The sequence below is a fragment of the Dermochelys coriacea genome, chromosome 2, assembly GCF_009764565.3.
Source record: "Dermochelys coriacea isolate rDerCor1 chromosome 2, rDerCor1.pri.v4, whole genome shotgun sequence".
In the NCBI taxonomy this organism is placed as follows: domain Eukaryota; kingdom Metazoa; phylum Chordata; order Testudines; family Dermochelyidae; genus Dermochelys; species Dermochelys coriacea.
In genome coordinates this window covers 89,036,398-90,052,085 of record NC_050069.1, presented here as the reverse complement: position 1 = coordinate 90,052,085, position 1,015,688 = coordinate 89,036,398, and the positions used below count along the sequence as shown (strand labels likewise).

General features: G+C 40.6%; 3 protein-coding genes and 1 long non-coding RNA gene across 19 annotated transcripts; all 4 read right to left on the bottom strand.

The window, feature by feature from the left end:
• Positions 1–14,953: 14,953 nt before the first annotated feature.
• On the bottom strand, positions 14,954–17,196 carry LOC122458459. Its single transcript, XR_006278514.1, has 2 exons — positions 16,335–17,196; positions 14,954–15,624 (listed from the first exon to the last, which is right to left on the bottom strand). It is a non-coding gene; the product is annotated as an uncharacterized LOC122458459 (long non-coding RNA).
• A 22,687-nt stretch (positions 17,197–39,883) lies between these two features.
• On the bottom strand, positions 39,884–76,197 carry RAB12 (RAB12, member RAS oncogene family). The gene is made up of 6 exons (XM_038390328.2): positions 75,869–76,197; positions 61,262–61,322; positions 46,983–47,121; positions 46,344–46,433; positions 43,548–43,652; positions 39,884–42,023 (listed from the first exon to the last, which is right to left on the bottom strand). The coding sequence occupies exons 1-6, from the start codon at positions 76,110–76,112 to the stop codon at positions 41,910–41,912; spliced, it is 753 nt and encodes a 250-aa protein (XP_038246256.1). The 5' UTR covers positions 76,113–76,197; the 3' UTR covers positions 39,884–41,909.
• Positions 76,198–117,688: 41,491 nt separating this feature from the next.
• On the bottom strand, positions 117,689–847,451 carry PTPRM (protein tyrosine phosphatase receptor type M). 16 transcript variants are annotated; one of them, XM_038390871.2, is made up of 35 exons: positions 846,609–847,451; positions 675,077–675,199; positions 602,447–602,718; positions 583,822–583,900; positions 576,927–577,042; positions 533,193–533,367; positions 514,723–515,016; positions 425,980–426,288; positions 421,732–421,841; positions 414,311–414,512; positions 408,709–408,811; positions 380,710–380,983; positions 379,572–379,608; positions 374,190–374,264; positions 348,927–349,059; positions 342,125–342,154; positions 271,036–271,187; positions 268,251–268,325; positions 267,979–268,005; positions 263,520–263,531; positions 262,546–262,733; positions 206,157–206,244; positions 195,331–195,407; positions 192,380–192,416; positions 162,026–162,123; positions 146,480–146,596; positions 141,548–141,702; positions 141,130–141,265; positions 140,422–140,571; positions 139,730–139,903; positions 136,543–136,674; positions 131,745–131,870; positions 127,285–127,448; positions 125,143–125,278; positions 117,689–118,466 (listed from the first exon to the last, which is right to left on the bottom strand). In XM_038390871.2, the coding sequence occupies exons 1-35, from the start codon at positions 846,679–846,681 to the stop codon at positions 118,413–118,415; spliced, it is 4,503 nt and encodes a 1,500-aa protein (XP_038246799.1). In that variant the 5' UTR covers positions 846,682–847,451; the 3' UTR covers positions 117,689–118,412. The 16 variants fall into 16 exon arrangements, with proteins under 16 accessions (XP_038246799.1, XP_038246800.1, XP_038246801.1 ...); XM_038390872.2 differs by lacking the exon at positions 263,520–263,531; XM_038390873.2 differs by lacking the exon at positions 342,125–342,154.
• A 139,003-nt stretch (positions 847,452–986,454) lies between these two features.
• On the bottom strand, positions 986,455–987,342 carry LRRC30 (leucine rich repeat containing 30). The gene has a single exon (XM_038393163.1). The coding sequence runs from the start codon at positions 987,340–987,342 to the stop codon at positions 986,455–986,457; it is 888 nt and encodes a 295-aa protein (XP_038249091.1).
• Positions 987,343–1,015,688: the final 28,346 nt, after the last annotated feature.

Below are 1,015,688 nucleotides of genomic sequence, written 5' to 3'. Positions count from 1 at the left end.
CCCCATAAGGATTATGGATATCATAGATCAGAGGTTTTATTACATCAAACCATTTTTTTTACTTGAAACTTGGTAATAATGCACATAGCAAATCTGTGAAATTACGTGTTCCTATCAGGTTCATAGATTCATAGATACTAAGGTCAGAAGGGACCACTCTGATCATCTAGTCCGACCTCCTGCACAGCGCAGGCCACAGACTGTCACCCACCACTCCTATGAAAAACCTCACCCATGTCTGAGCTATTGAAGTCCTCAAATCATGGTTCAAAACTTCAAGGAGCAGTGAAGCCTCCCTCCAGTCAACCATGCCCCATGCTACAGAGGAAGGCGAAAAACCTCCAGGGCCTCTCCAATCTGCCCTGGAGGAAAATTCCTTCCCGACCCCAAATATGGCAATCAGCTAAACCCTGAGCATATGGGCAAGATTCACCAGCCAGATACCCAGGAAAGAATTTTCTATAGTAACTCAGATCCCATCCATCTAATATCCCATCTCAGGGGATTTGGCCTATTTACCCTGAATATTTAAAGATCAGTTACTTACCAAAATCCCATTATCCCATCATACCATCTCCTCCATAAACTTATCGAGTAGAATCTTAAAACCAGATAGATCTTTTGCCCCCACTGCTTCCCTTGGAAGGTTATTCCAAAACTTCACTCCTCTGATGGTTAAAAACCTTCGTCTGATTTCAAGTCTAAACTTCCTGGTGGCCAGTTTATACCCATTTGTTCTTGTGTCCACATTGGTGCTGAGCTTAAATAATTCCTCTCCCTCTCCTATATTTATCCCTCTGATATATTTATAGAGAGCAATCATATCTCCCCTCAACCTTCTTTTAGTTAGGCTAAACAAGCCAAGCTCCTTAAGTCTCCTTTCATAAGACAAGTTTTCCATTCCTCAGATCATCCTAGTAGCCCTTCTCTGTACCTGCTCTAGTTTGAATTCATCCTTTTTAAACATGGGAGACCAGAACTGCACACAGTATTCTAGGTGAGGTCTCACCAGTGCCTTGTATAACGGTACTAAAACCTCCTTATCCCTACTGGAAATGCCTCTCCTGATGCATCCCAAAACCGCATTAGCTTTTTTCACAGCCATATCACATTGGCAGCTCATAGTCATCCTATGATCAACCAATACTCCAAGGTCCTTCTCCTCTTCCGTTACTTCTAATTGATGCGTCCCCAGCTTATAACTAAAATTCTTGTTATTAATCCCTAAATGCATAACCTTACACTTCTCACTATTAAATTTCATCCTATTACTATTACTCCAGTTTACAAGGTCATCCAGATCCTCCTGTATAATATCCCGATCCTTCTCCGAATTGGCAATACCTCCCAGCTTTGTATCATCTGCAAACTTTATTAGCACACTCCCACTTTTTGTGCCAAGGTCAGTAACAAAAAGATTAAATAAGATTGGTCCCAAAACCGATCCCTGAGGAACTCCACTGGTAACCTCCCTCCAACCTGACAGTTCTCCTTTCAGTAGGACCCGTTGCAGTCTCCCCTTTAACCAATTCCTTATCCACCTTCTGATGTTCATATTGATCCCCATCTTCTCCAATTTAACTAATAATTCCCCATGTGGCACGGTATCAAATGCCTTACTGAAATCTAGGTAAATTAGATCCACTGCATTTCCTTTATCTAAAAAATCTGTTACTTTTTCAAAAAAGGAGATTAGGTTGGTTTGGCACGATCTACCTTTTGTAAAACCATGTTGTATTTTGTCCCATTTACCATTGACTTCAATGTCCTTAACTAATTTCTCCTTCAAAATTTTTTCCAGGACCTTGCATACTACAGATGTCAAACTAACTGGCCTGTAGTTACCTGGATCACTTTTTTTTCCTTTCTTAAAAATAGGAACTATATTAGCAATTCTCCAATCATTCGGTACTATTCCTGAGTTTACAGATTCATTAAAAATTCTTGCTAATGGGCTTGCAATTTCAGGTGCCAATTCCTTTAATATTCTTGGATGAAGATTATCTGGGCCCCCCGATTTAGTCCCATTAAGCTGTTTCAGTTTCGCTTCTACCTCTGATATGGTAATATCTACCTCTATATCCTCCTTCCCTTTTATTCTTTTCCCCCAAGCCCCCCATTTGTTTTCTCTTAGGTTATAAACTCTTTGGGGCTGGGACTTTCTTACTATATGCTTGTACAGCACCTAGCATAATGGGGCCCTGATCCTGACTGGGGCCTTTGGGTGGCACTGTAATTCAAATACATAATCATAAAAATGTAACCATGAATTTGTTTTCTGTGTTGGAGCCCTTTGTGTGCTTGGCTTATGCAGACACTTGAGGATTTCAGTTTTATTCACAAAAGTGATCATGGAAAGTGAATTTTACACCTGACCATTCGCACCAGATATTGTTTGATACCACAGGGTTGCAATGTTCCCTAATCCCTTTGGTGGAGCCCTTGCACAAAAGTTTACAGTTATGTTGTATGGATATAATGAGACAAAACTAAATGTAAACTCTGCCCCCGGCCAGTACATCTTATAGTAATATAAGCCAAAGCTACTACCATCTCCTATTTCAAGTCTTTATTAAGGATCCACTTCTGCCATAACATAAGAAATCAACCAGCCAGTGTGTTCTGCCATAACACAAGAAATCAACTAGCGAGGCTGAGAGTAAGTTGGAGAAGATTAATATTTACAAAAAAGTAAGTGGATGTGTATGTATAGATAGATAGATTAGATTGCTAAACAATCTATCACCCACCTTCTATATGTTGCTGTTCTTCACGGATTGTAAACTCTTCATGGCACGAGTCAATTGTATCATCTAGCACAAAAGACTACCAATCCCAATAAAGACCTCTTAGTGCTAACATAATATAAAATTAAATAAATAATAATAATAATGTGTGTGTAGCCTAGAAAGGAAAGTTTAACATTTTTTAAAATTTTGTAGAATCTTTTCCTAAACTGCTCCCTGTTCCTGAGAGATTCAAAGGCCCAGTGACTTTAGGCCTTCCCCTGGATTAAAGGAGTTATACTGATATCTTGACTTCCCGGGAGCAAGGAGTGTTTTATTACTTGTTTGTACAAGGCCCCGCTCTTTGATTAGGACTTCCTGGGAGCTACAATAATGCAAACAAACAGTCATTCAGTAGGAGAACAAAAGCCATATGACCAGTCAAAACCAACCAATAGTTCAGTTTTCAGATATCTGAATGCTCAATCCCTAGTGGTCACGATCAAGCCTTTGTGTTAACAAATAAAAAAATTGTCATGTAATTTCAAATAAATAGTATTCACTGGGAACCAGAGTGACTACACAAAATTCATTCCATGCAGCTTATTCAACAGACATTAAACAGATAATTGGTCTACTAGTCTGTGCTGAATCTGAACTGGTCATCTAGTGACTCTATTACCCTGCAAAATAATGTTGTATTTTTTTAAAAATGCTGCAGTAAGTGTGCATGCAAAACAATAATAAAAAAAAATCTATACTACAACAGATGCATTTAAGCCTTCAGTTCAACAAATAATAAGAAGCATTTGAGGAAGTGCAAAACACCAAATACTGACTAGTACAAATATATTATTTGGTGATTTTGGCTACATTTAAATGGAGACACTGAATGCAATTTAAGAATCACTGTGACAGTCATAGACTGGACTAAATCTGGCATATCAAAAAGAAAAATGGTGCACTTTTTGTATTCATGAATGCTAAGGAGCTGAATGCTCACATACAGAGAAAGAGTTAATTTATTAGATACTCAAATGAGGAGAAAGGTTAATTAAAGACTGGTTTCAGAGTAGCAGCTGTGTTAGTCGGTATTCACAAAAAGAAAAGGAGTACTTGTGGCACCTTAGAGACTAACAAATTTATTTGAGCATAAGCTTACGTGAGCTACAGCTCACTTCATCGGATGCATTCAGTGGAGTCCAGATGCAGAACTCCACTGAATGCATCGAATGGAGTCCACTGAATGCATTTGATGAAGTGAGCTGTAGCTCACGTAAGCTTATGTTCAAATAAATTTGTTAGTCTCTAAGGTGCCACAAGTACTCCTTTTCTTTTTACTGTTTGGAAAGTTTTGGTTTTGGATATTACAATCTGGTAATCAGCACCTGAAATATTTCACAGATCTACGGAACATATGTTTAAAACCCTGCCAGCAGAGGAGTATAGATAGACTTCGTTATTAGTTTGGATAATCAACAGGGATAAGTGTCAGTTCCCAGTGAACAAAATATTCTCAGGACATCATAATAAATTATCTATTTCTGGTGTGCAGTTGGACTGAAGAAAGTTACTGGTGCAGAAAATATATGTCCAAGGGTAACAAATAAAAGATTTAGAACAAGCATTCAATATGATTAACTCCCTGGTTAAATTTGTGCTATATTTTACAGCAAACATAGTAGAATCTCCCTCATTGTTTTGTTCCAGCTATCACATCCTCATCTCACCTAAAATTTTTTTAATCAGTTCCTCTCTGACCAACATTTAGGAAGGAGCTCCTCACAGACTACACCCTGGATTTTTTTCATTCCTGCTTCAGCTCCTTCGAGGATGCAGTCGTACTTCAGGAAGCTTTTGTCTCTCCCTCTTCAATACTTTCAGTTAATCTATTTGTAGTTGCTGCTAAGCCTTTGGTCTCAGGCTTTAGTGGCTTCTTCTTTAAAGCCTTAGTTTTGTGTGTATGGGGGGGGGGGTATTTTTCCTCCTGCTGAGTTAAGCCTGGGTTTAGCCGCAACTGATCCCTAGTTTGTCTGTGAAAGTCCAGAACAATTGCTTCTTCCAAGTATTCTGACTGTGACAGCTTAGGAAAGTGGCTTAGTCCTCAATGCACCTGTTATTCTGTCAGGGCTGAGGAAAGTTGCTTATGTAATTCTGCTTCTTTAATGGTATCCTCGCATGCAGTTCCCACTCCCACACTTCACCTCAGAGTTTAGGGTTCTGTACTACAATGGTGTGTTACTGCCAAGGCCTGAATTAGTCCCACCCTCGAGATGATTGTCAGAGTGACTTCTGGAGATTTCACATTTATGATTTGTGCTGTTGGCATTTTCAGGGGAGCTCTTGCTTCCTGGTCATTCTAGAGCTGACTGGGAAGGTTCTAGAAGGAGCTGAGGTGGTTAAACTGGAACATGGGAAGTCATGCCAAGTTGTAAGTGCCTCTCAGTACCAAAAATCTAAAATCTTGGGGAGTTCCAATCCGTTTTACGCTAGGAAGTGGAAACCCAACAGTGGGAATCCTGTATGGCATCATCTTCAAAGCAGCAGCATTCCAGGTAAGTAACTTTGCCTTCCTTATGCTGCGGAGAGGACAAATTCATTGTTTAGGAGGTGCTCAAGTACTAAGGTGATAGGGGCCATCTGAGTACAGAGACATCTAATTCATAGGAAGTTGGCATCAGTGATAGATGAACAGTGGTCCACACTATTCCAGCAAGGAATTTAAGCCCCTTGCACCTATTTGTGAATTCAAACGTGGTAGCTTTGTCTCCATGAAGAAAGGGCACAAGTTTTGCTTGGCTATTAGCTTTTCATGCAGTTTTCATTAGACAGCAGTTTGTGTTCTGCAGAAATACTAATGGCCAAGACATTATATGCAGTCTTTCCTGCATGTGTAATGAGTGGCCCAACAACAGAGTCATTCATAAAAAGACAGTTAAAGTTCAACACAGAAATATTTTGACAAAGCAAAAAAACATTCTGTATGGCACTATATCAGGAGTAGGATCCACTGAAAAAAATGTCAGTCTTAGCACCAAATGGTTACAGTTCTGTAACAAGAACTAGAGATTAGTCCAAGATGTACATTTTGGGCCCTAAACTAGACTTTTCCAAAGTTTGGAGCTATTCAGATCTGAGGTTGGTTTGAACCAATCATTTGCATCATTCAGTACTCAAAATGAATATATTTTTAAAGGAATAGGATACATCTGACAACTAATCAGAGCTCCGTGTTTCAGCTTTTAGGGTTTATTTAAGATATTTGTTGAAGTAGGATAGTGTCCCCCACTGACAACAGGGCAGGGGGAGTAAGAGGAGCAATATATTTAGAGGGTAATATATCCCAGGTTGTTTTCTTAACTTTATATCAACTATTTTGACTCTACACTCTTGCTCCTGTCGCTTCTTGAGGGAGGAAGGATGATCTTTTGGTTAAAGCTCTGCACTGGGACTGAAATGATCTGGTTTTAATTTCCAGCTCTGCAACAGACTGTGTGATCTTGGGAAATACACATAAATCCATGTCTCAGTTTACTCCTCTGTAAAATTGGGTGTTATGAGCATCCATTCATAACTCACTGGAAAGTAATTTCTAGATAAAACTTTTTGATGGGCAATGCTTCTTGTTAAGATGCACTGTCTCAGTTAGGAAGTACGTTTTTTGTCTTTTCTTTGGGCTTTTTGCATTCATTGCTTGCTTGTTGTCTCTGATAGCCCCTTCTTATTCTTCCTCCTCTTACACTTCCTACCTCCCATTTGCCACTCTCCTTTCTTCCTCCCCCTTCTTGCTACTTTAATTTTGTTCCCACCTTGCCCCAAAGCAATTCTAGCGGGGCTCCCCCTGGCAGATATATGTTGGTAGCAATTCTAGCCTCTTAGCCCTGGTCTACACTAGGAGTTGAGGTCGAACTCAGCAGCATTAAATCGATTTAACCCTGCACCTGTCCACATGACAAAGCCCTTTTTTTCGACTTGAAGGGCTCTTAAAATCGATTTCCTTACTCCACCCCCGACAAGGGGATTCGTGCTGAAATCGGCCTTGCTGGGTCGAATTTGGGGTACTGTGGACGCAATTAGATGGTATTGGCCTCAGGGAGCTATCCCAGAGTACTCCACTGACACTCTCAACTCAGATGCACTAGCCAGGTAGACAGGAAAAGGCCCACAAATTTTTGAATTTCAATTTCCTGTTTGGCCAGTGTTGCAAGCTGCAGGTGACCATGCAGAGCTCATCAGCAGAGGTGACCATGATGGAGTCCCAGAATCGCAAAAGAGCTCCAGCATGGACCAAACGGGAGGTATGGGATCTGATCGCTGTATGGGCAGAGGAATCTGTGCTATCAGAACTATGTTCCAGTTTTCGAAATGCTAAAACATTTGTCAAAATCTCCCAGGGCATGAAGGACAGAGGCCATAACAAGGACCCGAAGCAGTGCCGTGTGAAACTTAAAGAGCTGAGGCAAGCCTACCAGAAAACCAGAAAGGTGAATGGCCGCTCCGGGTCAGATCCCAAAACATGCCACTTCTATGATGAACTGCATACCATTTTAGGGGGTTCAGCCACGACTACCCCAGCCGTGTTGTTTGACTCCTTCAATGGAGATGGAGGCAACACAGAAACAGGTTTTGGGGATGAGGAAGATGATGATGATGAGGTTGTAGATAGCTCACAGCAAGCAAGCAGAGAAACCGGTTTTCCCGACAGCCAGGAACCGTTTCTCACCCTGGACCTGGAACCAGTACCTCCCGAACCCACCCAAGGCTGCCTCCCGGACCTGCTAAGTGGAGAAGGGACCTCTGGTGAGTGTACCTTTTAAAATACTATACATGGTTTAAAAACAAGCATGTTTAATGATTAATTTGCCCTGGCATTCGTGGCTCTCCTGGATATACTCCCAAAGCCGTTGCAAAAGGTTTCTGGGGAGGGCAGCTTTATTCCATTCACCATGGTAGGACACTTTACCACTCCAGGCCAGTAGCATGTACTTGGGAAACATTGTAGAACAAATCATTGCAGTGTATGTTTGCTGGCGTTCAAACAACATCCGTCCTCTCTGTGTTATCCTCAGGAGAATGATATCATTCATGGTCACCTGGTTGAAATAGGGTGCTTTTCTTAAGGGGACATTCAGAGGTGCCCGTTCCTGCTGGGCTGTTTGCCTGTGGCTGAACAGAAATGTTCCCTGCTGTTAGCCACGGGGAGGGGAGAGGAGGGGGGGCTAGCCACGTGCTAGGGGGAGGCAAAATGCAACCTTGGAACGAAAGCACATGTGCTATGTATGTAATGCTAACAGCAAGGTTTACCGTGAAAGAGTGTACCCATTGTTCTATAAAATGTGTCTTTTTAAATACCACTGTCCCTTTTTTTTTTCCTCCACCAGCTGCATGTGTTTCAAGGATCACAGGATCTTTTCCTTCCCAGAGGCTAGTGAAGATTATAAGGCGAAAAAAATGCACTCACGCTGAAATATTCTCTGAACTCATGTTGTCCTCCCACACTGACAGAGCACAGAGGCAGACAAAGTCAGAGTGCAGGAAAGCATAAAATGACCTGGAGGAGAGGTGGCGGGCTGAAGAGAGTAAGTGGCAGGTTGAAGAGGGGGCTGAAGCTGAAAGGTGGCGGCAGCATGATGAGAGGAGGCAGGATTCAATGTTGAGGCTGCTGAAGGATCAAACTAATATGCTCCAGGGTACGATTGAGCTGCAGGAAAGGCAGCAGGAGCACAGACCACCGCTACAACCCCTGTGTAACCAACCGCCCTCCTCCCCAAGTTCCATAGCCTCATCACCCAGATGCCCAAGAACACAGTGGGGGGGCCTCCAGCCACCCAATCCCATAGGATTGCCCAAGCAACAGAAGGCTGGCATTCAATAAGTTTTAAAGTTTTAAACTTTTAAAGTGCTGTGTGGCCTTGTCCTTCCCTCCTCTACCACCCCTCCTGGTGCTTCTCTCCTTCACCACCCTTCCTAGGCTACCTTGGTAGTTATCCCCCTATTTGTGTGATGAATTAATAAAGAATGCATGAATGTGAAGCAACAATGACTTTATTGCCTCTGCAAGCGGTGATCGAAGGGAGGAGTGGAGGGAGATTAGCTTACAGGGAAGTAGAGTGAACCAAGGGGCGGGGGGGTCATCAAGGAGAAACAAACAGAATTTTCACACCATAGCCTGGCCAGTCATGAAACTGGTTTTCAAAGCTTCTCTGATGGGCACCACGCCTTCCTGTGCTCTCCTAAGCGCCCTGGTGTCTGGCTGTGCGTAACCAGCAGCCAGGTGATTTGCCTCAACCTCCCACCCTGCCATAAACGTCTCCCCCTTACTCTCACAGATATTGTGGAGCACACAGCAAGCAGTAATAACAGTGGGAATATTGGTTTCACTGAGATTGGTTTCACTGACCGAGCCAGTAAACTGCGCCAGCGCACTTTTAAATGTCCGAATGCACATTCTACCACCATTCTGCACTTGCTCAGTATGTAGTTGAACAGCTCCTGACTAGCCTCCAGGCTACCTGTATATGGCTCCATGAACCATGGCATTAAGGGGTAGGCTGGGTCCCCAAGGATAACTATAGGCATTTCAACATCCCCAACGGTTATTTTCTGGTCTGGGAATAAAGTCCCTTCTTGCAGCTTTTGAAACAGACCAGAGTTCCTGAAGATGTGAGCGTCATGTACCTTTCCCAGCCATCCCACGTTGATGTTGGTGAAGCGTCCCTTGTGATCCACCAGTGCTTGCAGCACTTTTGAAAAGTACCCCTTGTGGTTTATGTACTCACCGGTTTGGTGCTCCGGAACCAAGATAGGGATATGAGTTCCATCTATGACCCCACCCCAGTTAGGGAATCCCATTGCAGCAAAGCCATCCACTATGACCTGCACATTTCCCAGGGTCACTACCCTTGATATCAGCAGATCTTTGCTTACGTTGGCTACTTGCATCACAGCAGCCCCCACAGTAGATTTGCCCACTCCAAATTGATTCCCGACTGACCAGTAGCTGTCTGGCGTTGCAAGCTTCCACTGGGCTATTGCCACTCGCTTCTCAATTGTGAGGGCTGCTCTCATCTTGGTATTCTTGCGCCTCAGGGCAGGGGAAAACAAGTCACAAAGTTCCATGAAAGTGCCCTTACACATGCAAAAGTTTTGCAGCCACTGGGAATCGTCCCAGACCTGCAACACTATGCGGTCCCACCAGTCTGTGCTTGTTTTCCGGGCCCAGAATTGGCGTTCCACCGCATGAGCCTGCCCCATTAGCACCATGATGCCCACACTGCCAGGGCCTGTGCTTTGAGAGAAGTCTGTGTCCATGTCCTCATCACTCTCGTCACCGCACTGACGTCACCTACTCACCTGGTATCGCTTTGCCAGGTTTTGTTGCTGCATATACTTCTGGATAATGCATGTGGTGTTTAATATGCTCCTAATTGCCAAAGTGATCTGAGCGGGCTCCATGCTTGCCGTGGTATGGCATCTGCACAGAAAAAAGGTGCGGAACGTTTGTCTGCTGTTACCCTGACGGAGGGAGGGGCGACTGACGACATGGCTTACGGGATTGGCTTACAGGGAATTGAAATCAACAAAGGAGGTGGCTTTGCAAGAAACTGAATGGCCCCCTCAAGGATAGAACTCAAAACTGGGTTTAGCAGGCCATTGATTTCACAGAGGGAGGGAGGGAGAAGAAAATGAATACAAAACAAATCTGGCATATTTCTTGTTTTGAGCCACTTCATCTATCTTTATACATCTTGCTGGCAGCAGACTGTGCAGTACGACCGCTAGCCATCGTCATCTCCTGGGTGCTTGGTAGAAGACGATGCAGTATGACTACTGGCCATCGTCTTCTGCTAGCTGCAGATTAAAAGACAGTGCACTGCCGGTAGGACTCAATCGCCATGAGACAAAACAAGGGAAATGACCTGGCTGAGTCACTCCCATATTTGCCCAGGCGCCCGGTTAAAAGAGCACCCAGGACTACGTCGACAATGGCTACCAGTCATACTGCACTGTCTGCTGCCAAAAGGCAATAAACTGCTGCTGTACAGCAATGCAGTACCACGTCTGCCAGCACCCAGAAGACATATGGTGATGGTTAGCTGAGCAGGCTCCATGCTTGCCGTGGTATGGCGTCTGCACAGGTAACTCAAGAAAAAAGGCGCAAAACGATTGTCTGCCCTTGCTTTCACAGAGGGAGGGAGGGAACGGGGGCCTGACGATATGTACCCAGAACCACCAGTGACAATGTTTTAGCCCCATCAGGCACTGGGATTTCTACCCAGAATTCAAATGGGCGGTGGAGACTGTGGGAACTGTGAGATAGCCACCCACAGTACAACGCTCCAGAAGTTGATGGTTGCCTTGGTACTGTGGACACACTCCGCCAACTACATGTACTTAGAGCATTTGTGTGGGGACACACACAATCAACTGTATAAAAACGCTTTCTACAAAACCAACTTCTATAAATTTGACCTAATTTCATAGTGTAGACATACCCTTAGGCTAGTTACTAGCAGCAAGTTACTCACATGAGATACTACAAGTGCTACCAGCATCAGACACTTATCCCTGGCTGTGTTTCTTAGGTCAAATGCATCTCTCAGTAATACAGGTGGAGCTCCACTGGAGTCAATGGAGTTACAAAAAGACATGATGCTATCTTATCTCAAAAGAAAAAATAGATCAGGACTGTGTTCCCGTGATTGCAGCTGGTGGATTCTGATCCTCCCATAAAAAGAGAGGAGTGATGTTCTGATTTCTGTCTGCAGATTGTGGTAGATGGAGGAGGGTGCAATGGCCTTGATATCTATTCCGCTGCAAAAAATCAGATGCATTGTAATACTAACTGAATGGGCAGGATTGGTGACTGCTTGAAGAAGACTGAAGGTTGTGCCGGGGTGGAAGTGAGGTTCAGGGCCAGCCTATCACTAGGGACTTCTACTTGGAGTTGAAATCACACACCCTTTATGACTTGAGTAGCAGGCTGATCACTAGTTCTTTCAAAAAGTTTATTTAATTATAGAATTGACGATACTAAGAAGATATAAAGAAACTAAACCAATATAACTTCTTTAGGCATGATGTATGCCTTGCTAAGCTGCTAACATGTATGAGTTAATAAAATACTGTAGCAAGAACCACCAGTAGATATTTTTTTTTAGATTTTCAAAAGGGTTTAGATAAAATCCTTCACAAGAGGCTGTAAATGAATTCTGATAAACAAAGGGTGAGAGGTAAAGTCCTGTAATGCAGGGGTTCTCAACCCCTCCCCCCCCCAACATGCTATAAAAACTTCACTGCCCACCAGTGCCACAATAACTAGTTTACTGCCTATAAAAGCCAGGGCCAGTGTTAGGAGGTAGCAAGCAGGGCAATTGGCTGGGGCCTCATGCCACAGGGGCCCCCACGAAGCTATATTGCTCAGGCTTCGGCTTTGGCCCCAGGTCATGGGGTTCAGGGCCCCTGGTTTTCTGCCCTGGGCCCCAGTGAGTCTAATGCTGGCCCCATTTGGAGGTCCCCTGAAACCTGCTCATGCCCCCCCAAGGGGGCCTTGGACCCCTGGTTGAGAACCACTGCTGTAATGGATTAAAAACAGGCTGATAGAAAATGTGTAGGAATAAGTGAGTGTCAAATACTTGAAAGGCTGCCATAAGAAAGATGGAGAGAAGTTGTTCTCTCTTGCCACAGTGGGCAGGATGAGAGACAATGGGTTCAAACTACTGCATAGCAGATTTAGATTAAATCTCAAGAAAAACTTCCTAACTGTAAGAACAGTAGGAGAATGGAACAGATTGCCTAGGGAGGATGTGGAAGCTCCTTCACTGGAGGTTTTCAAAAGAGGCTGGGTTGCCACCTGCCTTGGGTGGTTTAGACCCAAAAATCCTCCATCTTGGCAGGGGATGACGCTGGCGGTCCCTTCTAACCCAATGGTTCCATGATTCTAGGTAGAACTGTAGTAGGGCTGCTGTTATTCAATGTATTTATTAACAACTTTAGAGGAAGGGGTCAATAATGAAGCAGCAAATTAGATAATGGTGTAAAACTATTTAGATTGCTCAAGACTAAATTTAGATTGCTCAAGATGATTGTGACAAACTCTACAATGACCCTAATGACATTAGGTAATAGGCAATACTGGAGTAGATGCAATTCATTGTTGACTCATGGAAGATAATGCACTAGAACAGAGTGAATAATTCATTACAAGTAATGTATTCAGAACATTTAGCTTCTTTTTATATGTTTACAAATTGTCAAAGAGCAGTTTATGTTTTTCTATTCAAAACTGTTCACCAAATAATTTATCTGAACCATTCTTGCTTTAGAGATTGTTTGTGGCAAACACACCATATCTGAATTTCAAGCTGTGCTTGGTTTTGATAGACACATAAATCACATGGCATTGCTTCTAATCCCACGTTGGTAAAGTTGCAAGCACGAGAATAGAAATGAGGACTGATTTCCACGCTCTAACCACAAAACCACACACTTCCTTTCTAATCACAGAGTTGCATATTCAGAGAAATTTTAAAAGATTAAGTCTAGTCAAGTCTGGGAATGTGTAAGAGGAGATATGATGGAAGTATAATGAACAATAAAAGATAACAGATTAATGAGCCTTTCTGTTCCCTTCCCCTAGTATTCAAGAGGAAACTCAAAGCTTTTTACAAAAGGCAACAAAAATATGTTACAAATATAAAAATGAAATACTTATTATCCATTATATAATAAACCTGGCTATTATTGAGACAAATATTTAATTAAGAAGTAAAAAAGCATTAAAAATTATGTGACTAAGAATAGCATACAGGAAGAATAAAAAAATGTGCTTCATAGTAGAAATAAAATTCTCGGAAAAACTGAAACAGAAAACATAGGAACGTTCAAAGAAAGAGGGCTGAACAGTTTGTAAGGTCCAAAATGAAACATGGGAATACAGCGGTAACAGTAATCTTTCAGCAGTTTTGGCAGGAAGTTATCATTGGTTATGGACACAACTTTTGGCCTCATTTAAAAAGAAAGCATCCTGTGGGTTAGAAGCCAAGAACACTTTGCACAACAAAGTGTAGAAAATGAACATTTGGTATTCTAGTCATCCCAAAGTAGGGTGACCAGATGTCCCGATATTATTGCAACCATCTTGACAGAAGGGGCTTTGTCTTATATAGGCAACCTATTACCTCTTCCCCTCCATCCTGATTTTTCACATCCTATCTGGTCACCCTATCCCAAAGGCACTGCTTCCAGACACTTGCTGGTAATGAAGACCTAGGCTCAGATATTGTCTTTTTACAAAGATCTGGATGGAAAATGACAGTTTTGGGAGCCATTGCGACCAACTGGCCCTGTATCGTAAGTATGGATACAATTTTGTCACAGTAAAATTAGGCAAAATTCACAGAACAGTGTAAGTAAAACCAAGTAACATCTGACATTTTGGTGGGTGAGATACAAACAGTAGCTGGCTGTGGACAAAGTGAAGCAAAGCCTATTTGAGATATGCATGACTCCATAACAAACACCTCTAACAATTGTAAGTCATTCATGAACACGATGCCCCTTGCATTATAGCATGGCTGGGCAGTTCTTGCTTTGCAACCTTAGTAACCAGAGACACTTCAACCTCTTTCTCTGCCCCTCCTCCCCATACATACCTCTTTTAAGTAGGAGAGGGGCAGTGCTTAATTTGTAATGAAAGAGGGGCCAGGGTTCAAGCAATTAGATGCCAGGGCTCATGGAATTTTTTACATTCATAACTGATGCAGCAAGCCTAGAGGTGCCAGGGCTAGAAATTAAGCACTGGGGAGGGGAGTTGGCGAGGGAGAAGGGGTGAAGAGAGCAAGAGTGTATGAGGATGTTATGTTGTGACACTGCATCAATACCTGTTGCCATTTGTTGGAACAACACATACTCATAATATACAGATGCACACATCACATTTAGGCCTTTGCGGCACTATTATTTTGTGGCTCTCTGTTTCCCATTAGTTGAAAAAGTGGCTCTTCAGCTCTTATGTGGTGAGTAGCACTGTTCCTGAGTATGGAAGCATAATTTGGTATATGAGGAGGACCACAGTATTACAGTCTGATTCCAAGAACAAGTTAGGTTTGTCCTGTTTCTCATTTTTTAATTCACTATTGCAAATGGATTGATTTTGTATCCGATTCTGGTTTTATTACCGTCTTCATGTTCATGATGCATAATATTTTTCTTCACATGAAATAGTAGTGGTCCTACACTGAACTTTTTTATTCTCTATTTTGAATACTAGTCATTTCCACTTTCACATGAGTTACTACTGGTGCTGTCAACAGAGGAGAATAGGGCCATCCAAAGCACTGATATTAAAATTCAGATGCTTCCTTGTAGTGACAAACTCTGTACAAGAATTGAAAATGCAACAATATGTATAATTTCTTATGACAACAATTGTAGGAACAAAGAATAGTACATACCTGACCTGTTATTACTATCTGTCAGCTGTACATTGTCAATGGTCTTGTACTGCTCCTGCATACCATGGGAGAGGTGAATTCTCTGTTCTTCTGGCCAAGAATGGCAATCATGATAATCAGCAAACTTCCATATCCCCACACTCCAGAGAAGTGCATCAGTTTTTGTAACTGCTTCTTCTTGTCTTCAAAGGGCAAGAAAAATCTCTAGTATGTATTAAAATTCCAGCTTGTCAGTAATGTTTTCAAGTCTATCATTTGTAACTTAAAACCCCTTTATTGTAGATTCTGTATGTCAGACCTTTTTAACAACAAAAACAGAGCTTTTAATTTAAAGAAACAGATGTATTAAAAAGGTATGAAATGTATCCTGCATTCTAGCCTAATATCCATCTTTCTTGTGCGATTACATCAGGGAAATTAAATTCTCTTCTCAACATTCAGAACTACAAAAAGAAAAAAAAAGCATTACTGGCAGCTATTCTGGTGCCAGGTTTGTGTTACTCTGATACTCGGTCTCTATCTCAAAAATTGGTCAACTCCTTGGTTATCCCTTCATTACTACTACTGCCATCTCTTCCTCTTCCTGCTCCTCCCTTGCATCCCTGATCTCCACCTTGTTCAACTCCAGTCCATTTAGAACATTACATCCAAAAAATCATCTTCCCTATGCACCTCTTCAGAATCCTTACACTAGCTCTCCCCATCCTTCCCCTATGAAATTGAAGCTTCACATCCTCCTCACCTTCCAGGTTCTGCATAATTTTGCCTTTACTTCTTCTATACCGACCAACGGTGAATTAAGCAGGTTTCCTAGATCTGGGCCCTGGGCTGGGAAAGTGCCCATCAACCAATACAATCTGGATCTAGAAGGGCTGGATCTGCCATGGAGACTGAGAAAGTGGCAAGACAGGGAACTAGGGAAACCCCTGCAGCACTGCTTTCTAATTTTGCTCTCAATCCCTGTCTTATAGCTTCTTCCCACACCTGACTCTGACCCCACCTGCTCTCAGGTGGTTGGCAGCAGCTGCATTATGAGGCTTAGTGCTGCCAGGGAGTCTAAGCACAGAGAAGAGGGAGCAGATCAACTCCCTCTACCCATCCCTGCTCTCATTTCTTACTATTTCCTTCAAATCAGCAATGAATTTCTTCTCACCTGTCAGTCTCATATTGTCTTCCTCTGGCTGCTTTATGCTGCTCTGGTATACTGGACAATTTGCCCTTAAAAGTTAACAAAAAATGATTGAGGTTTGATATTATATATCTTTATATAATTAGAAAGACCAAATGGTCAAATTGTCTTTGGGCTTCTTGTTTAGTTTTCATACATGAACTTTTAAACAATTTTTAAAAACTAAGGACATTTTCAGATAAAACTGCATTAAAATGGAGTGATATATCTGTGACTTAAGGGTAGAATATATTAGAGATGTTATAATTATTTGAAACCCAAGTATATGCATAATATTCAAGTATTAGAAACCAGGATATTCAGGATTTAGGTTGCACTTAAAAAAATCCAAACATGTTAAAGTAAAACATGTATATAGTTAAGGTACCCAAACAACCTTAACGCCGCCCTGTAATAATGTCATAAACGAACATTTTAGTATTTGTGATCCCAGATTTGGTTAAACTGATTTTTTAAAACAAGTTAGATATTTTTCATAGTTTTCCCTTTATGGCATCACCAGCGGACAGAGTCAAGGGGTGAAATCCTGCCCCATTTAAGTCAACAGAAGTATTACCATTGACTTACACTGGTAGGGAATCACTAAATAGGTCTGAATTATTTTCAGAAAGTTTGGAACATTTTTAAATCATGGCACTTATTTACTACAAAAAATAAGAGAATCTGGCTAACAGGAGTTTCAAACTGTGCAAGCCTCCAATGTGACCAAAGGGGTTAGACTTACTAACCATATTTGTTTCTTCTTGTAGAGGTAAACAACCAGAAAAAACAGTTCTTCAGAAAGTGAAGTTATCTCATGTATGCATCTGCAAAGAAGGGAGCTACAAGTCCCTTCAGCTCCCTCTACTGCACTTCACTTTCCCCTGGCCAGGTAAGGGGAAAGGTCCTGAACCAGGAAGTATTCAGGCTCTGGTTGGCAACAGATGCCACATGGCATCAGGAAGCTGGAGTGAAGCCCCAGGAGTTCCGGACAGAGCCACCTGTGGACCAGACTGTGACTGCTGTATGTTACAGCTCCCTGCAGGTCTCTGTGGGACTTATGGGGGAGCAGCAGCAGCAGCTGGGCAGGGAGCCAGCGCAGAGGGGCCCCAATGAGAGACATTAGGCCTGGAAACCTGCAAATGCCTATTTTCTGGACTAGAGATAAAACTGGAGATGGCGCCCCAGGCACTAGACATGAAGATCCCTGACTCTCAACTAGACTTCCCCAGAGACCCAAACAGGAACTGCTACTGCTCACTTTAAACTGTCACTGTTTAAACCTCTGCATCTAGGGTATCTAAACTTTCCCTTTCCTGCCAGCCCTAGTAAAATATCCTCTCTCGTAACCATGTGCCTGAGTGGTTATTGGGACCCACTAGGGCTAACGCCTACAAGGCCTAGCTGCCGAATCACCTACAGTGCTTGTCTCCAAGTTGCAGTAAATGTGGAAAGCTCCTAGCATCCTAGTGTACTGTTGCCAATTCCTCTGATTTTATTCCAAGTTTCATGACATTTGGTCTTTCTTTTGCAGCTCTACTTCCTGGAGGCCTGTGATTAGGTGAATATCTTGGCCTTAATTTTATAATAATATTTCCAGCCTTTGCTACTGTTGAAAGACATTTGAAAACATGACCCAAGTGTACCGCAAAGACTAAAAAACCAGAAGGCTAATAAATAGAATTCAAAGTTCAGCATTTTTTTAAACTCATGATTTTTGAACGGATTGCCAATACTGTAATAATAATATTGATAAACCATCATTTCCAAAGCTGACTTTCATCCCTGGACCCTAAAGACAATGAAAGGCAATTTTTTTGGTCTCCAAAATGCATCATTTTGCTTTAAATAGCATGTAACTGCAACAAATCTTGCAGGAGGTTATTCCTAATTCCCTAGGTTTTATAGTGAGAGAAAGGTTTTGTCCCCTTCTCTGTAAATTATTCTATTTCAATACAGCTTCTGATTGTAGCAATATCTCACCCTCATCTGATACACCTATTATTTATCTTTTACTTACAGTTACTATTTTAGTCTGGTTTTATTCAGACATGTTCCCCTTTGATCCTTTTGAGGCTTCCAGCTTCCATAGACTCTGCAACACAACCTGTAAGCCAGACGTGGAAGGCCATCACCACAGCTACTGAACAGACACGAGCACTGATGATAGAGTGAATATTCAGTATACTACTCAGAAAATTCTGCACAGCTGCATCTTTGAACTTGCCTGCTTGGTGTGACACGTTTAGTCACACAGTTGGCTCTCTATGCTCCAAATCTCTGAACTTAAAACAGAGGACACATTCTGAGTCCTTCTGTGTGCCTTCTTCTAATCACAAATACATGATAACATATGGCATAGGTAGGATCTGCTTGTGTACAACAGAGCGAATGAAAAATAGCAGATCTATTTAATTTGAGGCTCTTTGCTGTCAAACCCTTAGAACACTGTTGCTGCTATACAAATAAAATAATTACACATCAAAACCAATATGTGACGGGAATATTGTAAAAAAATGGGCAAGGTCAGCAAACAGAGAAAACCCCCAAAATGTAAAGTTTCAGCGAGATAAACAATTATTTCCCCATTTGGAAAAAAAAAATCTTCATCGCTGAGGAAGAATTAAAGTATTGCTGTCTCTGAATCGCTTCTCCATCTGTGCACATTCTGCAAATGTTCTTTAAATAATGAGGGTCAGGAGGAAGGGCAGCTGTCTAGTCTGTTTTCAGAGCTCTAGGTGGACAGCATGCAATGGCTCAAAATGCTAATTTCCGTTTGATTGCATTAGCCCACTGCCCTTCTGTGATGGGAATTCAAGCACCAGCTGCAAATTCAAAGTCCTCATGAGATTATGGTGAGGTTTTCAGTCTGAGCCTGCATGGTGGCACAAGCAAGGGAGAGGGGGATGCTAGTTTCTTAGCTGACTGACTGAGTAGTTAACCCTGGTAAGAAAGGGTATATGGGGAAATTAGTTGGAGTGACAGTACATCCTTTAAACTTCAACTTGCTGTTGACTAAGGCAAAAACACTTGCAAGTAAAGACCATGGGGAAATTACCCTTGTTTTAATCGCTGTCTCTTCTAGTTGATGACAGCGGAAGGGTGATGGGGGCAAAGAGACTCAGGCTGTGATAAAGAACATTAAATTGTAACAGCTAGATGAATACAAAGCTATACTTCTGTACCATCTACTATGCAGTACTTTCAGGTGAAAGGGGAAATGTTTTTCCCCTTGATCATGCAGTATTTTCCTCAACCTTTTTTTTTTTTTTTTTTTTTTTAAACACTTCCCTGTATAATGGGGTGGGGACTGTCTCTTGTAAACTACTCCACCAGATAATCAGATTGCCATCCATTTGTTATTCACGCTGGAGTTGGCGTTGAAAGAGGTTGACTGGAATTTATGCTTTCATACAACTGCTGACTGAGCCACTTCTCAGTTCTGTGTATGCATTGAAATTGTACCAGAATTAAAAAGTGTGTATATAAAAGAGATCGTGGATAAAACAGTTGATAACATTTCTTGCTGTTTTGCCAATAATTTGTATTATGACATAGGAGAGATGTGTTACTAAAGAGAAAATGTTTATAGAAGGAGAAAGATGTGGTTCTGTTTATATATTTCCTTTCTATAAAGCAAGCATGAACTCTTAAGAAAATCTTATTTGGCAAAGTTTATTTGCATTTGCTCAAGTTTGTATCTCAGTTTGTTGTGGACTGCCCGGCTTTCTCACCTTTTCAGGTATCGCAGTCGCATCTCATCAGTCCTCACAGTAATACCTACCAGTTCATTGGTGTGCTTTTTTACTCTTATATTTAATTAGACTGAATCTACAGCTGATCAAAATGATCCAGATGCTGCAAAGACTTAACGCATGTACATAACTTTATGCTCCGTGAGTAGTTCCATTGACTTCAATGAAATTAGACACGCATTTAAATCTTTGCAGCATAAGGATCTATGGCATTCCCAGAATCATCTCCCTCCTTGATACTTCATCATAAAACAGTTACTTTCCTTGAATCCCACCCCATATGCCTGCACAACAGACATGGGCTCTACATGGATAAATACTTGGGAACTTTTTGTTTATTGTTCTTTATAGAGTATTTCATTCCATTAAACCATCGTTGTATCCATGCCAATTTTGACAAGATCTTTCTATCCTTTAAAATCCAGGTATGTCTATTATGCCAATTTGTAATTATAAAAAGTATTATTCTTTATAAAACAGTGTTGCTTTTGCTAGTGTTGTGTTTTCTCAGAGAATTATTTGTTTGAAGCTTGACTTACTAGAGAGTAATTGTGCACTTCTCTTCTTTTTTTGAGCCTTACAATTCTTTATGACTTTTCCAAAAATATTTTTCAGAGCTAGAATAAGTTTGCTTGATAACTTCCTTACTGCTACCATCCACATGGGACAATTCATGTGTGTTCCATTTTTCCAAGCATCTCTTATAAATAAAAATGTATATCTCTCTCACTTCCATGGTTTGCTTTTCCTAGGTGAAGAAATTTAAAAAAAAAAAGAAAAAAAACTATCACAGCCCTTATTGATTAATTTTTTATTAATTTTCTCATTTATTAATGAACTCATTTTCTCTATAGCATATAGACTTCCTTTTAACCTTTTTGGTTAGCATGAACTCACATTGCTTTTTCCCTATCCTTAGACCTGGTCTACACAAAGTTGCGTTAATTTAAATAAAGGTTTGATTATAAAGCAATTCTGTTAAAGTGATGCAAGCTCTCCCCCCCCACATTTTAATCTTATTTAGCTTGCTGGTCTGCACATAAACTTGCAGAGAAATAACTAAATTGGTAGTAATTCACACCATTTGTTATTTCAGGGCACTTCTATATGCAGACACTTATTTCAGAGTAAAAGTGTACTATGATGATTTAGCTTAAGTCAGTAAAATGGACAGGATAAAATCAATAAGACACTCAAACCAAAATAAGTGTCCACACGCAGACTTGCAGAAAGCATGAATTATAACCAATGTAGTTATTTTGGTGCACATTTGTGCGTTGATGAGACCTAAGCTTACTGGTACAAGGTAAATGGATGTAACCAGTTTCAAACCAATAAACATGGCTATACAGAGATTTGCACCAGTTTAACTAAACCAATGCTGTTTTTAAGTTTATTTAAGTTAAGCCAGTGCAACTTGTGTGTTTTCCTATAAGCCTAGACTATGTACAGTTTAGGAGCCATAAAGTTCTGCCTGCCTCTAAAGATTTCCTGTCCTCTAGCATAAATTGCACTGAACCCAGAGCTCTTGGAGACAAGGGAAAACAGCTTTCTGCAGGATAGGTGGAATTTTAAAAGCACCTGAATTATAGAAGTCTAGCAGTTCCGGATAGCAGGGTCTCCTGATCAGTTTGAGACCAGCAGGATAACTAAGGGCAAGATGCCATCTTCTCTAAGACTCTCTTGACTAGAAGGAAGGAAGGAAATTAACCAAAATGTTATAGAAGCAACAAAGCCACAGTTCTCTGAGGGCCAGCAAGTCTATGGATCTGCAGATGCAGCTTTGGACCTTTTAGTTTGCCTAGGTGGCTAACAGTTCCACTTGGAATATGTCCTGCTTCTGGTGTATAACTAGAAACACCAATGGGAGCAGTCCCCAGGCCTCCTGGAGAAGATGTCTGTTTTGTATTTTAGATTCCTGGCTATCTCAATGTTGCCAAAGACCAGATTTCTTTCTACCTTGGCAGACCCCAGCACTATGATTGTCCTGCTCAGTTACTTAATTCCTTGTATTGGCAATATTGCATACCACTTTATCTGAATTGTGGACCCAATGCAGTAGAACCTGACCGATTTTGGGTTCCAGGCAGTTTATTAGGATCCATGATCCTATGCCATCTTTGGGACTTCCTATCAATGGACGGTGGCATGTGTAGTGTGACAATTCAAGGAACCTATGTATAATTTATGAACTCTGGTTAATTTTATGAAATTACTGCATCATTGAGTCATCCATGGGCTGAAAAGGTTCCTGACTCATCACACATACTGTCTTAAAGAAGCCGTGAAACCAACAAAAGAAGTTATACCCATATCCCTGCCAGGGCTCTGAGATTAACGCTAAGGAAGCTGCCTGAGCTGGAAAAAAACAAAAAAAAAGTTTGTCCGTGTTTATCTTCAGGGAGTGGAAAGTGGAAAATCCCCAAAGGAAGAGAAGAAAGGGACAGAGGTCAGAGCATGGGTTTAAAGAGACAAAGGCACAGGCTTTTAGTGGCAGAGGACTTTTATTTTGGGACCAGCCAAGGTCAGGTGAAGCTGGCTGAAGACTGAGAGGGAAGATTCCATGTTCCAGATGAGAAGCCATGAGGAGAGAGATCCAAGAGAGGGGACCTGGAATATTAAAAGGACACTGTCCCAAATCCTGAAGAGTGGTGAAGAAATGGAGACCTGGAATGGCATATAGGGGTTTAATTGTTTTGTCTAGATCTGTGCATTTCTTATGCTGTCTAAAGTAAAGTGAGATTGTTTTTGGAACCTCTTGCAACATGTGTGTGTTATTTAGGTGTTTTAACTGTCCCCTCTCCTTGTAGATCAGAGTGCCCACAAGGTTGTAGCTCTGGGAAAGGTTGTTCAGAAGCAACTAGGGTGTCTAGTGGTGGGACTACACTGGTCCTGGGGGCTTAACATAGTTGGATTGCAAGATTCCACTTCTCTGGATGGGTAATTGTGTGCCAGAGATGACAAAGAACAAAGGCACTAAGCACAGCTGTTAAGAGCATACAGCTCTAGTGTAGGGGGATCTAAACACACCAGCCTGGTGAATATCCGATGAGGAGCTTGACTAGGACAGTGACATGTAGTAAATATTGTCCACACTGACATGTTAAGAGGGACCCATGGCTGATGTTACCCTTACTGTAGGAACCGGATGAGAGAGAGCTTTAGAGTGAGAGCCAATTTCCTGATTAAATACTGCTTTCAATGTTGGCAGGAGAAACTCTTCATGAGCAAAGAGATAGCAACTTTCATGCCAAAAAGAAATAGATTCGCCTCCCCCTAGTGACACAGACAATGGAGATACAGTGAACAAGCCAACTTCTCTGAAAGAAACTAAAATCTTAAATGAGAAAATATAAAATTAGCATTCAGAAAAAAATAGTTAAATATTACATAGCTATTCTACCTGATGGGGACTAGAGTGCACTGGATTCCTCAGCTGGGACTGATCTTAAAGGGGTTGGCATCACATTTATATTTTTCTACCCAGACCAGCTGTGGTGACAAAATGTTTGCTTCTAACTTCTATGATAATATAATACTCTATCTCTTAGTACACTGCTGAACAACAAAAGAAGGTATAGAAAGGGACATCTCCCAATACAGTGGAACTTCGTTTATCCAAGCCTCCATTATCCAGCTCTCCATACTAACTGAACAACCAGCACCACAGACAGGAATATGGGAAATTGACATTCCCTCTATGGCAACGCTATTGTAAGAGCTGCACCTTTTCAGCCTTGTAAAATGACCACGACTACTGTGTGAAAACGTGTAGTACTGTCATTGGATGCTAAAATAGAGATGATTAATAAAATCAAAAATAGCTCTAGATTATAACATCGGAAAAAGCACAGTACCGGACATCAAACACAATGCCAAGCCAATTCTTAAACACAGCACGAATAACTCTGCATCCCACAAGACCACAAAGCAACCGAAGGACACCCCTTTACTGGTGGTTATACAGGCAAGAGAGGAAGGCATTCCTATTCATGGTCTTTTACTATGCATGAAGGGTAAGAGCTTTAATCAAACTTTAGGTGGGGATGGATGTTTCTCTGCTAGTCAGGGATGGCTCACTTGGTTTAAAAAGTATTAGGACATCTGACAACTAACAGTCACCGGGGAAAGGCCGTCTGCCAATTCGGGAGTTATTTCTAACTGTCAAAAAACAAACAAACAAAAAGAGTTGCAAGATATATTAGTAGAGCACAACTTGCCACCAGAACAAGTTTACAACTGTGATGATGATGAGACTGGTTTGTATTGGAAGATGTTGCCATCCAAAACACTTGCTGCCAGAACAGAAAGATCTGCACCTGGCTACAAATTGAGCAAAGAAGGTTTGACAATCCTGGCCTGTGCTAATGCCAGTGGTACACACAAGCTCCTGTTAACTGTCATTGGTAAAGCAATGAATCCACATGTGCTTAAAAATGCAAACACGAATGCTTTGCCCATCATCTACCAACCACAGGGAAAAGCATGGATGGGCAGTGCTTTGTTTTGTGAGTGGTTTTCAAAAATTTTGTACGAAATGTATGGGCTCATCTGAACGACATCCCACCAAAAACTCTTTACTGCTGGACAATGGACCCGCTCACCCTAATGACAGAGGGCTTACCTCCCAAGATGACCTGATCTTCTGGGTTTTATTCTCCCTCCAAACATAACATTTCTTGTGCAGCCTATGGACCAAGGTGTGCTGGAGAGTCTAAAACAGTGCTATAAACAGCATCTGCTTACTCGACTATTGATGTCTGATGAAGCATTTGAGAATGAAGGCAACGTGTTGCAACACTGGAAAAATATCAGTATCAAAGGATGCTATATACAGGGTTGCAGATGCATGGGAAGACATCCCCAGGTCAATCTTGGAAAAATCTGTGGCCTGAAGTTATTGCTGATGCTCAGGACAGTGAAATTGCAGCTGCAACAGCAGTACTGGCAGCTGAAGAAGAGACCAGTGCATTTGTTGATCTCCTCCACAGACTACTGGCTGCACAGAAGTTGATGAAAAAGATGTTGCAGATTGGCTTGAAAATGATGCTAATGACCCTGGCCGTCAGTTATTGGATCGTGCTTAAATCATCATACTGTACTACATGCTGACAGTGATGCTGAAACTGAAGATTCTTCTGAGGAAGAATTAACGGAAAAAATTTCTCACGGTGATGTTGCAATAGCAGGAAACCTCTTCCTTCAGTACTTGGAACAACAGCCTGATACCGACTCCACTCTCGTGAAGAAGAGAGCCTCTCAACTAAAACAATACAAACTGTCAGATTTTTTCCAGCCTTTATAAAGATGAGTGCTGATGTACCTCCCACAATGCTGTACACTGTACTGTATTTTAATTGGATACTTTATGCATATTACATATTGTTATTGTCGGTAGTTGCTACCATTAGTATTGATGTTTTTGCAATTTAAAAAGATCATTAGTGCATTTTTAAAGCTGGTACTCTTTACTGGAAGTGACGCTTCATGTACTTCGTAAATAAAGAGGGCTATGTTTTAATGCTTTGTAATGATCATCATGTTTGCATTTTAAATTTTTTTAAACTGATGTTCTGTGTTAAAAGCTAAATAGCGATGGTGACTTGTGTAACATTAAACAAACTTTGTGGATGGTCCCTATAATGTTCAGGGTTAAAGAGTGTAAAACTGATCAATACAACTTGTTAAAAACTCAGATTAGTTTTCCTGGTAACAAGTGACCAAAACATTGTTTACAAGAAAAAACGCAAAAAGAAAAGGAGGACTTGTGGCACCTTAGAGACTAAAATTTATTTGAGCGTAAGCTTTCGTGAGCTCATGAAAGCTTATGCTCAAATAAATTTGTTAGTCTCTAAGGTGCCACAAGTCCTCCTTTTCTTTTTGTGGATACAGATTAATACGGTTGCTACTCTGAAAAGAAAAAAACAGTTACTTACCTTCTCGTAACTGTTGTTCTTCGAGATGTGTTGTTCACATCCATTCCACATTAGGTGTGCGCGCATTGTGTCCACGAGCATCGGAAACTTTTTCTCCTAGCGGCTCCCGTTGGTCCGATGAGGCCTCCAGAGTGGTGCCACTGCACTGTGCATATATACACCTGCCACCCGACCCCCTCTGGTTCCTTCTTGCCGGCGACTCTGACAGAGGGGTAGGAAGGTGGGTGGTGGAATGGACATGAACAACATCTCGAAGAACAACAATTACGAGAAAGTAAGTAACTGTTTTTTCTTCTTCAAGTGCTTGTTCACATCCATTCCACATTAGGTGAATCACAAGCTTACCTCTGGAGGAGGGTAGGAGTCACAGAACAACTGCTCGGAGGACCAGTCTGCCAACCACCGCATCCTCTCTGGCCTGCTGGTTGACTGCGTAGTGGGTTGTGAAGCTGTGCACCGAGGACCAGGTGACTGCTCTGCAGATCTCCTGGATCGGGACCTGTGCCAGGAAAACCCTGGAAGTCGCTTGTGCCTGGTCAAGTGGGCTGTGACCGCCGGAGCCAGAACACCTGTGAGCTCATAACACGACCAGATGAAGCTTGTTATCCAAGAGGAGATCCCCTGCGCCGACACCAGGAGGCCTTCGTCTTCTCAGCTATGGCCACGAACAGCTGCGCAGATTTACGAAACGGTTTGGTGTGCTCCAAATAGAATGCCAGCGCTCGATGCACATCCAGGGTGTGCAAGCTGCGGTGATGCGGGTACGTATGGGGTTTCAGGAAGAACACCGGCAGACAAACGTCCTGGCCCAAATGGAATTGCAAGACCACCTCAGGGAGGAACTTGGGGTGCGGTCGGAGCTGCACCTTATCCTTGTGAAACATAGCACACGGTGGCTCAAAGGTGAGAGCCCTCAGCTCAGACATCCTTCTGGCCGAGGTAATGGCCACCAGAAATGGCACCTTCCAGGAAAGGTGGAGGAAGGAGCAGGTAGTGAGGGGCTTGAACGGGGGTCCCATGAGTTTAGAGAGGACCAAGTTAAGGTTCCAAGGAAGGACTGGAGGGCGTGAGTATGGAAACATCCTCTCTAATCCTTTAAGGAACCATCCCACCACTGGGTGGGAAAACACCAAGCCCCCGGAAAACCCTGGATGGAAGGCGGAGATGACCGCCAGGCACACTCTGAGTGAGGACAGGGCTAGCCCTTGCTGCTTGAGGTGCAGGAGGTACTCCAGAATGGCCTGCACCGGGACCTGGCCCGGCCGCACCTGTCATGGTTCACACCAACACGAGAACTTTTTCCATATGGCCATATAGGCCACCCTGGTAGAGAGCTTTCTACTGCCAAGCAGAATCTGCTGCCTGGGAAGGGAGCACTGGCTCTCCAGGGCATTTAGCCTCAGAGCCTCCACGGCGTCAGGTGCAGTGACTGCAGGTCGGTGTGGAGAAGCTGCCTGCCATCCTCTGTAATGAGGTCCTGGTGTAGGGACAGGACTACTAGGGCCTCCACCAACAGCTCTAGGAGCATTGCATACTAGTGCTGGTGGGGCCACGCTGGGGCGATGAGGACCACCGCTGCCCTGTCCCTGCATACCTTGAGCAGGACCTTGTGTACCAAGGGGAGCAGGGGAAACACATACATCAAGCCCCCTCCCCACGGGATCGCAAACGCATCTGCGACTGAGCCCAGGCTGTGGCCCTGGAATTAGCAGAACTGCGGGCACTGGGCATCGTCCCTGGTGGCAAACATGTCTACCTGGGGAAACCCCTACCTGCGGAAGAGCGAAAGCATAATGTCCGCTCTGAGCATCCACTCGTGCATGTGATAAGACCTGCTGAGGCAGTCCGCCAGTTCATTTTTCACCCCCGGAAGATATGATGCCTCGAGGAGAATGGTGGGGGCTATACAAAAGTCCCAGAGGAGGAGAGCCTTGCGAAAGAGTGGCGAGGAATGGGCCCCACCCTGCTTGTTTATATAAAACATGGCAGTAGTGTTGTCTGTCAGAACTGTCACGCTGTGACCACTCAGAGTAGCATGAAAGGTCTGGCAGGTGAGAAACTGCCCTGAGCTCCTTCACATTGATATGGAGCACCTGCTCTGCTCCAGACCACAAATCCTGAGTCCCCCAGGTGAGCTGCCCATCCGTGGTCTGACACGTCACCTGAGCCCCCAATCCATTGTCTGACGCTTCTGTCACCAGCGTGAAGTCTGGCTGTGGGACAGCAAAGGGGATGCCTTCGCAAACCACGGGCTGGGACTGCCACCACCGCAGAGAGTCCATCTCTTCCCTTGGGGCTGTCACTACCAAATCCAGGGGGTCTCTGCCTGGGAGGTACACCTGAACGAGCCATGCCTGCAGGGTCCTGAGTCTCAGTCTGGCATGCCTGACCACGTGCATGCATGCTGCCATGTGGCACAGCAGCCACAGGCAGCACCTGGCTGTTGTTGTTGGAAACTGGTGCAGGGAGGCCACCGCTTGCTGGATAGCCCAGAATTAGGATACTAGAAGGCTTGCCCTGGCCTGCACCGCATCCAGGACTGCCCCTATGAATTCCATTCTCTGAGTAGGCAGGAGAGTAGACTTGGGGATGTTGACCAGGAGCCCCAGCTCGCAGAACAATCTCAGGACATCTCCACGTGGCCCTTCACTTTCGCTTCGGATCGACCCACCAGGAGCCAATCGTCGAGGTACAGGTAAACCTGGACCCTCTGCCTCCATAAGAAGGCCGCCACCACTGCCATACATTTCGTGAACACCTGTGGGGCCGTGGCTAGACCGAACAGGAGAACCGCAAACTGGTAATGCTCTTAGCCCACGGTGAAGCGCAGGAACTGCGATGAGCTGGGTGGATGGCGATATGAAAGTACACGTCCTTCATGTTGAGGGCAGTGTACCAGCCTCCTGGATCCAGGGAAGTGATGATGGTGCCCAGAGAGACAATGGGGAACTGGGCCTTGACCAGGAACTTGTTGAGCTTTCTCAGGTCTAAAATGCGACGAAGGCCCCCTTTGGCCTTGGGGACGAGGAAGTACTGGGAGTAGAAACCTTTCCCCCTTAGGCCGTGCGGCACCACCTCTACCGCCCCCGCCTCTAGCAGCGAGCAGACTTTCTTCACTAGGAGATGCTTGTGAGAGGGGTACCTGAAGAGGGACAGGGAAGGCGGGAGGGAAGGGAATTGCAGCAAGTACCCATTCCGTACCATGCGTAAGACCCAACGGTCCGACGTAATGCTGGACCACGCATGGGAGAAACGGGCCAGGCGGTTCAGGAAACAAGGGGATGGAACTGGTGACTGGTCTGGTATGCTGTCCTCGAGCGTACCTTCAAAAGGCTGGCTTAGTGACCGGCTGGGATTTGTGCTGACCTTGGTTCTGGCCCAGTGCATTATCATTGTTATTATTGCGCCGTCGCCGGTTATCTCTGCCTCGCCTTTGGTAAGGCTCATGCCTATGACGAGGCTGGTACTGATGCTGAGGGGGAGGCTGCGGCTTAAAGGGCTTCCTCTTTCCTCTTCCGACTTAAGTGTAGCCCTCGAGTCCTTGAGGCTATGCAGCCTTGCATCCGTTTGGTCCGAAAAGAGCCTGGACCCTTCAAAGGGGAGGTCCTGGAGCGTACTCTGGACATCAGGCAGCAAGTCCGACTCCTGCAGCTACGACGAGCACCTCATGACCACACCTAACGCGATTGTTCTGGCCGCCACATCTGCTGAATCCAGGGAGGCCTGGAGAGAGGTCTTAGCTTCTGTCTTGCCCTTGTCAACCAGGGCCGTAAACTCCTGTTGGGAACCTTGCAGGAGATTGTCCTTAAACTTCCCCACCGCTTCCCAGGAGTTAAAATTATGCCTGTTGAGGATGGCCTGCTGGTTAGCAATCCTCAACTGGAGGCCCCCCGACGAGTACACCTTTCTGCCAAAAAGGTCCAGGCGTTTTGCCTCCTTGGCCCTAGGTGCCAGGGCCTGTTGACCATGGCGCTCCCTTTCGTTCACCGCCGAGACCACCAGGGAGCATGGATTTGGGTGGTAAAATAAGAATTCATAGCCCTTTGACAGGGCAAAGTACTTGCTGACCTTGGTTCTGGCCAAGCCATTGCACTTGGCTGTTGGAGCGCTGGAGGTCAGGGTCTGCCATATAGTCTTATAATTTGATTGGATGGTCTTAATGAGCGGGAGTGCTATTTTAGATGGACCTTCAGGGCTCCTCCTGCTCAACCATCTCCTCACCCTACAGCCCCAAGTTCTGGGGGACCCTACGCAGTAGCTCCTGGTGGGCTCTGTGGTCTACGGGTGGAGGGCCGGACACCGCTGTTCCCACCACCCTCAACCGGGGATGACGAGGAGGTTAGCAACTGGTCAGCCTCCTCTGGCTGGTCCTCCTGCTCCCCTTCTCCCGTGGGAGGGGCCTCCGGCTTGGGCCTGGGCTGGAGACCTCAGGGCAGCACCAGACTTGGTGCTGGTCTCTCTGGTTTACCCTGGGGGGATGCTGGAGGCCTGGATACTGTAGCTTCCAGCGCTATAGGGCATCGGTGTGGGGACCGGGACTGCTGCACAGCATTGCTCACCTTGGACGGGGCCTCTTGGCAGCGTTGATTGGCCCTTCTGGACTCCTTGGGCCTATGACCTGGCGGCCCCCATTGGGGGTGCCACCCCGTCTGAGGGTTCTTGCTGTCTGGAGAACAGTGCGAGTAACTGTAACAGCCAGAGTCGGCACTGGACTGCGGCAACGTCGACCGCAAAAGCCACAGCAGTGCCGACGATCTGTGCTGGCGGGAGGTTGATGTGCGGCTCTTAATAGAATAGGAGCGAGACTGGTACTGATATCCCTGGGACTGGGATCTGGACTGGGACTGGGAACAGCACCTGCAGGAGTCCTCTGGCAAGGGCCGTCTCAACTCTCCCGGTGCCGGTCTCTAATCAGTGCTGAGGACATCGTGCCTTGTCCGTTACTTCCTCACACTGACCCACTCCCGGTACCACGACTTCCTTCTGAGCCGCAGGTAACTGGGAGTCTGCAGATGTGGAGCTCGACTGGGACCAGTGCCAGGATGGTGACCTTGAATGGCACACCATTGCCGGCTTACCCCTCGATGGCACCCCCCATGGCATGGGTGCCAGAGGATTCTCCCTGTACGGAAAGGGGCTTGTCGCCGACAGCTCAATGAGGTCCTTTGCCGCCTCAAAGGTGCCAGGTGTGGAAGGCTGATCCATTAAGTCCTAGAGCCCATCGCCTGCACTGAGCTCACTTAGGCCTTGGCTCAGTAGGACTTGTGGTGCTGGAGCCGCCAATGCCAGCTCCGGTACAGCAGTCTTCCAACTCTTATCGGCGCTCAGGGCCTTGGAAGGCACCGGCCTCCGGTGCGGGGAACATCCGCGCCTTCCTTTTGGATGATCCGTGGGCCGCACCGGGCAGGACAAGCAGTGCTGGGGCCTAGTCTGGCGCTGTGGGGCCAACAGCTTTCGGTGGTTAGCCGGTGCTGGGTCTCCCCACGGCTCTGGGGCACTATGCACCGAGGAAGCCGGAGACGACGACAGGCACTCCGGGCCCGGTGGCTGTAATGCAGCTTCCATCAACAACTGCTTTAAACAAAAGTCTCTTTCTTTCTTTGTTCTTGGCTTGAACACCTTGCAAATCTTACACCGCTCAGTTTGATGTTCTTCCCCCAGGCAACGTAGACATGAGCCATGGGGGGGTCACTAACTGGCATAGGCTTGCGGCACGTAGCACAAGCCTTAAACCCATGGGCCCGGGGCCAGGTGCTGGAAGCCTCCAAGCACCTAATCACTTAAGTGTCCACAACAAAGGTAAGCTGTTATCAGTTAGTTAGCAATCTATAAGAGAAAGGCTAAGGGACTACTCTCATACAAAAGAGAGAGGTTGTTCCAATGCCATCAAGGACGGTAAGAAGGAACTGGATGGGTGTCAAGGTTCCTTCCCCACTCTGAACTCTAGGGTATAGATGTGGTGACCTGCATTAAAGACCCCCTAAGCTTATTCTTACCACCTTAGGTTAAAACCTTCCCCAAGGTACAAACTTTGCCTTGTCCTTGAACCATATGCTGCCACCAAGCATATTAAACAAAGAACAGGGAAAGAGCCCACTTGGAGACGTCTTCCCCCAAAATATCCCCCCAAGCCCTACACCCCCTTTCCTGGGGAAGGCTTGATAAAAATCCTCATCAATTTGTACAGGTGAACACAGACCCAAATCCTTGGATCTTAAGAACAATGAAAAGTCAATCAGGTTCTTAAAAGAAGAATTTTAAATTAAAGAAAAAGGTAAAAGAATCACCTCTGTAAAATCAGGATGGTAAATACCTTACAGGGTAATCAGATTCAAAACACAGAGAATCCCTCTAGGCAAAACCTTAAGTCACAAAAAGACACAAAAACAGGAATATATATTCCATCCAGCACAGCTTATTTTACCAGCCATTAAACAAAAGAAAATTAACGCATTTCTAGCTAGATTACTAACAGAAGTTCGGAGTCTGCGTTCCTGGTCTGTTCCCAGCAAAAGCATCACAGAGACAGACAAACCCTTTGTTCCCCCCACTCCCGATTTGAAAGTATCTTGTCTCTTCATTGGTCATTTTGGTCAGGTGCCAGCGAGGTTATCTTAGCTTCTTAACCCTTTACAGGTGAAAGGGTTTCGTCTCTGGCCAGGAGGGATTTTATAGCACTGTCTACAGAAAGGTGGTTACCCTTCTCTTTATTTTTATGACAGGGGGTTGAGCAGCAGGGGTATATATGCACGGCGCAGAGCCGCTAAGGGAAAAAGTTTCCAACGCTCGTGCATGCGACGCGCTTACACCTAATGTGGAATGGACATGAACAAGCACTCGAAGAAGAACTAATCGTTTGTATATTGTGTTAAGTAGATAAGTAGTGGGGGTATGTTTTAATGCTTTTCTGGGAGGGGTCAGCTAGTTTAAAAGCAACTGCACATTTTAAAACAACAGATAGAAAACTTTGCCCATTCTCCTGATTATCTGAATTTTTGATAATCTGATCTGGCCCTGGTCCCAATTAGATTAGATAAGCAGGGTTTTACTGTACCTATAATTAATGCAAAGCACACATTTAAATTTTGTGTTCTTATGGAACGGCATCCTTCACCCTCAGTACATTATTCATGTTTTGTTGATAGCCAAAAGAAAACACACTGTTTCAAAAAGCCATCAATGACTATTAACTCACATTGAGTAGCAATCCTAAAAGTAAAGGAGTACCGGTAGCATAAGCTTTCGTGAGCTACAGCTCACTTCATCGGATGCATTTGGTGGAAAAAACAGAGGAGAGATTTATATACACACACACAGAGAACATGAAACAATGGGTTTATCATACACACTGTAAGGAGAGTGATCACTTAAGAATGTGATATATGCCATCATGTGCCAGCAATGCCCCTCTGCCATGTACATTGGCCAAACTGGACAGTCTCTACGTAAAAGAATGAATGGACACAAATCAGACGTCAAGAATTATAACATTCAAAAACCAGTTGGAGAACACTTCAATCTCTCTGGTCACTCGATCACAGACCTAAGAGTGGCTATCCTTCAACAAAAAAGCTTCAAAAACAGACTCCAACGAGAGACTGCTGAATTGGAATTAATTTGCAAACTGGATACAATTAACTTAGGCTTGAATAGAGACTGGGAATGGATGAGTCATTACACAAAGTAAAACTATTTCCCCATGGTATTTCTCCCTCCCACCCCACCCCCCACTGTTCCTCTGATATTCTTGTTAACTGCTGGAATTAGCCTACCTTGCTTGTCACCATGAAAGGTTTTCCTCCTTTCCCCCCCTGCTGCTGGTGATGGCTTATCTTAAGTGATCACTCTCCTTACAGTGTGTATGATAAACCCATTGTTTCATGTTCTCTGTGTGTGTGTGTATATAAATCTCTCCTCTGTTTTTTCCACCAAATGCATCCGATGAAGTGAGCTGTAGCTCACGAAAGCTTATGCTCTAATAAATTTGTTAGTCTCTAAGGTGCCACCGGTACTCCTTTTCTTTTTGCGAATACAGACTAACACGGCTGCTACTCTGAAACCTGTGAATCCTAAAAGTGTAATGATGAGACTTTAGTGAGCAACAAACATCACCATGACAATTTGTGCCCTATTATTTTGTAATCACAAGTCTTAAGTCATTTGCAGGATTGTTCACTTTTGGTAGATTCATGCATTAGGAAACGCAAGAAGCACAGAAGGATCAATGAATTTAGATTTTAGAAAAGTTAAAAAAATTACTCTTCAGCAAGTATACTCATTAATTTAGTATTAAAATAATGGCATCTAGGAAACAGCTCACTGAAAACTAGCTAAAAACATCTATTCAGCAAGAGGAGATATTTTAAGAGGCATATACAATTCTTTGTTTATAGAAAGGATCTTTTCACTTTCAATTCCTCAAAAAAAAAGTTTCCTTGTATCACTAGAACACTTGCATTGTTTTTGCCATAGTTTCTTCAGAGTTTACAAATGTTCACTACTTTGACATTTAAAAAAAACACTATCAAATATTCTTCTTTCAAAGCATCTGAACTTTTGCTTTCAAAATAGTAAGAAAGTACAAACCCGCTCCTGGTTCAACAGGGTGCGTTGTATGGGCTTTTACATGTAGCACTGCAGTGACCCCTAATGGGCATTCTGCATTAGTGCACATGCCATTCAAAGCTTATTTCCCTTCTGGAATCAAAATGTTAATTTGTTATCCTGGTACTGTTAAAAGCTTTATGTTTTATCCCATTACGTTGCCTGGTCCTATTAAATTTCCTTAAAGCTCTATACTGTACTTTTACAGTTCACATTCAAGACATAACAAGTACAATTGATTAAAGATAACAACCTTCCGAAGACCGACAACACACTTGTCATTGGAACATACATATATATATATATATATCTCATCAATCTTAGGAAATTACAGACACAAGGAAAGAATAAGTGTGTTCTTGAACAAGGCCTATGTTTATGCAATAGTATATTGACAACTAGCCGTGGTAACAATGAGAAACTTGATGTGTTAAGGTCCATGCTGTATATGCAATATTTTGATTTTAGTATTAGTACTACTAAATGGAAAATATATTAGTTTGAAAGAGACAGTGAAGCCCATACTTAGGGCCATCCTCCAATTTGCAACCCTGATTTGAGCAAGGAGTTTTAGTTAGTCAGACCAAATGTCCTGGAATCCGAGGATTAACCCAGCTAACAAAGGCTGTATCTGTTGTCTGGTGGGACAGTACTGCTAGCTTTTGATGCCAGAATCGTGGTCCTTTCAGCTAGTGCCTCTGCCTTTCCATATACCATAAGATATGCTAGAGCAGGAGAATCTGCAATGTGCCCACTTTTTCCAGGGGGAGGAGACTGGAGCGCAAGGAACATCTGAACAGATTCCTGTTCCCAGTCTAAACTCAGGCCTAATCTACATTACAGTTAGGTAAATGTAAGCTGCTGTACATCAACCTAACGGTCTACACTAAACTGTAGCTCCCACTGATGTAACTTGTGCACTACACCAACTTAATAATGCTACCTCCAAGAGTAGTTAGGAGGACGCAGTGTCAGGGTAGACACTGCGATGTTCACTGACTGTTGCTGCCTTTCGGAAACAGTCCCACAATGCCCCACATTGGCAGTTAAATCGGTGCAAGTGCTCCTGGGGAGGACAGACTGCAGATACAAAGAACGTAGTGTAAATTACTGCAGTGGCTGTATGTCAATGTAACTTAGGTTGCATCAATTTTGTAGTGTAGACTTGCCCTCAGTATTCTCTGCACTCCTCCAAATGAGCCGATTTCCTTCCTGAACTCTGCTTGGTGCATTTGGGAGGGAGAGGAGGGCAGGCAGGTCAGGGAAAGGGAGAGAAGGTGCAGATATGCTCCACATTAACTTCCCACTTCCCCACACCCACATCTGTGTATTTAGGCAGGAAATATCACCAGTTAAAATAAACTCATCCTTCTTTCATGTTTGATTAGGTGAGACTGGGAATTGATTTACTGAAGGTAAAGATCAAACTCTTTGCCTACCACTGGGAACTACTTATTGCCATGTTAGGGAGACAAGGTGGGTGACACAACGTATCTTTTACTGGACCAACATTTGTTGGTGAGAGAGCAACTTTCCAGCCACACAGAGCTCTTCTTCAGGTCCGGGAAAGGAACTCCCAGTGTCACAGCAAAATGCAAGGTGGAACAGACTGTTTAGCATAAGTAGTTAGCACATTTTGTAAGGGACCATTCAAGGTAGATTTCAGAGTAGCAGCCGTGTTAGTCTGTATTCGCAAAAAGAAAAGGAGTACTTGTGGCACCTTAGAGACTAACAAATAGCCTGTTAACACCTCTTTTTGTCTTGTGACTGGAGAGGAGTTTAAATTAATTACTCTGCTATACACCGAAAATCCATTGACTGAACAGAGACACTGGATTTATGGCTTATTACAACAATTTGTAACCCACTAACAATCTCTTTTTTCTGTTCTATGATTACAGGTGTTAACAGGCCTACCTGGAATGGTACCTTACAATATGTGCTAACTACTTACACTAAACTGGTGGTTTTCAGTCTATGGTCCGCAGACTCTAAGGCTTTGTCTACACTAGAGAGCTTACAATGGCACAGCTGTACTGACGCAGATGTGCCACTGAAAATCTCCCGTGTAGCTGTTCTATGCTGACGGGAGAGAGCTATCCCATCGACAATTAAACCACCCCCAATAAGCGGCAGTAACTAGGTTGGTGGGAGAAACTCTCCTACTGATATAGCACCGTGTACACTACCAGTTATGCCAGCAAAACTTATGTCACTCGGTGTGTGTTTGCTTTTTCACGCCCCTGAGCGACATAAGTAGTAGTGAAGGTATGGATTAAGGCAGTGATACTCAGACTGAGGCTCGTGAGCTGCAAGTGACTCTTTAAGGCGTCTTCTGTGGCTCTTTGCAGCACATATTAAAATACCGTGTGATTTAATTATTAACCAGTCTAAGTTATTGAACAATCAGGATACTGTTACTAGATTAACCAATTGTAGCTGATAAAATATTAATACAGGGTCAGCCATTTTGCTGGGAGAATATATTAAACAATGAAGTCACATACTGTGGCTCTTTAGGGTAACGTTGATCACAAATTTGGTTCCTGAACCAATGGGTATCACTGGTTTAAGGGGTCCATGAAAGGCTGTCATTACCATAGAACAATGGTTTTCAACCTGTGGTCTGTGGACCTCTAGGGGTCCACAGGCTATGTCTAAGATTTCCAAAGGGGTCCAAACCTTCCTTCAAAAATGTTTAAGGGTCCACAAATGAAAAAGGTTGAAAACCACTGTGATAAACAATCTGTTCCAACTTGAATTTTACTGTGATGCTGGGAGAGTTCCTTTCCCAGACCTGAAAAAGAGCTCTGTGTGGCTCAAGTTTGTCTCTCTCACCAACGGAAGTTGGTCCAATAAAAGGTATTACCTCAACCACCTTTTCTCTCTAATATCCTGGAACCGACAACTATATCTACACTGCATATTGCCATGTTAACTGTTAGTGAAGTCTTATTGGAGCAATTGTCATCTCTATTCCTCCAGCAGATCTCCAATAGATTAACCAATGTTGTGAATGCCAAGAGTATAATAGGGTTAAAAAAATAACTAGATAAATTCATGCAGGATAGGTCCATCAATGGCTATTAGCCAAGATAGGCAGGCATGGCGTCCCTAGCCTCTGTTTGCCAGAAGCTGGAAATGGGCGACAGGGGATGGATCACTTGATGCTTACCTGTTCTGTTCATTCCCTCTCGGGCACCTGGAATTGGCCACTGTCGGAAGACAGGATACTGGGCTAGATGGACCTTTGGTCTGACCCAGTATGGCCACTCTTATGCTCTTAATAGAACAGAATCTGTGCCTAGACAGCTTAGCTGCGATTGTCACTAGAGATCCGATAGGCCAGTGATTCAAAAACTTTTCCATACCATGACCCTTGCTTCAACAAAGAAATTTCAGGACCACCTTTCCAGATTCAGGACTCTCCTCCCATCTAGATATAAAGAAATTATGTATTCATAAGTCAGAGGCCGAGTACCACCTACTAGGCAACTAATTTGCAAGTCCATTATAGTAAATGCAATGAAACGTTGCATCTATCTCAGAACACGCTTTTCAGTTATCACAGGTGTGAGGTTTACAATGCTATTAGAACAGGAGCATTCAATTCAGTCTGAAGGTAGAACATGTTGGACAAAATCCTAGCTCCACGGAAGTTGGTAGCAAAAACCCCATTTATTTCAATGGACCCAAGATCTAACCTATTATTGCAAAGAGGTCAAAGGGCCATAATTATTTTGGGGCAGATTCTCTTTTGTAGCACTCATGGGTAAGTTTCTGCTGCCTTTGCACTAGTTGATTCCTCAAGCATGGAGGAATCCCCAGTGGCCAAAGGACCTAGCATAACTGGCTCCCTTGCCTCCCTCCCTGCAGCACCTGGTGCAGAGAATATACTGGGGTGGAGTGGTGTCTGAGGGGAGCAGAAATGGCAACATGTGCCTTGACCCCAATTAGTCAAGGCTGGTGCACGGTTCCTTGAGAAATCAATCAGCTGATGAGAATTAAAGCTGGTCTAACCAGTGAGGGGTCTGAAGGAGAGAATCAGGGACATGTAGCTGGTTCCCAGCTTCTCTTCCCCCTCCTCCATTCAGGATACCCAGGTAGTTGTGTAGCGGACGAAAGGACTTGTTCCTTTAGGTGCTCAGCTAGGCTTAGGCAGAACCAATTAATTTCCCATCAATTCTGTTCTCCCTCCTGTCCAGTGCAACAGCCAGCCAGCAGAAGATCTACTAAGAAGCTAGAGAAGGGAAGGGACAGCAGCTGCTTAGAGTAGTGGTTTTCAAACTTTTTTTCTGGGGACCCAGTTGAAGAAAATTGTTGATGCCTGTGACCCAACAGAGCTGCGGATGAGGGGTTTTGGCTGCAGTGGTGGGGCTGGGAATGATGATTTCAGGGTATGGGAGGGGGCTCTGGGCTGGGGTAAGGGTGCAGGAGAGGGTCAGGCTCTGAGTGCAGGCTCTGGGGTTGGGGCAGAGGATGAGGGGTTTGGGGTGCAGGAAGGGTTCCAGGTTTGGGGGGGCTCAGGGCTGGGACAGGGGACTGGAGCATGGACTTACCTCCGGTGGCTCCTGGTCAGCGGCACAGCTGGGGTGCAGCGGTAGGCTTCTCGCGTGTCTTGGTACCACGTACAGCGCTGTGCCCCGGAAGCAGCCAGTGGCAGGTCCGGCTCCTAGGCGGAGGCACGCAAGCAGCTTCATGTGACTCTCGCCCATAGGCACTGCGCCCCCACCCCCAGTGCAGAGCTGGTGCTCGGAGCTGGGGCAGCACATGGAGCCCGATGGCCCCCCACCTAGAAGCCAGACCCACTGCTGGCCGCTTCCGGGGCACAGTGTGGTGTTGAAACAGGTAGGCACTAGCCTACCTTAGCTGGGCAACACCACTAACAGGACTTTTAAAGTCCCGGTCAGCAGTGCTGACCAGAGCGACCCGGTACTGGGTTGCAATCCGAACTTTGAAAAACGCTGGCTTAGAGGGCTCCTGACTCACAGAAGTGTTCCTAAAACTACAGAGGAAGTGGGAGGAGGCAGTGTCCTTTCCGTCCTCCCTGTAACAATCAGGTTAATGCAGACAGTTTAAAATCAGAGAGTCAAAGGCTCAAGAAACATTTTCAATTAATAAATAAAAGTTCTTATTACAGTTACCTTCAAAGGTCACAACTGGGACAGTCCTGTATTCAAATGCCTTCATTACATAAAGAAACAATAGCACATAATTACAAGATAAAAAAAATCTAAGCCAGTTTTTTTAATTTTTATTAAATTCAAAAATTGCAGAAAAAATTCACAACAAATTTCTAAATACACATTAAAACAAGTCAGCTGAAATAATTGTCAGGTTAAAACTTATTTTTCCATAACTTTCCTTTCCTTGCTTTTGCCCACAGTACCATCAGAAATCCTACAAATGCTATAGAAAATGGTGGATTTCATCTGTTAGTATTAGAGTAAACCACAAGTTCACTATGTAAAAACAGCTAACCATTTAGGCACAAGGTGGCAGAAGACATAAGTACAATTTTCAACCAGGCTTCCTTAGTTTGTTAGTTGAAACTGTATGTGCCAAAGATGTGTTCCCTGCACAGTATTGTGTGCAGAACGTAATAACTTATTCAGCAGCCCAACAGCTCTAAGATCCATTGGGCAAAGTATAAATTACCACCAATTATTTTGAATGTTTTGTTCCTTCCAGAAAACTCATGAGAAACTGGAGAAGTCCGTGATATACATTATGATATCTGTGTAAATGTTTAGGGTGGAACAATGGCAAAACTGGTAAAATATTTCTGACACCAGAGAATAAAAACATAGTGATAAGCTATATTTTGCAGAAGACTGGATTACATTTTTGTCTCCATGGGTCACAAATAGTTTTGCTACTGCCTGCCAAGTTGTCACGAAAAGCAGTCACATGCCATCACAGGATGCCAATTTGGCTAGATCATCTCAATAGTGCAGTATTCAAGGCAAGCAATTAATGCACCTTGTTTTTCCTATCTTGAAAAATAAATGTCAAGGCTGAGAATCAGATCTTTATAAAGATTTTTTTTTAAAAAAATTGTTCAATATCACTGATTTTACCTTTTATCCACCATCAGGTATATTTGCCATTCTAATAACAGGTGCAGCTCCACTGACATTCATAAATACAAAATTTTATTTGCATTTCATTAGTTTAGAAAGACCACAATGCTTTTCAATACCACAACATTCAGGACACACCAAGTTATTCGAATATGTAACTACTGATTTACCACGACTAAACTAAACAGTGCATTGTAATAAAAGATATAGTTCACAAAGTCATTATCAGACAAAACCCTAATACAGTATATGCTTGATGGGAATAATTTCTACCATTAGGGAAAAAAAATGGTTTTCCATAAACCCCTCCCACCCACCTAGATGTTCAGACAAATACACATATATATTCCCTCAACACAGGAAAAAAGTATTAAATTCCTTTTTAAAAGAATCTGTCTAGGACAGCAGCATTGCTTTTCATACCACCTTTTAGAATTCAATACACATCTCCGCTTTTTACTCAATCTTAATGATTCTTGCAATCTACCTTATGTTTAAGCAGAAAATTAACTATGTGAGTTGACACTGCACCCTTAGAATTGCACCAAATGTGATGTCTTAATACACAAAGTAATGGTCTACTATTAAACATAATAAATAATAAGACAGATTGCTGGAAATTACATGTATATCTACTACACGTAGTAGAAATTTGCTGTAGATCTAGTCAGCTACAGCTCCACCCCCTCCCTAAAAAAAAAAAAATCTTCTGAATATATTAAAGGAAACAATGAAGGTTATGGAAGCTTTGTACATAAAGTTTTCAGTCTTAAAAAAATTCATCTTTAAAATAGTTAGCAAAGCACCATATACTTATCTTCATACAAGAAGAGCTTCTGCTTGCCTGTTTATAACAACAAGGACTATTACAATATTTATGTCAAGAATAAGTATAGATTTATTTTCTCCTCCTCCTAGACTGGGAGTGTGGCAGTTCCCCATATACTGTACAATATTTATAGCACTACAGTGATGAATGAAATATACTATTTTGGGGGAAGAGGGGTAATATTTAACTGTTGTAACTGAATCTTATATAGGATTGCATATTTGCATATTTACAAATTAGTGTGTAGCTCTGACTTGAAAAACAAAGTGCAACATGAAACTGTCAAATGATTGTAGTGCAGACACCTTCTTCTCTCCCCCACTCATCTTTTTCATTCTGTATGAAGCAACAAGTCAACAGCAACGGACATGTGGTCTTGGCGGAGGCAGTTCAGGTGGGATTTCTGGCTCTGGTTGCAGGGACAATATACTGTTGGACAACTCATTCCTCATAATATCCAGAGGCATCTTTAAAAAAAAAAAAAAAGTCTATAAATGATTACCTGCACTGAACTCTTTAGTTTATTTCAATTGAAAAGAAATGCTGCAGAACTGATGCTCAGCTAAAATATTAAGGACCCCAACATCAAAGTATTTTGAGAACCACTTTCAAAGAGAAAGAAAAAGTTACAAATCAGTGTTAAAAAAAACAGTATTGCTCTGTTGACAAATAGAAGCATGGAACAATTCATATGTTATGAAGGAAATATACTTAATTTGGGGAGAAGTTTCCATGTAACCAGTTTGTCAATAATAGAGAATGTATTTAAACATTTTTAATATTCCAGAAGCTTTATCTATGTGAAGCATGTATAATTTATTGAATTAAACATAATGCTGGGAGATCAAATTAAATCTGTGGAATTCCTAACTTTTCCTCATATTTAAGTGGCCTTGGACAAATCATTCAGTCTTTCCTGTGTCCCGATTTCCATATCTGTAAAATGGGGATAATACTTGCCTACCTCTTGGGGTATGGATTAATTTTTCTATAGCTCTTTCAGAAGTGCTAGGTAGTATTGTAGACCACCTATAAGGAAGTGTGTATGACAGATTGCATAGATAAGATTCAAGATCACAAATAATCCTGTAGTTTAAAGAGGTACACTAATAAGTAATATACATAAAATGAAGTTGTTGCCTTCTAATGTTAATGAAGTGGTTCAGACTTTAAAAATAGTTTAACACAAACGAGGCTATCTCCCATAGAGAAAGACTAAACACTTACATTGTTTGACAGCATCTGAAAATACAAAAAAGTAACATTTCTATCAAGGTAACCATAATTTTCTGAAATAAAGCTCGCCGTGATTTACACGGATACTAATACTCACTTACATAACACTGCTCACCCAGGATTGCACAGTCCTTTCTGAAGGTGGATAACCGTTATAGCCATTGTATAGATAGGGAACCAAAAGCAAAAAGAGGTTAAAAGACTCTCCTATATTGAAGCCAGCAGTGAACAGAAGACAAGGGTCTCTATTCTCTGCTCTGATGCTCTAGCCTCTGGACTATGCTGAAGACAGAAGCTTTAGTCTACAAACATACCAGGGTTGCTTCTCTCTCATTAGTTGTCATGTAAGTTGCCAACTACTTGTTTTCCCAGCCCTTTGTAGTTCTTATCTCTCATTTCAATTTAAGGATGAACATTTATTTCTGCTTTGTCCTAAGCCAATTCCCTAATTCAGTCTCAATTAATGTATGGCAACAAATGGAAGCAGGCAAATGCACAGTCAGCTACTGAACTTTAGTCTAAAATGAAGTTACCGTGCAGAGAAGCGCACACAAAAATCTCAAAGGCAGTTCTGTTTTCAACGGCTACTGAAGAGATGAAGGATAGCAGCTGGTCCTCAAGCAGCACATCCTCAAGCAGCACGCGGGCCCCTCCAAACTAAATCAAAATTTTACTTGCCATCATGTGCTCTGAACAAATACTGATACCAGCAGTAGTTAAATATAGTCCCCATCTCCACAGTACATAAATATTACCTTTTTCAGGATGTCATCTACAAGTTTCAGAAATATTTCATCCACATTAAAATTATCCTTGGCACTTGCTTCACAGAACCGCATCCCAGTTATTTGCTGTGCAAACTGATGGAAAAAAATAAAGTAACTACATGAAGCTGGATGTTTTTAAGAAATTAAAAGGAAAACTGTACTTGATAAAATATGAGCAAAACTGAATCTAGTGTCACATTAGATCCATTTGAGTCAACTTCAGTTCTGCAAGATAATTTTTCTCTTCCCATTCTGTTTTGAAGAGTGTAATCAGTGTGTAAAAATTTAAGTTGTCTTTAATACATTCCGTTAGTTTACCATGTCAAGACAAAATCAAGAAGTAACTGAAAACCAAATGAAATGTCATTAATGAAAAGAAACGTTAGCTCAACCATGAAACCAGACATACAAAAATATGACACTCAGTGTGCTGAATACACAACTCATACAGAGAACATTTCAGTTCATTTATTTATGTTTGTTTTGTTTTATTTCTTTTCATTTGCTTTTAGATGAAGTTGATGCTCTTGAAAATGAGTAAATAGCAGCACTAGAAAATGCCAGGATTAATGCAAGCATATATACTCCATGGCTTTGGAACAGCTTGCCAGGCAGACTTCCCCAGGGCTATGGTTCCATCTCATTCCATGAAGGATTTCAAAATTGTGGGAATTTGTTCTGAATTGGAATGAAATCAGATTTTGAAATAGCAAATGCTCTGTGAAGTGGAATACCTCCACTCAGCTCTAAGTAATTCAAAAGGAAAAATGCAAAGCTCTTAGGGACTCCATGCACTGGAACTTTATCATCTCCTCACCTTAACACCATGCCTACCAATTCTTATTCCATGACATATCCATGTAGAAAAAAAACACACACACACACACACACACACAGGTTCAAACACATGAGAAAAAGCATTTTCAAAATTGCAATTATATAAGTTGGTAATGAACTACAAAGAGGTTTTCAATCTTAGTGCCTTGAGCTAAGCAGTGCTCATGGTCTGCTGCATTAATTCACCAATTTTTCAGACAATATTTGGGTACATATTTAACTCGTTCCAAAGGACAGATTGTTCATATGTCCCTTTATGCCTTCACATCATGCACTTACATACTTAGCCCCTAAACAATTCCAGAATATCAGAAGTAAAAACACAAGCCAAAACTTTTTTTTTTTTTAAATCAAATAGCTATCAGCTAGTATTTATCTGGATTTTCCCTAAGGTTACTGAAGTCTGTTTTAGAAATGTCTCTCCCCCTCCAGTGCTCTATCTACAGTATCCTCCAAAAGTCATGCCATGACAATACTTTACATATTATAACAAAAACTCTTTTTCCCCCCAATTAACAAATACGGAGAACCAATATCAACAGTACATTAGCTTTCAGCAGCACCTTTGTGCTCATTTCCAACACCTGGATAGCATGACAATCTTTATTTTGTGCATTGTCAAAGCCTTGATTTTGAAAAGCAGTCTTTACATTCCTAAAATCTTCCCAGGTTGGTCTGATGTCTCCAGAATTTCAGGAGACATTCAAATGATTCTCTTCCACAGAAAATAAATCTTACACACCCTGAACATTGTGGGTACGTATGGTTAGTCTCCTGGATAGTAACCTATTGGAAGAGATGCCAAGGGTTGATTTCATGGTCTGATTTTCTCACAGCTTGAAATGATCAGGAGCAATTTGGAAGAGGATGAAATAGCAGATTGAACCTAAGCAGAAGTCCAGCAATGGATAAGTCCCCCTTGGAAAATTATTACAGTGGAAACTAGATGAATTCACCTATACTTCTTTTTACAGAAGAAAATGCTCTTCCTTATTGGAGTTTAAGATTCCTGGAGAAGTCATGAAATGGATCACGATTACTTTGACTTAATAATAGGTATATAATGATCCAGCCAAGAAGCCAACTCTCGAGTCTAGCCAAGCTGTGCTCAGTACAGAAGTTGCTTAAACCCAATTTTGTGCTTCACTAATCTCGGGACAGTCAGGAGCTACTTTGGTCCCTCATATAAGTTAAAGCAGTTTAATGGATGTTTAACCTACACCAGCTGTAACAGTACCCAGAGGTCATTTGTTGGCCCAGAGCACAAAGTGCCACAACCTCCCTCCCTACCCTTCTGCAAGGGAATGGAAAGGGCAGCCTATAATCAGTTCTACACCAGCTGAGGATGTGAGGGGAATCTTCAACTGATTTCTCAGAGAAGCTTTCCAACACTTTATGCTACTTTGGGGGTCCGAGGATCAAGTTAGTAACTTCTAATTTCCTCTGTTTCTTTAGGGCAAGATGATATTCCTTACATTAAAGAAACATACCTGGGCATATTCTGTAATACACGGTATAAGCTTAAAATAGATTTTGGTAGAATAATGTATGCTTAAAACACTATGTCTTCTATAACTAAGGGTATGAAGGAGAGTAGTATCATACATGCAACATCAAAGCTGTAGGTATTTGTTTATAGCAAAGGCAGTACAACTGTTATTTTTAATCAAATACTAGGTTAGAAAAAAGATTTCTCCTTTTTTACCTAATTAACTTCGCCCTCTCTCCCCTCAAATAGTCAGATATCTTTCAAGGGGCAATGTGCTTCCACTCAATGCTTGCTGGCTTGGAATTTCAACCATCATTAGATTGATCTCAAACTTGCAAAAGATTAAGCACAGCCCAAACCTACAGCTGTTCATTCTTCACAATTCCAATATAAACCCACAACCACCTTCTTTCACCATCACTAAAGGATGTTAACGATTTGATTCCACCTGCTCTTACCTTTTCTCCCTGCTGTCGAGTAATCTCTCTGTCAGCTTCACAGTCCAACTTATTTCCAACCAGTAAAAGCTCTGCATCTTCTGAGGCATACTGAATAAAGAAACATACGGTATTTCTAGTTAACTACATCCACAAACATAAGATTATTACACTGTTGGTAAAATCAGTTGTGTCACTAATACTTATGTACCTGCATGAGTTCTGTATCATCAAAGCTCTATAAAACCAGAAATAAGGATATATATCCTTGAGATTATATCTGCTTCTAAACACATTCCATAATACTGCACGAAAAATATACCTATGTTTCCCTTAGGAGGACTATTGTGGCCTTAATGCAAAGAAGGTAAACGGACGCATGGTTTTCCAGTGCACAGCTGGGTGCCCAAATCTTTGCATATTTCTGACAACAATGATGACAGCAAGTTTAGTTCACAGAAGTCAGCAGAAGAAGAATAAGCACACAAAAATTAAATGCTTGCTAAAAGAATGAAGTGGAAATCTATAGCAAAAGAATTTAAATTTTTAATCTTCTAAGGGTTTATTACAAAACCACTGTAAAACTGTAATTTAACAGTGTCCCTTTCATAAAGCATTCTATATATTGTATTTTCTACTTTCAGAGAAGTTGGAGCCTACCTTATCAATCATTTTCATCCATTTTGGTAAATCCTCAAATGTCTCCTTCTTGGTGATATCATATACCAATATGATTCCCTTGGCACTTCTGTAATAAGCTGAGGTAATGCTGTTGAATCTCTCCTGGCCTGCTGTGTCCCTAAGGAGTAGCAGCAAACATTGGTGGAAGTATTTTACCAGATCACAAAGCATAGACTAGGCTAATCTGCATTTTAATAAAAAAAACACATCATGCATTCTACAGGCATAGTCCGTATTTTTCATTTTCTTCTATAAATACTAATTTCAGACATCACCAGGTAAGCTGGATTAACAACAACTGGATCAGAAGAAGTAAGCAATTCTATATCAAACCTATTTGTCCCACACTAACTTCACTGAGAAAGGCAAGGCCACCAATCAGTTTTACATGTCCTTGAGAATGGAGTTGTCCAATGAAAACAGATCAACAGATGGAAAAAAAAATTACAAACAATATTTCCTGGAAGAGTGAAAAAAGAAAAGGATGCATGCTCATCAAGCTAACACTATTGGACTTTGTATTATAAAAGCAGCAATTCACAGATTAACAAGATTTAAGAGCTTTCATCAACCAAAAAAAATTAAGCCATGTTTTTAAACACCAATGCAGAAAATAACTGCAGAAATTATTGATAAAAATAAGCCAATAACATGAGGATGTATGGTAGTATTTTCTGAGGCACACATATGGCTGAGTACAGTGTGAGCCTGAAGACCAAGTTCTAAATTTTGAAGTGTCCATTTATTTTGAGAGAGGAAACGGTGCACATCCACCGACAGCGCTGCCTAGTGGTCAGGACTAAGTTGGCAGGTTGTCTTCCCATTGAATCACAGTCATGTCCTTCAGTGCTTCCACCCCAAGGATTTCCAGTCCTCCCCTTTAGCACGGGGATCTTGGGGACTGGGCTCTTGAACAGTCAACTGTCTTTTCCAGATGGCCTCTCACTCTACATGAAGGCTCTTGTTGTAATGTCCTTTTTCACTAGGCTGCAGTCCAGGGCCCAATGGTAGGCAGCTCCACTCAGCACCTTGGGGTACTATGCAGCCCTTCCCACCCTCCCCCCCACTTTGGGTCCACTTCCTATCCCAGTCATCTTTAACTTCACAGAATGGATCACTTCAATCTAGTCTCTGACCTGCATACTCAGTCACCTGACTCTTCTTTGTAGATTTGCACAGGTTTGTGTTGTCAGGTCTGAGCAACGAGTTCCTGAGCACTACTTTCCCTTCAGAGCAACTGCCTGCTCCCTTCCACCCTGCCTCTGAGCTGCTCCACTCCTCTTTTTAAAGCCCTGCCTCCAGCTTGTGCAGGCGAGTCTGGGTAGGACCGCCTGGGCCCAAAGCTGGTCCTTAATCCCCCCGCTCTCCAGTGTGGTGTTTAAATACCCACCACAGGATGCCCAATTGGACACACCCATGGCCTGGCTATCAAAAGTGATGGGGGCTTCAATTAGGGTTCATTTACTAGCAGCTGTACTTCTTTTAGCAAGTTTATGTGCTTGTGTAGTCAAGACTCGGGGTGTTTTTACTGTATCATGAAAACCTGCGCTGAGCCATTTTCAACCATATCACCAAAAAGCCTGCTTAGAGCAGATTTTTCATGACAAGTTGATAAAAATGCCTGAAGCTTGTCTATCCCAGAACTTTCATTGTTGTTAGTGATGTTACTGGAAAGTAGGTTACAAAATGCTCTAATGGATTCAAGGTTTAGGGGTTTCAACAGGGGCCTCCAAAATTAGTGGACATTTTTTGAAGTTTAGTATGACAGCTGGTCAAAACTAGAAACTCTTTTTGTGAGAAGTTTTTTAATTAAAAACATTTATTTGAATTATTTTGTAGAAAGATTTTAGTTCTCCCATGAAAAGTTTCTAACCAACTAGAAATATAAAAATAAATTTTAATGAACTTGTATTTTCCAAGGAGGGAGAGGGGGACTTCCAGCATGAAAATCTTTGACCAACTCCATTTAGTACTCAAGTATTGTATGACTTCATTATGAGAAGCCTTAGAGAGCAAAACATTTTTAACTTGGATGGATGGATCTTTTTTTTTGGAGTATTTCAAAAAGTTTCAGGTTCACATGATCAAATTGACTGTCTTGGAGAAAGTAATTTTTATTTATCCACAGCACATTCCTTGGACATACATTTGTAGAGAAAACTGCTTCTCCCCTGCCCAGTCTCAAACAAAACCTCCATGGATCACACCTATGGCTGACAGGTAATTCAGCATTAATGCTCAGTCAAGTCAATCCTTGGCCTTTCTTCTCTAACTGCCACAATGATACCAGTTAGCATCAACTCTGTACAGATAGTTTCATGATGCAGATGATTGTCCACTGAAGTCTCAGCTTCAGACAGGCTACACCAAGAACTGTGAAAAAATAAAACTGCTAGATTATCATGACCAGTATTTCGTAGCTGGAGGATGGCACAATCATACAACGGTGAGGGGGGAAAAAATCAGTTCTGTCTTCCACTATTTCTATCTCCTGATTAAAAAAAAAAAAATCCACAGCTAAATTTTCCCACACTAAACTTTGATACCTCGCAAGAAGCAAAAACATATTACCTGTTTGGTTCCAATGATACACGAGATAACCTCTATATGTTTAATTGGTTGCTTTCTTTTCACTAATGACACATTTTAATTAAAGCAATGTAAGTGCTCTATGTGCTACAGCTGAAATTACATACAGCTATTATTCACCATTACAACAGTTTATTTTCTCCTATTCTCAGTTCACCTATCTTTATACCATGGTCAAATTTATTTTTCGCAAAGCCCCTGTGACATTTCAATATGGGAAACACTTTAAAATGCCAGTCAAGATTGTTGAATTTCCACATATGAAAAACATCTCTCAATGCTTATGAAGAGACTTCTCCAAATGACTCTCTTGTAGAATTGCATCTGTCATCTGATGTCAATAAACAAGCTTACAGATTAAGTTTATTGTACACGGGAATCCCTTTAGTTCCATCACATTGAATGCCAGACATGATAGAGGTGGAAGGGCAGGAATCTATAGAGAAATATTATTGTTACTATATGGTTAGAGCTGGCGGCTGATAGTAACTGGCAAAAGATAAGATTTTCTGATCAGTTAAGATATGATATTTGTGACAGAACACTGTCTTGCTAGACTTGAGTGGTTTTAAAAATACACTCTAGGTTTCTTTAAATCATAGCCTGTAGAACTACTACACTGAATCACTTAACCCAAGTATCAGAGTAGCAGCAGTGTTGGTCTGTATTCGCAAAAAGAAAAGGAGTACTTGTGGCACCTTAGAAACTAACAAATGTGTTAGTCTCTAAGGTGCCACAAGTACTCCTTTTCTTTTAACCCAAGTAGTTGTATGTTCTCTTCTAGCTATCTCAAAAGGCATTTGTTCACTTAATTGAACACCGAGTTCCTGCTCTATCAATCCTTCAATTCTATAAATTCAAGCGTTAAATAGGTGGTGATCCAGGACAATCGTATAAATATAAGCCCCATCTTCCCCAAAAAATCCAAGCTCCGAAGAGCTAAAATGATGGGAAGAGGAAGGAAAGAGGTTATATAGTGTGGAAATATTAAAATCCTGAAAAATAGCTATTCTAATAATTAGCACTCTGATGGAACACAAATACAATTCTGTACCAAGGCCCAGAATCAACAAGGTATTTACATACATCTAACTTTAAGCACATAAATGGTTCCATATGTTTAAAGTTAGGCATGTAAGTAAGTCCCTTGCTGAATCAGGCTTCAAAAAATAATTAAATGCCACAGTTTTTGAGTTTGTTTTTTTTTAATTTTGGTCCTATTTTCAGTAACTATACCATGAATTAGCAAGAATGCAAGTGCCAAAATTTGATGCCAATATTAAAATATCAACAAAGGAGAAGGAAACTAAAGATGTCCACTTCTATTAATTTTGCAGGGAATTATACTTGAAACTAGCATTATATCTCTGTATAGCAAAACTATGTCGAAGTGGAATATTCATTTGTAACATCCATAGGTACTGTCTTTAAAGCATGCTGCAAACGAATTCTTTCCTCCTTTTCCTTTAGTATCCCTCATCCCTGCACAGAAAGAAGTGAATTAATGTACTCACTTGACTGTCTAATAACGTACAGTACTAGAGAGGTTTAATAATTTGAGAATAAAGAACGGGAAGTTTCACCAAATCATTAAGTCAGCTGTACTTCTGAAGTATTAGTGGGAACCCATTCTCATGTAGGAAAACAGTGGAAGAGAAACACTGTTGCACAATTATTCTGTAATAGCACTTTGAATAAGTTTACATGCAAATGATGGAACTATCTAAGTGATATTCAGATTTCAAAAGTGTGCTGGATTTCTGCAGTTCTCTTAATGAAAAAAATCTAAATTTTCTATTAACAGGGCTCTCCCCTTACTACAAGTGAGATTGCATAAAAATAGAATTAATATAACCTCAAGAAGCAGTAAATTTAGAATATTGCCCCCTGCCTCTTGAGTTCAGAAGAACTTATTCCAAAATGCTGAGGGATCCCAAATGCCAGGTGCGGAGATTATTTTCTGTATGTTGTAATGTTCTATCAGTAGGGCCCTACCAAATTCACGGCCATGAAAAACGCGTCACGGACTGTGAAATCTGGTCTTTTCTGTGCTTTTACCCTATACTATACAAACTTCATAGAGGAGACCAGCATTTCTCAAGTTAGGGGTCCTGACCCAAAAAGGAACTGCAGGACGGTTGCAAGGTTATTTTAGGGGGGTTGCAGTATTGCCACCCTTACTTTTGCACTGCCTTCAAGTTGGAGAGTGGCAGCTGTTGGCCAGGTGTCCAGCTCTGAAGGCAGCGCCCTGATAGCAACAGTGCAGAAGTAAGGGTGGTAATACCGTACCATGCCATCCTTACTTCTGTGCTGCTGCTGCTGCTCTGCCTTCAGAGATGGGCTCCCGCCCAGCAGCCACCACTCTCCAGCTGCCCAGCTCTGAAGGCAGTGCCACCACCAGTAGCAGCACAGAAGTAAGGCTAGCAGTACTGCAACCCCCGGCACAACTCCTTTTTGGGTCAGGACCCCTACAATTACAACACCATGAAATTTCAGATTCAAATAGCAGAAATAATGAAATTTACTATTTTAAAAATCTTATGACCGTGAATTTGGTAGGGCCTTATCTATCAGGGATACGCTATATACCCATAAGTTCAGGGTGTACAAATTCCGCGAGCATGATAAAACACCCACAGTGCTTTCTTTATAATGAATAGCGTCTCTGCCATCGAGATATCTTTTATGATAAGTCAGTTATGTGTTAGAACAATTCAGTTTTGTTTTGCTATTCTCATCCATATTATACTCCGATCATAAGTAGAATTAACACATGATATAATTAATAAGGTATTTATTATTTTAGTCTGAAGACTTATCAAACCATCCATGGGCAGTGGCAATAAGGCATTAGCATGATCAATCCCCAATTCATGAGATTACTGATCTATTAATATTATGCAATGTAATAAACAATTAGAATAAGAACTGCTAGTCCTCAATTACAGTATCATCTTAAAATTCCGAATAGAGTGAATCTAGGGTTCAAGAATTAAAGTTAAACAAGTCCAAACAGCCATATATGAATAGTCTAATGTAATAAGTTTGAGTGTTGGAGGCAGGATTCAAAGGCTTTTACACTACAAAGAATTTAGTCTTGAATTAAGTCTAGTTTGTTGAACATGCTGAGACATTCTGGATTTCAAATATTGCTTTTACATCTATGATACTTTTACACGTCGCATGTATTGCTATTGCAGCTAGCTAAGTAAAATTTTTGGTGTCCCTATTTTTTTTTTTTTTAGGAATTCACTTATACTTTAAAATGTTGTGTTTTGTCTATATAATGCTATTTCTCCACCTCCAGCTCCTCATCCCAAAGTAAAAAGTTGTGAGAATGGGAAAAATGTTTTTATTTCTTTTCCAACGTGCAGCCACAAACACGTATTGTAAAATTATTCCTTAACTATTTATGATTTTGCAAATAATGAATCCACCCATCGTCTTTCTGCTTAATGACATAAAAATGAGGGACATCCTGCAAATGAGATGTCATACAAGGGAAAATTTAAAACATAAAAGCAATGTCCAAATGCTGTTAAGATTCTTACTTCTTTCCCTTCTATATTCATTACTGTAACATACACAGTGATTTAGAAGTGTAAATCAGATATTGTTAGAAAACTCCTAAAAGTCTTAATTTGGATTTAGTGGCTTAGATCATACAACTATTTTTGTTTTAATACAAATGCACTCCATGTGTATGTACATACATACGCATGCACACACACACGCCAACTACATTTTTTTTGAGGGTGGCACCGGATGGCAGTGGAAGGAAGTAATTTAGACTAAAGTAAAAACGGGCTTCATCATGCTCTGTTGGTAGTGAAAAATAAAAATCTTTAGCTAGAGAAGATTTTTGAAGTGGTGTATTTATTGGGTTCATATGAAAACAAAGAAAACTCCCCCCCCCCCCCCCAAAGAGCATCTCCTCCCTTCCAAAACCCAGAACAGGCTGATAAGCTTTACTTATGTTATATCATAGCTTGTTTATTTTCATACCTACCTAACTCTGAGCATTTTGAAGTATTTTCAGCACATAGTTTCTCTTTAGGGCTGGCCATAACTTTTGATGGAACAGTTTTCTAACCAAAAAAGGCTGATTCAACAGAAGCAACACTGACCATGTCAATTCAATCAAAAACTTATGGAATTTGATCTATTCGAAAACTGCTTGGTTTCCTTCCAGCTTGCTTGCCCACCTACCTGGCTTGCCAGCTGCCTAAATACTCTGCTCCACCCCGGCCAGCTCTCAGGCTTTCCTGCTTCTTGGGCTGCCTGGCAACCTGCTTGGCTGGTTCCCAGGCAGCCCACAACTCACCCTCCATGTGGGCAGCGAGAAAGCTGAAATATTACATTTCAGTTCTCCTGAAAGGAGTTTTTCTGAAAACTGCACCCCCCAAAACCAAAAAACAACCCAACACATTTGAGGTTTTTGTTCTGATTTGGAATGGAAAAAAAAATTCATGGAAGGAATTTCTAATTTTCATCTTCCAGCCAGCTCTACTTCTCTTACTGTCTATTACACACATTCACTTGCTGAAGCCAACACTTGCAAACAGGATAAGGAATATGAAATGCTAGTTACGAAGTGTGCAATAATGATCATTTTCACTAATTACATATACCTGGGCTGTGTGAAAAGACAAGGTAATTTACAGGGTATTTAAATTTACACCTAGGATGAAAAGGAACTGTACAGTGTAGCACATGTGGATGTACAGAGAGGTGTAATGGGTGAAACTGCAAATGAAAATGTAGACTAGGTATCAAGAAAAGTTTCTTAACAGCAAGTTAGATTGTGAGCTCTTCAAGGTGGGGAACTTGTGTTTGTACACGGGACCCTGATTCTGAAGATTTCATGACTACCATAATCCCCTCCAATCCCCAACATTTTAGCCTTTGGATTAAGCCAAGGGAAGTGAAGAAAGCCCAACTGATCTAGTCATTGTAGACCACCCCATTTTCAGTTGCTTATAACTTTGCCAAAGCAACCATCTTGGCTAACATTTTCCATGTTGGGTGTCTGCCCAGGCTGAAGTTTTTGGGGGGACATTTCAGCTAATATGGTTCAGCCATTTAGAAGAAAAGGTTAGGGGAAAATGTTTGCCCATGTTAAAAAAAAATCATACAGCTATTTTACTGAGTAGGTCTAGAATCCACTGGAGTAGAAATTTGAAATTTGGCAGAGAGGTCTCACTGATGTCAGGGATGTGCCTTTTGCTGATGGGGTGAAAATCTGCCCAAATCTGAAAAGTTTGCACTTTTCAAAAAGTGAAAAAAGTGAAAAGTTTGTTCACTGTTTGCCCATGCTCAGAAGAGACTCATAGCATTTGGCAGCTAAATTCCCAGAAGATTCCATTTGCACTGGGCATGCTCCATCTCCTCACAGCATCTGTGCACTCACTGGACTACATATAACACCATTTCCATAGAGTGAGCATGTCCCACTTCAGGATTGTATGGATAGAGCAGTATTTTCTCTGCAACTGCTCCTCTCTGCAGCTGAGGGGCCCAATACAGTTTCAGGCACCAGAACTGAGACCAGGGAGATACTGTCTCCTGAACTCTGTCATGCCCAGGCAGGAAGGAAGAGGAGGAAGATGCAGTCGGAGTGGGATGCAGGGGGTGATAAATGAGAGGAAGGGAGAAATAAAGAAGTTCTTAGTCTCCACATTCCTCTGCTGTCAGCAAATAGCTCTAAAACCCACTGGCAAAGGGTGTATGTCATCTGCCTCTAATGCCTGATCCACATACTCAACCTGCTACTGCTACCAGTTACTCCATAAGGCCAAGTGGTAGAGGTCTATGCTGTATATCTGAAGGTCTGAACCCACTGATAACCCAAGTTGGAGGTCAATATGATTCCACATGTTAAAACTTTGTTTTTTCAGGGTTTTTTTTAAACGTAGGAAATTGTATTAAAAAATCCTACGCTAAAAGAACATTAAGGTTACAAAGTCAAATGTTCAAAAGCTAGGAATTGGCAGAATTAAGGTTGCTGGTATTGTGAAGAAAAATTCATTAATATTTGTGAAGCATTTAAGACACTGATAAACACCCAGGATGAAATTAATAATCCTTTAGTCAGAGCAGGGTTTGGAAACTGTGCATTAATAAGGCCTGTGGCCACACACAGTACAAGGAAGATTTAAAACAAAAAAACAATCAACTACCAATCAGAGGCAACACATGGAATAACAGACTTGGTGGGATAACTCACATGACTGGAGTACAGTCATGGATGGTTATAAACTGTTCAGGAAGGACAGGCAGGGCAGAAAAGGTGGGGGAGTAGCACTGTATGTAAGGGAGCAGTATGACTGCTCAGAGCTCCGGTACGAAACTGTGGAAAAACCTGAGTGTCTCTGGATTAAGTTTAGAAGTGTGTGCAACAAGAGTGATGTCATGGTGGGAGTCTGCTATAGACCACCGGACCAGGGGGATGAGGTGGATGAGGCTTTCTTCCGGCAACTCACGGAAGCTACTAGATCGCATGCCCTGATTCTCATGGGTGACTTTAATTTTCCTGATATCTGCTGGGAGAGCAATACAGCGGTGCATAGACAATCCAGGAAGTTTTTGGAAAGCGTAGGGGACAATTTCCTGGTGCAAGTGCTAGGGGAGCCAACTAGGGGGAGCGCTTTTCTCGACCTGCTGCTCACAAACCGGGTAGAATTAGTGGGGGAAGCAAAAGTGGATGGGAATCTGGGAGGCAGTGACCATGAGTTGGTTGAGTTCAGGATCCTGACGCAGGGAAGAAAGGTAAGCAGCAGGATACGGACCCTGGACTTCAGGAAAGCAGACTTTGACTCCCTCAGGGAACAGATGGCCAGGATCCCCTGGGGGACTAACATGAAAGGGAAGGGAGTCCAGGAGAGCTGGCTGTATTTCAAGGAATCCCTGTTGAGGTTACAGGGACAAACCATCCCGATGAGTCGAAAGAATAGTAAATATGGCAGGCGACCAGCTTGGCTTAATGGTGAAATCCTAGCGGATCTTAAACATAAAAAAGAAGCTTACAAGAAGTGGAAGGTTGGACATATGACCAGGGAAGAGTATAAAAATATTGCTCGGGCATGTAGGAAAGATATCAGGAGGGCCAAATCGCACCTGGAGCTGCAGCTAGCAAGAGATGTCAAGAGTAACAAGAAGGGTTTCTTCAGGTATGTTGGCAACAAGAAGAAAGCCAAGGAAAGTGTGGGCCCCTTACTGAATGAGGGAGGCAAGCTAGTGACAGAGGATGTGGAAAAAGCTAATGTACTCAATGCTTTTTTTGCCTCTGTTTTCACTAACAAGGTCAGCTCCCAGACTGCTGTGCTGGGCAACACAAAATGGGGAAGAGATGGCCAGCCCTCTGTAGAGATAGAGGTGGTTAGGGACTATTTAGAAAAGCTGGACGTGCACAAGTCCATGGGGCCGGACGAATTGCATCCGAGAGTGCTGAAGGAATTGGCGGCTGTGATTGCAGAGCCCTTGGCCATTATCTTTGAAAACTCGTGGCGAACGGGGGAAGTCCCGGATGACTGGAAAAAGGCTAATGTAGTGCCCATCTTTAAAAAAGGGAAGAAGGAGGATCCTGGGAACTACAGGCCGGTCAGCCTCACCTCAGTCCCTGGAAAAATCATGGAGCAGGTCCTCAAAGAATCAATCCTGAAGCACTTAGAGGAGAGGAAAGTGATCAGGAACAGTCAGCATGGATTCACCAAGGGAAGGTCATGCCTGACTAATCTAATCGCCTTTTATGATGAGATTACTGGTTCTGTGGATGAAGGGAAAGCAGTGGATGTATTGTTTCTTGACTTTAGCAAAGCTTTTGACACGGTCTCCCACAGCATTCTTGTCAGCAAGTTAAGGAAGTATGGGCTGGATGAATGCACTATAAGGTGGGTAGAAAGCTGGCTAGATTGTCGGGCTCAACGGGTAGTGATCAATGGCTCCATGTCTAGTTGGCAGCCGGTGTCAAGTGGAGTGCCCCAGGGGTCGGTCCTGGGGCCCGTTTTGTTCAATATCTTCATAAATGATCTGGAGGATGGTGTGGATTGCACTCTCAGCAAATTTGCGGATGATACTAAACTGGGAGGAGTGGTAGATACGCTGGAGGGGAGGGATAGGATACAGAAGGACCTAGACAAATTGGAGGATTGGGCCAAAAGAAATCTAATGAGGTTCAATAAGGATAAGTGCAGGGTCCTGCACTTAGGATGGAAGAATCCAATGCACCGCTACAGACTAGGGACCGAATGGCTCGGCAGCAGTTCTGCGGAAAAGGACCTAGGGGTGACAGTGGACGAGAAGCTGGATATGAGTCAGCAGTGTGCCCTTGTTGCCAAGAAGGCCAATGGCATTTTGGGATGTATAAGTAGGGGCATAGCGAGCAGATCGAGGGACGTGATCGTTCCCCTCTATTCGACACTGGTGAGGCCTCATCTGGAGTACTGTGTCCAGTTTTGGGCCCCACACTACAGGAAGGATGTGGATAAATTGGAAAGAGTACAACGAAGGGCAACGAAAATGATTAGGGGTCTAGAGCACATGACTTATGAGGAGAGGCTGAGGGAGCTGGGATTGTTTAGTCTGCAGAAGAGAAGAATGAGGGGGGATTTGATAGCTGCTTTCAACTACCTGAAAGGGGGTTTCAAAGAGGATGGCTCTAGACTGTTCTCAATGGTAGCAGATGACAGAACGAGGAGTAATGGTCTCAAGTTGCAATGGGGGAGGTTTAGATTGGATATTAGGAAAAACTTTTTCACTAAGAGGGTGGTGAAACACTGGAATGCGTTACCTAGGGAGGTGGTAGAATCTCCTTCCTTAGAGGTTTTTAAGGTCAGGCTTGACAAAGCCCTGGCTGGGATGATTTAACTGGGACTTGGTCCTGCTTTGAGCAGGGGGTTGGACTAGATGACCTTCTGGGGTCCCTTCCAACCCTGATATTCTATGATTCTATGATTCTATGTGGGGGCATGCAAGGTCCCATGCCCTCCCCCAGATTTCTGCCTTTCATTTAGCAATAGCTAAATGTTCCAAGGGGGACTCATCCAGAGAGGCTGCTGCAGACTCTGCCCCACAGGGCAGTGGGGAGGATAGGCAAGGCCTTCGACTGCCTCTTGCCAGGAGGCCCAGCAGTGAGGAGGTAGCAGCTCCCCCTCACCATGTATCCATGCAACACGGGGACGGAGGAAGCAGAAGGACAGTTGGCTGTGGGCTAAGCCTTCCCACCCCCTGCTACATGGAACTGCTTCTCCTTCCCTGCTGCTGGAGTCCCAGCACTTCGCACTGCCTGCTTTGCAGACCACCTTTGGGTGAACTCCCTGTGGCTATTCCCATGGCAGGAGCTGCTCTCCCACTCATATAGCAGTGCAGGGGCTTTGCACAGGGAAAACTGCCCCCCTCACACTGCAGTGGGAGTTGCCCTGTCTTCCATTTAGCTACAGCTTCTAAGGTGAGCAAGGGGGTGGAGGTGGCGATCCCTCCCTGAGCCCCACCACATGGGGCTGGCCTGAGCCATCTGGAATTACTGCTCGCTCCCTCAAATATTCCTCCACGCCCCCTTAGGGAAGCACGCCCCAGTTTGACAACCTCTGTTCTAGATTTAGAGACGAGGTGTTCTAGACCCAGTGCCCCGCCCAACCTTTAAATTGTGTCACCCCTCCAATCAACAGTTATGTGTTGCCTCCGCTACTAGTTCACTGAATAATGCTGGGGTCCTGTAAGAAAAAAAAATAGTATGTGATCACATAGTAAGAGACTGTATCATCATGCATACACACAAGGGGGCTTGAGTTTGCAACCTTAATGTTCTCGAAATGTAAGGGGTTTTTTAATGTAATTTATGAACAGACAGGCAAAGCACTCGAGAATGTGTGGTAGAAAACAACTGTCAATTTATCTTCTCTCTTTGCTCATGTAACAACTGTTTTCCAACATGATTTTATATGTATGTCCAGAGATTTATTTATTTTTTTAAGTAAGGGTTAATTACAGCAAAGACATTTTAATAGTGAGAATCAAGGAGAAAGACACTTTGGGACTACGTGTGTTGATGTTTCTTTGTAATAACTGATGTATATTGATATAAATTCAGATACTTAACCAATTCTTATGCATTTCATTTCTACATTAAATTACATGCTATGTGACCATTTTAGGCATGCCTCAGCCACTGAGTAAGAGCCACGCTTTAATATCCCTATAAGTTTTGGGTTTTTTTAAATTATTTTCAAACAAAAGTCTACAAATACATTCTTAATAAGTGGGAATGATAAGGAGTTTTAGGATATCTTTTCTAACAAAAAACTGTAAAACATTTATTCAACATTAAGAACATGTCTGACAAGCTATATACATTTCACATTCAGTGCTACAACATCATCTTGACATAAAAAATTTGCTTTACCTCTGTCAGCTTCAGTAGGCCCTGGCTAACAATGGTGGCTCACCCACCAGCTCTGTAGTCATAGGTTTCCAAACAGGGACGCAGATGAGGGATGAAGACATGCCAGTAATATTCAAGTGTTAGATGACTGATGATACCAAAGATGCAGCGGCAGTTAACTCAGAGGGAAGCAAGACAAACACATGGTGCAACAAACAGAGTTGATGGTGACCTGCCAAGAGGTGTTAGTAAGCTAAACTCACTTCATCTATGTAATTAAAAATGAAATACTCCCAGAACAGCCCACTGGTGTCATTTCAACAACCTATGTGCTTTGATTTGCTTTTTCTATGGGTTGTTAGCATCTATAAAAATTGATCTCTAATGCCAATTATGCATCAAGCACTGTTAATACACCAAAGCTATTAGATAATTTATAGGATTAGAATCTACATTAATTTAGCTGGTTTACTCTCTCCTAACTGTGATTTGTATCATACTATTGTGCATCATAAGGGACCTCTCAGGACTAACAATTTCTAATTGAATACACTGTATTAATCATTATTGATAAATAATGTGAACAATAACGTGAGCAATCATTTCCAAGATATATGTAACCTTCCCCTGAACAGAAAAATTGTGCATTCCAAACTGAATTTTCACAGTAGGACCATACCATAACTTAACACACACTTTTTTTTGTTTGTAAATGAGTGTTTTACTTGTAATTACATTGTTACATATAATGTCACAGAAAGAGCACCTACTGTATAAAATTTCTGATAAAAAGAGTTCAGAAAAGGTTAAAATAGATTCATTTACTCTAGGATGGCTGTTATAACTGAGGTGATTTCCACACGAGTGAATAAAATTGAAACTAGAGGTATTTTTCCCCTCCTTCCCTTCTAGTAGCTTCCTCATGTTTACTATGAAAAAAGTGGATGACTCATCTTTACAACTTTTGGGTTTGGGGGTTTATTTGTTTGTGTTTGTTTACTCCTATGCTATTTTCTTAGATAGCTGATTTTGTTTGTCTAAAGAAAGGCTCTGACACCTCTGTAACATGCATATTTGTGTCAGCACAGTAATATTACATTTATTACATCATCCGTCATCCCCCTCTTGCTCTTGAAAAAAAATAAATGTCTAACAGATTTGTAAGGGAAGGAGCAGAAGGATAAGAGCTAAACCAGCTTATAACAATTAATCATATTAAACAAGCATATTGATCCATGCCAGAAACACAAAAATTAAAACATACTGCTGGTTGCATTTTTGTTTTACTTACCAGATTTGTAATCTAATTTTCTTTCCTCTTAGCTCTACTGTTTTGATTTTAAAATCAACACCTATAAATAAAATACAGTAAACAAAAAGAAAAGGAGGAATAAGAAGCAAAAGCAATGAGGGTGTAATTTAAAATGATTTTTTTTGTACCTGTGCATGTGTGTTATACTAATACACTCACAACACTTTGAACAAATAGGGATTTACACCACTATGGGCCAGCATGGGGAGGGGAGGGAATAGTTATTTCATATAATCTAAGCTATTCAGCCCAACTACGGTTGAAAATGGTTTTTCAAGCTACGCAATATTATCACTAGCAGCTCTAACGACAAAATAGGAAAAAATAAGGTATGATCTCTTCCTTCCCCTCTATTCATGTTTTATAGTGATTGCCAGGAACAACCAAGCTCTAATTATGATTCAGTCACAGACTCCTCCCATGTCATGAACAGAGTCAATCTCTCTGCCTCAATTTTCCTGTCTGTAAAATGGGAATAATATATAGCTATTTCCAGGTGTTGATGTTTAATATTTGTAAAGCACTCTGAAGATGAAAGTGCTCTATGATTTTATCCTGGAGTTGTACCTGGTTTAAAATATTATCAATGACTTTTACATCTGTGTTTCGGTTATAAATTTGACAGATGTATATTCTGTAGACGTTGCTAAACTCTGAAATATGGCTTCCCATACTTTCTTTGTGCAGGAACATATCTGGGGATGAAATATAAAAAATATTGCTTCTAATGAGTGAAAATACTCCAGTTTCAATTTTTTTGTTGTTATATTGTGAAGAGGTTAATTAACAATTTCTATGGGTGATCTCTCACAAGTCAACTAGAAAGAACATTACTTTGATATTATAGTGGTTATATGGCCTTGTGGTCCAGTATTACCCCAAACATTTGCCAAGTTTTAGAGTGCACGCTAAATATTATTTAACAATAAAGCCAAGCAAAACATTCATATGCAAAGTAATATTTCAAAATAAAATTTAAGTTTATAGAAAAATCACAGGCAATTGACAACATAAAAATGCCCCATAAATCCATAAAACCCAAGCACACAAGGATACCTCTTCAACTAGTGAAGTGCCAATATGCTTAGTGTTCCAAGATATTTTACATACATTTTCTTGTCTGTCAGTTTCAGTCCCATTCTCTTAATGTCATGTTGTATGAAGATATTTTCCTTTAAATCTTATTCTTGAAACCCAGACCCCCACAAAATACTACTACATTTAAGAGAAAGAAAAGGCAAGAGGGGATGGTTCAAACTAAGTCAATTAAACTTATGCAGAAGTATACTTTGTCAGAACATGCCCTCTCCCCTCCCCAACACATTATTTCACATAACAGTTTAAACCAGTAGGGTAAAACAACAGAAACAGAGGAGATAAAATACTTTGGAAAGCTGTTTTTCTAAAGACTGCACTGGCTAAGGGCCAAGTGTCCAGCTACTAGTGCTTGGTAGAGGAGTGGACTATAAAAGTTTTATTTAAAAAAAAGCTGAATTTGGCCCTTTGGTTTTACAGCACTTGACTTCTACACACACCAAAATATTTTAACATTGGTTTGCATGACTAATGGTATAAAACCTGTTACATAGCAAATCTGGAATATATTCTAAAATTAGGAGCTTTGTTTAAAAGCTATTCTGTCAACACAGCAGTTTACCTTAGCTAATTTAGCTATATTGCTGCAGAACAGAGAGGCCAAATATAATTATTTGACCAAATTTTAATATACAAAGTTAAATTTTAAGAAACAAGAAGGATCCCCTCAACTCTATTTTAGTCTACCTTATTTTAGTTTGGCTAGGCTGAGAACCAGGGGGATAGACTATATCTATTTGCTTAAACAAAGAACACACACATATTTTAAATTTTTCATATCAAACTGGTAAACACAGTAGACTACAGAACCATGTATTCCTCTTACTTTTACCCTTATACTTCCTCCCATGTCCTTCCAAATATTTAGCACACTCACTGCATCTTAAGGTATATTGTAAAGTTCTTCAAAGCAAAGAATGTGACTTCTCATGTTTACATCTAACAAAATGGACCCCAAATCTTCTTTGGGGGTTCAGGACACTACTGCAATACAAGCAGTAAGGAATAAGATGAATTACAATATGCGGCTTGAAATTTAAGCAGACATTGTCAAATACTTTATAACCCCCCTACTTTAGGGTTTTTTTAAAAAAAGGATTCATAAAATTCAGAATATTTTAATGAAACATGATTAAAAACTAATGAATTATTTTTTCTGCATTCTTGGAAGCCTAATTATAACATTATGCTAGAGTTAAGTAAAAAAATGAAACTGATTAGTCTGAATATGGTGTCCAAAGTATGTGAAATACAAAAGGACAACATAAAAAATTTTCAATTTTTTTTTTAAAAAAAGTGTTAGTAACACAGCTAGAAGTTACTTTTTAAAATATACTTTCTCGACAGTCCTCTTTAATCTGCAAAATGTAAGCATCCAAAGTATCATTACTTTGTCTGTAGAGGATAATTAGGGTCTACAGAAATACTCCGTAATAATTTTAAAATATTACATCAACATACAAAGATCCAACTCAAGAAACAAGGAAATTTGGCTTAAATTTATCTAGAACACAACTCCCAATCCAACCATGATGTCTAGTATGCAACATTCTATTCACGATTTACCATTTAGTGAATTTTCTTTAAATCGAGTTCTTAATTTCAACATTCAGTGTATCCCAATCCTGAGAAATGGAACAGTACATCAACTTTTTTGCCTAACACTACAAGAATATACCCATTTGCTTGAGTAGAAAAGGAGACCAGGAAACTCCAAGTGAGGGGCCAAATGCTAGATTAGCATTTACCATTCACACCTGTAGCAGGGGCTGATCTAAATCACAAAGGCAGCAGAAGGAGCACAGCGCTGCTAGATTGTTGAAGTGCATCATATTTTCCAAGCAGGAGCTTTGTAAATTGATGTCTTGAAGGAAACAAGTGACAGGATGCAGGAGTGCACAGTGGAGGAGTACATCCTTCTACAGAATTATTCCAGTGATTTAACATTTAAAAGTTAGTTGGGCCCTAAAGACTTCAAAGCTAAAGCTCCAGCTGAGCTGCAACTTCCACACATTATCTCTGCAGCTGCTTTTAGAGAGCCAATGGGAACCCTGCTAGCGTCCAAGTTTGTTCACCCAACTTGGGCTAGCAAGCTCATTCCTGCAGGCTCCAAAATGATGTGTAGACAAACACTAAAGGTACATGCAAGGCCATAAACATGCAAAACTCTATCACCACCAGATTATGCTGCTGCTTCTGTACAATGTGGAATTTACTTCTGCATAAAAATGAATATTCTGAAAGCCAATGGATGATCCTGAATCATTTGATTCCAGTTTTAATTTTGCAACCCCATCTATTTCTCTAATTCAGAAGTTAATTTGATACTTATTACAAGTGTTTTTACAATAAGAAAGTGTTATTTATAGAGCTGCCAAGTGATTAAAAAATTAATGATTAATAACAATTAAAAAATTAATCACGATTAATTGAACTGTTGAACAATAGAATATCATTTATTTAAATGTTTTTTGGATATTTTCTACACTTCCAAATATATTGATTTCAATTACAACACAGAATAAAAATTGTACAATGCTCACTTTATATTTATTTTTGATTACAAGTATTTGCATGGAAAAAAACAAAAGATATAGTTTTTTTCAATTCACCTAATACAAGTACCGTAGAGCAATCTCTATCATGAAAGCTGAACTTACAAATGTAGAATTATGTACAAAAAAACTGCATTCAAAAAATCAAACCATGTACAATTTTAGATAATGCTGCCCTCTTCTTAGTTACAATGTCACCAGAAAGTAAGAACAGGGATTTGCATTGCACTTTTGTAGCTGGATTGCAAGGTATTTATGTGCCAGATATACCAAACATTTGTATGCCCCAACATGCTTCAGCCCCCATCCCATAGGACATGCTTCCATGCTGATGATGCTCATTAAAAAAATAATGCATTAATTAGATTTGTGACTGAACTGATTGGGGGAGAATTGTATGTCCCCTGCTCTGTTTTACCCACATTCTGCCACATATTTCATGTTATTACAGTCTTGGATAATGACCCACCACATGTTCATTTTAAAAACACTTTCACTGCACAAAACGCAAAGAAGGTACTAATGTGAGATTTCTAAAGATAGCTACAGCACTTGACCCAAGGTTTAAGAATCTGAAGTGCCTTCCAAAACTGAGAGGGTCGAGGTGTGGAGCATGCTTTCAGAAGTCTTAAAAGAACAACACTCTGATGCGGAAACTACAGAATCCGAACCATGGAAAAAAAAAAAATCAGCCTTGTGCTTGTGGCATCTGACACAGATAAAGAAAATGAACATGCATTGGTCTGCACTGCTTTGGATTGTTATCGAGCAGAACCTGTCATCAGCATGGATGCTGGAATGGTGGTTGAAGCATGAAGGGACATACGAATCTTTAGCGCATCTGGCACATAAGTGTCTTGTGACGCCAGCTATGAAAGTGCCATGAGAATGCCTGTTCTCACTTTCAGGTGACACTGTAAACAAGAAGCGGACAGCATTATCTCCTGCAAATGTAAACAAACTTGTTTGTCTGAGTGATTGGCTGAACAAGAAGTAGAACTGAGTGGACCTGTAGGTTCTGAAGTTTTTACATTGTTTTGTTTTTGAGTGCAGTTATGTTACCAAAAAAATAAAATAAAGTAAAATAAAATAAAATCTACATTTGTAAGTTGCACTTTCACGACCAAGAGGTTGCACACAGTAGTTGGATGAGGTGAACTGAAAAATACTAGTTCTTTTGTTTATCATTTTAACAGTGCAAATGTTTGTAATAAAAAAATAATATAGCCCACTTTAATTGATTTGTCTCGTTAGAGTTGGTAAGGCAACCCCCATATTTTCACATTCTGTGTGTGTGTGAGAGAGAGTATATCTTCTTCCTACTGTATTTTCCACTCCATACATCTGATGAAGTGGGGTTTAGCCCATGAAAGCTTATGCCCAAATAAATTTATTAGGATGTAAGGTGCCACAAGTACTCCTCGTTCTTTTTGCTGATACAGACTAATACAGCTACCACTCAAACTACACAGTTAGGTCGACATAAGCTGTCTTTCATCAACCGACCTGTAGAAGTGTCTTGACTTAAATTTGACTCCCACTGACATAAGTGCCTCTGTACGCCAATTTAGTAACACCACCTGCCCATGCAGAATGGATTCAAAGTCGATGTAATTAGATTGACAGAGTGTCAGAGCAGACACTGCATTGCTTTTGTCAACTGTTACTGGCTTTCAGAAGCCATCTCACAATGCCCCACACTGACAATACAATTGATACAAGTGCTCCTGGTGAGGACATACACCTCCGACACAAAGAGTCAAGTATGTGCGCGCACACACACACGTGTTTCAATAACTGCGGTGGCCATATGCCAATATAAATTAGGGTGAGATAATTTTGGCCTTAGGAAACTATTTGGAAACAGCTTAATTCACAATTTCTGCTGTAGTCTAAATAGGTTTTTATATCATGCTCATTACTGTTGTATACGAGCACAATCCTGCAGTGCATTAAGCAAAGTGACTACACATCTATCATGTGTCTATTCTCTCATTCTCCTTTCCTAGAGGGAGAAGCATGTGCAGTGAAATGTCTTGTTTTGGTTGGCTTGATTTTTTGTTTTTATAGAGCACAGAAATGCAACATCAGTATTGCTAGCAGTACATCTAGCTGTCTCCCACAGAACTTTTGGCATTTCTAACCAACTCCAGTGCTTTCCACTTAATTTGAACACTATCTTAAAACTACATTTAATTTTATTAAAACCTCAGGAATCCTTTATGTTGACCAAATTTTGCATAACTCAAATCACTGACTACAGCAAGTTTTAATTTAACTAACAAAGACAAAATTTCTGAATGAGCAAACTTAAAAAAAAAAAGGGGGGGGGGGGAACTATCCAGATCTGTGATTTATTGGTTGCTTTCCACATTAATAGTACTGTTACAAGAATGTTGTTTAAAAATATCTTTTGTCAGGGTATGTGTACCTCATGTTGACAATAAGGGAACAAGGATAGCATAGAACATAAATCATTCCTAGTCTCCTCAAAGATTAGTCACAACATCTTTGCTAATTGATTTCCTATTTCAGTGATTAAAATTTAAACAGAATATTAACTTATGATTTCTACACGCTCCTTCTAATGTTCCCATCACACAATCTCCGGAGAGCAGAATTAACCACATATTTTGTGTTTGGTAGAAAATTCTTCAAACCTTAAATAAAATAAAATAACTGGCACACGCAAAGGTGCATGGTATACCCAACATTTTTTTTAATTGTAGCCTAAGTATCAAAAATATTATTGAAGAAGGAGGAGTAGAGACAGGAGACAAATGCAGCCAAACCTGAGGAAATAGCAGCAACAGATCAGAACATGTCAAAGACATCAACAAAAACTGCAATTTAGTCTGCCAGCTCAGCATTTGAGTGCTTAATTATGCAAACACACTGCAAAAACTGAACTATACAGGATATAATCTGATAAAACAGAACACTTGATAACTCTTAGTGTTAAAAAGTGTACTGAATCTGAATGAGATTTTTTTTAAAAAAAGGAGTTCATGTAAGCTCTCTATGCCACTAACTATACTCATCTAAATTCCAGAGGGAGCTGTTTGGTGTCAGCACTACTGAAAATGAGGCCACTTATGCTTAATTAGGTGCCCAAAGAGGGGCATGGATCAGTGTTCACGTTGCACTCCCCATCAGTACCTGGCCTGGCAAAGCTAATGATCCAACTAGCAGACCAAATTCAGTGATGAATCCTGGTCACATGACACTGGAGGCATGTTACGTATATACTAAGAAGGTGCCCAGATATGGAGACAGGATCCTAACTCTACCCAATCTGTATTTTAAAAGCCTAACATGCAAGTCATCATAAGCCAGTGGTCAAATGTATGCAAACTATGTTAGGAGATGGTAGGTGCACCTGCTTACGCTTACTTTGAAATAAGGCATGAACTTTGTGCCAGCTTATGATGTTTTGGGAAGAGTCAACAGGCTTTTATAATTCCCCTCCCTTTTTAAAAAAAATCCCTCCTCCTACACCAAGTCTTCAGTGTGCCACAAGCAATGAATATGTTTAATATAAAACCATGCTACTCATTCTGAAAAAAGAAAGGAAAAATCCCAAAATGTCTTTTCCTTGTGTGCATGTTGGAATCGAGGGCTGGGTGTTTTGGATGCCCTTATTATACAAACACCAACACCACTTTTGCCATCTTAAAGCCTCCCATTGGTGTTCAAATCTCTATTGCCTACACATTCAAGACTCCCAGGATCTTCAAAAGGAAGATTTGCCTGAGTAAGGAGTGCAGAATTGAGCCTCTGATTTATGTTTATTAATTATTAAGTGTTCTCACATTGTATTGATTCAATGTATTTCTTTCTGGAAACTTGCTTAACGTGTGCTGTCCTGGAAAAGTCTATTAAGCAAGTGATTTTTCCTGCAAATAGAATGCGTTTGTCAAAATATGATTAAAAGCTCGAGCAATCCCTTATTAAAATATTTGATATAACAAATATAAGATTATGCATTAAGCCATGCTGTAAAACCTTCAAAACCTAACAGAGACTGTACTATTTATTATTGATAGAATAAACATGTGAACTCTGTATTAAAGCGATACCTATAAATGATCAACATGTGCATTTTTAAAAAACATACTGTACTTTTGTTACAAGAGTCCATATAACCTTTTGCAATGATCACATTTCTAAGAAGAACTAATCAGGTTTTAGGATACCTCAGTGTACAACTTCTAATGGGCATGTTATGTGTGGAACTAAACAAACTGACAGTATCCTTTCAAAAAGTGACTGAATAGGTCAAAAAAAGTAACAGTATGCGTGTGAAATTTGCTGAAAATCATTGAGTGCATTAGTGACAGACAAAATGAGGGTAAATCAGTGAGAATGGTTAATATGATGCATCTTGTTATTGAAAAATCATTTGATACTGTTGCATATAACACAGATTGATTAGAGCCAAAGACTAGCCCCAGGCAGATTAAAATGTGTTATTCTGGTTTGGGGCAAGGGGATTCTCAAGCAAGGCACAAACTGAAAAATATAGTTGGAAAAAATATAGTAGGGATAGTTCCCTCTAGTTAAAGTACAACAATTTGTTTAGTTTTTTAAAAGAACAAAGGGGAGCTCCTCTGGTTAAACGTTTACTATTTAAGGTTTACTGAAAACCATTTTTAAAAGGGCAGGTAACAAGTGTAGTAAAGGAAAGAGGCAGTCAGAGTCATTTCAGCACACAAGTGACTTTGAGGAACAGGAGAGGAAAGCAGCAACAAAACAGACAAACAGAGCAGGTGAATTCAAAATTATTTGAACAGATTAAATTTAAAGCCTATAAACTAACCATACTAAAGCTTTGATCCAATATGCAGTGAGGTCAATAGAAAGACTCCCATTGACTTAAATGAGCATTGAATCAGGCCCTTACTTTCTTCTTTAATGAAATGACTCGTAATCATCAAAGGAGAAGAAAAACTTATATGGAAACCTTTTAAAACAAAATGTAAAATGGTATGCCCATTTTTTTAAAAAAATTGCTCTATCAAGATTCTTTTAATTAGTTGTTTTTAAAATAAATTCAAAGTGAAGCCACCCCTTTCAAAGAGCACCAAACAGGTTAAAGATCAAGAATGATTCATGGATGAAAACTAACGCATTAACTATATCTGCACCAATTTTGACACCAGAAAGTTGTAATTTATTTCCAAAATGTTTTAATCATTAAACAGCTTTTTATAAAGTAAATCTTCAAATACATTTTTAACTTGCAATGGAAGAACAGTGGACAAAAGTAGATTTACAGTGCTTCAGGCTAAGAAGTGTACCAACATTTTGGCAATAGGAATAGGAAAAGATGAGCAGACTTCCTGTATTAACTAGATTTATGGGTTAATTTGAATGAATATTTGTATTTCCAAGACTTGTGATGGAGGAAGTTGCATCTGTGATAAATTTCTAGGTTCCCAATACGTAGACCAAACAGAAAACTTAAGACACTTTTAAGCCAACTGCATTGCCCAGCTTTTAAAAAAGTAGAAACTATTCATGCCATAAACTCAATACTTTAAATTTGAAATCTAACATTTAAAATACACTTTTTTTAAACTGGGTAATACTTGTCACAAATGATCTCAAGGTACTTTGTGCAAGAATATGGTGGAGGGGACTTGCCCCAACACTCTGGCCAAATTCAGATGGGAGTACGTACATTTTTCCTTTCAACTGGTTATCATATACTTATTAACTTCTTGTCCTAAATTGTGAATTGCTGCCATGTTAAGCAGCAGCCAGGTTTCACCTCAGATATTATTACACTTCAGTCATGGGTAAAAAAAAATTTCACCATACATAATTCTCAGCTTCCAGAGATATAAATACAAATCCATAATTGAGTATCATCTGCGTGTTTTGTTGCTTCTGACATTATCTCAGCTGTTGACAGCCTGGACTGAATTTGACAGCTGCATTCCACACTCCTTGCTAACCTAGAGCCTCTATATTTACCGTCATTAGAATGAGAACTAAACTTGGTTTGCTGGTTTACTTACATGCTCTCATTTATGTACCAATTGTGGGCTACTAGTTGTTCCGACTGTCCCATAGTGTCAATATAACCAACACAAGAAAGGTTTTTAAAGAGAACAAATTATTTTGTGTACTTATTTAGGGGGGGACCCACATTTAACCCTTGCATTACACATTCCTAAATACCATGACAACATTTCTCTGTAGATTACTTAGTGCATCACGAAGTGTTACAACAGCTAGTATTGATTAAACTTTTTGCAGTAAGCATGCCACCAGCAATGTTTGTGAACAATCTCCTGCTGGACTTTTGGATTTTACCAGAAGAAAAGTTGAGAACACGGTTTCTTCTGGCATAAAACTGACTGCATGCAAATGCAAGTGGCTTCTTTAACCATTACCTGAACATACTACCAGGTGCACCACTTGTTTATTACACATCCAGATTAATAAGATAAGGAGTAAAATCAAACACATTATAGAAATATAAAGCATTTCTAGAATCCAGCTTAATTGAGTAAATGTATTCATATGTAAACTGAGCTGATTTTTCATTAAAAAGGTACTCTTCATCTACTGCAAGTCTCTGAACTCACAGAATTACTGTCTTCTTTCTTAGCTCACAGCTACAATTACATCAGTTATTGGAGAGCCCTTTGCACTTCTGCCTGTCAGATCGCAACAAGTCACACAAAACTGTATTCAATCCACTCACCAAATTTCCATTTGAGAGCAAGTGATCTAGACCTCTGCATCCCCCCCAAGACACACACACAAAAATCCAACCCATGAGCTAGACAGGCAGAAGGCCTCTGAAAGCATGTCACCTCTATAAAACTCCAATGGCAGGAGTGAGATTTAAATATAGGTCTTTCATCATCTGCTGCCTCAAATTGCTGGGGGAAAAAGAGAAATCTTGAAAATGCTAATATTTAAACCATTTTTGATATCTATATATTTTATCATAATTAGCCAGTGTCTGAAGATTTCAGCTCAGGATAATACCAAGTATTACTAATAAGTAAAAGGAACAAATGTTTAAAAAAAATTGACTAGATTTTAAGTTAAAAACCACCTACACAAAACTTAAATGGATTTTCATGTAGAAGACCTAAAAGACCCCTGAATCCTGACAATTTGTTGTTTTCCAATCAAATTTTCCTATAAACCCCCCCCCCCCCCCAACTCTCTTGTTGTAGTGTGAGGAACTCCTAAAGAAGTCACTGACTACACAGGGAAACAATGAAAACTGAATTACACAATACTGTCAAATATGCTAATATTATGAAAGATCAGTAATTTTATTCTCTATTTTCTTTCAGTTACAGTAATCTCTGGTATCAGTGGGAAGAGGCAATGCTGTCCGTAAAAGGATGGCAAGAACTATACCATCAGTTTGTGCATACATAAAAAGAATGACGTTTCTAAACAAAATACTGTAGCATCTTTGTCAAAATACCTAAAAGTACAGATAGAAGCTGTGGTCTAATAGTAAGAGTACAGGCCAACTAAGAGCCACTATCGTCAGGTCTGGCATACAAAACTCTACACAGCAATGTTTTGTTACTCATTTGGCAACAGCAACCAAAATTAGTAAGTATTTGAGATCCAGTAAGGTCCTGTTATATAAATATAAAATTAAGGAAAAATGCTCTATCCAAGGAGTTTATTATTTAAAACAGCAAAGCACTATAGATATATAGTACACCATGTGCTGCTATGAGGATGTGCTATTGAAATCTGACAGGTCATTTTTGAAAGTCTTCACAGAAGTAGTGTGCTTTTGAGGTGAGATTTTTTGTATTATTTATACAACAGAAATTTATAACTTAGTCAACTAATTTTGCATTGTGAAATATGTAAACAAGCATTAAAATGCCTTATCTTCTCAAATGAATCACTTCCTCCCCTCCAAATGCACCAGTCCAGTGTGCCCATAACATCACTCAGTAGGGGCAGAGAGCAGCCATTGGCTCCTACAGACCTGAGACACCCAACCATTTTATCAATCACATTTGAAATCCTGTGCGTCAGCCTGGTGCCCTGAACAGCCTACAAGTTTCATTTAAGAGATAATTAAGCAGCTAAAGAAAACATTTTGAACTTTGGTCTGTTTGGCTTACACTGGTATAGCTAAATATAAAAATTAGTGTATAGCTGGGCTGAGACCTTCAATATCAAGTAAAAAAAAGGAGAGAATTTTTATTCTAGAGTTCAAACTATTTTAAATACAGATTTACAATGATATCACTAAATCCCTTTCCCCAAGTATATCTGTTCCTTCAGTTACATCTAGCTTTCTCCTCCCAAATTTGAGCTCAAAGCACATCCAATTTACCAAACTTCTGCCCCCACCCCAAAAACAGGGAAGCGCGTCCTATTGGATCAGTCACAATATTTTCACTTCCGCTTCAACCACACTCTGTTTGTAATTCCAGAAAATCATTCTTCCTGGATAGGTGATAACAGGGAAAAATAAGAAGGTGCTTTATGATTACAGCTGAAGACCAAATTCTGATCTAAGTTTAACTTCAGTATGGGGTTACTTTGGATTGACACCATCAGTATAAAAGTAGAGTTTATTCTATCTTGTATTTTCTTTCCAAGTTGAAGACTCAGTGCTAGATGGTACGAAGAATTAAGGGGCAACTCTAGTATGTTAATTTGGGGCTATGAAAAGCTCTTCATGTTCTACTAACTTTAGAGTTCTCAACAGCTCTCAACTCTAAAACTTTAGTCACGAAAACTTCAAATAAATGCTTTTATTTTCAAGTATTTCTACATGTAGTTTGGTGCAAGTAGATTTCCTATGCTCATTTGATGTTGCTATACTTTTTAGATAAAATCTTTTGTAATCACACCATTTATTTCCAGTAATGCTAAAATTAGGAAGCTTTTGTGCTTGAATCACTGGTTTATCTAGAAAATCAGGTTTGCTCATTACTCAGATAAAAACTGACCAATTTCCAAAGCACACCTCCCTCCAGTACTTTTTGCATGCCCTTAATCACATGGAAGATCAACAGGGTTTTACTGCTAATCCCACCTAGAAAGAGTGCTTAACACAGGTCAACAACAAATTTTCTTTCATACACCTTGTTCATCACTGGAAGAGATTAAGGGTATGTCTACACTGCCCATGTCACAGCCTTGTGACATGGACAATCTAGACATGCTTTATCGCCAAGGAGAGCTCTCCCGGAGATTTAAAAAAAAACCCACCCCAAACCAGCGGTGGTAGCTTTATTGCTGGGAGTGTGGCTCATGGCAATAAAGCGCTATCTATACTGGCACTTTTCAGTGCTAAAACTTTTGTCACTCGGAGGGTGTTTTTTCATGCCCCTAAACAACTAAAGTTTTAGCGTGGAAAGTGGTAGTGTAGGCACAGCCTTACAGAGAATAAATTCCAATCCTAGTCCCACTTCCTTAACCTTAAATAAATTTGTCATGGGTTATGGAAACTAACAGTGTTTCTTCAAAACACCACCACAATCAAATCTATATTAACATCTCTTTAGATGATACCACCTCTCTGGCACTTTTATATTGCACATTTCAGGTTTTGTAACAAAAAGCAAAACCTGTGCTCCTAACTCCAGAACAATGTATTTTCATATATACACACACACACATATATATATATATATATATATTAACAGTTGTTAACAGAAAACCATAAGCACTACCAAGTTTAGCTTTTCAAAGAAACCATCAAGGAATAAGAGTTGTCAAAATAAACATTAAAACTGTCAAAATAAACACTAAAACTGCAACAGCAACCATTTTAGAATTAATTTGTCAGAGGAAGATACCTCTTTATTTCTAAAAAGCAGCACTACTACTTTCCATGAGATGTTTAGAATTCTTCAGGCTCCAAGCTGCAATTAAGCACACATTTTACAGAAGGATAGCCTTAGCATAACAACCACCTTGTCACAACATCGAAAGTTCAGCTCCAAAAATAGGCCTGTAATAACAAGGCAGACTAAAATTTGTTTGCAGGTTGCTCTAGGATTGATTCTTACTTCCTCCCCTTCATCCTTCACCCTCCTGTACCAAAAAATACTCCACCTGAAGGGATGCATACTGATGACTAAACTCTAATAGCAAAGAAAGATTTGCTATAAAACAAATTGTTTGCTCTGCTATTTGCTGTCCAGGACAGCGAACTACATACACAACCTCTGACCCTGAACCAATATATGAATCCACAGTTTGCTGTGTACTGAGCTACCTTTTTAATTGTGGACATTTAAAATACTTGCGCTTTTCACACGCAACATGGGAGGCCCTGACATCCACCTCCTATTATAAGAGCATCATTAGCGGCTTGAGCGCGTCTTTTAAGAATAAAATTGAATGGTCTCTAACCGATCGCAGTATGTGCCAGCCTTATCCTGAGGAGCAAGGGCTCTAAACTTCTCTCAACACCAGTGACCAACCCCCGCCCGCACACACCAGGAAGAGGCTCTCTGGGAGTTTTCTAACGTGTGACCCGCCTTTCTCCTGTTTTCAAAGCTCACGTTACGTCTCCAGGGGCTGTGGGGGCCGAAGGTGAGGCGCCTGAGTTGGAGGAGTTCAGAGGCGTGAGGAGGGAACTAGTGTCTCCCCCTTTGAAGGTCGGCAGAGCGGGCGCGGACGTGCGTGCGGCTGAGGAGGGCTGCGGCGGGGGCGCGGAGAGGGCCGGGGGGGGGGGGATGGGGACAGAGCAGCAGCGAGGGGGCGATTAGTGACGGCTGCAGCCCCAGGGCACCGGCCCAAGGGGCGGGCGGGCGGAGCTCGGCCAGAGCCCGGCCCCAGCTGGCGCGGGGGCAACGCAGGAGGCGCGGCGCTGGCTGCAGCGCGGGCGACAAGAGCCGAGCCCGTGGGCCCGGCCAGGCCGCTCTCCCGGGGGGCGGGCCTGAGGGAGAGCCCGGCGCCCGCCCGGGGCTCTTACCCACGGTTGACTTGCAGGCCTCGCAGAAGGTGTCGTCGGTGAAGCGCTCCATCAGGCTGGTCTTGCCCACGCCCCGCGAGCCGATGATGATGACCTGCAGCTTGAAGTCGGCCGGGCGCGGCGGCTGCTTCCTGCGGCGGGACTGCGGCGCCGGGGAGCCCCCCCCCGCCGCCGCCGCCGCCGCCGCCGCCGCGAACTCCCGCCCGGCGCCGCCCCTGCGCTGCAGCCCGGAGCCCGGCTCCATGACCGCAGGCGGCTCCTGCGCGACCCCGCCCTGCCGGCTCCTCGAGCGAGCGCGCGCGCGCGCGCGCCGCTGCCCCGTGCCTGAGGGGAACGGGAACTCCGCGGCCGCCCGGACAACGAGCGGCCCGCGCCGCAGCGAGCGGGGCCCGCCACCGGCTTGGGGGGGGGGAGGGAGGAAGCGGCGCCCCCTAGAGCGCGGGAGGGCCCAGCTGGAAAACCGGCCGTCCCCGCAGCTCCGTGCCGGCGGCGGCGGCTGAAAGGAATGAACGCGCCGCTGTGCGTGTGGGTAGCTAACCGCGTGGGGCACGCCTGGGGCCAGGCCTGCACGTTACCTCGGTGCTGCCTGTGCTGAGCTCAGCTAGCCCCGGGGGTCCTGGTCCTGCCCCTGGCTGGAAGTGCAGCAGCCAGAGATGGGGATCCGCATTTCCCATCTAGGCTAAGTGCACCTGCGGTGTAATTTTAGCCATCTGGGTCCCAGGATATTAGAGAAAGGAGGTAGGTGAGGTTTGATGGGAACAAGTTCTGTTGGGGAGAGACACAAGCTTTGGAGCCACACAGCTCTTAAATCCGCACACTGGATTTATGGCTTATTACAACAGCCTACAACTCCCTAACCCCCTTTTTGTCCTACGACTGCAGCCTACTCAGCCTATGGCTCAGTCTACCATGAATAGGCCCTTACTTAAGATGAACAATCTGTTCCCACTTTCCTCAGACCTGAAGAAGAGCTGTGTGTGAAGACAGCATTTCTCCTCATCACATCAGCCTCTGGAGGCATTAAGACAGGTCTGGTGGCCAGTCCTCCCTACATTGTGTTTTATAAAGATAAGGCGGTCCTGTATCCTCATTCCAAATTCTTCTTTCCAACTTAGAATCATAGGGTATCAGGGTTGGAAGGGACCTCAGGAGATCATCTAGTCCAACCCCCTGCTCAAAGCAGAACCCATCCCCAATTTTTGCCCCAAATCCCTAAATGGCCCCCTCAAGGATTGAACTCACAACCCTGGGTTTAGCAAGCCAATGCTCAAACCACTGAGCTATCCCTTCTGTCCACAAGCCTCATTGACATCCAGAGATGTCAGTCTGCAGTTTTAAGCCACAGTAATTGTAGTCCCCTTATGGGATCTCTGTAGTGTGGTGATTGCCAAACTTTGTCTTGAAACAGTCCCTAGTTGCTTGTCAGATGTCTCATCATGCCTCAGGCAAGTACTGCATACATTTCTCCTTCAAGCAGCTGTTGGATCCCAAAGAGCACTTTGCCAGCAGTCTGCAACCACCCCACTCTTTCCAGAGTACCCCCCAGATGCTCTGCCTCTGTGATCCCATTCTCAACAACTTCTAGCCAAATGCCATGGACCCTCTCTTCTCATGATAACCTGCATCCTTCCTGAGCAGGAGGACAAGAGCAACAGCAGATTCACCCTTAGTGCCAGGTTTCCAGATTCTCAGTTGCACATTTAAATCATATAATATTCAGAAGAGAAAGTGAAAATGATTCATGAGATAATTAGAGAGACAAGGCGGGTGAGGTAATATTTTTCTTTGGACCAACTTTTGTGGGTGAGAGAGACAAGCTTTTGAGCTACACAGAGCTCTTCTTCATGTCTGGGAAATGTACTCAATGTGTCACAGTTAAATACAAGGCCGAACAGATAGTTTAGCATAAGAAGTTAGCACATCTGCTAAACTATCTGTTCAATCTTGTATTTAACTGTGATGCGCCAAGAACTTCCAAAACACAAGGCAGAGCTCTGTGTAGCTCGAAAGCTGGTCTCTCTCCCCAACAGAAGCTGGTCCAGTAAAAGATGTTACCTCACCTGCTTTGTGTCTTTAATATCCTGGGCCTGACACAGCTACAACAACACTGAATACAATCATGAGATAGCTCACAGAGAAGGGAACACTCAGTCGAGAGCCAGCATTCTTGGAGAGTATAGCGATAGTTCTGGTAGATGGGCTAGGCTGAGGTGAACAAAGGAAGTTAATGGAACTCCAAAATTTTTGAATTTTTGCCAACATTTTTGAATTTTTTTACAAAAAGAAAAAAATTGCTGTTTTGCATCCAGGTTATACAGTGAATGAAATCTTTCAAACATATGACATTTCAGTGAAAGTGTTTAACAAATAATGATGAAAAATTTCTGAATTTTTGATTATCTCCAATGCTGAATATTGTCAGGGATGGAGCAGCCCAATGGCAAGATAACAGCAAACAGCTGTCAAGACCACATGTGTGGTTTAATATGTGATGAAACAATCCAATGTTGCAGGTGAGTAATCCCCATAGGGAAAGCTATTAAAGGAGTAACATAGTAAGGTATCCCGCTCATGTTAAAATCAGTAGCATCAAACCCCCAGGTAAAGCCAGAAGGAGAAAGCATCTAGAGAGGGTACACTGCAGATGTGGTTTCATCCTTCCTTATACTACAAAACAACACACACTCTTACGTCAGAAGTGGAATTGTCTTTATGTCCCTGTTGTGAGGTTTTTTTTGTTTGTTTGTTTGGGTTTTTTTGAACCTAGAAGAAGCTATCAGTACTTGCTGGTGGAAATCGTTTTGGATCAGGAGAAGCAGGGGGCTTTGCACGCTATTGCTTTTTTATCCTCACAGAGCACCATCTGTCACTAGAAATGTAGCAGGGGAGTTACAATGATTACAAAAAGACATGGAACGGTACAAGGGAGCTGGTTGTCCAGGCCAAATTTAGATGGAGCCAAGAAACTATAAAGCTAGGCTCCAGAAATAGATTAATCTGGATTAGAACTCAATTCTGGTTAGAGTTTAAATCAGTTTGTGTTAGCCCAGGAAAGTTTCTCTGACTTTTAAGAATTTTAAAATTTGTCTTGATGGGAGGAATGAAGGACTAAGGCCTGATCTACACACAGTTTTTGTACCATTATAACTATTTCAGTTAGGGGTGTAATTTTTTTAATCAAAATAGTTATAACAGTTCAATTTCTAGTGTGTACATAGCTACATTGGTATAAAGGTGCCTTATACCAGTATGGCTTTTCCCCTTTTCTATATAGGGACAAGCTGAACCCGGTATAAGCACTTTTATATTGGTAGAACTGCAGCCCTACTAGGGTAGGTTCTACCACTTTACGTATACTAGTATAGGTAAAGTGGTTGAACTTTTGTGTAGACAAGGACAATGATTTATACTTTAAAATCTTAAAACAATATATACAATAACCAAAATACCCAGGCCCTGAAAAAAATATGAGACCAAAACCAAATAAATGCAGAGGAAGGGATGGAATTTTGATTTCTTTGTAATTATTTGGTGGGAAAAAAATCAATAAATTAGTGGGTCTTACACTGCGAGTAGCACTGTTGTCATTACAAATCAAATCAGTACTGGACAGCAGATAAGATCTTGGGGGCAGAGTTGACAGCATTCGCACAGCAGCTTGGAAGTGCAGAACAAGGACTTCTGAACTTTTAAAATGCCAACAGAATTTTTGAAAATGAACAGACATACGACAGCTTTCATATGTTCTTCTATTATAGACCATTCCTTAAGGCAGAAATCCTGTCAAAGTTCAATTCCCCAACCACCCTTTCAGTCACACACCTTCCCAGGGCAACTACAGCACTTGGTTTATATGCTAAGACTTTTCTGTGACTCTCCTCACCATGATATTTGAGCCCCTCACAAACATTAATTGATTTCTCTTTCAACACCCCTGTGAAACAGTAAAGTAGTATTATCATCCCCATTTTACAGATGGGAAACTCCAGCACAGTAACTTGCCCAAGGTCATGCAGGAAGTCAGTGGTGGAACTGAGAATGGAACATAGATCTCTTTAGCTCAGGGTTAGTGCTTTAATCACAATGATACCAATTCCACCTGCAGTTTGAGACCTATAATAACAGAAAAATAAGATGTAGGCCAGCTAAAGTTGCATGTATCCCAGAGTTTACTACAGCCCCATAAATTGCCGGTAAATACCAGTTGGTAGATTGCTCATTATTGCTTAAATGAACCCCTCTTCCCCCTTTCTAGATCTCCACTAAGCAAAAAGTTTGCATCATAGAACATTCTGTGATGTATGCCAGACTATCAGAGAGAGATGATTTTGTGGAGAGGGGCTTTGGTTTCAGCCTCCAGTATGTCTCCCCAGAATTGTAAAACCACAAACAGGGCTCTTATGAGCTTTAGTGGGAAGGGAAATTACCCACACATTTCCCCTCATTTTGGCATATAACACTTGCATGCCATGTTTAACCTTTCACAATGAGTGCATTACATAAGGGAGGAATTGGCCCAGAAATATTTGATCATGCATAATGTTACATTGATTTCAGATGTAAAAGTCTCAGATGATCATTTCTACGTTTTCTGTGTGAGATGAAGGTTCCTTTCATAAGAGGGTTAGAATTCTAAATACTGTGCATCATGGCAAAATCTTTTTAAGAATATTAATATTTAGCAATTGAAGTCTAAAATCAGTATAGTTACTGTGTAAATGGATTGGAAATTATCTTTAATAGATATTTCCTTCTTTTTGGCATCTCTTCCACTAGATACCTATTTCCCTCACTTAAATGGTATTCCAAATATGTCTTCTGAAGCCAATATTCTTCAGTTACGAAATTGTCGATTCTCCATTTCTACATGCTGCACAGGTAATCTCTAGCTGCAGAAGGATCTTCCTTGCAGCCTATTTTTATATGGCAATTAGTGCTTTCTTACAGATCTGGCTTAGTGTATGTATATTGTCCAGTTTGACTGGTAAGATTTTTCAAAATTACTTCATCCTAATGTGGCAGTTTGACTTTGGATTTGATTAAGTTATTTTCACACTTGAGGACGGCCATGACTACTATGTAACACATTTCCAACGTGAGCTGAAACCTCTACATTCTGAATAGCCGAAAATTGCTCCCCAAAAGTAAATGAAGTTCACTGATTATTTTCTACAGTACAGTACAGTCTTTTGGTGTCATTTACTGGATTTCTCCCATTTCTATGCTATGTATTACACCAGAAAATATGAAATACTAGACGCCTTCACAATTGTAACTGGCTGGATACACTGGACAAGAAAATGTCTGTTTCATCTGCTGAGAAACCTCATTAACACTATTTTTTTCTTCTTTTGCAGTTATTAAATACTACTGTTCCCTTGTAAATTTGAGACTGACTGGTGTTTGTTCTGAGCAACAAAACCACAACTTTAATTGGTTTGTTTCCAGACATGAATATTTTGCTTATTGTATCAGAAAGAACTAGCTTCCTGAGCCAATAGCATCAGCAGCTCCCATATCCAGACCTGAAGGGATAATAATCTTGGATTATACCAAGCCATCGTTTTTGTTTTTAATCTCTTTTTTTCTTTTTCAAATCCAATACTAACATTATGTTCACATTTCTGTACACATATGGAACATTCATCATCCAATTGTAACATGTCAGATCAAGTAGGATTAAATCAAAAACCAAAACATTAGAAAATGTCCTACTATAAACAGACTTTTTAAAATAGGCGATTGATTTTTAAGCGCAACTCCTCATTGATTTCATTGGGGAGTTTTGCTTAAAAAATTGATGCCAAGAGGTGGCTCCTTCACTGCGCTTTTTTCAAAAAGTGTGCAAATACAATTAAATGAGTAGGAGCCCTTTATCAATACTGTTGGTGTGTGAGGGAGTGGGCCATATTCTGATTTCAGTCACACTTGTACCTCTGGCCAGATCCCGTCTTGCAGATCCGCATGCAAAACAGACCTTGTGTATAAAACACTTTCCTTATGCAGAAGGTGGGGGAGATCAGCAGCCAACATGGCAGCATTTCACACCTCTGTGATCGTGGAGGGATTTACATGCATGCAGGGATCCATGAGTAAAGAGGATCTTTGGTTCTATTTGCAGGAAAAACAGAAAATAGACTGCAATGCAGAAGGAGCAGCTGACCTTGTCAAAAGTTGTACAGTAAAGTTTAGACATTTATAATTCTGATCTCTCTCCCTGGATTCTGGATCAAACTATCTGCTAGTAAATGGGCACAAACCGTACCTAGGAGCCCTGGTAACAGAGGCTGCCCAGAGGATGCATTGAATAATGATGTAATCTGGTTGTGGCTAGCGGTGAAAATCTTCTGCCAGATGGGAAACCTGAAATTTCAAATGCTTGAAAGCATCTTGGTTATACCTCTAGAATTATTTTTCAGTTACTCATTGGAGTTTGTTCGACCCCAGGACCTGCTTGGTGGGCGTGTCCAGTGCCAGGTGGTCTGCATTGGCAGCAGGCTTAGAAATGACCACTTTAATTTCAGATACTGCGTTTGGATCTGCTCCCATTCTTTTCAGTGGAGAAGGGTTGGACCCTATTCCAGTGCAGTTCGCTCACACATGAGATTTGTAAGCTGAGGAAAATGCTTACCGGATTTTTTAACTATCCCATTTGTAAATTAAATTTTCTTCTCCATTTTGGTTGCATTTTAGAAAATTAATTATTTAAAATATCAGTGTGGAATTACTGTACCCATGTTAATTCTATATTCATTTTCTGAGATAGAAGCCTGATAACTAATGGTGCATGAAACCTACTTATCATGATGAAGGAAAGCGAGAATGGTTACAGATCTGGAGAAAATGTCCAATTTAGCATGCAAAAGGGCAAGCAACCCATCTAATAATTTAGATAACTCGGTGAATTATTTAATTTGCTTTTGCTGAAAAACATTGTTTATACTTTCTACTTGCTTTCACATTTTCAGCTTTTCATTGAATTATGGCTGCCTCACTAGCTTATGATGTGTGCCTCTGATAGGTCACTGAAGCAAAACAGAAGTTCGGCTGTGACCGGGGTCCTTGTGGGGAGCAGTTAGGGTCACTCAGTTAAGGTGAACTGCAAAGAATGGGGCAGAGAATGCCCATAAAGATGGTGGATATTCCAATATACAGCATCACCAAGCCAGCATAAAACAGCTTCTTTATTACCTACCGGTTACTCAGAAGTCCAAACAACACAGTTTCCTTAAAGTGATCCAGCCTCAGGCCTCCATCTAGGTACCCACGTCAAATATGATGAAAAGAAAAGAAAAGGTTCTACCAATCTCGAAGGATCGGACACATTACCTCCCAGGTTAATGAATATTTCAGATCTCACCCAAATACATGCTACAGTCAATTTTTTTAAACTGAACTAAAATTTATTAAAAAACAAAAGAGCAAGAGTATGGTTAAAAGATCAATATACATACAGACAGAGTTCAATTGATTGAGGTTCAGATTCATAGCAGAGATGGTGAGCTTTGTAGTAGCAAAGAGTTCTTTCAGAAATAGTTCATAGGTTATAGTTCAATGTCCAAATCTCATATTCAGGGCATATCAGCATAACTGGGACCTCAGTCTTGCGATTCAAATTTCCCCCGATGAAGCCTAAGCAGATCGGAGATGCCTGAATCAGGACCCAAGCATCTTTTATACAATTTCATGTCTTTTGACAAGTTGGGAGTTCAAAAGGTAATTAGCATGACTTTGAAGGAGGTCTATCACTGGTACTCAGCTATAGAATTAACATAAGGTAATTTGCTTGTTCCTTCACCATTCACAGTACATTTTAAAGAGAGATGAATACCGAGATAGCCCATATTTACAATTCATTTAAATGATAGGATGTTCATTGTGAAACACTTTAGTGATTCCAGAGTTTGGTCTATGTGTTGACTTAACATAGCCATTAATGTTCTTCAAAGAACACTTATTCTGGCATTCAGCCATGAAGGCTGTGAGGTGTTGTACCTCAATTTCCCTTTTTGCACAGAAGTTCAAGCTTGTAGTCTTTTTTTCTGCTGTGGAAAGTTTTAGAAATGTGTCTATGCATTAGCTGTGAAACCTTATCATTGTTAGGCTTTTTAACACAAAGTGTGTTCTTGTTGAACCAAACTGCATAATCATAAGGATTTCTATTATGTACTACTCTTAACATATTCAAGGGCTTTTCCAAAAGACCATGCACATTGTATATGTTTACAGTTTTTGGTATCAGCAGCAAGTTAGTTACAATCATTATCAATAGCATCAGTTTTATCACAAGTGTACTTTTACAATCATTTTTGTCATGCCACATCTTTGGTTTAGATAAATCATTCTTTAGGTCAGCTTGTTCAATATCCCTTTTAAACCTCTGTAGCTTTTTCTCAACCTTAGGGTCTTCCTTAACCCTTAAGGATTTTAGTTTAACCATTCCTTGGTATTTTAGGTTAACCTGTAGCTTCCATTAGCACAATAAACTTATTCCCTTCCTTCCTGTTCTGGAGAGTCAAAATCTGAGCTCTTTTGCTTATCAGAATCCATTGACTGGCTGGGTGTGTCCTTTTTGCTAACAGCTACAGGCAAATCTGTTTCCCCCCAGTCAGGTAATTTGCATCAACACAGACACTAGCTTGTTTACTAGTTTACAGATCCTCAAGCTTTACCAATTCCAAGACTGGACTCTGTTTTAAAGAGATACCATCCATGTGCAGTAGCATGCTAGACTCAAGTTTCTTTTGTCTTTCCATTACCAACCTCTGCTTCCACATGGAATCAGATGTCAAGTCCACTAAGAGACTACAAGTCAAAACCAAAATATCTAGAGATGAGAGTTTGCCTGCTCTCCCCTGCATCCTTGTGGCTCTTCTGCTCTGAAAAACTAGTAACCCGATCTTTCCACAGTATCTGAGTCACAGACTGCTTATTTAAAGAATCAACATAGAGACATTCATGTTCCAACAACATTGTCTTCCCAACAAGCTGGTTAAGGTTATAGGTCTGTTTAAATTCCCTAACAATTTTTATTTCATCTGAAATCTTTTCAAAGCTATCCACATTGGGTCTTTCTAAAGCAAGGCTAGTGGATTCATACACATTTGAAAGACTTTGGCCATTAGGCACCAACATACTTTCTTCAGGAGAGAGACTGTTTACTATCAACAATGGCCCATTAAGAGTCAATGGAAACAATTTCTTCTCACTGACTTTCAAGACTTCCCAAGAAGTTCCTTTCCTTTTGCAATATCCTGCACTGCAACAGATTCTTTCTGAGCTTTATTTATGTCCAGAACCAACTTTGGCACAACAGACAAATCACCAAACTTCTTCTGAGTTTCACTAACACCCAGAATCACCTCTGGCCCTACAGGAGAATTTTTACACAAGCCCCTTTCAGGGAAATGGCTAGACTTCTTAGTCAAAAGGGGTAACAGTCAAATCACCTTCATGCTTTCTTTGTGCCCTGGCTATGTCAACCTGATCAGACAAGGTTATCATATCTTTACCCAGCAACACACTAACAACAGGCAAAATAGAAGCACCAGAATTGCTTGGTCTCTGGGAGCTATTCCCTTCCTGGGCCTTAGTTGTATCCAGAACCAACTCTGGGCCAACTGACAAATTCTTAAGTAGCATAAACTGAGAAAAACTTTCTGACCGCTCACAGACAAAAGACTGTAAGTACATTCTCGTTCATTAGGCACGCTGCTATTTGCAACAGACAAACAATTGGAAACAGTTTTTCCTTCAACAGATAAACTGTTGCTTATCACAAATAGTGTCTCACTACACTGAGCTGCTTTAAACAAATCATTTCTACCTTTTTCAGGCTTACTTTCACAAACTTTACTTGCCAACAATTCATCACCCATAAAAAATCTACCCTTTTCTTCCTCAATTAGGGCTTCAAGCTGATTACCAACTTTAATTTGCTCTTGCGAAACATTTCCCTGAGCCCTATCTAATGCCCGATTAACTTCTGAGATACCAGACAGACACTCAGAAATTTCTTCCACATATGCACTGCTTCTTTGCACAAATAAACAGCTATCTTCCTCAGACAAACATTTGGAGAAACCTTCCATAGGCAAATCCTTGTCCCTAGTAGACACAGGTTCAGGATTATTTCTTTCCTGTGACTAATTTATATTAGCCTGACTGAACAAAACTTTAATATCATCCCCAATCAAAAGATCCTTAGGCAGTAACTTCCTTACCAGCTATAACTTCATGTTTAACACCTTTCCATTCAAGATGGATTCTGGCTAAAGGTGCACTTACACTAAACTCAGAGAATTACAATATTAATACTCTTATCTGGTAAATAATCTTCCTCTTTGACAAGATCTGTTTTAACAAGAGTGATGTTAGAAGCTGTAATTTACCCTAAACAGCCTTTACCATTGACTTTTAAATTCTCTGCACAAGTTATGGGGTTACCTTCACCTGAGCTTACAGTAAAAGCATTTACATAAAAGGTGGCAGCATTGGGATAAGTTTGGTTACACATAGACAACTGCTTAGAATCAAATAACATACCAACATTGTTACAAACTGGATAGATTTTATCCCCATCCTTGCTATTGAGAGGAGCTGGCTTTTCAGGATGATATAGTTCCTTTATTCTTTTGAGTTGGAGCTTTAAGTCTGTCCACTTTTGCCTTAGCTTCTAGTTCCTGCAATTGAATATATGCCATTCTTTGTTCATGTTCAAAACACAGGCGTTCTCTTTCAGCAGCTTCTCCTTCCATACCAGCTATTTTTTGTTCAAGTTCAAACTGCTGATGGTTTCTTACTGCAAGCATTTTCACTGGGTCTGCTTCCTTATCACTGGCAATTAACAGATTTTTCAGTTCCTGCTCTGGGGCCTTTTTTAAAAAAAAGACAAGCCCCTCTGTGAGCACAATTCTTCCAAGCTTTTTTTCTGTCAGGAACTTGATCATGGGGCATTCACTGTAACTGATTTTTAACTCTTAAACTCTCCAATATCAAAATTAAATTTTTGACAAGTGTGTGGTTCTGCTCCAAAAACCCAGTTAACCTGTGGCAATGTGTATCCAAGCACTGTGACCAGGGTCCTAGCGAGGAGCCAGCTATGGTCACTCAATCAGGATGAACTGCAAAGAATGGGGCAGACAATGCCCAAAAAGCTGGTGGATATTCCAATACTTAGATTTACCAAGCCAGCATAAAACAGCTTTTTTATTGCCTTACTGGTTACTTAGAAGTCCAAACAACACAGTTCCCTTAAAGTGATCCAGCCTCAGGCCTCCATCCAGGTACCCATGTCAAATATCATGAAAATTTCTGTAAATTTTATTTTGTCATATAAAATAAGGTTCTACCAATCCCAAAGGATTGGACACATTACCTCTCAGGTTAATGAATGTTTCAGATCTTACCCAAATACATACCACAGTCAATTCTTATTTACTAAACTTTAATTTATTAAAAAACAAAAGAATGAGAGTATGGTTAAAAGATCAAGATACATACAGACGGAGTTCAATTCACTGAGATTCAGATTCATAGCAGAGACGGTGAACTTTGTAGTTGCAAAAAGTTTTCAGAAATAGTTCATAGGTTATAGTTCAATGTCCAAATCTCATATTCAGGGCTTACCAATATAACTGGGACCTTAGTCTTGTGACTCAAACTTCCCTGACGAAATCTAAGCAGATCGGAGATGACTGAATCAGGCCCCAAGGATCTTTTATACAATTTCATGTCTTTTGACCAGTTGGGAGTTCAAAAGGTAATTAGCATGACTTTGAAGGAGGTCCATCACCAGTACTTAGCTATAGAAGGCAATTTGCTCCTGCCTCCACTCATACATATGTAAATATACAAAAACACAAACATTATCTCCCCACGTCTTATGAGGGTATTTATTTTGCAGGATGTTTAACCCTTTCTAGCCATGCGTCACACACACACACACTGCAAATAACCACTATACCGTGATTGATTCATTCTTTTCTTAAACCTCAGACACAGCCTTCACAATGCCCAGGCTTTGTCTAACTGAAGGCTGTCCTGACAACATCCAAGGAATCTACTGGCTACATTTAATTTGCATTAAAATGGAGCAAAATGCAGGCACCCTCTTACATGCCTCTTACTGAAGGCACAATCTGAGGAGATGACAAAATGTTAATGTGCAAAGCTCCGTCTTGAGCTGACTCACTTCTATTGAACTGAAGGTAGAACATTGTATGTGGGACTGTAGTCTTCCAGTACTTTGCCTTGATATAAAAAATGAGTGGAGCAGATAGCCACACTTGGCAGGCTCATAGAACTTAGCTGGTCACATTTCATATAGCTGGGACAGCTGAATGAGGAAGAAGGAAGGAATTCTTAAGTCCTGATGCTTGGGCTGTCAGGGACCGAGATGGCTGCCAGTGTAACTTCCGTTCTAAATTAAGCCAGCTGCAGCAGCCCCAGAGAGGCCATTCCACTGGCTGAGGATCAGTACTATGTGCTCTAATTCCACCTCTGACCAGCCTCCCTGCCACTCTATGGAGTCCAGAGAAGAGCTGAGGCTCTTAAAAGGTGGCATGCTCCTGCCAAGTACAAAGCAATGTTCTAAATTGAAACTCAGTCTATTTCCGGAGGAAGAGGGAAACATCCTGGTTCATCTCTCAGCTCCAGATGTCTTCCCTGGATCCGGATTGCCGGAGTCAACCCCCAAATCCCTCCAACACTATTCCTTTGCTATTGAAAATGAATTGATTCCTCATTTGCCCAGCTATGCAATGCTGCTAATCCCTGCCCTGAGGGCAGGCAACTGTAATGGTTCCCTTAGCCAGGGGGAAAGAGTTAAGTTCTTTTCTATCACCTTGTGGAAAAAAAATCTATATACGCTATTATATTACCCTATCAAAGTACCATCTGTGGTTATGAGTTTGAGTACCTTCATGTGAAGGTATTTTTAATACACTGAGCTTCACTTAAGATGAAAAAATGAGCTGTGGGAACAGTTGAACAAATCAAAGAAAGCCATTTTTTTCCAAACCAAAGTACCTGTTTATTGCTCATATAGTAAACCCCCACCCACGGACCATTAAGCTGATCATATATGAATGGTAGAAGTCTGAGGCAGGGTTACCTGCTTGAATTTGGTTTCCTCTGTTATTCCTTGTGCAGATAGCAGGTCCTGGGTGGTGCCTGAGCCTGAGCTCAAATGAAAAGTATCGTAGTCTCAGGATTCTCACCATTTCTGTTTCTGGAGAAAGGCTCCTTAGTGAAGGGTCTTAGCCCTGAGCCATTGCTAAGCTATCCAGAAAGGTAGCTCATACATAGATTTTTTTAATACATCCTCCACTTCCTTGCAGCTTCTTTCTTGCCCAAATAGTCTCTTTGTAATGCTGGACAAATATCTCAGCATTCAGATTGGGGTAATGTCTGTATTTGGGGATCCATGTATTTGGCTATTCAAAACACAAACACAAATATCATCCATCCTGAAGGACTACTCCCTCTCCACAAGACCTCTCTTCCCTCAGCAGTTCCTTGATTTTCCTCCTTTGTTTTAGTTGTCTCCTTGAAGAGGAGGAGGGTAAATCACTAGTGTTTGATATTGTCGGCAGCTAGCCAGCTCCCTTATTCCTCCAAGGTCTCCCATTTAGAGGCTCAGAGGCCTTCCCAGCCAAGATAGCTGCTTCTTCCCTCAGCTCTTATGTGGGTTTTGGGTGCTATTACAACCTAAAGCCCTGGTGGTGAGAAGGGCCACAAGATGAATGCCTAGGTTATTGTCTTCTCCTAGAGGATGAAGGAAAGGAGAATAATGCCTGACTAGTTGTGGCTCAAGCCACGCAGTATAAAAATAGGAGCTCTGACTTGTGATCCTAGCTCCCCTCAGGATGGACAATTTATTATCTGGTTAGGACAAATCTAGGCTAAAAATATTCAACAGTAGTTTATTAGCCAAATATGTCCAGTGTTTGTGATTTTTGGAAAATCATTTGATTCTCCCACATTGTGTCATAGTGTTTTTCTACTTCCTCTACAGTTTTTCTCCTCTTCCTGCAGTGCCCCTCTCCCCTCCTTTGTCTTTTTCCACCTTAATCATTGCCCAGCTTGTTTAAACCTGGTCCCAATATGTAACTCTGCATCCTCTCCCTTTTCTTGTTATGAAAACCTATTGTCCATCTCTAGAGCAAACTTAAGGTAAGAAAGACAAGCTGCGATTTACCTCGCGAGTCCAGCAGAACTCACTTGCATAACACTATGCTGAAAAATAAAATGATTTTAAATATAAAACTGAACTTTTAAGAAAAGAGGTTAATTATTATATGCTTCTCTAAGGACCCCCTATAATTACATTTTCATATTCTCTGACTCAACTGATGCCAGAGGATGGATCAATTATGATCTTTTGGCTACATGCTGTTCTTTTTCTTTTCAGTAAAAGGACAATAGATAATTATAGCTTAGAAAAGGACAAGAGAATGGTAATATACATGTTGAAGAAAAAAATATTAGAGGATTATTTCAACCTTTAGGGAAAAAATTCTTTAAAAATGAAGGTTCATCTTGGTTTATGAAAAAGATTTGTTTTTCCTCTAGAAACCAGTCCTCCAAAGGCTGTGATAATTTTAAATAACTGTGTGTTATTTATGTATTTTTACTGCAATATGGATTCATGCTTTTTGGGAAGGGAAATCTGTCCCAGATAAATAATACCACTTCCTGAATTGTTCTGCTGACAAAAACTCCTGTTACTCCTGGGCCTTGTTTTTAAAACATTTTAAAAATTCCAGCTATCATAAAACTCTGGTGATCTCCATAATCAGTTGGAATTCCAAGATGTGTTTTGATGTTCTGTTTAAAACTCAAATTTTTCATATAACTCCAGTGACAGCAGGTGTTACTTGAATTTAAGTGATTGCTAACAATTTTAAAGGGTCTTATTGCTGCTGGAAAAAGTACACTTATCCCACTGACAAAGCTAACCATCTGCCCCCTGTATTGACCAACGGCTTAACTGTCAAGGAACAGGTGAATCTGCTGAATGTACACTATAGATATTTATTAGAACGCCAAGCCCTTTCAATTCAATAATAATAATAATAATAATAAAGTCAAAGAAAAATGTGTCCTCTTCCCCACTCCTAAACAAATATTACTGCCATTCAGAAATGCAGTTAGAGATTAGGTCATTTCCATTTCAGAAGGGGCTTTGTGAAGAACAGCTATATATAGGCTATAGAGACCAGAGTCCCCACTGATAAACCTGCAATTATTGAGCAGCAACTTTGTACTTTAATGATGCGTATCAACATGTTGTACCACAAGATGGCTCTCTAACAACAAATATACTAGTTTAGTCAGTTCTATAGCTGATAAAATAAGTCACTGAAAAATGTACAGTAGTTGGATATAGTTCACATAGCGACCAGCACGTGGTGCTGTTGGAACTAAAGAGAATTTGACTCATGTCTGGTATTATGAAGATATGTGAGATATCACTGGATAATGTTACTAAGTTAAGGGAGAAGCTAGAATGTAAAACAGTTCCTTATAAAGGTGCAACATTAAATAGTCAAAGCTACCTATACTTTACAGCATATGTTATATGTATTTTATTTAAATTGCAGAGTGATACTATAAGTGACACTTCCTGAAATTTATAGCCAAACTAGTGTTCTGGAGTAATCTGTATCCAGTAAATGGCAAGAAGCTATTGAGTAATTGCTCCTTGTTTATACATTTCTTGTTCTCTACTACAAGTTTGAAAGGAACTTAGGCATGTTCCAAACCCATATTAATTAACAGATTTCTGTGCACAATGTCTTTAACTTCCATATTTTGTTTATATAGTTCTTGTTCTATACTTTCAGAACTATAGGCATGTTCCAAACCCACCCTTATGGCTAGAAATCTATAAATTCGTGCTTAATTTCCAGATTTACATGCATAAATGCAGGTTTTGCATGCATGCATAAGTGTGGGGATAGAATTTGCATGTGCACAAAATATGCCCAATAAAGATATGGTCCACATTATATGTTCACTAGGCCCTGCTTCTGCTTCCCCAATTAAATAAAGGTGGTCTCTCAAGAAGCATGCATTAGACATGCTGGGATTAATCACAAAATTTTAACTTGCCAAAACATTTTTGTCCTTCACCCTACAGATTATTAACAAGTAGCGTAACAACAGAGCTCAGCACTTCCGTGGAAATACCTGGATCAAAGTTTAAAAGCATACTTCAGTTCTGAGATTTTAGTTCCTCATCATTAGAACTGTGCAGTCATTTCTTGGGAGCCATCGATCTAATGTACACTGCTCTTAATAGCTCATATTACTGGTAATGGACTACCCAAGAGGATCACTGCCTTAGACTCAGATTTATAACTGGTCTTTGATGGGTCCCAGCTGCAAAATGTTTGGATTTGGATTTCTCCAAAATGTAGGGTGTTTGGATCAGGGATTTTAATTTGGACATATCTCTGATTACTGCAAACTATGTTAAAGAAATAGAATCATGAAACTGAGGTTACAGACATTTGCCATCAGGTAGGTAATGCCTGAAACTTGTAACTACCTGTTGGCTGTTTGGTAGCCTACAAGAAATCAGATGATATGCTCTGTCTAATTCCTTCTCAACAGGTCCCATGGCTGTCGGTGCAACTCTTACTGGGGTGACCCCTGCACATAGAACCTTGTGCCTGCTGAAATCGTTTCATCACACATTCAGAAGATGAGCGGGATTCTTTAGCCTGGGCAAGTTCCTTTCCATTAGACCCCATTTTGAGTGTGAAGATAAGGAGATGGGACTGTTTCTCCTTTCACCCACACCCCATGATAAGCACTGTTGACACTGGCACCAGCTCCTGCTTAGGGTCATTCTTTGGCAGCCGCAATCTCAGCAGAGGACACAACAATACCTGCTTGCTAGAAGGAAGCACTGCAGCATTGGGCTCAATACAGTACTCCTCCCTAACCTAAGTAGCAATGTGTGCAAAAGCCTTGTCTAATTTTACCAAAATTTCCCATTACTGCTAATACTTGGTCAGCTCCAATGGGGAGCTCTAGTGTATAAGGACTGCTGCAAGTGTGTCATTGAACTCTGCTCAGAGCAGGTCTGATTGACATAGTGCTTAAGCACGGGTGGCCTGTCAACACTAAAGCTCCCAACAATGCAACTGCCAATGGAGCTGAACCAGTGTGTTAGTAGAAGTGGGAGGTTGTTGGAAAATTTCTCTAGGGCAAAAGCTAAAAGACACACATTTCTATAGAAATACCACCACATCTCCCTGCACAGCAAACTACAACCTGTACATCTCAGGGTACACAAGTTCTTGCTACTGCACTGTAAACACCAAATTTAATTTTCAAGGCGAGTAACAAAGGTTTCCATTATCTAAATAAAATAACATTTGCTACAATACTGGACAACATATATTTACACTTAAAGCCTTATAGCCTGAATTGTCCAGTCAGCATGTTAATCCACTGATTTCCCCGTAAGGAAGCGATGTTTCTGGACTATCAAGTTTTCATTACATTTGATATGTCAATGAGGCTGTTGGAAGAGGTTAGGGCATAGTACAGGTGTGATGATCCCATGCTAGGTTATGCTGCCCAAATCTTTGCAGGTCAAAATAGAGGGTTCGTATCTTTTATAGATTGATTTGTGATTGAATTAATCACTAAATAATAATACATAGTGAACAGCTATATTACAGTACAAATTGGATATGCTCAAAAATTTGTAATTTTAGTGAATTGTACATGAATTAAAATAAAGCAATAGGAGTGTCCTTCTAGGGATTCAGACATCAGCATTATATCATGAGATTTGTAATTTGCATGGATTCACCATTGATATTCTTAACTCCATTTGATCATAAAGCACTAATGAGTGGCCATTATCTTATAAGGAAATGACACAAAAAAGATACAACATTTAATATCACAAGATGTCGACAGCAGGAAATAAAGCAAAATATGCATTCCATTGCTTACAGAAATTATATGTTTGACAAAAAATGTACTTTTTTGGTCTTTTCTATTGACTGAGGACTTGTCTTCATGGTGGCATCCAGGAAATTTAATCCTAATTATCTAAAGGTGTGAATTTGAAGGGGATTAGTAAAACTGCATTAAAACCCTGCATCCTCATTCAGAAGTAAAGTGGCCTTAAACTAAACCAAATTAAGGCCATTTTAATTCTGAATAGCAGAACTCCCACCAAGATTTAATGTGGTTTGAAAAATCCACTTCAAATTTACAGCTTTAGTTAATTCAGATTAATTTTCCTAAATGTCCCCATATAGTCAAGCCCCTATTCAGCATATGAGTAGTGAATAATGTTCTCAAGGCATCAAAGCAACAGCCAATGTATTTCATGTCGGTGAAGCGATGTTATTAATCCACATACACCTCACCGAAAGGCTGCATACTTGGTTATGTATGTATGTATGCGTGGATTGTCAAAGCAAATATTTCTAGCTGTTTCTAGCATGATGTTGCACCACTGATCAATGCTAGGAGAGGTGGCTTTTTTTTTCCACATGGTGAGCTTATCTTTCTAGGCAGCTGTTGTAGCACTGAAGACCCAGCTTTATCCATGAGGGTTTATATTTTTACAGCTAAGAGTTTCACCAAGACATGTAAAATTGTAACTGAAGAATGTAACACACAGTTAATCTTAATGATGATTTCAGTGGCACAGGGATAGTCTATAGGGACAATTCAGCTTCACAGAGATGATGCAGCTGGACAGGTCTAGGTTCTGATTATCAGGCACAGGGAACCAATCATACTGGGCATTGGGACTGTGATAATTCCTTTCCAGAAGAGATTTGGCAAGCTTCATCTTGATGGTGTTCAGATCAAGGTGTAAAATACCACTTTGATTCATCATCAGATGTCCTCAACTGCCCCTCTTTCCTGAGTGCTCAAGGAATGATGGTCCTGAGCGAGTGCACAGTGATGGCCTGTGGAAAGGCTCCCTGCACCATCTTTCTCCCTAATATACCCACTTAGGAAAAGGCTGAAATTAGCTCGGAACATGTATGAGGCACTTTAGGAGTGATGTATATTGTTTAAAACCAAGGAAATGCAGGGTGAAAGACTACATTAGTGCATCCTGCCAATTGCACATACAACATACATTTAGTAGCATTGACATTTTTACAGTAGCCCAAAGTAATATTTGCTGGGGGCATTATAATTTTGAATTTACTGACTTTTGGGGGTCAAAATTCTCAGCCTTTACACCTCATTGACACACAGTAATTTTTGTGCATCAAATAGAATTGCTCCTCTGGTTTCATATCCATAGACTGACTTTCATGTTTACATATTTTTTTAGACCTACCTTCAATGCAATGTTTTTAAACTACTGATATCGGTGTCCCAGGAGGAATGGTTTAACTAGGTCACTGCTGTTCTGCAACATTTTTCAGATGTTCTACTGAAATCGGTGGAATACCAGAATAAATATAGTATATTCATCAGCTTTGCATTTGTTTTCCAGTGAAGATGCATTTTAGGCAGCAGTCTTAACACCTGAAAAAATCTCTTCAAGCAACTGTAGTAGTATTCTATATTGTATACTACCAAATATAGGTATAGCATGTCCAACAACGCCAGTCCCACAGACACTTAGGCACATGAGTAACTTCAGGCAGGTAAGCAGTCCTCAATGGGATTAGTCACATAGATTAATTTACTCACGTGCCCAGGGCTGTCCTTTGCTATTCTGGGGCCCTACGCAGCCCCACCAGGGCTCTGTGGGCAGTGGGGACTGACTTGGGGGGCAGGGGGGCCACCCCCAGCATTCACCGGTGGCGCAGCTGGGGCTAGGCCGCTGCACTTCCCACCGCTGGTGAGTGCAGGCCCAGCCTTGCTGCAGTCCTCAGGGGAGCAGGGGCGGGAAGAGGCAGGGCTGGAGCAGGGGCAGGGGCCATGGGGAAGAGGTGGGGTAGGGGCTGGAGCAATATGCAGTTGCATTGGGCACCAGGAAATTTGGTGCCCTACACAGCTGTGTACTTTGCGTATGGGTAGGGACGGCCCTGCACATTCCTTAGTGTTTTCAGCCTTGGGGGCCTATATTTGTACGATACAGCGGCAAAGACCAGGTTTCTGGGACCTCAGTGGAAAAATTTTGCCTTGAACAGAATAGAGTCTACAGCACTGCTAGTACATTAATGGAAAGCTGTACACTGAGTCCACTGAACTGTAGAATTTTCAACAAAATTCTGTTCTAAATTACAATAGTAAAATGTATTTGATTTGTTTAATGTTGAGCTATCAACAGTGCATACAACTTGTAGCTTAACAACAAAACAAAACGCTATTGTCACTATGGTATTAAGCATCAAACGCTTGATTTTTAAAATATTTAGTTCATCAATAACCCATTGTAAATGTTTTAAAATTCAAATAGGAATGTAGTGAGCATGCTCTTTTCATCTGTGATGTCAATAAACTGAGATGAGACAAGGAACGGAATTCATCAAGGTGACAAGCAGATATATATTTTTTAACTGTAATGAATAAATGACATTCCTATTAATCATTTATCTCCTTTCAAACTTTAACAAACAGTTTTAGTGATAATTACTAAATTTTTCACATTTATAAAAAACACACATATGTACAGTGGCTAATGTGTCCACAATTCAATGGTCACAAGTGCTAGTTTTCTAAATAGTAGCAAATTGCCACTCTAACTATTGATTGCATTTTGAAAAGTAGATATATAAGAATTCCATTTACTCACTATTTAAAATTACTTGTTATCTTTGATGTATCCAGCTCGTGTTGTCATCAGGTACCAGAGCCACATGTAAATTATAGTTAAGAATGTAAATATGAAGAGAAAGAAATTTGGGGTGGGATTTTCAATGGGAGCAGAGTTAGGGCAGTGCTGATCACTGTTTTGAAAATCCTACCATTGAAGAAAGAAGGTGCTGTTAAGTATCCACATCCTCTCTCTTCTTGTCACAAGCAATTCACTGTGAATAGCTAGCTTTCCTGGCTCCACGGTCTCTTCTTTTTGTTGGACCCATAGACCAATCTCCTGCCATCTTCCCATGTCCTGCAACATTAGAGTTGGTTGAAGCCTCATCCTTTGGCCACCAGGAATTGGGTCTATGCGTGCATGTGGATTTGCATACACAACTGACTGGCAAGCACACATCAATGTGCATGTAGAAGTCCAGTGCATGAACTTTTGAAGATATGGTTGATTTGTCAAAATGCTGTTTTTTCCTGATTTATCCATTCATTTTTCAAATTTACCCTACTCAATGCACTAGGAGGCAGAGCAGGTTAGTGCATTAGTCTCTCACCCTAGAGACCTAAATTTAGGATTATGGTCTCTTATCCTACTCCTTAATATTTATTTAATCACAAAACAAACTGCACAAATGGCAATTGCTGAACAAAAGCAGCCCAGGATTGTAATAACAGAGCTATTGAAAGCTGGGATACAGATACACTGGTAGAACCGTATGAGAACTTGCATGGCACTGTGAGCCAAATTCGAACCTAATAAAATGTAACTGGTTGCACCTCCACTGAGGTCAATGGAGTGCACCCAGGCTATATCTGAACTTGGCTTTCATATCTGAATTTTACCCTAATAGCCTCAACTTTCCAGTTTGTTTCAGACTAGGTGTTTTATCTGTGGGTAGCCAGTCAACAACCATTATAACATGTCCTTTGGGAGAATGACAGGTTATACAAATACCCTGGAAGACGTTATTGCATAGATAATGTTCCAATACTGTATTTCTACACATAGACTTCTATTAACATATTCCCCTAGTTTACTATGGCATATTAAAATCACCATGGTTATTTGGAATTGTTTGGAATTACAGTGAATACAAATACATACTTATAAATGAATAAAAATGTTAAGCCTCTTATGTGAGGATCTGTCACTCATTCTCAGTGGGATTTTATCCCCTTCATAACGGCTTGGATTTTGCTACTAAAATGAATATAGATCAGCACGTCATTCTAAGCCATCCAAATGATGGATTTTTTATTTTATTTTATTTATTTTTTCTTAAATAAAAGTCAGATGGATCCAGTTGGAAAACCTGTAGAAAATGCTTTAGTGGACACACTAATCATATTAATCATTTCAAGTACCAAATCTAGCCATTCCAGCAGAAGAAAGGAAAATCCACACATTGATGGTTTGTTGCCTTAACTCTAAGAGCAGCGAGCACCTTCCATCTTTTTGTACATTCTGGGCAAAATTCTAGCACAGTGGGCAGCACTAATGAAAGCCATGTATTGAGGAACGGGGCCTGCTGGGGACAGAGAGTTCAAGCAGTGGAGAAAGAAAAGTGCATGCTCTTTGTTACCCCTGGGACTCTCACAAATCTAGGATGGCTTTTGTTGCCCTCAGAGCATGTTTTAACTGGGAAAGATGTAAGGAGAAGCAGGATGGCAGACAATAGATTTAGCTTCCCAAAATGGCTGCAGTGATGCTACATAAGTATGCAGAAAGATGTCATTCAAGAACTTTGCAAAGCAACGACCGAGAGCCTGGTTAACAGGACAAAGAGATCAGGGAAGAGACTCGCTGTGTCTTGCCCAACAGGGAACTTTTACAGAAGTTCACAAGAAACATCACATCCAGCCATCAGCCAGGTACATGGCATCGCTGTCATCCGAGTAACATACATAAGCCATTACGGTATTTACACTGAATTCCCACAATTTCCTGGCAAAGACATCAGAGGTTAAATATTTGTTAACATCTCTGGATTCCAGCTGTGCTGGGGCTTGTGGCTGTACACAGGTGTTGATAGGTCTCTCTGTGTGAAGATAAGAAGACATATGTAGAAATAAAACATGGTATTGCACATGAACTTTATCCTTAATCTGTAATCGCAGGACTCTACAGTTCACATGAAATATCCCAGGTCTTGTCACAATAAAATTTAGAGAAAAATGAACCTGGAAAAAACTTGTTGGCAGATCTTTTCAAGGGAACTTTCTATCCCCTTTTCATCTTATTCCAATTATTATAGCAACAAGACTACAAAAATCTCCGTATTCCAGGTCCTTTCTCTTTCCTCTTGCTATTACCTTTGTTCCTCCAACTGCATCAGTCTCTAGTCAGTATTCATGACTACCTCTTAGATCTGACAGGATTTCAGGGAATCAGCTCTCTGCAATACAATATTCAGGTTAGGGGCCTGTCACCTATTTGAGGAGATTAAATGAGAATGGAGAGCAAGCTCATGTAGGAAGAGAAGCAAAGGAGTAAAAGGGGCAAAGAGTGGTTACAGAGCAGTGGACTGATGAAGTGGATTCTAAACCGTGAAAGCTTATGCCCAAATAATGTTAGTCTCTAAGGTGCCACAAGGACTCCTCATTATTTTTGCTGTTACAGAGCAGTGGTTCTCTCTACCTTTTCCACATTGTGATCCCATGTAACAACATACACAAATTTTGCCCCCCTCCTCCCTCCCAGCTAATCATATAGAAAGGGGAGGGTCATCACAAAACTGTGAAATCTGCCTCAATCTCCAGGTTGAGAACACGCATTAAAGATTTAAATCCTGTATCTTCCTCTAACATCCTAGTCTACTCTTCAGTCTTTGGGTGAGCTCTTCCCTTGTACTAAAGCGATCTCGTTTCCATACGGAGAAAATTATAGGAGACATCACAAATAAAGTTTGTAACAGGGTGGCTTGTCCCAAGGCTGGAGAACCAGGGTTAAATCATCTGGTCTAATACAAAAGGAAGCAGGAAGCTGCTGGGGGAGGCTGGTTGAGACAATAGCTGAGCTGGACAACAAGCAGGAGAAAGTTCTCCAGGTAGGGAAGGACCCTGCCCAAGAAGTAGGGGAGAATTTGACAGATAGACCCTGAGAGAGGAGGGGCTGTGCCTGTATTAAATTGGGATAAAGAACTATATATGAGTTTGTCTTTGGTTTCCAAAGACAAAGAGTTTGTTTTTTGGGACTAGTGGGTGAGAGACTGAAGTGGGGTGGGAGCTGGGTCTGTACATACCCAGAAGACTAAAGGATTCCTTCTGGGGCTTGTTTGAACATCTTTTTGAACTGGGTGAGTTCTTAAATGGCCCTAAAGAGGGGGGGGATGGAGGCAGGATGATGCAGGAGACCTTTGGCTCAAAGGGAAATTGCCCCTGCTACAAAGTTCCTTGCTCCCTGCAACCCTTTGTACAAAAGATCGCCATTGGCAAGATGCTAAACATATCCCAACCTGAGTTTGTCCATATGCAAAGCTGGATCAGCTAGTGCTCCTAAATGGAGATGTAAAAAGCTCAATTCAGACCTGCCACTTGAGTAACTGGATTTGAAAATTGTTAATCACATTTTGTGTTCTCTATGGGCTTCCAAAGGAAATAGCCCCTTAACCATGCTCAGTGATCATTTCGGCAAGTTAAGGTTGCCCCAATGATCAGCACAGGTGAAATCAAACTGAACTACATCAGATAAAATTACAAACTGGTGAATACAGTCTAAAACCTATCTGCCAAACACCCACTGCTTAAGAAATAAAAGATTAAGGATCACATAAGATTGCAAAAACTACAGTCATGTGAACTGAAATCATGGCATATTTGGAATTCATCGATCATATCAGCCCTCATAGAATTCTTTTTATGGTTGCTTCATTTGTACTAAATGCAAAAATTGAGGAAACAGCTTGATTAAGATTGAACTTCACTCCTCCCAGTTACAAAACCAAACATCTCTGCACATTCTGCATATTTAGATTGTTCTAATACACAACAACTGTCAGTCGAAAGAAACAAGAAATCTTTTTTCTCAAAAAATATTTGTATTAAAAATTGCTGGCTGCTGGAATCTTCATTCCAGATTGAAATTTGATCAAGGTCATCAATTCATAGATTCTAATGCTAGAAGGGTCCACTGTGGTCATCTAGTCTGACCTCCTGTATAGCACAAGCCATAGAACTTTCCCAAAATATTTCCTAGAGCAGATCTTTAGAAAAACATCCAATCTTGATTTTAAATTGCCAATGATGGGAAATCCATGACAACCCTTGACACTTTGTTCCAATGCTTAATTACTCTTACCGTTAAAAATTTATACCTTATGTCCAGTCTAAATTTGTCTAGATTTCAGCTTCCAGCCACTGGATGTATACACCAGCCAGACTGAAGAGCCCATTATTAATATTTGTTCCCCATGATGATACCTACAGACTGTAATCAAGTCATGCCTTAGCCTTCTCTTTGTTAAGCTAATAGATTGAGCTCCTTGAGTCTATCACTATAAGGCAGGTTTTCTAATCCTTTAATCATTCTTGTGACTTTTCTCTGCACCCTCTCCCAATTTATCAACATTCTTATTGAATTGTGGGCATCAGAACTGAACACAGAATTCCAGCAGTGGTCACACCTGTGCCAAATATAGAGATTAAAATAACCTCTCTAATCTGGAGATTCGCCTGTTTGTGCATCCCAGGATCATATGAGCCCACAGCCTTGTACTGGGAGCTCATGTTTCAGCTGAATCTCCAAATCTTTTTCAGAGTCATTGCTGCCCAGGACCCTGTAAGTATGACTACATTCTTTGTTCCTAGATGTATACATGTACATTTAGCCATATTAAAACACATTGTTTGCTTGTGCCCAGTTGATTGTGCAATCTAGATTGCTCTATATCAGCGACCTGTCCTCTTCATTATTTATCACTTACCCAATTTTTCTCTTATCTACAAACTTTATCAGTGAAGATTTTATGTTTTCTTCCAGTCATTGATAAAATTTTTAAATAACTTAGGGTCAAATTAACTTAGGACCCTACTGGAAACACAACCACACTGCGATGAGTGTCCATTTACAATATGTTATTGAAAGACATCACCATTCTGGAAATATACATATTAATCCTCAGAATTTTTTAAGAAAAGGCCTAGTGTGGTACAGTGGACTGCACTCTGGGATTTTTGAAGGCACGAGCAAAGTAAGGAAGAACTAGGGAAGTACAAGAATATTGGAGAAAAGTGTATTTGATAGCAGTGTTTTAAACAAAGTAGGAAGAATGATCCTGATAGTTACAGTCCTAGTCCCATAGAACACTACCCTGCCTTGAAGACTGAGTTCCATTGAATAACATTACATTCCAGTAAGAAAGACGCCATCTTTCCACTGGACCAGTGGAATTTTGACGCTGTAGGACTATACCCTTGGTAAAACTAATTTCAATTCCTAGTTAAATAATGGAATACTAACAGGAAAAAAAACTTCTATTATCTTCCAGACATTTATAAAACTATGAGAAAAAGCACAGGGTTATAAAGAACAAAATAGTGACACATACACACACTAAATTGGTTGTTTATATATAATTACTAAATTAGCGAATGAAAGGAACTTAGCTGATTAAATAGATCTTGCTTTCAGCAAAGCATTTGACATGATTCACAAAGTCTTATTTGAAAAATTAATACCAGTTTAGCTTGGAGATAACTGCCATGTTGACTGAAGACAGGACAAAGGACCATAAACAAGGGCTAATGATAATTGGCAATGAATTAGTGTCGGGTTCTGCAAAGATTGGTGTTTGTTTTGGTTTTATTTAACATCTCAATGATCTGTTAACGATATGTGAAGGTAATATTAAATTAGAAGGTGGTATAAGCATTTGTAGGAATAAGGAAATATTAGAAGGGACTTATCTGGGTTACAATATGTGCAGGAGTTCTCAGTAAAATCATTCTGAACAAATGCAAGTGAATACATTTGAAAAGGAAATTCAAAATAAGTCTACAGCATTTAATGGAAGGGAGTCACTAATAATAACTTGAAAGCTGGGATGCCAAATGAGATTTGAAGAGGTGGGAATTATGGAGAGTAAATTAAATATGCACTTCATATAGTACACAAAAATTAATCTGACTTAGGTTGCACATACAGAGGACCCACATTATAGAACAGGAAGGTAAGAACTTCTCCTGCTCAGCTCTGATGAGATACAGCTTCTGACTCTCTCCCTTTGATTTCAATAATAAATAATGCTTCCTAGCATATATACTGTTTTTTCATCAGGAGATTTGAAAGTGCTTTACCAAACTGAGGAAGTGTTGTTATCCCCGATTTAGAAGTGGAAGAATGGGTGCAGAGAGGTTAGGCAATTTGCCCAAGACCCCACTGTAAGGCAGTTGCAGAACTAGGGACTGGAGGTAGGTCTTCTGATTCCTCCTATTGGGCTTTAGCCACTGGACTATGAAGCTACCAAGCTTTTCATGTCTATTTTAAAACACGATTTTCTCACACAGAATCTGACTTTTGTTAGCGTTTAACCTGCAATTTTATGGATTACAGACATTTGCAGATGTGGAGAAATGCCTTTTATTCTTGTGTAACTGTCATAGCAATTGTGTTCTACAGATCGTGGACCTTTGCCACTCATTTTTCAGGCGTTTACAGATCTCTGTGCAAATACAGCAGCAAACTATGAGTGATAAGTAAACCTTGCCACACAAAGGGACTAATTTTTTTCTGTTATGGAGATTAATGATTACAAAGAATTCTCTTAGCTGATGAACTTAACTACGACACTGGGAGGAAAATGCTCCAGACCGTTGTTCACTTTCTCTTTCTAGAAGTGCTTTACTCAGCAGCTAGTTGTAGGGTGCTGAATAAGCCAAGGCTGTGCCGGTGTCTGATGAGAATCTTATGTTGGGAGGGGATGATGGCTGTGTGTGATTTAAGAGCCTCCAAGGGAAAGCTGAGCTGTTTAAAAACTTGTGGGCTGGTGTCAAAGTCAAGAAGACATGCAGCTTTTTGTGGGCAGCCATCTTGCTCAGGGGGCTGAGGGTTCTGTGTCGATTGCATAGTCAGTTATGATGCTAACTTGAGCTCTCTTAAGATTCCAGTGGCCAGGGCCGGCTCTAGGCACCAGCAAAACAAGCAGGTGTTTGGGGTGGCACATTTCTAGGGTGGCATTCCGGCGCCAGCCATGCCACCTCTAGAAATGTGCCCCCGCCACCCCAGCTTGCCTCCGCCTGCTCCCCTGAGTGTGCTGCCACCGCTCCGCTTCTCCTCCCTCCCGCCCAGACTTGCCACACACCAAACAGCTGTTTGGCGCAGCAAGTCTGGAGGGAGGAGAGCCGAGTGGCAGCGCACTCAGGGGAGGCAGTGGTGTGAGCGGAGGCGAGCTGGGGCAGGGAGCGGTTCCTCTACCCCACCCAGTTACTTCCTGTGCTCTCCCTCCCCCTCGCTCCCCTCCGCTCTGCCTGCTCCCCTGAACACGTTGCCTCTCCCTTGCCTGAGAGCTAGGGGGAGAAGTGGAGTGGTGGCATGTTCAGGGAGCAGGCAGAGCTAGGGCAGCGGGTTGCAGGGGGGGGAAAGCCGCAGGAAGCAATGGGGGGGAAATGCGGCATGCCCGGGGGAGGAGACGGGTCCACAGATTTGGGGAAGGGGTTGGGAAGGGGTGGAGTTGGGGTGGAGCTGGGGATGGGGGGGCACGAAAAAAAAAGCAGGGGTGGCCAAAATTTTTTGCTTGGGGCAGCAAAAATTCTAGAGCGGCCCTGCCAGTGGCTCCTCTCTGATTAAAATCTACTTCCTCTAATTTACCATTTTAGTTTTCAAATACATAAGTAATGTCACACCTGCATAGTAGAGACGATAGAATTATGCAGCAGCATATATTAAACTTTTAACTCAACAGTTTTCTGGCTAAGAAGTATTCAGCATTTGGCACTACCATCCAGCGACACAGTGTTTGTACCCTACTACACTGCTGTGTAAGACACATGGGTTCAATTCTAGTCCCTGCCTCTTGCTCTCCAATACAGGATAGATACATTGCAAAGGTGAAGTGAACAGATAATCAGCACAGGGGCCACAGAAAATACAGTACAGGAATGGACCTTCGGCAATTTGAAATAGTTGTTGATTGAAATTATGATTAGGTGACCAAATCAAAATTCAGAACACTTTTGTGTGACCATTTTTTTTTAAGAGTCAGAAAACTGCTGCAATAGCTTAGTTTTGGAAGAGTGAGTCCTACTCTTTGGCGTGTCATAAAACAAACAAGCTCTTCAACTTGCATTCGTGCCACAAAAAGTGAAAGCATTTATGGAAGCCCTGGAGCATTGTGGAAGGGCTATGGACAGGGATGCTTTGTTGGAAGACTGAAGAGTTCTTACAAATGAGAGACAACATTCAGTTAATGACATTCACTGTTCCAGCAGAGGAGAGGCTTCATTTACAATGCCTGGGAGGAAAAGTCATGTTATGAAAAAGCTGGAGTGGTTTGGCCTCTCTTTCTCATCCTGGGAACCCAAAACTTCTTAAGTTGCACAACAGGAATGCTTGATGAGGGTACCACTTTAAATGCTTTCAGCTATAAAGACTGAACTTTTAAAGCTTGACAGATCTCTAAGTCTCTTGAATACAGTGAACATGTGTGGGCCAGATGCTGCTGGTTCTGTTGCAGTATCAAGGTATCATAGGCATTCTGCATCAGCTGATAGAAACTATATCAGAAACCTAAACGTGGGGCCCAGTCACACTTTTATGAAGTTTGTGAGCTTTTGTGAGCTACAGCTCACTTCATCGGATGCATTTGGTGGAAAATGCAGACTAACACGGCTGCTACTCTGAAACCTGTCATAAACCTCATGTACGGCCTTTTGGTTATTTTTAAAAAAAACCTTTTCCTCTTGTTACGCTTTGTTCCTACTGTTGGGATTAAACAATACTTTATTTAAGAAGGGTCACTGTATTCACCACTGGTCTCTGCTCCTGAAGGAAAGAACTGCAAAATCAAAATCAGTCAGATTTGCTGAGTAGTCACAGTTGATAACCAGGGTACAGTAATCCAGCAGCATGGGCGTAGAGCAGAAGAATCGTGGAACTCGTCTCCATACCAGGGAGGTAAGGGCTCAAGGCCTAAGACCTGAGGGGGTTCACATCTGATGAAGACCACCGAAGTGGTCAGTGGTGCAGCTAGAATCTGAAATGTCCATGAGAGAGAACAAAGAGTGTCTCCTCTGGATCATGCTGAATCAGTTCTGTCCCACAAAATGGCAGCTGCCTATGCAGACAGCAGACATCTGTCCTTTGCAGACGGAAATTAAAAGATGCAGTATAGAAATCAAAATCATAACAATTACAAAGTCCATCTGCACCACAAATTTATTTTCACCCTTTACATACAGTATTTATATGACACAAAACTGGACGGCAAAAGGCAAATCAGGATTTACAAGGGTCCTCATTGCTTGGAAATTCACTCTGTGTCCTGGGGCCAAATTCTGCACTGGCTGCCCATTGAAATTCCATCAATGCCACTTACCCTCTACAGGCCTTTCTCCCAAGGCCAGCATTTTGGTAATATGTTAAAAGATCACGCATAAAGAGCAGCTCAGGTCACATGCAACAACTATGCCAGATTACCTGGGGTTCTTTCTTGTATTGTAAGTTTCAAAAAAGTTATACGTAAGTAAAGATTCGGGGATAGGCGGATATTTCACTTCTCCTAATCAGGCCCTGGCTTCCTTGTAACCTCTGTGCAGAAAGTCACATCTGGGTCACTGCATCCAAAAACCAGATATCACTGGGAATGCATGTCAGTGGAGAAACTGGCCCTTTCTTTTAGTAGGAAAGGCTCAACTGCTTTTCCTGGCAGTTGAATCAAACAGAAAATAATTTTAATGGACATACACCATTATCAAGAAAAATCTATTCATATACCCACACCTGTGAATTTTAATTAAACATATTACAGACAGGTGTGATTTGTGATGTAAGTGCCCTTCATATATGTTTATTGGCTGGCAAAAATGTATTGCAAAATAATTATGAAATGCATTTAGTGCTCTGAACACAAATGACACTTCCTGACTGGCAATATTTGTACTATGTTACATTTATATACAGCTGGGTTATTAAGTGAAGGGAAGACTCAAATACAGTGATGAAATTACAAGCACACCTTCCACCTGTTAAACACAGAATTTAGATGAGCAATCTTACCTCATTGTTGTTACTCAGTCAGCTTGGTTGTGTTGTCCTGGACACACAGAAAGACAAGATGCAAGGGACGTGGTTTAATTTGACTGCAACTTTATTAATGTAGCTGAAGTTATATGCAATAACTCATATGGTGCAGGTCATGGTTCCTTCCTTAATTATTTCCACCTGGGGAGAGAATTGGTTCTAGCCCCCCAACCCTCCATAGCTGTACCGCAGTCCATTGCTAGACCCCATCAGCACTCCCCTCATGGAAGGGTTAATGAACCAGGGAAAGGGCATTGTCTCCCCACTGTACCAGACATTAAGAGCCCCCAGCCCATTTCCCAGCTTCTTTAGGAATGCCTTCCCCCTAAGGTCATGTCCAATTCCAGTTTCTCAGGGAACTTGGCCCTCTCTGAATCAATACTTGCACTTGCACCACTTGCCACCTCCTAAATTGTGATAACTTGAACCTTGAAGGCAAAAGACTCCACCCTACCCTCATCAGTCTAGTGAGTGAAGGAAAAATTTCTTCCTAATCCCCAAAAAGACAACTAGTGCAATTTCCACAGAAGATCAAAACACATTTATGATCTAACTCCAGGGGTGGAAGGGTGGGAGCTGCTAATCGGCTGCGAGAGGGGGTCTTGGGCTGAGGGGACAGAGTTTATATACTTTCCACCAAATGCACTGGGGCCAGTGGCTTACCAGAGTACCAGCACCCTGCCCACCATCTCACCATCTCTCTCCCAAGTTCTGAAGGGGGGTTGGACCCTTAAAGCAGTGGCTTTATACCACTTTCAGGAGTCTGATTTGTCTTGCATACCCTCAAGTTTTGCCTGCATTAAAAACTATTTGCTTACAAATTCAGACATAAAAATACAAAAGTGTCACAGCTCATTGTTACTGAAAATTGCTTACTTTCTCATTTGTACCATATAATTATAAATAAAGCCATTGGAATGTAAATATTATACTTACATTTCAGTGTATAGTATATACAGCAGTATAAACAAATAATTGTATGAAATTTTAGTTTAGTTGTAGTGGCTTCGCTAGTGCTTTTTATGTAGCCTGTTGTAAAACTAGGCAAATATCTTGATAAGTCGATGTACCCCCTACCCTCGGAAGACCTCTGTGTACCCCTAGGGTACATGTCCCTCTGGTTGAGAACCACTGCCTTAAAGGAGCCACTAATTCTTTTCCCCACCAATCCAGACAAAGCCTCCGCCTTCCCTCATCCTGGGTGGTGGGGATTACATTCTCACCACCAAAGGCTTTCTTCCTTGTTACATTTCCTTTCTAGAACTGGTTTTCAAATCTAAATCACAACTACCAGCCAAATGAGTGAGAACAAAGGCCTAAAAATTAGCTTATCCAAGCAATATCATTTCATGTCATTTTTTTAGCCTACTGGCTCCCATGAAACACCACAGTTATAGATTTGATTCCAACTGTGTATTCATTTTGCAGGAAGAATTAAACTTGCCCTTACTAGTACCGTTTAAAAAACAGCTTTCAAAGATCATTCCTGTTCAAAACTTACTGGACAAAAGTTAGGAAACCTGGTAAAAGTTAAAGTTATCCAGGCATAACTATTATCAATTAATTCCCATTAATTGATAAAAGCACTTTTAATTTAATATTTAAAAAAATCATTCAATGTCTCTCGTTGTTAAAGTTATCATTATCATGATGAATATACTTTAAATTTACTCATCGCTAAGTGTGTATGTGTTTCATGTGAAAATAAGACTCAATTGTGCTTGGTAAGCACTGGCCCATGTAGGAGGTGGGGCAATGCTTTTTGTTTGTGCAAAGAATGAAGATCCTGTTTAAATGCTGCCAGCACCTTGTTTATTAGATTGTTGGAAGTACTGAAAGTTGTCTGAAGACTGGCAAAAAGAAAAGGAGTACTTGTGGCACCTTAGAGACTAAGAACTTTATTTGAGCATAAGCTTTCGTGAGCTACAGCTCAATGCATCCAATGAAGTGAGCTGTAGCTCACGAAAGCTTATGCTCAGATAAATTTGTTAGTCTCTAAGGTGCCACAAGTCATCCTTTTCTTTTTGCGAATACAGACTAACACAGCTGCTACTCTGAAATCTGAGACTGGGTATCCTAAAAGCAAAAGCAAACTTTCGATGTTTACCCGGGAGCATTAGAATATACAGTTATTTGGCCTATTGTTGCATATATGAATAGTTCAAGTTAATTTGTCTATTGAATAATTTGGTGCCACATTATGTCAACATTGTAAATTGTATGGGAAGGATGCTGCTCTTGCCTGTCTGCCTCTCAGCAGTAATCAGCATCGCCTTAAATACATTTTACAATGCTGAGCATGAAAATTGCATTGCAGTATTGTTCTGGCTGCTTGGTTATAAAGAGCACTTAATGGTTTTATGTGAAAGGTTTGACCAAATTATAATCCCAGTAGTCCAGATGAAGTGTAACAAATTAATTTACAATTCTTACTAGCAGTACTAGTTATGAGCCAGTGTGTAATTCTTCACAAGAGATTCAGTTAAGCAGAAATCCCATATAATCAATATGAATGTTGAAAGATAGCATTGGCAAGAATGATTTCAAGGTGTATGCTAGATATAACAATGCAGAGGATAAATGCCTTTGACGCCATGCTCACTTATTCCAGATGAAGATCTGGCCCAGGATATTGCTGACAAAAGGAAAGCAGTTTAGGAATAAGAACAAAGCCATCATCATAAATTAAAGTCTTAGCCTGTGTGCAAACAAAAGATGGCCAAGAAGTGATCGTTGTGATATAGAAAGAGATTCAAAGTAACAACTTTTCAAAAAAACATCTTGGTAATGAAAGGAAGGAAAGGTAAAAATGAAAGTGAAGTAGGAGCTGGACAGTAGCTTTAAGTACTGACAGTAAGACTGTACTGTTTAGTGTATCCAAAGTTTTTTTTCCAAATCAATAAAGATTGCTTCTACATAGTGACCTTTTCAAGAACTGAGTGGGCATTATCTGTAGAAATAAAGCAGAGATCACACTGTTGCATAAAGGCGGCAGAACCCAGATTTTTATGGATTCATTTGGTTATTTTATTGAAAAGATTATAGATGTGTCCAGGTACTATCATCTCAGTGATTTCAGAGACACAGTTGACGGATAGGAGCTGGGGACGATAATTGCTGGGGTCTGAAGAATCTCCAATTTTGTGGCCTGGAATAGCTTTTGTTAGTTCCCATTCAGTGGAGACAAGACCACTGTATGGAAAAAATATGATTAAAAAGAGTTATAAGCAAAGAGCAGACATTTTTAGCAATGCTAACATTTGGCGTTATTTAGGGAGCTAATTGTTTTCGGCACAGGAGTATCACTGACTTGGAAAAGAAAATGAAGGTTGTTCTTTTGCATTTATAGGGAAACAGAGAAGGGCTTTAAATTACTGACAAGTTTGAATCCAGAAAGAGGGAAATCTCCATTTTAGTGGAAAGAAGAGAAAATTCAGCCCTGAAGCTCATAGGTAACAGACTGTATAAAGTATGACAGAACTGTTTACTGTTATATGATTACTTTGAATTTGCAAAATAAAGACATCAGCCTCAGAATTCCTGTAATTAATTATTTAATGTCTTATAACTATGTTGATTAGAAACAGGATGAAGACCTGGGTCTCATCAGACATTAAGGCTAACATTTCTCTATTAACAAGGCAAATGAGTCATTTTAACTCAGTAGTTTATAAGAGGAACACATGATGGTGAATGATTTATGTAATTATCCAGGGAAGAGTTGCAATTGTCCATTATTTTATATATTCTTAGTTCTAATGGGTTTACTTAATCTAATTAAACCCAAAACATCTATGGAAGTGGTTGCATTCAAATCTATCCTCTTGTAACTCCATTGAATTAACAGAGATGCAACAGGGATAAATTTAGTCTTATGTTTGTGCTACTCATAAGTTACTGTATATAACCAGCAAGTCATTCTCCTAAAGTCTTGCTTGCAGGAGTTTCACAGGAGTCCACACAGAATTGCAAAGTATAAAGAACACTAAGAAAGAGTAGCAGATAATGAAGCCTTCAAGGACCTACATCAAATTTCATTTCCCTTCTCATGTGGCAAGCAAGGCAAGTATATATAATTCACATCCCAAGACTTTCAGCCCAGTGGGCTGTAATTTTATATGATTGCCAACACACTATAAATCAGGATTGCTCAGGACAACACAAAGGACTAGTCAATCTGAGTAGCGCCTGCCATAAAATTGACCACAGACATTGCAGAACCACAAAAAGGCTGCAAACACAGCAACTTGGGAACAGATATATTCCCGTATCTATTTAAAGACTAATGATTTCTTACACCAAATGGAACAAACGAGCACTGAGTCCCCAGTCCTGCCTGGTGTGCAAACTCTCAGTGTAGTTAATGGTCTCCTTGGAGCATATTCTATGGTATCTGATGCCTGGCAGTAGATAACAGATTTCTTGGTGTGTTGTGCTGGTTCCTGGATCTGTGAAGGTAGGGGTGGGGATCTGTGGGGTTTCTTTGTAAATCATTGTCTGTAGGTTCCCTTGTTGAAGTTGTGGTGTCCAGGAGCTGATGCTGGTGTGGGAGTGTTCTAGAGGGAGTGTGATAGAAGGATGGTGGTTGTTGATGTTGTAGTGGAACTCTATGAGGGAGTTTAGGTCATCTGTCCAGAGGATGAAATATCATTGTCAGGGTTCCCTCCTCCCCCCCCCACTCTGAACTCTGGGGTACAGATGTGGGGACCCACACGAAAGAACCCCTAAGCTTATATTCTACCACTGACATTAAACTTCCCCAAGGGCACAAATTCCTTTCCTTGGTCCTTGGACGGGATTGCTGCCGAGGAGGGGCTGCATAGGGCCCCAGAATTGCTAGGGACGGCCCTGCATCTAAATATCCAGAGAGACCTCCTTCAATACGGAAATACTCCCTCTGACTACACACCTCAGGTGTTACCTACCACACCACACTGGAACCCATATGGGGGTATCATCAGACAACTACAACCCATACTCAGTGTGGATCCCAGCCTGAAAGAAATCTTTTCCAACCCCCTTCTGGTCTTCAAGCAGCCCCCCCCCTCCCGCCCCATAGCTTTTCCAAGCCGGTCATCAGAAAAAAGATCCTCACAGAACCCAACAACTCAAAGCGAACCACACCCTGCCATAGCAACAGGTGTAAAACCTGCAGACAACGTCTCCACTGCTACCGTGATTAACACTCCCCAGAACACACCTTTCAAGATCCATGGGGCCTACACATGCCTATCACAACAGTGTGGTGTACCTCATCCAGCACCCTACTGCCCCAGTAACAACTATGTGGGTGAAATCAGACAGTCACTATGGCCTTGAATGAACTCACCCAGAGAACATGATAATACACTATCACCGATGGATGAATGATCCACAAAATGATCACTCCAAGCCTGATGTCTCAGTCCGCACAGGAAACCTGACCACCACCTTCAAAAACGAGCCTGGAATCTAAATTCACAACTTTGCTGGAGACTAAAAATAACCAAAAAAAAACCTCATCTCTTTCTCCAGCGGAGCTGGTCCAATAAAAGATATCACCTCACCCACCTTATGTCTCCAAAATCCTGGGGCCAACATGGCAAACAATTTTAATTGTAGTAATTTTTATTTTTATATAGCCACCTAAAATGTTCGGGATACTTTATAGACATAGACTACGACAGATTCCTGCCTCAAATGCTTTCTGCTAGCTGAACCTCAAGTTCCCTTTCATTAGATCTTCAATTGTGTGAGTAAAAGTAACAAATGGCTTGTAATGAGGAGTGTAATACGACAGTGCTGAATTCAGTTCTGGACTCTTCTGATTCTTGTTGACTTGGGCCAAGTGTCTCGGGTCCCCATCAGTTACACGTGCTTAACTTATGTATATGAGCAGTAAAACTGGCCTCAATGGACTACTCACATGTAATTGAATACATGCATAATAGGTTGCAGGATTGGAGGCTTTGATTGTAAGCTCTTTTGGCCAGGAAATGGCTGTTACTATATGGCTGTACAGTGCCTAGCACAACAGGGCTTTGATCTCAGTTGTGTCCTCTTTGCACTATTTAACATGCAATAATAATTAGCAGAACTAGTATGATTTTATAGATACAATTAGAAGTCATCAGTCTGCTGTTAAACAAACGGACATTAACAATTTCAGGAGTCAAAATGCTATTGCTTTAAAAGACTATGGATAAGCCTGAAATATTAATTTCCACTTACACTCTGCATAGACAGGACAGAGAACAGGGGTCTCTGTTAGTGACTGACATCCAACCTTTTCAATGCTTTAACAAGTGACAGACAGTTAAAATCATACTACATGAAGATGTACACCCACATCTTGAATACTGCGTACAGATGTCGTACCCTCATCTCAAAAAAGATATACTGGCATTAGAAAAGATTCAGAAAAGGGCAACTAAAATGATTAGTGTTTTGGAATGGGTCCCATATGAGGAGAGATTAAAGAGGCCAGGACTTTTCATCTTGGAAAAGAGGAGACTAAGGAGGGATATGATAGAGGTATATAAAATCATGAGTGGTGTGGAGAAAGTGAATAGGAAAAATTATTTACTTGTCTCATAATATAAGACTAGGGGTCACCAAATGAAATGAATGGGTAGCAGGTTTAAAAACAAATAAAAGGAGTTCTTCTTCACTCAGCGCACAGTCAACCTGTGGAACTCCTTGCCTGAGGAGATTGTGAAGCTAGGACTATAACAGGGTTTAAAAGAGAACTGGATAAATTCATGGAGATTAAGTCCATTAATGGCAATTAGCCAGGATGGGTAAGGAATAGTGTCCCTAGCCTCTGTTTGTCAGAGGATGGAGATGGATGGCTGGAGTGAGATCACTTGATCATTACTTGTTAGGTTCACTACCTCTGGGGCACCTGGCATTGGCCACTGTCGGCAGACAGGATACTGGGCTGGATGGACCTTTGGTCTGACCCAGTATGGCAAGTGCTTAAAACCCGCACAACCAAAAAGCTGATCCACTGACTTCTCAGAAACCAATGACCAAACTGGAGATATTTTTCCCCCCACATAAAAGTCTGCTTGCAATTGTCAGGTTCTGAAACAGCAGGGCTGAGTGCGGTGTTTTTTGACTCTCATGACTATTTATGACAGATTTACAAAGTCAGATATCAAGGTATGTGCGGAAGAGGGCTGGGGTTGGGGCTGTGAATACTAGCCCTCAGTGCAAGTCTTGAAGAACCAGTGATCTAGAAATGCAAATGAACTGTGCATTCTTTTTCAGGTGCTGTCCGTTTGCTCTGCTGGCTTTTATATTTCTTCACTGCTACTTTGTACAAAAGTTACCTGGTTTGATAAATCCTTGACTAGTATCAAATCAACAATACTAGTCTGTGCAAGTGCAACCTAGACTTTACTCTTCTTTAGAAAGTCTGATCTACTCTATGCGTCAGTGAAAGTCAGACAGTAAATGGGCCCGATGCTGCTCTCAAATGAGTCCGGAAATGCATCCGATGAAGTGAGCTGTAGCTCACGAAAGCTTATGCTCTAATAAATTTGTTAGTCTCTAAGGTGCCACAAGTACTCCTTTTCTTTTTGCGAATACAGACTAACACGGCTGCTACTCTGAAATCTCAAATGAGTGTAATCAAGAGTAAGCTCCATTCATGGAGTTCCACAAGTGTAAAACTAGAGTAAATGGGAACAGAATCAGGCCCAATGGTCTTTTATTTACTTAAAAACAGGTTTCTTTCCAGCTTAGTTGTTTAAGTAGTTCCAGAAATCCCCCTGGGAATTTACTCCTCAAAAGCTCCAATCAGATTCCTTTCTATTAGAGTACTGCAACCTTTTAAAAAAATGTGTAAAGCTTTTTTATGTTCAACAAGGCTCCTGTCTGATATAATAGTCTTAAAAACAGCTGTAAAAGTAAAACTGTGTTTAAGGCAGAAGAAAATCCAGTGACACTGCCATCCTCTCCCAGTGATCTACCTCAATAGCTTTCTATTTTCTACAGCCAAAAATACTACATGAAATGTTACTCATGGGAGGCAGAGCAGCTAAATCACATTTGACTCACAGAACTAATATAGCTGTTAAACCACAAGTAAAGTTACAAATAAGAGCTGAAATCTCTCTCGCTATTATTTAGTCATCCTCAGAGGAGAACAATAACCAACCCAGACTCAATTGAACCTTGTACTTAAATTTCAGTGATTCCTGTTGGTATGAATATTTTGGGATGAATAAGTCTGAGTGTTAGGGTTTTGGTTTGATATTTAACGTTATATAATTCCAAAACATAATATGTAATGAAGCTGAATGGGTACCAGATTCTACTTGTCCTTATTAAACCTTGTCACAATGAAAAGAATAAAATGCATTTAATTCTTATTTCACTTTATTAAAGGACTTGTCTATTGAAAATAAAAGGGGCCTATACAGTGGTATGTTTATTTTAAAGAGAGGGAAATAACCACACATCACAATGAAATAAGAAGCAATGTTGTCAAATATACTGACTGAAACATACCCAACAGAGGCAGAGAAATCAAAACAAAAATGGGGGATTTGGCCAGCTTCATGGTCACATTATATATGAACTGTGATGTCCTGATGATTGTGGTATATGTTTTTGTGGGCTATATTGGGACGTCTTTATATTTGAATTTAAATTCTATTAGGGATATTTACCTTATGTTATTTTAATTTTGTGCAGTTTCTACAATTTTGGATAGGTGCTACATCAAACAAAAATGCTATGGATTTGCCCATTTTTGCTGAAAAGGAGCCCAGGTAGCTGTAAAAATGACCAGAAATAGCTATCGGCCTCTGATAACCCCATCTCCACACCTCATCATCACCAGTTTCAGAAAGCTTAGCAAAATCATCCACCTCTCACATCATAGGAAGCCCGTAAATCTGGCAATATGGATAAAAACATTACTAAACCTCTCCATCTGTTATATATCTTTTACATCCTAGGAGTTGGAGAAATCAGCTCCCCAGACTAGCACTATTATGTACAAATTCTGTAATTGTATTGGAGTTAGAATTGTACAACTCTCCTCCCACCCACTCCAGCTTCTTGGCTATACATATTTGTGACCAATGTTCCTTACTCCTTTTGTCCTTTTATGATCCTTTAAGCACACTCATTTTCTTACTTAAATTTCTCTTGAACTTCCAATAAAAACTGCACATATACTCACGTACCTTAGGATGAATGGACCACGGAAACAAAACTATCCCCTCACAACCATTATAATCATATGTCCTTGGCATGTGTATTGTCTTGGCCTGCACATCTGGTAAAATGAGCTGGCATGCAAAAAGTGCATATACAACATCAATACATTATTTGTATAGGATTATGCCCATGAAGTTATCGTTTCATGGCAGATTATAATAGCTACAAAGAAAATACACACAAGCTATAGTATGTAGCTTAAACTGTAGTACATCAGGTGCTCCATTTGCCATACAACTCTTCAATAGCCTCAGAGCTATCAGAGTAGAGATATCTCCCTGGTAAGGCCCTGGGTATCATCCTTCACGATGCTAGTGTCTTTTTCTAACACTGTTTCTCTGGTGCCACCATATATTTGGTAAAAATTTTCTTTAGGGAGGTTGTGTTGGCTGCTATCGGATTTTTATGAGATTTCATTTTAAATTTTATGATTTCCAGCAAGGGAGAAGGGCCACCCATGCAGTCTCCAGACCTGAATTTTGCACTGGCTTTGATCTGTGTGTTCACCACCTGTGGTTCATTCTGTCCAATCTGGATCTCTTAGAATACAAAATGCAAAATAAATGTTGCTTCACAGACACAGGGGCCCTGAGGATGGCTAGCTCATTAGCAGTGACCACTGTTCTAAGGACTAAAATGTTGCCACTTGAAGGCAGCCAGCCAGTTTCCTTTATCATGATTCCTACATAGTTGTTGCTTAGCTTAGGTTTTTGGAAGACTTCAGTATAAATCAGTAAGTTACCCTAGAATGTCTGTTTTACCCTGATGAGGAAGGGAAAGACTCACGATTCATGTGTGGCGCAGTAAACTGTGGAACCTTTTCCATCTTGAATTAGCCTCTCTTGCTGGCTCTCTGCTGCACTTAATGTGTGGTTGTCATCCATGTATGCACAGCAGCTCCCTACAGCCCATCCCTCTGAAAACACTGGTGGGTAGCTGGGACGAAGAGGAACCAGCCATAGCCCCCATGATGAAAGTAATGACTTGTAATTACAAAAAGCTGTCAGGGGGCAGATCAGGCAGTGACCCAATTAACAGGGAAGCTCTATTTATTTATTTAACCATAATCATAATATGACAGCACTTCAACAACATGAATTAATTTATTCTCACAACACTCATTGTGGCCAGGTAGAGATGTATTATCATCTCCATTTTATAGATGGGGAAACTGAGGTACAGAGCAATTACGTGACTGACCCTGTTCACATAAGAAGCTTGTGGCCGGCCTCAGAACTGAACCACAAGTACCCTCCTTCCTCTTATGAAGTGAGCCAGTTTCCAGATCTCTAATGTGTGCACTTGCCTTGTAAAAATATTTTTATTTTTATTTATTTTGGATGGGGTGTAACAATCACTGGCTTGACTGCTGTTACTGCTTCTTGATGTGCCAAGTTACCTTTAGAGATGACTCAGCACTTTTGAGAACCTAGCCTTTTAAGGGGTTCAACAGAAGGCAATTACATGTCATGAAATACTATAAATTAAATGAGATATTATCATGTATGTAATTATTTATTGAGCTGAGAATCCATAGAAGGTAAACAAATGTTTACAATATCATACAGTAAGCATTTCCAGGGCTTAATAAAAATGATTGTCACTCACCGTGCTTCACAAAAAATTTTCTTTTAATGAATAAATAATTTGATGAAATCAAAAAATATTTACAATATAGACAAATGAAAAAAGCTTTGGATATATTAATCTGAGCATCCTGTATTTAGCATTTTCTAACTGTATTTCTATTAAGACTGCCTCTGAAATGATACAAACTGGACAGAAACTGCAACTCAACAAAATTAATGTGGTTTGTTACATGTGTATCCATTAGTTCAAATAAGCTACATATGCTTCATTTATTATGCATGTGTTAGAATACAAATATAACTAAAATCATATATTATCAGAATGTTAGACAGCATTCTCCACAAAACAGAAATGTACACTAGGCTGTGACAATAACAGAGGATCACAGGCAACAAAATATAACAGAAAAATACAAATTCCTTCATAAGAATATAATTGTGCTCTTTAATTTACCAGATGACTATGCTGCTCTACCAAATTGATGGTTTTGCATAAATGCAGCATCCAACAACCACCATGTGTTTGTGTGTGTGTGTTTGTATGTGTGTCAAGCAGCGGCATTAAGGTGGAAATTGGGCAGTGCAAGCAGTTTTTATAAACACTTTCTCCAGCTCTTAAAAAGAGCCAATTATACAAAGCAATAGAAGCATAACACTGAGAAGTCTTCATCTCATATACACAAATATCATGAAACAACTTGCTTTGTTTGTGGTGGAGAGAGGAGCTTTATCACTGCTGTTTGTGCGATCAGCCAGAATTCAAGTATTCCAAAGCCACTTCATAGCAGAATTTGTACTGATCCTGAAAGATCAACAGAAACAACCCCCCACAAAGTTATTCACAGAAGAAATTTAATTAAGGACTTCAGTACTTCTGTTCTATTAAAATTATTTACTATCAGACAGTCAGTGTGAATGAGTTTGCAAAAGCAATTTGTATTTAGATAAGGAAAGCATCACACTAATTATTCACAGGTTTCAGAGTAGCAGCCGTGTTAGTCTGTATTCGCAAAAAGAAAAGGAGTACTTGTGGCACCTGTGCCACAAGTACTCCTTTTCTTTTTACTAATTATTCAATAGTACATACAGTAACTGACATTGTTGATCATACAATAACACTACTATATTTAGCTACGCAAACATGTCTATAATGGGAAATTTGGAAACCAGTAAACAAACTGACTTGTAAATCTTTAGCAACCTATCAAAAAACTCATATCCAGTAGATATTGGAATTCCTTTGCCATAACATTTATGTTAAAATAGGCCTGGTTACTACTATTTTCCAGTTCATAAATTTTATTTTATTTTTGTCTATGAACTCACTCAGTTTCTTTATTACTCCTCCTCTATACCTAATTCAAAATCCCCACAAGCCCACACTCGTTATTTTTCCTCTCACACTAGAGCACATACATCAGGTTTTAAGTTTTACTGTCACATAAGGGTATTTTCAGCTACCAAACTGTCTTTGCACATATGCCTGTGTTTATACTGAAGTGGGGCCATCTGGAACTAGGGGAGCAACTCAGCACAATCCCTGAAGAAGCACCCTGGTGCAGGAGCGGCTAGTTATATGGGCCTGTGGTGCCCATACTCCAGGAATATGCAGGGCCCGGCTCCACCAATGTTCAGGGTCAGGTCTCTCCCCTGGCCCCGCCTGCCACCCCTGGGCAACTTAAAAAGTCCGGGGGGGCCGGCTGCCGTCGCCACCACTGGCAGTGCAGCGGGGTTAAGGCGGCTTCCTGCCTGGCCTCGCTCTGCACCGCTCCTGGAAGTGGATGGAATGGCCCTACGGCCCCGGGAAAGGGAAGTGTGTGTCCATCCTGAGCGCCAACTTCGCAGGTCCCATTGGCCAGGAACTGCGGCCAATAGCTGCGGGTGTGGTGCTTGCGGGCAGCAGTGAGTGAAATCCCCCTGCCCCCCTGCAGAAGCTGCTGCTAGAGGGGTTTGCGGGTAGCTTTTGGGAGCCACCCGAGGTAAGCGCTACACCGCTCACCATCTGCCCCAGCCTAGAGCCTGCACTATACACCCAAATTCCCTCCCAGAGCCTTGGGTAGGTGTGTGTGCACGTGGGCAGGGACTTGGACCCGTTCTGGGCACCACCAAAAATTATACAAACCTGCCGCCCCTGCCCTGGTGAGCAAATGGTGTGTGCATGTCACAGAGGTGGAGGAAGAGACAGGACCACTTTGCACTTCCCTTTTGCACCTCCAGGGGCACAGAGGGACTACAAAGGCCTGGCTCTTATACTTCTCTGCTTGCTGCTCATCCACATATGGGTAATGCACAATCTAGTCTTCTGAGCAGTTGTACAAGGCATGGCAGGTAACTCTGAGGGTTCTGTGTTTTGTGTCCATTTCTTTTTATGTTTCTGCATCAGTGACTTTATTTTGTAAAATTATAAACATTTAAATGTAACAAAAAGCTGATGAGAATATGGCTGTTATTCCATTAAATCTAAGTGTTAACTGTTCTGATTTCCAAAAATTAAGTTTCAATGTACCGCCAACTAGACTATCATTTTCTATCAATGGAGTAAGCACTGCCTCTATCATAAGCACTTTAATGAAGTAATAAAACGTGACAATTCATGTGCTGTTGTGTAGTAATGATGACATAGCTAGCTGGCTGACAGCACTCAGCCTTTACCTTTATGCTAAACACCATAAGTAGGTAGAATATGATTATACTTCAGCAATATTCTTCTTTTGCCAGAAGCAAACATTTGAAGGATTCTGTCTATTGTCCACTCAAGTCACATGATTATTATTCAGCACGTACCTGAATGATTTCAATAGCTACTTTTGAATCAGAAGAAGAAAAAAAGCCAACAGCAATTGTTAAAACAAAGAGATGCATTTTCCTGCAGCCTTCATTTTGCAGCGGCCACTTTAAAAGTTAAGGAACAAAGTTGTTTGGACTTAAACTGCCACGGTTGTGAGTGAGTGTACTGAAGGTTTTAAGATCCTGTAGGGTCATATAAACTGTGGTGTATTTGGATCTCTTCTGAACAAGGAAAAAAACCCAGAAATATGGGGTAAATTATATCTTTACTATTTTTATTGCATATGTATAGGTGACTAAATCACAGTCATGTTATCATTATGAAACACACATTGGGACAATGATCAACCAGCCAGCCATTTTCAATTCTTCCAAGCTCACTTTATAGTGATTTACTGATTTAGCAGAATAACTGACATTTCCAGTAAATGCAAGCCCTAGATAACTGCCTTATAGAATAGACATTATTGTTCCCCCATGCTCACTGCTGTGTGTCCTTTGCACATTTTACTATTTGTTTGATGATAAATATTAAAAACCTTTTTATGTTACCTAGTTTCAGAGAGAAATATTTATATGGAGCACATATTGGTAGACCCAGTAATGTTTATTATGAAACTCTGACATGCTTCAGTAAATATACCCGAATGCTAAAAGTTACATGTATATTATGACTATAGAATTTCAGGAATTTTCTGTTTTTTAGATGAATGTGTCACTCAGATTTTTGTACTTGGAAGGGTTCAATGAAATTAGGAGATGAACCTGTAAATACGCACCACAAAGAATATCCTTAATCCAGTGAGAAAATGTGTAACAATATTTACTCAGCAATCCTGGAACTCCTCTCATGAAACATTGTAGCACTAACAATCCCGTGCATTTATAGATTTGATATCCTTTGAAGAATGGCAATAACTTTACAAAGGTGGGTAAGTGTTAATATCCTTATTTTACAGATGGGGAAACTGAGGAAAAGAACTTTTCACTCCTTAAAAGTCACAAAGCAAATTGTCAGTGGCCACATCAGGAAGAGAGCCCAGATCTCCTGACACTAAGTCGCTGCTTTCCACCACTACACAATGCTGGTCCTCATGCACATTTTCAAACCAATTCATTTGAATTGTTGCCATTTATTAAACTATATCCTCCTGTAGAGCACTGGACTGAGCCTCAGGAGACTGGGGATCTATTCCTGGCTCTACCACTGGCTTGCTGGGTCACCTTGAGCAAGGCACTTCACCACTCTGTGCCTCAGTTTCCTCATGTGTAAAATGGAGATAATGAAGCTGACCTTTCTAAAGCGCTCTGAGATGGATTGAGGAAAAGCACTGTAGAAGAGGTAGCCATTATTATTATACATATTTGTTTTAAAAAAGCTCGTATTTGATTTAAAATATTTGCTATTCAGTAAAAATAAAATAAAATAAAAAAGGTGTGGAGACCAATGTGGGGGTCCATTCTCTGGCTGAGACATCTGTTTCTGAAGGCCCATCCCAAATTGCGATTTATAGCTAGCATTTTCTACAACTGTATATTTCCACCCCATTTTATTTTTATTCCTGTGAAATAAATGAATCAGATATCACTGAGATACATGAAAAGAGAAAAGGAGTAATTGAGGCATCTTAGAGACTAACAAATTTATTTGACCATAAGCTTTCATGACCTTATGCTCAAATAAATTTGTTAGTCTCTAAGGTGCCACAAGTACTCCTTTTCTTTTTGCGAATGCAGACTAACACGGTTGCTACTCTGAAACTTGAGATCCATGAATTTATCCACAGGTGATGCACGGGGGGACACGCGGGGTCACATGATACCACAGATTTCTGCCAAGGTGGGAGTAGGGCTGAGCACAGCCCTGGGCGACGTGCTGGGGAAAGGCACCGACACCATGCGCTCACACTAAGCTCTGCTAGGTGGCGCCTGGAGCAGGGAAGTGACATCAGGCTGGTAGTAGACTCAACAGTGAAGCCCGCTGGGGTGTGTGCAAGGCTATAGACAGGAGTTTGGGGCAATGAAGGGGGGAGGCAGTAGGAGCAGTGAGGGGATGGGACGATGGGGAGCCCATGGCAGGCAGTGGGGGCCAGGGGCAATGGGGGATGGGTGGGGAGCCTGGGTAGGCAGCAGGAGGATAGGGAGGTGGGTGGGGAGCCTGTGGTAGCCAGTGGGGGCCAGGGCAACGGGATGGGTGAGGACCCTGGCGAGGCAGCAGGGGGATAGGGAGGTGGGTGGTGAGCCCAGGGGAGGCAGTGGGGGCCAGGCTGATGGGAGATGGATGAGGGGCTCAGTAAAGCAGCAAGGATGGGGGAATTCATGGGGGGGTGGGGAAGAGGCAGCAGGGCAAGGGGGGATGGGGAGGTGGGTGGGAGCTCAGTAGTGGTCCAAACCAAAGCCACTTCCCAAGAGTGTTGGGATCTGGAGTTCTGAACTGGCCCAATTATAAAAATAAACCTGAGCTGTGACTTGAAATCGGGACCTAGATCTGATCTTCCTCGTATTTCTGAATGGTTTGGATTCTGTGTCCTAGTTTTGGGTCCATCTCTAGCTAAAAGTGAACTGTAAAGAGAAAATGGAATTGCAGGCAAGCTCAGAAACATGACTTGAATGTCCCTGCTAACTGGGCTGGGCATAGGAGATTGATCACAGAAAACTGTTTTAATTTACTTTTCAAATTGTTTTTCAAACCACTGTCTGCCTGCCATTAAATCTGTTTTTCCCGGTTTGCTAATGATTCCCCATTCTATGATTCACCATTCTATGGTACTATAGATACCAGAAGAGACATCATAGCCACCTGGTGGGTTAGCAGGAGATTTCTGGTACTTGTGATGCCCAAGAGAGCCAATGTCTCCTTGTAAACCCAGAAGAGAGAGCAGATTCAAATGGAGAGGAAAAATAATTTTATAAGGTTAAATTAGAACTGATTCCTGACACAATTATTGCATGCTGATTGGTTTGCAAATATCTCTGTTCTTCAAATTGATACAACACATCAGTGCAATCCAGAGCTTCTTCATGTGTAGCTCTCTTTTAGCACAATCTCCATTGGCTATTACATAGTATCATAAAATATGAACATCAAAAGTAGCTCTAGAAATCAAAACTCTTTTGTCTCTTGAGTACCTGCCCTGAACCCTGCTGCATACCACCAGAATCTTTAAATTGTGACCCCCCCTCGGCCCCGATCAGCAGTTACCAGTCATCTCTGACTTAAACTCACAGAGACCTGAGAACAGCAGGCATGCCAGGTACAAATCCACATCTACACAGACTGAGTGGAAAAGTAGGACATTTCTCTCTACATCCAGCAAATAAAAAATTAGGAGTGTCCTGAGACAGGAGCCAAATGAATGGCCCGCTCCCAACATCACGAAAGCTGGAAGGTCCCTCACCTCCAGATGACTGACAGTCTTACATTGCTAGCTTGCCTCCTCAGAGTGGCAGCCTCAAACTCCCTGCTCATCTCATGCTGCTGGCAAGGTGCTGGTTCACCTCAGGACCCAGCTAGATGTCTCTCTCTTACTGTTGCCTGGCCTGAGGGAGGGATAGGAATTCACAGCAGTGGAGGTGAGTCACCTTGGTAGGTCTGAGGAGAAAGGGTTTCTTCAAAAGAGAGGCGGGGCATACTGGGACTTGCTGCAACCAAAAATATGGACCTGGTCCTATCTCACAGAAGGCAGAAACCCTCCATCTTCCTAGCACATCACCCCAAGTAGCTTGGCCAACCCACTAGCATTCACTATTCTTCAAGGTGTTCAACACGTGAGGCTAGACTGGGAGTGGAGATCTTTCCTAAGGGTACAGGAGTGGAGGGGTCACAGTTCTGTGGGATCTCCCTGCCTCCTCCTTGGGATTTTGGGGTAGAATAGATGCCCAAACACAGTTCAGTCCCAATTAACCAATCCCCTATTGTCCATAGTTTACACAATTAACTCATACTGGGTTATGATTCCTGAAATTACCCAAATACTATATCTGTCATCGAAGACAATCTACTTTCAAAAAGCCAGACTCTAAAAGCAGTGCTTTTAAGGCACACACATTGAATTGGGTGGAACTGTACATCTTTCTCCCAATACAGAACTACAAGCAGAACATAACAGCCTGCTGATTTAAGCTGTCCTACAGCTCTTGTGTCATAGCCACTAGTGTTTCTGCAATTCTACATCTAAAAGATTCAATAAAACACTCTATAAGAAAATAATTGCACATGGCCCCTTGTTTCTGAACTCCTTTAATCTTTCTATGAGGTAGAGCAACCATAATTAAATGCAATATTCTGGATATCACACTGAAATTCACAGCTTTGATAAATATTAGGCAATTAAGCTATTTATAAAATATATCATTTGAAAATCTGGCATTTCATTTTACATTATTATTATTATTTCTGCTGTGCGATGACTGCTCTCCACGTGGATCACATTGCCAGAAAGGCAAATTAATAAAGATGTTCTGTTGAAAGTTTTAAACTATTTCAAAAATTCAAATGAACAGAGACAAAGTGTCCTTGGGAAGAAAGCAATGTAAAAATACTCGTACAAGTGAAATGATTTCATTATCCCCTTTGAAAATGACTTGCATGCTTTCTCAACAACTCCCACTGAAAATCTTGGAAATCTCCCCAAGCCTTATGATAAAAGGGAACATTTTCTATTCAGTGGTGCAGTTAAAAAAGCTCATACCAGAAGGTCCACCATGTTAGGCTTATTATTTCTCAGTGTCTTCACAGCATGGAATACATCAACTGCCCTCTGGTGCCGAAGCATTTCACAAACAATGCTGATTGCACAAAATGTCCCACTGCGGCCACCTCCGTTTCTACAATAAAAGTGATAAAATGGCTCCATTACTCATGACTGTATGTTATTAGTTCTCATACTGTGTCTGAATGTTCTACGAGACGTGCAATGCAAATACTGGTGAACCAATGGCTATTAATGCCTCTGAACTCTAAGAAGGATGCAATTCCTAATTAAAATGAATAGGCTGAATTATCTAACATGTATGCTACAGAATCCATCAACTTGGAAGCCTGAGGGTAACAGTGTTTAAATTTTTCTCTAGTCTTTTCTATTAATTCATAAATCTGAAGAACAAAGTAACTATTTGGAAAATAGAATAGAATCAGAGGAGCCTGATTCTCATTCACACTAAGGCTCAGTTCACTTGTTCTGGCAGTACAAAAGAGCCTTAAAGTGGAGTAAATTACATTTCTGTTCAATTTGAGGCCCCTTTATGCTTATATAGCAACCTTAGTGTAATGAGACTCAGACTCAGAAATGCTAGAACATTAAACAGATTTTGGAGTTTGGTTTTGAGCTTGTTACAAGTTTTTCTATTCTAGGTTATGGTGCCTTATTTCTGGACTCAAAGGTTCTCAGGTAACAGTAAAAACCCTGCCCAACTTTTCTTATAATTTGTATTGATAGCTGTACTCTTAACATAGTCACTAGGTGGTGCTGCAATATCCCACTATATTTTACCTGTACCTTCTGGCATTAGGTACAGGCATTACACTCACTGAATGGGAATGAGTGCTTTTACAATTGTGTGTTCCCCCATCATCCATAGTTTCAGAAGATGAGAACCCACACTGACTTGCTGACTAGAAACCAGGCATAAATGTTCATAGGCATGATCAAATATAGTATTTAAGAGTGCTTTATCTTCAGCTATTTTTAATCTTCAAGAGAATCTCTTTCCAGAAACCCTATTATTTCTATAGCTATTCTAATCAGAGTCTTTAGGCTGCACTTCCTTGGAAATAATAAACCTTAATAATTACCAGAGTGAAGACTAGTTAGCTAGCGGGTCTTTCAAACCAGCACTCACAAATGGTTGATTTTCAAAGGAAGCTATGAAATCACACATCTGTCACATCCAGGCAGTATGAAAAGAATGCTCTCTGCTGCCAAAACGTTGGCTGATATTGTGGGATTCTTTGAGAATGTTAATTAAACTAAAGTAATTTAAAAGGATTATGTCAGTGCTTTTTTCTTTTCTCTGCTGCCTGAAAGTGACGCGTGCGTGATGTGGTATAACTATTTAATATCATCAACAACTATAGCGATAACAGTAATTTGCACTTCAAAAGAGCCTTTCAGCTGAGGATCTCAAAACATTAATTAGTTAAACCACACAATACTCCTTTGATGTCAGTATCATTATCCCCATTCTACAGATGGGGAAACTAAAGCACAAAGAGATTGAGTGACTTGTGCAAGGTCAGTGTAAGTGGGCAATAGTAGTAAACTTGCAGTTTTTATCAGTAATTACTAATTTCTATTAAATATAAACAGAACAGTCAGAAAGTTATTTTCTAATTTAGGCCCCAATTCATGAAAGCACTTAAGGGTGTGCGTAATTCCATCACTAATCAGGGCAGCACTTAAGCCAATGCTTAATTGAACAGGAATTGTTTCCTGAATTGCAGCCTTGGTTGATGAGAACTCAATCCTCTGTGGGAGCTGAGGGAAAACAGCATGTGGCAGGTTCTAAGTCCTAAGAGAGGAATAGTGGGCAGATTAAGAACTTGTACCTCCACATGGAGCCATGTAAACTTGAGGCCCTCATGCATGTATACAAGACCCTGAGGAAAGAGGCTCTCAGATTTCTTCCAAAGAACATGAATGGAAACCCCAACTTCCCACAAATGAAAAACCTTCATGAGCTTCCACTGTTTTTCAATGAGCTGCTGTGTAATTCAATTCCAAATTATGGGATAAATTACAAGGATGCCTCTTACCTTCATGCAAATCCTTTAAAACCCGAAGTACAGTAAATATTTATACTACCCCCTTGCTTTCCTACCTTCAAATACTTACAAACAATGTACGACTGTACGTCCTTCTCCTCCATTGTATTCTTCCTGCCATTTCTCCACCTGACGTATTTGTTTCAAGAAAGAACGTTTGGATACTGGAGTATCTCTGTACATGGGCCATCCCAGGAACTGAAACTGCTGCACCATCCGATACCCATCTTGGGGCTGCAAAGATCCGAACAATAAGCAAGAAAAAAGTGAAGGCATTATTTACACTATACTCAAATGGCATACAATTTAAACATTCTCATCAAAGTTGTTAAAGGACATCACTGCTTACAAATTACTAAAGTAATTTCAGCTGCCCTTGAGAGTTATCGCTTTTAATCTCCAACAGAGTTATTAAGCACACAATGTTTTAAATAGCAGGATATACAAAGAGACTAGAGCAGAACAATGGTACAGCTGCAAGAGTCAAGTAAATGATGATTTAATATTATAGTAGTCACTCGATAGCAAAGTGAAAGTCACAATACAATTTCAATTATAACCTCTGGTTTTTCACATGCTCATAACTTTCAGCTTTTTGGAAGAAATGTCCTGTTTCATTCATTTTAAAAAGAAAGTTTGAGCAAAATCTTTCAAGCCATTTTGAGGAAAGCAGGAGTGAAAAAAATAAACTTATGTTTAAAAACAAAACCTAAGTGCACTTTATTAACTGGAAAAAGAAAAGGAGTACTTGTGGCACCTTAGAGAGTAACAAATTTTTTTGAGCATAAGCTTTCGTGAGCTACAGCTCACTTCATCGGATGCATTCGGTGGAAAATACAGTGGGTAGATTTATATACACACACAGAGAACATGAAACAATGGGTTTTATCATACACACTGTAAGGAGAGTGATCACTTAAGATGAGCCATCACCAGCGGGGGGGGGAGGAGGAGGAGGAAAACCTTTCATGGTGACAAGCAAGGTGGGCCATTTCCAGCAGTTAACAAGAACATCTGAGGAACAGTGGGGATTGGGGGGGAGAAATAACATGGGGAAATAGTTTTACTTTGTGTAATGACTCATCCATTCCCAGTCTCTATTCAAGCCTAAATTAATTGTATCCAGTTTGCAACTTAATTCAAATTTAGCAGTCTCTTGCTGGAGTCTGTTTCTGAAGTTTTTTGTTGAAGGATAGCCACTCTTAGGTCTGTAATCGAGTGACCGGAGAGACTGAAGTGTTCTCCGACTGGTTTTTGAATGTTATAATTCTTGACGTCTGATTTGTGTCCATTTATTCTTTTACGTCGAGACTGTCCAGTTTGACCAATGTACATGGCAGAGGGGCACTGCTGGCACATGATGGCATATATCACATTGGTACATGCGCAGGTGAACGAGCCTCTGATAGTGTGGCTGATGTGATTAGGCCCTATGATGGTGTCCCCTGAATAGATGTTTGGACACAGTTGGCAACGGACTTTGTTGCAAGGAGAGGTTCCTGGGTTAGTGGTTCTGTTGTGTGGTGTGTGGTTGCTGGTAAGTATTTGCTTCAGGTTGGGGGGCTGTCTGTAAGCAAGGACTGGCCTGTCTCCCAAGATCTGTGAGAGTGATGGGTCGTCCTTCAGGACAGATTGTAGATCCTTGATGATGCGTTGGAGAGGTTTTAGTTGGGGGCTGAAGGTGATGGCTAGTGGCGTTCTGTTATTTTCTTTGTTGGGCCTGTCCTGTGGTAGGTGACTTCTGGGTACGCTTCTGGCTCTGTCAATCTGTTTCTTCACTTCAGCAGGTGGGTATTGTAGTTGTAAGAATGCATGATAGAGATCTTGTAGGTGTTTGTCTCTGTCTGAGGGTTGGAGCAAATGCAGTTATATCGTAGAGCTTGGCTGTAGACAATGGATCGAGTGGTATGATCTGGATGAAAGCTAGAGGCATGTAGGTAGGAATAGCCGTCAGTAGATTTCCGATATAGGGTGGTGTTTATGTGACCATTGCTTATTAGCACCATAATGTCCAGGAAGTGGATCTCGTGTGTGGACTGGTCCAGGCTGAGGTTGATGGTGGGATGGAAATTATTGAAATCCTGGTGGAATTCCTCAAGGGCTTCTTTTCCATGGGTCCAGATGATGAAGATGTTATCAATGTAGCGCAAGTAGAGTAGGGGCATTAGGGGACGAGAGCTGAGGAAGTGTTGTTCTAAGCCAGCCATAAAAATGTTGGCATACTGTGGGGCCATGCGGGTACCCATCGCAGTGCCGCTGATTTGAAGGTCTACATTGTCCCCAAATGTGAAATAGTAATGGGTGAGGACAAAGTCACAAAGTTCAGCCACCAGGTTAGCCGTGACATTATCGGGGATAGTGTTCCTGACGGCTTGTAGTCCATCTTTGTGTGGAATGTTGGTGTAGAGGGCTTCTACATCCATAGTGGCTAGGATGGTGTTTTTAGGAAGACCAACAATGGATTGTAGTTTCCTCAGGAAGTCAGTGGTGTCTCGAAGATAGCTGGGAGTGCTGGTAACGTAGGGCCTGAGGAGGGAGTCTACATAGCCAGACAATCCTGCTGTCAGGGTGCCAATGCCTAAGACGATGGGGAGTCCAGGATTTCCAGGTTTATGGATCTTGGGTAGCAGATAGAATACCCCAGGTCGGGGTTCCAGGGGTGTGTCTGTGCGGATTTGTTAACTGGGCTATGCTCAAACTTGCAAGAGAAATAGTTCTGAAGAGTGGCTTTACTATATCAATTAATGCATGGAACAAAAACCCAGAAGTGTTTACATGATAATGTTGCTGTTATTGCTGTTACACAGTAGTAATAGAGAGGGTGACAGATTAACAAAAAAAGGGAATACAGCAGAGCTGAGGCAGAGTAAATTTTGATTGTCACAGAATCACAGAAGTGTAGTACTGGAAGGGACATCAATAGGTCACCAAGTCCAGTCCCCTGCACTCAAGGCTTATATGGGATTTGCCTGCTTTCTGTCAAAATTTGGAACCTATTGCACCGCTGGCTGGTCCCTTTCATCTGACTGCCCCTCCCCTCAAAATAGGATTAATATTGATCAGCGATTATTAAATCACACATCCTATTAACATTTCATGGGTTCTTTGATTTTACTCATCAAAAATCACTGGAGACTTCAAGGCCCTAGAAATCTGAAAGAATGGGGAGTGCAGGCTTATTCACTGGCTCCCTGGACTGGGAAATAGGGCCCCAGGTACCTCTTTGGCTCTTTCCTCTCTCCTTGCAGGAGCAGGTCACAGGACTTGTCTTTGCTTGTTCTGGGGAGGTCTGGCCCTCAGTGAAGTCCATGACCTCACTGACTGACTGACTAGGGAGTGCTGCCCATTCTTTCCAATGTCTCCTCAGTTTTGGGAGGAGGTGCCAAGTCCATTTTGCTGGGCCCTCTTTGCCTGGATGGGATGGAATGGGATGCCTGATCTGCTTCATGGTCTCTCTCAACCTGGCTTAAGTGGATGTCTGCTGACTTCAGGAGGTATGGGTGAAGTATATTATCACACCACATTAGTATCTTTATAAAGTGCTCACTTCTTTGAAACGCACATATATTAAAAGGTGCACTTAAAGGACTGTGCACTTCATAGAGATCCTGGTACAGTATTTACAAGAAATAAACCTCTCTCTCAAAGAAGTGGTATTGGGGCCTTTTGTTTTTTTCTTTATTTAAAGCGCCAGGACATTCAGTGCAGATTATGATAAGGCCGAACTCTTCAAGTACAAGTGTAAAAAAATGCAGACGTTAAAGGCTTCCATTTTCAAAAACGACCTACTGAGTTTTGGGGGCCCAACTTGAGACACGAGTTCTGAGGGCCCAACCTGTTTTTCACGGTTAGGTGCTCAATGCTTTCTGGCAATTACATTCCTTTAAGATATTTAAAGTTGGAAACTTCAAAGTTAAGATACCCCAAATCACAACTCATTTTTGAAAATTTAGGCCATGATTCTTGCATTAAAGTAATGTCGCTCATAAAGCCCCTGGTTTTTATTTTTTGTTACATTTATTCAATAAACTAACACAATGTATTTTAAAACAAACTGAATTATGCACAACAAAATAAGCAATGTGGGCTAACTGCTGTAACAACATTAACTTCTGCAATTCCTGGTTAACGTTACAATCTTAATGCTGTATTCTTCTCGTGTGAATGTAATAAACATAACAAAAGCACATGGTAGAAAAATGTCTTTATTGTGATTACATATACAGGTCCTTATTCTGATTCTATGTATGAACCATATATCTATAAGCTTGTTCTCAAACAGACTTCGGAGTGTGAGGTACTATTGCATGTTTCACCTTTACTTTTTGTTTAATCTTTACTTTTATAACCTCAGTAAGGTTTGCTCATTACCTTCAATTTTACTGAGATATACACACATTTATTTTATTAATATATAGTCCTGATTAAAACTAACTGGATATTTGGAGGAAAAATTTCTTAGTTAACATTTCCCCCATCAATACAAATGGTTAAGTTTAAAAAAAGAGAGAAACTGAATAAGGTTCTTACTCTTGATGCATTATAAATTCGGAATATCCGGCTGATTATGTCTTCTTCTAAATCAGCTGATACAAATTCCACCTGAATGGGACCATGTCGGTGCACCCCATTTTCTGGCCAGTACTGGGGACACAACTACAGGAGATCAAAATCACAGACAAGCACAGTTATTTATAAGAACATTGATATCCTGGAACATCCCTGGAGAATGCATTTTTCTTGTCTTTTAATATGGATCATTTCATTTAATTTTTTCTCTTTTTCAAGTGTTACTAAAATTCTCACACACATTATTATAAAATTGTAGTTTCCCAATCTCCGGGCCAGTTTTTTCAGTATTCCAACTTTACTTTTGCAGAACAAATTTAACCAAATAAATTCTTAAGTAACTGCACCTCATATGGCTCATTGCTATATTCTTAACTCTTTGGTGTTTGGAGTTACACATTTCTGACACTCAACATCAATTAACCATTCAGATATGATGGGATGTGGGGATGCTGTTGAACGACATCCCAGTTAGGGTGTGCTGTGAACAGAGGACCAAAGACCTGATATCTTAAAGTGTTCTAAGTGTGTTGATACCAGTTCATAACCACAGTGGAATGTGTTATTGCTGTTATAAAAGTATAGCTATTCTCAAAACTCCAGTGCCTAAATTCTGTGCTCAGTTTAGCTCCAGACCAGTGAACTGCCTAAAATCAGCATTGCTTGAAATTTTCATTGACCAGTCAGTCTTACATTTGTGAATGCCATTTTACAGTAGAAAATATGATTACCACTTATTAGTGGTGGATACCTAGAGATCACAAAAGAATATTAATATGTATCTTGAACAGTTTAAGTGTCCAATAAAAAATTTATGGCTTAATCCTGAAATGAATCACCTGACTCTTGGTCTTCTACCCCTAATACTTTAAAGATTAATTCAACACTTTGATGGGGATTCTCAGAATTGCCCTCTATACAGTCTGTTCACTTTCTGGGATATTTAGGTTTGCAGTGTTGTTGTGGCTGTGTTGGTCCCAGGACATTAGAGAGACAAGGTGGATGAGGTGATATCTTCTATTGGACCAACTTCTGTTGGCGAAAGAGACAAGTTTTCAAGCTTACCGAAGAAGAGCTCTGTATAAGCTCAAAGATTTTCTTTCACCAACAGAAATTGGTCCAATAAAAGATACTACCTCAGCTACCAGGGATACCTATAGCAGTTCATGGCCAGGCATGAAGCAAAATTAAGTATGAGAATGAGCAAACTAACGCTTCCTTGCAGGAGCATTGATCTCATATTTTAAAACTTCATTTTATTCAAAAAAGTAGCAGTGGTCTTCATTCTGCTGCAGGCGATCCACAGCTGAGCTGACAAATCAGACATGCTTCAGTTGTTGTTTTGCACTTCTTTATAACACTCATCTCTCAATAGAGCCACTCACAAATTACTGCATCTTAGGAAAATGTGGCCATTTAAAACAGAGTAAAAATAGGACAAAGTCTGATTTGCATATCAGTTCAATTTAACAAATTAAAAACAAAAGAATCCAATTAGGAAAATGTATTTTCTTTTTTAAAACACTCTACATTCACAGCTCACACTGATGAGCAAATTACTTTTAGACTCTGCTCTGAATCTTAATCATGTTTTCATTATGAAATTCACTTATTTGTATTGAGTAACAAAATACAATGAATACAGATAGCTAATGTAGGTTTCCAGCATGCTGTACAACTCACTGTAGGTCCTTCCATTATGTAGTAATACCATTCCAATGGCTTTTTGAAAAATACTTAAAAATCATATAAAGGCTAAGATGTTTGGCACAGCAGTTGTAGGAATCCATGATTTTCAACTATGTAGGACATTTGGTTTGAGGTTTTTTTTGTGAATGTGAGTGGTTGGATGTATGTGATGTATCAACTTTTTTAAGGTAGATGTTTAGGGTTTAATTTCTCAGGAAGGCATGGAATTCTCCCTAAACTGTAGTATATATACAGCAGCTGCAGCAGATCCACATGGCTACCATGTAGCAGCCATGGTCTTTCATAAAATGGACTATCTTGAATGGTTACTTGCAAATCTTCCTTTGACAAGAGTCAGTATGGGAAGATTTAGACTTCTCAAATCTCTCCAAATTGCATCTTCCAATTTCATTTGTGGTTGGCCCCATATCTACTTGCTTCGACTTCAGCTCTACAAACCTTCTATAAAAGCATACCTTCTTCTGCATGCTGGACATGACCCCACCACTACAATCGTCTTGTTCTCAACTGGGGTAAGGACTGCAACTTCCTGGGATCGTCTACATATCTCTTCATTTGTGACAAAACCATCTCAACATATGTTAAGAATGTGCCGTAACTTTTGTCACTAAAAACTATTTATTTTCCCCTCCTATGTTTTATTTTTAATGGCCATGATCCTGCTCCACATAGCAAGGCTGTCGTCACTATCATGGTGAACAACTGTATCTTAGATGTCACAGAGATATCCTGCCACATAGAGGCCTTTGAAGATTCTGAAATGCCACTGATGCAAGATCAATTCGACAAGTGAATTCTTTGGTTATAGAACCTCCTGCTGTCAATCAACTACCTAGATAGATGAAACTACCCATTCAATGTCATTGCCATCTACAAACAGGCCATTCACTTCCATTTTACAGGAAGCATGCATAGCTTTGGTTTTATCATCATTGATCTTAAGTCCCATAGATTTTGGAATTTTTTGTAGATCTTCCAGCATTAGCTGTAGTTGGTCAGTAGGCATTTCAAGTAAGAAAATATCATCTGCATACTCAAGATCCTAACTTTTGCAACTCCTACTTGGGCCTCAATCAGTTTTGGATTGGAAGAGGGGCTGTATTATCCCTTTTTTCCAAAAGGGAAAGTGATTAGTTTGCTCAGATTATAGGGGAATAATGCTTCTGTCAGTGTCAGGGAAAGTGTTTATGACCATATTACTGAATAGACTGAAATTGTGCCTTAAACCAAAAATGACAGATAACTAGTGTGGTTTCTGTACTGGTCAATCTACAATCTGTGCTATATATGCTCTGTGAAATGTTACTGAAAAATGACTAGGGCAACAAAAGACAGTTAACATCATGTTTATAGACCTTGTAGCTGGTTTTGACTCAGTGCACCAATCAGCCCTGTGAATAATGATACACCAGTATGGGGTGCCTGAGGACTTAATGTTCAGAGTGGACAAACTACCACGATACATTTAGCTGTGTGAGGGTCAATGGCTGTACTACAGACTGGTTTTCAGCAGAATCAGAAGTGCACTAGGGTTGATTCCTCTCACCTATGTTATTTAATGTTCTAACAGAATATCTGATGTAGTGTATTACAGTAATATGTAAATACATTATATAGAAATAAATACATAAATAACGATTATGACAATAATTAGTAATAAAGCTGAATGACAATGCATGGTTTTCAATAAACTGGACCCTCTTTTCCCTTCTTTTTGCTTTTTGAGTTTTGAGATTTATTCCTAATGAAAAGCTTGTCACTTACATTGGAGAAAAAAATTTAATAAATTGCAAAGACAGGTGTATTACCTGACACATTATATATCCTAATAGCTTTTAATAGTGAGTAAGGCCAATAAATGCCTAAAATAGCTGAACACTATTATACATTCAAAACACAGCCTACAAGTTCACAAACTCTGTGTAGCAGTTACTAAAAGTCTAACTCCCTAGAGTGTTTCCTCATTCACGCTGAAAATAACCTCAGACTCATGAATAAAAGTTTTGTCTTTAATTTCTAGACAAGTAAGAGTGGTTAGGGATTCAGAAGCTCAGTATTTAAGACAGTGTTGGAATTTGTAAGCACTTTTTTGAAAGCCAAGGTTGGAAACTTTTATGTTTTTTAAAACAAAAACAATGTTAACATGAAATAAAAGTGAGCATTTTTCTATGTATGACTTAAACTTGTTAAAAAAGAGATTCTTGAACACATCAGGAATAAATATCACATGCAGCATACTACAGCATATTAATTTTGACGTTACTTTAACCAAATATTAAAAGCATTTTAGAACATTTATATAGTAGGGTCTCGTTTACTGCATTGCTCCCGTTTAATGCTGGTGTTAAAAAGTAAAGTCAGTGTTTAAGAAAATTGCCATATCAGAAGCCCAGAAAACCTCAAGTTCTCCACTTTGTTAAAGAACAGATATATCTTTCTAATGAACAATGAGCAGCTATATTGTAAGCTAATTAAAAATGCCCCATACATTTGCTTCATCTCTGTTCTGGAGAGAGCCCCTCTATGGAGAGAAGATAGTCCAGTCTCCATTCCTGTTTAGTTCTTGTCCTCTCCACTGAGGCTGCCACTTACAGATCCAATTTGTGCCAAACGTGATGTTGATTTTTGTCATGGGAATGACTGTCCACTAGTAGGTAGACCGACACCACATACTCATTTCAGGCAAGCAACACGGGAAAGCTGTGAATTTCTGTTAAGTTTTGGCCACTATGAACTTGTTTTAAACTTTGAGCCAAGTCCTAGAACTGAAAGGTTCCACATCCTATTACCAATTCCCAAGGAGTTAGGGGTGTGTGTGTGTGTGTGTGTGTGTGGTTTACATAATGGTGGACAGACTTATGATGGCCTCATTCATTCCTCCCTCCTTCCCTTTGCCTATCCAAGAGCTATGAATCAATTTTCTAGTATTTGTAAATGATGTTTTATAAACCTAATTACGTCCTAACACTGTTTTGAAGCACACATGTACTACCTAAACACAAGCATTACTCTGTAAAGTACATTGATTGGAGCAGTTTCTAGGACTTACTTGTGCTGGATCCACATCATTCAGCATAACGATTGATGTGCAATGGTAATCTAGGACCAGCCTCCAGAAATCTTTGACAGTATTTGGTAAAGGATGCTGGGTAACTATAAAAGCTGAGGGTTGCTTATAGCTCTGCAAAACAATAGCAACAGAAGATAAAATTAAAAGTGATAAGAGAAGAAATCCATCCAGCAAAATGTCAGTAATGGCCCCAAACCCTAGGAAAATAAGTATTATTGTTATTTTGAAGATTACTCACACAGTGTTTTCAGATCTTCCCTGAGATGTTTGCTTGTAATCTAATAAACTGTAATTTTACATCTGGAAACAATATGGCTTTAACAGATCATATTTTTAAAAAAATTTATGACATGGGCATACAGAAGGGGAAAAAAAGAGATTCTTGCTTCCAATGTACCACCCATAAAATCTTGAGAGGTAGATCTGTTCTGAGTTGTTGACAGACAGATGAATCTACGTTGACTGTACTTGATTGTTAATGTGAGTGATTCCTGTGTAAGGTGATACCCAGTTATTGTTTCAAGAAATATTGCTCAAATCCTAGTCTAACTGGCAGCAAAGCAATATCTTTAGGGAGAAAAGCAAGGTTCATTCTCTCTTTAAACACTGGCCCATGACTGGAGGCATTGGGTGAACTTTCATCCATAACCCATGATTTAGAACCAGACGCTTTTTTGCTGCTGAAGGCCATAATGGAAGTACTTAGTCTGTCATTGGTCGAGGATTGTCATTGTCTCCATAAAGAAGGGCATGTCTGCTTTGAAGGAAGCTTGTATGCACCCTGTGCTCAGGAAACTATGTCTAAACACTGGCAATCTGGTTAGCTGTTTGAATCTTCCCTTTTTGCTTGGGTAACTGAGACAGTTAATGACAGGTTTCAGAGTAGCAGCCATGTTAGTCTGTATCCACAAAAAGAACAGGAGTACTTATGGCACCTTAGAGACTAACACATTTATTTGACCCAGCCATACACATACTGAATATATTTCCCTATGTTAAGTATCCTCACACCTTCTTGTCAACTGTCTAAATGGGCCATCTTTATTATCCGTACAAAAGTTTTTTTCTCCTGCTGATAATAGCTCATCTTAATTAATTAGTCTCTTACAGTTGGTATGGCTACTTCCACCTTTTCATGTTCTCTGTATGTATGTATATATCTATATCTATATCTATCTATCTTCTTACTATACGTTCCATTCTATGCATCCGATGAAATGGGCTGTAGCCCACGAACGCTTATGCTCAAATAAATTTGTTAGTCTCTAAGGTGTCACAAGTACTCCTGTTCTTTTTGAGAAGGTTAATGGGGCAAGAGGATTCTCACAGAATCTAGCTTTTCATTCTGGTTACAGACTTGAATATGGTGCCAGATGTGCCCTTCTTCTTTCCTTTGGTCAGTAATCTCTTCTTAGCACTCGATAATCACTAGATATCCATGCTGTAACTATTAGATCAATCAGCTGCCTTCAATGATCATGAGAGGGTGCTGACTTGCCTTAAGTCATGTGCTGAACTGGAGGGGGCTGCTCTTGAATGGCTCCATTCCTTCCTGGATGAAAGGTCCCAGAGGGCTGTATTGAGCAACTGCTCACCAAACTCACCCTTGTGTAGCATGATGCAGGATTCAAAATTTCACCCCTCTTATTCAAAGCATATACAGTGCCACTGGGGGAGTTCATGAGGTTATGGTGCTTTAAGTGCATTGATGACACCCAGTTCTGCATTTCCATCTCAACTGATACAAGGGGAGGGGAGAGCAACTGAGCACCTGACCCACTGGCGGGTATAGACTGGGGTATGAGAAAGAGCAAACCACCTGCTCCTGGCCCCTAATGTAGGGACTATTCTGGGGACACAGCTGGAGCACACAGTGCACCAATGATTCTGGGGAAATGGATCAGCCCCCACGTGGCCAGACCAGTCAGCACAGTTTATAAGAGTCCCAAGGCTGTTCTAAGATGTTTGTAGGGAGGGGGAGCTGCTGAACCAAGCATCAGTTGTCTCCAAGATTAGGAGGCTGGAAAAGTGGCAGAAAGCCACCTAACTCCCCTGCCCTGGAGCACCAACCATGGCTCAGGTACACCTGAGGATCCAGCCCAACAATTTGATTTCAAAGGTAAATGGATCATAATAAGATAAGTAGCTGCAAAAGCTAATACTAAGGAATCATTGTTTTTGATCAGTACTTATTTACAAAACAAAATAATATTGACCTCTCTATGATGGAATGTGGTATAACGGCAAGACAGTAGACATTATAATCTGAGATTTGCCACTGGCTTCCTGTGTGCTCCGGGACACTGTGAATCTAGACAAGCCATTTAAGCTTTTGTTGTCTGTTTCCCTATTCATATAAACAAAGATAACACCACCTAGTTTTGAGCCTTATCTAACATGATTAAAATACTTTGAGATCTTGGATGGAAAGTCCTATATGAGTGCAAACTATTATTATTACTGAAGCTTTACTTTTCAGAAAGAATATTTCAAATGTGTCCATTCTTTCCTAAACACTATTTTCTCGTTGTATGTGTGTGTGTGCCACAATTTTAATTACCCCAGCTCTAAAATGTCAGAGATATACTATAAATCTCTAGAGAGTGTAAAACACATTTAAGTGTCTTTTTACTGATATCCTATTAGCACTATTAAAATTACCATAACTGCATTTAAAATATTCATTTTTTCATCAGCTGAACAGGAAATGTTCACTCAGACAGATATAAATAGAATGACTGGAGTAATGTCTTGTGTGCTATCTGTGCTGACAGGCAATTATTTTTTCTGTTAATTACTGTCTAAATTAGAAGGAAAGGGATCTAAAATACTGCTGCAAACCCTATTATCCCTTTTAGCTGCCTTGGTGACTTAATAGGTAACTTTCTCTTAGGCCAGATGTTTAAAAATTCAAGAGCTAGCGAGAAATGCAGACATTTTTAATTTGTCAGTACTACCTGACTGGCTTTCTCTGTGTGGTTTTGGAACCTTGGCTGTGACATAACATATGAGGGATCCTAAATGTACTCAGGGGTTTAAAGATTTTGTGTCATTTTTTGAAAGGGAAGTGGAAGGATTTGAGTGCTCTGGTGCTGACTACGCTTCCCAGGATTTTCCAGTGTGGAGTTTATTCCTGCTTTATTATTAATGATATAATGGGGCTTACATCCATCAGTGCGGCATTAATGTAGTTACTGCTTTCCCCATCTATTGTTATGAGGAAAGGCAGGCATCTGTCTGGAGGCAGAACATCCATACAGCGATTCTTTTCATGATTACGAGGTAACAGTGCTATACTGCAATCTTCTACACGCAGTGTTGGAGTCACCATGTTTAGAGTCTATGAAAAAGAATAAACAATACATAAGCAAGGTTAGCTCATCAGTGAACGAATCCTAAAATAGTTAAATAATAGAATTTCAAATCAACTTGGGATACAGTTTCAGAGGGAATTTACAAATGTAAAAAATCAAAAGAAAAACAAACAAATGAATGAACAGCTGGGTTCAAAAGCAAAAACCTTGGATTGCTGAACATGAGCAATACGAAGGAAGAACCTGAAAGATGGTTGCAGGGTTACCTGTATTCTGGCCAAAGGATCATGGAGGGAAACCAAATAAGATTCCAACCTCTGTTTATGAGGAAAGAGAGAACTTTACAACTTCTCTATTGGATATCTTTATTATTTCACATATTTCAACAGAAATTTGTGACATATTATTGCCCTGTTTTGTAGTTCTTCCCTCACAGGCCCAATCCAAACCCCACTGAAATCAATGGAGGGTCTCCGTTGACTTCAACAGGTATGGGAGGAAGAGCCATATTGCATGTATCCACGTTGTGCTGTCCATGACTTACCCTAAATTCTTCTTTGATCTGACTTGAGTTAGTCTGAGGATCCAGTTTATTCACTTCATAGTACACAGACCTAACTTGAGAAGCTGGAATAGAAGTATCTCCACAAAGGCAGGCTTCCAGTATTGCGTCGTGGATAAATACGTACTGCTCCTGGTAAAGCAATCAACACAATTACTGACTTAGAGGGAGCACATCTTAAGTATCTGTGCTCAAGTAAACAGTAAATAACCTATAAAGCTCCCATTAACATCAATGTACACTTACTAGAGCCCATAGAGTAGTTAATGAAATATACTATTATATTCCACAGAAAAAGCTGTGGAAGGGTTGGGCCCAATCAGTTATGATAAATAAGCCAACCAACCTGTACACAAAAAAATGTTTTTTATAGTGGCCTCATCTTGCTTTTTTCTTTTTGCACAGCTCCACAGGCACTTCTGCTCATAAATGGGATCCAAAGTGGCGGATCTTAACTCTGACTAAACAATATCACCCAAACTATCTTTTTAAAAACATTTATCACCCCTAAAATCAGAAACCGGTAAGGTACCATCCATATGTATGTTTGTATAAATATTGAATGGCTTTATTATTCCTCACTGCACCATATGAAGTATTTTCCATGTATTGTGGCAGGTAGTATATGTTATAAAGAGCAGTACTTTTACTGAAAATGATACAATAACAGTCAAAGAAAGATGCCAATACCTCAGTTTGCACCATGTTAACTCTTCGAGATCGAAGCTCCCTGACACAGTTGTATATATCTACGACACCTTCTCTTTCTGCCATATCTAGCATGATGTCAATGACAATGAAGCATCCAGTTCTACCAGCACCAGCGCTAAAATAAAAGCACAGTCCACACTGTATGATTTCTTAGAAACTATAAGTTTTTGAGCTGATTCTGCAAGTGCTTCAGGTGTTGGATACCTACTGACATCAACAAGAGTTCCGTGTATGGGGGTTTGCAGGGTCGATTTTGTAATTTTTTCTTATTACTTTATTATGAGTAGCTCCTATGGCTTCAATTACTTATGGAGTGATCACACAATGTAGGGTGGGGAAGAATTAGGCCCAGAGTCTTAGTGGGAAAATGGAAAGCAGACATTGTCATTCTGCTTACCTGCAGTGTACAACCAGTGGGCCAGCATTAGATGGGCTCTTGGACTTCACCTGCCGTACAAATCCCAGCAGTCCTGTTGCATGGTATGGTACGCCATGGTCTGGCCAGCCTGTGAAGTGAAACTGCCTGATTTCTCGGATTTCATGAGCACCTCTCTGTCCAGAATCAAATAAATAAAGAAGAAGAAGAAGAAAAAATGTAGAAATGAAAATGGGGAAAAAAATTAGGAGAGAGACTTTGTTTGAACATGAGTTTAACAACTGGGGCCTTGCTTAAAAAAACTACTAGAGTTCTTTAAAAGGCAAGATGAGGTGTGGATTTTCAACTGGATTCAAAACCTCAACATAAAATAGGTTGGCTTAATACTAACTGCTCAGGTGCTTTTGAAAATCCCACTAAATGCCCACCTGCATCTTCAGGCAGCTTTAACAATTCACTCCTAAGGGAGTAAGTCAACAACAAAGCCAGGAACAGAAATCATGTGGCAAACTCCCATTGACTTCACTGACATCAGGATTTCACCCTAGAACTTCTGATGTTCATTTCTCTCATTCCTTGTTCCCAAGTAAGCAACCCAGTAGTAGCAGCACCTGTTTGTGCTCCTCCAACCTCAAAGGGCAGCACTGGAGATGGGGAGAAGGCTCTTTATTTCCCCTCCACTGCTCAGCTAATCATCACTTAGCCCTTAGTAATTTAATACCTGTAGTACATGGATATGGTAGCATACCTACAGAGGGCATATTGGAATTGTATTTGCCGAGAAACCAAATGCTACTGTCATTTACAATATCAGCCTGTAGGGCATCTAGGTAAATAGATGGATTTTATTAAATCTATTTTTTCCTCTGTAAAATTGCAGCCCTGTTTATTTGCCAGTATAATATAGTCTTTTACAAACCTATACACTAGAGGCCACCATATACATTTCAAAAGCAAAGAATATTATGACAGGTGGTGTCCAGCTTGGACAGATATAAAGGTTAGCTGTGGAATAAATATTGATGATTTTAATAACTGGTGTTCTGTGTTTCTTCTTCTTAAGGCTATATTTCTCTGTCTTGAACTACTTTACATATAAAAGGCCTAACTCTATTTGCATGGTAATGAAGTAGTATAAAGTTGTTGTTTAGCTTTATTAATAGTATGCAAGAACCAGGGCAGGGATTTCCAACACTTAGGAAATGTGTATCTCAAAGGGGCTGTTGGAAATAAGCAATGTGTCAGAGGGCCCATTCCTGTTCCCACTTATGCTAATAGCAAAACCGAAATTGTCTTCAATGGGAGTGGGAGCAGGATCAAGATGAGGGAGACAGAGATGTGGAAATTAAGGAGAATGGATCATTTTGAGTGATTACCTAATGTTCATGTATGTTTGCAACAGGAACAAGCAATGGTTAGGAAAAGATATCCAAATTGGAATGTGTTCTGTTTTAGGCTGTGTTCACTGGGAAAAAGATGTGATTTTTAAATTATGTTTTAACCCTAATGTAGACAAGGCAATTGATATTTTTACACACATTAACAGGGAGGCTGATGCCCTACCACCTAATGTGTTAAAATACAAATTGCCCTGTCTACACAAGGATTTTAACATTTGTTAGTCAACATACCACCTAAATTGCACCTCCAAAATTTAAGTGTATATCCATTACACATGCAAAACCTCCATTTGCACATGCACAATAGGTAGATGTACATGTAATTGCCTGTCTGCAAGCACACTTACTTGTCTGGCAAGTGTAAATGACAATGTACCTTCAAAACATGAGCTGTATACACCCATTGGATTCACACTTAAATATTTCAAGTGTAATTTTTATCTACCATTTGTGCTAGATTTTGCATATAGCACATTGCTATAATGAGGTTTTTTATTGTATCTACAAAGACCCATTTTCATCTCTCTGTAGCCTCCCTACTGGGTTTTATACCCAAAACAGAATCACAACTGTGTGAATCATGAAAGCATATGATCATCTTGGATAGACAATATTTTTCACCTTTTCTTTGAAATCAATAGGATGAAAAGTCTGTCATATTATAAACTATCCCTAGACTGTTAATAATTTAGGCTTTGCTCCTGAAACACTTATTCAGCTGCTTACTCTTACACAAATGAGCAGTCCCATTGACTAGTAGTTCCCAAAAAACTACTCATGTGCACAAAATTAAGCACATATGGAAGTGTTTGCAGGATCAGGGCCTAAGTCTCTTTAAGTTTTAAATTACACAGGAGCAGGATTACAACCACCACACCTTGAAAGTAACTAAACTGTCATTTCTTTTTAAAAAATGCATCAATCAACTCCTTCCCCAACAAATAAACTCCTTAGTTTTCTTTTAGAAGCATATAGAAAAAATGACCTGAATAACTAAGTGGGTCAGAAACATTTTATACAATCTAAATTCAGGAAAGAGGATGTGATGGAGGATATGGGTAGCCCTGACTGTTCAGCACAATAAGGAAAACTAAAAAAATAAATAACAGAGGGGGGAAAAAACACATTCCATTCTGAACCACACAGAAGCTGCATTATCAGCTTATTGAAAAGCTGCCTATTGTTAAAAAACTAATGTCTAAATGAGGTATTTTCAAATGGAGAAATTTTTTTGAAATAAAATAGTTAGGATTGTTTATCCCTATCTGTTTCAATTCACTTATTCATGAGCTTTTGGTCATGAGTAATTGTAAAAACCTCCAAGTCTTTTTTTCACAGTCCTGACTAAGAAGTGAAAAGCTAACTTCAAAGCATGACCTTAGAACTTGATGAATAGAAATCACCCAAACCACATTTTCTTCAAAGTCTAACCTTCCCCTTCTCACCTCTGTGTATTAAAAAATATCTAAATAGTTGGAGACAACAGGTTTGAGTGAGCCAAGGAAAAAGTATTACTAACATTAGATTCCATTCGCTGGACTGGTTTTTAACCTAATTTAACCATTAGGCTGAAGAATGTAATAGGAAAAATTAATTGCTCATCTTTCTGAATCTGCCTTTGTCATGCATTGTGAGATCATGGACAAGATGCTCTAACACAAACTGAGATTAGATGATTCAGTAACTTAATGGGAACACCTTTAAAACCTTGGTTTAAAGAAAATGGATGCCATGGCAAATAAGAATACATAGCTGAAAATGACTTAAGTTATTTGATATTCAAGACATAGTAGTGAGTGAACAAAAATCTTGGAACAACCAGGATGCATGCTAAATCTCAGCATTGAATCAGGCTGCTTTTGTCACTGCTTCCAGCACACCTGTTGGTAGTTTTATACATTCTCTCTAAGCTGTACACCATCTGAAACAACAACCTGATTTTAATACCTGTTAATTAAGTGACAACCCGATGAATGGCATTATTAAAAAAAAAATGACAATAATATATGTCATTTGTAACTGTGCTTGAAAAGAACCTCCCCTGCTTAAAGTCTAGTTAAAAAAATTACTTCTTTTTAAAAGAGTTTTGCTGTAGACCAGGAAATATTTTGGACCAGTGGATTACAGCAGTTATAATCATGCTAGACGTCTGAATAATAGTAGTATATGAAAAGACTTATTTTTGACACAGACTGGCTTGATTGTAGTGAATAGAAGACAGGAAAACAACATCAATGTCCTGTTTAATTGATGGATGGGTCAGAGCCCTCTCCTCCTCTAGTGCCCCCAGGGAATGGAATTTCTGTTTCCATTTCAAGTCTTGGCCAGGGGCAAGGCAGAAAGGATCCTCATTTAAAGAAAAGTGAAAATCCAATCTTCCATAAGGGAGCACTGGAAGACTACCCAAAAGTAATTTGCTATGAAAAATGGGCTGCCTGTTATCCAGTGAAATCTAGGATCCTTTCAAAGTGACAAAATTACATGTCAGGTTTCAGAGTAGCAGCTGTATTCGTCTGTATTCAGGATAGGTTGTAGATCTTTGATGATGCGTTGGAGAGGTTTTAGTTGGGGGCTGAAGGTGATGGCTAATGGCGTTCTGTTATTTTCTTCAAAGATCTACAACCTAGCCTGAAGGACGACCCATCACTCTCACAGATCTTGGGAGACAGTCCAGTCCTTGCTTACAGACAGTCCCCTCAACCTGAAGCAAATACTCACCAGCAACCACACAACAAAAACACTAACCCAGGAACCTATCCTTGCAACAGAGCCCGTTGCCAACTGTGTCCACATATCTATTCAGGGGACACCATCATAGGGCTTAATCACATCAGCCACACTATCAGAGGTTCGTTCACCTGCACATCTATCAATGTGATATATGCCATCATGTGCCAGCAATGCCCCTCTGCCATGTACATTGGCCAAACTGGAGAGTCTCGAAGTAAAAGAATAAATGGACACAAATCAGACGTCAAAAACCAGTCGGAGAACACTTCAATCTCTTTGGTCACTTGATTACAGACCTAAAAGTTGCAATTCTTCAACAGAAAAACTTCAGAAACAGACTCCAACGAGAGACTGCTGAATTGGAATTAATTTGCAAACTGGATACAATTAACTTAGGCTTGAATAAAGACTGGGAGTGGATGGGTCATTATACAAAGTAAAACTATTTCCCCATGTTTATTTCCCCTCCCCCCCCATGATGTTCTTGTCAACTGCTGGAAATGGCCCACCTTGATTATCACTACAAAAGGTTTTTTCCCCCTGCTCTCCTGCTGGTAATAGCTCACCTTAAGTGATCACTCTCGTTACAGTGTGTATGGTAATGCCCATTGTTTCATGTTCTCTTTGTATATAAATCTCCCCACTTTATTTTCCACTGAATGCATCTGATGAAGTGAGCTGTAGCTCATGAATGCTTATGCTCAAATAAATTTGTTAGTCTCTAAGGTGCAACAAGTACTCCTTTTCTTTTTGAAAATTACATGTATTTAACTTGTATGGGAAAACAACATCATATTTTGAAAATACAGTTTTCCAAACTTACCTTTTCTACTGCAAATGTTCGAATCACATATTCAGCCAGGAGCTCTGTTTCTATTAGGGTAACTTTAATGTCTTTATATATCTCCGTGTCATCTGGCCAGTATTTACAGCATTTGACCTTTTAAAAATACAAAAGAAATTAAGATTCATATTTTGCAGCATCTGAATCTGTTCTGTATCTTTTGCAGTGATTTACAATATCAAATTCAACCACACACAAAACAGTCAGGCTGCTTACACAAGGAAACGGTCCATGTATTTAAAGCAGCAGTGTAGCTCAGGGTAAACGGAGTTTGCCAACTTCTCATTTCGGGAATATAGTTTAGTTTGGTTAGTTATCCTACTTCTTCTTCTTCTTTTTAACCACTTCACCACTTATTTAAAGAACATACCTTTTTAAAAAGACAGTTTTGGGTAGGAACTAGGTAGGAACAATATTCAGTAAAATAAGGTAAATTTCTATGTAGCATGAAGGATGTTTATACTGTGCATTGCTCAGTTACAATAACCATTCATTTCTTGTTCTTTCCAAGTCAGGGAGTATCCAGAGGGAAAAGCTACAAATAGAAGCTTGAATAAACTCAAACTCCTCTGGATTTTTTCTTCCACCTGCAGTTGTTACTTGTTTCAAAAATATCTTGCATTCTTTTAAAATGACAGTTCATGATGCAGACATAAGGGTTTGTCTAATGTTGGAAAGAAAAAGCATCTATTTTCCCAATTTAGAATTAACTTCTCAAAAGAACTGGTCAGAAGTGGTCATATAACTAAAGCACAGGACTGGGTGTCAGGAGATTCTATTCCTGGCTTTAACACTGACTCTTTGTGTGACTCCGAACAATCGTTGACTTCAGTGGGCTTTAGGGAATTCATCCCAGTGAAAGGAGAGAGGGGAGGTGGCTTGCATGAACTCTATTCAAAAGTTGGTGGGGTTTGGTGCGCCTCAGTGCAGCCTAGCACAACCTTCACAAAGTATGTAAAATTAAAATGTGAAGCATCTTTGTGCTAGTCACCTTTCTGAAGGGGTGGGAGGGTGGGGGAAGGAGAGTTGTGTATTTTGATGAAATGGTTACTCACACTTACTCAGCCCTGTAGTTCTTCGAGATATGTGCTCCACTCTAGGTGCATTTGTGCCTACAGTGCCTCTGATCAGAGGTTTCTCATAGCAGTGTCTGCTCAGCCAACACATGCATGCTTGTCAGCCTCATGCCCTGTGTTATATAGCACTGTGTGGGCAAACTGCCCTCAGTTCCTTGTCTACTGCAAAGCCCTATAGCAGAGAACTCCAAAACAGAGGGGAAGGAGGGTGGGTAGTGGAGCACCCATAGGGCAGGCATCTCAAAGAACTACAGTTACTGCACAGGGTGAGCAACCATTGTTTCTTCTTTGAGTAGTGTCCCTACAGGTGCCCCACTGTAGGCAATTACCGAGCAGTTCCCCTTTAAGGAGGAAGGAGCTTTGGAGTCAAGTCCAATATGGAAGACAGTTCAGCTGGGCCAAACACAGCATCGAAAGCAGCATCATGAGTTACTGCGTAATGTTCAGCTAACATATGTATAGAAGCTAAAATAGTAGCTTTAAATATTTCAATAATGGGCACATTTTCAAGAAATGCCATACACGTGGAAATGGACCTTGTATAGTGAGTTTGTATGTCCAAAAATACTTGAATATTATGAGATTCGTAGCAAGAATGAATGCAGTCAGATACCCACTTGGAAAATCTTTGATTAGAAATTGCAGACCCTTTTGAACTATCCGTGGTTTGTAGTGCTGTTCTTACTACCAACTGGCCCTCTTGGATAATGGTTTGCGATTGCTCTTTTTGTGTATCTGGCAAGTGGTCAATAAAGGCATTGAATTTGCCATAGTTCATATAGTCATATTTAGCCATTAGGGCTTGGTAGTTTGACTCTCTGAATCAACGTGCCGGGGTCTCCTCTGGCTGGTCCTCTGGGGGATTCTCTGAATCAACGTCCCCCAACGTGCCGGGGTCTCCTCTGGCTGGTCAGGATCTCTGTTTGAGGCCTTGCGACCTTTTCCTGGAGGCTTTGTGGAGGGAATCAGACAACTTCCTCCACGATTCTCCTTTTCTGGAGTTTGATGGCTCCAGGGATGATCTGCATCCTGGAGAGGACCAGGACTGGGGTCAGATGCCGGTTTAAGAGAGCCTTCCATGAGGAGGAGTTTCAGCTTTAGCTCCTGGTTCTTTTGGTATCTAGCTTTCAGCTGTTTCGCAGAAGGTGCATTTCTGCAGGATGTGTTCCTCTCTGAGACGTCAGATGCAGCAAGAGTGCCATCATAGGGAGGCACCTTTTAAAGCCGGGGGAACCGGGCATGCCCCTCTGGGGGGAAATCCCACAACAAAGGTGGGAAAAGGGGTTGAAAGAAAAAAACTTTTTTTTTTTTAAAAGAATTGAAAAACAGAAACTTTAAAGGTACTACAAAAAAGAATGGAAACTCTAAGAACAATTATAAACTAACGCTATCAATATAAAGTAAATATAAATATAAAGTAAATAAGTAAACTGGACTGCTATTCATTCCATCTCAGCCCCAGGGGGTTTGAGAAGGAACTGAGGGCAGTTTGCCTACCAGCGCTAGATACCCTCGAGGCAGACCAGGAGGGAGGGTGGGGGGTGGTCAGATACAGCTACAGTGGAGCACCCGTAGGAACACTACTTGAAGAAGAAGCAGCTAAAGCTACTACTACTTACTAATTACACTAATACTAAGAACGTCTATAAACTAAATACTAGAATAAAGTTGAGATATCTCAACTTCCACAGCTCATTTTCAGCCTGAGGTCTGAGTTGAGAAGGAACTGAGGGGGGTTCACATGCACAGTGCTATATAACAACAGTACGGGGCACGAGGCTGAGAGACTAGCACGCATGCACGGACTGAACGGATGCTGCTATGAGAAATCTCCGATCAAAGGAGCAGGGGGTGGAAGTAGAGCACCCGTAGGGACACTACTCAAAGAAGAAACATGTAGCTGTAAATACTGAAAAATTGTCCCTTCTCCAATTTTTGCCAATGAGATGGTTGGCGAGGAACATTTCACATTGATTAGTTATATATTTAACTTCTATTCTTCTCTAGTCAGGTTCTTATATCACAATCATCACTTTTGTATCTGGGCAGGTTCCAGTAGTGCATTAAATGATATGACCAGCATCTATTATGTATCTGTTACACATGATGTTTCTCCCTTCCTCTCACCAAGGGAAAATTAAATGTTAATCATCTAATATATGCAAGTATGTAGTTTTGCATAAATATACAATTCTTGATTGGCTGCATACAAAAGTAACTGCACATTTTACACTGGAAATGAATAGAAGAGGAATAAAAATAGGCATTATATTTAGTCTCATTCTTCACTAGAGAAATGTATCTCAATATCTGTTGCCAGCAATGAACACACACCATTGAAAACGTTAAAAATAGCTGCATGCAGTTCATAGAGCTGGTACTTCTATTCCACTGTCTATAAGGCTTTTAAAAAATTCCACAAAGAAGATTTTCTGAAAGCCCTGAAGTTAGGAAAAGGGAAGCCCATAAGAAACATATTGGAAGTTCATTGTTTATCTATCTGTCTGTTCTATTTGATTATTCAGGCCACTGGTTTTGTTCAAATCCCTGACTCAAACTGAGGGAACCTTTGCATTTGTTGTAAGGGAAATACTTGAAATAGCTTTTTCCTCACTGGGTGAAGATGTTTTCCTTTGTCCCGTGCAGAGTAAGCACCTCTTCACATTGTCAACAGACTGGTACAGCCCACTGACAGCCCTCTTTCTGACCTGAATTTCCTCTTCCTGCCTGTAGCTTTTTCATGAGTGAAATCTGATACACATACACATTTCCAAGGCACGTATGAAAGAGGAAGCAGCTGCAGCAGTGGTCCTAGTCACAACACAACTACTGAGCATTATGTTTCTAACTTTAGCCCAGCTCCTTTCAGATGGGTGCCTGCCATCTCAAAACAGCTGAGGTTAGTAAAATAAACTATTTAAAACATAGATTCATCTAAACTGCTTGGGTCTGAAGGAAAACACGCATGTTTCTAACTTGGTGCAGTCTAGAGAGACAAAGTTATTGGACCAACTTCTGTTGGTGAATGGAGATAAGCTTTTCAGCTACACAGAGCACTTCTTCATGTCACAGGTGCAGTTTTGACAGCCTGGATTATGATTAAGGAATAGAGACATTTAAAAAGTCCACTTCTGTGGCATATTTTGTGATGCACACTTCCCCTTTCTTTTGTCTTAATGGCTGGATTTTGTTTTCTTTTGAATTCTCATTTAAGATGACCCAATGGAACACTTGTGGTAGGGTTGGGGGATCCTGCACAGAGGTTATGAACCTCAGTGCCCCATGCAGCTCTGCCCCATAGAAGCTTTTTGCTTCCCACCGCACAGGGGATTTTGGATGTGGGGCAGATTGGGAGTAGTGTTGATAGATCCATGGACAACACAATCCCCTGCCATTTCTCTCTGGTGGAAGAGGGATGCATCAACTATGGGAACAGTGCCAAGGCTGCAGCTATAGCCATCGACTGGCTCTGCTAAGTGTTTCACAGGCTGGGAGATGATAACATTCTGTGTTTATTTTTTAATAAATCATTTTGGCTCCAATCCTGCAACTATTTAAGCATGTGTTAAACTTTATGTATGTTTACTCAATGGACTGTTCAATGTGCCAAACGTTAAGCAAGCACAGAAGGACCTGATTCGGATCTACACTAAGGCCCTTCACGTTAATGTAAAGTGCGTTCAACAAGATAGGGTAAAATGGGAATCAGGGCCATAAATGGTTGCTGCATCAAGACCTTTATTTGTCTGAAGTAAATACCTTTACAACGAGGACAGAAAAGATTTTACATAACTATAAAAAAACACTGCTAGTAAAAATACCAAAATGTGTACGTCAAAAATTTTAACAGAGCCTCTTCAGCATCTGGATACATTTCTTTGGTTTTTGTATAAATATTTGCAACATGTTTTAAAGCAAAAGTCGAACAGAAGGTTTAGGTATATGATACAGATATATCTATCTATATCTATATCATATACCTAAACCTTCTCTACATATGTATATATAGTTAAAATAAATTTTAAATGTATTATAATTGGTTTTTGCACAGCAAATAAAAAAAACAATTGCAATAGGTTTTTGCACCAGTAAAACATTGATTAATGTCAGCCACAAGATAGAGAATACAATTTTCAATGCTCATATAAGTAGAACAAAGATTGAGAGGTAGCTTTGAGATTATACCACATTTGTTTCCAATCACATTGCCAAAAAATACAGGTGTACTCCCCTTAGAAGGTACAAGTGTGATTGGAGGGAGTTCATGACAGCTCTATGGGCATAAAACCCCAGGTGCACTTGTCCATCTGTTACATATGTATTTATTTTACTAATAGCTTTTGGGATATGTAAGCAGATCATCATCTACTTACATCTCAAAGACAGCAAAATGGGGTAAAGTTAGAGCCTAAAAGATAAAGGTAAGGGTGGCAAGTTGTGCCCACTAGTAAATATAGCAAACAATATGGGAGGCATATAAACAGTGAAATGGAATAGTGATTAAGCTTGATTGCTTTAAAACAGTGTATTTGGCCTTCGGCAAGTAACATGCTTTGAAACTGTGGCCATGAAAAGCAAGAACCAGAATTCACTCATCTTTAGAATAGGAACATTACAGAACTGATATGTGAACTGGCAGGGAAATAAACCTCATAGTTAGTATTCAGCAGTTTAAATAACACTGATCATTCAGATTTCCTAATTTGCTTTGAGTCTAAAATATCCTTAACAAGATGTCTTATAGCTAGCTATTGCCCATGCACTGCATGGCTTATTGTTAATGCAGAACAGGTTTATACATTCTAATTTAAAATTAACCCTGAAATAAGTAAAGATAATAAAACAGACATAAAATTTGAAACAGAATCTCATGGAAGTAAATAAAATAGCCATCTAAAGTTACCTGCGAAAACTTTTTATGCTTTTTGCTGCTGTAAATCAGGATAACTAATCTTACTCTTATTTTACTGATCTGAAGAACAAGGAGATCAAATAAGTGTAAGAATTTTGTTTTAAATTAATTTGAAACAAAAAAATTATCGTGTTAAGAATGTTTCAAATTGATAGATTTGAAAGAAAATAAAATCCAGTCTTTCTTCTTTTTTCCAAAATATGTACCTTGTCTTAATTTGTGAGTATGTTGCTCTGAATGGTCTGAGTATGGTTCTCGTGGTCAGAATAAAGAACAGGGAACTGAGGGCTGAGTCTAGGGAGTTTAGACAAATATCTTCTACTAATTATAATGATTAGATATTTATCTCAAATCTCTAGACTCTTGAAAATCTCAGTCAAGATATCTGAGTTATATTCCAAGCTCTGGTGCAAACTTGCTGTTTGATCTTGGGCAAGTCATTTATCTACCTGTGTCTCATTTTACACACCTGTAAAATAGTTAAGAACACTAGCGTTGTGAGGCTTAATTAATTCTTAAAATGTGCTTTGGGATCCCATTACTAAAGGCTTAGTACAAATGCAAGGTATCATTCTTTCTATTGACAAGTTTCAGAGTAGCAGCTGTGTTAGTCTGTATCCGCAAAAAGAAAAGGAGTATTTGTAGCACCTTAGAGACTAAAAAATTTATTTGAGTATTAACTTTCGTGAGCTACAGCTCACTTCATCGGATGCATGTAGTGGAAAATACAGTGTAAGCAAGGACTGGCCTGTCTCCCAAGATCTTTGAGAGTTTTAACATTTGAATTATAACATTCAAAAACCAGCTGGAGAACACTTCAATCTCTTTGGTCACTCGATTACAGCCCTAAAAGTGGCAATTCTTCAACAAAAACACTTCAAAAACAGACTCCAGCGAGAGACTGCTGAATTGGAATTAATTTGCAAACTGGACACCTTAACTTAGGCTTGAATAAAGACTGGGAGTGGATGTGTCATTACACAAAGTAAAACTATTTCCCCTTGTTTATTTCCCCCCCTACTGTTCCTCACATGTTCTTGTCAACTGCTGGAAATAGCCCACCTTGCTTATCACTACAAAAGGTTCACTTCTCCCACTCTCCTGCTGGTAATAGCTCACCTTACCTGATCACTCTTGTTACAGTCTGTATGGTAACATCCATTGTTTCATGTTCTCTGTGTATATAAAATCTCCCCACTGTATTTTCCACTGCATGCATCCGATGAAGTGAGCTGTAGCTCACGAAAGCTTATGCTCAAATAAATTCATTAGTCTCTAAGGTGTCACAAGTACTTCTATTCTTTCTATTGTTCTCTTACATTGGGTGAGATTCTCTCTATGAATTCTGCTGGTGCAGGTTCCATACACATGGTGGCAGACAAATTCCTCCAGTCTGCCTGGAATGAGGACTCAGGGCTGAAGCTGCCTCCAACCTCTGCTGCACTGGGGACCAGAACTGGCCAACAAAGACCCCAAAGTGGCAGTACCAGTATAGGAGGGCAGTTGCAGCTCACCTGTGAGATTCAATGCAATTCAACACCTGTCCAGGACAGTCTCCTCTGATTGATTTCCCTGGCTGCTCGAACAAAAGGGTTCATATGCCACATGCCTTCTCCCCATTGCTGGTACAGCATGAAGAAATTGGTGTGGCTGGATGCCTCTATGTCATTGCTTATCTGGGGGTGATTTTGGCTCCCTTTGGCCATTAAAAGTTTATGCAAATCCTAGAGAAACTGGTCAAGCACAAAGCAGCATCATAAGGAAAGATGGTCCAATGGATAATTACATTTATGGATTGTAGTCCAGTGGAAAGAGGAAGGATGGTCTAGTGGTTAGACCATTAGCCCGGGACTTCAATTCCCTGCTCCACCACGACTGTGTGGTATATCCTGTGTGACCTGGGGCAAGTCACTTAGTCTTTCTGGCTGAGATCCTCAAAGGTATTTAGGCAATTAACTCCCACTGAAAACAACAGGAATTACATGCCTGGATACCTTTGAGGATCTGGGCCTCAGTTTTCCATCTGAAAAATGGGGACAATAGTACTTCCCTATTTCACAAGGGTGTTATAAAGCTAAGTACATTAAAGCTTGTAAGACATGCAGATATTTTACGGTGACAAGGGTCATAAAAGTACCTAAGACAAACAGATGCTCAAGGCAGTGAAAAGGTGAGCTTTCAAGCCACCTTTACATCCTTTAACTTTTGCTCTGTGCATGTGGGCTGTATCCAAACATCTGCCCCAACACATTTATCCATATATTTGTGTTTCCTTAAACCACTTGTGTTTACTTTTCAAATTGATCTGTCTAAATTGGATTAGTGTTAATTAAAATATTAATCTCAATTGAGGAATATTTTCTAGAGCATCCGTTCTACTGCAAACAGGGGAATGCAACAAAACACTGAAAACTGAATTCATCTTTGCTTGAAGTTACACTGGGCAATGTTGTGCACATGTATGCTGCTGCTCTGTTCAATAAGGCAAACGTTGATTTGTGGACATCTTTATTAAATGATTACAAAAGAATCCTTCTAGTTTCCTGGAGAACAGCAGCCAATTCTTTCCCCTTAGGACTCCTCCCCTGCTATGCATGATGGAATAAGGCCAACTTGTTATTTCAGTTGTAAGTTCAGAAAGCAGAAATGTGTTTTGACTGCTAGACATATGATGTTATTCACTGATTTGCCAGATTAACAAAGGTTTTAAACTATGAGATTTTATAATTTTTTTTGTGTGGCATTCTGTTAAAAAACATATCTGCCATCATTTTCTGTTAAATACAACTACCACTACCACCGAGTATGTGTAGAAGTTACCAGGAAAAAATATATTTATGAATAAAATAAACACGAAATGGGGAATTACAATATTTTTAGTCTTAGAGCACAGTTTAGAGAAGGCCTGGAGACAGGGACTGGATTTAATGCATCTGTTTATTTCCCCATCTCTATATTTTGGTTTCTGTCTTCAGAGATAAAAGAAATCTTAGTCACCGATGGTCATTAAAAAATCCATGACACATCTCGTAAGAACAAGTGTATTAACCCCAATGTCCAGAACTAATTCCAACCTGTGTAATTATAAGTCTTATTAAATTTCCCTGCAGTTTCAATTAGATACAATAGAATATACTTTATCTTAAATATTAATGTAGAATTTTGTGTGCTGTTAAACAGTTACTGTGTTTCATCCCAGCAGAGGCTGCACTTCAGTAGTGAATTAAATGAATCCCACATATAGTTTGCACATACTATTTGGTAAGTATTCAAAGTGCTTTGCATGTGAAATGCAATATAAATGCAATATTATGGAGGTACCTGGTAGTAGCTCTATGGTTAGAGTTCTATTCAAATGTGGACTATAAATTCCGGTTTTACTCTAAAAATGGGTGGCTAATTGGTGTGAAATTTCACACATGGTTAGTTTTATGCCCACTGAATTTTACACGTAGTTTGTGTCTGGTTTCTCATTATACATTTATAATACAATGTCTTTGGAATTGGGATCTGGCTGATATTTGTCCTTGGAAGTCCTACTTTTCACTGTTGACTGATATCTTTTATAAACCAATCTTTGCCTAAACATGGTAAATATGTGTAGATCTGGTGTAATGAATTAAAAAAAACAGATTATGGACTTGGGGTCATTTTTAACCATTATTCACATTATAATTTAAAATGTATGTGCTGTGCACCCAAGCTTGATTGATGAATGCCAAGTGCATGAACACTTGATTGATGGGGGCTGGGTATACATAAAACCTTCTCTAATAGGAACCACCCTTCCTTGTCAGATTTTACTCTCCAATGGTTTCTTGGGCAGCCACTGGTTAAGAAGAGCTCATGTGCAGCTGCTGGCAGGTAAAATCTTCTACCTTCATACATGTCTGGCTAGCCTCACCCACGTACCCACTCTTACACTTTGAAAAATCCTAGGATATTAATATCCCAAACACATTTCTGTGAAGTAGTTAAGATTGCTACACTCCTAACAAACCCAAGATAAATCCATAACAGCAAGGAAATGAAAAGTTAAAACACCTAACTGCACATACTCTCTACTCCTCTCTCCATACCCTACTATTACCACAACTACCACATAACACAGACCATGTAGTGCAACCTTAACTTTGCACTCACAAGGATGCCAGCCTTTCATGGTCACTTTTAATTGCCATTCTGCAAACACTAAACTGCTGTGTCCCAATACAACCAACTACTACACCAAACAACCACGACTACTATTGTTGGGGGGAAAATAATCCAGTAAAGGAGTGTGTGCATATGTGTGGAAGAGGGGCAGAATGAAAGTTGCAATGCATAGTCTGTTGTATACAGTAGCTGTGGTAAGGATAAGGTGTGCATGAAGGAGTAATGCACTGTTACTGGCTTAACTATTCATTTTCTTGCTCTGTGTGTTTGTCTCAGGTATGTTACATTATTGCAACCCTGCCTGCTTCCAAACTAATTTTTGTGTATATTAATATTGTCAGAACTTGCTGTTTTTAGTTCTTGATAATAACTGTGACACTATAATTAATTATTATGCTTCTAATATGATGCTTCTGTTTTGGTTTTATTTTGCATAATTATTTCTGCTGCCACCTGTTGGTAAATATTTTATTATACTAAAATAATGATAAAAAAACAAGAGGACTAGCTGTAGGGAATTTATATATCAGCTGCTTCTGTTGGGTTTCAGCATTGCTTTAATCATTCATTTATTTCCAAACTCCTCCATCAAGCAAAAGGGTGTGGAAAAGGGTGGAAAAGGGTGTGACTCCTGAAAGAATCTAATGTAAAGTGATGTGACAAGCCAAACCGGAATCCAGGTGCCCAACAAAAAATCAGTAACAGTTCAGTGAGTGAAAAGGAGGAAAGTGAAAAGAAAATGATACAGCTACATGAGCAGAACTCACCAGCTTTCCAAATCTTCACCATAAAGCTTTTGGGAAGGAAGTGATGTTTCAAGGTATGAGATTCTAAACAGGTCTCCAACAAGAATCAGAAGGGGACTTTGGCCAATATGATTCTGACGCAAGGGCCTAATCCAACTCCCACTAAGTTAGTGAAAAGGCTGCCATAGACTTCAATGGGAGAATCAAGCTTTACACGTCATCTCTGAGAACTGGCAATGATGATTTGTTGTCTATGTTTGCCAATCATCCATATTTTTTTTGATAAACATACCAGTTTCTAGTTCCTCCAACTCAGGAAAATAACTTGATTCACATTAAACAATTTAGTAGTTATACAGTTTATACACAGAAAAGTAGAGGTCTCTCAGACGAGCCTACTATTTTGGAATAGCGTCTCTCTGGAGCAATTTTGTGTAGCCTGGCTTTATTTTTAACCCCCTAGTGGGTGGCTTGGAAAATTTTGAATCTGGCACTTAAACTGTGTGCATCATACTCCTTAAGTGGAGTGTCATTTCTTTTACGCAAAACTTCATTTTAAACGGAAAATCTGGCTAACACCAACCTAACGAGGAAACAGACCTTTTTATCCATGCTATTAAAGAACCTGTAGTTTTTCGGTTGAGGCTCTCACATTTGCTTCAACCTCTCTTTGCCTCAAACCACTTCATCACCTGTTATCAGAGAACTGTTCATGGCAACTCAACAATGATTTTCCTAAATGACTGTGAGACCTCATTTAGATTTTTAATAAACAGTCATATTCTAATGAGGTCTTCATAAAACTGACTAAATATTTTAGAAATCAGTAGCTTAACTTACCAGTGCAAAAGTCTCCTTTGGGAGCCCTGCAGATTTTGTTATAAGACTTCTGGCAGATGGATTGATATAACAACACAAGTGAGTTTTGAGTCTCCACACAAACAATGCAAATGTGAATGACTGGGTAACAGGCTACTAGATAAAGAGCTAAATGTCCCTCAAGTAGGTTCATTAAAGAGGGAAAACAATCAAAACACATTTCTGTGCCATTTAAATACCAGGTGCACAGCAGTCTGCAGGTGCCAGAAAAACTGACAAGGGTCCCTTGCTGGAACATACAAGAGCTTAAAGGGATGCACGGTTTTGACAAGTGTGTCTCAGATAATGACAGGTATTGGCAGATGTACCCAGACCCTGCTGGAGGGTAATGCAAAGAATGAGTCATCTGCAGCAGGTGCTTTCATTAGGGAAAGCCTCATGGCGACTCCTCCACCAGCAATTAAAAGAGCCCTGATGCATAATGCTCCAGGGCAAAAAGCAAGTGCCTAGTACTGATTTAATGACTATCCAGCCAGTCTTGGTAAACAAATAGACATATACCCTCTTAATGATTAATTCATGAAGGACGCACATTATGTGACAAACATGTTAAAGGTTTCAGAGTAGCAGCCGATGCATCCGATGAAGTGAGCTGTAGCTCAAGAAAGCTTATGCTCAAATACATTTGTTAGTCTCTAAGGTGCCACAAGTACTCCTTTTCTTTTTGCGAAACGTTAAATACATCTTTCTTCTTTCCTTAAAAATAAGGTACTTTCCTTTGCTTTTCAACTTAAATAGGACAAGTGGTCTGTAAACCAGTCTGTAAATCTAATCCTAGCAACCGCAACAAAAAAGTAAAACTTCGAAGTCAGGAAAGGTTACTGGGTTTGCCCTGCAGGAATCTGACCTATTCTCAAAACAGAAAATGGTGACCACAATTCAAGGACAGAGCCCCATTAAAATCATTACTAATCAAGGTAGCACAGTCCTTTGTGATAGGTGTTGAAAGACAGATGGCATGTTTGTAATTTAACTCCTTGGTGATGACAGCCCCATTTTGGGAATGGGGTATGTGTTCACTTATAGGCCAAAGTCTAGAGGCGATTAACTACATTTCTTTGTGTGTCATAATCTCACTGTTCTTAAAATACAGTTTTAATTCCTTTTAAAAAATAATATTACTGTTTCCTTAATGAGTGGATATATATCTCTGCAAGCTGCAACTGTGTCGCCCAGCTGGACAATTGTACCCCTGTGGGATTCACATGATGTAGGATGCATGGTGGCACTGCAGCCTGCCTGCCTTTGGGATTTCTGCTTTTACCTGTGCAGAAACACAATCGGGCCCCTGACAGTAGAAGTTGCTGAGGGGATGTGTTAAGGACTGTTGTTGAAGGCTGAAGGATTATGACCAAGATCTTCACTCTCTCCTCTGGGTGAAACCTGATAGTCCACTTGAGTTTATGCTTCAGAACATTGATTCTAAGATAACAATATACTGTTTCATCTCATACACTGTTTTTGCCTCTAATGGCTTGTCTACATGGCGTCATATAGGAAAGTTAATACAAATTTACTAAAGGTGTGAATTTGAAGTGGGTTAGTTAAACTGCATTAATCCCCTCTGTGAACACCCTTGTTCAGAAATGAAGGGACCTTAATTCAGTTTAGTTTAATTGACTTCCAAAGTGAATTAAACTAAACCAAATTAAGGCCATTTTACTTCTGAATTAACAGTGTACATACAGGGATATAATGCAGTTTAATCTACTTCAAATTCACAGTTTTAGTTAATTCGGATTAATTTTCTGAGTATCCTTATGTAGGCAAGCCCCTAAGGTGGGGGGAAGGACTATTTCCTTAAAATATCCCTTCTTGAGGTATTTCTAGATAAAGCTCTAACAAATTAAGTAGACTTAATAGTGTACTATTATTACAAATATATTTCTTTCATTTTGGTTTGAACATTAGTGTGGCTGTCACATTGGTTAAGCCTATATTTGATTCATGGGACTGGATTTTTAAAGTGGCCTCAACCTAGTCTTTCTTTTTGCCTCTGCAATTAGTAGTACCTGTGTTTTTGTAGTTGGTGTAAATTGCAGTCACAAATCCTATCATTCTGATGTCTAAGTACAGTACTGCTACTTGATTTGTGGACAGACTGAGGCACCGAGGTGTCTAAACAGTAGGATTTAAACTAACAATTAACCATAGACTCAAAATACAGGTACAATAACTGAGAATGTAAAACTGAGCTTGTAAACAAGAGCCTAGATCTGACAATCGGATGCATAATACCTAAAAATGGATCTCATTTTTCATTTTTCAGCAGAACACGTCAACCACCCCATTACCAAGAAATTAAAAACATGCATCAAAACCATTTTGGCTCACATCAGAATATATGAACTATTTCCCCATACTTCAGCAGTTAATGAAAATGCTGGACTTAGAGTAGCCAATGTTTATGCTGATTTCAGCTAGGATTTTCAATGAGACATAGGGGAGTTAGGTGCCCTACTCTTACTGAATTTCCCTTAGAAAATCCTAGCTAAGATTTGATGCTAGTGTAGAGGCCCAGGAGTAAAATAAAAGGGTCCGTTATTGGTGTGTTTTAAAAAGAGAGTGGCCTCTTTTGAATACCTGCTAAAAATCATATTAGCAACAAAGACATGACCAGGAGTTAGGGTTGCCAACATTGTAATATTTAAAAACTGGACACTCCAGCAGGAGTGTAGGAACTTTCCCCATCCCACCTCTTTCCCTGAGGACCCTCCTTTTCCTCCTAGACCCCCGCCCCTCCCCTTCCCCTCGGGCCCTACCCCCTGTTTGTTTCTCTTCCCCCTCCTGCTGGGTTGGGAGGGACCCGCCTGCGGAGCCGCAGCTGGGAGCTGCAGCTGCTCAACACAGGTAGGAGGCAGCCACGTCTGAGTAGAGGCTGGCACAGGTGATGACCTGGCGCTTCCCCACCTCTCCCGCCTGCAGTAACTGGACTTTGGGTGTCTGGTCAGCAGATTTTGACTGAACACTGTCAGGTCCCCTATTGGATCGAACTTTCCGGTTGAAAACCAGCCACCTGGCCACCCTACCAGGAGACCTTCTTCAGAGGCAATCTGTATGGAAAAAGGTAAAATATCAAGTGACTAACTCCACTTTTTTCTTTATACATCAATTCCTGAATAAAAGCTCCTGGTCAGCACACTGATTTCTATTTTCTGATTTCAGTGCTAATTGTTCCATTTACAGCGCACAGGGTAAAACAGCATCCTCTTCTTATTCCCACATCCAAGCAAATTTAAGTCATATCTGTGCTGAGCCATTCCTAGAAGCTCAAGTTAGCACAGGAAATGCAATTTGATTAAGCTCCTGGTTAAGTAGGTGTGCCATTTTTTACGGGGGTGGTGGTGGGGAATAAATCACGATGGATTTTAACTAATATATCACAGAGCAGTTCTGTGCAACATGTGCAGTCTCAAAGTTTAACCTCATTTGAACAATCAATTCTAGAATTAATCTGAAAGAAGACCATGTAAGTTGCCTCAGAAGGGTTTCCTTGATGCTTAGTGTAATTATTAATAATTAGATGCACATAAAGTTATAATACTTTGCCTCTGTTGGCCAAAGATTATCAAATATTATCAAAGCCAAGCCTTCTAGCCATTTTAAAAATAATTAATGATACACCTTTTAGTAGAAGAAGTGGTAAATATTTTATGTGCTATAGTCTGTGTACAAGCATCTTGGGGGTCTGTTATTTAATATCCAAAAGTAAACATCTCAAAAGTCTTTCATCATTTTAAGTATAAAAATTACTTACCCTTCCTACTTCCACTAGATTTGTTACCATGACTATGCTGGCTGTGTTCTCATGCCACACCATTCTCCAGAAGTCATATATCGTCTCCTGCATTGGTCCTGAAATAATATATCAAAGGAATGGTTATTTTCTGAAAGTCTTGAGATTGAAAATTTATCTCCAGGAAATTTTGAGAGACTGTGTTTATCTGTACGTATCAGTATTGTCATATTTTTCATTTAGGGTTGAATTTCTCTCACTATCCAGCCCACCAGCATTTACGTTATTTCCCCTCCCCACCCGAAATAGTGCTGTGAGAGAAAGCTAGTTCTCCAACATTTAGATTTTATCACCATAATACCCAGAAGTGGTATTAGACAAATGGATATTACTACTCTTTCTGGTAACAATTTCATGGTATTCTGGGGAAAGTATATATGGAATAAAATGAGCCTCAATGGACTATATTGCCTTTTCTGGTTTCGAATATTTTTCTTAGTGTTCACTATCAAATTAGTCCAACATCTAAATTGTACTTTCTGAAGTGAAACAGAAGTTATAGTTTTTTTGACCTGCAGTATATCGTTTTTCAAATAGTGGGGGAAATAGTAAAGATCCCTGGCATGACATGACAACAGTCTACTCTGCAGAATTTATTCTGAGGAATGACCTTGAAAAATCAGTGTGCTTTAGAATTCAAAACCCTGCATGCTCAGGTCTTGCAGCACCATGCTAATAGTGGAGAGTCAATCCATTGTAGTATTGTAAATAGTAATGACAAATGTAAAAGGCTAAAACGCCCACGTCACTAATTTCATTTACTTCTACATCTTTTCTGTTACACATGGTGTTCATCCCAACTTTTGGATCTGAAACCACTTCAATGCAAAGAGAACAAACAGTTATAAAATACTGTCAATTACTAAAAACCTAGCATCCACAGTGAATCATCTACTCTACTGAACCTCTATACTGCAGTAAGCAATTAGTTACTTACACTCAGGAGAGTGCCATTAGTCTATTCATTAAGAGACAAATAGACAAATTTATCCACCTTCCCTCTCCAAAAAAGAGAGACGCATATATTTGAAGCATTAATAAAGCCCTTGATTTATTTATTTAATTTTCAATTAAATTAAAGGATTGTGTCCAGTTGATAAGTTTTGACAGTATGAAGCTTCTTTGGAAAGTGTTGTCATTCCTATACTCAGAATTGGAACATATTTATAAAATAATAATAATTTTACAGCAATTGAAATACCACTTAATCACACCTCAATGGACTAGCTAGGTGCAATGTTTTACAAAGACAGTATCAACTTAAAAACTACACTTCTCTTTATAATGTTTTTAAAACTTAATTTTACATGTGACATTTAAAAGCTCTATAATTATTTTCTTTAATACACAGAGATTATTTTAAAAAAATGTTTCCTACTTCTAGGCACCTTGTCTGTTTTGTGCATTTGACAGCACTTTATGTATAGTCAGTTTCACTGTTTTCCCTAGGGGCAGTCAGTTTTCCCTTTACTTGTGAAGGTGTTTCACATAACATTACAGGAGGAAAAGGCATTTAAAATAATAGGAAAATGTGACTGTAAGAGCACAAAAGTCTTGAGGCAGGTGTAGCACCTAAATCTATTTACTTCTACTTCAGGTTTTGAATTGTGCTAGATTCCAAACTCAAGTCCATTTTTTAATTTAAAATGCAGAACATCTGATACTTTTGATATATACTGTGTTCTCAAACATGACAAGTTGAAATTATTCCTCAGCATTTCGAATCCTGAAGCTGAATATCTCACCTCATAAATATCCTGTATATATTATTCAAGATTGATCTGTATTCCATTTTCTTATGTTCCATTGATAGTGTACATTATGGATGAATTTTTGGTTTGTTTTATTTATGTATTTTTATGCAATATAAGATTCAATATAGCCTTTTAGACAAAAAGAACAAAACAAAAACATAATGGGACTGATCCCAGGCTCCATTAAGTTTCTTTGTATTGCTGGAGAGGTGGAAAGTGACCTAGGAGCTTCTCTAATGGCACAACTAAGAATACCCAAGGGACTAGGGGCACGTCATAGCTGGCTGGTAACAGGGAGGGAGTTGGACTGGAGAGTGATGTGCTCTGCTAATCCCCACCGAGTGGAATGGCCCCCTAGGGAATTGTTTCATTGAGCGTAAATTAGAGCAGTCCTATGGTTGCTGTAATATATGTCATGGGCCAATTCAGTCTCTCCACCCCAAGTTCAGGATTGGAGGAGGCATAAAAGTAACTCAGAGTAACTTTTGCCTCCCTCATTTCTGTCAGCTATGCCGAGTATGAATTCAATACACTTGAGGACTGAGCCCAATGTCATTAGTGCCTATGACCTTAGTATAACTGAGGCGAGACAGCTTTTGGTTTATTTTGTCTGTTCATTAGAATTCCTGTTTATTTAGAAAATTTAATGCCCACTTCAAGGGAAAATGCAATGAAGTTTTAATTATAGAATCCTGCTAGAGTGCCTCCATAACATGAAGCGCATTGTGACATGAAATAAAACAAATCTAGCCCTAGTTCCAAATATCTTTAATTCATCAACTGTCCACGTGATTTTTTACCCATTCTTTCAAGGGATATAGTCAACATCTTAGCTGGGTGACTTGTAATTGTTAGAGGCAAGGTCTAGTTGTCTGAGTACAGGACAAGGGTCCAAGAATTCATGAGCTTTAATCCTGACCTGATACCAACCAGTTGTGGCAGATCCGGGGTTAGAAAGGACATAGGGGCTAGCGCTCCTACAATGATAATGTTGTGGGGACTCATCCTCATGTAAATTTGTGCATCACTGAAGGAAGGTGGAGGCAAGAGCGGGACCCAGAGGGTCTGGAATGGTTCCTGCAGTGCCTGGAATTGGGCCAGGAACAGTGAGCAGGAAGCCAGAGGGGCTGGAATGGGCCCAGGAGCAGATAGGAACTCCAGGAACTCTCCTTCCTAGTCTGGACTCAGCTCCACTCCTCCTAAGTCTCAGTACCTCCCCCCACTCCTCTTTCTGTCCCTCTGCCCTTTCACTCCCCTGTCCCTGAGAGCAGCTGTCTCTGTGACTTCAGTGTGTCACTTAACTTTTCCATCTGTCAGCTCCTCATTTTGTAAAATGGATATATACATTGCAGGGTCTGTCTAGGCTGCTATGTAAGTCCAGGATTCAAACTCAGGCTTAAGCCAAACCCCCACTTCTGTCTATGCACAAATTGTGCTGACCCAGGGGCCCATGACCCCATGTCAGTGGAGGGTCCGAGCCTGACCCAAGCTAAGACTCAAGGTTCAAGAGTATTGCTTGCAGTGTAGACATAGCCTCTCTAGACTTGTCATCTTGGAGTCTACCAAAAGTATTCTACAATTCCATGGGCTGATTTTCTTTGCTCTGTGAACAGGTAAGTAAGTTTTCCCACACTGCACCATGAACAAAAGGCTAGAGCGGCCACATTTTGGGAGGCTCCTAGGAAGCCTGGGATATGGGGGTTGGACTTGGGCCTGCATAATGCACTATAGGTGCAGGCACCCCAGGGTTGGGATCCCCAGTTCACCAATTCCTAACCTGGGGTTACAAATGAGGGTAGATTCTCAAGACCTAGATTAACAAACCCAGGGTCTGCTAACTCATGTTCTACTAGGCCTGGGCTTACATTGCAGTGTAGACATCCCTAAGGCATAACAACAATGGGGACTAGCTGGGAGAAGGTGAGCAGGGAGTATCAGGAATGTTATAACAGATATTAGTTAGTACTGATCTCACCTGACCCCCGTTCTTGGCCTTCGCTCCCCAAGAAGGGGTAGCAATGGAAAGCTGTAATCAGTAGTGATAGTTGGAAATTTTCCACCAAAATGTTTTATCTGTGGGAAAGTATAGTTTCTGGACATCCAAAATTTTTCAAAGGAAAATTTCGATTTTGTTGAAATTTTTCAATTTTTTCTTGGGAAAATGGGATCAAAATAGCTAGTTCTGAGTCAGGTTGACTCATATTGAAACACTTCAGCCTGTTGAACCTCAGGGCAAACCACTGCACATTGCACTATGAGAATCATGTGAGCCTGGTGAAGCCTCGGACACTTTGGCTGGCCTACAGAAGAGAATGCTACGTAAGGTCCCTGACCTACGAATTCCATGAAGCCTCACAGCAGCTCAATGTGGAATTGAGCCAAAATGAAACATTTCAATTCAGGAATGCTGAAACCTTTTGTTTTAAGTGAAAATGTCAAAATGAAATGTTTCAACATTTCCAAAACATTTTTTTCAGAAAATTTCCATTCCATGAAAACATTTTTGATATTTCATTTTTGTGTGTGTCCCAGTCCAGGCAAAAAACAAATGTCAGAATATCCAAATTTCCTATGGGACAAAAATTCCAATTTTCAACCAGTTCCAGCAGTAGGGGAGTCAATGGAAGCCCAGCATAGCAGCTTCTATGCTGTTGTTGTAAGAGAACGGGATGCCTCAAGATCATGCAGTGGTTTACCTTCTCTCTGCACCTGGTAGGAGCTGTGGGGTTTGGGGTTACAGAGCCTCTGTCTAAGTAACCTGTTTTCTTCCCCTTCTGTGAAGCCACCATCCCTGAATAACCTAAGCGGTGACCCAGGAAGACACAGAGTATTTTTAGAATAGTTTTTCCCCTTCTACAGGATCATCTGTGGCAGAGGACAGTTGGGCCATAGTCTGGAAGAGTGGCTCATTGACAGTTCTGGGATATTTTGCAACTATTTGTTCTCAACTTGAATCTTTTTCTCAATAACCAGAGTTTTCCTTGTGGGTTTCAAGACTTCTGTATTTCAGGTATTGAAATCACAAATCAAGCCAAGAAATAGATTGTAAGCACCAGTTACATCTTGAATTTTTTTCATTTTCTGTTCTTAAGAAGGAGGGAAATAAAGATCATAAAAGAAATGAGGCTGAAAAAAGTTTTCATGAGAACAAGAATGCTAATGACAACAACTATGGCTTCAGAAGGAATTGAACAGGATCAATCTTCCCTCCAAACATAATTCATTGTCTATGTTTTCCTCATTCACGCTTCTTCTGAGCTTAATTTTAGCCTCACATTCTTCTTGGAATGAGTGATGCAAGAAATGTCTTCTTCTGCAATGTCAGGTGTGCTCTTGCCCATCTTGTCTGTCATAGTGAGAGGTGGAGGAGTGGAGTCAGCTTATTCTTATAAGTGTTTTCCTGTTACACCCATCCACCCAACCAGCCTCCAAACTTCTTTCAGATTCAGGACATTGCTGGGGCGAGGGGTAGGGCGGGGCAAGGAGGGGGAGGAGGAAGGGAATACCTAGTTAAAAGTCTTTGAAAGTAATTCCTTCCTATCCTATTTTTCTTTCCTTCAATTGTTTTCTGCACCTGAATAAATTATTACTCTGTCACTTGTCACCAGACAGAACTGAAAAGCATTAGAGGCCAGGTAAGGGTGTAGAATTTATTGTCATCAAGAGCTGCACAATTTTATTCCAGAGACTTATGATGGGGGGGGGGGGGAAGGAGACGGAGAGAGAGAGAGATAACATAATGTTATCAGCATTACGTTTAGATGTTTGCACAATAGGCAATAAGGTTATTTGACAGCATTTGCCCCCTTGTGGTCGTAAAAGGTCTGAAGGGAAGGTACTATATTTCTATAACATTAAGCCTCTGGCACATTACATTAGCTACATAATACTGTAGTTGGTATCAAAGATCTCTAATGTGAAGAAAATCAGCAACTGAGCTCTTGCTTGATGCAACCAGAAGGTGCAAAGCAAAGGAAAGTAAGAATATAAACAAACATTTAAATGAAGTAGTGAAGAAAACTGAAAGATATAAGCAATTTCATGAAAAATTACCATTCTCTGTATTACCAGTAGTAGCAACAGGCTCCAAAGGATAAACACATAATACTAGGTGAAAAATCATGGTGCTTTAAAAAAAAAGTTTAAACCCTAGCAGCTGATTTACTGTACACAGAGACTTTCTACATCTTTCTTCTGTCCTGCTTGGTATTATATGATCCAATTCCTATACCTGATATTTTTCACTGAGTCAGGTGAACAGTTTAATAGATAAACTGACCTGGAATGTGAAATATTGAAGTTCAGAAAGAAATGGAAGCAAAAAGTAAATTGGTATCAAACTATAGGGATATAAAAAGCAAATGGAGCCAGTGGCATCACAAGCTTTACAGAAAGCCTACTTCTGAGACATGAATACAACTGCAGTGATTTGAGATTGTCAAGTTTTGTGTTTCTAGTAAAGAGTGCTCTAAAATGGAATATTTGCATCTGGAATTTAGTTCCCCACACAGTTCACAGGATTTGGGTCTGAGATTTTGGTACAAAGAAAAGGGGCAGCTGCATTCCCTACTTTAAAAAAAAAAGTTTCGAGCTGAACCAGAAATTTCCCCAGCTTCTATTCATACTGGGGCTTGTAATTTCATATTAGTGGCTTTTTTTTCTAGATAAGCAATTAAAAGATACAGTATAAATAATAAGAACACAGGAATGGCCATACTGGGGCAGAGGTCCTAGAGGTCCCTCTAGCCCAGTACACTGTCTTCTGACAGTGGCCGATGGTCAGTGCCAGATGCTTCAGAGGGAGTGAACAGAAGAGGACAATTTATCAAGTGATCCATCCCATTGTCCAGTCCCAGTTTCTAGCAGTCAGATGTTTAAGGACACCCTTAGAGCATGGATTGTATCACTAACCATCTTGGCTAATAGCCACTCATTGACCCATCCTCCATGAACTTATGTAATTATTTTTTTAACCCAGTTATACTTTTGGCCTTCAAACATCCTCTAGCAATGAGTTCCACAGGTTGACTTGCATTGTGTGAAGTAGTACTTCCTTATCTTTGTTTAAAACCTGCTGCCTACTAATTTAATTGGGTGACCTCTGGTTCGTGTATTATATGAAGGAGTAAATAACATTTCCTTATTCACTCGCTCCACACCATTCATAATTTTATAGACATCTATTATATCCCACCTCAGTCATCTCTTTTCCAAAATGAACAGTTCCAGTCTTTTTAATCTCTCCTTTCTGGAAGCTGTTCCATATGCCTAATCAATTTTTTGCCTTTCTCGTACTTTTCCCAATTCAAATATATCTTTTTTTTTTTAGATGGGATGACAAGAACTGCACACAGTATTCAAACTGTGAACATACCACAGATTTATATAGTAGCATTATTATATTTTCTGTCTTATTATCTATCCCTTTCCTAATGATTCCTAACATTCTGTTAGCTTTTTTGACTGCTGCTACACAGAGCAGATGTTTTCAGAGAACTATCCATGAAGACTCCAAGATCTCTTTTTTGAGTGGTAACAGTTAATTTAGACGCCATCAGCTTGTATGTATAGCTGGGAGTATGTTTTCCAATGTGCATTACTTTGCATTTATCAATACTGAATTTAATCTGCCATTTTTTTGCCCAGTCACCCAGGTTTGTGACTCTTCAGAGTCTGCTTTGGACTTAACTATTTTGAATAATTTTGTATCATCTGCAAACTTTGTCACTTCAATGTTATCTTCTTTTTCTAGATTATTTATTAATTTGCTAAATTGTACTAGTCCCTTAGGGCACCATTCTATTTCTCTCTCTCCATTCTGAAAACTGAACGTTTATTCCTAACCTTTGTTTCCTACCTTTTAAACAGTTACTGATTACCTTCCCTCTTATCCCATGATTCCTTACTCTGCTAAAGATACTTTGATGAAGGACCTTGTCAAAACCTTTCTGAAAGTCCAAGTTAAACTATAGCCATTGGATCACCCTTGTCCATACGTTACGTTTGTTGAAACCCTCAATGAATTCTAATAGAGTGGAGAGGCATAATTTCTCTTTACAAAAGCTGTGTTGACTCTTCCAACATATCATGTTCATCTGTGTGTATGATAATTTTGTTCTTTACTATAGTTTCAACCAGTTTGCCTTGTACTGAAGTTAGGCTTCCCGGCCTGTAATTGCCAGGATCGCCTCTGGAGCCTTTTAAAAAAAAATTGGCATTACATTAACTATCTGTCAGACATCTGGTACAGAGATTGATTCAAATGATAGGTTACACACCACAGTTAGTAGTCTGCAATTTCTTATTTGAGTTCCTTCAGAACTCTTGGGTGAATACCATCTAATCCTAGGTTTCAGAGTAGCAGCCGTGTTAGTCTGTATTCGCAAAAAGAAAAGGAGTACTTGTGGCACCTTAGAGACTAACAAATTTATTAGAGCATAAATTTATTTATTAGAGCATTTGCTCCAACCCCTCAGACAGAGACAAACACCTACAAGATCTCTATCATGCATTCCTACAACTACAATACCCACCTGCTGAAGTGAAGAAACAGATTGACAGAGCCAGAAGAGTACCCAGAAGTCACCTACTACAGGACAGGCCCAACAAAGAAAAGAACAGAACGCCACTAGCCATCACCTTCAGCCCCCAACTAAAACCTCTCCAACGCATCATCAAGGATCTACAACCTATCCTGAAGGACGAGCCATCACTCTCTCAGATCTTGGGAGATAGACCAGTCCTTGCTTACAGACAGCCCCCCAATCTGAAGCAAATACTCACCAGCAACCACACACCACACAACAGAACCACTAACCCAGGAACCTATCCTTGCAACAAAGCCCGTTGCCAACTCTGTCCACATATCTATTCAGGGGATACCATCATAGGGCCTAATCACATCAGCCACACTATCAGAGGCTCACGTTGTGAGCTACCAATGTGGCTACCAATGTGATATATGCCATCATGTGCCAGCAATGCCCCTCTGCCATGTACATTGGCCAAACTGGACAGTCTCTACGTAAAAGAATGAATGGACACAAATCAGACGTCAAGAATTATAACATTCAAAAACCAGTTGGAGAACACTTCAATCTCTCTGGTCACTCGATCACAGACCTAAGAGTGGCTATACTTCAACAAAAAAGCTTCAAAACCAGACTCCAACGAGAGACTGCTGAATTGGAATTAATTTGCAAACTGGATACAATTAACTTAGGCTTGAATAGAGACTGGGAATGGATGAGTCATTACACAAAGTAAAACTATTTCCCCATGGTATTTCCTCCCCCCCACCCCACCCCCCACTGTTCCTCTGATATTCTTGTTAACTGCTGGAATTAGCTTACCTGCTTGTCACCATGGAAGGTTTTCCTCCTTTCCCCCCCCTGCTGTGGGTGATGGCTTATCTTAAGTGATCACTCTCCTTACAGTGTGTATGATAAACCCATTGTTTCATGTTCTCTGTGTGTGTGTATATAAATCTCTCCTCTGTTTTTTCCACCAAATGCATCCGATGAAGTGAGCTGTAGCTCACGAAAGCTTATGCTCTAATAAATTTGTTAGTCTCTAAGGTGCCACAAGTACTCCTTTTCTTTTTACCATCTAATCCTGGTGACCTACTCCTGTTTATTTATCAATCTGCTCCAAACCTTCCTCTACTGACACCTCAATCTGGCACAGTTCCTAAGATTTGTCACCTAACAAGAATGGCTTGGGTGTCGGAATCTCCAACACAGCCTCTGCAATGAAGACCAATGCAAAGAATTCATTTAGCTTCTCTGCAGTGGCATTGTCTTCCTTGAGTGCTCCTTTAGAATCTCAATCAGCCAGGGGCCCCGCTGATTGTTTGGCAGGCTTCCTGCTTCTGATGTTCTTAAAAAATGCTATTGTTAACTTCTATAACATTTGCCTCTAACACAACAGCAAGTTCACACCATAACATTTGGTGTCCAGGTTAACAGAATTAAATTACGGATATTAGTGCTGGAAGTTTAAGAAGTGCTGAGATTAAGAAGATACCATTTAGCTCAGACGGCTCCCCAGGGGCAGAACATGGGACATCGTAGCTATTATCACATGTTACCAGAGGCATTGGGCCTGACTGGGCAGAAGCCAGTAGGGAGACTCACAGCTCAGCAGCAGCACAAACTACACCTTTAAAAGAAATGCAATGAACCTACTCCCGCCCAGTGCTGGCCTCCATGTGATACCTGGTACATAGGGCATGAGATGACTCACACCGTATCCTTGGCCCTTCTGCTTTGGGTGTGCAGCAATAGTGGCATTCCCTCTTTCACTTAAGGAAAATGGGCTGCAGCACTGTGGTTGCCTACTGCATGGACACACTAGAGAGTAACAGTCCCTTACATTATCATTAGTGTCTAGCACACGTGCATTCGGGCACTCACACTTTGGTCCTCTTTCTTTAAAGGTATGTGATCCCTGCTGGTAAATTCAACGTACTCTACAGTGTTTCTAATGAACAGTTCTGATTTCAAGACTCCATAGCAAAGATGAATAGCTCCCTTTGCAAATGCTCTGACAAGGAAACAGTGCCTATCAGAAATAGAAAAAGTATAGTCCAAGATGTCTTGACAATTTAGTATAAAACCAACAAAAATAATTAGTGGTGCAACAAAACAACAGATTCAAAGTTGTATAATTAAAAATTCAGGAAAGTGTCTTTCCCTGATGCAATCTTGAAATGGAACATTCCAACTGTTAATAGAATAATGTTCCACATTCCATATAGAATAAGGATAGTTCCACAGCATGAGGCTCCATTTGTATGAGCAAAACTACAGGATTACTAATGTTTTGCCAATCCATGATCTGATTGGATAATTATCCCATAAATACTTTCTACATTTTCTCTGAACCATGCTGCAATTTTATATAGCAATTGGGATAGTAGTAAAACACCTTTTCAGAAAATATGTCAAAAGCTGTGATTTAAAATAATAATAGGAGTCCCAGAAGAGAGAAAGAGGGGTCTGGGAGGTGGGATAGACTAGAACTCGATGGCATAGCCAGTGGAAATAACGTTTAAACCCATTTGTCTGAAGTTAAGATCTGTCATGAAAGGAAATGGGTTAGGTGATGGCTGAATGATGCGCAAGTTGCTACCAAAATAACTGGTTGTCAGCTCATGGGCCATCTGTCAAAATGCCTTTCTAGAGGGCTGATGAGTCTGAAGGGAAGATGGTGATGGAGCAGTGAGCTTGCCTTGTTGTAGTCTTTGGTGCTTTCTTGGTGGCTCACAGGATCGTTAGTGGAACGATGGCTGTGGTGATAGTTAGTATCTCTATTATTGTAGTCTCAAGAACTCTCTCCATGAAGATTGGGTATATATACCCAATGAGCAGAGGCTGGCGTGAGAATCTTTCAGTGAGTAGAGTGCCTCATCTGTCTTCTCACTGAAGAGGGTATTCCCTTCGAAGGGAAGGCTTTGCACTGTTGCTTATATCTCTTTAGGGACCCCAGATGTTTGTAACCAGGAGCTTCCTCTCTAAATATTGGAGATTGAGGTTGGAATCTGTAGCATTCCAATTCCAATACCCAATGGTAAGGGTCCAATATGCCCCAATGTGATTATAGTCAATAGGTAGGTTGACCGTATGATGAGTACTAGCACTCCCTCAGTGGAGAATATGGGTCCTGGGTATGGGAGAGTCTCTATGAAGCCCTGGAAGTACTATCAGGGCTAGGTTGTTGTGGTGAGGCCCTTGTTGGAACAGGTTCATCTCTTGATTCTCTTCTAAGAACTGTTCTCACTCAAGTGGTGAAGTCGTTAGCATCATCTGTGTGAGGGTGGCGCCACTGGAGTTGGGACAGAGAGAGCATCCTGATATCATAGCTCTGCTGCAGATGTGGATTGGGAAGTGGTGGATGGATGACGTTTTGATGTCCCATACTAACACTTGGTCTATCAGGATCAGGGACTCTGGAGCTGAGTAGATCATCAGATCCTCTAGAAGAGCATTCCTTGGTTTTACTGGTGTCTTCGGTGACTGGACCGATGGAGAAGCCATAGTGCTGGTGTAGAGAGCATGCACTGATTACTATCTTTGCGTTGCTCAGAGGAGTTTTGGAGAAGGAGAAGCTCCCAGTACCATCAGTGCCTGCCCGATTTCACCATGAGCGCCAGGTGAAACCCTGTGTAGGGCACAGAGCCTTGCTCAAACCTGAAGAAAGGGGAAACGCCCTTCTCTTCTTTCAGGAACTATGAGCAGATTTCTCTGCTCTCAAGTACTACTCCTTACCCTTAGTGGAGTTATTCAGCCTGGCGAGGTGTTCTGCCAGTGCCGATGGAGTACTGCTTGGAGGTCCTTGGCAATGACTTGGAGAATGGGAGGGCCCACAGATCCACTCCAGGTCCCAGGCTAGCTCTGAGGTATCGACACAGCTGGAACTTTTGAGCCTGCCTGGTGCAAGGGGGAAACAAACAGCAAATCCCACACTTAAATGGGATGTGTGCCTCCCCTAAACAGTAAAGGCAAGTGTCATGAGGGTCACTCATCGGAAAGACCTGGGGACAGGAAAGGCAAGGTTTGAAGCACAGAACCCTGAGCATAACGCTCTAGTGTCAGGGAGAGAAAGGAACCCGCCCCCCACATAACTCTAACTAACTAACTAAACTAGACATAAGCAAACTGTCTAAAAATTAAATATTTACAAATATTACAATTATACAAGGCTATATTTACATGGGGACTGTTGTACCTTCCCTTCCTCACATAGTGGAGAATTTTTCAGTCTGAGATACCATTAAACTGTGATGGCCCATCCAGGTAGAACATGTACACACAATGGTTATCAACTTGCAGACAGGGCAATCTTTCCAATCTGCTACAATTCTTTTAAGGATGTCAGTATATCAGTGGATAAAGAAGAATTGGTTGATATAATTTGGACTTTCAAAGAGCTCACAAGAGTTTACTAAGAAGTCCCAAAGAGTGAAATTCCCCTCTGTGCTGAGGCCCAGCACAAGGCCGGTGCACCTCTTAAGTCCCACGCAAGCCCTCAAATAGGGCTGATGCCATCTGGTATAGTAATTGATATGGTCTTGTCCAACTGTACTTACACAGGATGTGGCAGAATGTGGCCTTAAGTAATGACTAAAAGTTAAAGTGCTACCTATTAATTGCTGAATTTGTGGAAGGCATACTTGGCTATTAATTATTTTTTGTTTCCAATACCATCCACAATGTGACTGTGCTGAATAAACAGGAAAAAAGACAGTCTCTACCTCAGAGACCTTTACACTAGAGAAATATCTTTTCAGGCCTCCCTTCCCCTGCAAAAAAAACGCTTAGAATCCCCTTCTTCATGGATTCGATTTCTTTTCTAATATGTACTAGTTTGTGTTTTGTCAGTTAGCATTTTATCAGAACATCATAACATAAACCATAATCAAACAGATTTTCTCCAGGTTCATTTACTTCTAGTTTGAAACTGGGCATTAAAATATGTTCTATTACAAAGCAAACTCTCTCATAATTTTAACTGTATTTAGTCACCAATTTCTTTTTTGCCATTTAAAAATTATATGCTGCTCCTATTTTACAATGTTAGAAAAAACAAACAGTAATACCACAATTCCACAGCAGCTGATCCAATTCAGATGAGTTAACTAGGATTTATACTTTAACTATTAATTTTAAGCAGAATTTTTCATGATTTGCATGCTCTATATGGACTGTTAATAAGAAACAGATTTGACTAAATCTTGTTAACATGGTGTTTCAAGAAAACACTGAATGCAATTTTAACATCTAACGTAAATGCCCTGAACTGTGCAGCGAGATACTGTCTGGTGTACCCTTTGTGAAGAGAACTCCCTCTGACCAGCCCAAGATTACATGACAGCCAAGCACTGTGCAGAGTACTTTGCTGATTATCAGGCAGGAGCCAAGAGCTACATACTACTAACCAGCTAACCAGAACGCTTTGTTGGCTAATTGGCTTTTGCAACTAGACACAGGGCTAAATTTCCAGCCGAAGTAATTTAGGAGCCTAAGGCCCATTGACTTTCAATGAGACTAAGGCTCCCCAACTGCAACTCATTTGGACACAGAGCATGGCCCGGGCCAGTGCACTAGCTCCTTCTGTGTCAATACAGGGATTCTGTACTAGAGCTTACACAGAATTAGGGAATGTACATTGGCCAAACTGGACAGTCTCTACGTAAAAGAATGAATGGACACAAATCAGACGTCAAGAACTGTAACATTCAAAAACCAGTTGGAGAACACTTCAATCTCTCTGGTCACTCGATCACAGACCTAAGAGTGGCTATCCTTCAACAAAAAAGCTTCAAAAACAGACTCCAACAAGAGACTGCTGAATTGGAATTAATTTGCAAAATTTACAATTAATTTAGGCTTGAATAGAGACTGGGAATGGATGAGTCATTACACAAAGTAAAACTATTTCCCCATGTTATTTCTCCCCCCACCTCACCCCCAACTGTTCCTCTGATATTCTTGTTAACTGCTGGAATTAGCCTACCTTGCTTCAGAGTAGCAGCCGTGTTAGTCTGTATTCGCAAAAAGAAAAGGAGTACTTGTGGCACCTTAGAGACTAACAAATTTATTAGAGCATAAGCTTTCGTGAGCTACAGCTCACTTCATCGGATGCAGTGAGCTGTAGCTCACGAAAGCTTATGCTCTAATAAATTTGTTAGTCTCTAAGGTGCCACAAGTACTCCTACCTTGCTTGTCACCATGAAAGGTTTTCCTCCTCCCCCCGCTGCTCGTGATGGCTTATCTTAAGTGATCACTCTCCTTACAGTGTGTTTGATAAACCCATTGTTTCATGTTCTCTGTGTGTGTGTATATAAATATCTTCTCTGTTTTTTCCACCAAATGCATCCGATGAAGTGAGCTGTAGCTCACGAAAGCTTATGCTCTAATAAATTTGTTAGTCTCTAAGGTGCCACAAGTACTCCTTTTCTTTTTGTGAATACAGACTAACACGGCTGCTACTCTGAAACCTGTCATTATGCAAGGCACTGAATTTAGCCGTATAGAGTGGAAATCTGTCAACTTCATGAAAAAACTCGCACAGATACAGACAGACATCATCTTCCTCTCCAAATGCAAACAGATGGACATCATACCGAAAGGACTGAAGGTAAAAAATCCATTACAATCTACATACCACACAGACTATGCTGACAGCTTGTGCCACACACTCTCAAAGAAACTGCAGAACCACCTGATCAACATCCTCTACAGCAAATAGGGAAAGATTAAGAATGAGCTCTCAAAACTGGATACTCTCATAAAGAACCAACCTTCCACACAAACTTCCTCGTGGTTGGACTTTACAAAAACTAGACAAACCATTTACAAGACGCACTTTGCTTCTCTACAAAAGAAAAAGGACACTAAGCTATCTAAACTACTATATGCCACAAGGGGCCACAACAATGGTTCCCGTAACCCACCCAGCAATATTGTTAATCTATCTAACTATACTCTTAGCCCAGCAGAAGAATCTGTCCTATCTCGGGGCCTCTCCTTTTGCCCCTCCACCCCCACGAACATGATACAGTTCTGTGGTGACCTAGAATCCTATTTTCGACGTCTCAGACTAAAGGAATATTTCCAACACACCTCTGACCAACATATTAACCCACAGAGACCTTCCTGCCAACACTACAAAAAGAAGGATTCTGGGTGGACTCCTCCTGAAGGTCGAAACAGCAGCCTGGATTTCTACATAGACTGCTTCCGCCGACGTGCACGAGCTGAAATTGTGGAAAAGCAGCATTGCTTACCCCATAACCTCAGCCATGCAGAACACAGTGCCATCCACAGCCTCAGAAACAACTCTGACATCATAATCAAAAAGGCTGACAAAGGAGGTGCTGTCGTCATCATGAATAGGTCGGAGTATGAACAAGAGGCTACTAGGCAGCTCTCCAACACCACTTTCTACAAGCCATTACCCTCTGATCCCACTGAGAGTTACCAAAAGAAACTACAGCATTTGCTCAAGAAACTCCCTGAAAAAGCACAAGAACAAATCCTCACAGACACACCCCTGGAGCCCCGACCTGGGGTATTCTCTCTGCTACCCAAGATCCATAAACCTGGAAATCCTGGACGCCCCATCATCTCAGGCATTGGCACCCTGACAGCAGGATTGTCTGGCTATGTAGACTCCCTCCTCAGGCCCTTCGTTACCAGCACTCCCAGCTATCTTCGAGACACCACTGACTTCCTGAGGAAACTACAGTCCATTGGTGATCTTCCTAAAAACACCATCCTAGCCACTAAGGATGTAGAAGCCCTCTACACCAACATTCCACACAAAGATGGACTACAAGCCGTCAGGAACAGTATCCCCGATACTGTCACAGCTAACCTGGTGGCTGAACTTTGTGACTTTGTCCTCACCCATAACTATTTCACATTTGGTGACAATGTATACTTTCAAATCAGCGGCACTGCGATGGGTACCCGCATGGCCCCACAGTATGCCAACATTTTTATGGCTGACTTAGAACAACGCTTCCTCAGCTCTCGTCCCCTAATGCCCCTACTCTACTTGCGCTACATTGATGACATCTTCATCATCTGGACCCATGGAAAAGAAGCTCTTGAGGAATTCCACCATGATTTCAACAATTTCCATCCCACCATCAACCTCAGCCTGGACCAGTCCACACAAGAGATCCACTTCCTGGACACTACGGTGCTAATAAGCGATGGTCACATAAACACCACCCTATATCGGAAACCTACTGACCGCTATTCCTACCTACATGCCTCTAGCTTTCATCCAGATCATACCACTCGATCCATTGTCTACAGCCAAGCGCTACGATATAACCGCATTTGCTCCAACCCCTCAGACAGAGACAAACACCTACAAGATCTCTATCATGCATTCCTACAACTACAATACCCACCTGCTGAAGTGAAGAAACAGATTGACAGAGCCAGAAGAGTACCCAGAAGTCACCTACTACAGGACAGGCCCAACAAAGAAAACAACAGAACGCCACTATCCATCACCTTCAGCCCCCAACTAAAACCTCTCCAACGCATCATCAAGGATCTACAACCTATCCTGAAGGACGACCCATCACTCTCACAGATCTTGGGAGACAGACCAGTCCTTGCTTACAGACAACCCCCCAATGTGAAGCAAATACTCACCAGCAACCACACAACAGAACCACTAACCCAGGAACCTATCCTTGCAACAAAGCCCGTTGCCAACTCTGTCCACATATCTATTCAGGGGATACCATCATAGGGCCTAATCACATCAGCCACACTATCAGAGGCTCCTTCACCTGCGCATCTACCAATGTGATATATGCCATCATGTGCCAGCAATGCCCCTCTGCCATGTACATTGGCCAAACTGGACAGTCTCTACGTAAAAGAACGAATGGACACAAATCAGACGTCAAGAATTATAACATTCAAAAACCAGTTGGAGAACACTTCAATCTCTCTGGTCACTCGATCACAGACCTAACAGTGGCTATACTTCAACAAAAAAGCTTCAAAAACAGACTCCAACGAGAGACTGCTGAATTGGAATTAATTTGCAAACTGGATACAATTAATTTAGGCTTGAATAGAGACTGGGAATGGATGAGTCATTACACAAAGTAAAACTATTTCCCCATGGTATTTCTCCCTCCCACCCCACCCCTCACTGTTCCTCTGATATTCTTGTTAACTGCTGGAACTAGCCTACCTTGCTTGTCACCATGAAAGGTTTTCCTCCTCCCCCCCCCCGCCCCCGCTGCTGGTGATGGCTTATCTTAAGTGATCACTCTCTTTACAGTGTGTATGATAAACCCATTGTTTTATGTTCTCTGTGTGTGTGTGTATATAAATCTGTCCTCTGTTTTTTCCACCAAATGCATCCGATGAAGTGAGCTGTAGCTCACGAAAGCTTATGCTCTAATAAATTTGTTAGTCTCTAAGGTGCCACAAGTACTCCTTTTCTTTTTGCGAATACAGACTAACACGGCTGCTACTCTGAAACAGAATTAGGGAAGTCGTTCTCTAAATCCTCTGCCTCTCCTCCCAACTCTGTGAGAACAGGGAAGGACTTAGCCCATAATGTGCCTTCTACAATGTACTGAAGCTATGAGCTGTGGCACCAGTGGTTCATGGAATGTGCGCATCTGTCTTCACTTCACCCTAGAATGGGTCTTTAGCTTAACTAAATAGCTACTTTGAATTCCCTGGCAGTTTAGAATAGAAGTGACTGAATAACATCTCCTGAAAAATTTATACAACAAATTTCACAATCCTTAAACAAAAATCTTTACCCAATTCACAAAACTGGGTGTGTGTATATATATATATATATATATATATATATATATATATATATATATATATATATAAAGCATAGATACATTTTTTCCTATATTTTGCCCACCTCTAGTTTACAAACAGATGCAGGAATATCACAAATTTCTCTTCACTAATTATTTGTGTGTGTTTATATTGCAGTAGTGTCTAGAAGCTCCAGTTGGGGATTGGGACTCCACTGTGCTAGGAACTGTATACAACTTAAAATAAGAAAAGGAGTACTTGTGGCACCTTAGAGACTAACAAATTTATTAGAGCATAAGCTTTCGTGAGCTACAGCTCACTTCATCGGATGCATTTGGTGGAAAAAACAGAGGAGATACAGACTAACATGGCTGCTACTCTGAAACCTTAAAATAAGAGTGTTCCTGCCCCACAGAGTTTACAAACTAAGCACATCAAAGGAGGCAACAGAATGGAGGACAGGGTTGGAGTGAACAGACTAGGTTTGGTATAATGTGTAGCAGTCACAACATGCCAACTCCCTAGCCATTTATGGCAATATCAGCCATCCCTGGCCCACATTAATATTTCCATCAAGTTCACACACAAGTCATAGCTGCACTTAGATATATTATTAAATCCAAGCTCAGCCTTGCTTGTGCACTTTTGGCAGGTGCTATTTAATTCAATACCGGCTCTATTTGTTCTGTACCAACAAAATAAAATGGAAATGTCATAGGATTTTCCAAAGAACCAATTGCTGTTCTCTGTAATATCTTTTGACTATTCAGAAACACTGTACTGTGGGAACATAGCGAAAGCCAACAATATCAGTGGTCTAGCTAATCCAGAGCTGCTGTCTCTGACAGTGGGCAATGCTGAATGCAGGGTGAAGGCATAAAAGCTTTGTACATAATATACCTGGCCAGTTGTGCTGAATTAAACCACGAAAGGAAGTTTCCAGCTTCTGACCTTAGCTGGCGATTGATTTAAGCCTTTGCAAATTTATCCTGGCTAGTATAACTGCAGAATCTCTACTTATTCATATAATAAATGTTCAGTCCTTTTTGGACTCTTACTAATCTATTTGTCTCAATTATAGTAATTCACAGAAGAAAAAGTATTGTGTTCTGGGTAATTTACTGATCATCCACATATTCCAAATGGTCAAGTCTGAGAACAAGAAGATTCTGAAAGACAAGGAATTTATTTTCTAAAGAAGATGTTGCACACAACATGTATGTAGCTTGAGAGTAAATGATTTGTTGGATTGGGGAATTAGTACCATCATGTAATTGGGACGCATCGATATTAACAATGGATGTGAGCTTTTTAGGTCATTTTGTCCCCTCTGACAGTGAGGGATTTGTTGGGGAATGGACAATACAACTTATTCTAAGAGTTTTCTTTTCTTTTCTTTTTTTGTTTTAACGTATGTATTAACTTAACAGGTTGAACCAAGCATAAGCATTAGGGGATAATTATAAAATTACTATTCTTTAACTCAACAATATGATTTCATTCTGGCTACTTGTTTCTTACATTTTTTCCAAAATTTTGTCCAAAAGAACACACTGTGAATGGATGTAGTCAAAATCTGTGTGTTATGTGTTCAGGTGGCTTGTTTCTTAAACTCGTGCTGTTTAAATAAGGGGAACCATTCTAATTGGGTAGCCTGGATAGTACTGCATTATACAGAGAATACTAAATGAGCATACCTGCCCAGGAATGAGACTTAGCAGCTGCAGAAGGAATCTCTACAAAGCCTACATCTCAACATGCAACTGCACAGAAGACATAATGCAGATGCATCAGGAAATACAACATTAATCCAATCAGCCTATTCCAAAGCAGTGTTTTGATGTCACCCAAAGTGCTATATCTGACTGTGTTTGTTAGTCTCTAAGATGCCACAAGTACTCCTTTTCTTTTTATATCTGACTGTGGTTATCACAACTTGTGAAGAATGTAATTGCTATGGAAAGATGCAGAATTTAAAAAATAAAATAAAATAAAATAAAAAAAAGATGACATGTTTCAAAGACTCGGATTCAGATTCAGAAAAACTGTTGTATTTGTTGTTGGAAAAGGAAATAGATTTTGTTTTGAACTCAATGAACTTTTGTTTTTCAGGAAATGAGGTGACCAAAGGCCTCCTCACATCAAGTGCCAGGCTTCCTCTAGACTGCTGAAGCCTGGCTGGAAACTAGGATTCAGAGGGGTCCTAGAGAACACAGTGGGGAAGCAGAAGTTTTGAACGTATGATTTCTGCACAAGCGATCTTTCTCTACTCCTTTCTATGACCTAACGCATAATGACTGATAGGCACATTAGAGTACTGCACCAAGAGTTTTCCGTCCCTTCCTTCATCAATCCCAAAATAGGGCAGCATTCTTTAGCCAGGAGGGGAACCAAATAATCTGACAGTTGTTTTTCATGAAACACACTCAGAAAAATCATGGACACATCTATAGTAGTACAAATTCCTAAATTTCCATGCTGTACAATTCTTTCCTGGACAAAATTTTCAGCCAAAAAGAAATACTACAGGATATGCGCTAGTTCACTAGGGATTTGAGAGGCTTCTGAACCAAGAAGTACAGTCTGCCAATGGAAAGGAAGACTTGTGGCACCTTAGAGACTAACAAATTTATTAGAGCATAAGCTTTCGTGAGCTACAGCTCACTTCATCGGATGCATTTGGTGGAAAAAACAGAGGAGAGATTTATATACACACACACAGAGAACATGAAACAATGGGTTTATCATACACACTGTAAGGAGAGTGATCACTTAAGATAAGCCATCACCAACAGCGGGGGGGGGGGGGGGGGGGGGGGAAAGGAGGAAAACCTTTCATGGTGACAAGCAGGTAGGCTAATTCCAGCAGTTAACAAGAATATCAGAGGAACATTGGGGGGTGGGGTGGGAGAGAGAAATACCATGGGGAAATAGTTTTACTTTGTGTAATGACTCATCCATTCCCAGTCTCTATTCAAGCCTAAGTTAATTGTATCCAGTTTGCAAATTAATTCACGGCTGCTACTCTGAAGTCTGCCAATGATTTTGTTTTTTAAAGTTTATTTGGGCCTTGGCTCACAAGACCAACAACATGCTCACTATCTAGATTTCAGGAAGACATAAAAGTAAATTATCTGCCTGTAAAAACTGGCTTATAGTCTCATTTTAAAATATTTTACTTCTCACAAAAATATTTTTCTAGTTTCTGTAACAGCGAATTTTTTTTTCCAGAGCCTTGAATTATCTCCCCTTGTGTAAATGATAGGACAAACCAATCTCATGCTTTCTGCTGAAAAGCTGCTTCCTTCTAGTCAACAGTTAGATCTTGTATATTTCTCTACACAATTCTGGCATGGAGTAAGTTCATATATAAGAATCTTTCTTCAGTATTCTAGGTTGGCTTCACAACAGAGAAATAAAGCCAACATGATGTTGTTGAATCAGGGATCTATAAATATTGCCAGGATACATGTACTCCTCCTATTTCTTATTGTTCTTTACAGGAGGGTCTGCTTTTGTTTTCAATATCACATGAGCCAAACACCAGCAATCAAATAAAAGAAACAGCATGTCTGAGACAGGAAACTCATCCCTCACAAATATATAATCAATTATTAATTTTTAGCACGTTTGTAACTTGTTCAAATCACTTTTTAAAAGATTTTTTAAGTCTCCACAATAGCTCTAAAAGGTGATCACAGAAGTATTATTATCCACATTTTACATATGCTTGGGGGCGCTAAAGTTTCTGATCTACCTAGGGATGGATTCCCGGGCTACTGCCCCTCCCCCCCGCTAATAATCCATTCTGACCACACATACTGAGCTGAGGAAAGGCACTGGTGGTTTCTGTAGGCTGGTAGACTTAATCGTCAGCCAGGGGCAATCAATCGACCATGCCCAGTTCTGTTTGTAGCCTTTATCTCAGGGCTCTGTATATTTTTCAACAGATAAACAAAAAGAAATGTAGAACAACAACAAAAAGCAACAGTCCTGTTCTCAACTGAGTTTGAGGGGCCCTTTGGTTTCCAGTAGCTGAATGATCTTGGACTTTTCCAAGCTAGGATTACCAACTTTGACTGAAGCTATTGCGGGAGATTTTTTCCCCCAACACGATGTAATGTAATTTTCTTTAAATATCCTATTAAAATCTCCTAGATTGCTTTCAATGACCACCAGGAGATCAGTGCCGATCCAGGAGACTCCAGGCCAGTCCTGGAGGATTGGCAACCCTATTCCCAGCCAAGGAGGGTCCCACAGGGCCTGGCTTTTCTCTTGTAGTCTTCTGTTGCAGCCACAGGAAGGTGCACTTCCCACACTCTCCTAGTCCCAGGCTCCCTCGTGGTGCTGGGGCCCTCATTTATATCCCTCAGCTGGAAAGCATCAGACTCAATCCATCACTAGATGCTGTTCAGCAGGGTCAGCTGGTTCACAGAACCTGCCTGCTGGGCTTCTCTCCAGAACAGGGCTGGCTGCCCCCTAACTCTTAAAGGGGCAGATCACCCTGTCACAGTCTCCTCATGGTTTGTCAGAGGTTCTACATTTAGGGCTTCTGCAACTGAGAGGAAGAAGGGGGGAAGCATTTGATCCTTTAGAGTGTGTACAAAACAATCACACTAGATTATTAGCACTAGGACTAGACTAATCAGGAAACCATTAAAATACCAACAGCTCTCACACAGTTATTACTGTTATCCCTGATTTTAAGTATAGAATGGGAAAAACTCTGCAACTCTCAGATACCACTGTCTGGTAACTGTTGACAAATGTTGACTTGTTAATGGCTACCATGTTTACAATACACAGTAGGAATTTCCCCTTTTCAGTGATATAAAGAGGAAGAGCTATCCAATAGTGGAGTGCGCAGTGATCGGAGGGTCGGACTGCAGGCAGAGGACTGCCTCCATGAGGATAATTCTGAGTCTCTGCTTTCAATCCTTAAGAGTCCTCGGCTGAAACCCCTTACAAATGTGGCACTTGTCCTTTTGGTGACTCTCACCAAGGCACTTTAAACAAGAAGTGTGCAGGTCACTGTTTGACATCAATTTACCGCAAACTTCACACGCTTTGAACCCTGGCAACTGAGGCATGCCCCTGTGCTGGGGAATGAAATGGGGGCGGGGAGCACACCCATAATGGAAACTTAGAGAAACAGCTTCTAACACTACTACTACTAACCAAAAAACGAAGAAAACTAACTATATACAAGTTTCAGAGTAGCAGCCATGTTAGTCTGTATTCGCAAAAAGAAAAGGAGTACTTGTGGCACCTTAGAGACTAACAAATTTATTAGAGCATAAGCTTTCGTGAGCTACAGCTCACTTCATCGGATGCATCCGATGAAGTGAGCTGTAGCTCACGAAAGCTTATGCTCTAATAAATTTGTTAGTCTCTAAGGTGCCACAAGTACTCCTTTTCTTTTAACTATATACAAATCACAGTGGGACACTGCTAAAGGTGCTTGCAGAAGCAAGAGAGAGGGAAGTTCCAGCTAGCTGTCACCAGCGGTAAGAAGGAACCGAGGAGTGCGGGGGGTCAGATTGGCTGGGCCCCATAAAGGCTTGACTCCAGGGGGCGCCAATGCCAACTCTATGGATTCTGCTAGGGGGAAGAATCTTCCGACTGTTGTGCATGTGACGCGTGTGCACCTGACTGAAATTGACATGAATGAGCACTCAAAGAAGAACTATACTAACATGAACGTGGCATTCAGAATGTAATACTAGTGCTTTAGCTGAAGAAACATTATAAAACCTTTGCTAGAGACTTGTTAGAAACAGCTTTGTCAATAGGTTTCAGAGTAGCAGCTGTGTTAGTCTGTAGTCGCAAAAAGAACAGGAGTACTTGTGGCACCTTAGAGACTAACAAATTTATCTGAGCATAAGCTTTCGTGAGCTACAGCTCACTTCATCAGATGCATCCAGTGGAAAATACAGTGGGGAGATTTTATATACACAGAGAACATGAAACAAAGGGTGTTACTATACACACTGTTACCAGAGTGATCACTTAAGGTGAGCTATTATCAGCCGGGGGGGGGGGGGGAGAAAACCTTTTGACGTGATAATCAAAGTGGGTCATTTCCAGCTGTTGACAAGACCGTCTGAGGAACAGTGGGGGGTGGGGAAATAAACATGGGGAAATAGTTTTATTTTGTGTAATGACCCATCCACTCCCAATCTCTATTGAAGCCTAAATTAATTGTATCCAGTTTGCAAATTAATTCCAATTCAGCAGTCTCTCGTTGGAGTCTGTTTTTGAAGTTTTTTTGTTGAAGGATAGCCACCCTCAGGTCTGTAATCGAGTGACCAGAGAGATTGAAGTGTTCTCCTACTGGTTTTTGAATGTTACAATTCTTGACGTCTGATTTCTGTCCATTTATTCTTTTACGTAGAGACTGTCCAGTTTGACCAATGTACATGGCAGAGGGGCATTGCTGGCACATGATGGCATATATCACATTGGTAAATGTGCAGGTGAAGAAGCCTCTGATAGTGTGGCTGATGTGATTAGACCCTATGATGGTGTCCCCTGAATAGATATGTGGACACAGTTGGCAACAGGCTTTATTGCAAGGATAGATTCCTGGGTTAGTGGTTCTGTTGTGTGGTGTGTGGTTGCTGGTGAGTATTATGGAACTCCCAGCTCTGTTAAAACCAGATTGGTAGCCTATTATGAACTGATTAAATTTTCCACTGAATGCATCCGATGAAGTGAGCTGTAGCTCACGAAAGCTTATGCTCAAATAAATTTGTTAGTCTCTAAGGTGCCACAAGTACTCCTTTTCTTTTTGCGAAGACAGAATATAAACGCCTCTGGCTATGTCTGAGAGCTAAGCTCAGTTTCATGTTTACAACTGAAAATGACAAAGAGAAACAGAAAATTTAACATATGGAGCCAATGCCTTTTCCCCTCTATATGATTTCTTTTAAGGATTATAATTAATCCAGTGTAAAAACTGAGTTTCAGCATGTTTGCCAACACTGTTAAAAATTAAGACCACACCTTCTGTTGAATTATTTTAAGAAGAGAAAATATCACACTAGGGATTTGAGGTTTTGGCTTGAAGTTAGGATGCTGGAAAACTGGTCCAAATTCATGTGAGAAACAGATTTTAGAGGATCTCATCCATAAAAAAAACCAAAAACAACAAAAAAAAAAACACCACACAAAACAAAACCAAACAGATCCAAACGCAAAACCAATTTGAACTTGTATCAAGTTGATCTCTGTTCTTTTTTACCTTGGTAAGATTTTTTTTACATTACTTTTATTTATTTGTATTGCAGCAGTGCCTGTGAGCCCCAATCACGGACCAGGACCCACAGCGTGCACTGTGGCACTGCACAATTACAAAGCAAAAAGACAGTTCCTGCCCCAAAGAGATGGCACCCTAAATAGTCATTTCTTCTTTAAATTTTGAAAGACTTGTTTTCGCTGTCTTTGTTCTTCTCACTCTCTAACTGTTTTTCTTTACCACTATATTGGGTGGGATTTGGGTGTGGAAGGGCACTTATAGCTAGTCCGTATTCAAGTTACCATAATTTTCTTTAATAAATTGTATAGTTTTTTTCCACATTCTTGTGTGATTCTCTGCTTTGAAAGCCGATTGAGTAAAGGTCTGATGTTTGGTATCTGTTATTCAAGTACTGCAATGACTGTTAAAACAACATTTAAAATTGCTTCAGAGAGTGACTCAGTAGCAGAATGGTTTGTAGTGAACTCCCAGGAAGGCCCTCCAGTTGCTCCCTTGCTGAAAGCAACTATACTCTGGACTGCAAATAAAATGCCAACCATGGTTGCTGCTGTTTTCATTTTTAGGAGACAATAACTAACAGTAGCATAAATTAAAGGACAAACAGAACTCTCCTGCAGAGCAGTATAAAAAACTAGCCCTAACAACCAACACCAGAAAATATCCTTGTTTCCCTTCCCCAGTCCATCAGTAGGGAAGTTAGGGGCTATTGGTCACTGTGGTTGAGTGGCCGCAGTAGCAAGTTTAAATGGCCTCCCCTGGTTCCCTAAGACATTAAGGCCAGTGGCGATCTGTTTTGGGTGGAGTCAAGTTGATGTACCGTCCCAATGATTTCACACCCTGGAGACTGCAATGAAGGAGCAGAACATTTGGAACTAGCGATAGTGGGTTTGGGGGTGGGGAAGAGTTGAAATAGCCTCCCTTTGGTAAGACCAAGGGCTAGGGGCTGGGGGCTGCAGAGATTGGGCTGCTCAAGTGGCAGCAGCAGTCAGGGGAAGCAAGCACTCTTATTTGGAGGTGACTGGCTATGATCTTCATCTGTCTCAATAGTATGCCATTAAAAAGGTACACATTTCTTTCTAAATCCAATACATGGGAAATGAAACCTTTTGTCCTAGCTGGTGCTCTGAAAAGAGCATGTACACCTTAAAATAAATGTAGTACTCAGATGTAACTCACACTCTTTCAAATCCATAGGAAAGTACAAGAAGCTCTACTGTAGTACAAAAAGAAAAGGAGTACTTGTGGCACCTTAGAGACTAACAAATTTATTAGAGCATAAGCTTTCGTGAGCTACAGCTCACTTCATCGGATGCATTGGGTGGAAAAAACAGAGGAGAGATTTATATACACACACACAGAGAACATGAAACAATGGGTTTATCATACACACTATAAGGAGAAGTGGACTGTAAGGAGAGTGATCACTTAAGATAAGCCATCACCAGCAGCAGGGGGGGGAAAGGAGGAAAACCTTTCATGGTGACACGCAAGGTAGGCTAATTCCAGCAGTTAACAAGAATATCAGAGGAACAGTTGGGGGTGGGGTGGGGGGGGGAGAAATACCATGGGGAAATAGTTTTACTTTGTGTAATGACTCATCCATTCCCAGTCTCTATTCAAGCCTAAGTTAATTGTATCCAGTTTGCAAATTAATTCCAATTCAGCAGTCTCTCGTTGAGTCTGGTTTTGAAGCTTTTTTGTTGAAGGATAGCCACTCTTAGGTCTGTAATCGAGTGACCAGAGAGATTGAAGTGTTCTCCAACTGGTTTTTGAATGTTATAATTCTTGACGTCTGATTTGTGTTCATTCATTCTTTTACGTAGAGACTGTCCAGTTTGGCCAATGTACATGGCAGAGAGGCATTGCTGGCACATGATGGCATATATCACATTGGTAGATGCGCAGGTGAACGAGCCTCTGATAGTGTGGCTGATGTGATTAGGCCCTATGATGGTATCCCCTGAATAGATATGTGGACAGAGTTGGCAACAGGCTTTGTTGCAAGGATAGGTTCCTGGGTTAGTACAGTTACTGTAGTACAGTGGTTCTCAACCAGAGGTCCGGAGCCCACTGGCAGGCAGCAAGCAGGTTTCAGGGAGTCCACCAAAATAAGCTAGAGAGCAGGGCCAGCATTAGACTCACTGAGGCCCGGGACTGAAGCCAAAGCCCGAGCCCATCGTCCTGGACTGAAACCGAAGCCCAAGCAATGAAGTTTTGCAGGGCCTCCTGTGGCAGGGACCCCAGGCAATTGCCCTGCTTGCTACCCCCGATGCCAGCCCTGGCTTTTAATCTACTGGGTATGCAGAGCTGTATAAGACTTAACATGGGGAGACATCCCTTTCAGTTGTGGAAGAGTAATTAAGTTTTCATATGTATTTCAATGCTTTTTTCTGAGCAATGGTAGCAGAGACTGTCAAGCCATGACAATTAATCAACCATAGACTTAACTTTCTCGGTTTGATCTTGGCCAAAAGTGAAATAAGAACTGTGTCAAAATGGGCAAGTCATGTCTATGAAAACAGTTAACCAGAGACAATTTTTTTGTACATTAACAAAAAGAATGGTCAGATTTTAACAAGCAAACATGTAAACGATAATCTAAAAAACCATCTGACTTTCAGGTTTTAGAGTAGCAGCCATGTTAGCCTGTATCCACAAAAAGAAAAGGAGCACTTGTGGCACCTTAGAGACTAACAAATTTATTTGAGCGTAAGCTTTCGTGAGCTACAGCTCACTTCATCGGATGAATGCAGTGGAAAATACAGTGGGGAGATTTTATATACACAGAGAATATGAAACAATGGGTGTTACCATACAGACTGTAACAAGAGTGATCAGGAAAGGTGAGCTGTTACCTGCAGGAGAGTGGGTGTGTGTGTGAACCTTTTGTAGTGATAATCAAGGTGGGCCATTTCCAGCAGTTGACAAGAACGTGTGAGGAACAGTGGGGGGAAATAAACAAGGGGAAATAGTTTTACTTTGTGTATGACACATCCACTCCCAGTCTTTATTCAAGCCTAAGTTAATTGTATTCAGTTTGCAAATTAATTCCAATTCAGCAGTCTCTCGTTGGAGTCTGGTTTTGAAGTTTTTTTGTTGAAGAATTGCCACTTTTAGGGCTGTAATCAAGTGACCAAAGAGATTGAAGTGTTCTCCGACTGGTTTTTGAATGTTATAATTCTTGACGTCCGATTAGTGTCCATTTATTCTTTTACGTAGAGACTGTCCAGTTTGACCAATGTACATGGCAGAGGGGCACTGCTGGCACATGATGGCATATATCACATTGGTACATGCGCAGGTGAACGAGCCTCTGATAGTGTGGCTGATGTGATTAGGCCCTATGATGGTGTCCCCTGAATAGATGTTTGGACACAGTTGGCAACGGACTTTGTTGCAAGGAGAGGTTCCTGGGTTAGTGGTTCTGTTGTGTGGTTGCTGGTGAGTATTTGCTTCAGGTTGGGGGCTGTCTGTAAGCAAGGACTGGCCTGTCTCCCAAGATCTGTGAGAGTGATGGGTCATCTTTCAGGATAGGTTGTAGATCCTAGATGATGTGTTGGAGAGGTTTTAGTTGGGGGCTGAAGGTGATGGCTAGTGGCGTTCTGTTATTTTCTTTGTTGGGCCTGTCCTGTAGTAGGTGACTTCTGGGTACTCTTCTGGTTCTGTCAATCTACAATACCCACCAGCTGAAGTGAGGAAACGGATTGACAGAGCCAGAAGAGTACCCAGAAGTCACCTACTACAGAACACGCCCAACAAAGAAAACAACAGAATGCCATCATAGGGCCTAATCACATCAGCCACACTATCAGAGGCTTGTTCACCTGCGCATCTACCAATGTTATATCTGCCATCATGTGCCAGCAATGCCCCTCTGCCATGTACATTGGCCATACTGGAGAGTAAAAGAATAAATGGACACAAATCAGACGTCAAGAATTATAACATTCAAAAACCAGTCGGAGAACACTTCAATCTCTTTGGTCACTCGATTACAGCCCTAAAAGTGGCAATTCTTCAACAAAAACCTTTAAGAACAGACTCCAACAAGAGACTGCTGAATTGGAATTAATTTGCAAACTGGATACAATTAACTTAGGCTTGAATAAAGACTGGGAGTGGATGTGTCATACAGAAAGTAAAACTATTTCCCCTTGTTTATTTCCCCCCCCAACAGTTCCTCACACTTTCTTGTCAACTGCTGGAAATGGCCCACCTTGATTATCACTAAAAAAGGTTCACCCCCCTCCCCCTTGCTGGTAATAGCTCACCTTTCCTGATCACTCTTGTTACAGTCTGTATGGTAACACCCATTGTTTCATAGTCTCTGTGTATATAAAATCTCCCCACTGTATTATCCACGGTATGCATCCAATGAAGTGAGCTGTAGCTCATGAAAGCGTATGCTTAAATAAATTTGTTAGTCTCTAAGATGCCACAAGTACTCCTTTTCTTTTATCTGACTTTCAGAAATTCAGTTTTCTTTTCAAAATGTTGCAAGTCTAGCGCGTCTTTAGGCCCTGTATTAAAATTTGCTGGGTAAAATTTTCCAAACACCTAATTAATTTAGAAGCCTAAGTTCCATTGACTTTCAATAGGACATAGAGGCCCAATCCTAAAAGATATTTAGGCACCTAACTCCGATAGGAGGTTCCTATGTCACGTAAGCACTTTTGAAATTTTTGCCTGTCATCTTTTTCACTACTTATTTGTCCTTTAGCAAGTCCCACTGAGTAACATAAGCCAAAAGTAAGGGTAGATTTTTTTTTTCTACACAACACTATTGAACCCAAAGGTAAAGACAACTCAACGCTAAGCTCTTGGAATTTGGAGAGTTTGAATTAAAGCTGCTTGCCGTATCTGGGTTCATAGAGTAATTTTGTATTTATGTGGCAAAATATGTATTACAGATAATACATAATGTTTATAGTTTTTTTGCTCATACAACCAGCAAGAAATATATAAAGTGAGATTAGCTTACCTTGAGTAGCAATGTAGTGATTTGGCCTGTGATAACCCTAAAAAAATGGAAAAAAGTTTTGAGTCGATTTGCAATGCAATGCACCATCATGTGCTGGTATGATTGTCACGTCATAGAGACTAGTGTTCATAACTCTATTGAATATCACAACAACAAAAAGTTACATATTAGGAGCAAATTCTGGCCTTTCCAATGAGAGGCATATTGCGGGGACACAAGAAGCAACTATGTTGTCTGGACTGGAGGGTCCCATAGTTATTGGCTTGCACAGTGCCTGGGTAGGGGACAGACTTAATATATTCTGGAAGTTCCTTACTGGCTTCTCTGAAAAGGAACAACATAAACTTAGGTGCACTTGGTAGTCTGGACACATCACCAAGTCCTCGAGCTGTGAAGTGCTGCTGAGTGTAATGCTAGTCCCCTGCTTAGCAGCTAAGAGAACACTAGATTTATAGTCAGCATGGATGCTGCATGTGTACGCTAGGGAGGGAAGAGGTTCTCTGTGCCCTCTGGTCTGCTCACAAATTATGTCTGAACAGAAAAAGGGTAAAATGTATGAAAAAATGTCTTAGTGTAATAGTTTGTCCAGCTCTAAATAGGAATTACACTGACAAGTAATTCTTGGTTTCTTTCTGTGAAGGCAAGAGAAACTTAATCATATGCTGGCTCAGCAAACACCACTAACAACTTTTGCATTCTTTATAATAAAGAATATTGGCTCGATAGGATGCAAACTAGAAACAGAATTTGTATAGTATTTTTGTTTCTGATGCTACAGGATTATTGCACAGGATTTAACTCATGTAACAGTACATCATTATAGACAGTTATATCAACATTAATACCAAAAGCTTTAAATAATGGCTAGGTTATGACGCCAACTAACAAAAGGAAGAAATATAAAGTTGTAGCTCACACTCCATATCAACTTGCCAGTGTAGAGTGTGTTAAGGGTAAGGAGTGAAGCGAGGCACAAAGACTGAAGTAATCTGAAGAATCCTGGTGAACAGAAAATGTTATAAGAATGACTGAAGTGGTTCCTTTATATGCCATTCTGAGGCAAACTTTGAGTGCCTAAGGATTGAGACTTATTTGTATGATGTGGATAGAGTTGGCATTTCTCTATCCAAGCATCATCTACTAGCTGTGGGGTTGGATTCATTCAGACTACCAACAAAACAGGCATTGGGAGATTTAGTTCAAGGGAATGTCTCACTGTACAAACAAAGCCTTTTCCATGCCAATGCCTATGAAGCTGCCATTCCCATTGTAACTCCATTGTTCTGATATGACATCTATTACAATCTGCCTGCATGAGACAGCCTGCGCGTCTGCATCTGTGAAACTAAGGACAGACGAATTGCCATTTACAATCGAATCTTGAATACCTTCTTGCTAATAAACAACCACAGTGTCTCCCTGTTTATGATCACTTTGTCTACTGATTTCTGATGATCCAAAGAAACTTGGATGCTTTGTACTACAGCTGTCTTCTAAGGAACGGGAAGCTTTATGCCCTTACAACCCTCACCAGCAGTGTCTTCTATGCTCACACAGCTGTCCCACTAAATCCATTCTGCTTTTTTTTTTCCCAGGCACAGGAAGACATGATATGAAGCCATTATATCAGGGTCTTGAACAAGAACATGTGATCCAAACCCTCGTCCCCCTCATTTTATGGATGTTCAGATCTGGATCCAAAGCATAATCTGAATTATACATAAGCAACTAAACTCTGAACCTGCAGTCTGAACAACCCTGAACCTTGGAAAAGTTTGAATTTAAATCCCAATCCAAGCCCTCAATTTGGGTCCAGCTGTACATTTTATTACACAAATTTCTGTCTACAATTTTATTACTCTTTTAAATGGAAATGTTTCTGTTTTTATCTTTACCTCATGGTTAAAGAGTTAGTTTCTGAAACTGTAAAGAATGGGGTAGAAATATAATCCTAACTTGACTGCCTTTGAAACATACTACTAACTATCATTAGAAAGAGATAACCCAAAGATTGTTATATAAGAATAAGGATGACTTTGGTTGCTCTATATTGTATGAGAAAAAAAAAATCTACTAAATTCCCTTGTCAGACCTGGTGGACACGTGTGAACCGGAGACTGTGACACCTTCATTAAAAGGTGTCACTGGGGAAGAAGAAATCACTGAACGTAGGCTGCTGCCTGCCTAAGAATCAGCAGTTGTTCTGTACTCTCATGTCTATTGTTCCTCATGAACATTAAAATTACTGAAGTTTTCATCTCTAGATTTCAGGCTTTAGACAGTGTTGACTTTTTCTTGATTTTCAATTCTATTTTTGATTTTATCCTTTCAACCAAAAATCATGCTGTCTCTTAAAGAATTTATTCTAATGTAAAACATTAAGTTAACATGATGCAGAATGAACAAAGAAGCAGTCTTCAATAATTAAAGACCCTACATATTTAATGACATGTCTTGCTTGCATTAGAAGTACTGGTTAACAGCTGCAGACTATACTTTGAAGGCAACTTAAAAGTGTAGCAATGACAGGAGATTGCAAATCACTGCATTAGGAATTACAGAGTTTTGTCACATTAATATGCAAACAGCTTTCTTTTAAATATGAAATTATGCCAAGTTGTTGACAGACAATGTAAATAACATTTCCTTGGTCCACATAAGCATCAGGCGGCAAAATAGCCACGTAATGTTGGTGGCAAAGTTTTACTCCAGAGTGTGGCAGTTTCAAGAAATGACTGAACTCATTTTCTTACTGGCAAATATTTGATGTTTTATTTTTTCTTTATTGCATATGTGCGTTCCCATGACTGTGGTTTCCAGTAATGTTTGGCAGCCAAAACTGTGATCAGCTATGCTAACTATAAGAAATGGTCAATAAAGTGTAAAGATAACATGGACCATGTTTGGCTGAACAGCGATGTTAACTTTGTTTACTACATCAGTATACATACGTCAATATAATTTCCATTGATGTAATCAGAGTTTGTTTCTCCTTCAATGGGCTGCAGTCTCACTCGAGAATGATCATCTGAAATGGGAATAACAGATAAAACAAAGTAGTTTGGTGTGCTTTTAATTGTCACAAAATATAAGGCCGCATTCCAAAAGAAACCCTTAATACACATATTGCTTTAAAGTCAAATTACAAGTTTGCACTTTTCAAGTTTCCTGTCATTTGGTTTTGGCTCAAAATGAGCTACCAGATGTTATATATACAGTAAAACCTTTCCACTTTGCACTTCAGTCATTTATGAACCTCAAAATTCCCAATGATTTTGGAGCTGAATACATCTGATATTCAAACCACTGCCACCACTTCTCTTTCCTCCTAGAGAATGTGAAACAGTTTTTGCAACAGTCAAATTGCCTTTCATTAATACATTTAACTGCATTAATATATTTTAACTGTCAAAAGCTCAGTCATTTGCAAAGTTCTCCCATTATCAGTGCAAAGTTATTATGTAAGGTATATAACAAGGTCTTGTGGGAGATCATTATTTGAAGACACAAAACAACCAAGACTAAAAAATAACTTGGTATATCATATATATATTCTTTAATAAAAATCAGTTTCACTCCCTCTATATGTTGTTTCAGTGATTTCTTTTGAACTGAGGAAGGGACTTTTCTACTTACTTTCAGATCTTGGATAATATCCCATTTCTCCCCCATGCCATTTTTCAACTGAGGTTGTCCTTTCCTGGGTGAGAAATGCTAGATTACTCTGGAAACTATTCAAACTTACTCTAACAGTAAGTAGGGTGGAGTCAGCATTTCCCACCTAAAACATGAAGGGGACATACATGTGAAGAAATAATTTAGAATATTAAAGAGAAATTTAGACATCTCTCAGGGAAACAAATCTGGCACTTATTCCCTATGGAGAGGAGCTTAGGGTTTGTTATATCAGAACAGATCAATCAAATTCAGTATTTCACCTTTGGCCAGAGCTAACAACTGATGCAACAGAGGATAGAGGAAGAAAAAAAAGAAAAGAAAAAAAGCAATCCTGAGATTTGATTGCTTTTATTTTATTGATATGCTATTAAAGGTCATAAATTATCCAGCCCTTTTGTCAGTACAGCAACTACCCTTTAGTGGTAATGAGTTCCACAGATTTGCCACAGTATAAAAGAGAATTTCCTTTTCTTTATTCTAATGCCACAGCTATTAATTTTGAAGTGAGATTCTACTCTGAAAAGTGATCCTAGCAAATAAGATATTGTGGAGTTGTACACTTATTTTCTTTCAGTGAATTTTGTATTCATGTATATGTGATCAGTTTGTGATTAAACAAGTTATCTTACAAACTCAGTTTGTGCTCTAAGAGTGCAGGCTGGTCTTCCTGTTTTGGGCATCATCACCAGTGAGAAAGTTCTGCAGAACTAACAGTGACACTTCTGCAGCTGCCTTGTCTTCAGGTTATTGTTTTAGTGACACCTATGAAACTTCCATTGCCTTCAGTGGGTATGCATAAGCATATTTCAGTTGATCATGGAGCACAAAATGGAATAGTATTCAGTTCTCACTCTCTCTTTTAGTTGTGTTGGCTCTGCAAGCCAAACTGAAGTTAAAAAAACCAACCAAACAAAAAAACCCCCAAAGGCCCAAACAAAAAACATTCTTCTCCCCCCATAAACACATACTTTTGATCACTAAAGTAAGCAAATGTGACTGAATATACTAAAGGGGTGGAGTTAAAAGATGTTGAGTAAAAAGATGCCATGTTTACATGGCTACTTTCCAGACCGGAACCACATTTTAACAAGTATTCCCTTGTTCTTATACTGTGGGATAGCATTTTTTTTTAAAAGAGCTGATTTTTTCCAGTATGCCCTTTCATAATTTACAACAGTCACAATTGAGTCTCTAAAAGTTCTTGCATTTTCTAGGCAAATTAATACTATTTTTTGCAGTCTCACCATATGCAAGTGCTGCCACGCCTGTCTAACTCTCTTTGCTGCCTTTCGCTGGACCTTCTCACCTAACTCTCAGGAATATTTTTCATAAAACAAGGGGACAAAATTGGATAAGACATGACCATAGTTTAATATTACACTATACTTTCTGTACTGTTTTATTTTTATTTTAAATATGCACCCCATCATTCTATCTATTGTTAAACCATCTGTAGCACATTTGGAAGACATCTCCATTGAACTGTTCTTGGCTTTTTTTTTCCCCAAGTCAACCCCAAAAATTCAGAGTCTGTTAGTTTATGTCAATTATCTAAGTTCAAATTATTTTTATCCTATTTTGCATTATCTTGCATTTATCCAAACTGAATTTCCTCTGCCATCCAACTGTCCAATGAATTTAAATCCATCTAAACATCATCACAATCCTCTGTAAATTCTATGTACACTGGTCCAAATGCTGTGTTTCGTCATACAAAACAATGTGTTTCCATTGAAGTTTGCTCCATTGAGGCCTTCTGTATTTGGCCCAACCACTTCAGGGCCATCAGCAAACTTCATCAACTTACCATCCACTTCCCCACCTAAATCTCTGAGGGTTCAGCTATGCACTGGTCCAATGCATCTGTCTCCATGCTTCCTCAGTTGGCAAGGTGATTGAGCTAGATCCCCCCTCATTACAAAAAGAGAGCAAACTGCCGGCAGGGTGTGCTCTGTGAGGGCCCTGCAACTTTGGAACTTGCTCCTCCTCTGAGTTCAAAATATCCCAAACCTGATGACTTTTTGGCCAGGCTGCAAGAGCTGTTTGCTTAACAATATTTTGAGGAAAAGTTGAGGGTATGATCCTGGGGTGTGTGGCAGTGGGTTGAAAGGGGCTCTTCTGTTGCTTGGATTTATTGGCAATCTGAGTTAATGTGTTACCTGTATGGTTATTAATGAGTGCTGCCTGATGGCCAAGTTATTGTGTTAGCTGTATCTAAGTATGTAGTGCTATTAGGTAGTGTGACAAAGCTCTGTCCTTGCCTCCGTGGGTCCCGCATTTCCTGGCAGATTTCGCTAGCCTCAGAAGCTCACTGTGACCCTCCACGTAACCCTTCTTTCTCTAGAGACAAGGGTCACAGTCTACTGAGCCATTTTCATCATAAGCCACAAAGGAGGTGAGGAGAAGTTATCCTTCCTTGCACAGTCTCTGTTGTCTCCCAGTCTCAGTGATTAATCAGGGGGCAAAGGTGGTGGGAGAGGGGGAGCCCGGGCCCACCCTCTACTCCAGGCTCCAGCCCAGGGACCCTAATAGTATCAGCTATGGTAGCTGACCTTTTAGAAACATGACATGTACAATTCCCTGGGCTATTTCCCCCACAGCAGCCCTCACTTCCTCAAGCTCCACTTCACCCTTACCTCAGGGCCTCTTTCCTTGTGCCTGATATGGTGTGTACTATTCAGCCTCTCCAACTGCGCAACTTCTTCCCATAGCTCCTAACATCCACCCCCACCTGACTAACTGGGAGGCTTTTAACTAGTTTCAGCCAGCCCCTGATTGGCTTCAGATGTCCCAATCAACCTAGCCTTCTCCCTGCCTTCTGGAAAGTTCTTAATTGGCCCCAGGTGTCTTAATTGACCTGGAGCAGCTGCCATTTCACTTATCCTGGTACCAGGGATTTGTTTAGCCTAGAGCTAATATATCTATCTCCCATTACTCTTCCATAGCCATCTGGCCTTGCCCCATCACAGTGGTCATCATAAGGTTGTTGCGACTATAAGTGATTGTAGGGCACTTAATGCTTTCTATATGGGGGATCTCTACTGTAGTTAAGGACTAAAGAAATAAATAATGAAATAATATGTGGCTATTGAAAGGAGCAGGATCCAAGCTCACCATCCTGCACGACAATGGAAGACTCACTGGGGTTATGGCTCTGAGTATCAGGGGAGAGCAGGGATTCATGTCCCATATTACCTCGTCCTGCCAGGGCAAGTGGGTGGGTAAGGGATAGCTAAGGTAAGAGAATGGACAGGGAATGGCAGGTAGTAGGCAGCCCCTTGGTTCCTTCCCATCTTGCGCCCCTGGAGCGAAGAGGGTCGGTGATTCTTACAGCCACAGTTCTTTCTCAGCGCTTCACCTACGGTGCTGCAGCTACGGGTTGTCCCTAGAGGCTCTCTAGTCCTAATATATTAAATAAATCTGAACCAAATTCCAACCCAAGGTTCCCTATAATTGATTCTTACTTAACTAGTTTTTACACATTTGTCTTTTTTAAGTTGTTCTTCTAATTAATAGTTTACAAGGGGGAAGTTTATGAAAAAATCTTGGAATATCCAGGTCAATTATGTTCATCAGGTCATTCTTATCCGCTCATTTATTCACTTTTTCAAAGGAATCTAACAATCTGAAGAGGCTTGATTTTCTCTTTCAGAAACCATGCTTCTTTGACCTATCAAGTTATATTTATCCAGGTGCTGTGCTATTGTATACTTAATTAAGCTATTAATGGGTTTCTTCAGAACTGAGGTGAGGCTCATAGGCCTTTAATTCCCAGGATCTTGCTTAAAAAAGATACCACATTAACAACTTTCCAATCTTCAGGCACGTTTGCTGGCTTATAGATTTTGGGTCTGATCCAGCTCCCAATGAAGTCAATGGAGAGATTCCCATTGACTTCAATGGGAGTTGGATTGGACTAGTATTGAATATCCTCCTCTGTATCGCCATGATTTCATGTTTATTCCCTTTAAAACACCATCAAGAAAACCTGCCACTCTACTGACCTCCTTCACTCAAGCTTTTCAAGTTACCTGCTGACTTTTCCTCTATGATTTCAATCTCTGTGAAGGCCACACTTAGATTTCTCATAAATAAATAAATATTTTAAGAATATAAATTTCCTTGTTTTTCCCTACAGGCCAAGTGATAAAGCCTGGTAAAGTCCAATGCTAAATGTCCATCAACTTCTCTGCTATTTCATTACTTTCTTTTCCTTCACTCTCTCCACGATGGCCAGCTTTCAGTCAGACATGCAGCTTCAGATTTAAAGACTTTAAAAAATTATTTAGCTTCATATCTTTAGTTATCTTCATATAATCTCTTTCCCCTTGTTACTTCACATCTGCATCTTACTTAGTAGAACCTGTGCTCCATGCATAGTGACTAGGAATACTACAGGAGCTAAAGAAAGATGATTACACAATTTCTATTCACTTTCTATGGGATTTGGGTGGGTAACTTCCTTGATCTCTTTGAAAATCCCGGCCAGTATTTTTGTGGTTTGGGCCCATTTTTTAATTTTTAAAGGATTTTTTTAACAAATATAAAACAGGCACTTTTTTCTGTGCGCTTAATCACATAGCTTTTTGACTCAGAGATACACAAGCTATATATATAACACAAGCTAACACATTGTTCTTAAATAGCCTCCAGGCTGATTACCTGGGTTTTTACATTTTTCCTTTACCCTTCACTCTGCTGTTAACTACTTTCCTCAAAGCTTTTAAACAGTCTCATTTCAAGTTCATTGTCAGTGTGTTACAGTCCCCCTCTATTGATATCAAACCTATTTTTGCACTGATCACACCACCAACCACTTCAATCTTCAAAATTCCTTATGCTGAAATTAATTTTTCTTTCTAAGTATGAACATGAGCATTTCATCCTGCCCCTTCCATATGCATTTGCACATGCACATACACACCAGCCTGTGGCCAGTATTTTCAAAAGTGATGAGTGATTCTGTGTGCCCTGTTTTACCCCTAAAACACATGAATGGATACCTGACTTTCAGAAAGTGATGAGTGTCTAAAAATCAGGCCTCTAATAAAGACATTTCAAGTTGGTCACTCAAAATCATGTCACTTTTGAAAATCTTGGTCAACATCATTTTCTCATTTGATCAGGGCTGCAGTACGTTAAAAATGAATTATTATAGATAACAGAAACCTTTCTTAAGGGACAAATGAATATTACGGTACCTACGCCCATAAATAACCACTGTACAGTAAATACAGACATAACACTGTTCCCAAGCACAAGATTCATTTAACAGTTTCAAAGCCATTTTTGGGTTCTTAACGTGGAAACAACATAAAAAAAGCCATTTATATTTAATAAAGAAGAAACACATTTTGTATAGGTGATTAGACAGTGGTCAGCATTTAGCATAATGATGAAGCCACTCACAAGTTGCAGTAGCCACTTCTCATTGTGAATGGGGAAGGCTTGTATCTAATTAAATTTACATCACCTGGATAATGTAACGTACACTGCTACTTTGACAAGCTCCCTCTGTGTTGGCAGCTTGATGCTATTGCTTTAATTTCCTTACAAAGCAATACTGACTACAAACAATAGCATAATGATGGCATCTTGGAGGATTTAAACAGAGAGGATAAAAGCGCTGAAAAACCTACATTAAACTCACATTCTAAAACAACATATGTTTCACTGCAAAAAATATACCTAGAATATATGGCATCTAAGCCATCTACAGTACTTTTAACTTCTTAAATACCATGTAGAAAGAGGTTGTTTTTTTAAAAATGCCTTAAAAGCAGAAGCCAATATTTTAATAATAACCTAGGGATACAATTTTAAAAGTAGACCTCTAAAATTATTCTCCCCAATTTTGCCCACGCACCCATTTCTTTACACAAAGCCCACATATAATTCAGGTAATTCGGATAAGTAACTACACCATTCGCATAAAACTAATTAACATACAGCAAATTTGTGGGCACAATTTTAGAGGTGCTTTTAAAAAGGTTGCCCCCAACATAAATAATGTGTTGTAATTTTAATTTGTATTATTCTAAATTCTTACTGCCACATAGATAGAATGTTTTATTGATAACAACTCATCTCCATCAACTATCTCTGTTTCTTAAATATTGATGACATATTACAAGTAAGTTGAGATACAAACAATCTAAATTAACATTTGCCCTCTTAGAGAGTCTCCAGTATTACTTGTAATTATAGTTGTTTCACACATTACTTGTTTTCCCTTTGCTAGTCATCACTTCTTTACCCCAGATCTGTAGTGCTACTAGTCTTCTACTTATTTCAACTCGGGACCCAAAATGACAGGCAGTTTAGAACACATTAAAAGAGATGCCTGATGCAGCAAAACTCTGACTAAAAATGTGGATCTATTGTCACGTCAGGAGATAAAATTTTATAAAGGAACAGGAGGCATACAGATCTCCATATCTCTGTTATTAAGAACCTGTTCTTATTTGCACTACGGGCATTTTTATACCTAAATAATTATATCAATTGCATATATTTCTATGCAACATACTCTCACAAAGAAAAATTTTGTTAAAAAACCATTTAGGATTCTTTAAGGGTATCCATCTACACAAACATTTAAAACAAAGAAATATCCAGCTAACGTATCCTTCTAAACATCACATTCATTATTTTCACTAACAGGCTTCACCCATCTATAAATAAGTACCATAGGTCTCCAACACATCCAGTAGGATAATACCCAAACTACCTTTGTCTCAATTACCCTGTGTGATGGGATGTAGCTGGCTTTTGTGACTCCCTATGAGAGGCCCTGCAGTCCTACTAAACTCTGCCCCAGGAAGAGCAATGTGGGAAGAAAAGAGCAGCAAAGGTGGTTCCTCAAGGCCTGCCTAGAGTGGCTTCACTGACGTAGCCATCTGGGAAGCTAGAAAGACCTGGTCCTCCAAGGGCTAGCAACAGCCAATCAGAGTCCAGCAGGCTCAGATAAAAGAGGCTGCAGGGCATTAGCAGGTCAGTTCCTGGCGGGGACCAGAGGAGAGAAGAAGAGTGCTCCTCTCTGGTATGGAGATAGAGAAGAACCTGAGGAAACTGGCTCTGATACAGGACTACAGACAGAAGGGCATGGTAGGAAGAGGCCCAGGGAAACAGCAGTGATGGATTGGAGTGAGTGGCTATGTACAGGGTCCCAGAGTTGGAACCCAGAATAGTTTGTAGGCCCAGGTTCCCAACCAGCCACGGGTAAAGTGGTGTAAACCCCAAGAAGGGGACAGATCCGGTTGGGGATCCCAAACAAAGGGATGAATTTAAAGGTTTCAAAGCCAGGGCTGAAGACCAGAGGGCAAAAAGACTATTTAGTTATTAGACTCTTTAATATCCCAGAAGAGGTTCATTTTGACTTTGTGACTTGGCCAATAAGCCAAGACCCACCGAGGTCAGCCTGCAGGAAGTGCCAGGGGTGAAAAAGGACTGTGGTACTGTACCCTGCCTCTCGGAGTGGCTCAAGAAATGAGTACCCTTGTACACCCTGTAACATAAAACTCTGTCTTTAGCAACATCAACAGCCATGTCTGTTAGTTATCTATACACCAGGGACCTATATGTGTTATTTTTCCATGGAGAAGTATCAGGTCAGCATTAAGGTCCTGCATAATAGTATAATTTAAAGAAGTGTATTTTAGCATTATTGTACATGAAATTCAGCAGCTTCGCTGTGTTTATTTTCAGCTATGTAGAGATTGCCAATTTTTAGGAGAAAGATTACAAGATTTAGAAAAAAAAGGGAGTTATTGTTAAAAAGGAAATAAAATTGACATCTGAATGAATGTTGAGGTCGATGGGAACTATATATTTTGTACAAAAGAGCAAACACTGGGAACCTAACTTTTTCCCAGCTACCTTTTTCTCTCACTTCTATTCCTGCCTTACTTCTTCCTTGCACCCACCCTCATTCTCGGAGACTTCAATTTCCATGATGCCGACCTATCTCTCTCACCTCCTCATCAGACATGTAGCCTTAGATCAATTCTCCCACTCATCAAAAAGGCCATTTGCTTGATCTAGTTTTCACCATAGACTGCCCACGCTCTCTGCCTCTGACGTCTCCATCACAAAACTCTTTCTGTCTCCCCTCATCTCATTCAGCGTCATCTCCTTTGACCTGCCAACCAACCATTCCATGACATCCAGTCCATTAGTGTCAAGGACTTCTCCTCTGCTATCAGCCTCCTCCACCCTGTGCTCTCATCCCTCTCTCCAACTGATTTAGTCATTGACTTTCTCCACCAACCCGGATTACTTGGCACTCATCAAAAGGGCCCATCTCTATAATCCCCTTCTTCCACTCCTGCTGCTGAGTGTTTCCGGTGAAAGACCCATGACCATGCTGATTTTCTCTACTACAGATTCACTCTCTCCTTACCTTCAATTCCCTATTTAAGGCCTCCCCTCATGTCTGCTAAGAACTTCTTCACAGAGAAAATTCACATACTCTGACAGGACATCCTCCCCCTCTTTTCTTATGCCAACATCTTCTCCCCATTTTCCCTGTGACTGAAGCCGAGATCTTGTGTCTTCCTTCTTCCTGTATCCCTTCCACCTGCCCCTGCAACACCCCATCTCATAATTCCCCCATTCTCACCCCTCCTCTGCTTCATCTCACTCCTTCTTTCTCACCTCTCTTCTTCATCTCTCCCTCTCATCTGGTTCTCTCCCCTATCAATAGAAATAATGCTTTAGTTTCACCCATCTTAATCCCTTCCCCTTGACCCTATTGATCTCTCCAGCTACTGTCCCCTGTCCCTTCATCTCTAAAGCTCACAGAACTCCTTGTCTACAAGGACAGCTTAGAGTTCTTCTCCTCAGATTCCACCACTGGACTCTCTTCAGTCCAACCTCTGCCTATCCCATTTCACTGAAACTGCTCTCACCAACATCTATAATGACTTCTTCTTGACCACAAATCAGAACAAGTACTCCATCCTTCTTGAATTGTTGGTTATCACTGACATACAGTAGAACCTCAAGAGTTATGAACACCAGAGTTATGAACTAACCAGTCAACCACACACCTCATTAAGAACTGGAAGTATACAATCAGGCAGCAGCAGAGACAAAAAAAGAAGCAAATACAGCACAGAACTATGTTAAACGTAAACTACTAAAAAATAAACGGAAAGTTAAAAAAAAAGATTTGATACGGTAAGCAAACTGTTTTTGTGCTTGTTTCTTTTAAATTAAGATGGTTAAAAGCAGCATTTTTCTTCTGCATAGTGAAGTTTCAAAGCTGTGATAAGTCAATGTTCAGTTGTAAACTTTTGAAAGAACAACCATATCGTTTTGTTCAGAGTTACAAACATTTCAGATTTCAGAGTAGCAGCCGTGTTAGTCTGTATCCGGAAACATTTCAGAGTTACGAACAACCTCCATTCCTGAGGTGTTCGTAACTCTGGTTCTACTGTAATCCACCATGCTCCTCTTCTCGAAATCTTGCCCTCCCTAAGCTTTTGAAACTCCACCCTCTGCTGTTTCTCCTCCTACATCTCTAATAATTATTTCACTGTTTCATTAGGAGGATCCTCCTCTTCCCAACTGTCACTCAGCTACAACAGGCCTCTGTACTTGCCCCCTCCTCTTCTTCCTCCAGACTGGTAACCTCATTCACAAATGACGCTTTAATTAACATCTCTGTAATGATGACCCAAAGATCTACCCTTCTCCTGTCATCTACACCAAAATCGTGGCTTGTGTTTCTGACATCTCCTCAGGGATGTCCAGCTGTCAACTCAAGCTCAACATGGTCAAAAGTTGAGCTTTTGATGTTTCCTATCACTGTAGACAACACTATTATCTTCCCTGTCACTCGAGCCAGTAACCACTTCACCTTGAATGGTCCCTTAGAATACGTGCTAACTACTAATGCTAAACTATCTGTTTGATCTTGTATTTAGCTGTGGCACTCTAAGTACCTTTATCAGACCTGAGGAAGAGCTCTGTGTAGCTGGCTTGGCTCTCTCACCAACAGAAGTTGGTCCAATAAAAGATATTACCTCACCCACCTTGTCTCCCAGAAGCTAAAAGGAAGTTAATAAAGTAGCACAATTATGCTGCCAACACTTACATGCAATGATATTCCCATATCTATTTTTCATTCTGTTTTCATCTTTCTTAGCTGAGTCCCAGGGTGCAGACTGTCCTTCAAAGAAACTCTATTTAAAAAAAAAAAAGATAGAAAGAAAGTGACATTAAGAAATTCAGTATGGAGCAACAGGAACCTTAAGAGTAAAGAATAAAGCAATGGAGCACGGAAGAAATACTACAACAGCCAAAATTACAGTTGTTAAAGTGACATTCTACTAATTTGCTTATCTGATGATACCAGACTCTTCTTTGAACAGCACTTTCTTTCAGTTCCATGTTTCACATGGAGAGTTTGACACAAGAATAAAGTGTGCATCAGCAAGAATGATTTTTGTGCGAGGAGGAGTTAGTTAACCTTGCAAAAGTTCCGTGCTTGTAATGCTAAGCATAATTGACTAATTAACATGCTTTGTCCAAATTCTGCTCCTAATTACACCAGAGTAAAACTGGAATAAACCCAGTGATATTACTGATAGCAAAGTTTGACCCTGTGTTAATAATATACTACCAACACTTTTACCTGGTGATAGGTGGCTATTCAGTCTCTTAACACAGAGACATTATTCTTAATTTGCATTCAATTGGCCTTTTATTCAAAACATTATTTACAAAACTGCCAAGATTATTAGATTGTCAGCAAAGAAAAATGATGTAATTTTATGAAAAATACAATCTTATTATTTGTATTAGTTTTATTAAATACAGTACAGAGGCTGGGTGAATATTAGATAAAAGTAAAGATGCTAACAATATCTCTTTATATTAGCAAAATACACCACTTGGCATAAGAAAAACAACCCTCTGTTGTCCACTTTTCATGTGCAGTTCGGGTTCTAAAATAATGACTTTCATAGTATTTTTGAGGGGAACTGTGTCCATAAAAGTCAGGGCCGTCCTTAGGCATACACAGCTGCGTAGGGCACCTGAAAATTTGGGGCACCCCTTGGTCTTAGTGTCCACCATCCCACCTCTTCCTATCCCTGTTCTGACCCTTCCTGCAGGCTCCCACCACAACTGACTGCTGCAGCCTGGTGAGTCTTCCTCTGGAGGGGATCTAATACTTAAAAGTAAAAAAGACTTCCAGCCTGCCAGGCCTATTAGCACAACACTGAAACTGTAAAAGAGCCATTCAAGTGGTAATGAAGCCATTTAACAGTCATTGCCAACCCCCAGGTATATACTGTCAGTTTCTGAATTTACTGCCCCTGCCTACACTGGCAAGTTTCTGCACAGTAAAGCAGCTTTCTGTGTTGTAACTCCCGAGGTGCACACACTGTCAAGCCACTTAGTGCATAGAAACTGCGCAGTTCCAGCGCTGTAAAAAAAACCACCCCGACGAGAGGTGTAGAGCTTTCTGCGCCGGGGGTACAGTGCTGCGGTGCCAGTGTAGACACCCTGGTCAATTACAGCGCTGCAATTGGCCTCCAGGAGGTGTTCCACAATGCCTGTTTTGCCTCTCTGGTCATCTGTTTGAACTCTTCTGCCCCACCCTCAGGTGACCAACGGTCATCACCACCCCGTAAATTCCTTTGGAATTTTGAAAGGCCCCTTCCTGTTTGCTCGGTGATGCATGCAGTGGTCTCAGCGCATCTTTCCAGGTGGCCATGCCTGCTCCATGCATCAGGCAATCCCCAGCTTGGAGCAAAGCCGAGCTCTGGACCTCATAAGCACTTGGGGAGAGGAGGCTGTCCAGTCCCAGCGGCTCTCCAGCCATAAGAATTATGATACCTATGGACAGATTTCACGGTGCATGACAGAAAGGAGACACACTGCAGTCCAGGGTCAAAGTGAAGGAGCTGCACAACGCTTACCACAAGGTGTGGAGGCAAACCGCTGTTCTGGAGCTGCACCCACGAGCTGCCGATTCTACAAAAAGCTGGACACGATACTTGGTGGTGACCCCACCTCCACTGCGAAGGCCACAGTGGATACTTCAGTGGCTAGTGTGCCAGTCGAGTGTGGACCGAGCCAGGAGGAGAAAATCTTGGACTAGGATGTAGAGGAGGAGGGGGACCAGAGGCAGAGGATGACTTGGAAGTCAGAGATGCGTGCAGCCAGGAGCTCTTCTCTACTCCGGAGGCTAGCCAGTCACAGCTGTCGGAGCTTGGCGAAGCGCAAACAGGAGAGGAGGCCACTCGTAAGTGGATTTGATTTGGGAAATTGCTGAAGCGAGTTGTTGGAGGCAGGATGGCTGCAGAAAGCAGGCTTGTGTCTGTATGATACGCATACCATCATGACCAGCAGAACAGGCTGCTGATTGACTCCCTAAGTTCACAGGACTCTGCCTCAGAGATCTCCACAAAACTCTCATGGAAATACTAGGCAATCTGCTGCTGCAGGTTCTTTGGCAGACCTGCTTTGTTTCTAGCCCCATTAATGGTAACTTTCCCGCATCACTGTGCCATCACTGGGGCGACGGGCTATTGCCGCACACAGGCAAGCTGCATTAGGGCCAGGGCGGAAGCCAGTCTTGGAGAAGACCGTCTCTTGATTCCCTGCTCACCTTCAGCAATGAGCACATAATGACCATAGTGTGTGGAAAATGTGGGGACAGGAATGATTATCAGGCCCCATCTACAGTGCTGGCTCTCCCCAAGAGAGAGTGCCCAGTATACAGTAGGGTCTGGGAATACTGATTTACCCGGCCCCTGCGGCATTTTGGGGGTCTTGTGGCTCATGTGTGCTTGCCTGGGGTCAGCCAGTTAGTGACAGGTGTGTGAGTACTGACTGCATTTTAAATCACTGAATCAGTGTTCAGCGTGTTGCAAACAATACTGCTTCTGTAAAATGTTGCGTTTTGGCATCACAGAGATGACCTTGGGAGCCCAGCCTCCCTCATTATCGCTGGCTGAACGGCTGCGCAGAATTAGAAAGCGCCCACAAAGAACTAAGGAGGACTTTCTGTGTGACGTTATGATGCACTTCATGGCTGAAAAACAGGAATTGAAGGAGTGGCAGGACAGTGAGAAGAGGGACCGAAAGGATAATGCAGCATGCCTGAATGAAGCCATGAAGCAGCTCTTAAATGTTATGGAGCACCAACCGGACATGCTCAAGTCGATACTAGCTCTGCAAACCGAGCAGCTCTGTGGCCCCCTCCCTTACAGCTGCTGTTGCAAAACTCTTTCCCATGTGCCCTCCAGAAACTGCCAACACACTCTTATCAACCTCCTGGCTCCAATCTACACCTGTGGCATTCGACGACTCCTCCCTCACAGTCCAGCACTGCGGACTCCACTACCCACTGCACTCAACACCCATCCCTCTGCAGTTTAGCCCTGCTGAAGTACAGTATCCGCTGCATTGTAATCCAAAGGAGAAGGTTGGATATGATCCCTGGACATACACAAATCTTTAGCCGTCCCAGGACCCCGCCTCCTCCTAGAACCCTCCTTTGCCCCATCCCCCTCACTACTGATATGTTTTTTTATTTGACTCTCCTCTGGCTGTTGTTTTTTAATAAAAGAACTGTGTTTGTTTGAAAGCCATCTTTAATCTATTCATTGGAAGCAAACAGAGCCCTGCAAAGCAACAGAAATGCCCAGAATCACAATGGGCATTTCAACTTCCCCTACAGTGATCTTCTGGTCCAGGAAGAAAGTCCCTGCTTGCAGCTTCCTGAACAGGCCAGTGTTCCGAAAGATGCGTGCATCATGCACCTTTCCGGACCAGCCTGTATTAATGCCTGTGAAACACCCACGGTGATCCACAAGCGCCTGGAGAACCATTGAGAAATACCCTTTGTGATTAATATACTCAGTGGCTAAGTGGGCTGGTGCCAGAATTGGAATGTGCGTGCCATCTATCACCCCTCTGCAGTTAGGGAAGCCCATTTGTGCAAAGCTGTCCACAACGTCACGGTCTTTCAGAGCAGGATGTGATTAATGGCCCTGCACACTTCTGTCAACATGAGTCCAATGATCAACTTTTCCACTCCTAACTCGTTAGTAACTGATCGGTAGCAGTCTGGCTTCCACAGTACAATCACCATGTACTTCTCTAACGGCAGGGCAGTTCTCATTCTTGTGTCCTTGTGCCGCAGGGATGGGGTGAGCTCATCACACAGTCCTATGAATGTGGCTTTCCTCAATGGCAAGTTCTGCAGCCACTGCTCGCCATCTCAGATGTGCATGACGGTATGATCCCACCACTCAGTACTTGTTTCCCAAGCCCAAAAGCGGCGTTCCACTGTGGTCAGCACCTCCATGAATGTCACAAGCAATTTTGCGTCGTAGCTAGTACGTGTGGCAAGATACATGTAGCATTCCTCTTGCCTTTGTAGTTTAAGGAATAACTCCACTGCCACGCATGACATTTTAGTCAGAGCAAGCAGCACATTGGTCAGCAGTTCGAGATCCATTCCTGCAGGTTGAAGAGGCAGAGTGCGCAGTACAGAAACTGTTGAAAGATGGCGTCAAATGCGGATGGAAACACATGGATTGCTGGGATGAGAAGCAATGCATCACGGGGGCATTGGGACAGGACCCAGGATGCCCCACGACCCCCTATGCCTTCCCACAACTCTTAGCGGAGAAGAGGAAAAGATGCTCTGTGGGATAGCTACCCAGAGTGCACCGCTCCGAATACTGCTGCAAGTGCTGCAACTATGAACATGCTATTGCGCAGGCAGCTGACCTGATCGTGTGAACACACAACAGCGGTTTCCCTTCAGTGCTCCAAGCGGCACTGTAATTCTGCCAGTGTAGACATACCCCAAAATAGTTGTTCATTACTGTAATATTTACTCAGAACATGTTAGTCTACAGGATCTTAGTTTAAAATTTGCTTTAAAAATATTTCATTAGTATGTTGCTGAAGATTATAAAATCACATCTCTAAAAATAGCTTGCTTAGATTTTTAGATGCACAATCTGAGTATTCATTTTTAGCCTTAAATGCTTGGATCTTCAGACATATAGTTTTTAAAATAAATCCTTGAAAAGACCACCCTAATCTAAAATACAAATGTGAGCCCGGGATGCCATGGGGCATAGGGGCACCAGTTTAATAATACTGCATAGGGCCCCATAAATCCAAGGATGGCCCTAATAAAAGGAATGTAATGTAACACAAATGGATTTTATCATTTTATATTGAAATATTTGTTTTGAATTTAAGGTTTTTAGTGACCATGTTAATAGGATTAATGTGGAATCCTATTGTCAGAATGGATGGTGACAACCCATATTTTAATCTTTTTATCTGAATGTTCACTAAACCGAGATTACTAAACCCATGATTCAGTACAGCACCAGGGCATGTGTTTAAGTGCTTTACTGAATGGGGGTGTAAAAAAGTAAAGTTCCCAAGTCAGGGGGAAACAAATGAAATTTCTATCCTGCAAAGACACAGCAAGTTATTAGTCACTTAAACAGCTAGAAAGTGCTTATAAAATGGACTACCATTTGTCTCCTTTTCCTTCATACTTCAAGCATGTAATCCATGAAATCCTTCATGAACTACACTAGTAAAGGGAGGAAGAGTCCAAAGAAGCTCTTAATTTCTTGCTGGAGTCAATGGGAGACAAGAACTTTCAGCTCCCAAATGAGCACTTTGAATAAATAACCTAGAGAGCTATTAAGTCATGTGATAGATACACAATGGGCCAAATTCATGCTTCATGTAAGCAAGCACAATTCCAGTGGCTTTAGTGACAGGTTTCAGAGTAGCAGCCATGTTAGTCTGTATTCGCAAAAAGAAAAGGAGGACTTGTGGCACCTAAGAGACTAATACATTTATTTGAGCATAAGCTTTCGTGAGCTACAGCTCACTTTAGTGGAGTTTTATCCTCTTGTCCAAGGGCTGAATTTAGATAGTTGCCGTGGAGATACAAAGGACTGTCTCCTTAGCCTTGTGACACCAACAGCCAGAGGTTTTCTGCATCACACTGTGAAATCCTGATTCCTACCATGAGCGTTCATAGTCTATTTCCATTGTGGGTAATACATGTTTATATTAAATAACTACATTTTTAAAACTACTTTGGATTGTCTTAATTTTTTTTTTAAAAGATCTACAAATAAACCAAAATGTTTTCTTTGGGGTTTTGTTTTTCTCTTCCATAAACGTTACTCTTTTAAAAAATTAAAAATAAAAAGCAAGCAACTTCTAAGGAAAATGGAAGAATAATGTCCACTTATGCTGACCCTGTCCTGGTAAGTTTTTTCTTGGGAGTTGCTCTAGTACTATGGTGATGACTGGAGTGGTGAGATAAATGGAAGAAAGAGGTAACTATTGCACTGCTTGACCAGAAAAAATAAACAATAATTGCAAAAGACAGCTGGAGTACAATTTCTTAGATTCCCAATACGTTACTATATATAAGCAGAGGGCTTATCTACAAGGGGGGAAAATGTGCTGTGAGTGGAGTGTGATTTCTAATGCGCACTAACATGTTTCAGAGTAGCAGCCGTGTTAGTCTGTATTCGCAAAAAGAAAAGGAGTACTTGTGGCACCTTAGAGACTAACAAATTTATTAGAGCATAAGCTTTCGTGAGCTACAGCTCACTTCATCGGATGCATTTGGTGGAAAAAACAGAGGAGAGATTTATATACACACACACAGAGAACATTGTTTCATGTTCTCTGTGTGTGTGTATATAAATCTCTCCTCTGTTTTTTCCACCAAATGCATCCGATGAAGTGAGCTGTAGCTCACGAAAGCTTATGCTCTAATAAATTTGTTAGTCTCTAAGGTGCCACAAGTACTCCTTTTTCTTTTTACTAACATGTTGTGCATTAATTAGTCCATGTAGACCCTGCTGGTACGCTTTAACGTAGTGTATCTGAAACAGTACATTAAAGTGCACTATGCAACTGTTAGTGTGCACCAGCAGGGATTGTACAGACCAATTAACGTGTAACACTTTAGGCTTATTCAGAAATCACCCCACCATATAAAGCATTATCCCACGTGTAGACAACCCAGAGACAGAGCAATAATCCATACCGGATTAGAAGAGATCATATTTGTCCCACAGGTAAAGGAAAGAGCAAATCACTCACAAGTGTTCCATCAAGATCTTTAATTACTTGTGAAAAATACAAGCTTCATTCCAGTGTTCCCCCCCCCCCCCCAGTGTCTTTTAAGCATGTTGCCCTCCTGGGACAGAGTTGTACAAAAGTTCCCTGAACTGCACAGGGTATCATGGCAGCTGTCCATCTTAATAAGTTATCAGTATTAATAATTTTTTTTAACAGTAGACCCTTAGCCAGAAAAATGCCCCAAGACATCCTTCAGTTCACCAATGATTGCAAAGTGCCTGGGCCTGGATGCCAGGGAAGGGGCCAAGTGAGCTGGAAATGTGCCTGGGGTGGGGGGGACTCCAGCTCACTTCACCCCTGTCCCTGCAGCCGGGCCCGGGGGGGCATCCCACTGCCACTGCCGCTTCCCCAGCCAGGATCTCTAGCAGGCAGCAGCGATGTTGCACAGAGCAGTGACCCTGAGGGGCCTGCGTGAGAAGTGGCTGGTCCCACTCCTTCAACTCCCCACCTGGCCTAGCTGTCATGGACAGGTGCTGAGCGTGCCAGGGAGCAGGTGCAGCAGAAGGAGGACAGCCCCCCTCCCCCGCGCACCCAGCAGGCCAAGCAGAAATCAGGGGGGGCATTTGACCCTGCATGCCCGCCTTATGCATTGCCTATGCAAAAAACTACCGGTACCTTTTCTTAAAGTGAAAATTTCAGTATGAAAATGTCAAATTTGTAACTTTTCACCAACAAGAAAAACCATGTGTGACAGGGTCGGGCCAGATGGCTATAGGAGAGTAATAGAAAGCAGATATATTAGCCCCAGGCTAAGTAGGTCCCTTTTCCCTGAGTAAGGTAACAGGGAAGGTTCCAGACCAATCAGGAACCTTCTGGAGACAATTAAGACAGGCTGATTAGAACACCTGCAACCAATCAAGAAGCTGCTAGAATCAATTAAGGCAGACTAACCAGGGCACCTGGGTTTTAAAAAGGAGCTCACTTCAGTTTGTGCGTGTGAGGAGCTGGGAGCAAGAGGCACTAGGAGCTGAGAGTGAGAACATGGACTGTTGGAGGACTGAGGTGTACAAGCATTATCAGACACCAGGAGGAAGATCCTATGGAGAGGATAAAAAAGGTGTTGAGAGGAGGCTATGGGGAAGTAGCCCAGGGAGTTGTAGCTGTCGCACAGCTATTCCAGGAGGCACTCTAGACAGCTGAACCCCACAGGGCCCTGGGCTGGAACCTGGAGTAGAGGGCGGGCGCGGGTTCCCCCCAAAAACCTCCCAACTCCTGGTGAGACATAGGAGGAGTCGACCTGGATTGTGGGTTCAGAAAAACGGCCAAGCTGAGGGCTGCCATGAAGCTCCAAGGTGAGCAAATCCACCAATAAGCACAAGACCTACCAAGGTAGAGCAGGAACTTTGTCACACGTGATTTCTTTAAAAAATTGAAAATGTAACAGCAATATGGTGGAATGTAACATGGATATGAAGTGATCAATAAAGCAGCAACCATCTAAGATGTTTCTTCTTGCTTTAAATCAATGCTGCAATAGTCAACATTAAAAATTAAACATTTGCCAAGAGTTAATGCACTGTGCTGCTCACACTAGGAAATAATTGCAATATCTCAGATAAGAGTGTGAGATAACTGTTGGAAATTTTGACTTTTATTGATGACTTTTTAACTATGTCATTACAAAAGTCCTAGGGCTAGAAATGTTGGAACTTCTCTAAAAATATGGTTGGAAGGGGTTGGGGTTGGGAGATAGAGATGTGGGTGTGTGGTCTTATTGGCAGATTGAGAGTCTAATGATCTGGGTACTATTCACAGCTCTGCCATTGACTCATTCACCTTGAGCAACTCACTCGCTCTCTCTCTCAGTTTTTCTATCTGTAAAATAAGGGTAGTAAAATGAATCTACCTTGTAAGTGCTTTGAGATCTTCCAGTGAAGAATGTTACATAACTATTATTATTATTACTATTATTACAAAGCTGAAAGACTTTTTTAAAAAAATAACTAGGGTTACTAGGTGACAACAATGTAAGTACCTAGCACATCATTTACAAAATTAAAGTACTGAAAAGCAAGGAAATGAAAAGTTAAGGCCATCATAAATCTTATGCTGCCTGCATAATAAACACATTATTCACAACAAGTACAAAGACATGAATATTTCATTACAGCACAACTTTAACTCTGATCCACCAATTTGCTTTTAAATGTAAGATTTTTTTATTAGATCAATTTTTTTTGTATCTGATTTTTTAAAAGTGATATTGTTAAGTGGAAAATATCAGTACATTTTTTTTATCTACTGACAGAACAAAATTTTGGTTAAGTACTTCACACAGCTGTTTCTTGATCATAAGGTTCATACGTAGTTTAACAGAAAAGTGCACAATGTTGTTATATATGATACAATCATGTATATATGTAGACTTGCATTGATGCTGATTATTGTGCCACTCACAATGTATATTGTGACAACCAGGTGGGGTTCCTGGAATTGCGCGTTACTGTGCTATATCTCAGACTCAGCAGTTGAGAGTTTTGCGGCTGCTAAAGTATGCATGAACTCCCTGACACACCAGCTTGTCTGCCCAGCCAGCAAACTCTTCAGACTCTGCCAGTCTAAACTTTGCCTAGCACAGTGGTTTTCAACCTGTGTTCTGTGGAGGTCTGCAGATTACGTCTAAGATTTCCAAAGGGGTCTGCACTTCAATTAGAAATTTTTAAGGGTCCTCAAATTTAATAAGATTGAAAACCGCCGGCCTAGTAGATAACAATCAGAGAAACCCAACTGCCAAGTTCCTCAGAGATGTATCTTGCAGTCATCTGCCCTCTCAATGAATACTCAGAGGTTATTAAGTTTGCTGCTTCCTTAAAGAGAAAGCATGTAGCAGCTTATTACCTTAACTGGGGTCAACAAACACTCTATTGTAACCAAAACACTAAAATGGTTTACAGTAAAAGTAAAACAAGTGTATTAAAAAGTCATAGATTTAAGTGATACCAAGGATAAGAAATAAAGATGGAAGGGTAACAAAAAATCGAAAAGTACATATACATTTCTAAAACTAAAACCTGATTTAATAAACTAGACTGTCTCGTTCAAAGAGATGTTTCTCACCACAGTGCCTTTCCAGCATGGCTGACCAGACTCTTTGGCCAGCATCCTTCACAGAGCTCAAAGTGCTCAGTTTCTTTGTCTCCTCAGCTGAAGGGTGACTTAGGGACTCTGTCCCCTCTCTGTATAGCCCAGTATTATTCTAAACCAGTGTCTCTCATCCTTTCTAGACTACCGTACCCCGTTCAGGAGTCTGATTTGTTTTGCGTAACGCAGAGTTTCACCTCACTTAAACACCACTTGCTTACAAAATCAGACATAAATATACAAAAGTTTCACAGTATGCTATTACTGAAAAATAGCTGACTTTCTCATTTTTACCATAAAATTATGAAATAAATTAACTGGAATATAAATATTGTATGTACATTTCAGTGTATAGTATATAGAGCAATATAAACTAGCCATTGTATGAAATTTCAGTTTGTATTGACTTCGCTAGTGCTTTTTATGTAGCCTGTTGTAAAACTAGGCAAATATCTTGATGAGTCGATGTACCCCCTGGAAGCCCTCAGCGTACCCCTGGTTGAGAACCACTGCTCTAAAGGGTATTCCCAGATAAAATTCTTTTTCCCTGCTAGGTGTAGATGCTGTGCTGTCTGGTCTAGACTCCATGCTGGTTTCTCCCCTCCTGGTGATTTTTACTATGCAAATGAGTTCTTCCTGTAACCTCCAATACAAATGAATAGCCTGCTGAATTTGGCCATGCCTGGTTTGAGGTGTTGGTCTATCGGCTCCAGTTTATCAACTCTCCCTGACATGTCTGATTGAAACACATTTTACTCACATATCACCACAACATATGTAAAGTTATTTTGTGGACGAACCGTACAGACATCACAAAAAATATTAATGATCAGTGACTTATTAATTTGCCAGAGATATATTACATACTACCTTTTGTGTACACAGCATTGCAACAGTGTGCTGTCTGGCACTGGGGTGCTCTTAGGATCATATACACATATATAATTTTTATATTATTTATTTGGACAGCTGTTGAACTTGTATTTTGAGATCACAGATGACAGAACTTCATTTATTTTGAGTCAGAGTTAAGGTTATGGTCTCATGATAGAATATTCTTTTATATTAAGAATACTTTTTGGCCTACATCTTGAAAAACTTATACATGTGGTTTATTTTAAGCTGGTGTATGAGCGTTTGCAGGATCAGGTGTTTAAGTAATTATGTGGCAAGTACAGATTTCATGATGTTCTTGGCCTTTCGTTTCTTTGTTTTTCAAAGGTTTGAAAATGGTGCAATAGATAAGTATGCTTGTCACCTGAAAACCTCAACTGGATTTTGAAAGAAAGTTTTTTGGAATTTCTCAGATTGGTTGGTTGGTTTTATTAAAACATGTTTTAAAAACCAACATGCATACTCCTTAAGTAGCTTTGACGAAAGAGTTTATTGAAACAGACTGTCTACAAGCTGTACATCACCCCAAATGTTTGTGAGGAATGTCACACACTCTCAGTGTTGGCAGCCCCACTGTGCACAAGCAATACTGCATTCCACTATCACTGCTTTGGTCATTGAAAGAGAATTTTTAGAGCTGAGGCCAGAGGAGAATATATTTACTCTCCGCCTTTTCTTCTCAGTCAGTTCCAATAACTGAGAATCCATGTCTAGTTTTCAAGTAACGAGACTCTTTTAAATATTTTACTATGACTGTCCTTAAACTGTCTGTTGCACAAGCCAATGTAAAAATCTGTAATCAACCTAATCGACCTATCATCATTTATAAAGCACTTATCACTGTGTTATTATAACTGAGGTGTGTACATGGATTAAAAAACAATAATGGCTGTCTGAGGATAGCAAATAAAATATATTGATACCTTCTCAAAATCATCATCAGCGTCTTTGACATTTTCTGGGAAAATTCTTCTACCTGCTGAGACTTTCTAATACAATTTTGAAAATGTTAGCGTTTTATTTTTGGCATACAAGGGGAGCTGAAAATCAGTCTTAAACAGACCCCCGGTTATAACCTTAATTACAGAGAAACACTATATGGTTGTTCCTATGTGGTCTGATTCAAAAGAAATGATGTCCACTGCACATATTTTAGACTTAGAGTCACCTGAGCTATGAAACAAACTTGTCAAGGCCGGACATATTTCAATTAGTCTACAAATACTTTAATGAGGAAGACAGCAAAAATCCCAACTCTTTAGAGCATTAATCCTCATAGTCCTCACTAGCATTAACATTAATACTGCATTCCACTATCACTGCTTTGGTCATTGAAAGAGAATTTTTAGAGCTGAGGCCAGAGGAGAATATATTTACTCTCCGCCTTTTCTTCTCAGTCAGTTCCAATAACTGAGAATCCATGTCTAGTTTTCAAGTAACGAGACTCTTTTAAATATTTTACTATGACTGTCCTTAAACTGTCTGTTGCACAAGCCAATGTAAAAATCTGTAATCAACCTAATCGACCTATCATCATTTATAAAGCACTTATCACTGTGTTATTATAACTGAGGTGTGAACATGGATTAAAAAACAATAATGGCTGTCTGAGGATAGCAAATAAAATATATTGATACCTTCTCAAAATCATCATCAGCGTCTTTGACATTTTCTGGGAAAATTCTTCTACCTGCTGAGACTTTCTAATACAATTTTGAAAATGTTAGCGTTTTATTTTTGGCATACAAGGGGAGCTGAAAATCAGTCTTAAACAGACCCCCGGTTATAACCTTAATTACAGAGAGACACTATATGGTTGTTCCTATGTGGTCTGATTCAAAAGAAATGATGTCCACTGCACATATTTTAGACTTAGACTCACCTGAGCTATGAAACAAACTTGTCAAGGCCGGACATATTTCAATTAGTCTACAAATACTTTAATGAGGAAGACAGCAAAAATCCCAACTCTTTAGAGCATTAATCCTCATAGTCCTCACTAGCATTAACATTTTAAAAAGAGAAAGTTACTCACCTTGTGTAGTAATGGAGGTACTTTGAGATGTGTGTCCCTCTGGGTGCTCCACTTTAAGTTTATATCGACACCTAATAGGAGCACCCACAGGGACACCACTCGAAGAAGAATGAGAGTTGAACTACATTCTCTCCTTTAACTACCAACTCAGTCACTTTTTTTGTTTAAACACAAAATAAGGACAAAATATGGTACTTCCCATAAGTTTATATCAAGGTGGTCTCTCTTCAAGGGGAAAATGCCCTCAATTCATCCTTTTATTTTAATATTTTTAAAGCCATAAATTTTGGAGCGCTCTGCTTAAGGCAACCCTGCAAAATGGAGTCAAGAGATTCAGAACATGCTCAGCGATTTCATCATCAGTGCCCAATGGAAGTGTGTGCAAGTCTCAAACAGGTGGCCATGTTGGGTCTGTCTACACCCATGCTTGACTTCTGTAATTCTCACATTACTGCAAAAACCAATTTTTCTGAGTGATTATATGCTTTTGCAATCACTGAATGACAATAAGGACAAGTCTAATGATATAGTCCCTGTGATGCTGTATAAAAATGACTAGTTACACTAATACAGTCACCATGGACACAAAGTTGGAATCAATCTTATAGAGAGTATGTTACGTAAGATATCAATAGAAAAGTTATGAATCACTAAGTATGACCATCTTGTTTATATGCAGGTATCATCTTTGTACCTAATGTTATTAATATTTGCTATGTATTTTTATCTCATACATGTCTTTTGTTCTTGGGTGACACCTGCAAGATAGATTTATATCAGGGCTAGACAGCTATGGGTTGATGGCCCATTAAGGAAACTCAGCTCTCACAATGAGCCATTGGAGAAACCCATCCCATGCAGTGGTTTTTCCTGTGGATGCCTCAGACAGCCAGGAGGCAATGTGCACCCCCTGTGATTCAGCAAAACATGTAGGGGCATGTGATATGCTCATGTGACCCTGCACTCAATGTAACTTTCCATACATAGGGGTTGTGGGCTTTGTTTGTGACAGTAAATTTCCATGCATATGGCAGAAGATATAAGAGACGCCTGAGACATCTCCATTTTGCCTCTTCCCTGCTCCAATTCTCTGAACAATGGATTTACAACTAAAAAGAGTATCTTGAATTATGGACTAAGCACCATCCAATCTTTTGGAAGTTACCAGAGAGAATGTTGCAAGCCAGCAGTCTAGTCCATCACTGCTACAAACCTGATATAAGGACCTTGCAATTATTTGTATGTATAGAACGTATTAGTGATTTATAATTCTCCTTTTCTTTTGTTAATAAATCTTTAGTTTGTTTACTAAGGATTGGCTGACAGCCTGATATTTGGGTAAGATCTAAGATACATATTGACCTGGGGGTAAGTGTCTGATTTTTTGATTAGCAGAACTTCACATATGGTGAACTGGGTTTTCAGTAACTTCTCACTATATTAGACCTGTTTGTCTGGATGGGAGCCAAGGGCTGGAATGGCTAAGAGGGACTGTGTTTGGCTTCTGGTTAACCAGTGTGGTACTGCAGAAACTCTTTTGTTACTGGCTTGGTGAATCTATTTATAGACTAAATGACCAGTTTTGTGGGATTGTCTGCCCTGATTCTTGCAGTCTGCCTTTTGTGTGGCATTCTAAGTGTGTTCCATCCCAGGCATCCAATCATAATCTGACAGAAATTAATAGAGAATGATACACTTTCTACATAATTTTTAAACTAACTTATCTATGCATCTAGTTCCTTATGCTGGTGCTATTGCTTTAGTATCTGACACTTCTTACAGGATTCAACAGCAGCAATATAATTTTCATTAAATTTTATTGTTTGGTTTAAAACTTCTGTAGATAAGGAGAGCATTCTCTATTAAATTCCGTAGATTTTTGTAGTAATTTCCATAGAATCCTATTTAAGGTTTATAGGACCCTATTAGCTTCACACCGTTTTAAATTCTTTAAGATGTTTTTGAAATGAGGTTCAATGTGAATTAATGTGAAGACTGCAATAGGAAGCACAATTAAAATTCTAATTTAGCAACGTACTCCCTGGTACTAGTTAGCAGTAACTTAACACAATTCATCTTCCAGATTTATTGCTAATGCACTGAATATAGTATGTTGAAGGGATTTTATGATCTTTCTTTTATAGGAAGAACCCTCTGGGCACCATATGCACATTTGTACTGTAACTAATGTACAGGATATATTTTCAATTTGTGTACGTAAAATTTAGTTAGTCTCAAACAGTACTTATTTCCTCTGATAAAATTAGATTCATGCTTTTAGGGGATTTGAATGGAATTTTTCTGTACTGTATGTGGGATTTTCATAAATAACTCCTGGTTTTATTCAGCTTAATATGTAATTAAAAGTGTTGTCTCTGACTATCCTGTCTAATACACTCTGGACAAAGGCAGTGAACCTAGACACCACTCATGGCAGTAAAATATCTGTAAAACAATACAAATGAAACTGCACAGGCTCCCGTGAATACCAACTACTGATGCATTTTGAGAAGAAACATCCTCTGTTGGTGCAATGCAGAAAGAAATTGAACTTCACATATATGCTATCAGTTTTTTTCTGCATAAGAAACATGTTCTGCAATTCTATAACTTCTTCCCCTCCCCATATTATTTTCCATAGGATGTAATTACACATCTCAATCGCATAACCCAAGAGTATGTGACTTCAAAATGGTGCAGCGATATTTTTTTTTAAAATGAGAGTTCCCAGCTCCCGCCTATTATTACACACAAGGGTGCAGGAGTCAAGATGACATATAATGCACAGTGTGTACCTCAAGCTATATGGGTAAATGATTTAGGGGCACTTTCAATCTACATTTTTCTACCTCTTTCAAATGAATAACATATAAATTGACTAAAATAATTACACTGGGCACAAAAGAGAAACGCTCACCCTGCTACCCAGGCTGCAGCTTTGATGGAGCCAAGAATTGTGGCGACACCCTTTGCGGCTTGGAGAAATTCATCGGGCAGAAGCTGAGGCAGTATTCCACATGACCCCCGACCTTGCCTTCAGTCTGTGTGTGGGGGCTGCTTGTTTTCTCTCCACCAACCCTTCCTCGTGCTGAAGGGCCATATGGTCACATGCTGTGCCTAGGCTCTGGGTGGTGGGGGTGGGGCTGGGTTTTCTTTCATCTAGTGGCGGAGCATGATGAAGTATGCTGCCAGGGATCTGGAAGAGATTTTTCCCATATGGCAAAATGGGCATGTGGATTATTTCACCTTTCTCCTGGCATCCAGGAGGTCTGGTTTTGGAGTTTAGATTCATAGATATTAAGGTCAGAAGGGACCATTATGATCATCTAGTCTGACCTCCTGCACAATGCAGGCCACAGAATCTCACCCACCCACTCCTGCGATAAACCTCTCACTTATGTCTGAGCTATGGTTACAATGGTCTCAACTTTAGAAGGTTCCAGTGTTGTCAGTGAGTTAGGAAGGGTCTATTTAAGGTCCCTGTAACCTAATGGGGTGTTAGGGCATACCTTCTGGGCATGGTGATGCACAATGGTGGGATTTGCCTCTGTGTCTTGTATCCCACGGTGCTGGGATTTGCCTCTATGTCTCCGACCTCTGGCATGGAGGAGGGGAGCAGGTTGGGACTCTGTCTTTCAGTCAAGTTGCCCTGGCAGATTTCAGGGTGTAGTGGTGGTGGGCATGGCCTTCATGCCTACCATCAACTCTGTGGGTCACCTGGCCACTGGTGATCATTGAGAACCAAACTGGAATACTTCTTCTGGGTAGCTTTGGGTAGTTACCTCAGTTAGGTAACAATTTTAAATAAAAGCCTCTGTATTTAATCATATTATGGTGTCTGTATCTCATTATTTCCAGGTCCACATCAAGCAGTCACTACTGCAGATGGGGTTGTTTGAACCATTGTCTGCCTCACTTTTGGTCTTCAGAGTTTCATTAATAATCCTTGGCATGTTACATCTTCAAAGCACAGAACAAATATTAACTATCTATTAAAGGCCAGGCCCACCCACACTCAACTTTGGAGTCATTGCCTAGTCTAGCTACTTCCCCTGAAATTCCCCCCACTGCCTTAAAGGGAGTTCAACAGGAAAGTAAGTTGACCAGTCTGTATTCATTACCCCAAGCAATCTCTGAGTGGATGGTGTGGGATATGATGTAACCTCACCCAGCCATCCTGTGGATCTTTAATTTCCTCCTTAGAGGGCCCTGTGTGGGTCAGAGACAAGGCTGATGGTGTCATAGAGGTGCTGGCCTCACTCCCTTCATGTGGGCAGGGGAAGATCTACGTGTGGCAGTTCCCCTTTTCGTGTGGCTCTGGGGACATGGTCTGGCTCGCAGTGCTGGGCACTAATTCAATTCTGCCTCAATGGGGAGAGGGGCACCTGCTGAATCACTAAAACCACTTGCTCCAGCAACGTAAGGCCTGGCCCTGCTTAGCTTATGAGAATAATGATCTCACAGAACAAGATGGGTACTATTCCTAACCTGAAAAATCAAAGCAGTTCTGAAGAAGCCCCCACTTTGTGTGTTAGTCATCTTCAGGGAAAAGGAGAGGCCAACCTCACACCTAGTCAGGTAAAACTTTGTTTTGTGTGTAGCATGGTAAACTTCAACCCCAGATATCCAGGGGTCAGTTGCTCATTATCCAACTAGGAAGGTGAACATTATCTTCCAAAACTGATGCTAACACCCTGCTTTAAATTAGGCAGTAGAATGCATTTATAAAATTAGCTGGTTTCAGAGTAGCAGCCGTGTTAGTCTGTATTCGCAAAAAGAAAAGGAGTACTTGTGGCACCTTAGAGACTAACAAATTTATTAGAGCATAAGCTTTCGTGAGCTACAGCTCACTTCATCGGATGCATTTGGTTGTCTCCCCTCTGTATTTTCCACCAAATGCATCCGATGAAGTGAGCTGTAGCTCACGAAAGCTTATGCTCTAATAAAGTTGTTAGTCTCTAAGGTGCCACAAGTACTCCTTTTCTTTTTTTATAAAATTAGCTGACATTTTTCTCTGTTTCCCTTAATCCTCCAAGAGTGTCATCTTTGAAATGCCACCTTAGCTACCCCAGTTAGGGGAGGAAATGTCCAAAGTAGCTCCCAAATGGTAGTTTGATGAACTGCTGTCAGTGTGTCAGGTGCGTTTAAATCACTTCCCTTTTGAGCTCTGCGCCCCGAGCATGCTCTAATAAATTTGTTAGTCTCTAAGGTGCCACAAGTACTCCTTTTCTTTTTAGAATTTCTAGTCTGTTTTGCTTCAGATTTATTTTTTAAAGTAGCAGATTCCTAGAACTTCAGCTGATAATATCTACATCACTGGCTGATGTTGCCATGTGCTGCTGATTCTAATAACACAGTGGTTATTAATATTAATCAAGGCTGAACTGAGGCTCATCATTTCCGTAGTATGTATTAAGGCTGGGTCAGACTTTGTAGGAGAAGGGGAATGGATTTATATTTTACCTTAAAATACAAAACCATCTCAGCAGCAGTGTTGTTCATCCTCTTTCCCCCTGCCTGCACCCTTCCTTCTTATGGGTCCAGTCACCATTTATGCTCAGTGGGTTGGAATGTGTATTTGCACACATGCATACATGTTCTGTGACAATTTGAAAACCTTTGGTGTCTGTTACATTTCTATACTTTCCACCAGAAATGCTCTTCAAATTGCCTTTGAGACAAGCAAAGCATTCCTTCCAGATCAGTTCTTGGGAATCAAACATCTGTCAGTTCTCAGATTTCTATATTAAATTCAGGAATCTTAACTGATAAGTGGGTTCAGAAAACATGTTTAAAAATCTTAGAATTCCTCTTTGGTATGACTAATTTGGATATTTCTAAGCATTTTAGCTTCAGCTCCAGGACAAATTCTGATAGAAGATTTTGGATATTTTTTTTGACTCTAGTCTCTCTCCCCATCCCTGAAGAGTTGTGCTGTAATGTTTGAATTACTTTACAAATAATAAAAGCTTGCCTGCGGGAACCGTTTCGAAGAGCTAATGAAATGTCATTAAAGCTGAACATGAAGCTACGATGTGCTGTGAAAAAGTATACAAGGAGTTACTATTTTTTTTCCTCCATACAATAAAAGGGAAGAGGTGGCAATGGGTTTAAAATATAACCATAATTTTGAAAATTAGAATAAAACTTTTTTTAAACTAGTAAGAAAAGAAACATTACAAAAGTGTGTATTTAATTCAAATTGTGAGATCTTTTTTGTAATAATTATTACTTTTGGGGCTGCTAATGTTTGGGATATAACCAATAAAGTATGAGTACAATATTCCTTTATTTATTTATGAACTGAATGAGCTCAATGCAGCTCCCATTGAAATTAGCTGGAGACTCACATTCACTTCAAAGGCAGTTGCATTGGGTCATAGATGTTGGGTCATAGACACAAACTTTCACCATATTTTACTTTGTGTGATTAGGTTTACTTGAATAGATCCTTCCCTTTTTTATAATAGCTATGCACCTCTGCGATCTGCTTCTTGGAGAGCCTCCCCGCGTGAGGGAAAACTGTGCTGTGGCCTACAATAGTACATTATAAATTTGTGACAGAACTGCATTCTGACACATTTCTAGATAAACCAAAGGAAAGTCTTAATATTGTTTATTTTGATTTTATCCAGAAAATGAAAACACTGCTCAGAAAACATTTATGGAGAAAAGAAAGCCAAAAGCAGTAGGAGACAAAAACAAACATAAATGGTGAGTTTTGGAAAGCAAATATGAAAGACTCCTACCTTCAGCTAAATTTTAACATACCTTCAACTGATCTTAACTTTCAGAACCAATAAAGCACTATCCAGAGATTGCTAGTTCAGTGAACCACAAGGGCTCCCATACATGGCCTCCTTTAGGTAATACAGAAAGGATAAACAAGAAGGAAAAAACAAGCTTGCATAATATGTTTTTAATTCTGCTAAGGGGAGACATGACATCCTAATAAACCACAAGAGCAAAGCTTGAATTCCCTGGAACTCGCATATGGACCACAGAGTTTTATGCACATTCTGTTGTTTTCTCTCCAATACATAATGTTGCACATTATAAGGAAAAGTAAGAACATTGTGACAGGCCAAGACACACAAGGGCCACATTTGCAGTGTCCTTTCAAAGAAACAAATAAAACCACTTCGCTGCCAGTGTGTTTTACTCTCTATGTGGCCATCTCCAGAGGGGTCTGCCTCAAAGTCACTGGTGTTTGCAATCACACTTTTTTGTTGGTGTGAGTATGCAGAGATACTTGCCTCTTCCTTTCGGAGAGACCTCTCACCCTCTCTAGCTCCTTCTGAGCTTCTCCTTGTTCTAAGGGAAAAGAGATCCTTATACACCAACCTCCTTCCCACCAGGCCTTGCCAACATCTGGGCTATCATCCTATCTGCCTTAGTGACTATAATTTCCAGCCTGCCCTGCTCTTCTCGTTGGAGGAGAAAAATGAAGCCCATGAGACCAGCTGGATGGCTCAACAGTGAGAGGAGTGATCTATCCAATCCTGCTTTTGGAACTCCCGTCTCAGACTCTTAAAGTCAGCAGTCTGGGTTTCCCTCCCACTGCCACCCTGAGATCTCTTCCTCTCTGTCAGAAACTGTGTCCCGTGTCCAACAGGTGTAAACTCAGAGGAAAACCCTGGGCCTAGAGGTTTCCTCATCAGCGTTATAGATAAACCACATCACAACTATAATTTAGAAAAATATTTAAGAGTATATCAAAAACAATCAGAATAAAAATAAGTACAAACTATTTTTTAAAATATATCCAATTCACAACATGTGACTATAATGTTTCTATATAGCCTCAAGGCTACTTGCAGCTCATACAGGTTAGGGCAGAGGTGGGCAAACTATGGCTCGTGGGACTCTCCTGCCTGGCCTGGGAGGCTAGACCCCAGCCCCTCCCCTGCTGTTCCCCCTCCCCTGCAGCCTCAGCTCACTGCGCCACCAGTGCAATGCTCTGGGTGGTGGAGCTGCGAGCTCTTGCTGGGCAGCGCAGCTGCAGAGCCACAGCGTGACCCTGTGCTCTGTGCTGTGTGGTGGCGTGGCTGGTTCCAGGCGGGTGGTGCAGTTGCCTGTCCTGGTGCTCTGGGCGGCACAGCTGTAGCGCCGCCAGCCACCGGCGCTCCAGGTAGTGCAGTAAGGTGGCAGGGAGTGGGGGTTGGATAGAGGGCAGGGGAGTTAGGGGTGGTGGTCAGGGGGCGGGGGTCTGGATAGGGGTTAGGGCAGTCAGAGGGTGGGGAACAGGGGGTTGAATGGGGGCAGGAGTCTGGGGGGGCAGTCAGAAAGAAGAAGGGGGTTGTATGGGGCAGCGGGGGGCAGTCAGGGAGAATGGGTGGTTGGATGGGGCAGGGGTTGTGGGGGGGCAGTCAGGAATGAGAGGAGGTGTTGGATGGGGCGGTGGGGAGCAGTGAGGGGTCGATGGGGCAGAGATCCCAGTGGGTTTATCAGTGGGTGAGAAACAGGGGCAGTCGGATAGGGAGCAGGGGGCTGGGCCACGCCTGGTTGTTTGGGGAGGCACAGCCTCCCCTAGCCAGCCCTCATACAATTTCAGAAACTCGATGTGGCCCTCAGGTCAAAAAGTTTGCCCGCCCCCGGGTTAGTGGGTGTCTAGTGAGCAGACGGAAGTCTGTTGGACTGAAAAATTGAACGGCGTTATTTTGATATCTGACCTGCTCATATGAAACCCTCTAATTCAAAGAGAGGTAAACCCTGGAGCAATTTACCAAATACTCTTAAAAATACATCTGAAAAAAATTAAAAAAGCAAGGGTCCTCTCTTCCCAAGCTTGCAACAGCACAGAAGGAAGGATGAGCTTTGTGTTGTTGCATAAGAAACCCATCTGAGTGAGTGACCATGGGTGGTGGGTGAAGAGGAGGTTACTCACCCTGTGCAGTAACTGACGTTCTTCGAGATGAGTGTCCCTGTGGGTGCTCCACTCCAGGTGTGGGTGCGTCCCTGCACCTTCACTCGGAGATTTTTACAGCAGTACTTGTACCGGGCACGCACGCGCAGAGCCTGCCTCCCCCGCCCCCGCTCTGAGTGTACCTTAATACTGTGCGCGACCGGTCTCCTCAGTTCCTTCTCTACAACGGAGGCTACACCAACTCTGAAGTAGAGGGGAGGAGGGTGGGTAGTGGAGCACCCACAGGTACACTCATCTCGAAGAATGTCAGTTACTGCACAGGGTGAGTAACCTCCTCTTTTTCTTTGAGAGATGTCCCTGTGTGTGCTCCACTCCAGGTGACTTAAAAGCAGTGTATCTCAAGGAGGTAGGGACTTCGGATTTGGTAGGAATGCAGTAGATAATACAGCTCTGCCTAATTGTGCATCAGAGAGGGGGCCTTGAGTAAGGGCAAAATGCTTAACAAATGTGAGTTCAGAAGTCCAAGTGGCCACTTTACAGATGTTAGCCAGAGGAACTTCACGTAGAAAAGCCACGGAGGTAGCCACAGATCTAGTGGAGTGAGTTCTGATGCTGGCTGGAGGCGTAACTTTCTTTATTTGATAGCATAATCAGAAATCCTGTTTGAAAGTCTCTGGGTAGAAATTGGTGTCCCTTTGGAGTGCTCCGCAATGGAGACAAAGAGTCTAGAAGAGTTTCGAAAGGGCTTGGTTCTATCCAAATAGAAGGACAAAGCCCTGCATACATCTAATGTATGCACTGTAGATTCAAAAGAGTTTGCATGTGGTTTAGGAAAGAAGATTGGTAGGTGTATCGGCTCATTGATGCGGAATGATGAATGCACCTTTGGAAGAAATTTGGGGTGTAGTCAGAGGGTAACCTTGTCCTTAAAAAGTAGTGTGTATGGTGGGTCCACCATGAGAGCTGCTATTTCTCCTGCATGTCAGGCAGAGGTGATTGCCACTAAGAATGCTGTTTTCATAGAGAGGTGGAAGAAGTGGCTAGGGGCTCGAATGGTTGTTGAGTTAAGCAGGATAATACTAAGTGAAGGTCCCACGGAGGGATAGGAGGTTTAATGTCCGGGTACAGGGATTGGAGTGCTTTGAGAAAACGCTTGGACGAGCAAAAACAGAGGTATCGTCGATCTTGTCATGAAAAGTTGTAATAGCAGCTACGTGGAGCTTGATGGAGCTGAAAGAAAGGCCAGATTGCTTAAGATCTAATAGGTAGTCAAGTATGGGTGGAAGAGGTGCAGAAGTAGGAGGAAGTTGTTTAGTTGAGCACCATTATGTGAATCGCTTCCACTTTCTGAGATAGGTGATGCAAGTAGATTGTGTTCTGCTATGTAGGAGCACTCTTTGAACCTGCTCAGAGCATGCTAGTTCATTTTGGGAGAACGATGTAGGAACCAAGCTTTAAGCTGAAGCATGGACAGGTTGGGGTGAAGAAATCGGCCGTGTTCCTGCGATAGGAAGTTCAGAGTGAGGGGCAACAAAATCAGTGGGTGAATTGACATTCTGGTGAGGAATGGAAACCACGGTTGTCTGGGCCACGATGTGGCAATCAGAATTACAGTGGCATGACTTTCTGTTCGTATCTTTGTCAGAACTCTGTGGAGAACCGGTATTGAGGGAAAAGCATACATTAAGTGTTGAGCCTATGAGATCAGGAATGCATCTCCTAGGGAATGTTTGCCCAGTTCCGCTCTGGAGCAAAATTCAGGACATTTCTTGTTCTTTGCAGTCGCGAAGAGGTCCAGGGTTGGATAGCCCGAAACATGGAATATATTGCGTATGATCATGTCGTTTATCTCCCATTCGTGATCCCAGGGAAAGAGTCTACTTAGTTCGTGCGCGGTGATAGCCAGGGCCCCGGGAAGATAGGCGGCTGATATCCGGATGTTGTTCGTGAGGCACCAATTCCAGAGCTTCATGGCTTCTGTGCAAAGCAAGTGAGATTGAGCACCTCCCTGCCTGTTGACATAGAACATGCATGTGATGTTGTCTGTCATTATCCGAACGTGTTGGTTCTGAATAAATGGAATGAAATGATGGCAATCATTGCGTATGGCTCGCAGTTCTAGGACATTTATGTGTAGGGAGGCTTCTGTGAAAGACTATAGCCCCTGGGCTGTGTGGTGGGACATGTGCATTCCCCATCCCGTGAGGGATGCATCGGTAGTCATTATGAGTGATGGGGAGTCCTGGAGAAAAGGGACTCCTGAGCAGAGGTTGGAGGGAACTGTCCACCATTGGAGGGAGTCTTTGATTCTGAATGGTATGGATAGAGGCTTGCTTAGAGTGTACGTGTTTGGTCTGTAAATTGTGGCCAACCAAGATTGGAAGCACCTCATGTATAGGCATGCATTGTCGACCACAAAAGTACATGAGGCCATGCAGCCTAATAGTTGCAGACATTCTTGTGCAGTGACCTGGGGACTGTTGTGAAGTTTTGTAACCAGGAGTTTTATGGTGTTTTATGGTCCATTTGGGAATTGAGGTGTGCTCCTAGGAACTCCAGGTTTTGGGTAGGAGATAAGGTGGATTTGTTTTTGTTTATTTGCAGGCCAAGGGAAAGGAAGCAAGCGACTGTAAGCTGCATGGATTGAAGAGCTTCGTCGAGGAATGAGGCTTTGAGGAGACAATCGTCAAGGTACGGAAATATTATGACCCCCTGTTTCCCCTGTGCGGGGATTATGGTGGTGAGGGTCACCATTTTGAACCTCTGCTTTTTGATAAATTTGTTTAGTTGCCTGAGGTTGAGGATCAGTTGCCATCCCCCGGTTTTCTTTTCTGTTAAGAAGTAATGGGAGTAGAAACCTTTCCCTTTGTGTTGTTTGGGCATGATTTCCACCGCATCCAACTGAAGAAGATGTTGTACTTCTTGGAGGAGCAGTTGCTTGTGAGAGGGGTCTCTGAAGAGGGACGGGGAGGGTGAGTAGGTAGGAGGCGGGGAGAGGAAAGGGATAGAATAGCCAACTGTGACGACTTCTAAAGCCCACTTGTCCGTGGTAATATTTCTCCATTGATGGGAGAATGGGCGTAGGTGGTGACCAAAAATAGAGGCAGGCTGTGTAAGTGCTGAAGTGGGAATATTGTTTTCTATACCCTCGACCAAGGCTTCAAATTTGCTTATTGGTCAGAGGGGGTTGAGACGCTGCCGAGGAGTTGGGATGGCAGTGTTGGTATCTGGATCTCTGGCATTGCTGTTGCTCGGGGAATCTATAGAGTTGCTGCGTGTATGTGGGGTAGCGTGGTGGCTGGTATCTATATTATTGTCTTCTGGTCATAGGGGTTTGAATTCCTAGAGACTGGAGAGTTGCCCTGGAGTCCTTCATGGAGTGGAGTATGTCATTTGTGGTGGAGGCGAATAGTTTGTCACCATCTCAGTGGTACTCTGGACTTCCCGGGGAAAGGAAGAGGACGAGAGCCAGGACCCTCAGCACATCATGACTGCTGTGGCAGTGGACCGTGCCACAGTATTGGCCAATCAAGGGCAGCTTGAAGAGCAGTGTGGGAGATGATTTGTCCCTTGGAAACTATGGCTGTAAATTATTGTCTCTTATCTTCTGGAATGTGATCAATAAAGTCCATGAATTTATTGTAATTTTTGTGGTCGTACTTTGCTAGAACGGCTGAATAATTAGCAATGCGAAACTGCAATGTGGAAGAAGTGTATACCTTACGTCCGAGCAGATCTAATTGCTTACTGTCCTTGTCGAAAGGGGTGGAGCAGAGAAATTGGTGTTTTTTCTTTTGGTTAACTGCATCTACTAACAGCGAGTTTGGCGCTGGGTGAGTAAAAAGGAATTCTGAGCCCTTGGAAGGAATAAAGTACTTTCCGCCCGCTTTCTTACAGGTAGACAGGCTTGAAGCCGGGATTTGCCAAATGGCCTTGGCAGGTTCTAAAAGGGCTGCGTTGATAGGTAATGCAATTCTAGAAGAAGAAGAGGGCTGCAGGATGTCAATTAACTCATGCTGCTGTTCAGGAATTTCCTCCAGATTAATTCGTAGCTCATTGGCAGCTCTTTTAAACAGGTCTTGAAATTTTGAAAAGTCGTCTGAAGACATCAGAGGAGGAGGAAGCAATGCTTCATCAGGCACAACAACTGGTTCTTCCGGGTTAGAGGTAGGCTGTGTTTGCTCTTGCGGTTGTGGGAGGACTGTTTGGTGTCTGGAGTCAATGGCAGGGTCGTCAGCTGGTGGTACCAAGCAGGTCTCACTCCTGGCTGCATTGATATAATGAGTGTGGTCCTGAGTATAAGGAGCCCATGGAGCCCAATATTGCCACTGCAGTGGGAAGGGCACGGGTGGTGCCATCCAGGGGTTCACGCACCATGGGGCAGGACCCTCGAAGTAGGACGAGACAGCTTTTCTATGACCTCTCTTGATTGGGGTCTGTGGATGGGAGATCTGATAAGGTGAAAATTTTTCCTGCCACCCAGATTCCTCATCACAGGAGGAAAGCTATGCGGACCTTGCCTGAGAGTCCAGAGAGAAGTAGGTGTTAAGTAGGGGTGACTGCCAGATAGGTGACACCAGGAGGTCCCTTGAGTGTGTGAATTGTGGTGCCGCAGTGCCTCTGTGGGGGGGGGCTGAGCGAAAGGAATTTGTTGCGAGGAGGGACTCCTCTGCACCAGTGTGCCAAGTGTTCTGTCACTGCTGGCTAGCTCAAAGGCTGACGGTGCCAGGAGAGTGAGAAGAGCCTGTGGGGGGTCAGGCAGGGCTAGTATGCATCGGCACCGCTTCCATTGTGGTGCCGAACGGTGCCATGTGAGAGGCAGGCAACTGAAAGCCTGAAGCCTTGGCACCAGAGGTTAGCATGACTGCCACCACCGCCCCAGCCGCAGGCGGGTTTCGCCTGGCACTGGAGGAACCCAGTGCATCAAGGGAACTCAGCTGGGGGAGTGCGGGGAGGGAAGCAGTCCCCGGAGAAGGCTTGTTCCTAAGAATACCCTTTGCAGGTGAGAGAGACTGATTTTTTTTTAAGTTTTCTTTAGTCTCTTTGAAGCAGGGGGGCTGCAGTATAGAGCAGAGTCAGAGCCCAGGTCTGAGGCTGGTCAGAGAGATTTTTGCAGCAGGAGCAGTTTTAGTCACAGCTTCCTGTCTTTGCATGCCCTAGATTTCAACTTGCTGCAGTGGGTACATTTTTGGGGACTCCTTCAAACATTTAATACATTTAGAATGGCCATCTGAAAGAGGAATGGCATCATTACAGTTAGAGCAGCGCTTAAAACCTGGAGAGCCAGGCATGTCGGAAATGGCTGCACTGACAGGAACAAAAAAGTTTTTGTTTGTTTGTTTACTTTTTTAAAGAGAAGAGAAAGGAAAAAGGGTACATAACTATTACTGGTATGCTAAATTAAGTGGGAAAACAAGCTGAACAAGGGAGACAAGAAATTCTCTAACGAGTCTGCTGAGCTCTGTCTCAGGCCAGGGTCGGTAGGGAAGGAACTGAGAAGACCGGTCGCGCACATGTACTATTAAGATATGCTCAGAGCGGGCGGGGGCAGGCTCTGGGCGTGCATGCCCGGTACAAGTACTGCTTTAAAAATCTCCGAGCGAAGGCGCAGGGACGCACCAACACCTGGAGTGGAGCACCCCCAGGGACATCTCTCGAAAAAGAACCATAGGCTTGGGGAGTAGCCCCCAGCCAGCCCGCCCCTTCTGCCCAGGGCCCATCCCCTTTCCCCCGCTGGAGCCCAGAGCCCCACCCCCCTGTCTGCACCGGAATGCCTGGTGGGCGGGCAGGGCAGGCAGTGTGGCCCCCCTGGAGCAGTGGGCAGACAGGCAGCTGAGCATGGCCTCCAGTGTGGCTGGCGGGCAGCACGGCCCCCAGCCCCAGAGCACTGGATGGGCAGGTGGTACGAGCAGTGGCTCCAGCCGACTGGAGTCCCTGGCTGCACACTGCCCCCCTGTAAACCTAGCCCGGGGCAGGGGCCTCTGCCCAAGGTGGAGGCGAAAGTAGCCCCCTGCCCAGGGCAGGTGGAGGGACCCAGGCTCCCCACAGCTGCCTGCGCAGCTCTGGCTGGGGGTGGTGGTTTCAGAGCCATAGCCTGGCCATGATAAGTGACTCTGAGGCTCCTCACAGCTGCCCGTGTGGCTCTTACCATGGCTGGGCCATGACTCTGAGGCCCTCTTCGCCCCCTCCCAGCCACAGCCAGGTCAGGGAGAGCCATGTGGGTAGCTGTGGGGAGCTGCCGTGGAGTCGTGGACCCTCCTTCTGCCCTGGGCAGCCGGGGAGACCGGGGGTTGGAGACATGGGCCAGGGGCACCTCTCAGACTCCCCACTCTGGCCTGGCTGGGAGTGAGGCCTCGGGGGGAAGAGGAGGGGAAGGGGGCAGGGTCCACCCTGGAAAAAAGTTGACGGGCCAGGCTTATCCACTTTCAAAAAGTGGGAGGGCTAGGGCCCTCTTAAGCCCCCCTGGTTCCAGTGCCCCTGGCTTGGGCCCCAGCCACAGGGGAAGGAAGAGCGCAGCAGAGTGTGATGAGAAGCAGGAGGGCCCTGGGGGTGGAGTGTGGGTGGGGCTATGAAGGCAGTTTGGGTAGGCTCAGCCTTCCCCTGCCTTTGATATCCGCCGTCCATGGAAGTGACCCAGGAGCAGTATTAATAAACTCTGGAAGATGTAGTGTCCAGTCCATATAGGCCAGTAAGAAAGGTTGGCCTGCTCCTGGGCCTTTGAAGGGAGAAAATCCATGGAGAAAAGCAGTGGGATGTTGGAGATGTCCCCTACACATACATGCACATGCACTGTATCAACTTCCACAGAAGTCTGCACGATGTCATGGAAATCTCCATATATCAGACTTTGGTGGAAAGTGGACATATTTTCCTAGAATTCTGCCATGAGTACTTTAATTTTAAAGATATTCTTTTAGATAAACTCCATAGTATACAGGTGAATATCCAAACTGGATGATTTAAACAGCATGCCCTCTGCAATTAAAATAAATGGCGGGATAAACTAGTTAATGAGGCTTTGCAGCCTTTTGTTTGGGACCTCTGGAGCTCTGAACTTCTGCTACTGTTTCCCATATGGTCAAAGGATACTTTATTAAGCTAATTATAGTTCTGGATTGTCTTTGTTGCATTTCTTACTTTCTTTCAGGTAGCTGAGAAAAAGCAAAAAAGTGGTTTCAAAATAGTGGTAATCTTTAGAGCCTGCAAATCTGCAGATATCTGCTTTATATTGACAGATATCCACATCCGTTTTTGCAAATTGGTTGTGATACAAATTTTGTATCTGTGCAAGACTCTAGTGATCTTGTATTTTATATGCTGTACTATTGTTCCATTGGTTGAAACTAACACTATTTGGGTTGTGAACTTTCAAATGTCTTAGTAGGATATATATTTTAATATAAGATAAAGATTAAGAAAAAAATATGTCCCTGTTCTTATCTCTCATGCACAATTTATTCAGATGTATAATGGGGGAGAGGGAGGGAAATCACAGGCAGTTGACATTGACTCACACTCAGCTGGTGGCTCTAGAGCAGGGGTGGGAACCTACACCCTGACTAATTTCATCCGGCCCACGGCAAGTCTCTGCGCCGCAGGCTGGAAGTTCCGAGCCTCGGTGCCCCACTGCAAGGCTGGAGTTGTGAGCACCGGCTCGCCCTGCCTCGCCCCTCTTCAGGGGAAAGCTAGGGTTTCCAGGCTGTTAAAAGTGTGGTTGGCTCCGTGCAGCTCCTGGAAGTGGCTGGCATGTCCCTGTGAACCCTAGGTGCAGGTGTGATCAGGGAAGCTCTGCACGCTGCCCCCCACCCTGAGCGCCACCTCCGGTAACAGCAGCCAATGGAATGCTGCGGGGGCAGCGCCTGCGGGCACAGGCATCGCGCACTGCACAAACACCTGGCTGCACCTTCACCTAGGGCCGGACATGGTGGCCACTTCCGGGAGCAGTGCAGGCAGGGAGCCTGCCTTAGCTCCGCTGTGCTGCCGACCAGGAGCTGCCTGAGGTAAGTGCTGTCCAGCCAGAGCCTGCACCCCACACCCCCTGCCCCAGGCCAGAGCCCCCTCCTGCATCCCAAACCCCTCATCCCCAGCCCCATCCCAGAACCTGCACCTCCAGCCAGAGCCCTCACCCCCTCCTGCACCCCAATGCCCTCATTTCTGGCCCCACCCTGGAGCGTAGGGGATGCCCCAAGCCTCAAAAAGAAACCAATTGTGCACACAGAGTGGCTAACTCTGATATGTACAAACTAATCATTACACCACAATTCTGACTGTAAAAACACAGGCTGAAATATTCACTCCTACTTCACCTGTGGATGTAAGTTCAGCATAGAAAAGGGGATGTAGTTTCTGTAGGAGACTTGCAAATCTATAAAATAGAATATAGAGAAACAACTTTTGGATTGCTCTGTGCATGGCACTTAATTAAAGTCATATCTGAAACAGAACAAAGTTAGCATTGATATGCTTTTTTTGGGACTGGGTGACTGTTAAATGGAATTTTGAGCTTTCCTTCTAGGTAGTTATATTGTACTCATCACTGTTGGTATCTACACTTCCTACTTTTACTGATTTATACATGAGCAAATATTTGAACTGATGCTAGCCAGAGTTTTGGCATAAATTGATGCAGCTTTTTGTGTATATACTACCATCACCTGTTAGAAAGTATATACCTATTTGCAAAGGGTAACCAGAACTGTATGTGGAACAGTTTACTATACAGTTTACGGAAGTCCCCTGTAACTTAGGACCTCTTTACTGGTAGCTTTTTTGCTATGATATCACCTAGAATATTTTTAGTATTTTTTTGCCTAGAAGTGTGGAGGAGAGCTACCGTCATCACATTTTACGTTATTGCATTACTAACCTTCTCAAGCACACCAATATATGGACATTCCATTTAGCCACTCTAAAAGAGCTTTGTGATATGTGTAAGCTGATTATTATATAGCAAAGTATCAGATCAGAAGTAATAACAACTATGGTAGTTTTGTTTTTTATCTACCTTTTCTCCTCCTGGATGTTTCCATAGTGCTTCTATAGCTACGGGACTACCAATGTTTCCATTATAATCCCTTAGTTTTAGAGTCTATGGTGCTAAGGTTCAAAGATCAATCTGCTAATAGGTGGGTGAGATCCCATGCCCACATCAAGGACAGAATGCAGAGAAAGGGAAGATTTTAACAGCTTGGAGGGTTCTGGGTTCATATCTTAGGAAGCAGTAATAGTTCTGCATCTGGAAGTGGGTTGGGTGAGTGCAAATATCCAGTAGGCAGTGGTTGAGTTCTGTAGATGGGAGAGAAGGTTGGGTTGGGAGTGCTGCTAAAAGAATCAGAAGCTTCAGACAAGTATGCTTATCTGCAGTGTCCGAAGGGTTAATACACAATGCAGAACTATTGTTTGATAAGATCCAGCCACTTATTCTCTTGTAAAATATGTATGCCAATTCTGTGATCTGTATTGTACCTTACCTTAACTAAAAGATAACATGCTGTTATTATAGCAACAGGAAAGCAGTTTTCTTCCCATCTGTGCTCGCCCTGTACCTCAGTAATGCAAATAAATAAATAATTCAACTTACAACAAGAATGAACTAGTATTGACAATATGGCACAAAAAAACCAAACACATAGGCTCAATCAAAGATAAACCAAAAAATACATTTCCCCAAAACAATAAAACCTTACAGAAACATTTAAATTCTGAGATATCTTAACATTTTTTTAGAGTTGTACTTTATATGACAGAGTTATATGTAAAGACTAAACGTCAGCAAAGTCAGCACATAAGTAGGGCCCTACCATATTCACGGTTCATTTTGGTCAATTTCACAGTCATAGGATTTTTAAAATAGTAAAATTCATGATTTCAGCTATTTAAATCCAAAATGTCACAGTATTATAATTGGAGGGGTCCTGACACAAAAAGAAGGGTTTTTTGGGGGGGAAGGGCTTGCAAGGTTATTGTAGTGTGGGTTGTGGTATTGCTACCCTTACTTTTGTGCTGCTGCTGGGAGTGGTACTGCCTTCTGAGCTGGGCAGCTGGAGAGCGGTGGCTGCTGGCTGGGAGCCCAGCTCTGAAGGCAGAGCCGTTGCCAGCAGCAGCGCAGAAGTAAGGTTGGCATGGTATGGTATTGTTCTACGCTGTTGCCTGCAGAGCTGGGCGCCTGGCCAACAGCCGCTGCTCTCCAGACACCCAGCTTTGAAGGGAGAGCAGAAGTAAAGGGTGGCAATACCGCGACCCTCCTGAAACTCCCTTTTGGGTCAGGACCCCAGTTGGAGAAACGTTGGTCTCCCCTGTGAAATCTGTGTAGTATAAGATAAAAGCACAGAAAAGACTAGATTTCACAGTGGGAGACCAGATTTCACGGTTCATGACACGTTTTTCATGGCCATGAATTTGGTAGGCCCTACAAGTAGAATATACACACAGCTGATCCGCGGAGTGAACACATATCGTTCTCTGACCAGATCTACATTTTAATTTATAAAAAAAAACATGAATAATTCTTTAACTTTAGCATGGCTCTAACCATATTTTGTGTGTCCTGCTTACTGTCAGTACTGTTGACTTGATTCACAATGTCACCATCGTGATGTAAAATTCAACGTGATAATATTACAAAAGGAAGAGACCGTGAAAAACTCAGTTGTAAAACTGAAATGTGTATACAGTGACTAGCAAAACTGTAAGATATCAAACTTGCTTAGATTTGAAATGCCTGCCCTTTCCTAAATATCAAGTGAAAGCTTTCCTGTTATTTGGAGCCTAATCTTGACTTATGTTTCATCTCCAAAGTGATATGGCTGCCCGCTTCTTCCTCTCCAAAAGGTAGGAAAGGGTTCATTGGCTACATCAGGGCTGGATTCTGACAGCTTTACTTACTTTAAATAGCACCATGCTTCTTAAACTTCTCCATTAATGTAAATGAAATTACCTGAGGTACTACTCAACACAAAAGTGGCAGAATCAGGCTGTTAGGGAGCTATATGCATTTTATATATAAACCAATTTACTGCTGAATTTGTCTTACAGCTTTTCCTTTAGCAAATCACCATCCTAGATGCCTTGGCAACACTGTGAATCAAAAGTGCATTAGTTTAACAGAAGAAAGTGAAAAAACAAGAGAATCCCCTCATTAAGGTTAAAGAACTATTCATGATCTTTATCAATTAAAGTGATGTTAGGGCTGCACAACATTCTACCAGGGTACGTGTAAACAGCACCTTTTTACACCACATGTCTGCTTGCTGTGTGTATATAGAACCCATTTGTGTGTTTTACATTTTTCTCCTGTTAACAATGCAGAGTCTACACTGATTCCTGGCACAACTGTAGCCTAAAGGGGACATTTACGACAACTGGGATCAGCAACAATTTTACAACTTAGTCACACCTCCAACCCCCAGCTATGCCCTGTGCACTGGAGGATGGCGGCACAGGAGGTGCCATGCTGCTATCCAAGGATTTTCTTACCAGGGGAATCCTTGGGTGGTGTGTTATGCTAGGTTTATTTATTGCTGCCCTGTACTGTAGGAGCAATGCAGAACAGCACAACTTATTGGAGAACCTGACAATGAGTGAAAAAACAAAGAATTTCAGTAAATATTGTATGCAACTCCACTTGGCCTTTGCCAGAGCTTGGAACTCTGGATTGTGCCCCTGTGACGCTGCACCCATAATGCTTTATAGAAATATGCTTATGAGTGTAAATATGACATAACTGGAATATGTTTTATGTTAGATATGCCATATAACATATCTCTGCAAAGGTTATGACCTACTCAATATATTCATCCTATTTGTATGCATGTATCATTTTTGTATTTGAAGTTATGAATATTGGCTATGTACTTGTTTGATTTTAAGTAGCTGCAGTGAAGCATTTGGTCAGCTTCTTGAGAAAAGACTATTCTCAATAAGTGTCCAATCAAGAAATACTTAAGCTGACAATGGACATTGAGAGACGCCAGTCCACATCTGAGCTTTCCTGGGAATGTTCAAACTAACATGTAAGCAATGGCGTCGGCCTGTAAAGAACTGAGTAATGCATGGACATGTGACTTGCCCATGTGACTCCAAAACTCCATCTTGGAACTGTGATTCTGCGTAGAAAAACTCAAGGGATTTCCACCCACAAGAGAGACTATATAAGGACCTGGGAAATTCCTCCATTTTGTATTCAGCTGGCTCAAGAGATAACCTCTCCACCCCAAAGAGATGCCTGAAAGAAACTGGAACAAAGGACAGTAACTACAGGGGTGTGAGTGATTGCTGAACCCAGACTAGGATGAAGTCTAGTCTGTAAAAGAAGCTTATTGGAACATCTCTGAGGGTGAGATTTACCTGCATTTAGTTTACTGTATTAGTTACTGTATTAGGCTTAGACTTGCATGTTTTATTTTATTTTGCTTGGTAATTTACTTTGTTCTGTCTGTTATTACTTGGAACGACTTAAATCCTACTTTTTATATTTAATGAAATCACTTTTTACTTATAAATTAACCCAGAGCAAGTATTAATATCTGGGGGAGCAAACAGCTGTGCATATCTCTCTATCAGTTTACAGAGGGCGAACAATTTATGAGTTTACCCTGTATAAGCTTTATGCAAGGTAAAACAGATTTATTTAGGATTTGGACCCCACTGGGAGTTGAGCATCTGAGTGTTAAAGACAGGAACACTTCTTAAGCTGTTTTCAGATAAGCTTGCAGCTTCTGGGGGACGTGGTTAAGACCTGGGTCTGTGTTTGTAGCAGGCTAGCGTGTCTGGCACAACCAGGCAAGGTACTGAAGTCCCAAGGTGCCAGGGAAAACAGGCTCAGAGGAAGTCCCAGCAACACAAGTGGCAGTCCCAATGGGATTTCTTTGACCCAACCTGTTACAGCCCCTACCCTAAGGACTACAACAGTAATGACTTTATTTCCCAGCCTGCTTGGAGTAAGGGGCGGGGAGAGACTGGACCAGAAACTCCTCTTGAGGCCAATAGGGAGGCTTCTGCATGGAAGGAGACAGCCTGACTCAGAGACAAAGAGACTAGCCTTTAGTTTCAGTTTTGAGCTATGAATTTGGAAGTGAGGAGAGGAGCAGAAAGCTCACAGAGTCTCTGATTAACTCCTCCTCCAAAGAGAGTCTTTGAACTGCTGTGAGATCTAGTGCATGGGTCAGGGAGATCTAGCCCTGCAGAGATTAGTGCCCAGAGTGGCAGAGGTCAATAGGTGCTGGAACTAGGGGTGCTGGGGCTGTTGCGGCTTCAATCCCTGGCTTGAAGTGGTTTCCATCATATACAGGATTTACATTTTGCTACAACGGCTCTCAGCAGCCCCACTATACAAATTGTTCCAGCACCTCTGCAGAGGTCCAACATGGCACTGGCTACCAAAAGCCAGCTGAGACCCAGTCCCGGGAGAGGATCCTGCCCTACCTAAGGGCGAAGATGCTGTAAGAGCCCCACTTGTTTGTGTGTGTTTGTTTAAGATAGCCAACATTCACAGTGCTGTAGGCCTCCACCTCAGTGTATCATCTTCCTCGGAAGGTGTCAGGGGTTGGGAAGAGTTGTGAGGGTTGGGAGGTGAACTGGTTGATTTGTTGATATTTAGTACTTCTTAGTTAACTCTAATGCTTTCCTCCCCCCCAGATCCTATACTTCCTGCTCTCAATAAAGTCTACCTTTTTTGTACAGTTATTTTGGGGTGTGTCATTCTTTTGCTAGAATTTGTGTTGATGTATCTTATTGTTTCATGTGTACTGGGTTTTACGCTTCTTGCCAGCAGTGGTAGCATTATTCATTATTCCCAAGGGACAAGGGAAGTACTTTGGGTGGAGGCACCAGGCCCCACAAAAAAGAATCCAGGACCCAGCTCATGCAAGGAGAGGGAAGAAGCCACTCCAAGTAGCAAGCACCAGGGAGGCAGCCACAGCAAAGGAACACCCCGGGGGGTTACGTGTAGTATTTTGTCCCACCAAATACACAGCCAAAAAATTTAGTAACAGTTACAAACAAAAAGCAAAGGTAAGTGAACCACAGCTAAATTGACATCAAAATCTAAATCCACCAGGTACTTTCTGATGCACATCTGATGCACACAATACACTAAAACATCCTGGCAATGAATAATGGCTGACAGCTCTTTGAAGGGCAATACCAATATGACATTAGACAGCAGAACAGTTGTATCCACTCTTTCTCAAGATTAAAAGGAAATGTCTCAACTTGACAGTTATATGTGGATTCAGAGGCATCCTGAAAGGGCATAAGAACCTTAAAGAGCTTTGCACTGTAAAATTTTCCCATCAGTTCTGAGTCACCCACTGTCCTTCCTGCCTGTTAATTCGGGGCTGGATCCTGCAGCTCTGCTTGAGCTAATTAAAATCAATGGGAGTTTTGCATAAAAACAGACTAAGAATTGCACAGCTGGGTCCCTGATTTTCAGACTGTCTTATTTAAAATTCAAACGTTGTTGATACATCACCTTCTGCTATGTAAAACAACCTTTAAACAACCTATAAACCTATAAACAACCATAGGTAAAGCCAAATACAAAACCTGAGGTTCTCTCATGTCAAAACTTTAAGTGCCTGATTCAACAAGGTTGACTTCAAAGCAACTATTCATGCGCTTAGAGTGAGGAATATGGTTAAGTACCTTGCTGAATTGAGGTGTATGGAGACTGTACTGTGTCCTGTAGGACCTGCACCACTCCAAGGTGAGCAACGGGTGGTATTCTGAAAGGAGACTACTTCTTGGAGCTCTGCGACTGTGCCAGGGAAAGTATAGCCCAGTTGTCAGGGTCTTTTCTAGGAAGGGGGAGACTCAAGTTCAGATCCCTTCTCCAATGAGGCAGAGGGGAGAATTGAGTCCTAGGTTCCCACAACCTGTGTGAGTACCCTACTGCTGGGCTAAAAGCAGAGCACACCTCCCAGATCAGACCCAAAGAGTACCTAAATGTGGGGGATAGCCTCATTTGTGAATCCTACTGAGGCTTAGGCATGACTTAGGTGCCATCAGAACTGAGGTGGCTGTGCATGTGCCCCGCTGCTGAAATTTAGGCATGTTGGGGATTTTAATGGTGGAAACGTAGGGGCTTAGGGGCGTTAGGCACTTACAGGGCTAGGCGGCAGGTGAATGACGGTTTTGTGAATGCCAGTGGCATCTAAATGTTGGACGTAGGCACTACGGTGACAGGCGCATAAGTCCCTCTTGTGAATAACACCATAGGATGAGCTCATCAAACTTATTTTCATGGCTGACCTACATCTCCAGATGAAAAATCCACCGAACCACCTTACTGCTCAATACTCCCAATTTTAGGCAAAACTCTAAATGTTAATGACGTGCTATTTAAATGGGGGAAAATGTTTGTTTTATAAATATTGCTGAATAAGTACTCTATATGTGCCCCAGACTGATGTATTAATTATTCAAATAAAATACTGAATATTTGATCAGAATCCATAATCCTTTCTTAAGTAATTATTTACTATTTTAAAACTTCTGACATGTTTTTTCCTTCTGCACCTTTGAAAATGGATAGGTCCAATTTAAGCACACAGATTGAAACATTGTACTTTAATGTTCAAGATATTATTCATTATTTCTTACTCCATATAAGCTTAGAACTTCCTTTATATTTTATTATTGCCCTTTAAAAGGACATGAAAATCATTCATGTATTTATTCCATTTTAAATTATGCAAATAATGTTAAATGTAATTATAACATATTCATTATTTATTATACATACACCCTGCATGTTTTATATGGATTGTATTTATTCACTATATATAATTAGGCATTTTAATCCATTGCCAATTTCATGACCAGAATATTATTCGTGGCTGTTTAAAAGCTAGAGAAACACATTTTAAATCAAATTAACATAATTTAGCTGCTAAAAGAGTTCTAATTTAGCAATAGTTCATCTACTATATTCCTAAAGTATGCATATATTTCTGTATAATGAATTTGTTTTAAATGAGCTAAAGTAATCTTGGTAAGCTTGTTAGATGTTGAGCTGGTTGAAAATTTTCCAATATGTTGATATTTAGTATCCAATGTAACACTTTTCCATCAGACTTTCTGATTTGACAGAACTGAAACTTTCCATGGTAAATATCGATTCTGTGGGAATTTTTACTTGAAAACAGTGCCTGGTTTCTTGACAACCTGTCTTCCCAATCTGCCAGCCCAGTGGGCTGCGGGCTTCCCAGCTTCCATTTGCCTTCCTGGTGAGCTGCCCCACTACCTGGTCTCCCAGCCTAATGGGCAGATGGGGAGGCAGGGGAATTGGAGCAGCTTGGCTGCCCACCATACAGGCAAATGGAAAGCTGACCAGCTTGGGAAGTGGGGCCTGCCAGGCAGGCAGATGGGAAGCTCAACAGAGGGTGAGGCGGGCAGCCCATGGAGCCTAGGGAGAGGGGCAGCCCGGCAGCTCACTCAGCGGGTAGATGAGCAACCTGGAACACAGGACAGCCTACCAGGAAGGCAGACGGAGAGTCAGCCAGCAAAAGGAGCATTGGATTCTGGGGAGCATATTTTGTTTCAGAAGCTCTGCAGCCCAGAACATTTCTTCTTTGGGATATTTTGAAATTTCAGTCCTGTGAAAATTCTTGAGTTTTTCACTTTATGACATTGACTCCCTCAGGAAACTGATGGGCAGGATCCCCTGGGATGCTAATTGAGGAGGAAAGAAGTCCAGGAGAGCTGACTGTATTTTGAAGAAGCCTTATTGAGGGTGCAGGAACAAACCATCCCGATGTGCAGAAAGAATAGCAAATATGGCAGGTAACCAGCTTGGCTTAACAGAGACATCTTCGGTGAGCTTAAACACAAAAAGGAAGCTTACAAGAAGTAGAAACTTGGACAGATGACTAGGGAGGAGTATGAAAATGTTGCTCGAGAATGCAGGAATGTAATCAGCAAGGTCAAAGCACAATTGGAGGTGCAGCTAGCAAGGGATGTGAAGGGTAACTAGAAGAGTTTCTACAGGTATGGTTAGCAACAAGAAGGTGGTCAGGGAAAGTATGGGACCCTTACAGAATGGGGGAGGTAACCTAGTGCCAGACAATGTGGAAAAAGCTGAAGTACTCAATGCTTTTTTTGCCTTGGTCTTCACAAACAAGGTCAGCTCCCAGACTGCTGCACTGGGAAGCATAACATGGAGAGGAGGTAAGCAGCTGTCAGTGATGAAAGAGCAGGTGCTGGAAATGCACAAGTTCGTGAGTCCAGATCTAATGCATCCACGGGTGCTGAGGGAGTCGGCTGACGTGATTACAGAGCCATTGGCCATTATCTTTGAAAACTCATGGCTACTGAGGGAGGTCCTGGATGATTGGAAAAAGGCAAATATAGTGCCCATCTTTAAAAAAGGGAAGAAGGAGAATCTGGGGAACTATTGACTGGTCAGCCTCACCTCAGACTCTGGAAAAATCATGGAGCAGGTCCTGAAGGAATCCATTTTGAAGCACTTGGAGGAGAGGAAGGTGATCAGGAACAGTCAACGTGGATTCACCAAGGGCAAAGTCATGCCTGACCAACCTGACTGCCTTCTATGATGAGATAACTGGCACCGTGGATGTGATGTATCTTGACTTTAGCAAAGCTTTTGATACAGTATCCCACAGTACTCTTGCCAGCAAATTAAAAAAGTATGGATTGGATGAATGGACTATAAGGTGGATGCAAAGCTAGCTATATCGTCGGGCTCAATGGGTAGTGATCAATGGCTCGATGTCTAGTTGGCGGCCGATATCAAGCGGCGTGCCCCGGGGTCTTTCCTGGGGCCCGTTTTGTTCAAAGTCTTAATTAATGATCTGGATGATGGGATGGATTTCACCCTCAGCAAGTTCGCGGAGACACTAAGCTGGGGGAAAAGGTAGATATGCTGGAAGGTAGGGATAGGATCCAGAGCGATCTAGACAAATTGGAGGACTGGGCCAAAAGAAATCTGATGAGATTCAACAAGGAAAAGTACAGAGTCTTGCACTTAGGATGGAAGAATCCAATGCACTGCTACAGGCTGGGGACCAACTGGCTAAGCGGCAGTTCTCCAGAAAAGGACCTGGGGATTACAGTGGACGAGAAGCTGGATGAGAGTCAATAGTGTGCCCTTGTAGCCAAGAAGGCTAACAGCATATTGGGCTGCATTAGTAGGAGCACTGCCAGAAGATCAAGGGAAGTGATTATTCCCCTCTCTTTGGCACTGGTGAGGCCACATCTGGAGTACTATGTCCAGTTTTGGGCCCCCCACTACAGAAAGGATGTGGACAAATTGGAGATAGTCCAGCGGAGGGCAAAGAAAATGATTAGGAGACTGGGGAACATGACTTACGAGGAGAGGCTGAGGGAAATGGGCTTATTTAGTCTGCTGAAGAGAAGAGTGAGTGGGGATTTGATAAAAGGAGCAGCCTTCAACTACATGAAGGGGGATTCCCAAGAGGATGGAGTCAGCTGTTTTCAGTGGTGGCAGATGACAGAACAAGGAGCAATGGTCTCAAATTGCAGCGGGGGAGGTCTAGGTTGGATATTAGGAAAAACTATTTCACTAGGAGGGTAGTGAAGCACTGGAATGGGTTACCTAGGGAGATGGTGAAATCTCCATCCTTAGAGGTTTTTAAGGCCTGTCTTGACAAAGCCTTGGCTGGGACGATTTAGTTTGGGTTTGTCCTGCTTTGAGCAGGGGGTTGGACTAGATGACCTCCTGACCTTCTATGATTCTATGTCCTGATTTGGCACAGAGAAAAAACTGAAATTTCTAAATATTTAATGGGACTTTGTTATCTCCCAGCCAGCTCTAGTTAGATGATTAGTTAAGCAGTAGAGATGAGCCCAAACTTAACTCCCAAATCTAAACACTAACTTAGTCCTTGATTCAGGAAAGTAGAAGCACATGCTTATGATTAAGTACATGCTTAGGTCCGACTGATTTCATTTGGACTTAGGTACATACTTAGGAGCTTTCTTCAATGAGGATTTTTTCCTGAATTGATACTTCTTATTCAATACAGCAGAATTTTTTCCCCTGCAGTAGAAGCAGTATCAGGCCCCTGAAGTGTTTTATATACTGTAGACACCAAACATTCATTTTTATATGCTATATGATGGTGACAAAGGTTGAGCTCCTGTCTGCCATAAGAATCCATTATGGGTGATGTGACGGTGCCCCATGGAAATATGCTTATGAATATATATATATATTCATATATATATATATATGATATAACTGGAATATGTTTTATGGTATATATGCCCTGTAACATATCTATGCAAAGCTTATGATCTACTGAATCTATTAATCCTATCTGTATGCATGTATCATTTTTGTATTCAAAGTTATGAATACTGGCTTGATTTCTAAGCAGCCTTTGTAGAGCATTTGGTCAGCTTCTTGAGAAAGGAATGTGCAAATTAGGTGCCCAATCAAGAAACACTTAAAGGACAATGAATCTTGTAAAGCTCCAATCCACATAAGAAGTCTACCTGAGGATGTTCAAGGAAGCATGTGAACCATGGCTGCCACCTATAAGTTCTGAGTCATGCATGGATAGGTGACTCGCCCATGTGACTCCAAAACTCCATCTGGAAGCTGGACTTTGCATAGGAGAGAGGAGGGGGTCGCCACCTATGAGAGAAAGTCTATTTAAGCCTGTGAGAGCCCCCTCCATTTTGTCTTCAGCTGGCTAAGGAGATAGCCTCTCCATCCCCAAGGATACCTGAAAGAAACTGGAACAAAGGACAGTAACTACAGTGGGTGTTAGTGATTGCTGGACCAGACTAGGAGGAATCTAGTTTATAAAGGAAGTTTACTGGAATTCCTCTAAGGGTGAGGTTTTTATCTGTATTCAGAGTTCTTACTTTATGAGACATAGACTTGCATGTTCTATTTTATTTTGCTTGGTAATTCACTTTGCTCTGTCTGTTACCACTTAAATCCTACTTTCTGTATTTAATAAAATCACTTTTTACTTATTAATTAACCCAGAGTATGTATTAATACCTGGGGGGGGGCAGCTGTGCATATCTCTCTATCAGTGTTATAGAGGGTGAACAATTTATGAGTTTACCCTGTGCAAGGTAAAACGGATTTATTTGGGGTTTGGACCCCATTGGGAGTTGGGCATCTGAGTGTTAAAGGCAGGAACACTTCTTAAGTTGCTTTCGGTTAAGTCTGCAGCTTTGGGGCACGCGGTTCAGACCCACTGGTGTGTCTGACTCAACAAGACAGGGTGCTGGAGTTCCAAGCTGGCAGGGAAAGCAGGGGCAGACGTAGTCTTGGCACATCAGCTGTCAGCCCCCAGGGGGTTTCTGTGATCAAACCAGTCAGAGGTGGTTTTACCAAGAACTGTTCTATCCATCGGAAATAAAGATTCATGACTGACAAGGCACAAAATGTTTTGTGCTTTTTTTGTACCGTCCTCTGGGGAAAAAATTAGTCAAGATGGCCAGGGATGCAACCCCATGCTCTGGGCGTCCCTAGCCTCTGATTGCCAGAAACTGGTACTGGATGGCAGGGGTTGGATCACTCAATGATTGCCTTGGTCTGTTCATTTCCTCTGTGGCACCTGGCATTGGCCACTGTCGGAAGACAGGATACTGGGCTAGATCGACCTTTGGTCTGACCCAGTATGCCCTTTCTTATGTAAGTAAGTAAGGAACTTCCTTATATGCCGGGTGGAACGTTCCCAAAGAAGTGGGGGAGTAGACATAACCTTGGATGTTCCACCACCTGTATCGGTCAACAGAGCTAGCTGGCCAGGCAGGGTGGAGTATAATGGACTTCCTTTAGGAATATTGCAGACTGTCCTCCCCCTGGGTGACTACTTTAACCATGGGGGATGAACATTACAAGGTCGGGGAGCGGGGGAACACCTCCTTCTCCTCATTTTTTCTTGAAGAAGGACCTGGCTTCAGGGCTGTGAATACTGAACAGAGATAAGTGCTTCTTCCTGGCCTGGATTTAGGTTCCCAACTCCCTCTGGAGGGGGCAGGTTTAGCCTATACCCCTCTCCTTGCCATTTCCTATTGGCTAGTTTAGGCAATTCCTACCTGCTCAGCGTACTGGCTTTTGTGCATGCCCTTCTCAGGCATCTAACTCTCCCCAGGCATTATTCAGGGAGCCTAGATGTCTAACTCGGGATCATGAATTCCACTTGGTAACAGGGAGCCTAAAAGCTCAGCATTGCAGTGCCTAAATCCTTGTGAATCCCAACCCTAGTCCTTAAAGTAGTGCTCAACAGCCTGAGAAGACACACAGGTTGCTTGGGTGAATCTGAAACCCACCTTAGTCTGAAAGACAAGGAATATGAATTTAACACTAATGAATAAAACCCAGGGAGTGCTGGTTCAGCAAAAGTGACCTGCATAAAGAAGGACCAGTGTTAGAGCTATAAAATGGTGGGGGGTACCCCATGTTCATGGTTAGTTTGGAGATTGTTAAATCTACTGCTTTTCAAAGTGAAGGAAAAACAGATAGGATGGAGAAGTAAATGTGTGTAATAGATTAGATTACTGAACCAACTGAGTGGTGTCTCTCTTTGGTGCTTGTTACAAAAAAAAAAAGTGGGGCGGGGGAAAGGGAAGGTGTTAGCATTTGCATGGGTGTAGACCTAAAGAGCTTGGAGAAGCAGGAAGGAGGAAAAGGTTTATTCTCCCACTACAGAAGATATAATCTCCAAGATAACTTGAATTACTTTGTGCAGATACTGGATTCTGACAAATTCTTCTCAGTGCCAAGTTGACAATTTTCATAATGCAGTTTGGAAAATATTTGGGCAAGATTCTATATGGCTTGAAGGGACTAAAAGTTTCTATGGGTGCCATTTTAGATTAGGAGACATATGAGTAAGAAAACAGCAAAATTAAAACAAGTGTTAAGGCTGCAAGATTAATAGGAAAGAAAGGTGTATGTTAAAAGAAACCCAATTATGATTCTTGGACATGAGGTAATGAGGGGGCAATGGTATGTCCATAAAAAGACAATGCTACACTTGAAATACAACTACAAAATTGCTTAAAATTGACTCATTATGGAACAGGGAAAAACACTGAGGAGCTTGTTGCTCCACATGGCTTTCAGACGCTGATACCAGATGTGCCTAAAGAAAGAATGTCTGGTGGGTGTAGAGGCATACGAGAGGCTCCCAAGATATCTGCAGGGCCTTGATAATTTCAAGGTCATTGAAAGACCACAAGCCACTTGTATTGTTAATACTTAGTAAAGACTTAGACAAGATATCCTTCAAATTCTAGAGATTGCTTAGAGACAAGGTAGGTGAGAGGTAAGTGAGAGTCTAATGCAGAATATGCACCAGCAATGCCCTTAGTTGTGGCTGTTGCTTAGCTGAGGAGCCTTATTGATAATTTAGCATAACATGGAAGTACTTAAGAGTGCCATTTTGGGTTGGCTAACCAGCCTCACGACACGAATGAGAACTAATTAAAATAGCCTCTAGTGTTGATAAATCTGGGTACAGTTTGAAGTTGGGTATTGGACAAAATTGGTCCATTTACTTATCAGCATACCATAACTCTTACACATCAAGGAGGGAACAGATCAACACTGCCAACCTTACAGGTAAATCTTCACTGTAAGTGTCTCTGCTTAAAGGATATTAGGATGACACTGCTAAATTTAACAGATCCCAGGCTTTCCTCTTTAACCTCAGAATGGGGTCCAAAGTTTACTTCAGCATAAACCTGATAAAACTGTGTGAAGAAAATATTGGCCAAAACTAGCTGTTATCATCCCTGGGCTTGCTTGCTGCTCATGATCCTAGAGGGTCGAGACTGTTCCAGCTACTGATTATGGAAGAATAGGAGGCATTTTCTGATGGCTCCAAACCCAAACTAGTAGCAATGGCACACACACTGCAGCACTGGTGAATGGAGACAGCTCTGTCCTGAAGTTATGGTATAGGAACATACACCTCTGCAACTATATAATCCAAGTGACTCAAGTGGACAAAACCTTTATCAAGGCTAGAAGATGACCAGTAGTGACAAGCAGTGAAGCCAGTGACTAGTCTGGAGCTATAGTTTCTTGCTAAAAAATGAATTCTTGTTAAAATTGCTAATACAGAAAACAAAGGGAGAAAACAGTGGGGATATTTGATATTGCAGCAGGAAGGCAAGTGAGAGAGAGTGGAACAGGGAATCCTGGAAGGGTGTGTGTAGAAGCTAAACAGTGGAGAAGGGGAAAAAGAGAGAGAAAGAGAGGTTTTAGGGAAAATAATATTTTCCTTATTCAAATAAATTACTTTGCTCAGTATTAGAGAAGATCACTGGACAGTTTGCTACAGTAGCCATGGTGCAGAAAGGCAATGTGTTATGAATGATGTAAAGATACGGATAACTTTGTAGGGTTCTTCTCTGTGCATGCACACACACTCTGATTATAAAGGAAAATACGTATCTAGCAAGCAAAGATCTGTGTTTGCATGTGCAAAATGACCCCAAAAACTGGCTGAGCAGCTAATGCAAATTCAGCACGTTGAAGGACTTTTTATCCTCTAAACTGAAGACACACTAGACATTTATCAACTACTTTAAAAATGAAATCTTGAGGGCAATGAATGTTTATTGTGCCGCAAGAATTAGAAACTATCCACTATGTTGTGAACAGTTATTAAAAAACAAACAATTAAAAGAGAAAGAGAATTAGACGTTGTCTACACTGAAAAATATCAGTATTGTTAAAGCAGTACAACTCCCCTAGTAGGGACGAAGTTAGATTGATATACATGCACTTTACACCAAAATTAGTCCTGGCTGAAACTCAAGATTTTCTGATTCACAGGAAATTTCAATATTTTAACGTTTTCCACAAACTGAAAATTGTGAAAAAATTATTATTTTGAAACCACCGATAAATGGTGCTTCTGAGATGAAATACGCTACCCAGGACCCTAGCAGCTGTTGACAGAAACTACATTCTTTACAGTTTCACCACAGCTATTCAGTGAGTCAGGTATCCTGCGGTGCCAACAGAAATATGGAAGTCCTTGGGGTCCCTAGCCCATTGCAGTCTTCATGGCAGTACTGTCCTGGACCTATTGACCCTGGAAGCTCTTGATCCCTGGATCCGAGGAAGTCTGCATGGCAAGGCAGCTCCATAGCCCCCAACCCTGGAGCAGTCTACATGGTGCGGAAGCCTGTCCCAGGGCTTCTAAGCTCTTGGCTCTGTGGCAGGGATACTGAAAACGCTGATAGTCTCAGCTCAAGATGAGGTTCTTAGGGCTTTTAGACGCCCTGCTGTGAATTTGGGAGCTGAACCTCAATTATAGCTGGGGCTCACAGGAGTTTCAGGCTCCTGGCTCCACAATGGGGAGCCTGGAAGCTCCTGCATGGTGGGCCTGCTGCAGACCCTGGAAGTCCCAGATCTCCAGCCCTAGAGCAGTTTGCTTGGTGGGGCTTCTATGGAGCAAGGAACCCTGGAAGCCCAGAGTACCAAGCAGCCCACCAGGAAACCAGGTAGAGTTCAGATGCCTGTGGTTTGATGAAAGTTTGCCGTGCCCGGGATGTTTTCATGAAAAGTTTCCAGTCTGATAAATTGATATTTTCCAATGAAACTCTGCTTCATCGGAGAATTCCGGACAAGCTCCAACCAGTACAGCTATTCTCAAATGGGAAGAGGAATAACTATACTCCTATAAAGCACCTTTATACCAGTATATCTGTTTTCACACAGGGCTTCTACTGGGATAACTGTATCAGTAAAAAAATAAATAAAAATCATCCCCCTAACTGACGTAGTTAGACCATTATAACTTTCAATTGGAGACTAGGCCTCAGAGATTCAGTTACAAAACAGGCTGATAGGTCTAATGTTTGGGACTTATGAAAAAAAATGAACAAAGTCCAACAAGAGCTGGAAACCATTCACTCTCAGAGATGAGAAAGATTCCATAAAGATTAATATGATAGATACAGAACTGGAAAGATGTACTTTTCTTTTGTGATTTAAATAAGTAGGGTGCATAATATGTTCTATTTACAGATAAAAAATAAAAAATTATATAGGAAACTAAAAACAAAGAACAACCAAAGCATGATCTTTAAGGAGAAGTGTTGCTGACAATTTTCAGAATAATTTTCACAATAATAGGGCACATTCTCACTATTTTAGACAAGTCTCCATAATTTTCTGATGGATTTTATCATCATCATCATCATCAAAGGGGGAAAAATCAAGCAAAAAAGCAGTTGGTTTCTCCAGACACTGCAAGATGCAGCTGCTGCTGTTGTCCTTAATATATTTGCAGTGCTTGCCAATATCTCCATTCCTATTCTATGTTCCCATGTTTTTTTGTTTTGTTATTTGTATCCTGTGGGATAGAGAATAACCTTCGCTGATTGTAGCAATTGATTGACTCAGCTGGTGCTGCAGAATATAAAATAAGAATTAAAAATAGCATGTGAAACGTGTGCAGGTTGGAGTGAGACAAGGGCTGTCTCTGTCACAGTGAATGCATGTAGAGTTGAAGCACCAGCTGGGTCCTGTCAATTGCTATTTCAGCTTAACAATAACAAAAAATACTACTTTTTCCAGGATTTCAGAAAAGGGTCCTAGATGCACAACACTTAAAAATGTTCTCTGGCAGCATGTGTGTCCTTCAATCAAGAAAAACAGGAAGAAGAGTTATGAATGGAGTGGAGGGACAAAGAAGGTAGGAAAGAGGTTATGTTCTGCTTTAAGCACTAATGTGAAAGATGAACACAAGCACTGTCATACTGGATCAGACAATTGGCCTTCTAGTCCAGTATCCTTTCTTCAACAGTGGCCCATATCTGATGCTTCAGGGGAGAGAGCCTGCAGCGGGCAGTTATGGGATAGTCTGCCACCCAGAGAAAGCTTCTTCCGAATCTCCAGTATTTAGAGTTAGCTTATGCCCTGAAGCTTGAGGATTTATAGCTCTTCGAAAGGTCTTAGTTTTATTTTTTTTAAAATATCCAGAGCTATGGAAGGATATATTGTTACTCACATGAATGTCAAATCGTATTTTGAATCCTGCTAAGCTTTTGGCCTCAATGATATCTTGTGGCAATGAGTTCCACAGGCAAATCGTACACTTTGTGAAAAAGTATTTCTTCATATGACCTGTTAGCATTTTCCATCTGAATTTCCTTTACATTTGCCACGTCTCAATTTCATTGAGTGTTTCCGTAACAAGAAGGAGGGTGAACAGAAATTCCCAGTCTACCTTTTCTGTGCCATTCATCATTTTATTTCCTTTGATCACATCTCCTTTTATTTGTTTTCTTGCTAAGATAAACAATTTCAAAGTTTTAAATCTCTCTTCATATGATAGTTTTTCTATGCCCCAGTGATTCTTACTGCCCATCTCTGAACTCTCACCAAATCTGCTATCTTCTCTTTGTGATAAGGTAATCAGATTGCAACACAGAATTTTAAGGATTGACCTGGACCAGTTAACGCATCTGAAACACTTCTGTCTTTGTCCACACTTGGTGCTAACGGGTGCTAAAAAATGTGTTTATTAACATGTGTTAATTGAAAAGTTTGCTAACTACATCTCATTTTCCTGGCCTCAACTACCCCAAAAATGTGTTCATTAACATGTGTTAACTGACAAGTTTGCTAGCTACACCTCATTTTCCTGGCCTCAACTACCCCTTTGAGCTTGTATAGACATAATTTTGGTACTGCTTTAAATATGTTGGTTTAGAAATTGATATAGTTAAACTGGTGCAACCCCTAGTTTGGATGCAGTTCTGTTGGTATAAAGAGGATTAAACTTGGTATATTTTACTATTATACCACCATAATTGCAGCTACACTAGGGATTGTATTGATTTAACTATATTAGTATAAAATAACTCCCTAAGTGAAATAGCTAAATTAGTATAAAAATTATGTGCGGACCAGGAGAGTTGAAGCTATACCAAGTTTTTTTCTTAAATTCTCCCATTGATGCAATTTAGGGTTGCCAACTTTCTAATTACACAAAAACCAACACCCCTGTCCTGCCCCTGCCCCAAGGCCAGGCCACGCCCCACCCCTTCTCTGCGACCCCACCCCCCGGTTGCTCCAATCCCCCTCCCTCCGCTGCTCGCTCTCCCTGATGCTCACTCATTTTCACCAGGCTGGGGCAGGCAGTTGGGGTGTGGGAGGGGGTGAGGGCTCCAGTTCGGGGTGTGGGCTCTGGGGGTGTGGCTGGGGATGAGGAGTGTGGGAGAGGGCTCCGAGCTGGAGTGGAGGTTTGGGTGTGGGGGGTATGGGCTCTGGGCTGGGTGTGTGCGCTCTGGATGGGGCCAGAAATGAGGGATTCAGGGTGCAGGAGAGGGCTCCAGGCTAGGGCAGGGGATTGGAGGGGAGGTATGGGCTCTGGGTGCGGGCTCCAGGTGGGGCCAGAAATGAGGGGTTCAGGGTATGGGATAGGGCTCTGGGCTGAGGCAGGGGGTTGGGCTGTGGGGGGTGGTGGTGGTGATGAGGACTCTTGCTGGGGGTGCAGGTTCTGGGGTGGGGCCAGTGATGAGGAGTTGGGGGTGCAGGAGGGGGCTCCAGGCTGGGGCCAAGGAGTTTGGAGTGCAGGCGGGGGTCCGGGCTTCGGCTGGGGTGGGGTTTGGGATGGGGCTTGGGATGTAGGAGGGGGTCAGGGCTGGAGCAGTGTGACATTATCTGATTAAAATATCACCATGCAAATCACTGTTGCTACCACTGTTATATAATTGCAACAAATCTTATACAAAGTGTGATGCATGGCCAGAAAGCGTTAAGCAGCTTGCAGGCTAACTGACCCAAATTCAACCCTGAAAGATATTTTGGTAGATAATGTTTGTGTTTTTGTGTGTTTACGTAGATATTGTTAGAGGTTAACAATGTAATCAAACAGTCCCTGTCTATACTGTATTCTGTTAATTCAGAGATCTTAACATTTAAATGAACTGTAAACATAGGATATCACTGTATTCCTCTCTCTTTGAAATGTATAGCAAATCACCTGTGAATGGTGTAAAACAAGCAATTGCCTTATGTTAATCTGTGTAGCTAATTAGCAGTGATCCTTAGGAAATGGGTCTACTTCAAAGTCTCCACGATTGCCTATTGTTCACCTAAGGACTCCGACCTGTCAAGAAAAGGCCTGGAACTCTATAAAAACTCCTTGGGTCCTGATCCTTTTTATCTCAGATCTGCTTGATGCTTCATGCAGGGGAAGCTTAAGTGAAAAGGCTGAGATCTCCAGTCCTAACTGGATCACCCTGAATGTGGACATTGGACTATAACCTATGGACTAATTCTGAAAGAACTTTTTTCACCATCTTTACTATGAAACTGATCTCAGAACTGTACTCATACCTGGATGTATACTGATCTTTTAACCAATACTCTCTCTCGTTTCTTTTTTAATAAATTTTAGTTTAGTTAATAAGAATTGGCTGCAAGAATGTATTTGGGTAAGATCTGGAATATTCATTAACCTGGGAGGTAATGTGTCTGATGCTTTGGGATTAGTAGAACTTTCTTATATGATGAAAAAGGTTTTCCATAATCCTCCCAAGAAGCAGCTGCCAGGTCCCTGCAGCCCCAGGTGCATGACGGCCAAGGAGGCTCCACATGCTGCCCTCGTGCCACCTTCACCAATGGGAGCTGTGGATCCAGCACTAGGGATGGGGGCAGCACGCTGAGCCTCCCTGGCTGCCCATGAACCTAGAGACTGCAAGAACCTGGCGGCTGCTTCCAGGAGCCTCACGAAGCTAGGGCAGGCAGGGAGCCTGCCTTAGCCCTGGGCCCCCAACCGGACTTTTAACCGGAGCCGCCATGGTCGCTTTTCAACTGGGCTTTCTGGTTCTAAATCAGATGCCTGGCAACCCTAATGCAATTCCATCAGGGTTAGCAACAAAGGGAAACTTGAAAAGGGTCCTATTTACAAGTCCTGGCATTTTAAAGGAACCTCTGCTTTTCAGACAATGGGAGCTCAGAACTTCCCTTCATTGAGTATAATGTGGTACTGATTTTCTAAGGTTTTGTCTACACACAAAGCTGCACTTTATGTTCAAATTGTGTTTTAAAATCAATGTAATTAAACCAGTCTAAACTCCTGTGTGGACGTTCTGAAATTGATTTAAAACTGGCTTATGTCAATTTAGCTTAATTTGGTAAGGAATCAACTTACATTGAGAAGATACAAGCCAAGTTTAAATCGATTTAAGAGCGTCCACAAAAGGGGTTTAAAACCATTTTGGTTAAAATTGAACTAAACTTTGTGTTTAGTGGAGTCTTAAGTTCCTACCAATAGTACTAGTCTGTGTTGGGCTCCTTTAATGGATACAAGTTTACTTTCTCAGGATGGAGTGAGCAGTTCCATACAATAGTTTGCAGTGGTGCTGTGAGGCTTAATGTGTTAAAGCACTTTGACAGTCTCAGATGAAAGGAACCATGCAAGTGTAAAGTATTATTGAACTATGAAGTCAAAGTAGAAGAGGAGGACAAAGGCACAGTGAATAAAATACAGAGATCGTTTTCACTCCTCTTATCTTTTGTTATTGTAATGTGGAGAGGAGAGAATTAGTGAAAATGATGACAGAGTGAGTACTGGGATAGGATTCAGAGACTCCTCGAGGGTAAATAATAACCCTCTTACTCAAGAACTGGTGAGCTCTAATAAAGCTGTGCTGGAGTAGATCGGGTATAGGAAACCATACCACTGTCTGACACTGCCAGACCAAACCAAAATCTCAACTTTCTGTTTTATTTAAAGTCCGGCATGGGGACTGATCTACTGTGTACTAAGCTGTTTGGAAATATGTATCAATTGTTCCTGAGTTTAAAGATTTCTGCACAATCCCTTACAATCATCTACACTCCACTAGACCATAAATAAAGGTTTTGAAACTTGAGAAACACAAGGGAAATTAGACAGTGAAGTTGTTATAGATGTACTGTTAAAGACATGTCTGTATTGGCTCTCACCCTTACATAGTCCTAATGCAGGGGCAGGAAAACTTTTTGGCCTGAAGGCCACAATGGTATGGAGGGCCGCTTAGGGGAGGCTGTGTCTCCCCAAACAGCCAGGCATGGCCCGGCCCCCATCTACTATCCGACCCCCCTTGCTTCTTGCGCCCCGACTGCTCCCCCAGGATTCCTACCCCATCCACCACCCCCTGATCCCGGTCCCCTGAACACCCCGTCTCCTCACCCCTGACTGCCCCCTGCCATCCCATCCAACCCCCCTCTCATTCCTGATTGCCCCCCTGGGACTCCTGCCCCATCCAACCCCTTTTTTCCTTGCCCTCTGACCACTCCGAACCCTATCCCCACCCCCACCCCCTGACCACTACCCCCAACTCCCCTGCCCTCTATCCACTCCCTGCCCCCTTACTGCGCTGCCTGGAGCACCGGTGGCTGGCGGCGCTACAGCTGTGCCAGCTGGAGCACTGGGTCAGGCCACGGCACTGCAACTGCGCTGCCCAGCCGCCCAGAGCATTGTGCCGGCAGCGCAGGGGGGACAGTGGGGGAGGAGCCGGGGTGAGCTCAGGGGCTGGGTAGGAGGGTTCCGCCAGCCATAGTTTGCCCCCCTCTGTCCTAATGAATTACTAGGGGATTCAGGGCTGGATACTGCACCAGTGAAGTCAATGGCAGTTTTGCCACTGGCTGGAGCAGAAACAGGACTGGGTCTTTACAGTGTATGTCTGTTCATAAATAATTATGAAAGGCCCATTCCTGCAAGCTGCTGAAAGCCAACAGTCAATGGGAGTTGAGGAGCCTGAGCACGTCACAGGATTGGGGCAAAAGGGTGTTCGAAACCCTCAAACACCCAATGTGTTTTTTGGGATTTGAAGATGCTCAGCATCTCATATGATCACTCAGCATCTTGCAAGATCATGCCCAAAATGCGGCTGACTACATATAAATATATATCATATAATAGCGTGCATTAAGCACCGACAACATTAAGCATAAATATTGTACAGTTATATAGGCTAAACTGGCCTATACCATAGTCTGTTCACTTATGCTAAATATCTCATAATGCCTTTCATTAGCTGAAGAAAGCTTTGGCTTAAGCAGATAGGAAAACTGTCAATGTCAGGACATATAACTATTTCCTCATAGCAACAGAAAGAGAGTTACCCTCACAGACCAAGGGGAGTGTCTTCATGCTCCTTAGTACTTGGAATGCATGTGTTGAGAACAAAGAAAAGGATGTATCGTGACTTGGAATGTATGGGTTCAGAACAGAAGATAGAGGGGTACACCATTGTACCAGAAACAAACAAGGTAAAAAGCTGATAACTGAATCCAGTTTCAGGTGACATATATAGTACCATTTACTGGTAAACAAGTAGGGTACAAAAAGATGATTTTAGAGACGTAACTGTGGGGAGAACACTTTCTGCAAAAGGTGAATTTAACCCTGCTGCACTAGACTGCTCTTTGGAGACTGGTATCATACAGAATCTTTTTCCTGTACCATAGTAATAAACCTGACTGGCATTGGTTATTTGGTCTCTTGAGTATATTTCATAGCGAAATAATGAAACAAAGTGTGGTCAAGCAATCGACTGATTAATCAATAATGCACAGGCACAGCTTGCACCAGAGGTTAGAGGTGATCAATCAACACTTTCCCTTACATCAATTATGTCACTCCAAAAACTTCTAGATGAAATTGATAGGACTTAAAATTACACATGTGCTTAAGCAGATAGCTGAATCATGTCCTTAATTGTTAAATTTCACTTTAAAGCACTTATAACTCAGCATACCAGTTAATACTTTGGTCCCTTTTATTGCCTTAAGCAGCGACTAGCCGGTAATGTGCTACATTACTTTCTGCTCAGTTCAACGTATTTATTTTCACTGGGAATTCTGATTGAAAGTCTTTGGAATCTAGTTGTTTCCCTGGTGAGAGAATGTAATCCTGCTATCTTGTTAGATGGAAAATCATCTATGAAAGTCCATTCAAAACAAATCCCCTGCCAAAATATTTCTCTCTTTTCATTTGGACAGTTTTCTTTCTGATAATTTAATGGTAATAAATCCCTCCATATGCCTGTATCAGCCTTGGCAAAGAGAAGAGGTCTCTGTCTGAAAATCAGATTAAACAGGGAGCTCCTCAGTCTCAGCAGGAGTTCTGGATAGTTTTTTGATGCACATGGAAGAGAGATTCCAGAAAGTCAGTTCTATTGCTTAGGTCGTAGCATGAACTATGCACACATATCTCCGTAGATAATTTAAAGACAAAGGTAAATATTTTAATAGGTTTGACAGCCTACGACTTCAACAGAAGGACTATTCCATGGCTTGTTATGGTCTATTCTGATCATAAACAATTTCCACATGGAGTCAGAAATGTTGCAACTAGTGCTGCAATATTTCAAGTTCCACTCCTCCACCATCTCCAGTACACTCCACTGATGTATTTTATCTACAGACATTAGTCATGACTACACCTCCTGCCTGTAATTGGGTGTCATCCATCAGGTTGGAAAGTTTAAAATTAAGTGATTTTCCTGGAAACCATTTTTCAGCAGCATTATATGATCCATTGTAGTTAAAGCTGTGTCAGTGGTTCCATTATAGATTCCATTTCACAGTATTTTTTATAAATTAGTTGTAGGTTTCGTCTGCACTTAAAATTGGCATACAAAGTCTAGGCTGAGGAACAAAGTTTTTTCCGAAGACAAAGATTTTTTTCAATTGTCATTTTTAAACAGCAGGATCAGAAACATATTTTATTTAAACAGCTGTCATACCGACCATTTTGCATGGCAGGGCACTGACCATGCTCATTTGTAAAAAGCATACTCTACATCAGTAGATAGGTCTTTAGTCAAAGGGTCTGTAATAGTCTATTAGGTAAATACATTAACCTATAATTTCAATGTGCCTAAATATGGTACATTGTGTACTATATTTACACAGGGCTAGAGTGAGCCTTTATGGGCAGTGCATAGATTTGCACACCCCAAGAAGAGCTGTGAGAAGGAGATGTGTGTGCATGGGTGGGGAAAAGTAATTTACTGCAGACCTTTATGAATTGCAGCTTCCTTCCTTCAAAACACCTCAGCTCTGCTGGCTGGGGTGGTGAGAAGCCAAAGCCTCGCCTATATCATTTCCTGCTTTCTGCCAACTTACTCGTAGGGGTGAGGGGAGGAGTATTGGGCATGCAACCTCTGTTCTCCTTCCTTCTGCTGAGCCATGATGTGGAGAGGAATACAGGAGGGCTAGGGTATTACTCTCTTGTATGGCCGTTATGGCCCATATTAGGCTGGGTCACAGAACCGGTCATTGTTTGTGTATTAAGAAGTTCACAGAGTATTTTGAAATAGACCGTAACAGCTTCAAAACTCACTTGCCTAGCAGTATCTACATCTGTCTAAGTTTGCATTTTGTGCCCAGCACCGTACAACCTCAACACTCAATGCAAATTACGGCATGAATTCTCATACTCTTCAGTGACAGATTCATTTCGTATTCTAGCTATTTTCAGACCTTTATTGATACCAATTTATTGTCAAACCTATATTAATTGTTCCACCTGAATTCATGTTTTTAATTCTGCTAGCTCTTAGGGCTCAATCCTATGGACTCTTAAACATGTGAATAACTCTAGTCTTCTTAGTTATCCCATCCACTATAAGTAAGAATTACTCACATGCATAAGAGTTTTCAGGATCAGTCCCTTAAACTCTGTCCTAAAAAGGCAGAAGGAAATGTGTAAAGGAAATTCATTTCTGTGACCTAGACACTAAATTATGGAATGAAGTAGAATATAAAGGAACCCAATGAGGCTTGCATTTAACAGGGGACTCTGGATTGAGAAATCTCTGATCATTGAATTCCACATGACTTGGAACGTGAGAGTACCATTCTTGTGACTTTTGAGTATAGCTAAGCTTAAGGCAGTCATTTATAATGCTTTGTTTTGGATAGGAAAGAATTTTTTTTGCCCTTTTCATTGATCTCACAAAGAACATAGAGCTGGCATTGCAGGCACTTCCATAGCCTTGATGATGTGCTATATTCCTACAGTCTTTGCTGGCATGCACTAGTCACGACCAGCCCATGGAACCTGTATTTCAAAGCACAGTGTCACATCACAGGACAACTCTGATTGGCCAGTGCTATGATGTCACACTTTGAAACGCTTCTTTTATTCAGGAGAAAATAAAAACTCATAACAGAGGGCTCTTTGAGCATACAGTGGCGTGGGCCTTTTCAAAATATACTCATGGATAACTGGAATTAGATACAGAATGTAAAGCTGTATTTTTACATCTCACTGTTCATTCTGACTTGTTACACAAAATACTGTCAGTGCCTTTTTAGCACAGTAGAGCGGTGCCTTTCTCTAAACATCCTTTGTTCACACTACAGGGGGCCTTCTGCGTGAAGTGGTTATTTTTCCTGTTCTGTGGTGCAGATAACAGAAAGGGGAGAGCTGACACCACAGAAGGCAAAACAATCAGGCCACTAGACCTGGCACTTACCTCATATTCCTCTTTGAATCCATAGCCCTCTGCACATTTCATCTGCGTGATATGCTGCAGCAAGTCAGCCACACGGATGGCTGGATGAAGCTGTCCAGTCTGGTACGGCACATCTACTGGGTCTCGCTTCTTGTAGGTGTGTGACTGGACCAAGCTGCTTGTGTCACTGGCCATCGTGTGGGTTTCATCTATGAAAAGAAAACCAGGTTGTTTCCACTTATTAAAAGTATAAAATACATTGATTTCTACAAGCATGATTTTGATATCACCAACTTTAATATAACCATCTATTTATCAGGGCTGTGCCAGAAAAAAGGTAAATCCATTTAGTAAATTATCCAGGGAGATTTCAAGACTGATTGGAATGAAGAAAAGTCCATGTTTCTACAATGTAAGCATTGCAGAACAGTCCAAACTATATACTGTTTTAAATATATATAGATATATATATATTGTTTTGAACACTGACTGATTATAAACAATATTTAAATTCTTTAGGCATTGAGTTATAAGATGTAGAGAAGTTTCATCTTGAAACTTCATCAAATCCCACTGGAATAAAATAGGACTTGTATTCTTCTTAGACTAGTGAACTATTAGATTTTACACTGTGAACTCAGAACAAATGTTTGGTGTGACCAAAATAAAAAAATGCACAAAATGGATTATGGTTCATTAAGCTAGGACTGCAATGAAAATGTAGATCTGATACAACACTTTGAAACAAAATACAAGAGGACAAATGCAAGATATCATCTGCTTAAGGTAAATGTTTTGATTGGCTGTTTAGCATGCTGCAGAACCAACAACTTCACAAAATATCATGGGCCATCACATTAGGCATAAAATGTTATATGTCAACTGACATGCAAGCCAACACGCAACAGAACCCACTGGGTTGCTCAAAATTTGTATGAAACACACACTCATCCGCCCCCTCCACACTTTTTTGATGGGGCAAATGGGCAACTTACCATTTATTGGCACTTTTAAGAAGAACCATATCAGGAGAAAAAAAGAGGAGGAGAAAAAGGAAACAGGGCATAAGCAACAGTACTACATTAATAATTACAGGTAATTTTATATTTGTAATTTAACTTTTACAGCTTGGTATCCTAGCTGAGTCACAGATTATGCGAAAGAGGGCACGATTCAAGAAGCACTATCACTTTCCCCTCGTTTTCATGGAATTTTTATTTCGTTTAATACTTGACAAGAAAAAAACCCCAAAAGTCTGAGGAGTAAGCATCATCATAAATATTTTCTTTGCTGAAAAAAAAATGAAGACCAAAATTTTGTATTTCTCAAAGAGTATTTTGTTTTAGCTAACTGAAATAACAAAAAATTGTGCTTTAATTTGGTCAAAATACTCTGCAATGCCCGCACACTAACTGTGGGAAATGGTTAATGAAATTAATATATTGTAACAATGATCGCTATGTAAAATGTGTTATATAAAAGGGGATTGCTAAAATAATACGATTTCCATATTCTTTAGTTAAATTTATTATAGTATAGCGCTCCCAACATTTTCTTTAAGAACAGGCCTCAAGATCTCACGCAAACACCCAAAATGCTACATCTGCTCATCAAGGGCCAGTTTTTGATCTTGACTCTAAAAGTTACTCCACTAAAGTCAAGGGAGTTACTCACTGAGGTCAATGGAGTCACAGTCATCTTATACTGATGAAACTGAGATTAAATCTGGTCCTCAGTGAAGAGTTTAAAATGTGAACAATGCACCTAAACCTAAACTTAAAATAATATGTAGCAATATGGATATGAATATGGATATTTCACTACGTCTCCTGCCACTTTACTAACCTCATCCAATATAGCAAAAACCAATTTTACATTTTTAATAATTAAATTTGGCTACTTTTGCCTAACATGCAGTAAAACTGTATTGCAAAGCACCTTGGGATGCATGGCATGAAAGGCGATATACATGTGTAGTTACAGCATGTTGTTGTTGAAATGGCACCCGAATACTACAAGGCGGCTAAGACACAAAAGACAAAAAAAAGTGTAGAAGTTGATTGTATGGTTTTTTAAAATTTATGTAGAGTTAGATTATAGGTTTTATTTTTGTTCAAACTAAGGTATCACCATAACTCTGAAACTCCTATTAAATATTCAGATGGCAAATCTTGTCAGGGTCTCTGAGCTGTGAAAGTGAGACAGTTCAGCCCATAAGCCTCTCGCTCCAGAGGGCTTCTCTGTGTTGTGGACTAAATGGAACATTCATTCCTCCCTCCCTCCCTCCCACTGCCTCTCTGCCTCATCTAGCTTCCACCCTTTCAAGACTAAAACTATTATGCTATGTTTGGGACTGATCTTTTAAAGTTACTTTAAATGAAAAGGCTATGCTCCCTGGCTTGGATGGTACAATATCAATCCACCAGAAATACAGTATTTGCTATCTTCTTGCTTTGCCTTTGAAAGTGATAGCAAGACAGAGAATCTCAGATGTCAGAGTCAATTGCTTATGCCAGCTGACATGGTGGTCGCACCACAGCATGCAGCTTATTTAGTTTAGCTGATGACTATAGTTATTGATTCCCATTATATTATCTACTTATTGTTTCCAATATATTTGTCCAGTACTGTCTGAGAACTATTAAAATGCATATTTAGTTAGCATTTATCTTAACCATGCTGCAGACATCTGCAAGACCAGTGGAGTAGCTGGGTTGAGTTCCTTTTCTTTTCTTCTGTTACTTTACTTTTTTCTTTTTTCTTTTTTCAGAACACAGGAGGACAGGCAGGCATTACCTACTCTGCCTTATCCAGACCAGTTGCCTCTCTCTGAAGATTAATTTAGGCATACACAACCCACGAGTATTAAGGGATTGTTTGTCAATATTTCACTTAAGTTGTTAGGTTAAACATGAAGCTTCTCTCAATTGTCTGAAAATTAGTGAATATTGAAATACCGAATCGTTGAGAAGAAATCAGATTGTTGCCATATACTTCATTTAAAAAGTTTCGTATTAATTCAGTCAATTGTTTCAATAGGTTGTGAAGATGCTAACTTGCATGTTGAGTCTAAGGCCTTGTCTACACTAACACTGTAAATTGATCTAAGTTATGCTAGTTAAGTTATATAAGTTATGTAATTTAAATGGACTTAAAGTGGTGTCTACATCACACTATATTGACGGGAAACACTCTCCTGTCAATATAACTTCCGCCTCTCATTGAGGTGGAGTATTGAGGTCAACGGGAGAATGCTCTCCCATCGATTTAGCGTGTCTTCACCCCCAACCTGCTAAATCGATGCTGCTGCATTGATGGCAGAGCCACTGATTTAGCACAGTAGTAAAGACAGGCCCTGTTTCCTCTCATGACATTTTGAAAAATGTAAGTGTTTTGTGACCCCTTTAGTAACAAAACTAAACAATAATCACAGTCATACTACTTCCCAGTAGGTCATGTAGACTCCAACTAGAAGTTCGATCCTGCAGTTCCTTATGTCCTGAAAACTCCCACTGGATAAGGAAGGACTGCAGGATTGGGCATTACATGCAGTAAGAAGCCAGCCATTCATGTATTAAAAATATGGACTTCAAAATTAATTGTTGTTCTAAAATGTCATGGGCCAGATCCTCATCTGTGTTGCTCCACTGATTAAAGTAGAGCTGCTCTGATTTAAACCAGCTAAAGCTCTAGCCCAATACAAGTATGTATGCAGCTTTCTGATGATTACTTCTGTTTGAATGGAACACCAACCATAAAGGGATACTTAAACTTTAACAAGTGAAGCAACAAAAATATTTATTTTCTACAACAAAATAATGGGAGGACTTCTGAGGAGAGTAAATACAGATTGTATACATTAGCTAGCTAACTCAAGAACTTCTTTCTTACAGCTTCAGAGAAGGAGATTTTGTCCCCCAGAGTGCATCTTTTTTCATATCAGAAATGTTTGCTTAAATATTATTTCTCCTTAGAGAAACCTACCAAAGATTTCTCATTGTCGTTATGGCACAACAAATAACTGAAAAAGTTTCTGAGAATCCATTTGCAAAGCTTATCATAATCCTGATAGAAATATCTAAATTTTTCTCCTGGCAACAAAGCTTTTCTTCCTGACCACCACAAAGTCAGGACATCTACTGGATGAGTTGCTGCATGAATGGAAAGCACAAAGTAATCTAAAATCTCAGGCAGTTAAAAGGCTCTGCAAATTTCATTTGCATGCAAATTATTACATTGTTACAGTGACTACCGTTACATTCTCCCTGATGTACACAAAGTATAAAAATGCACAGATTTTTTTCCTTTGGACGTCATATTTAAATGAGCTTTCCTAATTATCCCTCCAGCACAATAACTTTGCTGCATTAGTTTTTCAGAAATCACATTCCTAAACTGCAGCTCCCTGTACCTGTCACTTAACTATACTTAATTTCTTTTACCTCAATGCAACTGCTTAAAGCCAGAAAGTGACATGGAAGTATTATACTTTATATACAAATTCACAGTGATTTGGAGAAAAGGGAAGAGGAGGAAAAATATGTATTGTAAAGATAAACCATTGTAAAGACAGAGCTCAAGAAGCAGCATAACACTTGGGTTGGAATTCTTGCTACAGTGCATTGTTATACCTTTATTTATTTTTTTAAAATCTCTGTTTAGGTGAAGGTTAGTACTGTGGAAGTAACAAAGAACAAGCCATAACACAGGTTTGGAAATTCAATGGAAATGCAATAGCATCTCATGCTACTTTTATTATAACATCTTGAAAATGCCATTTTCCTTCATTCTTTTTATATTGCACAAATAGGAGGTTGTTTTTTTTCCTAAATTCCTCGTGGAAATGTTTCATACTTTAAACACATTTAGTCCTATACTGCTACCATTTTATTCATTTTTGTGACACCTGACACATAATAAACGATACTTTTATAAAGTGCCATATTGTCATTTTGCTGTTCAAAACACCATCTTCTCTGAAACTTCACTGTGACAGGCATGCCAGTAAACTGTGTGGTATTGTAAGAAGAAATGATAGCTGGTAGATGGCCAGACCTTTATTTTGACTGATTTTCTATATCATCCTTAATTAGGAAAACATTATTTTTACAAAAGTGACATCTTCAGTTCACAGATAAAACTGAAAATAATGAGAAACTATTTTAATTGCCATGATAATCAAATTCTCTTGTGTCATTCCAAATAAATGCATAAACATTTCTTCATAAAACCACATGTGAAAGCAATTTTTCTCTTCCTCCATCCCCCTGCTTTGCACCATGATGGTAGGAAGCCAGTCCAATAACTGTCCTGAGCATTCTCATTGCAGAAAAGCTTGCTCCCCCTCCCAAAAACCTAATGCTCTGGTCTCTTAGATACTATGTTCTGTAACCCAGAGCTGCACCTTTCTAAATTATTTCTGCAATAAACTTTGATAAAGGGAAATGTTCTCACCTAAAATTGCAGTTGGCACAAATGGATCTGTCATACATCATAAGCAGGTCAATGCAGAAAGGTAAAAAGAGAGAGAACAGTAAATGATTGATAAATGATCCCCAGTTTTCCTGCAGAAAGCCACACTAAGCAACTAGTTATAATATGTTACAATGTATAACGCTCCTATGGCAATGCATAATAAAATTATAACAATATACATTTTGATTTCTAAGGAGGGAAACTGGTGCATTGCATTATGAAGGGATGAAACAAAGACAAAAACTGGTTACCTGGGTAATAAGAATTAGGCACTGTTGTGCTCAGTGTGTTAGTTTTCATTGTAAATGAAGAGGGGGAGGATACAGCTGCAAAGAGAAGAAAATTTAGTCAGTGGCAGCAAAGAGAAATTTTGCTGTTTCAGATTGGAAATATAAGCATATGAAATTGATTTAATTTAGGACCTGATCCTGCCCCCTTTGAAGGCAATGGCAAAACTCCCAGTGATTTTAATGGAAGCAGAAAGTATGCTGAGTAATTACTAGAATGGTTTAGCTAATATGGACCAATTTTCTGAAAATAATTTTGATCAGATAAAGCAATTTGATCATTGTGAAGTTTTCCATTGATGGCAAGCATATTTTTATGTTTCAAAGGTAAGACCGAATGTAGATCTTCAAATAAGCAAGTAACAATGACAGCAATTGCTTTTGACTGTCTCTCTGAGAATTAAAAGGGTTACCTAACAATACCACACATAGGTTAGCCAAATATTCTTCTACAATTAATTTTTTTCTTTGCTGTATTACTAACAGTTCAGATAGGTGGGTAACATATATGCATACAGTACTGTTTCCTGAAGTTTATTCTTTTCTCTGACAGTGTTTTTCAACCAGTGATTCACATTTCAGAATTGGTACTAGTATTTAAAGATGTAAACACTGGTAATTTTATAAGGGTGTTAAATGAAACAATCTAAGCTGAGTTAATTCCATAGTATGACATACAACCCATGCATTACCATTAAAAGGACAGAAATAATCAGTGGGTAACAGATTGTTAATTATAAAACATCTAGGGAATTCAGCCAAAGAGCCGTCAGACTTTTAAGCAAAGGTTACTGCACATGCAACCCTGGTGGCTGATGCAAGTTGTGGTGCATTACACTAGTGCTCCATCTCAGTTATTCCATTAGATGTAAGGATATTCTGGACATCCTAGTAACCTCTCAAGAAGTTCAGAGACCTAAATATTGAGCAAAGTAGGATCTGAATGTGGAGACTAGGCAGCTACAGAGCAGAGAAATTTCAAATGCTCTTTCAGTGCTAGCTTGAGCTCCATCTTTGTTCCCGAGTCTTTGGACCCTCCAGGTGCCTGTCCCTTCCATAAGATGGAGCAACCTGAAAGCTGTTCTTATTTATGCTGGCTGTCAATGTTCCATGCAGCTGGGGATCACTGGTCCCCTTTTCCCATGGTTGCACCCGTATATCAGTAGTCAAGAAGCAGTGGCGAGGGTTCCCCTCTGCTGGGGGCTGGCTGAACTGGTCAGAACAAAACTGCCCTAATGCAAGGCAGGATCTCGGCCACACACTGTAATGAGAGTGGAGGATGCTCTGAGCCCCTCATAGGAATGAGTCCTTAATAAAAAATCAATACAAATAGTTTACATTGGTTCCTGTGGAAGCCACATTCATTATGACAAATTTGCATTTAAAGTTCAACCTCAGTGAGTATAAAATGTCAGAGTTCCATTGACTTCAACAGAGCTACAATGATTTACAAAAGATGAGGATCTGGCCTCAAGTACTTACTGCTTCCTGGACTATAAGATGTACTTTTGCTTTTGTGACCATCTAATAGCTCCACAGCAAAAATATATCTTGGTGAATAAAGATACAGCCAAATCGTGATCCCCTTACTCCCTTGAGGAAAGTATGGAACCTGGGTGTTGGTGGTGGCCTGTGATATACAGGAGGTCAGACTAGATCTGGAGTGGGCAAACCTTTTGGCCCAAGGGCCACATCCAGGTTCTGAAACTGTCTGGAGGGCTGGTGTAGTGTATTAAATTGCTTCCAGTAGGAATGTGCTACTTACAGTGTACTACTTACAGCTGTCAGTCCTGGTGCTCTGAGCGGCATGGAAAGGGGGTGGGGAGTGGGGGGATTGGATAAAGGGCAGGAGGTCCCGGGGGCAGTAGGGGACAAGGCACAGGGGTGGTTGAATTGGCGTGGGAGTCTCAGGGGGCCTGTCAGGATGTGGGGGTATGGATAGGGGTTGGGCAGTCAGGGGACAGGGAGCAGGGCAAAGCTTTTTGCTGTGTTACTTTATGTAAACATTTTTGGTTCCCTTTTTTCTTCCTGTTCAGCAGCTATGAAAACAACTGTTCTATTTGTAGTATGGCCCTTGCACAGTTCTTACCCAAAATGAAGGTCTGCAGGTGAGTAAAAATTTTAATGTGTGAAATTTCACTCCCCAAAATTTCATTTTCAGGATATATCACAAACATGAGATATTTGGAGAATTGCCTATCAAACTCCACACTGATTAATTTCAGTTAGTTCTTTCTCTGCACTAGCAAGTGAGAAAGCATCATCCGGCACCTGATATAATAAGACAGCTGTAACACTGACAAACTGAGCTTTGGGACAACCAAAGATACTAAGTGATGACATTTAAAAAATAAATTTTGCCTAAAATGGGGAGGAGGGTGAAGGATGTGGGGGAAGCATAAAGGATATAAAACTTTCAGCACAACAAACAGATGGGGAAATGCAAATCCACACCTGCTGCAGAATGTCTCTGCTGTTCATGTGGAAGAAAAGGAAAGACAGAAAAGCTCAGTTATCCTTATTATTTTTAAAGAAGCCTATTCTTGATGTCTGACAGTCCTCCTCATTAGAATACATGCTGTGATGTGTTGCACAGTGGGAGATACTAGATCCCATGGATTTTCCACAAATGAATAACCTGTCCGCTGAATTGATTGGGTAATGAGAAGTATTTTAAGAACCATTTCCACCCTCCTTCCCCCTTCAAGAAGAAGAGAGACTGCTGCATCCCCAAGCATTTTGAACTTACATCTTCCATTTAGATTGTGCGTGTCCATGAAAGAGAAAGCTTCGTCACAGTTGGTGCCTTGCTCAGTGTAGCTTTTATCCATTGAATTCACCATCACTGTCATTTCCTGCCGGGTACTACTCAATGTCTCTTTCCGCTTTTTAGCCAATTTTCTTAAGAAATGAACATGGGGGGGGGGGAAATAAAACTTGGTAAGAACACATAGAATAGCTGGTTTTTATAATTTGTAACTATTTTATGGAATAACTTATTACAATCATTAGTGCTATTTCAGACAATTTTAATCAACCTAACACCTATTAAATATCATCTGTTAATCAAGGGCCAGCTTCTGATACTTTTACATGTGTAGAACAGCACCTGGTTCCAGGGGAAATGCCATAGATGTAAGTGGGGCTATTCGTAAAGTGCTGAGTTAGGATAACAGAAACTCGCCTCAACAACAGAAAATAAAATAATAAATCAAGAAAAAGCTATGGCTCTGAAACTTGCTGCTGCAGGGTTGTTTTTTTTTCTTTCTGTGTAGACAAACCCTTAGTGACCAAGATCTTGAAAGCAACTGGATCTGGGGGCAAACGACAGTCTTGGTCTCAGATTGATACAACTGGTTGGCTACTTTAAAAATTGGACTGTGTATAGCAGTGATACTCAGACCGCAATGGTTCAGGAGCCAAATTAGCGATGAACATTACTCCAAAGAGCCACAGTCGTGTGAATTCATTGTTTCATTCACTATAGTACTATATATTAATGTTTATACTGTATGAAAGGAGAAATATTTAGTTTTTATTATATTATATAATAATATATAATATTATAAAAACTAAATATTTACATTTATAAATATATATAAAAAATTCTCACAGCAAAATGACTGATAGAGTATTATTATTTTACCAACTACAATTGGTTAATAATATAGTAAAAGCATCCTGATTGGTTGTTAATTAAATCACACAGTGTTTTAATATCACACGCTGCAAAGAGTCACAAGACACACATTACAGAGCCACTTGCGGCTCCCGAGCCTCAGTCTATTATCAGTATATATTTTTAAATAAGTGATAAATATATACCATTGATTTAGATCGGAGTGGGCAAACTTTTTGGTTTGAGGGCTACATCTGGGTATGGAAATTGTGTGGTGGGCCATGAACGTTCATGAAACTGGTGGTTGGGGTGCAGAAGGGGGTGAGGGCTCCGGCTGAGGGTGCGGGCTCTGGGGTAGGGCCAGAAATGAGGAGTTCAGGATGTGGGAAGGTGGGCTGGGCTGGGGCAGGAGATTGGGGTGCCAGTGTGTGGGGGAGTGGGGGCTCCGGCTGGGTGCAGGAGGGTGGGTTTGAGGGGTTCAGAGGGCGGGAGTGAGATCAGGGCTGGGACAAGGGGTTGGGGTCTGGGAGGGGGTCAGGGATGCAGACTCTGGGCAGTGCTTACCTCAAGCAGCAGCATGTCCCCCATCTGGTTGGCCAATGGGATCTATGGCAGTGGTGCTTGGGGCTTGGGCAGTGCGTGGATCCCCCTGGCTAACCCTACGTGTAGGAGCCAGAGAGGGAACGTGCCGCTGCTTCTGGGAGCCACACGGATCAAACCCTGGACCCTGCTCCCTGGCAGAAGCTCAAGGGCCAGATTAAAACATCTGAAGGGCCAGATGCGGCCCCCAGGCTGTAGGTTGCCCACCCCTGATTTAGATCATATACCCTGGGCCTGAGTCTACTCTCACATATGCTGGTTTTCACAGCTGAGTGACATTTCAAAGTGACATGGGCTATAAGAAGTCGATTCTGCCACTATCAGTCACATTGATTCCAATGGTTCTACTCCTGGATTAAGGTGCTGTTCAATGTGAATAAGGGCAGTGGAATCTTGACATAGATTCTGATACCATTACTCCATGAGTGGTCCCCTGAAAGTCAATGGAACTGTTTGTGGAGTAAGATGCTATTCAGCTTGAGAAAAAGTGTCTGAAATTAGCCCTTAATAATAGATCACACTAAAATGTGTGGGTTATTTGGAAGAACAAAAGGCAGAGCTTATTTATATGGTTTATGTTTGTTAGTTAAGCAACTTTAATTGCTTTAAAGTTATAAAATAAATTGGCAAATTAAGGGCCAGGTTTGTCACCCTCACATTTGTCACCCTTACACTAGGAGGTACCTCAAAACAGTCCCTTTCAAATCAGTAGAGTTAATCACCAAAAAGGTATTACTCAGTCTTAGTAAAGGAATAAGAATCTGGTCCTAAATAACTAATCAAATGTCACAGAATATATACTCCACACAAATATATGTTTTCAATAAAATTTAGATACAAAACACTTTGTTTAAACATGAGTTATGGACCCAGCTGCTCTCTATCAATCCATAAAAAATTAGGAAATACAAAGTTAAGGATTAAACTTCAAGTTTGGAATAGGACATGACAACTCATATTTTTTATTGTCTTTATAAAACCATATTACCATCCTTAACTCTACCAAAATACAAATTGAAATAATTGAAGGTACTTATTAAAATGATACGATTTAAATCAAGACTTGCATAAAAATTATCTTTGTATCTATCCTTCCCAACAAAAGCTTTCTATAAGCTCTCCCAAGTATTCCAGGTATGAAGAAATATTGTTATACCTTTAACTTTCTATAACTGAACCTAGTTCCCTTTGGGTTGTTCACACCTCCTCATGTTTAGGATGGTTCTTGCCAGTGCCTCTTTTGATATGATTTAGAAAGAGGACTGCAATCCCATTTATAAGTTAAATCAGTTCTAACTGTAAAAACACCCATGTTAACAATATGTTAATCACTAACCATAATTGTTTCAAGCATGCTTATTATTAGATATCCCCCCTAAAATTTATTAAATATTTTGGTTGGAATTTAGATGCGAGTGTGATTTGTAAAGATAATAATATATATGAGTTGTCATACCCGATTCTAAACTTGTAGTTGAAATTTACTCCTTTACATTTTATTTCTTAATTATTTTTATGGTTTGATAAAGAGTAACCATAACCTCATGTTAAAACGAAGTTTTCATTTCTGAATTTTAATTTAATGTTGGCATATCTAGAAATTCCTTTATGAATGACATCGGAGTATCTTTTAAACTCAACAGCAGGAAATTGACATATATCCCTGCATTTCCTACCTCACCCCCCATTTCATAAGAAAAGAAAAATATTTTCCTTGCAAACTATAATCTATTTATTTTGGGATATCTATTTCCTAATGCATTAATAACTTAATAGAAGTCCTTAGATCACCCATGAAAATGGCATCTATTTTCTTCTTTGCCAATTTCTCCCTTATAAAGAATGCTGACTTATAAACACAAAGGTATGAAATTGAATCTCCTTGCAGTTTATAGAAGTACCCACATTTTGAAATAATACACACTGGAGATGATTCCACACACATCCTAATTAGTAATTTAAATTTGGTACAAATTCCCTATGGCATGCTGACAAAAAAAAGGTTCTGAAAAATGGTGAAACACTTTGTTCCCAAATCTATTTTCTGACCTGTTTTTAAACAGTATTTCACAGGAAAAGAGTCACATATATAACAGATACATAGAAAATTAGAGCTCCTTCAAAACTATAATCTCTATTTTTCAATTTTATTATTCCCTAAAGATTTAGAAAATATTAAGAAATCATTACCCTGAGAAACTGAAAATCCTGATTAACCCAAACTATGGTCTGGTGACTGCTCCACCATAATAAATCGACTACTACTGAAAAGATTTCTATTTTTTCCTCCAAGGATGCAGCAGGGTAGGCAGGGCAGTCATTGTCTCCCCTTCTGCACATCCTCTCTAGCCCCAAACTACTAGTGCACAGACCTCCTTCCTGACCAGTGTGCACTCTCCGAGTATCCGGGTTGGGACCTGAATCCACAACCTAGATGGTAACAATGAGGGTGTCTAAATTTGACTTCTGCAGTTTCATTCATAAGCCATATTTCTCTTTATTTCTGTGTTACTCAGACCACTGGGAAATACTCCTGATGAAGAATACACAACCAGGTCTACAAAGGGAAAGTTCTCTGTCTCTCTACTTCTACACAGGCCTTGAAATGTGCAGATGATTTTGGTCTAGAAGATAGAGTGAGTGAACTCCAGTATTGTTCTACCAATTATTAAAATAATTATCAATCTCTTTAGATAATCTCATTCATCTTCCTTTCCCCATAACCGAGTGGTGAGCATTATCCATCTCCACAAAGTCCTTAACTGCTGCCAAAGTCCCAAGCTCAGCACTTATATCTAGATTTCTTGTATGGTGGTGAGTAACTGCAGGCAGTGATGAGCTGCCAAAATCTTAGCAACCGGTTCCCTATAAAAAGTTCTGATTTAAGGGATGTGCAGTATATAATTTTTTGTACCAACGGGATTACCATATGTCCGTATTTTCCCGGACGGCGATTTAAGAACCAGAAAGCCTGACCTGTCCGGGAAAATACAGACTTATGATAACCCTGCCTAAAGTTCTTTTTTAAAAAGATGGGCCTGAACTAGAGATGAGCTCCGTTTCACATGTGTGGGTCCCCACCACTCCCTGGGGGTGTGCTAGGGTGACCGGATGTCCCGATTTTATAGGGACAGTCCCGATTTGGGGTCTTTTTTCTTATATAGGCTCCTATTACCCCCCACCCCCGTCCTGATTTTTCACACTTGCTGTGTGGTCACCCTAGGGTGTGCACATGTGTGGGTCCCAGCTGCTCCATGCCCCCTCATTGAAGCAGGTGTGCAGGGTTATTGCCCTGGGAACTGCAGGGCCACAGTGGACGTGGGGCCAGCTGCAGACAGGGGTGTGGGGCAGGGCTAGCTGGAAGCAGGGGGTGCGGGGCTGGCTACAGGCAGGGCAGGGCTGGGGGTGTGGAGCTGGCTGGAGACAGGAGGGTGCGGGGTTGGCTGGAGGCAAGGGGGTGTGGGGCTGGCTGGAGACAGGGCAGGAGCTGACTGGAGGTAGGCTCTGGCTGCAGGCCGGGCAGGGGGGTGCAGGGCTGGCTGGAGACAGGGGCTGGCTGCGGGCAGGGCAGAGGCTGGCTGCAGGCAGGGTGGTGGATGCTCACGGGAAGAGCGGCTCGGAGCAGTCCAAGCAGCAGGACGCAGCCCAGGCCCAGCAGAGCAGCCGGGGACCCACCAGGCAGCAGCGGGAACCTTAGGGCCAGGAGTCAGAGGAGCAGCAGCAGCACCAGGGCTCGTGCCCAGGGCCAGGCGGCAGCCCACATAGCTCTTGCAGCGCAGCGCCCCCGGCGGCCGGAGGAGGAATTACATCACTTCCCGGCCGGAGCCCATCAAAGCCTCAGCGCTCCCTGCAGGGAAGCGGGCTAACAACCGGTTCTAAAACTGCTTCAAAATTTAACAACCGGTTCGCGTGAACCGGTGCGAATCGGCTCCAGCTCACCACTGATTGCAGGGCCACAAGACTTTCTCAGCTTTTAAAAAAGTTTCCCAGAGAAGCCATGCAATATGACTGTCCTGGACTGCATTCCAGGGATATGGATCCATATCTGCAAGCGACAGTCACAGCACTGACTCTAGTTACTCATTAGCGTTATAAAAAGAGATTCGATTGATAGTGAACATCACAATCATCTGCCATTATAAGAGAGTCCTTTATTTTAGATTTAAATTTGCATCCTTCCCCAAGAAAGCTAAAGTTCTCACTTGTATTATTGTTTTGACAGTAGAACTCTACATCCTACAACAGATAATGTTCCTTGAGAATGAATCCAAAACATTACTATCTTCTTGCACTAATATTTTCTCAGTCCTTCATTTTAAGTTTTTGTTCCACATTTAGGCTATGACAGATTGAGACGTACTTTACAGTTGTTATTATCATAAAAACATTCTGAATCTAATGCTGGAATACAGACTTCATGGGAAAACATCAAAGCTGAAACAACTATTTCAAGAATTTGATATATAACAGTTAGACTTTTGTAGTGTGAGCAAAATAAAATCCTCTGGACTCAAGCAAGTAAACTTAAGCTGAACATAAAAATTGTATACTCAGGTACTCTGGATCTTGCCTAATGCTTTAATCTCTGCAGATCCCATATCATTTGCTTGGAGCCACATGAATCTCAGGAGCCTTTAACTACACAGGATGTAAGAAATACACAAACCCCTGCTGATTCATATAACCATTCACCCCTCACTCTCTTAGATCTAGAGTAAATGTGAAGACAAAGGAGATAGAATGTTTGATGAACTCCTCTACAGCAAAGTAACCTCATGCCTAGTCTCTAAAGATTCCCCCGTTTCTTCAGAGAAGAGTAGAGAATGCAATAAACGAGGGAGACAAGCAACACAGAAGCAAATTTCCACTCTAATTATCCAGGAAGCAAATGCTGCAACATTACACAAGGAAAGCAAAAATTACAAACTGACCCCACAAGCAGTGTCACTATCAACACAAGAGGAAATGACAAACATTACACAAGGCAGAGGCAACAAGTTAGTGTTGATAGTGGGGGAGCACCTATTTTGAACCCACTCCTCGCAACAAAAGAAATAAAAATATAAACCCTGGCATAAATCAGGTGCGGGGGGGGGGAGGAGGACATCACCCTGCGTGGAAACCTACAGGAGAGGGACCTTCTCTTCAGCACATAGCTTCAAAAGTCAGAAACTCTTGCAAAGTCAAGAGTCTTTGATGTCAATACTTCAGAAAAATATGATTTTAAGTCAAAGTAAGAAGACGTCATGTACCATAGTATAAATGCCAGTAGAGAGAGATGATATGTGGGGAATGATACATGAAAGGACTAAGTTTCTTTTTCTCTGTTGCTTTTTTTCCTACATGATCCTACAGTTCCTGGACATACATAGTTCCTACTGAAGTCAAGAGAGATTTACTTCTAAGGAGGAGATGACAACAGCTGGTAAGGACATTAAGGTGGACCCCACCTGACAGGATGCTGGAAGATACGCAACTAGTCTTTGTAATGAGTTGAGGACTAATAAGACAAGAACGTAGGGAAGGGATGCCATGAAATCCCCTGAAATAGGTGGTTTGTCAAGACAAATATTTCTTCAGACTCATATTTATAAGTCTTATGGCTCATCTTGTTTTTATATGAGGTGAAAAGAAGTTACAAATACAAAATTCCACACCAAAATCTGTATCTTTAGAGCACAAACAAAAGCAAGCCTCCCTAAACAAAAAATTCCACAAAGCAAAACCCAAAAATTTCAAACACTTCTCTGCCCCACTAATCTTGAATACTTTATGGACATTTCCTCTTTCATGATTTAAAGACACATCAGCTCTGGAGAAAGGTTTCAACAGGGCTCAATCCAACCAGGTATTGAATACACTAGCTCTGATCCAGCAAAGTACATACACATGTGGATAAATTGAATTAAATGAGATATTAGATTATTTTATGTTATAAAAAAAATTCCAGAGATCTGGGCCAGTGCAAGACTCGTGCAAAGGATATTGGACCAAATTAATTCCTGGAACAATTACATGGAAAGATTCCCATTCACTTCATTGGCAGCTTAAATATGTGCAACTCCATTGAAGCCATTGGAACTGCATTTTCTTGCACCAGCATTGATCTTGGCTTAATATTTTAGAATCCTGTGAGTTGCTACAAAAATATTATTTTATATATTATTCCAAAGAATGGTTTTTTAAAAACATTTTTCAGACTACATTTATAAATGCAATTTTAAAAGCAACCTGCTCAAATGTTTTAAAACCACCATCTATGGAATAATAATTCCATCTGCAGAATTCATTATCAACCTATCATTATTTAAACGGGGCACACCCTGAATATATAAACAGCTGCAAACAGTTTCCCAATCTACATTTATTAGATTGCTGCTTATTTTAAGAGGCTCTTTCCAGAAAGCAAAACTTTGGAACCTGGGCACCTAACTTAATTTACCCCAAATGGTGAAGGTTTTTAAGCATTACACAATAGAAACAATGTCTCCCATCAGAAGTAATAAATATTTTTGTTCAGCTTTATATTTCTCAACGAGATACTAAAATTCCAAATAGACACTTTTATAGACAGAGACAGAAATATGAAGCAGGTGAAATCAAGTGAGGTGGAAAAATAGGAATAATTTGACATCAATGATAGTGAAGCTCTGCTCATAACAAATTTACGCTGTTCAATTCCACATTTATATGCTATATATTGAAATGGAATATGCTCAGAAACATCATTTCACACTGACATTAAACTGTGTACTGTCAACACTCTATCAGACAGCAAATAGAGAGAGTTAGGAGAAACATTTTTTTAAAGGCACAATATTTTGCAGCAAGATCTGGTGATTAGGTTTGCAAAGTGCTTTACTAGTTCTCCCACCCTCATGGGAACAATGTTTCTACAGAACAGCCACAGGGAGAGTAATAGTCAAGAAAAATTAAACAAAAAAAGCAAAAGCCTGTTAACAAAAATTAAACAAAGAGAAGCTTGTCCCTGACTGAGGATCTCCTTTGTAATCTTGTACTAGATCATTTAAGCAACCTTGATCCTATGAAGTCCAGCTCATATCATATATGCACATTATAACAAAGCAACGTTCCAATAGCATGGTGTTTCAGTAGTACAGATCATAAGAGGTTGACAGTGACCAGGTCTTTGACAGACATCAGAGATGTGGTAGTTTATTATATATTTTTGATGCCTTGTCCCCTCTTTCATTATCAATTTCCTGCTTCACAGCAAGTGCTAACATTGCTCAGTTCATTTCTGCCATGCTATCTCATCGATAAAAATTGCCATACCACTGCTATATTTTTGAAATACAGTATTGCTACAGCTGTAGTGTTTCAAGAATACTGCCATCTTCATTTTTTTGTTCCCCTATGCCACGCTGACAAAGAAATATATTCATTCACGTCAGAACAAGAACTGACAGGCCAAAAGGAAGAGTGTGTGCATGAAGATTATTCTTAAATTATGGAGCAGCAAGAATATGTTAATTTCCAATGTGCAAAAAGAGTACTGACTTGTTTAAATGAGTTCTTGAGTCAATGGACTTACTCTGAATTTACACCAGCATAACTGAGGACAGAATTTGGCCCTCTATTTTTACCACTTCATGCCTTTTTACACATCACCTATCAGATTTTTAGCTATTTTTTGCACACTTTGCCTGTATTGAATGAACAGGCTATGTTAATGCTAGATAAGTTCTCAGAAACTTAGTAAGAAAAAGGAATAAAGTGTTACAATATTATTTATTTTTAAAATTTTTATTTGGCATGCATGTACAAAATAATGTATGACTTAAGAAAATGTAACTTGGGAGAACAATGGGGACAGGAAGAAGAGAAAGAAAATAAGGGGGGTGGCAGGCGGAAACACAGGAAGGGAAGACACAGGTGCTGGAACTAAGGGTGCTGAGAGTGCTGCCACACCCCCTGGTTTCAAGTAGTAATAACCATCCAAATACATGGGTTCCATCTTCAGCACCCCCCATTATAAAAGTTGTTCCAACACCATGGGGGGAAGACAACCATGGGAAAAAAGAAAGGAAGTGGCAGAACTGCAACAGTAAACAACCCACAGATGGGCCTTGCTTTTATTTCTTGTCCTGGTCCCTCTAAATTCTGAAATCCTGGTACTCACAACAATCTTGAGATGGATGTGTAATGACATCATTAAAAATTGGGCTGTTTTCTTCCAAATCCCAGATCTCTGCCTTGCACAAACACCCATGGCGTCTGATCTCATCTGAGTTTGCCTAAAGAAGTTATAGGATTAGGCCACACTGACCTTACTACTTTGACAGCTCTTCTTTCATTGCTAATGCAGTGTCTGAGTGGGAACACTGGTGGACTGTCTCAAAAAGAGTGGGCAAACTGGTGATAGTGGTGCACGGGAATGGTAAATCAGCCTTTACTTGAAACAAGTTCAACTGCTTACTTAGGTAACAGTGAAAATGAATGTCGTGGTCACATCTTAGTTTTTTCCCCACATAAAAAGACAACCATACATTTTAGCTTGATTGACAGGCTACTCATGAAAGATCCTGGGTTAAAAGGGCAGGGATTTTGAAGAAAAGGCTTACAAAACATTTGAAGAGCCATGAATGTGAATGTCTGAACAGCCCCTGCCTGTACTCTTTCTGGTTCAAGACACTGCTTTTAGCATTTAATGAAATTCACCCATAAACTCAGAAATGGGAAAACTGCACAAAGTACAAAATGACAAGTGACAAATTTTATTTTTCAGCATTGCTCACAACTAATTGAATGATTTTGGTCACAATGAAAAACAATTCAAGCTGCAATATTTACTTTTTTTATTGAAATGAACCAGTTGAAAAACAACAACAACAAATATGATCAGGCGGGAGCTGTCTGAATGGAATACAAAAAATTAGTGGAAATGTGACAGCTAAAAGTTAAGTTAAAAGCTAGAGCATTAGTTATTTTACTGCCACCCATCTCTTATTGGCAGCTATGCCTGAAGGAGGACAGGAGACATTGGATGTGGTTTAATTAGGCTGCAATTTTATTCCTAAATGTATGTGAGTAACTGGCAGATAAAACGGTACAGTGCAGGTAAATTCATAATCATTTACATAAACCTGGGGGGGTGGGGTGGGGACTGCTGTCAGCCCTACCCCTTTACCCATCCCGGTTCCCAGCAAACCTTGCCACCCTCCCTTGAATGCAGTTTTCTTTTGGGGGGGGGGAAAGGGGCTATAAGGAAGAGGAGAGTTGACTCCCTGACGTAGCAGTCATAGGAGCCCCGAACCCCCATCCTTCCACTTCTTTAAAGAATACTTCCTTTAAATCTTTTACCAATCCATTTGTTTTTAATCACCATAACCCTTCCCTACAGAATGTCTCCACTGGACATCTGCCCCAAGCTTGCATAATGAGTTGTGACATCATAGCCTAACCCGTTTCATTTTTGCCCCCAACTAAATCACTTGGAGAAAGCAACCCCCTCTCCCACTTTGGCCAGTTTGGTGGGGAGAGAAAAAATTCCTTCCCAGCCCCCTGAGAAAGTGTAATGCCCACAGCACATCATGACAAAACCTGGTATTTAACTACTTCCTTGGGTGGGTGGGTGATGCTCCACCTGGTCCAAGTAAAAGAAGGCTTTTGCTGTACGGGTATGGACATTCATAGCCCCGTCTCACTTCTGATCACCTGGGGTTCCCAGTATGAAGCTGCTGCACCAAATCACTCCCTGGCTCTCTAGTCCTTAAAGGGGAGCACACCTTTTCTGATCAGCCAGATAACAGCCCCACCACTTAAAATGCAGTGAGGTCATTATTCCAAAACTAACCAAGAACCTAATAAGTAAAATATTTACTTTGGTCAGCAGGCCTTGTTAAAACTCCAAAAGAGCGCCGTGAAAATCCACATCTAGAATGCATTTCAATACTTTATTTTAGAAAGGAATGTAAACACCAATGCATTACACATAGGTCATGATACTGCAAAGACGTACGCTCACGCTGAACTTTAAACGCTGAGCAGCAGCACATGTGCAGGATTGGGGCCATTTAGAATGTGGCAGAGACCAACGTTTGCTAAGCGTTTTCCAATCAAAACACACAGCCCTCACTTACTCTGGCAGGTATACAGTGTAAACAGGCTAGAGAGAGAGAGCACTAGAGAAACAACATACAAATGAAATTTCTGAGATAATGTTAGATACATGCCTTGTTTAGTAATTTCGTTTATTGCCATCTAGACCATCTATTACAACCACCCTAATAGCTTAAAGAGTTGAGCTGGTTGAAAATATTCTGACTTCACAGCTTTGTGTGGGAAAATACAGTTTCATTGACATCAAAATGTTTTGCATGAACATGTCAATTTTGATGCAATTTTCAATGAAAACATTTAAAAATAATTTGGTTTGACTTTCCCATTTTGTTTCAATACTGTTGGAACATTTAATTCTTATAATGTCAAAATGTGTTGGTTTGTCTTTATAGTTTAATATAATTTAGTTCTGACCTTTACATTACCTGATTAGTTTTACTATTTTATTTAATATTTTATATTATAATGTTTTAACATTTTTGAAACAAAAATTTGACATTACCAATATGAAATATTTTTTATGTTTCTGAATAATTTTTTTCAGAATTTCTATTGTGCGGGCCAAGGGACGTGCTGGCCGCCTTCCCGCAGCCCCCATTGGCCTGGAGTGGCGAACCGCGGCCAGTGGGAGCCGCGATTGGCCGAACCTGCAAACACAGCAGGTAAACAAACCAGTCCAACCCGCTAGGGGCTTTCTATGAACAAGTGGCGGACCGGTTTTGAGAACCACTGCAGTACAGTACTGTGTTAAACGTAAACTACTAAAAATAATTAAGGGAATGAGGCATTTTTTTCTCCATAGTAAAGTTTCAAAACTGTATTAAGTCAATGTTCAGTTGTAAACTTGTGAAAGAACAGCATAACGTTTTGTTTAGAGTTTGTAACTCTGAAGTGTTCGTATCTCCATTCCCAGGTGTTCATAACTCTGAAGTTCTACTGTACCAATAATAATTGGCATTTTCATAATGCACTTTAGACATGTTAAAATATTAAAGCTCACAACACCTATGTAATGTAGATGAATAAACTGAGGCTTAGAGAGTTAACGTGACCTGCCCAAACTCTTGTATGGAGGTAGCAGCACAGCCAAGAACAGAATCTAGCAGCCAAGGTTGCCTGCTGTGACCATTACAAACTACTCCTTTTCCACTCATGTATTAAAATGAGAATGTGTTGGTGCTAAAAATAACGCTCTAAATATTTACAGAATAAGGATGCAAAATGTGAGTTACAAGAAAAAAGTTACACTTCCTTTATTGAAAAAAAATCTCACAATTTAACAAGGATGTAAAGTCTACAGAATTTAATAGAGAATAGTATGAGGTATATGATTCTCTATTAACAGAGAACGTGTGGATACAAAAATTTATATCTGCCTCTGATCTGCGAGCTGCATAAATTGTCTGAGGACTTACAGGGCTCTATTAGCAGCTCCACAGGTCACCGCACAACAGTGATGCAGGGCACTGCCAAATCCCCAACTGCCCTCCACTTCTCCCAAAAGACCCACTGATTACTCTGCCCCTGCCACACCTCCTTCCCTGCTCGGGGCCTTCTTGTGCAGCACCGCCCTCCAAGTGGAGGGCTTGGATACCTCCACACATCTGCGGCAGCTCTAACACATGCTGTGTTTGGTTCACTGTGCAGGAGCACATGGTCAAGCTCCCTTCTGGGAGTTTTAGTTTACCCCCCTCCATTTGAGCAAGCTGGGAACTAAAACTCCCAGAATGCCCAGTGGGCCATTGCCGCTGCATGATTCAGAGAGCAGAGCTGCAGCCTCAGGGCTGGGTGACAGCCACTCCATTCTGGTGAGCACATGCTGCAGAGCTCTGCATGGATACAAAATTTGTATCCGCATCCGAGCTGTGATCTGAAAAAATGGTCCGTGGATATCCGCATCTGCAGATATAAAGTGGAGGTCCATGGATTTGCAGGCCTCTATTAAATTCCATAAAATGGTGCAAAATGCACGTAGAAAAGTTTAAATTTTCTATTAAAAACTATAGGACTTTTCCATTTGATGTTTAGAAAACCTGGCAATACGCACCTCAGAAACATCTTGGAGAGAAATGCAGATCCATATGCAGATCTAATTACAAAGTTATTTTTTAAAATGTAGAACGTTCAACAGATTATTTTGGCCAGATTACATAATCCCTACTCGTGTTGAGTATCATTTTATGTGAGTAACCCTAATGATTTGCTCAATCTAGCAAGATTGTTTAGTCACCCCTTAGTGATGGAGTGAGACTGCCATTGGAATATAGGTTAATTTGCATAATCTGCCTCCTAAATTTGTATATTAAAATAAGGAATAAGATCCCTGTAGCAATCTAGTGTTTTCAATTGATCCTTCCAATTCTGAATAATTCACCTGCATAGCTTTTCTTATTAGTATTGTGAATACTGATAATTCCTCCCTCCCATCTACAACCTGTAAACCTGCAAACCTGTAACGCTATTCCTTACAAGGAAGGTCTGTCATTTCCTTTTTGAGAGAAAAACTCATTGAGAAGGTGGTGGCCAGGGAACTGGTGGCTTGGGAAGACCTTAGACATTCTTGACCTTGGTCAATCGGTGTTACGGGCCTGCGTCATAGGCAGAAAACTGCACATGTTGTGCGTGTTGATCTCCTCCTGAAAATGAACGAAGATGGCAATAGTTTGTTGGCACAAAGCAGCTGCAAAGTTGGCTATGTAGGCTGAAGATTCCACTAACATTGGGAAAGCGGTGTCTGTCTGGCATATCTAGATCTAGTGCATTTTTTGACCAAAAAAATGACTTTTCAACAAAATGTACATTTTCACAAATTTCCAGTTTTTTAGTATTATTTCAGCCTTTTGAAGAAAATTTCAGCATGTTTTGTATTGTTAAGAAAAATTCCACTCTCTTTTATTGTTTGATATCTCCTCCCTTTGTTTTCCCAGTAAGAGAAAAAAAGTGGTTGATAAACCCAATTTCTCTCAATTTCTTTTGAACTTTTCCACCAGAAAAAGCTTTTAAAACGTGAAAGTGTTTATTTCCACCAAAATGAATTTTTCCAAAATTAAAAAATAAGTACATTTAGAAATGTATAACTAAATGAAAACATGTTCATTTCTTTACCCCCCCCCACTCCTCCCCAAATACACTTACTCTTTTTCAAGCTGCTCTAACTGGGTCTATGCCATGTCACACAGGTGCCAGGTAAAAAATGGGGAACAAGCGCAACAAAGAATCGTTCCTTAGGACAGCAGCAATGTGATAATGTTGCTGTGTTGGGAGAGGTAGATGGAAGAGATGCTGAATCTTATTTATTGGAGGCAAGTGACTGATACTATAACCCAAAATTGCTTTTTTAACTTCACCAAATATATATATATTGCAATTTTTGGATTTGGTTCAATCCAACTGATTTCTTTTCTTTCTTTTTTTAAAAATTTTTCAGAACTATTTCTGCCAATTGAAAAATCAGTTATTCGGCCAACTCTATCACAGACTACAAAAGCAATCTTTTTCATGGCCTGTGAAGAGGGAGTGGGATAAGGACTGGAGGGATTTTAAAAATACCATTGTGCTTGCTATGGAAGAGGTTTTATGTCATTTTTATGCATTCTGGGGGAATATTTGTATATTTATTGTTGGCATGGGATGTGCGATCTATTAAGATATTCATTCGGAAAATTAAATGATGGAAAAGCACCAAGAGGATGAGATGGGTGGGAGCTTGTTTTCTTTCTAAACCTAAATAAATAAGAATGCATAACTTCAAACATGTCACAATCCTAACATAAAAAGGCTAGACAGTGTCCCTTTAACTTCCCATTTGGTTCAAAGGACAGAATTTTGAAAGGTCATGTGTCAAAACACCTTTCCAGGCAGATAGAAATTGAATACTGTATTTTTGATTCAATTTCTGTTTTAATTCAAATTGATATTTCCTATTTTGTCTAGCCATCTTGCTGAAAAGTGACATCTTCCAAATACAATTCCTTCTTTACACAGTAAGAGAACTACTTCTCTCTATTAACGTCAATGGAAGATTTACCTGAATGAGGACTTCAGGACTGTGAAATTTCAATGCTATACTGAAAAGAATGAGTGCAGAGTTCTTTTAAGAATAAAATGGACAACTCTCGGTTAACATCTGCGAAACATGACATGAAAAACAAGTTTTCACTATACATATTTTAATATATTAGCTAATATTTTGCTCCTATTGAAAAGATTATGTAAGTTCTGAACTATAGGTAATTACAAGAGTTATATTAAACCATATACAAAAATTACTGTTTACAGTGTTTATCAGAGTCCATCTTTACTGGTAACATTTAGAGTGATAAACACTGGAGGAGTATTATGCTGGTTTCTTTAATAACCAGAAAATAAATTATTCATTTAAGCACTAGTGGACATCTGTGTAATTAATTAAAGACATATGTAGCCTATTTACATGGTGGATTTCTTTAAAAATTGTTTCTACTAGAGTAGCTTACGGGGTGACTCCCTAGTAATAGTAGGTGGTGTTGTGTGACCCTTTGGTTTCCAAGAAATGCAAAATGACAGGTGCCTATGCAAACCCCAGGTTACAAAAATGGCCAGATAAATGACAATTTTGCAATATCCGAATGCTCAGTGAAATGCAAGTTGAAGAAGTTGTATGGACACCTGTTTTGTCTGTTGAGATACAATTTCAGCAAATGAATCAACCAATCAGCAAAAGAATGATACTTCCTCACTATAAGAATAGCTGCTTTTGAAAGGTAGGGAAGTTGCACATATTGCATATTACAGTAAAATCATGTTAAGACTGCACAATTTAGTTTAGTAAATGTAACAGGGTGCTTGGAGACCTAGTGGTTGGCATGCTTGATTTCCAGCCCCTTGTTTCCCAAGGTGCCTCAGTCTTTCAGGCTGTGGGGGCAGGGAGACCCGGGCCTTCCCACTCCACTAGGTCCCAACCCAGGGCCATGTGTGAATTGACCCCTGAACAGGGGGCACTCTGAGCAGGGAGTCTAAACCCACTGCCCTGGGCTACTTCCTACCAGTCTCCCTTCAGTTTGGGGCATGGCCCCTATCATCCAATTTGCGGGGGTGGATTGCCTCCCACTCGTAGTTCCCTCTCATGGATCTTGAGCTCCTTCGGGCAGGGCAGCTAAACTCCAAAAAGTCTCTGGGCTCTGGTCAGTCAGTAACCTCAATTGCTGGAGGCTCCAAGGTCTCCTCCACAGTCTCCCTTGGCTGGGAAACAGAATGTGCTCCCTGGTGTCTGCATCGGCTAGAAGGCTTGTAATCCTTCCTTTCAGGCAGGGTGGTGGCTAGTTCCTGCATCTTCACCAGTCAATCCTGAATTGACTCTCTCTTTTTTCTCCCCCCAGGCCTGGCTTTTACTGCAGGTATAACAGGGCAGGACTAGCTGGGCCTAAAGGCTCTCCTTAATCCATGCCAGGCTGGCAGGCAGTTTCTATGCTTCATCACAGTAAGCCGTAAGCATGCTGAAGAATTAAACATTTCCCCATACTTTGAAATGATTTAGACATAGTGATACATGAAGTATATGTTTCTATGCAATTTAAGACAATAATGATATTAAGACTATGCACTACCACTGCTTCTTTAATTGGGGGAATTCTAAATGGTTTATAGATATTTGCCTCATGTCAAACCCTGTGAGGTACAGGGATACATAGAAGTTTCTTCACCCACCATACAATGCAACTACTGGGGTGGAACGCAGCAGTTGTTTAACAGTGCACAGCAATGCCATGCAATAGCCAGTTAACAACAGGCAGATGAAGACGAATATTATATTCAAGTGCAGGGAGTGTTTAAATCAAGACGAATCTAATTACCTAAATGGAAATTTGGTCAGGACAATGGAACTTTTTACATTTTCAAAAAGTGCCACGAAATTTTGAATGACCACAAGTGTCGGTTACTTCATTTTTTTTTCATCTCATCGAAAAGATGGCACTTCAAGCAGCACATTGAACCTACTACCTTCCCAGGGCATTGATTCAGAACAGACTTTTTGGTCCCAATGAAGCACAGCATTTAAGAAAAGACTTAAGTCCAAGCCTATTCAGTATTCATACTGAAATGTAAGCAACCTGGACAGCCAGGAGGCAGGATGTGGTCACTATTACTGACTGGCTAAGAAACGAGCACATATTATTATATTTTTTTATCCCATTTTCCCAACCTCAGTCCAGCACACCTGTTTGTTTCCTCCACCTGTTAGGTCTTGTCTTTTTGGACTGTAAATTCTCTGTGACAGTGACTCTCATTTATTACGTTTGTTCAGCACGTCAGAGTGGCCCAACTTGGCTGAGGCCTTTAGACACTACTGCAGTATAAATATTAAATTATATACCAATAATTGCCTTAAATCCCAACTGAACTTCAACTGAACTTAAGCCCAGACCTAAAATTAAACATATGCAAAGTGCTTTGCTGGATACAGTTGGACTGCTGGATGAAGCCCTGAATTGTTTAAGGTAGTGATGGGTATGGAATAGACAGAATAGTTAAATATTTAAGCTCTTTCTTGAGCAGTGGTTAGAACCCTAACGCTTCCCTCTGAGTGCCAGATGATTCACCATCCCCACTTCCTGCAGCACCTACATGCTGGTGCTACCCTACAGATAGGCACGTGTCCTGGGTACAATTAAATGAGGGCCCAAGAAACCGACAATGTGATTCTGCAATGCGAGTTTAGACATACACACAAATTATTTTGATCTGCTTCTTGAAGATGAACCATTTTATTTTTCACACTTACTGCCAACACTACACAGGCTGAGTCATGAAACACTATGCAAAAGTGGGTAATAATAAAAGAAGCCATGTTTAGTTTTCTTTTCATTATATGCCATCATCACTTCTCTGTCTGCTGAAACCAGGGGGGAAAGGTGTGTAGTAGTTAATCTATTGTTTATTCAAAACCCCCAACAGAAGTTAATAGACAGTTATAAACTAATTGAGTGTGTCTGAGTGGTATCTCCACATTCATCTTGCTTATTCAATTTAACTCTGTTAGTGTTCCATATGGTACAGTGCCCCTGCTGCTTGAAACAGTCATTCACGGCAAAAAAACCCTCTAACAACAGGAAGCTAATAGTTTAACTGTTCCTCTAAATTTGTTTGACAAAACTGACATTGAGTACGCCACGTCACGTTGTCAGTAATCTGCAATTTACCCCTAGGCAGGCAGTGGATGCTCATTTTATTTACCTCTCATAGTTAAAAGCGTAATTAATATTCCACTCTGCAACAAAGATTAGAGATTTGACAAACATTGTAATTTAAATTCTCCATTATAGCAAACATTAAAATCAAACATTTCCACATGCCCCACTGCATAAAGGACATGTGTAGATGTAATTTAACTTTTCAGTTTTTAATACCACAAACTAATTTCTGCTGTCAGTTTAATGAGCTGGAAAACACAAATCTTGCTGCTCTCTGTGCACGCAGGCTTAAATTGGAGGGAGAGCTTGAGTAAGTTTCTTTCACTCATAAAATGTTCATACCAAAGTCTCTATATTACCATTAGATACTGTCATCTACAAATATTTTAAAAGGTTTTTTAATAAAGACTTCATTAAACGGACATTAGAGACCAAACGTAATGCACCACGGCTGTGGTTTACTGAACTGCTATGGCACTGCTGAAAAAACAGACTATGCTCTACACCGTAGCTTTGCCAATTCACTCCTTGCTCCAGGTGGGGTGGGGTGAGGTAAGGCAGTAATTTCTTGGTGGCCTACAGCAGGAATTATGACAATTCCTGCACTGGCTCAGCTGTGCCATTGGGGGATGTGAGGGCTGGGAGGACTGAGCCTTGGCTCTACCACTTCCTTTCTCCTCCATGCCTGAACGTGAAGCTGTTAGCCTAGGTGGAAGCCTTTGTATTCCTCCTTACTCCACTGCATAGACCACAGTCCTCTAGCACATAAAACTTCTCAACCCTTCTGATTCTAGGGACCGGTTTGCTGCCTTCCTAAAGTGTGTCAGGGAGATCTCAGGGACCAGCGCCAGTCCATGGACCAGTCGTTGAGAAACACTGCGCTAGCCCTATATAGACACACTCAGACACACTCAAACATATATATATATAATTTTATGCATATATAAATGATATACCAAAGCCACAACTTTTTCTAACCACAGTATTTGTGCTGTATGTAAATTTTTTCTCATAGCCTACGTATTTATAGTATTGATGACTTCCAGTGTCAGGGCATATGACAATGGGGCCACAGAGTCTAATTGCTGAAGTATGGGAGCTCTCAGAGAAATAAATGACTGCAGTTATAACTCATGCTAATTTCAACTGGTGTTCCAGCTTCATAAATTTTGTGTGACTGATTAACATTATTATTATGTTGAACACCTTTAGGCAACCAGACTGGCTCATTAAACACGGAAGCCTGGAATTATCTCCACTGTAAAAAATTTGTGTGTGTGGGAGGGAGGGGGAAGGGTTAGACATATGTATCTGGAAATATTTTCTTAAACTTTTCTGCAAAAACACTTAAAATGCCAAAAAAGAACACAAACTTAATTGAAAGGCTGCTGTTACTCTCTTCTCATTCCATGCTATGTGGTAACCCACCGACTTGCCTGACTCTTTAACAAGACTTCATTAGTCACTGCCAACTTCAATCTGGTTCAGTTTTTTTACATTTAGTTCCCAAAGGAAAAGTACAGTCTCCAGTTATCACAGGCTAAGCTAAAGATAAACTGGAACATTTTATAACACACCAAGCTAGCATGTCCTGACTAATGCTAGCATCTCAAAACAAGACAAAAAAATCTATAAATATTATTGACCTTGCCAAGGTGTTAAATGAAAGATAAATAACATCTGCAAGGCATACTCTCCAGAAAGGGCAGGGGTTCAAACTCTAGATGGAAGGATGTCTGTATAAGCCACACAATTTCAGTCCAAAATTTCAGATTTTTTTCCCCTTTCTTAAGATATATTTGCTCTCTTAATGGCAGTATAGCCATTATCTGAATGTCCTTGTTGACAGTAAATATTTGAAAAGGTAAGTAGCATTCAAAATGGAAAGTTACAAGATTTTACATTTTATTTATACAAAATTATGAAAGTGGTTTATGAACACTGGTAAATTATGGAGATAATCACTACAGTCACACAATACAGAATCACAATTTTTGATCAGCCAACCTCATAATTCATAAAAAACTAAGACTTGCCATACTGAATCAGACCACTGGCCCATCTAATCCTATATCCCGTTTCTGACAGCGGCCAGTGCTAACTAGATTCTTTGGAGGAAAATGCAACAAACTCCACAGAATGCAGCTGTGGGATAGTCTGCCCCCCTCCCCCGAAAGTCTGCTTCATTTTAATTGCACTGATTGTCTTCTTTATTGTTGTACTGAGTCATGTAGAATAAAAACTTCTGATCTACCTTCTCGTACCATTCATTATTTATTGCACTTCTATCATGTTGCCTTATTTGTCTCCTCTCTAACCTGAACAATACCAATCTTTCAACCTCGCTTCATCTGAGCTTTTTTCCATACTCCTAAATCATTATTGTTGCCCATCTCTGAACCCTCTCTGTGGCTGCAATATCCATTTTTGGAAGCGGTGCCCATTACTGAACACAATATTCCAGATGAAGAGAAGCCAGTGATTTATATAATGGGCATATTTTACATATAATTCTCCTAATATTTTCCATATAATTCTCCATTCTTTACATATCCTAACATATTGTTGCATTTTGACAGCAACTGCACACTGACTTGAGGTCGTCACTGAACAGATGTATACAGTGAGTATATGAGTACTTCAAATGTTTCATCCAATGTGCACTACTTTCATTTATCAACACTGAAATCCATTTGTCACCATGTTGCCCATTCACTTTGTTTGGTTATGTCCCACGGAAACTCTTTCACAGTGTTCCCTGGACTTCACTTACGTAGTAATTTTGTGTCATCGGCAAATTTTGGCACTTAATTTGTATACATCTTTTCCAGATCATGAATAGATATACAGAACAACACTGGTCCTCATATGGAACTTTGACACACTTCATTGTTAACCTTTTGCCATAATGAAAAGATCCATATGTCAACTGCACATTTCTTTGAAACCAAAAAGCTGGAATCCATTTTGATTTAAAACATCTCCAACTTTTATTTTTCATTCTTATGTAGGTGTTTGACAAAATCCATGGAAGGGTTTGGTTTTTTGTTTTTTTTTAAACTATTAGACTGTACTACATAAAACTGTTGAATAATACTAAAAATAGTACTATGTATTTTTACACTTAATTTCTGAACCAATTTTTAATTTGATTACTTTACTGGAATGTGATCATTCCTTTCTAGAAAGGAAGGAAATAACTTAAATCCTTTCATTATGAGTTATCTTTCACAGAAGTGGGAAGTTAGAGACCAAGAAACAGTTGGCCATTCCACTGGCTCCCGGATGTAGTTTCTTTGGCAAAATTCCAACTATGTCTTGCATGAGGGTTGACAGCAGTTTGGCTTCTCTGTGGGAGGCATTGCCAATCCTGCCTAGTAGATGGCCTAGGAATTCCTTACAGGAATTCAACAGCCAGATTGTTTTTGCATCAAACTTGCATGAGGCTGAGCACACTTGCTCCCTTTTGCTTGGATCTCATCACCGATTCCTTATGAGGTTGACCACACCTGATAACAGATCCTTCCATAAAATGACTTAACAACTGAAATAGGATTTGGAATGGTAGAAGAGGAGAGCATCCATCATGGCACAGCAGCAATAGAAAACTTAAGTTGAGGGGAACAAACACCTCTCTGAAACTCAAGCAGTAAGGCTCTAGTCTTCTTCCCTCTCTCTTCATCTGCCTAAGGTCACTGGTAAAACAAGGTGACTCACCTAGGCTGTTAGAAGGGAGGGAGTATTTGGAAACCATCACATCAGTGACAGTGCCTCACCAGACCAACCTCACTATGGATGAGAGAAAGGGAGAACTTATTTCCCAGTGAGCTCTGGAATGCCATAGGATCTATTAATCTCTTTATGGAGACCAAATGGGAAAAGTCTTATATTCTAATTAAAAAAAAATTAGGTAGAGTTTGCTTTCTCTGTGCGTTAGGGACTCAAGGATATCTGTTGTAAGCTTTTGGTTGACATGAGGGTCACAAAGTTTTATTGAAACTGGTCACAACTGTTTTCTGTTTGCCATTTGAAGTCCCCCTTAATTGTCAGTCTAGGAGATTCCAATACAAGGCCTGCCATCATTTTGGGTAGGGCATTTAGGAATTCTGCGGTGTGGTTGTATATCACAAGGGTCATTCACAACTGTTTTATCCTAGGCTTCACATACCAGGTGCACAACTTCTATTCATTTTCTTGCTTACATGAGGTGTTCCTGTATTTGATATCAGATATGAAAAGCATGGCCATGATCTCCCTAAACATCTCTCTGTTCATGTGAAAGCAGGCTGAAGAGAGTTTTACCACTACTGGGACAGATGTTTCACCCAGGCAGGACTCTGTGATGTATGTCTCCAAGAATAAACAGGGAAGTAGCCAAAAAATAGCCAGAGCCTCGCGAACCCGCTGAGCGGCAGCGAACCAGCTGAGCAGCGGGGACAGCAGAGCAGCTCACAGCAGGAGTTTGCCTGGGACTGGTAAGTATCCGAGTGTGTGTGTTTGCTTGCTGAGGAAGTATCCGAGCGTGTGTTTGCTGGGAGGGCAGGGAGAGAGCCTGAGTGAGTGTCCGATTGGCTGCTAGCCTGCAGGGGGCGGGCATTAGGGTGTCTGTGTGTTTGCGTCAGGGAAGCCTGGCTGTTTAAAAATAGCCAGAGCCTCGCGAACCCGCTGAGCGGCAGCGAACCAGCTGAGCAGCGGGGACAGCAGAGCAGCTCACAGCAGGAGTTTGCCTGGGAGTTCGCCTGGAGTGAGCCCAGTGAGGCTTACATCTTGCCAACGTCTCTGAGGAAGCTCATAGTAGGTAGGTGATATGGAAGGGGGGGGTTCAGCTGTTGTGACCTGCACTGGATGTGCCATGTTTGTCTTTCTTCCACAGGACAGAAGCGACTTTGTCTGTACAAAGTGCAAGCTGGTCTCCATATTGGAAGAGAAGATTGAAGGTCTGGAGCAACAGGTAACGACCCTGCGTTGTATACAAGAGACTGAGGATTTTCTGGACCAAACTCAGGATAGCCTTCTAGGGGCACAAAGCTCTAAAGATATAGAGCAGGTTGCACAGAGGAGCCAAGAGGCCAGTGAAGAAGCTTGGCAACATGTGACCTCCAGAAGAGGTAAGCGGAATGTCCGGGTTCCAGTAACACAGACACAGGTAACTAACCGTTTTCATGTTCTCTCCACAGGTACCATTGCGGAGAGTGGACCAGATGATAGGTCTGGGGGGAGAAAGCAGAAGGAGACTCCGCTGGTTGGGAGGCATGAGATGCGATGTCCTGAGGTTGGGGGTTCCACGACCACCACTCCCAAGAGGAGAAGGCGGGTGGTGGTGGTCGGGGACTCTCTCCTCCGGGGGACTGAGTCATCTATCTGCCGCCCTGACCGGGAAAACCGAGAAGTCTGCTGCTTGCCAGGGGCTAAGATTCGTGACGTGACGGAGAGACTGCCGAGACTCATCAAGCCCTCGGATCGCTACCCCTTCCTGCTTCTCCACGTGGGCACCAATGATACTGCCAAGAATGACCTTGAGCGGATCACTGCGGACTACGTGGCTCTGGGAAGAAGGATAAAGGAGTTGGAGGCGCAAGTGGTGTTCTCGTCCATCCTCCCCGTGGAAGGAAAAGGCCTGGGTAGGGACCGTCGAATCGTGGAGGTCAACGAATGGCTACGCAGGTGGTGTCGGAGAGAAGGCTTTGGATTCTTTGACCATGGGATGGTGTTCCATGAAGGAGGAGTGCTGGGCAGAGACGGGCTCCATCTTACGAAGAGAGGGAAGAACATCTTTGCCAGCAGGCTGGCTAACCTAGTGAGGAGGGCTTTAAACTAGGTTCACCGGGGGAAGGAGACCAAAGCCCTGAGGTAAGTGGGAAAGCGGGATACCGGGAGGAAGCACAGGCAGGAATGTCTGTGAGGGGAGGGCTCCTGCCTCATACTGGGAATGAGGGGCGATCAACAGGTTATCTCAAGTGCTTATATACAAATGCACAAAGCCTTGGAAACAAGCAGGGAGAACTGGAGGTCCTGGTGATGTCAAGGAATTATGACGTGATTGGAATAACAGAGACTTGGTGGGATAACTCACATGACTGGAGTACAGTCATGGATGGTTATAAACTGTTCAGGAAGGACAGGCAGGGCAGAAAAGGTGGGGGAGTAGCACTGTATGTAAGGGAGCAGTATGACTGCTCAGAGCTCCGGTACGAAACTGTGGAAAAACCTGAGTGTCTCTGGATTAAGTTTAGAAGTGTGTGCAACAAGAGTGATGTCATGGTGGGAGTCTGCTATAGACCACCGGACCAGGGGGATGAGGTGGATGAGGCTTTCTTCCGGCAACTCACGGAAGCTACTAGATCGCATGCCCTGATTCTCATGGGTGACTTTAATTTTCCTGATATCTGCTGGGAGAGCAATACAGCGGTGCATAGACAATCCAGGAAGTTTTTGGAAAGCGTAGGGGACAATTTCCTGGTGCAAGTGCTAGGGGAGCCAACTAGGGGGAGCGCTTTTCTTGACCTGCTGCTCACAAACCGGGTAGAATTAGTGGGGGAAGCAAAAGTGGATGGGAATCTGGGAGGCAGTGACCATGAGTTGGTTGAGTTCAGGATCCTGACGCAGGGAAGAAAGGTAAGCAGCAGGATACGGACCCTGGACTTCAGGAAAGCAGACTTTGACTCCCTCAGGGAACAGATGGCCAGGATCCCCTGGGGGACTAACATGAAAGGGAAGGGAGTCCAGGAGAGCTGGCTGTATTTCAAGGAATCCCTGTTGAGGTTACAGGGACAAACCATCCCGATGAGTCGAAAGAATAGTAAATATGGCAGGCGACCAGCTTGGCTTAATGGTGAAATCCTAGCGGATCTTAAACATAAAAAAGAAGCTTACAAGAAGTGGAAGGTTGGACATATGACCAGGGAAGAGTATAAAAATATTGCTCGGGCATGTAGGAAAGATATCAGGAGGGCCAAATCGCACCTGGAGCTGCAGCTAGCAAGAGATGTCAAGAGTAACAAGAAGGGTTTCTTCAGGTATGTTGGCAACAAGAAGAAAGCCAAGGAAAGTGTGGGCCCCTTACTGAATGAGGGAGGCAAGCTAGTGACAGAGGATGTGGAAAAAGCTAATGTACTCAATGCTTTTTTTGCCTCTGTTTTCACTAACAAGGTCAGCTCCCAGACTGCTGTGCTGGGCATCACAAAATGGGGAAGAGATGGCCAGCCCTCTGTAGAGATAGAGGTGGTTAGGGACTATTTAGAAAAGCTGGACGTGCACAAGTCCATGGGGCCGGACGAATTGCATCCGAGAGTGCTGAGGGAATTGGCGGCTGTGATTGCAGAGCCCTTGGCCATTATCTTTGAAAACTCGTGGCGAACGGGGGAAGTCCCGGATGACTGGAAAAAGGCTAATGTAGTGCCCATCTTTAAAAAAGGGAAGAAGGAGGATCCTGGGAACTACAGGCCGGTCAGCCTCACCTCAGTCCCTGGAAAAATCATGGAGCAGGTCCTCAAAGAATCAATCCTGAAGCACTTAGAGGAGAGGAAAGTGATCAGGAACAGTCAGCATGGATTCACCAAGGGAAGGTCATGCCTGACTAATCTAATCGCCTTTTATGATGAGATTACTGGTTCTGTGGATGAAGGGAAAGCAGTGGATGTATTGTTTCTTGACTTTAGCAAAGCTTTTGACACGGTCTCCCACAGCATTCTTGTCAGCAAGTTAAGGAAGTATGGGCTGGATGAATGCACTATAAGGTGGGTAGAAAGCTGGCTAGATTGTCGGGCTCAACGGGTAGTGATCAATGGCTCCATGTCTAGTTGGCAGCCGGTGTCAAGTGGAGTGCCCCAGGGGTCGGTCCTGGGGCCCGTTTTGTTCAATATCTTCATAAATGATCTGGAGGATGGTGTGGATTGCACTCTCAGCAAATTTGCGGATGATACTAAACTGGGAGGAGTGGTAGATACTCTGGAGGGGAGGGATAGGATACAGAAGGACCTAGACAAATTGGAAGATTGGGCCAAAAGAAATCTAATGAGGTTCAATAAGGATAAGTGCAGGGTCCTGCACTTAGGATGGAAGAATCCAATGCACCGCTACAGACTAGGGACCGAATGGCTCGGCAGCAGTTCTGCGGAAAAGGACCTAGGGGTGACAGTGGACGAGAAGCTGGATATGAGTCAGCAGTGTGCCCTTGTTGCCAAGAAGGCCAATGGCATTTTGGGATGTATAAGTAGGGGCATAGCGAGCAGATCGAGGGACGTGATCGTTCCCCTCTATTCGACATTGGTGAGGCCTCATCTGGAGTACTGTGTCCAGTTTTGGGCCCCACACTACAAGAAGGATGTGGATAAATTGGAAAGAGTACAGCGAAGGGCAACAAAAATGATTAGGGGTCTAGAGCACATGACTTATGAGGAGAGGCTGAGGGAGCTGGGATTGTTTAGTCTGCAGAAGAGAAGAATGAGGGGGGATTTGATAGCTGCTTTCAACTACCTGAAAGGGGGTTTCAAAGAGGATGGCTCTAGACTGTTCTCAATGGTAGCAGATGACAGAACGAGGAGTAATGGTCTCAAGTTGCAATGGGGGAGGTTTAGATTGGATATTAGGAAAAACTTTTTCACTAAGAGGGTGGTGAAACACTGGAATGCGTTACCTAGGGAGGTGGTAGAATCTCCTTCCTTAGAGGTTTTTAAGGTCAGGCTTGACAAAGCCCTGGCTAGGATGATTTAACTGGGACTTGGTCCTGCTTTGAGCAGGGGGTTGGACTAGATGACCTTCTGGGGTCCCTTCCAACCCTGATATTCTATGATTCTATGATTCTAAGTAGGTAATAAATTCTGGTAGCTGGGCTACGTTTATTAACTACTCTCTTACTTTCCCATCTTCCTAGGCCTGATAGGAGAGGAACTGGGTTTATGACAACTGTTGTAGGCAAGAGAGCAGCAGTCCCTGCACAGCAATAGTGATGTGGTATTATATCATAGTCTTATCAAGAACTGACATGAGAGTTTAACATCCATCTGGACAGTCATCAGACATAGAACAGACATTGTCTTAAATGTCTCATGTGAAGGGTTTGCCAGAAATGCTCACACCTCTGCATGGTGTTAAAAGTTTTTCCAGCATTTAAGCTTTAACACTAAGGCTAGTGTCATAGTGAATAGAATGTGTGCTGGATTTTGTTTTAATACAAAGTTCTTGTTTTGCCTATATTGTATTTAACTAAGAAGAATGCAACATTTTCTTGGCAGTCCTATGGGTTCATTGTTCTATGTGTATCACTGTCTTGAGGTCTAGTCTAATCAACAGAAGTCATGGGCATTTAAGGACTTATGAAAGTCTCACTGATAGAAACTTATTAGTTTAGTCTGTTTGACTCTTCCATCAAAACATCCAGTATATTTCTTAACTGTGAGTCATTGCAAATATTTTGTTACAGCTGACAAATCTAAACTTGATTTCTAATCTTTTGCCATAAAGCTTCTCTCAGAAATGTAATTTTCTGAAAAAGGAAAATGTCAACAAATATGAACTCCACTTAGGAAACTGAAATTCATTATATACCTAAAATTAGATTACATCATATTGTACATGTCAACATTATGTCCAGAGATGAACAGGAAGGCAATTATATATGAAAGCTAACTGTGGATAAACAGAAGAATTAATTTTTGGTAGTCTAGCTATAAACTAAAAATACAGTATTTGTTTTGGATAAGTCAAATTATTTTGGAATGCATATATAATAATTGACTTATGTTTACCATGTTGCATCCCACTAATGGTACAGTACAATATAATACGATATGCTGTGATGTGACATTCTGTATGCCTAATATTGACCCTTAAAATCAACTTTTTCTGATTGAAAACCACACTACATGCAAACTGTAGATGCCATAGTTTACTGACTTTACTAGTTCACATTCAAAGTGGAGCTGCTCAGGGTCTCATTTTAAAATTTCTTCATTTTAAAGATTTCATTTCACAAACTCAGGAGTGCTCTAGGTGTGCACCTTATTGTATTGTAAATTGCTTTTTCCCCCTAAGGCTACTAAAAGTAGCCTTGACAATCTCCTCTGCTATTGACATTCAGGGGGAGTGGAAAATTTATATCAGTGATTTCAAAAACATGAGTAGGATCTCTGCATGTAAGCTCTCTGCAGGAATATGGACTCCAAATTTTTTAAGATGGAATTTGCTTTTGTAGTAGTTGTCTGTTAACAAGTATAATTGAACTATCCCTCCTATACGGCATTATTCGTTGGAATCTATTTGCAAATCCAATTAGGTTAGTTTGGAATGGGAAAAATACTGATGTGCTTTCTTAAGGATGATTTACTAACTTAAGTGTTGGGAATGGAACCCCCAGGCGCCCCTAGAACAGCTGGTTCAAATTCCACCTTGGTAGACTCCTCACACCATCATCCTTGAAGTAGATAAATTAAATAGGGAGCAATTATGTGCCGGTTTAATAACTGACACACTGTCAACAAGCTGACATAGCACTTTACATAAAGTATAGATGTTTGCCCTAGTATCTTAAGCCAAAATTTCCCCTTGTTTCATCCCATCTTATACACTCTGAGGTGCATCAATTAGCTGCTGTGTCCCATCCAAGAAGTGGCTGTAATGCAGCTCTAGTTAGTTTTGGGCGCCTTTGGGATGAATGGTGCTATATAATTCTAAAATATTATTGTGCATAAGGGAAACAGACCTTGCACTCTGAATTGCTATGGGCATAGGGATTGACTAAATTATTTAGGAGAAGTCTCCTCCAGTTCCAAAGGATGAAGGTATTTCTAAACTGCCTGTTCTTTTGCACTTTTCTTTGGCATACGGCACTTAATCAGTTAAAAAGAGCCAGAATTTTGCAAAACAGTTGTCAATAATGTATGCTGTATATATGTTATGTGAATGTTTGTGATGGATGAATCATTAGGCAGATAATGCTGATTTAATAGTACAAAATTGTCACATTTGATAAATTTCATTTTGCCTGTTTCAGACAGTAGCAGAATATATTTCAATAACAAATGACTATTTCCAAGATTGTTATATGGGAGGGGTTCCTACCAAATTTTCATTCTTTAGATGCCTTTATATCTCAGTTCTTTGAATGCTACAGCACAGTCTTAAAATTTCTCTACACTGAATAAATTTTGTCCCTCTGGCTTTAATGATTATCTAATTGACAAGCAAATTAAATAAACTGGAACCATTTAACCACACAATGTTTTGGTCAATAACAGCGTAAACACTACTCCATAAAAATGCGGTATACTTAATAGCAACTTCAGCAGTTAGATATAATTTTTAAAGTTTTCATTGTGTGTTGTCAAATACTGAAGAAAACCAGAATAAAACATTGGAAAATGCTTCAAGTACAGTGGCTGTTACTATTACTAGCGTTGAGCATTACAGAGCACAAGGAAGTCTTTGAGGGAATACAAAGGAGTAAAAGTAATGTAGGATAAAAGATGAAATAATGTTAAAAAGAATAAATCAGCACAGGTGGAATAATCAGCATACGTGGGTCAAGTACGTCTTATAGATGTGAAGCTCTCAATCCAATCACTGCTCCGAATCGAGTTCAAACTGAGTTTTAGAGAAGTTTAAAGTGAAATGAACTACAGAAAAATGACCTTCCTTATCACTTTCCATTCTCATACCATTAATGGTGCACTTCACTATTGCAGCTATTCGGCTGAGGGCCATTTCCTTTCATTTCTGAATCTTTTTTCCCTCCTCAAAGCTGTTACTGACATCAAGGTGCAGGTTTTCCTGTTTTTCCCCAAACTTTGTATTCTCTAGGAGGCTATTGTGCTTTCAAAACTAATCTTCCTTCTATTTATATATCAATAAGAATAATACAAAACTCAGCTGCAGCATTTCACTGAACAACTACAGGTATTCAAAAAAAGCCCCACCAACCTTATTTCACTGCAAAATGTCAAGACTCAGTTCACCCCTCCATGCTATTCAGCGCACACAAAGAAGAGGATAAAATACATCCAGGAGTGTTGTGAGTGACTACCAATCAAAAATGTCATATATAGGGAGATGACTATTTATGAAACTTGGGGAAGAGCAGTAAGAGATAGGCACCAATTATAGTAATTACATACATGCGCGCGCGCACACACACACACACACACACACACACAAATTCACTATAATCTTTTTTAGGCACCCAACAGAGATTAATTGCATTCGTCTTGTGTTTTGGTGCTTCTGAAAAAGTAGTAATGGCAGCATAAAGGAGCAGAGACTATCTGAAGTTTTTAGGTCCCCCCTGCCCTTCTTATTTGTGAAAAAGAGTCTCTCTGTTCTGGATTGTAAAATAATCTGAAGAGGACACTTTCAACTCCAGTGAAATTCCTGTGTGTCTTTTCCTCTCATTTTCATGACAGCATGTTTACTGCGAATAAAATTCATAGACAATTAAGAGGAAAAAAAGAATAAATCACTCCTAGAAATATAATGAAGGTTAGTTCTGAAATCACAATTTTTAACAATCTGCAAGATGGGGTTTTGGGGGAGAGGAATATGAAAAGACTGCACGTTAGCAGCTAGAAATAGTCTCTGTGTTATTTAGAGTATTTAATTAGTTGCTTATTTATTACATCAACACTTCTAGCCGGAAACTGTGGTTTCAACATTGTGGTGTTTAGTTTATACAACGTGTTTCCAGTACATATACTATACCATTTAAGAAAATATTCTGTTATTATTTGCATGGTGTAATAATGATTTTCATGTTGTACAAATGAATAAGCCACATACTGTAAACCATCCAAGATAGATATTCACGGTTATTGTTCTCCTATCAGAAGATTTAGCTTTTGGGTTGCTTTAGATTAGTACCACACTGTGTGCACGCCCAGAGAGGAGAGGAGAGAAATGGCTATTCACAAGGAAGGGTGCACATCAGCTAAATTAGCAGGGACTGAGATGAAATGGACCTGATCTGTCTCAATGTAGAAGTTACATTTTATTCTCCTCTTCATGGTGAAAACTGTTTCTCCAAGATAATGCAAAGAGCTGCACTAACCATGGTCTCACACCTTCACCTCCCAGAGCTCTAAGGACCACACTCTCAATTAGCATATTTTGCTGCCTCTTCACCACCAGACCAACCATTAATAGAATGACTATGTATTTTTAAAAAGCATTGATAATACATGCAATATCTTAGGAGGGAGAAAGAATGGACGTGTGCTTAAGGCACTGGACTTGCACAATCTAGGTTCAATTCCTGACTGTGCCACAGACTCCCTGTATGTCCTGAAGCAAGTCAGTCTCTCTTTGCCCCAGTTCACCAGGAGTAAAATGATATGGTATGATAATAACCCCTACCTCACAGGTGTGCGTTTTGAGGATACATTCATTTATGGCTGTGAGGTGCGCAGACACTGGGGTGATGGGAGCTCTACAGTCAATATAATTATTATTCCTCACAGAAAAAGCCCTATTAAGGTTGCAATTATGCAACAAAATAAATACATCTAGACTCTAATACTATTATAGTGTCAGTCTTACAGTGTTTGTTTAGAAGTTTTGTCTGGATAAGGACTCCAGAACTGGGCCACATATCAGTAATAATGAGAGTATCCAATAAAAGGAGGAGGTTTAGAGAAGGTATAAATAATGTACTAGGTCTCTGGTTTGCCAGTCGGATTTCCACCCATGCCCACAAACATTTACAGGAGGATAGGAGTGTTCACCTGAAAGGAAAAACTGAATATGTTTTATGTCAAACTGGAATGTTATGAGATGTTCACTCCAAACCCACCCCAAAGGGGTTAAGGTGGCTCAGAAGGGGCTAATGAGCCCCATAGACTGAACCTAGGGGGAGATGTGGGCTTGACTAACAAGCCCTAATTGAAGATGGAGCCCTTCTGGGCAGGAGTAGGCAGAGCCTGTATAAAGCCAAGAAGGGAGGCAGAAGAGGGCTGCAGTGTGGAAGTCTGCAATCACTCTGCGCTAGTGAGGAGAGAAGGAGGAACCCCGGGGTCGGGGTAGGGAGTGGAGCAGATACCTTGGGATCCTGACCCTGAGGGAAGAGGTTTACACACAGGGGTGGTGGGAGAAGAAAGCCAGCAGTGTAGGAAAAAGCCCAGGGAAACAGCAGCGAGGGTTGAGATAATGCAGACCTTGGCTGCTGATTGTAGGGTCCCTGGGCTGGAACCTGGAGCAGAAGGCAGGCCTGGATTCCCCTGCTAATTACTGGGAAAGCAGCATAGTCCTGATGGGTAAGACTTTGTTACCCTGGAAGGGGAAAATTGTAGAGTGACCTGGCTAGAAGGATAAGCCATGAAGACAGGGCCATAGCCTGGATACATTTAGGACCAGTCCACTATTATGCATCAGCTGCTTTGTGTTACTGTTGCAATGCAAAGCAGCCATAAACTTGGCTTAACTGGGAAGTTATATAGCGTTAATGGTTGATTTGTATCACCAGAGTGTCCCAAAAGCAGTTGTAGCATACCAGTCAATCTGTTCCTTATGATTTTGTTTTGTCCTTAATTGCAACATTGTAATGAGGTTCTTTTTGCTAAAGGTACATACATTTCCAAACTCAGTGCTCTCTTAAACTTTTTTCTTTTCTTTTTTTTTGGTTACTTTTAATTGTTATATAGTGGACTTTTAGATCTTCTGCAAAAAAAAAATGGTCTCCCCAAAGAATTTTTTTTGGCTAGGTGACAAATTCCATACTTATAAAATTAATGTATGTATGAGATAGTGCAGTGTTTCACCATGTAAGGATATTACCCCATTCACCAACTGCAGTTGCAGACCATTATTTCTTCAGGCTTCTGCAATTAAACAATGATCAAAATATCTGCCTGTGTGATGTCTGCTTACATAAGTAGTGTCATGCAAGGGCTGTTTCTTGTTTGCAAATGAAATGAGTGAAAATGCTGATGTTACTCAAAACTGTATTAGTGGAACCACAAGACAGCATGTGGCCTGATTAATCTTATGAACTCAGCATTAACATATTGCTGGAACACCACGTGGATTATAAATTTATGAGTGTATCAACTTCCAACAGAGAAAAACATGACCCTGAATGCCTTATGAGAACTAACTCTCTTCTACAAATAAAAACAAAAGCTTCAGAGCAGTGATCAGTAGTACCTACAGATTCATAAAGAAATAATGCAATCACATTATTACATGGCTGTGTGGATGGTGTCGCCAGGAGGGCTTCGGCTTCCTTGAGCATGGGATGCTGTTCCGAGAAGAAGTACTATTGAGCAAAGATGGAATCCACCTACCAAGGAAGGGGAAGAGTATTTTCAGATGCAGACTGGCTAACCTTGTGAGATGGGCTTCAATCTAGATTTTGGGGGGCAGGAGACAAAAGCCCACAGATAAGTCCAAAACATGGAGACCTGTATGAAGGGTCAGAATCTGGGGGGGATCATGGATAATCACAGCAGGGACAAAGGAGAGAGAAGTGAAATATAGAGGGGAAATCTAATTAACATCTTAAATGTCTGTATACTAATGCAAGAAGTGTGGGGAATAAACAGGAAGACCTAGAAATACTAGTGAATAATCACAACTATGACAATGGGATAATTCACACAACAGTAATATTGGTATAGAAGGGGACAGATTGCTCATAAAGGACAGGCAGGGAAAAAGGGAGGAGGTGTTGCCTGGTATATCAAATATGTACACACGGCACCGAGGTTGAGATAGAAGTGGGGGGCAGAACTGTTGAAAGTCTCTGGGTAAGATTAAAAGGCATAAAAAAACCAAGGTGATGTCGTAGGTGTCTACTATAGACCACTTAACCAGAAAGAAGAGGTGGATGAGATTTAAAAAAAAAACCAAATATCATCATCCAAAACATAGGGCTTGGTAGTGATGGGAGACCCAGACACCTGTTTGGAAAATAATACAGCAGGGCACAGATTATTAAACAAGTTCTTGGAATGCACTGGAGACAACTTTTTATTACAGAAGGTGGAGAAAGTGACTTGGGGAGAGGCTGTTCTAGAGTTGATTCCATCAAACAGGGAGGAACTACAGTAGTTGAGAATTTGAAGATGAAAGACAGCTTGGGTGAAAGTGATTATGAATTGATAGAATTCATGATTCTAAGGAATGAGGGAAAACAGCAGAATAAAGACTGGACTAAATGGACTTCAAGAAGCCAGATTATAGCAAACTCAGAAAATTGGTAGGCAAGTTCTACTGGAAGCAAGTCAAAGGGAAAAAAAGATTTCAGGAGAGTTGGCAGTTTTTCAAAGAACAAGAACAAACTATCTGAATGTGTAGGAAAGATAGAAAGCATGGTAGGAGACCATCCTGGCTTATCCAGGAGATCTTCAATGACTAAAACTCAAAAAAGAGTCATACAAAAAGTGGAAACTAGGACAAATTTCAAAGGGTGAATATAACAAATACAACACAGGAAAATAGGGACAAAATTAGAAAGTCCAAGGCAAAAAATGAGATTAAACTATCTAGGGACATAAAGGGTAAAAAGAAAACATTTTACAAATACATAAGAAACAAAACTAAGGCCAAGGACAGGGTAGGACCATTACTCAATGAGGAGAAAAGACAATAACAAAAAATGCAGCAATGGCCGAAATGTTAAATGCCTTTTTTGTTTCAGTTCTTACCAAAAATAGTTAGCAGTGATTGAACAATTAACCCAATGAATATCAGTGAAATGGGGTAGAATCTGATGCTAAAATGGGAAAAGAACAAGTTAAGTATTATTTAGACAAATTAGATGTCTGCAAGTTGATAGGGCCCGATTAAATACATCCTAGAATACTTAAGGAACTGGCTGAAGAGACCTCTGAGCCATTAGCAAATATCTTTGATAACTCGTGGAGGACAGGAGATGTATCCATGATCTGTAAAAGGGCAAATATTGTACCTATCTATAAAAAGGGGAATAGGGACAACCCAGGGAATTATAGACCAGTCAGCTTAAGATAATGGAGCAAATAATTAATTTATAAGCAGCTAGAAGAAAATAAAATAAGTCAGAGTCAACATGGATTTGTCAAGAACAAAGCATGTCAAAATAGCCTAATATCCTCTCCTTTGACAGGGCAGCAAGTCTTGGGGATAGGGGAGAAGTAGTAGATGTGATAGTAACAAAAGCCTTACTAAAGTTGAGATATGACACACATAAACAAACTAGAGAAATACAGTCAAGATGAACCTACTTTAAAGGTGAGTGAACAACTGGTTGGAAAACCATACTCAGAGAGTAATCATCAATGAATTACAATCGAGCAGAAGGTTATACTGAATGGGGTCCCTCAGGGATCTGTCTTGGGTCCAGTTCTATTCAATATCCTCAAATTATTTGGATCAAGACAGAGAATACACGTATAAAGTTTGCAGATGATATCAAGCTGGAATGGGTTGCAAGCACTTTGGAGGACAGCATTAGAATTCAAAATGATCTTGACAAACTGGAAAAATGGTCTGAAATAAACAGGATGAAGTTCAATAAGAACAAATTAGGATTTAGGATGGAAGAATCCCATGCACTGCTACAGCCTAGGGACCGAATGGCTAGGCAGCAGTTCTGCAGAAAAGGACCTATGGGTTACAGTGGACGAGAAGCTGGATATGAGTCAACAGTGTGCCCTTGTTGCAAAGAAGGCTAACAGCATTTTGGGCTGTATAAATAGGGGCATTGCCAGCAGATCGAGGGACATGATCATTCCCCTCTATTTGACATTGGTGAGGCCTCATCTGGAGTACTGGAGTACTGGGCCCCACACCTCAAGAAGGATGTGGAAAAATTGGAAAGAGTCCAGCGGAGGACAACAAAAATGATTAGGGGGCTGGAGCACATGACTTACGAGGAGAGGCTGAGGGAACTGGGATTGTTTAGTTTGCAGAAGAGACTAATGTGGGAGGAGTTGATAGCTGCTTTCACCTACCTGAAAGGAGGTTCCAAAGAGGATGGATCTAGACTGTTCTCAGTGGTAGCAGATGACAGAACAAGGAGTAATGGTCTCAGGTTGCAGTGGGGGATGTTTAGGTTGGATGTTAGGAAAAGCTTTTTCACTAGGAGGATGGTGAAGCACTGGAATGGATTACCTAGGGAGGTGGTAGAATCTCCTTCCTTTGAGGTTTTTAAGGTCAGTCTTGACAAAGCCCTGGCTGGGATGATTTAGTTGGGGATTGGTCCTGCTTTGAGTAGGGGGTTGTACTAGATGACCTCCTAAGGTCCCTTTCAACCCTGATATTCTATGATTCTATGAAATGCAAAGTACTACACTTAGGAAGGGATAATCAATTACACAAATATAAAATAGGAAATGACTGCCTGGAAAGGAGTACTGCAGAAAGGGATCGGGGGTTATAATGGATCATAAACTAAATGAGACTCAAAATGTAATAGGTTTCAGAGTAGAAGCCATGTTAGTCTGTGTTCGCAAAAAGAAAAGGAGGACTTGTGGCACCTTAGCAACTAACAAATTTATTTGAGCATAAGCTTTCGTGAGCTACAGCTCACTTCATCGGATGCATCAATGTAATAGTGTTGCAAAAAAGCAAACATCATTCTGGGATGTATTAGCAGGAGTGTTGTAAGCTAGACACAAGAAGTAATTCTTCCACTCTACTCTGTACTGACAAGGCCTCAACTGGAGTATTTTGTCCAGTTATGGGCACCACACTTTGGAAAGATGTGAATAAATTGGAGAAAGTCCAGAGGAGAGCAACAGAAGTGATTAAAGGTATAGAAAACATGTCTAAAACAAAAGATTGAAAAAATTGGGTTTATTTACTCTGGAAAAAAGAAGACTGAGAGGGGACATGATAACAGTATTCAAGTAAATAAAGGGTTGTTATTGAAGAAGAGGGTGATAAATTGTTCTCCTTAACCACTGAGGACAGGACAAAAAGCAATGGGCTTAAACTGCAGCAAGGGAGATTTTGGTTAGACATTAGGAAAAACTTCCTAACTGTAAGGGTAGTTAAGCACTGGAACAAATTACTTAGGGAAGTTGTGGAATCTCCATTATTGGAGGGTTTTAATAACAGGTTAGACAACCAGTTCTCAGGGATGGTGTACATAATACTTAGTCCTGCCTTGAGTGCAGGGGACTGGACTAGATGACTTACTGAGGTCTCTTCCAGTTCCACAATTCTATGGTTCTATGATCATAACAAGGTGTAAAATAATCACAGAAATGTAGGACTGGAAGGGACCTCGAGAAGTCACCAAGTCCAGACCCCGAGCTGAAGAACCACCAACTAAAACTAGACCGCCCCTGACAGGTGTTTTTCCAATCTGTTCTTAAAAATCTCCAAATATGACGTTCCCTTGGAAACCTATTCCAGATCTTAACTACCCTTAGAGTTAGACAGTTTTCCCTAATATTTAACCCAAATCTTCCTTGCTGCAGATTAAGCCGATTACTTCTTGGCCTACCTTTAGTGGGCATGGAGAAGCATGGATCACAGTCCTCTTCAATATATGAAAACTGTTATCAGGTCCCTCCTCAGTGTTCTTTTCTCAAGATTAACCATGCCCAATTCTTTCAACCATTCCTCACAGGTCTGGTTTTCTAAACCTTTTATCATCTGGATTCCCTCCAATTTGTCCACGTTTCCTAAAGTGTGGGACCCAGAACTGGGCACAGTACTACAGCTGAGTATATCTGTGCTGAGTAGAGCAGGACATTTACCCTTTGTTTCTTACATATAACACTTGGTTAATGCAACCCAATAATACAACAATATTAGCCTTTTTCGCAACTGCATCACATTATTGGCTCATATTCAATTTGTAATCCACTATAACCCCCTGATTCTTTTTAGCAGTACTACCACCCATCCAGTTATTCCCATTTTGTAGTTGTGCATCTTTCCTTCCGAAGTGAAGTACTTGGCACTTACCTTTACTGAATTTCATTTTGTTGAATTCAGTCCAATTCTCCCAAGATAATTTTGAATTCTAATCCTATCCTGGAAAGTGCTTGCAATCCTTCCCAGTTTGGTGTCATCTGAAAATTTTATAAGTATACTCTTTGCTCCATTATTCAATTCACCTTAAAGTAATTTCATGTAGACAATATTTCTCTAAAAAGAAAAGGAGTACTTGTGGCACCTTAGAGACTAACAAATTTATTTGAGCATAAGCTTTCGTGAGCTACAGCTCACTTCAACTCGGCTGCTACTCTGAAATATTTCCCTAGATTGCTTATGAGAATGTAACAAGGGACTGTGTTAAAAGCCTTCCTAAAAATCAAGATATATCAGATCTACTGCTTCCCCCCATCCATTAGACAAATAACCATGTCAAGGAAGGAAATTAGATTGGTTTGCCAGGATTTGTTCTTGACAAATCCATGCCAGTTATTCCTTATAACCTTATTATCCTCTAGATACTTACAAACTGATTGCTTAATAATTTGCTCCAGTATCTTTCTAGATATTGTAGTTAGGCTGACTGGACGATAATTCCCCAGATCCTCTTTGTTCCCCTTTTAAAAGATATATATGATGTTTGCCTTTCTCCTGTCCTCTGGGACCTCATCTGTCCTCCATGATCTCTCAAAGATAATCATTAATAGTTCTGAGGTTGTTTCAGCTAATTCCGCAAGTAACCTAGGATGAATTTCATCAGGCTCTGCCGACTTGAATACATCTAACTTATCTAAATATTTTTAAAGCTGTTCTTTCCCTATTTTGGCTTGAGTTCTTTCCCCCTTCTTGTTAATATTAACTGAGTTGAGTTTTTGGTCAACTTTTCAGTGAAGACTGAAACAAAGTAGGCATTAAACACCTCAGACTTCTAGATATCATCAGTTATTAGATCTCCTTCCCTGCTAAGTAGACAACCTACACTTTCCTTCATCTTTCTCTTGTTCCTAATGTGTTTAAAGAATCTCTTCTTTTTGCTTTTTATGTCCCTTGCTAGGTGTAACTCATTTTGTGCCTTGGCCTTTCTGACTACAAGATGTGCCTGCCGCAGGATTTTATTTCCTATAAAAGCTTTTTTCAAAACATATGGGTATCTGTACCCAAAATAGCCTGTCTCAGAATGTGGGAGGGGAGGGGAGCATTTGGTTGGATTGCAGGGTAAATGTTTCCTGGAAGAGAAGTGGGCAGTGAGGGGAGCCATTGGCTGGGAAAAATGCCTCACCCCTTGCCACACCAGGTCAAGGGAATGTTGCTTTTTGGGGAAAGAAAAGGGATGTGCTGCTGCCAGGAGGAAGGGGGAAGGAGCGGAGTACATGCCAGAGCCACCCTTCCACTTCCCTCAGATTCACTGAATCTCATTGGCCAGATGGGGGTGGAGGGTGTTAGCTAACCGATTCCCATGCTTCTCCCCCTCTCCCCCCAACAATTCATTTCCCATGCTGCTCCAGTCTCTTCCTACAGGAAACATAGTTTGTCACAACTTGTGGTTGGTGCCCAGTGTGAATAATGGCTAAAAGAGCCAGCTCCCAGAGATAAATGAGACCTGGGATTTTGCTGATGGGCCTTGTGCCTATAAGAAGAGGGGAGGCCTGAAGTCTTCAGAGACTAAAGGTCCATCTTTGGTACCCTGTACCCCCCCCCACAAGAGGGAGGGTTAGAGGATTCTGAAGTGAGCCAAGGGCTAGGCTGAGGGATTCACCCCACATTATTGGTAATATGTATGCCATATAACCATGTACCATGTAACCCAGTGAAATGCCTGGTAGTGAAATGGGTGAGTGTATACTGCCCCTACCCAGGGCAAAGTTAATAAAGTTTTGACCTGCCACTTAATTCCAGTGGCTATCTTTCATTCACTTGCACATCCCGGGTAACACAATTGTTTAACAAATGTTGAAGCTGTAACACAAAGTCAAAGAGTCAAAGTGAAGACTGGCAAATTCTTTAATTTATCCCACTGCGCTTCTTGTATTGCACCTTGTGTTACATACTTAAACACCCTTCAGCACACACATTAATGGATAATGTGTCAATATCCTCATGTACCAGTATGGTGTCTCATGCTATTATGCCAGCTACATGACTACTCAATCAATTAAACTAAAGAGCCTTACGGCATTTATTGGTGATAACAATGAATGGGTGTTTAGCTGAACACTGAGAGCAGGGTTGGTGTATGAAACTCTGGTAATTTATAGTGAAAACTATAAAATGATGTTAGTAATGAAGTCTTTGTTAGTAATGAACCTTCAGTGGGGCACCACAGCTCTCTAGCATCTCTTTCGCTACTGGGTCCAGTTCCAGATTCTGAACACTGTGGCTTCCCTCTCAAAGGCACCTCCAAATGTCTTACACAGCCTGACAGAAAAGACCCAGTGACATCAATGGAATTACATCTGTTTACACCCGCTGAGGCTCTGGGCCAGAGTTTATATGATATGAATGGAGAAAGCAGGCTACTTCCAATACAGAAACAGTCTTTCTATAGCCACATGTGTATAAAGGAAGACTGTGTTCTGAAAAAGGATGTTCAGAAGGAGTCCCCTGACGGCTATGCTCTTCCCTGGATCTGCATATTCAGTGGGAACTTGCTGCAGGTGGTATATCACCCCCTCTGGAGCCAGAGACTCAGAGAGAGGCCACTTCCATTCCTGCTCTCCTCAAATGTCCTGATAATGAATATTATCTTGTTCTGACTGACTTCACACCCAAGGATTTTATGTGATCAGTAAAGAAGTAAAGATACACTTAGATTGAAAATTTGTTTTCCATCAAAAACAAGGGCATTATCTCTGTCAGGAATGGAGAGGCACTCAGATACATACAGTATAAAGAGACAGATTAGACAAATAAATAAGAAATAAATTGACGCTTCCTTTCAACACTTATGTCAGAATGAAACATGCATTTGAGAGGAAGCTATATTCTGACTGGATGGGAAGCTCTTGCTGCTCGAATATTATAAATGAGAGAAAACAATTTGAGTATAGCCACATTTAAACACTGCATCACTTTAAGCACATGCTATTAGCACACACTAGCATAGGAAAAGCACTATTTCAACAGAATGAAATTAAAAGAAAAGCATCATAAAGATGTTATTCATGTAGTGGAGTTCTACATTTATTCTCAACAGATGGAATAATTTGGATGTATTGGCTCTGGCCGTGCTACTTCCTGCCTGTGATATATCCAGACGGAGTAGGTAAAAATCACTCCTGTGCTATAGTCACAACAAATAAATAAGGCCTAATAAATACCCATAGCTACCACGAACCAAGAAGTTCCTATTCATAAAGTATATTTATTTCTAGGCTTTTCTCCAGCACACTCTGCCCTGGTAGGTTATTATGCAACAGATTGAAAGCATTCTGTTCCTTGCTGTGTTACTTGTTTTCAGTATAGGGTGTTGATTGTGGTGTTACATTGGTGTCTGCAACATCCTCCATCTGATTTATTTTGTTTTGTTCACTTTTTGTTACTCTTCTGCTGACATCTATCTCTACAACAAAAAAAATTGTATTAAAAAGTCACTTTCCACTTGGCTGGCATGAGTATACGGACATACTTGCTGCAAAAATCCCATTTATGCAACTGGTCTTCAAACGATTAACAGTTTTGCAGGCAATGAAAAAAAAATCTCTCTGAAATCACACTACAGTCTCACTGTATCACCAAATGTTCTGAACGTCTGCAAAGTGAAGCAAGGTGTTCCGCAAACAAAAGGCATAAGGAATGGGGTTCAGTTGAGTTGGAAGCTGAGATATAGCTGCCTATCAGAAATAGCCTTTTAGCTGCCAGCTGAATAATGAGAGTAAATATCACGTGAACATGAATTCACTGACAGTTTTCCAGAGAAAAATAGTTAGCATCAAAACAAACCAGTACTACAAAATTGCTATGGTAGGTTGCTTTTCTTAATAAGAAGCTGTTTTAGCTGGAGTCAGCTTTTCTCCAATTTGATTGGTCTTTTTGGAATGAAGGCTAGTTTGCTTAAAGTAACCTATCAGAGAACTAGCTGAATGCCAGCTTCTTATGCAGTTCTGTTTTGTTTACCTTACTCTTAGATCTGACATAATCATATATGTGAGAATAACACAGCTGATTCTAAACAACGATTATTTAACAATGTCTGCAAAAGATGCCATTCCAGGGATACACAAATAATGGCCGCACCTAGGCTGAATAAAATGAAGCAGATTGTAGCTGCCTATTTAATAGTTAGGTGCGATGGTCTGATACTATGGGTCTCAGTACACAATGCTTCATCAAGACTCAAATGATCTTCTATTGGATCAAAGTGGAGCATTACATGTCAGGACTAACAGCATCTGCAGGACTAATAGCATCTGGTCTACCTCCATATAAAATAAGTTGAGTGGGGAGCAAAGTGCTTCACTGTAGAAGTTTGTGGGTCACACTTGGCTAAAAGGCTGCCCTTCTGAGCAGGAGATTCTAGATTCTTGGGTTCTGTTTTTGGATGCGACACTGAAGTAAAAAAATGTGTACATTACTATTTATCTACAGGTTTCAGAGTAGCAGCCGTGTTAGTCTGTATTCGCAAAAAGAAAAGGAGTACTTGTGGCACCGTAGAGACTAACAAATTTATTAGAGCATAAGCTTTCGTGAGCTACAGCTCACTTCATTGGATGCATTTGGTGGAAAAAACAGAGGAGAGATTTATATACACACACAGAGAACATGAAACAATGGGTTTATCATACACACTGTAAGGAGAGGTTTCAGAGTAGCAGCCATGTTAGTCTGTATTCGCAAAAAGAAAAGGAGTACTTGTGGCACCTTAAAGACTAACAAATTTATTAGAGCATAAGCTTTCGTGAGCTACAGCTCACTTCATCGGATGCATTTGGTGGAAAAAACAGAGGAGAGATTTAGATACACACACAGAGAACATAAAACAAGTTTTGAGAGCTCATTCTTAATCTTTCCCTGTTTGCTGTAGAGGATGTTGATCAGGTGGTTCCGCAGTTTCTTTGAGAGTGTGTGGCACAAGCTGTCAGCATAGTCTGTGTGGTATGTAGATTGTAATGGATTTTTTACCTTCAGTCCTCATCGTCGTCATCATGAATAGGTCGGAGTATGAACAAGAGGCTACTAGGCAGCTCTCCAACACCACTTTCTACAAGCCATTACCCTCTGATCCCACTGAGAGTTACCAAAAGAAACTACAGCATTTGCTCAAGAAACTCCCTGAAAAAGCACAAGAACAAATCCGCACAGACACACCCCTAGAACCCCGACCTGGGGTATTCTATCTGCTACCCAAGATCCATAAACCTGGAAATCCTGGACGCCCCATCATCTCAGGCATTGGCACCCTGACAGCAGGATTGTCTGGCTATGTAGACTCCCTCCTCATGCCCTTCGTTACCAGCACTCCCAGCTATCTTCGAGATACCACTGACTTCCTGAGGAAACTACAGTCCATTGGTGATCTTCCTAAAAACACCATCCTAGCCACTATGGATGTAGAAGCCCTCTACACCAACATTCCACACAAAGATGGACTACAAGCCGTCAGGAACAGTATCCCCGATACTGTCACGGCTAACCTGGTGGCTGAACTTTGTGACTTTGTCCTCACCCATAACTATTTCACATTTGGTGACAATGTATACCTTCAAATCAGCGGCACTGCGATGGGTACCCGCATGGCCCCACAGTATGCCAACATTTTTATGGCTGACTTAGAACAACGCTTCCTCAGCTCTCGTCCCCTAATGCCCCTACTCTACTTGCGCTACATTGATGACCTCTTCATCATCTGGACCCCTGGAAAAGAAGCCCTTGAGGAATTCCACCATGATTTCAACAATTTCCATCCCACCATCAACCTCAGCCTGGACCAGTCCACACAAGAGATCCACTTCCTGGACACTACGGTGATAATAAGCGATGGTCACATAAACACCACCCTATATTGGAAACCTACTGACCGCTATTCCTACCTACATGCCTCTAGCTTTCATCCAGACCATACCACTCGATCCATTGTCTACAGCCAAGCGCTACGATATAACCGCATTTGCTCCAACCCCTCAGAAGAGACAAACACCTACAAGATCTCTATCATGCATTCCTACAACTACAATACCCACCTGCTGAAGGGAAGAAACAGATTGACAGAGCCAGAAGAGTATCCAGAAGTCACCTACTACAGGACAGGCCCAACAAAGAAAATAACAGAACGCCACTAGCCATCACCTTCAGCCCCCAACTAAAACCTCTCCAACGCATCATCAAGGATCTACAGCCTATCCTGAAGGATGACCATCACTCTCACAGATCTTGGGACACAGGCCAGTCCTTGCTTACAGACAGCCCCCGAATCTGAAGCAAATACTCACCAGCAACCACACACCACACAACAGAACCACTAACCCAGGAACCTATCCTTGCAACAAAGCCCGTTGCCAACTCTGTCCACATATCTATTCAGGGGATACCATCATAGGGCCTAATCACATCAGTCACACTATCAGAGGCTCCTTCACCTGCGCATCTACCAATGTGATATATGCCATCATGTGCCAGCAATGCCCCTGTGCCATGTACATTGGCCAAACTGGACAGTCTCTACGTAAAAGAATGAATGGACACAAATCAGACGTCAAGAATTATAACATTCACAAACCAGTTGGAGAACACTTCAATCTCTCTGGTCACTCGATTACAGACCTAAGAGTGGCTATCCTTCAACAAAAAAGCTTCAAAAACAGACTCCAACGAGAGACTGCTGAATTGGAATTAATTTGCAAACTGGATACAATTAACTTAGGCTTGAATAGAGACTGGGAATGGATGAGTCATTACACAAAGTAAAACTATTTCCCCATGGTATTTCTCCCCCCCACCCCACCCCCCACTGTTCCTCTGATATTCTTGTTAACTGCTGGAATTAGCCTACCTTGCTTGTCACCATGAAAGGTTTTCCTCCTTTCCCCCCCTGCTGCTGGTGATGGCTTATCTTAAGTGATCACTCTCCTTACAGTGTGTATGATAAACCCATTGTTTCATGTTCTCTGTGTGTGTATATAAATCTCTCCTCTGTTTTTTCCACCAAATGCATCCGATGAAGTGAGCTGTAGCTCACGAAAGCTTATGCTCTAATAAATTTGTTAGTCTCTAAGATGCACAAGTACTGCTTTTCTATTTTTCTACAGTAACTCATATGGGCTTTGTGAAGCTTAATTCATTTTGAAATCCTTAATGAAATTTGCTATAAGCAACACTTCTCAAACTTCACTGCACCACGACCCCCTTCTAACAATAAAAATTACTACACAACCCCAGGAGGGGGAACTGAAACCTGAGCCCTGCCACACCAAGGGCATCAGTCCCGGGCAGGGGGCCTGTAACCTGAGCTCTGCCAGCCAAGGCTAAAGCTCTCATGCTTCAACTTCAATCCCAGGAGGTGAGGCCCTGCATGGTGGGGCTTGGACCCTGGGAAGTGGGGCTTGGGCTTTGGCCCCGGCAAGTCTAATGGCAGCCCTGGCAACCCCTTTAAAATGGGGTGGCGACCCACTTTGGGGTCCCAACTATTTTGAGAACCGCTGTATTATAGAAATGCAACCTTTTATGATGCCACATCAGATTATTTGTGGAAACGAAACCATTGGTCAGTGCACCTCTGCTTTTAACCTCACTAATAGGATACTCAACAATGAAGTGAACATTGCATTTCCTGAAAACTACATATAGCAACATCACCATTAACTTCAGGATAACTGAACGGATTACAGATAAGTCCACTTTACTTTTTCCCAGCACAGGGTAATGCCCACTTTATTATGTCTTCATTGTTAACTCATTTACCACCTGTAAGTCTCACAGGAGGCTGTTGTATTATTCTAGAGGTAAAGTATAAACAATTAATAGAAACCACAGCGATGTGAGAATACCATTTGGTTTTGCATTCTAACACACTGCCCTGATGTTCAGAAAGCCTTAGAGATCCCGTTCAGTATAAAATATCAGCATTCACATTCACATTTCTGGCAGAGTTTACTTCAAAATTATGAGTTGGTTTAATGCTATAAAGGAAGACAACAGCTGCTGCTGCCACAATGAAGGGGAGCAAAAATTCCAGCTGTGGATATTCTGTCTTCTCTTACCATTGTAATACCAAAAGAGATATTCCATATGGCTGTGGAGTATACAGATGTAATGTGCAAAATCACATAGCTTTAGATATTTTACTTTCTTTAGAAAAAATACTAGATGCTCAACACACCCATTCCCACCAACAAAAGAATACCCATAGAATAATTAAAGTTTGTGTAATTTTTTTTTTCTATTTATGAATCAATCCCTAATTTCAATCTCCTCTGATTCTGGTATAACGTTTATTTTTAGCTTCCAAGATGAAAAGCTGACACGCTTTGCAAAGAGACATTGAAAAGAAATCAGGCAGAGGAAAATTCTTATAGATATTAGATATAAGCATAAAATTGCCAGCTGCATACAAGCTCCAAAATGCAAACAGAAAAAAATGTTGCTAAATTTATGTATTTCACTGGTAAATTAGCTACTGTAGAAAATTCTCAGACATCCATAATATTATAACTGAGTTGGCACTCCACCATGCAACACCTCATTTTCTTCCACTGGTCTATGTTACATAAAATAATCATGACCTTTGGGCCACAAGTCTTAGTTTCACACCATGCCAACCTATTCACAGCAACAGTGTCAGTCAGCTGGCCTGCAGCACTTTGGGTGGATGTGCATGAGTTTAGCCAGACCATAGTGATCTGATGAAGAGGAAGAAAGGTTTAAGCTATCTCTCCTCCCACAGCATATCTTTACTCCTGAATCACCATTTTTAATTTTAAACCATATGTAAGGGGACTGTTGGACCCTTCCTTAAACTCGGGGGTGGGAGGGTGGGGGCTGGCTGGCTGGCTGGCTGGCTGGCTATCTTCCAGTACCAAAAGGAAGGGGAAAGGTTGATGGGAAATCAGGACCCTGAGACTGACAGTCCCCAGGAACAATGGGGAGAGGCCAATGCTCCAGGTCAGCCTCATTGACAAGGGTGGGCAGGCTAATCAGGTCAGGAGGCCAGGGTGGATCCCATCCTCAGGGTGAGCTGGAATTTCCTGAGTCAGAGTGGGGCCGAGCTAAGGAGAGAGCAGGGGCCTAAGCTGAGCTGGGGAGTAGAGCCGTGCCAGATCCAGAAGGGCCAGAAAAGCAGCCCACGAAGCAGCCCACAGAGCAGACCTGTCCTGGGAGAAGAGCTGTAACAACCAGAGCCAGAGGGGCCAGAAAAGCAGAAAAGCTGCAGGGAACTGGAGGCAGAGACAGAGTGATGGAGCTGGAGCTGAGGCAGAGTGGAGCTGGGGCTGGAGAAGTCTGCAGCTGGGTGTGGTGAGCAGCTGTGGAGAGAGAGGGGGGCCCTGGGCAGCAGGCTCAGTGTAGGGAGATGCCCCCAGGCAAGACCCCTTGCAGGCCAGATTTGGAGGGGGATTGTAACCTTGACAGGGAGGGGGCGATGCTGGAAAGAAGGGCCCTGCCACCTAGAGCCTGAGAGCAGGTGGCCACCGCCAGGGCAAGTGTTCAACCTGCAGCAACCCTGCAGCACAGCCAGGGCCTGAGGAGGCGGCCTGGGACTTGTGAGGAAAGACTGAACTCCCCTTACGTTCCCAAGATGCCGATTGTGATGTCCTCGTGCCATAGAGTGGGGTTATGTGTTTTCATTTAACCTTTCTCATTTTTTTCTTTTTTTTTTTTTAAAACCAATGGCTGTTTAATAAATTGTATTTGCTTTGAACTATATGTAATGATCAGTGGGTCAGGGAAGCATCCAGTGCAGAGAGAGCACCCCAGAGTGGGGACATCGTAGCCCCTGCCCAAAGTGACCACAACAAGGTTGGGGGTCGAGCCTCCCAGGAATCCTGGGCCCAGCCTTGTTAGGGTTATGCGGACTCTGCCACATAGGAGAGTGGAAGGGGAGCCATCGAGGTCAAGCAGTCCTCTGGGTAAAGGAAGTGGGAGCAAGGACTCAGATCCTTTCGCTAGCCCACTTCACTGGGGTAGTGTATAAGTCAGGAAAGTTCCCACAATAGCGGGACCATTCCCCTGCTTACACACAGCATATTGGCTAATTATTTCCTGGGAGAGTAGCATTTGTTCTTAAGATTCAGTAAAATTCCTCTTAAAATAGTGTGCTGTATGCTGCACAAACATCCATTAAGGCTCTTTGTTTATTCTCGTAAATGCTAATTATCTAAACTGTTATTAAAAAGACTTGGGATCTAATATCATTCCTGAGGAGGAAGAATATGCTGATGTTGGACAAGTTTCTTCTCCAGTCAGCACTGCACCAATAGATGATGACATTTATGAAGAACTTCCAGATATTTCTGAGGTTTTATGTGACTAGAGAAATCTGATGTGTTTTGAGAGAAGCTTAGTGTCTGGTCTGGTAACTGTGAGGGAGTGACAGTGAGTGGCTAAAGTACTCAGATTAATATAAAAGCCCTTGCGTTTTGAATTGTACTTTTCTACTATACTAATGAAAAGAATATACTCCCTTAACCAAGTCTGAACAAGGACACTTCCGTCTTGTGAGTCAGGACATCAAAATCAGACAAATAGTCAGATGGAGACGTTTACTTGCAATAAGTTTCAAGCGGACCTATCTTCCGTTAGTAGGCATCTCCTCCTTGTCCCTTATATTTCCTCTTACTGTGCTCTGATTCCCAGGATTTCAAGATACCAACATCTTCGTTAGACTGGGAATCAGAAGGAGAAGAGAGTACTGACGAGAAAGGCAGATTAAAGGCTGAAAGGAAAGGCCTGGGCTCCTGAGTGTGTCTGTGCAGGGAAGTGGAGTCAGCACATAGGAGGCAGAGAGAGGGCACACTGCAGGAAGGGCTCACACTTCCAACTGATGGTATGATCCATAATGAACAGGATATTTAGGCCTGTGCTATTGCCAACTTTCAGACATTAACAGCTTGCCATCTTTAATTTCTCATGTGTATAAGTTGTTACAAGGGCTTCTTACAGGGAAGCTGGCAAAATTTATTCCATAAGCCATATGTCTTGATATATAATTATTAAAAAGCAGAATTAAAATCTAATTACAAATCAATCCATGAGGGGATTCCAAATTTTCATCTTAAAATTGTAAGTGTTGAGTTACGAAAGTGAAGTTAAAGGGATGAGCAGCTTGTTTTCCAGAATTACAAATGAACAAAATGCCTCAACTAAAAACATCCACAACAATAACAAACAAAGAACAGAATTATTGTTCAAAGGTGAAGCTGTAGTAGGTCAAACTTCTTCCTGGAACAAAATTTTATGGCTCAGTCATAAACCCATGGAAAAAGAGGTTTTAGAATGGAAGTGCTGACATAATGTTACCTACAATGGCATGAACAGCTTTGCTATAATTACATATGATAATGATGTTATTTGAGAGACTGAATCAACCCTGTTAATGTTGAAAAGCTGGTGAATACAGGCTAATGAGGAAAACTTTAGCATAAAAAAAGTTTATTTAGATGTCATTCAAGAAAGTTTCAGATTCTGATGCTTAAGCTTGAAAAAAAGCTGCAACTCACCACGGGGAGGCGGGCGGAAAGGAGATACTTATCACCTACAATTCTCCGGATAAAAATGTAAGGAGGGTTATATGGACAGCACACACAAACACGCATCTTCAGAGTCACAGATTACAGTTTGTAAAAGAGGAATAGGGATGTACAATACCCCACATTAGTGTTCTTGCACTTCCTTTCTTTCTGGATTGAACATCAAATTATGTAAAAATAGACTAGAATTCTTTTCTGAAGTGACGAAGGATCTCAGTTTTGATCTACATACAACTGCATTAATAATAGATTAAGGGATGGTATCAAAGCAAAATCACACATTCCAAAAGTAAGAAACTACAAAGTGCAGCTGCCAAGTCACTTTTGCTAGATGGAGCAAAGTTACATACCTGAACTTCCAGAGCTTTGGCTTCTCTATTTAACCTGGCCTTGACATCTGACTGCCTGGTGATGGTCTGTGTACACATGACACAAAACTGGCACATGTGTAACTTTGTCCCCCTCGCACCCACGGACAGGACAAAAAGTTATTTTATAAAGGGGATAATGAGCATTCTAGGACACAGAGTGACAAAACAGGGGCTTTTGGAGAAGTGAGCATGGCCACTGTGAATATTTTGTTGGTAAGTAAAGAGCCAGCAATACCTAAAAGTGGTACATAAATCCAGCTCCTTGGGGATTATTCAGAGTTAAGTGAATGACAACTCCTAAAAAGGTACAAATCCTGGATAATCATTGGACTGTTTCTTGTTGCTGTGCAAATCTATCTTCCTGTGTGTGTGTCTTGCTCTTGTTTGGTCATTCAGTGTTTAAAAACAGCTATTTTGGCCTATTTGGTGCAAGACCTCTATGCTGAAGCTCTAAGGCAGGGGTGGGCAAACTTTTTCACCTGAGGGCCACATCGGGTTTCCGAAACTGTATGGAGGGCCAGTGTAGTGTATTAAATTGCTCCCCGTAGGAATGTGCTACTTATGGTGTACTGCCAGTCCTGGTACTCTGTACGTAGCATATTCCTATGGAGAGCAATTTAATACACTACACCTGGTGGCTCTCGCAGCTGGGCTGCCCGGCAGGAGCTCGCATCTCCGCCCCCCAGAGCACTGATGGCACAGCAAGCTGAGGGTGCGGGCGACGGGCTCTGGGCTAGCCTCCACAGCCGGGAGCTCACAGGCTGGATGTGGCCCATGGGCCGTAGTTTGCCCATCTCTGCTCTAAGGCCAGAATAAGCAATAAAGAAAAGCACGGTATGGTAATTTCCCTCAATGAGGCACAGTAATGCTGCTAAAGCTGACTGTAATATCTGTAAAGTAGAAATTTCTCAAAGAAATAGACCACCAGTTATTGAAAACTGTATTGAAACCAAGCATCTGGGAGCTTATAAAAGAACTGGTGAAAGGGTTAACCAAAGAGCACAGTGTACACAGAATTTCGCTCTTTTCACAAACAGGCAGGGCTGTATAAGTACCTATGGAGGAGTACACAGTCCAGACGTCCTGTAGCATGAATACTTTGGAGGTCAATATGACTAAAAATAAATGATGGTAGATGATAATTAGTTAATTTTGATTGAGAGCTTTTGATGACTAATCAGAAGGTCTTGAACCACAAAAGGAACATTCCTTCTGCAATTTTTTTGCCCTAGCTACTCCAACATATATGAATATTTTGGCCCACAAGTGGTAGGTGATGAAAGACAGCAGAAACACAGAACAAGACTACACAACGTTTTCTTGGACCACTAAAGATTTTTTTAAAAAGGGGGAACACTGTAAGCTCTACTGGGCAAGGACATTGTACTAAAACATTTAGGGCAGCAATTTTTTTAAAAAAAAAAAACTTTTCTACAGGAAATACAATGGACTCACCAAATCCAACTATGCTGGCGGATTGCCAAAGACAGAGCCCACATGATTCCCTGAGCTAATGCCTCAAAAACAGTGAAAGTTTTTGTTGACTATAAATAATATAATTTGGAGTTCTTTGCCAAGGTTAAAACAAGCCTCTGAGGTGGAAGGGTGCCAGAGTTTGGGTTGCAGCCCAAGCCCGGAAGTCTACATTGCAATTAAACAGTCCCGCAGCCCAAGTCCCCTCCGCCCTCCCCTCTGCCAGCGAGTCAGCTGGCACAGGACAGCTGCAAGTGTCTAATTGCAGTGGAGAGGTACCTTGAGAGAGAGAGAGAGAAGCTCCTGGTTGATTGAGAAGAGGTTGGCTGTTTAAAGTAAATGTTTTGTTGTTGTTTCTAAACTCAAGCCACCTACACAGAGAAATAGGGCTCTCTAAAACCCGGTTTGTTAAAGAGTGTGTGACAAGGCAGAGCGCCACATATTTGCTTTAATTTAATTTAAAATTATCTGTTGGCACTATGAAAATTAAGCAGATTTCCTACTGAAATCTGAAAATTGATATAGTTTACAGACATTAAACATAGAATCGAAATGAACACAGATGGTTTTTAATTACTTTTTTAAAATATAATTTTTAGATTAGTAAAATTATTGTTTTACTTAGCAAATACACATTCATATCAGACAATTCCACCAAAACTGGATTAATCACTTCCATATTACTAAGTGCACAAAGGCTCAGTAATAGCTATTTCAAGATACTAAATGAGTGTAGCAATCACTATGGCTGAAACGAAGGAATGGGAAAATGTGATGAAAAGTTGTTCTAAAATGAAAGATAGGTGAACCTAATAAACACCTCCTGCTTCTTAGTTCTGTCCATTGTAGGGGTTGTTGCAAAAGTGCAGGAAATATGCACCCACCTTCAAATACACAAGCAGATCTCTAACACTTGGCAAGAGGAGTTGTGTGTTTACAGCGCTTCCTTACACTGAAAATTCTCTCTCAAGAGTTTCTGCAGACCAAACCAAATAGGTTAAACTTTTCCTACATGTATTCCTTATGGAACAGTACTTCACAGTACTGCTAAGCATACACTTTATTTCCATTGTCTAACCCAGACTTCTTACTGTATGCTTTTCTGTTTCTTCACAATAAGAGTTTTGCTGATCTTCTGAGAACAATTTTTCTGGAACAGTCAATTTATTTATAAGTGAGACAGAGTATTGCAAATTGTGTAGTATTATAAATCATTCTAAGGGCTTGCTTGGTGTTTTAGTGGTACCACATGTGGCGGTATTGTAAAAAAATGAGTTCTTTGCTTTTGATGCGTTATGTAGGGGATGAAAACAATATGATTAGTGTGATCAACTCTTGACAAAAGGAAGAGCAGAATAATTTCTAGCAACTTGCTCTGGATGATACAAGGAGTGACTTCATTGGGCTTCAGAAAACATCTTATTGAGACATTTTCTGGGAGCTCTACTGTGATATCACTTCTGAGGGAAGAAGCGGGGGAAAACTGAACAATACTCAGGTCCCAGGAATCCCCCAAGAGGAAAAATCAATGAATTAAAGTGTACTAAACAATTTTTTTAACCCGTTGGAATGGCAGAGATTAAAAACAGCTGCCACAGATTAAATGTGATAGAAAATAGCATCAGACAAATCTGTTTGCCAAAAATATAGAAATAGCGCTGAATTTGGTAGGATAATGGTGACAAAAGCAATGGGACTGGATGAGATACTAGAAAACACATTAAAAGAAAGGGGTAAATATGCAGTAGTATTTTATTCTACATTAAGGTGCCTTCATCCATAACCTGAATGGCAGCTATAATCATGGCCTATAGCCGGAAGTGAAAGATATGACTAATCAAGAGCAGCTTGTCTTGAAGTGCTCGTAGTGGATAATAACCTTTTATTTATTGTTGAGGTTAATTTCTCTTTCTGTGGATCATTTGATCTCATTTGCTTGACTTGTTACAGGTCTTTCTCTAATCGTACCAAAATCTTTTAAAAGTAATGCCTATGTGAATGTAGCTAATTTCATATGATTTTTTCCATCTTAATTTTATCCCATGGCTATTTGATTTATTCAAATCTTATAGCAAATTATTAGCCTGTAAATGGTATACCTCATTTAATGTCTTTATTTATGCACATGTGAACAAGAGAGTAGGTTAAATTATTATTGTATTCATTATTATTATACTTGTATCTAAGGTGCCCACCACTGATTTGGGTTTCAATAGCCCAACTAGCATTTATATAGCACTTTATATGTTCAAAGTGTACAATCATAAAGGGCCACATTATAACTGCTCCTGGTGGGGGAAAATATCTATAGAACCTCTCTCCTCTAATCCTCTCATGAAGGAGGCAGCTATAATAATGCAGTCAGTGCACTTTAGTGCAAAGGGGGTGTACCAGCTAGAAGTCCTGTATTGAAAATCTCCTATGAGAGGTGGCAAAGTCGCCAGAGCTGGATGGAACACAAGCTGTATCTCTCCTAAAGGTTTAGCAAGGGGTACCAGCAAGTGCATAGTGTCCTTGGAAGCACTTATAACCATTTCTGCCCTAAGTATATATAATGTCTCCATATGCTATGGTTCAGGTGGTGTTAGTCTTTTCTTTCCTCCCAACATGACTGGAACTAGGAATCTAAACTGAGTCCTAAGAAATACTGAGCACCCTCAACCCCAACCAAAGTCAATGGGAGCTTACAGCTGCTCATCACTTCAGAAAATCAGGCTCTAATTAATCCTCACAAGACTCCTTTATGATAGGGTATTATCAACATTGTACCGATGAGGAAACAGACACTAAATGGGTAAGTGATCTTGTCAGGGAGCTAGTGGCAGAACCAGAAATAAACCTAGAACTGCTGCTTCTTAGTCTCATGCTATTTACAACTAAAACATGCTGCTTCTCTGTAAACTCACCTGAAAAGCAACGGATATTATGAGACAGATCTCCTATACCATGAAGAAACCCAGGGAAGAGGATCAGAGAGACTAGTAAACTCCAAAAGGTCAACCTTGGAGGATTATTAAGCTATCATCCACTCAGGTGCAAGAGGTTTTGGGGGAGTATGGAGATTACAGAAGATCAGACTCTCTAGAAAGCAGGGACCCTATGGGACAGTTGTAGTCCCACAGAAGCAGGGGTGTCCACAGAAAGGTCTGGCTTTCCCTCTTTCAGTATGGCTCTTTCAGCTACTGGCTAATTCCTCCTGTGGCTGCATAGTAGTAGTCATGGAGAGATCCAACAGGAATTAAAAGGTGCTTCAAGCAACGTTAACTCCCAGTCAGATATCACTGGGGTTCCAAGAAGGAGAAACAATACTGTGGAAGTGAGTTTCTGCCTAACCCTTTTTGTCAGATCAACATACTCTCTGTCTGCAAAAGGAAAGGGTACAATCTAGCTGTGGATGATTTTTAATGTTTAAATACAAGAAATAAAAGCAATGTTAATTTACACAATAAAATCAAACATACATCCTGCTCAATATTTGTTTGTTTAAAATGCAGTATAACAGGAAATTCATTACATACTCCAAAACAGTGATTTATTAATGCTCTGCTGTGCTGAAAGGAAATTCAGAATCCCCCACACCTTAATCTTACATCGTTTGCTTTTGGAGAGCCCCAGCAATTCTATCCAATTGACAGTATCATTAATATCTGACTCTATTTTACAGTGGACAGTACACACTAGAAGTCTGCCGCTAAATAGACACAGAAAGGATGGATTCCTGTATTTTAACCTTCAGTAACTAGCACGTTAAAAGCAAGTACAAGAATACAGCAGAATGGACAGGACAGTACATAGTTAAACTTGTTTTGCATATAAGGTGAGCAAGAGAAGTAGAAACCATTACTCTCTGCCTTTGAAGCAACTCCCAAGGCTTCTACAGGGACAGCCATAAAATGTAAGTCTTGCAATACTAATTATATCCTGTTAGAGACCAGTGTAAAACAGGCTTCCAAATTCTTCTTGGTTCAGTATGGCTGAGCCACACTAACTCGGGCCTAGATCCTGTAAGGTGCTGAGTAGCCTTGATGCCCCCTAAAGTTAATGGGCATTCAAGGCACTTAGCACCTTTCTGGAAATACTTTAGCATGGTGCAGGAATGGGCCCTTGTTTTAGATATTTTTAAGTAATCAGATCTAAGCTCTCCTGCTCAATTTGTTTTACTCTCAAGATTTTAAGGCAATAAAGCTTTTCTTTGTCAAGTCAAATTATTGGATGTAAATATGACATTTCCTTTTAAGGATATGATTTTAGGCAGCATGCTGATTATGTTATACTGGGAGGAAAATACACAGACACAATCAGTCAACCTCATCCTCTTCATCAGGTTGTGATTCAAAGCCATCATACACTAAACAACTGAAGCAGCATGTTCTTTTGAATCTTTGTCTGGAAATGTGTATGGGTTCTCCATTATTTTCTAAATGAGCCAGCACTCACCAACTTTGGCTATGAAATTTTTCTGATGAACAAATATTATTGTCTACTTTTAGATTGTGCATCATTGAAAAGTCAAATAATAATGATGCTTATAAATTAATTAATCTCAAGTATGGCATAACAACCATAATCAACTATAAATCCTTTTGCCCTATTTGCATTTATTGAATTTGCCTTAATTATGCTGCTGCCTAATTGTGAAGCTCAATCTAGAGAAGAACTCACAAAACCCAATGGTGCAGAAAGCAGAAGACAGTTATTCCACTTCATGGATTCACAGCTTTGGAATCTTACTGAAAAGTAGTTGGAACAGACTATTTGTGAGGTCATTAACATGTAAACAGTGTCAGATGGAAAACACATGACAATGACCTACTATCCTAATAAAAAGTGATATTGAGTTTACTAATTCAGATAAGGGTACACAGATTGACTTTTCTCCGAAGCGCAAAGGACTGTCACTGAAACAAATGCATGGCCCTTGTTGCAATTAATTTGATTCTTGTTCCTTTAAAGCTTTACTTGTAGATTTAATTAAAGCTTTCACACAGCAGGCACATTCAGGAAGTATTTGGGTTTAATGCCTTTCTCTTGAATAAAAGAAATAGCGAAGGTTATGATTCAAATAATAACAGGCACCCATAAAATAGAAAGTCATTCTTAATACGTAGGCATTGTTTTGCTCTAACAGAAGTAAACATATATTACAGGACTCTTGATTGTACCTGTCATAGTTAACGTTTCACCAGGGCTTTCATTATAACCCCTATTTCAGTGGCTTAAACTGAAAAACTCTCCTTTTTGGAGTCAAAATTGTCCATGATTGGTTTCAACTCAGAGATGACTATCTTTGAAAATATGAGTAAAGTCCCTTTAACTGCTTTCAGTGGGCAAAGATGGAAAAATACAAACCCACCTTTTCCCATTGTAAGAAAATTTTATGGTTTTAGCTCATAAATACCATAGTTCAAAATTCCCTTAACTATAACATATGAAATGTTACGATAAGGTAATACTCTCTGAGAACTATTCCTTCTACCGATTTGAAGGGGGAAAAAATTAAAGTAAGTCACAAAATAAGGGAGTGATTTTCAAAACTGCCCAGTGCTGCCCTTCTCTGACTCAAGTCAATGCGAGTTTTACAACTGACTTCAATGAGAGCAGAATTTGGGCAATGTGAATACTTTTTGATAATCCCACCATAAGAGTTTGAGAACTCAAGTTTTCCACATGAGCAGTTGAGTCATCCTTTTTCTGACAGCACAGCTACAGGACTAACTGCAAGCACCTTCCAGGACTGGGACAGAATTATGCAATCTGATCTCCACTAACAGTCCCTGTTAATCCATGCAGATTCTCAATGCAGCTAGTGGGCACAACTAGAATAGATAGTTAATATACCTGTAGAAAGTGTTCACTGTAGAAAAGTTTCCCCTAGGTGGGTTTCTAAATACATACAGATTCTGTACTGAAATATTTATTTCCTTAAAAAGCTCATAAACTGCACATCAGTTCTGTAAGCACCAGCAAGTTTCTTAGACCTGTTAACTCAGGACATTTTTCTCTTCTAAAAATCAACAGAGAAATTAAAAGATAAAAACATATGTTAATGCCACATTACAGGCATGTTCATAGTATAAATTTACTGCTCAAAATTCAGGTGATCTATGAGCTAAGGTTCCCACAGTAATATTGACGGGGTTATTCTGCACATTCCCTTTAATGACAGATTCCCTTTAATAAGACTCTAAGCTGCTAACACTTATGTATGTGAACAGATCTATTAAGTTCAACAGAATATTTCAGGTATGTAAAGTTACTCGTGTTTCAGTGTTGGTGTGACTGGGCGACATACATTTACCATAAAGATTATGCTATTAGATATGTACCTAAAAATGTAGAGAATGGGCATGTGGCTAAATTAACTTCACTGTGAGAATACTGAACTTTTTCATCTCCTAACTGTTGAGGGCCAGATCCTAGGAGGAGGTTGGGAATGACATTAGTCAGAGAGGTTGTGTGGCAAAAGCTTGTTACCTAAGGATTCCCCAATGCTGCTCCTGTGCCACACTTGCTTTCCTTCCACATTCCTAAAAGGAAGCAAGGCTTTGGGGGAAGGGGAGAATCATGGCATTTCTCTGGGGCTGACTTGCCCTCATACAGTTATTGCCCAATTTAGAGCAGCACTGACAGTACTCTGAGAAACAAACCAGCCCCTTTCTGGCCCTAGTAGTCCTAACTCTGCTCGCCCCCTGACCCCATGGGTCCTTTGCTGAGTGGATTTTAGCCAGACTCAAGTTGTAGCCTGATATGCTTAAATTAGTAAATAATGTTGCAAAATTATTTGCAAATGCCCTCTCTAAAAGACCCTTACTGATTATGCACTGCTTACTTTGCTATGTTAGTAAAATTCTATGTTAATTATCACCATATGTTAGCGTCCCCATATAATACCCCAAATGTTTGATTCCTACAGAAACAGCTGGAGTATACTTTGAATTTGTAAATTTTCATCATGAATGGGTGAATACACTGCATTTATGTTGCTGCTTTTTGCTACAAACATTTGAATTGTTGTATTGTCTAAACTGATAATACATGTGAAAATATTTATAGATATCTACAGATTTATAGATGTTATGATTTTAGTTCATAAATGCCATAGCGCATATAAAATGTTCCGATAAGGTATTACTCTCTGAGGACTATTCCTTCTACCAATTTGAAGGCAGGGGGGAATTAAAGTAAGTCAAGGAAGTAGAAATCATTTATAAAAATATTTCTTAATTTTTTCTCTTTTTCCTTTTAAATGCTTAAACTCACGTAGTGTTGTCGCATGCCACATAACTATCGTGTCAATACAAGGCAATGGGTGACAACATGATACAAAATATGTGAAGCGATAAATAATTTTATCTGGAGACATCTTACAGGTTTCTTTTACGTAGGTAATGAAAATTGATGGACTTATTGCATTGGAGACGCAAGTCCTTGTTATTACTCTGAGAAGGCAGGTGCAATATTATAATGGTGCACATAGTATAATCAGCAAACATTATACCTCCTATAAGCAGCGTTTGGCAGTAACTAAGTCTTCCTATCTGACCAAAGCTCCCATTGAAGTAAATAGAAGGTCAATGGGATTTGATTTCACCATAGAGAAGTAGTCTAGGCTGACTGGGAGATACACTGGTGGGCTCTAAAATCCTCAGTCAGAATTACAAGTTGTACCTCCCACAATAGAATCCGTGGGCGAATGGTAGTAGCACTGGCACCTGGCAGTTTTCAAGGTGAATTCCCCTTCCCCAGGCAGTTTTCTCTACATGTATAGAGTGGAAAGAGAAATGCTCCATGCCTGCAAGTGCAAATTTGGTCCACAGTACATATATTACACACTAATCTCATACATGTTATATGTTGGGAGTAAACAGAGTGTACACACAAGTGACATTAGTTAAATATCTTCTTGCTTTTCTAGGTTTCAAAGATATTCTTAGCAGTATCTATCCAACAGAGATTCTACTTTATTAAAAATAAGTATATAACATTCAAAAATATATAGTAAAAATAATTACATTTCCCATGTTATTGTTTTAAGTAAAATATTTTCCTTCCACTTTAATGCTCTTTTAAATACCCTCTTTTGTTACAACAAACTACAGAGAGAGAGAGAGAGAGATCAGAAAGAATAAGGGGAGAGGAAAGGTGATCCTGTGGCTAAAGGGATGAGGTTTTGAATTTGGTTTCAATTCCCAGTTCTGCCCAAGGCTCCTTATGTGACCTGGGACCAGTAATTTAATTTCTTTGTGCCTCAGTAGCCATCTGTAAAGCTGGAATATTAATAATACCTTATTCCAACTATTTACCTGTATTTTTAGACTGAAAGCCCTTTGGCTTTGGCCCTTTTGTATGTACAGGGCCTAGCACAATGGGATCCCAACCTGGGAAGAAGTAATTAGTCATTTTTTTCTGGATGTCATGTTTAGACACAAGTCAGTTTGGAAGGGCTCAAGGAAAGAGTTGGAGGGAAGGAAGTGGAGGATGCACAAGTAGACTGCATACTCAGACTCTGGAGACAGAGGGCAGCAGGGGGAAAGGATGGAAGTAAGAGAAGGAGGTGGGTTTGAAGGTAATATTTTCCAATCAGGATAAACATGACAGCAATTGCAGGAAGAAGAAAAGGAGCCCAAGGAAAGAGAGCAGCTAAAGAGAAGGAAGAGGGAGGAAGGAGACCGAGAGGAGAGAAGATGAAAAGAGACAAAGTCAACATGATAGGATGCAGGAAAACTTGAATATTGCAGACTAGGAGGGTGAAACTTGTGATGAAACAGAAAAAGAAGCTGGAGAAAAGAGGGAGACAAAGGTAGGGTTTAAAGGTAAATTAGAACACAAAGTAATTTCATTTGTAGATGAAGAGTGATATTTGCAAAGAACATTTAACCAATGTACAGTACACTCCAGTCTTACAGGAGTACTGCTGTTCTAAATCTAACAAAAGGGAGGCAGAGTTGCGGTACTTTATTCAACATACATCTAAGTATATTCCTGCTGGGAGTATATGTTCAGTCTCTATAGAAAACAAGAGCTGGTTTCCCTCGCTAGACTTCCATTTTACTTTTTTTTAAAATTGGTATATAATTTGCAGACTATAGAATATTAAAATACTATCCATTATGTCTCACTGTTAGTAGTAACAGTAGTACTTGTATTGTGAAAGCAACTAGATGTCCCTATTAAGAATCAGGGACCATTGTACACTCAGTTCCTGCCTCCAGCATTTTACAATCTAAATAAATGTCAACCACTTCATTATTTCATTTGACCCTTTTAGAATATTACAGACCATCATCTTGCAGTCCTTTTGAAGGCCAAACTCCCACTGACACTGATGCAAAATTGGGCCTGAAAATGATGATAATCTTATCGCTGTATACATATTGAATAATCTAGGAAATGTTTTTAGTAGGTCAACAAAGACTTTAAATGCAAGTCTATCCTAATCAGCTACCTACTGTCACTGATAGGCACATTCTTATAAACGTTAACACAGTGGGCTAAATACATTGCCCCTATTCTGGCTGCTTGTACTGCCTGGCAACACTTTGCAAGGTTAATCTTTGAGCAGGCTTAAACCAGCTCAAATGGCACTAACCCCATGCTCCTCCCATCCTCCAACCTGTGTAAAGAGCAGGACTAGAGAATGATTTCTTCTGGTGTACCGAGTCTTTTTCAGACAAGATAGAACTGCCTTGGGGTTCCTCTAACTTGTGTCCCCAATATCAGAGGACCAGAAAGAGGGAGAAAAATTATCCCCTCCCACAGGTGCGCTGAGTGTAGCTTAGGAACACTTAAGCACATGGCCCACTATCTGACTTTGTTGTATCTCAGATTTTAGAATTAGTGTGAGAAATCTCAGCAGAAGCCATCCTGAGTTTCAGTCACTAAAAAGAAAAATAAATTTGCTTCTGTAAATGCTTTGCAGCTCAGCACAGGCAGTAGCAGGTTTTATCTGGCATAAGCTCTATAAAATTCTCCTCTACTCCAGATGCTGGCTCCTTTAATTTGGATCATTGCTGCTGTTGGGTTGGCACAGGAACTAACCAGAACTATGCAAGATTCTTCTGATGGTAATATTAATTTCTTTCTGTAGCTTATTTAAAATCAGCAGTAAAATAAAGTATTTGATAAATTCACTCTCCTCATATATCATAACTGAAAAATAAGCTTGCTTCCAACAACCATGATAATTCTTCCAAAATTATTTCTTTTTTTTATTGGGGCACTTTGTCAAGGCTGATAAGACTTATAAAGTTGTGTCTTGATTTGTGACCACACCGCACTATCCTTTCACTCTGCTTTCCTGCTTAGTTCTTGCGAACGGCAATTTGGCCAGTTTCATCTCTGATGTACTTCCACTGACTTCACTAAAGTTCCGCTTTGGATGAGTTTTTGGATTTTCTTGAAATGGGCTAGCAAATTGTTCACTAATGGCAGAATCTTGAAGTATCTGCTCACAACAGAAGCAGTGGGTTAGCATGACAAATTAACACAATTGTTGTGAAAGCAGCAGATTAGGGTGACTGAAACATTTTTTAAATTCTCCCATGTCCGAGTAAGACATTTCATCTCAGAAAGAACAATAGCAAAGAAAAATGAAAGAGATAAAAACAGCAAGTGCATGCCATTCAAAGCAAATGGCCCTTGTCCTTCACTGAGGGTCTTGCAGTAGCACTATATCCTTTTCAGTTGCATTATGGTAGAGAAGAAGCTCAAGGAAGAAAAGTGGAAAAGATGGGGAAAAAGGATGCTCAAACTCTTTATGCTGAGAAGATTTTCCTTGAGGAAATGATAGAATACTGACAGATGCTACCTTGAGACAGATTATCATTAATCTAGTCATAACTCCTGCTGATACGGTCAAATAAAAGTATTTCAGCCAAAGCATCATTTATGGGATTCAAGGGGTATTCAATGGATTAAAGAGTAAAAAGATCAAACAAAAAATAATTACTCAGGAAAGCTAATACAATACTAATGACTAAAGAAACTCAGTGCCCTATTCTGACATCATTCAAGAGACAGCAACATCATGTTATAGATGCTTTTTGCTGTACAATACAAGAGACTAAATCTATGGTATGTTAACGAAAAGAAGTTTTAGGTTGGTTTCACTATATTACTTCCCCCACCTTTTTATTTTTATTTATTTATTTTATATAGAAGTCTCAGTTGTACACAAAGCAACATTTACCTCATTGTTCTACTCTTGGCAGACACCTGATGGCACTTGGATCAATATTTCATTAAATCACACTGCAAGCTAACAAATCAATCTATTAGAAAACTACAGTCCTTAAGCAACAAAAATTCCTTAGCAAATTGTGGTTTTACCATGCAGTATAGCCTATTTGGTGTTAAGACATTTATAGCATCACTGTTGTAGCATATTATGGAATTAAGGAGCACCCGTTTTCAAGGACATTACCCTTCTTAGACAGTAAACACCAATACTAAACAGGAAAATAAAATCTCCAAGCACTGTTGAGATTTGCAGTGAAAGATTTTAAAATTATGCTTTAGTTAGCTATGAATCCAGAATAAAATGTCAGAGAGAGAAAGGCATGAAATTTTCCTTTTTACCTTAAAGGTGTTTCTATTTTAGCCTTGAGGAAAATGAATGAATATTATTCAGCGTATAATGTCCTCTTTTAAGGCGTTATTCAATAAAACATTGGTATATTGTGGCAAAGCCTCTCTGCCCAGACTGATTGAATGTTGTATATAAGTGTGATTGATTTGGGAACCAAAAGTCTTAGCAATCTTTGAACATCACCAGCAGGAACAGTGAAGTATGTATTTAGTCTTTTCTACCACACCTTTACAGCGAGCATGGCCAACACTGATGAAGTGGTGAGACCGACTGAGCCAAGTTCAATTATAAGAAGGAAACACAGGCACTAGAAGAGAGATGAGTTGTCCATCAAATACTGGGAAGATCCGCTCTCCCCCCACACCCACCCCAAAGAAAAGAGAGCGTATTTAATCAGCCCTTTAGGTGTAATTAAATTAGTCTTTCAGCATCAAGCTATAGAATGTCAGACATCTCCTGTGTATGCCCCAGAAACCAACTCAAATCTGTACGTTAGTCTGGATTGAAAGACATGACTAATCTTTCACTAATGAGAAGAGAACAAACAATATAGACTGCAAAGTCCCTTTCCTATAAACGTACTAGTTTAGCTTCTAAATCTGTGGTACATACAAAAAAAAACATGTAAACTGAGACTGGCTCTTTAAGAGGAGGAAAAAAACCCACCTTCCGCTCATCTGAAAATTTACGGCTTGACACTTAGGGAGCAGGGATTGTAACTACATGTAATTGTGTGACCAGCATAGCGATCAATCAACTCTGATATCTCTCCTCACTCTCTCTGTAGTATGACAAAAATCTAGCACACTGCAGATTAAGAAAAAAAAAGGAGTACTTGTGGCACCATAGAGACTAACAAATTTATTTGAGCATAAGCTTTCGTGAGCTACAGCTCACTTCATCGGATGCATCCGATGAAGTGAGCTGTAGCTCATGAAAGCTTATGCTCAAATAAATTTGTTAGTCTTTAAGGTGCCACAAGTACTCCTTTTCTTTTTGCGAATACAGAGTAACATGGCTGCTACTCTGAAAACTGCAGATTAAGGTTTCTCATTCATGAGAACTGGGCTAAAATGCTTTGATAGTCTGGAGGAGTACCTCCAGAAAATGGCAGTGTCCACCTACCTGTTGATGTAAAAGGGGTAAGTTTACAGTATGAATCTAAAGGTTCCCTGGAAAAGATGAACTAAAGCAAAGTTATTCCTCCAAGTCAGCTCATTTTGTGATCTGATCTCTGTACTAGTTCATAAAAGCTATTTCAATTTGTCTACCCATGGCTCTGGGTGAGAAAACTTGCTAAAAAATTCAGAAAGATCTTAAAGAAAACAAGCTTTTATTTAATAGTATTTTGAATTTTAAATGGCATTTGGTTGGTTCTTTTGCATATATTTTCTGTGTGGGAACATGTATGTAAACTGTGGCTGTAAAACAATCCAGTTATTTGATTGGGGGAATGGTGAAGAAGCCGGGAATTAGCAGAAGGAAAAAAATATATATAAAGAGAAAAAGCAAGGAAGACTCGTGTGATTTTTTAATTTACAAAAACATATTAGTTTTGAGATTTCTTATTAACTGCATTTAAAGTAGATATTGTGCCTCTGTACAGAAAGCACACAGCAAATAGCCCAGCAGTATGTATTTTTTCCTTGCAGCAGTCATAAGGATTTTCAGAAACATGTTCATTTGTTATTGTAGATACTGACTTCAATTTATGTCATTATAGACATATGTGGCCATCTGCACCAAAATGTATGGGACATCATCCCCAAATCCTGGAAGATTAGCTTACAAGACAGGATTCTGATAATTTCACAGACCACATCTGTGAAAAAGAGTCAGATCATCTTTTTTGTGGCTACAGAGATGTCATTGAAGAACCAAACTTAAATATCTATAAACTTTGTATGGTGTCTTACAGGGGTTCTAAGTGGACACAGTAAATATATAACTGGTATAACAGATCTAATGATCAGTTCAACATATTCATGTTCTTCTAACCTCAGGAGGTAATTTCTTCCAAAACCTCTCTTCTCTGGAACAAGTTTTATAGCTAGTTAGAAAAAAGAAAAGGAGTACTTGTGGCACTTTATAGACTAACAAATTTCTAAGGTGCCACAAGTACTCCTTTTCTTTTTGCGAATACAGACTAACACGGCTGCTACTCTGAAACATAGCTAGTTAGAGGGATGCTAGCTCATGTAAATTCCCTCCACACACCAGTATTTTTATTTCTAATTCTCTCCTTCACCAGGGAATTTGCAGCCAGCTGGAGTTCTAGGAGCAACTCCAATGTGTGACTGAGCATGGAAATATGGAACTGACTCCAACACCAGTAGAAATTTTCTACATAAATGGAAGGTTTTAAGTGTGGCCACTGTACATTTCCTAAAATGCTCAGTAAGTTACCTCATGTCATTCCCAAGATCTTAAATGCCACATTTTTGGATATATTCATACTGCAGATTATAAGGTCTTCTGTCAACTATTTTTGTCTTTTGTGCCATCATATACTGTGACAGTCATGATAGGTTTAGGAAGAGTCACAGATTTGTATTCTGTACAGAGGTCTCATGCAGAAGGCCTAAATCTAGCATTTAAATATGGCAGAGAGGGGATATTTTGAGCCTTCTCAATAAGGAACAACCTCCCAGGTGGTGGAGCTCAAATAGGCAACAGATGACAATTGTGTCTTAGTGGGGCCCTTTATTGTGCTATTTTTATGAGTGGGAAGGTGTGATTTTCATGTTTTCATTAACTATTATTAATGCTTTTGAGAGTGAGTGAAGAAGCTGAATTTTACAGGTGAGTAGTTTTGACCATCTTTGAGCCAAATAAGACTATCATGGCAAAGATACAGAACTATTTTTGGAACACAGGAATTCTCATGTTGGACCAGACTTGTGACCCATCCAGTGCAGTTATCATGTCACTGACAGCGGCTAGTGCCAATGGCAAAGAATTGTGTGAATAAAAATCACTGTATCACACTGTGATTGGTTTTGGCTTCTAGGTGGAAAGTTGCTGGGGGCTGAGGATTTGTAAAGTGTACATTGGGTGTATGCATGGTGCAGAACATTGCTAGGTACCGGGCTGGTGGGAGTTGTGCTGCTCTTAATAGGGGATGGCCAGGCTAAGGTGGGGAAATTGGGTCCTCTTCCCTCTTGCCCCCCTTTCTCACACAATGTTTAGCTATGGGGAACGTGCCTCTTCCCTCGGGCTGAGAACCATGTAGGCAGATGGGAGGGGGAAGAGAGGTAGCAATTTGGGCTGCAGGAGAAGGGAAGAGAACTTCTCTTTCTCTCTCCTTTATTTATCCCTGATGGGACCTACTGCCCATGGCACTGAGATGTAGCCAGTGATGCCAACTCTCATGATTTTATTTGAGTCTCACAATAGTTGGTGTTTTTCCTAAAGTCCCAACTCCTGCATTTATGGGATTACATGAGAATATTAGCTTTGATTTTTAAGTAAGTGTCTAGCCCTGATGGTTGCAGAAAAAAACCCTTGATAATGTGAACTGTAAAGGCTGAACAAAAAGAAGGCAAATAAAGAACCAAACATTTATTGTTTTTTAAATCTCATTATTTGGTAGGAGGTTTGACTTATGATTTTTGAGTTTTTGGAGGTGTTAATACTGCTTCTTCTTTTTTGTTTGTTTGTTTTATATTTTGTTTTCAACCTTTGCAATTCATTTTTAGGTCATGCCCCATCAGCTGAAAATCACTGGCCTAATATCTAAAGCCTGGCATGATTTGCATTTTAGGCACACTGGGAAAATATTTTATTTCCATTTACCATACCATTCCATATCAGAAATGACTTGTGATAAGGCACAGTTCTTAGCAAGAAACCAAAAAACCCCAACCATCCAGTGCTATGTAATTATGATGAGTAAATATTTAAATTTTAAATCACCTTCACAACAAATCATCTCAGATATTAATCTCAACCTAGTGGACAACCACAAGAAACGTTGTCTTTGCAACCATGTCATTTGAATTTTGAACACATTTTATCTGTGGCTACCTGGTGATGTTATATCTTCCTAACTCATTGCAGTTGGTTAGTGCAATCAGTTATTAGTCTGTCCCCAAGCTCAGGCCTCATCTATACTTGAGACTATCCCCAGTTAATCAGCCAGTAGCCAGAAACTGGGATAAACGCAACAGTTTTCCTTATCTACTGCTGGGTTTGCACCAGTGCAGTTATCCTGGCTTCTGGCCACTATTGCTAAACTCAGAGGATAGAGATGGCCTTCGTCTAATCTCAAACAAAACGAAAGACTTTTAAAAAGTTCATGGTTATGGCCAGAACAATGGGACTTGTTCTTACGTGATCTATAGGCTTTTCTAGTTCATCAGCTAAACTGGAGTTACATAATAAGCTACTAATGTAATTTTACTGCTCTCACCAGTGTCACTGGGGTTCTGTCCATCAAAACATGTCAAGAGAAAACAGAATTATATCTGTGCTGGTTGTCATCTTGAGGAAATCAGTCATTATACATGAACATCACTAACAGCAACTTATCTATTCTTACTTCTCCCACATGGAATAAACAGTTAAGTCCAGAGAACTGCTGCAAAGTTAATTACTACAGAATTTTCTATAATCTTAAATGAACAAAAGAACTCACAGACTTAAGGACTTGCTTCCAGCCCAAACAATCTGCTCCCTGACTGTGGTGAATGGTATACAATAGTGATTTGGCCAAGAGAATAATGGGAGGAATGGCTCTGGCATAAGCACCAAAGCTATTATGGAGAAAGATTATTATTAATGGAAGTGCTCAACGCCTTCCTGTGTGACATCTCTTGACTGGCTACCTAGCAAATACAAGATAAAATGATATAGTTGTGCATCAAATATGCACAGCTGTAGCTAACTCCTCTGATAATCCAGCAGTAGTGCAAGCTATCTGCCAATTTTTGAAAAATATTAGAATAGTTTTAGAGGTGGCAGGGCATTAGGAAGAGAGAGCCCCAGCACGGTAGGAAACTTTGCTGCATGCAAGACAATAATATCTATTTTAGTACATAGGTTCCTGGATGATGTAACTGGCTGGATGTCATATCATATGATTGCAATGTCTAATCACTAACAGCAGCTTTAATATGATACCCAGAACACTGATGATGAATTAAGGATGGTACCATATTTCAACTCAGATTCTTGGAGGACTCTTTTAAAAATAAACCATGTGCTAAAATCCATATGTACTTCCACTTTCCTAGATCAGTTAAGAAAAATGGCAAATTCAGTCTTCACTTGCAACTGATTTCAGTGGGAGTTACGTATGCTGTAAAGCAGTGTACAATTTGGTCCTTTCCCAGTGCCCATTTTTCTCTACCTAGATTTCTGTACTGCGTATGAACATAAAAGAAAACAACATGACAGGAAACTAGGTCTTACATGGACAATTTCAAGGTCAACATTTTCTAAAGTCTAAAAACCTATTTCAGCAGCAGAGCCTACATACATTTGTGGGTTACAAGCAAATATATAAACAATCATGACATACATATGGCTAAGCTGAGTAATCACCCAAACATATATCCATAATATACCCATACTGTCTCTTTGTGTGTATATTATATCCTCACTTGTCCTTATCCTGAAATTGGAGCTATGTGGACACAAGGGTCTGCCTGCATAGGTCCAGTTACAGGATCAGGGCTTGTAAAATCTTTGGGATAGCAATGTATCTCTTGTGTGCCTTTTGCCAAGGCACACTTGGAGGTAAAATAATAAGTAATAATAATTTTGGCTTATCATCTTTGAGAGTGGTCCCATCTTTAATCCCTCTTTTAAGTAATTCATATATACTTGTAAACCCAACCAGATGTACGTGTGTACTAAATCTCTATTATACACACTGTACATCACAAGTGTGCTTATTTTCATACCAAAAACTGTTGAAAGATCATAATTAGGATTGCAAAGTAAAGCATTTGGAAGTTAGGTAATGACAGAATTATGCAATTTGTGTGTATTATGATACAATCTTTAATTACATAGTTACATAATATTTTAAGCACAAATCCCCTGCATCCATTAATGTACAGGATGCTCAATGAATGAAGCAGCAGTTCAGCATTTTTTTCTGTCCTCTGCATTTCCTGCATATTCCCCTACCATGCATTGATTACAGATTTTTTTTATTTCCCCATGAACTCTTCTATTGTGCTCATCTCTATAATATTTGAATATCTTACAAGTATTTATGAATTTGTTTTCAAAACTCTCCTGTGAGATAGAAAGTAATATTTTTATTCCCATTTCACAGATGGAGAGCTGAGGCAGAGAGAGGTTTAGGCCAAAATTTGCTGAAGAGTCCACTAATTTTGGGTACCTCAGTGAGTGCCCAGCTTCAGATACCTAAGTCTTTTTTCAAAGGTGCTGAGCTGGGTACTTCATTTCAACTTGAGTGCAGAGTGTTGAGCACTTTGAAAATCAGGCCCCACATGTCTCAAATTGGGTATCTGAAAAACACAGATTTATTGACAGTCTCCAAAAATTATGGTTTAAGCAACTTGCCCAGCATCACATAGGAAGTCTGTGACAGATCTATGAATATAATCCAGTCTCTTCAATCTTAATCTGTGCCTTAATAACCAGACCCTCCTAACCAGACCATCCAACTGCCCTCTGATTCATTCAATACACACACCTTCCAACCTCTGCTGAGAATGAGTCAAGATTCCTACAGGCCATTGCCTCATGCACTGCACAACCTTATCTCATTCACCATTCATTGGGTGCAATGAATGAAACAGGGATCCTGTGAAAAAAAGTATTATGTGATTACTCTATTAAAGACTGCATCAAAATACATGATTTCTTTATATACAGAAAACTATCTTTCTACAGGCCCATATACTTCCTGAGGCCCATAAACTTCCTGTTAAATCAATATTGTGCCTTTTAGATCCACTGAGATAATGGCAACTCATGACATTTATGCACCATCTTTATTTATGAAATAAAAGGAAAATGTGCAGAGCAAATGGATGCAAATCCATGTACACGTGTCTAAACATCGCAATATTTTGGGCAGGACAAATAAGAAGGAAAACCCTAAATCAGTCCTAAAAAGAATTTGTCTTCCAAAAGTATTTGTAAAATGCCAGTGAGATTTATGATGCCTACCACTATTTTTCAATTTAAAAAATTAATCACATTACTGTATTCAAAAATACCGAAACACACAGTATGAGGCAAAGGAAACCATAAGAAAATATCAAATTGCTTAAAATGACATGAAATTATTAACTATGTTGTTTTTAGCACCGTAAAACTTCAAAGTGTTTGACTTTCACAAAGGAAGTTCCATCATTAGCATTCACTACTCACGCATGGAACAACATGGCAGAAAGCATGTCTCTGATGATGCACAAAGAAGTTACTTACAGGTAATAAGTGTAGGAGTGATAGCTTCTTCTGCCATGATGGTGGAAGGATTTAGGCAGTGGTGGAAAAGATGAAATGGAAGGAAAGAAAAACCAAATATTAATGTATGAAAAATCAAGATGAACTGAGACCAGAAGTGGTGACACAAATGAAAGGTAGTACGAGTGCATCTCAGGCATATCATGCAATATCTGTCCATTCCAGATATGACATAAAACTACAAAAAATTTTAAGCAGTAAAATACATAATACCTCACTGAAATGTTAAATTTGACAGTTTAAAACAAGTGTAACGGCTAAGTAACATATTAGATACATAATAGTTTTGTATCATATACATCCTTATACATACACAAACACACACACACGTAAACATGCTTTTATTTCACATTGTATTAATTGGTTTAGGAAGGACACGACATCTCTACTGCATTAGTTAGAAGTTTAGGAATTAAAAGTCTTAGAATGCTTATCAAGTAGCTTCTCTTCCCGTGGAGTTTTTTTGGAGGCTCTGTCTAGTTGCTCTCGTTCCTTAGAGACATTAAAACTTAACCTACCATGGATATGATTAGCCTAGATTGTCACCCAAAACTTGTTTCCAGAAAGCCAAACAAACTCTTGAAATATGTTTCCACTTTTCTTTAGGCATTTCATTGCAGAAGAAAAATAAAATAACTTACTTGCCCCTTTGTGTCAGAATTACTTTTATAACCTTGGTTATATTACTTCACAAAGAGTGAAATTCACTCCTTCCCCAAGTAAAAGGGCTATAGTCAACCATCACAGTGGAGTTTTGCTGGTGATGAGAATATAGAATCCATCCCCAGTCTATGGGCAGAATCCTGCACCTCTACTATTTCTGCCCCTGGGAATACTACAAAAGGCCACTTGGATCCCAAACCTCTTCATCCATGTAAGCATGGACCCAGTACTCTTTCCTACCTGAGCTCCCTCACAATAATTCCCTCCATTTCAGCACATTCAGAGCCAGTGAGGAACCCACTGCTGCAACAGGCAGAGTGCACAGGGCCTCCTGCCCAGCTGCTCCACCTGCTGCTGAACCTCTCTCCCTCCCTGATCAAGGTCCTGAAGCAGGGAGGGGCAAAGCCCTCCACAAAGGGATGAATTTCACCCTGGTCAGATACAAAATATTGATTCTAATTAAAAAGAAGCTTATTCTCCAAAAACCATCACCTCGCCATAGCTACAAATAATGTTAATGTACTGGTAAGATAAAAGACAGAAATAAACTGGGTAGGCATCTGTAATTCTCACAGCACACAGATACAGTGCTTTGACTAAGGCAAAAGCTTGTAAACAGGCCCGGCAAAGGACTACCATTAATGCTAACTTGCCTTAGGCTACATGCTGCAGGCATCCCTTTGAAAACTAGGCTTTCATCACATTTTCTCTCTCATCTTCTTTGTTTGAGGATGCCTTCAGAAATATTTTCCAGTTTTTATTCCCATTTTTCTGATACTTAAAAGCATTGTTTAAACACAAAAGGCTAGGTATTGAATATTTAATCAGATGTTGCACATTTGCAAAATGCACACCTGTTAAAATTGGATTTAAAGAGAGCCAAGAATATGGTAACAGGAAGGCTATGGATAAAATCCTGCACTCCTTACTTGGGTATATCTTCTACTACATTCAGTGCCTGCAGGAGGGGTGCAGGACTGGGCTGTATGAAAACAGTTTTGTTTACTTATATTGTGTTGGGAGGAGGTTGTTTTGGTATGTGGTCTAATCATAATTATCTTTTTTTTCCTTTTCTTTTCAGAAATTACTCATTCTCTAGCTCCCATTTAGAATCTCATGACACCGCAAACCCTGTTCCTTGACATATGTTGCCACGACAGAGATTTAATGTAATTAGTACAAATGTTCTCATACATCTAAAAGATGTATAGCAATTTTAGAAACAACAATAAATATAATTAATCAGTGCAGCATGGCTGGTTCTTGTACGCATAATTCTGCCAAACATGTTATTGAAATAAATTATACTGTTTAAAAAATGTTGAAAACTCAGGTGCTTTAATTTGTGTGAATACATCAAATTACAATTTGATATAATAGGAGAAAAATTAAATGTCTCATGTTCAAGTTATTTTTATATTGAGTTCTTATAATATGATCAAGAGGTTTTAGATGAGACTCCTTGAAAATTAGATTCTATAGTTTTAAATTCCCAATAATTCTGAGGTGCTGCAAAGAGAAAATCTGTTATAAAAATATAATGTTCTAAACCTGGGTAATTTAAGAAATAGAAAACTAAGACTTACAAAAACAGATCATTTAGCAAAGACACTGTCCATGCTTTGGAAAAATCTGAGTTTTAGAAATGCAACCTTAAAAACTGAGTTCCATTTTACTTTTTATATACGTGGATAAATTCTTTGGCATGTTTTATAAGTGGAGGTTAATCCAGGTGCCATAGTTAGTATACTGGCTTCTGCACCACCCCTCCTCTGCAGTTGGTATAGAGGGCATGGCAAAGGGAAAGGAGGGCCTGGTTGGGTCTTCCCCTTGTTTCCATGCTGACTATTGGGAAATGTTGGCAGCTGGTGGAAATTAGAACAATCTGAGCTACATCAAGGGAGTGGACTAGTGCAGTTGTTCTCAACCAGGGGTCCGGAGCCACTGGGGGACCACGAGCAGGTTTCAGGGGGTCCACCAAGCATGGCTGGTATTACACTCGCTAGGGCCCAAGGCAGAAAGCCAAAGCCCTGCCACATGGGACTGCAGCCATGTGGCCGCAAGCCCCACCACCGGGGGCTAAAGCTGAAGCTTGAGCAACATAGCTTTGTGTGGCCCCTTCTGGTGTGGGGCCCTGGGAAATTTCCCTGCTTACTACCCCCCTAACACCGGCCCTGGCTTTTATATGCAGAAAAACGGTTGTTGTGGCACAGGTGGGCCATGGAATTTTTATAGTATGTTGGGTGTGGGGGGAAGGGCTCAGAAAGAAAAAGATTGAGAACCCCTGGACTAATGCACTGCAAGCTCAGCACCAGAGAGTGGAAAGGGCATTCTTGAGTAGCACTAAGCATTCCTTACCCATTTAAACAAATACATACATTAGAAACTATTGGAAGGCTCAGGTGTATATGTGACTCAGAATGAAAACAAAAGAAGCACACAAGAAAACAACCCTTTATGGTTGTGGAAAACTGAGGCAGTTTCTAACACAATCAAATATTAATAGCCACTGGTTTACTGAACTCCCATAGCAGCAAGAAGGTGGTAGCACAAATTGGAACTGCTGCATCTCAAATAAACATACCGTCAAGCAAACCTCTCCCATTAAATCTAATTTTTCAACCTCCATACTTTTTGGAAACTTAATTGAAATAACAATAATTAAAAAAAAGAACAGATACACAATATAGTTGATTGAATTATGCCTTTTATCTATCTATCCATCCCTCCCCCTTCCCTGTTATTATCCAAGAGCCTTAATATAATTTTGGAAAGCATTCCCATTTATTGTTATTGTTTACCAAACATTACAGGAATATTGCTATCACTTTCATTCCACTGTTGTTGTTTTTATAATTTGCCAATGAAAGCAAAACTTTCTTTATGCATGTAGTTGTCAATGAGGTCCTGCAATTTTCAATGCAGGAATGTTGGAGGCAGGGGGAAACTGGGTAAGTCGCTTGAAACTGTGCAATGAGGGCTAGATTCAAATTCCATTCAAGTAAATCAAAAGACTCCTATGGACTTCAATTGGGTTTGGACCAAGTCTTAAATGAGACAGACAGATCATATTTGAGAGCAGGTCACTCCACAGACCTGATTCTGATTTTGTGAACATCATTGTAAATTGATATCGCAATCATGACCCAGGTCCCTCCACCCACTGTAGTAGCCATTAGAGCAACCGGCATCTTTATGCTGGAAGAAGGGTTTAGTGGTTGGCGCATCAAACTAGGAGACAAAAGTCTAGGCACTATTCCTAGCTTTGCTGCAGATTCCTTATATGCACTTGGGTAGGTCACTTAATTTCTCTGTGCCTCAGTTTGTAAAATGAGAATAATAATTAAGAGGAGTATTGGGAGATTTAATTAATATAGGGTATGAAGTGCTTTTGGGGTTCTTGGATGCAAAATTCCACAGAAATGCAAGGTACTATTTTTGGACACAGTCCTGAATTCATTACTTAGTTAAGTAACTGAAGTAACTGATGCCCAATTATCAAGAAGTATAATCATCACGTGGTACAATATTGATAAATTTGTTTCACTCAGAAGTAGTTAAAGTACCATAAAACTTTTGATATACTGATATTGCCCTTACATTACAATTGTACTTAGCTTGCAAAATAATTATAAATTCTCTTTGAATGCATAATGTATACACAGCAACTGAACTTAGGTGAAACACAGGGACTCTAGGTGGCATAGTCAGTTGATACTCTACTGAATAACTGGTTCAAGTTTTACTTGGGTCATAAGTGCAATCATTTCAGGGCCTGTCTATGCTACAACTATATGTTAGGAGACCTGGACAAAACACAATCAACCCCGTATCTGGTTAAAAGCTGGCTACATCTTGTAATGTAGATGAGTCCTAACTGTGCTCTGCAGTCTCTGTTCAAGGCTGCAGTGTGGTTCAGGGACATGGTTAAAAATTAGTTATCTGTAAGTCCCATCTACACTACAAGATAGAACTGTGTTCTAAGAATGTCAAGGGACAACATTTTGTAACAGAGTTCCTGGACAGGGTTACTGTAAATAGGCCTTAGTGGTTTCCATTTAATCACTAGAAGACATGTCTCAATCACTAAGAACATTTGTCCCAAATGATGTCAAGGGAGGGAAGAGAACCGAGTGCCCTACCCACACCTGCCATCAACTACATGGGACTGGAGCCTCCCCACCGCCCACGGATTGGCTTATAAAAGGGCTCAGCAAAGCAACAACCACTGGAGCAGCTGAGGGGCCAACATTTGCCTGCTCGGAGAAAGACTATGGAGGGAGCATGACACAAGCAACTCTTTCTTTGCTCCTGGGTAGCTCTCCCTGGGAGGCAAGAAGAGCCTTTGCAGGAATCTCTCTCTTAACTGGAATTACTCTACACTTTGCCATTTTTTAACAAATTGTGCCAATCTGGACTCAGCAGAGGCTCAGAACTGGACTAAGAAGGGAGTTGCATGTAGGTCAGGATTAAGTGATGCGGGACTGGCAAAGCAATGTGGAGAGCCTTAATCTCTGCATGCCAGCATTATGTCTGGAGCGGTTAAAATGGAAAATATGATTGCAGCAAAGAATTAAAATGTATGGAAGGAGAAGGTACTGCATTTCAGAAAAGATTGTACTCTTGCTTCACAGGATTATAAACCCAGGAGTTTACTGGGAATGTCTGGGTTTTCCAGGACTGCTCCAGTGTCCCAGATACTATTTAGATTTGACTCAAATTTCCTCTCTTCTCTGTGATGGTCCCCCATTGCCTCGTCTAGTTCCTGTAGTGGTCACTCCCCCTCCACTGGGGGAACTCACAATTCCCTTTCCAGGACCCTCTTCTTCCCTCCACTGCACTTCCCTCTATCTTAAAGAAAACTGGTGCTCAGTTGGCTCTGTGCTGTGAACCCAGTGCACGACCTGCCTGCCAGCTATTTAAATGTGCATCTGAGGTGCTCCAAGCCTGGCACTATCACAATTGCTCAACGTGCTCCAGACCTATTACACACTACTGGTACGCACACAGTTCAATCACCAGCCTACAAGTAGTACACTAGGGCCAGCACAAGTGGGCCTGAATTTCTTTAAGAAAGGGATCACTGGACTGTGATTGGGAGGCCAGAGGTGAGTTCCAGGGAAGTTAAGTGGAAGTAGGTTGGAAGGAAAGAGTAAGGGATGAGCACTCAAAGGACAAAAATTCACAGTCCAAGCTGTCTTCAAGCTGCCAAACCCTATTCACCCACTCCTTGAACTACCCCCAACCCGAACACCAGAGCTGCAAACTCTTTCATACCTCAAAATAGATAGCCAAACTTTGATTTAACTTACTACTGAAATTCCCCCAACATAGGCAACAGCCTTCCAATGTCCTAGCTGCTAGAAACTTGCAGTTTTCTCCCTTCCCCATCACTTTACACTGTTATGATATTCAGAAAGGGAGCAGGGTTTTCCATTTAAAAAAACAGGCAGCTATCTCTATTGCTATAGCACTTTTCTAATGATGTCCAAAGCACAAAACCCAAATGCATGTGCGTTAAACCTACTTTTGGAAATATCCAGCATCTTTGCAAGAGAACCGTTTTAATTTGTTTTTATGAAATGAAATCTGCACAGAACAATATAGACTTAATCCATATCACAATTCATCTCAGCTCCCCCATCCCCTTTCTATTTAGACCAAGCATTTCTTTTATATTCAAGATGGGCAACTTACTCAGATTTCCGTGGGAATCATATAATATCTAACTTTCAGCTGAGCTGCTGGATAGAGACGAGGCTTGCCCTTCTGGGACAGAGATACTTTTCTTACTTTATTTGGGCCCATCATACAGTAGTAATACGTACAATGCTAGAATCATTAACCTTCGGTTGTTTTTCCTTTATCACAAAGCCACACCCCCCCTTAATTCACAAAAAAGTGCTGCAAGATGAAAAATTCATATAGCACAGTTTCATAAAATGCCACAAGGCTTCAGGGAAAATAAGCAGCATTTCCTTAATTCCGTGGTAAAGGGCAGCAAGGTGGCTGGATACGTTTACCTGAATCACACTGAACACTGCTGTAGGAGATGCTCTGACATAAATATGCACATAGAAAACGTATATTAACTGCTCACCTTTTCTTCATTACCAACACAACCCCCAGAAATATAATAACGAACAGCAAGATGCCTGCAATAACTCCAGCGATTTTAACAGTATGGTCTGTCTCCTTCTCTGGCTCTGGGTCTGGTTTTCGAGTAGCAGCTCCTATGAAGGTAGCGGATTTAAAAGAGGAGGGGAGAAAAAGAATAAAGACATTACACTTTCTTCTCCTGTTACATTTAACATAGTAATAAACCTTATCAGAGCCGACAGCCAGCAACGCTTTGATTTTTTTTTTTAAAAAAAAAGGGTCTCATATATACTGGAAAGAATGTAATTGTTCATATTGTTCTACAATATTTTGCTAAACCACAACACAAGCTGGATACTACACCCATGCCTGACCCTTTTATAAGACCCTTCTCACACATACAATTTTCTATATTTTTATTATCTGCGTTGGCTCCCTGTTCTTCCTGCCATTTAAAAACTAGCTAACACCACAATAACTATCCTAAGCCTTTATCCAAATTTGATTTGCTGGAACATCTTCCTTAATTATTTTTCCAAAATGAAGCAGTAATTCCCTAACATATTAGCTTAAACACCTGGAAAAGTGAGATAAGCTCATTTACCACACGCTTTACCAGCAATTGTTTTTTTGTACAATAGACCTTCTTTTTTTTTTGCTTTGGAAATCTAAATCTAGGTCACATCTGGTAGGCAAAAGACTCCTTCTAAGCAATTTATTCACAAAGTGGGAAGCAGCTGATGATCACACCACTGGCACCCACATTTAATATCTGTTTAAATGAGATAACCAGTGCCTTGCAGCAGCTACTGTCTTAGCTTTTCCAGCTTCCTCATTTAAAAAAACCCACCATTTGTACTGTTTACTGTATAATGTGATGGAACGTCAAATCCGTGTCTGATGAAATATCCATTTCCTCCACTAAATGAGTTCAGGATGAAAAATGTTAAAGACATAATGTTCAACTCACTAAACTGAATATATTTTTTTGAGAACTTACACTTTTTAAAATCAAAATATCACATATTTATCAATTGAGGCACCATGTCACCTTTACAAAGTGGACAGATAGTCCTGGAAATAGGAATTTATTTATCCGTTTTCTTATTACAACTTTTTTTTGGATGGGGAAAGAAGGGGAGGTAAAATGCAATTAAACTATAATATTTTAGAACTGGCATTCCCATCACAGTCTCTTGGTTTCATTAATGTCACTGAAAGCCACAGATGTTGTCTACTTGTCCTTTCATTTGCCTTTTTATGAAAAATGGCTAAGGTGAGGATTTTACCTGGGGCCAAATTTTCTTCTGCTCCTCTCCCACAAGCAGGGCCAGATTTTCAAAGGTGGTCAGCATCCAGCAATTCCTGTTGTGACACTTATGGACCAGATTCTGGAAACAGCTTAGTGCATCGGATGAGACAATCTGGCCTCTTTTACTGGTGCCTAAATGTGAGCTGAGCCCTTCTGAATATTTGGACCCAACTGTAGGTGCTAAGCTCTTTTGAAAATTCTGGCCAGGGTATATTGTGAACATAAAGGGATAAAGATATTTACTATCTATGGGCCCAATTCCACCATATATACTACGGCTAATATCTTACTATGAAATAGTCCCACTGAAATAAATGGGAATCTGAACTAGTAAAACTCCATGTGTGTAAGGATAGTGGAATCAGGCTCTATATTTTCTGTAATACATATGCATAAAATTTTGTTCTAAACAATTCTATTTTTAATTCCCCTGTATCATATGAGGGATTTCTTTAAAAAAAAGCTTCCTATTATTATAATGTATACAGCACTCAAAGTGTGCTAGGTATTTAGAAGTTACCTACAGTACCTTCTTAATATAGAAAACAGCTGTTAAGCTGAAAAGGGCAGGTAGGAAACACTGAATCAAGGGTGATATAAATGACAAAGGAAGATATGTAATTTGTAGCAAGGGGAAATGAGAATTCAAACAATAGCAAGATCTAAGCTTTCAAACTATTCTTCTCACATTCATCTTTGTGCTCTCCTTCACACTGTCTATTCTGACTGGATCTTCTAGTGTGCAAGATGACCACCATCTTCTAGTGTGCAAGGTGACCATCTTCTTAATTCAAATAATTCCTTATAATTTCCTTCCTTCTATGAAAGCTAGCAGTGTTAACTCAACAAAATAATAAATGCATATGCCTACCAATAAAAACAGATAAAATAAAATCTCGCTATACTCTGAGGTAGAGCTCTGCACAATCCAACATGCCTTTCTCAACTTCTATTACCTCCCTCTATGACAGCACACAGCCCTCAACACAATGGAACCACTCTGGTTATAATGTGCAAGAAAGGGAAGAATGCCAAGAGCCCATTCAAAGCATTTCCATATTCTGCATGTCATGGAGATCATCTCTTTTAGAGTTCTTTGCATGGCTGCATGCAGTACCTTTTGGGGTTGAAGGGTGAGGAGGAGGATCCACCATCATACAGATGCTCCAGCTCACACATGGAGCTTTTCACACATGGAGAAGGGACATGGGAACTCCAGAGACTAAAGTAGGGACATATGAACATAGGAATTGCCATAGTAGCTCAGACAATGGTCCATCTAGGCCAGTGTCCTGTCTCAGTCATTAGCATGAGGTGCTTCAGAGGACGGGGCAAGAAACCCCTTCAGAAAGCAGATGTGGAATAGAACTGCCCTCCATGATGGCTTCATCCTAATTTCCACTAGTCAGAGATTGGTTTAAACCCTGAAGCATAATGTTTTATATCCCTTTCTAAACTCTTTTAGCACGAGCTATTCTAAATCTGGATATTCTTGTTACCCCTATAATTGTCCAATCCCTCTTTGACTGTTACTTTGTTCTCGGAGTCAGTGACATCATGTGGCAATAAGTGCCTGGTCTAATACACATTTTGAGTGAAAAAGTACTCCTTTTATCAGTTTTGACTTTCCCACTTTTCAATTGTATTGAATGTCCCATTGTTCTCGTGTTATGTCACTGGGGGAACAGAAACTCCTTTTTTATCTTCTGTACACTATGCATTAATTTTATATAACTTTATCATGCCCCTTCTCACCTCTTTAAGGTAAACTATCCCAATCAATGTAATAATCCTTTTCATTCTTGTCACCCTTCTTTGAACCCTCTTTCATTTTGGATCCTTTTAGCAAAGAGTTATCAGTTCACTATTCTATATAGGTCTGAACCATTGATTTACAATGGAATTATCATATTTTCTGTATTATTTTCCATCCCATTCCTAACATCTCATTTACTCTTTTTGACTGTAGCTGCACATTGAGCAGAGGTCTTCACCAAGATGTGTCAGGTTTGTGAGTAGTTCAGATTTTTCTCTCCAATGTGCATTACTTTGCATTTATCAACTCTGAACTTCATCAGTCATCATGCTGCCCATTCACTTAGTTTCGTTTTGTCCCTCTCAAGTTCCTCATAATCTTACCTGGACATGACTAACCTAAATAACTTTGTGTCATCTAAAAATTTTATTACCTTACTGCTCACTCACTTCCAGAGAATTAATAGATATATTCAGCAACCACTGATCTACCATGGCACCTTTAGGTGCCCCACTGCTAACAATATGTCATGATGAAAATTTTTTATTCCTACTCTGTTTCCTGTCTCTTAATCATTTTCTGATTCATGACAATATTTTGTTTCTCACCCCATGACTATTAGTTTCTTTAGTAGCCTCTTGTGAGAGATTTTGTCAATGGCCTATTTATAATCTAAATAAATTATGTCAGCTGGTTCTCTTGTATCCTTTATTTCATCAACAAGTGCAAAAAATCCTAAGAAATTCGTGAGACATGATTTTCCTTTACAGAACCTGGGCTGGTTATACTCGGTTATATCAGGATCTAACAGTCCTGGCATTTTATTACACTATTTTTATTTCAGTTTTAACCAGTTTGCCAGGTACAGATACTGTATAAGGTTTACTAGTTTGTACTTGCCCAGATCACCCCTGGAGCCTTTTAAAAATACAGTTACAAGATCTGCTACCTTCAAATCCTCCAGTATCATAGCTGTTTTTAATGAGAGAGGCATATTTTTGTTAGTTGCTCAGCCACTTCATACTTAATCTCCTTCAGAACTCTTAGATTTATAGCATCTGGGTCTGGTGACTTATTACTTTTTAAATGATCAATTAGCTCTATCAATTTCTTCTGACATCTCAATCTGTGATAGTACCTCATTTTTTATTACCAGAAACGTGTAGTATAGGTATATTCCCTAACATTCTTTGTGGTGGAGACTGATGCAAATAAATCATTTAGCTTGTGAGCAATGTTCTTTTATTCCTTAATTTCTCCCTTGGTGATCCGGTGAACCCAGTGAGTTTATTTCCCAGGCTTCCTATCTATTAAAATATCTATTAAAATAATTTCATGTTTGTTTTTATACCCATTTGTTCTTCAAAATTCATCTTATCCCTCTTAATTTCCCTTTTACATATTGCCTGCTGTTTATTGGTTAGATTTCTGGGGTTAGATTTCCAGATTTTGAAATCTATTTGGCTCAAATAACCTCTCAAAATTTGCCCTCTAGGCAGACTGGTTTATATCTTGCTTCCTGATTTTGTTTTTGTCCAGTGGTACACATGCTTTGTAGAAATCAGTTAATGTCTTCTTAGGTAGCGTCTATTCCACATATAAGGATTTTACTTCATTTACTTTTGACTCTAGGGCCTTTTTGACTAGCCTCTTCATTTTATTAAAGTCTCCCTTTATCAAGTGTAGTGTCACTTTTTGGTATCTTATTTCCCTTTAGGATGTTGAACACAATAATGTTATGGCCACTATTACTTAGTGGCTTAGCTACTTTTAATTCTTAAATCAACTCCTGCAAAACAATCTTGTGACTGCTCCATCGCTTGAAGAAGTTGGTGGAAAATTCCTCTCTTTTTCCCTCAACAGAGTTCCTAGGGCCCAGCAGAGTTACTCTGTCTAGGTGCTGTGGGAAGGATTTGCCCCTTTGTGTCTGAATAATTTTGCTTATCTATTTAGGCAGGAGCTGCGTCATTCCCTGTGGTCTGTAAAGAGACAAACACAGTGCTGGAGGTTAATAAATAATGATAACCAATAATAGCCTCTTGCATGTAAAATAAGGGTACAAAAAGTAGGGTATGTCTTATTAAAATTGGAGTTAGAAAATTGTTTGAATGAACTTGAAAATATAATCTAATTCTTTTAAATAGAATGTAAACTTGTTTGAATTTGCTTGTCAAATTTGATAATTTTCTTGAATAATAAAAGAGCCCAGATAAAATCAAAATAATATTAGAGAGAGAGAGAACACACCCTATGTTTGTTTTAAATTAATAAAGCTTGAACTTGCTTATTTTGGGATTTTTATGAAATGCATGCTAAGAGAGAACTGGGTCACTGTATGTGAATAAGCAATCATTAAAATAATCCCATCCCAATGGCCTACAGTCATATTTACAAATAAGCACAACAAAGGAATGGGATAAAAAGAACTGCCCCAAACTACTTCAGTTCTGACAAAAGCAATTCATTCAAAACCTCTAAGATTTTTCTACTGTTTATTTACATCAACAAATAATCCCTTCCTTTAATTAAAGTAGATTGGTCTCCACTTTATTTCCCACTCAAGGCTGACCAATTGGATGTCTCTTTACTTCCACTTTGCAGTTTTATGCTCTCTAACTGTACTTGGTCAATAAGTCATTCCCAAGTTTTTCCCAGCTAAATTTCATTTACAGGTGTTACCTTGACTGATGTAATGGATAAGTTTAAACGCCTCCTAGATAATAACACAGCTAGTCTAGACCATCTCAATCTCCAATGAAACTTACTTTTCCTGTTATTAACCAACCCGTGATTTTTTTTCTTTAACTATTGATCTGTGTTGAACAGAAACTGGTAAATGTCCATCTGCTTCTCCCTAGGGAAAAATTAATAATCACACCTACAAGATTTCATACTCTTTTGAGGCATGCAATCAAATTATTATGCAGGCAGCATGATCCAAGTATTATCGCTTTTTAACACCTACCTTTAACTCATTTCACAGAGCAGGTCAGGGAAATGAAATGTTATACCCCTGTGTAACAGCTGCATTGTGATTAGGCAGTTGGAATCATGCAAAATGGGAGGCACAGACATATGGTGCTGCCTTTGATTATCCATTCCAAGGGCTCTACTGTCACTGCCACATAGCAACAAGATTGAAAAGTTCAGAAAATTTGGCTTTCAAGACCCCCCAAGGCTTCCAAGGAGACAGCAAAGCACAAGAGTAGGTGGGGAAGGTATTATTATTATTACTGATATTTTAGTAGCACCTAGAAACTCCAGCTCAGATTGGGAACCCCATTATGCTAGGAACAATTCAAACACAGAGCAAAACAAGCCTTTGCCCCAAAGAGGTTCAGTCTAATTAAGACAAGCTCTAACAAGTGAATGTCACAAACTATCAGAAGAAATGGGAGAGGAAGGGAAACAATTATAAGAAAATATATTTACACAGGGCACAATGATTATAAATAATTCTTTCTGCCCATTCACCTAGCTGTTATGGCTTGGTACTTCCATAAGCATCACCGTAGGTCTTGAGGAGGGATCTGAAGGAGTACAGGGCAGTGTCTTTATGGAAGAGTTTGGGGAGGATGCTTCATGCATACCGGCTGGAGGGCAGGAAAGTGAAGATGCTTGTGTGAAAATCAGACAAGCAGGTATCTCTTTGCTGTTGGTGGTAGAGAGTTAGGCTGTGATAAAATATAAAAGCATATCAATAGCTTTCTCCTGACTGAGCTATGCTGCTTAAAGGGAAAAGTACATTGTAGAGAGTTAGGTCCTCCTTGCGAATGCAAAGAGATCCACAGAGTAGGGATCCCTGTTGAATCTTGGAATCCACATTCTTAGGAGGCCAACTCTTGTCCATGGGCTGATAAAAAACTAACTCCCTCCTTGAGGGGGATATTGGCTTGAAAACTCCATGCCAGCTTCCACCTCATATGGGTTTTTCCATGAGAGTGAATGATGGAGCTCTAATTTCCAAGTCTGTGGCAGCAGAGGCACTGCTACAAGGATACAACAAGAAAGTCCAAAGCACTTGCTATTTGAGTTTAAATTTTGGTCCAGATGCCAGGATTTTAGACCGTACTGGTGAAGATCCAAAAGACATGCAAATTTGTAGATTAAATGAATTACCACCCCAGCTACTCTGTTTGTACTGTAAATAACTGACATTCAGTCCTCATCTGCTAATCAGCATGTATTCTGCTCACAAAAGTCTTTGTTTCATTACTCCTGACAGAATTCCAGCAATGGTAGAATGCCCCCCCCCAACACATTTCACTGGTTGCTTTCATATCAACATCCTTATTTCTTCTTTGAAAAATGTACTGTTTTTTTGTCCATATGGTTGAAGTTATGAGGTGTTGATAGACCCTAGGCAGGGTATAATTTGTGATAGAGGTGGTTTTGATTAATTCCCCCCCCTTTTTTAGCCCATGTCTTGAATATATTAGTTTTGTAAACTCACTGGCTTAAAGTCTATTTTCTTTTTACAGTATTTCCCCTTTCTCCATTGCTGTTCCCTTGCCAAATGCTCAGTTGTAGATGGTATTCTCTGCTGGGCAGGAAATGTGTCTTTCTCTGTGTTTTGTTTAGTACTGAGTCAACTGTCAGTGCTAAAATCCCTGTATCCTGATTCTCCCTGCCTACAACACGATAATTCCCATTCAATCTTTTTTGTTTTGGTGAGTTCCTCACACACTGTATAGGGAGAACAGGGCCCTAATTTTCATGGAAGAGTATTTGCTTCTTTATTTGTGATTATTTTACACTATATACTGGTGCTCAGTTATCTTTCCTTCATTAACAGAGTTTTTACTTTAGTAAAAGTCATGCTGGGGCATATGTGTGTGTGTGCGCGCGCACGTGTGTGTGTGTGCACATATGCTCATGAAAATATGTTTTATGAACAAAGGTGTTGAGTCATGTAATACAATTAAATTCAGCAGAAGGAGTCTATCAGAAAAGGTCTATCAAAATAACAGCACACTGCCTAACACTAATTATGAATTAACAACTTTGTTTATGACATTCCTCACTGGTGCAAAGACATAAAAAAAATGAACGGAGAACAGCACAGAAAGAAATGTAAAAAAAGTGTCACTGATGGATATGCCTAATCTGTTTGATTTTCAATTTAGTTGTAATTGTAAACTCACTTTTGGGTGATTCATTTTAGCGCATGTGAGCACAAAGTAGGTTTTTTTTTTTTTTTTTTAAAAACATTCATACTTTTGGTAGACATAAGAAATAACATTCATTGTTGCCATAACCAAACCAAACTGCCAATATGATGTACATCCCTTGGCCTCACCCTAATCTACACTCCTGTGATTAGCTATATTAGCTACACTCCTGTGATTGCCTGTCACGGTGCTATTTATTTATTTATTTTAAAGCCCCTCCTTAAAACCTCAAGTGCCTATACATAATTTTAAAAAGCCAATCCACTAAAACCAAAAAAGAAAAGGAATAAAATTAAAACTGCCCCTCAAGCTAAATCAACCCCAAACAACCAGCCACACAACAAAGCACCAAAAAAGTAAAACTTATTCCACTCTTACAAAAACCCCTCTGTAATAGAATCTCTGATCCACTTCTTGGTTTACAATTGCCAAATCTTAAGACAGGGTGGAAAAGTAAGCAAACACAAAATGCCCCACAATAATGCCTTGTTCCTCCTGGGAAGAAATTACTTTCCAATAGCTCCTTTTTTTAACTAAGAAAACCTAACAAAAATGAAAGATTCCCTTCTTCACAAAATGATAAAATAGTCCCAAACACTCCCCTGTGCTGGAATAAAGGGGGTGAAAGGAAGGAGATCTGGTCTCTCATGTAGCCAGACCTCAGACCATTAGGGATTCGTGGGTCATAATCAACACCCCAGACTACACCAGTAAACTAATAAGCAGCCAGTGCAGAGCATAGAGCTGTGATGTACTGTGCTCTTGTACAGATAACTTGTTGAAGAAGCAGGAAGCCCTATTCTCCACAAGCTTAAATTTTCAAATAATTTTACAGGTATTAAAGGCCAAGGAAAAAAGTGCATTTTATCATGTGTTAAAACATATCTTTTTTCTTGGGTGGACTTGGCCAAAGCATCAGCCGTTGAAGAGCACATTACAGGACTCTAATCCTAAAGTGACAAAAATATGGCTTATAGCAGCGAAGTCCATATCAGAAATAAAAGTTAAAAGCCTCTTGGCCAACTGCATATGCAAAGAAGCAGTTGGGTTTCCAGGTGCTATCTGGTCATCTAAGTGCAGCGGAAGTCTATCAAGACCTCATGAATTGCAATCACATGAGTTGTATGGTGAGATCATGCCTCCAATCAAGGGGGCTCACGGAACGGCAATAGGAGGTTATGACAATGCACTTCCATCAGTTTAGACTTAGGTAGCTAGCTCTCAGTCATGCTCCAAATGCCAGGTCATATGCATTACATGATTCCACTGCCACATTATTTGCCATGGATTTCATCTCTTTCCACAGAATGGTAATCTGAGCTTTTATTAGAAATAAATGTTTCTTTCAATTGCGAAAATAACCACTCAAACAACAACACCCTGCAAACTGTTGCTGTGATGTCCAAGTGAGTCTGCTGAGAGCTTGAAACAATAGCTCTGAGAGGTGTAAACTGCCCTATTCATTTTAATCGGGGTCTTGCCCTCTGGACTCAGATTCTGTAAGCAATTAATTTGGCATTTTACCAAGGTTGTATGGAATTCAGCAATTTTCCCATAAACTTTGCCAGTCTGTTGCAGCTAGCCATTTTGTTTCCAGTCACGCTGCCTAGATAAAAAGAAAAGGAGTACTTGTGGCACCTTAGAGACTAACAAATTTATTAGAGCATAAGCTTTCGTGAGCTACAGCTCACTTCATCGGATGCATTTGGTGGAAAAAACAGAGGAGAGATTTATATACACACACACAAAGAACATGAAACAAATATATATAAATCTCTCCTCTGTTTTTTCCATCAAATGCATCCGATGAAGTGAGCTGTAGCTCACGGAAGCTTATGCTCTAATAAATTTGTTAGTCTCTAAGGTGCCACAAGTACTCCTTTTCTTTTTGCGAATACAGACTAACACGGCTGCTACTCTGAAAGCTGCCTAGATAGCATCTGCCTGCCTCTTGCTGTCCAACTTTCTCCACAGGGGAAGTTAATTTTATCACACTGCAGGCCCCAACCGCAGCTGGAGTCCAGCATGCACCCATGGAATGGGTAAACCAGAAGTGCAGACTGGTGAGGAAGGCTGGCGTGGGAACAGCATATCACTTGGGACCTGGAGAAGATGGGAGATGTGTTGTTGCAGCCAGCTTGCCTGGCACATAGGGGAGATTAATCTAGACTAAACTACCTGGGCAACATCATAGGAACCAAGGCCCAGGTAGCTGAGTTTCCTGTGGGTAAACAATCCATCCTCAAGAAGAAAAGCCAAATTGTAGATCAGTTAGCATTTTCATCTGTGAGCCATAGTCATGTGTGTTTGTGAGAGAGCAAAGGCAGGGGGACCAGTGGGGAGGATATTTCAAGATAATAAAATAAGTTAATGTTGTTGAGAAACATAGGGGTTGTTGCTGTAGAATTTGGCCCTATTCTGTATATAAGAGGCCCTGCTCCAAGGCACAGTAAAGTGTTCAACTCCATCATTTTAAGAAAGATATGAACAAATGGGAGACAGTCCAGAGAAGAGCAACAAAAAATAATCAGAGATTTAGAAAACAAAATGAGGAAAGGTTGAAAGAACTGAACATGTATAGTGTAGAGAAGGCTGAGGGGAGACTTGATAACAATTTTCAAATACATAAAAGGTTTTATAAAGAGGACAGTGATCAATTGATCTCCATGTTCAGAGGGCAGGACAAGGAGTAATGGGCTTAATCTGCAGCTAGAGAGATTTAGGTAGGAAAACCTTTTTAACTGTAAGGACAGTTAAGTGCTGGAATGGGTTACCTAGGGAAGTTATGGAACCCCATCACTGGAGGTTTTTAAAAACAGGTTAGACAAACACCTCTCAGGGATGGTCTAGGTATACTTAATCCTCCCTCAACTTGGGGCACTTGATTAGATGACCTCCTGGGGCAGAAATGTATCATCCCAAATTTACCTGTAAAAGAAAGGAATTGACTTTAGTCCAGAGTAACCCAACCCATTCCTTCTATGGTCCACAGGCAAGCCATCACCACCTTATGGTCAGTGCTATCAAGGCACTGGTTGGAACTATCATCATCATGGACACCTGATCTTTACCCATTGCCTGGGGGAGATCACTGACCAACACCCAAAGGAAGTTTCTGTGCCAAATCTAGGCCTGAAACGAAAGGTCAAGAAAATCAGACATCCTATGAGTTTGTCTTGCTTCCACCTCTCCACTATCTTACACAGACAAAGATTTAAAATAGATTTACAGCTAGCCAGATTGTCAGTGTCAAGAGCATGTGTCTTGAGCCTTGGGTACATGAGAGCTTCCTCAAGGATAACTGGCACTCTGCTCTCTTTAGGGGAGATAACAACAATCCCCAATAAGAGCTCACCCTCTGCTCTGCTATCCCAGTTTGCCATCACCAGGAGGGAAACACGTGACCAGATCACAGGCTGTGTAATGCAGTTCTCCCACACCTCTGGAATCTCAGAGAGCTGCACAGACTGAAACTTGACTGGACACTTGACATTTTGTTCTGCTAGCGTGGACACAGGTAGTTGGATTGTTCCCAATGCTTCCATGAACAGAAGAGTCCAAGCTCCTGCAGATCTGCCTCAGGAGTACAGGCAAAGAGCCTGATATCCAACAGGAGCTGATTAACTGGAGTTCTTTGGGATTTTGTGTGTAGGGAGTTGGGGTTCTCATACCCCTGCAGATTACCAATTGAGAGTTAAGTCCAAAGAGCTTTCAATCCCATTGTCAATGGCAGCAAGCTCTATTTTTGTGCTGCTGGGGGCGGGGGAGGGGGGGTAGCAGGAGGCAGCAGGGCAGGGCAGAGCTCAGTCCCCAGCTCTAAAACTGGACAGCCTTTCATCTCCGATCTAAGTCGTCATTTCTCCATGCATAGATTGAAAGTTTGCACTCTTTGTCTACAGCACAACCACCACCCCCAGCCTCCGTGCCATCTATTAAGAGGCTTCACTAGCAATGTTGCCAAGTCAGTCTCTCATAATTCCCTGACTCCTCCATTCACCACTTGTGGGTTTCCTTGGAGAAGGTCATAATGGAAGCCACAGTATTACAAGAGCAAAGTAGTATCATCTGTGATAGAATAAAAATATACAAGAGACTTCGTTTTTAAAATGTTGGACAAAAAGACAAAATATCTTTTCATTATTCTTTTCATTCCCATTCAATTTCATCTTTGAAATACATAGCTGTAGAAGGTTTCATCCAAGTTTTGGATGAGAAAAAGAGAAGCTTGGGAAAGGAAACTGGAATTAAAAAGTATAAGGGAGGAAAAATAATCCCACAGAAATCTGCCTCTGTAGCTAGATTACAGTCCTAATGTTGTATTTGTGCAAATCTCAGAAACATTTGCAGTTTTGGCAATAAAAGAACTGTCCAATTTGAAGCAATGTTAAATGTATCAACAAGAACAGACCCCTCTGAATGCATAATTGCTTATTACTGATTTACACTTCATTTCTCATAAATTGTTTGCAGTCTTTTAGGGACCGGGGAACCTTTCTAAACTATCACATTTTAGCAAGAATACTTTAAATAGTAATTTTTTCCTATAGCTCCTTTCCCTTCGCTGCTAATTATCACAATAATTACTCATAAACAGAAGCTGTCTTATTCAATGATACCAAAACTAGGCTTTTATGAAATATGGGTACTTTGCTTCACAGGGTTTTCATGTATAATTTCTTTGGTTCTGACTTACACAAATTTGCATCACCTCCTGTGCTTCACTTTGAGTTTCAAGTCTGAACTAATAGAAAAGATGAAAGCAGAACTTAGTCAAAATTGCTGAATTTTGCTTGGTTTGTCTTCAGAACCGTGAGTCTGCAAATCCATATGGCTTTGATGCAAAACTGTACATCAGCCTTGGCTCACTTGAGATATTTCTATTTACATACAAACTTCTTAGTTATCAGCAATAATGGGAGGTGAAATGATGAAAAAGTACATGGAAGTTCAAAGTTTAGGAGAAATATGTTTGAAAATACACACACACACACACACACTTAATTACTATCCCAACAATTACAGTGTTCTAAAGTCATCCATTATCATAGTCTAACTCTCATTATTAAAGATGCACATTTTCAGTATAATGCATGGGGATAACAGTGTTGCCGCAGATATTATGTATTAACATTTTAATTCTTTTCATGGAGTCCAGAAGCCATGTGAGTGATATGAAAACACTATCATAACATTATTTTGCCAAAGTGGCATGCACTTTGGTCCTCTTGATTACAGCAAAAGAGTAATGCCCTCCTGCTTGCTGTCCCTTTCTATACACTATAGCCTCTATTTATTGTAGTACACTCTTAATGCTTTGTACCGATAGTAATTTAAATGCCTCAATGAAATATTACAATGTTCTATTACCCATTTGTTATAATTCAATGACAAATCTTGTCAGATTTGCATCGCCTCAGAACTACATATTATCTTACCCAAACAGGTCCAAAGTTCTCTTTAAATTGCCTTCTTATTGTTTACAATTTATTAATATAGTCAATAACTACAGATGGAAAAAATTGAATTCACATTCTTTTCTTTATATTCTGATTATACTTCAGAATTTCTCACTCTTCCCTTGTCTCTCCTTAATTTTCTACTGTGGGGCAATGCAGACCATGTTCAATTTTGGAAAGCAATAATCAGAGGCATAATTTTTCACATAAAGAGTGAAACTGCAGATTACATGATACATAAACGTTCTCTAAAAATTAATTCATGATTTTATTCTCTTGTATTTGTACTAGCTGCTACTCCAGTCTGTGGTTGAAGCTCACACATTTTGAATGAGATACAATGTCAATCTGTACCATACAAATGGTAGAGATTTATCTAATTTGTTATAGTTTATACTGTTGTGCTCAGCTCATTCATATTTTTTGCTTTTACTTCAAGTTTTTTACCTTTCCATTTTTCACAATGACAAGAAAGGAAAAAAATAACAACCTCTTTCACACTGGATTGCAAATTTCTGACTGAACTGATTTTTTTTTCCAAATTAGAATGGACAAAATGGGCAAGTTTTGGTGGCTTCAATTACCTTTGTGCCAAAAACAGACATTTTACAAGTACGTGAGGCCAAATTCTTCTCTTAGACCTGGTCTGGAATCCACAAAATTCCAAATCAGTTAGCTGTGTCTTTAAGGGATTGAAAACAGCCCCCATACTGATTATGAGACCCATCAATCTTCAGCTCTCCTGAGCAAATGCACTAATGCTCACTTTCCAGCACAAAGCCTAAATAACTGGTTTGTGGCCTAGAGTCCTTTCTGGGGGCTGGGGAAGAATTACCATCTTCTTCCAGGCCACAAATCAGCAGTGAATCTGCTCCTGATGATACATTCTATGACCTGCAGTAGTAGGCTTGTTTCTGGTTGCCTCCACCATGTAGGGAGAATGGCTGGTAGATTTGTGATTCCTTCTTTACCCTTGCTGTGAATCTGCCACTTTGGTGACTATATGCATGCAGTACCTAAGGAGGATTCCTTGCATGGGTTCTCCGAATCTTGTTCCCTACTCTCCTAACCATGCAGCAGAACTGTATTGATTCCACTGATGACAGAACCTTCCACACAGCCATTGTTCACATAATAGTAACTCATTACAATGTGGCCCTGTATCCCTGACTGATGCCTCTAGGTGTTATTGTAATTATAATACCACATTCATATTTAAGGCTACCATTTTATTCTCACCAAAGCCTGTAGTAAATCCTTATTACAATAAAAAAGAAAAGAAAAAAAAGTCTTAATATTGTGGACATTACCACACTATCAATTGACTTTTAATCAATTCAGATTCCTATTTTTATAAAAATGGAGCAGGTTTACAGTTGGATTCTGTGCTTCAGCACTTCTGGTGACAATAGCCATCAGTGTTATTCTAATCCCGCAGTATACTTGTTTAATTTTAGCTGCTTTGTTTGTGCTACACGTGGAAAACTTGCTTATGTTTAAAATACTACTTGCTTTTGTGGCATTGTTTCTGAAGGAGAATACCTGACCCTTGACTCGGTAGTACATTGCAAAAAAAGAAAAAGGTGGCTCCCATGGCACACCTTAACATTTTCTTGTAACTATTTTGTTTTATACATGAAACTGCCATAGCAAAACACATAAAAGAACAAAAAGGGCAATAAATCACAAGCGACACACCAGCCCATTAAAATGCACTCAGTGGGTGTTGCAGAAAGTAGAAAATTTTCTTCTCACTTTACATTCTGCCCAGCTGAACAGGGAGGATCAGAATCCTTGAACTACTACCAGCATAACAAATGTTGGAGCTCTAAAGGAAAAAGACGGGATCAGAATTTCAGTATGGAGATCCTCTCTCACACTGCTTCCTTGTCGTGCAAGGAAGTGACCCTGTACATTACTTTGACATTTCATAATAGAAGGTATTCATTCTCTTCTTGACAACTGTGCATAACTCCCATAGATGTGAATGGGAGCTATGTAGAAGTATCAAGGCAAGAATAAGCTCATGGCTGTGTTCATCCTGCAGTAACATCTGTAAATAGTGGTATTGTATTGTCAACAAAGCATGGATTCTTAGTTACCCAAAGCAGTGCTTCAGGTTTCATCGTGTTACAGTACATGTGAATCGGGGAGGGTGGGAGAAGCCATTTTGAGAAAGATGTAACAAGCACAGAGGAAAGACAAGTAGACCTAAAGACCCCCCCATGCCCCTTCCTCCAAAAAAACATAACAAAGACATGACCACGAAAGAGAGTAACTCCCCCTCCAGCAAACAAACTATGGAGATGAAACAAACTATGGAGATGGAAGCATCAGTCACTACGTTTGACCTGAAGACCTGCTGTTACAAGTCAAAAAGATGAATAAGGAGATGAGGGAAGAGTACTAGGCTGACATTAAAGATATAGAAAATGAAATTAATTAGATTATCTGGAAAATATCAGAAGTGGAATTCAACGAGCAATGGGACAGCATTATTAATCTAGATGAAAGAATCCAAATAACTGAAAAAAGATAAAAGGAAACAGAATTAAAACTGGAGGACACGGAAAATAGAGAATGCAAGAGATTAAAGGTATTCCAGAGGAGACTGAAGGGAGAAATTGCTGGACACATTGAACAATATTTTCCATGACATATTAAAACTCAGCAATAAGGATTACATTCATATGGAGAGGGCTTCCAGATCCCTTTTCCCCAGAACCCCAGCAGGCTCCAGACCTAGAGAGGTGATTGTCGGCCTACACTACTATGAAGACAAGGATAAACTACTGAGGGCAATGAGGGAGAGAACTGAACCACAGATGATTCTAAATCAGCCAATACAGATTTTCCCTGATCTTGCAACCTCAACCCTTAGAAATGAAGAAAACTCTGCCAGGTGACCACAATTCTTAGAAAGAACAATAGAAGATACAAATGGGGTTTTCTATCTAGACTATCCATTAAATGGAAAGACAAATATGTCCAGCTCAGATCCAAAAGAAGGGGAACAGGTACTTTTATGGACACTGGAATAGACAAATCAGCTCAAGAACAATCTGAATGGGATCAAAGGCATCGGTCCACAGGTCACCAACAAATCACTGGGAATTGGTGAGAGCAAAGAGAAACGGAATTGCTCAAAACAGATGCAGCAGGAAGACACCATGACAGAAATGAGAGCAGAAGAAGCAGTCCAGATCCCAAAGAAAATAATTTGCTAAGACATTTCAATAAATAATGGATATTATATTCCTGTGGTTACAATGATAAAGGAATATAGTTAAATGGAAACTGGACTGTATAGCCCCCAGGATATTTTACTCTATGTGGATAAAGTATACTTAATGGGTACAACATTACAGTGAATTTAATATTGAAAGTTATATTACAGGTGAAATTAATAACAAAATAGCAGGAGACCCAGATCTCCCCTCCTGAAATAAGTTTGACTTCAGAATTATCATAACCATTCCAAATTTGGAGAAAGGTCATCGATGGTGGAAAATTTTCAGAATACATGAACTCAAAGATAAGATAACAATCTCATCATGCCTGATGTGTATCATAGACCTCTTTCTTTAATTAACGTGATGCTAAAATACTAGCAAATGGATTGTCATCTTGCCCATATATGTTCACCCTGACCAATCTGGGTTCGTTGTTAATAGTCATCTATCTGATAATATCAAAAGAACTCTGAATTTGATCTATCACGTTAATTCTGGCTATTTTTCCTGCACTCTGCTTTCTTTGGACACTGAAAAAACTCTCGACCAGTTGCAGTAGGAGTAATTCAGACAGATTTGGATAAGGTTTGGTTATGGAAATCAGTTTTATATTGGCATATGATGCCTATATACTGATACTCGACCTTTTCATTGGTTTCAATGGACATCAATCTCCTCCTTTTAATTTATCTAGGGCAGTGTTTTCCAAACTGTGGGTTGCGACCCACTACTGGGTCGCAGCATGTAAGGCACTGGATCGCCTTGCTCTGGTCAGCACTACCGACCGGGACATTAAAAGTCCTGTCAACAGTGCTGCCCAGCTAAGGCAGGCTAGTGCCTACCTGTTCCAACACCACGCTGCGGTCCAACCCCTAGGTGGAAGGGTCACGGGGCTCTGAATGCTGCCTCCACCCCGAGCACCGGCTCCGCACTCCCATTGGCCGGGAACCGATCAATGGGAACCGTGTGTGTGTGTGTGTGTGTGTGTGTCTGGGGGCAGTGTCTGGGGGCGAGAGTCACGCAGAACCGCGTGTAGGAGCTGGACCTGCTGCTGGCCGCTTCCGGGGCACAGCTCAGTCCATGGTGACAGGACAGGCAGGAAGTGCACGGAAGCCCATGGCCCCCCCTCCAGGAGGTAAGTCCACACCCCAACCCTGTGCCCCAGCCCTGAGCCCCCCCAACCTAAAACTCCTTCCTGCACCCCAAACCTCCCATCCCCAGCCCCAGCCCAGAGCCTGCATCCCCAGTCCAGAGCTCTGACCCCTCCCCCACCCCAACCACCTGCCCTAGCCCAGAGCCCCCTCCCACACCCTGAACCCCTCATTCCCAGCACTACCCCGCAGCCCTGAGCCCCTCCCACACCCCAAACCCCTCATCCCCAGCTCTGATGGGGTCACGGGCATCAACAATTTTCTTCAACTAGGTCCCCAGAAAAAAAGTTTGAAAACCATTGGTCTAGGGTACAGGACAAGGTTTCTTGTTAGCCCACCTGTTTGCTTTGGCAATGGAGTCTTTTGCAAAAAAGGTGAGAAATAGCCCCTTGGTAAGGTGCATCCAAATGCAAAATAGCGTTGTATATGACAATGCCTTGTTGTATTTGCAGGATCCAGAAGCCTCATTAAAAGTTACAGGACAATTGAATTTGGTCAGGTTTCAGGCTTCCAAATAAACTATGATAAATCTGAAACTTTAGGAATTAATTTTCCCAAAAGAGTCACATCTAACTGTTGTCAGGTACATATGTTTAAATGAGTAAAGGAATCTTTAAAATATTTAGGAATAGATATGGTGTAGAAACTGCATTTTTAAGGCAATTACCCACCACTGTGGAACACAATAATAAAAGGAATAAATGGAGGAATGGAATAAATATGAAATTTCTTGGCTAGGTAGGGTAGCCTCAGTAAACAGGAATGTCCTCCCAAAGTTATTTTTGTTTCAGTGCATCCCTGTTGGTATCCCTTACATAATATTAAAAACATGGTGGGTTGCAGTATTAAAATTCAGATGGAAACACAAAAGACAAAGAGTGTGTTCTATAAATCTGTATAAATCTACAAAGTGGGGTGGACTAGCTTTCCCTAATTTGGCTTATTATTGTTATACATCTCAACTAAAAGATGTGATCAATTGGATTAAAATAAACCATCCAAACACTGGGTAAAACTCAAACAACACTGAAACCCAAATGTAGCTATTCAGAGTAATTGTTGGAATAAAAAGATATCTAGGTCTCCAAAAATAAAAGAACCATCCATTCATCCAGACCACCTTAGCAGCTTTGGATAATTTTTTTAAATTCCTATCGCCGAGGCCCTCTTCCTTTTCATTAATAATTTGAAGTTTTTCTCAAGGAAACAGCAAAGTGACTGTTCATTGTGGGTAAGAGCTGAGATTACTCAATTGGACCAAAAAAAAAAAAGGAGTACTTGTGGCACTTTAAAGACAGCTGTTCCTTGGTCTTGATTTGAAATCACACCAAGATATATGTAATAATGTAAATAATATAAAGATCCTGTATTTTAAATATTTACAAGTCAAATATTTTATTGTGAAATCTGAATAAAAGGCAGCTCTATCTAGACCGTTAACCACATTTGAGGAGTTGACCAAGACGCAGGCTGGAACAAAAAGTTTTATGTCTGAGCTACATACCTCTTTGACTGAAAAAGATGTTGATAAGAAAACGACCCAGATGAAAAGATGGGAGGGGGATTCGGACAAAGAAACTGATCTGGATGAGTGGGTCTCTATATGGGAAAGGGGGTATACAGCTTCAATTTGTGTAACTCATAAGCACATTTTTTGTGATTACTATATAGATGGCATTTGACTTCAGTTAAGATCCATCACATTTTTGCTGCTAGGACAATACTCTGCTGGAGGGATTGCAGGGAAAAGGGAATGTACATTTGGTGATTGTGTAGATCCCCTGACCTGCTTACTTAATGCTCCAGTAGAGGATCAACATTTAAAACAGAATGACAAATTAACTTCTTTTTATTATTGTTAGCAGCTAGACTTTGTATCACAATTATTGAAAAAATGTCACTCCTCCTCCTAGGAGGTCCTGTCTAATGACAGATAAATGGGAAAATAATCCTTCCCAAATTCACAATGCTATAGTTTGTTTTAACAAACATTTAATGTGAAATTGTGCTGTCAGTAATACTAGTGTAAATCCAGAGTAAATCCACTGACACATACAAACACACACACAAATCAATCTAGATCTCAATTCAGTCAGTCAATGACTTTCCATGGAATTACTCCAGATTTACATTGTAATGACTGAGAGCAGAATTTGGCCCAGTGTATTCCAATAACTCTCATGTGGTAAATTTCACATTTTGATAAATCTCTAAATGTTATTCGGCCAATAATTCCATAAGGCAGAAAAAAACAAAACAATTGGGATTAGTTTTGTATCAGTTTTTAACATGGTTCTAAACTACACTGCTCATCTAGACCTTCAGTGTAATTAATCTACAGTGTAATTAATTTAAGCTTTATAAGTGTCACTATTTTTTAGTTTTTCTAATTTTTAGAAGTATTTTTATTCTAACAAGAAATTACAAAAAGCTTCTGATGTATCTTATTTGAATGTGAATCATCACATTTATAAAGACACTGCAACACAAAGTTTAGCCTTCCAGCTTCATGTGTAACAAACAATGGATGATTAAAAACAGTGTGTTTTTAGGAAATCAATCTGAATAGCATCTGGTACAGTAGGTGTCTGTGCTACTAAATCATAAATGAAAAATTTTTAATTTAAAAGTAAGTAGCCCAGACACTTTACAACAATTAAGGAATATGCATTCAAACATGAAACATTTTAATCCTAACTCCAAGCATGTTATTTCGTTAAAATGTTGGAAGGAGGAAAAGAGATGAGGGCCCAGAGAATACCAAATATGGACATTCTGAAACTATTGAATGAAGTGTCTTACAAAATGGTGAAGCAAGGTGCAGTAGCTTACAGTTGTCTCTTATGTGTCACTCTGCTTTAATCCCAAAATAATTCTTATTTTATTCTAATACACAATGTATGTACTAATTTCTTGTGTGTTTATTTTCAGACATTTTTCATGTTGTCCTTGATTTTTTCCCGTACGTATGAGAACATATGAATTTCATCTTCAACTTTCAAAAGCAAATGAAAAATATATATAAATACAAACCTGTCTATCAGAAATATTTTGAGAACTTCAAAATATCTGAACATCCAGAGTGGCGCAAAAGTTATTAGGTAAGTGATTTACAATGAGGGAGCTTACTCTAGATTCACACATGAGTGAGTTTTGGTTAAGGGTGGTTGGAAAATGGGATTTTACTATGTTCACAGTATTGCCCCTTTTTAATCTGAGCAGCTAGTCAAAGTTTACGGCTCTGGGAATGTTCCAGCTCAGAGCAGAAATGGATGATGAAGTCTGGTATTTTCTTTGATGCAATCATGTTTATTTACAAAGAAGGTACAAAGTCCTTCTTCTCCAAATGTAGGAGGAATCAAAACACAGGGGATAGCTTCTTTGTTTACAGCCCCAAGCCTCTTTAACCAGCACCAGACTCGGAACCTTACTGTAGATTTCTGCACTGTCACATCGTTCTTACAGACTGCTTCTTGGCTTACTTCCTGCTTTCAAGCCTCTCTGTTTGTTGTCTGCTCTTCCTCTCTCCTCCCGCTCCCAACAACTTCACTAGACTTTTTGCACATCCACAGATACATACATGCACCTGGTTAAAACAACACCCAGTGGAACCGTATGCCCACATGATGCTAGTTTCTGGCCAGACTCCATTATGCCTTGTTTTAGATATGGACCCTTAATGTCCTCTGACAACTAACTTAAATGAAGAGTGTGTTCACACATAGCAAGGTTTTAACTCAACCCATAAAAAGGTTTAATCCAGTTCATAATAATTATATATTTATTTTGCTGGATTTTAAAATGTGCCCTCCCTTTTTGTGCCCCCAATTTGCAAATAACTGCAAGTACAACCGATGCTATTTAGATGCTTAGCTACATAATATGCAGGTACAATCAGGTAGTTAAACCTGTAAATGACACCAATCACATCTGCAAACCATTGCAGGTGCAAACATGGAGCCCATGTTATGGTCTAAAAATCAGGGCCAGACAATATAATAATTGGTCTGTAAGAAACACTTTCTGTTCCATGTATATGCAGACAATTCTACTGGCATAAGATGGACAGATACAATATATTGAAATATCTCCCTATCCTTCTGACCATATGGGTGAACTAAGTTATTATCTTTGTAATGTTCAAATTGAAAAAAAAAGTTCCTGCATCATCCAGCTACTGATGATAATATATTCACTGATCAATTCTGTCAGCTTTATTTGTCTATTTTCCCCAGTTGCTGACAAAACTGAACAGTTGCCTCGGCAACACACTATGTGGTACTAACGTAGTCCCAGTTTCATCCAAGGCATTTAGCAGCAGCTAAAGGAGAACTGCCACTTGCTGCTGCCTCCAGTAGTACGATCCAGGCCATTGAGAGGCTGTAAGGTGAAGGGGGGCTGTTCCTAAACCTGGCAGCCCTCTTCTTTTATATATCGGAAGGGGGGGAGGGAGGGGAAGGACAGCATGAAAGACTAATGATGAGAGACAAGCTATATCAGGGAGAGCCAGGACAGGTTGCTGACAGAGGAAGGAAAGAGCTGAGTTGGGGAAGGTTTGTACTGAGAGCTGAGTTGAACCAGGGTGGTTCAGTTGAGCAGGGAGAGCAGCTGGCTTTACTGGTGTTTAGGAAGGTGGTCAGGATTTTTAATTTAAACTATGAGAGAAGCATTTTCCTTCCGTTTCCCACAATTCAAAAACAAATGGAAATTTCCCCCTCTGAGGTGTTAAAAATCAGAAATCACTTTTGGATGGAAACAAGCATGGATATTTTCAATCTCAAAAGTTATATGTTGAAATATACAAGTAGGGGAAACAGGGTGTTATAACAGAAAATGCTACGCAACCTGATTTACAGTGCAAGCCTCACAGTAATCAATAATCCAATCATATCACTAAAATCCCCACATGGAGAAGACTCTCCACAGGCAGATTCTTCCATGCAGAAAGGGTACTCAAACACGTCTTTGACGGTGTTTCCTCTCGCTCCAAAGAGGGACCTTCACAACCCAGAAGTCGGTACAAGGGCAGTGGATTGGCAATGGATGTCCCGAAGGAGTACGCACGTCGTTCCCTGCTTCCTCATGCCCAGCATTGCTGAGGGAGGCAATTAAATATGGACTCACCCCCTTCAAAAGTGGGAATCCCCTTTAAGGGGAAAACTGAGAGCATAAGTCTTTATAACTTGGTTCTGTTAGAGTCATATCACTCCATTGAGGGGGAATTTGCTGGAGACCCAGAAAGGGCATGAAGGCACACATCTCTATGTGGATGAGCCTGGCCTCCTGCTGTTGTCTTGGGATTCACTGGGTTTGTGGACAGGGTCCATTGCTTGTTTGTCCCTCGCTCTTCTTTGCAGCAGAACTATTAGGGAGGGATCTGTTCAGGCAAACTGAGCAGATACTTCTTCCCTTTTAGCCGCCCACTTATTATTTTATATCTTTTCTTTTACTGTGCAAATTATTATTGCGCAGTAAATGAAAATTTGAAAAACTGTAAAAGCAGCAGATCTGAAGGCAGTTGAAACATGAGGGTTACTAGGAGTGTCCTTAGCCACTTTTGTTTTGTTAAGAAGTATCCAGCGAGAAAGCAGCAAATTAAATACTTTGGTATTTACAACTATGATATTTCCTGTTCTCTGTGTTAACTTTGTAAACATTTCTCTCTTGCAGAGTGGACATCTTTCACTGAGTTTCTGTAGCTACTAAGTTTTGCATCAATAAAAAGCTTTAATCCTCAAAATAGAGAATGCCTGCATAAGCACATTTCATTCTCGTGCCAAAGTCTTCAGAACTTGCTGAAGTAAGTGGAAGAGACATTCCTTGTCTCTTCAAAGCTTTACTTTTATTCTCCAGAAAAGAACCCAGAGAGTTTATGTTTTGAAAATGCCTGTGGACAGTGCTTCAAAGAGATACGATATTTAGCTTGTATTCTCTTACCCCCTGCAACTTCTCACCACATTTTTCTCCTTATTTTCAATAGAAATAATTGTATATGAATCAGTTAACAGTTTGTAAACTACTCCAAACAAAGTAATTTAAGTGAAGGCTTGAGTCTTATATAATCATAAATAATATATAAATATATATACACAACAATGGTGGATCATCTGCCTTTCTATGTTATGTTGATATCATTTAACTCTCTCTCTGGTTGGCTGTAACAGTATCCAGATGCCAAAACATTTGAATGTTTTCTTCCCTTCCAACAGCAACATTTGGATCCTTCCCAATTATGCTAGTAATTTTGGAAATGCCTATGGGTTTATCACAGCACCACGTGTTGATAGAGTAGATCTAACTTCCTATATTACATATTCCATCAAACTCACCTTAAAATAATTTAGTGCACTTTTCTTCTGTTTCAGTATACACTAGTTTCCAAATTCCTCAAAAGCTTTATAAGTGTGTTTATTTTATGAGAAAATGAATAATTTCCCCATATGCATAAGGATTTTTTGCTACATTCTGAACCGGCCTTTGGGCAAACCATAGCCTAATAATGGTCTCACATGTGTACTGAATTTATTTTGTAAATTAGATTTAAAAACCTTATAAGTTTGTGCATTTCTGTATGTCACTTTGTAGGCCTTTTTCTTTTAAATCGAAGACCCATCAGTGATGCAGTTACCACTGTTTCAATTTTATTTCTTTATCTTTAATTTTATGTACATTGAAATACTGTTAGATACAACTATCTTCAAACCACTCTGCAGTTAAAAAAAACAACCTCAATATTTTCTGATTTATGAAAGTGTCCCTCTCTGACCCCAAATAAATCAACAAGATGATAACCACAGTGCTTTGATCTAATAATGCAGGAAAAAATAGATACACACACACACTCCCCCACACACACATTCTTATATAAAAACCCTGACTGATGTTACAACTGCAGCAAAGCTAGGACAGCTATATTTCTTGAAGGAACATCCCAAAGATCAAACACACAATGAAAACATGCAGTGGAGTCGTTTTACGTACATGGATATAAGTGTGTAAGTCTTTGATGCCAAGCACATAACTTAATTCAGTGGATGTAGTAGCTGACATCCCCCCCCCCCCAAAAACCCTACATAGTGGTAAACAATCTATGAGCAGAAAATGAAGAACACATAGAGGGAAAACGAAACAAAGAAAATGACTCTGAAATGTGCAAGATGACTTGTCTGTACTTGAATGTCTGACCTGTTAGCTGGTCGTCGCCTGCAGCAGGGGCGATGCGAATGTATGGTGTTGTAAGCTGAGTCACGATTATCGCAGCTAAGGCAAAGGAAGATTTCCAGGTCAGCATGCATGAGGAAGAAAAAGCCAGACTGAAGCTATGCTAGCAAGAAGAATCTTGGTCAATATTATTGTCTCAAAGTTTTACCAAAAAACCCCAAAACCAAAACCAAAAACAAAAAACCACAAAAGCTCCTCTTCATCATCAGTTTTTCTTATTTTGTTAGTTTGGTTATTCTGTGATATTAATAAGCTTTTGTATGTAACCTTCATCCAGAAAAAGGAATCAGAGTGTATTATTTAGCAATTACAAAACTGATTAACTAAAGACTGAGGCTTGGCTCCATTGGCCACATCACTGGATTTAATTTGCGAAAATTCAGTGCTTATTCAGCTAACTCCAACCTTAATTTGTCAAGGTAAACCACACCAATTTCTTTTTTGCTTTTTAAACTTTCACAATACATTTTTCCTATGTTTATTTAAAATATCATTTTCCGGTACTATATTCTTCAATTATAGTTAATTTTTCCACATTTTTTCCTGAATCTTCCTTATAGAGGTCCTAATTTTGCAAACGTAAACACTTACACATGCGAGCCGTACTACTGACTTTTCACATGCTTTTAGTTAAACATGTGTGTAGTTGCTAGATTGGGCCTAAACAAGTTTATAGACTCTCACTAAAACAATGAAAGGTGAAAGCAGAATTGCCTACACACCTAAAGTATCTTGATTCTTCTTCATATAACCATAGAAATGTACAGCCAGAAAGGACCTCAAGAGGTTATCTAGTTAAGGCCCCTGCATGGAGGCAGGCCCGAGTATATCTAAACTATTTCTGGCAAGTGTTTGTTTTTGCAGGGCTGTACCAACAGATAAGTATTACTGTGGTCATAATGAAATCTTCTGATTCTTTGTTTGCCAGAAGCACTATGGTTGTCATTAAATGGTTAAACACAGTATGGTACATATAGATTAAGAAATACTTAAAAAAATTAAAAGGTCAGATCCGACATGATGCAGCTGGAAAATGATGCAAAGAAAAATATTGGAAAATTAAAGACAAGATTATATGAAAGATCACTAATTTACATAGAACAGCCTGGGTGCTATTAGAAATGTAGCAACGAGTGAGGAAAATAGATCATCAACCATCTGCAGACAATTAAACTCAAAACTGCTGCTGCATAATATTTTGAAATACCCCTCTGCAACACAGTGCTGTTAGTAGCTACTAGAGTATTGTTGCTATTGGATTTAAAATATTATAATAGCCTTTTCTCTCTCCCAGTGTTTCAAGAGCAGAATAATAACCTCTCTTTCTATTTGGTTTGAGAATTGGAGTCTTAGAAGATGCCAAAATGGTCACTATTCAGACATTGTAACAAGTCTTATCAGGAAATACATTCTTAATATAATCAAGAATCACCATAACGTTGATAATTGTATAGTTAGCATGTTTTGGTGTTTTTCAACCTTCTCTTCACAGATTTTTATCATCATTTAGCTTAAAGAAAGAGCAGACACATGAAAGCCATTTTTGTTACCTGCATGAAAATCTATCCTGTTTTTATTTTAATTATCTTATCTCACATAGGAGGCATCCCTTCAGTCCTCACATTTGTATGCACATTGAATATTCATAAAAATAACAAAAGCCTTATTTTGCAGCACCGGAAAACTCTTCACCATACTCAGATAAAAAGAAACATGGAGCCCAATCCATCTCCCAGTGCAGCCAGTGGCAAGACTCCATTTGATTTCTAAAGGAGCAGGACTGGGTGCTTCAGTTATACAGAACCCAGTATGCTGATCTTAAAATAACATTATAATCATGGCAATCAAGATTTTTATATGATCTCTGAAAGTCTATCGATTTCATTTGTAAAGAGCTAATGCTTACAAGAAGTTTGTTTCAACTGTTATGCATTGAGGATTTAAAATAATGGAATTACTAAGTATTATCCAGATAAAGACATAGTACCTGCATCAGAATACACATGGGTACGACTAGACAGGGTTAAGGCCATCTTTTGTAGAAAGCCTTCAAGTAAAAGGATACTTTGCACACAAGACATTTTCTTCTCCTGCTTATGCTAACATTTCTGATTCTACAGAGCTTGTTCATGTGAGGTACTAAGCACATTGGCTTGGATTCAGCAAAGCAGTTGAACATTTGCTTAAATGTAAGCACATGCACTGTCCATTGATTTCATTCAGGACTACCTGTACTTAAAGTTAAGTCCTTGATTAAGTGCTTTGCTGGATCAGGGCAAGAATGCTCTGAACCTTTCCCACAAAATGTACAAAAATGAGAAAAGCATCCAACATACCATGGATTAACTACTGCAAAACCCAATCCATGTTCTACCACAATTCCAGCTGCACGATTTTCTTGAGGAACACACAAAACTTCTGACTAATATTAAATTGAGATAACCAGGGGGAGGGTGGGAAATAACTAAAAGGCTTTAAAGTCCATGCTCAAATCAAGTCCTGGATTCCTTCTATGGGTGCAGACTTCAAAACCTGCTGGCTACATTCCTTGAGTGTAGACAACCAGGTGGCTTTGCCAAAACCAGTAGGCTCAGCTGATCAGTGGGTAACCTGGGCTAATGAGAATTTGGAGGAGAGTATTGACATGCTCCCTGGATGACTCAAATTCCACAGAATGGAGCTGCAGAAGCTTTCTACTCTGGTGGAATTTAGGAGAAAAACAGCAACTTGGCTGTACTGCACAGCTAATGGGTTTTACAGGATACATTTTATGATACAGGCCCTGATCCACTTAATATGTGTTTAACTTTAAGCACAAAAGCAGCCTGAGTTTAGTCAATGGGACTATTAATGTGCTTCAAGTTAAGTGTATATGCAAGTGTTTTCGGGATCAGGGCCTTAAAGCATATGACAGTCTGCAGGGTAGTAAGAACTATAAATGGCTGCAACATTAGGTCTCACTTAAGAACCAGATTCTGCCACATATATTCATGATTAATGAATGAAGAGATTTTGCTCTATCTTTAAAAATCTTCAAATTTCAGTCCATAAGGATGATTTCAGCCCAAAATAAAAATGCTTTGGAAAGACAGGAATATGTTAAAACAAACGTGATAATGGAGACTGTTTTGCAACCTTTTCTATGGGAAGCACAAGCGCCCGCTGTAATACATATAGCAACACAACCACTCAACACAGCTATAATTGTCTAATAACAGCACTTTATATGTATTAAAATAATCACATCAGGTTGTATAGTTACAAGCAGTGTAAAGCTTTATTGACCCAGGGAGATCACAGTCAGAGATCGAGCCTCTTGTCATAAAGGCCTCTCAGTTCCTCAGAGTAGGGAAAGTGTACATGTTGCACCAGCCCTTTGGATGGTTCACACAGCTCCCCAGCATATGGTCGACCAAGTCAGCAGACAAGTGTAGAGGGGAAGGGGTGTGGGGTCATGGCCCCCCTTCTTCCCCATGGCAAATGAGGTGATTTGCACCTCAAGATAAGAAGTCCTGCTATTCTACTTAGCACTTGTGGGAAACCCAAGGGGTGAAAGGCTCATTGCTCCTTAAGCAACCTTGCCAGATTCAGGCATAATCTGACCTTTAAACTATAGATAAAACAATTATATATTACATGTTAAAATATAAACAGACTCTGCATGTCATTTTGAGCAACGAGTGAAATTATGTCTGTATTATGTCATCATAAGTTTAGTGGCACAGGAAACAATGCTTTACAGCAACACCTCATTAAAATTGGAACATTTAGGACTGCTAAGCCCAACTTGGGGAATTCTTGTTTCAAAGTCCTCACCTCTTATCTCTCTAACAATCTTATAGACTTGACAAAGATATTACAAAGTACTCAGAAATATGCTTTCAAAACATAAAACAAATTGACGTGTTTAAAATAAGAGATCCATTTTCTCACGTCCCTTTCAACAAATAGGTTACTTTGAAATGGTCTATTGCTATGAAAGCAATTTCATTGCACAAAGCAATTCTCATCTCAAAATGAGCATTACAAATATTCCATCAAGTAGTCCAAATGATTCATTAGCAATTACAAATAAAAATCTCCAAATAATTTTAAAAACTTGTTTATCATGATTTGTGGTATAAATTAATCAATTGCTGGATTCATTTATGCTACTGGAGAACAGTGTAGTGTTTTACTTTCCACTGAAATTCATCTTTTGTTCTATGTTTCATCTGCGTAGAATGAAGATACTTGAAAGTTAGTAATTATTTACTAAGCAATGGGCTCAGTAATTTGAAAACTAGGGATTTTTTTTTTCATTTCCAGATATTTGGGAACTAGATGAGAAAAGTGACCAAAATTCCATTTATTGTGTTAGGGAGGGTGGCAGTCCACCCTCAGTTTAAGTTTTGAGGCACAGATGTGAGGTGCTACATGCTGACATTTCTATTACTTCAAAATAATAAGGGTCTCATCTACCTTATCTAGGTATGGCGAAAAAGGACACCTGTGGTTGCTGAATTGTAAAATCTCCTCATGTTGATTCTGCATGAGGTTATGTTGAGTCACTTAACCCAAGATGTGTGATCCTCCAAAAACGGACTATGACCGATTGCTTATGAAATATTTTTATTGCAGGCTGTCCAGGCACCCAAACTATAAGGTAACATTTCCCTTCCCTTTTCTACCCTACCACCTCTAAATTGCCAACCCCAAATTTTCTTTCAGATCTCTGTCTTGTCGTCCAGTGAGGTACTAAAGAAATGTGGCTATACTCAGATACACACAAACCACTCCCAGTCTCCAAAGCTAAAGCATATCACCTGAGCAATATGACTAATCTTTTTTACTTGGGGACCAGGATTACAGCTATTGCTGTCTGAACTTGTATCTCCTACTGGGCAGTACAATGTACTGGCATTGCAGTAAAAAGAGCTGGTCTGGGAAAGGGCCTCCACTTTTCTTTTATAAAGCAATTCAAACAACAGAATTGCTTATAAGAAAAGGGTAGTTTTTCACTATTCATGTGTGCAAGCAGCTAGTGGGTACTCTGCTATCAGTACTCTAACACTCCTATTATATATACAAATGTCAAAAATACTTATTTTGAGATCATATAAAAACCACAGAGTATGTTTAAAAAGAACACTTGTTCATGGAGGCAACTAAAATGTATAATAAATTTGTGCTTTTGTAGAAAACTTCCTAAGTCTCAGCTAGACATGTGAGTGATTACTTTAAAATACAGTGTCAGGTTCAGAGATGTCTTTTTAGCCAAGTAAACATTTCTGGAGGTTTGCATAAATGTATGAAAGAGAGGTCAACAGATTTATATCCAGAAAATTTGACACAATTTAATCATACCTTTTGTGGCCACCCTGACGCAGTCAATTTTGGTTTCCTGTGTTAAATAAAGAGGAAAGGTCATTTCTTGTGCTGTATCCAAAGCAAAGAAAACCATCTATCATTCTATTTTTAAACTGTTGATAAGATCTAAGAAAACTGTCCATTCTGTGTGTTTGATCACACAGTTAACAGTCTCCAAAATGACTCCAATGCACTTTTCATGCTATGGACAACTAAAACACAATACACTTGGCCATGTGCCATCAAAACTTCACTTAACATTCACTAGAAGATTAAATAAACATATAGGACGTGATGTATGCAGCATTTTTTTTTGGTGATTCATTGACTTTAGGAGATTTTTCTTTTTCTTACAAGTAAATACAGTACTAGGCATCATACAAGACAATTTAAGAAAGAAAATAATCAATGGTGTTCACATTTCTGTACTGCCAGTGTACTGTGAAAAAGTGGCCATTATGGTATCTGGCAGAAAACATTTCTAGGCTGTCAACGGAGACAGCCAAAGCTTATCAGGAACTGAAGGGTACGTCTGCCCAGGAAATGGAAAACAATCCAGGAAGAACCAGCCAGATGAAACATGATCTGCAAGGACCTTTGTGCATACTTCTCATTTCAGTTCCATCTACTTATTTTTCTTTTACTGTTTTTCTGTTTCTAATTCAGTCAAGACAAGCAAAAGTGAAAATGGAAGTTCAAATTATTATAAACCAAGATAATGTGATTGGACAGACCAAGAATACATCTGCTATTAAAGCAAGAATCAAGTTTGGCTTGAACTTCACCAAAGTAGCTACAGCATTTTCCTCTTCAAAAAAAAAGGCAGCTAGACAGAAACACTAGCCAACTTTTGGAAGCATTAGTAAGAAATGAAAATAAAGCAGAACAGTGGTATTACTGGCAATGATGCGCTATCAGGTCCACTCTCCATTGACAAAAGTATGTGGTGTCCTCCTTTCCCTTTTCTGCCGTCCTTAATAATCATGCAACACTGTTGTTTTTTAAACGCAACTTGCTAAATTTCATGGTTTCTTCATTCTCTCATTAGCAACTACACTGAACAATACACAGTCCAGAACCAAGCATCTGTTTACACACTAATACTGCACAAGACTACACCTGACATAAGACTTACCCCATTGGCTCTGCTAGCAGCTTGGAAATAAATGCTGTAGCTTTTATGAGGTAGAAGAGGAGTGTTCCAGAAACCACTGTAGGTTCTGTTATCACCAATGGTAAAAGGCTGAGCAGCTTGAAGACTGTTGGCTGGAAACTCTGCAGCAAAGTAGTATTGAGAGTTCAAAAGCGAAGCGTTCTGGAAGTGAATAGGCACTGGGTAGCATTTCAGGATTTCAGTTGTCTTTTTGGTCCTGCGAGGGCGCTCTTCCTCAACAACTATTTGATAGACACTAAGAAATTGGAAAAGAAAGAATGAGAGAAAATATGGGTTATTTTAAGACATCTGAATCAGCCAATTCATTATGAAATCACATCAGCACACCAACAAATATTTATGGAAAAGGTGATGACAGCTGAAGGCAAAGGACATAAAAACACACTGTCAATACTCAGGTCTATAAATTTATAGTACACATCCCCTTCTCCTCCCAAATAACCTCATTTCTCTTTGGAAAATAAAATTGGCTGTGAATATCTAAGATTTTTTATATGACAAATAACACAGAATAATTCCTTGTTGGAACATACATAGAAACATATTTGATCAGTATTAAAATGTTGAACAAGTATTTTTTTGTTTACAAAAAGTAGATAAGAGGCTCTGGATTCAATCTTTTAACTTGTTAACTTGCTTGGAAAAAAAAGCACAACTATCACTACAGACAAAGAAAGGCGAGATAAATAGAAAAAAAATCAGCCAAGGAATCATATTTGCTTAACTGTTGGCATTACAATTGCATATGAAATACATAATAAAGTGAAAATCTGTTTAAAATTTTTGTAGCATATTGTTATTCGGGAAAAAGAATATACTTTCTGATGGCTAAAATACAAAAATTATTTTACATTTATTTTGTTAGTTATATTTGAAGTTTGGTAACTCTGATAACAGTGGGGAAACTGAAATCCCATTTACTAATACAAAACAGATACAAAATACTAAATAGTCTAATTGCCTAATTCTGCATAAACTTTCTGTTAATAGCGAGTGCATTCTCATAATTGTATAGTCATAATTCTGATTCATTAAAGCACTTTAGCACATGTTTAACTGCTTTGCAGAATACAGATAGACTTAAACACATGGTTCTCTTTAAACATGTGCTTAAGTGCTTTGCTGAATCAGGGCCTAGAAGATACTGCACGTCTTCCTCAAACGTAAAAGCTCATGGACATTCAAAAAGAACCGAGGAAACATTATTTCTGAATATACATGAAAACAGTGAAATCATAACATTCTTATAATTGTTCAAAACAGTGAGACAGTGCTTCTAAATTTCTCAAATGTGAAACCCATCTCTCTAAAGAGGATTTGGTTGTAACTTTATTGCTTCCCTGGGGACTAATGACTCTTGATCATTATTCATCTCCATGAGAAGGACAGTGATCATAGATTGCAGGAAGGGAGTTGGTAAGGCTAGCTAGAGTATTTTTAGGGTAACTAAAATGTAATAATTGACTGCATTTTCTTGTGTAGTTTGTATGTATTAACACATGATTTACATTTCAAGTATGTAATTGCTACAAAGCCACAACATTACATATGCTTTTGGAGGATACAGTCTCCCTGATAAATTATGATACCATATTTTGTTCTGATTATTAATAATTTTATTACTATAGCACTGAGGGGGTCTTCATAATGGACCCCATTGTTTCAGGTGCTGTCCCTGCCTCAAAGAGCTGATTACTAGTTTAAGACCAGCACTTTTTTTTTAAACTGGTCCAGCAACATTTGTATTGAACCACCAAAGGATTTCTAGTGAGAGTTGTTCACATTTTAAAATTACATGATTCTGGTTACAATCTTGCTTTTCCCTCAACTTAATTTCTGACATGATTTAGCAACTGATATGAATTTCTATAGTTAGAGATCATTGCTTTATGCTACTTGGAAGTTGGAAATTCATGCCTTATACCTTTTCAAAAGGTAAGAATCCATGGTTCTCAATGATGTCTGATATGCTGCTACTGATGGACTGCAAAGCTTTGGACCTTACACTTGTTCTGGCCCTTCAGTCTAACAGTGCTATTTCTGCAGCAGTCCAGGACCAAGAAATCCAGGACTTCGGGCCAAGATAATTTTAAATACCTGCTTGAGCTTTGCTTAAAATAAATATTCTTTTCATTTTCCACACAGAAATTATAACTGGAAATTTTAAATGTTTTAGAAACAAAATTGTCATCACATGTGTCTTTACTCTGGCAAGCTTGTATCAGTTATACTACATACACTACTCCATGTATATTACATTTTCAATGCTTTCCATCTGTTCATCTTCAGATACATTAAAGAAAGAACTAAGTTGACTGGAGCAATTTCCAACCCAAAATGTCATTTCATCCTTACACAATACAAATTAGATTTGCAAGCATCCAAACCTCAAATCTATTTGCTCTTTAATAATTTAAGAACTGAAAGGTCAAGCAGCTCTTTTCTGTTCCCCTTTATCAAAGTCCAAGTGCTAATGAAAAATATCTAAATCCTATCTGCTGCCCAGTTTCCACACACTGCTGTCTCTCTGTTGTAAATTAACACATTATAAGCACCTGGGTCAATGGCAACCTGACAAAACTTTTTGAGTAATGTATTAAATTTGTATAAATGAGATCATCTTGCTAATGAATTTTATAAATTCACCAATTACAATTATAATCCAAAACCTTTCAAAATCTTACGGTTAAAACTGCTTTCTTTTCATATGAAACAACTGAATTGCTAATGCTGAAAAGGGATCTTAAGGTTCAAGCTTAGTGAACTGAGTACGCATTGAATCAGAACTCTATTTTTCCTCTAATATATTAGTCATATTTTCCATTTGTTTAATGTTGCATTATTCCTTTTCCATTCATACAGCTACATTTTAACTCAAATACAATCTATCTACCTGTGATATGAAAATAAAACCTACACTGAAGTAGACAGTGCAAAAAATATACTAGATATTGGTATAACTAAAACGGAACTTTCTTGAGAAATGAAATTTAATTTTAAGTTTAGCTTGTGCTATGCTTTTCTACTATAAGACTCTAAGGCCTCTGTAAGTAGAATTCAAAATCTCATTTTAAGCAGAATGACACAATATTTAATCTAGAGAAGAGCATCTGATATTTTTCTTTAATTTGAGAATTCAAATGTTACGTACAATTTTGAAAAATGTGGGAAAAACAATTCTTGAAATTTTGGATTTTTTTTTAATACCCCCAAACAGGTTCCAAACTTAAACAATTAAATTAGATACATTATGGTCTTGTGTGGACTTTTGGGTATTGTATAAAATACTTATTGGTTGGATAATTTTAATTTATTTGGCTTCTCACAAATGTATTGACTTCTGGGTTGCTGCAACTAAAGTAGATACTGAAAACTTCTCCTAAATTTCTAAATGTTGCCAATGAAAAGCGAATATCAAGTATCAGAAGAAGTAAGAGAAAGAGGTTAAACACAACAACTGATATTATTGACAATATTCAGAAGAATGAATTAAAGAACTAGGGCCCCAATTCATTAAGGTACTTAAGCACATGCTTTTTTTTAAGCATGTGAGTTCATGTGCTTAAAATTAGGCATGTACTCACGTACCTTGCCGAACAGGGGCCTTAAAGCTTAGCAAGGCATAATAAATAAATCGTGATTATAAAATTATATTACAAAGTGGAAAACTTATTCTGTACTTATTCTACTCAAGAAAGCAGTGTTTATACCAGTATGAAACTACGGATCCTTAATACAAGTCTTTAAAATTTACCAGTCTAGCTTTATGTCACCTGAAAACTATGGAACTGCCCGTTCCAGTTCAGTCAAAAGTAATTACAAATTAAAAAGCGTAAGCAATTACTATTACTGAATGTCAGTTCCCAATTTCTTAACCTGCCGCAATGTTTTCAACGGGTTGAATCCATCAGATTTTTGTCTGTTTAGAAGAAAGATGTTCCTGTAATTGAAGATGTGCATATTTAAATTCCTGTCACTTTTGTCCGTATGTCTGAAGTAAAAAGAGGAATAAGATGATTTACAGAAGTTACAGGTTCCATAGGCTTTGTCATATCTCTGTGTTCATAGGATGGTTGGTTCCCCATGACAAGCAGGAGAGGGACTAAAAAATATGGTATTCAGTGCTAATCACCTGCTGAGTTTTGAACAGAATGATCCCTATAACAAAATGATGGTACAGGAAAATAGTGTTTTTTTATTTACTTGTAAAATAAGCAACTCAAACCTTCTTAGCCCCTTCTAGGCAGCCTCTCTGCAGTCATCTGCAGCAAGTCTTTCCTCATATTTGGCCAGCGCAGTTACAGGCAACGGTAGGAAAGCTGAACTGTTTTATTCAAATCTGGGAAAGACTAAATCTCCCTGTATCTTACATTGGGTGTCAGAGAGCTAATGGTATATTTCACCTACATTATAGTGTGAGGAGTCGTAGGCAGAAATACCTCAAAAGCCATAATTGAGGAGATAAAAGAAGGCTCAGTTTAGACCCTAGAGATACTGCCAAAAGTTAATTCTCAGGTGGCCTAAATATGCTATATCTTCACAGGCCCAAGTCCACCGGGGATGCATCTAATTTTTAATACAAAACCCTTAAGCCTTTTTATGACTGCCAAACTGTTTCGCATGGATAGTCTCAAAAGACTTAAAAGTAACGGTTTACAAAGGGGATTTTCTGGCAAAGGCAGATCCAAGCAAAGCTTTCCTATGCATACAAACAGGAAATCCCTAAGTTTCTCCTGTAGAGGAGGACTATATCAGTGGAAAGTAAAGTTATTTTGCCTGTGTATTGCTACAAGGGCATTCATTACAAGAGTGTGACCAATTATTCATCTCCCAAGGGCCCTGAGAGTGAAAATGCTTATTTACTTAGATGATATCTTAGTTGTAGAAGAGTCAGAAGAGCTCTGAAGACTGCATATTCTGGCCACAGTTCATCTGCCATGAATTTTAAGGTTTCTATTAAATACAGAAATATTTATATTAGTCCCTTTTCCAAGTTTAGACTTTCTAGGATTCAAAGTTGATGGCAGGATCTTGACCCTGAACAATCCCTAAGATGACACCAGTCAGCTCTGTGTTCTTGGGGAACCAGCACACAGTATCTAGCCTCTCTGACTCATGGAAGACACCCCCCTCCCCCACCAGTCTCTGCTTGAACCAAAACTAATCAGAGAAAAGGCTTGCAGAGAGCAGTGAAGGGCGTTGGGAGACATATCTAGACCCCTCCTGACAAGGGTGACAAGATTAAGAAATCCCCATTAGCATACAGAATGGAGAACAGAGACAACTCCCCTAGCCTCATCTGCATGAAAGATGGGACAGGGATTCATCTCATTAGCATACGGAATGGAGAACAGAGAACCGAACTGAACTCTGCGACCAGAAAAGCAGGGAAGCACTGCATCATGGGGGATCTCTGCTCCAGATGTTAATGAACCTACGCCTGCACACACCCAGCTCAGCAGTTATCAAATCAATTCTAGTAATGAATCCTTGATTGATATCCAAAATACTGAAGCGGCCTAATTGCATTGTGGGCTCCCTGGAAGAAAACACCACCCAGAGCCAAGAGTGATCAGCTCCTATTGTCTAGCCTAAAGAAAACCCGAGTCATCAGTTTACCCATAAACAAATCTAGTGTTCTCCCTTGAACCATTGTATTTTCTCGACAAAACCCCTTACCTATGCCCAAGTAAGTGTTCTGATGGATGGACCCAACCTCTGCATCAGTTCTACTGAGACTCGATCTCCTGACTGATCGTGCTGGGGGCTCTGCCTGTCTCCTGCACTCAGGACCCTGAGCTAACACCATCACCTGGGAACCCCGACCAGTTCATGCTTCAGGGAATGGTGAGACCCTTTTCTTTCTCTCTCTCTCTCTGTTTTCCTTTCTACCGCAGGTATTAACCTTTAATAATGTATGTTATGTTGGTTTAGGCTCTCCTTGTGTAGTTATCACTATTATCCAATAAATAAGCTGGTTGCTTCTCTCTCTGAACTTTACTCTTTTGTGTTTTTAGCTTCCCCATTCACTCTGCAGCAACACTTCTTTTACCTAAGCTAAAGATCCCTGTAGCACCCCAAAATACTGTGGGGTTTGCTCATCAAATGGGTTACTACCAGTACAATTGTAACATGAAAGTGGGGATAGAGACATGCTGAACCTGTGGCATATAAGGGTGACAGCTTGAAAGTTTTGCTTGGCCCAGCTTATTGAGCCCAGGGGCATATAAGGGCGGGGGAAGAGGGGAAGCTTGAAAGTGCTGCTTGACCCAGCCCACTGAGTCCAGGGACATAAAAGGGGTCAGCTTGAAAGTGCTGATTGACCAGGTCTGCTCAGACTTTTTGTGTGTGTGTTTGTGTGTGTGTGTAGGAACCTAGGTCCTGCAGGATAGCTCCATTGGGAGGGAACTTGCAGAAGGGAAAAGTAGAGCTCCATATGAAAACACTCGTGACACAAGCAGTACATTGATAGAATTAGCATCAGAACCACCCCCCCCCCCCAGAAAAATAACCCTAATAAATGAACATACCCCAAAGTAACAGGCAAATCTGGTAACAAATATTTCAAAAAGAAATTTGTAACAAATGAACATCAAGAAATGATGTCTGCTTCTTCTGTCTCCAGAATTAGCCCAGCTACTGAGGTCTTTGGCAGTTTAGTTCACCATCTTCTTTATGATTCTATTACAGAAACATCTCAATGAAAGAAAATGGGGAGCAAGCCATAGCCTCTTAAAGGCTGCTTGGTTACAAAGTCATGTTTAGATAGTTAATCTGTTTAAAGAAGGTAAACTAGCTATGACACCTGCCAGAAGTTTTTTAGAGAACAAACTAACAGCGCTAAGTGAACTTCTACTTGGAAAAACAGACAGATTACAGAGATCTCAGACAAAAGAATGTAGGTCAGAGAAATCTGGATGCTTTGCTTAACCAGGAAACTAATAATTCAATACATTACAAAGATAGGGACCGAGAATATGGTCACTAATGAACTTCCAGTGGGCAAAAGTCAATTGGATAAAGCATTTCTGAATCTACAGATATTCTTCACATAGAGTCAACTATGCCAGATTGGCATTGAATGTCTTTGCCAAATGTCTTTGAATGTCTTTACAAACCCCAAACTCTGAATTTCTCCCCCAAGATTCCAAGAAGAACTAATGTAAGACAGGCTTGACTAGTATTTCTGGATCCTAATGACACATTGTCCATACTATAGTTTAATTCTTCCCTATAATTCCTGACAGATGCATCCATAGTTCTGGGGAAACTAAGCATGCTGATCCACTGACAGAGATCAGGGACTCCTTAGTCTAGAACTCTTTAACAATAACGTACCTAATTGTAATAGAACTTTTGCAAAATGCAGGATTTCTATCAAAGTCCTGCTTTTAGGCTACAGTATCATAATTTATCATTCAGGTTGCTGTAGATCGCAAAACGTGTATTTGTTTGTGGGCAAATCAAACCTAGGAGGAAAAATGACAGGTTTCAGAGTAGCAGCCGTGTTAGTCTGTATTCGCAAAAAGAAAAGGAGTACTTGTGGCACCTTAGAGACTAACAAATTTATTAGAGCATAAGCTTTCGTGAGCTACAAGCTTATGCTCTAATAAATTTGTTAGTCTCTAAGGTGCCACAAGTACTCCTTTTCTTTCTAGGAGGAAAAATAATCCTTTTCATTAATTAGGCTTTTAATCACTGATTATTTAGAAAGTAGAGTGGAACCTGTTTAACATGTTAGTGGCAGAGGGCAGTTTACAAGCATTCTCAAAACATACAGTATGACACTACTCATTTTTCCTGAGGTCCCTTGAACCACAGTTGCCTCTCTTGCCAACCCAATAAAGCACAAATATGAGAATTATTTAGTAATATGTTGCTAAATCACAAAGGGGATGTGTGATGGGGTGTACAAACACCACACTGGGCTAACAAGGGGCTGAGGAGCTGCTCTGAGCTCAGCCAACCCTGCCCTTCCCCGCCACGCTTGCAAGAGATGCACACATTGGGAAGGAGGAGTTAAAAGGGAGCAGAACAGCTCACTTATGAGTAGACCAGGGAAGAGAAAGGACCTTTACCTTGCCGCTCCTGAGGAAAGGGAGGATCTCTCTCATCACCAACTGCCTGAAAGTCCCTCTCTGAGGGAAGGGAGGAGCTGCTCATGATAGACCTTGAGAGGGAGGCACAGACTTAGGCTATGTCCTCTCACATATTAACCCAGTTTATTTGCATGGATTCCCTGTGTTTTCTTTAAGGACTATCCCTGAAAGGGAGAGACTTGGAAATGATCTGACCAGAGGGCCAAGGCCCAAGAGGAAGCAGCTGCCACCCCAAGAGGGAAAGAGTTATCATGCCATTCCTGGCTGTGAAGAGGTGCCATGTGGTAAGCTGATCCCCTTCACACTTTCCTGTTACATACTGCAAACACTGGACAACAGTCAGGTGGTAGGAAGTGGCTCAGGCAGGGCAGCCTTAAGGTGCTCCTGGGTGTCAGGCCCTTTTATCACCCTCACAGGGCGGCTTTGGGCCAGAGCCCAGTGGAGTGGGAGGGCCTGGGCTCCCATACCAAACCCCTCTGCATGTCAAAGGGCCTAAGCCCCTGAGCAATGGGCATCACTCCACAAAGCACAGACAATTTCCCCTGAAGCACAGCCAAGATCTTCTGCATTTGACACAAGAGACCCACTGGTCTGCCAGGGTCTCAGAACTGGTCATCTTAAAAAAATTGACCCTGATGAAGAAAAATCTTGATGGGCGCACACAATTTTTCTATCTGAGAAAACTAAATCTCAAATACTAATTAGTTCCAAAGATGTAATATTATGGTAGTGCCCAGTGGGAATGGAGGACCTTTTTGTTACGTACTGTACAAACACAACAGAAGACAACTTGCACTCGAAGAAATGAAATGAGTAATGGAGGATAGGGTGAAAGGGATGCAAATGAATCTCTGCAATTACTACACACATTTATACACTTGGAATTATTTTCTTTTAGTTATAAAAATATGAAGTAAGTGCAAGCTAACCTCGTCTGCCCCTCAAGCCATTAACAACTGGATTATTCTCAATGCATATTGAGACAAAGGGGGGAAATTTGAGGGAGGAGATTGTAGTGGTAATTTGGGATGCTTGAAGGGAACCACACATTTTCTCCCCACAATTATATATTCATAAGAAGGACATACAAATAGTATATCTTTATTATATAGTGTTCCCACCTTCTGAGCACACATACTCTTGCTTTGTTATGGTAAAGGTAAGCTCTCTCATTCATTCATTCTTTCTTCACCTGAAGGAAGAAGATGGTGTCAAAGAATGCAGGTCACAAGGATTCAAGTTCTCTTAATCACTTTTGAGCCACTCAGATGTCCTCGACATGGCTCGTGATTTTCACACTTGCTAATGAATCCTACAGGTTTTGTTCCTTGTACCTCAATATCCCAAGTATCAGGGAAATGTGTACTTTTTGGGATAGATTTTCTGTTGCCCTGTAATGCTGACAGATCCCGTCAGCGGGCAGGATTGAACTTGGGGCCTCTGGAGCTTAGTGCATGAGCCTCTACTGCATGAGCTAAAAGCTATAAAGCTCGTAGCTAAGGCTGTAGAGCAGACTCATTAATCACTCTTTAAGTGGTTTTGGTGCCACTAGATGGGACAGAACACCACACTCAGGAGGTGTGTGGGTTACAACTGCACCATGGCATATATTTTTCAAAAGATTTTCTTGGGAAGTTTACCCAAGAACTACCCCCACAATATTACCCAGGATGACTTATTTAATACTTTCTGGGCTGCTCAATAAATATATTCATAGGGCTCCTCACATCTGCTAGTCCACCTGCTAGTCCACAAATAGTTCCCTGAGGTCTAGCTCCCTTTTAACACACACAACACCAGTCTATTTTTGCATTTGTGCTATGTATCTAAAAAAACCCACACACTTTTTCCTCTTAAGGGAGACATTAAAGTTGTTTATGATTATCAGGAACCTTAGTTTTTCAAATATGGTTTGGCACAGAAGGTATTGTAATCTCTACACATAGACAAGGGCAGAATGGAATTTTTAGTATGAGAACATTAGAACTCTTACCTGATGCTGATCTAAAGAGATAGGTGATTACTCACAAAATGAAACAATGTGGAATTACTACCTTCCAATAGAATTACTTGTTCTAAAAATCAAAGGTAAATGTCTATTTTAAGGCAATGATGAAAGTTTATGTACTATTATCTTTGCTATTCAGTTGCACACAGGTTAAGTAGGCAAGTCAGTGAGGGTTGTTTATTTAGTTTTACCTCTCTAAAGTCTTTACTCAGACTACATACAAGCTAAGAACTCAATCCCACAATGTGATGAACGCTTTACCCTCGGTCCAGCAAAGCATGTAAGCAGTTAATTTTAAGCACATGAGCAGTCCCTCTAATTTTAATGAGTGCAGGATTAAACCCTAAGTAGATCAGAGTGGGCTTTAGCTATTCAGGGCTTTCCGAAATGTACATGGTTGTGCAGGATGTAAGATTGCTCCCACTCCCTTGTGCAACCTCCCCCATCACAGCTTCAGGTGTGTGGGGGGCAGGAAGGGGTAGAAAAGAATGCTCATGGAGCCAATACTCTACAAAGCAGAGCTTTGTTGGCTGGCATGCAGGGAATGAGGGAGAAGTGGAAGTCATCTGCACCTGGTAATCTATCTATTAAACTAAATGATATGGTGTTCATCTCTATATCTGAGTTCCTCTTGAACATTATTTTTATCCTCACAAATCCCTGTGAGACAGTGAAGTATTATCTCCATTTTGTGGATGGAAACTGAGACACCAGGTAGATTAAATGACTTGCCCGAGAGTACAAAGGAAGTCTCTAGCTGAGCCAGAAAGAAAACCCAGGTCTCCTGCATCCCAGTCCAGTTCCCTATCTACTAGACCATCCATCCAACATTCAGGGGCTATAGCAGATGACTTCTCCTGGAAACAAGGCAGAAGCATGGAAGGAATTGCTGTGGAGGCACAGTTACAAACTGCCCTTATACAGCTCTGCCTAAAGGAAAGTTTACGCCTTACACCGTTATCCTGTGGGCTAGCCAGTTCGTGTACAAATATAAAAAGAGAAGAAAGTTTTATTGCAGCTATTCATTTTGGAGTGGGTACTTGTGCTGATATCAAAGAATTAAGAGTCTATTCTCAAGCACAGAACTTCTTCTGATCTGTTCTGCCAGAGACCTCTATTTTTAAATTTGATTTTTTTCAGCAATCACCTATTCATAGCAGAGATACAGATATTAGTGCCTCAGCAGACTCTCCCCTGAGCTGGGAATGTCAATTATGCCCAAAGTATGTGGTTGGTTTTATGATGAAAACCATTGATCACCAAAGTTGTTAAATTTCAGACAACAAAAATGATTCAATTTTCCCCAGTCCTGTTTCCTACTATTCATAAATAAAAAACAGTTACATTTTCAAATCCTTATTAAAAACACCTTCCCCTTCATTCTGGTTTACACCAGCTTACAGATGAACAACAGGCAGAACACTCAATGTTCAGATTTTTACATTTCTCACACTGTAGAGGTAGTTAATACAGCTTAGAAAACCTCAAATAACTTAGCGTACAAAAAGCATATGACCTAAACTAGTCCTGTTCATAAAATGTAATAATGAAAACAGATACTTGGTCTTGCACAGACAATTTTGTTAGGTGCTCCACATATTTGATATCCTAAATAGATCCACCGGGCTGAATATTCCATTTTCCTAACTTTAATTTTTCTTTGTCCTGGTTTGATCAAAATAAGGTAAGTCGTACATTGCTTGGGAACATTAGCTGGGTACTGTGAATTATTTTGTGTTCTCTCAACCATAACTCATTATAAGGAACTTGCTTGGCATCAATAAGTCACTCCTGCCTTTTTCATGAGCATGTGACACTCAGTACTCTGCTGCTAGGCTATTTAGTGATAAAATCTGATATAATAAAATATTAATTACAGCTGAAAGGTTGGGTGAGAAATATGAACTCAATTACAATCCCATATTATGAACGAAGGGCAGGGTGAAAAAAATCCTTTAGTTATGGAGGTTTTGGATAATAAAAGAACAACTTGGACATTAGAATCAGGCTAAGAGCTCCCTAAAAGGCAATCTGCTATTAATCTTCACATCAGGTATAGAATTTCAAGTAAATTATCCCTGGACGAAAGATCTTTTCTGCTGATATTTTCTTAACTAATTTAAAGATTTCTTTATCTGTACATTTAAATTTTTTCCTTCAAGTCATCGTAATTCAATAATTTAAATTATGTAACAAACACAAGGACATACCAATTATAATTAAACATCAAACATTGTACACGCTATCCAAAATGGTCATAGTAAATGAAATAAAACAAATAAAATGAGCCCAAAATAAAACTTCGTTAATCCTGTCAGCTCAGGTTGATGCTCATTGCAGAACTGAAGCAAATGTGGTTTTGCCTTCTTAAAAAGCCTGATTACTTTGAAAAATATCGATAGTGGAAAATTTTAGATTTTTTTTATTTTAACGAGAGTTTTTCTATTTCATTCACCCTTACAAATAATGTATACAACAGGGTTTGCTGGACTGATTTTGGAAGTAAGGAACTACTCAGTTCTCATCCCAGCTCTGCCACTGATTTGCTTTGCTGCCTTGGGCAAGCCCCTTTGCTTCAGTTGTCTCCTATCTATATAGCATGAATAAACTCACCCACCTACATTCGACCTTGGAGCCCTTCAATTCTAACTGTTCTACAAAAACTCCATGTCATACAATAAAATTCATCTTACAAGACAGAAAATCCCCTTAGAAGAGAAATTTAGAAGAGAAGGGCCCAGGACTGTAATTTACAAGTGTTTTGTGAAAATTAGCCTATATTTGTACAGCACATGCAAGTGATATGCATTAGTGCTCTAAATATAAATGGAGAAATTATCAGGTTTCCACAAGATATTGAAAAACCACTGTGAGGTGCTTTGTTCTTTGAACTCAGAGCTACTTCAATTGAAGTTCAGGGTGTTCCTAAATTCACACTTCACAGGATCAGGCCCTTTATTATTACTGATGGATGAGCCACAAAAGGTTCTCAGTCAGGTCTGAAGAACTAACCCCAAGTTCAGAGGTTTATAGAACTTTCAAAGTTTATCCTGACTTGTGATCTGCTCTCGTATCTTATGATCCTTACTTCCCCCTTTCTGCTAATAAAACCTACTTTGTTATTCCCTTTGTTTCCTCCTCCCAGTCTTATTTCTGTGCCCTCTTCCATGCTGTCCCCTAACACCTGGAATAATAATTAAAGATAGCCTGAAAAATTTGGACCTTCAAAGTGAGTTTTCAAACAGATGTAGCAGTATATTAATCTCCCACCTCCCCTGCAGTCCACAATGGAAAATGAATGTCTCTAATTTTCCAATCCAAAAATACAATATATGTTAATATATCTTCTAACTTGGGATCCCATGATGCAATCTGATTTATGCAGAAGGACTCTTCGGTTTGTAGAGAGAATCACTGATGTCAGTGAGATTTATGTGGGGGTACAGAATCCACTAGCATTATAAGGGCCTTAATAGAATGTGGCTAGATTATAAACTGGGGTAACTATGGGCAGAAGTTACCCAAATCAGTTCAAACAATATAACATCTAAATCCTATGCACAGTAGTGAATTTTGAGTAGGGCCTTACCAAATTCATGGTCCATTTTGTTCAATTTCACGGTCACAGGATTTTAAAAATAGAAAATTTCATGATTTCAGATATTTAAATTTGAAATTTCACGGTGTTGTAATTGTAGGGGTCCTTACCTAGAAAGGAGTTGTAAGGGGGTCGCAAGGTTATTGCGGAGGGAGGGGTTGTGGTACTGCTACCCTTACTTCTGAGTTGTTGCAGGCGGCATTGCCTTCAGAGCTGGGCAGTTGGAGAGCGGCGGCTTCTGGTTGTGAGCTCAACTTTGAAGGCAGAGCCGCTGCCAGCAGCAGTGCAGAAGCAAGGATGGCATGGTATGGTATTGCCACCCTTACTTCTGCGCGGCTGCCTGCAGAAAGGGGCCCTCAGTCATCAGCCATCACTCTCTGGTCCTCCAGCATTGAAGGCAGAAGTGCAGAATTACGGGTGGCATGATATAGCATTACCTTCCTTATTTCTGTGCTGCTGTTGGTGGGGCATTGTCTTCAGAACTGGGCACCTGGCCAACAGCCACCACTCTCTGGCCTTCCAGCACTGAAGGCAGTGAAGAAATAAGGGTGGCAATACCATGAACCCCCCAAAATAATCTTGCAACTCCTCTGCAACTCCCTTTTGGGTCAGGACCCCCAATTTGAGAAACGCCAGTCTCCCCTGTGAAATCTGTATAGTATAGGGTAAAAGCATGCAAGAGACCAGATTTCACAGTCCGTGGCGCGTTTTTCATGGCCATGAATTTGGTAGGGCCTAATCATGAAAGCCATGTGATCTTACCTACTATTGCAAACTGAAAATGTGTCACTGTGTGTGGTAAAAGTATGATTTTTCTTTTCAGAAAAATGAATACTTGACACTTCAGGGTTTTAGCAATGCTTTCAATTTCAATGAGATTTGCTGAAACTGTAGCAGTAATTTTTGGAAACAAGCCAAAAATATGTTTGCTATGAATTTACATTTGTGACACTTACAACAATCCAAAGAGCAATCCAAAGCTTTTTCATCAGCTTTATGCTCTTTGTTTAATTTCCCTTTTAAAGGAGAAGAAAAAAGGCAAGTCTATAAATACAAGTAGAAAAATGCACCATAGTTACAGCAAGCAAAGTGTTTTATCAGCCAACATGACACTGTTTAACTCACAAGTTTTCAGGTTGCCAAGACCAATTTACAAAACAACCAACAACTATGGAATAAGGAACTGTCATAAATCTAAAGGGAAGGGTAAACACCTTTAAAATCCCTCCTGGCCAGAGGAAAAACCCTTTCACCTGTAAAAGGTTAAGAAGCTAGGATAACCTCGCTGGCACCTGACCAAAATGACGAATGAGGAGACAAGATACTTTCAAAAGCTGGGGGGAGGGAGAAACAAAGCCTCTCTCTCTGTCTGTGTGATGCTTTTGCCGAGGACAGAACAGGAATGGAGTCTTAGAACTTAGTAAGTAATCTAGCTAGATATGCGTTAGATTCTGATTCCTTTAAATGGCTGAGAAAATAAGCTGTGCTGAATGGAATGTAGATTCCTGTTTTTGTGTCTTTTTGTAACTTAAGGTTTTGCCTAGAGGGATTCTCTATGTTTTGAATCTAATTACCCTGTAAGGTATTTACCATCCTGATTTTACAGAGGTGATTCTTTTTACTTTTTCTTCTATTAAAATTCTTCTTCTAAGAATCTGATTGCTTTTTCATTATTCTTAAGATCCAAGGGTTTGGGTCTGTGTTCACCTATGCAAATTGGCGAGGATTTTTATCAAGCCTTCCCCAGGAAAGGGGGTATAAGGGTTGGGAGGATTTTGGGGGGAAAGACATTTCCAAACGGATTCTTTCCCAGTAATATACCAATTAGATGTTTGGTGGTGGCAGCGATAAAGTACAAGGGCAAAAGGTAAAATAGTTTGTACCTTGGGGAAGTTTTAACCTAAACTGGTAAAAGTAAGCTTAGGAGGTTTTCATGCAGGACCCCACATCTGTACCCTAGAGTTCAGAGTGGGGAAGGAACCTTAACAGGGACAAAGTCTCGTTATAGATTAAAAATTGGTTAACCAAAAGAAACAAAGAAAGCAACAGCTAGGATTATTAACCTAGAAAGGAACTGAGGTAGAGGAACTTGGATAAAATATTCATATCACTGAAAGCCTGGTGGAAGCTGATTGGTCCTTCCTTTTTATTATGTCTCACGAAAGGAGAACATGAATGCTAAGTTATATTAAAGTGCAGATCATTCAGAAGAACCAAAAGGAAAAAAACCTCAAACTGTCACGAATTTATGACACAGTGGTGCTGTTCTGAACTCTCAAATGTTTGCCAACATTCACAAGATGGGGCAGTCAGTTTGACTACCTTTCATGCCGAAGGAGGCCCAGGGACAACTTCAGACCATGAGATCCATTGCTGAATAGACTAGGTGGAATTCCATTAGCTCAGCCCGTGCAGCCAGTGCATTTCCTGTTCTAACAAAAAAGTCAGTGGCATTCAAGTGATCAGCCTCTTCCCACCTCCTTCCAACCACAGAAGCTAGGGAAAATGAAGATGGAGAAGGAGCCCATCAGGTCTTCTTTCCTCAATGCTCTCCCCCTACCTCCACAATGTGGGGGATAGAAGGGACTAAACAAGGACTCACTTTTCCTCCCCTCCAACTGTAGGAAGAGAAAAAGTGTTCAGGGTCTACTAAGAGAACAGAGGATAAGTTCCAGCAATCAACAGGGAGGCTCTCTTTTTTCATTAATCTAAATAGGATGAATGTGCCTGGTCACAAATCCAAACCTCAAGAATAATTAATTTTGAGATCTGTATACATCTCTAGGAAATACCACTTTACAATGTAATCAGTTTAAGGAATTCACCCTGAAATCTGGAGGTCAGATAATTACATGTTGTGGCTGGATTTGGGAAGGGGTTGGATCATTCAAAGACTGCAAACAAAATCTGTGGCTGTGCAAATTGTGTTTTAAGAAATAAAGTGATGGTCTTAAGGAAACAGGAAGTATCTTCAGTCCCAGATCATGCACAAGTGACTGGTTGCATTACAGGCATTTTTTTGTTTCCCCATCTTTCTGGTAGTAGACACTGTAAGAGACTGAATACTACTCGCCTAGATGAATGATGGTACTGTTTGTCAAATAACATGTTTTCACATCTTTTGATGAAAGTTACCATAGTAGAACAAGTATTAATATCTGATGTACCCCATTATACTCAGAATGTGCCACCTCTAAGAAACAGACTTTAGTAACTGCTGCTTTACTTCTGTGCTTTTCAACAACTAAAACTATTGCAGTGATACAACTGTGCTTTGGGAAAGGCACATAATATATGGAGGCTTTGCAAATGCTACAACATCTAAACTTATATATTTGGGAAATTGGACATATCTTGTTTAAGCAGAAGGCAGTTATTAAGACATACATGTAAATGCAAAATAATGGACATGAAGATGGATCAAACTCCTGGCGTACCATAAAGAAATGGAGAAATAATTTCAAGAGCAGGAGCCGAGCTAATAGATTTGCAAATGTAATATTAACACTAGAGCACTGAGCCTATTTGCCATTCCACATTTGTGCTGGAGAGTTATTCTCAAATTAGGCTGAAAAATTAAATAACTGGATGCATCAGAATTAGCAGGCCATGCATAGAGAAGGAATGCTTTTCAAAAACCTCTCCCTGCTTCAAGGCTGTTCTGTAATTCGCTGTGCTGTGCTGTAGCATAGAAATAGGAATTTGTTTGCTCCAGCCCAATCCCAGATATCTACACTACAGTTTTATAGCCCCACAGCCTGAGCCCCACAAGCCCAAGTCAGGTGACATGGGCCAGCCCACCGGTGTTTAACTGCAGTGTACACATATTCACAGCTTCCCCTCTATTCAATTTAGAGCCATAACATAGTCTCTGTTTCCACAAGTGGAGAGTGGGCCAGTGGATCCCAGCTCAGGAAACTGGAGTAGGAGATTGCCATCTCTGTGACATCATTCCCCTTTCCTTTGAGTCTAACAATGCTCCTCTGTGGAGATTCTGCAGGCCACTGGCCAGCAGTGTGAAATGAGATAAGCAGGTCCACGGGAACAGGTGATCTTTGAGGCATTGTCTCCTCTTCCCCAGACTCACATGTCGGCTGTGGTAAGTTAATGCTGACTTTGTATTCTCTCTCTGCAGACAGGAATGCACGAGGGGCAGAGGTGTTTCTGCCAGCATGACCCCTTACAGCTCTTTCCAGCTAGATGAGAGCTTTTGCATAATTTAGGATCAAACAGCTGTTAAATACAGATGAGGTTCTAGCCTTGTGCTGCTACTGCCCTGTAATGCTAATCCTGAAAACAGTTTCAACTCTAAAGGTTAGAATGTAGTTAATCCCTTTACCCCCATTATCCACAGTAATCTCTTCCCAAATTCAATACTTCCATAGTGCCTTAGACATCGAACTTACCATTTTTGACATCTATGTTAAGATGAAGCATTTCTATTGCTCCTTTCTAAATAGTAGATGTTGTCAGTAGTACAGCCCAGTAAGTGGCTGTAATGTTTCTTTATGTCATTTAAAGCAAGCTGGTTTTGCAGATTAGCTCTTATTTAGTAATGTTTTACTGTCATGACACATGTTGGAAATGCCATTGATTCCTCCACCTGCTTAAATGAATAGTACTGTGAAAAGAAAGCTTTTCATATTAATGTTCAGTGAAGTGAAACATTATTCAGCATACAATGGTAACATTTCATTGGGAGCACAATAGCTAATTTTTTCTCCCTCCATATAGAGTTTCTTCTCTTCTTCCTAATTTTACTTGTGATCAGATGAGGACACTGACTTGTTTGCTTGGAATGTGTGCTCAAGATGCTACTTTAATACAATTACAGACAAAACAATTATATAAAATGTTATTTAGGTTAAAAGTGATAAAATGCCAGAATTTAATTTGCTCCTGCAACATTAATTCTGCCTCCTTATATATTTGCATTATGTTTGTCTTTAATTTTCGTTACATGATGACATATTCTTTCCACAAGACCTCTGTAAGGCAGTGAGAATAATTAACCATTAAGTCGTAGTGAATTCTCCATCACTGACAATTTTTAAATTAAGATTAGATACTTTTTTTAAAAAAGTATGTTCAAGAAATTATTTTGGGTAAGTTCTATGGTCTGTTTTATTCTGAAGATCAGACTAGTTGATCACAATGGCCTCTTCTGGCCTTGAAATGTTTGGATCTATGAAGACAGCCCCTAGCAGTTGAATAAAAGGCGGTGTGCTTGGTTTATTCATAGAGGCTTCTAGAGGGATGAAGTAGTGTGCGCCCTCCCCCTAAACATAGGGGGCACAATCCCTTTGTAACTTCCCCAGAGCAATGTAGTGATGTGAATCTGCATTGTCCTCAGTGCGGGTCCACGGCTACATGCCATAATCTAGCTCTATATACACACAAAAAGCCTGAACCAAGCTTTTCACACTGATGCTGGGCACCACCCATCAACCTTATTCTCACTTAGAAATGGGGCTATCCTGAGGGAAAAAACCTGTCAGAGTCATAAGCAAATAGGTGTTTGATGGCCATATTTTAATATCCTTTTGAGCATAGCTTCTGAGCATTTTAAAATGAAGACGCTTGCACATTTACGCAAGGGTGATATTTTCTAGTCAAGAGATTCAGGACTGGAACTGATAATCTGAGGCCCATGAGCAGGGAAGACTTGTGCTGTGCCTGGCTGATGCCAAGGTTATCAGTCCAGCAAACTCTGTGAGCACTCTACTCACAAACACTGCACTCTATCACTAATGAAAAACAAAATAAACTTTTAATAACTATTTGTAGAAGACAAATGTGCCATTGTAGAAGGACAAATACCTATAGGAAATTCAGCCTAATACTCAGTAATTATTAGAGCTGGGGTTTTGTAATAGAACCTGAAAGTAAGAAAATCACACAAGATTTTGGGCCTGATGGTGGTGAAAAATGGCTCTGTGTGAACCTATTGCCACGGTTTTCCTCAGTCACTTGATCTACTTTTACTACGAAATGTATTTTTAAATTCTCTTAACATTTGGAATGTACGAATTAGTAGACATTTTGTCAGATAATCTCAGAGTACATAATGCAGTACAATGCGTTTACTTTAAGTTACAGTCACTGAAATCAAACTTTTCTCTTTCTTCATTTTAAAATGCTCAGTCAATGTTAATGTTCATGAAAAGTAACCGAGTCTGCAAGAGCCAAACAAGACAAAAGAACATCTCTACACAATACTGCCAATGCATATGGGCCTTGATGGGCAACACCTCCGTGCCTGGCCTGCTATGACTTCCAAATATAACTGACTAGGTTGAGCCAAGTAATGATTCTATGAAGTAGATTAATGCTCACTAGAAACTGTTCTATTCCTTTCACTTGGAACGTCACCTTACTTTGGAATGTGACCCTCAAGAGGAGAAAAACTAATGAGATTCAAACCATGGTAAAGTTTTCTCTAGGAAAATTTGTTGAAAACAAAGAAAAGTAGTTGTGGGTAACAAAATTAAATAGTGACCCAGGTTATTTCTACCCATCATTGTGGAATAAGGTAACAACAATTGCATGGTAAAGAGTAAGTTAATTTTCTTGGCTACCACTGTTTTTATGGAAAAGATGGCTTCCGTGGGACGTAAGCCACACTCTGCAAAATCCCACTGCTCAACTGGGGAGAGGGCACATGTATGTTATATAGTAACACTAACAGACTGAAAGCTGCTCAAGACAAGGATCATATCACTCTATATATCTGATATAATATTAATAAACAAAACAACAATAATTTTGATGTTACAAACAGTTAGTGTGATAAATCTCTTCAAAAAGGCGAAAAACAAACAAACAAATATTGTTGAAAGATACATTCCCATGCAATCCTGTTCATCAGCTACTTAGGGAACACCTGAATTATATAGCATTATCCTTACAGATAATATCGTAAAAAACAAAACAAATATCGTAAAAAACAAAACAAAGCCCGGCTTTACTTCAACAAATGCAGGAACACAGTGCAACATCATCTTGCCACTATGTTTTTTGAACAGTGGACTTGCGTGCATGGAAGTCTGGCACAGAAGTGTTTGCGCACTGTTAAAAATGTGGGCCTTAATGCCTCCGTGCTTAAAGCATGGTCCTATTCTGAAGAGTGACTGTAAAACTGGCACTGCTGTGTATATGTATTCAGAGACTGATCTGCTCACTATAATGGACAAAGCATGTTTTTATCACTTTTTACTCCCTTTAACACTCAAGAGACAACAACTCAAAGGAGCGTCATTTACTATAGGGGAAGGGGAGCAGTCCCCACCCCCCAACCCTGGGCTTGCCCTTCCCTCTGACTTTTCATAGGTTTATATGAAACAGAAAAGTTATCTGATTAGATTTAAGATGTACTTTACCCATCCTGTTCTAACACTGGAGTTGCTTAAGATCTCTCTTATTTTAATTGTTATGGATTAAGTTTTAATAATCATGTTAACAGATGACATTAACAGGTACCATTATCGGTGGGGTTGTCAGTGACACTTGGCACTGCCTATAGGAGTTAAGGAATCAAAGTCTCATTTGCCAAGGGATCCTGGGACTAGTTGCAGTAAAAACATCGTGCCAATTTCAAAACAAGATAGCGTAACACACAAGCTTCTGTAAAAGCACCTAAGCAACTTGGACCAAAAATTCTAATTCCAGTCACAGTAAAAATTCAAAGCAAGTTCTATAGCATAACAAAAAAGGATTACAACATTTTTACAGCATAAGCAATTATTACACTGCTCCCTCAATTAAACTGAGATTGACCCTTCAGCTGTAAATAAGAATACTTGTTTGCCATAAATAAGTGACAATGATGAGCTTCAATAAAGCTCCATCATTTCTCAATCTCAAACTTGCTCAAGCAAGCTTGTTGGCTGACTTACAAGTTGTAAAACTATGATTTGGAAATACAGGTTGCAGACAATGGCAAGTAGCTGGAGCAGAGCCCACAGACCAGCATTCAACTACACACCTTTACAAATTCCTAAATTATGCATTCTAAATAAAATATAAACAACAGGGAAGGTTGTGATAGGCAAATAGAGAACAGACATTTCTACAAGAAAATCAAACTCACTTGATGCTGGTTAGACCGCAGTCTTACTGTATGTTCAGCATATAGCTTTTTTAAAATACTGTATTTCAGAATTTTAGTAATTTAGAAGTAGTATTTGAACATCACCAGGTATTATCTGTCAACTGATATCTAAAATGTTTTTCAGTGTGCTTTGTAAAAGGCAGAAATGTGCTTTCCATCTTAAAAGGAAGATCTTATAGAGACTACCAATTATTTTCCTTAGGTGTCTATATCTCTCCCTCCCCGGGTCTATGTCGTTCCCTCTTCAGCTATGTCTATACTAGCATTTTTTAAGAGATCTATCACCATTGCACCAACACTCAAGCACTGCCAGCAGTGGGAATGGTGGGACATTACAAATAAATAAATCAGTAAAGGTAGCCTAGATAAGCGTGTAAAGGACCAGAGGTCAGAGTTAAAACTTCATTCATTTGCATGTCTTCTTGTGCATGTACTATTACCACACTTTTGCATATAAACTGGGCAACTGTGTGTGCAAACTTGGCCTCTGACTATGCAATTCAGTATTCAAATGTCTAAATGCTTACGTGCTTGGACCCTGAGTTTGTGCTCTCACTTGTGGTATCTGCATACACAAATCATGCATGAAACTGCATCCTGCTCTCTGACCTCACTTCATGTAAAGCTGGACCTAGGTATCTCTCCCCCCGTCTTTAGGGGGTCCACAGTGCCCTTTAGGCACAGCCCTATACAGGGGTTAGAGTTGAGCTCCATCACCCCAAAGGGAGAACTAAGATGCTTTCCGCCATGAGGAGCCAGAATACCTTCTGGGTACAGAGTGGCTGCGGCCCAATGGTGCTAGTCAGTGTGTATGTATGGGATTCTCCTTTTTATCACCTTCAGGGAACGTTGTTCTTCCGGGTAGTAAATCTGGAGCAGCCACTGAACAGGATGTAATTCTGAGTGGACTGGCAGGGGGTGCAAAAAAGGGCTCCCTCACACCGCAAATGTCTCATAAGAGCCAGGCAGAATCTGGCCCTAAGATTTTATGTCACTTTCCCCTCTTTTAAAGGTGCTACAATGGTCCTATATTAGAAGACTTTTAATAGGATGGTACATAACTTATATGTGGAGAATTATGCTGCTGCTTTGGACAATTTATGTTTTGGCACACCTTTGGGATTTTTCAGTGGCAAGTAAAGTTCTGAATGGATAGCCTTTGCTGTGAACTTTTGTTTAGACTGAAATATAATCTAAAGTACACACAAAAAAGCCACATTAAAAGGACGTTAGGAAGGCTTCAAAGTCAAATGCTCAAAAGGTAGGAAATGACAATTTTACACTTCCCCATAAACCTCACTCTGTTCCCTTGGTATCCATCCTGTGCATTGAATAATGCAGGGTCCCTTTGGAAAAAATAGTATGTGATTGTAAAACTGAAGACTGTATCATAATGCACATGCAGAAGGAGGCTGAATAAAGATTGTACCAGTAACCTTAATTCTGCCATTTTCTAACTTGGAAATGCTTGACTTTGCAACTTAAATAACTTTATTTTAACATGGCTTTTTATATGTAATTCCTTGGTCTTTTGGTTTTTTTTTTTCATTTTGAGTTGAGAAAGCTCATGTCCCATGTAGTGTCCCAGAAGGATGATAATTTGCTAGGGCCATATACTGGCTCCAGAAGGTGTGGTCAGATGATGGGGGGGAGTCAGGTCTGCCTTGGCTTTCTCCTCCCCTTAGTCTTTCCTTTCCCCAAGTCTGCCACAACGGCTGCTCTGGCAGCTGCCAGGTATTCCCAGTGCAGTTTGTGTTGATGCTTTTGTGGTGGCATGATCCCAAATTTTTACAATGTTCATGTTCAGGTTAGTGACAACACAAGCGAGAGAAGGTAAACAGTGATATTTAACAGTTTATAACTCAGCTAACCGGAATGGAATTTTATAGGACAAAGAAAAGGCACATCTTTAGCCTGGTGTATTTCTCCTTGCCAAATTGCAAAGGCCTTTTGCAAATGATGGAGGAATTAGACTTGTCCAAAAAGGGTCACAAGAATGGTTTATAACAGAAAGTGAAGGGTAACCTGAATATAAGAGTCTTTATCAGCTCCTCTTATAGTTAATAAATACATACAATGTGATCTTTGAGGATTACTTTCTCCCTCTCACTATGAGCCAAGTCCTTACCATGAGGTGTTGCTCCATCCAAGTTAATGGAACTACACCAATGAACACCTGCTGAGGATCTGATCCTGTATTTCTGTGTCTCTGGGATTCCTGATACATTTAGCCAGCTCAGTTTGGGACATACTAAGATGAAAACAAAACTGTTGTGTAGAAGAGAGTTTGAATGTATGTTTAATAGCTGTGACAGGGTCGGGCCAGATAGGGCTATAGGAGAGTAATAGAAGGCAGATATATTAGCCCCAGGCTAAGTCGGTCCCTTTTCCCTGGGTAAGGTAACAGGGAAGGTTCCAGAACAATCAGGAACTTTCTGGAGACAATTAAGACAGGCTGATTAGAACATCTGCAGCCAATCAAGAAGCTGCTAGAATCAATTAAGGAAGGCTTATCAGGGCACCTGGGTTTTAAAAAGGAGATCACTTCAGTTTGTGGTGTGTGTGTGAGGAGCTGGGAGCAAGAGGCACTAGGAGCTGAGAGTGAGAATGCGGACTGTTGGAGGACTGAGGTGTACAAGCATCATCAGGAGGAAGGTCCTATGGTGAGGATAAAGAGGGTGTTGGGAGGAGGCCATGGGGAAGTAGCCCAGGGAGTTGTAGCTGTTGCACAGCTGTTCCAGGAGGCATTCTAGACAGCTGCATTCCACAGGGCCCTGAGCTGGAACCCGGAGTAGAGGGCGGGCCCAGGTTCCCCCCAAATCCTCCTAACTCCTGGTCAGACAGAGGAGGAGTTGACCTGGACTGTGGGTTCAGAAAAACGGCCAACCTGAGGGCTGCCGTGAAGCTCCAAGGTGAGCAAATCCGCCAATAAGCGCAAGACCCACCAAGGTAGAGAAGGAACTTTGTCGCGTAGCATATACTTTACAGAACATACATACTTGTGGGTATAGTTTTAAAATATTATACATCTTTTTATAATGTACTTGCTTTCACATAACATAACACAACACACACACACACAGAAAATTTGCAGAAAGAGACATCTATATGTAATAAACATATTCAGACAATTTCCACTCAACCAGAAGCCTTTAGAAACTCAAAGGACAAAGTCTTGTAAATCACAGAATTCTAAACACCAATATAGCTAAAGCAACAGATAAATAAGTTAATATATTAATTACTATTGAATGTATTATTTCTTTACAGAAATATAACTAAAAAATAATCACCTGGAAATAAACAAATTAACAGCCATAAAACACACAAATACAAAACAGAAGACAAAACAATTAACCTGTATACTATTTTACTATACCATAACTGTTAAAATATATTTTAACAATATTAAATTGTGTGATTCTTTTAAAACTGAGGTACAGCTTGGTCTCCTTGATTAACATCAACTTTACTGTGGCAAATAGAGGCTCTTGAACACGTCTACGAAGTCTACTTTTTGAAGTGTCCTTTAACTGCCAAACAATAAGCATTTATTTTGTATATTGTGATTATGGGTGAGGGGATTCTAAACAAGGTAAAAAAATAAGTTTTTTATATTTCATTAAAGAAAAATATTTAATCATGGAAAAGAAACCAAAACTCTTTGCTACCTCAAGTATTGGTATCACTGACTTGAATACTAGATTCTGTACTTTCCCTACCCACTGCAGGAATTAAATAATTGTATATGACGCAGCTGATGTGTTGATCAATAAAATGACAACAACAATTTACACTGAAAAGTTTAGTGCAATTCCAAGAATCTGCATTAACGAAGCCGGGTGGTTATAACAGAATCAATAGACAACTATCTTACTTAGTGAAGTGCATACATGAAGTATAGCTGAATTTTCAACACCCAATGAATATAGATTAAAAAAATAAAATCCATTCCCAGAACATGTTCTATAAACAATGAAGTGACAATATATCTGAATGTGTAATTCACAATAAAACTTTAAATAATATTAAAGAAATTCTAACTTTAATTTTTATTTCCTCTTTCACTCATTATTTATACTAGTAGTTTGGCATCTGCACCTATTTTATTTTAGGTTCTGTTGCAAAAGAGCTTTGTAAATTTGCTGTCGTGCTCATCTGATTCTGTCAGCCCTGTAGTTTGACGTTAAATCTAAATCCCTCTTTCTATTTCCCTAACCACTTGTACCCTTACTTGGCATTTTAAAATCTCCCAACTAGCGCCTTTGTATTGTGGGTGAGATTTTTCAACCTATCGATAACTTCAAGGAGTCAACTGTATTTAATTCAGTAGGCTAGATAAAAGCAATTGAACTGATTCTTTAGCTATGGTCTAACAAGACTGTGTTTATATAGTAACATAACTACTTTGTGCCATTTTAATCCAGATGTTTATATTCAGGACCATACTACAACATTGAGAAATAAGATGAGATGAACCAAAGTTATTTAATAAAATGGTTTGAAACAGGAAAGCTAGAAAGAGGGAAAATATATGTGATTCCAGTTCTAGTATAATCTGTAAAACAGGCCAGTTCAGATAAAATCTGATTTTATTGCTTTCAGTTTTTTCTCAGCTGTTTCATATGTTCCTGCAATGGGGCTGCTCACCTCACCCCACTGGGTTCGGCCTCCTACCCCCACTCCCCAATGAGTCAGGACCACTTCAAGCTGGTGCAACACCCATGCTCTTTATTCCTCTGTCCGGTCCCCACCACCAGACTTCAACTATTTACAGATTATTTATAGATTTGTCCTAGCACAGGCCTCAGTGGCAACAGGGTAGTAGGCTCCTGGCTCCTTCTGAGCTTACTCTCCCCTCCTGGTCTCTGCCCCCTTCTTTGGACTCACTTTCTCCCAAGCTTTTAGCCCTTGTTAACAAGGCTGGCAGGTGTGGCCAGTTTCCAGGCCAGTCCTAGCTAGTGGCCCAGCCCCAACCCATTTCCCCTGATTGGGGGTGGAGTGGCAGGAGCTGATTAGGGCTTCTCCTGCAGCACCCTGCCACAGTTTCCAAAAGAAAAAGTCTCATTCAAAAAAGATCTAAACAGTAAATAAGGTTGCACCTTCCTTCTTTTGGATTCAGCCTTCAAAAATAGATATGTTATATTACAGAAAACAGAAAATCTAATTAAAGGTAGTATACCTTGCTGTAATACTATATTAAATAATAATGTGCAGTGAAATAGTTCAATTTACTCATGTCTAGATACATCAGAGCCATACTTCTGAAACTGACAAAAATTATCAAAAATTACACATCAAAGTGCCTTGACAGTTCTTAATTATGGATGTAAATGCTTTCTTTCAGTAACAATAGGATTTACTGTTTTAGAATCTATCCGATAATTCAAAAGTAAAGAGCCTAATCTTGCAAAAATCTGTATTTCTGTAGTCTTTAATTACAAATATTTAGAATGCTGAGCTCCTCAATGGTTTACATTCAAAGCTATCGGGTCATTCTTCTGTTCCCTTCTGTAAAGAATGAAATTCTTTTAATCTAAACATTGTAAGATTTACACAAAATTGTATACCTACTTGTGGAATACAAACCATTACAAAATGGGAAGTTATATCCATGTAAATGAGTAGTAGAAAAATCTAAACAGGTTGAGCTATTGATTTTTCAGTGTTCTTTCCTCTTCCTGCCAAACTGGTCTAACTGTTAAATGTTAAATTTTATAATCCATTTTTTGTATTATTTAACTTAGTAAAAGTCTTAAATAGTTGTAAGTAAATTCTGAAGTAAACAGAAAGAGCAGATATAAAAACATAACAGGTCAGGATAAAAAGTGTGCTATGTCCTTGAACTCATAACATTGTAGTAAGCAATTACCTTAAAGTAGTAAAAGAAGCCACCCACACAACAGCACTGTGGCTTTGTTCCTTATCTTCAAAGAACAAGCCACTTCCATCTCGATCAAATCTTTTAAATAATACCCAAACACTCAACATCAAAGCATTTTCATTTTCTTCAGTTATTTAATTTGATTAGCACTAATACAGACATGGATTTAGACTCTGATTTCTGTGTAGAAGATCCCCAGGAAACACATTCAAGAAATTAATCCTTTTAATTTTAATTTTGTAAAGATTTCCCCCCTTATACCTGACAGGAGCTCCTCTGCTCTGTGCAGGTTTCAGCAGGATTGTCACAGTACTGTCAGTTTGATTCAAAGGTGTTTCCAGTTCATAGGGTGGCATAGATGGTGCTAGGTGGAAAAACAAGAAGCAAAATAGACTAATTATTTCTAGGTTTGTTTTAACAGTTTATTTTAAAAATGGATTTGACACATATAAAGACTTCTTTAGACTACAGAGTTAGCGTAACAGCACAAGTTAAACAACAGATAATTAAGTAAATGAATTCAGAAAAACAAAAACAAAACACAGAACTACAATAAAAACGAAACAGAAAAAACACACTTCATGGCCATTTTCAAAAAACAACTAGTCAATTTGGATACCCAACTTGATATACATTCAAAGGGCCTGACGCTTAGCGAGTGCTAAGAACCCAGCCTTTATAGGTCAAAACTTTTTTTAGTTGGTAATTTGAACACCCAAAAATTGAAGAATGCAAAATCACCAATTACTTTTGAAAATGGAGGCCCAACTTTCTTACTATATCTATGATGGATGAACATCAGAGATACCCTCAGATCTTGTCACCACGGACATTTCAGTCATTCATGTAGCTAGTGAGGCTATCCCTTACTGTAGACACCATTTACAACAGTGCAACAGGATTAGCATTAGTGCAATTCATCCCAGTTTAAAACCAGAGTAAGCTGTGCTGGTGCAAACTGTCTACACTGGTGCCTGAAATCCCACTGTAGACAAGGCTTACTTAGGTGGTGGTTGTTACTTTTTTCATTGTCATTAAGGACTTCATGTCATTCTCTGTATAGACTGGACAGTGTTCAATTGCTATTCAAAATTTTCTTTTATCCTCACTGTTCAATGTTTGGCCCTAGGCCTTATTTACTACACATTATTCATTGATTTATAGGTTAAAAGGCCAGAAGGGATCATTGTGATTTCTAGTCTGACTTTCTGCATAACACAGGACTCCTCTGAATTAATTCTTCACTGAACTACAGCATATCTTAAACAAAATTTCTAATCTTAATGTAAACGTTTCCAGTGATGGAGAATCCACCATAATCATTGGTAAATTGTTCCACTGGCTAATTTCTCAATTAAAAATGTGCACCTTGTTTCAGGTAAGAATTTGTCTAGCTCCAGCTTCCAGCCATTAGGATCTTGTTATAGCTTTGTATGCTAGATTGAAGAGCCTTCTATTATCAAATTTCTGTTCCCCATGTAGCTACTTACTTTGACTGTGATCAAATCATCCCTTAACTGCCTCTTTGCTAAACTAAACATAATGAGCTCCTTTAGTCTATCACTCTAAGACACATGTTCTAATCCTTTAATCATTCTCATGGCTCTTCTCTGAACCCTCTTCCATTTATCAACATCCTTCTTGAATTGTGGACACAGTATTTCAGTAGTAGTTGCACCATTGCCAAACACAGAGGTAATACAATCTCTCTTCTGCAACTCAAGATTACCCAGTTTATATATCCAAGGATCACATTAGCTCTTTTGGCCATAGCATCGCAAAACCTGCTATGAAGACAAATTTATTAATTTCCCCATGGGTTTTTCATGGTGTTCATCACCATAGTATCAGAGTGTTTCACAAACATTAATCAATTTATCTTCACAACTGTCCTGTGAGGTGAGGGGATGGTATTATCTCCATTTTACAGACAGAGCACTGAGACCAGTAAGATTAAGGACAAAAGTATCCACTAAATTTGAGTGCCCAGATTGAGACACCTAGGACCAGATTTTCAGAATACCTAGTATTATATAGCACTTTATATATTCAAGCAGAGTTCCCATTGATTTCATTTGCAGTTGTGAGTGCTCAGCACTTCTATAAATAATGTCCCGGGGTCTCAAGTCAGGAAACCAGAAAATGAGGAACATACAGTTAAGTAACCATCTCTGAAAAGTTTGGTCTAAGTGACTTGCCTAGCATCACACAGGAACTCTGGCAGAGGCAGACACAGAATTCAGTTCTCCAGGGCAAACTTTAATCGTCTTAACCATGACACCATCCATTCTCTTCCTGCAATCCCCTACCTCATTCACTACACTCCTTCCAACTTCTGCAAAAAATAAGGCAGGAGTCCTACAGGAGTCTCCATTACTACACCATTTGATTTGTCCCTAGAACAGGTCCAACTGTGCACTGAATGAGGCAGAGGTCTTTTGCAAAACATAGTACTTCATCGTGTAATTAAAGACTATATCAAGATGCATATATACAAGGGGGCTGAATTAAGGATGCAAAGGCATCCTTAATTCTGGCATTTACAAACTTTTGAACACTTGACTTTGTAACCTTACTAATGTTCTTGTAGCATAGTTTTGTCATGGATATAATTTCCCAGGTTTTAAAAATGCAAACTGAAAAAAACAGAAGTTCCATCATGTGGCATCATACTGACTCCCATGTGGCCTCTCAGCAGAGTTGGATACTTCAGATGGTCCATACAGATATCTGCTACTTGATCTAATGAAGTAACTGATAGCAGTAGTAGGTTGCCATCCTCTATGTGGACTAGCACTATGCAAGATGTTTCACAGATATGTGCTGACAGCAGAGAAATGGGGAGACTCAGGAACCATCGGCTCCATTCCTAGTACCAGTCTCCTTGCTCAACCAGTCCCAAACTCTCTCCTCCCTCCAGCTCCTTGTCTAATTTCAGTGTTCCCCTCTCAGTCCCCTACCACCAGTTCTCTCATTGGTCCCAGTCCCTACCTCCCAAACTCCCCAACTCCCAGTCCTAGTTTCTCTTCCGCCACCCCAGTCCCAGTCTCACCAGACTCCTAATCCCAATCTACTCCTTTCCCTCTCCCCATTCCATCTTTTGTCCTCTCTGTATTCCAATTAGATGGATTCCTCTTCCATGCTGTCTGGGTGCCAGCAGGGTGGTCGCTGAGAGCACAGGGGAGACAGGCTTCCTGTTCTCAGTTCCGGTGCCTGGCTCCACCCTAACCTGGAGCAGCTGGGTGCAGACATTACAGAGAAAGTCTTTCTGAGCCCCCCATAGCCTGGGCTGGAGCATGCTCAGCTACTCCTTGGGAATGGCCCATGAGCAGTCTGGTTAGCACAAGGAACTATGACAGACTCAAGTATGCTCAGTGAGAACAGACTCTTCAGAGACTTTAATTGCTAAATTCTAGCAAGTCTCTATGGAGCATGTATGAACTGTGATTTTTCAAAGGCTTATAATTTCAGCCAAATGTGGATGGATTTTCACAGGGATGGTAAAAGGCACATCCCTGACACAAAGACTACCCATCCTGCCAAATTTCAATTTACTAAGCACAATGGTTGCCAGAATTTTTTAACTTGAGCAAAACAATGTATTATTTCCTAACTTTGTTCCTGGAAATGGCTGAACCATGTTTACTGAAATAAATAATAATAAAAAAAATCAGACTGAGTCAGACAGCATGGAAAATTTTAGACTGCTCAGTTGAAGTTTAGCAAACTTACAAGCAATTGAAAACAGGATCTTATAATGGGAAGTGTCAGGCAACTTTAGTAGGTGGTGCTACCAGCCCTGCCTAAAACACCATACATTTACAAAGGAATCACTTTTTCCATCACTGACAAACAGCCAATTCTATGATGAAACATGGCAACTGTTTAACAGGGCATAACAACGCTATTAGGATAGGAAGTTAAGTATATCTTATTCTACTGAAAATGCAGTATAGATTTAAGAGATTAAAATGTAATTACACAAATTGGAAATTGGCCAGAACAATTGTAAAAAGTCTGAGGAGATCTTAGCACTTTGGTTTTACATATCACTAGAGAAAGGTATTGACAGCACAAAGCGTCCTCCAACCTCACACTGGAACACTGGTACAGGACTGACTCAGAAGGAAGAGTGTCATCTCCTGAATCATCCCCACCACTTCAGGCTGGACTTTTTAAAGAAGCCTAAAAGAAATAGATGCTTAACTCCTATTTAAAATTCAGTGGGGACTGGGTGTCTAAGTCCCTTGGGTTCCTTTGAAAATCCCAGGGATAGGCATTCCCTGTTCGTATCCCACCAAAACACAGGGGTAGGCCTCACCCTGCCTGGGGGGGGGGGCAGAGCTAATCCTGCTGATTGTTGGGGGGGGCGGGGGGGGAAGATCTGATGTGCTCATGGAAACAGCTGGTGCGGCTTCATGTGACATATCTTACCCTCAATGCATGTGTGTAATTCCCATTCATGTTAATGGGAGTTACATGGTGATACACCACCATTTAAAAGAGAATAGCTATCCTTACCTTTCAGTACTGTTCTTAACTCTCTAGATTCTTCTCCTCTTCCAGTACTTTGTTCTTTCTCTCTATTCTCATAGGGCCTGATTCTGCCACCCTCACTCACATTGAGTAATATCTTACAATGCAAGCAGTCCTGTTGATTTCTTGCAGACAATGGGAGGTGGGGTGGGGGAATTGGATCCCTAGTCTTTACATTCCAGTGCCAATTATGTTCAAGGCTTTTTAGCTGATAATCACCCAATGAATTTATCCCTACAATTACTAAGTACAGCAATAACAAAAATTCCCAACTTGCATTTATTGCCCTTCCTCAATTCCTTACTGTGCTTCTGATTAATGCTTTTGCATTGCTCTCTGTTCATTCTACCACAAAGATGATAAAGTTACAATGAGATGCAGGGAGAATAGGAGTAACAGGGACACAAGATGAAAAAAACGGTACCCATATTAGCTTGCTTTATATTTTTCAAAAAGGAGAGTGGTGGGAAAGATAGCTAATGCATTTTTTGGGAGTGACTATTGTTCTGAGACCATGCTTCAAGTTCGTTACTGACTGTCAGTTTAATTCACAGAAACATGGTAGAGAAGCTGAGTATAAGGACACCTCCACTACAGATTTGGAACACATTTTGTCACCAATTATATAGGTATTTCAGAGCATGCAGGAGGATCGCATTCCATCAATGAAGGGAATAAAATGTTCCTCAGTCTTTGGGGGCTTTACGATATTGTGCATGGGCTTTTAGAGAAGTTGTGTCTTCCCGCTCTCTGAAACCCACAGGTCCTGATGTTCTTGTCTAATGCAGTTTCAAATCTACCTCAGTCAACATGTCTGTTAGGAATGTGTGCAGCGAGGCAATTCGCTACACTTCCTAAGCGAGTGCTAGACATGTAGCATTTCTGCTGTACTCTCAATTGTTCATGCCACATTGAAGAGATTTTCCAGCACTGTTACTGTACTAATTTAGAATCATGTTGAGGCTGAATGAGCTTTGAATGAAACTGTCTCAGATTCATGTCCAAAAAACCCTGTGCTAAATTTTGCAACAAGCAGCAGCTGGGACTGACTCCAAAGACATATAAATCATATGTTTTCTTGGGTGATAAGTTGCCTGGTTTTAAACTAGTACTTCAAAAACTGTGTACGTTCTAACTGATCTTCAAGCACCTGAAAATTATTCAAATACATAAATGTATATCAGTTTGTCTGGTACTTTCAAGGAAGAAAACTGATTTTATTTTTCTGACAAACTGCTGGTAAGGCATTAAAAGAGAGGTGAATAACAAAGAAAATAATGGTTATCATAGTAAGAAAACAAAAATAATGATTACTTTAATATAATACCTGATATTTTAGTTGTGAATTGATTTGTGATTGGAGGTCCAAATCCTTTTGCTGTGCTGGCTCTAATGGTAAAAGAATAGGTGGTCCCAGGATACAGTCCAAAAAAAAGGTAGTGAGTTTCATTTCCTAGCTTTAAAACTCTTCCACTTTGATTCGATAAATCTATTTCTGGGTCAAAGGAACTGACAGCCTTGTAGGTGATCTGCAAAAGAATAAGGAAGTTATAAAATATCTTGAGCAGATGGACAAAGATTGTATCTTTATTCCATAAACCCTTCTGATGTATGCACTGTCAGACATTTTATGATAAGCAATCTTACTCCCTTATACTCTTCAAATCCTGAATCCAATGAAGGGACACAGGAACTCCTCCAAAACTTCTATGAGCTGTTACTTTTATAGATACAGGTTTCAGAGTAGCATGGGATACAGGGACTTAAAGGCAGCTAGATTACAACTGTAAAGGATGGGTTCAGGCTTAAGTTAATACATTTAAGTTGCTGGCTTTCACAATGTCATTTTTCTGAAACCATATTACTGTTGGTTTTCAACAACAAAAAACACAACTCGCAAAAACAGACATGCAAGTGAAAAAGGTGTAGCCTCATTTCTAAGCTGTCTGAATATAATTACACTTTGCACTGAATAAGATTAGCCTCACTAGATGACAAGGGCAGTTTTAAGTGAATGTTCACAAAGTGGGTGACCCTTATGCTTCAGTCTGGAGCTCATGACTTATAATTGCTGCATTGTAATTCTTCAGGTTGTGATTGCATTGCACGAAACTCAGATTCCCATTTTGGGAAAAAATATGTTAAATATCAGCAAAATATATCCCTCATTTTTCGTTCCTTCCTTTCAAATACTGTTACCTGTTTTCATTAAAACAGCAATACAACTTCACAGTAAAGTACTGTTGTCAAGGTTCCTTCCCCACTCTGAACTCTAGGATACAGATGTGGGGACCCACATGAAAGACCCCCTGAGCTTATTTCTACCAGCTTAGGTTAAAACTTCCCCAAGGCACAAAGTCTTTGCCCTTGGATTAGGTAAAATGCTGCCACCACCAAGTGTTTTAGACAAAGAACAGGGAAAGAACCTCTTGGAGTTTCTATTTCCCCAAAATATCCCCCCAAGCCCTTACACACCCTTTCCTGGGAAGGCTTGAGAACAAACAAGATGAGCACAAACCCCTTGGATTTTTAAGACCCAAAAAACCCAATCAGATTCTTAAAAATCAGAACTTTATTAGAAGAACAAAAAAAAAAGATAAAAGTACAACTCTGTAAGATCAGAATGGAAGATAATATTACAGGTAGTCAGATTCAAAACAGAGAATCCCTCTAGGCAAAACCTTAAGTTACAAAAAGACACAAAAACAGGAATACACATTTTCTCCAGCACAGCGAATTTACAAGCCAAAACAAAGAAAACCAAATGCATTTTCTAGCTAGATTACTTACTAACTGTTCTCGGCAAAGGTATCACACAGACAGAAAAAAACCTTTTTCTTCTCCTCCAGATTTGAAAGTATCTTATCCCCTCATTGGTCATTTTGGATCAGGTGCCAGCGAGATTACCTTAGCTTCTTAACCCTTCACAGGTAAAAGTATTTTGCCTCTGGCCAGGAAGGATTTTATAGCACTGTATACAGAAAGGTGGTTACCTTTCCCTTTATATTTATGACAACTGTACAGTGTTTTTACTGGTAACTTAACGTCTATCACCTATAACAACAACAGGATCATTTAAAAACAAGGAACTTGTTAAAAAAATTAAAATGTAAAAATGATTCCCCCCTTTTTTTGCTTTTAAATAAGTAGATTTAGTTGCAATTTATACATACCTCCAGCGCTATTATATACAATGAAAATTGACATTGTTATATTTATAGCACATCATCATACTTATCTGAAAGAATATTTAGATAGAAATATGAAGAAAGTGTATACTGTGTATAGTAAACAAGGGCCTGAATGACAGATACAGTACATCATAATAATATCATTCCTTATATTCATAGTTCATAGATATTAAGGTCAGAAGAGACCACTATGATCATCTAGTCTGACCTCCTGCACAACGCATGCCACCGAATCTCACCCACCTGCTCCTGCAATAAACCTCTCACCTATGTCTGAGCTACTGAAGTCGTCAAATCATGGTTTAAAGACCAAGGTGCAGAGAATCCTCCAGCAAGTGACCCGAGCCCCATGCTACAGAGGAAGGTGAAAAACCCTCAGGGCCTCTTCCAATCTGCCCTGGAGGAAAATTCCTTCCCGACCCCAAATATGGTGATTAGCTGAACCCTGAGCATGTGGGCAAGATTCACCAGCCTGATACCCAGGAAAGAATTCTCTGTAGTAACTCAGATCCCACCCCATCTAACATCCCATCACAGGCCATTAGGCCTATTTAGCATGAATAGCTTGCAAATCCCTTCACAATATTTAATGTATTTATGCTCACAATATCCCGGTGAGGGGAACTGGCACTCACTCAGGTACAATTCTAACCCTTCCCATTGCAGTTAAATATCTGTAATTTCCTAAAATCTCTGAATCAGTGAAAAATGTAATTGTACATAATACATCTAGTCTAGTATCAATAAAATGCTGAGGACAGGTATTAGTGCCCAAGAAAAACTTTGATACACTTTCGTTAGGACTAATCTAGTCTCCCGAAATTTCCCGAGCAAGGACTGATCTAAAAAAACTGCTCCCATAAAGTCTGTGGGGAAGCAGAGAGAGTGGTGGAGCCACCAGATCTGGTGGTTCTTAGCTGGATTTCCCAATGACTCATCCCCGTTTTATTTAAAACACACAGGAGGTCACAGATTCTGTGATCCCCGTAGTAGAGCTATAGCTATCAGGAGAATGCACCACAAAAACACAAGCTCTTTCACAGCTCATAAGCAACATGTTCATTTAACAAAAAGTGACTTGCTTGGACAAACTAAGCATACATTTGTTCTCATAGTATTTACATCCCACTCCTGTTATCATTCAGTAAAGCTTTACCTACTTAAGATTTTTTTTTTTCTGAAAATTCTCCCAACACTGCTGAAACAGGGGCACCTTTACAGATGGCAGCCGCAGTGGGAAGGTTAATGATGAAAAAGGAGTGACTACAATTTTTCATTCTTACCAGATTTAGGTAATGTTGCTTAAAATGCTGGTGGGCTGGCTAGAATCCTGCTAGCGCTCCTTTCACTGCCACCAACTAGACTGTTGCATGGTGGGAAATGGGGCGGAAACAAAAAGAGCTTTATGCAGACAAGTCTACACGTTAGTACCATTTTGTCCTCTAAAAGAAAAGGAGTACTTGTGGCACCTTAGAGACTAACAAATGTATTAGAGCATAAGCTTTCGTGAGCTACAGCTCACTTCATCGGATGCATTTGGTGGAAAAAAAAGAGGAGAGATTTATATACACACACACAGAGAACATGAAACAATGGGTTTATCATACACACTGTAAGGAGGGTGATCACTTAAGATAAGCCATCACCAGCAGCAGGGGGGGGAAGGAGGAAAACCTTTCATGGTGACAAGCAAGGTAGGCTAATTCCAGCAGTTAACAAGAATATCAGAGGAACAGGGGGGGTGGGGTGGGAGGGAGAAATACCATGGGGAAATAGTTTTACTTTTTGTAATGACTCATCCATTCCCAGTCTCTATTCAAGCCTAAGTTAATTGTATCCAGTTTGCAAATTAATTCCAATTCAGCAGTCTCTCATTGGAGTCTGGTTTTGAAGCTTTTTTGTTGAAGGATAGCCACTCTTAGGTCTGTGATCGAGTGACAAGAGAGATTGAAGTGTTCTCCAACTGGTTTTTGAACGTTATAATTCTTGACGTCTGATTTGTGTCCATTCATTCTTTTACGTAGAGACTGTCCAGTTTGGCCAATGTACATGGCAGAGGGGCATTGCTGGCACATGATGGCATATATCACATTGGTAGATGCGCAGGTGAAGGAGCCTCTGATAGTGTGGCTGATGTGATTAGGCCCTATGATGGTATCCCCTGAATAGATATGTGGACAGAGTTGGCAACGGGCTTTGTTGCAAGGATAGGTTCCTGGGTTAGTGGTTCTGTTGTGTGGTGTGTGGTTGCTGGTGAGTATTTGCTTCAGATTGGGGGGCTGTCTGTAAGCAAGGACTGGTCTGTCTCCCAAGATCTGTGAGAGTGATGGGTCGTCCTTCAGGATAGGTTGTAGATCCTTGATGATGCGTTAGAGAGGTTTTAGTTGGGGGCTGAAGGTGATGGCCAGTGGCGTTCTGTTGTTTTCTTTGTTGGGCCTGTCCTGTAGTAGGTGACTTCTGGGTACTCTTCTGTCTCTGTCAATCTGTTTCTTCCCTTCAGCAGGTGGGTATTGTAGTTGTAGGAATGCATGATAGAGATCTTGTAGGTGTTTGTCTCTGTCTGAGGGGTTGGAGCAAATGCGGTTATATCGTAGCGCTTGGCTGTAGACAATGGATCGAGTGGTATGATCTGGATGAAAGCTAGAGGCATGTAGGTAGGAATAGCGGTCAGTAGGTTTCCGATACGATTCCGATTCTGATATGGCTGCTACTCTGAAACCTGTCATTATGCAAGATTTTGTCCTCTAAATGCCATCTCTTATGCACTGAGGTTCTGGGTTTCAAACAGATTAGGTGCAAAGCCACTGCTGAAATCAGTGGATTTGCACCTAATCACACTAGTGTGAACTAGATCCTTGATATTTTCATTCCACAGTTTTCCCAAGAGACATAAGTGGCTACCTGGGAATTGCAGATTGTTTTACTTAATTTAAAGGCGGATTCAGGTTTGTTTTACAGTAGAGCCTTGGAGTGACAAACACCAGATTTATGAACTGACCAGTTAACCCCACACCTCGTTTGGAACCAGAAGTAGGCAATCAGGCAGCATGGAGGCAAAAAAGGAAAAAAAAAGAAAATGCAGTACTGTTCTGTGTCAAACAACGACTAAAAAAATAGAGAAAGCAGTATTTTTTTCTGCATAGTAAAGTTTCAAAGGTGTATTAAGTCAATGTTCAGTTGTAAACTTTTGAAAGAACAACCCACAACATTTTGTTCAGAGTTACCAACATTTCAGAGTTACAACCAATCTCTGTTCCTGTGCTGTTGAAGTATTTTTGAAGACATTACATATCTCCAACTGCATAAAAGCCTGATGAATCATGAAGATCTTATTAATCTTTTTCTCTGTCCTGCTGTTTATAGTGGGAGTCCCAGTCCTTCCCCCTGTCATTGGCATCTAGGAAGAAGATAACTCTGTGTGTTTTTTCCCCTTTGTCCCAGAAGTGGGTTAAGAAAACTTTCCTCACCATCACATCAGGCACAGTGCTCCCCTGTGATCCACTGAGTGCCTCTAAGGCACAGAACACCTTGTGATGATAAAAACCCCGTGTGACATATCTCAGGCTCATAAGCAACAGGCTGGAGAGTCACTGAACTAGACCCAGGCAAGCAAATAGAAGCCTTCAATCGTGTCTTGTGAGTTGTAGTTTGTATTCAGCCACCTGATCAGGTCCACCACCTTAACTGAGATTTGCAGAAAGATCAAGACCTGGTGTGACTGAATCAAACTACTGATATCAGTATTTATACTTAAACTGACTTTTTTTAAATGTAATCTAATTTATGTTGCTTGTTCTATTCCCACTGTAACTGCACTTTTGATTAACACCAAGCACGGAAAGATATTCATATTTTATTTTCTTTGAGTTATTTCTTTTTTTCAGTGTTAGAATTCTGAGTTGTTTTGAAAGAAGCTTGAAATTTACCATAATCCTTACAAGTGCAGAGTTGGTCTATTATTCTCCTCTCAATGAATGTACCTCTGCAACTCCTACAACAGTTTATGTAAGTTACATGCATATATTAAGGAGAGAGCTATGCCACGGGGCACAAATTACTCAGCAATAAGGTTATGCCTGTGTGTTTTTAGGCAGAAAGTTTGCCAATACGTATTTTTGTATAAGTCATGCCTAAAATTAGCAAAGATACTAAAATATGTATCAATTAAAACATTGATCATTGAGGAATTGTTTGGTTTGTGACATTATGAAAGTTAGCTCTACCAAAACCAAGCCATACATTATCATAATCTTTCATAATAAAACAGCCTGCAAAACAGCATCAATAGCTTAGCATTCAAATTAACTCTTTTCTCTCCCTCTCTCTCTCTCTCTTAAGCATTTCAGTACCAATTTAGTAGTAAGGTCAGATAAGAGGTTTAACAATGATTACTGTCTGACAGCTTAATCTGTGCAGTTCTTTGTCAGTTTTTCTGAAAGGTATTCAGGCAAAGGTTTCATACGAGGAAGAACAGCAATTATTAGAAACCTAACAACATGTAATTTTGTTGAATTTGCATTAAAAAATGCTAGCTTTTTTTTTTTAAATTGCGCCTGCTTGTTTCTATTACAATAGGCTTCCTGAAATGAGTCTCACATAAATGTGATGACGACTGTCACTACTATTATCTCTTCCATTTTTTCTTTTTAACAATTCACTCTAAGATCTACCCTTGTATAATTCAAATATTTAATCTATATTACTAAATAGAACAATATACCTCACAGGTTTAGCAAGTGGCATCCTCAAGTATAGTAACCCAGTGCCATCCTCGTTTCCAGTAATTTTCTCCTGCATTAGATTTTATTTGTGTTGTCAGCTTGTGTTCTAACTGGGACCATTTTCAAAGAAACATTTAATTTTTAATTATCTTATACCAATTATGCTCTTCTTTTAATTTTTGCATTGTTTCCTGTAAACGTACAAGACAGGGCCACATTTCTCAAAGAAATACAGTATTTTAAAGTGTTTTGTTTCAGCCTAGGTAAGATTTTAAACTTATTTAGTGCTTTTCCTCCCATTTCTAAATCTCTTATCAACTGTTGCCCCCAATTTGTCAAAAGACTTGAGGATGCTTAAGTTTGATTGAAGTCAGTGGGACTTAAGAACACGTTTAATTGCTTTACTGTATCAGGGACTAAATAAATAACCACAGAATATAATTAAAATTCAGCCCCTAACAGCTAACAATCGAAATAGGCAAGACAGACAGCAGTGGGAAGGGAGAGTGGGATCAGAGCCATAGACAGGTGAGGTGCCTAAGGGCACATAGCAGGTTGATGGCAGCCAAGGAGAGAATCCAGGTCTTCTGATTCCTAGTCCAGTGCCCCGTTCACTAGACCACATTGCCTCAGTGCAGTATGGACAATCAACCAAGCACAACACAATTTGTTGTGTACATACTACACAATTTTTTATGGGAGTCTGGGAAATGAAATCTACAAATATGTTTAAGAAAATACTTTTATCAACAGGATGTCAATACATCAAAATTGTAGGTAAAAATGAAACCATGATAAAAATGTGTGTTTGAGAAACCATGATAAAAAATATATACCTCATACAAAGTGATCACACCATATGTTTGCACTGGCTCTCTCCATTGAAGAAAAATCTTCTCCTCAAAAGTACTTCCTTGGATTGATTCAAGTGGTACAGCACTAGGGACTAATGAAAAGGAAAGAAAAGAAAAAAGTACTGTTTTGGAAAGTAGCATATAGAAATGCTCAAACTAATATTTACATTCTCTAGGCATGATACCAGTTCATCAGGTTTCAGTCCCCTGTTCAGTATAGCAGTTTAAATTCTGCAGATATAAATACTCTTTGGCAAATTGGTAAACAGATCCTATGCAACCCTTTTCTCTTCTCTCTTTCTCCCTGGCTATAACAGGGGTATAATAGATTACGTGCACCCGTTAGGAAATAACAGTCACTACCTCTTCCCCATAGAACAAAGCTAACATGTTATCAATGTCTGGTTTTCGACTGTTAATGGATACAGCTGTTAAAGAAAAAGTATAAACATATGTGCCACTTGCAGAACACTACAGTCTAAAACAGAGAAACAGCAGGGAACATAAGACTTCTCCAGTAAAATGTCATTGATGAAAAAGGTGGGCAATTTGGCTTTTTTGCTAGGATTTAAGTGAAGTGTCTTGTTTACAAGTCCATTTTCAGTACCTCTTCCTTAGCCGCTATCCTACACATTTCCTAAACTAGAAATACATGAAACACTCATCTATGACACATATAAGTATAATGAGGTATAAGGTACAGTTTTAGTAGATTACGGTACTGTAATTAGCCTATATAAGGGTGCCACACATAGTATTTGGACAGCGATGCTGGCTGTCATTAGGACTGAAGCCTTACAACAGAGTGGGCGGTAGGAAACAGTGATGACAATATGAAGACCTGGCACCTTTCTTAAGGCCTTTTATTACACGAGACACCCAAGACTGAAGAATCAGCATTATCAGAAGTGTCAGGTATCTAATATCATCTCCTTGTACCTCTGCAACGGTTTGCTTTCCCACACTTGCCTTAGTAGAACCCCCAGAACATAGTATTCCGAGTGATGGGTATATGCGCTCCTCTATGCAGCCCATCCAGAGTCCAACCTTAAGTAGCTGAGCCAGGCACTGGCTAGATACATGAGGCTAGAAGGTGGAGGCTATGTACCCAATGGTTGAAATAATTTTTTCCGGTCTTCCCTAACGGGGAAATAATGGGATTACTTGTTTAGCAATGGATCCCTTAATTCCCCCCCACGCATGGTCTAGCTATTCACTAATCCCTTCCATCCCTGCACACTTCCAGACTGGAAGCTTGTGTGGAACAGGACTCCACACCGTGCAGGCTAACCCATGCTTCCTCAAATCCAACCCTTACACAGAAGACTGGGCAGGTTCTGCTGCCAAGATGGATTCTGAGGCCACAGAAGAAGGTTTCTCAATTTGCTTGCCCTTATATGATATGAACTTGCAAGACAACATGTATATAATGCTGACTTCAGTATGGACAGCTGACTACCTGAAGCGTGCTGACAAAGTGGAGAGAATTTGGAGAACAGCACCAAAACTGATTAAGATCTGGAGTCAGAGAGACTGGGGAAAGAGATTAGAACTACACATATCTTGGCTAAATTATGAGTAAAGAAAATCAGAAGACTGGGCAGGTTCTGCTGCCAAGATGGACTCTGAGGCCACAGAAGAAGGTTTCTCAATTTGCTTGCCCTTATATGATATGAACTCGCAAGACATCATCTATATAATGCTGACTTCAGTATGGACAGCTGACTACCTGAAGCCTGCTGACAAAGTGGAGGGAATTTGGAGAACAGCACCAAAACTGATTAAGATCTGGAGTCAGAGAGACTGGGGAAAGAGATTAGAACTACACATATCTTGACCACCATCTACAAAAGTCTGAAGGGTGTAAATCCTAAGAAGAGGGATAAATTATGTTTTTGGGAGGTTAATTAAGAGTAATGGGATTAAAGCAAGAAAAGGAAAATTTGAGATGACCCTATTTCATAATTAATTAATTAATTAATTATATATTTCCATTGGGTTATTTAAAACTGAATTTGACTAAGTTTTAGGGTTTGTATAGATCAAGTTAATTCCTTAAACCTAAAAACCAAGACCCCACTCTTACTAATTTACTGCAGACCTCCTCTGCCCCCTTCTGAAAAAGCCAAAACACTATACTCTCTTTTTATTGACTGCTGCATGTCTTGGCAAAGCCAGGAACTGGAGGAAACAGAATTTAAACCATTTCAAAATGTACAATTACCATGATATGGAATAGCCCATAAAAGCCCTGATCTTAGAAATTTTCTGCAAAGGGGAACTTCTGCTCCAATATGGAAAAACTTGGAGATTGGATCTTCCATAACTGCAAAGAAAATACTCCTTTTTCTTTTCGCTACATTGCCCGTGCCCCAAAAAGAGACTAGAAAGAGAGAATCCTTTAGTTTAAGGATGAAATGGCCCTTTTTCTTATACAGCCATTTTTACATCATGTTATTTAACATGTTGTTTGACAAGATTCAGAACTCTTTGATTTTCTATTACAAATCACTTATTGAAGAGAAGAAATGGAAATATGGGAAACAATCATGTCTCTTTTAAAAATGCACCACCGAGCAGTACAATGATGATAATGATTTGGGCTAATGATACTCCTTGTTGCATTACAGATGGATTTATACAGAGTAGTCACTAGAGCTTACTGAAAATGTCTATCGATCTCTCTCTCTCTCTCTTTATCCATTCTAGGGCCATGTTTTTAGAACTGTATTTGCAAAAATACACGCACAAATACTATAACAACACAGACTCATGATAATTGCAGTCCTCATATGACACCAATGATTAAAAGAACTGGCTGAAAAACTCTCTCAACCTTTGGTGCTGATTTTTAACAAGACTTGGAAAACTGGGTAAGTTCCAGAGGACCGGAAATCAGTAAATGTTATGTTAATACCTAAAAAGGATAAACTGAATGACCTGGGTAACTAGAGACTGGTAATCCCGGGAAATCATAGAATGGCTGATATGGGGCACAATCAGTAAAGAATTAAAGAATGTTACATAATTAATGCCAATCAACACAAGTTTAATGGAAAATAGGGCTTGTCAAACAAACCTGATATAATTTTTAATGAGATAAGAAGTTTGGTTGATATAGATAACTGCTTTAACATAAAGAAAAGGAGTACTTGTGGCACCTTAGAGACTAACAAATTTATTAGCGCATAAGCTTTCGTGAGCTAAGTGAGCTGTAGCTCACGAAAGCTTATGCTCTAATAAATTTGTTAGTCTCTAAGGTGCCATAAGTACTCCTTTTCTTTTTGCGAATACAGACTAACATGACTGCTACTCTGAAACCTGTTTTAACATAATATACATAGAATGTCATGTGCCTTTCATCAGTCTCATTAAAAAAATAGCACTATACAAAATCAGTGTAGCATTTATTGAATAGCTAAAAACTGGTTAACTGGTAGATCTAAAAAATTAATTGTAAATGAGAAATCATCATTGAATAGGGGTGCTTCCAGTGAAGTCTTATAGGTGTCTGTTTCTGGCCCAATGCAATAGCTGTTTGTAATGTTTATAATCTCGAAAAAATTAAAAAAATCACTGCATTAAAAATTTGCAGATGGCACACAAATTGATTGTGTGGTAAATAATGATAGGACAGATCAGTTATACAAAGCTTTCTGGGTCACTTGCCAAATTGCATTTTAATAGAGCCAAAAACAAGGTTATACATCTAGGAACAAAGAATGCAGGTCACACATATAAGGTGCAAGACTATATCCTGGAGTACGGTGACACTGAAAAGAATGTAGGAACTATGGTGGATAACAGCTGAGAATGAGCTGCCAGTGGCATGCTGTAGCAAAGAGAATTAATGCAAACCCTGGATGCAAGCAGGGTAATATAAAGTAGAATCAAGGAGATGGTATTACCTCTGCTCAGGGCATTAGCAAGACTTATGTACAATTCTGGTGTCTACATTTTGAAGAGGAAGTTGAAAAATTGGAAAATGTTCAGAAAAGAGGTTTAAAAATTATTTTGAGATCTGGAGAACATTCCTTATAATGAGATAAAGAAAATCTCTTTAGTTTATCAAATAGAAGGTAGAGAATTGACTTGACCATGGTATATGTGTGCCCATATGGAAGATTTCTGATAATAATCCAGAAAAAAAGGGCAAAACGACATCTAGTGGTTGGAAGCTGAATATATTTTTAAATATATTTGTTCAAAGTAGTAAATTCAAAAACTCACCATCTTCATCAGTTTGTACTACAAGTTCTTGGCTTTCCTTTCGTCCTTCTGGATTCATGAGAACCAGTTTTACGCTGACGTTTGTGTAGGGTGACAGATTGGTAATTGTGTGCTGTGGGTGTGAACTTTCCGTATCCCAGCTTACTTCCTCTCTGACTTGCTCTTGTCCTCCAGCTTGGTAGCGGTAATGGACCGTGAGGTTATATCGATGGCAACGTGTTACATTGTATCCAAACGGCTCCCAACGAATAGTGATTTGCCGGGATTTGATCTCCACAACCTCTAGTTTTCGTGGCCCACGCATGGGATCTGTAAAAATATCCATATGATTCTGATGTACTATTTGTGCATATTAAAGTCTAAAAGAAGAAAGTGATGCACAGGTCTGTATTATATTCTCGTGAATATACAGCTCTATGACAGTGTGAAAGGAGAATAAAAACAGATTTGATGATTATATTTTGATTTTTTTAAATCAAAGCAATCATTGATCACAGAAGGGAGAAGTATCTTTGATAAAGAAAACAAGAGAAGATACAGTACAAGACAGATAAAAAGAGAGAGTATAACAAAAACCTTTAAATATGTTTAAATTAAAAGATGAAAATTGAGAAACAAATGTTAATAAAGAACTTCTATGATATCAAATTGCCTTTCCAGAATTTAGAAGTATGTTCGTTAATACATTCATTTTTCTTATATTTGTGCTAGCACTTTTAAAGTAAGAAAGACATTGAAAAGTAAAGCAAATATATAAAGCAAAAGGTAATTTTAAAGGGAAACTTTCCAGTAAATGACAAACTGCTCCCCAAGGAGAGTTTTTATACAGAAAACCATTGATTTTTAAAAGTAATTTCTTTATTCAGTTCTCTTTTTTCCATCAATTAGACAGAATGCAATTAATCAACGAGCAATCCAGTTAGGACCCAAAGCTAATACTCCTAGTTCTTGCAAATATGCCATAGTTTCTTTCATGATCACAAGGAGTCAAGGCTTTGGTTTTATAGCTCATCCACAAGATGGTAAATCAAGCAGCACAATATACCATTTTAGGGCACTTGTTCAGTAAAGATTCAGAGGGAAAACATATGAAACCTGAGTCACACACTTGGGTTTTCCCTTGGATCTCCAAACCAACATCTGGACAAGACCAACCTTTCTTATCAGATATAAGCTAAGATCATAGCCCAGGGATATATGGCTGCATGCAAAGCAGAGGAAGACTAGCTGCTACTTGATCAAAGGATGGTGCTTAGAGGATCAACACTCTCTCCACTCACACTGGCACAAGCAATGAGAGACTGAGATGAGAAATGAACCCAAATTTCCATCGCAGAACAGCACTATGCTGGCCTGCACTTGCCCTTCATTTTTAGTGAATTAACTATGTATGCAAAACACGTCATTAGTGGAGCTATTACACATATTTAGCAATAATCTTTTTTTTCATATTGGAGCCCTCAACAAGATTAAAGCCAATGTTTAGCTTTATCTGTTGCTTCACTAGTTAAATGCTTAGAAGAGTTTTAATGAGCTAGAAACTTCTCATACATAAACAAATTAATATGCATCTCCTCTCTCTTTCGTTTATTAATCAACATGTCTTCACCAAGAATGTTCTAAACACTTTCCTCAAAGTTTCATCACTTCTACCTGTTAATAAGATCCCTGCATGCTTAATATATTTCTTCAAAGATATTATTCATCTCTACCTTAACACCTCGAAGAAAATGTGTTAAGATATTGCAAGCTCTCTGTATAACCTACAAAGATTTTAATGTTTTTCCTTCGCGCTTTTTATTGCTGTAAAAAAATAAATAACCCCTGCTTCCTTTAAATCTTTCAGATATTCATTTATTAATTGTGGATGAACTACATAGTCTTGACTAGCTTTGCAGAATATTTTTTAATGTAGTCAGCCAATAAGTTTCACATTGCATTTGTCAACTGGCAACCAGACACCAGAATGAATTTAACTAAATAATTCATTACCTCACATCAAGTGACTAGACTCATTGGGCCAAATCCTCAATTGGTGTAAAGCTGGTATGACTCCATTCACTTCACTCAGTGACTAAGGTCATTTACTCCAGCTGTGAATTTGGATCATTGGGTTTAAGTTTTGTATGCTACCACATTAAGACTAGTGAGAAGAAACCGCTCCCCCCGCCCCCACCCCTCCCCCCCGAAAAAAATTCAGTCTGGACAAGCTCCCAACAGTTTGAACATTTTGCTAAACTTTTGTGTCTACTACTGAGAAAAGGTGCTCTTCTCTTAATTCCTATCTCAGTTTCCAGCATTTTGATTCAGGTTGAGCTGAGAATACTGAAAGAACAGCATTTCTTCTGACGTTTTGGAACTTCCACTACCATTTGTGGTTGGAACCAACTAAATGCACACAATAGGTATGAAAAACTAGAAGAAAATGCTTATTAGAACTTTTTGAACTCCAAAGGAAACTAGGGTTTGGTTTCACTTTGTGTTTTAACCAAAATGTCAGGTCAATTTTTTTATTGTTATCTAAAATGTGGACCAGGATACAGTGGTCAAAGACAACAGCTACTCTATCAAAAGAGCCAAAAATGAGCCTCCATCTGACCAACAGGTAGGTGCTAAGCTAATCTGGAAGTTCCCTACCTTGTATATACCTAAAATAACATTTTCATTTATATGGTACTAACTCCTAAAGCACAGCACATGGCTTCCAATAATGTGGAAGTGTGTTCACTTTATTCTTTGGATATCTGAAGTAAAAGATATTCAGGGTACTAGGAGAATGACTGCTGGACCCTGGTGCAGTAAGTCGAGAGGAATCAGGGTATGAATTTTGCTGCTTCAGTATTTTGTAAAACTGAGATTCAACTTAACTAAGATTTTATGATAATCCTATCTTGTTTTAGTTTTCAATGGAATTTTTACATTCACTCTTTCTGATGGATCAACTCCCAACTCTAAATGAAGTGAAACAGCACGAATTAGAAATTCAGCAGTGACATTTGCTTTTGTGCTCTTGAGAGCTGCACTGATGATCCCTGCAGCACATGAAGGCCATTGTCCTAGAACTACAGTGTATTGTATAAATTGACAACTTCATAATTCACAGTGCTAATCAGAATTCAAACCACATTTCTTAGACTAGAAGACAACATAAGGTTTACATGCCATTACTATAATTTTATATGCAACATATAAATCTCATAGGGTTAGGTAATAGGGTAATTATATTTTCACAAATAGAAGACTACAACTAATTGCTAAACATTTGTTTTCTTTGCACTTGGTAAAACTCTTCTTGTGGAGATGACAAAGCTAGATCCTTCTACTCACACTGCAGCTCCCTGGATAAACTGACATTTTGTTGTTCCTCAGTACACTGGCTATTATGATAGAACCCACTGGCATGAATCATGAGGCCAGCTGGGACAATCTGGGTCTACTGACTCATGATGAGAGAGTAGGATTGCTTCCCTAAGGATTGCACTGTCTGTCATGCCTGAAGCTTAGTCAGGTAGTTCTTACCAATTCCCCTGATGGTGCCTGCAGCATTTTTCATACTGCTCTCTTTCTGCCAGTTTCAGCTGGGTATCAAGCAGTGAAGTCTGACAGTTGCAGCTCTGACCTGAGGGACCAGTAAGCCCAGTTCTAGCCTGTGGCACTTTAGCATCCCATTTAATCAGTGATCCTAATGTCTTCTACATTCAGCTCTGTTTTCCTGAGAATATGGAGCAGAAACTGACTGATAGGATCAATTTCCATTGCAGGTTCAATTCACTGCTCATTTCTTTGGAATGTCAAACTTTACCTCCTATTACAACAACAGCACTTTGTCTGCCTCTACCGAAAGAAGGACAGGAGACTCTTGATATAGATTTAATCTGGATGCAACTTTATTATTAGATGTCTGAGACTACCTGGCAGATAAAGTGTGCAGTGCAGGAAACTCCTTGTTCATTCAATAGCTGTCCAGGAGCTTCCACCAGCCCGCCCTTCATTTTTCATCCAGGTACCCCAGCCAACCCATGTCTGGAACCTTACCATCGACCCCCCTCCCCCTGCCTCCCTTGTAGAAGATTTAAGATGGACTATAAGAATTGGGGGTTTGGCTCCCTGCCATACCATTCATAGACACCTCAACCCCCTCCCTTCTGTTCTGTTCCTTTAACCAGCACCTCCTTTTCAAGTTCTTTCCCAGGCCATTTATCTGGTCACTGGATGCCTTCCCTATGGAGTACCTGCATGGGACGTCTGCCCCACACTTACTTAACCCCCTTTCCTCCTCACCATAGTAAGTCCTCCCTGAAACCTGCTGTGGGGAAGGCAACACCTCCCCCCACGCCCCCCCCCACACACATACTCTACCTAGACCAATCTGGTGGTGAAGGGAAAATTCCTTCCCAGACCCCCTAAAAAGGGGTGACTAGCGCAATTCCCACAGCAGGTCCTAACTAAACCTTGTATTTTCTAACTCAAGGTGAGGGAGGGAGGATGGGTGTTGCTTTGTCTGCTGCGTGGAGGAAGGGGCTGCTAATGCCCAGGCTTGCCCCTTTTAAAGCCTTCTGTACTTACATTCCCAGGGGATGAGTTAGCATCACCACACTGACCACCCCCCGCCCCACCTTTCTGCATCAGCTTCTAACTCCTCCCGACCCGGCCCCCCATAAAGCACTGCTACTTTCCTCTGGCAAGTCCAGACAATGTCCCCCACCCCTCATTAAGGTGCGGTGCAGTCAGTAACAGAGAAATACGTTTAGCTGTAATTTTTTAAAGATAATAATGGTGATTTTTTTTGATTATCAAAAACGTGGGTTAGAACTACAGCTTATGCTGCCAGGTTTCTCTTTTCTGTATCATCATGGACTGCAGAAGCCTATTGAAATAAAAGAATAGAAAAGGAAACGGTAGGGTAATTTTTCACAATAGCTCTATATTCCAACACCAAATGGGATTTAAACAGACACTAATACATCTTAAACAGATACATCTGAAAAAGAGTCCTTACTCTTACAATAGAAATGAAAATATTTTTCTTGTCTAGGCAAAATATTCATGTGATCTAGCCATGTTTAATAATTTAATAAACTTGTGTTCAGACTGGCATTTATCAGGGAAGTAAAGGGGCAACTAGAATTATATTTGTCTATAAGTGAACTTTCTGGAAAATTCTGTCACTCCCTGGTAGCCAAACACATATCTGATTTCATTTGTGACAGCTGAGGCGTGAGTGGCGTGTGTTGGTGCTGTGAGGAGGTCACAGTGGAATAATGGCTGGGTTTGTATTATTTTGTTTCTTGTTTTGCTTGGCTTGTTACTTTTTAGCTTTTTATATGAAGGAGATGAGGAATGGATTGCTGGATTTATATTCTTAATGGCTATCAGGAGCGCCTGATGCACACGATAGCCACTTTTTATTTTTTTAAATCACTTTTAAACTATATAAACCAAAATACTTTAAAAAAATCACCTTCTTTTAAATGAATGCCCTTACTCTTCAAACCAACCAGGGGAAAAGCTCCCATGCACGGAGGAAGGATGGTCTTACAGGTAAGGCACAGGAATAGGATCCTGGAGTCCTTGCCTTTGCCAGAGATTCTCTGAATAAGCACGTACAAGTCTCTCATGGTATGTCTACACTGCAATTACAAACTCATGGTTGGCCTGTGCCAACTGAATAGGGCTCACAGGACTTGGACTAAGGAGCTGTTTAACTGTGGTATAGAAGTTCAGACTCAGGCTCTCGGATCCTGCAAAGTGGGAGTGTCCAAGAGTTCGGGCTGCAACCCAAGCCCGAACGTCTACAGTGAAATTAAGCAGCCCTTTTGCCAGCTGTGGCACTGGCCAGCTGTGGGTTTTTTTTATTGCAATGTAGACATATCCTTAATGTCTCTGTGCCTCAGTTCCCTACCTGTAATATGGGGGGAAAATAACATTTCCCTGGGTGTCAGAGGGTGCTGAGCATAATTTTATGGAATCTTTGTATGGCACTCAGATACTAGAATTCTGGGGGGGAGGGAAGGGGAAGAGATAAGCAGAGACACACCTTGGTCTTGAATTGATCCTGCTAGCTGCTGCTCACTGTCGCCCTGATCCAGGAATGCACTTAAGCAGGTGCTTAATTTTAAACGTGGGACTACTCACATGTTTAACTTGAAGCACATGTTCTAATGGCTTGCTTTGCATCACTGAAGCCAATGGAATTTTGCAAGTGACTCAGTGAGATAAGGCTTTTTAGTGCTTTGTTGGATCAGGGCCACGTTATAGCCATGAAGATGGAGATTTCAGAATACTCTTCAGATAAACTCAACAAAGTTTAATAAAAAGATTAAAATAAACAGATTATAATAATGAAACTCGTACTCTTTACCTTGCATACAGGGATACAATAGACAGGGGATATGGTGTATCTCCTGAAACGATTGCTAAAATGTAGCAACTTCTTTCTTTCTTACAAAGTCCCAATTTTTATGAGGAGTCTCAAACTCTGTGGTCAACAGCAAGGACTGAATTACTATGTACAATATTTTACCCTTCAATTCCTTTAATCTGACTTTTTCTAATTTGTACATGCTTGAAAAGGATAATGTTTGAAATTGTTTACAAACCTGGGAAAATGGTTTCATGAAAGACCACATTCAACTGTGATGGACTGATTGTTATATTGTAATTATTCTTGTGTGTGTTCATCAACAAGACATTTTAAAAAGAGCTTTCCTTTGTTTAAAATAGTACATGATTTAACAGCTCTTACGATGAAACTTGGGTTTTCCCGCCCAAGGAAGCTCAGAGAATGCAGGATGGAAAATGAAATAATGTACCATATCTTTAGCTGGTGTAAACTGGCATAGCTTTATTTAGTTCAGCAGAAATACACCACTATTACACGAGCTGAATATCTGGCCCTGGGGTTCAATTCTGCAAATTCATGTGAACAGTACTTACAAAAGAAGTCAGTTAAGGATTTGCAGGATCTGGTCATTAATTTGGAAGAATTACATCTCAGACATCCAATAAGAGGATTTTAATAGGATGAGTGCTACCTTAAAGAGGTTAATTAGTGTCTTTTATTTTAAGAGATCAGGAACATGAAATGTAGTGTCAGTCTTCTTTGCAAATCACATTTTCCCTTTCTTTTACCTAGGACTATTTTGCCAAAACGTAAAGAACAAAATCTGACAATTCCTCTTTCAAACCTATTTTATCCCCTCTCTGTCTTCACCACTTAACCTTCAGCATGGTTTCTCCAGTTACAAGGATTTCTGTTATTCCATCCCCTATCACTGCTTCTCTGGAAAGTGTGGGCAAGGGATATTACACTGTCCTTCATCTCTATGACATGACCATTCTTCAGTGTTCCCTGACGTGAGTTTTAAAGTCTGCTAACAATGCTGAATCTCATACGGAGCCAAAAAGATGGATTGATTTAGCAAAATAAACAGCAGCGGTTACTGTTTCTTTCTATTATTCCACAGTATAGTAAAAACTGTTCCCAAATTCACCATTCTAGATAAAGTTGTGTGTCAACAGGACACACATCCCTGACACAGCAAATCATTCTGCATCTGTGAACATATTCTATGACTTTTACCAATCCCATTATTGTGGGCTACATACCATAGTTATGTCAACATTTCTCCACTAGAACACACAAAAATCACTGGGACTTAATCCATAACACAGAAGCAAGATCCTCATTTTACTTCTTACACATACCTATAAAAAGTACTGCTTCAAACATTCTCACTGCAGAGGTCTAGAAGAAATGCAGCCATTGTCCTTTCCTCCTACTTTAATGACAAGTGCTTCACTTTCACCATGCTCTTGAATGCTCCCCATAGCAGCCTGGGTTCCCTGGGTGGCTCTTATTACAGCCAGGCTCCGGCTTCTGGTCTGGTGAGCACCTCAAGGGGGAAGAGGAGGAACAAGGGGTGGGGCCTTGTGGCGATGAAGGGGCTAAGGAAGATGTGGGCACCGCCCCTGAGCCTCGTGCAGGTGTGGAGCGATGCCACAGGGAATCCGGGACAAACACTGTTCCAGAATCATTCAGACAGAGACTGGGACTTGAACTCTGCCCAATTCAAGATGGATGGTCACCCTACTGAGGGGAGGCCTGTGTTATGGGAGCATCCCTCTCTACGAGGGTCCCTTACCACATTTGGGGAGGCAGGAACTCACTCAGGAATCATTGCCATACACAGAGTTATACCAATGCCTTTATTAGCCTGGACAGAAGTCTCATGGTCATTGGGAAAACAAACGAACACACTAGTTAATGGGAGTATGGCATAAATCAAAAATGCCTCAAGAAACTATCTTTTCATCAGTCATAAACAGTCTTGACAGTTCCTCCGGCCTTGGCTCCTCAGCCCTTGATTAGGGTACCTCCTTCTTTTTGAGCAGTGGCTGATTCTAACGTGCAGGGCAGCCTCATAAGGACTACATGCTCAGGCTTCTCCCTGGACCAATGCCCTGTTTCCAAGCTCAGACTCTTGTCCTATTTTGTCCTTGTAGTAGCAGCACTACCCTCACTCTTCCTGCAACCAACACAGTCCTTTCTCAAAATGGCAATCCCGTCCTCCAGCTGGAATAGAGTTGGCAGCTTGGAAGCAGGGGCAGGAACTCTTGCCAGATCTCTAGGTGACCAGGGTTCTGTGGGAGCAGAGGCCAGCTCCACCTGTCTGCTCATCCCATAGCTAACCAGGGCAGCCTTCGCAACACTGCTGCTGATGTGGAGATTCTATGTTGGGGAGCCAGAAATCCCTGCAATATATTCCTACATCGGCCACCAAAGTTATCTACAAACATCAGTTTAGTTATACCCCTACTACACAGTATGATGTAATGAAATATGATTACTCTTAGTTTATATATAAGGAAATGGAGGCTTAGAGATACTAAATGATTTGCACAAGGTCACAAAGCATGACAAGGATTAGAATCTCTCCCTACCAGAATTTAGCACCCCACATAGACTTCTTTCAGTATATACCCAGGACTGGCCAGTCCCAAAACCTAGGGTAGAAAGTGTGGCAAAATACACACTCGTGGCTCAGCCATACCAATTGAAAAAATAAATAAAATTCATAAATTAAGAGCCAACTGGAATCTTCACTTATTATGCCTAGAATTGAACTTTGATATTTGAAAGAGTTTGAACAAAAAAGTTTTAAAAACATTTATTATCACATGGTTCTGCAATTCTTTTCTCCATCCTGCACTAGAAGCATTAATGCAGATATACCACAAGGAGGACTCTTCTTGAAGTACTATACATTTAGCTTGGCCGGAAGCTGGAAGTCCAGGAAATCTGATGACAGAATCCTGGTCTCCCCAAGATGTCTCGCAATGTATAGAAGGCCCATTAGAGATACATAATAAGCATCCAAGCTTCTGAGATTGCCCTTTACTAAAAAACCCAGATGTTATATCTGAAAGGCACCATCTAATAATATACCACCAAAATTGCTCAATACAGAGAGTCATGAAAGAGTGAAAAAATCCCAGCAAGAAACAGCTTTTCTAACTTTTTTCATCTCACACTCCTCCAATTCATGGCTGCACATACTCCTAAGGTATGTGTCCTCCAGGCTGAAATTCGCAGTCGTAAAATAATGATGTAATCATCAATAATTCCCTTTTTAAGTCAGCAGTATTTTCATATATGTCATTTCTTTTCAGTGTGTTCTTCCATCAGACATCTACTGATTTTGATGAGGACTTTTTAGTCTACAGTAGAATTTAAATATGTACCAAAGCCAAGTGATTCTAATATTTATTTAGTTATTTCCATTTTATAGTGATATTTTAGAGAGTGACTCATCTAAATTCTAATGTATTTTAATAAAGAATGAAAGAAAAACATCATTTAATATATTTTTCTCAAATTACCTCCATTGCTTGATTGCTCCTCTACAATCAAGATCAGGTTTTAACTATGCATGATACAAACAAGATTACATTTTGAATCTGTAACACAGAATTTAGCTGCTTGTTTAAAATGACATACCTAGATATTCAGAATCACTTTATAATAACCCCTTTCATTTCCAAATCTACTTAGACATCAACCAGTAGTGAGGAGAATGCTGCAGTGGTTTTTACAAGTACACATTAGTTTTACATTTCATGACAAGCTAATTCTAGAGAGTTCGAATGACAGACAAGCATGTGCTTTTATGGTTTTCTTTCTTTTGCTTGAAGGAAACAGGCATCTGATAAATGAAAAATAAAGGAGTGCAGACATATACTTTTCACTTCACATGTATGTCAGTGACAATTTACCCCAAATGCACCCCGGTGCCGTGGTGAATATGCAAATCGCCAAGAAATAAAAAGGCTCTGATAATTCTCTCTCAGCGCAAATTAGGAAGAACTATTACAGCACAAAGGTGACTCCACTGCTCAAGTACATACATACATAGTCATGACTGTCAAGTCATAGTACGACTGTCAAGTCTTCAGTAGAGATTTGGCTCAGGTTAACTGCCACAGACTCACTGAAATCAATGGAGCTATGTTGATTTACACTAGCCGAGGATCTGGCCCTTTGGGGTTAAACTCTGTTGACTGACAAATACTGAGGTTAAGGCTTTTGGCAAAATGTGAAAGCAGCTAGAAATAAAGAAACAACCATTCAAGTTATACTAGAGATAATGCAGGCCTTGAGTCCATAATTATGAAAGCCATTCGCACGCTGCCACTGCGCACTCATTAGGCACACATCTTTAAACTCACCACATGTTAAGGAATATTGAGAACACTCATAGGCCAACATACACTGTTTTATAAAGCTCTTATTGTACCATCCACAGCGCACAGGAAGATGGAAATGGCTCATACGTACTTACACTATTATACGATATGGATACTAACAGTATATAAATCAAGGTGCTATGCTAACACTCAATATTAACAGTAAAGTATGCACCTTGCATCTGAAAGTGCAAGATGTAATATTGCACTCCCAGTTAAACAACAAAAAACTTGATTTCAATAAATTATTACAGCGGTGATTGTTTGGGGGGGGGGTTAAAGTTTAAGGTACAGCATTTCAGATTACTATGAAAATCACTGGAACAAATTATAAACACTGGTGTAAATGAGTTTGGCTTTTGGCTGTGCAGAGGCACAGAGGTTGTTTATTATGTTGTGCAAAAATAAATGGGAGAGGCTGTTTCACAGATCAGTCAAAAGATGATGTAACAGGGTGTTCTAGCTATCACTGCAGTCTGTTGCTACCGACAAACTAAATTATTTCATAGGGTTATCCACAGCAATGTTAGTTAAATTGGGGATTTAAGACAGGACTTCACTGAACCTAAGTGACAGGACTCCATGGTCATATATCTCTATGTCAAAGAGGAAATGCCACCAATTAATGCTACTCATAGAGGAAGAATATTTAAAATTCTTCTAATCTAATATATACAATCAACCTTAACCAAGAGATACAGAATGAAATCAGCTTTGACAAATAACTCTCAAATGGATAAAACTGATAAATGAATAGGATTCTCTGGCTCAACTAATAAAAGAAACTTTTAGCTTTATAATACATATGTCACAAGTGAACAGAACATTCTTTCTTTCCCTACTACATAATTACGTATGAACTGTTTTAAGCATCTAGATACAAGATAAAATGAGAGAGAATTACTGTAGGATTCAGAAAATGTGAGATTAAAAATAACTTTTCCATTTACTACACAGCAAAGGCTCTTTCCTCACAATTACTTATATTTTAAAATTTATTTATTTATTGGGGGTTAGGAGCTTCAGAGGGTATGGCTACACTACAAAACTAGGTTGATTTTATAGAGGTCGCTTTTTAGAAACCGATTTTATACAGTCGATTGCGTATGTCCACACTAAGTGCATTAAGTCGGCGGAGTGCATCCTCACTACTGTGGCTAGCATCGACTTACAAAGCGGTGCATTGCAGGTAGCTATCCCACAGTTCCCACAGTCTCTGCTGCCCATTGGAATTCTGGGTTAAGCTCCCAATGCCTGATGGGACAAAAACATTGTTGCCGGTGGTTTTGGGTACATGTCATCAGTCGCCCCTCCCTCCGTGAAAGCAACCTCAGACAATTGTTTCATGCCTTTTTTCCGTGCAGACGCCATACCATGGCAAGCATGGAGCCCACTCAGCTCAGCTCACCATCACTGCTGCTGTTGTGTCCTGGGTGCTGCTGTCAGCAGATGGTGCAGTACGACTGCTAACCGTCATCATCCACCACTTCCACTCCAACTCTGCTCTCCTGGTGCCATGAATCCACCTCGCAGGTCCTCTAGTCATTCTGTATAAATATCTATTCTTGTGGCATCCATTGTCATCCACTGCTTCTGCTGCAACTCTGCTCTCCTGCAGATGCCATACCATGGCAAGCATGGAGCCCACTCAGCTCACCGCTGCTGTTGTGAGCACTATAAACACCTCGCGCATTATCCTGGAGTATATGCAGAACCGGGCTCAGAGACGGGGGGAGGGAAAGCTCAGTGGTTTGAGCATTGGCTTGCTAAACCCAGGGTTGTGAGTTCAATCCTTGAGGGGGCCATTTAGGGATCTGGGGCAAAATAAATAAATAAATAAATAAATAATAAAACTGGGGATTGGTCCTGCTTTGAGCAGGATGTTGGATGACCTTCTGAGATCCCTTCCAACCCTGATATTCTATGATTCTATGACGATTGTGATGAGGACATGGATACAAACGTTCCTGAAAGCATGGGCTGTGGCAATTGGGACATCATGGTGGCAGTGGGGCTGGTTGATACAGTAGAACGCTGATTCTGGGCCTGGCAAACAAGCACAGACTGGTAGGACCGCATAGTATTGCGGGTATGGGATGATTCACAGTGGCTGCAAAACTTTCCCATGCGTGAGGCCACTTTCCTGGAACTCTGAGTTGCTTTCCCCCACCCTGAAGCGCAGGAATACCAAGATGAGAGCTGCCCTGACAGTTGAGAAGTCGGGAATCAATTTGGAGTGGGAAAGTCTACTGTGGGGGCTGCCGTGATCCAAGTAGCCAATGTAATCACTGACATTCTCTTATCAAAGATAGTGACTCTGGGAAACGTGCAGGTCAGAGTGGATGGCTTTGCTGCAATGGGTTTCCCTAACTGTGGTGGGGCGATAGATGGAAGGCATATCCCTATCTTGGCACCAGACCACCTTGCCAACCAGTACATAAACCACAAAGGGTACTTCTCAATGGTGCTGCAAGCACTGGGATGGCTGGGGAAGGTGCATGTTCGAGCAGCTGCAAGAAGGGACTTACTTCCCAGACCAGAAAATTACCATTGGGGATGTTGAAATGCCAATAGTTATCCTTGGGGACCCAGCCTACCCCTTGCTCCCATGGCTCATGAAGCTGTACATAGGCAGCCTGGACAGTAGTAAGGAGCAGTTCAACTATAGGCTGAGCAAGTGAAGAATGTGCCTTTGGACGTTAAAAGCTTGCTGGCGCTATTTGCTGACTAGATCAGAACTCAGCGCAAACAACATTCCCATTGTTATTGCTGATTGCTGTGTGCTCCATAATATCTGTGAGAGTAAGGGGGAGACGTTTATCGCGGGGTGGGAGGTTGAAGCAGATCACTTGGTGTCCAATTTTGAGCAGCCAGACACCAGGGCGATTAGAAGAGCACAGCAAGGCACACTACACATCAGAGAGGCTTTGAAAACCAGTTTCATGACTGGCCAGGCTTTGGTGTGACAGTTGTATGTATTTCTCCTTGATGCAAACCTGCCCCCTTTGTTGATTTTAATTCCCTGTAAGCCAACCACCCTCCCAGCTTTGAAATAAAGTAACTATTGTTTTGAAACCATGCATTTTTTCTTTATTAATTAAAAAAAAGGGAGATAACTGACAAGGTAGCCCGGGTGAGGTGTGGTGGGGGAGGAGGGAGGCCACATTGCTTAATGTAGCCACACTACAAATCAAATTGTTTGAATGACAGCCTTCTGTTGCTTGGTTCATCCTCTGCAGTGGAGTGGCTGGGTACCCCGAGCCTCCCCCTGCCCCCACATTCTTGGGTCTCTGGGTGAGGATATGGAACTTGGGGAGGAGGTCAGCAGGTCGCACAATGGATGCAGCGGGGGGTCTGTGCTCTTGTTGGCTTTCCTGCAGCTGCACCAGATGCTTCATCATGTCCGTTTGCTCCTCCATTAGCCTTAGCATCACCTCCTGCCTCTGCTCTTTGCGCTCAGTAAATGCTTTCCTAGCCTCTAACACTGAATGCCTCCATGCATTAAGCTGTGCCCTATAAGTGCGGGAGGACTGCATGAGCTTGGAAAACATGTCATCGCGAGTGCATTTTTTTCGCCTTCTAATCTGGGATAACCTCAGGGACAGAGATGACAGGGGGAGCCTAGAAAGATTTGCACCTGGGGGGAGATAAAAAGGGAGAGTAAAATTTAAGATGATACATTTCTGAGAACAAAAGGGAGACTCTTTCACAGACAGCACATGTGCTTTAGGTACAAGGTCACATTTTGCCTTTTATATTGAGCGCCTGCTAGTATGGTGACACATCACACACAGCTGGGCAACAGAATTCAGTTTCTGCAGCCATGAAAAGGCAAAGGGTACATGGGGTTGGCGTCTTACGCATAACACATAGGAATGGTTTCAAAATGCAGCGCCATCCTTTCCCATAGCAAGCAATGGGTTGGGTTTCACATTTAAAATGAGGGGCTGTGGTTTTCGGGTGGATGTGCGGCACACATCTCCCCGCACCCCACCGCATGGCTATTCTACGGGATGATCCCTTTTAGCCAAGCGCAAACAGCCCAGCATGAACGGGGTTCTTTTACTGTTCCCTTACAAAAATTCCCCTACTCCAACCAGGCGACCATGAATGATTTCACTCTCTTGAGGCTAACACAGAAAGATATAGACCGAATGTTGCTTGAATGCGAAAAACCCAGGACCATTCACTGACATGCTTTGTGCTGCAATGATTCCAGAATACTTTCAGAGTACCTCCAGGAGAGCTTCACTGAGATGTCCCTGGAGGATTCCTGCTCCATCCCCAGACATGTGGACAGACTTTTCCAGTAGCTGTACTGGCCGTGAATGCATCCCAATTCTTCAGGGCAAATCAAACATTAAACAAAAACTACTGTTTTTAAACCCTGTATTGTAGTTACAAATGTGCACCCACCAGAGGTGCCTTCTCCAGCTTCAGGGTTGGGAATCCCACCTTCGGAGGGTATTGTTTCCAGGGTGATGAAAAGATCTTGGCTGCCAGGAAAAACGGATTCACCACTTGCCTGCTGCGCATTCTCCTCCTCCTCTTCCTCATCCACAAAATCCTCCTCCCTGTTGCATGAGACTCCCCACTTGCAGGTGTCCACGGACAATGGTGGGGTAGGGTCCCCTCCTAGAATGGCATGCAGCTGATCATAGAAGTGGCATGTATGGGGCTCTGACCCGGAGCAACAGTTTGCCTCCTTTGTCTTTTGGTAGGCTTGCCTCAGCTCCTTAACTATCACACAGCACTGCTGTGTGTCCCTGTTGTAGCCTCTCTCCAACATGCCCTGTGAGATTTTGGCATATATTTTAGCATTTCTTCTTTTTGATCAGAGTTCTGCCTGCACAGATGCTTCTCCCCATACAGCAGTCAGATACAGTGTCTCCCTTTCAGTCCATGCTGGAGCTCGTTTGCGATTCTGGAGGGACTGCATGGTCACCTGTGCTGCTGAGCTTGCCACGCTGACCAAACAGGAAATGAAATTCAAAAGTTCCTGGGGCTTTTCCTGTGTACCTGGCTAGTGCATCGGAGTTCAAAGTGCTGTCCAGAGCAGTCATAATGGAGCACTCTGGGATAGCTCCAGGAGGCCAATACCATCGATTTGCGTCCACACTACCCCAAATTCAACCCAGCAAGTTCAATTTTAACGCTACTCCCCTCGCCGGGGAGAAGTACAGAAGTTGATTTTAAGAGTCCTTTAAGTCAACGGAACGGGGTTGGTTGTGTGGATGCATTCATTTTAAAATCGACCTATTGTGGCTAAATTCAACCTAACCCCATAGTGTAGACCAGACCTGAGACTCAGAGCCTTAATCATTCATCAGGCCTCAAAAAATCATACTAGCTTAAAAATAATGAACTTTTTAAAAAAAATTACATTTTGGGTTTTGGGATTTTTTTGCCTTCTGGTGATTGAGCCTTTAAGGGGTCACATTTTCAAGATTTTCTCCACAACCATCATGGCTAGAAACTTTCTTCTTTAAAATAATGAAAGTTGAGATTCCCATATAATCACAAAAAAAAAAGAAGGACTTGTGGCACCTTAGAAACTACTACTACTGCTACCCAAGATTCATAAACCTGGAAATCCTGGACACCCCATCATTTCAGGTATTGGTACCCTGACAGCAGGATTGTCTGGCTATGTAGACTCCCTCCTCAGGCCCTACGCTATCAGCACTCGCAGCTATCTTCGAGACATCACTGACTTCCTGAGGAAATTACAATCCATTGGTGATTTCCTGAAAACACCATCCTAGCCACTATGGATGTAGAAGCCCTCTACACCAACATTCCACACAAAGACAGACTACAAGCTATCAGGAACAGTATCCCCGATAATGTCACGGCAAACCTGGTGGCTGAACTTTAATTTGTTACTCTCTAAGGTGCCACAAGTCCTCCTTTTCTTTTTGCGGATACAGACTAACACGGCTGCTACTCTGAAACCATATAATCACATCACTCTAGGGGTATGTCTACATTGTAATAAGAGATCCGCATCACTGCCAAAGCTGGGCTGGGTCAACTAACTCACACTTGCGGGTCTCAGTCTGTAGGACTAAAAGTTACTGTGTAGACATTCGGGCATGGACTACAACCCAGCGAGTGGGGTGGGTCTCAGAGCCTGGGCTCCAGTCTGAGCCCGAACGTCTACACTGCTATTTTTAGCCCTGCAGCCTGAGCCCTGTGAGCCTGAGTCAATTGACCAGGCTCTGAGACTCAGTGCCATGGGATTTTTCTTGCAGTGTTGACGTACCCTAGGAGTTCGGACTTGAAGAAAAACACCAAAATACTAAGACTCATAATCAAATAGTGAGAGTTGGTAATATTAAGATAGCGTTCACAAAAGAATGTGAGGACAGATGAAAATAAGCTTGCTTTCACATGATGTGTGTCACTAGTTAGGTAACGCCCTTCTTGACCCACACTCTCAGTCTTGAACCTGTGTTGTTTATTTCTTCCCTATTGGTGTAAGATTAATATTTATTAAGACCAAATATCCCCTTGTTGCCTGAAACCTCCACTGCTCAAATCTCTACAGTTCACACTGCAGTTGGTTATGTCCTCTTGTGTGTTTTCTACCCTTCCAAATTTCGTGTTGTCAAATAAACTGGACAATGGTTGGATTGATTCTAGAACCATACCATGTATTGACAGAGAAAGAAATGAAGCAGCACTAGAAGATTCAGAAAAGTGGGGGTGAATGGGGATACACTCAGTTGGTTTAAAAAAAAAAAGTACCTGGAAGCCTCAAAAGAGGAAAGAAGCCAGGTCTGGGTTACAGTTAGCAGGAAGTTTAATAGCTTGAAGGCTGACAGATGCTTGACCCTTTGATAAAAGCAGCTCCAGGTTGACCACAAGCCCTGCACAGTTTGACAAAAGGGTGGAAGGGGAGAGAGTGCACAGCCACCAAGGTTTGACTGGTGTATTGGAGCTACTGGACTGTATATGAAAGCGGTTACATAATGCTGACAACTGTCCGATTGTATCATCAGTGACCCACGATCCAAAGTCCATTAAACTCTGTTTTCCTCAATTGAACTAAACTAATGGAAAGTAATTGCTACTCAGGAAAAGGCCACTTATGAAGTAATACAAAAACCAAACATTTCACAAAAGGGGCTATTTTTAAATTGCTCTATTTTCAACTTATACATTGCTGACATCTGTTGCAAATTATTTTCTTTTCTTTTGTTAGAAGAGGTTTTGACCACAGGCTTTCTCCTGCCTGTGTAGGATATGTATGCAAGAATTATCCAGGCAAGAACTTCAAGATAACTGCTACAAATCTCTGTCAGATATAGTTCTGGAGTAAATCCAACCATTATTGAAGTTTTACAGCATTTATTCATTAAGAACTAGCATTCCTCTCATAAACCTGGAATGACAATTTTGTAAATTAAGATACAGGACTGGGAAGCAAAAGGCCTGATTCTTTCCCCCCAAGCTATACAACAGCCCTGCCGTATTTGGGAAATCACTTAATGAGTCAGTGCCTCAGTTTCCTTATCTGTAGAAAGGGGATAAAATCTACCTACGCTATAGGGGAACTAGAAGGGTAAGTTAACATGTTTGTAAAGAGCACTGAAATCTTTAGATACAAGACAATACAGATTTGCAAAATGTAACACTTTAATATTTAATAAATATTATTTATACATACTGACTAAACAACACATTTGTCTGAAAAACAAATCCGTCAGATCATGAGCTGCAACTGAGCAGTACATAGTGCAGATCAGGAGGGAGGTGGGCATGGGTGTTGTGTGGTGGTATCCAGTGTCCCAGTGAAGATCAAAGCAATCTGAAGGCTCTAAACGTTGCTGGTTGCCAGCAATCCCAAGAGGCCTTTATGGCTGCTTCAGGTCATTGTGAGGGGTATCCTGGCTATGTGCCCTTTTTATCCAGCAATACCACAGCTCTGCAGGTGTAGGACCCACTAGGGAGGCTCTATATCATCTGGGGATTCCTCTCTACAGCGGGAAATTCTGAAGTGGCTGGATCACTAGCTTTGTGCCACAGAGTGGCCAAGGATTTGGCCTATGCTTTTTAAGAATTAAATTAAAATAAGATATCCAATATAAATCAAAGGGGGAAAAGTGTAATTGTGAGTAAGTATTTAATGTGAAACTGCACACAGTATGTACTGAAATTCCTGCTTGTGCAATATTGTACATAAGCTCTTATATGGAATGCAAAATTTAGGCATAGCTTCAAAGATGGGAGAGACTAGAAAAGCTTTAGGTTTTGCATTTGTAAAATGGTTTCAGAATACCCTATTATGGTCTTGCATCATGATGATGATGCTTGTTTTTCTTCTCAGCAATTTATATGCATGTAAGAACTGGATTTAGTACACATATGCACACAAAGTCTAGTTATTAGTATAATATATAGCCAACATGAACTTGATGTTTTTGGACAACCAAACAACTGCTTTATGACAACAGAAGCTTCAAAAATCTACTATTAGAAAAAAATACATCTTTAAAAAAATTACATTTGGAGGAACAAATAATTCCATAGAGCTACATTTCACCATAAATGTGACTATGATATTCATAATATCATTTTGCTAATAATCAATGGAGAAAACCTTAGCCTACATATTTACTTGGATTTTATAAACACTAATTGCTCGTCCAACTCTCTAAAGTTACTCATACCAACGTCTACTTTGTTATATGAATTCTGAACTATATTAACTCTGTTCAGTCTGTGTAGCAGAAAATATTGTTTGAAACAATTACAAATCTGATTGCTTCAAGTACAGAAAGTATTTACAGATCTAATATTGACAATGGTGAACAAAATGATGACTACAATTTTGACTACTGTCTAAAAACCACAGTTGGTTTCAAAATATGTAATGCTATATAAATATATGTAAGCATTATTATTTGGATGAAGAGAAAATTACTCACTTTATGCAGTAACGATGGTTCTTCAAGATGTGTACCCCTATGGGTGCTCCACTGATAGGTGCGCTTGTATCCCTGTGCTGCTCATTGCAGAACTTTGGTAGCAATGTCCATTCACCCACTCATGCCCTGTCACAACAGGGGTCTTATGTTATACATTCCCAGTTGCTGCTGAACGGGGCAAGTCAGTAACCAAATGGATGCAATGCATTGGTCAGCTGCAGCGATTGAGAGGTGTGGTCTCAACCAACATCAAACTGATGTTTTGAGGTAGATAGTTGCGACGTAACCTGATGGGTCTTTGGATTTCTTTCTCTCAGGTTCATGAGAAAGGCCATACTGGGTCAGACCAAAGGTCCATTTAGCCCAGTATCCTTCTTCTGACAGTGGCCAATGCCAGGTGCCCCAGAGGGAGTGAACCTAACAGGTAACCATCAAGTGATCTATCCCCTGTCGCCCATTCCCAGCTTCTGGCAAACAGAGCCCAAGGATATCATCCCTGCCCATCCAGGCTAATAGCCATCGATGGACTTATCCTCCATGAACTTATCTAGTTTTTTTTTAACCCTGTTATAGTCTATAGAAATACTGGGTTGGGAATTGCTAAGTGCAGGATTTATGTTGAGATTGTGGACGAAACTTTCTCTTTTGTTCAAGAGTATAAATCCCTAATGAGAGGAGAGTGGCCCTGGAATCTTTAAGGGTATGAAGGGACGCATCAGTCTTTATGGCGAGCAGTTTGATGCCTTTGAAGGGAAGGTTTTTGATAGTCGTCTGCACTTCCTTAGGAAAGCCTGATAGTGCAACCAAGACCTTCGCTGCATAAGCACCACTGTGGAGATGGAGTGGATTGCTGTGTCGGCTGCATTCAGGGCTGACTGAAGCGCTGTTTTGAGAGTTCTCTAGAGTGCCAGAACTCTTGGTGATGCCAACCAACCCAGTGCTCATAGTGTGTGGAGAGAGTCAGGGATCTCGCCCGTACTGAGCACTCCAATGCTGAGTGGTTCTCTATTGATGGTGCCGAAGGTACCATTGGTTTGGTGCCTATGCCCATCAGGTCTTTAGGTGCATCAGTGGTACCTGCTGCTCCAGACCCTCGTGAACTACAAGTACCATGCTTGGACAGTCTTGGTTCTGACGGTACTGACAATACTGAGCATGCCAGAGATATTTTTTGGCTAGCTTGGAGCTCACTCTGGGGGACTCAGCAATTTTTTAGAAGCCTTACATGAGGGGTCTGTGACTGATTTTTTGACCCATAGTCTCTGGATATCAAAGGCTGTGGGGAAGATTTGCACCTTCTGGGTGATTCCTGGCACGAATCTGGGGAAGGCAGAAGGGCTGCCTCCATCAGCAGAATTTTCTGTCTCAGTTCCCTGACCTGGGTTTATGTTGTTGACAGAGACCACAGTTCTGAGGAATGTGGCGTTCCCCGAGGCAGCATATACATCGAGAATGCTTATCCACCACAGGGAAGTCCTCCTCACATGAGAGGCACTTCTTGAAGCCTGGTAAGCTGGGCATACCCCAATGGGGGTAGGGATCCACAACAAAGGGGAAAAATTAAAAGTTTTTTTTAAAGAGAAAATAAAGAAAATCTACAACTAAGAAGGAAGGAGATTAACCAGCTATTAAAAATGTTAATGAAGAGAGTAAAGATAACCACAAATGGACTGCTAATGACTCGTCTCTAGCCAGGGGCAGTTGAGAAGGAACTGAGGGGTGGGGTTCAACTGTGTGAGCTGACTACCCTCCTGGTGGGGCATGAGGCAGGGAACAGAACATGTGCGGGCTGAACAGACACTGCTACCAGAGTTCTCCAATCAGCCATGCAGGGATGCAAGCACACCTATAGTGGAGCACCCGGAGGGACACCACTCGAAAAAGAATATTATTCTGTATTATATTTATCAACTTTGCTCTAAGGTCCAGTCTTCTCCGTATGCTGATTGTAACAGGATCCATGACCCACCCCTCTTCCTGGGACCCACTTGCTGCCCCCAATAAGGCTCAGAGAGGCTTCAGGTTGTGCAACACCTGTGTCTTTATTTACTTAAGGTTATCCCACCACCAGCATCTATTAGATACAAGTTTGACAGGATTAGTCACCTCCTTTACAGGCAGAGTTAGCTTTCAGTGAGGAAGCCTCCAGTTCCTTCCCTGACTGACTTCTCCCTGGCTGCCCCCCAGCCTTTATAGCCCTTGGCTTGTCAGGCCAGCACGTGTTGCCAATCCTCAGGCCAGCATCAGGCCTTTTCCATCAGCCCCAATCTGTTTCCCCTGATTGGAGCTGACTGGGCAGGGGTTAATTAGGTGCTTTTGCACCAGCACCCAGCTACACTAGAGCATAACTTCCATTAAGATCAATGGGATTTATGCACAGAGAATGGCTGGGGGAGGTGGGTGGGACATATTCTAAGCATTTAACCACATAAGGTGCTGAATTAATTACAGAGGTCTTGGTCCATATTTAAGGTAGAATCAGAAGTGTTCAGTTTAACAGGAGCTTTAAACCTTTATTTGTTAAAAAAAATCATTGAAATGGCAGGAAAAACAGAGATTATAAACTTTGGGCACTATTTTAATTTTTCATTGTGGTTTGATGAAAAATGAATTGGTAGAGAGAGAATTATAAGAGTTCAAAAATCACCCTTTTGGCAATTTTTCATGGGAGCGTCTCTCTTTTCTTTAAAAAGAAAAGGAGTACTTGTGGCACCTTAGAGACTAACAAATTTATTAGCGCATAAGCTTTCGTGAGCTACAGCTCATTTCATCGGATGCATTTGGTGGAAATACAGAGGGGAGATTGATATACACACACAGAGAACATGAAACAATGGGTTTTATCATACACACTGTAAGGAGAGTGATCACTTAAGATAAGCCATCACCAGCAGCGGGGGGGGGGGGGAGGAGGAAAACCTTTCATGGTGACAAGCAAGGTAGGCTATTTCCAGCAGTTAACAAGAATATCTGAGGAACGGTGGGGGGGGAGAAATACCATGGGGAAATAGTTTTACTTTGTGTAATGACTCATCCATTCCCAGTCTCTATTCAAGCCTAAGTTAATTGTATCCAGTTTGCAAATTAATTCCAATTCAGCAGTCTCTCATTGGAGTCTGTTTTTGAAGCTTTTTTGTTGAAGGATAGCCACTCTTAGGTCTGTAATCGAGTGACCAGAGAGACTGAAGTGTTCTCCAACTAGTTAGCCTACCTTGCTTATCACCATGAAAGGTTTTCCTCCTTTCCCCCACCTGCTGCTGGTGATGGCTTATCTTAAGTGATCACTCTCCTTACAGTAAGAAAAGGAGTACTTGTGGCACCTTAGAGACTAACAAATTTATTAGAGCATAAGCTTTCGTGAGCTACAGCTCACTTCATCGGATGCATCCGATGAAGTGAGCTGTAGCTCACGAAAGCTTATGCTCTAATAAATTTGTTAGTCTCTAAGGTGCCACAAGTACTCCTTTTCTTTTTGCGAATACAGACTGACTAACACGGCTGCTACTCTGAAACCTCTCCTTATAGTGTGTATGAAAAAACCCATTGTTTCATGTTCTCTGTGTGTGTATATCAATCTCCCCTCTGTATTTTCCACCAAATGCGTCCTATGAAGTGAGCTGTAGCTCACAAAAGCTTATGCTCTTATAAATGTTAGTCTCTAAGGTGCCACAAGTACTCCTTTTCTTTTTGCGAATACAGACTAACACGGCTGCTACTCTGAAACCTCTCTTTTCTTTGTAACCTTTAGTAAATATCTAAAACACTTTGGGATCTGCACTTAGTCCATCCACACTGCTACTTCTCGTGTTCTGATTCTTTGAACATCAGTCATACATCAGTAATATTTGCCTATAAAGCATTTTATAACTTTTTAGCCAAAACTGAAAGTCTGTGCACCAAACTGAACCCGCTGAGTCTGACAACAATTCTGCTGTGGTTCAAATGCCAGCATTCACTTCCAGGGGGGAAAACCCCCCAAACAAACAAAAGAGACCTATCAAATATCTTAACACTGACTTCAGTAATATCCCAAATACATGAAAGCTGGGATAGTTAGATAGTGCTAATCTGTTATACAATTGATATAAAAGCATACAATGTCACTGTTAAAGTTTTATTTTTGAGTACAAGCTTGATGAAGTTGGGGTAGGTATTGCTTTTTAGTATCTGTTGGAGATGGAAGTGAAAATCTTGTGGAGTGCTGGAGTGTTACTGATAGCACTGTAGGCAAGATGAAGGTGGAAAGGAATGTACAAGCCTTTCCTCTTAACTTATTTCCATATTGTTGAGGTTTTGGGTGGATGGGGTATATCCTGATCCAACTGTCCCTAAACATATATTTTTTTTACTGGTATTGTTTAACTAAGACCATTTAGATAGTGGCCTTCAAAGGCTAAAAAATTCTAAGGACCTCAATCTATATTTTTCTTCCCATGTTATGGATACAAAGAAACATTTGTTTGTAACTGAAGACATTTAGGCTATTTTATTTAAGTACATTGCTAAAATGCACAGAGTCCTAAGCTCCGGGGGTAAAATTCACACCAATGAAGAGGTGCCCATACGAGACCCTGAGCATAACGCAAGTGGTGCATAGGGCCTTGTGAGGACCCTCTATACAAAAGCTACTCCTAGGTGCATACAAACACATAGATAAATATTTAAACTGACACACTGTCAACATAAAAAAGAATCCAATTCACTAAAACTTCTTTCTCCTCAATAATCTCAACCAACCCTTCAGAAAATAGCTGGGTAAATGGACACTCTTTCTGGAGGCAGTGCGGCCTCGTGGATTGAGCACTCGACTGTAATGATTTTATTCCTGACTCTGCCACTGGCCTGCTGGATGACCGTGGACAAGTAACTTCACCCCTCTGTGCCTCAATTTCCCCATCTGTAAAATGGGGATAATGGTATTGACCTCCTTTTGCAACGTGCTTTGAGATCAACTAATGAAAAGCCTTATAGAAAAGATAAATATTATTAAAAACCAAAAAGCCAGGGTCTCTCAGATGGGGAAGAGCAAGAATACATTCCAGTAATGAATACTTTTCACCAAGAACATGCCAACCTGATACATATAGGAGCTGTAAATTCAAGCAACTCAGCTGCCAAGGAATGAATGAGGTGGCTACAACAACTTATGTCACAGAAGACAAGGGCCTTAATTTAGGGGAGCAGTTGAATTATGATTGCTGTGGGTCATGTAAGTATTTTGTGTCTGATCCAGCTCGCAGTGGGGGTTTTGACTGCAAGAGGACTGTAGGATCAGGACTAAAGTAGAGAAGACTACAATCCAGCAGGGATCTGCATTTAAAAAGTAAACAGTTTTTTTTTAATTTTTGATAAGTGCACAGTTTAGTAAGTATTGTAGTATAAGCCAATCAATTAAAAAAGCTGCTTCAGCAATAACAAAGTGGTAGCATGTTCCCACGATAATTAAATAGAGCAATAGTCTCTTAAAAATTAGAAAAGACAAATCAGACATCTAAGAAACCAGTGCCTGAGAAAGAAAATACTTCTCCAGATAACATTTCTGAGGGTCTGCAAAATTAGTAGTGATGCAGAAAAATTCTAGATCCTGTTAACTACACTGGTACAGATGCTACAGAATAATCATTCTAATAAAAAATTTAATTAAGTGAGGAACAGAAAGTGAGTAAGACTTCCAAGGAGCCTCAAAGTCCTAATACATATTAACACCAACAAACTCTTAAGAGTGCAGCCTGGTTTTACTATCTTTACTCACGCTGACCAGTACCTTACTCCAGAAACAGTCAGTCCCAAGTGAGAAATGGTGGCAAAATCAGGCCTTCTGAGAGTTCAGGCACAAGATGCTCTCATGACACAATGTAGCATACAAGTCCATTTCAACCTACCTGCTATGCACACACCTTCAACCAAGCGTTATAAATATAAGTAAGCATTTAGTCTAACAATAGAGATTGTTTATTTTGCTTAGCAGGAAAAAGCTATAATGCACAGATGAGGTATGGAAATCCAAACAACAGCTTATTATGTAAAGCGTTAACATTGTTTAGACTGGACCAAATGTATCCCTGGCCTGAATGGACTCTCACTGAAAGTGAAATTGGTAGTTGACTGTAACTTAAAGCAGTGGTTCTCAACCAGGGGTATGCATACCCTTTGGTGGTATGCAAAGGTCTTCTAGGCCGGGGGTACATCAACTCATCTGGATATATCCTAGTTTTACAACAGGCTACATAACAAGCACTAGCAAAGTCAATACAAACTAAAATTTCATACAGACAATGACTTGTTTATTCTGCTCTGTATGCTATACAATGAAATGTAAGTACCATATTTATATTCCAGTTTATTTATTTTATATGGTAACATGAGAAAATACACAATTTTTCAGAAATACTGTGCTGCAACACTTTTGTATTTTTATGTCTGATTTTGTAAGCAAGTAGTTCTTAAGTGAGGTGAAACTTAGGGGTACACAAGAGAAATCAGACTCCTGAAAGGGGTACAGTAGGCTGGAAAGGTTGAGTGCCACTGACTTAAATGACACACAGTTACTCTGCTCTCCCTCTCTGTAATATCCGATCATCTGTTCCTTTGTGAAATCAAGCCAGATAAGTTATTTCTGATAGAAATGAGGACTCTCAGGGCTAGTCTATGCTACCGCAGTAAACCGATCTATTTGAGCAACTTCAGTGACGTGAATAACGTAACTGAAGACAATGTTGTTAGTGGCTACACTGCACTATGTCAACTGGAGAGCATCTCCCATCAACTTCTCTTACGCTTCTCGGGGAGGTGGCGTACTCAAATCAATGGTCCATCTTCACCGGACCCGCTAAATCGACACTTGCTGCATTAATTGCAGCAGTGCCTATCTACCGGCAAGTGAAGATGTACCCTCAGAAATGTCCATCTGGCAGGAACACATCAATTGCTAGAGCTATTGTGGATATCAGAATATGCAGGAGCCAGATGCGATCCCATTCACAGTAACTGGTTCTGTATGTGATCTGAATTATGAAAGAGTTTTATTATTTCTGCATTTGAATGGATTGGGGCATCTTTAAAGAATTATTAAAAATATTTGCATGTTGGGAATAAAGTGTAAGGCTATGTCTGATAGCAAAAAAAGTGTGTTTTTACATCTAGAGAGCTAACTACAGAATCATAGAAATGTAGGACTGGAAGGGAATGTTCTAGTGTAGACAAGGGAGTGTTAAGGTCAACCCTACACCTTGCCTAGCTAAACTGAAGTAAAAACTACCTGTGTGCTTTGTTTTCACTAGGATTTTACACTGAGATACTTATCTGAATATAAAACACACACAGACACATGTATGTCTTTTGGCACTGAAGACAAGGGACAAGGATTCTGAGGCAGTGCAGTTCCCTGCACAAGTATTTCCCTAACACGAGTTTGTGTCACTGACAAAGAATTTTACAGAATTGGGACAATAAGAGATGCAAAAGGCCATCTAGAAAGCCCCAAATCAGTTTGCCTGAGATAAGTGTGCACTCAGGCTAGACACATGGTTTCTGGGCTAAGATGTTCTCCATGTCCACTGAAGGTATGTCAAGTAATAATGGTTTTAATTTGCAGCAAGAGAGATTTAGGTTAGATATTAGGAAAAACATTCTAACTATAGTTATATTTAAGCTCTATAATAGGCTTCCAAGGGATGTTGTGTAATCCCCATCCTTCAAGGTTTTTAAAAACAGTTGGATTGGTCCTGTCTCAGTGCAAGTTGCTGGACTTGGCGACTTCTCAAGGTCCCTTCCAGCCCTACATTTCAATGATTCTATGAGGGAAAGAAATCCTTTCCAGAAGCCATGGGGTAGTAGAAGAGTTGAAACTGCTGAATTGGAATTAATTTGCAAACTGGATACAATTAACTTAGGCTTGAATAGAGACTGGGAGTGGATGGGTCATTACACAAAGTAAAACTATTCCCCCCCGCACCCCCCACTGTTCCTCAGACGTTCTTGTCAACTGCTGGAAATGGCCCACCTTAATTATCACCACAAAAGGTTTTCTTCCTTCCCCCCTCTCCCCCCCCCCCACCTGCTGGTAATAGCTCATCTTAAGTGATCACTCTCTTTACAGTAAATTTGTTAGTCTCTAAGGTGCCACAAGTACTCCTTTTCTCTTTACAGTGTGTATGATAAAACCCATTGTTTCATGTTCTCTGTGTATGTATATAAATCTCCCCACTGTATTTTCCACTGAATGCATCTGATGAAGTGAGCTGTAGCTCACGAAAGCTTATGCTCAGATAAATTTGTTAAGTCTCTAAGGTGCCACAAGTATTCCTTTTCTTTTTGTGAATACAGACTAACATGGCCGCTACTCTGAAACCTGTCAGAAGAATTACTGTGGCTACTCCTGCATAGTGACCCAATACACAGGAGGAACAGTGTTGTACATGCTCCCTGTACCAGCCCTCTCCCCCCATGCACAAGAACCTTACCAGTTCAATCTGAATCCAAACCTATCAGTGATGAGGAAGTGTAGGAGAACAGGATTTGCCCTCAGTAGAACTATAGTTTGGATGTACTACTACTACTATAGGTCAAATAGTAAGAAAGGCACGCAATGCTCACAATTTCCCTTTGCATAACAAATCCTCAGCAAGAAGTATCATATTATTACATAATACAGATTTTGCACAGCTTCTATGATAGGGAAGTTTTTTGTTTGCTTGCCCCCCCCCCCCCTTTTTTTTTTTAAAGTCTGCAAATGTGACCATGAAGATTCCATCTTCAGATGGGGGAAATCCAAAAATGGGGTCCACCATATTTATTTTTCAGTTTATACTGTTCACCTAGAATAAATCTCTAGATACATTTGCAATAGCAAGTTTAAAAACACATACACAAATTAATTACAAATGGCACCTAGGAGGTATATGGCAGCTTCATAGCATTTATCATGATCCATATAGAAAAGGGTCTCCCCAGAATCCACATAAAATAAGGCTGTAATTCCATCCATGGCACCTGATGACATGAACAAATGACCCAAGCCTCATTCTTGTTGTTTATGATGTTGCTAGAACCTCTTGATGGAATTAAAACCGCATTATTTGCAGCTATGAATACATTATTCCTACAGCACGTAGAGCAGGCTATATTATTAGCTGTGTGGCTAATATTTTTCCTGTCAGCGCAAACAAACCAAATCTCTTCAAAGATACCAGTAGAAGTCCCTATTTGCTTTCATATAGTTTGCACTTGATTTCAAATTTAAAAATGGCACGTAGTTATTCTTTTCTTAACGTAAGGGTATTTCTAAAAACAGAAAAGGAGAAGACAGAAAAATGAATTTAGTGCACTTTAATAGACACACTGAATATATACACACACAATATGCATATATATACATATATACACATATATACACACACATATATACATATAAGGATGCACTAAATATATATGTGACTATTTTACTCTTGCCTAAGGCACTGTTTAAAATGTCCCAGAAAATCACCTTGTTTGAGCTCTCTCTGTTCAACCAGCTGAAGAAGAATCAAGGAAGAGCAACTGAAATACTCTGGAGGCTATCTACCTAAAACAGTGTCATACAGAGAGCTCAGTGTATTCAATGTAATACTCAGTGGTTTAAAAACAATTTATTACACACACACATACACACACACACTCCATTATTAACTCAGAGTTAAGTTTGCTAATTGTAATTCAAAACAAAAGCATGTGATCACATACCTCACTAAAAACACAATGGGCCAGATCCTCAGCTGGCACAAATTGCTGTAGCTCTATTAAGTCAATAGAACTATGCTGATTTATACCAGTTGAAGATCCGGTCCATTAAAAACAAAAGCAATCAAAAGAAACAATTCTGACCCCAACCTAACACTCTTGTGTTATCTGTTAAATGCTTTTTAATATTAAATGTAGAAATTAGTATAGTTATATATTTTCCAGGTAGAGAAACTGAAAAGTAATGTATAGAACACTGATTGCAAAAGTAGGGTTACGCTAGCAGTATATTTGTTCACTAAGCATGATGCTTTGTACAACACTAACAGTTGCTGTGTTAATATAAAAGGCATGTTCTATTCTGTTGTACAAAATTTAAGATTAGAATATGCTGATACACCTAATTTTGTCTCCAAAATAAAATTACCTTATTTGAAAATACCACAGCCACTATATAAATCGCTACTGAGAGCAGCATGAGCTTCACAAGTAATTTCTTAGTTTATTAAAAGAACGGATGATTTTAAGTGTCATTGCTTGAAGTGATAAAGAAAGGGCCCAGAAGAAAGGGAAAAAAAAGTCACTGAACAGGGAATAGGAGATTTACTATCCTCAAGTTTAAAGCAATTTTGTTTTGATTGAAAACTAAATTTCCACAAAATATACTGAAAACATGACCTCCTTGCTCCATACCAAATGAATGGGCTTGATTTATTCAATTCTTTCTCACAGGAATTTCCTTATTGACAAGTAACCCCACTGAAGTAAATGGGACTATACGTGTGAGTTAGCACACAGCAGGATCTGGCCCCTAAAACATTATATACTGAATATTAAAGTCATCCTGATGGTCTGGCAGCGGTAGTTCAGGCTGGCTATAATGGCTGGATGTAATGTTCCCAATCTCTGGAGAGGGAGGGTTAGTTAGCTCATATCACAATCAGCATTTTACAAGCGACTGTTTTTGCTACAAAGAATATGATTTAAACATAACAGAAGATAGTCGGGTGGTGTTTGGATAAGGCCAGTGGCTCAGATTCTAGAAAGGACAGAAAATCCTCTTTCCTCATAGAAAGGTTTGTAAGAAGTACCTGGTGACTGTATTTTCTGGGGAGAAAACAATAGCTTATTTTTTTTCATCTGAAGAGTGAATGGATGATCTTACTCACCCACTTCATATGCAAACAGAGATTAGCAAAGAGGTTTTTACTTTGCTGCTGTAAATAAAGTCAATTTTCAAAGGCTGGTAAAGAGGTAAAAAGCTTTTTTAATGGAGTATGTGTGAAGCAAAGAACAGAGAAATCCTTTGGATAAAACAAACTGCTCTCTGTTGTCTTTATGTCTTATCTGATAAAATACAGACAATTGTTTAGAAAGATTTTACTAATAACTGGGTTTTTTAACTGAAATTCTTTTAGTTGCAGCAAAAATGCAATAATTCCATCAAATGGCAAGTGACTTACCTAATGGAACATCCACAACCTCAAAAGCAGGGGAGCTTTGTCTGAACTGGCAGGAAAAAAGGGTAGTGGCTCCTTTAGATGTCCCATTTCCTTCCCCCCTGCACCCCACCCCACCCACCATAGAAGTTGAAGGAAGGCATAACCTGAGTTTGGGGGCAGACTAGTGGGGATCAGTTAAGCCAACGGTTCCTGAGGACCCAGGGGAGGGTATATAAATCCTGTCTCTTCTGCTTGAGTCCCTTCTCACACACGATTAACAGCTCCCACCCTCCCATCCCTGGAATCAGAGTAAGACCAGTTTTTTTGGTTTGCTGGTGGCATTGCACTAGTATCCTTTATAGACTGGGAAGGAATTTTTCCCTTTCCACCCAATTGGTTGGAGTGGGATTTTTCACCTTCCCCACATAGCAGTTCAGGGACCTGGCAGGGTAGGCCAGGAGACAAGGTACAAGTTGTCACAATTTAGCAGGTGGCTGATATCTGGTGCTGGTATTCATTCCACAGAGGGTCTGGTTCCTTTATAGGGTTGCCAACTTTCTAATTACACAAAACCAAACACCCTTGCCCCATCCCCTGCCCTGTGGTCCCACCCCAATCTGCCCCTTCTCCAAGCCTCACTCCCCTCTCATTCTATCCCCCGCTTGCTCTCCCCCCCACTCGCTCACTTTCACCAGGCTAGGGCGGGAGTGGGGTGCGGGAGTGGGTGAGGGCTCCGGTTGGGGATGTGGGGTTTGGGCTGAAGGAAGGGGCTCCAGGTTGGGGCAGGGAGTGTGGGCTCGGGGGTGGAGCCGGGGATGAGGGGTTTGGGGTCCAGGAAGGGGTGAAGGGCTGGGGCAGGGGGTTGGGGTGTAAGCTCCAGGATTCAGCTTGGGTGCAGGAGGGGGCTCAGGACTGGGGCAAGGAGTTAGGGTGTGAGAGGGTCTGTGGGGTGCGGGCTCCAGCCAGACAGTGCTTACCTCAGGTGGTTCTCGGTCGGTGGCACAGTGGGGCTAAGGCAGACTCCCTGCCTACCCTGGCTCCGTGCAGCTCCCAGAAGTGGCCGACATGTGTGACTCCTAGGTGCCAGGGCTAGGGATCTCTGCATGCTGCCCCCACAGTTCCTGGCCAATAAGAACTGCAGAGCCAGCGCTCAGGGCAGAGGCAGCGCGTGGAGCCTCCCTAGCCCCTGAGAAGCCAGACATGCCGGCCACTTCTGGGAGCCACGTGGAGCCCACCTTAGCCCTGCTGCTCCACTGACAGGCGTTTTAATGGCCTGGTCAGCATACTGACGAGAGCCACCAGGGTCCCTTTTCAACTGGGCATTCCGTCAAAAACCAGATGCCTGGCAATCCTATTCCTTAATAAACTGGAATTAAAAGTTTTTAAGGCATCCCCTAAAGAAATCGGGAAATGGAGTTGGGGGTTTTAATGTCTGGTACAGCGAGAAGACAGTATCTTTTCACCAGCCTTTTAACCCTCATATGAAGGAAAGGTAGTGAGGTCCCATCAGTGGGCTGTGGAATGTTGGGAGCTGCCCTCCACCAGGTCGAAACTAAGGAAGGAATAATGGAGTGCACGGTATGAGCTATTGCCAGATAGTTCCCAGATGAGTTAAGTGAATAAAGCTGTGACCTAATTAAACCACATCCTTGCATCTTGTATTTTTTTCCCATGTGTCCAGGATAATGACTAAAAACTAAAAGCTACATCTTGCATTATAATGAAATATTACCTACTACGGACTAAACACTGACCCTTATTCAGGCAAACTGCTGCCATATGCACATATCCAAGGGCACAGTTTGGCCGTATGAATGCAAAAAGAAATGAATTTATCCTTTCAACAAAAGACAAATGACAAAGCTACACCACTAGGGGATTCTGAACCTCTTGCAAACTGTTCATCTACTGGAGCTAACAGAAAAACAAAGAACTGGATGTCCTTAGATCTACAGTATAGCAGTGCTTCAGAATATTTTCCCATTCATTTAACTGTTTTACATGTATTTTCACTTGGTGGCTTCCAGTTACTGTACATTAAACTTATTTAATATTTCATATTGATGATTCCTAGTGTGATAAAATATTGTCAGCATCCACTTTATTTAAATATGTGGTGAATAATTAGCTCTTGCAGAGAAAACTTCCAAGGATTTGCAGGTTTAGGCTATTCCAGTAAGGGCTGCACATACATGAGGAAGGCTTTATGCCTTTAAAACTAAGCTAGGTACACTTTGTGGAATGGAACAAAAATTATGCAAGCATTATCTTCAAGAAAAGCATAATTCAAAATAACGTGTGTGCATCTAACATGTCATACCCAAACAATTGTGTGTGCCTTTTCAAAGCAACCTGTTCATCTGAATTTCTGTAGGAATATAAATTTTCCAAATTATTGTGGAACAGTTGGATTCCCTTACTAACAAAAATTTAAGTTCTCTCTCTACTATGGAATAGGCTACTATAATACTAGTGTATTCTGTAGCACTGTAAAATGTAAATGTATGCTTTCAAGGTAAATGAGATCTGTGTAGCGAGATCCCAGTAGATTTCATGAGTCTTCTGATCTTTTCCCTTCCCTGGATTTAAGAAATAATGTTTGGGATTCATTTCACCTGGAAGCTCATTATGCTTCTTCAGAACTTTGCCAGGATCCCTACAAAAACTTGATAACAGTTAGGCCAGTGGTGTGCTAAGACCACTGCCTATCATACTAACCAAATACTGGCTCACTGTTTCCTTGAATTCACCTGTTGGCCAATCCATCTGTAGTCTCTTGTAAGTGCTCTGGGGCAGGGACTGTCTTCTTGTTTTGTTTTTGTACACTGCCTAGCACAGTGGGGTCCTGATCCATGAGTAGGACTTCTAGATGTTATGGTAGTACAAATAATAAATAAGAATATGCATAGAATCATACTCCACCTTTTATTTTCTTCTTTTTGGTTCATTATGGAATTTTTCTTGGCTTGTATTCTCCTGAATTTCCTTTGGGGACTAAATCAACTAGAACATGGTTGGAGAGGGCAGGAAAGATCCAGAATTTGTTTACAAAGGATACTGATTTTGTTGGTGGCCAGCTCTGGCTTCATCAGCAGAAGCTTCATGCTTTTGCTGCCATAATTACTGGTATTTTGGGTAAGGATATTAGGAGAAGTAGCCTCATGTGCCTGTTTGGAGGGCTAACCCACAGGCATAGCATTCTCAGGTCTCAGCTCCCCATGTTAGTAACAGCTGGGAGTATATTTGTGACCCAGATCCATGGAAGGAGCAGGCATTCCAGACCTACAGATTTCAAGGGCCTGGCAGCACTGTGCTAAAATTTTGTCAAGAGTTTGCACAGTAGTTCTTGTAACGGTGAAACTGGTGTAACAGATCAACGTATGTGTGGCGTGGAGGAGTGTGTTTGTATTTCCTAGTGGGTGCACATGAATGCGAACTTCTGATTTAAGTTAGGGGCAGGATAATTTACAGGTCTTCTACCTGTGCTCCTCAGCTGATAGGGAGTTTTTGCCTTGGTTTTGATACTTCTCCCACTGCAGAGCTGAGGATAACAGCCTCCACAGCTGCCACAGGTAGTGGAGGCAGAGCTCCAAGGGCTCCCAGCAGTTGGCAGTGAAGAAATGGCTGCATTCCCTTCTCCCTTTACATGCTAGACTCCATCACTGTGGCAGGTGATGGAGGCTGAGCTCCCAGTGCGTGACTGCACAAAGAAAAGAAGTCTGAGCAGTTGTTCTGTGACTGTTAGAACTCTATCCACTCCATTTGCTATAGCAGCAGTGGAGCCTGGCAGAGCTTACTTTAAGGGCATACTTTTTCCCGTATTGAAATTGTTACACATAGATTCATAGATACATTGTTACAATTAGAAAAGGAGTACTTGTGGCACCTTAGAGACTAACAAATTTATTAGAGCATAAGCTTTCGTAAGCTACAGCTCACTTCATCGGATGCATTTGGTGGAAAAAACAGAGGAGAGATTTATATACACACACCTGGAAAAAACAGAGGAGAGATTTATATACACACACCAAATCTCTCCTCTGTTTTTTCCACCTTTTCTTTTTCTTTTTGCGAATACAGACTAACACGGCTGCTACTCTGAAACCCATTGTTACAATTGTTACACATACATTATACTCCATTATCAACTGGATATTTTTCGCCAGCAGCTGTTACATTTACCATAATATTCTGAAAATAGGAATACAGGTAATACCACGGTAAAGATAAATGGTGCCTTATGGTACAGTTGCTTTTTTTTGTTAATGCCATTCATTTTACATGTAGAAGCTGAATAAGGCAAAATTGGATCACTTTGATCCATTAAATATTAATTTCCATCTTTAAGTCAACCTGTCTTTGTTTTTTTCTTCAGCATTTAATCACATTTTTAGATCTGATTGAACTTCTCAATTAGATCCTATGGCTCAGAAGCATGTATACATTTATGGCTCAGAGGGTGCATACATTTATCCTGGAGATGCTGCCTATTCGTTTCAGATCAGAGGTTTTACAAAAAGTCTGCTACGTTTTCCATATTACGTTTGGACATTACTCCATTTTATGCATGAAAGAAAAGCCTACTTCAGCTATTTTTAAAGTTTCTTCTATGATGCCTACTCAGTTTGCATGATATTACAGTTCTAGCTCTCTTTTGACTAAGAACTTTTGTGAAGAACACTAAGCAGACTACATTTGCTTGCCTCACTCCACAATTACACAAAATTAGCTCTCAGAACATGTTATAGAGGAAGGAGGGAGAGGTTATATGTTTTGTATTATGAATTGCAGGTTAAAAGTAAATGGGGGATAAGGGATGTGGGATAATAACAAGAATAGATCAATACATTACTTAAGAACTCAGGCTCAGAAGATACATTGTTCCTGATTTTTTCATTAATTTTTCGCATACTGTATTTGGCAGAATTACTGCTGTGTTTGCTGACAGAACCCTCTGGCCTCAAACATTAGACATGTGATGTCCCTGTTGAACTTGACACTGTTTTTTCATTTCCAGACATTGATTTTCCACCGTATAGCCAACATATTTCATAAGAATAAATTGTTAGCACTATCAGCAAAAAATTGATTACAGCAACACTGAAATCCCTTCCTGTAAATTTACAGCCTCCGTTTCCAGTTGGTTACATTACACTATCTTCAAGAGGATGAAGATGTAAGGAAGTCATTAACATCTGTTGAGTAAAATATGCACTAACATCCAGCTTCTCATGTAGGCATTTAAGAAAGAAAAATAAAGCATAGTAGCTACCCGAACAAAATTTTAGAGAGCAATTGAAATGAACAAGTATCTATTAATGGTACATAAGACAAGCTCAAAATACCAAATACATGTAACATTAACACCTAGTTCTAATAGCTAGGACTGGAAACAGGCAGAGAGTGGAATCCTTCCAGTGTTACCAAGTAGTCCAGGAATGTTGCACAGAGGCTACTTCTACATAACATATGAATAGTCATGACAGGTCAGATCAATGGTCCATCAAGCCCAGTATCCTGTTTTCCAACACTTGCCAGATGCTTCAGAGCGAGTGAACAGAATAGGACAATTTACTGAGTGATCTATCCCCTGTTGTCCAGTCCAAGCTTCAGGCAGCTAGAGGTTTAGAGAAACCTGGAGCATGAGGCTGTGTCCCTGATCATCTTAGCTATTACCCATTAATGGACCTATCCTCCATGAACTTTTCTAATTCTTTTTTGAACCCAGTGTGATAGACCCAGGCCAGTTGGGTATAGCAGAGTAGCCCTATTGGGGTCTGGGTTAATGTTACGCATATTTGGTATTTTGAGCTTGTCTTATGTACCATTAACAGATACTTGTTCATTTCAATTGCTCTCTAAAATTTTGTTCGGGTAGCTACTATGCTTTATTTTTCTTTCTTAAATGCCTACATGAGAAGCTGGATGTTAGTGCATATTTTACTCAACAGATGTTAATGACTTCCTTACATCTTCATCCTCTTGAAGATAGTGTAATGTAACCAAGTGGAAAGCCCGCCCACTGCTAGAGGACCCCCCCCCAGCCTAAGAGGGGGATCCATAGGATCAGGACACCAAATAAATACGGAGGACAGCTAATGAAATAACAGGGACAGGAGCGTGGTCAAAAGGTCAAACGAAGGGAAACAGACGGGGACACCGAGCAGAGAACCCTGGACAGCACCCACTGCTTACAGCAGAGTAGCAGAAGGCAGATATACTGGCCACTGGATTAACAGTTTTCTGTTCCCTGACTGACCAGAGCAGAGAACACCTGACTCCAATTAACCTGCAAAGAGTCAGGTGAGTCCATTAAGCTAATGTGACCACCTGATTCTAATTAAGGCCCCTCTGATAATATAAAAGGGCTTAGTCCAGTAAGGCAGGGAAGAGTCAGAGAAGAGGAAGTATGGCTGAAGGGCTGGATAATGAAGACACCCTCAAGTCATTGGTAAGAGAGCCCTAAGGTAAGGGAGAAGCAGGAGAGCTGTGGGGAAATGTAGCAACTCTGGCAGTAAAAGGTTGGCTACCAACAGCTGCTACCATTAGGGTCCCTGGGCTGGAACCCGGAGGAGAAGGTGGGCCTAGGTTTGCCCCCAATCCACCACTACAGAAACACGTCCTGGGAGGGGGAAAACAGGCCCCTGTCAGGACAGGAGGCTAAACTGTTTTGGCATAAGGCTATAGGAGCAACAGAAACTGTGAAATTCTCTCACCAACCTCCATTGCTGGCTTATGACAAAAATGGCTCAGTAGACTGTATCCCAGGCCCTAGAGAGAGAAGGGCTACGTGGAGGGTTGCAGTGAGCCTCTGAAGCTAGCATAAACTGCCTGGAAGCGCAGGACCCATGGGGACAAGGTTGGAGCCCTGCACACCAAAAGTTACACTTTTGGCCTTCACAGCATCCCCTGGCAATGAGTTCCACAGGTTGACTGTATGTTGTGTGAAGAAGTGCTTCCTTTTGTTTGTTTTAATTAATTTCATCAGGTGACTCCTAGTTCTTTTGTTATGTGAAGGGGTAAATAACACTTCCCTATTCACTTTCTACACTCTGGTCATGATTTTATAGACATCTATCCTATCCCTCCTTACCCATCTCTTTTCTAAGCTGAACAGTCCCAGTCTTTTTAATTTGTCCTCGTATGGAAGCTGTTTCACATCCTAATCATTTTTGGGTTGACTCTTCACCAACATATTGTGTTTGTCTGTGCATCTGATAATTTTGTCCTTTACTATAGTTTCAACCAATTTGCCTGGTACTAAAGTTAGGCTCGCTAGCTTGTAATTGCTAGGATCACCACTGGATTCTTTTTTAAAAAAATAGGTGTTACATTAGCTACCCTCCAGTCATCTAGATTTAAATTATGCAATTTAACATTTGAGTTCCTTTAGAACTCTAGTGAATACCATCTGATCCTGGCGACTTATTGCAGTTTACTTTATCAATTTGTTCCAAAACCTCCTCTATTGACCTCAATCTGGGTCAGTTCCTTAGACTTGTCAACTAAAAAGAATGGCCTGGGTGGGGGGGATCTCCCCTCCATTCTCTTCAGTGAAGACTGATGCAAAGAATTCATTTAACTTCTTCACAACAGCCTTTTCTTCTGTGGGTGCTCCTTTAGCACCTCCATCATCCAGTGGCCTCAGACTGTACAGCAGGCTTCCTGCTTCTGATATACTTTTAAAAAATGGCTCTTTGTGTCCTTGGTTAGTTGATCTTCAAATTCTTTTTTTATCCTGCCTTATTATACTTTTCTACTTGACTTCCCAGAGTTTACACTTAAGTTGACACCCACCCCTCATTCTTGAGAAAAATCACACAAATCACACTAGATAATTTCAGAGTGTTAGCCGTGTTAGTCTATATCGGCAAAAAACAACAAGGAGTCCTTGTGGCACCTTAGAGACTAACAAATGTATTTGGGCATAAGCTTTCGTGGGCTAAAACCCACTTCATCAGGTGCATGAAGTGAAAAATACAGTAAGCAGTATAAATATTACAGCACATGAAAAGATGGGAGTTTCCTTACCAACTGGGGGGGGGGTCAGTGCTAACGAGCAGGGCTGGATTACCAAATAGGCAGACTAAGCACGTGCTTAGGGCAAAGCAGGGGCATCAAGTTTTTTTTGGAAAAAATTGATATTTCATATTTCAAAAAAAGCATCGAAGTAGTCATCATGGGAAAAATCAGAACTTAGTCAGATTTCCTCATACTCCACTACATACTCTTCTCCTGTTTTTCTATTTTTTTTATTACTTATCCCCCACCTAAACCACTTGGTAAGGCAACTCCCATCTTTTCCTGTGCTGTAATATTTATACCTGCTTACTGTATTTTTCACTCCATGCATCTGATAAAGTGGGTTTTAGCCCATGAAAGCTTATGCCCAAATACATTTGTTAGTCTCTAAGGTGCCACAAGGACTCCTCGTTGTTTTTACTAGATACAAAATTCTATCTATTACATCTAACCTGCTCTTTTTAAGATAAGAAAAATACAATTACCACTCATGTTCAAAACATCAATTTGTAAAATAAATTTACCCATATGTAACTAATTTTGAGAGAGATTTTGGTGCCACCAATGTGCACAGTTTTCAGTTAGTGACTGATATGGCTATAACTAAAGCACTCAATCGTACATTTATGAAAGTAAATACCTTTTTTGCAGTATTCTCACTTATACATTTTTGTAATCTATATTTCCTACAGTACATAATACGACTTTAAATGTAGTATGCTACAAGGACCATATAATTCTGGTCGTCTCCATCTGTACTCATGAGACTTAAAAAATCATTGACAAGAGTATTATGACTGACAAATGAGGTGTACTGAAATACTGTGAGAAGATTTGCATAGTGCCTACTCAGTTTTGCCTGACTCTAGTCAACATTATCAAACTCGTATATAACTGGATCTAAAACCCATTGAGGTCAATGGGCTTTGGATCAGACCCATAAGGTGGAATGTGGTGCACTGCATGAGTGAAAAGTATAAAATAGAAAATGGCAAGTGCACAGGTTACTGCAACCCTGAAGAAACAAATTGTATTCTATTTTATCGTGTGTGTGTGTGTTTGTACACACTTAAAGAGATGTGAGTGTTATTTGCACTGCTAACTTTGACAAGGGTTTTAGTGCAAGTAATGTATTTAAAATTCTGTCACTCATACTGAAAACAAAGGATAAGGAGGTAAGTTACCACTCCTATAGTGTATGGTAGGTATTGCATTATATATTGCAGCCTATATATACCCTATGCTCTACTTTTATTCTTCTAAGCTCCTGAAGTCTTATGTTTGGATAACATTGAAATTTTTCTTGTGAATAATGCATAGAATCAATATCCCAACTCAAGAGGGGAAAAACAAAAACAGAAAAATGTAATTGAACTGTGTATATTAAGTAGGTCCCAAGAGTCTATGGAGTAATTCAATTAGCTAAGTCAAAATGTCAAAACCCAGTGTACTTTTATATCCATAGAGGACATTCTATTTTTAAAAATAATTTTCTAAGAAATTCTCATGGTTTTATAAAACTTGTAAAAGAGTTTCCACTTTATTAAGAGCTTATGACAGTTAAGGAGTTGTTTAAGGAGTCTGGGTTGTTGGAATCTTAATGCTGTTCATTTGAAAATGTCAATCATACCTTGACAGAAAATTATTTTCACTTTCCAGATGAACAAAATGTGCTACCCTAAAACTAAGTAAAATCGATACTAATTTTTTTTTTTACAAGCCATTGATGTTGAAAAGTGTTATGGCTTTTACTAAGTACTGTAACTGCTCATATACCAATACAGCATTGTAATTGATGGCTGGTGTTCTCATAAATTGACATGGATATGGCTGCTTTTGATGTGATATTGCTCTGTTGCTTACAGCATTTGAAAAAGATATTATTCTGTATAAAAATACTGTGTCACTGGGTCATGTTCCAGTTATAAAAGGGAGGGTCACATTTCAGTCAGTCACGCACTGTTACCTCTTTTGAATTTTTTTTAAAAAGCCTTATCCCTTCTGTTTGTGTCAAAAGTTATTTGCTGTGCAGATGATCATTATGCCACAGATTTAAGATTACAATTTCAGATAGAGGCACTGGAGAGGATTAGCTCCTAAAAATAAGATCCTATTTGCTCGCAAAGAATTTTAGTAAAAACAAGAAACTGAGTACATATGTTTGACTAAAACTGTCCCCTCACTGTAGTTTGTTCTCTTCTTGTAAGAAGGCAAAGAATTGAAATACAGATATTAAATATAGACTCTACCCATAATCTGTACAATCCAAACAAAGTAAAAAGTACTTTCCTCTTGGAAATACTTGAAAGCAGTGTTTTATATGTAAATGTTATGAACTCGAAGATTATGGTACACTGGGTGAATGAAGAACTCCAATCTGGTAAGAAGAATGTATGACAGGTCTTGGGTATACTCTCAGAATAGCTCCTAGCCAGAACTGAGTTCAAGAATCCAAGCTTTCATATTTAATAAAGCTTCTAGATCTTGCAATTGTGAAAACAACCATTAACCTGTGAACAGCTTGTAATCAGATGAAGTGTTGACTGTCTGAGCATGCCAACTGCCTAACTCAATGTCTCAGAGGGGCATTATGCATCATTCATGTCAATAAATTGTTAACTCTGAAACCTGGTTAATGCCATTGCTTCATAGATACTAAGGTCAGAAGGGACCATTCTGATCATCTAGTCCGACCTCCTGAACAGCGCAGGCCACAGAATCTCACCCACCCACTCCTATGAAAAACCTCACCCATGCCTGAGCTTAAATCATGGTTTAAAGACTTCAAGGAGCAGAGAAGCCTCCCTCAAGTCAACCATGCCCCATGCTACAGAGGAAGGCGAAAAACCTCCAGGGCCTCTCCAATCTGCCCTGGAGGAAAATTCCTTCCCGACCCCAAATATGGCGATCAGCTAAACCCTGAGCATATGGGCAAGATTCACCAGCCAGATACCCAGGAAAGAATTTTCTATAGTAACTCAGATCCCATACATCTAATATCCCATCTCAGGGGATTTGGCCTATTTACCCTGAATATTTAAAGATCAATTACTTACCAAAATCCCATTATCCCATCATACCATCTCCTCCATAAACTTATCGAGTAGAATCTTAAAACCAGATAGATCTTTTGCCCCCACTGCTTCCCTTGGAAGGCTATTCCAAAACTTCACTCCTCTGATGGTTAGAAACCTTCGTCTGATTTCAAGTCTAAACTTCCTGGTGGCCAGTTTAGACCCATTTGTTCTTGTGTCCACATTGGTGCTGAGCTTAAATAATTCCTCTCCCTCTCCTGTATTTATCCCTCTGATATATTTATAGAGAGCAATCATATCTCCCCTCAACCTTCTTTTAGTTAGGCTAAACAAGCCAAGCTCCTGAAGTCTCCTTTCATAAGACAAGTTTTCCATTCCTCGGATCATCCTAGTAGCCCTTCTCTGTACCTGCTCCAGTTTGAATTCATCCTTTTTAAACATGGGAGACCAGAACTGCACACAGTATTCTAGGTGAGGTCTCACCAGTGCCTTGTATAACGGTACTAAAACCTCCTTATCCCTACTGGAAATGCCTCTCCTGATGCATCCCAAAACCGCATTAGCTTTTTTCACAGCCATATCACATTGGCAGCTCATAGTCATCCTATGATCAACCAATACTCTGAGGTCCTTCTCCTCTTCCGTTACTTCTAATTGATGCGTCCCCAACTTATAGCTAAAATTCTTGTTATTAATCCCTAAATGCATAACCTTACACTTCTCACTATTAAATTGCATCCTATTACTATTACTCCAGTTTACAAGGTCATCCAGATCCTCCTGTATAATATCCCGATCCTTCTCCGAATTGGCAATACCTCCCAGCTTTGTATCATCTGCAAACTTTATTAGCACACTCCCACTTTTTGTGCCAAGGTCAGTAATAAAAAGATTAAATAAGATTGGTCCCAAAACCGATCCCTGAGGAACTCCACTGGTAACCTCCCTCCAACCTGACAGTTCGCCTTTCAGTAGGACCCGTTGCAGTCTCCCCTTTAACCAATTCCTTATCCACCTTTTGATGTTCATATTGATCCCCATCTTCTCCAATTTAACTAATTCCCCATGTGGCACGGTATCAAATGCCTTGCTGAAATCTAGGTAAATTAGATCCACTGCATTTCCTTTATCTAAAAAATCTGTTACTTTTTCAAAAAAGGAGATTAGGTTGGTTTGGCACGATCTACCTTTTGTAAAACCATGTTGTATTTTGTCCCATTTACCATTGACTTCAATGTCCTTAACTAATTTCTCCTTCAAAATTTTTTCCAGGACCTTGCATACTACAGATGTCAAACTAACAGGCCTGTAGTTACCCGGATCACGTTTTTTTCTTTCTTAAAAATAGGAACTATATTAGCAATTCTCCAATCATTCGGTACTATTCCTGAGTTTACAGATTCATTAAAAGTTCTTGCTAATGGGCTTGCAATTTCAGGTGCCAATTCCTTTAATATTCTTGGATGAAGATTATCTGGGCCCCCGATTTAGTCCCATTAAGTTGTTTCAGTTTCGCTTCTACCTCTGATATGGTAATATATACCTCTATAGCCTCCTTCCCATTTGTCATGCTACCATTATCCCCAAGATCCTCTTTAGCCTTATTAAAGACTGAGGCAAAGTATTTGTTTAGATATTGGGCCATGCCTAGATTATCTTTAACCTCCGCTCCATCCTCAGTGTTAAGCGGCCCCACTTCTTCTTTCTTTGTTTTCTTCTTATTTATATGGCTATAGAACCTTTTACTATTGGTTTTAAATCCCTTTGCAAGGTCCAACTCTACTTGACTTTTAGCCTGTCTCACTTGATCCCTACATGTTCTGACCTCATTTAGGTAGCTTTCCTTGCTGATCCCTCCAATCTTCCACTCCCTGTATGCTTTCTGCTTCTTCTTAAGCACCTCTCTAAGATGCTTGCTCATCCAGCTTGGTCTACAACTCCTTCCTATGAATTTTTTCCCCTTTCTTGGGATACAGGCTTCCGATAGCTTCTGCAGTTTTGATTTAAAGTAATCCCAGGCCTCCTCTACCTTTAGATCCATAAGTTCTTCAGTCCAATCCACTTCCCTAACTAATTGCCTTAATTTTTGAAAGTCAGCCCTTTTGAAATCAAAAACCCTAGTTGCAGATTTATTTTTGTTAATCCTTCCATTCAGTTTGAACTGAATTAGCTCATGATCACTTGAACCAAGATTGTCCCCTACAACCATTTCTTCTATGAGGTCCTCGCTACTCACCAAAATTAAATCTAAAATGGCATCCCCTCTAGTCGGTTCAGCAACTACTTGATGAAGGAATCCATCAGCTATCGAATCTCGGAAAATCTGAGCCCTATTATTATTACTAGCACTGGTCCTCCAGTCTATATCTGGGAAGTTAAAGTCTCCCATGATCATGCAGTTTCCATTAGTATTTACTTTATTAAAGACATTAAAAAGGGCTTTATCCATATCCAAATTAGATCCCAGAGGTCTATAGCACACCCCAAGCACTATCGTAGGAGAGGCTTTACTAGTTTTCTTCCCCAATGTAATTTTTGCCCAGACAGACTGTCTTATCCATTGCATTGCTTCTTATTTCTTTACATTCTACCTCATCATTGATATACAATGCTACTCCACCCCCTTTACCTTTGTTTCTGTCTTTCCTAAAGAGCACATACCCTTCAATACCTGTAGTCCAGTCATGACTACTATTCCACCATGTTTCTGTTATCCCTAGAATATCTGGTTTCACTTCCTGCACCAGTAGCTCTAGTTCCTCCATTTTGTTACCTAGACTCCTCACATTGGTGTATAAACGTCTTAATTTTTGCTGTTTGGCCTCGCTCACATTTTGTACTCTATTAGGCACAGTCATTCTACAGCCAGTATAACCTATTAGACTAGTATCCACACCGCCCTCGCTCCTTATATACATTCTCCTACCCACGGCTGTATCCTTTCTTACTTCGTCTTCTTCCCTCTCAATGCTAAAATCTGGTGTGGAGATTTTCTGGACATCTCCCATCCATCTCCCCCCAATTCCTAGTTTAAAGCTCTCTTTATCAGTTGTGCCAGCCTCGATCCTAGAAGTCTATTTCCTTCCCTACTCAGATGAAGTCCATCCCAAGAGAACTGACCTCTGTCCGTGAATGCCTCCCAGTGGCCATACATCCCAAAGCCCTCCTTATAGCACCACTGCCTAAGCCATCTGTTGACAGTCATAATCTTGTCACACCTTTGTTGCCCTTCTCTAGGAACAGATCACCTGAGCCTCAATTTCCTTAAGCATCTTCCCCAGCCTAGCATAGTCTCCCTTAATACTTTCCAGCGAGAATCTAGCAGTATCATTTGTTCCCACATGAAGGATAATTAGGGGATTCTTTCCCGCTCCCTTCAGGATCCTTTTCAACCTCAGGTCTACATCCCGTATCTTAGCACCCGGAAGACAGCACACCCTTCTATTCTCTGGATCAGCTCTAGTTACAGGCCTGTCTATTCTTCTCAATAAAGAATCACATAAAGAATCACCCTGATCACATAGACCTGCCTTTTCCTGGTGGTGGTGCTATTCTCCAGTCTCTCCCGTTCCCTCTGGCTGCAAGTTCTTTCCATTCCTATTTTCCCTTATAATCCTCTTCAACCCATCCTGTATCCTCTTGGGGCTCATATTTGGTGTAGTCTCCCTTGACTCTTCCGCTTTTCCTATAGGACTAGCCTCTCTTCTCTTCTTTCTTACCCTTCCACCTTCAAGTACCTGCTGAGCCCCTTCTTCATTTTCCAACTCTGCAAACCTATTCCTAAGCTCTATTTCTCCTTCACTAGCCCGTCTTTTCCTCTGCCTGGTTTTTTTAGTCACATGTTTCCACTGACCACTTTCCTCACCCAGTCTCCCCTCAAAATTCCCCAGCCCTGCTTCCATCTATGAGTGAGCTTTTCCCTTCAGATACCTCACATCTTTGCTCCATCATCTGCTCAAACCCCTTCCTAAACTCAACAAGACTTTCCACCTGCATCTCCAAACCTCGGATCTTTTCCTCCATCAGCTCTATCAGACGGCATTTCATGCAGAAAAAACTCTTGCCGGTTCCCCCCTCCAGGATCATGTACATACCACAGCTTCCACATCCAGTCATCCTCAATGTGTCTTCCACTACAGGAGTCACTCCCACAGCTGCCTCTGTATCTGTCATCGCCTTCCCACCTAAATCCTGTTAATCTGGGAAACACAAGCCACACCAAAAAGACCACCCCCCCAGCAAAAGCAAACCCCAAACAAGCACCACAATACAAACTCCCCTGTTTAGAGCTCTGTTTGCTAGCTCCTGTGCCGCTGCAGCTGTCTGTGCCGCTGCCTGACTGGCTGGCTACCTTTATAGGGCCCCTAGTCAGAAGCCCCACCCCCTAGGCAGGGCTCAGCTGCTCTCTCAGCACAAAGCCCCACCCCCTAATCAGGCTCAGCTGCTCTCCCAGCACAAAACCCCTACACACACACACACACACACACACACAAAAATACTAAAAATACAAAACCAAGGTCCTCCTGACTTGTGCCAAGGTCATTCTCCTTTCTCCCCCAGGGAGAGGCAAGGGTAAAAAGGGACACTCTGGTTCCTTCAACCCCAAAGCAAAAATGCAGTCTTTCCAACTTCCCACAAAGGCCAGAGTAAGGAGAGAATTGGCTTCCAGTGCCCCATTGCAGCTCAATCCTGCCCTCTATTAAGAAGAAACTAGAAAGTTAGTGAAATCCTGAAAACCATAGATTTAATATTTTCCCTGTATTCTAATGAAGCTTTAAAAATGTCATGTCACAAAAAGTTTCATTTCTTTATAAGTAGGCCAAAGTAGCAGATGGCAGGTTTTGCCTGGAGGAAAAGACGTTTAATGTTCTGTGACAAAGAAGAGTGGGGGAAAAAAACCAACAACATAAACATTTCCTCATTGCTACCTGCTAAAAATTTCTGATACTTCACTGTATTATGTAAATTGTACACCTCTAGTTATATCCCATTAGAATGACATCAATAATGTCTCATTTGAGACTGGATACTAAAAACAATTACAAAGACCTTTAATATTCTTAACAATTAGCACCTTATTTCACTGAAGTCTTCACCACTAGTCATCTTCTGAATGGCCATCTATCAAAAGCAAAGGGGGATAATGGAGATAAATACAAGGAATCAATTGTCATTCTCTTCAAGCCCTCCACACACGTACACTATCAAATCTAGTAGACACACTTGACTGGTTTAAAATGCAACACTGGTTTCCCAGAGAGGATAATGGACTAGTGTATAAACAGAAATAAAAAGCAACAAACCCACCCAAAACGACTGAAATCTTTCAGAGAAAACATTCCTCTAAAAAAAGTAAAGGAGTACTTGTGGCACCTTAGAGACTAACAAATTTATTTGAGCATAAACTTTCGTGAGCTACAGCTCACTTCATCAGATACATCTGATGAAGTGAGCTGTAGCTCACGAAAGCTTATGCTCAAATTTGTTAGTCTCTAAGGTGCCACAAGTACTCCTTTACTTTTTGCGAATAGATTAACACGGCTGCTACTATGATTCCTCTACAAAGGCTTTTAAAAAGAACCAGTCACATATCTATGTAACATGACTTTCAACAGCAGCCTGCCCTCAATCTATGACACTATTTAAATAAAACTATAGATATGTTTGGTCATTAAACGTTCAAGAGAATGGGTAGTATTCTCCCATTGATGCCTTAAGGATTTAAACAGGTTACATATACAAAATGTCCAGGCTGAGACAGAAGTTTTAAAATATATCCATTAGGGACTTTTCTAATTAACAACATTCTATATTTTATGAAATACTTAGCAAAAATATTTTATAAGGGAAAATCTTCCCACCAAGGAGATCCATGCACAGATCCCCTTATTGACTCTAATGCCCTACATAAGAGTAGATCTCACTTGGAACTCTTTCCTTTCCACTTAGTGAATGTGGACATTATGGATCTACCTGTGGAGAAACTTTGGTTCTAGGGCCACAGAACCATGCAAGGAAACTACTCTTTTCTTTCCTTCCCCTTTTCCCCTGGTACACTGACCAATGTAACAAAGCCAAATGCATTTCTCCCATTCTTCCACTCATGTAGTGAAACACAAACTGGCCTTGACACTGATAAGACTGGTTAAAATATTAGGTACTAATGGATATCTTGTTTATGGAACATTTGCCCAAACAGCCACATATCTTCAGATGACAAATTAAATACCAACTGGACTATTTTTCATCAATTCATGCTCTTTATCACAAAATACTGAAGAGCAAAACTATATCACAAAAAGGTACAAATCTTATAGATGGCAGAAAACCACAAACAGCATCCTCCCACTATCACCCTAAAGATCAGAGAGATACTGTATACAAAAAAGGAGATGTGCATAACAAAACCCATCATCGCCCAAGAAAAGAAGCAATGACATCATTCTTATAGCACAACATGTAAAATATGAACCAAGATATGGCAGTCTGCAGCCAAAAAAGTATTGTTTCATCTTCACATAGGCTTATGATTCCCTGCATTAAATGGGTTGACAAGGTATGGAATCCTAACATAGCAGCTATAGCAATAGAGTGCAGACTACTGCTGCAATTCTTCTGTCTGTCACAGATTTTAGCTACGCAGACACAAGCTAGAATATGGAAGAGATGGAGAAGTAACAGAACGTGTTCAACAGTGGTTAACTCCCACCTATTCAGTGCTTTGAGATCTGTTTTAAAGGGATGTGAGTACCCCTTCCACTGAGTTACCTCATGCAGTGTTTGAAAATTTAGGCATTTTACTGTAATGATATGAGGAACATAGATACAATACATTTACTATAGTTTTTGCTTGACAAGCATATCACAGAAACCAGATTTTACCTGTAACAAGTTGCTCATCTGAAAACGATCCCCCAGGAAATGTCCACTTGATGTCCTAGATTTTAATGTTTGCTTTGTAGCCAGATTTGAATATGGCTTTATGAACAAAGTTATACATATATCCTCACAGGGTTTCTGCTTCCATGATAACTGATGCAAATCAATCCATTTTTTCCTCAGATAGTAGTATATATTGTGAGTCTGATAAAAAGCCCCTTTGTTGTCAAAGTACATTCTCCGTCTCAGAAATGTCTGATGCAGCTGTGGTGTGTAATCAGCACTGTTTCTATTTTCAAGCAAGTAAGCATCCAGAGAAGAAATGTTTTGAATAGGAAATCAAGGTATTCTGTTCTTTAATGCAATGTATCTTCTGCAAGAAAACAGGACAAATTCTACAAAAGTCATTTACTGACTTAGAATACATATGGCCAAATTCAGCAGTCCTTATATAAGTTGAGCAGCACCTCACCTTGCAAATAGTTCCACTGATTAACTTAAGTTCAGAATAATATTTGCAGAATCTGACCTTCAGTTAATTCCACTGTCAAATGAGATTAAATTGATTCAGCTCCAAAATATGTCTCTCCTCCAGTTCCTATTGGTCAAATTTTGGTTTGCTTTTATACAACACTGACATGTATTCTTTAAACTGAGCCACATTAAGAGGGTAATTTGGACAAACGAATAATTTTATTTAACATATACCAGCCAAAGGTTTGAGACATGTTTAATTTCTTTTTTCCCTCCTGGGAATGAAATGGGGAAAAAAGTAACTATAGAGCTTGGGAACAAAGGTTTTTCATTTTGTCTAGAATGTGCTATCTCTGGTTGGTAGGGCCATTCTGTTAAGGCAGTGATTGGGGTCAGTGTAGAAGGAACTGTATACACTATTTATTATCCTGTACAAATTTTATGCCTTTTCATACTGTGATTTAGTTAGTGGTGGGTGCTCTAAACAACATGTGTAAGTGTGGATTTACTGAAAGGAGTCAATTTCTTCAGTTCAGTGAGCTTATCAGAATGAGTTCTGCAGATGAAACCACACAACACTCTTAGAAATGAAACGTGAAGGAAAGAGATGAGTGAAGCCATTTTCTATAAGGCACTGGTTGGCAACCAGAGCATGTGAAATGAATATTTGTAATTGACAAATGTTCTCTGAATTCACAGAAATACATCACTGGGATGCAATGTAAAGGGTGAGCAGTCACAGAGAATGGCATATATTTGCCACAGAAGATTTTTTGACAATATGTACAGATCTGCATTAGTGTTTCACATATTCCATTTCAGATAGATAAACAGACGGCCGTCTTAATTTAGTCCAGTTTTACAAGTTCAAAAAAAATCTCTTATTTACATTATTGCCCACTTTGATATAAACTTTTTACATTTAATTTAGTAGTAAACAACTGAGGCATAACCTACCCATAAGACACTTATCTTAACAGTTCTAATTGTAATAAACGTGCAACTCTTTTTTCATTAAGAGTGACCACATACAAATGTTTGTATTTTTTTCCCCTGAAAAAAGCTAAGAAAGATGCTATTCAAAGACACTCCACTAATCTATCAAATTGTCACCCCTACAGAATGTCACCCCTACAGCAAAACTTCAAATAAAAAATATAAACACATTCAGACAATACAATTCCAGTTAATAACACAACTCAGGGTATTGGCTACATTGCAATTAAAAACCCGCAGCTGGCCCATACCAGCTGACTCATGCTCACAGAGCTTGGGCTAAGGGTGTAGACGTTCAGGCTTTGGCTGGAGCCTGGGCTCTAGACTCAGGAAGGTGGGAGGTCCCAGAGCTTGGGCTGGAACATCTATGCTGCAGTTAAGCAGCCCCTTAGCCCGAGCCCCACGAGGCCAAGTACAGGACAGCTATGGGTTTTTAACTGCAGTGTAGACATACCTTCAACTCCTTCAACACGGTGGTAGTTTAGGAACAAAACAGAGTCCCATTTAGATATAACTCATGAAGGCAGGCAACTGAATATTGGCAAGTGCTTCTATATAAGTGCTAGAAGCCTAAATACTAAGATGGGTGAACTAGAGTGTGTGGCTTTAAATGAGGATATTGATATAGTAGGCAATAGATAAACTTGATGGAATGAGGATAATCAATAGGACATTCTAATACCAGGGTTTAGAATATTTAGGAATAACAAAGTAGTTTGTGTTGGTGGAGAAGTAGCATTATGTTAAAGAAAGCAGAGTCAAATAAGGTAAAAATCTTACATGAAACTGTACCATAAAATCTCTATAGATAGAAATTCCAAGCTTGAATAAAGAGTACAGCAATAGGATGTATTGCCGACCACCTGGCTAGGATGGTGACAGGGACTGCAAAATGCTAAGGGAGGTTAGAAAGGCTACAAAAGATGAAAGTGCAATAATAATGGGTGATTTCAACTATTCTCATATTCACTAGGTAAACATTACCTTAGGGCATGATGCAGGGATAAAATTTCTAAACACCGTAAGTGTCTGCTTCTTGGAGCAGCTAGTCCTGGAACCCAGAAGGGGATAGACAATTTTAGATTTAATCCTAAATGGAAGACAGCAGCTGATCCACAAGGTAACTATAGCTGAACCAGCTGGTAAGTGACCATAATGTAATAAAATTTAACCCCTCCCCAACCCAGGTTTACATTTAACTATCAAAAGGGGAACTGCACAAGAACAGACAGAAATTGAAAGGAACTATCACAAGGGATAAATGCCTCCAAGCAGCAATGAGACTATTTAAAAACACCACAACAGAGGTTTAAGCTAAATGTATACCCCAAATCAGAAAAGACAATAAGAGGATAAAAAATATGCCACCATGGCTAAACAGCAGAGTACTGGAGGTTGTTAAAGGCAAAAAGGCATCCTTTAAAATTTGGAATTCAAATCCTTGTTTAGATCATAAGGTGGTGTACAAACTCTGGCAGGTTAAGTGTAAAGGTATAATAAAACAGGCCAAGAAGGAATTTGAGAAGCAGCTTACTAAAGATGCATAAACTAACAGTAAGAATTTTTTAAAGTATATCTGAAGCAGAAAGCCTGCCAAACAGGCAGTTGGGCTGCTTCATGCCCAAGAAGCACTCGAGAAAGACAAGGCCATTGCAGAGAAGCTGAATTAATTCTTTGTATCAGTCTTCACTGCAGAGGATGTGGAGAAAATACCCACATCAGAGCTATCCTTTTTGGAGGACAAATGTGAAAGTATTGTCAAGAGAAGAGGTTTTAGAACAAACTGACAAACCTGTAAGGTAGCCAACGTAATACTGATTTTTAGAAAGGGCTCAAGAGACAATCCTGTCAATTACAAGCCAGTGAGCCTAACTTTATTACCAGGCACGCTGGTATAAACTATGGTAATGAACACAATTATCAGACACACAGATAAACATGACCTGCGTCAACATGACTTTTGTAAAGGGAAGTCGCGCCTCACCAATCTACTAGAATTCTTTGAGGGGTGTGTGACATTGCCCTCTACATGTTTATGGAAATATGCTTTTAAGTGTAAATATAACATAACTGGAACATGCATCATGCTAGATATGCCATGTGACATATCTTTGCAAATGTTATGATCTAGTGAATATATTCCTCCTATTTGTATACATGTATTATTTTTATATCTGAAGTTACGAGTATTGGCTCTACGCTTGTATTTGAAGTGTTTGCTGTAGGAAACACATAAGGGAGGTTTGGCCAACATATTGTGAAGGGTCTATTCAAGTAATTGGGAGTACTTAACTTAACTGGACTTTGGGAGACACCAATCCACATCTGAGCTTTCCTGGGAACGTTCAAACTAACATGTAAACGATGGTGTCGGCCTGCAAAAAGCTGAATCATTCATGGACATGTAAATTGCCCAACAAACTCCATCTTGTTGCTGTGATTTTTCACAGAAGAACAAAGGGGTTTCCCCACAAGAGAGAATATAAAAGGGCCTGGAAGCCTCTCCATTTTGTCTTCAGCTGGCTCAAGAGATGGCCCTCTCCACCCCAAAGAGATGCCTGAAAGAAACTGGAACAAAGGGCTGTAACTACAGGGGTGTGATTGATTGCTAGACTCAGGCCATAAACTGCAACATTGGTCTGAAAAGGACTGTACCTGAGAACATCTAGGGCGAGAAGTTAGTATTTGTAACTAGATCCTTAGTGTAATAAGTAAGCCTTTCATATTTTGATTTATTTTTCTTGGTAACTTACCTTGTTCTGTCTGTTATTACTTGGAACCACTTAAATCCTACTTAATAAAATCACTTTTGTTTATTAATTAACCCAGAGTAAGTGATTGATACCTGGGGGAGCAATCAGCTGTGCATCTCTCTCTGTGTTATAGAGGGCGGACAATTTACGAGTTTACCCTGTATAAGCTTTGCACAGAGTAAAATGGATTTATTTGGGATTTGGATCTCATTGGGAAACACATTTAATGTACATAACCAGTAACTGCAAAATTAGAGGCAAGAGGAAAAATTATGCAAATTAATTATAGCTGCTGACTACCTTAGCACACTAACTCTTCTGAAAACCCAGATTTTGTACTTTTTTTTTTTAATAGTATGTGAGCAATGGGGAGAGGAAAGAAAAAATATGAAGTGAACAATTATGCCAGGGACGTTTTACTTACTTTAACCCTTAAATAATGCCTTCTCATTTGAGTGACCTACATAGTCACTGGCACAAACCTGTTCCTGGTCTATTATCATTTAAGTGATAGGTGGACATGCCATGGGGGAACTGAGTAGTGTAAGTATAAGGAAAGTGACTGGGAAGAAGAGTGACCTCCAAGAGGATCACCAGTCTCCAAACTTCTCTCTTCACATGCCTTAACCTGTGGTTTTTCTTCTTTATCTAGTTTTCCTTCAGTTCTATTCTCCACTCTGTCTCCACTCACCCCAAATCATTAAGGCAAATGAAAGAATGGCCTCCACACTAACCAGAAAAATTATCATTTATGTTTTAATTACTTGCTTTACCTTTGCAAAATAGAGTTCTGACTGTATGTTAAAAATATAATTGATAGGTGTGAATGAGAAATTATTGTGTGCAAATGGACACACACTAACATAATAAAGTGACAGAGCAGTTACTTTTATATTTCAAATGTAGCAATCTTTCATCTCTCTCAATCTGATAAGTGAATATGAATTCCACACTTTTTTCTTGGTCTTTTGAGCAATTAAAAATGATTGTATTTCACACATCTCATTGGTATTAAAACTTTGCTTACAAAGAAGAACTTTGATTCCAAACACAGTACGTCAATCCAACATCCCTTGAAGAAAATGCACTGGGGAGCATGCAAATTGCTCTCTGCAGGTTTTTGATTTGCCTGTTTGGAAAGCAGCAATAAAACAAACTATCAAAACATATCTAGATGCTCTGATATGGCTGTATTTTCCCCCCCACCCTTGTTGCTTTAGCCATCTCCAAACATGCTTCAAAAAGAACCAATTGCTTCTAATCTTGGCTTTTGGGATCCTGATCCAGATATAGTATTATGATGCCGTAACTAAAAACATCTGCTCTGAGATCCCCCTGGTGGAGCTTTATTCTGAAACGCTGCTTTCCTTCATTTTGCAGAACTTTAATTGATGTCCCAATGGGAGTTCCACGCATCTTAGGAGTGCAGATCTAAGAGCAACATTTTGTCACTAAACTTTTTCCCTAGTCACATGTTTTTGCACAGCTGAGAATGTGATGTGTGTCCGTGATTGACTAGGACTATCAATATCATTACTATGAGCCATCAATATCAATGTGATGCATCTGTGAAAAAGTCCTAGGATGCATCAGGCGAGGTATTTCCAGTAGAGACAGGGAGGTGTTCGTACCATTATACTAAGCACGAGTGAGACCTCATCTGGGATAGTGGGTGCAATTCTGGTCTCCCACGTTTAAGAAAGATGAATTCAAAATGGAACAGATGCAGAGAAGGGCAGTGGTGCAAGTGGAATCCATTTCTTACTGGTGCGCCTCCCCCAGGGGGCACATGACCCTCCATGTGACCCCTCCCCACGATCCATGTCCCTTACCTGGGGAGGGGGAGCTCTGTCTGTCAGCTGCTGTATCATCCGAGCCCTTCCACGCAGGGTCTCCTCTGTCTGTACAGCAGCCAGCCCTGCCAGAGGATGGGGCTGGGGATGATACAGCTGCTATGCTGGAGAAGTTGCTGGCATGGGGGATGCAACAGTGGTCCCAAATACTAGGGAGGGAGAAGAGTTATTTAAGTTAAGCACCTATATGGACACAAGAACAAATGGATATAAACTGGCCATCAACAAGTTTAGCCTTGAAATTAGATGAAAGTTTCTAACCATCAGAAGAGTGAAGTTCTGGAACTGCCTTCCAAGGGGAACAGTGTGGGGCAAAAAACCTAACTGGCTTCAGGACTGAGCTTGATAAGTTTATGGAGTGGATGGTATGATGGGACTGCCTACGATGACGTGGCCCATCGGCAACTGCCAGTAGCAAAAATCCCCAGCAGCTGAAGATGGGACACTAGGTGGGGAGGGCTTTGAGTTAAACAGAGAATTCTTTCTTCCTCAGGTATCTGCCTGGTGGGACTTGCCCATATGCTCAGTGTCTAACTGATCGCCATATTTGGTGTTGCAAAAGAATTTCCCCCCCAGCTCAGATTGGCAGAGACCCTGGGGGATTTTCATCTTCCTCTGCAGCATGGGACATGGGTCACTTGCAGGTTTAAACTAGAGTAAATGGTGAATTTTCTGTAACTTGAAGTCTTTAAACCATGATTTGAAGACTTCAGTCACTCAGCTACAGGTTAGGCGTGGGTGGGTGAGGTTCTCTGGTCTGCAGTATGCAGGAAGTCAAACTAGATCATCACAATGGTCCCTTCGGATCTTAAATCTACGAGTCTGAGTCCCTTTCAGTTTAGCTTAAGTCAATCAGGAACAGGTTTGAGCTAAACCGAAGTACGCCATGCTTAAGCTGAAATAGGAGAATCCACCCTGGGACTTGCTCTGGTTTTACTGAGTTGTTGCAAATTTGAGTGTTAACCCCTTAACTTTTTTTCCTGATGAGTCACAAATAGACCCACTTTGGTCTTATCCTGTTGCCAGACGGTATCTGTCTGCCTCCTCAGTTGGTCATATGTCCTGGCATTACTAGCAGTCTATGGTTAAAAGAGGATCAAAACTGGAATAAAGTCTGAGGTATTTTGTAAAAAGATGTGGGTGGAAACTTAAATAATGCCTGTCCACGCTACAATATCTTTGCTTTTTAAGTGTCACAGACCAGCAGAACAAAATGCAAGGTTTTATATGGTTTCGTATGAGCTGCGAAATCCAATCCACCTGTTTGGATTTAGTCCTTCAAGGAAGGACCAAGTACTTGGGGGCTGTTTTAAAGCTTTTAAAAGCTTGCTTTCCTTTTTTAAAAGAGCTATATTCAAGCACTGCCTTTGCTCAAATATGCTTCTGCAGTTTAAAAAAAGCCCTGGGGATCTCTCTCTCCTTTTAAGCAGCAAACTCAAAATGGCAGCTGAGGAGGGTATCAGAATTATACAGCTCCTGCTCTGAAAGTGTATACAGGAGCTTTTTGTTTGCCAAACCTAATGGCACAGAATAGAGCTAAGCATACTGTATCAGTGTACCTCTTTTGTATCTGTTCCATAATCACAGAATATAAGTAGATTCAATTCCCCATGTGTTTTAATTAAGAAATGAAAAAGTACATCAAAATAAAACTGTATTACCTTAATCATTCTACCCTGCATACACAAACTACAGTAGTTTACTTGAAGGGCACAGTCATATATTCCTCAGAAGTCTCAACTTTTAAAGCCTCTGAACTGATAGTACTAGTCTAAGACTCTAGGGGATATGAGCCAACCATACAATGTCACTTGGAAGGGGCTCTAAAATACTAATGCAAGTGTGATACAAATAGTTTAGGAAGGTAAAGCATTCTAATTTTTAATGCTGTCTAGAAATATCTTTATAATCTGCATGAAAGAGGTACTATTTTTGTACCATTCTGGAAAATTTTTGCACCGTTGCCTAGCATTTAACCTGATTTATATGGCTTGCAAGGGTTTTAGATGGAAAATGCCCTGCAGGGCCCCTCAGAGAACTAGCAATTTTTTTTTGTGAAAGTGATCCATAAAATACAGATTAATTGTTTTGACTCTGCTATAATTTGGATATCTGGTAAACCAGCAGAGTGACATTATGTAAGAAGTTTGTGCCTACATAATGAGATGCTAATATTGCTGTCCTGTTAACAGCCAATATCAGATCATCCTCCTACATATCATGGAAATTGCAGAGTATCAGATGAGTACAGTAGGAGGTCGACAGTTCAGTCCTGTACAATACAAAACAGATGTCTAAGAAATCAATAAACAGCTGCTGACACACTATAGGAAAATTAAAGGGTGACAGAGAAAGGTGGTGAAATGTTGGATTGTTAAGCTTAAAATAAGTTTTGTTTGTTTTTAAAAGCCCTCTTCATTTTTTTGTCTGTAGATGTTTTTAGAACAGCTAGTTAAAGAAAAAGGAGCAGAAAACCTCATTCTCATTCTAAGATCTTGATTTTGTTGGTTAAACTTCAAACAGAAGAAATTTATTAATATCCTTGTAGTAATTCCAAAACTTAGTATTGCTTTTCTGGAAAAACAAATCTTGAAGACTTGCATTCTGTTCTTTTCCATGAAGTATTGTGAACTGATACAGTTTCTGGTACTTTTCCATCTCTCTCTGTGCAAGAAAAGGTTGTAAAAGAATCCAAGGATGTGTCTGTGCTGCAACTGGGAGCATGCTTCCCATTCCCGGTACATAGACAGCACTAGCTCTGCTCTAGTTAGCACACTAAAAATAGAAGTGTATTTGGGGTAGCACAAACAGTGGCCTGGGCCTGGGCAGATTTGTACTCAGGCAGCTAGCTCAAGCTACTGTCTGTGCTACCTTTGGGTACACTGCTATTTCTACTTTACGAGCTCAAGCAGAGATGGTGTGTGTCTGTCTACCCATGGTGAAAAGCATGGTCCCAGCTGCACTGTAGACATAACCTAAGACCAGGGGTGGCCAACCTGAGGGGGAGCCAGAATTTACCAATGTACATTGCCAAAGAGCCACAGTAATAGGGCAGCAGCCCCCCCTTAGCTCCCCCCCACCCCACTCCCAGTGCCTCCCACCCACCAGCAGTCCCGCTAATCAGCGCCTCCCCCTCCCTCCCCACACCTCCTTATCAGCTATTTTGTGGCATGCAGGGCGGAATGAGGGCACGGCAGTCTCAGGGCAGGGGATGGGAAAGGGTGGAGTGGGGGCAGAGCCTGTGGCAGACCCAGGGGTTGAGCAGTGAGCACCTGCTGGCACATTGGAAAGTTGGACCTGTAGCTGCAGCCCCGGAGTCGGTGCCTATACAAGGAGCCACATATTAACCTCTGAAGAGCCGCATATGGCTCCGGAGCCACAGGTTGGCCACCCCTGCCTAAGACAGTTAAATAAAATCTCATTTGTCCTATTCTTCTTTGACACTAACTTAAACTATGGAGCTGTTACACTCTAGTTGTCCAAGCTTTTGTCTAACTGACTCATGAGTCATGAAATGGCTCATAGTTATGACTATGACTATTGACACATCACATTGATATTGAAGGCCTCATAGTAGTCCTGTGATCAATCAATACACAGGTTTTTCTCCCCGTCACTTCCAACTGATAACTTCCCAGCTTATAGCAAAAAAAAAAAAATCATCTTGTTAGTTCCTAAATGCATGATCTTATCCTCTTAAATTTCATCCCATTTCTATTACTTCAGTTTACAAGTAGGTCTTTTTTTATGATACTCTGGTCCTCCTTCACACTGGCTATACCTTCCAATTTTACGTAATCAACAAATGTTATTAGCGCACTCAATTTTTTCAGCTAAGACCAGTAATAAAATTGTTAAATATGACTGGTCCCAAGACCAATTCCTGAGGAAATCCACAAGTAACGTCCCTCCAGCCTGACAGTTCACTTTTCAGCATGACTAGCGGTAGTCTCCCCTTTAACAAGTTCCTTAGCCATCTTTCAATTGTCATATTAATTCCCATTTTCTCCAATTTAACTAAATATTTCCCATCTGGAACTGAATCAAATGCATTACTGCAATCCAGGTAAATTAGATCAACTGCATTTCCTTTGTCTAAAAAAAAAAATAAAATTATCTTTTCAAAGGAGATTGGGTTGGTCTGTCACAATTTCCATGTTGTATTTTATCCCAATTATCATTCGTCTGTATGTACTTAACTACTTTCTCTTTCAAAATTTGTTCCAAGACCTTGCATACATTTGAGGTCAAACTAACAGGCCTGTAGTTTTCTGGATCTGTTCTTTTTCCTTTCTTAAAAAGAGGAACTATATTAGCAATTCTCCAGTGATAGGGTATGACACCTGAGTTTACAGTATCATTAAAAATCCTTGCTATTGGGCTTGCAATTTCATGTGCCAGTTCTTTTAATATTCTTGGATGGAAATTATCTGGGGCCCCCGATTTAGTCCCATTAAACTTTTTGAGTTTGACTTCCACCTCAGCTGTGGTAATTTCTACTTCCATATCCTCATTGCCATTAGCCACCCAGCCACTACTCCTAAGCTCTTCATTAGCCTTATTAAAAACTGAGGCAAAGTATTTGTTTACATGTTGGGCCATGCCTAGATAATCTTCAGTGCTTAGCAGTCCCACTCATTCATTCTTTGTTTTCTTCTTATTTGCATGGCTATAGAACCTTTTACTCTTGGTTTTAATTCCCTTTGTGTAAGGGGACTGTTGCCCCCTTACTAACATTCAGTGGGGGTGTTTTAGTGGCTAACTCCCAGTACTAAAAAGGGGGAAGGGTCGATTGGGAATCAGGACCCTGAGACTGACAGCCCCCAGGAACAATGGGGAGAGGCAAATGCTCCAGGTCAGCCTGAATGACAGGGTGGGTAGGCTAATCAGAGAGTCAGGAGGCCAGGGAGGTCCCATCCTTCATGTGAGCTGGATTTGCCTGGGTCAGGCAGAGTGGGGCCAAGCTAAGGAGAAAGCAGGGGCCCAAGCTGAGCTGGGGAGCACAGCTGTGTCAGATCCATAGAGACCAGAAAAGCAGTCCAGAGAGAACAGACCCTGTCCTGGGAGCAGAGCTGCATCCCCAAAGCCAGAGGCACAGCCCAGAGAGAGCAGACTTGTCCTGGGAGCAGAGCTGCAGCAACCAGAGCCAGAGGGGCCAGAAAAGCAGCCCACGAAGCAGGTCAGTGCTGAGAGCAGAGTCACAGAAGCAGCCTGCAGAGCAGACCTGTCTTGGGAGCAGAGCTGCAGCAACCAGAGGCAGAGGGGCCAAAGAAGCAGCCCAGGGAGCTGGAGGCAGAGCAGCAGCAGCAGTGCAGAGACAGAGTGGTGGAGCTGGGGCTGGAGTAGTCTGGAGCTGGGTGCGGTGAGCAGCTGGGGAGAGCGAGGGGGACCCTGGGCAGTGGGCCCAGCACAGGGAGACACCTCAGCCAAGAGGCTCTGCCGGCCAGGCTTGGATCATAACCCCAACAGGGTGGGGGCGATGCTGGGAAGAAGGGTCCTACCACTTAGAGCCTGAGAACATCTGGCTACCACCAGAGCAAGTGTCCAACCCACAGCATCCCTACAGCACAGCCAGGGCCTGAGAAGAAGGCCTGGGCCTTACAAGGAACAGACTGTGAACTGCCCTGACATTCCAGAGACACTGTTTGTGATGTTCCCTGCCACAGAGCGGGTTGATGTGTTTCCTTTAACCTTTCCCATTATTCCTTCTTTTTAAAATTAATTGTTGATTAAATAACTTGCATTTGCTTTACATTGTATGTAATGGTCAGTGGTTCAGAGAAGTGCCCAGAGCAGAAAGTACCACAGAATGGGGACACCCTAGCCCCTGTCCCAGGAATCCTGGGCCCAGTCTTGTTGGGGTTACGAGGACTCTGCCAGAGAGGAGAGTGGAAGAGGAGTCCTCAAGGGCAGGGAGCCCTCCAGGGCAGGGAGGCCACTGGGTAAAGGAAGTCTGAGCGAGGCCTCAGATCCTTTCGGTAGCCCACTTCACCAGGGTAGTGCAGAAGCCAGGAAAGTTCCCCACAATAGTGGGACTATTCCCCCACTTACATTTGCAAGGTCCAACTTTGCTTGGCTTTTGGCAGTTCTCACTTGATCCCTGCACTTTCTGACCTCCAAGTAGCAGCTTTCCTTGCTGATTCCTCCCATCTTCTATTCCTTATAGGCTTTCTACTTTCTCACCTGTTTGAGATGCTCTTCCAGTTTGGTCTGTAACTCTTCTCCACAGATTTTTTTCCTCTTGCTTGGGATGCAGGATTCAGATACTTTAAGTCAAACTTGCAGAAGCTAATTCTAAGCCTCCTTCACATTCAGATCGAGTTCTTCAGTCCAATCCACTTCCCTAACTAATTCCCTTAGTCTTTTTAAAGTTAGCTTTTTTGAAATCAAGGATCCTCATTGTAGATCTATTTTTGTTTATCCTTCCATTTAGTTTAAACTGAATTAGCTCATAATCACTCCAAGGTTGTCCTCTAAACTAGTTCTCCTATGAGGTCCTTTACTACTCACCAATACCAAATCAAAAATGGCATCACCTCTTGTTGGCTCAACAACTATCACATCCAGGAAAATCTGGGCTCTACTATTTGTTAGTAGCACTTGCCCTCCAATCTATATCTGAGAAGTTAAAAATCTCCCATAATCACACAATTCCCAGTAGTATTTATTTAATTAAGAACATTGAAGAGGTCTCTATCCATATCCAAATCAGATCCTGGTGGTCTAATAGCACACCCCAAGCACTATAAGCCTGATTTAAACTGAAATAAGAGCTAATTGGTGCAAATAGCTAAACAATCAGTTTAAAAGCATATCTTTAGCTAAACCTTTGAAACCTGTGTGTAAGCAGGCCCTAATTTATCCTGCCAGCAAGACTTCTTTGGAGAGCACATATTAAAATATCATATATTCTTCTCACAATTTATACTGTAAAATACACTTATCTAAATTAATATCACATGAAAATATTACTTCAGATGCAAGAAACCCAAAGGAGTACAATATGTTGAATGAATAATATGATGCTGCCCACTACACCTAGAATTCATCCCACATCCGATATGCCATGCAACATCCCACTCTTCCTTCCAATTCCCACATCAAAATTGCTTCTTTCCAAATGATTGCTCCATTCCAATGAGTCACACTTCCATGACAACCTAATTAAATCCAAATTATTGTTTTTAAAAAAGATGGTGTCACTATCACAACCTGTAACATGTAAGAACTGGGAACCTAACTATTCTATTTTGCTCTTCCCTTCGTAATTTAATCTTTTCTTCTATTAAGCAGCTTCTATCTAGCAAAAACCCTAACCCTACAATCTGACTGTGAAGATGGAGACCTATGCCTATGTAGAAACCCACTAAATTTAGTGGGGATCTGCCCATGCTGATCAGCTGCAGCACAGATCCTTTCAAAACAGTCTAGATGTTTTATGAAACATGTTCATGTTCAATCTGAGATTACTTAGAAACTTTCTGTTAAACTTCCGATGTTTTTTTCCCAATACAACCAGACAATTCTGAATACAAAACTCATGTGTATAAACAATGCTGTATGTTCATGAATAAAGGTAGAGGATATGTTTCATTTACTTTAGAAAACCTGCTTTTAAATACATATTTATGGCAAACTAGAAATGCAGAAGACGGCATAACTGCACTGTAAGGACCTGAATCTGCAATTACTTAAACAGGTCTAACTTTATTCAGCTGAGTTTAGTCCCCCTTTGTTCCAATGGAACTGCATAAGTGTTTGCAGGATCTGGATCTAATTTTACTGATACACTGCTCAGTTTATAAGCTTTACAAAATACAAACACAGCAGATCTGCATTCTCCAAATTTTCATCTATTTTTTTTAGAAGCAACTACACTTTTTTTCCTCCTCACCAAGCAGATATCATGCTCAAATGATTTACAGCTCAATTTCCCCATTCTTAAAACCACTCAGAGCAAATTACTGAATACTCAGATACCAGATGCCACTCAGAAAGGATCTATTATACTTCATCTCTGAAAATATTTACTCCCATTGTCTCAAATAAAATTAGTTTAACATTGGACATATAAAACACTCTAACAATGGTGGTATTTCCTTTTAATCACTGCTTTGTTCTATACATATTGTAACCTCTATTTTGAATAGACCAAATTGCAGGAAGGCTAGCCAGGAAACTTCACAATACAAATATCTAAATACTTCCTGCTAACCAACCATTACCCATACAGAACATACATTTTGTTCATCAAACAATGAACAGAAATTATGCCCAGTAGTTGCTGCATGTACTTTTTATCTTAAATTTAGAAAAGGCCTGCATATATGAGAACTTTTTAACCAGAGAAGCTTTCTATATAATAATCAAGTATCAGAAGGGTAGCCATGTTAGTCTGGATCTGTAAAAGTGGCAAAGAGTCCTGTGGCACTTTATAGACTAACAGATGTGTTGGAGCATAAGCAACCCTCAGGTGACAGGCCCTTTTACCTCAACCTCTCCCAGGGTGGAATTTTGTGATTCTCACACCGGACCCCGCAGTACTGTACTGTGTGTACCAACTGTGATTCCTCAGCAGGTTCCTTGGGGTTCAAGCCTGCCATCTTCACTTCAGTAGCCATGACCAATGTAAAAAGAAAAGGAGTACTTGTGGCACCTTAGCGACTAAGACATTTATTTGAGCATAAGCTTTAGTCTCTAAGGTGCCACAAGTATTCCTTTAGTTTTTGCGAATACAGACTAACACAGGTGCTTCTCTGAAACATGACAAATGTGTGAATACTGCCTTTTCACAAACAAAGAACTGTATAATATCAGCAGTAGGAACAAAACATTACAAGAGCCAAATGGTTTTTACACAATCTTCATGCATAGCTGTTTTATATGGTTGTCAGTACTCCAGGATTGCCCTGGAGTCTCCAAGAATTAAAGATTAATCTTTAATTAAAGATTGTCATGTGATGAAATCTCCAGGAATACATCCAACCAAAACTGGCAACCCTACTGTCTTTTATCTAAAGCTTAGGTAGGCCTAGTTTATGCACCCTGATGTGGGAATGGTCTGCTTTCTAGCAGAGAGAGAGAGCGAGAGCAAACCTCTCTGACTCCTCCCTGTAGGGAATGTGTGCCTTTCTTCAACCTCAGCCTTTTGTGTATATCCTTGGTCCCTTGAACTGGTCAAACTGGTTTATATGCCTCACTGGGGGGGTGCAGATGGGGGCAGGACAGAGAGAGACCTCAAAACAGTTGTTCTCTGCCTTGTCTTTTGTTGGAGGGCGGGGGCGGTTATCAGAGGTTTTTCTATTTTCCTGTCTATTTGCAAGTCAATCCATGCCTGAATTCAAATCAAAGCAAACACTACAATAACGAACAGACACACACATAATTTCATAAGATATTACAAGAATCTTCCAAGTTCTTTAAAGTTTGATTTCATGCAGCTAACAACATTTTGGCATGTATCTTACCTTTCCACAAAAATCAGTAAATCCTTTATTCAAATATGAGAGAATCAGAACATTTTTCACTCTTTTCATCCCTTTCATTTTTCTCATGTTTAACATATGGCTCATTATATAATAAAACAAAAAAACTCTAGCCTCCTGCTTAATATGGAGCATGAATATGAAAGTAAAAGAAAACTATAAAAAGAAAAACTATACAAGCAATACACAAATTTGTCAGTCATTATTCTAGGGATACCAATTAAAAATAAAGGGGTACTAAAAAAATATTCTTCTGCTTGCTAGAATGTTCACGTTACACGAGATGCTCATTATCGAGATCTGGACTTGAGGCAAAATAGCTATATTGCACTAGTGGCCATTGGAGATTAGGACCTGATTCTCCTCCCAAAACCACCAGAAGTAACTTCACTAAAGTCAGTGGAGGTATCCTAGAGGGAGAGCAGAACCGGGCCCTAGATATTTTGCAATGTGCTGATGCATCCAGTCGGGAGCACTAACCACCTCTTTCATTAGAGGGCTAGGAAAAAGGAAACAACATGAAAACATCAGAGACCCGCTGATTAAAAAGAAAATGATGAGCTGATGGCAATGCAAGGTATGATAAAAACACATAAGAATGAGATCCAGAATTAAAACATTGTTGGTCCTATTATACAAGATATAAAGTTATAAAGGAAAGTCGTATACTGTAAGTAGTTTCTACATCAGTAGTGCTATGTGTTTTGGAACCACATTTAACTGCAGGCATTGTTAAAGTTAAGGAATTGTTTCTTTTATGATGGTAGAAACATTTGCAGGTCTACCAACCATAGAGTAGCCATCAGGGAAACATAAAAAGGGTCTCAATTTCATGATCTGTTCTTACAGTAACAATAGTCTTAATGAATGAACTTTAGAAAGTTTTGCAGAACTACAGTATAGTTTAATGCAAGTTGTGGTACTTTTACTTTGTACTACTTGCAGGAGATGGTGGAGTGACTGAGGATTAATTAGATATTTCAGTGGTTTGAAGGTCATTACAATCTCTCTCAGAGCATCTAACTGGAATGAAAACTTTGAACTCATAGGTCAATTTTGGTATGAAGGAGATGGCAATAGATACTCTCTGAGTTCCATGAAACATTTAACTACTCTAAGCTTGGTGTGTGTTCCAAACAGGAAAGTACAACTAACGCACAAGCACACACACTCAGAAAGCAAATGGATCAATGTTGATTTTGTGATATGAAAATACTATGGCTGGCAGCTTACAGTAACAATGGGACCATATTGCCCCTTCTGGTCCTCTGCTCGTAGTGATCCTCAAATTACAGCCAAATGATGTATAATTGTATCCTGAGAAACTATATATTGGATACATTTGTGCTAAAATGCATGACATATTTGAGATTTGCAAATCCTTATTAATTGGTATTCATGCAAATACTAAGACAGTGAATAATCTGATCCTATGAAGCAGCGGAACGAATTTGCTACGTTTATTTATTACAATATTTAGGAATCACTCAGATATTTTCTGACAAGCTATATCAAAAAGCCCTCAGATCATAACCTAGAGGATTCTGGGCTTCTTATCCATATGGTCACAGGATTTACAAAGAGTGAAAATGTCCTTCAAGCATTCGCCCCATTACCAAACAATAAAAGGGGTGGGGGGAGGTGTCCAAGACAACTAGATAGCAAAACCAACTTTTTCTGAACATCCAAACTTCCTCAAAGCTTCCCTTTCAAAAGCAAGGCAGCTAGACTGAAAAGAAATTGAGCAGTGATGAAGGAGAAAAGCCCTGGGCCAAAATCTTGCCTAATTCTCAAATGGATAGCTATCTAATAGCTACCTTGATCTTCTGACCAGTTGTATGCTATTTTCAACTCTGTTTTTCTATAGAAGTCTGATCAGAAGGGGAATTAGAGGTAAAGGGTATAGCAAATCTTTTTTCAAAGATTGCAAAAGGGTATTATTCACTGCTTGTATTCCTGGATTTGGTCCTTTTTCTGCAGAAATTAACTAGCTGAATTTCAAACCAAGAAACTATCTTCTGAAAGACCCCTCATTAGGGACTTTTCTCAGAGATTTAATGGGTTTTTTTAAGCTACCAGATGTTGAAGCCTTCTTTTAGTGCTGTCTCAATTCCTACTATAGTAAAAGCTTTGTTATCTGGCATGTTGAAGGAATGTGGGGTGCCGGTTAGTCAAAAATTCCAGTTAACTACAAGTTACACTTACCAATGGAGGAACGGAGTTTGGGTGCAGGAGGGGCTAGGGAGGGGTTTTGGAGTGCCAGATCCGGGCAGCGCTCACCTCGGGTGGCTCCCCACAAGAGGCAACATGTCCCTGCTGCTCCTAGCTAGAGGCACAGCCAGGCGGCTCTGCCTCTGCCCACAGGCGCCACCCCCGTTGGCCGTGGTACCCAACCAATGGGAACTATGGAGCAGCATTTGGGTCGAGGCGGGGGCAGTGCATGGATTCCCTGTGGTCGTTCCTCCGCCTGGGAGCATTAGGGAGATGTTGCCACTTGTGGGAAGCCACCCGAGGTGAGTGCCACTCGGATCCAGCATCCCAAAAATGCCAGTTTCTAGAGCTTTCCAGTTGGTAAAGTGTCGGATAACAGTTTTTACTGTACTACCACTTTTCCACATATGCTCCCAATCCCAGGATGCTGGAGTCTGCCAAAAGAATATCTCCATACACAGAGACAGATGGGGCTTTGATGCGGTGGAATGTTATGCATTGAATCTCATCTACTCATGGACTTCTCGAAGTGATCTCATTTGAAAAAAACCACGTTCAAGCTGTTGTACGTGTCCTATAGTCCACTGTATAATATTTATGCTTGAAATCATTCCCAGTGACCTTAGAATACAACATATCTCTGGCAATCTATGCTGTAGTACCTTTCAATTTTCTGAACCTGGCTTCTGAAAGAATAGTTCTGTCTATTTTGGCATTTATCTGAACCCCTAGATAAGTCAGTGCCCTGCTGGGGATGAGATTGCTTTGTCTGGATTTATGCCAAATCAATGCATAGAGCTCATAAATCACGCTGAGTGCACTCCGAATTACGTCTTCCTTGGATAATACCTTGATGAAAGTGTCATCTAAGTAATGGAACAAAGTGAATTCCTTTTTCCCTTAAGTCCACAACCACAAGTACCAAGTTGTCCTGCAAACCCTTGGGACTTTACAGAAACCAAAGGGCAGAGTCTAATACATGTTCTGAGGAATTTCAGTGTGGAAATGTGTGCATAAGAATCTGACATACCAGTTCAGGTCAGGAAGTCTCCTGGAGCCTGAGATGAAGACTGACGTTTCTATCCTGGTGGAGGGAATGGAATCCAGTATCCGACAAAGGACTTTGAATCACAGCTTCTTTTTAAAAAATTACAACTCAAGAAGTAGTGCTGCAGTGGGGCTACTTCCACAGCCAATATATTCAGTCTTTGTGGGAAAGATTTGTCCATACTGGAAGACTTCTACTACTGAAGCCTTCCTATTTTCTGCGCTCTTCAGCTTAAAAGCCAGTAGGTTGATCAGTTATGAGGACCAGGCAATCATCAAACTGTCACCTGATCCCTAACCTCAGAGCATCAGCTGGGAGACAGCTGATTAGTCACATGTGGGGCTGGTCCCAAATCTCCTTGAAGGGCCAGCCACTCTGTGACAAGACATCAGCAGAAGTGCCTGAAACTCATGAAGATACTGTCAATGAGGCTTAAACTTTGGCAGGTGATGACTTCTCCAGGGAATATACACTTCCTGGAGACAGGTCATCTGCCGATGAAGGGAGATGCGGAACTGCATCAGTGAGTTCATGTTCTGCAAGCTGAGTTCATGCTCTGTATGAGCTAATACAATGCACTGGGGGAGGTCAAGTGCCCTTTTTGTCCTGAGCTGCCAACTGGATGTGTTCCAGTTTTGTTTTTCTAGTGATTTAGCAGTGCTATTCATTGGTAGAATACTTTAAATACTTTAAAACACTATCTTTCAGCTTACTTTGGCACCAGGGCATCTGGTCTTGGCCTTCAATGGCTTATCCATAGTTTTTCCTCACATTCACACTATGCCAAGAAGCCCACAAAATGGTGGACATTATTATTTATATTAAAAAAAAATGTGCTAAGCTCTCTACAACCAGAAAAATATACAAGCTTTGCCTTGAAGTTTATATTGATTACTACAAGTTATATATTGTATAGGAACAAAATTTACAAAAAAGAAGGGGAAGGGAGGAATACAACAGGGTTTTTTAATTTATCTGACCAGTACCGAATTCCAACTTTGTGACTTGTGACCAGTACCGAATTCCAACTTTGTGACCCATACTTAATACTTCTGCCTCTCAGCCAAAGCCAGCATGTAAGTAACTGAGGCTAAAAATAAAGGAATGGCAATTAGGCTACAGTGGGGCAGAGAAAATATTCTGCACTGTTCATCACCACTGTAAGCTGAAAAGTAAGCCTAAAACTTAAAATGTAAGGACGAAGGACTAAGTTCTTGCTTAGAATGGAGGCAAACAAATGGCTAGGGAAAACTATTTAGTCTTTACCCAGCTTTCAGAATACCTCTGAACTCTGATAGATGCATGGATCACCTGACCATAAGGACGGCTGGTAAAGCACTTATCAGAGAACTTCCAGTATCCCTTTTAAATCTTGCCAGGTTTCAGAGTAGCAGCCGTGTTAGTCTGTATTCGCAAAAAGAAAAGGAGTACTTGTGGCACCTTAGAGACTAACAAATTTATTAGAGCATAAGCTTTCGTGAGCTACAGCTCACTTCATCGGATGCATTTGGTGGAAAAAACAGAGGAGAGATTTATATACACACACACACACAGAGAACATGAAACAATGGGTTTATCATACACACTGTAAGGAGAGTGATCACTTAAGATAAGCCATCACCCACAGCAGGGGGGGGAAAGGAGGAAAACCTTCCATGGTGACAAGCAGGTAGGCTAATTCCAGCAGTTAACAAGAATATCAGAGGAACAGTGGGGGGTGGGGTGGGGGGGAGAAATACCATGGGGAAATAGTTTTACTTTGTGTAATGACTCATCCATTCCCAGTCTCTATTCAAGCCTAAGTTAATTGTATCCAGTTTGCAAATTAATTCCAATTCAGCAGTCTCTCGTTGGAGTCTGTTTTTGAAGCTTTTTTGTTGAAGGATAGCCACTCTTAGGTCTGTGATCGAGTGACCAGAGAGATTGAAGTGTTCTCCAACTGGTTTTTGAATGTTCTAATTCTTGACGTCTGATTTGTGTCCATTCATTCTTTTACGTAGAGACTGTCCAGTTTGGCCAATGTACATGGCAGAGGGGCATTGCTGGCACATGATGGCATATATCACATTGGTAGATGCGCAGGTGAACGAGCCTCTGATAGTGTGGCTGATGTGATTAGGCCCTATGATGGTATCCCTTGAATAGATATGTGGACAGAGTTGGCAACGGGCTTTGTTGCAAGGATAGGTTCCTGGGTTAGTGGTTCTGTTGTGTGGTGTGTGGTTGCTGCAGAGGCCCAACAAAGAAAACAACAGAACGCCACTAGCCATCACCTTCAGCCCCCAACTAAAACCTCTCCAACGCATCATCAAGGATCTACAACCTATCCTGAAGGACGAGCCATCACTCTCACAGATCTTGGGAGACAGACCAGTCCTTGCTTACAGACAGCCCCCCAATCTGAAGCAAATACTCACCAGCAACCACACACCACACAACAGAACCACTAACCCAGGAACCTATCCTTGCAACAAAGCCCGTTGCCAACTCTGTCCACATATCTATTCAGGGGATACCATCATAGGGCCTAATCACATCAGCCACACTATCAGAGGCTCGTTCACCTGCGCATCTACCAATGTGATATATGCCATCATGTGCCAGCAATGCCCCTCTGCCATGTACATTGGCCAAACTGGACAGTCTCTACGTAAAAGAATGAATGGACACAAATCAGACGTCAAGAATTAGAACATTCAAAAACCAGTTGGAGAACACTTCAATCTCTCTGGTCACTCGATCACAGACCTAAGAGTGGCTATACTTCAACAAAAAAGCTTCAAAAACAGACTCCAACGAGAGACTGCTGAATTGGAATTAATTTGCAAACTGGATACAATTAACTTAGGCTTGAATAGAGACTGGGAATGGATGAGTCATTACACAAAGTAAAACTATTTCCCCATGGTATTTCTCCCCCCCACCCCACCCCCCACTGTTCCTCTGATATTCTTGTTAACTGCTGGAATTAGCCTGCCTGCTTGTCACCATGGAAGGTTTTCCTCCTTTCCCCCCCTGCTGTGGGTGATGGCTTATCTTAAGTGATCACTCTCCTTACAGTGTGTATGATAAACCCATTGTTTCATGTTCTCTGTGTGTGTGTATATAAATCTCTCCTCTGTTTTTTCCACCAAATGCATCCGATGAAGTGAGCTGTAGCTCACGAAAGCTTATGCTCTAATAAATTTGTTAGTCTCTAAGGTGCCACAAGTACTCCTTTTCTTTTTTCAATCTTGCGTTTACCTTGATTCTAGTACACTTGGCCTTTTTCTCTTAAAGTAACTAGATAGATAGCTATTAAGAAATGTGTTTTTAAAGAATTTCTTTAAATGATTAATACTTTATTAAAACACCTAGATGTGACTATTAGTCAAATTTTTATTCCCATCTACACAAATGTTAATTATGTTCCTAAAAAAAGCTTCTTTCCCTTCCCCCATTCTATAATATATGTATTACTAGCATTTCTACTTCTGGCAAAAAGGGAATTGAGAGTAAAGCAACCACATGGCTGATCCCTGAAATTAAAAGATGTACTTTTACATGGTCATTCCATTGGGCCTATCTTAATAAATAAATAGCTGAGAGAGAGACAGAGAGACAGACAGACAATGTGAGCGAGACTGTTCAATGGGACTTAGGAACAAACTTAAATTCTTCTAAAGAAGGATGGATGACCAAATGCTTTGTTGAATAGGATCTAAATGATCCTCAGGGAGGGTGAGAAAAAACTAAGAGATACTGGAGAAATAAGCAGTGGGAAGAGAGAAAAAACTGAAGAAATGAGCAGCACAGAGGAAGAAATTCCTAGATTTTGGCACTACATTTTTAAAATCAGGATTACCGATACAGTGAATGCAGTGGTGAAACCTCATTCACTTTTTTGCAGTCCCTCTTCTCTTCCCCTCTCCTGATACTTATTTCTTTAGCCCCTGTAGGCTTTTCCCCCACCCACTTTTATTAGAGGAAAACTGACTGAAATCGCAGCTTTGTTCTTCCCAGTGTCAGCTACATGATAAAGTGAAAATCACTGCATTTGACCTGAACTGACAGTATTACAAGAAAATAAAAAACAGGTCAATCACCTTAGCATAGTCACTGTAATTTCCAGTCTAATTTGGCAAGCAACAATATATGCCTGCAATAAATATATTTTCATAGCTATTTGAGTGCATAACCATGTATGATTGAACACCTTTAAAAAGATGTGTACATATATAAACGAACTATTGGTACACTAAGAGGAAATGCAGTTTTCAATTGGGTAGCTGAACTCAGTAAAATTTAATATATATTTACCACATGCAATTCAGTCATAATTTTGGGGAATCTTTTAGTCTTTTTCATTAAATCTAACACACAAAAAAACAAGACCCTTCTCTAGTAAGAACAGTTGTAGCAAAAATAACCCATGAAGTAATAAGACTATGTTTGCCTGATTAAGACCCCAGTTTTCTAGAACAGTGATTCTCAACCAGGGATCCAGGGCCCACTGGGAGGCCGTGAGTAGGTTTCCGGGAGACTACCAAACAGGGCCAGCATTAGACTCGCTGGGGCCCAGGGCAGAAACCCGAAACCAAAGCCTGAGCAATGTAGCTTTGTGGGAGCCCCTGTGGTGTGAGGGCCCAGGCAATTCCCCTGCTTGCTAACCCCTAATGCTGGCCCTCGCTTTCAGATGCAGAAAAACAATTGTTGTGGTACAGGTGGGCCGGGGAGTTTTTAGAGCGTGTTGAGGTGGCCTCAGAAAGAAAAAGGCTGAGCATCCTTGGTCTAGAAGATGTAATTCTACTGTTACGTCACTGTTGCTAATTTACACTTTAGCTAAAGTGAGGCTCACTGATCTCTTTCCAAGTGTTTCACCTTCATTGCATGAAATTTATAGCAATTTACTGCTCATAATTCTGTCTGTTTTCCAGTGTTGAGATTTTCATTTCTTGTCAGTATTCTTCATATGTATTAGATATTTGCAGCTAAAACTGGGATGAAATGTCATCAGTAGGTTCTAAATTTGGATGACTTTTTATTTTATTCAGAGGATTTAGCAATGCCACATGTGCTACTGATTTCTTAAAATAAGTTTAGTCTACTATAAAATTTAAAAAATATGGGCTCAGATCCTGCATGTCAGTAACTTTACACATGGGAGCAGTGCCACTGAACTTTCCCCATTACTGCCCAATTAAAAACAAATAAACAAAAAACCCACAGAATATAATAGGGCTACTCACATACATAAAGTTATTTATGTGCTTAAGTGTTTGCTGAACCAGAGCCATACTTTTAAATTACAGTAGACTAAACCTTTATTATATTAATAGAAAGCATGTTTTTTCCATGAGTGAAAGCTCCCGCTTCAAGAAAAGTTAAATTTATGAACATCAGTACCCAGTGTCCTAAAATAGACAGGTTTCTCAGATAAATCCATTAACTTCCATGAACAATTCCTTTGGTTTACACTGATGTAACTGAGAACTGAATCTGACCCACAAGATATAATAAATCTCATTTCTTTTAAAGCCATCACATTTTCCTAATACAATCAGCCTTGTATAAGCATGCCTCTAAGACATTTTTTGCAAGTTGCTCAGACTGAATACAAGGAAACACACGAACAACAATACGGCTTTAAATGTGGCAAGGGCATGGAAAATACCATTATGAACTTGAAGTTCATATTACAAAGACTGGCTGAAATAAGGATAATGGTATATTTGTGTTTTAATGACTTCCAAAAAAGCATTTACAGAATCTGCAACAGCAAATTATCCAACAAATTAAGATCTGTAGGTACTGATGGATGAAAACTGCAAGTAAAAAACAATTATACTGGAATCAGAAGGTAATTGTAATGGTAGATGAAAATGAAAATCGAATAAAGATCAAAAGGAGTGAGAGAAGGTTGTATAGTGTCACCAACTTTATTCAACATTTATAACGAGCATTTGATGAAATAATGAAGAAACAGAAGAAGATATTAAAATGAATGGAGAATGGATTAATAACCTTTGCTATGCAGAAGACAATGCTGTTGGTGGATTCAGAAGAAGGTCTGATTAAGCTGGTGGAGATTATATATGAATATGGCAAAGAATATGGTCTAGAGTTGAATGTGGGCAAGACAAGAACAATGGTGGTATGCAAGGATTCTGGGAAAACATGCAAGATTCCTGTGAACTGCAAACTGGTACATCGTGAGAAATTACTTCTACGTAAGAAGCATCTTACAGAAGATGGAAGATCAGATATTGAAGTTAGTACCATAATAGCAAAAGCAGAAAAGACATTCTGGAAGAATAAACATCTGAACAGAAGGGACCACAACCAGTGAAAAATATTGATTATAGGAAGTCAGCAAATCCTAGTCAAATATGTCATGAAATGAAATTTGATTTGTGGGGTGTTTTTGCAAGGTTCAGTGGGCTATGCATATTTTCAGGCATCAGGAGGGAAAGCTGATGGCCAAAGAACACGAGGAAAGAAAAGAAAACCTTGAATGGATCAAGGGGACTATTCAATCACAAAGAGGTTACTAGAGGATCTCACAGAATGGGATATCAAGGTTGCAAACTTTCCAGTAAAGGAGACACTGCATAAGAAAAAGAACAGAGTTGAATCTAACTAATCTTATTTCCATTTGGGCCATCAAATATAACCTTATCTTATATCAGATTTGAGAAGAAAAGAGTCAAATCAAACTTGGACAAGCCTTAACCATCCTCTTAAAAATCTCCACAAAATAGTGCCAAAGGGGTTTCAAAGAAAAGGTTTTGTCTCTACTATAACATTAGCACATCATCTGTCTAATATGGAAGCCCTAGGAAGGTTGAGATGGGACTTAATCAAATTTGAAATTAATCAATTTGAAATTTACAGTAAGAGATTAGCTCTCAAAGACAAGAAAACTTTCATATGGTACAGTGAAGAATTTCACAGATAATGGTTTATATACTATGGTCAAGGAGCTCTTGACATGACTTGAGAAGGAGCAAAATTCTGCTCTCATCATTCAGAGCCTCATCGAAGTCAGTGGGATCGCAAGGGGTTTCAGGACATAATTTAGCCCAAAGTTTCTTATAAAACATCAAAGAAAAGTTGCCAGTTTGGGTTACTAGTATAAACCAAAATCAGCCAGGTCTCATTGGCTTATTTTCGTTTTTTAAAACAAAATTACTTGGAATAACAGCAGTGGAGTTAATAAAATTATCTACTCTAATCAGATTACTTTCTGCTTCCTTGATAACAAAAAATTCTGCTTGCTTTTAACGTCCATCTCTGATGAATGCTTTCAAATTGCTTCAGCAGTTATTTTTCTGTGATACATCATTATCCAGTCACAAAATATATTATTATTAAAAACACTGCACATGTAACCATATACCTCAGGTAGTTATTAGCATGCTGCTGCTCTAGAATATAACTACACATCTTATTGTGTACTATTGCTTATACAAGGAGTGCTGTCCAAACTTGTGGATACAAAGGGGAATGTGAAGAGATCAAAAGACTTTTGTGGGAAGGTGGGGAGGAAAGAGAAGAAGGCACATGATTTTTGTAGCCCAGGCCACAAATGAAAAAGAAACCTAGGAACTACTACAGTGCTAGTTAACTACTGAATTTCTCCTATTTCCACAGACATCTTGCTACAAATTTAAAGAATATGACTTGGAGATTCCACTAAATTACATTAATTATAGTGGGTTAGTGAGCTTCAGGAAAGCCAGAAGCTTATCATTTTCTCTCAGGTCTTCTAATTTCCCACTGAGAATGACCATCTCTCATATAAAACTAGCACAATCCTTCATACTTTTCCTTCTCCCCCCACCCCCCTACATTCTAGACCATCTCAAACTTTAATTTTAGAAAAGCTATTCAATTTTTGAGAGTCTTCTTCTCTGTTTCTCTTAATCAAGTTTTAGGACAAATGTTTAAAAGAATATCAGTCCTTCAGCTCTGAGTGGGTGAAACCCAAAACTTATTTACCCATGGTTGCTCCCACATCCTCCTTTGAACCCATGCAATGTCATTCCATTGCGGTGCTTCAGGGCAATGCCTCAGCATTGTGTTACAACACAAGATTGCTACTACTGTCTTTGTGGGAGAAGATGAGTCTGTAGCCAGAATCTCCCATATAATATGACAGCCTTGAAACATTGTCAAGGTTTTTTTTCCCCCAAAATCATTTAAAAAACAGATTTTAGCACTGTTCATGGAAGTCTAGAACTGAAACCTATCAGACCTTAGCAAAACTAATTTTTCTCTATCTTGTGTGCACACTGGTTTATTATTGTAGGACTGCATTGGTATCGTTTTATTTTAAACAGATGAGCAATTAAGAGTTGATTTGGGGAAAAATTAGATTGTCCAAACATATGCAGATTTTAAAATCAAACTACATTTGGCGCCTACCATCCCGGGTGGTTTCATTTTAATTTCACATAGGAATCTCTCAACATCTCATGTTCTCTTAACAGCATATATTGAATAGAAGCATAGAATTTTATTGATAACTTTTAATGTTTTATTTACCTTATTGTTTTACTTTACTTTAGCATCACACAATTTGCTGGAAAGCACAGCAGTTACATGTATTTTGTCAAGTATCTGCTGAGCTAAGTTGCTAAGCCTGAAACTGATGTTTGCATAATATAGTAATATTTTATTATACATATTACATATATTGTTATACAAAAATCACTTTTAAGTTTACCATCTTATCTCATTAGATACATATTAATATGAGAGAGAGAGAGAGAGAGCTGGTAGCAGTGCCTTCGGTTAAGTTTGCCTATTACTTGTTTTTAGTCACTTATATACTTTGCAGACACTAAACATTTGGACTGCTTGATCTCTGCCTCAGGCTGGATATTTTTTGAAAGACTGAGCAATGAGTTCAGGGGTTTCTAAGAAATGAGATTGGGGGACATTGTGTCAATGTTAAACATTCCCCTCCAATCATTTCTTTTAAGAGCTATAGCATTCTCCAGGGTTTGGATCAGGAACTTTAGATTTGTCATGGAAATGGTCCTGGGTGAGAAAGGTCCCTTCTGCTGTCCCCATGAGAATCAGCCCAGATGTAACAGCTGTAAGACTCTTGAAAAAAAATCAGCATTTGCAGATGCTTAGTAGAGCTTCTTGGAAGATATACTTCAGTTCAGCCTTTCCTCTCTTGTAGCAGACATGCCCCTTCCCGCACAGGGCCCAACCCTAAGCCACAAGTGTGAGGGGAAGTGTAGGGCTATTGCCAATGGCCTATGCTTCCTCAGCACAGGGTAAATTCTCCTGGATGGATGGTCTTACTCCTTTATGGCTCCATATGTAACTGGAAAGGCATATGCTGTAGCAGGAGCTAAAACATGGCCCTGGGTCTGTAAGGGTTTGATCCAACACACACTAAAATCAAACAGGAGCCCTGCAACCTGGCCTCTCTCTTCGCTATGCGTAGGACGAGCGTTGTTACAGAAGATAACAGACAATTAACTCTAGTAGTGGCCCTTAAAACTTCCCGGTTGCCTTTGGTACCTCAGGCTCTGTCACTATCACTGGGCCTGCAATCAGATCCAGGTCACGGACTCTGGCTCCTCCTGAAGAACTGGGATTTAAGTATTTGCAATTAGGTAATATCTGAACTTGAAGTATTGAAGGTATTTCCTGTAGTAAATAAACTTGCAGAGATTAAAAAAGTAAAAATTTAATTGCTAAAAACTGTCCTTCAAATTTTGTCATAAAGGTAAAGAGAACAACAATCTGCAAGGCCTTCAGGTCATGTAATATCTTAAAATACATCATGATGGCACAACAGAGGAAAGACATGAATTGTACAGCTTAATAAGCAGTGATTTGTTACTTAAAAGATTAACAGTAGAATGGTGGTAGAGGCAGAAGTAATTTATCATTAAAAATTTACTAGACAGTATTTGAAAATTATCACTCTGTTAATAACCTTTTTTCAAATCAGTTCAATGTACTGTGCAGTACATTGCACATTAGCAGTTTAGCACAGACTAACATTGTAATACAGGACAAAATAAATTAACTGGAAAATTCACCCTCAACTATTTTCTGATACTAATAGCACAAATAGATATACATATACACACACAAAAACAGGAAAATACTGAATCAAAGAACAACATTTCTACTTGTGCAAGAACTTTCTTTTGATATTAGTGCTTTATTGGCATAGAGTTTTTCCTTTAAATTGTAAAGAGAGTGTGTGTGTGTGTGTGTGTGTGTGTGTGTGTGTGTATTAAGATTGTCATAACCAAAGATCATTCATATACATTTATGCATTTTATACATATATATATACATACCCACACACACACACACACACACACACACACGTATGAATGATCTTTGGTTATGACAATCTTTTAAATATACTTATGTAAAAAATGAGTGATTTTGACCTCTTACTTTGAGAATGTGACATTACCATAAACTATCTTTGCAGTTATTGACTCAGATGTTTTGCACACATCCACACTTGCAAAACCTTATAGGAATGCCTGGGGTGGTCTTACAATGGTTTCACTCCTTCCTCTATGAGATCCCAGACTGCAGTACTGATTATCACTCTTCCCCTCCAAGGGCTCTAAGGTGCAGGGTTCTATCTGGTGATCCAGACAATATATACAATCTCTCTAGGAAGGTTGTGAGCTGCACTGCTCCAAGATCAAAATTTCTATGAGAACAAGCTATATGAAGTTCATTCCAGATAAGACAGAAGCACCGGTAGTTGGTACAGCAAAACATAGAAGAATGGTCATGGGCAGTGTGGGTGCCTTTTACTGAAGATGTCGGACCTTTTAACAACAAGGTTTTTCATCTTGAGGTGTTGCTAGAACAAATATTGCTCTTGGATTCTCAAGTAGCATCTGTGCCTATGACTCTTAAGTTCCTCTTCCCTCATCTAAGGTTAGACAGGATGCCTTTCCTTATTGATAAAGACCTTATCACAATTAAATCACCTTCAGGTTGTGCTCTACATAGGATGATCTTTGAAGGTATATGGAAGCTTCACCTACAGCAGAATGCATCTTCTTATATCACGCTCTAGGGGAGTCAATATTAGCATATATAATCAGTACTGTGTGCCTTGAATTGGATAGCAAATCACCTCCAGGTAAAATTCAAGATGAAAGGAACACTAAATTGGAAATGACAAAATGGGAAATGACTGCCTAGGAAGGAGTACTGCGGAATGGGATCTGGGGGTTATAGGAGGATCACAAGCTAAATATGTAACATTGTTGCAAAAAAAAAAAGTGAACAACATTCTGGGATTTTTTTACAGGAGTGTTATAAGCAAGACATGAGAAGTAATTCTTCCACTTTACTCCACGCACATAAGGCCTCAACTGGAGTACTGTGTCCAGTTCTGGGCTCCACATTTCAGGAAAGATGTGGACAAATTGGAGTAAGTCCAAAGGAGAGAAACAAAAATGATTAAAGATCTAGAAAACATGACCAATGAGGAAAGACTGAAAAAAATGGATTTGTTTCATCTGGAGAAGAGAAGACTGAGTGGGGAGACGATAACAGTTTTCAAGTACATAAAAGATTGTTACAAGGAGGAGGGTGAAAAATTGTTCTTGTTAACCTCTAAAGATAGGAGAAGCAGCAATAGGCTTAAATTGCAGCAAGGGAAGTTTAGGTTGAACATTAGGAAAAACTTCCTATCACTGTAGTTAAGCATTGAAACAAACGCCGAGGGAGATTGTGGAATCTCCATCATTGGAGGTTTTAAAGAACAGGTTAGACAAACACCTCTCAGGAATGGTCTAGACAATAAGTGATCCTGCCTTGAATTTAGGGGACTGGACTAGATGCCCTGCTGAGGCATTTCTTGTATTCTAATAGTATCTAGAAGCCCCATCAGGACATAGAATCACAGAATCATCGAGTGATCCTTTAGTCCAGTCCTCTGCACTCGTGGCAGGACCGAGTATTATCTAGATCATCCCTGACAGGTGTTTGTCTGAGCTGCTCTTAAAAATCTCCAATAATGGGGATGCCACAAGCTCCCCAGGCAATTTATTCCAGTGCTTAACCATCCTGACAGTTAGGAAGTTTTTCCTAAGTCCAACCTAAATCTCCCTTGCTGCAATTTAAGCCTATTGCTTTTTGTCCTATCCTCAGAGGTTAAGAAAAAAAAATCTTCCTCCTTGTTGCAACAACCTTTTACATACTTGAAAACTATTATGTTTCCTCCGTCTTCTCTTTTCCAGATTAAAACTAAGTGGAGTACTTTGCATTTGTCCTTATTGAATGTCATCCTATTTACTTCAGACCATTTCTCCAGTTTGTCCAGATCATTTTGAATTTTAATCTTGCCTTCCAAAGCATTTGCAATCCCTCCCAGGTTGGTATCGTCCGCAAACTTCATAAGTGTACTCTCTATGCCATTATCTAAATCATTAATTAAGATATTGAACAGAACCGGACCCAGAACCAATCCCTGTGGGACCCCACTCATTATGCCCTTCCAGCATGACTGTGAACCACTGATAACTACTCTCCGCGAACAGTTTTCCAACCAGTTTTCCACCATCCTCATAGTTGCTCCATCTAGGTTGCATTTCCCTAGTTTATGAGAAGTATCAAAAGCTTTACTAAAGTCAAGATATACCACGTCTACCGCTTCCCCCCATCCACAAGGCTTGTTACCCTGTCAAAGAAAGCGATCAGGTTGGTTTGACATGATTTGTTCTTGACAAATCCATGCTGACTCTTACTTATCAATTTACTATCTTCTAGATGTCTGCAAATTGATTGATTGATTAGTTATTTGGGATAGTATTCAGGGGGATAATTTGCTCTTGTGCCCTTAATAATCTCTTTGAAAAACTGCCAACTATCTTCGACTGTTTTTCCCCTTAGACTTGCTTACCATGGGATTTTACTTACCAACTTCCTGCGTTTGCTAAAGTCTGCCTTCTTGAAATCCATTGTCTTTATTTTGCTGTTCTCCCTCCTACCATTCCTTAGAATCATGAACTCTATCATTTCATGATCACTTGCATTCAAGCTGCCTTACACTTTCAAATTCTAAACCAGTTCCTCCCTATTTGTCAAAATCAAATCTAGAACAGCCTCTCCCCTAGAAGCTGTTTCCAACTTCTGAAATAAAAAATTGTCTGCAATACATTCCAAGAATTTATTGGATAATCTGTGCCCGGTTGTGTTATTTTCCCAACAGATGTCTGGATAATCGAAGTCCCCCAACACCACCAACTCCTGTGATTTGGATCATTTTGTTAGCTGTTTAAAAAAGCCTCATCCACCTCTTCTTCCTGGTTACATGGTCTGTAGTAGATGCCTACTATGACATCACCCTTGTTTTTTGCCTCTTTTATCCTTACCCAGAGATTTTCAACAAGTCTGTCCTCTATTTCTATCTCAACCTCAGTCCAAGTGTATACATTTTTAAAATATAAGGCAACACCTCCTCCTTTTTTTTTTCCTTGCCTGTCCTTCCTGAGCAAGCTGTACCCTTCTATACCAATATTCCAGTCACACACATTATCCTACCACATCTCTGTGATGCCCACTGTTGTAGTGTTCTTTATATATAGGGATATAGATATAATCCCTATAAAAACTCTAGTAAAAAAATCCTATGATAATCATATGAAGACACCATATTCTGTAGTCATTCGTTTTTACCCCTTTTTCAATTTTAAACTTCTTAGCTTTTTAAGAATTTTTGGTCCTAGAGCACCTTGCTTACTGATAACCTGAGAGAACCTGTATTTCCTGACCATATTCACTTGATGTCTATCCAAAGATACCACTTTTACGCAACTTCCAAAGGAAGAATGTCATGAGGTTGCAATGCTGGAGAAAAGACAAGAATATAGAATGCAATCTTTGGAATCAGAATTTTTCCTAAAGTTAATCTCTGTCTGCACTAAGGAGACATTTTTGATTCTCTAATTTGGATAGAAACACAGGTCTCCTGAGCCTCCAGAGAGGACCCTCACAGAGATTCTACTTCTGGTTGAAGAGCATTAATTGTGGATAGAGGGACAGAGACCAGGCTCATGTAAAAAAATGAAATCTATTTGCAAAGTGTCACTCTGAGTTACTGTATGCCATGATTAAACAACCAATACTTTTCATCTGCTTTTATAATCAATTAAATAAATGCCTAAGGAATTGGCACTTTCCTTTTTAAGTAACTAACGATGCAGAGTGGTATTTGGCAGTGAAAGGTTCTTCTGAAGGAATAAATGCTTATGTTGATAATCTTGAATTATAAATTATAGCTCTCTAATTCTCCCTCTTATAAAAATGAATGCTCTTCACGATCTAGCCATAATGTCAGATAAAAAGATGAAACTTTTATAATGGAAATGTAATTATAGTAGAAGTTTAGACAGTTGTCATTCCAAAGCAATCCATAATTATGCACAGGTCATAAAAAGTTATATTTTGTCATTTACGTGGCCAAACATGCCAGTTATACATCAAGTCATCTTCTTAAAATTGAACACTGTACAACAGTAATGAAGTGAATTACTGAACAGACTTTTTTAAAAAAGGGGATTGAAAATAAAATGGCTCTAGAAATTGTAAACTAACAGCAGCTGACAGTTTGATTTTTATTTTCAAAATGCATTAGTTTTAATATTCAAAATGCCAATCAAGACTGATTAAATAGTTACTACATTCATTTGTTTTAAATGTATTTTCTCAGTATACGTAGTGCTAGCAGCTAACAAAGTGCAATGTAAACATTATTTATTTTCCAGAACATCCTTTCTGGACCAAAACACTCAAACAAATTACACAAACCCAAAACACTTCCTGACTACATTAGTTTGTTCCTTCCAAGAAATCTAATCAGCTAAGGAGACCCAGTGACAAATATGGGCAGACACTCAGATTTTTTTTTTAACATCTGTTGTTCTTAGAACAATAAAAAGGATGCTACAAAGACACTTTGAGGTTAGATATGAAAATGTGGCTTAACTCAGATACCAGTAGCTAGTACTATAAATTTGAAAATCTAGGTGTTAAGAATATTTTAGATGAATGGTCATGTTACTCATTCTAAAAGGATCATCTCAGGAACAAGATTACATTGGCTCTGGAATCTACCAGTCCTAAGTCATAACCTATGACAGCCCTATTTCTATTGGTGGATCACATTTTTCTCTTAACACAGTATTCCATATTTACATTCTGTACTACGGTTTCTTGTTCATATTCAATTGCCTTTTATAATTGACATATGCATACTTACATTCTTAATATTCAAGCTTTTTCACTTGTCTGTAATCAGCCTAATATAATTATGGATTAGCTTTCACCTGGACTTCATGCAGATGTGCAATGAATATAAGAACGGCCATACTGGGTCAGACCAAAGGTCCATCAAGCCCAGTATCCTGTCCTCTGATAGTGGCAAATGGCATGTGCTCCAAAGGGAATGAACAGACAGGTTATCATCAAGTGATCCATGCCCTATCACCCAATCCTAGCTTCTGGCAAACAGGGGCTAGGGGCACCATTCCTCCCCATCCTGGCTAATAGCCATTGATGAACCTATCTTTCATGAATCTATCTAGCTCCCATTTGAACCCCGTTATAGTATTGGCCTTCACAACGCCCTCTGGCAAGGAGTTCCAGAGGTTGACAGTGTGTTGCATGAAAAAATACTTTCCATTATTTGTTTTTAACCTGCTACCTATTAATTTCATTTGGTGGCCCCCCCTTGTTCTTGTATTATGAGAAGGCGTAAATAACACTTCCTTATTTACTTTCTCTATACCACTCATGATTTTATAGACCTCTATCATATCCCCCCTTAGTCGCCTCTTTTCCAAGCTGAAAAGTCTCAGTCTTATTAACCTCTCCTCATATGGAAGCCGTTCTATACCCCAAATCATTTTTGTTGCCCATTTCTGAACCTTTTCCAATTCCAATATATCTTTTTTGAGATGAGGCGACCACATCTGCATGCAGTATTCAAGGTTTTGGCATACCATGAATTTATAGAGGCAATATGATATTTTCTGTCTTATTATCTATCCCTTTCTTGATGATTCTCAACATTCTATTCGCTTTTTTGACTGCCGCTGCACATTGAGTGTATGATTTCAGGGAACTATCCACAATGACTCCAAGATCTCTTTCTTGAGTGGTAACGGCTAATTTAGACCCCATCATTGTATATGTATAGTTAAGATTGTTTTCCAATGTGCATTACTTTGCATTTATCAACATTACATTTCATCTGCCATTTTGTTGCCCAGTCACCCAGTTTTGAGAGATCCTTTTATAGCTCTTCGCAGTCTGCCTGGGACTTAACTATCTTGAGTAGTTTTGTATCATCTGCAAATCTTGCCACCTCACTGTTTACCCCTTTTTCCAGATAGTTTATAAATACGTTAAATAGGACCGAGCCCAGTACAGATCCCTGGGGGACACCACTATTTACCTCTCCATTCTGAAAACTGACCATTTATTCCTACCCTTTGTTTCCTATCTTTTAACCAGTTACCAATCCATGAGAGAACCCTCCCTCTTATCCCATGACTGTTTATTTTGCTTAAGAGCCTTTGGTGAGGGACCTTGTCAAAGGTTCTCTGAAAATCTAAATACACTATATCCACTGGATCTCCTTTTTCCGCATGCTTGTTGACCCCTTCAAAGAATTCTAGTAGACTGGTGATTTCCCTTTACAAAAACTATGTTGACTATTTCCCAACAAATTATGATCATCTATGTGCCTGATAATTTTGTTCTTTACGATAGTTTCAACCAATTTGCCCGGTACTGAAGTGAGGCTTACTGGTGGGAGAGGGCACATGGAATCTTTCCCCACCCATTTGTGTGGCCTACATGAGGGCCAGGCAGAATTTGAGCCCCACAGGGCAGACGCTGGTTCCTCTCTACTCCCTTGGGAGATGAAAATAGCTCTAACCCGCAGAGTCTGACCAGTAAAGTTAGATTCATTAGATCTTGGGGGGGAGCAGCCTCTTAAAAGTACCCACTGCATTAGATCTTGGGGGGAGGATGATCACAGACAGGAGGGAGGAAGATTTCTTTCCTCACTTCGCTCTTTCCAACAGCATCTTCCCAGCACCCAAATAATTTCCCCACACTGGGAATGAAGTGTGGATTTTTACCTTAAAGCACAGAAGAACAACAGAAAATGCAAAGTGCATAATTTAGCATTTTTTTAAATGAGAATTTTTTTGTAAATCAGAACTAATTCTTCTTGCATTCACTATTCATTTGTAAAATAAGCCACAAGCCCTTGTCCTCCGAAAAGGGAGAGAAAATGCTGCCTAGAAACCCCATAGCCTGCTAGCCAGTGGAATGCTTATTCTCATTTCCCTTTTGTGAACCAGAGCAAATTTACCGTCTTTTAAACTATCTGGCTTATCAGCATGGAACTTTAATATGTTTCTGACCTTCTGGGACATCAACTTTATGGGATTCATTTCAAACAGATGACCCAAAATCTTATAGTTCTTTAGGATTGTTTCTTTTTGTTGTTTCAAATGTATTCAATACACAGAATCTATATGGCAGAATGCTAAAGAAACAAGATCTAATATATGCTCGAGTTGCTATGCAATGATTATGTGCCTTGCTTTTTTAAATATTTGATGGGAATTAGGATTTCTTTGTTGTTTTATGGGAGATATTGTATGTTAACACTTTTTAAAACAAACATGTAAAAAAGTAAATTAAAACAAATTATGTATAAATAATATTATAGCTGTGGACCCAAAAAAAGCATGCAATCAAGGAAGGGATAACAGATAGCATGTATTTTAATATCCAAGCACAATGAGGGGCAATGTTAGTGGCCATATATTTTGCTTTACTATGTGCAGGTATTTTGAGAACAAAGAAAAGGAGTACTTGTGGAACCTTAGAGACTAAAACCTGTCATTATGCAAGGTATTTTGAGGAAATTCACTGTACTTTGCCTTATTTAAATTTCCTCAACACTGTGATATGGGCACAAAACTAATTTTAATTCTCAGGGCAATAATAATTGGTCCACATTCCATAGATTTATAGGGGTGTGTGTGTGTGCGTGTGCGTAGACAGAAAGCATGAGAATAATCAATGATGTACAGTATAACAGAAGCGTTCTCACAAATAATATGGTTGGTGCTTTCTTAGCAGCAGCCACCATTCTGCCCATGTCAAATTTTTGGAGTATGGTGGCTTATGATTCAAGTTTTAAATTCCAAACTCACTCCTACAGGTTTTGGTACCAGGTCAGACCCAAAACTAACAAGAGCCTTTTTTCTTGATCTGATTCAAATGTAGAAAGCTTAGATAGAAATTCAAGAGATTTCAGAGCCATGCACCCTGAACCCTAGTCATTACTCTTCTCCAATCTGAAGTCCAAACCACCGCCTAACCCTAATCAAACATCATCATCTCTTCAACCCACTTGACAGAAAAATCATCTGCATTTATATTCTGTTTCATCACAAGGAAACAAAGCACTTTTCAAAGTGTACCAATACTGCTCCACTGTGGATGATACTGCCAACTTAGAGATTTTTTTTCTTTATTTTCTTTCCATTCTATTTATAGATGATTTTATTTAGTAGAGCTAGAGACAGCACTTGTCTATTATAAGTCCCTGAAATCTCATTCTGCCAAAATAAAAATATAGTTCAAGCACTTTGGAGAACTGTTATGATTATTGAACATCTAACATGTGGCTTCAAGTCTCAAAGTAGTACTCTAGACCCAAGGGAACAGGCAAGCAGCATACAATTATTAAAGCAATTACAAAGATACAATGGTTCTTCTCTTTAAAACATCCTGTATTATTCATTTTATGGTACACATTTGAGAATAGCATCATTTCACTCCTACCCAGTTTAATTACTTTATTAGTTTATCAGCATCTCTTTTTTAACCCCTTGAGCCAGTTATTAGCATGTCGCTCACTAGTAGTTAACCAACAACTACTACACCTTCAAAGCAGTATCTCCAGACATAAAAAAAACAATTTGTGGAGCTAGATTTAATATTGTCATTCATAATTTCAATTTTTCACTCGTCTTCTACTTTATGCATTTCATTTGAGAAAGGAATGCAGCAGGTTACTGGTTAGCTTAATGAAATCACAAATAATAGGGATATATTACAATAGTTTACCAGATAATAAAACACTTTCAGTAAATAATATTTTATGTGAATGGGTTTTTGTCTTAATGCTCCATAATACCTACCACTGAAATGACTGCAGAAAACATATGATGAATTTACACGCAATTAAAGTTCTGTATTCTCCCTGTAACTCTCTAGGTAATAATTCTCACTAACTCATCTGACACTATGGTGTCTACTCATAGGAACAAGAAATCAAAATATAAAGAAAAATAGATTAGTTTTAAAGTACTTGGAGTGAGCCTGAAAGGAGTATCTATAACCTGGAAAGATAATTATGTTTTATACACTTAGGAAAGGCATCTTGGACTAGAGGCCCTTGTTAAAGGAACTCTGTAATGGATTTTATGCCAAAATATTTACTGTCCTAAAATCATTATATTCTAATGAGAAAATCTTGGAAATCAGAAATACATAGATACTTTGTGTTGGCTTTTTAGTCCTTTCTGTGTGTGTGTGTGTGGGGGGAATTGAAAAAAACAAAACAACCCTTAATATTCTAAGCAAAAAACCATACAAACCAACAAATAAACACACACAAAAATAACAAATCAGCCACTATTTACAATATAGTTTGGACACAATAGTATATTAGGAAGCTGAAAAAGTCACTATGTCTACATTTGACATCACATACAGAATAAACTGCACATTGTTGGATACTGTTTCTATTTGTAATACATTGTTTAATCACTTGCTGGTGCCTGGACAGTTATGTAAGAAGTAACTGTCACTGAAGTCCAGTGAAGATTTGCCTAGTTATTTTCCGTATCTTTTCAAAATGATCAATGTATACATCAACTCTTTGAAGACTAGTATAAATTAATCCATATCAATGGTTTCATTTCCTTTTCTTCAGAAGTTTTTCTTTCCGTCTCCTGCCAGCTTTACTGTAGTGAGGGGGATTAAAAGTGTTGGGGGAGAAATTCACATTAAAAATTTTAACCCCATTGCATTCTTTGTCCTTCTTTTTTCCTTCATCTTCAGTGTTAGTAGAGACTCAGAATGAAATATATCTAGGCCAAATTCAAATGGGCCACTGTACTTTTATATGCAAATCTGCATGTACTACAGTTCACATGAAACAAACATGTGTAAATCAGATTTGCTTACTATAATTCAGGTTCTGAAAGGGAAATTTGATTCTCAAAATCTGTCCCCAAAGTCTTAACTTCACCCTAGAAAACGCCTCAATTTTTAAAACAAATGTTTAAGTCCCATAAAAAATGATAATGAAAATGCTGACATCAAAAATGTTTTGTATCTCACTATCCTTCATTTATTCTTCCTACAGCTGAACAGCAAATTAATAACAATGCTAATATCACTGCTGCTTTTCTACAGGATTATTATATACAATTGTGTTTCTACTATAGCCCTGCTTTGTATCCATTTACCTGCACATCAGCACCACTGATTACCACTTAACAATATAAGAGCCAAACTCTCTATACAACAACATAAATCATTATATCTCATTTAACAAAAGGACCCACTGACAGCCATCTGAGAAAGCTGCCCTTAGTTGAATCCCATATATTAATGGAGACCCAACAGTAAACACATTTGCTATTATGAAGTCTATTTTTCCACATCATCTACAGACTTATGAATCTGCTACTGATGCCAAAAAATAGCTTGTAATGTGAGCTCAGAAAATAACAGATAAAAAAAGCTAGCATTGATGCAGGTAGGATATCATGAAATGAAGCCCAACAGTGTCGTGTACATCAGGAAAGTGAAACTGCACTGTATTCTGCACTAATTATTGCCAGTCACGAACAGGTATGATTTAATGTACCATGACTCTGTAGGTTGGCTTCAAGGTCACCATTCGCAAAAGCTAAATGGTTTATACTTATAAGTATTCTGGACTTAGTTTCTGTGTCATGCAGGTTCAAGCTATACAGTGACAACTGTTAGTAAAGTAGCCTGCTGGTTTCAACCCAAGCAAAGTGTTTACAATTTTCTGGCTTCCTTCTGGTACTCACCAGCACATTTTGTCCTTGTTTTGAGAGCTGGGCCTGGGGATCCGGTACCTCCTTCACCCGGTCTTGTAAGCAGCACACTGATTTCATATTCTGTATCAGGATCCAGGTGCCCGATTTTGTAGCTTGTGTAGTCTACTGGCTGTCTGTCATACCAGCTTCCACTTGATGTGCGATACTCTACCTCCCTCTCAATGATTGGCCCATCCCCATTGATGGAATTAGCATTCAACTCTATCCATAAATAGGTTGCACCAACTGAAGACAACTGAGGTGGTGCAATGGGAACAGGTGGCTCTATAACAAAAAAATTGTAAACAGTTATTCTACCAATATTTGTTTCTACTTCCAAAACATTCAAACTACAATCTTCACTAAACCATATTTGGAAGTCTGCCTTAAAAATACCAAACAAATATAAGAGATGACAATGTCAGCGTTACCTATTTATTGTGTAAGGATAAATCACATCATATAAACTCTGTTGCTCATAAAGACCTGCTAAATGTACTTTTTCATGTTATCTTATTAAAAGGTTTTAACATACAGACTCCATTTATATAAACAGTCCAAACAGCTTGAAATTATATTTTACCTATTCACCAAATGTTAACTCTATGCATTTCCAGCATTTTTTCCACTTACAATTTAAAAGAAAGGTGAACCCAAGTTCACATGTTAAGACATCTCTCTAGGTGTAACTTGTGACTTATATTCAAAAGTAATATTTTTAATTAAAACGGATATTTGAGTCCATTTCTGAAGGCATCCATCTTGCTGAATTGTGATATCATTTGTGATGAAAAGGAAGTGATTATATTTATTTTCAAAACAACTTAGTTTGTGCTTCTCACCATGTAAACTTTCAGACTTCTGAGCTGAGCAGAGGTGATGATTGTTCATTCAGATTCAGTATCCTACACTTTTCTATCTAATATGAGGCAGTGTTGTCAACCTGAGCAAGCCCAGAGCTGGGAACTAGGAATTCCTGAGTTCTTGTTCTTATTCTGACTCTACCTTCCATAATGACCTTGGGCAAGTCATTTAATCCTAGTTTCCCTAACTGCAAAAGGGAGACACTACCACCTCATATACAAGTGTGTGTGAGGTGGAGAACCGTTTGTTTTCAAAATACTTTTTAAAAAGTTTGAGACTGTGTACTAGTACTAAGCAGATATATAGCACTTTCCATTTTCACATTAAGTAACTGCTATAATTTCTGGCTGCCATCTCTCATATGAAAGGTAAATAATGATGCATTCATTTTTTTCCTACACAAAACACAATCAGTCTGAGTCACCACTAAGTTACTCCACTTTCCTGCCAGTGTTACTTCGCTGATTTCAACTGGGTTACCAGGGTAAAACTGTTATAACACAGTGGTTAATCAGGTTCACTGGAATGGAATCATGCCAGTGTAACAGAGGAGAATTTGGCCCAACATACTTAAGCCATGACAGGTTTTTGTTTTTGTTTTATTCTGTGTACAGTACCTAAACGAAGAAGAGTAAACGCTTGTTCTCCCTCAGTTTCAGTTCTATCTGATGTTGTGATGAACATTTGCTAATATGTTAATGTATCACTGAAAAAAAAGGCGCTGTGTGTGTATGTGTCCCACTCAAGACTTCTGATTGGTCTCAAAGTGGAAGCTTAAGTGAGGGAAGGAAAGGGACAAAGGGTGGATGAGAATGAGACTGTAAGGAATGGCTTGAAACATTAATGATTCCCTGATGATTTAAGCTGGTCAAGGTCCTGTTTTAACCCTGGGCTTGTCTATACTACAAAATTAGGTCGACTTAAGCTAGATTGACCCACAGCCACTGCAGTAATTAAATTGGCTTTTGGTGTCCACACTACCCTCCTTCTGCCAGTGGTGCACATCTTCACCAGGAATGCTTGCACTGACTGAAATGGGGTGTTCTGGAATACTGACAGCTAGAGTGTGGGGCACTGACAGCCACACAGGGCTTACAGCTGGACCCCCTCTGCACCAGGGCCGACCTCCTGAGCTGGTGCAGGGTTCAATTGCAGAGCAGGGAGCTTACCAGCTGTGAAATTGACATTCTTGTTAGTTTCATGGCTGCTGATATTTCACATTTTGTCTCCAGCTGACACCAGGCTCACAGCTGGAGCACCCTCACTCAGGGTCTGACAGTCTGAGCCAGAGACAAAAAGTGAAATAGCAACAGCTGTGACACTGACAAGCATGTCAATTTCTCTGCTCATAGGCTCCCAGTTAGGAAATTGAGCCACATGCGGGGCTCACAGTTCGAGCTGTTAGTGCCGGGGCCCGGGGAGATTGTGGGGCTGACAGCCAACAAGCGATGTAAGTAGTGCAGTGTCTACACATACACTGCATCACCCTAACTACATTCATTTAAACACTATGCCTCTCATGGACGTGGAGTTAAGTCGATGTAGTGGGTGACTTATATCGGTGGAATCACCATTGTAGTATAGACAGTGACAGATTTAGGCTGATATAAGCTGTTTTATGTCAGCCTAACTTTGTAATGTAGATGAGGCCCCGATAACAAACATGGACTTATCTTACAAAAAGTAAGATAAGTATACTTAATTTATTACTGAAGAACTTGATACTTGATATATACTAAGTATACTAAAAGTCTATTTTCTCCTATGGACTGAGAAGCAAGAGCTCTATATTATACCTTTATTGGAGAATAGACGCAATAAATCTTTAACCCCTATTTTATATGGTACTGCCAGGCCTAGATCTGTGTCAATAACAATGACTGCACTTGGATAGTAAATGCCATGCTAAAGTATGGTATCACATCATGGGAAGATACAAAATACATTACGTATTTTCACTTTAATGAGATATTCCCACCTACTCCGAAAGGAAAAACATGGTAAAACTAGACACAGTCCAAAAGTTATCAAAAGATGCTTACTAATTATTACTACTTACTACAGACATACAAATCCAGTTTAAAATATAGTGGTAAACTACTACATGTAGAGTACAGCAACATCCTATAAACCTTTAATTTTTATCAAGAAAAACTATATTATATGTCAGTATCAATATAGGACAAACTCTAGCTTCAGCTTATGGGGATTAGAAATTTAGTGTAGTTTTATTGACATTGTTTCTGAAATATATAAACTATGGCTTCCTGCAGAAACTGTATATGTTTAAATAGTTTTGACTTAATTCAAAATGATTAAGCTTCAATTTAAATCATTAGGCTCCTTCTTGAACCAGGATGTGAAATAGAACTTTTATAGAGCATTCTAAGCCATTTATGTAGCCATGCTGAAAGAACAGTTAATTAGTTTCAAATACTAGTAATGGCTGTTCAACTGCCATCAAAATGCAAACTCAGGAGTAAGGTCATAAAGGTCAGTAGTTACACCAATTCATTTAAAGTCGTACAAGTATTCGAAATAGACATTATTTTATTGCTTTTTCATCCCCTGGGGTATCTTTTCATTCCCCTATGACCAAAGTACAAAATAGGTTAAATTCAGTTGTGTGTGTTAAATCCAGCAAAAGCCTGCACATACCATGATTTTACTCTGAAGAAAAGGAGTACTTGTGGCACCTTAGAGACTAACAAATTTATTAGAGCATAAGCTTTCGTGAGCTACAGCTCACTTCATCTGAAGGTAATCTTCCAGCTAAAGATTGAACACGTATAAAACGAACCTATCATCATACATACTGCACTTATATTTAACTGACAATTGGCTAAAAAATAAGGGTCATGAAGTTAAGTATATAGTGTAATAAAAAGAAATTGAAGTAGTCGAGGATCCTGTAATGAAAGATAAATGGTTATATTACTGCATATTGTAAAATATTAAACTTTATATAATTAACTGATAATGAATGACCATAGTTTTACCCAAATTATTCCTTCATATAGTTTAGCTTTTCCTCCTTTTCACTAGAAGGGGTATTTCTAGGTATGACAATGAAGGGTTTGGATCAATTATTCAATTAAATACCATACTCTGCATATGTTATAGTTGGCAGCAGCATGCTTTTTTCCCTTGGAGGCAATTTTAGTGGTGGCCATCAAATAGGGTCTCACTAAATATCCTAGTTATTTTCTGATCTATATTTTCCCAGCCATCTATGTACAGGTGCACTATATCCTAATTTGAAAACAGTTGGCTTAACCAAAATGATACACTTTTAATGGCTGTAGTAATTATGTACATTTAAGAAGGGATACACTAATTTATTTTGTGGGGTGTGGGGAGTTTGCAGGTAGCAATATCAGGGCAATAAAACTGTTTAAGTTAGAAAAGGTTATTTCTCACTTAACTCTTATGGATGTAAAGTAAACCAAGCTATTCAATACTGCAACACCCTTTTCAGTTTGGCTTTTAAAATTAAATATCAATACAGCTCGATAAAGAAAGTTTCTTTCTTCGTGGAGCAAATTTACTGGTTTAACAACTCTGGACATGAGAACAATTGGGGCATTCCAAACTAGTGGTGTGAGGGTGATGGGGCATGTCCAAATAAGGAGAGGAAATGCCAAACACTCTCCTGTTACAGCACTAGAAGTTAATGTCCATTGATGGCAGACCAATGGAAAGCTTTAGACAGATGATATAATGGTGGCCAACACCAAAGGACCAATTAAAGTAAAAATGAGAACAAAAACAGTTCACCCAAAATGAAAAGTAGCCTTTTGCTTATCCTAAAGGAGTTACATGCAACAAAGTAAAATATTAAATACATGCACAAATATACACTTTTTACATATACATAGAGAGAGGCAGCAATCCCTATATTTAGGCTGCCTTACACTTTAATTATAAAATTTTCTGAACATTTTTTGAAAGAGTTTGATAACCTCCCTGGTGTTCCATAAGGACTTGAAATTTGGCAGGCAGAATAGCCTTGCAATCAGAAAGTTGCCTTTTCTGTCCTCATGAAAATTTGTTCAGATTTAAATGAGTTACACACTCTTAAAATCAGACATTTCCTGTCTGTTGATTACTTAGTATGGTTTGTTCCAGGACTGCAAGATATCTGACTTCATAGCAGTCACGCTTTTGTGTTAGGAGAAGCTGTTACTACGCAGTATGGAATCTTGCAAATTCTGGGGCTTAAGCAGGCTTTTTAAAAAAATTAAATAGCAACTGGTTGAAGATGCTCAAAGATTTGGAATTTCAGAGTTAGTTCCATCAAGATGATTGAGGAGGTAGAGAGCAGGTGAGGTGGTCAAAGCTACATTACAGATATATTCTCACTGAGCCCTGCAATTTTTCACCTTGATCACAGAATCGTATAAACATAGGGCTGGAAGAGACCGCAAGAGGTAATCTAGTCCAGCCCCCTGCACTGAGGCAGGATTAAGTATACCTAGACCATCCCTGAGAGCTGTTTGTCTAATCTGTTCTTAAAAACCTCCAATGACAGGAATTCTACAACCTCCCTGGGTAACATATTCCAGTGCTTAACTATTCTTATAGTTAAGGAAAAGCTTTCTAATTTCTAACCTAAATCTCTCTTGCTGCAAACTAAAATGATTACGTCTTGTCCTACCCTCAGAAGACATAGATAACAATTGATCACCGCCTTCATTATAGCAATCTTTTACATATTTGAAGACTTATGTCCCCCTGAGCTTCTCTTCTCAAGACAAAACTTCCCATTCTTGCAACCTTTCCCCTCAGGTCATGTTTTCCAAACCTCTTATTTTTCTTGCTCTCCTCTGGACTCTCTCCAATTTCTCCATATCATTTAAAGTGTGTGGCCCATAACTGGACATAATACTTCAGCTGAGATCTCACCAAATGTCAAGTCCCTCTCTGAAGCTTGAAGGTGCTACAGCTTTTCAAAGAAAAAGGTCACCAGAATTTTGTAACATGGGCAAAACAATGCATTTTTCCCTGGCCTCATTCTCAAAAATTATTCAACTGTGGTGTTTTAAATTTTCCAGAAAAATACAGCTCAAAAGTGTCATGGCTGGTCCGTGAGTGGCCAGACTAATAGTCATAGCCAGAATGCACAGTCATGAGACAGGAGTCAAGAGCTGGCTGTGTCAGAATACCAGGAGGACAGAAGCAGATGACAAACTGGAGATCAGAGCCATGAGGTGAGAATGAGAATGAGGTCAGGTCAGGTCTACCACAGATGCTGGAACTAGAGGTGCAGCACCCCTGGTTTGAAGCGGTTTCCATTATATACAGGGTTTACAGTTTCATTCAATGGCTCTCAGCACCCCCACTATACAAATTGTTCCAGCATCCCTGGTCTACCAAGTGGTCAGAGGTAGGAGACAAACTGGAGGTTGGGATGCCAAGAAATCAAGCCAGGGAAGCAGGAATGGCTAGAGTGTCGCAGGAATGGGTAGCAGGAGCAGGAAGCAAAAGGCACACAGTCCAGAGCACAGTGGAGCCCAGTTGTTCGATCAGCTTCCTGTTCCTGTCAGTGGTTTAAATAGGGCAGTGGCCAGTCAGCTGCTATGGGACTCCACCAATAGGACTTTGGGGCAGAGTTATCATCAAGCTATAGGCTGCCAGTTGGAGGACTGGAGCATAGGTCCAGGTTCATGACCCAGGGGTCATTACATCACCCTCTCCTCTGGGGCACCCTCTGGGTGACATAGATCCAGGTTTCTCAGGGTAGCTCCTGTGGAAGGCCCAAACCAGGGCAGAAGTGTGAACATTCTCACCTGGCTCCCAAGCATTCCTCTGGGCTGTAACCTTCCTAATCAATTAGGTACCATAATTTCCCTTGCTTGATCTTACAGTCAAGGACTTTGTGAACAACCACAGGTTTCAGAGTAGCAGCCGTGTTAGTCTGTATTTGCAAAAAGAAAAGGAGTACTTGTGGCACCTTAGAGAGGTGCAACAAAGCCCGTTGCCAACTCTGTCCACATATCTATTCAGGGGATACCATCATAGGGCCTAATCACATCAGCCACACTATCAGAGGCTCGTTCACCTGCGCATCTACCAATGTGATATATGCCATCATGTGCCAGCAATGCCCCTCTGCCATGTACATTGGCCAAACTGGACAGTCTCTACGTAAAAGAATGAATGGACACAAATCAGACGTCAAGAATTATAACATTCAAAAACCAGTTGGAGAACACTTCAATCTCTCTGGTCACTCGATCACAGACCTAAGAGTGGCTATACTTCAACAAAAAAGCTTCAAAAACAGACTCCAACGAGAGACTGCTGAATTGGAATTAATTTGCAAACTGGATACAATTAACTTAGGCTTGAATAGAGACTGGGAATGGATGAGTCATTACACAAAGTAAAACTATTTCCTCATGGTATTTCTCCCCCCCACCCCACCCCCCACTGTTCCTCTGATATTCTTGTTAACTGCTGGAATTAGCCTACCTGCTTGTCACCATGGAAGGTTTTCCTCCTTTCCCCCCCCTGCTGTGGGTGATGGCTTATCTTAAGTGATCACTCTCCTTACAGTGTGTATGATAAACCCATTGTTTCATGTTCTCTGTGTGTGTGTATATAAATCTCTCCTCTGTTTTTTCCACCAAATGCATCCGATGAAGTGAGCTGTAGCTCACGAAAGCTTATGCTCTAATAAATTTGTTAGTCTCTAAGGTGCCACAAGTACTCCTTTTCTTTTTGTGAACAACGTATTCCTCCTGACCTGTACTTGTAACAGTGGGGATGGTGGCTGGGCTCTATGAGGAAATGTGTTCTTAGTGTAGGTTTAGAAGTGAGACATGGAATATGGGGTGGACTCTATGGGATTGAAGGAACTGGAGCTCTAAGGTGACCATGTTGTTTTGTAGCCAAATCCAGTATAGGCGAAGGAACTGGTAGTCTAGTTTCCGAGACTGTTTTACTACAGATGTGTTCTGTTGAAAGCCATACTTTTTTTTCCTATGAAGAGGGAGATGGAGACAGTTGTCCATGTGCCTTTTGTATTCCCCCTACTCCTTATCAAGGTGTCCCTTCACCTCCTCTTGGATATTATGGATGTGTTGTACTAGATCTGAGGCAGAGGGGTTGGGGGAGGATGTGGGTAGTTGTGGGTGAAATCGGGGGTGGTACCCATAGTTGATAAACAAGGGGCTGTGGCCTGCAGATACATGGTCCACATTATTGTAAGAGAACTCTGCATAGAGTAACAGTGAAGACCAGTCATCCTGGTGATGACTGATGTAGCATCGTTAGTATTGTTCGAGGATTTCATTGATTTTTTCCCATTTAGCTCGTCAGCTGAGGATGGTAGACAGAGGACAGGTGCACACAAATGCAGGGCCTCATGCCAGAAGCAGGCAGTAAATCGTGGCCCCCAGTCATAGGTGATGTGATCCAGGAGCCCATGAAGACAGAATATGTTGTTTATTCAAAGCCAGGTGGTGTCATCCATGGAGGGTAAACCTGTTCAGGGAATGAAGTGAGACATCTTACAAAACTAATCTACAACTGTGAGACTGGTCATGAAACCACCACAAAGTTCAATAAAATGGCCTCCCAGGGCAGAGATGGAGTGCCCAGAGGTTGGAAGAGACCACCAGGTTTTTGGCATGAGAGCTTGGTGCAGGCACAAACCTGGCAGGAAGCTACTGTGGCAAAGTTCCTCCTCTGCCTTGGTGGGTGCTGCGCTTTCTGGCAGATTTGCTCACCTCAGAGGTTCACAGCAGTCCTCAGTCTGGCTCCTTTTGTTAGTGGCACAAACCTGCCATTCACTCAGCTAACCTCATCACTGGTCAGCCTGGGGAAAAGGGGGAGAACAATTCCCGCAGTCTCTGCCAGCCCACCTAATGGGTCACGGGACAGGCCAGAAACCTTCCCCTCTGGTGGGACCCACAGTCCAGGTCAACTCCTCTTATATCAAATAGGGAGTTGGGGGGTAGGGGGAAACTGGGCCTCTACTCCGCGTTCCAGCCCAGGGCCCTGTGGATTGCAGTTGTCTACAGTGTCTCCTGTAACAGCTGCGTGACAGCTACAACTCCCTGGGCTACTTCCCCATGGCCTCCTCCCAACACCTTCTTTATCCTCCCCACAGGACCTTCCTCCTGATGTCTGGTAACGCTTGTACTTCTCAGTCCTCCAGCAGTATGCCTTCTCACTCTCAGCTTCTTGCACGCCTCTTGCTCCCAGTTCCTCCCACTCCTAACTGAAGTGAGGTCCTTTTTAAACCAGGTGCCCTGATTAGCCTGCCTGTCCTCATTGATTCTAGCAGCTTCTTAATTGGTTCTAAGTGTCCTAATGAGCCTACCTGCCCCAATTGATTCCAGCAACTTCCTGATTGTTCTGGAACAGCCCATTATCTTACTCAGAGGAAAGGGACCTGAGTAATCTGGGGCTAATAAATCTACCTTCTATCACTCTCCTGTAGCCATCTGGCCTGACCCTGTCACACTACAAAGATCTCTATCTTATAGAGATTGGTCCATCTATGGCTATTAGCTAGGATGGGCAGGAATGGTGTCCCTGGTCTCTGTTTGCCAGAAGCTGGGAATGGGCGATAGGGGATGGATCACTTGATGATTACCTGTTCTGTTCATTCTCTCTGAAGCACCTGACATTGGCCACTGTCAGAAGACAGGATACTGGGCTAGATGGACTTTTGGTCTGACCCAGAATGGCCTTCTTATATTCTTATTATGGGGTACTGTGACAGGGTCAGTCCAGATGGCTACAAAAGAGTGGTTGAATGTAGATACATTAGTTCCAGGTTAAGCAGGTCCCTTTTCCCTGGGTAAAACCACAGGGACTATTCCATAACACTCAGGAACTCTCTAGAACTAATTTAGGCAGGCAGGCTAATTAGGACACCTCTAGCCAATTGGGAAGCTGTTAGAATTAATTAAGGCTAATTAGGACACCCGGTTTAAAAAGGCTCTCACTCCAGTTAGTGAGGTGTGCGTAAGGAGCTGGGAGTGAGAGGATGTGCTTCTGGAGGACTGAGGAGTACAAGCGTTAACAGACATCAGGAGGAAGGTCCTGTGGTGAGGACAATGAAGGTGTTGGGAGGAGGCCATGGGGAAGTAGCCCAGGGAATTGTAGCTGTCGTGCAGCTGTTCCAGAAGGCACTCTGGACAGCTGCAGTCCACAGGTCCCTGGGCTGGAATCTGGGGTAAAGGGTGGGCCCGGGTTGTCCCCAAACCTCCCAATTCCTGACCCAACACAGGAGCTTCCACCAGAGGGGAAGGTCTCTGAGCTGGTCCCCGACCCATATGGTGGATCAGCAGAAACTGCGGGGATTGTTCTTACTCTTTTTTCCCCATGCTGGCCAGCAATGAGGCTTTCTGAGTGAATGGCAGATTTGAGCCACGAAAGTGGCCAAACTGAGGGCTACTGTGAATCTCTGAGGCAAGAAAAATCCGCCAATAAGCCCAGGACCCACCAAGGTAGAGGAGGAACTTTGTCGCAGTACATTCAAACCCACCAGAAGAAATGGAACATTGTTTGTTAGATTTTATGTTGCCCTAAGTGTCCTGCCAAGGTGGAGTCATGGCATGGTTGTAAACCTGCCAATCTTGCAAGTTCTAGGGAACACAGATGAAGTCCCTTATGAACATGACCCTTCTTAAGAGTTGTGTGATTTTTAATTGATAATGGCCAGTTCATGCGTGGAACTCTGGAGACAGAGGCAAAATGGATGAACATGAGCAGATCCTGGTGGCAAGTTGTACTAAGGGGAAAGAATGCAGGTTGGCTCGAGCCTGGAGCCTCGTCTTTGGGACAAGGTGTCAGCCTTTCCATTTCTAGTTCCAGCGCAGTAGGTCACGGTAAAGCTGAACTGAGAGAAGACTAGGACCCAACAAAGCTGTTTTTGATTTAGGGCCTTGGTCCTGTGCAGGTAATCCAAGTTCTAATGATTGGTAAACACTTGGATTGAATTGAGGGCCCCTTCCAAGTAGTGTCACCACTTTTGGAAGGGGTCTTAATTAACAGGAGCTTCTTGTCAAAGATCTCATAGTTTTGATCAGCAGGTGGTAAGCATCCTTGCGTAGTAGTCAATAGGGTGCAGCATTAGCTTGCATCCATGTCTTTGGCAAAGGATTATCCCATTTGCCATACTAGAGGCATCAGCTTCTACAACAAAAGCTTGTGTTATGTCTGGGTGAGCCAATATTGGAGTAGAGAAGGCAAGCTTCAACTCCTCAAATGCATCCTAGGTCTTGAGCACTCAGTGGAACTTGGTGTTTTTCCAGAATAGGGCAGCGAGGGGCTTGGCTTGTTTCAAAAAAATTGAAATGAACCTCTGGTAGAAGTTTGCAAAGCCTAAAAACTGTTGTAGGTCACACACATTGTGGTGGCCCACATACCCACTTGCAGACAGCCTGAACCTTGCATGGATCCATCTGGATTCTTTCCAGGGACAGGATGAAACCCAGGAACTCAGTTGAGGTCTGATCAAATGTGTACTTCTCAAATTTAGCATAGAGACCATGTTATAGTCTCTTCAGAACCGTGTGGACGTGAGTGGCATTTTGGTCCAGATAGATAATATATTGATCTTCTCAGACTAAGTATACCACCAAGAACTGGTCCAGTAGGTCTCGTAACACATCGTTAATTAATTGGGTCCTCTCTGGGGCATTAGTCAGTCCAAATGGCATTACTAAATATTCACCATGGCCATAAGGCTCCAAGAGGTTGTCTCTTTCAGACACAGAAGTAATTCTAAGCTCCCCAGAGATACAGTTTTGTGAATATGTGAGCAGCCCCCACACGGCCCAACAACTCTGGGATCAAGAGCAGCAGGTAATGGTTCTAGATTGTTATCCGATTTAGGCTCAGAAATCAACACAGAGGCAGAGGCTGGCATCCCTCTTTGTAGTAAATAAACTGGTATGGAAAATTTTAGCTCAAAATGTTAACATTTAGCGAAGTTATAAGCAACTGAAGACAGGGTCTTATACTGGAAAGCGTCAGGCAGTACTACCAGCTCTCCTTATAAGAGAGACTGGGAGAGAGAAAAATAGGCACAGGCAGGCAGGCAGGCAGGCAAAGATAATATAAACACTTAGATATACTTAAGCATTCATGATTTCACAACTGTTGACACACTTGATGACAAGTCTTTAATAATTTCTTAAATCTTGCCCTGGTCTGAAAATGATTTTGCCCTCAGTTTTGGAACACACTCTTTCTTCTAAAGATCCAAAACACATTCAATTCTATTCAAGGTGCTAAATCTTCCATTTGACAAGATGCAGAAATAAGAGCCACCAACGGTACAGATGGCTGCCCTTCCATGCCCTTACTTAAAAACCTAATAGACCTCGTTCTAACCAGTCTGACACCTAGGTTTACCTTGTTTGAACTCAATAAGCAGTATGTATTCTAATCATCTGATGCCCTTCTCAGAAAGGTTCATTCTGTTCTCCTAAATTTAATCTGTTGGATCTGACCACTATTAGAAAAGTTCAACCCATGGACCATATGTAGAAGACTAATTTACTTTACCAAATACATTTTAATCAATTCCACTCCACTCTTTTTTCCTTTTTGTTCAGTGTTTGATTACTTTTATGTGACCTATTAGAAAAGAACTGCTGTTTTTTACAATAAGCAGGTGATCTGACAAGACCAATTTCATGGCTCACAATAGACAAAGATAAAGTGACATTTCAATTCAATTCCCTGACAAACAGATGAGGATATTGTGTAGTCTGAACACACAGAATGACAAGTCACTGACTTTGTTCAGTCCTTTCCATCAGAATAAACAGTTAGGTAAATTGAAAAGTTTCCTTTTAGGATTCATTTAAATGAAGCCATCGATACTTTTATTCACTTTAATATAAAAGACAGTCAAGACGTACGAACAACAGTCTTTGTCTTTTCTTCTTGATGTGTGGAGAGCTGATACGTTATTTAATGGCAAACTTTTTGTTCACTAACCAGGCAATATTCATATTTACCATAATAATAATGTACAAAAATAACGTACCATTGGAGGTTAATTGACCGCTCTTTAATGGCTGTTCCCCCCCCATATACTAAAGGCTATATTACACCCATCTCTGCTCAGATACACAAGTTTAGGGTAAGGATGCAAGGAGCTTTTCTATCTCTGCACATGGGCCAGACACAATTAGGGTTGCCAACGCTCCCGGTTTCGCCGGGAGTCTCCCAGAATCAGGCCCTATCTCTCAGAGGCTACTGAAGCCAAACCGTAGATTTTAGGCACTGAAAGTCCGGAGGCGCAACAGGGCTAAAGCAGGCTCTCTGACTGCCCTGGCCCCGTGCTGCTCCCGAAAGCGGCTGGCACATCCCTGCAGCCCCTGACTCAGCAGCTCCCATTGGCCAGGAACTGTGGCCAATGGGAGCTGTGGGGGTGGCGCTTGCGGGTGTAGGCAGCACACAGAGCCCCCTGTTCCCCCCCAGGGGCCACAGGGACATGCCAGCTGCTTCTGGGAGCAGTGCGGGGCCAGGACAGGCAGGGAGCCTGCTTTAGCCCCAATGCGCCACCTCCCAGGAGCCACCCAAGGTAAGCACCTCTCGTCCAAAGCCTGCACCCCACACCGCCTTCTGCACCCTAAGCCCCGACCCCAGCCTGGTGACAGTGAGTGAGCATGGGGGAGAGCGAGCAATGGAGGGAGAGGGGATGTAGTGAGCAGGGTGGGGCCTGGGAGAAGGACCAGGGCAAGGGTTTTTGGATTTGTGAGATTAGACAGTTAGCAACCCTAGGCACAATCCCAATTCTTGTGCTCCCCAGCCCAAAGGAGTTAGTCGTCTTTCCATTAACTCCCCCACTTTGAGAGCACTAGGGCTGGGTGGTGCCTTCCTCCCACCACATGGCCTAGGGAAAAAACTGTGTAGAGGAGCCAGACTCCAGACAGTAGAGGAAGAAACAGCCAAAACAGGGACCCTTGGACACTCAGAGAGCTTTCTACAATGTTGCCTGGATTTTCTCTGCCCTGTGCTGATTGACTGTTTGCACCAACCCTTACCCTCCTTCTCCCTCACCATCTTCCCACCTTCCCTCTCTTTCCATTCACAGCTGATCACTTCCTCCTCCTCATTCCCCTTCACTGAGCTTTTGTGACATTGTACTCTCATGACTTCCTCTTACCTTACTGACCCAGCTTTCAGCATTTCCTTCAGGGCTCATTCTCCAGCCCCTCCCTCTCTTTGTTGGAGTCTTACATATTTCCATTCTAGGCCACATCCTCGTCTTCCTTTACTCACTCCCCCGTGGGCTCATTCAATCCCACATGTCTATGCTGACTCCCACCTCTTCTGCTGTATTCTTTCCTTTTCTCCATCTGTCCATTCTAACTACCTCGATATGTTTTATACGGCACCCACCAACACAATATCTTACACAAGTGCCCTGTTTATCCACTGGCTACACAGCAGCCTCCTTACCTCAGGCTGTCTTTCCCCTTTCCAGTTTATATTCCTGCATTGGGAGCAAGGTCCACACCTAGGGTGTTTATCCACTGGCTACACAGCAGCCTCCTTACCTCAGGCTGTCTTTCCCTTTCCAGTTTATATTCCTGCATTGGGAGCAAGGTCCACACCTAGGGTGTCTGTACTTCAACTACGTCATCCTACTCTTCTCTGACCTCTCCACATCCTCCCGTCCACTCCTCTCTGATCCACCCAAAAACATGCTCCTCTCCCATGTCCTCTCCTCTCATAGTCCAGCTTATCAACTCCTCAACCAACCTCCCCTTTCCATCTGCCCTAAATTCAAACTCCTGGTCCTCATCTTCAGCATCTGATCTCATACTAAACTCTTTATCTCATTCTCTGCCTCATCTTTTCTCCTAACTGATTCTTTGGCCTTTTTTTAGGTAGAGTCCTTCTTTCATACAACTCCATGCATTTAGACTCTATCTACCATACTATCTGATCACGTGCCTTCTTTCTGGCCTTCCAATCCCTCCTTAAAACTAGGTTTCACAGTAGCAGTTGTGTAAGTCTGTACCCGCAAAAAAGAAAAGGAGTACTTGTGGCACCTTAGAGACTAACACATTTATTTGAGCGTAAGCTTTCATGAGCTACAGCTCACTTCATCGGATGCATTCAGTGGAAAATACAGTGGGGAGATTTATAAACACTGGAAACCCTAGACGCCCCATCATCTCAGGCTTTGGCACCCTGACAGCAGGATTGTCTGGCTATGTAGACTCCCTCCTCAGGCCCTCTGCTACCAGCACTCCCAGCTATCTTCGAGACACCACTGACTTCCTGAGGAAACTACAATCCATTGGTGATCTTCCTGAAAACACCATTCTAACCACTATGGATGTAGAAGCCCTCTACACCAACATTCCACACAAAGATGGACTACAAGCCATCAGGAACAGTATCCCCGATAATGTCATGGAAAACCTGGTGGCTGAACTTTGTGACTTTGTCCTCACCCATAACTATTTCACATTTGCAGACAATGTATACCTTCTAATCAGTGGCACTGCTATGGGTACCTGCATGGCCCCACAGTATGCCAACATTTTTATGGCTGACTTAGACCAACGCTTCCTCAGCTCTTGTCCCCTAATGCTCCTACTCTACTTGCACTACATTGATGACATCTTCATCATCTGGACACATGGAAAAGAAGCCCATGAGGAATTCCACCAGGATTTCAACAATTTCCATCCCTCCATTAACCTCAGCCTGGACCAGTCCACACAAGAGATCCACTTCCTGGACACTACGGTGCTAATAAGCGATGGTCACAAACACCACCCTATATCGGAAACCTACTGACGTCTATGCCTACCTACATGCCTCCAGCTTTCATCCAGACCATACCAGACAATCCATTGTCTACAGCCAAGTTCTACGATACAACCGCATTTGCTCCAACCCCTCAGACAGAGACAAACACCTACAAGATCTCTATCAAGAGTTCTTACAACTACAATACCCACCTGCTGAAGTGAAGAAACAGACTGACAGAGCCAGAAGAGTACCCAGAAGTTACCTACTACAGTATGGGCCCAACAAAGAAAATAACAGAACGCCACTAGCCATCACCTTCAGCACCCAACTAAAACCTCTCCAACGCATCATCAAGGATCTACAACCTATCCTGAAGGATGAAACATCACTCTCCCATATCTTGGGACACAGGCCAGTCCTTGCTTACAGACAGCTCCCTCAACCTGAGGCAAATACTCACCAGCAACCACACACCACACAACAGAACCACTAACCCAGGAACCTATCCTTGCAAAAAAGCCCATTGCCAACTCTGTCCACATATCTATTCAGGGGACACCATCATAGGGCCTAATCACATCAGCCACACTATCAGGCTCGTTCACCTGCACATCTACCAACGTGATATATGCCATCATGTGCTAGCAATGCCCCTCTGCCATGTACATTGGTCAAACTGGACAGTCTCTACATAAAAGAATAAATGGACACAAATCAGACGTCAAGAATGGTAACACTCAAAAACCAGTCGGAAAACACTTCAATCTCTTTAGTCACTTGATTACAGACCGAAAAGTAGCAATTCTTCAACAAAAAAACTTCAGAAACAGACTCCAATGAGAGACTGCTGAATTGGAATTAATTTGCAAACTGGATACAATTAACTTAGGCTTGAATAAAGACTGGGAGCGGATGGGTCACTACACAAAGTAAAACTATTTCCCCAGGTTTATTCCACACCCCACCCCTGCTGGTTCTTGTCAACTGCTGGAAATGGTCCACCTTGATTATCACCACAAAAGGCTTCCACACTCCCCCTCCCTGGCTCTCCTGCTGGTAATAGTTCACCTTACCTGATCACTCGCGTTACAGTGTGTATGATAACACCCATTGTTTCATGTTCTCTGTGTATATAAATCTCCCCCCTGTATTTTTCCACTGAATGCATCCGATGAAGTGAGCTGTAGCTCACGAAAGCTTATGCTCAAATCAATTTGTTAGTCTCTAAGGTGCCACCAGTACTCCCTTTCTTTTTCCTTAAAACTAGTGTCTTCTGCATAGACTTTCTATGCTGATTTCAGAAACATGGTCTCTTGAGTGTTCTTGAGCATTCTTCAAAGCTCAATGTTTTCCCAGGTCTGATTTTGTATTTCTTAAATATTACAAGTTTTTCAGGTGAGGGACTGTGTCTTTGAATAAGTTCTGTAAAGTAACACATATATTTAGAGCAATATACAAATAAAGAGCTACAGAGCTGTGCACATTTTCTCCATAACTTGAGGATCCATTCAGAAGAAGTGTTAACCTGTCGCTTAAGTCCAAAGAGCCCTGATCACAGATTAAGGGAGCAGAGGTTATCAAAATTAATTCCCTTCCCCTATTACTCCCTGTTCTGGACTTTTCTTCTTTCACACCAACTGCAACACTGGGGCCATACAGCTCATGTGAGTTATGATACCGACTCAAAGAGAAAAGAAAGATGGGCCCCCTCTAGCTTAGAGGATGCTATTTTTTAAAAATCTGCTATTGTGATCGGGGTTCTTTTCCCCTCACCAATTTTGAGGGAAAGTACATCCTGATCCCAACTGCTGGGGGATTTGGTGTGGGAACACTCTCGATGTCCCCATTCACCCACCAAATAAGATTTTAGTTTCTTTGGAGGCGAAAGGAAAGAAAGATGATAAGTCAGTCTTTAGTCCCAGGCCCTCTTCTTGTCTGGTAAGTATCAAGCTGTCAGCCAGAGAGATTTAACACATTTAGGAGGCATGGAGCTTTATAAAACATATCAGTTAATGGCATATCAGTCATACAAGAACTGACCCCACCCCATTTTAGCTGTTGGGTTCCTGTTCACTATCTATAGCATTTGGCCTCATCTGTGACTACTCCCTTTAGAAAGTGGGAGTCATGAACAGATTAGGTGGCCATTGTTATGGGTAAGTACTCTTCAGACTCAGGATCAATCTCCATGTTAGAGTACCCTGCAGAGCTTCCAAGAACCAGCTGCTATAGAATCTGTATTTCTCTGAAAAGATCCCAGATATATTCTCTCTGATATAAAAACCGGATATAAAAAGAAGTAAGCAAAATGTAATTTAAAGAGAATGCAATATAGTTGTATCAGCACTGTTTTCTATGATGCAACTGGTCAACTTTGTATACATTCATTTCACATTTTGAACTTTTTCTGACGTTTTTAAAATCTCCCATATGCTGAATATTTATATTTTAAGAGTTTTCCTTTATTTTTTCATACCTCACACTAAATACATTTTTAGGATGCAGCCTCCACATAGGAGATAGGTTGCCAGGAACATTCATTCCATTTCAGAAGAATCATCTAAATGTACATTTAAAAATACATATATATTTTAAATGCTTTTCGTACACAAGTAGTAATAGTAGTATTTAATAAATAACCCTTCAGGATGGCATCTCCCACTAGTCTTTAAGAGCAGGACAGAATCTTGAGATTTACATAAAAATGGTCTGATTCACAGATCTTTTTTACTGAGCCTCTCATTGACTTTAATGGGCTATGGGTGACATACTTAAATTGCAATTGCATACTCTTATGTCATACACCAAACATGTACATATTATAAATAAATACATATTATATTCTGAAATACCTTTGACTATCAGTTCTGCATAGCTTGATACTCCAGCTCCTCCTTCTGTGCGAATCATGCAGCGGTAATTGCCAGCATCTCGCTTTGTAGCGTTCACCACATTAAAAAAAGCTATGAATCGGCGATCATTAGACACCTTTATGTCCTTCAAAGGTGCATCCCTTACATAAATGCCCTAGAGTAAGAAACAAAAGTTGTTTTAAAATAAAAACATTTATTGAAAAGCAACTTTATTTCTCCAATTCTCTCAAAAGAGGGGAGAAAAGCAGAGGTCACAATATGTTAAATTTAAAGACATTTCCAACATATAACATTTCTGTTCTATTCCAATTAGGGTTAAAACAACAGCAGTGGGCAATCATTCACCTGGAACAACTAGCAAGGCTGCTAGTCTATACTCTTTATAGATGAACTAATACACAGATTTAAGAGCAATGGCACTTATTTGCTTGGTTTATTTGTATTCAAGATATTAAAGAATTTTTTTAAAGCGACGTGCAAATCAATATGCCCTAAATCTCTTTCCTTCTTTCCCCAGACCTGCGGATAAGCACATGGATCTTCCCCAGCCTGCATGTAAGGGAAACAGCTTCTCTCATGGCACTGTCCTTGCCTAGAGCCACTATTTGATTTGGGGATCCATACAACTGGGGTGAAAGAAGGTACATTCATTACATGTATTTGGGATAGTTTAAACTTTAGATAACACTTAGTCCTGCCACTGCAGGACACTTGACTAGATGACCTCTCAAAGTCCCTTTCAGTCCTATGATTCTCTGATTATCCTCAATGTAAACTAGCAAGAAATTGTCAAGAAAGTTCATACAGACTCAGGCTACATTACTAGAGCTTGTCATGAATATTTCAACAAAACATTTTTTGCCAGAAAATACTTATTGGTCAAAACCGAAACTTTTTTCTGAAATGTGTCAGTTTCAACATAACTGTCATCGGAAAGATGGAAAGGCTTTCCAGGTCCAGGTTGGAATTTCTGGTCAAAACCAAAGAAAGACAGAGATCCCTTGCAGATTAGCTAATAGCCTTGTGGTTAGGTTATTCACCTGGACGGTAGGAGACACTAGTTCAAACCTGTGCTCCAAATCAGGAAGAGGAAGGACTTGAACCTGCGATACCCACTTCTCACATGAGTGCTCTAACACTATCTGTTATGGGGGGGAAGGGCCCCGTAGGTATCTGCCAGTCATACTGTTTGAGAAAAATGTCAAAAGCACTCAGTGTCCCAATCTGGAATGAAAACAAATGTTGAAACCTCAACATTTTCTGCAAAATGGAATTCTTATTTTCTGCCCAGCACTATTTATTCCCCATCCTATGTGCTCCTTTGAACCGTGGAGCATCCCACTTGCCACCAAATCTCCAGTGATCCTGTCAGAACTGGAGTCTCAAGACTGATGCAGAGGCACAGAGCCTCATAATGAATCTCTCAGGCTTCAGGGGGACCTGCAGTTTCTGAGAACTGAACCCTTTCTTATTCTGAATTTCCACAGGATTGAAAGGAAACATCATTCCCCTAGCAGAAGAATTCACAGAAAACCCAGAGGAATCTTGTAGCATTTTAGGCCCTCGGTGCCATTTTTTCTGCAGAGGGGCATGCAGCAGCCTATACTATTTAACTATATTTGTTGTTTTTATTATGTTCCTGTGACTTTATTTAAGAACACAGAGCAGGCTACAAAACTGTATGAGGCCTGCCCTATGAACTATCTAAGACAGCTAGCCCTCTCTGTTTTCTATCCTAGGAATTTGTAGTTTGTGTTGCAAAATTTAAGACCCGGTAAGGAAATGCTGAGCTCAGTTTGTTAATTATCATGTTTAGTTGTCAACATATTGAAAAAAGAAAGGAGTACTTGTGGCACCTTAGAGACTAACAAATTTATTTGAGCATAAGCTTTCGTGAGCTACAGCTCACTTCATCAGATGCATTCAGTGGAAAAATACAGTGAGGAGATTTTATATACACAGAGAAAATGAAACAATGGGTGTTACCATACAGGCTGTAACAAGAGTGATCAGGAAAGTTGAGCTATTACCAGCAGGAGAGCAGAGGCAGGAAGGAACCTTTTGTAGTGATAATCAAGGTGGGCCATTTTCAGCAGTTGACAAGAACATGTGAGGAACAGTAGGGGGTGAAATAAACAAGGGGAAATAGTTTTACTTGTGTAATGACCCATCCACTCCCAGTCTCTATTTAAGCCTAAGTTAATTGTATCCAGTTTGCAAATTAATTCCAATTCAGCAGTCTCTCGTTGGAGTTGTTTTTGAAGTCTGTTTTTGAAGTTGTTTTTTTTGTTAAAGAATTGCCACTTTTAGGTCTGTAATTGAGTGACCAAAGAGACTGAAGTGTTCTCCGACTGGTTTTTGAATGTTATTAAGAATTAATATATATATGTTAATACATGTATCTCACAAAAGCTTATGCTCAAATAAATTTGTTATTCTCTAAGGTGCCACAAGTACTCCTTTTCTTTTTGCGGATACAGACTGACACGGCTGCTACTCTGAAACATACTGAAAGTAACCTTAAAATACTGCTAATAGCCACTGAAAGCTGCAAATAATGGTCGTATTAAATTGGCTATTGTACATAATTCATGAAGCTAGAGTCAATGTTAATCACAGTATTAATGCCAACATAGCAGGATATTACACAGTAAATAATGATTTGCATTATTTTAATGAGTATTGTAATATAATGACATTTCTCTTTTAAATGTAAATTTGTGGTGACAGCATTGTAATTTAAAATTTTAGAACTATGTACAATTCCCAAAGTGGAAAACTGTGTGAGAGCCATTGTTTAAAAATTATTTATCCCCGTATCTGAGCATGACATGAGACAATTACCAGCTCCTTAAAATTCCTAGAAATCTTTTTCCCTGCCGGAGTGATGCATCCAATGAAGTAAGCTGTAGCTCACGAAAGCTTATGCTCAAATAAATTTGTTAGTCTCTAAGATGCCACGAGTACTCCTTTTCTTATCACAATTACTGTAAGCAAAGCTCAGAAAGAACCATTTCAAGGCAAACCACTATTTTCATTCCCTTTGCTTATGGTAGTTGTGAGGTCATTCTGGCATAAAGACTAGGAAGTTAGCAGATAAGTTTAATTAGGAATTTAGAGAATTAATAATGTTTAAAGTGCAGTACTAATTTCATTTTTAACACAAGTCAGTCAGTCATTTAGGCCTAATTATCAGAGTTGCTGAGCAATCACAGTTGCCACTGATTTCAGGTAGAGTTCTGTGTACCCAGCACCTACATCTTCTTCCTAATCTACTAACAAATGTGAAAAATATAATTTAGACACAAGACAGACAGGCACAAAAAAAACGGTCTGGAAGATTCATCTTGTGGACTGCTTTGGGACTTTTTAAGAGTAGGCTAGTGTTGTGAGTAAAGCAGATAACAGGCTTAGACTCATGGTCCTGATCAGCCTGAAGTTTACTGGACTGTCTCAATTACAACAGAACTGCAGAATTATTGAAGTATATTGAAAATTATTTCTAGCTAACATGATGATATTTCTTCATGGCATAATGAGGTGAACAGTTTGTTTTGCAAGAGAAACAGCAAAAGGATGGCAATTTTAGCCTCTGGGAGAAGAAAATACATTTTACTCACTCCCTGACTTTAGATGCTAGGAGTAGAGAAGAAACAGATGGCTAGATTACCTTGTCCTTGCAACAATGAAGTGGGGGAAGGGTCATAAACTCCCAACCACTGGCCTTTTGCCCTCATGGACATTCATATTCCCCATACTTGGTAGCACTCAGGTACTAATCCCTCCTATTGCAAGGGCACGAGCCACTCCAAAGGGAGGTCAGGAGAGATGGCGCTATGACTTTACATAACCTTCACATCTATTTGCACAGATAGCAAACAGAGAGAGGAGAGAAGGCTAGACCAGGCAAAAGGGTCGTTTATACTACATACTCTCCCCCTTTCTCCCAGGACTGGGAAAGGATTGTCCCTTGAGGTCCCCTTGGAGGTCTTCCTGGGGTTGTGCCACTCCATTCCTCCTGCAATACAGACTAGATCGTAATATACACAAAGGGCATGTCTATACTGCACAAAAAGGTGTGTTGTTAATGCAGGTTAAAATAGCCGTGAAAACATGGCAACTCATCTTTTAACTTGGTTAGCAGCTTGAGCTTGGGTTAACAGCTACATATAGCACAGTGGATGTTGCAGTACTGGCAGTGGCTCAGGTTGGCATCTTGACTCCAAGCCCACCCAACCCCCCCCTTAGGTCTGACCTGGAGTGGCTAGCCCGAGCTGCCATCCATACCACACCGTCCACGCTGCTATTTTTAGCACACTAAGTCAAGTGGAGCTAGCACAAGTCCGTCTATCTGAACTAGGAATCACATTGCTCAACTGCAGTGTAGACATACCCATAGAGGCTTTAACTCAAGCTGCTCATGCGAGCTCTAAATCGAGTTGCTGTGTCTTCATTGTCATTTTAATCCAAAATTAGCTAACAAAGGTTAGCTAACCTGAGTTAACAACACATACCTTTTGTTTGTCTGTTTTGTGGTTCAGACATACCCAAAGTAAAATATGGGAAGTCCAGGAAGAAAATTGTCTTACATCTGGTTCTAAAGGGCACATTTCATATTTCTTTCTGTAGATATGTAAAATGAAAAACTAAAATGATTTATGCATTTGAGAGACTAACTGCAGAGTTTATTATAACTTATAACCTATTGTTCCCCTGGGATCCTGCCATTCTTTAAGCCTCTGGTGGGTTCTCATACACAAGCTAATTTGCCTGATTTCTAATATCCCACTTCCTGCCCCAAAAAAGAGAAAATGGTTTGATCACGTGTGGGAAGTTTTAGCCCTAAGGTACACATCAGCTATTCTTATATCAATAACCTTGACTGAAATTAGAGGTGCATGGAGCACATTTCATGAGTGCAATCTATTCCATTCTCTTGCTCAAATAAACACTATACATGAAACTCATCAAACGGAGCACACCTTGGCTACAGATGATTCTTCACATTTTCAGCTCCCTCAGGAATACAGAGTTCAGCAAATAGGTTGTTACTCGTTGCTCTAAAATTCACAAATGACTTCCAGAACAAGACTTATTTATTGCTAACTTTACTGAAGAATATTAAGACAGTTATTGACTTGTTAAAAGGATATTAGTAAACATTAACCTTAACTGATTTTTTTTAAAACTTTTTTTTTTCCTATTTAAAGAGCTCTGTTCTAAGTTGCCAGTTTAGTGAGACTGGCAGAACTCAAACAGTGATGAAATGAATCATTAACATGAGATTCCATTGTAGATCTCAGAAAACCCCCCAGCACTTTTCATTTTCATCCTTTAGAAAATCATCAAAAATCAAAGGAAATTTAGCGTCAGTGAATGGTGTTAGATTGATGTCCCAGGGAACACCATTCCTGTTATCCAAAGAAAAAGTACAGTACAGAGATAGTAATCTCCCCTATGCCTCCCAAACCTTGACCTAAAGAAGCAACAGCCTATGGAAAAGAAGGTTATTCTGTTTAGTGCAGCATGAACAGAGAGGATTGGTAAGGAATGAAAGTATATGATGAGTTAAATACCTACCGGACCACAGCATAAGAAAAAAGAAAAGAAAAGAGCTCTCCTTCAGCAATAGCTAAATGGATAGGCATAGTTCAGTATTTCTGTACACTGTATAAAGAGGAGTTAGATTAACGATGGACAGTGCTAACCATTTTGCTGTACCTAACATTCTTCTCTTTTAGCACAGCTATGCTGTATCATTACTGGTAAATGAACATAACATAAAGTTCTTCTTTTTACAACAGACATCTTCATAATCCTGTGGGGGACCTTCAGGCATTTAGCCTATTACTATAGCCAAAAAAGCAGTCACTGTAACAACCAAAAATGGAGGAAAAGGTCCAAATGTGTGATCAGAGTTTCTTTATATGGCTTATATTTCAAGGTTTCATTACAGCATAATTGAAAAGTTTCTCAGCACACTAAGAAAATTGTATGAAGAAACAGAATCATCATATATGTAGACTGTTTTCCAGGTTTTATTCACATTAAAAATGTGGGTAAAAATTCAAGTTGCAATGATGCAATACATTTTTTTTTAAGTTTCTTGTTTTATTTGCAGAATTTACTTTGAGGGGCAGGGGAGAAAAGGAGTTTTATCTAACAGTGGATAATTTTATATAATAGCTTAATTCTCAAAGGAGCTAAAAATCAAAATACATTTTACTTTATTGACACTTTCATGTGCATTTTGCTTTGCATCACTTCATTCAAGATTTACATTAATTTGAAACAACAATGCTTACAGAGAGGTGCATGAAACGCAAGAGGCTCCTTTTTTACTGTACTGTCCCTGGCCAAGTCAGGGCCCCTATTTAGTTTCTTTTCCTTTTTGTTTAAATGTGAGCCACACCTCTAGCCATTGCACAAAATCATCACCAGACTGTATGGGTAACACAGCGGTTACGCATATAGGGAAATTTAACCCTAATTTTGAAATCTGAAGAAAAGGCAGAGGACTCAGATTTGTTTTTTCCAGACATAACGCTAAAACACAGGCCCAGTATGGCACACTGCGTATTACATTATTTTAGTTTTAACAGACAAAATCTATTTCTATCCACCCCCCAGTCTGGAGCCCCCTCCTGACCCCCAAACCCTCAACCCCAGCCCCTCCAGAGAGCCAGCCACCCTCAGCCCAGAGCCCTCTCCCCTCCCACATCCCCTCCCACACTCCGAATCCCTCGGCCCCAGCCTGGAGCCCCTTCCTGCACCTGAACCCCTCATCCCCACCACCAGAGTCTGCACTCCCAGCTGGAGCCCTCAGCCCTGCCACATTCAAACTCCCTGTCCCAGCCTGGAGCCCCCTCCCCATCCGAACCCCTAATTTCTGGCCCCACCCTGGGGCCTGAACCCCCCAGTTAGAGCCCTCACCCCCTTCTGTACCCCAACCCCCTGCCCCAGCCCAGTGAAAGTGAATGAGGGTAGGGGAGAGCGAGCCACTGAGGGAGGCGGACTGTAATGAGTGGGGGGTGGGGCCTCAGGAAAGGGGCGGGGCTAGGGTGTTCGGTTTTGTGCAACAAGGAAGTTGGCAACCCAACAAACAGCTCTGTCCTAAACAATGAAAGGTGCGCTCTGATTAATTTGCATTTAAGCAGTAAACAGAGCCATCAAGCAGGAAGGGGAAAGAAAGGAAGCTCAAAATGAGGAAAAAGAAGCAGAAAATATTCTTACCCACAGATTTTTTGTCTTCTGCATCTCAGTGGGAAATGCTTTTCAAGTGGGGGGACTGACACTGTAAAAAGGAGGGACAAACACCCCAGGGCACAGGCCCACCATCCCTGCCCATTGATTCTCTGCACCTGAAGCAACAGAGGAAACCTTCATTGGATTCTGAGAGACGGGGTCCTGACGTAGAGAGTTTGGTCAGTAAGACTGCTGAGAAACTTTGCTTGAATCTGATATAGTTTCTTAAGGCAGACAACAAGAGCATTTTATCTTTATTTTCTTGCAACCATTGCTCACTTTATGCCTCATTATATATACTCACTTAGAATCTCTCTTTGTAGTTAAACTTATTTATTCTTTTATCTAAACCAGTGTGTTTAAATTGGTTAGGGTTAGGGCTAAACACTGAGGATGGGTGGAGGTTAAAGATAATCTAGGCATGGCTCAATATCTAAACAAATACTTGCCTCAGTCTTTAATAAGGCTAAGAGGTGTCTTGGGGATAATGGTAGCATGACAAATGGGAATGAGGATATGGAGGTAGATATAACCATAATCTGAGGTAGAAGCGAAACTCAAACAGCTTAAAGGGACCTAAATCGGGGGGGCCAAGATAATCTTCATCCAAGGAATCTTAAAGGAATTGGCACCTGAAATTGCAAGCCATTAGCAAGAATTTTTATGAATCTGTAAACTCAGGAGTAGTACCGAATGATTGGAAAATTGCTAATATAGTTCCTATTTTTAAGAAAGAAAAAACGTGAACCTGGTAACTACAGGCCTGTTATTTGACATCTGTAGTATGCAAGGTCCTGGAAAAAATTTTGAAGGAAAATTAGTTAAGGACAATTGAAGTCAATGGTAAATGGGACAAAATACAACATGGTTTTACAAAGGTAGATCGTGCCAAACCAACCTAATCTCCTTTTTTGAAAAGTAACAGATTTTTAGATAAAGGAAATGCAGTGGATCTATTTACCTAGATTTCAGTAAGGTATTTGATACCGTGCCACATGGGGAATTATTAGTTAAATTGGAGAAGATGGGATCAATATGAACATCAAAAGGTGGATAAGGAATTGGTTAAAGGGGAGCCTGTCAACGGGTCCTACTGAAAGGAGAACTGTCAGGTTGGAGGGAGGTTACCAGTGGAGTTCCTCGGGGATCAGTTTGGGACCAATCTTATTTAATCTTTTATTACTGACCTTGGCACAAAAAGTGGGAATGTGCTAATAAAGTTTGCAGATGATACAAAGCTGGGAGGTAATTGCCAATTCAGAGCGGGATCGGGATATTATACAGGAGATCTGATGACCTTGTACACTGGAGTAATAGTAAAAGATGAAATTAATAGTGAGAAGTGTAGGTTATGCATTTAGGGATTATAACAAGAATTTTAGTTATAAGTTGGGGATGCATCAATTAGAGTAACGGAAGAGAGAAGGACCTTGGAGTATTGGTTGATCATAGGATGACTATGAGCTGCCAATGTGATTGGCTGTGAAAAAAGCTAATGCGGTTTTGGGATGCATCAGAGAGGCATTTCCAGTAGGGATAAGGGAGGTTTTAGTACCGTATACAAGGCACTGGTGAGACCTCACCTAGAATACTGTGTGCAGTTCTGGTCTCCCATGTTTAAAAGGATGAATTCAAACTGGAGCAGGTACAGAGAAGGGCTACTAGGATGATCCGAGGAATGGAAAACTTGTCTTATGAAAGGAGACTTAAGGAGCTTGGCTTGTTTAGCCTAACTAAAAGAAGGTTGAGGGGAGATATGATTGCTCTCTATAAATATATCAGAGGGATAAATACAGGAGAGGGAGAGGAATTATTTAAGCTCAGCACCAATGTGGACACAAGAACAAATGGGTATAAACTGGCCACCAGGAAATTAGATGAAGGTTTCTAACCATCAGAGGAGTGAAGTTTTGGAATAGCCTTCCAAGGGAAGCAGTGGGGGTAAAAGATCTATCTGGTTTTAAGATTCTACTTGATAAGTTTATGGAGGAGATGGTATGATGAGATAATGGGATTTTGGTAAGTAATTGATCTCTAAATATTCAGGGTAAATAGGACTAATCCCCTGAGATGGGATATTAGATGTATGGGATCTGAGTTACTACAGAAAATTCTTTCCTGGGTATCTGGCTGGTGAATCTTGCCCATATGCTCAGGGTTTAGCTGATCGCCATATCTGGGGTCAGGAAGGAATTTTCCTCCAGGGCAGATTGGAGAGGCCCTGGAGGTTTTTCGCCTTCCTCTGTAGCATGGGGCATGGGTGACTTGAGGGAGGCTTCTCTGCTCCTTGAAGTCTTTAAACCATGATTTAAGGACTTCAATAGCTCAGACATAGATGAGGTTTTTTGTAGGAGTGGGTGGGTGAGATTCTGTGGCCTGAGCTGTGCAGGAGGTCGGACAAGAGGATCAGAATGGTCCCTTCTGACCTTAGTATCTATGAATCTATGGAGTTTGGGAAACTCTGTTTATGATAGCAAGTTGTGTGCACATTATTTCTATTAAAGAAATAACAGCATTTATATAAACTTGTATTGTTCAGGAGAGGGCTGGGCAATACAGGACGTACGTTTCTGAGGGAAAATCTAAGGCTGGGAGTGTTTTGGGGTCACACTGCACCATAACCAAGACTGGTAAGAGCCCAGGTGCGGCTGGCTGGTTGCTGCACATACAGAGCGCATGCTGGAGGCTGTTTGTGAGCAGTCCAGGCTGCAAGCTACAATGGGAAAGCATTGTAAAGGTCACCCCAGGTTAAATGGCAGGAGTGACACAGCTACTCATTTGTCTGGATTGTACCCTGGTATGTCACAAAACCCCACAAATAAACACAACCAGATCACTTAGGTTAAACCACTTTGGTCATTAGAGAATATTATTCCCATCCTGTTAAAATAAATGCCTTTATTTAAATGGCAAAACGTTTTTTGCATGGAACCCTAATCTGAAGCTTTTTAGCATCTCTCAGAAAATTATGACAAAATCTGTAGTTTGCTAATCCCATTTTGATAAAACTGTATACAATTTACGTTTTACAATGTTACACTAAGGTAATGGATTGAGTTTCAATAGGTTGTAAAACAGGTTGCCACAACAACTTTGTGTTGTCTAAAATTTTCACACACAACTTCCTGCAGCATCAGCCAGATAAATATATTTCTCTTCATCTCACTTGGTAGCTCAGTAGTGCCATGTGGGAGATCCAGGTTCTATTATGGGTCAAGGATTCCAGTCCTCTATGCCACTGAGACTGGGAGAATGGTGGGACAGGATGCTCATCCCCTGAAAAGGGGAAGATGGCCCAGTATCACTGAGTACAAATCCCTTTGGGCAATGAAAGACAAGTTCTGATTGGCTCCAAAGAGAGATGAGTCTACCCCTTTTAGGCTAGAAGGATTCTGATAACACAATACTTCAGTGAGGAGGGGATGCAAAAGTGGCAAAAATTAGATTCCGCTGGATGTAGAGGAGCCGCTTTTAGGCAAATGTTCAGAGAGCACAATACAAAAAATATCACTCAGAAACACTGTTTAAACTAATCGGTGTATGTCTACACTGCACACTAAGCGAGGTGAAAGGATATTAGGGACTAAAACCTGGGGCAGCTGGGCCACTGGGAGGTCATGGAGAGCCACCTCCCAAGGAGCACTGTGGAGGCAAGATGCCCCAGGCAGTACCACCAGAAGGGCTAGAGCGACCCTGTCACCCTCTGATTTGCCAACATTTACTATTTAATCTTGGAGGGTGCCACAAGAAGTGGTCTGGGCAACCATACAGACTTCTGGCTTGCTAGAACTGCAGATCTTGTCCTGCTTCACATTCTGATCATCGGTCTCTGACCCCAGCCTGACTCTTGCCTCTTCACTTCAGCCTGGTAACTACTCCTGATCTCCGATCTCTGATTCTGGCCTGATCCTCACGCAGACTCTGGCCATTACTCTGATCCCTGCTCACTGACTACCACCTCAAGGCTGTCCTTGACTCTGACACCAGCCCAGCAATGACCACTAGGCCAAACAGGCTACACCCTGGTCCTTTACATGCAGGCTTTGACTCAGGTTTGAGCCCAAGCCTCTTTCTGTCCTCACACAAATCAGTCTGACTTAGATCAGTAAGCACTCAGAACTAGGGCCCAACCAAATTCATGGTCCATTTTGGTCAATTTCATAGTCACAGGATTTTAAAAATAGTAAATTTCATGATTTCAACTATTTAAATCTGAAATTTCACCGTGTTGTAATTGTAGGACTTCTGACCCAAAAAGGAGTTGTGGGAAGATCACAAGGTTGGAGCGGGGGAAAGATTGCGGTGGTGGCATTGTCTTCAGATCTGGGCAGCTGGAGAGTAGTGGCAACTGGCCGGGAGCTCAGCTCTGAAGGCAGAGCTTAGACGGAACTATCAGAGGACCATCTGAATGGAGCTCGCGGGCCACTGACCAGTTTTAGAACCTCTAGTATAGGGTAAAGGCACACAAAAGACCAGATTTCACAGTCCGTGACTCGTTTTTCATGGTCGTGAATTTGATAGGGCCCTACTCAGAACCAAGGTCTTAGGACCCTAATGGGGGAGGAGGGGTGGATCAGAGCCAGAGTCCCACTGAGACTTGGGTCCAAGCCCCGTCATTTTGCAGTGTGGACACAGCTCAAGCTGCGGACCCGAGTCACAAGGTCTGCATAGTGCAGTATGGAATATGCCAGGAGAGCCAAGTCCAGCAATTGTAAACCCAGGTTTACAATACAGTGTGAATGCACAAGTATGGGCTTAGAAACTCCAAGTCCTACAAACCCAGGTTTACAATGCAGGGTAGACATACCCTGGATGACTAAGTTTTAACTGGTGAGTCACTTACTAGAACAAGTTTCAGAGTAGCAGCCGTGTTAGTCTGTATTCGCAAAAAGAAAAGGAGTAATTGTGGCATCTTAGAGACTAACAAATTTATTTGAGCATAAGCTTTCGTGAGCTACAGCTCGCTTCATCGAATGCATTTAGTGGAAAATACAGTGGGGAGATTTATATACACACAGAGAGAACATGGAACAATAGGTTTTATCATACACACTGTAAGGAGAGATCACTTAATGAGCTGTTAACAGCAGGAAGAGAGTGGTGGGGGAGGAAGAAAACCTTTTGTGGTGATAATCAAGGCGGGCCATTTCCAGCAGTTGACAAGAACGTCTGAGGAACTGTAGGGGGGAGGGGAAAATAGTTTTACTTTGTGTAATGACCCATCCACTCCCAGTCTCTATTCAAGCCTAAGTTAATTGTATCCAGTTTGCAAATTAATTCCATTTCAGCAGTCTCTCGTTGGAGTCTGTTTTTGAAGCTTTTTTGTTGAAGTATAGCCACTCTTAGGTCTGTGATCGAGTGACCAGAGAGATTGAAGTGTTCTCCAACTGGTTTTTGAATGTTATAATTCTTGACGTCTGATTTGTGTCCATTCATTCTTTTATGTAGAGACTGTCCAGTTTGACCAATGTACATGGCATTGCTGGCACATGTTGGCATATATCACATTGGTAGGCGCGCAGGTGAACAAGCCTCTGATAGTGTGGCTGTTGTGATTAGGCCCTATGATGGTGTCCCCTGTATAGATATGTGGACAAAGTTGGCAACGGGCTTTGTTGCAAGGATAGGTTCCTGGGTTAGTGGTTCTGTTGTGTGGTTGCTGGTGAGTATTTGCTTCAGGTTGGGGGGCTGTCTGTAAACAAGGACTGGCCTGGTACTCTTCTGGCTCTATCAATCTGTTTTTTCACTTCAGTAGGTGGGTACTGTACTTGTAAGAATGATTGATAGAGATTTTGTAGGTGTTTGCCTCTGTCTGAGGGGTTTGAGCAAATGCGGTTGTATCGTAGAGCTTGGCTGTAGACAATAGATCATGTGGTGTGATCTGGGTGAAAGCTGGAGGCATGTAGGTAGGAATAGCGGTCAGTAGGTTTCCCATATAGGATGGTGTTTATGTGACCATCACTTATTAGGACGGTAGTGGCCAGGAAGTGGATCTCTTGCGTGGACTGATTCAGGCTGAGGTTGATGGTGGGATGAAAATTGTTCAAATCACGCTGGAATTCCTCAAGGGCTTCTTTTCTATGGGTCCAGATGATGAAGATGTCATCAATGTAGCGCAAGTAGAGTAGGGGCTTTAGGGGACGAGAGCTGAAGCAGCATTGTTCTAAGTCAGCCATAAAAATGTTGGCATACTATGGGGCCATGCGGGTACCCATCGCAGTGCCGCTGATTTGAAGGTATACATTGTCTGCAAATTTGAAATAGTTATGGGTGAGGACAAAGTCACAAAGTTCAGCCACCAGGTTAGCCGTGACATTATCAGGGATACTGTTCCTGATGGCTTGTAGTCCATCTTTATGTGGAATGTTGGTGTAGTGGGCTTCTACATCCATAGTGGAATGCAAGAGTACCCAGAAGTCACCTACTACAGGACAGGCCCAACAAAGAAAATAACAGAACGCCACTAGCCATCACCTTCAACCCCCAACTAAAACCTCTCCAACGGATCATCAAGGATCTACAACCTATCCTGAAGGATGACCCATCACTCTCGCAGATCTTGGGAGACAGGCCAGTCCTTGCTTACAGATAGCCCCCCAACCTGAAGCAAATACTCACCAGCAACCACACAACAGAATCACTAACCCAGGAACCTATCCTTGCAACAAAGCCCGTTGCCAACTCTGCCCACATATCTATCCAGGGGACACCATCATAGGGCCTAATCACATCAGCCACACTATCAGAGGCTCGTTCACCTGCACATCTACTAATGTGATATATGTTATCATGTGCCAGCAATGCCCCTCTGCCATGTACATTGGTCAAACTGGACAGTCTCGACGTAAAAGAATAAATGGACACAAATCAGATGTCAAGAATGATAACATTCAAAAACCAGTTGGAGAACACTTCAATCTCTCTGGTCATTCGATTACAGACCTAAGAGTGGCTATTCTTCACCAAAAACCTTCAAAAACAGACTCCAACGAGAGAGTGCTGAATTGGAATTAATTTGCAAACTGGATACAATTAACTTAGACATGAATAGAGACTGGGAGTGGATGGGTCATTACACAAAGTAAAACTATTTCCCCATGTTATTCCCCTTTTCCCCCCCTCCCACTGTTCCTCAGACGTTCTTGTCAATGTTAGAAATGGCCCACCTTGATTATCACCATAAAAGGTTTTCTTCCTCCCTCCCCTCCCCCCACTTCCTGCTGGTAATAGCTCATCTTAAGTGATCACTCTCCTTACAGTGTGTATGAGAAAACCCATTGTTTCATGTTCTCTCTGTGTGTATATAAATCTCCCCACTGTATTTTCCACTGAATGCATCCGATGAAGTGAGCTGTAGCTCACGAAAGCTTATGCTCAAATAAATGTTAGTCTCCAAGGTGCCACAAGTACTCCTTTTCTTTTCACTAGAACAAAGATTTCTGTTAAACCAAATACTCCAGCATACATTATTTAGTATTCATGGTTGTGGAAAAACATCATATTTAACTTGATGACATACACAGATTGAAACCTCAAATGTAATGGTGGCAACATGTTAAAGTCACACAAAAGGAAAATGGAAGTATCTTAAAACACACACAATTTTCAATTAGGCCAAGCAAGAATGAGACAAAATAGGCTGATGGTTAAATTAGACTTACAGTCTCCTTTATTCAATGAATTAACGTAAATGAACAGCATTTTACCAGCAACAAGATATACATTAAACCTGTCAGAGCGTTTTAACAAAAATCAGAGAAATAGATGTAAAGACATTGACATTCTAGGATGATAACTCCAGCAATTTAAGTAAATCAATCAATCTCAAGGGTTTTTTTTTGTTTTGTTTTGTTTTTTAAAACTCTTTTGCCAGTTCAGGCTTAAAAGGAAAGCTAGGTCACCAATTTATATTCATACAGGTGGAGTAAGCAGCTTTTCCTTTATTTAATAAAAGAAAGAGTCTGCATTATCCTTCTTTCAAATATGCACATTTGTAAAATGACTATTCAATTCATACCACTGGGATCACTACTAACAGCAGTAATGCCGGAAATAATTTTGTTTAAACCATGCGTATAATATAAATCAAGCAGTAATTTAATTCCTCAGCGCAATTGCTTTCTAGAGTTGTTTTTATTCTAATAATTAAGATAGTTGGACCTCTGAATGTCTAGAATTGCTTTCATAACCAAGACAAATGTTTGTTGATCTAGACAGAAAAACCAGATCTGTGATTATTCCATGCTTATTCCACATGCATATATTAACAAGTAAATTTCAATCAACTAATGAGGCCAACGTGGAAAGATGGAAATTCTAAATATTACTGTCCTGTTTGGGATAAGTCTATTTCAAATGCCAGCTGGAACTGCATTTTCAAGTGTAATTATCAGATATTTAGACAAAACATTATTTGGGGAACTATAGAGCAAAGATTTCAAATTCCAACATTTTAATGTTTGGTCATTGAGCTTTCTCCCCAAATTACAATGCTATCTGTAAGTATGTGGTTTTCATCTGCAAATGAATGCTCAATAAAGCAATCAGATAATACTATACAAGTTACACACCTAGCAGTCTGATTAACAAATATTTATTGACAACATTGTGATCCCAATCATCCTATGTGAAGATGAAATTAAATAGACAGAAGGAAAGTATCAAGGGCTTTCTTGCATTTTCTGGAGTCATTAAGCTAAGTGTAATTTCCCCAAAATAGCTGCTCTGAGTTTATGTACTGAAGTTCCTTGGTATCATGCTGACAAGAGCCAGGTTTTTTTTTATTACTACCATGTGTTGTTTTTAAAAAAGCACTCACAGAACAATTTAAATTTTTGTCTTTAAAAAGTCAGTATAACTGAAAAGAGTTGCAACTTCTAAATGTTTAATGCTTATTAGAATTATAAAGAACCTCTTTCCATCACTTTTAAATAGAACATAACAGAATAGAAGCAAACCCACATGTCAATAACTCTAGCTTATCCAGAAAGACTATACAATTAGAAAAAGTACCCCCCACCCAACGATAAGCATTGTGCTTCTTTGTAAGGAAAATTGTTGCAGCAGTTCTGTACCTTTGGAGCAGAAACAGAATATAATCTTTTTAAACATTTCTGAGGTTTAATAATTTGTCCACTTCTAAATCTGTTCAGCTAATAAAATGCCATTAATAAGTAGTCAACACTTCAAGTCATGGCTGGTTCTCTGAAATATAATATACATTGTATTTCACCTCCTTATTAAAAATGTTGAGAACTGGGACCAGCATCTGTCTAGGAAGCGAGCATAAAATAAAAAAAAAATGTATAATTGTCCTCTTTGGCACTCTATAGATATTGACTTCATGAAAGGCTTGCGGGGGGGGGGGGGGGAGGGGAGGGTTTCCTGCTAAAGATTTCATTCATTAGAATAGTGCTAAATAGAATATTGCAGATGTTTTCCTGCTTCTTCCATCTAAGTGCATCACAGAGTAGCTAAAATGTGGTGCACCTGACATCCCAAGCCTCTTCACATAAGAAGTGTTAACTTCCTAGGAAGAGAAGGAGGGATGGGATTAGAACATTCCAACCTTTTAATATATTCTGATATGCAAGTTCTCATCAGAGTAGCAGACCCATCAAAATCACTACTGGGTTCTCATGTAACAAAGTGGGGGCATGGGGAGTGGTACAAGGAACAAAAAGATTAATCAGACATATGGAGTATGCTGTTCAGCCACATTCTGGGAGACAGTGAGCCACCTAGTTGCCTCCTGAAAAAGACTTTTTGGAATGGAAGGAGCAAGATACTGGTCACTCCATCCCTATGGGCGTTCAAGTTAGATGTCTGACTAATCCAAAGCAAGACAGGTCCAGAGGTGGACAATAGTACCTAGGACAATACTGGCACTGTAAAAATAATAATCATAGTGTAGGAGCAGGATTTTACAATTGTACTATGAGAATTAATATATGATTTGATTTCATCCTGACAGATTCTGTGCTGATGTTAAGGCAGGGACAGACCAGGACAATCTTTATGACTGATTATGGTCACCCTTTTGTTTTAGGATAAGTTAGAATGTCTACTATGGTTTTTTATATGTATTACAAATTAGGCAGTCTAATTAAATATACACTTCTTTGTTTTAAGGTTTAGTAAGTAAGAGACAGGATCTTGTATTGTGTCTATGTTAAGAAGATTCAAAATAAACTGACACTATTTGTATTCTCAAAGGTCTCTGTAAAAGATTGTTTGTGTGAATGAGGAATGCATGCATCAGGAAAAGATAAGGTGTGAAGGCCATTGTTATAGTCAGATGGTCAAGGAAGAAGGAGTAAAGAGACTTAAGAACACCAGAGAATCATCAACGCGCATCCATAATGAAGGAAGGGCAAACTGACGACCCTGAGGTGAAGGCTAGCATCCCTAAAGACAGGACAGTTGATTAAATCAAAACCAGGACAGGATGACCCTCTCAGAGGTGTTTTGGAATGTTAACACCAATCAAGGAGTAACCAGTCAGAAACTGACACAGCAAAATCTATAGACTTCAACAGAGAAAAAGGACTGTAAGAACAGGGTGCTTTGCAATGGGACTTTGGGTTCGTCTTGCCACACTCCAGGAGCATCAGATCGTGACCGACAGAGAGAGAGAGAGAGAGAGAGACAGACAGAGTGTGTGTGTGTGTGTGTGTGTGTGTGTGATTGAAAAGCATATGCTAACTGTTGTATTCTCAATAAATGCAGTGTGCTGCCTTCTTCCCTATAAAGATCCTATGTGCTTCTTATAAGTATAACAATAAATAGTACGAAGTAAGCATGAGGCTGACATTTTTGACCCAGGTATTTCAAATTGAATTATGGAACCAGACATAGTAACGAGAAATTTTACTCATAACTCCTTCCTTTAGTCTTCCCTTTGGGCTCAATTTAATTCAATCTTTTTTAATGTTGGTAGGGGTCTGTCGGACAGAGGGTGTAACAATATTGAAAAAACAGTTACTTACCTTCTCGTAACTGTTGTTCTTCGAGTGCTTGTTCACGTCCATTCCACATTAGGCGTGCATGTGTTGCGTGCACAAGCGTCGGAAACTTTTTCCCTTAGCGGCTACCGTCGGAGCCACTGCGCCACTGCATATATACCCCTGCCGCCCAAACCCCTCCAGTTCCAGTCTGTCCACTTTACAGGCTATAGCTCATCTGATAACCACTTCAGGGGTGGCAGGTGGGTGGGTTGGGGCCAAGAGGCATCAGTCATGATTGCAGTGTTGAACTAACTTACTGGTGCTTTGCACTTGTATTTGTTTGGCTTGCCCTTCTAGGACAAGCTGAAAACCTAGAGCAGGGGTGGGCAAACTACAGCCCACGGGCTGGATCTGGCCCATCAGGGCTTTCAATCTAGCCCATGGGATTGCCAGCCCCATGGCACAGAAGGGCTAAGGCAGGCTCCCTGTCAGCCCTGGCCCCGCACTGCTCCCGGAAGCGGCCGGCACCATGTACCTACGGCCCCTGGGGGATGGAGGGGCAGAGGGCTCCGCCAACAGGCACCTCTCCTCACAGCACCCATTGGCCGGGAACGGGGAACTGCAGCCAATGGGAGTTTCTAGGTGGTACCCACAGGTGAGGGCAGCGTGTGGCGGAGCCGCCTGCCTCCCCCCAGGAGACAATGCTGGACAGCTGGCAACTTCCGGGAGCAGTGTGGGGCAGGCAAGGTAAGCAGTGCGAAGCCGGAGCCCGCACCCCTCCTGCACCCCCTGCCTTGAGCCCTCTCCTGCACCCCGCACTCCCCTGAACCCCAACCCCCTGCCCTGAGCTACCACCACACCCTGCACCCCAACCCCCTGCCCTGAGCCCCCTCCTACATCTCGCACTCCCCTGCACCCCTGCCCTGAGGCCCCTCCTGCATCCTGCACCCCAACCCCATGCCCTGAGCCTGTTCCTGCACACCACACCCCCTCCCACACCCCACACTCCCTCCCACACCCCAACCCCTTGCCCCAGCCCTACATTCATGGCCCTGCATACAATTTCCCCACCCAGATGTGGACCTTGGGTTAAAAAGTTTGCCCACTCCTGACCTAGAGAGTTCAGGAGTTTTTGGGGGTGAACCAGCTTTGATTGTTCACTACCCCAGCAGGAAGAAGAGTGGGTTCCTTTTAACTGGGATGTGCTGGTGGTCAGAGCAGAGCAGAAGGGTGGTATGTTGATGATATTTCAGGTTCCAGGCCCTTGTTCACACCTGAGCAATGGGATGCGCCTCAATACATTGTCAGGAGAATGCAACTCTTTAGCATTTTAATCAATCACTACAATGATGGTGAGATTCTGAACTGGCTCTGATATGCCATTCACCCTGTATTCTGCCAGTCTAGCAGGGACAAGATGATGCATCAGGAGGAAAGTGACTTTAAGCCAAATTTCACCCCACCCCATGTGACAGACTGACAATATCAAGTAATAGCCTGAACAAACCTTACAGAATTAAGATAAACATAACTGAATTAGGGTTAATGCTTTTGGGGTACATTGTATTAACAATTCAATTGTGTATGTATTATTGTGGCATTGAATGTACCCTTTCTAGTAGGGAGGGGGGGGATGCTAGTGTACCTTCTCCATTAACAACCGTTTGAAGCCAGCCCCTGCATATACTAGCTCAAACTGGTTTCTCTAGGGACCAACAGACAAAGGTTTTTGTTTATTTGTTTTGAAATATTCTACTTTTAGAAACCATGTTGCAGAAGTCTTAAACATCAATGAAAGATTCACCAAATCCACATAAAAACAACCTGGTTTTAAACTGACTCAGGGCCTTCTTCCTGATCCAGTGATGGACAGGACCCCTGCAGTCCCCAGGGCCCCAATCCTTTGGGAAGGGTTGGAAGGACTGGGCCTACTGAGGCCCCATAAGACTGTGCTACTTCTGAGAAGAGGCTGTGATGAATCTGTGACCACAGAGGAAACCCCTAGGCTAGGGTATTGAAGGACTGCTCCTACCTGAGCCCATGTGAGAGTTCGGGTGAGATCTGATAAGCTAACTAGCATGTGTATAAGTTTTTATAGTTTTTAATAAGTATTCTCTGTAATGCTTTTGACCTTAAGAACGAAGTCGGCTTGCCTAGGAAGTATTGTGTGGTACTTTATAACTAGTGATTACACCTGTTAGCGGTCTCTGAAGAGAAAGCAAGGTGGTGTCCTTGGGCAACCTGTCTGTGATGTGAGTAAGACAGTGAAGGCAGGAGACTCTGGTACAGATTTTTCCTGTAGCAACCTGGATGACTTTCTATTTCTCATATAACTTGTATGGGTTGTATTTTTAACAATAGCTAAGGATGAAGTTGTAATTCAGGAATCTCTCAGTGACAACTGGCTAAGGGCACAAAGGCTGCACAGAGTTTTACAGGGATCCCCTAGATCTTAGTTAGTTACTTAGTTCACCAAAGGGTGGCATGTAAGTTCTCTACCAACAGCCAGTAGCCCAATGGTCATCATAATCATTTTGATGTGTATGGACAGATAATATTTAAGAAGTTATGTATCTATACTGGAAATTATGTTCTCAAAGCCTTGAAGTTAAGGCAAGTAACGAAGAGGTGACATGTTTTAAACAGGTTCCTTTCAAGCAGGAGGTAGCAGACGTTTATCTCATTTGGCCACTGTGTAGTACATGTGCAATATATGTCTATTTGCATATGGAGCCAGATGCTGACTGAAAATTGACAAGAGAAATGTCACAGGAAAAATACAATCAGCCAGGGGGTGTGCTGTTTATGAAAAATAACAAAGGACTGTCCTGATATATCTAAGGGTACCGAGAGACACCCTGCATCTTTTACCTAGGAGGCGTGTTTGTCTGATGAACAGAAAATCAGAGCCAAACCGTCTGTAAGATACATGAAGGACTTTGGACAAGCATTGCTCCATAAGACAGAAAAGAATCTCGTCAAATAAGTCTAGGTTCTAGAATGTTATGTTATGATTAATTTTACATGTAAACTTTGTTTGCAATTCTCCTTCTTGCTATCACTCAAATCGGTTTATTTTGTTAAATACACTGTGTTTGTTTGTTTTTTTTCTATAAACTTAAGCATTAAGCAGAACAGTGATCTGAGGTGTAAGTGATAAGTTGTGGTGTACTGTTCACTTGGGAGCACCAAATCTGTGAAACTGAGTGGAACAGGTGCTGGGTACTCCAGGAAAACGCTCAGAAGACTCAGGGGTTAGAGTGTGCCTAACTGATAACCTGTAGAGAGAGCAGGGCCTGTGTAGGCCTAGAGGAAACTGCTTGGGTTGCCCATTGAGTTGGGGAGCTGACCCTTGGCAGGCACAGAATTCACTTCCTCACACTAAGGGCAGATGGTAGCAAGGTGCCTCACAGCCCTGGGTACCCCGGGAAGTGTCACAGAAGTCCATACATTTCCTTTGTCTCGAATATCACTAGCTTTTCTACTTTTAGAAACCATGTTGCAGAAGTCTTAAACATCAATGAAAGATTCACCAAATCCACATAAAGGTGGAATTATAAGAAATACAACTGAATAATTTCCCCTGGCTAACTCATGGGGACTGAAATCCCTGCAAAAGGAGAGGAAAGAGAAAGATTTGTCTAATATTTTTGATACATGGGCTCTGAAAAAGAGTATAAAGAGCTGGAGGACTACAGGGAGAAACTATTGTCTGTTTTACAGTATCCAAAGCATAATTAATGTTGATAAAAAGCCAAAGTGTGTAAAACAACAAGGAGATGGATTCTGATGTCTTTTACACCAGCTTTACTCCAGTGTAACTCCATATTTTTGATGATAGTGAGATCAGAACAAGCCCCCAGGTCTCTGCCCCAAAGAACATACAAATCTAACTTGCAGCTGAAAGCCTGTGCTATCACACAGGTGTAATTTGTAAGTCACATGTAAAAAAGCTGAAAATGGCTGAGAATTTAAAAATTGGACACTAAAAGACCATGAATCGCCATGATGATTTAACCTGGTGATATTTTAAACAAAAAGAGCTCTCCAACATGCTTGTAGCTGTTTCCATTACTTTACACACATACCGACATTTTAGGCTTCAAGTGATATGAGTGACGTTCCTGAAATGTTATTATAAAGATTAGTTGTGGTGCACTGAAATGTTAACTTGGTAAAAATCTTTTCTCTTACCTAGGGGAGTAGCCAGAAGGTTCCAACTACACATATTAGAGGCACAGAGCCAAAGAGAGTCCTGGGTTTCATTACAGAGATAAGTTCATACAGAGTCAGAGTCCAGCAGTGGACCTACAAGGGACCAAAAGTTATCCCAAACTTCCTACTTGGTATCAAGCCACAATATGGGAGTCTAGGTTATGCTTTTGTAGTTTAGAACTTGGTTGAAAAACCACAGAGGGTGAACTTACTGTATAATATCTGCCCCAACGTTGTTAGCGTCAACATCAACTGCAGATGAAGGAGAAATATATAAAGAAATTTTTCAAAACTGTTTGTGGATTATTCAAAACGGCTTATTTTTATGGTTTCAAATTCTCAAGAATCAATGACTGAAAATTTGGTAAGGGGACAAAAAATTTCCATTGGCTCAATGGGCAGTGGATTAGCCCCGAGTCTAGAGCTCAAACTGGTAGTGACTAAAATTTGTTATTGAGAATTATTTAGTGGCTTCTATGAAATGAGCTATACTGAATCGCATACCTAATGCACAAATGTCTCAAAAATCTCTCATTCAGAACTGAAAAAAAATGGATTTTATTGCCAGGGCTCTTGGTAGAGAAGACAGACACTAAATGAAACACAGACTGGATGCTCCTCTTAGTAAGAATCAGGTAAAGATTTGGGTACATTGGTAGGGCACCATATTGAAACCTGCACTGCTGCTGTCCACGCATTAGCTTTTGTGAATAATTACAGGACTTCCATCACACAAGGACAGCATCCACTAGTCTTCAACAAAGGACACGTTTCTGACTTTTTTAACAATTACATTTAAAAGTAACTTTATAAGTATTTGAAAATTATGCCAAGTGCATGTGACTTTTCATTTATTTTAACAGGTTTCAGAGTAGCAGCCGTGTTAGTCTGTATTCACAAAAAAGAAAAGGAGTACTTGTGGCACCTTAGAAACTAACAAATTTATTTGAGCATAAGCTTTCGTGAGCTACACGATGAATTGAGCTGTAGCTCATTTATTTTAAATATACTCTATTAAGGTGCAAAGTTTCAGCAAATATACACATATGCTTGCATTCAGAGCTCAACATAGTGAAAAAATAAAACTACCAATGTTTCAATAATTTCACAAATTCTGAAAACAAACATGCAATTTCAATTTGTGACTGCTTTATATTAAAAAACACACAAAGTTTAATAATGTTAATATAAGTGTTTAATCCACTACATTGATCAATTTTATTCCTCTCTTTGGCTTGGAGGGGGCAGACAACTGGAGAATGCAGTTATTCTCACCAGAGAAAGTAATTTGACCATATTTTATTTGTGCATTTAAAATCTCAATCATAGTTTGCATTAACATAAACCAAAAAACTAATATGAGAATATTACATGTGACTGCTAATATGATTTGAAATATAAAATAAAATTGAGTGAGGAATAAGAATATACAGGTAATAAAATATATTGCACTATAAATGTTTTATAAATACCTGTTCATCGTTTTTATTTATTTCACTTCACCAATCATCAGGAAAGTGACTTTTTTTTTCCTTTTTACACTGTCACTTCAGTTTCAGTAGAGCTCTGTACCCTCTGCTTTAACAAAGGCCTTGCTATTTCCAAAACTTTCCTAGCTATTTTCTATTCTCCTAAATAAATTGCTGAAATTCAAACGAAGGTTTGAATAGGTCTGATAGGATCGAAGGTTTAATAGGTCAGTGTTCATTGATAGCCAAGTCCTATCCCCTCTGCTTTGCTGATCTTTCTTTTGCTCTGATTGCTAAGCATTTCCTTTTCTTCCCCTCTGCGTCTGACACAGAAACTAAATAAGAAATAGAGGGTGTAAAAGCACTCAGCAGTGGCACAAATAGGAATTAACAGCAGGATAGTCAGACAGGTTAAAATTGGGAGAGAAAAGGCAACAAACCAACCACCTAAATTCCTCCCCCGACATAAACACACAAAAAAATATGAAATACTGATTTCCTATCAGCTATGCTATTATATGTAACAGCACCTGAATACTGATTTTAAATATCACTGCATTTTAAAAGATAATCACTACACAGTAGCATTGTGTTAATTTACATGCAAGTTATTTATTACCCAAATGTAAACAAGCTATTTTTTTCATTATGCAATAAGAATACTATGTAGTTAATGATGCCAAAAGAAAAACATATGGAATGCAAGAAACACAGACTGTATCAAATAATCCATTGAAAAAACAGAGGAAATAAAATACAAAAATTGAATTGAAATAACATTAAGTATCTGGCTTAAAGAGAGAAAATTTTAAGATTTCCACTCTTTTTTTTATTCCCTTAGGCCCAAACTTTCCCCACTTCTACATGGGTCCAGAGGTCCCTCAACAGTGGAGCCACTGCAGGTCTTTTGAACAACAGACGAAAGAAATCAGAACTCATGCAATGGATATACTCTGGGCAAAATCCTCAACGGACACACACCGCCTTGGCTCCATTGAAGTCAACGAAACCTATGAAAATGTACCATGCGCACCAACAAAGGCAATGACCTCCAAAAACTCTGGCCCCACACACAAATTCACTATGTTTTCAGGTATGCAGAAATGATAGCTATCACTCAATGTACTGCATATCCTTCCTTAGCTGCACAGTTTGGACTTGGATCCTGAAAGGTGCTTATCAATCTGATCCCAATCCAAAAAAGTTTGCTGGATCAAGGCAAAAGTGCTCAGCACTTTTGTAAGATTAAATCCTTTACGAGCAGAGAAGAAATAACTGTGCAGCACACAAATCAAATTTGATCAAAAATACTTTTTTTTAAAACTAAAATTTTCAAAAGAACTTCTCACTTATGACTACTTCCAATTCAAATTTCAAACCTTCAAGTCGCCACCCATTTGGGTTCAAAAAGAGGTTGCACAAGTTTTTATTTATAAATCAGGAAAACGGCATTGTTCCACTCTCTCAGTACTCATAAAATGGTTGAAACAGTTTTGGTTAGATGTCTTCAGACTGATCCAGGAAAATTTCAACTATATGGATGAACGTTTCAAAAAGTTATGAGTAGGACTGAAAATACAGAACTTGAATGGCACATAATGCTTGTGAAAATTTAACTTGTGGTTGCTTCTTCTATAGGTGTACTGCACCAGGGTATATTCATATATATTTCCCCATACACCATTTAGTAATTTGCCAGGAGGATAAGAATACCTTGTGCTATATTCTACTGGGGTTTGTTTTTTTCAATACCTATCTTTGGTGCACTTTGATGTGCAACAATTTGCTTTCCAGAACTATCTCTGAGGAAGAAATGGTTCATAAGACTTCTCAGTAACAACAACAACACCACTTCTATAGCAGTTATCAATGATGGGAATAGAATATATCAATCCTTTCCCATCCTCACTGGAAAGTGTTAGATATTTGAAAACTGAGGTGAGGGACAGCAAAGGCAAAAAGGAAAGCAAAATCCTTTATTAATGTGTAATCTATTTATTTGGAAACAATGTAAGAAAATGGAAATGAGACTGAAATTGTTCTTGGTATCCCAGATACTATGGAAGCAGCACATGTTCTGAAAGTGAAACAGAAGCCATGAAAGACTCTGACCCTCTCCTCCCTCTCGATTAAACAACGTATCACTATTATCCCATTATTAATTATTATTAATTATTATTATTATAGGTGGGACTGATATTACTGCCTATTGTTAAAGTTGCCCCAAGTTCCCATTATAAGACCTTGTTTTCAGTTGCTTATACTTGCCAAACTTTAATTATATGGAATAAAATTTTCCATGCCAGATGTCTGCCACACATTAATTTATTTATTTATTTATTTATTGGCAGGGGGGCAGGATTTCAGCCATTTCCAAGAACGAGACTATGGGAAAATACATTTTCTCCATGATAAAACATTCTGGTGACCTTTTCTTTGAAAAGCTCTAGCACCCCCATTCTTTGCAGCAGAAAGTTACTTACCTTGTAACTGGAGCTCTTCATGATATGTGGTTCTTATCTGTATTCCATTGTGAACATAGATATTCTCCATGTGCCTGAAACTGGAGAATTATTGCAAGCAGCGTCCATTGGTCTGTGCCCATGCCCCTGCTATCCTCATGCTCTACACCAAGGTATAGGGGCGGGGTGGATTGACCACTTCACCAGTTCCTTCTCTACTGCATATCTAATCATGGTTCGAAGCAGAGTGGAAAGGTACTGGAATACAGGTAGGGGCCCCACATCTTGAAGAACTCCAGTTACAATAAGGTAAGTAGCTTCCCTTTCTTCTTTGAGTGCTGGTCCATATGTGCATTCCATTGTGGGGGACTCAGAGAAGAGGACGATGCGAGAATACAGGTGGTAAAACTGCTTGTAGAACTGCTGTGCCAAAGGATAAGACAGCACTAGAGTCTTGGACCACCGCATAAGGTGTTCTGAATGGATGGATGGAACTCCATGTAGCTGTCCTGAAAATGTCAACAAGGGTACTTCTTGAAGCAATGTCACTGAGGCCTCTTGTGCCCTTGTAGAGAGACCCTTTGCACCATGTAGTGGAGGGAGCTGTGCCAACTGATAAGAGAGTAGGATACAACCAGAGATCCATTTAGAGAAACTGTCAGAGGATACAGCTTAACCTCAAAAAGAAAAGGAGTACTTGTGGCACCTTAGAGACTAACAAATTTATTAGAGCATAAGCTTTCGTGAGCTACAGCTCACTTCATCGGATGCATTTGGTGGAAAATACAGAGGGGAGATTGATATACACACACAGAGAACATGAAACAATGGGTTTTATCATACACACTGTAAGGAGAGTGATCACTTAAGATGAGCCATCACCAGCAGTGGGGGGGAGGGAGGAAAACCTTTCATGGTGACAAGCAAGGTAGGCTATTTCCAGCAGTTAACAAGAACATCTGAGGAACAGTGAGGGGTGGGGTGGGGGGGAGAAATAACATGGGGAAATAGTTTTACTTTGTGTAATGACTCATCCATTCCCAGTCTCTATTCAAGCCTAAGTTAATTGTATCCAGTTTGCAAATTAATTCCAATTCAGCAGTCTCTCGTTGGAGTCTGGTTTTGAAGTTTTTTTTGTTGAAGAATAGCCACCCTCAGGTCTGTAATCGAGTGACCAGAGAGATTGAAGTGTTCTCCAACTGGTTTTTGAATGTTAAAATTCTTGACGTCTGATTTGTGTCCATTTATTCTTTTACGTTGAGACTGTCCAGTTTGACCAATGTACATGGCAGAGGGGCATTGCTGGCACATGATGGCATATATCACATTGGTAGATGCGCAGGTGAACGAGCCTCTGATAGTGTGGCTGATGTGATTAGGCCCTATGATGGTGTCCCCTGAATAGATATGTGGGCAGAGTTGGCAACGGGCTTTGTTGCAAGGATAGGTTCCTGGGTTAGTGGTTCTGTTGTATGGTGTGTGGTTGCATCTTCCTCTCCAAATGCAAACAGATGGACATCATACCAAAAGGACTGAAGGTAAAAAATCCATTACAATCTACATACCACACAGACTATGCTGACAGCTTGTGCCACACACTCTCAAAGAAACCGCGGAACCACCTGATAAACATCCTCTACAGCAAACAGGGAAAGATTAAGAATGAGCTCTCAAAACTGGATACTCTCATAAAGAGCCAACCTTCCACACAAACTTCCTCGTGGCTGGACTTTACAAACTAGACAAACCATTTACAACACACACTTTGCTTCTCTACAAAAGAAAAAGGATACTAAACTATCTAAACTACTACATGCCACAAGGGGCCACAACAGTGGTTCCCGTAACCCACCCAGCAATATTGTTAATCTATCCAACTGTACTCTTAACCCAGCAGAAGAATCTGCCCTATCTCGGGGCCTCTCCTTTTGCCCCTCCACCCCCACGAACATGATACAGTTCTGTGGTAACCTAGAATCCTATTTTCGACGTCTCTGACTCAAGGAATATTTCCAACACACCTCTGACCAACATATTAACCCACAGAGACCTTCCTACCAACACTACAAAAAGAAGGATTCTGGGTGGACTCCTCCTGAAGGTCGAAACAACAGACTGGACTTCTACATAGAGTGCTTCTGCCGACGTGCATGGGCTGAAATTGTGGAAAAGCAGCATCACTTGCCCCATAACCTCAGCCGTGCAGAACACAATGCCATCCACAGCCTCAGAAATAACTCTGACATCATAATCAAAAAGGCTGACAAAGGAGGTGCTGTCGTCATCATGAATAGGTCGGAGTATGAACAAGAGGCTACTAGGCAGCTCTCCAACACCACTTTCTACAAGCCATTACCCTCTGATCCCACTGAGAGTTACCAAAAGAAACTACAGCATTTGCTCAAGAAACTCCCTGAAAAAGCACAAGAACAAATCCGCACAGACACACCCCTAGAACCCGAACCTGGGGTATTCTATCTGCTACCCAAGATCCATAAACCTGGAAATCCTGGACACCCCATCATCTCAGGCATTGGCACCCTGACAGCAGGATTGTCTGGCTATGTAGACTCCCTCCTCAGGCCCTACGTTACCAGCACTCCCAGCTATCTTCGAGACACCACTGACTTCCTGAGGAAACTACAATCCATTGGTGATCTTCCTAAAAACACCATCCTAGCCACTATGGATGTAGAAGCCCTCTACACCAACATTCCACACAAAGATGGACTACAAGCCGTCAGGAACAGTATCCCCGATAATGTCACGGCTAACCTGGTGGCTGAACTTTGTGACTTTCCTCACCCATAACTATTTCACATTTGCAGACAATGTAGACCTTCAAATCAGCGGCACTGCGATGGGTACCCGCATGGCCCCACAGTATGCCAACATTTTTATGGCTGACTTAGAACAACGCTTCCTCAGCTCTCGTCCCCTAATGCCCGTACTCTACTTGCGCTACATTGATGACATCTTCATCATCTGGACCCATGGAAAAGAACCCCTTGAGGAATTCCACTATGATTTCAACAATTTCCATCCCACTATCAACCTCAGCCTGGACCAGTCCACACAAGAGATCCACTTCCTGGACACTACGGTGCTAATAAGCGATGGTCACATAAACACCACCCTATATCGGAAACCTACTGACAGCTATTCCTACCTACCTGCCTCTAGCTTTCTTCCAGATCATACCACACGATCCATTGTCTACAGCCAAGCTCTACGATATAACCGCATTTGCTCCAACCCCTCAGACAGAGACAAACACCTACAAGATCTCTATCATGCATTCTTACAACTACAATACCCACCTGCTGAAGGGAAGAAACAGATTGACAGAGCCAGAAGAATACCCAGAAATCACCTACTACAGGACAGGCCCAACAAAGAAAATAACAGAACACCACTAGCCATCACCTTCAGCCCCCAACTAAAACCTCTCCAACGCATCATCAAGGATCTACAACCCATCCTGAAGAACCACCCATCACTCTCACAGATCTTAGGAGACAGGCCAGTCCTTGCTCACAGACAGCCCCCCAGTCTGAAGCAAATACTCACCAGCAACCACACACCACACAACAGAACCACTAACCCAGGAACGTATCCTTGCAACAAAGCCCGTTGCCAACTCTGCCCACATATCTATCCAGGGGACACCATCATAGGGCCTAATCACATCAGCCACACTATCAGAGGCTCGTTCACCTGCACATCTACCAATGTGATATATGCCATCATGTGCCAGCAATGCCCCTCTGCCATGTACATTGGCCAAACTGGACAGTCTCTACGTAAAAGAATGAATGGACACAAATCAGACGTCAAGAATTATAACATTCAAAAACCAGTTGGAGAACACTTCAATCTCTCTGGTCACTCGATTACAGACCTAAGAGTGGCTATCCTTCAACAAAAAAGCTTCAAAAACAGACTCCAACGAGAGACTGCTGAATTGGAATTAATTTGCAAACTGGATACAATTAACTTAGGCTTGAATAGAGACTGGGAATGGATGAGTCATTACACAAAGTAAAACTATTTCCCCATGTTATTTCTCCCCCCCACCCCACCCCTCACTGTTCCTCAGATGTTCTTGTTAACTGCTGGAAATAGCCTACCTTGCTTGTCACCATGAAAGGTTTTCCTCCCTCCCCCCCACTGCTGGTGATGGCTCATCTTAAGTGATCACTCTCCTTACAGTGTGTATGATAAACCCATTGTTTCATGTTCTCTGTGTGTGTATATCAATCTCCCCTCTGTATTTTCCACCAAATGCATCCGATGAAGTGAGCTGTAGCTCACGAAAGCTTATGCTCAAATAAATTTGTTAGTCTCCAAGGTGCCACAAGTACTCCTTTTCTTTTTGCGAATACAGACTAACATGGCTGCTACTCTGACTCGTTCTGCAATGGCAATGAATAGTCTAGGTGATTTTCTGATGGGTTTCATTCTCGTCAGGTTAAATGCCAACGCTTGTCACACATTTAGGGAATGAAGTCTCCTCTCCTCACTAGAAGCATGGAGGTTTGGGGTGAAAAACCCACGGGTAAGCGAATTTAAGTAATTTGGCTGATTTATGTGAAATTCAAAAACTATCATAGGAGTAAATTTCACGTGTAGCTGTAGTGAAATTTTGTCCTTATGGAATATTGTGTACGGTGGATCAGTCATTAGTGCCCTGAGTTCACTTACCCTTCAAGGTGATGGAAACAAGGCAATCTTAATTGACAGGTGGGATGTGGAATATGTAGCTAGCAGTTCAAAGGGTGACCTAGTTAGTGTCAGTAGTACTAAGTTAAAATCCCAATGATTGGTGGTTGTTTTTTTTTGTTTGTTTGCGTTTTTGTTTTTTTTTACCGGTGGAAAGGTTATGATCTGGCTATAATTGGGTGATTAAGGATCGAGTTACCATCCAGTGGAACATGACGTGCTTACTGCCACTAGTTTAAACTTGCAGTGAGCTAAGGGAGTGACCAATTGCCTTGAGAGTAAGACGACAGCCTAAAACAGCAGAAATATCCACTCTCTCTGGATATATATGATTTTGTTGGGCCCAGACAGAGGAACATTTCCACTTGGCTAGGTAACATTTTCTTGTGGTCCTTTCTGCTTTTTTTAAGAAGGGTTTCCATAGCTTCAGAGCAGGAATGCTCTAGGCTTGATACCCATCCTAATACCAGGTTGGGAGATGAAGCACCTCACGGTTGGGATGCTTGACTCTATCATTCTCATGGGTCAAGAGAATCAGAAAGGACCGGATGCTGATAAGTGGATGGGATGACAGTCATAGGAGGCTTGGAAACCAGAATTGCCAGGGTTGTTGTGGGTGACTAGGATGAATCATGCCCTATCCTCTCAAATTTTCCATAGTAGTGGGATTGGAGGGAAGTCACAGCTCAAGTGATCTGACCATGGCAGTATGAAAACATCACCTCTGGAGTGCTTGAGCTCCTCTGGAGCAGTTGCATTTCCTGTTTGTCTGAGGTGAACAGGTCCAAAGGGGGGGGGAGGATTGCTTCTGAGTGAAAATGCTATGCACTACTGAATCATGTAACCCCCATTCATGATCAATTGTGAAATGCCTGCTGAGGCTGTCTGCCAGAAAATTCTGGTTTCCTGCTGATAGGCCAATATAGTTTTTGATACTTTTGCCATAAGGTGACTGCTTCTATACACAGGGGGATGCATCTCTCCCTTCCTGTTTATGTAGATTATGGTTGTTTGACATTATGAATACAAGGTGAAACTGGATGAATGTCAGAAGTCTGATGTACATGCTGGTCTCGCTGGGCATCCAAGCGCCCTTTGCAGCATGACTGCAATGTCGGCTCCAGCCTAGCAGGGAGGAATCCATAACTATCATCTTGTGGAGTGCGAGGGATAAGAAAGGAATAGCCACACACAGTCCTTGCCTTGGTAGGAATTATCACTATTGTGTTTGTGCTGTATTTGCTTGGCATATATATTGTTTGGAGCCAAGCCTTCAGACAACGGAGATTGAGTCTGGTGAACAGCATGACATAAGTGCATGATGCCACTTGCCCCAGAAAAGAAAGGCAGATCAGAACTCATGTTTGAGGACTGCATGTAACCTGGTCTATTAGGTTACTTATGGTGTGAAATCAGTCCATCAGGAGATAAGTCCTCACCCTGAGTCTAAGATTGCTCCTATAAATTCTAGTCTGTGTCAAGGTCAGGATAGTTTTTTTCCCAAATTTACATAGACTCCTAGGCATGATAGAAGCAGAAGCAGCAATGTGATTTATATGAGGGCTTTCATCCTGCCCACAGAAGATTCATACTGAGACCTGTGAATCATGTGCTCTTTTCCAGGAATGGTATTATCAATTTAACCATACAGAATTTTAGTTTTCAAATAAAAACATTGAGTTGATGATGGTTGAGAAAGGGTCTCTCTCCCTTCTTTTTAGGAGAGTGCTGAAGGGAGATATGGTAGAGCTCTATAAAATCATGAATGGTGTGGAGAAAGTAAATAAGGAAGTATTATTTATGCCTTCAGATAACACATGAACCAGGGATCACCCAATGGCATTAATAGGCAACAGGTTTAAAACAAACATAAGGAAGTATTTCTTCACACGATGCACAATCAACCTATGGAACTCATTGCCTGGGGATCTTGTAAAGGCAAAAAGTATAACTGGGTTCAAAAAAGAATTAGATAAGTTCATGGAGCATAGGCCTATCAATGGCTATTAGCCAAGATGGTCAGGGATGCAACCCCATGCTCTGGGTGTCCATAAGCCTCTGACTGTGAGAAGCAGGGACTGAAGGACAGGGAATGGATCACTAGATAAATTGCCCTGCTCTGTTCAGTACCTCTGAAGCATCTGGCATGAGCCACTGTCGGAAGACAGGATACTAGGCTAGATGGACCACTGGTTTGACCCAGTATGGCCGTTCTTAAATTCTTTGATGCTGAAGAGGTACCCACTCTATCACTCAATATTGGAGGACAAATTCTCCCCTCCTGGTGGAGGATCTATTTGTGAGAATGATTCCTGAAGAAGAATGGAGAAGAAGGTTTTGGAGGGGTTAGGGAGAGAAATTCGGTGTTATAGTCAGAATAAATTATATCTAGCATGCACTTATTGCACTCCAGATGTAGGAAAACAGTATATATACTGTGATAGGGCAAGGCCAGATGGCTATAGAAAAGAAGTGGGAGACAGATATATTAGCCCCAGGCTAAACAAATCCTTGTTACCAGGATAACTAAATGGCCACTGCTCCAGGTCAATTAAGACACCTGGGACCAAATAAGATCTTTCCAGAAGGCAGGGAAGATAGCTAGGTTGATTGGGACACCTGAAGGCAATCAGGGGCTGGCTGAAACTAGTTAAAAGCCTCCCAGTTGGTCAGTTGGGCACACGCGTCAGGAGCTGCAAGAGGAACTAAGCAGTACAAACCATATCAGGCGCAAGGAAGGAGGTCCTGAAGTAATGGTGAAGGAGATACTGAGTGGGGGCTGCTGTGGGGAAGTGGTCCAGGGAATTGTACATGTCCTACTTCCAAAAAGTCAGCTACCATAGCTGCTACTATTAGGGTCTCTTGGCTGGAGCACAGAGTAGAGGGCGGGCCCAGGCTCCCCCCTCCTCTCCCCAATTAATCACTGAGACTGGAAGACAACAGAGACTGTGCGAGGGAGGGTGTTTTCTCTTCACCTCCCTCGCTGGCTTATGATGAAAATGGCTCAGTAGACTGTGACCCTTGTCTCTAGAGAGAGAAGGGTTACGTGGAGGTTCACAGTGAGCCTCTGAGGCTAGCGAAATCCACCAGGAATCGCGGGATCCACTGAGACAAGGACAGATCATTGCCACAATACCCAGGAAGTGGAGAGTTACCCTGGATTCCTTTAGTGAGTGCAAAGACTCCTTTGCTCTAGAGTAGATCTTCCAATAAATACAATGTAGCAGCTGCTCTTAATAGGCATAACGTGCACCACTGTTACTACTGACATGTCATAAAATAATGTAAGAATCAAAAAAATTTAAAAATTTAAATTCCTATACACATTTTCCAAAACCAAAATTGTTTTTGTTCCAATTTGAAACAAAAACAAACTTAGAAATATCAAAATTTTCTGTGAAATGGAAATTCCAAGTTTTGATCAGCTTTACATCCAGACACATACTCAGATACAGGCACACATTTTATAAAATGGTAAAAGGTTTAGAAAACCTGACCTATGAGGCAGGGTTAAGGAAAGGACATATTTAATCTTTAGAAAAGAAGATTGGGGGTGTAGGATTGAAAACAGTCTTCTAATATATTAAGAGTTTTTATAAAAAGGACTGGGAACAATTGTTCTCCATGTCCACTGAGGATAGGTCAAGAAGTAATTAACTTAATCTTCAGCAATGGAGATTTAGGTTAAATATTAGGAAAATTTTCTAACTAAAAGGGTAGTTAAGTACAGTGATGGGCTTTGAGGTTTTTAAGGACAGATTTTTACCAAACACTTTTGTGGCAGTGTATGCACATCCCGTCTCCTGTCGGGGGGATAATGGGTGTGCAGATACTGTGGTTAATGTCTACCGACTGTCTTAGGCTTCACCACACTGAGGTCCAAGGGTCAGAGTCAAAGCAGCCCTTAGGTTTGGGGCTGTGAGGCCTAATGCCCTTGAGCCCAGGACAGCATGGCCTAGTGGCCAATACCCGAGGGGCCGCTGCCATGGGGGTGGTGGCAGCCTAGGTAGCTGGGCCTGGACCCACATGACTCCACTGGGCCCCAACAATGGCGGAGTGGTCCGCCACTGGGTCAGTGGGGAATCCCACTGAAACACACTGACCTCACATGGATGGGAGATACCACTCCTTCACCCTCCCTGGGTCACTTCCTAAAGCTGCAGTCCATGAGGCATCAGTGTCTATGGGCTTCTTAGTACGGGTAATTCCCTGGGGATCCGCTGGGCACAGATCTCCAGTCCAGATCTTGGGATCTCCAGCTGCCGGAGGCAAGGGCTGCAATGGCTCCTCAGCTGAAGCCTTCACCAAAGGTCCTCCCTCTCTGGCAGTCTGCCTAGACTGAGCCTGGCTGCTCCCTTTTATACTAGCATAGCACTTGGAGCATGCCCCGTACAGTCTGAAAGCCAGGATTTTCTCCATAGTATGGGATTAGCCCCTTCTGGCCCCGAGCAGGGTATGCACACCCTGTCAAAACTTGTCAGGGATAGTCTAGATATACTTGGTCCTGCCTCAGCACAGGGGATGTACTAAATCAGTGGTTCTCGAAGTGTGGGGTGCACCCCCCTAAAGGGGTGTAGGCACAGTTGCCAACTTTCCCTTGGTAAATAGGCACCCCGACTTTCACAATAAGCCCAAAATCAAACTAATCCCATTTCAAAACAAGGCCAAAATAAGCAAATCCCTAAGAACCCCAACACTCTATGTGACTAGATCTCCCTGGCATGCAGTCTGGGACTGTGGAAGGCCCACTGTGCACCTCTGACTCTCTCCCCCCCTTGCCACTGCTTGCTGGGAGCCGATCAAAAAAAGGAAGCAAGAAGCTACAATAAGCAAGAAGCTACAAGCCACAACCTACAAGCCAAAAACTAGCCAACAAGCAACTCATAAGCCAATTAAGCCAAAAACAAGCCCAATTTCTGCGTTTTTTATGGGTTTGGCCTGTCTGCAGAGACATGTTCAGGAGGGCACACCCCGGAGTCAGGGCCTGCTTTCACGGGGGGCGGGGAGGGAGTGCCACACTTCCAGCCCCGCTCCGTCCCCAGACAAGCTTCGCCTCCAACCTCATTCAGTCCCCAGTCCTGCTCCACCTCCAGACACAGCTCTACCTTACTCCCTCTCAACCCCCAAGACCAGCTCTGTCGCCAGACGCAGCTCCCCTCCACCCCCTGCTCGGCTCTGTCCTCATTCCCTCTCTGCCCCCAAACCAGCTCCACCTCTATTCCCCAGTTCCACTCCCGGCTCCACCTCCAGCCCACTGTTGAGGGAGCCTTGGCTATGCAGTAATGGGGATGGGGCACAGACAGATTCTGTTACTGGAAAGGGGGATGTGACTGGAAAAGTTTAAGAACCACTGGACTAGATGAACTCTCAAGGTCACTTCCAGCCCTAAATTTCTATGAGTTATCACTGTTTGAAAACAAGGTGGGATTAGAGAGTAGTGATTTATTTAGCTCTGATTAAGTCCAGCCTGTGATGGGTTGGATCACAGAAACCCCTTTGGGAACTGCCAACTGATGTGACAAGACTACTTCTGCTCTTGCTTTCCTGTCCTGTCAGCTCAGGACTTCAGTGCCCTGCCTGGTTTGAGCCAGACCTGCTAGCCTGCTGCAAACCCAGACCCAGGTCTAAACCACGTCCCCTAATAGCTGTATGCTTCATTGAAAGCAACACAGGAAGCGTTCCTGTCCTTGACACTCAGATGCCCAACTCCCAATGGGGTCCAAACCCTAAATTAATCTATTTTACCCTGAATAAAGCTTATACAGCGTAAACGCATAAATTGTTCACTCTCTATAACACTGATAGAGAGATATGCCCAGCTGTTTACACCTCCCCCCGGTATTAATACATACTCTGGGTTAATTAATAAGTAAAAAGTGATGGTATTAAATACAGAAAGTAGGGTTTAATTGGTTCCAAGTAGTAACAGACAGAACAAAATGAATTACCAAGCAAAATAAAATAAAACACGCAAGTCTATGTCTAATCAAACTGAATACAGATAAAACCTCAGAAGTTCCAGTAAGCTTTCTTTTACAGACTAATCTCCTTCTAATCTGGCTCCAGCAATCTCTCACACCCCCTGCAGTTACTGTCCTTTGTTCCAGTTTCTTTCCGGTATCTTTGGGGGGTGGACAGACTCTCTCTTTAGCCAGCTGAAAACAAAATGGAGGGGTCTCCCAGGGGTTTAAGTAGACTTTCTCTTGTGGATGCCCCCACCTCTCTCCTATGCAAAGTCCAGCTACAAATTGGAGTTTTGGAATCACCTAGGCAAGTCAAATGGCCAAGCATGACTGAGTTCCTTACCAGCCAAGCCACATTCCTTGGAAAGCTCAAATGTGGATTGGCGTCTCCAAGTTCATTGTTGGCTTAAGGTCTTCTTGATTGGGCACTTACTGAGAATAGTCTTTTCTCAGGAAGCTGACCAACTGCTTTACTAAAACCTACTTAGAATCAGACAAGTATACAGCCAATATTCATAACTTTGAATACAAAAATGATACATTAATAGATTCAGTAAATCATAACCTCTACAGAGATATGTTACATGGCATATGTAGCATAAAACGTATTCCAGTTATATCATATACATACATTCATAAGCATATTTCCATAAAGCCTTATGGGGGGCACCGTCACACAGCCCCTTTCGTGCTTACTGCTAATTCATTCATGCAAGTTAAAACTTACATTTCTGTCTCAAAAGCAGCTCTGGAAAGCAGAAGCATGCCTTTAGAAAGGGCTAGATTGCACCAAATGTTAGGTATTTTCTAAAATTCCCCCCCCACACACACACGCCTCCCACCCCTCACCCCCAATAAGGGCTGGTATTTCTTCTGGCAATTTACTAAATATTAATAGTAATACAGACTTTTCAAAAGATGATACCCAGGCTATTTGTACTTTTTTTTTGATTCACTGTCTTCTATTTGCATCTTCATTTCTTCCCCATTGTGAAACGTTGCCTCAGTCTAGAAATATACCTTAGCAGAGGGAAAAGAAAAAATGTCTTCCTTTTGTCACCCTCTCTACTTTTTTTTTTTTGGCTCTCCTACTGCTTTACACACATATATCTAACTCAATATTGGTACTAACTCTTGAAGTTTTCACTTTTGAAAGAGAATGGTTTAATACAAAAATAATTTCATATGGAATGCATAAGAATCACATTTTTGTTTATTCTTTCAGTACAAAAGAAAAACTAGTTACATACTGGCAATAACCCGTCTTGTCCACAGATGTGACAAAGAAAATGTAAGCAGATGGGATGCATCTGCTAATCATAAACATTCCTTCATTAGTGTCATCAGATTTACTTTTGTGGTGTGTTTACATTCAACGCATCAGCTAATGAGGACATTTAATTCATAGTGCATATGATCTAGCCAATGACCTTTTTAATTAAATGTTGGTGACAACAGAAGAAAAACAATTAGAACTTGGATATGGGTCCATATATTCATGATTTCCTTCATTTGACTTTAACCTGAGGTTATATTGGTTGTTACTCGTAATTTATCTTCACGTGATTGCATGCACAGCAGGTAAAGTCTTGTGCTTCGGGGTACATGATGATTTTCTAAATGGGTCAGGAGTATATTTTCCTTCATGTAAATCATTGCATGATTGACTACATGAATTGCTTTTTGTCCCCCTTTCTTTGAAACATCGGGAGATGGTCACTGCAAGTGTTTTGAAACAAACTTGAGGGACCAATGGTCTGATTTGGGAAGCAAATCCAATGTTCTTCAACAATGGCTAACCCCAAAACATTAGGGAGCTGTGTAAATGCTGTCTCAACTTAACCCTACAATTACAGGTGCATGCATATTTAAGAAACTAAATGGGCATCATTTGCTTTCTGCCAATGCCCTGCATTTTCCTGAAAAAAGGCAATGTATGTTATTCTGTTTCAAAATCAATGCTATTACACAAGTGGCAGCCTATTACCATAAAGTCTTATAGAAAGCCACTGAATAGTCAGTGAACAGAGATAGAAATGAATTCACAAGCAAGTGGAAATAATTTACTATCCATGATGTGAGAGTTTTATCAAGGAAACTTAGCATGGTGCAGGGGCAATTAGGTGTGCATCTTACATACCAGCTAACAAGAGTACTGTATGCATTTTCCCACACACTGCTGTAATAGGCATGCATGGTTTTATGTGGGGTTGCATGGCATTATGTGATGTGAATTTCTATCTCCATATGAGACATACTAATAGAAATTTTAAAGAAAACATTTCTTCTACTGTGTGTGGAAGCAAGTGCTTTAAAATATCTCAAGATAGTTCTTCAGAACAGTTGATATAAGACTTCTACAGTTCTAATGTTTGTATTATGAATGTTTTCAAATAACCCATAAAAATTAAGAGCATGAATAATAACTTCATCAGTTATTAATTTACAATGGACTTCAATGAAGCTCTCTACACCTTATACCTGCTGCGGATATGGCTCTCAATTTCAAATGTTTGGGTCAGTTGTTTTTCTTCATTTTCTGTTTTCAGTACTCAGTCATAAGGCCAAAAACAATAATTTCTTATTTGTGAATTGGGTATTTGTCACCTGATGGCCACAGCCTATCTTTCAGACATAATGTAATTAATATGGAATGAAAAATGTTGGCATCCTCTAGACCACCAGGTTTTTCCTTACCTTCATCTCATCTAAAATATAAAACCCCATATCAACAAGGTGTACTTTAAATGGAACTGGTGTTCCCCAGGAATTTTACTGGAGTACTCTAAAGCCTTGTTGAACTTTAACTGGAGACAATTAGTGTAGTTGGTAGCAACTACTGAGAAAAGCCAAGCACTCTACTCCGGGTTTCAGCCCAGGGTCCTGTGGATTGCAGCTGTCTACAGTGTCCCTTGTAACAGCTGTGTGACAGCTGCAATGCCCTGGGCTATTTTCCCCATAGCCTCCTCCCAACACCTTCTTTATCCTCACCACAGGACCTTCCTCCTGATGTCTGGTAATGCTTGTACTTCGCAGTCCTCCAGCAGTACGCCTACTCACCCTCAGCTTCTTGCGCCTCTTGCTCCCAGCTCCTCACATGACCCTCACTGACTAAGTGCGGTCCTTTTTAAATCAGGTGCTCTGATTAGCCTGCCTGTCTTAATTGAGTCTAGCAGCTTCTTAATTGGCTCCACGTGTCCTAATTAGCCTGTCTGCCTTAATTGGTTCCAGCAAGTTCCTGATTGTTCTGGAACTGCCCGTTACCTTACCCAAGGAAAAGGGATGTGCTTAACCTGGGGCTAATATATCTGCCTTCTGTCACTCTCCTGTAGCCATCTGGCCCGACTCTGTCCCACTACTTATAACCTTTAACCGAGCGGTCAGAGCACTTGCACAGGTTGTGTGAGACCTGGCTTCAATTCTTTTCTCTGACTGTTGTGGAGGGGGGATTTGAACTTGCCTCTTAAACGGTGGGCTATAGGGTATTCTGGGGTGGGTCTTGCACAGTCTAGTCTATTGAAGCTGTTCCAGTGTGTTTAAATAATTAAATATCCATTGGAGCAGGGTCCAGAAACTCTCTCCCATAACCCATTGGAGTGCCCTAACCACAGGGCTGGAGAGTCATTCTAATTCTCTTTTTGGCCCAATAGCTGTTTATCCACAGTGGATCAGTTCCAACAAAAGAGAACGAGAGAATATCCAGAAAATTCCACAGTTCCGTGGTTAAGGGAATTCCCCAGGGTGGGGATAAGACCCAATTTTCTACATCAGGCAGAGGGGAGAATTGAACTCATGACAGCCCTACCCACTGGGATAAAACTGTATAGCAGGAGGCAGCACCTCTGAGCATGCTCACCACATCTAGCTCTGAGCATGCCTACCACATCTGGCCAAACAGGTGAAAAAGGTTGGGGAAATGTCTTATTTGGGAATCCAGCTGGGGCTTAGATATAAATTAGGTGTGAAGCTGCTGGGTGCGGTCGAGACTGAGGTGGCTGTTTGAATTCCCAGCTGCCGAAGTGTAGACCCCTTGGGGAATTCAGTGGCAGAAACTTAGACATAGGGACTTTAAGCACCTACAGGATTAGGCAGCAGCCAAGCAGGGGTTTTGGCGCTTCAGGGTATGTCTATCCATTGTAGCAATCCATTGTAGAGCTCTACGGGAACTTTTTTTGTCAAACTATATTCTCTCTAACAAGGATATGTTTTTGTCTGTTTTGCCCAACTATCTCAGAATTCCATTTTTGGTGCTAGAATCTGCCATTTTGCTACAGCCAGGTGCCCAATATTTTATTTTTTCTGCCCTGCCAGACCTGGCTATTGCTTCCTCTTCCTGTGCTGCTTTCACTGAGGCAAAGCCATGAGCAACAGCTCTCTTAGTTCATCAGGACCATCCCAGCCCATACAACATGTGTGTCCTAGAGGGAGAACATGGCAGTCAGGGGCCAAGCCAATGAGTCATGGGCACCAGTCAGTGCTCTGTCTGGCACAGATTGCAAAGTACACAGAGCTGGATTGACACAAACTGGGGCCTAAACACACCAAAGAAAAATGTCCTAGAGGCTTCACTCCATGGCCCTGCACCCACTATAGCCTCAAGAAGACTGGTATAGTAGCATTAGGCCCCTTTTTCAACCCCAAGAGTGCCCACTAGTCCTTGGAAGGGTGGCTGGGGAGGAAGGCCCTGCGTACTCATCCCAACAGCTGGGGTTTATCTTCTTGTTTGTGGGAGCTGGACCTGCTACACTTTCCTCCTGCTAAACATACTGTCCTCTGTTTGGATATGCATTAGGGTGACCACCTGCTAATGTTTTCACACCTTCACTATATTTTATAAATTTAAAAGTGCAGGTTTCATTAATCCTTGCCATTGGAGGGAGGGTCCTGTGTACTAGTTGGGTGAGTATAGTATGCAGAAACCTCCCTCCAATGGCAAGGACTAATGAAACCTGCACATTTCAATTTTAAAATGTAGTCACCCAGTGGCCTCCCTAATATGTGTGCGCACACACATGCTAGATGTCCCCCCAAAGCAGCGGCATTTTGGACTTAAACCTCCATACTGTTCAATGGGGATGTTCACAGCTCTCAGGGATATTGTTGCTGTCTCTCTGTAGACTGAGGCAGACATCACTGCTTCAGTTATAGTCGGGTAATCCTTTCAAACTTCTCCCCACAACAAGAAGGTTAGATTTCTTTTTTTGTGTAATGAATGCTGAGATTCTGATGTAATCACATAGCTCTTGGGGCTGGGGCTCAAGCCCTAGAAGCATGAGTATTGTTCAGATCCTCCACTCTGATAGAAATACAAAACCAATTAAGGTTTCAGAGTAGCAGCCCTGTTAGTCTGTACCCGCAAAAAGAAAAAGGAGTACTCGTGGCACCTTAGAAATTAACAAATTTATTTGAGCATAAGCTTTCGTGAGCTCAAGCAAGCTTATGCTCAAATAAATTTGTTAGTCTCTAAGGTGCCACGAGTACTCCTTTTCTTAAAACCGATTAACTGGTTTCTCAGGGTATCAGATCAGGCTTTTTGTGGGTACAGTGGACGGTTAGCCATTTACTCACAGGTAAAACCTTCTCTTCCAATGAGATTGTTTTACCTTTTTTACCACACTCCACACATTTTAATTTTTTCTGAAATCCCCACACACTTGGTGCAGTTCATAAATTAAAGATACACAACATAAAAGGCTTGAAATTGTTTGGTGACAGAACCTCCCTAAAACCGAAGTTTCTCTCTCTCCTCGTCATCGACTATAACTTTAATTTTCCCTACCCCATCCTGCAATTTTATCTGATTATCTCAGACACTGCCTTTTTCCTCTAGCACTCAAGGTCTCAGAGTGTCACTGTTGCCATTATGACCTGAGGGAAGTTAGATTTTTGGTGTTTCCCCACTTCAAGGTTCAAATCCAGATTGATGTGTGAAGCAGAAAAGGGAAAATTCTGGAAGTATGGCATCGTGCCGACAGCTAGCTTCAGAAAACCCAGTGGGAGAGAAAGAGATCAAGTGCAGAACACTTTTGTTTGACTTAGGTTTACATATACAAATAGAGAAGGCTGGTTGGACTGAAAGCAAAGTTAGAAAAAAGTCCACAATTTAAATCAAGATTGAAAATCTTTCTAAAAGATACACTATAAATCAAACAGAAGCTATGACCCTTATGCAGAGTTTACTGAAGTGAGGTGATATGGCCCGTGATATGCAGACGGTCAGACTAAATAACCATAATGGTACTTTCTGGCCTTAAAATATATGAATCTATTCAAAGCAATTCTGTTTTTAACATAGGGCATCCTATGTTGGACATAGGCAGTGCTATAGAGCATTCTGGTTAATGGATGCAACCCAACATCACCACTTACAGCTAGGTCAGTCACAGCAGCTGCTGACAAAAGGCACAGCTATCACTATGGAAAAAGTGAGCATTTACCCTTAATTACCAAACAGTGGTAACAGAGCTACCACAGTTTTTCTCATTCTATGTTCACCCACTCATAATTGACGTGTGAGAAAATATCAGATACTTCAAAAGAACAAATACCATGGAAAGGTTCAAATCCATTATTAAAGCTAGTATTGATGAGACAGGAGTTTAAGCTATATTTTCTCCTCTTGTGACACTCCTTGGGATGACTGAATCATACTTTCAAAAATCTCATTGTAGTGTGAAAGAAAATAAGTTACCTGTAACCACAACCGGTCACCTGTATTTGTTTTACCATTGGCAGTGCACTGAAAAGTGGCAAACTGTCCAGCATTGACTTCCACACTCTGAAGACGCAGGAAATGTGGGGTTTTGGCTGACGGAAGAGAAAAAAGGATAGAGTTATTAACACACAGTGTGACTGGGATGGATTCATACTGGTACATTAAATATATACTGTTTTAAAATGTTCCAGTAATAAATTTACAGTGGAGAAAAACACGTGTTAACAAGTGTTTTAAATATTTGATTCTAATTGTAGAAGATACTATATACTGTTAAGTGAGCTTTGTTCCTTTTTGCATGTATCTGGGATACAAAAAAGGAGAAGGGTGCTATCTTATTGTTCCTGCTGTGCAAATTATTTTAGCTCAGCAGCCCTCTTGTATTAACACTTCTATATTAATAAAGATTATATTGAAATCTAATTGATGTTTTGAACAAAAACATATTAGCTATTTATACCAGCAACTAGACCAGCACAGTGAAAAGTTAAATTATGTTGTTAAGGAAACTACTTTTTCCTTTTAATTAGATACAATGTGTGTAGAGAATGCATTTGAGCATGATTGTTTGGTATGCTACAGTTTTAGCATAACATTTCCACCAAGAAGAGCTATATTCTTTAAAGACAGCTCTTCTGAAGAATAGCAGAGGAAAACAAAACACAATAGCTGCTGCATGGTAATACTTATTTCCAGTTTACACTGGGAGAGCACCCCACAACAACAGAAAAGCAATGTGTCTGCAAATACTCTTTCAGTAAGACACCTATATAAAAAAGAATTATCTCAATTTCACCTACCTGGATAAATGTAGTATATTGTTTTTTGCTTTTACTAGAAAAAGTAAATTGAACTGAAGAAAAAAAAATCAGAAATTAGAGAGAGTATTCTCTTTGAGAAAGACAATAGTTCCAAACAATCCAGCTCCCAAAGAAGTCAAGAGGAATCTTTCCATTGACTACTGTGGTAGTTGAACTAGGCCTAGAATATTGCTTTCAGTTATACTCACCTCAGTACTAGAAATATTTCAACAAACTGAAGAGACCTACCAGATGACCAACATAAATGATTAAGGTGATAACTTAAAAAACAACAACATTAAAATAACTTTGTAGGTATGACTTGGAGAATCATAAGCATAACAGGGGATATAAGAAAGATCTATATTAATTCAAGAGGAACACTCGTTTAAGGGTCAGCACAAGGGATTATACAATAAGGGGGAGAAATTTTGGATGAATACTATGAAAAATGTCTCTATGGAGAAATCTATTAGACTTCGTAATGGAGATTTGATCCTGCTCCCATTCTAGTCAATGGGAAAATTCCCATTGACTTCAATGGTGCAGGATCAAGCTCTTGTTTCACAAGCAAAGTGGTGGAACCACATCCCTTTAAAACCAGACTAGGTAAAGAACCAGATAGGCCCCACACTAGCAATGAGGGGACCAATGGGGCAGCTAGGCTCCACACGGGCAACGAGAGAATTCATAGATTCATAGATACTAAGGTCAGAAGGGACCACTCTGATCATCTAGTCCGACCTCCTGCACAGCGCAGGCCACAGAATGTCACCCACCACTCCTATGAAAAACCTCACCCAAGTCTGAGCTATTGAAGTCCTCAAATCATGGTTCAAAACTTCAAGGAGCAGAGAAGCCTCCCTCCAGTCAACCATGCCCCATGCTACAGAGGAAGGCGAAAAACCTCCAGGGCCTCTCCAATCTGCCCTGGAGGAAAACTCCCTCCCGACCCCAAACATGGCAATCAGCCAAACCCTGAGCACATGGGCAAGATTCACCAGCCAGATACCCAGGAAAGAGTTTTCTATAGTAAATCAGATCCCATCCATCTAATATTCCATCTCAGGGGATTTGGCCTATTTACCCTGAATATTTAAAGATCAATTACTTACCAAAATCCCATTATCCCATCATACCATCTCCTCCATAAACTTATCGAGTAGAATCTTAAAACCAGATAGATCTTTTGCCCCCACTGCTTCCCTTGGAAGGTTATTCCAAAACTTCACTCCTCTGATGGTTAAAAACCTTCGTCTGATTTCAAGTCTAAACTTCCTGGTGGTCAGTTTATACCCATTTGTTCTTGTGTCCACATTGGTGCTGAGCTTAAATAATTCCTCTCCCTCTCCTATATTTATCCCTCTGATATATTTATAGAGAGCAATCATATCTCCCCTCAACCTTCTTTTAGTTAGGCTAAACAAGCCAAGCTCCTTAAGTCTCCTTTCATAAGACAAGTTTTCCATTCCTCGGATCATCCTAGTAGCCGTTCTCTGTACCTGCTCCAGTTTGAATTCATCCTTTTTAAACATGGGAGACCAGAACTGCACACGGTATTCTAGGTGAGGTCTCACAAGTGCCTTGTATAACGGTACTAAAACCTCCTTATCCCTACTGGAAATGCCTCTCCTGATGCATCCCAAAACCGCATTAGCTTTTTTCACAGCCATATCACATTGGCAGCTCATAGTCATCCTATGATCAACCAATACTCCAAGGTCCTTCTCCTCTTCCGTTACTTCTAATTGATGCGTCCCCAACTTATAGCTAAAATTCTTGTTATTAATCCCTAAATGCATAACCTTACACTTCTCACTATTAAATTTCATCCTATTACTATTACTCCAGTTTACAAGGTCATCCAGATCCTCCTGTATAATATCCCGATCCTTCTCCGAATTGGCAATACCTCCCAGCTTTGTATCATCTGCAAACTTTATTAGCACACTCCCACTTTTTGTGCCAAGGTCAGTAACAAAAAGATTAAATAAGATTGGTCCCAAAACCGATCCCTGAGGAACTCCACTGGTAACCTCCCTCCAACCTGACAGTTCGCCTTTCAGTAGGACCCGTTGCAGTCTCCCCTTTAACCAATTCCTTATCCACCTTCTGATGTTCATATTGATCCCCATCTTCTCCAATTTAACTAATAATTCCCCATGTGGCACAGTATCAAATGCCTTACTGAAATCTAGGTAAATTAGATCCACTGCATTTCCTTTATCTAAAAAATCTGTTACTTTTTCAAAAAAGGAGATTAGGTTGGTTTGGCACGATCTACCTTTTGTAAAACCATGTTGTATTTTGTCCCATTTACCATGGACTTCAATGTCCTTAACTAATTTCTCCTTCAAAATTTTTTCCAGGACCTTGCATACTACAGATGTCAAACTAACTGGCCTGTAGTTACCCGGATCACTTTTTTTTCCTTTCTTAAAAATAGGAACTATATTAGCAATTCTCCAATCATTCGGAACTATTCCTGAGTTTACAGATTCATTAAAAATTCTTGCTAATGGGCTTGCAATTTCAGGTGCCAATTCCTTTAATATTCTTGGATGAAGATTATCTGGGCCCCCCGATTTAGTCCCATTAAGCTGTTTCAGTTTCGCTTCTACCTCTGATATGGTAATATCTAAATCTATATCCTCCTTCCCATTTGTCATGCTACCATTATCCCCAAGATCCTCTTTAGCCTTATTAAAGACTGAGGCAAAGTATTTGTTTAGATATTGGGCCATGCCTAGATTATCTTTAACCTCCACTCCATCCTCAGTGTTAAGCGGCCCCACTTCTTCCTTCTTAGTTTTCTTCTTATTTATATGGCTATAGAACCTTTTACTATTGGTTTTAATTCTCTTTGCAAGGTCCAACTCTACTCGACTTTTAGCCTCTCTGACTTTATCCCTACATCTTCTGACCTCAATTAGGTAGCTTTCCTTGCTGATCCCTCCCACTCCCTGTATGCTTTCTGCTTCTTCATAATCACCTCTCTAAGATGCTTGCTCATCCAGCTTGGTCTACAACTCCTTCCTATGAATTTTTTCCCCTTTCTTGGGATACAGGCTTCCGATAGCTTCTGCAGTTTTGATTTAAAGTAATCCCAGGCCTCAACTACCTTTAGATCCATAAGTTCTTCAGTCCAATCCACTTCCCTAACTAATTTCCTTAATTTTTGAAAGTCAGCCCTTTTGAAATCAAAAACCCTAGTTGCAGATTTGTTTTTGTTAATCCTTCCATTTAGTTTGAACTGAATTAGCTCATGATCACTTGAGCCAAGATTGTCCCCTACAACCATTTCTTCTATGAGGTCCTCGCTACTCACCAAAATTAAATCTAAAATGGCATCCCCTCTAGTCGGTTCAGCAACTACTTGATGAAGGAATCCATCAGCTATCGCATCTAGGAAAATCTGAGCCCTATTATTATTACTAGCACTGGTCCTCCAGTCTATATCTGGGAAGTTAAAGTTAAAGTTAAAGAATTAAAGAGAGTCTTTAGACCCAGTTGACCCTGGCCCATTAACCTGTAGCCAATGTCAGGCGTGGAGAGGGAAATTCAAAGGAAAAGACGTAGGCCTAGTCTACACTAGGATTTTTACATTAGTGTAGTTACAGATTGCTCAGCGGTGAGAAAAATCCATGCCCCTGAGAGACATAGCTATCCCAACCTAACCCCCAGTGTAGACAGTGCTAGTTTGACCAAAGAATTCTTTCGTCAGCCTAGCTACTGCCTCTGCTACTGCTTATAAGCAGAAGGCAGGTTTGCGAGGAAGCAGCCAGGAAAGGAACATGCCTTTCCTGGCTGCTGCAGCCCAGCAAACCTGCCTGAAGGCAGGGAAGCAGTGGGGAGGGTGGGCTGCAACCAGGGCTTTCTATGGGCAGCAGGGTCCTGGGGCCCCTTGCGGCTGTACCTCTCCTCATGCTCTCTGGGAACTGTTTAAAAATTTGAAGATAATCACTCTGAGTTTATTTATTTTGGCAACACTGTAAAACTTGGTAGAGTGTATGCATAGCATTATCTGTCTTGCCAAAAATTTAGACACTAACAATTTTAACACAATATTTTTAATTTTTAGTATACACTATAACTGTTTAGATGTTTATAATGAATTCTTCATATCCTAAATTAATTACTTTACTAAAGAATTGTTTCATTAAAGTAATTAGGTTTCAACATGAGTTTCATTGGTTATGCTAGTACATTGCACGCTGTGGGGTGTATTTTGCTCTCTGCTTTAACAATAACTACATCCATGCTTTGAGGATTGATCACTATAAATGCACAGATCAAAACTCAAATATTTTGCAGGCAAAATTAACATGACAAAGTATTACTTAGCCTATTTGAATTACAGATACAAATTCAAAATGCAGTTTAAGCACAAATACTGTAGAAGCAACATGAGAGCCTTCTACGTTTATTAGAACTAAGTGAATCAGAAATAACAAAGTTGCTGATTCTGTATAGCCATCTCCACATTTCAAGATGTTTCTATGTCTTTCTGCCACTAAACTCTAAAACCATTTTTATGAGGCATTCCAATATTCAACAATAAACTACATTTTATTTTAAATGACACAGTGCCTGTTTACAAACCATTAGGGATACCTTCAGGGATAGTATTTGCCAGTTATATGCAGTCTCCCGCCCATCAACCTTAGGCACAATAGGTTACAATCTTCAATTCAGAAGATTAATATTAATATATCTTTATTCGTTTAATTTAATAAGCTTTAACAATTCTAAATAATTTTAGTTTACTTGGGCAGTTTGCTGAAAGTCATGACAAATTACTACATATAAAGCATTTTATTTGCAATGTTGCATAACAAAGCAACAAACCCACAGCCAGTTAAGTGTTCTGGTTGAAAAGGTCTGAAGGAAATCACACGTGTTCATTTCTTCGCTACTCTACCTGCAGCCACATACCTCAATCTGTGATCTTTGATAAGCAGGGTTGGCATGGGTAGGCTTTATTATTATTCGCACTGGAGTAACACATAGAGGCACCAATAAGGGATTGAGAGCCCCATCATGTTAGGCACTGTTCAGAACTTGAATAAGCACTCATCTCTTCAGATATAATGTACAGCATCTTAATGCTTACAATGGTTGCTTGACAGTCAATAAATTTTTATAACACTGGAATTGTTATTGACATTTCCTGTTTCATTTGCTTTAGACATTGTCACAAACATAAAGGGAAGGGTAAACACCTTTAAATCCCTCCTGGCCAGAGGAAAAACCCTTTCACCTGTAAAGGGTTAAGAAGCTAAGATAACCTCGCTGGCACCTGGCCAAATTGACCAATGAGGAGACAAGATACTTTCAAAGCTGGAGAAGGGGGGGGGGGACAAAGAGTCCTCTCTGTGTGTGTGATGCTTTTCCCGGGACCAGAGCAGGAATGCAGGTCAGAACTCCTGTAAAGAGCTAGTAAGCAATCTAGTTAGATATGCGTTAGATTCTGTTTTGTCTAAATGGATGATAAAATAAGTTTGTTGAATGGAATGTATATTCCTGTTTTTGTGTCTTTGTGTAACTTAAGGTTTTGCCTAGAGGGATTCTCTATGTTTTGAATCTGACTACGCTGTAAGGTATCTCCCTTCCTGATTTTACAGAGGTTTTTCTTTTACTTTTTCTTTAATTAAAATTCTCTTTTAAGAACCTGATTGTTTTTTCATTGTTCTTAAGATCCAAGGGTTTGGGTCTGTGTTCACCTATGCAAATTGGTGAGGATTTTTATCAAGCCTTCCCCAGGAAAAGGGGTGTAGTGCTTGGGGGGATATTTTGGAGGGGAGACATTTCCAAGTGGGCACTTCCCCTGTTATTTTTGTTAAGACACTTTGGTGGTGGCAGCATAAGGTCCAGGGACAAAAGGTAAACGTTTGTACCTTGGGGAAGTTTTAACCTAAGCTGGTAAGAATAATCATAGAGGGTTTTTCATTCAGGTCCCCACATCTGTACTCTAGAGTTCAGAGTGGGGAAGAAACCTTGACAGACATATATTGGAATATTGTCTCAAATACATTTTAGAAAGACAGTTCCAAAATAATATAGGCACTTACTGCACGGATGTCCCAAAACCTTCACCTCATCAATAGCCAGATATCCTTGATGACCTGAAGTGACTACTTCAAAAATAACCTGAGAAGTGAAGAGAGAAGTTCAGTTTACAATTCTGTAATTACACAGTGGAAATAAAGTCTCTTATATCCATTAAATTACTATGGAAAAATAAGACAACTAAGTATTTATTTAAATAATATGTTGAGAACTCACAACAAAAAGTCAAGAATGCATCTTTCAAAAAATTTAGGACCAGAACATAAACAGAACAAACGTTTTCACAACATTACTCCCCACTGGTTAAATAACACACTAAAGAGACTCCAAAAGCTATTGGATCTACAAAGCAGTCAGATTAACTTTTCATTTTCTGTCCTTTATAGTATAAACCTGTTTATATTTAATACATGACAATTATACAGTATAGCCACATTTCTGCAGTGAACTGTATCAGACATATGCATGGCTATTTTCATGAGTGCATTAGACATGCTCTTAATCTTCCACCCACTGTACTACGTTAAGTAAAGCAGATCCACTGGCTACAGTTTGTTTGATGACTATAAATAGGTCACAAGATAAATGGACTGCTCTTGTCAGCTGAATTAAGAGCATTGAAAAGTAAATGTCTCCAAACTTTGGCAGCACTTGCTTTGAACAACTCAAGTCTGTTTCTGAGGAACAGGAAAAAAATATGCCAGTGGCATTAATGGGTACTTTTTCAAAGTAACGAATCTTGCCCATATGCTCAGGGTTTAGCTGATTGCCATATTTGGGGTCGGGAAGGAATTTTCCTCCAGGGCAGATTGGAGAGGCCCTGGAGGTTTTTCGCCTTCCTCTGTAGCATGGGGCATGGTTGACTGGAGGGAGGCTTCTCTGCTCCTTGAAGTTTTGAACCATGATTTGAGGACTTCAATAGCTCAGACATAGGTGAGGTTTTTCATAGGAGTGGTGGGTGACATTCTGTGGCCTGCGCTGTGCAGGAGGTCGGACTAGATGATCAGAGTGGTCCCTTCTGACCTTAGTATCTATGAATCTATGAATCTATGACATGCATGTTCAAATCCTGCTATTTTTTAATACTGCTTTTCTTTGGAAATTTATCCCTAATTGTTTTTCTCTACTGTGCTCAAGAAGCATACAAAGAAAGTTTGAAAGACATTTCACAGGTATACTCTATATTTGACCTTGGAGAAGTTGCATGAAAACACAAGTGTACCATGCTCCTTTGCTGCAATGTTTTAAATGACAAGAGTCCAATACAGAATGCAATATGTCACAATGACAATATGGAGCTAGTATAATATTAAAACAAGGTAATGGGTTTTCTGCTGTTGAATAAACACTATAAAATCAAGGATCATGAATTTAAAATAAAATCTTGAGGTGACAGTATTCTACATCATTCCTGGTCCTCCCAACAGACACATGAATTGGTTTGTCCCATCTTAAAAAATCCCAGCTGTAGTCCCAACTCCCACTAAAAGTTTCACTCCACCTTCTTTCTGCCCTTCATCTCTATACTAACTGAATGAATAGCAGCCTTAAACTCATCTCATATAATTCCATTTGGGACCCCCAGTCCACAAATGTGGCATCTACTCCATACATTCCACTAAACAACTTTCACCAAGGTCCCTAATGAATTCTTCGAGGACAAATATAAGGGCTTTTATTCCATCCTCTTCCTTCATGATCCACTAGCTTCCTTTGACACTGTTTACTGTAATACTCCTCTTCTTGAAATCCTGTCATCTCTGGGCTTTCTTGGTTCTGCCCTCTCCTACCTCTATAACTGCTCCTTTGGTGTCTTGTTCACTTGGTGCTCCTGCTACTTTTCCCCCTTTTGATGGGGGTCTCATTGGACAGAGGGCCATCATCTTTATAACAAATCTACCTCTGGACTCCAAACCAGTCACCTTCTGTCCAAACTAAAATTTCAGCATGTCTTTCTGAATTCTCCTCGGGGGTCCAGCCAACAACAAAAACTTACCAAGGCCAAAAAAGAAAGACTGGCAGTTTAAAACTCAACAGAACAATTCTTGCTCAAAAAATATATGTAAGAGTATTCTTCAGTTACAGCTAGTGACCCTTAAATATCTAATTCTAAAGTAAGGCCAAATTCTCTGGGAAAATATTGGAGGAGATTAAATAAATGACCAATAGGGCTTTGGTTGGAAAATATTCCAACAAGACTGTTTATTGATGCAAAGCTGGGTTTTCAACCAAATAGATATATTTTTAAAGTGTCTGGTTTTCATTAAAAAGTCAAATTTTTCATAGAAAAACTAACCACCCCAAACCCCAAATATTTGTAACTGGAAAAGCTGCTGCACTGCTTCATGAGACTTGTAGTTTGCAAGTCTCATACCCCAAATACTCCACCATGGGCTGGGTTCCCTAGACAGATTACGTCTCCCAGGAAGTATCCTGGCCATGGACTCCTGTGATACACCATGGTATCTGAGTGATCAGACAGACTATGGTGAAGCATGGGAAATGTTGTATGACCAGGTAGCCCGGCCAATAAAGAATGGGAGCAAGAGGCACCCGAAATACAACTCCAATTGAGGCACCACAGCAGCATTGCTGAATAATTTTTTTTCAGTTTTCAAATACTTTTTTTTTTCCTCACTGAAACTAAAATTGTCTTCATTTGCGCTGACATTTCCGGGGGATGGGGAGGAGCAGAGGGGGACATTTTCCAAACACTACAATGCTCAATAGTATTCAGCCCAGAACCTAAATGAAAGGCTGGAGCAAAGTTCTTGATTGCTCCAATATGCATATAAACAAACAAAGCTGTAAGCTTCTAAATACAAAATAAGCTCTCTAGGAATTTCATAGATAGAAATTACAAGTTTAGGATAGTTTAAACAACACATTTATAACAGACCAAAGACATACTGAGTGATCTAAAATATTCTACCATACTCCCATATAATACACCAAAAATATGAAAAAAGCATATTACATATAATGAAAAAAAGCAGTGTTGGACTCTCTGCTGAACTACAGTTACTATCACACAGGCGTTAGGTTTCAATCAACAGTAGTACTAGTTGAAATACGTTGGGCCAGATCATGCTCCCATTGAAGTTAATGGCCAGACTGCTGCCATCTTAAATAGGAATATGACTGAGTCCTTTTTGACACATAATATGCATATCAGTGAAGTGAAAGAGATACCACAACCAGCAGTGACATACCTCAGCCAAAAAGGCGTCTCTGACATGTCTTTCACTTTACTCAAAGACATGACACGTGCTACAGAAAGCCACAAATCCCTCTCACAGTATAATTTTCATCTGTTCATAGTGTTCTAAAATAATATTAGCATGTGCATCAGTAACTGGTATTCCCTTATACTTTGATTAATGCATGAAGATTATGGGCCAAAATTTTCTGGTGTAAATGACGATGGCTCCATTTTTCCCCATTTACTCCAGCAGACAAAGTCACAAAGTTCAGCCACCAGGTTAGCCGTGACATTATCGGGGATATTGTTCCTGACGGCTTGTAGTCCATCTGTGTGTGGAATATTGGTGTAGAGGGCTTCTACATCCATAGTGGCTAAGATGGTGTTTTTAGGAAGATCACCAATGAATTGTAGTTTCCTAAGGAACTCAGTGGTATCTCAAAGATAGCTGGGAGTGCTGATAACGTAGGGCCTGAGGAGGGAGTCTACATAGCCAGACAATCCTGCTGTCAGGGTGCCAATGCCTGAGATGATGGGGCGTCCAGAATTTCCAGTTTATGGATCTTGGGTAGCAGATAGAATACCCCAGGCCGGAGTTCCAGGGGTGTGTCTGTGTGGATTTGTTCTTGTGCTTTTTCAGGGAGTTTCTTGAGCAACTGCTGTAGTTTCTTTTGGTAACTCTCAGTGGGATCAGAGGGTAATGGCTTGTAGAAAGTGGTGTTGGACAGCTGCCTAGTAGCCTCTTGTTCATATTCCGACCTATTCATGATGACAGCACTTCCTTTGTCAGCCTTTTTGATTATGATGTCAGAGTTGTTTCTGAGGCTGTGGATGGCATTGTGTTCTGCACAGCTGAGGTTATGGGACAAATGATGCTGCTTTTCCACAATTTCAGCCCATGCACGTCGGCGGAAGCACTCTATGTAAAAGTCCAGTCTGCTGTTTCGACCTTCAGGAGGAGTCCACCCAGAATCCTTCTTTTTGTAGTGTTGGTAGGAAGAACAAAAGGAGTACTTGTGGCACCTTAGAGACTAACAAATTTATTTGAGCATAAGCTTTCGTGAGCTACAGCTCACTTCTTATGCTCAAATAAATTTGTTAGTCTCTAAGGTGCCACAAGTACTCCTTTTGTTTTTGCGAATACAGACTAACACGGCTGCTACTCTGAAACCTGTTGGTAGGAAGGTCTCTGTGGGTTAATATGTTGGAAATATTCCTTGAGTCGGAGACGTCGAAAATAGGATTCTAGGTCACCTCAGAACTGTATCATGTTCGTGGGGGTGGAGGGGCAAAAGGAGAGGCCCCGGGAACAGTATCCCCAATAATGTCACGGCTAACCTGGTGGCTGAACTTTGACTGTCCTCATCCATAACTATTTCACATTTGGGGACAATGTATACCTTCAAATCAGCGGCACTGCGATGGGTACCCGCATGGACCCACAGTATGCCAACATTTTTATGGCTGATTTAGAACAACGCTTCCTCAGCTCTCGTCCCCTAACGCCCCTACTCTACTTGTGCTACATTGATGACATCTTCATCATCTGGACCCATGGAAAAGAACCCCTTGAGGAATTCCACCATGATTTCAACAATTTCCATCCCACCATCAACCTCAGCCTGGACCAGTCCACACAAGAGATCCACTTCCTGGACACTACGGTGCTAATACACGATGGTCACATAAACACCACCTTATATCGGAAACCTACTGACCGCTATTCCTACCTACATGCCTCTAGCTTTCATCCAGATCATACCACACGATCCATTGTCTACAGCCAAGCTCTACAATATAACCACATTTGCTCCAACCTCTCAGACAGAGACAAACACCTACAAGATCTCTATCATGCATTCCTACAACTACAATACCCACCTGCTGAAGGGAAGAAACAGATTGACAGAGCCAGAAGAGTACCCAGAAGTCACCTACTACAGGACAGGCCCAACAAAGAAAACAACAGAACGCCACTAGCCATCACCTTCAGCCGCCAACTAAAACCTCTCCAACGCATCATCAAGGATCTACAACCTATCCTGAAGGACTACTCATCAATCTCACGGATCTTGGGAGATAGGCCAGTCCTTGCTTACAGACAGCCCCCCAACCTGAAGCAAATACTCACCAGCATCCACACACCACACAACAGAACCACTAACCCAGGAACCTATCCTTGCAACAAAGCCCGTTGCCAACTCTGCCCACATATCTATTCAGGGGACACCATCATAGGGCCTAATCACATCAGCCACACTATCAGAGGCTCTTTCACCTGTGCATCTACCAATGGGATATATGCCATCATGTGCCAGCAATGCCCCTCTGCCATGTACATTGGTCAAGCTGGACAGTCTCGACATAAAAGAATAAATGGACGCAACTCAGACGTCAAGAATTATAACATTCAAAAACCAGTTGGAGAACACTTCAATCTCTCCGGTCACTCGATTACAGACCTGAGGGTGGCTATCCTTCAACAAAAAAACTTCAAAACCAGACTCCAACGAGAGACTGCTGAATTGGAATTAATTTGCAAACTGGATACAATTAACTTAGGTTTGAATAAAGATTGGGAATGGATGAGTCATTACACAAAGTAAAACTATTTCCCCATGTTATTTCTCTCCCCCCCCCCACCCTACCCCTCGCTGTTCCTCAGATATTCTTGTTAACTGCTGGAAATGGCCTACCTTGCCTGTTACCATGAAAGGTTTTCCGTCTTCCCCCCCCCGCTCCTGGTGATGGCTCTTCTTAAGTGATCACTCTCCTTACAGTGTGTATGATAAAACCCATTGTTTCATGTTCTCTCTGTGTGTATTTAAATCTCCCCACTGTATTTTCCACCAAATGCATATGATGAAGTGAGCTGTAGCTCACGAAAGCTTATGCTCTAATAAATTTGTCTCTAAGGTGCCACAAGTACTCCTTTTCTTTTTGCGAATACAGACTAACACGGCTGCTACTCTGAAACCTGTTATAAGAGTATAAAACTCATTGGTGAGATTATAAATCCCAAGTCATACAGTGAATTTTAAACAATAAATACTCCACTTGCACAAGTTAACATGCTGGTTGTCCATGTATACTAGAGTTAAAGACCAGATTTTTAAAAAACATCTCAAGCATAGGCTCAGCGTGATCGCACTCGCAAATAGATTATTTGTATATCAAAGAACTGGTAAGGGATATAAGTAGCTGTCAATGTGTGCAAACACCCTCTTTGTGCAGACAACCACAGTAGCTGCATGAACAAAAGTACGTGCAAAAATGCACATGTATGCCTGCAGGTTTGTCCTAAATGTCTATTGTCATGAAAACATGACCCTAAATGTAAATAGGTGAGTTAGCTAACAGATGTATAAACATTTGCCTCCCTATACGCATCATATGAACTCAGGAACTATTTACTTCAGATAGAGTGTAAAGACAGGTGTATGATCAAACCATAATATCACTTGGAGTCAAACAGCAGCCTTTTAGAGGTTTCCAGTTTCACATGCAGAGGGTTATGCCACTCAAACTACGTAAGTATTCTGGAGGGTCATTTTGTGAAGGAGTTACTGAAAGGACCCAGCTTACTCCACAGTTATGCATGTGCATTTGATGGTGAATGCCTTCATTAGATGACAAGGTTTAAACACAATAGGTCAGATTCTGATCTCAGTTACACTGGTGGAAATTTACAATGACTTCTGTGGAGTTATTTCATATTTGCAATAGTGTAACAGATTAGAATTTGGCCCAGTATTCAAATTGTGTATCTAAGAAGTTTGCAATTATTGGCACCTGACACTTATATGCTGCTTAAATGCATAAGTGAAAATCTGAATGCAGAATGGAAACCACATGGTAATTGTAGGGGAATTTTAATTTTATATCCCAGGACAGGTATTGCTTTCTTTGTATGCAGCACATTCTCACCCTTCCCCTGTGCTTTCTACTACACTTGTCCTCCCCTTCTAACTCCCTTCTTTGGCTGTATTTTTACACCATTACTAATTATTTCTGAGTATTTATCAACATCATTTAAAAAAACACCCATGAAGCAGATTATAACTCCTTCATTCTGTATTTCTTGTGAAAACCATGTACAGTTTTTTCATCATTTTCCACTTGATGAGTTGCCTGATCTGAAGAATGTAAACATTTTCACTCTAGGCTCTCAACTTTGCATTTCATCACAGCTGACACAACATCTGAAGACAATACATGAGGTATATTAGTCCAAACAAAACAACATTCTTGCACAGCAAGCTGCACTAAACATGATAGTCCTTTGTTTCTTTGGAAATTATTTTGCTGCCTTATCAGTCAGGAAACAACTGGTTAAAACACTGATTTCAGCTGCTCATGAAACACTATGCTGAATGTCTGGCTGAGAGATGTTTTACATCAGGCTATTCCTCAGATGCCTGCCAAACAGGAAATAGTGAAGTGGTTTAACATCCCACCATCCCTGATCCTGCCTGCTTCAGTGAAGAGCAAAATTAACTTTTCATTTCTGCCACTTCCCCTTCTATATGTGAACAAAGAAAGGGAGTTTGCGTACCATCATAATGCTTATGAGTGAAAATGTGCTGTTGGAGATAACTTGCTAGTTCCAAAGAACAAAAGTAGTAAGTAATTTTTACCTCTAATGCATGACCTCACTTACTAAATTCTTGCCTTTGTTGTTACAAAGATACTACAATACTTTTATTCAAAAGGTGGACTGTACCTCATTATATACACTTTGTAATCAAATAATTTAAAAATATGTATTTGAAAAAGAGAAAGAAATAAAGTATATTAAGTCTACTTAATGTAAAGATATAGAAGAAAAAAAAAATCAATAATCTTGCAGAGATTTCTATTAGTTTTACATCCCAGGGCAGGTATTGGTTTCTTTGTTTACAGCACATCCTTACTTCTCCCCTATGTATATAGTATACTCTCCTCACCCATAACTATTTCACATTTGGGGACAATGTATACCTTCAAATCAGCGGCACTGCGATGGGTACCCGCATGGCCCCACAGTATGCCAACATTTTTATGGCTGACTTAGAACAACGCTTCCTCAGCTCTTGTCTCCTAATGCCCCTACTCTACTTGTGCTACATTGATGACATCTTCATCATCTGGACCCATGGAAAAGAACCCCTTGAGGAATTCCACCATGATTTCAACAATTTCCATCCCACCATCAACCTCAGCCTGGACCAGTCCACACAAGAGATCCACTTCCTGGACACTACGGTGCTAATAAGCGATGGTCACATAAACACCGCCCTATATCGGAAACCTACTGACCGCTATTCCTACCTACACGCCTCTAGCTTTCTTCCAGATCATACCACACGATCCATTGTCTACAGCCAAGCTCTACGATATAACCACATTTGCTCCAACCCCTCAGACAGAGACAAACACCTACAAGATCTCTATCATGCATTCCTACAACTACAATACCCACCTGCTGAAGGGAAGAAACAGATTGACAGAGCCAGAAGAGTACCCAGAAATCACCTACTACAGGACAGGCCCAACGAAGAAAACAACAGAACGCCACTAGCCATCACCTTCAGCCCCCAACTAAAACCTCTCCAACGCATCATCAAGGATCTACAACCTATCCTGAAGGATGACCCATTGCTATCACAGATCTTGGGACACAGGCCAGTTCTTGCTTACAGACAGCCCCCCAACCTGAAGCAAATACTCACCAGCTACCACACACCACACAACAGAACCACTAACCCAGGAACCTATCCTTGCAACAAAGCCTGTTGCCAACTCTGCCCACATATCTATTCAGGGGACACCATCATAGGGCCTAATCACATCAGCCACACTATCAGAGGCTCGTTCACCTGTGCATCTACCAATGGGATATATGCCATCATGTGCCAGCAATGCCCCTCTGCCATGTACATTGGTCAAACTGGACAGTCTCGACGTAAAAAAATGAATGGACACAAATCAGACGTCAAGAATTATAACATTCAAAAACCAGTTGGAGAACACTTCAATCTCTCCGGTCACTCGATTACAGACCTGAAGGTGGCTATCCTTCAACAAAAATACTTCAAAACCGGACTCCAACGAGAGACTGCTGAATTGGAATTAATTTGCAAACTGGATACAATTAACTTAGGCTTGAATAGAGACTGGGAATGGATGAGTCATTACACAAAGTAAAACTATTTCCCCATGTTATTTCTCCCCCCCCACCCCACCCCCCACTGTTCCTCAGATATTCTTGTTAACTGCTGGAAATAGCCTACCTTGCTTGTCACCATGAAAGGTTTTCCTTCTTCCCCCCCCCCCCCCCCGCTGCTGGTGATGGCTTATCTTAAGTGATCACTCTCCTTACAGTGTGTATGATAAACCCATTGTTTCATGTTCTCTGTGTGTCTATATCAATCTCCCCTCTGTTTTTTCCACCAAATGTATCCGATGAAGTGAGCTGTAGCTCATGAAAGCTTATGCTCTAATAAATTTGTTAGTCTCTAAGGTGCCACAAGTACTCCTTTTCTTCTCCCCATAGCTCTCTTCTTTGACTGTATTTTACATCATCACTCTCCCCTACTACTACCATCCTGTTACCAAATTTGCACATAAAGTAGAATTTAAGTGCCTACTGCCAACCTGAGCAATCTAAAGAAGGATGTCTTTCCATGCCAAACATTGAAAATGGGGCTTATAATGTTTAAAGCTAGTTAAATTAATTGTATTTATGCAGGTTATTTTGTCCTATTTCTCTGACAATTGCCCAGCAACTCTGATTTTAAGGGAAGGAGGTCAGAGTTGATGACAGAATCTTACTGATATAACTTGGGTCAAATGTCTGCTTACTGTTGGACATGTAACTAATGTGACAAAGTTCCTCCTCTGCCTTGGTGGACCCTGTGCTTATTGGCAGATTTGCTCGCCTCAGAGATTCACAGCAGCCCTCAGTTTGGCCACTTTTGCTAGTGGCTCAAACCTGCCATTCACTCAGCTAATCTCATCACTGGCCAGCATGGGAAAAGGAAGGAGAACAATCCCCACAGTCTCTGCTGGTTCACCTAATGGGTGGGGGGACAGGCCAGGGACCTTCTCCTCTGGTGAGACTCCCAGTTCAGGTCAATTCCTCCTGAATCCAATACAAGTTGGAGTTGGGGGGAACCCGGACCCTCCCTCTACTCTGGGTTCCAGCCCAGGGCCCTGTGGATCACAGCTGTCTACAGTGTTTTGTGTAACACCTGTGTAACAGCTACAACTCCCTAGGATACTTCCCATGGCCTCCTCCCAACACGTTCTCTATCCTCACCACAGGACCTTCCTCCTGATACCAGATAGCGTTTGTACTCCTCAGTCCTCCAGCAGCACACCCTCTTACTCTCAGATCCTTCACTTCTTGCTCTCAGCTCCTCGCATGCACGCCACAAACTGAAGTGAGATCCTTTTTAAACTCAGGTGCCCTGATTATCCAGCCAGCCCTAATTGATTCTAGCAGCTTCTTAATTGGCTCCACGTGTCCTAATTAGCCTGCCTGCCTGAATTTGTTCCAGCAAGTTCCTTCTTGTTTTGGAACTGTTTCTGTTACCTTACCCAGGGAAAATGGACCTGCTTAATCTAGTACTAATATATCTGCTTTCTAACACTCCTGCCTTTCTGTTAGACTCCAGCGGGCAAACGTGCGGCACTGCGAGTAATTTTTGTTTTTACCGCTGCCTTGTGCCAGGCAGCATTACCATGAGCTTGCTCCAAACCCCAAGCCTTTCCTGAACGGGCTGACAGGGAAGCCAGTGATGGTGAAACTGAAGTGGGGGATGGAGTACAAGGGCTACCTGGTGTCTGTCGACGGCTACATGAACATGCAGCTTGCAAACATAGAAGAATACGTAGATGGTGCATTGTCAGGACACCTTGGTGAAGTTTTGATAAGATGTAACAATGTTCTGTACATCAGAGAAGAATAAGAAGAAGAAATGAGAGAATAAGTTTGTATGTTTCTGGAAAATAAAGATCAATTTTTCACAAAAAAACTAAAACAAAAAAAACCCACTCTCCCACCCCATCTGGGCTGACTCGGTCATATAAAGTTTAAAACAAAGCAATTTTTAAAACTTGGATGACCCAGCCAGAGATGCATCTTTTTCAAAATTTCTAGTAATAAATTACATAATTTAACATGGGGTTTTTTTTTTAGCCCCTGGGACATAAGGCAATACTTAAAAAATTTATCAGTTTCTAGTTTTAAATGTATTAAGCCCAACTGATGCCACATATAAGCCACATGTGAATGTGAGTGGGACATTTACTGTACAAGAAACCTCACTCTTTGTCCTTCCTGATAAACTCTAAAGTACAGGTCTGAACCAAATTTCCAAGCACCAAGTATAGTACATTCAGGTAATGATGTGATTGACAATTTCAGCCAGTTTTGAAGAGACAGGATGGATCTAGTAGTTCATATTCCCTAAACTCATTCCTCATTTATAGGGAAAGGTATTGGACAGTAAAGGGTAAAAGCCAACTTAGTGTAAAGTTATACCTTCAAACTCATGTGTGTGGTTACTAGAAAGAAATCTAGAATTCCCACAGAATTCTTATTCACTCTCAGCTCTTCCAATTACTTAAGGAGATGATGTTTAAATAAAGTACAATAGCCTAAAGACAAGTGTACCCTACTAAAAATACATTGTATCTTTCTTCAAATTTCATTTTTTATTCTAAAATTATGTTTGTTAGTTTTTTTTAAATCAAGTTTTATTACAGCCCTTTTCTGTATTTCCAGACTGAATGAATTAGAAAGCAAATCATTCAAAAAGAGGGGAGCAAGTGTAACTAAGGCCCTACATAATTTTGTTGACAAAATAGTAGCAGTTTATACACTACAATGCTCCTTCCATTGACAAAACTCTCCCGCTTTGCTGACAAAATAAAACCACCTTGACAAGAGACGTAGAGTTTTTTGCGGCAAAGTTAGATTGACAAAATGACAGTGTAGACATGGCACTTAATTATATCATTATAAATGGCTTCCAGGAAGTGTCCCATAATGCCCATCCTGACTGCTCTGGTCAGCGGTTCAAACTCCACTGCCTTGCATGCATGTACACAGGCATCTGCCCCTCCTCCTTTCAGGACCTGGGAATTTCTGAAATTCCACTTCCTGTTTCCTCAGCATGGAGAGTTCACATCAAATCTTCTTAGCTGATCATGGTGGCTCCATGCAGCAAACGCTCTCCTGCTAGGAGCACACCTGAATTATTGGGTCTGCTGGCACTGTGGGGAGAGGAAGCTGTGCAGTCCTAGGTCCGCTCAGCCATGGGAACTTTGATACCTACGGTCAGATTTCTCATGGTATGTTGGATAAGGGCTATGAATGAGACATACATTAGTGCTGTGCGAAGATAAAGGAGGTAGACATACCAGAAGGCAAGGAAAACAAACCGTAGCTCTGGTGCTGCACCAAAGACTGCCACTTCTGTAAAGGAGGTGGACGCCATCCTCGACAGTGAGCCAACCATTCATCACCAAGAGCCCTGTGGATACTTGATCAGGGCTAGAGACAGTGGAGAGCAGACTCAACCCTGAGGATGAAGTTGTGGACGAGAAGGTTGAATTGGAGGACAATGTGGCGCACATTGCGGGGTCATCCTGTGGTGTGGCAAGTTGGGAACCTCTTTTCCACTTCGGAGGGGGTCTCTAGCCAGTCTCAGCAAGCCACCTCTGGCATGCATGATGCAGGAGAGGCGAGCTCTGGTAAGTAATCTTTTTACTTGAGTTGATGCTACTCGGTTATATGAGGTAAAGCTGTTCTTTGCTTTGTATATTCTAGAAGTGGGTAAAGAGATAGAAATGTACAAGACGAGCTGTGTTTGAGTGTGCTTCACATTCCCCTGTGCAGCTAAGCAGTGCAGCAGAACAGTGTGTTAATGCACACCGAGATTTCATGGGAATCCTCCTGAGAGTTCTCTAGGAAACTTTCCTGGAGGTAGTTGTCAATCCTCTGCTGAAGGTTCCTTGGCAGAGCTGATTTGTTCTTTCCCCCGTTGTACGAAACTTTGCCGTGTCAATTGGCAGTCACTTATGTAAGGACCAAAGTGGCACACAGGCAAGCAGCATAAGGAAATGCATCCTTGCTTATCCTCAGGAATGAGACATCGGTTTCAATTACCCCTGCCTGTGGAAATGGTGGCAGAATTTACAATAATCTAGACTGTCCCTAGTCTTCTGCAATGATCCTCTTTAAAAACCTTCTAGGCCCTTTGCCCCATACTGAGGCAGCCCCGGGCCAAACTCATCATGTTTAGGGCATTTGCCAAGCTGTGTGCTTGCCAAGGGACAGTGAGAAACTGATTCATATTTAAAAAGAGGTGTACTAACAATCATGTTTCTGTTTATTGTGTCTTGTGTCTCTGCAGATGTGTCCTTTAGGGGAACCTCCTACACACCTGCAAGTGCCTACACCAGATAAGGAAGCAAACATAAAGGAACCAAGGACATGTTTCACGAGGTGCTTCTATCCTCAGAGGTAGAAAAACAAGAATGCAGGACATGGAGAGAGACTTTAAAAGAAAATTATAAAACAGACAGGATAGGACAGGAGAGCCAGGAGCAAATTTTAATGGGCCAGGAGCAGATTATAAAAGTGATGGAGGAGATGTTGAAGTCCCTAATCATGCTGCAGACAGAATACATGCATGCTCGGCCCCCCAGCAGCCAATACAGAACTGCTTTCCACACCCTGCCCAAACTCCTCCCACACATTCCTTGCAGCTTCCCAGCCCATCTTGGTACCATGTTCACTCCACCCCTTCGGGCAGCTTCCAAAATGATAGCTGGACTTACACACAATTAGAAGAGCCCACACTGCCCTTCATTGTTATCTCCCTTCCCATCAAGCCTTTTGTATGTGCCGTTAATTGGTATTTAATAAAAACATTCTCTCTGAAAGATAACCAGTCTATTTATCTCCCACACATGGTGAGTGCAACTGCTTATTAATTTCAGCAGCAATTTGATCGTCTGCTGACTACATATCATGGTCAGGAATCATCAAAATTTTCACGGAAGGCAGCAAATCAACAAAATATGGGAGAGTACTGTAGAGAACGACAAATTACTGGTGCTCATTGTCATAACGGTGCCTCAAGCCTCCCTGATTCAAATAGCACCCCCGTTGTGCCCCACCAATAGCCCTGGTATCTGGCTGCTCAAAATCAGTCATCAGGTGATCCGTCGCTACGCTCCACTCCGGGGGAAACTTTTCACCCTTAGCCTCGCAAATATTATGGAGTGCACAGCTAGCTACTATGGCCATGGGAATATTTTCCTCATTTAGGTCTAACCTGCGATAAAGGCAGTGCCTGTTTTTAATCTGCCTAAGGCACATTATATAGGCCTTCTCCACCTACTCAGCGTATTGTTGAAGTGTTCCTTGCTGCTGTCCAGGTTTCCCATGTAAGGCTTCATGAGCCATGGAAGTAAGGGGTACGCTGAGTCTCCCAGGACCATATTGGCATTTCAGCATCCCCTGTTGGAATCTTCTGGTTTGAAAAGAAAGTCCTTGCTTGCAGTTTTCTGTACAGGCCAGTGCTCCTAAAGATGCGTGCATCATGCACCTTCTCAGACTACCCCACATTAATGTCAGTGAAATGCCCACAGTGATCCACAAACCATCCAATATCATAGAGAAGTACCCCTTTTTATTGATGTACTCAGTCACCAGATGGTCTGGGGCCAAAATTGAGATATGCATGTAATTATCGTCTTGCGCAAACCTATCCACTATTTCACACACATTGTGAGTCACAGTCCTTTGTAGCAAGATGCGATTAACGGTTCTGCACACTTGTGTTAACAGAGTCCCAATGGTGGATTTCCCAACTCCAAACTAATTTGCCACTGACTGGTAGCAGTCTTGAGTCCCCAGCTTCCACACACTTCCACGATTGCCACGCACTTCTCCACCGAGCGGGCAGCTCTCATTTTGGTGTCCTTGCGCCTCTGTGCTCGGGCAAGCACCGCACACAGTTCCAGAAAGGTGGCTTTCCGCATCCTAAACTTCTGCAGCCACCGTTTGTCAACCCAGACCTGCATAATGATGCAATCCCACCACTCAGTGCTTATTTCACAAGCCCAGAAATGACGGTCCACAGTGTGCAACTACTCTGTGAATGCCAAAAGTAGTCTGGTGTTGTTTCTTTCCATGGCACACAGAAGGTCAGACACCTCTGATTCCTGTTCAAATTTGGAGCTCATGACATACTGTATGACCAGCTAAAATGTGTTCATAACAGTGACCACAACAGTTGAGAGCAGTGCAGGATTCATCTTTTCAGAAAGAGATGACGGGTGCACAGCAAACAGGAGCCATTGAAAAATGCCATGAAACGCAGTCCATGGAATGATGGGACCAAAAAAACTGCATCATTGGACATTGAGCCCACACCCATGATGCACTGTTATGCACTCTTCCTTCCCACAATTCTCCTAGCTGCAGAACATGATGAATAGCACAGTAGGATAGCTACCCACAGTGCACTGTTCTCACTGTTGACGCTAGAGCACTAACTATGGACATGCTCCACCAATAGAAGGAACGTTGTGTAAACATGCGTGTAGTGAGGCGGCGTGGCTCCCCACCGCCCCGGAGAGGGATGAACCCATCCAGGTGCCAGAGCTAGGGAGCTCTGAGCCCGTTCCTCAGAGAGTAAGGTGGAGACCTGAAGTATAAAAGCTCGCCCTCAGATCTCACTGGGGGCCCAGCCGCTGGGGAGGCCAGACGCCTCCAGCCTGGCCTGCAACTGGGAAGCCCCCGCGGCACAAGGTGCACGCCAGGACTGGCCCGACTTGCCCTGCACCCGCTACCCGGAGAAGTTGCCGGACCTGCCGCTTGCCCGTTACCCTGAGGAACCCCGGTGCTGGACGCCCTGGAGGACTCCACCTGGACCCAGGTACCCCAAGAGAGGGAATCAGGAAGTAGCCCGCGGGCAGCTGAACTCAGCTGGGGGGCACTGTATCTCACAATCTGTGGAGTTGTACAATTGCTTATGCTTAAAAAACTAAAGCACATTTTAATACTGATCTGACAACATAAAATAACCCTATGAAATAACAGAGTTTTCTCCTATTGAAGAGGTAGCAAGCAGGTCACATATACTTAAAGAAACCAGATCTTTTATTTTGTTGCCCTCTGCTGAAAACACGTAACCAATACTTCCCGACTGGGGCAGCTCTAAGTCAGAGGTAGGTTTTAAGTAGCAGCAATTAGAACAAGAATTAATTGAGGAATTAAATATATCTTAATAATCAGAATACTTGACAATTTAAGTTTAAATGACAAGTAATTAACCTACAATTAGTTTTGGTAGATGCAGGTTATCAATGTTATTTATATATCTAGTACAGTAGTTTTCCATCTAGGGTGAAACCTACACAAATAATTACCTGGTACAAAGAAAATGTATCTTGGATTAAAATGATTACTGTGTTCAGAGCCTGTACCTTGTAAAGAGTCATTTCTAAATGGAAACTGACATAAACAGTACCAATAACATGAATAACTACAGGAACACAATATAACAAAATGTTAATTATGAATCTTTTAAATGCTCTGCCTCTGTTTATGTTAATAATATGCAGGATAAAACCATTTTAAATACCAAATAAATACTGAAATGTTTGACTAGAATTGGATTTACTCCACAATAATCAGTTAGCATGAGTGGGAGTTACTTGCCTACATTTTTCATGAATCATCAGGAAATAGACTCAAAAATGTTTTTAAGAGATCTGCATTGTACAAATACCATTCCTTTAAAACACTATCTGTAGCCTGTGTTCATATTTCTGGCTACATTTTGATTTATTTGTTGCTAGGTACCCTGTAGGTGTCCTATTAATGGATTGGAATTGTATAGCACTGTCATGTAGGCGGGTAGTGCTACAGCTATAAAAACAAAAAACTAAACTATTGTTACATTACCTAGTCCATCCCTATCAATGCAGGATGTTTTCCTGCAGTTCTTATTTATTTGTAGATTGTCCCATCATCTTTTATATATGCCAAATAATGGGGTTCCATCACTATTGTTGCAAGACCACTGCACATTCTGCTATGGAGGTTTTTCCTGTCCCTATTCTTTCTAGGGAGTGGGGCAGAGACAAGATGGCTGACGCCTTGTGAGGAGTAAAAAGTGCTACAGCATCGGGTGGTCCCTGGGAAAGATACCCAAGTTCTGGATAGGATGTGAAAGACTCACTCCCAGGGATTTTGTGACAAAAGATGAATGGTTAAGGAGTTCATTAGAGGGGAAGCTTTAAGAGCAGTGGGACAAAGGTAGGCAGTGACGAGTACAGAAACAGTTGTGGAGATTGTAATTGTGATGGGGTAACTGAAGAGATTGTGTCAGAGATCCTTGAGGAAGTGGATGCAACCAAAGAGACAGGAGATGGAGCAGCAGCTGGGGACAGAGAGATAGATCCTCAGCTGGTGTAAATTAGAGTAACTCTACTCAAGTCACTGGAGCTACATCAAATTACAAAAGCTGAGGATCTTCCCCATAGGCTGTGACTAAGCCCGAAAAGCCAGATTGCAGTTATCTAGGGAGCCTGAGCTACAGGCTTCCGTTAAACTGGTCCCAGTGGAGTGGGAAAGGCTATTTGGAAGTATCTTGGTTCCTCAGACTTCAGTTAGCTAAAATATATTAGCTGAAATTTGATGCAGATTAAATAGATAGAGAGCGCACACGAATGTCTTCTGAGATTGCCTGTACCTCTATCAACATGGCATTTTAGCCTCATTGTAATGGTACAGGAATATTTTATTAGAAGTTTGTCAAAATCCCCTTCCCCCTACATTCTTTTGGGGTGTGGGGTATATGGGGTACATGTTTGTGATTGTGGAATCATGGTAAACTTTCCTACAGAGGGGTAGCATCTTAAGAAACGGCAATGTTAAGCTCCTACTACTTCACCCTTAGGCTCTAATCAGAAGAATGCTGCTCTAATCAAGTGTTCTCAAAAACTAAAATTACTAACTGAAATTGCAATTCAGACCTGTGGACTCAGACACATCTGGTTCTAGAGCCACAATTGAGTGTTATCAATATAAAGCAAATCAAACAAGCCTAACACTGTAAAATCTTCCGTTACTAAATTCTAATGTTCCTGATGTACAAGTAATGGGTGAAATCCTGTGCCATTGAAATCAATGACAAATCATCCATTCTTAAACATTAAAATATGCAAATATATATTTAGCATCAACCACAAAACAGATCAATTAAAACAAACTAACCAACGTAACATACATTTGTTTTTACTCACTAATCAGGTCATCTTAGCCTGTATTCAGTCTTGTTGATGACAAAAAGCAAGTTGTAAATTTAGGCTGCAAATTTGTTCAACATGAGAAACAAAATTTAACAAATTAAATGTACCTGATAGAAATTAGGCCAAAAGGTGCTAATTGCCAGCTCTGCTCTGTTCCAAGTGCCAGTAGCCGCTCCAGACATGTTCCAGATGGGATTACCAAGCGGACCATTATTGACCTTCACATAAACATTCAGAGAACCAGGATTGGACCCACTCTTACTTGAAACATAGTAATGGAAATCGATACAATGCGTGTCGTTTTCTTTTAGGTGCGGTAGCAGGAGGTGAGCTCTTTGTTCAGCAAACCTCCCAGAGGTGTTCACCAACATGAAAGATCCTGCAAAATAAACAGCCACAGCCTCAGTCTGTTTACTGTCACCATCATCCCCTATTTAAATATGGAAAATAACAATTCTGCTCTATGTCCAATAATAGCACTTTGCATTTATACAAGGTCTTTCATTCAAGGATCTGAAGGACCTTTTCCAAGTGTCATATGTATTGTAGAAGTATGGTAATTTGACAGGGAGTGGCACAGAAAGGCTACACGACTTGCCCATGGCCACATGATGAGTCAATGGAAGTTAGGAATAGAATCCAGTGTCCCAGTCACTGCATCATTTGTGGGTACGTGACTCCCATTGAAGTCAAGGTGAATTATGCATGCACAAGTGACAGGATGATCAGCCCCAAAGATCTCCTGAATCCCAGGCCCCTGCTCTAACCACCACCAAATCACACTGCCACTTTTGAGATTGATGAAATTTGACCTTCATCGAGGTGACACTTCTGGCCTACCAAGGCTGTGAAAAGGAAAAGATCAGACATGCTAATTAAGCTTTAAAAAAAGCTGTTTGTGTTTGAATTTCTAAGGAAAAAACAAACAAGTAACTAACAGATCAGTAAAGTGTAAAGGTTGCACCCCTAAAACGATTAAAACAGCATTCACATGATCTTAATCACCCTGCAAAAAGATTCTTAATTTCATCAGTAACAAACTCATTCCATTGAAGCAAAAATTGGAAGGGATCAGTTTAGTGATGAATAGATAAAGAACTGTAACTGCTGTACAGCTCTTTGATTAGAATGATAAAAATGTTTTTTCAGAAATTTGTATTTCTGTATGAAACTAAAACTTAAACCCTATATGGAGGCTTGTCTACCAATACTTATGTTATTGTTCCAAGGATGGACTTCAAATATGATTGAATGAATAATCTGAGTAGAGAACAAACTGACCGAAGATCATTTAAGATCTTTTAAGTTCCGGTATGTCCCCACAAACAAGAAAATGAATATGTCATTGAAACTCTGAGGTGTAAATGGACGATCAAGTAATTTCACAAAAATGAACTAGGATTCATTTTGCCTAAGCAAATCAGGTGGCTAAGTCCCATCTTTAGAAACGATTTTAGGAATTTAGGAGCCTAATTTCCATTGATCTCAATGAGACAGACTCCTTAAGTAACCTTTGAAAATGGGACTTAGGCACACTTGGAAACTTTACTCCAGATCTTTCATGTGTCTTACATAGATATACAGATTAAAGAACCTGGTTTCCTAGCTGTGTTAAACTATTCAGGAAGCAAAAATCCTGAAAACATTTTCATCCTAGACAAAAATAATACAGTTTCCAAAGTTGATTAAAAACTACAATAAGCTGCAATAATGAGGGATCTGAACTGATCATGTATTATTGACTCCTTATAAACTATTATTGCATAATATGATCGTGTAATAGTAAATACTTTTACACATTGGGCCAAGGCCTGTTTCCTTTATTAACATGAATGGAAGTCATTGGTATTAAAAAAAATCTGGTTATAATTTCTTTTAACCAGCAAAACATTTAAAATGTTTATGGGCTACATTAACAAAGAACTGAGGAGGATCTTCACATTATCCTAACATTTGCAGTGTCAGAGAAAAATAATCCTTATTTTCTTAAACCATTTAAAAAGTTCATCCAAACATTTCTGTGACATGGCATAGTTTTCTACAGTTTTCTACATTCAAGTATTAAGAATTATAAAACTCTTATATGACAACATTAGAATCACTTAGTTTTCCAAAGCTTGAATAGATTAGTTATATATGACTTGAAACACATGAACAATCATCAGTGGACTAAGAAAAGAGATACACTATCAACCCATAGTGAAAAAGACCTTTGAGATCCAACTTTTTAAAAGGAAAAATGCAAGCAACAAAGAACTTCCCAGTAAACAGAAGTAATCCTACCAGTTCCATTTAGATAAGGGACGTGATTCTCTTTATAAGAAAAAAGTTTCAGAGTAGCAGCCGTGTTAGTCTGTATTCGCAAAAAGAAAAGGAGTACTTGTGGCACCTTAGAGACTAACAAATTTATTAGAGCATAAGCTTTCGTGAGCTACAGCTCACTTCATCGGATGCATTTGGTGGAAAAAACAGAGGAGATATTTATATACACACACACAGAGAACATGAAACAATGGGTTTATCATACACACTGTAAGGAGAGTGATCACTTAAGATAAGCCATCACCAGCAAAAAAGTGATCACTCTCCTTACAGTGTGTATGATAAACCCATTGTTTCATGTTCTCTGTGTGTGTGTGTGTATATAAATCTCTCCTCTGTTTTTTCCACCAAATGCATCCGATGAAGTGAGCTGTAGCTCACGAAAGCTTATGCTCTAATAAATTTGTTAGTCTCTAAGGTGCCACAAGTACTCCTTTTCTTTTTAAGAAAAAAGTGAATCTTTAATGAAAACTAGATTAAGTTATAGTATGACATTTAGATGAGCTGTTTTAGCTGCTTATCTAGAAAATATTTGGCAATTTTCTTTCTAATTCATGAGACAAGAAGTAGCTGAGAATAAAATAAATTCAGCCTTTTAATTGTTTGATTAAACTAATGGTTTCAGGAAATGACATACAAGTGGTGTAGTAGAGCCATGACAGGTAGCCTGATTCAGAAGGGTCTTTTGGGACTATTTGATTTGCGACCTGTGAAGATCCTAATGACCAACAACCTTGAAGGTGAAGCCATCTTTTTGTTCAAGGACCAGTATCCGAACTCACAGTGCAAACTTTTTATATAGATTCAAAGAGTTTAGGGACATGAGGAATGTCTAGTTTGACCTCTCATACAACACAGGTCATTACATTAGATTACATTACATTCAGTTACCCCCTGTATTGTGCCAAACACCTTGTGTTTCACTAAAGCATAACTTGTTTTTGACTAAAATGTATCTTCCAGAAAGGCACCCAGTCTTGATCTGGAGACATCAAGAGATGGAGAATTTAACACTTTCCTCAGTAATTTGTTCCAATGGGTAATCACCCAGCCGCTAAAAATGCATGCCTTATTTCTAGTGTGAATTTGTCTGACTATTCTTCTTATGTCTTTCTCTACTAGATAAAAGAGACCTTTAGTACTTAATATCTTCTCCCCAGGAAGGTACACTAATCAATTCACCTCTCAGTATTGTTTCTGATAACCTAAACAGATTGAACTCTTTCTCTCACTGTAAGGCATTTCCTCCAGACCTCAAATCATTGTTGTGTCTCTCTTCTGCACCCTTTCCAATTTTTCTACATCCTTTTTAAAATGTGCAGACCACAACCATACACAGTATTCCCATTTGTCTTGCCAACGATATATACAGCAGTAAAATCATCTCCCTACTCCTAATCAATACTCCCCCATTTATTCAACAATCACATTAGCACTTTTGGCCACAGCATCACACTAGGATTGTATGTTGAGTTGCTTGTCAACTATGACCTCTAAATCTCTTTCAGAGCCAGGATGCTATCCCCAATTCTGTAGGTATGGCCTTGTTCCTAGATACGTGACTTTGCATTTGGCCGTATTAAAATGAATTTTATTTGCATGGGCCCAGCTTACCAAGCAATCCAGATCACTTGTTGTCATCATTATTTACTATTCTGCCAATCTAGGAGTCATCCACCAATGTTGTCAGCAATGATTTTATATTTGCTTCCAGATCACTGATGAAAATGTTGAACAACATTGGGCCTAGTACCAATCCCTGTGTAACCCCCTTCCCTGAAACATCTCTAGTTGATGATTCCCAATTGCAAACTACTTTTTGAGATCTGTCAGTTAGCTGGTCTTTATCTTTATTAATATGTGCATTATTGATATTGTACAGTGCAAATTTTTCATCAGCACCTTCTCTGATATGAAAAAGATCACCTTCAATGGTTGCACATACAACAAATTTAAAATCAGGGGTAAATAGAAGCAACTCCATTGAAATCAGTGCAAGAACAACCATGGACCACACATCTGAGTTTGGTCCTTAATAAGTATATCTCTCATGAGAATAATCTCATACTATTAAACTGGCAAGGTTTGGTCAGAAAACATTAAATACATTTTTCTTAAAACATAGACAGTGTATACGGGAAAGACAAATGCAAATTGAACCCATTAAAACATTTTCTATGAAGCTTTTCAAAACCTAATCGACTTATCTTCAAAGGTAGGTCATGTAGAAATTCTCTCTCTCTTTATCAACTTTTACTATTCTCATCTGTTACATTGATTGCTAAAATATTGCTCTGCCAGATGGTTAAATATTGTGCATGTGGATAAATTAGATAAATTAGTGGATAAACACTCTGTTTTGACTGCAAAAGCAAAACAGTCTTGACTTTCTCAGCTACGAAGAATGAAAAATTATGGCATTCTTTGCAAGAGAGATAGTATTTCAGCTCTACAGAAAGGTTTATCACATATTGTACAGTATACAGAAGATGCAATACGAGAATGGCACTGCGTTAAATTAATGTGACTGCTCATCAGTATCACCCAGCCAGAAACATGCATTATTAAGAAGCGATCACCTGTAATTCAGAAAATATGAAATTGATTGGGTTACCAAAAGGAAAAATATAATACTCAATGTGCATTTTTAGTGCATTTTAATACTCAAAAAAACATTGCAAATGTGCCAACAACTACAGAAGTGCTTGGTTTACAATAAATTATTTGCTTAGATATAATGCTCATGTTTAAATATGAGGTTTATTATTTAAATATGAGGTAATACAAGTAAAAAAAGTTTAAATGTGGTTTCTAGTACGACACCCCTAAATCCATATTTAGGCACCTATATGTAAATGAAAGTGGCCTGCTTTTCAGAGGTGCTGAACACTAACAGCTCCCACTGAAGCCAACAGGAGTGGCATCTGTGAACAATCAGACTGCTTTTATTTAGGGGTATATATTAGTCACTCATGTATTTTGGTCATCCCTGTCAATATTTTGACCAGAGAGTCTAAATAAATTAAATAATGGATGAATTTAAAAAAACAAAAACAGAAAAACATAAATCAGTGGTTCAACAATTAATTGTTTTCAAAACATGCATATGCTTCAGCAGTAATTCAGCAAGTACTTGGTACTTCATTCAGCACTGAAAAGTTTAGTGTTTCATATGAAAACCATCAAAATATTACCTCCAAAAAGGTGAAAGATATGAAAGAACAAAAACTAAAGAAAGAGCAAACAAAAGCATCTATTCTAGACACAAAACATCCCTGTAACTTTCATCATCATCAATGGGAGTTTTAGGTGAGAGAAGTACCAAAGGAAGCAAAGACCCTGTCTGTAATATTTATTGCACCAGTTATTCCAAGTAATAAATAATATTTACAGAAGTTTTGCTTGAGTTTCTTGCATAAAAAAGGTATGACCAAAAGATGGAGTGGCCCAAGAACAGTGAATGGGTCTAGTTTGTACTAAATAATCTGACAACTGGAATAGTACAGAAATGATGGAAAATGGCACAAGAGATATTTTTCAGTCACTTCTGCAAGTTCTCACAGTGTCACATCAACTTGTTGAAAGACAGTTTTTATATCTGGAATGTCAAATCCAATAAAACTGAATGCAGCATCATTTTTCAGGTAAGAAAAAAAAAGCCTAGTAAGTGGAGAAATTTGCTTTGTTGGTTTTTCATGACTCCTGTACAGTGATCAGTTTTCCCTCTGGACCATGACAATACATGTAATCTACCCTGCAAAAATAATTTTACTGAAACGGTAATGCAGTAGCTGAAATAGTAGGGTATCATTTGTTCATGCATGATCAAATGATGGATTTTGCTCTCAATACTTAAAAGAAGTGTGTTAAATACAACAGAGAAACAGATCTGGTCTTCAGATACTTTTTCAAATACGGACTTCAACTCAGAAATATTTTGTTATGAAGTGTCTAGATCAGGCTGGTGAGTATGATGTTATTAAATCACGCATGTTGAGCTACCTTATTACATGAATAAAATGGTATCATTTGATTAAATACATAGCTTTACTAATAATAATTATTCATTATTATCTTTAATAAAAATGTCTGACATCCTGGTGGCATTGCAGAGAAGTAAAGTCAGAGACCCAGATTTACAAAAGGTTAGATTCAAGAAGCTGGTAGATTAGATTTTGTTTGGCTTTCAGTTCTATGGAATGTACAGTGATCTGGAAAAACAAACACTGTTCTAAAACATAACTTTCTGCACTGCTGCATTTCAAGTCAAGATCTTTGTTACAATAGAACAGAGCTTTATTAAATAAATGTGGTTCTAGCAGCAGCACAGCAGAGGTCAAAAACGTAGGGTAGTAGTAAGCAAAGAAGTTTAAGCTGCCATTTAAATACAGTTTTTCACACAAAAGAAACACAACAACATAAATCTAAAAGAAAATTTGCAGTGTGTAATCAAAACAATTATTCAATGTTGAAACTCCCTCTCCTTTCCACACCAAGAAATACGACAAGTATTAACTAATTCAGTGTTATTTAAATCATATTTAGCTTGGACATTATTTCTACTCAGGAGCATCATTTTCCACCGAAATACCGTGCAGCAGATCCTCAGCTGGTATAAATTGGTACATCTCCACTAGAGATCTGTCCTTGCACAATTCATATACACCTATTCTATCACTGTTATTCTGTAAAACTCTTATACACCATCTGATTCTTAAACACTACCCCTATTTTGGTACCATTTTTCTATTTAATAAATTTACAGTTTATAACCTTGTATAATACATTATTTAAAATATTAATTACCAAGCCTACAAAGCTGAGACTCATCTCCTTGCCAGCTTTCAAAATTACTATCCTTCAGTTTTTCAAAGACTAAATCTTTTCCTAAACAATTAAAAAAGTTCAACTATTTTATCTTGAATCACTTATACTACACACAGAAGCAATCCATCATTACCCATTGTTTTATCTTGATTTTAAGCCAAATAATTGTTTACTACTTCCACTAATCTCAATCTCCTCCATTTTATCCTCAACAGTACACAGGACATATCTTCCATGAATGCACTGTTAACATGTTGATCAAATACAAATGAGAAATGACCATGTACGTCTTTAGTCATTTTTTTAAGTAACAAATAATTCCTAACTTTACTGCCATCTTAATCAATCCAATGTTTATCTCTCTTTTATTCAATCCCCCAATACATGTAAAGAATTTCACTGTTTATCTTAATAGCCTTTGTTTAATTTTCTTCATGTACCTCCCTTACTCTTTTGAAGACTGTTTACATTCTCAGTGCTTCTTATGACACTAATATTACTTTTACCCTCCGTGGGTTTTTTAAATTCTTCAGGTTTCAGAGTAGCAGCCGTGTTAGTCTGTATTCGCAAAAAGAAAAGGAGTACCGGTGGCACCTTAGAGACTAACAAATTTATTAGAGCATAAGCTTTCGTGAGCTACAGCTCAAATTCTTCAGAATCAAACACTGTAAACATTTATAGAAAAAGCAGTTTGGACAAAGTCTTTTCAAAGACTTTGATTATGGAAGAAAATAACAGCATGTGGATAAACTTAGAGGGAAGCATTTAAGTTTATCCATATGCTTTTATATTATTATTAAAATATTTATTGAAGTTTCTGACCGAGAATTCTAGTAGTGCCCCCCCAAAAAAGTAAAAGTACCCCACATTAGAGTATCAATGTATTGTATTTTTTTATTATCATAATGACTATGAGACCTACTCAGCCACCAGGACCCTACTGTGCTCGACACTGTATAAACAAAGAGACAATCCCTGCCCCAAAGAGCTTATAATCTAAGGTTAATGATCTGCAATTAATAAAACGTATCTTTCTGTGAGAATTAAAAAATGAAAAAAGAATATGAGTGGAAGAGAAATGAAAAGAACCCAGAGAGAAGAAAGAGATGGGGGAAAGGATAGCAAGTGATAAGACCCACAAGTCTGGAGATTCAAACCTAAAATGTAGTCTGATCTTGGTAGGGCTTTTGTAATGTGAAGATGTCTTGCACTATCTCCCAGCACACTGAGGATAGGTTCAGGTTGGCTCTTCTAGTGTAGGTGATTTTTTTTCCATTTCATCAAGAGATCTAACCTCCACGCTTTGAAACTGGGGGAGGATACAGGTCTTTCCATTGTCTCAGTAACACTATTTCATATAAGGCAAGATGAGATGGAATATAGATCAGCCCCACATCCAGACTGAAGATACAGATTTTAAACAAAATGAGTAATTGAGTGCTTTTAATATATAGGTGGAGAGGGTTGCCCACATGGGACTATCATATCAGTCCCAAATTATGTATTTAGTGAGGCACTTAAGCAGTTGCATTTCCAGCAGGTCTGGGGAGGTTGATGGTTTATAATCTTTCTGTTTATAACTTCAACCTGTTGCAGCTTGGAATCAGAAACAAACCTGAATCACGGCCAGCAGGAGAATGCCCTGCCTCCTGAAGTTCCCTCCCAATTGAGGTAACTTCTACAAACAGAATTATTCAGATCTACTTTCCTAAATTGTAGATTGTGTTAAATATACTCTGAGTAAAACGCACATTTTTCCCTTCTGCAGAGCATGGTAAATTCCATCTGTTAACAACAAACTCAAATTCTTGGATGTAAATTTCCATCTCTATTCTGGAAAATCCATTTGCCTCCAAGATGGACTAGATTTGTGGACTTTATTACTAAAAAAAGGAAATTTTCAGGTAAGCACAGACATGTGTGGTGAAAGAACAGGTTAAAGACTATTTAAAAAAGCTGGACATGTACAAGACCATGGGTCCAGATCTAATGCATCCAAAGATGCTGAGGGAATTGACTGATGTGATTGCAGAGCCATTGGCCATTATCTTTGAAAACTGATGGCAATTGGGGGAGGTCCTGGAAGATTGGAAAAAGACAAATATAGTGCCCATCTTTAAAAAAAGGGAAGAAGGAGAACGCGAGGAACTACAGATGCATCAGCCTCACCTCAGACTCTGGAAAAATCATGGAGCAGGTCCTCAAAGTATCCATTTTGAAGCACTTGGAGGAGAGGAAGGTGATCAGGAACCATCAACCAAGGGCAAGGGCAAGTCATGCCTGACCAACCTGATTGCCTTCTATGATGAGATAACTGGCTCTGTGGATATGGGGAAAGCAGTGGATGTGATATATCTTGACTTTAGCAAAGCTTTTGATACACAGTATTCTTCCAGCAAATTAAAAAAGTGTGGATTAAATGAATGGACTATAAAGTGGATAGAAAGCTGACTAGATTGTTGGGCTCAATGGGTATTGATCAACAGCTCAATGTCAAGCGGAGTATAGCAGGAGTCGGTCCTGGGGCCAGTTTTGTTCAACATCTTTATTAACGATCTGGATGATGGGATGGATTGCACCCTCAGCAAATTCGCAGATGACACTAAACTGGGGGGAGTGGTAGATACGCTAGAGGGTAAGGATAGGGTTCAGAGTGACCTAGAGAAATTGGAGGACTGGGCCAAAAGAAATCTGATGAGGTTCAACAAGGACAAGTGCAGAGTCCTGCACTAAGATGAAATAATCCCATGCACCGCTACAGGCTGGGGACCAACTGGCTAAGCAGCAGTTCTGCAGAAAAGGACCTGGGGATTACAGTGGATGAGAAGCTAGATATGAGTCAGCAGTATGCCCTTGTTGCCAAGAAGGCTAACAGCATATTGGGCTGCATTAGTAGGAGCACTGCCAGCAGATCGAGGGACGTGATTATTCCCCTCTATTCGGCACTGGTGAGGCCAAACCTGGAGTACTGTGTCCAGTTTTGGGCTCCCCACTACAGAAACGATGTGGACAAATTGGAGAAAGTCCAGCAGAGGGCAATGAAAATGATTGGGGGCTGGGGCACATGACTTATGAGAAGAGGCTGAGGGAACTGGGCTTGTTTAGTCTGAAGAAGAGAAGAGTGAGGGGGCATTTTGAGGGGGAGTGAAGGGAACTACTTGAAGCGGGGTTCCAAAAAGGATGGAGTCGGCTGTTTTCAGTGGTGGCAGATGACAGAACAAGGATCAATGTTCTAAAGTTGCAGTGGGGGCGATCTAGGTTGGATATTAGGAAACACTATTTCACTAAGAGGGTGGTGAAGCATTGGAATGGGTTATCTAGGTAGGTGGTGGAATCTCCATCCTCTGAGGTTTTTATGGCCCGTCTTGACAAAGCCCTGGCTGGGATGATTTAGTTAGTGTTGATCCTGCTTTGAGCAGGGGTTGGAGTAGATGACCTCCTGAGGTCTCTTCCAACCCTAATCTTCTATGATTCCATATCTTCCTATTCTTCTTCACGTTAAGGGCACAGGTCCATCACAATGTGATTTTCACAGTAGTGTGCCTACAGGGTGAGAAACTGTGAAGACTGCCACTCTGAATTCAAAGTACACTTCTGGGTCTGCATTAAAGAAAGCTCCCAACTCCAAATTAAAAATTCATCTAATTGGCGATAACAGCCATCAGAAGGCTTATTCTAAGCGATAGGAAGTACAACACTTCTACAAGGGTTCAATCTGGGTAGTATTGAGGAGCAGAATGAGGTTCCAAGGTCATGCTTTATGTTTATGATCTTAAAGGACTGCAATAAGATTGATGCTCTAAGAAAGCATTTAGTGTTATTATTAATACATGGCTTTATACATTTATATATGGAAAATAAGACTTGTCAAACAAACCTGATTTCATTCTTTGAGATTACAAGTTTGGTTGATACAGGTTACATGTGTAGATGTCACATACTTGGTACCATACATCTTTCTGATTAAAATTAATACTATATAATATCAGCAAAGCACACGTTAAATGGATGAAGGACTGGTTAACTGACTGACCTTAAAAGGTAATTGGCAATAGGAATCATTATCAAATAGGGATGTTTCCAGTGGCGAAGCAAAGGATTGGTACTCATCCCGAAGCTGTTCATCATTTTCATCAATGATTGGAAAGTGAACATAAAATCACAGGTGATAAAATTTGTGGATGACACAAAGATTGGCAGAATGGTAAATAATGAGGGCAGTCACATGAAGCCACTGGATCACTTGATAATCTGTGCCCTCTGAAACAAACTGCATTCTAATAGAGCCAAATGCAAAGTTATACATGTAGGAACAACGAATGCAGACCATACCTACAGAGTGGGGGAAGGGGAAAGCAGTGGCTCTGAAAAGGATCATAGTGGACAAGCAATTTAACATGAGCTCCTACTGTGATAATGTGCCAAAAAGGGCACTGTGATCCTTGGATAAGCAGGTGAGTAGCAAAGAGGAGTTGGGAGGTGATTTTACCTCAGCATATGGCATTAGTGAGATGAATGCTATGTACAGTTCTGATGTGCACTTTTTAAGAAGGATGTTGAATAACGGGAGAGGGTGCAGAAAAGACTTGAGGACTGGAGAAAATGCCTTAAAGTGAGAGACTTAAAGAGTTCAATCTGTTTAGTTCATCACAAAGAACACAGAGATGTGATTTTATTATACTGTATAAGTACTTTCCTGGGGAGAAAATGTAAGGGATTAAAGGGCTTCTAACTAGCAGAGAAAGGCATAACAAGAACCAAATGATGGAAGCTGAAGCCAGACAAATTAAAAATAAGGCACACACATAAGGCACACACTTAACAGTGAGAGTGGTTAACCATTGGAAGGGAAGTGGTAGTTTCTCCATCTCAGTGTTTTCAGATCAAGACTGGATGCATTTTGAACAATTGGGCTCAATAAATCGGTAATTGTGAAATTTAATGGCCTGTGATATAAAAGAGGTCAAACTACTTGATGATACCTTCTGGCCTGAAACTCTATGAATATATGGAACCCCTCTTAATCTACCTGCATTAGTTCGTGCCCAGGCCTTCCCAAATGATTCAGTGTTTTCGGCAGAGGCTTCTATTGTTTCAGGTGGCAAAAAAAAAAAGCATAAAAAAAAGAAGCATCTAATGCTCCCTCATTTAATGAAAAGTGGCTAGCATAACCATCAGTTTCAAGAGGTCTGCAATTGCAAACACATCAAAGCACAGTTGCTGGCAACTAACACTGCCAGCATAACAATATATACACACTCTGTAACATTTATACATTTAAATGAACTTCAAAATTTTCTAGCAAGATCATTTTTCTCATTAAATGGATATGCTTTTTTTCCCAGAGGTAATTTTCTCACTTCCTGCAGAGTTTTTGACAACACATATTCTAGGGGCATAGAACATGCTGACAGTGATGCTGCAAGCATACTCAACTGATTCTTTGAAAATGGTATCTGAAATATATAGCATGAACCTCCAAAATATGTAGCATCTGATCAAAATCCAGCATAGTGATTTTATACAAATAACAAAGGGTACTGATTTCTCCAGTTTAACTGTAATCTGTCTCCTAGAGCTGAAGACAGCACTCCCAATGGGGAAGAGAGGGAAACACTTAGTGGAAAAAATATAGCATTTTGCAATCTATAAATCTGCCATGCAAAATCTAGACAACACAACTATATGCATTTCCTAAGGATACAAGGAAATTAGTCAGTATACTAGCATCTGAGAGCTGCATTGTGTGGAATTACTGTATCTATACGGAGATTCTCACAGGGCACAAAAAACTGCTTTGCAAACCATCATACCAGTCCAGCCAATTCCGTAATTACAGAGCCCGGCCTAGAGTGCATTCACCTCTCCTACAGGAAGAAAGAAAAAAAATTTCCTCACTGTACAATTTGCTACCCGTGGTTGTACACAGCACTAACATCTTTGACAGAAGAGTTCTAAACATTTCTCAGTGTAGTCACAATAGAGGAAGAGATGCATAGCACTCTAGGCTCCTTGGCAGGGGAGAACCCCAGGATGCAGGAAATCCAGAGTCTTAGCATGGGGAGACAAGAGCAGAAAGATAGACTTCAAAAAAATCTTAATTCTAAAAATACCACTGGAGAGATTGCAGAGCAGTTGATGTGTCTCTCTTGTTTGGCATGTGACTTCAATTCCCCCCTGCAGCAACGCTGTTCTTCAGATATTAGGCTGCTTCAGAAGCGTATCACATAGCAAGCAGTCAACATGATGATGTCATCAGAGATTTCACAAAGGTCAAGAAAATTGCCACCTGTTCAAAGCAGGACATAGTATTCTAGATACTTGATCTACCTCCTCTCACTACCCCTCCAGAAACTGACATATCAGCCCTGTCAATACGGTTTAGCCAACAGTCCTAATCAACACAATTCCAGGAACAGTAGTAACAATCCAAGAGATCTCAGCCAATATGATTGAAAACAGGGTGGAGAAGCAGTTTCTCAAGGGTAGCTGGCTCCTACACCATTTAGGGCTTTATATATAACTGTGACAGATATTGCAATCACATGCTAAGTCTTTGCAGACCACATAGTATTACATTTATGAATAGTTACAATAATAGTGTTCTGTTCCACGGGGGAGGGTTACCACAGCTCCAACAGAAACTTTAAAAAGTGGGAAGTTATTAAGGGGAATCATTGAGACTACAAAAGCCTAGGGTAGCACCCCCAGAGTCGTTTGCATATACCAGTTTAAGCTGCATTTCTCAGAGACTAGAAGACAAATAAAGGGTTTTGGGTATCAAAAGATTAGCTTAACCTGACACGGGGCCTTCTTGCTCATCCAGCAAAAAAGGAGGGTCTTCCTTTGCAAAAGGGTTGGAAAGACTTTGGCCTAATAGGGCACCATAAGACTTTAGGGGGGAAGGGATAGCTCAGTGGTTTGAGCATTGGCTTGCTAAACCAAGGGTTGTGAGTTCAATCCTTGAGGGGGCCATTTAGGCATCTGGGGCAAAAATTGGGGATTGGCCCTGCTTTGAGCAGCAGGTTGGACTAAATGACCTCCTGAGGTCCCTTCCAACCCTGATATTCTATGATTCTTCAATAATCATGTTTTCTTTGTTGGGGGGGAGGGATAGCTCAGTGGTTTGAGCATTAGCTTGCTAAACCCAGGGTTGTGAGTTCAATCCCTGAGGGGGCCATTTGGGGCAAAAATTGGGGATTGGTCCTGCTTTGAGCAGGGGGTTGGACTAGATGATCTCCTGAGGTCCCTTCCAACCCTGATATTCTATGATTCTATGATGGGTAATCTCTGCTGATCTTTTAGCATGCATATAAGAACAGTTATTGTTTTGATGTTATAGAAGCCCTCTACACCAACATTCCACACAAAGATGGACTACAAGCCGTCAGGAACAGTATCCCCGATACTGTCACGGCTAACCTGGTGGCAGAACTTTGTGACTTTGTCCTGACCCATAACTATTTCACATTTGGTGACAATGTATACCTTCAAATCAGCGGCACTGCGATGGGTACCCGCATGGCCCCACAGTATGCCAACATTTTTATGGCTGACTTAGAACAACGCTTCCTCAGCTCTTGTCCCCTAATGCCCCTACTCTACTTGCGCTACATTGATGACCTCTTCATCATCTGGACCCATGGAAAAGAAGCCCTTGAGGAATTCCACCAGGATTTCAACAATTTCCATCCCACCATCAACCTCAGCCTGGACCAGTCCACACAAGAGATCCACTTCCTGGACACTACGGTGCTAATAAGCGATGGTCACATAAACACCATCCTATATCGGAAACCTACTGACCGCTATTCCTACCTACATGCCTCTAGCTTTCATCCAGATCGTACCACTCGATCCATTGTCTACAGCCAAGCGCTACGATATAACCGCATTTGCTCCAACCCCTCAGACAGAGACAAACACCTACAAGATCTCTATCATGCATTCCTACAACTACAATACCCACCTGCTGAAGTGAAGAAACAGATTGACAGAGCCAGAAGAGTACCCAGAAGTCACCTACTACAGGACAGGCCCAACAAAGAAAACAACAGAACGCCACTAGCCATCAACTTCAGCCCCCAACTAAAACCTCTCCAACGCATCATCAAGGATCTACAACCTATCCTGAAGGACGAGCCATCGCTCTCTCAGATCTTGGGAGATAGACCAGTCCTTGCTTACAGACAGCCCCCCAATCTGAAGCAAATACTCACCAGCAACCACACACCACACAACAGAACCACTAACCCAGGAACCTCTCCTTGCAACAAAGCCCGTTGCCAACTCTGTCCACATATCTATTCAGGGGATACCATCATAGGGCCTAATCACATCAGCCACACTATCAGAGGCTCGTTCACCTGCACATCTACCAATGTGATATATGCCATCATGTGCCAGCAATGCCCCTCTGCCATGTACATTGGCCAAACTGGACAGTCTCTACGTAAAAGAATGAATGGACACAAATCAGATGTCAAGAATTATAACATTCAAAAACCAGTTGGAGAACACTTCAATCTCTCTGGTCACTCGATCACAGACCTAAGAGTGGCTATCCTTCAACAAAAAAGCTTCAAAAACAGACTCCAACGAGAGACTGCTGAATTGGAATTAATTTGCAAACTGGATACAATTAACTTAGGCTTGAATAGAGACTGGGAATGGATGAGTCATTACACAAAGTAAAACTATTTCCCCATGGTATTTCTCCCCCCCACCCCACCCCCCACTGTTCCTCTGATATTCTTGTTAACTGCTGGAATTAGCCTACCTGCTTGTCACCATGGAAGGTTTTCCTCCTTTCCCCCCCCCCCTGCTGTGGGTGATGGCTTATCTTAAGTGATCACTCTCCTTACAGTGTGTATGATAAACCCATTGTTTCATGTTCTCTGTGTGTGTGTGTATATAAATCTCTCCTCTGTTTTTTTCCACAAATGCATCCAATGAAGTGAGCTGTAGCTCACGAAAGCTTATGCTCTAATAAATTTGTTAGTCTCTAAGGTGCCACAAGTACTCCTTTTCTTTTTGCGAATACAGACTAACACGGCTGCTACTCTGAAACCTATGTTTTTTCTGTAATGCTTTTACCTTAAGAATAAATGGGCTTGTTTAGAAAGAGCTGGTAACTTGTAACTGCTGGTAATACACTGTCCATAGACCTGAGAGAGAAAGAAAAGCACAAGCCCTGGCCTTCAGGCAGACTGGAGATATCACAGTGTAGGCAGAGAGCTGTGCAGCCTTAAAACCCCTGTTCAGGAGGGAGAGACACATGGGTCTCCATCCAAGAAAGGAGATAGCTGGGAGCCAGAAACTTTAAATGGGTGCCCTGGAGGAACCAAGAGTGGAAATAGAGGTGCAGTTACCCTGAAACTATGGCAATAACCACACCAAGATCTACACCTGGAAGTAAGCACCTATTATGAAGCACTGCTGTTATTTTCTCAACGTAGCCCGGGAATAGCTGAAGCTTCCAAATGGTTTCCAAGGATAGTCCCAGGTAGAACACAGAGAAATCTGGGTGAAAGGTCACAGCCACTGATTGCTGTGGTGAGGTCCACAGGAGACGAAATCTTCAACTTCCATCTCCATGTTAGATTTAAAAACCTTCAAACTATGGTTGCCAACTGAAGATCCTGAGCGGGCTCAGGCCTGGGGCAGGAGGGGTTCCGGGGTGCGGGCTTGGGTGGTGCTTACCTCAGGCAGCTCCCGGGAAGTGGTGACATGTCTCTTTAGCTCCTAGGTGGAGGCCTGGCCCAACAGCTCTGCGTGCTGCCCCTGCCTGCAGGCACCACCCTCACTGATCCCATTGGCCACTGTTCTTGGCCAATGGGAGCTGCAGAGCTGGTGCTCAGGGTGGAGGCAGAGGAACATGCAGGCCACTTCCTGTGAGCCATGAGAACCGGATAGGGAGCCTGCTAGTCCCACACCAACTAGACTTTTAACGGCCCAGTCAACAGTGCTGACCAGACCCACTAGGGTCTCTTTTCAATTGGGCGTTCTCATCGATAACTGGACACCTGGCAACCCGAATCCATGGAGAAGACCAGATGCACCATGATCCAGAGACAGCAAATCTTTTTGGCAAAGACTAGCGTGAAGAAATGGACAAACAGCCGGAGTGCCTCCTCATGGTCAGATGTGGCATAGCAGATCTCTCCCCATCTTATGACCCGACAATGGCCTCTCTGGTCCTCTGGTGGACTGCCTTTTCCTGTGATTCAGCCAGGTCATAAATTTAGTACACCATTTCCAGGGAACAGAGTCCCATAAATAAAAGTCTAGTGTACTTTTGTAAAGTCTGGGCTCCATGCTCCTTGTACCCCTTTTCCCCAGGGTTTCCACTGTCCTTACCCCTTATATAGGGGGGCTTCATGACACCTTTCCCACCAAGGCTAGCAAGGGAACTCAGGCCCTCCCATGCACCAGTTCCCAGCCCAGAGATCCTAAAGCCAAAGTCATCTCCTCACAAATCTTTGCTGCTGCCTCCTTGGGCTTCTCTCTTACTCAGCCTCTCTCAGGCCCTCTCTAAACTCTTTCTTCTTTCTGGGCCAGGACTCTCAGGGCCCTTCTGTGGCATACTCTAACACACTCAGTCCAAATCCAGCCCTTTTATCAGGGCTTACCCCTGTGGAGCCGTACTACATTCCCAGCGGCTGCTTCATCTCCGTTGGCAGCTTGCCTTCACTAGTCAAGCAAGGTCCCCAGGGCTAACTCTCCCCACCTGAGCCTCCTCCTCTCGTCACTATATCTCAGAAAATGATTGCAGACTCTCTCCCTACAACTTGTACACAAATGCTAGAAGTTTAAATAATGAGATGGGTGAACTAGAGTGCCTCCTGTTAAAGGAGGATATTGATATAATAGGCATCACAGAAACCTGGTGGAGTGAGGACAATCAGTGGGACACAATCATTCCGGGGTACAAAATATATCAGAAGGACAGAACATGTCGTGCGATGGGGGGAGTGGCACTATATGTGAAAGAAAATGTAGAATCAAATGAAACAAAGATCTTAAATGAATCCACATGTTCCACAGAATCTCGATGGATAGTAATTCCATGCTCTAATAAGAATATAACAGTAGGGATCTATTATTGACCACCTGACCAGGACAGTGATAGTGACGATGAAATGCTCAGGGAGATAAGAGAAGCTACCAAAATAAAGAACTCAATAATAGTGGGGGATTTCAATTATCCCCATATTGACTGGGTACATGCCACCTCAGGACGAAATGCAGAGACAAAATTCTCGATACTCTAAAGGACTGCTTCTTGGAGCAGCTGGTACAGGAATCCACATGGGGAGAGGCAATTCTCGATTTAGTCCTGAGTGGAGCGCAGGATCTGGTCTAAGACGTAACTACAACAGGACTGCTTGAAAATAGTGACCATAATATAACAACATTTAACATTCCTGTGGTGGAAAGAACACCTCAACAACCCAACACTGTGACATTTAATTTCAGAAAGGGGAACTATGCAAAAATGAGGCGATTAGTTAAAAAGAAATTAACAAGTACAGTGACTAGAGTGAAATTCCTGCAAGCTGCATGGACGCTTTTCAAAGACACCGTAATAGAGGCCCAACTTAAATGTATACTCCAAATTAAAAAACACAGAAAAAGAAGTAAAAAAAAAAAAGAGTCACTGTGGCTTAACAACCATGTAAAAGAAGCAATGAGAGATAAAAAGGCATCTTTTAAAAAGTGGAAGTCAAATCCTAGTGAGGTAAATAGAAAGGAGCATAAACACTGCCAAATTAAGTGTAAAAATGTAATAAGCAAAGCCAAAAAAGAGTTTGAAGAACAGCTAGCCAAAAACTCAAAAGGTAATAACAAAATGGTTTTTAAATACAACAGAAGCAGAAAGCCTGCTAAACAACCAGTGGGGCCCCTGGATGATCGAGATACAAAAGGAGCACTTAAAGACGATAACGTCATTACGAGAAACTAAATGAATTCTTTGCTTCAGGCTTCACGGCTGAGGGAGATACCCAAATCTGAGCCATCCTTTGTAGGTGACAAATCTGAGGAATTGTCACAGATTGAAGTATCGTTAGAGGAGGTATCATCAGTTAAGCCTGGCCCATTCTCCAAGTGCAGCCAGGCAGCAAGATTTGCCCCTCAGGCCGATATTTATCCTTTCAGGGCCTGTGTGGGTTACACAACGCACAGAATAAGAAATGCAAGCACAATTCCTGCCCATCTTCTCCAAGGTTTTCCCTTACTAGTCAGCATATATTTTGCTTTTATAACATGAGCCAGTTTTCTCTCCATTACCTGTTTCAAAGATAAATACTGTAGAGCTGACTACCAGCTGCATAATGGTAATACTACAGGCTACATCATCTGACATTCTCTCCTAGTGGCTGCACATATATATTGTTCCATCATAACAATGCCTTTACAAAAAAAAAAAAGAAAAATCATCCAAGCAAGGAACTTACTAAACAATACACCCAGGAGAAAAATCAAACAAAATGCTTTTAACATGTACTAGGTGAGCTCCTAAGGCAAACTCACTCTCTCAGAAGATGGTACAACCTTCAGGGAAATAACAAAAGTACCTGGAATGAAGCTGCATGTTATCCTTATTAAAAGGGGACATCTTCAAGAATGGGGTTAAGTGCTATTGTTATTTCGCTCCCTTCCCAATGACAGGTTGAAAGCTTTGTTAAACACACAGAGGTTAATACAAAAAGCTTCTTGAGGCAGGAAGACAGTGAGCTTTACAACTGTTATAGAAATTCAATTTTGTTTTAGCTTAGGGTTCCTGGGTTAATATTTGACTAATGATTTTATCTATATATACACTGTTCAAGTTTTCAAACTACCCCAGGAGTAAGTTACTATTCATTCAGGAGCAGGCTGTCATTTTGCTTTCTGCTGATAGTATCCATGGAAGGATTACTGTCACTTGGCTAATTACCAATTTCCCAACTACTGATAATGGCAGACTGCCATCATAATACTGTCAGGTGTATAAACTACTACTAAGGCATCGTTCCGATTAGTATTTGCAACACATAGCACATTAAAATGACATCCATTTTTCGAATTCCACTTCCACAAGCACTCAATAGCTGACAGTTTGTCACTGGCTTGTAATATGGGAACAAAACACAATGGCTGTCTATGGCACTAAATCCTACAACTATACAAAGCCTTCTGAAAATCTTGTTTGATAGATCAGTAACTTTATAAGCATATTAGCCTCAGCCCTTTTGATACAGGAGTAATTTACTTCCTTTTTTATGAGTTTGAACAAAGATAACCCACAAGAAATCTCCCCCATCTATTAAAAAATAAGACTGAATGAAAACATGCTCCATAGATTTATAATAGGTTTTATCAGTGTTAGTTTCCTGACTATAATATAATGCTTAACGCTCCTCTTTGAACTAAAGTTACCACTTTTTTCTGATACATCGAGCATACTCATGGTTAAGCCCCTGCCCGCCCACCCCCAACCCCAAACTAGCATATAAAAGTCAAGATTATTTTAAAGACAAGATAGGTGAGGTAATATTTTTATTGGACCAAGTTCTGTTGATGAAGGAGAAAGTTTCACGTTACACAGAGTTCTTCTTGTGTTTCAGAGTGTATGTCTACACTGCACTGCCACTAGCCAGAGTCAGCAGACTCTGGCTCGCAAGGCTACATAATTGCAGTGTCAATGTTCTGAGCCCAGGTTCCGGACCCCACAAAGTGGGAAGTTCCCAAAGCCTGGGCTCCAGCCTGAGCCCTAATAACTACAGTGCAATTTTATAGCCCTGTAGCCCAAGCCCCACAAGCCTGAGTCAGCTGACATGACCAGCCATGGTTTTATTACCCAGAAGGTCTTCAGCTCTCAGACCTGAAGAGCAGCTTTGTGTAGCACAAAATCTTGTCTCTTTCATCAACAGAAGTTGGTCCAAAAAAAATATTACCTCACCCACCTTGTCTCTCTCATATCCTGGGACCAACATAGCTACAAGATTGTTTTAGTTTAATATGTTGTTTATGTTAGATATTGCTTAAGTGCGTACATAGTTCTACAATTAGTAACATTAATCTGTAAAGTCCTTTTTTTAAATGTATTATTCTTCTAGACTACTGTGTGAAAGTATTTTTCCCAGCTAAGCTAACTTTTATATTACTTAACAGAACTCAATACTTAGTTGAAACTTATGGCATTTTTATCCCAAAAATTCTTTACAAACACTAATTAAGATTCATTGGATAAAAATTTCCCAAGTAACTAAGTGACTTATGAGTTTATGTCACACTGACATTCAGTGTGACATAATGTGTGGGTGCAGTTACACCAGTGTAAATGCGCTTGTACCTGTACAGCTTATTCCCCAATGGGAAGAGGAACTAAGGTTTGTTTTCCACAAAAGTCATACAACTACAGTTATAGCAGGATAGTTAAAGTGGTACAACAGATTTTGCACTAGTGGGGATGCAGTTATAGCCATATAAAGATGATTTATACCAGAATAGCTATTCCTGTATAGGAAAGGGAGTCAGCTGTACTGATATAAAGCACCTTTATACCAATAACTGTTGTACCTGTGGTACTTATGTGGCCCCATCACCATACTCTCTGAGCACCTCACAAGGTCTAACCTATTTCTCTTCACAGCCTCTCAGTGAGGTAAAGCAGTGCAGTTATCCCCATTGTACAGATGGGGCACAGAGGGACTAAAAGCCAGATTTTCAATGGTATTTAGGCATCTAGTGGGATTTTCAAAAGTGCCTAGAAGGTTTGTAAACCCGACTTGATACCTAGCTGCATCTTTGGGTGCATAAAAGATTTTGAAACTCTATCCTTAAGATACTGGCCTGAGGTGATACAGGAAGTCCATGGTGGGCGCAGAACCTAGGTCTTTAAGGGCTAGCTCCCTATCCATCAGACCAGCCTATCCATCTGCTCCATGCTGCAAAAAGAGAGGACTCTGATAGTTGGAAGCAAAACCAAGGCGGCCAGCTCTCTGAGAGACTCCAGCAAATGGACCCAGGAGGTTGGGATAGATGTCATAATTGACAGCATGAAAAGCAGCACAGAGGTCAGGAAGGATGGAGAATGAGAGTCAGATGAGAGGAGATCACTTAACTCCCAAGGGGTGGCAGGTTCTGCTCCATGCTAGGTTGTAGATACGGTTGCCAACTCTCCAGGATTGTCCTGGATCTCCAAGAATTAAAGATTATGTCAAATGATGAAACCTCCAGGAATACATCCAAGCAAAAGTGGCAATGTAGAACAATGGCTGCTGTGAAATTTTACACTTTAACTGAAAACCATTTTGTTTTGTTATTTTTTTGTTCCGAGTTCAAGAAAAGGAAGGAATGAGGAAGTGTTGCATAAGTATCAGATGTGTTTATGCTTCAAATTCTTAGGGTTTCAGCTATATCCAGGCCAATTCCAGAACAAAGAACAGAAATTGCATCCACAGAGTCCATAAAGTTAACAATTAATGTCATGATTTCTATTTTTCACTGGGCAAAATCTGTGTGCTCATCACGGTTCAGAATATGCCAGAAAATGTAGTCCCTGTGCCAATGCGTACAAAGTGTGTAGCCCTGGATAAGAGGGCTCAGATATTTAAGTATGAACTGTATAGTTATTAAGCACACGTTAATATCTATGAGCGGAGGCGCTGATGGCGATAGAAGTTTTACTGCATTAAGGTCTAGAAGATTTGACCCTCCAACTTTCTTTCAAGAGGATGGGCTGCCCAGAGTTCCTGTGCCTGCTTTTTCTCCTTTCCTGCCTGCAGTGGCCTGATATACCTCAGAAGTCTCAATTTTTTTCTCAAACTTTAAAATCTGGAATTTTCTTGGTGGGTGGTTTTAAATGTTCTCCTGTGAGAACTGCAAGTCCATCACTGTAGTGTTGTGTTTAAGAGCCTTCTGAAAAGTAACTAGGCCATTAAACAGAAGTAAGCAGTGTTGCCAATTCTCATGATTTTGTCATTAGTCTCATGATAATTACTGTTTTCCTTAAAGCCCCAGCTCCTGGAGTCAAGTGGAGATGTGATAATATCAGCCTTCATTCTTAAAGAAAAATGAAGTTTCTAACCCTCATGGCTGTAGAGAAAGCTTCCAAATGTGACCCCAGGGTACCCTAAAGGCTCAAAAAGCAGAAGGCAAATAAAAATAACACCAAATCTATTATTTTTACATCATCTCATGAGTTTAAAGCCAATCTCATGATTTTTGGTGAGCCTGATTCATGATTTTTGAACATTTGGGATTGGCAATACTGAGAAAGTGATTTGAAAGTGTCCACTTCACTCCTGTTTAAGGTTAGTTTCTAGTCTATTATTTGTAGAGAGGCAACACCCCTAGAGCTGCAAGAAATTGCAGTATAAACTCACAGGGCCTTATCCTAGTAGAATGTTTTCAAAGTTAAAAAATCTAATCCAAGTTTAGTGAACTGCAAAAAAGTGATAGAAAGTAATTTTTCTACAATTGTATTCAAGCGTAGGTAGCAAAGTAAGAATATACATTAAAATTTTAAACCTAACTAGCAACCTTTAAGTGACTTGACACAAGATGTGAGAACGTTAGTATTAGAGCTCAGTGGTCTAATATTTATTTAATTCTCTTTTTTTAAATATAGGAATTAGATACAGTGCTCTTATCAGCTAATTTCTAAGTTATTATTATAAAAAAAAATCTAGAGTTTTCAGGTGCCTAAGTAGCCCCTGGACTCTCGGTTAAAGTTCCTACCCCCAATCTGAAATGGCTCCCCTGGCCACACCGAGGCTGGGGACAAGAGCCGGGGACACAAGCAGTGCTGGGGGCAAGGAGGAGTTAGGTGGCCCCAGTGCTGCCCTCCCAGCAAGATTCCTCCATGCCTCCCCCAGGACCTCTGCCTGAAGACTTTAGGAGCCTAAAGGGCTGGTCTTCACTGCACACTTAGCTTGAGTTAGCCTTACCCTCACTCTGCTCTCACTCAAGCGACTACAATGCAAAACAACAATGAAACTAGGCAGGTAACATAGCTGGATATGCCACCAGCACCCAGGGATGGGAGAGACAATGCACTTCCCTGCCTGGCTTTCCTTATATCTTTCCCAATGTACAGATGCCTTTATCACAAAAGCAGCTGGCTCCACTTTTTATATACCAAAAAGCGCAGAACTACATGCACAAGGTGCCTTCTGTGTGTGTATTCTCATGGGGCAGAGGGAAAACAAAAAGGGGGATTGGGAGATGCACCAAGAGTTCAGATTCCCAATTTCCTGTACTATCTTCCAGATGATATAGCAAGTAAAAAGATACAAATGTAGTTGTTGTTCAGCATGTAGGCCATAATATGCAACAGAAAAGGGTTAAGCACAAGATATAAAAAGAGAAAAAAATAATTTAATAAATGAGGATATCATCACATTGTGAAATAAGGTTAGGTGAACTATTCCAGACTCTATAACAATCTGAAATGTCACCCTTAACTTCATAAAAATCTATTTACAGAAAACATCACAAAAAGTAAATGGAAAAAGAGCCCTTGTAACTATTTGGTTTTTTTCTTCAGATACCTTAATCATTACAGTACAATGAAATGTTACAGGTTCTTATCTAGCAGAGATTATGTCATTTCCTAAACCATATATGATCAACACTGTACAGGTTTTCACTTTATCTATATGTTTATTCACATAATACGTTACACCATTGAGGCAACATCACAGACTTTCACAAGCCACATGAGTACTGATAAGCCATGAGTTTTCTCATCCAAAAATCTTTCTGGGAGATTTTTCCCAGCCATTGCAGGAGTACTTTAGAGTCTTATCCTATTATGCTTTTGTTACAATCCCTAGTTCAGTGAGAATCAATTTGGGCCCATCCTTAACGGAACAAATATTTTTAAGAAGAATCTAAATCATTTAACCAATTTACATGAAGATATGGACATATCTACCTTATGGGATTACATATTTTATTCTCTATGCAACTCCTCAATCATATTATTCAATATGTCAATTTATATGGTCCTAGTTTGCTGGAGAAAAACACATTTAGTACATTAATCTGGACATGATTCAGCAACATATTAATCCACTCATTTGCCACACTTCATGAGACCTGAAGATATATATTCATTTTGAAGAAGTCTGTTCAGCAAAACAATTGGAAAGACTTTTTCTGATGAATCAATACCTAAGGCTCTAACTGAAGCAAGAATTTAATTATGTGAAACATGCTATTCAGGAGAGCACTTAAACACATGCTTTATTTGACTTACACAGGACTTAATTTTAAGTCCCATTTGTGTTTAAGTATGTGCCTAAGAGGCCTTCCTGAACAGGGATGCTTATGAAATCGGGTCCTAAGTCATAGCTGTTGTAGGAACATTAAATTCCACATCTAGTTTAACCTTTCCAGAACTAATTATCATCATGATCAAGGGTAAAATCTTCAAAAGTGCTTAAGTATCTTAGAAACCTAAATCCCATTTTCAGAGGAAACTTAAACATACGGGAACCTAAGTCACATTAACTTCCAATGACACATCTGACTTGTCTACACAAAAATTTAGTTTACGAAAAACTGGGGTGTGAATCTACCCCAACCCAACTGGCTCCACACCAACTGCCCATGTGCACCCTCCTGACAGTTTCGTAATGCACTTTGATCTAGCTCCGATTTGAAACAGAATAGGTGAAAATGGTACTTAGGTACTTCTGAAAATTTCACCCATTCTATAATTAATTAGTCCAGATGTTGTAAAACGTTAGGACAAAAGAAATAGTTGGGGATTTGGGCAAATCTGAAAAAAGGGGGGTTTAAATAGCTTTTCCTAGCCTATAGATAATGTACTTAAAATGTTAAAATGTGCACAGGATAACTAGAGACAAGGAGAATCCAAACAAGCAGCAGCTTTGGATTTTTCCTGTTTCTTAGTAGCCTCTGTGGTCTTAAGGATGGATGGACTGGTATCCTGCCATTGAAAAGCTGTTGTCTATTGGCAACACTAATAAACAATTCCAAACTTCATTAAATATAAACCACAACTTGTGCTTGAATTTTAAGTTGTAGTTTAAACTGTCAATTTCTCTAAGTAATGGCTATTGAAATGCTGATGAATACTGTGAAACCTTTTTTGTGGCCAAGTAATTTGTCCCCTTGCAATGGATTTCACCAGAGAGTTCAAGGTTCACCATAACAATGGCATATGCAGCAAGTTTTCAATATAAATTTTCTTTAATAGCACCTGCTTGTCACTCATTATTAACAGCTGCTTCAAATCAATAACTTGGATCTCAGATCCCTTTAATATGACACACAAATTGCACAAGCAGACCTTGTTAAGCTTAGTCTTGTATCCTGGTAACCATAAAAAAACAAATAATGTAGAAAATAGTTTAATAGTATGCACTCTATGCACCACTGATTGATCAAATAATTGTTTTGTATTTTTACATTCAACTAAAAATGTAGTTTACCAACTGATTCATATTCACTGCATCTGATTGTAATTTAGTCTATTAAGTTTGAGTGAACTAAGATTTTTAAAGCATAATTCCATCATACCTCCATTCATTTTCTGTAAATATAAATCATTTTAATGGAACTTCCTAAATATTGTAGGTTTTTTCCTTGTTATTTTAAAAGCCTTTTTCATCTAATCTAAAATAAGCTATATAAAAATGCTGATGAAAGACAAATTTTTTTAAAATATTACATTGTCACTTGAATAACACTGCCATAATAAACCAGATTATATTCAAATATTAAAGGAAAATGAAAATCCTGTGTGAATAATTATCAGCCTCACTTATTTCTCATAATTCAATAAATACACAGTATATTTCACACAGACTGCTATTCTGCTTGTGTTGGAAACAGGAACTTGAAACTGGAAAACAAATTCCTTTTTTAGGCAAGCAAGAGAACTATAAGTACTTAGTTTTAACAAGGCCTCTACTTCATTATGTGTTTTTTCTTTCTCATCTCACCTTGCTTTCTTATTTTGTCAGCATCAAATACACAGTTGGTTTGATTTATTGAAAATATGACACCACAATTTCTAATTGTCTACTGTATTTTTTGATCTGTGACTGTGATGCACAGCTACTTTAATACTGAGAATATGTGCAAATTCATTGTTTCCCAGCTTAATAGTTTAGAGAATGCAATCAGAGGAAAGACATCAAATTTTAAAGTTTCTATTATCTTACTGTACTTAGAAACCTTAATTTTTGTAATTAAATTACATTTTTTACAGGGAACAAATGCTGCAAAAACATACTTATCACAACTTCTGACCTACTCTGTGGGAATTCTTTCTGTACCTGATAAGAATACCCATACTGGGTCAAACCAATGGTCCATCTAGCCCAGTATACTGTCTTCCTACAATGGCCAATGCCTGGTGCTTCAGAGGGAATGAACCAAACAGGTAATCATCAAGTGATCCATCCCATCCCACATTGCCTATTCCCAGCTTCTGGCAAATAGGCTAAGGACACTTCAGAGCATGGTTTTGCATCCCTGCCCATCCTGGTTAACAGCCATTGATGGACCTATCCTTCATGAACTTATCCAGTTTTGTTTTTTTTTTAAACTCCTGTTATAATCTTGGCCTTCACAACATCCTCTGGCAAAGAGTTCCGCAGATTGACTATGCATTGTGTGAAGAAATACTTCCTTTTGTTTGTTTTAAACCTGCTGTCTATTAACTTCTTTTAGTGACCCCCTAGTTCTTGTGTTATGAGATGGAATAAACAACACTTCCTTATTTACTTTCTCCACACCAGTCATGATTTTATAGACCTCTATCATATCCCCCAAGCTGAAAAGTCCCAGCCTTATTAATCTCTCCTCATATGGAAGTTGTTCCATATGCCTAATCATTTTTGTTCTCCTTCTCTGTACCTTTTCCATTTCCAATATATCTTTTTTTGAGATGGGGCAACCAGATCTGCACGCAGCATTCAAGATGTGAGCATACAATGGATTTATAGAGAGTCAATATGATATTTTCTCTTTTTATCTATCCCTTTCCCAATGATTCCCAACATTTTTAGCTTTTTTCACTGCTGCTGCACACTGAGTGGATGTTTTCAGAGAACTATCCACGACACCAAGATCTCTTTCTTGAGTGGTAACAGCTAATTTAGACCCCATCATTTTATATGTATAGTTGGGATTACGTTTTCCAGTGTGTATTACTTTGCATTTATCAACATTGAATTTCATCTGCCATTTTGTTGCCAAGTCACCCAGTTTTGTGAGGTCCCTTTATAACTCTTTGCAGTCTGTTTTGGATTTAACTATCTTGAGTAGTTTTGCATCATCTGCAAATTTAGCCATCTCACTGTTTACCCCTTTTTCAAGATAATTTATGAATATGTTGAATAGGACTGGTCCCAGTACAGCTCCCTGGGGGATATCTACCAATGTGTAGAAAAAATAGTAAATATGGCAGGAAACCAGTTTGGCTTAACAGTGAAATCCTCGCTAATCTTAAACACAAAAAAGAAGCTTACAAGAAGTGGAAGATTGGACAAATGACCAGCGAGGAGTATAAATATATTGCTCAGGCATGCAGAAGCAAAATCAGGAAGTCACCAAATCACACTTGGAGTTGCATCTAGAAAGGGATGTTAAAAGTAACAAGAAGGGTTTCTTCAGGTGTGTTAGCAACAAGGTGGTGATCAGGGAAAGCGTGGACCCCTTACTAAATGCGGGAGGCAACCTAGTAACAAAGGATGTAAAAAAAAGCTAATGTACTCAATGCTTTTTTTGCCTCTTTCTTCACAAACAAGGTCAGCTCGCAGACCATTTCACTGGGCAGCACAGTATGGGGAGGAGGTGACCAGCCCTCTGTGGAGAAAAAATGTTTCAGGACTATTTAGAAAAGATGGACGAGCATAAGTCCATGGGACTGGATGCGCTGCATCTGAGGGTGCTAAAGGAGCTGGCGGATGTGATTGCAGAGCCATTGGCCATTATCTTTGAAAACTCCTGGCCATCGGGGGAGGTCCCGAATGAATGGAAAAAGTCTAACTTAGTGCCCATCTTTAAAATAAGGAAGAAGGAGGAGCCGGGGAACTACAGACCAGTCAGCCTCACCTCAGTCCCTGGAAAAATCATGGAGCAGGTCCTCAAGGAATCAGTTCTGAAGCACTTAGAGGAGAAGAAAGTGATCAGGAACAGTCAGCATGGATTCACCAAGGGCAAGTCACGCCTGACTAACCTAATTCCTTCTACAATAAGATAACTGGCTCTGTGGATGAGGGGAAAGCAGTGGACGTGTTGTTCCTTGACTTTAGCAAAGCTTTTGATATGGTCTCCCAGAGTATGCTTGCCAGCAAGTTAAATAAGTATGGGTTGGATGAATGGACTATAAGGTGGATAGAAAGCTGACTAGATCTTAAGGCTCAGCGGGTAGTGATCAATAGCTCCATGTCTAGTTGACAGCCCATATCAAGCAGAGTGCCCCAAGGGTCGGTCCTGGGGCTGGTTTTGTTCAATATCTTCATTAACGATCTGGAAGATGGTGTGGACTGCACCCTTAGCAAGTCTGCAGATGACACTAAACTGGGAGGAGAGGTAGATATGCTGGAGGATAGGAATAGGATACAGAGGGACCTAGACAAATTAGAGGATTGGGCCAAAAGAAATCTGATGAGGTTCAATAAGGACAAGTGAGGAGTCTTGCACTTAGGACAGAAGAATCCCATACACTGCTGCAGACTAGGGACCGAATGGCTAGGCAGCAGTTCTGCAGAAAAGGACCTAGGGGTTACAGTGGATGAGAAGCTGGATATGAGTCAACAGTGTGCCCTTGCTGCCAAGCATTTTAGGCTGTATAAGTAGGAGCATTGCTAGCAGATCGAGGGACGTGATCATTCCCCTCTATTCAGCATTGGTGAGGCCTCATCTGGAGGCTTGTGTCCAGTTTTGGGCCCGCAATACAAGGAGAATGTGGAAAAATTGGAAAGAATCCAGCAGAGAGCAACAAAAATGATTAGGGGGCTGGAGCACATGATTTATGAGGAGAGGCTGAGGAAACTGGGATTATTTAGTCTGCAGAAGAGAAGAATGGGGAGGGCGGGGAATTTGATAGCTACTTTCAACTACCTAAAAGGGGGTTCCAAAGAGGATGGATCTGGACTGTTCTCAGAGGTACCAGATGACAGAACCAGGAGTAATAGTCTCAAGTTGCAGTGGTGGAATCGCCTTCCTTTGAAGTTTTTAAGGTCAGGCTTGACAAAGCCCTGGCTGGCACGATTCAGTTGGGGATTGGTCCTGCTTTGAGCAGGGCGATGGACTAGATGACTTCCCGAGGTCCCTTCCAACCCTTATATTCTATGATTCCCTCTTCCTATTCTCTGTCCTTTTCAAACTTGGGAGTCTAAAGTTTGGCCACATTTAAACATCCATTTAAGGGGCTGATTGTCAGAGTTGCTGAGCATCCACTGTCTTTAATGATAGCTATCAAGACTTAGCACCCTGGCAAATTAGGCCACCTAAATAGGAACGTAACTTTAGAAACCCAAGCTTGAAAATTTTATCGTAAGTGACAAGGAGGACCATCAAATCAGTGGCAGTATTAGAATTTTAAAGTGACACCATCAATTTAAGATCACACTTATGTCCAAATTATTTTTTAAACTATTACTGTTACAACTAAGTGGTCTAATTGCTATAATTGGTAAAGATCAGAGGACAAAAGAAATGTTTTCCCCAGTTTTCTTTGTATTTGACAGTATTCTGAGTACAGTAAAATCCACAGTTTTCTCTATATATTCAGGGCTTATCTACCGGGGGTGAGGGGGCTAGTTCATACTGAGTTGACATGCACTAGTTGGTACACAATATGGAAACTGTACTAATAGCATGCACACGGGACTGCTGTGCCCTCTTTCCATTCACATCATTGTGTATGCTCGGCAGGGGTTGGTGCGTACTAAGCATATAGCATTCTAGGATTTTATCCCTATACCCTTTGCTTTTATGCTGAGCTGTGTGCATTCTGGGATTTTTTTTCCACTGTGAGCGGTGGGATGCACAGAACCCAGTGGAATTCTGAGACTTGGGAGTCAATTTCTAAAAGTCTCATGGTTCTGATCTCTGTCCCATGCTTCCTCTCTTTCTGGACAGGCGAGCACCATTTCTGAACTGCTGCCAGCCACCACAGACTCAACACCACTTCATGCGCTATGCTGGTAATGACAAAAACAGAGGCTGCTTGGGCTGTATTTGAGCTCCCGGCACTGAGCAATTTCAGGTTTGGACTTCACCTGTTGCACCTCCGAGCAGATGATGTGCCTGCAGCTCCTCCAGCAGCAGCGGAGGAAGGAGGACAAGGATGACCCTGAGCAGCTGCTACTGCACAAGCTCTTCCTGGAGCAGCTTCACACAGTGCAGCCCAGTTTCTGGGCTCAGAAAACCAGGATCATCCTAGACCTGGGTGATCAGCAGTGGTGGGAGAATTTCAGGATGGTGAAGGCAATTTTGATTTCCGCACTAAACTGGCTCCAGAGCTGCAGTGACAGCCTACCAACCTGCAATGACCTATCCTAATGGAGAAGTGGGTTGCTACTGCCATCGGGAACTGACCCCAAAAGTTATCAGTCCAACCAGTTCACCAAAGAAAGATCAATTGTTGGGGCCATTGTTATGCAGGCGTATGATGCCATGCAAAAGATAATGTTGCGCTGGATTATAAAACTTGGCAATCCTCAGGACATTATTCATGGCTTTGCATGCATAAGGTTCCCAAACTGCACTGGGGCAACTGATGGGACCCAAGTGCCTATTATTTTCCCTCTGCACCAGCACTAGGAGTTTATAAACAAAGGGGTATTTCTCCATGGTGCTCCAAGGGCTGGTTGACCATATTGCCAGGTTCACTAACATAAATGCAAGGTGGCCTGGGAAGGTCCATGATGCTAGGATCTTTTGCAACTCAGCTCTATTTACCTTAATGAAACCCCCATATCCATATTAATGGAGTGGAGATTGCTTCAGTTTTCCTGAAAAAATCTAGCTTAGCTTCTGCTTTCCTGGCTAACAAAGCCATTGACCGGCCACTTGGACATAAGGAAGGAACTGTGTAAATATTGCCTCAGTAGTTGCAGAAAGACACTGGAGTGTAAATTTGGCCCTCTGACAGGAAGGTGGAGATGTCCATGGGCTAGGTTAGAAGCTGCAGCAAGCTGCCTAAGATTATATTTGCATGTTGTATTTTGCACAGAGTTTGTAAGAAGAAAGCTATAACAATGGATGGGAGGCCACCGAGACCTACTTAGTAGTTTGAGCAGCCAATGAGGTGTCCGCTACAAAATGGAAAACGCCAGGACAGTACGGTCAGGGATGCCTGTTGCTCTTACTTTGAGTCTCAGGGCTGAAACCGTGCAGCTGTACCTCCAGCTGTTATCCCATAGTGGAGAAATGGTTTGTGAACATCGCAGTTGCTAATATGGGCTCAGGTGTCTCCACCACATCGCACCTCAGAGATGTCAGAATCGGAGGGAGGTGCTTAAGAGGGAGAAATTCAGCTCAGTTAATGGCAGACCTAGGAGGAGAGGAGATCTTCAGTCTTACTCTCCTGGAAAGAGGGCTGACTGAAGATATGAATACTGCCACATGGCCCCTTTCTTTCAGGCCACCTTGGGAAAGAACCATTCCCCTCTATTACTTGTGAAATTAGTTTAGGCCACAGCCCGACAAGCACCCTCTGACGGAAGAGAACCCTGACCCAATTTTGGGACAATTCATTTGTGTTAATTCTCCTTTTTCCATTCATTGGCTAATCCCAAAGGGAAGAGACTTTAAAGCGATCCAGCTAGAGGGCCAAGCTGCAGGAAGAGACTGACCACTGCAGCAATCGTCAGCAGGAGGTACCCTGATGGAGCGAGAGCAGCTGCCTGGCTCCATGGAGACTCTAGAAGTGATTCAAAACCTTCACAAGGTGGTAGAAGTGGCAACTTCTTATTTCATCTTGTCTTACCTTTATATTTTTGTAAAAAATCTGATTTATGCAAAAGGCACAGATTTTTCTGGATACAATGCATTGCAAATCCTTTATGAATCAATTTAATGAGTTTTATTACTAAACAACAATTTATTATCTAGCAAGCAGAAATAAACCTTTTAATTAAAACAACAATAAAACATAGCTTTAAAGCGATACAGTGCAGCGGAAGGCAGAACACAGCAACGAGTGGGAGCTCCAATTTGCAAGCAGGTACACACCTTGCCTCTGCTTCTTCTTGTTCTTGGGCCTTTCAGTGTTGAGCATCGAGGCGTGAAGTTATTGGGGGATGACTCAAATGACTTAAAAGAGCGGGGGTCCCAGGTGCGACTGTTCTCAGTGTACTGAGTTTTGGGTGGCAGCAAGGGTGAAACAGGGAACATTTGCTGGTGTTCCCAGTACCCCATATTGTCCAGGGGATGTAGAAGATAGCTCGGTCACTGGATTGTCTGTGTGCCTGCTAGCAGCATGCTCTGCAGCAAAGCGTTCTGCTTCTTAGGGCCAGCCACTGCGAGAAAGATGTGTTTTGTGTACCTTGCTAGCGAGAGAACATCCTGGCTCCCAGTCCCTTCTTCGTTTCACAACGTAGCTTGAAAAACAAAAACTTCTTAGTACTAGAAAAATCACCATCCTCTCAAAGAATGACCTGTAATAATTATGGATGCTTATGTGTCCATCTCTCCTCTCTCTCTCCCTGCCGTCACCCTTTTTCTTGTTACCCTTTCCAACTCCTCCTCTTCTTCATTCCCTCTTTATGCTTGTCAAGCACAAGTGGAAAAGCCACAGAGTGCAATGGGTGAGACACCCCAATGCACACTTTTGTATGTCAGCAATCTTTGCAACCTGTTGGTTGATTATGGAATCCCCCAGGTTAGAGACTAGGTTTTTAAGAATAAATACAAAATGCTTTAAAATGTATTGTTACATATAACTACCAAAAGAAGTTAATATTTATGCATTTTTTACTAATGTTCTGAAACTGTTTGCTGGGATATGGAAGTTGACATGCTAGGCATTCTGAATGGCACAATACAGAATGCCCACTTATTCACAGATGTTTAATCTTCTACAAAAGCAAACATGTAGAAATCTTATTTTTCCGATAGCAAAATTTGCATTGACCCTGGGTACTTATAAACAAATACCACCTGATAAAAAAATATTTTGCCTTTGCACTTCCCAGTATAGGTCCTAATACAAATACAGATGTTCATTTTAGAATCAGTTGAAAATATGCTTATTTCAAAGAATGCTCCCCAGTTAGGAGGTGACTTCAAACTTGTTATTCCTAGACTTTTTGTTCTTTAGTCAGCAGTCACACAGCCTTCACTCCACAAAGAGCAATTAACAGTTAAATGCAATTAGGTTTTTTTTCACCCGTGCTCATCTTCTTTGACGAGATTTGCCATGATACGGGGGTAAAACTCACTGATCTTTAAAAATTTTACACTAATTTGCTGAAAGAAAAATGTAAGATTTTTATTAAATCCTCATTACTTCTACTTCATTAGCACTTCAGTGGGTGGACAGGCTGGTACAATTATTGTAATAGAGGTCAGGGAGAACGAGTACCAGACTGGTCTTATAAATGTACCTCTTCCTCTCATCTTTTGCTAATGCTCTGTCACCTATTATTGTATTTTAGTAATAAAATTCAGAGGTCACACTGGGAAAGGGAAAAGACAATGACTGTAAAATGTCAATAGGAGACAAGTTCTTATTACATTTTTTAAAATTACATCTTGCACTTCCTTTAGCTGTGGGGGTTATTTTGTTAATATAAAAGTTAACCTTCAGCCTCTTTTGGTGAATGAGAGCAATGTGTTGGGATTCTCTTTATATTTTGTCAAAAATCAAAGGGGGAAAAATATTGAAATGCATTCTAAACAGTGGTCAGTGCACTAACTCTATATGCCTTTGCAGAGTAGTCCCAGTAGATCTAGAAGAATAATTTTACTGGTTCATTTTCTCTGTAATTCTCTTTCTTGTCAGCCGCACATCTCAAAGTGAAAGGAAGGTCTGGAATGAAAATTTACTCCCCATTGACTACAATTTATAAGATCAGTTTTCACTGATGTAAAAATCTTTAAACTTGATTTGAAAACCTGCTGTTGGATTAAAGCTGGCCATTGTCTTGGCTGTCTTACAGTCCTGGGTAAACACTTCACCTATAGTAATGTGTCATCTCTGTATATAAACTACCACTTTCAGATCCTTCAAAGCAAAATCAAAGCCAGAAATGGAAAAGAAAGTTCCTATAAACACTCTGCAAGTCCTGACAAAAAGTGCTTGTGGGATCAGACCTCCAAGTATTTCATTCTCCCCACTCAATTTTATTATTTGAATGCATTTCTATTGTAGATTGCCACTTATTTTACATTTACCAAAAGAAGGTTAAAATTCTCACTCTTGCTTTCCCATATCTTCCCCATTATATCATTCTTATCTTAGCACATGATTATTATTAATTTGTGTTACTATAGCATCTAGGATTCCTTGTCATGAACAGAGCCCCACTTTGCTAAGTGCTGTATAAAGAAACAACAAAAAGACGGTCCTTGTCCCGAGGAGTTTATACTCTATTCCACCTCACTTCTTTAACTCCGCCATTTCTGCCAGACTCAACCACTCCCCCTTCATTTCCCTCTACTTCTACCTTCATGTCATCTTAATTTCCATAAAAATTATTGGGGAAAAATTATATCTACTATCTCTCTCTTATGTATGTGTCTTTGCTTAATGTTCATCTTTTTGGCCCCAATTTTGCAACTGGATCCATGTGGTTGAACCCCTGAGACTGCAGAGAGCCATACCAACATCTATAAGACTGCACAAATGGAAACATACACCTGGGCAGATCAGACTGCAGGATCAGGGACTTTGACTGTAAACTCCCATGGAAAGTAATTAAGACACAAAAGTGTACATTTTATACAATACCAGAGCACCACTGCTTAACATAAAATAAATAAGAATCCAAATCAAATATGGAGTGATGGCCCCCGGAGGAAAAGGATTTTTACTACTTTAATATTCAAATCTGTTACACAATCTGTGATGGGGTGTTCACCCCACACTTGCCCTGAAAGGGTTAAATGAAGACCAGAGGGGGCTAATTAACCCAACAGGCCGCAGCTGAGAGGAATCAGGTGACTAAGTTATTCTCTGACTGAGTGAGGGAGCCCACTTGAGGAGGAACAATCTGGGCTGGGTCTATAAAGGCAGGAAACTGGCAGCAGAAAGGGGGCTGCAGGGAGGTAGTCTATAATCACTTCCGGGGAGACGGGAGGTATGTTTGGGCTGGCAAACCCAGAGTGGGGAGAGGTCAGAAAGGCTCAGCGAAAGGCAGTAAGGTCTAGAAGGTAACAGACCTTGATTTCTGGCTAGAGCATCCCTAAGCCAGAACCTGGAGTACAGGGCAGGCCCAGTGTCCCCTGCCAGCCACTGAGGGAGTGGTACTATGTGGCAGTGAATGGGAAGGCTTCCCAGGATTGATGAAGGAAGTCTTTGATACCCCAGAAGGGGACAACATGTGTAGTGACCTGGCCAGAAGGCTGAGTCACAAGAGGCAGCAGTTGCTCATGTCGCGAGAGAGGAGCTGCCGACACAGAGCAACGGAGGATGACATGTAACCACGGGAAGGGGTGTCAACCTTGCAAGCTAATCCCCAGAGTGACCAGAAGGAGGAGCCATCCTAGTGCTGAATGGGTCATCCCATCACATAGTCCATGAATTACCAGTCTACCAATAAATTGTGCTAAACTACACATGAAACACACCTGTTAGATTACTTGTTTTCTACTAGGGATTAGAGAATGACCATCTTTGGACATATCTTTGGACTCTCAAATGACTTTCTGAAAGATATAAAGTAATTTATCCACAAAATCATCAGCTCTCAATCTTTATAGCATCAATTTTATTTCATGGAAGATAAAGGCAAATTCTTTTTAAAGATAAATTCACCAGTTCAATCCATCAGAAAAAGCTCAAGTCTCTGTGTATTGTCAGATTTTGGTGAAAATGGCAGAACACTTGCTTAAGAGTTTTCAAAAGAGCATGAATAGATCACCACTGCTTAATTAGGAAAGGAAAGAATGGGAAGTGATTTATTCTCTCCAACCATGTTACACATATTTAGAAACACAAACAATGTTTGTTAACAATTTTAAAAGAACACACCTCCAGAAGTAACTAATATTCTGAGATGCCTTGTCACCTTTATAAGGAAATTTAGGTTGGAGAAATATCTAAAAAAAGCAAACCCACACATTCCCTCACTTATACCTTCCCTTCCCAACACCTAATACTATTAAAATCAGGAGAAAAATCAGAAGCCTAATTTATTTTTTTATTTGCTACTCTACTAGTGCTGATTGTTTATTACACTCTATCTCAGTTAGAAGGATACATGTAGGCTAATCATTTTCACTTCTGTCCTAGTCAATTTCACATGGTATTGATATGGCTCCCATCAAGTTAATATTTTAGTGCCTGGGTAGAACCCAAGCTTAACCAACCCTGAAGTGTTTGCAACCTACAGACACCACCTGCTCTTTTTAAAAAACCTCTTAAGGAGTGTTGAAGTCCAGCAAACCTGGCTAGAAAACAAAAATTCCATTTCACAAAACATTTTGAAGTTTTGAAATTTTGTTTTATTCTGCATTGGCACGGGCGGTGGGGGAGAACCCATATCCAAATCAGTGCCCTAGTAAGTATGCTAGAAAGCCACACTCTCTCTCTCATTCTGAGCAGAAATGCCCTTTCCAATAACATTTCATCAAAATGTTTCCACAAAACATTTCAGTTGTGACAAAATGGCATTCATTTCCCCTCAGAAAAAAATTTGTTGAAAAAATCTCCACCCCAGCTCTAGTATTTACACACAAGCCAAAAATTAAAAGTAGTAGGAGGAGGAGGATTTGTCAGAGTCAGATGACCCAGAGAAACGAACACACTCACTTAGGAGGTGAGAGAGGTTTTGGGGAAGAAGGTATGTCATGTCCTGTTCTCCCATGCATCCTTATGTTCTTTTAGGACTCCTAGGCTCCCACTCCTTTAATTGACTCCACATGGGTAGATTCCTACATCTGTGCAGAGCACCAACAAAGTCAGCAGGACTATGTACTGGTGCATGTGTCCACCTGCATGGAGTCACTTACAGGATCTGAGACTTTTTCTCTTTGCAGAGTCTTTCAGATAGAGAGTTAAAAAATGAAGATCCCAGTAGAGGTAACTCTCTAGCCTTTTAACAAGTTCTCCTTGTGTGAGAGCAAGGGGCTGCGAGTATAGCAAGCTGTCTGAACTGCACACACAAAAATGAAAACCTCTATTGCCATATCTTACAGCCAGATTCTGCCTGGCCTTTAAACAGATGCACAATGGTGCAGCATAAGCGTAAGGAGCCTCCCCTCACATTTTGTGGGCTAGAGTAACGGTCAAACAGAACGGCAGACCGGACACCCTGCAAAGTACCAGGACTTCTCTTGTCCTACTCCTCCAAGGCAGCATAGAACAACAGAGCCATTGCACTGCCTCCTTCCCCCATGATAATGGTTGGTCACAAAGGTGAGGTCATGAAGATACCGCCACAAAATGGATGTGATAGCAAGCAACTCCTCTTGGCATTGTGTGGCACAAGGTGCCCCTTACTTACATCATTTGTTTTAAGATATAAAATATAATTTTATCATTAATAAATTTTATTAACAATATGCAGTGTGGTTTTGTTTTTGTTTGTTTCATTAAAGTTTCAAAGAGAGCTTATACATCCTGATTGAGCAAAGTGTTGTTGGCAGCTGATAGCAGGACATTAAGATTTAGGTCTGACCCCAAAGGAAATGATATCCAGAGGGAAAGGCTGGATTTCGCTTGGAGCTCAGTCTATTCTGGTGTCAATTTAAGGAATCCCATTTCACACAACAAGGGTGCAATTAAAAAAAAGCTCTTCAAAGTCAAGGCAAGCCTGATTCTGATCTTGCATAAGTGTAAATCAAGAGTAAATTTGAGTCCATACAGGCAAACCAGTGAGAAATAAATAGGTGATTACAATCAAACCAATGATCTTTAAGCTTTCTGTGCATCAAGATTTAAATGTTATATTTCTGTTATAGTTCTAGAGAGTAATTACCAAACAGTAAATGCAAAATATCTATTTTAAAATACTTCTCACACCAAATAAATAATTATCCCAATGCTGTAGTCAATCCTCAGGCAATACTTCCCCTGAGATCAATTAAGTCAATGGGAGTTTTCACTAAGTATGGACTATTGAATCACGTTCAGTATGCCACTAGATGACAGCATCATTGTAACTGAGAGGGAGGCAATGTGTTATAGCGTTTAGAACCATGAACTGGCATCAGTACCTCTGAACTCTATTTCATGCTCTGCTACTGATTCACTGTGTGATCTCAAGCAAGCTCTCAACCTCTTAACTTCAGTTGGCCCATCTGTATCACATGCATAGTAGACCTGAATCTCATGGTTTGTTGTAAGGCAATTAATTTTGTAAAGCACCTTTGAGATCCTCAGACAAATACAGCAATACAAAGTGTTAATTATATTACTGTTATGTGATGGGCCATTATTGTATGATAGGGCAATCAATATGCCACATTGTGCCAATTATGGTTATTTTGCATGTGAAATCATATTTCAGTATCCAGATTTTAACAGTCTTTCCTTGTCTTTGTTGTGCGTTTTTGCCCTGCTCAGCACCAATACAAGAATCAACTCAAAACCCCAGTTGCCAACCACCACTAGCACATAAACTAGACTAATCACTAAAACTCATCTTGAGGCAACTTCCAAAGTAAATTAATTACAAACCTGATTAAAAAAAAAACCCACGTGATGTGGGTGACTGAAAGGTCAGACACCAGCTGACCAACATGACAAATTAAATAATGAAACTGGCATCTGTGGAACATGAACTTTCATTTAGTGTCCATTCTAATTTGTTCATCAGCAGGAAAAAAATGGATGGACAACCAGAACTATAAAAACAATATAATATTCTTACATTCTTGGTACATTCGAGTCTAAAGTTACTGTTCCTTGCAAAAAGAAGATATATTCCCTATTTAAAAATTGAAACCAAATATTACAGATACTAGCGTAAAAGACAGGTTTCAGAGTAGCAGCCGTGTTAGTCTGTATCTGCAAAAAGAACAGGAGTACTTGTGGCACCTTAGAGACTAACAAATTTATTTGAGCATAAGCTTTCGTGAGCTACAGCTCACTTCATCGGATGCATTCAGTGGAAAATACAGTGGGGAGATTTATATACACACACAGAGAACATGAAACAATGAGTGTTACCATATACACTGTAACAAGAGTGATCACTTAAGGTGAGCTATGATCAGCAGGAGAGCGGGGGGTGGGGGAGGACCTTTTGTAGTGATAATCAAGGTAGGCCATTTCCAGCAGTTGACAAGAATGTCTGAGGAAGAGTTGGGGGGGGGGGGAAATAAACATGGGGAAATAGTTTTACTTTGTGTAATGCCACATCCACTCCCAGTCTCTATTCAAGCCTAAGTTAATTGTATCCAGTTTGCAAATTAATTCCAATTCAGCAGTCTCTCGTTGGAGTCTGGTTTTGAAGTTTTTTTTGTTGAAGAATAGCCACTCTTAGGTCTGTGATCGAGTGACCAGAGAGACTGAAGTGTTCTCCAACTGGTTTTTGAATGTTATCATTCTTAATGTCTGATTTGTGTCCATTTATTCTTTTACATAGAGACTGTCCAGTTTGACCAATGTACATGGCAGAGGGGCATTGCTGGCACATATCACACTGGTAGATGTGCAGGTGAACAAGCCTCTGATAGTGTGGCTGATGTGATTAGGCCCTATGATGGTGTCCCCTGAATAGATATGTGGACACAGTTGGCAATGGGTTTTGTTGCAAGGATAGGTTCCTGGGTTAGTGGTTCTGTTGTGTGGTTGCTGGTGAGTATTTGCTTCAGGTTGTTGGGGGCTGTCTGTAAGCAAGGTGCCTGTCTCCCAAGATCTGTGAGAGTGATGGGTCGTCCTTCAGGATAGGTTGTAGATCCTTGATGATGCGTTGGAGAGGTTTTAGTTGGGGGCTGAAGGTGATGGCTAGTGGCGTTCTCTTAATTTTCTTTGTTGTGCCTGTCCTGTAGTAGGTGACTTCTGGGTACTCTTCTGGCTCTGTCAATCTGTTTCTTCCCTTCAGCAGGTGGGTATTGTAGTTGTAAGAATGTTTGATAGAGATCTTGTAGGTGTTTGTCTCTGTCTGAGGGGTTGGAGCAAATGTGGTTATATTGTAGAGATTGGCTGTAGACAATGGATCGTGTGGTGTGGTCTGGATGAAAGCTGGAGGAATGTAGGTAGGAATAGCGGTCAGTAGGTTTCCAGTATAGGGTGGTACAACTGTGTGGGTCGAATTTGTTCAAAGTACAGTAAACTGATGTTTAAATTTGGCAGAGGAATCTTAACGGTCTGAAAGTAATTAAGACACAGAATACTAATGGTTTTAAAGCTTACAAAGGTATTAAAGCAAGATGACAAAGTTTACATGACTTTCCTCAAAAAATGGATATTATAGGGAAATGGGGAGAGAAGAGATTTATTAATCATGATAGGAAAAAATGAAAAATGTAAGTTATATTTATTAAATTGATATAATGATTAAAAGCCCACTACTTCAAACACTGAACACGTGAGCGAGTTCAATAGGACTTCTCACATATGTAAAAAGAAAAGCAATACTTGTGGCACCTTAGAGACTAACAAATTTATTTGAACATAAGCTTTCATGAGCTACAGCTCACTTCATCGGATGCATCAAATAAATTTGCTGCTACTCTGCTACTCTGAAACCTGTCACATACATAAAGTTATTAATACTGTTTATGTAAGTGTTTGAAGGTTCATGGCCTTATTTTATGTGACTTGTTTATATTTCTACTATACATATGCATTGGGCAAGAGAACAGGCTATTTTAAAGATAAAGCTAAATAAATAATGGATTGTATTTTCAAGTTCATGTATCCACTACATATTTTTCATTAAAGCTAAAGCATAAATCCTTACACAGCAATATCGATATACAACCTTACAACTCTTTTTCACTTCAGGTGAGCTATTACCAGCAGGAGAGCGGTGGGGAGGTGGAACCTTTTGTAGTGATAATCAAGGTGGGCCATTTCCAGCAGTTGACAAGAACGTCTGAGGAAGTGGGGGGGGGGGAATAACTCTTTCACTTCAGGATGCAATTCCAGTGAGGAAAAAACAGTGTTCTCTTATGCAATACTATCAAAACTGCCACAGAGCATCAAATAACCATATGAAGAGGAATTTGCATATCATTTAATCCATCGTAAGATAGATGTTCACAACCTATTCAAGTAAGAGTCTTAAATTAAATTCCAGTGTATTTATACAAAAGTTTCCATGGCGGATATTAAATGGATTCTGTGAATGATGTGCCAAATGGATCATTCTGTGAATGAGGTGCCAAGAATCGTCTGGACTCCTGGAGTAGGTTATTTCCTCATTAGAAGAGCAATGAGTGGATACAGGACTCAGGACTTTTGTAGTCCATTTTTATTTATACCATGAAAATTCACCTAGATTCACTGGCCTCATTCAATAAGCTTGGCACTATTTAAGCCCCACAATGAAGTGCAGAAGAGTCAAGTGGGTGAGTGGGTGGGGCAGCAATACTGGGAGACCTATCTGGAGTAATCACAAAAGGAGTAATTAGAGGAGAGCCGGAGTAGAATACCAGGATTGTGTTTGTGCAAAATTGATTGCCCTCAGCACCCTAAAAGGATACGCGGAGGTGCAGCAAACACTGCTGAGCCAACGAACTGGGCTAGAATAGTTGTAATAGGTGGTTAACGTCATTGCTTTCAGCCCTTCTGAAGTTCCTTACAAAAAGGAAATTATGCAGACTAACTTTTATGTGGGAAGGGTAAATGCCACTCATTTATGGACATTAGCTTGAACAAAGATGGATTAAACAGCAGAAGCAGAACAACTTACAATTCATCAGAGTAATTCTACTTGCAGGACTGCAGCAAGAGCAGCTTTGTGAACATTAGGTGGCCAGCTTTTCCCCCTCAATAATGTTTCCTACTCTGTGTGCATTTTAACTCCAACCCAATCATATTAATGGCCAGCTGATCTGGCGAAGACCTTATACTCAACTTAGTGGCATCTGTCTGTAACATTGCAACTTTTGAATGCTATGTCTGACAAATTCCAAAATTTCAGGGAATTATCTAAGCCTCAAAGACCAGAACCCTAGAGATTTGGAGAAAATCAGAAAACCAAAGTGGGAAAAATGGGGCACACATGGAGACCATCATCGGTTTAGCACAGTCACAACTGGTTTATGGTACCCATTAACACCTTCCAGCAGAACATTCTTATCCTCTAAATAGTTTAACATGTTGACAGCCTGAAAGGATTGGCACTCAGAGAGCCAAGAGGGAAGGTGGGAATGGGGACACATAGAACCTCAGGCAGGGGGAAAGCTTGGGGGACTTGCAGGGACTGCTTAAAGAGGGGGGATGGGAATGTGGCACATTGGGAGCTTGGAGGCAGGGAAAATGGAAAGATGCAAGGAGCCCATGGTATGTGCAGTGAGCTTGGCCTACAGAAGCTACAAAGTATGACCCTCTAGATTTACTAATACACTAAAGTTATGAAATAGTTACACAACATTTCTCACACAACCACAAAAACAAGGAAAAGATAAGTTAAGCCACCTAATAGTACACACACTTTATTCCTCCACCCATGATTACTGTGCGTCACGGACCACATACCACAACTTTAACTCTGCTACACTTGGGATGCCAGACTAGCTGGATATCTTTTACCAAACTTCCCCCTTCAAACACATCAGAAACCCTCTTATCCATTTTTTTCTGCACAGCCCAATTTTGCACTATCCTCTCTGAATACTAACTGGATGTTTAGTGTATAGTTTGGTGTGCCAGGAGGAGATAATTTAATAATGGCAGTGAGGCTGAAAGTGGAAACCAAAAGGAACATATGTGAGACAGACAGACAGACATGTGGCCAGAGATTTGTGCTGTTGGCCCTCAGGTCTCACTGCAAAACCAAGGAGAAGAGTCAAAAAGAGTTCACATAGAATAGGAAAAGCTTCTAGGCCACCTTTTGTGAGTTTAGACATGGTATGGTTACAAATCCAGATCCTCTCAGCCTACAGTTTACCAGGGTTTGCTATAATTTCTTTGACAGATATGTTACAAAATGTCAGAGGAGATGTTTATATGCACTCTACCATTAATGTGGAGGGTTAAATGTACTGACAGTAAGTTGACTATTTTTTTTTTTGCATGACCCTAAAATTAGAGAGGTTGTTTTCTACATGGCAAGAAGAAATGCACGACCTTAGCTGTCAAACAGATGTCAACTACAGGGAAATGTGGTGTAAGGATATACTTTTATTGGTCTACTGCTAGGAAACATCTTGTCAGTAAAATAACCAATCTGTGAAAATACAGGGAGGTTAGCTATTTTCTGTCTTTAGACAACAAACTTGTGGAAGACAGAGCACACGGCATAAAGGGCATGTAGCTTCTAATGGATTACACAATTTTCACTAACCTAGGACTTATTTAGTTGCTCCCTGAGAATGTGTTCTGAGAAGTGGGCTTCTTTGAGACAGACAATGTGGTTCTTGAACTACCATTGAAATAATATCTAATACGGTACTTCAAGGCAAGAATGATGCGTGTTTGGAAGTGACAAAATGGGGCATGGAATGTTGTAGAACTGTGTTCCACATGTATAATACGTTGGATGGAAAATGTGTGGAAACTATGTGTGGGTAAGCGAATCCTGGCCGGAAGCTCACAATAATCATTCACCTACCAATGGACTATAAATCAGAGCATCTGTTCTTTTGTCCTTTTTCCTTCTCAAGTTCTCTTTGTTACCTAGGTTTCTCTTACCTAGGTTTGACAAAGGATGGATCACTTGATAATTACCTGTTCCGTTCATTCCCTCTGGGTTACCTGGTATTGGCCACTGTCAGAAGACAGGATACTAGGCTAGATGGACCTTTCATCTCACGAGTATGGACGTTCTTATGTTCTTATTCCTGTGTTTCGTTAGAAGAACTGATTTAGTAAAGTCACATCAGTGTATTTGTGCTGAGAATGTTTTATTTGTAATCTCATTAATATTTCCATCACTTAAGAAAAAAGCTGGTTTTGTAATTTACAATCATTCTTGCACACTTAAGCAATAAAGTGTTTTACAGCATGACGTGGTTAATTAAGAAGCCTTACACAATGAAAAAAAGATCTGTTTTGAACACAGTCTGGGAAGTGTTTTTGGAACAACTTGCCTCTTTTCCCCCCCTCTGGCAGCTGCTACAGGTTGGGGAGCCTGATCATAACCTAATCCAATACTCTGTCTCTGATAGGGTCCAGCACCAGACGCTTTAGAGAAAGGTGTGAGAACCATGCAGTAGGCAGATGTGGGGCAATCCATCACACACATTACATATGATTTAAGAGACTGATTTAAGCAAGACCTGGAGATTTTTGGAGTCAAAACCGTACCCTGCCCGATAGGGTTCCCCTGGTTGCAAACAAGGCAAGAAGCTACATGGCACACAGGCCCTTTTTACCCCTGGTTTCCTTGCTGAGCAAGTCTGCCATTTGCAGCAAGCCCCATTCCTGCAGCAAAGGAAAGGTGCAGGAGCACTATGAAGAAATTCAAAAACCAACAAAATCACATCAGAAATTGAAGCCACGCTGATTAAAAACTACCTAGAAGTCAAGTGTAAAAATTAAACACAATTTTAGTTGGGGGGGGGGGAGAAGAGAGAGAAATAAATTTTTCCGGTCCTCATACTCTGCAGAGGGACGTGTATTATCACATCCTGTGCAGCCCTGATACTTCTGTGGGAAGGTCTAAGCTGGCATCCACAGCTAACAAGTTTGTCTGTGCCTCCAAAGCAGCAAGGGCGACCAAAGAACCACTGTTAGAATCTGTGGGCCTGCCAGTGGATGGCAATGAGGCATTTTTAACGCTTTCAAACTCCTAAACTACTGAATATATTTACTTGTAGTTTTCTCTAAAAGTAAATCTTTCTTTAGCTGAAAGTGTAATTTTATTGCTGATCAATATTTTTTTCCATGTCCAGAAAAAGAAGTTATAACCCAACTTAATTTAATTCAACATCTTACTGGTGCCTCTATAAAAGTTGAAAGACTCTCATCAAGTCTCTGTTTAAAGGTCTACCAGAACTCTTTTCTACTGAAGATGGCTATTCCCATAGGAGAGGCTTAAGGTCCCAACTTAGTGGCAATACCTATAGCAACTTCACTACAAAGAAGATCTTCCATGCAGTTTTGGTTTTTTGGAACAGCAGAAAAGATCACATATCTGTTTGCACAGGGCTCTTCAATATACTTTCACATCCATATGGGATGGCCCCATAGTTATTTATAGGTGTAGTGGGAAAATACTACTAGGCCAAATTCTCAGCTAGTGAAAACTGGCATAGCTTCACTGAGACATGCCAATTTACTAGCTGAGGCTCTGGACCACTGCTGTTTGCTTATACTATATAGGATATACAGTAGATATTCCAGTATTGTGATTTTTATTCTATATTAAGTATTTTTTAAATTTGTAATCGTGGCTAAAGCCAGAGTAGGTGCTTAATTATAAAATAACTTTACAATCCAGTGAGGGTTTTTACTTCTTAAGTTTTGATGTTTTTTTTAAAAGGTCTGCGTATGGACGTATTTGGCACCTGACAGTAGGATATACTAGTTACGTTGTAATTCTTAAGCATGACTTTGGAAGACCAGAGGTGCCAGCTCATGCCAAGGTACCTATGCCTCAGTGGAATGCTGAAAAATGCATAGCTGGAATCAATCTAGCTAGCTGTGTGTTAGAATTGTGAAAATAGGTATTAGAATGCATTTGGACTGGTGCTTAACATCAACTACCAATCAGTTCCTCGACACAGACCTTACTGCTCACCCACCCGGCTTCAACCTGCTACATCATCAGCGAGCCCTTTTTTAATGCTAAATTAGGATGTAGCAGCCAAGGAATGGAAAAAAGCAAAGCGGAAGCATCAACCTAAATGGTGAGAGATCATTGCATTTTGCTTGTTGTCCATCTAATTCTTGCACATAACTTTTGTTCCCTCACACAGAATTCATCAACTGGCAAAATGAAAAATCAAACTAACCACAGCTGCATTAGCCTGAGATTCATATAATCTATTCAAATTGTAAAGCTGTATCTAGCAGCAGGTGGTAGCAGTGACCACAATCTTTGCACTGCTAAACAAATTAAAATTGAGAAAGAACAATTTTTAAACAGAAAGAAGTAAAGAAAACCAACAGTACAGAACTGAAAACAAAAAGTACTGTGAGAAATTCCAACTTGAACTATAAAACAGATTTAAGCCACTGCCAGAGACGGAGGAAAGTGAGAGACGGCACCTGAAGAAAAATGGGCAGTGCTGAAAAAGACAATGCAATTCGAGCTGTAGCAGTCACAGTTGGATATCAACATAGAGCAAGAACTGGACAAGCCACAAGACATGGCATCTCACAGAGGAAAATAAAAGTACTGAAAGGAAAACTTCTGAATTCTAAGCCCAATGAGCTACTGGAAGACACAAAGGAGGTGTATAAGAAAAAGAAACAAAGCAGTGAAAAAAAAAACAAGGAAAGATAAGTTGAAGAGCTAGCAGCTGAAGCTGCTGCTATGATAGGAAACCACAGAGCCATTTGCCAATCAACTAAAACCCCGTGTGGAAATTCCAGAACAGGACATGGGTCAATAAAATGTAAAGATGGAAAAATGCTTACAACTGAGGTTGTAACAACCACAGAAAAACAGATGGGCAGAGCATGTCAAATAAGTCTTCAATAGACCCAGTCCCACTTCAGCTTTTTTGATTAAACACGTGACCCTGATCAACTTGACATTAACATAGATTAAACAGAGATGTCAGAAGTACAGGCTGCAGTCAAAAAGCTGAAAAATAACGAAGCGGCGACATATGATCAAACAACAGCAGAAATGATAAAAGTACTTGACATCACCACTGTAATGAAATTGAGAGCTGGTCAATGAAATTTGGGAAACCCCTCCTGATCAGTGAAAACATGAAATCATTGTCAGAATATCCAAAAGGGGTGATCTTACTAACTGTAAGAACTGGACAGGAGTTACATTACTTTCTGTTGTAGGGAAAGCCTTCTGCAGCGTGATGCTATACAGATAAAAAAGGCAATGGATGCAAAGCTTAGAGAAGAACAGGCTGGATTCAGGACCAAGAAATTCTGTATACATCAGATATTCACACTAAGGACCACCACAGAAGACTGTATAGAATGGCAGGCTCCCCTCTTCATCAATTTAGTTGATTGTCAAATGCCTTTTGACAATCTGAACAGACAGACGTGAAATATTCTTCAGTCCTAAGGAATCCCAGATAAAGTTGTCATCAAGGTCATGTACATGGATATGAAGTGCTCTGTAAGGCTGAACAATCAGAAAACAGTGTGGTTCAGCATGGACTATGGTGTGAAACAGGGCTAATAATAATAACAACAATAACAATAACTAATAATAATAATAATATAAAGGACTGATAATAAAGTAGTATTATAAACACAAACACTGATATAGCATAGATAGCAAGACATAGAAGACTAGACTTTGGTGATATTGCGCTAGTGAGTGTCACCCCTGAAAAGCTACAAAAACAGACAGACAACTTGGCAAAAATAGCTGGCCCAAGTGGGGCTCAAAATTAGTTATACCAAAACAAATATTCTTGAAACACAGACATCAAGCAGTAAAATCATATTAGACAGCAAAAAAAATCAAGTAAAACAAAACAGTTCATCCCTCTGGGCAGCACCATATTAGCCAACAGAGACCTCAAGAAGCAAGTGACGCCAACGATAGGAAAGGCATCCACAGCATTTGGTAACCAAAGATATCCCGTTCAAAGGTAATCTCAGTGCTAACATAGAGATGTGAGAGCTGGAGATCTCAGGGGCTGAGTGCTGCTGGCGGCTGGAGCTAGGGCTGGGAGGCGGAGAGGAGCTGGGGCTGGGAGGCGCTCCCTCTCCATCGCCCCGGGGGGCTGGCCCAGGGGCCCACCATGCACTCCCCTGTGCCTTTTAAAAGGGGTGCACTCCATAGTTTGGGGACTATTGCATTAGAGGAGTGGTTCCCAAACTTGTTCTGCCGCTTGTGTGGGGAAAGCCCCCTGCAGGGCTGGGCCAGTTTGTTTACCGGCCATGTCTGCAGGTTCAGCCGATCGCGGCTCCCAGTGGCTGCGGTTCGCTGCTCCAGTACGTCCCTCGGCCCACGCCGCTTCCAGCAGCTCCCATTGGCCTGGAGCCGCGATTGGCCGAACCTGCAGATGCAGCAGGTAAACAAACCGGCCCAGCCCGCCAGGGGCTTTCCCTGAACAAGCAGCGGAACAAGTTTGAGAACCACTGCACTAGAGAAACCTTAAGAAGGACCATTAGCAGTAAGGACAGAATAGTTAATCTCAACTCTATGGAACAAATGACAGAGAGGGATGGAAGAGACTGGTTTCTGCCCTATGTCCTAACATTAGTATGTGGATTTCTGCCCATGTGTCAACATCGGTATGTAAAAGACGTCAAAACAAAAAGAATACTCTTGTCCAGACAGGTAGAGAGAAGATGCATTTAAAAGACGTGCATGCTGAATAATGACATATGTAGGGTAGTTCTTTTCAAAACTACTGACAACAAAAATAGTTCCCTTTTCCCAAAGTCACGAGATGAAAACAGAAGTATACTCCTGTGCGAGTCCCAAAAAAGCAACATTTCAAGATTCTTTATAAAACTCATTTACTACCATGAAGTTACATTTACATGTCTGAAGTCCAGTTGAGATTTGTAAATACAACCAGCACGACCCCAGAACAACAGTCTATTTTCTAGCTTTTGGGTGTACCAGAGAAGTATCACCTTACCATGGTCTATTTAAAAAAAGAACATTCTTGCATAGTAGAAGCAACACACACAAAAGGAAATGTAATAGTACTTGAGGTTTGTAGAATTATTAATTCTGCAATAATCAAGACCTGTGAAGTCAATAGCAGGTAAGCCCAATTCAGGTTTGGGCCCTAAATTTTTTTGTAATGTACTATGAAAATTCAGTGAAATATTGACCACAGAGTTCAAGTATAAGTCTCCATATTTCTATGGATATTATGTACTCTTTAGTTCCTGTGAAGAGTTAACTTTTTTGAAAAAAAATATGGCATCACAATACTTCATACCAACACAATGCTTTACCTACCTCTGTGGGAGTGGGGGGAGAGTTTGTAAAGACTCACTTTCATTTAGCAATTTTGCTCGCAAAAAACGAGATTTGGCTCTTTTAGAAGACTGAGAATATCTAACTGTAGCAAATGCTTTTGTGATACCACACAAAGAATGCATTGAAGAAAAACAGTAATTATACTTTTAATTATTATGCTACAATTAAAATGCCATAGATAAGCTTTAGCATTGTAGACAAAGAATCAATATCAGACCTGGAACAAAATTCAGTCTTATCCAGTGTTATTTCCACTTAATTAAATACAAATTGCAAAAAGAATGTATCCGTTACTAAAAACCATACCATTCACATATTTGACCTTGCAGAGAAGCAAGCACATCTTGTGAAGCTTTGTGCCGAGTACTGAAGTATGTCCTTCAAAGAACAAACCATCACTGTTTATCTTGAATGTAAATAAAACATTTGTAAGCAAAGTCTAACTGTAGGGGCTCTTTAAATGGCTAAATTGCTTCATGTGTTCGTTTCAGGGTAAGGCCAAATATCTGGCTCAGAATATCCTATGGCCAGATATATTCAAAATAATCAATGTAGTTACAATTATTAGTCGAGTTTTCCAGAGCTGGAATTACAGCCATAAATACTAATGTATGCAGTTTTTTAGTCTTATCGACTGTTCCATCAAATTTTCTTTAAATGAGGGGAAACAACGGGATGAATTTTAATGGCAAGAGCAAAGCTTAGGCAACCATCTAAAGCCAACAGGGATTTCCCAGAATGCTTCAGGGAATTTGACAGTCCATGCTACCTAGACTCCATTTCATTGATATGTTAAAATGCAGAAAATCAACACAAAGCTTTAGATAAGAAACTTTAATCTGCAAAGTATGCAGAGAAAAATGGAATCTAATAATAGACATAACAGTTTATACAAAGACTGAAGTCTGGGGGTAGCATAATCAGCAGAATCAAGAGCCGGACTGCGAAGGTGCCCTGACCACATAAGAACACGCAGGTTTTTAAATGGACAATGGAGAACAGCATGAAACATTTGCCAAATAATATCTCTTCTCAAGAAGCATGAAAGCATGTAAACTGTGAACAGAGAAGAGAACAAACTCCTGAAGAGGATAAAAATGAATAGCCCTTTTAAAATTAAACTCTGCTCTTATTTTTAGGATCTCTCATCGAAAACTTCTCTCTAATACAGGACTATGCTGTTTAGGCTTCTTAATTGCATTAGATTTCACTATAATCACCCTTACTGTAATACTCAAAAATAGTTGGCTCTCAAAAGACATTGGTATGACGACAATGTGTACCTTCATGATTGAAGGAGTCATTAAAGGAGGACACATATGGTCTAAAGAAAGTAGTAGCCTCTAGTTACATAATTTCAATCACTTTGACTTCTTAAGAAAAATAAAATTAGATTATACCACAGTACTTTACATGCACTTGCCTGATAGATATTGTGCTCCCTTAAGAAACAGTGTTGATCCCATTTATAAATTTTAAAACCCAAATAAATGGCAGTGCTCTAGTGCCAGGAGTGGTTCTGCAGTTTCAATAAAGAACAGATGGAGAATAAGCCGTCCTGAAAGCCTATCTGTATTTCAGCAAAGATGACAAACTCTTGGCCCCTTTCTTCTTGGAACTTATAAGGTAAATTAACCAAAAGGTTAACTACGAAGTATTTCATCTGCAGCTGGATCCTAACTTTAAACGCACATGATTGAATAAACTTTCAATGTGTCGTTCACGGCAATAACATGCAAAAAGTAATCCATGTTGGAAAAGATCTTTCACGATCTGGTTGCTGCTACGGTTACCAACTTTCTAATCGCACAAAACTGAACTTCCCCACCCCACCCCTTCCCCAAGGCCCTGCCCCCACTCACTCCATTCCCTCCTCCCTCTCCCCCACCCTCACTTTCACCAGGATTGAGCAGGGGGTTGGGGTGTGGGAGGGAGGGTGTGAGGGCTCCGGCTGGAGTCTGGAGTGGGGCTGGGGAGAGGGCTGTGGGATAGAGCAGGGGGTTGGGGGCCAGAGGGGTGCAGAAGGGGGCTCCTGGCTGGGACAGAGGTGTGGGGGGGAGAGGGAGGGTTCTGGCTGGGAGTATGGGCTCAGGGTTTGGGGTGCAGAAGGGGGCTCAGGGCTGGGACCAGGCTCTGGGAGGGTGTTTGGGTGCAGAAGGGGAGTTCAAACTGGGGCAGGGGACTGGGGTGCAGGAGGGGTTTCGAGGTGCGGGGTCCCAGTGGTGCTTACTGTGGCTCCCAGGAAGCGGCTGCCAGGTCCCTGCAGTGCAGCATGTAGGTGCATAGGCAGCCAGAGGGGCTCCGTGCACCGCCATTGTGCCCGCAGGCGCTGCCCCCACAGCTCCAATTGGTTGCGGTTCAATGGGAGCTGCGGAGCCAGCACTAGGAGTAAGGGCAATTATAATTATTATTATAAATAATAATTTATAATTGTTAAATTATACCAAGCCAGTAACAAAAGTAAACTTCTGTCTCACCATACTAGTTAACAGGAAATCAAAGGTGCAGTCTCCTAAGGCATCCAGCCCTTGTCTCACCACCTGGACACTGGACTCTATGATGAGTGATTACTGAAAATCAATTTAATCACATATAGGGTTCTCTAATCCAAAGAGATCAAACCCATAGTCAAGTCAATATACAACTCAGATCTTACCCATAATCATGCTAATGCCAATCCGTTAGTGACTAAAACTAGAGATTTATTAATAACAGAAAGGAAGAAGAGAATTAATATTGGTTAATAGATCATATACATACAGATAAGTTTGTAGCAGTGATGGACTAGACTGCTAGCTTGTAAAGTCTCTCTGGCAACTTCCAAAAGATTGGAAGGTCCTCAGTCCAAAGTTCAAAATGACTCTTTTCATTGGAAGTCCATGGTCCAGAGAATATGGGCAGGAAAGAGGCAAAATGGAATCGTCTCCAGGATCTTTTATACCCTTTGCTATGTGCCTGGAAGTTTACTGGCTCAAACAAAGCTCACAGCGCAGGTGCATGGAAAGCTACTGGCTTAAAGATGAAGTGCAGGGTCACATGAGGCTATCATGTCCTTACATGCTTTGACGACTCACAGGGGCAGCCATTACCCTTATTCTTGCTGAGGTGTCCACAGGAAGGCTTATTGGGCGGTATCTGGGCACCTGCCTGAGTCTCTGTGTCTCTGGCTCCTGCACTCCGGGTCATTGGCAGCTCCCAGACTGGAGCCTGCAGCATACGTCCTTCCTCTAAGATAGCCAGCCCTGACCGAGCTGGGCTGCTCCATCTTATACTGGTGCTGTGCCTTGAGCATGCCCAGTAGGGATGTGGGTGCGTGGCTTCCTCAGCCCATTGTGAGGAGTTAAACCTCCCCCATCCAGTGCATCCATCACAATGGCTCAATTAATGAGTGCTTATTTGTGCCCTTAGCTCTCGGCAGAAACAGTGCATGCTTCAGTTACAACAGATAAAGGCTGACCATGTCCCAGTGACAGATCTGCACTGCGATGCCAGAGATCCCAGTTCATTTCTGTGTGTTATTTTCTCTCTTCTGGCCTGAAGGACTTGGAGTGCTGTGGAGAACTGAGTGCCTCATGTAGCTCAACAGCAATTAAACTAGCCAATTAGTGTTGCACTAAAGAGCTTTGAAGGAGAACACGTCCATCATCTTCCTCTGGAAATCTGATAGTTATGATGGTTGATTGTGGAGTGTAAGAGAGGTATGAAATATAGGAATGGGTGAAAATAAAGGACTCTGATTAATCTGACAGATAAAGATGTCCCCTCCCTCAAAATCAAGGGGGGGGGGAACAAAAACAAAATACAAAGATTTTGAAATAGGTTCAAAATTCTAATAGTTAAAAATGCAATCATATATATACACACAGAAATGAAATATAATATATTGACCTGATCCTTATAACGAGCATCTGCAATTTCAATGTTCTAATATAAATACATATTTGATCACGTTTTTAAAAATGCATGCCATGCATCATAATATGCATGAAGCAGAACTATGGAATTATTAGATATTTAACATTATTACCTATCGTAACATTATGACTAGGATAATTACCTGCACCTGCTTTTCTGTAATTAAATGGTTGTGTACATCATTACATTTTTCATGAGATCCAAACAATGTTTTCTTGTCATTGTGCTACTGAAATGCAGCTGATTAGAAATGTAGTGACTTTTCGATGAAGACTGCATTATTTCAGTTTGTAGGGAAAATAACTACATTGATTTAACACACAGCACAAAAGTATTAAGGTCTTTAATTCAGCATATGGAATTCATGAAAGCATTTTAATTGCTTCTTCCACAAATGGAGAAGTTCAGCAAACATGGAGAGTGGAATTCAGAGTTTGTCACTTAGGAAAATGTCTTGGTTTCAGATGCAAGGTAACTTAAGTTTAATACAAGATAAAATTGGTCCCTTCTGTGTGAACATTAAGCTAAACCATGAACACACTCATCGTGATACACTTCCATGTTAAATGATTCATAGATTCATAGATACTAAGGTCAGAAGGGACCATTCTGATCATCTAGTCCGACCTCCTGCACAGCGCAGGCCACAGAATCTCACCCACCCACTTCTATGAAAAACCTCACCCATGCCTGAGCTTAAATCATGGTTTAAAGACTTCAAGGAGCAGAGAAGCCTCCCTCAAGTCAACCATGCCCCATGCTACAGAGGAAGGCGAAAAACCTCTAGGGCCTCTCCAATCTGCCCTGGAGGAAAATTCCTTCCTGACCCCAAATATGGCAATCAGCTAAAACCTGAGCCTATGGGCAAGATTCACCAGCCAGATACCCAGGAAAGAATTTTCTATAGTAACTCAGATCCCATCCATCTAATATCCCATCTCAGGGGATTTGGCCTATTTACCCTGAATATTTAGAGATCAATTACTTACCAAAATCCCATTATCCCATCATACCATCTCCTCCATAAACTTATCGAGTAGAATCTTAAAACCAGATAGATCTTTTGCCCCCACTGCTTCCCTTGGAAGGTTATTCCAAAACTTCACTCCTCTGATGGTTAGAAACCTTCGTCTGATTTCAAGTCTAAACTTCCTGGTGGCCAGTTTATACCCATTTGTTCTTGTGTCCACATTGGTGCTGAGCTTAAATAATTCCTCTCCCTCTCCTGTATTTATCCCTCTGATATATTTATAGAGAGCAATCATATCTCCCCTCAACCTTCTTTTAGTTAGGCTAAACAAGCCAAGCTCCTTAAGTCTCCTTTCATAAGACAAGTTTTCCATTCCTCGGATCATCCTAGTAGCCCTTCTCCGTACCTGCTCCAGTTTGAATTCATCCTTTTTAAACATCGGAGACCAGAACTGCACACAGTATTCTAGGTGAGGTCTCACCAGTGCATTGTATAATGGTACTAAAACCTCCTTATCCCTACTGGAAATGCCTCTCCTGATGCATCCCAAAACCGCATTAGCTTTTTTCACAGCCATATCACATTGGCAGCTCAGTCATCCTATGATCAACCAATACTCCAAGATACTTCTCCTCTTCCGTTACTTCTAATTGATGCGTCCCCAGCTTATAACTAAAATTCTTGTTATTAATCCCTAAATGCATAACCTAACACTTCTCACTATTAAATTGCATCCTTTTACTATTACTCCAGTTTACAAGGTCATCCAGATCCTCCTGTATAATATCCCGATCCCTCTCTGAATTGGCAATACCTCCCAGCTTTGTATCATCTGCAAACTTTATTGGCACATTCCCACTTTTTGTGCCAAGGTCAGTAATAAAAAGATTAAATAAGATTGGTCCCAAAACTGATCCCTGAGGAACTCCACTGGTAACCTCCCTCCAACCTGACAGTTCTCCTTTCAGTAGGACCCGTTGCAGGCTCCCCTTTAACCAATTCCTTATCCACCTTTTGATGTTCATATTGATCCCCATCTTCTCCAATTTAACTAATAATTCCCCATGTGGCACGGTATCAAATACCTTACTGAAATCTAGGTAAATTAGATCCACTGCATTTCCTTTATCTAAAAAATCTGTTACTTTTTCAAAAAAGGAGATTAGGTTGGTTTGGCACGATCTACCTTTTGTAAAACCATGTTGTATTTTGTCCCATTTACCATTGACTTCAATGTCCTTAACTAATTTCTCCTTCAAAATTTTTTCCAGGACCTTGCATACTACAGATGTCAAACTAACAGGCCTGTAGTTACCCGGATCACGTTTTTTTCTTTCTAAAAATAGGAACTATATTAGCAATTTTCCAATCATTCGGTACTACTCCTGAGTTTACAGATTCATTAAAAATTCTTGCTAATGGGCATGCAATTTCAGGTGCCAATTCCTTTAATATTCTTGGATGAAGATTATCTGGGCCCCCCGATTTAGTCCCATTAAGCTGTTTCAGTTTCGCTTCTACCTCAGATATGGTAATATCTACCTCCATATCCTCATTCCCATTTGTCATGCTACCATTATCCCCAAGACCCTCTTTAGCCTTATTAAAGACTGAGGCAAAGTATTTGTTTAGATATTGGGCCATGCCTAGATTATCTTTAACCTCCAGTCCATTCTCAGTGTTAAGCGGCCCCACTTCTTCTTTCTTAGTTTTCTTCTTATTTATATGGCTATACAACCTTTTACTATTGATTTTAATTCCCTTTGCAAGGTCCAACTCTACTCGACTTTTAGCCTGTCTCACTTTATCCCTACATGTTCTGACCTCAATAAGGTAGCTTTCCTTGCTGATCCCTCCCATCTTCCACTCCCTGTATGCTTTCTGCTTCTTCTTAATCACCTCTCTGAGATGCTTGCTCATCCAGCTTGGTCTACAACTCCAGCCTATGAATTTTTTCCCCTTTCTTGGGATACAGGCTTCTGATAGCTTCTGCAGCTTTGATTTAAAGTAATCCCAGGCCTCCTCTACCTTTAGATCCATAAGTTCTTCAGTCCAATCCACTTCCCTAACTAATTTCCTTAATTTTTGAAAGTCAGCCCTTTTGAAATCAAAAACCCTAGTTGCAGATTTATTTTTGTTAATCCTTCCATTCAGTTTGAACTGAATTAGCTCATGATCACTTGAGCCAAGATTGTCCCCTACAACCATTTCTTCTATGAGGTCCTCGCTACTCACCAAAATTAAATCTAAAATGGCATCCCCTCTCGTCGGTTCAGCAACTACTTGATGAAGGAATCCATCAGCTATCGCATCTAGGAAAACCTGAGCCCTATTATTATTACTAGCACTGGTCCTCCAGTCTATATCTGGGATTCAATGTAATTTTTGCCCACACGGACTCGGTCTTATCCATTGCATCGCTTCTTATTTCTTTACATTCTACCTCATCATTGATATACAATGCTACTCCACCACCTTTACCTTTGTTTCTGTCTTTCCTAAACAGCACATACCCTTCAATACCTGTAGTCCAGTCATGACTACTATTCCACCATGTTTCTGTTATCCCTAGAATATCTGGTTTCACTTCCTGCACCAGTAGCTCTAGTTCCTCCATTTTGTTACCTAGGCTCGTCGCATTGGTGTATAAACGTCTTAATTTTTGCTGTTTGGCCTCGCTCACATTTTGTACTCTATTAGGCACAGTCATTCTACAGCCAGTATAACCTATTAGACTAGTATCCACACCGCCCTCGCTCCTTATATACATTCTCCTACCCACGGCTGTATCCTTTCTTACTTCGTCTTCTTCCCTCTCAATGCTAAAATCTGGTGTGGAGATTTTCTGGACATCTCCCATCCATCTCCCCCCAATTCCTAGTTTAAAGCTCTCTTTATCAGTTGTGCCAGCCTCGATCCTAGAAGTCTATTTCCTTCCCTACTCAGATGAAGTCCATCCCAAGAGAACTGACCTCTGTCCGTGAATGCCTCCCAGTGGCCATACATCCCAAAGCCCTCCTTATAGCACCACTGCCTAAGCCATCTGTTGACAGTCATAATCTTGTCACACCTTTGTTGCCCTTCTCTAGGAACAGATCACCTGAGCCTCAATTTCCTTAAGCATCTTCCCCAGCCTAGCATAGTCTCCCTTAATACTTTCCAGCGAGAATCTAGCAGTATCATTTGTTCCCACATGAAGGATAATTAGGGGATTCTTTCCCGCTCCCTTCAGGATCCTTTTCAACCTCAGGTCTACATCCCGTATCTTAGCACCCGGAAGACAGCACACCCTTCTATTCTCTGGATCAGCTCTAGTTACAGGCCTGTCTATTCTTCTCAATAAAGAATCACATAAAGAATCACCCTGATCACATAGACCTGCCTTTTCCTGGTGGTGGTGCTATTCTCCAGTCTCTCCCGTTCCCTCTGGCTGCAAGTTCTTTCCATTCCTATTTTCCCTTATAATCCTCTTCAACCCATCCTGTATCCTCTTGGGGCTCATATTTGGTGTAGTCTCCCTTGACTCTTCCGCTTTTCCTATAGGACTAGCCTCTCTTCTCTTCTTTCTTACCCATCCACCTTCAACAAATACCTGCTGAGCCCCTTCTTCATTTTTCAACTCTGCAAACCTATTCCTAAGCTCTATTTCTCCTTCACTAGCCCGTCTTTTCCTCTGCCTGGTTTTTTTAGTCACATGTTTCCACTGACCACTTTCCTCACCCAGTCTCCCCTCAAAATTCCCCAGCCCTGCTTCCATCTATGAGTCTGAGCTTTTCCCTTCAGATACCTCACATCTTTGCTCCATCATCTGCTCAAACCCCTTCCTAAACTCAACAAGACTTTCCACCTGCATCTCCAAACCTCGGATCTTTTCCTCCATCAGCTCTATCAGACGGCATTTCATGCAGAAAAAACTCTTGCCGGTTCCCCCCTCCAGGATCATGTACATACCACAGCTTCCACATCCAGTCATCCTCAATGTGTCTTCCACTACAGGAGTCACTCCCACAGCTGCCTCTGTATCTGTCATCGCCTTCCCACCTAAATCCTGTTAATCTGGGAAACACAAGCCACACCAAAAAGACCACCCCCCCAGCAAAAGCAAACCCCAAACAAGCACCACAATACAAACTCCCCTGTTTTAGAGCTCTGTTTGCTAGCTCCTGTGCCGCTGCAGCTGTCTGCCGCTGCCTGACTGGCTGGCTACCTTTATAGGGCCCCTAGTCAGAAGCCCCACCCCCTAGGCAGGGCTCAGCTGCTCTCTCAGCACAAAGCCCCACCCCCTAATCAGGCTCAGCTGCTCTCCCAGCACAAAGCCCCTACACACACACAAATACTAAAAATACAAAACCAACCATGATCAAGCTTTTGGGAGCTGAGCTAAAGTTTAGAAGTCTAGGCTCTCTAGAAGTCTAGAGAGGATATTGTGAGATAATTATATTATAAAGTTAACATATATAGTCTCCTAAATGTCGTGATTTTGGCTGAGCCAATTACTTTGATAGAAAAATATTTTTATGCACAAATAGTAAGTGAAGAAAATATTTTGAATTCAACTTTTTTCCCTTTTTCAGACAGTGTTTTGTGCATTTTTACTGAGTATAAAGTATCATATAGGGTACTGTACACCAAATAAAAAGAATCATGTTAATTAAATAATGGCAACATATAAACCTACTGATAAGTGATATCAAATACAACCCAAAATAACAAGCACTCCGTGAATGGCAAATTTATTAAATAGCTTTGTGATTAGACTTGGAAGGATTAGATTTTTATCAGTAAGTGTTGATAAATGTCAATTTCACCACACACACAAAGCAACTAAAAAGTATTTCCATCGATAACAGAAATTTACAGATATGCAAAGAAAAATGTTGCTTGTGAAATTAGTTTGATTTAAGAATATTTATTTTGTATATTTTGACATAAGATGTTTGAAAAATCATTTTAAAATTTATAAAGCTTTACCTTTTTGAACAACATCTGTCTTTAAAAAATTGTTTGCCGCTCTCCCATTGTACGAAACCACCCATAATTTCCCACAACTGAAAACTGAAATAGATGAAAATAGAAAAAAAAAGTTTAAAAATAAAAACATTGATGTTATCCATCCATCAAAATTACACAAAAATAAAAATGGAATTCTACCTAGCCTATCTATGGTGCAGCATCCAATGACCTCTGCCTCAACTCACAGACCGTGACTTTCTGGCTGCTTTTCCTAAAGCCACAGCTCCAAATGCCAACAAAATACTTTCAACCATCAACACACTAAATGCTATAAAGAGGGATGAACAAAATCTTTTTATCTGCCACAAATCTGACTGTGGCAAGAATTCCCTATTTAATTTCTGCACTAAGCCTTAAAATGATATGTCAAGGAAATGGCTCGCTGGAGAATCATACTGATGCTTGTAAAGGGGAATGCCTGAGTCCATCTTCTGTTCACCTGGATTTTGACTATGACTAGGACTGACTATATGCCCTTTATCTAGAACAACTGTCTTAAAAGATCAACAGGAAATAAATGACTGAGCTGTGGAAATGGAAGGGGTCATGTTATACACTTCTTTTAGTAACTTGTAGATGTTAGGAATAGAGCTGGTGAGGAATTTTTGCAGAAACCTCTCCAGTTCAGTGAACTTTCATCAAATCACAGATATGAAACCAGATAAGTTTCTGATGGAATCATGGTAAGCTACGGGGTATCCCATGCTCTGGGCCAGTCCCTCCTCACCCCACCAGGCTTTCTAACTCCACAGATTGGGCAGCTAGGAAGCCCTGGGAACCCCAGCACACTCCCCACAAATGTAGCTGCCTCGGAGCCACAGACTCTGGAAGCCCTGACAGCTGCCAATTAAAACTGACATGATTCTTGACAAGAATCATGTCAATTTCAGTCAACAAATACCAAGATGGCTTGGAGCATATTTAGTTTTAGAAAAAAAAATGTGTCAGTGTTTACAAAGTGAAACATTCATGGAATCTATAGTTCAAGGGAAATTTCAAAATGTCCAAATTTCCTGGAAATCAAAAATCAAGTTTCAGCCATATCTAGTTTGGAAGGGTTTTGGACCATTCCTTCTTCATTTCTAAATGGAAGGATCCATGAGAAGAATTCTAATGGGACTAACCAATGTGGCAAAAAGAAAAAAAAGCTTGCAACGAATTAAGATTCCCCTCCTCTCTCCACTAGAATAATTAGTAAACAGGTAATACAGTGATATTTCTCCTCTCTCCTGAACATCTGTGAGCTCCAGAACTGGATTTAGGGACAGATGACCAGGGGTAACAGACTTGGTGGGGGTGCCAAGCTCAGGGTGCTGTTTTTGTTGTGAGCGACAAAAGAGAAAATTGAAACATGTTTCAAACGTTCTGATATTCTATATGTGGATTCATTTTTCACTAATCTACTAGAATGTTATGGACCCTTTTAGAATCTTGTGGAACTTCCCAAACTTTGAGAACTACATTTTCCTTGAACCTCCTAGATAGTTGTCAGCCATGCCTTCGCAGGGTGGGGTGGGGCATCGCCAGTCAGTCAGTGAGATACAAGAAAGAACTGAAGTGAAGTGAGAGCTCAGCTGTGATATTGTGAACCTTGTTTTATTGTGTAATTGTGAAAATGTACTTGTGTTTTACAACTTGAAGAGTGTAAGTAGTGACTAATAAAAGGACATATTTAATGATAGGGATTCAACAGATATCTCTGGCTTCTTTACACAACTAGTAACAGTATTTCTTTTATATTCTTTTGCCATACTTAACACGTAATGTCTGATGACTGTCTAAGACTGCGGAACATAGACTTTTGCTCTTCCTAATAACGTCTGTTTTCCCCAGTAGAAAAAAAAAAAGATGCCCGTGAAGAAGCCTTGAGAAGCTCAGTATTAGAAGCAAAAAACTCAATTGCAATCTAGTTTGCAGCAAGGGGCAAATTTAATGGGAAAAAATCAGAAACAGACTGTGCTTTAGGCAGTAGTGATTGTCCCAGTGCAGAAGAAATTAACGAGCAAAGCAATAATGATGGAAGTCCTATTACTAAGGTATTAGAGATTTACCTGAAGATAAGAAATGGAAATACAAGGAAAGTGATGAAGAATCGTCCAATTTTCCTGGCAGCATAAAGGAGAGGGATGATAAAGAAAAATGCATCTCACATGAAAGAGAGTAATGACAAAACAGTCTAGTTTATGTGAAAAGGAGAGAAATGATAAAGCATCAGCCTCACATGATGACTAACAGCAGTGAGAAAAACTGCACACCACAAATCGATACATCAGATCCTGCTTTATGACCAGTGACCCTAAACTCTGACGATATTAATTGCACAATTTTGAACAAACTGGGCAAAATCAACAATATGACGTTTCCAGTAAATAAGATTTGTTGACAACAAGGATGGCTGTATCCAAGTAAAGGAACACTATCTGTTTCCAGTACTGGAAAATGCCTAACAGAACTGTTCTGAATGTTTTGAATGAGAATAAAATGAAGCGTCAGTACTGCTGCAGCCAAAGCTATGACAATGGCGTGAACCTGAAGGGAAGAAACAGTGGCGTCCAGACAAGGATCCTTGCGTTTAATCCAAGAGCTTTCTTCAGGACTTGTCATTGTCATTCCCTCAACCTGGTTGTGTCAGATGCAGCGTCATCTTCTTTAGATTCAGTATCATTCTTCCGAGTACTGCAGAGGGTGTACATCCTGTTTTCAGCATCAACTATCGGATAGAAGATCCTCATGGACAATGTTATAACTCTGTCCATAAAGTGCTAAGTGTTACTCACTGAGAGAGCTGCATTGACAGTGTAAGGCCAGGAAGGTACCAAGTGACTGAGATTTCTGATGCCCTGATGGAACTGGCACAGTTGAGTAAAGCTGAGGATGGAATTGAACATGATGTGCAAAGCCTGGCAAACCAAATCACTTACTTCAAATTTCTGATCTCAACTGTGGTTCTGCTCAATATCCTTTTCCAAGTAAATGTTGTAAGGAAGGTATTACAAACTCAGTCAATGGACATCGCAATCTCCACCACTTTGATGAGAAGCTGCCTTGATTTCGTAGTGGCCTACAAAGATAAATTTGAAGATGCCATTACTGCTGTCAAAGAAATGTCGGAAAACTTAGTAATTGAGCCAGTCTTCAAGGAAACTTGTACTCATCGAAAGAAAAGACAGTTCGGTTACGAGGGCAGAGGTAAGGTGATGGGAAGCTCAGAAGAAAAATTCAAGAGGGAGTTTTTTTGTTCGCTCATTGACCCTGCTCGAATGTCCATCAAAGAAACATTCAGACATATGAAGCACCATGAAAAGACCTGGGGTTTCTTAGTAAGCTGCTGGCAGACAGGGAAAAGACTAACAATTGTATCAACCTTCACCAGACTTTGACACGTGGGAAACATTCAGACATCAATGATTAAGACATCTATGTTGAATTGGACAACATCCATTACATGTTGTCACACAGAAAGCCCTCTCCAAGTTCTCCAATTCCTTCATAATGCAGAGCTGAAGGACACTTTTCCTAATGTGTGGACAGCTTTAAGGATTCTTTTCACTCTACCGATCACAGTCACGAGTGCTGAGTGCAGCTTTTCGGAGCTCAAGTCAGACTCATTAAAACTAGGGCTGTCAAGCAATTAAAAAAATTAATCACAATTAACCGCATGATTAATCGTGCTGTTAAACAATAGAATACCATTTCTTTAAATATTTTTGGATATTCTCTACATTTGCAAATATATTGATTTCAATTACAATAGAGAACACAGTGTACAGTGGCTCACTTTATATTTATTTTAATTACAAATATTTGCACTGTAAAATACAAAAGAAATAGTATTTTTCAATTAACCTAATACAAACACTGTAGTGAAATCTCTATCATTAAAGTTGACTTACAAATGTAGAATGATGTAAAAAAAAAAACTGTACATAAAATAAAACATAAAATAAAAAAATCTGAGAGGGATGAGGTGTGGAGCATGCTTTAAGAAGTCTTAAAAGCAAAATTCCGATGCAGAAACTACAGAACCCAAACTACCAAAAAAGAAAATCAACCTTCTACTGGTGGCATAAAATAAAAATAAAATATTCAAAAATAAAACAAATGTAGAACTTGAGTGTACAAGTCCACTCAGTCCTATTTCTTGTTCAGCCAATCACTCAGACAAAAGGGTTTTTTTTTAACATTTGCAGGAGATAATGCTGCCCACTTCTTGTTTACAATGTCATCTGAAAGTGAAAATAGGTGTTCTCACGGCACTGTTGTAGCTGGTGTCGCAAGATATTTGTGCCAGATGTGCTAAAGATTCTTATGTCCCTTCATGCTTCAACCACCATTCTAGAGGACATGCATCCTTGCTGATGATGGATTCTGCTCAACAACGATCCAAAGCAGTGCAGACTGGCGCATGTTCGTTTTTATCATCTGAGACAGATGCCACCAGCAGAAGGTTTTTGGTGGTTCGGGTTCTGAAGTTTCTACATCAGAGTGTTGCGCTTTTAAGACTTCTGAAAATATGCTCCACACTTCGTCCCTCTCAGATTTTGGAAGGCACTTCAGATTCTTAAACCTTGGGCTTGAGTGCTGTAGCTATCTTTACAAATCCGATATTGAAACCTTTGTGTTTTGTAAAATCTGCAGTGAAAGCATTCTTAAATCAAACAACATATGTTGGGTCATCATGCTAGACTACCATAACACAAAATATATGGTAGAAGGCAGGTACAACCATGGAGCAGGAGACATACAGTTCTCCCCCAGGGAGTTCAGTCACAAATTTAATTAACACTTTTTTTAAACAAGCATCATTGGCATGGAAACGTCCTCTGGAATGGTGGTCGATGCATGAAGAGGCATATGAATGTTTGGCATATCTGGCAGGTAAATACCTTGCAATGCTGGCTACAAAAGTGCCATGCAAATGCCTTTTTATCACTTTCAGGTGACACTGTAAATAAGAAGCAGGCTGCATTAGCTCCCATAAATGTAAACAAACTTGTTTCTCTTAGTGATTGGCTGAAAAAGAAGTAGGACCGAGTGGACTTGTAGGCTCTGAAGTTTTACATTGTTTTGTTTTTGAGTGAAGTTATAGAACACAAATAATCTACATTTGTAAATTGCACTTTCACGACAAAGAGATTGCACTACAGTACTTGTATGAGGTGAAGTGAAATTACATGCAAAATTGTACATCTCCTGCTCTGTTTTATCCGCATTCTGCCATATATTTCATGTTATAGCAGTCTTGGATGATGACCCAGCACACTTCCACTGCAGATGTGACAAAATGCAAAGAAGGTACCAATGTGAGATTTCTAAAGATAGCTACAGCACTTGACCCAAGGTTTAAGACTCTGAAATGCCTCCCAAAAATCTGAGAGGGACGAGGTGTGGAGCATGCTTTAAGTCGTCTTAAAAGCAATATTCCAATGCAGAAACTACAGAATCCGAACTACCAAAAAAGAAAATCAACTTTCTGCTGGTGGCATCTGACTCAGATGATGAAAAAGAACATGCGCCAGTCCGTACTGCTTTGGATTGTTATCGAGAAGAACCCATCATCAGTATGGCTGCATGTGCCCTGGAATAGTGGTTAAAGCATGAAGGGACATATGAATCCTTAGCACATCTGGCACATAAATATCTTGCGATGCCGACTACAACAGTGCCATGAGAACACCTATTTTCACTTTCAGATGACATTGTAAACAAGAAGGGGGCAGCATTATCTCCTGCAAATGTAAACAAATGTGTTTGTCTGAGCGATTGGCTGAACAAGAAGAATACTAATTTGTACAATGAGCAAAGTATGCTAGAAACCTCCCAGAACAGATAGACGAGGGTCCTGGCCAAGCAGATTACAAATTATAGGGTAGACAAGCTTCACAAACATGAGGAAACAATGGGAAGGTGTTGGATAGGGTCACAAAAACAATACTTCATGACTCACGTGTGTCATCGCATGACAAATTCAGCCAGTTCATGGCACCCTTATTGGCAGTTTCAGCAGAGGCTCCAAAGATTGAACAGATACGCAAAGTGAACTACTTTGTGGGTGTTAGAGAGGCACATAGTTTGAGGCTATACAGGAAAGCTTTCATTGGTACTACTCATGTGCAGAATAATATGCTTTGTTTTCCAGTGTTGTAAAATCTTAAAAGATCCATGAAAAATAAAATGTGATTTTAACAAAGAAAATGTGGCACATGCAAATCCTACTTTTTAATGTTAATTTACATTTTCTATGGATAACATTTAAACAAAGCTCAGAACATAGCTATTTAAAATTACATAGGAGAAACGGCTCGCCATAAGAGAGGTATAATGAAGCAGGAACATTGCTGCTAAATAGAAAAACAAAACCTACTGAGAAAATATATTAAATGCTAAAACACTGTTCTTGTAATCAAAGCAAAGTACCATAACCATTTTATGGTAAGACAGTATTTGGATTTAAAGTAGTAGGCTAATCAATTGATTTCTATTGGATTTATTCACCTTCCAGACAGTGATGATGACATTCCCAAATACAATTAACAAAAATATTTATTTTTAACTTTAACCACTTAAAGGTCCTTAATATTAAATACTTAATGTAATCACTATCTTGTTTTATGGAATATCAACTAGCTGTATATCAACAGGCCACTTACTTAAAATAATCATTTGCATCAAACATTATGTGAATTTACCAATGAATTGTATGTGCATTGTTATGCATTCAGCAGTGCTATGCATACATGATGCAAATAGGCATATAACCACATCCAAAAATAAATATAACCATGTAAATCACATTTTTCATCTCACAAGGTACAGACAAAATTCCTCCCCCAATATTTGACCAATACCACATTCATGAATAGCATGAGGGTCGTTAAACTTAGAAAACCTTTTGAGTATCCAAAAGGTAGCCTGTAAAGGAATGATTTACAACTGATCTTGAGCAATCCTAAATCACAACAAAAAGAGGAGTCAGTCACTTTGTGAATTCAATTACATTCTTTCATCAACATCATACCACTGCTGCAGACAAAAGAAATGATTCCACTAAACTTTGGAAATGAACTGAGGATGGACTGTGAAGCATAAAGGACGACGCACAACTGAATTAAGTGTTTTATTACAAGAACACCAGTGAAAATTATACACAGGACGTGCCAAACACATAAGCACACTATTGGTAATATTTCCATTTCTCACTTACAATTATACATATATTTATCACTACAACACAGTGACAAGAGTCACATCTGCAGCATGCAAACTGATAACAGGGGAACATTATTTGATTCAGAAGAACCTGAACAACTTTGGATTCTTATCTGAGCCATACGAATATTCTCTTTCATCCCACTTTCCTCTCCAGATCCCTACTAATTCCTTCTCAGTCCTGTGATCTAGAATCTGATCCTGCTTCCCTTCCTCCGCCTGAGTATAGTCAGCTCATTGACATAGATCCCCCAACTCCAGACTACATCCTAACTTTCCCTCATTCTTTATCCATTCAGCTAATGCCTACATTGCTCTCTCCTTTTCTATTCTTCTCTCTTCCTGATCCAAGTTCTGCCCCTGCTCCCTACTTTTCTGACCACCCACCAAGTATCATTGTGAGGTTTTGTAACTGCAGGGCCAGCTGCTCTTTACAAATCTCACGTATTACGTGCATTCCTATGCATGTCAGGGGCATGTGATAATTCAAGAATCTCTGTACTCTGCTTTGACAATAATGTAAAGCACCACGAAGCGGCCAAGTATTAGAATTATTATTACGCCATACACTCTGGGGCTCCTCCAAGGAAACTCCAGAGATAATGAGTTCTGAATACAGCTGCTTGCTCCAAACACTGAAGCTCCATGATGAATTTGGCAGGACATCATCAAAGGTGTGCATGGTGGTGGGGAGGAGGGGGGACATAAAGGGAATGCTAGAACGTGAGACACGAGAACAGAACACAAGCAAGAAAGAGAAAAGGAGTAAACGGATGTGGGTGGGGAATGGAGCCTGAGATCAGGCAGAGAGCAGATTGTAATTGGATGAAAAAAGGCTGTAGAAGAAAGAATGATATTTCATTACATACGCGTTGGGGGGGGGAGGAGATGGCATCTCTAGGAACCATATTAGCAGGAATCCCATCCAAGGGACAACTAACCTAAAATGAAAACTCTGCTCCTATCCCAGTTTGCTAGTAAGAAGTCAGATATTGATCACCAAAATATTTTTTTTAAATAATCTTCATATGTTTTTCTGCAGCTATAACAGGATTTAATATTTTGTATAATTTTCGTTAAGGTATCCATACCATTATGTCAAAGTAACAAATGGGAAGGAATTCAGTCCAGCTATGCAGTTAGTATAACATAGACATAATTAATGATTATTAATCAAATCGGTTTTTCTGATATCATTTATAAAAGATAAAAGTTCATAAAGTAGGAAGGTAAGGAGAGAGATGGAGAGTTCGAGAGAAGGAATGGCAACAACTGTTAGCATTTTAAAGTGCAGGAATAAGATGATGTAATTGTGAAGTCAAATTTACAGTTTAAATTAATCTATCTTCATCCTGTGAACAACTTCTTTTCTGAAATAAGTTACTGAACTATCTGCTTATTCCAGCTGACTCCTCATACACCTGACTCTTAACACTTTAAGCAGATGGTGGAGGCTTAACAAATATTCAGGCCATATGATTTTGTGTATAAATGCACAAATTTTGTTCCTTTCTTGGACTGCTCTTATGCATTTTCAGATTAAAACCAACAGTACATTGATGATAGTTTCCAAATAAAACAGGGCAGTGGATGCTCCTACTTCTTTCAGTAACAATTCATTCATTATTTATATTTACAGTATAGTAACACATCAAGGCCCCAATTAAGATTAGAATTCCATTGTGCTACGTGTTGTTTATTCCAGCTTTTATTTTTAATACAGTTCAGAAAGATCTTACAACAAACACTGTAAATCTGACAAAAGCATCTTGGTAAATATTAGGCATTCTAAAAATCCTTTTCTTTTTTGCCATATAAAACTTCTTATTTTTGGTCCTATTTAAATAGTTTACTGCTTAAAGCTAACACAGCTATCTATCTGAAGAAGAGCTATCTTAACCTTAAATAGTCTTTGTGGAGTAAAATACATCAAATACCCAATTCAAGAACTAGATGGTATGCTTCCTCCCACTGCCACCTAATTAATATGAAATGTTATATTTGGACGTCAACTCACTCATTGAAGCATACTGCCTAAAATTAGCCATGTCACATACATTAATTTTGCTGTTGCCAAGGGACTACTGAACTGAATGTACTCGTTTTAGTCTAGTATTTTAATATTGTTGAATAAAGCTTTTTGCTGTGAAAGCCAAGAATTCCCCACAAACCATTAATCTAAGTTGTTCTACTCATTACCATCAGAAATTAGTTTTTCTAAAATATGTAGCTCAGAAACTGCTGACAAACTACTTCAAATCAATTTTTTTAAATGTTTCTCATAACTCATTGTTCAAGGCTAACTGAAAACTAAATTAAAATTGTCAAGAAAATGATTTGAACAAGAAGAAAAGAAAAAAATGTCTACACCAAGTGAAGAGGAAAAATTGATACTACTTGACTGGATCTCTACTCTTAAATCTGTTGTCTTTATTGTTTGACAAATGAGAATTCCTCTGCTGTCAAAGGGGTTTTTGACCTTTCGAAGCATCAGTATGTATGTCCCTACCAGAGAGCAATTGTCCATGTTCTTGTCCAGAACTCCAAGAACATTTCACTTTGTTTCTGAATGGAGAGAAAAGAGCTCCCTAATCTCGCAATATTATTTATTCCCAAATTAAATGTCCATGTAACTAGATAACCAGAACGTTAAAACATCAAGGATTTTCATCTCCCACTCTGACAGGAAGGCAGGAGGACAAAGAATCAAGTCAAGTGACATACAATAAATTATATTACACACAAGTCATTTTCCTTTCTCTAACAATAACACTACCTACATTAACTAGATTCTTATCCTTGGAAACTGAACAATTCATCAAATTGTAGAGAGCAAAAACCTATCCAAATATCCCCAAATTTGGGAAACTTCCTGAAATCTCTTTCCTTCCACAAACAGGAAGAGGGACAGTTGAGGAGAAACCCTCAAATAGACGTTGAACTGTTAGCAACATGGCCACTCTGAGGACAATATACGGTTAGTACTGCAAGCAATGCAAGTGTTAAGATATCGATTCCTTTGTATTAGCACCAGTTTGAGAAACTGTACTACGCATTAATGAAATGCTCCAGAAAATTTATACAGCAAGTGACAGGGCTAGTGGACAAGAATCAACTTTATAAGGAATCTTCTAAAACATCCTTAAACTAGTATGATGTACTCTATCTAACACAAAGGTCAAATCTCAGTAGTCAGTCAGTCAACAGGAACATTTGTTTTAAAGAGTTCTAATTTAGACACAGGAAACTGAATGGAAAGTGGAAAGGCATTTCAGTGCAAGTGTCAACACCAGATCTGATTCTGTCCATAATAATACATGACTGGCAGTGGCAGATATATATCCAGAGAGCACCTTGGCCTTCCTTTCTGTGCTACCAGCTTCTTATCTTCTAGGAAGAAGGTCCATATAACTGCTGTAGATCCAAGATCCCAGGTTTTTGCAAGATTCTAAAGATGTCCCCACTCCTCACCAGCCACATGCATTTGTATCACATAGTAAAACAACACTATCCCTTACATCTGCCCCTCAAATTTCCCCTGCCCTTCCTACTCTTCTCTCTGTCCAACAACCACCTACTCTCTGGCTAATCCTATTTTCCATCCCCCCCCACATATGTGGTGAGCTCTGAGGACTCATTCAGCGAAAGGTGCATGGAAGATAACCAAAAGTCAGAACATATTTTACATATCCATAGTTACATTGAATGAAACACTGGAGCCAAGCAGTGCAGGATTGTAATGTTGACTGGGAAGTTGGGACCCACGAGATAATTCTCTTTGACAAACTGGTCTGGTCAGGTCAATGAAATACACTGCTATAAACTTGTTAAGAATCAGCAGTGTCGATTAGACCCTAAACTATCATTTTATATCATTTAAGTTAAAGAATGGATCTTTGTGAACAGGTGTCTGTGCTAAAGGACTATTATGTATGCTCAGGTTCTGCTCATGCAGTGATTGCTTCTAATAATTTTTAAAAATACATTTTAATAGCATTTTCTTATTCTTATAAAGTGAAAACTATTAATGGGATTTCAAGCAAATCCCTGGAGAATAGTACTGGGACGTTAAGGCATTAAATTATCTGGACGTTAATGAAACAACAACAACAACAATCTGTAAGGTTATCAAATCATCTGGGTATATTTAAAATAGAAATAATTTTCTATTTTAATTTAATTTAATTAATAATTTTCTATTCTAACATAGTATGAGGGTAATATAGAATTGCTGGTGTTGTTCATTAATGCAGAGGAACTGCACTGTACTGTTAAAATCACTACACTCAGGAGGTGATGTTTTTATTTTTGGCATTTGTAGGTGAATAGCAATCGCCACATGAAGTCTCAGTATATAAAGGAAGAGGAGGTTTTGGGCCAAGCTAACCAGACAACATCACAGGAGTTGGCAGTCAGGGAGTACAGTTGGGACCCACAGGACATCCTTGAAAATGATCAGTGATGAATTTTATATCCATTAATATTTTCAACCTTGAGGCACAGGTCTGAATGCTTACATGTGGGATATAAGCAAAAGGGTATTTCATGGAATTAGAATAAAATAAATATTGCATTGAAATTTAGGGATTGTGGCTGTGAAATTTGGTCCCATTGTGCCACAGCACGTTGCCTTTATGATATACCACCATCAAAATGCTTTTTAAATACTGTGTGCATGCAGCACATATAATAAGCAGAACTTTGTTACAGTATTTTGCATCTGGTCCCTTATTTAGTCTTTTTTTTTTTTAAAGTGTTTCTCTTCAAAACAGTTTGTATTACCTTTCAAGGTGTTTGAAAAAAATACTTAAAACCATTGTTTTCTCTCCAAGATTTTTTCCCTTTGAATATTCCTTTTTAAAAGAGTTCTTTCCACTACTACTACTACATATTAATTTTTTATTCCTTCATTCTAGTTTCCTTCTCTCTTCCCTAATTACAGGTATCAAAATTTGAAACCTTTTGCCTTCAGTTTTAAGCATAACAAAATATAACTTCATTTTGCAGAATGTTCTGTCACACAGTTACCCAAATCATTTCGAAGACCTAAGTACAACAACTGCAATAAGATTTAGATAAAGCAATGTTCTATCAATAAAATGAAAGAAAAGGAGTTTGAACTGAAAACAAACCTGATGGCATCCATGGATCAGATGAGGGCTTTAACAGTGTGTTCACCTGGTCCCAGTTAAGATCATCATCATCAGATTGACTATATCCACAGGAGCTAAATGGCTCATCAAAGGAACAACCTCCTGTAAAATAAATGCACAGGTACAAATTAAATCGAGCAAGCAAATATCAGATGATGAGTTCTATTTCCTTTCAGAATAATTTGGATACCAAGATGAATTTGAGTCATGGTCATAATAGATTCACAGAAAATAGGAAATGGACTTTTTGCTGTAGAAATCTAATCTCAGAGGGGACAAACATGAAATTTAGAATTTCAGTCAATGTTTCACTTACTATTTGGTGTCCAGTACAAAACAACAACAACAACAAAAAAAGGAATCCAAGAGAACTCCTTCAGCACTGAGCACTGGCTGGAGCCAACAGACCTGAACCTGAAGATCACATCTTTGAGAGCAAGCAAGGGAGAAGGGAGAAGAAAACAGGTGGCTCTGGAGAAAATTCTCCAAAAAGGAATAGTACCGTTTCTGTGTTTTCCTTCCCTTCTTCCTCAGTTGTCCAGTCATAAGAGCAGGATCCTTGTTTCGGGGGACTAGACCATTCAAAGACAGAGCCGAGTAAAATAAAATATCAAGCACATAGAAGAAAACAAACCTAGAATGTCTGCTCACTTTTATAGTTGCTAGAGCTTTAATTTTGTTAATAGTAGTGTCACTCCTCAACCTCCTGGAGAATACATCAATATGAACACAGTAAGGGTCCAGCAACCACAAAAGAAAATGGAAATTCTTTGTTTCTTTCCTCAGGTGTGTAAGCATTCTTAACATGGCCTATATGGACAGAATTTTAAAATGTCTTTATAAAATGCTATCTTTCCTCCTGAAGTCTGCCATTTTACTCCATGAAAATGAAACTGTTGAAAAAATACAGCCATAATCATGCATACTGCAGTCCACATTAAAACAGGTGATGCACTTGTTCATATGAAACTAAACTTTGGGACTGACCCTCAATTTTGAGACCAGTCTGTACAGACATAAGAGACCTAAATTTGCCAAGCTTCACTGAAAAGGGAGCTTCAAAACAAAATATAGATACAAAACCTTAAAAAGAAGTCCCTAAATTGCTCCTACAATATTATTAAATCCATGAGTAAAGAGTTTCCAAAATACTTTATAAGGAAATAAATGAGCTATGGATAAAATAACCAAAATATTAGCAAAACAGTCTTACTACAACCCACTACTGCCTTCCTATTACATACTGCTGGCTCATAACTGAGAATGAGACACATTTTGTGAGAATTATAACTATAAAATTCATTCTTCATTAATGAACAGTCAAAGCATCTCTTCCCTCTCCCCCCCCCCCCAAGTACTGCCATCTGCTTTCCTTTTATTGTGAATCTCACTTAACATATTGTGTATGTCCTAGTTCAGAGGCATAGGTCAACCTACACTGTTCTAAACTGTGCCATGTAGAAGAGTCTTATTCATTAGCTCTTGGTAGGAAAATTAGCACCAATGGACACTATCTTCTGTATCACTTTTAGGAGTACAAGTCTCAATTAGATAGTCCACTGGGTACCAAAAAAACCTCATTAAAGAACTTACAGCACTAAACTCAATTGTTCACCTTGACAACAACAGATTTAAGTCATCACTCTTACCAAGTTTAACAAATTCAGAAATAAAACAGATTTGTTGAAAGCATACTAAGTGACATCTGTAACATTTGTGGTGGGAAGATTTAAACTATTATGTAGCATTTGCAGGACATATGCTCTAATGTTTGCATAAATATTACTTGATTTAGTAAAATTCATCTAGGTGCTTAGTTTCAGACACAGAACAAAGCAGACTTGACCCTACATTTCACTATTTGAAGAGAAAAATATGCATGAATTTTTATAGGGAATGTCCCTCAGAAAGGGATCCAGAGAAAAGCAAGGGAATGGTTCAAGGGATGATTTACAAAGTAAATCCTGGAAGAATGCACATGAACAAATAAAAAAAAGTTAGCAGTACGCTAGGGTTTACAGTTGAAAAATTTATCGTGTATCAATTTAATTTTCTCCATTATGAAAAGGTCTTTATGAATTGAAATGGCACATAAAAATGTCAGTTCTTCCTAAACCCAGGATAAGAACAGTGCTCCTACAAAGTCCAATACTTGTGAAAGTGAAGATTTTGTGAATTTTATATTGCCATTAGATGGTTTTCCCCTTCTCTCCAGTTATGAAGTTCACAGAAATATAGATAAACAGGACTGAAGAAGATAGGAAAGACCTACAAGTCTATCCAGGCCATCTTTCTCTGCCAATGCAGGAGCATTTCAACATATTTTCTACTGTTTTCCTTCATTTCTTGTGTTAAACTATTGCAAAGTCATACATCAGGAAGTCTGATAACTTTTGTTATTGTTTTTTTTCTTATTACTGACCATGTGTGTTCCCCAAATAACTGCTCTCCATCTTTGGCATTTATACCCATGAAACACTTGACAGTCATCACCTTATACACATACACATACCTCTTTTAAAAGTTAAATTAATCTAATCTAATCTTCACATATGGGCTATATGTAAGAGGAAGACTTAATATGAACTTTTACATTCTACACTGCCACAGTGACCAGATTATCACACTGTAAGGTAGCTAACTATTTAAGGCTAGGCTAAGAAAACAACTGACTGAAGTACGAGATCCTTAATAGCATAGATGTCAACCCATGTTAACCTCTGCATTGGTTTGCAGAAGATAAAACAGATTAATAAATTGAGCTAGACAAAAATTGATTTATTAGGAAGTGTTTTGTAGATTAAAAAACTGTGTGTCAGATATGTATATTGGGTGCAGAGGAAGTTTCATAGGCTAAACTAAAAACACTGAAAATATTTGAGGAACAGCTGGAGAGCATAACTGAATGAGAGAACAAAGTATTGACAGTCAAGAACCATGGCAGTTTGAATGGCTTTTATTTGTTCGCAGGTAATTCTGATATTCACATACAATTTAGTTAGAAATGTGGCGAAGCTGTTCATAAATAGGCCAAAACAGCTGACAACAATATCTTTACACTAGTTTCTAGTCACGCTCTCCATCTTTCTACTTACTCCCTGTTTTGGCACAATGCTATTACTATACTTGGTTTCTATCTGCACAAAATGAAAACTGAATGCTTTCCTTCTGCACTGATGTCCAGTTAATTGGACATGATATAGACAAGACAACAAGGAAAAATATGCATCAATATCCCCAAACAACCTTAGTTCCACATGTTTCTTCCATTGTTCTTAAAAAAAAAAAACAAAAAAAAACCACCACACTTGCAACCAACAAATTAGAGGATTGTTTAAACTCAGCTACAAATGTTTGATACGTTTTACTTAAAATCATTATTGTTCTATTTAACTGAGTTTATTTTAACATTTAAAATACAGACTATATCTCCTTCTCTAAATCATGTTTTCACTTCTGAATTTAATTGACAAAAATGATAAAGGTGTATAAAATGCATCCTAACTTTAATCACGTCACATTTAGTGATACTGAGCACAGCAGAAACATTCTTTTAAAAGCTATATAATTTAATCAAGCAAAGCAATTTTCCCATGTTACCCTGGCATTAAAACGTCTACAAGTACTATTTCTAGACTTACTGAAATATTTTAAAGAAAATAGGATGTGTCTGTTCCATTAAGGTTCTCTGGTTTGTACTGCTTGTATACAAATTTGTGGATTCTTGAGAAAAATTTTATGGACAAAGGGTCTATTATTTCTTATAGATATTAAAAGCTGTGGCATTCAGAATGAATAAAATTGTCCCCAGTAATTGTAGAGTTTCATCCAGTTCACTCTATGCCACTATAGAACTCTATTTCTTGAGAAAAAATGTTCTGTTTTTACATGGCTAATTTATTACAGATCTTGAATACATTATTGGATTCAGCCAGAAAGTTAAGATAAAATGAAAACTAGTACTGACTTCATTTTTTCCAACAAGAATTAAGTTTTTTCAAGGTATTTATTTTACATTAGGCTTATTGTATGAAGGATACAACGTAATATTGACTATTAAAAAGGCATTCGGGTTGGGAGTGTGAGACAATCCAACACAAAGAAATTCGAAGTTGAGTCAGACCCTTTGCCTTGTTCCGGCTGTGTTTACATAACGCAGGGATCTCAGATTTCTATGTGGTGTTTTACCCAAATATATGCTACAAAAATGTAAGGGTAACAGGACACGTTATGGCTAGGAGCATCAGCTTTAAATGTTAGCCTGCATACATTTCCCTGGCAAAGAAACTAACACAATGCACCATAACCAGGAACCCAAATACTCTGTGGCAAATTACATCCAATTTTTACTGTAAGGCCTTCTGGGTTCCTGCAGCACTTCTATGAAAAGCAAATAGAAAATTCTGTGGCAGAGATAGATAAACTCAGTTTTTGAGTTTATTGAATTAAACACAAACATGAATAATACAAGTAAAGCATTATTTATGTCCTAATTGATATTAATTTTAATTTATGTTTTGTTGTTCTCAAATTTTCAGTGTTTAATGTGGCACAGATGGTTCTGTTGTCAAAACATAACTACACTGTATGAGTTGTTGGGGAGGGGACAGAGGTTTTAACAGCTGGTTCAAAAATATTTGGGGCTTTTGGCAGAAGAGAAGACATAGGAAGCAATTTGGGCTTTTTAGCACCCATGAGGTATTGGTGGCTTGTGGTAATGAGGAGGGGAAGCAATTCCTCTTTCCTCAGTGACAGGAGTGTAGGACCAGTGGACTTTTTTTTCGGGGGGGGGGGGGGGGAATCCTCTCTGTGACCGGGTGCCCCCTGTTCTTGCAGCCCCCACAGTCCTACTACACCCTGCACCAGGAAAGGAGCAGCAAAGTTGGGTCCTCCAGGCCTGCCTAGAGAAGCAGCATGGAAGCAATTGGAGGTCAGCAGGCTCAGCTAAAAGGTGCTGCAGGGGCTAAGCAGTTCAGTTCCTGGCTAGGGCCATTGGGGCAAAGCAGGGTGTGCCTTGCTGGCCACAGAAGCTCAAGAGACAACCAAAGATTGATTTTGGCTGCATTTGCTTAAACAGAGAGAGAGAGAGAGAGAGAGAGAGAGAGGGGACCTGAGAACTTTAACACTGAGCTAAGGAGTGAAGATAAAGGAGTCAGGTGGGAAGAAGCTAAGGGAAGTAGGAGCAATCAACTGAATTAAATAGTATGTGGCTGCTGTCTAGAGCAATGGTCTCCAAAGCGGGGTGTGCCTACACCGGGGCGGTGCTCAAGACGATCCACTGGGGGGCACGGCAGGAGGAGGGGGAGGGGAAAAAAATTAAAAAAAAAGGCGGCCAGAGGAGCGTCTCCCTAAGATTACCCGGAATGCTGCCCCTTACAGTGTGCGCCACGTGCTCCCTATGCTGGTGCCTACGGCTGGCCCTGAGAGGTATCCTGAGGAAAGAGTGGGAGTTCCACAACGCGAAGGGGTTGACAGTGTCACCCTCACTCATTTGTTTGTTTTCAGTGTATTGCAAAATATAGCAGTTTACATGTGCCCGGTTAAGTGGATTTACGGATTTATATTATCTAGTTTTAAGTAAACTAACCCTCACAAAATGGACAAGTGGCTTAAAAAGAGTCCTGCAAAGACAGTGGATTGAAGATAATACTAATAATGCGAGCAGAAGCAAACAATAAGAAAATGGCAGAGCTGACAGTTCTCCTACTCCTAGTTCGAGCTCTTCGTCAGCCACATTACGAGGTTAAAAACAATGATGATCTAATCAGATCTGACAAGAAGTCTGCCAAAAAATTTGAAATTATCAAGAAGAGACTATCTGAAATATGAATTTACATCCATTATTGTTAATGATGAACCTCGCCCTAAATGTATATTGTGCCTTGACATATTAGCTAATGATATTATGAAGCCATCACAATTAGCAAGACATTTAAAAACTAAGCATCCAGAACATGAAGACAAACCTCTACAATTTTTTCAGCGATGTTTAAAGTCATGAGATACTCAATCCAGTACTTTACAAAACTTCACTAAACTTAATGATAAATGTTTAGAAGCCTCTTTCGAGGTTTCTTACTTAATAGCGAAAGACAAAAAGCCACATACCATTGGGGAAACTCTTGTTCTTCCTGCTGCGGCAAAAATGGATGAAATAATAAACAGAAAACAATATGGCGACAAACTAAAATGCATTCCTTTGTCAGCAAATACTGTTGGAAGACGTATAGAAAACATTGCTGAAGATCTGAACAAACAAGTATTAGAACAAATTACGCATTGTGGAAGGTTTGCTATACAGTTGGATGGAAGTACAGACATTTCTAACATGTCTCAGCTTATGGTATTTGCTAGATTCTGTTTCAATAATGAAATACATGAAGAACTACTTTTTTTTGTGAAAAGAACAGGAGTACTTGGGGCACCTTAGAGACTAACAAATTTATTTGAGCATAAGCTTTTGTGGGCTACAGCCCACTTCATCAGTTGCATAGAATGGAACATATAGTAAGAAGATGGGGGGTGTAGGGAGCTTGGCAGGCTGCATGTTTGAGACCCCCTGGTTTAGTTAAAACTAGATAATATAATCCGTAAATCCACTTAACAGGGCACACGTAAACTGCAACATGTCGCAATATGCTGAAAGTGAATGAACGAGGGAGGGTGCCACTGTCAACCCCTCCACGTTGTGGAACTCCCTCTCTTCCCTCAGGATACCTTGCACAGCCAGCTCCAGACACCAGCGTAGGAAGCATGTGCCTGGGGCGGCACACTCTAAGGGGCAGCATTCCAGCCAACCTTAGAGCGGCGCTCCTCCAGCTGCACCCCCCAATGGATCGTCTTGCGCGCACCCCACTTTGGAGACCACTGGTCTAGAGGGCCCCTGGGTTGGAACACGGAGTAATGCATGAGCCCCGTGTACCTCACTGACCACTGGTTAAGTGGTTTAAAGCCTGAAAAGGGGACAAGCTAGTTTGGAAGCTTGAGTGAAGGGCTGAATTTAAAGGGGCCTGATCTGGGGCTGAAAACCCTCATAGGGCAGACAGACTGTTCTTGGACTTTCGCTACCCCAGAAGCATTTTGATTGTGTGACTCATCTGGAGGGTTGAGGACTGAAGACCAATCTAATGAGGTTGATAACCTACCCAGGGCACCAGTAGCATCAGCTTGAGGCACTCAAGAAGCAAGTGTGCCCCATTATACCATCTCAGCAACTTCTGACAGCAACCCATTCCTCTCTGTCCCAATATCCACCAGTATATTCAACAGAGAGGGCCAAACATTAACTGAATAATTTATTAAAAATGACCAGCAGAGAAACAATATTGACAACGTGCCATCATTAAGCTCTACTAAAGAGAATAGGGCAAATCATACCTCACAGTTGTTTAGGATTCCCCAGTTAGGGAGACAAGACAACGCCTCCACTCACTGCTTTACATTTGTTTGACATTTTTAAAATGAGAAGGTTATTTGCACACATAATGGACTAGAAACTTTCATTTACATATATAAATAAATCTTAGATTTTGCAGAACATTCTGCAACATATGGTAGATTCTGTGAGGCAAATTCTGTGACTGTGGAATTGTAGAATAACTAAGGCCCCTAGGAAACTAAGCAATAATGGGGTGAAAAGTAAAGTACTGTCACACATTACAAACTGGCTAAGAGACAGAAATGAAAGGCCAATTTTCAACATAGCAAAACAACAGTGCAGGGTCCCATGGTTCTGTGCAAGGACTGTTGTTTAATACATTTATTTAAGATATGGAGAAAGGGATGAGGTGACAAAATTCACGATTCAAAATTATTTATATTAGTCAAATTCGCAAAGACAGTGATAGCCCTTATATTGTCCTAATAAGGCTAGGTGAATGGGCAATTGTCAACAGACTTTTGTATTTAGGCATGTGGCTTACTGATCTACTTGGAAAGTACTTTGTATGCAGATTCTTGACAAAACAAGATACAGCTATTCCTTCAGTGCTATTATAGCCTATCAAGTTAAAATGACTTTCCAGATGTCTTAGTTCACAGATAGCTTTCACAACAAACTGCAACAGCCTCAAATGTGTCAGTGCAACTGTAACATGTCTGCAATGAAGTACACATAAAAAAATCCTTACAAACATTTTGCAAGGAAAGTCTCAAGCATGTGTAGAAATCCTTTTTGAAACAAAATAAACCCAAAATAGAAGTGGTTTCAAAATATGCAAAGACTTCAATTTGCAATATGGGCTCATGTCCAGAGTTGTTAACAATTCTCTAATATAAATTACTGGTTATAGAATCTGAAAAGAAATCTGTTGAATAAAATAAAAGCCTGGCTACTTCTAGATTAATAGTGAATGAATAGTATAGATATGGGAGGGGGGAGATTTTTCAAATGAAAAATTGGGACACCTTTCTTTGTATTCTATACGTGTAGGTTTGGAATAGTTTTGACAAAGATGGGAATGAGGTGGGGAAAAAAAGCTGTCCTAGGTGCATGGAAGGGTTTTGTCAGCCTGGGATGCAGTTGTCGATGTGGAAAGTTTTGTCCTGAGTGGTGTGGGAGGACTTTCACAGCTGGGAGATGCTAGGGAGTTGCACTGGGGTATGTGGGTGGGAGAGTGTGGACACAGACTTGTTCTGGGGCTGTAGAAAGGTTTTGGCAGCTTCATATAGTGGCTGATGGAACGGAGAATCCAATTTTTGATGCTTCATTAAAGAGGGTCAAAAAGTTTTGATGACACTTCAGAAACAACCCAGAATTTTTCACCAAACATTTGTTGCTGTTCTGTCTATTTTCTCCACACACTGCTCACCCCTTTCAAAATGTTGTCAAAACCAATGTGTCGCTGCAAAACACAAACTAAGAAGGAACACCATATTTCAACAATGTTCCAACTATAAAGCCCCTGTGAAAATCTGCCCAAATTTGCCAAGTTACTATAAAACTTAAAAAAAAAAAAAAAAAGTTTGCACATGCTCAGAGACTTCATGAGTTTCAGCAACTACAATCTGCGAAGACTGCACCCTCACTAAGCATACTTCATCCCCTCACATCTGCTGACTGGACTCTGCATGTACCAAACTACCGAGTACGCTCTCTCAGCTCCTAGTGCTGATCAGACTGAATTCACCTTCCCCACAGTGCAACTGCCATGTTCCAGCCCAAGGGTGAAGCTGACCTTTGCCTATAATGGTCTTTCCCTGTAATGGCTGCCTTGGGCAGGGTGGACTAGGCCCCAGAACTGAGAATAGGGAGCCTGTGCTCTCAGTGACTCTCATGCTGGCATCCGGGCAGCATGGGAGAAGAAGCTGTCTGATTCAAATGCAGAGTGGACAAAAGAATAGACCCAGGGGGAGGTAATGGAGTTGACTGGAACAATTAATCTAGTGAGGCTGGGACAAAGAGCCAGGAATAGTGAAGACTGGATGGACCCAAAGAAGGGGTTGGGGGAAGACTCAGATTGGATGAGAAACCTGGTCAGGGAGACTAGGCCTGAGAGCCAGTGAGGAGAGGGAAATGGGAGACAGAAGGATAGGAAGGGGGAACAGCAACTAGCTGGGCCTGAAGGTTGGGAACTGGGGACACGGGAAAGAGAGATTGGGACTCAGAGGAAACCCAGAGGAGTAGACTAGGATTGGCTGGACAAGGAGACTGGGACAAGAAGCCTAAGGATTCGGGGAAGTCAGGAGAATGGGATTGGGACAAAGAGCCAGGAGTGGAAAAGAGACAAGACGTGACAGAACCGATTGGAGCAGGGCAGAAGGGGTCAGACTTGGTGCAAACAGGCAGAAGTGTATGTCCACTGCACAAATATTTTTCCAGTGTCTGGAAAACGAAACTAAAATTCCTGAGTCTCTCCGTTCCCCTGCTATCAGCAAATATTTGTGAACCCCACTGGTGAAGTATTTCACCACCCTCTAGTGTTGGTCCATATACAGGATAACAACCTAGTTCTGCTATCACTTATTCCATAATCTCAAGGGGTAGAAGTCTATCTGGTGAATCAAATGTTTGTCCCTTCTTATGAACCATGTGGATGCCAATATGATACCCATGATGAAATTAGTTTGTTTGCTTTAAAAACAAAAAAAACCAAGGAAATTAAACCTCCAGATTGCCTGTGTAATCTTAATTTGGCCCTCTTGTGTGCATGCATTTTTCCCCACAAGACTCCTGCCTCACCCAGAGCAAAGGATGAATATATTCTGGTAATGAATCAGAGCTGTGTAGTAAAGGAGGCTATTTGTATGCAGGACCCCTTCCTTATTTGTTGCACAAATTGGAAGGTGTGCAGTGAACGAGATAAGGGATTGCAGGAAGAAAAAAAAAGGATGGTTTCATGGTTAAAGACAGTTGAATGCTGTTCAGGAAAACTGGTTTCTATTCATCCCTCTGCCACAGAGTTCCTGTGTTTAAACCAAACTTTCCAGAAATGATCGCTAATTGTGTGGTCCTCTTTCTGGGTGCCTTGATACTTTAGAGTCTGATTTGCAGAACTGCTGAGCACTCAGCTGCTGCTGAGGTCAGTGAGAGCTGTGCCTTGAACATATGCAGTGCTATATAATAAGTACTCTGAAAAACGGGTCTCAAATTGACCACTCAAAATTAGTGGAAACTTTTGACCTTAATCTCTCTGTCTCAGCTCACTAGCTGTAAAATGATAATACTGCCCCCCCCATCTCACAAGGGTGTTGCAGAGATAAATTAATGTATGTCTGTGAAGTACTCAGATATCATAGTGACGAGCACCACAGAAAACCCCATAATGAAATTATTAACTCAGGGCTTGTCTACGCAGCCCCACAGTTCAGATTAAAGGGGTTTTGAATTGCGGTGCATGGTCGCATGCTGTGCTGTAACTCCCCCATGTTTCCAGAGTACTATGTTAATGCTAACTAGCTACCTTTTGTGGGTGTTCACAGCATCCACATGGGGGAGTCACAGTGCAGCACACTAGTGCATGCTGCAGTTCAGACCCCTATAGTCCGAACTACGGGGCTATGTAGACATAGCCTCCCCCTCCATCGATGGTTTGAATACCGTGCTGTACATAAGACACAGGGCCATACCCTGAATACTGAGGATAAAGGAAATGATGAAAGGCTGCTCACTACATGAGCTCTGTGCACTGAATGAGGCAGAATTATTGTGGAAAAAATATGCAATCGTAATTCAAGAATGTATCAGAATGCCTATGAACAGGAATGCCCAATTAAGGTTTGCATACAGGCAACCTTAATTCTGGATTTCCCAACTTTGAGTGCTTGACTTTTCAGCCTTAATTATTAAGTTGTTTTGACAATTGTGTGTGTGTAAAGCTGTATATTACATCCACAAAAATGGCCATACTGAGTAAGGCCAATGATCTGTCTAGCCCAGTAGCCTATCTTCTGACAGCGGCTGGTGCCAGATGCTTCAGAGGGAATGAACAGAACTGGGCAACTTATTGAGTGATCCATCCTCTGACATCCAGTCCAAGCTTCTGACAGTCAGAGGTTTAGGGACACCCAGAGTATTGAGTACCCTGACCATCTTGGCTAATAGCCATTGATAGACATATCCTCTATAGTAGTCAGTAGTAGTCAGTCATGAAGGGTTTTTCAGAACATGCACCAAAGCAAATAGACAGATCCTCAAATCCATAAAGAACTTTATAGGGTTTTTTCCTAGTATTGTAGGAATTATTAAAACAGATGTTTGCAGAATCTACTCAAAGTTTTATGGCTTAATAGTATGAAAGGCTATCATGTTAGCTATTAAAATAAGCTTGTGGGTTTTTAATAAAATTATAAATTAATACAAACAAAGATAATTTATTGGTACAAAACAAAAGCCACCACACGCTTTTAGAATTGTATTCCTTTTTATATCATTTTAATTATTTTACTTGTTTATATAGTGGCAACTATATAACTTTTACAACTTTTAAAGTAGTATATCTGTCAAACAAATTGATCTCCAAACAACTTAAGTTTACATATAAAATATACACAACAAATGTAAAATAAACTCACAGACTAATAAATACAAGGAAAGAAAGCACAGTAAGAACATACATAAACAAAGAACATACAACGTGAAATAATCAAAATGAACAAAAAGGAAAAGAAATGGTGATCAAAGCCTCACACCTTCTGCCAGAAATGACATCTACAGTAGAAATATAGGTTTCAGAGTAGCAGCTGTGTTAGTCTGTATCCGCAAAAAGAAAAGGAGTACTTGTGGCACCTTAGAGACTAACAAATTTATTTGAGCGTAAGCTTTTGTGAGCTGCAGCTCACTTCATCAGATGCATTCAGTGGAAAATACAGTGGGGAGATTAATATACACAGAGAACATGAAACAATAGGTGTTACCATACACACTATAACGAGAGAGATCAGGTAAGGTGGGCCAGTTCCAGCAGCTGACAAGAATGTCTGAGAAACAGTGGGAGTGGAAGGGGGGAATAAACATGGGGAAATAGTTTTACTTTGTGTAATGACACATCCACTCCCAGTCTTTATTCAAGCCTAAGTTAATTGTATCCAGTTTTACAAATTAATTCCAATTCAGCAGTCTCTCTTTGGAGTCTGTTTTTGAAGTTTTTTTCTTGAAGAATTTCCACTTTTAGGTCTGTACTCGAGTGACCAAAGAGATTGACGTGTTCTCCAACTGGCTTTTGAATGTTATCATTCTTGATGTCTGATTTGTGTCCATTTATACTTTTACGTAGAGACTGTCCAGTTTGACCAATGTACATGGCAGAGGGGCATTGCTGGCACATGATGGCATATGTCACCTTGGTAGATGCACAGGTGAATGAGCCTCTGATAGTATGGCTGATGTGATTAGGCCCTTTGATGGTGTCCCCTGAATAGATATGTGGGCAGAGTTGGCAACAGACTTTGTTGCAAGGATAGGTTCCTGGGTTAGTGGTTCTATTGTGTGGTTGCTGGTGAGTATTTGCTTCAGGTTGTTGGGGGCTGATTGTAAGCAAGGACAGGCCTGTGTCTCAAGATCTGTGAGAGTGATGGGTCGTCCTTCAGGATAGGTTGTAGATCCTTGATGATGTGTTGGAGAAGTTTTAGTTGGGGGCGGAAGGTGATGGCTAGTGGCGTTCTGTTATTTTCTTTGTTGGTCCCGTCCTGTAGTAGGTGACTTCTGGGTACTCTTCTAGCTCTGTCGATCTGTTTCTTCACTTCAGCAGGCGGGTATTGTAGTTGTAAGAACGCTCGATAGAGATCTTGTAGTCGTTTGTCTGAGGGGTTGGAGCAAATGCGGTTGTATCGTAGAGCTTGGCTGTAGACAATGGATTGCATGGTGTGGTCTGGATGAAAGCTGGAGGCATGTAGGTAGGAATAGCAGTCAGTAGGTTTCCGGTATAGGGTGGTGTTCATGTGACCATCACTTATTAGCACCGTAGCATCCAGGAAGTGGATCTTTTGTGTGGACTGGTCCAGGCTGAGGTTGATGGTGGAAGGGAATTTGTTGAAATCGTGGTGGAATTCCTCAAGGGCTTCTTTTCCATGGGTCCAGATGATGAAGATGTCATCAACGTAGCGCAAGTAGAGTAGGGGCATTAGGGGATGAGAGCTGAGGCAGCATTGTTCTAAGACAGCCATAAAAATGTTGGTATACTGTAGGGCCATGCGGGTACCCATAGCAGTGCCGCTGATTTGAAGATATACAAATATACTGGCAAATGCTTTACTACAAAGGAAATGACTATCAAAGCAGCCCATCAGGAACCAATCCCCTCTGTATGGCCAAAGACTGAAAGCCGTGTAAAACATTAATATGCTCAGGTATGTCATGCAATTAGAAAACCAGGGTGGGGGTGGATGGGTGGTGCAGATCAGCTTTCAAATAATATAATATAATTATTAGATAGATGATAGATACAAACAAACTCCTTTACACAGATAGGCAACTTAAAAAAAATCGCGCATAGGAGGGTCAAACTGGAGGCAAGTGATCAGCATATGTTTTGGAATTGCCTCAAACTACAAAAATATTCAGTTCTGATAAAAAATTCTACAAAAATGATTAAAACAAAGTCAACCTTCCCTTATGCTTTGTATCTTGTTTGTTACATATAAATGACAATGCCATACTTCACAGATACCAAAAGCTCTTACACAAATTGCTTCAATTGCTTAGACCAAAAACACTAAGCTACAAACAACTGAAGGAAGAATATCACGCAATGTCTGTAAAATAGAATTCATAAGTTAAAAGATAGTCTGCCATTGGGGGGGAAAAAGCCCATCCCATAAACTGCTCCTTCGTTCCCTTCCTGCGAAAGCCAAGCTTCCTCAACCATATTCCAGGAGGTAATATATGACAAAAGCATGTTGTTCATGCAGTCATATGAAAGCTATTGTCAGAAGTACATAATTCATCCCTCCACTTTTAGGGGAAGTCTTCATATAATAATTATCATTGAGGTGTCTAATATTTAGCACTTATGCATCTCTCCGTGAATAGATCTCAAAGTGCTTTATGAAGATGGGTAAATATTACCCCCAGATGTACGAAGTTCAGGTGCAGGGAAATTAACTGTCTTGACAAAAATTACAGAATGAGTCAATGGCAGTGCCAAGAACAGAACCCAGATTTCCAAGCCGGAAATCTATCCACTGGATAATACTATTTCCTACTCCCTAACTCCATCAACTGTGTATGACTGTTATCTCACTTTAACAAATAGGAAAAGTGAGGGTAAAACATTGTGGTTAGTGCTGATCTCTTCTCCCACTCATTACAATTGGAGAAATGTTAGGCTAAACTGGTAAATCATGCATGTAAACATGCATGTTTTGCTTGTTTATAGATTCATAGATTCCAAGGCCAGAGGTGATGATCTAGTCTGACCTCCTGTATAGCACACGCCATAGAACAGAGGTGGGCAAACTACAGCCCGTGGGACCATCCTGCCCGGCCCTTGAGCACCCGGCTGGGGAGGCTAGCCCCCAGCCCATCCCCTGCTGTCCCCCCTCCTCTGCAGCCTCAGCTCACCATGCCGCCAGAGCTCTGGGCAGCGGGGCTGCAAGCTCCTGCGGGGCGGCGCAGCTGCCAGCCCTGGTGCTCTGAGCAGCATGATAATGGGGCAGGGAGCAGGGGGGGTTGGATAGGCATGGGAGACCCAGGGGGCCTGTCATGGGGCAGGGGGGTGGGTAGGGGGTGAGGTCCCAGCAGGGTGGTTAGGGGCAGTCAGGGGAGGTGAACTGGAAGAGGGCGGATAGGGGGTGGGGGCCACGCTGTTTGGGGAGGCACAGCCTTCCCTACCCAGCCCTCCATACAGTTTTAGAACCCCGATGTGGCCCTCAGGCCAAAAAAAGTTTGCCCACCCCTGCCATAGAATATTCCTAAAATAATTCCCAGAGCAGATATTTAAAACAAAAAACAAAAAAACCTAGCCAACCTTGACTGACAATTTTTAAATGGAGAATCCTCTAAGATGTTGGTGAGTTGTTCCAGTGGGTAATTGCGCTCATCATTGAAAATGTACACCTTATTTCCAGTCTGAATTTGTCTAGCTTCAACTTCTAGCCGTTAGATTAGTTTATAACTTTCTCTGCTAGATTGAAGAGCCCATTATTAAATATTTGTTCCCCATGCAGATACTTACAGACTGTAATCATGTCACCCCTTAACCTTCTTTGTTAAGATAAGCAGATTGAGCTCCCTGAGTTTATCACTCTGAGGCACAATTTCAAATCCTTTAAATCATTCTCATGGTTCTTCTCTGAGCCCTCTCCAACTTATCAATATCCTTCTTGAACTGTGACCACCAGAACTGGACACAGTATTCCAGCAGCATTCGCACCAGTGCCACAGAGGAAAATATCCTCTATATTCCTACTCAAGATCCCCCCTCTTTATGCATCTCAGGATCACATCAGCCCTTTTGGCCACAATATTAAACTGGGAGCTCATCTCATTATCCACCATGACCCTGAAATCTTTTTGAGTCACTACTTCCCAGAATACAGTCCACCCCTTCCTTTATGTATGACCTACATTCTTTGTACTTAAATGTATACATTTAGTTGTATTAAAGCACATTTTTAGTTGGCCCAGTTTACCAAGTAATCCAGATAGCTCTGGTTTCAGAGTAGCAGCCATGTTAGTCTGTAGCCGCAAAAAGAAAAGGAGTACTTGTGGCACCTTAGAGACTAACACATTTATTTGAGCACAAGCTTTCATGAGCTACAGCTCACTTCATCAGATAGCTATGTGTCAGTGACCTAGCCTCTTCATTATTTACCAATTTCCCCAATTTTTGTGTCATCTGCAAACTTTGTTAGTGATTATTTTATGTTTTCTTCCAGGTCATTAATAAAAATTTAAACAGTCTAGGGCCAAGAACCAATACCTGCAGGACCCCAATGCTAAAACACACATGCTCTGATGATTACCTGTTTACAGCTACATTTTAAGACCTATCAGTTAACCAAATTTTAATCCATTTAATGTCTTTCCAATTTTTAAACAAAATGTCATGTGCTACAAAATCAAATGCCTTACAGAAGTATATTACATCCTTTGTACATAGTATACATACTTTGTCAACCACATTTGTAATTTCATCCAAAAAAAAAATCAAGTTAGTTTGAGAAGATCTATTTTCCATAAATGCACTTTATTGACATTAATATTATCCTCCTTTAATTTATTATTAATCAATAATGTGTTAGCCACCCCACTACCCACCAAGAATCAATATCAGACGGACAGGCTCATAATTACCCAAGTCATCCCATTTGCCCTTTTTAAATATCAGCAAAAGAGAAGTTTCTTTCAGTCTTCTGGAACTTCCCTAGTGTTCCAAGACATATTGAAAAAAAATCAACATTAACAGTACAGTGAACTCCTCAGCCAGATCTTAAAAAACCAAAACAAAAAAACCCCTCTTGGATGCAAATTATCTGGACCTTCTGATATAAAAAGGTCTAACTTTAGGAGCTTGTGACATTATCTGATTAAACTATCATCATATAGATCATTGTTGCTACCACTTTTATATAATTGCAACAAATCTTGTACAAAATAGGTCATGAAAGAGGTCTATGGAAAGGTTATGATTAGCTGAATATGATTATCATATTTGCATGCATGTACCATTTTTGTATCTGAAGTTATGAATATTAACTATGTACCTGTATTTCTAATGAGTTTGGCTCTGGGAAACACCCACCAGGTGTTTAGCCAGCACATTGTGAAGGAACTATTCAAGTTAAGTGGCTCATCAAAAGGACACAACTCACAATGGACGACACCCATCTACACTGAATGGACTATCCTATGAACGTTCTGTCTGGGGTATCGGTAACGGCTTCTTCTGTAACTAAGTGAAATCATGCATGGACATGTGACTTTTCCATGTGAATCCAAATTCCATCTTTTACCTGTAATTTTCCACTAGCTGTGCTGAGGGCTTTGTTTGAAACAATCAATTTCCCTCCAAATGGCAGAAGCTATAAAAGGCCTTGGAAACCCCACCATTTTGCCTCTTTCCTGCTCAAACTTCTGGACTATGGACTTATACTAATGGGAGCATTCAAACCAAGGGACTGAGGACTTTCTAATGATTTGGAAGCAACCAGAGACTTGATTTAAACCAGCAGTTTATACCATCACTGCCTCAAGCCTGAACCAAGAACTTTGTAATTGTGGTATGTATTTGATGCCTTTAACCAATTTTAACTCTGACCTTTTTTCTTTTTATAAATAAACCTTTAGATTTTTTATACTAAAGGATTGCAACAGAGTGATTATTGGGTAAGACCTGAGTTATATACTGACCTGGGTGTGCGGCTGGTCCTTTGGGATCAGAAGAACTATTAAAAGTCATAGAGGAGGCTTACAAAGCACACGTGAATAGTCACGTAAATGATTACAAAGTGAAACAAAAGAACTTAAGAGCTGAAAAAGAACAAAGTAAGTAAATCCAACACTACAGAATGTAACTGCATCCAAAATGTAATGAGGTATATAAAGTCAAATAAAAGAAAAGAAAGTGAAGCATACATAATACAGTGTGGCTGCACCAAAATCAAATTACAGCAAGGACAGTCCAACCAAAATGATGAGAAAAGATAAATCAAATAAAGGTGAAGGGAATTTTTTTCCAAAATGTGTGCGTATCTGTATGTATGCATGTATTTTGTGTTTAACTTCAAAATCATGTCCGATTTGCATCTCCTGCTTACTTAGGAAGAGCACATCAATGTGTTCACCTCAAGGTACAATATGGGTGCAACTGTTCTTTGGTGCTGTTTACAAGCAAAGTGAAGAGGAAAGGTAACTTTCACGTTAGGCTCTGGTCAGATATAGCAGTCAGTCATGATATTCAAGTGGAGATCAACGGCACTTTGTCCTTCAGTAATTATAGTGACAAAATATGCATACATCATCTTTCCACTGAATATCGATATTCATTTTTCCTATGCTGCACAGCAGCAGTGGTGTCCTGCCATTTTCATTTACATCATGAATACTCTGACATTCTCACTATGGTTTTGATTTCACCACCATCTCTCCTTTCAGCTCACCTGTCTGAAAAGATGTTTCACCAAAATATGCACTTGACAGGTAGGTCTGATTAGAATTAAAAAGGAAAACATACAAAAATAATAAGTTGACCATTTCACAAACTTGTTTTGTTTCGCTGAAGACACACAGTGGCCTAATAACAAAAAGGATAAAACCAAATGTGACCAAAATTAACACTTAAGATGTTTCTTATTCGTGTTCACCAAGGTGAAATTCCACCCTGTGCAAAGAGTAAATTCAAGCTCAAGGCCTGTGCACCATTACGCTTTCAATATAAGACTTAAGAAGGACATAAGAAGTTGTGATGACTGACTGTAGAAAAGTGAATTTCATGTCACCCACCAGTAGCTGCCTTGAAGGTTGTACATGAGTAGTTCATAAGTCAAAAACATGTGTCCCCAATGCCCTTCTACTCCATCTAAGGTGCTCAAAGTAATCTACAGATTATTAAAATATAAAATAGGGTAATCCATCAAAGATTGGCAGCAGAAGGAGAGAAACTGAAATGTCAAAGTGGCATCAGTCGAGAGAGGAAGCTACACATACTAAAGCCTCTGAATAAACCAAAATACCTGGGAGGAGGGCGGCGTGAAGACAGTTGAGCCATTTATTGTTAAAAATGATAGGTAGGGGCTGAAACACACAACCCACATCCAAAAATCCACCATACATCAGGGCTCATTTACCTCCCATACCCTGCCCAATCTAAGACACAGCAATGGAACTTCAGAAAAATACAATAATCAAGACTGTAACTACAAGGCCACATAATGCTTCTCTAAGATCATCACAGGATAAATAAGACTGCAAGTTTTGCAGCAGGAAGAACTCATACCACATCCATCCCATAGCTTTCCACAAACAGGGCCTGGTGAAAAAGAATGCTCAGATTTTGATGCTGGCTAACTACTTTCAAAATATGCTCTCTTGAGTCACAAAGCTATATAAAAAAAAACTTTTGACCACTAATATCACAATCCTTTTAAAATACATTGCTTTTTGAGAAGTTACTATTTAGTAACATTGTAGCATTCACTTCTATTTAACTGTTAAAACCTAACACTCAAATACTTAATTTGAAATGAAGATAAAGTGTCCTAAAGTGCAGTTTTTCCACACATAGTATGTAATGGATGCTGCAATGGATGTGCTGAGATTAAGACTAAGGAGATGATAAACAATATGGAACCAGAGAGATGTTAGCCTTCTGCCTGGGCATACGCTACTTTCCATCCATTTTTCCACCCAACAAACTATTTTTCAGCCAGATCTCATACCACGCGTCTAATTATTTTGACTGAAGAAAAAGAGGGTTATTTTAACAGATTTACCATAAATCTTAGTTAAATTTATTATAGGGTTTAAAAACCAGCTGACAAGACAGATTTTACTTTATAGGTCAACATATCTCTGTTTACCCCCTTCATTACAGTAGTAGGTAAATGGCCTATTAATGACAGTCAGTTCCCATGTGGTCACAAAACAATTACAATGTATGATCTGCTAAAATAATGTATTAGCGCATATCCTTAGCTATGCAGTACACTGGGTTATATTAAAATACGCAGCTTCGTATGTTTAAAGTGGAGATTTAAACCCAATCTATTTTTGCAAGATCAATTAAAAAAAGATACAAAAAGTTCTGAATTTTCAAACTTGGATAAAATTCAACTCTCAGTGAGACCTGAGACTTGTTTTTGCCACTTACACAATGTTTATTGAAGGTTAATACTGTCTATTAGTTACTAGATAGAAGAACTAAGGGCTTGCAATGTTATCAAACCCAAGATGATGTTTCAGCCATTTCATTCGCACACAGGACATTCTGAACTGAATCAATTTTTTTCTGTTAAAAACACTTTTTATTTCTTTTTATATACATAAATTTCTTTTTATATACAAATACAAGATATTTCAATGAGAAATCTGGCATATTCCTTGTCATCTGCTAGTTCAGCTTTTAAAACAGATATCTTCATCTTTAAACCCCTCAAGCTAAAAACCACAAGTCACCCTCTACGGTATTGCTCACCTGTAAAGAATATCTTGTCTTCTTGTCTCCCAGAAGACAAAATCCACAAAGCAATCTCAGGTAATTTGAAACCAATGCCTGATGCTTCCCCAAACCCTGTCTTTTTAAGCCTGAAATCTTTCCGTTAAACCCATATGGGACTGGAGGGGCATTTCAGACTAACCTAATTTCTAAGCCCCTGCTTAGAAGTTCCACAGAAGCTCGCTTGTGCACACAGTCTGTTTCATGCTTTGAACTTTAAAAAGGATTTAAACAGTCAATCTCGATATCATAATAAATCCAAGTGCATTACTCTCCTATCGATTGTGAGAAAATAAAAGTTTGAAGCTTGATTTCATGGGTAATCTTCTCCATTTGCTTGATGAGTTTTGCAGTTGCTAAAGAACACTCACTGCATCCTGTTAGATAACAGCATATTAAACTGGGATGAGAAATCCAGACTATTTCAGAACGCATTTCAAGTCTTAAGTAAAGAAGCAATATTAATTTTATTAGTCTAAGGGTTTTCAATTCTTTTACAATTAAAAACAAACAGTAAACACTTCCACAGTAAGGGTGTGTAAAGGTTCGGACTCACCCCGTAGTGCCTCCTGCTGGTCCTTGGGAATTAGCTGTTTTCCAGCCTGGAGCGCCCTCTGCAGGCCGGTGATCTGCACAGCTCTGGCCCCAGTGTCCCTCACAGACTTCGGTGCCCCTTTCTCTAGGGTTCTGCCCCCTGGCAGTACCCCACACTCTGCCTCTGGGTGTCCCCGTCCTGGGGAACCTTGAACCCACTATCCCCACCTTGCCTCAATCTGGTCTACTGCCAGTCATCACCAAGCCCCTGCTCCCTGGGGCAGACTGCTGTGTAAAGGCCACTCATCATAGGCAAGGGGGTTCGGACCTGTTACCTTCCTCTGCCTCCAAGTACCTCTATGGGCCTTGGACCAGGCCCTACAGCCTGGGGAGTTTCCAGCCTGGAGCTCCCCTGGCCCTCCTCAGCCCTGCTTCACTCCCAGTACCCTGTCAGGCAGGCAGCCAGGTCCTGCTCTCTCCCAGCCTGGAGAGAGACTCCTTGGGCCCCTGGCTCACAGCCTTTTTATTCAGGCCAGCTGGGGCCTGATTGGGGCATGGCCCAGGTATGGCTGCTTCCCCAATCAGCCATCCGCAGCCACAGCCCTTTCCAAGCCTGCTTTTAACCCCTTCTATTTTAGGAGTGCTACAATTTTAAAATACTTTTATAAATGATACACAATGTTTATAATGTATTTTATATTTCTTATGTCCAAATGTAAACAGAATATATTATCAAATATATTTTCTAAATCAACAAAGTCTACAGTAAATACTGGTATCCATTATGTTTGTTATTTTATTATACTTTATTACTAGGGTTTTTGCTGAAGGTGGGGGGGTATTTTAAGCAGCCCATTGTATTTGAACAGGTGACAATGTATGAATGCCCTCCACCCCCTTTCCCCATTAGAACAGGTGCCAATCTGAGAATTTTATACACCAAAAGAAATAAAATAAAAATCCTGTTGAAATAGACTATGCATAATATATATATATATATATATATATATATATATACACATACACACACACACACACACACACACACACACACACATACAATTTTTAATCTACAGGTTCCCTCCCTAACTTCTTTACCCAATTGTAGGGCTTCATTTAGTTTGGCGGGGGAGGAGTATTTTATATTTTGTTTTGCTTTTTAAATTAAAAAGTATGTTTCTTTCCACTGTGTGACTATGATGCTAAAGAGTTCCCATAGGCACATCCAAATCTATTACGCCTTATGCCTCAACTCTAGGTATCCAAACTGGCCTATAAGAATGAATTTACCTTTCCTTCGTAGCACCTCTAAGTACAGCACTTTACCTCTTGGCTGTAAAGAGGACAAGATCTCCTTCTATCTGGTGGCTTTAGAACCACAGAAGATTAGAGTTGGAAGAGAACTCAGGAGTCATCTAGTCCAACCCCCTGCTCAAAGCAGGACCAACCCCAACTAAATCATCCCAGCAAGGGCTTTGTCAAGCTAGGCTTCAACAACCTCTGAGGATGAAGATTCCACCACCTCCCTAAGTAACCCATTCCAGTGCTTCATCACCCTCTTAGGGAAATAGTTTTTTCTAATATCCAACCTAGCCCTCCCCCACTGCTCCTTGTTCTATCATCCGCCACCACTGACAACAGCCTAGTTAAAGGTTGCTATCAAATCCCCCCCCCTCACTCTTCTCTTCTGCAGACTAAGTAAGGCCAGTTCCCTCAGCCTCTCCTCATAAGTCATGTGCCCCAGCCCCCTAATCATTTTCGTTGCCCTCCGCTAGACTCTCTCCAGTATGTCCACATCCTTTCTGTAGGGGCCCAAAACTGGATGCAATATTCCAGGTGTGGTCTCACCAGTGTCGAATAGAGGGGAATAATCACCCTTGATCTCCTGGCAATGCTCCTACTAATGCAGCCCAAGATGCTATTAGCCTTCTTGGCAACAAGGGCACACTTCTGACTCATATCCAGTTTCTTGTCCACTGTAATCCCTAGGTCCTTTTCTGCAGAGCTGCTGCTTAGCCAGTTCTTCCCCAGCCTCTAGCAGTGCATGGGATTCTTCCGTCCTAAGTGCAGGACTCTGCACTTGTCCTTGTTGAACCACATCAGATTTCTTTTGGCCCAATCCTCCAATTTGTCTAAGTCATTCTGGACCCTATCCCTATCCTCCAGCGTATCTACCTCTCCCCCCAGCTTAGTGTCATTCGCGAACTTGCTGAGGGTGCAATCCATCCCACCATCCAGATCATTAATTAAGACATTGAACAACACCGGCCCCAGGACCAACCCCTAGAGCACTCTGCTTGATACCGGCTGCCAACTAGACATCGAGATGTTGATCACTACCCATTGAGCCCGATGATTTAGCCAGCTTTGTATCCACCTTATAGTCCGTTCATCCAATCCTTACTTCAACTTGCTGGCAAGAAGACTGTGGGAGACTGTATCAAAAGCTTTAGTAAACTCAAAATATATCATGTCCACTGCTTTCCCCATATCCACAGAGCTAGTTTTCTCATCATAGAAGGCAATCAAGTTGGTCAGACATGACTTTGCCCTTGGGGAATCCATGTTGACTGTTCCTGATCACCTTCCTCTCCTCCAAGTGCTTCAACATGGATTCCTTGAGGACCTGCTCCATGAATTTTCCCGGGACTGAGGTGAATCTGACCGGACTGTAGTTCCCCAGATTCTCCTTCTTCCCTTTTTTAAAGATGGGCACTATATTTGCCTTTTTCCAATCGTCCAGGACCTCCCGCAATCACCACGAGTTTTCAGAGATAATGGCCAATGGCTGTGCAATCACATCAGCCAACTCCCTCAGCACCCTCAGATGCATTAGATCCGGACCCATGTACTTATACATGTCCAGCTTTTCTAAATAGTCCTTAACCTGTTCTTTTACCACTGAGAGCTGCTCACCTCCTCCCCATACTGTGCTGCCCAGTGCAGCAGTCTGGGAGATGACCTTGTCTGTGAACACCAAGGCAAAAAAAGCATTGAGTACTTTGGCTTTTTCCACATCATCTGTCACTAGGTTGCCTCCCCCATTCAGTAAGGGTCCCACACTTTCCCTGACCTTCTTCTTATTGCTACCATGCTTTTAGAAACCTTTCTGTTACCCTTCATATCCCTTGCTGGCTGCAACTCCAGTTGTGCTTTGGTCTTCCTGATTACACCCTTGCATGCTCGAGCAATACATTTATACTCTTCCGTGGTCATCTGTCCAAGTTTCCACTTCTTGTAAGCTTCCTTTTTGTGTTTAAGCTCACTGAATATTTCTCTGTTAAGCTAAGCTGGTCGCCTGCCATATTTGCTGTTTTTTCTTCACATCAGGATGGTTTGTTCCTGCGCCCTCAATAAGGCTTCTTTAAAATACAGCCAGCTCTCCTGGACGCCTTTCCTCCTCCTATTTGCCTCCCAGGGGATCCTGCCCACTGATTCCTTGCGGGAGTCAAAGTCTGCTTTTCTGAAGTCTAGGGTCCGTATTCTGCTGCTCTCCTTTCTTCCTTTTGTCAGGATCCTGAACTCGACCATCTGATGGTCACTGATGCCCAGGTTGCCACTCACTTCTACTTCCCCTACCAATTCTTCCCTGTTTGTGAGCAGCAGGTCAAAAAGAGGAGCATGGCCCCTAGTTGGTTCCTCCAACACTTGCACTAGGAAGTTGTCCCCAACACTCTCCAAAAACTTCCTGGATTGTCTGTGCACTGCTGTATTGCTCTCCCAGCAGATGTCAGGGTGATTGAAGTCCCCCATGAGAACCAGGGAAACTTCTGTTAGTTGTCTGAAGAAAGCCTCATCTACCTCATCCTCCTGGTCTGGAGGTCTGTAGCAGACGCTCACCACGATCTCTGCTACTCAATGAATTAACCAGCAGGGGATGCCACAACAATGAAACAGTCAAAAACAGTCCACTAGGCAACTTCATCACACTGGTAATTAATTCACTATATCAACACCACCTCTAGTCTTTAGCATTCCCAAACCAGATTTCCAAGTCTCCTTGTTAAATCAGTTGGCACAACATGCTTCCACGGCACTGCAGGTATAAATAACGTTCTATTTTTCAATTCAGTTTGCCACTGGTTTTTTATTCTTATGCATTATCTCTGGTAGTAATTATACTTTACTTCATCTATAATCTGCTGGAGAGATGTGTAAGAATTAATTTAGGAAACTCTTGATATTTCTACAGTGCCTGTACAGCTGGGAGATGCATATGAACCTGAGACTCTGAATACACCCTTCCCGCAACACTGACACTTTTGCTGGCCCAAGGAGTGAAATACTGAATCTCCCACATGGCAGGACAGAGTGCACCACTACACTTGCACTATTGGGAAAACCCAGAGGGGTGACAAGGAGAGCATCACGAATGGTCTGATCTTTTGTAAAAAGAATCAGGTGTTGTGCAGAATTACCTCACTGACCCCAGGACATCATTGGGGTTGGAAGGCTACTTCCTCCATCACCTTTCCCCCATGTGAGCTCTTAAATGTCACTGACTAGACAAGATTATTTGGTAAATCTTAGGGTCATGTTGCCAATTGATGTAAATCAGCACGGTTCCATTGTTTTATACCATCTGATTTATAGTAACTCAGACTTGTCCACTTAACTGTAACAGTCCCACAACTTTATGCAAGAAAAGGCAACATTTAAGAACATAAGAATGGCCATACTGAGTCAGACCAAAGGTCCATCCAGCCCAGGATCCTGTCTATCGACAGTGGCAAATGCTAGGTGCCCCAGAGGCAGTGAACCTAACAGGTAATAATCAAGTGATCTCTCTCCTGCAATCCATCCCCACCCTCTGACAAACAGAGGCTAGGGACACCATTCCTTACCCATCCTGGCTAATAGCCATTAATGGACTTAACCTCCATGAATTTATCCAGTTCTCTTTTGAACCCTGTTATAGTCCTAGCCTTCACAACCTCCTCAGGCAAGGAGTTCCACAGGTTGACTGTGTGCTGAGTGAAGAACTTCCTTTTATTTGTTTTAAACCTGCTGCCCATTAATTTCATTTGATGGCCCCTAGTTCTTATATTATGGGAACAAGTAAATAACTTTTCCTTATTCACTTTCTCCACACCACTCATGATTTTATATACCTCTATCATATCCCCCCTAAGTCTCCTCTTTTCCAAGCTGAAAAGTCCTAGCCTCTTTAATCTCTCCTCACATGGGACCCGTTCCAAACCCCTAATCATTTTAGTTGCCCTTTTCTGAACCTTTTCTAATGCCAGTATATCTTTTTGAGATGAGGGGACCACATCTGTACGCAGTATTCAAACAGTGGGCATAACATGGATTTATACAAGGGCAGTAAAATATTCTCAGTCTTATTCTCTATCCCTTTTTTAATGATTCCTAACATCCCGTTTGCTTTTTTGACTGCTGCTGCACACTATGTGGACATCTTCAGAGAACTATCTATGATGACTCCAAGATCTCTTTCCTGATTAGTTGTAGCTAAATTAGCCCCCATCATATTGTATGTATAATTGGGGTTAATTTTTTCCCAATATGCATTACTTACATTTATCCACATTAAATTTCATTTGCCATTTTGTTGCCCAATCACTTAGTTTTGTGAGATCTTTTTGAAGTTCTTCACAGTTTGCTTTGGCCTTAACTATCTTGAGCAGTTTAGTATCATCTGTAAACTTAGCCACCTCACCGTTTACCCCTTTCTCCAGATCATTTATGAATAAGTTGAATAGGATTGGTCCTTGGACTGACCCTTGGGGAACACCACTAGTTACCCTCTCCATTCTGAAAACTTACCATTTATTCCTACCTTTTGTTCCCTATCTTTTAATCAGTTCTCAATCCATGAAAAGATCTTCCCTCTTACTCCATGGCAACTTAATTTACATAAGAGCCTTTGGTGAGGGACCTTGTCAAAGGCTTTCTGGAAATCCAAGTACATTATATCCACTGGATCCCCCTTGTCCACATGTTTGTTGACCCCCTCAAAGAACTCTAATAGATTAGTAAGACATGATCTCCCTTTACAGAAACCATGTTGACTTTTGCACAAGAATTTATTTTCTTCTAGGTGTCTGAAAATTTTATTCTTTACTATTGTTTCAACTAATTTGCTCGGTACTGACGTTAGACTTAGCTGTCTGTAATTGCCAGGATCACCTCTAGAGCCTTTCTTAAATATTGGCGTTACATTAGCTATCTTCCGGTCATTGGGTACAGTAGCTGATTTAAAGGACAGGTTACAAACCATAGTTAATAGTTCCGCAATTTCACATTTGAGTTCTTTCAGGACTCTTGGGTGAATCCATCTGGTCCCGGTGACTTGTTACTGTTAAGTTTCTCAATTAATTCCAAAACATCCTCTAGTGACACTTCAATCTGTGACAATTCCTCAGATATGTCACCTACAAAAGACAGCTCAGGTTTGGGAATCTCCCTAACATCCTCAGCCGTGAAGACTGAAGCAAAGAATTCATTTAGTTTTTCTGCAATGACTATCGTTTTTAAAAGAAAAGGAGTACTTGTGGCACCTTAGAGACTAACAAATTTATTAGAGCATAACCTTTCGTGAGCTACAGCTCACTTCATCGGATGCATTTGGTGGAAAAAACAGAGGAGAGATTTATATACACACACACACAGAGAACATGAAACAATGGGTTTATCATACACACTGTAAGGAGAGTGATCACTTAAGATAAGCCATCACCAACAGCAGGGGGGGGAAGGAGGAAAACCTTTCATGGTGACAAGCAGGTAGGCTAATTCCAGCAGTTAACAAGAATATCAGAGGAACAGTGGGGGGTGGGGTGGGAGGGAGAAATACCATGGGGAAATAGTTTTACTTTGTGTAATGACTCATCCATTCCCAGTCTCTATTCAAGCCTAAGTTAATTGTATCCAGTTTGCAAATTAATTCCAATTCAGCAGTCTCTCGTTGGAGTCTGTTTTTGAAGCTTTTTTGTTGAAGGATAGCCACTCTTAGGTCTGTGATCGAGTGACCAGAGAGATTGAAGTGTTCTCCAACTGGTTTTTGAATGTTATAATTCTTGACGTCTGATTTGTGTCCATTCATTCTTTTACGTAGAGACTGTCCAGTTTGGCCAATGTACATGGCAGAGGGGCATTGCTGGCACATGATGGCATATATCACATTGGTAGATGCGCAGGTGAACAGACTAACACGGCTGCTACTCTGAAACCTGTGATTATGCAAGGCACTGAATTTAGCCGTATAGAGTGGAAATCTGTCAACTTCATGAAAAAACTCGCACAGATACAGACAGACATCATCTTCCTCTCCAAATGCAAACAGATGGACATCATACCAAAAGGACTGAAGGTAAAAAATCCATTACAATCTACATACCACACAGACTATGCTGACAGCTTGTGCCACACACTCTCAAGGAAACTGCGGAACCACCTGATCAACATCCTCTACAGCAAACAGGGAAAGATTAAGAATGAGCTCTCAAAACTGGATACTCTCATAAAGAACCAACCTTCCACACAAACTTCCTCGTGGCTGGACTTTACAAAAACTAGACAAGCCATTTACAAAACACACTTTGATTCTCTACAAAAGAAAAAGGACACTAAGCTATCTAAACTACTATATGCCACAAGGGGCCACAACAATGGTTCCCGTAACCCACCCAGCAATATTGTTAATCTATCCAACTATACTCTTAGCCCAGCGGAAGAATCTGTCCTATCTCGGGGCCTCTCCTTTTGCCCCTCCACCCCCACGAACATGATACAGTTCTGTGGTGACCTAGAATCCTATTTTCGACGTCTCAGACTCGAGGAATATTTCCAACACACCTCTGACCAACATATTAACCCACAGAGACCTTCCTGCCAACACTACAAAAAGAAGGATTCTAGGTGGACTCCTCCTGAAGGTCGAAACAGCAGCCTGGATTTCTACATAGACTGCTTCCGCCGACGTGCACGAGCTGAAATTGTGGAAAAGCAGCATCGCTTACCCCATAACCTCAGCCATGCAGAACACAGTGCCATCCACAGCCTCAGAAACAACTCTGACATCATAATCAAAAAGGCTGACAAAGGAGGTGCTGTCGTCATCATGAATAGGTCAGAGTATGAACAAGAGGCTACTAGGCAGCTCTCCAACACCACTTTCTACAAGCCATTACCCTCTGATCCCACTGAGAGTTACCAAAAGAAACTACAGCATTTGCTCAAGAAACTCCCTGAAAAAGCACAAGAACAAATCCGCACAGACACACCCCTGGAGCCAGGACCTGGGGTATTCTATCTGCTACCCAAGATCCATAAACCTGGAAATCCTGGACGCCCCATCATCTCAGGCATTGGCACCCTGACAGCAGGATTGTCTGGCTATGTAGACTCCCTCCTCAGGCCCTTCGTTACCAGCACTCCCAGCTATCTTCGAGACACCACCGATTTCCTGAGGAAACTACAGTCCATTGGTGATCTTCCTAAAAACACCATCCTAGCCACTATGGATGTAGAAGCCCTCTACACCAACATTCCACACAAAGATGGACTACAAGCCGTCAGGAACAGTATCCCCGATACTGTCACGGCTAACCTGGTGGCAGAACTTTGTGACTTTGTCCTGACCCATAACTGTTTCACATTTGGTGACAATGTATACCTTCAAATCAGCGGCACTGCGATGGGTACCCGCATGGCCCCACAGTATGCCAACATTTTTATGGCTGACTTAGAACAACGCTTCCTCAGCTCTCGTTCCCTAATGCCCCTACTCTACTTGCGCTACATTGATGACATCTTCATCATCTGGACCCATGGAAAAGAAGCTCTTGAGGAATTCCACCATGATTTCAACAATTTCCATCCCACCATCAACCTCAGCCTGGACCAGTCCACACAAGAGATCCACTTCCTGGACACTACGGTGCTAATAAGCGATGGTCACATAAACACCACCCTATATCGGAAACCTACTGACCGCTATTCCTACCTACATGCCTCTAGCTTTCATCCAGATCATACCACTCGATCCATTGTCTACAGCCAAGCGCTACGATATAACCGCATTTGCTCCAACCCCTCAGACAGAGACAAACACCTACAAGATCTCTATCATGCATTCCTACAACTACAGTACCCACCTGCTGAAGTGAAGAAACAGATTGACAGAGCCAGAAGAGTACCCAGAAGTCACCTACTACAGGACAGGCCCAACAAAGAAAACAACAGAACGCCACTAGCCATCACCTTCAGCCCCCAACTAAAACCCCTCCAACGCATCATCAAGGATCTACAACCTATCCTGAAGGACGAGCCATCGCTCTCTCAGATCTTGGGAGACAGACCAGTCCTTGCTTACAGACAGCCCCCCAATCTGAAGCAAATACTCACCAGCAACCACACACCACACAACAGAACCACTAACCCAGGAACCTATCCTTGCAACAAAGCCCGTTGCCAACTCTGTCCACATATCTATTCAGGGGATACCATCATAGGGCCTAATCACATCAGCCACACTATCAGAGGCTCGTTCACCTGTGCATCTACCAATGTGATATATGCCATCATGTGCCAGCAATGCCCCTCTGCCATGTACATTGGCCAAACTGGACAGTCTCTACGTAAAAGAATGAATGGACACAAATCAGACGTCAAGAATTATAACATTCAAAAACCAGTTGGAGAACACTTCAATCTCTCTGGTCACTCGATCACAGACCTAAGAGTGGCTATACTTCAACAAAAAAGCTTCAAAAACAGACTCCAACGAGAGACTGCTGAATTGGAATTAATTTGCAAACTGGATACAATTAACTTAGGCTTGAATAGAGACTGGGAATGGATGAGTCATTACACAAAGTAAAACTATTTCCCCATGGTATTTCTCCCTCCCACCCCACCCCCCACTGTTCCTCTGATATTCTTGTTAACTGCTGGAATTAGCCTACCTGCTTGTCACCATGAAAGGTTTTCCTCCTTCCCCCCCCTGCTGTTGGTGATGGCTTATCTTAAGTGATCACTCTCCTTACAGTGTGTATGATAAACCCATTGTTTCATGTTCTCTGTGTGTGTGTATATAAATCTCTCCTCTGTTTTTTCCACCAAATGCATCCGATGAAGTGAGCTGTAGCTCACGAAAGCTTATGCTCTAATAAATTTGTTAGTCTCTAAGGTGCCACAAGTACTCCTTTTCTTTTTGCGAATACAGACTAACACGGCTGCTACTCTGAAACCTATCGTCTTTAAGTGCTCCTTTTTGTATCTTGATCATCCAGGGGTCCCACTGGTTGTTTAGCAGGCTTCCTGTTTCTGATGTACTTAAACAATTTGTTCTGAGTTTTTGGCTAGCTGTTCTTATTACATTTTTACATTTAATTTGGCAGTGTTTATGCTCCTTTCTATTTACCTCAATGGGATTTGATTTCTAATTTTAAAAGATGCCTTTTTATCTCTCACTGCTTCTTTTACATTGTTGTTAAGCCACGGTGGCTCTTTTTTACTTCTTTTACTGTGTTTTTTAATTTGGGGTACACATTTAAGTTGAGGCTCTATTATGATGTCTTTCAAAAGCATCCATGCAGCTTGCAGGGATTTCACTCTAGTCACTGTACCTGCTAATTTCTGTTTAACTAACCGCCTCATTTTTGCATAGTTCCCCTTTCTGAAATTAAATGTCACAGTGTTGGTCTGTTGAGGTGTTCTTTCCACCACAGGAATGTTAAATGTTATTATATTATGGTCACTATCTCCAAGCACTCTTGTTATAGTTACGACTTGGACCAGATTCTGTGCTCCACTCAGGACTAGATCGAGAGTTGCCTCTCCCCTTGTGGGTTCCTGTACTAGCTGCTCCAAGAAGCAGTCATTTAAAAAGTATCGAGAAATTTTGTCTCCGCATTTTGTCCTGATGTGACATGTACCCAGTCAATATGGGGAGATAACTGAAATCCCCCACTATTATTGAGTTCTTTATTTTGGTAGCCTCTCTAGTCTCCCTTAGCATTTCATCGTCACTATCACTGTTCTGGTCAAGTGATCAATAATAGATCCCTACTGTTATATTCTTATTAGAGCATGGAATTACTATCCATCGAGATTCTATGGAATGTGTGGATTCATTTAATATTTTTATTTCATTTGATTCTACATTTTCTTTCACATATAGTGCCACTCCCCCCCCCACGCACGACCTGTTCTGTCCTTCCAATATATTTTGTACCCCGGAATGATTGTGTCCCATTGATTGCCCTCCAGGTTTCTGTGATGCCTATTATATCAATATCCTCTTTTAACACGAGGCACTCTAGTTCACCCATCTTATTATTTAGACTTCTAGCATTTGTGTACAAACACTTGTATTCACAGAGTCTAAGGCCAGAAGGGACCATTGGGGTCATCTAGTCTAATCTCCTGCATAACACAGGCCATAGAGCTTCCCTGAATTAATTGCTGTTTGAACTAGAGCATCTCTTTTAGAAAAAACATCCACTCTTGATTTAAAAATTGCCATACGATGGAGATGTCACAGTTAACAGGCTATTTGCACCTCTAACCCCTCCTCATCTCTGAGTGCACTCTACTCAGGTCTTGGGCTGCAGCCATCACCACTCTCGGGGTGGACTCACATGGTTTTCCACTCTTAGCCTGGGTCTTGGGCTGTAATCCACTGTGATTACCTCAGCAGATCTCACTTATGTTCAGACCCTGACTTATGTTCAGACTCTGTATGTTCCTTCTGGGAGCAATGGCAGTGGTAATCAGTAACCAAACAGCCTTCTTAAAGCTAAATATTTAGAACAAAAGAATTTTAGAGAAAGCTTCTTGAAATAATAAATTAGTCTATACTCAGGCCTCACTTTACCTAAGACTTACCATTCCTTGGCTCTGGGAGAAGGCCCATCTTCTTTAAACTCTCGCTGGGAGTATGTCCTGTACTTTCCCCCACCGTGTTCAATGGGAGGTTATTTATCAATAGCTACATCCAAACATGAAAGTCAGAACCTTAAAATCATCAGCCAGGTCACACAGTGTTGATAAAATTACTACATCTCAGTATTCTTAGATTATTACATAGCTGTTCTATGTTCAGAGGAGAATCCATCACACCCTTTGTAAATTGTTCCAATGGTTAATTACCCTCACTGTTAAAGGTGTGCCTTAGATCCAGTCTATTGCAGAGCCCTATCAAATTTCTATTCCCCAGGTAGAGACACAAGGTGGGTGAAGTAATATCTTTTATTGGACCAACTGCTGTTGATGAGCGAGACAAGCTTTTGAGCCAGAGAGAACTCTTCCTCAGGTCTGGGAAAGACACTCAGTGTCACAGCTAAATATAAGATCAAGCAGATAGTTTAGCATAAGTAATTAACACATATTCACCGTGTAGTTACTTATAGACTGTGATGAAGGTCTTAATCCCTCGCTTTGATAAACCAAACAGGTGGAGCTCCTGGAGTGTATCATTATAAGGCAGGTTTTCCAGTCCTTTAATCATTCCTATGGCTCTTTTCTGAACCCTCTCCAATTTTTCAACATATGAAAACTGGGCACTATTTCACTAGCAATTGTACCAGTTCTGAAACTACCCACACAACAGCCAAAACAGCTGAGCAGAACTATTCATTTCATCCCAACCTGTCTGTCCACCCACTCCCAAAATGCCTCAGGAAAAAGAGGATGTAGCATAATGCCTGGAAGGGTAACTAATTTGGGATTTAGCAGGGTGAGTAAGTTCCAAAGCAGAGGGCATATAGAAGAGAATGCAATCCCTGTCAAACTAGGCGACTCCTATTCAATGCCCCCACTGATCTCAAAAGTTGCCAATTTGTTGTTACTTAAAATTATGTGACCTTTTGACCCTACCCACATTTTATAAAAAAAATTCTGTGAAAAAAAATTTCGCAACCAACTTATCTGTGGTAAGAATTAACAATAGTCTGGGAAACATTTATTTATAAATGTGCTGAATTTCAAACAATGCACATCAGAACTACAATGGGTCTTGACTAAAATAAGACAGGAACTTCTCTGCATGCGAACTTCCTCAGAAGAGATTTATACTAAGTTTATGTTCTACAAAACTGAAAAAAGTAGTTATAGAAAAGTTGACAATTTCCACGTTATTTGTTCTGATAGTACCAACCATGCTACCTCAGTGGTACTTAAATTTATGGAATATTCTGTTAAAGTTTAAAGTCTTATTTAGCAAAACATATCTATGATCTTCACAGATGTTAAGGTGCTGCATCATCATAGATCCTGTCTAAGGTAGACTGCCTTATTCATAGGAAAGCACAAGGATGCCATGGGAGCCTTTAAAAAAAAATCCAAACACACACAAAGCCATATTTTCATGGGCTCCTTGAGGTTTAACACCACTTGCTCCTTTCTACTTTTACTTAACCTTCATACATGCACTAAAGTAAACAAACAACAATAAAAAACAGTGACAAGAGTGAAGCAATCACTTCGTTGTGTTAATGTTGATTATCCTTTCCTTATGCACATGACATTCTTTATCCTTCCAGTCTTAAGTATGTGTTTTGGTTCATTTTCAGTTGATTCTTGCTACTGCACCAATACCTATTAGTTTCTTAAAGTAAGAAGTTTACTATATTAAATACTTTTGAAAAAAAAAAAAGAAATCTTTCATTCTATGTCTGGCTCCTTCACTGCTCTTAAATGACAGATCTGTTCCTGAGGCCAAGACGACCTATAGTATTTATACCATCCCCTATCCTCTATCTTACACCACCAATATAAAGATAAACATATTAAGACAAATAGATGGCAATAACAGCTCTTCCTTGCTGACCTCAGGAATGTCCCTATTCATCACAGAAGAGCCCAATGACTGTATTTGGTCATGGCATACATAAAAGCTTTCTCAGTTGACCAGCATTATCTTAGCTGGGAACAATCCAATCCCTTTGTTAAGGTACCTTCAGGACTCAGTGTCATGTACAATACCTAACAGGCCCTGATTTGAAGATAGGGAATGGGGAGCAGGGGAGGCAGCCCGTCTCCCAGCAGGGAACTGCCAGAAGAGCTGAGACACCAGACTCTCAACTCCTCAATTGCCCCTCTTAGATCAGTGGAAGGGCTCCTGGTGAGGACACATACTACCAACCCAAGGAGGGTAGTGTGGCCATGTACCACCACAGTAATTACTCCGGTGGCTGTAAGTTGATCTAATATAGGTTGACTTCTAATATAGGTTGATTTCTACTGTAAACATGCCCTAAGAAACAGGCAACTTCTGGAGGGTAGAAAGGAGGCACACAATGGAAGCAATTTTTATATACTTCATAGATGTATATAAATTGGGCTGTTTTCTAAAGAAATAAATCCATTCAGCTATACCACTGGCCCTATCTAGTAGGGTAAGAATGCATTCTAGCTACGAGAGAGAGAGAGAGAGCGCGTGTGCACCCTTGACCCATGGGCTCTCACCACACTCCTCTTCTGCATCATGACATCCATCCACCTCCTCCCCCACACTGGTTCCAAGTCCCCATCTTTTTTACCCTCACCCCTCTAGTGTTCCCCTCTACAGTTCCACTCCTCTTCCCCCTCTCCATCCCAATCTCCCACCAGCACAAATCCAGATCTCACATCCACTCACTCCCTTCTTCAGATCTCTGACGATGTTTGCCTGAGCCCTAGCCCTCCCTCCCTCCCCTCTCCATGTCCCACACCTCTCCCCAACACCAACTTCACCCCATCATGCCACCATTCCTAACCTCAAGTTTGGGTGAAGTGCAAAGCCCACTTCCTTGTTCTCCTTTAAACTCTCCTTTGCCATGATGTCTACAATTAACTTGACAACAGACTGCAAATATGCTGAGATCACTGCCTATCATGCTGACCAATACTGTCCCATTGTTTCCACTGTCCCATCTGTTGTCTCTGGACTTAATACTTTGCTTGCAAGCTCTTTGGGGTAGAGACCATCCTTTTTGCTCTTTATTTATGCAACACCAAGCACAATGGGGTCTTGTACCATGGCTAGGGCTCATAGGCGCTCTGTTGATTCTAGTTATTACACTACGAGTGTCCCTCAAGCTATTCAATTGGATAAAATACAACACAACACATCACAAATGAGTTGGTCTTGAGGAGGGTTTTGTGTTTTATTTTTGTTTTTCATTTTTGAAAGAATGTCCTTCAAGATAAGTAGAGGGAGGAAGTTCCATACTTACAGGGCATGGAAGGAGTCACAAAGACAATATTGGAGAAGTGGACCAACAGAGGGTAGACAAAGCTAATGTTACTGGCCAAAAAGAAGCGGGGGGAAGAGAGTTAGAGAGATGCAGTAAGAGACAAAGTTGGAGGGACAGATCTGTGACAGGACTTAAAAGGAGAGGAGAAGCAGCCTGAACTGGATGCAGTGAGCGACCAGTGGAGGAGTCTGAAATTGGGAAGGAGTAACATCGTATGGACAAAAGGCAAGGAAGATGACCTTAACAGCAGAGTTCTAAATGGACTAGGGAGAAGTGAAGTGGGTATCAGAGAAGTAATAATGAAGGGCTGCATGAGAGTTGTGGCTTTGTAAACAAAAAAAATAACAGATCTTAATGTTACAGAGGAGGAAGTGGCAACATTTGCAGATAGCTTGGATGTATGCAACAAGAGAAAGAAAGAGTCCAAGAGTACCCCTATGTACAAGGACTTACTGACGTGGTGGATGGGGGTATCCAACAGTAACAGAAAAAGGTGGGGAGCAAGAAGTATTTGGTAAGAAAGACAATGAATTAAATTTGGCCACAGTACATTGGATTGGACTAAGGAACACAGGACAGAAGTGGAAAAATGGATTTGAGAGTCACCATCATAAAGATAAGTTGTGGAAGAAGGAGCAGAGAAGATCATCCAGGAAAAGGATGTAAAAGGAGAAGAGAAGGAAACTATAGATGGGATCCCTATGAAGGGAGAGGGAGAGGAAAATAAGATGACTCACTGAAAAAGAGTGTGTGAAAGGACAGAGGAAGATGACCAAGAGAGGCGTTAGTCACAATAGCCCAGGGAGAGTAAAATCGGAATACATTTTCAAGATGTAATATTTAACCTATTTCAAAAAATTGTGTTAAAATTGGTTTTTGAAAAAAATTAAACCCATTAAGCTTATTATTAATTTTAGAGAGAGGCAAAAAGTTTCCTGCAGACGTTTACAAATATTTTCCTTTACAAAGTCTTAACTTTTGTAAATTACCGCCACAATGGACACACTGTTTTCAGCCTCAGCAGAGAAGCATTAATGAGCATGAAGACTGAACGACCTTCTAACCTGGAATGGTGGAGCTTCTGGTTCAGGTCTGAGAAATACTGGTAGAGGAACAAAAAAGCTTGCATGGCACTCTGGAGTTCTTAATCCAATTCCTTTCATGGTAACTAAATGCACATTTTTTTCTGTTGATAATTTAAATAAGTACACAAGGCCTGATCTTGCAAGGAGCTGAGCACTCAAATTCCCCTGCAGTAACAGAGATGAGCGTATTCAGGATACTGAAGGATCAGGTTCTTAATACAAAACAGCCTGAAGTTTTGTAAAAATGTTTTGAGAGCACCACAGAAGGTTTCACAAATATCTACTGAAAATGCACAGGCACTTTTCACATACAGATATAGTCGTTATGGCATTGCTCGTTCAGCACTCAGTTTAATGACATGGGACAAAAACGTAAAGTCCCTAAATCGATCTCAATGCAAGTCTGTGGGGATGGTGTTATTATGTTAAGATGAAACAAAATTATGTTAATTCAAGTTTATTGAGATAATGTTAGGATCAAGAAAAACTGGAACTTAAATACCCACAAGTTGTAATTCTCTCCTCTTGTAATTAGTATGTTTTGTAGAGAGGGCTCTGCATCGTGACCAAAATATAAAGGAGGAGCTGCAGCACTGTATCATAGCTTATGAATCCATTCCACAATTCAACTGCAGCGTTTTAGGAACAAAACTATCTGTGCACATTATGGTTGGTGAACACGTAGCTCCACCTAGAACCTCAGGGGCCAGATTGTCAGCTGGTGCAAATCATCACAGCTCCACTGAAACCCATGAAACTATGCTGATCTATATGATTTATACAAGCTAAAATATGGCTCCAGGTGCAGATCTATCCCATGACAATGATAAAATATCAAAGTCACTTTCTTATAACACCAAACAAGGAACTTTATCAGAATACAGAAAAAAGGATTACCCCTACAGCTATTCTGTCTCAGTTTCCATTTGCTTCACTGCAGAGCTTCTGCCTAAAGACCTCCATAATCCCATCCTGACTGGCTTGCAGAAATAGACTGAAACATAAGTACAAAAATCCTCATATCTCCCTTCTTTTTTCACTTCTGTATAAGCAATCTTTAACAAGAATTAATATTTAAGAACAAAATTATACATCTGAGTCACCGGCTTTGCCATACAACCTGGTCTAATCACACTTTAGGCTTCATGACAATGTGTTCAGTTGACTGACTACCTATATGCCAAGTATAGACTTGTGCCAATAGATATGTGACTCTTCATATTCTTCATTAAGGGTGGGTCTCCAGGTCTAAGCATAGAGATAAGCTTTGGGTTGTATTCCAATGATTAAAGACGAAAGCATTGGAGCTCTTACATTTGTTGTGTTTCACATCCTGTTAACATGGCAACAGGATTAAGATTTAACTCTGCAGTTGGCAATGTTATTCTAGTGTGTCAGCCCACAAGCTGGGCTAACTCCAGTAGCTGATGTGGGGTTTGCTCTGCAGCCTAGCAGAGCTAATACGGGTTCTTTCTCTTGTAGTATCTTCTCAATAGTACGTATTACTGTCCCTTGTCAGTGTATCCCATTGTGGATGATGTGGTCTGCAATTAATATACATGAATTAATATATATGTGGCAAGGCCTGGGATTCAGAGGTGACAAACTGCAGTAACTATTGTCAGTGTCAACTATTTTCTGTAGTGCCTGAACAAGGGAAGTGCCTTAACTCAGAGGTGAGCAAACCATGGCCCGCGAGCCACATACGGCCCACGGGACCCTCCTGCCCAGCCCCTGAGCTCCTGGACTGGGAGGCTTGCCCCTGGCCCCTCCCCTGCAGTTCCCCCTCCACCGCAGCCTCAGCTCACTGCACCGCCAGTGTAAAGCTCTGGGCGGCAGGGCTACGAGCTCTTGGGGCAGCACAGCTACAGAGCCTGGCCTGACCCGATGCTCTGTACTGCGCAGGGGCATGGTTGGCTCCAGCCGGGCGGTGCAGCTGTAGTGCCACCGGCCACCGGTGCTCCAAGCAGCACGGTAAGGGGTCAGGGAGTGGCGGGGTTGGATAGAGGGAAATGGAATTCAGGGGGTGGTGGTCAGGGGGCGGAGGTATGGATAGGGGTTGGGGTGGTCAGAGGGCAGGGAATGGGGAGATTGAATGGGGGCAGGGGTCCCAGGGGGGCAGTCAGGAATGAGAGTAGGGGTTGGATGGAGAGACGGGGGGCAGTCGGGGTGGGGTTCCAGGGGTGGTCAGGAGATGGGGAGTATGGGGGGGTGAGGCAGGGGTTCCGGGGAGGGGGGCCCAATGAGGGGGCGAGAAGCGGGGGGGGCGGGGGCCAGGCCACGCCTGGCTGTTTGGGGAAGCACAGCCTCCCCAACCGGCCCTCCACACAATTTCCGAAACCCGATGGAGGCCCTCAGGCAAAAAGTTTGCCCACCCTGCCTTAACTTAACTAAGACCTGTTGACATGTGCATCTAATGAGGATCGCTACAAATCTAGAAAAATAGTCAATAGCTACCCGATATATACGTCCCTCTATTTAGCTTGGGATGTTCTCTCTTGGACGCTATTTACACTGAAAGGGGAAGGATTTTTAGCTTCGCCAGACAGCTACACTCCTGTATGAGCAGACAGAAACCAAGGCACAAAAAAAGGAAATGGAGGCAGCAGCTAAGCCCTATATCAAAAAGATAAGAAATCCTCTCAATGTACACACCAGAAAGGACCACTGTGATCATCTAGAATTATTTTCTATATAACAAAGGTCACAGAACTTTCCCAAAATAATTCCTAGAGCATCTCTCTTTTAGAAAAACATCCAATCTTGATTTAAAAATAGTCAGTGACAGCAAATCCACCATGACCCTTTGTAAATTATTCCAATGGTTAATTACTCTCTCCGCTAAAAATTTATGTTTTATTTCCCATCAGAATTTGTCTAACTTCAGCTTCTAACCACGGGATCATGTTAGCGCTTTCTCTGCTAGATTGAAGTGCCCTTTATTAACATTTGTTCCCCATGTAGGTACTTATAGACTGTAACCAAGTCACCCCTTAATCTTCTCTTTGTTAAGCTAAATAGATTGAGCTCCTTCAGTCTATGATTAGAGGGCATGTTTTCTAACCCTTTGGTTATTCTTGTGGCTCTTCTCTGAACCCTTTCTAATTTATTGACATCCTTCTTGAATTATGGACAACAGAACTGGAAGCAGTACTCTAGCAGTGGTTGCACCAGTGCCAAAAAGAGGTAAAATAACTAGGCTGCCAAGCAATTAAAAAAATTAATCGCATGATTAAAAAAATTAATTGCAATTAATCGCACTGTTAAGCAATAGAAAACCATATTTTTAAATATTTTTGGATTTTTTCTACATTTTCAAATATAGTGATTTCAGTTACAACACAGAATATGAACTGTACAGTGCTCACTTAATATTATCTTTGATTTAAAATATTTGCACTGTAAAAATGATAAACAAAAGAAACAGTATTTTACAATTCACCTCATACATGTAATGTAGTGCAATCTCTTTATCATGAAAGTTGAACTTAAAAACATAGAATAATGTACAAAAAAACCTGCATTCAAAAATACAACAAATGTAAAACTTTAGAGCCGACAAGTCCAATCAGTCCTACTTCTTGTTCAGCCAATCGCTAAGACAAACAAGTTTGTTTATATTTGTAGAAGATAAAGCTGCCAGCTTCTTGTTTACATCACCTGAAAGTGAGAACAGACATTTGCATGGCACTGTTATAGCCGGCGTCACAAAATATTTACATGCCAGAGGCACTAAAGATTCATATGTCCCTTCATGCTTCAACCACCATTCCAGAGGACATACATCCATGCTGATGACGGGTTCAGCTCGATAACTATCGAAATCAGTGTGGACTGTTCATTTTCATCATCTGAGTCAGATGCCAACAAGAGAAGACTGATTTTCTTTTTTGGTAGTTTGGTTTCTGTAGTTTCTGCATCAGAGTGTTGTTCTTTTAAGACTTCTGAAAGTATGCCCCACACCTCATCCCTCTCGGATTTTGGAAGGCACTTCAGATTCTTAAAATTACAGGTCGAGTGCTGTAGCTATCTTTAGAAATTTCACATTGGTATCTTCTGTGCATTTTGCAAGAAAAGCGTTCTTAAAACAAACAACATGTGCTGGGTCATCATCCGACACTGCTAAAACATGAAATATACGGCAAAATGCAGGTAAAACCGAGCAAGAGACATACAATTCTCCCCCAGGGAGTTCAGTCACAAATTTAATTAACGCTTTAAAAAACAAACAAACAAAAAAACCAAGTGTTATCAGCATGGAAGCATGTCCTCTGAAATGATGGCCAAAGCATGAAGAGACACATGAATCATTAGTACATCTGGCACGTAAATATCTTGCGATGCCGGCTACAACAGTGCCATGTGAACACCTGTTCTCACTTTCAGATGACATTGTAATTAAGAAGTGGGCAGCATTATCTCCAGTAAATGTAAACAAACTTGTTTCTCTTAGTGATTGGCTGAACAAGAAGTAGGACTGAGTGGACTTGTAGGCTCTAAAGTTTTACATCGTTTTGTTTTTGAGTGCAGTTACGTCACAAAAAATCCTACATTTGTATGTTGCACTTTCATGATAAAGAGATTGCACTACAGTACTTGTCTGAGATGAATTGAAAAATATTCTTTTGCTTATTGTTTTTACAGTGCAAATATTTTAACCAAAAATAATATAAAGTGAGCACTGTACACTTTGTATTCTGTGTTGTAATTGAAATCGATATATTTGAAAATGTAGAAAAACATTCAAAATATTTAATAAATTTCAATTGGTATTCTATTGTTTAACAGTGTGATTAATCACGATTACTTTTTTAAATGTGATTACTTTTTTTTTGAGTTAACTGCGATTAATTGACAGCCCAAAAAATAACCTCTCTACTACTACTTTGAGTTTCCCCTGTTTATGCATCTCATGATCACATATGCTCTTTTAGCATAGCATCACACTGGGAGCTCACAGTCAGCTGGCCCCGACCCCCAAAATATTTTTCAGAGTCACTGCATCCTGTAAGCATGGCCTACATTCTTTGTTCCCAGATGAATACTGTGCTCTACCTGAGCTCCATACTCCATTTATCAGGAAGCATAGCTGGAGTCTCTCCTCTCATACTGCTCTTTACATCCTGCATAGCCAGACTGCCAATTCTCCCTGTTACTTACTTCCCCAGATTGCAGTTGCTGCCTGCCCTGTGAGATTCCAAAGTACAATTTTGCTGCTAGCAAGTTTCACATTGCTTTAGAGCTGGTGGCACTGGAAGCACAAGGGAGAGGACCAAAACCAGGTGTACTCCTGACAAATTGACACTTACTAGAAAATTATTAAATTCTACTTTTCAGTCCCACTCTGCAGAAAACACAGAAGGCTGTAGAGCACCTCCCCACACCCAATCAGGTGACCACACCCCCCACTTTTGCCCAGAAGAAATGAACAGATCTCACTGTCAGCAACTCATGGAAGCAGATCTGCTGGGAACAAAAACACTGTCACCTTTTAGGGAAGAAAGGCACCTTAATTAAAATGTTGTTTTTCATTTAAATTAAAAGTTGAATTCAGGTCCCTATATACTCTCAAAACAGGAGTATTTGTGACACCATATAGACTAACAAATTTATTTGAGCATAAGCTTTCAGGTGATGTAAAGCTCACTATCTTATGCCTAGTAAAATTTGTCCTCGTCTTTACAGCTGTAAAAGCCTCATCTTTGTACAGTAACTTCTGTAAATTTCAAGGATGCCCTCAATTATTTATTTGTATTTACAATACTACTGGTCCTGATTTCTATGTTCTGTTCCTGCTATTCATAAGTTATACATATAAAACTTTATCCCCAGACTTACAATTTTTTTAAAAACCCCTCTACCACAAATGAAATGTTTTGTAACAAGTTTCTCCACTGTAAATCAATAAACAGAAAGCAATAAGTGGATGAAGACAATGTGATTTATTCTATATTATTCTCAAACTCAGTTAAGGTAAAAGTTGTTAAATACAATTTAATTCACTCAGGAGAGCAGTTAAATAGATATGATGGATGGCAGTTGTCTTCATCTTTTCCACTTCTTAAAATTATGATAGATGGATTATGTACATTACTGAATTTCAATGCACTCTCCCTGTTTCATGAAAAACATCCAATCAACAATTGTTCTAAATCAATCTCCATCAGAACAACGCGACATCCCACAATTATGATAAAGGATAAATGTGGGATTCTGACATCCCACAATTATGATAAAGGTGGTGAAGGCCAAAAATGTTACAGAATAGGTCAATATATAGAACAATCAACATGTGAACGTAGTGTAACGATCTCAAAAAATTGCTGCATTTTTGACTTTACACTAAGTAGTTGAGCCTATACTTGGTATAAATGTTTCTGATTTCATCATTGTTACTTCCTTGATATTTAGGGGGAGAAAAAAAACCTCAAGAAGTCAAAAAAGATACACCCCCCCATTTTTTCTGAATAGCTAACATGCATTCAAAATCAATCATGCCTATACTAACTATGTAAAAAAAATTCTCTGAAGAAAAATATGAGTATTTTTATTGCACTGTGGTATTTTATAGTGAATCTTTTAAAATGATCAACATGGCCAGAGTGGGGAGTCAATAAAGAAACAAGTTGTGTTAAGAGGGCACTTTTTAGAGCCGCGTTTGACTTCCCACTTTGGCACCACACCACCAGTAGGAGCTGGAAATATGGTTAGCAACAGTCACTCTGTTCTACTGTCAAGCTTTCTGGTTTCTCTCTTGCTCCTGCTTCCCCAAACTGTGTAGCCTTTCCTCCCACTTCTCTCTTCCATCCCTCCTCCACACCTCATCTCCCACCGTCCTCTGACCAACTTTAGCAGGGATGGACCTTTCATTGGACAGCAGGGAATCCGAGAAGCCCCAAAATGCATGTGTGCTGCTCCCCTCTGCCCCATATCTATTTTCTGTTTAGCCATTAGATGGACAAGGGGAAATGTGGGCAGCTGATTGGCAGCTGGGAGGTGCTATACAACTACTGGCCTTTCTACAGAGTGGGATTGCAAAGTAAAATTTAGTAATTTACTAGTAGGTCTCAATTTGCCTTACAGCACAGGAGAACACATGGTTCTGCTCCTCTCCTCCATGCTGCTTTAGAGCTGGTGACTCTGGCAAAGTGAAGATTGCTAGCAGCAAGGTTTTACTTTGGAATTTCAGTGCACAGGCAGCAACTGTCAACTGGGACATAAGTCACTGGGAAAACTGACATTCTGGCTATCCAGAATGTAAAGAGCAGCATGAACAGAGAGACTCCAAAAATGCTGCTTGATAACTGGAGTGTGGAGCTCAGGCACAGCAATGACTCAGAGTTGAGGGGCTAATGTTGGTCATAGTGAATTTCCCTTGGCACCTGTAATGGGTTATATCAAAGGGGAAAATACATTCAGTTAAGGGACACAGAACACTTACAAAGCTTATTTGGTACTTCTACCCTTGTGAGCATCATATGTTATAATGAGACAAAGGGTCAAGTTCACCACTTGCTTTAGAAGAACAATAGCGTGAGGGGAAAAGGGGGCAGCACATATAGCAGCTTGTTAGTAAGAACGTGCAATTTAGTTTAATTGATGGATCCTGAGGGCCACTGATCAAAGTAGTCTGAGGACCAAACTGGGGCTTAAATTGCTACTGTAAACCTTTACCCATCCAATGAGCACAACTTTTTTCCCCCACTGGCAGTAATAACTGAGAATAAATTTCTAACAAGCAAACGGGGCTGATGTTCAAGCCTGCAATACAATGCTTTCCAAACTATATGCTGTAACTGCTTACTGGCCAAAGCTGTTCTTTTACTTGCCAAGACTGCTTGAAGAATAGAGGACTGATGACAAACATCTGGCATTATCTAGACTTTCCATTTAATCCAGTCAACACCTGACTCTCTCATACAATGTATGTGTGTGGAAGTTTTGTAGCCACAGATCTGGTTAACTATTTAAGATGATATGCTATCACAGTACCATTTCTATCTTTGACCACACTTGTGTAACCGGAACCAGTATTTAAATTGTAGGTGATAGAGGGATATGCCATATCCCTGCTTTTCATAGCTACTTGAAAAAGTTCAGAAAATGCTAGACTATCTCATTGCTTCTTGAGTGACATTTATGTTACTTCCCATCCCAAATCCAACTGTGGACTAGAACTCTGCCTACTCCCTGATACTGAAGACCCAGTATCCTCAACCAGTTAATCAGACGGTGAAGGAACAACTAAAATGAATATCTGGAACAGTGTGCTAAATTTAGTGATAGCTTAAAAATAACATGGGTCAGAGTTCTTGCAAAGCAAGTTTATCTCAATTGTTATTTAGGGCAAGGTTTCATCCTTCTTGCATCAGTTCGCCTAAGCAAACTAACTTCTGCTGTGGCTGAATTCAAGCGCCAAGAGATGCTAAAAAAGAGAGAGTCCTTACATCCTTTCTTCCTGAGACGGAAACTGAAGAGGGGAGAAGGTCACCTGACTAGAGACAATAAAACTGAATATAAGCTTAGATTGCTCAAAATTATGTTATTATGAAGGAACAGAAAATATAAAAAGCAGCAGTGAACATTTTCCAGCTAGAAAGACTATCATGGAAATGCACTAATATCTGATATTTTAATCTTGAACTACACTAATCATACTGTACTCTCAGCATCAATCCATGTAATGTGGGCTTTATTACAATTGAAAAAATTCTTTCTATTCTACACAGACATTCAATACATGGCTTTTTCCCTACCTCTTAAGGGCAAGTGAGGTGCCACAGTTAATTTAATCTCATTTTGAATAATCTGCATGAGTTTCAATTCCTGTTACACTATCTCTGTAATAGTTTACAGGTTAAAAGCCCAGAAAAGGTAACATTAGGTTGGAAACTTTAATTCAAAAGGATGGAAAGTGCACTTTATGTCAACAATGTGTTAAAAGCCTTTTAGTAAAGAATGTTATTCTCTTAAAACTGTAATCTCTAGTAAATTACACAGAAAAAACTTGATTAGTTTTCAGTCTTTTAGAATAGGATAATTTATTATGAAGTAGTTGGAAGCACATTCACTTTCACAAGGGCTTTCCTTACTGCCAGTTATCCTGTATATGAGTTGTGGCCATAAAGGTATTCTAAGCAAAGCCTAGGAATCCAAACTTTGTTTCATTTCAGATACTGTAAAGGTCAGGTTAAGGAAAAAATGTTTATAAAATTTAATAGGGTACAACTGCTGAAAAGGTTCATGAGAAATAAAATTTAAAAGTTTAAACATCTCTTTCCTGTATTTGGGCTATGGCAGACCAAGAGATCAACAATCTAGGAGCGGGAACTGAAGACACTCCTCAGTGACCTAGCCACAATGTGCAGATTGTGCAAAGGGAGCAGCCCCCAGACAAGGATGCAGAAACAAGCATTCACCTCCCACTTCACATATAACACTTCAACTGGAGAACAACATAAAACACTTGGGTTCCCATTGATTAATGCAAGGTTAGTCAATCAACAAAACAAGCACCATCTATATTCTAATTTTGAACAATGTGCTTGTATCACCAGCACCTGGCTGAACATCTCACAAAACCTTGCACTGTCACAGTTCACTCCAGCTGACAGAGCACAGCACAGATCTGTATAGAGCAGGGAAGGTGGTGCAGCGTCCATGCAGCCACTCAGTGAATGGCAGGCGAGCATGCAGTAGATTTTCAACCCCAGCTTGCCATGCACTAATGCTACCTTTAGACAAGCCCTAATACTGAAATCTCCAACATTGAGGCAAAGATTTTTAAAAGGCACAAATGGCAGTCAGTAACCTAGGTGTCTAGCATCAGGCACCTAATTACCATATGTGCCTTTGAATATCTCACCCTCATTGCCTTGGATGAATTTAATATCTATTTGGATGAGGTCTCAGACTGGTAGATGAAGATGTCATGGCCTTAATGGCAGCCATGGGATTGTCTCAGATGGACAGTATACACAGCTGGACTCACAATGGACTATATCTTCAACATGTAGATGTTGGGGGTTACCACAATCATACTCCTCAGCTAGTCTATCACTTTTTTCCCCTAACAGATGTAAGGACTTTCACACCCTCACTTTTGGAAAGCGAAACCACAGTGAAACTAGTCTGCTCTCTGAAACTCCTGGGTCCAGTGGATTTTCAGAAGTCTTTGGTGAAAACAGCTGTCCTCACTGACAGGTTAGTAGGACATTAGAGCTATCTCTTGTTCACAACCACTGAGATAGAGGGAGAGGATACATATGAGTAAAACATACATTCTCCCTACAGTGACCTAAGACAGATGAATCAGAAGGAAAGAAAATAGAATAAAGACAATGTGAGACGTTCTCGGAGTACTGTATACTATGGAAGAGTAAGTGTATGATCCTAGGCCAGAGCTGTGAAGGAGGGATTCCCCTCTATTACGACTTCTAAAAATTCCCAATTTGCAGAACTGTTATGGTCAGCAAATGACCTAATCAACCTGGATAGTTTTAAAAAAATCTATTCCCTTAGGAGGAGCTTTCAACCTTCTTCTCAAGAAAGAATAATCAATTCAAGAGTCTCTTTAGCTTCAATAAAACAACGTCAAAGAGGAAGGGGACAATCCTATCACCCTATATGAAAGAGCTGAACCCAGAAATGCAAACTAGGATTCTGAAAGAAATGAAGCCATTTCCTTGAACTACTTGCTAGCTCAAGCCAGTATGGAGTCCAGGAGCAATGATGCATTCACTGTAGTAAATAAATAGGTTCATGTTGCTCTCAAAGAAAGCAAACTATTGACCATTTTTAAACACAACAGCCCAAGCGGCACTCAAGAAACCACTTGACATTAATGTACTTAACCACCATCCTGCATCCAATCCCCTTTGAAGGAAAGTGCCACACAAGAGACTACTGAACTAACTTCAGTAACACCTCACCTCACTTACCATCTTAGACCTCTTCCAGGCTTCAGACTTGAGTATGGTATGGAGATTGTGCTGGCTACTCTGATGCATGGTCTTGCCAGGCCATACATGCCAATACTGCTAGACCAACTAGTGACTAACACTGTTATGTATGAAGTGCTGCTTGTGTCTCCTCTTGGATAGGTCCCAGAGTATCATGATTGGCAGCTACTTTTCTTCCCAGAGAGATCTCACCTTCAGGTCTCAATCCTGTTGTCTACTTGTGAATCATTAGAAAATTCATTCTATAATCTGTCAGTGCTACAAGTTTGGGCAGGACGTGCTGTATTTTTCAATACAAAACAAAAAGAGGAAATCCCTGTTTTAAGGGAAAAATGAAACAATCTACTATAGTCACAAAGCTAGTGCTTCCATCATGCTTAAAACAAGCATTCAGTACCAAAAATCCAGTAACTATCATAAACACACAGTTTCCATGTTAAAAAAAATTCTTAACATCTCTTAACAATTTCATTAATTTCACTGAAAATTTCTCATTTCTCCAACTATAAGCATTCCCAATAACTTGGTACAGATCAACATTACTGTACTGGGTCCCATCACACCCAAGAGAAAAAAAAGCTCTCTCAGACTACAGCTGAACAGACTGGATTTACAAGAAATTTTTACAGAACTCAATCTTATTCCACATTAAAGAGCTTTTTGGTGAAGTGTCAGTCCCAAAATTCTCATAACTATACCTCTAAACATCCATTCTTAATTCTTTCTCCCTTCTTCTCTTGCTTCCTAGTACATTTTAAAAGTACCCACTATTTACAAGAGCCCAAGCAGAGACAGCAAGAGAAAGATAAATATAAACCCCCACCCCTTCCTATAGTACATTGTGGACTTTAAGAACATCAGAATGCTATTCTTTGATGATGCTGTAATCAAAGAAAGTTGCTCTGGTAATATAAACAAAGCCCAAGATACAGGATTAAAGAATTACAAGAGGGTTATTAAAGAGAGTTTTTTTTAAATTCCATTTGGAAGTTTAAGTGATAAGTTTGTATTTGGATTGTGTTTTATTTAAGCTTTTGGGAGAGTTATCTTCATTCTTCTTTACTTTTGATAATAAGAAAAATAAAAAAATCAAAATTTCTTAACCTGAGTTTTCTAATTGTCTAGGAAAATTTGTGGGCAACATAAACTTGTTGGATTTGTATCATTTCAGAATACAGATTCAAGTCTAAACAGGCACATTATAGGTTGCATTTTTGTCCATGGAGACTGTCCTGGCAGAATAATCTCAGTTTTTTTTCCATGACAATAAAGAGACAGAAAAAATGAAAATATAAAAAATATAAAATACCAGAGTCTGAATACTACATTTTAAGAAAGATATGCCTATGGTTGTGATATCTGAGACTACACTATAAACATGAAAACAGATTACAAAATTTACAACAGGACAAAATTAAGTCTGCCCTGTTCTCTTGCATTTCCACCTCTTGATGGAAAAAGTACACACACCACCCCAGCAACAGGTCCCATTTTTTTTTAAATCTGTCTTGTACCATACCCGAAAAACCACCACCACCCAGGAAACAGGTTGTGGTGCACCTCGAAAAGAGGAAAATTCCAAAGCTGGGAATCTGCTTCTGCCCACCACAAAGGTACAACTTTAGGGACAGAGCATTCCAGTTATTTACAGCTGCTGTGATTATTTATAAATTGAGTATGTAATTGGACATAAAATTCAGTTCTAATTTTCCACTCTTCAGTTAACTGAAGGTCAGTTATTTCCCTTGTGGTTGCAATGACTGAAACTCCTTTCCTGCAGGAGCCTGTGTCTTATGGAACTCTTAAACTAAGTTGCAGAGCTTTACAGGACTGAATCCCAATTATCCAAACCAGTGTTACTACAAATGTTTCGTTCCACCCCATCTCCAAAACCTTTGTAAAAATCAAGGTTACACTGTATTCATAAATGATTATCTCCTCCCTGCCTAATTACCATAGAGGATTTCCCAAAGTTTTAAAGCACTCTGATCTGGCTAAAAATATTACCTTCAGCTCTCAGAACAACTGTAGTCCTGGTTGGTTGGTAACACAGATTGTTTTTCCCCCACTTGAACGTTCCATTATAGTACGAGCACTTTTTCACTTTTTCCTTTTAGAAAAATGTTTAACCCATCATCAATTATGTCTCTACCTTGAATTCACCCATCTGGAATGAAACAGCATTTTTATCCTTGAAAGCCTTTCAGCAAAAGGGGATTCACTTGCTCTGAAAGCAAGAGTTCATTCTACTTATTCTTTTTCTACTGCGTGGACTGAAAGAGGGGAAGCTCCAGTCAAATTATTACGCTGTAGTCTTCACTGAATTCCTTTTGATACTGCCATAGTACCATACCCCCATTTTTTTCTGCCATTGATTGATAAACATCTTCCAAGAGTTCATCGTGTAGCTACTGTAATTCTCAGACTCGCAGAAATTCAGATCATAGTTCACAAAACTTGACATCAAAGTTTCAGAAAATATTCCATGGAGAACTCAACGGTATCCTTAACTATTCCTTACTTCCAGCTCTGCAACACAGAGCACCACTATCACACTGAAAATGCCACATACCTTCATGTATACTGTATTTCTTACTAAAAACTGGACACACTAGTTGTACTGCACATATATTACCTGCTTGTATGAACCACTGTGACCAAAAGCACCCCTGTAATTCACACCCTACACACGATTGCAATAGTCTTTGTACGAAATATGCCTTGAATATGCCTGGCATCATTTGAAAACTAATAACTCCCTCGCCAAAAATTTCATGGTGAAATGTATGTAGCAACATTATATGTAAAGTTATGAAATCACCTTATATGATATTAGCACTGTTCAAAACTACAGCCCTGCCGAAGCAAAGCCTGTTAAATAAGTCTATCATAAACATGGCCAGCAAGACAGCAAGGGAGGAAAGATCGCAGGAGACAGCACAAACTTGCATTTCAGCAAAAACAGGTGGGGAAAAAGACAATGGAGCCTCCATCACTAGACTCCATGTCACCTTCCTCACTGTCTGAATAAAGTTTGCTTTGAGCAGTAATCTTCCGAAAAATCCACTTCAAAACTTCACTGGACTATAAAACAAAGGGGCAGAAACCCCCAAATTCTCTCTCCTTGACCTAAGAAAGACAAAGGCACCAGCACCTTTGGACCTCTGGGAGAAATCATGACCAAGGAAAGGGTCAGTCACCATCTTGCTGGAAGACCACGGGAGAGAAAAAGACCATCATAAATAAAGCAATGAACCAAAACTTGCTAGATTAAGTTTTCACTTGTATTTGCTTGTAACCATTTCTAATTTAAACTCTTATACCTGAATTCACTTAAAATCCTATCCTCTTTTGTTAATGAAATTTTTATTTTTTAATCTAAACCAATCCAACGCTGTGCTCAAACTGAACTGTTTGATAACTCCAGTTAAGTAACAAACTGTTGAATATTGACTCCATACAAGAGCAATGAACTTTAATATCTGAACCACCCAAAAGAGGGCTAGATAGTGCAGAACACAATTTTGGGGAAAATTCGAAACTAGGGTTGAGTTGGGGTCACCTTGCAAGTAGTGACTAAGGCAGGTGGAAGCCAGAGTGTGGCTGATATGCTGCTGACAGGCTCCTGGGTTCAGAGCTGCTGGACCAGGGTTCTCTCTCCCTCTCCCTCTCCCACACACACACACACACACACAGAGAGAGAGAGAGGATCTACAAGTTTGTGAGCAGCCCAGATTGAGAGCTACAACTGCAAAGTGAAGGAACCACAATTGCAGGGTGCCTCATGGGTCTGGATTGCACCCCACAATGTGCCAACCATCCTAGACCTTTCTCCTTTCCACCATTCTACTGAGGGACAGATGAATATCCCTTTCACATTCCCAGAACTATTCAGACAACACATTCAATATATGGGCCACATACTGAATTTTCCAGTACTTTCCTGAATATAGACACATGAAGACATGAAATGCCTAACAGGCCTCTGCAAGAGAAACCTGGAAACTCTAAATCTCATATAGGCCAGGAGAGTACGGATTATTTCATCAAACAGACCACTGTATTATGATCTGTGGATGCAACAAGGAAAACAATTTACTTCATGTGGCAGATAGGGGGTTCACCCATTTCTAAGGCAAGAGTACAGGGCAGAGCTAATGTCTATGTACAGAGTTTCTAGCTTTTTGGTTGGGGGCGCAGAGAAGAGGAGAATATTTTTAAGTACTTCAGTTTCAAATTGTGGTTTTTAAGCTTGACTTTGAATTTCTTGACGTTAACTGACAATTTTTTTTAAACAGTACAATTTTCTACTACAGAAGTCTTAAATTAATGGTCTATTAACAACCTTAATTTCATTTTAATGAAGTTGTGTATTTGGGAATTACAATATAGACATGACTTTCTCGATATTTTAGAAAGCACTCGTCTTTGACTGGAAAGACTGCATATTTTTCAAGGGCTCTTCTGTTTCTTTACTGAATACAAATGCTTTCTTAGGAAAACCACTGAAACTCCCATTATGTATTTAAAGGGAGCGAAACAGGTGAAAGCGAGGAACTTAAGTGAAATGCAAAGTGGTGCTCTAGCCCTTCCATATACAATTAAATAAATTAAGTTATCCCAGTGACACATTTGTGCTTAATAATTAAACCCCTGCTAAGGGCAGATTTGCAAACATGCGTTTACAGTAGTGATCAAACCAGGAGGATGCTGGGACAACTATTTAACTCCTAAGTCACAGCAACATTCAAAGACAATATACAGGTTTCAGTACAAATGTTTGGTCTATACTCAGTGAGCCTACATCATGTTAAATTACAATATGAATATTTCAGATACTTCAAATTAAAAAATGAATGGAGATAATTTTTCTATAATTTTATGAAAGCTGATTTGGCAAATTCACATGCGACCAAATATTACTGATATTTATCTTTCTGTACATTCCAGTATTACACTGTGCATATTGCAGTGAGTTCAAAGGAACAACATAACACTCCATGTCCTCGGTCACTAGCAAATTGTGAAAAGAAACTTCATAGAATTTAATAAGAGAATAAATTAATTAATAGCTGAATGGAGCTGACACTTAAAAAACGAAGATTGCCAGTGTTATTTTTTCTTCTTATTTAAGCAGTATTTGATCTCACTAAGTACTTGATGTCATCGCTGTCAATCAGTTTGTCATCTTGCAGAGCAAGGATCCAAATGAAAAAAAGCACAAGAGGCAGTGAATACCTGCGACAATATTGATTTAAATAAAGCAGGATAACATAAAAATCTTTTAACTAATGTTGAGGAAAAACCGCAGCATTATTTAAAACATCCAATTTATCCCTGCAATGCTCTTACTTATAACCTATTAACCTAATCCAACTGCTTTAAAGAGATGCTGCTAAGTACACATGTAGGGGGGGTGGAGGTTTTACGTGGATAATCACATTATTGTTAATGGGAGTTGCCAATGTGAATTTCTTGCCATTAAAGGGAGAAGAGACCGCTTATATAGAACACAGGGCAGTATGTATTTTTTATTGTGTTGGGGATTGATTTTGAAAAGAAGCACGCTTCTATGCAAGGCCTTTGCTCAATAGAAACTCAGGTTCATAGAATTCTATGATTCAGTGACTGAAAATCTTATTCAGGAAAGAAAAAGGGTTTCCTTGCTAGGCACATAGAACACTGTTTATGGGCTACCATTCCACTCTTTCTCTGCGACAATACCCACATATCCCGTGTCAATTAAACAGAAAAGATGGATCACTGATGCAATCTAACATTGAATCCTTAGGCATTTCCTTGTCCCCGCATGCTGGTAGTGAGAAACTACATACAACTGTCTGGAGTTGTATAGGCCAGAATTTATAAAAAGGTCAATTAATTTTTCTAGATCATGCCACTAAGGAACTGTTGTCAAAGAACCCATTAGCAACAGACTCCACAACCCATAAAAAGTTCTGTACAGTAAACAATCATGTAGCTGGGAAAAAATGGCTCCACAAATGGAGGTGGTTTCTCCTGGTTAATTCAGCGGGATGCTCACCACAAAGTTCTCTATCTCTACACTGACGGCAGATCTTTTTTTTTCTGAACAGAGTCGTGAGTTGTATCACATCTAAAATTGTGAAAGTAAAAACTGGCTTATTTTTTTTCTGGTGGATGAAGGGAGGCCAAAGGAACAGGTAGTAGCTTTTGGAGAACTTGTGAAAATTAGTTCCCAATGCAGCACAAGTGCACCTGTACCTTTTTTCACCAAACACCTTTACAGATGGATGATGCTTATTACCTTGTTTCTGATCAACTACTCTATGGAGCTCAGCTAAAAAAGATCATTGCAGCAGGTGTACTCAAACTACCTTTGCTAGTTTTTATGCCTTTTGTCTTACAATACTCACCTAACTTGCAATAATTATAAAGCTTCACACATATGGATAATACAGCTTTGTATATGCTAACCGTCCTGGCATTTTTCCCCTACAATAAATCATTCCAGATGTTAGTCTAAGTAATTATGCCTGACACCTCTCAGTTTTAGTAATGAAATACTGCCTCTATAATGCCTTGTTTGTATTTCTATGGATCATCTGCAAACATAAAGACTGCAGAGTTAAAACAGCCACATGTATGGGCACTGAATAGAAATATGCTAAAATGAAAATATGGCAACAGTATGATTAGCATAAACAGGATAAATATGAAAATACAGTATTCTATGAGAAAAAAGAAATCGCAGCTACACAGTGCATTTACATTCTTACATTCGATGATGAACCTACATATTTCCATATATCATCATCATGACACCATAAAACACAAACAATTCAAATAACTACCGATGGTATCAATCTCATGTGGTATTGTATATATGAATACAAATCTCTTGCTTTGAAAAATCAAAGACTAAACTTTGCAGTTTTGGTCTTAAAGCAAGAAGTCTTGACAAGCAAAGATGGGCATTAATATTTCTTTTAGGAAAATCAGGCTTCCAAACTAAACATACCGGTAATTTTATAAGCCAATTAAACTAAAATATTCAAAGCTGTTTATGAAAAAAAATAGTTAAACGGTTCTCATTAAAAAAAGGCTTGAGCTTCATTGATTTGATTTTCTGCTAGCCAAACACAGAAGAGTATATTTTAAAAGATGTGCATGGTTTCCAGACTGAAAAATAAATCTGTTTAAGAAGATCAAACACTCTCCTGGGATATTTAAATGATCACGTTAAATGTCAAAGTTAACCGTTAAAATGATTAAATCAGTATAAGACTATTGCTGACACTGGAATTTTAATGTATCAATAACGTTGTATGTAGGGATATGGAAAAGAATGTATACAGGAACTAATTTTATATTAAAAAATTAAATCAGTATTTCATATTGGTCTTAAACACTGATAGGAGCCGTGTCAATATTCCTGTCAACGTTAATTCGTTTCAGTGAAGATATCAAATAATGATGATGATTACCTAGTGATGTGAGTTCTGCCATAAATTACACAAGTATGCTAATTAGACTATCAAATTTCATTATGAACACAGTGACATAAAACCGAAGCATTAAATAGTAACTTTCAGAACCTACCATTCAGCACAAGCCATTTTTCATTTAAAGTGTTAAAAATAAGCAACAACATTGTGACATTATACTCCATGTTCTCTATGAAAATATGCTTGTGGTAGGAATATGACATAACTAAGATATGCTTTGTGCAAGATAACTCTTGTAAGGTATCATTGGAAAGGTTATAATTTACTGAATACGATTATCCTATTTGTATGCATGTATCATTTCTGTATCTGAAAATAGGAATATTGACTATGTATCTATATTTCAACTATGTCACTTTGGGTGATGCTCCTTGCTAACATTTCAGGTACAACAATGAAAAAGCCCAACATTGCTGATGGCCTATCAGCAAGACACAATGGACTGTAAAAGAGCTTAGTCTTCCTGTGAATGTGTGGGTCAGCTGTGAAGAATGGCTACAGGGGCCCTACAGAGGCATGTGACCATGTCACCTGATACTGGAACCCATCTTGAATTCTGTACTTTTCCACGAGAAGCTGGCGGGGATGGGAGGTGTCAAACTAGGAAACAAAGGACTCCCATCTTAAGCAAATCATATTTAAGGGTGGGGAGTGAGATAATCCAGATCATCAGTTCTCCCCTGCTACTCCACCCAAGATGTCACTGGAAACAACTAAGACTGAACTGGGGGAAAGAATTGGACTCACACTGGAAGGGCGTCTAGCCTATGAAGAAGATTATTAGAACCACATTTAGGATGAGAACCTACATGTAACCACTTTCTTACATGTAACCAGTGTATTAAGATTAATTTGTGTGCTCTGTTTTATTTTCTTAGTAATCTGCCTTGTTCTGTCTGCTACCTCCTTAACTACTTAAAATAGACCTGTTATAGTTAATAAATTAATTTCTGGTTTACAATATAACCCAGTTTATGTGATTTCTAACCCGGGGAAAGAGGCAAGATTTTTAACCCACACTGAGGGAAGAGGCAAATTTCATATAATTCCATTTCAAGGGAGGGGGTGGAGATCTGGGTGCTGTGGCAAGTCCTTTGAACTGAGCCTTCTCAGAGTGGATCTCTGTCTCTCTGTGCAGCTGAGTGTGGTCCTGCCTGTGTGCTTGGCTGGAATAGGCAGGGGAGCCTAGCCCAGCAAGACCAGGTAAAAGGGGGCCCAGGCTGGCAGAATAGTCTACCTCAGTGGCATCCCAGCACACCAGGTGACATCCCAGGGGGTCCAGCCCATCACAAACATTTCTGCCATTGACCTCAGAAGGAACACAATCAAGCCCAAAGATGAAACAAGTAGTTTAGAACAACAGGAACCTAAATGACAGCTATATTTACATTGCTTATAAGGGAGTATTGCTCCCAGCCCCATCTATATTTAGTGTAATGTCTCCTAAAGAAGTGTTAAAGTGAACAACATGCCTCCACAAAGAGTATACAGGGCAGATCGTTGAGAGACCTGAAATAAATTAATAGCTTTTTAAAAATGAAAACATTCTGGCATTAAAAAGGTTGGGTTAACAATTAAAATTTGGCATAGAAATTGCTCCAATTCATAAAGGCCTTTTTATTACCTCTTTAATTGGCTGGATCATGACCACACTGGGGCACTTCACAGTTGAGTAACACAGGGCAAGACTAGTACTAAGCTGCAGAGTACTGTGGTCACACTGGAGCCATGCACACAACATTGATACTGAACTTAATTGATCTTGTAAGATCATCACACAGTGTCTTTGAAACAGACTCCTACATGCTTGCTATCCTGCCTTGCTGGGATTGCACCACTACCACCGAGGAGCGATGCTTTAGTAAAAGGGTGAGACAAAAAAAACAGGCATGTGATCCAAAACACCCACTGATTGGACACATCCCACAAATCCAGATGCTGAAGTCCAGAAACGGCTTTGCCTCTGAAAATCCTTTACCCCAAAATACCACTGTGGAAGTCTACAGAGTAACAAAATAGTCGGAAATGCCAATGATCTTAGAGAATTTGGTTCCTTCAGGACAGCTCTCTGCATGCACTGACCTCAAACAAAAACAGTGGGTACTCTAAATCAAGGGAGAGTGGAGGCTGAGGAATGATGCCAGCTGTAAATGTGGAGAGCCCAGTCAAACTCTTGAACATAGCCTGATCCTGATGCAGTGCCCACTGTCAACATCCTGTACTCCTGAGGACCAATTTATCTCAAATACCACCACCAGATTTTGGCTACAGTTTTGAAGTGATAAGCTCTGATGATGATGACAACCTCTTCAATTTTGCATTCTTTACATGCACACAGTTTTCGCTGTTGTGGTGCTTGGAGTGACTCTCAGCAATGAATGTCCAAACTCAGGACAGACTGTCAAAAAACAGGGCAGACACTCCCAAACTGATGGTGAATCTAATGGTAGAATATTCCAAGCCATTAAGGATGTGTACTCCTGAATCATTACACTAGTTTTACCATGGAATACAGACAATCCCCTTGGCTTTCTAGGCCCTATTTATCACTCAGGCAAACTGGATTTTATGGTGTAAGGTTATTAAAACCTTACACCACACATCAGGTTCTTCCAGTCCCCAAAAACCAGTCACTCACCCCAGGCATTGGATGTTCAGGATCTCACCAAAAACAACATTGTAGCCAATTTCTCTAATAACTAAACTATACATGTATTAACTAAGAAACGAAAGGAGAGTTATTAAAAAGTCAAAGCAGATAAAATACATTACTGTGGAATCAGAATGAGTCCAGTTGCTAGCTATAATGTCTGCTAAATTCTCCAAAAGTCTCTGAGTCCTGCCATGAACCTTTTAGCACGTCCGAAAATGTTTTTTTGTGGATCTCACTCCACTGGCTCAAACTCCGCCCATTTAGAGTTCAGCAAATCAGAGATGTTGGATCATTCTCATGAATCCAGCATATTTATAGCTCTCCCACACAGAAAGCAAGCTGACGGGTATCTTCACAGAAAACCCATCCCAGCATGTGCTTTCCTCTGACAAAGAATAGATAACTGAGTCTGTGAAAAGTCCCAATGGCACTTGCTTTGAAGATCAACTGTTTCAGCCCTAAGCTTTAGGTCTTGTAAACACAATGTGATAGCCAAATAGTTCTCCAGTTAGTAAATTCATACCTAAATGCTAAATGCATGCCTTTTGATCTAAGTCAATTGAGTTTAGTTGTATACATAATATAAAGGTAATATAGAGAGTTACAAGACATGAAAAGGATTGAGCAACTACACGTTCATTTGGTTACATGTGTATCACACCTACAGAAATTCTGCGGGACTCCACGTCCGCAGAAAACACTTCCTCTTCCCCCTCAGAAAACAGCAGGGAAGCAAAGGGAAACCATGGGGGAACGAACATGGGTGCAGTTTTGGGGGGGGAATTGTCCCCCCTGAAGCAAGGCACAGGGTGTACACGGGGTTATGTGCCACTGCCCCCCCATTTCTGCAAGCGCAGAGCTGCCCAGCTGAAGGAAGCTACATGTCAGCTCTCCTGACTCTGAGGCTGAACGCCACCTCTTGGATCCTAGTGCCAGTCGTGCTCTTTCTGTATGCTGGGAGCCTTCCTGTTTTCCAGATCAAACAGAAATGTTATGAGAGTAACTAGTGTATATAAAACAGATATGCCTTGAAAACTTAAAACATTCTACCCCAGTAGAATAAAACAGGAGGACATGGATGGAGTGATTGCCTGAAGTTTTGCAAACTTCAAATTTTACTAATCTTATGGAATTTATTGGCAAGAACTATGTCCCTAAAAGCAAGCTGAAGGAAGAATACGTACTATGCATACTGTCATTACTATCACGATGCAAGTGTGGAACGTTTTAGAGATAAGAAGATTTCATTTAACCCAGAATATTCTACTAATCTGTTTTTCTGTGTTGCAAGGAATGGGTACATAAGAAAAGGTTTAAAGCTCAGAGACCCAGGATAGGATTCACCCATGATGTGGGAAAGCCAAGTTCAAACCTCACTCTGTCTGATTCAGAGCAGGAATTGGAACTTGGGTCACCCACCTCCAAGGTCAGTGGCTGGTCTACAGGGTATTCTGGAGTAGGTCCTTCTCTCCAGCTGAAGCTGTTCTACTGTGTATAAATACTTAAATAGTCACTAAGACAGAGAGAGAATAACTATAGTGTGGTGGTTAGGGGACATCTGGGTTAAAGTCCCTGCTCCAATGAATATTTAATTCCTCCTCTTCGTCCATGAATGGCACTTAAGTTCCCTTGTGAATCTAGCTCCACTCCAAATGTTTTGGCCAAAGCTCTTTGCCAAATTTGTGTCTAATTCACTTTTAGTTTCAGTTGATCCGAAACTGCATTTTTCAGTGAATAAACTATTTGTCTAAAATATTTCATCCAGCTCTAGCGAAATCCTATCACCTTAAAGGACACCAAAGACAAACAGGCAGCTATTACAGACCCAGAAGCACTGGTATAACATGCTGCTACAACAGTGGTCCCCAGACTTCTCATGTCGTGCTCCCCCTTACCCCTGTCTGCGACCCCCCTCAGAACCAGGCCGGGGAGCAGAGCCGTGGCTCGGGGGGGGACGTTAAGGGGGCCGACGCTGGGGGCTTGTCTCAAGCTGGAACAGAGCCACAGCTGGGGGCCAAGGCTGGGGCCAGAGCCGTGGCGGTCCAGGGCCAGGAGCGGAAGCTGCAGCTGGACAGCCGTCAGAGGCCAAGGTTGAGGGCAAAGCGGAGCTGGGTGGCACAGCCCTGCAGCACCCTACCTCCCAACATTCATTCACACCCCTCTAGGAGGGCACGCCCCACAGTTTGGGGACTTCTGTGTTATTGGTATACAGCAATTCACAAGTGGGCTTTTTGTAAGATAACTCGTAGGGGCAGCAATTATATCTTCATATGTGCTTGAACAGCACTTACCACAATGGGGTCTGCTCCAATATAAATATTTAGAATTTTTTAAATTTTGTTTTAAGACAAACCATAACATTTTCCACTCTAAATGTCTGATAAACTATTTGCTGGTATGTCCAAAAAGGCATTCCCTGCTACCTTCACCACAAGAAAAAAGCAGCAGTTCCCACTCTCTTGGACCTATCACATTGAACAATAAGTGAGTTATTCTTTAAAAAAGCAGATTCTTATTCATGGTACTTAACAGCAAGGCTAAACTAGATACATCCAGACAATAACAACTATTTTTATTGCCTGGTTCCTCAGATAAGAGGATTCTGTCATTAAACTGTTCCCTTGTGTAGTACTTATTCCAGCTCTAGTCTACTGAATGAGATTGAAAAAGCTCGCAATGGATCACTTACTCTGTGTTTTAATAAACTGCCCTACTTAACCCCCAATATTGTAGCAGATCTATCATCAAAAGAGATTTAGGTAGTGTTGATTAAAGTATGTAATATTTTTGTAGATTAAAATCAATGTTCCTAATGTGGACACTTTAGTATACAGCATTCATTGACAGTGACAATTCCTACCAAAATACAGTACCCATTTATTCATTCCATTGGGAAGACAAACAGGATTTATTTCTAGTTTAAATGCGGTATACATGTATTTTAAGGGTCAAGTTCTCATACTGATAGGTACAACTGAATAGACAAAAAAATTATTATTTTAGTGATGAGAATGGGATGATCCTAGTGTCTTTTCTTGCCTTGCTATCTACAATATTATCTTGACAGCTGCATTACTTTAATATTTTTAAGTATTTACATAATCGTTTTACTATACTTCTGGATTTTGTGCACATTTTTAGAATTAAAATTTGATTTTGCATAGTGCTTTTTAAACTCATTGTATCCCCTAATGCTTTACTGGTCAATGCTTTACAACAGATACCAGTAATGCAAGACACATACAAGCAAAACACAATTAATACCCATCAACCAAAGCTTTAGCTCACACATAGTCTGATATATGTGAGCTGGAGCAGTCAAGCAGGTTTCCAGGATACCAAGGTCATCATCTACTATTTTCAAAAAGTGCCTTCACATCCCTAATGGCTACCCAGACAACCAAGAGAGATGAACTGAGGTCTGTTCTGCCTATCATCTCAGCTATAATAAATAAATAAACACCACCACCACCACCACTTCTAACTGTGTGGAAGTAGCCTGTCTTACTCCTGACCTGTCTCAGCAGTTCTCAATAGCTCTGTATTGCAAAGGCAACATTAGGGCAAATCTACACTGTCCTGCAGTTCAGACTACAAGGGTGTGAACAGCAGGCACAATGTGTTGCACTAACTCCCCGGTGTGAATGCTTTGGCCACAATCTTAAAAGGTCCCACATTTGCAAACTAAGTTTGCACCTGCAGTGTCCACCTGGGGGAGTTACGGTGGAGCACTTTGGTATGCACTGCTGTTCACAACCCTCCCGTACAAACTACAGGGTAGTGTAGACAAGCCCATAGACAGGTGCCTCCCCATACTGGGGGGCGGGAGGGACAAGCTAAAGGGGAGGACAAGTAACTTCCCCATGTGTCTCCCCTGCCCAGTGACCCCTCCTCCCCCATCGTGCACCCAGCCCAGGCTGCAGCACTCTCTCCGCCCCACGTTACCTTGGGGGAGGGGAAGTAAGGTGGTTTATTTTGACCTTCTATCCCTGCACCTCCCCACACACGTTCAGCCGCTCACTCTGGCAACCGGGTGGGGAGCAGACTGAGCTGCTTCTGCCTGAGAGAGCCTGTTTCCCAGCCAAGGTCTCTCAGGAAAAAGCGGTTCTGTCCAGCTCCCCGCCCAGCTGCCAAGGGCCAAATATGCGGTTGGGAGGCGCAGGGAGAGAATGACTGAGCCCCTCTCTTCCCCCACCCCCAGCAGACCAATCTGCACATCACCTCTGGACAAGCCATTAGTTTTCTCTGGACTTGAAACAACCTCCTCAGACAGACGTAAAAGTTAAGCTGAGGGCCATTCTATTATTCTGCATACATGTCCACTTGGGGAAGACAGTATGATTAATAGTATTAGCAGCAGCAGCTAGGAACCCCAGTAGCAGTTTACGTCCCAGCGTGCTAAGGACTACACAAAACCAGAATAAAAAACAATCCTGGTCTAAAGAGCTTGGGTTTTTAGCCTTAACAATAGGTAGGAGATATCCCAGCACTGGATAAATGGGACCCAGAGTCTAAAAGTAGTGAAGACTTGGAAGGGACCAAACTGACAGATTAGTCTGGATAAGACAAGTGATGCTGACTGATGAGGAAGACGACGAAGGTGCTGAGACAGCACTTTGTTTTGGGCAGGTTTCCAGTTTTTGTTCGCATGCATTGTAGGATACATGCAGCTCTGGATTCCTCAGGCACCAGCAGTGGAATCACATACCTTTTTTTATACCACTACACTTGATAAATGTAAAGAGTAGAGAGAGATAATAAGTTCTCTTTTAGTTACAGTTGGGGAAAATATATATGACCAGAAAATGTATTTATGACAGAGCAAACCTAAAATGAACAATTTTGTAAGAGCTAGCCATTCTAGCCAGTCCTTCAACATGTTTGATGCTAACACATGTATACCACTTCAAATCAGGCTGAAACTAAATTATTCTAGACAAACTCAACATTGTAAAGATTTCCTAAAGCAATTAAGACAATAGCAGATTCCGCCACAATTTATCGTCTTTATGTATTAGCAGGTTTGCAGCCATCAGATCAATTATTGGGAACCAAAAGGAGATTAGTATGTAAATAAAATATTTATCTAATCAAATGTTATTGAAAAGCAATGAAACAACAGTTTTAAATTTTAGTTACCATAGTTTACACAATACTTATTAAAACTTAGAATATTTGCTTGGGACAATTATATTAACATTTTTCTTGTGTTTATAATATGGTATCTGACACCATAAACTTCAAATCTAAGTTAGATTTATTTTGTACTTCTCTAGTAAAGTAGAAGGCTATAGTTTGGGGGGTTTTTGCTTTTCTTTATTTAACAAGGTTTAAACATCATGAGGTTTAAACAATTTTGTGCAAACAGCAACATTATGGTCAATATCACTCCCAGAATGACCACTATAACTTGATTTCAAAATATGTTCATGATAGCATTAGTTAAGGTCACATTTACAAAAAAAAATGGTTTTGTATGAGTGTAAACAACACGTTTCATTCTACACTAGTTGTTCTCTCTGCAAAACAGTATCTGCTTTACAAAACTGTCATGCTCCTATTGGAATTATATTACATCTTTCAGTTCCTTTCTCTAGATGTCATTAACTTCGGCCTCTTCTTTATCTTCAATCTGAAGTTAATTCCCTGGGCAGCATGTTGCTTGCTTTTTCAAGAGATTAAATATAAGGGCTTATGAAGAAAAGCAGCTTTTGATACAATGCTATTACATGATGATAGCTTACCCATAAACTGTCAAGTCAATGTATGTTAGACACACGTTAATTTAAAAAGAAATATTTTGTCACAAAATGACAGAAATAGGATTATTTTAATGCATTCTCTATACATTTTCATAATCCCCTTACAAGGGGACCTACAGTAGGACAACCAAATTCTCAGATCAGAATATTAGCCATAAGTGAAAAAACTGTTTATTAATCATACTAATTTTTCAAAACTCCCAAAATATACTCCCAAAACTCCCAAAATAATAATTAAAGGTTCAAATCTGAATTCCATAAGGAAAAAGGCCCAAAAAGCAAATCACAAGGGAATAATATGTATTATTTAAAATCATAAAGGTAGCACAGTATACACAATTTATCTTGCCATTTTATCTGAACATTGCTGTGGATAAAGAAATGTGGAAATCTGGGACACTAAATAAATGATTTACACTAACAATAATGGGATGTCAGTACCTATACTACTAAGATGCTCTATATTTAACTAATACACAGAATACAGTACTCTTGTATTACATGCATTTGTTCACCATGCACCTCATTCCACCAGCTCCAATCCAAAAGAGGGATTATAAAACTATTTCTTTATTGACTAAAATATAAATAAGCATAAACCAATAGTGACTGACTTTAGCATTACCAACAAAAAATCTTTGGCTGAACCTGCTAACCAAACACATGTATGAGCAAGAAATACCATGGGCCAGACACTCAGTTATGCACAGCTAGCAAAATATGGAGAAAAGGATTCTACACCAGTTTTAAATTGCACCTATTTTAAACTATACCAAGGGGCCATCCGCAAACTGAGGACAGCTGGAGCACATTGTGCTCTAGGGCACATTCCCTGACCCAACATGAGTCCGATCCTGGTAAGAGTACTGAGGGTGAGGTGATGGTAGAGACAGCTATGCTAACAATATACCTACTGAGGATTTCAATTACAGAGGGAATTGAGATTAGTCTGGTGCCTTTCTTTTCTTTCCTCACTGTACAGTATTTTGCAGTTAACACTGCAAAATTTGTAGTTTGAAGTAAAAGGAATATTGAAAGCTGACTTTTTGGCAGACATGCCACCAAGGCTGTGACATGGCTCAGTGGACGAATCACTCTATGACGTCTTATTTCAATGAAAGTCATGCTACATGCCAAAACGAATGCTGCTATCTCAACAACCTCTAATTTTTATAAGTGACTTCCATTCAGCTCTGTTCTCTCACACATGGTATTCTGAAATATTAAAATAAACTGAAGACTATTTCTACTGTATTAGTCATTTGCATTGGATTATACTTGGGTGACTTAAATAAAAATATTATTACTATTACATCTGTCACGGTTGGAATAAGCATGGATAAGCGTAATCTCTTCATTGTTTTATGGAACACAATCCTCTAGCGAGTGTACAAATCCACATGATATCCTTGAATACTGGATTTTAAATTTAGATCTCACAGTTTGGTGAAAGATGCATATCCAAAGAATTCCTTTTTCCACTATGAATCTAGGGAAAACTGTGCACTGTTTATAGGGATAAAACAAAAATGTGTTTTATATACAAACACCATCATGTCTCAGAGGTTCAAGATCTGCCAAACAACTTAGAGAACCAGGGTGAGGATGTATGGTCCAGCAGTTAGGGTGTTATCTGGGGACTTGGGAGAGCAGGATTCAATTCCCTGCTGTATCACAGACTTCCTATGTGATCCTGGGCAACTCACTTTGGCCTACCTTGTACTTAAAAGGTTTTGCAGGTTTAGTTATACAGGAAACACTCTCCTAGTACACTCAGCTCATACTGGCAAAAAAGTGATTTTGCAGATATAGCTTATACCATTTTAGCAAATGAAATAAGCTGTATTGGCAAAAGCATTTTTACGTCCATATAAAAAAACGGTTACCCACCTTTCGTAACTGTTGTTCTTTGAGACGTGTTGCTCATGTTCATTCCAAGTAGGTGTGTGCGTGCCACTTGCACAGTCGCCAGAAAGTTTTTTTCCCTAGCATTACCCATCGGGTCGGCTCAGGCGCACCCTGGAGTCATGCCTTCATGGTGCCACATATTGGGCCCTGCCAACCCGCCTCCTCTCCAGTTCCTTCTTGCCAGATACTCCAACAGAGGGGAAAGCGGGTGGGTCTTGGAATGGACATGAGCAACACATCTTGAAGAACAGCAGTTTGAGAGGTAACCATTTTTTCTTCTTCGAGTGCTTGGTCATGTCGATTCCAAGCAGGTGACTCCCCAGCCTTACCTAGGAGATGGGGTCAGAGTTCATAGACTCACTGATTGAAGCACCGCTCTGCTGAACACTGCATCGTCCCTGGCACGCTGGGTAACGGCATAAGGAGCAGTAAAAGTGTGGACAAGGACCACATCGCCACCTTACACATCTCCTGGCTCAGGACCCAGGCCAGGAATGCCTCCAAGGAGGCCTGTGCTCTGGTAGAATGTGCCGTCAGCACGGGGGCAGGTATCTTTGCCAAATCATAACATGCTCTGATACAGGACATGATCCATGATGAGATCCTGGACCGTGACAAACAGCTGATTTGATTTACAGAATGGTTTCATTCGATCAATATAAAAGGGAAATGCTCGCCAAACATGCAGGGAATGGAGCCTCTGCTCCCAGCTGTTAGCGTGAGGCTTAGGGGAAAAGACTGGAAGAAAAATGTCTTGATTGGCATGAAATTGAGGGACGACTTTATGGAGAAAGGCTGGGTGAGGCCGAAGCTGCACCTTGTCCTTCTCAAAGAGGGTGTAAGGAGGATCAGATGTGAGGGCCTTGAGCTCTGACACTCTCCAAGCTGAAGTTATTGCAACCAGGAAAGCCACCTTCCATAACTGATAAGAGTAATGACCATGTCACTAGGGGCTCGAAGGGAGGCCCCCCCATCAGCTTCGAAAGCACCAGATGGAGGTCCCAAGCCAGGATCGGTTGCCCAACTTGTGGGTATAACCTGTCCAGTCCTTTAAGGAAACAACCCATCATCAAGTTACCAAAGACTAAGCGGCCTGCCACTCCTGGGTGGAATGCTGAAATGGCAGGCAGGTGAACCTTTATTGATGAAAGAAGAAAAGGAGGATTTATGGCACCTTAGAGACTAAAATTTATTTGAGCATAAGCTTTCGTGAGCTACAGCTCACTTCATCAGATGCATTCAGTAGAAAATACAGTGGGGAGATTTATATACACAAAGAACATGAAACAATGGGTGTTACCATACACACTGTAACGAGAGCGATCAGGCAAGGTGAGCTATTACCAGCAGGAGAGCTTGGGGGGGGAGGACCTTTTGTAGTGATAATCAAGGTGGGCCATTTCCAGCAGTTGACAAGAACATCTGAGGAACAGCAGGGGTGGGGGGTGGGGAATAAACATGGGGAAATAATTTTACTTTGTGTAATGACCCATCCACTCCCAGTCTTTATTCAAGCCTAAAGTTAATTGTATCCAGTTTGCAAATTAATTCCAATTCAGCAGTCTCTCATTGGAGTCTGTTTTTGAAGGTTTTTTGTTGAAGAATTGCCACTTTTAGGTCTGTAATCGAGTGACCAAAGAGACTGACGTGTTCTCCAACTGGTTTTTGAATGTTACAATTCTTGACATCTGATTTGTATCCATTTATTCTTTTATGCAGAGACTGTCCAGTTTGGCCAATGTACATGGCAGAGGTGCATTGCTAGCACATGATGTCATATCTCACATTGGTAGATGTGCAGGTGAACGAGCCTCTGATAGTGTGGCTGATGTGATTAGGCCCTATGATGGTGTCCCCTGAATAGATACGTGGGCAGAGTTGGCAACAGACTTTGATGCAAGGATAGGTTCCTGGGTTAGTGGTTCTGTTGTGTGGTGTGTGGTTGCTAGTGAGTATTTGCTTCAGGTTGTTGGGGGCTGATTGTAAGCAAGGACAGGCCTGTGTCTCAAGATCTGTGAGAGTGATGGGTCGTCCTTCAGGATAGGTTGTAGATCCTTGATGATGCATTGGAGAGGTTTTAGTTGGGGGCTGAGGGTGATGGCTAGTGGCATTCTGTTATTTTCTTTGTTGGGCCTGTCCTGTAGTAGGTGACTTCTGGGTACTTTTCTGGCTCTGTCAATCTGTTTCTTCACTTCAGCAGGTGGGTATTGTAGCTGTAAGAACACTCGATAGAGATCTTGTAGGCGTTTGTCTCTGTCTGAGGGGTTGGAGCAAATGCGGTTGTATCGTAGAGCTTGGCTGTAGACAATGGATTGTGTGGTGTGGTCTGGAAGAAAGTTGGAGGCATGTAGGTAGGCATAGCAGTAAGTAGGTTTCTGGTATAGGGTGGTGTTTATGTGACCATCGCTTATTAGCGCCGTAGTGTCCAGGAAGTGGATCTCTTGTGTGGACTGGTCCAGGCTGAGGTTGATGGTGGGATGGAAATTGTTGAAATGCTGGTGGAATTCCTCAAGGGCTTCTTTTCCATGGGTCCAGATGATGAAGATGTCAAACAGTCTATGATACAGACTAACACGGCTGCTATTCTGAAACCTTTATTGACGAGATCGACAAGCCCTGCGGCTTTAGATGTAGCAGATAGTCCAAGATACTGATGATTGCATTGGAGAGATACGAGTGAAAATACCAGATTAAGACTCTCTTACACGTGGCCAGGTAGGTCGCCCTGGTGCCAAGGAGAACTGCCCTAACAGGTTCTGAGCATGTCACCTCTATCAGGTTTAACCATGAAGCTTCCAAGCCGTGAGGTGTAGAAACCCGAGACTGGGATGCTGGAGGTGGCCGTGGTGCTGGGTGATCAGGTCCAAAAATAAAGGTAGGGTGATTGGGGTGTCCACTGTCAGCTCCAGAAGCATGGTGTACCAGCGCGTGCAGATCCAGACTAGCACTGTCAGTATCACTGAGGCTCCTACCCTCCGGATCTTGAGAAGAACCTTGTGGACGAGCTGAATAGGTGGGAACACATAGAATAGGTGGTCCTTCCAGGGAAGGAGGAATGCGTCTGCAAGTGAGTCCAAACTGTGATTCAGGAAGGAACAGAACTGCAGACACTTCCTGTTTCTTTTTGGGACGAACAAGTTGATATGGGGAACTCCCCAACATGGGAAAATATTGTTCACCATGTCTGGGAGAATAGACCACTCCTGATTGTGGAAGGAGCTGCTGAGATGATCAGACAGTTTTGAGATCCAGGCAGGTAGGATGCCTCCAGGAACATTAAAGGTGCTATGCGGAAGTCCCAGAGTTGGGGGCTTCCTGAAATAGGGGAGAGGAGTGTGCTCCAAACTCTATTTATATAAAGTCTGTCAGGATTGATACACATCTCCCTTCCAAATGAGCTTGGAAGCTCTGGCACGCCAGATGAACTGCTCTCAGCTCCCTGACATTGATATGAAGCGACAGCTCCGCTTGGGACCAGAGGCCCAGAGTCCTCCCTGGTGAACTCTGCACCCCATCACCGACACATCAGTGACCAAACACAGCAATGGATTTGGTTTGGAGAAGGGGACCCCTACGCACACCACTTGCAGATCGACCCACCACTGAAGTGCCTCAAGCACCTGAGGTGAGAGCGTGACTGCCTTGTCCAGACTGTCTCTGCCTGGTCGATGCGCCACATGAGAGCTCTCTAGCCCTGGACGGGGCTCTTCTACTTGAGGCAACAGAGGGATCACCGTGAAAAGGATCCCTGGGATTGCTGGTACGTCCACGGGATCCAAAATGGCCACTGCACTGGCATCTGCCATTGAGCTGGCCACAGCACAGGTCGGAAGGATTGTCCCATCTCCAACATCTGGGGATGCCATTACTTCTGGTGCCAGCTCCTCCTAGATACATAGGACTCCGCCTCCGAGTCAGATGCTGAAGAGTCCGAGTGCTGTTGTGCTGCCGGACAGTGCCGGGGTGAGGGTAAGCGGTGCTGCGTCACCACTGGGACAGCACTGGAGGTCTTTGTGGTGCTGGAGGCTTCAGGACTAAAGACCTCTCACGTTGGTCAGGAGAGTGCGGGCCCATTAGGGCTATGAGGTCCCTGGCAGCCTCAAAGGTCTCCGCTGTGGAGGGGAGATCCAAGTCCTCCACTTGACCCTCCTCTATTGGCACCAGACTAGACAGACCCTTCTGCTGGCCTGGAATCAATGGTACCGCCTTAACATGGATGGGGTGGAGTGGCCCGGCACAGGTCACTCCCTGCTAGCAGGCTCACGCTCAGTCATTCGAGTGGGCGAGTGCCCTGTTTGTCTTCCTGTGTTTTTTTGCAAGACATCGGCAAGTGCGAGCATTGCCAAGCCTCCGCACACAAACGAGTCTTTGGTATTGGGGAGTGCCAGGGCTGAGGGTCTCTGACTCCAGAGTCCTTCCTCAGTGCTTCAGCCTCCCTGATCAAAGCCAGTGCGCGACTCATTGATGCCAAAGTACCCAGTGCCAGGTCCATGGGGCTCAACGCAAACTGCGGCCGCAGGGCTGCCTCCATCAGCAACAGTTTCAGCCTGGAGTCCCTTTGGCATTGACTTTTGGCAAACCCCATACAGCTTAAACCCCTGGGATCAAGGTATGCCCCGGCAAGGGGAAGGCAATGGGGAAGAGAACCCCAGCTAATAAGGGGTTGGGGGGGGTTTCAAGCACTACACTATATTAAAAACTATTAACTAAATTATTTAAACTATTTATAGGTAGGAACTAGAAGTCCACTAGGGGATCGTTCAAAATGAAAGAGAAAAGAATGCTCCAATGACCGTCAGTGGCAGCAAGAAGGACCTGGAAAGGTGGCGGGTCGGCAAGGCCCTACATGCTGCACCATGAAGGCATGACTCCAGGAGGCTCCTGAGCCCACCCGACGAGGATCACTAGGGGAAAAACCATAAGGCAACTGAGCACACAGCGCACACATATCTACATGGAATCGACATGAGCAAGCACTAGAAGAACTGCTTCTACCACAGGGCTTTTGCAAACACAGAAACATCATAAATAAATAAATACCCCTACCTGATGCTGTTATGCTGGAAAAAGGTTTTAGTGTAAACCTGGCCTGAGTCTCTCTCTGCCTTGGCTCTGTAAAATGGGGATAACAGTACTTCTCTTCCTCACAGGGTGTTGTGAGGTAAATATATTAAGAATGGAAGGTGCTCAGATTCTACACCAATGGAGGCACTATAGGAACCTGAGATAGAGACCATGAATAGACTTTAGTTTTGTGGTCACAGATTTAAAATAATAATTCATTCCCCCCTTGCCCTTCCCGCAAAGTATGCACACAACCAAATCCTAAACTAAATTATAAAACTCCTTCCCCCAAGCATGTGTGAAAATACTACCCACTCAAATTTTTAGAAGTCACCACCCCCAAACTCACAAGTATACATTCAGTTTGAGAGAGAGTTCCATGCTGATCACTTACTAAATTATTCTCAAAAGGCTAACATTAATTAGAATATAGTCTACGATGTCGCAAGTATCCTCTCAAGGTAACTACAAGTTCCCCCTAAACTCTTCTTCCCAATATTTTTGCAATTCCCCTCTTAAAAGTACAAAAGAAATGCACACTTCTTAAAACAGAGTTCCTTATAGCTGAGAAATAAGTCCAGGCATTTCTCATAGGATTACTCCTGGGGGAATTCTGTGCCATTGTGTACATGCAGAATTCATGTGCCCCCCCCCATTTCTTTGCTTCCCTGCGGAAAATGACTTTCTGACAGGGACGCCGCCAGGGTGGTCACGCGCCCCTTCCCAGCAGTGCAGGCACATCATTTTGGGTGCCCAGAGCAGAAGACAGAGAGATGGATCACCACAGAGAGGGCCAGGGACACCATGGCTGGGGTTTCTACCCTGCACCTGGCTCAGTGCTAGTCCCAACTGGGCTGGGGGCAGGGAAGGATGGGACCCACACCTCCCACCGAGTTGCTAAGTTGGTACCATCAGAGAAGAAGAGTCCCATCTCGAACTCTTGATTGGTGCCAGTGGGTGCCAATCTTTTGGGTTATGATCTGATACCAAGGCCAGTACTGCCAGATCCTTTCTCTTACAGACCCTACCTTCATATTCAGGAGGCAGGGGAGGGCCTAAGTCCTTAGGACCTGTGCATGGGAACTCACCCAATTTGGAAAGAGTCAGGGAGGGATCCTTTATTGCGGGAGCAGATATGAAAGGGGACCTAGTCTTGTGCCTGTGAGAGTAACCATTGCTCTCATGAGAGGCCCAACATAATGGATCCTTGCACTTAACTCTGGCCTCAGCTCTGGGGCACATGCTCAAGTAGCTGGGGTGCTACTTGTTGACTCAAGCCAGTGTACAAGGGGAGGGGGGCAGAATCCTCCAGACCTAGATCCAACTGGGGATCTCCATGAGGTACTTCCTCAGTCAAGCTCTCTTCCCTCTTGGGTTTGGGGTAAGAAGCAACAGACTGTGTGCTTGGCAGAAATTCAAACCGCGCCAAGGCATTAAAGGCAAGTGCTTGTGGGCATTGCTGACCAAGGTGGTGTGTGGACAGGAGATGCAGTTCTTAAACCCTGGAATGCCGGGCATAGTTGTGGTAACCAGGAAGGGTCCCAGGAAGTGGAGGGGAAGCTACTCTAAACTATAAGACTATTAAAGCACTAAAATAGTAAAGCACGAAGAATTACTTACTACATATTTACAGATAATTAAATGGCGAAACAACTTTAGACACAGAGGATTCAGACTGAGGCAATGCGATGGTAAGAAGGAACAGGTGATGCAGTCGGACCACACCTCCCCTTATACTCTCAGTGCTGAGCTCATGGAGTGCCAACGCACAGCCACAAACGAACAGACACTACTTGCAAATTTTCTCATTTCATGTGTATGGAACGTATGTGTATTCCACATGTGGAATACACATAGGGACCAGCACTCAAAGAAAAATTTACTATTTTAGAATGATCTTGTGGGAACATCAAGGTCATTAACTGTCTGATGGCAAAAACCAAAATAATGAATTAAATTACATCCTTCGCTTTTTTTTTTAATCGAGTAGACAAGATGTGCCACCAGCTACATTTGTTTTTACTAGGAATTCACCACTGATGCACAAAGATGAATCTTCCCAATTTCCAGGTATATTAGACATGTTTTGGAGGACAAGCATTTCTTGTCATAGCTACATGACGCAGAAGTTGCTCAGCTCGATCCTCAAATCATATACTTGGGGCAACACAGGTGAGACTCTCAGATCAAAATTAAGCCCAAAATGCTGTGGTTAATAATCTTAAACATTTGCTGTGCTCATCTTCTTAAAAGCATTGGATTGATCTGCACTTTAAACTACAAGCTATTTTTGAATGTGGAATCAACCTAGCCATGAAATCCATGAAACTCACAGTACAAGTTTTCACGTAAAATCACATGGCAAAATGTCAACATTTTCCACAAAGCATAAGCACGAGAGACTAGAGAGTGAGAACCTATAGAATTTCAAACAAGTAGCAGATGAATGCTTATCTACTTCAGCTTGCTTCTACACATGTGTAAAAGGCTTAGAAGGATTAAATTTTTACTGGTAAATGTCAATTTTACCATACACACAAACTGATGAAAATTACTTCCATCAATGATAATACGAATAGGCAAAGTAAGAATACTGCTTGAGAACTTATTCGAGTTTAAAGATATTTACTTTGTATATTTTGACACGTGATGTTAAAATTTGTGTTTTAACTGTTATAAAACTAACTTTTTGAATCTCAACGTCTACGATAATTTATTATTGTATGATGTCCACCTTGTCGGACTCCCGCCCATAATTTCCTGTAACTGTGAAAATTTAACTAGATAAAAAAATTAAAATGCTTAAATCCCATAATTTTGCACAATTGAAAATTTAAATAGATAAAAATCAGAAAAAATGCTTAGACAGACATTATCTGTCAAACTCATAAAAAAATAAAATTCTGCCAAGTCTAAATATAAAGCAAGCTTTCTGCATCTGCTTTTCACAACAAAGAAACAGGAAAGCAATTGGACTAGTATACCGAAATTTGCCTGTCTAGAATATGTTTGCTGGTTAGTGAAAAACGCCACTTTAAATCTTGGCGTTGTATAAATAATTTTGAAGTGAGCTGTAGCTCACGAAAGCTTATGCTCTAATAAATTTGTTAGTCTCTAAGGTGCCACAAGTACTCCTTTTCTTTTTGCGAATACAGACTAACACGGCTGCTACTCTGAAAAAAATAATTTCTGTGATTGTCCCTTTTGGCTTATCACTAACTTCATTCGCAAAAAATGAAATAAGCAGGGACAGCTAATAGTACTTCAGGGATTTATAAACATCCCTCAATGATATGAAATAGTAAATTTAAAAATAACGCAATAGTCCCAGGACTCGAAAGAAACACATTTATTATATATATATACACACCTATATATATATATATATATATATATATATATATACACATACATATACACACACACACACACACACACACAGAGAAAGAGATACACACACACACACACACACACACACAGAGAAAGAGATACACACACACACACACACACACACACACACACACACACACACACAGAAAGAGATACATACACATACACACACACACACACACACACACACACACACACAGAGAAAGAGATACATACACATACACACACACATACACACACACATTTTTAGATATTTTAAATTTGAAGTATCTACCCAGGAACAGTTTTATCTTTAGATTTGTGTACACCAACAGATCTATGCTGTGTACTTCACATTTCATGAGAGTCACCTGGCTGGTTGAGAAAGTTTTAATTTCCTTTTCCTGGCTAACCTTTAACAATTACATCTGTTGCCATATGCAAGGCCGGATCTATCAGGGATTCTGGTTTGGCAGAATGAAATCAATCTTGCTACAGTGTTGCAGCAGAGGAAGGAAAGAATTAGATGCCCCAGTTCTGAACTTTCCAATCCAAATGAATATATGATACAGACACTGAACCACAAAGAAGCAAACTGCAGGCTGGCAGCCCCTAACCCATCAATAAGGCGAGGAGTAGATCACGGAGGTCACGGAAGTCATGGATTCCGTGACCTCCGTGACATTGGGGTCCCGCAGCAGCCCAGTCCCGCAGCTCCCAGCTGCTGTGGCTGGTGCTCCCACCCAGTTCCTGGCTCTGCAGGGTGGGGGGGAATCCTCTGGAGTTTCACTGCCCCCACCAGTGGCGGGATACCCCCTCCAGCTCCTTCCCCATTTGTCAAGGATGTTTTTTTAGTAAAAATCAGGGACAGGTCACTACTTCTGTGAAATTTTGTTAATTGCTGTTGACCTGCCCCCAACTTTTACTAAAAATATCCATGATAAAAATCGTAGCCTTACCCATCAACACTGTACTGTCTGATCACATGGTGCAGAAACTCTAAGGTCACTTGAGAGAAAACATGAATGAGTTTGAATGTATAGCTTTACCATGACCAATATTAAAGCTTACAAAAACATAGTAAGTATAACTTTTTATTCAAAATTGTAATGGAAAATTAAACAGCAATAGAAATATCAACATCATACCATAGTTCAGCTGTGTGATTTTCAAGTTGATATGCCATGCTCTATTAAAGTTAAAAACTAAGAGCCAGATTCTTTGATGGTGTAACTCCAAGGAAGTTAATGAGTCATTCCAGCAGAGAATGTGCTCTAAATATTCTAATCTCAGATTAATTATGAGGGTAAGCAGTGAAAAGAATCAGTCCAGTATATACTTAATAGTAGTAAAATACCTCTTGGATGCTGCTGTTGATTAACAGGTCTGATGTTTGGTTGTCACATATGGAGCACTTATGTTGAGAATATTAGGGTATGCCTAAAAACAGGAGTTTTTCAACTTTCTTGAAAATCATTTTGCAAGAAAGAAAACCTATATGCCTACATGGTTCTTGATTAATTGCACAGCAGAGCTTCTGTTTTTAATGCCTCCTGTTACCACATGAGATGCACAAAGTATACAATTTAACCATACCAGAAAAGGTGACAGCCCTAGAACTGGGCAAAGTAAGCTTTCTAAGTGAAAATCTGCAGCTATGCATAGCAGGGGATCATAAAGTTTCTCTGAAGCAAAATGCCCCTAGCTCTCACAACCATCCACAAGGAAAAAGAAAAGAAAATTCCTGATTAATGTCATTACATGAAGTTCAGCTTGTAAATCTCTCAATAATTTAGAAGGTCACTGTTAACTTGAAAATTGGCAAATTACCAAAATGAGTTTAGAGTAGGATTAGACTACAGCACTTCTCCCTGATTTTCAATGCCTGTTTTTGTGGTTTTACAATTATTTTTTAAAAAAGATGTATCTATGCCCTACTGTGGTGTTCAAGCTCTCACAAAAACAAAAGGACTGACTACATACAAAGTGCTGTTAATTGCACAAAATAAACTGAACAAAATTTTCTCTAATCCCTTTCAATTATAGTTGTCTTAATGCATTATTTTTAATATGGCATTATTTTTAAAACAATAGTAGGTAAAATACTTGCAGCCAGAGGTGTGATTCTTAAGTTTACAATATCCCTGTAAGAGAAATAACCTTAATAGAATGTTATTTTAAAAATAAACCAACATATGAAAACCAGAAAATTTCAAGTTAAGGTTATACTTTTAAACAGAACAAACCAACAAACTAACAACTACCTCCCCTACTCAAGCATTTAATAGCCCACACAGCCTTAACTTTCCCCTCCTATCCCAAGCACTTTGCCTACATTAAATATCACAGACAGAGGATATGAGAAACCTCAGCCGTTCAGCAGGTGGAGATGTTTTAAAACATGTTCACTGTGCTTTATGCAGCTACGTATGGTATATGTAACTTGACTGCAACAGTTTCATTGGTCCACAGATGCTTAGGGACTGGGTATTGCAGATAAAAAGGGGTAAATGCCTGGTGAGAAACAAGTTTATCAGCAAGGTGTGTTGGGAATTTACTGGGTTGTGTGTGTTATCCAAGTTATTACAACATTTAAAGAAATCCAAACATGTTGAAGCATGGAAATACAGTTAAGGGACTAAGAACCACCCTAACTCTGCCCTGGTGTGACTTTATTAGGGGAAAAGGATAAAAAAAATCAAGGCAGCAAATAGTTTAACCTAATCTCAGACTACAAATACTGAAGTGCCATAATTATAATCATGGTTATTGAATGGCATACTACAGAACAGTTAAGATTATTTGAATGCCTCAACCATGCATTTCCTTCAATTTAAAAAGAAATGCGAACATATTAAAACAACATTAACTTTGAATCAATATTAGTTTGAGATAGTGTTGGTAGGTTGTAGGAAGCAGTTATAAGAGCTGGTGGCTTACACCAGTGCCTCTTACAGAAGGAGTGCAACCACCATTGAAACCCAGGTATGCAGCATAAATGCCCTAGGTTCTGTGTGGCTTCTTGAAAGCCTCACAGTTGCTCTGGCCAAGAGTACATGATGTAGAAATCAGCATTTTTCCCCGGGCATTCTGGGATGAGGAACATTGAGGGCTGGAGGGGTTTAGGTTTATCATTATATTTGCTGATGAATATTTAATAAAACTGAGATGAACAATTTATATTGTATTGTTGTTTGTATTTTGGGGGGGGGGTTCATTTCTAGGATGGGTTTCAGAGCAGCAGCCGTGTTAGTCTGTATTCACAAAAAAAAGGAGTACTTGTGGCACCTTAGAGACTAACAAATTTATTAGAGCATAAGCTTTCGTGAGCTACAGCTCACTTCATCGGATGCATCCGATGAAGTGAGCTGTAGCTCACGAAAGCTTATGCTCTAATAAATTTGTTAGTCTCTAAGGTGCCACAAGTACTCCTTTTCTTTGCGAATACAGACTAACAAATTTATTAGAGCATAAGCTTTCGTGAGCTACAGCTCACTTCATCGGATGCATCCGATGAAGTGAGCTGTAGCTCACGAAAGCTTATGCTCTAATAAATTTGTTAGTCTCTAAGGTGCCACAAGTACTCCTTTTCTTATTTCTAGGATGGTTACCCACAGAAGCTTTTATAAATCCAAAAGGAAAAAAAAATACTAATACACTCATTCATTTGTAATCAAAATCACTTGGTTCCAGAAGAGACTCAAGTAGTTCAGCAGAGAGGTTTTTGTTTAATTGAAACAAAACTTTAACTTATCTGACTATGAGCAGGAAATGAGGGATTTGCCATCCAAAGGGAAAGTGGGTCAATATGCATCGCAGTTGATCATGAAGCAGAGGAGGTTCAGTGCTGTGTGTCATGATCATAATTGCTTTCAAGCTTGTCAGCACTGATATGCCTGACAAGGGTTGGGAAGAAGTCAACTTTTGGTTTTTACCTCAAGGCAGAGAACAGAAGAAAATTAGTCAAAGAACATTTGACTGACCTTACAGTGCTAAGTCAGTCCAGTCTATAATGGGAAATGACCAGCTCTGCATGATTCCACTTTTAAGAACCTTAAAACCATCACTGATTACTAAAACTAAAAGATTCTGTTGTTTTGACCTTACTCTGAAGCCTAAAAGCATAGAAAAGAATTTTGTGGTGGGGGTGGGGAAGTAAAACAGGCCTCTATTTTATGTAACATTTGTCTCATATCATATCCTTTTTATTACTGATAGTAACAAACGTGCTTACTTCATATTTGACCCTGAACCATGCCCAGACTCTTTGTTTTGAGACTTCCTAAGATATGAAACGTGGCAATAGATACACTGAAATTAAATTAGCTCTTCTGTTTTTTTCAGACAGAGACTGTGTCTACACAGCCCCACAGTTCGGACTACGGGGATGGGAATAGAAGCGTGCACTAAAGTGCTGTGTTGTAACTCCCCTGTATGAATGCTGCAGGCACAAACTATAGAAGTTTCCTAGTTTGCATTAATGTAATCCTCTTTAAACAAGATTACATTTATGACAACTAGGAACCTTTTAGTTTGAACCCACAGTGTCCACATGAGGAAGTTACAGTGCAGCATTTTGGTACGCACTGCTATGGATCTCTGTAATTGCAATTGTGGATCAATGTAGAAAAACCAAAAGATCAATAAGCTCCCATGTGTCTTTTGGTTTAATAATGTTGCTTTAAATTTAAACAGCGTATACTGCCTTCACCCTGAAATGGGCAAATATTTTCCACATACAGACAATCACATTGAGCGTGTGTGGAAAGAGGAGATTTTAATGTAAATATTTGTCACTTAACACTAATTAAGTAACTGCACACAAAGAATACAATCACTTCTGCTTGCTACTGAGAAATCACCTGTGAGGGGCAACTCCACCTATTTGACTAAAACTACTGTTTCCTGCTGATATCAGTCTGAGCTGAGATTTTGGAACTGGTTATAGAAAGTAAAAAAAAAATTGTTTTACAATCATAATTACTAAAACAATATGGCATACTAGCTGTAATTTTACACAGAATCATCCTAAATTTTATGCTGAAATCTTCATAAGCAAAGGCCAAGTTCGCCTTAAAATTATTTTTTGATCTTAACATAATTTATTCTAGATTATCTTCCAATCTCTCCGAACTCTCAATGATTTTTTATATACTTAGCCATCTGTGTGTACATATAATTGGGCTGTGAGCCAGAGAAAAGTTTAACAGGGAGAGTTTCATCTCACCTCCAACATAATCCTGTTTACCAACCATTTCCATTTTAAAGATCTGACAGCAATATGGTCGTAGGCACTATTTCTTCTACTAAACCAACTTCATATTTCTGACATAAAACCGAACTGCTGGTTGAACTAAAATATTTTCATAGTATTACTATACCACAAACATAACCTAGATATTACACGTATTAAAAAAGTAACTGACATTTGATTTATTCGTTTCTTTCAAAATATGCTGCCTGATTCTTCAAAAAGCCTTTGAGATTTCATTTCCAATTATTACAGTGTAATAGGCACCCACCCACTTTGAAATGTAAATGGGCTCTGCTCCGAGAGAAACATTTCTATATACAAGAAAAAATTAGAAAGTCAAGTTACTCTGAAAAGTGACTCAACAATGTTCTGCCACATTGAGAGTGTCAAAGTGAATAATTGATTGACTGTGACACCACAATAGCTAGGACTATATACCAAAAGAGAAAGATCCCTTAGGACAAAAGTGCACATCTTTGTAATGGGAGCAGCTGTAATAAATTCAATCTGACAAGTATTCAGAGACTGAAGCAATGTTCCATCAAATATTTTTAAAGTCAGCCCCACACAAGACAACCCAGCTTTGCCTGGAGATTTATTAGACATTTAGCTGGTGCGCATGTGATCACTTGTTAAAGTGAAGGGGAAAGAAAAATAAGTCAACAAATGAAAGACACCAGACTGCAACATAGTAAGAATTTAAGACTTACACATGAACTTTCAAATTTAGTTAAACTTCAGAAACAGTCAATTAGTTTACCTTTTACTTTTGTAATGTCTATTTTCTTCCTAAAAGGCTCTGGTTTATGAAAAAAATATGAAATTGTTTCTATACAACTTGGAGTCTGTTCCATTCAGAGTTCTTAAATGAACATTCCTAATTCATACAGATATACATTTGGGTAGAGGTGAAATTTCTAACATTATATGTAAATTACATGTGAAATTCAAATAAAGTGTAAGAGCATTCCCTTTTTCATCATAAAACAGTCTCGTCCAAAACCACTGAAGTCAATGGGAAAACTCCCATTTCTTTCAGTGGACTTTGGACAGGGCTGAAATTTAGAATACAGTTCTTCATGAAGCTATATCCCACATAGAACAGTATACCCTGGCTTCCCAATTTTTAGGTTTTCATGTTTTAAAAACTGTTCTTGGGAGCCATAAAAGACCATAATAGTTTACTGGAAAATACCCATTAGATCATTGAGTCCACCCCCTTGCAAATATAGAGGATACACTTCTCTGGTAGTATAATATTATATATAATAAAATCTGATATTGAACTGATACTATGCTGGATCTTAGCCAAAAGACCAAGAAAAACTGACAGAAGTACAATCATGCAACACTATCCTCAACACACTGAGCCTGTTTGATATTGGGTATACACAATAGAACTCTTAAGTGTATCTGTCAAAAGAGTCAGCATGACAAACAACGCCCTTGGCAAAAAAAAAAAAAAAAACCACCAAAGCCTTGGCAAGAAAAATACATATGTCTAGCATTAAGCAGTCATTTTAAATGCCAGATTGACTTCATAACCTCCCAAGGAGGCTGTCCATCTACACCGATATAAGAAATACAAAGGAACAAGATTCATTACACTGCAGAGTTAAATGCAGAAACAAAAGTAAGAGTTACAGAAAGTAGGAAAGATATAGCTAAATACAATCCAACTGTGTCTGTGTGTGTGTCTGTGTGTGTGTGTGTGTGTGCGTGTGCGCGCATTATCTACACAAGGCTGCTGAAACTGAACTTTCACCAAAAAACTTAGAATTCTGTAATATGGTGAAAAGGAGGAAAAAACAGCACATCGACTAACGGTCAAGAGATAAGAAAAAAGAGTCTTGTACTATTGTACTGTTTCTGAAAGGCAGTCCTTGAAAAGTAAAGGAGTTCAAAATGGAGTATTCCATGTAACCATAGCTGCGGACACAGAATCATCCTAAATCTCTCACTCATCAACTTTCTAGTGCTGGTGGTACTCGGGTCATGATATTAAGATAAATGACAAATTGCTCACAGTGAACCTTTGGGGTATTTATACAACTTAGATGTGATATTTTGGGCCGGCTGACGTTGCCGAAAATTCTGCCATGAAGTTTGGCAAATTTACTTGTGCAAACAAGTTTCATATCATTTGAGTCCCCAAAATTTAGGATTTAGTAATATTTAATGGATCCAAGTTTCTGATACTACTTCTACAGATGTGCTTCCAAATTTCACATCTAGCATGAAATTATTTTGCATTAAAAATTTAATTCTTAAGTGCAACAGGAGTCCTCTAAGGCCAATTTGGTTTGTGAAGGGAAAACAGGGAAGGACAGAATACCACAGAGAAAATCATATATGTAATTCTAATAATGACATACACAGACTCAAATACAAATGAACAAAGAGAGATACGGTTAGTATGGGAATGAAAATGACCAGAATTCTATATGCTTTGCTTCCAACTCCAGAAGCATCACAGGATCTACATCAGATCCCACACTAACCACACAGGGAGATATATAACTTCATAACAGAATTTTCTGCTATACAGCACAAGGGAAGGAAATTAATGGATAAGTCCATAATGTCCATTATTGTTACTTGTTGATTGAGAACCAGTAGACCAACTCTAAGTCAGCTTCAACATAAACAAAGTACAAGTAAATCTAATTATGTGGAACCTTGGAAAGAGCTTGGATGCTTTTGTGACCTAGGCCTTGTCTGCACTATGAAATTAGGTTGCATCATAGAAGTCGGTTTTGTAGAAAGCGTTTTTATACAATCGATTGTGTGTGTCCCCACAAAAATGCTCTAAGTGCATGTAGTCAGCGGAGTGTGTCCATAATACCGAGGCAACAGTCGACTTCCAGAGCGTTGCACTGTAGGAAGCTACCCCACAGTTCCCACAGTCTCAGCCTATTTGAATTCTGGGTAGAAATCCCAGTGCCATTCTTAGAATGTAGAATGTTTTCTTGTTCAATATGTCCCAATATGTTTTCTTGTTCAATATGTCCTCTGAGTTTAATGGCCTTGCTTGTGTTTGTTCATAAAAAGTTAAGACAAAACCTTGAATGTTGTCAATTAATTTCTGCTTTTCAGGTTGGCATCCCAGTGACTACTCAGGCTTGCAGAGTTGCCAGGCAACAGACACCTTCTTACTGCCACCCAGCAGCAGCTGGAACCAGCTTGTGCTCCCCTACCCACAACCCACTGTGGACACAGACCACAGGAAGTCCCACCTCAAGGAGTTCAACAAGCAGCAGCCACATGGCATCTGATTGGTTCCCCCATATAACCCCAATGGGTATTCCAAGAAGTGTCCAGGCAATAAGGCAGATCATTAGCTAGCTGCCACAACCACTGTGCATTCTCTGTTCCTGACCTCCCAGTATTGACCTCAGCTCTGACTTGGACCTTAAGTCCCACTTGAACCCCACAATACCCACACAGACCTTGATACCCAGTAATGGCCCTCAGCCTGATCGCCAACCTGTCTCCAGCTCCGATTGACTCTGATGTTGACTCTGAACTGCCTACCAACCTCCTGCCACTAGTCCTGCCCACCTTCACCCAGGATCCTGACATGCAGTAGAGAAATCGCTACAGTAAATTATGTACTTTTTTGGTATGTGGATGATATAGGGCTCAATATGCAAGCACTTAGGCATGTGATTAATGTTATTCAATAGGACTATTCATGTCAGTCAGTCATTCCCCTGCATATGTATTTACAGGTTCAAAACTTAAAGCTATATTGTGCTACTTGTCGTTCCCTTTTTATGCAAAGGATTTTTTATTTTCCATTTACTATGCCAGCATTTTATACGTTGCAGTTTGGCATTCCTCACTTGCATCAATCTTTGCACCTATTGCTTTTCTACAATTCTCTTATGCATTACAGCATGTGACAGAATGTGGAAAATCTTTATTCTCCACTTACTTGAGATAAATGAGGTGGCTATTTGAAAATGTAAGATTAAACAGAGTACTAGTGAAATAAAATATGTAATTTGTTCAAAAATGTTGAATATCTATTTCATAGGTCTTTCATGGTTTTTGTAGTCAACAACAAGGAGGAGGAATATATGTAAATTATGAACATGCTCTGTGTAAACTGGCCCCAAAGATTTTAGGATTAAAATCTTGCAGAAAAATTAATAAATAAAATAATCACCATAAACAAATATTAATAAGGAACTAATTTTCTTAGTTTTTACTTCACTGAATAATTATACCTTTTGGCTGTTATGAATAATTTATTATACATTTATTATTCATTTTGCAGGCAGTTTGTATGTAGCTCTGAAAGTCCATGCATTTATTATACTATTGCTCCAAATTATTCTGGGACACATTTTGCCTGGTAAGTGACTTCTATGCAAACGGTCTTTTCCTCCCAGCCTACGGATGGTTTACTGAGCGTCTTACTCAGTTAACAAAAGCGTATGAAAAAAGGCCAAATATTTTTAATTTATTTAAGTCTGTCTCTCCAAGTACCATTCAATAATTCATTAAAGTACTGAAACTCCAAACTTCCTTTACATTTTGGGAGCTATTGACTAACTACTGTATGTATTGATCTTTACAGTGATTACATTTTTGAGGCATTTAAAACTGAACTCTGGTAAAGACAATATCCTTTTTCCAACAGTGGATTTAATAGGATATACAGCTTAAATCTGAAACTATTTTGAGCAATCCTGCTGAAAAAAAGTGCTCTGCAGAGAATTTTTGCATTAGTTTACATAGATAATGTACAGCATCATTTCAAGCACAGAAACTTGAATCAGTTTCAATATTCTATTTTCAGCCAGAATGAATACACTCATTAGAACCATTTAATACCATTTGTCTATTGAAAACCCATTTGCTACAAAATTTTACTGTATGCAATTACTAAAAAGCAAATTTCTCTCTTTTTCTGCAGTGCAGACAGTTTGAGTTCTACTTTTAACCCAAAACAAAAGAGTTACAATGCAAGTATACAAGAGGAATAAAAACCACATTCTTCTACTTTAAGGCTAGCATACATATTTATAAACAGGCCATATTCTGTATTAGAACATAAGTAAACAAGTCTTAACCATAAGAGAACTGCTATATAAACAGAGAACTTGGACAAAAAAGAGTCTCTGAAACATTGTATTTAAAGTTTTCATGTATAAATTCTTTATTTATGGTTCCAAATTGTGTCAAACTAACAAGTTTATATATGCAATTTGTTTTGTTGTTTATTATTTGATTTAAGCTACAATATGCCCCTCCAAAGCACTGAGGTGTCCTTGATAAAAATTAAAATACCGCTCAAAAATATTACAAACAAAACCCAATCAAAACAGCAGCACTTTTCCCTTCCTCCATCCACTCCTCATTTTCTCAACAGGCAAAAAAGTCCCAGTAAAACAGTTTCTGCCCTCCAAAGATGTCCAGTTGAGCAGGCAAGCCTGGCAACAGGCCCATAAGGTCAACAAATTCAGGCTGAGGTTGTTGATTTTTGTAGCAACTACCCAAAAACACAATGAGTAAAGGATATGTTCATTGCATGCCTGGCTGTGCAAGAGATACTGTTTACAAGAGCTGCTATTCAGGCACCTTCATGCAGGATGAAGTAGTTCTGAAACCCAGTGCCTGATTCCCTAACACAGGATGTAGGAAGGAAGGCAGTAGATGAGGCCAATCCAATCTGGGGAAAGAGAACTCAAATATCTCTTCCCTCACTGTAATACCATTTGCCAGTAGAATATCCTCAACATGCTATTACCCAGGATTTTGGCTGACTGAGACAAGCATCTTGCCTTTTGAGGCCCAACCTCAGTCTGCCACTCGCACTGAAATAGACTCCCATGTAGGGAAACTTTATACCTTTGAAGCCCCCTTACTAAACTAAACACTAAGTAGACATGGTTTTGCTTACCATTCCAAACCAATCAGATGAAAACAGGCTTGTTCAGAGCAACACAGTCCTGCTGTTCTTAATTATTGAATATGTAATAAAAACTAGATTTTCTAAACAACAAGACAGCGAACATGTTGAAAAGTTAGGAAGCATTATTGCTGCTGGGAAAGGATGTGGAGTGGTACTCATCCTAAATAAAAGTTCCAGGTATGTTAGAATGTTAATCTTCCTTTCCAAAAAATCTTAAAGTTTGGAAGACTACTACCTCTAAATGTTCTCTCTTGCCTCTACTGATTGTGAAATGGACTAGAGTCCCATTTGCTAAGATAACGATTGCACAAACAAATATCTGATCTTATAAATATTTGTTACTTCATGCCTCGGCACATGCTTAAATTGGTTAGAAATTATGACTCCAGGGGCCCCACCATGCCAAACTAGTTGCAGAATCAGGGCCCTTATGCCAACTGAACTAATTGAAAACATTAATTCAAATCCACATTTCTTGAAAAAAGGCAAAGCATGCATCCCCCAATCCTGAAGCATACATTCTGAAAAATCATAATGAAGATTAAGCTTGAAAACTGGAGGATACAAATTCTACTTACATAAAAAAGTGTATATTCTCAAACAACAAACATAAATGCACCCAAATCTGATATAAGACAGCAAAGTTGTATATGGTAATGAGGAGGACTAGACAGGGCAAGAAAAAAAAAACTGATCAAGATTAGTACCAAAAGTCTGACAACTAGAGCATTATGAGGAAGAGTGTTCCAGTGCAAATCCATAACATACTAGAGATCAATCCTGCTCCTTGCTTAGACCCCTCCTTTTGTGTTTTTCCCAGCTAAATGGGCAGCTGAGGATTCCCCCATACTGGGGGTATCCTCAGCCGGTAATTAGCCCCTCATAGCATATGCGACAGGTCAAGACAAGAAGGGGCAAGACCATAGAACACTGTGTTCCAGAAAACTCCAAGCCAACAATGGCTCAAACCAATAAAACTCAGAGTAGCCAACAGATACAGAGCATAAAGCTATCTTGCCCCCACCTGTAGGTGCGCAGAACCCATAGCAGGCCACTGCAGGATCAGAATGATTTGGATACAACATATATACCCAGAAATAATATTTATTAATTACAATAGTAAATTATCTCAGATTAGAACTAAAAATTCTGATCTCAAACCTAAATTCCTGATTCTTCTCCAAAACATGATTTGTTGTTTCATAGTACCAACAATACACTAGGCTCTGTATTAACTCAAAAGCTACAGAACCATCCACTGCAAGGGATGCAGGGATGCTTCAAGATGCAGTTCAAGGTTCAGTTTTGCATAAAGGAAGGAAGCTGCATTTTCTGAGCCAAGAAAAGATGTATACACTTCCCTGATTCTGCTCTGAAACTGCAAAGAAAAATGTAACATCTGAAGTCCAACTTATGCTGGACAAGAGAAACAGATGGTACTAAGCTTGCTGATGGTACTAAGCTTGCCATTGGAACACCAATTTTCCACCACCCCTGAACAATCTGTCATCACATAGATAAAATAATTTTAAAATCTAGTCTTGTGTTGGTTGCAAAAGAAGCAGAGAGTAACAGCATATGCCTCTCATAACCTGGCAAGGGCTTGAAATCTGAGACTGCCTTAAAAATCTTTCATCAGGTGCAGATCTAAGAGATGGCCTGGTTAGCAAATTCCATCCCTGCACTGATTGTGTAAACAAATACTCCAGTACTCTCATCTTCCACAGAGCCAGCTGGGCTTCTTCACAGGCAACAGGCAGCTCATTCTCCTCTATCTCCCAGCTGGGAGTGTCCCTACCAGGTAGCTACTGCTGAAACAGATTGGTTGCAGAAGACTTTGGGTGGAGAGAGAAGCCAAGCAATCACCAGCCACAAACCCATCTCAACAGGGAGAGCCCCCGCAGACTCCATATCTAGAGGAAGAGGAGAGTTTGCCAGCCTCACCACTTGTTTATATTCAGTAACGTGAAGGTACATTTTTAGTCAGGGAGGTCCAATGATCATAGTGAGGTTTATTTAGTAACTATCTTCTCCCAATTCCTAGCCCAACTTTTAATTTAACAGTATTCCTTTTCCCTGATGCAGTATGTTTCTTTTTAAGAGAAAATGGTTCCAGATTCTTTTTAATTCTAAAGCCCTAGAAATCATAGGTTGTATAGATTGATTTATTCACACAGCAACTCGGCAGCAACAATGTGCATTAAGAATCCAATACAATTCCAGCAGCCAACAAGCTAGAGGCTGACACCTGCCATCAGTCCAAGGAGCACAGGGAACCCAGAGCCCACTAGTCCTAAACTGAGGCAGAGAATCATTTAGGAAGGACTAAGGCTGCATTAATATTTGGACAGTGCCTCCTCCACACTGGTGAACCCTCCTTTAAAGAGAATTGCAGGTGAGGCCCTGAAACAGAATTTCAAAGAAATGCTGGTGTGCCGGCACAGAGCATCCAGTGGATTGTCCCATATCCACAGAAATCTAGATGGATCCAGATGGTTGGGGTTAGTACCTGCTACTTATTCTAGGGTGGAGGATGGCATCAAATTTCCTAAGCAAATGCTTTGTGGGTGAACTCCATGACGAAAAAAAATCTGAGTTTTCCTCAAGGATCTTTTTCGAAGATATTTTCCACAGGAGAGCTAATAATTCCCATACACTCTAAATATAATATTAATCTAACAAACAGAGCAACTATTGTATTTTTTCCATTAACAATCTAAAAGGAAGAAAAAAATGACATAGCGTACATATGCTCTAGGATTTTAGAGCAGCACATGACCATGACTGTAGTACCTAAGAATAGGCAAATATCAGGACATATATGCAAGCTGCATCAATTTTCATAAAATATTTGTGGGGAAGAAAAACACATTTCAAGGTAGGAAAAAGTCAACACTGGGACTTTTTTGATGGGGAAGAGAAATATTTTCTGAACTGGTATTAGTAACAAAACAAAAGAAAAGGTCTTACAAATATTCTTATACCAACAGTACCTCTTTAAGGACCAGATTCTGATCTCTTTGCCCATGGCAAGAAGTACCTTATTCCATAAAGCACAATGCTAAAAAAGATGCTATTCAACATGAGTAAAGGTATTAGACATGGTATAAACAGCCATGTCTGCTGATTTGTTAATGAATTCTAAATCCTTCAACTTGAAGCAAGATTTTTATGTCTACATAATAATGCAAGTGTCTGTATGAATGCTACCTGAACTCAGCAATCATTTTAATGAAATCAGAAATATTATCTGCGAAAACTCCTGCTAGACACACTGTACTTCCAATGGTTTATTAGGAAGGATAAAGATGGCTCTCTCTAAAGATCAGTCTTTTAAAATTAATACTTATGTTCTAAATAATGTAGGACAGCCAAATAGCAAAGAAATTGGAAAACGTATAAGTGACGTTTTCTTATAAAAAAAATTTTCAAATAGTTTTTTTTCCTTGAAGCAATCCTGTTATCTATCCCTTCTTTTTAACTCACAGGGAAATGCTTGTAAATATTCAAGTCATTCATTCTCAGACTTTAAACAAGCAGCTTTTCTAGATAAATACTAAAAGTACATTAGCAGCATTTTCTGAATATGTTTGAATTTTGATCTTACAAGCAATTTCTACACAAACATAAAATGATACCATAACAAGCTTCATCATAGTGAGAAACTAATATTTCTTGAGTTTGGCATTAGAAATAAATGAACACATCATCCACATGTTTAACATCTGAACCTCCTGGCACACTAAACTATTATACAATACAGACTAACTGTAGCATTTCTCAACTTTTACAATCTCTCCCCAAGTAGGTCAGCATGCAGAGGGATTACATAGACACACCAACGTAAGAGATGACTGGCAACGCAATAAATGTACTAACCTCAATTATATTTCTTATCCTCTTATCCATATATGGGTATATATGGAGAAAGAAGACTTCATTGATCATTTTTTGCAAGTTGGTAAAACATTCTTATTTAATTCAATGATTAATTTAGCATCACTGAAAATGAGCTAATTTATATGACGGTATCTACATGCATCTTGTCCCTTCACATAACACAAGAACCAGCATTCATCCAACGGAATAAGTAGGCAACAAACATAAGGCAGTACTTCATCACATAACCCCCAGTCAACCTGTGGAACTCAATGGCAGGGGATGTTATGAAGGCCGAAAGTATAACTGGGTTCAAAAAAGAATTAGATAAATTCATGGAGGATAGCTCAATCCATGGCTTTTAGACAAGCTAATCGGGTGCAACCCCCTGCTCCAAGTGTCCCTAAACCTCTGACTGCCAGGAGCTGCAACTGGGTGACAAGACAGATCTCTTGAGATTTTCATGGTTCTGTTAATTCCTCAGAAACATCTGGCGTCTGGCCATCATCAGAAGACAGGATGTGCTAGATTGACTCTTGGTCTGACCCCATGTGGCCATTCATGTTCTTAAAGCTACACTGCCCACTTGGCAAAAGGCCTATGTTTGCACCTAACTTACATGCATATATTATATTATTTACATGTATATATGTGTGTATACACACAAATAAATTAAGAAAATTATCTTATTTTTTCACATCATCCCTGAAAAGATGGACAGAAACTGACTGAGTTCTCCAGCATCGGAAACCTGCAGCTGATCAGCTTCATCTTCACCTTGCATTCACAGGGAATAGACAATGAGGGTTTTATCATAGAATCACAGGACTGGAAGGGACCTTCTGGATACAAATACAGTAATTACATGTAATAAACAAGGGAATGAGAACTTAAGATTAGTATTGAGTGTTCAAATAAAGCATGTTGTGATAGTAATTAAGATCAGAGCACAGCTATGGAAGCTATAAGTGGAACACCTGTATACATTTTAAACAGCTATGTTTTATAAAAAAAAATCAGTTTATTTTGAACGATGCTTGCATGAAGCCAATGTACAATTAAAATTGTAAAATGCTGTTTTCATGTCTCAGCTAGTGTAAGACTCACTATGTAATTTAGTTAGAATATAAAGCACATGAGTAATGGAGCTTGTTTATGTATTCTGTCATTTTACTTTAGTGCTGTACATAGAAAATAAGATACAAACATTTAGTGACGTGCAGGGTGAAGAAAGGAAATGAAAATGTCAAAAGCAGGAGGAAACTGTTAAATGGCACCAAGTGCCCGGGTGAAGTGTTTGTCTACCCATGTGCTGCTTGTCTTTCTCAATCTATCATCAGAAAGGACAAGACACCTCAGGAGGGATGAATGTCCTAAATCAGAAGGATGGATGGAGTGGGCTACGTCATTGACTGCCTGAGGCAATAGCATGCTTGCCCTAAACTGTCAGTTTATGGTCTTCACTGCAATCTGCCTCTTGTCAATGTGAAATTCAGATATTGAAATCTGATGCGACTTGTAGCCTTCAGAATATAGACTATACACTTTTATAAGTGATAAACAATGGAACAGGCATTTTCTAGAGGGATAAAAGCATGGGAGAGGGGTACATATCTGAGCATGGTTTGCCCCATTTCTCTCTCTTAAAACTACTTGTGATGGCTGAAAGACTAACCAGAGGTGGTTGGCCCAAATGGGCATCTGCCCATGAAATAAAAATATGGCCTGGGAAAGTGAAAGGAAGTCCTAATGTAAATATAAAGAATATGGAAACAGGAGTGCCTTCAGCATTCTCGCAGTCACCCTGGGAAATGGCCATAGCACTGGAATAAAAGAAGCTTACAGTGACATAGTTAAAGATGATAAAAAAAGGAGACATTAAACAAGATAAAGTTGCTGTCATGTCAATTTAGGTCTCTTTGGCAGTAGACAGAGACTATACACTGGAGGAGAACTAGTGGATTGTATGCTTTATATGGTCCAAAGAGATACTGTAGCACATGGAAGCAAGACAGTGCTAATTAAAAAGCCAGTGGCGTACTAGCATTTGAAAATCATGTAAGCACTGACTTGTTCAGTATCTCGACCATCTTATCCCAGCTAGGTACGTCTAGTGATTCTGAAGAGTTATTTTTAAAAATGGTGTGGGAAGAAGAGGAAGTCTGAGCACATGGCAAATAGAAGACACCCCAAAGAGAATTCTAAATTCAGAAATCGTATACCCCACATAAGTTTCCTGAGGACATCCAGCAAAGGAGCGGGGGGGGGGGGGGGAAAGAGAACCACACACACACACACACACACCCTACACCCTAAGGTGTGGATTAACATCCTATTTAAATTAGATGCAAGAGAGATTTAAAGATGGAGAATGGGGTGTTATTGGTTTTTGTTTGTTTTAAAACATTTTTAATAGCTGAGTTTTTGGTTTTTTTAAGTGCAAGAGGCATATAAAGTATTGTGAATGGTTTGAAATCATAACCAACACAAGAGAAATTAACCTGCTTTCATCTTCAGTTACAAACTCAAATCTCAAACCAGATTTATCAAAAAGTTGCCTAAATACAGACCCTAACTTTTTAAAGGATTCTGGATCATAATGTGGTCTTGCACTGAAATTGTGCTAGATGTGCAGTTTCTCATGGTTTTAACGTGAAGTGAAGCCAGGTGAAACTCAACAGGTCCAATTGGATTTAAAGTTTGGATTGTGAGTTCATTAAAACTGGATACGTACTCAACCTATGCAAATAATGCACATAACGTACAATCAATTTATATATTCTGGAAATACAGAGAGGGGGAATATTTTATATGAAACAAAGTTTGACATTTTAAACACAGAAGGGTCAAGAATTTTAAAAGTTATGCTAAATATCACATACCGTGTACACACACATGCACAAAGTGTAGAAGTCTCCACTATATGCAACAATACAAAATAGATTGTGATTTTCATAATCATAATTTTCATAATCATAATTCAATATTGGTTTAACTCAGCTGTCAATTAAAGGTTTCAGAGTAGCAGCCGTGTTAGTCTGTATCCGCAAAAAGAAAAGGAGTACTTGTGGCACCTTAGAGAGATGTTAAAACTCCCATTGACATCAGTGAAAGCAAAGTTATTTCAACACTGGTAGTTTTGGAAAATCCTATCCTACAAATGCATGAGTGGGATGAATTCTGGCTGCCTTTGGAATCTTAACTTAAAATCATCTAAGATTTATCTATGCACATATCATTCATTGTGTTAATGTTGCATTTTACATTTCATTTATTTATGACTGGAGATGATGGCACTTTTAAGCTGGTTGCTAGTTCGGTGGAAAATTAGTGATCTTCCAATCTCACATCAACCCACTGAAGCCCAAACATATGTTGGCACTTTAACAGAGAAGGTGAAATGGATGCTGAAAATACAAATATGAATCCTCTGGCTGTGGGGATTCATATCCAATTACCAGATGCTTTAAGCAGGCAGGCAGACAAATGTCAACAGGCCTCCAGTATACAGTTATTAGAATTATGACTGTTAGCTAGAAAGGATTTTTGAATAGGCTCCAGAATCTTAATTGTTTGTTGGCATAGGTGACCCTGGCAAAGGCAATCACTTTAAATCTGATACTGTCACCAATGAGTCTACCGAATTTTTCCTATAAGTCACTTCACAAGACATGTCATGTTTTTGCATGCTTTCCTGCAGGATGAACCACCACCCTCCTTCCCCCCAAATGAATACACAGGGGCTAAAATAGTTATTGGAGTACTGTCTTATTCTTTGGACTTTCTTTCTGGAGTATTCTAAAGGCACTGTTTGTCCAGGCATACACAGACAAGGACAATGAGTTTCACCTATAAACAGGAATATCAGTGGAGGGATCTGTGACATATATTCAAGTGTAGGAGCTTCAAATTCTAAAATGGGGGGTAATACATAATGTTTTATTTTATTATTCTCTTTCCCCCCTCCCCAAACTATTTTATCCCTATTATTTGGTGATATCAGTCAAGCAGCTAAAGAATCATAGACTATGTGTTGGGATTCCCTCCAAGAGCTCTTTCCACTCAGCTTCCCAATAATTCAGTTTGACTGAATAGTCATTCGGGCTTTTTTAGTTGGCATGCTGCAAAGCTATTGTTGAGTTGATCAGACTCCAGCGTAGCAGGACATATTCTCGGGTATAGGACATACCATACATCTAAAGCTACACAATAAACCTCTTCCTTTATGTACATTTACAAATTACATTGCATTTACTGTACACTACATCACATATTTTGAGATTGGCTGGGTTACTTTGCTGTACAGGGATTTGTTCCTACAAGCACTGACCACACAATTTCACTCTCTCATATCACAGAGGAATCCCACCTACTCCAAGTCCACAGCAAATGTCGTATATCGGGGTTCTCAAACTGGGGGTCGGGAGGTCATTACATGGGGAGTCGCTGTCAACCTCCACCCAAACCCCACTTGCCTCCAGCATTTATAATGGTGTTAAATATATTTAAAAGTGTGTTTAATTTATTGGAGGGGGTCGCACTCGGAGGCTTGCAATGTGAAAGGGGTTACCAGTAAAAAAGTTTGAGACCCACAGTTGTACATGAAATCTTCTATTCCAATATTTCTCCTCCAGAGTCACCACACAGAAAAATAAAGCTCTATGCAGGAATGTTGTGCTGTCTACATTCACACTTGGACACAGTGTTCTGAGGCAGCTATTGAATTTTAAATAATCTACTGAGGAAGCCCTGGAAAGGCTGGTAGACCTATGCTGCTTCTTCTGGTGTCTCCTTAAAGATATGGCATTCGGTGGAGTTCAGGTTCAGTTCCTTACCCATTCTACATATTTTATTTAATTTAACGATTTTGCAGATTAAGATAAATTTATTACAAGTAAAGCTACATTTCACCAGCATGAAAAAAGCTTCTGCTGAAAATCATATCACCTTCCATGGAAAAGAGGTTTACTTAATTGAAAAACCTCCTTATTATACAGAGAACCATGTTCTCAAACTTGGATGACCTGAAGTGTGGCCCAGGCATCAACCTGTAAGCAAGTTTGGGCCTGAACACCCAATGATGCACAGTTTACACATAACTCCTAGATGTTGGTATTGATTTGCTGTTCTTTTATGAAACAACAAGTGAGGTTATAGTGGGAGATATCACATAAGTCAATTGATTAATACAGGATGTAAACCTTACCTTTCTCTAAACCGGATTCTGCCACCTGTACTCATGCAATCGAGTATCTTAAATCCTGGAGTAGTTCTAGTTAAATTAGATCCTCTGTTAATATACAAGTTTTCTTCAGACCAAAAAAAAAAAAAAAAGTCTGTACTTTCAGACAGGCCCAGCCTCCCAGTCTGAAGAGACAAACTAAACCTCGTATAAGATCCTAAACTGAAACAACAGAACAGAAGAGAAAAAGATGGGTACAAATTGTGTGATTACAAACTGGAGGACACCTTTCTGAAAAAAGTACCGCTATATATGAGGAGACTTAAGAGGATTCCCTGACTGTCTCTGAGTACCCCTTTGTGGAAAATCTGAAACTGGGGATATTCTCAGAGAGTTTCTCTCTTTCTTGACTCCATGTCTTATATGAAACAAAATGGGGGAAGCAGCTTGGAGACCGATCACACAAAATTTCTATCAGAGAAGGAATACTCTCAATTTACTAAAATGGAAACTTCTTTATGGGACACTTTGTATATGGCAGGAAATTATTGATTCACCATCCATAAGAGATGGAGAGATTTTCTTAGCCGGATAGATCTTTACTCTCAATGCACATTTTAAAATTGTTTCTCATTTAATGGATTACTACTACATTCATAAATGGCATCCCAAATGTAAAAGTAATTGAGCTTCAGCCTTATCTGATCGTAACAGTATCTCTCTAATAGTAGCACGTGCTTGATTGACCATATCCAAAATGCTTAAAATAATTTGAACTTGCAATGATCTTAGAAGACAACATTAATTTACAAGAAGATGAAAGCCACAGAAGACTTAAATAAGCAGCAAATTCCGCAGTGGTTCCTTCTAAATTCAGCAGTATTAGGGTGGATACCACTCATTTTTCTCTAGGCAGCAAAATTCTTTTAATGTAAAATTCACATTTTTTTAAACTAACAAATAGTGGTTTGAAAGCAAAGAAGTTTCACTAATTCTGATATTATATTTAAAAAGAAACAATGAGAAATGCCAGTGTTCTATTCAGCCCAGCACTCTGAAAGCCCCAAAGGAGGATTCTTACCATGAATAAGTCATGAAAAATATAAATACAAACACATACACTTTTTAAATGCCAAATGGCAACTGCATAAATTAAACTGATGACTCTAGCAGTATGAGTGCTACAAAGAAAGGCTCCATCCTGAAAACACTGAAACGCATAAGCATTATGCACAGCAGTAAGTGTTCGCAGGAGCAGGTTGCAAGAGCCTAAAATGCTTCACCTGATTTTAGGAAAGCATCCCTCTGATTTTTAAAATATATTCAATTATGTTGTTTTTATTACTGTACTTTTTTAAAAGTTTAAGTACTGTCATGAGAGCCTTGGCCAGGAACTCCTCATAAATAAAATTATAGCTGGCTAATACAACAGAAGAAATCATTAAAGTTTAATGTTGAAATAAAATTGGTATATTAACCCTGTTAATTTAATTTTAAAACACTGAAATGCTTTCACCCCTGTGACATAGCAAGGTACAATCCAGACTAATCAGTAACTGGGTCAGCCCTGTCCTGTAACTTGGTGCGTCCTTTACAATGCGTTGCTGCTGTAGTTTCCAACCAGGACTGCTCACAAAACACCTCCAGCATGTAAATCACTCCCAGCCAGCAAGCCACACCTTGGCTCTTACAATTCTTAAAAATTACCACAGCACGACTCTAACACTTCCAATCCCAGATTTTCTCCCCAGAAACATACATCCTGTACAGCCGAGCCCTCTCCTGCACAATACAAATATATTGGAGTCCATTAAGGGATTAATAGGTTACCCCAAGTGAAGATCCCAAACACTTGAACATGAAAAAAATGGATCAGATAAAATAATAAAACAAGTTTATTAACTACAAAGAGAGATTCTAAGTGAGTAAAAGTAACAAGACATAAAAGTCAGAAGTGGTTACAAGAAAAATGAGATAAAATGCTTACACGTTCCTAACAAACTACATTACATTCAAAGCAAAAAAGTTCTTTCACCATATGCTTTCAGCAGTCTTACTGACAAAATTCTTTAGGTCAGGACACCTATCACAAAGTCCAATGGCTGCTTCCTTTGTCTCCCTCTGAATGCAATAGGCAGGGAGAGAGAAAAGGGTGTCTTGGGAGGTTTGTCCCTCCCTTTTATAGTTTCAGTCCCCCTTTTGAAAAACATTTCCAGCTTAGACCCAAAAGACACAGAGTCCATGTGAAAGGTATTCTCCCTGTTGTTTTTTCCCCACTGTTTGAACTTTCTTTGTTTTCCATCCCTGCTTGATGACTTTGTTTATTGTTTAAGTGCAAATTAAGGCAAGTACGCATTCCTTTATTTAGGACAGACTTGTTTGCCCACTTCTTTTTGGGCAGGGTTTACGGTTTGGAACACGTGTTAACATCATCATACAAGGGAATCTTATAACTTCACATACAATGTTGCCACACATTATATCAGGACAATACTGACCAGTGAATATAAAATGGTTATGGTGAGGATGAAATGGATGGGTTTGGCAATATGATTGGGGTGGATCTCTCCGGGTTATCTATTCTCTTGTAAATATTTGAGGCAGGCAGCTATGGTATCATTGTGATGGATGTTGGTGTACAGGGAAGTGTCCGGAATAAGACAGGTGCTCCTGTTTATTCAATGGGAATATGTAAGTTCTCTATTGGATGGCGCACCAGGAGGCCTATGTTGGAGACTAAACTTCCTTCACAAATTTACCTCACATTTTCCTAGATTACAAGGAACTTCAGAAGTATTTGTACAGCATCTACCTCAATTACAGCCTGATTGGGAATTTGAGTATCCCTACAATAATAATATATGCCTCCCATCAGCCATCTTTGTAGAAGTGGTGCCATTATTTCTAATCTAATGGTTTAAAAAGGGCAGAAGCATATTATATGGTTGTAAATTAATTTAAAAAGTAAAAGGACCTTAAAGAAAGGTTCCACTCAATTTAATTTACACAGATTTTGTTGTTTTAGGGTTCCCATTAAAACCAGAGAGAGTACAAGTAGTAAATTCGCTGACAGACAGACAGACAGAGACAGACAGACAGACAGAGGCATCCCTAAATTCTACCTGCTTTGTGGAGGTAGACTCCCTCTTCTGATTAGATGCTGAATTTCAGGAGAAGGCAGTGAAAGCAAGGAAAGTATATTGGCTAGCTCTGTTCCTCCAGAACCATATGTTAGGAAAGCTGGATATTTCCTGTACTGGAATTTGAAGAAAGTGCTACTGTTTGTTTAGAGTCTTTATTCCAAGTTGTGCCTATCCAGTATTTTATGTGCATTACAAACATTTAATATACAAAAATTAAAGAGACCTCAAATCATATAAAGACAGACCTCCTAGAGAAAGTTTTCCCAGCTCAAAAGGCACAGCCCTTTCCACTGATCTACTTATTCCCAGATAAGCCCTCATTCCCTAGGAAAAGCCTGGGAGGACTAGAGTGTGTTGCAGCTGTTCATAAAGGTCACCAAACGTGGGGCTCCGGAAACCCAACCCATTGCAGACTCAGAAATTCTCCACAGAAATGCCCTGCTACAGTAACACACAGGAAGAGAAGGAGTTTTATCAAGTAACCAAGTACAAAAATATTTTGCGCTTTATAGGTCAGAACCAACATCTCAAACTTCTCTTGGAAATCAAATGCCAACCAGTGCAGCTGGTTTATCACTATAAGTACATCGGTATATCTCTATACTGGGACAGTAACAACAGCATAATATTTACAAGGGCAGCATATAATGTGCATGTCAAGGAGAAAGGGCAGATAAAAACGAAACATTGAAATGAGGTTGTAAACACCAAAATTGCAGAACAGAGAGGACAAAAAAACAAAAAAATATTTAAAAAGTAACCTGGTTATGAGTGCCAGTAATAAAAGTGCAGTGTAATTTGCTGTTGAAAAGGAATAATATTCTTTTCTGCAATGGGTAGACTTTTGTATTTCATAAAACATAAGTGAATGGATAAGTTTGCATGAGTCTAAAGAAAAGCTCCACAGAAGTCTAAAAAACAGTGAGTGGTTTGGTTTGCCCACCATCTCCAAAAAATGAGTCAATAGTAAAAGTCATTAATTGGGGGCACTAAATGCATCCATTAATAAAACTAAATCAACAAGAAGTCAGCAGATTAATGTCCAAATAATGAAAGCATTAAAACTGCAATACTAATTTAAAGAATTAAACAAAAACTACAGATTCAAAAATTGACACTACATAGAAGTCCTCTAAAAATTCAATTGTATTTTTAAATAATTCAAAAGCTTTAGTGGGCTAAAAATTTGAAGACTCACATGCACATTTAGTGGCTCAGTACAGCTGAACAACCACATTGGGTTGGCTCTATTCCACTCACAAGCTGTTACAAATCATGATGCAGCCAGTCTAGCTGGAACTAGAAACTACACTACCAATAGCTATTCTAAATCTTAGTAGGAGATATGATTTCTCTTGAGGAGTAGTATTAAAAACAAGAAGGAATAATATGTTACTGGCAGTATTCACAATTGGATTTAGGCTAATAAAAGTGTTTCCCAGTGGAATAGGTATTTTCCCCATTAGAGCATGGTTTGAAGAGATAGAAAGCCTGAAAAGAGAATAATGGTAAATAATGGAATTTTAATAAAATTATAAAGAATCTTGAAAATTTGCTCTATTTGCAAAGAGCAATTTCCTATGCTTGGATACTAATTCTAGCTGAAATTATTAGTAGAACTACAAAAGATGGAAAGTTTACCAGAAATGCAGAAGTAGATTTGTGAATGTTAATCTAATTTATTTGTTGAATAGAAAAATAAACTAAAGAAAAAGGACAGAAGTTTCTAAAATCCCCAAAACACCCCATTTTAATTAAGTACTCTAAATTACAATACCTTTGCTCTGTCAACTAGTTTTTCTTTAAATGACACTTTACATAAGGCCATCTCTCTTTCAGGTATTTTCTAATTCTTTTTCCTGAGAATTTCTAATTATTTTGTCTCTATTAATGAACCTCTGCCTGCGTAGTCATGCACTGAAGTTATAATTCTGTTTGAGCCACTATAATTGTTCCCACAGCAACTAATTGTAATAAATCTTCTCTGATAAAATAATTATTCTAAAAATCAGAATGAGACTAATTCCGAGACAAATAGTCCAGCACATTGTATGTATTTATTTAAGTGATTACCAGTGTTCAGCCAACAAACACACTTGGAGAGTGACTTCACCCATTTTAAAAAAAAAAAAAAAAATACTGGATGTGCAAAAGAGTATCTTCATAAGCAAGTTCTTTTTTTCTATAAATACTTAGTACATCTAAAACAGGGGTGGCCAACCTGAGCCTGAGAAGGAGCCAGAATTTACCAATGTAAATTGCCAAAGAGCCACAGTATTACGGTCAGCAGTCCCCCATCAGCTCCCGCTCTCCCCCTCACCCCACTTCCCACCCACTCACAGCCCCGCCAATCAGCACCTCCCGCTCCCACCCCGCATCTCCCAATCAGCTGTTTTATGGTGTGCGGGAGGCCCTGCGGGGAAGGGGGTAGGAGCGAGGGCATGGCAGGCTCGGGAGGGGGTGGGGCCTGTTGCAGAGCCAGGGGTTGAGCAGTGAGCACCCCCCAATACACTGGAAAGTTGGCATCTGCAGCTCCAGCCCCGGAGTCGGTGCCTATAAAAGGAGGTGCATATTAACTTCTCAAGAGCTGCATGTGGCTCCAGAGCCACAGGTTGGCCACCCCAATCTAAATCACCAGATGCTTTATTATATTTTTTCTCCCTAATTCTTCAGAGTTTGCAAATTGCACAGCCATCAAAACTGCTTCACAGCACTGTCCTGAATGACACATCCCTTTCAGAACCATCCAGGTGGTGGATCTGCAAATAAAGGGCAAAAAAACAAAAACAAATCATCTCCACTTCTTGGACTACTGCAATCACAATTGTTATGATTTTCTAGGCAGACAGATATAACAAGTGGGTGACAAGAGACAGCCTGTATATTCTGTTTATAGTGGATGTATGGCCTGAGAAGTGTGTTACCATTCACAATGGCCATTGGAAACCTAGTCTGACAGAGGTCAATGATGACCTACAGTTATTAACACCCAATAAGCTGTTTGGTGACCTATGAGAAGGCAACTGATACTCTCTGCCCAATTCTACATCATATACAAAAAAATAACTAGCATCCTTTTTGGCAGTTTCAGTAAAAAGCTCATGAACTGAATGGGTTCAGAACTGAATGGGCTACAGAAGTCAGGAACTGATGCAAACTCCCTGTGAAGAGCGACTAAGTTTGCTCAGCCATGGCCTGTGATTCACCTGCTCCGTAGCCAAACGATACTCAAAAACTGAAAGGACAACTCTTTAGAATGAATATAAACCTTGTGCTTCAAGGTTTATGTCAATCAGTAACTACTAGAGATCAGCATGAAACCTGAGGGGGCAGGGGAGGCAGATTATTCCAAATCTTTCTACCGTAGAGTCCCTATGCTCACCCCTGAAACATTGAGTTCTAGCCACTGTCGGAGAGAGGATGCTGGACAAGAGGTACTGCTGATCTGATCCAGTATGGCTAATTTTATGTTCCTAAGTTACCAGCCCAAGAGAGCTCTCCAACACGTGGAGAATCCTGGTTACTTTTATTTGCTTCTCATATCAGGAAATATGATCTTTTCATACCAACTTCAAATACTTTCACTGGCTCCCCATTAGCATCACAATCCAGTTCAAAGTTGATCAAGTCCATAAAATATTTCATGTAGTGCTTCAATCCTGCCCCTCAGATCTGATTTCTCTCCCACCCCCATTGTGCACGGGCCTCCTCAATATCCTTTTCCACAGCTTTGACATTCCTGGCAGGAGTCTTTATTCTCCACTGGTTTCTGCCAGAAGGAAGAGCCTTACTTTCTCTTTTCATCCCTGTTTAAATCCTAATCAAGAGATATTTTCCTTCTGGCCTATATTATTTAATTGCTCTCTCTCCCTCTGCTGTTAGCCTTATAATGTATTCAGCACAAAGTATATTTAACAATTTATGGTACATTTCACCTGTAGATCTTGAAACACTTTACAAATTGATTAATAAGTATTATCACCCCTATCATATAGTGAGGGCAAGTGACTTGCCTAAGGTCACACATCAAAATCGCTAGTCAATGGGAAAAATGGAAACATCCCCGCACACACCCTGACTCTCCCTCTAATGCCTGATCTACTGGATCATGCCATCTCCCCAGGTTTCTGTAAAATGCTGCAGCACCAAAGAGAACACAGCATTTTTTAAGTGTACTATTGTGTTTATTTCCTGCATACTTTGCCAAAATTTAATCTAACAAAACTGTACTATCAATATTTCAGAAGTTATCAGATTTACACTTTAGTTAGAAATGTGATAAAAGGGCCCGCAGTAGAAGTTTCTATAAAAGACAAGTAGGTTTATTTCACTTTCTGGGGCTATGCCACTGTATTCTTCTTTCTCTATTAATCGATTGCAAATGCTCACTTTTGGATATTACATCACATAAATCAAGCTTACATGGACAGTAGTTTTTGTAGAAAGCAGACCAGGTTGAGTGGTGCATTGAGTTCTCTTTTTTACGTTTAGAAAACTGCTTTCAGACAAAGATCTAGTAGTGCCATCCTGTTGTACCCACTGAGCATTTCACCAGTCCACCATACATCTGGAATTCTCTGCTCAAGATTGGTATTCTGGAGTGTTGGGTGAATAGGATTAGAATGCACTAACAGAGTTGTGTCCAACTCAGGAATATTTCTCACTGGGTTTGGTACTTGAGCAATTCTCCTGTTATGGAAGTCAGAAGTTATACAGCCTGCTGGGGTACTATTCACTGGCAGAATAGGACTACAACCTGTAGGGCTTCTGGAGTTCTAGTTGCTTGAAAATTGCTTCACAACATCAATTAATTCCCCAAATTTTAATTTTCAGACATTTAGGCGATTTCATAAACTTCCATATTTAAAAAAAATAAAATATTTCACTACACAAAAATGTAAGGATTAGTTTTGGTACGGAGAATATTCCTGATGAAGTTGCAATCCTGTAGGTTCTTCTTCAACCTACTGCAGTGCACACTTAAACAGTCACACAACACGTAATTCATTTTTTCATAGCAAAGTATCAATTCGCTTTTTAATCTATAGACAATATCTTCTAATCCTGCAATAGTTATTATTTAAAATGAAATCTCATTGATATTGAAACAAGCAAATGGGATTGCATTATTGGAACAATGCAAAATATGGGAAAACAGACATGTAAAAACAGATGTAAGCAATATTTTAGTATAGGTGCTTTTGGTAAGAGCGAAGACAACAAAGAAGTCAACAAATGAGAAAAACAACATATGGGGCTTCTGTGTCTGCATTAGTTACTTTATTCTTTTTCATCTGTGGATGAGTTAAGTTACCAGATATTTTCACTTCATCTGTTTCACTTTGAAGAACTCTTCAAAAACACTAAGAAGTAACATGAAGTTTCTATTGTGGAATACTGAAAGTGGATAATAGATTCCTTTAATATGACCTTTGCAACATTCTTCTGATATAAAAAATAAATATAACTCAGAAAAATGTGCTTATTGCCAAAGTAGACTTTTGTATTACAGTACCACTATATGAACATTAGACGTAATTTACTACTGAAGACGACCAAGGATTTCAGCCATTTTTGGTCATGAAAAAACACCATTAGGAACATTTTCCACATCAAACCATAATAGAGGAACTAAACTAGCTGTGAGGTATTTAAATTTTAATTACTGTGGGAACTGTGTGTGTGCGCCACCTTTAACATCTGGAACATTCTGTGTGGTAGAGTTAAAAAAATTTATTTTTTATTAAATTATTATTAAAATTTAAAAAAAAAAAAATTATATAATTGCAAGCCAGTGCAGCTGAAGTCTGAACTCAAGCAGGAAGTTGTCCTGGATGTAACTTAGAAATAAAATTGTTCTCTCATCATGTAACCCAACTATTCTGCTGTTACTTTATTTTCTTGTTGCTATTTTGATCCAAGTTTCAATTACTGGTTAAATTAAAAATACATGATTCGCTGATCAGGGATTTTGAGAGATATGACACCAGTCAATTCTACATGGAATGGAAAAAATTATTATTATTATTATTATTATAAAATTTCATGATTTTGGATTTATATATATTCATATAATTGTACAAAATGTGTCTCTTCTCTCATTTAGCAGAAAAGTGGCAACCGATCTGGAGCCAAGAAAAGAGGGAACCAATTCTTTGCTCTAGACCACTTTATCCAGGACCTGGAAAAAAATTGGTCAGACTGTCCTACAATCATAGCTAGCTAGCCACTTTGCCTGAGCATGTTTCATCAGTTGGGATGTCCTGGGTGAGTATACATACTTATATATAGAAAACATCCAGAACGTGTTCAAAATATTTTCTTTTTTGATGATGCTGACACCAGAATGTAAAATGGGTTTGACTCTGAATGACCATACCCTGAGTGGGAAAGTTGAATGGAGAATATTAAGAGATTAAACCAAAGTGATAGAAGCCAAAAATATGTAAATCAGCATGCATTTATCTAGTTGCACGTGTCTAAAGAAGGTGCAAACTAAGCTCTGTACGACCACACAGCAAAGCTCAAAATCACAAAAGCCTTCCCCGCAAGAGGTAGTTACCTCCCTGGTGCACTATAAGGTTTTCTGGGCCCAGGAAATCAACTAAAGACTAATAGTGCTGCATAAATACTCTAATCCAGTAATAGTAATCCAGGATAAGGGCACATCTAGTGGCCTTTTTCCCTTTGCAGGGCCCCCAAAGAGAGGAAGAAGAGGTATCAACTCTTGAGAGAGAAAGCGCACGTCGGGGTAACCAGACTAACTATGGTCATCGAGAAGGGGAATTGGAGGAGATAGAGTTAGAGATGGCTCCTATCTCAAAAAGTGATGCAGCACATGACCCTTCTTCTGAAGATCCAGGGAGACAGGGATATGGCTGGGATGAAGAGCGAGAAGAGGGAGAAGGAACTCTATAAGAATGGAAGGAGTGGTCAGCCCATTACTATGCCCATTTTGAAGATATATGGATGAACTGGAGGCTTTGATAAACCTCTCCTTAGAAAAGCTAGAAGAGACAGGTTTTATCCTCTTGTGACAGGTACTGTACTTTCCTGCTGTACTGAGAAAGTGGACGAAGTGCAAGAAGAGATACAATCAGCATCCGAGTACAATACTTCCTCCTATGGAGATTCCCTGTCCAAGGGGCAGATGGAGAAGATATTTTGTTGATCTGAAGATGAGTGAGGGAAGTCAGAGGTCAAAGAAGATGGGTGTTAAGGAAATGAAAATGAAGGGATTGATTAATGAGGGAAGGGGTGGGAAATGAGCAAACATACAACTGATCCATGCTATGGCACCAGATGGAGGGCCTCTCTCCTCAAGAAGGTAAAGGGACCAAGACACTTGGTGTCTCTTTCCTCCATAAGGTTGATTTCTCCTTCAAAGTCTAAAGCCACTGGGTCTTCTTGGTATTCTCCTCTTGGGCTGTGCCACTACAATTCCTAGTGCTGGCAGGCTGCTTCACAAGTGGCTGAACATGACGTCATATGCCCACTGGGCCTGGCAGTAGCAGGGTGTGCTGTCTAATACAGTCCTGCAAAAACAACAGGAGCGAGACACCAGCCATGCAATTTCTGCCCCTCCTACCCAACATATTAGTGGATAATGAGGACAACGCAACAGAAAGGGCACTAGCTACAGCTTCTCCAGCAAGAGGCATGAGAGGAAGTGGGAGAAAACTGCCTTCCTGTTGGAGAGGAAGGACTAAGTATGTCCTGGATCCAGTTTGGCTGCAACTTGCCTGAATAACAGAGGAGACACACATATCACACAGGCTACCTATCTAGACACACAGTATTATAGTATGTGTGGATACATGAGCATAGGCTATATAAAGAGAATACATGATGATGTGAAATAAAGATTCTATCATCACTAAGTTGGGGTGTGCACCCCACACCAGCCCAGATAGACTTAATGAAGGCCTGAGAGATCACCTGGCACTATCTGTGAGACGGAAAGTTGGGGTAAATTAAGAGTGAAACCCAGCTGGGGAAGGGCACTGTAAGGGAAGGAACCTCAGTCACTTCCTGGGAGGAGGGAAGTTGACAGTGACAAGGAGGAAGTACAGAGAGAGAGAGAGAATGCCCAGAGATCCCATCCTGGAATGAGGAGTCTAGCAAGGGGGTGAAGTAACCGTGGGGAGTAAATTAAGCTCCACTGGTAAACCCAGGAACAGGCAAAAAGATAAAGAGGCAGGGTAGGATAAGATAAAGGGCAGGGCAGGGAAGATAAAGAGGCAGGGAGCCCAGGGAAACATTAACAGGGATGGGACTGAGCAAACCTGGATTCCTGGTTATAGGGTTCCTGGGCTGGAACCTGGTACAACGGGCAAGCCCAGGTTCCCCTGCCAGCCACTAGTGTAGTGGCACGAAACCCACAGCTGGGGCCCAACACTGTCTGGAGACAGTGATCCTGTTGGACTCGATAACCCCAGAAGGGGTGGACTAAATGGTGACCTGGCCAGACTACCAAGTTACCAGAATAGAAACTATTGCAGAGCTACCAGAGAGCAGAAGGCAGCACCTGATGCTGAGGGCTACTTTCTCAGACCTAAAAATGGGGAGGCACACTAGCAGTGAGTGGGAACCCAATTATAATCATGAGTTTAGTATTCAAAAATTACTCACAACTGATGAAGACAAGAATGAGTTATGTAAGTCATCCAAAATGTATGCCAATGAAATCACTGTAGTGTCATTCAACATTCTATATCACATAACAAAATAACCCAGGTCACATAACAAAATAACCTATGTTAGAAGAACATCATTTAGGTGTAAAGTCAGATTGCAATTCAAAAGCTAAAACACCAGATTTAAAGGTTGCCTGTGCAACCCCTTCCTTTTTTCCATCTATCCTGTGTATAAAATGAGGCAATAGTCCTGTGGAAAGGAAGTATTTGACCATGTACTTAAAGTATGTCTCATACTGCATCCACACAAGTGGGCCAAATTACCGTTATACCGACATCTGCAAAACTGGCATTTGCTAACTTTCAATTGCTTTACTTTTCAACTTTAGCAACATTGATTTAAACAGGGTTTCTTTTGTAAATAAAAAAGGTAAAAACAAATTATATTATGTACAACAAAATTTTCCTGAACAGTGCAAGAGACAACAGTTTATTATATCTCAGCAAAAGCTGAACAAGACAAAGACCAGACCCCTCTCTTGCTCAAGAGCTTTCTGACCGCTGAATTTCAAAAGGCCTGTGGGAAGCAATACAGGTGTTAGAGCTTAAGAAATAAAAACATTACAAGTAACTTTTACAAAGAAAAGTATGAGGCAATTTAAATACAGGGGTTGCCACCAGCTTACCCTGTAATCTACCACATATATAACAGAAAAATATTGTAGGAACATTTTAGAAAGCTTTAAACACTTCACTTAAACACTACTGTTTTTTTCCTATACCTCTACCTGTAAACTCAGACGCCTACCTTACCATCAATCCAACTGTGCAAGGCTATGTGACAGTAGTATACCATTTTGTAACCCTGATTTTATGTTGTACAATTAGGGAATCTCCCCCCCCAAAGAAAAATCACACTTTTATCAGCACTCATGCCACATCTGTTTTACAGTTTAGTGTCTAGCACTATAGATTCACGATAGATTTTTCATAATACTTACTAGGACCACTTAGGATCAGCGCTTGATCAAGGATCTACAACCTATCCTGAAGGACGATCCCTAACTCTCACAGATCTTGGAAGACAGGCCAGTCCTCGCTTACAGACAGCGCCCCAACCTGAAGCAAATACGCACCAGCAACTACACACTAATCCAGGAATCAAACCCTGCAACAAACCCCGGTGCCAACTCTGTCCGCATATCTATACAAGGGACACCATCATAGGACCTAACCACATCAGCCACACCATCAAGGGCTCTTTCACCTGCACATCTACCAATGTGACATGTCATCATATGTCAGCAATGCCCCTCTGCCATGTACACTGGCCAAACCGGACAGTCTCTACGCAGAAGAATAAATGGACACCAATCCGACATCAGGAATTATAACATTCAAAAATCAGTAGAAGAACACTGCAATCTCCCTGGACACTCAACAACAGACTTAAAAGTGGCAATTCTTCAACAAAAAAACTTCAGAAACAGACACCAACAAGAAACTGCAGAACTGGAATTAATTTGCAAACTGGACACCATCAAATTAGGCCTGAATAAAGACATTGAATGGATGGGTCACTACAAAAACTAAAATTTCCCCCTGCTGATACTCATACCTTCTTGTCAACTGTCTGAAATGGAGTACTTGTAGCACCTTAGAGACTAACGAATTTATTAGAGCATAAGCTTTCGTGAGCTACAGCTCACTTCATCGGATGCATTTGAAATGGGTTACCTTGTTTACATTGGCCTCATTAGCACTGCAAAAGGGGTTTCCACCCCTTCTTGTCAACTGTTGAGAATAGCCCACTTTCACCTTAAATTCAACTGGCTCGTTAGCACTGACACCCCACTTGGTAAGGCAACTCCCATCTTTTCATATGCTGTGTATTTATACCTCCCTACTGTATGTTCCACTCCATGCATCCGATGAAATGGGTTTTAGCCCACGAAAGCTTATGCCCAAATAAATCTGTTAGTCTCTGAAGTGCCACAAGGACTCCTCGTTGTTAGGGCATATACATATCCTTAGTTTTTCTAGACAGTAAAGATGTCATGATGTTTTTAGCTACCACTGGTGGAGGCCTGAACTTCGTCCATCCGAGTATAGTTTTGAGGACAATCCCCAGTTTGGGGGCGGGGGAGGAGAATATTTCTGGTTAGGTTAATCTGATTTTTTTTTAATCGCAGAAGTTTTCAAAATGAAAAGGAGTACTTGTGGCACCTTAGAGGTTAACAAATTTATTTGAGCATAAGCTTTAAATTTCTTAGTCTCTAAGGTGCCACAAATACTCCTTTTCTTTTTGCGGATACAGACTAACACGGCTGCTACTCTGAAACCAGAAGTTTTCAAGTGGCCAGATTTGAAATATCAGAAAACAGTCTTGGAGGAGATGAAATTAGTGGGAAGAGGCAAAATGAGAGTCAGAAAGGTACATGATCAATGTGTTTATTACATGGTTTTGCAATTCATCATATGGATTTCATCTTCGCCTATCTGGCGTATAATATATATTTTGCATAGACACACATGACTGAGATTTTAAAAAAAATGGGAGTCTTAAAATTAGGTTTCGAAATCCATATTGAGACACCAAAAAAGAATCCACATACGTGATAAATTCAATGAGGGCTTCTGAGACATTTTTGATAATCAGAACACTTAAGGTCCTAGGTATGGAATGAAAATTGGGTGACCAGGTGTCTGGTTTTCGAGTGGAACACCCAGTAAAAAAGGGACCGTGGCGTCCTCTCATCCACAGCCCCATCTTAGAGCCAGCACCCACAGCCCAGAGCCCTCATCCCTCCCACATCCCAACCTCCCTGCCTCAACCTGCAGCCCCCTCCCACATTCCGAATCCCTTGGCCCCAACCCCCCAGCCTGCAGCCCCCTCATACACCCCAAACCCTTCATCCCCAGTCCCACCCCAGAGCCCACACCCCCAGCTGGAGCCTTCACCCCCTCCCACATAACCCAACTTCCTGCCCCAGCCCGGAGCCCCCTCCCACACACTGAACCCTTCATTTTTTGCCCCAACCCGGAGCCTGTATCCCAACCCCCTGCCCCAGCCCAGTGAAAGTGAGTGAGGGTGGGGGAGAGCAAGCCACTGAGGGAGGGGGAAATGTAGTGGGTGGAGGGCGAGGCCTCACAGAAGGGGCGGGGCTAGGGCACTCGGTTTTGTGCCAACCGGAATTTGGCAACTCTAAATGAAAAACCTGTATTCGGGCACTTATTGTTTTGAAAGTCCTAGCCTATAATTATTATTAAGCATAAATACATACATGCATGCAAACACACCACACACACACAGTACTTTAACCCTATACAAACTCTCCTAAAAGATCCTGTAAAATACCAAAGTTGCTCATATGGATTTACACTCCTTGGTAAAGTCAATTGCCTTTCAAGAAGTATGCAACTTGAAATGAAACAGCATTTTTTTTGTTTAATGGAAAACTTTAGATGTTTACACTGGACAAATGGTTACCAATGGCCAGATCCTGAAAATTTACTCATGCAAATATTCCCAAAGTTTTCAGGATCGGGCCCCCTCCTTTTTACAGCTGAGGACTCTTCTCATCAGTTACACTGCATTACTCTTATTGTGTTAAATATACCGTAACTGGAAACGGACACAAGAACATTCTCCCCTTTAAGCTTCAATTTTTTTGCTTAGTACATCTGTTAACCTGAACAACCGTTAATGTGAGAGCAAACAATTTGAAGAGATCTTTCACAAGAGACGTGCACTATTTACTCTAGAAATTAGCATGACTGATTAAATACACTGCACATGGAAGCTATGAAAACTTTTTTCCCCATTCCTGTGATTGCCTTAGTGCCCCAAATACTCCTATGTCAGCAATTAGCAGTAGCAGTGTTTCATTAATGCAACAGATTTCTGATGCAACACATTCTAAAAGCAAGAGATAACGGAGAATCATTTGTTTAAACCTTGGGATTAGACTCTGATGCATCATGCTACAGTATGTCCCTAATAGAAATGGCATTAGAACAGCATATTGAAGCAAAAAATGGCATACAGGTAATATTCTAGAATCAACAGCAAGTTCTCTATTTTGTATCTAAAGCTGGTTATATACATCTCACAACTTGCATGAATTTTGGCAACAGCTATTTTTATTATATTATATAGATTCTGCTTTAGTAGTTTACGTGCGAGTGTATTATACAGGGGAAAAATACAATACATACTTCACTATACAGCTACTAATCTAAACAGATCAACTCCATGGTGCAACTGCTAAGAAATATGCTCACATTTCTCTATGTATACCAAGGAAACATGAACTTTTATAAGACCTATCATTAATTTTTTTTGCAAACTTTTATATACATCATATCATTCTGTACAGTTTTACATACATTTTTTGAAGATTTCAGTAGGGTTTTTTTGTTTAATTTTTGCATTTAAGTATTGGCTTTTTATAAATTAGAATTTACAAATTAAACTGCTATAATGTATATGTTTCACAGTACACTAACCTTGCAAATAGTTGTATCTTTAACATTATCGGGATGAAACAGTATTTACTAATGTTGTTTTGCTTTTATTTTAAACCATTTCCTAATCAAGACTGTGGTAACCAGAAAAAAAAAAAGTTGTATTGAATGTAATCCCTGGCTGTTTTAATTTTGCATACTGGTATCTCCTTTGAGAATAATATATTGGTGCAAGAGAACACCACTTGGTTTCTTTTTTTCAGTTCAAATCCTGATCACTGTGTGAGCCCTAGGCTGCATGTACTATAGTTTCACAGGGGTCAGATGGAGGAATCTTCTTATGGATCTGTTTGCGTTGCCTTGTCTACCAAAAATCCTACACAAGCGCCCCACATCTTGCCTCACCCTCTGCTCAACAGAACATCAGCCACTCCACTATATTCATGGCCTTTCAAGTGGGACAGATTTGCCCTATATTATCTGTGGTGGTTTCGGGCTGTAATAATGCTTAGAAAGCTGAAGAGATAGAATTAAGGTTGGAATACTATTAAATAATTTTTTTCAACCCTTTAGTAAAGTTCTAAGAGAACTTGCTCTTAAATCAGTAGATTTTCAGTTTAAAAAGTTTAGCCACCAGTTTAAAATATTTATATTTGTGTGGATAAGAGAACTCCTACAGAAAGAATAGATGAGGTGAGAAAATGGCCACTATGTCTGAACTGTGCTCAGAAGTAGCAGAGAGTAGCCTGTGCGCAGAGGCACCTGTAGCTTCTTGATACTGAGCCTCCCAACCCTGGTTGAAGTTAGAGAAGGAGAAGGCTTACTCTATCTTCTACCAGTGGCATAATGGAGCTTGTGCCTGTGTAAGAGCTGATGTACTGAAATTCAGCTGCATTAAACCCTGTCCCTCTCAGCTTCCATGCCCACCCCCTTTCCTCCAGCTTAAGCTGGAGGCGTTAGAGAAGGAAGTTGGTGTAAGAAATGCATGCCATTTTCACACCAGCAGAGATTCCCTCTCCGGGATACAGTTCTCCTGTGGGATCTCCAGCTAGTTTAAGATGATTTTGCACTTCATAAACAGCACAAAGTGAATCCAGTTTTCTAGAAAATTCATCCTCACACCTCTTAGGAGTTAAGGCCAGATTAACAGGAGAATTCCCCTTGTGTAGGGGGCCTCTTCAAACTGCATACTCCAGCTACTCCCCCCCTTTCTCCAAGGTAAAGAACTGGAATACACAAAATAAGACTTTCCTAAGATAAGACCCTAAGAAATAATGTAACTGCTGCTGTGTATTTTGTTTTCTTCCCTTCTCTATTGATTTTTGGACCTCCATAACCATAAAAAACATGGTTTTGTCAACTCAATAATCCTATTTTTGTTTTAATTTAGAGCTAACAGCAAAAAACAAAAACAGGAGAAGACAGATGTACTGACCATATTCAATTTACTACCTGGGGCAAGTGATCTTGGACAAAAAGCATGACATAAAAATAATCTGCATTAAATTAGGGTATTAACTCAATAATGGTAATTATCAAATCAGAGAGCTTTAAGAATTTGTCCCTATCATTGATTAATTCTTAATATTAAAAATATATTTTCAAAAATTGTGAATAAAAACAAACAACAACGAAGTGCTGGAATGCTTTGATATCCAAAGACTAGACAACTCTACTGCATGATTTTGAAAAGCCAGCATCTCACCTTCAGTATCTCCCTTATATGAAATGAACCTAGGAAAAAAAAACAGAATTCCTGTTCTAACTCTCAAATTTGCTCTCATCCTACAGATTTTAAAACACACATCCAATATAATCCTTAATTATGTGTAATATTTCCTGACCTTTGTGTTTAAATAAAGAAGTAAAATTGTTTTGTGGCAGTTGGGTATAAGCCTAAGACAGATTCCTGTTACAGTTTCTGACACAGTTACACGAGTATAAATCTGGACAGTAATTTACCCTCCATGTAGTTAATCTTAGTTGCTGCAGTACTGATCCAGAGGAATTTGGCTAAAATTAATAAAATTATTTCAGATTTACATTGGTGTAAATAAAGTCAGAATTTGACCAAATTTTTTTTTTTTTTTAACAGCCAGAGATCAGAATCATTTATTAAAGAAAATAAAGCAAAAACATCAGTAACAGCACTATGCAAAGTTATAAAAGTAGATTAAAATATGATCTATAAAAACTAATTCAGTTTCTGTAACTGCTCTGCCATCTTTTCCTCCATTTAAAATCTTAATAGGAAGTTGCAATCACCTTATATAAACTAGATGACGTATTAATATTATGATGATGATGATGATAATACACTTTGCATTCCAATAGTAATTTAAGAAGATTGTAAAGAGGAGCTACTAAAACTACACATTTTTAAATCAGCAGGTCTGGATAACATACATCCAAAAGATTTAAAAGAACAGTCCGAGGAGCTCTCTGGAGCGTCTGTGTTGACTTTCAATAAGTGTTGGAACACAGGGACAAGTTCCAGAGGACAGAAAGAAAGCTAGTGTGCAAATGTTTTACATCAGTAAACCCAGGATGACCTAGGTAATTACAGGCCTATCAGCCTGACAATCAATCCCAGGCAAAAGTAATGGAATGGCTGATAAGGCACTGGATTAATAAAGAATAATATTATTAATATAACAGCATGGATTTATGGAAAACAGATCCTGTCAAACTAATGATATTTTTTTAAATGAGCTTACAAGCGTGGCTGATAAAGGTAACAGTGTTACCAGAGTGGTAAATACTGAAGAGGACTGGTCACCAATAAAAACGTGATCTGGATTGCCTGGTAAACTGACCACAAGCAAACAATATGTGTTTTTAATACATCCAAAGTGTAAAGTGATACAATTAGGAACAAAGAATGTAGGCCTTACATCCAGGATGATAAACTATCCTGGAAACTGGTGACTGAAAAGTCTTGGGCATTGTGATGGATAATCATCTGTGCTCCCAGTGCAATCCTGTGGCCAAAAGGGCCAATGCAATCCTCGGATGTAACCCATTCCAGTGCTTCACCACCCTCCTAGTGAATTTTTCCTAATATCCAACCTAAACCTTCCGCACTGCAACTTTAGACCATTGCTTCTTATTCTGTCATTTGCAACCACTGACAGCAGCCTAGCTCCATCCTCTTTGGGACCCCCATTCAGGTAGTTGAAGGCTGCTATCAAATCCTCCCCCACTCTTCTCTTCCTCATAAGTCATATGCTACAGCCCCCTAATCATTTTCATCGCCCTTGGCTGGACTCTCTCCTATTGCTCCACATCCTTTCTGTAGCGGGGGGGGGGGGAGGGGAAATCTGGATGCAATACTCCAGATGTGGCCTCACCAGTGCCAAATAATCACTTCCCTCGATCTGCTAGCAATGCTCCTACTAATGCAGCCCAATATGCCATTAGCCTTCTCGGAAAAAAGGGCACATTGTTGATTCATCTCCAGCTTCTCATCCAAAGTAATCCCTTTTCTGCAGAATTGCCACTTAGGCAGTCGGTCCCCAGCCTGTAGCAGTGCATGGGATTCTTCCGCCCTAAGAGCGGGACTCTGCACTTGTCCTTGTTGAACCTCATCAAATTTCTTTTGGCCCAATCCTCCAATTTGTCTAGGTCAGGGGTTCCCAGACTTGGTTTGCAGCTTGTTCAGAATAAGCCCCTGGCAGGCAGCGAGACGCTTTGTTTACCTGAGCATCCGCAGGAATGGCCACTCGCAGCTCCCAGTGGCTGTGGTTCACTGTTCCTGGCCAATGGGAGCTGCCAGTGGCATGGTTTAGGTCACTCTGAACCCTATCCCTATTCTCCAGCATATCTATCTATCTCTCCCTCGAGCTTAGTGTCATCTGCAAACTTGCTGAGGGTGCAATCCATCCCATCATCCAGATCATTAATGAAGACTTTGAACAAAACCGGCCCCAGGACCAACTCCTAGGGAACTCGACTTGATACCAGCTTCCAGCTAGACATCGAGTCGTTGACCACTACCCTTTGAGCCCCACAATCTAGCAAGCTTTCTATCCACCTTATAGTTCATTCATCCAATCCATACTTTAAGAATACTGTGGGAAACCGTATCAAAAGCTTGCTAAAGTCAAGGTATATCACGTCCACCACTTTCCCCACATTCACAGAGCCAGTTATCTGATCATAGAAGGCAATCAGGTTCATCAGGCATGACTTGCCCTGGTGAATCCATGTTGACTGTTTCTGATCACCTTCATCTCCAAGTGTTTCAAAATGGATTCCTTGAGGACCTGCTCCACCTCCACTTTATAAATAGATTTCTTTTCCAGTATTTACCAATCCCCTTCCAAACTGATTGTTATTCATAGTATCACATGTCAATACAAGCAGTTCACCCTGTTCCTTTTACAGGAATACTGGCAGGCAGTAAGATTTTCTGTAACTGTATGGCTCCCAAAAGATTCAGGGAGAGGTAGTCTGTCCCATTTTATACTTTGTGAGCTTTAAAAGACTGCCTCATCTAAAGGATGGAAAAATAAAGGAATGATTGACCTGGAAAACTGTGCCCTTGTATCTTTACAATGAGAAGAAAAGCCTGAAAAAGTTGCCTGTGACTGGAAGACATGCACTGAACAATGTTTCTTGGATAACTGTAGGTAGGCAATCCTTAGGTTTAGCAAAATCTTTCAAAGTTTCGTCAAGAATATTCCTGAAGAGATACTCATTTTTAAAAAGCAAGTAAATAGAACATATCAGGAGTAGGTCTGCTGACCTGAACAAAGATGCCATCACTTCCACAGTTAAAGGCCACTAAGGAAGGTTATCTTTAGGCACAAAATATAGGAATGCAACTAAAAGCTAACAAAGGCAGAAGCTTCTTAGAGACTCAGACTCTGGAAGAAGGACTTGATTTTCCCACTCCCGCACAGAGGCCTGTAATTTATCCTACCATTCTGACAGAGCCCTTGCAGCATAAGTGAATGCAGTGTTGGACATTTGAAAAACGAACGATTTCAACAACTTTTAAGGCAGCCATTCACCTTTTCTTCATGGTGCCCCCTAAGGCAACATTGCCCTTTCTCAGAGGGAAGAAAAATGTTGAAATTACTATAGATTCTACCTCGGCTTCAGCTCCCCAGGAGGTAAGTTTTGCTAAAAAGTAATTGGATAAATCCTGGCAGAGAGGTTAGGATGCTAGAACTTGATACTGGATTCCAATTTCTGTCAAAGTTAGCAGGCAAAAGTTCCACATAGGTGACACAAGCCAGGTCTGACGAAACACTGGATGTAGCCTTGGTTAGACACCTGAGTAGTGCCTATGCCAGATACAATGTTCCCAACTTTCATGATTTTATCACTCCTCTGCTCAATATTTTGAGTTGTTCCTAAATGCCTCCACTCTTAACTATCAGACTCTTAACTATCACTAGTTGTTGTGCAGTATATTTCTAACAGGACTACATCAATGTGCACTAAGGAACATTTAGTGCATGCCAGTACAATATACATGGGGGGTTAGAGCACATCACACCGCTGTAATCCAGACTCTGGTGCAGCAATCCAGCAAAACTTCACATACAGGTGTAAAACCAATTGGTGTGTTTAAGAGACACTGGAGAAGCATAAGTCTGGTAGAAAATGGTATCTGTATGGACAAGGGGAAATGGCTCTGAAGAGCATCTCCCCACTAACTGCAAAGTCGATATTCCAACCTAGCAAAGTCAAAGAAAAGGAAATTTTAAATAAGTCAAGGATGAATATAAGTAATTAACAACAATATGATAATTACCAACACTGTTTATCTATTTCCCTAACTAATTTCTTTAATTTTTGAAAGTCAGCCCTTTTGAAATCAAAAACCCTAGTTGCAGATTTATTTTTGTGAATTCTTCGGTTCAGTTTAAACTGAATTAGCTCATGATCACTTGAACCAAGATTATCCCCTACAACCATTTCTTCTATGAGGTTCTCACTACTCACCAAAACCAAATCTAAAATGGCATCCCCTCTAGTCAGTTCAGCAACTACTTGATGAAGAAATCCATCAGCTATCGCATCTAGGAAAATCTGAGCCCTATTATTATACTAGCACTGGTCCTCCAGTCTATATCTGGGAAGTTAAAGTCTCCCATGATCACGCAGTTTCCATTAGTATTTACTTCATTAAAAACATTAAAAAGGGCTCTATCCATATCCAAATTAGATCCCGGAGGTCTATAGCACACCCCAAGCACTATCCTAGGGGAGGCTCTACTAGTTTTCTTCCCCAATGTGATTTTTGCCCAGACGGACTCTGTCTTATCCATTCCATCGCTTCTTATTTCTTTACATTTTAACAATGAGGATAATTAACCACTGAAACAACTTCCCTATGATGTGACTGATTCTCTATAACTTGGAGTCTTTAAATCAAGACTGAAAACCTTTCTAAATATATGCTACAGCTCAAACAGAAGTTATGAGCTTGAGGCAGAATCTACTAAGCAAGATACTATGGCCTACATATGCAGAAGGTCAGGCTAGATGATCATAACAGTCCCTCTGGGCCTTAAAATCTATGAACCTATGAAACCACATATTTGCCTCATTGAAATACCCCCACTCAGTAGCAGAGACCTGATGGCTTTTAGGGTAGAACTGGAGAAGCTAAAATATACACGTGGCATAAGATCAAAGTCTGAACACAGGAGCTATCAGGAGAAAAAGATGGGGTTATCTGAGAGTATGTAACCTTCTTTCAAGTCTTCAAAAATAGGAGGCCACGGTAATCTCAAACTAGTTCCTGCAGTCAAACTTCTACAGAACTGTGATCCCCAAGTATGCACAAAAATATTTAAAAGGAACTGCAAGGTTAAAACAAGGAGAAATCTGATTTCTAGATGGTATCAGGGATGAATACCTAACCATAGTTTATCTACCTACATTACTAGATGTTTTATGTCTAGAGCTCATTACAATTTGCGTACTACATTTGTCATTATATAGAACAGGAATTTAACAGCAAATATACTTTATGTAAAAAGGAAATGCTGAATACATAGCATATAAAAACTGAAAAATACAGTAATTGTCACGCCGCAATCTCCACAAAAGATAAAATATTCTTTTTATTGAAGTACACTTTGGAAAGTGAAAGTTCCCAGCGAAATTCTTCTGTACAAACCTCAGTCAATCCCAACAGAGGTGGGTTTTTTTCATTTTTTTAAATCATCAGTAAATGTTCCCTCGGGCAAAGCTGAAGTAAAAACTATAGCATGTCCCTTGGTACTACCTCTTCTGTGAATCAAGCTTTTAGATACTTGCAACACTCTGGCATCCAGACATTCTTACAACTCTGAATTATTTATTCAACAATCTTTGTGCAACTTCCCAAACACCAGTGGAGACCAGGATGATTTCAGCTATTTGATGTTACATCTTCTCAAGTGGCTAAAGAGGCTATAAAGCACCCCATTGCTTAAGCCTGCCATCTCAATTCCATTAGCAGTAAAGACCTCTCTATTCAAACTGCTAAGTAAATCCTCCGAGAGCCCGGGGACTGTTTCATGCTTGAAAGCAACTGTTAAGAATTTGACAACAACCAAAGTGTTCCTATTTAATCCTTCTCCCAAGATAAAAAGAATTATAGGTAAACATATGCCTTCATTATTTGCTTTGCTGCATTTCAATACTCAATCCCACACAGAATTGCCAGCCAAGGATTTAATGCAATTGTTTCTGTATTTCAGAGCTACTGCCTCTGCTGAATAGCAAAAGCTTAATAAGGTCTATGAAGCTGGTTAGCAAACAACTACATTTTGTATAATACACATCAGAGATTTCACAAATGTGAAATTTAGTAATGTTGGGGAGAGACCTAGGAGGAGGTTAAGGTGAGCCAAAGCAGTCATTCCTCATTTCTTTAGGTCAATAAGTTACTTTTTAAAATCAAACAAAACTGACCTATCACTGAAGAACCCCAGTCTAACACAACTGCATATATGGTGGTAAAAATACTAGTTGTTCCAACCTTTTCTTTTATGCAATCAATATATATGTTAAATCAACTACTGAAAGATTGAAGACGGCATCTTTAGACATGCTTTAGAAAGTATCAGTGAAAATCTTTTCTGCCACGTTAACTCATATCCATGTACATTATTAACCTTTTTCAAGAATTCAGTCACTTTGTCACTCCCTGAATGGAAAACACCGCTTCTGCTTATGTTGTAAGAATATTCATCTTCTAGTCCACATTTTCTGTCAACAAAAGTTCAGCAATGTTAAAGAAAGAGTTCAGAACAAGTATCATCTGACTGGGGGGGTGGGAGGAGAGGATAATTACTTTCTGTTGCAACATGCCTTAATTGACCAGAGAAGCCTCATGGTAGAATTACAAAAACTATTCTTTTAAAATGTTGCCATAATCTTATGCAGTGTTGAAAACAAAAACACTGCTGGTGATACCTTAAGGGTCTTACTTGAGATGACAAAAGAAAGAATATCCACATTACATAGAAACGGTAGTGATTAGCTATACCTTGAGACTTAGGGCTAAATCCTGATCTCCCTTGCAACTCAAAGCCTCATTAAACTTCAATGGTAGGCTAGATGGAACGTAGGAGAGAGCAGAAATGGGCAGTTAATATTTAGCATTTATACAGAACTGCACATATTCAAAGCACAGTACATATATTTAACAACATGCTCAACACTTCTGTGAGAGATTGTTGGGTAATTATTCCCATTTAACAGTTCAAGAAATTGAGGAAGAAAAGTGTATTGGATTGTCCAACAGTGGATAGCAAATCAGTGGCAAACCCTGGATTAAAAGGACCTTCTGACTTCCAACCCTACGCTCATTCTCACAGATCACAAACTTGTCAAAACAGTTTTTACAATTTTTGTCACTCTTTCATATTCTTCATGGCTGTGAATTAGTTTCAGTGAAATCTGCCATTTTAACAATGCTCCCCAACAAGAAAGGAGACTTATGAAAGGAGACTTAAGGAGCTTGGCTTGTTTAGCCTAACTAAAAGAAGGTTGAGGGGAGATATGATTGCTCTCTATAAATATATCAGAGGGATAAATATAGGAGAGGGAGAGGAATTATTTAAGCTCAGCACCAATGTGGACACAAGAACAAATGGGTATAAACTGACCACCAGGAAGTTTAGACTTGAAATCAGACGAAGGTTTTTAACCATCAGAGGAGTGAAGTTTTGGAATAACCTTCCAAGGGAAGCAGTGGGGGCAAAAGATCTATCTGGTTTTAAGATTCTACTCGATAAGTTTATGGAGGAGATGGTATGATGGGATAATGGGATTTTGGTAAGTAATTGATCTTTAAATATTCAGGGTAAATAGGCCAAATCCCCTGAGATGGGATATTAGATGGATGGGATCTGATTTACTATAGAAAATTCTTTCCTGGGTATCTGGCTGGTGAATCTTGCCCATGTGCTCAGGGTTTGGCTGATTGCCATGTTTGGGGTCGGGAGGGAGTTTTCCTCCAGGGCAGATTGGAGAGGCCCTGGAGGTTTTTTTGCCTTCCTCTGTAGCATGGGGCATGGTTGACTGGAGGGAGGCTTCTCTGCTCCTTGAAGTTTTGAACCATGATTTGAGGACTTCAATAGCTCAGACATGGGTGAGGTTTTTCATAGGAGTGGTGGGTGACATTCTGTGGCCTGCGCTGTGCAGGAGATCGGACTAGATGATCAGAGTGGTCCCTTCTGACCTTAGTATCTATGAATCTATAAGAGAGCGGCTAATAATCCAAAACAGGGCCAAGAAAATGAACATGGGAACTGAAGAAATTTCCATAGTTAGTAGGAGGCAAGTTATATTTCTTTTAAATAATAAGTAACATTGTGTAGCCTTTTATTTAAAGTGAATTTAAAACAGTAATTTTATAAAGACCTATGCACAAGTTACAAATATAGTTATACTTACATTCTTAACAATTGCTTACTGTTGATTTGAACATAAAACACAACAGACCTTTGAGCAACTTTGAGAGCCTTGGGTTTCTCCGATATTCATTTGGTCTGCATATTCTCCTTCCTATTTTAAGCCATCAGACATAGACTGAAAACTTGCTGTTCTTTTTATTCAAGTCAAGACACTTTAAAATAATTAGTCATTTTCTGTTCTGTGTTACTTCATGTAGTGGACCAAATATAGGTTTTATATTGCTGCTGTTGTGCTAAATTGCTGCAGCGGTCTTAGGATAAATGTATAGTGAGTGCTGCAATACCTAGGTATCACATATTAAATGATGGAGTGAAGTGGAAACTAACTGAGATGTCTTGCGTTTTCCAGTCTAAGCCTTAATAATTTGTATTTAGCTTCCTTTATTGAAAAGGTTTAAGATGACCAGAAGAAATGAAAAAAAACCTGACCAAAAAAATAAAACAAACAGTCTCACTTGTCCTTTTTGCTTTATGACATTTTTTTCATTTAGGACATAGTTTATTCCTACAACTTGATAGTTGACTTTAGTAAGTGTACAAAATAGCTGTGCTTCTCCATGCAGGTAAAATATGATTAGTAATGTATCATCCCATCTACATTCATATAGAAGCCCAATAAAGACAAATTACTTTCTGGTGTTAATACTTAAGGTACATCTACACTGCATGCTTCTTTCAGCGGTGCGTACATGTGGTGTAAATATGTGTAAAGCCCCATTGCATGAATATAAATAGCAGTGTAGCTAGTGAGGTATGGTTTAGGCAAGTAAACATATACTATTTAGTAAATCGCTATTCGCCCCAGCCATGCCTCCCCATCTATATTACTATTTTTAGCAGTGTAGTTAGTGTCTGCCTCCCAGCTGCTGGAGCCTTTCCCTGCCACAATACTACAAAATATATAGCCCCCGCCCCTCCCACAATAGAGAAAATGTGACCTTCTAAAAGTACTCTATGAAGTTACTTTTGATATAACTGCACCCAAATTATAGGATTTGTATAGCCACTCCAATAACTATGCATGGGGGGGGGAGAAAAAGAAAATCCCTGTTGTATGGCTTCAAAAGCCATTCCTGAAATATTTAATTATTTTACTCAGATTTAGCTACATAAAAGAGCAGCCATCTCCAGCTTTGGGTACCTCAGCAATCTCCTAATCTAGCTCTATTAAGGCAGAAAGGGAGCTGCTCACAAGCCTTTTCGGTAGGAAAATAAATCCAACATGTAGCCAACAATTCTTTAACTTTTTGTTGTTGTTTTTCTAACTAATATTGTGGGACAAGGAACAAAAGAAAGGAAGAAATATTCTTTAGCTATAGTAGGAAAAAAAGTATTTTTGCACACAGTATTATTTAATCAAGTCCAACTGTAAATACTTAAAACTTCTAGAATGCGTTCAACACGAAGAAGTATCTGCTTTCGTATATTATCTTCAGCAAATAGAAAAATCCTCTTAAGCAAACCAGGACTTCACCAGGTAAGTATGGGATAAGCACTTGCTATGTACACATAGTATGACATGTATGAGTCATGTCAGCATTGTTCTCTCTTTGTCAGGACTTTCTGTCAATAAGAAATGATTATTTTATTGGATTAGTAAATAACACTAGCTACATGGAGAGTAAAAATATTCAGCAAAATACTTTGGACTAGGCTTGTTAAAAAAAATCTTATATCCAATTTAACTCAACTTGTCCAATTAAAACAAAACTAATAATTCCACCACTGTCCTTCCCATACAATTTCTAGTTTAATCCAGCACAGACACAAAAGTTCTCAGAGCACAACAGAAGTCCATAAAATCTGGACTTCTGCCTACAACAATTTTTTTTTAAGATTCATTACATATTTCAACTAAAAAATAAAAGTATGTTTTGAGAGGGTTTATGCAACATAACCTTCCTCTATGAAAAGTAACTTGTCGTAAAAAAGCATGGGAAAGAAAAAAAAGGGGAATGGTTATAAATTCTTATTTCGAATATATGTGTCAGGTTTTTAAAAAAAAATAATAATAATTAAGGTACCCTGGACGAACTGAACCTTTTCCCTATTCAATAACAAAGCCCAATACAGTATAATAAGAATATTGACCATAGGATACTACAGAAATTTAGTAGAGTAGTATCCATAAAAATCTATAGAAAACAACAATGAACAATTTTTCTATAGTGTTTAACCATGCTACAGAATTCTATAGGTCTCATTAGAGTTCCACAACATACCCCCCAAAACCAGAAATCTAGCTACCCATTCAGCAGCATTTTGTTTTATAAAAATATCCTAAATTTGGAATATTGGAACACCTTCCAATGTAGGTCTTATACTAGAATGGGGTGGCCAATCTGTGGCTCTGGAGCCACATGCGGCTCTTCAGAAGTTAATATGTGACTCCTTGTATAGGCACCAACTCCGAGGCTGGAGCTATAGGCGCCAACTTTTCAATATGCCTGGGGTGCTCACTGCTCAACCCCTGGCTCTGCCACAGGCCCTGCCCCCACTCCACCCCTTCCTGACCCTTCCCCTAAGCCTGCCATGCCCTCGCTCCTCCCACCCCCAAGCCTCCTGCACGCCATGAAACAGCTCATCAGGAGGCGCTGGGAGCTAGGGGCGGGGGCTGCTGATGTATTACTGTGGCTCTTTGGCAATGTACGCTGGTAAATTCTGGTTCCTTCTCTAGGTTGGCCACCCCTGCACTAGAAAGTGGCTTAAAAGTGGTTGGCAGACCACAGACTGCTGCTGAAACTGAGATCTGGAACTCTGTGGGGAAGGAGTTTAAAATGTTTAAAACTTCCTTCCACCCCTTACTCTGTACGTCTTCCCCAACTCTACAGCGTGCATTATTATCCAGACTCCATTATCACAGATCCTCCCCAACCCCATTTAACACAATTGGCACAGATTTTTTGTTTTTGTTTCACTGATAAGGTCCCAGCTCTGCTGGTCATGCATAAATGCAATATTATCAAAAAGCCCCAACCAGCCAATCAGAAAGTGGTTTTGATCTATCAGTGTCTATGGTCATAGTTATTACGGTCACATCCCTTGTTATAGTTGAGGTGTTAGCCCTTGTGTCCTGGCTATCTTATAACCTTGGTAATAATATTCCACTTGTAATTCCTCCAAACCTGGTCAGCTACCAGTATAAATACAACGTTGCTGTTTGCTGTAATACAGAAAGATCTGCCCTATTTCATCTGAGCTGGAACTGTGTCTCAGAAGAGTGCTAAATGAGCCCTGAATATATGGTTTGTTAAGTGCTTTGGAACTTTCATGATGAAACGTACAACAAACTTTAAGATGTTCAAGCTTTAATAATACTACTACCTCTCTTGGTGTGGAGGTCACTGGGTTTACGGTAATCATTTAAATAAAGTCCATGACCCTGCAGCCGTGACTCCTGTCCTGGGGAACTGGGACCAGCTCCAGTCATTGTGACCCTGCCCATGCGGTCACAATGCCACTCAGGTTTGGCACATCCACCACTCCATAGATGGAGACAGAGGGCCAAATTTGAGTGGCACTGCGACCATGTGAGCTAGATTGCAATGCCAATCAAATTTGACCAGCCACACCTGCATCTCCATCTATGTAGCAGCAGACATCCTAAATCTGAGTGGCACTGTGACCAACTATGCCTGCCAGATTGTAACACCCAGAGCAGGAAGCCAGGACCAGCCCTGCAGAACAGGAGCTGCCACTGCAGGGAAAGCTCACTTTCCAACTCCTGCCACCCCCGGGCCTGCTGCTCCTCCCCCCATTTCAGTGACTCATCTTCCCCCCACCCCACACCTCTGCCATAAAAACGTATTAAAAGTTTCCATAACAAAAATGATAGCCCTAATTTATTAATCATTATTATTCCCTTCTCCCTGCCTCAGCTTTATTGTCCTCTGCTGGAGGCTAAGACTGGACCACAGAGACGGAGGAGTGGCGGGGTGTGTGTGGAAAAAACAGCTATACACACATACTATCCATGCCTCCTCTGCTGTAGTGAATGATGGAAAGTAGGGAAAGCAGAGATGGACACAGACAAGATGAGGGAAGAAAAGGGAAATGGAAGCTCTGAAACAAGACAAGGAATAAATTAAATGGAGCTAGTGGAATACCCAAACTCTCTCTCTCATCTAGAGGAAAAACATAAGGAAAAAAGAATAGGTGGCCCCTTAAGATGCTAGAATGAGAAGAGTCCTGCCATCCTTGCTAAAGATTCCACAAATGGGTCCTGCTCCCCACCTGCTCCTAAGGAAACCATTTGGAGATATACAGACGGCTACTGCCCCCCTTCACCTGTACAAGTGCAGTAGCTATCAAGAATCACTTGTTTGGAGGAAGGGATGTGTATGTCCATGTGAGAAAGCACAGAATCCTTTGAGTGGTTTCACAGGTTTTCAGATGAGCACCCAAACCTCTGGATACTGCTCTGTCTCCCCTGGGTTTTAGGTGAAGATTAGGGGAGAGGGAAAGAGAATGTTTAAGTGTTCTTATCCAAGAGAATATATTTTCAATTTATAAATTTCTAAATTTATATAAAATTTTAAATTTTGCTGTTTAAATTTTGCTAAAGCAGGAGGACTGGATCCTGGATTTGCATTTTTACATAGTGAGTATTTTCAATTAAAAAGTACTGGAAGCTTCAGATAGTGCATTTCAATTTCTAACCAAGTTAAAAATGACCTATCTTGAGCCTTAAGAGCCAATTAATGTACTTGAATTAAGAAGAACCTAGAATTTGCTAGAATAAACACAGTGGTGTTTGTGACAGTTTACTAGAAGAACTGTTCCTAAAAAAAACACTTTTTTTAGCAACTTGTATGAACATTTAAAACTATACATAACATACCAGCAGTTCGGTGCAGCTAATATTAGCATAGCCAGGATAATTTAATCCTATTTTTATAAATATTAGAAACAGATTTTTGCAGTGATCCCTAAGGAGATTCTACTTGACCCACATCACCATCTTGAGAAAATGTTTTATTTTTCCTTTGCATCCAGTAATGCATTTATAAAAGGAACACAACACAGAATCACTTCAATTATGCAAAAAGAAAAGGAGTACTTGTGGCACCTTAGAGACTAACAAATTTATTTGAGCATAAGCTTTCGTGAGCTACAGCTCACTTCATCGGATGCATTTATGCAGATGATGTGTGCTTCCTTCACAGTCAACGAAACAAAGCAGGAGTTACCTTTGACCATATAACAATGTATATATATTAGGGGATGATGACAGGATTAACTAATTCATGTTTGTCGAAGTGCCTGAGATCCTCAGATAAAAGTGGCAAAAATCAGATGGACTTGGTGCTAGATTTGAAGGCAAGAGGCCTGGATGCTGCTCTTGGCGCTGCCTCAACTTCTTGTGTAACAGTGGGCAAGCCACAGCCTCTCTGGGCCTCAGTTACCCCATCTCTGAATCTGTAATAGATCAGTTATTGTACCTTACAGGTGTATGGCATGGCTTAATTAATATTTACAAAACACTGAGGTCTTTCGATGAACTGAATAGGGGGAAAATATTTCTACACATACACATCTGAAAATCAGATTAATGGGTACAATAAAAGCTAGGTACTTTAAGAGGTGCACAACCTAATCCCAGGTAATCGCACGTGAATAAGAGATCAGCATTGGACTGCATAATATCAAGAAGGAAAAAAGTATTCTTGGAAGGTTTAATTTAATACAAAAAAAAAAATACGGAATGACCGTACTCTGTAATGTTTGTGCATGTTCCTCCAAAGGACTGAGGCTTTTGCAACATAAATCACTACTAACTTGATTTCTTCAAATCCCATAATATGCCAGTTCTAGCCAATCCTCCAACCGGCAAATGCTGACTGTTGCGGCGGGGGGGCGAGGGGGGAAGGAGGTGAACTATTACATGACAAGCCACAACCAGCAGGCTGACCAGCTCAACAAATTCTATTCAAATCCTCGTGGGAAATGACAACAGCAAAAGTGAAGTGGAATGTAATAAATACACAATAAAATGAAATAAGTACTTTGAATCTGTTTGAAACACTTATTAAAATATGCCGTAAAGCATTGGCAAATCCCACACAAATGCATAAGGAAAACAAAGTAAATATTTTACAAAAATCTAATACTGAAGATGTTCCTAGCTCTTCCACCACTACAACCAAATGAAGCAAGACATTAAGGATGATATATCATGGGATACAGAAAAAAAAAATTTTCTCCAATATCACAGACAGCATTAACCCCACCAGAAGCACCAAACCCCAGAACACAGTATGAAATGAAACTGAAATCCTGATGGACCCCAGAATGCAGTCTGTCTGTCTGTCTGTGAGGTTTATAGCTCCTCCACATCAAATCCATAGTAACAGAAAAAAAAAAACATTCAGGGATACATAAACAACTGGCTTAGGCAAAGGTTTCCCATTTTTTAAGCCCATGAAGTTGTCACCGCACAAATAGCAGTATGCCAACAGCATCCTTCGGACTCGGCAGAGACTCTTAGACATCTTCAATATCTTCTTGGTACCCATGAACCAACTTGTAGTTTGTGTGTTGCTGTAGCTATGTCGGTTCCAGGATATTAGGGAGACAAGGTGGGTGAGGTATTATCGTTTGCTGGACCAACGTCTATTGGTGAGAGACACGAGCTTTCGAGATACACAGAGCTCTTCTTCAGGTCTGGGAAAGGAACTCCCAGTGGCATTATAAGGGACCTTTCAAAGTATGCTCTGATGCTGGGAGTACCTTTCCCAGACTTGAAGAAGAACTCTGAGTGGCTCAAAAGCTTGTCTCTCTCACCAACAGAAGTTAGCCCAATAAAAGATACCATCTCACCCACCTTTTCTCTCTTCTAGTTTAAGATCACTTTCTGATACATGATTAAAGCCCTTCTGATATTTCTCTCATTTCAGGAGTTAAAGGAAGGAAGTCCACTTTGGCCAAACTACAAGGTGAGAAAGTGTTCAGGAGAAACTGTTGCATTATCTTTATCAGGGTGAATAACAAAGCCAAGGTCGCAGCAAATCAGGAGATTCAAATTCACCTGTTTTCTTTGCTGAACAGATGAACAGTCTGAAAACAATCTTAAGGGGAAATAATCTTTTGGACATATAAATCACAGGCTGAAACAATAATAGAAAGGAACAGACATGTTAGTGGCAGGGGAACAAATGCTCTTGCCTCACTCATCATCATATGAATTTCGCATCTGTACCTCAAAAATTATGTATGAATGAAGATCCTTCTAAGGCTGGAAATGAGGCCAATTCTAGTTACTGTGTGGAAAAAAAGTGACCACTGTTAATATTTTGAGATAGGCCAGCACATGTGGAAGAGATGTCTGAGCATTTTATTGTATTTCAGGATCTCAGTATGGTTAACATTGCATCATAAAGATAAGCTTGAGAAAATGATAGAATGTGCATATATGTACGAATACACACAGAGGAGTTCTCTCAGATAAGTCTTGCTTGCTCTTAGTACCATTGCATCTGCAGCAGAACCAATGTATTTAATAAATATTTAAAATGAAAAGGTAATTTATTCATAATATACAGAGGACACTCTGCAAAACACAGAATTCTGCCTGCAAACTGACTTCATCTAAATGTAGCCATTAAAAGGACAATATCACACTAACATCAAACACACCAGTTTTAATGCTGTAGATTAATGTGCCATTGCAGAGGAATGAAGAGCAAGTAAAAAAAAAAACTTCCACTCTTCAGTCATCCATGTGAAACCCAAAAATGTGTTTCACTCAGTGTCAGCAATATTATCAGCTAACAGTACAATGAAAATATGAACTCCACCTAAGAAAGTAGTTAATTGTTATGTCAGACTACACAATGCAAGAAGGGCTACTGGCAGCATCCACGGTCGGACTATATATACACAAAGTTGTTTTTTCTTGGATTTAAACAGTTGTACATGAGTTTTCCTTGAGTTTGCCTTGTACAAACTATAAGCAAAGTAATAATATTGGTCTTTCTTAAATTACAACAGTACAATTAATCCATTTGTTCAAATCTAGCGGATAATAAGGAATCGCCAAAATGGATTTGTCAAGAAAAATCATGTCAAACCAATCTAATTTCCTTCTTTGACAGGGTAATCGACCTAGTTGATAGGGAGGAAAGAGAAGATGATACATATCTAGACATTAGTAAGGCTTTGACAGTCCCCCATGACATTCTCATAAAATAACTAGGGAAATATGGTCTAGATTAAATTACTATAAAGATTATGCAAAACTGGTTGAAAGGCAGTTCTCAGGGAGTAGTTATCAATGGCTTCCTGTCAAAAGTGGAAAGACACAAAGTGGGATCCTGCAAGCATCTGTCTGGTACTATTCAATATTTTCATTAAGGACTCGTACGACAGAGTGGAGAGTATGCAAGTTGCAAGTACTTTAAAAGACAGGATTAGAATTCAAAATTATTCTGATAATTAGAAGAATTAGTCTGAAATCAACAATATGAAATTCTATAATGATAAGTGCAAAGTACTATACTTCTGAAGGAAAATATTAAATGCACAACTGTAAAATGGGGAACAAACAGATAGGCAGTGGTATTCCAAAAAAGGATCTTGAGGTTATAATGGATCACAAACTGAATACAAATCAACCATGTGATGCGGCTGTGAGAAAGGCAAGTGTCATTCAGGAATGTACTAACAGGAGTGTCACACGTAAGACATGGGAGGTAGTTGACCTACTCTTCTCAGTATTTGAGAAGCCTCAGCTGAAATACTGTGTTCAGTTTGGGGCACTTTCTTTAAAGAAAGATGTGGACAAATTGAAGAGAGTGTAAAGAAGAGCAACAAAAATGAGAAAAGGTTTAGAGAATATGACCTTTGAAGAAAAGTTGAAAGCAGTGGGCATTTTTTGTCCACAAAAGAGAAGAGAGTTAACTGCTGGAATTAGCCTACCTTGCTTGTCACCATGAAAGGTTTTCCTCCTTTCCCCCCCCCCCTGCTGCTAGTGATGGCTTATCTTAAGTGATCACTCTCTTTACAGTGTGTATGATAAACCCATTTTTTCATGTTCTCTCTGTGTGTGTGTGTGTATATAAATCTCTCCTCTGTTTTTTCCACCAAATGCATCCGATGAAGTGAGCTGTAGCTCACGAAAGCTTATGCTCTAATAAATTTGTTAGTCTCTAAGGTGCCACAAGTACTCCTTTTCTTATTGAGGGGTGATGTAATTCTTCAATTATGTAAAGAGAAAAATGATCAATTGTTCACCATGTCCACCAAGAGTAGAACAGGAAATAATCAGCTTAAACTGCAGCAAATGAGATTTAGGCATGATATTGGGAGAGGAGGAGGGAATCTAACTGTAAAGGTAGTTAAGCACTGGAACAGAAATTGCAGAATTGCTGCCCTTAAAGGTTTTTAAGAACAAGTTAAACAAACACCTGTCATGGATGGTCTAGGAATGGTTGGTCTTGCCTCAGCTCAGGTGGAGATGAACTATGACTTCAAGGTCTCTTCTAGCCCTACATTTTTATGATTCTAACTGAAACCACTTCAGTATTTTACATTTATACTATATGTTACATTTTTGAGGGTCTGGGATGTAATTCTACTAAAATTTTAACTCAGGTTTGACAGCTTATTTCAGGCTTGAAACAACCTGTGATTGGAAAGTATACCAATAGGTGATTTCACTACTCAATTTTGTATTTTTATCTTGGCAGAAAGTAGTACACATATTTTCTAACCTTCCATAAACAAACAGCTTTTCATCCTATTTATAAATTCCAAACTAAAATGAAGTCAGGAATGAAAACTATAGGAAAATAACTACACTATGAAAAAGAATTAAATCAGATAATTCAAAGACAAGTCTGACATCTGTCTTTCATTGATGCCATTAAGGTGGCAGTTAAATTTAAATAAAATTTCAAATCACACAGGTTAACTACAATAGACTAGTGTGGCTGGTAGAAAATATGTTGTAAAGTACTTTTAATGAAGATGAAAAATTGCAACTGGGAACTTTTTTGATTAAAAAGAAGGCTGAAAACCAAAGTTTTGGCAAAAATTTTGGTTTTCAAAAATTGGGATATCAATTTAATTGAAAACCAAAAAGGTTACTAAAAATTCTGGGGGGGGGGGGTTAGTTTCAGGTTTTCACATTTTTAAAGAGGAAATTTTGATTAAAATAATTTTTTTTCCTATTTGCCCACAAGAAGGGTCATCAGCTATAGTGAAGGATATCTTTTGATTCTATGAAATCAAATAGTAAAGTGGTAAATACACAAATGACAGATTACCATAAAAAAAACAGCTATTTGGCCTATAAATAATGTATACCAATTTGACTGAGCATGGGATTGACTTTTTTTTTCTTTAAAAATGTTTACCTTTTTTGTAAAAAAAGATACAATCACTCTTGTTTATAGTGAGCCTAGATTAAAAAAATATGCAGCGTCAACTAACAATCTGTTCCTAGTGCTGTATTACACTTATTGTTAGCATGAAGGACACAAACTAAGTAAGTAAAGAAATCCATGTTAATTTCATGCTCAGTTAAACCATGACTTGGGTGTTGGGTCAGGGAAAAGCAAAAAAAAGTGTGCGCCCAACATAAAAAGATTTTTAAAAAGCATCAAAACCATTTTCCGACTTCGGTAAGGTATTCCATAATTCTAAATTAACAAAAAAAACAAACAAACATGCACAGATATCACCAAATAGTGGAACATGGCCTTTTAAAAAATGAAATGTAGACCAGAGCTTGAGAAATTGACTTAACAGTTACTAGCCTCAGGTCTAAGCCTACTAGCCAGAATGAAATATATGTACGTCGCCATGTCTTCTTAAGTAAATATAAAAATTTCTCACACCCACTCACCAACCGATGAAGTGAGCTGTAGCTCATGAAAGCTTATGCTCAAATAAATTTGTTAGTCTCTAAGATGCCACAAGTACTCCTTTTCTTTTTTACTTCTAGCCATGTAATAAATTGTAGAGCCATGTAATAATTTAACCTCTATTTTACATGTTTATTAGATAAAAATGTTGGCTAACACTTAAAATATGTAGCATGAGATGGGAGTGGAAGAAGAGCCAATTTAAAATATTTAAAAGAGCTCTGAAAACAAAGAAACAAAGAAACTAGCCTGCACGGCTCAGTTTTGCGGTGTGTCCTCTCTACATTTCTTTAATATATTTATTATTTTAGAAGCAAAACAGACTGAATCTGAGGTTTTGATACTCGTGTGTGTGTTTTGCAGACCCTGTTGAGCTTCTAGAAAGAAGGAAAGAAGGAAGGAAGGAAAGAAGGAAAGAAAGAACTGTATTAATTTATTTTATGCATTTCTGAAATCTCAGCTACCGTGCCAACTCCTAATTAGAAATCTGTCATGGTAATTAAGTTAAATGTGGGATAACCCATAACCTTTTCACTATTCAGTGATTACCAGAAAAATGTTTTTACAATGACTAACAGCAAGAAGAGTTCTCAAAATGTGAACTGTAATTCCCTAGAAGTGCATAGTCTGTGCCATCACTGGATGCACTCTAGGTGAGAAACAAATGTATTACAGAAGGTGAGCCAGGAGACTGGTGAACGGAAGAAAAATAGTAACAAAAGGAAGTGGATGAGAAAGGAGACCATTTAAAAAAATTACAAAAGAAGGAGTAGCCCCAGTTTAATTAGTATCTCTGAATTCTCCAGTGTGCCACAGATCTGAACGAAGTCTAGTCAGGCCTGCCCTCTGGGATTTTAATAATCTGGTCTCGATGTACAGAGGCAGGTTTAGGTTTCTCTTGCTCTTGGAGTGAGAAGAATCCAATTGTAGCAAAAATATTTAATGACATTACAAAAAAGTATTTGGGAATGGTGTAACAACATCTAGTTTGACTGGAACAGCTGTGACAGGGGAAAATGTATTTATACCATTGTTTACAAAACCTGTCCAGAGCCATAAATGCTCTTGTTTAAATCTCTCCCACAGAGTAGAAGTCCCAAAGCAAACAGTGACCAAAAAACCCTCGTCTTTCCTTGCCTTTGTGTAATAGAGGCAAAAATAAATTAGTCAGAAGTCCACGGTCTCCATGCCCCAATTTTCCTCTGGAGCATGCACATATTTCTCTTTTTCAGGGTTTTGTAATTTTGTTCCTTGTTTACTTTCTAAATGTATTTTTTCTCCACTAAAGATTGTATTCCAAAAAATTATTATTTCTGGAGTGGTCCTCTGAAGATACTCTGCTATTAGTAACATCTGAGAATCCTTGCTCTTCAGAAGCAAAAATGTGTCTTAGTTCTAAGTTGTTGGGGTTTTTTTTAAATGTAGAAGTTAAAATCTGCTTTCTGGAATGAATACTCTTACAGAAGACGCGTCATCAATTCATTATTCAAACAATAATACAAGCTACAAGAGGTTAGTACAGACATATTTATGCAAACAAAACTAGACTGAAAAAATAAACTTCAAAGTTAACTTTTTGGCACCCTTTAGGGCTTTTCTATAAATTCTACGAGCACTGGAAAAAGCTATTAAGAACGAGCTCATTGAGATATAGATATATAGATATAGATATATATTGAACACAACAGATGCTCAGAATCCAAACAAATCCCTGAGGTTTTTACTTTTAGCTTTAATATACTCTGGAATCTTTCTCTCAGTAAAATATTACTTTCTTATATCAAAATAATAAGCCAGATATGGATTTATTGTCCTAAAACTGAACACTAAAAATGTTCACACTAGAATAAGTATTTAATAGAAACTAAATAGGTGAGAACTAGTTGGTTCTGGAGGTTGGTAATGAGATAGAGAATCTGAACTCTAGGTAGCTCCAAGGCTCAAAACACAGCCCAGGTCAACAGTGAGGCACTCAGTTACTATGGTGAAGGTAACCACCTAAGAACCAAGGGAGATGGGGGGGGGAAAAAGAGAGAGAGATAGATCTGAAACGATCCTCTGAAGGTTAACATATAGCCTCATTGAAATGAACTGGTGGTCTCAATTCTCGGGGGACATGGTGTTTACACCACAAAAATTTACACCACAACTGGCATTCTTATTGACCATCGCAGCGGATGTGTGAAGAATGTAATGGTCATTGAATCTGAATTAGCTTCACCTCAAGAGGTGATTCTCTGGTCTCCAGGGAGCATACTGCTATTGTAATATTGGAAAGCTTGCAAGGAGAAGGCTTAGTTTCCATGATTCAGTTTGACACCTCTCAAAGAATGAGATTCCCATACATTTTTTTAAAAATCCTATCCTGTTTTAGCTATGCCATTTATTCTCAAATCTCTTCAAGGAAACTTCACCCCCCTTGTCATCTCAATCCAGCTCCAAACCAAGCCTACTGCTCCATCTCTCAGATAACTAACCTTTAAGTTCACCTATCTTCTTCAGCTCACTGGCCACTTCCACTCTAATATGCCCCCCCCAGCTTCAGGGACTCCTTTTCCTACTTAATGGTTCTCACCTGCTACTTCTGCTTGACTCTAAGTTCCTCAGATGCCCTCTCCCACACACATCTTCCCTAATAAACAATCGCCTCCCTCCACATACTTCCAACTACTGCCTGGTTTCCTCATTACACCCTTCCTAGGCAAGCCAGTTCCTAACCTAGCTCCAGATACCTTGTCCAACACCTCCACAGCATTTCAAAGACAACCTCATACATCCACTATTTGTATTCACAAAAAGAAAAGGAGTATTTGTGGCACCTTAGAGACTAACAAATTTATTAGAGCATAAGCTTTCGTGACCTACAGCTCACTTCATCGGATGCATTTGGTGGAAAAAACAGAGGGGAGATTGATATACACACACAGAGAACATGAAACAATGGGTTTATCATACACACTGTAAGGAGAGTGATCACTTAAGATAAGCCATCACCAGCCGCGGGGGGGGGGGGGGAGGAGGAAAACCTTTCATGGTGACAAGCAAGGTAGGCTATTTCCAGCAGTTAACAAGAATATCTGAGGAACAGTGGGGGGTGGGGTGGGGGGGAGAAATACCATGGGGAAATAGTTTTACTTTGTGTAATGACTCATCCATTCCCAGTCTCTATTCAAGCCTAAGTTAATTGTATCCAGTTTGCAAATTAATTCCAATTCAGCAGTCTCTCGTTGGAGTCTGTTTTTGAAGCTTTTTTGTTGAAGGATAGCCACTCTTAGGTCTGTGATCGAGTGACCAGAGAGATTGAAGTGTTCTCCAACTGGTTTTTGAACGTTATAATTCTTGACGTCTGATTTGTGTCCATTCATTCTTTTACGTAGAGACTGTCCAGTTTGGCCAATGTACATGGCAGAGGGGCATTGCTGGCACATGATGGCATATATCACATTGGTAGATGCGCAGGTGAACGAGCCTCTGATAGTGTGGCTGATGTGATTAGGCCCTATGATGGTATCCCCTGAATAGATATGTGGACAGAGTTGGCAACGGGCTTTGTTGCAAGGATGGGTTCCTGGCTTAGTGATTCCGTTGTGTGGTGTGTGGTTGCTGGTGAGTATTTCCTTCAGATTGGGGGGCTGTCTGTAAGCAAGGACTGGCCTGTCTCCCAAGATCTGTGAGAGTGATGGGTCGTCCTTCAGGATAGGTTGTAGATCCTTGATGATGCATTGGAGAGGTTTTAGTTGGGGGCTGAAGGTGATGGCTAGTGGCGTTCTGTTATTTTCTTTGTTGGGCCTGTCCTGTAGTAGGTGACTTCTGGGTACTCTTCTGGCTCTTCAGAGGGTAATGGCTTGTAGAAAGTAGTGTTGGAGAGCTGCACTTTCTACAAGCCATTACCCTCTGATCCCACTGAGAGTTACCAAAAGAAACTACAGCATTTGCTCAAGAAACTCCCTGAAAAAGCACAAGAACAAATCCGCACAGACACACCCCTAGAACCCTGACCTGGGGTATTCTATCTGCTCCCCAAGATCCATAAACCTGGAAATCCTGGACTCCCCATCATCTCAGGCATTGGCACCCTGACAGCAGGACTGTCTGGCTATGTAGACTCCCTCCTCAGGCCCTACGTTACCAGCACTCCCAGCTATCTTCGAGACACCACTGACTTCCTGAGGAAACTACAGTCCATTGGTGATCTTCCTAAAAACACCATCCTAGCCACTATGGATGTGGAAGCCCTCTACACCAACATTCCACACAAAGATGGACTACAAGCCGTCAGGAACACTATCCCCGATACTGTCACGGCTAACCTGGGTGGCTGAACTTTGTCCTCACCCATAACTATTTCACATTTGGGGACAATGTATACCTTCAAATCAGCGGCACTGCGATGGGAACCCGCATGGCCCCACAGTATGCCAACATTTTTATGGCTGACTTGGAACAACGCTTCCTCAGCTCTCGTCCCCTAATGCCCCTACTCTACTTGCGCTACACTGATGACATCATCATCTGGACCCATGGAAAAGAACCCCTTGAGGAATTCCACCATGATTTCAACAATTTCCATCCCACCATCAACCTCAGCCTGGACCAGTCCACACAAGAGAACCACTTCCTGGACACTACGGTGCTAATAAGCGATCGTCACATAAACACCACCCTATATCGGAAACCTACTGACCGCTATTCCTACTTACATGTCTCTAGCTTTCATCCAGATCATACCACACGATCCATTGTCTACAGCCAAGCTCTACGATATAACCGCATTTGCTCCAACCCCTCAGACAGAGACAAACACCTACAAGATCTCTATCATGCATTCCTACAACTACAATACCCACCTGCTGAAGGGAAGAAACAGATTGACAGAGCCAGAAGAGTACCCAGAAGTCACCTTCTACAGGACAGGCCCAACAAAGAAAATAACAGAACGCCACTAGCCATCACCTTCAGCCCCCAACTAAAACCTCTCCAACGCATCATCAAGGATCTACAACCTATCCTGAAGGACGACCCATCACTCTCACAGAACTTGGGAGACAGGCCAGTCCTTGCTTACAGACAGCCCCCCAATCTGAAGGAAATACTCACCAGCAACCACACACCACACAACAGAACCACTAACCCAGGAACCTATCCTTGCAACAAAGCCCATTGCCAACTCTGCCCACATATCTATTCAGGGGATACCATCATAGGGCCTAATCACATCAGCCACACTATCAGAGGCTCGTTCACCTGCGCATTTACCAATGTGAGATATGCCATCATGTGCCAGCAATGCCCCTCTGCCATGTACATTGGCCAAACTGGACAGTCTCGACGTAAAAGAATGAATGGACACAAATCAGACGTCAAGAATTATAACATTCAAAAACCAGTTGGAGAACACTTCAATCTCTCTGGTCACTCGATTACAGACCTGAGGGTGGCTATCCTTCAACAAAAAAGCTTCAAAAAACAGACTCCAACGAGAGACTCAGAGCTGAATTGGAATTAATTTGCAAACTGGATACAATTAACTTAGGCTTGAATAGAGACTGGGAATGGATGAGTCATTACACAAAGTAAAACTATTTCCCCATGGTATTTCTCCCCCCCCCCTCCTCACCCGCCACTGTTCCTCAGATATTCTTGTTAACTGCTGGAAATAGCCTACCTTGCTTGTCACCATGAAAGGTTTTCCTCCTTTCCCCCCCTGCTGCTGGTGATGGCTTATCTTAAGTGATCACTCTCCTTACAGTGTGTATGATAAACCCATTGTTTCATGTTCTCTGTGTGTGTATATCAATCTCCCCTCTGTTTTTTCCACCAAATGCATCCGATGAAGTGAGCTGTAGCTCACGAAAGCTTATGCTCTAATAAATTTGTTAGTCTCTAAGGTGCCACAAGTACTCCTTTTCTTTTAGTGGAACTAAGCTGTTTGTTGCTAGGTCACTTTCAGATTTCTTAAGCAATAGCATAATACTGTAGCATTTGGGCTGCAAACGCTGTAGGGGAATGTTTTAAACACAAAAAATCTTTACCACTGAAGTTTTTTTATTTTAAATATCATGACATTTAATATTAGGATTTGTTTTTAAACAAACCAAGTTACCTACCTGACAGTGTCCTTTTAAGATAACACAATAAATATCTAGTAATTCACAACAGAGGTGCATAGATTTTAGCATACCAGGTTGGACCACTGGCCCTTCAAGTCTGGTATCCTTCCTCTGACAACAACTATTAACTGATGTTTCAGAAGATGACAAAATAGCCTTACTATATCTGACTAGTTGTCCAATACTGTAATGCACACAATAAAATCCTTCCTTTCAACATCATCTTAAACAATGCGGGTAATACAGAATTACCCATTATTAAAATGTTCTCAAGCATGTACAGCACAAGAATGTACACAGTCAATGAAAATAACAAAACTAAATTGGTTTTGTTGCTCTTCTCTGTTTAGTCTCACAAACTTAGTTTTCTTTGCCATAAATTACAATTTCTAATCCTTCTCTTATTCAGGAGCAGAGTCCCTCTTCTTTTACAGGGAGAGTCAAGGTGATGTATAACTGCAGCTTGTAGTTCCCTATTTACCAAGCCCTCCAGACAAAAAAAACTGATGCATATGAATTGAATACAAATAACACTAATGCATTAATGACTGACATGTGGCAGCAACATGGAGACACACAGATGCAGTTTGACATTAATGGAGAGATTTGCCTGTGGTCATGCACATGGAGAGGGCAGGAGGAGACACATAGATCCACCTGCCTTTTGCCTTTAACCTGGGTATGAAATCAAATGTCAGACAAGATTAATTAGATGCCTGGAGTTTTATTCTTTTCTGTTGATAGGAAAAGCACATTTCCATAATGTGAGGAAGCATTTATGTGGGTTGCAAATCAGGTTGACATTGAGGGAAGGTTTACTTTATTGTGAATGCTAGCTGTGTGGTGCTTGTCAGTGCAATTACTTTCTACTCAAGTGGGTTTGCTTTTTAAGATTTTATCTTAGCAACAAAAACCCTGGAAGCAATAATTATTTATTATGTTAATTCTGAAGCTTTTTATGATAAATATCCGTAAATCCATTCAAGTTTGCTGCGTCTCAGAAATAAACTGAATTTATAAATATTCAGCCAATTAAGAAAAAAAGAGGGCAACAAAAATCTCCGCATTGATAATTAGTCACTAAACAGTCAATTTGTACACTTATCAGCTTCACCACAAGTTCTATTTTCATTATCCAACATTTTTAACATCTTTCTGAATGAAAAACAGCTTCAAAATACCAGAGATAAAATACCAAGTCCACTGCAGCATTTGCTGATAAATAATGATTTAAGCTACTTGAAAGGCAATTGGTTTTTAGACTATTCTGAACATACGCCATACTCAAGGATTGCATTTTAATTATGGAAATCTTTTAAAACATCCTCATTTTATTAACAGTAAGTGAAATACCATAAAACAAGACTTCAGGATGCATTGCTTCTTCCCCATCCAACCCAAGCCCTCAAGGGGAGGGAGCAGCTCCGCTGCACTATCACTTCTATCCCCAAACATTCCTGTCTCTGAATGCCTGTTTCTGGAATGCCACTTGAAAATTCATTTAGCATAACAACCATTTATTTTTAAATTTTACAATTGTTCCCTCCCAAGGCCACAGTTCTCAGCATCCCAAGGTCTAAATGTAGGATAAAGATTAATAAGTATGTCTACATTAGGCAAATAGTCACTACAACACAATGTAGTCTGAAAAGCTATTCTTTTCAATGCTTCTATGGTGCTTTGTGTCCACACACAAATTGTCCCTAGGTTTCACAAGTGTAAATTATAATGGTTTTTTGGAAAACTCCTGGAACAAAAATACTTCATCTCAGTTCTGTCTGAATCAATACAGCCTGCAATGGTTTCCTCCCCTATCATGGATGTGTAGCTTCATGGTTTACAGAAGCACTGCTTCAGCCAGTCCTTCCAACTTCATCTCATAATTCAGAGCCTTGCATTCTGTAGTGAGCAATATAGGTCAGCACTCTGTAGCTCTGCATCAATAGGAAGTGCCTTATAATATAGAACATCCAGCGCTTCCTGCAGGTAGCTACAGTATGCATCTGGTTGTCAGCAACCATTTCTGAGAGAGAGCCTCAGACAAGGCTTTCTCCATCACCTGCTCCAGCGGAGGAAAAAAAACTGACTAAAGCTTCAAACTGACCTTTGGCTAATCTGACAGCCCAGCTTGGGATCTGAAGCAACTCAAAAAACACAGGAGGAACTCACTTTTGTCTGCAGCCAGACCTAAAATGTGGGGTCATAGAAGCTTGTCCAACTGAGCACTAACTGTAGTGCTAAGCAGTACTGGAACAAGATCAAATCCAAGAGAAGAACCAGACTCCAGAGCTGTCTACATCACCTGCCCTTTCCATGAGATGCTGGACAACAAGAGCAAATAAGCCCCCAGCAAGCCAACCCAGGATATCAACATCTGCTACAACTCTGAAAAGGAGGAGAATGGTGTGGGACAGGATTAAGAAGAGCCATGGAGTCAGCAGACTGTAACAAGATATCCGCAATGAGGCTGGTGATATGGGATCCTCCATTAAAAGGAACTGAACAGCAGTTACTTTTATAGTATTTGTTTGAAGGGATGATAAATTTATTCAGTCTATGGAAAACTGAGTTACTGGATGGCCACATTATTTTATGAATTGAAATTCTCACCAGTGAGGTACAAAATTCTAGTTTCCTGATGGAGGCAAAATGGCAACTAGAGCATAGAATCTCTCTTGGGCTGCGTTTACCAGCTCAGAAATTGCATTAACACATTAAATCTTGACACTCCATCTCTGTAGTCAGATCGCTCCCTCCACAATAAACCCATATCCACTGTTACCATTACTATCATTCTCAAGGAAGAAACTGCCTCCTGCAACCATGGATTACTTCATTTGCATTAACTGTCCCACAGCTGTGGTTGGCACAAAAATGATTACGGAATTAAAAAACAAGGATTTTTTTAAAAACCTACTAAGAAACCCAAAACTATTTATTCCAGTATGCTCTACAGGTGACACCAACAATCTACATTGATCAGTATTTTTAAGTAATTAGAATATTACAATTGACAGGTGTGATCAGGACACTTTCAATGAAGGTACGAATTTACCTTGGATGCAGTCTCTCAAATTTCCTGCTGTGAATGCAATACACCCTTGAGCTACTCCTCCACCTTCCTCATCAGATTAGACAGGCAAAACATCCTTTTTTCCTAAGTCCCTATGTAATTGGATATCCCTTCCAATGAATTAGGGTATCAGTAATGACCTTTAAAAAACAATTTACCAGGATATCCTCAAGCAATACCAAAAAGACACTTCCATTTAAAGGCTGTGGATAGAAAGATATTCTACAGTGCAACATCTACCATTGACCCATCATTACCTTCTCGCCTTCTTTCATTGGCCTCTAACACAGATATGTGCTAAGCATCCAAACTGAATTTAAACTGCTCCAAAAATAAAAAAAAAAAAAAAGAATTTGGACGGGGAGAGTTTAATTACCATAATGGCCTGCATTTTTGTTTTCTTCTTCTTTCCTTTCAATTGCTACAGGCAATGAATGAAACAGTCTGCCATTTGATGATGTAGTTTAGGAATACGTACACTGCATTTTACGATTGATTTTCCTAGCACTTAACAGAGCTCTGTAAAGCCGCATCTCTGTATTAAACAGCTGCATTCCAAACTTGCAACATTTAAACCATTCAAAGCTATCATAAAAACTTTGTACACCCTTTCTCTGAATAAAGAAAAGGAGTACTTGTGGCACCTTAGAGAGACTAACATTTATTTGAGCATAAGCTTTCGTGAGCTACAACTCACTTCATCGGATGCATGGAATGTCTGCCATCATAGAAAACCAGTGTGCCAAATGAGAAGGTTGTTCATGACCCTCTCCCATGATATCCTTTCCCAAACCATCAGAGCTGTTTTAAGGGAGCAAAAGAGAAACACATCATACCTCAGTTTAAGGAAGATGTCATCAAGGGACAAAATATTCAGGGGATGAAAAGAACATCAGTGCTGCAGCTCACCCAGGGCGAGAGGAGACAAAATGCAAAATCTTCTGGAGAAGGATGCAGACCAGAAGAGGGGAAACTTATCTATACAGTGCATTAGTGCACACCACGTAGGGTGTAAATTCTAGCAGGCACTAGTGTATCACATACTAAGTGTCCATGTGGACTCTAATGGCACACACTAAAAATTCCCTAGTGCACTTTCCTTTAACACGCACCAGAAGGATTCACACAGACAGTTAATGTATGACACAGTAATGTGCACTAGAATTTACACCCCAGCTGGTGTGCACTAACATACCACATAGACAAGCCCAGAGAGAATAAATTTAGAAGGTAAATAAGAAGAAAATGCAGTCTGCAGCTGGAGAACAAACACAAAAGGAGCTATGAGTATATGAAACATGAGATAGTATCAGGTGAATGGTGACAGTAATACTTTGTATTCTTCAACCCAAAGGTCTCAAAGCACTTTACAAACATTAATGCCTCAATATCCTTATGAAGGAATATATTATTTAGTGCACTTCCATTTTGGGGCAGCCAAAAGCTGAGGCAACTAAACTCAGTGTCACTTTTTGAAATATGGCCTTGAGTAGCTTGCCCAGAGTCACACAGGAAGCCTGTGGGAGAGCTGTGAATGAAAGTGAGCAATTCTTCAGTGATAGTGTGCTGTGACACTTGTATTTTTAGGTCTGATTTTGTAAGTAAGTGTAACTAAGTTTTTTAATCAGGTGCAATTTGGAGGTATGCAAGACAAATCAGACTCCTGAAAGGGATATACAATAGTCTGGAAAGGTTGAGAGCCACTGCAATAAGAAAAACGAGGAGTCCTTGTGGCATCTTAGAGACTAAAAAATTTATTTGGGCATAAGCTTTTGTGGGCTAAAAACCCACTTCATCAGCTGCATAAATTTGTCTAAGGTGCCATGAGGACTCCTCCTTGTTTTTGCTGATACAGACCAACACAGCCACCACTCTGGAAACTGCAATAAGAGATATTTACCCTCACTCACCTTGTCTCTCCAATATCCTGTTATACCAATATAGGTATAACAGCACTACAAAGAGCAGAGACAGTCAGGAACAGCAGCCTAACACTGCCTTCTGCCAGCCTCAGTCAAGTACTTTCCAATCTAGCTACTGCTTTAAGTCCTTCACAACCTCTGCTCTCCCTCAAGCTATCCACTATCCCTTGTACTTTCCCCAGTACCCTTTCTTAGAGCATATATTAATAAGATATTTCAAAAACTCAATGTCCAAATTAAAGTATTTCTCCCGCTGAATCTGAGAGACCCCATCCAAATGTGCTAGAAAAGTGTCACCCATTTTCAGCATAAGGTTAGTCATTATCAAATCGTTCTCACATTTACAGAGTAAAATGCATCATAGCTGAAATGCTTTAACGAATGCCAAAGATGGGTAATACAAAAGAACTTATAGTGTTACAGTTCCACAGGCAGTTTCATGCCCCACTCTCAATGATGTGATAATCAAGCATACATAATCAGGAAGTTAGCTAAAATCAATTAACAAATTGCTTAATTGTTTGCCCAGAGCAGCTACTATTGACAATGGACGTCAGTGAACAGTTTCCCTCCTCCTCTTCCACTACAGCCACAGAATATGGGCATATGGCATCCCCTATCACATTTGCTTTTTCTGAGACTAGCCACGGGAATTGATTCCTGCATCCCTTGTGCTTCTCTATGGTGAAATTTAGTAGCCCCTTTCTGCCTGCTCATCCCATTTCCTGAAGAAGTCTTCCTCCCTTTGATTCACAAATATATAAACACCATACTGAAACACCACAAGGAACATCAATATCATATCATCATCATGCTTTATAAAGCACGTACCTCATCTGCAGCCTTGAAAAGCATATTTAACTGTTCAACATCATAAGCCAAAAGAATAAAGGATAAACAAGATTTCTAAGAATCACAGTAGGAAGAGAGACCTTGTAATTTTTTTAAGGTTTGTGGTAGGAAAGAATCTCTTTCTGCTTTTGTATAAGCCTGAGTCACTGAAAGTGTGTGTCATCTGCATTGCCTGGTCACCCTAAGAACTAGCTTCTGTGATCCATCAGAGCTGCCTCACAATGAGGTAGCAGGCTCTCCGGGTAAGATACTTCAGTGCTTTGTGTGGTAGACAGAAAACAGAAAAACATGTTCTTACAAAAGCTTTACTACACTTGAGGAAGGTATATTCATTCTTAAACCCTTCTGTTATCTCAGGGGTATTTTTAATAACAGTAACATGCCTTCACGGGGTTTTATTTTTATACACACCTCTAGCACAATGGCTTAGTCTACGGTCTAAGCATTAGACCATAGACTTCCTCATACTAAGTATGTTCTACTCTGTTCACCTGTCTAGGAGGATCACACATCAGATTAAGGTAGACTTTCACTATACAGTCTAGCCATACCTCACACAGACATAGTAAGGGGTAACCTTAAACATTCAGATATTCTCCAAGCATTCACACACACACACACACACACACACACACCAGGATCCCAACCCTACATCAACCCACAAGCTAGTAGACTACGACTGGATCCAAAGCTGGCACGTCACATAAGTAAGAGCGATGGCCAGCAAGTGGTCCATGCTGGCAGAGTAAATAATAGCGACTAAACCTAGGCAACTTCACAATATTTCTAAGTCCTTCATCTTCGAAAATATTTCACTAGGATGCCCATTTTGGACGTTCCTCAGAAGCCCTCACTCAAGTCGGTTGTGCCAGATGCCATAAGATAGTTGGTTCAGAGCTCCCAGAACACACCGATATCCCCACAGTTGTATGAATGTACTATATGTAGTTCACAGAACCAACACAAGGGCAAAGTGAACCAACCAACCAGTGATTTCATGCAAGCAGTTTCTCATTTCCCTTCCTTACCGTAGTGATGCCTAAACTGAGAACAAAAAAATATATATAAAATTATAGGAAGCTTTAAGCAGATGTGGAATTCGTTTAACATGAGTTACATTGTTTATTATTTTCATTTAATGTCACCACATATTAATTTCAGTAACTTGCAACAGTAAAAGTATTAAATGCTTGTGGGACGGAGATAATTTTAGATAAATGAGAACTGTTCCTCTCAACAGGTTATAGATTATTCCTATCTTTTTGTAAACATTAGTAAAACCTGATGCTGTTCAGGCTGCAACTTAACTTGTTAATTGTAGAAAGGGACAGGGAAGAGCCCTGATTGATCCCTCTTGCATAACCTGCATGCATACCATTAATAGGAGTTACACCCGTGTATCAGTGGCACAGTAGCCCTGCCTGATCTTGGAATTTTCACATGCAGATTTCATTAATGCTATTTCAAAATGGAGAAAGTACAGATCAGGCTTTTTAAAAATATTCTAAAATTTTGTTTTCAAGTTCAAAGCAACATATGGTAGGGTGCACCATATAGTACAGCAAAATCTCTAGCATGCAAACTAAAGTAATTCAGAAAAACTTCAGTGGTTTAAGTGTGGTTCTACTCTATAAAGTAAATTTGTAAAAAACGGCGTTTTCAGGTTCCACATATTGCACAACAATAATTTTCATATCAAGTACAAATGTATTTTCTAGCTGCTAGGACTTTAAACTCACGTGGGGACTGAGAATCAAGCGATGTTCTTTCTGGTTTATGCATTGTCAACACTCATATAGGCCTGGTCTATACACAGGGGCATGATTATCTACCAAAACAGTTATATTGGTATAACCCCTACTGTGGGCACAATTATACAGTAACTCCTCGCTTAATGTTGTAGTTATATTCTCAAAAAATGCAACTTTAAGCAAAACAATGTTAATTGAATCCAATTTCCCCATAAGAATTAATGTAAAGGGAGTTTAGGGGGGGGACGCGGGGAGGTTCCAGGGAAATTTTTTTCACCAGACAAAAGACATTATATACATATACAGTATAAGTTTTAAACAAACAATTTAATACTGTGCTCAGCAATGATGATTGTGAAACTTGGTTGAGGAAGTAGAGTCAGAGGGTGAAAGAGAGTGGATCGTCCAGCTGCTGCTCTTGCTGTTCTTTCCAAAGTGCCGGAGGATGCTGATCCACGGGGCCACCGGTGGGCAGGATGCACTGGGGGAGTGGGTGGAGGGGAGCTGCCTGCCCACCCTGGTTCCAAGCCCCCACGGCCAAATAACGTTATAAGCAGACATGGTGTAACTTTAAATTAGTATGTTCTCTAATAGATCAGTGATATAATAATGAAATAATGTTAACCGGGATGAGGTTAAGTGAGGAGTTATTGTATTGGTATAAAAGGTGCCATATACCAATATAGATTATTTCCCTTCCCTTACAGTAGGGAATGATACCAGTATAAGCACCTTTATACTGATGTAACTGCATACCACAGTAAGGCAGTAAACAATCATATACATAAAGTGCACAAAGTGCATGCGTGCGTGCGTGGACAAGCCCAAAGCTTCTGCAGGTCAAATACTGCCCAAGTGACATCGGTGCAACACTTCTGTATTCAAAATTTGCTCTCAGTTAAATGCAGAAAAGCCTTTTGCTTTCTTTGGGGTAGCACAGGAAACAGATTTCAGAATAGCAGCTGTGTTAGTCTGTATATGCAAAAAGAAAAGTTAATTTCTAAGGTGCCACAAGTACTCCTTTTCTTTTTACAGGAAACAGAGTTCAGTTTGAAAATAATGCCAAGTTACCCTGCAACTGGAATTTACAATTCTGTCAGTAATGTGTGAGCCAACAAAAGAATTCAGTTAGCTCTCTCAGAGCTGGGCCACCTCTACAGGAAATATGGTAGTAAAATTTCCTCATCATTAAAGTGAGCCTTGAATATACAGAAGGTGCCATTTTTTTACATAGCATCTTTTCAGTGTAGGCTCCACTTTAACATCATGGAGCCTCAGGGATAGTAGTGTCTCATTTCCCCACCCCTTTCCATATAGTTTAAGCCCTCATTCCTACTCCCAAAAAAAAAAAAAGATTTACATTATACTCACTCGGTTAAAAAAACAAGACAGTGTTTCTATGCTGTGGTTTCACTGTAGTGTCTTTAAGCAACCTCCCTTCATGCTCCTTCTTAGCTGTTACATTGATTAGAGAAAAGAAGCTGGCTTATTTTTTCCACCATTCTTCGACCAATCAGTATTCAACTTCCCAAAGCTCTGTGATCTAATTCTACACAAAGGCTTAATAAGGTTTAGACCCTTAATACAATTAGTAATGTAGCTCACAAATTAACCAGTCCATTAACACTCCAGCAAAGATAATTCTAGAGAAATACCAGCCAATATGAGGATTAAGAGGAAATCTTCTGCTCCCAAAAAGGAGTGCAAGTTTGAATGCTGCAATAGATTGCTCCCTCTATTGCACAGGCAGATATGAACATCTTTACAATTAAAGGATACTGTGAAACAATATTTTCCTCCTGTTACTCTACTCACCATTTAATGATGGGAAACATTAACGGTTTGGATTATACTGCATGGAAACTGGCAACTCCCAAGCCCATCTATCAAAGCAACAGCTTGAACTAGCCAAAATACATATTGTAAAAAGGTCTATTTCAAATTAAAAAGCAATATGGAACGTATTACTAACAGACGTAACAGTTTTTTAAAAGGCATACTACTAACACAGACCAAAGTAACCTCAAATGTTTTAGCCTTAAAAGAAATCCAATTGTAATATTGCAAAAGTACATAAATAAAAACTAAACAACAATGTAACAATTTTCCAATTGTCTGTATACAAAATTTATTATGCATTTTTAAAAACACAAGAGTAGGTATATCCACCTTAGATTTTTCACCAGTCTCTCTGAAAAATTAATAAAAAGTTACATCAAAAATCCCATATTTATAGAGCCCAGACAATGGCCACCTATACTAAACATGGATAAGACAGATATTACTTAACACCACTTTAGTTCTCTAAGGCCTGGTCTACACTATGGGGTTAGATCGAATTTAGCCGCATTAGGTTGATTTTAAAATGAATGTGTCCACACAACCAACCCTGTTCCGTCGACTTAAAGGGCTCTTAAAATCAACTTCTGTACTTCTCCCCGGCGACAGGAGTAGCACTAAAATCAACCTTGCTGGGTCCAATTTGGGGTAGTGCGGACACAAACTGATGGCACTGGCCTCCGGGAGCGACACCAGAGTGCTCCATTGTGACCACTCTAGACAGCGCTTTGAACTCCGATGCACTAGCCTGATACACAAGAAAAGCACCGGGAACTTTTGAATTTCATTTCCTGTTTGGTCAGCATGGCGAACTCAGCAGAACTGGTGACCATGCAGTCCCTCCAGAATCGCAAATGAGCTCCAGCATGGACCGAAAGGGAGACACTGGATCTGATTGCTGTATGGGGAGAAGCATCTGTGCAAGCAGAACTCCAGTCGAAAAGAAGAAATGCAAATATATTTGCCAAAAATCTCACAGGGCATGTTGGAGAGAGGCTACAACAGGGATACACACAGCAGTGCCACGTGAAAGTTAGGAGCTGAGGCAAGCCTACCAAAAGACAAAGGAGGCTGTCAGGGTTCCCTCCCCACTCTGAACTCTAGGGTGCAGATGTGGGGACCCGCATGAAAGACTCCCTAAGCTTATTTTTACCAGCTTAGGTTAAAAACTCCCCAGGCACAAATTCTCCCTTTACCTTGAGTTTAAGTAACGCTGCCACTTGGGGTTCTTCTTCCCCCAGGAATCCCCCCCAAGCCCTTACACCCTCTTTCCCAGGGAGGCTTGAGAATAATATCCTAACCAATTGGTTACAAAATGATCAAAGACCCAAACCCCTGGGTCTTGGAACAATGGAAAAATCAGTCAGATTTAAAGAAAGATTTTATTAAAAAAAGAGAGGTAAAAATCATCTCTGTAAAATCAGGATGGAAAATACTTTACAGGGTATTCAGATTCAAAATACGGAGGATTCCCCTCTGGGCAAAACCTTAAAGTTACAGAAAGCAAGAATAAACCTCCCTCTTAGCACAGGGAAAATTCACAAGAAAAACAAAAGATAAGCCAGGCAAGGTGGATTAGTTTACCTACACTGGTTGCAATATTGGAGACTTGGATTAGGATGGTCTGGAGAAGATGGATTTCTGTCTGGCCCCTCTCAGTCCCAAGAAAGAACCCCCACACAAAACTAAGAGCACAACACAAAACCTTCCCCCTCCCAAGATCTGAAAGTATCTTCTTTCCCCATTGGTCCTGTTGGTCAGGTGCCAACCAGGCTATTTAAGCTTCTTAACCCCTTACAGGTAAGTAGGAATTCTATGCTACCCTTAGCTGTATGTTTATGACAGAGGCAAACAGTCACTCCAGGTCAGAGCCCCATACGTGCCGCTTCTATGATCAGCGGCATGCCATTCTAGGAGGGGACCCTACCACTACCCCACCACTGTCCATGGATACCTGCAAGGGGAGGGTCTCACGCAACAGGAAGGAGGATTTTGTGGATGAGGGGAGGAGGAGGAGAATGCGCAGCAGGCAAGCGGTAAATCTGTTCTCCCTGGCAGCCAGGATCTTTTCATCACCCTGGAGCCAATACCCTCCGAAGGCAGGATCCCTGACCCTGAAGCTAAAGAAGGCACTTCTGGTGAGTGCACGTTTGTAACTACAGTACAGGGTTTAAAAGCAATTGTGTTTAATGTTTGATTTGCCCTGAAGAATTGGGATGCATTCACGGCCAGTACAGCTACTGGAAAAGTCTGTTCACATATCTGGGGATGGAGTGGGAATCCTCCAGTGACATCTCCATGAAGCTCTCCTGGAGGTACTCTGAAAGTATTCTGGAATCATTGCAGCACAAAGCATGGCAGCGAATGGTCCTGTGTTTTGATCGCATTCAAGCAACATTCACTCTATATTTTTCTGTGTTAGCCTCAGGAGAGTGAAATCATTCACGGTCACCTGGTTGAAATAGGGGAATTTTTGTAAGGGAACAGTAAAAGGACCCCGTTCATGCTGGGCTGTTTGCACTTGGCTAAAAGGGATCATCCCGGAGAATAGCCACGTGGTGGGATGGGGGGGGGGGGAGGTGTGTGCCACACATCCACCCGAAAACCACAGCCCCTCGTTTTAAATGTGAAACCCAACCCATTGCTTGCTATGGGAAAGGATGGTGCTGCAGTTTAAAACCATTCCCACGTTATGCGTAAGATGCCAACCCCAGATACCCTTTGCCTTACCATGGCTGCACGGAAGCCAAATTCATCATGTGTGATGTGTTACCATACAGGCAGGCGCTCAATATAAAGGGCAAAATGCGATCTTGTACTTAAAGCACATATGCTGTCTGCTGTGAATTGCTCGATTCACTGTGAAAGTGTCTCCCTTTTGCTCTCAGAAATGCATCATCTTAAATTTTATTCTCCCTTTATCTCCCCACAAGTACAAATGTTTCTAGGCTCCCCCTATCATCTCTGTCCCTGAGGTATCACAGATTAGAAGGCAAAAAAAAAAAAAAAAAAAAAAAAAAAAAAAAAAACACGCACTAGCGATTTTTCCGAGCTTATGCAGTCCTTCCACACTGATAGGGCACAGCTGAATGCATGGAGGCATTCAGTGTTAGAGGCTAGGAAAGCATTAAGTGAGCGTGAAGCAATGGCTAATGGGGGAGCAAACGGACATGATGAAGTGTCTGGTGCAGCTGCAGGAAAGCCAACAAGAGCACAGTCCCTTGCTGCATCCATTGTACAACCACCTGACCTCCTCCCCAAGTTCCATATCCTCCTTACCCAGATGCCCAAGAACGCGGGAGGTGGGGGGGGGGGGGGAGAAGAGGAGGGAGGATCCGGGCACCCAGCCACTCCAGAGGATGGCCCAAGCAACAGAAGGCTGTCATTCAAACAGTTTGATTTGTAGTGTGGCTAAAATAAGCAATGTGGCCATGTCCTTCCCTCCTCCCCCATCCCACCCCACCCGGGCTACCTTGTCAGTTATCTCCCCTTTTTTTTTTTTTTAAAATAAATAAAGAAAGAATGCATGGTTTCAAAACAATAGTTACTTTATTTCGAAGCAGGGAGGGTGGTTGGCTTACAGGGAATTAAAATTAACAAGGGGGGGGCTGCATCAAGGAGAAATACACACAACCCTCACACCGAAGCCTGGCCAGTCATGAAACTGGTTTTCAAAGCCTCTCCGATGTGCAGCGCGCCTTGCTGTGCTCTTCTAATCACCCTGGTGTCTGGCTGCTCAAAATCAGATGCCAGTCTATTTGCCTCAACCTCCCACCCCAACCCTCCCACATACGTCTCCCCCTTACTCTTACAGATATTATGGAGCACAGAGCAAGCAGTAATAACAATGGGAATGTTGGTTGCACTGAGGTCTGACCTAGTCAGCAAACAGCACCAGCGAGCTTTTAAATGTCCAAAGGCACATTCTACCACCATTCTGCACTTGCTCAGCCTATAGTTGAACTACTCCTTACTACTGTCCAGGTTGCCCGTGTACGGCTTCATGAGGCATGGGAGCAAGGGTGGGCTGGGTCCCCAAGCATAACTATTGGCATTTCAACATCCCCAATAGTAATTTTCTGGTCTGGGAAGTAAGTCCCTTCTTGCAGTTGCTCGAACAGCCGGAGTTCCTAAAGATGTGAGCGTCATGCGCCTTTCCTGGCCATCCCACATTGATGTCGGTGAAACGTCCCTTGTGATCCACCAGTGCTTGCAGCACCGTTGAGAAGTACTCCTTTTAGTTTACGTATTGGTTGGCAAGGTGGTCCGGTGCCAAGATTGTGTTCCGTCTATCACCCCACCACAGTTTGGGAATTGTGCAGGTCATAGTGGATGGCTTTGCTGCAATGGGTTTCCCTGAGTCACTACCCTTGATAACAGAACATCAAGGATTGCATTGGCTACTTGGATCACTACTATGGGGGCTGCTGAGCTGCTCACTTCAAATTGATTCCCAACTGACCAGTAGCAGTCAGGCCTAGCAAGCTTCCACAGGGCTATCACCACTTGCTTCTTAGCTCCCATCTTGGTATTCCTGCGCTTCAGAGCAGGGGAAAGCAACTCACAGAGTTCCAGGAAAGTGGCCTTATGCATGCGAAAGTTTCACAGCCTTGTGAATCATCCCATACCTGCAACACTATGTGGTCCCACCAGTCTGTGCTTGTTTGCCGGGCCCAGAATCGGTGCTCCACTGTATCAACCAGCCCCACTGCCACCATGATGTCCCAACTGCCACAGCCTGTGCTTTCAGGAACGTCTGTGTCCATGTCCTCATCAAAATCGTCCTTGTGTTGGCATCTCTTAGCCCGGTTCTGCATATACTCCAGGATAATGCACAAGGTGTTTACAATGCTTACAACAGCAGCGGTGAGCTGAGCGGGCTCCATGCTTGCCGTGGTATCGCGTCTGCAGGAGAGCAGAGTTGCAGTGGAAGTGATGGATGATGATGGATTCCACAAGAATAGATATTTATACAGAATGACGAGAGGACCTGCGAGGTGGATTCATGGCACCAGGAGAACAGAGTTGCAGCTGAACCGTTGGATGACGACGATTAGCAGTCTTACTGCACCATCTGCTGACAGCAGCACCCAGGACAAAACAGCAAGGATGATGGTGAGCTAAGCAGGCTCCAGGCTTGCCATGCTATGGCGTCTGCAGGGAAAAAAGGTGCGAAACTATTGCCTGCCTTTGCTTTCATGGAGAGAGATGCGACTGATGACATGTACTGAAAACCACCGGCAACAATGTTTTTGTCCCATCAGGCATTGGGAGCTTAACCCAGAATTCCAATGGGCGGTGGAGACTGCGGGAACTGTGGGATAGCACTGCTCCATAAGTCAATTCTAGCCACGGTAATGAGGACGCACTCCAGCGACTTAATGCGCTTAGTGTGACTATAGGCAATCGACTGTATAAAATTGATTTCTAAAAATCAACTTCTATAAAATCTAACTAATTTCGTAGTGCAGACATACCCTCAGAAATCAATTCTGACTGAATTTTCAATGCAGGTTGAGAAGGGTGGAAAATATTGATCGCTTGTTCACAGGCAGCTAAGATTCCAAATGTGGATGTCCAAAAAGGTAGCTGTCTGAATTTTCAGGCTGTTATCCTCTCAGGTATATTAGAATGAAATAGTATTGTTGCTGTGACTGACTAGAGGCATTTTTCTGCATTACATACGCTTTGTTTAGGATTATTGTGAGCATTCCTCGTTTTTTTATTCTGTTTATAGTGTGTCTGACTCTCACTTGGGTCTTATGTGCTTAGTTTTGTGCTTGCTTTAGTATCGATTAAAAATGCCACTACCACCAATCTTGAGTTTGCACGTCAGTCAATTGTCAGTATGTCAGTTTATTTCATGTTCAAGTGAAAATAGTAATAAAATATATCGTCACCAATAAGGTCCATCTGGTCTGAAATGTAGATTGTGTCATACATTACAGTAACTAGTCTAGTGCTCCACTAGTTCTGCCTGCTGTTGGGTTTCAGTGTTCACTTGGGCTGTGTTCCTTTTAAGCAATTAAAAAAAAACTGAAGTGGATGGAAGACACTGAAGGGACCATCTTTCTCCTCTGCTTTTGTAGAGATCCTAGCACAACGGGATTCTGGTCTATGACTAGAGCCCCTAGTTTATAGGGGAACACAAATAATAAAGAATAAGAATACATTCTTGTACCTGCATCGCATCCTTGCATGTGCTTGGTTTGATTTAAGTTCATAGTAGAAAAATCATGCTGTATCACTGTGGTATTACTCAACAGAACATTATTTTCACTAGGGATACTAGGGTAGCCAAGTATCACTTACTTTGCGGTACTGTCATGCGTTCCTGCAGTCACTGGACTCACGCACTCAGAAGGATATGAGACCTTTACAGCTTTCCTGCAGTTCCTCCCATTTGCCAGAGACTAAATGTAGCTCAGAGCACCAGCACTGAAGGCATAGGGGGTTGCCTCTTCTATTTTCAGTGTTACCCTGACTGTCATTCAAACTAGCAAGAGAAGGATGGAGCAGCACAAATGACTTGCTGGCATGGTGGTGAAGATCAGAAGGGACCAGACTGAGGGAATGGGAACTAGGGGAGATAGAAGACACATTGAGCTGCACACAACTTGACATGTACTCAGTATATTCTTAGAAGGTGGCCTGCTGGTTAACAGCTATGTTAAACATACATATTATTTGCTGGGGATTTAGATAGTATTAATGCACACTTTTAGAAGCAACCCTTCCCCACACCCACCACCACCACAAAACCACTGTACAGTGCTACTGCAGATTGCTATAATGGTCAATTCTTTCTTTTGTTGTTCGACCACTATATCGAGTAAAAGCATTGAAATCACAAGGATCGGGGTTTCTGGTAAATCGGGCATCCATTTGTTTAATGACATCTTAAAGTATATAGATCCGATTTTTCTGTAGCTTTGCCACTGAAGGTCCAGAAACCTGTACTCCTTCAAACTGAGACACATAAGGGCTGGGATTATCTTTTATTACTGTGAGTTTCAGAAGAGCACTTTCCAGTTTTTGCAAAGCCTCAAACACAAGCTTCAGTCACAATGGCGATTTAAACACATCAACAAATAAGCCTGTGTCAATCTCCTTAACATCCCTAACTCAGACTACATCAGCTACTGACTCAGTTTCTGCAGTGTATTCCAGACAATGACTGACAGGCAAATAATACTTTTAGGCCATTGCCTTCAGTGTTCTGATCTAACAAGTAATGCAGCAGACATGGCTGACACCTCCAAAACAGCTCAGAGTGAGCAGTAGAAAGTTTGTAGATGCCCTCATTTTTTCAGACTTAGAAACAAATGAAAAAGTTTTTCAAAATAAAACAGTGCTTTTCTATACAGACATCCAGAAAAATGAATCTGAATTAAACGTGTGAATTTGAAGTGGGTTGGTTAAACTGCATTAAACCTTGTTGTGGGGAACACAGTTAATCAGAATTAAAGTGGCCTTTATTCAGTTTAGTTTAATTCTGAAAGTTAATTCAGGCAGTAGTGATCATCCCAGTGCAGAAGAAATTGAGGAGCGAAGTGTAAATGATGGAAGTCCTACTACTAAGGAATTAGCAGAGATTTACCTGAAGATAAGGAATGGCAATGTGAAGAAAGTGATGGGGAATCGTCCAGTTTTCCTGTTGGCATAAAGGAGAGTGATGAAGAACATGGCTCACGTGACAAGAAGAATAATGACAAAGAAAAATCTAGTTTATCTGAAAAGGAGAGAAAAGATAAAGAAGAATTAGTCTCACGTGATGACCGAAACGGCAGTGAGAAAAACTGCACACAACAAATCGATACATCAGATCCTGTTTTATGACCAGCGATCCTAAACTCCATTGATATTGATCATACAATTTTGAATGGGCTGGGCAACACACACAAAAAAAAAAATACAGAAGACACAAAACCGAAGATATGACATTTCCAGTAAACGAGTGGAAGTCACACTGCGAAAGAGTGCTCAAGAATGGTGAGAAACTGAATCAGTGTTGGCTAGTTTACTTGAAATCAACACAAAAAGTATTCTGGTTTTGTTGCATGATATTTGACAAGAATGTCAAATTATTCCTTGCACTTTCTGCAAACAGTTACTGGCATAATTGAGCTGATGCTCTGAAGCAACATGAAAAGTCATCAGAACATTTTACAGCCTCCTCCAAATGGATGAAGGTCAAGTCCAGGTTCAAGCTGAATAAATGCAGAAAACCAGTGCATTATTAATGTTGAAATCCAGCACTGGAGGAATATGCTCGAGGATCTGATCTCAATTACCCTCTTCGATGCAAAGAATAAATTTGTCTTTCCAAAACTCTGATAAGTTGCTCACTGAACAGAATGGCAAATTTCCTCGGTTTGGTAGAGCTCCTTGAGAAATACGATGTCATGCAGGAACACCTACATCAAGTAGTTTGTAAAGAAGCTGTGGACCATAACTGCAGCAAACACAATTCAAAACTAATTGATTGACTTGATGACAAGGAAGGTGCTTGATAACATATTGATGCAGCTCAGCAAAACGAAGTACCACACTGTAATAATGGACTGCACTCCTGACATTAGTCATAGTGAAAAGATGTTTCTGTTTCTGGTCTGCAGATGACTACTGGAAAAGTCCTAACAGAACTGTTTATGAACGTTTTGAATGAGAATAAAATAAAACTTCGGGACTGCTGCGGCCAAGGCTGCAACAATGATGAGAACATGAATATGGCATCCAGGCAAGGATGCTTGCGCTGAATCAAAGAGCTTTCTTGTGCCTTATCACTGCAATTCCCTCAACCTGGTTGTGTCAGATGCAGCGTCCTCTTCTTTAGATTCAGGATCTCTTCGGAGTACTACAAAAGTATATACGTCCTTTTTTCAGCATCAACTATCAGGTGGAATAACTCACAGACAAGGTTACAAATCTGACCATGAAGCCACTAAGTAACACTTGCTGGGAAAGCCACATTGCCAGCATAAGACCAGTGCGGTATCAGTGACTGAAGTTTATGACACCTTGATGGAATGGTGCATTTGAGTAAAGCCAAGGTCGAAATCTAACATGAGGTGCAAAGCCTGGCAAACCAGATCACTGACTTCAAATTTCTGGTCTCAATTGTGGTTTGGCATGATATCCTTTACAAGTAAATGCTGTAAGCAAAGCATTACAAATTCAGTTGATGGACATCGCAACCGCTACTACTTTGATGAGAAGCTGCCTTGATTTCATTGTTGCCTATAGGGACAAAGTTGAAGATGCCATCATTGTTGCCAAAGAAATGGCAGAAAATTTAAGTTGAGCTTGTCTTCAAGGAAATGTGTATTCATTGGAAGAACAGACAGTTTGGTTACAAGCACAGAGATAAAGCGATGGGAAGCTCAGAAGAAAAATTCAAATGCTCGAGTGTCCATTGAAGAAATGTTTCGCCAAATGAAGCACCATGAAAAGACCTGGGGGGGGGGGATTGTATGACCTTCAAAAGCTGCCAGCAGACAGAAAAAGACTCTTGAATAATTGTACAGACCTTCAGTGGAGGCTGACACATGGGGAATGTTCAGACGTCAGTGCTAAAGACTTCTATATCAAATTGGACAACATCCATCACATTTTGCCACACAGGAAGCACTCTCCATTCCAAGTTCACCAGTTCATTCATGATGCAGAGCTGAAGCATACTTTTCCTAATGTGTGGATAGCTTTGAGAATTCTGCTCACACTGCCGGTCACAGTCACAAGTGGTGAGCGCAGCTTTTTGAAGCTCGGGCTCATTAAAACATACCTTCAATTGATGACGGCTGATGAGAGAATGACATTGCTTGTCATTTTATTGCTTAGGATCTCTCTGATGCAGTGCTTCAGTTCATGAGGGCAAAGGCGAAAAAAGCAACATTTTGAACTAAAGGACTAGGCTTAACATTCTGAGGCTGTCACCTACTATAACACTATTTAATACTGGTCCATCCAATGTTGGTGCTCAGTTCAAATTCTTGATGTTAGTATATTTCAGTTATTCTTGAAGTTAAAAAACAGAGTTTCTAGAAGCTTAGTGGAAACAATTTTTTTATTTGTTTATATATGGCATGAATAAATACAGATTTACAGATCCTAGTGTGCAAATGTATCTTGTTTGAAAGGGATAAATCATGCATGCAAATCATGCACCAAATTTGTGAAATGGGCTACAAATATAATAAAAAAAGGTATTAAGAAGTTTAGCAAATGGAGGGAGGGCGTCAAAGATGCTCATCGCCTGGGGCGCCATTTGGTCTAGAGCCAGCCCTGCTGCTCTGAAGTTCACAGCATCTCAAGCTGTTTCAACCCCACAGTATTACCATCAGTTGTCCCAGACTCCGAGTCTTTTACACTAGCAAAGAAAATAACTGTTTCCTTCCCTGAATAAATTTAATGTACACGGATCATTGTTCAGCAACAGATCTGTTAGCGAATCCATCAGCCAACAGTCATACATTTAACTTTCTGTATGCACTCCTAAGGACATATCTACCCTTGAAAATTTACCAAAATAGTTACTCCAGAACAATTATTCCAGAAAAATTATTTTGGTATAAGCTCCTATGTGGACACTTATTATGGAACAACTATTTGAGAATTGGGCCAAAAGAAATCTGATGAGGTTCAACAAGGACAAGTGCAGAGTCCTGCACTTAGGACAGAAGAATCCCAAGCACCGCTACAGACTAGAGACTGATTGGTTAGGCAGCAGTTCTGCAGAAGAGGACCTAAGGGTTACAGTGGACAAGAAGCTGGATATGAGTCAACAGTGTGCCCTTGTTGCCAAGAAGGCCAATGGCATTTTGGAATATACAAGTAGGGGCATTGCCAGCAGATCGAGGAAAGTGATCATTCCCCTCTATTCAACATTGGTGAGGCCTCATCTGGAGTACTGTGTCCAGTTTTGGGCCCCATACAACAAGGAGGATGTGAAAAAGATTGGAAAACGTCCAGCGAACGGCAACAAAAATTATTAGGAGACTGGAACACATGACTTATGAGGAGAGGCTGAGGAAACTGGAATTGTTTAGTCTGCGGAAGAGAAGACTGAGGGGGGATTTGATAGCTGCTTTCAACTACCTGAAAGAGGGTTCCAAAGAGGATGGATCTAGACTGTTCTCAGTGGTAGCAGATGACAGAACAAGGAGTAATGATCTCAAGTTGCAGTGGGGGAGGTTTAGGTTGGATATTAGGAAAACCTTTTTTCCACTAGGAGGGTGGTGAAGCACTGGAATGCGTTACCTAGGGATCTGGTGGAATCTCCTTCCTTAGAAGTTTTTAAGGTCAGGCTTGACAAAGCTCTGGCTGGGATGATTTAGTTGGGGATTGGTCCTGCTTTGAGCAGGGGGTTGTACTAGATGACCTCCTGAGGTTTCTTCCAACCCCGATATTCTATGATTCTATTTTGGTAAACTTCCAAGCATAGACAAGCCTTAAGATTCTATAGTAAGCAACTGTAGAGGATTTCACTCCATAGTGTTAATCTTGAATCAGACTCCATTAAGGCAAACTGTGTTCTGTAAATTGGAGAGCATTTAAGAAGAAAAATCTCTAAAGCTGAAATCATATTTTGTGACTGTGTAAAGAGTTTTAAATAAGATGGTACACTTTAAGTTCTCCAGATGTTTCATTTCACAGAGCAACCTAGTCATATGAGATTCTGGTGAACAAAGAAATTTTCTGCTGCCACACTAGCAGCAGAGAGTTCACATACATGTAAAGGATCAATTCTAAAGGTACTGTACTATCCACTTACAAAAGGCCTGCCCTCGCCAGAAAGCTTTTCATGTTTCCTATACATTACTGCAAATTACACAAAACATTTAATTTGTCATTAATTGTGGACAATGCATTTATGTTTATGTTTCACACATATTGTCCTTTGTCATGCTCTTGATGCTTCCTTTGCAGGACTTCAGTAATATTCTTCATTGATTCAAGTCCATATTTGTTTAGTTAAATTGATATGTTCCAAACATTGTTCAATACTTTTAATATTTTAAAAATCATCCCACAGCACATTTTGTACACATGTATTTAAAACAGTCTGTGTGTAACAACATGTATGATAATTAGTGGACAAATTGAGGATGGATGTGAAAAGTAATCTTTTTTTGCACAAACATCAGCCCCTATGTCTTCAACTGCAAGGCTGTAATAAAGTATTAGAAAGAGGACACCTCCCTCCTAAAAATCAATCCGGTTGTTTAACACCAGCAGGAAATCAGATAGTTTACTTTACTACTTACTCTAGCTTTGATAGCAAATTAAACTTTTGCTTAACTTTCTGACAAGGATAGCTACCTGACTAGCTGAAAGCCCAGCCTCAATCTTTCCCCTCCCCCAGTCACCACAGACTTCTGATAAGTGAACGTTTAACAAAAAACACATTGAAATTGAGGCTTCCTCAGGAATACTCAGCAGCACATTTGCCCTGCTCCTATTGTCCCCCTTTACTTGTGCATATGATATCTCCCTCTCCTCTGACTGGCATTACAATTCTATTGCTCTGCACAGACCTTTTGCCTCTTGTTCGTTCTTCTAACTGGCAGCTAATTTCTGTTGCTCTGCTCAGCCCTTTATTCTCCTATATTAGAGAGCTCAATTCTCTGTTCCACTCCTTCTCAGCCCCATCAGCCACTCTTCTCTCTGAATGGCCCACTAAATATTGCTGTGCCTGATGTCAAGACAGCCTGCCCTAGTTTCCCCTATTGTCCTTGCCTAGCAGGCAGGAAAGCCAATATCTTACTCACCCAGATCACACTTCTATTAGTCCAGGGCTTCTAGACAGAGGCGGATTAAGGGTTTCTGGGGCCCTGGTCTAGAGCAAGTGGGGGGGCCCCTCCCCACCCACTCCACCAGCGCTCCTGCCAGGGAAATGGGGTCAGGGTGCACAGGTTTGCCCCATCTTCATGGCCTTGCACTCCTGCCAGAGAGTGGAGTTGGGATGCAGGGGCTTCCCCTGTTCCCTGACAGGAGCTCCGGGCCGGCACAGTGGGGGAAGCCCTCACGCCCTGACCCCACTCCCTGGCAGGAGGGCAGGCAGAGCAGGTGAGGGTGCAGGGGCACCCATTTTTCCAAGGTCCCCCCAACTGGCCGAGGCCGGAGCCCCATTAGCCCAATGGCTAATCCTCCACGGCTTCTTGACCTCAGGATGTTTCAATGTACAGTATATTTATTTTAAAGGACTTACCTTTTCTTAAAAACACCGTAGAGCAAATCAAAGCAGAGACTAACGTCTTCAAAATCCAAAACTAAAAAAGTCAGACTAATCTACATAAAGCCCTTATTGCCCTAGGTGTATGTATGCAACTCTCAGTGACAATATTGAAAATAAAAACAAATGAAACCTCTCAGGGGCCTTATATGCCATCCTCAACCCATGTCCTATATGGTCACCATAAACAGAGTACAGTCATATCACACACTTTATGGCCCTAAACTTCTCATTTTCAACTTTTTATTTTTAAATAAATACTTGCTCATTCATTGTGGGGTTTTTTTGTTTGTTATTTTAAAAAAGACATCAGGGGATGATTTGCTTGTTAACCACTAGTAGGCATCCCCCTAACCAAAAATTTTAAAAGTGCAAGCAACCTTGTGTTGGGTCTTCTGGGACAGTGCTGAAAAGAATGCATGCCACAAAGAGGATATTCTTGAGATACATAAAAGAGGGCATCAACAGGAGAACTCCTTACAGCAGAGATAGTCAATAGGAGGACTGCAGGCCAAATCCGGACCACCAGATACTTTTGAATGGACCCTGAAATCTATTTACATATTGTAATTATTGTTATGTTTGTATTATTCATTATTATTATTATTATTATTATTATTTTCTTCTCTGGAGTCTGGACCTTGACGAAGAAATTTGAACCTTGACAAAAAAATAATTGAATATTTTAGTTCCTACATATGTCTGAGTCAGGCCTGGTCTACACTGGGGCGGGGGGGGGGGGGGAAGTGGGAATCAATCTAAGTTATACAACTTCAGCTACGTACTTAGATCTGCTCACCGACTGCAGTGAGTCAATGGCTAACGCTCCCCCGTCGACTCCGCCTGTGCCTTGCACTCCGGTGGAGTACCGGAGTCAATGGGCAAGTGCTCGGGGTTTGATTTATCGCGTCTAGACTAGACATGATAAAATCGACCCCCACTGGATCAATCGCTGCCAGCCGATCCAGCGGGTAGTACAGACATACCCTCAATCTGTCCTTCTATTTCCCCATATGCAAGTACAAAATGTCTAGGATTAGTTAAGAACTCTGAGAAATCCTGGCCCCGCTGAAGCCAATAACCAAACTCCCATTGCCTTTAATGAAGCCAGGATTTCACGTTACCTCAAACTATAAAACAAGAGGGATTATATAATTTATCATCATGTAGCACTTCAAAAACTTCCTAAAACTGTAGTAAAAATCTTTTAGATACTGCATTTTTATGCTTAATTTGATGGTAACATCAAGGTAATCATAATTTAAATTATACTTGTATGTACACAAACACTCTGCAAGTCCAAAGTGAAAGAAATAACCTTGAACAAATATTTTCTCTCGATTTTGCAAGCACTCTATAAACAGACTGTAGAGTTGCTGGTGAGTGCTGTGCTTTTGGCCTTTTAAAATTTATTTTATTTTTAATGTGTCAGAGGACAGAGCAGGAAATGGGTAATATTGAAATCTGTATTTGGAATGAAGCATTGCATCCAGATATAGAAAGGGGCCTATCAACCTTTGTAATATTCTATACTTTTAAGTTTGCCACCAAATTATGCTGTCAGCTCTGAACTACACTTCATTAAAACTGGAAGCAGCCACGCATCTGAGAGTAGCATGCTACCCTTAGCCCACGTACAGAACTCCCACTGACATCACTGGGAGTACTAATGCAGATGGACAACAATATGTATCTTGAGGAGATCGCATCAACTTCTGCATTTAAATCATCATCAGCCAGCATTCTGCCTTTCTCCAGTATTGGATATCTTTTTTCCCATATGATAAACCCTGAAAAAAGCCTGGGTTTGATCTTAAGACAATGGTTTACAGCAAAACTTGAAGATGTATTCATACAATCATCTGAAATTGGTGACTGTGGATTTTATTTTGTGATCACAAACAAATATCAACCACTGTAGAGTAATTTATAAGGATCAGCTCACTTAGATGTTTAGCTGGATGACTTAAACAAGTAAAACCACAAAAAAAAGAAATTCCAAAAAACCCAAAATGCTTTCAGCTATAATCAATGGAAATGCAAAAGCTTGCCTTAAGGGAAAACATGAACCAGGCACTGTTTCTAGAAGATCTGAGTCTCTAAACCAGGGTACGGATTACAATGATCTATAAAGTATAGAAATATATGTATTAGAAATGGAAATTACTTATTCAGTCAAAGCCAATCAGATTCTAAGGACAGAAGGAACCATTGTGATTATCTAGTCTGACCTCCTGTACAGCACAGGCCATAGAACTTCCCCCAAAATAATTCCTAGAACATCTTTTAGAAAACCATCCAATCTTGATTTTAAAAATTGTCAGTGAAGAAGAATCCACCACAATCCTTGCTAAATGGTTAATTACTCATCATTAAAAATTCACACCTTTTGTGCAGTCTTAATTTGTCTAGCTTCAACTTCCAGATCCACTGGATCATGTTTTACCTTTCTCTGCTGGACTGAAGTGCTCATTATTAAATATTTGTTCCCCCTGTAGATACTTACAGACTGTAATCAAGTCACCCCCAACCTTCTCTTTGTTAAGCTATTTAGATTGAGCTCCTTGAGTGTCTCACTGTGAGGCATGTTTTCTTATCCATTAATCATTCTCGTGGCTCTTCTCTGAACCCTCTCCAATTTATAAATACCCTTCTTGAATTGCGAATATCAGAACTGGTAATTCCAGTAATGATCGCACCAGTGCCAAATATAGGATAAAATATTCTCTACTCCAGTCAAGATTCCCCTGTTTATGCATCCTAGGATAACAACATCTTTTGGCCACAGCATCACACTGGGAACTCATGGTCAAATGATTATCCAGCACAATCCCCAAATCTTTTTCAGAATCACTGCTTCCCAGGATAAAATCCCCCATCCCCTACATTCTTTGTCCCTAACATTTAGCCATATTAAAAACATATATTGTTTGCTTGTACCCAGTTTACCAAACGATCTGGATTGCTCCGAGTCAGTGACCTGTCCTCTTCCTTATTTACCACAGGCTGATCCACAAGAACAGATCCAAGACAAATCACATGGCAGAATTCCACTATTCTCTTGGGATGCATAAGTATGCTGAAACTCTCTCAGACATTTTCCTATTTTTATTTCAAGAGCAGAATTTTACCCTAAAATCAGCATGACTACAAATGATTATTATAAATAAGGAAGCTATGTAAGTATAGTTACAGACCAAAGTTTCAAAAAGGTCTTTAAAGTCAAATCCATTCTCTCCATTTGTTTTTACTAAAGCCAAAGAATTATTAGTAATTAGTAAAATTACTAATAAAATTTAGTAAAAATTAGTAAATTAGGGGCATTTTCCAAAACATCTAAGGACTTTAGAAGCACAAGTCCCATAGGAAGTCCCCTCTTAATAAATACAGTACAAACTGTTGATATATAATACATATGGTTATTATTTTTCATATACGAGTACATTAAGAAATAAAGCAATTGATAGGAGAAATTACACTGAAATAGATGGCTAGGGTGATGAAACAAGTAATTAGATATTACTTAGTTGAAAGCAAAAATACATGCGTCATGCTATTGCCTTACAAAAGAATGTTATAAAGGACAGTTATAATAAGAATAGCTGCATACTGCAGAAAAAAAATCTTCATGTTGCTACAGCTTGTGGCGCTGCATACTAGGACACCCAAGTTCAGAAACAGAGTCCAAATGTGTGCAGAAAATAAGGCTCTTTAGGAGGACGTTGTTTTCATGGCTTTCTATACATTAATCATTAACATTATCACACGACACATGCAAAAAACAAACAACTGCTACTATGTAAAGCTGTCACAAAATGAAGTTTTGACTAATCCTCAAGACTATTTTATATACTATGGAAAAGACAAGGTCTGTACAAAATTAAGAAAATAAAAATATGTAAAAAGTATAATAAAAAAACATTTCAAGGCATGTTACCTACCTGTTATATAATACTTCTATATTCGAGATCTTTTATACTCTCCCTTCCCTCCCCTCCCCCTCATCCTCAGTGGATGACACCAATTCCTTCACAAAGCTCTGGAAATCTCACATTCCCCCCCAACCTCATAACTCCCCTTTAACATGACCATTCTTTTGTATCAGTAAACCAGGACAGGACTCTGATCCTTACAATCACTCCTTAATTGGCAAAGGGTCATTGCAGAGCGACAGACACTATTTCCCATTCCCTGCAGCTAACAGATATTCAAATTCAATAAAGCTCTTAAATATTCTTTTGGATTTGCTCTACTATTAGCCTTAGAAATTTCAACAAAAAATCCTTGACATAGACATGAGAAAAAAATATATATATTTCTCTCTACATTTTTTGTAGCACAGTGCGGGAAGGGATTTATCCATGTGATTCTTAGTAAACTTAATGGAACTCACATGACTAAAACCCCATACAACACTCACTATTCAACCCCCAGCCATTCCAAAAAATCAATTTAGAATTCAATTGTCAGGACCTCAACCTTAAAAAAAAAAAAAAAAGAAAAAGAAAAAAAAGATTAACTTTGAGCAAATACTTAAACTTTTAATGAAGAAGGATTTATGAATCAATCAATCAATCAATCAATCAATCAATCAGGAGGCATAAAATGTAACCTTACAATACTTCCCTGGCATACATGCAAGATATTCTTGTCAGTTACTACTACTACATTTAAGCCACTAGCAAATAATAGCACTTTTTTGTAAACTGATTATAGGCACTGCATTTATTACATGGGCACATTCATTCCCCATTCTCTGCGTTCTGTTGAGTCAAATGCTGAATATCACTACAGCATACTCTAAGAAAGCTGCCTTTTTGCACAATTAAAACAACAGTTAACATGTATAAACTCAAACCTGTGCTAGCAAATTTCTGTCAAATCAGAATTTTGTATGGTTACAAAGACACTGTATTCTACACTTTGAGCTTGTTCAGAAAACCCAGTTTACAAGCCTTTATCTTTCTTTGCTTGGAAAAGGTGGATTTAGAGATGCAGCTACACCTAGTGATCAGCAACAGATCACAGCAGGCAAAACACTACAACTGAAAGTATCAGTAATTTTGCATGGTGAAATCAGAAACGGGAGGGGGGGGGAAATGAAAAGAATGGGGTGGGAGAAGTAAAACAGTAGAATTATTATTATTATTAACAAATTATTTTTAAAAAAGAATACCAAACTTGTCAAAGATTTTATCCTTAACATATGCATTGGTAAGGTTATACTATCAGTGAACTGAAAAAGAAAAAAAAAATCAAGGTTTAATTTTATTATAACAATACATAAATAGCTTACCATGAATAGAATTTTCAAAATTTTCAAATTTTAAACTGTTTAGTGCTAATGTCACATGTTGGAAGTCTCATAGTTCTATGTTTGTCATTACCCAAGGCAAGATTGTTAAAACATCAAATAAGTATTTTGACAATAGCAATAGCCCCTAAATTTAAAAAAAAAAAAAACTCTCAAATGATTCATTAATATAAAATTACAAGTGATCTAGAGAACTAGTGTATAGGTCCTGATCTCATTGACTTCAATAGGCTTTAGATCAGGTCCACGGAGAATACCTCTCCAGGATGCCAAATCAAATTCAAACCAGTTATCTTCAAATGCGTGGTCAATGATTTATGTGAAGTGAGCTGATTGTCTCAGTCCAATTTCTAGTGAGCAGGGCAGGTACACGCATCACAACTGGTTGGCTCCATTATCCCCGCTGATGAATGAAATGCATGGAAAATGAACTACCTTCAATACATCGCAATAATGTAATCTGACCCTGATTAGGACGGGGTGTGAAGAAATTTACTCAATTCATCCTGCACATATTCTGTGGCTAGACAGAGGATTCAGTCCCTACTGCTGTCAATCTAGCAGCTTCCATGAGCATTAAAAATACTATTTTCAAAAATATTATATCCTGCTGGGTTGTTTCAAGCAACTGTAATTTTTGTTCCCATGGATTCTGATTATTCAATTGTGAGACCAAAGAGACATTATAGAAATTTTTCAATGTCATAACCTCCTTGTAATATCCTGTAGGGTATACTTTCTCCCATTATATTACCATATTAATACCACCATCTTCATCAAGGACTTAACAGAAAAGCTTTAATTTTTAATAAGTAACACAAAACCTAGCCTGATATGGTTTTATTACTCACTTATGATATGCACAGAAGGTAAGAATAGCAATAACAGTTAGAAAAATGTGAACACTTTCTTTTTGTAGAAATACCTCTTTCACGTACAATATTAAAGCTTAACACCTAAATAATTATAATTATAATAACACCTAAATAATATGAAACATCACAAGCATTGTTTCAGTTTACAGGGAAGCTAAAGATGTATTTATGTTTATTTCACTCAAGATCACTTGCTTATGATTTCAGGGTTTTTTTTAAATAATTATGCACTTAGGGCCTGATCCTCCAAATTCTTACATACATTTGCAACTTTACTCACATGAGTAGCCACACTGAAATCAATGAGATTACACATGTGACTCCTGAATTAATGTTAACAGCAGCAGGACCTTAGAGTGCAATGGCTTTGGTTTGGTTTGGTTTACTGAGGCCTGGTCTACGCTACAAACCTTTGCAGGCATAGCTGTGTCGGCCAGGCTGTATGTAGTGAGATGCGATCTTTGAATGACATAGCTGAGCTGGCAGAAACCCCTAGCATAGACACGGTTATACTGGTAGAACAACACTTTTGCTGGTATAGCTTATTTCCCCTATAAGGAATGGAAAGAGGGGCAAGCGGGCAGAGGACTGGAATAAGTTATGTTGGCAGAAGTGCAATTTTGTCAGTATAAGCTGCATCCAAAGCAGAAGCGCTGTGCAGGTATAGCTTACTAGTAAAGCCTTCCAAGTGTAGGCCTGGCCTAATTTACAAAAACAAAAAAATCTTAAATCAGATTAATGTTCTAGCAACATCTACATGTTTCACTGTACCAGCATTTTCATTTCAGCTACGAGACCACCTATGGATCTGAGCATATCTTCCTTCTTTTCAGAGACCAAACCAGTACTATCCGTATGAAGTTTAAAGCCCAGCTGTTTCCTTATAAGTGCTGATTACTGTGTATTGTTGCAGATTTTATTGTGAAAATTTGAGATTCCTACTTACATAGTCCCTGCCCAAAGAACTGAATATAATTTCCAATTTTTGTAAGGCACTTTATTTCAAGTTATTTTCCTCATAACCATAGTTAGTACTGGCACCATATAAGTTACCTCGACCTACTTACACACACCTTTCAGCCAGACTTTTTGTTAGTGTTGTTGTTTTAAATTGCAGTTGGACTCATCAGATAGAGGTGAAAAAACAATGACAGGTAAAAAGTTAGTTGACATACAACTTTACAGTCAGTTTCTACAACAACAAAAGAAGTGTACAATCTAATAATAGGCCTCTCTAGGACAAGCTTATGTTAAAAGCAAAAAGCACCAATTTTAAAAATGTATTTTAGTGTATTTTAAGTTTTATCAGAAATGTGATGCTTTTATAAAAATGCATAAATTTTGAATTCTATTACACGTCTCTCTACCTTCAATTTCAATTAAGCATTTTTATATTTGACAGAGCTCATCATGTCTAGACCTTTCATTTTATATAAAATGAAGCTAAAATTGTAATTTAGGCTTACAACATCCCTTGTAACTCTTCAGCTTGCATCATATATTTGTTTGACCTATATCATTTTCAGAAATAGTTTGTTTTTTCTAGTCTGAGTAATCTACCAAAGAGATGAAAGAATAAATACTATGAATTCAAATTAGGATTTCATATAACCACCTCTTAGCATTTACAAACTTTTATAATTTTAGAAATCAATCTTCATACAGGGCCATTAAATACACAGTCAAACTAAAATGAAGAAGAAAAACCTGTTAAATTATGAAGGGAAGTAATTATTTTAAAAATTAAAGTGCTTCTCAAAAAAGACTACTGTAAGGACAAATACACCATATACACCATGCTTTTCCCTAACAATCCTAGGTTTGTTTTCAACTGCTCCAAATAACCAGTGTTTTCTTTTTAATCAGAAATCTTCATTATTGTTTCCTGAGTTTTAGTTCTTAAGATCATTGTCATCTTGAAATGATGAACCTAGAATTTCAGATTCATCAATAAAGACCTCTACAGAAAACCCCATTTTTATTAACTGTTAAGCTAATTTCAAAAGTTTACTTGAAAGCGTCAAGCCTTTAAACAACAAAAAGATCCGCTTTTGCCTGGTGATTAGTTCCCAGATAAGAAGATGAACACCTGCAGAAGACATTAGAACAAACTTCTGTACAAATAAGTCACTGCAAAAATAAAGATGAAAGTATAACTTGCAAAGATTACTTTTTCAGTCAATTGCTATTCTTTGCTTAAAAGATGGTTTCTTTGCTTTTTTAAATAGCATGACCACATAGTTCACTTTTGTGGCAGGAGATAGGCAACTACAAAAACTCATAGATAAACTGTACTGTAATGTATCGTCAATGGGACTGATGCATCAAGCTTTTAACAAAAGCAACAGCAACCATTTTTTCCCAGGGCATACGAAGAGGAAAAATAACTCCCAGTCACTTTTTATGGTGCAGTATCACAATGGAAAAATGCATCAATTTTGTTCTTAGCAAGTGCATGGTAATTCATGCATTACCTTTACATATAAACGAAAAATAACCATACAGAGTAGGCCAAATTCTGTGCTCAGTTATATCCATTGGGCCCATTAAACTTTTTTTAAAAAATGTTTCATTCAACACTCCAAAACCCAGACAGTTCAGAGAGTGTTATGTAATTATACAGTTGAACTAACTCTATACATAGGGACATTAAAGCAACATGAAGACATTTCTGAACTGCTTGTGTTCCACATCAAGCTCTTCTTCTCAGCATGTGGTAATGTAAACTAATACTATAACCAACAGCTACAACAATAACACTAAAGCAGGATTGTACTGAAGCAAGGTGAACAGCACTTAAATTTTTATCCTAATGCAATTATTAATGCATCTTTGCATGCAACTAAATTAAAAATTCAACAAAAGGATAGTTGCCCTAGTTTAACTTTAAACAAACTGTAAGAAGATCATGGAGGTAGGGAGCGCATTATGGCTTTATATTAAGAAATTGAGACTTTTTGTCAACATTTACTTGGTCTTGCCTCAGCGGATGGAGCTGGACTTGATGACCTCTTGAGGTCACTTCCAGCCCTACACTTCTATGATTTTATCAAGTCCAAACACTAGATTTCTAACATTAATGAGTTATAGCACTAATATACATGAGTTCAGTTCTATAACTCACTGCTGAGGATAGCCTCATCCTAACAAGATTACTGGAAGAGATATCATCTTAATGCAATCCTCTAGAACATTCCCCACCCCCCCCCCCACTAATGAACCCTCTGGCTTATCTGCAAATGTTCAAAAGAGAGAGAGAAAAAACAGCCTGAATATACAGTGTCCAGGAAACATACCACTGAATCAGGATAAGTTTATTTAAAAAAAAAATCCTTTAAGCACAAAACTTGGCTGTACTATGGGCTGCATACAAGCAACATGTAAGGTACAAATACAAACCACCCAGCAACCTCAGAAATAAGACAAGCGGAGAGTACTACTCCCCACCAGAAAGCACATTTAGCAAGAAGTGAAGACCAGATGTCTTAGATGCACTAATGTCAAGATAAAAAAAGATCTGCTGTTACTCATGCCTGCTAAATAAATGTACAAAACTGTTTCACAACCCAACTTTCCACCCAGAATTATAGGTTTCTTTAATATACATTTTAAAATACATGATGGATTTTGTTACGGATGGGGAAGGAAAAAACACAGACCAATGAAGATGTTGAAGGGCAAACCTAACATTGCAATTAAAAACAAAAAACGAACAGGCATCAATAGTTCTTTTCTGGAGCTGCACCATGGATGTAAAAACCTGGCATGTGTAGGACAGGCACCGTTTCCCCCCTTTCCTAGGGTTTTCACTATAGGCTGAAGACTCTTCTGTGCTTTTAAAAGGGGCCGTCCCCTGCTTTTTAGACTGATCACCCGCTGGCAGGGCGGAATCGCATTTAAAGGCAGCGCGAATTTTTAGAGTTAATAACGAAGCTTCACCTTTGATGACGGGACAAACTGATGGGAGAGGAGGAAGAAGAGCGATCGGGGGGAGGGCTGGGAGGCTGCTGTTGCCCCTCTGCCCGTTGTTTTCTGGAGGTAGGGGGGCGGCTCTCAGCCCTGTCTGGTGGAAACCCAAACTTCTCTTTCTCCCACATTTTCAGCGGCTGCTCGGCTGCCCATTGTAACTCCAACCCGCTCCGCAAGCAAGCCCTGCCCGCCTCCCTCCCGGCCCGGCCCCAGCCCAGCCGGCTGCCCGCATTCCGCTAAGCGCAGCGGGCTGCGCCCTGGCCTGGCACCTCGTAGCACTCATGCCCGCCCAGAGACACGGCCCGTTTACACTCCCCCCACGGCCCCCCTCTCCCAAGTCACTCCGGGCGGCAGGAAACTTGGAGAGACGCCAAGGAAAAGATCCCCCCCAGTAATACACTAATGTGACCCCCCCCCCCCGCCGCGCCGCGCCGCGCCGCGCCTCGCCTCTAGATGCGGCGCGCCAGGGGTCCCACTTGACTCCAAACAACTCAGCGCCTTCCCCTGGCTGGTCCAACGGGAGCGGTCGGCGCTGAGCTCCCCTCCTCCCTCTCCCTCGGCTCCCGGGGCTGGGCTCGCGTCCACCACCGCTCCCGGGCTCCCCCCCCCCCCCGCAGGCAAAACCAGCTTCCCACCGCAGCCGCCCAGGCAGCAGGACGCTGGGGGGAGGCGCCTCTTACCTGTGAAGGGCTCCGCTCCGGCTGCCAGCAAAAGTCCAGCCAAAGTCAGCAGGCAAGTCCCAACTTTCCCCATGTCTCCCGCCGCTCCGCGCGCGGCTCCGCGAGGGGCAAAGCGGCTGGGAGCTCGCAGGCGCCCCACTCCCGCGGGAAGGCTGGAGCCGGGCGGGGTGCGGCGGCGGGGAGGGGGGCTCGCTCTGGGGCGCTGTGTTCCTGTTTCGGGGGGGGGGGGGAGGAAGAGGGGGCAGCGCAGCCTCCCGGTCCCGCCGCTGCCCTCGCCTGGGAGTCCCGGCCCCGCCTCCTCCAGCCCGCCGCTCTCTGCCCTGTTGCGCAGCCCCAGCCTCGGCGCCCGGCGCTCCGCTCGCCTCCCTCTCTGCCTCGCGGTGCCCCTGGCAGGCGGGCTAAAGACGGCGCTGAAGTCCCGCCCAGCCACCAGCGCCGCCGCCGCCTGGCCCCCGCTAGAGGGCGAGTGCCGCCCGGGCTGCAGCGCCGGGGGTGGGCGGCGAGCTCAGCGGCTGCGGGGGGGGGGAGAGAAAAAGGCGTGGGGGTTCCCCCCCTCCACCAAAAGCGGGTTGATTGCCGTGCGCCTGGCTCCCCGGCAAGAAGGCTGGAAAAGTTCTCCTCAGCTGGGCGAGTGGGAAGCCCGCGGTTCAGCACGGCCCCAAACCCTCATTAACTTGCTCCTCGGCTGCCGCTCGCCAGGGCAGCCGCGGCACCGTCCAGGGAAAAGTGCGGCGAGGTTCGTGCCTCCAGGCGCCCCCTCGGAAGACAGCTGCGGGTGATGAACACAGCGTAACGCACCGCGAGTCGGGGACACATCCCACCCAGTAGTTAATCCGCACTCCCTCGCCCTGCTGCGCAGTTCCCTTGAAGCCCTGGCCCTTTGACAGCTGAGCTAGACTCCACCTTCCCCACATGCACTGGCCTGGTGTGATTCCGAGGCACCAAAAGCCGGGGGAGGAAGAAGAAAAGCCACCAAACTAGTATTGTTTGGGGTTTTGTTTTGTTTTTTTTAAACGGCGATCCTGGCAGCAGGAAGAATTGGTTCCAGACCACGCATTTTTATGTAAAACCAGCAAAACTGCAAATGTGTATGCCAGCCTCGAAGTAGAGCAAACAGTCCTTCCCAAAAAGATACTAAAACGTCTGAAATGTGTTTCCGTGCACTAAAAATGCCAGGCTGTAAACAAATTTTTTTTATGTAGGCTGCTGCTAAAACTCTAGACCCCTAATCCTACAATCATTTCTGCAGCTGCTTTACTTTAGTTATTAATACCCACTTTCGTGGGTATTATTAATATTTAAATTACCATCGCACCTAGGAGCGCTAGTCATGGACCAGCATCATGAGAGATGCTGTACAAACACAGCACAAAAAGACCATTCCAGCCCGAGGAGCTTAGTTTCATTAACTTCAATGTGACTATTGATGAGAGTAAGATTAAGCATGTGCTTGCTTAAGTGTTTGCAAGATTGGGTGCTATTAAAAGTGAAAGAATTTTTAAAATTCATTTTACCCGTCACTATTCATTCTCTATTTCTTGCATATCTCTCCGCTTTGACAGTGAAAGTCTGTTTATTTTGTTTATAGTCAGTGTCACTTTCCCTGATGTATTATTTAGGTTTCAAACATTGCACAGGAGATGTTTGTTTAAATACAAATGTTTTTAAATGGATTTTTTTTAATTGTGGAAACATCTTTATTGGTCCTAGTTTTTATAAATGCTTTATCTTTATACAAAATGTAAATGCTGTGCCAAATTGAAATTCACACACATTCTTTAAGGTTCCACAGCTAAGCGTTAAGAAGTCAAAACATGCCACAGAGCTTTAGCCAGCAAACACATATGTATAATTTTACTCACACAAAGACTTGACTTCACTGTCACGTACATGCAAATTAGCAGGGCTGTCACTGGTTGCAGATGAAGCCTTAATACTATCCCCTTATGTATTGCAGGTTACAATATATTTTTGTTACATGTTCATGTAATATTGAATATATTATACAGTTTTGTCTACAAGTTTGTGCTACCTTGCATTTTTCCCATCTTCTTATATATAAACTAATTTCATTATCACAATTAATGGCTCAGTATATCTTTATTGACAAATTCCTTGTCCAATACTTTCCCTGGGTAGCATTTAAGATTTTAGGGGAAGAGACATTTAACTGAAAAACTATCACAAGGCAGCAGAATAACATTAACTGTATCAAGTTCCTGGCATGTGAGTGTTTAACTGAATTCACAGAAGTCACCTACTACAGGACAGGCCCAACAAAGAAAGTAAGCTACTAGCCGTCACCTTCACCCTTCACCCCCAACTAAAACCTCTCCAACGCATCATCAAGGATCTACAAACTTTTCTGAAGGACGATCCCTCACTCTCAGAGATCTTGGGAGACAGGCCAGTCCTTGCTTACAGACAGCCCCCAATCTGAAGGAAATACTCACCAGCAACCACACACCACACAACAAAAACACTAACCCAGGAACCTATCCTTGCAACAAAACCCGTTGCCAACTCTGTCCACATATCTATTCAGGAGACACCATCATAGGACCTAATCACATCAGCCACACCATCGGGGGCTCGTTCACCTGCACATCTACCAATGTGATATATGCCATAATGTGCCAGCAATGCCCCTCGGCCATGTACATTGGCCAAACCAGACAGTCTCTATGCAAAAGAATAAATGGACACAAATCAGATGTCAAGAATTATAACATTCTAAAACCAGTCAGAGAACCCTTCAACTTCCCCGGACACTCAATTACAGACCTAAAAGTCGCAATTCTTCAACCAAAAAACTTCAAAAACAGACTCCAATGAGAAACTACAGAACTGGAATTAATTTGCAAACTGGACACCATTAAATTAGGCTTGAATAAAGACTGGGAGTGGAGAGGCATTACACAAACTAAAAACTATTTCCCCATGCTCATTTTTCCCCTACTGTTACTCACACCTTTTTGTCAACTGTTTGAAATGGGCCATCCTGATTATCACTACAAAAGTTTTTTTTCTCCTGCTGATAATAGCCCATCTTAATTGATTAGTCTCATTAGAGCTGGTATGACAACCCCCAGTTTTTCATGTTCTCTCTCTCTCTCTCTCTCTCTTTTTTTATATATATATATATATATATATATATATATATATATATTGTATATTATAGTAAAATACTATAAAATACTATTGTATTTTCCACTGCATGCATCTGATGAAGTGGGTTTAGCCCACAAAAGTTTATGGCCAAATAAATTTGTTAGTCTCTAAGGTGCCATAAATACTCCTCGTTCTTTTTGCTGATATGGACTAACACGGCTACCACTCTGAAACCTGAATTCTGAGTGTTTTCTTCATTTATTTGTATGGACTTTCCTAGTTTTTAAAAAAATAAGACAGTTCATTCCTGAAAACTTCGATGTTTGGCTGGTTCTGAGCAAATTGGCAATAGCACATGTAGCTTCTATAATTTGGACTATTTGTCTAGACACCGCTGTTCTTCTCACCCACCTGTTCTACTTAGTTCAGCAGTTCTGCAAAAGAGATCCTGTCTGTTCTGAGCTCCAAAAACTGAACGGCTCTAACATCATAAACCCAAAAGGAATGGCCCCTTTTGAAAATGTTGGCCTTGTTTCAGTATGTATTTTGATACATAAACTTGCATTCATCACCACTTTAATTTTATAGTATTCAAGCACACTTTTACTCCTTTCTACAGCAAACTCCCTATCAGGGTGGATAAAAATTGATGATATATAAAAAGTCATTTTTTTAAATTTAAACTGGACATTTAAAATTTCAATTAAGTACATTTTTAAAATTAAATTTGAAACTGTGACAATCTATGCTAAGGGTAGAACTTACTAACATTTATTAAAAATCATTTAAATAAATAAAAACAATAATATGTTGCATCAATGAGTCCCCCTCAAATAGTAATGAGTTAAAGGGTTCTGTTTTTACATACAGTTACATACAGAGTGAGAGAGAAACCTTATCTTTTGAAGTCTACTCAACCTTTATAAATGTCACAATGTCATATACTGCATTAATTATATTATTCTCACTCTATACAATGGAGCAAATGGTGGTATTTACATTTTTTTCCAAATGTAGTTACCTTCATTTTCTGTTGTGCAGAAAAGATTTTGTCTTAATTAGTTTTGGGTTCACGTTAGCCAGCAGGTGAAGATTAAATTATTTACTCATTTGGACTAGCTCAAACTCAAGAAACCAATGAGGAAACAAACATGAAAGTTTGTTTTTTTCTTCCAAGCACCAAACTAAAACCAGGTGGGAAAATATGAGATCTACTAATTCCAAAATTCTGAAGGACATGGGGCCAGATTTTCAAAGATATTTATGCAACTAAAAATGCAGATAGGTGGTAAGTGGGATTTTCAAAAGTCCTGTAACAGTCTAGGCACATAACTCTCATTGATTTCAATGCGAGTTAGATACTTAAGCAGGTTAGGGTCTAACGGTATTTTCAGAATTGCCAATCTTTAGGCACCAAAATACCTTTGAAAATGTGGCCTGTGTTGACAGGAAACAATGTGTAATTTCACTAACTGGCATTAATATTTCATTTGTTTAATATATCAGTTAATTTTAAATGAAAAATAGGTTTTAATACGAGAAAAAAATATATATCCAGGACATTTAAGGTAGTTTTATTTAACTAATAAAATCATTTTAAAAAATGTTATACATTTTTAATTTTCATTCCAGTTCTCATCCAAATGCAGCTTGATATCAATCATGATTTTTAAAAGCATCTAGTAAATAAGAAATGTACCATTCACCATTTTCTAACATAAAAATGTAAAAACTAAGAAACTGAATAAATGTATGTTAAACTATATAATTGCTTAAATAAATATGTATAGATACAGCCTATTCTCCTGGTTTGCAAAAAGGAGTATCAAATTTGGTGTAAATGCTATATTTGGTTGCAAACCAGCATGTTCTAATGGTTATACCACCAAAAAGAATAAATTGACTTTTGGAAAATAACTTAAAAGTACAAATGCAAAACAAGATTCAAATCAATTATTTAAATCAAGGTTTCCTGCTGCATCATTAAAATCAATTATTTAAATCAATCCACCGTGCTCCCTTTCAGTTCCAACACATGACCAACCAAAATCAAACTCAGATTCACCATTTTAACTCTGACCTCACCTTAGTCATATGCAAATTATACACAATTAACCTAACTGGGCACATAAAATCATAGTGATATAAGACTGGAAGGGATCTTGACAGGTAATCTAGTCCAGTTCCCTGCACTTAGTCAGGACTAAGTATTATCTAGACCAGTGGATACCAAACTTGTTCCGCCCCTTGTGCAGCAAAAGCCCCTGGCAGGCCGGGCTGATTTGTTTACCTGCCATGTCCCCAGGTTCGGCCAATCGCAGCTCCCAGTGGCCACGGTTCGCTGCTCCAGGCCAATGGGAGCCGCGATCGGCTGAACCTGCAGACACGGTAGGTAAACAAACCAGCCCAGCCCACCAGGGGCTTTCCCTGCACAGGCGGCAGAAAAAGGTTGGGAACCACTGGTCTAGACCATACCTGACAGGTATTTGTTTAACCCAGGGGTGGGCAAACTATGGCCGGGGGAACACATCCGGCCCTTCAGATGTTTTAATCTGGCCCTGGAGCTTCTGACGGGGAGCAGGGTCTGGAGCTTGCCCTGCTTCGCACATGCTGTGGCTCCGCGTGGCTCCCAGAAGCAGCGGCATGTCCCCTCTCTGGATCCTATGTGTAGGGGCAGCCAGGGGGCTCTGCACACTGCCCCTGCCCCAAGCACCATCCCTGCAGCTTCTACTGGCTAGGAACCGTGAATATTCATGGCCTGCCATACAATTTCCATACCCAGATGTGGCCCTCAGGCCAAAATGTTTGCCCACCCCTGGGCTAACCTGTTCTTAAAAACTTCCAATGACTGAGATTCCACAACCTGCCTAGATAGATTGCTCTAGTGCTTAACTACCCTTACACTTAGGAAGTTGATCCTAATGTCTAACCTAAATTTCCCTTGTTGCAATTTAAGCCTGTTACTTCTTGTCCTGAACTCAGTGGTTAAGAAGAACAATTTATCACCCTCCTCTTTATAACAACCTTTTACATACTTGAAGATTGTTATCATGTCCCCCTCAGTCTTCACTTCTCCAAACTAAAAATCCATTATTTCAATCTTTCCTTGTAGGTCATGTTTTCTAGACCTGAAATCATTTTTGTTGCTCTCCTCTGGACTTTCTCCAATTTGTCCATATCTTTCCTGAAGTGTGGTGGACACACCTTATGTCTTGTGTGATGCTGTATGGAATATGGGTGACTATTTATATTATTAATACAAATATGATAAAATTGCAGTAAATTGTGCTAGGTATGCCATGTAAGGTGTCAGTGAAAATGTTATGATTTGCAAGTATGATAATCTTGTTTATATGTTTGTATCTCCTTTGTATTGTGAATTGTAGATATGTATAATATATCTGTATTTCAAAACTTGTGCTGTGTTACTGGACGACACACCCAGACAGATTGGTATCAGCTCTGCCTAGACTGTTTGATGGCCCATGAAGGGTCATCAGCTGTACAATGAACCTATTGAAAAGAGCCAGGGGATATGCCTTATGAGTCAGCAAGACATGTAGGGGCATGCCTATGAACAGAACTCTAAGGCTTTTCCATGCTCTGTGCTGTGAAGCTTGTGTTTGGGACAAAGGAAGAACAAGCTACAGGGCAACTGATATAAAATGGAAGGTGCATCTTCTCCATTTTGTCTTCATTTCTGCTTCTTACCTCTGGATAACTTTTGTACAAACGAAGCAATGAACAAAGGACTGCATGACCCATCCTAGCTTTGGATGTGTTCCAGAGGGACTTTCAAGCCAGTGAACTCACCAATACCTCTAAGAACCTGATATATGGACTTTGAAGTCTCTGTATGTATCTGACTGCTCTACCATTTAACAACTCTCGTTCTTTCTTTTTTCTTTATAATAAACCTTTCGTTTTAGACTCTAAAGGATTGGCTGGCAGCATGGTATTTTGGGTAACATCCAAACTAATATTGACCTGGTAATGTGGCTGACACTTTGGGGTCAGAAGAACATTTTGTATATGTGAGCAGAGTTTTTAAATAACTTCTCACTGTACTGGACCTATGTGCTGATTGGGAGCAAGAGAACTGGAATGCAATAAAGGGGGCTGTGTGATTTCTTTTTTCAGCTTCTTGATAACCAGTGAGAGGGATCAGAAGCACAGTTTGTGACTGGTTGGTGAGTTTAACTTCAGTGTTAGTCACCAGTTTTAGGAATATCTGCTCTCCCTTTTGCAGCCTGCCCTGACGTTGGCATTTTCAGTGAGGGCTACCCCAGGCATACCAGGTCACATCTTGCTTGCAATACTCCTGCTAATATATCTCAAAATGATGTTCATTTTTTTTGTAACTGTATTAAATTATTGATTCATTTAGTTAGTGATCCATTATGACCCCCAAATCTTTTTTTAGAGTACTCCTTCCTAGGCAGTCATTTCCTATTTTGTATTTGTGCAGTTGATTAGTCCTTCCTAAGTGTAGCACTTTATATTTCTCCTTATTGAATTTCATCTAATTTATTTCAGGCCATTTCTCATATGTCTACAGGTAATTTCTCTCAGTCTAGCTGAGGTCTGAAATAGTTATGGACTTCAGTCCTGGGACCAGTACTGTTCAACATATTCATAAATGATCTGGAAAAGGAGTAAACAGTGAGGTGGCAAAATTTGCAACTGTTACAAAACTACTCAAGATAGTTAAGTCCAAAGCAGACTGCAAAGAGTTACAAAGAGATCTCACAAAACTGGGTGACAGGGCAACAAAACAGCAGATGAAATTCAACATTGATAAATGCAAAGCATACACATTGGAAAATATAATCCCAAATATACATATAAAATGATGGGATCTAAATTAGCTGTTAGCACTCAAGAAAGAGATCTTGGAGCCATTTTGAACAGTTCTCTGAAAACATCCACTTAATGTGAAGCAGCAGTCAAAAAAGCTAACAATGTTGGGAATCATTAGGAAAGGGATAGTTAATAAGATAGAAGAAAAGGAGTACTTGTGGCACCTTAGAGACTAACAAATTTATTCGAGCATAAGCTTTCGTGAGCTACAGCTCACTTCATCGGATGCATTTCATGAGCTGTAGCTCACGAAAGCTTATGCTCTAATAAATTTGTTAGTCTCTAAGGTGCCACAAGTACTCCTTTTCTTTTTGCGAATACAGACTAACACGGCTGCTACTCTGAAACCTGTTAATAAGATAGAAAATATCATATTGCCTCTATATAAATCCATGATACGCTCACATATTGAATACTGCGTGCAGATGTGATCATCCCATCTCAAAAAAGATATATTGGAATTGGAGAAGGTACAGAAAAGGGCAACAAAAATGATTAGCAGTATAGAACAGCTTACATCTGAGGATAGATTAATAAGACTGGGACTTTTCATCTTGGACAAGAAATGACTAAGGAGGGATATGACAGAGGTCTATATAATCATGACCAGCGTGGAGAAAATAAATAAGGAAGTGTTATTTATACCTTCTCATAACACAAGAGCTAGGGGTCACCAAATAAAATTAATAGGTAGCAGGTTTTAAATGAACAGAGGAAGTATTTATTCACACAACACACAGTAAACCTCTGGAACTCTTTGCCAGAGGATGTTGTGAAGGCGAAGCCTATAACAGGATTCAAAAAAGAACTAGATAAATTAATGGAGGATAGGTCCATCGATGGCTATTAGCCAGAATGGGCAGGGATGGTGTCTCTAATCTCTGTTTGCCAGAAGCTGGGAATGGGTGACCGGTAATCACTTGATGATTACCTGTTCTGTTCATTGCCTCTGAAGCACCTGGCATGGGCCACTGTCAGAAGACAGGATGCTGGATTAGATGAACCATTGGTCTGACCCAGTATGGCCGTTATTATGTTATGTTTTTATGAGATGTGTTTGATAATGTAATGCTTGGGGTTGGGTTAAAACTCCTTGAAGATGATGAGAGTAACTGCCTCCCTTGTTTCAGGATAAATGTAAGAAACAAGCTCTTTTATGGAATAGATTTTTGAAACATCAGTTTCCTGTTCCACAAACAGGAAAAGTTAGATATAAATATAAAATACTCTTGCTGGAAGGTTGTAATGTAACACAACTTTACTTACAATTCAGAATATCACATAAGCACCTTAAAAACACACCCGCACACACAGAGAGAGAAAGTAGGATGCTTCCTATGACAGTGAGGCACAATTCATTCCTCCTTACTCTAGGCCAGTGCTGGGAAAACTGAGGCCCGTGGGCTGCAGGTTGCCCACCACTGCTTTAAGTTGTTTGTGGGAAGACTGACTCTGCTGCTAGGGCTAGGCCCAGATTGCACACTTCCCTACAGACCCGAATAGACTGCAAGCAGGAGCAAGAAACCCCCTGAAATTTAAAGTGATAGTTTGTAATTTATTTTACACAGATTTCAATACAGCATATATAGGAGCTGCTGCCCAAAAACACAGGTCAAACAGGTTACTGGCTATTGATTGTTGGAGGGGTCTGCATGTGTGTGTAGTAGATGCAGATAGACAGAGACAAAGAAGGCAGCAAGGAAGTGCCAGATATGGCCAAAGAAGCACTGGTAGCATGATCATGAGAAAAAGCTAAGAGAGAAAACTTTGGGATAAATGCTGGGTAGAAGGGGGAACAGTCAGCAAAGAAAATGTCTCCTGCTTTTTGAATCCTAATGTGTTCAGGGAAACAGGACTTCTACATTTTTTGAAAATAAACAAGACTGCATCAAAGAAATACCTGATTTCATCACCAATTGCTACCCCTAACAAAAACAACCCACAAAACGCTGAATTTTAGCTAACTGCTTGAATCAACTCAAAAGGGGTAACAGTAATACGTTGCTTGGATGGTAAGGAATGTGAGATGAGATTAAGGTGAATGGCAATGTTGTTTTAACTGTTGATTTCCTAGATTTTAATTATGTTGACAGGAAATGCAGCTGAGCAATCTTAAATGCAAGTTTTTTGTTTTATTTTTAAATGTGGGAATATTACACATGTAATGATGAACTGTACAGTCATGTAATAAATAAAAATTATATTATCCCACAATTTATTATGTATCCTTGACTGGCTCATCTGTCTCTGCTCACTAATCTCTCTCTCTCCCAGATCCATTTCCAACATTACAGACCTCTGAGCAGCTTCAAGCAGATTCCATTTTTTAAAAAATTCAGACTTCCAGAAAAATGTTTCCTTTCTTTCCTCCTGCTCCAACTACATCTGGCAAAGTCCAATAATGAATATCTGCTGGTAATAGCTCACTATACCTCGATGGTATTCATCACCATGTATTTTTGACAGGTTTACACGCCCCATTTTGGGCTTATGTCCCGCCCTCCATTCCCATTTCTATTGGTGTCGAGGTTTGGCGCCATCAGCCATTTTTAATTTTTTTATGCTTGAATAGGGGTATGTTGCATGCTTGTGCTTTGATACATTTGATTGATTGTTTAGAGAAAAAGGTTGAAAGAATAGAGTGAGAGAACTTAAAGGAAAAGGAGAGTTTTTTTTAAAAAAAGAAAGCTTTAGTTAGGTTTAGAGGAAAAAAGGAAAGAAAGGTTATTAAACAGAAGAAAGATTGTTTGGTTAGGTTTAGTAAGGAGAGATGATTTTAAAGGCCTAGCTTGGCATGTTATTAAAGAATAGAAAGAGAGAACTTAAAGAAAAATTAATATTTTTGTTTGTAAAGGGTTACTTTGAAAGAATAGAGGCAAGTTATTAAATAAACTTAAAGAAAAGAAAGATGTTTGCTTAGGTTTAGTAAGGAGAGGTGTTTTTAAAGGACTAGTTTGGCATGTTATTAAAGAATAAAAAATCTGAGATAAATTTAAAAGATCAAACAAATACAAGTGAAAGTTGTATTAAGTCTTGTAAAGGAATAAACACTTTAAAACACAAGCCTATATGAAGACATATCCCTTCATTTAGCACTTTTACACATGCGTTTCAATAAAAAATTAGCGTGCAGAAACCATCCCAGGGTTAAAACCACAGACAAACTCTTTATAAAAGTAATTTATAGTGATAAAAAAGATTTTCCCCTGTGTTTTAGACTAACATTGGTCATTTTTCAATTAGGACAATTTGAAGTAACATGCTTTTGCAGCAAAGCCACTGTTAGCAAAAACAGCATCTGTGAGGCAGTGGAGCAGAGATAACATTTAGCTCTAGGGGCAGAATTGGTGGACAAAGTGAGAGAGGCCGAGGACCCAAATAGCGTTTTAGATGAAATCATCAAACCGACAGATAAATGTTTAATGCAAAATGTTGAACGTTAATTTGTTCAGCAAATTACAAAATCTTGCTTGGAAAAAAATGCTAAAAGTTAGAGTGTGTTTTGGGAACAAAACAGGGCATGTTGTAAAATAAAATGTCAATTGAAAATAGCAGTGTGAAGTGTGTTTTTATGGAGTTCAAGGGGTGTGGGGTTTGTCTAAAGGGAAGTAGGTTGCCTCCGTAGTATATATGCAGTTAGGTTACAGTTTGTCAATAACAACAACAAGAGGTATGTCAGCGGCTTCTTCCTCTAACAAAGACCCACCCACCTCATGCACTTGTGCATGAGGCATATAGGCTATTGGGGCATCTGGACCATTGCAAAGCAGCCCCAGAACTCCTCTTAAATCATACAGTCTTCCACTTTGGCTGTACCTTTTCATTCCCTTCCCCCCAGGCCCTCTGTATTAAGACTTAAGCATGACCCCTTCTGATTTCAACAATGTCTCAGGTCTCTTGTCTACTGATTCATATTATTTAATGTGGTACAGCATCTAGCCAGAACACTTTTTGGAGTCCAAGGTCCCTCCTTGTTCAGCAGAGTGATGCAAGATGTTCCATCACCCACAAGGGCTGATCACATTTCCTGCTCATTGCTACAAGGGCCTGCTGGCATTGGAATTGTTCCAAGGTCTCTCACTTGGCTGTGCAATGCTCAAATCACAGCAAGCTTTGCCAAATCTACTGAAATATTGTCATGTGTACATGACTGGATGCCTTCTTGGTACTGATGAAGATTTGTGCAAGCAAAATGAAAGATACAATTGTACCAAAGAGTACTTTTCTTATTCACTTCCTCTTGATCGTATGTGAGCAGTGTGAAGTGTGGGACTGATAGGAACAAATTGGGGTTTCATTGTTTGTTTTTAATGAAAAAACAAAGCCCTGAAAATGTTTTAGAAAAATCCTTTGTCATTTCTTTACTTACTCTTAAAACTATATCTCAATCTTGAAGTGAAAAATAGAGGTCCCTTTAAGAAAAACATCCAAAAGGAAAAGGAGGAACAACCTTTAACTCTGACTCATTGGAAACCTAGGAGTTCCTTGTTACCAACATGTAGTTTTCTGGAGGAGAGAGGAGAAATTAGCTGAGAGAAGAGCTGAAATATTCAGGGGAGATCAACATTTTACAGTCTGAGACCTAAGACAGGGCCCAGATGCAGGAGTGGGTCAGTGAGCAGCATGTGGTACAAAGCACTATTGTTTGCTGCTGGCTTATAACTTAGAGAGGAAATGCACCATGGAACAAGAGAGCCCCCTTCATCATCTCACATGTCATGATATGACTTGAGAGAACATGGGTGAGGTTGAATGAGGTGTGAGCAAACAGCAGCTGGTAGTTTCATGAGTAACTCAGCTACAGAGCAAACTTTTGGTTGATCCAGGTCCAGTGTAGTCTCAATCAACCCCTGTATATATTCCTATGAATGAAGATGTAAGAAATTTACCTGACACCAGATCCTGGTTGAATATGTTTTAGGGAAGCTGCATCCACTGCCAACTCAAATCCTTTCTGTCCTTCTGATCTCCTACATTTAAGGCAGGACTCTTTGGCCTCTTTAGTTGCCTACAAAGGTTGAACAGGTTTGTGGGTTTTTACTTTTAATTTAAAACTACTTTATCATAATACAGAGTGAGAGTCCAGTCTTGGTCTATTGCCCTTTACAGTCTCAAAAATATCACAGAACCATAGTCAGATATTCTGTCTGGCTTCCCAAGCATAGGCATTGCCCCTCTTCTGCCCATACAAAATGCAGGCCCTAATGTCATAACCTTGCCTATTGATATGATCATAACAATCCCCTCTTTTCATCCCCACCTCAGGTCTCCATCCACAACAAATTTAAGTTCTTTTCACCACATTCACCACCATATTCTTTTCACACTCTACATTGTTCTGCCCGTTTCTACTTAGTTGAGCTTTGGTTTGCCACCGTCACTGCTTAACAATGTTTCTACTTCCAACTATCATAACCAATGAGACTGAAAATAATAAAACATTGGGAAATTAGCATGATAAAATAAACAGACTTCTCAAAATTCCAAAGCAATATCATTATTTTGGAACTTGAGTCACTTTTATTCCAGAACAGAGTGCCCACACAGGGAATAGTACTGGTATAGCTATAGTAGCATAATTATGCCTCAAAAGCTACAGTAGCCTATATCTCCATGTAGAAAATCCCTATATCTAAGGGTAGTTCTCTGCAGTTTTCTAATGGCTAGAGCACTTCCCTTAATTGGTAAAATCCAGAGGTGCGGAAAGAAAACTGCTTTCCCAAATATCTGTTCCGGCTACACAGTGATGTTACCTTTGCAGTGGTTTCCATCACTTTCAGACAGTGTTTCCTTTCACAGACAGGAGAAAAATATTTCTGTGTCTGAGGTTCATTCTATTTAAGATGTATAATGGCAGTAGCTAGCTAAGCAGCCACACTTAGACTAATTAGTTAGCGCTCAGCTAATGGACTTGTCTAGGATTTGTCCACTTCTAAAGATTTTTTTCTATAGCTTTAAACTAACATTGTATATTAGCCTGTGTGCCCTGGCATAAGATGGTGTTTTTCCTCCAAAAAAGTACAGCTTGCAGGTTAATTAGAATTCTAGGAAATACAAGAAGTAAAATATGCAGTTACTTTGTTTCTCTTCCTAACTCTCTCTGTCTCTCTCTTTTGTTTAAAAAAGTCGACTCTCTGGCAAATAGAATGAAAGTTACTTCCATCTCTTCATGATTAACACTTCTCCAGAGATGTTACGTTCATGTTGTCAACACCACTGTTAGACCTGTTTCTAAAGTTGGTTTGATGCAATCATTTCTTAGGATGTATGACATGTAATTAAATGGGTCCTATGGGAATTTGAAGTAGGTGGTTTTTTTGTTTTGTTTCTCGCTGTTATATTTGAACAGTAAAGGAAGTGCACTTTATATCTTGTTCCTATCGTTTATTAAAACATTGATTTTTCCATGAGCACTACTTTAACAGCAATTCATAACATTGCAAAGCACTGTGCCACCATCTAATTTAAAACAACTCAGAGCAAGCAGACACAATAGTGATGCAAAGCCCATGAAAGAAGCAATGCAGGAAGCACAGGTGTCACTACAACCCTTAATCCCACCACCTGCACTGACTTTATATTTTATTTTAAAAGGTTTATGAAATTGACAGGGGCTAAATTTAGAGGTTAAAGATGTAAATCCTGTGGTTTTGTCAGATTATGCCAATTGTGTCAGGTGCTGTTTGTAGAAAAGAAAAGATCATTGCATTTGGAAGTACTTAGTTTTTTGGAAGCAAAATGGTAATAGTGAAGGATGCTTTGGAACTGAATTGTCTGAATGTAAAATCAATCATCATCATATATGCCATTTTTGTCTTCCTTTTCTATGTTACTGCTTTTTAAGGTAGGAATGGAAAATCCTTCCATAATACTTTTGATTGAAGCACTGCCTGGTGTTCACTTGTGTGGGAGGATGAAGAGGCATGAAAGTTAAATGTGCTTCATGCAGTCGTATTCCCCCCTTGATTGCTTTAGTACCAATGAAGGGACACAAATATTTCCCTATATGAAGTCATTCCACTGACAATAATGGAAGTTTATTTAAATAGTGTGTCCCTGAGTAAACAAGGAGGTGTTACACAGGAGAAGACAAGAACTGAAATGTGCTCTGTTGAAGAACTACGGTATTTGTATGCAGTGAAAATGTTTAACAAATTATAAATAACAAAACTAGTAGGAATTCAGCTGTTCCACTGATTTGTCAAAGCCATTTGGAACTATAACTTGCAATTTGTTGTGGTCATGAATGCTATTAACTCTCCTGCTGCATTCACTATGGTACTAACAATACTAAAAAAACCCTTATTATTTAATAATTGATTTTATAACTGTTAAATTATTTTATTAACTATAAATTAAGAGTTATGATAGATACAAATGTATGCCCTAAAACTCATAATGCTAGCATAGATTCCTCTCAATCTGAAATAACTACTCTAATGAAACAAGAGTGATTACTAAATAAAATACCAAACACCTATAAAATACCAAATAAAAGCCAGAAAGGCTTTGCAGATGTGCAAGTCATTAAGTATTACTTTGCTTTTCAAACTTGGGGCTAATCCCACAGCCATTTATTGTGCAGAACTCCCATTGAAGTCAATGGGAATTCTGTGCACAGGAAGGCTACAGAGTGGTAGGTCTTTTGATTTCCTCTTGATAAGCAAGTACAACTCACATCAGCATTAATGAGGGTGTCAGAACCAGCATAAAGAAAATCTATTAAGATACATTCAGCCTTTGCAAACTAGAATCAAAGGGCCAAATTCTGCCATCATTTACAGGTCTCAGAGAGATGAACCTCAGTGGCAACTGAAACAATTATGTTTTCTTCTTAATGGTATGTTCAGCAGAGTTAAAGGTTACTGTGGAAAATTATTGCCTCGTGTTAAAAACCTGACCAGCTATTGTCTGAAGCCATAAGCTAAGGGTGTATTATTTCCAGAGAGTGGCAGGTGCTATACCCAAGAAGCAATATGTTGTCACCATAGACTCCAGTCTATTTATAAACTATATATTGTATTACAGAAAAAGAGACATTAAAAGAATGCTACTCAAATTTCAAAATCAAGCCATCTATAAGTCAAGAAACATCTGAATTAAGGTTGCTGGTTTAAAAGTCACTTCCCTGACCTCAGAACTATCCCCCTGACAAATGTCAAGGTTCTGCTGCAAACCATGGAGATACTAGAGCTCTTCAGAATATAGCTGGAAGGATTTTTAAAATGGAAAGTGTTAGGCAACCTATGTTTGTGGGTCACAATCAGATCCCACATAATGTCAGCTAAAAATCTTCATTTCAAAATAGAAGTCGATCTGAACTAGAAGTTCTCTGATTTGAACACTTCAAGAAGAGTCTAATCTGGACCAGAACTTAACTGCTTCTACCTTTCTTCTTGTTTAGATAAGTTTCCTTAAATGTTTTAAAAGATGGACATAATATGTGAGGTGAAGAAACTATAAAAAATTGAGAAGGAACATCAGACAACTTTCCTTTTTTCATGCTTGCATGTGTAGTTTCCCCCAGTGGGATAAGACCTTGTCTACGCTAGGATTTTTCAGACTCATAATTCATAGAGAATGCAGCTTTGCTGGCTGTAGCTCTAATGTAGACGTGGCTCTGACATTTTATCACTGTATTGTCTAACCCTGCAGGCCTGAGCCCGTCTGAGTCTTGTCTGCATTAGCCTTTCATCTCAGTTCCTGCCTCTCTGCATTTACAAACAGGTCATGCCCTTCAAAGTGAAGGGCTCAGTGTTTTAAAATGCTTGTTGTAGTAGCATTATTAAGCATATACTATGTGGATATAAAAAGGAAACATCTGGTTTTGTTTAAATCTGGTCAGATCTGAGTTCAGATTCTGCTTCTGTGTGGTCCTATTAGCAACTTAGCAAGAAATACTTGTAAATGATCTACAGTGTGTATATGGATATTTTTGATTTTATGTTTTTATCAGATGGGATTTGGGAATAGTTGGGGAAGGGGATTGAAATTTTATAGATTAATAGTTTATTAGCCCAATTTGTGTATCATATGACACCATGTCAGTTACTATTTAAAATACTGATAAGATAGGAGGTGAAGTACTATTATTTTAGGTCACAATCTTGTCATACTCAATATAATGGCTGCCATTGAGCTTTGTAATAGAAAGCTATTGCTCTGCAAATTGAAAGAGTAACCAAGTAACCTGTACTTTATGTCATAGTATAAGATTATTTTTTGCCCACTGGAAATTACTTTCTTCAAACCAAATGCAAGACTTTTCTCTGCAAGCTTACATAAGTTGTATTTTAATCTTTACAAATGCCTTTTTTACCTAAATGTTCTTATGCTTCTTTATTTGGTTTCTGGTCACATGGCCATGAGCCCTTCTAAGCTAATATTAGTAATATCCATCTCAGATAAATGTAAGTGAAAATGTCCCTCACATTCATTGAACAATTTAGTTTTTACACAGAAAGAGAACCTTTTCCGGGCAGCTCTTGATGCCTTTGAGAATAATTTGTCTCCTTTTTCTTAATTCTTTTCAGTGATCTAGTTTCTTATGACAAAGCTGATGGGGGGTGGGGGTGGGGAAAGATGGAGAAACTAGAGAAAAGGGAGGACTGAAGAGAAAGAAACAAAGCAGGGGAAGAGAATCACAGAAATCAAGGGCAAGAGTATGTGACAGAGGAATTAGTTGGGACAGAAACAGAATCAAAGAGGGATGAATGACGGAGGGGGAAATGAAACAAAGGCCTAGAATAAAGAAGTGGGGGAACATGAAACAGATGTGACTGACACAGAACAATGCAATTTAGAAGCTACTGTAATTGAAAGAATTTTTGAAATAATTCCTCCCCTTGCCCCCTTCCCTAACATTTAATAGTTCTTTTCAACTGATACCATTTGAAAAAAATTATTAGAGAACACCCTGCCAGACATAATAGACATAAAACCCTGCTTATAAACTTTATATGATTGCTGCTCTCTGATGACATTTCTCTTTATGAATTCCCTAAGTTCTTTAGGTGAAAGAAATAGGCAAATACCTCAGTGGCATTCTCTTGGCTCCACTCAGGATTAAAGGTAAATGTGAGGGTCATAATAAAGATGAACCATCATGTGTTATGAGTGCACAATACTCATTTTTATATTGATTACTGTATTAAATTGTGTTAAATACAAACTATTTAAGATATTTAAATAATTAAATTGTATGGACATCCTCATGTACCAATAAAATAGGCTGCAGAAAATTACTTTCAATATTAAGAAAGGGTTGTCAGTAGTGCATAAGCAGGACAAAAGATTTCTATAGCACATGGAAAACATGTAGTATTTTGATAGGGTGGGGGTATAACTATATTAAATCGTGGAGTCTGTTTATACTATGTGTTGAAGGGAATGGACTGAGGCTGCACTAGTTTGGACTTGCCCAAGGGAAGGCTATTATGCAGCCTTCCAGACAAAGGGGTTTGACACTGAAAAGCTTGCATCGCTGTAGCACTTCAGTGAAGATACTATCCACACCGATGGGAAGGCTTCTCCCATCAGCATAGGTGGGGCCCTGCTAAATTCATGGTCCATTTTGGTAAATTTCACAATCATAGCATTTTAAAATTCTTGAATTTCACAGTTTTAGATATTTAAATCTTAAATTCCCTGGTGTTAAATCTTAAAACCACGGGGAGTCCTGATAGCGGTTCACAAGGCTATTACGGTGTTGCCACCCTTACTTCTGCACTGCCTTCAGAGCTGGGTGACTGCTGGCTGGGAACCCAGCTCTGAAGGCAACCACTGCCAGCAGCAGTGGAGAAGTAAGGCTGGCAATACCATACCATGCCATCCTTACATCTGTGCTACTGCTAGCAGCGGCACTGCCTTTAAAGCTGGGTGGCTGGAGAGTGGTGGCTGCTGGGTGGGCATCCAGCTCTGAAGGTAGTGCCACCATGGCCAGCAGCAGCACAGAAGTAAGGGTGGTGATGCCTTCTGGGCTGGGTGCCTGGCTAGCAGCCACCACTCTCTGGCTGCCCAACTCTGAAGGCAGTGCAGAAGTAAAGGTGGCTGTACTCCAGTCCCCCTATAATAGCCAGACTCCACATGGGAGACCAGATTTCATGGTCCATGACACATTTTTCATGGCCATGAATTTGGTAGAGCCCTACGCATAGGTAATCCACCTCCACAAGAGGAGTTATTTAGGTCAAAGGAGAATTCTCCCATTGACCTAGTGGTATGTACCCCAGGGATTAGGTCGATTTAACTGCATTGCTCAGATGGTGTGGATTTTTCTTAGAGTCCCTAAGCTAGGAACAGAGACTAGACTCTACCCAATTGGTTTGGAAGCAAGTGGGTTTGAGCGACTGGGTCCAATTGCAACATACTGGTGCTCATACAGTGAGTTATAGGGCTAGTTGTGTGTAACACCTATGAACTGCACTAACACAGATTCATGTGTGCATTACTCACATTATACACATGCACAAATACATGAGAGTAAGCAAAACAGATGGATATAGATGCGACCTGCACAGTCCTGGCAGGATCATTCAATGTTAGGGCATGTCTTGACTACAGAGCTAAATTGGAATCTATTTAGAGGGTCTAGTGAAGGCGTGCTAAATCGATGGGAAAGAGCTCGCCCGTCGATTTGTGTACCCTCCCCTCCCTGAGAAGAGTAAGGGAAGTCAGTGGGGGAGCGTTTCCTGTCAACACAGCATCGTGTGGGCACTGTGGTAAGTCGATCTGGCTACATCAACTTCAATTACATTATTCACGTAACTGAAGTAGCATAGCTTAGATCGATTTACTGTGGTAGTATAGACCAGGCCTTAGTGTCGTCTGCCTGGAAGCAATGCTGGTGGACTGCTGTTCTGATTTCATTTAGCTGAATCTCTCTGTGTTTTTAATGACAAATCAAAGATTTTCCATATGTGAGACACAAACTTCTATATTAAGTATATGTCAGGAATATATGCAGAGGGGAAGTTATTCTCAAAGCAAATGATCATTTTGATGATAGAATGATAAGAAAAATGTAATTAAATTAATTTTCATACTGTGATTTCATAATCACATTTTCACACATTTCCTTCCAACCATATGCTTTGTTTCCATCTGAATTTATCTCATTAAGATACTGTGTCTAGTGTTCAGTGTAAATAGTACTGAAGAACAGGACCAGGCACCATGTGAATGAGGTTTGACTCAGCTAAAGAAGTGGGAGCATGCTGAAGGAGGAGTGTGTGTGAAAACATATGTTGTTTGTACATGAAGATTTGAAATGGAAAAGAATGTGAACAGAAGATGGTGAAGATCAAGGGGAACAAGCAGGATCAAAGGGAATAGGAAAAAAATACAAGGGGAAATGAAAGAGAAACAAACAAGGGAAAGAAGGAAAAAAGGATAAGAAGGTGGTGGATGAAAAGGAATGTGACAGCCGTAGCTGAATATGTAAGATGGGGCTTAAAGCGAGACAGAATGTAAATAGCCAACAAGTCTGAAGCCCTGTGGGCCAAACAGCCTATTGAATTTGATTTGTAGAATGAAAATTATGCATCATATCTAAAGCATTTTACAACAGTAGTATACTGAAAAGTACATGAGAATCAAAAAGGGACCGAGAAGCATACAAGGTGCTGGAGGACTGGAGAGCTAAGAGAACTGGTAATAGGGTAGTAAGGCTCATCACTTTGTCGAGGCTGAATTTTAGATACTATCATCTGTTGTTTGTTTAGTGGTCTGTGTGAAATAAATTGGTGGCCTCTGTACAGTTTCCAAAGGACAATGGGACTATGTGCATGCTTTAAATTATGCAAATTTAAGTATTTTGCTGGATTGGGGCCCAAGGGTGAGAGTCTGTGCTTGCCTTTACGAGGCGCAGCACAGAACTTGCACACAAGTGGAAGCAGGGGCTAAGACGACTTTGAACCATCCCAATCCTGATTAAAGCCCTGGGGTCTGTGTTACTGCACTCTCCCAGGGCTACCATACAGACTACAGCACCACTCAGAATTTCAGAAGCACTGTGTGCTGTGGCTCTGCCCCAACCCATCCTTCTTGTCCCCAGTTCTGTCCCTGGCCCAAGCCCTATACCATCCAGGACTTGCAGACTGGTCCTTGGAGGCCAGCCTTACAGCTGTCTACCGCAGTTCTTGTATCCAAGCAATAATTCCCTACCTACAACCAGGTCTTTTATGGCCCCTTTATCAGGGCTGGATCGAGGCACCAGCTTTCCAAACAGGTGCTTGGGGCGGTCGTCTGTGTCCCGCAGCGGCAATTCGGCGGCAGGTCCACTGCTCTTCCCGCCGCAGTGGCTTTAGAGTGGCAGTGGCTTTTGGGCGGCAGCTCTGCCGCTGTTACAGTGGCGGCAATTTGTCAGTGACTGCTTGAAGTGGCAAAATTGGTAGAGCCGCCCCTGCTCTTTATGCTTCTCTGGCACTTTTACATAGTGTTAAGGATCTCATTCCTAGTGTTCTAGTATTTTTTAATCTATTTAGATGCAAGTTTTTAAAATAAATGGTCAAGATTACAAAACTTTAAATTGCAATTATGGGTGGTCATAAGGATCAAAGTTTGGGTCTTAAAGTCAGTCCCCAGTTGACAAGAGCTGGTTTGCTATGGTGGCAGTCTGGAAAGAGAGTTTCCTATACATTCTTAGAAGCTGTATTGATCCAAGGGCATTGCTCATGAGGAGTCATTTGCTTGATTCAAGACCTTTGAAGAAGCAAATTCTGAAGGATCCACCATCATGTGCACCTTTTACTAATCCTGAACATTTTCCAACCAGAAACCAAACTAGTTTATCTCCTTCAGATCTGCACTATCAAAGACAAAAACACCACTGTCGGAAACATTAAAAAGATTGCATTGGACAACTCCTCGTGATAGGGATAAGAAGATTTCAAATTTCAAGGCCTGTTTTCCATTCCAATCATCAACAGTTTTTGGATCTACTTGTTTTCACAGTTATATTATTTTTATGATATTTTCTTTAAGTATTCTTAGGATAAGGTATTTAGTGACCCTGTATAAACAACATACATGCTCTATCCATCCGTGGATTTAAAATTCACATCTTCTGAGTACTAACCTATAATATAAACATACAATTATTCAGAAGGACTAATCTCCATCCTTTTTATGGAGGGCACTAATTCATGGTCTTCAACACCCCCCAAAAAACTGTTTCTTTTATTTGTCTTCTTCACTTTCCTTATCTGTGATTCTGTATACTCTATAAGGACATTTTTTAAAAATGTCGCACCATTGCTAAAACCAGTTCAACTCTACTATGTTAGCAACATTAAGAACCCTAGCATAGGCAGGCCACTACTACCATTTTTACCATTGTTTCAGATAAATTTTCTCTGAACAGTGTTACAAAATACACAGTTAAAAAAATCATCAGCCTATCTATGCTCAATGGTGTTGTAAGAAATGTTAAAGTTTCCCTGTTGCAGCCAGGGCCCTTGTCTTTCCGTAGTGATCTATTCTTGGTTTGCTACTATAAGAAAACAGTAGCAAAAAGATGGCACTTACATCTTACTCTCAACATGATGAGATCTGAGATAGTATATTTATCTGCACTGTTAAATCAAAAGGAGAAGGGGTATCATAGCTTACTTGACATTTTTGTCTTGTATATTGTGACTGTCCTCCTCACTTATAAGATCTATAAATATAGTATCATGACATGAACTTCTTTTGATGTACATCCTGGCAAACTAATATAGCCTTGTGGAAAAAAATCCATCTTAACCACCAAAGGGAGAGACTGATTTTATTGTTTGTTATTGGAAAAATAATTAGTAGCTACATTTGTATCATCTTATTTTCCTGCTTTAAACAAAAAGCATATAGACAATTATATAGTGTATACTATGCTGGTTTCTCATCTGCATCTATTAAAGCCACCAATTAAATCTCTCCAGTAGCCAAATATTCACCTTCGTTTTGAAATTAAAACCACAGAATGCCTTATGCTGAAGAACTAACTGTCCTTAAAACAAAGTTTGCCCTTTGGATATAAACACAGCTCCCTGTTGACTTCCAAGGCGTCTTACCCAGACAACCATAGATGAAGTTTAGCCTACAGTAATTAAGTACTACTCAGACTTAGGCTTGCAATGGTTACTCAGAATTACAAAACATAACTGGGAATATACCCCAGTTTAACATCATGTGGAAGGGGGGTCAAAGGGTGAATTACATTGGATTCCTTAACAGTTTTGTTTTTAAGAGATTTTTCCATCTTGTATGATTATGCATTAATTTTAAACATTTTGATAGCTATTTTTTCAGAGGTAACAAGGCAAACAAGGAAAAATTAACAGTGCCTCACTTCCCAAATTTCTTCTTTCGAGACTGTTAAAGAAAAACCTAAGGAAGTTTAAATACTTTATACCAGGGATCGGCAACCTTTGGCCAGCACATCCCTTGGCCCACGTCGCTTCCCGCAGCCCCCCATTGGTCTGGAATGGCGAACCACGGCCAGTGGGAGCCATGATCGCCAGAACCTGTGGATGCGGCAGGTAAACAAACCAACCTGGCCCTCCAGGGGGCTTACCAAAGCCAAAGGTTGCCGATCCCTGGTTTATACTCTTAACAATTTCCTGGTGGGTTTTCTGCAGGCCACATTACTGCAAATTTTTCCCAGCGTGGAGCAAGTTTCAAGAGCCAGGATGGGGACCCAATCCTGCAAATACTTATTCACATGAATTAGACTACTCACAATACATAAAGTTAAGCATCTGCATAAGAACGTGTTTGTAAATTTGGGACCTGATCCTAGGGGAAACTGGTGCCTAAACTCTTAGAACTTTTATGACTAGCTTTCCTTTCACAAATGTTACTATAGACATTTCTGCAGAATGTGATACTGGAGAAGAGAAAAGCAAAGAGAAGAGAAAATTAAAAGAATTGAGGTCCAATGTGCCAGCCATATAAAATTAGGCACAGCTCCATGTGTTATTTTTAAAAGCAAAACACACATTAATTTCTGCCTCCCCACTTTTAAAAAGCAGACTATTAAAGTGAAAACACCTTTTCTAATTAAACAAATGTTCAAAATTATTCAACTATTTAATTTTATTTGTAGAAAGTAGGGAACAAACCATTATGAAATTACAGAATTTAATAGCGATGGAACTAGTTGAGGCAGAGGATCTTGGGTGTGTCTGTAAATTATGTTTTTTGATGAAAGAAATAAAAAAATGAATGAGTAATTTCATGCCGACATCCCAGAGAGAGAGAGAAAAAAACCCTATAATCTCCGACAAGAGGCACTGTAGGGAAAAATTATTCTCACTCTCAGTCAAGAGGCAAGTACAGAAGTATCTGCTTCCACCAAGCGAGGATGTCATCAGCTGCGTTGGGCCAGTACAAAGGAAGAAGTTGAAAGAACAAACAGGCAATGAGAGTTGACAAGAGTTGTCCCAACTAATATATTTCTATAGAAAATTAAGGCTGTGACTCCCGCTCCCAGAAATGGGAGAAAGCTATGGCTGATGCTGCCTGGGTTTTACTCTCTGCATTCCAAAACTGCTGCTTGTGGAGGACAACACAGATGGATAAAAAAATTCTCTAAGCCACTTTGAGTCAAGGAGATGCAGGTGCATGTATCTTTGCTGTTCTCACTGTGTCCTCAGAGTTACTGCAGCCTCTTCCAGCAGCTGCTCCTATCCAAGCTGGCCTTGAGTGCTGCTATGTAACGTAAGGGTGTGAGTGGAGCTTCTACATGCAGTCAAGATGCATAGTGAGATGATCAATCAGGGGTCTCTATAGATTAAACAACAAAGATATTACTCCCCCCCGGCCCAATTAGGAAACTGGCCTTTCTCTCATATGAGAAATGATTGTAAGGTGGGGTGCGGGAGAAAACATGAAGCCATAATGGAACATGAATGTTACAAATGGAACATGTGTGCAAATAGCTTTGCAAGTATTTAAATGCACAGTTTGGAAGTTCATTAGATGCAATACTTTTTTGGCAAGTACTGCTTCCTCTATAGACTTTGAATATGGTTTTATTGAGATGATCAGTGTTAATGTATCCTAAAATTGATCTTACTGGGAAGGTACCTGTTCCCTAACTGAAAGACAGAATTAGGAGGCAGTGAACTCAGTTGGAAATATTAGCTTATATTTTTACCTTTACTTTGGATTTAGTCATAGCACTGAAAAGATGCAGTATACCTCCAAACTTTATTTGCAATATAAATGAAAAAAGTACCTCTTATTAGTCTTATTTAATGGGATGTCATCTCAAGATAAAGAAATGCTCCTAGGAGTTACGAATGCTTTCTAACTGCTCAGTAAATGGACAATTCTGGCAACTGGATATGAGTTTAATTGGACTGTTGCATGTATCATTGCTGAATCAGTTTCAAAGTATGATAAATTTGAATTACAGGTAGTAGGAACAGCCAAATGATCCATCTGATATTTCACTTAATTCATAAACAGTTGTCTAAATTTCAGTTATACAATAACAATCTGTAAAATGAAGTCAAACAGAATTTGATTTAAATCATAACTGGGAAACCACTGTAAACAAAATAAATACACAAAACAATTATGAATTATAATTTATAAAAATTAATCTATATACATAAACAATTTAGAAATAATATGTAGACTTTGCAAAATAAATCATTCAGGAAGCTGTTTCAGTCACTGCATCTCACCTTCAACCTGAGTTTCTCCTTGACCCTGAATAAGCTTTCTGGAATAATAAATACACCCCTTTAAGGGGGAATGTTTTAAACCAAAATAGCCACTGCCAAATAATTTATCATGTGTAACCACTGGTGTCCATCCTTAATTACTAGCACTTCATTTGGTTGCTTGCTTTATAGATATTAATCCTAATGCCTATTCCCTATATATTCCTTTTTCATCAGCCTCTTTTTATCTTGTGTTCACAGTTTTAACATGTCTGTCCCTTTTTTTGTGAAGGAAAGCACTTCTACAGTACTTTGCCTATGAGATCTTGTGGCAGAGAAAACCTTATCTAATTCTTGGCATGAGACATATAGGAGAAGTCCTTATTTGATTCAGGATCAATTGAAAGTAATTGTTATTTATTTGCATAGGGTAGGAGCAATGCTTAGTTTTGTATAATGTTATACATTTCTGTTCCCCTTTTCCTGATTTTTAAAAAAGCAACATTTTAGTAGCTATTTTTCCAGGAACTGAAACAATTAGAATGAATAGTCTGTCTTTTTGTAGTTTCACCTAGTTTCTTCAAGGTCATAACAATTTATCGGGGCACAAGAGTCTACAAAACATTTACCAAGAAACCATTCCATTTTTAAAATTCACTTTGGCTTCTAAAAGAAAAAAGAAAAAGCTATATACTTTTAGTATATGAACAAGACACGCAGTCATCTCACTGAGAATAATTAGTAACACTTGGTCAAATGGTCTCAATTGCACTGGTCCAATTCTGTTGAAGTAAACTGGGCTGCAGTGATGTAACAGAGCAGGAAACTTAAAAGGAAACTTTTAAAGTAAACACAGGGCTGAAAAAACCATCACAGTATTGTAGATCAGAGGTAGCTATAAGCAGCTGTGAGATCCTATTGTCTGTTTAGATTTTGGATTCTAGTTTTTAAAAAGTCTACTAATAAGGTCAAATCCACTCAGTACTCATGGAGTGGGCCTATTTGCACCAGTAGAGTCCAACTGTTTTGGACCCAGCGGTTTTTGTTATATCAGAGGATTTAGCTTAGGAGAGAATGGGACTGATTAAAAATACAATATGTGTTTCATACATATGGCCAGATTCTGCTACCCTTACTCATGCTGAGTAGTATTTTAGCCCACAGGTAACCACATTGACAATCAATAGAACTACTCAAGGTGAGCAAGGATGGCTGAATCTGGCCCTATATATTATTTAAGGGGAAGAATCTGATTGATTACATACACAGACAACAGAGTAAGAACCTCTCACCCTGGCCCCTGCTTATACTCCTACATCGGTGACTAAGGGCTTGGCTACCCTTGCAAGTTAGAGTGCATTAAAGCAGCCCCAGGCTCCCTAACTCCTGAGGTGTCCACACTGGCAAGGCACGTAGAGCACCTGGACTCTGCAGCTGGAGCGCTCCTGGTAATCCACCTCCATGAGAAGCATAACACTGGCTGTGGCCTGGCTGAAACACCTGGGCATCAGTGGGGATGAGGTGTTGCATTACTGTGCTGTGATTGGCCTCTGGAAATGTCCCATAATCCCTTGGAGTCAAGTGGCCACTTTTCTCATTGTTTTGAAATTGGCCGCAGGCATGCAGATATCCCTTTCAGAGCTCTGTTTCTGACAGCCGGCATGCTTATCTGCCCCGGGACAAAGCAAACCATTAGTGTGGAATGCTGCTGTTGTGAATGTGGTGGGGGGAGAAGGGTCTGGCTGTCTGAACTTACAGGACAGCATGCTGACACACTCTCAGCCCCCCAAAACACAGACTCTCCCCCCACATATACACAACATACTCCCTGTCACACTCCACTACCCCCCCCATTTGAAAAGCACATTGCAGCCACTTGGATAGTTACCAGAATGCATTGCTCTTTGTGACGTTGCAAGAGCTGCTAATGTGGCCATGCCAGTGCGCTTGCAGCTGACAGTGTAAACACACGGCAGCGTTTTCCCTGCTGCAGTCTCCGAAGGCTGGTTTAACTCCCAATGCTCTACATCTGGAAGTGTAGCCAAGCCCTTAGATCTATATAACTGAGCAAGCACAGAATGCTAGGTGATTAGTAATTTCCCTCTTCTGTAGGCCAGCAGCAAATTACTACCCCTTTACCCCAGGGAGGAAAGAGAAAGCAGGGAAGGAATTATGACTTAGAGGAGTATCTCTACAGCACAATACCTCCTGGGGCTCCTCCTGGATTGGTGCTGCTAGCACCTCTGGCTCAGGGTTGTCTCAACTCCCAGCCTAACCCATGATGTCCAATGTGTGTCAGACTGTGAACCCTTTACTCCCATTAGGGACTTCAGTGGGAATAGACATATGAATAGCTGCTCATCACTGGGAGGTTCATAACCAGGCTTCTCTACTAATGTAAATCTGTTTGCTCCGTAATGCAATTACCTAGAAAAATCAGTCCATTTTTATAGCAATCTGTACATTAAAAAACATCCCAGCATTTCTGTTTTTCAAGAGGACTAGGAAAAAGCCTCTGTTTAAAGTATGGTTGTCTCTTGGTTAAAAAGGAATGTTCCTTTTTCTGTTGTGCAGCTCTAACATTCAGTAGCAATTGCACAGGGAATAGTAACACTTGGAGTATCACTCAATCTGTGCAATAGGAGTTTTAGGTCAGAAGAAGTGCACTTCTCATTCTTCCTGTGAAGAGATGAGATCTATAATCAGCTAATGAAACATTTTTATGAATCATGGATAGGATATTTCAGTCAAATGCACCTGAAACAGGATGGAGTATTATGGCTTTAAAAGAAAGCCAGTCGCAAACTTACTATGCCATAATGAACATAAAGCCAGGCTTTATGTTCAAAGCATTCACTGGGTTATATTTGAGTGTCAAAGCCAGGTTAATGGATTATTTCTCAGAATGTAGATTTTCAAAAAGAGAAAGCAATGTTTTAATTATTAAAAAAAAAGTCTCCTTACCAAAAAGTTTGTGATGATACAAATAATTTTCTCATATAAGCATAAAAGAAGGTATTAGTTATACAAAATAAAGGAACACATTGAAGCAGGAAAGTAATTGGTTATGAGAGGTAAATTTTTTTTTGTTAAAAAGTCATTGATCCCACTTGTCATTTCATCAAATAATTCAATTGTAATTAATGCAATTATTCCATTTATCTTAATTTATTCTCAACCACATTTCTATAACAAAAATTTTTTTGCAAACAGTGATTAAATATGTTTATTGGCTGCACTCAAAGATTCTAAATAGGCATCTCCCTTTAATTGACCATTTAAAGTATATCAGATATTAATTTCACCAAAAATAAGGGAATGATGGGGGAAAAAATTAAAATACATAAGAAATTTGATTATTATTAAAATCTTTCACACAATTGCAAGAAAAATATTATGTTTTTCTATTTTTATATTGTACTTATACTATTTATAAAATTGTAAGAAATAAAAGTAATTTAAACTAGATTTATCTTCAATTGAGAGCTGTGTAAGGAAATTGTAAGATAATCAGATCTCCATTAAAAACAAATAGGTATATTGTATGTACATATTCCTAAAGAACTACATGGCAATATTAACAGTATGAGGTTAAATTGGGAAAAGGAAATGAACCAACAACTCTCTCCTGAGGACTGGAGTGATCACTAAGAACTGTGAGAATACTTCCCACAGAGAAGATACTAACAAAAAATTATGACTAGTTGTTTTCAAACACCAATCTTAAGAAATAAAATAAAATGCAAAATGCTGAAAGGAATGCGAGGAAGCCATCTTCAAATCTTCTAGGATTGTCCCAACTGAAAGTTAGTTTCTGATGTTAGAAAATTTATACAAATTAAAACTGTAGAAAATTAATATAAATTATCTCCCACCTATTACAGTCATAGCTAGGGCATCTTCCTCCATAATGTTTACACCTTTCTAACATTTATAGACTTAAGTCACCCTCCTTAGTCGTGCATCAATGGTTCTTTTCATTCCATTCTGAAAGAAATTCCCAAAGACGTTTTTGGACAATTGTTCATCCTTCCTATCCTGCAATCCCACAGATTTCTATTAACATGAGAAGGCCACTAGAAGAATACAGAGACAATTTGGGCTTCAGTACCATCAGTGTACTGATCACCTCCTTCTTCCCCATATCAGACCAGATAGTGAAGTTTCTTGGCTGTTGCAGTACTTGGACAAGATAAAAGCATGGACAAGAGTGAGCTGGTTGAAACTGTCTAGATAAGAGGAAGTGATGCTATTTGGTTGGGAGATCATAAAGGGCATAGCAAATGTGTTTGCCCCGGTGATTGGAGTACACCTACCTTACTAGTAATAATCTCTGCAAACTGAGGTTACTTCTGGAGCTACATTTACACCTGAAAAATCAAGTAGCATTATTAGCTCCACATTCCTTTTACTCTAAGTTTTGTAAGATGTTGTAACTGACCACCCCATACTGAACCATGCTTTGGGACCTCCATATTGGTTATCAGCAATGGGAACTACACAGGGCTAACTTCAAAAGTTATGCAGATTAAGCAACTGTAGACCATGACTAGCCCTCAAACTAATAACGATAGCAGTTAGAAGTCTAAAGGATTTATATGCTCAACTCCCATTGAAAGTGAATGGGAGTTGGGAATCTAATTCCCTTAGACCTGTTTGAAAATCACAGCCAGCACCATTTAACATTGGCTTCAGGTTAGACACTGTTCAAGAGAAGAAGACATAGTCTTTGGCCTAATGAATTTACAGCCTAAACCAGAGGTGGGCAAACTACAGCCTGTGGGCCACATCTGGCCCACGGGACCATCCTGCCAGGCCCCTGAACTCCTGGCCAGAGAAGCTAGCCCTCGGCCGCTCACCCGCTGTTCCCCATCTCCCACAACCATGCTGTCGCGTGGGCAGTGCAACTTGTGCCCGCCCACCTCCCAGGCTTTCCAATAAGCTTGTCCTGCTGCTCCGAGCAGCATGGTAAGGGGGCAGGGAATGGTGGAGGAGGAGGGGGTTTTGGATAAGGGGCAGGAGGTCCTGGGGGTAATCAGAGGACAGGGAGCAGTTGGATGGGGCAGAGGTTTGGGGGGGGGATGGTCAAAAGACAGAGAGCAGGGGGGGTTGGATAGGAGGTGGGGTTCTGGGAGGGGGCAGTCAGGGGACAGAGAGCAGGGGGTGAGGTCCTTGGGAGGCAGTTGGGGATGGGGGTCGAGGGGGTGGTCAGGGGACAAGGAGTGGGGGGGTTGGATGGGTCCCCGGGGGCCTGTTGGGGGCAGGGGTGTGGATATGGGTCGGAACAGTCAGAAGACAGGGACCAGGGGGTTGGATAGGGGCAGGGGGTCCCAGGAGGGGGCAGGCAGGGGACAAGGAGCAGGGAGGCATTCAGGGTATGGGAAGTGGGAGGGGGCAGATGGGGGGAGGGGCAGGCTGTCTGGGGAAGCACAGCCTTCCCGACCCAGCCCTCCATACTGTTTCACAACCCCGATGTGGCCCTCGGGCCAAAAAACTTGCCCACCCCTGTCCTAAACAGATAAAGCAATACAATGAATATACAAATTAAATAGGTAAATCAAAACACTGAAAAAAAATCACATTAGGAGGACAGTGGAATTGTCCTATATTGGAGTACTTCTTTCTTGTCATCTTTAAATAATATACACAAATGAATAGGTCATAATTTTACTCATGTTATTTATATTTATGGGCTTTGTAGAATAAGTGAGTTTGAGGGTAGTTTTGAAGAAGAGATGTCGAGCATTTGCTGCACTGGGATAGGGAGCACGTTCCAAGAGAGGGAAAATGTTTTAGCTAGGAGGGGCTGTCCTCCAAAGGCTACACTGATTCCCATTTCACTTCCAGGTGCAATTCATGATATCGATTCTAGTCTGTAACCTGGTTTGGGTCCTAGTTTTCTCAGAGAGACCCTCTGGGTGCTTCTACTAACAACCTCGGTATTCAAAAACTGGGGGATATGTGCATATATATGCTGTCCATATTTCTCCATCAGTGTTATAGAGGGCAAACAATTTACAAGTTTACCCTGTATCACAGAAACCCCCTTGGGGCTGCCAACTGAACCCCTCCACTGAACCTCCTGTAATAGTTTGCCAAGCCTATGAAGGATTAGACTTCCCTTTTAGTCTGGGGTACAGGCCATTTCACTATGGCTTCCACCTTAAGATGGTCGGGGAATATTATACCCCACAGTGTCCCAGATAAGGGACTTCGGCTGCTCCTATCTTGCACTTAGAAGGCTTCTCAGTTAGCCCAGCTTTTTTGAGCTTTGATAGCACAACTTCCAGATGCTCTTTGTGATCACTCCAGGTGTTGCTGAATACAGCAATGTCATCTATGTATGCCCTAGCATAATTCTGCAAAGCATTTAACCCTCTGTTGACCAGTCTCTGAAAGGTTGCACCATCATTTACCTCAGTTGGCAGCCCCAAGGGGATTTCTGTGATCCAGCCCATCACAATCCCACCATGCAATATGGTGCTTGTTATAAAAGAAATGCAATTAACACAAAGATACATCTATAAATATGCAGATATTTGAAGTGTTTTTAAAAATTATGCTATGCTAACTAGCATTCTCCCACATGAGCACCACATATGTTAATCAAAAGCTTTACATTGTGCTCTTTACTCATTCATTATTCAACGAAAACTTCCACTGGATCATGTCCTAGTCCCAGTAAAGTCAATGGAGTTTTACAGAACTTGTTCCCTTAAGTGTGGCTATTAACCTAAAAAAAAATCTGTAATGCAATCAGATTTTTAAACTGTATTGGCATTTTTCATATAATACTAACATTATTTAAGTTACTTTTAAAATGTGTTGGAATTATATAAGACAACAGTCTACGTTTATTTTCAGTACTTCTATATTTTTGTTTTGCTACTGAAGATTTTAATTTTAATTAAAATAAACAGAAGCAATTTATTTTTGGCTTCATGATTCTTGTTTTAATTTAATGAAGTACTTAAAGAGGTGGCTAAGGCTGCTTACCCCCAGATTAGTGTGTAAAGATCAGTAGTTTAGCAAAATTATTGTATTTTTAAGTGACGGCTTTAGTATTTTGTCCTCTATTTCTTTCTGTGCAGACAAGGACCATTTTGTCATTATAAGCTGCTCTATAGAGAGTGCTAACTATTTTTTTGTCTCATTGTGTCCAGTAACAATTTGTAAAATTGGTAGATTTTTAATGGAGTTTTTGCTCCATCAAATGCTGTTGTACTAACATTCCAAGGCATGAAATTTGTGTGCACATTTGAGAGAGTGAGAGAGAGGGAAGAAGAAAAAGAATATACAACTTACACCCAGCATTCGAACTGGACATGCCATATCTACACAATTCTCATCACTTAAAGCTGAAAAGAAGAGAAAGTTATAAGTGCATTTTCCTCAAGCAGTTCATGAGGTGCTAAATCTCTAAAGAGCAGAGACATTATACCACAAGAAAGAGTGGTTGGTCGACAAGTCCTAAGCAAAAAACTGAATAAGTGTCTGATCGCTCAAGTGCTGGTACTTTCATCAATTCCTAATCAGATCAACGGAAGTTAAGGCTACTCAACACTTCAGAGGATGTTCATCTCACCGGATGGGTCTTAATGCCTAATTGATACATGACATTTCATAGTCATCCAATGTAGAGATTTAATATAGTCTTGGTATGGCCCAACACATAAATTAATACTTTGCCTTAGGTTTTAAATAAGAATAATGAGGAGCTAGGGAGCAGTGGTTGGGTGGCTAATGAAAGCAAGAATATGGAAATAGAAATTACTACATCCGAGGTGGAAGCCAAACTCAAACAAATAGGTTAATGGGACCAAACTGGAGGGCCCAGATAACCTCCATCCATGAATATTAAAAGGACCGGCACATGAAATTACAAGCCCAATAGCGATGATTTTTAATGAATCTGTAAACTACAGAATATCGTGTATAGAATATACTCTATGACTGGAGAATTGCAAATATAGTACCTATAATTAAGAAAGAAAAAAATAATTCAGGAGACAACAGGCCCATTAATTTGACCTCAAATTGTACGCAAGGTTGTAGAACAAGTTTTGAAAGAGAGAGCAGTTAAGGATATAGAAGTAAACAGTATTTGGGATAAAATGCAACATGGGATTGCAGAAGGTAAATTGTGGCAGACCAACCAGATCTCTTTCTTTAAGAAGAGAACTGATTTCCGAGATAAAGAAATGCAGTAGATATAATCTACCTAGATTTCAGTATAGTATTTGATATAGTCCCACATGGGAAATTATTAGCTAAATTGGAGAAGATGGGACTCTGTCTTCACAGACAAGGTCAGCTCCCAGACTGCTGCACTGGGGAAGAGGTGAGCAGCCCCCAGCACAGTATGGGGCGGAGGGGAGCAGCCCCCAGTGGTGAAAGAGCAGGTTAAGAACTATTTAGAAAAGCTGAACATGCACAACTCCAGGGGTCCAGATCTAATGCATCTAATTGCAGAGCCATTAGCCATTATCTTTGAAAACTCATGGTGATCAGGGGAGGTCCCGGACAATTGGGAAAAAGGCAAATATAGTGCCCATCTTTAAAAAAGGGAAGGAGGAGAATCCTGGAAACTACAGACCAGTCAGCCTCACCTCAGTCCCTGGAAAAATCATGGAGCAGGTCCTCAAGGAATCCACTTTTAAGCACTTGGAGGAGAGGAAAGTGGATCAGGATCAGTCAACATGGATTCACCAAGGGCAAGTCATGCCTGACCAACCTGATTGCCTTCTATAATGATATAACTGGCTCTGTGGATATGGGGAAAGCAGTGGATATGATATACCTTGACTTTAGCAAAGCTTTTGATATGGCTTCCCACAGTAGTCTTGCTAACAAGTTAAAAAAGTATGGATTGGATGAATGGACTATAAGGTGGATAAAAAGGTGGCTAGATCATTGGGCTCAACAGGCAGTGATCAACGGTTTGATGTCTAGTTGGTAGCCAGTATCAAGTGGATTGCCCTAGGGGTTGGTCCCAGAGCCGGTTTTGTTCAACATCTTCATTAATGATCTGGATGATGGGATGGATTTTACCCTCAGCAAGTTCGCGGATGACACTAAACTGGTGGGAAAGGTAGATATGCTGGAGGATAGGGATAGGGTCCAGAGTAACCTAGACAAATTGGAGGATTGGGCCAAAAGAAATCTGATGAGGATCAACAAGAACAAGTGCAGAGTCCTGCACTTAGGACGGAAGAATTCCATGCACTGCTACAGGCTGGGGACCGACTGGCTAAGCAGCAGTTCTGCAGAAAAGGACCTGGGGATTACGAGAAGCTGGATATGAGTCAACAGTATGGCCTTGTTGCCAAGAAGGCTAACGGCATCTTGGGCTGCATTAGTAGGAGCATTGCCAGCAGATAGAGGGAAGTGATTATTCCCCTCTGTTCAGCACTGGTGAGGCCACATCTGTAGTATTGCGTCCTGTTTTGGCCCCCCGCTACAGATAGGACATGGACCAATTGGAGAGAGTCCAGCGGAGGGCAACAAAAATTATTAGGGAGCTGGGGCACATGACTTATTAGGAGAGGTTGAGGGAACTGGGCTTAATTAGTCTGCTGAAGAGAAGAATGAGCGGGGATTTGATAGCAGCCTTCAACTACTTGAAGGGTGATTCCAAAGAGGATGGAGCTAGGCTGTTCATAGTGATGGCAGAACAAAGAGCAATGGTCTCAAGTTGCAGTGGGGGAGGTCTAGGTTGGATATTAGGAAACACTATTTCACTTTGGAATGGGTTACCTAGGGAGGTGGTGGAATCTCCATCCTTAGAGATTTTTTATGGCTTGGTCGGACAAAGCCCTGGCTGGGATGATTTAGTTGGGGATGGTCCTCCTTTGAGCAGGGGGTGGGACTAGATGACCACTGAGGTCTCTTCCAACCCTAATCTTCTATGATTCTATGACTTAATACAAGAATAGAAAGATGGATAAGGAACTAGCTAAAGGGGAGACAATGGATCATGCTGACAGGTGAACTGTCAGGCTGGAGGGAGGTTACTAGTGGAATTCCTCATTGATTAGTCTTGGGACCAATCTTATTTGACATTTTCATTAATGACCTGGGCACAAAAAGTGGGAGTGTGCCAATAAAATTTGCAGATGACACAAAGTTGGGAGGTATTGCCAGTACAAAGGAGGACTAGAACATCATACAAGAAGATTTGAACAACCTTGAGAACTGGAGTAAGGGAAATGGGATGAAATTTAATAGTGCAAAGTGCAAGGTCACACAGTTAGCAACTAAAAATAATTTTTGCTTTAAGATGGGGATGTATCAGTTGGAAGCCACAGAGGAGGAGAAAGATCTGGGTATACTGGTTGACACAGGATGACTATGAGCCACCAGTGTGATGCGCCCGTGAAAAAGGCAAATGCAATCCTTGGATGCATCAGGTGAGGTATTTCCAATAGAGACAGGGAAGTGTACCATTATACAAGGAACTGGTGAGCCCTCATCTGGAATACTGTGTGCAGTTCCGGTCTCCCATGTTTAAGAAAGATGAATTCAAACTGAAACAGGTACAAAGAAAGGCTCATAGGATGATCAAAGGAATGGAGGACCTACCTTACAAGAGAAGACTTCGCCCTGATCTACACTACAAGTTTAGGTCAAATTTAGTAGCATTAAATTGATTTAACCCTGCACCCTTCCACACAACAAAGCCATTTTTGTCGACTTTATGGGCTCTTAAAATTGATTTCTGTACTCCTCCCTGATGAGGGGATTAGCGCTGAAATCGACATTGCCAGGTCGAATTTGGGTTAATGTGGATGCAATTCAACGGTACTGGCCTCTGGGAGCTATCCCAGAGTGCTCCATTGTGATCGCTCTGGACAGCACTTTCAACTCAGATGCACTAGCCAGGTACACAGGAAAAGCACTGCAAACTTTTGAATTTCATTTCCTGTTTGGCCAGCGTGGTGAGCTCATCAGCAAAGGTCACCATGCAGTCCCAGAATTGCAAAAGAGCTCCAGCATGGACCGAATGGGAGATACTGGATCTGATTGCTGTATGGGGAGACGAATCCATACTAGCAGAACTCCGTTCCAAAAGACAAAACTGCCAAAATATTTGAAAAAATCTCCAAGGGCATGAAGGATGGAGGCTATCACAGGGACCTGCAGCAGTGCTGCATGAAACTTAAGGAGCTGAGGCAAGCCTACCAAAAAACCAAAGGGTCAAAATGCCTGCCTGGGGTCAGAGCCCCAGACATACTGCTTCTATGATGAGCTGCATACAATTCTAGGGGGTGCCCCTACAACTACCCCACACCTGTATGTGGACTCTTGCAAGGGAGTCTCATGCAACAGGGATGAGGATTTTGGGGATGAGGAAGATGATAGTGCACAGCAGGCAAGTGGAGAAACCGTTCTCCCCGACAGCCAAGAACTGTTTATCACACTGGAGACAACCTCACCCAACCCGGGCTCCCGGATCTTGAAGGCAGAGAAGGCACCTCTGGTGAGTGTACCTTTGTAAATATAATACACAGTTTAAAAGCAAGAGTGTTTAATGATTAATTTTCCCTGAAGACTTGGGATGCATTCACAGCCAGTATAGTTACTGGAAAAGTCTGTTAATGTGTTTGGGGATGGAGCGGAAATCCTCCAGGGACTTCTCAGTGAAGCTCTCCTGGAGGTACTCCCAAAGCCTTTGCAAAAGGTTTCTGGGGATGGCAGCCTTATTACGTCCTCCATGGTAGGACACTTTACCATGGCAGGTCAGTAGCATGGTAGTCTATCACCCCACCACAGTTAGGGAATCCCATTGCAGCAAAGTCATCCATTATGACCTGCACATTTCCCAGAGTCACTACCCTTGTGTGACGTTACTGACATAATTTGGGACCGTATAGATCATTGTTGCAACCAAGGTCCTGTAGTGGCACCAAATCTTGTATAAAGGGGGTCAAATGAGGTATCTAAAACAAGGTTATGGTTTGCTGGTTATGATTATGCCGTCTATATGTGTGTATCATTTTGTAGTTAAAGTTATGAATATTGGCTCTATACTATCTGTATTTACAAACTTGTGCTATGCTTCTGGGGAACACTCCAGACAAGTTGGTGTCAGCTCTGCCTAGCCTGCTTGGTGGCCCATTAAGAGAAGGCAGACATGCCTTGAGACTCAGCAAGGTATGCAGGGACATACCTATGGACAGAACTCTGAGGTTTTTCCATGCCATGTGATGGACAGCTTGTCTTTGGAACAAAGAAAGAAAGACCACATGGCAAGAGAATATAAAAAGCTGCTGCAGCTCCTCCATCTGGTCTTCAGTCCTGCTTCTTACCTCTGGAGGAACTTTGCTACACTGAAGCTTTGAATGAAGGACTGAATGACCCATCATAGCTGTGGATGTACTCCAGAGACTTGATTTGAACCTGCAGTTTATTCTATCACTGTTGCTAGTCTGAACCAAGAACTTTGCCATTACTGTATATAATTTATTCCATTTAACCAATTCTAGCTCTCATCTATATCTTTTTCCTTTTATGAATAAACCTTTAGATTTTAGATTCTAAAGGATTGGCAGCAGTGGGATTAGTGGGTAAGATCTGATTTGTATCTTGACCTGAGTCTGGTCCTTTGAGATCAAGAAAACCTTTTTTCTTTTACTGGGGTATTGGTTTTCATAACCATTTGTCCCCATAACGTGTGCCACTGGTGGGGATACTGGGAAACTGGAGTGTCTAAGGGAATTGCTTTTGTGACTTGTGGTTAGCCAGTGGGGTAAAACCAAAGTCTTCTCTGTTTGGCTGATTTGGTTTGCCTTGGTGTGCATAGAAACCGCAGCCTTGGGCTGTAACTGCCCTGCTTTAAGCAATTTGTCCTGAATTGGCACTCTCAGTTGGTTCCCACCAGAACCAGCCTCGTTACACCTTGATAGCAGCAGCTCAGTGATTGTGTTGGCTATTTGGATCCCAGCACCCCCACAGTAGATTTGCCCACTCCAAATTGATTCCTGACTGACCGGCAGCTGTCTGGCGTTGCAAGCTTCCACAAGGCTATCGCTACTCACTTTTCAACTGTGAGGGCTGCTCTCATCTTGGTATTCTTGCGCTTCAGGGCAGGGGAAAGCAAGTCACAAAGTTCCATCAAAGTGCCCTTATGCATGCAAAAGTTTTGCAGCCACTGGGAATCATCCCAGACCTGCAACACTATGCGGTCCCACCAGTTTGTGCTTGTTTCACGGCCCCAGAATTGGCATTCCATGGCATGAGCCTGCCCCATTGCCACCAGGATGGCCAATTGCTGGAGCCCATGCTTTGAGAGAAGTCTGTGTCCATGTCCTCCTCATCACTCTTATCACCGCGCTGCCATCACCTCCTCGCCTGCTTTTGCAGGTTCTGGTTCTGCATATACTGCATGATAATGCATGAGGTGTTTACAATGCTCATAACTGCCGTGGTGATCTGAGCAGGCTCCATGTTTGCCATGGTATGGCATCTGCAGAAGAGCAGAGTGGCGGGGAAGTGGTGGTTGGATGACCAGTTTTGCAGACCTACTGCACTGTCTGCTGCCAGGACACAACAGCTGAGTGGGCTGCACGCTTGCTGTGGTATGGTGAGACAAGAGCAGCCAAGCAGAGCTGCAGCGGAAGCAGCCCTGTGAGACCACCAGGAGCACAGGAGAGCAGAGTACCAGTGGAAGCGGTGGATAACGACGTTAGCAGTCCTACTGCACCATCTGCTGAAAGCAGTATGGTGCCCGCACAGAAAAAAGGCATGAAATGATTGTCTGCTGTTGCTTTAATGGAGGGAGGGGCACTGACGACATGTACCCAAAACCACTCGTGACAATGTTTTTGCCCCATCGGGCATTGGGAGCTTAACCCAGAATTCCAATGGGTGGTGGAGATTGCAAGAACTGTGGGATAGCTACCCACAGTGCAATGCTCCGAAAGTCGACACCAGCCTCGGTACTGTGGACGAACTCCACCAACTTAATGCGCTTAGTGCATTAGTGTGGGCGCACTCACAATCGACTGTATAAAATCGCTTTCTAAAAAATCAACTTCTATACATTCAACCTAATTTTGTAGTGTAGACATAGGATAAACAAACCAAGTCCCTTAACAAAATGAAGACTGGAAGAAGATATGATTGCTCTCTATGAATACATCAGGGGCTAAACACTAGGGAGAAAGGATTTATTTAAGTTAAAGGGTAGTGTTGGCACAAGAACAAATGGATATAAACTGACCATCGATAAACTTAGGCTTGAAATTAGATGCGGTTTCTAATCATCAGAGGACTGAAGTTCTGGAACAGCCTTCCAAGGGGAGTAGTTGGGGCAAAAAACCTAGCTAGTTTCAAGACTGAACTACAAAAACTTTACAGAGGGAATGGTATGATGAAGCTGCCTACAATAACCTGTGAACCATCCATGACTGCTGTTAGCAAATATCTCCAATGACCAAAGACGAACATTAGATGGGGAGGGCTCTGAATTATTACAGAGAATTCTTTCCCAGGTGTCTGGGTGTGGGAACATACTCAGGTTCTGACTGATCACTACATTTGGGGTCAGGAAGTAATTTTCCCCTAGGTCAGATTGACAGAGACCCTTGGGGTTTTCTGCCTTCTTCTGCAGCGCGGGGCATGGATCACTTGCTGATTTGAACTAGAGTAAATGATGGATTCGCTGTAACTCAAAGTCTTTCAATCAAGATTTGAGGACATCTGTGACTCAGCCTGAGATTATAGGCCAACTATAGGAGTGGGTGGGTGAGGTTCTGTGATGTGCAGGTGGTCAGGCTAGATGGTCATGAAGGTGCCTTCTGGTCTTAAAGTCTATGAGTCGTTTGTTTAAAAATATTAAAAAGTTCTTGATTCCTGCACTTGATCTGTAAGTCTGTTCTACCACACCACCTGTAAAATAACATAACTCTAAGCTTGTTACATATGTTCCCTATATTCATACAGTACTTTAGACGGGATTGTTGGACATATATAAATTACTAAAGCCAACTTCTTAGCTTTCTTTGCTGCTGTTTCTGCATAATAGACCATAATGTTAAGTGCTATATCTATCAACACACACAGGTCCTTTTCTTCCACAGTATTAGCTAATCAAATGCCATTTAAAATTATGCTTAACTTTGAGATTATTTGTAAAATGAATCATTTACATGTTCAGAGCTGTAAACAGGGGAGTTTCAGTGAGAGTTTGAGAGGGGAGTTTGTATTGTAGTGCTTGTTTGGGGTTTGTTTTTGCTGTGGGTAGTGGTATTTTGGTGTGGTTTGTGTTTCCCAGATTAACAGGATTTAGGTGGGAAGGCTATGACAGATACAGAGGCAGCAGTGGGAGTGACCCATGTAGTGGAAGACACAATGAAGATGACAGGATGTGGAAGCTGCGGTATGTATATGATCCTGGAGGGGGTACCTGTAAGAGTTTTGTCTGCATGAAATACTGTCTGATAGAGCTGATGGAGGGAAAGATCTGAGGATCGGAGATGCAGGTGGAAAGTCTGGTTGAGTTTAGAAGGATGTTCGAGCGGATTATGGAACAAAGACATGAGGCAGGTGAAGGGAAAAGCTCAGACTTGCAGATGGAAACAGGACTGAAGAATTCTGAGGGGAGACTGCTGGGTGAGGAAAGTGGACAGTGGAAGCATATGACTAAGAGAACCAGGCAGAGGAAAAGGCGGGCTAGTGAAGGAGAAATAGAGCTCAAGAATAGGTTTGCAGAGTTGGAAAAAGAAGAAGGGGCTCAGCAGGTGGTCACTGCTGGTGGAAGGTGGAAGGAAGAAGAGAAGAGCAGCTAGTCCTATAGGAAAAGGGGAAGAGCCAATGGAGACTACACCAAATATGAGCCCCAAGAGGATACAGGATGGGTTGAAGAGGATTACAAGGGAGAATAGGAATGGAAAGAACTTGCAACAAGAGGGAACAGGGGATATACTGAAGAATAGCACTGTCATCAGGAAAAGACAGGTCTACATGATTGGGGACTCCTTACTGAGAAGAATAGACAGGCCTGTAACCAGAGCTGATCCAGAAAACAGAAGGGTGTGCTGTCTTCCAGGTGCTAAGATACGGGATGAGACCTGAGGTTGAAAAGGATCCTAAAGGTAGCGGGAAAGAATCCACTAATTATCCTTCATGTGGGAACAAATGATACCAGTAGAGTCTCGTTGGAACATATCAAGGGAGACTATACCAGATTGAGGAAGATGCTTAAGGAAATTGAGGCTCAGGTGATCTTCAGTGGGATTCTGCCTGTTCCTAGAGAAGGCAACAAAGGCATGACAAGATTATGACTATCAACAGATGGCTCAACCAGTGGTGCTATAAGGAGGGCTTTGGGAGGTATGGCCACTGGGAGGCATTCATGGACAGAGGACAGTTCTCTTGGGATGGACTACATCTGAGTAGGGAAGGAAATAGACTTCTAGGACGGAGGCTGGCACAACTGATTAACAGAGCTTTAAACTAGGAATTGGGGGAGATGGCTGGGAGATGTCCAGGTAATCTCCACGCTGGATTTTAGCATTGAGAGGGAAGAAAACAAAGTAAAGGATACAGCCATGGGTAGGAAAATAGACATAAGGAGGAAGGGCAGTGTGGATACTAGTCTAATAGGTTATACTGGCTGTAGAATGACCGTGCCTAATAGAGTACAGAATGTGAGCGAGGCATAACAGCAAAAATTAACATGTTTGTACACCAATGCGAGGAGCCTAGGTAACAAAATGGAGGAACTAGAGCTACTGCAGGAAGTGAAACCAGATATTATAGGGATAACAGAAACATGGAATAGTAGTCATGACGGGACTACAGGTATTGAAGGGTATGTGCTGTTTAGGAAAGACAGAAATAAAGGTAAAGATGGTGGAGTAGCATTGTATATCAATGATGAGGTAGAATGTAAAGAAATAAGAAGCGATGGAATGGATAAGACAGAGTCCTTTTGGGCAAAAATCACATTGTGGAAGAAAATTACTAGAGCCTCCGCAGTTATAGTGCTTGGGGTGTGCTATAGACTGTCAGGATCTAATTTGGATATGGATAGAGCACTCTTTAATGTTTTTAATGAAGTAAATACTAATGGAACTGCATGATCACGGGAGACTTTAACTTCCCAGATATAGACTGGAGGACAAGTGCTAGTAATAATAATAGGGCTCAGATTTTCCTTGAAGCGATAGCTGATGGATTTCTTCATCAAGTAGTTGCTGAACCGACTAGAGGGGATGCCATTTTAGATTTGGTTTTGGTGTGTAGTGAGGACCACATAGAAGAAATGGTTGTAGGGGACAATCTTGGTTCAAGCAATCATGAGCTAATTCAGTTCAAACTAAATGGAAGGATTAACAAAAATAAATCTGCAACTAGGGTTTTTGATTTCAAAAGGGCTAACCTTCAAAAATTAAGGAAATTAGTTAGAGAAGTGGATTGGACTGAAGAACTTATGGATCTAAAGGCAGAGGAGGCCTGGGATTACTTTAAGTCAAAGCTGCAAAAGCTATCGGAAGCCTGCATCCCAAAAAAGGGGGAAAAATTCATAGGCAGGAGTTGTAGACCAAGCTGGATGAGCAAGCATCTCAGAGAGGTGATTAAGAAAAAGCAGAAAGCATACAGGGAGTGGAAGATGGGAGGGAATAGCAAAGAAATCTACCTTAATGAGATCTGAACATGTAGGGATAAAATGAGAAAGGCTAAAAGTCAGGTAGAGTTGGACCTTGCAAAGGGAATTAAAACCAATAGTAAAAGGTTCTATAGCCATATAAATAAGAAGAAAACTAAGAAAGAAGAAGTGGGGCCGCTTAACACTGAGGATGGAGTGGAGGTTAAAGATAATCTAGGCATGGCCCAATATCTAAACAAATACTTTGCCTCAGTCTTTAATAAGGCTAATGAGGATCTTAGGGATAATGGTAGCATGACAAATGGGAATGAGGCTATGGAGGTAGATATTACCATATCTGAGGTAGAAGCGAAACTCGAACAGCTTAATGGAACTAAATCGGGGGGCCCAGATAATCTTCATCCAAGAATATTAAAGGAATTGGCACATGAAATTGCAAGCCCATTAGCAAAAATTGTTAATGAATCTGTAAACTCAGGGGTTTGACCATATGATTGGAGAATTGCTAACATAGTTCCTATTTTTAAGAAAGGAAAAAAAAAGTGATCTGGGTAACTACAGGCCTGTTAGTTTGACATCTGTAGTATGCAAGGTCTTGGAAAAAATTTTGAAGGAGAAAGTAGTTAAGGACATTGAGGTTAATGGTAATTGGGACAAAATACAACATGGTTTTACAAAAGGCAGATCATTCCAAACCAACCTGATCTCCTTCTTTGAGAAAGTAACAGATTTTTTAGACAAAGGAAACGCAGTGGATCTAATTTACTTAGATTTCAGTAAGGCATTTGATACAGTTCCACATGGGGAATTATTAGTTAAATTGGAAAAGATGGGTATCAATATGAAAATTGAAAGATGGATAAGGAATTGGTTAAAGGGGAGACTACAGCGGGTCATACTGAAAGGTGAACTGTCAGGCTGGAGGGAGGTTACCAGTGGAGTTCCTCAGGGATCAGTTTTGGGACCAATCTTATTTAATCTTTTTATTACTGACCTTGGCACAAAAAGTGGGTGTGTGCTAATAAAGTTTGGGAATGACACAAAGCTGGGAGGTCAATTTTTGCCAATGCAGAGAAGGACTGGGATATCATACAGGAGGATCTGGATGACCTTGTAAACTGGAGTAATAGTAATAGGATGCAATTTAATAGTGAGAAGTGTAAGGTCATGCATTTAGGGATTAACAACAAGAATTTTAATTATAAGCTGGGGACGAATCAATTGGAAGTAATGGAGGAGGAGAAGGACCTTGGAGTACTGGTTGATCATAGGATGACTATGAGCCACCAATGTGATATGGCCATGAAAAAAGCTAATGCGGTCTTGGGATGCATCAGGCGAGGTATTTCCAGTAGAGATAAGGAGGTTTTAGTACCGTTATAAAAGGCACTGGTGAGAGCTCACCTGGAATACTGTGTGCAGTTCTGGTCTCCCATGTTTAAGAGGATAAATTCAAACTGGAACAAGTACAGAGAAGGGCTACTAGGATGATCTGAGGAATGGAAAACCTGTCTTATGAAAGGAGACTCAAGGAGCTTGGCTTGTTTAGCCTAACCAAAAGAAGGTTGAGGGGAGATATGATTGCTCTCTATAAATATATCAGAGGGATAAATACAGGAGAGGGAGAGGAATTATTTAAGCTCAGTACCAATGTGGACACAAGAACAAATGGATATAAACTGGCCATTGGGAAGTTTAGACTTGAAAGTAGATGAAGGTTTCTAACCATCAGAGGAGTGAAGTTCTGGAATAGTCTTCCAAGGGAAACAGTGGGGGCAAAAGACCTATCTGGCTTCAAGATTCTACTCCATAAGTTTATGGAGGAGATGGTATGATGGAATAACATGATTTTGGCAATTAATTGATCTTTAAATATTCATGGTAAATAGGCCCAGTGGCCTGTGATGGGATGTTAGATGGGGTGGGATTTGAGTTACTACAGACAATTCTTTCCTGGGTATCTGGCTGGTGAATCTTGCCCATATACTCAGGATTCAGCTGATCGCCATATTTGGGGTTGGGAAGGAATTTTCCTCCAAGGCAGACTGGAAGAGGCCCTGGGGGTTCTTCGCCTTCCTCTGTAGAATGGGGCACGGGTCACTTGCTGGAGGATTCTCTGCACCTTGAAGTCTTTAAACCACGATTTGAGGACTTGAATAGCCCAGACATAGGTAAGAAGTTTATCACAGGAGTGGGTGGGTGAGATTCTCTGGCTTGCATTGTGCAGGAGGTCAGACTAGATGATCATAATGGTCCCTTCTGACCTTAATATCTATGAATTTATATTAAATTTCATGTCAAATTCCATCTCTGCTTTGCCTATGTTATCAAGATCATCCTAAAACATCGACAGTTCTCAGAGTTCCCTATTGCCCTTCTCTTAGTATCATCTGCAAATTGGACGTACAATCAGGCCCCCGCTAAAGTCAGTAGCAACAGTCCCATTATCTTCAATGGGTGCAGAATCAGACCCTTAAAGATCATATATATTGCTTTGTCTAAATTATTAAAATTATTGGTCCCATGATAGGATTCTCTTGGACTCCATTCCTCAAAAAATGTATAGGTCCTTTAATTTCAACTGCTTTTGATATCCTTAACATTCCTTATCTATTTTATTTTATTATATGACCCTTATTTGAAGGGATTATGATACAAGACATAAAATTTGTAAAATTTTGTGTAAAATTTGCCTAGAGCTTTGTGAAAATTCAGATACTTTAAGTCTTTTGGTTTTCTCACCTCTACCTAGACCTACAGTTATTTCATTAAAATAATCTGATTTGTCTGGGAAGATTTACCATTCACAAAACCCCAGTGACACACCTATCATATTATTCTTTTAGAAACTACGTATCTTTAAGTTACCAAAAAAATAGCATCTCCAAAACCTTTACTAATATTGGTCAGATTCTGCCACAGTATTCAGACTGAGTAGTGTCTTACTTCACAAGTTTTCCCAGGCATTTAGTGGGACTTCTTTTGGAGTAAGATATTTTTAGAGCTGCGAAGACTTTCGAAATATCAAAATATCCTGAATCAGGACAAAAAAGTCAAAATCTCACAAACTGAAAATCCAAAATTTTCACTTTCAGTAAATCAAAATGTGTCATTTTGATTACTTTAAAATCAAAACACAATATTCTGATCCCTTTTTAACCCTCTTTAGTATAAATTTACTCAAATCTCAAAATGGAAAGTCTTTTTGATTTGAAAAACTGTAACTTCCAATTCAAAAAATGTCAAAACAGGATGTTTCCGCATTTTTCCCCCAAAATTTATTTTAGTTGTATAATTAATCAAAACTGACTTTGTTTTGTGAACAATTTTGGTTTTAATGAAGTGGCACTTTTTTGGTTAAAAAAAAAGTTTGTCAAAATTCACAAACCATTTTTCTTTATTATTTATTTTGAGTCAATATGGCAGAATCTAGCTCAAAAGATATTATTCTTAATGTTTAATACATAATTAATGATAAACTTTTTTGGAACAGGATCTAGCTGTGGTCTAACTATATGTTTTCTTACTTTTCAGTTGAGCATTACATTTGTGTTCAAATGCTTCTACAGTGCTCAGTGACTAAATAAATCTAACTGCATTAGTCTTCATCCACAAGAATGAGGCACTGAACATATTTTTCTATTAATCAAAGGGAAAAAAAACATGAATCGCTGCAGAAAAAGAATGACTATAAAAAGATGTTTGAAACACCCTGAATAATAGTTATTTTGATATCTTCTTTGATTAGCACAACATTTCTCTGTTTTTTCAACATATGACACTCATAAGCAGCCTTGTTTTTTAAAATCTGCTGTTTCCTTAGCTTCCTCCTTCTCTAACTCATTATCGTGCATTTTGGTGTGACTTTCCTGAATCATGTTGTCCAAGTCAGAAAAGGATTATCAAGTGCTCGGAAAATAGTCTTAAGAGACTTAACCCCACAGATGCTGTTATTAATTTGTGCTGTTTATACTGTACTTGACACATTTCCTATTGTAGTTATTAAATTATCTAGTTAAGGATCCCTATTAGTGCAGCCAGGTTTTATGTAAAACACACCAGATTAGGAACATGGTATGGTCAGAGAAGATAATGAGTCAGCATATAACAGTATGAATATGAAAACGAGAAGAAAAGTTTTTATAGAGGAGAGGAACTAGTGTCAGAAGATTGTATTAGTGAATAGAACAAAAAATTGGGAGAAGGAAGTATTATGACCACAATGTAACTGAAATCTTAATTGTTTCCATTATTTTTATTTGCCCCTGACAAATCATGTTCTAATTGTGAATTTTCAGATAGTACAAAATCCTTTTGAAGACTCTAATGGAAAATTCTCTCTTGTACAAGGCAGAGATACTTACACACTATGACATGCAGAAGAGCCAAACTTTGGCTCCTGCAAATGCCAAAAGCATCTATTTCAAGCAAAGCAGCAGCCGTGTTAGTCTGTATTCGCAAAAAAGAAAAGGAGTACTTGTGGCACCTTAGAAACTAACAAATTTATTTGAGCATAAGCTTTCATGAGCTACAGAGTTCCGATGGAGTGAGCTGTAGCTCACGAAAGCTTATGCTCAAATAAATTTGTTAGTCTCTAAGGTGCCACAAGTACTCCTTTTCTTTATTTCAAGCAAAGCTTTTCTGTATTTAGGAATGTAGCTTTTTCCACTTTTCAAAACAAAATTGACTCCATATAAATTTTCTGGTGTGACAGACTGAACCTCTATGTTCACAGACTGAACCTCTATGTTCACAAGACTAATACATTTTGTACAAAGTATGGCTTGTAAGTTACAATTTGAAAATTCAATGTACTGAACATTATTGTCTTGGTAAAATGTGTGTAGCAACATTGTGTGTAAAGTTATAAGATTTTTCAGTACAACATTGCCAAGACATACTCAAAGTTTTGACAAGCAGCCCAAACCAGTTCCTCAGAGACAAAAGGTTAGCCAGTACCTCAGCCAGGTAGCAACATAATCAATTGAACTATTATTGGGTTGAGAGGCCATTCTTTGACAGGAAGAAGTGTGTGAACCAGAAATTTACATCTTGGCAGACAGACTTGCTGTTGCTTCTACCGCAGCTGGAGATAATGCTCAAAGAAGAGAAATACTGTAAGGAGGAAGAACAGAGGACACAGATTATCTCTCTCCCCTCATCTCTACTCACAGCATCAACAACATTTGAAAGACAAAAGGAGCATCATTGAACCGGGGGAGGGGTCCTGGCTAGAACACTTTCAGCCAGTAAGCTGTAAGCCTCTGGTGAGAAAAATCTTTGCTTTGAATTCACTTAGCTTGTTATGATAGATATTAGTTTGTGTTTATGTTTTATTTCTTTGTAACCAACTCTGACTTTAATGTCTCATTACTTGCAATCACTTTAAATCTATCTTTCTGTAGTTAATAAACTTGTTTTATCTAAACCAGTGTGTGTTTGGACTGAAGCGTTTGAAACCTCCATTTGAGATAACAGGGTTTGTGCATATCATTTTCCATTAATGGAATGATGGATCTTTTATGAGCTTGTACTGCACAAATGTTAAGAGCTGGGCAGTTCAAGATGCACATTTCTGGGGACAAGTCTGGAACTAGGAATTTGCTGATGTCACTCTGCAATATAATTTGGGAGTGGCTGGCTAGAAGCACTCATATAATTCATCTGGGTGTGATTTTGAATGCTAGAGGCTATGTGTAAACAGACCAAGAGTGATTGTTCTCACAGCAAATCAGTGTTAAAGATCCCTTAACTCTCCAATTAGGGTAACACAGCTGTCCAACAGTCCAGATTGTAACATGGGGAATGTCATCTGCATCTTTATCAGTCAGGAACTGAATGAAATGCTGCTAAAAACAATTCTCAGGGCATTCTTACCTTGTTATCATAGGAAGAAATATTCTTAAGGTAATATTCTTAATGGTACTGGATGTGCCATGTTTGTCTTTCTTCCACAGGACAGAAGCAACTTTGTCTGTACAAAGTGCAAACTGGTCTCCATATTGGAAGAGAAGGTTCAAGATCTGGAGAAACAGGTATCGACCCTGCATTGCATAGGAGAAACTGAAGATTTCCTGGACAGACGTCAGGATATGCTTCTACGGACATCATGTTCAGAAGATTCAGAGTAGGCTGCGCAGCGGGGACAGAAGGATGGTGAAGAAATTTGGAAGCATGTGACCTCCAGAAGAAGAAAGGGGAGCGTCCATGTACCAGCAATGCAGATACAGGTAAGCAACCATTTTCATGTTCTCTCCACAGGTACTAATGTGGAGAGTGGACTAGATGATACATCTGAGGGAAGGGAACAGAAGGATACTCCGCTGATTGGAAGGCATGAGATGCACTGTCCTAGGGATGGGGGTTCCACGACCACTGCTCCCAAGAGAAGGAGACAGGTGGTGGTGGTTGGGGACTCTCTCCTCAGAGGGACTGAGTTATCTATCTGCCGCCCTGACCGGGAAAACCGAGAAGTCTGCTGCTTGCCAAGAGCTAGGATTCACTATGTGACGGAGAGACTGCCGAGACTCATCATGCCCTCGGATCGCTACCCCTTCCTGCTTCTCCACGTGGGCACCAATGATACTGCCAAGAATGACCTTGAGCAGATCACTGCATTCTACGTGGCTCTGGGAAGAAGGATAAAGGAGTTTGAGGTGCAAGTGGTGTTCTCGTCCATCCTCCCTGTGGACGGAAAAGGCCTGAGTAGAGATTGTCGAATCGTGGAAGTCAACGAATGGCTATGCAGGTGGTGTCAGAGAGAAGGCTTTGGATTCTTTGACCATGGGATGGTGTTCCAAGAAGGAGGAGGGCTAGGCAGAGACAGGCTCCACCTAACAAAGAGGGGGGAAGAGCATCTTCGCAAGCAGGCTGGCTAACCTAGTGAGGAGGGCTTTAAACTAGGTTCACCAGGGGAAGGAGACCAAAGGCCTGAGGTAAGTGGGGACATGGGATACTGGGAGGAAGCACGAGCAGGAGAGCACGAGAGGGGAGGGCTCCTGCCTCATACTAAGAAAGCAGGACAAACAGCAAGTTATCTCAAGTGCCTATACACAAATGCAAGAAGCCTGGGAAACAAGCAGGGAGAACTGGAAGTTCTGGCACAGTCAAGGAATTATGATGCGATTGGAATAACAGAGACTTGGTGGGATAACTCACATGACTGGAGTACTGTCATGGATGGATATAAAATTGTTCAGGAAGGACAGGCAGGGCAGAAAAGGTGTGGGAGTTGCATTGTATGTAAGAGAGCAGTATGACTGCTCAGAGCTCCAGTATGAAACTGCAAAAAAACCTGAGAGTCTCCATATTAAGTTTAGAAGCGTGAGCAACAAGAGTGATGTCGTGGTGGCAGTCTGCTATAGACCACCGGACCGGGGGGATGAGGTGGACAAGGCTTTCTTCCGGCAACTAATGGAAGTTACTAGATCGCAGACCCTGGTTCTCATGGGAGATTTCAATCACCCTGATATCTGCTGGGAGAGCAATACAGCGGTGCACAGACAATCCAGGAAGTTTTTGGAAAGTGTAGGGGACAATTTCCTGGTGCAAGTGCTGGAGGAACCAACTAGGGGCAGAGCTCTTCTTGATGGGCTGCTCACAAACCGGGAAGAATTAGTAGGGGAAGCAAAAGCAGATGGGAACTTGGGAGGCAGGGACCATGAGATGGTTGAGTTCAGGATCCTGACACAAGGAAGAAAGGAGAGCAGCAGAATACGGACCCTGGACTTCAGAAAAGCAGACTTTGACAACCTCAGAGAACTGATAGGCAGGATCCCCTGGGAGAATAACATGAGGGGGAACGGAGTCCAGGAGAGCTGGCTGTATTTTAAAGAATCCTTACTGAGGTTACAGGGACAAACCATCGCGATGTGTAGAAAGAATAGTAAATATGGCAGGCGACCAGCGTGGCTTAACAGTGAAATCCTTGCTGATCTTAAACACAAAAAAGAAGCTTACAAGAAGTGCAAGATTGGACAAATGACCAGGGAAGAATATAAAAATATTGCTTGGGCATGCAGGGGTGAAATCAGGAAGGACAAATCACACCTGGAGTTGCAGCTATCAAGAGATGTTAAAAGTAACAAGAAGGGTTTCTTCAGGTATGTTAGCAACAAGAAGAAAGTCAAGGAAAGCGTGGGCCCCTTACTGAATGAGGGAGGCAACCTAGTGACAGAGGATGTGGAAAAAGCTAATGTACTCAATGCTTTTTTTGCCTCTGTTTTCACAAACAAGGTCAGCTCCCAGACTACTGCACTGGGCAGCACAGCCTGGGGAGGAGGTGACCAGCCCTCTGTGGAGAAAGAAGTGGTTCAGGACTATTTAGAAAAGCTTGACGAGCACAAGTCCATGGGCCAGATGCACTGCAACTGCGAGTGCTAAAGGAGCTGGCAGATGTGATTGCAGAGCCATTGGCCATTATCTTTGAAAACTCATGGCGATCGGGGGAGGTCCCGGACGACTGGAAAAAGGCTAATGTAGTGCCCATCTTTAAAAAAGGGAAGGAGGAGGATACGGGGAACTACAAGCCTGTTAGCCTCACCTGGAAAAATCATGGAGCAGGTCCTCAAGGAATCAACTCTGAAGCACTTAGAGGAGAGGAAAGTCATCAGGAACAATCAGCATGGATTCACCAAGGGCAAGTCATGCCTGACTAATCTAATTGCCTTCTATGATGAGATAACTGGCTCTGTGGATGAGGGGAAAGCCGTGGACGTGTTGTTACAGAGGGCGAGAAGCTGGATATGAGTCAACAGTGTGCCGTTGTTGCCAATGGCATTTTGTGCTGTATAAGTAGGGGCATTGCCATCAGATCGAGGGGCGTGATCGTTCCCCTCTATTTGACACTGGTGAGTCCTCATCTGGACTACTGTGTCCAGTTTGGGCTCCACACTACAAGAAGGATGTGGAAAAATTGGAAAATGTCCAGTGGAGGGCAACAAAAATGATTGGGGGCTGGAACATATGACTTATGAAGAGAGGCTGAGGGAACTGGGATTGTTTAGTCTGCGGAAGAGAAGAATGAGGGGGGATTTGATAGCTGCTTTCAAGTACCTAAAAGGGGGTTCCAAAGAGGATGGATCTAGACTGTTCTCAGTGGTAGCAGATGACAGAACGAGGAGTAATGGTCTCAAGTTGCAGTGGGGGAGGTTTAGGTTGGATATTAGGAAAAACTTTTTCACTAGGAGGGTAGTGAAACACTGGAATACGTTACCTAGGGAGGTGGTGGAATCTCCTTCCTTAGAAGTTTTTAAGGTCAGGCTTGACAAAGGCCTGGCTGGGATGATTTAGTTGGGGATTGGTCCTGTTTTGAGCAGGGGGTTGGACTAGATGACCTCCTGAGGTTCCTTCCTACCCTGATATTCTATGATTTTACGATTTCAGTGAATGCTATATTATAGATATTATACTTTAGAACATTTTGGTTCCCACTGAAAATGTCTCAGGTGAAATAACCCCATGAAAAAATTATTGACAAGAGAGATCACCTATATCCTAATACAAACACAAATTATGCATTTTATCTATACTTATGTATGTCTGTATACACATACGTATTTCCTGTCCCTGCAGGCCCAACATCTTTACATTTAATTTAGTATATTTTCATAATTTCCTGTTCTGTACCCTAACTGTGTTGCTCTCTCATCCTTTGCCTTCCTCTTTTGGTTTCTATTCAGTGTGAGCTCTGTTCCTTGTCTTCTCTCTGCCCATTGTATTTCTCTTTATGTTCCCCCCCGCTTACTCCTTTCCACTCACCAACTGTTTCGTCCTCTACCTGCCTTCTCTCACCTATCCACACATTTATTCCCTTCCTCATCCATTGATAGCGTTAGACACGTGGCACCAGGAGTATGTTCCTCAATTTCGTTAATGATCATCCTTGAACATCATGTGAAATAGCAACATTTGTGACCCAAAGGTGCTAACTAAGATGCACTGGAACATCTTAAGGGTTATACAGGGGTCAACAGATCAACTTCACCAACAGAGCTGCAGCTTCCAAAGCTTGTGCCAGAATCCATACAAGAGAGAGATAAAATAGAGTGGATCAAATATGACAGTATTTAAGAGCATGGAAGAGAAAAGAACAGGTCCAATTTTATATACAAGCACTATATGAAACTAAATCTTAAGGAATAATTATTAACCAATTTAATTGTATTTTCATGAATTAAACTTAGTTACTGTACTAATGATTCACAAACTATGGTCCACTGTATGTTGAACAAGACACTTCTGAGAACTAAGTAGCAAAGATTAGAGTGTTACAAGGAAAGGAAGAAACCATAAAACATTCTCCCTCTCTCAAAGTGGTCAAGGGAGAAATTCACTACCTATTCTTTTAAATCATATTCATCCAGTTGAACCATTTTACTATGTCACACATTGTAAACATGCATGTCATATTCATATAGAAAGGTTTTTCTTCTATGAATTCCCCTTGAATCATCTCTTTCAATCACCTCTAGTACTTTCTTCCCCCACCTTAGGAAAAAAAATATATGCATTACATGCTCCTATTGCTCCCATGGGTACACGCATTCACATTGAACTCATGATGATCACTGCACAGGGAGGAAAAAAAAATTAATATACCATATAGTGTAGGGATCCACTTTGGTCCAATCCCCAGCATGTAAATGACCCAATCAGAGATGCTCTACATCTCCAATTTCTCTGAGCCAAAGAGAGGAAACTGTAGTCATCATCATTATGTTCGAGCAGCACTTTATACTTGTAAAAGCTTGCTAGGAATACTGTATATAAAAATACTGCAGTAAAGATGTCATTTGGAAAGGGGAGGGAAAGAATTTACCTCCCCCCTCATTTGAGTTTTTCCACTTGTAAATTCATGGTAATATCAAGCAAAATCTCACAGTGTAATAAGCACATAGATAATTGGCTTTCAACCCCCTTTCCCTCTCAACAGGATTTTATGAACCAGATTCCCCAGAGCGTAACAGTTTTATCGCAGAGTAGTTTGTTAAAATGAGGGCTCTGCTTTTGATGTTCAAAAGCAAACACTTTGCCACTGTGTATGCACCATTTGCAAAAGCCAGACATTTCACTGGGCATGTAGCTCTTTGCATAGAGAGAAGTCTTAAAAACATGCGGAAGAACTCGCAACCCCTTCTGCCCTGGAGAGTCGGGGGGAGAGCGGCGGATTACAGGTTTACAAGTAAAAGCCATGTGGAGTGTTTAGTGAAGTGCAAGCAGCTGTCATTATGCCATGTTCCCAGAACACTACTAAAAAGTGCTGAAAGTCCGCCCCATCAGATACACAATATATTTTGCTTTAGTCTTTCAGTGAAAATATGTAGCTTTAATAAAATAAAATCAAGTACAAGAAAAAAAATTACACACTATTCCTAGAGTTTGTTTAGATTTTTCCTTACAAAAGCCATTTCCTTCCCTGCCATGAACATAGCTTGTTTTAAATGTTAATGGTTAATATTCAACTGGTAAAGAGTACAAGTTAAGATTTGCCCCCAAAAGGTCCAGCATTCCATCCTGGAAAATTTTGACACTTTATCCAGTTGAGACAGAGCTCTTCTGCTTTCTTTCTTTCTCCCAGGCCTGAAGTCCAGTGCTTAGGAAAGGCATTCACCTTTGTCCAGCTTGTCCTCCTCCGTCCCTCCACGAACTGCAAGTTGACACCACACCATTCCATTTTTCTACAAGCACGTTCTTTCTATTTCTGGCCAAAGAGTTTTGTAATGGGATTGGCCCAGCACGTTTTCAGTCTGCCCAGTAGTTGCTTGTGGTCTCTGGGGATCCAGTTACTGATGTGGATTGTCTACCTATTGTCTTGCCTACGGACTACATGACCTGCCCATCTTTGCTTTGTGCCGTACATTGCCTGCACTATGTTGATCACTTCTGTACTACTTCTGATCTCCTCATTTGGTATATGATCATGGAGCAATATCTTATACATTCACCTTTCCATTGCTCTCTGGGTAACAGCAAATTTTTCTTCCTCTGCTTTCGTCATTGACCAGCTTTCTGCTCCATATATCATTGCTGGCAGAACAGTGGAGTCAAACAGTTCTTTCCTTTTCTTCATGGGCAGCTCATCATCCGTTAGAGAAGTCTTTATTGTGTTTAAACTTGCTCATCCCACCTTTTGCCTCCTACTGCATTCCCCTTCGAATGAGTTGTCTCTGCTCAGCTGCTGAACCAGGTAAATATATTTGTTGACCTCCTATATTTCTTTCCCGTTTACACTGATGATTCCTTCTGCACAATGCTCATTCCACCTCCACTTAGTCTTTGACGTGTTCATTTCCAAACTGATATCATACAAAAGAGTTTGTAGTTGCTGCAATTTGTTCTCCAGTTCTACTGTGTCATTTGCCAGTATTACACAGTCGTCAGGGAAGAGAAGATGCATTAACTGTTCTCCATCAATTCTGATTCCTTCTTCCCAGTTCAATTTCTTGAACAGTGACTCCAGTACTGCAAACAACTTCAGTCAGATTATGCCACCTTGTTTGTCTCCTCTGTGTAGAGTAATAAAGCAGGGGACATTGACTAACGTTATCTCCGTTGAACAATTGTGGTTAATTTCTTCCAGCAGGTTGATGTACTTCAGGTCGATTCTGATTTCATTGAGCATGTTGAGTACAGGGTTAATCTTTACCAAGCTGAATGCCTTTTTGTAGTCGACAAATGAAATACACAATGGTATTTTGTATTCCTTGCATTTTTCAATGAGCCGCTGAACTGAGTAGATGTGATCAATTGTTGAATACCCTTAGTGGAAACCAGCTTGTTCTATGCTTTTGTGCATTTCAAGATCCTTCTTAATCCAATTGAGTATGATGCGGGTGAAGACTTTATACACTTGTGAGAGGAGTATGATCGGATGATAGTTGCTCAGTTCTTCTGGATCGCCTTTCTTCATCAATAGAAAACCAATACTATTTCTTCCATGCAGCTGGAACATGCTTGTTATTGATATAGATGCACCAACGCTTTGAAGAGAGTATCTTCCCCTGCTTTGAGATATTCTAGCCAAACATCATCCACACCTGGACTCTTCCCTCTCTTTATATTACAAACTGCGTATTCAATGCCAGGAATGGTATTAAGGTCAGAAATTGCAAGGGGAACTTGCAGCTTCATTGCACACATCCTAAAGTAGAGCTGGCAATGCAGGAAGCTCTTGCTGCATGAAGAACCAGAGGAAAACACTAAAGGAGTGTGTGGAACCAAAGAACACAGGAAACAGCTTTTTAATTTTTCAAACTGAGAGGAAAAACTGCTTTCAGCATTTTGATTAGTCATGTTAAGGTGAAATATATATCCTGGTGAGAAGCATTTTGTATTGGTTTGTTATTGTTTACAAAACTGTAACAATCATGTTACATATTCAAAGGTGGCTTAGGTTAAACCATGGAGAGCTGCTTAGACAGATTAGCGGGTATTTTATTTTAGCACTGGGGTAAAGTATTTGGTTGGAGTTGAAGAAATGTGATCTTTAAGGCAAAAATTGCTTCTTCTGTATCTTTATTTTGTAACCAGCTGTGACTTGTTTTTTTTTTTCAAACTGAATCCTGTTCTTGCTGAAGTCAATATATGTTCAGTGGAAGCAGGAAGTCCTTACTTTTTCCAGCCAAAATTCTGCTTCGTTGACTCAGACAACCCTCCTATTTGATATCAGTGGCATTTTGCACGAGTAAGACCAGGAGGATATAACCTCATCACATTTTATACTCCACAAAATCACCATCTTCTGACATCACCCAAGAAAATCCTCACTAACACTGCTGTCTTTAAATTAGTGCTTCTTCGTCAGCTCGAATTATATTTTACAATGTATATCATTAAGTGAAGGTTGCTTTCCTCCCTTATGTTTGAGCACTATACCGGTTCCCAGTTTTTAAGTGAAAGGTTTCAGTGTGACACACAAAGGTATTCTAGTAATCACCATGGATATTTTAAACAGTTGTCTGTGTAATATGGACCAAATTCTATTCTCTCAGGTATGTACATAGCTCCCATTTACTTCTATTTTTTTATTTTGATGTATAGAAAAAAAGCTGGGGTGCCTATTCAAACACTAGACCCCTCATCATAAAATTACAACAAAAGATACTAACTGACCACGAATCCCATGACAACCAACAAAATCAGCCCCCTACAGAAATCCATCCTTCAATCTGATCCTCTACTACTAAATATATATATATATATATATATATATATATATATATATATATAAAACCAGCCAAAATATCCCTTAGGCTACATCTATACTGCACGCTTCTTTTGGCAAGTGTGGAGAGTGTGTACTCTAGTAGCCCCCCATCACGGGTTTAAGTAGCTGGGTAGACAGTGAAGCACAGCTAAGTAGGTAGAGTACAGATACGCCTGAAGGGAGTGAGTATTTAGCTGAATACACAGCCCACCCAGCTCTGGACTTGCCCAAGCCATGCCTTCCTATGTACACTGCTATTTTTAGTTGTGTGGTTTCCCAACTGCTTCCCCCCAGTGCTGGAGCCTTTCCCTGCAGTCGATAAAGACTCTGGCTGCAGAGAATGGCTCTGGGAGGAGGGAGGCAGCAAGGAAAGGCTCAGCCTCCCCCTTGCCAGAGCCTTTTACTGATATATGTAGCTACACATCCCATTGTGGATGCAGCCTGCTTTTCACTGCAGTGTGTAGTGACACATACCCTACAAACCCCCGAACTAGCCTTACACATTAGCGTGGCAATAAATCACAGCCCATTTTATTATCAAAATTACTTTGCTCCTTTCAATGATTAATACCACCAGGATTGTTATAATTGAGTCAGTCACTCAGGAATTCAAACAGCTACAGTAGAGATTCCAAATACAGTATCCTATAATAGACATTTCATTGAATTGTTCGAGATCTTCTTGCAATGTAATACTTACAGTCCAGATGTTTGCTACACAAGTAAAGAAATGACATTAACAGTCTCCCAATGTTTTAAACTGACAATCTTCCTACTCCTGGCTTCCCCTTCAATACTGAGAAAAGATATAATTGAGGAATTTGCTTTCATATGACCTTGTGTTTAAAATGAAACCAGGGGCATAAACTCCCCCTTTCCCCCCAAAAAGAGTCTTTGATGTACTACTGAAACACTGCAGGCATGTTACTGAACTTTACTTTAAAAGATCTGCCAAAAAAGAACAACAAATTGCTGAACATTGTTGTTTTAGACTGGCATATATAGTCTAAACTATAAAAAAAATTGTTTAAATGTTTTCCACATGCACCATTGTTAAGTTTTGACCATCTCACACAGGAAGATGCTTTGAATAGTGCTGCTACTCCAGCCACTTAGAACGGAAATGAAATAAGGCAGCTAGTCAGTTTTCTATTTTAGTTTCCATCATTGTGTCAAGGTTTCAGTTAGTTTTCCTTAAGGATATTAGCTGTAAACAAGCACCTGATAGCACTGATAACAATGAAGGGTGCTTTTTTATTTTTGTTTAAAGACTAACAGATGTTTTCAATTTAAGATGTGTGTTATTGATGTGCCTTGCAGTCTGGTAACACTTAGCATCATGTTTTAAAGGACAATCCACTTAATTAGAAGGTTACCTTACAAGGAGAAAAACGTAACTGAAGTCTCTTCAGAGGCAATATACGTTTAAATGGTACTTAGACCAAGAAAATAACATCTTATTGCATGACTGCTCATATTTGGAGTGTCTATGTAAGGAGCAACTAGGTAATCTTTATTTGTAGAAATGGGGTTTGCTGTTAAAAATAAATCTCCAGAGATATACACAGAAAACAATCACTTGCTGGTACTTTTAGAGGTACAGAAAGTAAATATTGACTAGAGTTTGAATGCTAAGCAGTGTTATTAATACAAGATGACCTGTAGTAGTAAGAGACCTCAGAATGTTTATAATGCTATGGTTCCATTTTGCATTTAGAAATAAATTCATACATAATATTATAGTTCATTTAAAATGTATTTCCCATTTTAGAACTATTAATCTTTTCTTCCATTTAATAGCTACAGTGTGTTTATGAACACTGGCTTATGCCTACAACCATACAAAAAGTTCCTTCCTCTCTTCCTATTCTCAAATTGCCAGCATTCTGTGAGGAAAACCTTTCAGGAATACTATATTTTAATGAAAAAAGAAAAAGGAGTACTTGTGGCACCTTAGAGACTAACAAATTTATTAGAGCATAAGCTTTCGTGAGCTACAGCTCAAGTGAGCTGTAGCTCACGAAAGCTTATGCTCTAATAAATTTGTTAGTCTCTAAGGTGCCACAAGTACTCCTTTTCTTTTTGCGAATACAGACTAACACGGCTGCTACTCTGAAACCTATATTTTAATGACCCTTGGTTGTTAAACCATAATGCATCTTTCTTCTTTAATCTCTCCACGGTGAACATGTCCAGTATACAAATTGTTATTGCTAGTATAAATACACAACTTCATATTGTTTTCAGTTACATCAATTCTATGTGTGAGCATACCCCTCTCTTATTAGGATTTTCTTACTATTGCTCTAAGGTATCTCTAAGGCAGATTATGATTTTGAACATCAGTTTTTGTTTTGGATTATTTTACCTCAGTTGCAATATTTGCATTCATAAGTTATAATATGAACAAATAATGTATTAATTTGTAACACAACCTTTAAAGCTATTGGCTAATATCTAACAAAAAATAGGAAACTCAAGTTGGGATCAAATTCGGCTGTTATGCTGAGATATGGGATACTGACACATTTTCCATTCTGCCACCTTGTGCTCCAGAATTTCAGCTTTCAAGAAAGTCTTCTAGTTGTTACTGTTGCAAAGAAAACCTTGAAAATGTGAACTAAAGGCAGTAACATCTACCTGAGTCTGCAGAAAGCCTGAAACTATGGCTCTGAAAGGTGTGGAGTTAGGTGTCAAAAATGGTATTTTCAAATATCAACATTGTAAACTATTTCAACGCTCATGAAAGCATGTGAGACAGTAGCATGCATGGTCATATTTTGTATTTTGTGAATGCAAGCATCTCATTTTGCCAACTTTTGCCAGAAACATGCAACACCCTTCATTCCCTGCCTAATTTGAATCATGAACTGAAGTTAAGTTTTTACACCCACAGTTAGGCATCTAATTAAGTTATTATTTGTAATACTGTAACAACTAGAGGCCTCAAGATGATAGGGACCATACAAATGTATAGTAAGAGACAGATGCTGACCCACAGCGCTTACAATATAGGCAAGACAGACGAAGGGTGGAAAGGGAAACCAAGGCACAGACACAGAATCAGTCCATGCCAAAGTTAGAAATAGAATCGAGGTCCTCAGACTCCCAGTGCAGTGTTCAATCTAGTGGACCACACTGGCTCCCCTGTGCTAAGCAATTTTTAAAATCAGGCCACTCATTTAGGTACCAAAATATGGATTTAGGAACCTAAATTAAACTTCAGTTTCCTAGTTTTGAAAAGCTTTTGTACAGAAATCTGAACAAAGGTATTCATGCAAAAGAATAGGGATTAGTCATGGACTATGTAACCCTTAACTTTTTAGTCAGTGGCTCAGATTCAGCACAGACCAGAAGAGAATAAGTTATCAATGGTGGATTATTCAACTGAATATGTGCACTGAGTGGAAGCGTCCAGCTCACAAAGAACAGTTTCAACCAAGAGCTTCCTTTCAATGTCTAAATGGGTCTGAAGGATGAACTATTTCCACACATCTAGCCTAGGTCCTTCCATATTAGGACTAAGGCACATGAACAGAGCCACACGATGAAATTTTTGGCACCGTTGCTGTTAAATGCATAGACCCGGGACTCCATAACTATCACTCCATCCTTAAATTTACTCAGGGAATGAACATCCCACAGGACATTAATTTATTTTAAAAAAATAAGATGCCCTAGATTAGTTCTAAACTGCATGCAAGACACTGCAGAAGCATAAAACCTGCAGCACACGGACTCCCTCAGATTACCCATTGTGACTCTTCTCGTAGATTCGTCGACAATGATAGCTGAGGGCGAACCCAGTAAAGAGCTATTTAGTTTGGTTCAGATGTTAAGTCTTCAGCTCTCCTCTCTAATCATAAAGTTTTGAAAATATGTTTTGGAGGTGGCATTTTGTGAAATGAACATCAAGCTGTCTGTTGGGACAGTCAGTGTGACAAGAGCCAGGGTTACACGCATTGTGCAGGAAAGGGAAAGACAGAGCTCATGTACCAGGGGCCTGAATCAGTATATATATAAAGTTGTTGAGTTTTGTCTCCAGCTGGATGTCTGCTCAGTAACACTCTGATTGTGGTCCTCCTCAATTTAATTCTGAAGCTTTCATCACAAGGAAAAGGACTGTTCTACAGAATGGAAAGCAAAAACTCGATGAGGTATTCTTTATTTTATTGGTGTCTTCACTCTTTTTGCCTTTTTTTTCCTTTGAATGCACTACTGTTATGTTCAAAAGGAGAAAACAAAGAATGATCTAGCAAATGAAAAAATAAAACAGAAAAGCGCATATGGCGGGGGGGAAATATGCAAGGGTAAGACTTGAAACTCACCCTGAACTGAAGCTGGGCAAACTGGGGAAATGTTTGCTCTTTCAGGAATAGATTTTGAAGAAAACTGCATCAGTCATTTTGTCCAGACTGTATGTATGATGCATGCATGTCTTTAAGCAGATGTAGAATGGCAGCCATAAGAGTGATGAAAGTTCTCTCCTTTTCCGGTTTACTGGCTGCTCCCCCAGTCAGCTCTGCGGGGCCAGCAGAGCAAAAAGTGATATTGATAAGAGCCCTTATCTCTTGAAGGGACATCACCAAACCCACTGGCTAAATTTTTGTGTTTCTGAAATCAAGTTTTCCTATTTCTTTAATTCCATCCCTTCCTGTTGCTATGTGAAAAATCCACACAAACAACAGCAGACACTGGTTGACTATACAGAGCAAATGGTAAAACTGATACACAAAGTGCTCTCAGATTCAGAAAACAAATACTTTCAGATGGAAGTGTGTTTTTAAATTGACAGTGTCTCTAATTTCAGACAGTGACTAAGAAGTCAGAACTGATCAGTTTATATGACCACTGTCAGAAGACAGGATATTGGCCTAGATGGACCTTTACACTGTATGGCCATTCTTATGTTCTCTTTGCTAGCCTACCTGCTCATTAAATGGGGTAAAAAGTGCAGGGATTCTCTATTGCTCTGTATTAGCCTATCATCATGACTGATTAAAATCATGCATGGCCTCCTTTTTGCAGTAGTGTAAGAAAACAAAATGTAAGGATTGGTTATCCTTAGATTTCAGACTATAGCATCTCTAATACTTTACACTATGCCCATTTAAAACTTGGGATCTTATCTCCTAAGTCTCATCAGGGTTCTTCCAAATCAAACCCAGAGAGACATTATAATTACTAAAAATTAATGATATATTCTTGCTATAGTTGGTGTTCTATTATTACACCTAACATTTATTTGCCTGAAGTTAATTTTCTAGATGGAATGGAAACTTAGTTTAAAAAAAAACTTTCAGGTACATTAATTTTTCTAGTGAATGCTTTCTAGTCCCTATCCATTTTTAAGCAACACAGAAAGAGTTATGTGTTACAAAAAGTCACAGAAATCTAATTTAATGTACAGCAGCCTGCTTGGTTCCTAATTTAATTTTAATACACATGCTAAAAGCATAACAGCCTAAAAAGGAATCTTTTGTCCTGATTTTCAAAGCTGATGAGCACATACAACTCTGATTCACTTCATTGGTGGCTGCAAGTCCTTAACAACTGTAAAAAAAAAAATCAGCCCCAAGAATGCTCAAATTCAATCCATCTCTCCCACATGACCAGGTACTAAATATACTTTCACATATCCGGTAATCTTCCATGATCACTTTAGATAATTACACCCCCGTTACTAAATAATCATCACAAACCTCACCAATTAACTGACACCATTTCTAAAAAGCATCATTTCATTCTACCTGTCCTACAGTCTCCAGGCATTTTTAGATTTAATACTTAGTCTAATAAAAATTAGAAGTGTAACCCTTCTGCCAGGCCGAGTTGATAGCAGCAAGGGGCGGGTTCAGTGCACAGGAGATTCCCTCTCATCAAAACAAATGCAAAACTGTCTCCAGCCCTCACCCAGTGACCTGGGAAAATCTTACACATACCCTTGGGCACCTCAAAGAGGCAATACTTCCCCTTTCACAAGCACAGAATCTTGGTGTAGCAGAGAATCTTTAATAACATGAGGTAAATGACATCAGCATTAAATTGGGAAAACACCACAACTAGGGTTCATCAACCAAACCATGAGCAAAGACCCACCCCAGCAAATTGGGCCATGTCCTTTCCCTCGGGTTCTTGAGTCTGACAACCCAAACGTCTCTTGAGTCCAGCAACCCAAAAATCACCCAAAGTCCAAAAAGTCCAACAACCCAAAAGTCCAGCTCCAGAGTTCAAAAGTTAATCTGCAGAATGTTACTCCCCAGTCTGGGTGAAAATGGGTGTGTGTGAGGGGGAGGGGGGAAGAGCTAAGGAGCACCTTACATAATCTGAAGAGGACTGTCCCACAGCTCCATAGGACTTCACTCCAATCCACCCAACAAACCGCTGCACAAGCACAAGCACCATCCCACAAACTTCTCCGCCAGCCAGTTGGTGAGCTTCTCCAGCTATCCCACAAACTGCTCTGCTCCACAATAGAGCTTCAGGCTTCCTACTGCTTAACACGGTGCTCAGTGATTTCAGCTTGTAGTAGTGGGAGCCCCAGTGCTGGTACACCACAAGGCCAAAGTGAATTCAGCTCAGCACCTGTAGCTAGACTCCTAATAGACCCAAAATTAGCTCTGATGTTTCACAGTGGAAAGAGACAGAAGTGCAATTGATGTTTCAGGCCCTCACAAAGGGACCCACACCACCAAGTACTAACACTAACCTCTCTCAATTAACAAAGTTTTGGAATCCATGTCCCTTGCCTAGTGAGAGCTAGTTAGTTGATGGCGACTCCCTCCATCATAACTCCCTTCCACTGTCCTTAATTCCCATAATCAGGATATAACAATTTATTCTTCCTGCCCCAATAACAGAGACACTAGGGATCCCACAGCAGCCAAAGTGACCATTTGGGCAGCTATGGGCTCATTCTAGGCGGGGTGGGTGTGCCTATGCAAATGAGATCAGCCCCTGAAGTTCTTTTCCACAACTTGCCACGCCTCACCACCAGACGTCAGGGTGGAGCTCATCCTGACTCTGCTTACACAAGATAATGTAGAAGGTTATAGTCTCTATCAGAGTCCAAGAACATATATACTGTACAAATAAATGAGATGAGAAAAAAAAATCTCTTCTTTGGACTTAAATTATTTTCTTTTATGACTCCAAGGATGACTGTCAGAGGATCATTTGGTCTCATGCACCAAAGAAGAACTAGTAGTAAAAAAAATAGTAGAAACTATTACAAGATTTGCTTATCTGATTTTCATAAACAAGGCAACCCACTGGACTGCTGAGACTGCCCAGAGGTACAAAGGTATTTAGACTCTTTATTTCTATTGAAATAAATAGAAGTTAGGAGCCTAAATACCTCTGTGGATCTGGCCACTGTGTTGTCCCTGGGCTCCAACTCCCTTTATTTTTAGAAGCTGGTTTAATGAGCTTGTTAAGGTAGCAAAGACCATCTGTTTTGACGATCTGTCTTACAGACTAACCTCAGCTGCCCTACCAGACCCAGACAATGTGGGAAGGGAGGAACTCCAACTGGATTTCATCTCCCAGGAACCCATATGACCGAGGTTTAGAACAGTAAGGGTTCATATATGTTTATTTTCCTAATTCTCCAGTAGTAATTGCCCTTCCTAAGCAGCCGCTGGTAGCCTTTACACATCTCAACACCTTTTACAAAGATTAGGCAGTTTAGACACAGCACTGAAAACAAGGCAGAAGCATGTGCCCTGTCAATTGCCCAAGAACTCGTATTCCCATCACACGCTATTAAGAGTCAAATTTGTATTGGGAGAGGCAAAAGTCAAAACATGTGTTCACTATCTGGCATTCCACAGTAACCACACACACATAGTAGTAAAAAGTGATCTTTGCCAAAATTAATAATCTAAACATGAACTACTAATATGGAACTAATCAGCAGTCAGTGCCATTGTCATATCTTACAAGTAAACAATAAAAAGAATGAGTGAAAAGTAAAAATGCAATGTATCATGTATGTGTAACAGATACTATAGACCAGACAATTTCAGAAGTTTCTGAAGCAGTGTAAACAGAATGGACCTTGTCTCTCTCATCAACAGAAGTTGGTCCAATAAAAGATTACCTCACTCATCTTGTCCCCCCCAATATTAAAAATCAATTTGGACTAGTGCTCTGAGGGATTTGGACCATCAATGGTATGTGATTGATATGCAGCCTGGAAAAATATGACATACTTCCTGGGTTTTATGTTGTCATGTGAACAGGTCTCTGAAATTTGCAATATCATTTGACCCATCTCTGTACAACTGCAACTTCACAGTTTCTGCAAAGTCACATCGGTTGAGTTTTTGGTTTCCAAGTCCCAAACCAAGACCAGGCCCAGTTCAGATACAGGTTCTATTTATCTGAATTCCCACCAACACAACACAGTGTTCAAGAAGATAGAGGGTCAGATAAATGGTTGGGGTTTTGAGGTCATCTCTGTAACATGATTAAAAATATTAACCAACTTAAAAGTTTGTTTCACCAGAATAGCACTGCCTGACTGAGTCTGTATCATTTTTATTGCTAGCCACAGTTATGTTTATTGACATAAGGATTATAAAATGATGACACAAAGCAGCAGTTATTCTGGGTTCCAGCAGGAACAATAAATTGTGTGCCTCCAGTTCTGGAAATGCTTCAAGGATTTTTTCTTCATGAATAGTTACTCTATAACCATATAACTAACATTATTTTTTCCCTTCACCTATCAGCATAACCAAGACAGAGAAAACTGGATATGGTATAACAACATTTAGGAAGCTATAAATGGAAGTAAAATTCAAAATATTTTTTATGCAACTCTTCTGACTAGTGTCAATGGAAGCAGCAAGGGCAGGGTCCAATACAGGTACTTAAAAACAAAACTATGGGAAATTGAAACAAAACCTCCCTGGTCACCTTTGCAGTGATTCTTCCTTATTCATGAGCACTCAGCAAGACTTTGGGAACGTGGAACCACAAGTATAATTTTATTTGGGGAAAAACCCAATCAGTTCATCAGGAGCTGGGTCAGTCCCACAGTTGAAATAATCATTGGTTTATTGAGGTCTAGAGTGCTTTGTCACACCACAAGCCCCACTCCCAGGTCTAATTAACACAGTGATAGTCAAGGAGTGGCAATCCTTCTTCACTAGTCTGCTTCACCCCAGAGAGAACTGGTGTTTCCACCAGGTCTCAAGCTTATGGGTAGCTACCTGGGTTTCAGTTCTATTACATCAGATCTGCTTCCTTTGGCCTGCTGAGCTGTTATTGATTCAATCAGTCCTCGCAATAACATCAGCTCTGTCCCACTGCTAAGTTTGTCCAGTCGCATACATATACAGCTGGGCCTCAGGAGACCTGAATTCACTGGGTTCTTCCATAGTCTCTTGCTTTGACCTGAGGCAAGTCTTTTTGCCTCTGATCTTTCAAAGGCTCATTTGTATGCTTAACGTTATTAATATAAGAAGTCCCATTGAATTTAGTGAGACTATTCACATGAGTGACATTAAGCAAATACATAAATATTTGTAGTGCGGGTATCTGATTCTCGCTATGCCTCAGTTCCTCACCTGTAAAATGGAGATAAATAATACTTCCTTACCTCATGAGTGTTTTCAAGTGCTTAGATACTATAGTGATGGGGCCATCTAAGCATCGGTAGAAATATTTGACCCCAAAGAAGTAGGAACAATATTGAATAGATTAGTTAAATCATGTGTTCCGAAGAGATATTGTCAAATAGAGCCAAGTGAAATATTTCATTATGAATAACTTATTCATCCCATTTGTTTGCAGATTGCAGTTTTTACACCCATGCATTCTAGAGCGAATCTAGCCTTCTTTTGTTTAACTCAAACTCCTAACAAACATTTGTGAGAAAAGAACATAGGAACAGGCATACTGGGTCAGACCAAAAGTCCAGAAGCTGGATATGAGTCAGCAGTGTGCCCTTGTTGCCAAGAAGGCCAATGGCATTTTGGGATGTATAAGTAGGGGCATAGCGAGCAGATCGAGGGACGTGATCGTTCCCCTCTATTCGACACTGGTGAGGCCTCATCTGGAGTACTGTGTCCAGTTTTGGGCCCCACACTACAGGAAGGATGTGGATAAATTGGAAAGAGTACAGCGAAGGGCAACAAAAATGATTAGGGGTCTAGAGCACATGACTTATGAGGAGAGGCTGAGGGAGCTGGGATTGTTTAGTCTGCAGAAGAGAAGAATGAGGGGGGATTTGATAGCTGCTTTCAACTACCTGAAAGGGGGTTTCAAAGAGGATGGCTCTAGACTGTTCTCAATGGTAGCAGATGACAGAACGAGGAGTAATGGTCTCAAGTTGCAATGGGGGAGGTTTAGATTGGATATTAGGAAAAACTTTTTCACTAAGAGGGTGGTGAAACACTGGAATGCGTTACCTAGGGAGGTGGTAGAATCTCCTTCCTTAGAGGTTTTTAAGGTCAGGCTTGACAAAGCCCTGGCTGGGATGATTTAACTGGGACTTGGTCCTGCTTTGAGCAGGGGGTTGGACTAGATGACCTTCTGGGGTCCCTTCCAACCCTGATATTCTATGATTCTATGATTCTATGATTCCATCTAGCCCAGTATCATGTCTTCCAACAGTGGCCAATGCCAGGTTCCCCAGAAGGTAATCATCAAGTGATCCATCCCCTGTTGCCCATTCCCAGCTTCTGGCAAACAGAGTCTAGGGACACCATCCCTGCCCATCCTGGCTAATACAAATCAAATTTCATGCCTCTTCCACTGAGTAATGAAATAGTTCCCAGCCCAGTTTTCTAGTATTCCCATGGGTTCCCCAACAAAAAAAACCCATGGAAGTTAAAATTAGATATTCCTGTTATATCTAAGGTAAGAGAACAAGCAGCACCCCAAATCTTTAAAACACAAACAAAAATTATACAGAACAAAGAGGTGCAAAGACACAAGTCAGCCTAGGTTAACTTTAGGGAACAAAGCCAAAAGTTAAGCAATTTTAATTTGAATCTAAGGTTTGGCCCATTTCTTACTTTTTACTACAGGTTTACCTACACTGACTAATAACTGCAATGTATGAGTTTCCTTTTCTTCTCAATAGCTATAGATGACTAAAACCACTGTTCCCAGTGTTGCTTATGCTCCCTGCTGCTGACATCACCTATGCTGCTTGTTGACAGGAAGTCACATTGGCTTCTGTTACATCAGAAACCCATAAAACGTCAGTATTTACAAAGGAATTAGTCAAAAGCAATAGGGAAAATTTGTATTTTCAAGTTCCTATGACTATACCACAAACAAAGGCTAAAAAAATTTTTCCAAAACTGGTTCACAGAGACTGAAGGAATTGCCTCAGACATATTTTACAAGGAAATGAGAATGAAGACATTTCAAATAACGTATTGTTTTATCAAGTTAACATTTTGTGACTCCAGTTTGGTGTTGGTGCAGAATCCAAAATGAGTAACTATGGGACACAAAGCATCTTATATCCCTACTCACTTTTGGAAAAAAAATAAAGAGACTTTGCTTAGGTTCAGTTTGCAAAGGGAATTTTAGAAGTACTTGTGGTGAAAATTGGCTCCACTTAATTAGACTGTAGCAGAAAAGCATCCCAGTGGATAGCTACCAGCGCACAGGAGATATGCAGGCATAACTTATGTGACTTCCTACTTAAAATTTTAATTAGGGCATTAGATAATTACATAGAAATGAGCAGTTATTTGAAATAGATGCAAGGAGTTGGAAAGCAGACTTAAGCCCTTATTTTAATTTAGATGTACGGGGCTCATAATTAAGCTGACAGCATAGGAATGTATTACAATCCACCTAAAGTATCTTTTAGCATGGAGTAAAGGGTAAGCTGGTTGAAACCTTTAGATGTCTAACCTCTGCTTGGCCCACTCAGAAGGTCTCATAGCAGAAAGGGTTCTGGTACATTTGGTGGCTGTTACATTCTGCTTGTGCAAAGCGTATGAACTTGGCAAAGTAAATCTCAAGACCATATAACTGCTCTATTACAAGTGCAATGTTCCTGTGTGTAGTGTAGCAAGAGAGCATTTGGCAGGTAAGCTGACAGTCAAACCATTTTCAATAATGAAGTTTTGTATTAAATATCAACAGGCTAATAGTTCATTCATCTTAGACATGACTTTCATCATGAAAACTTCTCCGTCTCTATTTATCTGCAAGTCTTTCTAAAGCACCTACCATTGTAGTTCCTAAGCATTGTATAAAAAAACAAAATGACAGGTGCCCAGGTGGGCAGATGGTGCTCCATCTTACTCTGTATCTAATTGTGGGCAGATAATTCTGAGTATAGTGTTAGAAATTGAGCTCCTTCCTATTCTAGGCATACATGTGGGCTGCTACTTCTGAGTGTGATGTTACTCTACCATGGCTTTTCAATGAAAACTCTAGCAAAGAGTTATGTCCCAGAACATAACCTGCAGACAATAAGGTTTAGGCTCTTTCTGATCTCCTTGATGCAAGTGTTCAAGAGTCTAGGGTCTATTATCAAACCCTCCAGTAATGCTTGGGGACCTAGGAGCCCAGATAGCTCTGCTGGAGCTGCTACTGCCACAAGGAAAAGACTCAGGCTCTAAGGTAAGGCAGAGCCACCAGGGACTTTTATGTGATGGAGGAATTGAAATGTGGGAAAAAGTCAGCATGGGCTGGGTATTTGGGAGAAGTAAGAAGATCAAATGGCTTAGAATAGTTAATTTGGGTGAGTTCCCCAAAAAAGGCAGGATATGGGAAAGGACACTTAATAGCTGTGTAGCGTCAGCCTGTAACAGGGTGGCAGACCAGTGTTCTGTGTGAGAATGCATTACTCTTCTTTTGAGTCATCCTAAGCTGAAATGCTGTAACCTTACATTGAGATTGGCATGCTGGTAAGTGGGTCCAGCTGGCTCTAAGCAGGACATTGACTAACCTTCGTTAAGTTTGAAAGAGACATAGAGGGAAACTGTGGAAGAATCAAGCTTGGGGAGGAAATTAGGCTGGGGTTTATGTCGTGTTGCTATATAACTATGTTGCTAGAAAGCTCTGTTCAGTTTACCATAAATACTGTACAGTGAAATTTGTCCTGACTGACCACATAAGGAACTGAAAAAAATGTTACTTCGTAGAGATGGTCTTCTCATAAATGTGGAATATAACTGAACTCAATAGACCTGGAGGTACTTTGAGGCTGGCTGTTAAGACAGATGGTTGCCTAGTAAATGTGGTTTGTTGATCAGATTTCACTGGTTGCAAGGTTCCAGCACATAAGGAAATGGATCAGAAGTGCAGTTTCAATGTGTACTGATGATTTGCCAATAGAGAGAGAACTCCATCTTTGATGAAGAGTTTGATTTGATAATCATTTACAGACCACACCACCCAAAATCTTGACATTCCCACTTCATCCTAATTACTTTGTGAACCATCTGGTGCACCTGCTGTTGCAATGAGGTGGTAATAAGAGTCTTATGTCCTTCCTCGCCTGTTCTTTTCCTTTTTTTTTTTCCAAACAGAGATGGATCTTTTAAGTGAACAGTAACCTGACTTGGCCAGACACTGCAGATGTAGATGCAGATGCAAACTCGGTCAACCATGCCTCCAGATGGCTCTTATTTATTAAGTCAGCCAAAGTAATAACCGCACACAAAAAGCCTCCAAGAAAATAATAAGACCATCCTCCAGGAAAACATCAGGTTCAGAGCTGTAGCTTGTGTTGACCCTGAATAGATAATCAGCTTTGAATTCATGGTGAAAACAGGACTGGTCAGCTTCCCTTGAATTTGGATGAAGTGACAAATTGATAGTGAAACAGCCAACAAGATAGTCAAAAATCTAATGATCTGTCCTACAGGTTGTTTACATAAGTATAGATGCCAAGATGAAAGCCAGGGGTTTCTTTTCTACTGCTGAGTAATAGGCTATTCAACTGAGAAAGCCAAGAGGCAAAAGCAAGAGGCTATTTTATATTGTGTTGATTTCTTTTATCACTAAGATTCAAAGCTCCCAATGACTGAATGCTGAAGAAAAGCTTTTAATAGCTTTACTATTTGGCTCATAACAGGAAGGACTCCAAAGATCAAAAGAAATGGGAATTAGGATTGTAGAACCAAAAATACAATTTTGTAAAGCCGAACAATTAACTGGACAAGAAAAATAGTCCACCGAACAAGTCAGTAAACTTTCAGGAGTTGGGTCCATGGTTTATAAAAGATTCTCTTTGACAGGGTGAATTCTAGCCCAGGGGATCAGAGGAGGAGAAGGTCAGGCTTAATTGACTCACCCCCACCTGACAGGGCAACAGATCCTATACAGGTACAAAATGGAGTTTGAATTTTTCAGGTTTTGGAGGAAAGGTGAGGAATGAAAAGCAGAAAAGCCACCTTCCTGTGCATCAGACCCCCAAGCAATTATGCTGCCTAAAGTAGTACTCCTGCAAGCAGCATTAATTGGAGCTCTCACCTGTATTTATTTCACTGCAGGGTGTTTGGAAGAATCTGTACTACCAGAAAAGCAATGTGGAAAAGAAAAATGGATATGTAAATCTTAAGGCAGAACTTATTTGGCCCTAATACCTTTACAGTGACAAACACTTTGGCTTAATTGAGGACCAGAAACCTCCCAGTTATAATCATTTTGAAAAGTGAAAACTAGTCTCACCAGAATTAAGTGTAAAGTCACAGGGAATACACGTTTCTTTTATTAGAGTAAATATGACAGAGGTGGCATGTCAGTGCAGACATCTGCACACCATTCCAGCATTAGTTCACTCCCCTATAAAAAAGGCTTCAGAGGAGGGTGACTACATGGTTCCTCTGGCAATTGCCTCCACAGTCTCATTCTGTTACAGTAGTATTTTTAATAATTTTCTATCAATTTCTAGGCATTGTCTAACGGTCAAGGGGATACTTCAAAATGGCCATTTAGAAGTGAGGTAGTTCTTGGGTTTCACAATATTATCAGGTCAATTTTTTGAAAATCATCCTTATCTTAAGTAATGAAAAACTCAAAGTTGTAAACTGTATGGGCAACTATAAAGGCAGTTGATATTTGCTGGTTCCCTGTGTGGCCACTAAAAACAGATTTTACAGTAATTTTTTTACATGTATTAAAGTTCACAATCAACAATATTTATATTGATCACTACAATTTGAATGACAGACTTTTATTTTTAATAATCTGTATTTGCTTGGATGCTGCAGCTGTACAAACTTGTACATTGCCAAAGTTGTATGAGCACTTGCCTAAAATAATTTAAAGATGAAATCATTCTGCATTGTGCAGCGAAGCAGTGTTTTAGGGGGCAGTCTCATTCATGCCCCTAATTCCAGTGATCTCAGGGCCATCTGCATATAGGTCCTGTGCTTTCACCCAGGTTCTGTGACTCCCTGACCATCCTTCAGCTCCCGTATGATGTGACCTCATTAGATCTACACTGTTGGGATAACTCTGCCTGGGTGTCAGGATCCCAACACAGGCAGTTAGGATCAACTGTCAGAGCAGGGACAAACCCAAGACAGGGAGTAGCGGAGATGTGCATCGTGAGGCTCCAGGCCAGGGTTGATACCAAGGGCCAGCATCTGACTCAGGCTTCAGGGTCTGAATCGGAAGGCAAAGTCAAAATCAAACCAAAGGCAAAATCAGGAGTTTAGGAGCAAGAAATGGTCATGATAGCTACAGTGATCCTTACTGTTGCCTGGATACTTCCTAGAACACCCCTTAGGTTTATGTAAAGCGGGGTCCCAATTAGGAGCCATAGGGCTGCTGTCTGTCAGGTGGGACTTCCCATGGTCTCTATCCACAGCAGGTCATGGGCAGTGGCGTACAAACCACTTACAGTTGCTACTAGGTGAGAGCATGGAGATGCTAGCTACCTACTAGCTTTGCAGGCCTGGATTCTTGAGCCCTGGGGCCTTATTCTGGGAGGAGCCATAACATAGAGGGCACTCTGCAGGGAAGTTGATACAACCTCTGACCATATCAGCTTTCCAAAAAATTCCCCATGGAATACGTCCCGTTAAACCTTCATCTCCCTCTCCCAGCCTGTCTCCTTCTCAGCAACGTATCCCAATTGCTGTAGAGCAGGGGTCAGCAACCTTTTAGAAGTGGTGTGCCGAGTCTTCATTTATTCACTTTAATTTAAGGTTTCGCATGCCAATAATACATTTTAACGTTTTTCAGAAGGTCTTGCTCTATAAGTCTATATATTATATAACAAAGCAGTTGTCATATGTAAACAAGGTTTTCAAAATGTTTAAGAAGCTTCATTTAAAATTAAATTAACATGCTGATCTTACACCGCCAGCCCAGTCAGCCTGTTGCCAGCCTGGGTTTCCATTCACCTAGGTCGGCAGTGGGCTGAGTGGGGCCTGTGGCCGGGACCCTGGCTGGCAAGGGGCTGGCAGCCAGAACCCCAGACCAGCAGTGGGTGAGCGGGGCCGGCAGCCGGGACCCCAGACCAGCAGTGGGCTGAGCAGCTCAGCCCGCTGCCACTCAGTCCGCTGGCGATCTGGGGTTCCGTCCGCAGGCTCCTACCACCCAGGGTCCTGGCTGCCAGCCCCACTTAGCCCGCTGCCGGTCTGGGGTCCCGGCCCTGTCCACATAGAGTGGGTACCTACCTTCTCCCTGGTTCTAGCCCATTCTCTTCCTCTCGCTCTGCACTGAGCTGAGGGTGGGAGTACACTGAGACCAGGGCTGGGGGTGAAGGTCTGGCCAGGAGCTAGAATGAGGGAGGGGGCTCAGGTTTGGGGCAGGAGGTCTGGACGTGGAGCACTTACCTGGGCAGCTCCCATTTGGTGTGAGGGGTGCAGGTGGGAATGTGGGATGTGTGTGTGTGCAGGAGCTCCCGTTTGGTGCACAGGGCAGGGGGCTGGATATGTGTGGGGGATGCCAGAGTCAGGGCTGGGGTTGTAGGGGGGTGCAGGGGTCTGGGCACGAGGCTGGGATGTGTAGGGGGTGCAGGGGTGAGGGTAGAGGGCTGGGTATGTGTGAGGAGGGTTCAGGGTCAGGGCAGAGGGCAGGGATGTGTGTGAGGGGATGCAGGAGTCAGGGCAGAGGGCTGGGGGTGTGGGCTGGGGTTGTGGGGGTGCTCCCAGGCCCCTGCCCTGAGTGGCTCATGACAGGGGGCTGGAGGGGATATGCCCTGATTCCACCCTGCTCCCCAAGATTCCCAGAGCAGAGAGCGTGCTGCGGTTCCGCTTTTCCCTCTCTCCCTCCATAGCAAGGGCCGTCAGCTGATCGGCCGCAGGGAGGGAGAGGAGGAGGGGCAGGAACCCAGCACACTGAGGGAAGAGGCTGGGAGAGGGGGAAGCTTGCCCTGCAAGGAGAGAGCAGTGGGCAGGGGGTGGAAAAGAATGGGCCAGGCAGGGCAGGAATTTTAATGGCACGCTGCTGTCTGCCAGCAGCGTGCCATTAAAAATTGGCACGCATGCCATAGGTTGCCGACCCCTGCTGTAGAGGAACCTAGGAATCGGGGGGACTTGACCATGAAGAATTTTGACCATGAAGACCATTTTGACTTGACTATGAAGACCACAAGACTTTTCCTTTAGGTAGCAATGGATTCACAGAGCGCCAGTTCTGTGGGCTGATGCAGGGGCTCCCTACAGGGGGAGCCCCACTTGTGCAGCTCCAGTGGAGTTGCATGGACAGAAGAACACCTAGGGTTGGAGCTGCTGTGGAGGCACAGGGTCTCCCTGCAGATTGAACTGGTGATCGGTATGGCTCCGTTATCAGCACAGCTGCTCATTCAGTAAGGTCTGGGAGGAGCCACCACCACCACACCCACAATGCACTGGAATCAGGATACATGTACAGTCCTGGAACCTTAAAATTAGTCAGCCCTGCAGAAAGTAAAGTTTTGTTTTGGTAAACGCAATTATATTTCTTGAAGTTCACCTTACAAATTAGGAAACCCTCGACACAAACAGGATGAATTTTAAATTTCCAGCAGCCAAATCCTGCATTTCATGCTTATCCAAAGCTTCAACTGAAGTCAACGGGAGTTTGGGGTATAAAATTTTTTGTATTCTTGTAGTGCTTCTCAGCCCTACCCCAGATCAGGGGCCCATTGTGCTAGGGGCTGTACAAATGCAGAACAAAAAAGATTGTAACTGCCCTAAAGAGCTTACAATCTAATTATAAGACAAGAGACAACAGATGGATAGGCAGAGGGATGAGTATAAGGACACGATGAGACTATATTGGTCAAAATAGCAGGCAGTTGCCCCAGCATACCAGCAGCCTAACTGTTAAGTTTTTGTAGGCATTACACGGAGAATTTGAAAGAGGATAGTGAAAAGAAAGTTTCTTTAATTATGTCTGTAAAATTTTTTACTAATTCATTGCAAAGAAGCATCTTCTCAAATGCTGTACCTTGTGCTGTGTTGTGAAAACAAACCTCTTTCAAGACTGCCTCCCCCCCACACTTTTTTTTAAATTGCCAGTTAAATTTGTTAACCCTATGTAAAGCTTGGCATTTTCTATTCTTTTTGAAAACTAAAAGAAACTGCTGAAGAGCTATATTTAGTATGGGAGAAGCTGCAAGGAACAGCTGGAGTGTATCTCATAGTTCTTTTCCGTGCTGCTATTTAGTCTTGTCACTGGGCCCAGAGTGAAATAGCAGGTACTCCTATTTTAATGAATGACAGTCACACTAATTCCAATAAAAAGAATAGGAGTACTTGTGGCACCTTAGAGACTAACAAATTTATTAGAGCATAATAAATTTATTAGAGCTTTCGTGGGCTACAGCCCACTTCATCAGATACATAGAATGAACATATAGTAAGAAGAAATATGTATACATACAGATAAGTTGGAAGTTGCCATACAAACTGTGAGAGGCTAATTAGTTAAGATGAGCTATTATCAGCAGGAGAAAAAAAACTTTTGTAGTGATAATCCAAATGGCCTATTTAGACAGCTGACAAAAAGGTGCAAGGATACTTAACTTAATTTGGGGACAATATATACCTTCAAGTCAGAGGCACTGCTATGGGAACCCGCATGGCCCCACAGTATGCTAACATTTTTATGGCTGACTTAGAACAACGCTTCCTCAGCTCTCGTCCCCTAATGCCCCTACTCTACTTGCGCTACATTGATGACATCTTCATCATCTGGACCCATGGAAAAGAACCCCTTGAGGAATTCCACCATGATTTCAACAATTTCAATCCCACCATCAACCTCAGCCTAGACCAATTCACACAAGAGGTCCATTTCCTGGACACTACTGTACTAATAAGCGATGGTCACATCAACACCACCCTATACCGGAAACCTACTAACTGCTATACTTACCTACATGCCTCCAGCTTCCATCCAAGATACACCACACGATCCATTGTCTACAGCCAAGCTCTACGATATAACCGCATTTGCTCCAACCCCTCAGACAGAGACAAACACCTACAAGATCTCTATCTAGCGTTCTTACAACTACAATACTCACCTGCTGAAGTGAAGAAACAGATTGACAGAGCCAGAAGAGTACCCAGAAGTCACCTACTCCAGGACAGGGCCAACAAAGAAAATAACAGACCACCACTAGCTGTCACCGTCAGCCCCAAACTAAAACCTCTCTGGCATGTCAAAGATTTACAGCCTATCCTGAAAAATGATCCCTCACTCTCACAGATCTTGGGAGACAGACCAGTCCTCGCTTACAGACAGCACCCCAACCTGAAGCAAATGCTCTCCAGCAACCACACACCACACAACAAAAACACTAACCCAGGAACCTATCCTTGCAACAAAGCCCGATGCCAACTCTGTCCACATATTTATTAAAGTGACACCATCATAGGACCTAATCACAGTAGCCACGCCATCTGGGGCTCATTCACCTGCACATCTACCAGTGTGCTATATGCCATCATGTGCCAGCAATGCCCCTCTGCCATGTACATTGGCCAAACTGGACAGTCTCTATGCAAAAGAATAAATGGACACAAATTTGACATCAGGAATTATACCATTCAAAAACCGGTAGGAGAACACTTCAACCTCTCTGGCCACTCAGTAAAAGATTTAAGGGTGGCAATTTTGCAATAGAAAAGCTTCAAAAACAGACTCCAACGAGGAACGGATGAGCTTAAATTAATATGCAAACTAGATACCATTAACTTGGGTTTGAATTGAGACTGGGTGTGGCTGGGTCATTACACATATTGAATCTATTTCCCTAAAATTAAGTATCCTCACACCTTCTTGTCAACTGTCTAAATGGGCCATCTGGATTATCACTTCAAAAGTTTTTTTCTCCTGCTGATAATAGCTCATCTTAACTAATTAGCCTCTCACAGATTGTATGGCAACTTCTAACTTATCTGTATGTATATATATTTCTTCTTACTAAATGTTCCATTCTATACATCCGATGAAGTGAGCTGTAGCCCACAAAAGCTTATGATCTAATAAATTTGTTAGTCTCTAAGGTGCTACAAGTACTCCTGTTCTTTTTGCAGATACAGACTAACAGGGCTGCTACTCAAACTAATTTCAGTGATGAAGTGATCAGCCCTTCCATGGGAAACAAAATTTTTGCATAAATCTGTATTTGAATTGGTTTATAAATATGTTGCTACCTCAACAACCTCACCCAAACACAACCATATCAGTGGAGCAATTAGTCTTTTCTGAAGCCAGGGTTTTCAGGTGGTGCTTTGATTTGTTTGCAAGATCTGACAAAATGCTTGTGTTTTCCAGTCAATCAACCAGTGGACGAAGGAAACTTGCTGGGCAATTTTTGCCTGTGCAAAAGGCCATTATCACTGTCACTGGGATTTGCATATCAGCACCACGCTCTGGGACATGGATTTGTTTTACAATGTTGTCCCCTTTCTGAGCTCACCATGATCTACAGTTTGAGTATATCAATTCACAGCCTCTCGGCTGTACATTCTGAACAGCACGCATTGGCAGCAACACAAGTACATACTTATTAGTGATACAAATGAAACTTTTCAGCTTCTGAATAATGATTAATCTGAGGCCCATAACCAGGAATAGAAAAATCAGGATCCTGCTTTCAAAATAATAAGAACATTCTCATAGCAAGAGCTATTGGAGTGTTGCCTCAAAACTATATCTTTTCAGTGGAATTTTCTTTGTGGGAAGAAGAGCTGTTACAGGCCTGAATAATGCCCTCTCTGTGAAACAATTAAATGTAATATTACATATTTTAAGGAACCAACATACAGCACTGAAAAACAAGCCAAATAACATCACGTACAAAGTGGGTAGGTTAGGATTGAAAATTCTTCAGGAATTCTGCCAGTTAAACCAATACTGTAGTTCTCTCACAGGCATAATTCCCACTGACTGTAGACACTTGAGGGCCAGATTCTCTGCTGAGGGAATACCACTGAGGTCAACAGGGTTATATCAGCAGATAATTTGTCCTTTGATTTTTTTTTGTTGCTATGAGCCTGGTTCTTCACTCACAGTTGTTTTTGTACCAGTGTAATTTCATTGACTTCACTGGTGTTAGTCCTGATTTATACAATTGTCAGTGTGAGGAGAATCAGGCCATTTGTGATAAACAGTCACAACTCAATAGTAATCTTGCCCAGGTAAGAACTGCACAATCAGGGCAAATGGTACTGGCAGTTCTGACAGTGGATGAGCAAGTCGCCTTTATTTATAACATGGTACATCAGGCTATGTCATAGTGATTGACTTATAACAACTGCAAGGTCAGAAGTCTGATACTGTAAGGGAAAAGCATCCCAGTAACATTCTGTAGATTGTGATGAATCAGGGATATGTAAAAGGTTAAACAGGGTAAGTGTAGAAGTTTGTTTTGTTTTTTGTTTTTTTAAAAATCTCAATCCTGCATCTTAGAAACTTCCTTGGAGGATATTGAAGAATACCTCCTCTAGCAGAATGCTGAATCCACCCTTTTCTACCACCTTTCGTGACTTTTAGAGGGAACCTACTTACTTGTGCTTTGTAAAACAAGCCATACCAAAAAACACTCATCAATTCTAAAGCATCTTTTTCTATATTCAAGAGGTGATAACAAGCTCAGCTAGGGACATAGCTATACAATTATAAATGTATAATTATCATTTTGGTTTTACTAGGTTTTTTTCCAGGATATTGTGCAATCTAGTTATAGTCCTAATAAACAAGAGCACAGAATTCCCTTTTTTCTCCCTAATAAATCCATGAGTGGTCTCACACATACAATGAAATCATCTAAATTAGCATCAGATAAAGTAATAAAAGTTGTCAATTAGGCACAGCCTTGCAATAAATGGAATGTAGTGAATACCTGATGTGTCAAATGAAGGAGTGGGGGGGAACTCTTCAATTTTACATAGGAATACCACAATGTATGTGGTAGGTCACAATGCTTAACACATGGTGACCTACCATATATAACCACATACATACTAACACCCACTCTGAGACATACTAAGAAAGAAAAAGCTATTCCAGCAATACCTTTTGGTATACACCAAGGCTATGAATTTAAAAGAAGTCTCCATTTTACACAGCTGGTTAGTTTCATGATATGTACCACCTCATTTTCAAAATTGGATTCTGTAAGCAAAAACAAATGGGGAAAAATAGCAGTGAAGACAATGAAAAATGGAAGCAAAATATCATAAATGCCAGAGCAGGGGCTTTGGATAGAGTATGAATAGAATCCCAGAGATAGGGCTTGTGGGGTCTGTTACCTAGCAACAGGATTATTATTAAAGGGGGACATTGAAGTCCAGTTTAATACATTTAACCAGTGTTCTGAAAGACAAGTAAGATCACATTCCTTATTTTATACAAGGAAAATAAGTCAGGTTTATAGCAATGCACATAAGATATTTTCTAAACAATTGTGTAATATTTTTCATGTTAGACCTTTACTACTGGAATGAGTAGCGGAGACAATTTTATTTACAGCATAACTGCTTTTCTGCTTTTGCTTCAATTAGATACAAGTCTGCAAATGAGTTAAACATATAAATACAGAAAAGTAAATGAGAATACCTTTGATTTCCAGACTGCTAACTCCACAAAAATGTATTAGTGTATTTAGAACAAAATATATGAAGAGCTAGCTCTTGGCACAACTTTAATATAGTTGAATGTAATTATTTTTCACTTAGCTATGAAATTGCTTTTAAGTGCACAACTGCTGTGTTTTTCAGTTTTATCATATTTCTTCTAACAGCGTTAATGTAGACTAATATGCTACTTTTTCTATTATATTTTTTATTAAAGAGATGCCAGTGTGTAGCTGTTAAGGTACAGATTAAACAGCTTGATAAAGAATATAATACAAGTAGTATCTGAAGTTTATTTTAATGCTAATAACCAGTTATCACCAGAAATAATCAGCAAGCCCAAAGAAGAAATAAAACAAACTGATCCTTTCAAAAAGGAATTTAAGATTTTGCTTAAAGATAAACTGAAAAGCTTTTATTAAAAATGTTATAAAACTGCTTAAGATCCCAAATTAGTAACTATATATGCTTATTTTAAAATGATAAATCACCTCTTAAAACAAAATGAGCCGAATCTTGGAAATTGTGGAGAAAGTGGTTCAAAAGAGGAGCTAACGGAGGGCCAAATTCTCATTTTAGTCACGTTGATGACAATGCAGGGTAACTTCAGTGAAGTTACTCTGGATTGACACCAGTGTGACTGAAATGAGAATGTACATGTGTAACCATAGAACCAGCCCTGGTGGCTCCTAAAACCAAACCCCCCCAAAGGCCTCATCCTCGGCTCCTGTTACAGGGGACTTTTGGAGTGGGGCACTGCATTTTGGGATGGAGCAAGATAATAAGTGGACAACTTGTGCCCCATTCTCCTGCTGCTTCTCAGCCTGATGTGTCTGGGGGCCACATAAACACACAGCAACTGCACATATTTACTTGCCAAGCAGAAATTCGGGGATCTGAGTTTCTCCTACAGCAACTGATAGGTGTCCAGGCCCAAAACAAGTCCTACCCTCCTGGCCTAAAATAAGCATAATTCAGAGTGATGAGGGATTCTTCCTCCTTAGAGTGGACACAACTTCAGTGATCACCCTTATAAACGTATACAAAGGTCTTAGAGCACTCAATAACTTCACTTTGCTATTCAAGATGTGTTTTCTAGTAAGTCAAGGGAAGCACAAGGCAATACTGCAAGCATTCACACAGCCCTTAACTATTGATTTTCCAAGGTAAAAAAACCTCAAGTTAAGAGTACTCCCAATTATCCCACATGAAACAGGAGAGCACACGTGTTTACTTTCTGGACCTTCTGCCTGCGTTGTTTATATTGAATCCAACTATCTGTCTACAGTAGCTTGTCTGGTGGTGGCCCCTTGCAGAACTTGATTTGTATAGCTGGTTCCAGATGCCACCAGTGCGTACTGACGTATTTTTTTTAAGTTTCCATCACTGGGCAACAGCAGCAGTGGCAACTGGAGCGGAGACAGGCAAATATCACCTTCAGCTGGGTAGCAGTGATGGTCAGGAGCAGGAAAACATGGGTAAATGTCTCCCGCTCCATTCTACCAGTAGAGAGCAGTGGGGGAAAACTCCACCACTCAGTTGTACCCAGAGGAGGATGACTAGGGGCCATATTCCCACTTCACCCCCTCCATTAGATTGCACTCACCTTTGCTGCTACCCCTGTCTCTTCTCTTTCGGACCTGCCCCACAAGAGTCAGGGAACCTGAGAGCTTCTAAACCGCTGGGGCCACTGGCACAGGTATGGGACTAATGGAGGCACAGAAAAGAAAAGCGGAGACATCTGTGAGTAACAGAGGCACAATACTGGAAATATTGTATTCCTTATTTCAAGGGTCAGTGACCCATAAATTCCAGTGCTGGGGTAGGGAGAAGTATGCACATAAGTAATGCTGTATTCTGTCCTCCTTTCTCACAGGTCTCTGTGGAACAGATTCTCCTCTCTGCTTCTGTGAGCAAAGAGGAGAGACAAAGAAGTTGGAATCCAGCTGGAGGGACTGGAATGGATGAGTGCCATTCTGCAGCATGTATCTCCATGCCTGTGCCCGTTCCCTTCTGGCCACTGGAGATTTACATATTTAGGATTGGGAATCCTATTGCCTCAGTAATATTGACAAAGATATTGCAGATATTCCTTGTGCAAGTGATACAGCATAGCTGCATGGGCAAGCTATTATTGGCAGCTTAGCTACTGAAAGAACCATGCTGCCTGGGGAAAGAGGCCAGGAAGGAAGTTGTTAGAAGTCAGTGGGCCTCTGAAGGCATGCTCATGTCCATGAAGATCTTGAGATATGTGGTAGCTTAGGGTTCCAAACTTCCTGTGTGGTCGGTCATGGTGGGTAGAAACACCACCCTCTGCTCAGCTCTGCATCTTGAAAATCCTGCAGTGTCCTGCTTGTTATGCAAGAAAAACAATGCATCTATGTACATATCTGTTTGGACATGCTATTTCATCACTGTAAAGTTAGACAAAATGAGGCATGCATCATCACAGAAAATCAGGAAGCCCGCATTCAGCTACTCTCGGCTGCCTAAGCTCCAAGAGTTAATATGTGGATTTGAGAACTCTGCAAAGCTCCTAAATTTGGTATAGATTACCTAAGAACTAAATAATTCTACCTTGAACCACACCCCATCCCAAGAAATACCAGTCCTTACAAAGGCAAGCAGCTTGAAACAAATTAGTCAGGCTATTTGCAGCTAAGACAAACATACAAAGGTAAATGTTCAAAGTTGCAAAGTGATATTGCTTTTTGAATTCATCTCCAAAATACCTTGGATTTTCCACAAAAATTCTACCTTGGCGTGAGATCTTGCAAATGGAGTTTCAGGCACTTTGGTTTAGTTTTTAGCCAAAATATTAGGTGGCTCAAAATTGGGTTCATAATGGATCCTAGCTGCAACCTTAGTTAAGGGAGAACTAGTGTCTCTCCATAATGAAACACGTTGTCTATTTGCTATAGAGTTTGCAACTCATACTGATGCTGATCACTGCTCCCAGTGTCAAAGAACACAAAGTCACCTTACCTTTTCACTTTGTACCTTAGCACCTGCTTGTAAATTGTGATGTTAACCAAAGAAAGAAAATAGCAAATGAAGCCCTGGACAAATAAAGTGCATGAGCTGCAGCAAAGTGCAACATTCTGCTGTTGTAGTTGAAGAAAAAGGGGTGTATGTGAGTGTGTAATGGTCTGTTCCTTATTATGGTCTGACGTTTGCAAGATGACAGCACTTTCCACTGTTATTAACTAATCTATTAGCTAAGGAAAAGATTCTCCTTTAATGCGGCAAGTAGAACTACTACTTTGGAGATCTAAAGGGCTCAGGTTTAAGTCCCTGCTGGGATAGATTCCTCACAAGGGAACAGAGTGAAGAAATGTCAAGTGAAGGATTGTCTAAGTTTGACATTTTTACAGCTTGGTACTATACAGTGTTATAAAATGTGAAATGATAAATACTCATTTCCCTTTTTGGTTATCTAATTCTTGGTTACCTGCTTAAATCCTTCATGACAGCATTCCTACTGTTCTAATTCACCTCTTATATACTCTTAGAGGAGAGCGTAGGTCATGATTTGAATGCACTGGATTAGACAAACTTCTTCAGACATCTGATTTGACCACACTGCCTGGTCTGAGTTTGGGAATTAAGCTAGAACTGTATATGGTGCTACAAATAGTAACTTACAGCATTAAACAAGATAAACCATTACATTTAGATGTACAAGTGTTGATAATGGTTTTTCTGTTTGATGATTTACTAACAAACCCTGAGGTCCTCAAAGTGAATCACAGACAAAATATGCGCTTTTTCACTGTGGTGTTATTAAAAGGTCAGTTGGGGCTCTCTTATTGGGGTAGACTAGGGATTTGTGGGGTCTGCTTTGTAATTGCATTATGTACCATATGTTGCTGTTTTTGTATTTCTTTCATGCTTATAGTGTTATTTTACTTCTATTTAGTGTTATTTAGTGATAGGCCTAAACCCCAAAGTTCAGATCTTGGATCTGAATGACCCCAAAGTTCAGAATTGGTTCGCTGGTAGAACTGTACTATTTTTTAAATAATTTACTATCAAAGGAAACAAAACTTATATTATTGGTAATTAATGCAATTTACATTTTAAAATCTAAACTGCATCCTGTTCAATGATAATTATTCCGGGGCCAGATCCCCATGGTGCTGGGTGATTCCCAGAATCATAGAAAGCAGAAAGGATGGTAATGACATTTCTATAGCTCCTTTCATCCCAAAACACATTACAAACTATGGGCCTGACTTGAAGCTCATGAAATCCATGGCAAAACTCTATTTACTTCAATAAATATTAAGGAACAACTTCTCTGATCATTGGGACAGAAGGATTGCAACCAGGTAGACCCTACCCTCTTTGCCTTCAGCTCTCTCAAGACTCACCTCCACCATGATACCTATAGGAAATCCAGTTACTGATGTCCAGGTTTAGCTAGCTGATACATGGTTGCTATTTATGATACTAATGATAAGTGCACACAAACTGTTTGGATTATAGATTTTACTGCATTCTCTCCCTTTCCTCTCCCCTTCTTCACATATTTCATCTCCTTAGAGTGTAAATTTTGTGACAGTGATATGAATGTGCTTGTAAAACATCTAGCCTTGATCCTGACTGTGTCCTCTAGGCATCACAGTAATATGTGTTTTAACATTAACTGCAAACCTCACTACAGTTTTGGGAAGTAGGGAAAATGTTGGCCAAGGATACCAGTGAAAAGCCTGGTATCTCTTTTAGAGTCACTCTTTTAGAAAGTGACATGGAGTCTTTAATGTCCACCCAGCAGAAACAACAGGGCCCTGGTTTTCAGCTACTTGACACTTTAATGTCCTACACCTGTGTAAAGCAGAGGTAAAATGGTACCAGTGGTGGAAGTGAAGAATGTGGATTAGTAACATTTTACACCCACTTTGCACAAGTATAAATGACTATGCAAGGAGCAATCAGTGGTGAATCAGGCTACTTATGAATCAGGTTACTTATGTCTGCTTTTAAGGTCTCAACTGAAAGCACGGCATTCAATGCATCTAATTCACAAGACTTAAAGAGCAAATTGACCAGCGAGGGTGAAGTGGGGATTTGAATCTTTGCTTCCACAAAGTCTCAGTAATACAAAGCTGATGATTAGACTGCTAAGTACTCTATTATATTTTCTTGGGCAGGAATCATGACCAATCAAGACTGTGGAGGCACCGCTAGCCAGTTAATGTTACTGACACCTTTGTTGGCAGATTCTTCTTCTTGTGGTGCTGTGTCAATGAGCACCATGCTATTGTCTATATACGGTGACAGGTCCATTTGCCATCACCATTTTTTAAAATTAATTTAAAATAAGGAATGATTTCCAGTCAGTATTATGAAATTCACTCCCTTTCGTAGTAGAAGACATACTACTGTAGTTACAGCATAGTACATTTTCTGCAATTCACCTTTAAGGAAAGCCAGGGGAAAGCGAGTGACCGTGAAGATGTGAGGTAAATATTATTTTGGATATGTGCCCATTATTCAGGCTCACAAAACTCATGAGCTGATGATTTGAAGGGAGGCTTTTTTATTAGTGCAGCTCATGCATTCTCTCTATAAATATCTTTTTATTATTATTTTTGCAGTTTTTAGATTTAGTTTATGGCAGTGGTTATTAATGCTGTTTCTCTGAATGTTAGAATTCATAGCCCTCTGAGGAGCCTGCCCTATTTAAGAGATTTGCTTGTGTATGTTGTTTTCTTGCAGTAAACCAATCTGGTGGACAGTAAGGGGCATATTTGGTGCCAGACATAACAGTGAATAGTGTTTGTGGGAGTTATGTTCTGACATCAAGCAAAACTCACCCGTGAAAAGTTTAAATTAAAATGAAATGTTGGGTCTGCCAGCTATTCATCACTGTGTAGTCTAGCAAAAGAACAAGGAAGGCCTAACTGACTAATTCATTTCTGCCATTTATTCTTACTGAACTCTTTATTGTTTGTCCAGTGATTGGGTGAGCTGAAAGAGGGGTTTGTCCAACGGAACAATGAGTGATGTTACTTCTAACACTGACCTTTTTGGGATAAAATCCGTCCAATCTCCTCCCATCCCCCTAATCATGGTGTGAGAACATTATGAGGTTTCTTCTCCCTCCCCCCTGCACTCAGAATTTCAGGACCATTCAGGCCCAGGATGGTATCAGAATCCTAGACCAGGCAATTCTCTCTTATTCACACCTTTAGGATACATTTAGGAGAGGATATTGATGGAACAGAATGTTGTAACAAAATAACAGTCTCTGCTACAAAAAATGTAGGGACAAAGAAAGATAGTACCTTTAATTTTTAAAGCAGCTGATGTCAAGGCACTTATGTTCTATAACAATTTCTATAACACAAAATAATTTACAGCAATTTAGTCATTTCACTAGATAGATATTGGTGCAGAAGTTCGGAAGTCAGTGTCCATTTACATAGCTTAGAGAACAGACCTATTGCATGGTTCAGGCTATTAGAAACCAGTTTATTTATTAAGGTAAACTTCCAAAAAGGCAGACTGTGTTTTTCTGAATACGCATCAAGATGGCAAGGAAAGGGAGCAAGGTTTAGATTTCTCCCCTCCTTGAAAAGTGACTTTCAGAATGTGCACCTGTAGCTTTGTCTTTCAACAATATGTCAGATTGTTTCATCCCACAGAAATATCAACTGGTGGGGAGGCGGACAAGAGAGACATTTGCAAAATTTCACAGATTCCTCCAAACTTCCCCAGCTGTCAGCAGGTCTCAAAACCACCTGTGAAGGGGGAAGGGCTTCAACCCTGAAGCTGTATTAACCACAAGAATGCTTGTTCCCACTGCCTCTTACACCACTTTCCCCATCTGTGGATCTCCGTTCCCACCAAAGCCTTCCAGAGGACCAGAAATTTGCTTGCAGAGACATTGACACCCCCCGCCCCGGTCCCCTTTTGCATGCAGGTCATGCTCCTCAGTGGGGCAAAGGATTTCACCCCATGTGATGACAATGGGAATGTTGTCTTTTACTTCAATGGGGCCAGGATTTGATTTTCAGGTTTTACTGATCCTACTTCCACTGAAGTTAAGGCAATTGACTTCAGTGAGAGCAGGATCAGGCACAATATGCCCACACAGCATTCAGATGATCACATTCTGATCCAGTTTCTTGTCCAGTTCTCTTTAAAGTTATAATAGGCTAGCTATTACTTCATTTTAAGGCTCCAAAAGAAAGCAGCCAGAATGGCCCACAAGAGGATCATTGCAAATTGATTTGTGCAGATTCCCTGGTGTGCGAATGTGCTACTTCTTCAGGAGTGAGAGAAAGTGGAATGAAATGAAGAGGTTGCAAGGCTCCTCGGAGAAGAATGACAGACTAACAAGAGCAGATTGCTATTAATTGAGTTGAGACAAGAAGCCTCTTTTTTGCGGGAGGGATTGAAGAATTGAGATTCTAGCAATGAGCTTGGGGCAAGTTTTTCCCCCTCAGCTCCTATGTGTGAGAAGACTGTGTATATGCTACCCCACAGAGGGTGCCCAATTTGGTCCCTTTTACATATGCATCGTCATACATGATTAAGGCTATGATTGTGAAGTCAGTGGGAGCTGTGCTCTGAACACAAAGTGCTATATAAAGCCAAGTACTCTGAAAAAAATCAGGTCCTAGATTTCTCAGATTGAGCATTCAAAATTGGGGAACACTTTTGACCTTAATTTCTGTGCCTCAGCTCCCCATCTGTAAAATGGGGATAATTCCACCCTCTAACTTCACAGGACTTTTTGAGACTATATTTGCTTCACAAATGTTATCACTCAGATACTACAGTGATAAGCATAATAGAAAAACCCATGAAGATCAAGAAATCTGTATTCAGAGCAAGGTTTGAACAGTGTGGAGTAAGTTAGGCATAGGGCCACACATGGAGTAGAGAGGAGAAAGAGTATTGATTCCCCATGTTTGAATTTGATATTTACCCAGTGTACTTCACTGTCAGTTATGTAACAGAAGAGTTCTCTAAAATGTTTCTTCTGGAAAAATGTATTATTCAAGACAATATGAATATAAAAGAATTAAAATGCAGAAACAAATCCACATCTATTTCAGTAAAAAAAGAAAAAAATGCAGGGAATAGCAGCTAGAATTAAAAAAAAACAAAAACAAAACCATATTAAATGAAATACCATTACTTTTGAAAGCTATTTTTGTAACACAACCAGCAGAACATAGATCTTGCTTTTGCCCTGACATAGCCTTGAGAACTCCCTATGTTCTGTGTTTAACCACTCCCTGAAAGTACCACATCATGGCTAATATCCTTCTAACCCTGGAACAGTACTACAATCTAGAACTAGGCAAACACTTGAAAATTTTTCCATAAATATACATTTGAGTTTTTAAATTAAGTTTGCTTTGCATTTCTTGTTTTCACATCCATGAAGATTCTAACAGGACTGGGCAGGAACATTTGCCAAAACAGTGTATTTTACACAAGTATAGCAGAATATTAGTAGAAATAGAGTGACCAGATGTCCCGATTTTATAGGGCAGTCCCAATATTTGGAGCTTTGTCTCATATAGGGGCTTATTACTACCCACCCCCATCCCGATTTTTCACACTTGCTACCTGGTCATCCTAATGGAAAGCAAATTTCAGAGTCATAATTGTGAATATTCATAACAGAAACCTGATTCAAAGGATTGTGCTCAATCAAGGAAAGGAAAAATACTATGATCTGTGTTCCCAATCAAACCAGCTAGAATTTCACATACAGAAAATTAACAACTGCTTGTGAATGATCTGCACACTAAGTTCTTCACTGAATAATTGAACAGAAGTGAAAATTTGGGGGGTTTTTTGTGGATAGTTTTCAAATAGAAAAATAGGTACTGGTAAATGCATTGAGTGAATTAATTTCTATTCAATAGTCTTCCAGATGAACTTACAGGCAATTTGCTGTTGGGCAACGTGAAATGGTCTTTCCCTTTGCATTTTCTTCCTCCTAGATCATGCAAGTTCAAGGAGCAAGAAACTGGCAACCCAGGAGTCAAAGCACAATCTTCTGCTTCTTCATACAGAGTACTACCACTGAGCCCCCTGGTCCCTACTTACACAATGCACTCTTTCACTCATTAGTCAAAGTGCTACTATATGGGGGGAAATATTTAATGAAAATAGTTTGGTTGAACCAATTGTCAACAAATTGCAAGTTCTACCTAAATTTCAAAATTCCCTGCAAACTGAAAATCCTGTTTTAGCTAGCTCCAGTGAAGAGAGGATATGATTTTGTCTGTATATATATATAAGTAGTGTGTATGTGTTTTTACAAGATACTTCTCTATCCATGGATTGTCAAACCAGGGTTTGGTTGTATCCAAATATTTGGGAGTTACTTGTAACAAACTGGCCCTGACATCACTTTTTTCCCTTGCCTTTCCTCTCTCCTCAAACTTGAACTATAGTGGAGTGTAAGCAGCAACAAAACCTGTAGGCATATTATACTTTCAAAAAGGCAACTGTCTGTTTCTTACTGATAGAAAGGAATCTAACCCCACATTTGCTGCAGTCTTTTTGTTATTTGGAACTGTGAAATGCATCCTTATTCCTTAAGTGAAGTTATTTTAGGTACACACAACAGTACTATGCAGCTTTTTGATACAAATGACATAGAAAGAGTTAGTTTAGAACTATGTTCCTGCACATGAAACAGCATCTTCTGGGAATTATTTCATCTCTCCCACACATGGGCAAACCCATTTATCAACTCAAATACATGTATTAACATTTTCTAGAAGACAATGCATTTCAACATGAATGGTGTGTTTAGGAATCTTAACCACATTGTACAAAACAATAAAACACTGGATCTATCATAGAAAAGCATCTTTCCTGGCTCTGCCATCACTGCTTTACTTTCAGGGAAATTCACACAGACAGGATGCCACTCCTTTTCCTTCCACCAACCCCAAGCCAGAATTTGTCTGAGAAAGAAGTGTCTCCCCAGCAGTTGTAATTGCTGTTCCAGCTACACCCAACAGGCTAGGCTTAGCCCTTGAATGGGGTTATTGGCAAGAATGATTTTTTACGTGCCTGTTGCTGTCCATGAGAATTCTGGATTATTTCTTCTTCTGTGCAAATTATTTCATCTGAGAAAAAAAAATCTCAGTTCCTAATTTGTTTACATTGTTAGCTTCTATGTAATAGAGAATCTGGCCATGTTGTTTCTGAACTCTCTCTTTCAGTATCATCCCATTATTTAGGATGAAAACTGTTTCTCTTGTTGCAAATCTACATATATGAACACAATCCAAAATTTAAAAAGTTTAATGTTAAGTCCTTTTTACATTAGAATTAAAGGTAAGTCTTGAACAAACACCAAGCTAATGTTTATCTGCAAATGTTTATAATTTGAACAAGTATGAACTGTAGAAAAAGCATTTTCTCCCAGTGTATAAAAATCTACAGTTTCTTTTCCTAAAAAGAAATTACTTTTCCCCGCCTCCTTTCACTCGTGTGTCCTTTCCAAACTTTTGAAAGTGGATTTGTAAAGCTACAGATTTCAAGTTGCTGCTTTAAAAAAAAAATCCCTATTCAAGCCAACATTCAAAAGACTGAAGCAAAAAATTTTAAAATGTTGGTACATAAAGTTGGGCAACTAAATCCAGTTGGACACCATGGTCCTCAATTCAACAAGGCATCTACCCATGTGGCAAACTAAGTGCAAGTAATCTCCTTGAAGCCAATGGGAATGCTCACATGCATAAAACTGAGCACGTGCATATGTAACTTGCTGAAATGAGTCCTTAAATACGTGGTTGATTTTCAGAGTTGCTGAACTTCTTCAACTGTCATTAGGTTGTCTTGGTTTAACTTAACCTTTCTGCATATGCAGATCTTTCCTCACTTCAAGTAAGTTTGACTGTCTGTATCTGAATGGTTTGAAGTTCAGTTTTAATTGAATCTTGGAGAATATACTGTTGTACAAATGGCAAGGGGGAAAGCCATCCCTGTGATATTAAAGCACTCACTGGAGCAAGACAGAGGATTTAGAATAGACATGTTGTGCGCTAATGAAAAAAGAACCACAATGCTGTAGACTTTGAGGCCAGCCCACAGCAAGGGTGGATGTTCAGATTTCTGGTCCTCAAACTGATGGGACTTAAGGAGCGTCCTAATGGTGATGCCTATTAGCTTCAGACCAAAGACTGGAGTGTGAGTTGGGGAGAAGTAGCAAAGCTAATGCAATGGCTGTCTAGTTTACAAGGCATCATTGGCAATAGCTTCAGGAGGAGTCAGACCATTTGCAGAGGGTGCCAAAGGACACATTTGGTATTTTTTCTCTTGCTACCAAGTATCCATAGATGCATATTAAGATAAATAATATGGCTTAATGATCCCATCTTGAGCAGCTTTCACACTAGGGCCCAGCACAGGCAAAAGAGAGCATGCAATTGATGCTTGTGCAAGTGATGCTCACTGTGACAAAACAAGTGAGACCAAAATATTGGGTTCTCATCCACTTGAGCAAACATGTAGCCAGGAGAGAAAGATGCACACAAAAATATGCTCACAATGTTAAAGAAGTTGACCCTTATAGTCTCCCCAAAATACACTCCACAGGGCATGATAGGAACTCACATCATGGTGATGAACATGACACTCAAATACAGATTTGCAGTTAAATGGAAGCATGGAGACTTCCATGAGCATGGGCTAGCAAGAGTGCTCCATGTCAAATAAAGATAAAGAAGGGAGTCTCCACAAGTAATATAGTCAGTTCCCTGGACAACACAGGATCAAAGATAGTGTCAACATAGGGCTAGTGCTGTAGCTGGACATCCCTCTACTGGCTGATTGAGTGCAGGAGACAGGACCAGTAGGGTCACAATGCCATAGAAAGTATGGCCAACTGGTAAGATGTGTCTCGCCCTGGCTGTTCTGTGAGATAGATGCCAGTAACACTCACTGAAGATGGCACTAACAAGTGGGGTGGTTCTGCATGAGATACCTCTTCATCACAGTCAGGCCACTGTGGATTCCTGGTACCCTTCCATTCTCGGATAATGAATCCCTCTTGTAGGGTGCACTATATCCTGAATTCACATATATAAATAATATAAGAACAATGGACAACCATAACTGCAGCTGTTAGGAATACATCAATGGCAGCAGTGAACTATGCTGTGGTACCTTCTGCCTGGGGCCTACTGGCCTTATATCCAAGAGACAAGCACACTTGAAAGCACTGTTTATCCGATACAATTTTGGCAAAAGGGGAGCACAAACTATACATGGCAGAGAAGACCTCAAGAAGTGCAGCCTTTTTCCTTCAGATCACAACTCCTCTTTGCATGGCCACATCCAACTTAGAGTGCTGGTGTAACAGCTGCAGATAGAGTAGCAACCTTTCCACCACTTTGCAGAGGCACAACTTGTACTTTCTATTTGATGCACCTTCTGAACGTGGGTGTGTCTTGTACACTTTTGCTCTCCTGCATGACAAACATAGAGGGCAGAGGCACTGATCGAGGAAGCAAGATATGCATGTTATTTAATTGTGAAAGGAATAGAACTAAACAAGGCATTTCAAATTTTTTTTAAGTGATCATAGTTCAATGGGGTACTAATTCAAGCCTGTATGAGCTATAATCTCAACTGGGGATGAGAAGTAGCTACCTATGAAATTGCAATTAACAAGAGATGGATGAATGCATGACCTTTCATAGACAGTGAGAAAAGGGACACAAACAGCACTATTACTTAGGAAACTAACTGCCTAAGTGAGCTCTTGGATGACATGTTGCTCTCTCCCCCTTTTACAAACAACCTCTTTCCTTACAATTTTCAAAAGGAAGCATTTGGAACATTCATTTTGACTTCCTAATATGAGTGTGTGCTTGACTTTATGCAAGTGGCTATAGTTACAAAAAGCACTGAAACATAATGTTATGCCTCAACATGAATATTCAAGTTCTTTCAGGAGATCACCACTAAGAGCATTACAATTGCTAATTATAAACGTGGTAGCCAAAACCCCAGCTTCCTTCTATTATTCTTACATCCTGCAGATGTCCTGACTTAGCCAGCTAATCATCAGATTCTCTTGGGAATCGTCTCTTTGTTCAATACAAGTGCTGTTTTAGGTTTGTAGCATGTTACTTGTGTGTTTCCCAAGTGCTATGCTGCAGCGATGTATAAAACAGAACTCTGAAGCATGTTTTAGTTTTTAGAAATACATTATATCCTCCTTTAGTCAAAGCAGATATTGTGCCTTCAATCATACCACCACATCCTGGCCCACAGGTAGAGTAGGTACTTAGATAACTACCATCAGTGCATGGGTACTGCTATATTTTGATTACTCCTTGAAGCGTTGCTCCCAGTAGCCAGAACTTCGAAGAGTTGGGTTATATGCTTGTATATGTTTGCTGGTCGATGCTTTGCCATTACATCTAGTAGAGCAGGGTGGGCAAACTTTTTGGTCTGAGGACCACATCGGGGAATATAAATTGTGTGGTAGGCCATGAATGCTCACAAAATTGGGGTTGCAGTGTGGGAAGGGATGAGGGCCCTGGTTGGGGGTGTGGGCTCTGGGGTGGGGCTGGAGGTGAGGAGTTTGATGTATAGGAGGGTGCTCTGGGCTGGGACCAAGGGGTTTGGAGGGTGGGAGGAGGATCAGGCCTGGGGAAGGGGTGCAGGTTCCGGCTGGGGGTGCAGACCAGGTGGCTCTGCACGCTGACCCATCTGCAGACACCGCCCCTGAAGCTCCCATTGGAGTGTGTAGGAGCTGGAGTGGGGCCATGCCATAGCTTCTGGGAGCCACCTGGTGTGACCCTCAACCCGGCACCCTGGCTGGAGTGAGCAAGCCCCAGACCCCATTCTCCAGCGAGAGCTCGTGGGCTGGCTTAAAATGGCGTGTGGGCCGTACCCAGTGCATGGGCCGTAGTTTGCCCACCGCTGTAGTAGAGCCTCTGAAAAGTGCTGTTTCGGGAAATATAACACAGTGCATGATGGGTAAGAGTATTCTAACTGGTCTTGGATTATTGTGCTACCTGTCAGTGGAAGATATGAAAAGATACGATGGCGCTCATATGTTCTAATTGTTCTTAACCTAATCATAGAGCACAAAATCTGCTACCCAGAGCTTAATTTGTTCCAGGGCTTGGCACGTCATAGTCCAAGCACCTCTAGGCTTGGCACTTCACAGCCCCAGCACCTCTAAGCTTGCTGTATGAATGTAAAAATAATTGTTTGAGCCCTGGGACCTAATTACTTGAGCACTGGCATCTCTTTCATTACAAATTAAGCACCGTTGCTACCTCATAACCTGTGAGGAAAACGAAGGAAATGGTTACATAATGAAACCACAACTCTGAAGCTTAAGAACATCCATATTTTTCCTTTCACTTACCATTGCAAGAGACTGCACTTGTAGCACATTTATGCTGTATTATGTTTGTAAAGCATTTATGGTGTGGTATTCACTGCATTACATAATCTGACAATGTGAAAACTCATATCCTTTGAAAAAGCTACTAAAGGAGAAGAGGAAGAGAGATAATTAGAAGAGTTGGCAGAGCTAGAGCCTCAGATCACAATGGCAAGTTTGGCCACAGAATTTGATTAGCCTCACAAAAGACTCTCTTCTGTGACGGAACAAATTCTATTATTCTGCCTCCTTTTTCCAATAAGCCAAGAGAGCTCAAATCTATACTTGCTACAGAATCCATGGATTATACTCTCTTATGGTACTTTAGCAAACAGATAACTTTATACTGTTTAAGACACTATTTTTGGGCACACTGCTGAATTACTTTATCTGAAGATTCAGCCCTCTTCATACACATGTATGCTGCATTACAGCTAAGGACTTGGGTCCTAGATCCTTAGAGGGGGAAAAGAAAAGAAAAGAAAAAAATCACAAATCCACTCATGTTTACATTGGTTGGAGATTTTCGGTCAGATATAACAGCTGCTAGGTCACCTTCCTGGAGCTGTGGAACTCACTGGCCAGCCCAAGGGATATGAGGCAGGCTTTTGAGAAGTGATAGATGGAGTGATGGGAAGAAGAGAAGCATGAAAATGGAAAAGCGACGTGGAAGGTGACATAGGCAAGAGTGGGTGATAAAAGAGATGAGAGGTGAAGGAGGGGGGTAAAAAAAAGAACTGAGATAAGAGAACAAAATTAGAAGAGGGAAGAATAGAGAGGTAGTAGCTCAAGTGAACCCTGAGGGGAAAAAAGAAAAAAAAACATATGAAGAGTGTCATGAGACATGTGAAGATGCACAATCTATTTTAAAAAAAATAGATATGACTGGCGTTGTTAAATGAGATCCTGAAGCCTTGACCCTGGAATTCATTATATATAATGCTTTCCAAGGCAATCATCATCATATTATCTAAATGACAAATGTTAAATCCCTGTTAGAGACCGTGACGTATTAGCCCCATGTGAGAAATGGGGAATTGAAGCAGAGATAGATTTGGGCCCCATTCACTATATAGTCTTGAACTTTGTGTAGTCATCAGTGCAAAGTGTTACCTTTATTGTTTGGCACTATATTACACTCAGTTTGCACAGATGTAAATAGAGTGTAAGGTACAGAGCAATAGAAAACCGTACCCTTAGTGTCTTGTCCAAGATCACCCAGAGCATTTATGGCACAGGATATATTAGGACCCAAATTTTCCAAGTTCCCGCCTAATGCTGTAACTTCAGGACCATCGGACCTCAGGAATCTGAGATTCCTTTCAGATCTTCACATGGTGCACAAAGGTGTTGTGTTTCAGTGCACATAAGTACAAGTGAAGTTAAATACTGAGCATAGTCCTTCACAAGGAGTGGAAGTAAATTTCCAGATCCCAGTGTACCCATCCCTTTATTCACAAGTGTTGAGGAGAATAGGCACGTCTGAGGACATATTGGCTTAAATATCATCATCAGTATGCTAATGAGATATTTGGTTGTGTTATTACCCTATTGACTGACACTATCATCAATGTTCTGTCCCAAGCCAAAACCTCCAGGATTGAAACTATGATCACCCATCACCAAATCCGGCGGGCTGGTCATGTTCTTTGAATGCCAGAGAATTGACTTCCCAAAGGCATGGCCAACGGACAAGGAGTGGGCAAAAAAAAAGAAAAAAAAAGTGCTTCAAAGACACCCTCAGAGCCAACACAAAGAATTGCAATATCAACAAACTCATGGGAAACCCAAGCCCACCAAAATGGAAAAAGACCTTGTGGCAAGGATCCCAGTATTTCAAGATCTAACAGAGTAAACTTGAAAGGAGTAAAGAACGTGCTGCAACCCAACTCAACAATTGAGATCTGCCCCTTTCATTGGGAAATGTCTTCCCCAATTGTGACAAAATCTATGGATCCCAGATCAGTCTCATTAGCCACTGTGGATCCACCAGTGATAACTGGCTATCATTTTATGGAAGACAATCGTCCTTGAACTCCAAGGGATCACCAACAATCCTATTGGACCTTACTCCTGATATTAGGCAGGAGTGATGTGGCAGCCATTCAGTGGTATCTGCCCATGTTACTTATCACTTTTTATCTTGCATCTCCACATCTACATGCAATACTCCACATCTGTGCTGTCTAATCGTTCTAGTTTTCTTTGTAATGGGATGAATCACTTAAGACAAACTCTGCTCCCAGTTACACCCATGCAACCCCAGTGTTTCCTCTGAGTTCTATATGTGTACTAGAGAACAAGACTTTGCTGACAATGTCCCTCATATGGTTTTCTTTTTTTAATATAAAATGTCGGCCTTTCATTACACGTACTCTTTTCTTGGACATCTAGAATGAAGAGCACAAACTTGTTACACATGAAACTTATTTTAAAAAAATACATAGAAAATATTTTTTTTTACAGCGCAGGTGACAGAAAAGTGTGTGCACAATTGATTGATCATACCAGCCACAGCTCAGAAAAATCTAGAGAGGGGAGCAAAATCCTGAAAACCTTTGTGGTGCTGGATGAAAGTCAGTGCAATGTGGTACACAGATGAGAGTGGTTTTCTGAATGATGTCATTGTACTCTGAAAATAAGCAAAGTAACTAGGAAGATCTATCACTTTTACTGATATATCACATCTATGCATGAACATAATTTTTTAAAACCCTGCAGTATTAAAACTATATATTTGTATCAGTGACATGCACTTAATCAGTTTTGTAAATATTAAGATCTCAAAACCCTGGGCCAAATTCTGCCATCAGATGTGCACATACAATTCTCATAGGCTTCAATAAGAGTTATGCTTGAACAACTGAGCACATATTTTCACTTACTAGGTCTGATTCTGCTCTTCGTATCAGACTTAGGAGTAACTCCACTAAAGTAAATGGAGTGACATGAATTTAAAATTCCTTACAAAGAGAGACCAGAGTTGAACCCCATGTTTCAAATCCTTGCAGATGAAATCTCCTTGGCCTCAAGTTGGACTTGAATGAGATTTGATACATCCAAATTTGGGGTAGTTGGTTTTTTTGTTCATTATATACAGAAAAAGGGGTCATTTACAAAATGGGCATCTGGATCTGGGTTTGGATTTCAAGCACTCGAGTTTGAGGATGTTTGATCAAGGGTTTGGGTTTGGGATTGGGCCAGAAATCAAAACTGAAGAGAAACTGGAGAAGGTGGACAATTTTACGTGTCTTGGAAGTACCATCAGCCAAGATGGTACCAGTTCTGAGGAAATAAGAAGAAGAATTGGGATGGCAAACACTGCATTTAGGAGACGCAAAAACATCTCCCTCAAGACAAAACTGAACATGTACAAAGCAATTGTTACTGCCATCACAACATATAGCAGTGAGATGTGGCAATTTACCAAGAAAGATACGCAAAAGCTGGATGCATTTCATCACAAATGTCTGAGAAGAATATTGGGAACAACATATAGAGATAGGAAGACAAATGAAGTCAGAAACATTACTTGACAAGGCACCCTCTCGAATAATCTACAAAAGACATCAGTGGCTGGGACCCATGCTGAGAATGGAAAAAGAATGCTTACCAAATATTGCCCTTGAATGGAAGCCAGAAAACACAAGAAGAAAGAGAAGAAGACCGCGAATAACATGGAAACAAACAGTTCTGAACGACATCAAGCACCTCAATATGAAATGGGAAGATTTGAAGAGAAGGGCAGTTGACAGGCAAGGATGGCAAATGTGGGTAGCCCAATGTGCAGCAAAGCACGGGATGGACTAAGGTAAGTAAGGTTGGGATTGGGCTCATCTCTGAATTATAGTGTATGTAATACAAAGGTGTTATTACGATTCAATGGGTGTTACTAATATCTGAGAAAAGGGCATCCTATCAGCAAGAACAAAAAATGTAATTTGATATTACAAGTAACCTGATATTACTTTTGAAAATGGTCACGCTGAGGGGGACCATAAGTTAACCGAGAAAAATAATACTGCACATCCAAGTGCCATATTTGAGTGCTATAGTACATTAAAGTATACTGCAGTGAATTAACAGCCCTAAAATAGTGATAACAGGCATGTCTGGATGGGAGGAGATGTACTCCAGCTGCTTTCAGTCAAATATAAGCTGTGTTAGGGAAACTAATGTACACTTGCTTTTGATCAGACTTAATGACACATTAAGTAACAGTTTAGAGTGAATACAGCTACGTGAAAACAGCACTTGCCTATTACATCTTAGCAAAATATTAATAAGAATGTCATTTAACATTTATCGTGTAGTGACAGATAGTTACAGTATATGCCTCACAATGTGATCTGGTCTATAGCTGAGGAACAGAGCATCCAAATCACCTTGTGGTCCCCTTACAACCTTATATTCACAAAGTGTTTCTAATGGGACACTGGTATGCCAACTACTGCTTTGCCTGGAGTTGTATCTAGCAACTATCCACATTGTATACCCCCACTGTCTTCACAGTAGCCACCCTGTTACTGTCCCAGGGCCTGTCTGGTCTACTTTATTCTGACCTGAACTAAGCAAAGTTTTGCCCAATTTTATAAATAATTCAGCACAATGATCAAGTCACATTAGGGACTTCATGGCTTCCCAGCTTTGAGGTGCTGACTACTATTCAAAAGGAAAAAGTGACTAAGTCCCCCCCACATACATTCCTTTTCTGTAGGTCTGGTGGAATTTTCAGGATTGTATCTTGGACAAAGTGATGAATTTATTGGTATTCAGCCTTCAGGACAAGTGAACTGTTAGATGTTCAAAGGCACAAAGGTGTCTTGCTCCTATTGATTTTCCATAGGAGTGGAGAATCTGACTCCCTTTTGTGCCTTTAAAGAGCTCCCTGTTAAAGTTCCAGGATTGTCTGGCCATTTCACAGCTGGCACATTTCTGCTGAACTGAGCTAAGAGATGCAAAGTCCTAGCTGATTATCTAATGTGCTTGGGATAGGTGCAGTTTTGTTTAGAGATTGTGGATATTTTTCCTATCCTCTTTCAAAAATGTGAATATGCTGGTTAGTTTTCTCAGCTCATCTATAAAGAGAGGAAAAGGTCTGTTCTGCTGCATTATTTAGCTTCTGACTGTGATACTAAACGTGACTGAGTATCCTCAACAGACTAAATAATTGAGGTACAGATGTATCTGCTATAGAATTATAGAGCTCTGCTGAAAGGGGAATTTCTTTGGAGACAGGTATACGAGTTACAGTGGAATGATCTCAGAAGGGAAACTAAATCCTGTGACTCTCACCTGCATCTATCTTAAGGACAGCTCTACCAAATAATGAGGTGCAACCATTTACTTAGATTTGGGCTCCTGGCCTTACTGATATACTATTGCCATAAGCAAGAGGCACAGGATAAAGTAAACAAGTACATTATAATGCAATGCACACTCAAGAGTGTTGTAATTGTGGACATAATTGTAACAGCAGATTCCCATTGTCCAGCTAAATAGAAAATCTGTAATGCAGACCATGAAGGTACCAGCTTGGTTTGTGGCTCTCAGTGTCAAATCTTACCGTCAATGAGTTACATTGCAAGTTCCCTCTTTATATGGTTTTGCCAACAACAGCTCATGTGTCATTTCACTGCTGGTAGGACTCACTGTATACTATCACCCAAATGTCTCTAATTATAGTTTTTAAACTTGTTGTCACTCCAGTATGAATATCCTTTAATACCATAGTACCAGTTTTTGCTGCTCCTGGAATTACATAGAATAGGGAGGACAAAAATTACAGCCTGAATTGTAACTTTTTACAGCATCTTGATATTTTTATAAGCCCTGCAACTATACTGTTATAAGCAGGGAACAAATATATGTTCCAGGATAGTTATTTAATTAAACCCTTGTTTTTATTCCAGAAAGCCACCACAAATTTTAGATTGTCCCGATACCGTATATTTTAGGAAAATAATATTTAAAGGAAGGAAGCTTTCCCCTTTAAACCAATGATATCAGTCTATCATTTTGTTCTGCCCAAGTTAGATTCTCCCTCCCCGCTACAAAAACTTGGGAGAACCAGGTTTAGGTTCAGTTTGAGGACAGTAGAGACAATCCTAACAACAGAGGAGAGAGCCAAATAAAAAACAGTTTTGATTTCACCTTGTCCCTGACTATGTAATTTTCTCATTCTGTCTGTGGAAGGACACAAACTGCTTGAGCTACTCCTTCCGAGGATCTCCAAAGTCATCTTTCACTCTTACATTTTAGCAGCATGCATGTACAGGAAGCTGTCATTCTGTATAACGGCCGTGTATTACTTAAGCCTTAGCCACAGGACTGAAAGCTGTTTTTATTTTGTGAGATTCTTTGGACTAGAACATTGAGAAGAAAAAAAACCGAACCAAATCACTTATGTCCCAGTCAGTTGCATGGAGACGAGTACTTGAAATAAAGCATTTCTAGGGGAAGCAGCAAGGTCTAGTAGACTGGACAATGGGCTAGGAGTCAGTAGACTGAGGTATTATTCCCAACTCTGCCACTGACGTGGTATATGACCTTAGGCAAGTCTGTTAATCTCTGTGCCTATCTCCCCTCCCATTATCTTTTATTTAGACGGTGGATAGGGTAGTGTTTCTCAAACAGGGGCCCCCAACCCAAAAGCAGTTTCAAGACTATTGCGTGGGGTGGAGGAGGGTGGTCCAGCTCTGAAGGCAGCGCTGATGTTGGCAGCAGTGCAGAAGTAATGGTGGCATGGTATGGTATTGCCACCCTTACTTCTCTGCTGCTGCTGGCAGCAGCCAGGCCTGCTGATCGGGGGCCTGGGTGATTTAAAAGGGTGCGGGCTTCCTGCCTGCCCTCACTCTGCACCGCTCCTGGAAGCGACTGGCACATCCCTGCGGCCCCTGGGGGGAAGGAAGGGGGAGTCTCTGCTCGCTGCCCCTGCCTCAAGTGCTGATGCCACACCTCCCATTGGCTGGGAACTGCAGCCAATGGGAGCGATGCCACCGCTAGAAAGGTGTGCCAGTTGCTTCTGGGAGACCCTGGAGGTATGCATGGATCCCTGACCCACTCCTGCACCCCAACCCCCTGCCCCAGCCTGCATCCAAACTCCTTTTCCCAGCCCGGTGAAAGTGAATGAGGGTGGGGGAGAGCATGTGATGGGGGGGGAAGATGGAGTGAGCAGGGGGCAGGGCCTTGCAGAAGGGGTGGGGCAGAGCAAGGGTATTTGGGTTTGCATGATTAGACAACTGGCAGCCCTAGAGGGTGGGCATGTGGAAGCCCTGGCAGTGCTGGAAGAGCATGAGCACCAGCCAGCATAGGCGCAGCACCACCCAAAATGTCAGGCGGACCCTGCGCACACTGGCCTGGCTTGTGTGTGTGCGTGGGGGCACATTGACTATTGGGTCCTGGGATTGCTGTCGTGGGCCTGGCAGCGGCACTGCCTTCAGAGCCGAGTGGCTGGAGAGTTCCAGCTACTGGCTGGGCACCCAGCTCTGAAGGCAGAACTGCTGCCAACAGCAGCAGAGAAGTAAGGGTGGCATGGTATTGGGGGTGGGGAGCGCCCTCCCTGACAAACTTTTTTTTCTAGGACGCCCTTTGAAAATGTTTGAGAACTCCTAGGGTAGAGAGACTCATGTGTGTTTGTACGGCATTCAGCACTGAGGCCCAGCTAAAGACTCCTGTGCTACAAGTAATCATCAGTAATGTTAACTGATCTAAGAAATAGCATATTTATATTACTAGCCAAATTCTTAGTTCTCAGTCTCAAGGGTTTTCCCCCAGAACTGGCTAGCACAGATTTGCAAGTGGCTGCTAGGTAATGTGAAAGTGTCTTTTCTAAAGGAGTCCTGGGTCCAATTTGACTGTGATATGTTATGTAACCTGATACGGAGAGAAGCTTTGAACTGCCTTAGTTTCTCCACCTGTAAAATTGAATTGCATTTGTAAAGCACATTGTGATCCTTGGCTGAAAAATGCCATGTAAGTGCAAATTATTATTAATAGAGATGGGCTCAAGCAACAAATCCAGATCCCAAAGTTTGAGAACGATTGGATACATTAGTCCAGTTCTTGATGTATTTATTACTCAGTGTCCAAGAGCTTTGAGAGACTTCCCGGTAATTTAGTAGTTTTGGTAAAGAAGCTAAAGGGCACAGTCAATGATTTACAAGTTATTTTACCTTTAACAAAAACAAACCCTGAACTGTGCCCATGTAAGATGAGTACTAGGTGTTAATTCTACATTTGTCTGTGTTTATCCTTTAAAAAGTAATCTTTTCCATGCCTTTTGCATGAAGCAAAGACTTTGTCTGCATTGATTGTGACCAACAGCATCTTCTGTCTTCATGAAGAAGTAGCCAAGCACCAGATCCTGTAAAGATGTACAAACATTAAGTTCAGTGGGACTACTCATGAGGAAAGTTACTCACAAGCTTGTGAGTGTCTGCAGGAACGAGCCACAAGAGAGGAAGAAAAACAGCAAGTTGAAGCAACAGAAGTGATAGACTGTTTCACCCCCAAATGGGGCTGTGTGATTAAAAGTATAATAGATAGCAGCAACCTGCAGCAGCACAATGTATCCACTAAAGAAGGGAGCAGACTTTCTTTGAAAGTCATAGTCCAGAAATTCAATTTGCACTCACTGTACAGCCCATTAGTCAAGGAGATTTTGCCACCCATCTAAAGGGCGGATTGTGGTCTGGAAACACACACATACACACACGCACACACACACACACACACACACAGAACAAAAGGAGAAGGGATATGGGGACCTATTAGAAGAACAGCAAGTCAGAGTGGGAAAGAAAGATTAAAAGTAAGATTGTGAGGGGGTTGAGAGAGAGTGAGCATGGAAGAGAGGTGAGATTCAGAGACTGGTAAACTTCCCCCCCCCTTTACTCTAAGAGAGGAGTTTTAACTAAACCAGACTGAAAAATAAAAGAAAGTGGGTGAAGGTGTGTGTAATGGAGACGGAGAGAAGAAGTGAGAAATGTGTTCTGGAGAAATGAAAAGAATCTTAGAAGGAAAAATCCCTGACATTGTTAAGACATTAATATACTGTAGAAAATAAAAGTTTACCGATTAGCCAAAAATATGACTGAGGCAAGACGACATGGAAGGAAAGATAAAACAGTACAGGAAGAGAATAAAGAAATTTGGAGAAACAGAGAAATGGTGTAGTATGTTAATTTGCATTGGTTGTATAGAAATGTCACTGTCAATATTGTAATAAAACATGCAAAGAGTGATTATTGTGAGCTAAAATTCTGCAGTGAAGGAGAATAGAGATGTTGGCCAGTACATCCTTTGGTGAAGAAATTCAGCCCGCCAGGGTAATAGAACACTGTGGAGCTCACTTCACTTCCACCTACCTTCTATCTTGTACTCCATCAGCATGTGTACTGATTGCACCATACGTACTAGCTAGCTATGTGTATACATGCACAAGGTCAGGGGGGTGGAGAAATGATCCTCAATATTTGTTTGAGAATGTAATGCAATGACTGCCATTACACAATTCTCTCCTTTGATTCTCTTAACTACTAAGGGGAGAGCCTGCAGGCTTTGGAAGAAGAGAGTGTCTTTGTTCTCTCACCAGCACAGGTTAAGATTTAGCATGAGCTAATAATTTATAAATTAACGCCCAGATCTGAATAGTCTTGCCAACTCTAAAGAACTACCCAAAGTGTATAAAGTTAAGCACTTGCACAAATCTTTGCAGGACCAACTTTTTCTATTTGCAGAAAATCTGTAAAAAGATTGCAATTTTCCCCAATCAAAGAATTCCCTTAAATTACTCAAATTTTTCCATATGATTGATCACGAACAGTTTGCTGTGATACCCCATGTTTGAGCTGTTAGCTGTCATTGATCAGAAGAGTCACATGGTATTTATTATTCCACAACTGAATTAGCATAAACTCATCTAAATCAGAAGGAGGGCTTACAGAAGCCACTGTAGTTTTGAATAGCTAAAGGAGCCTTACCAGTTTAAAGAGAGCAAGTAACAAAGTTCTAGGAATTTTAAACAGTGTCAATGCTTTTCCTTACATGAGTAAGGCTAGGATTTAGTCACAGGTATTTTTAGTAAAAGTCATGGACAGGTCATAGTCAATAAACAAAAATTCACTTCCCTGTGACCTGTCCATGACTTTTACTAAAAATACCTGAGTGTAAATCTTGGGGGAGGGGGTGCGCCTGGGGGCTGCTCTGGCCAGCTGCCCAGGGGGCCCGTGGGCAGTGATAACTGCTCCAGCCACCTGGGGGACCACTGCTCGGCAGTCCCAGGAGCGCTCCAGCAGTGGCCAGTGCAGCTGTCCCTGGGGTCAGCCGCACCAGCCACTGCAGAAGTGACAGAAAAATCACAGAATCTATGTCTTCTGCAACTTCATTACAGACACAGAGCCCTACACATGAGCCTTGACTGTGGCATCATTCCTAGAAAAATTAGGCTGTGTTAAGATTTAACTGGCTGAGTCTGGATTTAGTTTTGTCTTATCATATTTGCACACAGTAAGTGTATAGGAATACATGGTTCTGGCTGCAAGAGGTCTGATCAGAGTCTTGTCTGGCTCATTTAGTTGCCTGTGCAAGGACTCTAGTTAGTGGATTTGGGTTCCCTATGTCCCTGCTGTGTCAAGCCATCTCCTATCCAATATAAAATACACCATTGCTAGTGCACATATTTGTGCATGAAAGCTTAAAATACCATGATAAGTGGTATGAATAAGGCTCCACCATACCAAGGCAAGGTCGGTAGGAAGAGAACACAAAAAGGGGCAAGTGCCAGGCCAAACTGAAGGGTCTCAACATGTTTTGCTCACCTCTCAGACTTTAAGGTCAGAAAGGACCATCATGATCTAGTCTGACCTCCTGCATACAGCAGGCCACATAGCCTGACCCACCCACTCCTGTAGTAGGAGGCCCATAACCTTGGGCTGAGTTATGGAAGTCCTCAAATCTTGATTGAAAAAATTCGAGTTAGAGAATCCACTGTTGAATTCAAACCAGCAAGTGGCCCATGCCCCATGCTGCAGAGGAAGGGCAAAACAACTCCAGGGTCTCAGTCAATCTGACCTGGGGGGAAGTTCCTTCCCAATCCCAAATATGGTGATCAGTTAGACCCTGAGCATGTGGGCAAGATCCCCCAGCCAGACACATAGAAAAGAATTATCTAGTAACTCAGTCATCTTCATCTAGTGTCCTGTTTTGGGCCATTAGAAATATTTGCTAATAGCAGTCATGGATAGGCCATATGCTATGGCAGGAAATCTCATATCATCCCCTCCATTTTCAGCCCCACTATTCCCCTTAGAAGGCTGTTCCAGAATTCTAGTACCAAGACACAAATTAGATGATCTTTGGGGCAGAAATCACATCCTTAGCTTGCTTTTATAAGGTACCAAGCATGGTTTTGGGCACTTGGTAAATAAAAACAGACAAATATACATCTCATCTATCTAGGCATTTCTAATATGCCTATTACTAGTGCATAGGCACTGCTGCAATGATGGGTAATGCAGACATTACAGATTCAGCTGTCATTTTGTTTCATCATCTTTCCTTTTAAACCTGTCTGTAAGAGAAAGGAAAGAAATTGCTGTTTGACATGCATGTAAGAAAGGTTGTTCCACTGCTCATATACATGTGATATTGAAGGATTTCGCTTGGTTTTGTATTAGCATAATCAGAAACATTGCACTCTGTCTATCACTCATTAAAGTAATCCTTGTTGTTATTCTGGGGAGAGAGAGAGAGAGAGAGAGAGAGAGACAGACAGACAGACACACCCTCCCCCCCTCAGTTGCACTGAGGTATATTCAATGCAACTTTACTGAAATTAGAATTACTCTGGAATTATATGGAGTAAATGAGATAAGAATATTTACAAACATACATGTATTAAAGCTGTTAATGTATACCCAGCTTGGGAAAAACCACCATCAATCTTTCCCACTCCTCAATAGGATTGATTTTTCTTAAGAAATGTTTAATCTTTCCTACTTCAGCTAAAACATTGTCATTTTAAAGATGCGATTGACCCTTGTCTCTCCCAGGACATCACCTTCTATAAACCATGAAATCCTACCATCCTGGGAGTTACAAGAGATTGACCATGTTTTCTCCAACAGATAATGAAAGGTATTTAAAAGGGGTTTGAGTAGTTGTCTCTAGCAAAACCAGATTAGCATTTTCTGTCAAAGAGGAAGGATTATTTCAGTAAACTTTGCCAAGGATTCTATGCTATGTGTACTTAGGGAGAAGACTGAGAAACAGACTATCTCTGGAGATTTGTGTTAAGTTCACAGTGCACACACAGACATTAAAGATACAAGATGTCAATGTAATACTATATTTCTTAGAATTCAGAACACATGAATCCAAAAGAGAAAAACCAGGCTGCTCCCTAAAATGGAACTCATGCCATCTTATTCTAGGCCGTCTGCAGAACTGATTGATTGATCACATGCTTACCTATGGAACCTGCTAGCCTGCAAAAGCAGGGTGAAACCTGAAGAGCTTGCAATTTTAACACAGTTTTCAATACACCACAAAGTGGTTAGTACAATCATTTGGGCATTTCTAAATGAACCATTCTGAATGGTTTTAGACATGAAGAGAGTCTAAGAACTGTAGTGCTAAGCATTATTAAATTGTTTTTTCTTCCAGAGCACCAGCCTCCATTTGTTTCTGGAAGAGCTTATTATTCATAAAGTAACAAACGATATTTCACAACATACCTCTTTGTCACTCACAAGTTAATGGAGCTAAGAAAAGTTTTCATAAAAGATTCTCACGACTGCAGTACTGGCTCAGAGAAAATAAAAGAAACAGAATGGAGATACTATGAAGATATAAAATTGTCTGGCTACAAATTAACCTCTTGCAATGTAACCCAGAAAACAACAGAAGAACTAATGACATTTAGGTCACTAGAGAGAAAACAATGAAATTCAAGTGGTCAGACTGCAACTGAGTTCTGAAGGCTGAAATTATATTAAGTAAACAGATTTTAAAAGGACTATCATGACAAAGCACAGGGAAAAAAAGCAGGAGAGACAAATACGAGATTTTGTCATACTTAGGAGAAGGCACAGAATTTCCAAATTCCCTGTTTTGGACACTTACTGAATGATTATTACATTTGACATTGAAAGTCAGAGGTCAGGGCTGTTCAGTGGTTGTGATGAATACTTGTATTAAAAAAAGGAATATACCCATCTACCATGGAAGTAATAATATGGGTTGATTGTATATACATTATATTAAAAGTTACAAAAACAAAGGTTGCAAAAAATCAAGCATTCCAAAGTTAATTGCCAATTTTACAGTTGTCTTTACCATCTTAATTCAGCCCCCCTTGTGCATCTGCATTATGCTACTGTCTTTAGTTACTTGATCATACACTATTTTTCCACAGGACCCTTGATTCATTCAGTGCACAGGATTGTTGGTGCTCATTGAATGGACAGCTATTCACAAATCTTTTTATCCTCATCATTCAATACCCCATGGCCCGATGCATTATTTACTACACACCATCCAAACTGTGCACTGAATACAGAATTATTAATTTCTTCATGGGCTTTTCTAAGTTGCTCTCATCATCTTAGTTCTTTACAAATATGAATTTATAGTCACACCACTCCAGTGAGATAAGATGGTATTATCCTCCTCATTTTACACCTAGAAAATGGAGAGACAAATCTGCCAAGTGCCCATTAATTTTGGGTGCCCAAATTCAGATGCCTAGGGCCCAATTTTTCAGAGTACTTTGCATTTTTATAGCACTGTATACATTCAAGGCACAGTTCCAATGAACTTCCTTTGCATCTCTAAGTGCTTGGTGCATCTGCAAGTCTAGCCCGGGTGTCTCAAATTAGAAATTTGGAGAAATCAGAAATTGAAGACACAATTAGTGACCGCCCATGAAAAGTTTAAGTGGCTTTCCCAACATCACAGGAACTCTGTGGCAGAGGCGGAATGCTGCCCTGAAGAACTGGATTCATCCGTCTCAATCATAATGCCATCCTCTCTCCTCCTGCAGCCCCCAGTTTCATTCATTCCACATCTTTCAACATTTGCAACAAACCAGGCAGGACTCCCACAGATAGCAGTCTCCTTCACCACATATCCCGATTCCTTCCATGAGTACTCTCCATCCTGAGAGCTGAATAAGGCAGGGGTCATGTGGAAAAGATTATCTTTCATCCATGATCACATACTATCGTTATACATATGCATAAGGTTACACAGGCAACCTTAATTCTGGCATTTTCTAACTTGTGCTCTTGACTTTGCAGCCTTAGTGTTCTTTAGAGTTTTTTAAAAAGTTTTTTAAAAACCTCAAACATTGAAAACAAAAAAACAAAAGAGCCTCCATGTGAAGCCATACTGATTACCATCCCCTATCCCCCAGTGTCTCATTCGCAGAGTTGGGATCTTTAGCTCCAACACATAGTTCTCTACTGCTTCAGCAAACAGAGTAAATGGTAACAGCAGAAGGTTGTTATCCTTTCTGTGACTTGGACACTAAAGGGGGATGGAGACACTTTGCCAGGAAATTTCACAGCTATTTGCTAGATAAAGTTGAATATCAAAGGAATAAATGTATGTACACACACACACACCCTTCTGCCCCTGTCTGTCCCCACCCCAAGACTTCCTGTTCTCTTTTGCTCCTGTTCCCACCTCCTGCTCCTCCCATCATCCTACTGCTGACCCCCCACCCTTATCTCTCTTCCCCCTCATGTTCCCATCTCTCTTCCCTGGATCCTGCCCCTCTCCAACACTTTTTTCTACCCCTCATCCCCCAATCCTGTCCCCACTCCATTCCTCACACTATCTGCATTCAGGGTTGCTTCCACCTCCTGCATGCTGCCTGGGTGCCAGCAGGGTGAACACTGAGGAAAACAGGAGACCCTCTCCTTGCTCTCAGTTCCCGTGCCCACCCCAGAGCCACAGATAATTCTGTCAATAGGGTGCAGTCAGTGGTGAGCTGGAGCCGGTTTGCACTAGTTTGCTAGAACCGGCTGTTACATTTAGAAGCCCTTTTAGAACTGGTTGTTCTGCGAGGGACAACCGGTTCTAAAAGGGTGTCTAAATTTAACTGGCCAAAAGTGGCACCTTAGGTGCTGACTCCATGGGTGCTCCAGCCCTGGAGCACCCTCGGGGAAAATTTGGTGGGTGCAGAGCACCCACTGGCAGCTCCCCACCCCACCCCCGGCCCCAGCTCACCTCCCCTCTGCCTCCTCCCCTGAATGCGCTGCCCCACTTTGCTTCTCTGCCCCCCCAGGCTTCCTGTGAATCAGCTATTCATGCAGGAAGCCGGGGCTTGCTGAGAAGCAGATGGTGGCTTCACACTCAGGCCCAGGGAGGCGGAGGTGAGCTGGGGCGGGAGGGTGGGGCACGAGGAGGGGTTACCTGCTGCAGTGCAGGCAGCCAAGGAGGGCACGCGCAGGGGAACCGCTCCCTGCCCTAGCTCACCTCCGCCACCCTCGGCCTGAGCGGGAAGCCGCCGCCTGCTTCTCAGCAAGCCCCAGCTTCCCGCTGAACAGCTGATTCATGGGAAGGGGTGGGTGTGCAGAGAAGCAGAGCAGGGCAGCACGTTCAGGGGCGGAGGCGAGGCAAGGTCAGGAGCTGCCGGTGGGTGCTCTGCACCCACCAAATTTTCCCCGTGGGTGCTCCAGCCCTGGAGCACCCACGGAGTCGGCGTCTAAGGCACCACATTTGCTGTGATCAGTGGGGGGGGAATGGCCACTCCCGCTGCTCCCCCCCAGCTATGCTCCCTCACCCCTAGGAGCCAGAGGGACCTGCCGGAATCTTCTGGGAGCTGCCCCAGGTAAGCACCGCCAGGACTCCCCACCTCTCCCCCCAGCAGGTCCCTCTGGCTCTTAGGGGCAGGGTGGGCACACACTACTGTGGCCCACGAGACCCTCCTGCCTGTTTCTGGGGGCAGTGAGGGGACAAGGGAGGGGCGTCAAGGAACACGGGGGTTGGATGGGGCAGGAGTCCCAGGGGGCAGGGGTGGGCAACAACTCCCTCATGGGGCGAGGAGGGAACTAGTTGTTAAGATTTTGGCAGCTCATCACTGGGTGCAGCAATTGCAGGGAGGTCTGTCTGAAGCATGCTCAGTACTGGAAACATCTTCAGATGGTAAAGAATAGATTAGTTCAGCAGCTAAACTGAGCATGTACAAATTGATATTTTTCCATAAGCTTCTAACTTGGCCAAATTTCCACAGGGATGGTAAAAGGCACATCCCTTACACCACGATGAGCCTCTTGGCAAGTTTCAAGCCCTTGCTCCAAATCATAGAGGCGCTAGAGCTTCTAAACCTCACAATTAAGAATTGTTTTATAGTGGACAAAGCCATTTTCTTCTGATCTCATTCTTGGAAACAGTTGAACAGTTTTAGCTGAAGCTTTCAAAAAAAAAAATTCAGACTGAGGCAGGTAGCTGACATGGAAAATTTCAGCCTGAAAGGTTAAAGTTTGGCTAAGTTAATAGTAACTGAAAACGGTGTCATAGCAGACAGTGTTGGGCAACCATAACTAGAGATGTTGCTGCCAGTGTTGTCTATTATACACCTGCACAGTGGACACAAAAGATCACATCATTTGAAAGTTTTTACTGTTGCCACTGATATTCCTTATTTTATGTACACAGGAAATCTCTTTCAAGCAGGTTAAAGCTTTCAAACTGGTGGAAATAATTTCATTGTGGCCACTGCGTGCACACCCTAGATTTTCAAAAATATCCTGTAGCTTAAGGTTCTTCATGTTTTCGGTCCCCATCTAGATGCAGCCTAGAGGCACCTGATGTTTAGAAGGTGGATGATCAACATTTTCTGGAAAAAGTCAGACTCCTTCGGGTGTCTAATTTGGGCACGCAAAAGTCAAGGCATGCAAGATCTCCCCCCCCCAAAAAATAGACTGCACGTCTCCCCACACTTTGATCTGGGAGCTGCTCACCTTGAAGAACTGGGCCTTTACTGTCAGGGGAGGATTGGTCTGCTGTTTCCTTTTATGCAATGCATTGCATTCAAAAGCTTCTTGTTGCAACCCTCGAGCCTTTGCATATCTCTACCCCTCCTTATTGAGCTGATTCGGTCTTACATCATAGCATAACCTCCCTCAGCCAAATGTGACAGCCTCAATCCCTGGTTTGCACCACAATGGCATTTTAAAAAATAGTCTCATGAAGTTACATTTTAAAATTCTCTAGCCTGTACACAAGAATGGCCATACTGGGCCAGACCAAAAGTCCATCTAGCCCGATATCCTGTGTTCCAACAGTGGCCAATGCCAGGTGCTTCAGAGGGAATGAACAGAACAGGCAATCAAGTGATCCATCCCCTGTTGCCTGTACACAACTGGAGAAATTGACTGAAAATAAATGATCTTTGGAATACCTGAACAATTTTTATGATGTGCTTTTTGTATATTCCCAATATTGATTGTATGATGCAACAAACAGTAGCTATAAGTCACATTAAGCAGAAGAACCATAGAAGATTAATGACAGAAATAGTCGCTGAAAAAAGATATCAATAATGTCAACAAAATGATATGCTGCACAAGTTAATGTCTACCATCAAAGCTCCCTCCAATGGGAGGTGGGAGTGGGGAGAGGTCACATACAACTCACCTCCCCTTCTAGAAAAGCAGAAAACTTTATGAAGTTAAATTTCATCTGAGTTCCTCACAGGGATGAGAGTCACAATGGAACCATGACTCTTACAAAAGTCATAATATAGACATGGCTGATAGTGTAACAAAGGCTCTGGATACTATTCAGAAAAAAGTGGGACCGAGAAAAGGTGCATTTAAGGAGACAATACATTTCTTTGGTTGACTTGGCATAACCTGATCCAATTTTCCTTTCAATTTGCTGCAGTCCCACATGCAAGTCAAACAGAGCAGTGACACATGTATCCGCAGCAGCTGCAACAATAGATTCTTGTTTGGACATTGCTTTTGTGTCACACGGTTAATGTTGTAAGGACTTCAAGGAAGTGACATTTCTTTCTTAATGGATCTGCTTTGTCCTGATGATGCAGAGTCCTTTTATGGTTTAAAAGGATGTTTACAGCAGCCTTGCTAAGTTTTTCCTACATTCACACTGGTACAAGGTACTTACTGGCAATGTTCTTTGTAACTCAAGAATAAACAAAACAAAAAAAAAGCAATGCTATGGTTTTCAAGGGTAAAAAAGCAGTCTTTTATCAACAATAGCCAGAGCTGGCTTCTTGGTGCCTTCAAAGCTTATGGGCCGGCACCTCTCCCCCATTTTGCGGAAACAAAGGAGAATCTTCATTATCGATCTAAATTAGTGTCTAGCCCTTTCCATTGCAAAGGCAATCTCGAAAACAAAAACCAACCAAGTGTTCAGTGATATGGGAAGATCACTTAAAAATATATATCAGGTTATTCACAGTTCCTGGGGTTGGCCTTTTTGCCCCTGTGAAAGCCATGGCCATGGGACTCAATTGTGGTGAAAACAGGGGAAGAATTCTGTGCAAGCCTGCTCCTGGTTCTGACAATAGCTATGTTACAATTCCACAGAGTAATCAGTTGGGCTGTAGGATTTGCTGCTACTCTTAAAAAAAAACCAAAAAACCCAAAACAGTAGACCCTCAAAGATACAAACATCAGAGTAAATACTGTACTGCCTCAGGGCTGCAGCCCCAGGATGGGTGGTGAGGAATCATGGCTCTGGGTGGGGGTGGGGGAGGGACCCTCAGGGCTTCTGACCCTCAGGAGCACCAGGGCTCAAGTCTTTAGATTTGGGGGAGCACATGGGCTCAGGGCTTCAGGCCTGTGGCTCTGCTCCCAGTTTCAGCCTTGCAGGAGGTGCTGGGCTCAGGACTTTAGCTAAGAGGGAAGTGCTGGTTTCAGCCCCAGCACTAAAGCCCCAAGCCCTGGGACCCTCCCCTCCACACCTGCTGTAGCCTGGAGTGGAGCCATTGGGATCCCTGAGCCCCAGCACTCCCCCCAGGCCTAACATGCTGAGCCCCAGTGCTCCCTTGGGGCAGAAGCCCCACCTCCTCCCTCCCTGCCCCACCCAGAGAGTCAGAAGCCCCACCTCCTCCCCCCAAGTCCTGACTCCCTGCTCCATTTCCTCACCTGCGGTGCAGCTCCAACCCCTTATGTGGCTGAAGTCCGAAACTTCTTTTTCAGACTAACGAACAACCTCCATTCCCGAGGTGTCCGTAGCTAAGGTTCTACTGTACATTACCAGTATGAAACAGGCAGCTCCGTGACAATATACAGTTCTCAGAAGCAGCAGTCTCTGGAGGTTATCCCCAGTTTCACTGTGGGAGAGTTAAAAAGTACAGAAAATCATGTATCATTAGGAAAAATACTAACTTTTGTTTGCTGAACACTTAAGAAAAGTAAGACTGAGGGGGAGGATTCTCTTAGACACTGCTCCTGATATCTCAGAAGCACAGTGGAACATTACTGAACGTAGACTGTACATGATGCATTCTAGTTACATTGAAAGTGCTGCCAAGGCATATAATTTTTTTGGCATTTTCAGGCCTACGGTGTAAGTTGCCTATTACTTTTAGGAACAGCTTTGAGATATTTGGCAAATTGATCAAACCAACAAGTTGTGACTGCTGCTTCTGAGTAAGAGTCTCTGAAAGGTATGGATAAAGATGCTACAAACTGCAGATGTAAATCGTTTTGAAGAAAGGAAGGAACTGAAAACAAAGACAGCATCAGCGGAGGATACTTTTTGCTTTTTAAATCCTACTCCTTTGAGGGAGAAGACAAGAGTTGAGATAGAAATAGTTTTATGCAAAATTAGACAGCTTTAGGCATTTGATTTTAAAAAATAGCAAGTCCATGTCTATGTATGATTATATGTTTAAAAGCTGAAAATATGCCTGCAAGCAGCTTTTTGGGGGGGAGGGAAGGGGGGTGAAAAACAAGGTAAAATCCCTTCCTACCCAGAAAAACAGATTTGCAAATACAATACTAGAACAAATTGAGTTGTAAATTGATTTGTGCCAAAATGGATGAAATTAATCAGCTTACAATGCAACATATATGGGGACACCTTCAGGATAAAAAAAGGGGGGGAGCAGAACCAGAAAACACATGACAAATGTAGAATACAAATGCCAACATCAAATATATACAAGTTGTTGATTTTTCTTAAGCATCCTACAAGCACTTATTTTTAAAGAATCTAAAATATGGGGCTATTCTTCATTTGGTCATTGCATATTTTTAGATCAGACTACTCCCCAAATTGAGGTTTTATTTTTATGGAGTCTAAAACCAATACAAACACTTCCATGAATTTTATTTTTTAATCCCAGGGGAAACAGACAAGGTTCTTTTTTGTTTGTTTTCAGAAAAAAAAATCCCCTTCAAAAATCCAACCACTGCATCATTGTGCTAATGCATGAGAACAGGAAATTGAAAGGCAACTGAATATATGAATGAAGTTTCATTGTCCAAAATAGAGAAAAAAGCAAAAGATAACAGAAAACCTGATTACAAGAGAGCTCCCTTGCCATATAATCATTCACAATGACCATTATAGTCATGGGGGGGGGGGAGGCGAAGAGAGAATTAGAATAACTCACCTACAATATAGGAAACATGTTCAAGTCCCTTCCCCAGTGATCATTTAGTGATTTATAGAAGACAGAACAACTTCAACAGGAAAGATTCAAACCAGATTATGCTAATGGTTGGGGCACTCTCCTGCCATGTGGGAGACCCCCCAATTCAAATAATCTTTCCACATCAGGCAGAAGGGGGAATTGAATCCATGTCTCCTGCATCGCAGGTGAGTGCCTTAATCACTAGGCTGAAAAACTTAGAAGGGAAGCCACTCATTTATTTCACCCGACCCCCTGATTTTTCTCAATTCACAAACTGCCCCCCAAAATTCAGTGGATTTATTTTGACCCAAAAAACAAAAAAAATTGATTCTTTTGGACCTGCCAGTGAATCAAAAGATAAGTTTTTCCACCTAGCTCTATTAGTGAGAGATTTTTTAAAAAACCTCAGTGGGAGTGGCATCTGCATTAAGTGAAGGGAGGAACTGGCCCTCTACTGATAGTGTTCTTTCAATACAACTGGAGTTATAAGGATGCATTTTACCTACCTAGATCATAGGTCCAATCTTGCTTCCATTTACGTTAATGGCAAAACTCATTGATTTTAGTGGAAGCATCTTTATGCCCCTATATGCTTAATAGCTTTAATATAATCACTCCCACAGGTACAGATCAGTGCTTGTGATAGATGATGAAAGTTAGTAATCCTTTTTATATTGATATTTATATGAAAGGCACAATTATAATATAGAACTAATATGGTCTGAGTAGGTAATTTGAAAGATTAATGCATATAACATTGTGGAAAATGTATTTCCAGATTCTAATTAACTAAAATGAACTCTGGACTCATCTTAACTCACATGGATTATCTTGCACATTATGTTAATACAACTGGTTTTATTATTAAAAAATGCGTTAGGACGACTTAATGAACCTTCAGAATTGATTGAAACTATCACACAGGAATGAAGTAGAACTCCACTGATGTCCATTGGTAGAGCAATTTAACACACAACTCAATTTATCACTATTCGGGTTCAGCCTCTTGATAGGCTTAGACCTTTACTTCTGCTAAGGAAGAGATGTGTCAAATTATCTTTTGAAGTACATAAGAGGAAAGGACATACTTTAAATGAAAATTCACATTTTGTGAATTACAGAGATGCCATTTAGGTTTCACATAGAACTGTCTTCTTTTGGAGGAGATGCCCATTGCAGGTACAATCAGCTATTAACTCTTTAGAACATTTTTTTACCCCAAGATTGCCTGATTTAATGCACATTTCTGAAAATTATAAGAAGCTAACAGAATATTTTGTAACAATGCGCCTTATACAAACAGGCAAATTAGCACATTGATTGAACACAATTGTTTGTGCTAAGAAACATGCATTTGGCAGCCCAAACTTAAGGTAATTTATTGTCAAAGCCAGAGGGCATTAATAGATCAAGCATTTGGTGACAGATCATATTTCTTTAACTCCCCAGGGCACACAAAAGTTTAAAGTAGTTCAATTTACTATGCAACTAAATATGCTACCTAGGAGATAAAGATGGACTCTGAATGTATTGTAGTGAAGATAAAAGACTGAGAAACACATCTGCAACTTGTTAACTGGGACTTTTCACTAAATGTTTGACTGTTCAATCAAAGTAACTTCTAGCTTGCACTACCACTGCCTGTGGTGGGCCTGTTCAGTGCCTAAATATTACAGTCTAATGCCAAACCATGTCTGGTGTGTGCATGGCAACAATCAATACCAAACAAATATTTAGGAGCATACATGAGTATTAAGTGGTTACGGCAGGAACACTGAATAACTACCTTATGATTTAGGGGAGGAATGTAAGGAGGCCAAGGAGCCTTGCCAGGAGAGAAGTGGCTCTTAAGTGGGCTTCCAGTAGATGCTTTGTGAATGCCTGAGCCCAGATTTGCAAGCTTGTTTCAGTCTGGTTGTTAAATAAAACAACTTCATTCTGGCAAGCACCTGTGTATGGTGCTTGCACTTGTAAATACCTAGTTGGAAATTTACAAGGCCAACAGAGCCAGCATCTTTAATGACCACAGGTTCACAAGTTTTATATCCTGTAGAAATACAGCTCCTCCAGCAGCACATTGCCTTCTACCAACACTTCTATGTACTATAAACAGATAGCAGCCTGAGCCTTAAAGTTAGAATCTGAACTTTTCCTCCACCTTCCCACTCAACTTTAGGGAAGATTCATGGCTTTAGTCCATCATGAAAATTGCTTCCCAAAGGAAAGTTTTGATCTTGAGCCTAGTCCAACGTTTGGGGAAGTTCAGAACCAAAATTCTGTTGTGGGTTCATCTCTACATATGAACTTAAAGAAAAAGAAACTATTACACATCATGGTGTATGAGACATATTCCGGTTTTGTTCGGATAATTATTAACTTCATTTATGACCTTTACAGACTATAATGAAAGAACTGATACACAGCAGTCAACAGATAAATAGAAGAAGAGGACTTAATGGAATGTCACCACTGATATTGCTGCAGAAGTCTCAGCAAAGTCAGGAGGCCAATGGAAGTTAATGGGATGAGTTTAGCCCATTCTCTGCTACACTACTCAAGCACTTTTGAAAGTTTTAACCAAGAGCAACAGGAGAAGTTGACAACTTAGAAGGAGAGAGTTAACCATAAAGTGCTGGGAGTTTTCCATCCCCTCAGCAATAACAAAGGAAAAGCACAAGTATATATCACCTGGAAATGAGAGAGGGGAGCAGCAAGCAATACCTCATTGCAAAATGGCCACTTTAGGGCTGCAATTGCTGGGCTCTGCCAAATTTAAAGAATCAGCCCAGGAAAGGCATGATGAGGAAACAGTTCCTAAAAGAGTCACTTTAGACTGACAAACATTAAATAGAGGCCAGGTAATCCGCTAGGATGGTGATGGAACTGGATGACATGATCATGAAATTGCTTAGGAAAGCTATCTTGAAGGTTAAGAAAAAGTTAAAATATACTGAAAAGACTATAGGTCTAGATCAGAGGTGAGCAAACTATGGCCTGTGGGCCACATCCAGCCCACAGGACCCTCCTGCCCAATCCCTTAGCTTCTGGCCCAGGAGGCTAGCTCCTGACCCCCCCCCCGCTGCCTCCCCTCCCCCGCAGCCTCAGCACACCGTGCCACTGGCGCAATGCTCTGGGTAGCCAGGCAGCACAGTTGCAGAGCCGTGGCATGACCCTGTGCTGTGGGCGGTGTGGCTACAGCACCGCCAGCCACTGGTTGTCCAGGCAGCATGGTAAAGGAGCAGGGGAGGTTGGATAGAGGGCAGAGGAATTGGGGGGGGGAGATCAAGGGTGTGGATAGGGGTGGGAGGATCAGAGGGCAGGGGGGTTGGATGTGGTAGGAGTCCTGGGGGAGCCGTCAGGGGGCAAGAAGTGGGGGGGCTAGGCCATGCCTGGCTGTTTGGGGAGAGACAGCCTCCCCTACCCGGCCCTCCATACAATTTTGGAAACCTGATGTGGCCCTCAGGCCAAAAAGTTTGCCCACCCCGGTCTAGATTCATAAGAGGGACTTAGGCAGTCTGTCACCAAGTGGAACAATCCTGAGTTAAGTGCCCAGGCATGGGGAGAGTTAGGAGCCTAAACACAAGGCATTCAGAGGAACCAGCTGATCAGGGAGCCACCTCCAGTAGCCAGTCAGAAATGCCATCTACAGGGATGTAGCCTAAACTCTGTCCTCAAAGGGGGTTAGGCACCTAACTCTGGCCTAGAGAAAGGCACTGCATTCCATTCAGAATTCACAGCTGTGAGAGTTCTTCTGTAATTAGATCCTTCAACCAAGTAAATGCAGGGGGTTTTGTGGGGAAAAAAATCAAGGCAGAATTTCCCACTGTTATACACAATAACCCACCGGTTAAAGCACTGGCCTGGGATGCGGGAAAGCATCGTTGAAGTCCCCTTTAGTGAATAGGAACTTGAACTCATCTCTTCCATCTCCTAGGACCTAACCATTGGACTTTAGGGTATTCTGGAATAGGTTGTCTTCCATCTTTCCTGTTGGAATTGTTCCACTGTGTATAAACTAACTATTCACTCCACCAAAAAGAGTGAGAATGACTTTATAGCTCAGTGATTTTGACACTCGGGTGTGGGACCCAGGTCCAGGCCCTGTTCCAATGAATATTAATTCTTTATATACAGTGGAACAGTTTCAACTGGAGAAATGAGAAAAATCTGCTCCACAATACCCAGAGCCCACTGGTTGGAGGACTCACATGGCACCTCCCAAATAACTCAACTGTTAGTCTTTTCATGTGGGAAACCTGGGTTTAACCCCCCACTTCCTCTCTGCCTGATATACAGCAGCGATGTGAACCAAGGTCTCCAGCGCCCTGAGAACTCTAATTTCTGGATAACTAGAGAGGCTGCTCCTCCTCCGAGATCCTTTATGTACGGTTAGGTATGCTCCCAGCACATCTACCAGATCAGACCCAGCAGGCAAGATAGGTTAGGAAATACCCAATTTGTAAATCTCACTGGGGTTTAAAGTGTGAGTTAGGCACTAAGCTGCAGGGCAGTGTCAGAACTTGCTGGCTATGTGTATTCCTAGCTATTAACATTTAGGTGCCCCACTCTGTGGACAAACAGTGAAAACTAAGGTGCCTGAAGACCCTTGGTGCCTACAAGGTTAGGCAGCAGTTGAGTGGTAGTTTATGAATGCCAGTTGTGCCTACATGTTGGCTTTAGGAACCTTGTTCTCCCTTGTGAATCTAATTGTATATAGTCTATACATATCCCTGAAGTGAGTTACATGCGTACAAATCATAACTGCGAAACTGTTTTGTTTTTTAGGTATGTAGATGTAAGAGTATGCTCCAAACACCTTATATGCCAGTGACATTTCAAACTGATATAGTCTAAGAAATGGAAGAAAAAGAGATCCCTACCACATTACAAATAGCCACACCTCTCAACCTTCACCAGCAATCAAAATGTGAGACAAATGGCTGATGTAAGTTATGGTGCACAATGCAACAAAATACAGGTGTTCCCCATGATATAATGTATTTAAAACAGGTTTTATAATTAAAAGGATGTTCTCACTGCATGAATTGAACTACTTTCTTAAAAAGAAAGCAAAAATAATTCTATCATATGCAACCATAAACCCCTGTCCCTCATAAGTCATCAGTACAGTTTAAATCATAGTTCTTCAGATCACTAGCACAATTTCTTTTTAGTCACTTCAGTTATAGGACTAATTGCTATCCACTGGGAACCAGACCCTTTGAAAAGGATGTGACACATACTTGCTAGTAGGTTGCACAGTTACATGATACCAAGAAACCTAGGTTCTATCCCTAGGTCTGCAGGGAGATTTGGTCTTTTAGCTAAAGATAGGATACTCAAAACACATTACATTGGAAACCCAAATCTTATCCACTCAGCCATACTGCCTTTCAGATTGAATGTGTCAAACGTAAGTCATGGGATAAAATTTATTTTTAAAGTGTCAAAGTGACTTAGGAGCCTAAAGAGTCATTGACTTTCCATGGGACTTAGGCTTCTAAGTCATTTCATTGCTTTTTGAAAATTTTACAGTTAGGTTTCTGTTTCCAGCTCTGCTGGAAGTAACCTTGTGCAATCTATTTATTTGTAAAATCAGGAGCAATACCCAACAGCCTTCTAGGTTGCAGGTACAAGCTCTTGTCTGCAACAAAAGGCAAGCATATAGAAATAGCAGTCTGTAAAATGGAGGTTTAAAGACTCTTGCTCTCCTGGCTTTCAGCCCAGTGTACTTTTACTTCTGCTACAGGAAAGGAGTACTTGTTAGAGACTAACAAATTTATTTGAGCATTAGCTTTCGTGAGCTACAGCTCACTTCATTGGATGCATTCAATGGAAAATACAGTGGGGTGATTTATTTAATTTATTTATTTATTTAGAGAGAGAGCGAACATGAAACAATGGGTGTTACCATACACACTGTAACAAGAGTGATCACTTAAGGTGAGCTACAGGGTAATTTGTGGGCCTCAGTCTGTCTCTCTCTGCAGAACATTGTCTGACTTTGCAGTTAAGTAGAAGAGGTAACCTGATTCAGCAAAAATACAGAACATCCCACAAAATCCAGTATGCTTGAGAGGTATGGAAATATTAATGTTTCCTGCTACAAGAGATGGGCAAACTGCCTGAGATGAAATCAGAACCAGCCAGACTATTTCCTGTCTTTAGAACCACACATTACAGAACTCTTCTTGAGACTTGAAAATAATATTTTAGTCCCTTTGTATAGACATTATGGATGAAATGAGTGGGTGGTGATGTGGACAGATCATATGTTGTCATAACTTCTTAAATAGCCACCTTAGTCAGAAAGTTATAGCCAATGCATAAAAATCCTATTAAGTGATGTTTCAGTGTCTAGAATAGAGAACAAGTTTTTCAAAGCTAATCAGAATCCAACTTTTCAAAAGTACTATAGCAAACAATTTGACAGACAAGATGAGTGAGGTAATGTTTTAATAGACCAATTTCTGTTGGGGAAAGAGGCAAGCTTTTGAGCTTGCACAGAGCTCCTCACCAGCAGAAGTTGGTCCACTAAAAGATATTGCCTCACCCAGCTTGTCTCGCTAATATTCTGGGACCAACACAGCTACCCACTGATTGATGTTTTTTGTTTCACAAATGGAGACTACTGTCTATGGTAGAGTTCTATCCAACTGACATTATCTCTATTTTTTAATATATTCATTGCATTATTTGTTCATGTAAAATGTTATTGGTTAATTTCAATGACTGATGAGCTCATTTCATGCATATTAGAAGAGTAGAGACTACACATTTTATATTAACATACAATAATATCATTAAAGACTGCACTGTTTTCCACCTCTTTGATCAAGGAGCATATCTATAAAGGTATTGGGCTTGATTCTCCATCCCTTACTCATCTGAGAGGTCCCAGTGAAGTCAATAGTATTACTTAAGAGAGTCAGGACTGCAGCACCTGGCCCACAGTGTTAATTTTGTTCAACGCAATATAACTCTTTTGGCCTCATGTGTCTTTTGTAATTTTTCCCCCCACTATATATATTTGAGACCCTTCCCATGCTGACTGAACTAATTGGAAACATATCAAAAGGAACAATTGTTCAACTGAACAGATGTACCAATTTGTGTGCTATGGATAACGCTGCACTTACAAGAAGATGGGGAAATTAGATTATCCAGTCTCTCTAAATTCTATTTCAGAGAACTCAAAGACAAAGGGACAGAATTTACAGAATGACAGGGAATTCTTTTGCCAAAAGAGCACCACAGCTCTCTACCATTTCAGGCCTGATCCAGAAAACTCTTAATCATTTGAGTACTCCCACTTCAGTCAGTGGTTCTGGTCCCCGCAACTGAATCCCCACAGGTGAACCCCGTCACTCATGAAGAACCCCACTGGCTTACCAGTCTTGGCCAGAGCCTCATTCATTGTATAGTCCTTGAAATCATTGGGGCTCCAGGTGGAGACAGGCCTGATTACATTGTTGGGGTGCAAAGTATGCTCATATGAGTAATGACTGTGCAGGTAAGGGTTTGTTGGATTAGGCCCTTCAGTTATAAAATCCACACCAAAAATCACAATTTAATTAGTTCATTAAAGGTTCAATCTTTACAGTTGCTGGGTGCCCTAATACTCATTAATATTAGTGAAACTATGGGTCACAACAGCTTTTGGGATGGAGTATTTGATCACCACAACCACCTCAGATCATGTGATCAATATAAAACAAAACCAATCTCTCCAATTTAAAAAAGCACAACAAAGAAAGTCTAAATTAATTTAGGATTTAAATAATTCATGATAAAGAATAGAAATTTTAGCCTGTTTCCCCCCCCCTTCATATTTATTGTGCATAATTGTAAAGTGAATGGAGATAAACATCAGGAGCTTCTGAAATAAAAATCCAAATGAAGAAATGTGTTGAAACAACATTGTGGAACCAGATAAATGTCTGGTAGCATTGTAGGGGATGGGGGGGAAGAGACATGGCAGAAACATGCATGTTATTAACATCCAAGAAAAACACTCCTGAAATGTTACAAACTAATTAAATTGGGCATACAAGGAAACCAATGGGAATAAATTATGCAAATATGTTTTCACTACATGAAGCAACTACTATGAGTTAGTACTAGCTAAACACTCTAGTGAATCTCTACCCTAGTGTCTTGTGGATAGAAAAGCACATGCACACAAAAAAAAGACTTGTCTATTCTAAGAGAAAAGCATTACAGTAGGATTGCAAATGAACCTGATTAAAGAAAATGGAGTAGGCAAGGGGAAAAACAAACCCCAAAAGGAAAAACTTCCCACAACGGAAAAAAGACAGTTACAGTATGAACTAGGATTCCTAAAGCAAGAGCACCATCTGCTGCTCAATCTTATATGAAGAAGGCAGATTTTAATGCTATGCTATACACAGTTTGGGTGCATTTACAGTAGCTAATTTGACATGATGATATAACAATAAAGTACACTGAGTTTTGCAGGGCAGGGTCAAACCACGGGCAGTTACATGGTAATTTGTATCGGGCTCACCTACTGTAGGCATTTGAGGTTTTATAAGATGCTGAATCTATATGAAAATTTTAAAAGTGTCTTTAATAACAATCTATTAATGAAAGCAAGTTACTTTCCCTAGATGTATTAAAAAAACCCTCTCAATCCTCACAAAATATAATTTAGCCAGAAATTAGCACCTTAGAGAGAAACATACCAGCAAGAGCACAAATAGCCAAACAACTGCTGACCGCTTTCCATTTGTATAACTCTGTCACTTTGTAATAGGGGTTAGCTTTTGTTTTCAGAAACCATGGAAAGCTGGGGCTATTTTAGATCTGTATTTTACCTGAATGCATAAAAACTGCTTATATAACCATGGTATCTGAGTACTTGTTATGTATGTTACATGTTGTAAAGGGGTTCACTTACTTCCTCCTCTGGGAAATTAGCTTTAAGCCTATCTGGCAACCTCATCCATCAGCTACTCTCTCTACTGCTGGAGGTGCTCCCTTGTGAGGACTCAGCCCTCCAGCCAGGTCACAATATAGTCTTCCCCTTCCAGGGTAACAAAGTTCCACAAATAGCAGTCCCAGGTTATTACAACTGGTTTTCAGACTCAACTCTGGGTCTCAGAGTCTATGTACCTTCTTAAGTGTCCTTATCCCCATACATCATGGGGCTTTATGCCAACTTTCCCAGCACCCGGTAGGAAAACCCAGGACCTCCCTTTACACTGGGTTCTAGCCCAGGGACCCTATAACCAGCAACCAAGGTGTGCACAGTCCTAGTTCTTGTTGTTTCCCTAGGCCTCTTCATACCCACACTTTCAGACTTTCTTCCCCACAACTTCTCTGAGTTGACCCTTTTTTCAGGGCTAGAATTCCAGGGCTTATTCTCCCCTGGGATTCCTTCTTACCACCTCCTGCTCCCAGAGACCCACTCCCTTCTCTACAGCCCACTTCCACACCAAACTTACTCTCTTTATAATAACCAACCTGTTCCTGCCTAGCTGGGTTTCATAGAACTGGAAGGGACCTCAAGAGGTCATCTAGTCCAGTCCCCTGCACTCATGACAGGACTAAGTATTCTCTAAATCAGTAGTTCTCAACCTCTTTACCATTGTAAACCACACTTGCAGCTCCCTATGTGTTATGTGGGTCACATCCACACACTATATGTACTACCTGTATGGCCTTGAGGATGTCACATGGACCACAGCTGTGTGCAGATTGGGCCACAAGCAGCCCACAGGTTGAGAACCCTGGATCTAAATGATCTATTTTTCATGTTCAGTTAACCCTGGCTCTCTTTCTCCAGGTGCAGCCAGGTAACATAATTGGCTTCTCAAGCCCACATTAATCCCTTCAGGGCCTGTAAGGAGTACACTCCATCACACATGTCCTGAAACAATTACAGAAAATCTTATTTTGTCTTGTAACTACATAAAATAACTAGTAATTAATATGATACTTATCGGCAGCCCTCCAATCTCTATAAATATTAATTAAGTCTTACATCATTCCTCAAATGTATGTTTTATCACTTTACATGGGAAACTAAGGCATGGGGAGGTTAGACATAGAGATTGGCCCAAGCCACAAAATTTGATTTGGGCTTGGACTTGAACTCTAAGGGAGTAGTATTCTGGGTTTCATTTCAAGCTTCTGCCTATTTAAGGGAGTTCCCTAAGATTGTATAGGGAGTCAGAAGCAGAGCTAGAACTAGAACACAGGCTTCCTGATTCCCAGTCGTGGGCTCTAAATACTACTAGACTTGCTCCCTTTGATTTGCTTAAATACCCAAATTTCTCCAGCATGTTATTACTTTTGGTATGATGACCTGTTATCCCTGATCAGCTCTTTCCTCTTGTCCAGACTCATGAGATAAACTAGTTTTGTGTAGGTTTCAGAGTAGCAGCCGTGTTAGTCTGTATTCGCAAAAAGAAAAGGAGTACTTGTGGCACCTTAGAGACTAACAAATTTATTAGAGCATAAGCTTTCGTGAGCTACAGCTCACTTCATCGGATGCATTTGGTGGAAAAAACAGAGGAGAGATTTATATACACACACACAGAGAACATGAAACAATGGGTTTATCATACACACTGTAAGGAGAGTGATCACTTAAGATAAGCCATCACCAACAGCAGGGGGGGGAAGGAGGAAAACCTTTCATGGTGACAAGCAGGTAGGCTAATTCCAGCAGTTAACAAGAATATCAGAGGAACAGTGGGGGGTGGGGTGGGAGGGAGAAAGACCATGGGGAAATAGTTTTACTTTGTGTAATGACTCATCCATTCCCAGTCTCTATTCAAGCCTAAGTTAATTGTATCCAGTTTGCAAATTAATTCCAATTCAGCAGTCTCTCGTTGGAGTCTGTTTTTGAAGCTTTTTTGTTGAAGTATAGCCACTCTTAGGTCTGTGATCGAGTGACCAGAGAGATTGAAGTGTTCTCCAACTGGTTTTTGAATGTTATAATTCTTGACGTCTGATTTGTGTCCATTCATTCTTTTACGTAGAGACTGTCCAGTTTGGCCAATGTACATGGCAGAGGGGCATTGCTGGCACATGATGGCATATATCACATTGGTAGATGCGCAGGTGAACGAGCCTCTGATAGTGTGGCTGATGTGATTAGGCCCTATGATGGTATCCCCTGAATAGATATGTGGACAGAGTTGGCAACGGGCTTTGTTGCAAGGATAGGTTCCTGGGTTAGTGGTTCTGTTGTGTGGTGTGTGGTTGCTGGTGAGTATTTGCTTCAGATTGGGGGGCTGTCTGTAAGCAAGGACTGGTCTGTCTCCCAAGATCTGAGAGAGCGATGGCTCGTCCTTCAGGATAGGTTGTAGATCCTTGATGATGCGTTGGAGGGGTTTTAGTTGGGGGCTGAAGGTGATGGCTAGTGGCGTTCTGTTGTTTTCTTTGTTGGGCCTGTCCTGTAGTAGGTGACTTCTGGGTACTCTTCTGGCTCTGTCAATCTGTTTCTTCACTTCAGCAGGTGGGTACTGTAGTTGTAGGAATGCATGATAGAGATCTTGTAGGTGTTTGTCTCTGTCTGAGGGGTTGGAGCAGAGACAAACACCTACAAGATCTCTATCATGCATTCCTACAACTACAGTACCCACCTGCTGAAGTGAAGAAACAGATTGACAGAGCCAGAAGAGTACCCAGAAGTCACCTACTACAGGACAGGCCCAACAAAGAAAACAACAGAACGCCACTAGCCATCACCTTCAGCCCCCAACTAAAACCCCTCCAATGCATCATCAAGGATCTACAACCTATCCTGAAGGACGAGCCATCGCTCTCTCAGATCTTGGGAGACAGACCAGTCCTTGCTTACAGACAGCCCCCCAATCTGAAGCAAATACTCACCAGCAACCACACACCACACAACAGAACCACTAACCCAGGAACCTATCCTTGCAACAAAGCCCGTTGCCAACTCTGTCCACATATCTATTCAGGGGATACCATCATAGGGCCTAATCACATCAGCCACACTATCAGAGGCTCGTTCACCTGCGCATCTACCAATGTGATATATGCCATCATGTGCCAGCAATGCCCCTCTGCCATGTACATTGGCCAAACTGGACAGTCTCTACGTAAAAGAATGAATGGACACAAATCAGACGTCAAGAATTATAACATTCAAAAACCAGTTGGAGAACACTTCAATCTCTCTGGTCACTCGATCACAGACCTAAGAGTGGCTATACTTCAACAAAAAAGCTTCAAAAACAGACTCCAACGAGAGACTGCTGAATTGGAATTAATTTGCAAACTGGATACAATTAACTTAGGCTTGAATAGAGACTGGGAATGGATGAGTCATTACACAAAGTAAAACTATTTCCCCATGGTATTTCTCCCTCCCACCCCACCCCCCACTGTTCCTCTGATATTCTTGTTAACTGCTGGAATTAGCCTACCTGCTTGTCACCATGAAAGGTTTTCCTCCTTCCCCCCCCTGCTGTTGGTGATGGCTTATCTTAAGTGATCACTCTCCTTACAGTGTGTATGATAAACCCATTGTTTCATGTTCTCTGTGTGTGTGTATATAAATCTCTCCTCTGTTTTTTCCACCAAATGCATCCGATGAAGTGAGCTGTAGCTCACGAAAGCTTATGCTCTAATAAATTTGTTAGTCTCTAAGGTGCCACAAGTACTCCTTTAGTTTTGTGTAGACTCTCAGCTGATTTAGCTGTTAAAAAAAGTTTGCAAACAGTCTTTTCCTACTGCTTAAAACAACAACTATTCCCATTTCCCTGGACTTTAAACCACCTCTCTGATCAAACAGTAATGGAATTTGATCAGAATCTTAGGAAAATGAGCTGGTTTTGATAATGTCAAAACCAGCTCCTGAGCCTCTTCCCAAGTAGTTCCACTGGCATGGACAGAGTTCAATGAGTGCAAAATGGCATGGACAGGGTTCAATGAGTTCAAAAATGCAAGACACCTCCAATAGGCATAGTCTTACATCTTTGGCTACAATGGGTGTTGAACTCAATAGATCCTGCTAAACTACCCACACTAACTGGACAGCCCTATTTAAAAATCACTGTAAGGGATACCAGAAGATGTAATCTAGATGTCCTCCAATACCTGCTCTTTATGCTACCATGAACAGTTATACACGCACTCATTCATTATGTAGACTTGAAAGAGCCTGAGACATTTCCACTGAGTATTAAGCTCTTCAGTTTTCTATTAATCTGCAGTCTGCTCTGTCATTTGGGTGTGTCCTCTCTGTTTTCTCTTGTAGTTGGACTCATTAGTGAAGTGTGGATGCCCCCATGGCATTGCTTCTGTTAGTGTTTTGGAACTCCATGGTCTAGGACACTGAAGCAATGCCCTCCAGGATGGGCCATTGGGAAGATAGGAGAAGTACTACACTGTTAAATGAATAGCTACGAATGACTCATAGGATTGGGATGAAGATAAATTTATTTTACTTTAATTTAATTTCTCAGTGGCATGATGCCCCAATTGCCCAGAGATAAAACAATGACTGCTTTAAAGGCCTCACATTGTGTATTGGACTCTTTCGGTAGAGGTTTTGAACAAACTGATGGTGTCACTGTGACCCAGTGCCAACTGGCCGAGGGCATAAAAACACTCAGAGTGCTCCAGGGTTGGTGTGTGCCTATTACTTACTTGCAGAAGGACAGCAGAGCCTGCATGGTCTGAGAGGGGAGTGCTTGTGTTGCCTGTGGCTGGGAGAGTCAGGGAGCTGACCCAGGGCAGGCACAGAGAGAGCTTCCTCATGCTAAGGGCAGATGGTAGTGAGGTGCCTCACAACCCTGGGTACCCCTGGAAAGCAGCACAGCTATTTTTATGCATAGCAGCTGGATAACAAGGCCTGACATGAAGTCTCAGCATATGTTGCCTTACAGGAAGTACCAAAAATATCTCCAATGACTGTCTTTTACATGACAATATCTTGGTCTCTTTAACTCCTTGGTACTTTACAAGACTTTAGACTGAAGTAGCTATCAAATCTTGAGGCTTCACATCAATTATTTACTTGGATGACAGACTGTTATGTTTCAAACCCCACAAGTCTCCAATGAGAGGCTTTGTTGGTAATGGTATCTTCAGAGGTTTGAGATTTTGAACTCTACTGCTCTGCTCTCAGGTGACCAACCCTCATCTCCACCCCGTACATTCCTTTGCAAATTTGAAAGGCCCCTTCCTGTTTGCTCGGTGATGTGTGCAGTGGTCTCAGCGCATCTCTCCAGGTCGCCATGCCTGCTCATGCACCAGGCGATCCCCCGCTTGGAGCAATGCCGAGCTGCTGGACCTCATCAGCATTTGGGGAGAGGAGGCTGTCCAGTCCCAGCTGAGCTCCAGCCATAGGAATTATGATACCTATGGACAGATTTCATGATGCATGATAGAAAGGGGCCATGACTGGGACATATTGCAGTGTAGGGTAAAAGTGAAGGAGCTGAGGAACGCCTACCACAAGGCATGTGTGGCAAACCGCTGCTCCGGTGCTGTGCACAGGAGCTGCCGGTTCTACAAAGAACTGGATGTGATACTTGGCGGCGACCCCACCTCCACTGTAAAGAGCACTGTGGATACTTCGTTGGCTCGCATGCCAGTCGAGTGTGGACCGAGCGAGGAGGAGGAAATCTTGGACAAGGATATGTAGTGGGAGGGGGAACCAGAGGCAGAGGATGGCTTAGAGGCCAGAGATGCATGCAGTCAGGAGCTCTTTTCTAACCCAGAGGAGGCTACCCAGTCTCAGCTGTCAGATGTTGGTGAAGCGCAAACATGAGAGGAGGCCCCTCATAAGTGGATTTGATTTTGGGAATCGCTAAAGCGAGTTGTTGGGGGCAGAAAGGCTGCAGAAAGCAGGCTTGTCTCCCACTGCATGCCTAGTCCGAGCAGCAGAACAGGCTGTTGATTGACTCCCTCACTTCATGGGAATCTGCCTCAGAGATCTCTAGGAAACTCTCATGGAGATACTGGGCAATCCACTGCCGCAGGTTCTTTGGCAGAGCTGCTTTGTTTCTTGCCCCATTAACAGTAACTTTCCCATGCCACTGTGCTGTCACAGGTGCGTGTGTGGGGGGCGACCATTGCTGCCACAGGAGAGCCGCATGGGGCCAGAGCGGAAGCTGCAGCCTTGGAGAAGACCCTCCCTTGCTTCCCTGCTCACTCTCAGCAGTGAGATATCTTCCATAATGATATGGAATCAGAAGCTGGTGTTACCTGAATCTAGCCTGACATCCTGGTGCTAACAGGATCACTATATTTCAGAAGCAGAACAATGGATGAACTCAGGCCAAGTTTCAAGGAAGATTTACAAAACTGGGCAAAACTTACCGATGGTGGTGGTTCAACCATCATCAGTACTGGTTCAGCTGCACCAGTTGCTCACATTTTTCATCAGCGATGGATCACATTTTCTAGTGTGGAAAAGGCTTAGGAGGTGAAAGGATAGTTGATTTTCAATGTTGAAAATGCCTTTGACCAAAATATGACTGTTTAAAAGCATATTAATGAGCAGCTATTTCCCAATGGGAACTGTTCTATCAGCAGCTCTTCCCTTTGCTTTGCTTCCTGTCACTATCCTGACCAGTGACATGGAGATGCATGACTGGCCTGGAGGTAATAACAAGGTAGGTGTATGAAACAACCAGAAGAGCTTTGGATATAGACACAAGTATCCTAACTTTGAAATAATAGCTTTCGTATCTGAAGGTGGGGGTGTTTTCTTTTATAGTATCAAATAGAAACGATGACAAAAGGGACCAGCAATTCCACCACGAGCCTGTGGTGATGAAAGCACAGAAACTATGGGGCCTGAGGTAAATAGTTTCTATTGTATTAGGTGTAATTCTCGTGCAGATACAAAATTACACTATGAGGCCATATTTAACCTGTGGGAGACTTGCTCTCTGAGAAGGGCTGTGCACATTATGTCAAAAATTATATGTTGAGCTAATGATATATTAGACAAGAGATAAGCCTTCCAGGAATCCCTAAATGTAGTGTTCGTTAATTTAGGAAGTATCATGGGTAAGGTAGCAGAGTGACTCAACCTGCTGTAGGGCTAAAATGTAAATGCCACTAGGGAGAACACAAAAGCGTTCCTTCCATGATGTCTGAGATCCCTCCTTCTTTTACCACAGGGGACACTGTGATTTAGAAAACAGCCTTCTAGCATGTTGAACCATCACGCTGTGTTAACGGTGAAACCTTTAGGTTAACAAATGTGATCATTTTTACGTTACTGGAGGGATTGTTACATCTTGGTTAATACTTCATATATTTGACATCAAATTACCAACTTACTGCTATAATTTATTAAACTACCCTTCTGGTCCTGTTATTTGCTAGACTGTTTGTAGCATGGCTCTTCCTTAGTTTCCTCTATTATATTAAATAGTGATTTAATTTGTATTCTATTCTCTTGGGCCTGGAAGGAAATTCAGCTGACAGTGAATAACCAGTTCAGATCTATTTCTGAGTCTTGAAAGGGTCCTGAAATGAGAAGTCTCACCATGGTGTGTGAATAGAAGCTTTTCTCTCCTTCCCCAAAGTGCAAAAAAATAATAATAATAAAAAAATCTGACCTAGCTTTTATGGGGTAGTGTCCTTAGACTTATGCAAACTCAGTGAGATTCATACTGCAACTAGACTACCAATAGCTAATGAGAGCACTATACCCAGCCCCATTTGACTCTGATATGAGCAGGCAACCAGAGAGAGTAAATTAAATTCCTAACATGTCTTAATGTGCTGTATATGCCTTGAGCCCAATCTTGGGAGCCCTTCAGGTGCACTCTTCTTCTTAGTATATGCACAACGTGCCTCAGGTGGCCTGTGACCAGGATTCATCACCGAATTTGGTATGCTGATTGGATCATTAGCTTCTCTGGACCAGTCCGGGTACTGATGGGAAGCACAACGTGAACGCAGATCCATGCCCTCCATGTGCACTAAATACCCATGGACTTCAATGGGAGTTTAACGGTTGAGGGGCTTACAGGATCAGGTTCCCATTTTGGTTTGCTGCACTTCAGCACCATTTCTTTGCCTGTTAGCCAGCTGGCATATACACAGCAACCGCCACTGTGCAGCATGTGAGAGTGACAGGTGTGAGTGCAAAAGCTGCTCAGGCTTCAGGTTGCCTAGCCAGCAGGCTAGAAGCCATTATTTGAATAGCAGAAAGTCAGCCAAAGGCAGAGTTGTGTCTAATGGTGGTGAGAGCAAGTCCCAGACCATGCTCAGCACATAGATCAGGCCAGCTATTGGAGGTTTTTTGGATGCTATTGCATCCTCATGGCTCTAACTGGCTTGCTTTTGCTCCTTCACAGTGGTGAAAAAGTAGATCACTGTCTTTTCTAAAATATTTTGTTGTATTGCTTCAGCCTTGTGACAGATGTGAGACCTTGGCATCATGGAAAATTCAATAGACTGTTATACTGAGATGTGCCAGACACTATAGACATGGAATATCCATAGACTTTTGTATCTATAAATGCTACATTATATATAAAATCTTTTTGAGCTAGGAATTGTATTCTAGCTCCACAAGGAGGGCTACAGGGTTTACTCCAAGATCTAAAATCAGTGTGGGGTAATTACTGCAAGGCTTTGGACAGTTAAACAGCTCCAGAGAAGTATCACCCCCTGGGGTGAATTGCATGTACTAGTTCAGACTGTGGTCAAGGGGCCCAACAGACAAAGACCAGGCTTTTAGTGTAAGGGTAGCCTGACCTGATGCATCCTACATTTGATCTTCAAACTAACATGAAAGTGTAACTAAGAGAACAACTACCTGGAGGACTGGAAACCTGCTAGAGTCTCTCCATGGAAGATAGGGGACACCTGGTAAGCTCAGCATGTAGACTGCTTATGTTTTACAATATGTTTTCTCCGTAATTTACTGTGTGCTGAAAAGTTGCTGCTCACTGGTGAATATACAGCAAACTCAATGGCATCAGAATTCCGCACTGAATACAGTTTAGGCCCAGTCTTGACATTGAACTACCAACATTTCAATTGTGGACACAGCAGCAAAATGAGGACAGAAGCACACAGAGAACTAAGTGGCAGGCTGCAACTTTTATTAAACTGTAACATAAGGGAAAGGCACTACCTGCCCATCACCCATACTCTCTATGCCAGGCATTTAATTGGTTCCAGTGCAGGGGTTGCAGGGCTCCTTACTCTATAACCCATAATGTGGGGTAGGCTCTCCTCAGCCTACCCTCAGTTCTCTCTGAGTCCTAGCACCCTCCCCCTGTGAGCAGGACACAGGGTGCAACAGGGTGGGGATCTCGGCCCGTGAGGGCCAAAAGGTCTGACCTTGGTCGGCAAAGCCCACAAGGTTTCACCCTATCACATGAGGCCAAGACCTATCACCAAAATCCCAGGTCTTTTACCTCTGGGAGCTATTCATTTTATTCTCTTAACTGCACTGGAAACCGACCACAGAAGGCACCAGCGACTAGCTTGGTCACTTCTCACCCAACCACACTCTCTAGTATCACAACACTTGCCCCATCCATGCCTGCACATGCTGCAGTTGTACGTCAGCACCTCCATCTGACAGGTGTATGCCATTATTCCTCCGAACTTCTAGCCGATTGTAATGGATGTCCCTGTGCTGTATCACTAAATCCCCTTTTCCCAGGAACATCTTGGTGAACCCCTTATTTACTTTCTTTTTAGCTTTGGCCACAAGGGCTGGGTAGGCTCCCAGACCTGGCCTGTCAGTGAGTGTGCAGAAGTGACTTGGGCATCCCCCTGAATGCCTCTTCTGAACGAGAACAAGCCTGAAGCCCAACTGAGATCCGGCTGTCATCTGGCTGTCATCCTCTTGTGGGCCCAATGCACCATAGGGTGCCTACAAGTCCAAACATTGCATATGCTCTGGGTAGCTTCTGAAACTTTAAACACTAACCACATTCTTGTAACTCTAATATCTATTTAACAATACTAACACATGGGGTGACAGCTCTGCTTTTGTCTGTGTTCAGCGAAGCCTAGGGGCCTGGACATTAGCTGGCACCTGGTCTGCCAGCATCACAGCCTCCATTAGGGTAGGGCTGGATCCCTCCTGTGGCAGCAGGAAGGCACCCTACTACCTATGCCCTGACTCTTGCTGCCTTGCCTCAGGGGGTGGGGGAGAAGGGATGTGGCAGAAGGGACTGGGTGTTCTGCCTGGGTCCTGCCGAGCGGCTCCTGGAATGGGCACCTGCAGGTCTGCTGGCTGTGCCTTGGCTAAGGCCTCACAAGCCCTTTCCCTCCCCACACCAGAAGCCAGAATTGGAGGGGGGTGCAGTCGGACACAAAAAGCAGTGTGCTCCTGTGGCAGCTACAGTACACCCGCAGCCTCTCTTCTCACACACAGAGTGAGGGACCTGACAGGCCGCACAGGGACACAGGCCCCCCTCAGCCACTGTAGATGCATCATGTGACCTCCCCCCCACCCCCCGGCTTCTACCCTTGCTCCTGTGGGTGGATGGGGGGAGCAATTTCTCTAGAGTTGGCTCCGGCAGGGCAGCCCAGGAACACAGAGCCAATACCACGTGACCCTCCCCTCCCTCCCCTTTGAGCAGTGGGAATGGGAAGGCATGGCAACAAATGTGTCAGAGTGTGCTAACAACATTTGCAGATGACAAAGTTGGGAGGTATTACCAACAGGGAGGAGGAACAGAGGATATGGACAATTTGAAAACTGGAGTAATGGAAATGGGATGAAATTTAGGAGTGCAGGGCATGCACTTAGGGACTAAACAAAAGAATTTTTGCTATAAGCTGGGGATGTTTCAATTGGAAATGACTGTCAGAGAAAGACCTGGGTGTATTAGTCAACATAGGATGACTATGAGCTGCCAATGTGATGAGTCTGTGAAAAAAGCAAATGCAGTCCTACGATGCATCAGGTGAGGTATTGCCAGTAGAGACAGGGAAGTGTTATCACAATTATACAAGGCAGTGGTGAGACCTCATCTGGAATACTGTGTGCATAATTATGGTCTCCCATATTTAAGAAAGATTAATTCAGACTGGAACAGGTTAGAAAGGCTACTAGAATGATCAGATGAATGGAGAACCTACCTTACATGACGAGACTTAAGGAGCTTGGCATGTTTAGTCTAACAAAACTAAGGCTGAGAGGAGATATGATTGCTCTCTGAAAATACATCAGGGGGATAAACATTAGAGAGAGAGGAGTTATTTTAGTTAAGGAGAAATGCTGGCACAAGATCAAATGGATATAAATTGGCCATCAATAAGTTCAGGCATGAAATTAGACAAAGATTTCTAACCATCAGAGGAGCGAAGTTTTAGAACAGCTTTCCAAAGGGAGCAGTTGGGGAAAAAACCTAACTTGTTTCAAGACTGAACTTGATAAGTTTATGGAGGGGATGATAAAATGAGATTTCCTACCATGGCATATGGCCCGTCTGCAACTGCTATTAGCTAATTAGACAACAGCTGGAGATAGGACACTAGAGGGGGAGGGCTCTGAGTTACTACAGACAATTCTTTCCCAGCTGTCTGGCTGGTGGGTCTCATGGACATGCCCAGGGTCTAACCAATAACTGATCACCATATTTGGGGTCAGGAAGGAATTATCCCAAGGTCAAATTGGCAGAAGTCATGGGGGAGTTCACCTTCTGCAGCCTGGGGCACAGGTCACTTGCTGCTTTGAACTACAGTGAATAGTGTATTCTCTGTAATGTGAATTCTTTAAATCAAGATTTGAGGACATCAGCAACTCAGTCTCAGGTTATGGGCCTACTAGGGGAGTGGGTGGGTGAAGTTCTCTGGGCTGTGCTATACAGGAGGTCAGATTAGATGATCACAATGTCCCTTCTGGCCTTAAAGTCTAAAAGTCTGTTGTTTACTGTTTTTTCATTAAATTACTTACAGTACTATAATTGGAACTGAACGCAATCTATTCATACCTTAGCATAGTTTAAAATGAATAAGGACATACAATTATGTGATTTTGCATATTTATACTACAGCTGCTCAGAAAATGATTTTTTTTCCCGTGGAAAAATTTTGATGAACACAAAACAAAAAATTTACAGAAAATGCTGAGATTTTTCAACCCAAATTCAAAACCTTTCAGTTGAAATTTAAAAGCTTTGGGTTGAAATCCAAAAATTTCTATTTGGAAATGCCACTGTGATGCTTCATGGGAGTTGTAGTTCAGGCACAAATCATCTTGACCAGTCTCTCCACCTTCCATATAAATTACTGTGAATAATGATCCCAGTCAATTCATCTCATGTACAAATTAGTGTCATAGTATCCTTGCCTACTGATACATGGGCAGGGGGGGGAAGAAACTTTCCAGGTGATTAATGTCACAGGCATTTAACTTTCCTGTAGACCTCTAATGCATGGCTATCAACACTCACATGCAGTGGAAGATTTAGAGCTTGTGAAATGGACATTCAAAGATATAATAATCCATGCCTGAAATAAAAACAGGGGTTATATTTATCTTTCACTACTAATAATTGCAGTATTGCTTCACTTATCACTGTATGAAACACAAATTTATGCTCAATAAAGGTTCATAAAAAGCAGAACTTACTATATATCCTGTTACTTGAGTAAAAATAAATAAATAAGTGTAAAGCCTGGGTATGCAGTAAATGTATTCATCAAGCCTATTTTACATTAACAAATCACATAATGACTACATTTTGCTGTCTGATACACAGCAGGTTTGTTCATTTTCTTGTATTACTCCTGATACCGAAATGCCTTTTAGAAAGGTTTCTCCCTTGGCTAGGAACATAGGGTTTAATCCTTAATTGTACACTTGAAAACTGCAATTGCTGAGTATAGCACTGAAACTCCTCTGTTAATAGAACCAAGTGAGATGCAAACCATACCAACATCAAAAATTATGGTAACCAGTTCTCACCCCTTTAATTAGCAGAATCTTTAGCTCTATGTTCAATACTGCATTTGTACCTCAGCACTAGAGTAACAGCTGAAGCTGTTGGCTTCACAACTTACAAGGTACATTGTGTTTATCCACAAATTATTTAATTGTTTATTGATATTAGGCTGTTCCTGCTGCCAGCAAAACAAATGGTTATTCACAGCAGTCAGTTGTTTTCCATTAACTTCATTGGGGGGCAGGATCTACCTCCCACAACTATGGATGGAGAACAAATTAAATTTGAGAACCAGTGATTTCTGAGATTTGACATAAGAAGTGAAACGCTCAAAGTTTTTCTGTATTTTCTTAATTAATTTTTAAAAAAACAATAGACCTGCTTTTTCTCTCATTTTTACCAGATTTACACCAGTGTGTCTCCACTGACCTCAGTGGAGTAACTCCAGATTTATATTAAGGCTTGGAAGGATTAGATTTTTATCGGTAAATGTCAAATGCGCTGTACACATACAAACCAATGAAAAATATTTCCATTGATAACAGATATTTACAGCTAGGCTAAGTGAGAACTTGTGAATGTTTTAGAGTTTAAGGATATTTTCTTGTACGTTTTGAAACCTGATGTTGACAATTTGAGTTTTAACAATTATAAAGCTTTAACTTTTTGAATCTATCTGCTGTCATTAAATAATTATTGTTTGATGGCCCCATAACTTCCAGCAACTGAAAATTTAAATAGATAAAAATTTAAAAATGCTTAAAAATAAGTGATATTCTGTCAAAATTATATATAAAAAAATTAAAATTGAATTCTGCTAAGCCTGTTTATACTGGTTTGAGAGGAGAATTAGGTTGAACAGCTTTTAATAGCTCTCGTGTATTACCTGCTCTTATTGAGCATGAAATTTTAATGAAGGTCATTTACAAAAGATCAATATATAGAACTACATCAGACATGACTTTTATGCTCCCTGCTAATGCTGAACATTACAGAAGTAGTTGGTTTTAAAACTCTCACAAGCTGATGATGGCATGGATAGTGCTTCCCCGATAGAAAAATACTTTCAGTTCACCTAAAATATATTCTGTCTCCTGAATAAAGGTACTTCATGGCTCAAATTGTAGGGAAGTGTGGAAAGGAAATGAGTGCAGTTATTCATCTAGTAATATTAGTCACATCTTATTCAGACAATCTTCATTGGTAGAATGATGATATCTCTTGAAAGCATGTGTGAATTCCACCTAGAAGTTCTGATGGGCCAGGTTTCTGTGATATACTGTTGTAGGGGCCCTGGGAGCTTTTGTGGGAAAGTTTGCATGTTGTGGGGTGGGAGACTTGTTTACCTTTGAGGACATTTGATCCAAAACAGCTGGGAGAGCCCCAATTGCCTTCAAACTTTACCTGTAATTTATAGTGGTTAGCTCATAGCTGTAAAATGGAACTTAAGAACGGCCATACTGAATTGGACCAAAGGTCCATCTAGCCCAGTATCCTGTCTTCTGACAGTGGCCAATGCCAGGTGCTTCAGAGGGAATTAACAGAACAGTAATCAAGTGATCCATCCCCTGTTGTCCATTCTCAGCTTCTGACAAACAGAGGCTAGGGACACCATCCCTGCCCATCATGGTCAATAGCTATATGGTGTTGACCTACACCAGTGGTTCCCAAACTTGTTCTGCCGCTTGTGCAGGGAAAGCCAGTTTGTTTACCTGCCATATACGCAGCTTCGATGGATTGCGGCTCCGAGTGGCCAAGGTTCGCTGCTCCAAGCCAATGGGAGCTGCTGGAAGCCACGGCCAGTACATCCCTCAGCCCGCGCTGCTTCCAGCAGCCCCCACTGGCCTGGAGCAGCGAACTGTGGCCACTGGGAGCTGCGATCGGCCGAACCTGCAGACACGGCAGGTAAACAAACCAGCCCGGCCCGCCGGGGGCTTTCCCTGCACAAGTGGCGGAACAAGTTTGGGAACACTGAACTACACCAATAATGTAATGTCTGACCATTAATAGAGTTTGAGACATATTAGCAAATCTCTTTTGTGAATAAATTAAATGTTCTCCCTTGAAAGTCACTTAGATTGTAAGTGCATGTTTGTGGAGTGGTTTATCTGTGTAGGAAGAAATGAACAGGAATTAAAGTGCAAATGCACACCACATACAGTAAATCCCATTTATATTAATATTACTGCAGGCTGAAAGATTACAAATGTACCCTTTACAATGCTAATGGCCTGCATTAATTTGTTTATTTATAATAAAGAGCAAAATTTTGACCACAGTTTTTCCTAAAAGACACCAAATACTGAAAAAGTTACAGAGAGGGATGTTTTAAAAAATACACTCTATGCAAAGTTAAACTAGATAGTCAGATTTCACTTGCTTTCAGCAAACGTTACTGAAACCATCTTTAGTCTTTATCGTCTCCCTGTGTTCTGAAATGGAAACCACTGACTAAATCTTGGTGACAGCGTTAATCCCAAACACAGTGCAAGTTTAGTTATGTTACTTTTTCTCTTTAAGGTAATTGAAGAGCACATCCAGTCCTCCCTCTACAATCTCTGGCAGTGGTCTGGACAATGGGTTATGTGAAATATGGAGCCCTTTATCCACTGGATTCCAAGCAATTTTTGGCAATCTGTGCAGAAGATAGAGATCAGCTGGAAGGGTCTTAATAGAATTGTAAGCTACATTTAGTAACTCAAGTGCAGCGATGGAGCAGAGAGACCGTGGCAAGGTGCGAATATTGTTATCTTCTGCAATAAAGATCTGCAAATTTACCAGGTACTGGACACTTTCTGCAATGTTTTCAAGTCTGTTGGAGCCTAAATGCAAGAAATCTAAACCCCTCAATGCAAAAACACATAAGGGAATGTGAACGAAACAATTGTTACTCAGATTCAACTTCCTTAGGCTTGTCAAATCAGTGAGGCTTGAAGGGAGTTCTGAGATGCAATTGTGTGAAAGGCTCAAAACTTCCAGCTTTGTGCACAGACTGAGCTCTGCTGGCACTTCACTCAGGCAATTCATATCGACAAATAAAACCTTCAGGTTTCTGAGTAGCCCGGTCTCTTTAGGCAGACACTTGAGGCAATTACCACACAAGTTTAGCACCACTAATCTGTCTAGTTTCCCCAAAGCTGTAGGAAGAGACATCAGCTGGTTGTGTGAAAGGTTCAGTTTCTGCACTTCCGACAAGCCCCACAAAAAATCAGGCACATTTGTCATCCCCTTCATTGTAAGGCTCAGACTGACATAATGTAACCCACGCTTCAGCAGTGACTTTGGATCTTTTCCTGAGAGAAGAGCTTCTTCCCATGCAGGAAGTCTCTGACCTTTCCTCAGCAAAAACATTCTTCTCGGATGCTTGTCCTTCGAGTGTTCAGCTCCCATAACACTCCAGACTGCTGTTGCTTTTGAAAGAAGTGAGGTTTCCTTCCCTTTTAAAGTCAGTAGTGAAGTGAGGATTGCAGCCTTTTGAAGACAGTAAGAAAAATCAAACCAAAGAGATATGGAGTAGACTATGAAGAGTACCTGCTTCTGGCTACCCAAACCAGCTTCTGCAGCTGCGGAGGGAAAATTTCACTTTTTTAGGATGGGTTTAAGTTGTTTTTCTTGGCGCTGCAGATTGTAATGAAAGACTTGCTCCCAACACTGCTGAACAGACCTGTTCAATTCAAACTGAATACCACAATGCAGCTGTCACTGTCATTTTGTCAAGGCTTTATTGGACAGATATTATCTTCATTGCAAAGAGGTCACCGAGATGCTGTATATAACTTTACTATGTCAGCTTTCTTGGATATCTGGTGCACGCAGGATAATTAACAAGAGTGACTTTAAAAAACCAACCAACTAATCAACCAACCAACCAACCAAATAAACAAACATACAAGGAGTGTGTGTGGTGGGGGAAAAGCTCAAACAAATTCGTTCAGATGAAAACCAGTTATTTTGACTCCTACTGGCTTCATTAAGCAGCTTAATGCCAACGAGGATGAATATTGTGGTGCCCTGGTAGTGATTTTGTAATATGGAAACTTGTCCACCAGGCACTGGACTGAAACTTCTCCATAATTCTACATGATCCCCAGGTAACCATTTGGTAAGAGTTTTCCCTCACCACTAATTGGGCCCAAATCAAATAGTTTGAACCAGCAACCCATAACTGTATACACAAGTGGCATTTCCATCCACTCCAAAATAATCAAGAGACATTGTGGAATCAAAACTCACCCCTTCCTGAAGTTTGGCTTTATTAAAAAACTAATACAAAGCAAACACAAAGTACTGTCCAAGCTTCCCTCCACAGGTCTAAGACTGCTCCATCCCCTGGATTCGTTTGATCAGAGAACCATCTCCTTCTCCTTTATCTCCAATGAGTGGCACCTACCTGCCCAGGAAGCATGCACGGCTCAGTGAGCATCTCCACACACAGTTCCACCACAACCTAAAACAGTGGGTTAACAGAGGAACCTCACCATCCTGTTACAATCCCATTATAATCCCTGTTCTACTTCATTCCCATGATAACTCCTGCCATGATGTTGATGAACCTTTATTTGCTATTCAGTCAGCAGCAGCAGGAATAAAAAGAATCCACCTCAGCAGATTCCACTGTCCAGCACTGTTCCTGCTTCTGAATGTAATGTAACCACTGCACACAATAAAATAATAGTAATAATAATAATAATAATTAATAATCTTTTTTCTTGTATTCTCCAACAGAACCATAGATAATTGTCACTCCCACTGTCAGGGAGACAAGAAACTCATATAACTGAATTACGTTCTTTCCTTGAGATCAGGATAAGAAAACAATGGCCACATCCGTACTGTCCACAACTGAATTTCTAGTCTGAATTGTCCCCTGCCTGTTAATATTCTTGTTCAAACATGATCCTGGTTCCCCTCTTCTGCATTATGCTTAAGTCAGTGCTTGAAAGGGACAAGTCTATGCCTCCTACTGGAGGGAAATTATTATGTCCTAATCAAAAGATTTTGAGGAATTTCATATTGCTTTCTGGGATTAATATAAGAAAGATGTAGTCAAATTTAACCCCTCTTTGCTTCAACACCCATTATCTGGTTAATGCATTATTCCATATCAACAGCAAGGATACTTTTACTTACATAGGATACTCATATGGGGTGAAATTCTTCCCTCTTGAGAAGGCCAGACCTAGGCCTATATCATTTAATACCTATTTACACCTCTTAAAATACACTTTAAATGACCTAGAGGCCTTATGCTAGGCCTCTGCACAAGGATGAATTTCACCCATGAAAGTTTTGCATAAATAAAGTAGCAGGAATTAGCCCATAGTGGGTTTTGGATTAAACAAAAATATCAACACATGAGGAAGAAATGTCCCAAAACTTGCTGGGTTTGAGAATCTTTATGATGTAAGAACATGATAAAAAAAAAGGTTGATAAAGATCTCAGTAACTGATGAGAAAATAAGAGCATACTAAGACAATCCCCGATCATGGGACTGTCTGATGTAGTATGTAACTAGGATATGTTTTTTTATCCAAGAAAAGTAAGCAGTATTGCCAACCTTGAACATCCAAAAATCGTGAGACAGGTTCCCCAAAAATCCTGAGACTGACTTACAGGTTAGGTTTGTTTTTAAATAAAAATAAATGCTGGGTTCTTTTTCTTTGCCTTCTGTTTCTGAGCTGTTGGCGTGCACTTGAGACGCATTTTTCTTGGAATCATGAGACCTAAAAATGTACTTAGTTTTCAAATGAAAGCTGAGATTCTCACATAATCACTTGTCTGCAGGAGCCAGGGCTTTAAGTAAAACGTCAAATAGCATGATAAAGACACATGATAAAACTATGAGAGTTTGAAACACTGAGTAAAGGCCAATGTTCTAAAGAAAATTTCAGTACTATACATTTTGTGCTAAAACCGTACTCCACCACTGTAGTATTTTCATACTAAATTTTTTATGCCTTTCTCAACCTACTTGGAAGCAAAGTTCACATGCTATGTGAAGCCAAAAATTCATCCAGTTCCTTGGACTGAGATTTATTAACAAATACATTAATAAGATAACCTGAAGTTCAGCTTGAGCCTTTGCCACAGGCTCAGATGTTCCTAGGATTCCTACCTCATGAGTGTTCAGCCCACATTCTAGATCCTCTGTTTCTAGAGATCCATTTTCACCTTCCTTCATTATCTGGGTGTTGTAATGATCACCAGCCTCAATAAATCAGGATTAAACAGGTTCTGCTTTCTCTAACAGGTGGAATTTTTCAGGTAAACATTACTTGCTCATTACAGGTCCACTAGGAATGCTGCACCATGGGAACGTCTATGCTAGCAATGATTGTTAATAGGAATGTGTTCATAATAAACACAGTAGCAACCCCTGAACACTGTACTCCTGTTTTCCATTTCATTAAATAATTTTTTTTAAGTCACAACACAATTATTACAGCCAAGGCTATCCTCGAGTCTTACATCCCAGAAAAGAAATTACAGCCATCTACAAGTTCTGTGACTTCTTTACAATTGTTTGTCGATATTATAGCTATTTGGAATATACAGGTTTCAGAGTAGCAGCCGTGTTAGTCTGTATTCGCAAAAAGAAAAGGAGTACTTGTGGCACCTTAGAGACTAACAAATTTATTAGAGCATAAGCTTTCATGAGCTACAGCTCCGATGAAGTGAGCTGTAGCTCACAAAAGCTTATGCTCTAATAAATTTGTTAGTCTCTAAGGTGCCACAAGTACTCCTTTTCTTTTTGGAATATACAGTTGCATTTCAAAGGTAATTTGCGATTTATGAGAGGTGACACAAAAAAAGGAACAACTCTGAAGGAAATTTCAGATTTCCTGTTAATTTGTTTTTAATTGTGGTGCTGCTCAGAGCTTTTAACAACCATATATCTATGGATTCTTGCTGGAATGTTGGGAAGTTGGCTGCTCCCTTGACACATGAAGAATTGGAACTGGAGGTGAATGAGTTCCCTTGTAAGGGCTCATTTAACAAGAGCTTTGGCAGACAACCCAAGTCTTTTGCTGATATTACAGAAGCTCAGACTATCCAGGACATATGTACTACAGAATAAATCCAAATGAGTTTCTGTATAGAGCCAAAGGCACTATTCTTCCAAGTAACCAAAATACCAACAATGCCTCTTCCATTCCAGGGAATAATAGCTAGTTTTGTTTCTACTTTTAAAATTTGAAATAGCATTTTAAAAGTTAAAAATAATTTGAGATTAAACTGCCAGTAGGTCAGGAGATCTGAGTTCAATTCCCATTCTCCATGACCATGGATAAACCACTTAATCTGTCTATGCCTCAGTTTCCTCACATGTAAAGTGGGGCTATTAGTACCTCCCATCCTTGGTTACTGGGAGGATGAATTCATTATTGTTTGTAAAGTGATCTGAGGTCATCATGTGAAAGAGCTATCGAAATCTGAAGTAATATTTATAATTACTGAATGCCCATATTCGTGAAAAAAACTGTTCTATATTAGCTGCCTGTTATCAATAAATATATAAAAGTAGTAAGTGTCATTAGAACTATTTGTTTTCCCATCTGCTTTGAAAATGTGACAGATACCATAGGGATGGAACAATTTCCTTGTTAAAATATGGGAACTAACAGAATTTCAGTTGATCATGAAGGAAGAAAAGGAACAGGGAAACCAGACCAAAAGATCTTACTCCAAAGTACTTACGAACTTACAAGTGTGGGGCTTCCAGGACACAATTGTTAAAATTCGGCCACCAAGTTGAAGGTAATGTTGAAGTGAATTCCCTGCACTGGATATAGTTACTCATTCTCTGGATGTTGCTACATCATCCCTGCCATAGATGCTTTATCTCTGTTTATTATAATACTTTTGAAAATGAATTTCAGGCTGCATCAAATAACAGGGTTAAAAAAAAATCCCAGCAGAGGCCTCTCCCTGGGCTCCATAGAATATCTTCAACTAAGATTACAAAAAGTAAGTAATGGTATCAAAGGCCTTGATATTTGGGTGCCCAACTTAGGATACCTTAAAGAGTCCTGATTTTTAGAAAGTGTTGAGCTCCTCTCTCTGAAAACTAGACTCCTTTGAATAGTTTCAAGTTGGAAATCCAAAAATTAAAGAGTTCAGGATCAATTAGTTACTTTTTGAAAATCGTTGCCTATGTTAGTAGTCTCCACTCCACATTATGGAGGAGGAGAACTCTTGTCATTATACTCAGATTTTTCATAGTAACAAAGTATAAATATTTTGAGCAAAGTGCCTTTTATGTGCACTCTGAATTCTGGCTCACATTAGATGCTGTTTGACCAGTGGCCAGTCCTGCTCCTGTTGAGGGATATAGGTCTCCTTGGCATATAGCATTGCTGGAGTTGATATTTGGAGACAGACCTCACACACACATGCATGGCATCACAAAAACAACACTTAACATTGCAATGTGTTAAACTAACATTTACTAGGTTTCAGAGTAGAAACCGTGTTAGTCTGTATTTGCAAAAAGAAAAGGAGTACTTGTGGCACCTTAGAGACTAACAAATTTATTTGAGCATAAGCTTTCGTGAGCTACAGCTCACTTCATCGGATGCATTTGGTGGAAAATACAGTGGGCAGATTTATATACACACACAGAGAACATGAAACTATGAGTTTTATCATACACGCTGTAAGGAGAGTGATCACTTAAGATGAGCTATTACCAGCAGGAAGGGGAGAGGGGGAAGGAGGAAAACCTTTTATGGTGATAATCAAGGTGGGCCATTTCTAGCAGTTAACAAGAACGACTGAGGAACAGTGGGAGGTGGGGTGGGGGGGAGAAATAACATGGGGAAATAGTTTTACTTTGTGTAATGACCCATCCACTCCCAGTCTCTATTCAAGCCTAAGTTAATTGTATCCAGTTTGCAAATTAATTCCAATTCAGCAGTCTCTCGTTGGAGTCTGTTTTCGAAGTTTTTTTGTTGAAGAATAGCCACTCTCAGGTCTGTAATTGAGTGACCGGAAAGATTGAAGTGTTCTCCGACTGGTTTTTGAATGTTATAATTCTTGATGTCTGATTTGTGTCCATTTATTCTTTTATGTAGAGACTGTCCAGTTTGGCCAATGTACATGGCAGAGGGGCATTGCTGGCACATGATGGCATATATCACATTGGTAGATGCGCAGGTGAACGAGCCTCTGATAGCGTGGCTGATGTGATTAGGCCCTATGATGGTGTCCCCTGAATAGATATGTGGACGAGTTGGCAACGGGCTTTGTTGCAAGGATAGGTTCCTGGGTTAGTGGTTCTGTTGTGTGGTGTGTGGTTGCTGGTGAGTATTTGCTTCAGATTGGGGGGCTGTCTGTAAGCAAGGACTGGCCTGTCTCCCAAGATCTGTGAGAGTGATGGGTCGTCCTTCAGGATAGGTTGTAGATCCTTGGAGATGCGTTGGAGAGGTTTTAGTTGGGGGCTGAAGGTAATGGCTAGTGGCGTTCTATTATTTTCTTTGTTGGGCCTGTCCTGTAGTAGGTGACTTCTGGGTACTCTTCTGGCTCTGTCAATCTGTTTCTTCACTTCAGCAGGTGGGTATTGTAGTTGTAAGAATGCATGATAGAGATCTTGTAGGTGTTTGTCTCTGTCTGAGAGGTTGGAGCAAATGTGGTTATATCGTAGAGCTTGGCTGTAGACAATGGATCGTGTGATGTGATCTGGATGAAAGCTAGAGGCATGTAGGTAGGAATAGCGGTCAGTAGGTTTCCGATATAGGGTGGTGTTTATGTGACCATCACTTATTAGCACCGTAGTGTCCAGGAAGTGGATCTCTTGTGTGGACTGGTCCAGGCTGAGATTGATGGTGGGATGGAAATTGTTGAAATCATGGTGGAATTCCTCAAGGGCTTCTTTTCCATGGGTCCAGATGATGAAGATGTCATCGATGTAGCGCAGGTAGAGTAGGGGCATTAGGGGACGAGAGCTGAGGAAGCGTTGTTCTAAGTCAGCCATAAAAATGTTGGCATACTGTGGGGCCATGCGGGTGCCCATCACAGTGCCGCTGATTTGAAGGTATACATTGTCCCCAAATGTGAAATAGTTATGGGTGAGGACAAAGTCACAAAGTTCAGCCACCAAGTTAGCCGTGACATTATCGGGGATACTGTTCCTGACGGCTTGTAGTCCATCTTTGTGTGGAATGTTGGTGTAGAGGGCTTCTACATCCATAGTGGCTAGGACGGTGTTTTTAGGAACATTTAGTAGTAAACTTACAAAACCGCTGTGAGGAAGGTAACTAGCATTATCCCCATAGCTTAGATGGGGAAATCAAGTCAAGGAAATGCTAAGAAACTATCTCAAGACCACACTGCAGGTCAAGAACTCTTGGCACCATGCTCATTTTACTAGAATGGGGGTAAAAATTTTCAAGGGAGCCTAAATGACTTAGGAGCCTATGTTCCATTTTCTAAAGTGACGTAGGCACTTAGTAGTCTAAGTGCAAGTCAATGGGACTTAAGCTGCTAAATGCCTACATCACTTTTGAAAATGGGGTTTAGGCTCCTACACTGCTTAAGTGCTTTTGAAAATTTTACCATACACTGTATTGTCTCTAGGGACTGAAAAAAAGCTGTGAACTAATTGATTAAATTAAATAAAATACCAAATGAGCCATCTGGTTCTGACTGCTATTGAATTGAAAACTAATGCATATTCTTCAAATTGAGAACCCCAGAATTTTTTTGTAGCCATGATCAAAACTGGGCAGTCAGCACTGTAAATCAACTGGACCCAGTCTGAAGGGGTTTAGGAAATTCCAACTAGAATTCCAATACATTACAACAAAGATTATAAAAAGAATCAAGAAGTTAATTCAGTCAAAACTGCTGTGGAACCTTAATCCCAGATTAATGATTCATATATTATACACATTTTACAGATATAAAAAGGAACTCAGTGCATTTACTTTGATATGCCTAATAAATGTCAAAGCAGAATCCAATTAAAATCCCCTAAAATGCATACCATCAACTCAATTCTGGTTTATCAGAGACACAATCAAATGAAAGTGTAGGTGTCTCACCATTTTTTGAAGACTGAATGCTGATAGTTAATAAAATTTGACTTTTAAATTATTGAGCTGTAACTTAAAAACACATTGACTACTTGGCTTCAAAGGGTTTGAATGAGCAAATAGAAGTTCTAAAGGAATCAGCAGAGCAATACGTCGAAGTGTCAGTAGTATGACACTGATATTTGAAATCTCATGAAGTGAGTTAGGGTCTTATATGAAATTATACAGAGACTGATCCTGCAAGGTGCAGTGTGTTTTTAATTCTCCACGTATGTTAGGGGAGGTGAGGGCACTCTGAACCTCACAGAGACAGAAAGACTGTGGCCTAAGAATGTGAAAAATAACTTGCAAGAACAGTAAAAATCAAAGGAAAAATAACAAACACATCTTAAGCCAGTACAGTAAAAGGAAGGCCTATCCAAAATGGTCCTCTCTTTTTAAGAACATCTAAATGAGCAATTTCCTAAGAGAGGAAATAAAATATGAAATTGTTCTGTAGCAAAACAGCACAAATGATTAACTGTGGCATAAATCAATGGAGTTTCATTAGCGTGACTGGACTCTTGGAAGATATGTTGTAGTTAATGATTCTAGCAGAGGTGGAAGAGTACATTCAACAGCCTTGGAAATAAATAGGTGTCTCAAGAGCTATAATTTGTAACCAGGTCAACCAACCACAAGGCAAGGTTTTTTGTTTTGGGTTGTTTTTTATTACAAAAGGGGGAAAAGAACATGTAGCTTAAAAGGAACAGGAACGTCACTTAAGGAAAACTAAGGATCAATCACTCATACAAAAATAAGAGGGTTTCTTTTCCATTTGTTTTCTAGGCTCAGAAGGACTTCATGGAGTACTTGCAGCAGAAATGATAAAATAGGGCCAGTCTGTGTGTTAGTGGCAGCTCCTGTGCATTTGTCATGAAAAATTTACCAGCCATGGCAAAAGTCTGATCCACCTCTCCTGCTCCTACACAAAAGTCAACTCCTCCCTCCCTTCCTTGTGCAAAATACAGCAGATTCTATTCACAGAGCACTATGTGCACATTTTGTTGATTTGTGTGGGATCCGCTTTCATGGGTTTCATTTTTAGTTTCTGGGTTTGAACAAATACAGATCATCACAGGAAAAAAAGAGAAGTTCTTAACAGAATGATGTTGATTTTTTCCCTCAAAACCCTGAGAAGTCTCACTCAAAACAGGATTCGGATTTGCTCAACATTCATGAACTCTGGTGAACTGGTCTAAGAACCTGGGCTAAGTTTGGGGTCATTACATACCCCTTATTCAGGCCACTTTGACACAATCCTGAACACCCGCCTTTCATTAGGTAGCAGCCCAGCAAACACCAGTATTCTAAGAGTTGACAGGTCTAATTTCAGGCCTACAAATCTTAGCAGCATCACTTTACAAGAGCACTCCTGCCAACAACAAGCCATTTACACTGCCACTTGTCAGGGCAAAACTTTTGTCTTGGGGGAAGAGGGGGCCTTTTTAAAACACCTGTGAGCAACAAAAGTTTTGTAGTTCAATTGGCAGTGTAGACAAAGCCTTAGCCTCAGATAGTAAGGGAACCATTAAAGAAAATAGGGTTTCACATTTTTCCACCTGTCAAGGAAAAATCATAGCTTGCAAGTCAAGGATATGCTCATTCTTATATAAGTGGTAGAATGTTTATGCTGAACAAGATTGCACAGCTGAATGAGAGGGAAAAGGTGCATGTGAACTATAGAAACCTGAACCATTATCCTGCAAATTAAACTCACTCAAGACCAATAATAACTGCTTGGAATCGGCATTTCAATAAGATGAAACGTTTGTATTTTGAAAAAGCTGCAGTAAATTGTTAACTCCTTAAGAGGCGAAAGGAGGAGTAAGTAGACACAAAGGATAAGTATAGTAGGACCAAAAATTTTGCAAGTCTCTAAAAGAGCTTTGCATCATAAAATTATATTATACATTGAAATTTGGCCTGAAATTTAGGCTGAAGTTTTCCACTGTGGGGGCCTAAAATTAGATGCATAGATGTCCTTATTTAGGTGCTTTACTTAGTCAGATTTCCTGAAATTTCAAAATTTTGGCCTTTCGTTTTGAAAAAAGCAAAAAGAGTGTGTCTGTAAGCCTCTGATACCTTTACTCCTGTTGAATCATATCATATTCCAGGGGTCTCAAAGTCCCAGCCCGCGGGCCATCTGGAGCCCGAGAACCTCCCCACTATGGCCTGTGGAAGAGAGATGCATGTAAACTGGCTGCCAATGTCTGCTGCAGGCGCCGCCCCCCGCAGCTCTCATTGGCTGGGGGAGAGGGACAGAGATAGCATCACTAGTCGCTGGGGGGAATCAGCCATGGAGACAGCATCATTAGTTGCTGGGCAGACTCAGCCATGGAGGCAGCGTCACTTTTTTCCACAATGAATATAAACAAGTCAAAATACCGAACACACACTCCTGAAGGTTTCAATTGCTCAGTCACTGAGGCCAAACATCAACAAACTGACAGAACTGAAGCGATGCCAGGTGTCTGGCAAACACTAAAAACTCTCTGGCAGGAGAAGAATTGTATAAAGTTGTATGGCAGTTTTATTATTTCGAAGAAATTCTAAATAAAAAATACAATATAAACGTTTTCTTTTCTGAACACCATCTTCAGTGACATTATTGGCCCGCTGGGAGGATTTGGCACTGCCCCTAAGATAAATTGAGTTTGAGACCCCTGCCATATTCCTTAAGTAGTTCAGTTGGATAATAAGGTCCTCATACAGGTAAGTGTGGCAGAATCTGTCAGAGACTTTAGAGACTTCAGGGCATCAGAAATTCTCTCTCTAAATTACACATTTTAAACAAATATAATGTTGGCTGAGATGACACGCTGAGAGTATAATTAATAATAAAAAGCTCAACTGATTTCACTGATTTTCATTGTCCAAGTAGAGAGAAATTTTAAGAATAAACAAAGCATAAAAAACCCAAAGTGGATTTAAAACTTTTCAGTTTTGATCATCTAAATATTTTCAGTAACACAGATAAAGAAAGGTATTTGTTTCTTTACAAGAAATTTTCTAATGTGTGATCCTTTCACACGGAAAGGCATCGAGAATCCAAAAGTGAGCTTGACAGAAAAAGAATATGGATAACAATATTTCTCAAGTGCTTCAAGTACATGAGATGTGTGTTGCATGGAAAGTTTAACATTTATTTGGCTGGCTATAACTAATTTGCAAGGTGTGAGCACTTGTTGTATTCAGTGATTTTCACTTACTGTGACTTTACCATTATTGTTGAAAGTCATTCGCTTTTTCCATAATTTTTCAGTTTAAGGCCAGATCTCCAGAACTCAAATCACTGCCAAGTCTCTCCTTGATCCTGAAAGTTAAAATATGAATTGGTATTTGGTACTGGAACAATGTAACAATGATTTTTTTTATTATTATTATTTTAAATACAACCCCTTGCTGTATGTAGGTAGGCTGGGGACTCCATGGTTGGATTAAGGCATTTTGTGTTCTGATTCCTGAGTTAACAGCCACTTGGCTCATGGTTTAAAAAACAAATTCAGAACCAATGTAAACAGGTATCATGCATGTGATGCTTCAAGTTGCACCTGTTTACACCAGGTTTGAATTTGGCCCAGTAATCTGAATCTCAAAAAACATTCATAATGTCAAAGTTAAAAACCTAGGCACTTTATCACAAGCTCTTACAGTTAAGTCATCAGATTGGTATCTGTTAAAATAAGTATTCACTTCCACACTTCTGACACTAGAAGGGGATGTTGCTCTGCTTGTTGATAACATAAAAATCACATCTGTGTAGCTGCTTTCCTCTTATTTTAACACAATATTCACATTTTTAGTATTTTAGAGTTATTCAACACCCATTGAATTGGTGTAGCAGGGAAGACTGCAAGGATAGGGGCTTATGAGTCACATCTGTTTGTTGGATGAAGATTTCAATGCACTGCTAAACTTATTTCGTTTATGCTACTTGCAGTGTTAGCCATGCTGGTCTCAGATGCAAGGTGGATGAGGTAATATCTTTTATTGGATCAACTTCTGTTAGTGAAAGAGATATGCTTTGAAGCTTACATAGACCAATAAAAGATATTACCTTACCCACTTTGTCTATGCATTTATGCTATTCATTTATTAATTGAAAATTTCTAGTGGTTGACTAAATCTAGGAAATAAAATGTCACTGTAAATATCACATCAAAGTGTTATGCTCTCTTATTCAAGAATTTTTAAAAGCAAAAGATACTATCAGAGTAGAAGCATGAGCATTTGTGAAATTCTGGAGCTGACAATTTCTTTCAGAATGCTTTCTGTTTTACAGCACTGGTTCCCCAGAGGAGCACAAAGGAGTGAGTGAAACATTATTTAAGAACAATTACTTTCATATGATAAAATATATGTGCAGTCACATAATCTAATGACAAGGTGTAAGTATGATACTAATAATGTTGTCTTGTATCCAGAATAATTATTACATAGTTTAAAATGTCAATGATCTGCATTTTCAGGAAGAGCTATGGCTCTGTGTTTATCATGGTGGGAAGAAATAAGGTTTGGCGCTGGTAATAAATAATTCAGGAAAGTGCAGGTCAGAGAATTCCAACACTGCCCAAATATTTGAAAGTTAAAAGCTCCTTTAATCAGACTGTTACTAAGGCTAGGGTTTTTAGTATCATCTGAATGACTTAAGAGCACAAGTCCCACTGAGTTTTGTTTTGTTCATTGCTATTTTGGCTGGAGAAATTGATCTAAGAAATTGAACTGTGTGTACATTGTTCTTTTTATTGTTTCTTTAAGAGATGCTACCTGGGGACCAAAACTGTTTCCTGAACTTTGTCAGTGTCATCTGCCCTGTGGCTGAGAGCTTGCTATTTACAAAAGATGATTCCACTTGGAAACTTACTGAGACACAAAATATTCAGTTCCCTGGGAAAGTAAGTTTTCAGTGAATGTATTTTGAATACAGTAGTGTGTTCAGTTTAACAACTGTTATATTTAAATCATTCTTATTTTATAACCAACCTCTTGCTTCAGCGGTTAATCTGATCATCAAGAGTGCTCTCCTGACTAAGGGCCAGATTGTCTCCTTCATCACTGTAGGAAAAGGAGACAGAAACCTGGCAGTTCCAGGGAGAGAGCATGCAGGGAATGGTACTTCCACTACATTGTGGCTGCTGGCCCTACATGTGATTCTTCACAAATGTTGGACTCTACAGTTAGGATGGCTGAGAGCTAGGGACAGAAGGGAGAAGGACTTGGGGGTTGCTCTTGTCTTAAAGGCAGATAATGTCAGCATTAATTTAGGGTGCATCCCTCCGGAAGGTATTTGTATTGATTGAGCTACATCCAGGTATCACACAGGTCCAGTGTAGATTCCCTGCATCAGTACTAATAGGCCTGGCAGGCTGGAAGGCTTTTTCACTTTTAAGTACTAGATCCCCTCCAGAGGCTGCAGCAGTCAGCTGTAGTGGGAGCCTGCAGGAAGGGTCAGAACAGGGACAGGAAGAGGTGGATGTGTGGACACTAAGACCCAGTGGTGCCCCAAATTTTCAGGTGCCCTACGCAGCCACGTATGCTGCATATGCCTAAGGGCGGCCCTGATCCCCAGCATAATCAACTCCTTGGCCATTCTCCCCCTCTCTGCAGGGAAATCCCACACAGTGAATAGAGGTTTGAGAAAAGTGATGCCGCGTGTCCAGTTTTCAACCGGAAAGTCTGGTTGAAAGGGGACATGTCCAGGCACATGTACTGACTGGACAACAAAGGTCCAGTCACCATGGGTGGCGAGACCAAAGGAGGAGGGGCTGGGACATCAACCCACACCAGCCCCTACTCAACTGAGGCCACCTCCTTCCTGCATCTCATGGGCAGGCAGACTCCTCGCCCTGGAGCAGAGGGAGCCCAGCTGGTGGGGTTGAGGGAGGTGAACAGGATCGAGCCAGGAGGAAGAGGGAGGGGGAGAGCAGTGAGTGACGGGGTGGGGCCTCGGAGAAAGAGGTGGAGCAGAGGTAGGACTCGGGGGAAGAGATAGGGAAGGTGGTGTTGCGGCTCTCCTGCTGTAGTGTCCAGTTTTCAGAAATTAGAAAGTTGGCAATCCTATTTGGGAGTCTAGATTTGCCAGGCTTCTGGTTGCCCCCACCCCTAGTGCCGGCTCTGCAGCTTCCACGGTTCCAGGAACCGTGACCAATGAGAGCTGCAAGGGCAGCACCTGCGGGCAAAAGGGCAGTGTGCAGAACCTCCCTGGCTGCACATGCACTTAGGGGCTGCAGGGACTTGGTGGCTTTGGTAAGCGCTGCCGGGACCCCACACCCTGAATCCGCTCTTGCACCCCAACCCTGCTTCAACCCGGAGTCCCCTCCCACACCCAAACTTCCTCCCAGAGCCCTCACCCCTAGCCCTGGACCTGCCAGGAGCCCCCTCCTCCACCTCAAACCCTTCATCCTCAGCCCCACCCCAGAGCCCACACCCTTAGCCGGAGCCCGCAGCCCTTCCTTCACTCTGAACCCCTTGGCCCCATCCCAGAGGCCCCTACTGCATCCCAAACCCCTTATCCCTGGGCCCACCCCAGAGCCTGTACCCCTAGCTAGAGCCCTCACCCCCTACCCCAGCCTGGTGAAAGTGAGTGAGAGTTGGGGAGAATGAGTGACAAAGGGAGGAGGGATGGAGCGAGCAGGGGTGGGGCCTTGGAGAATGGGCAGGAGTGGAGCCTTGGAGAATGGGTGCCGCAGGGGTGTTCGGTTTTGTGTGATTAGAAAGTTGGCAAACCTATGGGAGACTCAGTTTTTCTATTTATCCACAAAGTAGGTCCAGCCTGGACAACAGCAGTGCAAGCTTCCCAAGACCAATCTCCAAAGTGCCTCAATCTTGATGTAGGAGAACCAGGGGTGAATGAGTAATTTAATCTACATTTAGTTCCTTGCCTGCTCTGAAACTTCAACCCAGGTACCAATTATTACCACTTGTCATGATGCCTTTTGTGATGTGGACACTCCTGCGTGGCCATTTCACGTAGTTCACCACCAAACAAGCTTTGTTTTTAAAAATAATCTATGAAAAAACACATCATGGTATTGGTATTTGTTTTGGAGGGTTTTTTTAGGTTCCAGAGAGGTTTTATTAGCACAAATAAGAACTGGTTTCTGTAAGCAGAAAGCTCTGATCTCAAACAAAATATGCTTTAAGATTTCTTGGCTTCACTGAAATCACTGCTGCAAATTCTAGCAAATGATAATTACAAACTCTGGGCCCAATCTTGCACCCTGTTTTCAGGTAAAACTCCTGGTCACTTTACTGGGAGGTTTACTGGAGTAAGGAATGCAGTATTGGGTCCTCTGTCAGCAATACATGACATATGCAAAAGTAACCACACACATCTTTACAAAGCAATTACATCCATGAACCCTAAGCTTTCCCCTTCTTGACATACCAGTTGAGTATGGTGGATAGAACCATTTTCAGCAGGGACCAAAGATCAGAAGTTTTTGGGGAATGAAAACTGCACCAATGCAGGAAGATATGTGTAAAGTGGCATGGAGATGAAAGAAGGCAGTCACTATTTTCTTTTAATGAAATGAAGCCCAGCAGGTAGGAAGCACCTGGTTTCAAAAGATACTGCATCTCCATAAGCTTTAGTATGTTATTTGAAACCATGTTATAAACAGTAATTGAAAGTTTTGTACACTAATTGCAACATCCATCCACATTCCCCTCCCATCTGCATTACTCCCACATTCACAGGACTGTTTCTTACAAAGATGCAATACTGCTGAACAGCGTTCGGAGTAAGACTGACACTCTAAGGGAAGCTAGTGCTCCAAATTCTGAATCTTTAGTCATTTATGTGCATGTTGAGAACATTTGTTGAAGATGAGCTACATTAGACTGGATAAAAAGTGCACAAAGGTTATAGACCTCATGCTTAGGACATCAGCTGTTTGTTCAGTAGGGAGAAAATTCCCCTTCAGTCAAGCAAATTCATAATTTTTTCATTAGCATGATTTCATCTTCCTCTGAAGCATCTAGAACTGGCCACTATCAGAGATGAGGTATAGAATACTGGACTAGATGGTTCTGGGCCAATGTGACACATCCTGTAGTCAGGTCAATAAAAAGGAAGCTGACTGCATTGATTTTCATTGCCCGGGCTGCAAAAAGTACCAATATTAGACAGTTATGTGTAAGTGGATTTTGGAATTTCTCTGTGTTAATAATTTAGTTACGATTATTTCAGTAAAACAGGTACAGGTGTTATTTTGAAAAAGATTTTGAAGTGTTCTTTTAAGGCCACAGTTTAGTAGTGCCATCTAGTGGACATTTAAAAGACCTGCAGAATTAAATTCCCGGAATGCACTGACTCTTTTAAGTGTGAGACTCCAAAATCTTCAGAAATCATATTCTTAATAAGATTTCCAGGGTGGATAGAAACAGAACATAGGACCTGGAAAGTGAAACTAAATAAAATATTCTATGCTAGCACAAGAATAATACACTATAACAGACTCTTCACAGCTGTCCTAGCTACAATGATCAGAAAATGAAAACTGAACTGCAGCTAAAAGTTAGAATGAGGAAATTTCTTAAGTCACATGCTACCAGTATGCTTCTATCTCTACAGCTTTCAGAGTAGTATCCGTGTTAGTCTGTATTCGCAAAAAGAAAAGGAGTACTTGTGGCACCTTAGAGACTAACAAATTTATTAGAGCATAAGCTTTCGTGAGCTACAGCTCACTTCATCATTTATCTCTACAGCGTAACTGTTCTTTACTTTCTCTCCTGTGTTTCTAGCTATGCTTCCTCCCAGTGGTGGATAAATTGCTCAACAGCTAATTGAGCTATATGCATTATGGTATTTTCAGTTTGAGTTTATAAACTATTTTGTAATTCTTCAAGATGGAAGGCACTATAAAAGTGTATACAATATAATTAGTATTTACTAGGAACCACTGTATAAACTTGACATCACAACAACTTGAACATTTTGGAAGTGACTAGTTTAAAAAAAAATCAGTGTCTGACCCAACATCTTTAATTAGTATGTTCTTACTTTTTTTAGGTTCCTGTAACAATATTTATAGTTCTTTCGCCCCACTCCCCCCCCCCCATTCCTCACTGATATTATAAGAGTCTTTTAAGAAAGAGAAAAACTGCTTAATTAACTATGCTGAAGAAACAGTGAAGCTGATTGTGTCTGTAGTGCTCTCAGATACACAAAGGAAATAAACTGAAAAAATAGAGAAAATATTTTTGTAACTACAGTCGGAACAGAATTGTTCAGGCACAAGTGTGATTTTCAAGTTGATGGTGCCCTTTAACTGAAGTTCCCATGTTCCTGATTAGGCCATTTCATGTGCATGATGGTGGAAGGAAAAGTGCCCCAGGGAAGTACAGCTGTGGTTTTTAGAGGGGGAAGAATTTTAATTGCTGCCTTGAGAATAACACCTATGGCTCCTCCACACCTAGATGCAGCAGATTTTGTCAGAGCAAATCAGAAGTGTACACCCAGGAACTTTATCTAAGATTAAGGTTACAGGAATTTCTGCATGGTAAACAAACAGCTGACAAGTGCCTTTAGAGATAACTCACAAACACCTGAAAATGTTTTCACTTGTCTAACTGCAGACATCTCCTGATGGAATCACTGATAAATCCCCAAGTAGAAAATCCACCTCTTGAGTTATCCCCTCAAACTGATTCCATTGTGTATCTTTCTCTCCAGAACAAGTCTCTAATTAACAACCTGGTTTACATGGAAACACTATCTTCATGCATGAGTAAATCGGTCTTATCAACCTATCCATCAGTTGTGTAATATTTACTTTGACAACATTGTAAGGACAGGGCTGTCCTTTCTTGTGAAACAATTTAGGCCCTATGCAATTCCAACTTCTCAAGCTTTCCCCCAATCCACCCAAGTACAATTTTGTAATTAATAATAGTTTCTAACTCAATTGATAAACAATTCGGAATATATAATGTCATAAATATAAAGGGAAGGCTAACCACCTTTAAATATCTCCTGGCCAGAGGAAAAAACCTTTTCACCTGTAAAAGGTTAAGAAGCTAAAGATAACCTCGCTGGCACCTGACCAAAGTGACCATGAGGAGACAAGATACTTTCAAAGCTGGGGGCGGGGGCAGGGAAACAAAGGGTTCTCTCTGTCTGTGTGTTGCTTTTGCTGGGATCAGAGCAGGAATGCAGGTCAGAACTCCTGTAAAGGGCTAATAAGCAATCTAGTTAGATATGTGTTAGATTCTGTTTTGTTTAAATGGCTGATAAAATAAGTTGTGCTGAATGGAATGTATATTCCTGTTTTTGTGTCTTTTTGTAACTTAAGGTTTTGCCTAGAGGGATTCTCTAAGTTTTGAATCTGATTACCCTGTAAGGTATTTACCATCCTGATTTTACAGAGGTGATTCTTTTACTTTTTCTTCAATTAAAATTCTTCTTTTAAGAACCTGATTGCTTTTTCATTGTTCTTAAGATCCAAGGGTTTGGGTCTGTGTTTACCTATGCAAATTGGTGAGGATTTTTATCAAGCCTTCCCCAGGAAAGGGGTTGTAGAGTTTGGGAGGATTTTTGGGGGAAAGACATTTCCAAGCAGGCTCTTTCCCGTTAGACGCTTGGTGGTGGCAGCAATAAAGTCCAAGGGCAAAAGGTAAAATAATTTGTACCTTGGGGAAGTTTTAACCTAAGCTGGTAAAAATAAGCTTTGGGGGTTCCCACTTCTGTACCCTCGAGTTCAGAGTGGGGAAGGAACCTTGACATATATACTTTGGGATTGGCTGGCCACTGCCCTACCCCTTCTGTACTCATTTACACCAATGCAAAGGCAATGTAAAATGCTAATCAGCCCCAATATGTGTAAATAGCAATTTCACACATTAGCAAGTGACAAAGGGTTTCCATATGAGCTCTAAAAAAGAAAAGGAGGACTTGTGACATCTTAGAGACTAACAAATTTATTTGAGCTTAAGCTTTCGTGAGCTATAGCTCACTTCATTGGATGCATGCAGTGGAAAATACAGTGGGGAGATTTTATAAACACAGAGAGCATGAAACAATGGGTGTTACCATACACACTGTAATGAGAGTGATCAGGTAAGGTAAGCTATTACCAGCAGGAGAGAAAAAAAACCCACCTTTTGTCGTGATAATGAAGGAGGGCCATTTCCAGCAGTTGACAAGAACGCGTGAGGAACAGTAGGGGGGAGAAATAAACATGGGGAAATAGTTTTACTTTGTGTAATGACACATCCACTCCCAGTCTTTATTCAAGCCTAATGTAATGGTGTCCAGTTTGCAAATTAATTCCAATTCAGCAGTCTCTCATTGGAGTCTGTTTTTGAAGTTTTTTTGTTGAAGAATTGCAACTTTTAGGTCTGTAATTGAATGTCCAGGGAGGTTGAAGGGTTCTCCGACTGGTTTTTGAATGTTATAATTCTTGATGTCTGGTTTGTGTCCATTTATTCTTTTACGTAGAGACTGTCCGGTTTGGCCAATGTACATGGCAGAGGTGCATTGCTGGCACGTGATGGCATATATCATATTGGTAAATGTGCATGTGAACGAGCCTCTGATAGTGTGGCTGATGTGATTAGGCCCTATGATGGTGTCCCCTGAATAGATATGTGGACATAGTTGGCAACGGGCTTTGTTGCAAGGATAGGTTCCTGGGTTAGTGTTTTTGGTGTGTGGTTGCTGGTGAGTATTTGCTTCAGGTTGGGGGGCTGTCTGTAAGCAGGGACTGGCCTGTGTCCCAAGATCTGTGAGAGTGATGGGTCATCCTTCAGGATAGGTTGTAGATCCTTGATGATGCACTGGAGAGGTGGGTTTAGTTGGGGCTGAAGGTGATGGCGAGTGGTGTTCTGTTATTTTCTTTGCTGGGCCTGTCCTGTAGTAGGTAACTCTATTCTCATAATTTTTATTTTCTATGAAGGACACATCTGATTTTTTTTACAGTTTTGACAATCAGGTTATTCTTCAATGCACTACTAAACTAATACACCTACGGACAACCTGTATTTAATTCAGTATTCCTTTAATCATAAGCTTGTAGTAATGCAAGTTAAGGTTGAAAAGTTAAAAGTAAAAAAAACCCAGAAAGCTTTAGTTAAAGTTGCAGCACCAGCCTTAACTCTGCCCCTTTGTATCTATTCATGATAATATTTTGTTACATTGTAATAAAATCCCCACTGTCCTCTGGGGTAGGGGTATCCAGCTCAAATCAGAAGAATGGATATGGGTAGATTGAGGAGTGGACAAGGGAGGATGAACAACCTACTGAGGATTCCAACCTATTTGGGTGGCTTGTGGTCAGAAAAGGGAGCCTAACTAGTATGGGGGGAGGTTGGGGTACAAGGAGGCCTCTGGATTGAGCTGTTGGCTCACACAAAGGTTTCTTAGATCTGTGGAGGTATGAGTGGGTCTCCAGTTGTAACCTCAGGGAGGGGGAATAGGAAGATAAGGTCTTCTGCCTATATAGAGAGAACTAGTGAGGTACAGGGAGCAGAATTACTGTGGTTGGTACTGGAATTACGTTTCCACTAGGGCACAGCACCTCTGAACTGCCCCTTACTGTGAGAAGCCAATTTAGCCCTTAAATTTTAGATGAAGTTTAAGTTAGCCTCTCGTTATCTCTAGACGTAATGCTTGGAAAGGTTGAAATGGCAAAAGCCAGATAGGGGTGATGGCTTCCTAAACGAGAGCAAGGAACTTTTTGCAAGAGTCAGAAACATTAATTAAGATCATTCGAAAATTGCTAGGCTTATGAATGTTGTTCTTCCCTAAATTACATAGGCTTTTTAATTTAAATTTGATTACTAAAAGTTTTCAAGACGAGAAGCATGAAATTAAGCTTCTAAATGCATATTCAAGAATCTAAACAAGATTTCCAAATTTCTGAGATCAATGGGAGATATTGGGTGCTCAGCACTTTTCAAAAGTCAGGCCACTTATTTAGGTCTACACTTAAAATTTAGGTTGACCTAGCCTACACTGCTCAAGGGTGTGAAAAAAAGCACATCCCTGAGCACTGTAATAAGCTGACCTTACCCCGGGGTAGACATGGCTAGGTTGATGGAAGAAATCTTCCATTGACCTATCTACCCCCATTTGGGGAGGTGGATTACCTACTCAGCAGAAAAAACCCTCTGTCAATGTAGGCAGTGTCTATGCAGCTGTGCCACTGAAGGCCATGTTTACACTACCAGCACTAAAATCTTGGCCTCTCAGTTTAACTTTATACCAGGGATCAGCAACCTTTGGCATGAGGCCCATCAGGGAAATCTGCTGTGGGCCGGGACGGTTTGTTTACCTGCAGCGTCTGCAGGTTCGGTCGATCGCAGCTCCCACTGGCTGTCGTTCACCGTTCCAGGCCAATGGGGGATGCCGGAAGTGGTGTGGGCTGAGGGATATGCTGGGCGTTGTTTCCCGCAGCCCCCATTGGCCTGGAACGACGAGCATAAGAATCACCATACTGGGTCATACAAAGGTCCATCCAGCCCAGTATCCTGTCTACCAATAGTGGCCAATACCAGGTGCCCCAGAGGTAGTGAATCTAAACAGGTAATGATCAAGTGATCTCTCTCCTGCCATCCATCTCCAACCTCTGACAAACAGAGGCTAGGGACACCATTCCTTACCCATTCTGGTTAATAGCCATTAATGGACTTAACCTCCATGAATTTATCCAGTTCTCTTTTAAACCTTGTTGTAGTCCTAGCCTTCACAACCTCCTTAGGCAAGGAGTTCCACAGATTGACTGTCTGCTGAGTGAAGAAGAACTTCCTTTTATTTGGTTTAAACCTGCTGCCCATTAATTTCATTTGGTGGCCGCTAGTTCTTATATTATGGGAATAAATAAATAACTTTTCCTTATTCACTTTCTCCACACCACTCATGAATTTATATACCTCTATCATATCCCCCCTTAGTCTCCTCTTTTTCAAGCTGAAAAGTCCTGGCCTCTTTAATCTGTCCTCATATGGGACCCATTCCAAACCCCTAATCATTTTAGATGCCCTTTTCTGAACCTTTTCTAATGCCAATATATCTTTTTTGAGATGAGGGGACCACATCTGTATGCAGTATTCAAGATGTGGGTGTACCATTGATTTATATAAGGGCAATAAGACATTCTTTGTCTTATTCTCTATCCCTTTTAAAATGATTCTTAACATCCTGTTTGCTTTTTTGACTGCCTCTGCACACTGCATTGACGTCTTCAGAGAACTATCCACGATGACTCCAAGATCTTTCTCCTGATTAGTTGTAGCTAAATTAGCCCCCATCATATTGTATGTATAATTGGGGTTGTTTTTTCAATGTGCATTACTTTACATATATCCACATTAAATTTCATTTGCTATTTTGTTGCCCGATCACTTAGTTTTGTGAGATCTTTTTGAAGTTCTTCACAGTCTGCTTTGGTCTTAACTGTCTTGAGCAGTTTAGCATCATCTGCAGACTTTGCCACCTCACTGTTTACCCCTTTCTCCAGATCATTTATGAATAAATTGAATAGGATTGGTCCTGGGACTGACCCTTGGGGAACACCACTAGTTACCCCTCTCCATTCTGAAAATTTACCATTTATTCCTACCCTTTGTTCCCTGTCTTTTAACCAGTTCTCAATCCATGAAAGGATCTTCCTTCTTATCCCATGGCAATTTAATTTATGTAAGAGCCTTTGGTGAGGGACCTTGTCAAAGGCTTTCTGGAAATCTAAATACACTATGTCCACTGGATCCCCCTTGTCCACATGTTTGTTGACCCTCTCAAAGAACTCTAATAGATTAGTAAGACATGATCTCCCTTTACAGAAACCATGTTGACTTTTGCACAACAATTTATGTTCTTCTATATGTCTGACCTTGGACAGTGGGAGCTGCGATCAGCCGAACCTGCAGATGGTGCAGGTAAACAAACCGACCGGTAAACAAATCAGTGGATTTCCCTGATGGGGCATGTGCCAAAGGTTGCCAATCCCTGATATAGAACATGCTATGTTTTTAATCTAAGCAGAGCTAAATGCTCAAGGGAAATTTGATTTGGATCAGTGTATTATGCGGATGACTACAACAGACACTGAAAAAAACAAATATACTCATTCAAACCGGACTCTTCAGTTGCAAGGTTTTTACACAGATGCTTAGTTAAAAAACAATAACAGGTCTGATGATTTTGTTCCGAGCTGTGTCTCAATATGCAGTAGCTAGCTTCATTTGGAACGTTGTGATGCTCATTAACTTAAAAAGAAAAAGAAACAGGGACTCATTTATTACATTTATTTATTTATTACATTTATACTCATTTATTACAGCAGTTAAGAGATCAATCCTCAATCTGCTGGAATTTTGAGGAGAAGATTAAATCCATTTTACATATATTTTAGTATTGTGACCAGGTGGGACTTTATGTTGCACATATGCTCCTCTTTCCTTTACCAACATTTTGTCCTTTGTTCTTGGCCCCCAACTGATGCTTATGGCCCTGCACAGAGGATTCTTTAGCCTGGCTTCTATGATTTTAAGACAAATGACACTTTTCTTCTGGAAATCTGTTGACTTTTCTTTCTACGGATGTTTTGCTTTCCTCCTTCATGTCTGCACTGAAATGTAAGAAGTTCCTGGTGTTAGCAAATGACTGGTCTATTGAAATGGACAGATGTTGGACACTATTTATTCCTAGGCTTAAATGCCCTTGATAATATTTTATAGCAGGCATGGGAATTTTGTTTATACTCTTATTCTGTCCTTGAACTGATTTTTTCCTATTTGTTTTGCATTTAAACATTTCTATGTATAATCCTGAGTACACTATATTGTGTGATAATGAATAGTTTTATTTTATGATTATGCTGTTGTTTTCTGTTTCTTTTATCTTCTTTGTTTATACTAGTACATATATATTTAATCCTTTTACAACTCCTGGGCTGGACCTCGTCTGTGGCCATATCATAAAGCTGTTTGGGAAGAAGGCTAATGCCAGCTTGTTGGACATCATAAACAAATTGTGGATAAAAGAGAAGGTATCTGATCGGTGGAATTTAGCAGTTATTGTTCCTCTTCTTAAGACTGGCAAGGATCTCCCTTCTCTGGGCAGCTATCAATCTATATTTTTAACCAGTTACCATTGTAAAATAATGAAAAGAATGGTACTATCAAGGCTTCTGTGGTGGCTTTTAGAAGAAGGGAAAATAAAACCTACCCAAATGGCATATAGGCCCTTGCACTTAATTACAGGCCTATTGGTGGCCTTCTGTCAGACTGTTATTGATGGATTCCTACAAAAGCCACCACAGTCTTTTTGAATCTCAGTGCAGCGTTTCATAGAGTTTGGCATGATAAGCTCTCAGTTAAACTCAGTGAGATGAGCATCTGGTAAAATGTACCTTTTGGATAAGAGATGTCCTATAGTTGAGGAAAATAATAGACTAAAAGTTCCTTTTTCGAAGACAAGGCCACTGCGGGAGGCATTCCACAGGACTCAATTTAAAGTCTCTTATTTTCGTGCTGTCCTCCTCTGAATTGTCATGCCTCTTGAAATCATCTGTATACATGTAAGCAAATGACATTGTGCTTTGTATCACTTGTTGTCAAAATAGATGCATTGGAAAATGAGCTGAATGAAGACTTAGAAATTGTAACTAGATGGGTAAAGGGACATACATTTCAGCTGAATCCAACAAAAATAAAGTCAAACTTTTTTTGTGGTAAACAAATTTACCACAAATCATAGGAGATATAAGTACAGTTTGAAGCTGACATTGGATGGAGAATGCATTGCCATTGAGAAGGATCCAGTATAGCTTGGAATGACCTTGGATACAGAATTAAGGTTTGGAGCACAAATCAGAAAAATGACTGCCAAAGCAAAGAAGAGATTAAATCTTCTGTGATGTATTGCGAGTACTAATTGGGGTTCATGTGTTAGAACGTGAACATACTGCTTGATACTTCATGCAATGCTTGTAGATGCCTTACTCTATGGTCACATAAGGCTTCCAGTAATCTTGCTAAGATAGATGTTGTGCAAGATCTGTAGTTCACAATATAACTGGAACTGTAAGATCCACTCCAAAAAGCAATTTGTGAACAAGAGTCTGATGTTCAACCTCTTGAGAATTATAGAAAAGAAAAGGTAATTTGATATGGAAATTGTCTTCCTTCCCTACCTGAATATCATCACTGTTCAGGATCTATTCAGAAACTGGAAAACAAAATCAAGGCTGCAAAGATCATCTTGTTCTGAAAGGTGTGTAAAGGCTACTGAAGAAAAAAGAAGCACTTGATGATGTTTGGAAGGTAAAGTGTGTGAAGAAGTTTGTATACCAGTAATTTTTTCACATGAACCTTTTGTAAAAAAGCTTTAGTAAATGTCTTTCCCTTTGGAATCTTGTTCAAAGGAACACACAGATTGCCAGCTAAAGGAAAATTGTAGAAAAGACTCTTCAACAGTATAAGTCACAAGGCAAACTCATTCGTATGTACACTGATGGTTCATCAGACATATCTTTCAAGAATGGTGGTGTTTAATGGAGAAAATACAAGAAAATGCACTAGTTCAGGATCTATCCACTCAAACTATACAACTGAACTGAAAGCTATTTGCACTGCACTGCAAGCAAGAAACAAACAGAGCAGAAATAGAGGTAGATGTCGTAATAACTGTTGAGTTGCAGGTGGTGATCCTTGGTTACTTTAGAAGAACCCAGACCGCTATCAACAATGCAATTCAGAAACAGGCTTGGAGGATCAGAAAGCAAGGCAATAAATTGACTTTTCAACAGCTTCCATCATATGCTGATGTACACGAGAATGTTGTAGCTGATGACCTGGCAAAAATTAGAAGACTGGAAACTCAAGTTGGAATGACATCAATGATACTGTGACCCTACCAAGGAAAATGTTAGCTGACATCCATTATTATGAGAGTGTGAACAGGGCACACTGCAAGAATGGAAGTCAATAGAAATGGAACCAAGTTATGTGCACTCTGCAAGATGTGTATGGAACATGTTTTAACACCTGCCCATACTTTTGAATGTAATATTATAAGAAAAGGGAAGCTTTTTGGATTGGAGAGCTAGGATCAAGCCCTTACAAAGGACTCTGTACAAGTCAAAAGATTCATTCTTGAACTTCATGGCCTGATATGATTAATGTGGAACAACATAGCAACAACACCACCACGCTTACAATGCCCCCCACACCTAATGTTGTTAAGAGAACATTAAGGATGCATGCACAACCTGGACGTTGCTTATGCAACTCAGATGCCTTATTATACTTAGTAACCCACCCTGGGTTGTCAATGAGAATACATAATTTTCAACTGAGGCAAAGTCTGCTGTGTTAAATATTTCCACACCCCTCACAATCTCGCTTTAACTGTATACTGTTTACAAAACAGTAAACAGGTCCTGTTTTGTGCATGCTGAATAGGTATCCTATAAGTGAATTTTCAGCTCAGCCACTATTCACGTATAATGTTCATAAAAAGTGCTAAGAATCACGTCCTCACTACTGTCTGTCTGAGAAATTCAATTTTCAATCTTTAAAATAGCTCAACCAAATCTGAACTGATTTTTACTACAATACCCAAAGAGTCTTCTTCTCAGTTAGGATTTTCTCCCTGCAACCTTTTCTACCCTGCCATTTTGACTCAAGGGCTGTTCAATAAAAGGTCACAAAGTAGCCTCATAATGTGCAAAAAGGTATTTATTCATATGCTTTCCATTTTAAAAATGGCTGAATTTCTCCATCTGGGCAGAGACCGTGACTGAAAAATGACAGCACAAAAATGCAACTTTTAATATATTTATGAATGACTGAAAGACAGGGTCTTAGAATGGAACTGCTCTAGAAACCTTAACTGTGTGCTGTTACTGTGTCCTAGCTCTAATAAACACTAAAGACAAAATTTAAATGTCCCAAATTAAGAACATCAAAAAATATTAATTTATAAACTCTTTAAAAATCAGCAGAATAAAGATGTATAGTAAAACATTTAAAATATTGTTCTGTACTTCTTCAAATTACTTCGATCACCACATAATGTTAGGAATTATTATTAATAATGATTTTGATAAAAAGAAAAGGAGTACTTGTGGCACCTTAGAGATTAGCAAATTTATTTGAGCATAAGCTTTGAGTATAACTTCCGATGAAGTGAGCTATAGCTCATGAAAGCTTATGCTCTAATAAATTTGTTAGTCTCTAAGGTGCCACAAGTACTCCTTTTCTTTTTGCGAATACAGACCAACACGGCTGCTACTCTGAAACTGATAATAAAGGCATCTTTGTTACATTTTATGTTAATGTTGTTTTAAAGAGTTTATTTAAATGTCCTATTGTTAATGACCTGTTGTGTCTTGATGCTAAGCTGAATATTTCTGTAGTTAAACCACTGAAGTCCTAATTACTGATTTGACATCTCAGTATAGAAAAACACATCATGTGAAAAAATAAGTAGTGAAAAGAAAACAAGTCACAATGTTACCAGCTCCACTATACTGTAAGTCAAAGAGTCAGAGACATTTTTGATAGAAAAGATCATTTCCTTTGAGTGCAGGATTGATCTCCACTGTGTATTTTTCCTTGCATTGCCCAGTCTATATAACCTCGTTATAGTTTTATGTTCTCTCTCTCCCTCTCTCTCTGTGTATATATAATCTTCCTACTGTATTTTTCCACTGCATGCATCGATGAAGTGGGTTTTAGCACACGAAAGCTTATGCTCGAATAAATTTGTTAGTCTCTAAGGTGCCACAAGTACTCCTGTTCTTTTTGTGGATACAAACTAACACAGCTGCTACTTTGAAACCAGTCTATTTTTAAATGTGGAGAACAATGGGGTTTCCACCATTTCTTGTTCCCCAGATTTCATTGCCAGAAAGCTTTCTCTTATATCCAGCTTTAATGACCCTTTTCTTAATTTTATTACTCTACTCCTTGTTACACACTTATTACATATGTTCTACCAACAATCACTTGTTGATTACATTAGTAAAATGACTTTTTTTTTTTTTAAAGGGGATGCTGAGCTTAAATCATTAGAGGCTTACAGACAATTTTTATTAAGATGTTGATGTAAAAAGAAAACTGTACAGAGTTTAGCATAGCTGTTTCTGGTTATCAGGGAATAAGGTACAGATTACCAAGGGATGTGAAGTTTGGTTTAGGAACAGGTGGTGTAAGGAATACATAATCTGCACTCTCCCCAATTGAGGGTAAAAGGTTAACAGGTCAACGTACAGATGTTGAGATATGGGGGTATGTTGTTCATATAATGGCTATGTTCAGGTGTGGAGTATAATGAGTGGATACGATGAGGAGGATGGATTTACCCTCATTTGGTGGGATTTAACATTCAGTGACAGGTTTCAGAGTAGCAGCCGTGTTAGTCTGTATTCGCAAAAAGAAAAAGGAGGACTTGTGGCACCTTAGAGACTAACACATTTATTTGAGCGTAAGCTTTCGTGAGCTACAGCTCACTTCATCGGATGCATTCCGATGAAGGGAGCTGTAGCTCACGAAAGCTTACGCTCAAATAAATGTGTTAGTCTCTAAGGTGCCACAAGTCCCCCTTTTTCTTTTTGCGAACCTTCAGTGAGTTTGTTTCCAGTTCGTATGGTCCAATGGAAAAAGTCCCTCTGTCCCTTTCCCATAGTTGATGCACGATGTCCTACCGGCTCACA

Bases quoted from the DNA above. Each gene is read 5' to 3' on its own strand.
- RAB12 (XM_038390328.2), bottom strand. From the start codon at position 76,112: ATGGAGCCGGGCTCCGGGCTGCAGCGCAGGGGCGGCGCCGGGCGGGAG. The intron at 47,122-61,261 runs GTAAGTAAAACA...GCTACTCCTTAG, and splicing joins AAAATTAGATTACAAATCTG to GGACACAGCAGGCCAGGAGA. The intron at 43,653-46,343 runs GTAAGAGCAGGT...TTTTTCCATCAG, and splicing joins CTCGACAGCAGGGAGAAAAG to TTTGCACAGCAAATAACTGG.
- PTPRM (XM_038390871.2), bottom strand. From the start codon at position 846,681: ATGGGGAAAGTTGGGACTTGCCTGCTGACTTTGGCTGGACTTTTGCTG. The intron at 421,842-425,979 runs GTGAGTTTTTGA...CCTTTTCATTAG, and splicing joins AGTACAAACTGATGAAGATG to TCCCTAGTGCTGTACCACTT. The intron at 125,279-127,284 runs GTAAGTATTTGA...CTTTTATTGTAG, and splicing joins CGTACAGTCGTACATTGTTT to AAACGGAGGTGGCCGCAGTG.
- LRRC30 (XM_038393163.1), bottom strand. From the start codon at position 987,342: ATGGGAGCTGAACACTCGAAGGACAAGCATCCGAGAAGAATGTTTTTG.